Below are 1097582 nucleotides of genomic sequence, written 5' to 3' on the forward strand. Positions count from 1 at the left end.
TGCACACTGCCAAAGGCGAAATGCTATACAAGACGGAGTAAAACTGTGTCCCTTTCATTATTCACAATCCTGACATGGACTTGCACTTACACAGCTTGTCCCTTGGAACGGCTTCCTTATCATGCTTTGTGGTCTGCATTTTAAGTGCGGGTTTTTTATCGATATTAACACGAGTCGTTCAGAGGCCTAGAACGCATGCATAACAGAGAAGCATGGGGTTTTCGCTGGGCTGGGGGCTGTTTTACTTCAAGGAAAATAGGAAGAAAGAGCACCAATACCCTGAAGCACTTTTCTCCCCTTTTTCTTTTTGTTAAGAGGCATAAAACAATATGTTGTGATCCACTAAGGAGTAATTGCACAGGGAAGTTACAAGGACGGCTTTTAGGAGGAGAGACTGTAAAACTACTCATTACTTCAGGTACAAGGTACTTAGGTGACATTTCAGTCGAGTTATCAAAGCACTTGCATTACCCCTTTTCAAAGCCAGTGAAATCATAAGGAAAGTCTAACAAAGTTCACCATTGTCTGTAAGAGTCTGGGCTTGTAAAGCAGTACAGTGAGAGCAGGTGTTAAAGCTGCAAAGTAGTGATCCATGGGCTTATCCGAACTTACTTTTTAGCCCTTGGTTTCCAGGCACAAACAGCAATTCTTCCTTGGAGGTTGAATGGCCATCTGTCATGAGTGCTTTCATTGAGATTCCTGCATTGTAGGGCATTGGACTAGATGACTCAAGGGGTCCCTTCCAACTCCACAATTCTGTGATTCTATAGGATATGTCAGCTGTATTATCTCCATCATCCAGATGGACTGAAGCTCCAATCCTATACAAGACTACTCAGGAGTGAGTGAGTTTAATAATAATAATAATAATAATAATAATAATAATAATAATAATAATATCTTTATTGTCATTGCCCCCTCTCAGGGACAACGAAATTACTTGGCTGCTCCATCCACCCAGATAGGGCACTCCACTTAAAATCAAAACAACTATAAAAACACTAATTAAAACAATATAATATAATACAGCAAGGAAGATTAGATGACTTCAAAGTCCAGGTTTCCCATTCAGGGCCGAGATCGCTCTGGAGAAGAAGCTGTTCTTGAGACGGCTCGTTCTTGTCTTCATCGTCCTGTATCTCCGTCCCGACGGCAGGAGCTCGAAGAGACAGTGACCAGGATGCGATGGATCTTTTACTATGTCCAGTGCCTTCCTATGGCACCTTGTGGCATAAATCTGCTCTAAGGTGGAGAGTGGGCAGCCAACAATGGTGAGTAGATATAGAGGGTTGCAGCCTAGCAGCTAAATCCTACGCATAACTACCATATTTTTCGCACCATAGGATGCACCGGACAATAGGTTGCACCTTGTTTTAGAGGGGGGAGAACAAGGAAAAAAAATCTCCCCCTCTCTGCCCAGTGCCCCTTCAGCGAAGCGGCAGGAGGTGCTGCGCAGAGAGGGGGAGAATTTTCCCCCTCTTGTTTTCCCGCTCTCAAACAAGGTGCCGTTTAAGGTCCGTTCAGGCGGCTACCTTGGAAGCCTGGAGAGCGAGAGGGGTCGGTGCGCAACGACCTCTCTCCCTCTCCAGGCTTCAGGTTCCTTTCAACCTGCTCTTTGGGGCTGGCGGGGAGAAGCCCACCACCAGCCCCAAAGAGCAGGTCAGGGAGCAGCGGAAAGACGCAGCGGAGAGGCTGCTGCCATAGTCGCACGTCACTTCTCCAGCCAGGAGAGGGTCGCGGGGCTATGGCGTCTTCGCTCCATTTTTGAAGGGGAAAAAGTGTGTCCTATAGAGTGAAAAATACGGTTCTCATGTATACATGGGCACAGCAGCGGTTGCCAATGTGGTCCCTGTGGCGATCACACAGGGTCCCCGGACGTTTCACCGTCTATTGATCCCTGTGCCACCACTTTATTTCTCGCTGCCACTACCCAGGTCCTACCTGGTACAATACTGAGTCCAGTCAGGATTAAATTGGAACATAAACTTCTGTTTATTTATTGCAGTTTAGCAAGCGTGTGGTTTCATAAACGGTATCGGTCAATTACAATCACGGGGTGCCTATCCAGACCTATAACTTCCACTACCTGCTCTCACTCACTAAACCACCTCTCAGATATTTCCTTGTCTTCCTAGCCCCTAACTGTTCCTGACTCAGCTTATTTCGCTACACTAACTCAACCTACCCACAAACTCTATCCCAATTCACTCCCACTCCAACCAACCACCCAACTCCCAAGGAACTCCCCCCTTTGCCCCTCCCAGAGCTGGTTTTATAGTCCCTCTGACTCCACCCCCTGGGTCCTGATTGGGTAACCTGTTTAACTATTTCACCTCCAGCACTCTCATATGGAAACATCACAGTCGCCTCCACATGTTCTTGGATTATAACATCCATCATGACTAACCAAAGGCCTGGCTGGTGGGATTCGGGAGTCCAAAACATTTGGAGCATTGTAGTCTGATCAGTGATTTAGGATCATCAGGTGTTCTCAAATGAGTTGGAATTGAAACCAGATTTCCACCAACTCTCATGATATTAACAATGAGCGTTAACACTGGAATAATGCATAGTTAAAATCAGATAAGTTGGCTGTCAACTTTTAATTCACGTATAATTTATTTTTATTTATAAATATTTATTAAACTTTTTTTAAAAAAAGATACATTGTAAAACAAAAAGAAAAAAACAACAAAAATACATAATACAAAAAATACAAAAATGGAAAAAATAGAAACACATAAAATTTCCATTTACTTATTTTCTTTTAACTTATTTTCCGGACCTCCTCGTACCTCCCTTTCTTATATTCCAGTTCAGATTATTAGCTCAGCAAATTATTAGTTCAGCAAATCCTCACCATTAGTTTTGCTTATTTCAAAACCTTATTTTTCAAATCTCTTAAAACATTACAGCTGGAAACCACTTAATTTCTATCCAACATCATTCTAACATTCCTTAATTTTACAATATTTCTGAAGATAATCTTTAAACTTCTTCCAATCTTCTTCCGCCGACTCTTTTCCCTGGTCTCGGATTCTGCCGGTCATTTCTGCCAGTCCCATATAGTCTATCATCTTCATCTGCCATTCTTCCAGCGTGGGTAGATCTTGTGTCTTCCAATATTTTGCAATAAGTATTCTTGCTGCTATTGTCGCATACATAAAAAAGGTTCTGTCCTTCTTTAACACCAATTGGCCAACCATGCCCAGAAGAAAGGCCTCTGGTTTCTTCAAGAAGGTATATTTAAATACCTTTTTCATTTCATTATAAATCATTTCCCAGAAAGCCTTAATCCTTGGGCACGTCCACCAAAGGTGAAAGAATGTACCCTCATTTTCTTTGCATTTCCAACATTTATTATCGGGCAGATGGTAAATTTTTGCAAGCTTGACTGGGGTCATGTACCACCTATACATCATTTTCATAATATTCTCTCTTAGGGCATTGCATGCCGTGAATTTCATACCGGTGGTCCATAACTGTTCCCAGTCAGCAAACATAATATTATGTCCAACATCTTGTGCCCATTTAATCATAGCAGATTTGACAGTTTCATCTTGAGTATTCCATTAATTCACGTATAATTTAGATCTCCACAAATTAAACCGTTTGAAGAACTGTATTAATTTAACTGCTTGCTTTTATATGCCTTTTCTTGTTCACACATGACCGGACCCGGGTGAAACCAACTCCTTTCCCCCATGCTACCACTTTGAACAAAACAATTCTCAGGATAAAACTGTAATGAAAAAGAAAACATGGAGACAGTTTGGTTTTGTTAGCTCATCATTTACACAAGACTTCATAAGCATAATAATCTGTCAATGTTAAACTTCTTTATGAAGAATCTGGGCTGGTGCTATGACAGAATTTGCATCGATCTATAAATAGTCAGGAGACACCTTTACTGAAAACTGGAGAGGGCCAGACTCTTCATCTTTGCCCTGCATTGTTTAACTCTGACCTTTATTCTTAGAACTGCTTATAGATTAATTTCTCAAGTCGTTTAACAGGAGTGATAGTATAGATTTTGCTCCCGATGAAGAGGTCATTGCTCAAAAAGTGCATTGTGGTCACGTTTGCACAATGAGATACTTCATAGCCCGGCTGAGTTCTGTAAACTCAAAATCTGCCTCAATATTGGTCCTAATAAAAGTATTGTCTGGCACAGCTGTTGATTTTTAAAAATGACCTCTGCTTTTCATATCACATGTGGCTTTTGCTTTCCTCTGCTCTCCACGCATCTAGTTGCTCACTACAAAGGGTAGGGAATTTTCTCTGTGTAGTCACATCACTTACATTAAAATAAAAAGGTATACAGTGGTACCTCAGGTTAAGTACTTAATTCGTTCTGGAGGTCTGTTCTTAACCTGAAACTGTTCTTAACCTGAAGCACCACTTTAGCTAACGGGACCTCTTCCTGCTGCTGCCGTGCCGCCGGAGCACGATTTCTGTTCTCATCCTGAAGCAAAGTTCTTAACCCGAGGTAATATTTCTGGGTTAGCGAAGTCTGTAACCTGACGCATATGTAACCTGAGGTACCACTGTACAGGTGATAGAGAAATAAAAAGGTGATAATGAGATAAAAAGGTGATACAGAGGACCTATGTACTAGTTGCCCCCATAAAACAATTTAAAATAGCCTCCAGGAGGCAGTCACAAAATGGGTGTTGACCTTAGCAACAATGCTTGGTCACATCAACATCAAACATTTAAAGCACATTTAAAAGCACATTACTTCTCTCAAAGAATCCTGGGAGCTGTAGTTTGTTAAGGGTGATGAAAACTGTAACTCTGTGAGGAGTAAACAAATCTCTCCATGATTTGTTGGAGGAAGCCATGTGCTTATAAAAATGTCTGTGAAGGAGAGGCTAGTAAGTAAAAATAAAAATAAGAAAGAATTCAGCATTGAGCAGGAAGATTATCATCAGAGTTTAAAAGACCAGTCTTAGATAAACTCAAAAAACGTAATCAAAACAAAAAAAATTCCTTCCAGTAGCACCTTAAAGACCAACTAAGTCAGTTCTTGGTATGAGCTTTCGTGTGCATGCACACTTCTTCAGATACCAATTCCTTCCAGTAGCACCTTAAAGACCAACTAAGTCAGTTCTTGGTATGAGCTTTCGTGTGCATGCACACTTGGTATCTGAAGAAGTGTGCATGCACACGAAAGCTCATACCAAGAACTGACTTAGTTGGTCTTTAAGGTCCTACTGGAAGGAATTTTTTTTTGTTTTGACTACGGCAGACCAACACGGCTACCTATCTGTAACTCAAAAAACGTAAATTACAGAAATGCAGTACATCCTTAAGGTATCTTCTGTCTCTTAATTATAGCGAGTGACGTTATCAATGCGAGACTGTCGCACACACATTTTCTCGTGAAGAGATTTGTGCTTTTGGCATGCACACTTCATTCACAGCCACATTTAAATGCTTGGGTTATTACATCAGTAGCCAGTGTGTACAATGTGAGAGACGGCTAGCGGTACATTGGAGCTGCTGAAATAATCGCATGTTGTCTGAAACCTCCTGCAGCTAAGAACTTGCTATCAAAAAGGGGAGAAGAAAGAAAATAAAGGCAGGTAGCAAAAATGCCTGGCATGGCTGCAGTAGGTGTTATATCGTTATCGTCTAGATTGAGGAGGTGGAGGTCTCTGCATTAGAGAAAGGAGGCAGGATTTTATAGTGGATAGAAATATTTTTTTTTAATGGAGGAGCAAATTATCAAATGGACATCTGAGCTGCTCTGTGACCAGGACAGGAGGTGAATGTATGAATAAGCAATTGACTCAAGTAGGCTGGGGAGTGATGAAGGCAGCATGGAAAAGCTAGACTGCAGCCATTAGCAGGGCAGAGGTGATCTGGAAGACGAGGTCGGCTCCGAGATTACAGTTCTCATGGAGGAAATGGAAGGATCACTTTTAACAAAAGATATGGGTGGGCTAATGGCAAATATGCCAGCTACTTTGTGAGGAACACCTTTGAGTGCTTCTCAGGTGCAAAAATATAACCAGAGCCCAAGAGAGGCAAGTTCACTAGAGGAGCAAGGTTGTAAAGCTGTACAGTCGTACCTTGGAAGTCGAATGGAATCCGTTCCGGAAGTCTGTTCGACTTCCAAAACGTTCAGAAACCAAAGCACGGCTTCTGATTGGCTGCAGGAAGGTCTTGCAGCCAATTGAAAGCTGTGGAAGCCCCTTCAGACGTTTGGGTTCCAAAGCACGTTCACAAACCAGAACAGTCACTTCCGGGTTTGCGGCGTTAGGGAACCAAAACGTTCAACTTGCAAGGTGTTCGAGATCCAAGGTATGACTGTACTTGCTTACCTGGAAAGCAGTCCCATTGTACTCAGTGGTATTTACCTGTGAGCAAATATGCACAGGGTTGTTCTGTAAGTCAGTGAATTTTAAGGAAGCAAGTTCACACTGATAGCAATGGGGACTTTAAGGTTCCACCCACATCATCCATTTAAGTCGCAGGCTTTCCTCCCAAAATTGCAGGAAATGTAGTTTAAGTTTGCTATGATTTGTGGCTCTACGGGGAATAAACTACAGTTCCTAGAGTTCTTTGGGGGCAGCCATGTGCTTTAAATATATCGTGGGGCTTCGTCTTTTGTTTTCATACATCTAAAACTTTTTTAAAAATATGTGTTTCATTATCTGAGAAAGGTTCGGTTGACTAAAGAAAAGGATGCTAGCTTTTGTGCAACCATGTAAATTAAGATTCTGAGAGATTTAGTAGACAATTGTAGGGAAAGAAATGCTTCTGGTCTCTAGTTCTGAAAATAATCAACGTTTGCTCACTTGCTGCCACAGCGATCACGTGTTTTTTCAGTGCAACTCCCAAATTAAGGATGGATTACCTTGTTGACATCAGCAGCAAGACAATTGGCTTAGCTGTCCCATCTGCATGCATGCCTCCTTCAATGATCAGATAATCCAGGTAATTATTTCAGCAAACCTTTACCACATTTAATTACATTGCCAGCAGAGTTCTCATTTCCTAAATGCTGGGGTCTAGAAATTCATAAGAATTGTGATGTAAGAAGGCTCCTAGGGCAGAAAGCCTGTGGCTTGCAAAGGACACCAAGAAATCTCAACTTTCTTCATCAAATAAAACAAATTATTATACCTAGCCCCCCCCCCAAGTATTTTGAGGGGTATCTGAAACAGATGAGCAGTTTTTCAGAAGCTGCCTCTGTTGTAGAAAAAAATTGGGCTTGGCTTTTACAGCCCAACTCTCCATAAAGGGATTCAGTCTGTTATCTGTCAGAGAAAAATGGATGGAGGCAATAACCAGTCAAAGCAAGGCCTATCTTTATTTTCCTGTTGCAACAGAGTCCCCCCTGTGCCCGTGCTGCAAGGAGGTGAGGACCCAGAACAAAGGTGTGCAAGAACTTTTAAAGGCTGTAGAAATTGCCCAACCCCTTAGCCAAAGACCACCCAAAAGCATCCCACAAGAGTCACAGAAAGAAAAGGTCTACAAAAGAAATTTGAGAGTGTAGCTTGTCTCCTGTCTGTCAGAATACCTGATATAGTTTGGTGGTTGTCACTGGTTTTACACTCATTGATCTTGTCACTGTCTAATAGCCATTGGGAGCATTCCTCAGCACCAGGAATAATATTCAAGATGACCACTCACTCTCATTTCACGGAAACCGCTTAGAAGGCCACACATTTTGCCCCATAACTTTATTTCATGGTGAAAAAAAGAAAGTTTAGAGTCTGGGGTACATGCCCACAGGCACCAGGAAAAGCCTTTGTGAGCACCAGGTTGGCAACCTGTTATGTACTGAGTTGAATAGGATCCAAAAGGTAGCAGTCTGATTGGTCCTAGAACAATAGGATTGAGAATGCAGCAGTCTGATTGGTCCACAGGAGCCACCCAATCCAGCTCCAGGTGGAAGTGAATCCGCAACCTGATTGGCCTACAGGTGAATCCTGGAATTAGCCAATCACATGGGGCCCATTGTGTAAATAATGTATATAAAGCAGACATTCTGGGGGAACTTCCATTCCTCCTCACCACTATGAGCTGAATAAAGAGCATGAAATCCACTCTCGACTCTGAGTATATTTCACAACCCCTGCTATACAGTGTACACATAATTTCCATTTGTTTCTTGATATATAGATCCCCAAGACATCTCAGTCAAGAGTCACCCATACATCCTTCAGACTTTGCATATAAAAATCATTGAAGAAGAAGAAGAGAAGAGTTTGGGTTTGATATCCCGCCTTTCACTCCCTTTAAGGAGTCTCAAAGCGGCTAACATTCTCCTTTCCCTTCCTCCCCCACAACAAACACTCTGTGAGGTGAGTGGGGCTGAGAGACTTCAGAGAAGTGTGACTGGCCCAAGGTCACCCAGCAGCTGCATGTGGAGGAGCGGAGACGCGAACCCGGTTTCCCAGATTACGAGACCACCGCTCTTAACCACTACACCACACTGGCTAAGATTGAATCTTAGTGGGCATTTGCCTTGTCACGAATTTGAGCAAACCAAAAAGTCTCTTCCTCCAGGTGCCTCTGCTGCTGTTCTCCCACTTATCTCTCCTCATTGTTGCTTTTCCTTACTTGTCTCCTCCTCAGCTGATGAGTAAGTGGTTTCAAAGTATGACAGAGACATTCAAGGGTATATTTAAGTAGATTCGTAGTAGATGCTGATTGCAATAAGCCATTTTAAATTTAGATCACTTTGGAACTCAAACGACAGCTTAACAAAGCAGATACCGACCTTGCTGATATATCTAGCCAGAAGAAGCTGGCTGCCTTGTTAAAACCACCCAGCTGAGCAGGAAGGCAGACATAACATACAGACTTGGGGCGTAGGGCACTCCAACAAAGTGAGACTTCTTGGGTACATTGCCATATGCCATTAGACAGACAGTGGGATGTCACACTGTGCTTCTTTAAAGAGCAGTCAGGGGGAAGGAAGCATTAAGAGATCCTGACATATGTCAGGAGGCCCTGACCTCACACTGCGGCTCAGCACAGCAAATGGTATTTGGCTCTTCGGAGAATGGTGATTGTTATGTACTGAGCTGGAGCCTCAGATGAAACCCGGGAATTATCCTGCGGACCTCTTTCTCCAATACAGTGGTACCTCGGGTTACATACGCTTCAGGTTACACACTCCGCTAACCCAGAAATATTACCTCAGGTTAAGAACTTTGCTTCAGGATAAGAACAGAAATCGGGCTCCGGAGGCGCGGCAGCAGCGGGAGGTCCCATTAGCTAAAGTGGTGCTTCAGGTTAAGAACACTTTCAGGTTAAGTACGGACCTCCGGAACGAATTTAGTATAGTGGTACCTCAGGTTAAGTACTTAATTCGTTCTGGAGGTCCATTCTTAACCTGAAACTGTTCTTAACCTGAAGCACCATTTTAGCTAATGAAGCTTCCTGCTGCTGCTGCACCGCCGGAGCACAATTTCTGTTCACATCCTGAAGCAAAGTTCTTAACCTGAGGTAATATTTCTGGGTTAGCAGAGTCTGTAACCTGAAGCGTATGTAACTTGAGGTACCACTGTACTTAACCTGAGGTACCACTGTACACAGAGGCATCTAAATTCAGGAGGGAGTTCTGCTCCTATGCACTCGCCCTTTGCTTGAGAGGGTCTCTCTCTGTACAGCTTCCAGCAGCTTCTGAGGGATCAGGAAAAGCAGCAAAGGAGGAACTCTTCTAACATTTCCCCCAGAAGACCCTCAAGAGGTCTCCAAGCTCCACTCTAAAAATGCCTGGAACAGACTCCAAGGAAGGGAACTTCCACCAACACTTTCTTCTTCCTCTTGGATTTTAGTGTCATCGCAGGGCCGTAGAAGGAGCCCTATTACCACCACCTACTGGCCATCATGTTATTACTTTCCAGTTCAACTTCCTGGCTTTCTGGGAGCTGCACTATACCTGGTGGAGCTATCTGCCCATCTCACCCAGTAAGGTCTCCTCCGAATGGCAATGGCCCTCTGGGGTCTCAGGCAAGAGGGTCTCTTCCTATCACCTGGCAGCTGTCCCTTTTAACTGGAGACGCTAGGGATTCAGTCTCCAACCTTCTGGATGCAGGGCAAGTGCTCCCCTCTCTGCTATGGCCCCTTGCATTAAGTACAGCACAGCCACCCTCTCTTCCTCATTCCAGACTTGCCCAGCAGTGATTTGTTTACTTATTATTAAAAATATTGTTACAAGTTTGGGGTCAGTCTGCATTATGCCCTGAGTCCCTTCCAATTCTGGAGTCCTGTTCCCAGCGGGGGTAGGTTGCTGAACTAGTCGGACCAGTGTCTTCGTAAGACTGTGACCTAAGCTGGCCTCTTAAGTGTCCCCATCAGAATCCCAAAAGAATGAGCAAGGGTGCACGAGCTGCAACTAAGTGACGGTGCCCTCTGGACTAATGGGCGGGCCTTTTCTCCACACACCCCTCACCTAACTACTAGGTAGCAGAACAAAAGCCAGGGAGTGTGGGTTTGCTGAGCTGAAAGCAGGCTGGAAGCTGGATACACAGATATATGCTTCCTCCATGCTGGATCCAAAGTTATGACTCATGGAGATGCAACATCTGTTGGGGTGTTAAGGTGGTATGCGCCCTTCATCTTATGCTCAGGTTGCATATATGTGTAAATAAAACCACAAACACACCACAGACACTGCCAAGCTTCCTTCCTAGGAAACTGAACCTCAGTAAGTGAGCTGAACCTTGGAATTCTCTCAGCAGTCAGAGATTGGGTGGCTGGTAACAATATTTACAGTCCACCCTTCCTAGGTACTGATTGTGGGGGGATAGATGCCATACCAATAAGCGAGGTACTTTACTTTCCATTATCTGTCTTTGAAGAAAAAGAATGGACGCTATAGGCAGTGTGATGTAGTGGTTAGGAGCGCTAGACTCGTAATCTGGTGAACCGGGTTCGCTTCTGCCCGCTCTTCCACATGCCCGCTCTTCCACATGCACCTACTGGGTGACCTTGGGCTGGTCACACTTCTCTGAAGTCTCTCAGCCCCACTCACCTCACAGAGTGTTTGTTGTGGGGGAAGAAGGGAAAGGAGAATGTTAGCCGCTTTGAGACTCCTTCGGGTAGTGATAAAGCAGGATATCAAATCCAAACACTTCTTCTTCTTCTTTGTTTGTTGTGACAACCGGATCCTCGCAATTTTAATGGACTAAAACTCCCATCCCGTCCCATGCCTTAAACATTGAACTTGGAGGGGAAAACTGTGTGTGTGTTTCTGTTTCTGTTTAAATCAGAGGCTGGGAAAGTTAAACCCCTTTGTGATAGTGTGCGTGCTCCCAACTTCTGCCAGATGGGTTAACACATCAGAGAAGTAGGCCTGTGCCACAGGTGATATTGTCTTCTTTCTTTGGTGATCAGGTGTAGCCAAGTAAGATTGTCTTTCATGAATATGGTCTTAACAGGTGATATTGTATGTTGATGTTAATGTTATGTGTTCCTATGAACTCTTGCATGTCGTTCCTCTTTCCCTTTCTTTCTTTTTTGGGACAAGCAATAATGTATTGTGGCACCTTACAGACTAACAAATTGTACAAGAGCATAATTGTTTTGGGCGGGGTGTAGATAGGGAGGTCCGAAGGAAATTAAATCTATACAGTGCTGACAGGGAATTGCATATCATTAACACCGGTTGTTCACAAGAGCGGTTCACAACAAGCAGAGCTTGCAATGTCCTCTGTTCTTCATTGTTGATTCTGTACACCCTCCCCCCCATATAAACCCACTTTGGGGGGGGGGGAGATGCTGCCCTAATTACCACCTGCTTATAGCTTCAGACTGGTGCTATAGGAACATGGAATGGGGAGTTGGTTTAGAAGTTAGCAAGCCTATTAGTAACTTTTTTTTTACTGTAAATAAATAAAAAACTGGATTTCTGCAGCCCACTCTTCAAAAATCTTGAAACCCCTTTCATAGTACAGTTCACTCAGCACCTCTAAAATTTAAGAAATGTGGTAATTTAGTGAGTTAGAATTAAAGTAAACAGATTATCTTTTAACACTTAGGCAGTGCCGTGACAGCCCTTTAAGTTTCTGGAGAATAATGGGAGGAGAGCTGTAAACTCCAAAGGCAGAAAAACAGTTCAGTGGTGCCTGGGATAACTTTTGAACAAAAGGAACTGCCCAGCTCCTGCCAGAATGTGCAGTCAGGAGCTACGGCAATGTTATTCCATTAAGAAAATATTGGCTGTCTCCTCCATTGTGCTGAAATCCATTTGCAGACAGGTAGGGAAGGGGTGGGTGGGCGAAAATGTGCATATTTCCCGAAGCTTGATTACCTCCCTGTCAGAATATGCCACATAATTCGTGGTGAAGCATCTATTTTATGCGTCTTCTAGAATGGTGGGATCTCAGCACTCCCCCAAGAACTTGTTAAAAATAAAATCACGGAATAACTTTTTGGGTGCAGGGTGGTTTTTCACTGCAGTGCTAAGGACAGAAGAACATTTTCCTTCCTGTGTCTCACTAGTTATGAGTTCTTTTCTCTCAGTACTTCAGGCTATCATTAATACCAAAGAGAGGAAGAGGCGTGCATGCCTTTTAACCCTGCCTCTCCTGAGGAAGCAGGAAATGTGCTCAGACAGATGACATCACTGACCGTATCTTCCTTCCAGAAGCAGCTATTAAAATATATTAGCTAGAGACTGTTGTTTGGGTCACAGTGTGCGGATTCAAGGGAAGGGATGTGGGTATTCCAGTGCCTCTATCATCATTTCCTGATCTAGCAGGGCTCTCCCAATGCACTTATATTAAGTCTCTTAAATATGGCTGGCTCCTGAATGCTGCGAATATGATAAGGAGATTGTTGGCCTTGGTAATGGCTGAGCAGGTTTCAATGGCCAGTCGTGGATTTATTTGTTAATCCAGCCAGCCAGCCAGCCAACACAAACACTGAGTCTCAACTGCCCAGTCTTTAATTGAAAAATTATTATAAGTTCCTCATCTGAGATTGGCGTGACTGTTGAGAACGACTGAGCTGCATGCATTTGTAAAGCCCTCTTGCAAGCTCGGTTGTTGTATGAACGATCGTTACTCATGAGTAGAGTAAGTGAGGGTTTTCTGTTTTCTTTCTACGTTCTGTTTTCAAAGTTCCCCACAACCAAAAGCCAAGTGATGAAAGGGCATGTGCAAAAAAAAAAGGGGGGGGAATTAGCATTGACAGTATATTTATTTTGCAAAATGTTCCGGTTTTTGTCAGACAAAGAAAGATGATGTGCCCAGACTCGTTGAGCTAATGACCATGTTTACCTCTAAGCCATAACAAAGGAATTCTGGTGCAAGCTTTAAGTTCTGCTGGAGATATAGCTGTGATAAGTGCTTCATCGGCAGTGACAGAAATGTTATTCTCAGCCACCAGAGCCATAGAGGTGGTGAAAGGAATGGCGTGACCTCAATTACTATCTAGGTAGGGTGACTGATTCCTATCTAGTGGAAGCAGCTGAAGAATAATTTTACATAGAAATTTGATCATGCTCAACCCCAAAGACCTATCTGCTAAAAGCATAAACATAAGATTAACTGCATCTTTGCTGAGGTGAACAGACCTACCTGTGAAGAGCTGTCAAGGGACAGTAATTAACATTTTAGAAAGGCAAGCAGGTGGAAGAAAGTGGAGGCCTGAGAATTAGGGCAGATCCACAACTCCTCTTGTCCTGCTGTTTTCCCCCAGGGGGAAAAAAAACTACTCTTTAGTGCTCAATCGCAAACCGCAATTTGGGATTTCCCTGGATTACTGCTTGTTCTGATCTATCACTAAGGAGAGAGTTTTCCTTTGGAAAGGAGTGAGCCAGGGGGGGAAACTACTTGGACCCATGCTGTGGGTCAAGTGGAAAGCTGCTCTGAACAGCCCAAGCAGAAGTGTGGCTGAGCCCTTAGTTAGTAGATGCACTCTAGGAAACCATATCATAGAATCATAGAGTTGGAAGAGACCACAAGGGCCATCGAGTCCAACCCCCTGCCAAGCAGGAAACACCATCAGAGCACTCCTGACATATGGTTGTCAGGCCTCTGCTTAAAAACCTCCAAAGAAGGAGACTCCACCACACTCCTTGGCAGCAAATTCCACTGTCAAACAGCTCTTACTGTCAGGAAGTTCTTCCTAATGTTTAGGTGGAATCTTCTTTCTTGTAGTTTGGAACCATTGCTCCGTGTCCGCTTCTCTGGAGCAGCAGAAAACAACCTTTCTCCCTCCTCTATGGGACATCCTTTTATATATTTGAACATGGCTATCATATCACCCCTTAACCTCCTCTTCTCCAGGCTAAACATGCCCAGCTCCCTTAGCCATTTCTCATAAGGCATCGTTTCCAGGCCTTTGACCATTTTGGTTGCCCTCCTCTGGACACGTTCCTGTTTGTCAGTGTCCTTCTTGAACTGTGGTGCCCAGAACTGGACACAGTACTCCAGGTGAGGTCTGACCAGAGCAGAATACAGCGGCACTATTACTTCCCTTGATCTAGATGCTATACAGTGGTGCCTCGCAAGACGAAATTAATCCGTTCCGCGAGTCTCTTCGTCTAGCGGTTTTTTCGTCTTGCGAAGCAAGCCCATTGACGGCTTAGCGGATTAGCGCTATTAGTGGCTTAGCGGCTTTTAGCGGCTTAGCGGCTTAGCAGATCAGCTGATAAGCGGCTTAGCGGCTTTGAAAAGGGGGGGAGGGAAAAAACCCCCGCAGGAACTCGCAATACATTTTCGTCTTGCGAAGCAAGCCCATAGGGAAATTCGTTTTGCGAAGCGCCTCCAAAACGGAAAACCCTTTCGTCTAGCGGGTTTTCCGTCTTGAGAGGCATTCGTCTTGCGGGGCACCACTGTACTCCTATTGATGCAGCCCAGAATTGCATTGGCTTTTTTAGCTGCCGCGTCACGCTGTTGGCTCATGTCAAGTTTGTGGTCAACCAAGACTCCTAGATCCTTTTCACATGTACTGCTCTCAAGCCAGGTGTCACCCATCTTGTATTTGTGCCTCTCATTTTTTTTGCCCAAGTGCAATACTTTACATTTCTCCCTGTTAAAATTCATCTTGTTCGTTTTGGCCCAGTTCTCTAATCTGTCAAGGTCGTTTTGAAGTGTGATCCTGTCCTCTGGGGTGTTAGCCACCCCTCCCAGTTTGGTGTCATCTGCAAATATGTTCCCACCCGCACCCCGCTGCCCAGTAATGTATCACGAAAGTCAGTCGCACTCATATTTTTGTGTGTATCAGTACCATAGAAATCTCCTGGGCCAATTACAATTTCCTGTGCCAGGCACTGCCAACTTTTTGGGTCCATGGGCACATTTGCAAACTAGAGAAGCAGTTGTGGGCAACATTCACTGCAGCCAAGCACCCAACCTGTTCCATTGGCTTCAGGGGAAGGCTTATTTCAAGACTAATTTCAGTGCAGTCTGGGGGACAGGACTGTTGTGTAAAGTACGAATCCAAAGCATCCATCCCTTTCCTGAAAGAGTGCTTGGCTCCTTCCCATTTCCATGCACATCGAGGCACCCACCTTTTGCCAGAATACAAATTGCAACCCTATGGAAACTTACTTGTGAGCAATCTCTGCTTGAATGTGACATAATTCCATTTTTGTAAACATGCGCCAGGTTAGGCTGCTAAACAGTAAACCAGTTTACCTGGAACCAGTGCTTTTTTTCTGGGGGTACGCAGGGGTGCGCATACCCCTAAACATTTTGTGGATCCAAGTTTGGCCTCATTAAGGGGCAGTATTTCAATATGAGTAGGAAAATGAGAGTACCCCTAAACATTTTTTAGGGGGGGAAAGCACTGCCTGGAACTAAATTTACTAGGTAGTACCAAAACAGTAGGGACATGGGTGGTGCTGTGGGTTAAACCACAGAGCCTAGGGCTTGCCGATCAGAAGGTCGGCGGTTCGAATCCCCGCGACGGGGTGAGCTCCCGTTGCTCGGTCCCTGCTCCTGCCAACCTAGCAGTTTGAAAGCACGTCAAGTGCAAGTAGATAAATAGGTACCACTCTGGCGGGAAGGTAAACGGCGTTTCCGTGGCCACATTACCCGGAAGCTGTACGCCGGCTCCCTCGGCCAGTAAAGCAAGATGAGCGCCGCAACCCCAGAGTCGGCCACGACTGGACCTAATGGTCAGGGTCCCTTTACCTTTACCTTTACCAAAACAGTGTGAGACAAAGAATCACAGAACTGTAGAGTTGGAGGGTACCCTGAGGATCATCTAGTCCAATCCCTTGCAATATGCAGCCATCCCATACGGGGATCAAACCGGCAATCTTGGCATTATCAGCACCACGCTCTAACCAACTGAGCTATCCAGAAGCAAAGAAGCAAAGTTATTCAGGTGTGTCTCCATCTCTGATCAGAGCACAGGGTCCTGTAGAAGAGAGGAAAAGCAGAGAAAAATGTGTGCAGTGCTAATATAAGCTGGAAATTAATTTGAGATTATGTATGAGATAAGAGTTTTCTGTGTCACCGTAAGACTGTCACATATTGCAGTCATGATTCTACTGAGCTTTTTTTTGCCAGCAACCAATTTTTCTCTTCTCCCCACCCCTCCACCTTTTAAATAGGTGCATTTTAGTTGACTCTAATAAAAGTAACACAATTCTGGTTGTATTTGTTTTTTCTCACCTGCAAACGGACCTTCATGGCTACCCTTTCTGTGTGTATGTCTGTCCTAGCCACTGTCCCAAACTGGCCTTTCTTTGACTCCCCTGTCCAGTTTTAGAAAAAGCCTAATCTTGCTTCCCATTCTCTGAAAATCCATCCTAGAAGATAGAAATTGATTTGGCACCTTTGCCATTAGCAGAGCTGTAGCAACGAAAACATGCTGCAATCAGAACCTAGTCAAAAGTTCTGTTGCTGGGTCAGTCAGAACAGGATGTGGGCAGTTCGTTCCCAACTGCATCAGCTCTGCATTGCTGAACAGGATTAAGGAGGGTGGGGAGTAAAGGAAGAACCTTGTTGTTTAGATGTGCCCCAGAGAGGAGATCAATTGAAGGAGCTCTCAGACCAAAGACCATCTTTTCTTTAAACATTTTCACAGCACTCAGCAGCACAATGGGAAACAACCAATGAATGCAACTATAAGACATCAGGGGAGGGAGGGGGGGCCGAAACCCCTTTTTTAAAAAAGCCAAGAGAAATTTTTATCTGGGCCAACTTATTGTACAGTTTGTGCGCTTTCTGCCTTCAGTGCCTTTTCATCCAGTTTGGCATAACAGAGCTATGATCCAATGCCAAATTCCACTTCCTGGGGGTATGCCATGAAATCAGAACATAATTCAGGGGATAAGACCTGGATAGGCTTACAGAAACGTCAGCTAAAGACCTGAGAGCTTGGCTAATGCTTCCGGAGCTTGGATTGCTCTCAGGGAGAATGAAAGAGGAGGAAACAGGATGCACAAATGTGACAGCCTTCAGGTAGCATTACATGATGGCCTTGCTAGACCTCGATCTGGATATTCCCTTTGATCATCATAATTTACTTTAGAGTGTCATGCACCAAGCTGAGCCTGGGCCTTGGAAGACATGAATTAAGTCATCCATTTTGAGGAGTGGTGGTTCTTGCAGCTCTGTGCAATGTTTCAGATAAGACAGAACATACTATTGGGAAAGCAGAAAATGCCTATATATATATATATATTAAAAGTAAAGGGACCCCTGACCATTAGGTCCAGTCGCGGACGACTCTGGGGTTGCGGCGCTCATCTCGCTTTACTGGCCGAGGGAGCCGGCATACAGCTTCTGGGTCATGTGGCCAGCATGACTAAGCCGCTTCTGGTGAACCTGAGCAGCACACGGAAACGCCATTTACCAGAGCAGCGCCATTTACCTTCCCGCCAGAGTGGTACCTATTTATCTACTTGCACGTTGATGTGCTTTTGAACTTCTAGGTTGGCAGGAGCTGGGACCGAGCAACAGGAGCTCACCCTGTCGCGGGGATTCAAACCACTGACCTTCTGATCGGCAAGCCCTAGGCTCTGTGGTTTAACCCACAGTGCCACCCGCGGCCCTACATTAGGAATATGTGAATCAAGGCTACAGGATACCTAGAAAATCCAAAGAGCAAACACAGCCTGTTGCAGAGGCAAGGCTATCACAGTTGTGGTAAAACTCAGCCTATTGAACAGTGGTGCATGAACAAGTTAAAGTATCAGGCGGTCCTGTAATAGCAAATAAAGTTTGGACATAGAGTTGATTCACCAATGCATGTCCCTAGAGACAACTGGCAGCCGACTCTGTGAACAGTGAAGATCAATGTGTGCAAGGAGATATGAAAACTCTGGCTGTAGCGATAGACCTGTGATCAGAGGTGGATTTAGGGCAGCGTGACCGGTCCCCTTGCAGTGGGTGCCAAGCCGAGGCAGGTGCTGCAGGGCGTCACAACTATGACATAGTACATGCACAGAACGAAAGACGAGAGACGGGGGCGTCAAATTTTGGCCTCACCCAGGGTGCTGCTGAAATTTGAAAGGCCAAAGTCTGCCCCGGCTGTGATGGTTATTTATGAGCTGTGAATAGAATGTTTCTCAATGTGTTGCATCACAGAGTTGGAATATTGTGCTGGATGCTGCCTCTGTACAAGGCAGTCCCAAGATAAGTGGCTATGTTGCGATTTTACACATCACTTTCCAGACGACTGCTTGATTGGTTTGGATGTTCTGTACATCCTCTAACCTGCACCATTTATACTCCCCCCCCCCCATTTTGCCAGGATTAGAGGGCATACGGAAGGACTTTTAACTTTTATTGCTTTTGTGATGGTGGTTTGTTTTCAAAAAACACTCTGCAGTCCATTTTGTCTATTGTGTGCTCACTGTTTGATCGATACTTTCCCCTTTTAAGCTCAGCTGCTTTTTTATTTCTTCTGACAATGTGTTTTTTAAATAGCTTCCCCTCTTAAAAAAAAAGAAAACGAAAGAAGCACCTTGGACATTTCAGTGCTTTTTGGCCCCCTGATATCTCTCTCTCTCTCTCTCTCTCTCTCTCTCTCTCTCTCTCTCTCTCTCTCTCCTTGTGAACTTTATTAAAGATTCAGGATCTACAGAAGCTGTTTCAAGTTTTCCTGAGTGTATCTGGCCTTGAGGAGGCCCTGGGCGTTGCTTCTTTCCTCCGGTACATTCTGCTACTGAAAGTATCACATGCCGTGGAGAAATATGACTGCGTATTCTCAACAGACACGTGTAATGAGATATTTTGCCCAGAGACACAGTACGACATGGGAATATTGCGCTTTTACATTAGTATAAGGGGGGGAATTAGTTCTCACACCATAGGCCAGAGTGTAGAATCAAAAACATACAGCTTCATTATAAATAGAGATAGTGGTTTGTATGCAGATTACAGAATGAAAAATGGAGAGTTAAGCTAGTGGCATTCGCATCAGACCAGCTACTTAGCTACAGCTGGAGCTGTCTGAGGCAAGAAGAATCACCCAGAAAACATGGACAGCAGACAGACAAGAGGGTCAAGTCCGTAGTGGCCGGTGTGATGGGGCAGAGCCAAGGAGCTGCTTTCCTAACACTGCAGCTTTTGCTGCAGCTTTTATGGGAGAGGCTGAGAAGAGCAGCGGGGTTGTGTGGGTGCGCTGGCAGGAGTGTGGGATCAGCTTCACCAGTGCACCTACACGGAAATCCAGCTTTGAGGGCCTACTGATGTTTCCCTCACTGCAAGAAGTGAAGTTACAAGGAACCAGACAGAGGGTCTTCTTGGTAGTGGCACCCTTCCTGTGGGACACCCATCAGATGTCAAGGAGATAAGTAACTATGCAACCTTTAGAAGACATCTAAAGGCAGCGCGGCATTAGGAAATTTTAAAGGTTTGATGTTTTAGTATGGTTTTGTATATGCTGGAAGCTGTCCACAGTGGCTGGGGCAACCCAGTCAGATGGATGGGGTATTATTTATTATTATTGCTATTTGTATAAGAAGGGGAGTTTAGCCAAGAATCATAGAATTGTAGAGTTGGAAGGGAACACAAGGGTCATCTAGACCAACCGCCTGCAACACAGGAATCTTTCACCCAATGTGGGGCTTGAACCCACAACCCTGAGATTAAGAGTCTCATGCTCTTACTGAGGAGGGTGCAAACATGGCAAAGTATAGGATCTGAATGGGGAGCAGAGAGGGAATGGCCAATATTCCCTTTCCCAGGGCTTGAGAAAATGAAGTGGGAATAGAGTCCAGACATCACTACTATTGGAAGATCCCTAAAGCTTGTGATAAGGGGGGAATTAGTTCTCACACAATAAGCCAGGGTGACACCTGGCTTGAGAGCAGTACATGTGAAAAGGATCTAGGAGTCTTGGTTGACCGCAAACTTGACATGAGGCAACAGTGTGACGCGGCAGCTAAAAAAGCCAATGCAATTCTGGGCTGCATCAATAGGAGTATAGCATCTAGATCAAGGGAAGTAATAGTGCCACTGTATTCTGCTCTGGTCAGACCTCACCTGGAGTACTGTGTCCAGTTCTGGGCACCACAGTTCAAGAAGGACACTGACAAACTGGAACGTGTCCAGAGGAGGGCAACCAAAATGGTCAAAGGCCTGGAAACGATGCCTTATGAGGAACGGCTAAGGGAGCTGGGCATGTTTAGCCTGGAGAAGAGGAGGTTAAGGGGTGATATGATAGCCATGTTCAAATATATAAAAGGATGTCACATAGAAGAGGGAGAAAGGTTGTTTTCTGCTGCCCCAGAGAAGCGGACACGGAGCAATGGTTCCAAACTACAAGAAAGAAGATTCCACCTAAACATTAGGAAGAACATCCTGACAGTAAGAGCTGTTCGACAGTGGAATTTGCTGCCAAGGAGTGTGGTGGAGTCTCCTTCTTTGGAGGTCTTTAAGCAGAGGCTTGACAACCATATGTCAGGAGTGCTCTGATGGTGTTTCCTGCTTGGCAGGGGGTTGGACTCGATGGCCCTTGTGGTCTCTTCCAACTCTTCTATGATTCTATGATTCTATGAGGCATCCCTGAATAAGCCAAGGAAAGGGAAGCTGTTCCCTCAGATTCCAAATTAAATGAAGTTCAAAACAAAACAAAAAACAAAAAGGGGAAAGGAATAGTGAGAGGTAGGATAGGAATTAAACCAAAGCTGTCTGAAGGAATAGATTGAAGGTGTCTGATTATTCCACAAAGTAATCCTCCTCCAATCTGGATCCGTGAAGTGGACCCTTCAAGAGTTCACTCAGCCCATGAAACCTAACTGGGGATCCATCTTACAGGTCAAATTAAGAACCTAGAGTAGGCATAGGCAAACTCTGCCCTCCAGATGTTTTGGGACTACAATTCCCATCATCCTTGACCACTGGTCCTGTTAGCTAGGGATGATGGGAGTTGTAGTCCCAAAACATCTGGAGGGCCGAGTTTGTCTATGCCTGGCCTAGAGGGTTCTTTCCCCCACATAATAGAGAAGCAAAGGTGTTTATGGGCACTTATAGAGCTACCATGTCTGAAATGAATAGAAGGTTTTTAACCTGAAATGATGCTGATAGCTATTAATGGGTTGGCCAGCAATGGTAGTACTTTAAATGCAGTGCCTAATTGCAAGTGGGCTCTAAGAAGACCATATTCAAGGTGTCTTGATTTGTTTGTAAATCAAGTGATGAGGAAGGCACCTGCATGTCTGCATGCCAAATTGAGGAGAGGCAGTCTCGTTTTTTAAAAATTATTATTATTATAAATTTTATTAGTATTTTCCACACAACAACAACATGAAAAATATCAAAAAATAACAATACACAAAAACAAACATTCAAAAAAACAAATCCGTATCTTACAAGTTAATAATATAAACACTAAAAAGAAAAACAAACATTGACTTCCACCGATCCCACAGCACCTCCTTTACCTCTCATTGTATCTTCCTGTTTTCCTGTTTTCCTTATCATCTCTATCCTAGCATCCAAATATAAATCCCTCTTTCTTCTCCTTTCACTTCACAAGGTTATTCCAGACTCAGCCAGATTTCTGTCCTCGAACCTTGGCTTTTAAGTTATTCATTTAGACACTCCCATTCCTTTTCACTTCACTTTGGTTTTTGCTTCCCATTGAAGCAAACATGTGTGAACTTAAGCTTTCTTGCCCTGGCTGTTCCCAAGCTTCATGCTTAGTCAAACTTTGCCCAGGCAAAACTAAGATAGCTGGAGTCAAGGTTCTTTGAGCAATTCCCAAGAGACCAGCGAGTCTGAGCAACTTGGTAACAAAAATGTCTGAATACAAATGGCTCTTAATGAGAATGCTTTCCCTTTCGCAAGGATCAAGAAGTGCATATAATTGACTGCTAGAAAGCTTTCTGTACTAAGAAGCTCGATCCACAAACTGACAGGCCAAGGAACTATAAGAGGGGTCTACCACATCCTCTGAATACATTGCAATGAATATCAAAGGTTTCTTCCACACAGTAGCCTATTTCTGGGTGTGGTGTTGCTCGTGCATGCATCCATACATTGACCGTATCAAAATGCAATCCCACATTATTTCCCCATTTAACCTGGATTTAACGTTTCCACAGAAAATCTGATTAGTGAAAAAGCCCCATTGAAATGTGAAATCTAGATTATACAGTGGTACCTCTAGATATGAATGGGATCCGTTCCAGAGCCCCGTTCGCATCTAGAGGTAAACGTAACTAGCGACAGCACGTCTGTGCACGCACGCGTTGCTTTTTGCTGCTTCTGCACATGCGTGTGATGTCACTTTGAGCATCTGCGCATGCGCAAGCGGCGAAACCTGGAAGTACTTCCACTGTTACTTCCAGGTTGCCACGGAGCGCAACTCGAACACGCTCAACTCAAAGCGTATTCAACCCGAGGTATGACTGTATGAGGGGAGGGTGATAGGGGATGACATTTTGAGGAGGAGATTGTTGTGTAACTTCCAGATATGAGCAGCACCAAGTAAATAATCATCCACCACGTGGAGCTACCTCAAAAGTTAGTGGATGCTCATAACAGCAAGATGCCAGCAAAGGACCAGAGAGGCCTGACAGTCCATCACATAAGCTTGGACCACCTAGTCCCAGTCACTAATCTGACTGCTGAATTCTCCATTAGCTACAGTTTGCAAACTGCCTTCAGAGGCAGCACCATGTATGACACATTGCGGTAATCTCACCTAGATGTCACCAGAACACAAGCAACAAAATCTAGGCTATCTCCATCCAGACAGATGGAGTCACAGATGGACCACCAGCCAAAACCAATAAACCAATAAAGGTACACCATGCCACAGAGGAATGAATGCCTCCAATGAAAGTAGTTGACCTAGAACGGTGGTTCTCACACCAGGGTGTGGTGTTTCACACTGGTGTGGCAAGAGAGGTTGGCAAGTGTGAGTAGGGCAATCAAAGAAACATTTAAACATTTCAATGTAGTAGTGCACTATCAAAATAATTGTTTTCATTTGCAGAATATAGATAGATAACTTTTCAAAATTAAGCACTGCTTGGAGTTCTTTTTGTTTTCCAAAGTATTTCTTATCAATTAAAAAATCAGTGTGGCCTAAGCAAATTTTCATTCTGAAAGTCTTCCCCAGTAGAAAAAAAGTTTGAGAAGTCTGTCTAAACTGTTCACCTGCTCCTTCAGGGGGCATACTAGCCCATGCAGAACTGGGTGCACCCCACCCATCAAGTCTGAGGGAACATATCTGGGATTGTCATGATGCACATGTGAAACACGGAATTCACTAAATTATAGACCATCACAGTAACATCATACTATTAAATATAACTAGTATAGAACATCACCAGTGTTGACAGTTTATGGAACTGCTTTAGAACATGAGGAAATCAATGGGTAACATTCAGGTATATCGGCTCCTAACACAGTGAACCAAAATTTGCCCTCTTTCAGGAAAAGGAAAGGGAAAAGGGAAAATGGCATGAAGCCAGCCTTTATTATTACAGCTCTGTTTGGGTTCTGCACAGATTTTGTCCATGCTTGAGTGTACATGACACCCTTTCTGTTAGATGGGGACAGCTTCATTATGGCAACATCATTCCCTGCCGCCACATTCAGAAAGAAAATACAAAAATGGGACAGATGAAAAGAAATGCTGAGAAAAGATGCAATGTGAAGGGGCAGAAACAACCTCAAGTATGTAGATGGGGAGAGTCCAGCAGCAATAATCCCTCTTATGTCTTATATTCAGGCGCTGAGTGCCATTGCATAAAAAGCCAAATGCGAGGTGGGGGAGAACGCAACGGTTTACAGAACTCAATATTTCAGGGATAGAAGAAAAAAAGGGGGGAACCCTAAGGGACAGGAATCCTAAAAACAGCTGTGTGAGCTCAGGGTCTTAAGAATGCTGACTGTCAGGGGGAACCAATGGGAAGGTAAATGGAAAGGAATATCCCGGTACATAGTTGGCTGAATGGGTGCAGGAACAGTTTGTTGCTGGTCCCATTTTTCCTTTCCCTATAGATGAGGTCTGGGAAGGATTTGCTGACTCCTGTGTCTGACCCTGGTGATCAAACCCCATATTGTAGACTCCATGTTGTAGACTTAAGAGCTTGGCTCTACTTTGTTGTTGGTTTGATAGATCCAGGTTTCTATTCAGTCACTGGCCCATCTTTCCACAATCTGCGAAATATCACGAGGCACAACCCTTTGCAAAGGGAGGAGGATTTAGAAAAGTTGATGAATGTGTTGCCTCTTTCAAGGCTGGATTATTGCAATGTATTGTTTGCCGGAGCCAGCCACTGTGTTATCTCTAGTATGCAGGAGCTGAAGTTCTTTCAGGCACTCAGTTGTTTCAACCAAATATTCCGTATTTCTAATTTCTGCACTGACTTCTTAATACTTCTTATACTTTTCTGCTCCTTGTCCAAAGAGCTCAGGGTGACATTTTAGCTTCACAACAGCCCTGTCAGGGAGGTTAGCCTGATAAACGATGTTTTTGGGAAAACACCCATTGCTGAGCTGCTGTTTGAACACTGTCACGCTGATTTTGGCTGGGCCACTACATCCTTTATGGCTTTCAGCTTACATATGTGGTTGATATATCAGTGATGGTTCAGAGGTTTTTAGACCTGTTTCACACAGAAATAAAAACAAAAAACTCAAAGAGCACACCAAACTCCATGTTTGCATCTGTTATAATAATAGTTGTCATTCAACCTACATGGAACTTTACAGTTTCCATGAGCAAAAATGTGGTTCTGCGAACTTGGGTTATGTTATGGCTGGGATTAAATTATGAAAGTCAATAGGATTTTATGTAAATAATGTTTAATTTTGGAAAGCATTTATTTTTCCTACTTCATTTCATTTCAATCTCATCTTTCCTCCATGGAGCTCAAGGTGGCATAAATGCAGCTTTTCCCCCTTTCTATTTTGTCCCCACAAACAGAGCCAGCCCTAGGTATTTTGGCTCCTGAAGCAAACCACAGAACGCATGCCCTACAGTTAGGGAAGAAGGGTGGAAATGTAAAGAGATGGAAGGTACATTCTTTCACCTTTGGTGGACATGCCCAAGGATTAAGACTTTCTGGGAGATGATCTATAATGAAATGAAAAAGGTATTTAAATATACCTTCTTGAAGAAACCAGAGGCCTTTCTCCTGGGCATGGTCGGCCAATTGGTGCCTAAGAAGGATAGAACTTTATTTATGTATGCTACAACAGCAGCAAGAATACTTATTGCAAAGTACTGGAAGACACAAGATTTACCCACCCGGGAAGAATGGCAGATGAAGGTGATGGACTACATGGAACTGGCGGAAATGACTGGCAGAATCCGAGACCAGGGAGAAGAGTCGGTGGAAGAAGATTGGAAGAAATTTAAAGTTTATTTACAGAAACATTGTAAAATTAAGGAATGTTAGAAGGATGCTGGAATGAAGTTATGTGGTTTTAGCAGAAATGTTATAAAGGATTAAGTAAAATTAGATTGTTAATTGGTGAAAGGAGGGAATGTTAAGTTACGTTATATTAAGATAAATTATTAGGACAAAAATAAAGATGGAAAGGATTTGCTGAAATAGCTAACTGAACTAGAATACAAAAAAGGGAGGTGTGAGGAGGTCAAGGAAACAAGCAAATGAAAGATAAGTTATGGGAAGGTTTGATTGTGTGTTTTTTTTTAATTGTTTGTATTTTTCTGTTCCCCCCCCTCTTTTTTCTTTTTTTCCTTTTTCCTTATTGTGATGTATTGTCTTGTTTTTGCTTAATTGGGTGTTTTCTTTTTTCTTTTTCTGTAACCTTTAAAACTTTAATAAATATTATTTTTTTAAAAAAATACAGTTAGGGAAGAAGGGGTGAGTGAAGATCTACATCAGGAACAAGAGGGAAATAAAGATCTACATTGGGAACAAGGGTGGAAAAGTCCAGCAGCATCTCCTGTTTGCAGACAGTCCTCCGCAAAGGTGGTTTGGGAGGAGGGCTGCCGAGGAAGTGGCAGATCCAGTCTCCAAGGAGTGCACCACAGTCGTCACTGCCGCCATGGCAGCAACAGTAGCAGGCAATGCATTCCTTAGAGGTTGACTCTGCTGGCCCTATGGATTCTGTCGCCTGAGGCGGTCATCTCACCTTGCCTCATGGGTGGGCCGGCCCTGCTCACAACCACTGAGTAAGATGAGTTAGCCTGCCCCAATTGGTGACTGGCCTATGTAATCCACTGAGCTTCACGGCTGAGTGGGGATTTGAATCTGGCCTCCCAGGTCCTAGTCCACCACTCTCACAATTACACCTCATTGACTCTTCACGTTCACAACCTAGATCTGGTTTCAGACAGTGTGAGTTAGGAGTAGAAAGAGTCTTTGTGAGAACCAGGCTGGCTAGAGGCAGTCTTATGTTTGTTCTAACGAAACCAGTTTAAGTTTAAACGCAGCTTTCCGTTCCATCTGTTCAAGCGAAGCAGAACATAACAGTTCAGTTTGCATGTGGCACTGTGTGACTAAACATTTGAACTCATCTGGCCTGCTGTGGAAGCTGCTCATGTCAAAATATAGTCCTCTCCTAAAGTCAGCAAGAACAATTCACATAACACTTTCCCCCATTCCTGGGTGTCAAAGATCCATGCCTGTGAATTGCCTTTTCTGTTGCCACTGATTGGTTCCTGCCCACCCCAGACACATTTGCAAAACAAATAGGATGGCCCTGTGTGGGTCTTTGACTTATCCACAGATAATGCCTAACCCGAGTTTCCTGTTCCTAAACAGAATGGACCAACGGTAGGCTAAGGTCACACAAATGCCAAGCTTTTCTCCCTTTCCTGACAGAATAAATAAGTTGTGCAGATTGACAACTTTCTCTTTGGCAAAGTTGATCCCAAAGAAAAGCTGTTACCATATTTTTCGCTCTATAAGACGCACCAGACCACAAGACGTACCTAGTTTTTGGAGGAGGAAAACAAGGAAAAAAATATTCTGAATCTCAGAAGCCAGAACAGCAAGAGGAATTGCTGTACAGTGAAAGCAGCAATTCCTCTTGCTGTTCTGGCTTCTGGGATAGCTGCGCAGCCTGCATTCGCTCCATAAGATGCAAACACATTTCCCCTTACTTTTTACGAGGGAAAAAGTGAGTCTTATAGAGCAAAAAATACGGTATTTGCCTTTCTTTCAGGGCCACCCCTCTTGTAATTTCTGACGCCCTCCAACCTCTCTGCACACAAAAACTAACAGGATAACTTCAAACTACAAAGCAAAATGCTTTTCAATTATTAATTTGCTGCTGTGGGAATCCTTGCAACTACCTGGAAATGCTGGGAAGGTAATGGGCTCTCCATCAGCCGTGACTCAGAAGTGCTTGTAAGCTGCAGATGAAGAAAGCTTGAAGAATGTGCATGCTGGCTGGAGTTTGTGCTACCACAGGGAAATCTGAAGATTCCCCGTGTTGCAAAATTAAATCTGGAGAAGCCTTCTTTTTATAGTCAGATCCAAGAACGAGCAAAACAAAAAAACAAAATGCCATTACAGTTTTGGTAGCGGAGGCAGAGAGATGACATTGGTGGAAAGCAAACGGCGACAGGCTGCCTGTGGAACCAATTCCCCAGGTTCACACGGAAACCTTATTTAGAAACAATCTTCAACAATGGGAGGAAAGCGTTGCCCCAGAAGGCAGTATTCAAAGGTGAGCAAATTTCCCCAGGGGTTTTGAGAAGGATTCCATTATTAGCCGCCCATGGTAAAATGCCCCAGTACCACTTACAGCATTTGAAGCTGTCTTGATCTCTTCCTGCTGAGCACATCTTTTGGATACAAAAAACAAGACCTCCAGAGAGGTTTCCAGTGGAGGGGGTAGAGTGTCTGATATTGAGCCAGTGCATTGGGAGGGAAAGAGGCATGTCTCAACATCATGCCAACTGAGTCATGAAACCCACAAGCGGAAAGGATCCAAAAACAAACAAATCACTTTTGACTTCAGATGAAGGTACTGGGGAAGTAGCAACAGAAGAAGCTTAATGAAAACATGTCCGTTATTAAAACAAAGCCATTATTTGCACTCTCTGGCAGCAATCCAGTACAGTGGAACCTCAGGTTAAGAACTTCATTCGTGCTGGAGGTCTGTTCTTAACCTGAAACTGTTCTTAACCTGAAGCACCACTTCAGCTAATAGGGCCTCCCAGTGCCGCTGCGCTGCCGGCACATGATTTCTGTTCTCATCCTGAGAAAAGTTCTTAACCTGAGGTACTATTTCTGGGTTAGCGGAGTCTGTAACCTGAAGCATCTGTAACCCGAGGTACTACTGTAATGTGCACATCAGGCCCACAGGTGCAGCGGAACTATTTTGGTTGCTTTTTCTCTCTAACAGTTACAACCGTTAAATCTCCCAGCTGCCTTTAACACTTTCTCTATAAGCAAGCAAAGAGAGGGGATATTGCCCAATAAATCCTGATGTGCATGCACTACACTTAGGTGTGTGCGAGTGCATGGAGAGCAGTGTGCTCAGTTGGGGTCTATTTACACATGTGAGTCACACTTCCTTTCTCAGGTTTGCTACACAGGTGTCTCTTGCCCAATTTCTCTTACCACCTGATTATTGTACTTTGTTTCACCTGAACGTGTGAAGAACCTTGCTTTGAACTCCTTCCACTGTGTGCATTTATTATCTCTCCCCCCCCCCCCACCTTAGCCAAAAAGGCTTTCTGGGCAGATCACATAAGGCTGAAAATCCAAATTCTAAAAGGCTCACAACACCAACAGAAAGAGGACGGGAGAGGAAAGAGGAAAATGAGCAAAGCCAGGAACCAGTTCTTAAAAGAGGTCAAGATGATATGATAGTCCTGCCTGTGGTGAAATGTGTGATGAGCCTTTTATGAAACGGTCATCAAATGATGAGCATGCACATCGAAATCAATCTCTGGTCTTAGCATAATGTTTTAAATTGGCTCCACTGAAAGGTATTTTGGTATTTTATTTGTGGTGCCTGACGCGGGTGGCGCTGTGGGTTAAACCACAGAGCCTAGGACTTGCCGATCAGAAGGTCAGTGGTTCGAATCCCCGCGACGGAGTGCGCTCCCGTTGCTCAGTCCCTGCTCCTGCCAACCTAGCAGTTCGAAAGCACGTCAAAGTGCAAGTAGATAAATAGGTACTGCTCCGGCGGGAAGGTAAATGGCGTTCCCAGCGCTGCTCTGGTTCGCCAGAAGTGGCTTAGTCATGCTGGCCACATGATCCGGAAGCTGTACGCCGGCTCCCTCGGCCAATAAAGCGAGATGAGCGCCGCAGCCCTAGAGTCGGCCACGACTGGACCTAACGGTCAGGGGTTCCTTTACCTTTATTTGTGGTGCCTAATCTGTGGAGTCTCCTTCCCACGTGGGGAGCTGCATTATACCAGTTCCGACAATTTATCCATCTAGCTTAGTATTTTCTGCTCAGACTGGCAATAGCTTTCCAGAGTCGCCAACGGTGGTCTTTCGCCTACCTGAGGTCCCCTTTAACTAGAAATGAAAGGTCTTGTGTGGGATCTGAACCTGGGACTTTTTGCACCCTAAGAATCATAATCCTAGATCAGGATGAAAGGAACCTGTGGTTCTCTGGGTGTCATCGGACTCCAACTCATCTGGCATAGAAAATGGCCAGGGATGGTCCAGCAATATTGGCGGGGCCATGGGTCTCTCATCCATGCCCTAAACCACCAAGCCAGACAACCCTCACTGTTTCCCCCCTTCTTGTTGAAAATCTTTTCTACTCACATAACTTTATTTAATGAAGCCTGTTTCTGACCTCAGTTAAATTTTATATGATGTTTCACATTGTTTTCTTATTAAATTGCAACTGTATGTGTTGTAAGCTGCCCTGAGTGATAGAGCTACACTATAAGGATGGAATATAGATATAAGAATAGTAATGCCATCAGTGAGTGAGAAACATTGGCTAGGCTGAAATTTAACAGGCCTACAGATTGCTAATCTTATCTATAATTCAGGGTATAGCAAGAGCATCACAATGTGCTGTAGCATCTTAAAGACAGGAACACATTTATTATGCCATCAAGCTTTTGTAGACTGCAGTTCCCTTCATCAGCTGCAGAAATGGTTGTGGTTCGAGGGCCCGACCCCCGTGAAGTGAAATGAAGACACAAGGACACGTGATATAAGGTTAATGGGCTAGAAAAGGCCACAACTTTATTGATTACAGCAATGAAAAGGTATTGGCTTAGGCATTGGATCTAAACAAGTGGGTTTATTCACCAGGGGTTCATCACCTGTTGATGCTAATCCAACTATAGGCTCACCCCTGCTGTCATCGCGGGTCGTGCCATGGCCTCCCGCCAAGCAGGCATCGGACAGAATACACGGCCGCCAGATTCCTTTAACGGAATACCCCTAAAAATTGAAGGCATAGGCGATGGCCACACCTAGCACTTCGACACACCACAACACATTATTCCAATGCCTAACCTACCCACCAATACCACAAAAGTTGTGACGATTGCTATGAGGTAGGCGAAAAAACCAAAAAGCCTATTGCCAAATGGAAAAACTCCTACCAGGCCCCCCGGGCAACCAGGGCGACCAACCTAAGGTCCATAGCAAGGTCAATGACCTAAGCCCTAACTAAAAGGGAGTGGAGGGTGGGTGACTCGTGACGGGACGACGATGAGGAATGAGGCCAGGGAAAGGCTGGCACTGCAGCAAAAGGCTGCTGAACACGCCCCCACCGTGGCACCTGGTTGGGTGGCCACCGGGGGGGCGTGAGTGCCAGCCAGGTGAGCTGGAGGCAGGGGGCAACGCCCCCCTGCTGGGCGGTGCTCGGGCTCCCGCCCACAACCACTCCCCTCTCTTTCAGGGAGGAGAGTCTCTATCCTCAGTTGCCAGGATTATATGGGCATAAAGAAAAGGGGGGAATTCTAAACACCGGAGTCAAATAGCAATGGAGCACTTTAAAAGATATGGGAACTAGATATTGACACATAAAGTCTTCCCAAGGACTTGAGTAAAATTTGGGAATTGTGACCCTTAAAATTTGTTTCCAGTTTTCTGAGAGAAGACTCTTTAAAATTATTATACAGATGGTAGCACACTCCTTTGCAAATGTAAAAAAACGTTTTCTTCTATATCGCCTAATTGTTGGAGGGGTAGCAATAAACTTGGTACATATTATCATTTACAATGGGAATGTCAGTTGGTGCAAGATGTTTGGAATTTAATTTTGACAGAATTGATAAATATTATTATGGAAACAATTGCTTGTTGTCCAAAATTAATGCAGTGAAAGTTGTGAACAGTACCTCCAAAGGAAAAAAAAAGACTTCCTCGTTTGATTACATGCAAAATTATATTCAAGCAGAGCCTGCTGCGGAGAAATCCCAGATGTGCCAAAGAGATTGCACATGTTCTGCCATACAGGCTAATAACCCACCAGTGGCACGTTGCATTATTTATAATTTTGGTTTATTGGATGCATATTAAAGGATGAATAGAATTACATACAGATTATATCATGGGATCTAGATAAGGTTTGTGTTTTATGAATCCTCTGTTTGAATAGGTGAGGTGAAGAAAAGCTGGGTTCTGGTTTTCGCACCCTTGGTTTGCAGTGCAACCACTCCAATATTTCATCAGGTTCACTCCTTATTTATGCCACCGGAAATAAGATAAAAAAATTCCTTCCAACACATAAAAATTGGAACAGAATAGGGTCAGTTCCACATCCTACTTTGTGTTCAAGGGTGAAGAACTAATCTAGGCTAATCTAATGTGCTTTTTCTTGTCAAGTATGTATTACTAATGAATCATGTAGAAAATTTACTCACCACTTTGAAAGTTTCTATAGCGTTTCTCTGGGTAAAAAGTATCATTCCTTTACTGTCAGAGTTTTCTTCACACTTTAGGACACTGCTATCATGATATTACTGAAGAAGATTTAGTACTTAATATATCTATTGGAGAGGACACGGGTGGCTAGGACTTTCCGATCAGAAGGTCGGCGGTTTGAATCCCCATGACGGGTTAAGCTCCAGTTGCTTGGTCCCTGCTCCTGCCAACCTAGCAGTTCGAAAGCACGTCAAGTGCAAGTAGATAAATAGGTACCACTCCAGCGGGAAGGTAAATGGTGTTTCCGTGCACTGCTCTGGTTCGCCAGAAGTGGCTTAGTCATGCTGGCCACATGACCCAGAAGCTGTACGCCGGCTCCCTCGGCCAGTAAAGTGAGATGAGCGTCACAACCCCAGAGTCGGCCACGACTGGACCTAATGGTCAGGGGTCCCTTTACCTTTACCTGTATCTATTGGTATTGATGAATTGTTTCTTTACTAACATAAATTGGTATTCAGGGTGCTAGGGGAGGGGTAGTACCTCTGGTGGGGGACATGATGTGCTCCTTTTAGGGTAGTTTGTCCATCTTTGGCCCCTACCCTGCACTCAGCACTCACCTATAACTCCTAGAAGCTGTCAGCATGTGAGAGTGGCCACACCCCGGGAACGGCTTCAACTGGCCAGCTAAACCAGGTGAGGGTAGTTACTGGGTCTCAAACTCTAAGTGAGTTAGGAACTTCCCCTGCATGCGAAGACAGGCTCTGTTAGATTGAGCAGACAGAACCAATCGTGGGTTCAACAGCAAAGAAGGCAGTTTCTGCACATGCTCTGGAGGAAAATGAGGGGCAGATGGGGCTCATCAACCTGGGAAGGTAACCCAAAAAGGAGAAGGAAAACTCTGATCTTAAACCTCCACTGCCTTGCAGGAAATATTTGGGTTTATCAGTGGGGTTTTTTTGCTTGGGGTACACAAGGTTACACAGTAACAGCAACTTTTATTTTATTTTTCAAAAGTTAAAAGTGTGGCACAACTTCATGGTGAGTACTGGCACATTTCCCCCCTAAAAAACTATTAAGTTACTTGATAGTGTGTATACTATGTACATATTAAAAGGAAGTGACTGTAGATATCTTAGGAATACTCAGTGTGATGGCCTGGGATTCGGACTCGGATGCTGAACCTGAGGGATCCCAGCCTGCACAGGATTTCCTGCCTCCAGAACCAGCTGAGCCGGGGCTGGGGCTTGAGCCTGAAGGGTCCTCACCTGTGCTGGATCCTCAGGTGCAGGCACCAGCTGAGTTTGCTCTGGCTCCTGAGGTGATGGAGGACCCATTGCCCGCAGGTGCTCCACTCTCAGAGGAAGCTGAGGTTGCCTCTGGGTCCGGTAACCCTCCAGCCTCTCTTGAGCTGCAGAGGCTCAGGGCAGAGAGGCGGAGGGAACTAAGTTCCCACAGGAGGAGTGCTCGCCTCCAGGCCAGGAGAGGGGAGTCACCAGAGGATCGGGGCCCCCTATGCCTCGGGGCAGATAAAAGCCAGCCAGCCCCAGTCCCAAGTTGCGGGAGCAACATTGTTGGTTGCTAGTTCCTGCTTTTCTGCCAAAGCTCCTGACCTGCCCTGGCTTCCTGCTTGCATGCCTGTCCCTGACTTCACTCGACTCCCTGCCCTGCACCCAGCTTCAGCTACTACGGACTGCCTCCACGTTGCACCTTTGACCACGGACTGGACTTGACCTCACCTCTCCAGTAACCCAAGGGACCAGCACACTTAGACATTGTACATTGAGCAGGTGGTTTTTCATCAATAATGGGAGCAAGAGATGATCTGGTAAGGAAGGCCCCCACCAGGGGTGCAGGTGAGATGGGTTTTTTTTTGCAAAATCAGCTAAAAATATGTCCATAAATATGTCTATAAATAAGACTTGTCCTTGGCTAGGAGGCGCAGTTTGGAGGGTCCTGACAGGCGCTCAAGATCACCTAGCTACGGCTCTGCCCCTGATAAGGGGGGGGGGGCGTGTCTGGTGGAATGAGATGCCCTTCAGAACCTGAAGAAATGGACCTCTTCTTCCTCCAAGGATTACAGAGAGAAAGGGAAGCAAAGAGAACAAAAGAGCAAAGATTTTATATCTGGAGCTAGTTGGACTGGGAATACACCTTTCAGAGGGCTGCAAAAATTCCTAGCAGGGGATTTGCTATTTGATATAGGAATGCTTGTTTGCTTCCATTATGCTCTGGTTGTAATTGGTTTGTTTTTTGAATTTATTGTGACAGTTGCATAAATAAAAGCAGTTAAGGCAATTGTATATACCTAATTTTTATTTTTATTTTTTAAAAAACAAGTCTAGCTATAAAAAGAGAAAAAATGTTCAATCGGATAATAACTGAAATAGTGTAACCTTTTAAAAGCATTAGAAAATTTGAAGTTATAATAAGTGAGGATAAACAATTAAGGGTAAACTAAGAGGGTATGGATTTGCTGAACAAATTTTTAAATGGAATACAAAAAAGGGAGGTGTGAGGAAGTCATGAAAATAAGTTAATGAGTGGTAAGATACTAGAAAGAGGGATTTTTATTTTTTATTTTTTCCTTTTATGTTTAATTTTGGATTTTGTATTTTTTCATGTTTTTCTTTACTGTTTTGTAACCTTTTTTTGTTAAAATTTAATAAATATTTTTTTTAAAAAAAAAAGCAGTTTAAAACAAGAACAGCAAAATCATAAAATCAATTTAAATCCAAGAGTGATGCCATTTGGGATAAAGATCTTAGAAGCTTTAGCATGAAGGAAATATTAGAGATTGACTGTCTTGTGCTCTTTTATCCAAAGGAAATTAAACCCTGTAGTATTAGCCCTGCAAATTTCCACTTGGTAGAATGGGGAAGTATATAACACTATAATGACAGCATATGGCATTAGAAATGCAGTGAAAGTCTTACTTTTATTAGTTCAGCTCTCCAAATGTCACACTTCCATTAAGCATTGTCAGCCTGATCTAACCACCTTAATACACATTCCCAACTACAATGTACTGTATTTGCTACCACAAAGCAAGGAACACTTTACTGGATCAGTTGTTGTACTACACATTTCCATCTCCCGCCTTTATAACTATCCATGCTTTGGATAAAAGACACTGACTGAGTCTACAACATTTTACAAAGATGCTGGAGAGAACGTTTCTGAAACTTTTTATTTTTATTTTTTATAAATCCTGTGATTGATCTTGTCTTCCTGTTGACAAGTAAGGACAATTTTGCAGGAAGCAGTATTAGATTTTTGCAGTTTGAACGCTCGTAAATCCTACCATGTGTTAATGTGCATCCATATCAAGCTGTCAACTTAATTCACCAAATGTCAAAAGAAATGCCTCTCTTCAAAGGCAAAATAATTCATGAAGAAAACATGATTTAACGTAGCATTTTTATAGGAAAGGCAACCTTGATTTTATAAACCACGAGGTAGTAAAGCATTCCAACTACATATATATTAAGCTACTGCTTCATCACTTGTTTCTTAGAAAGATAAACTAGATTTAGTCATGGGCAGATTGTATGTTTCATAGGCATGCTTTGAAATCTTGGCCCAACTCTGACTTTTCTGGGTTGCTTTGGGCTAGTCATGATCTCTCTCTTAATTCTCAGTCTGCAAAATAGGATTAATCACCTGATCATCAGGGCTTGCATAGATCCATGTGCGCTTTGCAACCCCTGACAACCAGCTGGTGGTTGGTACATCAAAGTGCTGTACACAGGCCTCTGCACAAGCTGATCAGCAGCACTCGCAAACCCCCTTTCCCCCAGCCACCAGGTGTAGGCCAGGTGGGTTTAGCTTGGCCAAAATGCCCTTGCAGGAGAAATTAGGAGACCCACAAGCCGGAGGTTACCCACCACGGAGTAAGTCAAAGAAATGTCACCCACCTTTTCCGGTCCTTTGCTCACATGGTCCAGATAAGTTGGTCCCCACTGTACCTTGCCTTGCACTGGTGTAAGTTCATCATTATCCTACATTCCATCAACATCAACACATTGCAGCTGCAACATCAAAAGAACTTCTGATGCAGCCACCGTAGGAACCGTGCAATTCTTCCACTAACCTGGTGCCATAGGCAGGCCCCTGTCAAGGGAATGCGCGAGGAATCATGCAGCATTGTCCCTTCGGAATTGCCAACCATGCCCTGCACCTTTCTACCTGCCCCCCTGTCCATGCAAGAGTTGTATGAATGAGGAACAGGTGCCTTCCACTCTTCCCATAGGTCAGAGGTTTTCCATCTTTCCGAGTCCACGGCTCCCTTGACCAACTACATTCTTGCTGTGTCGCCCCTGTGGGGCTCGGGAGCCCAGTTATGTCACCCCTTGCCTGCAGAGCTGGCAGCTTCTCATCTTTTTTCGAGCACCCTCCCTTGTGGAGTGCTCCCTCAGCCTCCTCTCCTCTGCCCTCTCCTTGGGAGTCCTCCAGGCAGCCCCTGCTGTTGTTCCTGATCTCTGAGCTGCCCCCCACCCCACCCCAAAGAGAGGTGCCTCCCAGAGGCATCATTTGCCTGCTGCAATAAACAGCTGTGCAAGCCTTTGGGAGGCAGAGGTGCAAGAGGGCATCGGAGGAGGGAGGGGAGGAAAGAGGGACAGAGGCCAGTGTTGCCCACAGCACCCTGGAACCCCACTGCCATAGGTCAATTCTGAGCTGGGCTTGACAAACTTCGCTTAAGAAGAAGAGGAAGGAAAAGAACTGTGATAGATTTAGGGGATTGGTTTGGATCAGGGTTTCCCAAACTTGGGTCTCCAGCTGTTTTTGAACTACAACTCCCATAATCCCTAGCTTAGCAGGACCAGTGGGCTGGGATGATGGAAACTGTAGTCCAAAAACAGTGGGAGACCCAAGTTTGGGAAACACTGGTTTGGATGATTCCCAGTGTGATTTTGTATCTACCAGGTGGAGGTCTGTAAGAGAAGGAACAGCTGAACTGATCAAACCAGTTTCTTAGTTAAGCCGGTCCAGTTACGTACCTCCCATCTGTATGACTGAAGAGGTCGGTGAGTGATGATGCTCCCTAGGAGCAGGGTAGGCATTTCCACACACCTTATACAGGCTGGAGGAAATATCATCTTGTAAGCAGAGAGAACAATAGCCAAGGTAGTCTGTGGGGGAGTTTGGGCTGCATGCTGAGATGACACTCTGTGTGCTGAATTCAAAGCTATGGCTTTGGGGACACAAACATCCCAGCAACCTAATGGGGAAGCATAAATCTGCTGGTGTGTTAATGCTATAAGCCCTCACATCCTGTGCTCAGGTTGTATATACAGTGGTACTTCAGGTTACAGACGCTTCAGGTTACAGACGTTTCAGGTTACAGACTCCGCTAACCCAGAAAAGAGTACCTCGGGTTAAGAACTTTGCTTCAGGATAAGAACAGAAATTGTGTAGTGGTGGCAGCGCAGCGGCAGCAGGAGGCCCCATTAGCTAAAGTGGTACCTCACGTTAAGAACAGTTTCAGGTTAAGAACGGACCTCCGGAATGAATTAAGTTCTTAACCCAAGGTACCACTGTATGTGTAAATAAAACCATATATTCTAAACCAGGGGTCACCAACCAGCCAGTGTTGGTCGTGCCAGTCACAAAATAGCTGCTATTGGGGGGTGGCATGACACAAAATGGATGTAATGCAAATGGAAAGATACAAGTTGAGATCCTACTTCAGGGAAATGCTGTCACCCGCATCGCCATTGCTGCCGCCGCCACTCTCTGCTCTAGAGGCTTCATTGATGAGGTCCAATTATTCATTTGTGAACTTTCTATAAAGTTCAATGGGAATTACGTAGAGTCATCCGAGAACAAAGGCTAAAGCTCCACCAGTGCTGCTCATCAGAGCTTGACAGGGGGTTGATTCTGGAAAATGCTGATCACTTCACTCCATCTTGCACAGGACGGAAGTGTTTGGTTATTTGTTGCTTTAAATTAATTATATTTAAATAAGGGAGGCGTATAATTTGGATAAAAAAATTGGCTTCCAGGTGGAAAAATCAAAATTAGAAACAGAACTGTTAGAACCCAAAGCTAAGAATGTATAACTTGCTGTTGAAATGGAATACTGAGGATGAAACGGTTAAATCTGCTATGATTAAATGGGCACAAGATATCGGATATAACATTATGTTTGCTGACTGGGAGCAGTTGTGGACCACAGGTATGAAATTTACGGCATGTAATGCCCTAAGAGAGAATATTATGAAAATGATGTACAGGTGGTACATGACCCCAGTCAAGCTCGCAAAAAATTATCATTTGCCCGATAATAAATGTTGGAAATGTAAAGAAACTGAAGGTACATGCTTTCACCTTTGGTGGACGTGCCCAAGGATTAAGGCTTTCTGGGAGATGATCTATAATGAAATGAAAAAGGTATTTAAATATACTTTCCTGAAGAAACCAGAGGCCTTTCTCCTGGGCATGGTCGGCCAATTGGTGCCAAAGAAGGCTAGAACTTTCTTTATGTACGCTACAGCAGCAGCAAGAATACTCATCGCAAAGCACTGGAAGACACAAGACCTACCCACCTTGGAAGAATGGCAGATGCAAGTAATGGAGTACATGGAGATGGCGGAAATGACTGGCAGAATCCGAGACCAGGGAGAAGAGTTGGTGGAAGAAGATTGGAAGAAATTTAAAATCTATTTACAGATACACTGTAAAATTTTTGAATGTTGATGACGTTGAAATGAAATGAAGTGGTTCTAGTAATAAGGCAAAATAAGAATATGCAAGAATGGATTGATATTAGACGAAAATTTGAAGCTATAATATATGAGGATAAATAATTAAGGGTAAATTAAGAGGGTATGAATTTGCTGAACCAATTTTTAAATGGAATACAAAAAAGGGAGGTGTGAGGAAGTCAGGAAAATAAGTAAATGAACGGTGAGAAATTAAAAAGAGGGATTCTTGTTTTTTCTTTTTCTTTTTCTTTTTATGTTAAACTTTGGTTTTTGTATTTTTCTTGTGTTTTTTTGTTTATTGTCTTGTAACTTTTTTCTTGTTAAAAAATTTAATAAAATATCATTTTTTAAAAAAATAAAAATAAATTACTTTTATTTAAGATGCAAGTTCTCAACTGAAGGGCAGATTAAAAGGAGAATCTGAGCAAAAAGTGTCTGGTCTTCTCCAAGCTACCCGAATGTTCTGCTACTTCTGCTTTTAAATTTCATAGAATTGGAAGGAAGATCAAAGACCATCTATTCCAATCTCCTGCTGATGCAGAAGATCTGCTACTACAATAACCCTGATAGGCTGGCATCAAGCCTCTGCTAAAAAACCACCTATCAAGGGGAGTCCACCACCTTTCAAGGCATTCAGATATTTGAAGGCAGCTATCATACCACCTAGTAATAATCTCTTTTCCAGGCTAAACATTTTTGCCTCCTTTTTGGGTAAACTTTGATGCTTTTGAGCCAAGGTGCTCACAGTAGAAAACCCAAAATGGAGATGGAGCATTGCTCTCTGACAACAGTATTTTCTTTGTCATAAAGCGGGACGTAAAAATAACTTCCACCCTACTGGGAATGTTGCTTTTTAGCACATTGGTTTTGGTATTTATGCAGGTGTCTAACTGAGTTACAGACACAGTCACGGATTTCCTTTTCACCCACTATGCTGCTTGACATAATGCCTTGATTCATAAGCAAGTTACATGGGTGCTAACCAGATTGCTCTTTGATCTTTTTTGGGAGCGACACAATGTTTGCAGTGTGCCTCACAACAACAAGCAACATGAAGGGAATGGATAATGAAGGAAGGGTTGTTGTCCATGGAGCTTCTAATTTTTTAAAGATACTGAATTAGTAGTCTCAGATTGTATGGGGTGTGGGCAGGGTCTGGGGAGCAGTAGTGCCTCTGGTGGGTGCCATCATGCTCCTTCTGGGGTAGTTTGTCCGCCTTTGGTCCCCACCCTGCACTCAGCTTTCACCAGAGGCTCCTATAAGCTGTCGGCATGTGACAGCGGCCACACCCTGGAATGGCTTCAACTGGCTGGCTAAACCAGATGAGGGTAGCCGATGGGTCTCAAACTCTTGGTGAGTTAGGGATTTCCTCTGCATGCAAAGACAGGCTCTGGTGGACTGAGCGAAGAAGACCAATAGTGGGTCCAATGGTCAAAAAGGTTGTTTCTTCACTTGCTGCAGTGGGAAGTGAGGGGCAGACAGGGCTCGCGAATCTGGGAAGGTAGCCCATCTCAGAGAAAGAAAGCTCTGATCCTGAACCTCTGCTGCCTTGTGGTTTATCTTCAGGAGATGAAAGGGCTAAGGAGTAAACCCTACATGGATCTGGAGGGGAGTTCCTAAGACAGTCGGATGGTGTCCATAGCTGTCAACTTACAGATTTGAAAATAAGGGACCAGCAGCCTTGAAAATAAGGGATCAGCAGCCAAAATAAGGGATCAACAACTACTTTGATAAAATACATATTTTGTTGCGTGCAAATGGCTTTAGATACCTATTAGGTCCATAAATTACCATATAGCATATATTCAACACCAAAAAACAGCAACAATTTGTTGTTGACAAAGGACAGCTGGACATAGAAAGGGCCCCATTACCTTCAGTAGCTTATTTAAGGGACACCATCAATAAGGGACAGCAGCGGGACACAGCGCTGGGATAAGGGACTGTCCCGCCAAATAAGGGACGCTTGCCAGCTATGATGGTATCTTGTATGTCTCCTCCTGGCAACTCCTGCAGCCAAGCTAGTTCCAAATGCATTGCTTTCATTTGGACCACATCATTGAGGCCGGGGGTGGGGTCCTTGTTGTCTGGGCAGCCCAGCTGTCTCAAATTAGGGAGCATTCCTAGCTGCCACCCCAGTCTGCATGGAGCTGCAGGGCCTCCACCATATCCATAGCCCTATACACATAGCAACATGGGCAGGGAGAGAGAGCGCAGACAGATCACTACCATCTTCCTGCCCCTGGGAAGCCCAGGTGGTGGCTGAGGGAAGCTGGCAGGGCTGGATGAGGGGACACCTGGATCACCCAGCTTGGACTGGTGGTGGTTGCAGCCGTCCAAAACACTTGGAGGGATCCAGGCTGGCAGTTCAGTTAGGATAGTATGCCTTTCCTTCCTCTCTCTCCATGGCCTTCAGATGTGCTGCTCTGAAGAGCAAGGTGGGAAGGGATATGACATATTTTCAGGAGACAGCAGGCAGACTAGGATGAGTCTTGGGGGTTCAGACGGTGAGCAAGAATGGTGTGGTGGAAAGTTGCCATCGGTTTCTGCTTGCAATTGGCTTATTAAAGTCTAGGAATGGGAATGATGCCAAAGTGTGCCTGGATTAATAAGGGTCTTTCCCTCCCCATAGTACATCTCACAATCTATCCATCCTCTCTTAAAGGTAAAGGTAAAGGGACCCCTGACCATTAGGTCCAGTCGTGGCCGACTCTGAAGTTGCGGCACTCATCTTGCTTTATTGGCCGAGGGAGCCGGTGTACAGCTTCCGGGTCATGTGGCCAGCATGACTAAGCTGCTTCTGGCGAACCAGAGCAGCGCACGGAAACGCCGTTTACCTTCCCGCTGGAGCAGTACCTATTTATCTACTTGCACTTTGACGTGCTTTCGAACTGCTAGGTTGGCAGGAGCAGGGACCGAGCAACGGGAGCTCATCCCGTCGCGGGGATTCGAACCACCAACCTTCTGATCAGCAAGCCCTAGGCTCAGTGATTTAGACCACAGCGCCACCTGTGTCCCTATCCATCCTCTCTTACCCCGGACCTAATGTAGTCATTCCTCCCAATGGAAATGCATTGAGGCATCTGTGAGCAGTGCAATTTCTCGCGCATTGTAAAACTAAATTGCAGTTTTTGCTGTGTTCCTAAAAGAAAGAAAGGAATCCTTCCTATGGATTAGGTTTCCATTCAGTTTGGTTGCGATAAAAATATTAAAACAACTATGAACAATGCTGGGTATTATTGAGCACCAGCTTTCTATCATATTTTCTATTAACTGTGCGCAGAATTCTCTCTTTCAGAGTATCGCTATAGCTCAGCTGAAATCTCAGCAAAGACAAAAAAGATTTTAAAACTTGTTATCATGTCAGAGCACATCTCACAGCTCCCCTAGAAATTACCTTCCTTGTGTATGTGTGTGTCCCCGATTAACAGGATATACATAATGAGCTTGCCTCTGGGTTCTAATTTAGGAAAACCTCCAATCTGGGTTTTCTTTTGTAGAACTGCCTTACATCCAGCTGTCACACTTGATGTGCTCTTTTCCATTACATCCGTGATAGCAAATTCCACCCCTCCTATGTATTGGCACTTACATCAAACCCACGTTGTCGGTACCTGACATCAGTGCCTGCTGTTCAGTGACAGTAACACACCACCAAAAGTGCAGATGAAGAATAGTCTCCAGTGGTGTATTATTGGCACCTAATGGCATATTCTCTAGGGACGCAGGTGGCGCTGTGGGTTAAAGCCTCAGCGCCTAGGGCTTGCCGATCGAAAGGTCGGCGGTTTGAATCCCTGCGGCGGGGTGCGCTCCCGCTGCTCGGTCCCAGCGCCTGCCAACCTAGCAGTTCGAAAGCACCTCCGGGTGCAAGTAGATAAATAGGGACCGCTTACCAGTGGGAAGGTAAACGGCATTTCCGTGTGCGGCTCTGGCTCGCCAGAGCAGCGATGTCACGCTGGCCACGTGACCCGGAAGTGTCTCCGGACAGCGCTGGCCCCTGGCCTCTTAAGTGAGATGGGCGCACAACCCCAGAGTCTGGCAAGACTGGCCCGTACGGGCAGGGGTACCTTTACCTTTACCTTTAATGGCATATTCTGAGGCAGTCGGATGTATGGTAGGAGCAGAAGCTGCCTACACATACCTAATGAAAACCAGCTGCGCAGTCCAACGATCTCAAATCAAAATGGAACTTCCCTAAGAAAGATAAATATGATCTTCTTAATTCGAATCAAATTAACAATGCAGGTTTGTGGTTCATGGAGAGGCACAACGTTATGGAAGAAAGCTTAAATGAACGGCATTTGATTTTTAAAAATATTGAACCTTTGAGCAGGTTCAGGTGTCAGGGTGGGGCAAGGCAGATGGAATCAAGGAAATATGTGATGAGGCAGATTTAGGGCCAGGGTGGAATCTGGTGTGCTTGGTTGAAGCCAAAACAGAGCCTGGTGGATTTATTGAAGGAGCCTTTGCATGACCTGCAAGTCTTTTTGTATCAAATGTTGGTGAGCTGACCGAACAGTTTTATTAAGTAGACACCGGGAAAGGCTGGCCAACTGGCTGGCTATTCTGCAAAAAGGCCATACAGTGGTAACTCAGGTTACATACACTTCAGGTAACAAACTCTGCTAACCCAGAAATAAGAAAATTCCTTCCAGTAGCACCTTAAAGACCAACTAAGTTAGTTCTTGGTATGAGCTTTCGTGTGCATGCACACTTCTTCAGATACACTGTGTATCTGAAGTGTATCTGAAGAAGTGTGCATGCACACGAAAGCTGATACCAAGAACTAACTTAGTTGGTCTTTAAGGTGCTACTGGAAGGAATTTTTTTTGTTTTGACTATGGCAGACCAACACGGCTACCTATCTGTAACCCAGAAATAGTACCTCGGGTTAAGAACTTTGCTTCAGGATGAGAACAGAAATCGTGCAGCAGTGGCGCAGCAGCAGCAGGAGGCCCCATTAGCTAAAGTGGTGCTTCAGGTTAAGAACAGTTTCAGGTTAAGAACAGACCTCCAGAACGAATTAAGTTCTTAACCCGAGGTACCACTGTACTCTCTCTGGGTAATGGATATGGTAAATAATGGATGTTATACAAAAAATATTTTGAGTCTTAAACACAGCTTTGATTTGTCATACTCTACTTCAAAAGTAATTTAGTGAGGCGTATTTTGATTTATTTTGCACACCTGCACACTTCCTCAAATTGTATTTTAGGAAAACATTAAGCATACATTTCCATATCAACAGGGCCATACATTAAGATAGGGCTTCCTAACCTTTTTGGGCCTGGGCAAAGTTGGAAATCTAAGAACCTCCAGCAGGCTCAACCCATTTCACAGAAGAAAAACTAGTGACCCACAGATATATTCTGACATATTATTCACTTATTATTGTTCACTTATTATTATTCTTCTTGGTAGGGTGGGGACACCATTTTGTGGTTTGCCTCAGGTGCCAAAATGTCTTGGGCCAGCCCTGCTAGCTAGCACTGAAAGCTTCATATGAACTGGGGCCGTGAATGACAAAAACGAATCATCATAATTTTCCGAAGCAGTGCTATGGTCTAAAAAAAACTGAATTCAGCCCAGCGATAAATCTGCTCAAAACACAACAGCTATGTTCTTGAACATCAATTGTTGCAACAAATTTCACTATGAGCAGTAGGGGGGAAATGGGTAGAATATTAAGTTGAGAGAGGAAGGAAAGAAGGAAAATTGTCTCAGCAGTTGTCAGGATACTCAAGGGCAGCCTAGGCTTAAGATAAAAAGGCAATGAAAGCAGGCTGGGCCAGTATTATGATGGAATCTGGACTTGGTGTTTCAAAGACAGTGGAGAGAAAAAGGTGAGCAAGTTCAGTCCTTACTATAAAACTGTGAAGTCATTTGAAGCCATCAAAGATGTACTGGGAAAGAAATGGCATGTTTGTGTGTATCACTCTTTAACAGTTAGTATTTTCTGTCAATTCCCCCCCCCCCAATTGTTTAGAACAGTGATTTTGCCAAATTGTGTTGCAGGGAACCTCTGTAGCTCATCAAGGGTTTCTCAGCAAGAATATTAGTGAAATCTGAGAAGTTTTCCTGCCTATTCCTACCCATTTTCTACCCCTTCTGTGTGCAACCAGAATATTGGTTGGGATTCTAAAGGGGTCCAGCAGACCTGGGCAGCACTTGGGAGCTGGGAGCCAAAGAAAAACAAGACTAATTTAACCAGGAGGGCTTGGTTTTCTACAGAAAGTCAGCAAAAAGTCTGGATTGGGATCGCATTCCACATCAGAACTGCTTTTTCTCAAAAGTGAAAGCTAAGCACAATGAAGGTTGAGCACAATTGATTAAACGTGTGACTAATATCATGTATCATTTGGCCCTTAATTTCCCTACTGGATTGGGGGAAATAACATATGAAGAAATGTGTTTTATTGTTCACATCCATGTTTGCTACTTTCTATTAGTGATAATTGCTGTCTGTGTTGTGGTGATGCGCGATATATATATATATATATATATGATTGTAACTATATTTTAGGGGACGCAGGTGGCGCTGTGGGTTAAAGCCTCAGTGCCTAGGACTTGCTGATCGAAAGGTCGGCGGTTCGAATCCCTGCGGCGGGGTGCGCTCCCGCTGCTCGGTCCCAACGCCTGCCAACCTAGCAGTTCGAAAGCACCTCCGGGTGCAAGTAGATAAATAGGGACCGCTTACCAGCGGGAAGGTAAACGGCGTTTCCGTGTGCGGCTCTGGCTCGCCAGATGCAGCTTTGTCACACTGGCCACGTGACCCGGAAGTGTCTCCGGACAGCGCTGGCCCCTGGCCTCTTAAGTGGGATGGGCGCACAACCCCAGAGTCTGTCAAGACTGGCCCGTACGGGCAGGGGTACCTTTACCTTTACCTTTAACTATATTTTACTGTGAAACTGCTACAGAGACATGGTTGGATCAAAGGATGATATATAAATGTAATAAAGGAATGAGTGCTGTTAAAATCCTTGTGCAAACAGGGAAACTGTACAAAAGTTGCAGTGAAGCTGTAACGTCATAAATTAATGTTGTCAGTGCTCCATGGTACCAGTAAATTATGAGCAGAGAAAGAGCAAATTTCAGTATTCAGTTCAAGACACTGGACTTTTTAAATAAAAAATGCAGTGAGGAGCCACTGAAATATGTTACATATTTCTTTCCCCACAGCTATATTCACGCAAAACAAAACACAATTTTCTCTTAATATTGCAGGGTAAGTTAATCTTAAATACAATATACAATTGACATCTCAAACCATGCTGAAAGATCAGAAAGACTTCCTTAGTCCTCAAAAACTGAATTCAGATCCAACTGCCTTCATTTACCAGGGAGAGTCCCTATTTCTGGTTCCTGCTTCGGTATTTCCCATATCCATTTTCTCTGTTTTTGCTAGGGGACTGCCATGTTCAGATCTTATTAGTGCCAGGTGCTTGACTTGCCATTCTTCAGAGTTCAGACCATCCTCCTTTCCTAACTGAATTAGTCTCTGGTAGTGATGACAACGACAGGGATGCACCAAGTTCAGTGGCGTAGCGTGGGGGGTGCAGGGGGGGTGCAGCCGCACCGGGCGCAACATCTGGGGGGTAGGGTATGGGGGCGCAAATCCACGGGTTAGGGGGCGCAAATCAACGGGTTAGGGGGTGCAAATTACTTGCCTTGCCCCGGGTGCTGACAACCCACACTACGCCACTGACCAAGTTAGTAGTAAAGGTAAAGGGACCCCTGACCATTAGGTCCAGTTGTGACTGCCTCTGGGGTTGCGGCGCTCATCTCGCTTTATTGGCCGAGGGAGTCAGGAGCGGTACCTATTTATCTACTTGCACTTGACGTGCTTCGAACTGCTAGGTTGGCAGGAGCAAGGACCAAGCAATGGGAGCTCACCCCATTGCAGGGCTTCAAACTGCCGACCTTCTGATTGGCAAGCCCTAGGCGTCACCCGCGTCCCTAAGTTAGTAGTAAAGGTAAAGGTAAAGGTACCCCTGCCCGTACGGGCCAGTCTTGACAGACTCTGGGGTTGTGCGCCCATCTCACTTACGAGGCCAGGGGCCAGCGCTGTCCGGAGACACTTCCGGGTCACGTGGCCAGCGTGACATCGCAGCTCTGGCGAGCCAGAGCCGCACACGGAAACGCCGTTTACCTTCCCACTGGTAAGCGGTCCCTATTTATCTACTTGCACCCGGAGGTGCTTTCGAACTGCTAGGTTGGCAGGCTCTGGGACCGAGCAGCGGGAGCGCACCCCGCCGCAGGGATTCGAACCGGGACCTTTCGATCGGCAAGTCCTAGGCGCTGAGGCTTTAACCCACAGCGCCACCTGCGTCCCAAGTTAGTAGTACCGCGATGTAAATAAGCCCTCAAAAGTTACTGGCCTACAAAGAGAATGAAGGAATGAACTTCCCGTCCCCTACAACCAGCATGGAACCAAAGAAGGCCAGTGAAGAAGGAATGTAAAGATCTGTCTACCCATTCACTCACCTGAGAGGCATTCCTGATACAAGACTGCAGTAGGGGATATGCTGAAGCAGCCTTCTTTTTGCCTTGAGAGTCAGCCCCCCAGGGGGTCACATGTTAGTGGCACGCAGGGACTAAACAAGAATGAGTGTGCTCAAAATGGGAGTATTGCACAAACACACAAAGCTGCTCATTTGATTCCCGATCAGCTTGATGCAGGGAAAGAGTTCACCATTACAGGGAAAAGAATGGGGAGAGGAGGTGTTGGAACCTGAAAAGGTAACAGGGCTTAGTGAGAAGGGAGAATCTGAGGCAGAGAGGAGTCCAGAAGCAGAAGCAGGAGAATGGGATGATGGAGGCCAAGAAGCAGAGATGATGGTGAAGAAACCAGGGTGTCCACCACTCCTGCTGCAACAAGCTCCCCTCCCTGCTGGTCTCCCAGGACCAGGACAGGTATGAAGTGAGAGGAGCAATGTCATGCACAATGGCGCAGTCTCAGATTGCTTGGGAGAGGAGGAGACTTAGGCAGCTGTGGGAAGGCATAGCTTTCACAACTGCCTCATAGGGATAAGACCTACTGAAGAAGAGTTGCTGTGCTCTTCTAATAAAGAGTTAACTTCACTTACTCTGTGTGGTTTATTACTGACTTGCTCCTGAATGGGGGTGGGGAAGGAAGCCACTGAGAATGGCAGCTTTAAAGAGCTGCAGGTGCCTTGAGGGGTGGCTGGCCTTCCAAACACCTGACCTTTCCCAGCAGTAAAGGACAAAGGAAGCCACTCAGAACCACCACTTCAAAGTGTAACTGATGGAGGAAGTGGGCAGAACGTTGTAAGCACTGGAGGAAATCAGACTCTTGATCTCCAGTGGTTGCAATGCTCCACCCACCTTCCCTTTCAACTACACTTGAAGCAGTGATTCCAGAAGATGGCACTATCATGGTCCCATTCATACTGCTGCTAAGGAGGCTGGTGGGCTGGATCCCACCTATGGGCCAACAGTTTTCTATTCCTGTATTAAGGCCTTGTTTAGTGCACAGCTTAACCATTTTACACATTGCAGCCCCTGAGACATATGTTGAACCATTGTTTATTGTTGTTTAGTCATTTAGTCGTGTCCGAGTCTTCGTGACCCCCTGGACCAGAGCACGCCAGGCACTCCTGTCTTCCACTGCCTCCCGCAGTTTGGTCAAACTCATGCTGGTAGCTTCGAGAACACTGTCCAACCATCTTGTCCTCTGTCGTCCCCTTCTCCTTGTGCCCTCCATCTTTCCCAGCATCAGGGTCTTTTCCAGGGAGTCTTCTTTTCTCATGAGGTGGCCAAGGTATATTGGAGCCTCAGCTTCACGATCTTCTAACTGTCCATAAACCATTGTTTATGGACAGTTAGAACAGTTGTGGACAGTTATGGACAGTTAGAAAACAGTTGTTTTCTAACTGTCCATTGTTTATGGACAATTAGAAAAAAAATGTAAGTCTGTCTTTATGCCCTCTAAAAAACACCTTGGCTTTTTTAATCAACAGAGGGGGACATGCTATTGTAGAATAAAGAAACACAGTTTTGCAATGTGCAATTGCATTGAGGCAGTGATCCTTGGTGAAAGAGTGGGGTGGTACTAGCGAACTTGTTTTCATTTGTGAAATATTGGAAGGGTATGCTATGATCATTCTTTCATAATCAGCTATGTCAGTTATTAGCTTTGTTAATGGAGGATTCTTGTTTTTGTCTTTTGTAAACAGCTAATCAATAATTTGCAAGGATTTTGTTGAGTGGAGAATCAAAAATACCCCCCCCCCCCCATCTCACCTCTCTGTTCTCAATTCCTTTCCCTCCTTTGTTAATATGCCAGGTTTATTTTTGCTGACATATAAACCTAAGACTGAGACAGCTGCAAGCCTACAGAAAATAGAATTGAGGGAAGAGATCAAGCTGAGTAGCAGATAGGATTTTTCTGTCAGTCTCAGTAAGCAATTTATCAGCCCAGGGTAAAATTTAGCTGCTTTTTAAAAGTTTTATAGATTGAGAAGTGAAGCCCACATTGAGTCTTTGTCTGCAACTGCAACAAACAGTGTCTTTCTGTCTTCTTTCTGCAGTTAGGAAATGTTTTGTTTGGTTTTTTCCGCCTCAAGATGAAGCACATCATTCAAAGCTCTTTTATTGACAGCAATTACAGAGGGAGCTGTCCTTCATGCCTTAGTAGAAACTTGCAGAAATGGGATGGATGTTTACATGAAAGACAGACTGGGTCTGAACAACAAAATTGCTGCAAGGATGAAGATGATGATGAAGAAATCATCTTGAAATTGCTTAATTTTTTTGTCAGATCATCACATATGAAAAGGGAGCATGATTTTTCTCCCTGCCAAATGTTATTTAGAGGATCACAGCAAGTTCCCTGCCTCGAGTAAAACAAAAACACCAAGCAAATTATTTGAATGAACTCACAGTGAAGAGGCTTAAGGAGAGAGCAGAATACACATTTCAAGTTTCTCTTCAAGGATACAGCCCAGAAACTGTTAACCTCTACCTCACATGCTGGGATTATGGGCCCCTTAGATTTCCTCAATGGCATTTCCTTTTCTCTCTAACCCAAACCACCAACTTTGTTGTTTTGTGCTACGGCTGTAGGACGTGATGGTCCTCTTCCACCAGAGCATAGAGTCTCAAGGAAGGCTTTGTGGAGTTGGTCCAGATCTTTTAGTGAGAGCTTGACTGTGGTGCAGCAGGAGACTCTATGTAAATGTTGTGTTGGAAGCTGGGTGCTAAATATTGAACAATTCTGTTTGTAGGTATTTCTGTTGGATCAGGGTCCTCTTCTATGCTGGCTGACTACTTTAGCAAATTATTATTGAGCATGTGTGTGTGTGTGAGAGAGAGAGAGAGAGAGAAAGAGAAAGCAAATGTTTAATTTACTTCTTAGCTTTTTGTTAGTGTTGCTTTCTATGCTTTAATTCTTTGTAATTGTTTTATCGAAGTTATGTTAATTATATAACTTGGGCTGTAACTAGGATGTTTTATTATGTTGCTGTTGCTGTTTATTGTCCACAAGCTGCTTTGGGATTCACTTGAATGGAAAGTTCAATCAGTCAATCAATTCTGGAAAAAGAAAAAACAAATCCTGTCAGTGGAATATACTAGAACAATTTTCAGCAGGTTCCTCTATCACTTCAGCCCTGGTTTGGGATATCACTGAGGCAAATATATTGGTGTGTAGTTCACTCTTTCTAGCCATAGAAAGGTATTATCAATGGAGCAATGTCATGTGGACCAATGAGATGCTTTCAGATCTCCAAAGGGTGGAGCCAGAGAGAAATTTGTTCCAGAATGCTCTACTGACAGCAATTGTTTTCCATCTTGCCTCTCCATCATGGAGAGCAGGAAATACCATTGCTGAATTCTAAGTGGCCTGTATTCCATCCATTATATGAAATAGCAGTTAACTGAATATCTTACTTGCTTTATCACATGAACATATTCAAAACAAAACAAAATTCCTTCCAGTAGCACCTTAAAGACCAACTAAGTTAGTTCTTGGTATGAGCTTTCGTGTGCATGCACACTTCTTCAGATACACATCTGAAGAAGTGTGCATGCACACGAAAGCTCATACCAAGAACTAACTTAGTTGGTCTTTAAGGTGCTACTGGAAGGAATTTTTTTTGTTTTGACTATGGCAGACCAACACGGCTACCTATTTGTCACATGAACATATGTTAGAATATACATATATAATCTGAGACAGGCAACCCAAGCTCCTTGCAGAGGTCCATGCACTAGAGCATGAGGAATTCAATGATGCCTAAAAACATTTTGCCTTCTCCTTTCAAGCGTAGCAAAAGAGTACTGAGAGCCAAATTTTGTTGCTCTGGCTGCAAGTTGTGTGGGGAGTGCAAATTAGCAGGTTAGAAATGTTAGAAAGTTCAGACTCCTGCTGTAGTGCCTTTTTCAAATTTCAGAACATACAGAGAGCTCAGCAGGGATCTCTCCTCAACCCACAGCACCACACATCCACATTACAAATATGCACTTCTAGCCACATTCTTGTGCTTCCTGTCCTAAAGAACACCTTTTAGCATGATTAGATCTGGAATGGAGCCGGTGTGCTTTATCATTGCTCATCTGTACTTGTGTTCAGAGCTATCTACCCTGGTCTGCTGCATCCTTTTCCCAACATCAAAACAGACCTATATCCTGGATATACATGTTTACTGGACAGTATGAAGCTAGGCTGGAAAGATGGAGGGCACAAGGAGCAGGGGATGACAGAGGACGAGATGGTTGGGAAAAACTATGGAAGGAAGGTTTAAAATTTACTGCATGTATGACGTTAAAAGAAAATGTTATGAAAATGTTTTATAGGTGGTATATGACACCCGTAAAATTAGCAAAAATGTATAAGACATGTAATAAGTGTTGGAAGTGCAAAGATAAAGAAGGTTCTTTTTATCATATGTGGTGGGAATGTAAGAAAGTGAAAGACTTCTGGGGAAAAATATATAATGAATTGAAGAAGATTCTAAAATATACATTTATAAAGAAACCAGAAGTCTTTCTGCTAGGGATATTAAGGAATGAGATAAAAAGAAGAGATGGTAAATTTTTTCAATATGCAGTAACAGCAGCAAGAGTGTTACTGGCCCAGAAATGGAAACAGCAAGAAATACCGACTGTGGAAGAATGGAGAATGAAGTTGTTGGACTATATGGAGCTGGACAAATTGACAGGAAAGATTAGATACTTAAGAGACCAAAAGTTCATCGAGGACTGGGGGAAATTTGTGGAATACCTGGAACATATAAAGGAGGGACAGATAATGCTAACGGGATTTAAAGAAGCACTGTGAAAGACTATGAAATATTGTCTAAAGGGAATAGAAAGAAAGATATAAACAATATCAATACAAAATTAAGAAATGTGCAACTTAAATTATAACTATGGATGATTTACAGATAAGCTGGAGGAAGTCCTAAAAAGGAATATGTTGTGAAATTTGGATGTGAAATTAATATGTTTTTTGTTTGTTTTTTCTTTTGATGTAAATTAATATTATTATTTTTTAAAGAGATGGTTGGACAGTGTTCGCAAAGCTACCAACATGAGTTTGACCAAACTGTGGGAGGCAGTGGAAGACAGGAGTGCCTGGTGTGCTCTGGTCCATGGGGTCACATAGAGTCGGACAACAACAACATGAAGCTAGGGGGAAAGATTGCGGTTTGGCGACAGAGTGCATACTTTCCTTGCAAAAGGTCACAGGAGCGATCTCTGGTGTTCTCCGTATAGGGCTGGGAAAGACAGCTTTCTGAAACCCTGGAAAGCTGCTTCCATTGAACTTCCACAGTACTGAGCTAAGCAGACCAATGGGCTGACTTTAAAGAAGGCATTTTCCTGTGTGGAACAGAGATCTGCAGAATTCCTGTGGGCGAAGGATATGCCTTTAAGCCTCAATAAGGCAGAACTGAAAAGACTGCTTTACAGAGTTTCTTAATAGCTCTGTACAAAGGTTATAAGCTTTTTTGGGGGGAGGGAGCTGTTTATATTTGATATGAAAATAGCCGAGTGATGCTTTGAAAAACAACCTTATGATGCTTATGATGATGCCTAGGAAATACTTCACAAGGCGATCCACGAGATTATTCCTGTTCATGCTGCTTGGCAGACATGTGTTGCAAATAAAACAGATGCAGATGTCCCTGGGGAGAATATCTATAAACTGGAGTATACGAACTCAGTTGCTGAGTTCGATGTTGTTGTTTCCTTACAGTTCCAGGGTTAAGCTGCCTTCATAAACCCACTTATTACTTGGGAGTAAAGCTGTTCAGAACTGAGTGCACACAGGAAAAGCATTTCCAGCAGCAGAGCTCATTAATAAGGGCATCTAGTTAAACCCACCTGGGATTGAATGGGCAGTAATGTTGATTGGCACCCATCCATCTCTGCAGACGGTGGGGTCATAGCTGTCAACCTTCCCCTTTTTTTGCGGGAAATTCCCTTATTCCAGCGCCGTTTCCAGCTGCTATCCCGGATTGTTAGATATCACGTAAACTGTCCCCGGGACAGGTGAAGCTACTGATCCCTTATTTTCGAGGCTGCTGATCCCTGATTTTCAAATCTGAAAGTTGACAGCTATGGGTGGGGTGCATCTTTGGGGGTGAAGTCAAACCGTTGGCGAGTTACAGCCCCAGTGGCGTAGCGTGGGGGGTGCAGGGGGGGCCGGCCGCACCGGGCGCAACATCTGGGGGTTAGGGTTAGGGGGCGCAAATCCACGGGTTAGGGGGTGCAAATTACTTGCCTTGCCCCGGGTGCTGACAACCCACGCTACGCCACTGTACAGCTCTTGCTGTGGCTGCAGAGAGCAATACGAGAGGGGCATGTTTTGTTGCATGTGGGGCAGGTTGAAGGCGTCCGGTCGTGCAAATGCACCGTGAACAGTAAAATGGCAAGTTATGTCAAGTGTCTCAAAAGGCCGGTCTTAAATATAGGTTTGCCACACTGGCGCGTCCCTTCCATAGCGGGCGGCTTCCCCGCAGCGGGTACTGGACACGGTGGGGTGGGGGCACCAGGCGGATTTTGCTGCCCATCCCTTCTCCAGTTGCTTTTATACCCAAAGACATTGCGTGCGCGCTCCCGCTTTGCTTCCAGCCGTCGCTTTCGTTTTGCTTTCCCTTCCTCTCTCGCGCTCCCCCTGCAGGCCGTGGGGAGGAAAAGCACCCGTCCAAAGTAAGGGCACCGGAAAGTGCCCTCTAATGACTTCACCGGCTGCTATTGCGCATGTTCATTTTATTAAACAACCCCAACAAACGCGCGGTGCGCCTGCGCCTTAGCCATGGTAGGAGGCGCGTGTGGCTTCGCCGCGCATGCTCAGTGGGTTCGCGCGTAGTCGGAGCGGGGGAGGGCGAAAGGTGGTTTTTGGCGGTTTAAGGGAGAGCTGAGGTAACTGAGGCCGGTAAATATTTGGGCGCCTGGGTCTGGCTTCAAGGGCTCTTCCTTCCACAGAAGCAGAACAACAGGGCTTACTCACTGGGAGTCCTTACCTCAGACTCGCTTTCTAGCGATTCCTGAAACAGAAATTGGCGACAAACCTCTTCCCCCCCAATAATAATAATAATAATAATAATAATAACGTGGCGGGCAGGTGTGCTGCTTATTACCGCTGTGGTCGATATTTAGTGCCCGTGAGGAGCGACTTTCAAGTGTTAGCTGCCTCTTTGCAGACGGTCTGATCGTTAAAATCTACATCTATGCCATAAATACCTGGCTACAAATTAGTGGGGATAATCTCACATTTATTTTTATTTTTTTACTATAGCCCAGACCGCTGTCATCTTGGGCTTCAGGTGGACGATTGGTTGGGCTGCAGTATTTACTTCAGTTATTATTATTATTACTGCTGCTGAAACGCTATGCTATAAGGTGAGAATCAGTTTGTCGCTTCATGTTTCCCTTAACAGACCTGCCCACCTCCGCAATCCTGGAAATTGCAAGACACAAGAGACAGAAGTTAAAATGCCTGTTTTCAAACATCCAGAATATCCAGAAGCGACGTTACTTCGCTTGGAAAGCTTGGTGCTTTTCCGGGAATCTCAAGTGTCCACCTTGTTATCAATCTTCGGAGAGGTAGCACTTTCTAATTTTCTTTTTTTAATTGCCCTCTAAGATACTTGGCCTTATTTATTTATTTTCAAAGTCTGCTTTTCAGGCAACATATTTCTTACTGGACAGGAAAACTGTGTTTTGTTTTGGTTTTTTTTGCTCCTGACAGGTAGTAAAGCTGAAGTGGATATACCACAGTTGGCCCAGGAAGGCCTGGGTTCAAATTTTACTTTAACTGAAGGTCTCTGTGACCTTTAGCAAGTCTTTACTATTACCTTAGCATGTCCTTTAGGAGTTCTTGGAACTCAGAGATACATACATGAGTTAACCACATGTGCTTTTTCATAACACAAGGGATTAACTCATGCACGTCTCTCTTAAGTTCAAAGAAATGCAGTTATGGTAGTTTTGAATATATCAGTTTTGTATTGCTGCTTTTCTTCCCCTGGCTACCAATAGGAGTTTACAAGAAAATGTAGACTAGTCAGGCCTTTTTCCCCCCTTCTTTTTTTAAAGGTTGCCATATAAACCTCAGTAGTGATTCTGTTAAATTCTAATGTACGAACAAGGCCTTCTTTTGACATTTATTTATCTGAATAGGTAATTAGGGAATAATGCGTACTATTTATGTAGCGCTACTCCTTAAGTACTCCACATACAGTATCTCTGTATCCCCAGCTGTGTTTGTGGAGACTTTGTGGTATCTCGATGGTTACCAGGAATTCCTTAATTTGAAAAAAAGTTATCAGAGGGCCAAGATTTCCTGAAAGGCAGTGGGACCTCGGTTTTTGAACGTAATCTGTTCTGGAAGACTGTTTGAGTTCTGAAACGTTTGAAAACCAAAACTCAATACAGAAGCCTTAAAATGGAAAAAACAATACAGAAAACTCACAATGTGCATGTTCGACTTCCGAAAAGTGTTCAAAAACTGAAGCATTTATTTCCGGGTTTACAAGGTTTGAAAATCAAAACGTTTGTCAATGGAGACATTTGAAAACTGAAGTTCCACTGCACTGACCTTTTTCCTGTGCTGTAGGTATAGGGTACTATGTTGTGTTCATTCTAGGATGCCTTCTCAGTTCAGATTAGAAATGGTAAAGCCCAGTGTGTCAGACCACCACTCCACATCACCTGTGGTGTTAGAACACGTTCCAGGTTTTTTTTACAGTGTATGGGACTTCTGTGAAATGCATTCTTTCCTTGGCAGGAAAATTATTATACAAAGAGCTATCTTCATGTAGTGCTTTCTAACTTACTTGCAGAATGTTAATATCCTTATAAAGCTATGCTAAGTTGGGCAACATTGTCCTCTTATTTCAAATGGGGCACACTGCCAAAAAGATAGTGGCCTATGTATGGATTCATGATAGGTGAGATATGAAGTGGGGAATTCTTGGCTCACAGCTCATTCTTTATGTAAAAGGTATTTTTTAAACACAAAAATTATTTGGCTTATGTTAATAACGGGAAGAGCATCGCTTCAAGCAGAAACTGTGAGGGTAATACTCTGCTATTCCCCTCTCCTGTCTTATATAAGCAGCAACTCCTGCATTGATTAATATGGGCTGTGGCATAGTTGAAATTGTTACCTTTATCTGTAATTAAATATAATATCCCTACAAGCCGTTAAGGAGAATAATGTGTCATTTGGTTCACGGTATGGAAATTGATGTCGGCAGTCTGCTGCGGCATTTAATTTTGCCTGACAGTCTTCTGAAGCTTGCTGTACTGATGTATTCAGCATGAGTGCTAGACATGCAGATTGTTTTTAAATGAAAGGTTACATTTTTCAACCATGGAGATGATTTTGATTATCTCAGTCATTTCCAGGGATTCTCCTAGTAATCCCTGAAGAATGAATTTTTCAACCCTGCCTTCAGGAAACATTGCAACACTTGTTGGTCTACCCAGGCATTTAGCTTGAACTTAGTTAACTGAAAGACGTGGATGTAATAGTTATTCAAATGGTGTTCATTTCAGAAACATTTTTATCGGTTTATACTCTTTCTTTAACCAGTTTATCTTTAAAATTATCACTGTGTACAATATACTTGTGTCTGAACAGTTGTTACAGGAACATGGCTACAGGTAGAATTGTATCTTCAAAATAGATTCCCCCCCTGTTTTTCTTTTGCTTCATTCCCAAGCAGTAGTAATGATTTATGTGTGGTGTTGCTTTTTCCTTGTTGAGTGTTTATATTGCCCTCAACAATTAAAATAACTTTTGATGTGTTGAAAATTGCCAATATGCAGTTATTTGCTTTAAATAGTTAGTGTTGAGGAGAATGAATGATACCTTACTGAAACAGAACCTTTGATAAGGTGGCAGGAGGTCACATGTTTATGTTGGGTGGTTTTTGTTGTGGGTGAACAGCTTCATTTTAATCCATTTTGTTCTGTAGGGTTTTGTAAATTGTTTCAGGACCCCTTCTGTGTGAAGTGATACATAATTTGATTGAATTTGAAATTTCATTGTTTAGAAAACTACTCATTGTGGGGCCAGTGTACACAATATCAGATTTAGCAAATCTGTATGTGAGGTGGGACAGTAGCTACTCATCATCCTGTCTCCTCCTTGGGTGTGCACAGCAATGAATGGACATACATGCATACATACATCTGTACATGTGATACCCTGGAATTTTGCAGTCAGCTTTTTTTACATGGAAGGATTGGAAGAATTTAGTACAGTTGTGCATATACATCACTAAAGAAGTTTTTTTGTATGAGTGATAAGTGTGTTCAGACCAGCTGCCCTACCGTAGGTAAAGTGTTCGTAGATTAAAGATTGGATGAACAATGAAACTATGAATTCCAATGAGGATTTCAGATTGATTCATTTGGAATCACCCTTCTTCCTCTTGTTACCATCATGAATCGCTTGTCAGCATGTAAGTTTATGAACCTGTACAATTATCATTTTGCTGTATTTGCAGTACATCATGCAGTACATCTAAGACTTTCTCAGCCTCAGATGGCTCAGTGCAATAGCTTGTGGACTGGAAAAGCAACTCAGAACAATTTCCAGAAAATATTTAAAAATGGTTAAGAAGCAAGATATTGACTTAATAATCAGTGGTTTGGATATGCAACTCTTTCTGTAAATTGAAAAAAAAGTAAGCAAGTTTCTTGCTAAGCAGAGGGAGAGAGAGAGGGAGAGATATTATGCAGTTAAGTGCCAGTACCTCAGAATTGCAAATCATTGACTTATTTTCTCTTTGAAGGTATTTAACCACATACTGGAAAAGCATTCTCTATTTAGTTCTGGTGTCTCCAATTTTGCAGAGCATGCAAGCACAGTTGGAGTTCTGCAAAATTGTATTGGCTGCCATGGTGGGGGCAGGCCCATTCACAAAACAGCCACTGTGGTGGGCATAGCTGGTCACTAGTGAGGCTAAAAGACAAGTAACTCACCTAGGAACTCCAGATCACAAAGCCATTTCTTAGAAACCATGTTAACGGGAAGATCACCCCAAAACTGTTTCACTCAGCCTAGTCCCTTCACTGCATATATTGAAAAAAACCACCCATCCCTTTGAGTAAGCACACGCACACAAAACATCTGCACACAGACTCTCTGCTTTATCAATCCCCTCATAGCCCTGGCGCCCTTCCCAGCACCCAAGTAATTGCCCTCCCAGCACTTGGGTTCAGAAGTTGTCTCCTAACTAGTACGTTTACCTGCTTGTGTGAAGCAAGTGATTGGGCTGCATGCACTATTACGTAGCTTGTGCACAGTATGGCTAATTCAGCCAAGGTTCTTGACTTACTGTTAATGTGTGAACATGGCCTTTGACTCAACAAGTTTATTGTATTTGTTTCTTGCTTTTAGCTGCGATTGGCTTTCGAAGCAGCTTACAATTACAAACTCTCACAGTGATGTTTTTGAAAAGCTATCCGTATGCTCCATATTAAAGGCTTTCTGTCATGGAGCCTTGGGTACTGTTACCAAACAGGCCAGTCTCTTGACTTGTAATGTCTTGGGAGTTTCAGTACTGGGCTTCAGGCCAGTCATTCTTTTGAACCGAACTTCCTTGTATTTTGATGGATTATAAAATCAAAGGGATAAAGCTGTCCTGGTGGATCTTAGTTGCTGCATTTTTAGCGAACCCTTCATTCTTCAACTTTTCATCTAGCCCAAAACTTGATGAGTCAAAGTTCTGTACATCTTTTGATTGAAGAAAGGCCAGTGCGCTTGAAAAGAAAAGAAATAAAACAAACACTAAATATATATATATATAATTTTTGTCCAGCGTCAGCATTTGAGCTTCCCATCCCTTTTTATCTATGGACACACATCCAGTGGGAAGACTTATGTGATGCAGACTCTTCTGAAAACCTTAGAGGTAAGAAGAATAATGGATTCAAACTGTATATTGGGAAATGCTTTCAAGTTTTGTTTTAAAAAATCCTCTGAAACCATCAGTTTGTTCATCTGTTTCCTCAAGAAAACCATTCTTGACTGTCCCCAGATAATTGGTACATCGGGCCTTGGCTTATTCAGCAATGAATACAAGGAAGCAAAGCTCTGTTTGCCCCTACAAATCAGCTGTAACTTAGTGCTGTTGTATTTCTATATTTGCCCTTCCTCTGGCAGTGACTGGTACTGGCTATAGTGACAGTACATGTCCAGCCCTATCATTAGGCATACCTGAAGGTGGCCACTTAAGGTAATTTATTTTGTCTGTCATGAAAGGGCAGCAGATGGTTAGTTGTTTAATTTATTATTATTGTATTTCTACTGGCAGGAAGTAGGAGAGGCCCTTGTGAGCTTTTCTGCCTTAGGTGCCAAAATAACTTGATTGACTTTGAGTGGCCTTGGGAGGGGAGTGTCAAATGCTACTGTGCCTCAGGCATCAATATGTCTTGTGCTGGCCCTGTTGATGATCCATGTGGGGTTGAGGTGACATGAATGATAAGACAAGGGCTAACACTTCAGAACAAGAGTGAACTAAGAAAAAACTTACTGGTTTCAGCTTCATGCTGTGCTTAAACCATATCTTAACAATCCGTATTAAGTATTTGTAATGTTTTGGATGGATCATATTGTGCATTTTAACATCTTTTTAGCCTCTCACAACTTGCCCTGTGATGCTCATGGTCCTCATTTGGGGGCCTGTCAGATAATGTTGTTGCTGCTTTTGTGCCATGTTCTCATTAACTTTCTCTAACCTTGTTTACAGCTAGAGGGAGTGGTAGTGAATTTGTGGTTGACATTGTATAATACTGGTTATGAATGGGATCCATTCCGTAGGCCCGGCCGTATCCCAAAAGCTTCGTAACCGGAGGTGCCCTTCTTGCGCATGCGCGGGGTGCAATTGAGCATGCACAGAGTGCTTTTGCACATGCACGCACGGCGAAACCCAGAAGTATACACATCCAGGTTTGCTGCATTCGCAACCCGAAAGTTATGTTACCCAAAGGTAACATAATCCGAGGGTCCACTGTAGTTGTTTATTGGATTCACTTTCATGAACATTGAAATGGCAACAAATGTAATAATTATTTCGTCTTCATACATGAAGTCCAATGATTCAATATTTAGTACTGAAATACTTGCATGTTTGTTAGCAAGCAATCCTCATTGAGAAGTAATTATGTCAACAAATGTGAATGAATCTCTCAGGTTGTTGGTTTTTTCTTTTTTAAAAAAAGCAAAACAAAAAAAAAACACCTGCTGGTGGTATTCTCTGCAAATTCTTGTAACAGCATTAATGTGATTTTCTTTCTCCTTAGCTGCCTCATGTGTTTGTGAACTGTGTTGAATGTTTCACTTCAAGACTACTTCTAGAAGAAATTTTGAGACAGTTACAAAGCCTTTCCTCTAAGGAAGAATATCCTCTTCCATTCTGTGATACGTTCAACGATTTCATACGTTTATTTAAGCAGGCAACTATGACACCTGATCTGGAGAAACAAACTTTGTATGTGGTAAGTTTGAAAGGCCACCTGGGTTTAGGGCTGGGTGATATCTACTTTCCAACATTGTAATACACCGCCGGCAATATGATGGTGTTTTACAGTTTCGTAAAGGAGGTGGGGAGGATGAAGAAGGCAATTGCTAAGGCGACTGAAGCTGGCCCCTGTCTCCTTGGCAGGAGCAGGTGGGCTTCCTCTTCCTCCTGTAAGTTCTTTAAATTTCTTGAAGAAATTTTAAGAAAACCCATCTAGGCCTGATGTTTTATTGGTTTTCAGGGTTTTTTATAGCTAGCTTGAGATCATCTTCAGTAATTTTAGGATTTAGGAAGATACGTTGTTCTTTAAATAGAGCAGAAAAGTTCGACTACTTTTTAAAGTGTTTTCTATACATTGCCACCATCCATTTAGGAAGTTTCTTCACAACTTAAACAAAACCCAACTGATTTATGAGTTCAGTAGCAGCTTCCAAGACTGTTGTAGCTTTTCTTGGCAATGGAAATTAAATAGATTTCCCATTCTTATTTTAATGTTTTGTGTTAGACCCAGAGGTTGTCTTCCTTTGGCACTGGAAGGGAAAATTTACATCCAACCAAAACTTTTCCTGCACTGTCTTGCTTGTTAAGGAACATCCCACATATTGCAGGAGTCATGCTCTAGGTCAGCACTGGGCTGAATTCAGGATTGTGGAATCTACAGTATTTTGTTTGTTGAGCAACTGGGAGTCAGAAATTCTTGCTGGTCAGCTTCATTGCATCCAGAGATCCAACTTCTGCTCACTCTAGCTCTAAGGTGCCCATTCATGTAGGACACTGTTCTGGCCAGTTTGACCTCCCCATTGCCTAACGTGAACTAAAAATACAGCCTAGAACACATCCAAAACTTTACTGCAGCTGTATATTAGAATGGAAGTGGTGGTGCCTTTTAGAAACGTTTGTCCACCATTGTGATCTTCTGATTGAGCAATCTCATATTTACTTCCAAAGAATCATAAGCCTCTCCGTGGCAGCTTTTTAAACTCCCTGATTTAATAATTGATTATGTAAAGGTGAATGAGGATTCTAGAACATATCAATGTTTATTTTAGCCAAGTGTGGGAAGGGGAACAAACAACTCAGACAGCCGACTAACTGTTCTGTTACTGAAGGGTTTGTACTATAAAGCTATTAAGTGGGGCAGCTAATGTAAATGGGAAGGTTTGGGTAGGCTAGCATAAAGTTTGTGGTTTGGGGAGGGGAATTAGCTCCTATGAATAACAACAGGCTGTTAATTTTATAGTCTTATAGTCTAGGGGCAAGATGAAAATCTGGGGTTTTTGTTGTAAAAGCTTTAAGCGCACTTGAATAAATAATGTAGTGTGTACGTATAACTAGAGCAATGAAAAATTAATTGGGCAACATAGTCTGTGAAGAGTAGATGGAGGAGAAAGGAAATGTGGGTGAAAGATTATTGTACTACTTTGTATGAAAAATAGTTAATGCAGAAACACTCGTTAATGGATACACAGTGGGAATAGATGAATTCCTTTCAAGAGAAAGATCTCATTCTGAACCTCTGAGGAAAACTGAGAAAGTAATATCACACTGAAAATTTTATGTTAATTTTGAACAAATTGTAACTTCACCGCCACCCTACCCCACCTTCCCTCATTTGGTGTTCTATGCAGCAAGCTACTAGTACACTGCCCATCCTGGAGTCTAATAAAAATCTGTCAATACGTTTTGAAACACGTTCAGATACCTATTAAACATTGGCTATTATAATGGTGGATTAACTCCTGACTTTTTTTAATTATACTATGTCTTTACTGTCATGTTTTGTGCCCTTATGGCTGCAAACTTATGTATGCTTACGTGGGTATGAGCCCCACTGATTTCTGTCACACTGATCTCCAGTGAAAATAATATTCGTAGCTTAGCGACAGAATACATATTTTGCATAGAGAAGTTCTTAGATTCAATCCTGGGTAGCTCCAGTTAAAAGGACCACAACTGATACGAAAGATCTCTGCCTGAGATCCTAGAGAGTCATTTCTGGCCAGAGCAGACAGTATTAGGCTAGGGAGAAAATTGGTCTGACCTGGTATAAGGCAGTTTCCTTTGTTCCTAAGGCTCTGTTCAGGCCTATGGTTGATCTCTGGTTTTGGGAGTGGGCTGTGGGATTGTATACACTCTACCACTCCTGTTGTGCATTCCTTCTGATCCTCTTCCTTGGTTTATGTGAATGTCTTCAAAGGAGGTTAAAGTGGACCTGGCTTTGCTCCTATACTGTGAGAATGTGCTTATCATCAGGGAAGAGGATATGTGCAATATCCTGCAGTCCTGCTTTGATATTTAAATCCAGGTTTCGTAGCTCTAAACTGGTTGTAAGGGAGATGGTTGGCTAATGTACATAAGGGAGGTATTCCTCGTGGCTGTCCTGTTTCTTGCCATTACAGGCTCACCAAAGTCCCAAACCCAAGTGCTTTTCCAAAAAAAAAAAATTGAGACAGGTGTTTGCCCTGGCCTTTGGCTGAAGGCTAAGATGAAAAAGGCTGTGTGCATTAAGTTGAAGACTGGCTCACGTTAAGAGCAATCCTATTGTGACTGGCTGAGAAGAGCTCACATGTAAAGCTGGTGCCAGCTTCTGGAAGCTGCACACATGGCTCCAATGAGTTGCCCAATTGCCGGATTGCATAGATTGCTGCAGCCATGTTGGCACTCTGTACGTTAGGTAGTAAATTTCAAAATCAGGACTACCTGATGGCCGCTCCACACCACTCGTGTGGGACACTTACGAGGTGACACCTATAAATATGAATTAGCCTGTAGTTAGTTCTGGCCATTTTCCAAAGAACCATGCACCTTCAAGGGAGTTTTTCAACAATGGTTTCTCAAGCCAGAAGCACCATATTCCACATGGTAAATTACTGTTGAAACTGAGGCATGTTTCTACAGCTGTTTGTGATATGCCAGGGAAGTCTGCTGTTTAAATAAACAGCCAAAAAAGTTAGTAAGTGTGCCCAACATCTTTGGCTCACTTAATTTCTTTGAATTCAGAGGTAGTGAATTTGATATTGTGCTTTCTGACTGTGTCTCTTGGACAAGGTGTATGTTATCAAAAATAATGCTGGTAGTAGTGACAAGGTGAGTGGATGGTAGAAAGTACAGTAATTCCTTATTTTCAAGGGAGAGTTCCCCTTTACTGCTTCCTGGTGCAAAAATCCCATACTGCTGCTGAAAATAAGCACCGGTTGGGCTCGGCCAATTGTATGGGTTCTTCACACCCAATCATTGCCCAGCAGAGAAGGACCCATGTCATCTTGTCTGGTATTCAGACAGTTGCTATTGGTGGAAGAGATTTTCTTACATTGAAGACTCCCACCATTCTAGCGATAAGAATTAGTGCTAAGTGGGAAGTCAAGGAAATGCTTACTTAAATGTACAGTATCTTTATGCATTTAAACAAAGTACATCAAAGGACCTCCTCCATTTTCTCCAGGAAAAATGAGCATTTGTTGTTTAGTCGTTTAGTCGTGTCCAACTCTTCGTGACCCCCTGGACCAGAGCACGCCAGGCACTCCTGTCTTCCACTGCCTCCCGCAGTTTGGTCAAACTCATGCTGGTGGCTTCAAGAACACTGTCCAACCATCTCGTCCTCCGTAGTCCCCTTCTCCTTGTGCCCTCCATCTTTCCCAACATCAGGGTCTTTTCCAGGGAGTCTTCTCTTCTCATGAGGTGGCCAAAGTATTGGAGTCTCAGCTTCAGGATCTGTCCTTCCAGTGAGCACTCAGGGCTGATTTCCTTAAGAATGGAGAGGTTTGATCTTCTTCCAGTCCATGGGACTCTCAAGAGTCTCCTCCAGCACCATAAAATGAGCATAAAATTTATGCTCATAAAATGAGCATAGATAAATGCTAAAAATGTGGTGTGAGATTCTGACTGCTGTCATATGAGCATGTTACAGCGGAGCAACCCTTGACTTAACTGGTTTTAGAGCCAATTTTTGGGAATTAATAATGTTACTTATGTAATATTTGAAATTACTTGAAAATAGATAATAAAATACTAGGGCAGGGCATTAAATGTTGTAGAATGATCAATTTTATTGGATAAGATGTTGGTAAATCAGAACAATTAAGTGTTAAATTAGAGCATTTCATTCTGCTGTGCATGAAAATAGACAAGAGTGGGGGAGAAATCAATTTATGTGAATTAACCTGTGTCTTTGGATTTATTATGGGGCGGTTTAAATGGAGATTGATGGAAGAACTTGCGTTCTGGTAGCACAAGCTGGCAAAACTAATCTATGCTATTTCGTTTCATTCGTAAATAACGTAAGATATTTCAGCCTCAATTAATTCAGTGAAAATTAAGATAAATGGATGGTCTCTTCAGTGGCTTCTAAATGCTTCTCTTAATCCAAGAACAGGTACTGAACAATCATGATTAATCATGAGGCTCAAAATGATTCATTTTCCCCGGTGAAGGATGGTGCCAATAAAAATTTGTGTTTATACCTGCGTTGAGAACAATGTGTCCTTCGTGTTTCTTCTCTCCTGTGTTTGGAATTGCAATTCATCAGTCTAGTTATCTTTAACACATAAGAGTTGGTGTAGCATAACAGTTAATGTGACCTTTTCCCTGTTGGATCCACCAGGTGGCCTTAGCCAAGCCATAATACACACACACACACACACACACACACACACACACACCGCCCCCAATCTCAGTACGGCGGTCATAGAAGGAGCAGGAATATAGGAAGCTGCTCTCCAAGGTTTCAGCCAGAGGACATTTCCAGTCCTACCTGGAGATGCCAGGGATTGAATCTAGGACGTTTTGCATGCTATTCCTTGACAGTGTTGTTAAAAGGATTACTTAGATGGCATACGTAAAGTTCTGTATAAAGTGTTTGCCAATATCTTTAAGGCCCACCTAGAGTTTTTATTGCAATCATTTGGTATATACATTTTGTTACATAGAAATAAATGAATGCATAATTTGTTTAGGTGGCCCATCGAGTGCAAACATCCCTTAATAGTCCTCCAAATAATTTGCTGCCACTACCTATTAATGTATAGAGAGTCTTTTATAAACTTGGCTCTGTGATTAAAAGGCACTGTGTGGAGTGAAATCTCCTAATGCAGTCTTCCTCAGGTCACCCTCCTTAATTGTAGAACTCTGTAAATATATTTATTTGTGGAAAATAATATCTAGTACTATTGGTAATTTGATAAGAACACATAGTTTTAGCATAACAATTCTCTTTAACAGCTTAACTCTCCCTGATTATTCTTAGTTTGTTTAGCTTTCAGCTCCTCTAACTCTGTCCTACTCCCTAACTATGCTTTTCAGATGACCTTCTCTGTCACTCTTAATTCCACCCCACCACATTCAATCCCACTCTCCTGCTGTCTATTCATCCACCATTGTATTTTCCTCTTTGGATTAGGATCCCATGTTTATATATAAAGTGATAACCAACATTAATCCTACTCAGAGTAGCCTCACTGGAAATCAGTGGACTTAAGTAATTCAAACGTTTTAAATTGCTTATGAGTTACTTTTGCGTAATAAAAGGCCTCTTTGGTTTTAAAGGTTTTGGATAAAGCAGAGCAGCTGAGGGAACTAGAAACAAACCTCTTGCCAGGTTTCCTTAGACTACAAGAACTGGTAAGTAAATTGACCAGGGGATCCTTATTGAGCGACTTCATTTTAGCGGTACTTATAAAACAAATTTCCAGTATGTACTATGTAGGTTCAATGAGCCAATTTCTGCAGTGAAATAGGGTGAATCCACTATTCAGTGCAACTCTGGGGCGTTAAGAAAGAAAGAAGTACCATCCCTCTTCCAGTTACAGTACACTGCTTTCTTGCTCACCTGGAGGCATCCTTACCCACCACAGCTTGAAGAAACTAACTTTTTCTTTTGGAATGGGTTTCTTCATTCCTCAGCTGCATTCTATAAAACAGCTTGCTCCCACTTGTGCTATGGGAGCAGCAAAACTGGAGCCTTCTGTGCATTCATGGTAAACCAATAACTATTGTGATGTGTACAGTGGTCCAGTGTTGGAGACAAGAGAATCATCATTGTCCCCTTTCCACCTTGGAATTATGTTGTGTAAAGTAGATGTTTCATGTTGCTTGTTACAGCTTACCTTTTGTTTTCTAGGACAGGGAAGTTAACGATATGCTCCTAGAGCATTTGAAATGCTAGTTCAGGGTTGCTCTTCTTGCCACTTTCCTGTACATGTAGGAACCTGATAAACGGTACTGATCATTTTTTTGTAGATGTGCATTAATCTTGGTAGCACACTGGAATGGAGAATGCGCGTGTTGCTTGCTTTGTCACTTTCATGTGTTTCTTTTGCAATAATCTGATGAACTGTAACAAATGTGACTGTAACAAATGTGAGACTTCGACTGCAGGGAAGAAATGTGTTTTGCTTTGGATTGACGCTGGCTTTTGCAGCAATTCAAGTGGATTAGAGAAGCATAGTGCATGATTCTTATATCTTGCTGGTAGGGTAGGAGCCAAGGAGTATTGTGAAAAACAGACAAGACTCCTTAACTCTCCTACCAGGAGAATAATTAGAGATCTTGTTGTTGGAAAATTCCTGGTGCTGCTCTTGGGAAGGATGGCTACACACCTATCATTTTTTGTGTGATGATGAACAATAGTGATATGCAAAAGAGGCTTGAAAAGCTAATTGATCCTAATTCAGAAACTGATATATGTAGCAAGGTCATATTGTGTGCTATGGAAGGTGAGATTTGAAAACATAAACTCTTCTCTTAATAATGGGAAATGCCTTTGTTTTCATGTGATACTCAGCCGCTAGATTTGGACAAGGGCCTTAAAATCTTGGTAGGTAAGTTAAAAGGTATTAAAAAGCCTTTGCCTCCCTCACTTTACTATATGTCTGTAAAGCTCCTTGGGACGTGGGTGGTGCTGTGGGTTAAACCATGGAGCCTAGGGTTGGCCAATCAGAAGGTTGGCGGTTCAAAACCCCGCGACAGAGTGAGCTCCCGTTGCTCGGTCCCTGCTCCTGCCAACCTAGCAGTTTGAAAGCACATCAAAGTGCAAGTAGATAAATAGGTACCACTCCAGCGGGAAGGTAAACGGTGTTTCTGTGCGCTGCTCTGGTTCGCCAGAAGCAGCTTAGTCATGCTGGCCATATGACCCGGAAGCTGTATGCCAGCTCCCTCGGCCAATAAAGCAAGATGAGCGTCGCAACCCCAGAGTTGTACGCGACTGGACCTAATGGTCAGGGGTCCCTTTACCTTTATCTGTAAAGCTCCTTGAGTATCTTAAGAGAGAAGAGACACATTTTCTCTCCCTCCGAATAATTCAGGCCTGAACAGCAATTGGCGCCTCTGATTACATAAGTGAAAACACTTATAAATCTGCATTTATAGTTCCTGAAGTGATATGGATTTGATTTAATTATAGAAGCCTAGATTCCTGATCTTCTGGTTCTCGGTGGAGTTGCCCTTAGTGTAAACTGATGCCTTCGAATCTGTATTGTTAGAAACTGTAGGGTAGTAAATTCAAAGAAACTGAGGCTGGAATCCTATATATGTCTACTCAGAAGTAGAGGATTGGATTAGATCAGTGGTGGCCAAACTCGGCCCGCCAGCTGTTTTTGGACTACAACTCCCATCATCCCTAGCTAACTGGACCAGTAGTCAGGGATGATGGGAATTGTAGTCCCAAAACAGCTGGAGGGTCAGGTTTGGCTAACACTGGACTAGATGGTCCTCAGGGTCACTTCCAACTCTTATGATAAGGAAGTCTCAATTCAGATGCTGTGTCCCTCATTTTCAAGCTACAATCCTAGGAACATGCTGCTGCAGGGAACTTGCATAAGAAAGGAGGGAGCAATGATTTGAAGACTGAAAATGCTATGTCTCAACTGAGCTCATAGGCATGTTGTGAAAGCAACTGACCAACGGATGGACTGTCCATTTATCTTACTAAGATTTTAATAATTTAAGAGTCAAGCTTTTTCAAGCAAACACAAGCCTCCTTCCTGACAATTAAGATGTGCAGCCCTATTTAGCTTAAATGCCATAGTACACAACAATAGAAGAACTGGATTTTTAAAAATGCAGATGTATTAGCTGCTTGATTAGGCTGCTTACGGTCTTATGATTATGCAAATAATTTGCAATAAAATGCTGACTCAGATGAGTTTGTTTCAATTAGAAAGAAACTTCACAAGTTTTTCTGTGACTAAAAACGCAACTACAAGGTCACCTTTTCCCTCTCTCCCCTCCCCAACCCCTGTCCTCTAGACGGAGAGAAATGTGACTGTGGTCCTTCTTAGTGAAATTGTTTGGGAGCTGCTTCGTCCAGCTACAGGATGCCTTGAACCATTGCCGTTGTTTTTTCCAGACTACAGCATAGGTAACACAATACACTTGTTTTGGGTTGTTCGTGGCTATTAAACATAATAGATAAACGAAATCTCTGTGAATGGAAGCTGTATACCTGAGTATCAGATGCTGGAGGCAAACCGACTAGGGAAAGCTACCTTCTCTCCACAACATGCTTCCAAGTTTCCAAAGGGAACTGGCTAGTTACTCTTGGATGCAAACAGAATACTAGATTTGATGGGCGCTGGGATGATGTTTAACATCTACTTTTTGAAGAAGGAATAATTCGTACCTTTATTTTCTGTATGTGTGTATACATCACACCCCTTGCAGTCCAAGGAATTAAGAACTCCTGGTTTGAGAGAATTAACCTGGTTTTATGAAAAGGATGGTGAAATCCAGAGCTTTTGGGGAGAGTGGTCCTTACTCACTGTGAGAGAGAAATGATGTTGCTAGTTAAACTTCCAAATCTTGGAATTCTTTATCTTTAAGTGCATATCACATTACCAAGTTTTCAGCACTGTTGTAGCTACCAGAACTGGTCACCAGCAAAATGCTTTTTATATATATTAAAGAGCTTTTTATGCTCATGGTTGGGTGGGATGGAGCTAAGAAGAAAAGAAAAAATCATCTCTCCTGGTGTTCTAAACTAGGTCCTAAGCATAAGAGTAAACAGTAGCTCTGTTTTTTGCCTTGTCACAGATTCTTAAATTCAGATACTGATGAAGATTGACGCAGTAAGGATTACATTTAAATGCATTAGTGTTACAAATAGCAATACAGAAAAATATAGCTATGAACAAAATACTATGTAAATTAATGAACAACTAAGGTTGGTATATAGCATAATGATTAGGGCACACATAGCAGCACGGTGACTTATGAAAGCAGCCCTAAATAGCACAATAGGACAGCTGGAAATTATAAATATGTATTGACTAAAGCTGGAATCCATAAAAGTGCATGTTTTTCTGTCGTTCAATACCTACACTGAATTAACAACTCGGGTCAAATTTGAAATGGAGAACTTGTTCTTACCCTGAAATCTGGGCCTGAAAGAGAAATTGATCAGAAGGGGAACCTTGGAGTTTGGTCTGATTAAAAATGCCTGATTTAGGGTACTTAAAGTTTGTTTAGGTTTGATTGCTGTACTCACAGCTGACTGAGTCCAAAAGTGTGTGCCTTTATCTTGAAGAGAGATGACTGGAAACATGTAAGCTTCCCCCTGAAACCAGACATGGTGATTTTGACAATCACTGTTCTTTCACGTTGGAGACTCCTTACTACTGGATTTTCCAGAGCTGGTTAAAATGTGTTCAGTGCTGGATTGCCAGGAGGGGGTTACAGGCCCTCTGGAAGAAAGGGGTGTTTCTTGCTGAAGTATAACTGTATATCTAAAGTATGCAAACATTGTTTGTTCTCTGCATAATTTTTAGCCTGAGAACAATTCTATGATGTGCTCATCAGCTTTTTGTTTTTCAATGCTCTTTATTTAAACAGGACACCTGCAAAAGATTCTGTCCCATGACCATCCTCCGGAGTATTCTTTTGATTTTTATGCTGCATATATAAATATTCTGCTAGGAGTTTTCTATCCTGTCTGCAGGGACCTGAAGGAGCTCCGACATCTAGTAAGGGATCTCTTTGGTGCTTTCATAATGAATGTGGTGTCATGGTGCTTTTGATGCTGGCTTTGGAACTCTTAGAATGTCCTATATAACATGGCATGTGGATTCTGTGCTATTTCTCAGTATGTAACCAGGTGTAGGTTGCTAGGTTGACGGCTCGGCAGACAAGAAAGAGAAGCTCAGCGAGCTTGCAGCCTTCACAAAGCCACATTATTGATCTGCATACATAAAAGTAACTGTTGCCTACATGTAGGGGCTGGAATAACACAGCTCTCTCACCAGCAGCTGAGCAAGTTCTGAAAGACATGGTTGCTGTGTCTGAACATCCTTGAAATGTACTAATGCCTCTTGGTTGCCTAGATGAATAGGTACACAAATAGAAATTTCTGAGTTTTATGTGGCTGGACTGTAACCTACTGTACAAAGATATTTATATCCATTGTTGCACCCACTCCCAGCATGTGACCATTGGAAAGTTGCCCACTAGGTTATGTGGCTCCAGTACTGAAAGGTTCCCCATTCCTGTCTTAAAATATGGACATGCATTCAGGACCTTCAGGTTACCAGATAATGGCATTACAGTGGTGCCTCGCAAGACGAAATTAATCCGTTCCGTGAGGCTCTTCGTATAGCGGTTTTTTCGTCTTGCGAAGCAAGCCCATTGACAGCTTAGCGGATTAGCGCTATTAGCAGTTTAGCGGCTTTTAGTGGATCAGCTGATAAGCGGCTTATCAGCTGATAAGCGGCTTAGGGCTTAGGAAAAGGGGGGGGAGGGAAAAAACCCCGCAGTAACTTGCAAGACATTTTCATCTTGCGAAGCAAGCCCATAGGGAAATTCGTTTTGCGAAGCGCCTCCAAAACGAAAAACCCTTTCGTCTAGCGGGTTTTCCGTCTTGCGGGGCACCACTGTATACTGTCCTGCTTATTATCCATGGCAAAGATTTTGTTTTTATGGCTCTGTGCAGCCACTAATCCATCTACCATTTTCTTGTTTTATTTCTCTTGCATGTAATTTCATTGTAAGCTGCTTCTCTTCAGGGTTGGAGAGGGGTGTTGCAGCTCCTTTTTGGATAGGGGTGGGATATTTTTAAAATGTGTCCCAGGGTTCTTTCAAATTCCAGGGATGTAAGGATTTCAAATGTGGGATGATACCAATTATACCACTGCTTGTCTTGCAGGCTGCACTCAATTTTTCCAAGTACTGTGAGCCTGTGGCCCAGCAAAAGGGTGAGTGTTTTTCGTTCATATGAATAAATAGTGGATGATTCTAGAGAGGAGACAATAAAAAGCTTTGACTCTTTATATATTTCTGACCATGATTAGGCAAATCAGAAGTGCTCCTTGGGCTGATTTACTCTTCCTGCCTTCTCTCTCACTTGGGCATCGTTCTCTTTCAGTTTTGGGGCTTGCTGTGGAGTTAGTCTTATGTGTATTCCCCAAACCACAATTGGTAATCATTGTTGGAAATGGGGTGTGCAATACTTTAGGGGTCATGGGCAGGCTCAGTCGTCTAATCATAGTTAGGAGATCGAGTGTGCTTTTTGGACCCTGTGCTAAACTGAACAGCAAGATTGGCTATACCCATAGGGCTGATCTCCAAGGAAGGAGAGGGGGATGCTTTCCGGAGAGAATGAGTGAGAAGGTAGGGATTGTGCAATTTAAGTCTCTTGAACAATGGTTAGGTAATTGGACGGTGCTTTGTCTGCACCTGATTAACAAGGAAAGGGCAGGACTGAAGAGTCTTTTCAGCTAAAAGGATGCAGATAAGACATAGAATTATCAGTCAGTAGGGCATGGAACTCTTAATCTCAGAGTTGTGGGTTTGAGCCCCACATTGGACAAAAAGATTCCTGTATTACAAAGGGTTGGAATGGATGACCCTTGTGGGCCCTTCCAACTCTACAATTTCCATGATTGCAGTTCCAGTTATTCTCAGATTGTACGCATCTGCATAGGAGGGGAGAGTGCATAAGCTGAGGTTTGTTCTACCTTATGCATATCATGCTAAACCATCGGTCCGTTATCAAAACATTTTTCCATTATGCAACATTTGCAGCATAACAAACAGTTATATTATAGTTTGATGTTATGAACATAATCAGTACCAGAATCTCAAAAGAAATGTGACTTTTAATCTGTAGACCTATATTAAATCCAAGAGCCAGTGTATCACCTGAAGACTTCTCAAAGTTCATCTTGAATCAATACTACTTTTGTGTGTTTGTGATACAGCAAGTGAACGAGACACACGCAAACTTTGGAAAAATATTGAATCCCACTTGAAGAAAGCTATGCAGACTGTTTATCTGCGGGAAATATCAAGGTAATTGCCCCCCTCTTTATTTTTAGAAAGCTGGCTCTCAAGGCTTACCTAAAATGTCAAGTAGGTGCTGTAGGTGGTATTCTTTCCTGCTAAAGCAGATGTCCTGGCTTTTAAAAATCTGTTAAATAGGTTACGCCTACCAATAAATGAAAAATAATGCAGTACGTGTCTGCTTCTAAATGGAACATTGGGCTAAAGCTGTTAGGTAAAGGTGCTGCTAGATGAGATGTGGGAAGTCTGCAAATGAGTGTGGTGTGCTGGTGGAGAGGTGCTTGGGGTGATTTATTTATTTAATTAGTTTAATTAATATTTTTTTAATACAGGAATTATGTATTTTGGTTGCTTTCTATTGTAATGACCCCTTTGGTTAAGCGATACATGCAATTTGATTTGAGGTGCTTAAATTTCTCCCATTGAAATTTGTGAGATTGACTGGTTAAATCAATTTTCTTCACTTTTCTCTTTCTTCCAGAGAGAGCAGGGCTTGTTGGATATTTGTGTGCATTTGCCGGGGAAAGGTTATATAATCTGTACCAGGGCTATACTAGTTTAAGCTGAATGTGTGTGATCTGAGATGCAGCAAATGTTTATATAGAAAAAAGTCTTCTTGTACCTGGAAGATTAGCATGACAGGGAGAAGTCTGAAAGGGATTTTGTCGCAGTCCCATACCATCCAGCATAACTGGATACTAAGCTCATGCTGTTAATAAAAATTTTCACTGATTGCTATTGATATTTATGTTATTTTAAAAAGTCAATACTTTAACGCACTTTAGAATCATATTGTACAACTTAGCATTTTGCTATACAGTGGTGCCCCGCAAGACGAATGCTTCGCAAGACGAAAAACCCGCTAGACGAAAGGGTTTTCCGTTTTTGAGGCGCTTCGCAAGACGAATTTCCCTATGGGCTTGCTTTGCAAGACGAAAACGTCTTGTGAGTCTTGCGATTTTTTTCCGCTCCCCCCCCCCTTTTTCTAAGCCACTAATAGCGCTAATCCGCTAAGCCGCTAATAGGGTTGCTTCGCAAGATGAAAAAACCGCTAGATGAAGAGACTCGCGGAAGGGATTCTTTTCGTCTTGCGAGGCACCACTGTACAGATAATAATAATAATAGTAATAAAAACAATAATTTTTTATTTATACCCCGCCCTCTCCGGCCAGGGCTGGGCTCAGGGCAGCTAACACCAAATATGAATTACAATAAAACATAATAGAAAAGAAAAACAACAACAAACAAACAATTAAAATACAGCTTAAAATGCAGCCTCATTTTAGTAATAGCCCATAAATCAAGACCATAAAGGAAGGAAACATCAGATATTCACCCCAGCCAGCCAGCCATGCTGGTCCTATATGGGCCAGCAAAAAAGTCAAGTGAAAATTTATATACCAAATCCCATATAAGGGGTCAGAGTGAGTCTAAGCCGAAGGCGGAACAACTCCGTCTTGCAGGCCCTGCGGAAAGGTGTCAGATCCCGCAGTCTCTTGTGAGAGAGCGTTCCACCACGTCGGGGCCAGTGCTGAAAAGGCCCTAACCCTAGCCCTAGTTGAAACCAATCTAACCTCCTTGAGGCTTGAGACCTCCAAAGTGTTGTTATTCATGGACCTTAAGGTCCTCCGTGGGGCATACCAGGAGAGGCGGTCCCATAGGACAAGTCTTTTGTAATTAACTGACTGTAGAATATTATTCTGTTTTACCTACACTTAACCCTTTATCCATTTTTCATTTACATAAATGTTGCTGTGTTTAGTGACTATTTTTGCCAGCAGGCCACAAATAGGGGTTACCTAGACTTGAGGACTAGCTTTCTGTTCCCCCCTCTCTCCCCATCCCAGGTGAAATCATTTGGTGTTGTCTTTTGTGGTGGTGGGTGGTGGTCATTCTTCTTGCTACAATTCCCTATCCAGTTTGGAAGCAGCTACAACAATGAAATGGAACCAGAGAACCTGAATGGGGAGTTACCTAGCAACTGAAACATTGTGTTTGGGTTTTTCCCATTCTACCCTTGTGCATGACAGTTTTAAAGCTAGTATTGGGACGCAGGTGGCGCTGTGGGTTAAAGCCTCAGCGCCTAGGACTTGCCAATCGAAAGGTCGGCGGTTCGAATCCCTGCGGCGGGGTGCGCTCCCGCTGCTCAGTCCCAGCGCCTGCCAACCTAGCAGTTCGAAAGCACCTCCGGGTGCAAGTAGATAAATAGGGACCGCTTACCAGCGGGAAGGTAAACGGCGTTTCCGTGTGCGGCTCTGGCTCGCCAGAGCAGCGATGTCACGCTGGCCACGTGACCCGGAAGTGTCTCCGGACAGCGCTGGCACCTGGCCTCTTAAGTGAGATGGGCGCACAACCCCAGAGTCTGTCAAGACTGGCCCGTACGGGCAGGGGTACCTTTACCTTTACCTTTATTGGTTCTTTTAGGCAGTTTAATATGGTTGGCATTTAATATAGTGCTTTTTGAGTATTCAAAGTATTTCACACACAGTGCTTACAACCTGCCCTACATGGTAGTTCAGTAATTTCCCCATAATGCAGGTGAGAGGCTAGAAGATTATGGCTTGCCTAGGACCACTTAATGAACTTATGGTTTTGGTGAGAAGTGAACTAGAGACTTGCCTGTTGATACTCCTAAACTGGGTCTATAATGAGGCATCAGTAGTAGTAGTAGTTGCTTGCAGGCCAGGTTGCACCATCCTTAGGTGGTTGTTGTTTAGTCGTTTAGTCGTGTCCGACTCTTTGTGACCCCCTGGACCAGAGCATGCCAGGCACTCCTGTCTTCCACTGCCTCCCGCAGTTTGGTCAAACTCATGCTGGTAGCTTCGAGAACACTGTCCAACCATCTTCTCCTCTGTCATCCCCTTCTCCTTGTGCCCTCCATCTTTCCCAACATCAGGGTCTTTTCCAGGGAGTCTTCTCTTCTCATGAGGTGGCCAAAGTCTTGGAGCCTCAGCTTCAGGATCTGTCCTTCCAGTGAGCACTCAGGGCTGATTTCCTTCAGAATGGAGAGGTTTGATCTTCTTGCAGTCCAAGGGACTCTCAAGAGTCTCCTCCAGCACCATAATTCAAAAGCATCAATTCTTTGGTGACCAGCCTTCTTTATGCCCCAACTCTCACTTCCATACATCACTACTCCTTAGGTTAGATTTAGCCAACGTTAAATCCAAGAATAAAAGTTACTTTGACTGTTTTTGTCTGGCTAACTGATGTAAATCAGAATAATCTGACATCATTGTTAATCGTCTATATACTTTAAAACAGTTTAATTGCATAATTATTCCTATTTAAAAGTAACACAAATGCACTCACTCATCTCTAAAAATCAAATGTCTAAGTGTCTTGCTTTTAGGCATGGCAAATGCATTTTTAAAAATAGCTGCATTGTCTTTTAGCTCCCAGTGGGAACAATTACTCCAGGATGATGGTGAAGCCGGGCAACTAAAAGGTATGTGAAGAAGTAGTAGTGTAGTGTTAATTATTGACAAAAAATACCCCTGTAATTTGGAGCAATTCAGTCATTGTCTTCAGTATGCATTTGCGAATACACCGACAGTTTAAAGAAACTAAACAGGCAGCACGGAATGCTGGTACATATTTTCTTCCAGCAAATGGGGTTTGTCGTGATCAACATTGGTTAACTTAAGTCTTTCAAACTCATACACTTTTTTGTCTCACAATTTTTTTCTAGGACTTTCAGCTCATGCTCATGTAGAACTTCCATATTATTCCAAGTTCCTACTAATAGCTGCATACCTTGCTTCTTACAACCCTGCCAGGACAGATAAGAGGTTCTTCGTTAAGGTAAATAGGTTTCTTCTTTTTGCCGTAATCTGTTCTAGCATTCTTTAAAATTCTGTAATACATTTGTATGTCTCTAAAGAGGGATGCAGGTGGTGCTGTGGGTTAAACCACAGATCCTAGGACTTGCTGATCAGAAGGTCAGCAGTTCAAACCCCCGCAATGGGGTGAGCTCCCGTTCCTCAGTCCCAGCTCCTGCCAACCTAGCAGTTCAAAAGCACATCAAAATGCAGGTAGATAAATAGGTACCGCTCCGGCGGGAAGGTAAACGGCGTTTTCGTGTGCTGCTCTGGTTTGCCAGAAGCAGCTTAGTCGTGCTGGCCACATGATCCGGAAGCTGTACGCCGGCTCCCTCGGCCAATAAAGCGAGATGAGCACCGCAACCCCAGAGCTGGTCACGACTAGACCTAATGGTCAGGGGTCCCTTTACCTTTTCCTATGTCTCTAAAGAGCTTTATAAACCACTACTAGCTCTACATGTTCAATGGAGCTTTGAGCCAGACTTGGTAGCGCTTCAATAGCAATCTCTCCCCTCAATTCTATATGGCAAAACACTGTTGAAAGTGGGGGATATAGTTTCATCTGGGGTAGAGATCAAAGAAGAGAGTCAAAATTCTGACTGGACATACCTTTAAGTAGCTTTTTGACTCCTAGCCAGTATGTACACATTAATAGCCTTTTCAGCAATCTTGTGTGACTGCAGTCTGAATGCTGCATTCCTTTGTAGATAAACTTCCAGGGGTGACACAGTGGTAGCGGGAAGGCTAGAAGCAAAAATAGATAGAACAACAGATATGACTCTTGCCTTTCCAATATAGGCTACATTGGAGTCTCACAAAAGCCCTTCTCCGTCCTCCAGCACCATTCTCATAGTTCAAAGACACCTTCCAGAGAAGTCTGAAAGGCCACATTTTCTCCCTGCTCTGAAGGCTCTTCTCCCTTGCTTTAAAACAGGAGTGGGAAACTTCTTTTTTCTGCCCTGGGCCTCTTTCTCTTGGGACTTCACACCACAGTGGAATCCTACCTGTATGGCAGTGAGAAAAGATGCTTTGGTCAGTTAGGAGGTGCATAAAACTAACTTACAGTAAGAGGCTTAAAGACAGAAAAGAATTAATACTGGGGTTGATGATCAATTGCATCCATCTGCTAGTGGAATGGACATACAATGGGACTTCTTCCTCTCTCCTGCTCTGCAGCATCAGCCACATGTCCTAAATTCTTCTCTGGGTGGTTGGAGAGTCCCCTGGAACAGAATTTTTGAGGAAGGGGCATGGGTTGCAGGGGAAAGTAGATGTAGATGAAAGAGGAGTCCTGTTGCACAAGTGAAAGTCTTTGTGTGATGTTGGATTTCACTCACTGAGGACATTGGAAGCATGGAAGCTTTTTTCTGATACTGGGAGAAAAGCCTAAATCTCAACAATTGGTTGGTTTTAATTATTTCAAAGAAATGAATTGTACGTGATACATTTCATTAATCAATATGCTTGTTTTATACTACACTAGGATGAATATAATTTATATGTAATTTTTCCTTTTTTATCTTTATAAATTGCTTATTTTTAATAAAAATATTCAGCAAGGCAACAGTTTGATTTACTTTATATAACCAAATAGCAAAATCTGAAGAAACGTCAGTGGTGGGGTGATACCAGCATTTGGTTGGCAACTCTCCAAAATAATTAACCCTCCGTGCCTTCCATCAATTGCTATTTTGAACAGGCGCAAAATTGGCTTTGTATCTAAAATAACTACTTCTTTACCTAGATTTGATAAGGAAGCAAGGAAAGGCTGGCAGCATTTTAAAGCAAAGCAGTAGCTGCTTCATCTTGTCAGTTGATGGAAAGGAAAACATTTCTCCCCTCCCAGTCTTTTAGCAGCTATTTTACCAGTAGGAAGAAAGCGAGAGAGCTGCATGTTTTAAATGGTTGAAATGGTTTAGTGAATTTTCAGATAAATTTGTGGATAACTGTTCTCAGAGGTACACACAATTACTTTCTGATTTATTTTTTATCTTATGTCTTCCAGTTAATCTCCCCTCCCCCCCCCATTATAAATGCTGTACTTTTTCAGTGGTGTGCACTGTGTCACAGTTTGATGTGCCAAAGGCAGGCCACAGTGGGCCATATTTTAGCATTGCTATTGTCCATACAGGGTTTGTGAAGAATAAATGAAATAGTTATTACATGAAGTATACCAGCAACAATACAGTTGTTGTGTATGCTGTCACGTAGCTGTGTGATATGTTCAGTGAAGTTGGGCTGTTCTCCCCATATAAATTATGTACCATTGTAAATAACTATTTCACAGTTGGATTTTTCTTTTCACTTGCAGCATCATGGAAAAATTAGAAAGAAAAACTTTCAGAAGAAACATGAAAAGGTAAATTCAGCTTTCTGTTTGATAGATTATCTCCATTCTGGTATACAATTGAAACAGAGTGTCACTAAATTGTCTTAACATATGATGAAATGTCCTATTTTATTTTCCTATATATTCTATGATTGCCTTGAGAGGACTTTGCCTTAAAAGGTGACCTAGAACTGCCTAAAGGAATAAAGGCAGCCACGCCCACAGGTGGATGTGTTCTCTTTCTGCAATAGTTTGCATTGCTGGAAAGACCATCCCTTCTTTAGTTTGATCTGTGTCCTTTTAGACTTTTTAGGGTAGGAACTGTTTTGACTGAACACCCACCTTCAAGGAAACTCCACATACATGCATATATAATTCCACACATGCAAAAATCTCCTGGCCAGAGGCAGGCAGAAAGTTTCACTCCCTTACTAGCAATAGCAGAAACAAGCTAAATAAGAATCTATATGCAGATTTGCTGATTTTGCATAATTTGTACAGGTTGCGGAATGTATTTATATGAATAGCATTAGAAACCCTCCCTGGATTTTTATACCATTGCCTATGATTGTTTCCTCCGCTCCTTTTAAGATTGCGGAGCTGCTGTATCTTTTTGATAACTAGTGCAGTAGAATGGCTGAAGTTGTTACTGAGAGAGATTGCCATCCAAAGATTTAGAACCATGACTGCCTTCCCTTTAATCCTAGTTGTAAAGCAAGAAAATATAAGGAATGCACACTTCAAGAAGAGATGTTGAGATGAAAGATCAGTTTATGGAATGAAAAAAATGTTTCCTACATTTGCAGTTTTATACTCTGTAAATTAAATAAGTTAAAACCATGCAGTCATCTTACAGATTACTGGGTTGTAGCAAATGCTGACTTTTTCTCCCCATTTTTCCTTTATAAACATACTAGAGGCTCACCTGATCTTTGAATGTGCACAGAGCCTTAACAGAATTCAAGTGACCACATCATAGCTGTGTACTTAAATTATAAGTGTGGAACATACAAGTTGCATTGAAATTCTTATTACTGGACCTTGAATTACAGTCCCCTGGCTATCTAAATTCACTGTGAATCATCAGCCTTTTCAAATGTTACACTAAACATGGGTGTTTAGCCTGCAAGTGCCTCATGTTGGCACAGCCATGAGATTGGAATTCTAACCAGACTTCCTTGTTGCACCCAATCTCTGTGAAACTGGTTCAAACAGAAAGCTGGGTTTCCCCACCCTTTTAAAATAATTTAATCAATAAATCGATATAACTAACTGAGGCAGAATCCAGCAGGAGCACCTGTATAAGCCCAAGAGCAATAAGAGAAATCTGTGCAAGAGCTCTCTCAATTTATTTTAATGACGCTTCTGTAAGAGGCATTCTCAACAGATTGCATTGCCTGTTGTTAGTGGTTGCCACTACTACTAATTATAATCTTCATTGTGTTACTGGCTAGCAGGGGGGGGTGAAGCCATGGCCCTCCAGACACCAGCCTCATCACATGTGAGTTTTTAAAAGAGGGGGGAAATCCACAATTGCAGTCCAAACGCTTGGCCATTTTGCTAGAGCAGAGCTCACCAACCTTTTTGGACCAGTGGGAATACTTTAAACTTCATGAAAGTGCTGTGGGCACCAGTCACAAAGTGGCTGCCATGGGCACATGGCATAACATAAAATGCTGCAAAAATTTGTGCTCCTTTTTGTTTGTTTTCTTCACTTGGACAAGATGTCTGCTTTCTAAAATAAGTCTTCTTGTCTCTAACAGCTTATTTGATATTGTTTGCTAACTAAACTGGCATTCTTTTGGCCTAGATGAGCTTCTAATACTGTGGTTTTAAACACACAGTATAAACAACTGTTTTTCTGCAGTCTCTTTATCTTTAAAAAGTTGGGTTAATATGTGTGAAATCCTTGTAATTTAGTACACACTGATTCCTGAAGTCTTGAATGCTTTTACTCCTATACTGCAAAACAGTGTATTAAAAATAAAAAGTGGGGCTTTTTGTTTAATGTAAAAATGTATTGCTGTCTGATAACTGGAAAAATAAAATAAATAAGATCCAGCCTGCTATGTTCCAAGAAAATCCAGCTGATGAAATATACTTTCTTTTAAAACAGACCAGCAGTCACCTTCTTGGGCCAAAGCCATTCCCTCTGGACAGATTGTTAGCAATATTGCATAGCATTGTTGATAGCAGAGTTGCTCCAACTGCAAATATATTTTCTCAGGTGAGTTAAGTTCCTAATATAAGTTTTTTGGACAACAGTTTACTGGTTTCTCTTTACAATATAATTGTAAGCTTTGGTTGTTTCTTGTGTTACCCTAATTAACCACTCACAGAAGTTATTTTAAATATTTAATGAGAAATTGTCTATGTGTTAGCAATTGAAACTTCCAAAGGTTCAGACTCATGGTTTCTCACTGTTTGGTTGTCATTTAATTCCAAATGTTACCAATCCCCTTCTGCAGAGCTTTTAATGCAGATTTTAGCCAAGTATTTGTTGTGTTCATGTTGATGTGTAGAAACTCTCTGCTGCATGTTGCAGCTGTTCATTGCGTAAATATAATAGGCATGATTTAATAATCTAACATCTGCTCAAGTGATGATATATACACACACAGGAATCGTTACTTGGCACTACAAAACAGTAAACCACCTTTTAAACTGGTTCAAACTTAGAAAGATGTTTCAGGGTCTTTGACCTGGCAAGGAGGGAGAGGGATTAACTTGAAAGTTATTCACTCATCTTTACACTTCTCATATATTTTGGCTGTTGCCCCTTCCCCAAGAATTATGTCTAAAAGGAAAGCACTGTAAATGCAGATAGATTCACTCAGGGTAAGAGTAGTGAGAAATATGCTTGGTAATTTGTACAATGCAACCCCCACCACCACCACCAATGAATATCTGTCAAAAATTAAGCAGTGTGGTCTTGAATATTAAATCAAAATGATTACAGTTGGCAACCAAAATGATCGGCACCAGAGCACTCCATAAAAAAGAGAGAAGGTATAGCATATCTAATGTGCAGCACAGCCGTTGTTTTCTGACTCCAAAAATGGTCCCAGTATGGTCTCTCTTATATTGTTGGCCTAGATGGGGAAACCATATTGTTCCTGAATAAATAAAATTTGTCAGTTCTGTCATGCAACATACACACACACACACACACACACACACACACACCTCTCTCTCATTCTCCTCTTTTTATACCCTTCTCTTGCAACCTACTACAAATGTGACAAACGGAACATATGCACCATGTGTTATAAACATTAATTGCCACATTCAGTTCTCCTTTTCCCTTTCTTCTAATTTTGGAGCCTTACTTAGTTGGTGCCATCAGGTGTCCAAGTGGCTACCATTGACCACAGGAATAGGTTAAGTAATTTTGAATGCACCAATTCCTGGTAATGCCGCTAAGAAAGGACTTTGTTTAAGCTACACATTTGAGAAATAAGATTGTCAGCTTTCTTTATAGTGTATAGATCCTGCTCGCCATGCTCCTTCATTCATAGAGAGCCAGGGTGGTGTAGTGGTTAAGAGCGGTAGACTCGTAATCTGGTGAACCAGGTTTGCTTCCCCGCTCCTCCACATGCAGCTGCTGGGTGACCTTGGGCCAGTCACACTTCTCTGAAGTCTCTCAGCCCCACTCACCTCACAGAGTGTTTGTTATAGGGGAGGAAGAGAAAGGAGAATGTTAGCCGCTTTGAGACTCCTTCGGGTAGTGATAAAGCGGGATATCAAATCCAAGCTCTTCTCCTTCATTCCCCTGCCCTGTCTTATGTCTGTAGCAGTATCTTCTATGTAACATTTTGATATTTTTATTTAGTCAGTTTTCACTAGATGGCAGCATAACCCAATGAACAAGGGCAGTATTTCAGGAAGTGACCCTCCATCAATTCACAGGTTTTTCTTTCACATTAAATAGAAGTGTCAGATGGAAGTTTACACAATCCAACCTTCCATGTTGTGTTTAATAGACAGAGTAGTTGTCTGTGTAATAACTATCTGCATGTGTGAATGAGCTTTGTATACAACAAAGATACTGTTTCTCCATGTAGGAACATGGCTTTTACATTGCTATCTTTAAAAAAAAAACCACTAAAAAACCAACAACTTCTGAGGTGATCTAGTGCCTGTTCGGTTCTGGCCATGATTATCCAAATTCACTCTGTAGCCTCATGTAGCCCATGCCTGTGCAAACACAGGTAAAGAAGTCTTTCAGACCAGGCATTATGAGCATCACTCATGCCAAATGGCTGCTCTGCTCTGGGACCCTGCATTTTGAAAATAAGAAACCAGCAGTTATTCAGATTTGTATCTAAAATTATAAGTGAAACATCCAGGTCTCCTTGTGAAGCAGAGAGTGGAAGTAATGGGAAAATCAAAGTCTTCATATTTGCAAAGCTGAAGAATAATTTTAGATGGAGTACTGGGTAAAGATCAGTTGAAACCAAATAGAATAAGCAGACAAAAGTGGCTGAAGGGCATGCAACTCTGAAAAAGCAAAAAACTATTAGGTGGTAGAAGATCATCATCTAGTTCCAGGATCCCATGATCCACTTATTGTTTCTTTGTTCCAGTAGCATTGGGTGCAGCCCCTAATCTGCTCTGCTGTTTTGTTGTTTACCATTTAGCCTGAAGAGTTCTGGCTAAGTACTCAGTACTTTGGGACATTTTGCTTGAGTTTTCCCCCTAATAGACCAACGTGTCTGTTAGAGAAATGTTTTGAGTCCGGTATTGTTTTCTGTTTCAGAATATACACTAGATGGCAGTTGTGTCAAATAATTGCCCTTCTTGAGTTGCATTGCAGCTAGATTCTTCAACAGTTTGAAACTGATTAAAATGTTGCTTTATTTAAAAGTCAGCCACCCCACTCAAGAAGCAAAAATGTAGGATAGCATAGTATAATACAGTCTGAAGAGCTCATGTGCACAAAGCTGCCTTCCTTATAAGCGACTGAGTGTATGTGATTGTGTGTACCGCAACTACATAGGGCAGAGAGTCTTTCCACCCAAATGCCATCCCACCAGGAGGGAGGTAAGCCAGTAATTGGGTGGGATAAGACTTATACAGGAAGCCCTATTCATGTGGTTGCAGTGTTGGTACATATGCTGCAGCTGTGTGGAATAGCACAACAGGGAAGTGACTGCCATGCACACATGTGTGATGGGATCCTAAGATTCATTTCTCCTTAAGGGCGGACTGGCTCATAATTCAGGAATCAAATGTACAGCCCTCCAACTAAACCCAGCCCCCTTTGGTTGGCTTTAAGGTGGGCAAGACAAAAAGGGCTACTCCCCTTTTCACTTCTTCCTGCTTTGTAATGGGGTAGGAGAGACAGGGAGAGGAGCACAAATAAGAGCAGGAAACAAATGCCTGTCTATCTCCTTGCCATTTCTCTATCATGCAATTTCCTCATCCACTCCCAGGGACAAGAGCTTTCATTCCCACCTTGCCTGCTTCTGTTTCACCTCTCTCTAGTACTATTCCTTGCAGGATGGAGGAAAATATGGTGTATCACTTCAAACTTCCTCCTGAGAGTGACTCAACAGTAATACCAACCGTTTACATGGCATATACTCTATATATGTTGTGTTAGAATTGGTTTTGATTAAAGTAATATTTTCTTGCACGCATGAGAAAGGTGAAGGTGCCTGTCAGAGCCGCCCCTAGGTCCCAGCTCACAAAGGACCAATGCCCGGCTGTAGTTATTTACAAAAGTCTTTATTGAAGTTCAGTTTCCATTTCAAAGCCGGAGCGTGCTGCTCTACGTCTTAAAGTCTAGACCGGCGAAGTTCCGTCTGAGTCTCCTCCCCCCAACACCAGTTTAAGACCCTAGCCTTGCTCCACCTCTTCCTTAGCTCCTTCCTCCTCTGGGCCCTCCTGCCCGCTGGGGTTTCATCCTTTCTGGACTCTTCTGACGCTGACCCCCCTGATTCTTGCCCCTCCTTCCGGCGGGCTTTAGGACCTGGTTCCCTATCCGGGCTACCTGCTGTGCCGCTCGCCTGTACATTTGAACTTGGCGCGCGCGCCCAGCCGGTAACCTTCCTCCTGACCGTTTCCCCGCTCTCCGATGGAGGCATGGTCAACCCTGACTCATCTCCTCTCGCTGGTGGTGAGAACACTGGTCCCGATGCCTGGGACTCCTCCCCCCCACTGCGCTCTGGTGGGGAAGCTGGTCCTGATTTCCAACTGCTGCTCTGGGAGTCCCCGCTGGCCCCTTCCTTCTGGGGTGTCCCCCTTGGGGCCCCCCTTGCCCTGGCCATCGGCGCCCCCTTCTGTGAATCTTCCGATTCGCTGGAGAGGCTCATGGAATCTCTCGGGCTACTGTCCTCTTCTCCTACGCTCCCCTCGGATTGCTCCCCCTCGCTCTCCATCTCCTCCCCTCCCTGCGCTCCCGCTGCGTCCCTGACAGTGCCATTTTAATTTGTTGTTTTTTTTAAAAAAATAATATTGTGTATTCTTGTACAGTGTTTGATATTTTAAAGAACGGTTCCACATTTTCAATATTAGGACAGTAGTATTTGAATCCATAATATTTCTTTTTTTAAAAAAAAAATCTAGCAGATAAAGTAGAAATGAGATTGTAGAAGCCAAATATTTTTTAAAGTTCCTTGTATGTATTGAGGCAGTCTTCCTTAATGCATACTAGGCAGTTGCAGCCAGGTAATTCTTAACCTCAGTCGGAGTGAATCTTCTCAATCCTGCCTTATTACAGATGCCAACCTCTATGTTATCTTCTGTCATTTGTCCTTCAAAGCTTTCCTTCAGTGTCAATATGAATAGCATCTTCAAGCTCCAAGTCTTCTTGTACCTCTTTTTTGTGAATGTCTTCCCATTCACATAGCTGTCTTCCCATTGCAGTTGCTTTCCATGCAAAATAAGCACCAGATGGATCAGACTGAAATAAATATGGTCACCCCTCATTCCACCCACATATTAGCAATGATACACCAAATGGGCATACACCCCCAGATTGTATGTATTCTTCCATTACAGAAAAATCCCCTTGCACTGGCTGAGCTGTTAGAATAGGTTCATGATAAACCAAGTAGAACTGCTGGGCCAGTTTGCGTGCTCTGTGGACAAGTACTCTGTAATCAGCACCCATATACCAAGCCTATGTGTTTGATTTTGGATTCCACTTTGCATACACTCAGTTCATCATACAGAATGGATTTCTGCTTTTTTTCCTGTTGCCAGTAGCACGCCATTTACAGCTGCAATTCCAACTGATGGGGCTCCTGTGGCAACAGCTCGCATGCCTGTTTTTAGGTCTGTTAGCTTTTGTAGCCAAATGATCAACCTGTTTTATATGTTTGCCCTCTCAAAAGAGTCCTGAGGAACAAGCCTTGCTATAAATGATTTTCAAGACATGCCACATTACCATTAATTTCTCTACCACTCTGTTGCTGAAGGCACACCCATTAACAGTCTGCAAAATACTAGGATCTCCAAAAGTAGTGAAAATGTCCACCAGATTGTCTGCAACTTTTGCATTCTTGCTTGCTAAACTCTGTATCTTTTAGCAAGATACAGATAATATCACTGTAGTAATGTGACAATGAGAGAGATAAATTGGAAGTCATTGCTGTTGGAAAGAAGCAAAAATAAGATTCTACAATAAGACTCCTCTTGGCTATTTTCATTTTCCTAGTCAGTGTTAGTTGCTTGTTTTTCTGTAAAAATAGCCTGATTGGGCTTACAGAAAAGTGAGTTAGGTCTATGTTTTCTTGGGGAGTCATAAAAGTAACGTTGTCCCTCACTTTTCACTGATCATTACTTTCCTTTGACACCTGCTGCTCCCTCCTCAATCTTTGCTTGCACCTAGTCAGATTGATTTCTCTGGCAACATGGCCTACTTCTTCTCCTGGAACTGAGAAAGCTGTATGTGAGCTATATTTTTATAATCCCAGAGGTCAGCTTTATTTTCCATTCTGTGAGTGCTTAGAGCCAGACTGATTCCTAGGTGGAACCAGTGTGTAGAATTCTGTCAGGCCTTCAGATTAATCTGCACAGTTATTGGTTATTTATGAACATTTCCAAGCATTACTGATGGACAGTGTATGTTGAATGATCAATATACAAAATTCCTTCATATATAGCTACTTTCCACACATTATCTGAGGTTACTTGGAGACTATCCTTACTCCATGGGTGAAGCACAAAATGACCAAATTAGGCTGAAGTATTCACATTCTGCAGTGTTTCTTGGACACTATGCATATCTTATTGCATATCCTATTTTATTTAATGGGATTTAAATTTGCTTAATCATCAGAACCGCTAAGATGCTTACATATTTCTCAGAAAATATGCAAAATGCAACTGAGAATATACACATTCCCCAAGACTTGTTAGAAATTATATATATCGACCGGAAAATATACACTAGTTTCTCTTCACGGATAGATTATGAGCACAGCTTCCGTGATGTGAATTTGTACATTGACTGGTTATTATGCACCTTGATAATTCAACTTGCTCCTAACCAGCAGCGTAGCGTGGGTTGTCAGCACCCGGGGCAAGGCAAGTAATTTGCGCCCCCTAACCCGGGGCAAGGCAAGTAATTTGCGCCCCTAACCCCTAACCTGCCACCGCTGCCAGCTGCTTCTTGCTGCTGCCTGGGCTGGGGTATTTACGGTAAGGTAGCCACGGCGGCGGCGGCGGGTCCGTGTCAGGTGATCTGAGGCGAGTTGCCGCTGGTGCTGGCGCCCAAACGATGCCGCTTGCCCGGAGGAAGAGGAGGGCAGAGAGGCGAGGAAAATGCAACATGGCCCAGCAGCTGCAGCGGCGGCGGGGCTGTGAGGAGGGGCTGCCTGGCGCGCCCTCCGCGGCCCTGATGCGCGGGGACCGTGGCAAGCGCTGAGAGCTGCTGCCTGCCGGACGCCTTCAGCCCAGACGCGCGCACAGCTCGTCGATTCCGCGAGACATGGGGCTCTGCTACAGCCTGTGCCCGAGGCTCTTCGGCGACTCCAGAGGCGGCGAGCGCGCCCCCCGATGTTGCGCCCGGTGCGGCCGGCCCCCCTGCACCCCCCACGCTACGCCACTGCTCCTAACAACTATCAGATTTCTCTGCCAGAAATCCCTTGCCTCCCTCATACAACACAGAAATATCTTAGAAGAGGAAATTACCATTGCACCATTTGAAATATGTGGTGTAGAACATATTTAGGATTGGAGTCTACAGATAATAAGCCTGATCCTGGCTGCTTCTTTGTTGTAAGAAAAGACTTGCTCCGCACTAGTTTATCATGAGAGAAGAGAAGCAGAGCTGTCCCACTTCCCTCTAACATCTTGATATAGGTTTGTACCTGTGCTAGAGGAAGTACAAGGTTGCTTCTGTCCTGCTATATTGCAGATTATAGGATCATGCTCCAGAGTGGTTTTAAAACTGTTCTAGGGAAAACTGGGTCTCATCAGCATATTGAGAATACTGTTAGGATATAGTTCCGTTCCACCTTAAAAGGAACAGGCACGACTGTTTAGTGTTACATGCCTGTTTACTTCCAGCATAGTCTGCTGGGAACTTCCGTTTGTATATTGCTTTTGCTTTTTTTTTGCTGTTTGCTGGACATGAAGGGAAACAGGCATGTTTTTCCTTTGTTCCTGAACTATTTTGAATAAACACCTGTAAATAATGCTTACAAATGTCTCTGTCCGCCACTTCCATTGTGAGAAGATTTATTCACTCTGCTGATAGAGCGTGCCAAGTCTCTAAAGGGATCTGAGGCTTGTGTCGCTGATTGATGCTGTTCCAAGGGAGGCCGGGGTTTGCCCGGCTGCCGGCCGGTGGCTGGAGCTAGCTGGGGGCCTGGCTGATGCCCCCATCTCCCCAGCAGCATCCCAACAAATACCACTCCACAGAGCCACCCTTCCAGTGGCTTCATATAGGTGTTGTAGGACTTGCCAGTCAGCCAAGCAAGCACGCTGCCCCATGGCCACTCCCTGAAACCTACTTGTAGGTAGGAGTGGAACTGCTGAAACAGTGCTTCAAACTCACAGTCTGCATTGCTGATCTAGGATGCCTTGGTCAATGGAATCCAAAGCCAGTGAGAGATCAAGGAGAACCAACAGAGTTGCACTCCCCCTGCCTCTCTCCCAATGCGGATCATTGGTTAGGGCGACCAAAGCTCTTTCAGTGCTAAAATTGAAATGGGTCAGGATAATAAACTTCTTTAAAACAACCTTCAAGTTGCACGGACACCACCCCCTCGAGCGGAGATGTTTTCGCAATCTTCTGGGTCCAGGGAGATCCTCTTAAGGAGGGGATCTACCACCACCTCCTTTAATGAAGCTAGTACCACTGCTTCTCACAGTGATGCATTAACTACTCCCTGGACCACCTGGGTTCTCAGAAGACAATTTGATATGACCCGTGGATAGAAAGTTTGATAATCCTTCACTAAGAACATTCATATGTGATAAAAGTGATGCAGGATTCCCCTCCCTGATGATTATGTACTCTTGAAACTGTCCAACTTTTACCTTGATGTGTTGTCACTTTTGACTGGAGAAGAGAAGTTATTATTGGAAATTGAAAAGTGAGTATATTTTGTATAGCTATTAAATCATTCCTTTTGTGGTTTTCGTTACATGTCATTGAACTCATTTTCTACAAGGAGATAGCATCTTGAAGTTTAGGCTAGAGGAGTTAGATGACAAGCACTAAATCTTTGCTACATTCTGGGGATGGATAGAAGAAATACTGGACAAATTCTTGATAAGATTACATGCACTGTTTGTTAATGTTTAAGTAACGGGCCCTAAAGAATTGTGCTCTGCTCTGCTGGAATCTGCCCAGTGAATGCATTGGTGTCCCAAATTACAGGGTAAACAGGTTCCCTCCTACAGAAATAACAAATAAATTTAAGAACAGGTGTAGAGAAGATAAGTGGGCCCCTGTGTGATTAGTCTGACCAAGAGTTGATCATAAAAGGAGCTATCTGTCTTTCCACATTCATATCGACCTTCCACAAAGGGTGCTGAAAAGAACTTCTATATAGTTTTCCCACTTTGTCCTTGCGACAACCCTGAGCTGCAGAATAGGCTGAAAGATAGTGACTGACACAAGCTTCATGGCCACCTAGAAATTTGAACCTGGATCTTGCAGGTTCAAGTACAGCATTCTGTCCGCTACATCATATTAAAGTGACTGTTGCATCGAAAGAAGGGACCTTGGTTGTTCACTGTATTTACTCATGAGGAACTGCATTTGTTTACACTGTTCTAGCAACAGGAAAGGGCAGATCATGTTACATACCAAGTAGCATTACAGATCCCTTCATAATATTTATGGTAAGGAGAAGGCATCTGTCCTGCTTAGCTACACATATAATGCCTATTTTATTTGCTGGATAAAATTAGTGGAGGAAGAAGAAGATGAAAAAGAAGAAGAAGAAGATGATTTTGGACTTGATACCCCGCCTTTCACTCCCCTTAAGGAGTCTCCAAAGCGGCTAACAATCTCCTTGCCCTTCCTCCCCCACAACAAACACTCTGTGAGGTGAGTGAGGCTGAGAGACTTCAGAGAAGTATGACTAGCCCAAGGTCACCCAGCAGCTGCAGGTGGAGGAGCGGGGAATCGAACCCGGTTCACCAGATTACGAGTCCACTGCTCTTAACCAGTACACCACGCTGGCTCTCATAGTAGTATATCTGTAGCATACTACCAAGTTCCAGTACTTAATAAGTTGAAGATTTGCAGCAGGTATGAGCAACTTTGGCACTCCAGATAAAGTTGGACTCTTAACTAAGATGGTCAAAGCCCATGGATGATGGGGCAACATTTGGTGGGCCAGAGGTTCCCCATTCCTCCTTTATAGCATTGATTTCACAAAAGACTATGATAGCAATCAGTGTCAGTTGTTGGGTTTTTAAAAAATGTTAGTATAAAAAGGGAAGCACAGTACCAACATTGGAGGAGTGGAGAATGAAGCTGATGGACTATGCAGAACTTGATAAGCTGACAGGGAAGATCAGATATCTGCGAGATCAAAAGTTTATCGAGGACTGGGGAAAGCTAGTGGAATATTGGGAATGTATAAGTGATAATGAAATAACGTTAGTGGCATTTAAAAGAAGCTCTGTAAAAATCTAAGAAATATTGTAAGAAAGAAAAACAGGTGTGGGAGGGAGTGCTAAAAGGCAATAGCAAATTTAGGAAATGTGTAATCAAAAAGTTTAATTTGGACGATTGTCAGAGAGGCTGAAGGAAGTCCAAAAACGAGAAAATTTGTTAAAGTTGTAATGTGGTACGATATGTATTTGTCTTGATGAAAATTAATAAAACATATATTTTAAAAAAGTATAAAAAGGGAAGCACAACAGTGCAAGCTTTGACTTCTGCTTCCCTCAGGCCACGATGACCCTGCAGAAATCCCTGTGGTGGCAGGTAGGGGACAGAGGGGCCACCACTGTGAGCTGGCGGTAGCTCACCAGACTGCTTTTCCTTAACCTTGACATAGATAAATCTCAGTTTAAGAATTTGAAAGCCCCCGGAGCAAGCAGCTGAGTTTCCACAAAGTCACCACAAACCTTAGTCATGGAGTAGAGTGTACCATATAATTATCAAAATGGTGCTGTCTGGAACTTATCTCTTTTAGTCATAGGGACAAAGATTTCTCAGTGAGGCATAGCCCTGGACATCACTGTTTCTAACCAAAATTTGGCCATGAGGTATAACTTAAGCTTTTGATTTGATTAAGAATGCACTTCATATTTACAGCTGTATCACTTAGACCGAAATACTGAATGCTAATATGATGTGACTCAGTCAAAATAATGAGCACTACTTTCACCATGCTTCCAGCTGGAGAGAGCCAAAGGGACTGTGTTTGAATAACAACCAAAATGTTTGGGCTTTTGAAGGAGGGACAATGTGACAGATTATCCCCCTGTCACGACTTTTCTTATCTGTTTCAAATGGATTGAACCTGGCAAGCTCCAATTACTGTGCTCTTACTTATTGTCCAAAGTTTATGTAGTGATTAAATCCAGTGAGAGACTTGTCTAACAACTCATCACAGAAATATAGGGATATTTTCCAAACCAAAGGGCATGATGAACTTAAATAAACTGTTGTTTCCAAAATAAGGTCTAAGGTTTAGGGGGTTTTGACTCATTTCCCCATGGGAACAGTCTGTGGTGACAGCTACATAGGCTGGAAAGGAACCTTACTTCTTGTGTTTCTCTGTTGAAGAAATATGCCAATTTAATAGTTATAGTCTTCTACCCAGCATTGCCATGGCTATAATTATCCTTATTTTTCACTGGTTCTGTAAATTACATCTCAAACTGATTCCTGGAGTATTTTCCTTGGTATGAAATGAATGGAGACCACCACATAAGAGCATGGATAAACTTCTGTAGTTTCCATAATTCCAGTGATTCTTGAGCAGAAAAAAAAATCCCATCACATTGTGCACAATGGTATTGTTTCGGTGAGTTTTTTTATGGCTTGTCCCAAAAAATGGTCAGTCCCCTTTCACTTTTCAGACGACTACTGGAAGAATAGGCTATTTAGGTGTTATATAAATGTTGTCTATAAATGTACATGCCTATATAGTTGGTTAGTCTTAAGTCATTCTGTTGAACAATTAGAATGGACAAGGGATTATGAATTGACTAAGAGCTGAACAGGTCATCTTCTTTCTTTAAAACAAGGTTTCCTGTAAGCCTTGCCTTGATAAAATCCACCTCTTAGGCCAGATGGAATGAGTTGTCAACAGCTCATTCAGCTGAAGTGTACCATGCACTTCAGAGGGAGAAAAGGGGATGGAAAGAAGTTTAAAAGGCCATAATTTTCTTGTTATTTCTTTAAAACTTTCACTTGTGACAAATGTGGCAAGAACATTCAAGTTAGACGTGTAGAAAGCGCAGCATGGTAGCATTGGTTAGCACTTCAGTATGAAATGTGGCACTTTCAGAGAACCTGCTGTTGCACTGAAGAAAATGAGCAGGCTGTACTTTTTATAGCAAATTACTAATAGAATGTCAAGACTTGCCATTGGTGTGAACAAAAAGAAGAAAAGAGAAAAACACCATCTTTCCCATTAGAATGTTTTATTTAAAAAAAACAAATTTAAGGTGATGGGATGCAGTCACTAATAAGTCATAGTCATTTTAATTGATTTTAAACCTTTTTCCTCTTCTGAAAGTGGAAGCTTTTTTCCTAGTTTATGTTTTGCAGATAACCAGACTTTATTAAATGTACTGTGCTGCATATTATGATGCCTATTTCTATTCAATTCACTGTTGTTGTCACTTTGCATCTATTTACCAACATTCTCACAAGTGATCTCAGTATTTTTGGTTCGTTTTTAGTGGAAATTAATGGACATTTGGAAATTTTACACAGACGAAAGATTATCTGACTACTTTGGAAACTGCAGAATGTACCATTTTATATTATCTTTTTTTAAAAAAGAAAATTTATTAAGAGTTTTGTTAATACAATAGAGAAAAGACAGAATAAACAGATAATAGACAGAAAAAGAACAAACATAAAATTTAACATCTTATAATACTCATCTTTTCTTCATCTTTTGGACTTCCTCACATCTCCCGCTCTTGCATTCCAATTTACAAAACTTTAGCCAGCAACTTATCACCTTGTTTCAAATCTTATTATACACATTTCCAGTATTTTGTCCCTAACTTTGAATATTTTTATCTAGGTCTTAGGTTCCTAATTTTAACACAATATTTATTCAAAATTTCTCTTTTTCTCATATATTTCACTCATTCTCATAATTTTTATCAACTAACTCAATGGGCCCTGTTATTTTCAATTCTCTCATCCTTCTTAGCACTCATATAGTTTACAATGTTTTTGTAGATACCGTATTTTTTGCACCATAGGACGCACCGGACAATAGGACGCACCTTGTTTTAGAGGGGGGAGAACAAGGGAAAAAATTCTTCTGCTCTCTGCCCAGCGCCCCTTCAGCGAAGCGGCAGGAAGCGCTGCGCAGAGAGTGGGAGAATTTTCCCCCTTTTGTTTTCCCGCTCTAAAACAAGGTGCCGTTTAAGGTGCGTTCAGGCGGCTACCTTGGAAGCCTGGAGAGCGAGAGGGGTCGGTGCGCACCGACCCCTCTCGCTCTCCAGGCTTCAGGTTCCTTTCGACCTGCTCTTTGGGGCTGGCGGGGGAAGCCCACCACCAGCCCCAAAGAGCAGGTCAGGGAGCAGCGGCCATAGGCACGCGTCACCTCTGCAGCCCGGAGAGGGTCGCGGGGGGGGGCTGCTTTAGCCCCGTGCGTGCTCTCCCAGCTGGAGAGGTGACGCGCGCCTATGGAGGCTCCTGCCATATGCGCGCGTCACCTCTCCAGCCGGGAGAGGGTCGCGGGGGGCTGCTTTAGCCCCGTGTGTGCTCTCCCGGCTGGAGAGGTGACGCGCGCCTATGGAGGCTCCTGCCATAGGCGCGCGTCACCTCTGCAGCCGGGAGAGGGTCGCGGGGGGCTGCTTTAGCCCCGTGCGTGCTCTCCCGGCTGGAGAGGTGACGCGCGCCTATGGAAGCTCCTGCCATACGCGCGTCACCTCTCCAGGCGGGAGAGGGTCGCGGGGGGCTGCTTTAGCCCCGTGCGTGCTCTCCCGGCTGGAGAGGTGACGCGCGCCTATGGAAGCTCCTGCCATACGCGCGTCACCTCTCCAGCCGGGAGAGGGTCGCGGGGGGCTGCTTTAGCCCCGTGCGTGCTCTCCTGGCTGGAGAGGTGACGCGCGCCTATGGAGGCTCCTGCCATAGGCGCGCGTCACCTCTCCAGCCGGGAGAGCGCGCGCGGGACTAAAGCAGCCCCCCGCGACCGTCTCCCGGCTGGAGACGCGGGGCTGGGGCGGGGGAAGCCCGAGCTTCCCCCTCCCCCAGAACAGGACCCAGAGCCATGCCAAAGCTGCGTGCAGCTTTGGCATCGCTCTGGGAGCTTGCGGGGCTGGGGGAGGAGGAAGCCCTCCGCCAGCCTCCAAACCATGTCGGGAGACAGCGGGAGGGCGCGCTGCACCTCTCCCTCTGTCTCCCGAGTTTGCGGGGCTGGCGACGGGGAGGAGCAGGCTTCTCCCCCCCCCGCCAGCCTTCTAGCCAAGTCGGGGGACAGCGGGAAGGGCGTGCTACGCCTCTCCCGCTGTCTCCCGAGTTTGCGGGGCTGGCGACGGGGAGGAGCAGGCTTCTCCCCCCGCCAGCCTTCTAACCAAGTCGGGGGACAGCGGGATGGCGGCGTTCCGCCTCCCCGCTGTCCCCCGAGCTTGTGGGGCTGGCGGTGGGGCTCTCCTGAAGCCTGGAGAGCGAGAGGGGTCGGTGCGCACCGACCCCTCTCGCTCTCCAGCTTCAGCGAAAGCCTGCATTCGCACCATAGGACGCACACACATTTCCCCTTCATTTTTGGAGGGGAAAAAGTGCGTCCTATGGTGCGAAAAATACGGTAGTCCTTAAATTTCTTCCAGTCCTCTTCCACGGCTTCCTCTCCCAGGTCTCGGATTCTCCCGGTCATTTCTGCAAGCTCCATGTAGTCCATCAGTTGCATCTGCCATTCCTCCAGCGTGGGCAAATCTTGAGTTTTCCAATATTTGGCAACGAGTATCCTTGCTGCTGTTGTTGCATACATAAATAGTGTTCGATCATTCTTTAACACCCTCTGGCCAACAATGCCCAAAAGGAAGGCCTCTGGTTTCCTGGGAAAGGTATACTTGAATACCTTTTTCAGCTCATTATATATCATTTCCCAGAAGGCCTTGACCTTAGGGCAGGTCCACCAGAGGTGAAAAAACGTTCCTTCATCTCCTTTACATTTCCAGCATTTGTTATCAGACAAATGGTATATTTTGGCAAGTTTAACTGGGGTCATGTACCATCTATATATCATTTTCATTACATTTTCCTTCAAAGCATTACATGCAGTGAAGTTCAACCCGGTGGTCCACAACCTTTCCCAGTCCTCAAACATAATATTATACCCAATGTCCTGTGCCCACTTTATCATAGCCGATTTAACCATTTCATCTTGTGTATTCCATTTTAGCAGCAAGTTATACATTCTTGAAAGTATCTTAGTCTTAGGTTCTAACAGTTCAGTTTCCAATTTCGATTTTTCCACCTGGAATCCTAACTTTTTATCCAATTTAAAAGCCTCTTTAATCTGAGCATAATGTAGCCAATCTCGCACTTTATCTTTTAGTTTCTCCAAACTCTGCAATCTCCAATTGTCTCCATCTCTTTCTAATATTTCCCAATACTTTGGCCATTTGACCTCCATATTGGGTCTTTTCACTGCTTTAGCTTCCATAGGTGATAACCACCTCGGGGTCTTATTTTCTAATAAGTCTTTGTATTTTGTATATTATCAAGGGAGTGTAGGTTTTCTGTGTGGTATGTCTTAATATTGTATTTTTATTTTGTTTTTGGTAAATATGATCTACTTGGTTACCAGCAAATGAAGATTTCGTTGACATTTGGTTACCCAGAGCCTGGGAAAGAGCAATGATGGAAAATCACCTTTATTTAGTTCTCACAGTTTCTCAGCAAAATACTGTAAAAAGATGCTGGTCCCTAAGAATTAGAATTGTAGGATGTTCATCCTTGCTCTTATATATAGATTTCCAATTGCAAGCCAGCAATTAAATTCTGGTAACATTTCTGCTCCAAACCTTGAAAGAACTTCTAGTGAAAGTATTTGCTAATGGTGTTTGACTGCATTTCTGAGCTGACTTTTCTCTGTGTATTAACTCATTCATGTACTTCAGTAGAACTAGTGTTTGAGTCTGTAGAAAGTGATTTTTTTTTATCCCAGGAGTGGGGGCATTTTTTCCAAGGTCATGCTTGGAAGCCTGCTGTTCAGAGGAGAAACCCCAGTTTACTGATTAGCTTTGCTCAGTTTGTTTTTATGTAAGTGGCATAACTCCGTACAGGCAACACACACCATGGTCAAGGAAGGTTTTCTGTTGCTTTGTGTGATGTCTGAAATGATAAATTGTAGTTAACAGCTATTGCTGCACTTCCAGAGGCTGCTGCATCGTGGAGACTATAATGAAATTATGAAGGGGAATACTCAGAGGATGGGAAACAAAAGCAGACAAACTGGGGTTTGTGCTGTACTTTTGGAAGCTCCAACAGTGGTTTGCATTCTAAATTAAGATTAGTACGAACAATGAATTGGTGTGATATCTTTAACTGAGCTATAGTTGGGCAGCTCCTGTTCTTTTCTGTTGTGCCTGTGTTTTTATATCAAACAAATCCAGCTGAAGCTTGTTACTTACTGCCTTTTTTTAATCTTGCTGTTAAATACAAGCTCCTATTGTTTGGAGCTAAATAATCGGCTCATCCTTATGTAGACAAGAACAAAGACCGTAATAGCACATCTGGTTTATCTCTTAGTAGAGCAAAGATTAATTAAGTGGTAATGGTGCAACTTTTCTTAATAACTCTTCTAAATAAAGCAAGCTTGAAAATTAGAAAAAAGAGATCTGTCACTTAGATGTCTCTTGTAGTTTTGTTGACAGGTTTGGAGGGGTTGTTAAAATTCTCTTTCAGTTGAGAGTGGGAATATTTTTGTTCATGGGTTTTCTGGAATTCAGGACGCCTTTTTTATTTCAAAGTTTTTGAAATTAAATGAAATCCTGTTCCTTGAAATGATAGAACAAGTTAACACTATTCAAAAAGGCTTGCAGAAGCTTGTCTTCGGGACTTGTAAAGGAAGATACCCATTTTGGTAAAGAAAGAATAGAGTTGTCCCAAGCTTTTTAAAAGTGTAACATCTTTGAGGCACACTCCAATGTCTCGAGACAGACAGATACCAACAACCTGGTCACCATGTTGTTCATCTTATATCTTTCTCATGCCCTAAAATAGCATCTGCAGTATGGGGGTAATAATACTCCTCTAGCTTTGTGGGTTGTTGAAAAGATTACTGAGATAATGTGAAGGGCTTTAGGCACTTGAAATGACTGTATAAATGCTATGCTGTTGTTTTATAGTACAATCCCAGTAAAAATATTAGATTTCCCTCAATTTCCCATGAACTGCATCAGAACAATTATTACCTTGTTTCCTTGACTTTGAGAGCTCCTGGCTGTTGTTAGCAGGTTCTTTATGGGAGGGAGGTGGTGCCTTGGGTTATGATAGTGATGGGAGTGATGCTGTATCCATTCCACTGAAATGGCTCACTGTCCATTACTGTCCCTGTTCAGCGTTCCCTTCCTGTGGCCAGACTTTGTGCAACAAAGCACCGCCATGCGCCGCTGAGGCTCTCTTCTTTGTCCTGGCCTTGCCTGTTTCCATTAAGGACAATCTTGCAAGCCTCTCTGGGCTCCCAACTCTGCTATCGACTCCCCTCTTCACACCTGAATTCACCTATTTGAACAGTATTCTGGAACTGATCAGTCACCCTCCCAGAAAGTGACAGCTAGATGTAAAGAGAACAAGGACATTTCACTTCCTGCAAATAGCAAAAAGAAGAGCTAAATATGCAACCTTGAGAGTTGATTCCTAGCAGCATTTTTGGCGCAATTAACAGCTTAAGTGTTTTTAAGGCAGTGCTTGATTGATCAGATGGATAGAATGCAAATGTGGCTTCCCACATTTAAACAGTATTTTCCTATAGCACCTAATGGGGCCGCGTTAAGTATTTGAAGGAAGATAATCTCAGTTACCCTGCTGCTACCCACAGACGGAACACTAATAACAGATTAATAGTAATAATTCTGTGTTTAAATCTTCAGATTATAGTGTTCATCCCATATACCAGCATTTGGTCTTTTGTGCAATTCTAAACGTTAATAATACATACTGTATGATTACATATAAACAAATGTTTTAAGAGACGATGCTGTTATCCAAATGAAAATAAAAAAATATTTGGGTTAAGAAACAGAAGGTGTAAATATTACCCCTTTTGCTCATAAATAGTATATCACAAGCCACAGGACAAACCTTGATTATAGTTTATGGTTTGCCAGGAAATAGCTGAAACACAAGCCCAGCTTCAGACAACATGCTAAACCAAACCAGGGCTTACCTCAGCTCAGCAGCCGAACAGCTAGTTCAGAGCAGTGGCCTCCATTTTCTCTCTAGAAGCCTGGCTTAGTGTGACATGTGAATCAGGCTGTTGAGCTTGCTGTGATGCCTTTGGAAGGATAGAGTGGTTTTGAATCTCAGCATTGGGCAAATTCAGCTACTGTGGATTACTCACATGTATAGAGGTATTTTCATATATATATCTCAAGACTGTTTAGGTGTTACTCTAACGCACTTTGAAAAGCCACTGCCAGTTCGCTTTTCAGCAAACCTCCTGGTTTCATGGTATTGCCTACATGGCAGTCTTCTCTCTTTTTTTAATTCATTTTTAGGACTATATTGATAAACTATAGCTTATGTCAGCAATAAACGCATATTTATTTCAGAGAGAGAGTATGTGTGAGGGATCTGGTACTGAAGGAGCCTGCAAGTATAGGAGTGGCGAGTTTATGCTTGAGAATGATATGCACATACCAAATATTCCAATATTAAGGTCAGTAGCAGTCATTCTGGAACTGAAGCCAAAGCAGCTATTATTTTAGAAGTGTTCCGGACTTCTAACCCTAGTCAAATTTACAGCATGAAGGAAGGCCTGTGTATCATGTTCAGCTAAATATATTTGTAGCAGAAAAGAATTGGGATGAGTAACTTGAGAAAATGTAATAAGTAGCACAGCAACAGCACAGTACAAGGCCTGAGCCTTTATAAGACAGGTAGGCTTGACCTTTGAAATGGAAATTGCAAAGCCAGTGGCTTTGCTAAATAAGGAAATTAATGGATTCAGAGTAATTGGAAACTACATGATTATCTGTATTATGACCACTTAAATCTCATTTGGATAATTAGACCCACATATATTATAACTTTGTGGTTAATGGGAATAAAAAGGCTTTTAATATATGGCAAAAGTAGACATTCTCACACCTAGAGAAGCCTAATTTTGGTTATATCTTTTTCTTTGTAACTCTTAGGAAATAATATGTAACCTCTATAACTAATGCGTTTAAAAGGTTACACTATTTCAATTATTATCTGATTGAACAATAATTTTTACTCTGAGCATTCCTTATAAGTTATGTATCTGCTGTTCAAATTTGATTATACCTTTTTATCTTAGTAAAACTATTTTAAGTGTCATCTAAGACTGTGTATCTTGACCTGAGATATGTGACTGAGAGGCAATCCAGGGGGAAATATAAATTAGACCCAGACATAGTGATTTCTGGGCTTAGGAACACTTTATTTCACATGCAAATATTTCTCTAGGGTACATGGGTTTGCTCATTTCTTGGTTTAGTAACTCTGTCCTTCATTACTTGCTTGAGTCCTTACTTAAACTCTTTCCTTGTTGAATTTCACACTAAAAAATAGAAGTAGTCAAAGCTGGCCTTATAATGGTCTTTGAATTATTGTGGAGGACCTTGAGCTTCTTGTTTGTTGGGCATTGTAAGTTCAATGCTGAGATCATGGGATTGCATAACTGAGTTTGAGACTGGGGAATAATTTTATTTATTCTGTTTTTAAAAGTATGTACCACTCATGTAAAATATTGAGGCAGTGTACAACACAAGATGGGACGCGGGTGGCGCTGTGGGTTAAACCATAGAGCCTAGGACTTGCCGATCAGAAGGTCGGCGGTTCGAATCCCCGTAACGGGGTGAGCTCCAGTTGCTTGGTCCCTGCTCCTGCCAACCTAGCAGTTTGAAAGCATGTCAAAGTGCAAGTAGATAAATAGGTACCGCTCTGGTGGGAAGGTAAACGGCGTTTCCATGTGCTGCTCTGGTTCGCCAGAAGCGGCTTAGTCATGCTGGCCACATGACCCGGAAGCTGTACGCCGGCTCCCTCGGCCAATAAAGCAAGATGAGTGCCGCAACCCCGGAGTCGGCCACGACTGGACCTAATGGTCAGGGGTCCCTTTACCTTTACCTTTACCTTACAACACAAAATATTTTAAAAAACAGAAAAAAACACAAGATCATCGCAGAAATCTCTAGCTTATTTCCTCCCAGGATCCTTCGGATTATTTTTTGGATATAGCAAATAGATCTAAGGCAGAAGGCTGATGATACTGATCTGTGACCATGAAAGTGAAGAAGATACAGATTCTTAGTATTTATACCAGGCCAATCCAAACCAGATGCTTCAGATTACCTGACAGTTGCAGGGACAATTCTTAACGTTTCCTTTGGTGCCTGGACGTGATTTGAGAACCGAGTGCCCACAGTCTCATTTCCTCACCAGACTAGGTCTCAATCTCAGTCTTTGAGGTTCTTGGTGTCAAAACCAAATACCTGCTAGGAATAATTGTTCCATAAGTTAAAGCCTCATATTCTACCCAAATGCAGCAAGGTTTTGTTGTCTTTCTTTAACGTTCTTAAAATTTAGTACAGTGGTGCCCCGCAAGACGAATGCCTCGCTAAACGAAAAACCCGCAAGATTAAAGGGTTTTCTGATTTTTAGCGGCTTCGCAAGACGAATTTCCCTATGGGCTTGCTTCGCAAGACGAAAGCCCATAGGGAAATCTCCGGGGACAGCGGGGAAGCGCAGCGCGCCTTCTCCTCTGTTCCCGGACCTGTCCTGAAGGCTTGCGGTGGGAGGAAGGTTTTCCTCCCCACCGCCAACATTCAGAAGGCTGTTCTGAAGGCTGACGGTGGGAAGAAAAGCCCTTCTCCCCCGCCAGCCTTCAGAAGAGTTCCCCGCAGGGCTCTCCAAGCTGCGGATAGCAGCCTGCTGCCCCTATCCGCAGCTTGGGGAGCCCTGCGGGGAAGTCCTGCAGGGCTCCCCAATCTGCGAATGTCTGCCCGTCGTGCGGGGCAGCAGGCTGCTATCCGCAGCTTGGAGAGCCCTGCGGGGAAGTCCTGCAGGGCTCCCCAAGCTGCAGATGTCTGCCCCTCGCGCCGGGCAGCAGGCTGCTATCCGCAGCCTAGGCAGCCCTGCAGGAACTCTTCTGAAGGCTGGCGGTGGGAGAAGGGCTTTTCTTCCCACCGCCAGCCTTCAGAAGGCTGTTCTGAAGGCTGGCGGTGGGGAGAAAAGTCCTTCTCCCCCCCCCCCCCAGCCTTCAGAAGAGGCTGGTCTGAAGAGGCTGGTCTGAAGGCGGTCTCCCTAGGAACGCATTAATTGATTTTCAATGCATTCCTATGGGAAACCGTGCTTCGCAAGACGAAAAACTCGCAAGAAGAAAAAACTTGCGGAACGAATTAATTTCGTCTTGCGAGGCACCACTGTATTCTGTTTGGCCTCTATCCCTGTCACCCTGCCCAGATGTGTGCATATGCAATCTTCACTGCCAGTTTCGGGGATTGGTTGTATGGAGACTGGGAAGCCATGAAAACGAAAGATTCAAGTCATCGTTTGTACACCCACCCATTGCAAAGTGACCAACAGCATTATCAGGATACAGGACACTTTCCTACTAAGCAGAACTGATGGTACCTTGCAGTCTACAATTTGGCAGTGGAAACAGTTAGGACAAAGAGAGGGGAGGTTTATGAGAGGCACGGATAATGCCGGGGGGATTACATTTTTTGAAGCGCGTCACTTCTTCTCCATTGACAAACAAGAGTGTCCTGATAGAAAATATCCCTATTGCATCCCACAGAAGCCTCTTCACTGAAGTTCTTTTTATAGCTTGTATTATGTCGCTTACTTGCTGCTTTCGACCACCTGCCAGCTTAGCACCTGCTCCGTTCTGATGTCATGCATCTGAACAATGTGTCCTTCCCAGCTGAGTGTCGATTAGGACGGCCTCTGTGTTTACACGGTTAGCGCTCTTCGACTACATTGTTGGTGATCTTGTCCTGACACCTAATACAAAATAAATAAGGCAGGTGTCTTTAATGAAAACTCTTCAGCTGTCTAATAGGTCTCTGAGTGCTTATGCTTCCAGATGATAGATTGGATTTAAAACAAAAATGAAGAACGATGGTGGCCTTCATCTTCCCTGCGAAGCTTAATGACCTGTTTTTTGATAGTTCAACTAAAAAGCACTTTTGCTGTTTACGTGAGGATGGTTGTTTCAACAAACATTTTGGGGTTGTAAATCCAAAAGGGTGGAGAAAATTGAGGAACTTCACATTTGGAACAAGTAAATGATTCTGATTCAAAGGAGAGCATAGCTTTGAATATTGTGAATGTGTCTGGAGGGAGAAGAGGGAAGGTGTTGTAAATATAAATTTTCTGTCACTGGTTTCTGTGATCTCACATAGAATAAATTGGCGAAATGAGCCTCTCAGTTCAGTAGCACAGCCTAATTTATGTAAATTCTCTTCAGAATAGGCATTAACCTTGATCCTTACTTCCTCTGTTCTGCTTTAAATCTTGCCTTTGATACAGTAATTGTAATAAAAACAGAATATTCCATGATTAATTGCCTTTTCCCTTACTCACTTTCATTTCACTTTCCAATATATTGAGGAACGTGTTATTGATTTCCCTCCATCACAGCATTTGGCAATCATTAAGCAGTGGTATTTGTTTAACAAAATTTATGTGACTTTAAAATAGACAGAATAGACCGAGTATTTAGTTTTTAAGCTGCAAAAATCGGCTAGAACACAATAAAAATGTATTAAAATGCCATAAAATACTCATTCCCAGCCAAGTTGTACCATAGAATCAGTAAGATAAATTCCATAATGACCTATTATACTCTCTAATTCACATGGATATTTGGTGTTGCTAATGCTTAAGAGGTAGCGCAGGGTGATCTTGTTAACCATACCCCATGATAAATCAGAAATATACTGAGAGAGAGAGAGACTGAGAGAGACACACACAGAAATTTCAGAATTATGTTTGTTTGGAGAAAAGGTGTGTTGTGATTGTGAAATTTGTTTTTGTTTTGACCCGCTTACATATGGAGAGACGCTAAGCAAGATGAGATGACTACAGTGTTTTAGAAAGGGCTGCTTGTTACTGGAAAGAACAGTGTCTTTCCACAATAGCAAAAGTAAATATCTTTGATAGTCATAAATATTCAAAACTGGATTGCTTGAACATGCTTCAAAGATCAAGTAAGTGGAAGACATAATAAACAGTACTAAATAAATGGCCCAGGAAATGACCCTTTTGAGACAACAGGGGTCAGTGTCTTCTGTGATGTCGTGACTAGAGCCTGAGTCAGAAACTAAACTCTAAATGCAATGTTTATGCAACTCTAGAATCAGTTTTTTAGCTGTTGACCCTTTCTCTTTTGGGGTTTTGCACTCATTTCATGGAATTGTGATTTTATGTATTGTAAGTATCTTTGTACTAGAGGTTTGGAATTTAAGTGCTCTAAATAAACAAAGAAACAAATACATATTTGACTGTATCTGTTTACATAAAAGGCAGGCTTTAGCTTGTGTGATAAAGGGCCCGTATTTCAGTTTGAGATCAAAAATGTAGGAAGAACTGACGTCTGTCAACTTTGATGGTTATTGTTGGGAACCTGAGAGATGTGTTCCTTCCCCCACTGACTTTAATTTTGCTAGTGTGAGGAAGGGAATTCAATAGTGAGAGGGAAATGTGCAGAAAGTATGTGCTGTGCTGAAAGCTACCATTTATAGAAAAATCTTAAAAGCAAAGATAGTAAGGTTTTAACTTTATTGTTGTTGGTAGCATTGTAAACAGGATGAGATTCAATGAATGTGTACAGCTCACCTCTTGTTTGTGTGATAGTTTGTTTTACAACAACCTAGGCTTTTTTGTGGGGCTTGCTTTGATGGTCTTGGAAGCTTCATCTTTATATGTTTTGTAGTATAAAAGGTAAAGGGACCCCTGACCATTAGGTCCAGTCGTGTCTGACTCTGGGGTTGCGGCGCTCATCTCACTTTACTGGCCGAGGGTGTACAGCTTCCGGGTCATGTGGCCAGCATGACTAAGCCGCTTCTGGCAAACCAGAGCAGCGCACGGAAACGGCGTTTACCTTCCCCCTGGAGTGGTACCTATTTATCTACTTGCACTTTGACGTGCTTTCAAACTGCTAGGTTGGCAGGAGCAGGGACCGAGCAACGGGAGCTCACCTCGTTGCGGGGATTCAAACCGCCGACCTTCTGATCGGCAAGCCCTAGGCTCTGTGGTTTAACCTACAGCGCCACCCGCGTCCAGTATATATTAGTTCCAGGGATCGTAGCTCAGTGGCATGCATAAGTTCTTCGATTCAATCGCTGGCATCTCCAGTTAAAAGGATCAGATAGCACTTGGTGGGAGAAATCTCTGCCTGAAATTCTGGAGAATTGGTGCCAGTCAAAGCAGACAGTACTGGGTTACATGGACAAAAAGTTTGACCTGATATAAGGCAGCTTCCTATATCCTCCATATATTCAGTACCACATTTCTAGTGAATGACATGATCCAACAGTCCAAGGTGAATCAACTTGTCCGATAATTGGAGGGTACCTAATATCTCTTCCTCATAACAAATGATAGATATTGAGACAGGTGTTCCTTCACAGACCTCAAGTGACAATGCTGCTACTAGAGGTACGCTCCCAACCCGCATATCTTCATTCTTTTTTTTTTTAAACATTTTTTTTATTGCTTTTTTTAAAAGTACAGAAATACAGAAAAAAGAATAGAGAGTGGTTATAAGAAAGAAAGATATAAATAACAAATTTCCATATTCTTTTTCCATCTAACCTATAGGACTTCCCCACATCCTCCGAACCCTGCGTTCTCTGTCTTATAAAGCATCAGCAATTTGTTAACTTATTTCAAAACTTATTGTAACTTCCATTTTATCATGTTCCCTGTTTTCAATTTTACTGTCGCTCAATTCTTATATGTTTTATATTAAACACAATAAAGTTATTTCATTATTTTACCTCTGAATTCTTGTGTCTTAATTTTCATTCCAATAACTTACATTTGCTGAAGCTAGAATTTCCTGAAAGGTGCATTTTTTTTTTTTTTTAACATTCATACAACTTATAGTGTTTTTTCAAATAGTCCTTAAACTTTTCCCAATCCTCCTCAGTTGTTTCTTCTCCCGCGTCTCGGATTCTGCCAGTCATTTCAGCCAGTTCCATATAGTCCATCAACTGCAATTGCCATTCCTCCAGCGTGGGTAAATCTTGTGTCTTCCAGTATTTTGCAATCAGGATCCTTGCTGCTGTGGTAGCATACATAAAAAAGGTTCTGTCCTTCTTAAGCACTCTCTGGTCCACCATGCCCAAAAGGAAGGCCTCTGGTTTTTTAGGTAAGGTAAATCTCAATACCTTTTTTAGTTCATTATGGATCATTTCCCAGAAGGCCTTCACTTTCGGGCAGGTCCACCAGAGATGAAAGAATGTCCCTTCCGCCTCTCCACATTTCCAACATTTGTTGTCAGACAGATGATATATCTTGGCTAACTTGACTGGGGTCATGTACCACCGGTATACCATTTTCATAATATTTTCCTTCAAGGCAGTACATGCCGTGAATTTCAAACCGGTGTTCCATAACCTTTCCCAGTCTGCAAACATAATGTTATGCCCCACATCCTGAGCCCATTTTATCATAGCGGATTTGACTGTCTCATCCTGTGTATTCCACTTAAGCAGCAAGTTATACATTCTCGAAAGTAGTTTACTTTTTGGCTCTAACAATTCAGTCTCTAGTTTCGATTTTTCCACCTGGAATCCAACTTTTTTATCTAATTTAAATACCTCTTGAATTTGCGCATAGTGCAACCAATCTCGTACCTTAGTTTTCAATTTCTCCAAACTTAGCAACCTCCAATTGTCTCCAGTTTTTTCAATTATTTCCCAATATTTAGGCCAGTGGGCCTCCATGTTGGGTCTCTTACGTGCCTTGGCCTCCACCGGTGAGAGCCACCTCGGAGTTTTACTCTCCAATAAGTCTTTGTATTTTATCCAGACCCTCCAAATTGCTCTTCTGACAATATGGTTTTTAAACAATTTGTGCACTTTGGCCTTGTCATACCACAAATATGCATGCCACCCAAACGCATTGTCAAACCCTTCCAGATCCAGGACATCAGTGTTCTCCAATAAAATCCAATCTTTCAACCAGCAGAAGGCTGCAGATTCATAATATAGCCTCAAGTCTGGCAGGGCAAATCCCCCTCTTTCTTTCGCATCAGTTAATATTTTAAACTTTATTCGGGGCTTTTTGCCCTGCCAAACAAACTTAGAAATATCCTTCTGCCACTTTCCAAAACATTCCACCTTGTCCACGATCTGTAGGGCCTGAAACAAAAATAACATTTTCGGCAATACATTCATCTTTACAGCAGCTATTCGGCCTAACAAGGAAAGTTTCAGTCTTGACCATATATCCAAGTCTCTTTTGATTTCTGACCAGCATTTCTCATAATTATCTTTAAACAAATTCAAATTTTTGGAGGTCAAGTACACCCCTAGGTATTTTACTTTTTTAACCACATTCAACTCCGTTTCTTTGGAGAACTCATCTGTTTCTGTAGCTGTCAAATTTTTTGCTAAAACCTTGGTTTTTTGCTTATTTAACTTAAACCCCGCCACCCGACCAAAATCAGAAATTAATTCTAACACTCTTTTAGTGCTGGAGACTGGTTCCTGAAGTGTTAATACCAAGTCATCTGCAAATGCTTTCAATTTATATTGTTTCACTCCGACCTCAATTCCCTGGACCAACCGGTCCTTTCTAATCATATTTAGCAACACCTCCAGGACTGAAATAAACAATAGGGGGGATAGAGGCACCCCTGGCGTGTCCCTTTTTCAATTTTAAACTCCTCTGTCACCACATTGTTTACTATCAATTTAGCTTTTTGTTCTGTGTAGATTGCTTCTATACCATTTTCGAACCCCCGCCCCACTCCCATCCCTTCCAAATTTTTCTTCATAAACATCCAAGAAATATTATCAAAGGCCTTCTCTGCATCAACAAAAATCAAAACCGCTCTGGTATTCAGATTTGTTTGTAGAAGTTCCAAAATGTCAATAATGTTTCTTGTGTTGTCAAACAAATGCCTACCAGGGAGAAAGCCAGCCTGGTCTTTGTGAATCACTTCATTTAGTACTTTTTTAAGTCTATTTGCCAAAATATCTGCAAAAATTTTATAATCCACATTTAGGAGTGAGATGGGGCGGTAGTTCTTAAGTTGGGTCTTTTCAGTCTCTGATTTAGGTACCAATGTGATGAAAGCTTCTTTCCACGTTTCCGGTGCCCTCCCTCCCTCCATTATCTGGTTGCAAATCTCCATCAAAGGTTGTATCAAATAGTCCTTTAAAACTTTATAATATTTGGAGGTTAAGCCGTCCGGGCCTGGGGACTTGCCAAGTTGAAGATTTTGAATGGCACTTTCAATTTCTTGCTGTGTAATATTACAGTTCAGGTTTGTTCTCATTTCCAGGGGTATTTTTTGTAATCCATTAGTTTTTAGAAATTGATCCACCTCTGAGGCTTTTTGCGGCCCTTGTGTATAAAGTTCTTTGAAGTACCTCTGGAAGCACTTTCTGATTTCCTCAGGTTTCTGAACCATTCTCCCTTCGATCTCTAGATTTGTAACCGTATTAAGCTTTTGTCTCTTTTTCAACTGCCAAGCTAGCAGTTTCCCACACTTATTCGCCGATTCGAAGGATCTTTGTTTCATTTGTTTAATTTTCCATTCCACCTCTTGATTTATCAGTTTTGAATATTGCGCCTGGAAGAATTTCACTTCTCTTAACACGTCCTTCGACTTAGGCCTAGATCTTAATTTTTTCTCACCTTCTCTTATTCTCTCCAATATCTTCTCCTTCTTTTCATTCCAGAGCCTTTTCTTAATCGTGTTTTGTTGTATTAGAAACCCTCTCATGACTGCCTTACTTGCGTCCCAGATTGTTCTTTTTTCCACAGTAGTATTCAAGTTTATCTCAAAATAGTCCTTTAGAGTTTTTTGGGCCTTCTTGACGATCTCCTGATCTCTTAGAATAGTGTCATTCATTTTCCATCTAAAGGATCCGGTTGTATTTAGTCTCAATTCCACTTTCAAAGCATTATGGTCGGAGCAGGTTTTTGGGCAGATTTCCACTTTTCTAGTCTTAGGTGCCAGTCCTCTAGTTGTCCAGATTTGGTCGGTTCGTGTCCATGTCAGATGAGCTTCAGAAAAGAAAGTCCCTTCTTTCCCTAGAGGGTTCTTAACCCTCCAAATGTCTACTAAGTCCATATTGTCTGTCATTTCAAAAAAGGTTTTGGGTAGTCTGCCGTCTTTCGATATGTTAGCACTTTGTGACTTATCCATATGTACAGACACGACCCCATTCATATCACCCAGCATAATGATGTTGCTATAGTCCAAATAATCCAGCATAGTCTCATGCAGCTTCCTGAAGAATTCCGACTTTCCCTCATTTGGAGCATATATTCCTAATATCAAAGTTTTTTCTCCTTGCGTCTGTATTTCAATCGCCAAAATTCGGCCATATTCATCTTTGAATAAAAATTTCGGTGACAGGCTCTCCTTTGCGTAAATCACCACTCCTCTCTTCTTAACTTTGTCTGAAGAAATAAATTCTTGGCCTAGTCTTTTGTTAATTAACACTTTTCTATGGAGCCTTGTCACATGTGTTTCCTGTAGGCAGATAACGTCCAGTTGTTCCTTTTTCAAAATGTGAAAGACTTTCCTTCTTTTTTCCGGGGAGTTTCCGCCATTTATATTCCAACTAAGAAGCTGTAGAGACATCCTGAATCAATTGACGGGTTCTACAATGGGGTATCTAAGCTTCCTCCCGATCCCGGGGGAGGTAATGCTGGTCCTGGTCCTGGTGGTATAACTCTTGGAGATGGTCCCGGTGGTGGTGGAGGCCAAGAAGCTGCAGCTCCTTTTTGCAGGTCCTCCTCGTGGTCGTGTAGGAACTTCTGCTGGTCTTCAGGTGATTTAATCTTTATTTTCCTTCCTTTGTAAGTAAATGAAAGTCCTTGTGGAAACTCCCACCTGTAAGGAATTCCGTTGTGTCTCAACAATTTGGTCAAATCTATATAGGTAGTCCTAAGTTCCAAGAGATATTTGGGTATATCTCTGTAAATTTCGGCCCTTTTACCTTCTACCTCCAAAGATTTCTTAAAATGTAGGCCTAGTATCTTATCCCTTTCTTCTCTTGATCTCAGAGCAACCAAACAGTCTCTGGGCTTATCTTTCTTTACTGATTTTCCCAGTCTAAAGGCTGTCACAATTTTAAAGTCCTTTTCTTCCTCAATTCCCCAGAATTTGGAGAACAAAAGTGTCAAAAATCCCTCTAGATTATTTTGTTCCAATTCCGGGATAGCCCTTATCCTGAGATTACTATCTTTACTTTTCAATTCGACCAATGCCAGGTAAGCTTGTTGTTCCCCTACCTGCCTTCTCAAAGGTCTTACCTCTCCTTTAATTTCATCCACCTTTAAGTTCGCCTGTTCTGCTTTTTGGTTGGCTTCCACAGCTAATTTAAAGTTTTCTGCCGTAGCTCCTTGCAATTTCTCAATTGCCTGAGTGTGCTGCGAAACCTGTTCAGTTAATTTGCCAATAGAGGATGTAGCTTGGTCAATCTTTGATGTTTGATTGTCCACTTTTTGGTTTAAGACTGCCAATTGTTCCAAAATTTGTTTTAAAACTGTTTCAGATCCTCCAGTTGCCATGTCTTCTGCAGCAGGCTGCACTAGTTCCACCTCCTGTGCTGTCAGCACAGTTGGGACAGATGATCTGCGGTGATGAGTTAAAGTTGTTTGCAAAAGTTGCCCAGATTTTTTCTCTTTTTCTTTATCTTTAGCTTTAGCTGCTCTTGTTCTCCCTGTGCCGCTCATTCCACACCTGCCTCTGTTCAAGGTCAGATGGTCTTTTGTCCCATGGGAAAAACAAGTCCCAAATATAAATAAAGAGAACCACAAAAAGTTTCAATAAAGCTCAGTTCCCATGCAACTATATTTCCACAGTCCTATAGGGGGAGTATTTCAAAGCTTCAAAAAAGAAAGGAACTATTTTCCGCCATTGAAGTTCCTCAATTCCCCATATTGAGTTTTGTAATTCCCAAACACAAAAGGAAGGTTTCCAGAACTTCTAATCTCTTAAAATCCAGCCATAAAGTATCGATACAGATCCATGCAACAATGTTTAATGTTAGTATCTCAGTCTATGCAACAATTTCGATCTCTGCAACAATGTCGTCAGTTTGACAGCAGTTTGACAGTTCTTTTTCTATGCACTGGCAGCCCGGTGACGGGGTTATCTCTTTCAGCCCCGTTTAGCCCAGAAATTGGAGGATAGTTCTAAAGAATAAAAGTCTATACAACCCACAGTTCTTTCCTTTTTATCTTCAAAATACAGAGTCTCTCAATGCACCCTTTCTTCCACTTTTACAATCCCTTTTTAAATGCTTCAGCTCGTTTCCGAGCCCTTGCTTTGATCTAATTAGCAGAGTCGGGAGGCGGACTTCCTGTTACTCGCCTCCCGCTTTCGGCCGAATTTCTTCAGTTTAGTTGAAAAATTTAGGACCCTTACTCACGGGTATGTTGCTCCAATTCCGATAATTTCAAGAAGAAAGGTCAGCGCTCATCAGCAGCAGCAGCGCGGCTTTGCTTCCACGAAAAGAGCGATGAACTCACAGCGCCGCTCCCCCTTTCACGTTCCGGAGCCTCTTACGAGGCTCCTTCCCCGCTTCTGGGGGGGCTCCAGGCGCCCGCCGAGTCCCACGGCCGCAGGCTCACTCTGCCTGCGGTTTTTCTTGATGGGTCTCCGCTTTGTGCATATCTTCATTCTTAATGGGAACTAACAACCCACGATCTGAATATCTTAAATAGAACTACATAACTCATCATTCTCCAAACATATTTATAAATGCATTGAATTAACACCATAGGTGTTCTTTTCCTGTTTCTTCAGAAAAAAACGAGATATGCAAAAAATTGCTATATAAATATAGCAGTTTTCTGCTTGGTTTTTTAAAATAGTATAATTGTTAATATAATAAAAAGGAAAAAATACTAGAAGTTTCAGAAAAACTTCATTGCTTTTTGGAGTGTCTCTTTAAAACTCAGAAGTGTCCAAATTAAACAAATTCTTGTTTTTCTGCATGTCTTGTGCACAAACAAAGCATTTACAGGTGTCTGAAGAATGACTGCCAGGGAATGTGTCCCATATAGCATTCAAGATTTAAATGTGAATTGGTTGCTGCTCTGCAACACAATCTTTTCAGATGTGCCCACATGTTGACTATTTTATAGTCAGCAAGTATATAAGTAGATATAAGCACAGCTGGATTCCAGGCCTATAATAAACTGCTAGACTGAAGTTTCAGTGAATATTCATATGTATTTCTACTTTATTGTTCCATACTTTATATTCTTTGCATGAATTTTGCCTTAGTTACATGGTGAGGAAAATAACCACATTACTACATCCGGAAGTGCAAATTAAAATAGCATCAAGCAACCTTGTGATTGAGCAGGGGGGAGGGAGAAAGCTTTGCAATAAGTGTTTCAGGGCTACATTCCTGAAAGACATACTTTACTAAGGCCACGCTGCATTTTTTACTATTTCTGTTCTGCTAGCCATTATGAACCATTTCACATGTTCTACAGAAGCGCTCAGGAAAGAGAACATGAACAAAGTACTTATCTCATTTAATTCCCCTCCCCCCACTTGTGCATGTGGGGATTTGAGTCATAATTGGAATGTCAGTGCAGTGGAGAGAGTGGACGACTGCAGCTTTGGAGGTGAAGTGTTAGTTACAGCGCCTATTGTAGTTGAGAGTCCAGTACGGGAGAGACATGTTTTCTTACAGCTAGGACAGATAAAGGTGTCCTGTTATGCTCATGCAGGTATACCATGAAGTTTGTTCTTTCTGCACTCTTCCCAGCGGTCATTCCTCCTCTGGTAACTGACTCGTGTGAGTGAAAAGCTGCATAGAAATTGAATGAATGAATGACTGCCTGCAGACACGATGGTCATCTGCAAGGGATTTCCACGTGGCGGGGTTAATGTCACACTTGCAGACATCTTTGTAAGGCACGGTTGGTCTGGAAATAAGGGGTAAAGTCACAAACTCAGTTTGTATGGTGCTTTGCAGAAGTTAGTGGGCATGGAATATGAAGATCAAGTCAATTGGGAAATACAGGAAACGGATGCCTACGGTAGAATTTTAGGAGAGATTTATTGATTTATTGACATTTAAGATGGAGAAATGCATACATTACATATGTTAGACTTGATGAGCATTCATAAAGTATTCTTTTTGAAGGGGAATGTGTTCTAAACAGATGGAATCCCAACAAATGAAGTAGCACCTGAAGAATAGCAACTGTTGAAATGAAGTGCTGGTTGAGTTTCGTGCCTCTATGTGATAGCAATAACCTGCTTTTGCAAAAAAATAAATAAATGGAATGGTGGACAACTGATAGCAAGTAGATTGCTTTTCAACAGGCTTTCATTTGAGAGGCTATTCTCAATTGTCTTCCAATTATGTACTGTGTTTGTGTATTTAAGGAGATGAGGAGGTTAAACTGCTATTAAAATTTCATGGCTAATTAGTACAAGCGGGACCAAGAGCTTTACATCACGGAAGGTGGTTATTACTTTAGAAGTGGTTGCTATTAATGTGAACCCCCTGCAGAATACATGTGCACCTTAAGAAATGTCTAGTTCCTATACCCCTTGCTCTTGCTGATTGTAACAAGGTGGGCTCACCAAGTCCGTTTTTTCCAGTTATAAGGAAAAACACTACATGCAGGTATCACTTCCCTAGGGTTTAGGATGGCACAGACTTCATTAAAATACATAGGCTCAGGCTTGTGGCCATTTGGCCTTGACAGAACTTGCATCTTCCAGTATCTTCTTGGTTGTCCGACTTCTGTCATAATCTGAACTTCATTTTGGTGAATCTACTTGACACAATGTTTTTCTGCTGCTCTCTGATAAAAAATAATTATTTAATGAGAATTATGCCCAAGCATATCTCTTTGCACCCAGGAGACTCCCTTGAAAAGGAATTTCATGCCCAGATTGGCAAGTGAAACACTAAATCTTAGTTTGGAGTCCCAACCAAGTTCCAGGCCTTAAAGCATTTATTTGCTCTTGCCTTGTGTGTGTTTCAGGGCCAAACAATTTTGTGGTGGTTGCTGATGAAGAATAGTCCTTGCCAGCATATTTAAAACACTCTGCAAGTTTGGCTGGAGTATTTTTCTTCCTATGCATGGGAGTAAAATGAAGAGGTAAAAAGTTTTTGTTCATTTTGAACACCCTCCCATCAGATGTCAAGGAAATAAGCAACTATCCTATTTTTAAAAGACATCTGAAGGCAGCCCTGTTTAGGGAAGTTTTTAATATTTAATGCTGTATTGTTTTTAATACTCGATTGAGATTCGCCCAGAGTGGCTGGGGAAACTCAGCCAGATGGGTGGGGTATAAATAAATTATTATTATTATTATTATTATTATTATTATTATTATTATTATTAATTATAAAGTACATTAAGCATGAAGGGTAAGCAGTGCTAGGAGATGGAGTAGACCAGACATGGTAGGGGTATAGGTTCCCACACACTAGGGAAGTACACACAGTAATCCTTGCCTTGGAGCTCTTTGTGGATAAAGCCAGGTAGCTTTAGGAGACTAATGCACCAAGAACTACTGCTGCATGCTACCTACACACATTTCAGTGAGAGTTGTCCAGAATTGGACCTTAATTCTCATAATATGTAACCTATGATAACTCGTGTCAAAATGTTAGGTGCCTACAGGACTCCTGATGTTTTGGATGCAACATGCTAATTATCTGGAATTCAGTTTAATTATGTGTCTCTGGCTTCTACAGCTCTGCCTATCTCCATAGAAACGTGCACTTTCACAAGTCATATTGGGAATTCTGATGGTTTTGTAATGGTTTGAGATAATGCTTCTTCTAGGATTCGGGAGGTCTTAACGAACTTTGGTGGGTGCCTCCTTTAAAAAAAGCAACTCTAGGAAAAATGTTTTCTCCTTCAGTTTCTCTTCTATTTTACATGCATGTAAACAGCATCTTTTAAAATATGATTTTACTTAAGAACTGGGTGGATCATTGCCATTTTGCAGTCCGACCTGCAGTTGACCAACCCAAGCAAACTTTGGCTAAGCTGCACGTCAACCAGCAATTTAATTCTCCAGTTGTCTGTCTGGATCACATTGGTTCTTAATTTTTTCCTCTTTGTTTCTTTTTTGGATAGTCATACATACATAACTAACTTATGTGCACATAATCTAATGTATATGTACACATAATCAGTGTATGCTGATCAATAGGAAAATATTAGGGATGCTGTATGAACAAAAACATTTTTCCTATTTTTAATTTGTTTTGGAAATATTGAGAGAGGAAATAGCACATGGTAGTTCTTTCTATGTTGAAGTGTCACATTTTAAACAAAGCTCCCACACGTTGTGTGTGTGTCTTCCTGTGATACAGCATTTTAAAAATCTGTATTTCAAAACACATAAGCAGCCAGCTCTTGTTGGTGTGTGGGTGGTATTGGGTAATTAGGCCTTGTTAATATCTTGCCTCCCTGTGCCAGATTGGATCAATACCCTTTCAACATTTAATTATCATACATTTAAAATAGACAGCAATTAACACATGCTTCTAACACCATTTAGAAAATGAAAGCTGTATACGCTAAGCTTATTTTTGCACAAATGTAATTTTGTTTAGAAGTGTGCTGATGAAGACCTAATATTGAGAAGCATATCCAGTTTTCTATAGTCTTCTAATGATGTCAATATGTCCGTGCTTTAAAGAATGTATGTGGTATAATTACTAGGGGATGCATCATTGCATTCAGTTAGAGGCTAGGTGAAAATTCTAAAATAAACCATGGCCTGAAATTGAACTTAAAAGCACTCTGCTCCACTTAAGAGTAAAACTCTAAAGTTTAAACATGTATAGCTATTCATGATGGCATGTTACATCTAATATTTGAATCAAAGAGGGATATGTAGCTTTTCTCGTCCTTCCATATTGGAAGCTAAACATGCCAAAATGTGTCACCCTAGTGTGCAGAAGCCATTTCAAATCCAACAGCCATTTCCACAACAGTGGTTGCTTTTTCCAGCCTCCATAAATAGTGGAATCCCAATACTACCTTGATATATGTAAAGGTAAAGGGACCCCTGACCATTAGGTCCAGTCGTGGCCGACTCTAGGGTTGCGGTGCTCATCTCGCTTTATTGGCCGGGGGAGCCAGCGTACAGCTTCCGGGTCGTGTGGCCGGCATGACTAAGCTGCTTCTGGCAAACCAGAGCAGCGCACCTTCCCGCCGGAGCGGTACCTATTTATCTACTTGCCCTTTGACGTGCTTTCGAACTGCTAGGTTGGCAGGAGCAGGGACTGAGCAACAGGAGCTCACCCCATCAAGTTCTGTAGCGTTAAAGACATCGGCACAGAAAAAATGTATACCGTCCCAATAACTGGATTCTAGAAACAGTTAAGCATTAACATTACTAAAGCTAAGAGATGTGGATCAGTAATCTGGATGTGAGACCACTGGGAACCCTACATAAGAGCAGAATAAGAATAAAATAAATATTAAACAACAAATCTAAAAGAAATATATAAGCCTCATATGAATCAGTGAGAATATATAAGCAGGTGCAGAATATGAATCTGGATGAGTTAATATTAACTATCTGAAAATGTTATGAAAATTGGGCTTTCTTCTCAATTTTCAGTGTCTGAAGATATAATGTGGAAAGGAAAGGTTTCATTAATAGGTGAAAAAGGAGATGATATTTATGATTTTAAAAATGACAAAGTTTAGTACTGTTTCCATAATGGTGATACTTTACAGAGAGAGAAAATGAAAAATAGTAGTAGGGGATACTGGAAGACAATTGACAACTTTACAAATTAGTAATTCATAAAAATCAGGCAAAACACTAGTGGAGGTTTGATTAAACTTTAACAGATTGAGTCAGTCTGACATCTTTGACCGTGAACCGGTAAATGAAACTCAGCGTGGTTTCTTCTTTTTTTTATAATAAGTTTTTATTAAATTTTCTTTTACAAATTGATCAACACAACCATGTTCTCAAATTTCCAGTTTTTGTATTTCCACCAGCTCCACCAATCATCCATATTTTCTATTTGTTACGCATTTTTGATATATTATATTGCCAGTTAATATTATCCTTTCATCTCTATTTCTTTTTACAATACACCTTTAACTATCACAAAGCCTCTTTAAAACCAACTAACGTTGTCTGTTCATCACATATGTTTTTCAGATAATCCGTAAACTTTCCCCAGTCCTCGATGAACTTGTGATCCTTAACCTTCTTACATTCCCACCACATATGAAAGAATGATCCTTCTTTTTCTTTACATTTCCAACACTTATTACATGTTTTGAACATTTTTGCTATCTTAACCGGTGTAATGTATCATCTATATACCATTTTCATAATATTTTCCTTTAACGCCGTAAAGGAAACTCAGCGTGGTTTCAGTCCAGTTCTTAAGCCCACCTCTTGGCTAGTAATTGGATGAATATTGTTTACCACACTTTTTAATGAATAGTACAATTACTGGAAAGTGTGTGCCCCCCCCCCCCGCTGTTTTGTATGCCTATGTGAGAATAACAAATTACCTGAAACAATCTTGGATTCCCAAGATCTTTCTCTGTATGGTGTTTGAAGCTTCAGATAGGGGTTTTTTTGTGTGTCATGACTTGCCCTTTGACAGTGTGTTGTCAGAGGACTAGAGTAGGGCACATTACTGTTGCATTTTCAGAGCATCTTATATCGCTGTTATGGCCAAATTATTTCTAGAGTCATAGTTGACAGATAGATGGCACGTACACAACTTTTTTTATTCTATTTAATATCAAGTAGCTAAGCCTGAGTTTCAAGGTCTGGGTAGAGCAGTGGTTCTCAACCTGTGGGTCCCCAGATGTTGTTGGACTACAACTCCCATCATCCCTGAGCTCTGGCCTTGCTAGCTAGGGGTGATGGGAGTTGTAGTTCAACAACATCTGGGACCCACAGGTTGGGAAAGGCTGGGGTAGAGGTACTTTCCTGTACTCTGGGGATGGTGCTGTGTATTAAATGACATTCTTTCCTCTCCTTTTGCCTCCTCGCATGCACCTCTAAGCAGAGAGGAATATACATTGCGTTGAGATGTTTTCTTCCTTTGCAGTTATTTGTTCCACAGCTTAGATGCCATCATGGCTTAGATGCCATCAACTGGAAATGGGGAGGTACCTGCAAGGGAGAGGAGTTTACTCCTTTCCAGTACCCACACACCCTCTGTGGCACATCTTGCACTTGACAGAATATTTTGCAGTCCTCATTAAAGTTGTGTGTGTTATCAGATTTATCAGTGCAGTTCTACATATGTCTGCTCAGAAGGAAGCATTTTCAACAGAGCTTATTCTCAGATAGAATATAGGTATAGCAGGCATGTCCAGCTCCCAAGATACTGTGATCTACTCAGGGTATAAAAAGATCAGCTGTGATCTACCCATTATCATTGCCAGGAGTTGTTGAGCGATCAACCTGAGGTATAGGATTGCAGCCTTGTATTTAAGTATTCAGGGGTTTGAATTACTAAGAACTCAAGATTCAAAGTAATCTTTAAGTGTTGCTTTACTGACAGATCTTAGCCTTTTATATAAGGTATTTTCTTACCTGTTCCATATTTCTTAATCTGTAGGATGCCTCACCAGTGATTGTGAGAAAAAACTATATATTTAAAAAACATCTTTTTGTTTTTAGAGAAACAGTACCACCCCCGCCCCAGCATAGGTTAGCTTTGCTGCTCACTACATAAGTGGATTTTTATGCCAACATAATTTGTGCAAGCATCATTGAATTTAATTCCAAGAGGCTAGTTCTGCACATTCTGTCTGAAATGTGTTTTCAAAATGACATCTGGTTTTCAAAGTGCTTTTTGCTACATATTAGTGGTTTTAACATCTGTATGAACTTAAGTACCAGCAGCAGTGGGTTTTGTACAAATGCAGCCAAAAGACTAATTTTGCACTGCTTTTTAAAGAGTAATAAAAGCTGAACATAGATGACACTGCAAACAGTTGAGAGTTTTAAGATAGTGTAGAATGACTGAAAACACTGAAGACGTGATATTCACTGTAGAGTATGTTTCAGTATGTCTTGGGGGCACAGAATCATGTTGCAATTAAGTCTAAAAAGATGTTTTTAACCTTTGGAATTAGACAAGTGCATAATATGACCGAGATACACCTAAGAAATTTTAAAACCTCAGGTTGAATCAACTGTTATTTCATGCTGGTACCATATTGTTCCCAATGGTGTTCAGTCTATGTCTTCCCCTGTGACATATGCTTTCATTCACTTCCTTTCATCAAACGGAGTTACGTGCTCTTTAGGCAACAGAAGTTTGCTTCTGCTTTCTGCGTGTTTCATGTCTGTTCTGGGGTTTGTGGGCTGCTCCATAAGAGATCTTGTGACAGTGATTTGCCTTAAATTGTTGGTCTTCAACTGGTGGGTCTCAGTCTGATCCAAAGTGTTGTGGCCTGATCCAAGGTGGGTTGCAACAGGAGCCCTACCACTGTGCACATACCGTATTTTTTGCTCTATAAGACGCACCAGACCACAAGACGCGCCTAGTTTTTGGAGGAGGAAAACAAGAAAAAAATATTCTGAATCTCAGAAGCCAGAACAGCAAGAGGGATCGCTGCACAGTGAAAGCAGCAATCCCTCTTGCTGTTCTGGCTTCTGGAATACCTGCACAGCCTGAATTCGCTCCATAAGACGCACACACATTTCCCCTTACTTTTTAGGAGGGAAAAAGTGAGTCTTATAGAGCAAAAAATATGGTATATGGTAAATGATTAAGAAATGAGTCCCCAAATGTATGTTTGGGTTAAAAGTGAGTTCTGGGTCTGAAAACGTTGGAGATATCTGCCTTAAGTGACCACACAACTTTTCTGTTGTTTGTATTTTATTATAGAATATCAGACAGTTGCTCTGTGCTTGTAACTCTGTACCTTATTTATAGGTCTCCCAATGCCATTCTTCACTTAAGTTATGTATAGCTCCCCTGTCAGTCAGCCAGCTCCCTCTTCTCTTTTATCTTTTTGAAAAAAGCAATAATCTGTGATGTATTTATTTGTTTTCCCAGGATTCAAATGTGGCAGATAAAGGAATGATATATTAAAGAACTAAAACTATGTGTGAACATTAGAGAATGTAAAATCTAGAGCATAGGAGTTTTGTGATATCAACCATGGCTCATGTCCATACTTTTGTTGTATCAGTATTTAACGGTGGCTGTATGCAGATTTCATGCCAAGCCATGGTTTAAAGCTGCTTGCCTCGATTTGTTTTTCCATCTGTTCAGCACCTAGCTTCACAACCCCACTCCTGTCTCTTGAGAATGAGCAAGTCTTCTCTCTATAGTACCATCTTTCATAACAGACCAACAGCAGTAACTGTGGTTTGTGCTTTGAGATATAACAGTAAACTACAACCAGCACAAATAATTGTTTGATTTTCTTCTCTGGAAGCCCCTTGCAAAGTTTATGTGATGACTTAGGTCTGGTTTGGACAGTTTTTGCCCATTCTCAGTCTTCGTGCTGCTTCTTCTGTCCTCCCTTCATACACTGTAATAAGCCAACAAATCTTCCATTAATCATAGTTTCTAGTTAGGTCAAAACTAGGAAACCATGGTTACTAGATGTGAACAAGCCAGGAGCTTAAACTACATTCCCTGTATTTTCATCAATGCATACCCAAATTTGTTTATCTGTATTTGTTTGTTAGATATGAAACCAGGCCTTTTCAGCTGTTCACTCTTTTATGCTCGCCAAGTAATGTTGGATTTTCATGCTGGCAATGAACACGAAGCACCTCTGCCTATAATTTTTCTTCCACAGTGGTTATTTGACTGGATTACATTTCCAATTGAAAACTCAACAGCCATTTATTGTGCAAGCCAGTGCCTCTTCTTTCATTAGTAGTCCCAACACTATTTTCTTTCCCTCCTTAAGGCATGTTTCTCATACTTGCATTTCATGAATGAGAAATCTCTATATATTAAGTGTATAATATTCTAGTTATTTGCTGCTTAAAGATTCTTTATTTTAAACATATATATATATATATATATATATATATATATATATATATATGTGTGTGTGTGTATGTATATATATGTATATATATTTGCTTTCGTAGATTTTCACGGGTACAGGAATGCAGGTTTTGGTGTCCTCGGGTGTCTTCCCGTGTAAAAGTTGGGGTGTCTAGGCGACGTTTCGACGAGGTCTCACTCGTCATCTTCAGGCTGGTGCTTTCGGCTTCTTGTTACTGGAACAGAGCGGGATCTCAATGTTTGAGTTCCTATAAATACTGTAGAGGGGGTGTGGTGTCTAGCCTCCAATGTTCTGGGCAGAGAGGAAGTTCCCAGGCTAGTGTGCCTTTTCTTCTTTTGTTCCTTAATTACTTGAGAGATACCTTGAGTGATTTCTTGAGTGATATCCTGAGTACCACTTAGGTGGGTCATTAGGTGTGGATTAGTTGCTAAAGTCTTTGTGTCTTGACCTCTTGAACTTTGTGAAGAGTTTTCCTGAGAAGATGGCTGTATTGCACTTAGTTGTGCTTTGGCTTGGCTTCGTGTATAGGGGCGAGCTGTGGTTTTGTGGCTTGTGTCAGCCAGATCTGTGTAGGGATTGCAGGGGGGTGCAGCATCCGGAGGTGCCACCATGGATTGGCTACTGGATGGTGTCAGTAATTCATCTGTGGAGAGGGTCTGGGTTTGGGTCTGGTGTGGTTGATTGGTGTTGGCGTTCTGTGTGCCTCTGGATCTGGTGTCAGTTTTTGTGGAGAGGGCTAATTTCCAGATGTCTGGCAAGCGGGATGTGTCGTCACGCTTGTTCATGTTGTGAGGGTGTTTCTCTATCTCGATGGCTTCCATGATTATTCTCTTGTGGTGATGTTCCGTGTTAAAGAGCAATTTGGAATCTGCAAAATTAATTTCGTGTCCTGTTTCTTTCATGTGTTGGAAAAGAGAGGAAGTTTTTTCTTCTTTTTTGACGGCATTCTTGTGTTCTGCGATACGTGCATTTATTCGTCTGTTTGTTTGTCCAATGTACGTGGCTGGGCAGACTTTGCAGGGTATTTCATAGATCCCTTGGTTTTCCAACTGGATTTTATCCTTGGGGTTTCTGAGGATATTGGCTATTTTTTGGTTGGTGCAAAAGGCTGTTTTGATATTGTGTTTATGGAGGATTTTGCTAATTTTATCTGTAGTGCCCTTGATATAAGGAAGGAGGGCCATGCCATTGTTTTCTTCTGTGTCTTGGTTTTTGGGGGGTGTTTCCTTTTGGATTAGCTTCGTAATCCTGTTTTGCTGTTTTGCTGGTATCCATTGGCAATTAACACATTTGAGAGATTCTGTAACTCAGTTGTCAAGTGGTCTTTGTCAGCCAGGCGTTTGGTTCTGGAGATGAGAGTCTTGGCTACGGAGTTTATTTGTGCAGGGTGGTGGTGTGATTGTGCATGTAAGTAGCGGTTGGTGTGTGTTTTTTTCCGGTAGATAGTGTGTCCTAGGGAGCCATCAGGTTTTTTGTAGATTAGGACGTCAAGGATAAAATCCAGTTGGAAACCCCAAGGATAAAATCCAGTTGGAAAACCAAGGGATCTATGAAATACCCTGCAAAGTCTGCCCAGCCACGTACATTGGACAAACAAACAGACGAATAAATGCACGTATCGCAGAACACAAGAATGCCGTCAAAAAAGAAGAAAAAACTTCCTCTCTTTTCCAACACATGAAAGAAACAGGACACGAAATTAATTTTGCAGATTCCAAATTGCTCTTTAACACGGAACATCACCACAAGAGAATAATCATGGAAGCCATCGAGATAGAGAAACACCCTCACAACATGAACAAGCGTGACGACACATCCCGCTTGCCAGACATCTGGAAATTAGCCCTCTCCACAAAAACTGACACCAGATCCAGAGGCACACAGAACGCCAACACCAATCAACCACACCAGACCCAAACCCAGACCCTCTCCACAGATGAATTACTGACACCATCCAGTAGCCAATCCATGGTGGCACCTCCGGATGCTGCACCCCCCTGCAATCCCTACACAGATCTGGCTGACACAAGCCACAAAACCACAGCTCGCCCCTATACACGAAGCCAAGCCAAAGCACAACTAAGTGCAATACAGCCATCTTCTCAGGAAAACTCTTCACAAAGTTCAAGAGGTCAAGACACAAAGACTTTAGCAACTAATCCACACCTAATGACCCACCTAAGTGGTACTCAGGATATCACTCAAGAAATCACTCAAGGTATCTCTCAAGTAATTAAGGAACAAAAGAAGAAAAGGCACACTAGCCTGGGAACTTCCTCTCTGCCCAGAACATTGGAGGCTAGACACCACACCCCCTCTACAGTATTTATAGGAACTCAAACATTGAGATCCCGCTCTGTTCCAGTAACAAGAAGCCGAAAGCACCAGCCTGAAGATGACGAGTGAGACCTCGTCGAAACGTCGCCTAGACACCCCAACTTTTACACGGGAAGACACCCGAGGACACCAAAACCTGCATGTATATATATATATATATATATATATATATATATATATATATATATCTCTAGGGTTATACCATTTTAAAGCTATTTTCAAGTCTGTCCTTGTAGATAGATGTGTGTTATGGTATACAGTGACAATGAAATACTGTGAGTATAGCATATGACACAAAGGAAAAACAGCTCTGTAACAATTGAGACTTTGGGAGTTTATTTCCCCTACCAAGGGGCACAGTTAGTTTGACGTTGCATTTATCATTTTCCTAATGTAGTGCAATGTTTTTTCTCTGAGCCAAGTCATTTCCTCTTGAATTTTGAGATAGATTTTCCCCAGAGATTAGTTCCCCAATCTTCAGATGGGATTCCGATCTGCCCAACTTTGGGTGCAAGAAGCAGAGCTGAAAGAACATGGCTGCTGATAATACCACATACTAATTTTATGCAGTATTTTCGCTACTGAGGGCATGTTCAATTGCTCATTCCAGGACTATATCCATAGTGAGTTTGGGTTTGAACCTCAGCCTCACGTTTCTCCTTTTTCTTACCCTTCTCCCTTATTGTGGGGTAGAATGTCACAGGTGAAGCTTGAGATTTTGTGTTGATTTGACAGCACATGATTACTTAATGCATCCTGAGCAGAATCCTTTGGGTAAGCTTGGAGTATGATAAATCTTCAACATGGTAAACAGATATGGCATTAATTGGGATGTGTTACTTTTTTCCTACCTTTCAGAGAAGTTCCATCCATTACAGCAAATGATAAAGAAACCTACCAGTTTTGCTCAGAAGGGGAAAGACTGTTTTGCTTCATTAACATGGTGGGTGGGTGGTGTATGTGTGTTTGGAGGGGGGGGGAGAGGGAGAGCGAGAACGAACAGGGCATGAGATACTTTTCATGTATGAATTACCTTGAGTTTTTATTACTCCAGAATTGCATGAATCAAACCAGGTGACTAGGGCTGCAGTTTACCCAGATAAGTAACCTTGTCTGTAAGCGATGGCCAAAGTCTTTGTATCTACTCTACCATGTTCTGCTTAAAACGTTAATCAGAAATTTCATATCCAGGTTTGACACCATTTCAGATTTATAGCCATAAGATTTAGGGAGCAATTTTACAATACTGACCTTCTGTTCCATTTTACTGCATTTGGAGAAAAGAAGAGGAAATTTGTCACAGTCCCCCCCCCCCAATTGTTGTTAACAGAGTGGCTGGCACATTTGTAATGCAACAGCAAGGTCATTTTTGAATCTGCATTCTCCATAATATTTAGATGGGTCCAACTCCAAGTCATCTAAGCTGGTGTGTTTGCTGGGAGCTTTTATGAGCCTCATGCCATTCCTGCTGTGGAATATGACCTATTTTCATCGGTAGTCGCAGAGTGTAAGAGGCCAGCTGCAAGCATACCCTGCAAAAATGATTAGCCAATAATGGTGCACTGGGGTGTAAAAGAGCAGTTGTAATAACAGATTACTCCATTATGCTTCATCGTTGACTGAATAAGGGCCTGAGTGAATGAAGAGTAATTTTCCTCTTTAACGTTAGGGGTTCGAAATACCTTTTTTTAATAGAAAAAGTAACCCTATGAAATTTAGGAGGCATACAGGAAAATTTCTGTAGTAAAAGTAATTTCTGAAAAGCAGTCTGGGCCCATTTCTGTCTGTTTTCCTTTTCTAAAGCACTAGGCATACATCATTAGTTGTGTTCTGTGGACAATTATTTTGTAAACTTGTAGAGATTTGTTGCTGTAAATAAGCAAAATAATTTAAAATGTGAATATCCAGACTTGTAAGATTATATATAGCTAAAACCAGCAGAGTACAACACATTCCTACATTAGTAAAAGTATCTGAACAGTTTAATTGGTGAACAGTATAATGCACACATACAATCACTTTGTGGAAACATCACTAAAATGTTGAGGTGACCAAGTTGAGGTGACCAAGTTGAGGTGACCTTGTACCACCTGTGTGGTAATACTGCTGTTTCCAAGCCCTATGGAACAAGCCTGGAGGAAATTAGATATATTTATACTCTGTTGACCTTAGTGTTACTCAAATTAGCTGTCACTAACTTGTCCCATTTACTCTTAAATGCAGCTCACTTTTCTTGGATTGGATAAGTCACAATTTTATTTTAGGTTGCTGGTTCTCATACTAATCTGATCTTCCTGGTGGCCTTCCCCTCCCCATTTTAAAACGTTCATCTAGGTCAGTTGTCAGACTTTGTTGAGCATGATCCACTATATGTAAATATGTTAATAGATAATCTGTAGCACTTTAATTAATTTTGTCTTTGTAACAATGTAATCTGCACACATTGAGAGAAAACTATATTTCAGAAATGGCAGTTAATACGATATTCGTGCAAGACGAACTGGAGTCAAGAACCATCAATGGGTTATTTTGAAGGAATTTTCTCTGCTATTTGTGGATGTGAATCTAAAACGGGGAATAAGCCATAGTTTCCCCCATAGCATGTTATCCAATTCACTTTGAAGATCCATCTCCCCAACAGATTTCAGAGGAACAGGGTGGGGACTGAAGGTCTACCAACAAAGAGTGCATAAAAGAGACAAGTCCTCTGCACATTACGGATCTAACCAAACAGTCAAGTGAACTCAGATTCCTGGCGCCCACCTCCTTCACCTCAGACATACTTTTAAAGAGTGTAGCTGCAAAACATTTAACCACTTTAGGAACATACCTTATAAAGTAGGCACCAGACACTCTTTTGATTTAGCTTCCGTTTATTGCCTCCAAACCATTAAAAAAGTTCTATAAAGTTCTGTTACAACCCACCCTGCGTCAGGGACTGGATGGATGACAAGGAGTGGTGGGAAGTACCAGCTGGGGAAACTCCAGAGGAGGAAAGCTCAGAGCCGGAGGTTGGTGGTGGGACACTGTGGAAAGGTCAGGGGAGAAGATTGGGAGGAGGTGCCAGATGCTGAAGGGGCAACAGGGTTTAGTGAGCAGGAAGAGCCTTCGACAGGGATGAAGCAGAGGATGGGGGTCAAAAGACTGCTAAAGAATCCAGGGAATCTCCCTCTCCTGCTGTAACCAGCTCCCTCCCTCCCTGGTCTCCAAGAAGGTGCAGGTTAATGAGGAGAGCGGAACAGAGGTCAGATGTGGGCAGACACAGTTTGAGAAACATCCAGGTGAAGAGGAGTCTTAGAAAGGTTGGAAGACCTTCAGTCCTGGCAACTGCTCCATAGGGGCAAGACCCACTGGGAAGTGTTGCTGAGTTGTATGCCGTTTCCTTGAATAAAAATTTTTACTGACAATGGAGCTCTGCTTCTTCATGCTGAACTGCGTCTCATTCCAGCCCTGACGATTCGTGTGGGCTTAATATATCTCCTTAAAAGAAACCTCTTCTTTGATCCTAAATAATTTTCCATTAGCTGAATGAATGACTGGTTTAAAATGAGAATTTTCAAACATAATTTTAGGAATACATAATGGGGGTTCTTCTCAAACTAAGCGAAAGGGACCCTGACAATATATTTGAATACTTGGCATTATTGACATTTCTCATTTTGGCAGTTTAGATTACAGTTTGAAGGAATACAAAAATGGTAAGAAGATACTGCCAAAAGAAGAAAAACAATATAAAGAAATTGGCAATCTTTTATCGAATGTGGAAAAGCAAATTTCTCACTTAACTGTAAAAAATAAAACAAGTTGTACTTTAACATGTCTAAATGTGCTTCATTTCTGTTTTCTACAAAAGAAATACGCTCAAAACAAAACAAAAGATAGGAGACATAGGGTGTTTGTACCTGAAAGCAAAACTTATAGCTGCTATACTGTAGCTGTAAGTTCTTAAACAGAATTTTCTGATATCTTACTAAATTATTACACTTACCAAGTCATTTCTCCATGCCAGCTAATAGGACAAATAGTTTTGATTGGACATGATGCCTCTGTCTTGGTGTGACTTTGCCTTCATCACGCTTCCTCAACCTCGGCCCTCCAGATGTTTTGAGACTACAATTCCCATCATCCCTGACCACTGGTCCTGCTAGCTAGGGATCATGGGAGATGTAGGCCAAAAACACCTGGAGGGCTGAGGTTGAGGAAGTCTGGCCTACATCTTATAACTAGGGGAACAGGTAATAACAGGCTGTGGGAGAGGCAGCTTAGAGTACAGTGCTGGTTTGTGCCACAGCCAGGGCAATGGCATTCTTGCCAACAAAATCCTCCTTGTGGCATCCAAGCCATAGGATGCCCACAATGCTAGAACAACTAGGCCTCTAGAATTTTAACTCCTTAGGGTTTTATTCAATTCTGTGTTTTATTGTTTGTTTCAGTTAATTGAGTTTTACATTTGCTGACCATCTTTGTCTCTCCAGTCTTAAAACTTGGTTTAGACCTGAGCAGGTGCTTTACTGGGGACACAGGTGGCGCTGTGGGTTAAAGCCTCAGCGCCTAGGACTTGCCGATCGAAAGGTCGGCGGTTCAAATCCCTGCGGCGGGGTGCGCTCCCGCTGCTCGGTCCCAGCGCCTGCCAACCTAGCAGTTCAAAAGCACCTCCGGGTGCAAGTAGATAAATAGGGACCGCTTACCAGTGGGAAGGTAAACGGCGTTTCCGTGTGCGGCTCTGGCTCGCCAGAGCTGCGATGTCACGCTGGCCACGTGACCCGGAAGTGTCTCTGGACAGCGCTGGCCCCTGGCCTCTTGAGTGAGATGGGCGCACAACCCCAGAGTCTGTCAAGACTGGCCCGTACGGGCAGGGGTACCTTTACCTTTACCTTTAGGTGCTTTACTGTGTAAAACCAGCTAGCCAGTTGGAAAGGTATGTTGTTAATGTGGTGATGGCTGCCCTGATTAACGTAAAGCCAATTAATGTTTCTCTCTCCCCCCCCCCCCCACTTTCTTTTTCTAGATCACTTCCCTTGTGACGCTACAGCTCCTCTCATTAGTAGGCCACGATGACCAGCTCAATGGACCAAGATACAAATGCAGTGTTTCTCTAGATTTTATCAGATCCATTTCGAGGTAAGCTGCGTCCATGGCCTTCTTGTGCTACTTGAACAAATTCTCAAAATGGAAATAGATACATATTTCCCAGCCATTCACAGGAAAGTGCATCTTAGGATGGCTGAGAGTGAATGAAAACCGGCTGCAAAATAAGTAAATGAAAGTGATTGTAAATCTAGCAGTAAAGTGAAGTGTAAACATGCACCATTTGGGTGACCTTCCAAGCAAAATACAGCTCAGTAGCTGTGCCTGACATGTGCTTGGCAAAACAACAAGCAGGCCAAAGGTGTATTCCCTTCCTTAGCTCCATGACATGGATGCCGGAATACATTTAGCTTGGTGGGGCACAAGGTGTGCACACCTGCCATAGGCCAGTGACCTTGTGACCTTGTTGTATTGCTGTAGGACTGCAACACCCACCATGCCGTCTGGGGCTGGGGGAAGTTCTGAGTCCCAACAATATTTGGAGGGCCCCAGATTCCTCATCCTTGCTCTTCAGGATCTATTCAGGATTTATATTGAGTTTGCTCATTTATTTGCATTTACACAGAGCACTGCGGTTGTAACTGATACTTTCTGTCCAGGGTGATAACCTGGAGCCCAACAATTTCTGGAGGTCACAATATCTAGTTAGCCACCTTGCTTTATGGAATGTCATAAAATAAAGAGGCCGGGCCGTGTCTAAAGGACATGGTAGTGTAAATTAGGTAAGGGGAATGACAGACAGAGGAAGTGAGCAGGAGAAGTAAAGTAATGAAAGTCAGCAAATGAAGTTTACATTTCTTAGGCTTCATTTCACTTACAGATACCAACTAAGGGGTTGCTAAAGAGTCTCTGCAAGTAAATGAAGCAGCTTTTCAAGAGAGATGGGTATCAAAAGGATCCCCACCACAACCCTTGTTTGAGACAAACCACAGCCCATATTCATACAACACAACAAGACATAGCATGGCTAGTTTGAGCTGTGCGAGCACGAAAGTGGTGTTCGTGAAATGATTTAGGACAAACTGACTTACCATGATGTTCAAATGAGGATGTAGGTTTTGCAGTGATGGCAGTTACCCTTTACTTTTATTTATAAACTTAGCTTTCATTTGGAGTGAATACCTCTTTCCTCTGCGTCTGCTAATATTTTTCATGCTGTACAAAGCTTAGGAAATGTTTAGGCAGAATGTTGTTTTCCTAGCCCTTTTCTTATTTGTTGCCTGCCACAAATGATTAGCCCTTCCGCTTCATTCAAAATTAGCTTAGCTAAGAATGAGAAATTGTACATAGAAAAATCACCCGATTTATATTAGTTTAGGGTTCACCATTGGAAACCCTTTAAATGTAGACTTGACTTTGAAGAAAATAAAAGAGCAAGATTTGCATAATGTTCAATCAGAATGCTAGAATATCTACTTTCCAATATGTTTTTATTACTTCGAGAATTCATTTTTTAAAATAAAAATCCCAAAGGATTTCAGAAACAATGTTTAAATGTCTTATCCCAAATTTAAATTACCCACAAATTGTATTTATACTGCATCTCTTGGGTACTTCAAGAGGTACTTCATTAAGTAGGGATATCCTTGGATTGTCCTTAGTCTATGGTTGGATTTTGTTTCCTGTTTTGGAAGCAAGAGATTAAAACCATTTTGAATCACATCTTGTAAATATGTAACAGTGGTTTTCTTTTTGCAATAGCAAAGCAGAGTGAAGTAGAAAGGCCGTCCTGTTTGGACTGAGGGAAAGGTAGTGGATGGGTAGAAAGGGTTAAAAAAAAAGGAGCAATGATCTGTTTATGGGAAATCATCTTATACTGAAATTACTAGTGAAGTTTCTATATCATTGACTGTTTTCTCTTTCTCTTAGCAATGGTCGAGGATGATGGTCTAACCACATTGGAGGGCGATAGGTTTCTCCACTGTGCCATAGAGGCTTTCTATTATTTTACCTCCTAACATACCCTTCATTCTGCTGTACCAGTTCTTTGGAAACAGAAGGGCTCCTCCAGTAGCTTATACTTTTCACTGTCTGTGGAGGGGTCAGTCCTGATTAGGTGCAGCTATACTCTCCACTGATGTAAATTGGAAAGTGTACGACTGCTTTGTAGTAGATCCTTTAAGGCTATGTCCTGATTCAAAACAGTGTGACTACATGGAGATTTGTTTTTCTTTCATTTTTTAAATGATCTTCTGGGTTCTTAATCTTCAAAAATGAGTTGCTTTTGACTTGGTGGCGAAGTTCAGTGGGGAGTTGCTTCTCTTATACAGTTAGGTTTCTCCTACACTAGTGCAAATGGCTAGCATATGAAATATCAGTTAATTGGACAAAACATCTTACGGAGTCATTATTGGTGCTAGTTAGGCCAAATGATTGATTGCGGTGTTTGTGTAGCAAGCTTAACCTTTGCCAGGGAATATAGTTTTAAGCCTCTGTAATGAAGGTCTAACATGTTAACCATGAGATGGCATTTATCTTTAAAATGTATAATGTGCTAATTAAGTGCATACCTTTTAAGTATTGTCATAGGCTAGATAATATTTGACACTTCCATGTGCTCTGTATCATACTTTCTTAGAGATGATGAATAAAGGCATGGATTTGAAAATTGTGTATGAGCTAGACCCAACTCCCTTGGCAAATAAGAGATCCAATTAGTCTTTAGAATTCCAATTTCAGTTACTTTATGCAAAACACATTATTTCTAAAATTGTTTCATTTTTGTCATACCTTGTAATTTTTCTCATTTTTATATAAAAGGAAATCTAAGTGCAAGAATGTTAATACAATACATCAGAATGTATTTGGAAAGGAGGAAAAATGAATTCTATGTTTTACTCCCTTGGTGTATAATTCTTTATTCTAACAAAGCACAAAAATACATTCAAATCTTCTGTCCTATTGAGTATTCTTGGATTGTTCAAGTTTAGTTAAAAAGCATGGGTCAACTACTGTCAAGAAAGAAAGAATGCAGACTGCAAATTAGTACAGATGAAGGAGTTATGCCATACATAATGCTGAAACAGGTGGTTTGGACGAATAACAGAATGCTCAATAGCAGACAAGATTGCCGCTTTGCATTTCCAAACAGTGTGCCATGTTTACTAGAGTTGCTTTTTAATTTTTTTAAAAAAACCTCTCTTTTATTCTTGAGCTAAATTTGTTTTACAGCTTCAGTGCTGAGAATGAGCAACTTTAAATGTTTGATAGTCTTTGAAAGCTGTGTAACGAGACAACTCAGGTGCATTCATTCATTCATCTGGGCCAATGGTGTAGCAGTTGGGGCAAGTATCTGCTGTAAACCACCGAAACAATATACAGTCAAACCTCGGATGTCGAATGTAATCTGTTCTGTGAGCCCATTCAGCTTCCGAAACATTCGACAACCAAGGCGCGGCTTCCAATTGGTTGCAAGAGCTTCATGCGCTCAAGCGGAAGCCTCATCAGATGTTCGGCTTTCGAAAAACATTTAAAAACTGGAGCATTTTGACTCTATATGATCTGGATGCATCACATAGAGGCTCATATGCACAGAACCCTAATTTGTGCATTCTTTCCCCCTTCCTCCTTTCTCCCTCCCTCCACCCTCAAAGCATACAATCAAGATTTGGCACATAGAGCCCTACATGTGGAGCATCTCCATCACAAGATGTATTGTCTATGGGGTGGAGAGTTGGATGATGATGATGATTACAGATAATAATAAAGATCATCAAAAAAACAGAAAATACAATAAAAGCAAGTAAACATTAATAGAGTTAAAACTATGTACATATATAAAATCTGTTTAAACATAGAAGTGATTACAATAAAAGCAGCACGGCAGCAGCTGTTCATTAAAAGCAGTCAGTTCCCAAAAAATTGTTGGAACAAGAAGGTCCTCACCTGCCGGTGGAATGACGGCAAGCAACCAGTTCCTCTACTGTAGAAAAAGCAATGCTTGAAGGAAAGTCTGTGAGCCTCGACCTCAGTGTTCCAACCTTTAATATTTTAGAACTAGGCCTTGTTACATTCAGAATTCAAACTTTGCAATCTTACTACCATGGAGGTCTCAGTTCAAAGGTGCACCAGGTGACTTGGCCATTCCCAAAGAGGAGTAGAGATTTAAGTAAACTGACATACTATGTTGTTTTACAGGACTGTGAACTTTGACATCATAAAGTACTTGTATGACTTCCTGTGAAGACCATCTGGACACTGGGATGACAACTAAGGCAATTGGTGTTCCTCTATCTACTTTAGCCATCCAGCGAGAGGAGACTTTGGGCTCTATTGGATTTGTCCAAAACAGGTGCTGGCTCAGCATGGGATCTGATGAAAACACTAGTTGGTCTGGATGGATCTGAGCTGAGGACTATTTACCCAAGACCCTGGAGTATTTGGAAAGAACGTGTTAATTATAAACAGCAGGGACCAAGCACAATCTGTTCTGCTCTTAATGATGTTATCTTAACGCTGAAATTGCCTGAAACCCATTTTACTAAGGAGTGTATTTTGTGCTATGATGAAGGTCTCCCCCTGTGCTTTGAACATGGCAGCAACCTTGTTTGTGTGCCCAGTCCTTTCACTTCCTCTCCATGGGTACCTTTTGCATTTGTCTGCCAAAACAGCTTGGTCCTAAGGCCACCTTTTAAGAAATTGGAATAGAAAATACAATAAACTTAAAATCCAAGCTGCTTATCTTTCATTCCTAGATCCTGTCTAGTTATTTGTAGATTCACTATTAGAACAGATTTGTAAATACCATCTATTTTTTCACTAACCACCCAGTTCTTACTGTTGCTTGTTGCAATTACATTCAGACAAGAGTGCACTTTGGCAAATTGCTCCCTTCTCTAAAGATACACTGTCATGTAATATTGGAAAGAATAATAAGCTTATCTAGCCTGGAGAAGAGAGGTAGGAACTCTGGGGCAGCTTCCAGAGTTTTGCTGCACAGGGATCTTCTCTCTGTGGTAAACACATACATCATGAGAAGGAAAACATATCACAACTACCATTAGTCAAATTGTGGATTGTTCTACAGCTTTTGACACAGTGGTGGCTATCTTTTGGGCCTGGTGGAGTGAAGGGCAGGGCAGCTACTAGCAGGTGGAGCTAGGAGTAGGTGGAACCAGAGCTTACAACAGGCAAAGTTAGGGGCAGGGAGAAGCAGACAACAATGCTAAGGAGTGAGAAGAGGAAGGAAAAAAGAGCTGGGAAGATGCAGAACTAAGAGGGGTTAAGGAGTGGAGAGCAGTTTTTCTACACTGCAGGAATGGAAGTACTCTTCTCCTAGCACAGAAACCAAACAATATTGCCACGGTTCCCTTCCCCTGCTTTAAAACAAAGCAACACAACCCACCTTCACTTTCCCACCATTTTTCTATGGACAGTTGCATGAGTAAAGCTGTTGTTTTCTTTCTAGAAGGAGAGGGAGTTAAAGGGGCGGGACCAAGCCACAGCAATGAAGGCTCCAAGCATGAAGAAAGGTGGAGAATGGGTGGTTATAACATGGGAGACAGAGTGGACTCAAGTGCTGAAGGTAAAGGAGGAAGGGGTATGGGCTGCTGGGGGGGGAGGGTGGACCACTGTTGGTGGCTCATTGTCAGTTTTGAACCAGTCACTCCTGATTTGAAGCTTGAAGTGGCTTCTGTCAAATGCCTTTTCTGCTAGTTGTCAGTTGAGGGGCAGCAAGAATGCCTTGCCAACTTTGTTTTTTTGTTTTGACACTGGAGTGAAAAGTCTATTTCTCTTTAGAGCTGGATATTTTTTATGCCTCTTTCAAGCTTATTTTAGTCTTAAAATCTTTATCTAGGGAACACTCTGTCTGGGAAAGCAGCAGGAAAGCCCTGCCTTCTGGTTTTTTTGTGGCACAATATAGACTATAGAAGTGTGGAGTTTGGGGGCAAATGGCTCAGTTGGATGGAGATGTTGTGCCTGACTTCGTTGAGAGGAGAATGTGACTTTGGAGACTATCCTTTGTGCCCAATATTTACTTAAGAAGGTCTGGGGCCAGTGTGGTGTAGTGGTTGAGAGTGGTGGACTCGTAATCTGGTGAACCGGGTTCGATTCCCCGCTCCTCCACATGCAGCTGCTGGGTGACCTTGGGCCAGTCACACTTCTCTGAAGTCTCTCAGCCCCACTCACCTCACAAAGAGTGTTTGTTGTGGGGGAGGAAGGGAAAGGAGAATGTTAGCCAAGTTGAGACTCCTGAAGGGGAGTGAAAGGCGGGATATCAAATCCAAACTCTTCTTCTTCTGGGGCGTAAGGAAATGTCATTTAAAAGGCACTGTCCGTTCAGAGATAGCCGCTCATAAAACACACAGAATCCTGAAGTAATTTCAATGGTGCTAGAAGCAGGTACAAAAGTCTTCTTAATTGGTCATCTTGAGAAATCCTCTAAAGCTACCAAGACCAATGTCTTGTGTTTGGCTCAGTTCCCTTGAGATCTGTTGTCAGTGACACCTCCAGTTCCGTTGTTTAAGCAGAATAGCATATACACACAGAGAACCAGTGCTGAGGATCCCTACACCTCGGATACAGCTGAAAAGAAATCCACGGACTTGCCAATTATTCTAGAAGTGAGTCTCCTGGTCTTAGAGAAATTTCAAGAAGCCATAGTGATGCCCCAAGCTCCATATTACTTGAGTAGATTGAGGAAAGGGTTGCTTCAATCACAGAAGGCGAGGTGTACACAGAACCTCTGTCTCCCAAACTAGCAGGAGGGCTGAGTTTGCCTTGCCTGCATTGATGATTCCATGTGAAAACGTTTTGCCAGAGTAAAGACTGGATTCATTCCACTCTGGAAGAATCTAGAATACGGTAAGTTCTGCAATCAATAGGCAGGCAAAGATTGTCATAGGCAATAAATATCACTTTATGGGCTCTGTGGGCACCAGCGCAGCCAATGATTTATACCACTAAGCCCTTACCATGCCAAAAGACCTGCAATATTTCAAATAAGTGTCTGAAGCCTCCCCCCTTTGCTTAGTGGACTTCTATAATGTCTGATTGAGAACTTGCAGGGCAAGGTGCTGAAGCTACACACGTGTGTGCAGTATCTACCTTGCATAAATACATTCTCTTTTGGCTGTACTGTAGAAATGGAAAAAAGCTCTCTCCAGCCATCAGTGGTTTGGGTCACATCAGAAACCTCTTTCACACCAGCTGCATGCTTCAAGCTGCAGAACTGTTGCCTTTATAGAAACAGAGAGCTATGAATTATTGGATGACGGAGCATTTGCCACACCGCTGAGCTTAATTCTATAACAAAATGATACTCATCATTCTGGTGCTGTCAAGTGACTTGCAATTTTCAGCTAACACTGCATTGCATTTAATCTTGGATTCATGCTAAAGTGAGGTTGTCCTGTATGTTTTTTTTAATGCATTGTATGATTGAGAATCACTTTATATCTGTTTTGAAATCAAATTCAATATCTGTGACTGGTACAGAAAGTTGCGAGGGGAGTAAACGACACACAAGGAACACCAGTTGAAGTTGAGCATGGACACCTGCACCTCCTGTATTATGAAGACCGAATTTTTTTATATTTTTTTTTACATTGTAGCATATAATAGAAATCTAAGATAGTGGAATTGTTTAATGGTGTTTTTCCCCAGCATAGGCTACTGTAGGGTTTAGGCATGACATGTCCAGCAACCTGTGAAAACGGATTATTTTATTATTCTTTCTTTATTTCCGTTTATATACCTCTTTACTATCTAAAGGTCTGACTGGTTTACATGCACAGTAAACCGTTATTGACCAACAAAGGACTCAGCTACATTAATAAAGAAAAATCATTTTATATGCATTATAACATTTGCAACACCAGATGGCGCTGTGGAGTCCCGTCTTCAACCTATGAAAGTTACAACACGTTTCCCTGAAACACTTCTCTGATGTGTCTAGATCCAGCCAAAGTATACTTGAAAGCCCATGGTGCACAAGATAAGTTTCAGGAATTTTGCTCGTGGATCTTGGGAATTCAGTGCAGCTAACCCAATAGCAACCAGAGGGCCTGTAATATTTCTGCACAGACCTGCTGTGACATCAGAGCACATGAGCCAATGGTATCAGTAGTCAGATATCAAGGAGATGACTGCAAGAGGTCACAAGGCAGGGAGAAGTTCTTATGAAACGCAATATACCAATCTGCATGGGGGGGGTGCTGCTGCCCACCTCACCTTGTTAAGACACTGTCAGGGAACTGCCATCGGAGCCAGAGGTGGAGGGAAGGCTCCAGAGGGATGCCGGAGGGTCCCAGTAGGGAGAGAGGCAGCCCATCTGGTGGGGAAGGAAATCAGCGTAGCACCAGTGGAGAAGGGGGGCAGATGGGGGAATCGGAGAGAAGGCTCCTGGACTCCTCACCGGAGACCAGCGGGGAGAGCAGGGGTCCTCCGCTGCCCACACCCTCCCTGCACAGAAGACTTCCGCGCAGGGAGAGTAGGAGGAGACTGGGCGTCAAAGAACTTCTTTGCTGGAAGAAGTTCAAGAAACGCCCACTGACGGATTCTGCCAGCGATTGAGACAGCCACGGATGGGTGGCTGTCCGGACAGAAAGGGTTCACCCAGGTGACTCAGCCAGGTGTGGCGACGCCTTACGCACGAGCAACCCCCTAGAACCATTATAGACACATTACTGCTTCTTACCTTGGGGAGGGCCTTGGGGTGTTCCCAGCCACACACTAATGTTTCAAAATACCAAGGATTGTGGCAAGGAGGAGAGAGTAGGCAGCAGCTGGCTCCCTCGGCTGCCTCAACCTGTGGGGAAGTGACCTTGAGAAGAGAGAGAAAGGTGGAAGGGAGAAGGAGGGAAACAGACAGAGGCAGAAGAAAAAGGCTAGAATGTTTCTGCAACTTCTGCCTGTATCTGCCTCTATTCGTGGTGTTGCAGTGTTTGGCTTCAGTGGCAACAGTAAGGTCAGGTGAGTAAAGCTGGCCCTCCCCTACTGTGTGTGTTGCATGATGTTGTGTGAAAATCAAAAATAAAAATGGCTACTATATATTGCATTTTTACAAAGTGCCTAATGCGCTATATAATATGATTATCTATATTGGACGTAATTCAGCAAGCATTGTCAGTTCTAATCATGCTTGCTTAGAAGAAGGCCCACTGAATTCAACTGGGCTTGCTCCCTTCTTAAATTGTTTTAGCAAACATATTGAATTATTTTCCCTTTGGGCCTGTGTTATCTTCTTTATCCTGCTGCATTTTTTTGAAATCACGGCTTCTGTTTGTAGAATGGATGTACAGTTTTCTGAGTCTGATTTAGCAGCCTTTTGTACGTCCTCGTCGTTCCTTTCACACAAAAGTCATTGCACAGTTTTATTAACAGAACTATAACCCCATATAAGGCTAAAGTCAGCTGAACAATGTGGTGTTCAACATCCTGAAGATATTGTTAAATGGTCTTGGCTATCATGGTTGCAGAGAAAAGATTAGACAATACGTGCATGCTGTTCTGCTTCTTGGAGAAAAGTAAATGAATCCAGATTTTTCAAAACCTGAATTGAAGAGAGTTAAACACGCGAAGCTATGGAAACATACTTAAGCCATTTATGCTCAATTGACAGTTATAGTAAGTTTGACAAGGTCACTGGAAAAAATCTCAAAATCTTGAGAGGTTTCCTCCTGAGAGTGCCAAATTCTCCAGTATGTCTCTTACTACATCCTAAAAAATCCTGTCTGATTCACTGTTAAAGATGGAGGCCAACCTCAAATTCATTGTTGCTCATAGCCATTGTCCTCTTCCCCTTCACATCCTACAATGGTGGTAGTGTTCTGCACTAGTAATTCACCACCTATAGTTCCATCTCTTTAATACAACACTTTGAAAACATACTTTAACTTTTAAAAAATCTGATAAATGGCGTTAATTCCCAACAACATCAGCCCTTCGGCTTTCTTGCTTGCTATTCATAAGCAGCCTGCCCTGTATGTTTGCCACTTCACTTGAGCTACAGAAGTTATTTATGAAGGAGGAAAGCCCATCTTTAACCTTATGCGTCTGAATTGTGAACATTTATAATCATAGGGTAGGCATACCTGCTAATAGCTTGCTATTTTTTTTGTAGTCTTGGTGGGGAGTAACAGTTTATGAAATGCACAATTCTTACAGATTGATCCACAAAGTATTTTTTATAACTTTTCATAACAGTAAACAGTCATCCTTGATTTTAGAATGCTCTTTTCCACAAGCAGTGCAGAGCAGCAGTGACAACAGTGAAGCCAAAACAATTCCCAAAACTAAGTGATGCTCCACATCGTGTTTGGTTTTCTCCTCCCACAACTATGAATGGTCAGTCATGTTGCAGAGTTTGCAGGACATCTTCTGGAACGCCTCCATCTGACGGGTCCCCGCTGATTTTCAGATTTGAAATAGTGATTTTGATGGGATAAAATTCTGCAGTCCTGATTGGTTCCATTGTTCCCCCTGACTTCTCTTGTGTCATGAGCCCAGCGGAGGTGTCATGGAAGGGATGGTTGGATCAGAAGGAGGAATGGAGTCAGAGGACCCTGGGTCTGAGGAGGGCTCTTTCAGGACCCCAAGAAACAGCAAAGCCAATGAAGGTCTGCGAACAGGAGAGCACAGGACTGGATCCTGGAGAGGGGCTGGTGGGTTGTGGTTCGAGGACCCGACCCCCGCAATGTGAAATGAATACGCAAGGACACATGATATAAGGTTAATGCGCAAGAAAAGGCCACAACTTTATTGATTACAGCAGTGAAAAGGTATTGGCTTAGGCACTGGATGTCTAAAACAAGGGGGTTTATTCACCAGTAGGTGGAGCCTGTTGATGCTAATCCAACTATAGGCTCTCCCCTGATGTCACCGAGGGTCGTGCCATGGCCTCCCGCCAAGCAGGCATCGGACAGAGTACACAACCGCCAGATTCCTTTAACGGAATACCCAAAATATTGAAGGCATAGGCGATGGCTACACCTAGCTCTTCGATTCCACAACACATTATTCCAATGCCTAACCTACCCACCAATACCACCAAAAGTTGTGACAATTGCTACGAGGTAGGCGAAAAAAACCAAAAAGCCTAATGCCAAATGGAAAAATTCCTACCAGGCCCCCCGGACAACCAGGGCGACCAACCTAAGGTCCATAGCAAGGCCAGGAAAATTAAAACCCTGAGCTCAAAGGGAGTGGAGGGTGGGTGACTCGCGACGGGTTGAAGGCGAATGAGGCCGAGGAAGGGCTGGCGCCGTAGCATTTAGGATGCTGACAACGCCCCCTTGGAGGCACCTGGTTGGGTGTCTGCTGAAGGGGGCGGGCACCAGCCAGGTGAGTGGGGGGAGGCGGGGCTCGGGCTCCCGTCCACAACCACTCCCCTCCCTTCCAGGGAGGAGAGTCCTTGTCAGGAAAGTGTCCTCCTGTCACTGAGCCCCTCTCTGCCCTCAGAGGTGGTGCTCCTCTGTCTCCTAGAAACAGGCAGATACCCATGCAGGCGCAAACAGGCACATACCCATCACTGAACATTAGTCAGGCTGGGTAGGGCTGATGGGAGATCCAATAACATCTGCAGGGCTACAGTTTCCCCATCCCAGCATTCTCTGCTTCCATGCACAGAAACTTTAATGTGAACAAAAGTTTGCAAGCCTTTGTTATGCAGATAGATCCTACCATATTACCCACCGCTTTTTAAACAGTGGATGGATCTAACAGGAAAAGCCTGCCCAAGTAAGCATTTGTATGTGTGCAGGTCTTTTTACATCTGGGCTGAAATTTTGTCTTTACGTACATAGAAATAATCCTTACAGAAATCGGTAGGACTTACTTCTGAGTAGACATATACCCTGCGAAGCCTCAATGCATGGCAGTGGAGGCCTCATGAGCCCCAAGCTCTCTCCCATGCTCTGCAGAGTATAATTCTATACTCTGGGACTATTTGTTTAGACTGAAAACAGATTATTAGTCTTAAGGCAGAAACACCCACACCAAAACCCTCTCAACTGATATCATTTAACAGGATCATTAGTTTCAATTATGACTTGGGATATATTAACTGTACCTTTGTTCTTCCCTATCCTTATGATTTTTATAAATATACTAAATAGATAATATTTTTCCATGCCTTTATAATTCATGGAACATTCCTATTTTTTAGTAGAAAGGTGTACCATCAGCTTTCAATATATTATTGCTAAGAAAGCATCAGATGTCTTCTTGACATATGGATGCAGCGGCACATGGTACATTAATTGCACGGGACTTGATAATGTGTTCTTAGACCTCATAGAAATATGGAGAGAACACTGTGTCTGGGGTTGATAAGTCAGAACACAGCAATCATTGCCTTTCTGTCACCAACGAGAGCAGGTGAATCCTGACTCTGTGATTCATGTATGGGAGCAGTAATCCCATTATCAATCATCAACAATAAATATGCCACAGCAGGCATTCATATGGCTCGCTGTGATATGCAGGAGCTATTACTATGTACAGTGCGGCACAGTGCATGGGGCTATGCTAAAGAGCATTTGGATTATCAAGGGTTCAGATAAACAGAGCTATGTTGGGGAGGACTATCCGGATGTAGTGCTGCATAGGGCCAGACAGTCAATTCTAGATAAGCAGAGCAGAAAATTTGGAAAGCTCTGAAATTTTTTTAAATGCCCTATAGTGTATGGCTGCTTGAGACATTGTAGGTAGAATGAAGCACTTGTGGTCTTGTCAGCGCTAGAAATGCATAGATGTCGGTGCCATTTATGATACACGAATGCACTCTCCGTAAGAACTGTATGAAACACAGGTAAAGCTGATTTAAGTTTCCTGGTGGAAATCTTTCCAGAGTTTGCTAAATACAGAAGTAATAATATTAGCGCTGCTTGCCTGCCTTGTATCAAGGTGCAGGGGCAGATAGATGCCTTTCCACTTTATTTTAACTCTCTTCTGAAGATTCAGCAAGCAATTTATGAACATCAGGGCCGGAGGGCTTGTGGGAAAGGATGTTTGTTTTTCAAAAACAGACCTGATTGATGCCTAGTGGATAAATAATTCAAATGAAATACTTTGTTATTAGTATAGCTGTATATTCGTGAAGCTGAGGCTCCAATAGTTTGGCCACCTCATGAGAAGAGAAGATTCCCTGGAAAAGACCCTGATGTTGGGAAAGATGGAGGGCACAAGGAGAAGGGGACGACAGAGGACAAGATGGTTGGACAGTGTTCTCGAAGCTACAAACATGATTCTGACCAAACTGCGGGAGGCAGTGGAAGACAGGAGTGCCTGGCGTGCTCTGGTCCAGGGAGTCACGAAGAGTCGGACACGACTAAACGACTAAACAACAACAACAACATATTCTAAATCATTTTTGCATATAAGATGTTGCTTTATTGTTTGTTTGTTAAATTTATATACCACCATCCGAAGATCAGTTTATAATATAAAAACACAAACATGCACAACACACAACACAGACCAAGCAATAAGCCCCCAACACAAAGTTTAAAAGGTCATGGATTATTTAATTAGCCAAAGGCCTGGAGGAAAAGGAATGTTTTCACCTGGTGACTAAAGATATGTAGTGAAGGTGCCATGCGAGCCTCTCTGGGGAGAGCATTCCACAAACAGGGAGCCACTGCAGAAAAGGCCCGTTCTTGTGTTGCCACCTTCTGGTCCTCTTGTGGAGGGGGCACATGGAATTGAAAGTGACCACCAGGGTCATCTAGTCCAACCCCTGCAATGCAAGAATCTTTTACCCAAAGTGGGGCTTGAATCCATAACCCTGAGCTTAGTCTCGTGCTTCACCAGCTGAGCTGTTCCAGCAGATGATGCAGGTACAATATATCAAAGGGATATTGGGGGTAAATGAGAAGTCAAATAAAAGAAATCTTAGACTGTAACATCCCATGACACCCTGCATTCTTTTTACATACATACATATATATATATATATATATATATATATATATATATATATTGAAGTTTTCAAGAGTAATACAGTGTAAAACAAAAAGAAAAGAAACAACAAAAATACAAAAATAAAAACAATTAAAAACACATAGAATTTCCATTTACTTATTTTCTTTTAACTTATTTTCCAGACCTCCTCATACCTCCCTTTCTTATATTCCAATTCAAATTGTTAATTCAGCAAATCCTCACCATTGGGTTTTGTTTTTTTTTAACTTGTTTCAAAACCTTATTTTCCATATCTCTTAAGCATTACAGCTGGGGACCACTTAATTTCTATCCAACATCATTCTAACATTCATTAATTTTACAATATTTCTGCAAATAGTCTTTAAACTTCTTCCAGTCTTCTTCCGCCGACTCTTTTCCCTGGTCTCGGATTCTGCCAGTCATTACTGCCAATCCCATATAGTCGATCATCTTCATCTGCCATTCTTCCAGAGTGGGTAGATCTTGTGTCTTCCAGTATTTTGCAATAAGTATTCTTGCTGCTGTTGTCGCATACATAAAAAAAGTTGTATCCTTCTTTGGCACCAATTGGCCAACCATGCCTAGGAGAAAGGCCACTGGTTTCTTCAAGAAGGTATATTTATATACCTTTTTCATTTCATTATAAATCATTTCCCAGAAAGCCTTAATCCTTGGGCACGTCCACCAAAGGTGAAAGAATGTACCTTCAGTCTCTTTACATTTCCAACATTTATTATCGGGCAAATGATAGATTTTTCATTCTTTTTACATAATTATAAGGAAGGCTTAGTGAGATTAGAGCATAAAGAAGTAGTTTACTATATGTCAGGGTACTACGCTTTACACCTTCCATTAAGGAATGGTTTGACAAAATATGGGAATTTGTGGCTCTTTCTTCCTTCCTTCCTTCCTTCCTTCCTTCCTTTCTTTCTTTCTTTCTTTCTTTCTTTCTTTCTTTCTTTTCTTTTCTTTTCTTTTCTTTTCTTTCTTTCTTTCTTTCAAGACAGGGTAATGTTTGGCTAAGATGGGCAAAGTTTATTTGAATATAGTAATAGAAAGAGATTAGTACCAAATCCAGGTTATGGATTTGCAATTTTTTGATACCAATTAAGATGAAAGGGAGGTTGCTGGCTGAGACTCCCATAGGAATATCCTCATGTTATCGTATATGTAATGTTGCATTTGAATTTGAAAGCTTGTTAAGTTAGGTATGAATTGTTTTGTTTAAATTGTATTACGAGGGAGAGCTGGGCCCGAACTGACTTCAGCTATAAAAGCTGCTGCGGCTGCTACCAGAGGCCATCTTGCTGTTACTGCAGAAAGACCTGTTGTTCAAGATGTCTAGAGACTATCAAGGAGGGGTGCTGTTTAGGAGTTTTTGCTGGGGGCCAAGCTTTAATTTTGGAGGTGCGTTATTTTTGCTGTTGTTGATTTTTTAAAATATAGTTTTATTCTTAGACCTCATTATGCGGGGGTTGTTTAATTTTATTCTGTTTTTGCTGTGGTGTTTTCTTCAGTTTATTGTTTGCCTATTTAAATTCCATTATATTTCTGCAACTCTTAAGAGTGAATTATGCAAAAAAGTAAGTTATTCTGTGAACCACCTTGACCGTGGTTTATCTACGGAAAGGCAGAATACAAATAAATGACTATTTATTTTCACAGGTCCCCACTTGATCTCACCACAATTAGTATTATCCTTGATCAACATAATTAACACACATCTCCCCCACCCGCACCCCTGCAGCTGAAGAGTTAATGCTTTATTATCATTCGGAGTTGGACCTACAGAGTAAAGCTGTGATCCTATAATAAAATACAAGATGGTTTAATAATGCAAAAATTTGGGCTCCCAGGTGCCTGAATTGCTGAAGAGAGCAGGAACCAGATTTTCCTTCTCTTGTGTCTTCATCAGCTGATGTGAGTGAGTAGCTAGAAGCTAGAACAGGCATAGGCAAACACGGCCCTCCAGACGTTTTGGGACTACAACTCCCATCATCCCTAGCTAACAGGACCAGGGGTCAGGGATGGTGGGAATTGTAGTCTCAAAACATCTGGAGGGCCGAGTTTGCCTATGCCTGAGCTAGAAGCTACTCACTGGGGGGGATTGCTCACAGGTCAGAGCCTATGATTTCCTGATATATTTGAGCTCTGACACCTCTCTGGGCCAAATAAGACAAGATGGAGATCTGTCACTGGATCTCGTCTCTCTTTTTAAACCACAGCCCCAAACCCACTGATTTGGTTTACGAACCTGGTGGTGGAGGAGGGATTAAACTGTGTGCCTGCCAGCTGATACTTGCTCCATTTGGGAAAAAGTACAGATACTGGAAGTTTTCCTTCCCTAATAAACAAGTAGGATAATTTGGAGGGAGATTTAAAATGGGGAAGTGACACATTAATTCACTCACTCAACACTGTGACCTTATCTAACTACTGGCTTCACACAAGAGAGAAAGAGACATGTTTTGAGGTATTTAATCAAGTGGTATAGAAATATTACAAAATAAAAATAAACAACAAGAGGGACATGTAAGAAAATGCTGTTGGGTACCCTTAAGTCCCGAGTGCTCCTGTTTAGGGTGTCAGCCATGACCTAGCCCAGGCTGCCCATTCCATTCCCAACCCTAGCTAACTTACTTTATTTTCCAATTGATACTCAATATTCTGCAGCTGCTGAGCATGCTGAGTCTTCCTTGGGTTTTGTGAGGAGTTTCCTCCTTAGGATTCCTCCCCCTGATACTTATCCAAACCTTGAGGCTCATCCAAACATGCAGATGTCTCCCACTTGTTTCCCAGTAGACCCGTTTTGCCTCCAATCCACTCATCACCTGAGATTGCTATTTGGAGGAGTGACTTAGAGATCCATGGTTCACTAGTGTTGCATTTAGTTTGGTTAAGCACTGCCAGTTAGAATCATAGAATCCTAGAGTTGGAAGAGACCACAAGGGCCATCGAGTCCAACCCCCTGCCAAGCAGGAAACACCACCAGAGCACTCCTGACATATGGTTGTCAAGCCTCTGCTTAAAGACCTCCAAAGAAGGAGACTCCACCACACTCCTTGGCAGCAAATTCCACTGTCAAACAGCTCTCACTGTCAGGAAGTTCTTCCTAATGTTTAGGTGGAATCTTCTTTCTTGTAGTTTGGAACCATTGCTCCGTGTCCGCTTCTCTGGAGCAGCAGAAAACAACCTTTCTCCCTCCTCTATGTGACATCCTTTTATATATTTGAACATGGCTATCATATCACCCCTTAACCTCCTCTTCTCCAGGCTAAACATGCCCAGCTCCCTTAGCCGTTCCTCATAAGGCATCGTTTCCAGGCCTTTGACCATTTTGTTTGCCCTCCTCTGGACACGTTCCAGTTTGTCAGTGTCCTTCTTGAACTGTGGTGCCCAGAACTGGACACAGTACTCCAGGTGAGGTCTGACCAGAGCAGAATACAGTGGCACTATTACTTCCCTTGATCTAGATGCTATACTCCTATTGATGCAGCCCAGAATTGCATTGGCTGCATTGACATTGCATTGAAAGGGATGCATCAAGAGGGACAGGACCTTTCCTCTCACGGGGATACTTTTTGACTCTTCCTCCTTCCAAGATGGCTTCTTGGCGTGTAAAAACATTTGCACTACTGATAATAAGGTACATTTTTTAAAAAAAGATGACTCTATTGAGAAAATGTATTCTGCTAAAGTAGCATAAAAATGTAAAATGCTGTGTTTCCTTTGTATAAATCTCAGGGATGACACATTTATTTAAAGGTGGTTGTCAGTCATCTAAAAATAAACATGGGATCAAAGTTCTGTTCACCATGGGATTAATAATTACCTCATTGATATGAACCAGAACCCAGTGACCCTGCAAAGCCTTTCCTGTCAGTCTTGACATACTGTATGCTTAGAAGATAATGCCATACGATTTATTTCAGTCGATACTTACAAATATTAGCTCAAAAGGTTCTTTCAAGCCAAATAGGAACATTACAAATAGTTAGGTGTTTCCCCACCACCACTCCCTCTCTTCAAATCTTATCTGCAGGAAGGCTAAGGTTTACTAGAAGGGTTGAAGCATCTACATTTCAGCTATATGGAAGCAATTTATTTTTGCCCAGTCAAAGAGCCACGAACACCCAGAAGTCAGTGGCAAGAGGTGAATGCAAGGTCCTGTTTAACTCGTGAACCCATTGATCTTTGCATCCTTGAACTGGATGTCAACAATGAATGATTGCCCTAAGAGTCTCAAAACATCAAGCCACTTACATTATAGATGCATTATGGTCTGTAATCCCACATCTGTGCCAATCTCTAGCACATAGCCATCTGTCAAGAATTTCCACAAGTTTTAATCTTGAATCATAAGTATAATCTTGACTCATACTCACTGAGGTAAAACATTAGACTACATTTAATCAGTGTGAAGTATTTATTATAAGAATATATCTTTTAATAAAAACATTTTGTGGCTAATCCAGAATAAATAGTGGTATGCTGATGGAAGACTTAAGCCTCTTTCAAATTAATTTGAAAAACTTCACTCTCCTTCGCCTCCTGCTAATTTATGTCCTTACTTAAAAGTGTTTTGTAATAACTGGTTATGAATAGAAATTCATATAAATACACTTACAAAAACCACATAAAGCATTTGTGCTTTGAAAGCAACTTTCCCTAACACTGTTTTGTTTATTTATGGGAATGAGCCCAAATTCTCCTTCACAAGAACTATACCAGGGGTCTGCAACCCGCGGCTCCGGAGCCGCATGTGGCTCTTTTACACCTTTGCCGCGGCTCCGGGGCGGATACTAGCGAGGGGAGGAGGCGCATTGTGCGCCCTGACACTCCCCACTGTGACGGGCGCTGTACTGGCTGTGATGTCGCATGGGGGCGGTGCGTGCGTTAGTCACGCACTGTCCCGACGTCACCTTCCCACCCGCTGTCAGATCGCGGCTCTGGAGATATATTTGTTTTAAATGTCGCAATGGTTTTGCGGCTCCCAGTTTTTTTTCTTCTTCGGAAATGGGTCCAAGTGGCTCTTTTTGTCTTAAAGGTTGCAGACCCCTGAACTATACAAAGTAAGTGGGTTTTTTGCAATTCAAATAAGTCCCTAAGAACATAAGGAGGAAAATATGCAACCTGCCAGAATAGCATGAAACTTCAATATAAAAGTTGTATCGGCGAGTGTCTACCAATTTCAAATTAAAAATCAAAGGGAGCCATTAAAAGAGGAGTGTGTTGTCTCCAATATGTAGCACTGAGACACTTACACCTTCCCCAAGGAAGGAAAGAAGCCCAAATGGCAAGCCTTTCCGTTTACAATCCATAAATTATCAAGTTGTTTCTCACTTGTGGAATTAATATTAGTCTACGCCCCCACATCATCTTGAGACCGGAGCAAGCCGAATTTTCAAACATTGATTCAATATGTCTGTGAGACTTAATGAACAGCAGGGCATACAGTAACTCCAGGAAAGGCATTTGCAGCTAATCATCTGCTTTTTCACTTTGTTTGGAGTTGTCTGTCGGTGTTTGTGGACCTGCTAGACACTGTGGCGGTGAGTCAGTTCCTGCTGGAAACTTAATGAAAGGAAGCGGGAGGAAAAACAGAATTTGGTCCCAAATAGCAAATCACAAAAATGTCCCTAAATATAGCAAGAAAGGATTGCTAAAGGTGTGCGGGCTTGTGGCAACATAAAATTCCAGATAGTTGGAGATTTTTATTTTTGGTCAGTTGGATGCCCAGGTCCTGAGAAGCATTTTTGTTATGTTTTTAAGACAGGTCAACAAGAGCCATGGTTATTTTTTACCTAAACATTGCTCCAAAGACTTGCACATGATTGCACTCTCTCAATAAAACCCATTTCTGCTTCTTAGGCAGAAGAGTCCTCAGTGTTCTTCCTGATTTTGCTACTCCCTTGACCGGTTTTTGCAAACACTCATAGCAGCACAGCACAGCAGGTTTGGAAGAGGAGCAAAGCGGTTACAATCTCCTCTCCAGAAGCTCACAAACACCTTCACTTGTTCTAAATAATGGTTTGGAAACTGGGTCTATGCAGTGCTTTTTTTCTTTAAAAATGTTCAGGGGTACTCATTTTCCTACTCATATTGAAATACTTCCCCTCAATGAGGCCAAACTTAGATTCACAAAATGTTTAGGGGCATGCATACCTCTGTGTCCCCCCAGAAAAAAAAGCACTGGGTCTATGTATTATTTTTAGATTTTTTTAAAAACCCACAAGTATTCACCTACACAAAATTAAGCAAGAGTTACACAAGCTTGTTACGATTTATGGAAATATTATTCTTGCTTATCTGAAGTCTATATCTTTAGTGTTAAGTTAGAAAATATAATCAACTGTAGGGTTGAATGGAACATAACACCCCATGACATGCACAGGAGCCAAATAGAATGTCAAAAGCCTACAATATGCTATTGTAACCCAGTGAATGTGGCAAGTGGCTTAGGTCACTCTCTCTCTCTCTCTCCTCCCTCTGTCCCTCTCTCCTACCTTCCTTCACCTTGCCTCTGCATGAATTCCCTGCAAAGAAGGAAAATTATGAAAGCCTGCAGAATAATGCAATGCTCAATACGTCAGTTAAGTTTAATTTGTTATCATGGCTCAATTTTAAAAGGTTTAATTAAGCTTTCTTTTCTTAACCTCAAGCTTCCTGGTACCTTCCCCCATCTTTTCAAAACAGTTTGTCTAATTGTTACTGAAACGGTATCCAGTTTTACCTCTGGGAGGCTACTATGTGTGATTTGGTTCTGGCATTTCAGTCTATGCGCTTGGCTGTGTACGTCTATGTGCTTAGCTTTGCAACATTTCTATGGGCATCTAGTAACATAGGGCAATGGTCCTTAAAATCAGTTGAGCTGAGGGGTGTCCTGGCTCCCGCAATATATCTTGTGCCTTCAATCAGACCCCAAGAATCTGATCCCATCATCACCAATAAGTTCAGAACAGTGATCAAAAGGCAAGAGGTTTCACAACCAGCTTTTCACTGTAGTTTGTAAGTTTGCCTTCTCTGGTTTCAGGCTTTCCTGGATTGCTGACTGAAAAATACTGTAACTGTGGTCCACATTGCATGGTCCACTTCCGAATAAAGTGTGAGGATGTGGAAATGAGAAGCCGGAAGAGAAGATTTTGCTGGGGATGAAGGAAGAATGCTAGAAAGGACAAGGAATCTCCTCTGCTTTGCTTCTAGTTAGGTGTATGTATCTGTAGCAGAGACTAAACTCTGAGGGTGAGTCAGTGACAAGTAGAGAAGAGGCAAGGTGGAGGAAGGTAGGAGAGAGGGACAGAGGGAGGAGAGAGAGAGAGAGAGACTGCCCTAAGCCACTCTCAGACTTTGAACATCTGCTTCTAGATAGTGGGCTTCCATCTTCAATTACTGTACAGTGGTACCTCGGGTTAAGAACTTAATTCGTTCCAGAGGTCCGTTCTTAACCTGAAACTGTTCTTAACCTGAAGCACCACTTTAGCTAATGGGGCCTCCTGCTGCCACTGCACCACCGGAGCATGATTTCTGTTCTCATTCTGAAGCAAAATTCTTAACCCGAGGTACTATTTCTGGGTTAACGGAGTCTGTAACCTGAAGTGTATGTAACCTGAAGCATATGTAACCCGAGGTACCACTGTACTGTGCAGGTGAAAAGTTGAGAAGTGGCAGCTATAGTGGTTTGTAGTACAGGCAAACCTTGGTTCCCGTATGACTTAGTTGCTGAACAAATTGGCTCCCGAACGCTGCAAACCTGGAAATAAGTGTTCCGGTTGCAATCGTGTTTTGGAAGCTGAACGCCTGGTGCGGCTTCCGCTTGAGAGAAGTAAGCTCCTGCAGGCAATCAGAAGCCATGGCTTGGTTTTCAAATGGTTTCGGGAGTCGACCGGACTCCCAGAATGGATTAAGTTTGAGAACCAAGGTACCACTGTACATCCATTGTACCTGGAGACACGGAACCACTTCTTCTTCCTTCAGAAATAAACCACCACACCTCTCTCTCTCTCTCTCTCTCTCTCTCTCTCTCTCTGTGTGTGTGTGTGTGTGTGTGTGTTTGTGTGTGTGTGTGTGTGTGGCTTGCCTCCACCAGAACTGCCCCAACCCTGGATCATAGGCACTATCAAAGTTGAGTGGCTGAGCACATGATTTGCTAGGGTTCCATCCTCAGCACCTCCAGGAAGGGTTGAGAGACACTTTGGTCTGATATCCTAAAGCAGGCATGGCCAAACTTGGCCCTCCAGCTGCTTTGGGACTACAGTTCCCATCATCCTTAGCTAACAGGACCAGTGGTCAGGGATGATGGGAATTGTAGTCCCAAAACAGCTGGAGGGCCAAGTTTGGCCCTGCCTGCCCTAAAGAGACATGACTTGTCATTGCAGGCAATATTGGCCTATATGGAGGAATGATCTGACTCAACACAAGACAGCTTCTTATGTACTCTATTCCTTCCTTGTGAATTGTGAGAACTGACCCCTCCTAGTGAACCAGTTGGGTCCTAAAGCATACAAAACCCCTAGACATAAACTAATGGAGTGAGGGGGGATATGGCCCACCAAGAATAAATGTTGAGCCGTTGCAAGAAACAGGCCAAGAAACAAGCACAGCTAAGAGGCAGGTGCTGTAGTATTGCTGTCCCAGGCCAGCTTGTCTTACAACTTCTGCACAAATGACATGCGGCCAACAGCAGCATTTACAGGGAGGACACACCAACAGGAGCTGGTACAGTGTGCCATGGAGCATAGTGGATGTGGACCATGCTGACCCTGCGTTCAAAACTCTGAAGAACCCTGAAGTTCTGTTAGGGAGCTTGGGCCAGCAGAAATCTTTAAACCTCAAAGGGTTTCTTTTGTGGTGATAAAACGAAAAACTCCACAGATCCTTCCCCAAGTTTCTTGGAGGCAAAGTGGAATGCAAATGTGATAAATAAATGAAGAAGCACGACAGAGTGTTGGCTTTCTCAGCCATTCAAAGGCAAATGGATTCTCCAATCAGGGATTCCATTTGGGCCATTGTAGCAGCCTGCGGACTTGGGAACAAAGTTGAAAGCAAATAATTGGTAGATTTCATCTTTGGATTTCTGGGGTGAAAGGGGTTATTCACCACCTTTTAAGGTCTTATATTTAGGCATCAGGCATTGGTCCATTTCCCGAGAAGTAAAGATGCTGGAGGTTTTTAAGGAGTGGAGTCCATGACCTATTCTGCTTGTTTAATTTTTTTCTAACCTTAGGTCACAGAGCATGGAGGTCTTAGTTCTTGGCAGAAGGGTGACTGGAGGGAATGGATGCTGTTTGTGATGACCTCTGACCTTTCAAAAACTCTACTTTCTGAATGGAGAAGTGCTTGAGACTTGGCTCTGGTTTATTAAAGCATACCAATGTTCTTACAGCCTCAAAAAGACTGGCATGACTTTAATGCCTTCAGTAGAACTTAAATAGATTGTAATGGCCCAAACAGATGGCAGATGGTGTCTCATGAAGCCCACCATAACCTTTCTTGCAACTCTGTTTTGTTAACCCTCCTCCTGCCCCCAAATCACCAGCCATTTACAACTTTGGACTAATTGTAATGTCAGCGCTACTAGACTAGTTTAGGGCACATCTGAATTCTAACCTGCTGCAGGGACCACACATTAGCTGGTGTTAGAAACAATGTCTTGATACACATGAAGTAGAAGATACAGGGGTGTATCTTTGTGTCTGGATGCCAGCAGCAAGAAGAAGCAGTGAGGGACTTGACTGGGTCTTGACTGGCACAAAATATGCAGCAGTTGTGTCATCATGTAGATATATTTAAAGTGTGTGTATACTGTATTTACATTAATTTGAAGTTGTGTCAGCTGACTAGAAAGTCACTTTGCAAGTGCTATTGATTACCTGTGCCTTTGTCCAAATGGTTTGATTGTGTGGGCAAATAAAAACATAGTAAAGGTAAAGGTACCCCTGCCTGTACGGGCCAGTCGTGTCCGACTCTAGGGTTGCGTGCTCATCTCACTCTAGAGGCCGGGAGCCGGCGCCGTCCAAAGACACTTCCGGGTCACGTGGCCAGCATGACAAAGCTGCAGCTGGCGACCCAGCACCAGCGCAGCACACGGAAACACCGTTTACCTTCCCGCTATAAAGCGGTCCCTATTTATCTACTTGCGCTTAAGAGTCCTTTCGAACTGCTACGTGGGCAGGAGCTGGGACCGAATGACGGGAGCTCACCCCGCCGCGGGATTCGAACTGCCGACCATATGATCGGCAAGTCCTAGGCAAACACGGTACCTGGAGTCATTGTGATGTCAGATGACTGACAGGTGGGAAGCAGGGGACACTGAGAAGCAGGGGGACCCCCGAGTACAGGGGGCACTGTTACATGCATTAAGTTTTGTCATGGTTTCTACAAGAAAACATGTTAATGTGAAATATTTTCAACTTATAAAGAGTAGACAATATGGTTTCAGGTTTCCCCTGTCTTTGGCAAACATTGTGCAGAAAATGAGGAGCATCTTTTAGAGCTGCTGGAGATCAGACCTCTGCTTTCCTTGAAAAGGTAAACACTGTGCAAGTTGTCATAGGCTGTTTGCCATGTGTACCTTAGGTCCCCTTGAGGACATTACAGTAGGCATTAGTGAAGTGGAGAAATAAATTAGGTCATGAACACTCTGAGGGCTTTTTTGTGTGGCCAGTGACATTTGCCAAAATAAAAATAAGAAAAATCAGATAGTGGCTGAAGGATCAAATACTTGTGACTTCTTAAGAAGCCCTTATAATCCTGGCAAGCATTTCATGTGAACACAATAACATGCCACCGACATATACACACACACACGATTACAGGAGCGCACCACAAATACACAAAACTATTGAATTACGTGTTCAGAGACAGTGGAATTCTGACATGTCTTTTGGTGTCCTACTGATGGTAGCAGTTGTAACAGCATAGAATCATAGAGTTGGAAGAGACCACAAGGGCCATGGAGTCCAACCCCCTGCCAAGCAGGAAACACCATCAGAGCACTCCTGACATATGGTTGTCAAGCCTCTGCTTAAAGACCTCCAAAGAAGGAGACTCCACCACACTCCTTGGCAGCAAATTCCACTGTCGAACAGCTCTTACTGTCAGGATGTTCTTCCTAATGTTTAGGTGGAATCTTCTTTCTTGCAGTTTGGATCCATTGCTCCGTGTCCGCTTCTCTGGAGCAGCAGAAAACAACCTTTCTCCCTCCTCTATGTGACATCCTTTTATATATTTGAACATGGCTATCATAAGGCATCGTTTCCAGGCCTTTGACCATTTTGGTTGCCCTCCTCTGGACACGTTCCAGTTTGTCAGTGTCCTTCTTTAACTGTGGTGTCCAGAACTGGACACAGTACTCCAGGTGAGGTCTGACCAGAGCAGAATACAGTGGCACTATTACTTCCCTTGATCTAGATGCTATACTCCTATTGATGCAGCCCAGAATTGCATTGGCTTTTTTAGCTGCCGCATCACAGAAGTAGTAATTTTAATTAAATCTCAGAGATCTCTAATTTCTTGCATCCCTTATTTGGCACTTACAGAGAGCAGGAGCAAGTTGTGAAAAAGACCAGGAAAAATATATGAATTTCACCTGAAACCATATTTATGCCTGCATTTGCCTTCCACTCTGTGATAAAGACATAGACAAATTTTACTCTACATATGGAAGGTTGCTGGTTCTGCTCTTATGATGCTTCACAATGCATTGAGAAAATTTGAGAGCACCACCTACTTTCTTCATCCATGTGACAAGCTAAGACTGCAAGAGCAGAGAGGTATTTAATGCTGCTCCCCTAGTAGTGGACACTTGACAGATAACTAGAAGGGTAGTTGTCTCCTCTCAGGGCTAAGCTATATGTTACTTTTGTTTCATGCTCAGCGACCACATTTGGTTTTTCAAAAATTAATTCTAGGGTCAGGTTCCCTGATTTTCATCAGCACTGCACAGAAAAGTGAGTTTTAACCCCTTCTTCTCTCACACAATTATCATTAGGAATAAGTCTCCCATTGGTGCCAGTGGGTGTTATTCCCTCCCAAAGGCTAATTGCAACTTGGGAATTATTTTTATTGGGATCACCAATAAAACCTCTTCTCCCTGTGTGTTGTCTAGATGTGTGTGCAGGGGTGTGTGTGTGACTGCCTAATTTTATTTTTTATTTTTTTAAGAAACCAGAAATGGTTGCTCACTACACAATTAAAATGATACTTGTTTGACCCCTAACATTTCCTGAAGCAGATAGCAGCTGCAGTGGGGAGATGTGGATTGGAAGAATGGTAGGAGTGAAGTGTTGAAATCCCATCCCTCATGCTACTTCCCTAATCCATAATTCTCTACCTTCAATGTGGCTGTTATTTAATAAAGAAAAAACAGGCATGCAAGGGCCAGCCATGTGAATAACATCACGATTAGTTTGGCCCACAGCAGACTCCATCAGCATTTTAAAAGTTTATTATTCTAGCTGGCATTTCATGGCCATGAATAGGATACATGTGTGGTAGATTCCATAGGAACCGACAGAATTTCACTATACTTTCTTAAATACATATATTTGATCTTGTTACCTGCCTTCAGGATGTGGTGACAGAAGTACTCAGTAAAAGCATGTTCACACTCTAAAACTAAAGTTTTACGGGTAGCGCTTGCACTCTAGTATATTTATCCATTGCATACTTGTTTTGCATTACTAACTCCCAACATTCTTTATGCAGCAGATGAAATAGAAGTAACTAGTTCTCAGATGTAATTAGAATAGCAGAGCACAAGTTAGAGAAGTCCTGTAAAAAGAACCATAAATCTGTAAGTTCCAACACAATCTTCACACATTTGCAAGGACTCACTGTAAGGATGTTATCACTCCTACAAACTGATTTTTGTTCCTGCCTAGATTGCCACAATGAATGGGCATCATTTACCGGCACTCTCTGAATGACACATAAAAACCCTAATAACTTCCACCCATATCAGCATGCCAAATTCCAAATTTAATGGGCACATTGATTATTTCCGAGAATATACTTTCCCAAGTCAAGGTGGGAATGACTGTCTTACTCCAAATGGGGAGTAAGCTTTCACAGGGCAAGTTAACTAAGGATTACATTTAATAACATGGGAAGCTGTGTCATATACAGGGTGAGTCCTTTAAAAGAGGCCCCGTGGATACAGAATACACATGTTCCACAGGGCCTCTTTTAAAAAACTCACCCTGTGTGTGGTGAGGCTGCTGATCCATTTAACTCTGACTGGCAGGGGTGCACAGATTTTCAAGCCAGTCTTCCTAATCCCTACCTGGAGATGCCAAGTTTTGAATATAGAACCTTTTGCATGGAAAGCATGTGCTGTACAACTGAATGACAAACTCTCCTGGAACATATGCAGATGGATAGCTCAGTTGGTTAGAGTGTGATGCTGATAACACCAAGGTTGCAGGTTCGATCCCCGTATGGTATAGCTGCGTATACCTGCATTGCAGGTGGTTGGACTAGATGATCCTCAGGGTACCCTCCAACTCTACAGTTCTGTGATTTTATGTGGGGAAAGGATCCACACATACCTACATACCCTGTGTTTCAGACTTGAAGTTATTATTGTGCTGGGGTATCTGTATTCCTGGTTGTTATTATTAGGTACAGCAAATGCTTTCAAAATATAGCGGCTATCTGTTCAAGAGTACAACTCTACCTGTTGCCACCACACACAGAAATAGATTTGCTCCCAACTCCTGAAGCCTGAAGTGGCAACCCTGAGATGAAAATGCAAGCGTTCTCTGCACCAGAGACCCGAAAATCCATTCTGCAACAGCTGCTCAAAGCAACCGTGCCGGAAAGTCTAGCAGAGCTCTTGTGCTTTTGAAGCATACAGAAGTAATGTATAACAGTACGGGGGGTTGTGTGGCAAAGGGGGAGCCAGCGCCAGAGTTAAGGTGGCCTGGGTGGTCCTCCTGCACAGGGCGCCAAGCTGAGGGGGTGCAAAATTGAGAAGATCCATAATGGAGAAGATTCATCTCAGAGCGCCAAATGCTGGCCTCTCACAGGGTGCCATATTATGAACTATTACTGAATTCCACCCCTAGTGGAGCTATAGTTACTTCTATGCCTGCCTTTCAAAGGCACAGAGTGCCTGAAAAAACTAAAGGTTTGCAGCACCTGTTCCTCTGTAATACTGACAAAGCTCTCTCCACAACCAATACTGTTCAGTAAAAGCTGTGGTTTTTCCAGCTATGTCCCAGATCCTACGATGTTACCGTGTGAGGAGACAATTGCCATATGAAGCAATTTTAAGTGGCTCTCATGCGACAGCCATTTCCTATGCCATCCATGTCTTGTCTTCAATCTAATGTAGGTAGATGCACTTAAGTATCAATGAAATCAGTAAGACTTACACGTGTTTAACTCTTCAGTAGTCCACGCTACCTAAACTTGAAAGTAAGTATTTTAAGTGAGAATACTTTAGTTCCCAACTGCATTCCTCCTTTGGCAGATTTCTAAGTAGGCACAGAAATTCCATACTGCCTTTTACACCATTATATCATTTTAGCAATCATTTCTTGAGTTCATTTTTAGAAGGTTTTGATGTACCTGGAATCATGGAGTTTTCCCTCATCACCAGCCTCTAATGATTCTCTGAGCAGGCAGAACATTGTTAATGCAAATCATGTTTTAAGCTGGGGAAGGGGGATCAACAACCTACAGCTCCTGCCGAAAGAGTTATTAGGCCTTGCAAACTCAGATAAAGATATCAAAGGCTTTGATTTTGATGACCCGCTAGAACATGTAGCTGCTTAATAGATAACTCATCTTTATTGACATTTTAGAAACTAGATTAAGGCTGTCTTTATTATGCTGAGATTATTACAGAGTGTGAGAGATGCGGCAGGACATAATCAGTTGATGGCAGGCAGGAAAGTGTGTAAGGATGGAATACCAAGGGGAGGAGAAAAGGGAGAAATGTGTGCACCCCCCTTTCAAGTGCAGACATGGGCAGAGATGTGACTTGAATTTTATTTGCTTGGTGTTATTTATATGCTGCTTTTCAGTTCAGGTGCAATAGATATGGGGTCCCCAACCTTCATTGTCCACTACCTTCATTCAGATAATTCTTGGCATGTCTGTAAAAAGACAATTAAAAATCATGCAGTATTTAATACAATATTGCAATTGCTACAACAGGCAGAAAAAAAATCATTAAGTGGTCCACCAAGATGCTCATCAATTTCTGCATGGTCTGTGGTAAAAGGGTTTGGGAACCACTACAATAAATGGAACAGTGGACAGTTTAATGACTATTGTGAAACGCAAATCTACATTTGTAAGTTGACGCATCTGTAATGACCAAATGCTGATAGCGTTAACTCCCAAATTTGGTTTACTAACCTTTTTTGTGTGCCATTTTATTCTGTTTTATTAACCATAAGAACTGTGCCCAGTGATGGAACACATTTTGCAAGCAAAAGCTCCCAGGTTTCAGGTAGGACTGGAATAATCTGAAACCCATGAGACCCACTAGCAGTCCAGAGTAGATAACACTAAGCTAGATGGACAACTAATCTTTCTTGTTATAAGGCAGCTTTCTGTGTTCTTATTTTAAAATTAAGTTTCTATTATTTTCAGTGCAGAGTAATACCAACAAAATTTAAATTGAAAGACTCTAAACTCCCAGGCTGTAGACAGTTCAAGAACTGAAGTATACAACGTAGTTAGATAGCAAAAGGAAGGAAGTAAAAAATGTTCAGCTAGCACCGTGATTATACAGCACTTTTTATTATCAGAATGCAAGTTAATGTTGATCAAAGAGTCTAACAGCAGGCTCAGGTGGCATGTAAGATAAATGGGAATGCAGTCTAGTAAAAGCAGTATGTGTTGATGGGTTTTGCCAAAACTTGAGCTACTGGTGTATGCTTTTCATAATTAATATAATTACTAGAATTGTCATAATATATATTCTCAAATATATAGGTATGTCTCAGTTGTACATTCCAGATATGGACTGCATTGGGGTTCTTTGTACATCAAGGCTCAGATTCACAAAGCTTGCACATTCAAACCCACGTGGAGCTCTGGGGGGTGATTGTAAATAAAGAAGGTAATATGAAGAGGGAGATACAAGATAAAGAGCTGACATGAGGGAGGAAGGGAGAGTGATAGTATGGGGTGGTGAAAATGCTGCAGATGGATGCTGATAAGGTGCAGTAAGAGAGAAAAAATAAGGTAAAACTGAACAGCCCCGAGAAAGCTTTGGAAGTACTCTCGTTGACTTCAGCAGGGATTAGAATCCCTCTGATAGATCTGAAGACTTTGTGTCATCCTTCCTCCAGCTTATTTTGTAGGGTTGTCTGCTGAAAAAGGTAACACTGGCTAGATCAGACATATCCAAGCAGAAGCAGCTGGAGTCCATTCCTCTTGCTGCATTGTTAGCAGGTGGTGTTACAGAAATTCCTCCTCCCTCTGCTATATGTTTAGTTAAGTACCGGTATATAATGCATGAGATACATGTAGACATCCCTCCCAAATGTCTCATGGGTCTACCCCCCAAAAAACTCAAATTATTGCTAGTTCTGTGTATTGGCATGCTAGCGAGGGAATGTTTGTTACCTTGCATAATTTGGTCCATTTTGGAATATCTGTGCTGGCAGGCCAGAGAGCATGCTAGGAAAATGTACTCGGAATGGGTTGTGCTGGCAAAGTTACGTGAAAGGCTATTTGCCTGCATTCTGTTTGGCAGTAAAAATGGTGTTATTAGCCTGTCATGTTTATGAGCACTGAGATTCATGGAATTGACATTTATTTATTTATTTTTTAATGGTGAGAACGGAGCCAGCTTGATTCTCATCTGTGACTTTCAAAGGTTTCTGTTTCCAAGGCATTAGACTTTTGGAATAGGCTTGTGTACTATAACTTCACCGCAGGATGCCCCATTTACCTTCGCTGTGTTGGAAATGCCTATGTTGGACTGTGCATTTTCACGTTCTCATCCAGCCCTGTCAACAACAACAAATAAAAAATGCAGAGTTTTTAAATACCCCCTCAATCAACACAGCTGGGAAAAATTGAGAAACGTTCTTAGGAAAAGTTCTAGCAGGTGAGCTGTGGTTTGGTACAGATTTGGCAGTGCTTCCAGGTAAAACAGATGGCAATGAGCTCCCTTGGGCCTGGTATGTAGAATACACATCAGATGTGTGGGAGATGGGCCAGAGAGGCAGTCTGCCTGTGCGAGGAGAGGGAAAGATGTAGGCCAGCCACAAGATGCGTTCCATGTGATCAGCTTCTTCTTCCTTGAGACTGGGGGGGGGGGGATTGGCATGGGGAGGTGAGAAAGGAAGGATATCTTTCCCTTTGCAATGAATGTAATTCAAGAGGGACCTTCCTGGACTGCACCATTCTTGCACTTCAAAAACGCTGGTAGGTATGCTATCATTTCGAATTACATCATGTTCTGAATGCTCACACTGGTTCTGTCGGGTTGCTGGTAGGGGACCAAGAAAGCTACATTAAAGCCTGGAAGGTTGGCTTCTTCCTCCTGGTGCCGAGGTCCTCCTGCCAGTGCATCCTGAATGTTTGAAAGCAAATGCTTTGTTACGAAATATTTCTCCAGCCCAAGCTCTGCAGTTGGCTTTTCGTTTTCCCCTCCTTTGGTGCATCTGTCCCCCCCCCCCCCCAATGATATCACTCTTTCAGTTACGCAGGTCTGGGCTGAAGGGATAGAGAGGAAATGTCCCTGCACACACACACACAGAGCAAAAGAAATAAAACTACGTGAGCAAGAAGCTGCCAATTTAATTACATTTAGCTCTTTCCCCCCTTTTAATTGATACCAATTGCCCACTCAACTCTTTCGGACGTTAAATACCAAGAATGATATTTTGCACTCCAGTAAGTTCTGGTGCTGTGAGCCTGGCAAATGGAGAAATTAAGAGCAGGGTCAGTGCAATGTAATGTTACGAAGATGCCAGTCTTGCTTTTTCCTTTTTGTGTGTATGGGCTGGGCTGGGGGGGTCACATTTTTTAAAAAGATCAGACGAGGATGGCAATGCTCAAAAGAATGTCCTTTGCTCTTGCTTCTGGGCTAATACCAAGGTTTTTGGAAAGGTTTATAATTATCAATAGTTGCAATAATAATAATAATAATAATAATAATAATAATAATAATAATAATAGGGTTTTATTCCCCAGCAGGCAGCAGGTGCAGCTGAAGTTTCTGTGGGACTCATCCCTGGCCGAAAGAGTGTCCTTGGGTCCCTGATCCGGTGTAGTTTATAAGAGGGGAAGAAGACGAGAGGAGAGAGAGGCCTTTCTCCTGGACATGGTCGGCCAATTGGTGTCAAAGAAGGATAGAACATTTTTTATGTATGCTACAACAGCAGCAAGAATACTCATCGCAAAGTATTGTAAGACACAAGGTCTACCCACCCTGGAAGAATGGCAGATGAAAGTGATAGACTATATGGGACTGGCAGAAATGACTGGCAGAATCAGAGACCAGGGAAGAGAGACGGCGGAAGAAGATTGGAAGAAATTTAAGGACTATCTTCGGAAACATTGCAAAATTAATGAATGCTAGAATGACGTTGGTTTAGAAATTATGTGGTTCCCAGCTGCAATGGTTTAAGTAAATAGAAAAGAAAGGTTAAATACTAGATGAAAAATAAGGGTGAGGATTTGCTGAATTAATAACTAGAAATTGGAATACAGAAAGGGGAGGTATGAGGAAGTCGGGGAAGTAAGGTACAAGAAAATAAGGGAATAAAATTATACTTGTTTTTTCTTTGTGTTTGTTTGTTTGTATTGTTGTTATGTTTTGTTTTTAATATAATTTTTGAAAATTTAATAAATAATATCTATTTAAAAAGAAGAAGAAGAAGAGAGGAGAGAAGGGAGAGGGGGAAGGAGAGGAGGAGAGAGAAAGAGAGAAAGACGGAGTCCGAGCAGCCCAGACAAAGCCACAGCCAAGTGGCTCTGCTCAAGTCGCCCTTCCAGCTCCCTGCCCGCCTCTTCCTCGCGGGCAGCAGCGACTACAACCAAGCGGGGAAGGCTGCCCCTCCCTCGCTGCCCCCTCAGCCACCAAGGGGAATCCATTCTTTCCAGCTCCGGCGCTTTTCTGCCTCAGCTTTTCCCTCGGTCTCAGCGCCTCAGTGGCTGCTTCTTTCGTCGGACTCCAGGCGGGCGGGAGGGCGCTCTGCTGGCCTTGCCCCGCTCGCCCCTCAAGTTGCCCCCGGGAGGGCGGAGGGCGGGAAAGACGAACCTCTCTCTCTCTCTCTCTCCCTGGCGCGCGCGCGCTCTCTTTCCTCGCCGCTCCCTTTCCCAATCAAAGCTACCGGCGCGCGGCTTTAAGAAGGTGTGGGGAGCGGGCGCGCGGGAGGGAGACGGAGAGGAGGAGGAGGAGGAGGAGGTGGCAGCTGCTGCTGAGGCGATTTCTGTCTTTCTCTCTGTCGGCGGCGGGGAGTCGCTCGCGGGGCGCCAAACTTCTGGGTCTGCCCCAATTCCTGTCAAACTTCGCTCCCCGCCTTGGGCGCGCGGCGCTCTCCGCTTCTTTCTTGGGGGAGCCCCCCGCCTCTGGATGACCGTGAGGAGCTGGCGGCGACCGGAGCAGCGAGCCGAGCATGGAGCCCAAGCGGAGTTTCCCCTCCGGGCGACGGACTTTCCCCTCCGGGGCGCTGCTGCTGGGCATGATGCTCTGGGCGTCGTCGCAGGTGGCCAAGGGCGCCGTGGGCTACTACCCGCGCTTCTCGCCTTTCTTTTTCCTCTGCACCCACCACGGCGAGCTGGAAGGGGACGGCGAGCAGGGCGAGGTGCTCATTGCCCTCCACATCGCGGGGAACCCCACCTTCTACGTGCCGGGGCAGGAATACCACGGTAAGGGGCGATGCTTCTCGTCCGTGAAAAGCACCTGTGAGGGGCTCCTCCAGGTCTCGGCTGCCGCTCTTTGCCTGAAGAAAGAGAGTTCGGGGGGCGGGGGCGGGGGGGGTTGTTACTGCCGGGCGCGTGTTGCGCCGCCGACACTTCAGAGAAGGGGCCACTTCGGAGCGCGCGGGTCCAGGCTGCGCGGCGCCCGTGGGATTCCGCCGCCGCCGCCACTCAAGGCAGCCTTCCCCGCCGGTTCGCGGCTTCTGCCCCCGGCTCTTTCTGGGTCTGGGTGCAGTGGCGTAGCGTGGGGGGGTGCAGGGGGCCCGGCTGCACCGGGCGCAACATCTGGGGGTTAGGGTTAGGGGGCGCAAATCCACGGGTTAGGGGGCGCAAATCCACGGGTTAGGGGGCGCAAATCCACGGGTTAGGGGGCGCAAATCTACGGGTTAGGGGGCGCAAATCCAAGGGTTAGGGGGCGCAAATCTACGGGTTAGGGGGCTCAAATCCACGGGTTAGGGGGCGCAAATCCACGGGTTAGGGGGCGCAAATCCACGGGTTAGGGGGCGCAAATCTACGGGTTAGGGGGCGCAAATCCAAGGGTTAGGGGGCGCAAATCTACGGGTTAGGGGGCTCAAATCCACGGGTTAGGGGGCTCAAATTACTTGCCTTGCCCCGGGTGCTGACAACCCACGCTACGCCACTGTCTGGGTGAGAGGGTGGGTGCCTAAGGGGGGAGCCGGTGGCTTCATTCATTGAGTTTGGGGCTGGAGGCAGACGAAGACTGGCGCAGAACAAAAAAGCCCATAGGAAAGGAGTGGGGCTCTGCCACGACCACCTTACATCCCGTTGATTTCAGTGGGGTTAGCCTGGCTAAGGCTGGATCTGGTCCTTTGCGGGGGGGGTGTTGCCCCTGCCCCCACGAACCAAACCTGTCAGTTGGTTTGACGAAAAGAGGAAATGGATTTATGTGGTGTAACCCGAAGTACTCCTTGCCCCCCCCCCAAGTCATTTTTGGGCAACGAATTTGGTTTCTTCCCTGGTTCTCAACGCAAGTCTCCCATCAGCCCCCCCCCCCCCGTTGCTCCTGTTCTTCGCTTCCTAGTTTTGTCTTCGGAGCTTTTGCGCGCTCCTCCTCTTTAAAAATGAAGTCGAGACACCCTGTTATCTCCATCCCTTAATCCGCAGTCTAGAAAACTTTTCAAAAATCTATTACACTACTTTTTTTCTCTAGTTTGCCACAAATCTGAGAGGCTTTGTCTCTAGAGCAGAGGGGTTAGTGATGGGAAAAGGTGACATTGTGGAATAGCAAGAGGAAATCCTGCATTTGCATTTGTGCTTAGGACAATGATTCCAGTGTCCTTTGGTATTTTTTATTTTTTTTAATGCTGTGTAATGTTTCAGATGTGTTTGGGGTTAATTTATTGATTCTTAAATGTGTTTTTCAATCTTAAATGTGATTTTATTTCAAATAAAATATTTATGATAAAAAGCTATTGTGCTGTATTGGCTTGATGGAGTGCTGGAATTGGGGCAGCGAGATCTGGGTTCAAATCCATGTTAAGCCACGAAGTTCATGTGAATGACTTTGGGCTACCCACTAAACTGCATGAGGGGGATATACATGGGTTTCACCTTCTTTTTTATCTTCCTAACACCATCCTGAACTATCTGGAAGTTGGATGCCATTAAAAATGCTGTAGATGAAACATTAGCTAATAATTCCTCATAAATTCATTTGTAAATTACTATAATTCCTTATTAATTTACATGGTATGTGGGTTGCGCATTGAGACAGTGTGGGGGAATGGTGGGTTTAAGAGGGAACATTTTGGTTGTTCTGTTTGGGATCTGTGCAGCATGAACCTAAGCACATCTACTCTGGGAAAAGTTCCATTGAGTTCAGTGCAATTTACTACAAAGTACTTCGCATGCTCACTTGGAGGGTAACACATGTCCTTAAGCTTGGTAGGATTTACTTCTGAGGCAACATGCTTGGGATCACAGTGTTGGTCCAGCTGTAGCCTCAAAGCCCAGAATGATTTTAAACACTGCAGCTTGTCTGAGAGTGGGTGGGAGTATTTTATACTGTAATCTACCCCAAGACTTCATGACAGGCAGCGTGGGATAAAAATCCTAATTAATAAAGGGGAAAGAAGACAGGTGCTGCTGGCTACGTCCTTGTGACAGAGATTTAACATAAAATAGTTTTATTGATTTAATTAGGACTTCAAGAACATTTAGTTGATTGGGACCTGTTCAAATAGAAACTGTTGTCTGGTATCGCCTGTAGATATTTTCAAGCTTAGCTACTTGTTAACTGTGACCTAAAAGAAAAATAAGTGATTACTTGCAGAGTTTGTATGTCATTTATGATGTAAATTATGAAGACAAATGAATCCTTGGGGGTTCCTTTCTATTTTGGTCCTGGTAGCATGACTGCTAATAGCCTAGAGTGAACGTTAACCTCTCTTGTCTCAAACTGTGTGTTAAAACCTTTACTGCACTGGTGTGCAAATGCTCACTGCCCTTGTTGATACCTTTCTCTTGGGCTGTGTAGCTGGTCGTCAAAGGCATTTTTTTTGCTTCTGGAGAATCATGCAAAAGCTCTTAGGATTTGGAAGAGAGACTTTCCACTGCCCTCAGTGGCCTTTAGAGTGTAGAGCCCTGCCTGAATAGATAGCAGTTCCATTGCTTGGTAAATGCACACAAAGAGTTGAGTGGTGCCATTTGAAGGTCACCCATTAACTTCCGTAAGAATGATCAGCCAATATGATTGTGACACAGGCTTGACCCCAGAAGTGATTGAGCTTTGTTACTCAGTGTGACCTCAAGGATGGGGATAATTTTGACGATAAATGTTGAAAGTGAGACTGTTAGGTCAGATGCTCAAAGCTGGGTTCAGTGAACCAATCAAGTTTTATTGGAAGATCCTACACTGTCCTTAATTTTCTTCTTTGTCCCTAAATGGAAGAGCTCTAGTTGTTAGGTTGAAGTGAATTTTTCACAGCAAGAGGGAATTACCTTTACAGAGATAAAGAAAGCTGCTTTTGTTTTGTCGTTCTTTTATTTCTTTTCCCATAGTTCTTAGTCTTCTGGAACGCTATTGCCCACTTTTTCCATTTTGCTTCTAACTGTAAGTTGTCTCATATTGAGCACTCCAGTAGCTGCTCTGCACCCACTGGTAATGCTGAAAGTGGGAGCACATTTTGGGTGACATCACTGAGCAGCAGCTATGGGGGGGGGGTGTTGTTGGAGCCAGGGAGTGGTGGGCCAAGCAGCACTGAGCTGCTGTGATGTGCAGTTGAATGATGATGGCAACTGCACATCGCACTCCATCCTGTCACCACTGCTGCCACCTGCCAGTGTGTACCAGAAGGAACCTTCCTTCTTGCTTGGATGTTGCCCAGGATTGACAGCCATCAAGGCCATTTTCTCCTGTCAGTATTCATCCCTAGGAGATTATGTTTTTTAAAAAAGTTTAGACCCCTAGTATCCATGTTTATCACTGGAGTCATTTAGATGTACCCCCCCTCTCTGTTATCTTTATTTTTCATTCTGTTAAACTGGTTTATCCAACACCCCCAACATGACCTAAATCTGTATATATTCTGTTAGCCTCTCAGTTCACTTAATGCACAGGATAAAGCAGAGACGGACCAATACCCTAAACATTTATTTGGATGTGTGTCCAACTGAATTAACTTGGCTTCATTTCTCTATATAAGTGCACATATTTGCAGCCTAAATCAGAGAGGGTGAAACAGGTGGAAGAAGCACTTGTATGGGGTGCAGGGCAGGGAGAGGGAAGGAGTTTCATTACCTTTGGTTTGGCCATTAGCATAAAAAAAAACTTTCATGAACTGCCATTTTCACATGAGCAAACCAAAAGTGTAGGCTTGCATAGCACAGTCCTTGGCCAGCGGCAAATTTCTGGATTTTAAGAAATGTGATCATGTAAGTGCAGCTTTTTTGTTGTTGTTGTTGTTGCCCACAAAACAACAACTCACATTTTCTATTTAAGAATCCCAAGAGCTTTTGGTTTTTTTGTTTGTATAATAATAAAATAACAATAAATGTAGACCCTCATTATTTATGACTTCACTCTAGACTGTGACAGGGCAACCACTTTCTCTTAGCACCCATATGTGATAGTTTGCATATCCAGGACAAAATACCTTGAGACACTATTGCTACAAAGTAAACAAGGCACATTTAACATCATAGCCTGTGTTATTTGTGTCTGAATTCGCTTATTTATATGAAAGGATTTATGAGAGATCAAAACATTTCAAAGTTTTATTAAAACTAGGAGTTGCCTAGTGCTACTAACAGATGTATATTTTAGTTTAGCCAATGACATTTGTACTCAAATGGCTGTAATGGATGCTTTCTCTCTATCTTATGTTTGTCCTCAAACATTTTGGATGCGTAGATAATAGAAGATCATGTAGGAATGTTAGTAATATGCTATTATTGTGGAAGGAAGGGAGGGAGAAACACCCCCCCCCCCGAGTAGCACCTTCTTGTCCAAATATCAGCCAAAAGCAAATGTTCATACCCAAGTAAAATATTTGGGGCCCGTAGAATTTCTGGTGACCACAATGGAGCAACTCTTAAGTAGTTTTTCCACACTTGAGACTTAAATAAGCTTTATTTTAAAAGGGTCCTTAATACGACTATAAAAAATGTCATGTATGCATTTAATATTTCTTCCAGGTTGTCTTGCACATGAACAGCATTTAGATGTGGCACAAAAAAACAAGTGATGGTTTGAGACAAGCTTCTTAGCATCATGTGATAATGCGAAGGAATTCCCACAGATTTGTAGGAGGGCGATCTGAGAGCTAAGAGCTAGAGTCTCTTATGGAAAAGGTTGAGAGAGTCAATTGAATTATATGCTCTGTTGCTTAAACTCTTCTCCCAAACTGTCAGCACAGAGTAAGCTGGATTCTGAGAGCACTTCTCAGCTGCTATTTTCAAGTAGCATTCAATCACAAACCAGCAAATTCAAGCCTTTGCAATTATAGTTGATTGGGAGGTCTGGCACAACAAATCCGCTTCCCCAAAATACTGGATTTTTTGTGATAAGGGAAATGCACTGGGAAGTGTGAGATGGCACTCAGTTTGATGCAATGCCACCTAGCCTCCTTGCAAACAAATCAGAATGTGGTGTAATGGCTAGACTAGGACTGGAAAGACCCAAGTTCCAATCCTCATTCAGCAAATCTGGACCAGTTGCTTTCTTTCAGTCTAATCTATAAAGAACATTTGAAGCTCACAGCTTCTCCCCAAGAATTCTGGGAACTGTAGTTTCCCCTCACATAGCTACAGTTCCAGCACCCTTGGCAAACTACAGTCCCCAGGATTCTTTGGGGAAAGTCATGTGCTTTACATGTGCATTTTATGTGCTTTTAAAGGAAGGTGTGGATATGTTTGGTCTCACGGAAAATAAAAGGTGTCAGGTGAAGGGAATGGGAAAGATGGGGTATATAAATGCAAATAAGACTTATGAGCAAGCCCGCATGGACATGGTGTGCTATAAATGCATGAATAGGATTCAGGCACGTAACTACTAATTAGGTAATTTCCTTCCATTTGCATTTGATGTAATATTAACACACACATTCAGACTTGAACTACCACCTTTTTTGTGAAATAAAATACATTGTGTATTACCAGCCTGTAGCCATAATTTGTGACCAAAGTTCTCTAATTGCAAAAAAGGAGAAAGTTTTAGTTGTATTGCATACAATTCAAGGGTCTGACCTTGTGTAAAGATATAATCAAACTGGACAAAACGTTGCACATAAAGCAAGTCAATCTCTATTATTTCTAGCTCTGCCATCTAAAGACTCAGATCTGTAGATTAAATGCTTGTAAGAAGCAGAAAATCTGCTTTGTTAGTTAGGAGAATTGTTTTGGAATATAGATATGTACTCCTGCAATGCCCGTTAGAGACGTTGGGCTGGTTCACACTTTAAACTGACTGAGGACCCTCTTTTTGTGTGTGAGAAGGCAATGTATCCCCCACCCTCCATGTGTATAACGTGTAACTGAATCATGCCACAGGTTGGCTTCCTCACACATAGGCTTAATTAGTTTGATCTTTCCCCTGAGGAAAGATATATATGTGCACTGTACTGATGAACATCAGGGCAATGCTTTGGATATAATGCGTTTCCCTTTTATTTCTAAATGCCTTATTATATCACTCTAGTTTCCTTTCAATAAATAAATTGACTGTGCTTAATTATAATGAAAATCTGTTCTGAGCCATGCATGCCTGAAAATGCCACAAAAGTCCAGCTGTTCTGACCTAATGCTACAGAGAATCAGTATAGAACCTGGAAAACATACACACACACAGGATTTTTAAAAAGTGTTTCTTAAAACTTCAGATTAGTTCAGATTACTCTTTTTGCTTTTTAAAACAGCACCAGGAATTTGATATAAGGAAAGGTGTTGTTTGGTCCAAGGTTCCAGTGTTAAAACATAGCAAACAAATGAAACTGTGATGGTACAAATGGGGAGAGGGGGACCCAAATCCATAGTTGGGCAGTAACTTAACTAGGACCAACTGAATGGTTGCAAAATAGTGACAGCAGCAGAGTTAAAACATGGAGTGTATTCAGTTCTGGTCAACTTGAAGCCACACATAAGACAGTGACAAAGTGAGTGAAGGCCAATACTTTGCTTTGAGAACCTGGATTGGATAGAATATACCCAGAAGCCAATCAAGGTATACCGTATTTTTCGCTCTATAAGACACACCAGACCATAAGACGCACCTAGTTTTTGGAGAAGGAAAACAAGAGGAAAAAAATTCTGAATCTCAGAACCCAGAACAGCAAGAGGGACCGCTGCGCAGTGAAAGCAGCGATCCCTCTTGCTCTTCTGGCTTCTGGGATAGTTGTGCAGCCTGCATTCGCTCAATAAGACGCACACACATTTCCCCTTACTTTTTAGGAGGAAAAAAGTGAGTCTTATAGAGCAAAAAATACGGTAAATTGTACAGTACGTATTTTTGACAAGCCAAGGCAAAAATGAAATATATAAAAGCCATTATTACATTGCTGCTGCTGCTGCTGCAATTTTGAGTAGTGGGGTTCCTTACAAAGCAAGTTCTTAAATTGATACTAGGCCATTGGCACAAAGCACAACTAATTCACCTTACAGTAAAATGAATGTGAGCCTTTGTTCATTCCAGCTAACTTAAATTATACTTTCACTTGGTATGAATTTGGCCTTGAAAATCTTCTTTTGGGTGGATTTTAATTTCATGTGAAAGTGCTCTGACTCTGAAAACAGTGCCCATTGGCCCCCAAAGCTTTGAGACTAGAACTTTTAAGAAACATAATATTTTCCCCTGTTTGATGTCAGTCTAGAATCATAGAATTGTAGAGTTGGAAAGGGACCCTGAGGGTCATCTAGTCCAACCCCCTTCAATGCATGAATCTCAGCTAAAGTATCCATGACAGATGACGATCCAACCACTGCTTAAAAACTTCCAAGGAAGGAGAGTCCACTACTTCCTGAGGGAGACTGTTCCACTATCAAACAACTCTTACTGTCAGAAAGTTCTTCCTGATGTTTAGTAACTTGAATCCATTGGTTTTGGTCCTACCCTCCAGAGCAGGGGGAAACAAGCTTGCTCCATCTTCCATGTAAAAGCTCTTGAGATATTTGAAGATGGTTCTCTCTCCTATCATTCCCATCTTTTCTGAAATAACGTTTGTGAGACTTTGGCCTGTTTCACATGTTATATTTTTCCTTCACAGAGCTAATCTCCATTCAGACTAAAGCATATATACCCTTTATATATGGAATCGAAGGCACCAGTTTTTGAAGGAGAATGGGGGTGTGGAGTTGGGGGTAGAGTCAAACGTGGCCGCAGCACACCAGCAATGCAGCTTCAATGGCTAGTGGCTCCTCATCCTGCTGCCACCACCATCTGGGGGTTGCTTCCCTGTTCCTTCCCCTCTGTTGCAAGAAGAGGAGGAGAAGGAGAAGGAGCCGGCCACTGAAACCGTGCTGTGCTTGGCTCCACACTTGGCCTCCTCCACTGTTTTTGAACGTTTTTTATTATGTCTGACTCTAGGGCCAAACAGAGGTGTCACTGCACTCTGTTAGTTATGTAATCAGGAAAGAGAACAATGTCTCTCTTCCAATGGTGTCATGGGCAGCACTGCTTAGTGATCCCAAAGTTGTTATGAGAATTTCAATAGCACCTCATAAAGGCTGCAGTCTTCTTTTAACATGCTTCCTATCTTTTTGTAAACATTTCCTGCTTGTTCATATTGTTTAAGGAAAATGTTCACTGCATATTGGATTTTGCTGCTGCTTTTCATCTCATTCCTCCCACTTGTGCCAAGTTGGGTATAATATGGTCTTCTGCTCCATAACATGTCCAATCTGTGCTCTTCCACTTATACATCCACATTACTACTTTTTTACCGATATACAACAAAATACATAAGTTTTGCTGGATTCAATATACTAACTATAGAAAAGATGGTCTATTGCTAGGTTCTTTTGTTTGGGTTTAACTTCAGGATAGCAAATGTTATGAACTTATTAAATCTCTGATTTCGATTTGTGAGGAATAGCATGCTGCTCTTAGACATTTGTGCTAGCAAATCTGCAAAATGTTGGTAGACCATGTTGTGCTATGACAGTCCTTCCAATCACTTCATTGGATTGCCTCCTAGTCCCATCAACACTTAAATCCAAACGTTTTACCACATCAGGCTTTGTATTAGACAGTTTGTGATGTTACTATGATTCTTAACTTTTCCATCTGCGCTAGGATGTTAAAATGAAAAATAATAGGAGTATCGATTTGGAGTAAGAATATGATCACGACAGTAATTTGCAAAAATTATACCAAACTTCACCCGAAGATCACAGTGTGGTTTGAAGCATAAAAATACCAAATAAAAACACAAAATACATATCAAAACAAACAAACAAACATAAAAACCAACAGCCCCCTTGTTATAACCAAAGCCCTGGTTATAGAGGAAGATTTTCAGCTGATGCCTATTAATATTTTGGATTAATGCAGTATAAGCTTTAATTTTTAATTTTAGAATGGGGTACACACATTTCTTATTGTCAATGCATAGCCTTTGGATTTAAGCAACTTGTGGGGTGAGCACAACTAGCTCATTTTCTCTTCCTTTTTTGTGGGAGGGGATAGTAAAATATTAGTATATAATTGAAAAGTTCGTATTTCAAATATGTGAACATTACATTTGCCACCATCATGTTAATCACCAAATTTCATAGATAAAAAACTGAAATACTAACCTGTGTTTGGGCAGTATGGTCACACTCCTGCCAAAGCTAAGCACTTTTAAGGCTGCAAACATATATGAACACTCACTTGGGGCTTGATTCTGGATAAGCAAACACTGAAGCAAATTGCATGACCTATTATTTCAATGTGAGTTAAATACTAACAAGTTTTAAGTTCTACTGATTCCAATGATAAAGTTAAAAGTATGCTTCTGCTATTACCTCTACTATCAAAATCAGTAGTGTTTTACAGGTGTTCATGTTTGACCCAGGGCTCAACTTTTCAATGTATTTCAGCTTATTGGAAATCCACCATAAGAATTTCAAAAAATGAGCCCAGTTTCCCTGATTATTCTCCTTTCCCCCTTAATTTGCCAAATTGTGTAGTGCTGCTGTGATACAGTTCTCCAATTACATATTTTTGCAAACAAGGGGGAAAAAGGGGGAGTGAAATAAAATAGCCGGGGATTGATTCTTTGATTCTATGGAATGACTAGATAAGAGTTAACTTAAGCCCATTAATTTCAATGGGTCTATTCTGAGGAGAATGTAGCTGGACACAACCCAGAGTGAGGGGGAGAATTATATTATTAGTCCACTGCACTGATTTCTCTTTGCTTGTATTGCTTCTGAATTATGCAGTCTATTTTGCCATCATCTTTCAAATTAACTTGGCTATCACTGTTATAGCCCAAGCAATGTATGTGGTTAAACTGGCTGTGTGTGGCTCATTTTTCTGGCAACAAATGTTGCCCAGATTGTTTTTGCAACTCCCCATGTGTGTCTGTTCCATCTCTTCTTAAAATTACTGGAATGCTCTCCCTTTCATTAAGCAGTATATCAGTTTTATAAATATCTTTTGCTTTTCATTTTATTGTAGGTGCCATTAAGATAAAATGGGCATCTGACTATACCCACCACAAGCATTTTGGATTTAGTACTGTTTTCTAGTAATGCACATAATGCTGCCTACATATATATATTTTTTTTTGTAAAAGCCATTGAAATGATGTAAGGAAATGGCTCATAGTCAAAATGGTGTTGTTGTTTTTTTTTATAAGGCTATTTTTTCCACCACAGCTGCCAACTTGAATGGACTTTTCCAATGGATTTTGGTGCATTGAAATGGTTTGGGGAAATGTGATGATTGCAACTTGCCACATTCTGGATCAATATATGTACTATTTCATCATTTGCTGGCTGCAATCTTTACACACAATGAAGAGTTTGCAAGATGAAGTGACGAAAGTCAACCTCTAGTTGATTCTATCTTTTCAACCTCTAGTCAACCTCTAGTTGATTCAACCTCTAGTTGATTCCATCTTTTCTTTTCTTTTCTTTTTTACGTGATATGCCTTTAATTGAACCAGTGGGAAATCTAGTCCATTACTCTCAGCATGGCATTTTGGTGGGCATCATATCTGTCAGGCATGTGTCTTGCTTCCCTCTGCCACCCAAGATTATTTAAGCAGAAATGACTGGTAGGCTCAAATAAGAAGATGCAAAGCAAGACTGCAGCCTCCAGAACCAGCTGATGATATATCCCTCCAAAATACCCCAATGCAGTGTTGTTCTGAGGCATTTGAGAGGTTTGTGTGTGTGTGAAAGTTACCACAAAAAGTGGCATCTCCCACTGGTACCATTTTTTGGTGGTCACCATTTTTTATCCAAAATACCCAAGAATGATGCTGTCATAGCATTTGAGTTGGTGGGAATGAGGAGGACTGGTGACGACAAGGGACATCACTTGTGCGTGTTTCGCTGCCAGGACAGGCAGTAGCCAAAAATGTTTCACAAAAGGTAAAAAAGGAAACCCTGAAGAAAAACGCAGGTACTGAAATGATAAATTTACTAACAAAGGGAACACAAAACTCATGTGATTCCAGAAAAGGGAAACACAGGTGAACGTGGCTTTCAGGTACAGAAATGCGCAAAATCCTGAAGAAGAATAACTTGCAGCATACTCCTGATGCACACAGATGGCAACTGACCCAACTTCCTCATTTCAAACTAAAAGAAAATGGCTGGCTGTTTTTATGGCTAATATGAAGACTGTCAACCGTTGTACTGAGGCTGAGGAAGGAACCAAGACCCAATGCCATTCAGAAAGAGGGAGCAGCTACGAGTGTACCATTGATCATTCTTTTTCTCCAAGATAAGCTGAGGATGATGGAGCTGTACTTTACAAAGTCATAAACATATTCAGAGACAAAACATTTTGCTAATGCAGAGTTAAAACTAAAAGTACTTCTCACATTTTTAATGCTGCAGTGTTGAAAATGCTAATTTTATCTAGACCTAATGTTTAAGAGGCAATCAGAAAATTTTAATTCTATTCCACAAAGTGAGGTGTGAGGTGGTACTTGCTTATAACTATTTGAAAAAAAACCAAAACAAAACACATTTTGATACTTTAGTAGAGGCGCTGCTAACCTTGTGGGTGATGAGTGCTTTTCCTTTCTAAAACATAAATTTCAGCCTCAGGAGCTAATATTTGAACAAACTGGCTGGCTCCACATTGGTGTGTTAATTAGTTCGCAAACCCAGGAACACCACGAGGACTGCAGGGATAAACAATACACATATTCCAGGTGACAAGTTTAGAGCAAGCCTGAGTCTACTGCAAATTCAGCTCATGCATCTGCCAGAATACATTGCGAATGCATTCTTATCCATCTTCCTTGTTAAGAGCCTCTGTACACCTTCCTGCCAGTGACACAAAACTTCTGCTGCTGCTTGGCCACTCCTTTTCTTATCAATCCTTCTCTAACTGTCAAACTGCATGTTGCATTAAACACATTATTGCATTTAATGTGACTGGTTATTGAAATAAAAATAGTTCCTCTGCCACCCCGACCTCCAGCAGCAGCATTGTGAGATTCCTTTCCAATGCAAGTTGCAGTACTGGGTAGGATTCTTGCCTGGACACGAGCAGAGGGAACAGGGTTAAACTCTTCCGCCCACTGTGGTTCTGATTCTAATCCTCTCCTGCTGCTGCTGCTGTTTTGTTATTGCAATACATGGTATGGCTCACTCAGGCTAAAAAGCCAAGCCAGGAGAAAACAGAGTGAATAATCGGAGGATAAGGCATAATAGGAAGTAAGCAAAAAATTGGAGAGGAAGGGAATGTATTATTGACTGGCCTTGACAGAAAGTTCATCATGTGCATTTGTTACCCCACAACCGTCCTTTCTGTTCTTCTCAGTTTCCTGAATAGTGGTTTCTCTTTCTTTTAAAAGTAACCTTTGAAAGGTATTCCATACTATTTTATCTATATGACGCTTCTATTTCTAGAAAGAGCATTGCTCTTATTATCTCAAATCCTGCTCACCTTTATATTTTTTTGTTTACTTAGTGTCAAATGAGCACTAGTAGCAAAGTAGCTAAAAAAAAAAGTAGTACATTACTTGCTCCTAACCTAAGGTCATTGCACCACCATTTTAAATTCTTGTTTAAATCAGACATTTAAGTAAAAACTCATATACAGTTCTATAAGTTTCAGTAGCAGACTTTGGTAATATGGTGCCTTAAAGGTAAAGGGACCCCTGACCTTTAGGTCCAGTCGCAAACAACTCTGGGGTTGTGGCGCTCATCTCGCTTTACTGGCTGAGGGAGCCGGCATTTATCTGCAGACAGCTTCCGGGTCATGTGGGTCATGACAAAGCCGCTTCTGGCGAACCAGAGCAGGGACCGAGAAACGGTAGCTCACCCCATCACAGGGATTCAAACCGCCAACCTTCTGATTGGCAAGCCCTAGGCTCTGTGGTTTAGACCACAGCGCTACCCGCATCCCTAATATGGCACTTTAAGTGAGGACAAAATTTGGGGCACCCAAATGGATCTTCTCAATTATGGATCTTCAATTATGGGCCCTCACCTTGGCACCCTGTGCAGGGGAACTGCCCACATTGTCCTAAACCCAACACTGCTGGTTTTGCCTGTAAACATTAGTAATTTGTGACCCATAATCACCCAAAAGAAAAAAAAGAACTCCAAGAGGGTAACAAGTCTTCTGTTTTGTAGAGATGCCTGATGGTTGGCTCATTTATGTACCTATTTGTATATCTGAAAGCAGCCCAGGTGGCAGGGCACAGCCACTCTCCTAACATTGGTGTTGCTGCCTGGATGGGGCAGGAGTGGAATAGGGCCTGGTGGCAGTGAGATCAGGGCTGGATAGCTGCACCAGTGGAGCCACTCCAGTGCTCCTGCACGTACACCCATGCAACTCCAAACTCACTGCCCCTCTGTCCCGCTACAGCTTGTATCAGGTAAGCTGCAGCAACACCAGTGTGAGGAGGGTGGCTTTCTACGACATAGGCTGCTACTGTATGTAAATAAAGCCATTATTACAAAAGCCCACAAATCTCCAGGGTTTTCTTATTCAGTGGAAAGTAGGGTGACCACCTACACATCACCCCAAATGAGGACACTGATTTGCATGCAAACGACAGCATCTAGATCAAGGGAAGTAATAGTGCCACTGTATTCTGCTCTGGTCAGACCTCACCTGGAGTACTGTGTCCAGTTCTGGGCACCACAGTTCAAGAAGGACACTGACAAACTGGAACGTGTCCAGAGGAGGGCAACCAAAATGGTCAAAGGTCTGGAAACAATGCCTTATGAGGAACGACTAAGGGAGCTGGGCATGTTTAGCCTGGAGAAGAGGAGGTTAAGGGGTGATATGATAGCCATGTTCACATATATAAAAGGATGTCACATAGAGGAGGGAGAAAGGTTGTTTTCTGCTGCTCCAGAGAAGCGGACACGGAGCAATGGATCCAAACTACAAGAAAGAAGATTCCACCTAAACATTAGGAAGAACTTCCTGACAGTAAGAGCTGTTCGACAGTGGAATTTGCTGCCAAGAAGTGTGGTGGAGTCTCCTTCTTTGGAGGTCTTTAAGCAGAGGCTTGACAACCATATGTCAGGAGTGCTCTGATGGTGTTTCCTGCTTTGCAGGGGGTTGGACTCGATGGCCCTTGTGGTCTCTTCCAACTCTATGATTCTATGACACATTGATTTAAATGCACATAGATGCACATTTATAAATAATTGCTGTAACTTAATTAGAAATGTCTTACATCTCACCTAGACTATGGACAGCTGACCTGGGTCCCTCCTCAGTCTTCTGTCCGAGTGATACATGTTGATGGACAACTTCAAGGCCCCTTGATTGCCCTCTTTGTGCTTCTTCTTTATCTTTAAAACAGACTTGGGAGTGGGCAGTTCTTCAAAGAGAGGACTCCTGTCTCCGAAGGCTGTTCAAATAGAGGACTATCCTTTGTAAAACAGGCATATTGAAAGAAATCAAAACCAGTTGCGCTGCCCTGGCCACTTCTTACCACATGGGGAAATGTGCGGGAATGTACAGGAATCTACTCCTGTTTATGTTTCCTTCAGAAGGCACAGATTACAATCATTAGAATTTCAAATCTATGATCTTGGAGATCAGCTTGACTCAATTTTGTGCTGTGTGTAATTTTTAAACAGCAGGTGCATGGTGGAAGACTCCTGTTAAAAAGTAAGAATGGAAGGTTTCAGGGAACCAGGAAGAAGGCCTTCTCGGTAGTGGCTCCCGCCCTGTGGAACACCCTCCCATCAGATGTCAGAGAAATTAACAACTATCTGACTTTTAGAAGACATCTGAAGGCAGCCCTGTTTACGGAAGCTTTTAATATCTAATGAATTATTGTATTTTAATGTTTTGTTGGAAGCTGCCCATCTGTAACTTTGCTTCTTGCAGTGAGGGAACTGCCAGAAGGCCCTCAGAGCTGGACTTCGGTGTCTGGGCAGAACGATGGGGGTGGAGACGCTCCTTCAGATATACAGGACCTAGGCCGTTTAGGGCTTTAAAGGTCAGCACCAACACTTTGAATTGTGCTCGGAAACGTACTAAATGATATTTTTAAATTAAAAGACCAGGTGCTGGGTCACACCTTTTTTTTGTCGACCCCTTGCAGTTTAAGCAAGACAGTTTAAAAGGGTCAGCTGTATAATAAATAGAGCTCTCTCTAGCTAAAACAGATTAGTTATTAGTATTAAAACAGATTAGTAGTAGTCTGAATAACTAATATCTCATTCTTCAGTGCAAGTTTCCTTAAAAAGGGAATTTGAGAGTTGGGTTGGTTCTTCACCCAACACATACATACACATCCTTTGCCAACATGGACAAATAATAATAATTTTATTTTTCTTAATACACATGTGAGGTGTTCATTTAGTAGTTCCCACCCTTGGTTCCATCTATGCAGTCAGAATTCAGCTGCTAGTGTGTGTCAGTTGTTGAGTTTTCCTTTTATATTCATTTTTCCACCCAAGTGTTTTTCTTAAATAAATGACACTAAAGTTCTTTGTGGGTGGCATGCAAGTTCTCAACAAAGGACTTGATGGTTTCTCAACAAACCGTCCTCCAATTCATCTTTGGAGGCGAGAGTATTTCACAAACAATGGAATTGAGTCCTGGAGCTTGATGATGCCTTAAAGAAAGAAATTGGAATAATGAGGGCAAGATGAGCTGAAAGAAGATTTCAAAAGAGGCACAGTTCAGGCAGCCGCAAGGGATTTGCAGACTCATTCAGGGTTAAGTAGTGATCCATTTATGAAGCTAAGTAGGGACATGAAAGCATACAAACAATTTGGATATACTGCTGATTTTATATGTCTGTTTCTTGATATGTTAATCATATATGTTCAGGCATTGGTTGTTTTTAAACATCCACCTCCTACAGCATGTTTTCTTAGTTATGCACCAGTGACTTACTATTATTCGTATGTGCATGTCTGTTAACAGACATCATGAAATGGAGTTGTCTCCATTGGTATCCTTAATTCAGAATAAATTCGATTTCCATGAATATTCTGGCTCCTTGCATCATCATCATCATCATATTAATAAGTAGCCCGCCCATCTGACTGGGTTGCTTAACACAGTGTTTCCCAACCTTGGGTCTCCAGCTGCTGTTGTACTACAATTCCCATCATCCCTGGCCATTGGTCTTGCTAGCAAGGGATGATGGGAGTTGTAGTCCAAAAACAGCTGGAGAACCCAAGGTTGGGAAACACTGGCTTAACAAGTTTTCTCCCCCAACTGTCCCATGGATTTAGGACCAGACCCCACATTACATTTGCCAAGAGGATGTTACTAAAAATGGCATATGAATAGCAAGTGAGCCCCATTCTGTTGTGTTTCTCATTTATAATGTGTAGACGTTACTGCTTGAATTACATTATGGCTTTCCAAGTTACCTCTTCATATCCATGGTTGTTGCCACAGATGCGTGATAATTACAGGTCTGACCATTACAACAAGCCAGAATCGGTCCAGTGCATATTTTGGCATCTGTGGTGAACCACAAAATGGTGCCCCTCCCCTAGGGAAGAATAAGTGAGTGAAGAGCTGCATCAGGAACAAGAGGAGAAGAAAGATCTGCATCGGGATCTGCTGCCCCTGTAGATCCTGCTGACTTGAGGTGGTTGCCCCATTTTGCTTCATGGGTGAGCCAGCCCTGCTTATTAAAGCGAGACCACTTTCAGTTGTATTCTCATGGTGAATATGGCATCTGTTTGGTCTTCACCTACCTAGCTTACTGGTTGTAACCCCAATAAAAGTAGAATGAATTTTGAAGCACAAGTATTTATTCTGCGAAGTGATCTGAGAATTTGTCATAGTTAGTTAAATTACATGACATCAGCAAATGTCTAGCAGTGCAGTTTATACTTAACTATGCAGAAGTAAGTCCCATTAAGTTCAATGGGGCTGACTCCCAAGTTAATGCATGTACAATTGCATCCCAATATACCCCCCAAAGGGAAAAAATACTGTAAAAATTAACAGTATATTACAACTAATATATAGTGGTATGACATGTTTTATATCAACAGGTATCTACCATTAAGGAATTTGCAAAGGTGCAAACTATTAGACAAATTAATAGATCAAAATACAGAGGGCAGGAAGAAAATTTTAATACACTTTCCAGCCGTAAGTGCACCTACAAATACAGACTATTTCAGATGATATCATATTAATTCTGCCTTTGCAAAAATAGGACTTTCCAGACATTTATGCATTTGTGTTTGCATGGTTTCAGACTTCCTTTATTATTTTGATGGTCTTTCCTATTGTAGCAGCCTTCTTTGTTCTTGGTGTGGGAAAAGGTCAGTTGCTTGACTAGTCATTGGGCTGTCTTCTCTGGACTGGATTTAAACGTAGCTTTTGTCTCTTGAATTCAGAGTGCTGTGGAAAAACTGGATGCTTCACTTGTGGGCCATGTGACTTGAACACAGAGACTACTTTGGGTGGGTGGTCTTAAGTCTAGCATTTGGACTTCAGTCTTACATCTACTTACAATCCTGCTGAACTCAATGAAACATACTTCTGAGTACACTTGTGTGGGATTATACTTTGGCACTTATGTGCTTCAGCTGATAAAATTAGCCTTCAAAAGCTCATGTGATGTCTGGGGCTGAATAAAGTTGTAGTCTAAACCGTGCAGATTTGATTGGGTTTACTTATGTATCTGTTATCTGACTTGGTAATCGGTCCTTATCTAACTTTTACACCTTGGGTAAGTTATTTTACATTGTGGTTGGGGTTTTTTGTGTGTTTTTTTTGTAAAGGAGTAAAATAGAGAAGAGCAATAGAAACGTGTTGCAGCGAGGACCACTGCCCGACTTCAGGAGGGCCCTAGGCGCTGTCCTGGTGATGGGTAACCAGCCCCACCAATTGCCCCTGCTGTGGCCGGGTTCTTTGTGGCAGCAGCAGTGCCAATCTTCTTTCTCCACACCACTCCCCCAGTCCCCTTTTACCTTTTTTAAAATCCACATTCCTTAACATAGAGATCTTAAATCCCTCAGCTCTTGGGCTTTTGAGAAAGGGCCAAAGGGGCCTTTCTCTGAGAGCCAGGCATTCAGAGCAAGATGGACACAAGAATGCCTCGGCTGCTGCCATTTTAGGTTGTTGTTTTTTTTTAAAGTCTTTCTACCCACTATGGTAAACACCAGCATTGGTGCAGGCAATACCTGGCCACTTAACTCACAATGCCAGACTCTGAAAAGAAGGACCCCATTGAACTTTTCTCGGATCCCAGAGAGGTGGAAGAGCTAGCCGGCCACCACGGATGAGAGTGGATGGGACCTGGTTGTGAGTGAATGGATCAGCCTGAAGAGGAGACTTTCTGATTCCCAGAGCCCTCAGCCAGGACTCAGTGTGGCTGATCATTAGCCCAAGGTCAGGGTGTAAAGGTAAAGGTAAAGGTACCCCTGCCCGTACGGGCCAGTCTTGACAGACTCTGGGGTTGTGCGCCCATCTCACTTAAGAGGCCAGGGGCCAGCGCTGTCCGGAGACACTTCCGGGTCACGTGGCCAGCGTGACAAAGCTGCATCTGGCGAGCCAGAGCCACACACGGAAACGCCGTTTACCTTCCCGCTGGTAAGCGGTCCCTATTTATCTACTTGCACCCGGAGGTGCTTTCGAACTGCTAGGTTGGCAGGCGCTGGGACCGAGCAGCGGGAGCGCACCCCGCCGCAGGGATTCAAACCGCCGACCTTTCGATCGGCAAGTCCTAGGTGCTGAGGCTTTAACCCACAGCGCCACCTGCGTCCCTGAGGTCAGGGTGTAGCTTGACTCAAATTGTAAACATTTGTGGAGGAATTATTTGTGTCTGTCTTCACCACAAAAGATGTAGGAGGTTTTCCATGAAGGGAGTCTGAGGAACTGAGACAATAGTGCTGACAAGAGATGGAGTTCTAGTCCTCCTTGACTACTTATTATGCTGGTCTACGACCGTAATATAGTGTTGTTGTTGTTGTTGATGATGATGATGATGATATTGACTACTTGAAAACAGACATTGTATAGACAGTGACCATCTTAAGAGTTTTTAACAGAACTCAGATGTGAAACTGTAGATACATTGGTACCTCAGTTTATGAACAGTCCTGTTTATGAACTACAGTGGTACCTCGGGTTACATACGCTTCAGGTTACAAACGCTTCAGGTTACAGACTCTGCTAACCCAGAAATAGTACCTTGGGTTAAGAACTTTGCTTCAGGATGAGAACAGAAATCGTGCTCCGGCAGCACGGCGGCAGCAGGAGGCCACATTAGCTAAAGTGGTGGTTCAGGTTAAGAACAGTTTCAGGTTAAGAACGGACCTCCGGAACAAATTAAGTACCGGTACCTAACCCGAGGTACCACTGTATTTGGTTGACGGACTCCGCAGAACTGGAAGTAGTGTTCCATTTTGCGAACTTTACCATAGTCTATGAACGGAAGCCGAATGGTGGAAGGGCACCGGCAGTGGGAGGCCTCATTGGGGAAAGCGTGCCTTGGTTTAAGAATGGTTTCGGTTTAAGAATGGACTTCCAGAACAGATTAAGTTCTTAAACTAAGGTACCACTGTATTATAGAAAAAGCATGTAACATTTTTCTAAGATCATTCTCTGTACCTGAGTGCTAGACCAGCCAATGTTAACACCATTAAAATAAAACAAAATGATGCAGAGCAGATACAGAATTTACTGGCCAGTGAAATGAATGCTGGTTTGGCATGAATTTGTGGAAAGCAGCATTAAAGGTAAAATTACCAAGTGTACATAGGCCAACACACATCAAAAAGGTTGATTATAGGTGGGAAAGTTTCAGAAAAGGACAGCCAAAATGGTCAGTGGGCTGGAACAACTTCAGCTCTGCCCTCTTCCCCTCCCCACTTTCTCCTAATGCTGCAACAGGGGATCATTAATAAAACTGAATTGCCAGAGATAATGGAAAAGACAAAAAGAGGCACTTTTTTGCAGATTGTCCAGTTAAACTAGGGAATTCAGTACAGCAAAATATAGTTATTTCCACCAATTTGGACAGGTTTGAAAGGGGAACATAATTGCCTCTGGTAGCGGCAGGCCCCTGAATATTAGTTGCTGGAGATTATGAGTGGGAGGCAAAGGTTATTGCACACATGCCTTGATGATGGGCTTTCAGTAAGGATCAGGTTGGGCGCAGTGAGAACAGGAGTAGGACAGTTCCCGAAAACCTTACTTGCTTTCAGTGACAATTTATATAATAATGAAAAACCCCCACACTAATATTTTGCCAAAGTGTCAAATGACTCCAGCAAATGGAACACATAGTTTGTAAGTTAAGTATAGACAAACATTACTGACTTTTCCACATCTGAAATCATACTCTGACTCAAATATGACTAAATTGTGATAAATTTAGTCCATGGAAACCTGAGCAGGCTGCTGGCATAGCAAAACCAAAGGACTGTCCTGCCAGAATGCAGTTTGCAATATCTCAGAGGTGCAGTCTTGTTTTCTACCAGTGTTATAAAAAATTCCAAGTTGCATTATTCTAAATATATATCTCATCTCTTAAGCTGAACTAGTAAACTAGTCAACTGCTGGTTGTTTCACTCGCTAATCAGAAAGATAATTGTTATACAAAGACAGCTGCAGTTGCTATAGAAAATGTAAGGAGTTTTTTTGCATAACAATGAAGCGCAACACCTGCCTTTCCAATATACTCTACAATTGTTCTACTGGCATTATTTCCATAACCTTGAACGTTAAAGAAAGATGCATTTAACAGATAAGCCACGGCTAAGAACTTGTGTTGGTTTTATGCGTTCATTTACAGCTGCTGTACGTGTTAAAAATATTACATTTTCACTTGATATTTAGGATGCCTGATTTCAGATGTAATGGGTAGATTTCAGAGTGCCCATAGGTGCAAACAAGGGCTTGAATACACACAGTGGATATTTCAGGTGCTTCCCCCGCAACTGATCTCAGTTTCTGCTGAACATTGGAGGCAGCTCCTAAAACTTTTAAAAATTTGGAGAGGCTTGCTAGACATTTTATTGGGTGCACCGAATAGACCTCAGCCCCTAGGAGTTGGCTGCTGTGCCTCTGAAGAAGATCTTAAGGTTCAAGTAGGTATATTTCAGGTAAGCAGAAGCTTCCTTTCTCCCTGCCATACCCAAATCTGCTAGCTTTTTTGCTCCTTGGCATGTCCTACTGGCATAGGAATTCTGCTGTTAGCTTCTACCTGTGGAAGACTGTTGCTATGCTGGTGTGGATTTGCTATGTCAGCATATTTCTGGGCTCCAGGGGCACAGAATTTAGGAGTGATTTTTTCTCACTCAAGAGGAATGTCGGCCAGTGGTGTAGCATTGGGGGGGGGCCGAGGAGCTGTGGCCCCAGGTGCATTTTTTTGAAGGGGCGTGACCAGGCACCCCCACAACAGCCCTTCTCATCGGAGCCCAACGCCACCAGCCACAGCTCCACTCCCAGGTCATGAGGAAGTCTGACCATAGCTGTCAACTTTCAAATTTGAAAATAAGGGATCAGCAGCCTCACCTGTCTCAGAGACAGTCTACGGGATATCTAACAATCCGGGATAGCAGCGGGAAGCAGTGGGAAACGGCGCTGGAATAAGGGAATTTCCCACAAAAAAAGGGAAGGTTGACAGCTATGAGCCTGACCCAGGGGCAGAGAGGGGCCGCTTCTTGCGAGGCACCCAGCCCCGGCACTACCAACCCTGGGTCAAGCCTCACCTGGGGGCGGAGAGAGGTTGTGGCCCCCTGAGGGGCATGCCTCACTCACCCACCCCAGGCTCCACCCGCTTACACTCTGCCACTGATGCCTCCGATAGGATTACACCATAATATTTGCTAAACATCTTCCATTTTTCTCATCTGTGCTGAAAGTGCTAAGCATTGCGGCTGCACCATTTCTGTCATTAAAATATAATCCAGGCCAAATCCAATAATAACAGTTCAAAAGTTATCCCTGAGAAAAGCTCAGATAAATTTTATAACAGAAATATGCCGAAGTTTAATAACTCTTTTCTACTGAAGACACGCTGCCATGAAATATTTAGTTTTTTAATGTGCAGGATCTGATTAATTCAGTATATTTTTTAGCAGCTCATAAAAGTTTGATATACTGTATTTTGCCTGATTGGATATGATATAAGCTAAATGGCGTGGCAAAGAATGCATAGCTTTTATTTACTTTTATGTTCATGTCCTGCTTAATGCTTTGTGCCTTTTGCTGTAGGTTAACACTTATATTTGAAATTACCCTTTTATTGTTTGTTGCATCATGGGACATAATGTGGAATTAAATATTAAAGTTGCTGCTGAAAATACCACTTCCTGTGATTCTTTAAAGTTCTGTTAAATGCTGGTTTGAACCGTGTTGAGCTATTTTGACAGAGCCCTCAATGTAGCTCCACTGTTGTTGTGTATAAATTTACATTTAGATGACAAGATTTACAGATACAAAAAAACCCACCCCACCACCTTTTAAATTACTTACGTTGTAATTATCAAATACATATAGTATAGCATTTGATTGTCAATGGATTTTGTTAATTGAAGCTTGGAAATAAGTTCAGCTAAAATAATGGGTATTTATTTTGAAGCATATTTGTTCAGGACTGGGGCGCATGACCCTCATTAATCCAAGATCCATTTTCAAATATTTTGAGCAAGTGGTTTTTTTTTAAAAAAAAAATCTTGTCATGACAGCTTTGCACCTAGTTGTGTGAACCAGAATATAAGTCTGAAGCTGCCTGACTCCATTTATTGCAACTCCTTGGCCCCTGCATTTGTCCTTCTGAAGATTTGCAGGTTTGCTTTCCTAGAGGAATCTGTATGATATACTGTATGCCATTTTCATTCTAAAATCACTGTGCACAAAACTACTGGGGGAGAATTGAATCCCTCCACACACACCAAAAAATAATAATCAACTTTTAAGTTGCCTAGCCCAAAACCCTGCACACCTATTCTTCTGAAACTTTGCACTTAGCTTACTTACAGGCACCTCTTTGACATATGCTATTTTCATACAATTTGCCCAGAAAACAATATGAGATTAAGTGCATCTTTTTAAAAATCACCGCAAAACTGTAAAGGCTGCCATTGAAAACAAAACAAAACAAAACACCACTGCAGCTATATTTATTAAATTTGGCAGTATTCATCCCCTGAGAAGGGCTACTATGCCTGCGAATTTCACTCAACTCTTCATAAAATTCAAAAAGTTATTGACTGATCCTTAAAAATATATATACTAATAATCAGACTTTAAAGGGACCCATCACAAAATCCTCTGGACCTATTTCTTTGGAACTGGCAGATTTTATTCATTCAGGAAGGGCAATGTCTGAATGTCTTGTTTAATAGCTGTTCTATTATTATTTATCATTTACATATATTATTAATAAATATGTGTAAATATAAAATATTGAATAGTATCATGTAAGTATTAATTTACATCTTTTTAAAATTATTTTTTATTAGTTTTCCAAATTAATACAAATCAAACCAAATTTATTTAATTTAATACAATTTGTTAAATCTTTGTGATGGGGTGAACTCCTGTTGCTCTGTCCCAGCTTCTGCTAACCTAGCAGTTTGAAAGTACACCAGTGCAAGTAGACAAATAGGTACCACTGTGGTGGGAAAGGTAAACGACATTTCCATGTGCTCTGGCTTTCGTCATCGTGTCCTGTTGCACCAGAAGCGGTTTAGTCATGCTGGCCACATGAGCCAGGAAGCTATCTGTGGACAAATGCCGGCTCCCTGAGCCTGAAAGCTGAGATGAGATTTCCATCCTGGGGTCCTTTTTCCTTTTTTTTTTTTTTTTTTTACCTTTACCTACTTTGACTGCCTTTGAGATGCTTCTCTTTTTTTTTAAAAAAAGCATAAAGTAACTTTTTAAACCATGCTTCAAGTTGAACAACAGCTTCTGTAGCTTGGTTTTGTTCCCAAAGAAGAGTGATTAAAATTAGTTTTTTTTAATGTCATTCTTAATGATGACAAGGACCCTGTGTGTATAGCAGAGATGTCAACTTGTGTTTTGTTTATCCTCTCCTTCTATCTTTTGACACTTTGCTATGACATTTTCAAGCCCATTACTGCTTATATTTAAGGCTGGGCTGTTTGATATTACGCTGACTGCATGTTGCTCACCCTTCCTCTCAGATGTTACAACACAGGCTTTATAGAAATGCATTTATTTGTTTTAGTCAATAATTATTTCTGATTTTGTAAAACAGGTGCGTAGCTTTTGGGTATCCTGGCTAAATTTGCATACTAGTGATACAATGATTCCAGCCAATGCATTTAAGAAATCTGCACGTTGATTCTTTTAAAAATAAATAAAATAGCCTGACCAAAGGGAAAGTAATAGAACATTTGTTCTAGCAAATAATTGCGGTGGGTTTTTCTTTTTCTTTTTCTTTTTTTTTTTAAAAAGAACCTTACTAAAATCTTGTAATACATGTTGGCATGTTGAATGTCACCTTCTGTCATGCCAGGTACTTCTTCATACTAATTGTGTCCTTTGGGATTTGGACGAGCTTTCTGTCAGCCTGAATTTATGCATAAAACAGTGAACTACAGTATCAGCATTCTAGCCAAGCCATCACAGCATTTTTTCCCCACAAAGCCAGTAACACTATATATTCCTGCAGTTGTCCTTGCATCCAAGCTTGGGAGAATTTAAGCGCCAGTTCACATGACCTATTTGACCCATATTGGATTCAACAAGATTTTATGTTTATATGTAGTTATCCTTAAGTCTTAAATATGATTCAGTATATGTCCTGATTGCAATATGAAATGTCGTCAAATATCTTTGAAAGGAGGGAAGCCATTGAATAATTCACAATGCCGTTTAAGCAAACTGTATATAAGAATGTGTATGCCATGTTAAAAAGAAACGGGAATTCAAAATTAGGGATCTGTAGGGAAACAAGGGTTTTCGCCATTGGCACAGTGGGTAAATTCAGGTGCCCATTTGCCAAGTGGCAATGTTATCATGGTATATATGCAAGTACTTGGTAAGCTATATTGCCCTGCCATGTGGCAGCATGATCAGAGGAATAATAAGGTTTTCCTTACCACTTGGCAGTACAATAGTGACAGTTCCTTGGGGGGGGGGGCGGTTCCCATACCGAACACTGTCAACACAGCTCCTTTTGGACACCTCAGTATCTAGTAGCTGCTCTTGTTGCACAGTTCTAGTCATAGAATCATAGAATCATAGAGTTGGAAGAGACCACAAGGGCCATCGAGTCCAACCCTCTGCCAAGCAGGAAACACCATCAGAGCATTCCTGACATATGGTTGTCATCCAGGCCTTCTTACTCAAATATTTGCTCCTGCTCCTTGTGCAGCACTGTTTAGGATATGTGGAGTCAGACGGGGGGAAATGCCAGGAAGCAGTTAAATATTTCCCATGCAACTAGCCAGTGAACGGCTTCTGCAGCTGTTGCTCCTTCTCTTCCTGCGTATTCCCCACATACTGGACTCTCCCACTTCCACCTGCCACAGTGCCTTGCTGGCTCCATGCCTCTGCCTCTATCTCCAGTGCCCTGGTGTTTGGGGCACATTGGTGGTGGCAGTGGTTTTGTCAGATAAGGAAGCACACTCATGTACACGTGTGTGTGTGTGCGCGCGCGCACATGCATCTAAACAGAGCCCCAGGTCTAGGAAAGGTCTTGCTCAGTCATATCCATGGTGTGTGTATGTTTATTTGTTTATGTAATAAATTTCCATCTCATCAAGGAGCCAAAGGCAGTAAACACTATAGTAGTAAAACAATACAAATAAAAGCCATCAAATATCTGGGTTTTCTTGATTCCCAATATATAACAACTATTACCAAAAAGGTAAAAAGATACAAAAACAAAATTCCAACTTACCCCCCACCCCTCCGGGAGGGACCGAAGTCCAATCTGTGCTTTTGGGTGGTTGCCATTCCTCACAGTTATATAAAAGGATGTCATATTTCAGAAAAACCACGTACATCATTTGTATTATTTGATGCACGTTATTGCTTTGTTAATTTTTCTGATACAGCAGTTGAACATATATTCTGTTCCCAATGAGAAATACGCTGATGTGCTGATGCTTTTCAGTTCTATGCCGATAGCAGGCATGCTGCTGCTAATGAAAATGTTTTTAATTCCTCTGGAAGGTCGGTTGTAGAGGAGACAGACTCACCTCATTCCACAAATGGGGAAGTACCACTGACCCTTTAAGGATTCAGCAGCATCTTGTGACAGCACCAACAACTGGGCCTGGACCAGCTGGTTTACCCCATATTTAGAGGCTACAAACTTAACCGGCACATTCATTTGTATGTGGAACTTGATGCTATAATGACTTCTTGTGTTGGGAGATGGAGCACACATTCTGCACCATCTGAAGCTATCCAAGACTTGGAATAAGCCCACAACAATCATCCAGCCTCATAGTTACAAATGCATAATTGTGCTAGATGGAAGAATAGCTTGCAGCCTTTTATACTGGCTGCTGCTGCTGCTCCTACCTGAAGGTTCCATGGCTTATATCAAATCCAGACTCACTCTAACGCTACAGGCTGTGTAACTAGGGGAGGTTGAACCTGTCATTGACTGGTGAACCCAGTCCTTTCAGGTCACTGAGCCTGCCAACCACTGTTTTAGCCTTCTGTGGATTTATTTTGTTATTTGCCATGACAACCTTTCCATTAGAATGTTATAACCAGAAATTTCTCAATAAAGATAGAGCCCATTGTTTAGTTTAAGAGGTATTTTTTCATTTTTTAGGAATTTATCCTTTAATTTTTTATTTTATTTTTTGCAAATTATGTGGCTTAGGTCTGCTGGCTCATGTTCTGCATGTACAAAGTCACAGGTTTAGCCCCTGGCATCTTCAGTGAGGGGACTTAATGTAATAGGGCTGTCAAACATCTTGCCTAAGAAAGTTGAGTTCAAGCTTAGCCACCTGTCAGGGCTGACAGACTGAGTAATAATTCAGTAATAGACATTTCCAACACAGAGAACCTAATACTGTGTTGGCCCTTTATGCAATCAAGTTATTCAGAAGCTCTGTATTTTTAAAGTTATCAGCAGGAACAAAACAGTATATATATATATATATATATATATATATATATATATATATATGTGGGAGTTTGCATGCTTATTTCTCAAGATACAGTACTAAGCATTTCTGTTAAGAGCAGAACATTTCCGTATGACTGTATTCCCCCGCCCCTTGAAATGTCTGTTTGCTCCAACTTGCTTTTAAATGAGTCCACTACAAGTTTCTAGAACACTGCAGTGTTACATAGGATGCAGTGATGATTATCATTTAACTAAATTAGAAACCATGGGTGGTCCTTGTATTATTTTGCTACAAATTGCTTTGTGACCAGACCAAACAGCTGGCGTGGTGTCCCTTTTGTAAAACGATTGTTGTGTGTCACTGGTGTGCACAATTTGCCTTGTGGAAGTAGAATAAGTCTCATGCCCTTTGACAGAGCTTATTGTATCCCACATCATGCTAGCAGTGAGCCACCTGTTCAGGGTTCTTATCAACTTCCATGCCACAGAAATGATGCCTTGGTACAGTATCTCATATGCACTTCAATGCACTCATGGTGCCTCTGTGTGGCCAGGATGTCCTTTTCATTTATGATGCAGTGAGTGGACCACGTGTAAAAGGAACTTACATTCAGATCAGCTTCTTCTAGCTAGATAGAGCAGTGCAAAAGCCATAACAACCTGGAGCTCTTTGCATACATATTGCAGCTCACACACCCAGACAGTTCAATAAATTAGGGTACAAGGTAAAGTAATATAAATTAGAGCAAGAATAAAATATATTTCCTCTGTTCCGTCTCCTCCTTTCAGCCTGAGGGAGAGAGAAAGAGACAGTTTCTTTTTTTAAGGGCACAGCCCACCCAAGAAAGCTCACAAAATAAAAAATAAAAAAGCCATTACAACACATAAAAGCAGCATTCCATATCTTTAAAAAAAGCAGCATATTAAAATCCCAGCACTCATACTTCAACAAAAGCAAACTGAAACAAACAAAAAAGTGATCAGGGTCCATTTGCAGATCAGTACAGATAGGGCCACATGTACAGTACCTCTCTCTGTATTTAGGATGTACCTTCTCCTGTTAAACCTATTAAATCAAGAGAACAAGGAGCTGTTTTGCTGCAGCAACAATGTGATGGAGAACCCAACTTTGGGTAGTTCAGTGTGTGATGCTGTGTGAGCCCTTGGGAGTATGTTCATTGCTAAGGAATCCTCCCCCACTTCAACCCCCTATGTCCCGTGAAAAAGCTCCTCTGAGGGTCAGAAGAAAAAGTCTAGGGCAGGTTGGGGAGACTTTGTCTTCCAGATGTTGGTGAACTACACCTTCCCAGCAAGACCTTACCCCTAACTCATTTCATCAATCGAAACATACAAACGACATGACTTAAAACATACACATTTCTAAAATAAAATATAACGTTGCCACATCAGTCAAGGATGGATTCAGATATTACAGACTTCTGCCAACAGAATGGCATGATTTATTCATATTTTCTCCTTTTGCGCTCCCCAGGAAATCATGAGAAAGGTGTGCTAATTCTAGGTGGTAGAAGTATCACAGATTTCATTGCCAGTTCCTGCTTTGCACATTGCACAAGATGTAAAAGGTAAAGGTAAAGGTACCTCAACCATTAGGTCCAGTTGTGAACAACTCTGGGGTTGCAGCGCTCATCTCGGTCTATAAGCCGAGGAAGCCAGCATGTGTCCACAGACAGCTTCCGGGTCATGTGGGCAGCATGACTAAGCTGCTTCTGTCGAACCGGAACAGCACATGGAAATGCTGGAGCGGTACCTATTTATCTACTTCCACTTTGACGTGCTTTCGAACTGCTAGGTGGGCAGGAGTTGGGACTGAACAACGGGAGCTCACACCGTTATGGGGATTCGAACCGCCGACCTTCTGATCAGCAAGCCCTAGTCTCTGTGGTTTAGACCACAGTGCCACCTGCATCCCTTAGCACCAGAAGTACATTCATGTAATTTCTGAAGTGGCTCAAACTGTAATTTGACATACACCAGATTCATGAACAAGCTACAGTGGTGCCTCGCAAGACGAAATTAATCCGTTCCGTGAGGCTCTTCGTATAGTGGTTTTTTCATCTTGCGAAGCAAGCCCATGGACAACTTAGCGGATTAGCGCTATTAGCGGTTTAGCGGCTTTTAGCGGATCAGCTGATAAGCGGCTTATCAGCGGATCAGCTGATAAGCGGCTTAGGGCTTAGGAAAAGGGGGGAGGGGAAAAACCCCGCAGGAACTCGCAAGACATTTTCGTCTTGCGAAGCAAGCGCATAGGGAAATTCGTTTTACGAAGCGCCTCCAAAACAGAAAACCCTTTCGTCTAGCGTGTTTTCCATCTTGCGAGGCGTTCGTCTTGCGGGGCACCACTGTAGCTTTGTTAAAGAACATAAGTTCTCATCATTTATCTCAAACATTTACAATTTTTCTGAGATCCCATGACTTTGATTTTTGTGCACGCACATTAAAAAACATGACTTCAGAATGTTTTGTGTGTATTTTGCTGTCACAGTGTGTGTGTGTGTTGCATCATTGTGCATCACTACATGCCCTTCTTTGATTGGCTGATTTCATGGGATTTAACCCTACCTGTGTTTACACTCTGCTGCACCTTTTATCCTCTTTACCGTGGGATAAAGCCAAAGTGAGTGGCTACGGCTGCTGGTGGCATTGAAGGCCAGTGCAGGAAGAGGAAATAACACTGCAGCAAGTGTTGTGGTAGACCAATCCTTCCTGTTAATTAAAAGTAAGTCCCACTGAATTAATTGTGACCTATGTCTGAGTATATTATACTGTGAAATAAAGAAGGGAAGTTATGTTCAGTCATGCTGAACATGGATGCACACAAACTGCAAATTAACTTGGAATCAACATCTTGGATGGGGCAGCGGCAGGCGCTGGTTTCCCAGATTGCCAGGGAGAACATCATTTCCTTCCCCAATGGTTGCACAGGCTTCCAATGGTTCTCCGTGATTCTGTCCAATCACTGGTGAGCCAGGAGGGTGGGACTTCAGAGTGGACCTGGGAGGAAACTATTTCTCTCAGGTCTGCTCTTTGGTTATAAAGCCAAGCTGTGCCTCCTGCCCAGAGTCCAGTTCACTTGGCTTCTGGGACTTCCACGGATGGTGGATAAGGCATTGGGTTGTATCCTTAGTCAAGGCAGACAGGGGGATTGGGAACCTTACTCCCCATAAAGAGGTTCCTGAGTGTGTGCTTCCATCCTGATGCCCAGATGGGGGCTGACGGGCCATGACACACACTCCCCAAATGTTGATCTTAGAGGGATTGCCCCTATTTGATGTGTTCCATGGGCTGATTTTTAACCTGGGATAAACCCTACTCAATAATCAACCAGCAGTCGGGTTGGGTGATTCATGGTACACACCCAATGCTTATGCCAAGACCTACTTACATCTGTAATCAATAAAGTTGTAGCCTATTTTATCTGAAAGCAATTGGCCTGTGATTATATCATCTTCTATGTTAGCCCCTGGCATCTTGCAGCCTCTCATCTAGTCCTGTTCAGATTCAACCTCCAAACTGACCAGTTTGGTAGCATCACTGGCTACCACATGTTCTTAAAACATACGAACTAGGAAAGATTTTTCTGGAATATTCTTTTTAGAACCCTCAGTGGCCAACATGCTGTTCTTCTGTGATATAACAGGTTTGTATAGAAATGAAAATATTATTTTATTATATTTTTAAATATAATGTAGGAAAAAATATATATTCTTATTGGCAGTCTTCTTTGTTGATTTGCAGCTCTGAGTCTCTTCATTTAGCATGAATATTTGCAAAAGCATTCTGCACATCAATTTTTTAATATGTAGATGTTTCTTTAATTTCTAATGTCGCTATAACAGTTTTCAACTCCATTTGCTTAATATAATCATAATTCGTTTGGTAAGAGGATTTATATATTTCTAAACTGAGGTCAATATGCTCAGAAGCCTATGTTTAGCTCACACACTTTCCTAATCTAAAAATAAGACACAAGTCTTGCAAGCATTTATAATTTTCAGAAGACAAAGATGATTGTATCCTTAGTAGGTGGGATGGTTGTGGGCTTAAAATGCCATTGCTGTTTATGTTTACAGCAGTTTCTTTTTATGAGGGCAAGCGAATAAAAGGGATTTACAAAACAATACTGAAAATCTAAACACAACACTCATATTCATATCCTTTTAATAATTTATTTAGAGCGGTGCCAACAGTATGAAAATTTCATGTATGGGTATCAAGCAGCCAGCCACACATAAATCTGAAAGGCATGAGCAATGAGATTAGATTTAAAACAGAGGTCACTAAATTTGTGATGCTGTTCCTGGATTACATTGATGAAAAGTTAATTGTAACAATTTGAAGTTAATGATTTTTACAGTATTTAAAAATCCTAGCATATTTAGTAGAACAGCTCCAGGATTCATAATTATTTACAATTGTGATATTGTTTTTCTTTAAAATGCATCTTGAATGGTGCTAACCAAACTAGATATTTTTAAATTGCTAATAGTTTGTGTACTCTGAGTTACTGATGAAAAGATAGCAGATAGCTTATTCAACCATTTCACTAACATGGGCAGAGTCCTTATGGTATGTGGAAATATTGTGCTTTGTGAAAGAAGAAGAAGAAGAAACTAAGTGTAGGAACCAGTCATTATGCAACAATTTCAAATATGAATTCTAGTTGCATGTCTAAGAACAGTCTTCTGTCCCGTCCAGTGAAAACAAAAATGATAGACCCAGGACAAGAGAGAGTTTATCATAGTAGGCTTCTGTTTTATGAAGACTTTCTTTGTTTACATGACTTGGTGCAAGTTCAGAAAAAGGCAACAAGGCTCTAAATTTGTCGTGGAGTGCCAGTGACCACACTTTTTCTCACTTAAACATAGCTTGTGTGGTCTACCACACAATAACCGCTTGCCTCCTTTCAAGAGTAAAACAGACCATATAATTCCACTTAGACCACATATATTTTTGCTTCTGGAAAAAATAGGCTTTGTACTTAGTACTATCTTATTAGGAAATAATCCCCATGGAAATTGTGGGACATACTTCAAGCCAAGACTGGGCCTTACGTGCATCTTGAAGACTTCAGTTATAAATGAATCTGGCAAGTCTTGCCTTGCTCAGACAAGGTCCTTTCACTTAGCTGGGTTTTCTTTTAAATTTGTCAGTAGCTCATAATATTTTTTTTTCAATGGTGCCATTGGATGTGTGTGTGTGTGATGGGTAAGTGCCAACCAAACAACAGCCAGAAGTGATGCCACCAACAAGGCCTCCCTGTTAATTGTAGGCAAGTGCATTCTGGCAGGGAGATTCGGTCTCTATATTTCCTTAAGGAACATTTTGTATCATTCCTAAGTTCTAGTAATACTACAGATGGGAAAGTAAAGAGAACAAGACTCTGAGATACAAATGCCTTTTTGTTAGGAAGTGATCAGATTAGGTGTATTGATTGTGGTTACCAAGAACTCTCTCCCATTTAGTGGTTATTACTAAATCAGTGGCACCCATGTTACGAAATGCCCTCTATAGAGATGTGCATTGGGCCCCTAATCTAATTTATTTCTACTGGCATGTTCAGGCATGTTTATTCAGAAGGTCCCTTCAGTTACTTAATTCTTGACTTGTTTCTAACTTTTGAAAACAACTGTGATCTGGTTGTTCCAGGCCAGGCATAGGCAAACTCCAGCCCTCCAGATGTTTGGGATTCCCATCATCCCTAGCTAACAGGACCAGTGATCAGGGATGATGGGAATTGGGAATTGTAGTCCCAAACATCTGCAGGGATGAGGTTTGCCTGTTCTAGGCTGTCATTTCCTCCTGTTTTAAGTTTCTGCTGCTACTGTTATATCTGTATTTTTATTAGGTATTCTATTTTTAATTGTTTGTTCACTTTATCTCTTGTAATTTTTATTGGTTTTTACACCTTGAATATCCTTTTAGAAAGGGGACCAATTAATAAAGAAGGTGCTGCAATTCTAATGACATGTCTTATTTACATATATAAAGAAATCAATACAGTAGAAGAAACAATTTTTTGCTAGTAAAAATGCTGTGTCTGCCCACCTGGGGTAAGAAAACAAAGGGGAAAGATGGTAACCATTAATGTAGTCTTCCCAACTATGCAAAAGGTTTGCTATGAGAGGCTGTAGCCTTTTCCCTGTGAAATCACTGGTCCAGTGACTTCGTCACATTAGTCTCCCTGGGTTTTAGGAGACGAAATCGGATCAGGAACCCCTGCTGCTACTCCTGCTGCTTCCCTTCTGGGCAGCCTACCAGCTGAGCGGCAGCGTGCGGTAAGCATTCAGAGGTTATGCTGTGCATCTGCCTGCACCGTGGTCCTCACCAATCCAATGAACTGCATGTGATTTCCTCCTCTTTACACCTTGACCATGGCTCATCACTCCTGTACAGGCAGAAATATATGCCTGCATTCTGTGGCAAGTCTTCTCCAGGTTTCATCTGTCAGTGAGGCGATTGCCTTTTCTGCAGTTCCTGCTCAACAAAAATTTGAAGCTAAGATGGAGCCTTTCTTCCTGGCATACTAGATTCAACTGTGTGAAATTAAAACCCCCCACAAAATATCAGGGAAGCATCCTAATATGCAGTCCCATAGCTGTAGTCCTAAATGTTACAGCCCAGATGAGACTGTAATACAGTATATTCTGTCTGTTTAGCTGTTTCTTAAAGTTAAGACACAAGTTAAGATCACTCCAAACTGGGTGATGCAAAACGGCAAATGTGCTTCAGTTAGTGGGCAGCTTGATTAAGATGTTGACCCAGTGTGTGGCAACTGTGAAAAATTGTGACTTGAATGTTAGGGATCATTAGAAAAGGGATTGATAATAAAACTACCAAACCATAATCCTGTTACAGAAATCTATGGTGGGACCACACTGTATAGAGTACCGCATGAGGTTCTGGTCACCACAGTTGAAAGGAATATCGCAAGCTTGGAAAGGTTCAGAAAAGGGCAACCAAAATTGTCAAGGGGTTGGGACAACTTCCCTATGGGAAAGAAAAAGAGCGCATAAGAGAGTGTGGAGAAAGTGGACAGAGATACATTTTTCTCCCTCCCTCATAATACGAAAGCCTGAGGTTGTCCAATGAAGAAGTTGCATGTTGCAAGATTCAGACAGGCAAAGGGAAGTGCTGTTTCTATGGAATGCACCTTCAGAGCCAGTGCGGTGTAGTGGTTAAGAGCGATAGACTTGTAATCTGGGGAACCGGGTTCGCATCTACGCTCCTCCACGTGCAGCTGCTGGGTGACCTTGGGCTAGTCACACTTCTCTGAAGTCTCTCAGCCCCACTCACCTCAGAGAGTGTTTGTTGTGGGGGAGGAAGGGAAAGGAGAATGTTAGCCGCTTTGAGACTCCTTCGGGTAGTGATAAAGCGGGATATCAAATCCAAACTCTTCTTCTCTTCTTCTTCTTCTTCACAAGATGTAATAATGGACAATACCCTGGATGTCTTTTAAAAAAATAGGGTTATCAATGGGCACTAGCCATAAAGACTATGTTCAGCCTCCACAGTGTGCCTCTGAATACCAGTTGCTGGGAATCAGAATTGAGAGGACACTGTTGTACTCAAGTCCTGCTTGGGGGCTTTTTACAGACTTTTAGTTGGCCACTGTGATTCTTGACCAGGTGAGCTTTTGGCTTGATTCAATAAGGCTCTTCATCATGTTCTTAACCCGTTAACATCACAACTCAGACTAGGATCGGCTCTACCTTCTTTTTGTTATGCAGGTGTTTATATCAATTTACCCCTCTTTTTTCCATTTTGGTCTCATTACAATACTTATATTTTCATTTTGTTTACAGCATGACAATGATGCTTCCCCCCTCCCTCCATGATGTTGGGACATACAGTAATTAATACCACAAGGAGGGTGGAGACCAGGGAAAATGTTGATATTAGCACAATAAATTTCCTCTTCTAAGTCTGATGTACCTATAAAATGTATGCACATTTTCAATAACAGCTTAGACAAAATGGACAGTTGGCCTCAAAATAATACCAACCTCCTAAGAGACAATTGTCTTGTATACTATAAAGCTTCAATTTGCAACCCAGGATGTTACTTCACCTAGAATTTCAAACAGTATAGTAGTAAGATTCATAAGTTCTGCATGGCTTACATTGGTGCTCACATTGGAGTTTAAAATAGTATTTCTCTAGAATTCTCTAGAAGCAACAAATTAGTGATGTTTTCACATTCTCTTCCATGGAATAAAGGAGGATATTGAGTTTGAAAAGGGCTCTTTGATCAGTTGTATCACCCAAGCTACCTATGACTTAAAATGCTGTGAGCAAATTATCATACTGCATCCCAGTTCTGAATTTGTCTCTAAGGCTTGCTGTATCCGTTCATAAATTCTTAGGACAAGGTGCATTGAAAACATGGTATATGGTCCCAGGCAAGCTTTGAGGCACAAATGCTGTGATTAGGAATGCTGGAAGTATGTTGGTTCTGGAGAATATCAGCAGAGACTGCAATTCTATACAGACATCCCATGGGACAAATCTCACAGAACTCAGCAGGACTTACTTCTGAGTAGACATGTAGTGCTGTAAAAATGGTTTTAACAGTTCAAGGCCATTGCTGCAGACAGCGAGACATAGAGAATAATGCTGCTAATCTGCCATGCTTTTACGTAATGGAGAAGAGCAGCAGTGAATAATTTTGGCCTTTCTCAGCCGAGGCCATTTAAGCATATTAGTATATTTGAACTAGTAATATCTGATGATAAAAATGTCAAGCAGACATGTTTAAGATGAATGTTCAGAAAGAAGTGCTTCAAAAATTCTGAGTGCCATATGGCTCAAGTAATTTAGAGTTCCATTTCTTAGCTCTAAATTATGTCAGAAAAATAGTAACAGGTGCCTAAATGCCAAATAATGCTTATAATCTGCCCAGTGGGTTATGTTGGTCTTTTTCATTTTATCTCACTTACAAATATTTAAGACTTAACAGCTTAATACTCTACTTCGCATTCAGATTGTTGTGTAAAATACATCAAAATGACACAGTATTATTGTATTATTAACCATGCAGATATAGTACTGTGTAAAAGGCCATGGTAATATGCTGCAAGCATGTCCTTTGTTTTACTAAAGATATAACATTTGCATTTCCGAACTGAAGGGTTCGGGTTTTTTTACATCATAACAAAGTTTTAGCCTTTCTTGGCAAGCAGCGCCTTTCAGAAACAGTGAGCTGAGTGACCTTTCATTGCTACTTTAAAATCTTGCTGCTGTAATGCTTAGTGTGCAGCATTTCATGATAGAAAGCTCATTAAGTATAAAAATTATTTCTGATTCATTAAAGATGACAAATAATTTAAGCATGGTTGTCTTTCTCAAGATTGTACAATTTGAGGGGGTGAGGAGACACAGAGAAAGAGATATAAATAAATTAGGAGTGCTCAGCTGAAAATAGCTTTTTATTTAACATAAATATTTGGAAAGTTTCTGACAAAGCTGTAAGTAGGGTTGTGAGGAGGAAAGCTCTGACTGACATACATTTCTTTGTAACATGTGAAGAATTCTATGCATGTATGAGCATATGTATGCTAGCAGTTGTGCATTCATGGTAGGCAGAATTGTGTGGACCCTTCAATGGATTTCTGTCTCTCCATTACTGACACTCCTATTTAGGTTAATGTGGGAAGCAACCCTGCTCAAATCATTTCCACTTCATTTAGAGTCACTCGGTGCAGCTTTTCATGTTATTTGGCACACATAATTGCCATATTTCCACCAGTGTTGTTTGTGGCAGTGTTGACACCTGTGAACACATATCCAGGGGCTTTGGCCTAATCAGATGTATGTTCAGTTTAAAAACATGTGTATATGGTCCACACTGTTATAGAACATACCTGTGTATGTGCATCAGCCATCTTTGTCACATAACGTGTATATAGTATTAACCCACTATGAATAAATTTTGGGCTGTTATTCCAATTGTGCCTATGAATTTGTGAGGAATACAAACTGACTTTTAAGTATTTACTTACAGTTTATGTCAAACCCTACATTTGAAACTGAATGGCTTCATAGTTTGGGAAATGAGTTGTTGCTGCCAAATAAAAAGCTGGTTATTCATGATCAGCACTCATTAAAAGGCGTGGAAGAAGGTTGGCTATGAATATATCTAAGGACCAGTTAAAAGGTCATTTATTGTCCATGTCTGCCTTCCCTCTGCTGGTAATCCTATGTGCTGGGAAGCAGCATTGCAAATGACACTCTAAACACATGGAGAATTCTCACGTCATTGTCCACTATCTCCAGGGCTATTCAGTACCCCATGTATTTAGATTTGGTCACACAGAAGAGATATTTAAAAGTTCCTCCCTGCAACATGGATTGCCCACATAGTGAAAGGCCTTTTAGCAACAACCTTGGTCCTAGATAACTGGCTTGAGCAAAGAAGGGTGGTGAAATCTTTCACTTAAAATTGATAATCTTTTACATTTTAAAAAATTTCTTTCATTTCAGTGACTATTTCAACGAGTACCTTTTTTGATGGCTTATTGGTCACGGGACTCTACACATCAACCAGTGTTCAGGCTTCACAGAGTATTGGCGGGTCCAGTGCTTTTGGCTTTGGTAAGTCCAAAATGATTTCATGAAGTGTGTGTGTGTGTGTGTGTGAGAGAGAGAGAGAGAGAGAGAGAGAGAACTGTTCAGCTACATAGGTCAATATGTTGTATTTTGGATCGACTTCCTGGTCCATTCCATGTGGAGCCATGATCAACAGAGCCTGCACCTCTGTGGAAAGACCTCTGCTATCAGACTGCAAGGATTGTTTCACAGACACCTCAGGGGATCAAGAGAGATTTCCCCAAAACTTGAAACCCTAGGGCAGCAAAGGAATATGCCAGCTCTTTGACTGGTCAGATGCAGCATTCAGGGGCAGGGCCTCACATCAATCAATACCTAATCCATACTATAAAGCTTTGGCAGCTGTTCCAGGGCACTGCTGAGACAACTATTAGTGACTAGTAGGATGACTAGCTGTGGTCCTGAAATCCAAATAGGTCCCTCTCCAAGGTGCTGATCCTGCCTTGCTTTGTTTTCATGTCTCTCTGGGACTACCACTCCACTTGGTCATCATCAATGAATCCTCATGAATCAGGACAGAATACTGTGCTCAGTTCAGATCACCACACTTCAAAAAAGGCATTGTAGAGTTGGAAATGTTCAGAAAAGGGCAACCATAACGAAAGGTGCTGGAGCTACTTCCCTCTGAGGAAAGGTCACAACATTTGGGGCTTTTTTGCTTATTTAGAAGCAGAGTGAATAAGTATGAAATATGGACTCTTTCTATGCAGTATTCTAAATAGTGCTTCCTTTTCTATTAAATAACTGCAGTTTGAACTAAATTCCACTAAAGTGAACAGAAACCAGTGGCCTCAAGGTAACAAGAAAGTGGCTGGAATCATGCTTGTCTTTTGTGCCGAAGTCCTTTTCGCAAGTGTCAGGGGTTCAGAAGGAGAGACACAGGAGGGGGAGCAAATGGAGAGTGAGGAGGAGGAGTACGAGGGGGGCGCAGGCAGTGACAGTGGCCAGAGTTATTCCACAAGCCTCTCTAGCGAATCGGAGGACTCACAGAAGGGAGCGCCGGTGGCCAGAGCAAGGGAGATTCCAAGGGAGAAACCTCAAGAGGGAGGGGCCAGCGGGGAGTCTCTGAACAGCAGCTGGAGATCAGGGCCAGCGTCTCCACCAGAGCGCAGTGGGGAGGGGGAGTCCCAGGAGTCGGGACAAGTCCCCTCACCATTTTCACCAATTTTGCAACCTCGTGGAGTGCGGGAAAGCAGCGAGGGGTGAAGATTGGTGCTTCGCGAGCTCACGAAAAACAGGGAAATGACTACCGAAGAGAGGATAGCGAGTTTGCAAAACGCAGTGACGCAGTTGACTGCAGAAATTGCGGCTTCCAGAAAGAAAGAACAGGAAGCAGCTGCTGCCTGCCAGGATCTGCGAACCAGGTTAGAAGTCCTAAGTACACAGAGGCTACCAGCCACCAGACCAGAAGGGATTGGGCTGGGAAACAGAGGAGGGAGCCTGGTATCTCACTTCAATGGGGACCTGCAGGAGTATCCTAACTTCAGAGCAGATGTGATTTATACATTGCAGCTGCTTGACAAAGACTTTAAAAATGAGGGAGAGAAAGTGGGATTTATTATTTCGCATTTGCGGGGGGAGGCAAAATCGTGGCTGCGCAATCTATGGAGAGACAAGGATCCAGCCCTCCAAAATGCGGCTGCCTTCATTAAAGTGATGGATGCGTGTTTTTTATCTGAGATTGATGTGGATATCGCTAGGAGGGAGATTCACGGACTAAGACAAGGTAAAGCCACTGTGAGGCAATATCATGCACGTTTTTTCGGATTGGTGAATGTACTAGCCTGGGAGAAAGAATCGCCTGCCGTCAGAGACCTGTTCTGGGAGGGGTTGAGCGGAGCTGTGAAAGATGAGATCGCAAGGGGGGGAAGACCCCAAACCACCAAGGAAGTGGTGGAACGGGCACTCTCCATTGGGGTTCGGTTGGAAGGACGCCCTTGGGGCAGGGAGGAAGGGCATTTGGGACGCACGCCAGCGAAAGGACTGCCTCCCTTCCCCAAGGAGGCGGCGCGCGCTCGATCCATGCCTCCGCTGGGAGGGGGAGAGGAGCCGATGGAGATAGGTGGTGCTAAGGCTCACTCCACAGTCGGAGCCCTAACTCCGGGAGCAGTCAAGATGAAGCCTCCTAGAGGAACCAGGAAGTGCTACATCTGCGACAGTGCTCAGCATATGGCAGAAGAGTGTCCCCAGCGGTTTCACAAGCATACTGCAGCCGCAGCGACAGTAACAGACGCAATTCAGCAGAGGGAGTCGCAGCAGGAAAACTCCACTGTCTGGCTGGAGATGGCGTCTCTGGGGACCAGCCAGACAAGTCAGTGAAGCAATCCCCAGGGATCTTACAGCCCACCGACCCCCTCCCACCCAAACCAGTAGTGCAGCTCACCGCATCCCTTCAGCTCCCCAATGGGCTACTGGTGGAAATTCCCATCACCGTAGACTCGGGGAGCAATGCAGATTTTATAGACATGCAGTTCCTCCAGCAACATGGCATAGCCCTTCTGCCAGCGGCGGTACCTCTGAAAGTCGTCACAGTGGACGGCAGGGAGCTACTGGGAGGGCAAGTGCTACAGCAGACGCCGCCAATGGTGATGCGCATTGGAAACCACCGTGAGGTCATCAGCTTCAACGTCACCCGCCTGTCAGACACGCCCATAGTGTTGGGAATGAGTTGGCTGGATAGGCACAGCCCGGCATTAGCTTGGTACCAGCGGCAACTGACCTTCGGCTCCTCTTACTGCGCAGAACACTGCATCCTGGCGGACTTGGAAGATGAGGGGCACGAGGATGGACCACAGCTGAACTTGGGCATGTTGCAAGCGGTGCCTAACAAATACAAGGAGTTTTTGGAGGTCTTCTGCGAGAAAGAGGCGGATAAGCTGCCACCCCACAGACCCTACGACTGCAAGATCGACCTCCTGCCCGGGGCGACGCTCCCGACGGGGAAACTGTACTCCATGTCTGAGGATGAATTGCAAGAGCTCAGGGAGTTCATAGATCACAACCTGAAGCGGGGATTCATCCGGGAGTCCAAGGCGGCAGGAGGCAGTCCCGTGTTCTTTGTAAAGAAGCGGGACACGCCCCAAAAGAGGCTGGTCGTTGATTTCCGCTTCTTGAACCTCAAGACCAAGCCCTCAGCATTCCCTATGCCCAAGATCGATGACCTGCTGGCGACGGTGAGGAAGGGTCGCATCTTTACCAAGTTGGATCTGCGCGGAGCGTACAATCTCATTCGCGTACGGGAAGGCGACGAGTGGAAAACAACCATGTTTACGCCGCTGGGCACTTATGAATACAGAGTTATGCCTTTTGGATTAAAAAATGGTTCCCACTGCTTTCAAGCCTTCATGCATCATGTCTTGGCGGGTCTCCTCTACAAGAAGTGCGTCTGCTTCCTGGATGACATCCTAATCTTCTCGGAATCGCCGGAGGCTCACGAGAGAGATGTTAGGGAAGTTCTGCAGAGGCTGCGGGAGCACAGGCTGTACGCCAAGCTGGAGAAGTGCCAGTTCGACAAGACGGAGGTGGATTTCTTGGGCTACAAACTGTCCGACAAGGGACTGGCTATGGACGGTGCCAAGGTACGTGCAGTACTGGATTGGAAGAGCCCACGCAATAGGAAGGAAGTACAGAGGTTTGTCGGTTTTGCCAACTTTTATCGCAAGTTCATCAAGGGTTTCGCCATGCAGACAGCGGCCATCACCGACACCCTCAGTTCCAAGAAGAAGAGGTTCATCTGGACGGAGCAGGCAGAGCAGTCCTTTCAGAAGCTCAAGCAGCTCTTCGCTTCCGAAGAGAACCTACTGCACGTAAATCCCAGCAGGCCCATGAGAGTGGAGACGGACGCCTCAGACAGGGCCGTGGGAGCCGTTCTGTTGCAGCAAGACCACCAGGGGGACTGGAGGCCGTGCGCTTTCTACTCCAGAAAACTCAGCAAAGCGGAGCAGAACTACACCATTTGGGACAGGGAGTTGCTGGCCATACATGCAGCCTTCAAGGCGTGGCGGCACTTCCTCGTCGGAGCCAAGCACACGGTGCAGGTCCGCACAGACCATAAGAACTTGGAGTACTGGCGCACGGCGAGGTTCCTGAACCAGCGACACATCCGCTGGGCGGAGTTCTTTGCAGATTTCGACTTCAGAATTGAGTACATCCCAGGAAACAGCAACGTCTTGGCGGACGCGCTGTCCAGAAAACCGCAGTATCTGGAGGCAGAGGCACCGGCGGCGGCCAAGCACATTTTCACACCACAGGCGTGGGCATGCGCGTCAGCCACAGTGGACCTGGACGCGGTGCGCCGCGCGCTGCGAACAGACTCGTTCGCCCGAGCCAAGATGGAGGAGGTGTGCAGTGGCAAGGCGAGGGGCGACGAATTCCAAGTGCGAGACGGCCTGCTCCTACGCAAGGGAGTCCTCTACGTACCAGGAGACAGCCTCCGCGCGAAGGTCCTGCAACAGCTGCACGACGCGCCCAGCGCGGGGCACTTCGGCAAGGAGAAGACGGTGGACTTAGTAGCCAGAGACTTTTGGTGGCCTAAGATGCGGGGGGATGTCGCGGACTATGTCAATAGGTGCGACACCTGCCAAAGGGCTAAGCCTGTGCACCAGCCGCCGGCGGGCCTGTTGGAACCGCTACAGACACCGTTCGTACCGTGGGAGAGGGTAGCCCTGGACTTTGTCACAGATCTACCCAGCTCAAGGGGCAAGACGGCAGTGCTCGTGGTAGTGGACCTGTTCACCAAGATGGCCCACTTCATTCCGTGCGCGAAGGTGGCCACGGCCGAGCAGACCGCTAAGATGTTCATAGACCACGTGTTCAAGGTGCACGGCCTACCACGGTCTATTTTGTCCGACCGGGGGCGCCAGTTCATCTCCAACTTCTGGCAAAAGCTGATGGGATTCCTGAACGTCAAGGTCAGCCTGGCGTCGGCGAGACACCCGCAAACTAACGGGCAGGCGGAAAGGGTCAACGCCATCATGCAGCAGTACCTGAGATGCTACGCGAACCAGCAGCCATCGACCTGGGTGGACTATCTACCGTTGGCCGAGTTTGCCTACAACAACACGAAGCACGGGTCCACGGGGGTGACCCCATTTTTTGCCAACTACGGGAGGCATCCCAGAACCTTCCCGGGTCTGGACACAGTGCGGGAGGGGGAGCCACAGGGAGCAGAGGAAGTGGCAGCGGAGTTGCAGGAGATCCACGAGCAGCTCAGGAGGCAGTTAGAGTTGGCAAAACAGGCTTACAAAGTGCAGGCAGATCGACACAGGAGGGTTGGGGAGGACATCCAGGTGGGAGACTGGGTCTGGTTGGCAGCACAAGCAGTTCCAGCCAGATCGTTAGCCAAGAAGAAACTAGGGCACAAGCAGCTAGGGCCTTACCAAGTAGAGGCGCAGATCAACCCAGTGGCCTTCCGGTTGACACTCCCGGAGGGTTCCAGAATGCACCCGGTCTTTCATAGATCAGTGCTCACGCCCTACAGAGAGCCCCACAGGTTTCAAGCACCGGGGAAGGCGCCAGACCCGCTCAGAGAAGCGCCCAAAAAAGGGGGGTCGCCGAAAGGGGAGCCACTTAATGAAGCCACTGAGATTTTAGACTCAAGGTGGGGGGAGGACGGGATTGAATATCTTCTCGCCACGGAGGACACCCCGGCCAGCGCCAACAGGTGGGTGCCGGATTACGCAGTGGAAGAGCAGTTGCTCAAGGAAGAATTCCACACACTTTTCCCGCACAAGCCTATGCCGGCGGGCTTTTTCGAGGATTGTTTGTTCACACCCACACTCTCGGCCAGCACTTTCCGGGGTTTCTCGTCAGCTGAGGACTCGGCTCCGGGAGGCAGCTCTCCGGAGGGATCACTTTCAGGTTTTGGCACGGGGGGATCTTATTGGTGGGAGGACCAACCCGAGGTGGGCTGGCGCAGAGACATGCCGAAGGGGCCCTGGGAGGTGGACCCCCATCAAACAACAGGGGGAGGAGGGCTCTTGGGTGATTTGGGGTCGAGCGCAGATTTCGAGCACACCGCGCAGGAGATGGAAGCGGAGGAGGTCGTCGTCGACGAGCCCATGGGGGACTTCCCGGATTTATCTCGATGGTTGCAAGCCTCAGGGGACGAGCTGTATCCTGGACTCACCCCTACAACAATGGAGCACCCGGAACCCGCACCGGAAGAGGGGGAGGGGGGAAGGGGGGGCTTCGAGGGGGGGATGGATGTCAGGGGTTCAGAAGGAGAGACACAGGAGGGGGAGCAAATGGAGAGTGAGGAGGAGGAGTACGAGGGGGGCGCAGGCAGTGACAGTGGCCAGAGTTATTCCACAAGCCTCTCTAGCGAATCGGAGGACTCACAGAAGGGAGCGCCGGTGGCCAGAGCAAGGGAGATTCCAAGGGAGAAACCTCAAGAGGGAGGGGCCAGCGGGGAGTCTCTGAACAGCAGCTGGAGATCAGGGCCAGCGTCTCCACCAGAGCGCAGTGGGGAGGGGGAGTCCCAGGAGTCGGGACCAGTGTCCTCACCACCAGAGGGAGGAGAGGAGTCAGGTTTGGCAACACCCACATCAGGAAGCGGGGAAACGGTCAGAAGGAAAGTCACCGGCTGGGCGCGCGCGCCAAGTTCAAATGTACAGGAGCGCGGCACAGCGGGGAGCCCGGGAAGGGAGCCAGGTCCTAAAGCCCGCCGGAGGGAGGGGCAAGACTCAGGAGGCTCCGCGTCAGAGGAGTCCAGGAAGGAGGGAACCCCAGAGGGCAGAAGGACCCAACGCAGGAAAGAGCAGCGCAAGAGGTGGAGCCAGGCTAGAATCTTAAACTGGTGTGGGTGGAGCAGTGAGTCAGAGGGGACTTAGCCGGTCTAGCGTTAAGACGTGGGCCTGCGCGCCCAGAGCTTGGAAATGGAAACTAAACTTCAATAAAGACTTTTGTATATAATATCCACTGGGCGTTGGTCCTCTGTGAGCTGGGACCTAGCGGCAGACCTGACAGCAAGCTTTCCCATCCCCTGTCACAGCCATGTCCGGCAAGGAATGCCCAGAGTGAGGAATTAACTATTGTCAAAAGTACACTTATAAATTAGGAAAAGGCATGTCTATCAGTCCTGTGTCTTTCACCTACTCATAGATGTGCACCTGATGAAGCAGTTGCAGCAACAGAGAGGCCCCTACTTGAGCTGTGCACAAGCAGGAACTCTTCTCCCTCCTCCTGCCCCTGTTCTTTACTCTCTGACCTGCAGCTTCTCCTGCCTCTGACTCTCATCTCCTGGCTGTTACAGACTCTCCCAGATCACCGATCTCTTCTTCCAAATCAGTCTCCAACCCCCACTTCTCCTGGTGTCCACTCATCAGTATCTAGCCACCACTCCTCAATGTCCAGACAGTCTCTGACATTCCCAGAGTTCCTCCTTGTGTGCTATAAGTATGCACAATATGACTAGCCATCCATGTGCCCTGCCATCTAAAGTATGGGCTCCTTGTGTAAGGTTTATCATATACTGCTGCAAGAGAGATGTGGCTGGCAGCAGAGTTGATCAGAATCCTTGTGTTCCATTGTGGCCGCATGGGCAGAATAGGAAGAGGTGGAGGAAGCATGCATTTGGGCTCTTCAGTTATTTCAGTGGGCGTATTTCAGCTTGTACTTCAGCTTTTGCCAGAAGGATTCCAGCACAACCTCATTCCCCATTTGACACAGCTCTGGTGCCTCCCATACTCAGTCCCTCCATTAGCAGAGTTGTGGCAATTCTGCTACTGTAGCCCTAGGACAGGGGTGACAACACATATCTTAAAATGCTTTAACCAGCTTTGCCGGATGATAGGATTGTGCTAAGTGAGGCATTCCTATGTACACTTTCTTTGGAGTAATTACCATTGGAAGTGGTGCCACACATTCCTAAGTATGCATGTCCTTGATCAGTCTCAGAGACTCAGGCTCAACTTATTAGCATAGGAACCTAAAAGAGGCCAAATAAAGGTAACAATATGCCCCAGGTATACCATTTATGTATCTGTGCTTACTAGACTAAGCCCTAAAATAGTGTGGCTTCAGGATTCTTCAGAACATACTTTAGCACATATATGCATGTAATATTGTTACAATATTCACAGGAACACATTAGTTGTGCAGGGAGGGGACTTAACACTTTTCCTGTGTTGTGGCCCCAATTACCCCCCCCCCCCAAAGCTGCAATTCACCTCAGGATGAAGCTTCCCCTAAAGATTTATATTTTCAAGTACTACCGTACCAGTAATGTTCATTGTGATTAAATCAATGCCCCTTGCTCCCCAAGGCTTTTCAGTTTAGCAAACATCAAAAGCATAAATAAATATGCATATAGTAAATAAGGTTAACAAATGCTTGCTTCCTGTTTTGTGCCTGTTGCTTTCTCATTCATCTTAAAAGATCTACCACTACTAAGGAAGACAGTGAGGTTCACAACACCTCTGTCTTTTTACAATTCACCTGAAAGCAGGTTCACTTGATTTTAATTGAACTTGCATGTGAGTGTAGTTCAGGTTGAAGCTTAGACATCTAATTCTCTGTGCCACTGCAGCAGAAAAAAGCAACTGGGTAGTCTTATAGCAAGGCAATTGCTGAGGCAGAAGTTGTGCTTGCAGTGGTGTTTTTTTTTTTATAAATGTTTATTAAAGTTTTTAAATACAGGTGCAGGAATAATAAACAATGTAACATGTGTCATAACATAGTTTCAAAGCTTCTTTGGACTCCCTCACGTCTCCCGCTCCCACTTGCATCATTATAAATTTTTACCAGCAATTTATCGTCTTGTTTACATTCTAATGTCCCATTCATTTAAATATATTCCAACAATTCTCCAAAAGATTTATATTTCCCTCAATCTCATTTATCATCCTAATTCCATCTAATTTAGTGGTGCACAATTATTTATGATCTAGCATCCTTCTTAAGGTTCAACCAAATTACAATGTTTTTGTAGATAAATCTTAAATTTCTTCCAGTCTTCTTGAACCTCACCCAGGTCTCGGATTCTGCCGGTCATCTCAGCTAGTTCCATATAGTCTATCAGTTGCATCTGCCATTCTTCCAGTGTGGGTAGATCTTGAGTTTTCCAATGCTTAGCGATGAGTATCCTTGCTGCCATTGTTGCATACAAGAAAAAAGTTCTGTCCTTCTTTATCACCCTCTGGCCGACAATACCCAGAAGGAAGGCCTCTGGTTTCTTAGGGAAGGTATACTTAAATACCTTTTTCAGCTCGTTATATATCATTTCCCAGAAGGCCTTCACTTTAGGGCAGGTCCACCAGAGGTGAAAGAATGTTCCTTCATCTCCTTTACATTTCCAGCATTTGTTATCAGACAAATGGTATATTTTGGCAAGTTTAACTGGGGTCATGTACCATCTATATATCATTTTCATTACATTTTCCTTCAAAGCATTACATGCAGTGAAGTTCAACCCGGTGGTCCACAACCTTTCCCAGTCCTCAAACATAATATTATACCCAATGTCCTGTGCCCACTTTATCATAGCCGATTTAACCATTTCATCTTGTGTATTCCATTTTAGCAGCAAGTTATACATTCTTGAAAGTATCTTAGTCTTAGGTTCTAACAGTTCAGTTTCCAATTTCGATTTCTCCACCTGGAACCCTAGCTTTCTGTCATTTTTAAAAACTTCTTTAATCTGAGCGTAGTGTAACCAATCTCGCACTTTATCTTTCATTTTCTCCAAACTCTGCAATTTCCAATTGTCTCCATCTTTTTCTAATATCTCCCAATATTTTGGCCATTTGGTCTCCATATTGGGTCTTTTTCGGGCCTTAGCTTCCTGTGCCTGCAGTGGTGTTTTGAACTGACCCAGGACATTGCACCAGTGCAACAATATGGATCTGGGCTGCTTCATAGCAACCACCTTGATCGCTGGAGACAAGAAGTGTTTCATAGCAAACAAATGCTTAAAGGCAGACCATGGAGCAGGTGGATAAGAGGAGGAGCATAAAGGGGAAGCAGCTATAATAGACGCTCCCTAATTTTATGGATTCAAAAGAGACAAGAACCAATAAGCACTTTGATGGAAACGGCCCGGCAGAAAAACACTGTGACCGTGGTGCAGACCCTGTGGCATTCCAGAGGTTGCTGGACTCCAACTTCCATCAGCTCCAGACAGCAAGGGCTATAGTCAGGGACAGCAGGAGCTACAGTGCAGCAACATCTCAGGGGCTAGAGGTTCTCCATGTCATTGTATCCCACCAGGTCACTGTCCAAAATTTGCATTAAAAACTTATTGGAGTTAAGATAAATGAAAGAGGATAAGGATTTGCTGATTTGAATATTTTAATGGGAATACAAAAAGGGGAGGTGTGAGGAAGTCAAAGAAACAAGTTAATGAGCTTAAAGTTATAAAAAATGGATTTGTTTTAACTTTCTATTTTCCATTTTTCTATTTTTCTTGGGGTTTTTTTGTATTTTGTATTTTTGTTTGAGAGTTTTTTTCTGTTTCTTGTTTTATTATGTATTTTTGCATTTTTGATTTTGTAAAATCTCAATAAACATTATTAAAAAAAAAAACATCTCAGGGGCTAGAGGTTCTCCATGTCATTGTATCCCACCAGGTCACTGTCCAAAATTTGCATTAAAAACTTATTGGAGAACATTAGGACTGTGCACATATTATAATTGTGTACTCTGAATGAACATAGAGAGAAGGATGAGAGTACACTTTCAGCTGTACACCTGCACAGCTGACCAGACATGATCTATTCCATTCCCCTACATATTGATAGTCTGCACAATCCCAGTTGTATGTTAGAAATGTTATGGAGTTGGAAAAATGAACTGCATTTTCTTGATACTACCTCTAAGGCAGGAGAAAGCTTCACTTATGATCAAACATACAAAGTAGATTACTTCCTAGCACCATTTGGAAATTGAGTATATTTGCAGATGATTAATTGTTGTAATATAATTTTTATGCCAGACTGTTTGCTAATGTTTGATATTGAGGAGAGAGAGAGAAAACAATAAAGATAAAAAAGAAGACGAAAGAAAAAAAACCCACTGTGCTTTTAATGGCCAAGAACAGGGAAGATATACGAGCAGGTTAGGGGAAGGTTCCTTCCTCCGCCAGTCAGGAAAGATGGATGGATATTTAAAAGTTCCATTACTTAGTAATTCATTGTTATTACAGAGAACCCCGGTGCTGCAACTGAAGGTCTAGACATGATGAGATTGAGAATTGCCTCTTACTGATTCACAAAGACTAAGTAGTATTGCTATATACTGTTCAAATTCGAGGGCTATATGAAGCTGCACATCACTGAGATTATGCAAGGTTCATACTGAGCATTGGTGCAACATGTCCTTGACCTTGGGGCAAAGGTCCAGAGCCTCACATCCATGGGGCGCCCTCAAGAGAGTAGCAGATTATGGGGGCAGCAACAAATATGTCCCCCATCAGATCCCAGGCCATCATGGGCATGTCAGGACAAATTAAGGCTTCTGCAAGTCACTGGGGCAACCATTCTTCTTATTTTAAAAATGGGGTGGGTGGCCAGCCATGTCGTGGTTACTGATGTCCTTTTTGTTATCTATCTATCTATCTATCTATCTATCTATCTATCTATCATCTATCTATATCTATCATCTATCTATTATGTGTTGTGCTTTTCCACAACAAAATGGTGCTTATTCTCAGTAAAAGGCGTTTAGCATCAAGGGAGCAGAAACAATCTCAGTTTTATTCCTGTAAGTAATGAGCACATGCTTGGAGTATTTCTGTAACATATAATGAATGTAGAAGCAGCTGCAATGCATGGAAATGTGGTGACTGAGGTAGAGGGGAGAGATAAGAGAAATGCTAAATGTTTCCTTTGCAACTTAAGTTATGCATAAGGCCAGCTAAGGGAAGGCCTGTAAGACCATTTAGTTCAGGGTCTAAAATTATCTTGTTGCGCCACTGCTTCTGACAGGATGAAGTCTGCCTAAACAGGTGCGGTGGTTTTTGTACTAAGCAGCTTTCACATTGATTTTCATAAAATTTAAAATGAGCACTTTAAAAATTCAAGCTTTCTCCCTTTCTTTAAGAGAAAAATCACCTTACTAACATAAATTAACAGGTGGGGATGTCCTTATGACACTGGCATGAAACAATAGGACTCAGCTGTATCTTTTATTTATTGCAAGTCCAGTCAAATCCAACCCACCCTTCCATGTTGCCAACCAGGGCAGCAGGGCAAAGGCACAGCTTGTTTAGTACCCTGGAGAGCTCACAGCAGTCAGTGCCAAGACTTGGGGAGAGTTCTTGCTTCAGCAGCATGTTGGAGCCTTCTGAGGATTGGTCGACTTGAGCCTCTTACTAGCTCTATTCTCTCTGAGGTGCTACCTGTTCATTAAAAGGGTCATTGCCCAATTATGTTACGGTTTGATCCTATGGTGGCCAAGCAAGGAGAGATGAATCACAAGGATAGTCTCGGAGTTGGAGGAGTCCAGTAAGGCCACATACTCTGGGCCGCCCAGAAATGAGGGACAGTGGCTTCCTAACTGATGCCTTTCCCTCCAAGTCTCCCAACTGGATGAAGGATTATGGCCAGAGAACCTCACAGGTTCTTTCTCTTTCCTAGGACCTCAGCTGGATCCTTAAGACTCCACCTTGCCTTTTCTTACAAGGTGGTTCTCCACCTTCTACCTTCTTCCTAGTCTCTGTAATAGTAACAGCTAAGCCAGGCAACACTGCGGTGGGTTGCCTTTGTAATTTATTACTGATCCTTTTAACTCTGCATATTTTGATAACAGCACATAAAACCTCAAGTGCTATGATTTTACTCTTAAACCATGTTATTATTTTGCAAATAAATATTGCAGTTGCAACCCTGATGTGATTGTTCCTGGCTCTTTGGAGCAGGCACATGAATATTGGTTTCTATTGATCATTACTAAATCCCCACATTTAAGCAATGGCATCACAGCCAGTGCAGTCCTTTTCTAGCACACAACTGCCTCCAGTAAAGATCTCAAGAGTAGTATTGTTATTTTCCCCAAATTAGCTTTTATGTTAATGCAGATGAAGGATACGGGTTCATGTGCCAGTGAGCACTGGTACACAAACAGATCTGGGAACATCCCAGAAATCGCCATGGGGACAATATGAGCTTTGCAGTGCTCCTATTTCAACTTTGATGGAATGAAAGCCAAGTTGTGAATTGGGAGTGTACAGTAATCTACTGCTTGTGCTTAGTAACATACAATACAAAGAATGTGGAATCAGGCAAATTGCAGTAGTACTCAAAGATACTACAAACTTACTTATTTTTCATTTTTGCAAAAAAAAATAATTCTGTTCCATCAGCATTAAGAAATAATTATCATACTGGTGAACAGCAAAAAAGAACAATAGAATTACATTAATCAGACAGATGCCAAATGCAACATAAATCAGTAGACGAGATGAATACTGCCTCTCCATATCCCACCCAATATCCAAAGAGAGTACCAAGCTTTGATGACCACCCAATTGACATTTGACCATGTGAAAGAAAACCAAGCCTTATGAGCAATGGTTGGAGGAGCTGGGTATGTTTAGCCTGGAAAAGAGGAGACTGAAAGGAGATATGATAGCCACCTTCAAATATCTTAAGGGCTGTCACATGGAAAAGGGAGCGTGCTTGTTTTCTCCTGCTCTGGAGGGTAGGTCTCAAACCAATGGCTTCAAGTTACAAGAAAGAAGATTCTGAGTAAACATTCGGAAAAAAATCCTGACAGTAAGAGCTGTTTGGCAGTGGAACAGACTCCCACAAGAGGTGGTGGAATCTCCTTCCTTGGAGATTTTTAAGCAGAGGTTGGATGGCCATCTGCCATGGATGCTTTAGCTGAGATTCCTGCATTGCAGAGGGTTGGACTAGATGGCCCTGGGGTCCCGTCCAATTCTATGATTCTATGACTCTATGATGCAAGGTCCTAATCTCTCAGAAGTGGACTATTTGCTTGGGCTTCATTTGAAGTAAATGGATTGTTTCCCAGCATCTCATGGTCATAATTTGCTTGGATTGGATTTTGGCTGCTAGATCCAAGTGCTTAAGCATAGTACCTGATGTGCATCAAGGCTAGTATATTTTCTTGTTTGGTTGCAGTATTTGTATTCAATTTATAGTTTATTGCTTAAAACGCCATTGTGCAGTATTCAACATAGAAATATTTCCATTGTCACATATTACCAAGAATGACCTATAATTATGATGCCAAAATTTTAAACTGGACTCTGAATCTCAGGGTTGTGGGTTCGAGCCTCACATTGGGCAAAATGATTCCTGCATATCAGGGGGTCAGACTAGATGACCCCTGTGGTCCCTTCCAATGACCCCTGTGGTCCCTTCCAATTCTATGATTTAAGATAACCCCACAATAATGAATACAAAATTCATAAACAACGTATCAATTAAAATTACACTACTTCTATAAATGCTTGCTTGGATATATGGATGAAAAAAACTAGTAACAAATATTGTAATCAGTAAAGTGCTATCGAAGAGAATCTGGGTGGTCTTTTGCATTTCCAATTAGCCCAGTTAATTACATTTAAATTTGGGCACAATTTTTCCATGGAATCACTCCTTTAAGTGTAGTGTTTCCTGTGAATTGTTAATGAAGTTGCTCCATAGGGCAAGACAAAAAATGCTGGACAGAAGCAAATGAGGTCCTTAAAGGCAGGAAATGTCTGAAGAGAGAGTTGTAAGTCACTGATGCATACTAAGAGATACCTCGTTTTGCTTGTTGATATGAATCTTAAAGCATGATGCCCCAGGGAAGTATAATGTTTAATTATGAATATCCATTTATGCACTGCAGGAGAAAAAGTTTCCTTCTATGGCTTGTCTTATGAGCAGCAGCTTTACCGCACATTCTGAAGAACTGAGAGCCAAACTAGACAAGACATCATTCATGCAATTAGCAACTGCATGAATGGTTTTTAAAAAGTAAATACAAAGCATGGAGAAGTCCAATCTAGACTGGGAACCTGATGAGAAGGTATTTTTTTGGGGGGAGGGCACGACTTTAACCCTCTGCTCACCTCACTTCAATCCTAGTTCACTTTGGGGTGTCTGCACCAGCTATTTGCACTGGGGGAAAATGCTTCCTTTAGCATGAACGGGAAGTTTTATTTGAGAGAAAATAACAGAGTTGTGGGGTCCCTGATTCAGATTGGGACCACATCAGCAGGCAAAGAGTTAACGTTTCTACACCCCCCCCCCATGCCAGGGTCTTGATCTGGACTGCGATCCCTACTTCTGATATATCTCTTTTAAAAGCCATCCATGCACTTGTTACTTAAATAGTTAATGGCATGAATTGTAACTTGCCTAGTTTGGCTGGGAGTAAAGCTATTCCCTTTTACTGTTTTTGATGTTATGCAATTGTTCTTAACCTTAAACAGATACTTAAGAAAAACCACTTGGATTTTGTTATTGATCTTTCTTTTTATTCTGGTAGTAAGTAAAGTGGAGATGCTATGAGTGATCATTCGAGGAACAAATTACAATTACATCAAATTACAATGTTATATTCTAGAGTCCTGTGCACTGTTTGGAAAGAAGGGAGTGCTCGATCTCTTTCAAGGACTTGAGTGTGTAGAAAAATAAGGATTTTGGTTAAATTGTCTACTAGATTTTCATGTTGCTTTCAGGAGAAAAAAACAGCTTTCTACCCACCGTAGTTCAATAGTTGTTCCCATTCCAGCTCCTATCTCGAGCTTCATAAACATTTCCCCCTAATGTTGGAATCTTATCCCTGCACTGTGTTTCCCCAGGCTTCCAAACTGCTCTTAAAAAGTCTTGCATTTTAAAAGCACTACAGGGTATTTGCACAAGAAGTGTTTAAAAGCAAAGAAACATAGGGAAAACAAAACAAAAGCAGCAGGCAAACTCCAGGAGACCCTTTAGACATCTTGTCAGTGCAAAAGTCAGAGGAGGGGTTTAAAAGTAAAGGGGAGGTTGGTGTGCACTTGAGCTGTTGCTTCAAAGACATCTCACAACAAAACCTGTTCTGCAGACTTGCCTCCGCACAGCTACCATTTGGGAAGGGTCAGGTATTTTAGGGCACCATGTGGAACACCAAATGATCTTCCCTACAAGCTCATTTGAATGGGAAATCAATTGTAGATAAAAGCAAGGAACATGCCTCCCGCTGGTACTGCACTGTCAACAGAAGCGGAGGGAAAGGAAATAGACTTCTGTAGCCGCGTTTGTGTTGGCACTGAAACGTTTTGTTCTTGGGTTCTACGATTTAAAAAAGCAGAAACTATCATGACTGATTACTGCATATCCAGGAAGCATTAGCCTGCATAGCATAACATTCCTGAAATCTTCCTCTGTAAACTACTGAAATTGCTTCGTGCCCCCGGCTTACTTTGTGACAAATCAAATGGGCTCCAGGACCCTCACACCAGAGACACATGCCAGAAACCAAACAGATGGTAAGCTAGGAAAAATTACCCTCAGCATTCTCATTAGAACAGTTGGGAAAATTTTAATAGGCCCCCATTTGCCTTGTGCTGTATCTAATACCCTTTGAACTGCCACTTTTTTGTTACAAGTCAACAACCGCAATGTATATTTTAATAGGGATTATCAAACACAATTTGCCCAGAAGATGTACCAGCCCTCCACTGCTAATTAGCCAAGTTTAAATAATCACTGAGTTCTGGAATAATTGGAAAGAAATCCTGTTTTTCTTGCCAGTGCATAATTACTAATTAACAGGGAGATAAAATATCTGTATAGCGTCATATCTGGGAGAATCTGTTAACAGTTAATTAAATTGTTAATGGGGGCCAAATTGACATTGGTCAGCAAAGTTTACATTTCAGTTTTACTATGTATAATCAACTTTCCTGAATCAGAAGGAGCCATGATGACAGTGAAACCTGTAGAGATAAAAGTTGATGGTCCTGTCAAGTTTTGTTTAATAGACTTGAGGGGAAAATGTAACCCTTGATAATTCTGAGTTCTTCACTGCGTCCTGCTCTATATGTTATGTTCAAGAATGATAAAACCGAACTCTATACTTTTAACCATAAAAATTAGTTGTTAACAAACTTTTCCAATCCAAAAAATTATAAAAATGGAACCTGTAATGTCCTGTTCATGTTTCACTTGCAATAAATTTAGATAATTTGTTTTTAAATGAAGTCATGCTATTTAACTGCATTCAACGTAGCCCAAATATCCTTGGTAATATTTAGCACAAACATTTAGAAATTGCTGGTAGTCATCTAATTATTATTTTTGTACAGGCAGCTATATTGTTTCAATAATACATTTATTAACAAAGTAAATAAAAGTACAAGCCTAATCCTCTAAAGAGTTCATTATATTTTATTTATGAAACTCTATCCACTGTAGTGCAAATGCTGATTTGCTCTACAGCCGCTGAAGTGGCCTGGATATGGCCTCGCTATTATTTTGATCCTAGATCTTCTGCTTCAATAATCAATATTTTATTGACCTCAGTGCAGTACCTCATAGAACTGTGTCCTAAAATGACAATGGATTTCCTAGGAAATGTGAAATTTGATGCAACAGGAATACCTTAGCTGCCCCCCAAATTAAGAAATCCAAAGACATTTTATTCTGTCATATCTTATTGGCCACTTATGATATTAGACTATTATGACTTTTCCAGAAACCTTGTGTACAGCAGTAGGCTGTATACAGATTGCTGAGAGCAAGGATCTCCTCCCACTGATCACATCCTTAGTGCTGTCAGATAGGACAATACTAATACTATTTTTTTTAAAAAAAATAATTTTTATTAACCGACCAATCAAATCAAATCACATCATATAAATTCCGAATTACAAAGCCGAATTTTAAATTTTTGTTGGGGTGACCCATATTTCAAGGTCTGAAGGGGGATTCTGATCATCTTCTTGCTGCTGCGTTAATATCCACAAATCTGTCCAAATAATGTTCATAATTCTATCCAGTCTTATCTTGCTGTTTCCACATCTCATCTTGTTCGTATATTTTTCTTTATTTCTTTATGATCTGATAATCTCCTTAAGCAGGTAAACACCAATTATAATCCTGTGTGAATTTTCCGTTTGTCCAATCCTCATATCAAGATGGTTTCCATATATCATCACTTTCATAAATAACAGCACTCTTTCCATCATATATCTGTCGCACTTTAGTCCCTCTGAGGAGGCTCACCCACAATATGAAAACAGATCTGTCCCTCCTCCCAGACATAAGTCTTTCGACAGAACTTGCCAAGATGGCGACGATATTTTTTTCTGCGTCATTCCAAAGCTCTTATGCTTTCCATGATCTTCTTGAAACATGCTTTGGTTAGAAAATTACCTCCACACAGTCTTAAATCCACAGCTTAAGTCATTTAAACGGCATTTCTGACTTGTGACTTGTGGGGGGGGGGGATTCTTGGTTAATCACATAGAGAAAAGAAAGGAAAGTTTTTCCCCCTCCCCCATCCAGTCCCGTTGCCGAACATACCGAGCCTTGGTGTGTCTTCTCATGATTTATTCTTGTTCCTCCGACCCGTCTTGTTTCTCAGAGATCTCTTCAGTTAGCAGTCTTTACTCCCCATTCTTCCTTGAAATATGTGCATTAGCTTCCTCCCAATTGTTTCTTTTGAAGTTGCTGCAGCTAGAGGCGCAAATCAGAGACAGCGTCCAGGAGCGCCGAGATCCGCACAAGGGCTTTCTGCCTAGTGCCCCCACCCCCACAAATTCGGGGGTGGTATAGGGCACAGCAGGCAAGGGCAGTCCCCCCCACACACACACTTGGGGTGGGCGGGAGGCTGTTTACTCCCATCACAGCCTCTTAATTACCTCGTGTGGGTCGGAGAGATGTTATTGTCAGCCATCTTCCGATGCGCCCCCTAGTGGCCACCAGGACAATACGAATACTAATACTCTGCTGTGGGCATGGGGACAAGACACTGCTCAGGACAGAACAATGTGTTTAAAAAGAACATCAGCTGCAATGTGCAGAGCTCCCTTTTCCCATTATAACATCTATCAGAACTTAGTTTACAACCTGGTATCATTGCACCATGTGTCCATTCTGCATGTTAGCTGTTGCTGACTACAAACTGGGAAAACACATAAGGATGTCAGGATATGTGGTGAGTTCTGATAGGTGCTAATGAGCAAGTGGTCTGCTGTCTCATGTCATGTGACCTCCAGATGCTGTATGTTCTCCATGAGGACATGGAGATATGCACAATAGCCAGTTGTTATGCACATTAGCCACTCAATTTACACATCCCCTAACATATGCAATTGAACCAAGAGAAGGAAACAAAATGAAATGGCAGGCTCCTTTAAGCTGTCTGAGGGGGAGCTACCCCTCCACAGCTTAAAGGACCATGGGTGGGGGAAGGGATTAACCTTGGAGGACCCACTTTCTCTGCGACCAACCTCTGACTTCCTCACTCCATTCCCCAGTGAAAGTATCATGAGACTTAGCTTTCTGCAGTACTAGTAATATAATGATTACCATAATATAATGGAAGCAGGGGGAATGATCAACAAATTCTGATATGTAGCCTCTTGCAAATATTTGTGTGCAATTCATCAACAGTTTAATTAAGTATTCCAACTCTGAACTTAGCTATTTGGAACTACATGCTCAGTAGTTTTTGTTTAGACATGACATAGGACATACAGTAGTAAAAAGCAGCTTTCTACATATGTCTTAGTTAGTGTTACTAATTCTTAGTGAAACTTGTGAATATATACTCAGTTTTAGTATGGACATAGATTATGGAAATAGATATTTTGCATCACACAGAGTTACCAAACACACAGCAATATTAGAATTCAACATAGCATATTGTTCTGAACTCTAAGTTTTGCTCTTCTAATAGTTTTGCTCTTCTGCTCTCTACCTATATGTGTGTCTTCAGCTAAATAGCAAACACAAATGCATTGTGGCATTACGGACATACTGCAGTCACATGGAATCACGGTCACTCTGATGCTTCCTGACTTGCTATCAAAAGAACATAATTATCATTACAATGAATCTATAAGTACTGACAACATTAGCTGCTGGATAAAGAATATGAGTTGTAATGAAGTCTACATTAGATGAAAACAGGCCCTTTGGCCTTGAGCTAGTGGAACTAATCCTTTAGCATAAATATCCAGAAAGCTGGGTTGGGAAACAACTAAGTTTCTTTTGGAGCCTCCTATACTATATGCATTATTTTATTTTAAAAAAGGCCCTGTGTTTCTTCTTGACTCATTAAATAAAATCCTTTAAGGTCATTATTTTATCTATTAAAAAAAACTTGCCTCTCTCTTCTGCATTCAACTAAATTGGGGTTTTGCACCACCCAGTACCTTAGAAATAGTATCACGATGCAAGTGGACATATTTTTAACATCATACTGCTGGCTAGTGAGCCAGTAAGTTGTAATTCATTTGTATAAAGAGATTGGGATAAACCTTGTCTTGAGAAGGGCATGGATTTTAACAACTTATTACAAAATATCTCCCATTTTAAGCCGGTGAAAGTTTACATCCTCAATCTTGGGAAATATGGCAGAGAAGCTGTTTTAGCTGGTACTTTCTTATACAGCATCAAAGGCAGCCCCACTCTGTTCTCTCTAGTGTGGCTAATGATTTAATTTGCATGCAAATTCCAGATTGAGGCTTCAGATTTTTATTAAATGAAGTGTAAAAGTATTTTTAAAGCACAAAATACCCTTAACTTGAGACATGATTCTAGGAAACATAATCTTGTGGAGTACAGGAAAGTTAAGACGTAACCAATATGTTGTACAAATCCAGTGGTTGCTCCCAAAACTGACTGCACTGTCTCCTCCAAAAGTTTCAACTTAACTTGTCATGACAGACCACTGTGACAATCCCTTTGCACTGCCAGGCAGCAACCAGTGATTGTGACATAAGGGCAGGATGCAGTGATGTCACAATATGAGGTTAGTTGTCTGGCTGAACCAGGTGAGGGTAGCCAGTGGGTTAGGGACTGAGTGAGTTAGAGACAGGCTCTGGTGAAGACAGGCTCTGGTGGAGTGAGTGAACGAGACCAATAGTGGGTCCAGCGGTCAAGAAGGAGGTTTCTGTGTGTGCTGTAGAAGGAAATGAGTAGCAGGCGGGGCTCATCAACCTGGGAGGGTAGGCCGTCTAAGAGAAGGGAAACTCTGGTCCTAAACCTCTGCTGCCTTTGGAAAAAGAAAAGGCTAAGGAAATTTTCCACTTCCAAATTTTGGACAGAGTGGAGATTTTTCCAAGAAAGCCTCTGAAAACTTCCTTCCTTCCTTCCTTCCTTCCTTCCTTCCTTCCTTCCTTCCTTCCTTCCTTCCTCCTTTCCTTTCCTTACCTTACCTTACCTTTCCTTTCCTTTCCTTTCCTTTCCTTTCCTTTCTTGTTCCTACCAGTGACATTGTCTCCTCTGGTTGTTTCTTTTTTAATGCCATTGGCATAATTCAGACATAACAGGAAACCACAGTTTCTCACTATTTGAAAAAGCCACAGCAAGTCAGGGTCTCATATGTTCCCCCTGTACACATCCTCAAGGAGAAAGGCTGAAGCATTTGCTTCCAGTTTTAAAGAGGCATCACTTTCCTTTGATGTTCAAGTGCAGGAACCTGTAATTTAAGTTCTACTTATTGAGAACAAAGTCACTAAGTATCGGTTCCTGGTTTGCTCACTTAAACTCTAGTTCAAATGTCAAGAAGAAACTATGGTTTGTTTAAAAGCATAAGCTTCTGATTTCTTCCTGAGTGCAGAAGAGAGGGAACGATAGCGATAGGGAAAAAGGATAGGGATTTTTGGTCACTGTCAAAAATGTTAAAGAAAAATCATAACTAGTTTCAGTTTAGCGCTATACATTATTGCTATTTATTATGTTTCTTGACAATGTTGGGATTTCTCTATTAAAAGGATAGGCATAGCCTCTTTCCTATTTTTATTGGTTTGTTTTTGTAAAAGTCTGGTTTTAGCAGAGAAAAGCCCAAAAGCGAAATTTCCACATGGCCTTAAAGGCTCAAGAACTATTTGCATAATTTTAAGAGCAATCCTGTTATTTTTGTGAGACTTGACTTGCGACTTCTAGCATCTGGAGTTGATAAAAGTGATTACGCAGGGGAATAAAGCTGGAATAGGAATACCAAGGAGAAAGAAAGTCCTATTAGCATATTACTAGGGGGTGAGATTAATGAAGGTTAAAAAAAATGGCTAAGCTTCTGATCTGCTAATCTGCCTTACAAGAAAAACAATTAAGAAGCCATATCAGACTCGCCATGCTCCCCTTACGTACCTATGTTCCTTTCAGAAATCAATGGGGTAGCACAAATATAACTTCGGGGGAGGAATTGGGCTGTAATTCTTCATGCCTCTTGAGAGCACTTTTTCTCATTAAAGGCAGATTGACAGTGCATAAGCGCAGTCATTTCTATCCATTAATTTCTGCCCCCTGCTTGTGTATGTTGCTTTATTTATTTGAATTCTGAAATTAGCTACATTTGGAATAAACCCTAATATTGCATCAGTCAAGCGTTAACATTATTATTATACCCTTACTGTGGTAAAAGTAAGAGTTACATGACTCAGAGTAATGCTGTAATATACACACACACACACACACACACACAAACACACACACACACACACATATATATATATATACATATATAGAGATTTATTGATCAATCAATCAATCAATCAATCACTTAATCATTCTTCCTTAGAGGGAAAAGCTCACTAAAGTAGTATTCAATGAAAAAGTTATAGAATAATAAGTGTGTCAGTTTTTATCAGCAACAGTTTATGTAGCAATTTCCTGGAGAACTAGTTTCTGCAATTGAGCACTGATGCCTAGAGTCATAGGAGCCAACCCCTAGGGGCTGTGGGGGCTTTGGCCCTCAAAATATAATATTTGATGGGGCCGGGCCCCCACAAAGTTGGCGGCCATTCCCATTCAAATGATGTGTGCACACTGTGTCATGTGATTGATTATGCGGGGCGGGGCTTACCTGGACCCCCACAATATTGTATTCAACTTTGCACCCCTGCCTGGAGTAGAGAGATCCAATACTCTCCCTGTAGGGTGTTGCAAGGCATCAGCAGAAGCATGGAGTCTGCTTCTTCAGCTCTGTGCAGTCACACATTTGCTGCATAGATAGCAGTACCTGTTGGAACCATGAGATGGAAAGCCAGCTGGACAGACCCCAGCTGGACAGTCTCCCTTCTCAGCCTTGCTGTCGCGCAGATCCATCAGTCCTCCTCCTCGACGTGCGTCTGTGACTCATGCTGGCATGCATGAGCACACGCTACTCAGCAGAGTAAACACGCAACAGATCTGGCTCGAGGCGTGGATACTAGGCTACTTTTATTGTACATAAACCAGGGCAAAGCAAACATGGTTTCTTTCCTTGTCGTTCTTCTCAAAGAGAGAGAACACAAAAGTAATACAGAGAGGATGTTCTGCTCACGAGACTCCAACAATCTGTGCTGGAATGTAAACAGACATTGACATGTAACAATCCCACAAGTCTGCAGCAAGGGTGGAATGGAATTCCCAACAGTACCTGGCACAGACCAAGGAAGTCACCATTCATACTTGTTGTGGGTGTTGCAACCCACTCAACACCTAGGCACCTGTACAGTGCTCAGGTAGCAGCTCTTGTTCTTCTACTGCCAACTTGTGATACTTTCCTTACTCACTAGCCATGTGGGAGCTTCAGTGCTTGTAGAAGATCAAAAGGATGACCTAAGCACTTTTGGGTCCCATAGATTTCATTGAGAGGGTAAAAGACATACTTAAGATACTGTATACACTTACCTAGGAGTAAGTCTCACTGAACTCAGTAGCAGATAGGTAGCCGTGTTGGTCTGTCATAGTCAAAACAAAAAAAATTCCTTCCAGTAGCACCTTAAAGACCAACTAAGTCAGTTCTTGGTATGAGCTTTCGTGTGCATGCACACTTCTTCAGATACACTGAAACAGAAGTTTCCAGACCCTTCTATATAGTGAGAAGGTGGGGAGGGGTATTACTCAGAAGGGTGGTGGGAATGGGTGATTGGCAGATAGCTGTGATGAGCCTGTTGACGACTCTTAACGACTGCAATAGGTCTTACAGGAGGAAGCGAGGGGAGAACTCAGTAGGACCTATTTCTGAGTTGATATGCACAGAATTACACTGCAAATTCGTTTACCACAGAAATCTATGGGACTTAAAAATTGTTAGCTCATGTCTCAGAACTGGGGGTCAGATGAATTAAGAAGTTTGGTTGTTGTGGAGGGAAAACTGGCCGTATTTAGACACCAGAAATGAAGTCTGTGTGGTGACAGATTCAAGTGCTGAAATCTAGAGCTTGAACTTATTCTACTATTTTTCGCTCTATAAGACACACTTTATCCCCTCCAAAAATTAAGGGGAAATGAGTGTGCATCTTATGAAGCGAATGCAGGCTCCATGGCTTCAGCGAAAGCAATGCGAAGCCTCCAGAGCGCAGCGGGAGCATTCCTGCTGTGCTCCGGAGGCTTCGGGCAGCTATCCCTGAAGCCAGGAGAGCAAGAGGGGTCGGGAGTTCCTGCTGTGCTCTGGAGGCTCTGCTGAAGCCTGGAGAGCGAGAGGGGTAGGTGCGCACCGACCTCTCTCGCTCTCCAGGCTTCAGGGATAGCCGCTGAAGCCTCCGGAGCACAGCGGGAGCTCCCGCTGCACTACGGAGGCTTCAGGTTGCTTCAGGGATAGCTGTGCAGTGCCCCTTCAGTGAAGCGGGAGGAGAAATGAAAGGGGCTCCGTTTCTGCTGCCGCTTCGCTGAAGGGGCGCTGCGCCCCTCTAAAACTAGGTGCGTCTTATGGTCAGGTGCATCCTATAGAGCAAAAAATACAGTAGCGAAATCTACAGTGAAAAGCCTGTGTGGTGTAGTGGTTAAGAGCGGTAGTCTTGTAATCTGGGGAACCGGGTTCGCGTCTCCGCTCCTCCGCATGCAGCTGCTGGGTGACCTTGGGCCAGTCACACTTCTCTGAAGTCTCTCAGCCCCACTCACCTCACAGAGTGTTTGTTGTGGGGGAGGAAGGGAAAGGAGACTGTTAGCCGCTTTGAGACTCCTGAAGGGGAGTGATAAAGTGGGATATCAAATCCAAACTCCTCTTCTTCTTCTTCTTCTTCCCTACATTCATTCAGAGAAACAATTCAAGCACACAGAAATAAGGTATGGTAGGATCTGCTTTGGACCATATCACTTTAAAATGAAGGCGGAGAAACATGTTTGAATCCCACCTGGGAAAACCATTTAGCACATATTTAAGCAGTTGCTTGGTAGCAACAAGAAATTACATGTAGTGAGATTGCAGAGGAGGGATGGGGTGTTCTGTGTCTCTTCTGTGGTGTCCAGCATGGTAGTCAAGCAGACTGCCAAAGGAGGGAAGGCCCCTCTTCCATGTCCAGGGTAGAAATGCAGTGGTCTGCTGTGGGACAGAAGGAACTCTCTGTTCCTCCTCTGCCAGTCCCCAGCTGGTAACTTTTGTGGGCTTCTCTACAAGGCTGCTTCAGCGCACAGAAATTCCCCATCAGGAAGAAGGCCATTCTTCTCTCTGGCATGCTACCTTCCCACAGACAGGGAGGTGTTTTATTTTTGTTTTGATTTTACTGGAATAACTATCCAGACATGTAGTTTTCCACTTGTAGTCTGAGGTGGTACAGCTTGGGACGATTTGGGAATGTGTTTTGTCTGCTTGTATGAATCAGCTCTCAGTTTCAATTTGTAAGCTTGTAGAGAAGGTTCTTCATAGAGATACTGTAGGGGACCAATGTAGCATCTTTGAAGGAAATGTCCCCTAGAGAGACCACTTGCTATAACTCTGATGGTGGCTGCAGTTGCAGCCCGGCATGGCTTCCGAGGAGCCAAGGATTTAAGCAGTCACCCTGCATGGCTGGCTGACGTCAGCACTGACCTTGGCTAGCTGTGGGGGCTACCAGGATTGTTAAAAAATTTAATGGGCCACTCAGAGGCCCAGAACAGTGGAGGTGCCTGACGTGTGGGCCTGGCTGGGCCAGTCTTCAGTCTGGTCTGCTAATGGGTCATAATGAGCAGGCATGTATAGGGCCTTGCTGCGGAATTATTCAGCCACTGTTATGTGGGGCGAGGACGGAATTTGCCTGCAGACATATTGAGCTTGTTTTGCGGGGTGTGGGTAGGCGTGCCTTCCTCTTAGCAATTGTCACAACTTTGGTGGAAAAAGGCATTGGGTTGGACCCTTCGTCAAGAACTTGGGGGTGAATGAGTGTCCCAACCCCAGAATTCTAGGATTAACTCAGAGTACCCCAGTAAAGGGGTCCAAGGGTGGGGTCTGTCCAAAAGCCCAGAGAAGGGCTGCCAGGCAACAGAACATCCTTGAACAACAACAACAACAACAACAACAACAACAATGCTTTTTTCTGGGGGGACGTAGGGGGACGTATACCCCTAAACATTTTGTGAATCTTTATACTTTTGTCCATTTACTGTATTTATTCCCCCCCCCCATTTGAACTATAAAATTGTGATTTTCTTAAGTCAAAATGAGAGTAACTCTAAACATTTTTTTTTTAAGAAAAAAGCACTAATAATACAGTGGTACCTCAGGTTATGAACTCAATTCATTCCTGAGGTCCATTCTTAACCCGAAACCATTCTTAACCTGAGGCGCATTTTCACTAATGGGGCCTCCTGCTGCCACCTCATGATTTCCGTTCTCACCCTGGGGCAAAGTTCTCAACCCGAGGTACTACTTCCGGGTAAGCGGAGTTTGTAACCCGAAGCGTTTGTAACCCGAGGTACCACTTGTAATAATAATGATAATGATAATGCTATTATTTAAACCCCGACCATCTGGGTTTCCCCAGCCACTCTGGATGGCTTACAAGCATATATAAAACATACTAAAACATCAAACATTAAAAACTTCCCGATACAGGGCTGTCTTCTGGCATCCTGGTGGGATTTCCCTGTTAGATCAATGGAGGACATCCTCTCACCAGGACTGACCTTAATGGATATATCAGGATATATATTGGCTGATTCAGGACACATACCCAATGCCTATGCCAAATCCAATCTACATCTGTAACTAATAAAGTTGTAGCCATTTTGATCCCATGCTGGTGTCATGCCTTTTTTTACTGTATTTACATTGTTAACCCCCGCCCCGAGTACCACTGGTAATCACCGGCCTGCTGGGGTCTGCAAAGGTTTTCCACCCACCTAGGAAAAGGAAGAGGGACACGGGTGGCGCTGTGGGTTAAACCACAGAGCCTAGGACTTGCCGATCAGAAGGTTGGCGGTTCTAATCCCCGCGACGGGGTGAGCTCCCGTTGCTTGGTCTCAGCTCCTGCCACCCTAGCAGTTCGAAAGCACATCAAAGTGCAAGGAGATAAATAGGTACCGCTCTGGCGGGAAGGTAAACGGCGTTTCCGTGCGCTGCTCTGGTTCGCCAGAAGCGGCTTAGTCATGCTGGCCACATGACCCGGAAGCTGTACGCCAGCTCCCTCGGTCAATAAAGCGAGATGAGCGCCGCAACCCCAGAGTCGGTCACGACTGGACCTAATCGTCAGGGGTCCTAGGAAAAGGAAGCAAAACAGTACTGTGGCTCTGTATCATTCTTGCTACTCCTTACCCTCTTGATGCCTCGTCTAGGCTATAATACATTAATTTTGTTTGTTTCAGCTACAATTTCTAAAGGTTATTCAGTGTTGCATATGGTTCAAAAATGTAACATTGGCTGGCGAAGTAGGTTCTGTTCAGTTTGTTTCCCCAAAAAAGATGGTGATAACTCATTCACTGCAACCTAGCATGAAGAAACCACCAAATTGCAGTATTTATCTAGCCATTAATGGCAGAATAAGACAGCTTTTATACACTGACTCAGGCAGTGCTGAAGACAGAAAGAGAGTCCCTGTTCACAGGCCTATGGCTAGCAATGAACTAATTAGCCATCAGAGAAGAGGAAGTCCTCATTGGAATAAATGGATGTGTTTAGGCAGCCACTAGAGCAGTGTTTGAAATTGCAAATCTAAAATGAAAGCAAAGTTTGCAGTGCATAGTGGGTATTCTGTGAGCCAATACATCCCTGTTCCTATTTCTTTTTGGTGGAGATTTAGATTTGATGAGAGGTTTAGAATCCACTTATAGAAATTGTAAAGAAGAACAAGAGTGGAATAAAGGTTAAGAAAACTATTTTCTGAAATAAAATGCATTGCCGTGTAAAGATTATCTTTTCCATTCATATGAAAAAGTTGCTCTATCAGTGCTATTTTTCTGCACAGAAAACTGGTATTTAATACTAGGTGCTGTAGGCATGCATAGTGAATGGATAAATCTCTCTTGGCCTTGAACATAAGTAGATTATCTGAAAAGTTATTTCATTTTCCCTTTTATAATATTTACAGTAACTGCCTAATGTTAGCATTTTTGCATGTATTTACTCCTTATCCCCATTTACTAAACTCCCTTGCCTTTGTATACTTAACTATCATTTTGTTCTCTAGCATCTTTCCAATTGTCAGTGAACATTCTTAATAGTCGGTGCATCAGGCATTGGCATCCATTTCTGACCTCCCTTTTTACAAATACACATGCTTAATAAATTGTACAAGGAATCTCATTCAATGTCTTGGGGAATTATGCAAATGAAAGGCTATATTCTCCTCCCAGTGGGCTCTCATTTGCATATGCGTAACTCATGTCAGCTTGAACTCATAAATCCCCAAGATGAAAATACATCTCTAGTGGATTCTGACAAAAGGCTTTCTTAGAAAATGTTAATTAACTACCCATCAAATTCGGGTCATTTAAAACGATTAAAGGAGGAGGGGGGAGGAGTAAATCCATATACTGTTGGCCAGATGCAACTGTGTCTTTTGAATAAAAGATAGTCCATGGGCATTGTAGAGTATCAGCCTTTTTTAGCCACCCTGTATTAATATTGAGCATAGTAATATCTAACAGAAAACTAGTTTAGACTTTACATTTCTTGGCTTACTTAACAGAAATAACTCCTGATGTGTGCAATGTGAGGAGGAACTAAAGTGATTTAGAACTGGCTGTATTGGGGGTGGGTGGGGGTGGGGACTCAGTTCAGAGTGACACCCACAGTGAAAAGAAGCTAGGGAGATCTGACTGGTTGCAGTTTTGTATACAGTGGTACCTCAGGTTACAGACACTTCAGGTTACATACGCTTCAGTTACAGACTCCGCTAACCCAGAAATATTACCTCGGGTTAAGAACTTTGCTTCAGGATGAGAACAGAAATCGTGCTCCGGCGGCGCAGCGTCAGCAGGAGGCCCCATTAGCTAAAGTGGTGCTTCAGGTTAAGAACAGTTTCAGGTTAAGAATGGACCTCCGGAACGAATTAAGTATTTAACCCGAGGTACCACTGTATAGCCTGGCGGCAGCGTGCTACTAACCAAAGCTTGTCCCTTCTGATCTAGTCTTTCTGGCTCATTTGCAATCTTAGTATTGCTACAATATGGGCAATTCAGTGGACATGCCAGAGGACAGGGGGAACTGTAGGTTGATTGCGGCAGTGCCTGCCCCAACCTACATACAGTAGAGTCATTATGAAGATCAGGCTACAGCCTAAATGTGTAGGATATGTACAGTTGTAAGCCTGTGCATGCAGTGGTGAAGCTGCATGCTCTACTACCGGCGGCTAAGAGCAGGTGCGGATGTGGCTGGTGCCCCCCTTGGGGGGCATGATGTGTGCCTCGGGGGGGGGCGTGACATGCATCCTGGGGGCATGGTACACCGCCCATGAGGGCGTGGCGGCATTCTGGGGGCATGATGCGCCGCTTGTGGGGGTGTGGCATCTGCCATGTGTTTGGGGGGGGTACACTGCGCGTGTCCAGGGGGGCCGCCGCGATGGCACCCTACCGGAATAGTGGTGCCGGAGGCAGTCTGCTCCCTCCACACCCCCGTTCCTCCGCCAGTGTGTGCATAAGCCTTGGACTTCTCCTATCTCCTCCTCCTCTGACCTGGCCCTGAGAAGGAGATCAGAAGCGGTTCCTTCTGTTTTTAACTAACTGCAGCTTAGGGTTATTTCCAAATCCAGGCAAACTGTCTTAGTCATAATTCCAGTTTACTGAGCGAAGCCAGCTTGAAACCAAGGGTTTGTGGCTTGTTTCAATAAGCTATATTTAAGATTAACCATAGTTTGGGTTTGGAGATACAGTGGTAAAGGTAAAGGTAAAGGTACCCCTGCCCGTACGGGCCAGTCTTGACAGACTCTGGGGTTGTGCGCCCATCTCACTCAAGAGGCCAGGGGCCAGCGCTGTCCGGAGACACTTCCGGGTCACGTGGCCAGCGTGACATTGCTGCTCTGGCGAGCCAGAGCCGCACACGGAAACGCCGTTTACCTTCCCGCTGGTAAGCGGTCCCTATTTATTTACTTGCACCCAGAGGTGCTTTCGAACTGCTAGGTTGGCAGGCGCTGGGACCGAGCAGCGGGAGCGCACCCTGCCGCAGGGATTCGAACCGCCGACCTTTCAATCGGCAAGTCCTAGGCGCTGAGGCTTTAAGATACAGTGGTACCTCGGGTTAAGTACTTAATTCGTTCCAGAGGTCCGTACTTAACCTGAAACTGTTCTTAACCTGAAGCACCACTTTAGCTAATGGGGCCTCCCACTGCTGCCACGCCGCAGGAGCACAATTTCTGTTCTCATCCTGAAGCAAATTTCTTAACCCGAGGTAATATTTCTGGGTTAGCGGAGTCTGTAACCTGAAGCGTATGTAACCCGAGGTACCACTGTAATGCTAATTTAAAATGAAATTTTCTGATCACCTCCTTGTGTCCACAATATGGAGGGATAATGCACAAACCTATTATTACAATTAATTTATTAATCACCTTCTGAACCACTGTCTCAATGTGATTTACACATAAAGGTATGTAGTTTGGGGGTACTCTTAGATCTACCTCTGTCACTGTATGCTAGGAGTGTCTTTTACAAACTTAGGTGGGTAAGACACCTAGGTTCAGGATAGCTTGACAACAGTTGTCCATGCATTGGTAACCTCACAGCTGGATTACTGCAGTGCACTCTATGTGGGGCCACCCTTCTGGTTGATCCAGAGGCTGAAGGTGTTGCAGAATGCAGAAGCTAGGTTCTTTGGGGGGGGGGGTGAACTATCACCAGCATATAACGCCTTGCTTGCAAAGTTTGCATGGCTGCCTATTTGATTCTGAGCCAACTTTAGGGTGTTGGTACTAACATATTTCTTTCTCTCTCCTGCAAACACAGAACACAAGCTACATGAACTTGCTGTCTTCTTTATACAGACAAGATATCAAAGCTGATATCAAAGTGGCTCTTGTGTCTTATGTACACAGATCTGGTGCTTAAATAAGAAGTGGATGTGACCAAATGAATCTATTTACCAACTTCAATATAATTATTTCCCCCTAAATGCTAAGAGATTGTAGGAATTTACTAACATCCCAATTTAGACTATATTCCAAAATTAATATGTGTTGTGTTTTTTTTAAAAATGCATAGAAGTCTCTTTTAGTGTCAGGGTGAATACCTTCTCTAGCACCTTGTTATGTTGTAAGATTGTTATTTTCAAAATAATTGATATCATCTATAAAATAATTTCAGTGCTTGAAGTAAGCTAAAGCTAACATAACCCACTGAGTAAGAAAAAAAACCTTCCAGAATTGTCAGTATGCGCTCCCTTTGAGATGTTTAATAATTTATCAAGCCTTGCTGACCCCTAATTGATTGCAAAAGCCAGCAAGTGTTTTAGAAGTCTCTTCCATTCTATCAAACTAGATGGATGTTTTTTCCTGTGAAGCAGAATGTAATCACCCAGAAAAAAATCAATCAGCAGCTGTATGTTAGATATGAGTGTAGTACACTTAGGCCTTCATTCGAAATGCCTGTAGGTGGTTGTTAATTGAGTAGTTCCACTGACTTTAATGGGATTATCATATGAGAGTTGGTTGCAGAATCATTCCATGCATTATTCTCATCTTTAAACAGGTAAAAAAGAGTAACACTCACAGCAATGAAATATTGATATTTCCTAATGCACCAATTTGTTATATGGGATATAACTGCTGCTGTTTCATGTTGCCACATAAGGTCTTAGCTACTTTAAACACACAAGGATGACTCGTGGATCTCTAACAGTTGGATAAATTAATCAGTTTAAAATTGGGTGGTCAGTGAATCACTCAAATAGTAACCTATCAAAGGAACAGAATTTGGTTCTCAAAAGAAAAACTCACACATTCACTTCTGCTTTCTCTCTGCTTCCCAGCAGGACATTTGTCCCATTAACTCCCTCCTCCCTCTCATTTATTTCTTCCAGGGTTTGTTAAGCCACAGTTTCCTGTTACTCCCAAACCATGAAATTATGGTTTAAGGACTGGCTACACACCAAGATTGGAAACTGTGGTTTGATCCTGCTTTGCAAACCAATATTTTATACCGTTTACCTTATGCTGGTCTACGACAGTAATAAACTGTTGTTGTTGTTGTTGTTATACCGTTTACCAGTCCAGCCATGAGATAAAATTGTGATTATATTAGTATTTAAATAAGTATTAGAATACAAATTTCCATGCAGTTATTTTTTTTTAAATCTGCAGGTTAATACAAAACATGACAGGCTGGATTTATGAATAGGCACATACAAGATGGAAATGGACCAGAAATAGCCATCCTTACCTGTGTTTCTTTGACAGTGTTGGGGCCATAGATATGTGACCAGAGCGTTTCAGATGCTACAGTGGCCTTGACTTGGTCTAAGTTATGTAGCAGATATATATATATAAAATGAATTCAGGAGAACAGAGTATGTTACGTACTGTCATATGGCTAAGCTTTTCATTCAATTTCTTTTTGTGGGTTTGGATCAGGCATGATATATAGCCAGCAGCCCTAATAGCTTCACAGCAAAGTAATATCCAGTGGAGACAGACCTAACTGGGTAGTGTAGCATATAAATTATTTCAACACAATGAGCACACACAGTAAAACTCGAGGGAAGGGGAGTTCAGAGAGGTTCTTCTTCACATTGAAGTAGCATATGATTTAGTGATGCTTAGTTGCTGCAGACCTTGGATATACTCCCTGGTGACCTAGATGCACGGAAAAGCTGCTTTGTTTTTTGTTTTTGTAAGGATTTGCACAGTTGTTGGTCTCTCAGACTCACTGCCATACCAACAGCCCTTAACACAAATTATGTGAATGTTCTATTCACTTTTAAGTAAAAGATAAGCACATTAGTTTTCAAAAGCAAGTTCTGCCTCTGGCATATCTTATCACTCACTGGGATTGTTTTGAGAAATGCAATATAATTACTTATTTTCTGTGTATGCCTTCCCATGTACCCCATTGCAGGGTATAGTGTAACATAGCTGCCTGATCAGCTGTGTTACTGAGAAGTCTTCTTGGTGGGGAAGAGAAAGCTGGTTTTATTCACAAGACAAGCATGTGGCTAGAAGGAAAATGTGATTCTTCTTCATTTTAATGGAACATTTTATACCAGTTTAGACGCAATCCTAAGTGCATTTTCTCGGGAGTAAGCCCCTTTGAAAACAAGGGACTTATACCTTGGAGTAAATTATTCTTTTTTAAAAAAATAATTTTTTATTAGTTTACAACAAAAACAAAAACACATATTAATTTCACATCAAATTTTTCACAAATTATTCCTTTTCTGGACTTCCTTCAGCTTTTCCGTAAATCATCCATAGTCATTATTTAAATTACGCATTCCTTAGATTTATATTGACATTATTTATATCTTTCTTTCTATTCCCTTTAGACAATACTTCTTAATTTTTCACAGTGCTTATTTCAATCCCTCTAGCATTATCTGTCCCTCACTTATATTTTCCAGATATTCCACAAATTTCCCCCAGTCCTCGATGAACTTTTGGTCTCATAAATATCTAATCTTCCCTGTCAATTTGTCCAACTCCGCATAGTCTAACAGCTTCATTCTCCATTCTTCCACTGTCAGTATTTCCTGTTGTTTCCATTTTTGGGCCAGTAACACTCTTGCGGCTGTCACTGCATATTGAAAGAATTTACAGTCCTTTCTTTTTATCTCATTTCCTAATATTCCTAACAGAAAGACCTCTAGTTTCTTTATAAATGTATATTTTAAAATCTTCTTCAATTCATTATATATCTTTTCCCAGGAGTAAATTATTCTTTATTCTTATTAGTATTAGTATTAACTAAACTTATTCCTCAGTTGAAAAATATACATGAATAAATACATTATACCATAGAAAAAAGATGGGGAAATCATATAACTCCAAACAACATATGGGAGACCCCCCTCCCAGCAAATAGCAGTATGTATAAATATGCATATGCATACATTGTTAAGCTTCTAACCTGTTGGAACATAGACTCCTAGAAGTTCAGTAGAGTTGAAAGGGACCCCAGAGGGTCTTCTTGTCTAACCCCCTGCAAGGTAAGGAATATGCAGGTGGTTCATACGGGGATTGAACCCGCAACCTTGGTGTTATCAACACCATGCTCTAACCAACTGAGGTATCTGCTGCAGAGGCCATGCTGTGGGGGATTTGAACGGAGTGGAGGTATCCTTCTGTTCAGCTCTGCTGGCTGAGCCAGCCAGCTTCCTTCTGGCCACAAAACATGCAAATGGGCACGATGTTTCCCCACTGGCAGAAGTCAGCAGGAACATCCAGCGTGAAGCATTCAGCTCCAAGCCAGACTCACTGCTGTCACATGGCGTCAGACCTAATCCAGACCCAATCACTGCACCAGCCTGGAGCTGGCTGGCACGGTTATCAGGCCTGATTCCACAATCCTGATTGGTAGGCTGAACAAAATGGCATTTGAGGTTTTTCCAACCATGTCCATGACAGTATGAATCTAGAGTAAGAGCCAGGAGAGTCTGGTTCCACGATCACTTAAAAGTCAGTAATCTGTGGAAAGGTGGAATATACTTACCTTTTAAAGAACTAAAGAAATAAATAGGAAGGAAAGATGGACATAGCTATTCAATGAACTATTTGAAGAGAGTTGAAGGAATCTTTCCTGTCCATTACTAGGCATAATGTCATTCTGAAGAAGGAACTCCTTTGAGGTCACTTCACAGATAGGAAAGCATAGTGATTAAGTAATTTGATTGACATTCACATGGAAAGGTTATGTTCAAAAAGCTTTAAAATAGTGGAATATGGCATTTGCTATTGATACACCAACTGAATATTCTTTGCTATAAAATTTTTACTTAACATTTCTGAAGCAATGCAATGAATATTTGTGTTTAATTGCATCTGTGTTTCATCTTTTCTTTCTGTCTTTCTTGTAGGAATAATGTCTGATCACCAGTTTGGAAATCAATTCATGTGCAGTGTGGTTGCATCTCACGTAAGCCATCTACCAACAACAAATCTCAGTTTTGTTTGGATCGCCCCACCTGCAGGAACAGGCTGTGTAAATTTTATGTAAGTGTCAAGATACTGTTGCTGATAATGCTAAGGTTCTTTGTAGCATGGCTACAGGAAGTAAAGTGCATGTAATTGTTTCAACCATGAATCTCAACATAGGTGGAAAGATTTATCTCCAGTGAATATTTGGTATTGGTAAAAAAGCCAAGCTACCAGTCTTACAAATCAAGAGGCAGATTGCCTGTGTTTTGTCTATGATGGGTGGTTAATGTTCACATTTTGAAACAGCTGCATGGAGAATGGTCAGATTCGCTCAATTGTTGCTCAACAAGCTACCTTCATTAGTTATATTTATAATTTAATAACACTTGGGGTGGTAACTTTCTTGGCTTACAGAGGAAGCTCATGACAGTTTTAGTACAGTCTTGGAGATAGTTCAAACACTCATAAATAGCTCTTATGTAAAGCCAAATAAAGGAAGTGATCTGACCTAGCGCACCAATTGCTGCCAAGTGAAAATTTGAGTGCAGTGGCTAAAAAATGTACTGCCACACTGCTTGAATTGTTGCCAGGAATTGGCAGACATATATCTGTAAACACACTGAGTAAGATGATGCTTCTTTTATGCGTCTGTGAGGCTGTGTGGAGCAATGTACAGTGGTACCTCGCAAGATGAATGCCTCGCAAGACGGAAAACTCGCAAGAAGAGTTTTCCGTTTTTCGAGGTGCTTCGCCAGACGAATTTCCCTATGGGCTTCCTTCGCAAGACGAAAGCCCATAGGGAAATCTCCGGGGACAGCGGGGAAGCGCAGCGCATCTTCCCCACTGTCCTCGGACCTCCTCCGAAAGCTGGCGGTGGGGCGGAGAGACCTTCCCCTCTGTTCCCGGACCTGTCCTGAAGACTTGCGGTGGGAGGAGGGTTTTCCTTCCCACCACCAACATTCAGAATGCTGTTCTGAATGTTGGCGGTGGGGAGGAAAGCCCTTCTCCTCACCGCAAGCCCCGCAAGCTCCAGGAACAGAGGAGAAGCACAGCACGCCTTCCCCTCTGTTCCCGGACCTGTCCTGAAGGCTTGCGGTGGGGAGAAAAGCCCTTCTCCGGACCGCCAGCCCGGCAAGCGGTTTCCATAGGAACGCATTAATTGATTTTCAATGCATTCCTATGGGAAACCGTGCTTCGCAAGACAAAAAACTCGCAAGAAGAAAAAACTTGCAGAACGAATTAATTTAATCTTGCGAGGTACCACTGTATACATTTCTCAGCCAGCCCAGTGTATAGGATGAAACTGCAAACTGAATTTTGTCCTGATCAACTGAATTCAATTTGCAGCTTCGTTCTGCAAAAAACATGTAAAAGGTGAAAGGTTTATACGATCTGAAGAGAAACCAGAGTACAGTCGGGCCTCAATCTCGTTCTCTGCCACCCCACGCCCGCACACTTGCATGCACACACGAGCAGACTTATACACAACCCTCTGTGACAGAAAAGTTTGTTTGCTGGGCAGTTTGGGTCACCAAGTGTGTTTTTTCCTGCCAGCAAACGGTTGACTGGCAACAGCATCTGATTGGCCAAAGTTCCAGGGGAGGGAAATGATGGGTTTGGAGAGGTTAGACAGGTTTCAGGTTGGGAGAGAGGGTGAATGGGTTCTGAGGGGGAAATGAGATACTCACTGAGGAGACTATCCATAGGGAGAGGACAGAGCCTCGCAGCTGGGATACTCCGTATGGACTATGGACCCAGGCTGAGGGTCTGGGGAAGGTATCCAGACAGGAGTGTTCTGGGAGGGCTGAATGTGAGCCAGGAGAGACAGATCCGGTGTCTCCCTGGGTGTCAGTCTAGCCAGGAACGGAGAATTCCTCTAGGTACATAAGACTCCCAACCTAGTAAACAAGGGGAGAGGGGATCCCCTGGGTCTGTAATACCATTTATAATACCTCAGGTGTGGGATTGTTAAGACAGGGGGTAACTGAGGGGAAATGTCCCTCCCTCATGAACCAAAGGATTAAGCTGTAAAGGAAGCAGTATAGTGCTGAAAGTATTGTATTATCCAAGTGACAGACATTGATTTGAACATTTTACCATCCCTTCTGGAAACCTGAATATTTATCTACCTGTGTGCCGACTGATGTTTAGTAACTGAAGTTTAAGAAGAGTTGTACTTATAATATTGTGTTTAAGCCTAAGACATCTTATAGTTAAAGTAACTAAGTTTAATTCTACCTGAAGAACTTGTTTCCTGACCCACTTTGTGTCAAAAACTCCCTTTGTTTAGTAAAACTTTTCGTATTTGTTTGATCAACTCCTGCCTTAGACTCTAAATCATTAAGTTTTCCCTTACACAAGTCCCCCACTAGATAATATGGGGTAAATTGTAGGAAATCGTGTAATTGGTGTACCGTGAAGTGATCGCACTAAATTTAATTGAGAGCTGGCCCAATGGCGCCAGGGTGAGAAAGTGCCTTTCCGCTGTCTAACCCTCACCTCTCTTCAGGTCTCTCATGCAGATCTGCTGAATAGGTGGGGTTATTGGCCACTTGTCAAATGACTGATTTGATGACTAGGGCGATTTGCATCTGTCAGGATGCTGGTGTCCGCTGTCCGCTGTCTATTATCTCTACATTGTTGTTGTTTTATTTCTGTCGCTGTTACCAAAATTTGTGGAGACTTGGAGGACCAGAACAATTTGCTTGGGGAAACTGGATGAGGCCCCCACACTGAGAGTTAGTCATACCTGGGATAAATGATGCAGTTGACAATTCTTGTTGTTAGTCCAGTCTTCAGCGTATTGTGAAATTGGTGCTTTGAATCCTAAACTTGGATTTTCCACTGGCAGAGACCTCATTATGGGAATTGCATTCTGTTTCTGGTATCCACACCAGTGTAAAACACACACGAACACTTGCTCCAGGAAGGCTTTGTCAACAGCCTATTACGCACTGGCACAATGCCAATCTGCAAGTGAGTTGTGGTGGATGCCAAATCATGCAAGGAACTTAAAAACTGTTTCAAAGAATTCAAGAGCATCACAGAGCCACTACTGCAGCTCCCTCCTATGTTTGGAACCCTCCAGTATATTGGATGTCCCTAAGTTTTATGCACAATAATAAATGTGTGATTTCACTAAACTCCCATTGTCTTAATGCATCTATTCACACTAAGGTAACCCAACACTATTATCTTGCCATTGCAGAGAAATGGTGGCTTGCTTGAGTTTATGGTTGAACTCAATAATAAATAAAGGACTTCAGCTCATTCTCTTGACCACTAGATTACACTAGCATAGGAGATTTCCTCCTCACCTCTATAAAATGACAAGATTTCACTCCCTTTATATTGCTGTCCTCCATGTTTTATCAGCTGACAACTTTGTTTTGATCCTCTCCAGCTTGCAAGACTTGGCATAAAACGCAGTAAATCTCTCCTACCAGGATCATCAAATCTACAGATAGCAATTCTTATCTTTTGAGTGACCTGGCTTATGTGGGATGGGGGGATGACAACATATTCTGCTCTTCATTGGATGGGTGGGTGTGTTTTAAGATATATCAATACTTACTTGGTTCTGCTACATTATGCTATATGACAGAAACCTGTATATGCTAAATGATATCAAAGTGTATACCACTGTGTAAAATAAGAAGTTTATGTTTACTTCAATACGTGCTCTAGAAACAATACTGACTTCACTCATGCAGGCCCAGGTTATTGTTTTTTTTAAAAAAAATCATTTTCTCATTTTACAAACTTATAACGATACAAATTTACACATCCAATTTAAGATACCAAATATTATTATAGACCCCCCTCTCCTCTTTCTGCAGTTGCTTGTCATATATTTTACCACTGCATATCCAATTTAAATCTATTTATTATTCGTCCTTTATACTCAATTTTAATTATTTTATTGCTCATTTGTAATTCAATCCTGCTAGCATTTGTTTATGATAGTTCTTCAGATTATCCTTAAATCTCCCCCATTCTAAGTTAAAAAGTCTCTCTTCTTGATTTCTTATTCTTCCAGTAAGTTTCTCCATTTCTGCATACCATGCAGGTCCAGTTTCCAAGGTGATTTCCAAAGGAACTAGCATGCCTGCAACACAGCTGAAAGTGGACATTTCCAGCCTGCCTCAGTGACAGAATGATTGTGCCATAATTACATGGCCAAAAATCACAGCAGTTGGGGGAGATTGTTGTGAGGCCTCTCTCACTCTGTATAGTGCCATCCATTATGCTTGTCAAAATTCATTTTGCTGCTGTAGTGAGGGCATTTCCCTTTCCCATACCGTACATAGCATGCAAATATAAATATATGCACATTTATTCTATTATCGAAGAGCAAAAAGAAACAGGTGCATTGTCAGGGAGCTTGTACCCAGGTGGCTGCTGATATGCTTTAAAAAAATAAAAAATAAACCTAACACCTTCCTTCATTAGACAATAAACAATACACTCTGTTCTTATGGAACAGCCAGAGAATTTTATGTAACTAACTTCACTGACAATAAAACCACACTATGTGCCAACACAGAGCTTTGGTGTAGGGGAAATGTTCCTCTTAAACAGAATATACTTCAGCATTAGCCGCCGCAGACAAGCTAAACTCATAATATTAATGATACTGATAAGATTTAAACTCTTAGGCCAAACTGGACAGCGGACATTCATCCAGTAAAACATTTGTGGCCAAAGTAGGTAAAGACTACTAGTACTAGAACTAGGGCTGCATTTTATTTAGTACAGATCTCAGCAGCGGCAAACACTATGCAGAAGCAATTATAACTCACCCATATTTGCTAGTGATTCCTCATCCAGCCAGGTATATGCAATCCCTAGCTGGATTGGGGCATTAGAAAAACTACAACTAACTTCAAAAGCATGCTGAAGCAAGTGTGAGAGAAGGAGGAAAACCTGTTTTCATCTTTTGATTTCCAGTTAGTACCATTTTCTCCTATGTTTTATTTACTATTCAGCATACTATTCAGCAACTCCAGTGGGTGCAGAGTGCCGCAGCGAGACTCCTTACGGGGTCCTCGCTGCGAGATCACATTCACCCAGTGCTATACCAGCTGCACTGGCTCCCGGTGGAGTACAGGATCATGTTTAAGGTGCTGGTTTTAACCTTCAAAGCCCTATACAGCCTAGGACCTTCATACCTACGGGACCGCCTCTCCTGGTATGTCCCACAGAGGAACTTACGATCTTCAAACAAAAACACCTTGGAGGTCCCAGGCCACAGAGAGGTTAGGCTGGCCTTAACCAGAGCCAGGGCTTTTTCGGCTTTGGCTCCGATCTGGTGGAACACTCTGTCACAAGAGACTAGGGCCCTGCGGGACTTGACATCTTTCTGCAGGGCCTGCAAGACAGAGCTGTTCCACCAGGCCTTTGGCTAGGGCACAGCCTGACTCCCTCCTTTGGCAATCTTCACAGAACTCTAGCCCAATTGTTGCCATAAATTTGATTTGAATTAATTTTATAATGAAATGATTTTAGAATGTTGTATTATTTTATTGTTGTTAGCCACCCTGAGCCCGGCTTTGCCTGGGAAGGGTGGGATATAAATATAAAAAAAAATTATTATTATTATTATTATTATTATTATTATTATTATTATTATTATTATTACATCATGGACAGAAATACATATTACATCAAGGTTAGGAAATCTGTGGTCCTCCATGTTGTTGGGCTCCAAATTGGCCATGCTGGTGGGAGTTGGAATCAAGCAGCAACTGGAGGGAGGCGAGTTCCACATGCCTGCATTATACACCCCTTCTATTCAGGAAAAATGAACATCAGAAGGGGTCAGTTTAGAGTTGGGGAAGAGTCAACCTTTCATCCCCTCGCTCTTTTCCATCTGCAGCTGTGCCATCCAAGGAACTTCCAGTTACGCCTTCCTGAAGCTACTTGTTCCCAACAGAAGCTGCCATCAGGGTTTTGTTGCATGTTTTTCTGTGTAACATGTCACTTGTTCCATTTGAGTGTGTTTTGAAGGAATCCTACAGCCATCCCTGGTTTAAAAAAATCCTACCACTCCGTAAACAGTTAAGGTTAGCATCATGTGTAAAAAGCGTTTAACACAGAGTGAATTAGCATCTGGGAAAGTCGAGAGTCATGTTTATCAATGAGACAGGAAAATAAGCCTCCCTGCACTGATACTGGGATGAAAATGACTCTGCTTAGTCTTAGCTCACTCTTGATGTTAATTCATCTCCACCCTCTCCACTGACACAGATCACAGGTCTGCTAATTAGTTCCCAGTATTTTGTAATGCTGATGTTTATTCCTTGAGAACTGAACAGAAGCTACCAAACTGTCCTTGAGAGCTATAAGAAGATAACAGCTTTCAAATACCATGGTCATACCCTGGATTTCATCACTGGGCCTGCCTGCTATTAAGAAAAATTATTAGAGAACCTCAGCACAAATGATAAAAAATAAAGATGAATGGCTGACATTTATCCTTAGAGTCTCTCTAAACAGCATATGCTTCATTAGCTGATAACCATGCTTTTTGATGCTCAACTTGAGGCAAGGAACATTAATTAAACTGCTTTTTGCTTGAGAAAAGTTCATAGGTTATGTCTGTGCAGTGCTTTTTTTTTACCATTCTCTTAATCCTAAATTGCCCGATAATCACTGAATGCCAAGCCTTTATTTTACACTGACCAGACCTTTGCTAAAGACAATCCCAGCTACTATAAAAATGTTAAAAGGAGGATAGTGCTAAGATGTGCAGTTGCCACCCCAAAAAAGGAACCATGAATTTAGTTCTATTTTCCCCACCCAGAGCACATTGCAAAATACCTGCTCACCTGGGGCTCCAGAGGGGGTGGCCATTTGATGCCACCCTCCAATGTCACAGACACATTGTTTTGAGCGGGCCTTGCCCACATGCCTACTGGGGCCATGGGCACAGGGGCTGTGTCCTGCCCACACCTGGGGTATTTAGGAGGGTGACCTGGAACAGGCCACCCTTTTGGCTGATTAACACAGAATTTGTCTCCCTCCCACCCAGACTGTTAGGGGCCAGCTTGGTGGGGGAGTGGACAAGTTGGCGTAAGGACCTTGCTTTGGTTAATTGGTCAGGGAGGGATTTTTCTCCTGCAAGCAAATTGGCCGGCTTGCAGGTTTCTGCCTACCTCATAGCAACCATCACAACTTTGGTGGATACGGCATTGGGTTGAATCCTTAGACATGTGGGTACCCTTGTTAAAGGGGTCCAGGAGTCTACATGGGGACCAATGGGGGAGCTGTATTGGGTTGTGGCACCCTCTGCAATTGATTGCAACTGCAGTAAGACTGCTGGGAATGTTGACTTTGGAGTCCTGGCTGCAGCTAGTCTTCCATGTTCAACACTAAATTACACCAGTATTACTGAGGAAATCTACATAGAACGATCCTTAATGTTTTTCAATTAGACATTGCTGTTACAGTTTGGTACTTTGTGCTCACATTCGTTTGTCATTGGCAATGATAATGACTCCTAAGCAGAGAGAGACATGCCATTATACCTTTGAATGTTAAAGCCTCACACTTTAATAAATGACTTCGCATACTATGGTTGCAAAAATGACTTCAATTACTTGAAAATTGCCCAAGCAAATTGTGCTTGATATTCTAGATGAATTTACTACAGAAAGTCCCATAACTACATTATGGGGGAAATTTCCATTTTTAGTAGTAAATTTCCACTAGCAATTATATGTTGTGGAAAAAATAATCCCTCATATTTGAAATATTGGCAATATTTAGTCACCAAAGACAACTGCACTTACCGGTATATTGTTTAAAGCAACATCAGACACCCTGCAGTGAGCCTACAGTGAGGGGACCTGTTCTATGACATGTCATGTGCTTATGTACATTGTAAATCTTCTTAGCTTTGCAGGCTGCAGATGCTAGATGTTGTGTTCAGATGCAGCTTTAAACCATTGTTTAGTATTATGAGAATGAATTGCAGCAATCCCTGGCCTTCTGAACTTTCCTCTCCCCTGTCCTCTTCTACAGCAGCCACCAAGGAAGAGACTAGAAGTTTTTGCTTCAGTTTTGCATTAACCACAGTTATACCATGTTGTCCAAATCCTAAACTGTAGTTAATCTAACTGTGGCTTGTTGGAATAAATCAGCTTCAGAACCTATTTTATTTCCTGTTACATGTATACATTGCCATAATGTTATAGTAAGTAACTTTTGGGGGCCCCAAAATGCAGTATGTAATTTTTATTACATTTTTTTTTAATTTTTAAAAAATGTCTGAAGGATGTACTTATGTTTATAGCATAAAAAAAAAAATCACTGTAGGTGCTTTTTACAACAATAAATCTAAAAGCAAAACTAAAAACCTTCTTAACCAGGAGAGAACTTGGAAAACATATTAGGTGTTCCAGCCCCCCATTATAATTTCATAAGAAAGCTCATAAATACTAAGAACAATTTACCCTTAACTGATAGGATCTTCCCCAATATCTCCAATTTCTAAACTGTGTTCTGAGATGTTTACTAATAAGCAGATAGGTTTCTCGGAAAGAAATCTTGGACATCACAGCTGTTCCTCCCTACAATGCACAGCCATGAGGTGTGTTCTTAGGACACACTCACAGATTGTATGGGACAATGATAAGGCCCAGCTAGTGCTCCGAACGAAGTGTGCTTATGCTATGCCCTATACTTTGAATTCTCTATGGCACTTTAAGGCTTCAGCTCCACAGAAACTGGTGAGAGAATAAATAAAAAGAACAGTTGCTTTCCTCATCTGACAAGCTGATTCAGAAAGTGTTCTCTGAAGGTAGGGCAGCAGTCTGCAAGCTTTGTATCTGAATTTATGCATCCCAGAGCCACTGCAGGGCACCTAGGCCTCCACTGTGCAGTGGCATAGCGTGGGGGTGCAGGGGGGGCCGGCCGCACCGGGCGCAACATCTGGGGGGGCACTCGCAGCTCTCTGCCCCTACCTGGCTCACTCACTCTCTCTCACTGCAGTGCTGGCTGTGCAAATCCGATCCGAGCCGCCGGGTCGCCGCCCACTGTGGAGGGGGTGGGTGCCAGGCGTGCGGTGCAGAGAGAGAGCGAGGGACTATCTGGGGGAGGGACAGTGCAGCGGCCACCCAGAGCAGCGCTGAGTGTGGGAGAGAACCACACCAGACCGCCCAGGCAGCAGCAAGAAGAAGCTGGCAGCGGCGGCAGGTTAGGGGTTAGGGGGCGCAAATTACTTGCCTTGCCCCGGGTGCTGACAACCCACGCTACGCCACTGCCACTGTGGCATGCAAATTATATATAATGAAAGCAAAGGTGCCAAATTGGTGTCAAGCATAGGACATCCATCTCTGTTTTGTTTATTTTAAAATGTACGTATCATGCAAGACCATCTCACAACAAGAGGTGCAGTCTCTGATACCTTCTGAACCTTTAAAATTGCTTTTAAGGCTGAATTTATGGGATAGGTATACTATTGTTCTATTTATTTGTTTTTATCGTATTTTCATTTTATGACTGGATGAGCCACTTTGGATGATGGTGGTTGTTTTGAAATTTAAAAAGTGGTATACAGTACAAATTCTTAAAAAAAAAAAAAAAATACATAAAAATCAGCAAGGGTAATTTTCCCATGAAAACATGTGGTTGTTTTCCGCATCTCATACTGTATATATTTCAGTGGGAGAGTGTGGGAGTGCTAAGCACATGCTTAACTTCCTTGTTGAAATACAATTTAACTGCTTAGCTGAATTGTACTATTTTTGTGTGCCAGGGATGTTAATATAGAATGGGAGGAAATGTCTGTAACACTGGCTTGCAAACCTGCAATGAACCCATGATGCACAAGAGCCACAGTCCAGTCAGATCTTGGGCAGGGAAAGGGGAAAACCAAGTATTCATTTCCAATTTGATCATGTCACAGTAACTTTCCAATAATAGAGTCCTCGTGTTGCTAACATGTTTTTTTGAGGATTTCAGATACTCTCTTCCAGATATGTAATTTATGTGTCTGTGTCTCAGATTGTTTCTAGTGGAGGACAACTGTGCCTACAGATATATCTGTGCAAACAATATGTAATGCAAATAGAGAGGCTTAAAACATTTATAGAAACATCCAGCAAGATTACATGGTCCGTTTAGATACTTTTGACTATGGCAGAAAAGTGACATGCTGTCTGAACACACCACATTTTCGTGGTAAACCACTGAGCTAGAATGTCTCTTCAGTTTGTTAAAAATAGCAAGGTGAATATCCCATTGGAGAATTATGTAAAGACTGATGTACTGCGCTTAATATCTCACATATCAGACATGGTCGAGCTCAGATTTGCCTGAGCTCTATTGAGCTGGCAGTGACAGGTTGGAATCCAGGAGAACTCCCAGATTACAAACTCTTCCTTCAGGGGTAGCGCAACCTCTCACAGAATAGGTTGTACGCCTAATTCCTGGGCCGCCCTGGGTGGGAAGAAAGGGGGAGCAGAAAAATTATTTGTGCAGCCTTGTTTAATCTTGCACCTTTCTAAAATTTATTTATTGGTGTGTGTGTGTTTTCTTTTTGTAAATCTACTGAAGAATAATATATACCCTCCCTTCTTCTGATAGAAAATGCTCGGGGGGGGGGAATAGGGGGTTGTGGAGGGTTACTTGTGGGAGAATGAGATTTGTCCCTGTTTTCATCTGAGGAATGTTGGAGGGTATGTTACAGCGTTACATAACAGATTGCCAAAGTCATGTTCGTATCAATAAGCATTTTAAGGATATTTGCAGCCATATGAAAAACATCATACACAGAGAGAAAATTGCATATTTCTGTATTCATTCAGAACAATGGTGAATTAACCAGCTGGTTTAAGAATCTGCTGCAAGAGGCGGGGAGGGGGGAGCCACTGCTTGGCACTGACCCCCCTCCAGAAGTGTAGAGCCAAGCATTCCAGACAACAAGCACACATTGATTGCAGCCAGAACAAGTGACTGTGTTTGCAAGTTTTAAAATATTTTATTTCAATGCCCAAAAGTCATTTGGACTCAAAACACGGGCCCCATCTCTGTGGCTGCCGCATGCATCCAATCACCATAAAGGATAACACCATTTTCTTTGATCATATGATGCCAGAGTGAAACCCATGCTGAAGTTTCTTTCCTTTGTGCGGCTACAGTTCTAAATCTTCTGTCATGCATAGTAGCAGGAGGTTGGTTTTATTAGCAGCCTTTGGGTAGTTGGAAGATGTTCAGAGTGTTTCTGTGTAGGATCCAGTCATGTTTTTCATAAAAAGAGAATGGAATTAGATCAGTTCCTACTAGCAGTATCTAATAATAAATTCCTTTTAAAGAAACTGTTCTTTATCACATGCTCATCTGAATATTATTTTTTTAAAAAAATGAATTTTGTTTTATCTCTTCTCCCTTGAGACACCTACATGTTGCTTTGTATGTGCCACCATTAGCTTATAGCACACTAAAATATAACCCTGAAATATATTTCAGAGTAAAAACTAAAAACATATAAACCCTGACAGCCTTCAATGAAGCACCCATTCGTCTCCAAAAATACCCAGAGTACATCCATGGCTGTATCATGGATTGTTTTTGAATGCTTCACAGTGTAGAGGTGAAATATCACCCTCCTCTGCAGGGGAGTCCAGGGAATAGTGCCAGACTGGAAACCTAACAGGAACCAGGCAAACTTATCCCACCAACTCAGGTGGGATGTGTCAGAAAGAGAGAGGTGTCTGATGGGTCTGGGGAAAGCTTGGGCAGAATCTAGCAGGTAACCCATGGACTCTTGTGAGTTCAGAAGCAAAATACCAGTAGCTTTGTTTGGCTGGCTCTGAAGCTTACTACTTCTTAGTACCCTGTGCTTGTTGGCAGATCAGTGCAGCAAAGGTAGTGTGATTGATATTAGAAGCCTTGCCTTAGAAGCAAAAAATAAGATGAAACAGATAATGCAGCGTTGTAGAGGAGAATTTAAGTGAATTATGTTGCAAATGTAAACTGATAATTCCCTAGATCCCTTTTAATGTTTATTGTCATAAGATGTTTGTTGTAACGAAAATCAATAATAATAATAATAATAATAATAATAATAATAATAAATTCTTATAGCCCAGTCTTACGAACTACCAGGACAGCCTTAAACCAAATAGCGCCCCAGGCAAGGAGTGCATGTGACACTCCCGTCTTCCTTGCTTCAACTTCAAATACCTGTTTTATTGCACTTCTTGTGCAGTTCACCACTTTGATATATAGTACGCATGCACAGTTTATCTCTGTCATATAGGATGCTGTAATTTTTTCTGTGAATTAAAAGCTCCCTGCTGATGTTAAAGCAATGCTGGTTGTGCAAGTCTGTGGTGCCAGCTTTAGAAGTGAAGATGAACTATTTGTATTATTTATTTCAGCTGTTGAGCAGTTATAACAGCTCTCCCCCTTAGGGAAGCCCTCAGTTACTGCTGCTATATATATATAGATGACGAGTGAGACCTCGTCGAAACGTCGCCTAGACACCCCAACTTTTACACGGGAAGACACCCGAGGACACCAAAACCTGCATTCCTGTACCCGTGAAAATCTACGAAAGCAAATATATATATATATATATATATATATATGCATGTATACCACTAGATACAGACCTACCCCCCCCCAAACACTCACCATGTATACAAGCACACCTGTAGGAACACACTGCATGTTTCCCTCCTTCCCTGCCTCCCTTTCACACACATCAATGCACACTCACAGACACTCACACATGCTTATTCATGCACAAGCACTTGCGGAACTGCAGAAATGCACACACAAAAGCAGCATTTCCATCCCTCCTCACTCCAGTGCTGGAGTAACAGTGGGTGGAAATGCTGTCTATTAGTCTTAAAGAATAGATAGCGTTTATCTCCAGCCTTAGCACTGTGGTGTTTAGGGTTAAAGGTTAAGGTCAGAGAGAAAAGATCCCTCTGCTCTTCAGAAATTTATTGGATGCTTGCTGCAGGTTAGCTACCCCTGGCTTATATCAGTCAGCTAGATAACACACACGAAAAACCCCACACTGTTTGGGGGTTGTTCTGTGACATAATATCTAGGAATTTTCATCATTTGTTGCTGATAACAGGATGAATTTAGCTTTAATCAACCCTGACTGTCAAAAAACAACTCAATAAGTAAGTATTATGCAGTTATTGTTTCTGTAACAAAATTCTTGTTCCCACCAGTAACAAAATTCTTGTTCCCACTAATACTTTAACAGATGATAAGGTCTGTCTAAATGCCACTCTTTAAAAAATGTTGACAAACAATTGTATTCTTTTTAATTTATCTACATCTTGTGAATAATTAAACTATATCATTTCTGTTCTTTTTTTAAAAAACAAACAAACAAACTAAAATGAACAACACTTGACTAGATTTTTTCCATTAACTTACTAATTGGAGGTCAAATTTTGGCTATTTCCTACCCAAGGCCTTAATCTAATCTAAAAAAAAAAAGTGCTTTCTAAATTTCACCCGAGCCTTATCAGCATGAGTGTTTATGGAATTTTCTAAACAAATTAGTTAGCAGAAACTTACACATGTCAAAGAACAACATCCCCAGTGCCTCAACATGTTAAGCAAAGATAAAATATGGTAAACATTTCCTTATGATACCACATAGATGGCCAACTGACTTCTGCAAATAGCTGAAACTGTTAGCAGTGTAAGTGAATGGTAACTTGAATGTCAACAAAAGAGAGAATGCTCCTAGTAAGCTACACATAGAGGCACCAGCTCAGGGAATGATCTGCTTATTTGCGGGTTAGCTGAGTCGTGATCTTGGCTGAACCATGGCTATTTTGTTCTGACATATGATTCAGAGGAGGAGGAAGAGTGTGAGGCTGCAGACACCAGGGTGCACTCCCCTAGCCAGGAGCACATACTCTCCAAAATTTCTCCAATGAAAATAGAGATATCCCATTCCATAATGATAATTTTACTATTTATACCCCACATATCTTACTGGGTTGCCCCAGCCATGCTGGGCAGCTTTCTACATATGTAAAAACATAATTAAACATTAAGCACTTTTTTTATAAAAAAAAATACCCTTCCCTATACAGGATTGCCTTCAGATGGCTCAGGGATCGGATAAGGCCATACCTTCCAACATTTCTCCAATGAAAATAGGGACATCCTAAGAAAAAGCCGGACGTGGGTGGCACTGTGGGTAAAACCTCAGCGCCTAGGACTTGCCGATCGTCAGGTCGGCAGTTCGAATCCCCGCGGCGGGGTGCGCTCCCGTTGCTCGGTCCCAGCGCCTGCCAACCTAGCAGTTCGAAAGCACCCCCGGGTGCAAGTAGATAAATAGGGACCGCTTACTAGCGGGAAGGTAAACGGCGTTTCCGTGTGCTGCGCTGGCTCACCAGATGCAGCTTGTCACGCTGGCCACGTGACCCGGAAGTGTCTTTGGACAGCGCTGGCCCCTGGCCTCTTAAGCGAGATGGGCACGCAACCCCAGAGTCGGACACGACTGGCCCGTATGGGCAGGGGTACCTTTACCTTTACCTTTTAAAGAAAAAGCAGGCCATTCCATGATCAAACCAGAGACCGTGATGCCTTCTCTAAACCAGGGATGCCCCTGGAAAATAGGGATACTTGGAGAGTCTAGGAGCAACAAATAAAGCCTGGATGGAAATACAAGCTTACCCCCAGGCAAAGACTTACTGCAAAGTCCTACTCATAAAAAGAGATGGTGGTGGAGAGAAGAACAAGAAATGGCAGGAGCTTGCGGGGAGGCTGTCTGTGAGAGTCAGAAGGAGAGACTGAGCAGGATAGATCATTTGAGTTATCTGAGCAAGCTTAAAAGATTGTGAATGTTTTTCAGTCCTATTCCCTCTAGTTGTTAGGGTTTGGTCGGAAAGACGGTTCTGCGGGAGAGTGCCTGGTGAATACTCGCCACACCCCAGAGAGAGATGGTTGGTAAAGAGTATTTCTGACCAAGAATAAAATCTGGAGTGCTCTTCCATTTTGGTTATTACCAGGCTTTGTCCAACAACCACAGTAGTTGCTTCAGCTTTCCATCAAACCTGGCAATATAGTACTTAACATGTCTGTGGATCAAAATTGGATGAAAAATTGCCATTGCTCTTTGCCAAAGCCATTTGCTGCACATTTTATGGCCCTCACGATGCCATTTGTAGCATGTGATAACACAGCCAACTGAAGCATCTGCCTGGAAAGAGATTACTTTAATTATGGGCTCAATGTCTTGTTTTTCTGCAAGTGATCCCTAGAGAGCAGCTTATTGCTAGATGAGAGGTGCTATCGTGCACATTAAAACCTGCAAGCTCAAATCCAGAGGTTGCAGAATTGAGGGAAGTACTTTTTAAAACCTCCATGCTTGCAATCTGGTTGCTTTACACCCCCACAAAACCCCACACCACCTCGAGAAAACACTTTAAATGAAAAATAATAGTGGTGCTCCTGTCCTAACTAGTTTAGTTTGTGATGATCAAATGAAACTGACAGAAGACCAAGGGCTTACACTTGTGTTTCATACATACACTGAGGGCATGTTTATATAAGTGGCAGATAATGGCAAGCTGTGTTCAGTTTGGCTTGGGATTTGTACAAGTCAGGTTGTGTTATCTGTTGAGCCTGAACTAATAAATGCAGCCTTCACAGAGGTCTTGATAGCTTAAATGGTTTATTAATATGGGTGGGTGTAGTCTTTGCAGGGCTCTTAATATAGGTGTGCTTGAGGCTTCTCCTAGGCTTGGTGGGGAATTCTTTTCCAAGTTGAAAGCCATTTTCTCTTCTGGGCAACCTTAGCAGGGATGAAATACCAGTGTTGGGTGTGGCCAGAGTCAAAAGTAGGAGGAGCAACAACTGAAAATTTCACCTCTGTGCTACAGACTGTTTTCTACATCCACCCAGGCAAGGAATAGGCTTTATCAGAGTTTGAGGACACATTCCAGCCAGGCAGAAACACTGGGCCCAGGAAGGTGCTCTGGGGCTGGGGAAAATCACAAGATCTAAATAGAGATGCTTGAAGGGTTGCATTTTGCTCCCAGACCTGATGCTCCCTAGCCCTGTCCCTGGGGAAGCATAGTTGTGGTTAAGAGGGCAAAGCACTGGGGTTTACACAGCACACAGATAGCTTATAAAGTCTCCTGGAGGGAAATCTCTGAAATACGGGTTGGTTGTGGCTTCATATAAACATGGATTCATTTTGCACTTGGCAAAGAACGTGGCATCCTAAAAACTTCAGTTTGAACATGATAAATGTAAAGCTGTATATTAATATAATATAATATAATATAATATAATATAATATAATATAATATAATAAATATACCTTAATCTCTGATGGCTGAGAAAAAGCTATGTAATGTTAGGCAGAAACTGGAACATGATAGCCCAGGACTCTCAAACTCACTCTTCCTTGTCTTATTTCACTACTTCCCCCTTATTGCCAATTTGTTCTGATGTGCTCATGGAACCATCTGTTTATTCAAACTGTCCATTAATTTAAATGTAGGAGCAACTCCTCACCTATAAAGGAAGAGGTATGCATGGCTGCATGCTCCATTAAAATTAATAATAAATTACTAGCAGGAAAGTGAAATCTATGGACACATCAGAATACCTAAACCCATTTCCCCTAGTAGCCTAAAGTTCCTTAATCTGCACGATCTATTGCAACTTTAGAATTTGTATGAAATTGGTGTAGGGTGAAGAGAAGCATTTTTGTGTGTGATGAGTCTCTTAAAAATATTTGGTAAAGATATTTTATCTGAGTATCTTGCATGCATCACCCTGAGATCTATGAACTCTGCAAGGAAAACACCCCAAATATGTATTCTTACTCCACAGAAAACTGTCCAAGAAGGTTTGGGCAGCCATTTCATTTCATGTAATTCAAGATGCATATTACAAGACTTCAAAACTACATGCATTTTTTGTTTAAATGTTTGAAAACATTCATAGCTATCTATCAGTGTAGTTGAGTTAAGGAGGACATAGGTCCAAGTTGTTCTTGTCTCCTCTTTGTAACATGTAAAACTCCTCATCCTTCCACGTTGGTTTTCTGTAATCATGATAAATTGATCATAATGAATTCATTTACTATTAATGTGACTGTCAGGTTTGCTTCCAAGATGTTCTGTATAAAATGGCATTGATTTAACATTATTTAATGAATAGCACTTGTTTTAATCTGTCCTTGTTAATTTAAGAAGCAAGGAAGGTTGTCAGCAGCTGTGAATGCAAAAAGGTGTTTATCACAGCCTTGCAGATAAGTACAAATAATTTAGTGCTTCAGAATAGGGATGTCATTATTAAAAAAAAACAACTTAGATTTCCTGGAGTGGCAGTAGCAAGCCCCTTGCCAAAATGCTTAGCCTTTGTTTCCTAACAAACTAGATATGATTCTCCCAAACCTAGGAACCATAATCAAGTAATAGCAAGCCACCACAATCAACCACTCCTAGAACAGCATCTTGACTCCCCATTTGTGGAATGCCTTCATCTTACAAATATAACTGAAGCTGATGTTATTGTTTCAGCGCCAGGTTAGAATCCAGGCATTTTAAGTTTGCAAAATTGGCAGTTGTTTAACTTGCTTAGTTGTTTTTAGTTGCCTCTACTTGTTTTAGATGGTATGTTTTATAGTTGTTTATTTTACTATTTTAAACATTAGAGGGGGTAGTATATATAAAAACCACAGTCATAATTGTGTGTTCAGACCCAGAAACCTCACACTTGACTCAATTTTTAGTTTTGGTTTTTGGCAGAATTTAGGCCACAACTTTATTGATTACAGAAAGTGACTGGTTGCATAGGCTCTGGTTCAACTAGCTCCCTGCCATGCAGGTAACGCTGACCCAGGGTTCCAGCATAGGTCAGCCAAGGGTGAACACCTGGGTAAGCAGAAAGCTGGGAACAGGCTGTCTCCACCACCCAAATGTCCCCCTGGACTCAGGCACGGGCACAACCCTCTCTCAGGAGTTGACCAAACCATCGAGTCCCTGGATTCCTTTAATGGAATACCCTTCACATAGGGATGGCGAGAGCGTTCTCCCATCCCTATCACCTGAACCAGAGCCTATCCGCAACTTTACAAATTGTGATGATTTGCTATGCAGCAGGCGAAACCCAAAAGGCACCAGCCAATCAGCCAAGTGGGGAAAATTCCTGCCATGCCCCTGTCCCAATGACAGACGACACACGAGGCATAGCAAGGTCAAGTGCAAAGCCCTAAAAGTAGAGAGAGGTGGGCGGGTGTTCCGAATGCATGCACCGAAAGAGGAAGCTCTGGGTCGCGTGCATGGGCATAAATAGGTCCCTCAAACAGTTTGGACTGTGTCCCATTGGCCAGATTGCACCCAGCTATGAGGGTGTTGTGGCTGACCAATCTTACCCACCCACAACACAGGGTGTCGGTTTCCAGGTCTCACTGCAATATATGCCCTCTTTAAGGGAGGACCCGATTTATTTTAAAAAACCAGCCCTTTCATTAAATGCAGTCAGTTCCTGAAAGTCTGTTGGAATAAGAAAGTCTTCACCTGCCAGAAGAAAAACAACCATGAGGGAGCCAGTCTAGCTTCAGATGATGATTGCAGGGTCCAGGTTGGCTCATATGAAGAGAGGCAACCATTGAGGTATTGTGGTCCTGAGCTATTTAAGGCTTTATAAGACAAAAGCAGTACTTTGAATAGGACCCGGAAACAAGTTGGTAGCTAGTGCTGTCAGGCCAGGATCTGTGTAATATGCTGAAGTCAACTTGCCCTAGCGAGCAACCTGGCCACTGAATTCTGCACCAGCTGAAGCTTCTGAACCATCTTCAGAGGCAGCCCCACATATAACGAATTGCAGTAATCTAACCTAGAAAAGAAGGCTGATCGCCGAAGAATTGATGCTTTTCAATTATGGTGCTGGAGGAGACTCTTGAGAGTCCCATGGACTGCAAGAAGATCAAACCTATCCATTCTTAAGGAAATCAGCCCTGAGTGCTCACTGGAAGGACAGATCCTGAAGCTGAGGCTCCAATACTTTGGCCACCTCATGAGAAGAGAAGACTCCCAGGAAAAGACCCTGATGTTGGGAAAGATGGAGGGCACAAGAAGACGGGGACAACAGAGGACGAGATGGTTGGACAGTGTTCTCAAAGCTACCAGCATGAGTTTGACCAAACTGTGGGAGGCAGTGGAAAACAGCAGTGCCTGGCGTGCTCTGGTCCATGGGGTCACGAAGAGTCGGACACGACTAAATGACTAAACAACAACAACAACAGCAGCACAACCTAGAGGTTACCAGAGCATAGACAACAGAAGTTAGGCTATCCCTGCCCAGATAGGGATGCAGCTGGGCCACCAGCCGAAGCTGATGGAAGGCACTCTGTGCCACTGAGGCCGTCTGAGCCTTAAGGGACAGCAGTGGATCCAGAATAACTCTCCAAGCTGCAGATCCCACCCACAGATTGAAGTTGTGTTTTATACCCATCCTGCTCTGTAGATTCTTTCATAAACCCACATTCATTACAGCATCAGGAAGAAATCTACCTTTGATCTTCTCCCTTCTTGGGATATGGAGAAAACACCTAAGAATAGAGTGTTTTCCTATGTACTGCATCTGGTAGCAGAATGACTCCTCAGATTATGCCGAAGATGTATAGAACAAAGACTTGTGTATTCTTCCCCCCTCCTTAGAATATTATGCTTATATATGAGCAAACCATGAAACTGAAAAGTGCATGTTACCTTCTGGCAGATTAGCTTTCAGGAGCGCTGCAATGTTCTATGCACTACTTAGCTTATTAATGGTCTCTTTCTATGTTGTTGCCCAGGCATTGGCTTTTTATTTCTGCTGACCATAGCAGACTGACCTTTCTCTTACAATTATTGTCCATAGCCTCCTGGGGCTGGCAATGCTCAAAAGGTCACAGATATTTTTAGCTGAAACTTCCACTGTGCTTTAAACAGCAGAAACAATTAAATACTTGTAAATAGTCTTCCTTCGTTGTTTTAATAAATTGAAGTGCATTTTAAGGAATCTCGTCACAAAGGCAGCACACAGAGGACTCTAGATCAGTGGTTCCCAACCCTTTTATGGCCCCAACTAAGCATCTCTAAAATCCTGATTTCCCTCCCCCTTGTGACATATAATTCTTATTATTCGAAAAGTGAACTCCTGTTCACATGGAGGAAGCCTAAAAGGCCATTCCCTGTTAATAACTCATTCTAGAATTGTCCCCCTTAAAAATAAAATTACCCCCCTGTGGGGCGTGTGCCCCACGTTGGGAACCACAGCTATAGACTATCCTTCCCAGAGACTATGTTATTGTGAGCCTGGCACTGTGCTTAGTCTTAATTATGGTTTAGGGCAGTGGTAGTGGCAGGAGAGAATGGCAAGTGTGGCGGGGAGATTCAAGGACAATCAAAGAAACATGTAAACATTTCAGTGTAGTATTGTAGTCTCACCAGAGTGGTGCATGGTCTAGTTATCTCTCACTTGGACTACAGCAATGCGCTCTATGTGGGGCTACCTTTGAAGGTGACCCGGAAACTACAGCTAATCCAGAATGCGGCAGCTAGACTGGTGACTGGGAGCGTCCGCCGAGACCACATAACACCGGTCTTGAAAGACCTACATTGGCTCCCAGTACGTTTCCGAGCACAATTCAAAGTGTTGGTGCTGACCTTTAAAGCCCTAAATGGCCTTGGTCCAGTATACCTGAAGGAGCGTCTCCACCCCCATCATTCTGCCCAGACACTGAGGTCCAGTGCCAAGGGCCTTCTGGCAATTCCCTCAGTGTGAGAAGCCAAGTTACAGGTAACCAGGTAGAGGGCCTTCTCGGTAGTGGCACTCGCCCTGTGGAACGCCCTCCCACCAGATGTCAAAGAGAAAAACAACTACCAGACTTTTAGAAGACATCTGAAGGCAGCCCTGTTTAGGGAAGCTTTTAATGTTTAATAGACTATTGTATTTTAATATTTTGTTGAAAGTCGCCCAGAGTGGCTGGGGAAACCCAGCCAGCTGGGTGGGGTATAAATAATAAATTGTTGTTGTTGTTGTTGTTCAGCATAGTGTCTTTTTTTAAAAAAATCTGCAGATTATGGATAGATATCTTTTCAAAATGAGAGCAAGAGCATCAAGTGTGATACTGAGGACAATCCTTGTTGTTTTTCCCAATGTATTTCATATCATTTTTTTAAAAAAATGGTGTGGACCAAGCAAATTTTTATTCTTAAAGTGTAGTCCAGAGAAAAAAGTTTGAGAACCACTGGTTTAGAGAAACAAGCTAGCACAGGAAAATACAGTTTGAAGTTTGCTGGTTTCCCTAAAACAGGTGTGGGGAACCTTTAACTTTCCAATTATTGCTTGATGACAGCTTCCATCTTCCTTGACAAGGGCGGAGCTTCACCTCAGGTGGCAGATCTGACCTCCTCCCTGCCCCTGCCGTTGCACTGCTGCCAACCTCGACATGACTTTGCCCATGCTCATGCGACTGCCGCCACAGCCCCTTTGCCCTAACTGCTAATACTAAGCCCCTGCTGCCGCCACAGTGTTATTGACGCAGCACAGGTGCAGCTGCAGCCAATACTGCAGTTGCAGTGGTGGGGCCAGGGACAATGTGGTAGCAGGGAGGGGGCGTGGATCTGGAAGGGGGGCGCGTTGGCAGCACAGAGCATTGGTGGGGTGTTTTGCCTACAATGGGAAAATGTCCCAGGCTCCCACTTAACCATGACCATTGCCTGTGCTGGCTGGGGCTGCTAGAAAGTGGAGTCTAACAGAATCTGGAGGGCCACGGTTTCCTGTCCTAAATCATAGTTAAAACAAACCACAAGTTATCTGAGTTCACACACAACAACAACAACAGGTGAAAAGAGAAGCGAAAGTTGGAGGAGTTTGTAATGATATCCTAACAAGCTCTTAACTTAATTAGCAAAGCAAATGGCAATATCATAATGCCTTTTATGTTTCTGCATTCCTGCAAATTAACTCTTACTAAGAGAACTCTTGCCAAAGGGTAAAAGCAGTTTTTAGCTACAATTGGGCAGTGTGCAAGAGTGAATCTCCAGCAGCTGAAAGTTGAAAGTTTGAAGTTGTGTATTGACAATAAGAGACCATATGGACTAGTTGTACCAGCCATATTGTCAAAACAATACTGGTAACAATAACGCTCTTCAGTGAATGCCTTGCTTTTATTCACTAAAAATGTAACACGTATACGGAGAAACAATATAAACTGAAGGCTGTTTTTATGGTTTTGTATTTCAGAATGTTGAGTTTTACAAGCAAAGTACAGGAATAGTTGAACCATACTGTATTTCAAATGCCTGTGTACAATGCAACAGCTACAATTAATTGTTGTTGTTTTTTAAAGCAATTCATTGATTTGCATCAATGGCAGATTTTGAGAACTGGGTAGCCTAACTATAGTTTCCTATTGACCAGTTGTATAAACTATAACTGATTTGCATCAACTGGGAAAATCTGCCTCATTCTGCATTAATATTTTAACCTATTTTAGTACAGGTTGAGGTCCAAGTCATATTGGCTGGATATGAGCATAAGGATAAATATATGAAGTTGCCTCCTCCTAAGTTTGGCCATTGATCCACGTATTCAAGTATCACATATTTTGGCTGGCAGAAACACTCCAGTGCCTTATACGGAGGTTTTACCCCAACGCCAGTATCTAAAATCCTTTAATTGGCAATTGAACCCGGGATTTTATTAATGTAAAGCATTTTCTGCACCACTGTGCTATGGGTTCTACAATGAATTTTTTAAAAGTTTAGATAACAGTCACTTTTGGAAAGTTTGCTAGATCTGTATGTTGATGAACTGTTACTGAACACAGTTGAATGATTGCTCCATAGCTGTCAATCATTGGACAAATGAGATCAGTGACTGCAGCCCTAGATAGCTTCAAGCAGGCAAGGCAATTCAAGAAGGTCAAGACTCTGGAGTTCAACTGAAATCTTTTTTTCCTTTTCTGGTCCCACCTCCTTAATGAAGAGTAAAGGTAAAGGGACCCCTGACCGTTAGGTCCAGTCGCAGACGACTCTAGGGTTGTGGTGCTCATCTCGCTTTACTGACCGAGGGAGCCAGTGTACAGCTTCCGGGTCATGTGGCCAGCATGACTAAGTCACTTTCTGGCGAACCAGAGCAGTGCATGGAAATGCCATTTACCTTCCCACCGGAGTGGTACCTATTTATCTACTTGCACTTTGATGTGCTTTCGAACTGCAAGGTTGGCAGGAGCAGGGACCGAGCAACGGGAGCTCACCCCATCGCGGGGATTCGAACTGCCGACCTTCTGATCGCCAATCCCTCGGCTCTGTGGTTTAACCCACAGCGCCACCCACGTCCCTGAAGAGTAGAGTACCTTAAAGGGGTGGTCCTCTGGCCTAGAACATAGCATTGCAACACCTGTCAGTCAGCTCCTTCTTCAGCTGTGGCCTGCACTGGTGAGCAGGCTCTGATAAGCACTAGGCCCCTGTGTAAGAGGGGACATTCCTCAGAGGAATTTGTTTCAGTGAGTACTGTCTCCAGGGGTCTCTTGTTCAAAGGGCTCCTGGCTGGCTCCAGCTCAGTGTCATGGTTTGGATTCAGTACTTTAGTAGCTTGCCCCATGGTCTTTCTGGTATAGCTGATTCCTCCCTCTCTGCCAGTGTCCTGGCTGTGTTAGGGACTGGCTGGATGAGGAAGAGTGGTGGGAGCTGCCCGTGCAAGAGCTCCCCATGAAGGGCACAGAAGAAGATGACTTTGGTCCTGGATTCTGGTGGTTGGATATCATCTACACCTCAAAGGAGGGGACAAGAGGGGAGGTACTAGATGCAGGAAGCACGAGGGATGATGGAGAGGCAGAATCAGGCAAGTGGCCCAGCACAGGGCAGGGTGATGAGGTTTCCAGAGTGGAGCCAGACCCTGCATCTCTCCCGCAGCACCAACAGGACAGAAGAAGAAGAAGAAGAGTTTGGATTTGATATCCCGCCTTTCACTCCCCTTCAGGAGTCTCAAAGCGGCTAACAACCTCCTTTCCCTTCCTCCCCCACAACAAACACTCTGTGAGGTGAGTGGGGCTGAGAGACTTCACAGAAGTGTGACTGGCCCAAGGTCACCCAGCAGCTGCATGTGGAGGAGCGGAGACACGAACCCGGTTCCCCAGATTATGTGACTGCCGCTCTTAACCACTACACCACACTGGCTCTCTCTGCTGAAGGCTCTTTGGCCCCACTGACTCCCAGGATGTTGCAAAGGATGTTACATGTTGCTGAGAATTGGGCCAGACAAGCACAGAGAGAGGTTCATTTCATTTGCCATAGCAGAAGATTACATGGGATGAGCCCTGACTCAGAGGGCTGGAGAGCAAAGGAGGGGCTGCATGCCAGTTCAAACAACTTCTTCATTAGAGGGGTTTGCCTTATGAGCCTCCTTGTAATTTTTTCCTTTCATTAATAAAGAAACTAATGGCACGTTAGCCTCTCATCTCCCCCTCTGACCTGTGAATGACCTGATCATCCTCTCAGCCCCTTGACAGGTTGCTGCTTAGGATCTGGTTCATGACACTCTGTGTAAATTGGAGGTTTGGCCCCTTGAGAGAAATTATTGGAATAAGGGAATAAGGCCTTCGCATCACATGGCTACCAATAATCACGTGCCTTGATCTCCAGCCTCCTTCCTTTACTTTGAGCACCACAGAAGTGTATGGATAGCCTGCAATAATCATTAGCTGCTGAGCAGCGACTATCTATTCCAGAGTAGGATATTTCTAAGCTTTTTATGGAAAACTTTATAGAATTTATGCCACATTTTCTCTTTGTGAGAGGCAGAATGATGGGGTAACTGTGGCTCTGGTGAATGACTTGTATCAGCCCACATGACATGTATTTCCACAGCAACCCTCAAAATGACAACTACCTGCAACCCAACACAGACTTTGTTTAAGCAGTTTGGATAGTTCAGAAGGAATTAATGACTTGTTTACTGTCCAACTACTGTAGAGGAATAGTTTAAAGGCTGTGATATTAATTCTTCTGTACTTTGCATTTTCTGTGTTAGGGGTGTGATTTGCAACTAGAGTTTCTGATATGAAAGTAACTGAACATAAATAAGGAATGATGTTTAATACATAAGTTGCAACAATCCTCACGTTAGGTGAGTGTTGCATTAAGAACTGTCACAGATAGGTTTTACAGTATATCCTCTACACATGATCTGCATCTGTTTATGCATATTCCAAAAACAACAACAACAACATTGGGGTAATATTGTTCTGTATTTCAAAGAAATGCCATTTGATTTTCATTCAACCAGTATTATTCTTGGCTGCCATAAATCTAAGATGCAATATGTGTACATTTAATATGCATCAGGCAACATGTAAAACATGCAGTATATTTCCCATAACTAGCAACACAACTGAATTTCAAAGATCAAATGGAGCCCAGGGCCTGGATATTACTAGCACAATGTCTGCCGTTACAACAAACAGGGTTTGAGTAAAAAAAGATTCTGCACACTTCAGGAACCCTGGGAGATGCAGTGTTTCCCTCTGTGCACAGAAGAAAGACATTGTCACTGTGGGAGAGATTCAGACACATTTCCTTCATTAAATCCTGCTGCTAATGCTACCTCTTCAGCCTCCAACACCTCTTCTTCCCAGTCTTCTCCTTCTGATGGTTGTCTCAACATCACTCCCTTCTTCTTTTGGAAAGTATCTCCCACCACTCCTCTGTGTTCAACCAGCCCATGACAGCTAAACAGACATTTAGCCTGAGCTTGTATAAGGCAATTTGCTATACTCCTGAAAGGTGGGATATAAATATTATAAATAAATACATTTGCCATGCCAGAGCATGCCCGGCCTCTCCTTGCCTTGCTGCCAAGCAGCAAAGATCCCCTCATGCTTTGAAGAGTAGCTGGGCTGTAAGCGCAGACTGCTGCAGGGGCTGACCGCCCTCCATCAACCGCCTTCTAGGGAGATGGATAACCATTTGTCTTATCACATCCTTGCCACTTGTCCCAGGCCGTGGGAGATGACAATGACTGTGCTCTGCTGGCTGCTGGGAAGAGGCAGCAGACTTTATGCTCGTCTTTTTGCTTCTGGGGCCAAAACAAGCAGGAGTCGGGGGGGGGGGGCAATCCTGCCCCTGCAGATGTCACTAGCGCTCATGTAACCTTGAGACTTGACAAATGTAATATGATTTGTATCGGGATGCCCTTGAAAACTATCTAGAGGCTGCTGTAATTTGTACAGAATGCCTGCTTCCTGACGTTGCATGTGTTTGTCACTAGGAGTGCATTACATCAGTGCTCCAGGATCTGCTTGATTCCCGTAGCCTCTGTCCCCAGATGCTGGTCTGGGCAAAGACGGAATTGGTTGTATTTTGCATGCGTTCATAAATCTTACAAAATATATATGCATATTAAAAGTTGGAGAAAGACAATAAGGAAAGCAGAAATGGCTACAAAAATAATTATTCACAGTAGGGGGCGGGGAGCTAAAAGCCAAAGCTGGTGGGGATCAGGTACATCTCTTAACATACCAGTCGTGAAACTCACGGGGTGACCTTGGACCAGTCACAGCATCTCAGCCTAACCTACCTCACAGGGTTGTTGTGAGGATAAAATGGTGGGGTAAAGGACCACGCATGCTGCCTTGAGCTGTTTGGAGGGAACAGTGCAATACGAATATAATAAATAATAATCAGTGAGAGGCTGATTTGCATTCATGAAGCGTGGGAATTTCTCATGTCAGCAGATTAAGAAACGTTTAAATGAGGGAATCTGTAAGGTATTTTTTTCCACTGTTTCCTAAGGTACAACTACAGTATAGGCTATCGAAAACTCAAGACTGTCACCAAAAATGTTAGCCCTATGTTGAATTCCTCCCTGCCCCCCCCCAATCTATATCATGGTATAGGAAACACCCATATTAACTATTTCAGGGCATTAACTGCACATTATGGAGGAGGTGGGGTGGAGCTCCATATGGGATGCCAATTTATTTATTTTTTGCAGTATCCCTTATTTTGGATGCTGTAATCCCGCCCTAAGAGTGTTCTGCTCATTTGTACAAACAGCCACTTACTATGACATAAAAATAGTGTTGTTTGACGTGTTTTGAGTAGTGATTTAAATGCTTCTTTTTACCTGAGCAAGAGTAGAGTGTTCTTGTTTTTCTGAGTATGTGCTAGGGGAAAATGTTAGCTCAGAGTATTCTGTGTGTGAGATTTAATGCATGTGACTCTTTAAAATGAGAATCAGCAGTCAGCGCCATCTGCGTCTGCAGGAGAATGCTTCCTGTTGTTTAAAAGCCACATTTTTCCTCTGTAATTTGATGTGTTTCTGTTGTGCTAATGCGATACAAGAACTACCCAAGGAAAATGAAGAGCAATCTTGATAATTTCAGGCATTAAGTGAACTCAGTTCTTCATTGGAGAGAGAGAGAGACTTACACTGGTTTGAACAATGAAAACCCATGCCTCTCATCCTGAATACCTACTCCCAGAGCTGTAGCTGACATCTACAAAAGCCAATAGAGGGAGAAGGGCTATTTTCCTCTGGCAGGTCATCTCTTGGGAATCATCTTGAATGGAAGCTGAAAAAGAGATGTATCCTGGTTTTAACAGTCATTACTTCCATTTCCTCCATTTTCAGTAAAAAGGATTTGAAATCCTTTTTCCCCTCTTCATGTGACTTCTTAGTATCAGTACTGTAAGCAACTAAGCATTTCTCTCCATCTTTTATTATTTTGTTCAGCACTTGAGGTGTCTAGGAAGCCATCTCATTTGTTTTAAGGCAGACCTGAAACCATCTCGCTGGATATGTTTTTTTAATTAGGGAGGGATGGATTAGTCTGCTTCCGGTATGTGCCAGTTTTACATATTTCCAGTCATTCATATGTCTATTCAATCCACTTTCTGCATCAAAATTTTAAAAACATGGAAGTTTTCATTCTTTTCAAATTTATTTTTAAGGATGCATTTATTATGACTTTTAGCCTAAAATATATTTTTTATCAAAAGTATGCACTTTATATGCATTTTAATATGCTTTTGGTGCCAAGAACCATGCTCCCAAAATTGGAAAAGTGTGAAAAATGCTAAATGCATGGTGATAAACATTATGCTCCCAAATCAGGCTAGCTCACATAAAAATGTGAATTGAGGTAAATCCTTGAACACTGAAATCTCTAATTTCTTTGGATGTAACAGAGTTTGGCCTAATAGAAAACAAAATGATCCCCTCCCTCCCTCCTCCTTGAGCACATTTGTTGGGAAATATTTCTGAGCATTGAGCTCAGGAACACTTTTTTCACCTGGAGCAGCTAGAAAGGCACTACCACACCCACTAAACCAAATATTAATATTTATTTGTGTCAGGGCTAAAGCTTCAAATGAAATGCAAGATGGTAATAAATCTGAGGTTATAAAGAAAAAGGGAAAATGCATGCAAATGTTGCATAATGTCCAATAGGTTTCTTCACCTCTGCTAGCTCTTAGGGTTGCCATATGTCCAGAATTTCCTGGACATAGCTAGAATATTGTCCGGGAACATGTGGACATACAGTGTCCAAATGTGGCCATACAATGTCTACAGTGTCGCTTTTGGCGATTTTCTTCAACAACTTTGGGCAAAACTAAAAAAAGCTCAACAACACTTTTGTGTTCAGATCTTTCACTTTTTGAAATATGGCAACCTTAGCTGTTATGTGGTGTGACATGTAATCAATTCCCTATCATTTCTTCATTCCAAGTCATTCCCCACCCCCCACCCTGCCCGCAAGCTGCTCGCCTTGCCCAAGTTGGGTTCCAAACACAGGGAGTAATTTGTGGGGGGAACAATTGGGAGTAGAGAAGCAGTTCTCCCTCCTGCTTCTCAGCTTCACCCTTCCGGTTGTTGGGGCTCTCTTACACGCACTTCCATGCAAGCAAGTTCTAGACAAGCCATTCATTCACAAGGGATGACTAATGGCCGAAGTATAGATGTGTGTTGCATTAGATATGGCGCTGCTCTCATGGAGATTTAATTATGGATATGCAACCAGTTTATAGTTGGCCAGCAAGTACTGGGCTCAGCTCCAGCTTCCTCTTTTTACCACAATGATGTACTCATTACTCATAGCAAAGCCAAGTCACACGCATTGTCTCAGGGGGAGCACAGAGCTACTTCATAACAATCTGCCCCAGATATCCATTCCATTAAGGCCCAGTCCTGTTTCTGTATCTAGAGCCCTGCTTTTCATCTGCAAAGCCATATTCTGGGTTCTGTTTCTTCATAGTGTGTTGAGTACTTACCAGGCTCTCAAAGAGAGATTTGTGCTTACACAATGTGTCTTTTGTCATAGGCAGTTGGCTGTACAAAACATTTAAATACAATAGATGAAAGGTATTCTTATTCTGTTCTATGGGTTGGAGCTGCTCTTGAAGATCAGAAGAGGTTGCTGTAATGGGAATTATGGTTGCTTGTGCGTAAGTAGCAACTGCTCCAGACAGCGTTGTCTGGCTAACCTTTCCCTGGCTGCACAGCCCTTACTCCGTGGCTGTCTCAATCGCTGGCAGAATCCGTCAGTGGGCGTTTCCTGAACTTCTTCCAACATAAAAGCTCCTTGACACCAAGTCTCCGCCTGGCTTCCCTGCGCGGAAGCTTTCTGCGCAGAGTGGGCGTGCCTAGCGGAGGTCCTGTGCTCTCCCCGCTGGTCTTTTCCACCAAGACCAGCCCTCCCTCCGAAGCCCTCTCATGCTCCCCTTCCTTCCTGGTGTCACGCTGCTTTCCTTCCCCAGAGGAAGTGCTCTCTCTCTCTCTCTCTCCCTCTGCTGGGCCCTTCCCCTGCATCGCTGGGGAGCCTTACCTCCGCCCTTGGCTCCGATGGCAGTTCCCTGACAGTTGCCTATGGTGATTAGCAAAGGAGCATTTGAAACAGGAGTATTGCCACCCCTCCTGTGCTCATGAGCACTAAGTTGCCAGTCTTCTTGCATAAAATGCTGTCTGATACATTGAAACTAGTAAAAGTGATACCTAACTTTCCTGTGATTAGAAGTAGCCCTTCCCTTTTCCAACTCAACCATTTAGTTTGGGAAAAAACTCCTTCCAACGCACCTGTCAGAAACTGATTCTATCAGTTTCCTTTTTCAGATTTTAAGAATTTGACAGAACTCATTCACCATGTAGCATGAATGCAGGAGCAAAGAGAAACACAAATCTTTTGTAGAGTTATATTTTAAGAATGCCTACGGCTGTTTTGTGGACAAGCTGTGATGCAATTTTCCTTTCTGCTGGGTAGCTTTTCAGTTTATAGTGAGAAGCACTGGGTTTGCTCATTACATGGCTGCAATCCTGCAGGTGACGAGGCAGCTTAAATCCAGTTGCTCATAAAAGAGTTTATGTTTGTCTGGATTGTGATGGAATGTTTATTATGTAAGTTTGTGTTTAGAAACATCATTCAGCATTGGTGACCAATATAGGGCATAAGCCAGACATCATCAAGCCTAATTCTTTAGGACTCCTCCTTTAATCATAGCTATATCTTGGACACATTTCTGCTCCCCCACCCAACATTAAGTTTGCTGTTTGTGATTTGGTAGATCACTATTTTGCTTTGTGCCACTGATTTTACCAGATAGTGCACATCACAGTCCTTGCTCCTGATAAGGGTCACTGAATGAGGGTGGTTATCTACTTTGTGCTCACAGCAACCCCATGAGTGTGCAGTGATACCATTTTAGAGATGGGGAGGAAAGAGCAACAAGCAATGTTTTTCCAAGGGTAAGCAGCGGGTTTATGGCTCGTGAATCCAAATATCAGAAGTGTAACATAAAGAAGAAAATTATTTATTTTAGGTAAACTGAAGCCGAAAAACAACTAAAAAAATTACCACCAAGTAACAAAAGTCAAAACTAAAACCTTAACATCAAATGAAGCAATGTTACAATCTTAAATAATATATCTAAAAACATTTTAAAGCCATGCAGAATAAGAATGTTTTCACTACCGGCCTAAAGACCATCAGAAATGGAGCCAGCTTCATCTCCTTTGGGAGGGATTCCACAACTGGGAAGGGGGGCTTCTGGGGGGGGGGAGGACCTGCCTTGTGTTCCAGCCAGCTGACCTTGTTTTGCTGGTGAGATGTATTACAAGAGGAAAAAAGAAAAAACGTATCAAAGTGCCAATAATAAGGATTGTCCTTGAAGGAATTCATTCTTTCTAAAACTTGTTGGACAATACCAACATTATGGGCACCTTGTCTCTTCGGTTTATTCTTGCATTCAATGCCTCTCCCCCACCCCGTTTTGCTTTTGGGACATATTACAGGGCTTCCAAAAATACATATAGGCTCCAAGATTTCTTGAAAATGCCAATTTAGCAACATAGCAATTTAAGTATCTCTTTTGAATTTAAAATAGTTCACATATACCAGGCATGGCCAAACTTGGCCCTCCAGCTGTTTGGGGACTACAACTCCCATCATCCCTAGCTAACAGGACCAGTGGTCAGGGATGATGGGAACTGTAGTCCGAAAACAGCTGGAGGGCCAATGCCTGACATACACCATCTCAATAATCCTTACAACACTTATAAAAGGTAGGTCCATTCTATTGTCCTCATATTGCAGTTGGGCTAGCTGTGGCCAGCAGCATATTGGATTGCCTAAGGCCACTTTACAACTTTAACCAGCGACGTTCTACCTCACAGATCACATTCTGTGATCACTATGCCAGTAAACTGCTCAGTATGCAATATATATGTAGATATACAGTCGTACTTTGAATGGAAACCGTTCCAGAAGTCTGTTTGACTTCCAAAAACATTCAAAAACCAAGGTGTGGTTTCCAATTGGCTGCAGGAGCTTCCTGTACTTAATTGGAAGCTGCATCAGACGTTCAGCTTCCAAAAAACATTCGCAAACTGGAATACTCACTTCTGGGTTTGCGGCATTTGGGAGAAAATGTTCGAGTTGCAAGTCATTACAGAACCAAGGTGCGACTGTAGTTCATTACTATCAGCAAGGCAAACATATAGTATTTATTGACCAAGTTGTCATTCTAAATGTTTGGGTTAGGTGTAAACTGCCTATCATTCTTAGAAGAGGGATACAAGTTAGAGTTGGGCTGCAACTCACTGACTAGGGAGTAAACTCATTTAAACACAATCAATCTATGCAAGAAATACATTTTTTGGACACTACTATAAAAATACAGGATGGGCACATAGACACCACCTTATACCGTAAACCAACTGACCGACAAACATATCTACATGCCTCTAGCTACCATCCCAAAGATACCAAACAGTCCATTGTATATAGCCAGGCACTACGTTACAGCCGTATCTGTTCCAATTCTACAGACAGAGACTCTCACCTAAGAGATCTACAGCAAGCCTTTTTAGAACTAAAATACCCACCAAATGAAGTTAGACAACAGATCAACAGAGCCAGACTGATACCCAGAGAGAACTTGCTGCAAGACAGACCCAAAAAAGAAAATAACAGAACACCTCTAGTCATCACATACAGCTCCTAAGTTAAAACAGTACAACGCATCATCAGAGATCTACAACCTCTCCTGGACAATGACAGTTCTCTTTCTCAAGCTCTGGGAGGAAGACCTTTCATTGCCTACAGACAGCCACCCAGTCTTAAACAACTCCTAACCCACAATAATACTACAACCAGACCTAACACGGACACTGGCACCAGAGCCTGCAATAAACCCAGATGCCATCTTTGCTGCCACATACACCCGGACAACACCATTACTGGCCCCAACAACATCACACATACCATCTCGGGACTATTTAATTGCTCATCGTCTAACATTGTGTATGCCATCAAATGCCAACAGTGTCCTTCAGCTCTCTATATTGGACAAACAGGCCAGACCTTACGCCAAAAAATAAACGGACATAAATCGGACATCAGGAATCACAAGACAGAGAAACCAGTAGGAGAACACTTCAATCTCCCAGGACATTCTATACAAGATCTCAAAGTAGCTGTTTTACTACAAAGGAATTTCAGAAATAGACTGGAAAGAGAAGCTGCTGAATTACAACTTATCACCAAACTTAAAACCATGGAGAAACCTGGCCTGAACAAAGACCTTGGATTCTTATCTCATTATACATGACAAAGCCATTTTTCACCTTTTCACCTCTTGCTTCTTCCTGTAAGACCTATTGCAGTCGTTAAGAGTCGTCAACAGGCTCATCACAGCTATCTGCCAATCACCCATTCCCACCACCCTTCTGAGTAATACCCCTCCCCACCTTCTCACTATATAGAAGGGTCTGGAAACTTCTGTTTCAGTGTATCTGAAGAAGTGTGCATGCACACAAAAGCTCATACCAAGAACTGACTTAGTTGGTCTTTAAGGTGCTACTGGAAGGAATTTTTTTTTGTTTTGACTATGGCAGACCAACACGGCTACCTATCTGTAACAGTCATTTAAACACAGTGTGACTTACTTCCAAGTAAGCATGCATGCATACCATTACACACGACACCATTCACTATCTCCTTTTATGAAAGCCATTCAACAGCAAAATCAAGGTTTTAAATAGTAGTTACATATGTAATCAATATTCCATAGGTAACCCAAATATAAGCAACACAAGGTAGAGTATGGAATGTAAGAACATGATTTCTCTGTTGGAAAGGGCTCAATTGTTGCTACTGTGTCAGTAGAGAAACAACAGAGGCTTGTTCTATTATTTATATGAATTGACTGTTTTGGCAGATGCCACTGCAGTAAACCTTTTTTGATAATGCAGAGAGAAAGTGGGGAAAGAGGGCACTTGCTTTTCTTCAGAATCAAAGGCAACGGCAAGCATTTCAAAATGCTCATGATGGTACATACAGAGAGGCAAGTGTTATGTATTGAAAAGGGCAGTAGAAATGCAATTTGAGTTGTGCATCCTAGGAAGTAGCAGTAGCATTCCAGAACAAGTTTATTTTATGAATACAGTGCACGAAGGATTACTCTTGCAAGTATTTCAGGTTGCTTGAGAATTTCATTGCTCAACATTTTCAGATTTTCACACCTGAGCTGATGCTTCTACAAGCGGATTTTTGAGCAAAATAAATGTACCCCTTCTGTGTATTATGCTGTAATCCCACGGTGTGCCTTTCAAGGTGAAGAGCCCCCCCAAACGAATTTTTGAGGGGGCTCGGGCCTCCTCAGGCCCCATGGAGTCGGCGCCTATGCTAGCAAGGATGACACAGAAGATCAGGCATCAAAAAAATGTAAAATTTATTAATGATTGGAGTAAATTCATTACTTACATAGAAACAAATCTAGGAAATATTAAAATTACAGCAGGTATAACATAAAGCCTGAGAGGTTTTGACAAAGATGGTAAAAAGACACCGCAGGAAGAGAATGTAGGAATAGAGCTCAAACCGTGATGGAGGGAAGACAATCAATGTCATGTTGTATGTCGATAATGTTTATGTGTTTTCTTTTTGTGTGTGTGTGTGTGTGTTTTGCTTTGTTTTGTTTCTTTTCTTTGTTAATGTATGCCTTTATTTTTTCTTTCGTTTGTAAAAGAGCTTAATTAAAAATAATAATAATAATAATAATAATAAAGAACATTGCAGGGGGAAATTGGGGTGGCGTGAACAATGAAAAGTGGATTATAAAGAAAGTAAGTAAATAAAACTATAGTAGCCAGGCAGCTGACTTTTGGGGACCTTATCTGCTATTGCTGACCCCACCATGGAACTCCTGCTAAGTTTCCAGAGAGCTCCAGCATTCCCATGATCACAAATTGAAAACCGCTGACCTGTGATATTTAGCTCTGAACAAAAAAGCTTTCTTTAGAGTTGAAGAGACTCAAGATCCTTTGGCATCTTCAAAAGCAACAAGCCAATGCCTCCCTGGAGCACCAATTGCAGTTTGACTTGATTACCAGGTCAAGACATATTTTCCCCCAAGGCACCGGTCTAATTCCTATTAGCTGTGACTGACCTGGTCAGCTAAAGCTGACACTGAAATTAATAGGAGTGTGCTACTTTCAATGTTAGACTTCATGCCAAATTATCCAATTCCATTCTCGTTGCCCTTGCTAAAAAGGAGGCCATCTCACGGAGATCAATAATGATTAAAAATTATAGTGTTGTCCCAAGCCTAATTTGGGGGCCAAGGTGGAGAATGGCAAATGGAGCCTTGTCTGTATGTACAGTACCTATGTTTGTTTGTTTTTTAAAATCAGTTTTAAAATAATATAGCCACTAATCTTGGATATTTTATTTGAAACCTTATTGAGTGCTATTCTTAATTCCTTTGATGTATTTGGTTTCTTAGAAATCCTGAGTTTCCCATTTTAAGAAGATTTGATATATGACTTAAGTCCAAAATCCAGAAGGAGCACAGAAATGAAATCCATGTATTCACATAGCCCCCGCCCCCATAGTGTTCTGATTCCCATGATTTTCAGAACTCTCCTGAAATTGTTAGCACTAAAAACTTACTTTAGTTTCATCCACAAAACTTCATTCAGTTTTTTGGCCAAGCAATGACTAAGGCTAAGTACGCTAGCCAAATTCCCACATGGGTAATCCTATTGTGTGTTTGTCTCTGCTGCTTCAGATGAAAGTAGTGCAATTGGTTTTTCAGGGTAAATTTATTAAGAGCCATAGGGGAAAAAATCATACATTTTAAAGTCCCACAAAAGATAGGTAAAATGTAAAACCTATTCACCTTCATTGCCTTAACTAGCAAGCAACAGTTGTCAATGCCATATTATCATTAAAAAAATAAATAAATCTAAAAAGCATGTGGGAATATTGGTGGAGGAAGACTACTGCTTGCTTCCTAATCAGAGCTGTCTTCCTTCCACAGCTCCTTCCAGAGCACCAGCCAGGTATTTTGCCAGCTATATCTGTATTTCATTCCAATATACAGGAAATATCATAGAATCACTGGGGCCTCCTTACCCAGGAAAATAGCATTAATGATATTATAAGCATTCTTACTGTTTTAGCTCCCACACATACCTGGGCAGCTTTCCATGCTCTCAGCTGCGAAAAGTCATGGAGAATTTTGTATAAGTTGGAAAATCCATTACAGCTCTGACAAACATGCATCCTTAGCTATGGTATTAATCTTTAGATCCCACTCCAGATGGTTGAGTTGGATTTACTATGTAATAGCTCTTTGTTCTTCAAGACTGAAGCAATGTTTGTATATCTCTTAAACATACTGGCCTTGGGAACTCATGATATTTTAGGTGAGAGTCTGTCGTTTGTTTTGTTGTACACATAATAAGGCAGATATAACTGTTTGCAAAACCTCCTGTAGCCATCTTTGGTTGTTCCTCCTTAATCTTTCGCAAGTGCCAATTATTGTCAGTAATTTTGCTGAAATGAAGAACCTGGGGGGGGGGGAGAATAATTCAATCACCTTTCATGCCCTGTTCGGTACAGCTAAGGGAATGGAGGAGGCAATATGATATTTGAGCCACCTGTCCTGGCACACCTAGGAGACAAAAGAGCCAGTGGCAGAGTTTAGAACAGCCTTGGGGCTGCTGCGAGTCATATTTGTTGCAACAAACCCTCAGAGACTGCCACATCACTAGTCAAAGATCTAGCAAAATACTTTGTGCTGCAACAAATGCTTTTTCTGCTGCTACACTTCCTCTCCCATGGATAAGGGAGGAGCGACAAAGATTAGCCAACACCGCTCAAGCAATTCCAGGCTGTAAATGAAACCCATGCCCTGATTATGTACAGCTTTCAGTTCAGTAACCAACATGCTACTTTGGCACAGGTCCAGGTCCAAATGACCTGGCAAAGGGATGAGAGGTCTCTCTGTAGTGCCTCTGGAGGTTTAATGCCAGAGAGCCTATAGTTTACTGTCTATAAGACACTGTGCATAGGCTTCAGAGCCTTGACTTTCCCCCAAATGCAAGGAACAGCTAAGGGAGCTGAGCATGTTTAGCCTGGAGAAGAGGAGGTTAAGGGGTGATATGATAGCCATGTTCAAATATATAAAAGGATGTCACATAGAGGAGGGAGAAAGGTTGTTTTCTGCTGCTCCAGAGAAGCAGATACGGAGCAATGGATCCAAACTACAAGAAAGAAGATTCCACCTAAACATTAGGAAGAACTTCCTGACAGGAAGAGCTGTTCGACAGTGGAATTTGCTGCCAAGGAGTGTGGTGGAGTCTCCTTCTTTGGAGGTCTTTAAGCAGAGGCTTGACAACCATATGTCAGGAGTGCTCTGATGGTGTTTCCTGCTTGGCAGGGGGTTGGACTCAATGGCCCTTGTGGTCTCTTCCAGCTCTATGATTCTATGATTCTATGATTCTATTTTGTTTTTGTAAACATTATTCCTTTAGAAATGCATATGCGTTAAAACCATCTTTTGTTCTTTTACCTTTCTTGTTTCTCCATCTCTCTTAACACGATATATACGGTACATATTGCTGGGAAGAACCTGTACATTTGGAATAATGGCTTGGTTGAATGAAAAAATTAATTGATTAGCAGCTTGTGTGGCCTATTGTTGCTGCTGTTAATAATGTGGCAGATATAGAGTGGGCCTAAGAGAAGGCTGGGAAGATTTGGATTAAAACCTCTGCTCAGCCATAAAGCTTATGCTGACCTTGAGCCAGTCAGTATTATTCATGCTTCCTAACTCACAACACATTATGAGGTTAGGACATGGTTGGGAAGAGAAAAAACATGAAGGCCCTCCTAAGCTGCTTAGAGAAAGGACAGGATAAAAATATAAGAAATTTATTATTGTAACTTTAAGAAAGATACAAAATAATAATAATAGACTGGCAGGAAAGGGATGGAAAAATTGGTTTCTGTGCTAGGCACAGAAGAAGGCATAGCATCTCTGTCTCTCCCCTGCAGCACCTAAATGCATCTCACCTGCATGCAGTTCCTTGTCACCTATGGTTACGAAGCTGGTGATTAAATACAAGGCTGTACTAAACGCTTGCATGCACATTTATTCAGTTAATAAAATTTGAGGGCTGGATTCTGACAAAGGCTGCATTCCTACCTCACCTGGGTATAAGCGCCACTGAATTCAATATGACTTACTTCTGAGTAGACATAGGTGGAATCTACACACATATAAAAAAAGGTGTGAAAATGCAAAAACCTTTTGAAAAATAGATTGAATTTGGCATTGCTCACTGTCACCATCTAGTGTCACATTTGTATATTGTACTTTACAGCACATTTAAAATGTTTTATTTGCAGCTGTATAGCTGAGTCAATTAGGAATGTGCTGTAAGTTAGTCACGTTGAAATCAGGATGAAAAGTTAACCACAACTAAGTTAAGTCCCATTGATTTTAGCGGGAACTAGGTGCAACCAACTTAGTCTAGATGCAGCCCTGAGAATGTTACCTTATGTTACATCCTGCCTTTATGCCAAAAAGAAAAGGCAAGGGAAGAGTGGGTATGAAGAGATGTCTCTTTTCATATTATTAGAACTCAGGCTCATTCAGTGAAATGGATCAGCTGCATCTTCAGAATCAGAGGAGGTGATATTTCATGGTGTTCAGGGGTTAACATGAAATTCACTGCCACCAGATGTGACAGTGCCCACTATCTTAGATAGGCTGGATAACAGTTTTTATAGCTAAAAGGTAAAGGAACCCCTGACTATTAGTTCCAGTTGTGACCGACTCTGGGGCACTCCTCTCACTTTATTGGCCGAGGGAGCCGGCGTACAGCTTCCAGGTCATGTGGCCAGCAGGACTAAGCCGCTTCTGGCGAACCAGAGCAGCACACGGAAACGCCGTTTACCCTCCCACCGGAGTGGTACCTATTTATCTACTTGCCCTTTGATGTGCTTTCGAACTGCTAGGTTGGCAGGAGCACGGACTGAGCAACGGGAGCTCACCCCGTCGCGGGGATTCGAACCGCCGACCTTCTGATCGGCAAGCCCTAGGCTCTGTGGTTTAACCCACAGCGCCACCCGCATCCCTAACAGTTTTTATAAAGCACACCAAATGCTAGGTGCTGCATAGAAAGTAAGTGAACTTGTACTAATGCTTTCTGTAGGCTTACAGACTATAAAGTAGACTAACTGCAAGAATGGGAAAGGGGGGACAAAGTGCTTGAAAGAAATTTATTCCAAGCCCAATGCATTTGGAACAAATCCTTATTTGGGGACACCTGGAGTTTTTCCTTTCTCTCGATGACCACCCTGTCCAAAAAGGGTAGACCGTGGGAAAGCAGAGGGTTGGGAAAGGAAGGAAAATAGGTTTTACAAAGGTTTTTAGCAGTGATAGCTAAGCAGCACTTGCTGACTTTGAACACTTCTCCCCTTGAATACCAGATGTTAGGGAGAGCTGTTACCTTCATGCATGAGGTTTAGGCTTTCCAGAGGCCACTGGCTGCCCACTGGTATATACAGCATACGGAAGTAGATGGGCCCTTGGTGACTGTCTGATCTAAAAAGGCCCTTCTGATGTTCTTATAAAAACAGTTTCACGCCAGAGCTTTAATGCTAAGCAAATGTCTTCCGCAGCCCAGGTGAAAGCAGAAACCATTATCAGCCATATTTCCCAATTTAAAATACAGGGCTGGGGTGAGGTGAGGTGAGTAAATATTTAGCAACGAACATCATAATTTAATACTACTTTGCATGTATTTAATGTATTTTACCCAGGAATTCTTAAGAACCTCTAGCCCACCATAAAACAAATTATTTGAGCGCTGTTGTCAGATGGTTAGGAAACAACAACAGCACCCCAGTCTAGTTTTCCTGTTTGCCTTGAACAGCAGCTTGATTTGCAAGTGAACCATTTCACAGCATGGACATTTCACCTGCTAATTGCTTTAGCTCAAACTGCAGTTTTATCTGCAGCTACAGGGATGTCTTCAAATGCTACCCAAAGCAGTAGAATGCAGTGTCAGATATCAAATACGCTATTTGATATCTTTTGTTGCAGCAACTCCACTTCATCTAACAGTTTGCAAAACTGTTCCATGGGACTCTTTGCAGGCAGAATGGAAAAGCAAATCTTTCCCAACCAATTCCACCCCCCCCCCCAAAAAAAATTTAATTACGAATTTAGATGTCTCTGGTTATTCCAGATAGATAGCATGTGCTGCTGCTTCTCCATATATTTTATCTAGAGAAAATATATCTCTAGGATAGGAGCAGGAAGGTTAAAGGACAATTCACTCCCACAGTATGTATTGATGGCTGCCAGTTTGGACTGCTTTAAAAGAGAATTATAAATTCATAGAATATAAGGCTGTCAATGGATACTGGGCACAATGGCTATTTTCTACCTCCAGTATTGAAGGCAGCACACCTCTGTATATCAGTTGCCGGGAATCACAATTGGGAAGAGTGCAGTTGTACTCAGGCCCTGCTTATGGACTTCCCGGGGCATCTGGTTGGCCACTGTAAGAGCAGGATCCTGGACTAGATGGGCCTTTGCTTTGTTCCTATAAGATTCTTCTTATGTCCCTTAAGCACACAATCTCTTAATGAATTGCCGAGTGAGTCTGCACAACATGTGTAATAGATGAACAACTTCCTTTCTGCTGCAGGAAAATACAGATATCAACACTGCAATCCTGTTTAAGTATCTGGGAGTAAACCCAATTGAAATGCATACATGCTCACATTGTAAGCCATGTTGTTGTTGTTTAGTCATTTAGTCGTGTCCGACTCTTCGTGACCCCATGGACCAGAGCACGCCAGGCACTCCTGTCTTCCACTGCCTCCCGCAGTTTGGTCAAACTCATGCTGGTAGCTTCGAGAACACTGTCCAACCATCTCGTCCTCTGTAATCCCCTTCTCCTTGTGCCCTCCATCTTTCCCAACATCAGGGTCTTTTCCAGGGAGTCTTCTCTTCTCATGAGGTGGCCAAAGTATTGGAGCCTCAGCTTCACAATCTGTCCTTCCAGTGAGCACTCAGGGCTGATTTCCTTAAGAATGGATAGGTTTGATCTTCTTGCAGTCCATGGGATTCTCAAGAGTCTCCTCCAGCACCATAATTCAAAAGCATCAATTCTTCGGCGATCAGCCTTCTTTATGGATTGTAAGCCATACCACCAATCAATAAATCTCCTTTATTGGCATAGAAAGAGTGTGTCATGTACATGGGTCGGAACACAACACAGGTAATAACATGCATTAGAGAGAGTCAGGAGAAATTTTGAAGCCCTGAAGAAATAAATAAAGATGTGAAATAGAGATCACCTGCCTCACTTGAGCCCATTAAGTTCCCTTTCTTTTTATAGACGCACTTAAAAGTTATCTTCTGATTCAACAAAATTTAAATAAAATATGAAATATATACCTCTTTGTGCTGTACTCCTGTTAACAGCTGGCATTGAAATTTCCTGGCATGTAGTCTTTGGTCTGGAATTCACAATAGCTTGTCCTTTTCATGACTATTGGGATTTGTCAAGCATATGTTCTTCCGTTTAGAGAATCCACCTAACGTATGTACTCATTACCACGACAGGAGTCCTCTCCTAAAGACATAATGCTAATAATAAGTCTCCCCAGTTATACATAAACCAAAAACAGTGGGCAATATAACGCCAGCTGTGAGCTATATAGTGGATGTTGCTGGAGCCTTATAGATGTGAAAACTTGTTTTCTAGTTAGGTCTCAATTATGCATACATAATTTTGTTTGTATACCACCTTTCCATAGTTCAAACTTTGCCCAAGGCAGCTTACAACATTAAAAATAATAATCACGTAAGTACAAACAGTAGTCATAAACAATAGAACATCAAAAGTACACAACCAAATCAAACAATTTCCAAAGATGCAAAAGTGTCAAGCAGTCTTCTCAGCAGCCTCAGCTTTCGCAGCTGGAATCAAATAGGGCCCTGCCCCTGCCCAGGCCAGGTAGGAAAAGGTCTGCAAGGCAAGGAATAGTTCTTCCAGGACTCACAGCCAAGGCGGTAAAACTCAGCCAGTAAAACAAAGTCTCTCTGAAACCATTGGTATAAGTTGCTGACAGCTTCTAGGAGTGACAGCTGAGAGCTGAGAGCTGAGTGCAGGGTGGGAACCACAGGTGGACAAAGTACCCCAGAAGGAGCACAACCTGTTGTCCACCAGAGGTAGTATGCCTCCCCTTACACCCTTGTACGCCTCCCCTTACACCCTTGTATGCCTCCTTCCAGCAACTCCTGCAGCCAAGCTGGTGCCAAATGTCTTGCTCTGTTTTCCTTCGGACTACATCAGTGAGTCTTGTCATCTGGGCGTCCCAGGAGCTCCAGACACGCTGCCCAGGTTTGTACCCCAGGGATGTCACTTCAGTGCTGCTAATGCAGTGATTTGACTCCACTGGCACTCCATTGTCTCTTGAGGAAGACGGATGCCAAGACAATCCCATATTAATAAAAGGGGAGAGATTTAACCAGTGATAGAGTATGAGGGATGCATAGGAAGCTTTCTTGATGATATCATGCAGCATCAGTCATTTAGCCCTGGACATAGCTGTCTTATGCAAAACTTTGTGTTGCAGTTTGTGGTGGTGATGTCTTACACATTGTCAGGGAACTGACATCGGAGCCAGAAGTGGAGGCAGGGCGCCCAAGTGATGCCAGAGAAGGGCCCAGCAGGGAGAGAGGGAACTAATCGGCTGGGGAAGGAAATCAGCGTAACACCAGGGATAAAGGGGGGCGGATGGGGGAATCGGAGAGGGGGCTCCAGGACTCTTCGCTGGAGACCAGTGGGGAGAGCACAGGTCCTCCGCTACCCACACCCACCCTGCGCAAAAGACTTCCACACAGGGAAAGTAGGCGTAGACTTGGCGTCAAAGAACTTCTTTGCTGGAAGAAGTTCAAGAAACGCCCACTGACGGATTCTGCTAGCAACTGAACAGCCACGAAGTGAAGGGCTGTCCAGCCAGGAAAGGTTTAACCAGGCTATCTAGCCAGGAGTGGCGGCAACTTACACACGAGCAACCCCATATAACCATTACACACATCTTGAACCTGGAAATTAATAGATACATTTAAAATGAACTCTCAAAGAGAACTTGCATGTGAGCTGTAATCATGCAAAATGTTATGAGAGCATAACACTTACAAAGCTTGTTCAATTTTGTTGGAATGAACCTATGTCTTTTTAAGTGAAAGGGTAATATGTTCTGTTTTCACATGTGAACACATGTCTTTATCTTCATTTGTACTTCCTATGCACCAATATTCCTATGATAGTGAATATTGATGGGGGGAAATGTCACAGTGAGATGTTGAGCTGCTTTCATCACACCACAAGGTGTACATCTGAAAAAGAAAAGAAAAGAAAGTTGCACTTTGCTCCCCCTCAGAGGACTGAAAACAGTATTTTAAATACTAACAAAGATTACTTCTGGTGAAGGGTAATTTTTAGAATATTGTTATTTGCATTTTTTGAAAGTGGTATTAATTCTAGTAATCAAATACGGTTGGCTAATGTTTTCTTTTTGATGCTCAGATGCTGTGACTAATCCTTCTAATAATGACATGAAAGAACATAATGTGCTGGTAATGAAATCAGTGTGCTTTTAAAGTTAGATAGTGTGCACATCAGCAACCATGCAATGTTTCTGCCAGTATGGATAAACCAAGCAGTTGCTCATAATCTTCCCCTTGTATTGCTTCTGTAGTGGAAAACTGCATTTTTATTACATTGTATAGCATTATCTCAATCTGCAAATGGATTTGGAACGCAAATCTCAAATCCCACAGCTTATTGGGGTACATTTACAGAACTCAGGTATAAAATTTTCAGTCAAAGTAATTGTGGATCAGAGAAAGATTAGAGCAAAAACCTTTGGGGAATATTACTGCTCAAGATCTGCCAGAACATAAGAGTAGAATGGTAGCAGATGATGGAATGGAGAATTTCTGGAGGAGTGAAACAGACAAACAATGGAGTTGTGATGCTGGAGAAGTGGAATGAAACCATGGACAGAGACATTAAAAACATCTTGAGATGGCAGCGGCAGAGCTGAGAGAGAGAGGATCCTGTGTACAAGTTGAATTCAGAGGAAAAAGTCATCAAGCCTCTGGCAATTATTCTGGAAAAAGGGTGGAAGAAGCATGGAAGGAATTTTCTAAATTATGATGGAAAATCATGGCCAACAGGAAATGGGGTGGGAAGTTAAGGAACTGGGTTTGAATAACATCTAGCGATAATAACAATTGAAGGGCCACTTTGGATTTTTTGTATGGAAAGGAAAATGAATGAACTTGAGATGTTTGAAGACTGGGAAAAGACCACCCAGCAGATTGAAGAATAGCTGGATGTTACCTTGGAATACAGCTGGATACCATTCTGGAGTGAACACTCTGATGATAATGATATAATTGATAGATGGAGAATCAGAAGTCCTCTTTAATTTTCTCTCTCTCCTCTCTCTTTTTATTTCTTGTGATTTTATTTCTTGTGTTTTCTTTTTCTCTTCTTTTATCTACTTTTGCTTGTGTTTGGCTTTGTTTTTTGAGGTCATCTACTCTGGGTTAAAGGGACGCAGGTGGTGCTGTGGCTTAAACCACAGAGCCTAGGACTTGCCGATCAGAAGGTCGGCGGATCAAATCCCCGCGATGGGGTGAGCTCCCGTTGCTCAGTCCCTGATCCTGCCAACCTAGCAGTTCGAAAGCACGAAGTGCAAGTAGATAAATAGGTACCGCTCCATCGGGAAGGTAAACGGCGTTTCTGTGCGCTGCTCTGGTTCTCCAGAAGCGGCTTAGTCATGCTGGCCACATGACCCGGAAGCTGTACATCGGCCAATAAAGCGAGATGAACACCGCGACCCCAGAGTCGTCCACGACTGGACCTAATGGTCCTTTTACTCTGCGTTAATGAGGGTACACACAGGAAGGTGATAGATGGGAGGTGAAAGACCCTGTGTGAGAAGCAGGGAAGGAAAGACTTTCCAGGATGGGAAAGTGGGAAAATAAAGGAAAACTTCCCTGGTGAGAGCTGGGAGGGTCCATTTCCTTTAATGTGAGACAAGGGTTAAGATCTTTTTTGTTGATTTCTCTTTTATTTAGATTAATCTGTTTTTTGTTGTATTATATGCTGAAAAGTTTCAATAAAAAAAAATTAAGAATTTGAGGGGTTGTTGTTTTTTAAACAGTTTTACCGAAGAGAAATTGTTGGTGAAAAGGGGAAAAAATAGATATAAAGTAAGAATTTCTGGATGCCAATAATTCTAATTTTATACCTGTTTTTTTTTTCAATGCCACCAACATATAGCAGCAGAGAATGGTTATCCCACAGAAATAGCAGAGATGGGTGCAACACAGAAGCTAATAACAAAAATCTAACACAACAAAACCATTCCCAACTCCCTTCTTGCTGTGCTCAAACCTTATTTGAAACTGCCACTTCCCCCTCCCCTCAGTTACTCCCTTCTTACTCAAACCTCTGTCAATGTTTTAAACAGCCACTTTTCTCCTCTCAGTATTTTTGCATCCCTGCTCAAACCTGTTGTTTAAAACAGCCATTTCCTCTCAGTGATCCTCCACCACAGCTTTACTAAAACTTCTGCCATTGTTTAAAACAGCCATTGCACCCTTTTAGTATCCCTCCCTTCTCACTGTACTCAAACATCTCCTTCTTGCATTCCTCAGCTGCCTCATGTTTTTAAAGATAAAGCATGCAGAGCCCTCAAATATTCCATTGTGTGAAGGTACTTTACTCAAATCTTCAGTTGTTTAAAACCATCATTTTCCTCTCAGTTCTTTCCATTCCTACTTTACTCAAACTTCCGCCATTGTTTTACACCACCACTTTCCTCCCCTCAGGGTCCTGCTGTTGTGCAACCGGCCTTCTCCTACCGAATCCTGATTTTATGCAAATCCACAATTGTGTTGCAGCACTACAAATCCTTCAATAAGGGCTGCACAATGACAGCCTTATATTTTTATGTATATAGGAAGAAATGTAGCCAAATCTCTGTTTCCCACATGGTTGCTCCTGGAACATCTTATAACCAAATAATCCCAAATGTTTTTTCTTTGTTTTTACCATGTCTTCTGATAGCTGAATGATCACTAATGAAGTTGTTTTCCTCTTTTTTTGCACATGAATGCACATTCCATTTTGTGTCACTGGGAGTTAGCTCCGTGAATCAAAGGAGAATTAGACCTCTGACGATTAAGCACTCAATTATGACAGCACTGTGGCATCTGGAGGTGTACGTTGTACCTACTGCATTTCAAAGAAGCAAAAGACGAGTTGTGCTGATTTACATTCATAATCCTCTTCAAAGACTCCTTTCAGCTAATTGGGGAAACAAATATTCTTTTCCACTTTCCTTTGGAAGGGGCTGTAGCTCTGTGGTAGATCACATGGCTTGCAGGCAAAAGGGTCCCAACATCTCCAAGCTGCAAGTCAGCGCTATCAAAACAGGGCTAAATCAAGGATCAGGAACCTGTGAACCTCTAGATGTTGTTGGACTTCAACTCCCCTCAGCCCCAGCAAGCATGGCCAATGGTCAAAGATGATGTCGGAAGCACCACAATTTCCCCATCCCTGTGCTAGATGGACCAATAGTTTGACTCAGCTTCCTATGTTCCTAAGTCCATTTCCATGAATTAACACCCTAATTTCTCAGGCCAGTGTGCACTGTACACCTATGCAGGTACCCAAGCCCAATACTATGGCACAATTCAATAGATTAAGTGCCATACAGGAAACGAGGAATGGGCAAACTTTTTCAGCCCAAGGGCCATTTTCCCTCTTGGGAAACCTTCCAGGGGCCACATGCTGGGGTGGGGGGCAGAGCCAGAGACAAACGTAGGCAAAGCTGTAAATGTAAATTTTATCTTTGTACAGTAGCTTCTCCACACTTCTCTCTATTCTACGTCAAGGCAAGCAAAAGGTATTATCAAATTAGTCAGGCAAAAAATATACTCCAGGATGCTCAAATCAGTGAGGAGTCTGGTAGTGGTTTGGGGAGAGTCCTGGTGGCCAGGTAGAGAGGCGTAGAGAGGCATTTGGCCCAGGTTCACTACTCCAGTGGAAGCAGTATGGAAATCCAGGTTTGTGCTTCTCATGTACTAATTTTTTTCTCTGCAACCACAGGGAATCCTGAGTCACAGCCTTGATTTGTAGAGGGATGCCGTGCTTTACCCCAAGTTGGTGGTAGCAAGTGGTATAAAATCAGCTTACACCATCTGTTGCCAGCCATTATTCTTCCTCCCAGGCCACCCAGCAGACAGTCTAGGCATTTCCATGATTAGCAATCAGGCTGTGCCAGTAATATCAGTGTGTCCCTGGCCAGAGGAAGCCAAATTAATGTAAACTGAAATCAAGATGACCAAAGTCTGTTTTCAACCTGTTTCTGCGCGTGTTTATCATCCCTGCCCTGCCCTTCTCTTTACCTTCTGTTGCAGGCACAACCAGCACGGAAGTTTTGTAACAGTGTCTAAGGTGCTACATTCATTAAATGAAAAGAATGAACAAAGAATGGAAAATTCAAATCACATGATAATTTGAATGTGAAAAACATAGTTGTGCTGATTTGCAGCCCACTAACCAAGCAGAATATATTTTCCCTTCACCCCACTCACATGCACTTTTCATACACTGATTATCTTCTTTTTTGTATTCAGTGACAGATGTCCATCTTGAGATGGTGTGTCAGGTTTTAAACAGCGTTCGAAACTCCCATTATTCTAGGCACATTTTGCGACAGGGAATCTCATTAGCGCAAGCAGTTTCTGAGCTCTGGGCACAGTACTGCACCTAAGATTTAAGATTAAATCTGCAGAGTGGAAGGAAAGGAGGAGCTTTTTCTGCCTCCCCACTTCCAGCTACCTTCTGAAGACTGAAGAAGAGACCCTCTTAAGAATATTAGGGGGTGGGGAAGAACTAGACCATGTGAAAAATGAACATAATATTTTAGCTACAGTTCATTAATTTTCAGCTTTGTATTCTTGTTATAAAAAAACACACATAGACATTCCGTTGTTGTGCCCATAACCTAGGTTTGAGGTGCCATTTAGCTCCTAGCTTTCATATCTCACTTACTAACACTGGTTTTAAATATTGATATTAGCTGAATAGTCAGTTTCTTTTATTTTTAGGAATATGTTCGTTTTAAGAATTCGTGTTCATTTAGCTAGAACATGCATTAAGTAGCTTTTTGTTCAGTGAAAAAAACACAGATAGCATGTTCAAATGACTATCTGTGCTGCGGTCTCTACTTAAATACAGCGGTAACCTTGGTTCTCGAACTTAATCTGTTCCGGGAGTCCTTTCAGAAACCAAGGCGCTGCTTCCAATTGGCTGCAGGAGCTTCCTGCACTCAAGTCGGACTTCTGGCTTCCAAAAAACGTTTGCAAACCGGAACACTTACTTCTGGGTTTGTGGCACTGAGGAGCCAATTTGTTCGACAACTAAGCTGTTCGGGAACCAAGGTACCACTCTAATTGCTTTCGAGTGATTGCCGATGTGTGGAGAGGTATTTGTCTGAAATGTGTATAGTGATGTGTATCTTACCATCTTGGCAAACCCATATTGCTCTTGGCAAACCCATATTTTCTGTAACCTAAATCAACTATTTTGTACCACAACTGAGCTTTCTACATTATTTAAGTTTTTTCTCTTTATATTTCCAGGGCAACAGCTACTCACAGGGGCCAAGTTATATTCAAGGATGCCTTAGCCCAACAGTTGTGTGAACAAGGAGGTAAGAGTTATTTTCATTTAAAATCTTACTCTTCCATATTCATTTGTAGTTGTAGACATTATTAGTACTTGAGGAGACGCATAGCTGATTGATAGACATAAAAGATGCAAAATTATTAAAGATGTGATTGTGTTGTTCTTCCATACTGAAGGATCAGTTTCAGGCTTTGTTCCCATATGTTTGGCAAAACGCAAGCTGTTTGTTATTGAGCTTCTTGGTTGAAAAGATCTGCCATGACCTCCCCACTCTACTCAAGAGTCCATCTAGCATGAAGATGAGCAGATGCTAAGGACTTGTGATTTGCATAATTGTGTAGAAGAATGAATTGCAACAAATGCAGATTTTCTCACACCTGCATGACAAGCTCCATTAAGGCTCCCCTGTACTATATATTAAGGGCAGTATCACCTCTTTAAACAGTCCTGGCTTCCCCCAAATGATTCTGGAATTGTAGTTTGTTGAGAGTTGCTAGTAAGCTCCTCACAATTCTGAGTTCCCTGGGAAGAGGGATTGATACTTGAAATGACTAGATTAACTGTCCTATCTAGAACTCCATCGATATCATTCAAACAAGTTCTGTTCTGCCTCCAAGGTATCTGGGATGCATTCTAAATAGCTGCATTGAACCACAAAGCATCAAGTCCAATTTAGGCTGTAATCCTATACCTATGAGAACGCCCCATGAACTCACTGGGACTTCCTTTTGAGTAGAGGTGTAGAGGGAGTCAATATTGGTTTTTTCCATTTAAATTTAGTTTATAGATTTGGAACAAGTGAAAGGTATGTGGCAGCCTCAGGGACATTTCAAACACCACAAATGCTTTATGATTTCTACCTTTCTCTTGGCACTGAGATATATCATTGCATGTTTCTTGGCATTTCCCATCAATCGATATAATCTTAAAAGGTTGTAAATTCTGCACGTCCATAAAATTCCTGCTCTTTGTATATTGTATAAAGTCTACTTTTTTTATTAATCCAAATAAGAATCTTCTATTTTGTTAAGAGTAGACAAAAGCAAAGGGATGTGTGACACTCAGTGTGGCAATCTTCATGTATTTATAATCAGGATTGTGTCAGGTTTAAAGGGGAGGGGAAGACAGTTTATTTCAGAGCTAGGAGAACAACAAATGACTCAAGGCGGGGTGTGTGGGGTGTGACCCAAAGGTACCCCTGATGCTGTTGCGGTCGCTGCCTATCTTTTTAAAGTCAGTTTCTTTTAGGGCAGGAAGCAAGCTGTGGAGATGCTTAAAAAAAGGGAAAAAAGAACTGGTCAACAACTTTTGCACAGGGCACCACATGGGAAGAAGGATCTGTTGGCTCTTTTCCAAGGAGAACAAAGGGGCAAAGAGAGGAGAGGAGCCCTGCTTGTGGGCAAGAGGAGGAACTGAGGGTTTCATTTGTGGAGAAAGAGAAGCAGAGCCTCGCTGATTCTCCAAAGCCTAGAAAACATAGCAGACAAGGCTGCGGCAAAGGTTGCCAACAAGCCAGGGGAAAAAGCAGCTTGACCTGCTCTTGCACAGATGGTTTAATATGCAGAAATCAACATAATAGTGCTCATTTGATTATCTAATTAATCGTTTTGATTAAATGTTAGCACTGATTTCTTTTCCCAATAGACCGAGTTTCAGAAAAGGTTCACTTGTCACACCATTGTTATGGTTGCCCACCCCAATTACATTCCTCTATTCACTTTTTATAAAAATTGCACCTCATTCTACTACTTATTCTCCAGGAAGACGCTTTAACTCCTTCCAGATATTGGAGTAGTTGATATTCCTCTATGGACCGACTTTATATCCCTATTCCCAATTGCTATTAAATGGAATACAACCAAAGCAGAACCACTTATTCAACAAATATCAGAGCCATCCAAAATGTTTCCTAAGTCCACAGGAACGAATAGACTCCATTTGCTCTAAGTTTTAAAAGCTCCACTTAAAAGGTATCTAATAAAACACTCCGTTTCCAAAAGAGGTCACTAGATGGCCTATGAATTGTCACAGCAGCAGAAGTCAATTTAAAATTCAGCTAATGAAGTTCACTACAGGAGTGGTTAAGTCCATAGATCATGTTGTCAATGTTGCTTTAATTATTTGCTGCATTTGTTCATCACTTTTATCTATGTATTTTCTAATAAAAGCAACTTACAAATATTTAAAATACCAAATGGCTTTGTCAGAGGGCAAATGGGCAAATTTAGCAGGGGATCCAATACTTTTCCCTCTCGCTGTACTCTCACTGCTCCTGGGTGCCTTCATTTGACAGCATGCTATTAGCCGAAGCACAGCTATGGTAAGGTTATCAGATTTTTTGCTATGAATCCGGGGACACTTGTTTGCAATGTACATGTGAATGCTGATAAAGCTGTAAATCCGGGGAGTGTCCCTGGGAAAAAGGGACATCTGGTAACCTTACTCTTTGGGAAAATATCAAAGAGAGACAAAGAGAATGGCTCTTTCTCTTTTTTGCCTTTCTGAAGCAGGTTCTTCAGAGGCAGAAGACCTTCATGACACCCCAGTTAAAAGCAACTCCAAATTAGTTTACAACCATGATCCAGAGAACTACTCCAAGTGAACCCAAGATCTTAATTCTATGCATATTCCTTATTGGGCGGGGGGAGAATTCTGTAATATTTTGCTAAATATTCCAAAAATGTATGCAAAGGAAACATGAACAGAGGGAAGCATTGCTAAGAATAATTGTATCTCTTCCTCTTTAATAAGCATTGATTTGCGCTATTTAGATTTAAATTTGAGCACTGAGCAAACCAAACATGCCTCCCTTGGTGGGCTTTCTTGCCTTTTTAAAGCTGGAAAAATGGAAGAGATGATGAAGAAAGGTAATCAGTGACCCGGAGTGTAAAGAAATACATGTGCTGAGTTCCAGAGCCCCATGCACAGAGGCTTCCCATTCTTAGGTATGAAAGAGAATTATCCGCCTGCTCTGTGGGATGTGGGAAGCGCTCAGTGCGCACAGTGAGTGCTTCTTCTCATAGGCAAGAGAGGGAAAGTGCCCCTGCAGGCAATCATTCCAAGTCACTTGTTCTCTTGCATGTGGAGACTTTGCAACCTGAGTTATGAATCCATACCACCAGAGCAGCTGTTCTGATTGTTGCCTCATTCGATTGCCAGGAGTAAGTCGCCAGCTCCTCTTTCTCGTTCCGTTTGATATATTTTAGGTTGCTGTTAGGTACATCACTGTGTATACAAGGACACAAATCTTGCAACTAAAAGCATGTATCAATAAATGTAACTTGTTTCTAAATTACATATGGTATCCACACCATTCTTCAATATTCCTTTTAAGCAATCTTTTAAGAGCCATTGATTTCAGCAGAACACACTTCTAAGTCACATATGCTTGACAATGGAAACTTGCTTCAGAATTCATAGGAGAATTCCCATGAAAGAAAATTTGATTCTTAACCCACAAGTCACCCAATTCTCCCCTTTGGCTCGAGAGCTGAAGACTCAACTTGGGCAGTGAGCTGCACCCAGGAAAAGACCTGGTTTGGATGCAGAAGGTCTTTCTCCAGCCCAGTAGGCTACTGCAGGAGGAAAAGGAAGGATGTAGAGCTTCAAAAGATTGCCAGGGTGTGGGGAAAGAAGAGGGAAACCAGTAAGGGAAGACAGACATCAGGGGAGCAGGTGGCTGCAGTTTGCCTGTTTTCTTCCCAGGTATCCAGCTGCCATCACCTCACCTTCTCCAGCAAGAGATCATAACTGAGCTCTACTGGCTACCTCTGCCTTTCAAATTAGCCATCTTGCTTCCTGGTGAGTGCTGACAATTGTGCTGAATATCATGGGGAGAGATGAAGACAAATCTCCAAAAAGAGGAGGAAACCCCTAAGAACATTAGAAGAACCTCACTAGATCAGATGAAAGCGCTGTCTATTCCAGCACTGCGTTCTCACAGGGCCAACCAGATGTCTGTGGGAAGCCCACAAGCAAGTACTGTGATAAGAACCTGTTTGCTCATGTGTGCCTCGCCGTCACTTCCTGGAGGAGCCTGTCCCCTTGGGAAATTCTGCAATTCTAGATCTCACCCTCACCTTGGCTCCATAGGGCAAGGTTGCAGATTTGATCTTCTACATTGCAGAGGGTTGGAGTAGATGATCCTCAGGCTCCCTTCCGACTCTACGATTCTATATATTCCTAAAATAAAAGTATAGGGCACAATCCAACTAAATTTAGGGACTTTTTATCTCTGTTGATTTTAAGGAGTATTAAACATCTGATCTCTCTCACTAAAGTCTCTGATTTTACTTGTAAGCCACTTGGAGAGGTGTTTGGGTTGTTTTTTTTTAAATCAAGTGGCTTATAAATCTTTTAATTAAACAAATGGGTTTGAAAATGCCTCAACTTTGGCTAAATTGTAGCTCATAATTATAATTTTGGGTTGGTAAGATTCTAAACTTGAAAATACTTTGAAAAGTGCTACACTCTATTTTATATGATGCTCCAGGTGTTTGACATTTTTGGACCTTAATTACAATATGTGAAGGTCAAAACTTCACCCTGGTGCAATAAAATATAAATTGTAATAAAGAAATTATTCCGGGGGATATAAAAGTATGTTCATCACTCGTTTAATGGTAACTTCACAGTTCCTCTATAATTTCTCAGATGAAGGATTAGAATTTAAAATTAGCTTAAAGGTACTTGAGGCAAAGAATCCCTAAGCTTTTTCAGACACTCTAGAAATTTGGGAAATGAAATGCCCTTAACATTAATTTTTTATGGGTGAGAAGTTAAGAACTGTCTTTTGTTAGGCATTTAATACTTGCTTAACCTTACAAATAATTTATTTCAAAAGCAAAAGGTAAGTAACTCATGCATGCTGAATTATTTCCCCACTCCTTATAAAATACATTTCTAGTTCCTATGAATCCTAATAAAAATGTGTGCAAAATTATTGCCAACAGAACAAAAAACAGTGCAGGGCAATCCATACATTTCTGTGCAACATGCTGGCAGGTATAGGGCTGCCTGTGCCTAACTTCATGTGTTATTACTGGATGGCTCAAATAAAAGTTTTGGGGCTAGTTCACAAATGCAGCTGAGTGTATTTATTAAAACTTTAACAAACTATTTTTCAGGGCAGTTGCCCCCACAAGGCATCGTACAAAGTGATGTCAAAATAAGCATAACAAATATACAAATTTCCAAGTTGAAATCCACATTACAACCCCTTAAAATAAGCAGCAAAACATCATCAGGACATATCGATTAATAAAAGGCAGATAGAAATAAACAAGCCTGAAAGAAATCATTAGGAACAAGGCCACATGTAGTGGTTTGGGGGTGAGGCATTCCATAAGTTATAGACCTTGTTGCTAGTAGCCATCAACCTAGCAATCCGCGTTGATGAACCAGAGAGCAATATCTGTGCTGTTATGGTCTACTGGGGACCCAGGTTCAAACTCAAACTGAGCTATGAAGCTCACTAGGTGAACGTGGATCAGTCACCTCTACTTCCAAGGGCTGCTCTGAGATAAAATGGATATGAGGAAAAACATATACTCCCCCCACCCTTAGAAAAAAATGTGTCCTCCTTGAAGAAAAGGTAACCTAATATAAATAATAAATAAATATCACTTGATGTTGCCGTCATTCTACAATACACATGCATGTGCAAAAGCCAAATTTCTGTCCATCAGCCTAAAAATATTGGAAAATATTGGATTACAAATATTTGGAAAATACTGGATTACAAAAAATTGGAGAAATATTGTTATTATTATTAGTTAACAATTGACATATTTATAACTGGCCACAGGAAATAAGTATTATGGGAGGGAATATGTACAAATGAAGCTTTATGCAAATGTAGACGGGAGCCAATTCTGTTGTTGGCGTCCGTCTCTCTCAGGGGACAAAGGAATGGGTGTGCCTTTGAGGTTAAAGTCAAACTGCTGGAGAGCTACAGGGACTGAGATTTGTGGTGGCTTTTAGTGCCTGGAGACAGACAGTCAGGTCATATATCCACAGCAGTGACTAGAGAAGGAAAGACCGCCGGGAGGAGCACAGAGAAAATAAATGTCATGGTGCACCTGCAGCAGCACAACCGGACGCGTTCATCTGCCCCAGCTGCAACAAAACATGTCTCTCCTCCCTGGAAGAGAGGGGAGTGGTTGTGGGCGGGAGCCCGAGCTCCGCCCCTAGCAGGGGGCGGTAGCCCCCTGTCTCCCCCACTCACCTGGCTGGCGCCCACGCCCATCGGCAGGCACCCAACCAGGTGCCTCCGAGGGGGCGTGTTCAGCAGCCTATGTGCTGCAGCGCCAGCCGCTCCTCGGCCTCATTCTCCTCTCCATCGTCTTGTCGTGAGTCACCCACCCTCCACTCCCTTCAAGCTCAGGGTCTTAGTTCCTTGGCCTTGCTATGGACCTTAGGTTGGTCGCCCTGGTTGTCTAGAGGGCCTGGTAGGAATTTTTCCATTTGACATTAGGCTTTTTGGTTTCTTCGCCTACCTCGTAGCAATCGTCACAACTTTCGTGGTATTGGTGGGTAGGTTAGGCATTGGAATAATGTGTTGTGGTGTGTCGAAGAGCTAGGTGTGGCCATCGCCTATGCCTTCAATTTTTGGGTATTCCGTTAAAGGAATCCGGCGGTCGTGTACTCTGTCCGATGCCTGCTTGGCGGGAGGCCATGGCACGACTCGCGGTGACATCAGGGGAGAGCCTATAGTTGGATTAGCATCAACAGGCTCCACCTACTGGTGAATAAACCCCCTTGTTTTAGACATCCAATGCCTAAGCCAATACCTTATCACTGCTGTAATCAATAAAGTTGTGGCCTTTTCTTGCCCATTAACCTTATATCACGTGTCCTTGTGTATTCATTCCACATTGCGGGGGTCGGGTCCTCGAACCACAACATGTCTCTCCTGTATCGGTCTCTACAGCCAGGCAACACATGTGATCAGCCTCCTCCATTTGAGGCCAGTAGAAAAAAGACAGTCACGGAACCAAGAAATTGCACAAAACAAATGAAATACCGTGAAAATCCCTGAAATGCGAAGTAATCAACTAGAAATATTATCTTGTGGAAATAAACTAAATCATAAAAATCAAACAGTTTAAGGAAAAAAATAGAAAAACCTAAAATTGAACAAAGCCTTAACGGGATGCCGGCTACAAACCTCTTTTCACTGAACTGTTCAGTTTCCTCAGAAGGAAATAGAAAAATCATAAACCTTAAATGACCAAAATTCAAAAAAGGGGGTAGAACTCCCAAAAAGTATTTGAGGAGCTATGTTATATTTAATGTGTTCTTTGAAGGCTTTTATTTCCTTTAATATTGTTGTCCTTCATACCAAAAGTTTGTTGCTTGAAGACCACTTTGCGAAAAATGAAAACAAGATGGCAATGTGATGTTTGTTTAGCATGTGAGAAGAGCAAGATACATATGATATGCAGCATTATAACATTTATATCATTTTAATCTTCTGCCTTATTGAAATAGAATGGTGTTTTCTTCTTTCTTTTTGCAGCTCCAACAGAAGCTCCCTTATATCCCCTTTTAGGTATGTCAGTAGAGTTACTATTGCTTTTTCCGGTTGCCGTGTTATGTTATTGTATTTGGATTTTTTGCTTTGCAAAAAAAAAAAAAAATGATTGCAAAGCAATCATGAAACTGCAGCTTTGAAAGAGTTCAGATATAAATCAGACTTGAATGAGAAATGAATATACTTAGTTCTACTCTGCCCTCCCATTGCCATTTGCTTATTAGATTTCAAATTGTTGCATCCTAAATATATAATATCTCAAATCTCTTGTCCTCAGGTGCACAGAACAAGCTCTGAGAAAGCAGCAAGGGAGATGTTACTGTATTTCTAGATTAATCCCAGATTAGACTGAAAATCATAACTGAATCTTTTCCAGCTCATTTTGGATCCCCTAAATGCTTAGTAAAATAGCTGACAGATGAACCTAACAGATGTCTCTCTGTCTCTTATAAATATGTTTGAGCTCATTTGTTTATTACATTAGCCTTTTGCAGACATTAGTATTCTATCTCTGGCGGGGTGGTGGGTATGTTTTTGTCAGTTGGCTCCACCCCCGAGCATGTCGGATGTTCTCATATTAGATGTCAGATCTGCACAGGGTCTGGGCATGTGGACCTAAAATATGTGCTCTGCATGCTTCATTTTTGCAGTGTGGAGACTGCAAGATATACTCATTGGGTCTGACTCCTATATGAACTCTGACACCCAAGGCAAGGATGTTGGATAAACAATGCATCAGTGCCAGCAAAGACAATCATAATCCCCTCTCCCTTTTAGATAATATATACATTTCACTGACCACTATAGATATTAATATATGTGAAGAGTCCGTGAGTATTAGAAACATAAAACAAGTATCAAGCAATTTGATAAATTCCTTCACCAGTAGTTCAAAACTTGAGAAATTAACGGTTGGACCAGTGTTTCCCAAACTTGGGTCCCCAGCTGTTTTTGAACTACACTTCCCATCATCCCTGACCACTGACCCTGCTAGCTAGGGATGTGGTCCAGAAACAGCTGGAGACCCAAGTTTGGGAAATACTGGGTTGGACCCTGGCTCACAAAGTAGGAGGGAGATGAGTGGAGAACATGAGAATGAAACCACTACCAGCTAATGTTTTTTAAAACAAGTGGAGGCCTTTGACATTATTTATATCAGGCACAGGCAAACTTGGCCCTCCACATGTTTTGGGACTACAACTCCCATCATCCCTAGCTAACAGGGCCAGTGGTCAGGGATGATGGGAATTGTAGTGCCAAAACATCTGGAGAGCCGAGTTTGCCTATGCCTGATTTATATTCTGTGGGATATGTATTCCACATGTGACAGAAGTAGGAGAAGTAGGAACATAGGAAACTGCCTTAGACCAAGTCATGTGGTTGGTTATGCTAGCTCAGCATATCTACAATGATTGGCCATTGCTCTCCAGGGTTTCAGACAGAAGTCTTTCCTAGGTATACCTGGAGCTGCCAAGGACTGAAGCTTAGACCTTTTGCATGAAAATTGTGATCCCTACCACTGTGCAAGAAGATCCAAAAAATTAAAAGCGAAAGCAGGACATTTAGGACACCAAATCATATTTTCAGAAAGACGAGCGAGAAAGAGATTTCATTTGTTCATTTGATTTTCAAATTATGCTGGGAATTCTTTTCTGTGTTTCATTTTCAGCTGAAATGCACAGCGAAAGCATAATATTACGAGATGACTTTGATTCTTATCAGCTACAAGGACTGAATCCTGCTATGTGGTAAGTTTTGCTTCATTTTCACATTTTTACACATATAGTATCATCTTTCCCCCACTCTATTTTAATTGCGACAACAGCAAACCCCCTTCCCCCAACCCTCAAGTAAAGAAGCAACACACTCAGGCCATGGATTTGATTAATTGAATTTCTGAGCTGCTTTCCATTCAGGTGAGTCTCAAAAAGGCTTAAAAGAATAAGAATCAATAGCAGTAAACATAACAGAACATCATAGCTATGACACAAAACACCACAGTTACAATGCCTGGGCCAATAAAACTAATACATTATCATTAATAAATCAACAATAAAACAATTATAGGCAATTATATTCCATAAAACTAGTCTAAACGTCATTATGTTCACCAGCACCTCATCCCATATACTACCTCAATAATTCACTCTGCTTCGTCTATTAAAAGAAGCACCCAGCATGCAAGTGAATTCTGATCCAATAAAAAGCCAAACAGAACTGTTGGTTCCCCTCTGTCTCAAAAGACTGTTGGGCCCCCTGTTAGTCTCACCTGCTCAGTCTGCTGGAGCATGTCTCATCTAGGGTTTGAGATTCAATGGCTGCCCTCACCTTGTTTAGCCAGCCAGTTGAAGCTGTTTCCCAGGGTGTGGCCACTGTCACATGCTGACAACTGGTAGGAGCCACAGGTGAGTGCTGAGTGCAGGGTGGAAGACGAAAGGTGGATGAACTACTGCAGAAGAAGCATGACACCAGGCACGCCATACACCCCATAAACAGAACGATACTATAGCAAACTCATAGATGTCTCATAGAAGTGTGTTTGTGGAAAGCAGTCCAACTTCCACCCAGGCTGTCATCCTCCAAACTCAAGCTTTCACCAAGAGATTTGAATAAACTCCGCACACCTTTCCCCAGGAATCCTCACTCTCACTGGAGAGCACCACTTTTCATCTCCCATAAAAGGTAGCAATACAGACAGACAGATGTATGAGATGTTCAGCAGTTGGCAGCAGATACACCCTAACACTCTTCCCAGTGCTTCTGCTCTAGAAGAGCTGCAAGAGAATCGGGTGAGCAGATGGTCCCAGTTACCTCTCCCTCATCCCCATGCTCATACTGCTTGGTTAGACAGTCAATGTCTTATCCTTCTCATGCTCCATTAGCATCTTCTCTGCCATCGTCTCCTTTCTTCAGCTGCTCACACTTGGATGAGAGCCTTTGTGCTATCAACATTTGTGGATTATAATGCAAGGCTGCAATCCTGCACAGTTCTAGGAAGACAATTACCATCGATTTAACTGAAACGCATGCACCTGTAATTTCACAAACTAACATCCTCACACCTTAGCGCAAATTCTACATAATACCCCTTTAGAGTTGTCACAAGTACACACTGTGAGTTGCACAGGTCATACGTTGGTGTTCAACCTGAAATTCAGGCTGTTGTATCATTTATACCACCAGATTTGTTATTTCTACCCAAGGTATACACATACAGTGGTTTATTGGCATCTTAGAGGCCTGCAATACCTTCAGGGACTCCTTTTATCTTGATGGTTTTTCTATCATGCAAGGAGTAGCATACTCTCTCTGAAAGTAATAAATGCAGTGAAACAGTGGTTGCGAAACTAGCCTCTGGGTCTCTTTAGGTTACTCACACCGAGGAAATTTGAAGTGTCTCTTGCAGGGAGTCTTCTGTCTTTATCAGTGGGGAAAGAGGCATTCTAAGACAGCATTTATATATACATTGACTGGTGAGGTTCAGATTGCGGCCAACTCTGCGTTTGCTGCTACACTCAGTTTGCTCTCAAGGGGCTTAGTGTTGTTTGCAAGATGTAGTATGCAACCAACAGAGGAACTGTATAAGGAGGACCCTTGAAACCACCCCATACTTTCTTGGTAAACTTCCCCAGACTTTGGAAGTCCCTTTCTAGAGAAGTTAGACTTACTCACTCCTTGTTGTCCTTCCTCTGGCAAGTGTTCCAACAGGCTTTTGGGAGCTGACTGCTTTTATTGAAATGGCTGGTGCCGTGCTGTTTTTATTGTAATTATTTGTATAGCTTTAAAAGATTTTTTATTGTGTGTGTAGATATATATATCCCAGCCCAGGACTTAAGTCACCCAAAGCCTCCTTAGATGGAAAACTCTAAGCTAGAGTCTTTTGGGGGCTGCACCCCTCAACCAGAGCCACTACCCTCACACTCACAGACCCTCCACCTGGCAAAGGCATCCACATACCTGGCTGTACTTAAGCGATGCAAGGCTTTTTATTACCCTTGTTCATTCCACAGTGGGCCAGGGAGGACTCAGCTGGGCTGCAGACCTTGTTGGATCAAGTTGTCAGTTTGGAGCTGTCCAATGTCCTGCTGCTGATCTTATCTACTAATTAATGGCACCCAACCCCACCCTCCTGTCTGCACTCCTCTGCCCAATCAGTTTCTTACCAGGCAGGTGGGTTGCCCCAAGTCCTGTGCATAATATTTTTGAGCTCTAATGGGCTTTTCCAATCCTTTCTTCTCGAAATTTTGTATGACATGATTTGTTCATATCCTCAAAGCTTGGGGATTTATATTTCAAATTTAGATGGGCTTAGCTTTGTCTTTTGGAAAGTGGGTTCTTCCTGTTGCTGTATATTTGTTCAGAATATTATGTTCTTGGACCTCAAAGAAAATGCTTGCCTTCAAGGCTCCAGAGAACTTGGTTTTGGAAATGGACTGTTGTGCTTAGAATCTTATCATATATCAGGTCAAGAACATTTTAGCAATCTCTCATTTTCTTTTCTGTTTTGAAGTGATCCAACTTCCTAAGTTTCAACTTATGAATCTGCACATTTACATCTGCTTAGTCACTTAAGGGCTTGTATCCAAGTCGTAAGGGTTGTATCCAATGCTAGTCTCACCTAGAGCAGATTCATTAAAATTAATAGCCATGGCTAACTTTAGTCCATTAATTTCTGTGTGTATCCTCTGAGTATAACTTAGATACAAGCTTTAAAGTCCACCCCTCCCCCTGCAAAATATGTCATGCTACTGGTAACTGGATATTTTTGTTTTATGCAAGGAAATTAGGCACTTTCAAAAGGAAAGCCTAATTGGGGTGGCAGTACGCTATTTGATTCTTGGGAGTAAGCTCCATTGAGTTCAAAGGTCTTACTTCTGAGATGCATAGAATTGAGCTGCAAATAACTCTTTAGTAACATCAGGCATGCACACAAAAATAATTGAAGCCATTTCTGTATTTGAGATGAAGAATATCTGAGGTGAGCAGTAAAGGAAATTAAGAGAATTGCTTACAAACACATTTTCTGTAAAATGACACTACAGATAGTGTCAAGAGGATGTGAACCTGGTTGCTGGAAGTTCTCTTTCTTTTTCATTTGATGCCCTAATGATGCTACTAATATTTTACTGGCATGACTTCTTCAACTTTTTATTTCTTAAATTTGTGTGTGTGTGTGTGTGTGTGTGTGTGACCAGCTCTAAGCCATTTAATTTTCGAAGCAATACATTTCAAAGTCGACATGAAGGCTTGGAATCAGGATTTGCTCAAAGCTGTTCATGATTTTATAAAGAAAATAATCCTAAAGGAGATGAAAGATGATAAAAAGAGATGTTCCAGCTAGCCAGAGCTCTTCACAGTATTTCCTAAACCAGATTATAGAGAAGTAGTAGCTGAACAGCAAAGCCACTTGATATGCATAGAGTTTGAGAAATTAAAAAGAGGGAAAAGGCCTAATAAGGTCATCCAGATTAACCTGTAGCCAGTGATGCATCCCCTGTTCTGTATTTACAGAGAATGCAGCCTAAGCACACATTTGTATACTAGCTTGCATTTTAAGCTCAGTTTGGGGAAAGGAAGAGTTAAGATTGAGAGAATTAAATTGATGGTGGCAGTCAAGCTTAAAAGGGATATCAGGCTAGCTGCCATTGAGCAAGTACCAGAAAAAATAGCTACTTGTATGAGATTAGCAAGAATCAGTATTAAATCTTTTAAGTTTCCCCCCAGTGCAAACTTGATGATAGGGGTTGTCAAGTGTAGGTTGTCAGCCAGGTTGAATGTGGCACCCATAGTTGTCCATAACTTTCCCTCTTGTCCTTTTCTTCCTTTGTGGAGTGGACAATTGGGAAGACAAGACAGATGTAGAGCAGAGAAGGCATGATCTGAGGGGACATGATGAAGCAACCTTGCTAAAGCTAAGCATGACTGGGTCTGGTTAGTGTCTGGATGGGGGGGCTACCTGAGAACCCCATGCATATCAGTTTGAATTCCATGATTGAAGGAAGGTGAGATATCAATGTAAGAGTGAGGCTCCGGTTTCACTTTGCCTGCTTAATCTCATCATCCTGGTTCAGATATCACAAAGAAGAAGGGGAAGAAAAGAGGCCAACTCACTTAGGCCACCTTGTATTCCACGACAGAAGAAAGGTGGGATATAAAAGTAAGAAAGAAAATAAATAAATAACTTCCCCACTTCTTTTTTAAAAAATGCAACACATTCTCCCAAGCTGCTTTCACAGAGCATCTATTTAAAAGCTGACATTTGAGAGACCCAAGGCACAAAGTTTGCAGCATTCTAGGTGAACCTTAGTATATGGCTACCAGGGCATGTTCGGTGGGCAGGCCTATTCCAATTGTTAATTCCTCACAATAACACAGTACTGAGATTGTGTTATAAATGACTCTGGGCACACTCCTGAAGTCCTACCCATTTTCCTGTTCTTTGAAGGGGATTGCAAACACAGTGATTTCCCTTAGGGTTTGAAATTAGCAGGGCACCAGGCGCATTTTGTGCCTAAAGATTCATCATTTGTGAGTGCCTCGAAAAGCCTGGGTGCCATTTTTTGCACCTGGCTGACACTCAAGGATTACTCAAATGTATGTGCTTTGAAGTCTGTGTTAAGGATAGACAATATGTGAAGGAGTTTAACAATAAAGAGAAGAGTGTTTTGAAAACTGAAGTATGGTACCAAGATTTTTATTGTAAACACCAAATTAAACATGTATTAACAATTTCTGATAAAAATGTTATATTAGCAGTGTGTCACTTATGTGAATGGCGTATTAGTTCATGCTTATCAAAATAATAAATAAAAAGTTTTGTTAACCCTGCCCCCAAATGGTGACTAGACATTCTGTTTAGGTGCCCACAACCCAGGTCCCAGTAGCCATTTGGCTCCTAGCTTTTCTATCCCAATTTCTAACACTGATTTCCCTATTGCATGCATGAAGAGTTCCCTTTTCCCCCACAGGAGTCATTATACTTAAAGGGACCCAAAACAATATGCTACATTAATAGTTTACCATTTTCAAGGAAAAACACCTGAAAAAACACAACCCAGTCATCAAGTATTCTGCCCATTAGGACTCCTCAGGCTATAGGGATTGGGAAATAGACAGCCCTAACCATTTTGCTGACCTAACAACCAGCAATTCTTGTCAAAAAGTTATCTTGGAGAATAAGGACCCCTAGCTAGTAATTGATAGAATACAGAGCTAACTTCTTGTGATTTAACAAGCGTTTAAATCCCCCCCTCCCAAAAAAAACCATTTGGGTTAAGGAAAGCACATTTCCTTAACGGGCAGTCATTTTAATAACAGCACATCTACAATCTCATGTTCATGGGCAGCCTTTTGGCAGCCTAGCCTTCTATTTAGTCCATCTGTTGCAATGGCATCATGCCTGTTTATGAATTGAGTAAGTCTTTTGTAGCACTCCAGGTGCCTAGCAACTGTTGTACAAATACTTCAGCAAGGGATTGTTGCATTTTAAAAAAAATGTCTAGCATTAGATGTTCTTGCTAGGTACTTTTTAGGAAGTCAAGAATGTCCTCCAATTTGAATTCTCAGTTCAGTAGAAATATATATAACAAAACGTTGGCAGGACGTTCTTGTAAATAAGACAGAAAACAAAAGCCAATCAGTTAGCTACACCCAAACTTGTCACTGTTTTGGATTATTGTCATCAAGTTAATCCTTTCATTGCACCCACTCCCCTGGTGGATCTGCCGGCTAAAAAGTGAACAAATATGTCGTACAGAAGAGTAGTTCTATCATACAGGTCTTTGGGAAACGATCTGCAATAAACAAAAATATTTCTAAAAACTCTCAAATCAATCTATGTGACAGCAGCCTTATAACAGCGGTCTGTGCAGAAACCTAAGCACATTATTGCATGTATTACTGTTGAGCCAAAGGTGTGTTTTCTGTTTATCCTTAGGCAAGATTCATTAGCCAAGAGGAAAGGCTGCCAAATACCCAACAAGATTTGTAATGCTTTGCTGCTTTGGTACAGATGGAAAAGGATTGCATGCCCATTACTTATGTAAACAAGAAATACACATAACTGGGTATATTTGTGCTGGGATCACGTTGATCAATTCAAGACTTGACTTTAATTACCAAAACACAAATCAGAATCTACAGAATACAAACATGAGGGGGGAAGCTGGAAGGGAAGAGTGAAAGAGAAACTGGGGGATGAGGGCACATAACCTGCCTTAGGACATCACATGTGTCTAAGGGATGTCCCATAATAAGGCAGATGTTATACATTTAGTTTGTGATGGGCATGTAACAGGTTGTGGGACTCAAGCACAGCTCCACACAATGTGTACGTGTACACACAGAGATGCTGTACAAGGGGAACTGATTGCTGATATTCCTTTTGGAGTGGGGGGTCAGTCTGCGTCCCCTCCCAGAACCCGCAATCCTGTATCTATGAAAGCAGAATGTAGAAGGGGAAAGCAGTCAAACCAGTTCCTTTTTCAAGATAATGGCTTTGGCTGGCTAGTTAAGTGCCACAATTTAGCTTAAGTTGCTCTATGCCATAGAACATATGAATGGGCCTTTCCCCCAACCCTCCCTTAGCTGCTATATAGGAGAACAGTATGTAGAGCTAGATGTGTGAGAGTTGGAAGCTGAAAGGTGGAGGCTGGAGGCTAGAGTACGTTTCCGAGCACAATTCAAAGTGTTGGTGCTGACCTTTAAAGCGCTAAACGGCCTCGGTCCAGTATATCTGAAGGAGCGTCTCCACCCCCATCGTTCAGCCCGGACACTGAGATCCAGTGCCGAGGGCCTTCTGGCGGTTCCCTCACTGCGAGAGGCCAAGTTACAGGGAACCAGGCAGAGGGCCTTCTCGGTAGTGGCGCCCACCCTGTGGAACGCCCTCCCATCAGATGTCAAAGCGAGAAACAACTACCTGACATTCAGAAGACATCTGAAGGCAGCCCTGTTCAGGGAAGTTTTTAATATGTGACATTTTAGTGTATTTTTCATCTTTGTTGGAAGCCGCCCAGAGTGGCTGGGGAAACCCAGCCAGATGGGCGGGGTACAAATAATAAATTATTATTATTATTATTATTATTATTATTATTATTATTATTGGCTGAAGACGCAGGGAAAGGTCTTGCTTGTGCTTGGCTTTGGAACTCTCCTGGGAACCTAAAGGGGAAGTAAGGGAGTGTTAATGCTGTGATAGCCTCCTTCTTATGTTCAGGCTGTGTATAAGTGTGTGTGTGTGTGCACGCGCGCGTGCATATAAATCCTAAAGCCATCACAATCTCTGCTTACCATCACTCCAAGGCAGGGGTCTGCAACCTTTAAGACAAAAAGAGCCACTTGGACCTGTTTCCGAAGAAAAAAAACCTGGGAGCCGCAAAACTCGTCATTATAAAAATAACTTTTTTTGTCACTTTTTTATTATTTCTTTGATTGACCCCTCAGAATTACTCCTCCTCATAGAAATAAACGTTAAATAAACAAGTTACCTTTTTTTGTGTGTGTGTTCTTCATTCCCCTTCAAAACAGTGACCAGCGTACATGCCCCCTTTCAATGCAGTGATCAGTGTACATGCCCCTTACAATGTGGCGGGCGGGCGGGAAGGTGATGTCGGGACAGTGCGTGACTAACGTGTTGGTTTGCAAGCCCCCTCCATAGAGGCTGGCCCCTCTCACTGTCCTCAGAGCCTGCTTACCGGTAACCTCCTCTGGCTGATATGCAGACAGACCAGGGAGATTTTGATAGGCGACATTTTCCCAAGCATGGGCAAAATGCACAACCCCTCTTTCCTGCTTCCGCAGGGGAAAGAAAATAAGTCAGAAATCTATTTACATGATGTTTATTTCTGACATTACAGCACTAGAGAAAAACACTTCCTTTCAGTTCAGTTCTTCCAGCAAGTCCGACAAACTTCCTGAACATGCGCAATCGGAAGGTTTCAAGTTACACTCTTCACAAAGACTTATCCAGCCTGTGAACGTCCTGGGAAAATCTTCTTTCCCAGAGATAAGCGCATCATGTGGTGTCAACAATCTGGCTGTCTGCAGCGGTGATGTTTCCATATACAGTGGTGCCTCGCTAGACGAAATTAATCCGTTCCGCGATTCTCTTCGTCTAGCGGTTTTTTCGTCTTGCGAAGCAAGCCCATTGGCAGTTTAGCGGATTAGTGCTAGAGCTGTCAAGCGGCTTCCAGCGATCAGCTGTTAAGCGGCTTATCAGCGGAACAGCTGATAAGCGGCTTAGCAGCTTAGGAAAAGGGCGAAAAAAGCAAAAAAAACCCGCCGGGGGACGCAAGATTTTTTCGTCTTGTGAAGCAACCCCATAGGGAAATTCGTTTTGCGAAGCGCCTCCAAAACGGAAAAACCCTTTCGTCTAGCGGGTTTTTCGTCTTGCGAGGCGTTCGTCTTGCGGGGCACCACTGTACTGACATAACGCACGCACCGCCCCCATGCGACGTCACAGCCAGTACAGCGCCCGCCACAGTGGGGAATGTCGGGGCACACAATGCGCCTCCTCCCCTCGCTAGTATCCGCCCCGGAGCCACGGCAAAGGTGTAAAAGAGCCACATGCGGCTCCGGAGCCGCGGGTTGCAGACCCCTGCTCCAAGGAAAGGAAGCCCTTGGTAAAACCGGAACCCCAGGAGTCTCTCACAACTCAGAGATTGGGGTGGTAACAATAGGTCTACCTCCCTTCTGCATTACAGGGAATGCTGCAAATGCATACTGTGTCATTGCTAATCTGCAAGTGCAAAGCAGCTCTTACTGCGTAGGGGTTTCTAAACAGGTCCATGCTATACAGGTGTTCAACACTGCCCATCACACCTTGGGCGCAAAATAAGTAGCAGAATTAGTCGTTTTGTTTGAATAAAAAATACTATTGGAATCATTTAAATAGTCGAAAGAATGCACTGTTATTGGAGTAAAGAAGTGGTGCTGGGTTAATAATGGGACACTTTAGTCCTCTTGCCATCAGCCCATGGTGATGCCAAGACTCAATTAACTGTTTTCCTCCTACTTACATATACTGTGCTTAGAAATAAAATCTGTTTCAAAGTTATCCTTACTGTAATGCCACATAGTAGCTCTTGCGATATTATATTTGTTATATTTGAAAACTAAAACATGACTGTAGTTGAGGAAACAACCCCACTCACTTGTTTTAAATATTTTGAATTAACATGAGGATGTTTTGTTGGTGGGGAAAGTGGTGCAAGATTAAATGGAGTGTCTTATAGGCAAGCCAAATAACAATTCTGCTTTGGATGGTAATTTGTTCATTAACTTGAGTTTGGGGACTCCTAAACAGACCTTTCCTTCCCAAAGTCAGAATTTTCAAGCCTCTAATTTGCTTTTCAGCATTTTCAACTCGACTGTGTTCTGTTTTCCTGCAGGTTTGAATGTAGTAATTGTGAGGTTGGAGACCAATGTGGTGTAATTATGCATGGCAATGCTGTCACTTTCTGTGAGCCATATGGGCCAAGAGAATTGGTAAGTGCCTGTTTGCGAAATTGACTGATTTGTGGAATTTCAAGTTTTCAATTCAGAAACTGTCAGTTTTCTTTATATGTCACTGTCAACGTTACAGTTGGGGGGGCGCATTCTGGCTCTTTTCCTTAGCCCCCATTGCTTCCTTGTACTTCTCCCCAATGGAATGTACATTGCATTCCAATATACCCTTTCAGATTTATACCTTTATATATTATTGCCTTACATCACAATCCTAACCATTTCTACTCAGAAGTAAGTCTTGTTGAATTCAATAAAGTCTTATTCCCAGAAATGCAACCTTAAGGTTTCAGTCTTAAGCAGCATTGGTGTATTCGGTGCTTTGTTTCAGCATTCAAGCGAAGACAGACTTGCAAAGTGGAATTAATCATCTAAGGTGCTGGCTGCACAGCAAGTGCTGTGCTGGCAGCATCACACGATGACCCATCCAATGGCAGAATATAATGCTCTAAAGAGGAAGGATATATTAGAGGATAAACGAGCACCAGCATGGCTGCTGCTTTCATCGTGCGGGCATTCAAAAATGGAGATACGAACTGTGAAACTTTCTCATTTGAAGTTGCTAACTCCATTAACTATGCAGAATTTAAAATATTATATATATATATTTAAAAGCCTGGATAAAACCCCCAGCCAGTTAATTCTTTCTGGCACAACTGCACGTGACTCTTGATAAATAATGCATGTTCCATATTAATAGGTGCAATGGATAACTTGAGACCGTGAGTCCTGTTAAAAATAACTTTAAAAAATTAATAATAATAAAGGTTGCACATCATTATTTGGATTGCCTAAAATAAAACACTGCTTTAAACTATATTCATGCTCAAAAATAACCACTCCCAAAAACAATAATCTGTTATTTGTTTACTATTTAGAATGCTTAATTTGTAGATAAGATGATAAGGGTGCAAAATCAATTTTAAAATCACATGTTCATTTCATAATTACGACAAAAGCAAAGAATTTATAACTTGCATATGGTAAGATAGCAATAGTTGGAAAAGCAGAAAATAAAATATCTTTCATTTCTGAGCTTGCCGCTGTTGAAAGTAACTGGAACAGAGTCCAAGGCATTAAACTTACAGGGTTCAAAGATTCTCATTTGTATTTCCAAGAAAACTACAATAAACTAATTAGTTTGCTGATTCAATGCAACATTTCTTCTTTTCCCTTCTCCATAGACTACTAATGGCCTTAATACAACCACAGCTTCTGTACTCCAGTTTTCTATTGGTAAGTTCATATATAGTGTCTTCAGTTTAAAAAATATACATTTTAGAAATGAAAAATACATCTCAAGTTTTTAGTCTTTTTTTTTTAAAAAAAAAGTATATCATGAAAAGTTATCAGTAAATTTCCATTTAGTAATTAGTTCAGTGTGTGCTGGAAAAGGAGATATGTCTGAAACTTTGAGAGCGTGAATATCTGCTTTCCTTGATCTCAACCTTGGGTCCCCAGATGTTTTTGGCCTACAACTCCCATCATCCCTGACTACTGGTCCTGTGAGCTAGGGATCATGGGAGTTGTAGGCCAGAAACATCTGGGGGCCCAAGGCAGAGAAACAAACAGTCACCGTTTTAAACATACCTTTTATTTTAGCTCATTATTTTGTATTTATACAGAGGTGTTTAATGAATGCAGAATTACATCATTCATATATATTTAGCCAATACACATTTTAATCTTATCATGTCGCAATACAGCTATGGTCAGACTGAAGTCCTCCTATCATCAAAACTGTGTGGGCAACTAGTTAAACCCTGCTGAGAATTATTGAACATTTGTATGATGCGTTAAACCCTGCTGAGAATTACTGCACATTTGTATGATGTATTAAGCAAAGAAGGCAAGTGTTGACTTGTGGTTTTTGACAGGCATAGAAAAGTATTAATTTTTTGAAGACATGATTCAATTAAATGTGTGCTGGAGGAAAACGTTTTAGTGTATAGATAACTCAATAAGACCAAAGAAGCAATGTTGACTGTTTCCTCTGTGGAATTCTAGAAATGTATTTCTAAATTAAATTCTCATTTTAACAAGTAATTCTTCTAGCAGGGTATACCTCAGTAGAGTTGTGATTAAACTGTGGAGATACTTGCTGGAAATGAAAACTATCAATTAGATTGACACTGGGGTGCTTCTCCTCTACTTTGAATTAAATCTAGATGCCAGAAGGTTCCAAAAATGTGTAATCCGTTTACATTGACTTATTTAATCAGACATTTAAATATTACTTTAATATCACTTGGAATACCACTTGTAATTAGTAAGGCAGCTGTGATAAGGTCAGTTGTGATATTGGCATATCTCAGTCACAATACGTTGCTTTCTGCTCACCACTGATCTTGTTCATTGTGATACTCATGTGCCTGAGAAAAGAAAGTCTGCTTTCCATCTGTCCAGTGTGCACCAGCCATAGAGTGCAAAATATAATAGAAAGTGGGCTTTTATATGAGCTAAGTAATAATGTGAGAAATGCATTCCACCAAAACATTCAGCACTGGAATCAGTTGTGCCTAATTTAAAAAGTCATAATGGTGATTGCTCCAAGCACATTAAAACTTAGTTAGATTTAGGTCTGCCCTCATCCACCTTTAAACAAATGTTGCCCATGAAAATACTTAGGCTAGAATAAATCACAGACACTCAACAATACAAACAAATGAATATTTTACTCATAAGAGTTTCAAAAGCAAGTTTCCATCCATTGGCAGTAAAAAGAGAAAAGAAAAATAATGTTCCAAATGACTTAAAAAGAAAGAACTTGGTTTCCTTACAAAAAAGATCATGTAATCTTTGGTTAGCAAAAATGCAGGCTGTAAAACATGTGTGCCAATAACTGCATATTACAACAAGACAGAGAGATTGACTCAAAGTCACCCACTGAGCTCATGGCTAAGTAGGGATTTGTTAGTCCTAGTCAAACACTAAACACCAACACCAACATTGCAATATATTATTGCAGGTAGGAATGGATGGAAGTACTGTATCAATTTTCTTTCTTTTACTTATTCGAGTTTCCAATAAGTTCAGGTTTTGTTTTTTTTAAATCCTCATGAAAATTGATCAGCATTTTAGTGCATATTTCTTCTGATACACACATTGGCCTAAAAGAAGGCAATTTGTATGTTCCTTTCATTCTTATGCACACTTCCCCCTAAAATGCCAATTTTTTTGGTTGAAGAATTGCATCACAACATTCAGAGAAATACGAATTTTGAAGGATAGTTACATTTAAGTTTGTGTTGTCGTTTCGGGAAATAAACGTTAGGTAGGTTCGTGTTAAAATGTGAAGCAAACAGAATTTCTCCCCCACCCATACAAGTACCAAACTCTCATATGCAGGGTAGCTGAGGGTAAAGAAAATAAATACTCACTTTGCCCAGGGTGGGAGTGAGAAATGATCACTGTAATATCAGGGAGGATCAAAGAAAGGGACACGGTTCAAAGAGATGAAGATGTGAAAAGAGGGGAAGGAAGTTAGAAGCTTTTAATATGTTCAAGGTGTGTGGTTTTTTTAAAAAAAAAATATGTGTGGGAGCATTAAAATAGTCAAACTGCCAGGAGCAGTGTAAAGTCATATAGTCCAGTAACAGGTACTTCAAGCGACTGCTGGTTGTGCAGTTGAGCTCTAACACTTTCTATCTGCTTGTTGCAAAGCTGTAATATATCTTACATTGTGCCAGCAACAGACTGCACATTGAACACCCTATGCAACAACTTAATACACATCTTTCATCCAGATCCTTTTCATTGCCAAAACACCAGGCATGAATCAAGTAATTTGAGTTAGAGGAAAGGATAATGACTAAGGATTTAAGCAAAAATGGCCCAGATTTCATGCTAAATCCCAAAGCTCCTTAGATCATGCATATGAAAGGATAATTTCCCTGAGAAAATTTCATTAAATGCATTTTCAAGTAGTACCACATGTTCAATAGATCCTGGGCTCTGCTAAATACAAGCATCCAAAATATTGAGCTGCTAATAGTTTGTTGCTATTTTATTTAGCTGGTGAACAATTATTCCTGTCAGTTGAGTTTAGGGTGAACTTACTGATGCAAGAAACTATTATTATCCCTAAAGAGTACAGCAGATAACATCTACAACATATAACAGCCTTTGCAGATTCACACTAAGATGCTGGATGTGCATGTTTCCTCTGAATTAGTGATGGTTTTTCTTAACTCAGAACTGAAATGGTTCTTTCTTACTGACTGCCCTAGTGCCAAATCATTTCTAGCCATTTCACATTTCCCTCCTCATATGCTGCTACATTTCAGCAAGACTAAATGCTCTGAGTTACTATAATGTGCAATGGGAGTACTCCTAATTAAGATATTTAAAGGCAGCACCTTAGGGATCTTTTCAGCAAAAAAATTTAATTGCACAGTTTAGGGCTGAGTAGGAACACACGAGAGTTTTAAAGCTCAGCTGCCATGAAATATTAGCATGGTTCATTAGCCAAAATAGTCTCTGCATCTCACTCACAAAGCCAATGTTTCCCCCATAGCTATGTCCCTGAACTTCCCCCAAATATGATCATTCATAGCCCATCTGTAGAAGGTGACTCACAATAATAATGGATTTAATGACTGAAGTGAGTATATATGTAGATAGTAGGTAAGAGGGAAATGTTCTAGGGGAAGAACTACTTCCATGTAGAACTATTTTAATTTTGGAGAGTTAGCAAGGTGTGCAGAGTGTGTTTTCTGTATAAGCGGTGTTTTGTAGGGCTGTACATGAGCTTGGGAACCAAAAAGTGTTTCATTTTGTATGAGTCAAAGAATTGGAATGTTCAGCTGCAGAATTGCAATCCTACAATCTTTTTCTATTGCCTTCAAAATTTGTACATCCTTACAGATATTGTAGCACTCACATTCATAGAAACATAGAACTGTAGAGTTGAAAGGTGTCCCCGAGAGTCATCTTCTCCAACCTCTTCTTCAAGACCTCCAATTAAGCAGAGCCCACCAGCTGCCAAGGGAGTCCATTCCACTGTCTAATAGCTCTTACTGTCAGAAAGTTTTTTCTGATGTTTAGTTGGAATCTCCTTTCTTGTATAGTGAATCCATTGGTTCAGGTCCTAGCTTCCAGAGCAGGAGAAAAGAAGCTTGCTCCATCTTCCAGGTGATAGCCCTTTGAAAAGGGCTGTCGTATGTCCTCTCAGTCTCCTCTTTTCCAGGCTAAGCATACCCAGCTCCCTCAACCATTCCTCATAAGGCTTGGTTTCCACACCCCTGGTCATCTAGGGCAGTGTTTCCCAACCTTGGGCCTCCAGCTGTTTTTGAACTACAATTCCCATCATCCCTGACCACTGGGTCTTGCTAGCTAGGGATGATGGGAGTTGTAGTCCAAAAACAGCTGGAGGCCCAAGGTTGGGAAACACTGATCTAGGGAGCCCTTCTGTGTACATGTTCCAACTTGTCAATGTCATTTTTAAACTGTGACACCCAGACTCCAGGTGTGGTCTGACCAAGGCAGAATAGCGTGGTACTATTACTTCCCTTTATCAGAACAATAGACCTCTGTTGACATAGCCTAAAATAGCATTAGCTTTTTTTGCTGCAGCATCATACAATTGACTCGTGTTAAGCTTGGGATCTACTAAGACCCCTAGATCTTTTTTACATGTAATCCAGGTGTCCCTTGTCTTAATTTGGTACAGCTGGTTCTTCCTACCCAAATGTAGAACCTTACATTTGTCTGTATTGAAATTCATTCTGTTAGCTTGGGCCCAGTTCTCCAATCAGTTAAGATGATACTGAATCCCGATTCTGTCTTCTGTAGCATTAGCTACCACTCCCAGTTTGGTGTCACCTGCAAATTTGATGAGCAACTCCTCAATTTCTTCAACCAAGTCATTTATAAATGAGTTCAATGGTGCTCAATTCCAAGGGCGTATGACTGCAGCCTTGGACAGTAAATTGAAAGACACATAAAACATATTGTCTAAGCATGTTTGATATATGAATGCTAAATCAGAAATGGCTTATCTCTTACTGACTCATGTGCCCATATCCAAAGCAGAGCAGATGGTAGGGTCCTGAGAACCGCTGGTGGGACTCCACAAAGGTGGTCTACAGAAGCTTGATAAAAGCTTCAGACAACCCCACCACATGCTCCAGTGCTGGGGTTCTTAACCTGCATTCCATGAACTTTTATGGGGTCTATGATTAGCTTCAAGGGGTCCATGAACTGGATGCAAACAAAAAACAAAAAAAGATTTACCCAATACAATAACATAAATTCTTTTGCAAAATTTTGTGTTTATGTGCATTTTTGTGGGTTCATGGCTTTTAGGGATGCGGGTGGCACTGTGGGTTAAACCACAGAGCCTAGGACTTGCTGATCAGAAGGTCAGCAGTTTGAATCCCCACAACGGGGTGAGCTCCTGTTGCTTAGTCCCTGCTCCTGCCAACCTAGCAGTTCGAAAGCACATCAAAGTGCAAGTAGATAAATAGGTACCGCTCTGGCGGGAAGGTAAACGGCGTTTCCGTGTGCTGCTCTGGTCCGCCAGAAGCAGCTTAGTCATGCTGGCCACATGACCCAGAAGCTGTACGCCGGCTCCATCAGCCAATAAAGTGAGATGAGTGCCACAACCCCAGAGTCGGCCACGACTGGACCTAATGGTCAGGGGTCCCTTTACCTTTACCTAGTCTAGTTATCAGAGTTGTTGTGAAGATAAAAATGGGTAGGAGAACCATGTATGCCATGCCATGTAACAAATTACATACACACACATACCCCACAACAACAATTAAGATCATGAATCACCAGCTAACTATTACAGAAATTATTTTTTGTAGCTTTAACTAGAGTATCTGTCAATTTTACACTCCTCTGTGCATTTCTATTCTCTTTATCTTATTAAAAAGTAAGCAGGACTCATTAATTTGTGAATCTGCCCATAATGTGTCAGGCTGTAATGGCTCTAAAGATCCCACACTTGTGGTTAATTCCTTTAATGCTAAACTATGGCTTAGCATTACATCCAAACCAGAACAATGAAAACATTAGCAAAAAGCTTATTCAACTAAATGTAACTACATTTCTCTATCTGTCGATATGAGTTATTTGATCTTGGATCTCATTTTCAATGGAAAGTATAAGTTTTGTTATGAGGTCTGTTGGCTGGTTCAATACATTTGATTGGTTTGAACAAGAACAATGAATAATTGGTTTAACTGAGTCTTCTACTCTTTGTAAGCCATTGAGGCTGATGGGAAGGTGGCTGTCATCATTGTAGAGGCTGCAGGTTCTCATAGAATCATAGAATCATAGAGTTGGAAGAGACCACAAGGGCCATCGAGTCCAACCCCCTGCCAAGCAGGAAACACCATCAGAGCACTCCTGACATATGGTTGTCAAGCCTCTGCTTAAAGACCTCCAAAGAAGGAGACTCCACCACACTCCTTGGCAGCAAATTCCACTATCAAACAGCTCTTACTGTCAGGAAGTTCTTCCTAATGTTTAGGTGGAATCTTTTTTCTTGTAGTTTGGAACCATTGCTCCGTGTCCGCTTCTCTGGGGCAGCAGAAAACAACCTTTCTCCCTCCTCTATGTGACATCCTTTTATATATTTGAACATGGCTATCATATCACCCCTTCTCAACAGGCTTAATGCATTTACTGAAATAAAACGTAGAGGGGGATTATGTAACCTCTTCAAGGGAACCTCTTCAAGGGCTGCACACCTCTATAGATTTGCATTGTTTCAGCTTAATTATAGCAATTGTTTATACCAGGTATGAAACTTCTAGAATTTTATTTTAAAGCAGCTAAGCACTTGTTCTTTTAATTATTTTCTCACCAGACTAAATTCAGCCACTTCATTCCCTCATGATATAAAGCCCAGGGTACGGCCTGCGGGTGAATGTTGATATTCATTTTAGAGTTGGCTCATCTCGTAATCTTCTTAAATGAGGGCTCGAAAGGGAGATGTGTTTCCTTCCTGAACAAATATTTCTTCCCTATGACTAAGCTTTTTCCACAGACTCCCACACAAAGACATTCATTCATGCCAAATTCCATAACAGAAAATGGTCCTCCAAGTGCTGTGGCTAATCTACAGCTACTTGTGTGGTAGAGCAACAATGTGGGGTACAGAATCAAGAATGAAAATCAGCCCAGCATCTGGAGACCAAGGGATAAATTTAGTCTTTTGTCAACATCACTTTGACATTTTGCCGAGCACTTGAACAGCCACAAGATTTGCCTGGCATGCCACTTACTGACAGTGGCTCATTGTCTAGGTCTCGGCAGAATGAGATTATGGTGGCATACCGACTGCTGTGGAAGAAGAGGTAGACAGTTGATAAGGCTGTAAAGCATGCAAAAATCCTTGGGTCAAAGTCGCAGGTGAATAAAAGGATGAGGCGTTCAACAAGTAATGGAAGGTACAAGACAAAATGAGTAGGTATGTGAGCTGGTGTAGCCCAGTGACCTCCCACAATGGCAAATAACTCAGACTTGGGAACTGAAGCATGCTATGAGAATGAAAGACATCAGAGGTCTCAAACCTGGACTTCTGGCAGCCAGGCTCCTAAGTAGGCCTGGCAGCACCACTGGGGCTGAGCTCCCTTTGCTCTGTCCCAGCTCTTGCCAACCTAGCAGTTCAAAAGCATGCCAGTGCAAGTAGAAGCGGTTTAGTCATGCTGGCCACATGACCACAAGCTGTCTGTGGACAAACGCTGGCTCCCTCAGTCTGAAAGTGAGATGAGCACTGCAACCCCATAGTCACCTTTTACTGGACTTAACCTTTACCTCCCACCCCACCCCCCCTGCTAACTGGCTTAAAGGAGCTGTAGTTCCTTCATCTGACTAGCTCTCCCAGCGGCAACTAAGTAGTGAGCAGTAGGATATGTGTAGTTTGTTTGCTACTTCAAGATCATAGTGTATATGTATACTTTTGCTCTAGCGTGTCTATGCCACTTTGAACATTTAGGAAAAAAGAGTAAAGCAGTGAAGCCTTAAGAAATCTGCATTCCAGTTTAGGGTACCAAGTTTTCTAAACTTGGTAGAAGCAGCTGCCATAATTGAATTAGTTGTTGTTGTTGTTGTTGTTGTTGTTATAATAAATGCTGCATTATAAACAGATTTTAAAACAATAACTTTACTTGCAATATTACATTGCAACAGCATGGGGATCTCCTCACAAGCTATGGATCTTTTCCAAGGCTCTACCCTACAAAAACGTTCTGACAATCCAGGACATAATTATCATGCGACACTCATATCTTCGCTATGGGAAAGGTGAAAACCTTACAGCTGTAGGCCAACTGAGTGAAGATTTCAGACCAGGGAGCTCATACCGTCAGTTCTGGAAGATGACATGAAAATATTTGTGTAATATTGTGTAATATAATGATGATAGATAGATAGATAGATAGATAGATAGATAGATAGATGATAGATAGATAGATAGATGATAGGTAGATGATAGATGATAGATGATAGATAGATAGATAGATAGATAGATAGATAGATAGATAGACAGATAGATAATAGATAGATAGATAGATAGATAGATAGATAGATAGATAGATAGATAGATAGATAGATGATAGATAGATGATAGATAGATAGATAGATAGATAGATAGATAGATAGATAGATAGATGATAGATAGATAGAGATAGATAGATAGATAGATAGATAGATAGATAGATAGATAGATAGATGATAGATAGATAGATAGATGATAGATAGATAGATGATAGATAGATAGATAGATAGATAGATAGATAGATAGATAGATGATAGATAGATAGATGATAGATAGATAGATAGATAGATAGATAGATAGATAGATAGATAGATAGATAGATGATAGATATAGATAGATAGATAGATAGATAGATAGATAGATAGATAGATAGATAGATGATAGATGATAGATAGATAGATGAGAGAGAGACAGACAGACAGAGAGAGTATGAGAAAAAAGCTCCAAGCTCCATTAATCAGTGAACAACCTCATTCCACAGCAAGTACAATTTTAACAGGGAGGAAGTCAGCAGTGCAATGTGGAAGACAATTTGGTCTGGGTCAGTTTAAATAGCCTGGACTCACACCACCCACTATGCCAGAGGCAGAATATGGGGCCATGCCCTGAATGTTGTGAGCTAGAATCTGTAGCAATTATAGGTCAGCCTGCAGACTGTTTTCATTCTAAATAGTCACTATTCCCATGGAAAAGGCTCATCAAATATTTATAATTTGGTTCAGATTTTTCACATTGGTATTTAGCAGGAAGAGCCTGCTTTTTAATTTAACCATTTATCCATTTTACAAAACAGTTAACATTCAGCCCTTTGTGACATGGGAGGAGAAGGTGAAATCAAAGGCGTGACAGTTTTTGTTGTTGAAAACCTGACCTAGTATTTCTACAGATGGCATTAAAACTTGGGCATTTTTACAAATTTGTTGTTTTTTACAAATGTATAAGATATGCAAAGTGCTTGGATGATAATAATTGTTTATCATTGAATTCATATACTGTCTCAGTTGAAAACAAAATCCCAAACACAACCCTAGAGTTTTGAGGATTGGTACCTATTTGGAAACAATACATGGAATTAATTGTTAATGTGCTAGGAGAGCATGAAACAAACATGCTTTAAGGTCTCTATAAAATGATTAAAATGCCCCATAAAGACTTAGTGCTGCAGCACATAATTTAATAGCATGATGTGACTTGTCCAAGGACTAAAAGTCCCATCAGTTTGAGCTATAGTGCTGAGATGGTTGCTTCAACCTAGCTAACAGCTGCTCTGCACATTTCCTGTTTCGTTCCTTAAGTATCCAAGTAAATGAGAGTAAATAAGAATACGAAATTACAGCTTTAATTTCTTAAAGCTCTTTCATTCATACCAACTACCTGGCATTAGTAACAGAAGCCATTATCGTAATTAAAACTAGTTACTGAACTAACCAAATAAGCAGAAGCAGCCAACTAACATACATGCATCGATGACATTAGATAGAGTGGGGTTGTACCATATTCTATTTTCATCTCACTATTCAAACAATATGCAATTGAATGTCTGTAATTTTGCACAGGCATGCTCTTATTTGTCTGATTTCTGTCTGAAGACTTGTTTCTCTTGAAGAGAAGTACAAAGGCAGCTCTTTTCCTTGTTCAGTCCATTGAATCACTTGCAGTGGTTCTTGGGTGATTCTCCAGAGGTTCAGACCACCACAGCCCATGGTAACAAACATAAAATTGCTCTTTTCACAGATGACATCCTGCTTATCTGAGTAAAACACCATTTGATACTGTGAACTGCTGGTAGTATATCTGCCTTTCATAAACACGGCATTGTCAATGGCTAGTCCCTCAGGCACCTACCAATAGAGTCTAATTAAGTGCCTCTGCTTCTTGTCCCAAAGGCATTCAAACACCTGGAAGTATAAAACTCATGTAGTTCAGCTAAGAATCTACTACATATGCAGCCTCTTTTGAGGAGCTCCCTAAGTGGCCATCATTTAATTTTGTACTTGCCTGAATAATCAGTGTAATAGAAATGGATGTATTTCCTGGTTGTTGTCTGGTGTTATTTAACAGTGCATTTAAGTTGTGTTACTTGAACAGAGTAAGAAACAACAAGATTGGCTGAATGGCAATTTTTCATCAGTGAAGCAGAAGCCAAGGCAAACTTAGTAAGTTTCCAGAATAGAATAGCTGTCACCATGAAACTTTAGGCACATCTCTGGGGCCTTTTGCTCTTGTAAAGCCAAGATCTGACCTGGATAGGGAGCAAAGATTCAGTTTATCAAATCAGGGGAATAAGTGAGTGTGACAGCACAGATCTTAGCCTGAACTGTGAGAGGGAGGGGAAGAAAGCAAACCAGCTCACCCACCTCTCCTTCTTTGGTTTCCACCATTGCCACCAAGTAGATATTTTTATTCACTGGTTGCCTCCACTAAACAGCCGTTTAACCTTTGGAATTTATATACTGAACCAGCCAACTCTCTGTAACAGTAGTGTGGTAAGACAATTAGGCATGGGGTGAATAACAAGGACTCCATGTTAAACCAAAACAAATTTTGCCTTGACTAAAAGTATTTGTATGGCAGCAGTTTAAACACATTCCCTATGATGGTTAACATTTACATGAAACCACTGAGTGGGGTCATCTGGAGTTTTGGAGTATGTTGTGAGCAGCATGCAGGTGAGGCAGTGGAAGTGCTAAACCATCGTCTTGCCTCAGTAATGAACTGGATAAGAGCCAACAAACTGAAGCTCAATCCAGATAAGACTGAGGGAACTGTTAGTGGGTGGCTCCCTAGACCAAATAGATGGAAAGTTGCCTGTTGTCCCTCTGAAGGAGCGGGTACATAGTTTGATAGTATTCCTGGATCCATTGCTCTTACTTGATGCTCAAGTGGCCTCGGTGGTGTGGAATGCCTTCTGTCAGCTTTGGCTGATGACATAATTGGAGGATTGCACAGGTATTCATGGGAACACAGAAACTGCCATTCTCATGCCCCCTGGAGCTGCCCTGGAACAGGATTCAAGAGCAGCAGAATGTAACTACTTCTACTTAGGGAGCCAACTTCATGCATTTATTCTGAACACTTTCTTAGGACAGGTACCTTTCTACTATTTAACATAAACCGGTTTAAATAGGAACACCGCTGAAATAAGATAAATCATCATGGTTTATAGGAGTACCCTCCAGCACCCATCAGCTCCAACCAACATGGCCATTGGTCAGGAATGATGGGAGTTGTAGTCCAGCAGCATCTGAGGGGCACCACAATGGATAACTGTGTTAGAGTATGGAATTCCTGTGCACTAGAAATGTAGAAAATGGCACAGATGACAGCCAGTAAAAATGATTGTTCCAACAGTTGGGTAAAAAATGGCATATAATTTATTTTCTTACTTCATTTGCTTTTTAAAACTGTAAAGAGGAAAACAGTTGTGGCATTAAAAATAAACTAGTGGCAGTTGCTAGTCAGTTTATTTTCAAAAGCTTAATTGGAAGTGCAATGTATCCTTGTTTGTGCAACATTAATTAATCACAGCCCTTTTGCCTCTGTAGTCATACAAAGATGTTGGAGCATATTGTACATGTTTGTAAGAGTTTGAAAGTTTATTTTTAACATCATTAGCAATTTAAAAAAAATGGTGAAGTACAGGAGAGAAATAAGAAGGTGTTATCACAGATTCTGGTTTCTTTCCTGAAGTATATTTTTAGATCTACAAATAATTGAACTAATTAAGTGGGACATGTTTAACTTCTTTACTTGTGGCACCATTTTCACAACCACCCCAGCCAAGGTTTTCCAAGCTGCCCCATAATTTCCAAAACAGGCACCTTTTTGAACTGTACATATGAGGTAACTGACACATCACAAACAACAGAACATCCCTTGCACCACCATTTACATTGCATCTGTGACAACATGAGGAACTGCTGAAGCTAACAATTCAATGTATAGTGAAGAGCACAGTGTGGGGAATGTTTTCCATTAAAAGAGACCATTCCACCTTTGCCTTCAGCACCTATGGAAGTTCAGTGCATATAGCGCTTTCACTTTTAAGGACTTATTGAAAAGAAAACTAAGAAGATGTAGTCCTGCTGATTAATTTATTTCCCTGTGCCTTTGACTTCTCAGTTGTAATTTGAAATTAAAATCTGAACTCAGTGCCTAACCCAGTGGCAGTACCTTAATCACTCTACAAACATGATCTTGCTGCAGAGGTCAGGAGGAGATCCTGTTTGCTCACTTTTCCTAATCATTATTTTTTTTGAATAATTTTTTATTAAATTTTCCACCGTAATAACACAAACCACAAAGCAAAAAGAAAGAAAGAAAGAAAGAAAGAAAGAAAGGGGGAGGGGGGACAACAAACAAATAGACAATAATAACAAACTTAATTCTTCACAATTCCAACTTTTTAAACATCTTAATTGACTTCCTCAAATCCCTCCCTTCTGAGTTTCCTTGTGAGTTAAAAGTAACAGCTTTCCAATATCATTATTAAACTAAAACAATTTCCAGTTATAGTCATCTTATTCACTTTTCTTGACATTCTGAATCCCATTTATTTAATTATAACTTAATTTGTCCTAGGCCTATTTGTTTCTTTCAAGTAATTTCTAATTTTTTATATTACAATATTTGCTCAAATAGTCCTTGAATTTCCTCCAGTCCTCTTGAAACTCATTTCTGGTCGCGGATTCTTCCAGTCAGGTCAGCTAGCTCCGCAAAGTCCATCATCTTCATCTGCCAATCTTCCACTGTTGGTAGTTCTTTTCCTAATCATGGCCTCTTCCTCTAGACCTGCATAACCTGCAGCCAACCTAGCCAGTTGCATCCCACCAGATGGGAGCAAGTCACAATTCATGCCTCTTCCTAGTAGGCTGTCCTTGCCTTGCTGAGTCAGAGTCACAAATTGTGCAGGCCCACCTCACTAAGCATTCCCTCAAAAGAAAAATGATGGGAATGCATCTTTGGAACTAGGTTAACTGCTAGAGCAATGGCTCCAAACTACAAGAAAGCAATGGATCCAGAAAGAAGATTCCACCTAAACATTAGGAAGAACTTCCTGACAGTAAGAGCTGTTCGACAGTGGAATTTGCTGCCAAGGAGTGTGGTGGAGTCTCCTTCTTTGGAGGTCTTTAAGCAGAGGCTTGACAACCATATGTCAGGAGTGCTCTGATGGTGTTTCCTGCTTGGCAGGGGGTTGGACTCGATGGCCCTTGTGGTCTCTTCCAACTCTATGATTCTATGATTCTATAATGGAAACTTAATTTTTTAATGGAGGGAAATATTCATGCCTGGTAGTGCATTGCTAAGCATGTGTGATCCCAGACCTTAGGGGACCCTCAGCATGGTACTGCCAAATGCCCCACAGCACACAGGACCATGGCCATGACAGAAAAGTATTTTTCCTTCTATTGCCATCACAGTAGTGATGCCACCACCTTTTACCACCTTCCCTGCCAGCCCTTTGGATGGCATTTTAGCAGTGGGCAGGTGAAAGTGCCACTTTTGAGTGGGAGCCAAGCTTCATGGAAGAGTCATCAGCAAGAGTCACTGTGGTTGCTATTTATCCAAATGCTGTGCCCCAGCCTATGGCTCTTTTAATATTACTACCCACCCTATAGATCTACCGTATTTTTCGCTCTATAAGACGCACCAGACCACAAGACACACCTAGTTTTTGGAGGAGGAAAACAAGGAAAAAAATATTCTGAATCTCAGAAGCCAGAACAGCAAGAGGGATCGCTGCGCAGTGAAAGCAGCAATCCCTCATGCTGTTCTGGCTTCTGGGATAGCTGCGCAGCCTGCATTCGCTCCATAAGACGCACACACACTTCCCCTTACTTCTTAGGAGGGGAAAAGTGAGTCTTATAGAGCAAAAAATATGGTATTTCTTCAGTACACTTTGTTACGAACCTCAACCCGTATACTCAGCTGCTAAGTTTATCCTCACATAGAACAGGGTGAAGCAACTTGTTTCAGATAGCACCACAAACATGAGCGGATGGGGAGATAAGTGAAGGGAGAAAATAGCGTCCGAATGGTACAGCAATACTTTTCAAAACCCTAATCAGTGAAGGCACCAGAAAAATGTCCTGGGCTGGTATTGAATGGCAAAGCCATGGGGAATATATGCCCAGAGTATAACCCTAGAATGTGTTTAAGGGTGACTTTTGTCCCCATTGCATTGGTAGGAACAGAGGTCTGACGGTTTGCTGGGAAGAAAAGGCAAGACATGGCAATCTGTTTCAGCAGTGCACGCTGCGTAAAGGATCTGCATCTCGCTGCTGCTGTTCAAGATTTGCTTTTACTTAAATTTTGAGCAAAATGTTCAGATTGTGCATCATTTTTATAGCTCGTAAGACAACCTTAAATTTCAAAGGTAGAATCCACATCCAACACAGAGTTAATTCATTGCATCTAAGCCACAGTACTTCTGCAATAAGGGGCTTGGTTTCCTCTTGAAAAATCTCTTTATGTATATAGCAGCCTTTGAGTGTTTACCTTGGAAAGTGTGGCACATGGCATTTCGCTTTTGCTTTAACATTACTTGTGCGTGCGTTTTGAGTAGGGGGTGTTTAGTAATTTATTATGGCTCCCCTTGGGAAATCTACTGCAGATTATGCTGCACTGCTGTGATTTATCAATTCCACATTATTTCTGACTCAGAGAGCAGACATTATTATGCGTTTTCCTTCAGCAACAGATCACAGCAAATTTAATCATCAATCAAAGAATTTTAAAATACAGAAAATTGATAATGGTGGCGAGTACTCAGTCAGAAGTGAATGTATCAGAGGGATAATTGATTGCTTGACTGTGTTATAACACTTTTAATTTTATTGCTCTTCACAGGGTCAGGTTCATGTCGCTTTAGTTACTCGGATCCAAATATTATTGTGTCGTACTCCAAGAACAATTCTGCAGATTGGATTCAGCTGGAGAAAATTAGGTTTGTTACAAATATTTAGTATTCTTCACTTTCTTGCATTGCTTTAAAATGTGTGATATACTAAAAAAAAAAGTCTAAAATAAAGAGGAAGTTGGTATTTTTTCAGTTTTTTTGGTTTTGCATATTTTTAAACGTTGTTTGTCCAGTAATGCTTTAGGGAAAGGCCTGCATAGCTCTGGGGTTTAAGTTAAAGTACAGGGAACCAGAGTAATGGTTCTCACTGAAAGGATTTGGGGATGGAGGCAAATTCAATCAATATTTCTATTCTTCTATGGAACAAGCTAATTGTACAGTTTACTGGTAGTATGCAGTGCTTTTTCTTGTGATGGTACACACCAGTACAGAGTACTGACTTCGTGGGGGGGGGGGCACTAGCAACATTTTTATCAAGAGATGCATATGGGCTCCTCATTTTTTACCAAAAGAAAGCACTATTAATGTGACCCATGAACTAGACTTTGAGCAAGGGAAAGGGGACTTCAGAAGGATAGAACCTTCACATTCTCGTAGCTGACCCCATGTGCATAAACAGGCAATTATTCTGTGAAACATTCTGATTGCAGTAAAGATTCATTGTACAGTTTAGTAGTGTGGCACCATGAACTAAACTTCAGTCAATGGAAAGGGAGCCCCCGTAACTTGCATATATGTTGTCCACACTTAGGCGTCCTAGATTTCTGCCCAGAGCTGCTGGTTTTGCAGTAATTGTCCTGCTTTCTTACTTGTGATTGGAGTGATAGGCATTTCCGGAACTTTATCTGAGGACTAGGCTAGAGATCCAGGAAGACTGCTGTGATTTGTGACAAAGCTCATACATAGGCTTGGGTATGAACACACCCTTATTCAAGGCAGTGCACCTTACACAAATAATATTTCCTGACTGTATAAGACTATCATGAGGTTTTATTCTCTCTGATGGTTTCTTCCATCAGATTCCCATAGAAAATTATTTTCTTATATATTGAAGATTAATTATGTTGCAAACTTCACCCATTCTTTCTCCCCAATTTGAAGCCGTGCAGTTGGAGATCCAAAATAATTGAATGGCAAAAATGGAAATTGAAACCTCTGCTGCCATGTTTACCAAGCTCTCTGTTCTATCAAAGGACAGGGAAGATGTATGGGTTTGGCATTGTCTTTTCACGGCTGTTTTATTACATTCTGAAAGTACTGGCGGTTTACATTTTAGCACTTCTTTTAATCTCAGCAAGGGCAGTAATTTCCAGCATGGCAGCTAGCTGCTTCAAATAGGACAGGAGACATAAAGCAATATATAGTTTCTTTCAATGGCCTGTCTTGTGATAAAGTTGCATCAACACTTCTTAAAATTACGTGTTTTTGAAAGAAAATAGCTTTGGCTACAGCAGCACGAAGAGTTATAAAATGTTTGCTTTCCCTGTTAACACATGCTATTATTTAATCTAAAAATCTTGTGAAGCAAATATTGTATTATGGTAAATATTTTATGCGTTTCAAGAGTGTAACAGGAAAAATAGATATATATTTTTCTTTTTACTCTTCTTTAGCCACAAAATCTTTGAATGCATCCATTAGCACAATCCATTAGTAGATGTCTCATTGAAATGAATGGCATTTACTGTCCCACCAGTGAGACAGTTATTCTCTTGTAGAACTCCAATTCATTTCAATGGAAGATGCACAAGAAGTTGGATAGTGCTTATGGGCACAGTACAGTTCAAAAGAAATAGTTGTGCTTTTGCACATTTTCAGTGCATTTCCACGGGACCTGTGCACGCTTGACCCATTGTTTCATGTCAATAAGCTAAATACTTAAACAAGTTTAATGTCAGTACATGGTATAATTTGAGGAAATGCACTTTAATATTACTGACTTGTTGATGAGATGCAACACACTGTAAATGATTGAATTGTTTGATTATAAAGTATAAATAGTTTTAATATATATGTGTGTATCTCAATATCCTACAGAGCTCCTTCCAACATCAGCACAATCATTCATATTCTATACCTTCCACAAGAAGCCAAAGGAGAAAATATTCAGTTTCAGTGGAAACAAGAATACGTTTATGCTGGCGATGTCTATGAGGCCTGCTGGGCATTGGACAATATTCTGATAATAAATGCAGCCCACAGACAAATTGTTTTGGAAGATAATCTTGATCCTGTGGACACAGGCAACTGGCTGTTTTTCCCTGGAGCCACTATTAAGGTTTGCTAAATTTTGGGTTTAATTTGCTAATGTTTCAGTACATACAATGTTGGATCCCCAGTGCAGCCGGCTGACTAACACACTCTTTTTTTGAATGAGATACAAGAGAAGGGATATATATATATAATATCCCTCTAATTATTTCATGTTGTCAGATAATTTCCCCGCCCCCATCACAATGCCAAATCTCTTGATATTTTATGTACTGGAGCTGTCATGTCAAAGGTCATCCAGCAGAAAATGTCTTGATGGTATCTGTTTAGCAAAACAGTGCTGAAATGAATACCGGTCTTATTCCTTTGTGTTTTGTAGCCATCCTCCCACACCGCCTAAGAATAAGGCTGTTAATTACAGTTTTTTCCATTGCATAACCATTTAGTTTTCATCACTCTTCCTGGGATTTTATTTATATTTCCTTGCTTATTTACTTACCTACTAACTCCATTTAACATTTCGTGCTTTCAGTCGTGGAGTACAAACAAGGTAGCTAACAAAATAAATTAAAATAGAAATTATAAAGCATTATAGTGTAAATCACATTTACAAAGATTAAAACATAGCAAACAACAACATTCTTTTGGGCAGGGGCATACTAAGTAGTATCCAGCAACTAGCATCCAAAAACATATTTGAAACTTCCAGGGTTTAAAACTACTAGTTGGAAGACTAGGTGAGGCAGGGCCAGGGCAAGGCAGATTGAGTATGTGCTCCATAACTGCATCACTCCAACTGGAAACATCCTGTCTCTTTATTTCACCCACCTTGCTTCTGCAAGAGGAGGAACACAGAGCAGGGTCTCAGATGTTGGCTGGAGCACACAGGTAGCTTCAGGGGTGCCAACGGGATTTCCTGGGCCCAGTACACTGTATATGGATTGGACCCTCTGCACCCTTCACCCACACAATCTACTGACAAGAACTGCTGCTTATGACCTTTGGTCCCCACTCTGCACTCAGTTCTCACCTGTGATTTCTAGAAGTTCTCAGCATGCAACAGCACCCGCACCTAGTTGAATGGCTTCAACTAGATGGCTAAACCAGGCGAGGGTAGCCAATGGGTCTCAAACCCTTGGTGAGCTAGGGACTTCCCCTGCATGTGAAGAGAGGCACCAGCGGGTTGAGTGGCCCCACTTCAAACCTTAGCTTGTTCTGGTGACCTTAGTTGCAAGGAGCTTGTTCATAGCTTAGCTTATTATTTTATTTATTATTTATTATATAAAATGTATATACTGCTTGATTATAAGGTGGGGACGGACCTCAAAACAGTTTGCAAAGATTATGATATGACCAATTCCAGCTGTAGCCTTTCATGTTGTGATATATACTTAGTTGTGCATTCAAAACAACAATAACCAGGTCTTATCAAGGTTAATAACTGATATTGGTAATATTCTTGGCATATTTGGAGGAAACAGATATGGCCTGTAGTAAAGTGTAGCTAGTGAAGTGTAGTAAAGTGTGGTAGTAAATATGGAACTTTTGGGGGTGGGGGATACTTCACAAGCATAGTATATTGCTGTAAGAAGAATTTAAAGCAGTGCAAACTGTTGGAAATATTTAGCATATGAAATTTTGAAAGCCAGTTATAATATTTATATTTTATTGAACGTATTTCAGTTAAACAAAATAAAAGGAAAAGATCAAAAAGGAAACAAAGAGTGCATTAAAAATACAAAATAAAAGAAGAAGAAGAAGAAGAAGAAAGCCAATTATGCTAACCTTGCTTGTTTCTATTTGGTTCAATGCTTTCATAATATCTTTTATTTTTAAAAACCTTTTATTTCACTTTATAATGGCTTTTAGGCACAATGGTTATGTTCTCCCTCTGCTGTCAGAGGCAAAATGCCTCTGGATGACAGTTGCTGGGAATCTCAAGTAGGAAGAGTGGTGTCATAGTTATGCCCTGCTTGGGGCCTTCCTATGGGCGACTGTTTGGCCACTGTGAGACCTGGATGGAGAACTAGGTGGGCCATGATCTGCTCCAACAGGCTCTCCTTCTGCCCCTATTTTACATCCCTTCATTTTCTTTCTATGTCTGGTGAGGCCTATGCAACTATACTCAGATCCCATAGCAGAATATAAATGTAAAGCATGCAGAGCTTAGCTTAGCTTAGTTGAATTGCTCTTGTTTAGCAGTTGCATGCAACTTATGGGTGAAGCTTAACAGCAAAAGTGGGTGAATTAGAGATTAGATATGTACTAAAAGTACCATAAAATGCTTGTCAAAACTCATTTTTCAAAAACAACAGAATAAAAAGGATACATATGCCAGATAGGATAGTGGATTAGTTTACTAACCTTTCATCTCCCTAAGCCTGCATGCGGTTTTAGAGGATAAATTGTGTTAGTCAATCTAATCCCCATCTGACATTTGGCCACATTACACCTGGTGCAGTATGGAGCTTGGCTCTGGGCATTTAACAGAATTTCACATAGATATTTCACTCCGGCATCTTTTCCTCTAACACTATGGCTTTAAAGGGTATGCTGATCCTACCCTTTAAACTAGAGCTGGAAAAATCCAGAGAAACTGGGCCTTTAAAGCAGGTATGTCTGAAGCAGCTGCACAGAACACGCCTTGACAAGGATGGGGGCGTGAGAAACAGCTGCTATTTTTAATGTGGTTGAAAAGCACTGGCTGCTGGGAAGGCGGATGGAGTGGGTAGAAACAAGAGAAATATTTGAGAACATAGCGGTGTGTTCCTGTTGTTTTAAAAAATCTATCCCATAATTATTCTGGTTTGTTTACAAAAATTCATCCTCTTGTCAGCAGAAGGTATGGCGCTCAAGGCATGGTTTGCATAGACAACATTTGCATCAGAAGTCTGGAAATAGAGAGAAGACAAAGTATGGAATTTAATTAGGGCCAACTTATTTGCTCTCGCTGAAGGTGAAAGTAGAGGAGGGGGTAGGGAGGCAGGCAGGCAGAAAGGCAGGCCTTGTATAACCATCGCTGCCTCCTCCCCGTGGCTCACACAAGCCTTAGAAGGCACCAGATCTGGATTCTCACCACACTTCCAGTCCACCACGCAAACATGCTCTTGCCCAGACTGCTTTTGGAGCTAGAAAGGAGAGTAAAGTTGCATTCCTTGATTACACACCACATTTCAAGATAGTGTGCTCTGTGTTGTCATATCTCTTTGTTTCCCAAGCCAAAGACTTAATGCTGTGTTATTCTTAACTCTTTGTGAAAATTGATCTTTATCAATTTTAAGGTAAAGGTACCCCTGCCCGTACGGGCCAGTCTTGCCAGACTCTAGGGTTGTGCGCTCATCTCACTCTATAGGCCAGGAGCCAGCGCTATCCGCAGACACTTCCAGCGAGCCAGCGCAGCACACGGAACGCCATTTACCTTCCCGCTGGTAAGCGGTCCCTATTTATCTACTTGCACCCGGAGGTGCTTTCGAACTGCTAGGTTGGCAGGCGCTGGGACTGAACGACGGGAGCGCACCCCACTGCGGGGATTCGAACCGCCGACCATGCGATCGGCAAGTCCTAGGCGCTGAGGTTTTTATTTTATTAGGCAGCAAAAGTAAAGTTATTGTTCCTTAATTGCCACAGTCAAATAGTATCAGCGTTATTTTTCTGGTGGGGCTGAGCACATGCAAAGTTTTTTTAAAAGTACTGGGGAAAATAACCTAGAGTAGCTGCAGGAAGAAATAACTTCAGAGACTACAGAGAACCAGTGAGACTCAATTGCTGCAGGACCTGGGAGAGCTCCCAGGCATAGCAGGATCTGAATGAAACCCAAATTTTGGGGGGGAAGAGATGAAGCAGAAGGGGGAATCTTCCCACTTCTTATCTGCAAATGCTCTCCCTGATTGGTTTGGTTTGTGTGTTTTTGATTTTTAAAGTGTTATTAATTATTAATAATTCATACAAGCAATATAAAAGTTATATTATCACAGTCATCTGAAGAATCTTCTGAGCTGTTCCCCCCCCCCCCCCTCAGCCAGGTAAAAACCCAGCAGTAAGCCTGGCTTTGTAGCAAGTGAAATGAGAGGGGGTATTTTCTGGAGGAAATTAACAAGCACAGGAAGGGTTAAACTTTAAAGTTGACTCTCCCTTGCAACTGCTTCCCTGCTGCTCACATAGTAATTCAGTGGGTGATTATCCTTTAGCAAGTTCTCCCTTAGAGTCTGTGTCTGACGGATTTGACACCTCTGAGATTCTGGCTCTAAGTCATTATCAGGGAGATCACAAAAGGTTTCTAATGCTTGAATTTCAATGGTAACCTGCAGTAGGAAATGTACAGTGGAAAATTAACCGTGGTTAATCTTAACTATGGTTAATGGATGTCGGTGGCGTTGTGGTCTAAACCACTGAGCCTAGGACTTGCCTATCAGAAGGTCAGTGGTTCAAATCTCCACAACGGGGTGAGCTCCCATTGTTCGGTCCCTGCTCCTGCCAACCTAGCAATTCGAAAGCATGTCAAAGTCCATGTAGATAAATAGGTACCACTCCACTCCAGCAGGAAGGTAAACAGCATTTCTGTGAGCTGCTCTGGTTTTGCCAGAAGCGGCTTAGTTATGCTGGCCACATGACCTGGAAAAATTGTCTGAGGACAAACATCGGCTCCCTTGGCCAGTAAAGCAAGATGAGCGCCGCAACCCCGAGTCGTTCGCGACTGGACTTAACTGTCAGGGGTCCTTTACCTTTAATCTTAACTATGGTTAATGGAAGCCACAGTTTAGGGTTTTTGGATGATGCACTAAACTGTAGTTAATCTAAAACAGAGGTGGAAGTTTCCATTCTCCTTATGACCATGCTGAAGACTTTCTATTGAATGTGGTTAAGCCATGTGACAACACACATTTATATGTCAAGCATTTATGTGGAACAGGCATCACACAGATATCTCAAGTGGCCTCCATGTGATGGTCATGTATTGGAGTGGGGAAATGACCATTTGTAGCTGTCAGTGTATATAGCTAGTTTTTGTATCTAGGGTTAAATCATATAGAAATCTAGCATGTAAGAAGTGATTAAAATCTTGTTTTACTTCATGCAGAGCAGTTTTTAATCCTAGCTGGGTGTTTCTTTTAATTACGGAAAGAGATTCATCCTGAATCACCTCATACTCAAATCCATGTAACCACTTAATTCTGAATAACAGCAATTAGACTGTTAAGTATGTTACTGTGCATGGATTTGAGTTTATGATCATTGGATCCTTCCATCAATCTGCTATCAGATTTAAAATCTAAAAATTCCAGTCACTAGCATAACTCATTCCCAGCAAGAAACAATATCTAATTTATGACTCTGCAGACAGTGCCATTTTAATTAATTTTCTCCATCCTAATTTTTCTTTCCTTTCCTCCTCATATCTAATCTGTTTGCACTGCGTAGACTTTAATTAAAAAGCAACAACACACCCTCTCCAAGGAGCAATCTGAAGTGGCAAAAATAATCACTTAAAATATTACAGCCATTTAAAAAAAACTGGCTGCTGTTGAAACAGTGCGGTTTCAGTTTGCCTACAATTGGTAGTTTGCCTTCTGTTTTAAAGTGCCCTTTGCATTTGTATCTAATGCAACCTGCTAGCCAGGCTTGAAAAACAGCAACCTTCTTTTCCAGCTGGGTGGGCTAAGTGACAACCCCTTAATGGGGGAAATGGATGACTCTCCACTCATGTGAAGGTGCAAGCACGATGGGCAGATTTCTCTCCATCTGCCACCAGCCCTTTGCAAGCTGGCATCACCCAAATGCCTGATATACTCATTCCAGTGTAACCAGAGTCGCCAAAAAATAAATTGTGAGGCTACAGCTGTCTGAAAGAATCATCATGTCCATTAGGCCACTGAGAGTTATTAGGAAGAGGCACATCAGTGTTCATCTTTGATTTTTGATTTTTTTAGCCTAATTAAATGTTGGTAGAGGAGACAGCAAATGTTTTGAAAGCCCAGAGGTGAAGTCACTAACTCGGGAGCATCCTCAGGAAGATGCAGCCCACAACTGAAGCTCAAAATCTATTAGAGTGAGGAATTTAGCACGGATGTTTCCTGTTGATGCATCTCCAACTGGCAAAGCTGCATCACTTAGTTACACTGTGTTCTGCTTGTCAAGCAGTGAGAGACTATATAGCCAAGGGAAAGAGGTGGGGGGGAGAATCGGGCTTATTGATTTACAGTTATAAGCATAAAAGAGCAGGGAAAAGAGACAGAGATTTCAAACCTTAGATGTATGGCACTTTATTCATCTGTAATGAGACTTTTGGCCTGAAAAGGGCAAAGCAGTACATTCTACCAGTTTCACTACCCTTCTTTATTTTGATGAAAATTTAATGTATACCCTTGGCGCTGTTTCAATTCCTCTGCATTTGTAAGATGGCCCTTTGAGTTGGAAGAACTGTATGATCAGCAGCCTGTTTTGAAGACTACTCTGGGATGCCTCGTGCCCTTGATCAAGTCACTTTGTTTCTGCTCTGTCCTGCATTCCTGTGCCTGTCCAGACACAGTTTTGGTCCCATGGCTGGACCAGTTCGCACAGACATTCAGCCCATGGGCATCCACAGTTTTCAGTGATCCTGTGCAAGATGCAAAAGCCATACCACCATACCCTTAACTAATCAAACATTTGCTGATGTCAAACTTAGCGTGGATTGGCTTTTGTTACCCAGTCAGGGCTGCAGCTTTTTAAGTAAGGGTGTGTTCACATTACTGCTTGCTGCAGGTCCAGTGTGCTCCCGTCACAGGTTTCATTAAGGCAGGTGACATTAGCCACAATTCATTTGTATCCTGTTGCATTTCAAGAAACATTCCTCTTTAATGCACTTTCCCTCAAACCAGCTTCCATCCAATTTGAATACAGAAGCAGCCATTCATTGCACACAGAAAGAAATCAGTGGATGAAGATATCCCCACTCCTGCTCAGATGTGAAGAGCAGTGAGAGAAAGCGACCTGCAAACTCAGCAGGGGAAAACAACATTACAGCATTTCAAGTCCCCAATGTAGACTTAGCCTAAGGGGAAAAAAAACCCCACAAAGGTCCATGGGGATTTATGTCATTTACTTTTGAGGAATTGGGACTGGGGTGCTGAGGTACACCACAAAATACATTTATCTGTAGGTTTATTCATTTATCTGATTTTTTTTTTAATTATTTCCTTTATTCTGTCCAACTGATCAGGGATATTGTTTCCCTTCTTGTTCCAGCAGCTTATTGATGTTGTTAGTCAACTTCAACATGGAAAACAACATAAGGATGTTTGCAAAAGTCACTAAGGAAAGTCGTGTGAAATTGTCCTTTATTTGTATAATTAAAACAAGTGTATGACATTTGATTTTTTGTATTTTCTTTGCTTGTTTGTGTTTTCTTCTGCTTGCATTACATTCCTTTGGCCTACCACAACTAACATTTACAGCAACCCTCTGATCACTACTGATAAAACAGTTCTCAAAACAGGCAAACAAAATTACACAATATTGTCTTTACCTATATCCTGTTCTGTTGGATTTTTCTGAGATTCAAAGCAAACTGATTAATCAACTGTTTCCCGGAGGATTTTCCACCATTGTTTTCCATTTGTGATGTCAACCAGTATATTATCTGCATTTTTCATTCACAAGGAAGGGCTTTTCCTATCTGAATTTGCATGCCCTGCTGGCAAAACTTGGATTTCTTTCTGACTGTATCTCAAATGAGACAGGATTCTTGGTTTGGGAATTAATGTGAATTGAGTATTCAGATACTTAGACAGCTCAAACTTCAGACTGAGGATACAAGTTTCATGCATTGTGCATGTGTAACCTTGACATGGTGTTGCTGTAGCCCCATTGAGATGATCATAGAGGCTTAAGAACAAAACCCAGGTTCACTTCATTGCATTTGTTTATCATAGAAGGGCATCATGATCTTGTCACCTAGAGCTTGTGGTTTAACATTTTATTTACTGTGCTACAGAACCATTTGTATTTGACATATATATCGATATTAAATGTTACAACTTTTAGCAATGTTGCAGATAGGGAAAAGTATGGAAGCAGCCCTACAAGTTGACTTGAATACTGACAGTAATTTATAAATTATTCAAGATACATACAGAAGAATTAAGTGCACATTTTCTCTTTCTTTCACTTTTTGGTTTAGCTTCTGTAATCAGCCAGTTGCTAAATAATTTAATGGCTTTCTCAGAGTTGTCGAAAGCTGCTGTTACAAAACCGATTTAATACATACCTCCTGCATGCTCCTTTTATCTGCAGCATAGCTGTCAGTCAGATGGGAATGCAATTTATTTCCATGGAACAGAAGGCAGTGAGTTGAATTTTGCCACAACGCGAGATGTCGATCTTTCTACTGAAGATGCCCAGGAACAGTGGGCAGAAGAGTTTGAGAGCCAGCCCAAAGGGTGAGTGTTCACTACCCTACAGAAGTATAAGGAGGCATGTGGCGTTACTCTCGGGTTAGCGGGAAAGCAAGAAGCTTCGGCTGAGAAGCACTTTTTCTTGCTTTTGGCAACATATGTCTATATTGATAAAATACTGTCAGGAAAGTGCCCCCGCCCCCTAACTTTTAGAGATGAATAAGTCAAGAAGGGTCAGTGGCTCCAGAATGATACATTGAGTTTTTTAAAATGTCTCACTTTTCCATGGCTAAATCACTGCTATCGTGAGCAAAACTCTTAACACTCAGTATTAACTGACAGTGAATCTTAAAGAAACATCTTGAGATAATTCAGCAATTAAATACCTAGAAAGCATCTCTCATTTTGCAACCCATATACCACTGGAATTATATATGTATTTCATATATTTGTGCTCATTCCCATTGTTGTTTATGGGACTAACACCACAAATCTTAATTTATTTTTTTCACGAGGAAGTAAATTTCACTGAAGCAAGCAGAGATTACTTTAAAAAAAATAGGATTAAGGTGTAGAGTGTTGCCTTGGTGGTTTGTGTATTGCAATTCAGCTTCACCATGACATATGAAATGCATACTATAACAATGGTGACTAGCATTTAACTTTCCTCCAGATTTCAGATTATGATGGTAGTGGTGATGATAAAGACACAATTTTGGCTGATTATAGCCCGTTTTGAATATTTAATTGGGGAACCAAGTAAGATTTCCATGGGTCTATGAATGCCTTGCATTTAAAATGAAATATTCTAATTAAGCTACAAGCTGGCCTCTTCTCCTTTTGTGCCATCTCTATCATCTGTAGACCATAAGCCTTCTCTGAGCAGGGCTCATGCTGTCTATATAAGGGAAGGTGCCTAGAATATTATTGACCTGGTATCAGTATTCATGATTAAGAATCATTGCCATCCACCCCTTATTCACACATAGTATGATGAATACTTTAATTCTGTGATCACATGCTGTTTTTTCCACAGGATCCCTGCCTCATTCAATGCACAGGATGGACGTTGTTCAGAGAATGGGTAGCTATTCAGTATTTTTTCCTATCCTCTTCATTCTTTCTCTGGCGCTTCCAGGCTTCGTGTTTCCTTTATCTCATGAGGCAGTGATCCTGTTGGCTAACAACTGGATGTGATCATTAGATCACATTAAACTTCATTAGATCCCTTAGACCTATCCAATTACCGCCCAGTTTCAAATCTCCCATACCTGGGTAAGGTAATTGAGAGAGCGGTTGCTGAGCAGCTTGGTAGGTTTCTGGAGGAAACATCGGCATTAGATCCATTTCAGTCCGGTTTCCGTCCTGGTTTTGGGACGGAGGCGGCTCTGGTTGCCTTAACAGACGATCTCCGTAGACAACTGGATCGAGGCAGGTCAGGACTGCTGATCCTTTTAGATTTGTCAGCAGCCTTTGACATGGTCGATCATGATCTTCTGGACCACCGCCTCGCAGACGTGGGGATACAGGGCATAGCCCGTAACTGGTTGTGCTCTTTTATCTCTGGTCGGGGACAGAGGGTGGCACTAGGGAGGGAAATGTCGTCGCGCCACTCCTTGGTGTGTGGAGTGCCGCAGGGCGCAATTCTCTCCCCGATGCTTTTTAACATCTTTATGTGCCCCCTTGCCCAGATTATCCGGAGCTTTGGGCTGGGCTGTCACCAATATGCTGATGACACTCAGCTCTATCTGCTGATGGATGGCCACACCGACGCGGCCCCAAACACATTGACCAGATGCTTGGAAGCTGTGGCTGGATGGTTTCGTGGGAGCCGATTGAAACTAAATCCTTCGAAGACAGAGGTCCTATGGCTAGGTCGGGATGGCATGGGGATGAGGGACCAACTCCCTTCTCTTGTGGGGGCCCAATTAGTGCCATTGCCTTCCGTTAAGAGTTTGGGTGTAATCCTTGACGCCTCCCTTTCCATGGAGGCGCAGGTTACAGCAACAGCCAAGGCGACATTTTTCCACCTTCGCCGCATCAAGCAGTTGGTCCCTTACCTTTCCCGCCCTGACTTGGCCACAGTGATCCATGTGACGGTCATCTCCAGGCTTGACTACTGTAATTCGCTCTACGCAGGGCTGCCCTTGAAGCTGTCCCAGAAACTCCAGCGGGTGCAGAATGCTGCAGCGAGGCTCCTCACGGGGTCTCTGCCATGGGAGCATATTCACCCAGTGCTTTTCAAGCTGCACTGGCTCCCGGTGGAGTACAGGGTCAGATTTAAGGTGCTGCTTTTGACCTTTAAAGCCCTTCACGGCCTAGGACCCTCGTACCTCCGGGACCGCCTCTCCTGGTATGCCCCACGGAGAGCCTCAAGGTCCATAAATAACAACACCCTAGTGGTCCCGGGCCCTAAGGAAGTTAGATTGGCTTCGACCAGAGCCAGGGCCTTTTCAACTCTGGCTCCGGCCTGGTGGAACGCTCTGCCTCATGAGACCAGGGCCCTGCAGGATCTGATTTCTTTCCGCAGGGCCTGTAAGACAGAGTTGTTCCGCCTGGCCTTTGGCTTGGAGCCAGTTTGATTCCCTCCCTCCCCCCCCCCTCTCTCTCTCTCTCTCTTTTCCCCTTCTTTTCCTTCTCCTCCTGCGATGAGGCTACATTTTAATATTTTAATGTTACATTATTTTAATTGTTGTGTTTTATTTTTGTTTTTAAGTTTGTAATCATTCATCTTGTTTTTATTATTGCTTGTAAGCCGCTCTGAGCCCGGCCTTGGCTGGGGAGGGCGGGGTATAAATAAAAAATTATTATTATTATTATTATTAGTCAAATACTGTGACTGTTCAATAGCAAAATCAACTCAGTTCGGAATCTACTTCATGCCATAATCTAATATTTAGGGAATTTAATTCTGATGAGAAAACCCTCTAGATATGTTGGGTGTATAATTAAAGGATAGATGGTCTGGGTGAAGCAATATGAGAGGTGGGGGGGGGGGGGGACACAAATATTTTTAGACCCAAGATGGTGCAGAGGAGAAAAGAAGAGCTCATTGCAAGAGCCAGACTTGGAGCTCTAAACAAAAGGAAAAATGTCAATGGGAATCAGCATTTCCTCAAGAAAGCTGCAAATACCAAATGTTGTCTGAAGGTACCTATGTCTAGAAGTGTGTTTTAGCGTACCCCCCCCAAAAAAAAACCTTCCACCCTGACTTCATTCAGTGCATTCAACATTCCTTGTGTATTCCTCACTCTGATTCAACTTCATAATGTTGCCATGTAGCCTTGTCATGAGAGAGCAGGAGCAGAGAGCAGTGTTTCATGTCCTCACTTTGGTGTCCTTGAGGAAACAGCACCATGCAGTGTAAGTGCTGCTGCTGCTGCTGCTGCTGCTGCTGCTGCTGCTGCTACCCAGGCCATGTGAACAGGTGGCTACTGTGAAAAGGACAGGTATGGTCCCCAAAGCCTTTGGTTTGAGCCAAAAAAAGTTCTCAAACTAGCTTTCAACCTAACCATATTTTTTTTCTCCTCCTTTTGTTGACCACACAATTTGACTTGTGTTGTGCAATTCTCCTATGCCCTGGCCTACATTTTAGACTAAATCAAGCAGTAACTATAGTCGCTGGTCCTCTCTTCAGATTTGTTGTTTTTCCTGCTTCTTCAAACTCTGACCTTAGTTGTTTCCCTGTCATTTTTCACTACCTGACCTGATTTGCACTTCTGCCTGCAAAGTGTCTCTGCTCACATATTCCCTAGCTCTGTGTTGTGTGTATCATTTCACTCTCTCATTCAGCACCTTTTATAGCTTCTTTCTCATTTATCAGTTACCCTGCTGCTATTTGCCCACAATTAAATACAAACTGCATTTCCTATGTATATCATTCCCTCTCAAGACAATTCTCCATTTCTTGCTCAGTGGTAGCATTTCTGTTCCTTTAAAAAAATTTTGCTTTAGTCAGTCCCTTTAAAATTACACCTCTATTTCCACCTCTATTCCTGGTCACTTTAATTATGGTGATGGTCTCAGGGCAGTGACATTCCACCTATGGTATTATGACCCTCACCAGCTCTGTTCAAAGGAAAAGTGTATAAGGATAGGCTGGCATTAGTGCACTAATGAAAGAAGTACAAGGACTGTTTGGCAGGCCATTGAAGCTTTCAGGTCTTCCGAAAAAGATTCTTCAGTTTTTAAAACAAACTTATTGAACAACAAAGTATGGCTTTGTGATTCGAGGACCCGATCCCCGCTTGGGGAATAAAGACACGTGGACACAGTACATAAGGTTAATGGGCAAGGAAAAGCCCACAACTTTATTGATTACAGCATGTGAGAAGGTATTGGCTTAGGCATTGTACCACAGAACATTAGACTCAACCCACTCAGAGAGGGGTGAGCCCAAAGGGGGTTTATTCACCAGAAGGTGGAGCCTGTTGATGCTAATACAACTATAGGCTCTCTCCTGGTGTCACTGAGGGTCGTGCCATGGCCCCCCACCACACAGGCATTGGACAGGATCCACGACCGCCGGATTCCTTTAGCGGAATACCAAAAATTGAAGGGGTAGGTGATGGCCACACCTTGCCCCACTTGGTGGCAAGTAAGCAGCAAGTCCTTGATGAGTATGCCTCAATGGTCCCTACCAAGCACAGCCCTTTTGCAGGGAATGGGGCTGTGCATATCTTTGATCAGTACTCATCATTTCAGAATTGCTATTTGGCCATTTCTGGAATTGTGTGAAATAACTTCTTAAACAATGGCTAGCATGCACACTGTAATTCTCTAGGCTTCAAACATCCCCCCTCCTGGGTCTCTATTTCTCTGTGGAAGCAAATATATGTTGACTAGCACATGCATATGCAAATATACACAAAATATCAGTGCAGTGCTTGCCTCCCATCCCACAATAACTTGTTACTTGTGCATAAAGTAGACGTTGTAGGAAGCTTTTGAAATATGGCTGTTCTGTAACTAGGACAACCAGCTTCGTGGTCTGATTAAAAATCCTTACATTTTTAAAAGAAGGAAACTGTTATGACCTGCTCACTAATATCATTGCTTTAGAAGCCAGTGTATGACAGGCTATTGAGGAATAAATGAGTGCAATATGAAGGAGATTCAGTACATAGCTTTCAACAGTGTGTAATGGGCCTGAGGAGTGTGCTCCAGCAGTTATCCTTGGTGTGAGAATAGGTATATTGCAAACACGCAAGAGTGCTCCTATTTTCTCTCTGTGAAATATTGGAGGCTATGCATTATGTGTTGCTTGCTCTGTGACTGTCTGAGATGCCAAACACTAGTTATGAATTGCATGCTGGTTTGTCTTGTTAACTTTTAAACTTTCCCTGCAGCCCAATAATGTTCTCAAGCTTTAGGCACAATGAAGTAACTGAAATTAACCAGTTATTGAAAATCCAGATAAATGCCAGTACCAATTAACCCCTTTTTTAATTGCAGAATATATCCCTAATAAGTGGATCTTTTGTGAATGCTGTTCCAATTAAACATCAGCCCCTGCCACTCATTATCATTAGTCTAAATTGGTTCCCTGGGAGTTATCCCAATAAAGTAACAACCCTGATTAAGTAAACCCACTTCAGCACCTCTTAGGCACCTTGCCTTTGGAAGAGCCCACAATTACAGGCATGCAAACATTTGTAATCCCACCTTGAGAAACTAGTTTAGACTGTATTTAAATTGTATCAGCAATTTTGTGAAGAAAAAAATAAATTACGTAATTACAGTCTGATTAGAATGTCCTTTGTAAGGAACTATCTGCACTGATAATAATGATTTGCACTGATACTTAATTTTTTTTATTAATGTATTATGAGGTACATCTTGAACGCTAAGCATTGAAAAATATTTGATACAACTTGTACCAAATGCATGTACTTTTATACAATGTGGATTAACATTAGCATGGTTCAAGATGTATTCTCAGTGAAACTGCAGCTATATAAAAAAGAGCCTGCTGGATCCTGTTCTCACAACCAGATGCCTATGAGAATCCAGTAAATGGATTTTACATATTGTGCATGATCCCCACATATACAAACAACTGGGGGCATGCTTTGACTTTTTCTGATAGATCATTGCTCAATGGTGGCAGAGGCATTTTTGTGTCGAAAGTGGAGCCCAACTGGTGGCTCCAGCTATTCCTCCATCCCTCCCAATGCTGATAGCTTCCGTGTGCTCCATGGCGGAACCATGTTTAGGAACCTGTTCCTGCTCCTAAAAATATGCAGAACCTGCTTTTTGAAGGTTTTTGTAGTTCCAGGATGTTCTTGAAGGTATGGGTGCATGTCCTAGACAAGTAGTGAGTAGACTTTAGACGCGTGGAATCTACTGTTCGGGGCCAAAAAAGAATACCTTCCAAACATTATTATTGTCTTTCTCTCTAACCCCCATGAGGCCTTCATAAAATGTTACTGCATTTTCTGCTGTTGCTTTCCAAGGAAACTTCTACAATGTCGGAAGCTCTTGATGTCCTTCAGATGAAGGAAGATGATGTCCTCAAATGTCTTGCTCCAGGAACCCTTCTGGGAGGCACCGATTTAAGACTTTTAGATATAACAGATATAACAATTCATTTATAAAAGAAAAGGTTTTGCTGTTGGTATTTATCATCAGTCTGAAGAGAACATGGAGAAAACTTCTCTAGGCAACCTATGCTTTGGTTGCCCTTGAGAACCCAGATGATGTGGGTGTTATCTCTTCCAGGAACACAGGACAGTGAGCCTTTCTGAAATATGCTGCTTGCACTTTCGCCAGTCAGATCCAGGGAGACTTCTGTGAGCCCTTCCTTTTGTTTGTCACTGATCCACAAGCTGCTTATCAGCCATGGAGTGAATCGTAGAGAAACATCTGCACCGTTGCCTTGTGTAATCAGATTCCCCTCTGTGCATCTTGCGCAGCAATAAGGGGGCTCACCCATTTGGTGTGATGTGGGTGTTGGCTTGTGAGGCCCCACATTGCTTTTCACGAGTCCATGCCTGATTTCTCCTTCCAACATGATCCCAAAGAGTCTGAAATGGAAACTGCAACTGAAAAGGCAGTTGTACAAAGGAAGAATTGCAAGGCGAATGGACTGCACCTGTACTATAATTCACTGCTTCGCCACAGCCTGTGGTGGCTGAAAGTTCTGAAGGGATACAATTGCCCTCTGTGCCAATACAAAAATTCCCAGCTGAATAATTGCAGTGCAGCTTGCCACTGAAGACTGGTCTGCACTGCTCAGGCATCTATATAATGTGGTGCTCTCTCAATGCTGTTATATTATACTCGGTAAAGGGTCATCAGGGCTGACAAAGAGGTTGGACAGCTCTGATCCTTCCCTCAATTCTGCTCCTTGGTGGCAGTTAAAATGCCTATTCCATCATTTTTGTTTGCTTATTCTTAACCTTTTCATCCATCATTGAGGCCATTGCCAAGTGGGGAAAGCAGCTTGGTCAGGAGAATAGGTAAAGGTACCCCTGCCCGTACGGGCCAGTCTTGACAGACTCTGGGGTTGTGCGCCCATCTCACTCAAGAGGCCAGGGGCCAGCGCTGTCCGGAGACACTTCCGGGTCACGTGGCCAGCGTGACATCGCTGCTCTGGCGAGCCAGAGCCGCACACGGAAACGCCGTTTACCTTCCCGCTGGTAAGCGGTCCCTATTTATCTACTTGCACCCGGAGGTGCTTTCGAACTGCTAGGTTGGCAGGCGCTGGGACCGAGCAGCGGGAGCGCACCCCGCCGCAGGGATTCGAACCGCCGACCTTTCGATCGGCAAGTCCTAGGCACTGAGGCTTTAACCCACAGCGCCACCTGCGTCCCATGGTCAGGAGAATACACAATGCATAAAAATCTTTTTAAATATTCATAATAATTTTTGTCAAACATATAGCTATTTTGAATGACGATTAACATATTTCAAATCTTGTCATGCTTCTTCTTCTTCTTCTTCTTCTTCTTCATCATCATCATCTCCTTCTTCTTCTTCTTCTTCTGCATTGGACACTGTTATTGGTGCCCCTCCACCAAAAAATCCTGAATATGCTTTAATTAATTAATGTAAGTTTGCTGCTTTTAGGACCAAGGGCCACTTTACATGACCTTTTAGCTATAAATTGTAAGGTGCATTTATATATTTAAAGACATTTGTGCCCCACCTTTCTATCCCAGATGAAACAGTTAATACATTAAGCATAACAATATCACAGGAGACCACATATAATATGAGAACAAATATTGGTGGTAAATCAGGAAGAAAAACAAAATACATACCCAGCAGGCCTGAACATACTGTCATGTTGGCCATGGTTTCCTGTTGAGTCTATACTCAGTACCAAGGATTGCTTCTACATAATGTGTGAAATAGCCCTATCTCTTACATCTTGGCTAATGTCTTCAGGTGGGATATATCTGGAGCTGTAATCGGCACTGAATGTGGAACCCTGGAATCAGGTTCATCAGCTGTTTTTCTCAGAGATGGAGAGAGAAAGCTGTGCACTCCATATATGGACACTACAGGTTACGGAAATCTGAGGTTTTATTTCAGCATGGGTGAGTATGAGCATTAGTATGTTTTGGTATGTGCACATTTGATGAGAAAAGTTGTTACAACCAGTCCTTCTGTCTGAGTGCCTGTCCTTTTCAGAATCTGTGTGGCACTTGGTCCTCACTGACTCAACTACCCTTGACCCTTGGTTTGGCCGTTTTTCCTTCCAGCATTTTCTCACTGTCACTTGCTACCAAGCCTTCACCAGGAAGCAGTGACCACAAGTACTTTTGCCTGGATCTAGACACGTCAAAGAAACAATTCAGTTAATTGCGATGTAAACTCATACAGGGAAATCCGGTAGGGAAAGACAGGACTCCACAGCGTCATCTCGTGTCACAATGTTATATTGCATATATAACACATATAAAACACTTTTTGTTTACCAATCTAGCTGAGTCCTGTGTCTCCTGGCCTCATAACTCCCTGCATTTCCCCCTCCAAACCCTGGTAGGGGCAGAAATATATGCTATATGATGACATCAGGACCTGAGTAAATTTTACTACACATTTCCTAGGAAGAGGTAGAAAACTGAACCTGTATTAATCATAACATCGAGTTCCAGCTTCTGTTTCTACTTCACCTGCTACATTTCCAGTGGGATGGGAGGTATAGGAACCTAGTGTCATGGCACCTGAGTCAGAGACAGTGTTTTTGAGGAGCATATTTTGCAACAGAATTGGAGGCCAAAGACTCAAGTTGGTATGCCTTAGTGTCCCAGAAGAAGAATCTGTATTTTAAAGGTGTTGGACAGGGCTTGATAAATATGCTGGTGGTCACCTGAAGAGTTCCTCCTCTTCCTCTTCCTTTCTCTTGCATTTTGTGCCTTCCCATTTTTTCTTTTCTTTTCTAGCTAGTCCGGTAATGAGCTGTTGCGTGTTGAGGTCCCCAATCCACCCCCCCAAAATAACTCACAACGGACACGTAATTTTTGTTTAAGATTTTTGGCATGATTTTGGCCACAACTTTATTAAAATACAAACTGTGAGTGGTTGTTTAGGCATTGGTTAAGACTATCTGTCCCCCCGCCTGGGGACAGAACTGACTTCCGGGCACCACCGAAAGACAGTGCGGGGGAAAGCAAGTCGGGGAAGAATTGAAGCTGAGACACAGACCCTCAACTCTCACCCGCCTGCTCCCCGAAGGCTTGCCGGCCCTAGTCCCATTCCAGGGATTGGACGAAAAGATGGCAAGCCCCAGGATTCCTTTAACGGAATTCCCTTTCCGCAGCAACCATGGAGGGGCAGGCCCAGCCTATCCTGAACCCCTCCATGGAGGGGTAGGCCCAGCCTATCCTAACCCCTCCTCCACCAGATTTATAACCAATGCCTAACCACAACCTTACAAGTTGTGACGATTTGCTACGCAGTAGGCAAAAACCACCCAGCCAGCCAATTTGCCAGGTGGAAAAATTCCTACCAGGCCCCTGCTCAAAGGCAGACGACCCCATGACAGGCATAGCAAGGTCAACGCAACAAACCCCTTATTCTAGGGCGGGTGGGCGGGTGATCCGTTGCACGCAGCAAAAGAGAAAGTACAAGGCTGCGTGCAGAGTATTTAAACCTTTTACCCCTCCCACCAAAATTGCAACATAACTTTTGCCCCAGCAACTCGGCAATCCAATCAATGCCCCCTGGCCATCTTGGAGAACTTACCCAGCAACAAAGGGGTGGCTCAGTAGACCCCACCGCAACACATGCTCTCCCTGAAGGAGAACACACTTTACAATAAATGACTTGCCTGTGGTTTAAAAGCAACCTAACCCAGACAGAAAAGTATTCTGTACAACCTCATGCTGAAATACTTTTGGAAATCTTGTACTGGCGGGCCTTCCACAAATGAGTGGTTGTTACCTTGGATAACACTTTGCAAAGACAGCAGATGAGATAGCATGCAGGGGGCATAGATACAATAGCAGAACCATCTGCCTCTCTTAGTAAGAGAGCTGCAATTACTGGAGTTCTGTAACTCTTTTTGATAGTGGGAACCAACAAGCAGAAGATTTCAATGGCAAAATCACACACTTTGTCTCTGCAACACTTTTTCCAGGAATGTTGTTTTTCAAGCTCCACAGATCAGGTAAACTACATGTGGAGCTTATTCTTTCAACACTGTGTTCATTAATGTGAAATGGAAAGACAGTAAAGGAAACAGAGAATAAATTTGCTTTTCCGATGAAGCAGCCTTTTATGTCAAAAAGAGTAAACAGCCTTTCTTACTGGAAGTGGAAGTTCTCTGATATTTGCTCTGAATTGTCACGTCTCCTCTGTGCTGCATAATGTACAACAACAAAAAAGCACAGGAAGGGGAGATTTCTGCATTTCCAGGTCTTTCAGGAGATGCACACCTGCATGAAAAACAGGAAAGACACTTTAGTCGACCTTCTGAACTCTTGGGCAAAGCTGTTGGCTCAGCAAGAAAGGCTGCCGACTTTTATGATCACACTGAAAAACATTGTGTGAAAATTTACTTGGTTGAATACTCAAGTGGGGAAAATATTAGGAGGGTGGAAGTAAATTTTAATTTGAGTTTAAAATATAGGAGCTGAACTGCATCCAGAATAATCCCACAGAACAGTCTTGTTGGGATTGTAAACTTCAAGTTGCAGATAAGAATCTGCATGCTTAAATGCTGTGTGAAATCAACCTTTCTGCATATAGAAAACCAGCAGAACAGTATGAAACAGTCAGGATAATGTGTTTCTTTTCTACACAGAGTTGCTTTCTTTCCTTTTTCTTTTAACTTCCAAGCATGTGGTTCTCATCACTGTTTATTTAAACCTCATTTTGGGATGGGTGTTCTATTGCTGCATTTGCTGCATTTCAGTGGCATTGACTTTTGTTTCAAATGTTGCACACATCAACTTAACAATGTTTGTCAACGGTGATTTTCACAATTGCTTTTACGTAAGGTGAGAAGATTTTAATATACAACTGAATGTTAAATCGCTAACTCCACCAATATACACATTGCTACAGGTGGGAGCTGTGATGCTGGACAAACCCATGAAAGTGACGTCATATTGTATGCAAAGATTGAAGGAAGAAAAGATCACTTAAATCTGGATACAATGACCTACACTTCTTATAGGGTAAGAGTTCAAAACAAATCCTGAAGGTAGCTCAACTCAGGTGACAAATGCTTGGCTCCTACATTGATCCTCCATTCATATATCAGATTTCCACCAATTCCCCATTCCTCTGTACCCCCCTTCCTGTTTCCAAAACTATTCCCAAATTTGAGGCAAGTTTGGAGGGGCTTGCTCAGGTAAAAAGACTATTAAAATAGTTGTGAAATTAGCACGGTGTCTTCAACATTTAAAAAAATTGTTGGAATTGTAGTTCAATAAGACGGCTACGAATTCTGTTCATCCTAGCCTGCCTAACAAAGTCATGGTTCCCAACCTCTTTGGGAATATTGAGAATGACTCTTAGACCTATTCCTGTAGTATATAGGTACAACAAAAATAACATACTGTACCCTAATTCAAACACAAGAGAATAGAGATGACTAATCTCCTTTCCATGGAGGTGCAGGTTACAGCAACAGCCAAGGCGACATTTTTCCACCTTCGCTGCATCAAGCAGTTGGTCCCTTACCTTTCCCACCCCGACCTGGCCACAGTGATCCATGCGATGGTCACTTCCAGGCTTGACTACTGTAATTCGCTCTACGCGGGGCTGCCCTTGAAGCTGTCCCAGAAACTCCAGCAGGTGCAGAATGCAGCAGCGAGGCTCCTCATGGGGTCTCTGCCACAGGAGCATATTCACCCAGTGCTTTTCCAGCTGCACTGGCCCCTGGTGGGGTAAAGGGTCAGATTTAAGGTGCTGGTTTTGACCTTTAAAGCCCTTCACGGCCTAGGACCCTCGGACCTACGGGACCGCCTCTCCCGGTCTGCCCCACGGAGAGCCTCAAGGTCCATAAATAGCAACACCCTAGAGGTCCTGGGCCCTAAGGAAGTCAGATTAGCTTCAACCAGAGCCTAGGGCCTTTTCAACACTGGCTCCTGCCTGGTGGAACGCTCTGCCTCATGAGACCAGGGCCCTGCAGGATCTGATTTCTTTCCGCAGGGCCTGTAAGACAGAGTTGTTCCGCCTGGCCTTTGGCTTGGAGCCAATTTGATTTCCCACCCCCTTTCTTTTTTCTTTTCCTTTCTCCTCCTGCGATGAGGCTGCATTTTAATATTTTAATGTTTCAATATTTTAATGTTGTATTTTAATCTTGTTTTTAAGTTGTATTCATTCAACTTGTTTTTATTATTGCTTGTTAGCCACCCTGAGCCCGGCCTTGGCTGGGAAGGGTGGGGTATAAATAAAAATTATTATTATTATTATAATGTGCAAGTACTGCTTTTGGAACAAAAGTTTTCTAGCATAGTTTGTATGTATTTATGTGTATTTGTGTGTGTGTGTGTGTGTGTGTGTGTGTGTGTGTGTCTATTTATCAGTCTATAATTTATGTATCTCACAGATTACATTACAGAAATGTAATTAATGTGATTTCTGTTGAAGGTTCCATCTTTGGTTTCGGTTGTCATCAGTCCAGAGCTGCAGACTCCAGCTACCAAATTCTGTCTCAAGCAGAAAAATCATCAAGGGCATAACAGAAATGTCTGGGCAGTTGATTACTTCCATGTCCTGCCAGTGCTTCCTACCACTGTAACTCATATGATACAGTTTTCTATTAACTTGGGTTGTGGAACCCACCAACCCGGCAACAGGTAATTGCATTTATTTATTTTTTAATGTAATTGTTAATTTCTCTTAACAATTCTAGCTTTTATCAAACTGCCTCCCTGTGTTCCTTGGTGCATTTATGCAGGGCTAGTGTTAGGATCCTAGGGCTCCTGAACAAGGGACCATCCATGGACCCTTTTCACCATGAATGGGCTGAGGTAGCAAGATAAACAGAATGAGGGAACATAGTAGGAGATAAGACCATAGCTCACTGGTAGAGTGTGATTGGCAAGTAGAAGGTGCCATGAGTGATCCCTGGCATCTCCAGTTGAAAGTATTGAGCCCCTTTTGGGCCTCATGGTCACTTTTAAGAAGTTTCAAAAAATGTGAGCACCATCACAAAATGGCTGCCCTGAGGCCTGGCTAATCACAAAAGACAAGTAACTTGCCCAAGTAACTGAGTACAAGGAAGAACTGAGGTCTGTGCCTACAAATACACAACAACTCCTTTGAGCTCAGAGCTTTCTGCTGTAAATTGAAAACAAATGCATAGATGGGGTCTGAACCACAAACCATAAAATTGCTCATTTGAAACCATGGCAATAATTGTGTTTCATTATTTCTTCAAATCGCTTCTAACTAAACTCACTTCCCCAATGTCTTCCTCTCTTTTTTCAGGATTGCCTCCACAGCTATCTTTCACAGGCAACCCCACCTATCCAAGCATGCACCCAATTCATCTCTCTCCTCTCCTTCCTTCCTTCCTTCCTTCCTTCCTTCCTTCCTTCCTTCCTTTGGTCCTATCTGCTCTCCTTCTGCTCCACCAACACCTCATCTATACTGGTTTTGTCCTCCCTATGTGGCTCTGGCTTTCTCCTTTCCTACCTTCCCTCCCATGGCCCCATCTGCTTTCTTTCTGGGTCTCACAAGGTCCCATCCACCCCTGCCCAGATGATCCATGCAAGCAAGCCAAGTCACACCATGTGTCAGAAATATTATTGTGAGCCATGCCACATGTGAAAGACAACAGCATTCTGTAGTTTTATGTAAAACTTTGGCATCTATTTTCTTCAGCTAGGACAATAAAAGCATAAGATAAGTTTGAAAGTTTTGGCCAACTTCTGCATACAACTTCTTGGGAACCCTTAGTTGGCCATATGTGTTCTACATATGCAAATGTAGGTGTTCTGTATTTTGGTAGACCATGCTCAGGAGAGATCTACAATTAGAACAGTCCTTTTAAAATGAATTTCTCTTTTAAGGTACAAGTACAAGCATAATTTCCTGTTCCATAGTAGGGATTTTCAGTACAGTCTTTGATCTTTTTTGAAAGATCTCCTTTCAACTCACATAGTGGCTCCGATTCAGGGAGTTTGTTTTGCTTTATTCATTTTTGAAAAGAACTGCTAACTTCCCACAAACCTCATCTACATTTCAAAAATAATTTCACCATGCAAATCTCCTTGTCCACCAAAGCATAATTTTTTAGCAGTACTCTCATTTCATGACTAGGAATATAGTAGAATATGGAGTAAATGTGGTCCTCAAAGGTATCCATAAAATTTCAACTCAAATGAAATCAGTGAAGCCTCATAAGCTATTTTAATTTACATTTAAAATATCACACACACAATAATTGTGTGGAAAGACATTCTTCAAGTAAAATCATATTCCAAATAAATTATTCTGAACTGGATAAGCCATGTGCTGGCTATTTGGCGCCAGGCTGATGAATTATTAATTTGTCTTAATGCTTCATTTGCAGAACTTAAAATGAGACTATTAGAATTAAACTGCGCTGCTTAAATTATTCTACACAGACATTTTTCAAAAGGCTACATTTCTTTCAATATTTCCCAAATTAGTTGAAAGCTCGCAGAATGTGACTTGTGCTTATTCCAAAAGTATGTACTGAAAGTGCTTTTATTTTTTATAATGAGTGGCAGTAAAATACTTTAAAAGTTCAGAGGTGAGGTGATTCATGTTGAAAGAACTTTGGATTAACTATTGACCACTCACAAATACACTCCTCGTTATGGACGCTGGTGGAGATGGTTGCAGCAGGGCATTCTTGAATGACAAAGATCAATCTGGGTTCTGGTCTGGCCTTGGGACCAAGCTGACCTTGATCACCTTTACCTAGAACTGAGCAAGGGAAGTACAAGCCTACTCCTGCTTCTCAGTCACAACGGAGCTTTTGGTAATGTTGACCTTGGCATCCTCCTGGACCAGCTCCATGGGATAGGATTGGAGGGTCTGTTTTACAGTGGTTCCAGTCCTACCTATGTGGTCAAGTTCAGAGAGCATCACCTTTTCACCCCTGAGAAGTTATGTTCTGGGGTGCTACAGGACGCTATTTTATACCCAGTGCTATTTAATATCGATATGAAGCCACTGGGAGCAGTCATCAAGAGATTTGGAAGAGGCGGTGTGTGCCACACATATCTAACCTAAGATGTGATCACCTGAACTGCTCCAATATGTGAATATCTCCTTAGCTAAGATCTCTCACACATGTACTTCTTGTACCCCGTACCCACCCTCCACCCACTAGAATGCTTCTTGGAGATGCATGGGAAGCTGTTCCTTCTCAAGGTCAGAGTAGTCTGATATAGGTCTAACATCTATACACACTGCAATCCTCCTCTCCCCCCCCCCCACCGCCTTTTGAGCTTCTCAGCTACTTGGGAGGAGGCTGAGATTGTCTACTATGCAGCTTCTTGATCAAGAAGATAGCTATTCTCGTATGCCTACTATATTTCTGTGCTTCTGTGGAATATAACATGCGTGCACAGCTTGGCCTTTTATCCCTGATTGTTCTGAACTTATGAAATATAAATAACCCAACTCAATCGCCTGCTCAGCCTCCTGACCCCTCCACAAAATGGTTTGAGAAACCTATTAGCAGTAGGAGCACACAGGCCTTACCTCTCAGTTTCCCTTTGGTCTGCCTCCTTCTTGACACACCAGGCCTGGCATCAATCCTCTTTAAACACAATGTAAAAAAAAACAGCCTGCTGGGCAAGTCAGACTTGCAGAAACTGCTCTCACACCCATCAGCTAAACACTTTCTGACAAGGGTTACTATCTCATCTTTTAACGCACTGTGCTTCATGTCTGTTTCATCTTGAATGTTCAGCACTCACAGGCATTTCATACTTCAGCATCCAGGGGATCAATTATTAAATAAGCCATGATTTTAAAGCTTTTGTGTGTTCTTGCTATTAATCTCAGCTAGTGTGGGATGAATAGCCCATTTTACTTCTCTGTTTCTTTGGGTTCCTAGTGTCAGTTTGGAGTTCTCCACCAACCATGGCCGATCCTGGTCCTTACTTCATTCTGAATGTTTGCCAGAGACATGTGTCGGGTCTCACCTTCCTCACAGCACAGTCTATGCCTCAGAAAACTACAGCGGGTAAGGAAGTTCACTCTAAATAGCTCTGGTGCAAAAATGATGCAAGAGGAAATTGCTCGTGACTCGGGAAAGCAACGGATATGATGTCAGTGTCTTAGCTCTTCTCTGTGACAAATTGAGGAAGGCATCTGATGTTATGCTAAGAAATTTTATTCACCTCAGGATGTTTTAATTGTAAGAAGGACAGCCTGATGTTTTCAGGACCCATAGTAACTGAAAAATGATTTGATAAGCCTATTAAATAAATGTGAATTTCTTAAGAATTATATCAAGCCTAAACAGTTGCTTATGGTTAACTCCCTCTGCATATTCAAACCTAAATGGCTATATATGAGTCCTCGTTAAGCAGCAATAAAGTTACATTACAAGTGTAAAGTAAACCTTTTATGAGTGATGTCATTAAGGCTTCCTCAAGTATGGGCAAATCCCAGTATAATAAGGATTTGGCATAAAGGCTCTTACTCTACTTTCCTTGAACATTATATGTTCGTTCCAGAATTGTTTCCAAAGTTCCTATTTGTATAACAATAATTTGAAGGATTGAGAGCAGCTAGAATAATCTGCTTCAGTGATGATAGCCAGAGAGCTTACAAGCTAAATTTAGATTTGGGTTGGGGAGAGTGAAGCAAGGATATTAAGGAATGAATATATGCAAATACAGTTGCATGCATTTGGACTTAAGCTACTCTATCCACTCCACATGCTCCTAGAGTTTAAGACGCTGTGATCCTTAAATACTAGGGTACCCTTTGTCTTTGTGAGTGAATGAAGCATCTGCAACTGGTATGAGCTTGACACTATTATAACTCTAAATCGACTTGTAAGTTTGAAGGCTCATATGTTTGTTTCAGGTGGAACCGAATAACTATTCCACTTCCCAATGCAGCATTAACTAGAGATACCAGGATTCGATGGAGGCAAACAGGACCAATTCTTGGAAACATGTGGGCAATTGACAACAGTTAGTAGTATTCATTACCATCATCATTGTGCCTCAATAGTGCTTATTGTCTGTGCTCCCTTCTCAGTGAGTGCCTTTGTGTTTCGCAATATGATAAAAATGGTAGGGATCCCAGTTTCTTAAGCACTCCCCCCAGATGTTGTTGTTTTCTTTATTAAAGTGAGGCTAAATATCATTTTTCCAATTTAAATGGCTTGCAGAATCTTAGGATATAACATCATGCACTGAAGTAGGCAAATACATACACCAGGGGTACCCAAACTTTTTTCAAAGGGGCCCAGATTTGATGAAGTGAACATGCGTGTGGGTTGACCAAAGTTGTTGAGCTTTTTTGAATGAAGTTGCTGAGCTTTTTTTAAGATTTTACCCCAGGACATATACTGCCACGGGGGTCGGCAGGCTGGATTAGGCCCCTGAAACAATGGACTTTGGACATGCCTGACATACACACACACACACACACACACACAGAGAGAGAGAGAGAGAGAGAGAGAGAGAGAAATAAAGGGAAATCCTAGAAATTGTTTTGAAAACATAAACCTGATTTACGTATGTAATTTAAAAAATAATAATAATGCATGTGTCCTATTACACAGCCCCATGTGGAGTTGCAGGAATGATTTCTCTGGCTAGGTCCAGATGTACCAGGAAACCAAGGCTTAGAGATTTGCCACCACATGGTCTCCTAATGTCCATTTCTCTTCACTCTCCCTGTCTCTTGCACAGGAACTGCCCGGACACTTCTCTGCGTGGGTTTAAATATTACAGCTAACCATCACTACATCCATCTGAGTGCAATCAACCACACACTCCTATTTTCACTTTTATAATTGTGTTTAAACTGAGTCTCCAGAGTGGGTGTAGGAGTATGGCTGGTTTCATTTTAATCCTGAGTGGGCAAGGAATTCATTTGCAAGAGGGAAGAAGCAGGGAGAAAGTAGGCAGAATTTCAAAGCCTGCTCCGAGTCCCCCAGTCCTCGTTTAGCAGGCCTTATTGCCAGTAGATATGTAGATTAAGTCATATGAGATCTGTTAATAAAATAAGAAGGGCATGATCAAAGCAAAAGCATTTTACAATGTAGCCCTTCATTTGTGAATGACATACTATATAGCTGGTTTTATAGTAAACATATCTGAGGAACAAGAAAGCTGCAAAATGTGCAAAGCTCTGCAAAAGAATGTGAGAGTTCACTAATATCCCCACAAAGAAATAGGATAAATTTTAACATTATTTTATTATAAATGCAGGTTTTCAGGCCAAGATCTCTGATGTTGATCTGTGAGTGTGTTGTTGCTTTAACGAAAATTTTGCATCAAGCTAGGAAGTATGAAAAACGGAGTACACTTCTTCTTTTAAACAAGTTGCAGTCAAAAAGCTGCACCATGTAACTCAGTTTTTACAGGAAAAACCTTACATGAATTAAAGCTGCAGTCCTATACATACTTATTTAGGAGTGAGCCTTACTGAACTCAGTGAAACTGAGTAGCCATGACTAGGATTGTGCTATTAATCTTATGGAAGGGGAGATGGGGAAGAACCTTTGATAAGTGATATTAAAATGTGTGATAGTTAATTCCTGCTGTTTTTTGTTGTAATGTTATTCACACATGCACATTTTTATTTTTTGCATTAACTAGGGATTAACTGTTTTTGAGTTTTTGAGGCAATATTAATGTTTTGGATTGTGTGTGGTGACATCCCCAAAATGAAGGAAAATGGACATCAAACACTTTTCACTGTGTATTGTTATTAAGAGGGTATCCATGAAAAAACCGTAAGGCTAAAGCAGCACGTAAGAAAATTCTAAACAGAACAATGGCAGCACAATTGGTGACTGAATGTTCATGTTTTGAAACCAAAACAAGTCCGCATGAATTTTCCATCAGAAATACATATTTAGATTTCCAGTTTGGGCCTGAACATGGCAATGGCAAGGCATTCTAGTGCTAGCTTCAAAGTTTCCAGTGGGAAAACAGGGCCAAACCAGGGACAATTTCAGTATCATGCCGGTTAAATGGAATGACTTTGTTGACATGGGAGTCTATGAGAGTGCTGGGTCCCCTGCTAGACACTAGAGTTTGTTGTGGTTCGAGGACCCGACCCCCGCAATGTGGAATGAATACACAAGGACACGTGATATAAGGTTAATGGGCAAGAAAAGGCCACAACTTTATTGATTACAGCAGTGATAAGGTATTGGCTTAGGCATTGGATGTCTAAAACAAGGGGGTTTATTCACCAGTAGATGGAGTCTGTTGATGCTAATCCAACTATAGGCTCTCCCCTGATGTCACCGAGGGTCGTGCCATGGCCTCCCGCCAAGCAGGCATCGGACAGAGTACACGACCGCCAGATTCCTTTAACGGAATACCCCAAAATTGAAGGCATAGGCGATGGTCACACCTAGCTCTTCGACACACCACAACACATTATTCCAATGCCTAACCTACCCACCAATACCACGAAAGTTGTGACGATTGCTACGAGGTAGGCGAAAAAACCAAAAAGCCTAATGCCAAATGGAAAAATTCCTACCAGGCCCCCTGGACAACCAGGGCGACCAACCTAAGGTCCATAGCAAGGCCAAGGAACTAAGACCCTGAGCTTGAAGGGAGTGGAGGGTGGGTGACTCGCGACGAGACGACGGAGAGGAGAATGAGGCCGAGGAGGGGCTGGCGCCGCAGCACATAGGCTGCTGAACACGCCCCCTCGGAGGCACCTGGTTGGGTGCCTGCTGATGGGCGTGGGCGCCAGCCAGGTGAGTGGGGGAGGCAGGGGGCTACCGCCCCCTGCTAGGGGCGGAGCTCGGGCTCCCGCCCACAACCACTCCCCTCTCTTCCAGGGAGGAGAGTCTTTGTCATAGCATGTACATGCTATACAGTGTTATTTGAAATGTTGTACTGTATTGATCATTACTAACTTCTTAGGTTTTCGCACACTCATTGTGTGTTATTCATATCCATTGCTGGTTTTCTTGTATTTGTCTTGGGTCTTATTGAGCTCCTGGATAATGGATATAGTAAGGCTATTTTTGGAAAACTGCTTATCAATATCAGTTTCCTGCAAAAAAAGGACAAATGTCCAAAAAATATCCAAATCATAAACTTAATTGTAACAATATTCAAAAGAACATAAATCATTTTGCAAGAGCAAGTTTTGTTTCAGTCAGAGTCGTAGTTAACAAATGCTTCCATCCATATATTCACTATAAATCTATCACTTACACAGTCACATTGCTTGGATTAAATATCCTAGTCTTGCTTGATATTATGAAGTCAGTATATCTGTGCCTTGTTTGTTTTTTCTTTGCCTCAGAATTTAATATAACTAGTTTTCTTTATCTGCAGTTTACATTGGGCCATCTTGCCTCAAATTCTGCTCAGGTCGAGGGCAGTGCAGTAGAAATGGCTGCAAGTAAGTCTGATATAAACCACTGGCCAATGTATTTGTGCTTCATATTATGGTTCTTTCTAGGTTGTAAGATAGTCTGTCCTCTGGGAATGCATCCTCTCCTGGTAGAATAGGCAGGATCCTCTACAAGTGGTTATCAAGAAGAAGAGTTCTCGCCTCGCTTAGACCAGACTCTTGTTAAGTCATTCTGTCATTCATTCAGCCCATATGGAATCAAAACAATTATCAGGTCCTCTTATGTGGCATAAGGTGGGGACAGTGCTATTCACCAAATACTACTGCAGTGTTTCAGAGGGGCCTACCTGGGATCCGCCATGTAACATGGACTGCAGCACCACCTGACGGGTTGCTCCCTTTGTCTTTTGCCTTTGTTAACCATGCCTATTAATACTTCTCCCAACTGGCAGTGGAAAAAGGCATAGCTTCAGCTGCAGGGGGGGAAGCATTTTCCATGAGCGCCATACCCGCTACTTCAAAAATTATTTGCCTTTTCTCCAGAGGTTTTGGAGCATTTTAAAGTTCCTCTAACAGACACTCCAATGGTCACCCTAACTTTTAACATTTACCATCCAACCATAACAATAGTTGCACTAAGTTTTGCTTCATCAGGTGTTTGAGACTGACTCCATTAGCCTCAGAGCCTCAGGCTTTATTTGCTAGGGTTCTGGTTATGTGGACTGGTCACCTACCATATTTTTTGCTCTATAAGACGCACCAGACCACAAGACGCACCTAGTTTTTGGAGGAGAAAAACAAGAAAAAATATATTCTGAATCTCAGAAGCCAGAACAGCAAGAGGGATCGCTGTGCAGTGAAAGCAGCAATCCCTCTTGCTGTTCTGGCTTCTGGGATAGCTGCACAGCCTGCATTCGCTCCATAAGACGCAGACACATTTCCCCTTACTTTTTAGGAGGGGAAAAGTGAGTCTTATAGAGCAAAAAATACGGTAACTGCTTTCACCAAATCTATTAATTAAAAAATATATCTTTGTCTGTGACCTTTGTAGCAGAGTCCCTTTTTGATTGAGTGGTAGTTGGGCCTAGGTTTCTGGCCTCAGTGTCAGTCACAAGCAGAAATGAGGCCATGCCTCTCTTTGGCCATGGAGCTGTCGTTTGCAGCTGGGGAACATGAAAGCTTGGAAATTTCCCATGATTCCCAACCGCAAAAAATAATAATAATGGGAGTCCTCTGCCATATGTTCTCTGCCTGGGCAAGGACAGGAACTCTGCGGGAACAGGACTGGATGCTAGCCAAAACAGCTCTTCGACGACGTTGCTCCTGCAACCTGCGACCGGGCTGACTGGCCTTTATCTTCTCTGAGGCCAGGGGCAGTCCCGGCCCCCAGGAGACCCGCCTCTCCTGGCCTTAAGGCGAGCACTCCTCCTGGGAGAAACCAGTTCCCTTCACCTCTCTGCCCTGAGCCTCTGCAGTTCAGGAGAGGCTGAAGGGTTACTGGACCCAGGGGAGACTCACCTGTAGGCACTGAGTCCTCAACCACCTCCGGAGCCAGAGTGGATTCATCTGGTGTCTGCTCCTGAGGATCCGGCACAGGTGTAGGTGCTTCAGAATCAAGGCCCTGCCCCAGCTCAGCTGGCCCTGGAGGCGGGGACTCCTGTGCAGGCTGGGATTCCTCCGGTTCAGCCTCTGAATCGGATTCCCAGGCCATCACAGTTGCCATGAAACACTTCTAGCAACTTGCTTTGTTTTGGGTCAGACCGGAAATATGAAGCTATTTCTGCCCACACATCCAAAGGACTATGAATGACACCTATTGGACGTGGGTAGGGGTCTGATTTGTTGCACTTAGGATGTACCAAGCCATGTCAACAGGGAGCTGATTTCCACATCATGCTAAGCCCATACCACAGCTTAGTGTGAACTCACAAGGGTTAGGGTTCCTGGAGAGGAGTCTAGAGCTATCGCATTCTTCCCCAGTCCTCCTGCTGCTGCAGTGCTGTGTTTCCTTCAGACAAACTATGAACTATAAACCTAGGAACGGACCTTGGAGTTACAGCTCATGGTTTGCTGGAGAAGAGACAGTGGGACACAGAGAGAACAATGAAGGTGGGGATTCCTGTTTTCATAACTGTACAGTGGTACCTTGGTTCTCAAACTTAATCCGTTCCGGAAGTCTGTTCCAAAACCAAGTCGCGCTTTCCTATAGAAAGTAATGCATAATGGATTAATCCATTCCAGACGTTTTAAAACAAACAAACCTAAAACAGCAATTTAACATGAATTTTACTACCTAACAAGACCATTGATCCATAAATTGAAAGCAATAATCAATATACTGTAACATAAAATAAATAAGACAATATTGTAGATGATAAAAATTGAAATTAATTTTTTTTTTCTTACCTGCACTGATGATCGTCATTGTTTGGATGGGGGGCTTTTATCCATTTCCGCAGTCACACAATCACTCAGTAGCTGAACTGGGTTCCACACAGTCACAAAAACAAATTAACCGAAAAAGCCTCAAAAACAAAAATGCAAAATAGCTAGCAAAAACAAAAGCGCCAAACTTAATCAAGGCGCAGCTTCTGATTGGTGCAGTTGCCCCAGAAACAATAGCCAACAGCTGCATCGGGTGTTCAGCTTCCAAAAAATGTTCGAAAACCGAAACACTTACTACCCTCCCTTGGTTTGACTACCAAGGCATTTGAGAACCAAGGTACCACTGTATTACATTTCTCTCTCTGCTATTATGTTTTTATTTTGACCATTCAGTTTCCTTTCCCTAATCTAGTTGCTGTTATAACATATAACACAGCTTCTTGGATTTTTGGAATTCCTGCCCTATGTTATTTTAGTCTGGGCAAGGCAGAGGACAGACTGCCCTATAATAAATTCCACTGCAGTAAATAGGTATTACTGTCAAGTAGAAGAGTTTTGTTGTCTCGGGACAGGATTTCCGCAGTTTAGCAAAAGAATGTTTGAATGTGCTTAAAAAAAATATATTTGTAGAGATTTAAAACTGAAGAGGAATGGTAGCTGGGTAGACTTAATTTAATTTTTTGAAGTTTTATACAGCATTATGGTTGTTATGTCTGAAGATATCTGACTTTATCCATGACTTGATCTTGCACGTTCCATGACTTGATCTTTATAATACCTATAATATTTAGCTGAACATAAAATTCTTATGTTTTATTACAGATGTGATCCTGGCTTTTCAGGGCCCGCATGTGAAATGGCCTCCCAGACCTTTCCTATGTTTATATCTGAGAGTTTTGGCAATTCTAGGCTTTCTTCGTATCACAATTTTTACTCTATCCGTGGTGCTGAAATAAGTTTTGGTTGTGGAGTCCTAGCAAGTGGCAAAGCCTTGGTTTTTAACAAAGACGGGAGGCGTCAGCTTATCACTTCTTTCCTTGACAGCTCACAGTCCAGGTAAATAGAAATAAATGGAAATAAGACATTGAAGTTACAACACAGGATCCAGAGAGCCTCGGGTATCATGTATTAAAACTCGCAGCCTCCAATAGAGAAAATTGATCTAACAGGTTACTAGTTTCTTAATATACTTCTTATTTGATTTTGGTTGTGTGAAATTTAATTTTAAAATTCATTTGCTTTATCTGCAGCACTAAGTATTTAATACATTTGGGGGCAACTATTGTATGCCTGAGTTTGCAAACATGCGGCATTAATATCAAAAGTGAGTGTTGGAGCCAAGTGCTAATTAATTATTTATGAGGTTATATTTATTTTGACAGCTTGTGGCAGCTGATTAGATCCATTCGATATCTCCTCCACCCCTCCGGTTCCTAATAAATAATTGAAGGCAATAATGATTGGCATTTTAAAACAATATATTCCACATTGCATTGCTGGACTGAATAAACAATTTCAGCTTCACAAAGACCCTATAAATATTGTTTTCCTTGGCTTGTCTAGATTTTTAAGATTAAAAAAACAACAACAGTTCTAGGAAGAGAGTGCTGTATAAATTGCAATTTACAACGATCCATCCCTTTGTTATCTAGGTTCCTCCAGTTCACCTTAAGGCTTGGAAGCAAATCCGTCCTGAGTACCTGCAAAGCGCCAGATCAGGCTGGAGAAGGAGTATTGCTGCACTATTCATATGACAATGGGATTACGTGGAAACTGCTGGAACATTATTCCTATCTCAACTACCATGAGCCAAGGTACAACAGTCATTTACATGGAGAATGATGTGCTTCCCCAGTTAAGTGCTGGTTGTCTACAGCCCCACCCATAACACACTTAAGCTGAAGCACTTGTATTTAAGATGATTTTGACAGACTCGGTTTAGTAGGAGTTCTTGGTTGAATGAAAATACACTATCGCTGCAGTTGTGCAAATTACCTTGTTGCTGTGGGGGTTTTTGTACCCTTCTCATGTTTTGAATTTAATATTATTTGAGAATGTGGGCGCTCCTTTAGATATTTATGGATTAACTGTATACGTAATGAAAGGCTGCCTATTTTGGAAACAATATCAGCAACTGAGTATAATATACTACCATCAAAGCCACCTATACATGCCTACTCAGAATTATGTCCCTTTCATTTTGGTGAGCCTTATTCTCATACGATTATGCCTCAGTCCCATTATTGCACTACAGTATTTAAAGGTTTTACTACATAGAGCCCAAACCTAGTTCCCCTCGGCTGTGCCCTTGTACCTTCCCAGAGCAATCTGGTAACGACTCTTCTTTCCCTGTTCAATGCATGGTAATAATGATAGTGATGAGGATTTTAGAATTTCATTTTCTTCCTGAAAGTGGAACTTCCATTCTAGAAATATTTTTCATGTTATGTATAATGTATGAATTAAGGAAAGCGGCTGCCAGTACAGCAGAACAATCTATATAGTTTTATATACCTTTTCCACTGAATTCTTTATATAATGGATTCTACAAGAGGCAGTTTTATTTATTTATCAATTTGCTCTCTATCCTGCCTTTCATCCCAGGAACTCAAGGCTGTGTGTACATGGTTCCTCCTCACCTTTATCCTCACAATAATCCTTTGAGGTAGGTTAGATCAAGATAGAGTGACCAGTCCAAGGTCACCTAGCAAACTTATGGGTCAAAGGTCTACAACTAGTCTTTGCCTGCAGCGGCAGGTCATCAGAGAGGGGACTAGCTGGGTATTTCTTGACTTCCCTGTTTGATAGTCAGAATTGCTGCTGGGTTAAACGCAGAGAAACTTTGGGCTTTATTGGTTATCCTGTGGTGCTGTGGGTTAAACCACAGAGCCTAGGGCTTGCCGATCAGAAGGTCGGCAGTTCAAATCCCCGCAATGGGGTGAGCTCCTGTCGCTCGGTCCCAGCTCCTGCGAACCCAGTAGTTCGAAAGCACGTCAAAGTGCAAGTAGAGAAATAGGTACTGCCCCGGCAGGAAGGTAAACGGCGTTTCTGTGTGCTGCTCTTGTTCACCTGAAGCGGCTTAGTCATGCTGGCCACATGACCCGGCAGCTGTATGCTGGTTCCCTCGGCCAGTAAAGCGAGATGAGCGCCGCAACCCCAGAGTTGTCCGCAACTGGACCTAATGGTCAGGAGTCCCTTTACCTTTACATGCACATCTATCCTCACTGGGTAACATTGCCAGGAGCAATGTACAACTATACTTCAGTACTGGATTCCTTTATCTTTTTAAAAGCAAGCCTTATTCATTTATTTCTGAACTTATATACCACCCTATACCTGAAGGTCTCAGGGTGGTTCACAGAACAAAATCATAATATAATAACACAAAATATGTAATAAAGACAACAACAACAACAACCCAATAACCCTTTCCCTCCCAAAACCGCACATTTTAAAAGGGCATAGGATTTCAATCAGATCAACCAAAGGCCTGGTTAAAAAGGAATGTTTTTGCCTGGCTCTTAAAGGTTTACAATGAAGGCACCAGGGAAACTTCCCTAGGGAGAGCATTCCACAGACAGGGAGCCACTGCAGATAATGCCCATTCTTGGACCTCTTGGGCAGGAGGCATATGAAGAAGGGCCTCAGAAGATGATCTCAGGGTCCGGGTAGGTTCATATGGAAAGAGGCAGTCCTTGAGGTATTGCGGTCCTGAGCCATTTAAGGCTTTACAAATCTATGTATACATACATGTCAGGAGATCAGAAGTGGCTCACTTGGTGGGATGGAACAACATCCTCCTGGAACCTGGTTGGGTCTGCTTACCAGGAGAGGAAGAGGTGTGGTGGCAATGAGGTCAAGTGATGGCAGAGTATATCAGCTGGTTAATTTGTCTTTTGGACCAATTCTGATGTAAATTCTTCTTTTGTAGAGGCATACCCATGGGTATTTAGAAAATATTAGGACTCCTGTTCTTGTTCCTTAGAACCACTGTTTCTGGATTAATTTTTACAGCACTTCCAAAGTCACTTGTTCCATTTGACTTCTTCTTGTTAATCAGTTAGCACATTCTGTCTGCAAGAATAAATGTGATATCACAAGATACTTTGAGTGCATATATTAAGATTCACAAAGACAGCTTAGCAAGCACTTTCTGAAAGTGCTGTTATTTGCCATGAGTGAAGATGCAAAGATGTATGTGAAGAATCAAAGAGCAACATAACAGCACATACCTCAGGTAATTATAAGGCCCATACAAGGGGGAAAGAAGGAGCACGATGCTAAATGTATGATTCATTCCCCACCGCCAGTCACTTATGCCAACTTACTTACAGGTTTTCTTTCAAGGAAAAAATAAGAAAACACACAGAGAGACTCAGCAGAAATATACTGAAAGCATTTTTTGCCAGTATTTAATTGTACATTGATGGAGACAAATGCTCCTTATGCTGTCCTGCCACACATCTCACCTTGCATGTTGCATGTGGGCATCTGCTGTTATTGATTTATGGAACATTCACAAAGATGTCATTGCCATGGCAATTAATGTATGCTCCCTGTAGCTGTGTACTGTAATTGCTCCTGGAAATTCGATATTATTCTTAATTTTCTTCACAGTTTGTCAAGTACAGGTTTTGTTGTCACAGCTGTCACGAGAAATCAAGTGGCCTTGAAGACGGTGGTAGGCTCATGGGACTGGCTGGCAAAAGAAATGCATGGGCAGTACAAAACTGCACACAATCTCATCCTCTGATGGGAGTTCATTTTTATGTTTTGGAGAAATGAGTATTTTCTAGGGATTGTTCCTCCAGAAATACTGCAGTTGGGTCTACAGTTATGTCAGTGCTATGATGAAAACAAAGGGAGAAATAAATCGTTTAATGAAGGAATATAACATGTGCTACATGCTGTAGCCAAAGACACTGGGGGCAGTAAAGCTGACAAAAGGTTTTTAATTCAACTTTTGGAATGATTCTAGCATAAAGGGTTTGTTTTTTTCCCTCTACAGAGACATGACCTAGAGTTCCATGTCTTTTCCCAAAAAGCATTTATTTGAGTGGGGAATTAGCTTGGGAAGCAGTAATTAACAGAAGAAGAGCAAGAAGGGGCAAGGGGCTGATTAACCCTTTCCGCTGTCATGATATTTGTCAAAAAAAAATGTAATAATAATCCATCCTCTAGGCTACTTTCCCACCTGCTGGGGGGAGACCTCATGTCTTCCCCTTCCCCATGGATGAGAAAGTGGCTTGTGGGTCATTTTTGCAGTGACAATTATATGAGGGGGAAAGTTGAGCAGACTCTCTTCACATGACCATCCTTTGCTCAGATTGCCATCTTGCCAAGCCTGCTTTTGGTTTTTAAAACTCATGGGAAATGTTATGTAATGTCTAGTAGGGCCCTGACTGTAGCTAGCAATCTTTTTTAGAGATGGCAAGAGTTGCTTATACTTGGTCTGCTGTATGGTGATAATAATAACAACTGCCATTTTGGCTTACCTTGAAAGAGCTGTAACGATTATTGGGAATTAATCTATGCACATGAAGAGCTTTTAACATGTTAAACTGCTATAGAAAAAAAAGTGAAGTTGCATTTTTCTCCTGTGGAAACATTGGTAGTTTTTGTGTAGGCCTTTTCCAAAGTTTAGAAATGGTTGCCTGGAAAAGTACTGTAAGTATAATGTAGCTCAGGGAAACCTTGCGCTGTAAGAAACTCCCCCATCATGCACATTTGATCATCGAAACAAGTTTTGTTTAAATATGTTTTGACAGTCTTTTCCAACAAATATATTCCTGGAGCTATTGTACATCCACCGTATGGATAACTGGGATGAATTAGACACCCAAAGTGCTAGTTGGCCTGTTGAAATTCAGACAGCTAATATAAAATTATATACTGCACCATAAATATGTTCTCCTGAAGAATTCAGTGCAGCCCACCTACTGGCTATATCTTACTTACTATCATAATTTATTGATCTCCAGAGACCTCTTGAATGTGTGCCAGCTACCTTTTGCTGGTGATACACTACAAGAGAAGACTCTAATTCTTTTCCATTTGCTTTAAGCTAGTACATAATTCTGCTTTCTGCCATTCACATTTTATCACTTGTATTTTTCACTCCGTTCTCCTCTAACTCTGCTTATTTCTAATTTATTTAGCTTTGAATTGTAATCTTTCCACCAAGGTTTGCTTTGTCCTTACCATAATGACATTTGGTTTAGTAGTCTTGTATAATATTACTAACCTCAGTAACAGCAACCGTGCATTGGGTTTTTAAAAAATACATGCATGCAGGGCAGTCAATGTACAGTACACTGAATTTCACAGAATTAATTAGGGGAAAGGGCCCCTGCCAAAAGGAACTTGCAATCTGAATTTTAATAGTGGGGAAAGGAGGGAGGGAGACACATGGGGTAGCAAAAGCAACTATACATATTTAGACTTGGGTTACAATAGGGGATAAGGATCAGAGCAGGAATAGACAACAGAATGGCAGTCAACGGAGGTTTGTTTTTAGGAGGGATTGGAAGAAAAATATGAAGGGGCCTCATGCAAAGGCATTGGCTTTGTAGAACCATTTAAGAGGTTTCTCTACCATGGCAGTTTCAATAAGTTCATTTTGCTTGTTTTTTTAAGAATAATTTCAGTGGAGCTACCAGAAGATGCAAGGCAGTTTGGCATTCAGTTCCGATGGTGGCAGCCATATCATTCTTCTCAAGGCGAGGACGTGTGGGCGATTGATGAAATCATCATGACTTCTGTACTTTTCAACAGTATTAGCCTAGACTTCACTAACTTGGTGGAAGTTACTCAGTCTCTTGGATTTTACTTGGGAAATGTTCAACCATACTGTGGCCATGACTGGACACTTTGGTGAGTATTTCGGGATTTTGGTGTGAAGTTTCATTCTTATATTCACTTACTTGAGTAGAAGCCCCAGTAAACTCAGCAGAACTTAGTATCATGTAAAAACCTGCTCTCAAATACGTTTAGGATATGGATATAAATCTTTAAATAAAGAGGATAATAGAGCATGTTTCTAAGTATCCTAATGAGTCTAGAAAAGGTCTAATTGATTTCTGCAGATGAATCTCTTCTTACTTGTTGTTCATTAGAATTTTCCCCTGGGCACATAACATGAACAACAATGTGTTCGTTGACCTATATGTAATGAGGGGTAAATTTTACACTGCAATGCAATGTGATTTATGCTTGATGGTGAGCCTGTGCTCACATGGTTTCTTTGCCTGCAACATGTTGGAAGTTTATCCTGAACTGATCACTGATGTAAATTAAAGAATAATTAGCTGCTCTGATTTCCTTCAGTTACATTAATTAATTTATGCAAATTAAGGCAGGGAGATGGGACATAACGTGATTAGAGGACACACTTAAAACACAATTGATAAAGAGTTTTCTGTGTAGCTACTTAATCTTTTGTATTTAGCAGGATCTATCTCGCAACAATTCTATTCAAGGGATATATGATCTAGCCAAATCTAAGCACTTCTAAGGTCTAGCAATGTAATGGGACAGTTAAACACCTATTTATCTCTCTACCCCCATTGAATCCAATGGGGTTTTGAAAGGTTTTCACTGTGGCTGGATAAGTTCCCAGCAGTTTTCAGATATAAAATGGTCTCTGTATGGAAAACTCATAAACCTACTCCCATGAATGTTTCCCCCCAGTGTTTTTGCCAACATCTCCATAGTGTGGGATATGTAATATCTACTTGCCAGCTGCTGTCTCATTACAAAATCCTGTTACTGCATATCAGATAGGTCCTAATTTGCCAGTATAGCAGGCTTCTTGGTGCCCCAAATCACCTATAGAATGGTGTTCAGGGAATTGTCTCTTGTTTTGCCATAGCTCTACTTCTGCTCTTAGTTCTGTATTTCACATTAGTGGTTTTTTTAATGCTACTCTGCTATGTGTTGCTGTTGCAGCACCAGCAATTCCCTACACTGCAATTGTATGACACCCTACAGTTCCATGCCACACTACATATTGGAGTATCGCAGTGGCAGATCAGTTATCAAACCACATCCGTAATGCTTTCCAGTGCATTACTGTACATTGTAAAGATGGATTGTGACAACAATATGCAGAATGCATATTAGGGGTTTTTATTTATTTTTAGTTTTATTCTGCCCTTCATCCAAAGATTACAGGGCAGTTCCAAATATAAAAATACAAGATGGGAACACCAATTACACAATAAGAGTAAGAACAAAAACAAAGACCCCCTTCCCACAAACACCTTTCAAAAGACATAGGCCTGGTCAAAGAGAAATGTTTTTGCCTGGAACCTAAAGATGAAGGCTCTAGGCAAGCCTCCCTGGCGAGAGCTTCCCACAAATGGGGAGCTCCTGCAAAAAAGGTCCGTTCTTGTGTTGCCACCCTCTGGATCTCAGGTGGAGGAGGCACACAAAGAACTGTTGTTTGATTTTCTATTCAAAGTACCTTTAACCCTTATTCATTTTTTCCACTTATGAACATTCTCATCATATGCATTTCTTGGGAATTTTATGACAAGAGTGAATCTATTGAATAAAGGGTGATCTGTAGTGAGGACACTGTTACTTCCGTAAAGCGAAAGTGAGAGATTACAAAGTTGAAAGCTGCTTTGTATGGGAGGGTTTCTTTAAAACTTAGTAAATAAATAAAAAAGTTACTTCTGAATGGATATTTCCATGTATGAGACTATGCTTGTGTGAGTAAGACCCAATGAATAATACTTCTGGGGAGGAAATATGTGTGTGCTATACAGATTCCAGTATATAGGTTCTTTCGCACTGGAATGTAGGGTTAGACCCAGATGGGTTTCTCATGCCGAAAGTAAAGGTAAAGGTAAAGGTACCCCTGCCCGTACGGGCCAGTCTTGACAGACTCTGGGGTTGTGCGCCCATCTCACTCAAGAGGCCAGGGGCCAGCGCTGTCCGGAGACACTTCCGGGTCACGTGGCCAGCGTGACATCGCTGCTCTGGCGAGCCAGAGCCGCACACGGAAACGCCGTTTACCTTCCCGCTGGTAAGCGGTCCCTATTTATCTACTTGCACCCGGAGGTGCTTTCGAACTGCTAGGTTGGCAGGCGCTGGGACCGAGCAGCGGGAGCGCACCCCGCCGCAGGGATTCGAACCGCCGACCTTTCGATCGGCAAGTCCTAGGCGCTGAGGCTTTAACCCACAGCACCACCTGCGTCCCTCATGCCGAAAGTAGACACACTGAAATCAGTGGAATTTAAAGTTAGGCATGACCACTTACATCAAGACCAAGGGTTGGCAACCTGTGGTCCATGGGTCACAAGCGGCCCACAGGGGTCGTTTAAATGGCAAAGGAGCAGCCCCTGAACCAAGCCGCCCACTCAGTGAGTCCTCGTGTGCTTCACTAAACCGGCATAGCGCGGACTCACTTCCATGGCATTGGAAATCGTGTCTGCGCAGACGCAATCCGGCCCACCAAGTGATCTCCACGGGAGTGAACTGGCCCAGATGAGGTAAAACTTGCCGACCCCTGATCAAGACTAACCGTGGATCCAGTACTTAAGATATTATTATGAACTAAAGCAGTATAATGCACCAATGGAAAGAATCAGTTTTATTAAGCTATGTTTCAATTGCCTTTGAAGGTTTTATTTCATAATGCACTTGCATATGAATATTGCATTAGCATAAACTTTATGTACTAGTATTACTAATGCATTAGGACTGGTATGGTGAAAAGTTATTTTTCATTAATTGTCAGCATCTGTTCAAATAAAGTTGAAAGGTATCCTGAGTCAAACATGAAGGCTCCAAGCCTGATTACAAGAACTTTATTTTTCTGCTTTCATCAAACCACCCAGTAAAAGTTCATCCATCTCTAATCAAGATTTTTTTTTCTGCTATGGATTTGCTATATAATGAATAATTTGCTTTGAGAAACTGGAATCATTGTGATTATGAGAAAACAGTAAATAATAGAACTGTTGGCCCAAGGGCACCCAGGGCTAACACGCCAGGACTTTTATTAACAAGTAGATTTTGAACAGTCTGATTTGACTTTCTGATCACCTCTCAAACTAAAAGGAGTTGACTTGGCTGTGAGAACAACGTAAAATGTGCTTTGGCAGTGATAATGAGGCTGTTGAAACTGCATTAACCACTTTAATAAGGACAATGGAAGTACTCACTGCTCATTAAAATGAAACAACATGGCCATGCTCAAACTGTTTGCATCATTTTCATCAAAGAGTTGGCATGAAAGGCCTTTAATGCCATTGCTTTCCCTCTGGTCTCCTTAGATTGGCACAGCATATGTGGGGATTTTTTTTGATGGGCTTTTTTTATTAGGTGGCAAGGTAAAAGTTCTTTTTTCTTGTTTTTTCTTCTTTTCTTCTTTTGGTTTTCCCCCCTCCCCCCGTAAGTCCAAACAAGAAACTACAGTGCTAATTACTCTGCAGCCTTCTCTTCTTGGTTAATTATTGGTTGATTATTGCTGAATTGGACAGAAAAGCATTGTGTGCACTTAAATTATTGGGCTGTATAAATATTCTTTGGGTGCTTTGTGAGAGGTGAACTATTCCCTTTCCTGACCTTGCATGTCTCAAGGGAAATTTTTTACTTATATCAGGACTGTGCAAATGGCTGGTAGTTAAATTAATTATTGTTGGCTTCTCCCAGCTGTGAGTCCATTTGCTTCTCATTTTCTAACTCATGACTTTCCATGAGCATGGGTTGCTATGGCATGAAGAGTGTTCTCCTGGGAGAACTCTGACAATTGCTTTTTCATTAGAAGAACTGTAGTCAATATGCTATAAATCATTTTACACCATGTCATCTTAAAGCACAATTTCAAGAGGGGGGGAATGCTTATAATTATATGGTGGGTTTCCCTTTGTCGACAGGAATTTGTAAAGCAGAATCTATTTCTGCTTCAAGATCAATGCTCTGGCATTTATAAAAGCTTTTATACATGTTCCCACTGAAGTATTTCCTCTCCTTTACTGCTGCTTAATGGATGGAAATTAGCTCAAACTATAAAGTAACTTGTTCCATTAATTATCCATAAATATTCAGACCAATATTTGGTGGTGGTAATAATAATAATAATAATAATAATAATAATAATAATAATAATAATATGAACAGCCCAGATCACCTTTGAAAGCTAGAGTGGTTTAACTATACACAGTGTATAAGGTCTGTGTTTTTTCCTGTTACTGTAGGCATATGAAGTAATAACCTAGGTTTGTACCAAGTCACGCTGGAATTATTTCCAATTTGCTTAAGTGGGGAGGCACTTGTTAATCTTAAAGTTCTGTGAGCATTTGCATAGAGATTTGTATAAATATATTACAATAGCAATGAATGAAAGAATGAATGAATGAATGAATCTCTGAAAAAATCAGATTTGTGTATCAGTACATCCAATAGCTGCAGTGATCTACGTGACAGTGGCTCAGCTTTTCCTAAAAAGAGCTAGGTGGTAGTAACCATGGCTACTACTAATGGTTCACAATGGTATCCTAATTCAGATTTCCCCCTTGCATTAACGGCTAATCTGCTAAATACAGAAAAGCATTTTCACACTCCCATCCAGTGTTTCTGGATGATGTACTAAGCTCCATGGGTGCTGGTACCATTACTTGTGTGAAATTCCATATATGAAACTTCATATATTCCATATATGAAACTGTATTGAGGTCCTTAGAGGTTAAGGCAAGTGAATCAGACATGACCAAAAAAAAACCACCTCCCTGTTATAAAAACTTTGATATCTTCTAAGGCAAAACGACAAGGTTGATTGTGGGATTCTGCAATCTCTTATGTTAACAGGCTCGATTTGTCCAACAACAATTTATCTGTATTCACAGGGGTTTCCATTGTTACTGAAAGTCATGGATTCAAAAGTGCAGTGGTTGCGAAAGTCCCTGTACATTTACTTATGCTATTATCCCCACATGTGCCAATTAGTCTACAGTGCTTGCAGGTGGACTGATTACTTTGGGAATACCCACAGAAGTTGACTATTTCTGAGTGTGCACATCATTTAATTAAATGTACGAGTAGAATTCATTTCCCAGAAGAATGTTTATAACAAACATCTTCTTGGTTCCTTGTTTCTGGAGAGCATTTGATCACTCTTCTTTTATGATGCAGCCAATATATTTGGCTACCTTCTGACAGTGCTCAAATTGATTCCAAGCATATGTTTTTTCACACAAAGGAAGAGGGGGGTCGGGAATCCAGCAGTAAAAATCAGCAGTAGGCAGGTACACTGGAGAATTACAGAAGGAAGAAATGGGAGAGGGAATAGAGTCAGTGTCTTTAATGCTACTGAGTTATGGCTACCGGCCATCTGTAGGCATAAAACGAAACTATGAAAAGGTACCGTTGTTGTTTTTTAAAAAGCATCTCTTCGCATATCATGCTCAGTATGGTCCCTGCATAACATACCTTCTTTGATCTTTTTTTGATCCTTTAACAATGGCCTATGAGACAAAGAGATTGTGCTTTCTTAGTATTTAGGAGTTGAGGGGGCAGAGGCATCAAAGTTATTCTACCCACCCACCCTGGATATATATCCAGTGCAATGAACATAAAAGAAGGCAATAATATACAGTGGATTGGCCAACACAGAGAAATCCAGTTTATTATTCAGCCTGATATATTTTAGCCACGTAGAAGATCCAGACAAATCCCAAATCTTGAGCCAATCAAGGGAGCTTTGGAGGGTCTTCAGCTTCTCAGAGGTGAAGCAGGATCTGTATGAAGCACCCTGAATCAAAGCAGGGCCCCCCAAAGCACTTTGTGACAGCTCAGCAATTCAGACAATGCTGCAGACAGGTGTCTTACTAATGTAACTTGGCTTACCATATAAGGAAAACACCAAGGTAGGACAGGAGAACAGACAGCTCCATTGTGACGGACAGGTCTGGCTTACAATCAGTGGGAATCATTTTATCAGGGTTCTCCAGTCCCAGTGCTTTGGGGGAGTGATGTTGAAGCAAGTAAATAGCTCAGATCTCATGTGCATCTTGCAGTTTTTCTGTTTTCTGAGGAGCAGGAACATTATTTAAAGAGTTATGGTGCAGCAGTTGGAGCGAGACTTTCTGTTGTTTAAGTCCAATGCAGTCCTGTTTCCCATTCTTTCATTTAAAACCATGTAGTATTTTCATTATCCTTCCGATTTAATGTTCTTGTTGCTTGCTTCAGAGTCTTGTGTTGTTTGCTTGTTCTTATCAGAATCAGTGGGGGGGGGGGAACCCCTTCCCCAAAGGTGTTTGCTTTAAGTTCATTGTTGTTTGTCTCATGTGATACTTATTTAGCCTTACATTATTAAATTGTGTGTGTGTGTGTGTGTGTGTGTGTGTCTGTCTGTCTGTCTGTCTGTCTGTCTGTCTGTCCCAAGTGATTTTTATTTATTTTATTATCAGACAGGCAGTACATGCAGGCCCCAGGAATTCATTTCTTAGGGTAGCATTCACATAACGAGCTGAGGATTTCCCAAATTTCCTATGGGGACATTTCTAATCTGTGACTCTCCCTCCACCCACAATGGTTTCTTCCTAAAATGACTGCAACCGACCAGTGAAAGAGAGCCAAAGGGAAAACGGATTTCTCCGATCTCTCCTGCTCTCTTATTTGTCCAATCTCTTTCCCCCCTCCCTCTCTCCATGGTTTCTGCCCCAAAATGGCAGCTGTCAACCAGCAAAGCACATGTAAGGAAGGGGGCAAACTCTTGCTGTTCAGAGCATGTGTTCTTAAGCTTCTGGGGCATAACAATTCCCAACCAATTTAATATTTCCTTTTAAAATGTTGATTTTTCAACATAACCTACTAAAGCTCAAAGGTACATTGATACGGAAGGGGGGGCATGTCTTCTTCACCTTCTTCGCTACAATATATCCATTTATTCCCAATTGTCAAGGTCAAAAGGGACTAAAATCTATAAAATCCATAGAAAATCAACGTACCAATTTGCTCAATTTCTCTAGGACTCCATGACATCTCCCCTGTCCTCCATAATCCCTCAAGTAAGGTGTAAAGACCCTAATCCTGTCAAATCACTCTGCCAAGCCTTTCCTCCGGGCAATGCCAGGTGGCAGACTATGCATACATGGACCATTGTCTTCCCATCACCAGCACTCAGGAAGCACTTAACTGCGCATATCTCCAGCTCTGCATATTCCCCCCTCCCTCCTCCATATGTTAATCCGGTGTAACCCAACCTCTCCTTAATGTATTCATGATGTAATCTGTGTAACCCAACCTTTCCTTAATATATTCATGATGTAACTGGGATGTATTTTGCACTGTATTCTGGGACATGGAGGGAGTTTCAAAAGTTCATGTCACCCCTTTCTCACTGTTCAATCTCGTCTTGAACCTGTTGTGCAATAAACTTGGATCTTCTGCAGTTTGCTCCTGTGCCCGGCTGAGCTCATTTTCTTCCGCAGGGACCCGCGGACTTAGTCCGACGAGCTGGGTGGCAGAGTAGCCCCGCACCCAGATTTTAGCCGTAACAACATGCTGAGTTAAATTTTAGGCATCAAGGTCCCTTTAGTGCTAATCCCAGTGCTGCTACTGTTCTCTTAGAAGAACAGAATATTTACACTGGCTACACCCCTGAAAAAAAGGTCCCACACTATTTTAAAGTGAACCTGTGGTTGCCAGGACTCCTGAGTCTCAGAGCCTGAAACTCAGGGGACAAGCAGTTTGAAACTTAAGGGCATTGCTGCTGAGTGAGCAAGAGGCAGACTATAACCAGAAGAAAATTGTAAGAAGAAAAAGTGGAAGCCAGTACCAAAAATGGGAGGACCCTGAGAGAAGGGGACTTCAAGAGCTGATAGGAAACTCTACTTAACTGTGGTGGAATCTAGACACATATAAAAAATGTTGTGAAAAGGTTTTTTTTTAAAAAAAAGTTTTGAAGAATATATTGAATTTGCCATAGCTTACCATTGCCATCTAGTGTCACATTTATATAATGCACTTTACAACACAAAACGTTTTATTTGCTGCTGTATAGATGAGTCTTGAGACTGCAGTCATCGCAATGGTAACTGGAAGAAAGCCCCATTGAATTTAATGGGACGTTCTTCTGAATAGACATGGTCTAATTCAGCATAATTCATTCACTGAAAGGCACCACAGATTTTACACCAAAAATGATCCAGCACTTATTTCAGTAAAACTGCTTCTTAACACTATTGTGGTCCCAGTTTCTACTTAATAATAAACAGCAGATAGCCTTTCAAAATCAAAGACATTTTTTCTACCATTTGATTTCCTAGTGTGTGGCATTCTTCCCTGTCTGCGTTCTTAGTGACCCAACAGCATACAGAATCCAGCTAATTATTTTCTTGACCTATAATATTCATTGCTTTTTGTAATTTTCTGAACCACAGGTCTTCACTTCCTCTTGCCCACAGCATGCACCTTCATGCTGTGAGAAAAAATAACAACAGGTATAACTAAACTAAAAGTGTCATGGTCATATATAGCTGCTGCTTCTCAACTATTTTTTAAAGCAAATCCTTATTTCTTCCAGTTTTACAGGAGACTCTAAGCTAGCTTCTAGCATGCGCTACGTGGAAACACAGTCTATGCAAATTGGAGCGTCCTATATGCTGCAGTTCAACTTGGTAATGGGCTGTGGGCAGCCATACAGGCCTCACATGGACAACCAAGTGACGCTGGAATACTCTACTAACCATGGTCTTACTTGGCATCTGGTTCAAGAGGTACGTCCGATCAAGGAAGGCAGCCCAGTTCACACTTAACACTAAAACATGGTTTACTACTATGTGTGCAAGCTGTGTGCATGGGTCTTGGACTTGTTGCACTGTCTGGCTTGTAGCAACTCTGCTTAATTTCAGAACAGCCCAACTGCAAACAGTGGTTCCTGAACCTGGCTTGTTGTACTGACTAGAGTTTGCTTTATAAACTATTGTCCCTGGTCCAGATGACACAACAAGCAGTGGCGTAGCGTGGGTTGTCAGCACCCGGGGCAAGGCAAGTAATTTGCGCCCCCTAACCCATGGATTTGCGCCCCCTAACCCGTGGATTTGCGCCCCCTAACCCTAACCCCCAGATGTTGCGCCCGGTGTGGCCGGCCCCCCTGCACCCCCCACGCTACGCCACTGACAACAAGCCAAATTGAAGGGAAACAGAAAATAAATGCTAGTGAAATCTCTCTTCCAGACACCTCATTGGAGGAGAGAGGTGAATGCACAAGCCTGAGGTTTGCTTGGGTTCATTGCAACAGTGTGGACATAAAGCTAACCACCCATTGAGCATTATGTGAGCAAGCCTGCTGATATGTTGAGTTCACACATTCTGTCCTCTCCTCTCCCTCTGGTTTGGAGATAAGGAAGAGACTGGAAGCACATGCTACTGGTTTAGCACTAACAATTTATTGTTGTGCGCCAAAAGACAAGTCTTTGTTAGGTTAAATTGTGGTTAATTGAAACAGACCAAATTTATTATCTTGGCTTGCTATTAAACAATAGCTTAAAACCAGTGTTTTTCAACCTTTTTTGGGCAAAGGCACACTTGTTTCATGAAAAAAATCACGAGGCACACCACCATTAGAAAATGTTAAAAAATTTAACTCTGTGCCTATATTGACTATATATAAAGTAATTCTCTTGAATAGGAATCAAATAAACACAAAGAAAGTATTTTATAATTACTTTATTATGAAATAGTAAGTAAACAGAAATATGAAAAATTATAAAATAATTTATTTTAAAATCTTTCGGATTTTTCAATTTTTCCCACGGCACACCAGGCAACATCTCGCGGCACACTAGTGTGCCGCGGAACAGTGGTTGAAAAACACTGGCTTAAACCATGGGTAGGCAAACTAAGGCCCAGGGGCCAGATCCGGCCCAATCGCCTTCTCAGTCCGGCCCACAGACGGTCCGGGAATCAGCATCTTTTTTACATGAGTAGAATGTGTCCTTTTATTTAAAATGCATCTCTGGGTTATTTGTGGGGCATAGGAATTTGTTCATATTTTCCCCAAAAAAATATAGTCCGGCCCCCCACAAGGTCTGAGGGACTGTGGACTACCCCCCTGCTGTAAAAGTTTGCTGACCCCTGCTTTAACTAATAAGTTTGTCCTTTCCAGATTATAAAATTACCTAATAAGTTTTCCTGTAGGAAAACATAACTCATGGTCTGCGATCTAGAGAAAAATAGGCACATTTACACCCCACAGGCATCTGTGGGGCAAGCACTCAGTCAATACCCTGAGCTCTATTGATTTACATTTGCCTTAGTTTTTCTAGATTTTGTGCAGTATCTGCAGGATGCCAATGGTGGACTTTGGGCTCTCAAATTTCAATGGTGCCCTGTGTGACACTAAAATTCGGTGGCCCCCCGCCTCCAGCCTCTTGTGATCCATTTTACAGCTTTGTTGTACCACCCCCAGCAGTGTAGTGCAGTGCAGTGCCCAGTGTGGCCGAACCGGTCTTGCTACCCTAAAACTGCCTCTGAGGAAGCTCAGGTATTATTCCAGTGAAACATGGAAAGAATCCAGCCCTCAAAGCAACTTTATTCTGCCAGTACTTAATAATTCCAACTTTATTATAGCTCCACCTGTGGGAGGGCTGACCCCAGAAGCAATGTCTGAGGTATAGAATGTCCCCAGAGAATCTAGAAATTGTTATGTACTGAAGTTCTCACCCTGGGCCAGCAGGGGGATACTGTAGATAGTTTTCACTCAGGTCCACGTATGCAAATAAGGGATTGAAAGTGACATTCAGTGATTGGATAGTTACAGAAAGTTGTTACTGTTGCGTTTTAGTGGAGCTCTATATAAGCAGGCTGGCTGAACCCTTCAGTTCTGTTCTGGCCTGTGAATAAACAAGAGCAGTGTCGTCTGATATGTTCACCCACAACTTAACAGAAATGGTCCATCCCTGGATGAAAGGCTACTGTTTTGATGCCTTGTGAGGTATTTTATTCATGACAGAAATATTGTAGCGCAGGATTGGGAACCCATTTCAGCCCGAGGAATGCATTCACTTCAGGGTAACTTTCCAGGTTGCACAAACTAGCAGTAGGTGGGGTGAGAGGCAAAACGAGGCTAGCTTTTATACACTCTCAAACTCCTCCCAAGCCTTCGTCAAGTCAAGGAATAAATCATTATTAAAGTTCAAGCAGACAATTCAGCCACGCAAAAGCAGAAAGTGAAGCAAGGCCCATGAGGGGGGAGCCCTGAGGGGAAAGGATGTGTCTGAGGATGGCGTGTGGCCTCTGTAGCGTCCCAAGGACCAAAGAGGGAAGTCTGGTGTTCCCCTCCCTTGTAGTGAATTTTATTGGTTAAATAACCTTCGCACCTTTTAAAAAAAGTTAATTTTAATGTCTTCACGTTAATCCTGATATTCTTGTGTGTCCTGTCCTCCGCCTTAAGGAATGTCTTCCAAGTATGCCTAGCTGCCAGGAGTTTACACCAGCAAGCATCTACCATTCTAGTGAATATACGAAGTGGAGGAGAATCACAGTACTTTTACCTCAGAAAACATGGTAATATCTGCTTTTCCTAATGAACATATCCTGCTGTCTTTCATGCAAATACGAGGGTTCTCCAAATTACCTTGAGGTCCAATTACATTTATAGTTATATCAGCCATGCTGTTCTGTTATTGGAAGCTTCCTTTTTTATTTTATTTATATTTATTTAATGTTTTTCAAATAAGTTGTTTATTACAAAAGACTTAAGTCTACAATACGCTCTCATCAGAAACACCCACCTTGATTCTACAAGGCAAGGGAGACAAACTTTTTTTTAGGCATGTCAGCATGAGTTTGGCCAAAATCTTCTAGCCGGTGAGACCAATTCATGGGTTTTTAAAGGGCACCTTTTGGATGTCTTAGGTAGGGAGTCACAATAGGCTTTTGGCATCACAAAATCACAGTAGAGAGCTGGTGGGAGTAGTCAGATTTTTTTTTTAATAAAATAAAATGACAAACGGAGTAAGATCTCTGCAACTTCCTGTTGCTCAGGGAATTTAGAAGCATGAAACAGTTGTGTTGGAATGTTGATATCCATTAATAATTGCTGCTAATTATTGTTTTAAATGGTTTTAATGATTGCATGGGTTTTGGTTTATTGATAATCATGTAGTGATATTTTAAATGGCCTCAGCCCAGTATACCTGAAGGAGCGTCTCCACCCCCATCATTCAGCCCGGACACTGAGATCCAGTTCCCTCACTGCAAGAAGTGAGGTTACAGGGAACCAGGCAGAGGGCCTTCTTGGTGGTGGCGCCTGCTCTGTGGAACGCCCTCCTGTCAGATGTCAAGGAAATAAACAACTATCCGACTTTTAGAAGACATCTGAAAGCAGCCCTGTTTAGGGAAGTTTTTAATGTTCTGTTAAAAGCCGCCCAGAGTGGCTGAGGAAACCCAGCCAGATTATTATAATTATTATATTGTAACCCAGTTACAATGAATTGATGAGAGGGGGATAGGAAATTAATGCTGCATAGGCCCAAATGTCATTTCAGGATAAGCGTCATACTTTTCGTTTCTAGCAATGCAATTCCTTGAAAAAAAACAATTCATTTGGATGTAAGCACTACAAAATCTTCTTGGTATCAGGTGGAAATATTTAAGCACACACTGAGCTCTATTATTGAAATCAAAGGGAGCCAGTAAAGCTTAGCTTTCCCCCAATTATGCTCTGAATTAGTAACAATCATAAGGTTTTTATTAGCAATTTCCATGACCAAAGCAATGCAAATACATTTATTAATCACCAGTTTCTATAAATATCTTATAGCCATTCCATTTATTCATTTCCAAAACAAACAAATAATCAGAAGATTCCTCTACTTTTTCTTTGGTCTTGTAATCACAATAACTCTGACATTTTTAAAAAAAAACTAGATAGGTTTCAGTATTATAAACCCTTTATGGCTTCCTTCTATTGAGAATGAAATGAATAAATTAGCATTACTCTTTGGTTATCTTCAAACCCAGTGCCTCACAGCAATTGGAAATCAGGCCAAGATCGATAACTTAGTTTCATTTCCCTGCATTTGGCCATTTCTCTGTATAACAAATGACTCGGACGTACCTCTTTTCTGTTACTTACCTCATCAATTATTTTTTCTTTCCAAGTGATGACATTATATTATAATGTGTACCCGTTATTAAAAATGATCATGTATTTTTAGGAAATAAACAACTGGTCTGAAACCTCTCAGGGTCTGATTTAATTTCACCGTTTTACCCAGAGAGAGACTGGGAGTGGACATTTAATTCATGCAGTTGTCCCATATTTCTTTTACGTTCTTTTCACTGTTGGGAGAACTAAACAAATAAACCAGAGACTTCTTACATACCCTCCAACATTTCTCCAATGAAAATAGGGACGTTCTATTCCATAATAATATTATGAATATTTTTTTTTACTATTTATACCCTGCCCATCTGACTGTAAATCCAGGACTGTCTGTAAATCCAGGACTGTCCCTGGAAAATAGGGACACTTGGAGGGTCTGGGTCCTGCATTTATTTGAATGAAAGATCTTGCAGGGTCAAGGAGATCCGATGTTCAAATCATGTGTGCGCTTTCCTAGAGGTCTAGATGCTTCCTCTTTCTCAACCACAAATCAAAGTAATTTAAGCAGGCAAAGACTTTCCTTGCCATAATCTGTCTTGAACGCCCTGTTGTTTTTTCAGCAACATATGCACCTGTAAATGTAGCACATCTGAACACACAAGGTTTTAGAGGCTCCTCATGTAACTCAGGGACGCAGGTGGCGCTGTGGGTTAAAGCCTCAGCGCCTAGGACTTGCCGATCGAAAGGTCGGCGGTTCGAATCCCTGCGGCGGGGTGCGCTCCCGCTGCTCGGTCCCAGCGCCTGCCAACCTAGCAGTTCAAAAGCACCTCCGGGTGCAAGTAGATAAATAGGGACCGCTTACCAGCGGGAAGGTAAACGGCGTTTCCGTGTGCGGCTCTGGCTCGCCAGAGCAGCGATGTCACGCTGGCCACGTGACCCGGAAGTGTCTCCGGACAGCGCTGGCCCCTGGCCTCTTGAGTGAGATGGGCGCACAACCCCAGAGTCTGGCAAGACTGGCCCGTACGGGCAGGGGTACCTTTACCTTTACCTTTACATGTAACTCAGGATTTGCTGGGATGGAAAATATGAGGCACGGGTTACTTGTGTTGAAAATATCGGCTGGATGCACCTGCTCTTTGGACTGTATTGTACATGAATTATACGTTTCTAACACTGATGAAAATTAATTTCACTTTTATGGAAGGCATTTACATAAGAACAGGCTTAATGAGATACAAACAGCTGCCAGTTGCTGCCTTCATAAACAAATCAACACCTAATGGCTGAGTTGCAGGATAATTGGGTAAATGTAATTAACAGTAACTCTGAAGGTAGCAAATATAATTTCATCAGCCCTGGGTCTTTAGTCTCTCCTAATAGTTGAAAAGTACCAGCATTATATTATGTTAAATCCAGTATAAGAAAACATACTTTGTGGTTTGCCTGAAAGGAATGCTATTTGTTGTATTTCAAAATTAGGTTAATTTCCTTTAAGACTTCGTAGCTATAGATATATAATGAAAGCTTAAATCTGACACAGAGTTGATTTGATATGAAAAGAAGTGAGGAAGTGAAAGGACAGGGGGCACAGGGGGTCATGGTTACAGTGCAAAGCATAACATAGTTTTAAACATTAGTAAATGGCAGATTGAGCACTGTAACAAAACTCATATTGCCATACAGTCTTGTTCTATGAAGTTGCCAAGTGGTAATTGCCCAAGCAACCAATTGTTATCAGTGAGAATGCAGCTGACATTCACCCTTTCGTTTTTAGTTTCTTAATTAATATGGCCAAGCAGTTTTAAAATTGTTAATTGCTGTGCTAAATACAGTAATCCTCATATGCTTCTGTCACCTGGAGGAAAAGTGTAGCTCTCAAAATGTAAAAGGGACGCAGATTTTGAGGGAGGAGGAATATTTTTATTGTTATTTCAAGGAGTGGGGCTTAAACCTTGCTGTGTTTTTCAAAATGTTCTTTTCACCTATAAGAATCCAGCAATGCAATCCTAGACATATACAGTAGGGTGGATGCTTGCTCATCACCAAAAGAGGAAAGACCTCACCAAAAAAGGGGATGAAAGAAGGCACACATTTGCATAACATTTGCATGTGCTCATATAGAAGTATAAATGCAAATTTAGAAATAATGACACAAATTTAAATGGAAATACAATGCATAGTGGGAAGGCCTGTGACCAGGTGGACCAATATGGCTGCTCTTGATGGGCAGCTACAAGGTCCCTGCTCCTCTCTCTTAGATCTCCTTTCCCCTTGCTCTCCTGTTTTTATCTTTACGCAGGACTTGGATCTGACTGCCCTTCAAATAAAGGACTCTTTCAAACAGAGAACTGTCCTTTGTAAAGTAGGGTTTATGGACACCCTAATGTACAGAGAAGTAAGCCCCATTGAGTTTAATGGGAAATAATAATAATAATAATAATAATAATAATAATAATAATAATAATAATTTATTATTTGTACCCTGCCCATCTGGCTTGGTTTCCCCGGCCACTCTGGGCGGCTTCCACAGAAACCAAAAATACACTAAAATATCACACATTAAAAACTTCCCTGAACAGGGCTGCCTTAAGATGTCTTCAGAATGTCAGGTAGTTGTTTATCGCTTTGACATCTGATGGGAGGGTGTTCCACAGGGCGGGCGCCACTACCAAGAAGATCCTCTGCCTGGTTCCCTGTAGCTTTGCTTCTCGCAATGAGGGAACCGCCAGAAGGCCCTCGGCGCTGGACCTCAGCGTCCGGGCAGAACGATGGGGGTGAAGGCCAAGGCCGTTTAGGCATTTGTGTACGGGATTGCTACCTAACTGGGCAACTTATTTTATTACCCAAAACTACTTGATCATTTTCATAAGGATTCTCAAAATTCCTCCCTCAGTCATGAGACTCTTGGGTGGGATCTACACACATACAAAAAACACTGTGAAAATGCTTTTAAAAACAAAGTTTTGAAAAATATATTGAATTTGCCGTAGCTCGCTGCTGCCATCTCGTGTCACATTTGTGTATTGCACTGAGTCCTTAATCTCAGGAATGTAGGTTTGAGCCCCACGTTGGACTAAAAAATCCTGCATGGCCGGGTTTTGGACTAGATAACCCTCGTGGTCCCTTCCAACTATACAGTTCTATGATCCCTCAGGTTCTCTGATATCAGATCTTGAGGAGTGGTTTGTGTTTTTGTTTTTAACTAGGGTACTCACATTCTTTATAAACATCTGCCACCATTTTGTTGCTGGCTCTTCCCGTGCCCTCAGTAACTTTCAGCTGTCTCATGTGGGTCTTGGAGGTGGAAAGTTTGAGAATCCCTGTTCTAGGCAGTTCACAGCATATCAAAAATAGTAAAACAATTAGCCGATCATAAAACTCCCAGGAATACTGAACAATTTAAACAGTATGAAACAACAGCTAAACGTTTTTGCCTCAGCAGAAGCTCACAGGGGCAACTTTAATACAAGATCAAAAACACCATTAATTTATTTTAAAGGCATTATTTTTGTCACTATCATTAAAAATAAATAAATGAGGAAATGCCATAATGTAACACCAGTCCCAAAACTTAGTACATAGAGCACTCGTCTTAGACATGAAAGAGAAAAACAAACACTAGGACTTGACAAGCAAGCAAACATTCTTTCATGTTCCTCATTGGGTTTGGGATGTTACAGCTTGTGGTTAGTCTCGTCTGACTTCGTTGATGTTTATGAGGCTTGCTTTGTGATCTCTCTCTCTCCTTGGTGTACCGCAGTGACTTCTGGAAACACCATTCTAAGACAGTAAAGGACTTCTAGGACAGGAATCAATGACCCATTATCTTCAGATCATTGACAAGATAAACAATAAAGGGCTCACTGTGGACATTTATTATCAGTTGTGCCTCTGTGTCATTAGGGAGTCCTTAAGAGATGAGTAACGGATTTGATAGGCTAGAATGAGTCATCCATAGCCATTATGAGCTATCCTGTAAATGCATTCTCTGCCAAGGGAACATCATTAAAGCTAGAAAACCGCCCATGCACATAAACTCTGCATGTGTAAGGACACGTCAAACATTTTCTTTGAAAAGCATCAATTCAAGATGGACCTGAAAATTGCCATTCAGGGTGAAAAGTTTATTGTAATTTAGTTTCACTTATAAATGTAGGTGGAATAATGGGAGACTGGACTTTGTAGTATATGTATTCAAGCTTATTCACACGGATTAGTTATCCTTAACCCTTTAAAAGCCCCTTCCACTGCTCAGCATAGGGTATGCAAGATGATTATGTTGTATATAATATATAATATTCTACTGTAAATGGATTGCAACCTTAAGAAGGTCATTTTTCAGTATTGACTCCATTCAGATCTCTGTTTCTGGAACTAGTCCTAGTCACTGACTAAGACAAATCTTGACTCACTCACCACAAGACCAGGATCAGTCCAAATTTCCATTACGTAGTATGAAACTGCAAAACTATATAGGAAAGGATAGGAGAAAAGATTTCATTGGTTGGATGGGTACAGGTTTTTATTGTATTTATTTCAATTCAATAATTTTTAAATCTTAATTATATGTTACTACTTATAGTCCTCAACAATATTTTTCAATGGAAGATACAGATAGGTAGGTAGGTAGGTAGGTAGGTGGACCGTCCACTTTGTCAAAATAAATAAATTAAGTAAGTAAATTAGTTATTTTCTGAGACACATTTAAGGGTATTGAACATTCTGGCATCACTTCTCAATTGAAGTGTTGCTAAATTTTGTTCTATATGTACGGTATGTATCAAATCATTCCACTTTAGAAACAGTCTGTGAGTACCAATTTTCTTTCCAGTGTCCAGGATTCCATTGACGGCACTATTTTCTGAAAACCAGCTTATATATTTTTCATTTGAAATGTCATCCTTTAATTTGCAAACTCTTATACAATATGCTATGGTTATTTATTTAACAGAATTTATATGCCACTTGATCGAAATAAAATCTCAAAACTGCTTATGAGAAATGGGCTTATATACTGTGGGTTATATTAATGGTACACACGTTTATATATATCTATTTTATCTTTTAGGTCCAGTGCTACACGTTTTCGTTGGAGTCAGTGCTACTACACAGCGCAAGATGAATGGGCTTTAGACAACATATACATTGGGCAGCAGTGCCCAAACATGTGCAATGGGCATGGCTGGTGTGACCATGGTGTTTGCAGGTACTGCATGTTTGCTCTTGTAGTGTATGAGTTGCTGTTCACGGCCTTGCAGTTGTTGTTGTTGTTGTTTAGTTGTTTAGTCGTGTCCGACTCTTCGTGACCCCATGGACCAGAGCACGCCAGGCACTTCTGTCTTCCACTGTCTCCTGCAGTTTGGTCAAACGCATGCTGGTAGCTTCGAGAACACTGTCCAACCATCTCATCTTCTGTCGTCCCCTTCTCCTTGTGCCCTCCATCTTTCCCAACATCAGGGTCTTTTCCAGGGAGTCTTCTCTTCTCATGAGGGGGCCAAAGTATTGGAGACTCAGCTTCACAAGCTGTCCTTCCAGTGAGCACTCAGGGCTAATTTCCTTCAGAATGAATGTGTTTGATCTTCTTGCAGTCCATGGGCCTTGCAGTTATTTATTCCAAAAGCCAGCAGATCCAGTGTCTGGGGGCATAGGAAGACCCTAACTTGCCATGAGTTGCCTGTGCATTGCAGTGCACTGGATGGAATACATCTAGTGAGGAAGACAGGGCTATAGGACAGGAATCTTCACGATCTGCTTTCTTCATGTGGAAAAAGAACTGTCCATCTGTCTAAATATTATCAAGCTCTCTGTTCACATATATAGGGCAAGGTTGTTTGCACACTTATTTTTTCAAGCAATATATGTTTGTCCCTCTCTACAGATGTGATTCTGGATATCAAGGCGCTGAATGTCACCCTGCAAATAATCTCCCTTCAACAATAATGTCTGATTTTGAGAATCCAAACAGTTTAGAATCAGGATGGCAGGAAGTGATTGGTGGAGAGATTGTAAAACCAGAGGAAGGCTGTGGAGTCATCTCATCGGGATCCTCTCTCTATTTCAACAAGGTATATGTGTACATACACCTTAATACACATTTATACGTACTTAATTATATCTGATGTAACTAGTAAGGAAGTCAGCACTGTGATACAAGATGAAATGTGAGTTTGGATTTATTTTTAAAATAAAACCTAAAATCCCTGTGGCCCACCAATGTTTTTACTTAAAAACAACAACAACAGGAATGCAGACCCAGGATCTCCTGATATTTAAAGCATAAGCTGGGTCTTTGTTTATTATCTGTGGACCAAATCTCACAGATGTATAGGGTTGGATTGGATGTGTCTGGGTGACCAGCTAGCAGGGTGTTGTGAAAATGCTGCGCCAATTTCAGCATTGGCAAGCAAAGGAAGGTATAGCTAGAATGGAGTGACTGACCACTATTTGAGGCTGAATCATAGAAGTTTGGTCCCTGTGTCCCAATTCAGCTCTCCCACCCTTCCAAAGCCTGGTTAAGATATGAACCATGGTTTGTGTGCCTCCAGCATTGAAACTGCACGTGACTTGTAGACTATAGTATTTACATTTCTCAGTCTGTATTTACATTCCTCAGTTACAGATGTCTTCGTTTAAGCCATGTGCATTTAGCGTCACTAGCCCCAGGTTGATACATGTGCTATTTTAAATAAAAGTCTTTATTTGTGTGTTGCCTTTGAATTGTTAAAAAAAGGTTAGTTTATTTGAATTTTTGCTGATATAGGAAATGCATGTTTTAATTTCAATTATTATTAACAAATTGGTTTTGTATCCAGCTTATGTTTGTTTTATGAGTGAAATGCAATGATGTTGTTCTACTAGGGAAAAAGCTTTTGATCCAGTGTTGGAAGCTGCAAATACAAGAGAAGGAAAGGCAATTTTGCTGATTCTCTCCCCCCGCCCCCAGTCCCCAGCACATGCTGTTATGGAGTCCATGCTGTTATGGAGATTCCCCCAATCCTCTGTAACAGGGGTGACACAGGGACCTGTTTCAGTAAAGAAGAATCAGTTTGAATTGCACATTCTCTTATTTTATTGGGTTCCTCTGCTGGATCAAAAGGCATTGTGCAAACAGAACATCCACTCTGGATTTTACCTTATACTCTGTTTTAATTGTCTGTAATCATATTTTAAGAATGTTGTTCCTTTTAATTAGCCCTCCTTCTCATTTCCTTTGTGATTTCTGTAACTGGAGACCTTTTTTAAATTAACTTTAATTACGTACTGTCTCATCCCATTGATGGAGTGGCTCTCATGTTAGAAGTATGACACAGACAGCTGTTCTTTCTGACATTGTATATGCTCTTCACGTGAGAGATGGAGTCCTCTGTGTTTTCCCCCAAATGGACCCCAGCCGCTGGAAGCTTACGCATTCTACATTTGTTTATTTGTTTTACCCATTTATAAACTGCTTCACAGCCTGAAGCCACCAAAGAGGTGTACAACAAGGTAGAAATGAGATAAAATGCACACACAAAATACAACTTCTAAAAATCATTTCTGAAAATATACAGTAGATATTCCATAAATCACTGGGTCACCTCAGGGAAACCCTTCTTAAACAAAAAAATGTCTTCAGTAGACACCTAAAGGTCATGACGTTAGGCACCTGTCTAATTTCAGCTGGAAATTGATGCCAAGGGACTGGAGCTTCAACACTAACAGCCCAGTTTCTGGTTATAAACTTAGTGCCCCTTAGGGGAATATGATAGTTTCTAGCAGAACCCCATCTGAGGGGGATGGTTGCCGTGCAGGGCTCTATGGGATGCTTCCATCTCATTGGTAACTTGGTCCCAAGTGGTTTAGGACTTTAAATGCTAAAAGCAAAACCTTTAACTCTGCCTGGTAGCAAAGCAGCAGCCAGTGCGGCTAACTCAACAGACGTGCTATATGGTGTTGACAGGATGCTGCAGCCGACAAACTAGCAGCAGCCTAAAATGTAACTCCCCTACCAAAAAAAACCCCTCCAAATTATTCTCACTTCTCCACTAAAAAATTGAGCTGGGGAAAAATTGTTCAAATTTTGCTTCTCTGTGACCAAAGATTCATATGGTGACTCAAGCTCTGACTTTGGGGATCCAAAGATGCTCCACCATCAAAAACCAATGCAGGTATTGAATTAATTGTCTGAATGATAACTTTGAATAGGAATCCTTGCTCCTGGCAGGCAGATCGAGGTCAAATATACCTTCTTGTCCCCTGAAAGGAACATAATTTGTATTTCTGCTGACTTTTTTTATTATTTTAACTGTATCAGGCAGTTTAAATCCAAGTGATAAATTCTTGTCACTCAGTGCCCACATAGATCTTGTCAGATGTCTGTCAGCAGGCCTTGGAGGATTCTGAGGATAACTTCTGAAAGCTGTCATGGGAAGGCCATCCTCAAAATGACAAACATGTTTTGACTTAACCAAATGGCTTTTGTATACTGAGCTCAGGATTTTTGGTTTTGAAATAGGCCTTTGTATTCAAGCTAGGAGAAATATCCCTGACTGTATACTCCTAGACGTATTTCTGTGTGTAAGTTCCTAATCTGTCAGGCTATTTGTTCATCCAGGCTATTTGGATGAACAAATGAGAGCCAGTGTGGTGTAGTGGTTAAGAGCGGTAGTCTCGTAATCTGGGGAACCGGGTTCGATTCCCCGCTCCTCCACATGCAGCTGCTGGGTGACCTTGGGCCAGTCACACTTCTCTGAAGTCTCTCAGCCCAACTCACCTCACAGAGTGTTTGTTGTGGGGGAGGAAGGGAAAGGAGAATGTTAACCGCTTTGAGACTCCTTAAAGGGAGTGAAAGGCGGGATATCAAATCCAAACTCTTCTTCTTCTCTTCTTCATCTAACCCAATATTGCCTACTTTGACAGACAATGGCTCTTTCACATTGTGTGCTTCTTTTAAAAGAACTTACCACAGATTGCACCTACTATTGTCCTCCCCTTTGTTTCATATCTGCACAGTCTATATCCCTACCAATAATATCGGATTGGTCCATTTACTGAGGCTTTACCATCTGAAGTACATACTGGCACCCTCAGTTTGTGGATGCCATGACAACACAGTTCTTTGATAATCTCGGATTCACAATATCCACTTAATATCCCATACATCTGAAGTAAATATAGAATAAGTGTCCCGGTTGTTGTTTTTTACTAATATTAGCTATCTCAATAGTTTTGTTTTGTGTCATCGTCCCCCTCCTTTGTCCCTTGCGTACTGTAGGCTGGAAAGAGGCAACTGGTCAGCTTGGATTTGGACACCGCGTGGGTAGACTTTGTCCAGTTTTACATCCAGATAGGTGGAGAGAGCCCTTCCTGCAACAAACCAGACAGCAGAGAAGAAGGTATCCTGTTGCAGTACAGCAACAATGGAGGCATCAACTGGCATCTGCTGGCAGAAATGTACTTCTCTGACTTCAGCAAGTCCAGGTACCAGTTTAAACCATGATGGGACATTTTAAAAGCCTGTTTCTGTGTAGAGTGAACAGCATTGCTAGCCATACTCTTATCACTAACAATAAAAGATAAACTCAAGGGATAGTGTAGAACTCTGTTTTGGATAGATTGCTGAATTAGAAGCATTCTAAGCCACAACTCGCTGTGGGTTAAACCACAGAGCCTAGGACTTGCCGATCAAAAGGTCTGCGGTTTGAATCCCCGCAATGGGGTGAGCTCCCGTTGCTCAGTCCCTGCTCCTGCCAACCTAGCAGTTCAAAAGCATGTCAAAGTGCAAGTAGATAAATAGGTACCACTCCGGCGGGAAGGTAAACAGCGTTTCCGTGCACAGCTCTGGTTTGCCAGAAGCAGCTTAGTCATGCTGGCCACATGACCCGGAAGCTGTACGCTGGCTCCCTTGGTCAATAAAGCGATAAAGCGCCGCAACCCCAGAGTCGGCCATGACTGGACCTAATGGTCAGGGGTCCCTTTACCTTTACCTTTAAGCAATCTGAGCTCTCATATCATTTATCTGTTCATTTTCACCCAAGTGACATGACATTTTTAAGCAGCAAGCAGCGTGTCAGTCAGAGAAATGTGTCATGAAACACACACACACATATATTGTGAAATAATCCAAGCACACAGGTATTCTGTGTGTGCAAGCTCCCTGGTATGTAACCTGTTGTGACGTGGGGTCTGTGATTTCAGCTCTCTTGACATAATATGCTGGAGACAGTTCTCTAGTAACACTTCTTTATTAACGCAACAAGACTAAGACTTGAGGAGGGGAGAGCTACATTTATAGGGACAGGGAACTAGCTAGAAAGGATACATTTTGGAGGGAACAATATCAGGCAATCACAGTCCTGCCTTTTGGAGGCAACCAATAAGACAGAGGATCCAAATACAGCAGCTTAAATGAACCAATAGTAGCTGTACCCTCTGGAACCAAAAGGCAGTCACTTTACCCTAATGCAAATACAGACAATAATAATACAGATATAAAATCCTTTGACTCAATACACAACATAACCTTTTAAACGTGTTGGAAATCTTTGCATCTAGATTTGTCTACCTTGAGCTTCCTGCTGCTGCGAAGACCCCCTGCACTAGATTTCGCTGGTGGCAGCCATTGTTTTCAGGGGAAGGATATGACCAGTGGGCTATTGATGACATCATAATTCTGTCAGAAAAACTGAAGCAGATCATCCCTGTCGTTAACCCCACTTTACCTCAGGTAATCCACGAGTGCAACCAATTAAGTTCCTGGGTCAAATGAAAATTCATGTTGTGTGGTTGCAACTAGAGATGCCGTGGTAATACTCCAAGCTCTGTTTCCAATGCAGATGTTGTACAACATGTGTGCCAGGCACTCCTTATACCTGCTTCTATCAAATTTGATTTCTATCAGACGGGAAAGTATTTGTGGCCAGATATGCAAACTCACAAATGCTTTCTAGAGGAAATAATACATGCAGTTGTATGTGTGACATGCTATTTTTATTTTAAAAAAATTTAGCCCATTTTTCAGCCAAGGCACCTAATTGTTAGTGCTTACGTAGAGTCCTACATGGCAATTTTAAACTGATAAGCCCCTGTCAGGTTTCCAGTTGCCCTGTACCATGGCTCAATGTACTATGCGGGGTTGATATTAAACACTGCAGGTTTCTCTCTCTCTCTCTCTCTCTCTCTCTCTCTCTTTGAACCCACACAATTTAATTTTCTTTTTCTTTTTTATTATACATTTTTATTAGTTTTTTAACATATCATTTCCAACAGTCATTTAACATACATTCTTATCTTATACAATATTTTAGACTTCCGTCAACTACCTCTGAAGATTTTCCATTCTTTATCACTTAATCTGCATTTCTTAATTTCTCTATTACTTTTAATTGTCCTTAACTGATCATTCTCTTCATAGTCTTCCTTGCAATATTTGGCATTTTCCTCCTTACAAAACTTCCTGCAGTCCTACTAGCGTAATCTGTTTATTACAACTGCTTTTCAAATAGTTCAGATATTTACTCCAGTCCTCTAAGAATCTCTGGTCCCACAGGTTTCGAATCCTTCCTGTCAGTTTGTCTAATTCTGCATAGTCCATCACACAATTTAATTTTCATCCATGTGGGTGAAAACAGGTCACCTGATGTCATTGTTATTTCAGATGATTGCCAAATGGGTGGCCCATGGGGAGTGAGAGAAATAAAGACACATGGATATAGAGGGTCACAAGCAGTAAAATGGTAATTAGAATAGCAACATATCTTGTGGGATGTTGTGACAAAAAGTCAAAGAAAGATTGTAAGGCAACTCTGAAAACTGAGTCCTTGAATATAACCAGGTGGGCATCTCAGTATATTTTAATTGTGAGTCCCACTGATTTCAGTGAAACATATTTCCAAATAAAGACAAAGCAAATGAACTTCAGCCCTGATTGTGCATGTGTGCATTTGTATGCTTTTATATATACTGACTTCAGGCCTTTCCAGATTATTTTTTCTCTACAATATAATATATTTATTTCGTGGGACCAGTGTTGTCTTCTTTCTCTTCTGGAGATATTACTGGATAACTCAAACTATTTCTCTAGCTGCTGCATCTATTGCTTTTGCAAATGCTGGGTAGGATGTCGTTCCATAGCTGCAAAGAACTTTTTTTAAGATGTTGCTTGTATGGTGAGAACTACACAGGAACATCCCATTAGACCACACCTGTGACATTTAATGAATTGTTTGATTATTTATTTATTTATTTTGGATGCTGTGGGCTCCCCTGCTGTGACTTTTGATGGGATAGTGTTTGTCCTCTTGATCATGTGCAAGAGCCTTTGCATTTGAGGTCTAGCTCACACATGCATGTTCACCGCCTGAGATCAAGTGATGAATGGGTAATCTCAGAAGCAGCAGCAGTGATAAACCCTTCAGTTCATCTCAAAGTCAGTATTTTCCAATGGAGTTGGTTCACATATGCACGTGTGAACCAATCTCAAATCTGATTTAAGCAGAATTTATGTCCACATAAAAGTGGTGAGGATCACATCATAAATCTCTTTATATCCAAGATATAACTCCTTTGTGTATCAGGTTGCAAAATCCTCCTATACTAGACACAATGAGACATAACTCTTTCTGTTTTGCTTTCTATTTCCAACAGAACTTCTATGAGAAACCAGCATTCGATTACCCTATGAACCAGCTCAGTGTGTGGCTGATGTTAGCTAATGAAGGGATGCCCAAAAATGAAACTTTCTGTTCTGCCACCCCATCAGCAATGATATTCGGGAAATCAGATGGCGATCGCTTTGCAGTGACACGGGATTTAACACTGAAACCAGGATATGTCCTTCAGTTCAAGGTATGCATCATTACAGCTTAAATTAAGAGAAAGCCAATTGCCCTGACCTTATGCAGTCAAGCATCTGAACCTATTCAGATAGTGATTCCGAGATGTTTAACTAAATGTTTACCTCTAACAAAACTTTCTCTTCCATTGGAATTCAGCCGTAATCTCTGGCCTTTATATGGAATAGGCCTTTGTTTAGCCACTTTCACCACATTATGCATCCCCCCACAATACACACAAGATCCTCACATCCAGGTTGATTGTTGTAGCAACGGGACAGCAAATATGAACAAGTACAACTGCAGTATACATTTCTGGGAAGTAATTAATTAAATTGGAGAGTGGTAAGGTCAGCTCTTGCAAAGTGTGATGAAAAGACAGTCAAACCATAGTCTAAAAAAAATGGTGGACTAGTTCAAGATTTGAATGGAATGAAATCTAAAGGAAAATTAGGGGACTATTAACTCTTGAGTAGGAACAGGAACAGGCTGGGGGGGGGCAGCTAGTGCCAGCCCCAGCCCCTGCACCAAAGATGCCAGGTTTGCGTGCCATGACGTCAGGCAGTCGGGTATATTGAATTTTTCAACTTTCAAATTCCAAAAAGTTGTAATGTGACTTGGGAATTCAAATGATATTCCGGTTAAATTAATATAATTTAGCTTTGCTTGGTAAGTAGAATGTGTGTAAAATTGCATAGAAATTAAACTATTGCCAATTACTTGCAATTATACTTTAAAGTAATTTTATTTTTATGTATTTATTATTATTTTTACTTAGAATTACTTGATATTTCCAGAAGGTAAAATTAAAATTCTTTGTTTTTCCGAAAGAAGTTTATGTGCTTCTTCATCTAACCGCCCTGAGATCTGCGGATGAAGGGCGGTCTACAAATTAAGTAAATAAATAAAAACATAGACTTACCAAGCTAAGTATTGTCCAGTCACAAAAATAATAGCAAGTTTGAATTCATCACACCAATAAAAGCACCATATTCTAAAGACTTCACTGTAGAAATTTGCAAAAATTTAATTTCACCCCCTAATATGACACACCCTAACTCTGCCTCCTAGTCAAAACAAAATAAAAAAATTCCTTCCAGTAGCACCTTAAAGACCAACTAAGTTAGTTCTAGGTATGAGCTTTCGTGTGCATGCACACTTCTTCAGATACCTGCACACGAAAGCTCATACCTAGAACTAACTTAGTTGGTCTTTAAGGTGCTACTGGAAGGAATTTTTTTATTTTGTTTTGACTATGGCAGACCAACACGGCTACCTATCTGTATCTGCCTCCTAGGTTGTGAAAGTACCCCATGGCCTGACTATTTCTTAGCCAGGTGGTGGGACTTGTCCCCTCTTCTATAGTAAACATGTTGATTGTCCCTCTTACATGATCTTCAAGATTTACTGTCACCAGAGCAGCAAGTATTGCAGTCAGGGGAAATGGCAGTCACATCATTCCTGTAATGTCAGAACTAACTCTCAGACGAAAAAGAAAGTTTATGTGCTTTGACAAGCTGCTGTGTCTGAACCCTAATCAAAATTTTATTGAGTTTATAATGAAATCCCATTGTGAATTCTAGGGATCGACTGCGATAGAATTTTAATGAACTAGCCACAAATACATGATCCTTACATAATTGGTGGATACAGGCGCTGAATAATTTACAAACAGAATTATTAAAGACATCACATGTTTACAGGCATCTTTTCAAATATAATTCCCCCCATTCTACAAATAGGGAAGTTGGCAAGGAGCCTGGGGATTTGTAGAATAATCTCATTCCGCTTTGACATTACAGTGACAAAGTGCCAAGCAACCTGAGAACTGCTTTGTCTCCGTGTTCACTGTGGGGTTTTTGTGACACCCTCTTTAAAGCTCTTCCACTTTGCGGTTACCTACGTGCATCACTTGCTTTTCCAAAGTGGCGTACAGCACTGCAAACTTCACAATGCCACTAATCCTGCTTTGGAATCAAAGTCAGTAGAGGTCTCTTCAAACTGTGCAAAGACAGTGACCCTGAGGGGAAATTCTCAGCCTCCATCTCTTTCTGTTCTACTCTCTGGCTGAGAGTTCCTGTTTCCACAAGCGCTCAGTGCAAGGAAGAACAGAAATTTGTATGGATGGTAATAAAGCAGGGATCACTGCAGATGGTGACAGCAGCCACGAAATTAAAAGATGCCTGCTCCTTGGAAGAAAGGCGATGGCAAACCTAGATAGCATCTTAAAAAGCAGAGACATCACCTTGCCAACGAAGGTTTGTATAGTTAAAGCTATGGTTTTCCCAGTAGTGATTTATGGAAGTGAGAGCTGGACCATAAAGAAGGCTAATCGCCAAAGAATTGATGCTTTTGAATTCTGGTGCTGGAGGAGACTCTTGAGAGTCCCATGGACTGCAAGAGGATCAAACCTCTCCATTCTGAAGGAAATCAGCCCTGAGTGCTCACTGGAAGGACAGATCGTGAAGCTGAGACTCCAATACTTTGGCCACCTCATCAGAAGAGAAGACTCCCTGGAAAAGACCCTGATGTTGGGCAAGATGGAGGGCACAAGGAGAAGGGACGACAGAGGACGAGATGGTTGGACAGTGTTCTCAAAGCTACAAACATGAGTCTGACCAAACTGCGGGAGGCAGTGGAAGACAAGAGTGCCTGGCGTGCTCTGGTCCTGGGGGTCACAAAGAGTCGGACACGACTAAACGACTAAACAACAACAATAAAGCAGGGGCTCCTCCAAACAAGCTGGTCTTCATCCTGATTTGCTTGCACAAAGCTTACGCAGAGGTTATGCAATATGCACCCTTGATTGAGCATTTGTTTTTATATGTTTGCAGGCTGGTTACATGACAATGAGCATCAATCCTGATTTGCTTTCAGGATATTTATACGTCTTCCTGTTAATCATTCATCCCATAATTTTCAGTGCATTTCCTTCTCAATTTCCTAACCTCATGCTAGGGTAAGATAGTACTTTAAACTCTTTCAATTGTGTGAACCTAGATTTCCAGCCTGTGCCTGACAAATCCTCCAAAAAATAGTCTTTAGGGTTTACCCCTAAAGTTGCTGGGGGCAGGGAAGCTCAACAACTACTAAGGCATTCAGGTAGTATTTTCGTAATAGATAAAAATCTTTACAGAGCAAGTTTGCTTGAATTCTTGGGAGGAGGAAGCAAGCTTCATGCATGTCCAAACTCTGGCTGTGAGCAGGTCGAAGTGGGACCATCAGGCCCTCTGTAAAAACCATTATAGCTCATGGTTATAGCATGGTTCATGGCTCATGGCAGCAGCTCTAGCTCCAAACCTTTGCCTGGCATGAATGAGACGGGGTCTGCTTGTTGGCATGTTCAAATCATTTCCACATATCTCTTCATCCACCACCACCCCATGCACAATGACAATGAAAAGGGTATATAACATTATCAGGCCCTCACTTGCTGTAAGAGATTTGTGGAAGGAAAAAGTAAGGAGAAGCTTGGATGTTCTGTTCTCCTCCACTTTGGAACTGCTACCTTATTCTCTGCAGCATAGAAGTAACATCCAAGTGGAGGAGAAAAACAGCCCAGCTTCTGGAGGCAGGTTTGTGTTGTGAGAGAGATTTGGGGCGAAAGATGCTGGAAAATTATCTTATCCCTTTCTCTCTCTTCTGCAGAGCTGCAGGTTTCCCTAAGCAGTTTCTAACCTGGGCAGAGATGCCTGAGTTGTATCCACTCTCACCCACCTTTGAACATGTGTTCCCCACCAAAAAAACTTAGGCTAAAATGAACCACATATACTATGCTTTATCAAGCAGCAATGGACTCAAAACATCAGAAGTCACAGAAATACGAGGCTTTAAACATGTGGCCATTCGGTCGGCACACAGATTGAAAAAGAAGATTCCTAAAACAGTATTCAAGAAAAAAGAATTAGTTTTATCTCAGGAACAAAACATGCACTCTTTGTGTTAATGGGTTGTGCGAGTCTTCCAGCTGGGAAGATTCACGACATGGAGTTTGGGGAGCTGGAAACCAGTGATAACCCTCTGCTCTTAAATTTTCTTTCTTCTAAATTAAGAAAATAGTGGACTAACCTAACAGAAAGCAAAGACTGCAAAGTGCTTCTAAGTCCCTCCAAGGAGAAAGCGGCCATAACTAGGGGACTTTCTGAAGCTGTTTGCAGTGTGACTACCAAGCTTGTTTAGGGCAAAGAGCTCTTAAAAGTGATCACAACCTGCTCAATACAGCCAGTGTGGTGTAGTGGTTAAGAGCAGTAGTCTCGTAATCTGGGGAACTGCGTTCGCGTCTCCGCTCCTCCACATGCAGCCGCTGGGTGACCTTGGGCCAGTCACACTTCTCTGAAGTCTCTCAGCCCCACTCACCTCACAGAGTGTTTGTTGTGGGGGAGGAAGGGAAAGGAGAATGTTAGCCACTTTGAGACTCCTGAAGGGGAGTGATAAAGTGGGATATCAAATCCAAACTCTTCTTCTTCAATTCAGTGTATGGTAACCTTAGTAATGAGCTTGGGGTCCCCAGACAGAAAAGAGGTTTCACTAGATAAGTGGGTAACGTGATGGGGCAGTGACACTCCCCTGGCCTCCTGGCAGCTGGCTCATGGCTGCTTACCAGGAAACAGAGGGGGGAGACATCAGGGAGTTTGGTTTGCAGCAGACTGATCAGCAGGAACACCAGATTGGCCCAGCTGGTGCATTTCTGCTATACCTACCTCCCTGCATAGTGACTCAGCTGCTCAGAGATGAGGTGAGCACCGCCACCCCACCACCTGCCACTGGGTTTCACTTGGCATTCATTAGCTGAGTTTAACCTGAGTCTGGGCAGGCAGCACATAACATGGCATGCCATGACTCCTGTCCCTTGTTTTGGATTAGCGCAACTGGAAACTGTTCTGCTGGAGACTCTTGTTTTTGCTCTCAGAGGCCTAATAGGATTTCTGAATTCAGCAAACAGCTTCTGGTGTATGTAAGTCAGATTAGCTTTTTGGCATGACTTATATTTTAAGCCAGGAGTGGCAACCATTTTGCCCCCTGGGGCCAGGCATGCACCGGTTGAGGAATTTGCATAGTGCAGCAGGTAATAATGTTCTGCATAGCAGAGAAGGCTTCATTTGCATTTGTACATTCTCCCTTCATTTGATAAGTTGCTCACACATTAGCGTAGCATTTCTATAAGGTTAATAGCTAGCTAAATCAAGCTACAGGTATTGCCTTAAGTACTGAGGGTTAACTAATATGCATTGTTCTTCTTTCAGTTGATTTGATGTCTCTTATTTAACTTTATCAAAAGCATGACTTGGTCTTTTTCCAGACCATTTGCTTACACAAATAATCAAGAGCAGGTTAAAAGCTGAAATTCTGAGAAGTAAATGCATAATTGTATCTGAAGTTTTGGAAGGGCAGAATTTGGTGAAGCGCAGTTTTGACACTTCAAATGGGCCAGAGAGTTCATAGGTGATACACAAACTGCATCTACCTAAATATATTCCCTTCCCTCTTCCTCAGAACATAGGCACCATGACTGCCTGAAAGTAAAGTGCACTTGCCCATAACATTTATGCTATTTTTTAAAGGGCTACAGTTCTGTGCACTCACACCTGGGCCACCTCCTATATTTTGCGGGAGGTATTTATATCACAAATTTAGGTATGCACAATTAAAATGTATTCAACTGCTCTGGCACAACAAATACCCTTTTTTTAAAAAAAGGACTTTTGCCGCCAGGAAAGCGACAGGGAAATGCACCAATAAGTGTGGGATAAATTGTTGAGTGATAGGAAGACATATAACTTCCACGCAAGTAAATCATAATGAAGTCAATAAAAAGCAAACACTGTATGACCGTGTAAGTTGTGTGCAAGCAAAGGAGAATGGATGTTCAATGAATGGGTTGTCTGGACAAGACTCTGAACACTGTAAGACTTACTTCTGAGTAAACATTCATAGGGCTATACTGTACATTTTTGATACTTTGTTTAAGCGGGAATGTTATGGTACTTTCAGTAAATGCTTTCCGATTGGAACAGTGCCCTACAACCCCCTGGAGATAAATACAGTTCTTCAGAATTAGTATAGAAACCACACAATACCCAATTACAGTGGTTTTCAACCAGTGTGCCATGGTACCCTGCGGTGCCTTGAATGGTGGTCTGGGGTGCTGTGGGCAACACTGGCCTCTGTCCCTCTTTCCTTCCCTCCCTCCTCTGACGCCCTCTTGCATCTCTGCCTCCCAAAGGCTTGCACAGCTGTTTATTGCAGCAGGCAAATGATGCCTCTGGGAGGCACCTCTCTTTGGGGTGGGGTGGGGGCAGCTGAGAGACCAGGAACAACAGCAGGGGCTGCCTGGAGGACTCCCAAGGAGAGGGTAGAGGAGAGGAGGCTGAGGAAGCACTTCACAACGGAGGGTGTTCGAAAAAAGGTGAGAGGCTGCCAGCTCTGCAGGCAAGGGGTGACATAACTGGGCTCCTGAGCCCAGTTGTAGTTGGTTATGGGAGCCGTGGACTCAGAAAGATTGAAAACCTCTTCAGAAACTAACAACTTCCCCCTCCAGTTATCTAGAAGTTCTCTGACTGACTTGCATTCATAAATGTAAATGTAGACATGAATAGTTAAGAAAAATAAAACACAGAGCACAAATCTGACATTTGCACTCCCTTCTGATTTTCCACTGTTTCTCTTTCCGATTTTTATTTTTATTTATTTTGCAGCTGAACATAGGTTGCACAGATCAGTTCAGCAGTTCTGCTCCAGTGCTCCTTCAGTATTCCCATGATGCTGGCCTGTACTGGTCATTAGTAAAGGAAGGCTGTTATCCAGCATCGCCAGGGGTCAAAGGATGTGAAGGAAGCTCCCGAGAATTGACTGAGCCAACTGCATATTACACAGGGGACTTTGAAGACTGGACCAGGATTACCATTGTCATTCCAAGATCTCTTGCCTCCAGGTACTGGTTGTGATGAACTTCTGGCGCATGGTGGTTTGTTTGTTTTTTGTTTGTTTTTGTTTGTTTGTTTGTTTGTTTGTTGATTCTATTTTAGGCTGCAAGAATCTGGCAGCTACCTCAATTTTCAGGCTATTGTTGAAGAAACCCCAGAAAAGTAGTTTCTTTATAAAATTAGAACAAAACAAAGCACAGCATTTTATTTTAAAAAAATCTTTTAGACATGCAAGCTGCAGTAAAATGAAAAGAGCATGTTTCTGACAAATAACATTTTCTTCCTTAGTATTCCCTCTTTCTTTGGGATTATCAATTAGGTCTGGAAGGCTGGCTGGAGAGCGATAAGCCCTCTGAATAAAATAAGCCATATCAATAGGATTAATTTCATAAACAGTTACTCCTGGGTAAAGAAGCAGCAGAAGGGCATTTGAGCTACTGTGTAATGTGCCGTGTCATTGGCTGATGATGATGAGTGTTAGGAAGACTCTTCTGTGCAGAGCGAACAAAACTCCAGTTCAGAATATCCAAAACATTCTCCCAGCTGCAAACAGAAACAGAAGGACTAACAATAGCAAGTGCCTACCCAGTCCAGAGTAGATCATCCAGTGTGATTTCTTTGGCTCCTACCTCTGTTGTGCCTGAAGTACTGCTGCGTGCACCATTTGCAGTCGGACAGCTGCAAGCAGAAACGAAATGTGAACTTTCTCCTCATTCTTAACAGCCTGACATCTGAAATATTTGGGGCCTCATGTCAGCACAATGCCACAGCCAGTTGTTTATTTATTTAGGGTGGCGTTCAGCTCAATTTTACTCAGAGTATACCCATTGAAATTAATGAACAGGACTAACTTAGAGCTATTTCTTTCAGTTGGTCTGCTGTGAGTAACACTTAGCTGAGTGCCTAAATAAAATAAAATCTATAATGGATAAATAAATAAAATCTATAATAAAATCTATAATAAAATCTATAATAAAATCTAATAAATAAAATCTATAATAAATAAAATCTATAATGGATAAATAAATAAAAACCTAACCAGCTGTGGTGTTGAATACCACTTTTCACTCTACAAAACAGCTTTTGATATAGGTGAATTAGTATGAATATGGCTTAAAAACAGTAAAAATTTCAGTTTAACTACCCCCCCCCCCCAGCGAGCAAGGTCACAGATGATGAAAGTTGTAGTCCAACAACATATGAGAATTCACATTTGGGAATAGCTGGGAAACTATGGCTTGTTGAAAGAAACCATGGTTTCTAATCCTGGATTATCAACAAACCAGTTTGTTTTGTTTTTCCCCAGGTCAGACATATAAATAAACTTTGGTTAGTACAGGCACACAACCACAAGCAGGGAGTTTGCCTGTATAAAACAGGGAACAATGCTTTCAGTCTCCCCTGTGTGGCCATGTCAGATGAGAAGAAGGGTGTGGGGAGCATTTAACATTTCAGCTGAAATAGTCCTTTATGTGGCAACCTATGAGCTCTATTTTAAAGGAACAGATAGTAGGGTTGTTAATGCATCTGGAAGGGAAACATGTTGTTGCAAGGGATTTTAAATGGCAATTAGGACAGGAGCTGTATAGAAAGCTGTATTAGCTCCAGAATCCCAAGCTACTGTATCCATTATAGATTCAGATGCTATTAGTCATTGCTTTTACTCTCTGGAAGTCTGTCAATACTGTAGTATTTTGACGGGTAGGAACGGATTCCTTAGGTTCTAGGAAACAGCACCTTCCAAAACAGTCTCAGTGACTTTTCCAGAATTGAGATGGGCAAATCACAGCCTAAATGCCTTGTTCAAAGAAAAAGTGTGTGACATAGGTAGGAGTTTATCTTGGGACTCAAGCACGTATGCACATGGACACACTCCTTGTACATGCTCATTTCATGTGTTTTCCTGCCCCTCTCCTCTTTTGCTAGCAGTAGTGGCCAAGATATTTTGTTGTAATGTGTGTGTGAGTTTTCAGACTGGCTCCTTCTGTTACTGCCTTAACAAATATTTACAGTGCATGGCATGCTGTGTAGCAGGGGGAGCTGGTGTCTTCATGGTGAGAATGTATCAAATAATCAGTGTGTGCTGCAGTTTAAGTATTTTCCCCTTAATTAACCAACAAACAGAAGTGCCAAGTCACACAAAGCCGACATTAACGAGTTTGCTTTGCCCAACACAAATAGCACCAAATCAGTAGCGGCAGTCTGTTTAGGATTATGTTCTGCAAAATAATCAGGAATGGGAAGCAAAATCGAAGCAACATCCCCCAACCCAAAAAGAGTGTGGATTGGCATAATTAAATTCATTCCATTGCCATTACAGATGGGGTACTGTTACCTCTCAATGTGTCAACTGTAACTGTTGTATGTTGACAGATTTACATCCCAGTGCTAAATATATTCCCTTGTAAGTAAGTTCCATTAATAACAATGGAATTTGCTTCCAAATTTTAATACATTATGGAATTATTTATTATGCTTTTCTCATGAGTCCAAGCCACTCAGAGAAATATGCATAGATTTTGCAGTTTGTTTTCCCAGCTACGTACTGGCCAAGACCATATATTTAACTTCAGGGATTATACTGCACCTTGCACCACTGACCATTCTCTGGGCTCGTCCAGTTTCATGGCACACATGCCCAATTTAGATTATTGACTCTTAGGAGAAGCTTTGCGCAGAGTAGAGAGTACAGCATTGAACTCGCCTGCCTGTACTACTGCTGCACATCCATATACTGATAAAATGTTTGTATAGTCCCAACATACCTATGGTCAATAACATGGGCTATTTGCAGGACAAATCAGTTGTGCAATTTGGACTACTAGTGTTAGACTTACATATGGCTTTAATACATAAAATCTAATATCTACATGAGTTCAGACTAGGCCTGGAGGCAAAGCAGTCATGCCCAGTGACAGGGTGGGCGGGCGCATAGAGCCAGTATCACTCCACCTGGTGGGAAGATTATCTGAATCAGACAAAAACAAACTGCAGCTTCACCTAGTTTCATGAATGGCTGCATTTAGACTTGCCGCACTAATGTAGTTCAATTGGATCGCCATCATTTTAACAATTTATAACAAGTTTTGTTTAATATTAGTCATATAAGCATATACCTGTGTACAAATAAATACTATGTGCATCTACATTGCGTGCAAAGCATTGCAGACCATTGCCTCATGGTAAATGTTTAGTAGCAGTGCATGCACATCTTTTTGAAGACTAAATTTATTCCTGTTATCACAGAGTTCTTCTTACTATGTGGTATCTACTTTGAGAGCTTGTGTAATATAGCGTATCTTTCTGGCATTCCATGTAGTTTTCTGCTTTCAATATTTCTATCCATACAGTAAAACCAGATTCCGCTGGATCCAAGAGAGCAGTTCACAAAAGAGTGTACCCCCTTTTGGCTTAGATGGGGTATACATATCAGAGCCTTGTTCCAACTATTGCAATGGGCACGGGGATTGTATCTCTGGAGTCTGCTTTTGTGACTTGGGTTATACAGGTAAGACATTGGTTTATATAGAATTGCTGTGGATATCAATACATAATATTCCGTTCGTTCATTTGACTGTGTTTATATTTGGGGAGGGAAGAGGGAACTAAACATTATATTTGGTAACTGTTGGCAGTGTGTGGCACCTGAAACCAATTTTTCATGCACACAGCAGCTATATCTATGTGCATGTTGGCATCTGGGAGAATCAGCATTGAGACTGACTGGTTGTTTGGCGAGGAGAGGGATCAGAAATCCAGCCTCCTGCTCTTGTTGCCAAACAGCTGATCAGCTCGCTAGCACAGTTTTTACAAGAGGACAACACACATGCAGGCTCCATAGCTGGATGAGGGATGGAATTGTGTGCCCAGCCCTACCTGCTATATACAAGTTTCCATCTCTCCAGCTAGGCAGCTAGGGCTATATTCACATATATTCAGCTTGCTAGACTGTAGCATCATGTGGTTCTTCTTACAAGCTTCTGTGAAAGATTATGTTTGCAATGCTTTGCTTTTCTGCTTTTCCTTTCCTAAAGAAAAAAGTACCCAGAAAAAATGCTGGGCTTCTCTTCTGAGTCCTCAACAACAAACAAATAAAGGTTAAAAGATTCTTGAACAATAGCATCACCTGCTCCTCCTTGCAACACACTTCAATGCCAGTGTTAATTTTGGATGTCTTCCACTTTGAGGGGGAGAATTGGTGTCAGAGAGAAACTTAAGGAGCAGGAGAGTGGGGTGTTTACAAAAATGACTAAATGTTATCACCCCTGAGCTTTCTGCAGAAGAAACTAATACATGTGATTCATGTAATGCTGCTTGCCAGTTTATTGACCTTTGCTACCCAGCACTATTTCAACAAAGAATCTCCCATATTTTTTTTCTTCCCCATCTTGAAGCCTCACATGGAACCTGTGTATCTAACATACCTAACCACAGTGAGATGTTCGACAGGTTTGAGAGGAAGCTGAGCCCTCTCTGGTACAAGATAACAGGAGGGCAAGTTGGGAATGGTTGTGGAATACTCAGTGATGGAAAATCTCTTTACTTCAATGGACCTGGCAAAAGGGAAGCAAGAACCGTCCCTCTGGACACCACAAGCATCAGGTCAGTTGTATATTCTGCTTCTAAAACCTGTGGGCAATACTGACCTTACTTGGCCATTAATTTTGCAGAACAACGAACAAGTTTCAAGTACTTCTCAAATGAACAAGGATTTTGAAGAACTGCTTTTTATGTAGAGTTACAGTAATTTGAGGGATATAAAGTTACTTAGGCTCAAAAATAGCTTTTGTACTACATGGTGAAGCAATGGCATTTAGCTGACCTGTCAGCAGAAGGAGGGAGAGTTGGAAGGGCATGGTGACAGGGAGGTCAGCACTGTGCAAACGCACCAGCAGGGTCACTATATGAACTCTACCCGTGCATTTGCATAGAACTGACCTCCCCGCTGGCTTGTCCCTCCCTGAAAGCAATAGTGACCTTATGCCTGGAGGCTAGGTAAAGACTGCTGCCCCACCCTGCCAAAGTGAAATAACTTGTTAAAATTCAGAACAAAAATTCTGGCTATATTTATAACAAACAGTTATATTTCATTCAATGTGCATTTTGAAAACCAAAGTGCTTTCTTTTCAAACATACAGCGAAATCACACTCAGCTTGCTTAAGCCCAGTCTGTTTTAAATGCCAGTTCTATCAGGACTGTATTATATTGTGTGTGGATGATTCTCAGACTTTAGCAAGCCTCTTCATGTTCACACATGCTGCATTAGAACAGCCACCAAGAATACTTTGTTCTGTGCCCTTGTTTGCATCAGTGCACAAATGTCACTTGAGGAATCTCTTGACGGTGGTGCATGGAAAAGTTGGAAATAGGAGGAAACCAGAGTACAGATTCCAGAATGTTGGTGCACTGTACTCCTCATGGTTCAGTTGATCAATATTCTGTAATAACCACGAAGACAGTTTTATTTAGAAATAATGCTACATTTGCAACACAACCTATTGAAAAGCCAATTAATTTTGGTACAAAGGATGTCATACCTGAACTGCTGTTGACTACCTGGCCAACTTCTGTATCATCAACTTTTTGTGTCCATTCCCTGCCTTAAACCCTGCAGACCCAGGTCTTTCTATAAAAAATAATAAAAGCAAGCTACTCTTTCCCTTAATTAATGACACCTCTCTATGACAATATGCAGGTGCCAAAATCCTATACAACTGTTAGTGGTACAGTTTCACAGACCTCCATTCCAATATGAAATTTCCAGCATGAATAGGTTCCTGGGGTACTGATGGTTGCATTAGCCTTCCTAAGCAGGCTGTGCATTCTGTCCCACTCATAGTACTGTGATGCTTCTTGCATAACACTAGTTCTGACTGCCAGTCCACACTGACTGCCGGAGGCTCTCTGGGGTTTCAGACAGGGGACCATTCCAGCCCTATCTGAAGAAACTCTTTCCAGGTCTGTCCTCAGTCACCTCATTACCTTTCTTGAATGGCTGAGAATTTTGCCTGTAGCATTTCTGTCTTGTGGGCTGCCAATAGGCTGTTCAGAGGAAATTTTATTCTATTCTTAATGCCTATCGCTTATGATTTTGTTCTCTGTCTGATCAGTCACTGCAGTCACATATGGGAGCTACCTGACAGCTGCAGAGGCCAGATAAGCATTGCAAAAGGGGTGGGTTTTTTGTTCCCCAGCAGATGACATCTGGCTTGTTAGCTGTAACCACCTAAGCTTTCATCTGTGCTGCAGATTCTGCAGCTAATAGCCACAGAAGAGTCTCTCTTATTTTGTTTGCAGACTCAAATCACCACAGATAGACTAGTCTTGTCAAAAAGTATTTTCTCTTTCTAAATCTCTCTATTCCTGAAGTTTTAAAAGACTTTATTTGAAAAAAGAAAATCAAGAAAGCAGTGCAATAAATCCTGGGAGGGCAGCTGAGGGGCTACAGAAGGGCAGTTGATGAGTCAGAAGAGCTCACCAACAGTTTGATACCCTCTGGCTGAGGCAGCGCCAAGCTCCAACATCATCCCTCCGCCACAGCCAGGGCTCCAGTGGTGGTGGGGACTGGAAAGGGATATGCTGGAGTCCCAAGCCCTCTTGTTTCTCCAACATATCCCCCCAGGTGGCTGAAAACCTGACCTAGCTCCATCCCTGGCCCCACATAGCTGTAAATGCGGCAGAAAGAACAATGGAACAAGTTGTTCCCCTCCATCTTCTTCCCTGGCTGATGCAAGAAGGTGGGCTTAGGCACTGGTTGATTCAGTGCCAAAGAACATATCTGTACCCCTCCACCTGGACCTCCCTTGGCTTGCTTCATAAGCATATTTAAATCAAAATTTGTAGCTAGACATCATTTCACTCCATAAGGGCAATATGCAGACATTCATTGTTGGTAGTTAAGTTTTTACGAAGTGGTCAAAGTCTAATGGATAGTCCCTGAGGAGATTACTATTAAAACACAATATATAACATTTGATGCAATCTCAAACGAAACTTTGCCCTTTGACACAGCTCACCACAATCTCCATGTTTATAACTATGTTTGTATTAATTTCCATTTCTACTTGATTATAACAAAACAAATTAAAGTGATGATATAATATGACTGAACAAAAAAATCTCCATGTTTATAACTATGTTTGTATTAATTTCCATTTCTACTTGATTATAACAAAACGAATTAAAGTGATGATATAATATGACTGAACAAAAAAAAAAACCCAGCAAAACAACCTGGTGTGATATTTTAATTAATATGAAATATCAGTGAAAAGGTTGGCAGAGGTTTGCACAATTATGAAAAACAGGGAAGTGGCACAAAACAGTCATTTAAAAATTAAGGGAACAAAGGGAAATGGGTTTCTTTGGTACCTGATCCCTTTTGCACCAGGCAGAATGGGAAACAGGTTGGCATAAGGACTGACCTCATTGGAGAACACATGACAAAAACCACTGTGTCCAAGAAAAGACCATCACCTATTTTTGTATCCTTTGTATTGCAGGCATCCCCCCACTTAGGCAGGGGCCACGCTCCGGGCGCTCTCACGCATAACTGAAATTGCGTAAAGCGGGGAGCGCCCTCTAAGCACTCTTTACATGCCCTCTCTGCTGCTCTTTTTCCAACCTGTACCAAAAATACTGTATCCAAAAAATATCCACAGCTAGAATTGAAGCTCTGAGGCTGGCAGGAGGCTGGAGAATGGGGGGGGGGGAGTGGCTGCTGCTGCGCTACCTGGTACATCAGCTGTTAGGCGGGGAGGCTGAGCAGTGCGAACAAACCCCGCTGTGCCTCTGGTCTCTTTGGGGCTTCCTCTGCCCTCACTGATGTCCTCTTGGGGCTCAGGGGGGTGGATCTCCTTGCAAGCCACAAGGACTCTCTAGCTCTCTCCCACCATTTCTGGGTTTGGGCTGAATTTTATATTTATTTCCTGGTGCCATGTGTGAGTGGGTGCTATGCAATGTGCTCTAAGCACCTCTCTGGAGTAGACATTTAATGCGGACAAGTCCTATCAAGTTCAGTGGGTCTTCCTTATTCCCAGGTGTGTAAAGGATTGCAGCCTCACTATAGGATATGTTTGAAAACCATGCATTCATACAGTGGTACCTCAGGTTACATACGCTTTCCCCCCTAAGATCACTCATGGTTGCCAGATTCTTGATCAGCGTCCTATCCCTAAAGAAGAGAAACGGACTCCTGTGTGGCTCGGAGAATCCCTTTAAACCATGATCTATGTTTTAGGATGTATTTAGGTGATATCACCATTGATATCATTGATTAATTTATGAGCAGAGGGCGATGTTTAGGTTACAAATTTATTGTAATGTATGATGGTGGTCTTTGTTTTTGTTTTGCTTGGTTTCTGTTCGTCTTTTGTAAGTTTTGGTGATTTTAAATTTGGAGGTTTAAGTATATTATGTTGGTATGGGAAACTGTCGTGTGACGGGCCAATGGCCGTAATAAAGATCAATCCAATCCAATACGCTTCAGGTTACAGACTCCGCTAACCCAGAAATAGTGCCTCAGGTTAAGAACTTTGCTTCAGGATAAGAACAGAAATCATGCTCCGGCGGCGCGGCAGCAGCGGGAGGCCCCATTAGCTAAAGTAGTGCTTCAGGTTAAGAACAGTTTCAGGTTAAGTATGGACCTCCTGAATGAATTAAGTACTTAACCTGAGGTACCACTGTATTTTAGAAAAAGAGCTATGTTTTAGTGCATAAATTTTTAAAGCCCAGCCCACTCACCTGCGCCAGCTGCTTCTCTCCCCCATCCCCCAACTCTGCCAATTTCCTAGCTACGTGAAGAGGTGAGACAGGGAATGGACTCCTGTCACTAAGTAATTCTAATACCAATAAAATGGAGTGGGGTAGAAGCTCCAGAGGAGTAAAGGGCATCAGACTGCTGTTTAGTGGCAACACCTAAAAGGTGTTCTTTCCCATAAAGCCTATGGCATCCCAGGCTAGTAGAAATTTGAAGCAATTTTAAATAGGAAGAGCTAAACAGAGGTCTATGCAAACTACGTTTTAAAGAGAAATCATGTGCTAGGAAAATGTGTCTGATAATACTATCCTCTAGGCCAGTGGTTCCCAATTAGCTAAGTGCTGCGGACCCCTGTTTTTAAAAAGCCAAGCCATGGGCCCCCTACTTTTGAAAATATTATATCTCTATGGTAGTTTTTGTTATGTGAACGGTGCCACAGACCTTCCTGGGTGGGTTATGCGGATATTCTGGGGTCCGCAGAATACCTATTGGGAACCCCTGCTTGAGGCTTTAACTATGCTGTGTGTGTGGTTTGTCGTCCCCTAAAAGAAATGTTCAACATTTTTGTTAACAGACTAGTTCAGTTTTATGTACAAATTGGAAGCAAAACAATCGGCACAGGCTGCAACAAACCCAGAGCCAGAAATGAAGGTAAACTCGATTTTTATTTAGTTGTAAGTTTTCACATATTTAAAACTGTCTTGTTGATATTGTGTCTTAATTTTTGTGAAAGACATATGGAAACCCATTATTTTGTCACCAATTTTACCCTCGCAAAATGCCCATCAGTTTGATTTTTGGGGGCAGATTCACATTTCACACCTGAGTGTGACCCCTATCAATGAAGCTTGGCCACTAAGGGATACAGTCAATGAAACACTAGGGAAAGGGTTAATCCTACTTCCTGCCCCTAGTAACCACTGCTGTCGAATCCCAATACTATCCTTTTTAATAGTTTCCATTCTGGCTTCTATGTCATGCAAGCTGATATGCCTCCTGATGTTGGTGCACATTGTGTACACTGCAATGAGGAAGCTTTGGGGCATGCACAAAGGCACCCATGTGATCTGAAATCTTGTGCAATTGAGATTCCAGATCATGTGAGTGCCATTGCACATACAGTTGTATGTGAAAGTCTTCCTTTCTGCAGATGCTTGTTTTTGGAATCTGGTCTAAGATGCACACACAGTGCATGTGTGGATCTTGCTTGCAGTACCAGTCACCACACAGGAGCAGCGTGAGGTCCAAATCTTTTACTGTTGTAGAAGGAATAGGCTCAGCAAAACAGTTCCGGACAAAGTTACACGAGTCACTCACAATTTATGTGCATTTGACTTTATGCGATTGGCAAAATAATTTAAAGCAAAAGGGGACGGGCATTCTGGGGAAAAAAGACTTTGGTAACCCCACCCACCATTGAACCCAATGTGTTCTGACAATGCAATTTTTTGCTTTACACTTTGATCCCAGAACATAAGCCGAAGGTCACACAGAAAAATAAGATCCAGCTTGTAGACTTTTCAGATACAAGCAACTCTCCACTTACACAGGGATTACATTCTGGACCCCTGTGCACATAAGCGAAATGAGAGTTAATTGCAGTACATGCAGCTTCCTGCCCAACAGCTGTTCAGCAGTGTAGCCTGGCAGTAGTGAGAGCTCCTGTGTGCCATTTTGGAACCCTTGAAGTCTTTTTTCCTAGACTTTTGCTCACTGACATCCTCTTCAGGCTCTGGGGAGGGTCTCCTCACAAGCCACATAGGAATTTCCATCTCTCTCCCACCATTTCAGGTTAGAATTGGTTTATTCATTTATATCCCTGCACCACACATAGACACGGTTGCACCCAAGTAGGGAGATGCCTGAACAGATATATACAGATACAAAGTATTGCCATTGCTCTAAGTAACTTCAAATAATCAAAGCACAACACTGAACAGCTACTGAACTGGCTGCCATGCGTTAATCACAGATATAGTTGGAGAATTGGGCCATTACCACAGCAACTGGCTGAGTTGACTTGCACCTGTGATCAACTCACCCATGGGGTGATTTCTGCTCATCAAGGAAATTAACCTCTTCCTACGTCCAGCTACTGCAACAGCTTAGGCTATATTTTGCTAGCATTGGGCTGTGGCAAACCAGGGTATATGATGGGGCAGACAGGCTTCTGGGCCTGACCCTACTCATACATGGATCCAATGTGTGTGAGCATTTTGACAAAGTAGGCATAAAGATGAATGTGCGTTTATTTCTTAGCTATATGAGCCCCAAACTCTATGGTCTTTCAATTAATGGAGTTACTCTTGAGTCACCTCATAAAAACTGAAGTTGGGGGAAGTATTATTTATACTAACATTTATATTTAATTTTTACGCTGCTCAATTTTTGCTGTGGTCGAGCTCTTTCTGTTTGTGCCTGTGTAGTTGAAACAAATAATACTGAATTCTGAGCAGTCAAAACACACAGCACGGCCTCACGTGAAACAATCTGAGCACAAATACTGCTTTCGCCACAGAGAATTGTTATCTGTGTGGCAGCTTTCCTGCTGTTGGTCATACTCTGAGGCCAAATGAACTATGTAAGTAAGGAATAGCACAACAGCATAGTAAGAGTCTGCTGGATCAGGCCAATGGTCCATATGATTCAGCATCCTGTTCTCACAGTGTCCAACCAGATGCTTGCGGGAACCCAGCGAGCAGGATTTGAGGACATGGTGTGTTCAGAAGCTGGTGTTCAGAAGCATGGCTGTGGTTGCAGAATCATCATGGCTAGCAGGCATTGATAGCCCTCTGCTCCATTTTCATAGTCCATTTTCTCCTCATTTGCAAGAAAATTTACTATACAGTGGCCTTGACCACATGAGACAAGACCATGGTACTGTGAGTTTCTTTGCCAGCTGCTGCCGTTGAGAAAGAAATTCACTTTATAGCCTCGCAAAATGGCTAGGAAGTTGGGTGTTCACAGGGACGCCTGTCCTTGGCGTAAAAGTAACATCTGGGTGAGTTTTTAGTTCTATTACAAAAAGCAGAGGAGTGTTCTATAATATCCTCTACCAGAGCCTGTTGACATCCTATGATTTTACACTTTGAGGGCTACTGAATATTCCATATTAATATTGTAGAAATATAACATTAAGTTATCATGGTAAAGAACTCCTGTCTTTAGGGAGAAATAGGTCAAACATATCAGCATCAAACAGAATGAAAATTAGAATGTTTTAAAAGCCACAATTTATCTGTTGTCGTGACAGAAAAAGTACTGCATTACTTGAAAAGTAATTCAAGCATTGATTCTTGGCTGCTGCTGGGTTATTAATTCTGCTTGGTTATTAATTCTCAAACCAAGTTATCACAACAGTACCCCTCTGGTTTTTTTTATGGGTTTTATGTATATGACCATACACTGATAAAAGACTAATTATGCATGAACTCAAAATTGCATGCATGGTAGATTACAAATTGCCTCTGTGTGATTTTGTGCTTAGTCCCAAAGGCTGGACTCCATTATGCTGCCAGCACCATGGGAACAATCCTTTAGAGACAAATGTAAAACTAACCCCATCTTCTCCTATAACTCTTAAACCATAATGCCCAAAAGCCCCAACTCCCCATGTGATTCCCAGCTCACAGACATCTCTCAGCCTCAGTGTAATGCTGCCACTTCAAATGTAAATCTCTCTAAATCCTTCCACAGAGTACTCATATCTGTGAAGTATAGATGCCTCACTAGTGAGATGCAGGTATTAATTTGTGTTTATGGATTTAAAATCAAATTAGCATTATCAATAATAAATTATTGACTAGAAAACTTGCAGTGGGTATTTGTTTTAAAGAGCAATGGCAGCAGGCTTCCCTTGGAGCATTACTATTACACTTGTTCCAGTTCTGCAGCAATATGTTGGAGCGAGGGAATTAATCTTGCTGCTTTGTTGATGTGAAAACAGGGATACGGGATAAATGTAATTCAGTTCACAAAGAAAGGTGAACCTACCTAATTTGCACTGTCCAAAACAATATGCAAACCAAAACACAGCCGCACTTTGAAATTCACCATTCAGATTCAACAAAACACGTTTTATAATATGTAGTTTAATTTAATTGATTTTTTTGGTGGGACAAGAGGAGTTCAGAAAAGGTCCAAGTTCTGTGAAACAGGTTAATAGGAGCCAAATCTTTGTTTATGTTGCAATAGATGAAAAGCTTTTAAGTGTGCTGATTTATCAGAAAGCAAATAGTTTGTCCAAGCTCATAAGTTTTCATTTTAAAAGAGAGAATTTTTTTCAAATCAAGCTTACCTTGAACTTGAACTTATGAAAGAGTTGCTTAAATTTTGTCTTCGGTGCCCGCTCCTAGGTTTTCTGCAGGGTTTTGACTAAATTACTGTATTCCATCTTAATGTACAGGGCTTGTAGTTCAATATTCAAATGACAATGGAATAAGCTGGTATCTGCTGCGAGAATTGGACTTCATGTCTTTCTTAGAACCGCAGATTGTATCCATAGAATTGCCTCGTGAGGCCAAAACACCAGCCACCGCTTTCCGATGGTGGCAACCTCAACATGGTATGTGTTTAACACTATTGTGAACCTTTACCATTCTAACTTAGTATGTAAGTTTTAAGACCTAGTAATGGCTAGGGAAGATACAATTTTGTTTAATGAACATTAACATGTCTATTCTCTAAATACTGGCAAAACAAACCCTTGGTGTGTTCAAATATTAGGGTACATATGTTTAAGGTCCATTGATTTTGTTCATTGTTTACTATTTCAAGTATGTTTAACTGTACAGTGAATCTCCACATGTGCCCTGGATTCCAATTTTTGATTATGAAATATCTTTTCCTACTGTCACCAACCTTTCTACTCCTGTTTTGCCTTCTTGGCCATCTCAACTCAGACAGACCAAGTTCTTAGTTGGGATGAAGATTTTTCACTAGACCTATATCACAGAATCATAGCGTTGGAAGGACCTCCAAGAATCATCTGGTCCAACTGCCTCATAAATTAGTTGCCCCCCCCCCCCCCCGACATAAAGTGTGGGGAAATAATGACCAAATATTTCTATTTGTTTGTAGGGAAGCATTCAGCGCAGTGGGCTTTGGATGATGTCCTTGTAGGAATGAATGACAGCTCTCAGACTGGTTTTCAAGATAAATTTGATGGTTCTGTCGATTTACAAGCTAACTGGTACAGGGTCCAAGGGGGTCAAGTAGATATTGATTGCCTCTCTATGGATACAGCTCTCATATTCAGTGAAAATACAGGTAAGGCTCTCATTTAGTAAAATGCAAACACACTACAGCTTCTTTTTTTAAAAAAATGAATTTTAAGTAAAATGGTTTTCTTCCTTGCACTCTTTTTAGGAAAATCTCGATATGCTGAGACTTGGGATTTCCATGTGTCTGATTCCACCTTCATGCAGTTTGAGCTGAACATGGGCTGTAGCAAGCCATTCAGCAATTCCCATAGTATTTACTTCCAGTATTCCATAAACAATGGGAGAGACTGGCATTTGGTGACCGAAGAATGCGTTCCTCCCAGGATAGGATGTCAGCATTACACTGAGAGCTCAATTTACACTTCTGAAAGGTTTCAGAACTGGAAGCGAGTGACCATCTACCTCCCACCTGCAACGATGTAAGAATTACTCTCTTATTCAGGCTTCCTCCACCCCTTTACTGTTTTGCTGTGAAAGAAAGTGTAGAATTCAGCTCAATTTTTTCATGTAACCGTAACAGAAACTGTGAATGATTGATTCCTAAGGATGCTTTTAACCACAAACCCTATTTTAATGCACAGGACTGTTTACAAAGAGGGCCACCCTAGAGCAAAGGACATTTTTCTCCATGCTTCAAGGTTAAAGTAACTATGCTTTGGCCAAATCAAATGGTCACATCTTCCTCAGAGCTAAACAAGTCATTATCCCATGACGAAAAGGGGAGAACTAGATGAGACGATAAACATAATTGTGGTGTTCCTCTTGCTTTAAAAGTTAAAAGGTTAGGTTGCCAGAATATGGGGCACCTCATATAAGCACAATTTGGGATAGTTAACTATTGGTTTGGATTTTATTTTTTAAGGGTGTTAAAAAGATATGTATATGATTTGATAGAAATAAGTGTGGTCCTGGCATAGGCTACCCTTTCATACTTAAGGGACACATTCCCCTGGGAGGGGGAGGGAGTGCGCAGGGGCACATAACTGTGGCAGCAGGTGGGACCACAGGAAAAAAGTGGCGCAAAAGTCATTGGGACACCTCCCCCCTGCATACTGTCATTTGTGAATTCATTCTCCCTCTCTGCAGGTTTGGAGGGCCACGTAAAAGAAATTAGAACTAAGATGCTGATAAATTTTCACGAGGAGCTTTTTTTATAGCTAATTGCTGCAAGTTGTGGAGAACTGCATTTAAGATTGGAAAATGAGAAACTTGGAGAAGTGAAATTGCCAGATTCCCCCGCACACACACAATTTTCGATCCTCTTTCTCCATTAGCAGCGGGACTGCTCTGAATTACTATTTTTGTTTGTGATTCCCAGATCTCCCAGAACACGCTTCAGATGGATTCAACATAATTATGTTCCTGGTGGGGATATGTGGGCTATTGATAATGTCATCCTGGCCACTGGATGTCCTTGGATGTGCTCAGGCCACGGGATCTGCGATGCTGGCCGCTGTGTGTAAGGAGACACATGTTTCATGCCCTTTTGCTTCTTGATGATGTAAATATTATGTCTCATCAGTCAGTGGATATTGTTCCCAACCACCCCCCACAATTTGTTTTCAGGTGTGACAGAGGTTTTGGAGGCCCTTACTGTGTCCCAGCTGCCCCCCTCCCTTCTGTTCTGAAAGATGACTTCAATGGTAACTTGCATCCCGACCTTTGGCCTGAAGTCTATGGAGCTGAGAGAGGGAACCTGAATGGCGACACCATCAAATCTGGAACAACTCTCATCTTTAAAGGGGTTAGAAGTTATTCTTGTTCAAAATGTTTTGATTGTTTTTGCAATGCCTTCTTGAAACTGTTTAGCAAGATTAAATTATAGAAATCCTTGATCCGCCCTGCTGAAAAAGAAAAAGAAATAACTTCTTCCTATCTATTATTTGTTACAGGAAGGGCTGAGAATGCTTGTTTCAAGAGATTTAGATTGCACTAATACAATGTACATCCAGTTTTCATTCAAATTCTTAGCCAAAGGTAAGGTAATGATTTATTACTGTAAATAATATAATCCGTACTAACTTGAAAAACTGTGGGTAATCCGTAGGCTATTGTCATTCTGGAGGGCAGAACCAAAGAGGCACTGATGATCAAAATAATACAGGTCAGCATATTTTGCTACAGGATGGTTGACCAAGTAATGACTACAACTCCATATTCTAGGAGCCCCCCCGCCCCCCCGGCCAAGAAATCTGCAGCCATAAGTGACAGTGAAAAAAATGTCATTCTAAGACAGACATAGGCAAACTCAACCCTCCAGATGTTTTGGGACTACAACTCCCATCATTCCTAGCTAACAGGACCAGTGGTCAGGGATGATGGGAACTATAGTCTCAAAACATCTGGAGGGCTGAGTCTGGTATGCCTGTTCTAAGAGATTGGGAGTAACATTTTTGGCCAGTACTGCATGTTGCCCTTCTCCTTCCTCTCTTGATCTTTGACCCTCCCTTAAAGAGCCTTGGATTAGTAGCTCACATTGTTTTACTGTGAGTTGTTTGTTTGTTTGTTTGTTTGTTTGTTTGTTTGTTTGTTTTGCAAATTGGCAAGGCTAGGGTTTCTTTGTAAATCCTACTTGTACTGTGTTTTAATTTGAAACCTCATTCATTGTTCCGTAACCGTACTATGCTGCCCAACAGCTCATTCTCACAGTGACTTTTACATTTTTCCTCCCTCTTGTTCTAGGTACCCCAGAAAGGTCTCATTCTGTCCTGCTTCAGTATTCCATCAATGGGGGCATCACTTGGCACCTGATAGATGAGTTTTATTTTACTCAAACAACGGACGTTCTCTTCATTAACATCCCACTTCCGTATGCAGCACGAACCAATGCTACACGGTTCAGGCTCTGGCAGCCTTATAACAATGGTAATGAGAAATAATACAAAATCGTATATAATTGTGTATATTTTTACTTAATTTCAAATGGTGTGATTATACAAGGCTTCTGCTCTGTTATATTTATTTATATATTGCCTGGAATCCTGCAGCATGTTATAAAATTAAATTTCAACCTCTGTATTTTGAAGGTTTCCCTGGGAACTGTTTTAAGGGTGGAGTAAAAATGCATGCAATGAATAAATAAATGAGCAAAACATTCCTATCTTGTACACATGAAAGACAATCCAGGAAGTGGGCAAATATGAGTGGCAGGAGGCAACAAGGAGCAGGAAAGGTTACACCTTTTCTCAGGAAACACGGGTTTCCTACGGCTAACCCAAAGCTGATTATAGGGATCCAGGGTCATCAGGAACCAATCACAGTACTCAGTGAAGGAGTTGCTTAGGAAACGTCATCAGAGACTGTGGCTAGCAAAGAAGTGTTACTAGTTATGTATTTGATGTGCCTGAGCTAATGTACCCAATAGAGAGAGATAAGTTAAAGATTTCTCCTCAGGCCAGGCTACAATTACCCATACGTACCACGTTTGTTACTAGGAAGACTATGGTGCATGGTAACATCATAATACATTTTTGGGGAAAAACATGTTAATCATAGTGATGACTTGGGATGGGGGAACAAAATCAATTCAGTTCACATTTAAACGCAAATCTTTTCAAAATAACATGAAAACCAAAACACAGATATACTTTGACATTTACACTTCTTTGAATTTTGTGACGCAGTTCTCCAACCAACTAATGTGTACAAAAATGCATATTGGTGAAAAGAAGTGTCCATAATATGCATATATTGGTTTAAAAAAATTAAAAATGCATTATTTAAGGGGAAATTCCTTTGTAGGCAAAACTGCATACAAACAAGTGTATATTGGGATAAATTTGCACTAAAATGCTGCTGAATTTTTACGAGGTCATTTAAAAATAATTTGCAACCTGGTGTGGAAATGTGGAGAACTGCATTTAAGAAAGGAAATATAAGAAACTGAGAGAAACAGAATTTGACAGATTCCTCCAACCCTAGAGGTAACTTATCATGTGTAATTATTTTCTCCTGTTCTAGAACAATTAAATCAGTAGCAACATAGGTGTTTATTTTCCCAGGTAAGAAAGAAGAAATCTGGATTCTAGATGATTTAATTATTGATGGAAACAACATTAAGAATCCTGTAATCCTGCTGGATACCTTCGACTTTGGTCCAAAGGAAGACAATTGGTTTTTCTATCCCGGTGGCAACATCGGGCTTTATTGTCCATATTCTTCAAAAGGAGCACCGTACGTATCATAAAATATATCCAAGACTATTCCAAAAGAAAGTTTCACTTACTAATAGTGGTGCATTTATGCTAGAAAAGCGGGATGTGCTATCCTCTCGTAAGTTAAATAAACATATAAAATGTATGTTAATAATTTAGCTATGAAATAATCACTTTGGTTTCTCTTAATAGGGAGGAAGATTCTGCGATGGTATTTGTTTCAAATGAAGTTGGGGAACATTCAATTACTACAAGGGATTTGAACGTGAATGAGAACACCATAATCCAATTTGAGGTACTTATCATTATGTTCTTCTCCTGCTTATTGAGCGTTAGTCATTGCTAGTCTTGCTTTGAAATTTCCCTGCCTCTCTTATATGTTAGTAAAGGGTAGTGGAGGGAATCCTATTAAGGTAATCTATGTGAATCTCTAGAATTAGTCCAATCCCATATGGAAATAAGGAAAGAATTATATTCGTAGTATGCATTCACCTAAACTTTGTAATATTTTGACCCGTTATTCCTCGTTTTATATTGTAGTTATTATAGTTCATTACAGTATCCTTAGGGGAAAGATGTGAATGAGGGAGAATGTAGATGAAAAAAAAAGCTTTCCATATTGAGTTTGTTCTGTCCAATGTATTAGAAAACCCACTGGTGCTGTGTTGCGTGTTGAGGTCCCCAGGGCCACCCCAATAACTCACACACCACACAGAATTTTTTGTTTAAGGTTTTTGGCATAATTTTGGCCACAACTTTATTAAAATACAAAAATGTGAGTGGTTGCTTAGGCATTGGTTGCGACTATCTGCCCCCACCATGGGGGACAGACTGACATTCCGCAGGATGCGAAAGTCAGAAAAGGGGAATACACTTGGGAGTAGCGACGGAGCAGGGAACCTGCCCTCAGCCCTCCCCGAATGCAACCAGGAGCTCATTGCTATGGCCCAAGCCCCCTTGACAGAGTGGACAAGCAATAGTTAGCCCCCGATTCCTTTAATGGAATCCCTTGCAGCAGCAGCAGCATTAGAGGGGCAGGCACAGCCAATCCATGCCCCTCAACCAACCAAACCATAAACCAATGCCTAACCGCAACCTTACAAGTTGTGACAATTTGCTACGCAGTAGGCAAAAACCAAATGGCCCCAGCCAATCAGCCAGATGGACAAAATTCCTACCTGGCCCCTGCCCCAAGAGCAGACGACCCCATGACAGGCATAGCAAGGCCAAAGCGAACAACCCTAATTCTAGGGAGGGGGGGACGGGCAATCCGATGCACGGGCGAAAAGAGGAAGCCCTAGCCTCGTGCAAGAAGTTTTAGCATTTCTGGCTGTCAATCAACAAATGGCAATATTAACTTCTTCCCAACAACAAGGGAAGCCCCAATCACATCAGTGGCCAACAATCAATTAGCCCGCTCCCAACTTTGGAGTGTCCTGGCGGCCCCCACCGCAACACGTGCTCTCCATGAAGGAGAACACGCTATGTCATCTCATTGTACATTTCCCCTTTTTTATATATACAGATAGGGGAAGATCTATGAAAATAATGAAGTTTAAGCTTCAGGGCCCATAATGCTGGAGGGGTCCCAGAAGTGAATTTAGTCCACACGGCTTAAAATTTTGGAGTCCATCAGACCCAATTTGAGTTGCACAACTCAAATTGATTATTATTTTTTAAAAAATGGTTTATATTTCAACAATCCCAAAGTTTGAGAGTCAGTAGCAGAGATGTTGCAAAGGTTTGGTGATCTGTCATGGAAGAACCGCTTTGAAGAAGATAGCAGTGGTTATCCAGACCTTGTTGCTGGTTGCAAAGGGGGCCCCATAATAGTTCAAAAATGTAGGTCCGCCCTTGCATATAGACACACGTACAAAACATAGTTTGGATCTGGAGAGGCACTGGTGGAATGGGTAGGCATAGGGTGACTGTGACTGTCCCTGGCAGCCCTTTCCCAAACTCCCTGAAAAGCCTCTCCTGATGTTCAGGAGACCCTCTGGAATGGATTCATATGAAAGACAGAACTGCACACAAAGCTAGGCTGGGGGGGTGGAGGTACCTTTCAGGTGTGTGGGGTGCATCTCTGGATCCAAGCCTGTAAAAGCACAAAAAAGACAATTTCCATAAAGGGAACAAGTGTTTCTGTGTGTGTCTTGTTTTACCACCTAATTTTGTATTTCCCATTCCACATTGTTTGATATTGTGGGGCAAAGAAATATGCCATATATTTGTGTCATATTGCATATTTGTATACATTATAAATGGGTGGGAGAAGCACCATTTTCATGCTTGTCATAATGTATATTTCTGTCATCAAGTACTATGTAACATCTAAATTATACTCAGAGCAGACTCATTGAAATCAATGGACTTCTAAGCTAATTGAAGTCAATTGTTACTAACTTGAGCCCATTGATTTCATTGGGTGTACTCTGAGAAGGACTTAGTATATTTTTGGATAGTCTAAATTAAAAATGGCAACCAAAGTGTGTTTCCCACAGGGCTTTTTTTCAGCCAGAACTTGGCAGAACCCAATTCTGGTACCTCTCAGGTAGACACCGTTGCCATTATAAGAGAATAAGGGAAGCATTCATAGTGAAAAACAGCTCTGGTTACACACATTTATTTGTATACAGCTAGCACATGCAGAACATCAATAGTCACAGCACATTGTTGTGCAATTTAAGAAGCAGCTGAACGTACGCCTTGTGTATTCCTAGAAAATTTGCTTTGGCTGTGTATTCATGCACATTTCAATTTGTCATGACAACTAATTAATAATATATAGAATGCAAACTGTTTTCTGTTTTAAAATATAGATTAAAAGCTTGTTCAACAAATGCCTTTGAGGTCACATTCAGACATGAATGACTCTTCAGTGCGCTTACCCCATAAGACCTGCACACACATCTTGGCATCTGGCGAAGGCATTTTGCTTTTATAAAAATTAAATGTCTTCAGCTGAGGTCTTGGAACAGGCTGATAAACATGAAGTCATTATGCATAATGCAGTAAAAGTTGCCATTCCACACTCCTGGATTCAAAGAACTTGATCTGCTGTACCATGTCTCTTGGATTCCAGATCAGTAGGTGTTTGACCTAGTTATGGAAAACTAATGTGCATTATGCTGATTAATATTCAGTATTTAACATTTTCAACCGTAAATAGTTTCATTTTCTATTTAGTTCAGTACATTATTTATTCATCTATCTATCAGACACATTTATATCTCCCTCTTGCCTCAAAGAGCTCAGGGGGAAAGGTAGGAACAAAGTGGACATTTTCCCACAATACAAGGGGTCATAACTTATTCTTACTTTACATACACGATTGCAACATTAGCCTTTTCCCATTCCCCATTTATTTATTTATCTCCCCACCCCCAGAGCCTCCAGAGCCATCACACATCCTTCCCAGAGCCCGGTAAGCATATCTGAAGAAGATATGGAGAGCAAGAGAGATAAACCAACTCTCTCCAACTAAGTTCTCCTTAAAGTACTCATTGAAATTAATGGGCTTAAGTTAGACAAGGTCACTGATTTTAACAGTTCTATTCTGAGCAGGGCTGGTACTGGATACAACTCAGATCAGTTATCCTGACCTCCCTTCCCAAAGAAATGTGTCTCTATAGGTTCCCGATGGAAGTCTTTACAAGAGAAAACTCATTAATTTCTCAAGAATGTATAAAAATCTGCCCCACACCTCATGCGAGAAGGGCAGATCTGAGGGTTCCTGGCTTTGCATGATTTTGCCCTTACACACAGACCCCCTGGAACCAATGCCTCTCAGTAGTATCAAGGTTACTTTTGTAAAGCTATAAGTGGTGTATTTTATAAGTTTATGTAAACAACTGTTTGTGCACTGTTATAGCTGTTCCCTGAAAGAGGACTCTCAAAAGGCAAGGTTCCATAATGTGGTACAGGATTTTATTCTCATGTTTCTCTGGCATTGGAACTATTTTTTTTTCTTTGCTAAAGCTGTGGCTGGGAAATGTACAGTTTCATTGCATCAAAGCCATCCCTTGCTCAGGAGAGGGATAGAAAAAGTATAGCACCAGGGAAGTAGAATTCATTTAACTGCCTCCCATTTATTGGCTTTTTCCCATTGGAGTCAATGGGAGGGCAATTACTTATATGAGGTCTGATCCTTGCATAGATTTCTGGCATGTTTGTGAGTGTATCTATGGGATCCTGTGGTTCAGAATTTGGTATATATGTGCTCTTCTTCATACTGCCCAACAATCCACTGGATTTTGAGGGACCCATGAAAGGAACTTCACTGGCAGAGCAATTTGTCAACCGATCCTTTCTGCAATGTGCAAAGGCAATGCATATGTCTCTGCACTTCTGAAATCTTTCACCTTACCCTAATGCCCATCAGCCAATGAACCTGCACCCTTAATTTCTTCAGTTAACTTGATTCTTCCTACTAGCTAGGTACTATAATTCTGCTGTGTAATAATTTTCCAATCATTTTTAACATTTGAGGGTAACTAAGTGGTACTAATGTGATGTGTGGGGCAGATTTTTATACACTCTTGAGAAATTAATGAGTTTTCTCTTGTAAAGACTTCCATCGGGAACCTATAGAGACACATTTCTTTGGGAAGGGAGGTCAGGATAACTGATCTGAGTTGTATCCAGTACCAGCCCTGCTCAGAATAGAACTGTTAAAATCAATGACCTTGTCTAACTTAAGCCCATTAATTTCAATGAATACTATAAGGAGAACTTAGTTGGAGAGAGTTGGTTTATCTCTCTTGCTCTCCGTATCTCCTTCAGATATGAATAAAACACTCTCATCTTCCCAAAACAGGTTTAGAGGCACAACTGGGAAGGGAGTACTCATGTTGTAACTTTATCTCCCGTTATGGCGGTTGAGCTCTTGGGATGATGTCTCTGGTCTGTGGCTGTTGACAGCTTCAGAGATCTAGAATTCTGCCCACTCTGCCAGTATTAATATTTCTGCCAGCCCAGAGACCTGAATGGCACAGGGCAAAGAGTAGTGCCATAAGCCCTGCTTAAGTGGGAACACCAGGAGGCACAGTCCCTTCTGAACCTCTGGCCCAGGGATCCACCCTTTTTATAGAGTTGGCTAGTGGCAAAGCATCCATAAATGTAGGCCATGCAATCTTCTAGGTTTTGTTTTATTCTACTTCAGATTAATATTGGATGCACCACTGATAGCTCATCTGCTGACCCAGTGAAACTTGAATTCTCCCGAGATTTGGGGGCAACCTGGCACCTGCTTCTTCCTTTATGTTATAGTAGCAGCAGCTACCTCAGTTCTCTATGCTCTACAGAGCATCATCCAAGCAGCACTTATTATGCCGGAACGACCCAGGGATGGAGAAGAGAGGTCATCCACTTTGGAAAGCTACACCTTTGCGGGTAAGTACTTGACGCTGCTCACCTAGCTTTTCTCTTTATATCCGTTTTTCAGCATTACTGCTCTTTAGCACACAAAGGCTGGCTGGTTATTTGTGTATTTATATACCCAGGTGGCTTCCAGGTGGTTTACAGAGCAAGGAAAACATCGCCCTGATGGATGACCTTTTATTGTGAGAGGGACAGGGGAATGTGACATTGTTAACTTCTGCTCAGTTTCTCAGCAGCTTTTGATACCATTGGCCATGGTCTTCTCCTGAACCAATTCAGTGGGATATGTATTGGAAGCGCCATATTATGATGGTTCCGTTTTTATATTCAGGGCCATGGACAGAGAGTAGCACTGGATGAGTGCTTCTTGGCTCCCAGCTCCTTGGTACCCTGTGCACAGGGTACTTAGCTGCCCCCCCCCCCCCCCAGTGCTATTTAACATCTACATGAGGCTGTTCGGAGCAGTCATTAAGAGCTGGGAGCAAGGTGTCATTACTATGCTGATGGCACACAGTTTATACATTACATATGTTTCTTACATTATATTTTAAAGATAAAAGAAATTCTGAATCAAGCCTGAAATGCCATTGAGATGTCATGTTTGAATAGCAGCCTAATGCAGAACCAGGCCTGTGAATGATAAAACTTAGGAAAGCCATAGACTTGTCTCAGAGCCATGGTGCATGTATCACTCAGGATATTAGGGATCATTTCTGGCAACTGGAGACATTCATATGAAACATCCTGTGTCTTTAAAACATATCGTGATAACCAGCTTTGAGATTGCCACAGGGGGAAAGCGTTCCTACTGCGCGAGTGACCTCATGTTTGGTAGAGAAACACAGCAGCTCATATGATCATATATGAGGAACTGGAACAAAGTCTGGGGAAAAAAACCTGATGTTGAATAATTAAATGAAAGATTTAATTTTTAAATATGTGCATGCATCTTTGATTATTGTTAACATCTGAATGTCTGGAAAGCCCTTAACTGTGCATATCTGCTGTTCCAACCCAAAATCACAAAGCATTTCTATATTCCTTGAGTAATCCTTCTGGAGAAGAGGCCCAGTTGAAGAGCATTCTCTGGCACGTAACTTATTGCCTGCACTTCAGCATGGATGCAGAATAGGTTTTTTTTTTTTTGTTTTGCAGTATTTGTTTATTCAGAAGGTTTGATAAACTATTTAGTCACCAAACTCTCTGAGTGGTATACATAATAAAACTATTAATAAAACACAGCTAAATTTCACACAAAAAAGAAATAGACATACTATATTTTTCCATCTATAAGATGCCCCCATATTTTTGGGGACTCAGATTTAAGAAAATGGGGGGAGATGTATCCGTGTATAAGACGCCTCCTAATTTTTGACATTATTTTTTAGGGGGGGGACCTAGTCTTATACATGGAAAAATACGGTAATTAGCAATGAAAGTGGTGAGATCAGTAAAACTTTAAAAAACAATTACCAAAACCTAAATTATATATCTTGAAAGCCTTTCTGAAATGAATACCGTATTTTTCGCCCTATAGGACGCACCGTCCCATAAGGCGCACCTAGGTTTTTTGGGGGGAAATAAAGGGAAAAAAATTATTTCCCCCCCAGGCGCGGGACTGGGGCGGGGGAGGCCCGAGCTTCCCCCGCTCCAGCCCCCAAACAGGCAATTCTCTGCAAGCCATGGGAGCCCAGCACTGGCTCCCGCTGCTTGCGGAGAGGTCCGCGAAGCCTGGACGTGCTGAGCTCAGCGCGCGCAGGCTTCTGCATGCAGGCAACTCTCCGCAAGCAGCGGGAGCACTCCCGCTGCTTGCGGAGAGGTCCGCGAAGCCTGGAGAGCGAGAGGGGTCGGTGCACATCGACCCCTCTCGCTCTCCAGGCTTCAGCGAAAGCCTGCATTCGCCCCATAGGACGCACACACATTTCCCCTTCATTTTTGGAGGGGAAAAAGTGCGTCCTATAGGGCGAAAAATACGGTAAGTTTTTAGCAGACATCTAAAACAATACAGCGAGGGTGCCTGGCTGGTGGCATTAGTTCCAACATGAGAACAGGGCCTTTTCTGCAGTGACTCCCTGTTTGTGGTATGCTCTCACCAGGCAGGTTCAGCTGGCGCCTTCATTATACACCTTTAGGCACCAGGCAAAAACATTCCTCTTCCTCGAGAGGGGGGAATTATTGGTTTGTTTATATTCTTAATTGTATGATGTATTTTGTGGTTTTTATATTGCAATTTTAAGCAAGGTATCAACACATGGTTAGGTGGGCTGTAGGATGGATATGGCAGGCTGGATGCATCCCACAAGCTTAGCTTTGCCTACCGATACTCTGTGCCATAAAAGCGTATTTTAGACTTTACATAAACGTAACGCAGTAGAAGAGCAGGTAATATAAAAGGCATTGCTTTCTTTCAGATTAGTGAGGTTCAGATGGTACCAGGGATTTTATCCTGCTGCGTCTCAACCTGTAACCTGGGCCATTGACAATGTGTATATTGGGCCACAGTGTGAGGAGATGTGTAATGGTCATGGCAGCTGTGTCAATGGGACAAAGTGCATCTGTGATCCTGGCTATTCCGGACCAACCTGTAGAATAAGCACCAAGAATCCTGACTTTCTGAAGGATGATTTTGAAGGTACCTCTGTTTGACATTATTATGTTTGGACTTTTTTGTAATATTTTGTGCCCTCAAACCATTTAAAGGTTTGTTAAAGTCAACTAATAATAATAATAATAATAATAATAATAATAATAATTTATTATTTATACCCCGCCCATCTGGCTGGGCCTCCCCAGCCACTCTGGGCAGCTTCCATAGAAACCAAAAATACAGTAAAATATCACATGTTAAAAACTTCCCTGAACAGGGCTGCCTTAAGATGTCTTCTGAATGTCAGGTAGTTGTTTATCGCTTTGACATCTGCTGGAAGGGCGTTCCACAGGGTGGGCGCCACTACCGAGAAGGCCCTCTGCCTGGTTCCCTGTAGTTTTGCTTCTCGCAATGAGGGAACCACCAGAAGGCCCTCGGCACTGGACCTCAGCATCCAGGCAGAATGATGGGAGTGGAGACGCTCCTTCAGGTATACTGGACTGAGGCCGTTTAGGGCTTTAAAGGTCAGCACCAACACTTTGAATTGTGCTCGGAAACGTACTGGGAGCCAATAGTTTCTTGGCACACTTTAGTCCCATTTACTTCAGTGAGATACTCTACGTTGCGTTCTAGTTAGAGCCTGCCACTCCTGCGCACGTATCCTGCACCAGCTCAAGTTCCATTCCCATCCTCTCTGGCAGCTGTTGCTGTCCACCGAGCAAGCAAATAGGTGGCTTCCTTTCTTCCCAACAGCTGGTAAGAAGATGTCAGGGAAGATATCAGCCGAGAAACTCACCTTTCCATGAAATGAAGGGAATTTCAAATGTACTTGGAGACAGATTCCAACAGTTCCTCTTGGCTGGCAGGGAATGGCATCTGTTCTGCCTTGTGTTATATGTTTGATTATGTTTTAATTCATTAGGAGAGTAACTTGGGAATGAGTCCTCAGAGTGAAAGCGTACACTCTTAAAAGGAAGCCCAAGTATTTTAATTTGCATGCCTTTTTAGAATATAAAGGGCGGGCCCTCACCACCAACAAATCCTGGCCACACAAATGCTCCTGCAAACCTCTTTTCAGCAGTGGAACCAGCTAGAACCAAAACGAATTCAGCCCCAACAGCTGCCCATCAAAACAGACTTCCAAACAGAATAGAATTACCCTGTCAAGTTTTTCTCAAATTGTTCTCAACCATTAGGCTACGCTGCCTTCCCTGAAGAAAGCTGCCCGCTTGCTCTGTTTACATGGCAGCGGCAGAAAAACAGAGTGCCTTGGTGGAGTTGGCAGAGCAGCACTTTTGCATTGACATTTGAAATTGGAATTACTACTTTGGCTCTGAAGTAGTTTCCTTTTTACAAAACTGTGCATGTTCAAATCTCTCCTACTGAAACTCAACAAAACTCAACAAGCACTTAATTGTGGTAGAGTTGCTGCCACAATGTTTCTCTGTTATTATCTAACTACCTCATCACTTCTCAGCACATTCCCTTTTTTGTGTTATATCAGCTTTCTCAGGGCTCCTCCCAATATTGTACTGTTAATTCATGAGATTACTCTCTCAACTGTAAGATATACATATTAGGGTTATATTCAACAACATCATGCTCAGAATAAATCCACTTAAATGAGCTGTCCGACAGTGGAACAGACTCTCACCAGAGATGGTGGTCTTCTTCCTTGGGGGCTCTTAAGCAGAGGTTGGGTGCCCATCTGCCACGTAAGATTTAGTTGAGATTCCTACATTGCAGGGGGTCCCAACTAGATGACCCTCAGGGTCCCTTCCAACGCTACAATTCTATGATTCTAAGTTAGCTTTGCCCATTGAGTTCAATGGGTGTGCTCTGTGTGTGAGTGAACAGTGCAATCCAAACCTAAGAACCACCAAGATAAGTGAGTTTAGAATAGGCATATGGGACTCAGCTAGGGCTATGCCAGTGTAACTCAGTCAACCTAGCTACATATAACTGAATGCACCCCCAGTTCATTCCTCATGGAAGACACTATCCAAATCTGAAATATATATTAGGAGATTATCCATGCAAAATCCCCTCCATCACTCCCACTGCAAATATCTGGGGTTTTTTGTGTGAATTTATATGTAGAGGTTTCACTCCTGTACCTCCTTCCCTGGGAGTAAGTCTCATTCAACTGAGTCAGGCTTACATCTGAGTATACATGTATTGGAGTGCAATTCCTGGTAGGCTGAAAAACATAAGCTATGGTTGTGTATTTTATTTAATGTTGCTTTTCTGGTGGTTTCTGGGAAGGATGTTATGGTTGAAAAGTGTTTGTACAATTTCCCCCCACTTTACAACTGATGATTTATTAGTCATTTCTCACTTAACTGAAATGCCACAGGGTAAATCCTAAATAACTGTGTCCCTTGCACTCAGGTCAGCTGGAATCGGATAGATTTTTGTTGGTGAGTGGTGGAAAGCCATCCAGGAAATGTGGGGTCCTGTCTGGAGGAAACAATCTGTTCTTTAACGAAGAAGGCTTGCGCATGTTGATGACAAGAGATCTGGATTTGTCACAAGCCAGGTAACCTTTTTTTAATGTTTCCAAATTTTAATTGAGACAGTCGAGTATTTGTGGATGAAGAGTGTTGTGTACTTCTCTTATGCTAGATGCATTAATGTGGACTCATTTGAGACGCATTTTGGACCGAGTCATACCCAAAAAAACAAAGAAATGCTCACCCCACTTTGAGTTCTATCCCCAGCAATGCATTCTGTGTTCCTTAAGTTTTAGCATGTTACCCCACCAACCAAAGAGGACATGGTTGCAGTAGAATTCTGGAAGTCAATCCATAGAGAGTTTACCACCCAAGTGCTGTCACTCAGAGTCTATCCCCCCAGTGAAGGCTGCTAGGACTAGAATAAATTTCAGGATTAATGTTGTCCGGTAAAATCTACCCACTGATGAGTCAGGTGATTTGACACTATGTAGCAGGGTGAGACGCGGGTGGCGCTGTGGGTAAAAGCCTCAGCGCCTAGGGCTTGCCGATCGAAAGATCGGCGGTTCGAATCCCCGCGGCGGGGTGCACTCCCGTTGCTCGGTCCCAGCGCCTGCCAACCTAGCAGTTCGAAAGCACCTCCGGGTGCAAGTAGATAAATAGGGACCGCTTACCAGTGGGAAGGTAAACGGCGTTTCCGTGTGCAGCTCTGGCTCGCCAGAGCAGCGATGTCACGCTGGCCACGTGACCCGGAAGTGTCTCCGGACAGCGCTGGCCCCTGGCCTCTTAAGTGAGATGGGCGCACAACCCCAGAGTCTGGCAAGACTGGCCCGTACGGGCAGGGGTACCTTTACCTTTACCTTTAGCAGGGTGAGACAGCCTGACCAAGCAAAATATATTGGGGTACTATTAAAGGGCTGCAAAGTATAGTTTTAAAATTTATTATTGCATTTCTGCCACCACAGACCGTTGGGTACGTGGAATGCCATTTGCATTTTCTGCCTTAGGCACCAAAGTGGCTTGTGCCATCTCTGCCCTTCGTATGATTTTCATAGTAACCTCAATCATTGCCATTTAAGGCGAGTCTTTGATGAATGCACCAAAATGTGGTCTGCAAGATTAGGATGTCAGCATCTTGCCTAGGACATTTGCCTTGATAAATAGCATATTAATCCCATCACACTGAAATATATTGCATACTAAGTGCTCTGTTAATAGGAAGCTCCACTATGAATCATTGTTGGAACTGCAGTGTTGATTACCAGAGTAACTTTGCATTCATCATTCTGTTTTCTGTAATATCTGACGCTTGCCTTGAATTGCAGGCATTTGTTTACAATAATTCACTGACAGAATCTAATCAAGCTGTCACCAGTTAATTCGGTAGAGCTATTTGAAAACACCCATTTTAAAGTTAAAGATTACGTATTGTCATTTTGGACCTGCTTAGAACTTATTTGATGAAAGAGACTGTGTCCAAAAATTTAGACAGGAAAAGAACATAAGCAAGTTTGAAATTAAACATTTGTTTACGAAGCGCAGGGTGGCTCTTAGTCTATTATCCTGCCCTTCTTTTTAAGTTTCTTTTTTCCTTTGGACTTATGAATTGACTCCTACTAAGTCACAGACCAATAGAATATTCATTCCATACTAATGGGAGCTCACCCCGTCGCAGGGATTTGAACCGCCGACCTTCTGATCGGCAAGTCCTAGGCTCTGTGGTTTAACCCACAGCACCACCCACGCCCTTGTTCATTCCATATCACATGGATATAAAAGAAGTAAAACAGACCCAAATAGTGAGAGCTATGCTTTGTAATAAAAACTGGATGGAAGCTACTCTACACATGCCATATGGGTTACCATATGTTTCCTTCAATTTTTTTGCATATTACCATAAAATATCTAGATTGTCACTATTTTCAAGTGGGTTTCAGTCACATAACCAGCAAATTTAGGTTGCACTGTATACTGCATATACACCACACATTTTAAGTACATTTTGGCTACCCTCTCTGAATCTTAAGGACTGTAGTTTACCCCTGAGCTATAATTCCCAACACCTTTAACAAACTACAGTTCCCAGTATTCTTGAGTGTGGAGTGATGCAATGCATGCACCCGAATAAAACAGCAACATTTCCTCCCAGATTAGGATCTGGAAACTAGTCCTCACATCTGTTTGAGTTTTAGGCCAGACTACTTTAACATGCTCTTGATGGGGCTTCCATTGAAGACTGTTCAGAGGCTGTAGCTCGTGCAAGACAAAGCAGATCACTTCACTGAAGGTTAATGCTTCTGGGAGCGTATTACATTTCCGTTCCATAGTCTGCACTGGCTTTTAATATAGCTTTGTGAAAACAATTCCAAGTGCTGGTCATGGCCTTAAAAAAAACAGGTTTGGGCTCAGTTTACATACTTCAGCCTGGCAGGGATTACATCAGCCAAGAAGGTCCTTTCAACAGTGTTACCCACGTACCAGGTTTGAATCCAGGTTAAGAAAACAAGCTACTTGCTTTGGTTTTCAGAAACTTCCCTAGAGGTCTGCAAGGTGAACGTATGTAGCTGCCTGATATAGCCTGACTGTTGATGTCTCTGACCCAGTATCAGTTTTGACGGGCAGGATCTCTAGCCAAGGTCTCAGGCAAAGGTCTTTCTGAGAAGTCAGGGGTTGAACCTAGTAACATGCAAGGCTTGTGTTCTACCACTAAAGCTATGACTGTTCCCCAAAGCTAAGCGTATTCCAGGACTGGCATGAGACAGTTCTGTAAGAGCAGATATTTAATGGCTGGGATAAGCCAAGGACATCACTCTGTTTTATTTTATGTTACCAAAGGATAACAAAACGAACCTTCAGGATAAAGCAGGCCATAAACTCAATATAATAATAAAAAAATCCCCACCCCCCACATTTGGCTGTTTATTTCCAGTTGTGTTTAAGCACATGACACGGTGCAGAATTGTACCTTGGATTCCATTTGAAAAGCTGTTGTAGAAAGTTGCTAGACTAATAAACATTTATTTTGAAACCTTTTTTACTTTGTCATCAACAATGAAAATGGAAGGAAGGTAACAAGCGGTGCCTGAAGCTTGTTAAAAGAGACTTGCCTTGCCTTCTCTGAAGTACTGTGTACATACGAGGACAAATTTCCTGGTCTTGCCTACAATAAATCTAGTCCATTGCAGCTGATGGGCTGCTACATATAGCTCCCCAGTGTTGTTTTACGGCATTGATAATAGGTTTCTTTGGAACAGAATGCTTGAAATGCTCCATGTTCTGAAGAACAACGTTAGTCATAAGAACTAACAATATACCTGAGTACTTGAATTCATTGACTTATTAGTATGTGGGTTTCTTGACATTCCCCTTGTACAGCAAATCCCTCTGGAAGCCCATTTACCCACAAAGCATAGATAGAGAGATGGGATATAAGACCGAAATTGTTAGCCATTGTTCTCAAAGTAATGAGGTGCTTGGGTAAAGGCAGCTGTAACTGTGTGCACCACAACAATAAACAGCAAACATTCAGCCTTGTGAACCACATGGAAAATCTAACATGAGATAAACATGAAAACTCATTGCACCTACCAAGGCAATGTATATGGAAATTAGCAAATAGGTGGTTCATAGACTCAGCCGAATGCAGAGGGAATATCTTGAGATGGTAGAATTGACTGCAAATTCAGACTGAAAGTGGAGGGACATGTTTTTAAATGTTCATGCACCAATAAGAATAAAATAAATCACAACTCCCTGTAAATAGAAAACTAGCATAGCAGCGGGTGGTGGGAAGAGAACCTTCCTGTTTGATGTGCTTGTTTCCTCCATACAGAGAGCTTTTTATAAGAGAGAACACACAAAAATGAGGGCGTTTGTATGTGTGTGCATGGGTACAATGGCAGCCTGAATCCATGATCTTGAGAGAAGAAAGATGTATGTGCAGTAAACACACACACACAAAAGTCCAAAAGGGCTCTTGCCGTCCCATTCCAGCAAATTCCCCTTTAACTACAATTAAAGGGTACATTAGGATACAGTTAAAGATGTTGGGATACTGCCAGGGAGATAAAGCCCATCATGGCCCCCACGTCGCCTCCGTACGATCCATTGATCTCCCATACATACAGTATCAGCAATTAGCGACACAAGCTCCAGAAAATAGCTTGCCACGTTCCAGAGCTGATGCACGCTCTATCAGCAGAATTTGCACAGCGAAAGATGCACGCCGGAGAGCATTATTTAGAAGTTTATTCAGCGTTGGTCAGAACAAAGGAAAAAACATGACTGCCTGCTTGCGTGTTCAGGCACAGAGAGAGAGAGAAACGAAAGCAATAGAAAACATAAACTTCCTGTGAACAGGAAATATGCAGACTCACAAAGCCTGCTCCCTTTTAAGGTGGAACGGAAATATCCTAACAAAAGATACACCAGGAAGAATTTTCTGACAATAAGAACTGTTAAACAGTGGAACGTACTCCCTCAGCATGTATTGGACTCTCCTTCCTTGGAGGTTTTTAAGCACTGGTCATGGATGCTTTAGCCTAGATGCCTGCATTTCAGGAGTTGGGCTAGATGAAACTTGGGGTTTCTTCCACCTCTACAATTCTATGATTAGCCAACCAGGGGCTAAGATTTGAAGCTATTTAGCAAACCCTTGATAAGATGGAACCTTACTAATCTTAACTACAGTTAAAGATGAAGCTGCGGTTAAGATTGAAAGTGGAATTCACTCCAAGGAGGGGATCAGCTGTAATGGGGAAGCATGCAATTGTCTGGCAAATTCACTGCAGCCGTGTTGGAAATATCTGATACACTTAATTTAAGAGTGCATATCAAAGTGGAATATGCTTCTGGGTTGTTTCTCTTAGAATCGGCCTCTGTATTTAATGAAATAGTACTGTAAGTTTCGGGTTTCAGTGCAGAGTAATTCCATAAATCTTTTTAGTAATTTTACACACACACACGCACAATGCATAATCACTTCTTGTGTTATAAAAGGTTGTGTTTTTGCAGGTCCCAAATCCTGAGATTTTTATTTTCTCCCTTGTATTAATAAAACAAATGACTATAGCCTAAGGCTGAATTTTTGTCTTCATAATCTAGGCTTCTGAGCTTAAAATTGTAAAAATTTGAATGCAGGATCCAATGTACTGGGATCTGCATTATATAAATAATTCTGTCTATCAATTGCATGCTAATGCCTGGAGGATAAATAAATAGCTTTGTTCCGCTCTGTGATGCCCCTTCAGCTTATTAGCATCATCATCACAACAGTGTACTGTACTAAAAATGGTGACCTAAAAAGAGGGTGCCATGCAACCTCTATTAAATCCCAATTCAAGTTGTCTCAAACCAGTGCTGGGCTCCCACTACGGAATATTTGTTTTCTGTACTTAAAACAAAACCCAGCTCTCTATCATGAGGCTAGAGCTGCCAATTCCTTCATGGTAGTAAGACAAGCTTCTTCATCTTGTCTTTGATTTATGACACTTTCCTTCTTGTTATTATTATTATTATTTTGTTGTTGTCATTTGTACCAATGTTATAGGTTTGTGCAATTCTTCATGAGACTGGGATGCGGTAAGGCAGCACCAGATCCCAGAAGCCAGCCTGTTTTGCTACAGTATTCTCTTAATGGAGGCCTCACATGGAATCTTCTGCAGGAGTTTCTCTTTAGCAACTCGAGCAACGTAGGACGGTACATTGCCCTAGAAATCCCCTTAAAAGCTCGTTCTCCCTCCAGTCGTCTGCGTTGGTGGCAACCATCTGAGAATGGACATTTTTACAGCCCGTGGGTCATTGATCAGGTATGTAATCCTTTCTATTGAGGAAAGTAAGTACCTTTGATTGAATACTGTTCCTGTACTTTCCCTACTTTACATGATTAGCAGAACTTCACTTCATGAGAAACATGGAGCTGCTGGGAGGGAAGAATGCTCCATATCAAGTTAATTTACTCGTACACTAATGTGTAGTAAAACATTACCCTTTGTCATGTTGTACATTTTCATGCCCCTCTGCTAAATAGTTGGCTGGTGAAAGCAAGGAAAATATGGGGTGTGGAGGCAGAAAGGAAGAATTTGAGTCAGGAGGAGAGCCAGGGCATTGTCTACTCTGACCGGCAACAGTTTTCCAAAGATGCGGGCAGGGATCTTTTCTAACTTTGTTCTTTAAGATCTTTTTAATAAGAGATGTCACCATGAACCTGAGACCTTCTGCATGGAGAGCATGTGTTCTCCCTTAAGAAGTCACAAACTTTTGCTTTCCACTAACCAAGAGGATCACTGCCTTGCCGTGGCGAAGGGGCTTGAAGAACTCAGAGAAGCTATGAACTATGCCGAGCAGGGCACCCAAGATGAACAGGTCATAGTGGAGAGTTTTGACCAAACGTGATCCACCTGGAGGAGGAACCGGCAAGCCACTCCAGTATCCCTGCCAAGAAAACTCCATGGACAATGGTTCAAAATTGGGAAAGGAGTACGACAAGGCTGTATTTTGTCTCCCTGCTTATTTAACTTATATGCAGAATTCATCATGCGAAAGGCTGGGCTGGATGAATCCCTAGCCGGAATTAAGATTGCCGGAAGAAATATCAACAACCTCAGATATGCAGATGACACAACCTTGATGGCAGAAAGTGAGGAGGAATTAAAGAATCTTTTAATGAGGGTGAAAGAAGAGAGCGCAAAATATGGTCTGAAGCTCAACATCAAAAAAACGAAGATCATGGCCACTGGTCCCATCACCTCCTGGCAAATAGAAGGGGAAGAAATGGAGGTAGTGAGAGATTTTACTTTCTTGGGCTCAATGATCACTGCAGATGGTGACAGCAGCCACGAAATTAAAAGACGCCTGCTTCTTGGGAGAAGGGCAATGACAGGCCTAGACAGCATCTTGAGAAGTAGAGACATCACCTTGCCAACAAAGGTTCGTATAGTTAAAGCTATGGTTTTCCCAGTAGTGATGTATGGAAGTGAGAGCTGGACCATAAAGAAGGCTGATCGCCGAAGAATTGATGCTTTTGAATTATGGTGCTGGAGGAGACTCTTGAGAGTCCCATGGACTGCAAGAAGATCAAACCTCTCCATACTGAAGGAAATCAACCCTGAGTGCTCACTGGAAGGACAGATTGTGAAGCTGAGGCTCCAGTACTTTGGCCACCTCATGAGAAGAGAAGACTCCCTGGAGAAGACCCTGATGTTGGGAAAGATGGAGGGCACAAGGAGAAGGGGACGGCAGAGGACGAGATGGTTGGATAGTGTTTTCGAGGTTACCAGCATGAGTTTGACCAAACTGCGGGAGGCAGTGGAGGACAGAGGTGCCTGGCGTTCTCTGGTCCATGGGGTCACGAAGAGTCGGACACGACTAAACGACTAAACAACAACAACCAAGAGGAACATATATTTTAAACAGTCTGATCTGGATGCATTTAAAACTTTTGATCACAGCGAACATGACTCAAATATAAAGTTTGTTGTTGTTAAAAGAACTGTTTCTCCAGAGTCATTGGGCCCATTCCAGTGAGGTGATCAACAAGCTGTCAGGCCCAGATCTTCTGCTGGGTAAGGAGGAGTTGAAAACTGTGCTGGTCAGAGCTGGTCCAATGACTGGGGCTGTGTTTATATTCCCCATTTATTTGGACTGTGTACAGCACCAAAGAGGACAATGGGCAGAGTGCTGTCAATCTGCCGATTCAATAAACATTTTGTGGGAGAGGGTGGACCACTGTTTAGAGATGACTGTGATTAAATGGTATACAAATAAAATAAATAAATAAAAATCCCCACCAATAGGTGTTTGATAATGAATTTAGCTGAGTGCACATTCACAATACAGTGGTACCTCTCGATGTGAACGGGATCCATTCCAGAGCCCCGTTCGCATCCTGAAGCGAACACAAACCGCGTCCACACATCCGTGCGTGCGCGGGTTGCGATTTGCCGCTTCCGCGCATGTCACTTTGAGCGTCTGCGCATGTGCGAGCAGCGTAACCTGAAGCAACATGAAGCAACTTCAACCCGAGGTATGACTGTATACAAATGTGCATTGGGATTGTGTGACCTAACCATAGTCCATAGTCTTTGTCATGTAAATCTCCATAAAAGCTTTACGAGAATGAGGGGTGAATCTCTGAGCCTGTTGCGTAGGGCCCGGAATCATTTTCAATATTTTATATATTGTGACTTTAATTTTGAGTTGTCTGCCTCTGGTTAATGGTCTCAGATATTTGGATATGAAATTTATGGTAGAAGCAAATGCCGAGAACACAAGACGTAATTTTGTTTTCTTTGCTTAAAGGGAAAAGAGTGTTGCTCAGAAGTTCGTTGTTACTCATTGTTAATTAGCTATTGCCAAAGTAAATAGTATTAAACTGAATTTAGAAGAAATATAAATAATTAATTTTAAGTTTGGCCCGGGGGAGGGGAAAACAAACTAGATATTATTTAAGTCTAACAGCAACAATGAAGTGCCTACTGTTTATTTAATACCCTAACCATTGGTGAAGATACGAGCAATGGTAAAAGTACACTTATGACTATGTTATATCAGTAAGTACAAGTAACATTTATGAATAATTTTCAAGCATTCAGAGACCTGTTGGCAGAGAGTGGAATCACTTCATCTGAAATTGTCCAGGGGGAGCAGGCAGAGGCATTTAGGGGTTCAGGGCGGTTGCAAGGGGAAAAGGGGGATGGGAAACTTTCTTTTCATAACCTCCTTTCCATTCACTCAACATAGGAACCAAGCCATTATTATTATTATTATTATTATTATTATTATTATTATTATTACACAAATTCCAGACCTTTTAAAGCTCTTCCTCAACTAAGGGTTCAGTGTTTTACAAGTTCAGTCCTTGCAGGTACGATTATACTTGTAATCAATTCTTACCCAAGCCAATAGGTTACTTCTTACAGGGACACTCTAAGAATCAGTGTATCTTAATAACTTCTGCTATCTTAGGTAAGTCATTCTTAATCTTGAAATACCCTCTCCCACGTGTGAAAAGCATCTGAGTTTACACCTGTGTACCTCCACCATTTATTAATAATTATCCTAGGATGCTGGATAACTCAGTCAGTAGAGCATGAGACTCTTAATCTCAGGGTCGTGCGTTCAAGCCCCACACTGAGCCAAATATTCCAGTATTGCAAGGGGTTGTACTAGATTACACTTGTGTTGCTTTCCAACTCTATGATTCTATGTGCCTATTAACCATAAAATAGCACCAGATTTTTTGAAGTATGATACCACTTATGTAGTACTTTATAACAACTTTCTCCCAAAATTAATGGAAAATGTGGCACCCTTTTATAAATGTTTGAATAATTCCTTCATGTCCTGCTGCTATCTCCAGTCTTTCCTTATATAATTTATATTTGAAGATTTGCATAATCTTTGATATTCTCCTCTAAACAATCAGTATTCTTCTTGAAGTCTGAACAAAGCCTCATATAGGTGATTACATACTACTAAATAAGAATTGTACATGACTAATTAGATGCGATACTCCTGGTGGTGTTTTCTGCATTATTAGTCATCATTGCTCAATCATCTGCACAGTCCAAGGCATGTCACTACCTGGGGCAAAGAACAAGATGGTGCCCCCACTGACTGGTCTGGCTGTAGAATCTTATTTTAGTACTGGCAACAGGATAGCATTCTCCACTGCACCTGAACATCACAGGGCAGTTATAGGTGTGCAAAACAGGAGGAAGGTCCTCTGGGAGAGAAAGGTTTAGCTAGTGGGCTCAGGAGGACCAGCTAGGAGACTGCCTCCCAGTTCTGCTGCTGATGCAGTTGCCTCAATCTGCCTAATGATAGGGCGAGTTCTGGTCATCTGAATGTTCTACTATGTTCATCATGCTTGGTGGTATAGTAGTAAATTTTGAAGGGCACAAGATCATCACAACAGACCAGAGGACCAAAAAAATTAGGCAGCTGATGTGGCAAACAGTGACATAGTGGTTCGCACATAAGAAATGGGCTAGTTTCACATCCCTGATCAACCATGTGGCATTACTCCAGTCCTGTGTATAGTTCCCTGAGATAAACTCCATTGAACTCAGTGGTGCTTACTTCTGACCATTGCAGGTTCAACTTGTAAAACACCTTGAGCTTCCACAATAAATCTTCAGTCAGGTGCAATGCAACCTTCAGCTTTTAATTAGAAGTGCAAAACAATATTACAGAGAAGTACAATTGCTTGATTGCTTTTCTCGTTCCATGCTAATTTGCCACAAACAACCGTGAAACTTGAAAGCTTCATTATCAACTATTCACTTGTGAAAGCAAGGCAGATCCGTCAGTTACACTGGCTTTTCAACAGATGACATCAACATGCCTGCTCTGGTGGGGGGGAGGAATCCTGCAGCCATGCTATTTCCACCACCACCACCCCATTTCTAATCATGCCACACCAAAAGCTTCTAACCATTCATTTGACTGAAGGGACCAGCTCATAACCTGTATGTTGTAGAGCTTTGTTGGTGGCCTCATCATACATTCAGTGTGGGCTGACAACAATCAGGAAGTATTGAATATAAGTGTCAATAGCCCCTGTGTTAATCAGCAATGACTTAGGTGTGCTTGGAAAGAAAAGTAAAGAAGCCCCTGCTTTTTCAGCATCTGTTTCAACTTTTTAAAAGTAAGCAAACCCTTGCATTTGTGTTCCAGATCCTTATTGGCGGAAACATCTCTGGCAACACAGTCTTAGAAGATGATTTCAGTACCCTGGATAGCAAGAAATGGCTCCTCCACCCTGGAGGAACAAAAATGCCAGTGTGTGGTTCTACTGGGGATGCCCTGGTCTTCATTGAGAAAGCAAGCACTCGCTATGTTGTCACCACTGACATTGCTGTTAATGAGGATTCTTTCCTTCAGCTGGATTTTGCAGCTTCTTGCTCTGTCACCGACTCCTGCTATGGTAAAGGCTTCTGCATTTGCTGTTTACATACTTGCCAGCCTTCTCTGATGTCATTGTTTATTGTTCTTCATTCAACTCTCCACTGAAAGATACAGAATCTAAAACAGGCTTTCCCACCAGAGAACTGTGATTTGTTGTTTCTGTCTTGGCGTACTTGGAAGTCTCCCATCTGTGGTTTGTGTATGTAATGGTTGTAAGGGGGTTACTTGTGCGTAAGTTGCCTTCAGTTTTCGTTAGATTGCCTGGCCAACCATGCTTTGGCTGACAGCTCACACTCCGTGGCCAGTCAGTCACTTGCAGAATCCGTCAGTGGGCGTTTCTTGAACCTCTTCCAGCATAAGAGCTGTTTGACGCCAAGTCTCCTCCTACTTTCCCTGCGCGGAACTCGTCTGCGCAAGTAAGGGGAAGGCAGAGGCGTGTCAGCGCTCTCCCCACTAGTCTCTGGTGAAGGGTCTTGGAGACCTGTCTCCAATTCCTCCATCTCCCTCTCTTCTCTACTGGTGTTACGCTGAATTCCTTCCCCCCTGCTGGCCCCCTCTCCGGCATCGCTTTGGAGCCCTGCCTCCGCCTCTCGCTCTGATGTCAGTTCCCTGACAGTGTATACTGAAGGTTTATAGATCCCAGGTACTGGTGGAAAATAAGGGCCCACTCACTTGCTGAGTTTTCTGGCTCATGAATAGAGCTGAAATTTAAAATGCATGCCTGGAAGCACTGTCCTCACATAATAACAGAAAAAGAGCCCTGTTGGATCAGCCCAGAGGCCCCACTTTGACATCCTGTCTTCACAGTGACCAACCAGATGCCTATGGGAAGCTCACAAGCAGGCCCTGAGTGCAACAGCATTCTCCCAAATTGTTATTTCCAGCAACTGGTATGCAGAAGCATGCTGTCTCTGATGGTGGAGGTAGAACAGAACTATCATGGCTAGTATCCATTGATAACTCCATAAATTTGTCTCTTCGTCTTTTAAAGCCATCCAAGTTGGTGGCTGTCACTATATCTTTGGGGAAAGAGGGATAAATATTAAATGAGGGGATATGTCTTATATATTGGCAGGGCACTGTGAACATGCATAGTGTGGTATGTCTGTCTCAGGTGTGCTGAACGCCCACAACCGTGACCAAATAGTCAGACATGTACAGTTCCTATTATTCCTTTTTTCTTATATTCCAGTCCAGAGCTTGAGCCACACACATCAGCTCAGCAGCTTTCCCATACACTTCAATGGCACATGTGGACCCACCCTTTAAAGTAATCAGGAAGATCTTATGGGTGTGTTGTGAACTGTGTGTATGCACCAGAACTTACCCAGCAGCAGCCAATATTGGAACGGGGGGCTGTTCTTTATTCTGAGTTGTACAAATTTAGGACAAAGCATCTTGACATTTCCAGCGTGAATCTCTTGTTCTGACATTGGTTCCATATAATGTTGCATTATATGGTGTGTCATGCTTTAAACTGTTATGGTTCCTGCAACCCCAGAGACCACACTCCTACCTTAGATCTTGCTTGCACCTTTGTAAATTGGAACAAAGTAACATTTACATACAGCTGATTTAACTTAGACCAAAGGAAGGTTTGATCGTGTATGTCAACTAACTGCAAGCAATTACTTCAGATTCTGTATGTAAAATGGAAATTAGGCTTAAAGAAAATCCCTAAAGTAGATTAACCAATTTGCTTATAAGTAATGAAGATATTTAAGTCTGGAAATTAACTAGGAGCCCCAAAACATAATCATTATGCTTCAGTTTGGAATCACAGTTCATTACAATTCTGTTAAGGTTAAGAGTGCTGTAACTGATCTGTTAGTTATATGACTAGGTTTCCCCCACTTTTAGTTCGGCCAACCATTATTATGATGGAGTTGTATTAACCAGGACAGCCAGCATCTACGTATAAGTCATAGAGCAACATGCTGATATAAAACAAAATAATATGAAAATGACATGTACCTTTTTTAAAAAAAAAGAAATCAACACATCTGTGGTACATTTTAAGGCTTCAGACACAAAATTGTAACTGATCTGTTAGTTATATGACAAGGGGTTGGAATTTAATCTTTGTATGTTCAGCAGTTATCAGTGCAAACCTAGGCATGTCTCACAGAGCAATTCTAACTCTTCCTTGGGAGTCACTTGGCCACTGCCACAGCCCAAGCCCTCCTGGTCTTATTTCAATGCCTTGCTCTGGCTACCATAATCACGGTAGCTCCAAAACAGCTTGTGCCTTGGGCAAGTGTAACAGAGGCTAATGCAGTGGCAGAACCCCTCACCCCACACCAGCAGGGCTCATCAGAAAGAGACCGGCTGAATCCTAAACCACCCATTCCTAGCAACACTGGAATGCTCCTAAATTCTTTTGAGTTTAATACGATTTACTCCCAGGTAAGTTATACTATTATATTATTGTATAAGTATATACAACTGAAACCAAGGTGTTAGAATCAAGATTAGATAATACATCTAAAACTGAAAAGTTGGATTGGGCTGGCTAGCACATTGATGTTCATCCCTTTGTGATTGCAACAGCAAACGATGCATGTGCGAATGAGACATCACAGACTAAACATAGAAAGTTTTGCTACAGTGACACTTAATGCAGGGCTTTTCAAGAGAGTCAGTTCATGCATTCAGCTGCTAATCGTCAAGTGTTAAGGAAGCAGCTGATGAAGAATTAAGAGGTGTGCATAAATGTGTGAGCAAACTCCTTCAAGTAAAGTTTAGAAGATGGAGGCAATTTGTAAAGAGATACTGCTGTCTCTCTCTTTTTGCTCGCTGTGACTAATCTTTTCAGACTCCTCCACTTATGCTATCTCAGTAATCCTCACAATAGCCATGTGAGATAGGCCAGTATTATGAACTTCAAGTGGCATGGGTAGAGGAGGGCTGAAGCTGTGGTCATCATGACTTGCCTAAGCCTACCTTGGGAGCTTGTGACTTGGTGGAAATTTGAGCCAAGAATGTGTGCTAACAGTGTACCCTCTTAACCATGACATCCCACTAGTTCTCAGTGACAATACATCTCTCAGCATGCCATTAAATAGATATTGATTCCATCTTGTGTGTTCAGATGCATATCCCATTCCACTGCAGGTGGCCTGTTTGCATTGCTTTTCTTTCAATGCACTGCACACCTGTGTGCATTTATTTATTTATTTATTTATTTATTTATTTAAGTATGCCACTCTCATAACATAAAGTTTTATGGGCATCATATCTAAATGTGCATTCCTTTAAAAGCAATACGGTGCTCATCATAGGCTACAGACCATACAGTGGTACCTTGGTTTTTCAAACTTAATCCATTCCAGAAGTCTGTTTTTAAACCAAAGCGTTCTTAAACCAAGGCGTTCTTTCCCATAGCAGCGGGGAACTCAATTTACAAATGGAACAAACTCAACAGGAAGCGGAACATGTTCTTATTCCAAGGCAAAGTTCACAAACCAAAACACCTACTTCCAGGTTTACAGCATTCTTAATCCAAGTTGTTCATAAACTGAGCTGTTCTTAAAGCAAGGTACCACTGTGTACTCCAGACTCCTACACAAAACAGGAAATGTTTGATTGGCCATATACTTTGATATTATAATGCTGGACTGTTGTCAGTGAGTTTGATGATACCATTGTCATAACAATTCAACTCATTTTAATCTTTTTAGCTATTGAACTAGAGTATTCTATTGATCTTGGTCTGACATGGCACCCAGTAATGAGAGACTGCCTTCCAACGAATGTTGAATGCAGTACATACCATCTCCAGAGGATTTTGGTATCAGATACATACAATAAATGGACAAGGATTGTTTTGCCACTTCCTCCTTACACCAGGTAAATTGTCTTTGGCAAATCCTTAAAATATGTGACCTTACAGGTTTTGTATTGTATTTTTAACGTATTTCTGTGGTAGCTACATGCAAATAAAAATGGGGCCATTGCTATTGTTCAGTATCAATTTCCTTATCTCATTAGTGTGAACTTGGTCAAGCCAATCTCTGAAATCTCTCAGCTCACTTGAACTGAGACCAGTTGCCCCACCATAAATGAGAGACCTAAGAAATTTGATGTGGCCAGTTGTTGTTCATTTGAAACAAAAGTTTTCTGTTCACCTGTAGAGAGTGCACTCTCGAAATCCCCACTTGAGAGATGTTGGTCAATATCCATTTGTTTAGTCATTTAGTCGTGTCCGACTCTTTGTGACCCCCTGGACCAGAGCACGCCAGGCACTCCTGTCTTCCACTGCCTCCCGCAGTTTGGTCAGACTCATGCTGGTAGCTTTGAGAACACTGTCCCACCATCTCGTCCTCTGTCGTCCCCTTCTCCTTGTGCCCTCCATCTTTCCCAACATCAGGGTCTTTTCCAGGGAGTCTTCTCTTCTCATGAGGTGGAGCCTCAGCTTCACAATCTGTCCTTCCAGTGGGCACTCAGGGCTGATTTCCTTAAGAATGGAGAGGTTGGATCTTCTTGCAGTCCATGGGACTCTCAAGAGTCTCCTCCAGCACCATAATTCAGAAGCATCAATTCTTCGGCGATCAGCCTTCTTTATGGTCCAGCTCTCACTTCCATACATCACTACTGGGAAAACCATAGCTTTAACTATACGGGCCTTTGTTGGCAAGGTGATGTCTCTGCTTTTTAAGATGCTGTCTAGGTTTGTCATTGCTTTTCTCCCAAGAAGCAGGCGTCTTTTAATTTCGTGACTGCTGTCAGTGTGGCCTACATTTTTAAATATAGCATTATCAAAACTTTTCTCTTTACCTCCAGGATTATCTTTTCCCCAGCAAATGCTTCTCTGCCACCTCAGTAATTTCTTAGGTGTGGGATAGCAATGCAATAAATAAATAAAAAGACTGAAATTTGTTTAACAGTTGTATCTTTCACTTGAAAATACAAGCTTAGCTTGAAGTTTAATGCTGCCATCTACTGATCAGTTTTTTCAAGCATGCATTCAGTTGGTTGGTAAACGGAGTTCTCTAAAGATGAAGCTGACTAACGGCTCATCCACACACTCACTAGCTCCATCGCCTTCACCCCAGGAAAATCTGTGGCTTCCCACTGAATCGGAGCCATCAGCAATCAGGTTTTCCATTGATTGCTGATGATTCCGATTCAACGGTAAAGAGTGTGTTTTCCATGGGAAAGCTGTGGGGCAAACGCAGAACCGCACAGACCCCTATCTAGAAGGCACGGGGCAAGAAGGCACGTTTTATCACATGTGGTGGAATTGTAAAGTAATCAAAAGCTATTGGGAATTGATTTATAATGAAATGAAAAAAATGTTTCAGACAACCTTTGTTAAAAGACCAGAAGCTTTTTTGCTAGTCATTATATGTCAAGACTTGCCAAAAGAGTGGAAGAAACTATGTATGCTACAACAGCAGCTAGGATATTACTAGCCCAAAAATGGAAAGAAGACAAGACACCAACGAAAGAAGAACAGCAAGCAAAAATGATGGAATACGCTGAAATGGCGAAGCTCACTGAAAACTTAGAGACAAGGACAATAGAGCCTTTAAAAAGGACTGGGAAGTACTGTATATGGTGTATTTACAGAAACACTGTAAAGAAGTGGACTCACTAGCAGGGTTTGAGTAAACACTTACAACTGAGAAAACAAGTATAAAAGTTAAGATGTAATAATTGGAAATATAACAAAGTGTAAGAGGTAATTTGAAAAAAGATGGTATAAAAATGATAAGAATGTAATAATATTTAGCTAAAAGAATGCAGAATTAAGGTAGAATAAAATAGGCAGGAGAAGCAAATATCTAAGGAATAAGAAGAGGAAGTTGAGGGAAGTTTGGGACTTGCATACTCTTTTGGCGACAATGATGATTGTGTTGAATAAAAAATTGCAAAACTTATTATAAAAAAAGAGAAAGCACGGCCCAAGCGGAGGTGTGGATGGGCAATAAGTCTCTTCCTTTGGCTCTAGAAGCATTTGTTTCATATCTCTCCACCTTTCTCAAAGGTCCCAGGCAACCCGTTTCCGCTGGCACCAGCCGGCTCCATTTGACAAGCAGCAGACATGGGCCATAGACAACGTCTACATAGGTGATGGCTGTATAGACATGTGCAGTGGACATGGGAGGTGCACTCAAGGGAATTGCATGTAAGTATGGCGCTGTCAGGGACAGGGCAGAGGAGGAGGAGGAGGAGGAATGATGCAGAACGCCTCCCCATCCTGACCCACCCAGGGAGGAGGAAGAGGACGGCAGCATAGATAATCATCATCATCATCATCATCATCATAATTTATTATTTATACCCCGCCCATCTAGCTGGGTTTCCCCAGCCACTCTGGGCGGCTTCCAAAAGAATATTAAAATACTGTGATACATCAAACATTAAAAGCTTCCCTAAACAGGGCTGCCTTCAGATGTCTTCTAAAAGTCTGGTAGTTGTTGTTCTCTTTGACATCTGGTGGGAGGGCGTTCCACAGGGCGGGCGCCACTACCGAGAAGGCCCTCTGCCTGGTTCCCTGTAACTTGGCTTCTCGCAGTGAGGGAACCGCCAGAAGGCCCTCGGTGCTGGACCTCAGTGTCTGGGTAGAACGATGGGTAGAAAATTATTATTATTAAAAGTAGGAGAGCAAAGAGCTCAAAGGCAGAAGGCACTTAGTGGCACCCGTAGAGGAGGAGGTGGTGATGATGACGAATGAGGAAGTGGGAGAGATGGGGGGTGGAGATTCACTGGGGACAACACCATTATCCAAGAGGCTGGGTTCTATAGCCTCTCTCTGTAAAGACTGAAATTACAAAGTACTGTAAGAAACTTTTCCTTGTCTTTATACCTTCCTGGGCAACGAGCCGGGAGCCGCTGACAGCATCCTGACATGCGCTCTTTTCAGAGAGACGGTGCCAGGGTTGTCAGACTATAAGACATGGGGAGGAGTGGCCTGGTAACTCATGCATTAGAGTAAGGAGCCTGGTGGGAAGGGGTAGAGCCTAATGGCCCCTGATAGGGGCAGAAGATGGCACTTGGCAGCTTGAGGGAGGAGTCTGGTTGTATTTGGTGCCTCAGAGATGGAGTATGGTAGACATGGAGTGGGGAGAGCAAAGAAGAAAAGGTCTCAAGCTGGGCAGAACTTAAGCCTCCCCCCCACTAGATTCTGTCCCCTTACCTTGAGCATGTACTAATTCATGTCAAGACCTTGAGAAAGGAGCTGAAGCTCTGAAACTTCAGATCAAACCTGCCAATCCTAGACATTGATGTGGATTCTAATTAGGATTCTAGCTTGTGGTTTAAAATAAGCAAGTAAGAAAAGGGATTTGTTTTTTCTCTGAATACAATTTATCTTTCTTTCTTTTTTTAGTTTAGTTTTTGTTTTTTTAAAGAAGGAAAGTGAGCCAGGACCAGCCTAATCAGTGGCCCATGTCACCATTTTGTAAGGGATGCCTGTTTTGCTGCGTGTGGAAGGAATATTACTCCTTCCGCTTTACTACCTTTGTGAACTTGCGTCAGGGAAGCAAAAATGGAGTCTCTAGAAAGGGGACCAAAATTCGGCAAGGGATCCTAATGGCAACGTGAGAAGGAAAATAAGGAACTGGGTGCATCTGGAGGGATTTAAGCAAATGCTCATTCACCGGCGTAGCGTGGGTTGTCAGCACCCGGGGCAAGGCAAGTCATTTGCGCCCCTAACCCCTAACCTGCCGCCGCTGCCAGCTTCTTCTTGCTGCTGCCTGGGCTGGGGTATTTACGGTAAGGTAGCCACGGCGGGGGCGGCGGGTCCGTGTCAGGTGATCTGAGGCGAGTTGTCGCTGGCGCTGCTGCCCAAACGACGCCGCTTGCCCAGAGGAGGAGGAGGGCAGAGAGGCGAGGAAAATGCAACATGGCCCAGCAGCTGCAGCGGCGGGGCTGTGAGGAGGGGCTGCCTGGCGCACCCTTCGTGGCCCTGATGTGCGGGGACCGCGGCGAGCGCTGAGAGCCGCTGCCTGCCGGACGCCTTCAGCCCGGACGCGCGCACAGCTCGTCGTTTCCGCGAGACATGGGGCTCTGCTACAGCCTGCGCCCGAGGCTCTTTGGCGACTCCGGAGGCGGCGAGCGCGCCCCCCCCAAGATGTTGCGCCCGGTGCGGCCGGCCCCCCTGCACCCCCCATGCTACGCCACTGTGCCCATTGGTATTTGGGAGGTACTGTCATTGGGAGGAGGAAGGCATCTGTGTGCTACTCCATCTAGAAACTGCTGGCTGCCCTAAAACTATTTGCTTAGACTTTATATACTGTGTTTGTTAGTTATAGCTATCTGAAAGTAAGTAAACTGAGTAATATTAAAACCAAGAGCCTTGAAAATAGCGAATTTTTCCTGCAATGTATTGTTATGAATTAAGGCAATTTATAATATTATTATAGTATCGTTATGAATTAGACTTCACATAATTAGTGTTTCATGTTTAAAGTACAGAAAGAGAGAGTTGTGTGAGTTCTCCAACCATGCTTGTAGATGAGGCAAGGGAACTCCTAATGCTGTAGAATGGATCAAAAGCATTCTGAAGAAATCATTGAATGCAGAGTGCCTAACCAGCTAAATTCTCTTTTTTTGCTATCACTTACAGGTGTGATGAAAACTGGGGTGGACTGTACTGTGATGAGCCAGAGATACCTCTTCCCACTCAGCTTAAAGACAACTTCAACCGTGCCCCTTCCAATCAGAATTGGCTAACCGTAAATGGTGGGAAACTGAGCACTGTCTGTGGAGCTGTAGCTTCTGGAATGGCACTTCATTTTAGCGGGGTTGGTACCTGCTGTACTGAGCTTTTTTTTATAATTCTGAAATATACCCCAAAGAGAAGCAATTTGAAAGCAGAACCTTGGAGTTACAAACAACTTGGAAATAGAGGGGTGGGATTTAGTGTAGTGCTGAGTATTATAGGCACACAGAAGTGAGGTCTAGTCATTCAACCAGACTTTCCCTCCCCCCTCTCCTCCTGCTGCATGGTCTTTGCATCTCCTAAACCTGTTCTTGGAGTTTCCCCAAATCTTCTGAGCATATTTAGGTGGCATGGAGCATGCGGGAGGAAGAGGAATCCTGTTGGGTGAACAGACCTGTTCTAAACTAGTATCACTGGTCCAAACAAGCAAGCATTTTATTTGTAACAATTTTTAATGCATGTTGCTAGTGAAGGCCTCAAAGTAGAATTTTTAAATCGTACAAGCTCACAAAATTTAAACTCCTGGCAGTTCTTTTCACTACAAAGCTAAATAGGCATTTTTGCAGACTTGTTCCTATGTGTCCATGCAAATAATAATAATAATCTTTTGGAAATATATCTTACACAAAGCTATTCCCATCTTAAACATATTTACTATTTACTACTGAGTTCCAGACAAACCATTTTAGAAGCACAGTGCAACCATTTGTGATAAAATAATTATTTTAGATGTATCACTAAGAGTATAGCATCTAGATCAAGGGAAGTAATAGTGCTACTGTATTCTGCTCTGGTCAGATCTCACCTGGAGTACTGTGTCCAGTTCTGGGCACCACAGTTCAAACTGGAATGTGTCCAGAGGAGGGCAACCAAAATGGTCAAAGGCCTGGAAACGATGCCTTAGGAGGAACGGCTAAGGGAGCTGGGCATGTTTAGCCTGGAGAAGAGGAGGTTAAGGGGTGATATGATAGCCATGTTCAAATATATAAAAGGATGTCACATAGAGGAGGGAGAAAGGTTGTTTTCTGCTGCTCCAGAGAAGCGGACACGGAGCAATGGTTCCAAACTACAAGAAAGAAGATTCCACCTAAACACTAGGAAGAACTTCCTGACAATAAGAGCTGTTTGACAGTGGAATTTGCTGCCAAGGAGTGTGGTGGAGTCTCCTTCTTTGGAGGTCTTTAAGCAGAGGCTTGACAACCATATGTCAGGAGTGCTCTGATGGTGTTTCCTGCTTGGCAGGGGGTTGGACTCGATGGCCCTTGTGGTCTCTTCCAACTCTATCATTCTATGATTCTATGATTCTATCTGTGTTTATATATTTCTAACTGACAGCCATTGCCATTTTACACTTAAAGGGTTATTTGGTTATGTGATTTAGGATTCAGAGAGAGCAAAAGACATGTTTATGGGAGGAGAGAACTCTGTATTGGGCACTGGGTTGTTGTTTACAGTGCAGTAGATTCTAATGCTGAAGAGACAATCCACTTTTCAGTGCAATTTCTGCTACTGGGCTACAACATAAATGCCCTCCCATTTGGGAGTGTGATGTTTTTGGATTCTGGGCCTGCTCCATGAAAACACTAATTGGTTTTGTGTTGTGTTGTTGTTGTTGTTGTTTTTTAAAAAAGTAGTTTTGGGTTGTTATTATTTTGAAGTGGGAAATAAATCATATAGCTGTTATTGTTGTCATTATTTCCTTTGCAGCCATAATGGTTTCTTTTTCTTTTTCAAGGCTTGCAGCCGCTTGCTAGTTACAGTGGATCTAAACTTAACTAATGCAGAATTCATCCAGTTCTATTTCATGTACGGATGTCTGATAACTCCCAACAGTCGTAACCAAGGAGTTCTCCTGGAGTACTCTGTGAATGGTGGCATCACATGGACCCTCCTAATGGACATTTTTTATGACCAGTTCAGCAAGCCTGGGTAATAAGTATATTCCTGTTGCTCATGCAAAACTTGTTTTGATTATAAATACAGGCAACTCCCTGTTGGTTGCGTTTCGGGTCATTGCATTCATCAGCGGAATGTGTATAAGCCTGTTCCACCCCTGTTCCTGCCAGATTCCACCTTCTTCTGGGTCTAAAAGCAGTGTGTGTGTGTGTGTGTGTGTGTGTGTGTGTGTGTGTGTCTCGATGGTCGCATGTGTCTTGGTCACATGCAAAATGGTCATTCCCTGTAGTGTTTTCCTCCTCACGCCCCTCTCTCGGAAGCTCTGAGAGCTTCTTTGTTTCAGTAGGGGGTGTTATGTACTGAGGTTATCACCCTGGACCAGCAGGGGGATGCTGTAGATAGTTCCGGTCCACATATGCAGATAAGGAATCGAAAGTGACGTTCAGTGATTGGATAGTTACAGAAAGTTGTTACAGTTACGTTGCACTGGAGCTCTATATAAGCAGGCTGACTGAACCCTTCAGTTCAGTTCTGTTCCAGCTTACAAATAAAGAGCTGCTTTGGAGAAATTGCTGCGTTGTCTGCTATGTCTACCCACTCTTTAACAGGATGGATAACAGAGCATGGGTAGGCAAACTAAGGCCTGGGGGTCGGATCTGGCCCAATTGCCTTCTAAATCCGGCCCCGCAGACGGTCCAGGAATGTTTTTATATGAGTAGAATGTGTGCTTTTATTTAAAATGCATCTCTGGGTTATTTGCGGGGCATAGGAATTCATTCATTTCCCCCCAAAATATAGTCCAGCAACCCACAATGTCTGAGGGACAGTGGACCGGCCCGCTGCTGAAAAAGTTTGCTGACCCCTGAGGGACCCTGAAATTAACCATATGTAGAAGGCTTTATAGTGTATTACCAGCAGATTAAACAAGAGAATGTGTGTGGCAGGAGAGGCAGATTTAGGGGGGGTGCTATCAGTTCGTCTGCACTAGGCACGAAGCCGAGAGGGTGCCGTAATAATGACGCACAATGGAAGGCAAGAGGTGTGGGAGGGCTGCCGAATTTGGGCATTGCACAGGGCACTGCTGAAAGCCCCAGGTCTGCCACTGCTTGCAACTTGCCATTGCCCTCTTCTTACCATTTTTCAACCCTCATGAAGATGGATGTTTAAGGTCATTCCCTTATTTTCACAGTCAACTTCACATGCTTGTGGATAAACAAACTGCTTTATTGCGTTTTGGTGCTTTGTTGTCCATTATGACTCTTGGCAAGGTATGTGCAGATGCTAAAGGATTCTTAGTGACTGTTATGAAGATAGATAGGTAGGTAGGTAGGTAGATAGATAGATAGATAGATAGATAGATAGATAGATAGATAGATAATACTTTATTCGGCTATAAGCCCACAAGGTAAAACCAATCAATAAATAAAATAGCATTTTACATTCTAAAATATCAACTAAAATATTTCAACGCATAATCTCCATCACATTACATACAATCTCTAGATGTACCGTATTGTGGCCTTGAATATAAAGATGGTGGATAGAGTTTACTAGATTTTTAATAGTCATGCAGCATTCCATGAAGTCTTTTATATGAAAGAACTGAATTCAGGAATCTGGCAACCTGTAATGTTCTATAAGAGTCAATGTCCTGGAGTAGATAGGCTATATGTAATTCAGGTGGTTTAGCAACAGTTTCCAAAATGATTCAACTCAGAATCCTTGATCGGGGAACAATATATAAAGGACAATTAAACAAGATATGATAAAGGGATTCTATTGATTTGTTGTCACATGTGCATAAAACAGAGGTTTTACCGTTAGAAAATCTATTGCTCAGCACATTTGAGGGGAACGCATTAAATCTGGCTCTAACAAATGTGAATCTATGCGACGCAACCGATAAGGTAGACAGATATCAAGGTATCTGGGACATAGATGTAATGCCCTGATTTATCGGGGAACATGTACCTCCACCTGTAGTAAGATTTTGTTGCAAATCTACCTCCTCCAATCCTTGTTTGATGACCTTTTTAACGACTGTTATGCAGACTTTATAATTAGGTGGAGCTAACTGAACATTCCTCTCTATATATTGTGGTAGAGAAACATTAGGGAGTTGCCATAACCTATGGGTGCTTTCATAAATCAGGTGCCCTCAGTATGTTCTGAGAATGCAGCTCCCATCAGCTCCTGCCAGCACAGTCCTGAGAGCTGATGAGAGTTGCAGTCCGAAACATGTGGAGGCCATCAGGTTTGCAAAGGCTCCCCAGCAAAGGTGCTACTAATCACTCTTATTCATCTCAGTGGGACATGCTGTCATTCTGCATAACTGCATATCTGGTTTTCATGCCATTTGCAACCAACTGATTGGTTGAAACATTCCTTTCCCTTTGTGACAGCAAAACAAAGGATTTATTATAACTGATAAAAAACCCATTGTCATGTAAATTTGAATAATAATAACTATATAACTACATTTACATAAGAAAGCACTATGCATAAGGATGTAGAATTCCTGTATGTCAAAGAGTGTCAGTGGGGTGCAGGAGGGGGGGGGAGTTTAGATGGATCCCCTGTACTTCAATGAATGCTAACCCAGGATTTAAATCTTCATTATGGCAATCCAACAAGTAAAATGTTGTAATGTTTATCCTAAGAGGAGCATTGACCTTACAGGTAATCATCACCCAAACAAACACTGTAGACCTATATAGAGTCATTTAACTGTACTTCTGATCTTTGGGTAATTCTCAAGTTTTCAGTGTAAATTTTCACAGGCTCTCTCTTGCTGCTTTTTTAGCTTTGTGAACATTCTCCTTCCTCCTGGTGCCCAAGAGGTGGGGACCCGTTTTCGCTGGTGGCAGCCCAAGCATGATGGTCTGGATCAGAGTGACTGGGCTATTGACAATGTGCTGATATCAGGGTCAGCTGATCAGAGGACTGTGATGTTGGACACATTTAGCAGTGCGCCACTGCCGCAACATGAACGCTCTCCTGCAGACGCAGGACCCACCGGAAGGATTGCTTTTGATATGTTCATGGAAGACAGAACAACAGGTAGGACGAAAACCAGTGTTGTCCATGGTATTATTTTTTCTTCTCTGTGACAAGCATGAATTTACCCGGAGAAGCATTTCCCAACATGGCAATTCAATAGTAGGAAAAGTTTCAGCCATTGAATTTCCTCCACCCATGCAGTGGTTAAAAAGAAAGAGAAGTGCTGCCAAAAAAAAAAATGATAACTGTAGAACAAGGCATAGGTAAAGCCATAAATTTTTTTTAAAGTGTTGCAATAATGTATGAGAATAGTGTTTCTACATTAGAATGAAACAAATCATTCTTCTATTATAACCCAATAATGATTTAATAATCCAGTAACTGTTTTCAGCACTTAACACCATCAGTATTTTTAATTATCAAATACTGCAGTTTTAAAACATTGGTATGAATATTATTTTCTTCAGTGAATGAGCACTGGCTGTTCCATGACGACTGTTCAATTGAAAGATTCTGCGAGTCTCCTGATGGCGTCATGATGTGTGGTAGCCATGATGGCAGAGAAGTTTATGCTATCACCCATGATTTAACTCCTACAGAGAACTGGATTATGCAGTTCAAGGTAAAGACCGCTTTCTAAAGCCTTCAGAGATTTACATTAACACCAGGGCTTTTTTTCAGCTGGAACTCACCAGAACTGATGCTCCCCCCTAGGGGAAAAAAGCCCTGATTAACACCCTTTTAACAATTTAAATTTATTCTGTTGTGCCAACACTTTCCATGTGTTTTTGTGTTTCTTGCTGGTAGGTGCCAGGTGGTTCTTCCTTACTGGGCATTAACATGCTCCTTATCTGGATCAGGGCCCCACACCAATTTCCTGTTAAAAATCTCTCCCTCACTTGACTACTATTTGACTCTGAATGTAGCACCTTCAGCAGCAAAAAGAAAGATGATTTTTGGGAGTGAACTGGCATGGCACGCCAATCCAGACTGAGAGTAGGTTCAGAAAGAGAGCCCTGTAGCTGCTTTACTTTCAAAATAAAAGTGGCCAGTTTAAGGATGCCTCCCCCGAAAACATTAATAGTGCTACATGTAGTTTTCCCCTCAGCCTCTATAGTTGTAAATCTCTTACAAAAATCAGGTCTTGTCTTCCACAAAGAAACTGATCTTTTACAGCTTGCTTATCACTGAGCTGGAAAATCTCACTTGCAGGTACAGTGACAGAGCGCAACTACACCAAGAACACTGTATCTTAAGCAGATAGTTGTATAATTAATGAGACTAGCATGAAAGGAAGCCTGATAACTTGATAAGACACTGACTGGATAAGTCAGAAGATCAAGGTTTCTCTTTTTGTCCTTTCATTGGCATGCAATAGCATTCTGGGCAATCCTTCGTGCACCTCTGATTTTCCCCAATCAGTCTAACAGATAATAATACTCTGCTATAAATTTACATGAAAACCTCACTATTATTTTTTCTTGCTGGAAAAAACGATATCTGAAATGAAAATGTGTGTCACTTTTTACATGTACTATACTAGATTTCTGTCGGCTGTAAAACCTCAGAAAAAATTGCCCAGAACCAAGTCCATGTGCAATATTCTACTGACTTTGGAGTGAGTTGGAGCTACCTAATACCTCAGTGCTTACCTGCTGACCCCAAATGTTCTGGGAGTGTTTCACAGCCATCTGTCTTCTTTCCAACAAAAGGATGGAAAAGAATAACTTACCGTCTACCTGAAAGCCTAGTAGGAAAGTAAGTATAAATAATATCTGAGCTACTGATGTTATCAGAGTGGCCATATCGGTCTTCTAGACATATCCTCCCTTCTGTGAGAGTAGCAAAATACCACACAGAAGCAATACTGATCAAGCTAAGGATTTGATGGCTCTGTTGCAGCACGGTTCTGTGCTATGCATGCTGATGTTGCTAGTTCATTTGGAATGAAGACGTCCATTACAAGGAACAATATAGTTAGTAGTTCCACAAGCAAGACTAGACAGTTTCCATTATTTTGGAAACTGGGAAACTGATTTCAGAATTCATATGAATGAGAACCATATATCCCTCATTTACATAACCTGTTCAACTGTAATAACTTATCTTCAGTCTCCTATCTTTCCATATAATTAAACTGTAAGACTGTCATCATGCAGCAGTGGCCATGGGAACGGCAGCATGATGACAGAACAGCTGGCAGGGAGCCATGCAACAGTTTGGCCCAGACAAGCTGCAGAGGAACAGCCAGGACAACCTGGGAGATCAAAGGCTGAAGAGGTGGGAGCTGCTCTGCCCTGCCTGTTCCATTGCAGCTTGCCTGGACCATGGTTTGGGCAAGCTGTAAGGGGTGTGCGCAGTTTGGCTGAGCAAACAAGTGGTGGCCAAGACCAGGGAGTGACAAGGAGGATGTAACTAGGGGCAAACAGGCAGGCTGGAAAGTTGAAGATTGGATCGCATGGAGTGGGCTTTGCAAGTCTTCTCACATTCCCCTTGTCACCTCTGCCATTTACAGGGAGGAAGGGTAATCACCCCTTTGTCTTGTCCCTGCAATGCTTCTTACTCTGGCTTCCCACAGCAATGGCATTAGTGACCATGGGATGGGACCAAAGGAGAGAAAGTTTTAGGTTGTATTGAAAGGAGGAGGAGTGCAGTTTGGATGTTCTGTAGGAAGAAGGGGGAGCATGGTTTAGGCCAGTGCTTCTCAAGATACCTGATGTGGTGGACTGGCAACTTTTTCCCAGTGTGCCAGGGACCTATACCATACTTGGTCCCTGAAACATCACCCTGAACCTGGCTGTGGTGAAGTCACCGTAGATTGGCAGCTGATGGCTCGTGGACTGACACCGGTCCATGGACAACCACTTTGTGTAGCACAGCTTTAGGTGGTTTGGAGGGGGAGGGGAGCACAGATTGGGTGATCTGTAAGGGGATGGTGTTTGGGTGGTCCATTAGAGGAAGGGGGTTGGGCAAGATGTGAGGGGTTGTGTGGTTGGATGAAGTATAAAGGGTGGGGGTTGGCAAGGGGATGGGCGGTTTGAGAGGGTGGGGAGTAGGCCAGGTTGGCAAGTAATGGAAGCAGGGACACACACCCAACTGCATACAAAATTATTTTGTATTGTCTGTTGAGAGACATGTCTTATGGCCTTCAAGTTTTTGTATGCATATTACTTGTGTTGTGATTTTTGCTTATTTTTCTCTATCTCTGTTTATGTGTTAACTCAGCCCAGTACGGTTTAGATTTTATCAGAAGTACTCTGATATGCAATGGGCCATTGACAATTTCTATCTTGGACCTGGTTGTGTAGACAACTGCAGAGGCCATGGAGACTGTCTGAAAGAACAATGTGTCTGTGATCCAGGTTTCTCTGGTCCAAACTGCTACTTAACTCAGACTTTGAAGGTAATCGAAATATCTTTTGGTGCAGACTGTACTGAATATGCAGGATAGAAAGTATTTTAAAAACTAAATACGCGCCTGTGCTAGAATTAATCTACACATGCAAGTACCAATAAACATTTAAAAAATGCAATACCTTTATTTATGTTTTGTCTGATTAAAGCAAACATGAATCTTGTGTTCAAACAAAATATACTTTACATGTAAAATTACTCTTGGCATACTATAGGAGTGAAAAAAACATATTTCTAAAAGCTAAATGTCTATTCTTTTTACAACTAAAATTTGAGTTGGTGACTGGCTTCTCCAATGTTAAAATCCTTTGACAGACTTTCCTGAAGGAGCGCTTTGACAACGAAGAAATTAGACCGGATTTGTGGATGTCTCTGGAAGGCGGCACTGCTTGCATGAAATGCGGGGTTCTAGCAGAAGACACAGCGCTGTATTTTGGAGGCACTACAGTGAGACAGGCTGTCACTCAAGACTTGGATTTGCGAGGTGCAAAGTATGTCAGGTTACTTAATAGAGTTGTACATAGCTAATATATTTTAATGAAAGTTTAACTAATGACAGAGCGGCAGACTGAGTGGCTGTGGGAACAGACAAAGGTCTATGAGCCTTTTACCCTTAAAGCACCCACTCAGGGTCAGCTCAGGAAGGAAGGCAGAACTTGGAAGAGTAAGCGAGAGAATCAATTCACTGGCCTTCGTAAAAAGAGTCGTTAAATTATTATCGTCCACAGTTTCACAACTGCACAAAGCATGATTCACATTCTTAAATGTCTACATAGTCAGCAGCTGCAATCCTGCATACATTTTCAGTCACTTGAAATCAGTAGGTTTGGTATGTCACCAGTATGAAGGATTTAAGCCTACAAAATGTAATATGGAAGAAAAGGCAGGGGAGATAAGGTGGGGAAATAATTGACGTTGATTTGTTGGGACCCACTAGTAGGTCATGGCCTGATCCAAGATGAGTTGCAACAGGAGCACTACTACAATGCACATATATGGCTTTAGGATTAAGAATTAAGAAGTGGATCCTCAAATCCGTGCTTGATTTAAAAGTGGGTCCTGGGTCAGAATAGGTGGAAAATACCTCTTGTAAACTACAGTCCTTTTAGCTGCTGTATTGAGTGGTACAAAAACTGCTGTTCACTAAAGCAGCTAGACTGAGCTTGCATATGAGGTACTAAAATGGGCTAAAGACAGGGCTTTTCTTCAGCCAGAACTCAGTTCCGGCACCTCTCAGGTGGGCACCATTGCCATAATAAGAGATCGAGGGAGGCGTTCATGGTGAATTTCAGTACCTCTTTTTCTAGAAAAATATCACTGGCGAAAGAGTACCCCGTAATGTTTCCCCTAACACCGTTTCAATGACCGTTTGGAACGTTTCCTTTATCCATGGAGATATTTCTGTGCCTAACAGCTGCCAGAAGGAAAGGGGGAGGGGAAGATTTATAGTGAAGTTTCTTTGAACATGCAGAAGATTGAGGCATATGGTTGGGGCACAAGGTTGTCATGTTTATTTTTAAAGTGTGAGTTATAAGAGTTTGTGCTCCTCCCCAGAGTCTCTATAAGTTAAATCTTCAGCTGGGGTAATGAATGAATCTTGTTTGAATGGCACATGCTTGTAAATGTGTGTGCACACAGGAAGGTGCCATGCATTGCATAGCTATCCGTTTTACATGCTTGGGGAGTATTTTGAACTGTTCATAACATATATGACAGTTACATTACAAGAATTACAAATTCTTGTAATTTTAGGTTGTATCACATTCGTTTTCCAGGAGCTAAAAGTGGCATACATAAGTCCCACTCCTTTTACATTTTTACCCTCCTAGTAACCCTGGCTGGATCTGGACACATCAAAGAAGCGATTCAGTTCAACGCATTGCAAACTAATACTGTACAGGGAAATCTGGTAGGGAAAGATGGGACTCCACAGCGCCACCTGGTGTCACAGTACTATATCACATATAACATGCATATAAAACGCTTTTTCTTTACCAATCTAGCTGATTCCCCTGTGAAGTAATTTAGGATGAGAGTCAGTGACTGCCCAAAGGTCAACCAGTGAAGAAGTAGGGACATTTGCTGATCCACCTCAGGCATTAAAATGTATTTGGCCAGCCATACAAGGGACAAGTGTTCACTAGTTGATTCCTACTGTATTTGAGGACCTGAGAGCTCCAGTTATCAATATTGCAGGCCAGCAACCCCTCTTCAAATACAGATGTCATTTAATTAGGCAATAAAGACTCATTACAGTTTCAATTCTGCATGTATTTTATACTCACCATGCAACTGATTTAAGGGTTCTTCCTTGTTTTGTATATGTTGTCTGAGCTTGTTTCAATTTCATTTATGCGGGGAAATGTCTTCTATTTCCTTGGGAGCATACAATTATTATGATTACCCACCAATGTCTTTTCATTCAGATTTTTACAATATTGGGGAAGAATTGGGAGTGAAAACAACATGACAACATGTCACAGACCAACGTGTCGGAAGGAAGGAGTTCTGCTGGATTATTCAACAGATGGAGGCAAGGGTCTATTTTAATGATGTCTAATAAATATTTCTGCTTATATTTAAGCACCGTACAGTTTCGGGGGGAAATCCAAAAAAAGAACATTGCCCCCAAACAGAGGTATGATTTGCAGCAGAGCAGAACCCTTCCTCTTGAAATTCAGTTACCTGAAAGTTATAGTTATCTAAAATCACTGGCTGCAAAAGCAAGCCCCTAATTCAGTATGCCTAGATGGCCTCTTTTCTGCCTTTTGTTCTGATAACACAGACACACAGGCACTAAAATGTGGTGTGGGAGGAGGGATAACAGTAAATCTTAAATCTGTGCTATATGTCAATATAATCCAGTGAAAACAGGCACTCTAGTTTATTGAAACTCCTCTGATAATCCAGATATTTTGGATGTCTCCCATGCCATTTGGATGAATAAAATTGTATGGTGTTCAGAAATATATTTTCATACCCTCGTTCTTGTCCTTGAACAATATTTTCCTGCATTTCAGAAGAAATTGGATGAACTGTTCCTCCTTTAACTACATGTCTTGTTGAAGACAATGGAACTGCTTATTCTTAAGAATCTCCCATTGTTGCACAAGAAATATTCTGTTGGAAACTCTTCTATAAATAAACAGGACCTAACTTCTTTAAACTCACTTTATTTTCGTTATGAGGCAACTGACATTTAATCTGACAGCTAGCCACCTGCTGCTCTCCTGATACCATGTACATGTTAAGGGGAATGTAAGTTGAGTGATTGTGCACATTCACCAGAACGCATGGAGAATGTGCACATAACCCTTTTATGAAGAGGTGTGCACATTTCCAAGTCAACATACATAATCTCCATACAACAGGCTTTGGGGGGTGTGCATATATTGACAATGTATATTGACTGGGAAATGTGTACACCTCTTCATGGAAGGGTTATGTCAGGCATGACCAAGCTTGGCCCTCCAGATGTTTTGGGACTACAATTCCCATCACCCCTGACCACTGGTCCAGTTAGCTAGGGATGATGGGAGTTGTAGTCCCAAAACATTTGGAGGACTAAGTTTGGCCATGCCTGGGTTATATGCACATTCTCTAAGAGTCCTGGTGAATGTGCACAGTAGCCCGCTTTTATGCACATTAACCACTCAAATTACATTCCTCTTAATATGTCAGTGTAATATTTACATTGCACATGGTGAATCTCCTATACATTCCTAATGAACAAAACTCTACCTCAGAAAATATTAGTAACGAAATGTGATTTCTTCAGAGTGCCAAAAAAGATTATGCAACCACTTAATCAAATGGACATTATACCAACAGTTCTAATCAGTAACTCACTTAGAAAAATCTTTAGTATCAAGGTGCTAGTAGGGAAGTGTTTGTCGTCTATTATCATATCCATTTTCAGGCATCTATAGTTATGACTGGTTCAAAGCCACCCACTGAATAATGGTGGACCACTTGAATCCAGTCTCAACATGAGTTCTCAGATATTGATTAGTTCTTACTTTACCTTGAATCTTTGTCCTGTAGGAATATCTTGGACACTGCTGCATGAGATGGATTATCAGAAATACATCTCCATCAGGCATGATTACATCCTGCTCCCAGAAGATGCTCTGACCAATACAACTCGCCTGCGTTGGTGGCAGCCATTTGTAATTAACAATGGAATTGTGGTCTCGGGCTTTGATCGGGCTCAGTGGGCACTGGATAACGTACTGATTGGAGGAGCAGAGATCAATCCGAGTCAACTGGTGGATACATTTGATGACGGTAAGAGTTGAGCAAGTCACCATTTTTTTCATCATTATGTTTTGTTGATTGACGGAGTTTCAAGTCCATATTTGAATTTTTGTTTAAAGAAGACACAGGGACTTTTAAAATAAGTTTTTTTTCAAAAAATAAATAAATTGATCATAATAAAATATATATTACTCTTGTAAAATAATGCAAAGGAAGCTTCCTAGATATAGATATTATCACCATATTTTGAAATTGAATAGTTTTAACAAAATAGTTCTGAGCACCAAAGATCAGCAAATGCTACGACTAAGAGGGTGGGGAGTAGGGACTGAGCTCCTCCACCCATGTGGGCCATTTTGTCAGGTGGACAGAGTTAGACACCTAGAAATCAACTGGTTGATCCAACTTCAAAGGAAAGAACCTGGGGTGAAACTTAAATTCTGGAAGCAGGGATTAGCTACACTAGGGAATACCCAATCAGCAGCTGGGTAATGGAGCTGATCCCAGCAATCCCCGCTTTGGGAAGGGATCAACTACACTATGGCGCTCCCGATTGGGAATTCCACAGTACAGCTGATCCTGTGAGGTTTGTTGTCAGCACCAATCAGCTGATTGGTACTGAGAGCATCCCTGAAGGCTATGGTCGTTCTTTTTCAGCTGCATCTTTACTTGCCCCATCCCTGATGTCACATGTCAGGTGTGGGGCAGGTGGACATGATTTGATGACAATCCAAATTAGGACCCCTACCAACCTACTTTGGCTGTGGGAAGGAGGTTCTCCACCACTAGCTTAGATATTCATAGAGGGTTAAATGTGGCGAATATGCCACCACCCCTACTTTTCCTAATGCCTTTGGGAAGGTCAGAGGCAGTGTAAGTTAATTAGCCATTCCCCTGTGGCTTCCTGAATGCCAGGCATAAAATGATAAATCTAATAAAATCCAGTGTACAGACTGAAGGCACATGAGGTCACCACCATTCTGAAGTTATACATGGATCTGGTCAGTATTTTCATGTGTGACCATCTGGGAGCCCCCTGTACATCACCATTATGGGGGAAAAAATACTGTACATGCACACCCCTTGTCAAAGAACTCTGGTGGGAGAAGGATTAAAAGAACACCAACAATATATGTCTTGTCTGTCTGCCTATCACTTTTTGGAATATTTTATCATTCTATTATGAATATAAACCCCCCCCAAAAAAATACTTTTATCTATTTAGTACATATTGGAACATTATGAAACTTCTCCTTAATTTTGTCTAATTGCTGTTAATAGAAGGCATTTCCCATGAAGAAAACTGGAGTTTCTACCCAAATGCCGTCAGGACTGCAGGCTTCTGTGGCAACCCATCATTTCATCTCTACTGGCCAAATAAGAAGAAGGATCAGACGAGCAATATCCTGTCCTCTCGGGAACTCATTATACAACCAGGATATATGATACAGTTTAAAGTAAGAAGCTTCTGTTCTTCCAAAGTAAAATGTTGAGTCCATAGACATCAGATTTGCCTAGAAATTCTGACAGGGTCAAGTGAGATGCCTGGTTCGGATTTCTATCAAATATTTACTGCATATTGCTTATTAGAATTTATTGGGTGTCTGACAATAACACTGATACATAAATACTACTTCCATTCAAAGAGCACTGTCCAGGCTTTAGAAACAACTAGAGGAAAGGGATATTTTATTGCGCTCCATTTATTTCAGGGGCAACCTTTTCCCCTGAAGAAAGCCAGTTTTCCCCCTCACAAGTGGAATGTCATTATAACAGCACTACCTTTACTAGGATGTTAATTAACTGAAGCTCATGAAAATTTAGGATGCCTATTTGGCTAGTAAACATTGGCTCACCATGCAAAAGGTTATAACAGACAAGGGAGAAGGAAAGAAAGAGAACGTCAAAGGTGGAAGAATGTTGCTTTAATTTTAGTTAAAATTAAATTGCTATTGTGTTTGTTTCAGATTGTAGTTGGCTGTGAAGCAACATCTTGTGGAGACCTCCATTCTGTGATGTTAGAATATACCAAGGATGCTAGGTAAATCTATGTAATGGTTGTATGGGGTTACTTGTGCGTAAGTTGCCTTCAGTTTTGGCTAGATGCTTTGACTGACAGCCCACACTCCGTGGCCGTTCAGTCACTTGCAGAATCCGTCAGTGGGCATTTCTTGAACCTCTTCCAGCATAAAAGCTGTTTGACGCCAAGTGTCCTACTCTCCCTGCGTGGAGCTCTTCTACGCAAGTAAGAGGAGGGTAGAGGCGTGCCCGCGCTCTCCCCACTAGTCTCGGGTGAAGAGTCTTGGAGACCTCTCTCCGCATCCTCCATTTCCCCTCCTTTCCTACCGGTGTTACGCTGAATTCCTTCCCCCCTGCTGGTCCCCTCTCCTGCATCGCTTGGGAGCCTTGCCTCCACCTCTCGTCCTGATGTCAGTTCCCTGACAATCTATGTCCACAGTGAGGTATATTGTGGAATGGGCTTGAAAACTTGAAGTAATTCTTTAAAAAATCATTTTATATTATACATTTAAATTATATACAGACACACAGTTCAAGAGGCCCAAAATATACAAGTAGATTAGCATATACTTAAACAGTAAAATCACTGTTTGGAACCATCCAGTATCTTTTGCTGTTTTATTATTATTTTTTAATTATGTTTTTCAGATTCAGGTTGATTGGTTTTATTGTATATTTATGTTGTATGACATCTTGATATATGTATGAAAGCGTGGATCATAAACATTCAAATGAATCGTAAATAAATAAAATAAGATCCAAACATCATCATAAGAATGCAATAAATATATAGAAAGAATGAGTAGCTAAAGCTGTCCTAAATTAATCATTGCAGATTTCTTTGGAATCTGACGTATCTTGTTAGACCACTTTTCTTAATTAATTATCTATGCGATCAGAAGATCCTTGGAACTAGCTTGGCCCCTACATTCTGGAATTAGAAATGTGGAATTTGCAGGAATTCACTTGACACTTCAGGGTTTAAGTCATGAATGTTCCTGTGAAACTTATTGAACCAAAACATCCAGTCTACATGGAGACCCTGTTCTTACCAAATTTATTCCACTGCTCCTGACAAAGTTCCTATATCATGGGATTAGGATAAGAAAATCTGTAACTGGGCAAAGAATACAGGACTTCAATCTTTGCCTGTTTATAACTCTACTTGGAAGAATATTGTTAAGGATAATATTTGTTTAAATACACCCAATTCCATGACATTTAGTAGGTACTCGACTTTTTTATTATTCTCTTCAGCTTCTGTAACAATATTATTTCCTTTTTCTTCTTTCAGGGCAGATTCATGGCAGCTTGTCCAGACACAATGTCTTCCATCGTCTTCTAATAGTGTTGGCTGCTCCCCATTTCAGTTCCATGAAGCTACAATCTATAACTCTGTCAACAGCTCCACTTGGAAGAGAATAACTGTCCAGCTGCCAGATCATGTCTCATCCAGGTAGGTTACTGAAAGGTCATCTTATTGCATTGCAATAAAACATCATCTGCTTAGCTGGCACTGGTTGAGAGCGCAGAAGAAGAGGCAATTTAAAACATTATTTTCTCTCCGCTCTGGTACATAATCAATATTATTGGGGAAATATTTCCCCACAGTAAAAATACATAGTGTTTCCAAGAGAATGTCTTGGAGGTTCAGTGCTTCAGCAGACACCCTGCTCCATTACTTGTGATATATTGGACAAAATAACGTTTGTGATTTTAATGCCCTGCATCTTCCACAGCCCCTGGAAACAGAGGCTAGCAAATGTTGTAACTGTAATACACAGAAGGCAGTAAAACAGCACCCAAGGCTGCAGCGTGTATACACATGGTAGCCTCTATCCATTGTCTAACATGCCTATAATGTGTGCCAATATTACAATAAAACTTTTTGTGTTAGGATGTATTGTTTGTTACAATTCTATCTCATCTTTCCTCCAAGGAGCTCAGTGTGGTATTAATGGTTCTCCCTCTCCCCACTTCATCCTCACAACTCTGTGAGGCAAAGGGAAAGAGGGGCTGGCCCAAGGTGACCCAGAGAGCTTCCTAGCTGACAGTTCGAACTCTGGTCTCCCCATCGTAATCCAGCCATTCCTCTCCGGCTCACGGTGGCTATTTTATTTGCAGTGCGACTCAGTTCCGGTGGATACAAAAAGGAGAAGAACCAGAAAAGCAAAGTTGGGCAATTGATCATGTGTACATTGGAGAATCCTGCCCAAAACTCTGTGGCGGCCATGGATACTGTACGACCGGAGCCATTTGCATTTGTGATGAAGGATACCAAGGTGTCATGTTCCTTATTATTAATATTGTTGTTTAAATCTAGTCCATTGAAACTAACTCAATATTACACAGCAAAATGGGTCTGGAATCCACCATGCTTCAGAGGAAGTCTGCTGAGACTCCTAGGCAATGTGTGGCTGGTGCCTGAAAAGTTTGGAAATGTGAATACAGAGACCACCTTTCACCTATCAATAATAGTACGCCACCTAGCCCTTCCCAAAAAATGTGTACTTGCTTGCACAAATCACAGGCTGCGATAGCAGACAGTGTGCTAGGGAGGCAGCACTCACCTGATCTCCTGACCCCTGAGCCGCTGTTGCTTACCAGGAAAGAGAGGGATGGGGAGGTCAGCAGAACCAATCTGGTAATTCTGCCAATGTGTTTGCACCATGCTGACACCTACCCTTACCTGCTGTCAGGTGAGTGGCATTGCTCCTTCATGCCATCAGCTACTGACAGGGTGCCTAAAACTCAAATAGCCCTGCAGTTCATATTTATGGAAGCCATTTCTGTTTTCAATTTTGAATTGGAAAAATTCAGTCCTGCAGGGGTGCAGCCTTCCAATGACAATCTATCAAAGCACCAGACTAGCTACATGAGAACTGCCATTTAAATGATTGGTTAACTACAGTGATAAGTCCCTCGGTGTGGTTTGGGCAGTGTATAGCCCAAATACCATCAGTAATGAGAGAGAAAAATGTGAAGGTTTCCACCGCCCAATTATTGGTTGTACAAATACTATGCAGAGGAATTAGTTCTGGGTTTCTCAAATGTGGTGCTACACATTCAGCGGACTGGTGGGAACAATGCACTCCTAGGGCTGTCTGTATTAACATTTACTGTATTAACATTTACTCCTAGGGCTGTCTGGGATTAACATTTACTAAGGATAGTGAATTTACCAAAGAGCATATTTACCAAAGAGCATTAATCTGTATTCCCAACATGTGCAAACATAACCAGTGTCCTATCAATAGTGTTTCTAGAGAGCCAGTGTGGTGTAGTGGTTAAGAGCGGCAGTCACATAATCTGGGGAACCGGGTTCGTGTCTCCGCTCCTCCACATGCAGCTGCTGGGTGACCTTGGGCCAGTCACACTTCTGTGAAGTCTCTCAGCCCCACTCACCTCACAGAGTGTTTGTTGTGGGGTAGGAAGGGAAAGGAGGTTGTTAGCCGCTTTGAGACTCCTGAAGGGGAGTGAAAGGCGGGATATCAAATCCAAACTCTTCTTCTTCTTTCTGCTCTGAAAAAGTTATGTCTGTGAATGATGTCGTTTTAGCTGGCAAAGACGAAATCACTAGATAAAATACAATCTCAAGACAAGTATGATGCATTATGGCAACTAGTCTTGAATATGTGTGTGAAATAAGATGCTTGATCTACCACCATGTATTTATTTTTTATATAGGGCTAAAACTGGGAAAGAAAATATATGGCATTTTTAACGTAGGTTATTTGAAAATCAATGAATGTTTATAATTTAATCAGTCTACAAATAAAAGACCCTGTATCTGAGGACTTACAAGTGACTTTCAGTGTTTTAAAGTGTCGGGAGAGAAAGAGCTTGCTGCGCTTCTGGGGTAATATTTCAAGTCGAGCATCAAGAGCTTTCGCTTTCCCTCAGCCCCAAGTTCAAGGACTTAACCTGAAGCACAGGCTTTGCTTAACCAGGAACATAAATTATCCGTTAGAGTATCTCAGTGTTGTCAGCATTGTAATTTTTATTTATTCCTTTTCAGGGGATGACTGCTCTGTTTTCAGCCACGACCTTCCCAGTTATATTAAAGATAATTTTGAATCTGCAAGAGTAACTGAAATAAACTGGGAAACTATCCAGGGTGGGGTTATAGGGAACGGATGTGGGCAGCTGGCACCATTTGCACATGGAGATTCTCTGTATTTCAACGGATGCCAGATAAGGCAAGCTGTAACTAAGCCCCTGGATTTGACCCGAGCAAGGTAATTTTGTGTTGTCATGAATCTTAAATACATATTTTTCGATTTGCGTGAGAAAGTTAGTGTTGAACACAGTGGCATTCAGTGATATTAGGGGTACAGGTGGAATGAAAATAAGCTTAGGAAATAAAATTACAGGGATTGTTTTGCAACATGAGTTGTGTTCTGTTGTTCCCTCCACTCATTTGGCCTAGACCAAATGGTGCTATGGCTAGATGAGCTCACCTCCAACACAGAGGCATTCAGTCAGGCTTCTGAAAAGGGGAACCTACATGTACACATATCACCTTCCAGCTTGAAGTGTCTTTTCCTTGCCTCACTACCCTGAGCAGGTAGTGGAAGAGGGGGCAGATTGTTCCATCTGGCCATCTGAAATGCTTGCCCTGCTGGGACAATTGCCTTGGCACCACATGGAAATCCCTCCCAAAGAATCTTAACTCTTGTAAGAGTCAGTTTTATTGTTAGTAGTTTTACTCTTAACTGTTAGATCATGCAGTAAAGTAATTTCTATTCTCTTCTTTTAACCTCTCCTCTCATGGTTTTTCCTCCCCAGCAAAATAATGTTTGTTTTGCAAATCGGAAGCCTTTCTCAAACAGACAGCTGTAACACCAATCTAAGTGATCCTAATACAGTGGACAAAGCAGTGTTGCTCCAGTACAGTGTAAATAATGGGATTACATGGCAAGTCATTGCACAACATCAACCAAAGGACTTTATACAAGCCCAAAGAGTGTCTTACAATGTACCACTGTAAGTACCCAGTAATACTACCAGTCTCTCTTACCGGAGACATTCCATACAAAAGAAACCCAACCACACATTAAAGTAAAAACCAGGGTGGGTGGGGCAGACACTGAAAAGTGAAATGGGTCTTGCCCTGGAGGGGGATGGATGTGACCATTAAAAGTTATTTATGAGACACCAGCATTTGTAATTAAAGAACTAAATCTTTTTTAAAAAAATGAACTGTGAAAGAAAAACCTTTTATTTTCTGAGCCTATATAGTTTAAAAGTGAAAATTTATGTGGTCTGTATTCACTCATGACTTTTCCAATGATATAATAATTTGACAATTTCCCCCACAGATGTTGTTACAATTTCAAGGTGGTCTTTGTTACTTATACTCAGTGGAGCCTGCTGCCCTTTGGAACTGGTAGGGTGGAAAGCAGGGAGCCCAAAAGAGAAGATGGAGACATAGCCAATGGCAGACAGAGCTTCCTAATTCTGGTTTTGTCCCCATCCTCCTCCTACTGAGACTGAGGAGGAAGCTGACAGCCAGCACTACCTGCTAGACTGCTTGTGAGGCAATAGGCAGGTGCAAGCTGGCTGAGGACTGACTGGGCTTGGTGGGGCAGTAGTGGACAAGCCTCTGCTGCTAGTTCTATGGCAAGTAAATAAAACTTAGCCTAAGACTTGAGGTTTAGCAGCAAATTCAAGGTTCCCAGCTGGTTACTTGTCTCCAGTGTGCAGGAGTCTGGGGACCTCTTCAAAGAAGTAGCCGCAATTGCAACCTGGTTCCAAGATCAGATTTCCCAATCAACTGGGGAAAGGATGCTAGGGAAGGGTTTGCAGAGAAAAAAGTGATGGGTACAGAAAGGATTAAACACATTTTGTGACTTGCCACTCCTGCAAGTCTCATCCATCCTGGCTTGTATTATGTGGAATCCCCTGACATCATAACAGTTGCTAAGACGCAGCTAATTTTAGCTCCTTTGCCTCAAACCACTGCTTTGTGACATTGTAGCTAAAAGTCCATGGGACGTGGGTGGCGCTGTGGGTTAAACCACAGAGCCTAGGACTTGCCAATCAGAAGGTGGGCAGTTCGAATCCCCGCAACGGGTTGAGCTCCCATTGCTTGGTCCCAGCTCCTGCCAACCTAGCAGTTCGAAAGCACGTCAAAGGGCGAGTAGATAAATAGGTACAGCTCCGGCGGGAAGGTAAACGGTGTTTCCGTGCGCTGCTCTGGTTCGCCAGAAGCAGCTTAGTCATGCTGACCACATGACCCGGAAGCTGTACGCCGGCTCCCTCGGCCAATAAATCAAGATGAGCGCCGCAACCCCAGAGTCGGCCACGAGTGGACCTAATGGTCAGGGGTCCCTTACCTTTATGTAGCTAAAAGTCCATTAATAGGATTGGACCATCTGCCTTTGGCATCCTTAGGCTAATATCATAAATGCACCCCACCCTCAAATATTTTTTTCAGAACGCTGTTAAGCTTGATAAATCTTGAAATAGCCTGGAAGGACATGGTAGTTCAAACAATGCATATGAGTTTTGTTTCCTGTTTGTTGTTTATTGCCAAACACATTTCAGACTTTCTGTTCTGCATCTCCTGGAACAGACCGTGATATACAGATAAGACTGCGAGAGAGCAGTATTGTCATGTCCAAGGACCACAAGCAGTGACTCTTCAAGGATAATCCCCCATGCATGCTAAACGTCTGCTTGTCTCATCTCTAATTTCTCCTCCTCTGTCTGTCCCTTTAGGGAGGCACGAATGAAGGGAGTGCTCCTTCGCTGGTGGCAGCCCCGCCACAATGGCACAGGCCATGATCAGTGGGCTCTGGACCACGTAGAAGTTGTTCAGTGAGTATAAAACGTCATCTTGTATCACCACCACCCTCATCTTGGAAAGTGCTGGTTTTTCCACAGCATGGCGCATTTCAGTTTAGTAAGGAGCTCTTCCTAGTTCCAGGAGAGGGTATGTGTTTGAGGTCAGCTGCAGGGTAGAGGAATGCACTGGGTACTGTTGTAAAATGCAGGAAGGGGGAATGTGGGGTTTAAACTGCTTTTGAATTGCTGATATTTCTGTGCCCCATTGTCCATGGAAGAGGATGTGTGTGTTTCAGCAAGCAAGGTGTGAAGCTGAATTGCATTTTGAAGCACACTACAGAACTGTAGTATATGTTGTTCTTCTGCAGTTATAAACACAATTCACCTGTAACGCTAAGCCAAACCATGACTTGGTGTAAACAAGCAAATGTGTGGGTTCCTGAAGAGAAGATTGCAGTGACTGTGCTCCTCCTGCAGTCCTGCTGCTGTTAAATTACTCAGGTCTAAGGCATGACTTGGTTTAGCATTGTATTAGTCTTGCTTCAGACTAGCCACAAGTTGTAACCAAGGTTTTGTTCCTGGTTTACTGTTTGTGGATTGGGAGAGACAAAGAACAAACTCAGGTTCATACGTGAAGCTAAGTCAAACCATGACTAGATCCTAAGTAGCACGGCAGCAGCAAGATTTAAGGAGGAGCACCACAGCAACAATCTTTTCTCTGGGAAGCCACAAGTTTGTTCATTCAAGCCATGGTTGGCCTATCATTGTGGGAGAATTGGGCCATATTGCAATTGACTTGGGCTTCAGCTTTAGCAACTAATGCCTTATTCACCCCCCACCTTTTTCCCCAGTAAGCAGGTGGCGTTCAGAAACAGGGTTCATTATAGCAAGTTTCTAAGGGCAGACAGCACTACATTCATTTCCCTGCCACAATCTTACCAAGTAAAATGTTTTTGTCCTGTTGATTCTTCCCCTGGCTAAAATGGTCTCACAATCAGAATAACCAGTTTATGCTTATTGCATCACAGAAAGATGACCAACTTTTTCTCTAACAATTTAGTTCCTGACATTCTAGTGTCATGACGGGCTGGGATTCATCGCTCCAGTGGTTGGCTGAGAGAGGTGTGCCTTCCCAGTAGATAGGTTCAAATGTTATTTTATTGAAAGCTTTCAAAGTGTAATGGAGAGTGATGGAGCTTGGATTATATCTTCAAACATTTTTGCTCAGCTGTTAATACTATTGGTTTCTTGATTCACATTTAAATTAGGGCTGTGGAAGTATTAATTGTATTAATTGGTACACTATTTTACTCAGTCATTATCACTTTTTGCCATATACTTTATCTGTGAAAAGTGCTAACAGTATGACTGGGTCAGGTGCTGGTCCCAATCCAGCTAAAGTTAGTTGTGACTAAAGTCCCCAAGTTATGTCCCATTGAGAGTAACAGGATGTGGGCACAACTAACTTTAAAAAGTTCAGAGCCCCTGGCTTGGATCTAGACTTGCCCCAAGCTCCCCCTACTGCAGTTCCTCCCAACCCAAAGCTGCTCCTGGACATCAGGAGACACTCCAGAACGCAGAACAGAGGATTACAGTGGAAGGAAGGAATTGGAGAAAATTGGGTAGAGGTGCCTTGTATGAGTTCCCATTTGTGCAAGATGCCTCTGTTGGACCTTTGTCCATTTACTACCCCTTACACCCCATCCCATCTCATTCTGAAGGGCTACTTGACTCTCAGAACCACTGGGGAAGCTTTGGGGAAGCAAATGAGCACTCGTTTCAAATCTGGATCCAAGCCATTGTGTTGGTGATTTTTAAAATGATGATGAATTAGTTTGAAGAAATATCCTATTGCCATTGAATAGCTTCAAACTGCTAGTTGTAGCTTCAGCCGTGGCTGACTCTGTTAAAGCAAGACTGTAAACTGTCTTTCAAAACCTCAACTTTAGTCTATGGACAGCCCTAATTTAAAGTAGTAAATATGACAATAGCAACTCGGATTACGGCATCTAGATAGTCCTGCTCTAGACTTCACTGCAAGGCACCTGCTTGCATGTCACTCAAGTATTGATTCACGCTTGGCTGCCTTTTGCTTTTTGTCTTTGTTATTTCAAACACACCTTGCTGACTTTGCCTCCATAAAATCAAAATCTAAGTTTGAAGTAGAAAAAGGAAACAGAGTTTTATTCTTAACTCACCAAGTACATTTGATGCAGATTATGCATACATAATACACAAATACATTTTTAAAATACTACATTTTGGGGTAGAATATAGGTAGCTTGGGTAAATCCTAACTTTTCAAGATTTTCATCTTTAAAAATTAAGGGGGGAAGGCAGGCAGGATAGAGCTTTCATATTAAAGTTGGAAAGGATATTTCCTACCATGAAATACTTCAGATTTTTCTATATATGTGCCACTTTCTTCTGCAGAGGCTCACAAAGTGGCTTTTAAAGAATAAGTAAAAAGCAGCATTAAAAACATAATAATTTCTGATAATTTTGCACATTAAAGCAACAGTGGCAAAAAAACCCCAAAACAGGTCAGTCATCTCAATTTCCACAATGAGCTTAACAGAAAGTTGGTTTTTACGTACCTACCATTGGAAAGTCTTAATAAACTCTCATTGGAAACAGCACTAAGATGACCCTTTTCTAATAGTGGACAATCTTACATCAAATAATGGCATAGCACTGTAACGTTCTTGTTGTAAATCTTAATTCTATCTATATATGAGGAAAGGAGCCAGCTAGATTTCAGGGCAGTCATCCATGGGAATTAATAGAAGAAGAAGCATCTGAACATGTATTAAGGAGAGTTAAGGAAATGAACGGGCTATGGTTAACTTGGATATACAGCATCAGCTAGCTGATCTATAAGTAGGGCCACTAGATGTGAAAGAGGGTTCCTGTACTTATAAAAGCGGTACAGAAGAGAAAATTCCAAGTGCTGCAGCTATTCTTATTTCTGATAGGCTGTCATGTGCAAAAATTCCCTCTTCTACACAACCCTTAAAGGTAGTCCTCCTTGGCCCTGCATCTATAGCCTTCCTGCAATCTTATTCTAAGGGCCTGTCTCCAATGTATGGCTCCATCAGATAGGTTTTACACAAGCAGGGTGCAGGAACAACCCTTAGGTTGAAGCTTTCCAAATTTTTCATGTTGGTGGCACACTTTTTAGACATGCATCATTTTCCTACACACGAATTCAGTTCTACTAGCAAACCAGGTGTTAAACTAACCCCTTTCCAGTCCCAGGAGGAGCACGGGGAGCGTGTGTGCAACACACTGCAGCCAACACACTAATGTGTTGCGACACACAGCCCTGCTTTAGGTTATGCAGCTCCCTTCTGCAACCAGAACCAGAACAAGATGCAGACACATGTCCATTTCATAGGACAAGGTTAGCCAAACATTGCTGGACTACAACTCTCATCTTGAGCATTGACCATGCTTTCTGGGGCAGCTGGGTGTTATAGTCCAGCAACATCTGGAGGGTACCACATCGACCACCCCAGCTACAGAAATATACCCCAGCCACATGATCCACCTACCACAAAAAGGAAGATGGGGGGGGGATCTACAGTGGCACCCGCAGTTCCTTATTATTATGGCATTAATTAATCCCTGCTGCTGCCATTCAGTGGCCATTCCATGTTGGCTCCTCCTATCTATGCCAGTAGGAAAATGCCAGCAGGGACTAAAGAACTCTGAGACATTTATCTTTTAAGAGACCGTGTCACAAACTAGATATGAGGGTTAAACCTGATGTTAGTCATACTCAGAGTAGCCCCACTTAAATGAATGGACACAGTAAACTTATTGTTGTTGGCATCTGTCTGTCTCAGGAGACAAGGGAAGAAGTCTTCAGGGGTGAAGTCAAAAGACAGCCCAATGTTTGTCGCACAGTTCGGCCTTGTGTAGTTGTTTTTGTGTTCACAAATAGCCATTGTGGTGTGGAGCCTGACTGGGAGCATAGTGAGGAAGAGGGAGAGGAGCTACTACTACTACTACGACTACTACCACTACTTATTATTCTTAAAAGTTTATTTACCATCCTTCATCTGAAAACTTTGCTCCCATTATGCTCCTGATCAGAACTGGTCACACCATATCAGCTCTTTGTGATGGGAAGAAAGATTCCATTGGCATCAAGGACCAACAGTGTGAACAATTATCACATCTAGTTTGGCTCTCTGTCTCTTAAATTATAAGCCCTAGAATTCATTGCATTCTTGATTGCATATATGGTTGGGGGGGAAACATTTTTAGGCAAATCACTCACTTGGACCTGGGGAGGGGGTCTTTTTAGGATAAATACTTCCTTCCTTTCTAGGAAATAATTTTTGCTCTCTGCACTCCTGTATTTTATCTCCAAGACTAAAACTTGGAACCAACTTTGTATTCTCTGTGCATGTCACTTCTCCCTTAGCCAAAGCTCACTGCCTGCTTTGCCGTACTGTGGAAACCACACAATTATATATTTTTTTGCATGTCCATACTGAATAATCGTTTCTTTGTGAAGAGGGCAAGCCTTTATTAGTGACTTAAGAAACAAAGATGTCAAATGTTACTAATAGCTGAAGGATGAGACACTTGGTCGTCCGTCCTTGTTCAGTGACTCTCATCAAAATGTTAACGGCACATGAATTTGGAAGTAGCCCCATAATTCCTTTTACAAATATTATCTTTATCTTTATCAAAATTGGAATCATCATGTTATGACTTTGGGCTTATGGGCATGTTGTTAATCTTTCCATAAATATCACGCTTTTCATTATTAAGATAATTTCACGGTTTTGGCACAAATGATTTTTGAAAATTTTGTTGCAAAGAATCACCATGCTTTTTCTTAAAAGATTTAGATATGAAATCAAGCTTCTAGCAGTATGAAATTGCATTCATTTCACAAGCCATCTTTCTTTGCTTCATCTCCTAAGCACAGAGCCATTACTATACGTATAGGAAAGTTTATACCTACTCCAGCACAGAAAAGAAACTGTTGAAATATTGCAGCATTATATTAATTTTCTCATTATTTATGTGAACATTCAGCTATGTGGTTGTATTTCTATAACAATTTATACTTGTAAAATTATTTGAATGATGAAATAAGCATTTTTTAAATCAGAAAGTAATTTGTTCAATTTTTATTTTCAAAAGAGATGAAAAATCCTATATTGCCTCTAAACCTCATCAGTCTTTTATGACTAATCACAGTGCTGCATGCATTGAAATACATTTTCTAATTTGTGTTGTATTTCATTATTTGCTGTCATTGGTTTTACACTAGAGTAAGGTAAGTAAACTTATTACCACAATATCTGTGCAGCCATTATACTTGTGCAAATATTCTTTTGCTCACTTAGCTAAGTCTGATTACTGTGGCTTGAAGGTGAGAGTGATCAGATTCATTTACACCAGCAAACATGGAAACGTGAACTTCTCGGCCCGTAAAAGGCATAATCCTGTTGTTCTGTGTTCTTTGATGCCCTTAACAGCTATAGTCCATCTAAATATGCACCCAAGAGTCTTGTCAAATGCCTCTATTTCAGTCTTCACAGAGTTTCAAAATACAGCATAGAAACTCATTCCATACAGTTTCAAATCTACAAATATAAGCACAGAAGCACATACTGGGCTGCTATAATTCATTTTTATTTTTTAAGTGCAATAAATATCAGTCACATGAGATTAAATAATTTGATGCTGGCTGCTCACTGCATAGGAAGTATAGTTTGTGACAGAGTACATACTTCCAAGGGACCAAAGCCCCCTTCTTCTATTACCTGGGGGGTGGCTGGAAAGTGAGGTCATGCCCTCTTGTCCTAAGCCCAAACATGAGCAGGTTCTTCCACACATCCTCATTGCATACATCCAGGGGGCAAAGTTAGCCGTGCAGTGGGGCTCACATGATTGGATGCTTCTCAAGTGTCCCTATTTTCCAGGGACATCGCTGATTTAGGAGAAGCTGTCCCGGATTCTGATTTGATCCCGGAATGTCCCACTTTTCCTTTTGTTGTTGTTTAGTCGTTTAGTCGTGTCCGACTCTTCGTGACCCCATGGACCAGAGCACAGCAGGCACTCCTGTCTTCCACTGCCTCCTGCAGTTTGGTCAGACTCATGTTTGTAGCTTCGAGAACACTGTCCAACCATCTCGTCCTCTGTCGTCCCCTTCTCCTTGTGCCCTCCACCTTTCCCAACATCAGGGTCTTTTGCAGGGAGTCTTCTCTTTTCATGAGGTGGCCAAAGTATTGGAGCCTCAGCTTCAGGATCTGTCCTTCCAGTGAGCACTCAGGGCTGATTTCCTTAAGAATGGATAGGTTTGATCTTCTTGCAGTCCATGGGACTCTCAAGAGTCTCCTCCAGCACCAGAATTCAAAAGCATCAATTCTTCGGTGATCAGCCTTCTTGATGGTCCAGCTCTCACTTCCATACATCACTACCACTTTTCCTTAGGATGTCTCAATTTTTCATTGGAGAAATGTTGGAGGGTATGGCCTTATCCAACCCGAGCCATCTGAAGGCAATCCTGTATAGCGAAGTTTGTTTAATGTTTTATTATGTTTTTTATATGTTGGAAGCTGCCCAGAGTGTTTGGGCCAACCCAGTAAGATGTGTGGGGTATAAATAATAAAATTATCATTATGGAATAGGATGCCCCTATTTTCATCGGAGAAATGTTGAAGAGTATGGGGTGAGGGAAGGATCTCTCTACACACAAAGCTAGTACATTAAGGAGATCGGGGAGCTTTCTCCCTTACAAAGAGTTTTCAGTGAGAAGGGAATGTTTTGTTTGGAATTATGTAGTCATGTGAACTGAACCCAGTTCTCATCTGAAGTGGTATGGACTTTTAGTTTACCATCTCAAAGAGAACTAGATCAAAGCCATTTTAAAACAACAGCAGGAAGTTGTGGTAGGTTAGGCAAGAAGAATTTTGGTTTGGGTTTTAATTTTGGTTTTGGCATGGGTTGTTACATTCTGTGTTCTGCTGTGGCAATACAGCAATTCATTAAGTTCTTTTATCTTGCTTTGAGATATTGGTATTTAAATTTATTTCTCACATATGAGGAACGTTAACTTTTGAGAAGCGTCTTGTCGGAAGAATGCCTGGTTCAGACTTTTACCTGTTTGTCTACATCAGTGTTTCCCAACCTTGGATCTCCAGCTGTTTTTGGACTACAACTCCCATGATCCCTAGCTAGCAAGATCCGTGGTCAGGGATGATGGGAATTGTAGTCTGAAAACAGCTGGAGACCAAAGGTTGGGAAACACTGGTCTACATAAACAATCACATTCATCATCAGGACAAATGGAGCCCACCCATCCTTGACATGGTCAGCAGCAATTCCTGTGATTGTTGTAACTGAATAAAGTACCACAGCAGTCACAGAACAGTTCAGGGCCGTTCACTCATATGTGGGTGGCTGACATTAGTGTGTTAATTTTTACTTACAAACACCACCAAAATCCACAATCAGTCCAAAATTGATATGTAGAAAGGAAAGCCTGTGGATCACAGGACCCCACCCTCCCACTTGGGGACATGCAGTCTCTCTCTGAATGTATTCAGTGGGATCCCTGGCAATAGATGGTGAGCTTCTCTGCAACTAGGGCAGGGGAAGGTTGAACTGATGGCAACACTCCCTTCTATGGCATGGAAGAACAGGGACACAATGGGAGACAGTGGTGAAATCTAACTATCCACCTCCAGTGATAGCTGCATCAAGGGCAGGTTTTGCTCACAGCATCTGTCATATCATAGACTTTACCCTTCCATTTTCAGAATAGACTATCAGTCATTTGTTCATTAGGGAGACAGTGATTTGGCAGTGTTTTTGTACCATCTAGAAGGCAAAAGGGTACATGACCAGACCAGGGCACTCACTTTTACATATAGGTCAGTAATGCCTATATGTCTAATGCCTATAAAGGGACGCGGGTGGCGCTGTGGGTAAAAGCCTCAGCGCCTAGGGCTTGCCGATCGAAAGGTCGGCGGTTCGAATCCCCGCGGCGGGGTGCGCTCCCGTTGCTCGGTCCCAGCGCCTGCCAACCTAGCAGTTCGAAAGCACCTCCGGGTGCAAGTAGATAAATAGGGACCGCTTACTAGCGGGAAGATAAACAGCGTTTCCGTGTGCAGCTCTGGCTTGCCAGAGCAGCGATGTCACGCTGGCCACGTGACCCGGAAGTGTCTCCGGACAGCGCTGGCCCCTGGCCTCTTAAGTGAGATGGGCGCACAACCCCAGAGTCTGTCAAGACTGGCCCGTACGGGCAGGGGTACCTTTACCTTTACCTTTACAGTAATGCCTGTTAGCGATTTGTATCTGCTTCATAGGGGTGGTGCTATGCAACAGAATTAAACGGGGCAGCGGGGGAATGGTGTGGAAGTATTTCAGTCTTTGTGGACACTACCAGCTCTGATCTTATGCTTTCTAAGATCTACTAAGTAGACTACATTTAAATAAGAGTAACTGCAAAAGCCAATTACTCAAAAGGCTGCAAAACCAAAATGAATGAGCCTGACCATGTTTCTCAGGAGTTGAACAATTATGAGTTTAGCACAATGAAAGCAAAATAATTCTCTGCTTAATGATGTTCTTTATCCATGATACATTTAATTTTCCAGCAGTCAGGCTGCTATGCATTTCTAGTATCTAGAGCTCACTTTAGGATCTTGGCTTATCCTCCAAGGGTACTTATCCACATGTACCTACCACTAATAAAGAAGACAGCATTAGAATATTAACGAAACATTGTGTGACAATGTTCAATTAATGTAAAGCTGTCTTTCTAAACTGAATTGTAATGAAAGCACAGTAAGGGTCCCTTGTCTGCTTTACACACCGTGGGTACAATCCAAACTTTGCATGCCTAATACAATTACAAGCCTATATACTCTATGAGATTAATTCCCAGGTAAGTGTGTACAGGATTGCAGCCAAAGTCTCAGTGAAATCAACAGGACTTGAGCACATAGTAAACTGGAAACTAACAGAACTTAAGGCAGCCTAGCTGGCTCCAGATCACTCCGTGCCATGAGTCGCAGCAGCTGTCCAAAATGCTTCTAATTTGGATTGGTTTTGGGTTTTTTACATAATTTTGTATGAATGTTAATTATCATTTAAAGCAAGATGTGTAGAAAAATGCAACCTGCAGCTTGGGAAGGTCTTTCCAACATATATACAAAAGGACCTTAAGCTCTTCTCTTCCACCTTCTTTCCATTGAACAGCACTCGCAAACAAAATTACATGATGAATTTTTCACGGCAACATGGGCTCAGGCATTTCTACAACAGAAGACGAAGGTCACTTAGGCGATTCCCGTGAAGGACAAGACATTTCCTTTCTTTCCCAACCTGTGATGTGCCGCTTTCCATTCTTTTCAATCTAGCACTGCCGTCTGGTTTGTCAGGACTTTTTTATTGATGAATATTTTGAAAGCCTCCATCGAGACAGAGCATTACACCACTTTTTTCGCACTGTGATCTAATGAGAAGTGACTTATTTTCTCATAGGTAAATGTTTTTAATGTTGATGTGTCTGTGAAAAATTGTGATCTGTTGTAATACCAGTTACAGTGGCAGTATTGGAAGTAAGCAACTGGTTCTGTTTTTAACAAAAAACAAAACAAGCATACATTTAAGCACAAAAGACTTTTCATATTTTATGTCAGAAACGACAATATTAAGTACAATATTTAACATACTTTGTCACATAGGTATTTAAATGCACTGTATTTCAGCTCTGTATCATATTTTATATGATTAAGTTATCATTGTTTGTTCTCTTTGTATTCAACTTGATACGTTGGCACTGTATTGACTTGTTATAATAATTTGCTGCTGATTTGGGGGCTACATAACTGATGCTATGAGTAAAGCAAACAAATGCCTAATCAAAAAGTTAATAACAGACATTGTTGTACAAGACATCATTGTCCTTCATTCTTACTCTTTGATATGTCTGTCAGTTATTGTTTTGTGGGCAAAAAAAAATACTTGACATTTAAACCTTTTCTACTAAGCAGATGTGGATAAACTTTTTCCCACCCAACCCTCTCCAAACAGAAGCTCCTGTTTCCATGTCCAAAAGTAAAGCAATTCTCTGTGGATGATTTACTTACAGTAACTGCCATTTGGTCTCTGTAGTAATCGAGTGATTTGTAAAAAGTGAACGTTTCTTCGTGTTTATTTGTGGTTTGTTTCTATTGCGGGTCATGTTTGTATCTTATGATGTTGTATCTACACCAGCAACATAGTAATGACCCTACAACCCTAAACTGTCTTATTATCATGAATTAAACATGTTTCACTCTACAGTGAACTGAGCTAAAATTCTATGCTTCAATAAAGATAATGTCAACAAATTATTTATGTGCTACTTTTTTTTCACAGCTTATTCATTGGGAAGAGGGAGTGATTCAAAGGTATATACACCACACACATTTATGACCTACAATTTTCATACCCACAAAATAAGAGGTAATGATTCGGCCTACTTCTGGGAAAAAGTGATTTTGCACCTAGGTACCTAATGTAAAAGTGCATTGGGAAGAAACCTGGTGGTTTGTTTCACAAAATATTGTGTGCAAGTGCTGTGCGATTGGGAGTGGATATTCACCCAAGAGCTACGTCACTTATGACATTAACATTCTTCATGTAGTTATGCACATAAGTCTGGAATCTTACTTCTAATCTCACAACAGGTAGATTGCGGGGGGGGGGGGGGTTTCATATCTGAACAGTCCCTTAGTAGAGGAGAAAATTGAGGGCCTTAAGTACAAGTTGATTCCAAAGTGTGCACAAAATGATGAACAAATCCTTCTCTGAAGTTAGACATACAAATTGTGGCTAGATTTTTCAACCGTCTTAAACAACACTAACACATATTTTCTTATACTGTATCACTATTACAGTGGTACCTCGGGTTACATACGCTTCAGGTTACAGACTCTGCTAACCCAGAAATATTACCTTGGGTTAAGAACTTTGCTTCAGGATGAGAACAGAAATCCTGCTCCAGCGGCATGGCAGCAACAGGAGGCCCCATTAGCTAAAGTTGGTGCTTCAGGTTAAGAACAGTTTCAGGTTAAGAATGGACCTCCGGAACGAATTAAGTACTTAACCTGAGGTACCACTGTATAACTTGTTTTCCGAAAGACCCTTATGCCCTGTTATAGCTTCATAGTCTGCCAGATTACCTCAGGTACACGTATGAGACAAACTCCTCATGCAAGCCAGGCAAAACCCTTCCTTCTCCATGTCAGGTGAGCTGCAGTCACATCAGCATACTCTGTCTTGCCTGCATGGTATAGCCACCTGCCCTTTCCTGGGCTCGCTGCATATACTACTCTCAACAGATGTCAGAGCTGGTTAATACATAGAACCTGAAAGAATGGGCCACAGAATATACCCCTTTGCAAGGCAAGCCCCCAGGTGGTACAGATACAGCAGCAGCTGTCTGTAGTACCACTTATGATTTATTTCCAGTTGGAAGCAGTGCTGGTCTATTCCATAATAAATTTGTTAAGTCTATAGATACCACAAAACACTTTGTTGATTTTCCATTCTCGTGTGTGTATTCAGACATGGTACAACCATCTGCTTAACACGCTGGTGGCATTTCTTCTCCCTTCTCCAGGATCAATAAACAGCAATATCAGGAGATACTACTGGGTCCTGAAGTACATTATTATACAGTGCCATAGTTGTAACAACAGGAGCACTATAAAACATGATAATCTTATCTGCTGGTATTAAAACTTGGCACAGGAAAGTAGGGAGTTGGCTGAGTTTACTGTTCACTCTGGTCTCTTACGGATTTCCTGTGTTAAAATGCTATAAGGAAGAAATTCCAATACCACAACTATTTTTTCAAAAGGAAAAATGTATACAATTTTGCCAAACTACAATCATTTTTCTATGTATTTAATTATTCAGGTAGAGTATGTCATGTATTGTTCAAACAGAGTACACTTGCAGCCATGCAGTCAAATGCAATTCTGAAATGTTAATAGCTCTTCCCATTTTCTAAGAACTGGCAGGATTTTTGAGATCTCTAACAAAAGAGCCAGCCTAAGTGGATGAAAGTCAGAGGCATAAGACTCACAAGACGCCGCTTAAAAGAGCCGCTTAAAAGAAAAGCTCAGTGATAAAGCTAAATCCTGAAAGACGTGCCTAGGCCAACTCACGCCAGGAGAGCACAAACAATGAAGTAACCCTGCAAACATAGCTTATTTGAAATTTCCCCCAAGGCACACATTCACATTTGATTGAGGAGCTTAAAAGGTGTAAGTTTTTTGTATTAATGAAATTAAACATAAATAAAAAGAATTTTAATGCATTTATACAATAAGTCCCATTAACCATTCCATCATTCTCACATTTAAACTCTGAAGTAAAAACAAATTCTGTATTTTGTTTATATTTTTAATGCATGTGTATATTTCCCCACACCCCACACCCTTTTCACAGCTATAAAACTATGGGGCAGCCTCATCCAAAATTACTTAAAACAAAAAAAATTCCTTCCAGTAGCACCTTAAAGACCAACTAAGTTAGTTCTTGGTATGAGCTTTCGTGTGCATGCACACTTCTTCAGATACCTTTCCATTTCATGCAGCTCAATGTGGTGCCTTCCATAGTTCCAGTTACAGATAGGTAGCCGTGTTGGTCTGCCATAGTCAAAACAAAAAAAAATCCTTCCAGTAGCACCTTAAAGACCAACTAAGTTAGTTCTTGGTATCAGCTTTCGTGTGGTATCTGAAGAAGTGTGCATGCACACGAAAGCTGATACAAAGAACTAACTTAGTTGGTCTTTAAGGTGCTACTGGAAGGAAATTTTTTTGTTTTGACTATGGCAGACCAACACGGCTACCTATCTGTAACCAAAATTACTTGTTATCTGGCAGCTGATAAAGGATCCCCTCTTAGTATCTTTTATGTAGTGTTTTATCAATTCACTCCAAATGTTAGTAATCCACTTTCAAAGCCTGAAACAATTCTAATCCTGACACGAGCAAGGGTTGAGTTTGTATCCCACCAAGTTATACTCAAAAGCAGACCCAATTAAATCAGCGAGCTTCTGTTAGCCAAGTTTGTTGATTTCAATGGGTAAGTTGGCTGCAAACTGAGTTTTTGTTTTTTAAAAAACAATTTATAACCTGATATTCAACCCAGTTAAACTGAAGAATATTAATTCAAGCTTGTTTTGTTCCATCCACTTCAATAGTACCTTGCGCCTTGAACCAATAGATACTACTGCTGCGTTTATTATTTAGAAAGTGCCTACAATTTCTAGGTACTATTTTTAAAAAGAACACAGGCCTTGGCTGCAGATCTGCAATCTAACATACATGATACAAACGGAAAGAATGGGGAAAAGAATAGGGAGACTGCAATCCTATACATATTTGCCTTTAATACATCTCACGAAACTCAACAAGACTTACTTTAGAATAGACATGCCTAGGATTCAATGGTTAAGGTGCCACTTATTACATCATATTAATAATTACCAGGTGGGATGGTTTGTGGCGCTAGGCCATAATTGCACCGCAATCCTGGACAGTTCTGGGAGATGCTATGCCCCGAAATGATATTTACAGGGAAGGAGCAGCTCAGGGTGAGATACTATTTCAGGTCTAACAGTCCTGAATTAGCTAACTCATGCATATTAAATACGGGGGTATTTTCATGGGAAGGTTCTACCTGCGCTATGAAAGGTGATCAGTTTTATACCAAACAATATAAAAAATTCCTTCCAGTAGCACCTTAGAGACCAACTAAGTTTGTTATTGGTATGAGCTTTTGTGTGCATGCACACGAAATAACAATACCAATAACAAACTTAGTTGGTCTCTAAGGTGCTACTGGAAGGAATTTTTTTAAAATTTTGTTTCGACTACGGCAGACTAACACGGCTACCTACCTGTAACTAGTTTTATACCAGTTTATCGTGGCTCCCCCCCCCAATATATATATATATATATTATAATAATAATAATACCAGGAATAGTTTGAAAGCGACAAGAATTGTTTGCCACGATCCCCAGCCTCACCCCCATTTCAAAACGGGGCGCAGGTTTTTCTGCAGAGAGGGAAACTCCTGTACAACCAGCTGGTCACAGGCGACCCCTCGACACGGGTGGACAAAACGCGGCTCTCCCCTGGGTCCGCTTTCAAAACCAGGGGGGATCATTTTCAGCCTCCCTTTTCGCGGGATTCATCTGCGAACAACGTCAAGAGCCCCGGACCGGACCCTCCGCTAACGGGAAGAGGAGCCCCTCGGCCGAGAAAAAGCTTAGCGAGCCATTTCGGGCGGGAGTCGGATAAAAAGAGAGAACGAGGCCCGGCTTTTACCTCAGGCCCAGCGCCACCGAGGTCGCCTCGAGAGGCATGCTGGGACTTGTAGTTGCCGCCCGCTCCTTCGCTCGTGCCCTGAACGGACGCGGGAACTACCGGTCCCAGCAGCCCCTGCCACGGGGAATGGGGCTGAAGAAACCCTAAAGGCCCGCCCTTGATATGTGAGTGTGTGTGTGTGTTTTGGTAATGCCTAATTTTGGGCTGCCGGGAGGAGGAGGAGGAGGAGAGCTCCGGCTGAGGGCGGAGAGTTACCTCAGGTTACCGTTTAACAGGCCGCCGCCGCCGCCGCCTTGGCCGCCGCTCCTGTTGCTACTGGGCTTGGGAGGCGAAGCGACCTCGGGAGGCCGCGAGGAGGCGGAGAAGGTGAGGAGCGCGAGGCGCCTTTTTAAATCTTAATTTATTTATTGTATGTTTGTGAGAGAAAGAGGGATAAAAAACAATAATAATAATTAAGGCAACGGGGGAAAGGAAGGAGGCGGCGGGTGGTCGAGACTCGGCGGGTTGGGACCGAAGAAGTAAGTGAAATAAGTGAGAAACAGCTTTCGGGACCGCCGCCGCCGCCGCCGCCTCAGAGAGAACGGATTTTGCACCGGGTTGATCGCGGGGCTTTTCAAGTGGTCGCGATCCCCTTTTAAGGACCAGCAAAACTTGTCCCGGCAGAGAGGTTAAAAACGGAGCAGCTTGGTCTATTCGCCGGTCTGGCTGCTGCTTTTAAGGAGCAGGGCTAGTTTTTTATTTTAAAAAAAAATGAATTTGAGATGTTTGGGGACAAACCTCATTCGGAGAGAGAGGTTTGTCCCCAGAAAAAAAAAATGAAAAAAAAAAATAATAAATCTGTTTAGTTTAAATCTGTTTAGCCTGGCGGTGTATCCGAGTCAGCTTGTTTAGAAAGTCGTGCCCGCAGGAAGCGTTTGCCCTTCTAATGGGTGAGGCTGGTTTGGGGTGTGGAAATGTCCCCGAAGGTTTGTTTCGCAAAGTTCACGGAGGAACCTTGGTTTTAAGAAAAGAGGTTCCAAGGGATGAGTCCAGGGGCCACCCCTGTTCATTGGAGCTGCCCAGTGGCGTAGCGTGGGTTGTCAGCACCCGGGGCAAGGCAAGTAATTTGTGCCCCCTAACCCGTGGATTTGCGCCCCCTAACCCTAACAACCCCCAGATGTTGCGCCCGGTGCGGCCGGCCCCCCCTGCACCCACCACGCTACGCCACTGGGGCTGCCAACCTTGCTTGTAAAAAAGAGAGACTGCCCACCTTAGCAGATTTCCCCCGTGACCTGGGTCTAATCGCACCTCTTGCCCAGAAGTTGCAAGAAGCTCCTTTCTAAGTGCCGCTTTGCCTTGACCCAAGAAGCCTCTTCAAGGCTTAGCCCATCATTTGCCATCCTTCCCTGACAACTCCCCCCCTGCAGTTCTTTCTCCTCCCCTCCCTCTGTTTCATTCTCTTAACTGCACCCTGCACTTCCTCTTTTAATCTTTATGTTGCTTGCATTGCTTTTATCACACTTTTATCAGTAGGATAAGGTTTACAACTTGTATCAATATACAAGCGAGACTGGCTGACTAAAGTATTCAACTCCATTGACGTATTTGAGGAAGAGCAAAGAGCCTGTAATCGGAAGCACTGATGGGGGAAACCCCATACCTGAATCTTTAGCCCACAGCTAAAGATCCTGGCTCTAGATTCTAGGGAGAACCACTGACAAGAATTCCAAAAAGAGCTGGAAATCACTTAATCACTAGCTTCTGAAAACTTCTTTGTTTTTCCCAAATCCCACAGTCATTTCCAGCATAATCTGATTTCCCCCCTTCTAGTTGCCTTTCCCCTTTTTTCATTCCCCAGCAACATAACCTTCTATTTTTTCCTTTGTTTAAGGCTGTTTGTTTAAAACTTTAATGGCGTGTTCATATATCCTTGAGAATAAGACGGCCCTTAAGTTGTGGTAGTACAATCAAAGTATAAGGAACAAAGTAGTCCGTATTGTGAATATGTATTCTGAATAAAGAAATCTGCCCAATATTTATTAATGTTCTGCATTTTTATGGTGATTTCTGTCCAAGCTTCTGTACATAAAGGCAAGTATATTTTAACTGTGAAAGTATATTAGGCCTGCTAGGTTCATGTTTTGAATGCACAAAAGTCTTTTGGTGATCAAACAAATAGCCTCTTGGTTGTAAGGAATCAAAATGTACTGATTGCAGGAAAACCTCTGCTGGACAGCTCTCAGTTAAGCCACAGCTGGCTTAGTGTGCCTGCTTAGAACACACAAACCTTCCAGCAAAAAATACACTAATGAAAAGCATTAAGTATATGAACATTCTAAATACAGTTCCCTCATGCCTCCAAAGCCATTGATAAAAATTGGTACAAACCTGGCAAATGAAACTTGATTTACCACAAAACTGGCCATTCAGGAGTTAACATATCCATAAAAACTATCCTGCATACAGGAGCTTAAACAGCCTCACAGACGAGGGATTGCCAGTGTGGTGCCTGTGATTGCGAAAGCAGCCTTGAAGTCTTCCCACAAAGCCTCGGAGCACCCTTGGTCATGAGATGGTGTGGGTGATTACATACTTTTTCCCTTGAAAAATGCATCAAGCTGAAGGAGGAAGTTGAAATTATGATATTTTCCCAATTCCTCTTTTAGTTCTATGTGCTTTTCAAGGCTCATATTAATTCTAAGATCCCTTAGAAAAGTAAAGTGTGTGCATGCTTTTTATCTCTCTCTGCGGAGCTGGAGGTTGGTACTGAACTAAAGGAAATGGAGAGAGGTTACCAGAAGGGATGGCATCCATGGCACTCAATCCAAAATCAAATGAGTTCATGGGCTGATAAAGATTGGCACCCCTGCCACATATAGTACATACACACAAGCACTTGGATTCACTGGAGTAAAACATTTTAAAGTGTAGTGCAAAGCTTCTGTAATTGTAGGATGGTTATGCAGATAGTCAGTAGATGACTGCTTTTATAGAGAATGATTGTCATTGTGCTATCAAGTCAATTCAGATTTACTATGACAAGCACAGCAAGGACTTGGACTGCATGCACACCATACATTTCAAGCACATCACTTCCCTTACAGTATCTCAGTAACTTAGTTTGTGTTGGGAAATATAGCTCCGTGAGAGGTAAACTACGTATGGCGTGTACACAGCCTCCCACTGGTATTCCCTCAGTATTTGCCTATATTGTCAATATTTCCCTCAATATGCACCAATATTTGACATAATTCCAAGATGAGTAAGGATGGAGCACTATACTAGACAGGAAAAGTGGAAGCCCAGAATTATCAACATTACCCAGAAATCACAGTCCTGTTCTCCATTCCAACCAACCAGGCAAGGGATGGAGGATCTGTGGCCCTTCAGATGCATTTAGGTTCCAGCTCCCATCAGCCCTGGCCAGCATGGCTAATGGTCAGAGATTATGAGAGCTGGTGACCAGTATCATGGCTCAGTTGGTAGAGCATGAGCCTTAATTTCAGGGTCCTGGGCAAAAGATTCCTGCATTGCAGGGGGTTGAGCTAGAATACCCTCATCCCTTTGAACACTACAACGAGAGAGAGAGAGTTAGGCTTGAACTAGACAAAGGGTGGGGAAGGGGAGAGATAGTTAGATCCTCTAAGAAGCCAGGCATGGCCAAACTTGACCCTCCAGCTGTTTTGGGACTACAACTCCCATCATCCCTAGCTAACAGGACTAGTGGTCAGGCATGATGGGAATTGTAGTCCCAAAACAGCTGGAGGGCCAAGTTTGGCCATAACTGCTATAAGCAATATTATTTGCATTATTCTGCCATTGAAAGGAGGATACTTGCCCTTTTCTCATCTTGTTATTGGCATGTGCCTAGTTCACCTCTGTTTGTTCCCATCAGCGAACCAGTATTGACTCTGGAATGTGAACTTGGCTAGAAACTTCATTTGCTCTATGAACCTGCCAAGCTAAATGGGTTGGTCAGGTCAGTCTTCAGGCCAGTGTCAGCATGAGGAACACCACGGAACAACAAGAAAATTAACAAGTCAGACCTCTCACTCTTTTCTCAGAGGGGAGCCTGCAAGCCATTTATGCCAAGAACTGGAACCATCGCTTATCTAAATGAATAGTGGAAAGACTTAGTGCCTTGCAGATTATTGAACTGTTTAATCAACTTGGCACATAAGAAACACGTGGTCCACAAATGGGCATTAGTGACCTTTTAAAACTGAACCTTTCCCTAGAACAAACATATACACTGCTGATAGCATACTGGGACTCTGAGGGACAAAATCATTTAAGGAAAATTCAACTTTGGAAGTGAACATTCATTGCATTTAGGCATGAAATGTCAGGTCATTGATAGCTCATTTTAAAGATCAATAATGATTCTATCTAGATGGGTTGTTGTGCCAGTCTCTTGCAGCAAAATGAAAAGTATTGTGACACCTTAAAAACTAATACATTATGGCACAATCTTTCATGGACTGCAGTTCTCACCAAATGCATGAAATGCTATCCTGGGTTGCAAGGGTTTATGGCACTGTGGGTTAAACCACAGAGCCTAGGACTTGCTGATCAGAAGGTCTCAGCAGTTCGAATCCCCGCGAAGGGGTGAGCTCCCGTTGCTCGGTCCCAGCTCCTGCCAACCTAGCAGTTTGAAAGCACATCAAAGTGCAAGTAGATAAATAGGTACCGCTCTGGTGGTGTGGGAAGGTAAATGGCGTTTCTGTGCACTGCTCTGCTTCGCCAGAAGTGGCTTAGTCATGCTGGCCACATGACCCAGAAAGCGAGATGAGTGCCGCAACCCCAGAGTCGGCCACGACTGGACCTAATGGTCAGGGGTCCCTTTAGCTTTACTTATATGATTTTTTGGGGGGTGGTAAATAGTGAGGTCAGAAGGAAATAGTACAGGTGGTGATATTTATGCTATAAACAGTGGCCATTCACACCCACACCCACCAGTTGTGTTGATAACACAGACATCCTAGCATTGGTAAGCCAATTAACACATGTAGTATGATAAAAATCCATTGTGAAAATTCATTCCACAAGTGATTGCATTGAGTCTCTTGATACATTGCAATTAAGCAGTTAAAAGTTGTTGTCAATTATTTAAAATAACTCATGGCAGAAAAGGAGTACATTTTTAAAAAAATCTGGTTTAGTCAGGGCTTGAATGGGGCCTGCGGTTTCTTCTCAGTTATAGAAGTTAAGAGAAGTACTTCTGTGTGAAAGTCTCCAGAAATCATGGCCTTGGCCATTATCTTGGGTGGAGTTGAAAATTTTCCATAACTGCAGTGTGACCTAAAAGTGTTCCATGAGTGACCTGTGATAGATACTTTGAAATAAAATATTTAAAATAAAATTAACTGGAATTTCCTGCCTGTGAAAACAAGGGTTGTTAACTTGGGCTAAGACTCCAGAATGATCAACATGAGTCCTCCCAGCTATGTAAACATACCCTAATGGGAGAGGCTAGGCTGAGGCTGTGTCATGATGGGTTTGTGACTCTTCTGGGCATACCAGGAAAGGCCAATCATCAGAACAAGTAACTTGACTATGAATTGACTCATGAAGGAAGTGGCTTGGGGACAAGGGTCTGCAGCTTTGCTGTTGAACTGCATCTTTCTATCATTTTTCTTATGTGATTTCCAAGCACTACATAGAACACCATGTGTCAGCACGCATTTGCCATGACTTTCACTGCAGTAGAGACTGTTAGTGGTTTTGTGCACCTTTGGAGATTTGGTCTAGATGGAGCAGAGGAGGAGAAAATGCAAACATTTGACCATAAATATCTGGGTACTATGCTGTCTGACCTTTTATGCTGCTCATATTCTACTGCTTGTGCTCCAGAGTAATATTATGAAGAGTTCATTCTGGCATATTTGCTGTGCAAGGCTTTCCTAATCATTGTTTACACCAATGGCACTGATGCTTCATATGTTGCTGGTGTGCTTACACAATGTCCCCAGGCTATAGTTTGCTTTTGTGTTAACTGGGGTTGGGTAAAGTGTGCACCTAAACATGCAATCTACAAATTCATATTCAGGAATATAGATATCTAGGATGCATATCAGAGGTAGGTTTGGCTGCAGCTCCCTGCGAAGTATACACTCAGTGGCGAGCCTTGATTTGATGGTATTCAATATGTAAAGCAGCCCTAGTACACACAGACTGGATGAAATCTGTGGAGCTTTCAGAATGATTCAGAAATGCATTTGGTACACAGAGTCCACATGCATAAAGGGTTTACCTTGATTATGGTTCATTTTCCTCACAATACACTCTGGGAGAAAGAGGGTCCCAAATTGGATCCACTAGATAACTGTACTATCTGATCCCTTCATGAATTCAAACCAGGGATTTAAAGTACAGTACCATCTTTAAGGATGGTTCTGGTGTCCCTTCATCCTACCAGTTCAGTGTTGCTCAGGTGCTAAACATCAGTTTCTGCATTCTGCTGCAGGGCAATACATTTTAGTTACGTTCCAGTTCCTCTTTTGGTAAGCAGATGCAGTAACCCACAGTCAAAAGGTAAACTTTACATGAGTATAACTGCAGTTAACTAGAATGTTGTTTTGAAAAAATCTACCGTACATGCACTAAGAATCTATAAAATAGTCATGTCATCATGTCATATGTGATGTAATGCACAGGAAACATTAAATTATGGCTGCAGTTAAAGGAGGTAGCGAGTGTGCTCTTCCTTTGTAGTCAAAAGTTGACAGTTTTTAAATTTTGTGCCTGCATGGCAACAGAAAAAGGTGCCAAAATCAAAAAGGGCCGATTTTTTTATTTCAAAGGAAGAATTGGGAGCACACTTAGAATGCACTTCTGATTGTTCTGTCACAAGCTCAGCTTGAATTCAACCCATGTCTCCAAAAGCTCTTCCTTTGAACCCCTACCTCAAGCCACAGTTGCAAAAGGAGACTTGAGAGGGCACACTCCTGATTTTTTTCCTTTGGAAATTGCATTTGTGATGTCCGGCAATCAGAGCTGACCAGCCTATGAAGTGGACTGAGGCATCCACCTTGGGCAGCAGAATCCCAAGAGGTGGCTCCCCCATGGGCAACACCCCCAGCCCTGCTGCTGCTGGAGAAGTGAAGAGAAGTGATACCTTCTTCTCCTCACTTCTCCTGTGGCGAGGGTGGGGACCCTGCCCGCACCCTGTCATTGCTAGAGAAGGAAGGAGAAGTGGCTGCAGGTTTCAGCGAGATCTTGCCAGAACCCAGAAGCTGCAGCCATGCAACCCTGATAAGCAAGACTTCAATGGGACAGGGAGGCATCTTCTCTCTGACCAATGAGAAATTTCCGGAGCAGCGACTTCCGGGTCGGCGCCATCGCCGAATGGTGGACTCCCTCCGAGCTCCGGAGGGAGCCTGCTGGGTAGGGGTTGGGTCCCGCCGCGCCGGCGACGCGGGGACCCTCAAAAACCATGGGCGGTGATGCCCATGGACTTGGTGACTCGGCGGGCACCGTTTGCGCCCCCCCGACCCGCGAAGGAGCCTTTTTAAAGGCTGCGGAGCGGGTGACGGGGGGGTGTGGTGCTATGAGTCCACTGCTTCCCCTGCCTAGCGAAGCTGCATGCCGTTCGGCGGAGAGCACCGACTTTCTTCTATTGAAAATTTGGACTTAAAAGAATAACCCGTGAGTAAATTTACCGGACTGAAACGGAAAAATCTGATTTACGAATTTGGAGCGAGCGGGGGAGGTACAAAAAGGAAGTCCCCCCCCCCCCGTTGTAGAGGTTTTAATGCAAGGATTTAACAATTAAGATCGAGAGATGAACTTATTTATTCGGAAAAAAGTTAATCTCACGAAGGGAAACTACAAATTATTGTGCTGGAGGAGAAGATTGATTTGTGAGAATTAAAATGTAACCCCCCGGGAACCGGGAGCGATCCGTTATGAGAGACTGCTGAAGAGACACAGAAATTTTGACAGCTGTCAAAGTAGCTGTCAAAGCAGGAAAATAAAAGAGAACTTTGTTATGATGGCTTTGCTGGCTAAATTCGTTACAATTTGGACATAAACTATTGAAAACAAAGGCAACAAGTTATTTGACTTTTGGGTCTGATCTGGAAAGAAATTAAGTTACCATATTCCCTCTAGAGGGGGTTCTGGGACATTGCAACAGTGGCAGCAAGTGGAAAATTACTATGAAATTGAGCAGGATTTGTTATCTCTTGGGAAAGCTCCAAAAACGAAGCATTATTTTGTCTACAGAGGTTGCTACACTAAAGGAGACAATGGATTTATCTACTGAAGAAAGGAAGGGACTTGACGTAAGTTTATGTTCCTGAATAAATAAAGCCTCTGTAGAGGAACCAGAAGTTTCTGAATTAGAAGGTTTTTGCAGCAGAACAGGAAAAAGAAACCTGAGGAATAAGAGCTGGACTAAACTCGAAGTTGGAACATTTGGGACATCTAGACTTTAAAAGGATCAAGAAACAGAATTTGAGTTATACTCTTAAATATAGAGGTCTGGATGGAAGAAGAATTGGACTTTTTGAAATTTAAAGCTACCAAAAAGACGGCAAAGCGGACTCGAGAGAGAATTAGACATGGACGTGGATCTCCAGTCTGGCAGTAGACAGATGGATGGATTTTGGGGATCGAAACCGGGAAAGGGGGGGGGAGATTTGGAATCCAAAGGCTGTAAAACTACATATTTTTCTATTTTCTTTTTTTTATTTTCTCTTGCTGTGTGAGAAAAATAGGGGAATTCGTGGAAGGGAATTGAGGTCGATCTTAGGGAAGTATAAAAAGATAAAGAGAAATGGTTAAATAAGATAAATTAATTTTGAATAAATGGGCTAATTATAATTATAACAAGGTTTTGAAATTTGGGGTAAGAATTTGTGGAATTAATCTAATGGAAATGGAATACAAGAGGGGGAGGGGGGAAGTTCTGGAAAGATGTCAATGAAATTAAGTGTAAACTTTATCCTTTTCTTTTTTCTTTCTTTCCTTTTTTATTCTGGAAACTTTAATAAATATTATTATTTTTTAAAAAAGAGAAATTTCCGGAGCAGCACTTCTGCATTTAGTTTCCAATCTATTACTATTTTATTTCTATACAAACAAATATATTAAGGTGGTGTACAGAATCTCACTTAACCAAAAACATGAGAAGAAAGCAGTGAAAACTTCTTGCATTTTTATAGTATTTTCTTTATTTATAAATATAAATAATAAATAAACAAAGCATGTGGAGACTGAAGCATTACTAAAGGGCAGCAGCTCTTCCGCCTTACTTCAGGTTCTCAGAGAGTGGCCTTGCAACCCTAAATGCCTTAAGCCAGCTCCCCACTTATTTCTTCAAATTGTCAGGTGCTCTTTTCCACCAATGCATCCCTGGACCACCCTCTTAGGTGAAGGAGTGTCAAATTCTCTAAATTACCGCAGGGGTGTCATTCAAAAACAATGAATTTCCCCTAGCTACCAGCAGACCAGCACCTAACTAATAGTTTCCATTGACAAAAAGCCACCAGTTATCCTGGGCTGTTAGTCTAACAAAGGCATATGGCTGCTATAACAATATTTTGTTCTTTGGGAAGCAAAAGGTGAGCTTGCTTATATGTACAGTATCTCCAGGTGATATAACTGCAGTATGCATCTATTCTTCTAACACTTTCAAGTTGATAAGTGGCAAGAAGCTCTTTCAAAGCCTGACTTATCAGTCATATTTAAGAGCCATCAGTTATTAAGTCTTTGTGTTTGGTCTCTTGGATACACCCAATAATTCTTACTAGGCAGATAAGTATTGCTGTAGCTTTTATGGTTGTCTGTTCAGTCTTTTCAGGTGTGCACTGAGATTGCTCACAAGCAGCTTTTCATTCTTTGTTTTCCTTTATGGGAACACAGAGGGGCTGATTTTTTTTCCATCCCCAAATATTGACTTTGCTTCATAACATCTATGCTATGGTGCATTATTGTGATCTCCCAGCATTGTGTATTTTGGGAGGGGAGATTCCTGACAAACTGTTCTCAGTTCAGGTAAGTAGCCATGTTGGTCTGACGCAGTAGAAATATATATAAAAATAAAAAATAATAAAATTGTCTAGTAGCACCTTAGAGACCAACTAAGTTTGTTCTTGGTATGAGCTCTCAATTCGTTCATTCAATAAATTTCTATAACACACTTCATCAAAAATAACCTTAGGGTGGTTTACATACATAAAATTATTAAAGCTACAAAACTGAATAACACATTAAAACTGGTATTAAAATCCATAGCCAGCCAATAGCAGCAACCACTCCCCCATTACAAATGAGCAGGACTGATAATTGCCCCCAAATATCTTGGTGAATGAAGATGTCGTCAACTGGTATAAAAAATCATGTAGTGTTGACACCATAGGGATGGGAAAGAGCACTATTCCTGGCTACCAGAGAAAAGACCCTATAAGTCACTGCCCAATGTGGCACAGTTACTGATAGGACCTTCAGAGTGGCTGATCCTGCAGATCTTGGAGCCTGAGCAGGTTGATATTTACAACATAAGGGAAGGTTGCTGTCAGGCATTTATTTATCTTTTCATAATGTCATGCCCACTTCTGGCAGTGAGTCCTGCCTATACCACAATTTTGTGTGTCCCCAAACAAGTTGCCTAAATTTGGGAGGGGTGCTTGTGTGACAGAATAGCTCTGAAACCACCTGGCTTTCCCCACAAGAGTCACCCTCTGATATTATCTGCTAAAAGTTACAGATAGAATTAAAGAACAATGAGCACATTTTGATCCTAGGGGAGTGAATTCATAGTCCTTTCACCCATAAGCCCATTCCTGGTTGGTTTTCTTCATTTCAGCAGCCTAATTTAGATGTGAAAAGTCACATTTCTTGTTGTCATTCAACAGTTGTGAGATAGAAACCCTTGATGATCTGGAAATCTCCCTGAGATCTACCAGTAAGTCTATCATCTGCCTGCTTCTGCCATAGTAGGGGCATCTCTGAGAAGACCAGGGAGAAGGCTTACAATGATCTTTTGCTCTGCCTGTCTTCTGATGTTGCATGGTCTCAGGGGGTGGGTGTGGTGGAACAGGAAATTCTGGTTGAACTGTAAACTAGTATGTAATGGTGACTTTGTGGTGTCACTCACACTCCTGGGTTCTCTCTCACAGAGCAGTTGTTCTTCCGTGGCCGATGTGGAAAGAAGAGACAGGCGTGTGGTGATGGCAGTGCCCTTCTTCCTCCTTCAGTCTCCTAGTTCTTCGCTCTCTCTCTCGCTCTCTCTCTCTGGATAGTTGGACTTGTATAGCCCCAGGAGAGGGAAGAGTCTAGCTGAAGCAAGAGTAGGCATGCGCTCCCTCCCTCTCCTGGCTCTCTCTCACAGAGAAGTTGGTCTTGAGATAACCTCTTTGTGGGGCAGAGGGTCCAGGAGTAGGTTTGTGTTTCTTCCTTTCTTCATATGAAAGTACTCTCAGTTATTATCTTCCGCAGAAGCAAGCACTTCTGTAAATTGTCCTTTTAAAAAATGCTTATATTTTGATAGCATCTTCAAGGAGCAACTCTTCAGTTCCCTTTCCCTGAAATGTACTATGGAACATGCTGTAGAGGATGAAACTTGCCATGTGTTGGACCAGAGATACTGTGTGGAAAGGCGCGTGTATAACCAAGGGACCCTACAACAGCAACTTCACAAGAAGGAGAAGACCTCTCTGCCTCTTGCTCAGAAGATAGCACGTTCTTGTCGGTAGGACATCTTAGCTGTTTATGCAGTCAGTAGATTAATTGGTATGGATGCCAAATTGCCCTTCCATTCACAGAAGGGCTCCTTCTGTTCATGGGAGGTTCCTACTGGCAAAATCGGGTTTGTGTGAAAGCATTTTTTAGATTTCCCCCTGTAGGCCCCAGAGTCACCTCCTACACTGTTCTGGAGAAAGTTAGCATGTCAGAGGGAAGAGCATAATCTTCTAATGTGCTGGCATTCCACTGTCAAAGAGTTCTTTAAAATAAAAGGTAGAGAACATACAAGGACTCATTCTGCATTATCAAAGTAGATACAATATATTTCCTATGATTAAGGTATTTTCTGCCCATACACAAGAAATGCACATTTTGCCAGTTACTTTCAGCTGATACAACTTTTTCTCTCCCCCTCTCTCTCTTGTATTTTTCAGTTGCTCTTCCAAGAAAGCCAAATCTGTTCTGTGTAGTTTTTTACCTATTTTTACATGGCTCCCCCGCTATCCAGTGAAGGAGTATTTGCTGGGAGACATTATCTCAGGAATAAGCACTGGGGTCATGCAGCTTCCTCAAGGTCAGTGAAATTTAACTTTTAAACTTTATTCTTCTGTTTGGAATCTTCAGAACAGCCTTGAGAGATCTTTTGGAGACAGTCAGCTTCCAGCTGATTGTACAGTCACTTTTCATGAGGGTATCACATGCCTTCGGGGGATGCATAATGCAGTACACCTCATATGTCAATCAACTGAGGTGTTGCATTCATCTAATGGGAATAAACCTCCTCAGTTTTCACAATGGAAATATCTTGTTTAAAAGTCCTCCTGTATGAAAATTGTGTATTTCTGTAATACAGTGGTACCTCGCAAGACGAATGCCTCGTAAGATGAAAAACGTGCAAGACGAAAGGGTTTTTCGTTTTTTGAGTTGCTTCGCAAGACGATTTTTCCCTATGGGCTTGCTTCGCAAGACGAAAACGTCTTGTGAGTTTGTTTCCTTTTTCTTAAAACCGTTAATACCCAGGGAATCCGCGCTCCGCAAGACGAAAAAATCGCAAGACGAAACAACTCACAGAACGAATTAATTTTGTCTTGCGAGGCACCACTGTAAAGTCAACAATTTTGTCATCACAATGACTACCCTTTGAGGGTAGTGCATTTAACTAGTGCATTCACACTGGTTAAAACATGTCAGGCTTCGCAGTTGATGGCCTGCAGTAGTGAGTGAAGCTATTTTGCTGAATTAGTTTAATATCCATCCTTTATAGGATTTTTGGTGACTCTTAATGTGGCAAGGTGGGACGCAGGTGGCGCTGTGGGTTAAAGCCTCAGCGCCTAGGACTTGCCGATCGGAAGGTCGGTGGTTCGAATCCCTGCGACGGGGTGCGCTCCCGCTGCTCGGTCCCAGCGCCTGCCAACCTAGCAGTTCGAAAGCACCTCTGGGTGCAAGTAGATAAATAGGGACCGCTTACCAGCGGGAAGGTAAACGGCGTTTCCGTGTGCGGCTCTGGCTCGCCAGAGCAGCGATGTCACACTGGCCACGTGACCCGGAAGTGTCTCCGGACAGCGCTGGCCCCTGGCCTCTTGAGTGAGATGGGCGCACAACCCCAGAGTCTGTCAAGACTGGCCCGTACGGGCAGGGGTACCTTTACCTTTACCTTTAATGTGGCAAGTCCCCATGACACACAAACTTTTGACTCCACAATCTATACCACCATCAGATTATGTCCTTATTTTAGTACATGTAAGCAAGCAGAATAAATAATTAAGCTGAGTGAACAACAGATGTGCAGTTTTTTCTGCAGAATAGTTCCCCCTCTTCTTGCCATTTTTTCCTTTTGCTCTCCCAGAGTGAATTCAAATCTGAGTGAATATTGGACTGGCTGATTCTAAGAAGACTCATGGGAGCAATTCCTACATAAAAGCATATACTAGTTATATTTTAAGGACTAGCATGTACAGGCTCTCAGGCTAAAATTGCCCCCTGCCCCTGCTCTGATGAGGTCAGCTTGCCTTCCCCAGTTGCTACCTCATTGGCAAGTGGGGCAGGGCAGAGGAGCAGTGGCTGCAGCCCTAGCAGCCGGTTGATGGTTCAGTTTGGGTTCACCACTTTCTTCTCTTCATACTTTTGACTGTCCTGCTAGTTATTGATGAAGGATGTATTGGGGTGGGGGAGACTGTACATTTTGATTGTCTGGGCACAGTATCTGTTATCAATGTGGCATGTATATGAACATTTTTTTCAGTTGAATAATTAGTGTTGAATCTGAGTTTGTTTCACCAATGCTTCTCTCTCTCTCTCTCTCAGGATTAGCTTATGCATTACTGGCAGCAGTACCCCCAGTATTTGGCCTATATTCTTCATTTTATCCGGTCTTTCTGTACACTTTTTTTGGAACTTCCAGACACATATCAATAGGTAAATATTTTAGCATGCAAATGTTTGTTTTCTTTAAAGGTCAGATTAACAAAATGCACTTCTGCATCAGAAACTGTTAGATGCAACCCCAGATGAGTATTGCTCACTGTTCCATCTTCTTACTCGATACCATTTTTAAAGTTTTGAAGTCAAATCTACTTGTATTATTCATGCCAAAGTCACAGCTGCAGCACGAGGGCACAGAAGTGGCCCATAACCTCCATGCATCAACTGCTGCCCCAACATTTATTTGGCCCCATCTTAACTATGGCAATGGTGGGAAAGTTGAGGTCCTCCAGATGTTATGGATTCCAGCTTACATCAACCTCAGCCAACATCGCCAGTGGTCACGGATGATGGGAGCTGGACTCCAACAATATTTGGGGGAGCAGAGTTTTCCCATCACTGTTGTACGTCCTTAGGCAGCTCACTTTTGTGCTATTAATTTAATTGTGTGTCAAATGTGATCACTTTTAATGGCTTGTAATTCTGTGAGAATCAGGGTAGTGCAAATAAGTGTGGTGCTCTGAATACTCAAATGCTATATACAGTGGTGCCCCGCAAGACGAACGCCTCGCAAGACGAAAAACCCGCTAGACGAAAGGGTTTTCCGTTTTTTGAGGCGCTTCGCAAGACGAATTTCCCTATGGGCTTGCTTCGCAAGAAGAAAGCCCATAGGGAAATCTCCGGGGACCTCTTTTAAATGCTGGCGGTGGGGAGCAAAGCCTTTCCCCCCCCCTCCGGCCTTCAGAAGAGGTCCAGGAAGGCCGGCGGGGGCCGAAAGGCTTTGCTCCCCACCGCCAGCATTTTAAAAGCGGTCCGGGATAGCAGGGAAGCGCTTCCCGCTATCCCGGACGGCTTTTGAAGCCGGGGGGGAGCAAAGACTTTCGCCCCCCGCCGGCCTTCAGAAGAGGTCCTGGACCTGCCTGCCTTCCCGGGAGAGCGGAGAAACGCCCACCAGCATTTTAAGATCGCCCCGGACAGCGGACTTCAAAAACGCGCATTTCTCCGCTCTCCCGGGAAGGCAGGCAGGTTTTTTTTAAATGCTGGCAGGCGGCAGCGAAGGCTTCTCTGCCGCCCACCAGCATTTTAAGATCGCCCCGGACAGAGGAGAAGTCCTCCGCTGTCCCGGGGGTTTTTTAAATGCTGGGGGTGGGAAGAAAAGCCCTTGTCCCCCCCCCACCCCCAGCCTTCAGAAGGGGTCGGGGGACAGACTGTCCCCGGATCTGGTCTGAAGGCGGTTTCCATAGGAACACATTGATTGAGTTTCAATGCATTCCTATGGGAAACCGTGCTTCGCAAGACGAAAAACTCGCAAGACGAAAAAACTTGCGGAACGAATTAATTTCGTCTTGCGAGGCACCACTGTAAATTATTATTATTATTATTATTATTATTATTATTATTATTATTAGCAAATATATTTTGCCTTGTTTTTGTCAACTCATTTTCAGTAACTGAAAGCTTCTCATTGGCATTTGAATTCCTGTGTTGCAAGGCTTTGGACTAGATGGGCCCTCAGAGACCCATCCAACTCTACAATTCTTTGATTCTATGACATTGATGGAAATATTAATTCAGGCCCATAAAGTGGTGTTGGTGTGTGTACTTGTGTGTGTGTGTGTGTGTGTGTGTGTGTGTGTAGAACTGCAATAAGGAAGATGATTAAATTTTCTTTTCAGAAACTGAAATATATCTGATCTAGCAAAAACATGTAGGCTTCCCTGGTAATATTAACATGTATCTCCCCTCAATCCACACTCTTGCAGGAACCTTTGCTGTAATCAGCCTGATGATTGGCGGAGTTGCTGTCAGGGAAGCCCCTGATGAAATGTTTGCCAATACGTACACCAACTCTACTAATAACACAGATCTTGAAAACAGTGCCAGAGATGACATGAGGGTGAAAGTAGCTGTTGCAGTTACCTTGCTCTCAGGGATCATACAGGTAACGTCACTGTTGGTCTAGGAGCAGTTTTGAATATTGCTGCCCAAAAGATTTGAATATTGCTTTGTGGAACTCCACCTGAGTAAGCCCCTGGTTCATCCACCTGATTTTCCATTCAGGATCTAAAATGGCATGGGATGTATCCTTTCAACCTACATTTTTGGGAAGTAGCTTCAGCCTGTGTTTTTGTGTTGGGCTGTGGAGTGAGGAGAACAGGGTATGCTGTTCTAGACTTACTGGCAAGTAACCAGGTCACATAGTAAGCACAACTAGGTAGACTTTGTTCTCCTTTAAAAATGACATTTTCTTCCAAGAAACATATAACTTGTGTTGCTTTCATTGGTCACATGGAGTGGCAAAGAAGTATGGAAGAACCCAGGAGGTCTCATGACTTCCGGAAATCCTCGCAAGCCACCTTGGTTATAGGTGTCCTGTTATCACTTCATCCAACTTAAAGACAATAATTTTTCCCTGCTTTCCTGAGACTTCTGCTGTTTATGCTTGCCACTTCTATAACCACACACTGTGTACACTCGAACACGCAAATCACACAAGTATTAGACCTGGCAGTCTTGTCATGCTTCAACACTTTGGGCTGGGAGGCGTAGGAGGAGGCCTGCATGGTGGCAAGTGGTGGCTTTGCTCTTGATGGAGTGTGCTGAACTTGGCTTCTCTATGATACTGTCCGGTGCTGGCTTTTAAGTGATGCTTCCTTGAACATGGCTCTTCTCTCTTTTCATTAGTTGTGTTTAGGACTCCTTCGATTTGGATTTGTAGCTATTTATCTTACGGAGCCCCTGGTCCGGGGATTCACCACTGCTGCAGCTGTGCACGTCTTTACGTCCCAATTAAAGTATCTGCTTGGAATTAAGACGAAAAGGTTCAGTGGACCCCTCTCCTTTCTTTATGTAAGTAACTATATCTGGAAGTTAAAACACAAAAGGACCATTCCTTAGTGTTTAAAGCCAGTTGAGGTTATAAAGTCTCTAGATTCACTGTCCATATCCACAAAGAAATATTAACCAGCTTTCAAATGGATCACTCATGGGTTTTGCCAGGGAATCTTTTCATTTTGTGAGGTTCCTCAGAAACTTCCCTTTCAGATCCTTCAGGCACCTAGAAGTGAGGGAGCAATGATGATTTAACCAGTGTAAGCTTATGGAGTGTAGTGTAGACACAACTTAAAGAAAGACAGATTTTTCAGTACTCTGAAATAGTTATGTCAGTTACAAACATATAGCCTTCTGCTTTTGCTTCCTTTTCTTTGTAATGGCCACTAGCATAGATGGCTTTAAAAATAGAGTGGGCAGAGAATTGATTGATCAGTGGCTATTTAATATGACAGCTATATGAATCCTCAGTGTTCAGCAGTGGTACACATCTAAGTACCAGGTGGTTTTTCATACCGTTCTCTGCTTTCAGAAGGCATTTGAGTTGAAAAGCAAATGATACATCTTCAAATAAATAAATCTTCAAGGGCATTGATCTGCTCCAACAAGGCAGTTTTAATTTTAGTGTACCATTGCAGACTATGAAGAAGTCAGATATTATTTGTGGCCAATTACTGAGCTGACATTGATAGGTCTCGTATATAGCTTATATTATAGGAAACTATGTTAGTGTCAAGGCCAGTATACCTTTTGTTGGCAGCATACGAGCCCAAATTACCACTTTTTACACTGCAGCTGAAAAGAGGCAAGAGGTATGTGTATATAATCTGTTCCATAAAATCCATGCAGTCAGTGTTAGAAACAAAGATGTGAAAGCTAGGAGCTAAATGGCACCTTAAGCTTAAGTTATGGGCACGACAATGGAATTTCTAGGCAGTTTTTTTTAATAACAAGAATAGAAAGCTGAAAATGAATGAACTGCAGCTAAAATATCATGTTCATTTTTCACATGTTCTAGTCCTTCCCCTGCCGACCCCCTAATATTCTTAAGAGGGTCTCTTCTCCAGTCTTTAGAGAGTAGCTGGAAGTTCCTCCTTTCCTTCCACTCTGCAGTTTTAATCTGAAATCTTAGGTGCAGTACAGAACTCAGAAACAGCTCACACTAATGTAATTCCCTGTCGCATAATGTGCCTAGAACAATGGGAGTTTCAAACTCTGCCTGCAGCTCTTTTGCCCCTGGCGAAGATTCCCAGCTTTTTGGGAGGAGGAGTAGAAGAATTGCAGACAATGCTGAACCTTGAGAAGGATTATAGCTCAGTAGTAGAACATCTGCTTTGCATTCAGAAGGCCCTGGGTTCAATCACCAGCATCTCCAGTTAAGGCTGGAAAATAACTGTCTGAAAACTCTCAGAGCTGCTGCCAGCCAGTGTAGACAATACTGAGCTAGGTGGACCAGTGGTTTGACTTTGTACAAGGGAGATTCCTCTGTTCTTCCTCCCCAACGCCCAATTTTCTGATAGCCACCAGAAATGTAGTTTGGCCCTTGACTGATAATTCTTCATGCTGCTCAGAATCTGAGACCATTGTTATACTGGGTGATAGTGCCCTTCAGATGAAAAACCATTTAGTTAGACTGTTGGCAAGCAAAGCACTGCAAATCTACTTCCATAAAATCCCTACATTCCTGAGTATCTTCTGAAGTGATTTCCGCCCCCACCCCCCAAACAAAGTTCTACCAATCATAAATGGCTCAAGGGACATGCCTTTGGTGTTTTTGCTAAGGTTTGAATCTGGATTTTTTCCAGTAGAAATAGCAGCTTACTTGTGTCTCTTTAATTATTGGATTACAACAGTGTAAATGACGGAGGAAGAGTTACCAACATTGTTCAGTATAAGCAAATGCAAACCAATTCCCCAGAACAGATTTCTTGATATTGGAGAACAGTCAGAGTGAAGCAATCATATGGCTTTTCTGTAAGTTACTTTCCAAGAACTAAGATACCTGTAGCAAAATAATATTTTAAAACTGAATGAGGGAATACATGTGTCCAACACAGTTTGGGTCACTGAAGAATAGCAGTGGGGGGGAAATAAACTGATTTAAACAAATTGTCACATAGAAAAGCCTTTACTAAGAATCTAGTAGTGTCCTTCAGCAGCCTTACATGGGTGATGTCAGACTAACCTGATTTACTTTCTACAGTTGTATTTGCAGACACGGATTTATTTAGGATACCCCAACTCTATGCAACTTTTGCTTTAGCACTTCTGAGGCTGTGTGAAATATTTTTCTTGAAGGCCGTAAGTGCTAGTCAAATTGGCAAAACACAAATGCACACAAGCCACCATTTTTTTTTTACAAGTAATAATAGTGAGGGGAGGGAGGGAGTGGCTTTCTTCATTGTGGCAAAATGCCATTCATATTTATGTGACAGTAGTAAAACCTGGTTAAGCGAAACTTCATTGTGCTAATGGTTTTAACATTATTCATACATTTTAGGATTTGGGTAATTTGTTTTCATGTTTGTATTTGTCACTTAGTTATGACTTATGGTTAGGACAGTTTTTTAGATTTGAAATACTGAAGAGAAGCAACCAAAACCTTTGCCCAGGAATTTTGAGATCGAGCGTATTTAATACATCATGCTCTGCATGCGTTTCTCCTGCAGCCCCCTTGCCAACTTCTAGGAAAGATCACTGCTGCTTAATCAACACTGAATTTCATTGCTATGGTAACCCTGAAGGCCTGTTGGCAGCTCCCTGCCTGTAGATCAGTTTATGTACTTTTAAACAGATTTGATTTGCTGGAAAAGGTTTGAAATCATTATTTCCAGTGCTGGTGTGTGTTTGCGGTCAGCACAGATGCAAGTTCTTAAGTTGGTGTAGTATGTTTTGTCTTAAATATTGCTATCCATTTGGAATTTAAGAGATAAAAGGATCATGTGCACTTCTGTGTGGGGAATTTAAAAGTCATTATCAAAGAAAGCTGAGTTCTCTGAGCTGAATAAATTCTGTGATTTGAATACCAGTAAATTATACAGATTGAGAAAAACTGATGTATTTTATCTTTCCACATAGCCTCCACTACCACCACCACTGGAAATCCCACTTAGCCCTCTTTAGCCTCAAAGATTTCATGAAGCTTGTCTACTTTCTTTCAAGCCAATTTTAACACCCAGAAGGGATAGAAACATGAAAAGAGATATTTGAGGTTCTCGGGTGTACTGCTATATTCTGCATCAAACATCACATTTTCACATAAACATCCACATCTGCTTCTCCTTTGACTATATCACTTATGAATAACATTCCACATTTTGTTGTCTTGCAGAGTTTAATTGCTGTGTTTGAAAACATCACAAAAACCAACATAGCAGCTTTGGTTGTTGGACTAATTTGCATGGTTTTGTTGCTGAGTGGTAAAGAAATCAACGACCGCTTAAAGAAGAAACTTCCAGTTCCTATCCCTATGGAGATCATTGTAGTAAGTGAGGGATAAGAAGGGATGTCTTAAGTATGTCCTCTTAAGCATGGTTTGGAATGTCATTCACTGTGCAGACAAAACTTCAGACTGAACTCCCTCTTGGATTAGCTTCCAAGTTTTCTTATTGTAACCAAGTTGCCTCTTGTTTCATGTGTGTTCTTTTTAAAGGTGGTAATTGGTACTGGAGCTTCAGCTGGGATGAATCTATCAAAGACTTATGGAGTGGATGTTGTTGGCCATATCCCCAAAGGGTAGGCATGAGGAACTAAACATATCTTCTTAGCCCTCTGTATTTTAATACAGCCAGTCGATAATAGTTTTTCCTTTTTAATTCCTTGCAGATTACGTCCTCCACAGGTACCAGATATCAGCCTCATCCCAGCGGTATTTGTGGATGCAATAGCCATAGCACTTGTAGGATTTTCCATGACAATCTCCATGGCCAAAATCTTTGCTCTCAAGCATGGCTATAAAGTTGATGGAAATCAGGTAATTTGAATGTAATATATGTCTTTCACTATCTGGTCAAAAGCCTGTTGAAATTGGTGGGGAATCTTTCCTAAAGCTAGTTGCTGAAGACACACTTATCTGAAAAATAGCTTCCCTACATTTCCAGGGCCCAGAGAAGATGTAACATTCCTGATCTCCTAACCATGGTTAGGTTGGAAACATTAAATATGCACTGGCCTCGTATCCCAATTGAAGAAGTCCTATGAGTTGGCAAGAGAAGATTCTTCCATTAGAAAGATTTGCTTTCAGTACACATGCTGCCTACCAAGTCAATCTAATACTGTCAAATCTCGGTTGTCGAACGTAATCCGTTCCAGAAGACCATTCGACTTCCAAAATGTTTGACAACTGAAAACTGAAAGCAGAAGCCTAAGTACAATAGGGGAACTCAAAACGGAAGCCGTGTAGCACGTTCGGCTTCCGAAAATTGTTCAAAAACCAGAACATTTACTTCCGGGTTTTCGGCATTTGGGAGCCGAAACGTACGATAATGGAGGCGTTCGGGAACCAAGGTTTGACTGTATCAACAAAGAATCCTTCCTTGCAAGTTTGGTGCAGGCCACTTCAGCTTTACAAAAGTTTTGAAGTCTTGGTTTTGTGCTTATGAACTTTAAGAACATTGCTTTCCATTTTTAAAAATTCAGTGCTTAAATTATCTTCATGTAGTTCCCCGTCCCCAATTAGCTGCAAAGCAGTTTCTTATTTAGGAGATAATAGTCATGTGTAGAAGTTTGGTATGTATCTATGGCAATGTTTAGCATGACTTCTGCTGGGGAGAGAGAGAGAGAGAGAACAGGATGCTGGACTAGATTGGCCATTGGCCTGATCCAGCAGCCCATCTTATGTTCTTACTACTTTTGTTCTCCGGCTTTTTCTGTGTGGACAGGAACTCATTGCTTTAGGCATATGCAATTCTGCAGGATCGTTTTTCCAGACCTTTGCTATAACTTGCTCAATGTCCCGGAGTCTTGTCCAGGAGGGCACTGGGGGAAAGACTCAGGTAGGTGTATTTAGCTTTTACTTGTCCTTCCTGCAGGGCAGCATTCAAAAGTCCCATTGTTCTTGGCACGTTTTACAACAGGGAATTTCATGAATGCAAGCAATTTCTGAGCTCTGGGTGCAGTACTGCACCTAAGATTTCAGATTAAAATTTCCAATTTCTGGAAGGAAAGGAGGACCTTTTTCTGCCTCCCCACTTCCAGCCACTCTCTGAAGACTGGAGAAGGGACCCTTGTAAGAATATTAGGGGGGCAGGCAGGGGAAGTATGGCTTGGTTTTGTGCAGTCTTCAGATGAGGACCAGACCATGTAAAAAATGAACACAAGATTTTAACTGCAGTTCATTTTCGGCTTTGTATTCTTGTTATAAAAAAGCATGCCCGGACACTAGGTTGTGGTGCCCGTAAGCAAGGTTTAAGGTGCCATTTAGCTCCTTGCTTTCATATCTCAGTTTCAAACACTGCTGCAGGGAGGTAATGATGATTATTTGATGGTGATGATTAGTATACCACCCCTCATCCACCGATCTCAGGGTGGTTCACAACATAACAATATAATAACCACAAAATACATAATAAAATGAAACCAATAATCTCCCCTCCCCACAACACATTAAAAGGGTTGTCAATCAGCCAAAGGCCTGGTTGAAGAGGAACGTTTTTGCCTGCCAACTAAAGGTGTTTAATGAAGGCGCCAGCTGCACCTTCCCGGGCAGAGCATTCCACAAACAGGGAACCACTGCAGACGATACCTGTTCTCGTGTTGCCACCCTCTGGACTTCACGTGGAGAAGGTACGCAAAGAAGGGCTGCACAGGATGATCTCAGGGTCCGGGTCAGTTCATATGGAGAGAGGTGGTCCTTGAGTTATTGTGGTCCGAGCTGTTTAAGGCTTTATAGATCAAAACCAGCACTTTGAATTGGGCTTGGAAACTAATTGGTAGCCAGTGCAGTCGGACCAGGATTGGTGTAATATGCTGAAACTGTCTTGCTCTGGTGAGCAACCTAGCTACCAAATTCTGCACTAGTTTCTGAACCATCTTCAGAGGTAACACATTGCAGTAATCTAACTTAGAGGTTACCAGAGCATAGACAGCAGTAGTTAGACTGTCCCTGTCCTGATAGGAGATCAGGGTCGTATACCTCCTCACCTTTGGGGGGCAGCTTAGGCTGAATAAGTGGAATTACCCCAAGGCCATCTAGTGAGGAGGGATCTGTATCTATATCTTCCTGCCTCCCCCAATTCTGTCCAAGTCAACATCGTCTGTATTTGCTACTCTGTATGCAACATGTGAGGGACGCAGGTGGCGCTGTGGGTTAAAGCCTCAGCGCCTAGGACTTGCCGATCGAAAGGTCGGCGGTTCGAATCCCTGCGGCGGGGTGCGCTCCCGCTGCTCGGTCCCAGCGCCTGCCAACCTAGCAGTTCGAAAGCACCTCCGGGTGCAAGTAGATAAATAGGGACCGCTTACCAGCGGGAAGGTAAACGGCGTTTCCGTGTGCGGCTCTGGCTCGCCAGATGCAGCTTTGTCACGCTGGCCACGTGACCCGGAAGTGTCTCCGGACAGCGCTGGCCCCTGGCCTCTTGAGTGAGATGGGCGCACAACCCCAGAGTCTGTCAAGACTGGCCCGTACGGGCAGGGGTACCTTTACCTTTACCTTTATGCAACATGTGATGTATGTAAATTTAGTTAATGCCTCTTCTTGTGAGTGTTATTGCTTAGGGCACCAGAGTGCTTGCTTAAGCAGACTCAATCAGACATTCAAGTACAGTGGTACCTCAGGTTACATACGCTTCAGGTTACAGACTCCGCTAACCCAGAAATAATGCTTCAAGTTAAGAACTTTGCTTCAGGATGAGAACACAAATCGTGCTCCAGCGGCACAGCGGCAGCAGGAGGCCCCATTAGCTAAAGTGGTGCTTCAGGTTAAGAACAGTTTCAGGTTAAGAACGGACCTCCAGAACGAATTAAGTACTTAACCCGAGGTACCACTGTATATAGGAAAAAAATGGGAGGAATATTTGGGCTTGGCAATGCCTTTAAAAACCTTTTAAACTATATATGGGATTCTTCAAAAGTGTTTCTGTGTCCTCCCCCCTCCCAGGTTGCTGGTACTCTGTCCTCAATCATGGTTTTCCTGGTCATTGTTGCCATTGGTTATCTGTTTGAACCACTGCCACAGGTAAGAGTCTCATATATATGTGTTCATTCCAATCTAAATTGGTACATAAGCAGCAGTAAAACCACTTTTGTTAAAGCATTGCATAATCTGTAATGTTTAGAGCTGTAAGGAGATAGAATGTTCTGTGCTGCAACAATAAGCTCAAAAACTGGTTCAATTGCAGGGTAATTTAATGGCATTGGTGATTACTGTGCATCAGCTTTTTCTAACATCCTTCCTGAATATCTGCAATCGGAGGGAAGGCTTTCTAGTCTGAATGCCTGTGTGAGTCTCATTTGGTTCTGGTTAACAAACAGCAGCTCTTTTTATTTGTCTCCACACCTGTAAGCATGCAAGAAATTAAATATTCTTTAGCAATGAAGCCTTGGGCTTTGTAATCCTAATCCAGCACTTTATACGTGTTACTTTGTCACCTTTTATACTTTCAACCATTGATTCAGGAATAGTGGGACAGAACTATTAGCCAATGATTAGCAGGAACCTCATTGTTTGGGTCCTCAAGTTATACAAGTTGCAAGTGAGAAGTTGTTGTTCAATCCACTGGATGCATGCCGATGTGCTGACACATTTATCTTGAACTTAATAGTTCTAGGCTGTTGAGATATTATTTTAGCCAAACAAAAGTATCAATTTCCTAAAGATCACTGCTTCTCTTTCCTAAAATGAAGATAAGAAACCTGTAGGTCCCAAATAAAGCTTCAGAGATTTTATTGCTGGTAGGCCAGGCCGTTGCCCTGTTCACTTGACTGAAAATACCGGTAAATAAGGCAGGGAGTGACATGATTGGGAAGTGACAGTTTCGCAGTAGCTAAGTAAGAGTCCTTTTGCTTGGTTAGCTGGAGTGGAGGAAGAGCACTTTGCACAAGCCATAAATGGTTTGTCGAAGGACTTGAAGATTAGCATTTTATTAAAAAACAAATATAAGGATTACTTCGTATGCTTTCCTGGGATCTGCGCTAACCGTAAAAGGCTAAAGGAGAAATCCCAGTTAGAAACCGGTGCAGGCCAAAGGGTTTTGAATACAGAAAATAATCTTAGTAACCTATTATTCTAATAAAACACTGGAATCTCCATTTCGGAACCTAAAATATAATGAGGCAACAGATTGTTACTTCTCTTTTCAGAACAACAACTTGGGTGTGGAGGTAGCTCAACTGCCCAAGGAAAGGGGGGGGGGGAGAGAAAAAGCTCAACAACTTTGACTTGTATGTTATAGGGCTTATAAAGCATGCAAATGATGTAATGTGAGGGTGGGGCAACAGTAGTTCCCATCATCCTCTATCAAATAACCCTTCTTGCTGGAGTGGTTGCATTACAACTGCATCTGAAGGGCTCTCAACCTTGCTGTAGTGGGCATGCCTATTTTAAGTTCCCCCAATTTCTTTGGGAGAGATGCTCCTCCTCTCTGCTGTGAAATCAGTTGTTTGACGTGTTTAACTTCTACTGAATGACGTTAACTAATGTCATGGATGCTTTAGCTGAGATTCCTGCATTGCAGCGGTTGGACTACATGACTCTTGTAGTCCCTTCTGACACTATAATTCTATGATTCTACAAATTGTACCCTTACAAGGGAAACACATTGATTTTGATATGGGCCGTCCAGGAAGGTTGCAGCTATAGGCACTTTAAACAAAACCCTGCTGATGTTTATCATCAAGGAATCTCATTTGGTTTCTGATGAAATATATGTGCAGATAAGCAAAAGATCAAAAAATGACATGTGACTGCATGACTGTTTACACTTGCTAAACAAACATTTTAAAAAAATATTCTTGTATATGTAAATAGATCTCCTGCATAGAACCTGCTAGTTATATACACTTTGGAGTGCTTTTTTTAAAAAAAAACTGCAACACAATTTTAAAATAAAAATAAGAAAACCAAACCCTTCTCAAAATATGTTCCTAGGCTGTGCTTGCAGCAATTGTAATGGTCAATCTTAAAGGCATGTTCAAACAGTTTCAAGATATCACTCGCTTCTGGAGGACCAGCAAGATTGAACTGGTGAGTGACCTTGATTCTGATCAAAGTGCATGTAGAATGTTTCTGATATGGTAATCCAGTGATCCACCTGCAATGTTGTGTCTCACAGAAATAGTTGCACTGTGAGAGTCAAATGATGCAAGAAGAACAAAGCTCTAGGCCCCAAAACTAGGAACATAAAGAGATAGTGCAGGAGAGGGTATTGAAATGTGCTTAAGATCAATTAGGCAATTCAAGGTCTCATCTGCCAGTGAAACACTTCCCTGCTTAGAAATGTAAAGCCAGTACAGTGGATACACTGGGTTATAGCTACCTAACTTGTATTTAGAGTAGACCGAACAAAATTAATGAACCCAAGTTTATTTCTGTGGGTCTACCCTGAGTTTAACTAGCAGGGTCCTTTCCTCACAGAGGCAGGAAAGGCATGGCCCTTGTCTGTGCAGGAGCAAAACTCAAGGCTTGACTCCTGGCAAACCCTGGGTTCTCTTGCCCTAATCTGCATTGATAAGCTATCACTAAGAACTGCTTACAGCCGTATTTCTGTTTATTCTGTGTGTGTGTGTGTGTGTGTGTGTGTGTGTAGGCAACCACTTTTATTTCACGATATTTATATAAGTAGGGAAATCCTTTTCTGGGAATTAAAGATTTTTCTCAGTACACCACCTGCTTATTTTATAAGAACAAATAGACAAATAGGGTGTGCAATCCATTTCATCAATGAGGCTTCAAAAGAAGGCCTTATTTACCCACACATTTTTTAAAATCCATGTTAATGTGTGCACTTGGTTTGCCTTACTATATTAGGCCTATCACTAGTTTTGAGTGTACTAGTAACAGTTCAGACCTGTTTCCTTCCCACAATTTCCTCTCCCCACCCCATTCCACCCGCAATTAAGATGTGAGTGTGAAACATGGTTAGCCTTTTCTTGAAAGTGGTCTTGAGTGTTTGTAATTGACTCAACAGGCTTTTATTTGAACCTTCTGGAAAGTAGAAACCATATATTACTGATTAGGTTTTGTTTGTTTGTTTGTTTGTTTGTTTGTTTGTTTGTTTGTTTGTTTGTTTAGGCTATCTGGATTGTAGCATTTCTGTCTTCAGTTTTTCTGGGGCTCGACTACGGTTTGCTCACTTCTATAACTTTTGCAATGATTACCATCGTGTACAGAACACAAAGGTGAGGCTCACTTTCAAACATTTATTCTCTCAAATCGAAGCTATTGGTGGTGGGAGTAAAGAGGGACAATCTTCTTCGTGCTGAACCAATACAGTGTAGTTTGCTGAGCTAGCTCATCCTCCCTACAATGGAAGGTGAAGTCATTCATCAAAATGGTTGATTAGGGTACCACTTCTGCTTGCCAGCAGTTTAAGAGATCTTCTTGCACTTCTTCCAACCCAATCAATCCCTCCCAGTGCAGCTGGAAGAATATCTCCGGGAAGAGTTCTTTGGAAAAGCAAACATTTGCGCAGTAGTATAAACGGCATCTGAATCTAAAATAATACAGTGGTGCCTCGCAAGACGAAATTAATTCGTTCCGCGAGTTTCGTCTTGCGAAGCACCCCTATTAGCGGATTAGCGGATTAGCGCTATTAGCGGCTTAGCGGCTTAGAAAAAGGGGGGAAGCGAAAAAACTCGCAAGACGTTTTCGTCTTGCAAAGCAAGCCCATAGGGAAATTCGTCTTGCAAAGCGCCTCGAAAAACGGAAAACCCTTTCGTCTAGCAGGTTTTTCGTCTTGCGAGGCATTCGTCTTGCGGGGCACCACTGTATTGTAAAACCCTTTTTTCCATTTTTTGGGAGCTTATATATAATGAATTAAAGAAAATTTTCAGATATACTTTTTCAAAAAAACCGGAGGCATTTTTGTTAGGAATAATAGGTGACGGAATTAAAAAGGAAGATCAGAGATTGTTTCAATATGCCACGGTGGCGGCCAGGGTATTGTTAGCTCAAAAATGGAAATCAGCAGAGATCCCTACGGTTATGGATTGGCAAGTTAAATTATTTGAATACGCAGAATTAGCAAGAATACGCAGAATTAGCAAGAATGAGGCAAACAAGAAGGTATAAAGTTTATTGAAGAATGGAGTAAATTTGTGACATATATTGAAAGTAATTGTAGAAATTTTAAAACTACAGTAGACTTAACATAAACCTTGTGACATGTACATAATTGGAACAGAAACTGTAAGAGTAGAAGTATACCAAGAAAACCGCAACGGGATAGGAAGGAAGTCGAGGCGTGATCCAACGCAATGTAAATAAGATGATGGTACCAAAGAATGATTGTTAGAGTGTTTGTTTTAGTTTTTGATTGTTTGTTCTGGTTTGTTTTCTGTTTAACTGAAAATCTCAATAAAAATAATAAAATAAAATAAAATAAAATAATATTGTAAAAGCTAAACTAAATAAAAGTAGTAAAGAGCCATAGCTCAATGGTAGGACATCTGCTTCGCATGCAGAAGGTCTTCGATAGAGCTGGGAATGTCCCTAGTCTAAAACCCTGGAGAGTCACTGCCATCAATGTAGTCAGTCATAAGCTAGATGGACCAATTATCTTACTCAGTACGATGCAGTTTCCTATGCTGCTAAAGGTAACTCAGCATCGGCATCATCTGTTCTATCAAATTTCTCTAGATTGCTTTAAAAAACACAGGCCCGGCACTCAGTTTTCAACCCGTTTTATGCCTCAAGAACTGGAATTTCTGCTGATGCCTCTCTGTTCTGGCCTTTGATCAAGGCATTGCATCAGAAGAAACCTGTTGGGTTACTTTTGACTTCAGATCTCATCTTAAGTCCTAAAAAGGAGGAGAGCATTTACAGCTCAAGCAGCCAATAAATGGCAAGTTGCAGCTTATCTTTAGTTAGTCACACCCAAGAAACTACAAGCAATACATTGTATAACAATATTCAGGATCTACGGAAGGGGTGGGGAGGCAGCAAAACTGTCTAAGCAGACCTTATTTGCAACTGAAGTAATTTCCCAAATCTGATCCTCAAACAGAAAGCAGATTTGAAGTGTAGGAAGTGTCTATATGATTCCATGCATGTTGAAATAGGGTCCAAAATATGCTGAAGTCGAAGTGTCGTTCTCCCTTCACACCCCTCTTCAATTTTATTTAATAATATTTAATATACTGCTTGATTGTAAAACAAGAAACCTCAAAATAGTTTTCCACTCACTGATTCTGGATAATGGGCACCAAAGAGGTAAAGACATTAGTGGGAGCCTCTAACAGAGATTGCTTTTATAGCCTCTTAATACAGAGACTCTTTCTCTACAGTCCACAATACAGAATCCTCGGCCAGATTCCCGGTACAGACATTTACTGTGATATAGAAGAGTATGAAGAGGTAAGAGGGTGCTAAATCTCTTTATACCCCTTAAGAAGGAAAGAAAGTGCTCTCTTTGATTTAAGATGGAGGGGAGCAGTAACAAAGCCTTGGTTGGGAGTTGAATTTGAATCCTGTAGGACCCCATCTGAACATTAAGATCCATTCCCACCAGTGCAAGCCCACCACATGGGGAGATGAGAGCAGGAATGCCAAATGGTTCTTTGGGAACTAGCAGCTGGGACATTTCTGGAGGGAGAAATAACCAGAGCCATTAGGCATGTTCAGAGATGAGACGTGTGTGCAGGGCGTGTGTTCAGTAGTCATGCATGTCTGTTGGTGGGGAATCTTACCAGACTCCCCACCCCCACTTGACTTAAGATCTCAGCCAGCTCCCCTGCTCTGGTTTCTAGCAAGCTTCAGGCCTGTTCTACCCATGTAGCAGAAACAGGAGACTGAATCCTGAGGTGTTAGGAAGGACTAGCAATTTGAATGGCTTTAATGGTGGTTTAGAAAAATTCATGGAGGATAAGGCTGTGTTCTTCCTCCACTATCAGAGGCACTATGCCCTTGAATGCTGGGAAGCACAGTTTGAGGAATCACTGCTGCATTCGGGTCCTGCTTCAAGTCTTCCTTCCCATAGGCATCTAGTTTTGGCCACTGGGAAAACGGGGTTTTGGTTTGGTCTGGCAGGACTCTTATTTTTCTTACAACTGCATCACTTCAGACTGTAGGTCAGTGAGAAAACAGATTTTTGAATGCTCTCCAGCATTCTACTGACACAGCAGAAAGGCAGCTGGGCTAGAGCCTTTCTTTCTGAAGAATTAGTTTTTAATTGTTAGGAGGTTGTTGTTGTTTTTACGTGGGGGAGCTTTCAAAACTTGGAATATTCTACCTGCAGTTTGGAGTGGTTTAGTCTAGTTCTGGCACATCCTAGCTTGTGAGACCCAGTCCAAATTCAAGGGCAGAAAGCAACAGTCTTGGAAGCAGAAGTCAAGGTCAGAGCAGAGGTGAGGTATTTCAGGCAGTTTCTTCTTTCAGATATCGTAAGATTTTTGTGCTCTTAATAGATGTGAGTGGGTGTTTAGACTGACATCTTCCCGTATGAGGCTGAAGTGATATAGTCCCTCCATGGCAGCTCCTGCTGCCTCACAAATTCATGTATAAGTCTACCCAAAGGCACTACTAAAGGGATCTTTAAGGCTGTCCTCCTTCATTGGAACAGGAACTGTCCCAGGTGAGATTCCAAGGCCATTTCCTGTCAAGCAGGTCACTTATTCCAAAATGGTAGTTTGATGATGTGATGCGCTTGGGGTCCAGAAAGAAGGGTTTGCTGCAGAACAGAGAGTAAATGGCTCGTTGAAGCAACATGTAGACTGATGGATCCTCTTTGCAGGAAGCAAGGAAATAGGGAGCCAGAGGAGCAAAATGTGTTAGTGGGGTGGGATAGAACACCACAGAAATCTCCTTTGAGTTTAATCTTGCTTTCCCACCTCCCCCTACTCCCATGTGTACTATATGACCCCTGGGCAGCATGTTCCAGCATGATGGACAATAGGTACTTAAGCTCTAATGATTGTATATTTGGTAGCAATATAAACAAGTTGAGGAAGACATGCTTTCTTTATTAAAAGAATCTCTTCTTTTCTTAGGTGAAAGAATGCCCTGGAATCAAAATATTCCAGGCAAATGCATCACTCTATTTTGCTAATAGTGATTTATATATCAATGCACTGAAGAAAAAGGTGAGGAACAGCAATTCATTTCTACTCTCTGTCCTATTGAAAAATGCTAAACACTGCCATTTCACACTGCAGACAATTACATATTTGACTACTCCCCTGTCTAAAAAGGAAAAATAAATCTATGTACAGACAACACTTGGATTCTAGACCAATGTTCTTCTCAATATGCTAGCTTTGTTTGTTTCTTAGACATGGGAACACTGATTCTGTTCAACCATTCTGGTTTTTCACCTGTAGTCTGAGAAGGTACAACCCAGCAAGAGAGTTATGTGAGTTTTCTGATGAAGTGTTTCATCTCTAAGCCACCCATGTCACATCTGGGTGTGTTAGAAAAGCCTTCTGTCTCAGCCAGCCTGAGCTAAGAATAGTTGGATTAGTACTTGAAGCATTTGAGCATAGCTCCATTCTCAAGCAAGAGTTTGTGTCTTGTTTTGATTCTTACCCCACACATACACAGAATCTAATTTGACACACTTAAAAGTCACCTTGCTTGTTACTGGCATTAAACATAGAGGTCCTATATGTTGATATACTGGCCCAGTGGCATAGCGTGGGTTGTCAGCACCTGGGGCAAGGCAAGTAATTTGTGCCCCCTAACCCATGGATTTTAGTAGGGGCAGAGAGCTGCGAGTGCGAGCACGCCCCCCCCCCATGTTGCGGCCGGTGCGGCCGGCCCCCCCTGCACCCCCCACCCTACACCACTGTACTGGTCTATCTCTTCTCTTACAGCCCAAATCAGGTGGGGTAGTGATATTGGAAGCACCAGGGATGTTACTGTAATAGGTGGTGCTTGTTAAAACCAAATAAAAGCTATGTTTTTCTAGTATTCCCAGCCCCCCTTTTCTCTGTCCTAAGCAGCAGTTCCATTAAAAAGAGTCTTTCCAGTGTAAATTATCCAATTTGGCGGGTGAATTAATTTTACTTCTTTAATAGCTGCTGAAAGGTGACCTTTTAAAAGGCAAACAAAGAGTCTTGCAGCACCTTAAAGGGTTACGAATATTGTTATGGCAGAAACCCATGGCTTGGTTACCACTTTACAATGATGAATCTTCTCTTGGGGGGGGGGGGTTTGCCTTGTTTCTGCTATAGACTGGTGTTGATCCCTGTGCAGTCTTGGCAGCAAGGAAGAAAGCCCAGAAAAGGCACAGAAAGGAACTGAAGCACCTTCATGAACAAAAGAAAACAGCAGTCCTGAAAGTGGTAAGCCTTGCAAGTGTTTCCTGGCACAGGCTCTGGCTCCTCCTTAGCAGTGCTTTAATAAATTGAGAATCAGCCTTGGGAATGCATTCTTCCTCCTCCAACTTTCTCTTCTTGCAAAGCATTAATTTCCCCCTCCTGCAGCTAACTGAAATGTCTGCTGTCTTTGCCTAATGTTAGTTGGGTTTCCAGTTTGCCTGCATCTGAAAGAACAGTTTGTACAGAAACCTGGTTAGCATTAACCAAGGTTGAGATCAGTGTTGGCGTTTTACTTAATCGGTGGGAAGGAAGGAAATTCATTTAAGAGAAGGGTCAGATGAAGGAGTATCATGTTCTGGAGGCTGGTGCTATTTTTGAGCTATGCATAGGCTACGTTTTGATAGTTGGCTACCCTTGTCCAGTACTATGCATGGTTTTTACAAGGGTGTCAGTGCAATAGGAACATAAAGGTGTGTGTTTAGGGCAGCTGAGGCCATTTGATTGACAATTTTGCATTTCCTTTGGGGGGGAGGGAATACTCAGGAATCAAATGGGTTTGTTTCAAGTCCATTACGACATGCAGCATGTGAGCAGCAGTTTGCCTTAATAGAATTCCTGTTAAATGCAAACATTGGGATTTGGGGAGAGTGCTGGTGACATGTGATATGAATAGGGAGCAAGATGTGGATCAAAACTAGCTGTTACTTTTGTCGCCTGACCACACTTCCCCCTTGTGGTGCGGAATGAAACTGCTGCATCAAGAGAGAGAGTAGCTATCATTATTCCTCCTGCTGATCTCACAAAATAAGTTTTTACTGTTCCAGAGAGGCATACAAAAACAAAGAATGACCAGGGAATTATGTTTCAGATTCAGACTTGTTTCAGAAATGAGGATGTCCAAAGGGCAGATTCACACACCTGTTTTTGAAGGGGAAAGAGACATCATGATCCTGTAAAACTCACCCTGCCATGAGCAGAGGTACCAACCTCTGAGGAACAGGGCCACATTGTGCTGTGTGTGATGACAGGGCATCGGGAGGCGGCAGGGGTGGAGCTGAATATGGCAGCACTGCAACTTCAATGGCTGTGGCTCCTCCTCCAGCCGCCACGACCAGCTGGGCGCTGCTTTCCTGCACCTTCTCCTCCATGGCAGGAGGAGGAGGAGCTGGCCACTGAAGCCATGTCACACTTGGCCTCCTCTGTCCCCTTTTGAACATGCCCCCCAAATATTGGGGCCCCCCAAAAGGGATTGGCCCCTAAGAGATAGTGCTCTGTCCCTGTAAGACCTCTGGTTTTCATATCCCAACATTTCTAGTGTGTTTCAGGCTGAAGTAACTAGATATTTTTTTACACGGTGGGCCCTTTCACGGGATTTTGTGCATATCAAGGGGGTGATTCTTTTCAACACATATGCTTGAGAGAAAGGACCAGAGCCTCTCCACCCACCTCAATTCCACATGCAGAAGCTAACTTGACAGGAATGAAGTAGAATTTATTTCAACACTAGCAATGAGACAGCATCCTCCACACCTGAAGGAAGCAGCACACACAGCTTTGTCCTCCAATGGAGGCAGCAGCTAGTAGATTTAGGAAGACTCCCTATGGCAGTGTTTCACTCTAGCTATTGGTAGGGCCGGCTTTTGATCTTTCACATCAAAATTATCAGGGAATTGGCCCCCAAAAGGCAACAAAAGAAGTTGAGTTGGCTGCAGTCCTATAGTCATGTACTTGGGAGTAAGCCTTGTAAATAGGACTTCTGCATAGACATGCGACGAGCTCGGCGCCTCAGTTACTGCTCATGCCGATGTGCCCGCTCTCACTTAAATATATTGCCCCCACCTCACTGAACAACCTTTTACCCGAAGGCTTAAAAACAAAACCTAACTATCCCAGGACAGGGACGTGGGTGGCGCTGTGGGTTAAAGCCTCAATGCCTAGGACTTGCCGATCGAAAGGTCAGCGGTTCGAATCCCCGCGGCGGGGTGCGCTCCCGTCGTTCGGTCCCAGCGCCTGCCAACCTAGCAGTTCGAAAGCACCTCCGGGTGCAAGTAGATAAATAGGGACCGCTTACCAGCGGAAAGGTAAACGGCGTTCCGTGTGCTGCGCTGGCTCGCCAGATGCAGCTTGTCACGCTGGCCACGTGACCCGGAAGTGTCTGCGGACAGCGCTGGCCCCTGGCCTCTTGAGTGAGATGAGTGCACAACCCTAGAGTCTGGCAAGACTGGCCCGTACGGGCAGGGGTACCTTTACCTTTACCTTTACCTTTACCTATCCCAGACTATCCTGTGGGAGTCTCAAGCGGGTGTTCTTTAAATAAACAATAAAGGTTTATTTTTAAAACCAAGTAGTATAATACAAGTGGAGAAACTTAGGTTACTTCAATGATAATATGCTAGTTCACTTCAAGTCGTTTTCAGAGGTTTCAGCTTTATAGTTTGGTTCCTTTCCAAGGCAGTACTTTCCTTCAATTACCCATCCCTTTAACAACTCCAGCTCCTGAGGTACTTTCAGTAATAGTCTTAAGGGCTCACTACACACCCCTTCCTTCACTGGGTTTTGGGAGTCTCTTCTTTCCTCAGAAGAGTCTCTCCCCTCCAGACTAGTTTGAGACCTAAGTAGACTAATCTTTTTCAGTTCCTACTTCTCCTGTCTCACCCTCAGTCTCCCAGCAAGATTCAGTCCTATTACTCCTGCAGGACACTACACTCAGTCCTTCACTGTACACTCGGAATAGATATTTTCTCCAGAACCAACTCTCCCTCCTCAACACTCTCTGTATTTCAGCCTGACTCCTATCCTATCTCCCTACCCAACTCCCAACCTCTCCAACCTCCCTCCTCAACCACCTTAACTCAACCACCCACTTAACCTCACTGACCCTTGTTGTTGTTGTTTAGTCGTTTAGTCGTGTCCGACCCTTCGTGACCCCATGGACTAGAGCACACCAGGCACTTCTGTCTTCCACTGCCTCCCGCAGTTTGGTCAGACTCATGTTTGTAGCTTCGAAGACACTATCCAACCATCTCGTCCTCTGTCGTCCCCTTCTCCTTGTGCCCTCCATTCACTGACCCTATCTCCCTCCAAAGCCTCTCCTTTTAAACTCTCCCTCCTGGAACCACAGCCAACCAGAGGCTGCCATTCTGTAACCATTTGCTGGCAGGACAAAAAAGTAAAAAGAAACACTTGTGGAACCAACTTTTCTGTTACAACATGTGTCCTTATATAGTAACGCTGATACTTGTCCTTTGATATTTCCTAATTTGTATGTAAACAATGAGAGCTCTCTAGATAAATATTTACATAGTCAACCCTTCACATTCATTTACACAGAGAACAAGTGTGCATGTGGAACAGTTGTTGTTGTTGTTGTTGTTGTTGTTGTTGTTGTTGTTATTTTTTTATTTATTATGTAGAGTTAATATGACATCCTGTGCTGATTGTAGGCGTCTGAAAGAAGCAAAAACCTATACTTAAATCTGGTATTTATTTATCTTTTGTGAAAGACAAATTACACAGAGAACAGTGTGAAACATGAAGTAATGAATGACGAACTGCCGCTCAACGGAAAGTTCTCTGCAACTACGCAGGACTCCTCTCCCAATGAGCTTGAGCGCTTTATGGAGCCAGTGACCAATATTCACACAATCATTTTGGATTGTTCACCTGTGAACTTCGTGGATTCAGTTGGAGTCAAAGCCCTAAATTCAGTACGTGACATCTTATCTCATTGCCATATCCTACACTTAATACCTTGCTACCAGAATACCTTTCGCTGCTTTAAGGCACGCATCAAAGACAAAGCTTCATGCATCCACGTACCAAGTAAAGGGAGTGAGGCCAAAGGAAGTTCTCTTGCACAAGACCATGCACAGCTCATGTCCATTTCAAAGAGGCTTGCACGGAAGAGCTTCCTGCTGTCTTATGCCTCAAAACAGGTTGGGAGGATTTGTGGCCTTCCAAGTGTCACTGGTCAGCCAGTAATCAAAAGATGATGGGAGTTACAGTCCAGCAAAATCTGGGGGCCACAGGCTCCCTAGCTATTTAGGCTGCAATTCTATAGACACTTAACCTGCGAGTAAGTCCCATTCAACTTGAAAGGACTTAACTTCAGCATAGGCATGCAAAGGATTGCACTTCTAAGCACCGTACTCCTTGCCTCCCAATTTCTCCCTTGGCATTTTTAGAATAGTTGCTCAATTTTAAAAGGGCATGTGTATGTTATGACGATGACTTTTAAAATACAAATATATTAACTGCAAATTAATTTCTGCACTGTTTTAGATCATAAAAGAGTATGAAGAAATAGGAGTTTCAGTGTATATCAGCGGCTGCAATGGTAAGTCTGTTTGACTGTTGCAAATCATGGACTTGTTGTGGTCACTTTTGACTCCCTCCCTCCCCCTCCCCCACATCTAGCCTTGCATCATCTAATCTAGCTGGCAGCAGCTCTCTAAGGCCTGAGGCAAATATTGGTCTACTGCCTGATTGTACATAGCAAAGATGCTAAAAACATGCTGTGTTACTGATGTGTGGCTTCCTGATCAACCCCGTATCATACAAGCTATGCCTGTCTCTCCTTTCTGCCTGAAGTGCAGATGAAGTGACTGTGACACCAGCAAATTCAGCTAAAGAACAGGAGAAAGTGCTAATGTAAATCCTAGCAACCTACAGCTGTTGAAGAGAAACCCAAGGAATGAGATTCTTGGTCCTTACCTTTGCCTGTGTAACTGTTGGCATTTTTGAAGAATGAGGAGAGCTTGTTAGTTGGTTTGTTAACACACTAGCTGCTGTTAAAAGAACAGCCTGGAGGCTATATGGAGCCCTGTGACTTTTGATCCACTTTTATTCAGCTGCTTTTTAAACTCGGCAGTGCCCTCTAGTGTGCTCAAAGGTGCACAATGAGTGATGCTGCATCCAATTTGTATGCATGTTGGACAACTACTTGAACTTTTCTGTGAAAGTGCTCAAATTCAGTATTCAAAATAAGTTCAGGCATTTTTAACACATTTGTTTTGCTGCAGACTCTCAAGGGTGTTTGAACAAACACCTCTTCACAGCCATGGGAGTTAGAAATGGTGTCTTAAAATATCACAATATTTGGGGCCACGTCCAATGCTGCAACACCAATGAAGCCACCGACTTCAGGGCATGAAGCAAAGCTTCCTCTTCCTATTCCTCTCTTGCCTCCTCTCTCTTTCGGCTCCCTTAAAATTGACTCTGGAGACTTGCAGGAGGCACCAGAGCAGATTTTGACACTTACTCCCACCATGAGCCCCATAAATCTGTTCTGGGGGTTCCCCCAAGCCTCCGGAGCAGATAATGGGAGTGTGTGAAGTTCCATTGTGGCAGTGAACATCCTTGTGTTGATGAAACTAGTTAGCTGAATGCCACTCAGTTTCCCCCTCATACTGGGACTATATAAATACAGCCGTAGCTCCTATATTGCACCTGGAACCAAGCACACACCACCCATTGTATGCATTGTTCCTCCTCCAGCCACATGGGCAGGTGTGTGTGCTTTTGCATAGGTAAGCTGCTTAGTCAGATCACAGCAACGAAAAAGAGGCTGTACAATTTTACACCCACACCCCTTTAAAGCTTTTTCTTTTCTACCTAGGATCGGTTGTGGAGAACCTTGCTAGACTACATTTCTTTGACAAAGCTGCTCAAAGAGACTTGCTGTTTCCCAGTACCCATGATGCTGTCCTCTTCAGCCAACTGAAAGGCCTCTCAGCATTGCAGACTCCTGTAGATGTTGTGGTGTGAACTCCTGCATCATAAATTGTATGGTGGTGCATTGATTAAATTCCAAGGGCTTCTCTTTAATACTTAGTTTGCACAGATTATACAGCGCCTAAGATTAGCCAGTTTTACGGGTATGTGACACAGGAGTAGGGCCGCCTTGTTTTCTGCCAGGATGCTCTCTGAAGAATTTGAAGCCTTAATACTTTCAGAAATTGAAGTCAGGTATAGCCTGAACTGGTTTGTATAAAAAAGAAGACACATGTATTTTCCTGAAAGCATCCTAAAAGATTTGGGAGTTTTTTTGTTGTTGTTCAGAAATGTGCCAGCAGATGAGATATTGCACTACATGGATATTTTTAGCACTGTGGATTACTGAAAAGAGTACAGATGTTGCAGCAAGCCTGGGAGACATGGACTGCTTGCTACTTTCCTTTGACGCTTTATTGTGGAGGCATTGCTGTAAAATGTATTCTTGTACCATCTACTGAAGAATTGCACTGTACAATATCTTTCAAGTGTTCAGCACTGGCTTTGAAAACTACATTTTATGTAGTCAATTTTTAAAATCCCATAAAAGCCATTTTTTGCAGCTTGTGTTAAGTTCTTCCATTTCCCTTCTGCTTATTTTTAGACGTTATGGTAGTCAAGAGAGGTACCGTCAAAGTGTCACATAGGTGCATATCTATCTATAGGTTAAAGGTTTTGTGACTGGAATGGTGCCCTGAGACAGTAATAGACATTAATGGCAATTTTTCTTTTTCAAAAAGGGGGGCCAGTGATCTAGTCTGATTAAGCATATTGCTGTGGTAATTCAAGTGTATAATGAAAAACCTTTTTACACATTTCCTCCTAAATGACACCAGAATCTGATACAAAAAGGCACTGTGGGGCACTGTAAAAAACAGGGTTTTGACTGCAAAATGACTCCAAAACTTTGGCACCAGTTTCAAGGGAATCCCAAATGTTGGGGTTTGTGATTAATGAAGCTAACATGTACTCCACTTTCAATGAGGTAGTTACTGATTTGACAGTGCTGTACAGGGTATGTCCCACTCAAAAGCTTGTGGAAAAGAAGAGGTGCTCCCAAACAGGCTTCATTAGATCTGGGAAGGGTAATACGCAGTTAAAATTTTGTACTGAATATCATAATGAACTACACCATGTAACTTGGAATATTCCGTTTATTTCTACTAGTCCAACTATGTTACACCACACACACAAACTAGAACTCTTGATATTACTCTGTGTAGTATTAGCCATATAAAGGAGATCTCTCAGTGGTATCTAGAATCAGTTGTAAGTCATATAGCGAGGTGTAGCACTGAATTTGGCATATGACTTGATTACTTTATTCACAGCTTCCAAGAAGTCTTTCTCGGTGGCAATCTTTCTCCTTGCTCTGATGGCGAACATACCTGCCTCTGTACATACACTTCGAATTTCAGCACCTTGCAAGGAAGAACAGTGGATGTAAAAACAATCTGAAACAACTATCACCACCAAACAGAGAGAGAACAAGAACTATGATGTTTGACTTACCAGTGCTGTTAGGGCACAGTCGAGCTAGCAACTCAAATCTTATGTCTCTTTCAACACTCATTGAACGGGCATGAATCTTGAAGATGTGAGTTCGTCCCTAAAAAACAACCACAGACAGGCTAAGCATAAGGGCATCATCCCCTTGTTGCCATCGACACATCAGTGTTGGGAAAGCCAAAGACAAAAGTCAGCAGGGCAACAGATGTGAGTCATAATTTGGTAGAGTGTTACATTCCAGCCACTCCACCCATTCAAGCAAAGGACATTGTCCCGGTTCAGAAACACATTCCAGTCAAGCAAAGAGCACTTGAGGGTACAGAGCAGGAGCAGTGGCCTGGGGAAAACATGAGAGGGCCAAAAAGAGAGGCCTGGAGAGCTGTTCAATACTCCTCATCGCCGATGTCTAGCGATGCACCTGGGAGAAAAGCAGTTGTTCAGCCAATATGATTTGTCCTTTGAAGGGACAACAATGGGGGAATGCATCCTTAGGGAACTGTTGAGGCTCCAGCACTTTGGAAAGGTCCAGAGCTGCTGTTCGGCAACCATCTCCTTGCCCACCAGCCTCCCCTAATCCCTTATCTGCCCCTTCTCCAGAGGAAGAGGGCAGGTGAGTGAGCAGAAGGCAGCAGCTGCTCAACAGATCATGGGTTCAAGCCCCAGAGCCAAATGTTGGGTGACAGATTTCTGTAATGCAGAAAATTGGACTATGATCATTGTGGACTTTTCAAACTCTACAATTCTATGCAATAAAAACCCCCACTTTCCCTTAAGGCGTCATACTTTCCTATTCCCTATGCTGTAGTCCATGCCACCCCCTCAGAACAACAGGAAGCGCAGACAGAATCCTGTGGCATCTTCAAGACAAGCACATCACAGTACTGGACTACAATATTATTTTCCTTTTTGTTAACTGCTACAACACAGAGTTACTCTTTTGAAATTTGTCACTAGACAGAAGCACCAGGTCAAATACATAATTTGAAATAGAATCAGGCAAGAACCAAGACAGACAGGAAAGGTGTAAAATTGCCCACCAGAATCCTTTTGACAAGAGAGAATCAGCTATGGTGCAAAATGACTATTTGATCAAATCCATTTTCTGAGAGCTAATAGAAAAAATTCTCACCTTCAGTCCTTCAAGTTCTAATAAATGTGTTCTTATTGACTTTGCTTAGTATCAAAATAAAAGTAGTCTAACCTCCAGATCTGGCAGGCTGAATTCTATTTTTCTATCCAGTCTTCCAGGCCTCATCAGTGCTGGATCCAAAGTATCGGGTCTGTTGGTTGCCATCAGTACTTTAATGTTGCCTCTTGGATCAAAACCATCAAGCTGGTTTATCAATTCTAGCATGGTGCGCTGGACTTCATTGTCCCCTCCAGCCCCATCATCAAAGCGAGCCCCTAGAAAGAGACAGCAGGAGAAACACATAAGGCACCCTTGTTAATTGTACCCCCAAAACAAGAAAATGCAATTCATGTGTACTCCCTTTACTATGTTATCTATGCCTATTGAAGTAAATCAAAATATCATGCTCTTTTTTTAAAAAAAAGGATATTACTAGCAGGATATACTTTTGTTAAATACTTTTCCTTGTACTTTGCTGGTGCTACAGAGACCAGCATGAAGCAGCACAGCAGAGGCCAAATATCAAGTTGCTTCTGCCATTCTATTACCTAATCGTCTTCCAAACAGACTAACCTGACATAGAGAAAGGGGACCTGGTTTGAGCGATAAATTCACCTATGCTTTAATGTGAGTAGTGTGGTAGGCCACACTTACTAACTTGCTGTTGCTGCACCAGATAGAAAAACAAGCCAGGGTGTGGCTTGTTGTTATGTAAAAACTGGAGCTAGTGGTTTGTTTCTCTCCAAACACACTATGAGTGCTAAGCCAAAAATAAATAAAGAATAAAGAGTTGTAGTCCAGTTTCTGAAGGGCACCAGCTTGGTGAAGGTTGACGTAAGGTGATACCAACCTCCAATAGCATCAATTTCATCAAAGAAGATAAGACAAGCTTTTTTTGTTCTGGCCATTTCAAAGAGTTCCCGAACCATTCGAGCACCCTATAAAAAGACATACAGACGGTTTACTTTCATATAAATCCAACTGTCACTTGAGTTAAGAGTATTTAAAGTAAATATTAAAACTTCCAAATGAATCTACAGAACCAAGAGGTAAAACTGTGCTCATTACGGGACATCATTTTAGTTGCAGTTCCTTCCAGGACATAACTGGTGCCTGGCTGTCCCAACTCATGCGAATAGCCTACTGTACATCATACAGTCTCTCACATACCCTATATAAAAAGGCAGGCTTCAGATTCTATATGACCCAAACTGCCAGAGGAGTAAACAAATATATAAAGAGGTCCAGGTTTCTAATCATACTGTATAATATTAATGCAAAGGCTTTCACCCTCCTCTGCAGGAAAACTTAGATTAAGTATAGTTTGAGCAGGCTTTCTGGAAACTTGACCTCCCCCAGTACAGATGCACAGACATGCTCCCTCTTTTCCTTACCTCTCCTACGTATTTCTGCACCAGCTCAGATCCAATCACTCGGATGAAGCAGGCATCGGTCCTATTAGCAACTGCACGAGCACAGAGAGTTTTTCCTGTCCCCGGTGGGCCAAAGAGAAGCACTCCTTTAGGGGGCTCAATCCCCAGATTGACAAATCGTTCTGGCTGTAGTGGTAGGGAGACAGCAAGTTTAAAAGTTGCACAGACAGGATGAAACACAGTATCTTTCCCTGGCCCTAGATGGGACCCAATGGCAGCCAAAGCCCTGCAGGAGCCCAGGCTTGCCACAGCAGCACACTTTCAGTACTATCAATGAAGTGTCAGGAAATCTTCCATTTTAAAAGTAGTGCACAAGTCAAGAAGGGACCCAGTGGCAAGAAAGCTGTGCAGTGCAGTGTAACAAGAGAGTCGGTGCAAAACCAATAGGAAGGCATTTTAAGCTTCAATAATGCAAGCAGATAAAGACATTTCCCTTTGCCATTCCCTTTCTTCAAGCCTCCAATGGTACATGTTCCCTGCAATTTCACAAAGACAGCACTGCCCTATTCAAGCAGTCAGCTTGATCACAGGAGGATACTAACAGGGTAGCATCTCTCTGAATCCCTAATACTATTGTGACAGACGACAAAAGGGCATTGTTTTGTGCCCCACTTGTGGCAGCCCAGAGAGGAATTTCCAAGACAGTGGACTAGATGAAGTTTTCTCAGATCTAACGAAGCAATTCATACTTTCCTCGAAAGGTGAACAAAAGGAACATCTTAAATCATGACAACTGAAACGTAAATCGATTTAAAAGCCTTTTGACTACTGAATAATTTAGGTTCTTGCAGTATATGCAATTAGCCCTTGAAAGCTGTAGGAGGAAGTAAATCAGCAGATCACACACACTTTCTATTACAATACTTACATGAAGCAAGGGTGTTTCCACCACCTCTCTTAGCTTCTCAATCTGTTCCTTACAACCTCCAACATCACTGTAGGTGACATCAGGCTTTTCCTCTACCTTTGTAACAAAACAGATGTGCACACATCTTTGTTATTTGCAATAACTTTTTTTTTACAGATCTTATGAAATAATGAACAGGTTACAATGAAGTCAGATTACAAAGGTAAACAATCAAAGGCCAATAGCAATAAGAGTTCTTACCTGCATCATAGTAACAGTTGGATCAATCTTTGGAGGCAGAGGGATATGAATCTGGTACTTGTTTCTGTCAACGCTGTGGAAACAGAATACAAATGCACATTACCTCCACAGGGGCAAACTCTCCCTTCATAAGGGGTCTGGCAAAAACATCCTTCAACCATGGCAGAGTGCATAGACTGCAGCCACAGAGATGTAAAGGCTTTTCTCCATTTGATATTGGTTAGGCTGGTTACATAGTGAGGGCGAGGGGTCGGAATGGGTAGCTTGGAATACCCAGGGACACATTTGGATAGAGAGATATGCCATGCAACATATTGAAGGAATCTAGGTGGAGGGACAACTTGTTCAATCCTTGTCACTCTCCCACCCTCTCTCCCGAGAACTCTGTGCCTCATATTTTATCACAGCTCAGATGTGAGCATTTTATTTACATTCTGCAGGCAAGGCATTTTACAACCAAACAGTACTCTAGAAGAAAACAAGACCAAACTCTACTTTCATATCATGTTTGGCTTTTAATCAAGTTTTCCCAGTGGTTGCCAGGTTCAATGCTGGCCTTGTTTGGTGCCTTGTATTTTAAGCCTGGATCAAGTGGTCACACTCTGCAGATGGTCTGAAAATTAAAACTTGTCCACTTTTAGCTGGATTAAGCCTCAAGTGCCATTTAGTTCAGGCCCTTGAAAAGAATCTGCTTTAGTTATCAGTTGGTCCCTAACTTACATTTTGACATTTAAAGTTTTACATGATAGAGACCCTGTTTATCTGATGCCTCCTCTATCCCATGCATTAAGAGCTTCTGATGAGAAGTTCTTTCAAGAAGCCCCATTGTCTGAAGGCAGGATCTCCACAGTAGTATCCCAGTTGTGAAATTTCCTGCCTAGGGATAAGGCACTCCCCATGTTCTCTATTCTTGTTCTCTTTTAGAAGGCAGGCAAAGATTATTTCAGAAAATGTTTGTTGACTTGTACTCTCATTTTCATCTGGGAATTATTTAAATCTTTACGTATGATGTTGATATCGTTTTGTGCTTCATTTTACGAGCTTGTAGTTTACTCTACAATTTTTTTCTATTATAAACCTCTCAGGGAACTTTGTTATGCAGCAATATAAGAAAATATTATTTCAGTTTCCAGCCCCAAATCCAAAGTGCTGTCTCATTGGATGTTAGATTGGCCCCTTGCATGTATTTTAGGCAGGCAATCAAAGATGTTTATACCGCTTAAAAGCTGTTTCACTTGTTCTACCATGGCTTGTTTGAATTGCATTCCATTTTTAATTGCATCGTGATTTTGATAACCACCTTGGCAGCCCTGTTTAGGGGAGGAAGGCAACACACACACACACATATATATATATTCCTATAAATATAAATTCAACCCTCTAGACTCGATGACTAGTCAAGTAACTCAAACTAAGAACAGTAAAAATATTGGTATCAACTCACCCAACTCTCATCCCTTCTTCAATGTCAGTGGGTGCCACCTGATCACTAAGATCAACTACAAATTTGGCAAACTGCTTCACATTGATAATGTACTTAGGATCCTCAGAATCTGCATTGATTATCTTGGTGCATCTAACCGGAAGAGAAAAGTAATTAAATAAGCAATCTGTGAGCAAATGAGGGTTTAATGTGCCTGACACCCAGATGTCATTCAAAGTCCAGGTTTCTTGAAGAACTTACAGGAAGGCTAAATTTCTGCTGCCCTTGCCTAGGTAATCATAACTAAAAATTCTGCCTTCTACCATATTTCTTTTTCTCCCTAAAACTTAAATAATCATGAACAGCATGAGAAGGGGCACTTTAAATATCCAACTAAAGACTGCTTTCAGTGTAACCTACCCCACCCCCAGGGATTTCAAACACCCAGGCCTTAAGATACGATGTCAGAATGAAACATGAAATTAAAGCTCCTAGGAAACAGATAGATGCAAATAGCAAAGTTTTAATATTTATGTTGTAGCATAACTATCTATGTTATATTGGAAGGGACCCTATGTTACTTGTTTGCAACAGGGATTGCACATTACACGTGGAGGATAGAAGCAACGGCTATAATGCTATGCATTTTTGTAACTATTTGCTCCTATGGCTGACCAGATAAAGTATCTGCTTACCTTGCCACTTGCAGTGGCTGCTCACTTTGAAGAGTTTGCTTATCTGCAGCGAGATCCCAGAGAGCAGGGGGAGCCAAGCCAGTGTCCGATTCCTTAATACCTAAAAAAACAAAAGCAGAAAAACCGCTTGCTTTGCCACTCAGGTCAATGCTGTGCTATATATTCAAGCACTAGCTTGCTTCAATTAGTTTCAGCAGCAAATGCAACATAAACATGACAAAAAGGAAAAACCACTCTGCCACTCCTGCCTGGGGGAGCATTTTAGGAGATTTAAACTGGGGGCTTTTAGGCCCCAGTCTTAACAATTACACCACACTAGATATTCAATTGTACATTGGTTATCCTTTTCCATGTTAGCTTCAACATCCCAACTGATAAAATTAAGCTGCTCTCTGTATCTGACAGCATCTCCTCTCTCATGTTTCCCCTTTCTCTCTGCCCATGAAGGTTTCTTTGTTTTCAGTTCCTTTGTTTTGTTCAACAACACTTCCTATTTGGAGTTTTTCTTGGGAGTGAGCAGTAATGAACCACAGGCCCATATGCTCCATAACTGAAAAGGCAAGACTAAAATGAACAAGATATATGCTTTCAATGAACCCTAAAAATACATACCCGTGAGCTCGTTGATTTTCTTAAGCAGCTGCTGAATGTCATCTTCGACTTGCTTGATCTGCCTTGAGTATGTACTCTGGCCCTGGATTAGAAAAAGTAAGGCAGACTGGTGGATATATGAATGGGAGTTTAACAGATACTTCCCAAATGCAGACCTATGAACAGATAAACCTTATTAATCAGGCCACTGGTCAATCTAGCTTGGTAGTAGGCACTGCAGTTATGCAAAGTTTCAAGCAGATGTTGAATTTTGTCAGATCTTGTTAATCGTGAGATATGAACCCTTACACAGCTCTTTGCAAATAAGACACATATTTACTCAAGTCAAATTGACTCAGCAATCTGCAATTTTCATCTTTTCACCAAACCACACATGAAACTGTAATATTTAGGCTTCTGGTTTGCTTATTCCAAATTGGATTTTGTTTTGAGGTGCTGTTACTTTAGATGAAAGTGAAATCTTCCAGCTGAAGCAGCAAAACTCACAAATTTATGCATATTTACTTAGAACTAAACCCTGCTATTTTCAGTGAGGCTTACTCTCAAAGTATGTCTTTTAGGACTGTTTACTCCTCCCAGTTGGTTAATATTGATGTTTCCCAAACATTCCAATATTACTAGTTGTTGTTGTTTTTTAATTTTGAAGCTGTAACTGCAACAAATACTTACATAGGTTTTCAACAAAGCAATATCACCTTCATCCAAAGCTGAAAGACACATAATACAGATCATGTTAAAAAGTGAAACAACTACATTTTGTACTACTACCCACCAACAGTCTGAAGACATAGCATCTGGACATAAGATTTCTGTTTTATTATTTGCAAAAATGTATGTACTGCCAGCATTAAACTATATATGGTGGTAAGCAGAAGAAAAGTAAAAATACAATTCTACCCATAAAATAAACACATCACAAACCGATACATCAAATTAATACATCAACACAGTTGCATCACATCAGGCAAAGCCTGAGTGAACAGGTGAATGTTATGCAGGTGCCTAAATGCCAATACCATGTAAACATCTACCTGATGTCCAGCAGAAGCACATGTCAAAGGGAAGGAGTTGTCACACTAAAGGCTCTGATCTTACTGAACGTAACCAACTTTGGGAGCATATGGCCCCATGGAGTGCCTCTCCCAAGGACTGAAGTGACTGGGAAGGGTGTATAATGTATAGCTTTCCCAAAGATAACCTGGTCCCAAGTTGTTCAGGGCTTCATATGTCAATAGCAAGACCTTACATTTGGCTGGGCAGCGTAGCAGCAGCCAGTGCCACAATTTAGCCACAATATGGGGCTAACAAGAGCAACAGAGCGTACAGGGTTAGAAGATGGAGCAAGCTTGCTTTCTTCTGCTCTGGAGGACCCAAACCTACTTATTCAAGTTACAAGAAAGGAGATTCAGACTCAACACCAGGAAGAACTTTCTGACAGTAAGCGCTGTTTGACAGTGGACCAGTCTCCCCCGGGAGGCTGTGAACTTTCCTTCACTGGGGGTTTTTAAGCAGAGGGTGGGTGGCCCTCTGTCCTGGATGCTTTAGCTGAAATTCCTGCATTGCAGCGGGTTGGGCTGGATGACCCTCAGGTTCCCCCCAACTCTTAAGATTCTATAATTCTACGTTTAGCGTGGGGGGGGGGCAGGATTTTAAATTGAATTGAATTCGTACACGGCCCTTCATCTGCAGATCCAAAACATCTGCAGGGTACCAGGGTTTGGGTGGAGGGAGAGAAGGGAGGGGGCGCAAATGAGGAGGGGGGGGGAATCCGAGAGGCACGCATGCGCACTGGAACCCCAACGGGCGACCAGGGAATAGGCGTCAGGGGGCTTTTCCTTTCCGCAGCAGCCCCCGGCTCACCGCGGATGGGCTTGTCCTCCTTCTCCTCCTCTTTGGTTTTGCGCTGGTCGGTTCCCAGGTAATCCGGCATCGTTTCTCCCCCTCAGAGCTTCCGACGGCGGAGACTCCTGCTACCGGCGGCTGCTATTGCGCATGCGCGTTACGCAGCATCTCCGAGCTTCTTCCTTCCGGGACCGAACGGGAAATACGTCATGAGCATTTCCTGTCGCCGCCGGAAAAGGCCCCTCTCACACGGGGTGTGTGTGAAGAAATAGGTCCTAGAGCGGCTCTGTAATCCACATAGAGATGTGGGGGAAGTTTAAAGCGGTGCACAGCCGGATCTTCCGTCTCGCTCCCTCCCGCCCCGCTGAATTCTGAATGCATAGAATCAGACTTGTGGAGTTGGAAGGGTCCCCGAGGGTCATCTAGTCCAACCCCCTGCAATGCAGAATCTTTTGCCCAACGAGGGGTTTGAACCCACGACCCTGAGATGAAGAGCATCGTGTTTTTTCTACTGACTGGGCTAAATCTCTTCAGAAATATCCCCTCCCCCCAAAAAAACCCCACTTCTGACATTCACGACTGTCTGGGGTTTTGTTTTCTTTGCTGTTCCCAGGAATAAACCACTTCTTCTTGTGGCCTTTTTGTCGCTTGTGGAGAAAAGCACATCTGAAAATGTTTATTTGCGTCTGTATCTGTGGCCCTCAGTCCTTCAAGCGGGAAAGTCCCTGTGCGCAGTTTTAAAAAAACACAGCACTTTAATTCTCTACAACATGTAAGATGGCAGGGACGTTCGTTAAAAGGGGCGACGCGACCACCCCTTCCTTTCGTTTAAAAAGGAGAGCGGGGGAGAGAGCGAGGCCTGCAGCGCCCTTGTGCGGCGGAACCTCTCCGTCGCGCTCCGAGGCGAGGCGGAAGACAGGAAGCCGCGGACAGGAAGCGCTTGCCCGCCCCGGAAGTGTTCGCCGGGTCCTTCCATGCGCCGGCACCTGGCAACCCGCGACCAAGGCCGGCGGCGCAGAAGAGGGGAAACACACCCGCGGCGCACCCGTTTGTTCCGGGCCGGAGGAGCGGCCTCCCCTGGGCGGCGCCGCGATGCTGCTGAGAGGGGCGCCCGAGGGGCAGGTCACCGGCGTCTCCAGAGCCTTGTCCTCGGGTCGGTCCCTTCTCCTTTCTCGGCTCCTTCCCCTCCGGCCTTCCCGGCCTCCGGGGGCCTCGCAGGGGGGCCACTTCTCCTCGAGTCCCCGGTGAGGCGGCTTCCCTTCACGAGGCCTTCGCCGCGAATGGGGGGCAAGCGGCGGCCGGGGGGGGGATTCGTCGCTGGGGTCGCCGTCGGTTCCCCCGCGCTGAAAGCCCCCGCTGCCTCCCCTATTTCTTCCCCCCCCCCCCGCCGCCGCCCCGTTTCTTCCGCCTTCCCCGCCGCCGGAGCTGCATAAGAGGAGCAGAAATTCACCCAGCGCAGCTTTTCCCGTCGTAGCTTTTTTGCTGGTAGAAGCTGCCCCTGTTGAATTTCTGCCTGTCGCACAAATATCCGCGGCTCTAGAAGGTTATGCGGCATGGAGGGGTTTTTAGCTCGTTTGCCTCTTGGACATATTACTGAGATTGTTGGGCAGAAGATCTCTCCTGCTTTTTCTCCCACAGAGACTTAATGTAGGAAGGTGTTAACTCCATGGGAGGAATGCGCTGTTTATTACCTTAGTACAATACTGCCGACCTTATTCATGCATTTTTTAAAAAAAGAATAAAGCAAGTCCTCATCTTTTTGGCGAGAGGAGTCTAACACGCACACCCAAAGCAGATATGTCGGTAGAAGAAAGCCCTTCTTGCTGGTTGAGCAGGTGTATAGTCTATAAACTGTAGGATTGCAACCTGAAAGAAATACATTTTTCTTTGGCGGATAGAAGAGCCATGTTGCCCTGACATGTAACTGACTAAAGCACAGCATCTACTACCCTAAGTATGGTAGAAATGTGTCAGTTATAATACAGTTAATCAGCTAAAGTGCTTCTTGTTTTAAAAGCACTTTACAAGTGACCTATTTCTAATAAAACTACTTTTCAAACATGTGCCTATCAAATATCTCTTTGTAATGACAATTATAAAGGCGGGTTTGCTGATGAATTACAACAAATTTAAATAGCTGGAACTTAACGTGTGTGTGTGTGGTATATAATGTTTTTATAGGCTGCCTTGAAGAGGACAAAATTAGAGTGCATTTATTCGTGTATATGATACTTTAATGATACCAAACTAGGATTTGCTGCGTCTTATGTTTGCAGAACACATACCGGTACTTTTGGCCAAATAAATGCATACAAGGTTGCCCAGATTTTGGTAGTGGATGAATGTGAAGATTTTAGCTCAGTGGAAGTGCCTCCTAAGCTTGTAATATTTTTATTCACAGCTTCTGTGCTTTGCCAAGTTGAACCTGTGGGAAGATGGTTTGAAGCATTTATTAAGAGGAGAAACATACATGTTTCTGCCTCTTTCCAGGAACTGGAAGATGAAAAAGAGCTCTCTGAAGAGTCAGGAGATGAAGAATTGCAGCTGGAGGAATTTCCTATGTTAAAAACACTTGATCCAAAGGACTGGAAGGTATATGATCTAATGTTACAATTGTATTTGTTCACTTTTTAGTGAAGATTTCCTACCAGTACTAACAATTTGAAATTGCTTCATCTTTTATTCCATGTGTGGTTTGAGCTTAAGGATTGTTTTCAACCACACAAAAATTAGTTCTCCCCGTCCCCACTTCAGGGAAATTCAAGATTCCGTTCCACTTACGTAGGAGTAAGCCCCATTGAGTTGCCCAATAGCATTTTGTGCCCTCTTTTTTCAGATTGGTATTAGGTTTCACTTAAAGAGTGGCACTTTTCCCAGTGGCTAATACTAAGTAAATACAGTGGTGCCTCGCTAGACGAAATTAATCCGTTCCGCAATTCTCTTCGTCTAGCGGTTTTTTCGTCTTGCGAAGCAAGCCCATTGACAACTTAGCGGATTAGTGCTAGAGCTGTCAAGCGGCTTCCAGCGATCAGCTGTTAAGCGGCTTATCAGCAGAACAGCTGATAAGCGGCTTAGCGGCTTAGGAAAAGGGCGAAAAAAGAAAAAAAAACCCGCGGGGACTCGCAAGATTTTTTCGTCTTGTGAAGCAACCCCATAGGGAAATTCGTTTTGCGAAGTGCCTCCAAAACAGAAAAACCCTTTCGTCTAGCGGGTTTTTCGTCTTGCGAGGCGTTCGTCTTGCGGGGCACCACTGTAGTTCTAAGCTAACAGCACAGTGTCAATGCGTCACGTGGAAAAAATATAACATTATAAAAGCTTTGAACATATATGATGAACCTATTATGAAGGTCTGGTCAGATCAGCTAACAGTGGCAATATGGAAGTCTGCCTTCTAAAATTCCATTAATAGGCTTTGTTTCTGCCTTGTGTTTAATTTATACATACCTGTTTTCATTTAACTCTTTTCTTTTTCTTTTTCTTCATTCTGTTGTGCTCACATTTCTTTCTGCTAACACTTTTCTTGTGGCAACTGTTAGAGAATTGGAGAAGTAGGGCACCACACTAGCAGCTACCTGTGTTCTTTCCCTCTCTCATGAAGTGAGGTGGTCTTCTATCTTTCCTTTTTAAGGTCTCTTAAAAGACAATTCCTTATTCAAAACCTGAAGTTCTGGATGGAGGACCTATAGGGATAAGGAAAGGCAATAAAGGCAAAAGTGGCAAGAAAACGGAAGAAGGAAAAGAGTTAGTTTATTTTTATTTATTTTCCAAAATTTTTATTAGGTTTTTTTAATAAAAGAGATACAAAAATGAAAAACAGCATTGTTTGTGTCTTTACAAAATTTCATAACATCTTTGGACTTCCTCGCGTCATCCGCTCGCACATACGTTATTCATAAAATTTTTCAAGCAAATTACCATCTTATTTGTAATCTTATAACCAATCATTACAATATAGTCTAATAATGCTCATCTAATTTAGTGATGGCCAATTGTTTATAATCAAGCATCCTTCTTAGCATTCCATCAAGTTACAATAATTTTGTAAATAAATCTTAAATTTCTTCCAGTCTTCTTCAATCCTTTCTTCTCCCAGGTCTCGAATTCTGCCAGTCATTTCCGCCAGCTGCATATAGTCCATCAGCTGCATCTGCCATTCTTCCAGCGTGGGTAGCTCTTGAGTTTTCCAGTTCTTTGCGATGAGTATCCTTGCTGCCGTTGTTGCATACATAAAGAAAGTTCTGTCCTTCTTTGACACCTTCTGGCCGACAATACCCAGAAGGAAGGCCTCTGGTTTCTTAGTGAAAGTATACTTAAATACCTTTTTCAGTTCATTATATATCATTTCCCAGAAGGCCTTCACTTTAGGGCAAGTCCACCAGAGGTGAAAGAATGTTCCTTCATTTTCTTTACATTTCCAACATTTATTGTCAGACGAGTGGTATATTTTGGCAAGCTTAACTGGGGTCATGTACCATCTGTATATCATTTTCATTATATTTTCTTTCAAAGCATTACATGCAGTAAAGTTTAGCCCAGTGGTCCACAACCTTTCCCACTCCTCAAACATAATGTTATGCCCAATGTCCTGTGCCCACTTTATCATAGCCGATTTAACCATTTCGTCTTGTGTGTTCCATTTCAACAGCAAGTTATACATTCTTGAAAGTACCTTAGTCTTAGGTTCTAACAGTTCAGTTTCCAGCTTCGATTTCTCCACCTGGAACCCTAGCTTTTTGTCATTTTTAAAAAACTTCTTTAATCTGAGCGTAATGTAACCAGTCTCGCACTTTATCCTTCATTTTTTCCATACTCTGCAATTTCCAGTTATTTCCATCTTTTTCTAATATTTCCCAATATTTTGGCCAATTGGCTTCCATATTGGGTCTTTTTCGGGCCTTAGCTTCCAGAGGTGAAAGCCACCTTGGGGTTTTATTTTCCAATAAGTCTTTATATTTTGTCCAGACATTAAACACTGCTTTTCTGACAATATGGTTCTTAAAGGCCTTATTGATCTTAACTTTGTCATACCATAAGTATGCATGCCAACCAAAATTATTATTAAACCCTTCCAGATCCAACACATCAGTGTCTTCGAGAAGTAGCCAGTCTTTTAGCCAGCAGAAAGCTGCGGCTTCATAATACAACCTTAAGTCTGGCAGGGCAAAGCCCCCTCTTTCCTTTGCGTCAGTCAGTATCTTAAACTTAATTCTGGGCTTTTTGCCCTGCCAGACAAATTTAGAAATATCTCTCTGCCACTTCCGGAAGCATTCCGTCTTGTCTATAATCTGTAGTGTTTGAAACAAAAACAACATTTTTGGCAATACATTCATCTTAATAGCAGCAATTCGGCCTAACAAAGAAAGCTTCAATTTTGTCCAACTGTCCAAGTCTCTCTTAATTTCAGACCAGCATTTTTCATAATTTTCCTTAAATAGACTCAGATTTTTTGCTGTTATGTTCACCCCTAGGTACTTTACCTTTTTCACCAATGATAATTCTGTTTCTCTCTGAAACTGTTCTGATTCAATATCTGTCAAATTTTTCCCCAACACCTTAGTTTTCTGTTTGTTTAACTTAAATCCCGCCACCCGACCAAAATTGTCAATCAATTGTAAAACTCTTTTCGTACTAGATTCCGGCTCCTGCAGTGTCAAAACTAGGTCATCTGCAAAAGCTTTAAGTTTATATTGTTTCGCTCCGACCTGGATCCCTTGCACCAACCGGTCCCCTCTGATCAAGTTTAAGAGCACCTCCAGGACTGAAATAAATAACAAAGGGGAAATCGGGCAGCCTTGTCGTGTTCCTTTTTCAATTTTGAACTCTTCTGTTACCACATTATTAACAATCAATTTTGCTTTTTGTTCTGAATATATTGCGTCAATCCCATTTTCAAAACCCCTCCCCACTCCCATTTCTTTTAAATTTCCCTTCATAAATTTCCAAGAGATGTTGTCAAAGGCCTTCTCCGCATCTATAAAAATTAGCACTGCTTTAGTGTTTATGTCAGTTTGCAAAAGTTCCAAGACATCAATAATGTTCCTTGTGTTAGCAAACATGTGTCTGCCTGGGAGAAAGCCTGCCTGGTCTTTATGAATTACTTGACTTAAAACTCTTTTAAGTCTGTTTGCCAAAACATCAGCAAATATTTTGTAATCCACATTTAAAAGGGAGATGGGGCGGTAGTTCTTGAGCTGTGTCTTTTCAGTTTCTGATTTTGGTATCAATGTGATGAACGCTTCTTTCCACGATTCTGGCGCCTTCTTTCCCTCCATAATTTCATTGCTGACCTCCAGCAGTGGTTGGATCAGATAATCACTTAATGTCTTATAGTACTTGGAGGTCAAGCCGTCTGGCCCTGGAGATTTGCCCAATTTCAAGTTCTGAATGGCATGTTCAATCTCTTGTCGTGTTATTTTGCTGTTCAGGAGTAGTCTATTTTCTTGTGACAATTTTTTCAATCCGTTTTTCCTCAAAAATTGTTCAATCTCAACTTCATTCTGCGGCCCTTGAGTATATAATTTTTTAAAATATTTTTGAAAACACTTTCTAATCTCCACGGGGTTCTGTATACTTCTTCCTTCAATTTCCAAATTTGTTACTATGTTCAGTTTTTGTCTCTTCTTCAACTGCCAGGCCAGCAGTTTCCCACATTTATTTGCCGATTCAAACGTTTTTTGTTTCATTGATTTAATCTTCCATTCTATTTCCTGGTTTATCAGTTTTGAATATTGTGCCTGATGAAGTTTAATTTCTCTCAAAATCGGCTGTGACTTCGGATTGGCTCTTAGCTTCTTCTCTAGTTCTTTAATTTTCTCCAGAATCTTGTCTTTCTTTTCATTTTGTGTCCTTTTCCTTATGGCATTCTGTTGTATCAAGAACCCTCTCATCACAGCTTTGCTTGCGTCCCAAATTGTTCTTTTTTCCACCGCGGTGTTCAGGTTTATTTCAAAATAGTCCTTTATAACTTTTTGGGCCTTCTTAATGATCTCCTGATTTCTAAACAAATTGTCATTCATCTTCCATCTAAAGGAGCCGGTTGGTAATAATGTCATGTCCATTTTCAAGGCATTATGGTCGGAGCAGGTTTTTGGGCAGATTTCCACTTTCCTGACCTTAGGTGCCAGACCTCTAGTAATCCAAATTTGGTCGATTCTTGTCCAAGTCAGTTGAGCCTCAGAGAAAAATGTTCCTTCTTTTCCTAGGGGGTTCTTGATTCTCCATATGTCAATCCAGCCCATATTTTCTGTCATTTCAAAAAAGGTCTTTGGTAGTCTGCCATCTTTGGTAACTTTTTGACTTTGCGACTTATCCATGTTAGTTGATACAATCCCATTCATATCTCCCATCATTATGATGTTGTCATAGTCCAGATATTCCAGCATGCTTTCATGCAACTTCTTATAAAATTCCGATTTCCCATCATTTGGTGCATAGATTCCTAATATCAAAATTTTTTCTCCTTGATACTGTATTTCAATTGCCAAAATTCTGCCATGTTCATCTTTAAATAAGAATTTAGGTGAAAGGCTCTCTTTTGCATATATCACCACTCCTCTCTTCTTCACTATGTCTGAAGATATAAATTCTTGGCCAAGTCTCTTATTTATCAGCACTTTTCTGTGGAGCCTAGTCACGTGGGTTTCTTGCAGGCAAATAATGTCCAATTGTTCCTTTTTTAATATGTGAAAAATTTTCCTCCTTTTCTCCGGAATGTTGCAGCCATTTATATTCCAACTCAGAAGTTGCAGAGACATCCTGGATAGATCTGGTTATTTTTCTGGGGGTGGTACCTTTTTCGCTGAATCTTCAGAATCCAAGGGTGCAGGTACCTCTGGTGTTTCGAGCTCCGATGGTAATCCAAGTTTTTTATGAAGGTCCTCTCCGTATTGGTTCAGAAATTTGTCTCTGTCTTCCAATGTTCTAATTTTGATCTTCCTCCCTCTGAAAGTAAAAGATAGTCCTTGTGGAAAATCCCACCTAAAGATGATGGCGTTGCTCCTCAAAAGTCTTGCTAATTCCAAATATTCCGATCTCAAATCCAAAAGCTGTTTGGGAACGTCCTTGTATAACTCAATCCTCTTATCTAAAATGTCCAGTGACTTTCCGTAGTGTAGGCCCAAAATCTTATCCCTCTCCTCCTTTGATCTCAGTGATATCAAACAGTCTCTGGGCTTGTCTTTTTTTGTCAGTCTTCCAAGTCTGAAAGCTGATGTAATCTTAAAGTCCGTCTCTTCTAGGTTCCAGTGCTTGGAAAATATTTTGGTCAGAAACTCAGCCAGGTTGTCCTCTTCCACTTCGGGTATCGATCTAATCCTTAAGTTGGTCTCCCTACTTCTCAGTTCAATCATCGAGAGATAGGTCTGATGTTCACCAACTTGTTTGTTGAGTGGCCTCACCTCTTTTTCTAACTTTCCCAGCCTTTGGCTGGTGTCTTCAACCAATTTTCTGTTCTCCCCTGTAGCTCCCTTCAATTCTGCAATTGTTTCCACGTTCTGTGCCACTTGTCCAGCTAATTTATTTAAACATTCGGTGTTTTGGTCTATTTTAAAGGTTTGCTCATCAGCTTTTTTATCCAAGGATTCCACTTTCTTATCCAAAGATTCCAATTTTTCATATATTTTTTCTAAAATGGAGGCAGCTGTTCCTGAGGCCATATCTTCCAATTGTAGTTCCTCTGTTTCTCCTTCCCCTGCACGTGGCAGAGAAGCTGCTGCTTCCTCAGAGAGCACAGTGGGCACCGAAGATCTGCGTTGCTGCAAGGCTGAGGCTAAAGTTGTTTGTCTAGTTCGCGGTCTTTGTTCTTTTTCCTTTTCTTTTGGCTCCTTTTTCTTTGCGCCACTCATTCCAAATTTATCTAAGGCTCAAGGTCAAGCTGAGTTGTTCCCATGAGAAAAAGACAGCCCAGATGGTAACATTCAACCAGGAGACCGGGAAACAGAAAGTATAAGGATGTCACTGCTGTAAAGTCCAAAACCTCTAGGGGGAGCTTAAAAAGTCTTTCAGAAGGGAATCAATAAATACAGTTCACAGAGAAAACAAAACCCATGTCCAAAAGCCTTCAAATGCTAAATCTTCAGCAGAGTTGGTTTTACAAAAACACAATGTTTCAAGCCGTGCTTGCTGGTACCTCATAAGATGTCAAAGTAGCAAAGTCCAAGCCCCTCAGATTTTTTCCAAATTTTGTTTCAAAGTATTTATGTCTGCAGGCTGACTGCTACTGTTGCCAGGCAGTTCCAGCACCTGGGTTTCCTTTTTTAAAATGTAGATTCCTCAGAGAAAGATCCTACAGTCCAAATCTTAGCATAAATCCAATGCTTAAAATCCTTTTCTGCATTAAAGTGATGCACTGAATGCTCAAATCCAAATTGTAAAAGAGTTCATTCACTGCCTCCACTCCTCCTGCTCTTTGCTTTGAAGTTTAGTGTGAGCGGAAGACGGACTTCCTTTTTTTACGTCCTCCGCTTTCAGCCAAATTCAGGAGCTTTGATCTTTAAGCTTAATTAAAAGTCCTTATTACTCACGGGTTGCTGCTTTCCAAGGTGCCAATTCAAGGAAGAAAGGTCAGCGCTCACCGGCAACGGCTTTGCGGCTTCACTCCGCCGATTGCGGAACGACCCTCAGCGCCGCAGCCTCCTCCACGATCCAGAGCCCCTTACGGGGTTCCTTCTGCGTTTTGGGGGCTGCTTCTGGCGCCCGCCGGGTCCCAAGACCGCAGGCTTCTGCCGCCTGCGGTTTTCCGATGTGGGTCTCCGCTTCGCCGTAGCGGACGACCCGTTTTCGCGCGGAGCTCCCTTCCCGGTTAGGAAAGGGCAGCCATTACCCTTCGCGCCGCCTCCGGAAAGAGTTAGTTTAGCTTACTTTGCCACTTAGCTGCTCAATAGTTGCTACTCACCATAAATAGCTGTTGATATTTGCAATTTTCTCTCAGAATCAGGATCATTATTCAGTTCTTGGGCTGGGACATATAAGATACAAGGCATCTCAGAAACAAATAAAAGCTGCTCGTAAGTACCTTATATTCATTTTTTGTATTGAAAATGCTTCGGGTCATATGAACAGTTCTGTGCTGCATTGAAAGCTGTTGATTTCATAAAGGAAGAACAGCTCACTTAAAAAGACACCAAGAATGTGGTTTTGACTGCTGTGGCACAGTTCTTCAGCTGAGCCATAGAGTCTGATTGTTAGTTTAGGACTCTTATGATTATGGGGTGGGAAGGAGAACACTTTAAAATACATGTGTTCAGGGGTCAACCATAACAGCTAAGTCACAAAACTAAATAAAAACAGTAAGATCCATTTTACATTGACTTCCAATTGAAGTAAAACACCTGAAATTAAGGATTTATTATCTGGGGCAAAGCTATGCACACTTGCAGCCTGTGGTCCATTTGTAATTTATATGTGGTAATTCAGGCTCCTGATACAATGTAACTCCTTGTGCAATTTAGTTCAAAACCTAGAGATGCCAGACACACACAAAATACTGAAAGGTTGATAGTTATTGATCTTAACTGCTGCATCAGCCTAAATCAGCTTTGCATATGCAGAGTTGCATTTTTTTCAATACTGTAGTTGTAGTATAATTATTTCTTTAGTATTAAGAAATTAATGTGTGGGGTGAGATGTTGAAACCTTAAATATGTGTGAAACATCACAAAGTACTTGTTTTGCCACTTTGCATTTCATGTAAGAGAGAGGGGAAATAATTTTACTTACATTTCTGTCCTCCGTTAAGGATAGCTATGACCCCACAGATATGTAAAATGGTTCAACTCATGGTGTGTCTATGAGTATCGCTGTTGTTTGGATACTTTTTGCTGCTTAAAACATTTTTGCTGTTTAAAACAGGCAATATGCAATTGATGATAAAGCAGGTGAAGGGAGGTGTTTCTGAAGTTGACATTTCCTTCTACTCCCATAGATAAAGCCATGGTTTTGAAACACCATCCAGACAAGCGAAAAGCAGCAGGAGAACAGATAGGTGAAGGCGACAACGACTACTTTACTTGTATAACAAAAGGTAAGTACTAGTTATCACCTAACATAGCTTATATGACTGTGCATAAAATAGTTCAGTATATTTGTGATTCTTGCTTATGTAAAACACATATTAGAAGAACAGAGCTTCCAGCAAATGGCACTGTTGGCAGTGTCTCGGTAATAATAATAATGTTGCTACTTAATAAATAAATCATGAATTCATTGAAACAAGTTCGTCCAAGCTGAGCTTTCCTAGGAGTGTGTGTCAGCTTAGATTAATTATGAAAAATTGATTGAATGATGCTTACTCATGATTTTAGATTCCTAGTTTGTGTGTATGTGCAAGCTGCTCTAAAGATAAGCAGCCCCGTTTTTAATTATTGCTCTTGTCACGACTCTGAAATGTTGCATTCTAGAAATTGCAATAACTGGGGGAGCTTTTGAAAAGGGAAAGATGATGTAATGATGATTTTAGAATTGTGCTCTATCCCCTTTTCAGAAGGGTAGCTTTTAAGCATGTTACAGAAACATGCAGTGCATATCTTATTCTATTGATTCACCAATCCCATGCCTATTGGCAAATGCAGTCACTGGGATTCTTCATTGTTCCTGAGGATTGGCTACATATGAATAGTTACTTAATCCATCCAGCACAGTGCACAAAGCTAATTTTCTGAAATGGCTGTGCATTGCATGTTAGTTCAGAAAAAGTCATGCTGGGCATTCGCAGTGCATGAGCAGCAAGGCACTTTTGAGGGGGAACCAAGCTTGGCTCCCAATTTTGATTACTTACTGTAAATTGATTATTTACTGTAATTCCATTTTCCAGCCTATGAAATTTTGTCAGATCCTCTGAAGAGACGAGCATTTAACAGTATAGATCCTACTTTTGATAACACTGTTCCTTCTAAAAGTGAAGCAAAGGAAAACTTCTTTGAAGTTTTTTCCCCGGTTTTTGAAAGAAATGCCAGGTAAGCTATATTATAGGCTGTAGGGGAGATTGTCTCCCACTTTGCCTTATTGGCGGTGTGTCTTTGTGTTAGAAGTGTCTTTGATTCCAGCCATTTGGCAAGCTTGAGCATCTTAATAGTGGTCAGATACAGATAGAGTTGTGTCTACATACCTAGTGGTTTGATGTGTTTGAACTGAACTCACACTCAGTTATCTCATTCTTAGGTACTAAAACAATATTTGTGTGCTTATTGCTGTTTCCTAGCAACACACACTGGTGATACCATTAAGCAGTCTGTTATAGAGCATCCATCTGTTGGTTCCAGAACTGTTCTAATTGTTTAATGCAGCCTCAGTACTTGGCTATCTTCCACTGTCACTTGCTTCACAAGGCCTAGCCTCCACGATGGTGCACAAATAATTTTCTCAACTTTGTCAGAGCAATGGAGGAGAGGCTATGCTCAATTTATTGGTTTCTGTCCAGTGTACAGTTTTATATTGCATCTTGCAGTTGTGGATGTTTTAGTCCAGCAGTGCTAGGTTAATAAATAATGAACACTTAGTTTTGTTTGTTACTATGTTAAATATTTTTGTGTTTTTATATTGTAAATCCTTGTGATCCTTGGATGAAGGTATAGAAATTTCATTTAATTTGCTAATACTGTAGAAATAATATCTCAACATTCTGAGTCATTTTGCAATGTTAGCACCAAGATGGAACACTGATACTGTTTTCCTTTGTGCTACTTGCTGAAGAATCAAATTATAAGATTAAGCTCACTTCTTCTGAATTTTAAGTCTTTATCGATTATGGTCCATAGAGTTCAGAGGATTAGAGAAGCAAATCCATATACTTCAGATTAAATTCTCACATGATATAGCATTAATATATAGTCAAAGTTACTGTTTCTTCAATGAATTCACCCAACTTTTCATCATAGTGAATGTCTGCGTATGTCTTCATTGCTACAGATGGTCAAATAAGAAAAATGTACCTAAGCTTGGGGACACAAATTCCTCCTTTGAAGAGGTAGATGCATTTTATTCATTTTGGTAAGCAAAATTTTTTCTTTTTCTTCCTTGTGAAATAATTTTATGTGACATGTCAAAATTGTATGGGAAAACTTGTCTGTGAAAATAAACAAGACATTTGTAGAAGTCCATATAGTATTAAAACAGAAGAGCACTGAATAACTTTTCCTTAGGAATAGAGGGTGGGGCCAGGAAGTAACACTTCAACCCCATTACATATCTACTCTGGAGAGTTATTCTTTGCAGTTTGAAACTTTCCTTCCCCCCAAAATAGACTGCCATATATATAAAGAGCGGGATTGCAGAGTCTTTAGTCAAGACAAGCCTGGAATAGTTGTGATATGAGATCTTCAGATTGATGGCTTGTGACTTATGGGAACCACGTTTTTATTTAGTGGCAAACATTGCTCTGTGCTGTGGTTACGCAGAAATGCAGAAACAATGCTAGGGGGAGAGGGGCCAGTGTAGGAAACAGAATGCTCATCTGCACCCCCATCTCCATTTTCTTCCCATATCATAAGATTTTGCCCTGCAGCGTAAAATAATCAGAATGAACTGTTCATTAATATTCTGATGGCACTTTTAAGATTTCCTTAAGATTGATAAAGTGTATGCACCAGACAACTAGCAGTATAATCTCAAATTAAGAATGCAAACTAAAAATGTTCTGAAGAATTTGCAATACAACTATTGTAACATTTGATTAGGCATCAACATAGCACTAACGTTTTCTCTCTTACTTCATTGTATGTTAGGTATAACTTTGATTCTTGGCGGGAGTTTTCTTATTTAGACGAAGAAGAAAAAGAAAAAGCAGAATGGTATGTAAATAAAAGCACCAATGTTAATACACCAAACAAATTCAACTTGCGTATCATAGTATACAGTGGTACCTCCAGTTATGGACAGGATCCGTTCCAGAGATGTGGTTGGATCCCGGGGTTTCTGCAACCTAAGGACCGCTTCTGCGCACATGCACATGGTGAAACCCAGTAAAATACTTCCGGGTTTGCTACATGCGCATCCCGAAGTTTACATAACCAGAGGGTAAACGGAGGTTCGACTGTGTTACAGATTTTACACTAATCTTATTAATGATAACAGGTACTGAATAACAAAGCAGAATAAGCCTTGTGAATATGCCCAGTATAGATTCTCCATAGATCTAGTAATGCTCAGAGATAATCAGTCCAAAGAACGGTCCTGTTCTCTACTCTAGTATCTCAGTATTGTGCAAGCATTCCCCAGCTTATTGGAGGAAAATTTGAATAGAAATAAAATACAGGAAAGCTTTCTGTTCTTAGGAAGAGTGTACCAGGAGGGAGGGTTCAGTGAGCCAAGGTTTAGAAACTTATTCAGGCAATGGTAAACACATGGTATGTGTCAAGGTACATAAATATTATTTGTGTTGAATACAATAATTGGGGTTTTATCAAAAGGCATCACTTGCGAAGCTGTTTGAAGCCCTACTGAATACGATCGTATTCACTGAGGAATTCATGGAAGTGCTGCTGTTCCTCTTGAGTTTAGCAACATTTCCCGAAATGATTTTGTACTGAGATGTGCTTGAGCATAGAAGTGCTTTCTACTTAACGCCTCTCATCTCTCTCTGCAGTCGAGATGAGAGGAGGTGGATTGAGAAACAGAACAGAGCAGCTAGAGCATTAAGGAAAAAGGAAGAGATGAATAGAATAAGGACACTCGTTGGTAAGTGTGAACTCACTTTTGTCAAGACCCATTCATTGAATTTCAGCCTTTGTATGTTCACTTCACAGACACCTTTTCTTTCCTTAGACACCGCATACAGCTGTGATCCCAGAATAAAGAAGTTCAAAGAAGAAGAAAAAGCAAAGAAAGAAGCAGAAAAGAAAGCCAAGGCAGAAGCAAAACGAAAAGAGCAGGAGGAGCGCGACAGAGTACATTTCAATCTATACTTGTTTTGAAGGATTCAAAAAGTGTGAATGCGTACAGCAGAGCTTTCCAAACTCTGTGTCGCGAAACGCAAATACTCCCTATGCTCCTTCCGGGGCGGGAAAGGGGTTCGTTCAACCTCTGGTTTGCTAGTAAAACTAAATCACTGTGTAGCGAAATGATGCATCTCTAAAAAGTGTGTCATCTACATGAAAAGTTTGGAAAGCTTTGGCGTACAAAATGTTTTGGTGCTCTGCCAGCTTGACAAAACTACACATTGGGTGGTATTCAACCAGCTTGAACTATGAACTTCTGCTAGCAGAGTGGGGCTTCCTCTTCCTCACTTCCCCCCATGAAGCCTGTCCTCCCCCCCTCCCCCCCGCTCCCCTGTGGAGGACCCTCCATAGCTGATTTTATGGATTATGCAGTGGGAAGGAGGTGAAGGAAAAGTTGTTATAGTAGCAGATACAGCTGTCACCCCTTGAATATCACTCCAAATCGCTAATACTTGTTGCCAGAGGTGTATCTGGCAACTTCACTGTAGTTTTCAGCAAATGCTGAAGACACACCTCTTTACCTTAGTCTTTGACACTTGAGATGTATATTTTCATGACCCACCCTATTTTTTGTAATTGAAGACATACAGTTAAAAAATACAAACTGTTCTAAATTGTGTTTAAAATAGTTGTAATCTGCCCTGGGACCTTAGAGTGAAGAGCAGGTAATAAACTGAAATAATAATATAGCAATTTAAAGGTTTTGGTTTTACATAATGATCTATTGACTTGGCCTGTGGCCCATGTAATAAATTGTGCTTTCCTAGAACATACCTAATTAAATATGTATACCTAAACAAATACGCAATATCTTTGAATTCAAGTGATGGGTGTGTTTTGGCACCAAAACGTGAGATAAGCAAGTGTTTAAAAAACCATTTTAATCCTGTTTCATTCGCATAAGAATTTGTGACGTTCCCATTTGCTAAAGACCTATCATGCTGAAAGATTTCATGGAGCACAGATGATTACTGGAATGATGCAGTTATTTATTTGGTCAATAATTCAGGTCATGGCCTTGAAATAATGACAAATATGCATCTCTGGTTGGTTTGCTAGTAAGAATACCTAAAATTTTGAGAACTGAGTATCACAAACTGCTTTTAACTTGGCATAGATATGGTATCAGACTTTACTGATTCATAGTTTTTTTCTGTTTCAGCAAAGGCAAGCAGAATTAGAAGCAGCACGATTAGCCAAGGAAAAAGAAGAGGAAGAAATTAGACAACAAGCGCTGCTAGTGAAAAAAGAGAAGGATATTCAGAAAAAAGCAATTAAAAAGGAAAGGCAAAAACTGCGAACAACCTGCAAGGTATATGTGTACTGCTATAGTTAAATATAACTTTTATTCTTTATTTTATTCTTTTATTCTTACATCGAGCTCACAGAACATTGGGTTTGAACAGCACTCTACATTAGTCCTAATTCTCGGAGAAGCGGCCTTGATATCTTAAAAGAGTTTTTCTTTAAAGTTTTATAAAGCCTCACATTTACTTTTGATGTTGTTATTCAAAATATCCTTGTGAACTGAGGTGTGATGTGAAGGCTACGGTAACTATATATAGTTTTCCAGAAGGGATGCTAAAAATAAACAGTTGCAGTTATCCAAATAAAAAAGTGAGCACTGGGGAAACATGCACACAAAATGTGCATATTAGCAAAAATAATGTACAAAAATGCATTATGTTAGGTGAACTTGCACACACAAATGTGTATTTTATGGGGGGGGGGAATACTTATGTCCTTAAGTGATGCTGTGGTACTGATAGTCAAAATGACAAGAGGTGCAAGAAGTTCTCCAAAATATAAACATCCAATTTTAGAAGCATAAATTTTAGCCAACATATGTGTCACTGGTATTTCGCACTAATTAATCAAGAGCTTAAAATACTAGGCATTTGAATGTCAAAAATCAGCTAATTCTCCAGTGCTTTCTGCTCTGAAAAGCAAAGCTAGTTCCGCTTTTGATAACAATGTTCATGGAAGCTGTTTGCTTAAATGAAGAATTACTACAGCGAAAATGCCCAAGCCAAACACATTGCTTGTCACCTCTGCCTGCTGTTTTTCTGTAATCTGAAGATAAAGCATATGGTGTTCTTCTTTCAGAACTGGAATTACTTTTCTGACAGTGAGGCAGAATGTGTTAAGATGATGGAAGAAGTAGAAAAGCTGTGTGATCGTCTGGAATTGGCAAGGTATGCATTCCTGACCTACATGTTACGTTTTTTGACCTTCAGCTTTCTACTAGATCTGAAATATCGCTCAATAATTTATTTTTAGTCTGCAGTGCTTGAATGAAGCACTTACATCCACAACAAGGGAAGAAGGAAAGGCTGCTGTAGAAAAACAGGTAATTATTCATCTTTTGTCACGTAAGAGTGTGTCAACATAGTGAAAATATTGGTGTGATCCTGTCGAACATGTATGCTGTGTTGTATAGGAAGCAAATTGCCCAGCAGAATTGCATTTCTAAAGAGAATTTTTGCACCTGCTCACACAACTGATAATGCCTCCTTTATTGCATTTTTAAAGTCCAGCAGAATCTCAGAGCCTACAAAGAAGAGCAGTATGCTATCTAGAGGTTAGCAGACGAATCTTTGCACGTTTATGCAAGCTTGAGAGATAAAAACGAGAAAAATGGGACACTACCTTGTCCCCCCCCCCTTCAGGGGTAGCAAGAGGATTATAGATCTTCTTTTTTTTTAAAGGATAAGGAAGTTCAATGCTTGAACTTCATGTTAAAGTATATGGACTTACATGGTGCCAAAATCAACAGAAGGCTGAGACACTGCTTGTTCTGTTACAGTATTTAAACTGAATTGTGAATTAAGCTTAAATGGTCTGACAATTCTCTTGCTTTATTGTGGTTACAACGTGTCTAAGACCAGTAACATGCACGCGATGCAATTATTATTATTTCCTCCTTTAGATGGGGGTGTTCCTCAGAGTTTTAAATCAGTCTAAAGCTACCTATTTAAGTGCAGTTAATTTGCACAGATCTTGGGGAAAACTTTCTTAATTGCTTCTGCAAGAAACAAATGGTGAAACATGCTGGGGTCACAGTGTTGTAACTTGTGCCACTGCTACCTCCTTTTAACTTGCTCTCTGCTGTGTTTTTCTAAAGCTTCTCCCACAGTGGCAGTTGTGGACCAGGAAACTTATGGCAATTGCCTACGTTTTGGGAGAAGGCTTTTGTGTTTGCAGCAATTCAGTGCTAAAGTCTCATGTGTTCTTGTATTCCCATAGATAGACGAAGTAAATGAACAGATAAGGAGAGAAAAGGAGGAAGCAGAGGCTCGTATGCGGCAAGCGACAAAGAGTTCTGAAAAACCCACAAGCGGAGGTGTAGGCGGAAGTAAAAACTGGTCGGAAGATGACTTACAGCTGCTAATTAAAGCAGTAAACCTCTTTCCTGCTGGGACTAACTCAAGGTATCTACAATTATTGAACAGTATGTATATAGGCAGTAGTCTTGTGTTGAAGCATAAAAGGAAGGCAAGTCAGGGTGTTGATTTTTATGTTAAATTGATTTGTGAATATACACTATCCCAACGTATCACAGATCTGCAGAAACAGCTTTCTGCTGAGGGATATTTGCAAAGTCATGCAAGTTGATTGCCGAATTTGTTCTGTATTTCTGACTGCATGATTTTGGCTAGATTGCAGTTTGGGGGTATGAGCTGAAGGCCAGTGCATTTTCCAGGGAAGACCCTTTCTTCTTCAACAATTTGTGTTTTTCTAAAACACAAGGTTATTGCACATTATGGCTATTGTTAAGCATATGCATTAAGCACAACTGAGAATAATGTAACTCTTATTTAGGAAGATGTGCATGTATAATTTCAAAACTGCATCCAACAAATAATTTCAGTATTTGATTTTAAAATATACAGGGTGAGTCCTTCAAAAGAGACCCTGTGGATGCAGAGTACCCATGTTCCAAGGGGCCTCTTTTAAAAGACACACCCTGTATATCTTACCAAATGATATATTAATTACAGTACACACAAAAAACAACTAGCCAGACATTTAACTGCTAGAATCAACATACTTTTAAAGGATGTTTCTAGAGCATTTTTGTTTTCTTTTGCCTGATAATAGGTGGGAAGTTATTGCCAATTACATGAATTTGCACTCTACTACGGGAATAAAGCGAACAGCAAAAGATGTTATCAACAAAGCAAAGAGCCTCCAGAAACTTGGTATCTTTATCTTTGTAAGATGGTCTGCATGCTTCCATTTACTTCCTAGTAAATTCAGCTTACATTCCGTAAGCCTAAATACATTCCTGTCCATCCCTGTCCATTTCCACTATCTTTCCCAATTCTGAGGCAGAGTATATGAAGGGTGAAATAATATAGCCCTCCAACCTGTTTCATTGGTTTCTTGGCTTGATTTCTCCTGGAGTGCTGGCTGTTTTGCGTAATGAAGACTTTCATATCCCAAGGGTTGAGATGTCCTTATAATAACTGGAGTGTCATTTTGAGCTATACGTATATGCAAAATTTCAGCATTGTATAAGTAATGATGCTGCTTACAAACCACTTTGTATGCGCACCCTCTTGCTAAGAGACTTATTAAAATAATGTAACTTGTTGGCCTTTCAGGTGAAAACTGAGTTTACTTAAAATTCTCAGACTTCTTTCGTTTATGACATGGGTTGAGTTGTTTAGTTGGCCTTTTAATGCTTGACTTTTAAGCAGAACAATTTCCCGTGAAACATTCGTTTGGGGCATGATTACTTAAAAGCAACTTCTTATTCTTCTTAGACCCTCATCAGAAGGATGACATAAATAAGAAAGCTTTTGATAAGTTTAAAAAAGAACATGGAGTTGTGCCACAGGCAGACAGTGCTACACCGTCAGAACGTTTTGAAGGTAAGCGGGGAAGAACGATGCACCTCTCCCCACCGTCCTACTCCCAAGTATTCCATTCAGCCTTCTTACGCCCAGATCTCATGTGGTTAAGAGCCATCCCTCCAGTTCTGCCGCTGGATGCTTTGGGGCATTATCTGCTTGATGTCTATCACTTCTACTGTGAGGAGCCGCAACCAAGTGAACAAAGTTCTTCATTTGCAAGTTCTAATGTTTGCAGATGTGAACAGAATAGTTAGAATTCGCGTGAAGTTATGTAATGTTCAATTGGTGGAAAACAAAAATGCCCCGATGCTTGAACTAAAGGCATCCAGGGAAGAGGGAGAGTGCTGGAAAATTGCCTGGGAGTTCTGCATAGCTTTCACTAAGGACTTCCTTGATTAAAACACATACTTTTCTCATGTATTATTTTCAACAGCCACATTTACAGATTTGTCTCCATGGACAACAGAAGAGCAAAAACTTTTAGAACAAGCTCTCAAGACATATCCAGTGAATACTCCCGAAAGGTGGGAGAAAATAGCAGCTTCTGTTCCAGGCCGATCTAAAAAAGACTGCATGAAACGATATAAGGTAGGAAAATATTGCTTCTGTTTTTACTCCATAGTGCACTTCAGAGTATTACCAGCTTAAGAGAGATCACATTTGCTTCTCTCCATTCCACTTCTTTCATTTCTTAAGTGTCATAGGAACCTTACCTGTTCCTTGGAAAAGAGATTATGAGCAAAGGTAAGAGTAGCTTGCTGATAATAGTCACTGGCAAAACAGCTTTCATGACTGCCTGAGATAGTAAGGGCAAAATTAATGATGCCTTGCCTTATGTAGAATTTGCCATTTGTGCCAGGGAGGGGAAACCCTGGCTTAGCAACTTTTCCTGCAGGCAAGGCTGTCCCAGGCAAAGCAAATCACACACTATGGGTCCCCACATAACAGGCAAACTCTGCTTCCAAAACTAATCGGGAGGCAGAGGAAGCTACAGACCCTGTCTTGGCAGATAAAAATGTTAAGAGCCGTAAAAACCTTTAAATAGGCGCCAGGGATTGAATGTGATGCTACATACATACAGAGCACACATTCACTGCACATACCTCTTTAATTAAAACAGGCTGGCCAAAAAAGACTTTTAGGATTGCATTATACCATTTGAATCGAAGACATATACCATGACCACTTGCAAATGTAGAATTGTATCAAATGAAGAAATAGAAGAGAGCAGGGAACACACTAGAATTTTCCTTCAGTGTTAACTAAATTCAGAGTTCTTGCCTTTTAGTTCAGTGCCATTCATTTAGGATTATTTGTGGTGTTCTTTATTGAATCGAAACATTAGTGAACTACGTAGTGGATTTCAGAATTAGGAGTCCCCAAACTTCACTGCTCAGTCAGTGGGAAATGGGGACACAGCGGAGTCCTCTTGCAGCTACCATGAAGAATTATCTCCCTCCATGGGCAATTCACCAAGTTTGTGTGTGAAAGAGCACAGACCTCAGAGGGGGAAAGGTTCCTTGTCCCTGTTTTATGTGCTTAGTCTTACAGGAAGTGCCAATTCATGGTGGCACAGCTAAAATCCACACTATACGTGCATCAAGCTTATGTTGAAAGTCAAACTGCAGCACTGGTGTGCTTGTACAGGATTACAGTGGTACCTCGGGTTAAGTACTTAATTCGTTCCGGAGGTCCGTTCTTAACCTGAAACTGTTCTTAACCTGAAGCACCACTTTAGCTAATGGGGCCTCCTGCTGCCGCTGTGCCGCCGGAGCATGATTTCTGTTCTCATCCTGAAGCAAAGTTCTTAACCCAAGGCAATATTTCTGGGTTAGCGGAGTCTGTAACCTGAAGCATATGTAACCCGAGGTACCACTGTATAGAAATCACCCTATAACTTGAAACTGAATAGCTTTTGGAATAGTAATATCTAATTTTGGAAGTCTGATCTATTATAAAGTCAATACAAAAGTTGTTGAGCAGTTAAATCGGGTGGTGGGAGTGAGTGTTATTCACAGGAAGGCTAGCTGGTGGCAGCCTACTAATGGCAAGTGTTTAAAGTTACTGATTGTTTGAAACTTTGTCTTACTGTGCCAAGACTTGAGTATTCTTTCTAGTTTCTCAATACTTGAAATAAATAGAACTTGCTTAGCAAATTCTACTAGATAAAAAACACTATGAACAAGGTTTTCTCTCTCTCTCTCATTCTAGGAACTTGTTGAAATGGTTAAAGCGAAGAAAGCTGCCCAAGAGCAAGTAGTGAATGCTGCTAAGACTAAGAAATGAGATTCTCAATGACAATCTTAGTGTGTTCTGTTTTGTAATAAAAGTACAAATGTATAATACGGCTTTTATTATTTAAATAGATAAGTGTACACTTCTTTGTGGAAACAGAAGACAAAATGTCACGTAGTGAACTTTGTTCCACTCAGGCAGCATGCTTGGGTTTGTTGTTGAGCATCAAAGCAAAGTTTTAGTTGGGGGAGGAATCAATTTGCCAGTTTTGAAAGTTCAAAGCCATCATCACAAATCTCTACAAATCATCCCTTATGTCAAGCACGAAGCCAGTACATTCCACTACGGAGTCTGTTGTAACCAGGGAGTTGCTCAAGTGGCCCTGAAATTTTAAAACAGAGATAATTACAAAGAGCAGACAACTTTTTAAACAAATGGCAGCTAGTACTGAAATCCTTACCGACAGCAGCAATTGCAGGGCACTTATCATAAATATACTTTGTGCAGACTTCTTTGATTGTTTGAGCATCAATTGCCTGAAATACAAAGAACACAGTAAGCCTTTAATTTGTGACCATTTTATGTGACAGTGCAAATAGCTGAAACCTAAAAACAGGTATCCATCAGCATAGCTGAGGGTGTCTATATGCTATATCAAACATTACACCAAGAAGAGCTACAGCCCATGAATTATGTAAGAATTTTGACAAACATCCAAGTTTTCCTGAGACCAGTTAGGAGCACTGAAAACACAGCTCTCAACTGCTGGAACCCTACTTTTGGCCAACTCTCTTGTAGCTGAGATTTCAGCATAATCTTCAAACACTCTGCACCCACACTAGTGCAGTAAACAAAGCCATAACTCTGAGCTATTATGTTAAGATGGCTAAGAAAAGCACCAAACCATTCTGCTCCTTACTTCAATTCTTGCTTCCAGTTCAGGAATTGGGATTCGACGATTGTAACACAACATTTGTCTTCCAATGTCTTCACAAATGGGAGTGGAACCTAAAATTAGACATTGTTAGCATGTGTGCAAATTAATTAGACCAGACTTTTAAAAAAGAAAACAATCAGATCATACCATCCAGTTGTAACAGCATGTTGGTTTTCAAAAGATTCTTCGCACGTGCAACCTCACTTTCAGTAACACTAGTACACAGTCGTATCCTAAAGACAATGAAAAACAGAAATGTGTTTTAATAATTTGGCTGCCAGTGTTCTTCATGATATACTTCACTGGGCTCACTAAGAACAAGCAAATGCACAATCTAGATAAATTAGAAAACAGGCCTTTATGAATAGCACATAGAACAATCACAGCTCTAGTAACCTGTTCCTGTAGCTAACATCCCAGTGAAATAAGACGGGTCAAGGCCACAAGAATTGTAGAATCATAATGTAATAAAAGTAATTTATTTCTTATACCCCGCCTATCTGACTGGGTTGCCCTCTGGATGGCTAATAATGGTAGAGTTGGAAGGGACCCTGAGAGTCATCAAGTCGAACCCCCTACAATGCAGGAATTCTGCCCGCAGCTGTCCCTTGTTGGGCTCAAACCACCAACCACCTGGTTAACAGCCAGATGCACTGACCCATTGACCTGTTAGGTTTCAAACCCAGCACCAAATATGCCAGTGCATGCATATTCTCCTATGCTTTGTAAAAAAAAAACAAGGCACAAGAGTAATTGCATGGTATCCTCTAGGTCAGTGTTTCCCAACCTTGTGCCTCCAGCTGTTTTTGGACTACAATTCCCATCATCCCTTGCCACTAGTCTTGCTAGTCAGGTATGATGGGAGTTGTAGTTCAAAAACAGCTGGAGGCACAAAGTTGGGAAACACTGCTCTAGGTCAGGCATAGGCAACCTCGGCCCTCCAGATGTTTTGGGACTACAACTCCCATGACCCCTAGCTAACAGGACCAGTGGTCATGGATGACAGGAATTGTAGTCCCAAAACATCTGGAGGGCCGAGTTTGCCTATGCCCACTCTAGGTGAAATCCTGCACCAACTTGACGTAAGCTACTGCTCTCATGTATGCATAAAACATTCCACTTCAGGGCGTTTGTTGCTTTCATTCCATCTCAGCTCCTTTCAGATACAGTCACTTCCTTACCATTCTCTCTGAACAAAGTGCATCATGTCCTCTATGGTTGATCCCTCACAAACCATATAGACACCCCACAGTCCAGTATCTGTGTAGCAGGTGTTGAAGGACTGGAAGCTATGACAAACGTTGCCATGGCATGCAACTTGAGCAAGCTTACTAGACAGATTCTGTTGAAATAAAAAAAGGAATATATTTGGGGTAGAATAGGTCACTTCAGTATCATGAAGCTTAGACACAAATGTCTTCATTCTAGGCACTTCTTAAATGCAGATATTTTTTTACCCCACTCTTCCATCTACCAGCTTCTAAGTGCAAAGTACTAATCAGAACAAGTTTAGAGACAGGCAAATCTAAGCTAAAATAATGGCTGTTGGAATTGAAAGGAAACTCGGTTCAGAAGGGGCTTGATTTCTGCCAAGGACAATGTTAACATGTCGCTTTCAGGTAACTGTTGCAGGACTAACAGCAACTGGGGGAGGGGACAGAATTTGCCAAGCAAAAGCACAGGTGAGAATAATTCAATCCTTTTGCTGACCACACAGCTTTTAACCTAATAATATCTCCATATCACATCAGCTTTTGCTCTTAAGTGGCAGGAAAATGGATCTACAGGACTCAAGGACTGACTTATTTTCAAATAGCTATTTTCAAGACTTGTCTCCGTTTACAAAAAAAAAAGATGCTGCTTGAACTGGGCTCATCTTTCGCAAGGAGACTGTATAGACACAACCAACACTGCAACAATCCTTTACTTGAAACTGGTTAGTAATGTTGAGGCTAACTCACCACGCCACCTCCGAAGGAACGATCCCAGTTGCCTATCAGAGTATTTGCCACCATAAGAGGAATGGTGTCCGGGTGACACCAGCCGGCTGCTTCAACAGCTATCGCAATGTGGGCCAGAGGCATCTTATCATCTCGAACACGAATCTGATAAAGCACCACAAACAAAAGGTTTCAGATACCTTTCAAACAGGCCGTGAAGAACCTCAGGCCCTGGGGCGAAATGCCACAACCTCAACTATCTCGCCCACACACCTCTTTCTCCAGGCTGTACCCCTCTCCAACACAACTTTGCACCCTCCTTGAGTGCAAAGTTTTTGCCCGGCTGGAATGAGCCCATGAACTTTGCCCAGATGGATGGAGGACAAAGAGGAGGGTGAACAGTCTAGTTAGAAACTAGCCAATTGTAATAAAGGTCCTTCACCTCTGCCTCTAGCTTCACCTACCACTGACATGTGGCCTTTGGAAGTCTGCCCAGGAGGGGATGTGGACCTCTGTCTGAAAAAGGCAGCCCCTTCCCTGCTTTAATGTAAAGGCCAAAATGGATGGAAGCTAAAAAGACACACAGCCAAATTTGCCTAATAAACTAAATCAATTGTACAGCTTTTATTTCCACTATAATGGCTCTGTAATAATGTCTAAACAAGACAACACAGCAACTTAGCAGAGGTTAAATGAGAAATGGATGGAAAGTCAAAGCGGCAAAAGAAACAGGCCAGAAATCCCATGAGTGCTGTAATGCAGCACTAATTGTGCTTCAAAAGATGCTGACCTCCTCTGCTCCTTTATCAGGTTTCTCAGCAGCTTTTGCAGCCAAACCAGAATCTCAGCTAACCCGATACCTTCAATAACTATTGCATTATCAGTGATTTTTCACGCTGCAGCTGTCTGGGTGGGAGGGAAAGGCCTTAACTTACTTCACTGCCCGTGAACCGGCAAGGGGGCAAAGGTGGTGCTCCTCCTTTTGCTACAGACGGCAAGTTACCAAAATGGTACTTGGCTAGTTCAAGCAATTCGTCATGAGCGACTCCTAAATGAGAAGCATGTCAGTTTAGGGGTGATATATGTAAATGAATCAGACAAAAAAGCAATTAAATGCTTCATTTTAGAATCCAAAGTAATACTTGGCTAAACATTGACTATTTTATCCTTTCTGATTCTGAACAGTGGCAAGATGTACTTCTTAGTTGTGTAAATGTCACAAATACCACAAACACTCTATAGATTGTACAACAGCAGCATCATACCTCCCGCAGCAGCAAGTACCATTCTGGGTCCTTTATAATGTGTTGTAATATACTCCACCAAGTCATTACGGTTAATGGACCTACAAGCAGATCAGCAAAACAGCGAGAAAGAAAAAACTATGATGCATAGAAGGGCAACAGAACAAAATAACTTGTCTACAGTTGAAAGCAGCATGCCACCGTATGAAGCAAAATTGCTTCTGATGTTCAATATGTATAATTTGGGAGGAGGGAAGGGCCTTGCTGCTGTTTGCCATGCTACTTTTCAAGAAGAGTCCACCAGGGCAGAGTCCCCATACATGGTTTTTATGGCCAGGAGCTCTCAGGAGAGAAGTGAAAGACTAACAAGCTCCTGTACACTAAGAGCAGATTGCAGAAGAGCAGAGCATTCCAACTCTGAAACATTTAAACAAACTTAGAACCAACTAGTTGATTGCTATGGAGAAGAATTACAAGGATTTGTGTCACCTTCCACTAATCATGTTACAATATCCAATTAAGAGTGGAAATAAAAATTGTTACCTGGAAATACTGCATTTTTCTCCAGGTACAAAGTGCAACACATAGTATACTTGGCAAAAAAAAAATGCAATAGGTCTGCCAGAAAAAAAAACCCACCCTGTAATTTCAAGAATGAGATGCACTATGCACAACAATTTCAATTAACTTTCAATTAAGAATAATGAACTGTGCAGAAAGGATGGAACATTGTATTCTTTGGCTCACTGAGAGCTCGATTCCCCGCCCCCCCAAAATAGTAATCTTTGCTTTGAAAACTGTAGTATCATTTAAGGTTTTAGAAGGGAGCACAGCTATTGTATACCCTTGACCAAAGAATGGTACACTCCTATCTGGGATGGTCATCCTCTTCCACTGAGTGCATAGCTTTGGGAGGGAGGGAGGGAGGGAGGGATGCATTGTGGAGCCGTGAGGGAGGAAGGGGGCACCAGATAAGTTGAATCAACCCTGGCGACTAATGGAATGACAGATGTCGCAGCCAGATTGCCCTCACATAATAAAACGACTAGACTATAAAATATCATTTAAGAATTGGAGCAACGAAAGGGAGGCATACTTTATGTTTTCTGTGGGTCCTAATATGGTGCGTCCCAGTGCTGTATTTTGATAAGCCGTGGCATGAAGATAGTCAAAGACAACTTCCTGTAAATTAGTCTCAACTTCCTGCATTTCTCGAAGGATCACTCCTCGCTCCCGTTCAATCTCTGCCTCCCCAAGTGTGCTGTTCTGTATGATATCAGCAAGAATCTCCACAGCTGGAAGTAAAAATAAGAAAGAAATACATCTTTTTAGAAATAAATTAGGGAAATGACAATTTTATATGTAGAAACAGCCAGGAAATGAGAGGGGGGGATGCATAGCTTTGTGCTCTGGATTTCAATTTAGTTAAAAATTTATCCTTGTCATAGGATCCAGATTTGGAGCCAAATATGGTACACGATAAACCATAGCTTACTCTGCATATGTGAATCACACCCAAGTTGCTCATCCCTTTGGTGTTGGGAGGAAACTAACCACAATCCTTGGCTATCTCAGCAGGGATCATAGTTTGTTTCACTCTATACAAAAACAATGATAAGCAAAAGTTTGTTCCTAGATTACCAATTGTGGTTTCTTTCTTCCACGCACTAGCAGGGAGAAGCGAAGTCACACAAATCAGTCATGCACAGTAAGCCATGGTTTATACCTAACCGTGATGTGCAAACATGGTCATTAAGTATACTTTCAAGGTTCAACTCTTGCGCACTCTTATTTGGGAGGAAGACCCACAGAAATCAAGACTTATTTCCAAAAAAATCAAGACTACTTCCAAATTAATTATTACAGTCAGGCCTCAATTTTAAAAATAGTATACAAAGTATGACACAGAAAGGCATAAATAAATCAAGCCCAGCACACAGGGGTCCCCACTTTGGTGTTTTTGCCGATGTTGAACAGCCAGTTAATCTACTTTCAAGATCAGTTCCTTAGGAGATAAAATCTAAATTCCCAAACTCACAATTACCTCTTGGCAGGTCTTTTGAGAAAGCCTTTGCATAATATACAGTTTGTTCTCTTGATGTATAAGCATTAAGGTGAGCTCCCATGTTTTCAATCTCCAATTCCAGATCCAACTGGGACCTTTTTTTTGTCCCCTGCAATTTAGATAGATATTATTCAAGCTATAGATAAGAAATAAAACAGTAAGAGTACCTTGGTGAAAAAGGAGGAGATAATTGTGAAATGACGTGCTGTATTTCTTTATCAGAAATAAACAATGTAGTTTTCCTACACCAGGGACCCCAAATTGATCTGGTCTAGCAAGTTTGTCATGGATGTCTACTGGATTATCTATTTCCAGTTTGTCAATAATAACTAGGGCAAGTATTTAAGGCACCTGCCTCACATAGTGTGTGGTCTATGACAGGCTTCCTCAGCCTTGGCCCTCCAGATGTTTTTGGTCTACAACTCCCATGATCCCTAGCCAGCAGGACCAGTGGTCAGGGATGATGGGAGTTGTAGTCCCAAAACATCTGGAGGGCCACGGTTGAGGAAGCCTATGAGTTGAATTTGATCAAAGAATGGTTTTAGACATCAGGAAAAATACTGCAGTCACCTGACACACGGTCCCAGCACATGCCGAGAACAGACACATATATGTGCGCCCAATATTATTAAGCAGAAACTCTAGTTGCTTGGGTCCTGGTTACTGTGTGGTTTTTCATGACATCATGGAGCCAAAGTCCCCTAAGGAAAAGGACTCAAAGGTCATTTTTCTGGTAAGTCCCTGAATGGTTTATGGAGACCCCTTCCCCGAGATACCAAAGCCTTAGTTGTTTTTTTTTAATTGGAAACTGTATGTGATGTGATTTCAACTAGCCTTTGTTGGGTGGGGCCCAGGTTACTTTACTTACTATTATAGGTTTCATAATTCTAAACAATGCATTACCTGCCTTGTGCATAATATACAGAGCAGGCTAAACCTACAGAGCAGGTATAGAAGTTAGCTAACAAATTTGAGGACAAAATGATTATCTGCATCTAAAATAGGTAGGTACAGTCCCCCAGGTCTAAATGAACAAAAATGTATATCCGCAGGGTCTATCATAACGTAACACACAACACAATCTTTTATTTGTTTACTCAGAAGTTAGTCCCACCAAGTTCAACGAGACTTACTTTCAGGTAAGTGGATAAAAAATTGCAAGGCTACACTTCTGTTATGTTGCTGGAATCTCAGACGTCATCCAATATTTAAGATATAATGTATCAAAACTAATTCCTGTACTACTTGACCTATCACTCTCAATATTTTTAAAAGCCCTGTTTTCTTAAGAAAGATTAAAAAAAATTGTCTCAATCTGGTCCATAAGCTCTTATTTGATTAAAATAAACCAGTTTGTATGGCTCACTCCCCAAACAACAAAGATGACCAGAAATATACTCAACCACCTTTGAGTTTTACAACCTCTAGATGGAGCAAACAAAAATAGTTCTTGAATAAAACAAAATACGTATGATCTGAAGTCTTGTATGGTTGTCTTGTATGATTTGCAGGCAAGCTTTCAGTGTACAGACTGCCCAATCTCCTGGCACAACCCAGCATGCCCCCTTAATGCAGATAGATCTCCATGCTTTTGCCGCAACTGTTATGTGGGACCACTGCGTCACATGCTCTTAAAAGATTTCTGCACTTATGGTGTGTAATGCAGTGGCGTAGCGTGGGTTGTCAGCACCCGGGGCAAGGCAAGTAATTTGTGCCCCCTAACCCGTGGATTTGCGCCCCCTAACCCATGGATTTGCGCCCCCTAACCCTAACCCCCAGATGTTGCGCCCGGTGCGGCCGGCCCCCCCTGCACCCCCCACGCTACGCCACTGGTGTCATGATGAAGTTGCATACCTCACCAGAATGGAGCAACCGCCACACATGATGCAGCACCCTGTAATGCAAGGAGCAAGGTCTTCCTAGAGATTATGATGGTTGCACAGTCAGCAAATTTCACAGGCCACAACATACAATACAAATGGGATAGATCCTTCGGAGGAGCAATAAAAGAATGTCATCAGCTTCATCTCGCTGACAAGCTGTAAAGTAACTGCCCGTCCTTTAACCTTGGTGGCTACTTTCAAAACCATTGAGCATTAAATACTTGGGCCAAGGTTATTTCACCACAGCTGCCTTTATCGGAACAAGATCTAGATTGCTTACGTGCTTTGACACTGCTTTCTAGTTTTCCAATCTGAAGCTAGACATAAGGTCTACTACTGAATTAAAGATGAACATGAGTTAATATTTAATTGGAAAAAAACAGCATGGGAAAGTTACTTTGAGAACTTGCCTTGAAAGCCATATGCTCCAGGAAGTGAGCTGTTCCATTGTTTTTCTCATTTTCGTATCTGCTTCCAGCGTCAATCCAAAGTCCCACCTCATTCAAAACAAATCATTAGTCTTACCAACCAATAAAACACAGACTGAGATTCAATATGCTGTGGAGGCAGAGTGCTCATATCTCTCAAAGGGGCTGGTCAAGAGGCGAGAGCCTGCCCAGACTGCATGGTGGCGAGCATGAAGGCAGAGGGCACAGAAAGCAGTGGGCGCTGAAGGGGGCGGTGGCCGAGCCCCAGGCCAGGGAGGAACAGTCTGCTCCCACAGAGGGGGAGGAGGCGGCTGCAGAAGAGTCTGAGCCAAGGTTGCTGCAACAGCACCTCCACTCGGCACTCCTGGCACTGGCCTCACCAGTGGCGGGGGGAACATGGCCAGCAGGCAACTGCGGGGCACATGAGGGCAGCCCCAAGGTCTCCCAGTCTGGGTGCCAGTCAGTGGCTGAGAGGGATGGAGGGGAGGGGCAGCACTGCCACCACCACCATCCAAGGAGGGAGGAAGAGGAAGACAGGAAAGTGCCCAAGGAAGCCCCCACTCCCCTGGTGCACACATCCACACCAGCTGCCCAGTCCACCAGCCGGGAGGAACACTTGCCCTGCCCCAGGCACCAGCAACACACGTTGCGCCTCTGGTGTGTGGAAGAGGCATTGAATTTAGCAATTAAGGCTGCATTAGGATAATGCAAAGGCAACCCGGACTCAGGAATGCTCCCACTGCAACCACTTTGAACCACAAAATCACCACCTGATAATTATCAATGTATTATCATATTGCTGGTGCATAGTGGATCCACCCCACTGATCCACTTTGGTATCTTGGATCAATTTCCAGTATCAGAATACCAGAATAGTACCGGTGACAACGGCTGCTATTTCCCATGAGAACAGTTTCCCTGCTGATGAAGCGATCAAAGCAATTAGGCCTTAATATAAACAACAATTCTACAAGCCAGGAAAGTTTACATTAAAATCTCCTGCATAAGTAAAGCGTACCCTTAATGCAGCATCATAAATATTTACTAGGAAGCCTTAGCATTTCAATTTTGCTTCAGTAAGGATGCTATTATTGTTATTTCCAAAACCAACTTACCAATATTTGAAAAGGCAAAGATTCAGAAGGCCAGGGGAGTATTTCACTCACAACTGTTACTTACTGTGCATGTTGAAATCCCAGAATCTTCAGACGCTACCCTCAAGCCGTTATCTAGAGAAGATACCTTCGTCTCAGGAACATTTAGGACAATTTGAGATACTGCCTTGGTAGCTCTGAATCTGCTTCTCCCAAGATGTACAGACTATTGGAAAAAGTGGCCAGTGAGGAGTATGAGACAAATCCTTATCTTCACTTACAAGGAAGTAAAGCATGTTTATAAAATTATGTGAGAGCAAACAGAGTTCCAGTTACTGTTCTATCAGAGTTTAAGACAATAAATGGTCCCAAAACTTTGTTCAGTATTTTCTATCTACAGAGAAAGATACTGGGAAGCAAACCTATGTGGAGCCCTCACTTTAGGGTTGTTGAGATAACCCTCTCAAATGTTAAAATAATGCAAAAGGGAGCCACCAGATTGTGTGGGTTGGCTTTTCTGCTTGCCCCCTATTACCAGAGCTTCTCTGTGCAAGGGATAATTCAGAGCCCTCACATGAAATAGCTCTATGCATGTGGCTACATATGGCCCCTTCTCACAGTTGCTGGAAGCACAGCCAGATGGAACATCAGTAGAATAAAGAGCCGGCCCACGTCCTTAAAATTTAACGCATGAGAGGATTCGTGTGAACCCCCCTTTTTACTATCCGTCACAACTGAAGGACATATGGTTACTGAGTGATGAGAGTAATGTGTTGTAAGATACAATATTCACTATTGCTTTGGTGTGTTTGGGGGCACATTCTGATACTGAAACTAGGCTTTGACACGAAAGCCACACTTGACAGGAAGACCTAGCTCCTTTCCCCATAATTACCCTTTAAATACCGTATTTTTCACCCTATAGGACGCACCGTCCCATAAGGCGCAGCTAGTTTTTTTGGGGGGAAATAAAGGGGGGGAAATTATTTTTTCCCCAGGCGCGGGGCGGGGGCGGGGGAGGCCCGAGCTTCCCCCGACCCCAGCCCCCAAACAGGCAGCTCTCTGCAAGCCGTGGGAGCCCAGCGCTGGCTCCCGCTGCTTGCGGAGAAGTCCGCGAAGCCTGGACGCGCTGAGCTCAGCACGCGCAGGCTTCTGCATGCAGGCGACTCTCCGCAAGCAGCGGGAGCACTCCCTCTGCTTGCGGAGAGGTCCGCGAAGCCTGGAGAGCGAGAGGGGTCGGTGCACACCGACCCCTCTCGCTCTCCAGGCTTCAGCGAAAGCCTGCATTCGCCCCATAGGACGCACACACATTTCCCCTTCATTTTGGGAGGGGAAAAGGTGCGTCCTATAGGGCAAAAAATACGGTAAAGCATTCACGTTGGAAAAGGTGAAGAACGACGACTGCCCTCTTGACCAAGCTACCTCCTGACCATCACGGCTGGACACTGACAACGCAGAAAGAACTAGGAGCTGGATGAGGGTCAGTAGCCATTCATAGGGTGGGGAGCATCCCTCCTCACAACAGGGCGTGGGCTGTTCCCCAGCACAGGGCAAAACAACAACCACCACCTATATTTGTAGGAGTACATACAGAGCAGATACATTAAAAAGTCACTGCACCAAAAGGAATAATTGTGAAAAATAATAAATAGGGGGGGGAGCCAAATTTTGTCCTTGCTCAGGGCAGCCCTGCTCACAACACCTTGTGAAGAGTTAAGAGGTACCAGGCGACATCCCAGTGCCCCCAGCAAAACTTAAATCAACAGCACGGACTACAATTCCCATCAGGCAATATGGACTATATGGAACTGGCAGAAATGACTGGCAGAATCCGAGACCAAGGAGAAGAGTTGGTGGAAGAAGATTGGAAGAAATTTAAAGTTTATTTACAGAAACATTGTAAAATTAAGGAATGTTAGAAGGATGTTGGAATGAAGTAATGTGGTTTTAGCAGAAATGATATAAAGGATTAAGTAAAAATGGATTGTTAATTGGTGAAAGAACAGAACGTAAAATCATAGTATATTAAGATAAATCATTTGGATAGAAATAAAGATGGAAAGGATTTGCTGAAATATCTAATTGAATTAGAATACAAAAAAGGGAGGTGTGAGGAGGTCAAGGAAATAAGCAAAGGAAAGAAAGTTATGTAAAGGATTGATTTGTTGTTGTTTTTTAATTATCTGCATCTTTTTTTCTTTCTTTTTTTCCTTTGTTCTTGTATTGCTCTGTATCTTTTCCTGTTTAAATATGTTCCTTATTTTTTCTTTTTGTAACCTTTAAAATCTCAATAAAAGTCTATTGGGGGGAAAAATACAATTCCCATCAGGCGGCGCGCTACCGACTCCATCAGCGCGGAGCAAATACCAGGGGGAAGCCACGCGCGGCTAGGCCGCCAGAAAACTACGAGCCCCAGCATGCCTTGCGCGGCGACCAGACAGGCGAGAGCGCCTCTCGTTCTGGCAGCAGCTGCCTCAGAGGCCCGAAGGCTCGGCAGCCGTGGGCCGGCGGAGCTTCGGTCACTCACCCGTTTTCCTAAGGCTGAGTTCCGCGGAAGGAGGAGGCCCGGGAAGGCCCACAGGAGACGCCCGCCAGCCAGCCGACCCGCGGCCGCCGCCATTTTCCTGCCGTGGCCGAGCGGTCGGCGGAGCCGGGAGCATTTCCGGAAGAGAGAGTCATGAGGGGAGGAAGCGCGGAGGAGATGCGCAACGGGGAAATGTCGCCGAAGCGGAAGCGCCCCCTGTACTTCCGTTCCGCTTTCGCGCTCTTTCAAACACCTTTCCTTGATTTTTCAAAATGATGTCAAATATTCCCCCGCCGACCAGGCCGGCTCACCCATGAGGCAAGGCGAGGCGAGGCAGGATCGTAGAATCTTAAAAGTTGGAAGGTACCCCCGAGGGTCATCTAGCCCAACCCCCTGCCAAGCAGGAATCCCAGCTATAAAGCATCAATCCAGTCTCTGCTGAAAAACCTCCAAGGAAGAGGACCGGTCCACTGTGTAACAGCTCTTATTGTCAGAAAGTTTTCCGTGATATTTAGTCAGAATCTCCTTTCTGGTAACTTGAAGCCATTGGTTCCATTCCCACCCTCAAGAGAAAACAAACTTGCCCCTATTCCATGTGAACATTTCTTGAGATATGTGAAGGTGGCTATCATATCTCCTCTCAATCTCCTCTTTTCCAGGCTAAACGTACCCGGCTCCTTCAACTGTTCTTCATAAGGCTTGGTTTCCAGACCATCTTGGTTGCCCTCCTCTGTACATGTTCCAGCTTGTCAATATCCTTAAATTCTGCTGCCCAAAATTAGACACAGTATTCCAGGTGGGGTCTGACTAAGGAAGAATGTTGTTGTTTTGTTGTTTAGTCGTGTCCGACTCTTTGTGACCCCATGGACCAGAGCACACCAGGCACTTCTGACTTCCACTGCCTCCCGCAGTTTGGTCAGACTCATGTTTGTAGCTTCGAAGACACTATCCAACCATCTCGTCCTCTGTCGTCCCCTTCTCCTTGTGCCCTCCATCTTTCCCAACATCAGGGTCTTTTCCGGGGAGTCTTCTCTTCTCACGAGGTGGCCAAAGTATTGGAGCCTCAGCTTTACGATCTGTCCTTCCAGTGAGCACTCAGGGCTGATTTCCTTCAGAATGGATAGATTTGATCTTCTTGCAGTCCATGGGACTCTCAAGAGTCTCCTCCAGCACCAGGAAGAATAGAGTGGTACTATTACTTCCCTTGATTGGGACACTATACTTCTCTTGACGCAGTCTAGAATAGCATTAGCTTTTTTTGCTGCTGCATCACACTATTGACTCATGTTAAGCTTGTGGTTCACTAAGAGCCCTAGATCTTTTTCACATGTACTGCTAGTAAGCCATGTGCCCCCTCCCCCACTCTATATTTGTGCATCTGGTTCTTCCTGCCTAAGTGCAGAACCTTACATTTGTCCCTGTTGAAATTCATTTTGTTAGCTTGGCCCAGTTCTCCAGTCTGTTAAGATCATTTTGAATTCTGATTCTGTCTTCTGCAATATTAGCTACCCCTCCCAGTCTGGTGTAATCTGAAAATTTGATGAGCCTCCCCTCATTTCCAATATCCAAGTCTCTTATAAAGATGCTGAACAATAATGGGCCTGGGACAGAACCCTGTGGCACCCCACTTGTCATTTGTTTCCAGGATGATGAGTACTGTTGCTTCTTCCACCTTCTGGGAGTTTAAATTGTTAGCGACGCAATGGAGGAATTTGCCGAACCTTACATTCTTAGCACAGTTTGAGTTCCAACAAATATCAGGGAAGTTTAAGCTTCCCATGAATACTATATCTCTCCTTTTTTATTGTTTGGTAATCTGCTCTGGATGAACACATCATCCAAGACTTAAGTCTGGCTTGGTCTACAGCAGACGCCTACATTAAGGTCACTGTTGTTTCTGTGGCTGAGTCGTTTGACACACTTCTAAATCAGCACACCACTATTGTATTTGCTGTCAGTGTGCTTATTTTAACTGGAAGGGCATACCATTTTTATCTTTTGAAAATATCAATATAATTTTAATCTATTTTAAATCAGGGATGGGGAACTTGTGGCCTTCTAGATGTTGTTGGCAAGCTCCCATCACTCTCAAGTCACCATGGCCACAGATTCTCCATCTACATTTTAAAGTCTATTAATATTCTATTGGATTTTTTAAAAGTTAAAAATGGCATGCTCAGGTGAGTTGATTCTTTAACACCCACTAGTGTGAACATATCTTGTGGAATTAGATGCCATAAGATGTGATGGTGGTACTAGCTTAGGCGACTTTAAAAGGGGATTAGATAAAAGGGGGTTTGGATTTGGTTACCTACTGTGAGAAATAGGATCCTGGACTAGATGGAGTTTAGGTCTAATCCAGTAGAACTCTTTATGTTCTTAGGGATAAACATTCACAAACCAGAGTCCTGAGCTCACTTCATCAGATTACTGAATATTGCTCAAAGATGGAATTTGTGGGTGTGTGACACATACAGTTGCAGAGGAAAACTTTGTAAACCGAGGGGCTAAAAATCCAACAATATTTAGATTGTTCATAATTTGGAGTTATCTTGAAGCTTTTATTCTGCTTTATTTATACACAGAGTAAACTTGTAATTAACTCTGCTTCTAAATTGCTGTGTCCAAAAGACTTGTCCACTTAGACGTATTAGCTGTTATGCCTCAGAATGAGAAAAGAGCCCTTCATTACTCTCTGGCAATTTTCCTCACCTTCATCTTTTAAACATATCTGAAGCAGAGGCAAATTAAGGATTTGTAATCTTAAGTGTTTCTGCCTCACGGTGTCTGTGTCTGTAGGTAACTGCTTCATTGAACTTTAAGTCCTGCTTTTAGGCAATGTCTTGATTTAATTTGCTGAAGCTAAGCAATTTTCTATGAGACTAATGGTACCATTTTCCTGGATGGAATCTACCCATTTGAAGTGCTAACAAATGTTGTGCTTGCACAACCCCTTCAGGGATAAACTGACAAATTACTGAACTATATATTCTGATAATTAATTACTATTCTGAGTAATTGAATTAAAGTAACACTCATATAGTGTACACCATTGTATTCACAATTTAGACATTATTGCCAAAGTATTTTATGTAAATTCAATAGGTGAGATTGTACAATATCTTACATTTTATGGGAATTGTTTGGCAAAGTTACATCTATTGAACAGCTGCTCATTATCATCTCCTGAATTTCATTTTATTATCTGTGCCTTGTTTCCCAACCAATTAAACAGCACACAGTTTTTCTTTCCCATGGCTGATTAATGGAAAGTAACTACATAAAGCCTTCAGGCCACTGACATTGATTCTTTGTTCTTGTGAGTTGTAAGGATTTTTTTTCCTAAGGAATGAGGAGGGAAGATTGCTGTCTCAATCTGTAATGTCAGGGCTCTTCATTAACTGGGTGCTTATTTTGAGGACAATTTTACCTCCTCATCCTGTTTTCCCTCATAATTCTTAGCAAACTGCATCATCAACTCAGTAATTTTAAAGCACCAGTAAAAGGGATGCCATTGTCTGCTTTTAATGGATTAATTTCACCTCTAATACTATTGTTGTGATCATCACAGGAGCTCATGGAGTTTTTTAAAATTATAAGTTAATTTACCGGTAGATGACACATTGCCATTCTAGTGACCAGGTGCTTAGCATATTTAGTATGCTGATTTATAAATGTAATACAGTGGTGCCCCGCAAGACGAATGCCTCGCAAGACGGAAAACCCGCTAGACGAAAGGGTTTTCCGTTTTGGAGGCGCTTCGCAAAACGAATTTCCCTATGGGCTTGCTTTGCAAGACGAAAAAATCTTGCGAGTCCCCACGGGTTTTTTTCGCCTTTTCCCCCCTTTTCCTAAGCCGCTAAGCCGCTTAACAGCTGATCCACTGATAAGAAGCTTAACAGCTGATCGCTAGAAGCCGCTGGACCGCTGTAGCGCTAATCCGCTAAGCCGCTAATGGGCTTGCTTCACAAGACGAAGAAACCGCTAGACGAAGAGAATCGCAGAACGGATTCTTTTTGTCTTGCGAGGCCCCACTGTATTGGCATTACATGTTTACGTATGTACTCAATTGCTTCTGACTTTGCAGTATGAAGATAAAGCAGGGTTACTTAGGTGGTTTCTGGAAAAGTGGAAGAATATGTCATAGGAAACGATGCCCCTCTCAGACAATGCTCAAGCCTTTGAAAAACTATTGTCCGTATCCAGCCTTGCAACTGTGTTCTTTCTTTTATCTATATTGCTGCAGCCTATTTCTGCCCTGCTATAATCTCCCCTGTACGCCTTGGCTGCGTTTCATAGAGTCCTTCTATACTCCCATATTTCATTGTAACTGCCACCATTTTTCTTCTTTATAGTGTTCCTCTGCAGAGCTCTAGTATTTCTGCCTTCTTTCTCATTCTCATTGAACCAGACAACCATGTAAAAGTGATCTACAGAAAGAATAATACAGTAATGTTAATTGTTAAATCAATGTTCTTTTTTCCCTACTGAGTTATCCCAAAACAGTGTTGATTTAGGTTACATTTTTAAAACATAAAAATCTATATTAAAAAATGAATACACCAAGTATCCTGATTAATCTTAGAAAAATGAAGCATTACTTAATTCTGGCTAGCTCAGATTGGAATGTGTCAATGTACTCCTAAAGCAGTAAAATGGAACTTTTTGAAATACCAGTGCGCCTCTATGTATTTCATACTTTTTGGATCATTTTGCAGCTCTGGGTGCTCTTCCTACTGATATTAATTCTGTTGTTTCTGTGTTGGTATCGGAACAACATCTTTCTCAAGGTCTCTTTCTCAAGGTTATCCATGAAGGAAGGTGAGAACAGGTGACCTCACCTAGGCCCGAAGTCACCCCCCACCAAAGCAGGCTCAAAGCTTCTCAAAGCTTTTCAAAATCATTTTCTCAGCAGCTAAGCATCAGAAACATTCCGCTTGCTGTAACTAAAAAGATTGCAATAAAGGTAGGGAACACAGTCCATTGTTTCTCAGGCCTTTCTCATGCCTTCTGGCCTTGCTAAAGAACTACATCTGAACACTCTGAAACCCCTTTCCTGGGAAGGGTGCCAAGAGTCCCAATAGTCCCAAGACAGCTTTCTGTTCATGCTCAGAGTACTCCTGAGGGAGGAGAAAGGAGGAGGGAACTGGAAAGGGGTATATATGCTTGTGCACATGACTGTGAATTTCGTGCATGTTTTTTGTGACTTATCACGCTTGCTCCTTCTACCAGTTCATGGATGGTAGAAATAAAACCTTTTTCTCCGAAACTATTCCTTGAGTGTCTGTTGACTCCCACTTCCCTTTCCCAGGCGCAATATTTTTCCCACTCAAGAGCAAAGCCTCATAAGGCTACATTTTCTTGGTGCGTTTGGCCGGCAAAAGCAGATTCCCTGAGGATAAGGGATGTGGGTTCAAGGCGTCCCTGCGGTGAACAGCTCAGTTCGTGTCAGCAGTTCCAGTGCACATCCTGCAAAGTTTGTGGGATGAATTGCCACCCGTTCCTGAGTGGACACACTGCAAGGCCTCTTTGGACCACTTGGCTGAACTTTTTGACTTCCTATCCCTCCGGTTTCAACTTCCTTAGATGTATTGTGTCCTGTAGATTGTAATTGGCACAAAAGTTTGATCCTATTCTATTTACACTAAACAGGAAGTAAGTCCACAAGGTACTCCGAGAGTCCTGAATGGCACTCAGAGAGTCCTGTGGCCACAAACTTATCCTCTGGAGTATTTCAGCAAGGAATGAGCTGCCATTAGGCCACTAAACAGCTGTTTCTTCCTTGGCGTAGATGTTCCTGTTGGAAGGATTGCTAATGAGTGTATACTAGTTGCAGGATAAAAGTCTATCATCCCACTATGTATATGTATGGCTTTTCAGAATTTGGTCAGTGCTTACTTACTCTTCCTCAGCCAATGACTTTAACTGAACATATGATTATATCTGAGATTTTAGAATTCAGCCTAGAACCTTTAATGCTAAAAGAAAAAACTGGAAACATTTGCTTTCAGTTTTAAATTAATTACAGTTTGTTATTAGTTCCAAACCATGGCAAACTTTGGTTAATTTACAATTAATTGAAAATCTGAAGCATATGCTTCTAATCACCTCCTTGCAGTTGTGAGGGCTGAGCAAGCATGTCCAAATGTATCCCAGGCATCTTCCGATAATGCTAATTTATGGTTTTGTGTTATATACAAATGAAGCCAGAAAAACAGATGTTGGCAGGCTGCTACCTGCAAAAGGCTGCAAGATGTTCCACTTCAGCATTGCTTATGATATTTTAATATGGCTTTGGTTTGTTTGGTCTTCCGTGCAGGAAAAGCAGGAGACCGGAAGCCTAATGAAAAAGGTATCTAGAAGATTATATTTGTCACTTCAGGGAAGATCCTGTTGAAAGTCATCTGTACAGGACATAGCTGGGGGAGTGTGGTCCCATCAAACCACAAAAGAAATATGATATATTATGGCAAGGAAGGGACTCACCCTAATAATGATGATGATGAAGAAGAAGAGTTTGGATTTGATATCCCGCTTTATCACTACCCGAAGGAGTCTCAAAGCGGCTAACATTCTCCTTTCCCTTCCTCCCCTACAACAAACACTCTGTGAGGTGAGTGAGGCTGAGAGACTTCAGAGAAGTGTGACTGGCCCAAGGTCACCTAGCAGCTGCATGTGGAGGAGCGGAGACGCGAACCCGGTTCCCCAGATTACGAGACTACTGCTCTTAACCACTACACCACACTGGCTCTCTATAGGGGCATTCTATAGGGAAAATACCAAAGTATGTACCACACAGGGAGGAAGCCTTGTTGGACCTAGCCAGAAGTGGAATACTCATTGAAAACTTTTTAGGTATTAAAAACTTGGGCTTCAAGGACCACGGATGGTCTGTTGCTTGGGTTCCAACCTGACAGTGAACTTTTGACATCCACAGCATTAATTGCTGAGCTTCCACTCACCCACCAAATCACTCCACACACACTCACTTTGATGCCTGAATACTTAGCTCCAGCACAGAACCCAGGGACTCCCTGTGTTATTCCCCTGCTTTGGTCCAGATGCTCAGATCCTGCCCAGGAAACTTCTTTCTTCACTGTCTTCACCTGATCCAGGAGTTTCAATGCACCCTGGTTTTATTTTATTTTTTCCAGGAATGGTCCACTGTTGTTGTTGTTTAGTCATTTAGTTGTGTCCGACTAAACGACTAATGACCCCATGGACCAGAACACGCCAGGCACTCCTGTCTTCCACTGCCTCCCACAGTTTGGTCAAACCACTCTGGTATCTTCAAGAACACTGTCCAACCATCTCGTCCTCTGTCGTCCCCTTCTCCTTGTACCCTCAATCTTTCCCAACATCAGGGGCTTTTCCAGGGAGTCTTCTCATGAGGTGGCCAAAGTATTGGAGCCTCAGCTTCCCAATCTGTCCTTCCAGTGAGCACTCAGGGCTGATTTCCTTAAGAATGGATCGGTTTGTTCTTCTTGCAGTCCATGGGACTCTCAAGAGTCTCCTCCAGCACCATAATTCAAAAGCATCCATTCTTCGGTGATCAGCCTTCTTTATGGTCCAGCTCTCAGTTCCATACATCACTACTGGGAAAACCATAGCTTTAACTATACGGACCTTTGTTGGCAAGGTGATGTCCCTGCTTTTTAAGATGCTGTCTAGGTTTGTCATTGCTTTTCTCCCAAGAAGCAGGCGTCTTTTAATTTCGTGACTGCTGTCACCATCTGCAGTTATAATGGAGCCCAAGAAAGTAAAATCTCTCACTGCCTCCATTTCTTCCCCTTCTATTTGCCAGGAGGTGGTGGGCCCAGTGGCCATGATCTTGGTTTTTTTGATGTTGAGCTTCAGACCATATTTTGCGCTCTCCTCTTTCACTCTCATGAAGGGGTTCTTTAATTCCTCCTCACTTTCTGCCATCAAGGTTGTGTCATCTGCATATCTGAGGTTGTTGATATTTCTTCCGGCAATCTTAATTCTGGCTTGGGATTCATCCATCCTAGGGCCTGGGAAAGATACATTCTGTTCCCTATCCTATCTCATTGTAGCCTCCACCTCTTCTCCTGCTTCCTGTTTTGGAGTGTGTTTGTGCAGGGCTGCCAACAATTAGAATATGTTTATAGCCCTGCTAGAAAAAACATTACGGAGCAAAATGTGCAGTATCGTTCTAAATAATTTTGGTGAGATGGGTCACTCTGGCTGCTCGCAACTAATTGTGTTGTAAATTATACGAAATACTTCTTCAACCTACCCGAACTCAAATTTTCTGAGACTGGAGGATAAAGGATATCAATTAGCATGAAATGAATAGTTGACTGAATCAAAGAGTTCTTTAAACATATATCAAAAATACATTTTGTTGTATATTCTGCAATTTTCTTCAGAATATCTGGGCAACTCCATTGCTAAAGGCTGTGTATACACACCCCTTTACTACACATCCAGTGTGTTTATGCTGCTGACTTGAGAGGTGGTGTCTCCACAACATTAGTTGCAAACTACAGCTATCCTTATGTTTCTTATGAAATACTGCATTCTGATGCATTTCCCCCCAATTCTGCTTCAATGCAAATGGATAAAAAGAATGACCTAGCTGCATTTTGCACCAGTAATGTCTACAAAACCAAAGCCTCCTGCATGAGCCCCATGGGGGGGGGGAGGTGGTACACAAGAGAAGTTTATAAAATTGTATTTGTGGAATAATAAATTGTTTTAAAGTTTATACACTTTAAAATTGTGAAATGTAATCTGTTCAAAAGTCGTTTTTTCTGTTACTTTTGAGTTTTCTGTCTTTTATTTAATGTCTTAATACAAACTGAAGAAAAAGAGCACAAATATATTCCTGAGCTAACTCCATTGTAATCAATTGAAAGGCACCAAGGATAATTTTGTGCCCAAGTGGCTCAGTAAATTGCCCAAGGTCATACAGCATGTCAGTAGATCAGAGGGGATTAGAACAGAGAGACAATCTTGACTTTCCTTTTCGATCACACTCTTGGTTACAGAAAAGAAAAAATCAGGAGAATGTCCTCGAGACACCATGTTTTCTTACCAAATGTACAACTTTTGGTATCATTTTCTACGAATATATCACAATGTTAAACACAAGTAGTGATTAACCATATATGACTGCTATTTTTCATTTAGCTGTATTCTGTTTTTGCTATAGCAAAAGAAAACCTCATTTGTTTAAAAACAAAACACAGAATGCAGACATGAAGAGTGTTTCAAATAAATTATCCATTGGATTAGTGGGAGTATAAATACAAATAAGCATTTTATTTTTTTTCTAAAATAAATTTAAGATTAATTAAGTACATGCAAGTGAAACAGGTTAGTTCTCATTATCACTACCTTCAATAAGTTTTCCTGATGGCATATGATTAATACTGCATAATTTAAAAAGCGTCATTATTTTAACCATCTACATAGATATATTTGAATCTCAACCGTTTATCTCCTCCTTATTCTTTGTTATACCTATTGATGCATTCTGTCTTGTTTTCCCCCAAATGTAAATCCCTCTAAATGTTTCAGTTAAAAAGAATAAAAACACCCTTGGGAATTTGTAAAATCTGCATATCAACATGGTGATAATTTTACTGATTACTGTGTTTCTAGTCTTCAAATGTTAAAGATTATATATTCATCAATAGCAGAGATTTAATTGCGGTTCTACCATGTCACCCCCAAACTCTAGACAGCTGGCTCTGTGTACTGAACATGTTGATTATGTTTAATTCATGCAGTTAATGAGTGCCACATACTCCCTTGCAGTTAAGCAGTTGCAGAAACCTAGAGCAGAACGTTGAAGCTGAAACTAGAACTCTCAAATGGCTATTTTAGATTTGAAGGATTTCAGTGTGCTGAAGTTTATATTTTATGATGTTTGGAATAAGGAATGTTTTATGTGTCAGGTGCAGATAGGTAGCCGTGTTGGTCTGCCATAGTCAAAACAAAAAAATTCCTTCCAGTAGCACCTTAAAGACCAACTAAGTTAGTTCTTGATATGAGCTTTCGTGTGCATGCACACTTCTTCAGATATGTGTCAGGTGGTTCAAGAAATAAGGAGTAAGTAATCTGTGATAAATGATTATATTGTGCCATATAGTTACTTGTAAACTCAGGGGTGGCGCCACTGAGCCTCTTGGGCTTGCCGATTGGAAGGTTGGCCGTTTGAATCCCCATGACGGCGGTGAGCTCCCGTTGCTCTGTCCCAGCTTCTGCCAACCTAGAAGTTTGAAAGCACACCAGTGCAAGTAGATAAATAGGTATTGCTGCGGCAGGAAGGTAAACGGCATTTCTGTGCACTCTGGCTTCCATCACAGTGTTCTGTTGTGACAGAAGTGGTTTAGTCATAAGGATTTGCTGAACTTACAATTTGAATTGGAATACAAAGAAGGGAGGTATGAGGAGGTCTGGGAAGTAAGTTAAAGGAAAATAAGTTATGGAAAATTTATGTGTTTTTAATTATCTTTTTACTTTTCTATTTTTGTTATTTTCTTTTCTTTTTTCTTTTTGATTTTCTATTGTATTAGCATTGAAAATTTTAATAAATATTAAAAAAAAAAGTGGTTTAGTCATGCTGGCCACATGACCCGGAAAGCTGTCTGTGGACAACCGCCGGCTCCCTTGGCCTGAAAGCGAGATGAACGCCAAATCCCATAGTCGCCTTTGACTGGACTTGACCATCCAGGGGTCCTTTACCTTTTTACCTTGGGAACTACTTAAGAACTTTTATTTCTGTTGCTATCAAAGGGTTAAAGGGTAGCAGAAACGCTCTAATCACTGAGCAGCTGGAGGTCATTAGGCTTCCAGGAACATGAGTTTGTATAAATAGTCTCCTGTGTGTTTGTTCCCCCCTTTTTCTCCTCCTTTTTGGGCGTGTTTGCTGAGATGTGTGGTTCTTCGCCAGGGTTGTTTTTTGTTTTGTAAATAAACCTTATCTTTGAGTTACAAACCACATGCTCCAAGACTCCTCTTTGAAAAGATACTGCCTTTCCTGCCCTTCTTCAACTGCTGTGCGAAATACTCTGCTGTAGTGGGACTTGTGACGATGGAAGCGCACTGGGCATTTACATTAAACTAATTAAAGTTTAATGGGACAGGTTATGGGTGTTTGTACGTCAAGAAGGAGCTAAGGAGTGCAGTTCAGAGTGATTTATGCAAGGACTGGAGCGAAGTCAGAAGCGGTTGCCGACAACGAAAGCCTTCAAAGCAGCTTGAGTCCTGCAACGTGCCTAGAAAAGTTTTAAACAGGCACTGAGCAGTTTGTACTCGCTGGAAGACGTCTTATTCTTCAAGGAGCCACCTCAGCAGCTGGGAGACGGTCTACAGGTGTGTGAGTATCGTTCCTAAGCCCCAGGGAGGATGGCAGAGTCCCAGGAAAGTTTTTCTGTCCCGTTTACGCGACTCAATGGGAAAAATTGGCAAGATTGGAAGGCTAGAGTGAGGGTTTGGTTGCAAGCAAAAGAGTTGTGGAGTTGTACTGAAGCACCACCTTTACAGGCAGCTGCAGACGCGTCTGCAGAAGACAAAGCAGCAGCAGCAGCAGCAGCTTCACAGAAACGCGATAGGAAAGCCCAAGGTCTACTAGTTTTGGCAGTGGGACCAGAGCAAATGCCTTATGTTTCTGAGTTAAAGAACACGCATGAGGTCTGGACGGTTCTGCAGCGGCTAAATTCCAGAAACACTGCGGGGGCCAAGATCCATGCTACAAGATGTTTGTTTGATTTACGTCTCCAACCGGGAGCGTGTGTGAAAGAACATATTGCCAAAATGGTGTCTGCCTTTAATCAACTAAGACAGCTGGGCATTCCTTTCTCTATGGAGCAGCAGTCATACATATTGTTGTCTTCTCTTGATAAAAGCTATGAGACTCTAGCTCTAACTTTGGAAGCTATGCCTTCAACTGAATTAACCCTTGAATACATTTCATCTCGGCTTGCAGATGAACAGGATAAAAGGCAAAGAGAAAGAGGTTTGTCTTTAAAGGGGAGTTATGCTGTGCCTAAGAGTGTTGATGCTGAGTTTGAGCACACAGTAAATGCTTTTGCAGCTAGACACTGTTTTCGCTGTGGTTCCCCTTCCCATTTAATTAGGAATTGCACATGTGAACCTGGTCAAGACAGCACCAAGGCCGTTACCCCTAGTTACCAGACAAGGAGTTCCAGGGGACGTCGAAGAAGAGGAGGAGGTCGTGGCTACTCCCACAGCACACAGCACATGGCTTCAGTAATGGCGTTGATGCAAGGGCGTGGCCAAGGCAGCAATCTACGCTGGTTGATCGACAGTGGTGCATCTCACCACCTGGTGGCGCCATCTAGTGTCCGTTTGCAGAATTGCAGACATTTGCAAACCCTTAAAGTTGTGACAATGGCAGATTCAACTAAACGTTCCTTAGAGACCGTAGGCACAGTGTTCTTGAAATGTTTGCAAACAGAAATTGATGCCTACGTGCTAAAGGGATTGAAGGGGTGTATTTTGTCTGTGTCAGAACTTGATAGAAATGGGTTTAAAACTGTGTTTGAAAATGGGGTTTGCACTATTTCAAAGAATAACGTATCTCTTTTGCAGGTGGAATGCAGAGATGGGTTATATTATTTTGAGACAAGTCCAGATGAAGTTGAACAGGTTCATGCTGGTTGTGTGAACACGCCTACCCATAATTCTTGTGTCCATTTATGGCACCGCCGTCTGGGACATATTAATTTTCAGTATGTTAAAAGGCAACCTGAATTATCAGAAGGGTGCAAAATGAACAAATGTACTAAGTATTTGGATTGTACTGCATGCAAAAGGGCGAAGGTTCATAGATGCAGCTATCCCAGTTCAGATAGGAAATCTGACAAAGTATTCCAACTTGTGCATATGGACCTATGTGGCCCAATGCCTGTTGCTAGCATGGGAGGTTCGAGGTATGCACTGTGTCTCTCGGATGACAAAACAAAGGTTACATGGTTTTTTCCTCTCAAAACAAAAGCAGATACTGCAGAAACAGTTAAAAATTGGGTTCATGCAGTGGAACTTGAATTTGGTACTAGAGTACTTGCTTTTCAGACAGACAGAGGGTCAGAATTTACCGGGTCTGTGTTGCAGAATTTCTTTAAGAAAAAGGGAATTAAGCATCGTCTGTCTACACCTTATTCCCCCCAAGAAGGAGGCGTGGCCGAACGTAAAAACAGGGTTCTGCAAGAGTTGGCAAACTCTATGTTGTTTGATGCTAAACTCCCTCAAAGTTACTGGGCGGAAGCCTGGCAGGCGGCTACTCATATTCTGAACCGGGTATATAATTCGGTAATTGCCACTACCCCATATTTTGCTTTATATGGGAAGAAGCCCAAAATTAATTACTTTCGGGTGTTTGGATGTCCAGCCTATGTACTTATCCCAAAAGCGTTAAGGAAAAAGGGAGGTCCAAGGGCTAGGAAACTCATCTTTTGTGGGTACGAACCACACGCCAAATCTTGGAGGTTCGTGAACCCAAATGGGGATACTACAAGAGTGGTCCTCAGTAGGAGCGCTGAATTTTGTGAGCAGTCCGGATGGACTCACTTACATGCTAACCCTGACATTTTGAGAGATGATTTAGGCATTTATGCTGAGAATGAAAGTCCAGAGAGTAGTGAGCCAGAAGGGGATGGTGCACATGGTTCAGATGCAGATTCTGACCAGGCACAAGGTTCTTCTCCTAAGGTAGAAAAGCCAGAATCTAGGAGTGTTCCAACATCGCCAGTCAGTAAGCCTAGCAGACAGCAAAAGCGAAGCAGGTCGCCTGCAACACCAAGCCCAAGGGAGGTATCTAAACGGAGGTCTTTATCCCTAGGGGCGCATCCAGATATTAAGTCTGAGACAGATTCTGACAGCCAACGGTCAGAGGGGGCACAAGAGGAACAATTGCGCAGGTCAAATCGTGCCACAAAGGGCAAGCCACCAGAGCGGTTTAAGGTGACAAGTGTATACGTAAATATGGCACAGTGTGAGCCAGATAGCTATATGGAGGTACAACAGCTTCCAAGCTCAGAAGCCGTTAAGTGGCAGGAAGCAATGGAAAAAGAGATGGCTTCAATGAAGTCTCTCGGTGTGTTTACAAGTACAGAGCTTCCGAAAGGGCAACAAGCTGTAGGTTGTCGATGGGTATATCGTTTAAAGCCCACAACTACTGAGGAGGTGCAATATAAAGCCCGACTAGTTGCAAAAGGGTTTTCGCAGCGCAAAGGTGTTCACTATTCTCAAATCTATGCCCCTACTTCAAGACCAGAGTCACTAAGAATGCTTTTAGCCTCTTCAGGTAAGAAGGGAAATAAGCTGTTTCATTTTGATGTCAATGTGGCTTATTTAAATGCAGACTTACAGGAGGAAGTCTATATGACACCACCACCAGGTTTTGAAGGAGACAAGCCAAACCAGGTCTGGCGCCTACACAAATCCATTTATGGGTTGAAACAGTCCGCCCGTAATTGGAATTCCTGCTTAAACGATGCTCTAGAGAGCATGGGGTTCAGAAAGAGCGCAGCAGATGCGTGTCTTTATCTAAAAGGCTCGGGATGTGAACAAGAAGCAGTTTTGATATTTGTTGACGATTTATTATACAGTGGAAAGGATGATAAACTTGCACAACAATTTGCCACAAAGCTTGGAGAAAGGTTTCAGATAAAATCACTAGGCAATGTATCTGTTTATCTAGGAGTTAAAATTCAGCAAGATGAAAATGGGAACTATTGGCTCAGCCAAGAAGCTAAGATCCAGCAATTGCTGGAAAGGTTTAAAATGGACAACTGTGCTGGTGTTAAAACCCCAATGGAGCTAAGTTACATAAAGGATGCTCAAGCCGAGCAACAGACAGAGTTCAGTAATCCCGGGGTTTACCAGTCAGCAATAGGCAGTCTACTCCACATTGCACAGTGGACTCGGCCCGATATAACATATGCTGTCAACATGCTGTGTAGACAAGCTGAAAAACCATCAATGCATGCTTGGCAAGGAGTAAAAAGAGTTTTAAGGTATCTCCAAACTACCAAAAGGTTTCGCTTAAAACTATCAGCAGAGGGCAGCACACAACTTGAATGTTGGGCCGACAGCAGTTGGGCAGATGCTGGACCAGATAGAAAATCAGTGTCAGGAATGGCGATAAAATTTGGAAATGCACTAATTGGTTGGAGATCAAGAAAGCAATCACTTATAGCTTTAAGTTCAACTGAATCTGAGTACAATGCATTATCAGATGTATGTAGAGAACTGGAATTTTATAAGCAACTGGTACAAGAATTGTTTGGAGAATGTTCCCTACCTATCAGAGTGTGGGAAGACAATCAACCTTGTATTAAACTAGCTAAATCGGGTCAATTCAAGGCACACACAAAACACTTGGATATCCGTTATCAAAATGTATGCCAAAGTGTAAAACAAGGTTTAATTGAACTAAAGTATTGTCCAAGCCAAGAAAACCTTGCAGACGGTTTTACGAAAGCTTTGGGTCCGCAATCTCATAAATGTTTCTGTTCAGGTTTAAATTTGAATTAAGGTTGGTACAGCTCAGTGTTACGAGCGAGAGGGGGTGTTGCTATCAAAGGGTTAAAGGGTAGCAGAAACGCTCTAATCACTGAGCAGCTGGAGGTCATTAGGCTTCCAGGAACATGAGTTTGTATAAATAGTCTCCTGTGTGTTTGTTCCCCCCTTTTTCTCCTCCTTTTTGGGCGTGTTTGCTGAGATGTGTGGTTCTTCGCCAGGGTTGTTTTTTGTTTTGTAAATAAACCTTATCTTTGAGTTACAAACCACATGCTCCAAGACTCCTCTTTGAAAAGATACTGCCTTTCCTGCCCTTCTTCAACTGCTGTGCGAAATACTCTGCTGTAGTGGGACTTGTGACGATGGAAGCGCACTGGGCATTTACATTAAACTAATTAAAGTTTAATGGGACAATTTCAAGTAAGTAATATTAGATAGATAGATAGATGATAGATAGATATAGATAGATAGATAGATAGATAGATAGATAGATAGATATAGATGACAGATAGATAGATATAGATAGATGATAGATAGATAGATAGATAGATAGATTGATAGATGATAGATAGATAGATGATAGATAGATGATAGATGATAGATACATAGATAGATAGATAGATAGATCAGTGGCGTAGCGTGGGGGGTGCAAGGGGGGCCAGCCGCACCGGGTGCAACATCTGGGGGTTAGGGTTAGGGGACACAAATTACTTGCCTTGCCCCGGGTGCTGACAACCCACGCTATGCCACTGAGATAGATAGATAGATGATAGATAGATAGATAGATAGATAGATAGATAGATAGATATAGATAGATAGATATAGAAAAGTCTTACCATGCAGATTGCACACTGTTTCAGCAGATGGCAATATAGTTGTGCATAATTAAAACCACTTCAAGATACAGTCCAGTTTCAGGTTGTTATGACACACAATCACAAATATTTTAAAAGTGACTTTTGCTGCAGGGTCCCCAAAGCTGAAGGTCACCATGTGCCACATAATGAGATCTTCATGGGCCAGTGTGAACCAATACAGGCAAGGCTGGCTTTGCCTATAGCCACAACATTGAGTAAAAATGGGTGTAGACTTTAAGGTTACTTCCAGAAAACCTGCTTATTTTTAATCCTGATTTGTTTCCTTTTTTTTCCTCATTCTTTTTTATTAGTTATTTCCAAAAAGAACACAAGGTAACACACAAATACAAAGAAAATACACAGAAAAGAAAAATTAAAAATAATAAACAGCAATTATCATTTCCATATCATCCATAACATAGTTGTCTCTTACGGGGCTTCCTTCAGCCTGTCCGTAAATCATTCGAAGCAATAAATAAAATTACACGTTTCATTACTTATATTGTCATTATACCGATTCCTAATTCCTGTTTGCTTTGCACAATAACTCTTAGTCTTTCACAGTGCGTCTCTAAATCCCTTTAGCGTTATTTGCCCTTCACTAATACATTCCAGATAATCTACATACTTTTCCCAATCTTTGGTGAACACTTGGTCTCTTATGTATCTAACTTTTCCTGTTAATCTATCCAACTCTGCGTAATCTGACAATTTAGATCTCCACTCCTCCACCGTTGGGCTTCCGGCTGCTGCGATCTCAGTGCAAGCAGGGTTCTCACCGGGAGGGAGAACTCGAGCTATTTTGAAGGATTGGGGGCAACTCTAGGGCGCGGAGACCCCCCAAAACTCTCTTGAAGGGTGTTCAGAGAGTCTAGTCCCCGGCACGGCCAGAGAAAGACCAAACCGGCTGCCAGGTAACCTCGGAAGAGGAGAAGAGCGTGGGCGGAGAGGTCTAGCAGTCGAGGGGGAGCCATTACTCACCTTCAGATAGCGAAGCCCTGAGCTTGCAGGGGTCCAGAAGCTCACTTTTCAGAATGTTTTAACACCGCTTCTTTGTTCCAGAACATCTCACAAGATCTGAATTCCACATATTGAGATAGGGCAATACATTTGTATACGTACCCTTAAGCATGATCCACAATTTAAACTCATTTTTTAATCATGGCAATAAGCATGCAGTCCGGACTAGGCTCCCATAAACAATCAAGGCCAAGAAAAATGTATGTGTGTGTCCTTCTTTTTCCCCTCTGTCATGCTTTGGGCCCAATGACTTCAGGCAAAATGTGTGGACTAGCTTTTTTTAAAAAAAATGTATTTTTATTAAATATTTTCTTAGTTTACAAAAGTATGTGCAATGTCTCTCTTTATTTTCTCCAAGTAACATTTTTTACAGATCAGTTTCATTTGTTGAAACTTTCGGAAGAAGGAGGAAAGGGGGGGAGATGGGGGGGTTGGGTGGCAATGTTTCTATTATACTTAATATATGTGGGGTATGGGTGGACTAGCTTGATTGATGCAAGCATAGCTTTCAAATCCAAGTGGTGCAATGCTTTTATCTCTGTTGTTTCATCTATGAAATCTCATTTACTCATGCAAGTCATCACATGATATTAGTTATTAAGTGAGTAACTTGCACGTGTAAAACCAGTCCATGACCACTGAAAGAACTTTGTCCCTGCTAAAAGATAAGGGGGGAATTTTTGCCTTTTTTTTTTTTTTTTTTTTTTTTTGCCTATTATGAAAGTACTAATGGCACATGATTCCTGCCAAAATGATAGTTCATAAACTTTGGGTGCTTCTAGGCTGTTGCTGTTTTCGGGTATGGCTCAATCAGCTACCATCAAATTCAGATTGTGCAATTAAAGTTGATTGGGAGGTCATATTCCCTCAAAAGACCAGATTTTTTGCAATAAGGAAAGTGACAGGAAAATGCAGAGGATAACACTTGCTTTGATGCAACATTATCTACCTTCTCTGCAAAGAAATCAGAGTGAATGCTCATTAAATAATCAACATCATTAATCTCACTGAAAACAAATCTGTAAAATCTAGTCCACACATTTTGCCTGAAGTCATTGGGCCCAAAGCATGACAGAGGGGAAAAAGAAGGACACACACATACATTTTTCTTGGCCTTGATTGTTTATGGGAGCCTAGTCCGAACTGCATGCTTATTGCCATGATTAAAAAATGAGTTTAAATTGTGGATCATGCTTAAGGGTACGTATACAAATGTATTGCCCTATCTCAATATGTGGAATTCAGATCTTGTGAGATGTTCTGGAACAAAGAAGCGGTGTTAAAACATTCTGAATAGTGAGCTTCTGGACCCCAGATGGAGAGAAAGATTATATTGGGAACTCAAGGATTTGCAGTGTGAGAGATGGATAAGATACCGTGTGTCCCTGTGTGAATAATTACATCACACTGTTATTTAGTTCTTTCTGCTGTTATTTTCTATGGACAGGTAGAACAAGCCAATACAATATGGTATCTAACCGGCAGCAGGACGGACACATTTTATAGTAAAGAGGGACGCTGAGATCCCAGTGACAGTGGGAACCAGTGCTGTTTTACAGGGCTCACAACATGGAATCATAGACTTGTAGAGTTGGAAGGGGCCACAAGGGTCATCTAATCCAACCCTCTGCAAGGCAGGAATCATTTGCCCAACATGGGGCTCAAATCCACAACCCTGAGATTAAGAATTTTATGCGCTACCATAAATGGGTGAGACTTTTGGCCCCCAGGCTGCTAAAACAAGAAACAGCAGATAAAGGGAATTTGCCACTTGTGCATGATTAGCATACAAGACCCAAGGTGGACAAACTGCATCAGGAGGAACATTTAGAGATGGGAAGGCCTGGGGGAAAAAAACAATAAAAGTTGTGGGGGAAATGGGGGGGGGTACCTGTTTCTCCCCCTATTTTCCCTAGTTTTTTCCAGGCCTTCCCATCTCTAAGCATGACGCGTCCCCCAGCAGCAGAGGTGCGGTGTCCACACACCCACTCAAATTCCCCACAAGTAGACCTAAAGCAGATGTGCAGAACAAGTGGGCAGTGGTGTAGCGTGGCGGGTGCAGGGGGGGCCAGCCGCACCGGGCGCAACATCTGGGGGTTAGGGTTAGGGGGCGCAAATCCACGGGTTAGGGGGCGCCAATCCACGGGTTAGGGGGCGCCAATCCACGGGTTAGGGGGCGCCAATCCACGGGTTAGGGGGCGCAAATTACTTGCCTTGCCCCGGGTGCTGACAACCCACGCTACGCCACTGCAAGTGGCACCTGAGTGGATATGGCCGGACACTTCCACGTGGCAGGGTCCTTCCTCTGAGCTGCCCCGGGTGCCCCCACCCCGCGCCCCCTTCGTGCCCCAGTCCCGCGGGGAAGGATTTCACAACCAAGCGTGGACCAGGGAGCAGTTCCTCTCCGGCGAGGGAGAGGGCGGTCGCGAGCTCGGGTGGGCCGGGAAGCCGGGGAAGGCGCTGCTGCTGCTGCTGCAGCCTCTGGGCGTCCCATGGTGAGGCGCAGGGCGCTGTGGAGCTCCGGCCTCGCGCTCTTGTCCCCCTCGGCGCCCGGCAGCGGGCGGGCAGCGGCCAAGGAGCGCCGGCAGCCTCGAGGCCTTTGGGGCCAGCAGCAGCAGCGGCAGGAGGAGGAACCGGGCAGCAGCCCCGTCATGGACGACGAGGAGGAAGAAACGCCTCAGGGGAGGTGAGGAGCCGCCAGCGCCGCTTCCCGGGGGGAATTATTCACATTTCTAAGGCGGGGGGGGGGGGATGCGCAGCCCGCTTTGCTTGCGCCGAAAGCCGCATGAAACGTATTTCTTTCATTTCCTCTTGCACGCGAGAAGCGGCGCCCCTCCTTCTCCCGCAGTGGGCAGGCAGCCTCTTCTCTTTTTGGGGCTCCGCCGGCTGCTAGAATAACTCGGGGTTGTGGTCTAAGGCTGCAATCCTGTATGCGCTCACCTAAGGGCAGACCCTGTGTCCCTGCTTCTGAGTAGACGCATATAGGGCTGTGCAGTGGCGTAGCGTGGGTTGTCAGCACCCGGGGCAAGGCAAGTAATTTGCGCCCCCTAATCCGTGGATTTGCGCCCCCTAACCCTAACAACCCCCAGATGTTGCGCCCGGTGCGGCCGGCCCCCCTGCACCCCCCACGCTACGCCACTGGGGCTGTGCAGGAGTTGTTGCCTTCTGTGGGGCTTACTTCTGAGGAAGCTTCGATCAGGTGGGTCTGGCCGCAGGTGCAATTTGCAGGAGTCCCGTTGGAGTCCCCGAGACTCAGTGCATTGCATCCAGCATCGCAAAAGCCTTCCGTTACGAAATATGTCACTTGTGAATGTTGATCGTGTGGAATAGAACCTGGAAGTGAGATGGTTTTAAATTAAGCCTCCTATGCATTGGGGCTCTTTTCCGCAACTGAAAAAGGGCATTTAAGCTGCTTGTGCATTTGTGCAACATCTGGATGTTCAGGTGGGCTAGCTAGACTGAAGAGAGAAATAAAAGGTATGCTCATTCTTTCAAATGAAATATATATTTAAATCTTTTTGCGTGGAAGTGCCTGCAGGTTTTCCATTTAAATGATAGTCTCAAAAATTAAAAGCGACTTTATATTATAATTGCAGGCGGTAGATGTGCAAAAACTGATTTATGCTCCACTTGTGCAAATGGGCTAAATTAATATTCTTGTCTTTACTGGGTTGTGGATGGGGCTGCTGCTGCTGCTGCCCATGATTTACGTGTGTCTTGTCACTTCCCAGCCATCTGTTGTAGTATCAAGCCCTTGCTGAAGTTCTTTGGACGTACTGTGCAATCTAAATGACTAACACATTGTCTGAGTGAGGGCCTCCCACACTGTCAGCTTAAATGGAATGCAGTTGAGGAACATGGCAAATCAGCATGTAACGTGCTATCACATTGGAAGGCGGTTTGCAGATGGCACTTCTGCTTTACAAGCAGGTATAGCAATCTTTGTGTTTTAGAAATAGCAAATAGTTAAACCTTTGTCACCCTTTAATTCAGCATTTATGGATCTCTGTTATTTGTACTTACCAGGGATGAATTAAGGGATTGCTGCTGCAATCTGTGAAAATCAGGTGACTTTAACTGCAAATCGCTAAGTGTTTTTTAGAATTGGAAGATAGTGTACTGAAGACAGTTGCTAAAGTATCTCTCTTTGCCATCTGGGGCTTAATTTGAGCTGTGTGCCTCATCATGTCTTGGGCCTCTTTAAGGACTTGCGACAGTTTAATAGTAACATTTTACAATTCACTTGTTCATTTTGCAGATTTCTATGAATGGGCAACCACTTTGAGGGATTCTTGTAAGGACTACAAAGAAAATAGATGATGTCCAATTGAGATATTAGCATACATTGTGTCCAGCCCCATCTTCCCCTGGGAAGATCTGTCTCATTTTTAGCTGGTGAATCAGACTGGACTGGAGAATGAAAGCCAGGCAGATCAGTTCAGTTGCTATACTCCAAGCCTTCTCCCTCATTGACATGGAAATGTGCTGCAGCAGTCTTCAAAAAGCATGTTATATAATCCCTCTCTTCCAAATTTGTATGCCTTGCAGCACTGATTTCTTATTTAACGTTTGCACAGAAAAACAATATCCTGTGGATTGATATTTGTTGTAGGTGCAGATCTTCAGTAGGGATCAGCCTAAAATAATCTGGAGTTTTTAAAAATGAACTGTGTTCTGCAGAAATATGTTTCAATGGCTGGCAACTGGCCCTATTATTTAATGTGTCTTGTGTTGCATATGCTGGACAGCTTGCTAGCAATCGCTCTTAAATAGTATCAATAAACACTGGTGTAAAAAAGTAGTATGTTGTTTAATGTGAGTCTGATTAATGTGAGTTTCTGTTCTTTGTATGCTGGGCAACTAAATGCAAAGGAATATATAAAAAAATTAAAACATTGTCCAGTAGCACCTTAGAGACCAACTAAGTTTGTTCTTGGTATAAGCTTTCATGTGCATGCACACTTCTTCAGATACACTGAAACAGAAGTCACCAGACCCTTATATATAGTGGGAGGGTGGGGTGGGGTTTTTCTCAGCAGGGTAGTAGGAAGTGGGTGATTGAGTCAGTGGGTATGGTAAACCTGTTGACGACTGTTAATGACTGCAATTAGTATGTAATGAGACAGGAATCCTATTAAGACAGATCTTAATAGAGATGTTACCGGGACACGGGTGGCGCTGTGGTCTAAACCACAGAGCCTAGGGCTTGCCAATCAGAAGGTCTGTGGTTCAAATCCCTGTGATGGGGTGAGCTACTGTTGCTCGGTCCTTGCTCCTGCCCACCTAGCAGTTCGAAAGCACATCAAAATGCAAGTAGATAAATAGGTACCACTCCGGCAGAAAGGTAAACAGCATTTCCGTGCACTGCTCTGGTTCGCCAGAAGTGGCGTAGTCATGCTGGCCACATGACCCGGAAGCTGTACGCCGGCTCTCTCGGCCAATAAAGCGAGATGAGCGCCACAACCCCAGAGTCGTCCGCGACTGGACCTAACAGTCAGGGGTCCCTTTACCTTTTTAATAGAGATATTGGATGCCTGTCTCATTACATATGCTAATAATCTGCATACTATCCCTTGCTTTTTCCTGTAGGACTAATGGCAGTTGTTAACAGTCGTCAACAGGTTTACCATACCCATTGACTCAATCATCCATTTCCTACAACCCTGCTGAGTAATACCCCTCCCCACCTTCTCACTATATAGAAGGGTCTGGTGACTTCTGTTTCAGTGTATCTGAAGAAGTGTGCATGCCCATGAAAGCTTATACCAAGAACAAACTTAGTTGGTCTCTAAGGTGCTACTGGACAATTCACATGGTTAATTCAGCAAATCCTTACCCTCTTTGTTTTTATCTTAATTCTATATCTTAACGTATTATAACTTTATATTTTCATCCGTTATCAATCAATTTTTACATATTCTTTTTAACCTTGTTGCTAAGGCCGCTTCATTTCAATCCGACATCATTTTAACATTCATTAATTTTACAATGTTTCTGCAAATAGTCTTTGAATTTCTTCCAGTCTTCTTCGACCAACTCTTCTCCCTGGTCCCGGATTCTGCCAGTCATTTCCGCCAGTTCCATATAGTCTGTCACTTTCATCTGCCATTCTTCCAGGGTGGGTAGATCTTGTGTCTTCCAATGCTTTGCGATGAGTATTCTTGCTGCTGTTGTAGCGTACATAAAGAAAGTTCTATCCTTCTTTGACACTAATTGGCCGACCATGTCAAGGGAAAGGCCTCTGGTTTCTTCAGGAATGTATATTTAAATACCTTTTTCATTTCATTATAGATCATCTCCCAGAAAGCCTTAATCCTTGGGCACGTCCACCAAAAGTGAAACAATGTACCTTCATTCTCTTTACATTTCCAACACTTATTATCGGGCAAATGATATATTTTTGCAAGCTTGACTGGTGTCATGTACCACCTGTATATCATTTTCATAACATTCTCTCTTATGGCATTACATGCCGTGAATTTCATACCTGTGGTCCACAACTGTTCCCAGTCAGCAAACATTATATTATGTCCAACATCTTGTGCCCATTTAATCATAGCAGATTTAACCGTTTCATCCTGAGTATTCCATTTCAACAGCAAGTTATACATTCTTGATAATATCTTAGTTTTGGGATCTAACAGTTCTGTTTCCAATTTTGATTTTTCCACCTGGAAGCCAATTTTTCTGTCCAAATTGTAAGCCTCCCTTATTTGATAATAATGAAGCCAGTCTCGCACTTTATCTTTTAATTTATCAAAACTCTGCAATTTCAATTTATCCCCTTCCTGTTCCAGAATCTCCCAATATTTCGGCCATTTGGCCTCCATATTGAGCTTTTTCTGAGCCTTCGCTTCCATCGGTGATAACCACCTTGGGGTTTTGTTTTCAAGTAAATCTTTATATCTTATCCAGACATTAAACAATGCTTTCCTGACAATATGATTTTTAAATGCTTTATGTGCTTTAACCTTGTCATACCACAGATATGCATGCCACCCAAAGACGTTATTAAAGCCTTCTAAATCCAAAATGTCTGTGTTCTCAAGAAGCAGCCATTCTTTCAGCCAGCAAAATGCTGCTAATTCATAATAGAGTTTAAGATCTGGCAGGGCAAATCCACCTCTTTCCTTTACATCAGTTAATATTTTAAATTTTATTCTGGGCTTCTTGCCCTGCCAGATAAATCTAGAAATATCTCTCTGCCACTTCTTGAAACAATCCATTTTGTCCAGAATTTGCAACGATTGAAACCAAAAATAACATTCTTGGCAATACATTCATATTTATAACAGCAATTCGACCAAGCAAGGAACGCTTCAGGTTTGACCATATTTCTAGATCCTTTTTCACTTCTGACCAACATTTATCATAGTTGTCTTTAAATAAGTTTAAGTTCTTTGCGGTCATGTTCACCCCCAGGTATTTAACTTTCTTAACCAATGTTAAACCTGTCTCCTTCTGAAACCTCTCAGTAGTGTTTCTCAAACTTAATAAAATAATTCCCCCTTCCTCCCAAAAAAGATTTTAAGTGCTGACCAGAAAAATGGTTCTGACTCTCAAAGGAAAAATGTCCTGTAACAGCCTCCCCAGAAACATCAAAGGAACTACTAGCTTTTTAGTTTTAAAACTGTGAGCATGAGTGAGAGATTTTGTTTAATTTTGATATGCGGTCTTGCGATTGACAAGAAAAAATGTTCTGCCCCTAAGACTTGTAGGAGTTACTGCCGCTGGAGACTGAGACCCTGGACAGCTGGGCTGATTGCAAAGAGCTAAGGGGCTTTGCTTTTAGACCCCACTTTGCAGGGTGTTCTACATTCTGTTTACTTTAGTTGCTGCATTTTGTTTCTAAAGGAAGTTTGTCCTATGAGCTCACTTGGCACACTTAGCCTTGTTTCCTCCTACTTGTGAAGAACAATAATCTAGATGATCACAGGCTGTGTTTTGTTATTGGTTGCACCAATCCATTGGGAATGACTGTTTGGATGTGGAAGATCTTCCATCACTATTCATGATTGGACTTGTTAGCCTTCTGTCCTCTTGGGATTCATGTTTCTTTCGATTGTGGGTGCATGAGTTTCTACAGAGATCATGATGCTCCTGTAAATGATTTTCAGTACAGTATTACCTTGGCCAGGCAATCAAATCCTCAGCTTCTGTTGTTGAATTCCCCTCCTAGCATTCTCTGCCTTTGCTTTTTTCAAGCCTGTCATCGTACATGTACACTCTGTGCCCTGCTTCTATTTTGACATCTCCCCCTCCCCGCCCCTCTCCATTTTTCATACCTGCCGTTGACTGTATAAAACCTTCTCACTGCACATGCTTTAAAGCTGATAGAGCATCGTGACAGTTTGCTCCAAAATAGATGAGCAACGGCAGGGCCGGTCCACCCATGAGACATGGGGAGGAGACAGGCCTCAGGTAGCAGGATCCACAGGGACACACATCATTTCGCGACATAGTAGTTCAGTTTTACTAGCAAACTGGAGGTGGAATAACCCCCTTCCAGCCCCGGGAGAAGCACACACTTGCACACTGCAGACAACACACCAATGTGTCGCAACACAGAGTTTGGAAAGCTCTTCTCTAGGGTTTCCTGGGCTCTCTACTGCCCAGTGTGATTCAGAGTGCCCGATCCCCCATGGCTTTTGATTCCCCCTACAACCATTGGGTAAGGTTGATTTGAAACCCTGCTCCTGATGTAGAGCTTCATTATGCTTTTCCCCCTGGAGAGGTAAGGGCAGTGCCACTTTCTGGTTCGGCTGGCCCTGATCAGTGGTAATGCAAGTTGCCCGTCCCTCCCGGTGCTGCCCTGTAGGCAGGGATTCTTGCTCGCTGGCCTGTGTAAGCTGAACCCTAAATTTCATCCATCCATGGCTAGGAACTCCCCCCAGTGTGTATGTTCATGAGAGGTGGACTTGACAGGTCCCATGCAAAATGTCACAACAATGGGTCTGAGGGACAGTGGACTGGCCCCCTGCTGAAAAAGTTTGCTGACCCCTCTATTAAAAGGTTCCTTGACCTATGTGATTCCACAGTAGATCAGGCATAGGCAAACTCGGCCCTCCATATGTTTTGGGACTACAACTCCCATCACCCTTAGCTAACAGGACCAGTGGTCGGGGATGATGAGAGTTGTAGTCCCAAAACATCTGGAGGGCCGAGTTTGCCTATGCCTGCAGTAGATTCTATATCTATCTATCTATCTATCTATCTATCTATCTATCTATCTAATCTATCTATTTTTTTATTAAATTTGTTTTACCATTTAAAATACTCATTTTACATCCTTAAGATATCAGTGGCTAATCCCTTCTCTTTCCATGGTTCATTTTACATATCATAAATCCCTGCATATTTTACAAAAACTATACCATTCAGTATTCCATTATTGCATCCATCAAAACTTATTTACACTGTTGAATTTACCTTAATGCTGCCAGAGTTTTCAGCTGTACACAATTATTTCCCATATATTCTATAAACGTTTTCCAATCTTTAAACATATGTTCTTCTCAGGCCGTGTTTCATTCCAGTTGCCTTGAACCTTCTGTTGAGCTTCACAGTATTGTTTTTTTAAAAGCAGCATTCATAATTGCAACGTATTTTCCACTAGATGCCTAAAGCAATCTCATCGCTAAAAAGCAACAAAATGAAGAGGATGGGGAAGAAAATGCATTATGCCTGTCAGAGCCTAAGTGGTTAAAGTTGCTGAAGACATTTCCTTCACAGAGTCTATTTTAGACCTCTCACATTAGTTTGAAACAAAAGCAAGCAATGCGGTCTTTTGCTTCTGTGGATTCTCTTGCTAGCCGGGGTCTCAAGGTGACTTGTTTTGTGTATTAAAAAAGAAGAGAGGCTGCTGAGTGCTGGTTTTTTCAGTCACGCTTCCTGGCAGAGCTTTTCCCATTTTGGCCCATTGGGGAAGCACTGACAGTAACAATTCAGAATATAAACCTGACCTTCTCCAACTGTGTGGCATGTTCCCACAGTGCTTCATGCCCTACGAAGCTTCTGGAAGGGCATCAAAGAAATTGCAGGGCAGTTTCTGTGATTATAGAAATGGCAGAATCCTGCTTTTTAAATTGCAAGTTGCTGCTGTGACCTGCTGTTCCCCCATCAGATATTAACTGAAAAAATGAAAATATTCATAAAAGAAACATCTGCAACAACTCGAAGACTATGGTCCTACACCTGCTGGCATTTTAGTGGGATTTCAGTGTGCAGAACTGAGTGCATGGTTGCCGTTTAGGAATTGTACGATTCGAAGTTTAACACTACTGTTAATCTGTCTCTATGAGTTGCATAAACCTTTGCTTTCGATCTCATTTTGAAAGAGGGCTATTATCCAAAATGAAAGCATTAGAAACAGGATCAGGGAGGATATTTGGAAATGTTGCATTTACTCTCAACTGAAAGTGATTACGATATTTATTATTTTAATTGAAGTCCTATAGGAAAATCTCTTTTTCAGCTTCGTGTGTTATTTGTTTATATTTTTATGGTAGCTGATATTATACCACTTTTCACTGAGTAGGTGAAAAGAAAGCTGTACTGTGTTAAGTTCCTATCAGTCCAAAGGTACCTGCATTCCTTTCACACACGTACTGTGTGGGTTATCAGTCATATTTACCATTAGCCAACACAGACCTTTAGACCACACACACCTAGGGTGTAACAGGAAGCAGGATAGTTGCTTTTTCTCAGGTATCAGGTTGCAATACTTGCTTTTCATAAGAGATGCAAAATATATTCCTGCCTCTGGAGGAGATTGAAATACCTGGATGCATGACTTGCAATAAGTTGGAGTCCTTAAAATATACCGTATTTTTTGCTCTATAAGACTCACTTTTTCCCTCCTAAAAAGTAAGGGGAAATGTGTGTGCGTCTTATGGAGCGAATGCAGGCTGCACGGCTATCCCAGAAGCCAGAACAGCAAGAGGGATTGCTGCTTTAACTGCGCAGCGATCCCTCTTGCTGTTCTGGCTTCTGAGATTCAGGATATTTTTTTTCTTGTTTTCCTCCTCCAAAAACTAGGTGCGTCTTGTGGTTTGGTGCGTCTTATAGAGCGAAAAATACGGTAGTTACGGTCAGTTTGCCACCTCAGGGTGGGGGGCAATCTCATGTTGAGAGAATAAACTGTCTACTTGTCATGTTCTTGGTGTGTATGTAGGGAGATCATGTACCATTGAATTTACAGAACAGAAAAAACTTTGGGATGTGTAGACCGTGGGCTGTTGACCTTTACAATGGCATTCCTTAATTTCATGAATCTGCTCATACTCCTCAGTTAGCATAGCCCTTTGGCTTTTGCATCTTTGCATGCTGCCGTTCAGCAAGTGGCAAAATAGAAAAGCCTCTGTCTTTCATAAATGGTGGTATATTCCCTTTTCTTGTCTATTTCCCTATGTCGAAGTTATATACCGGTAGCAGATGGAACTCTTTAAATTATATCTTCCATTCCCTTCATCCTTCAGAGGATTCATCAGAGCAATCTTTTATCCATGAATTCAGATTACTGCAGTGGCAGGCCTAGTTTATATGGAGCACTAGGCAAAAGTATCAAACTGGTCCTACTGGATGAAAAGATGGAATGTACACTGCTAAACCCCACCTTCTCTCACACATGCTCCTGTATGCGCATGGCCAAAGCTGTCCCATTTTCATGAAGTATTAAAACCTGTTTTAAAACTATGCACTTGCAAAATAACAACTATGGAGCCCTGAGGCAGGCATCTGTGTCTGAGGCTACGACATGCCTTGTCTCAGCATCCCAAAAAACCGGAATGAATTGCAGTGCAATGATTTCATGCCGTGGGTTGTTTAAAGAAATACCTGTTAAGAGCCAAAGGAAATATATAAGCTGGAAGAGGCCTTTATAGCTACAAGAAAAGCTTGAAAGAATGGTCTACATTTTAGATGTGCTGATGTACTAGTAAGTGTAAAGGAAAATATATTTCTTTTGAGCAGAATACTGACTAATGACTTAGAAGGCTCTGCAAAGCTGCAGAATAACTAGAAATGGAGCCACGTGGCTGTAGCCCTCTCCTCACCTGAGCTGTCACCTGCCCATGACATCACAATTTCACTTCCCAGCAAAAGGTTATCAGGAAATCTTGAGCAGGTTGTGAGGGAAGGCTCAAAATACTAAAGTGTATTTCTTCTTAACATTGATTCTTCACTTCTTTTATTTCTGCATAAATTTTGCACCAACACAGTCTTAAGGTTACTAGCAAAATTATCGTGAATTATGACAAATCCAGTTATTCACCCAAGCTGGTAAGTACTGTACTGTATGAGAAGAATCATAGCTGTTAACTGAACTCTAGTTTAGATGGTGCTCAGTGGTGGAACCAAATTTTTTAAATCAGCAGTACAGTGCTAAAAATATCTCACTGAGTTGAGTGGGGCTTCCAAACTGGGTACAGTGGTACATACGCTTCAGGTTAAATACGCTTCAGGTTAAAGACTCCGCTAACCCAGAAATAGTGCTTCAGGTTAAGAACTTTGCTTCAGGATGAGAACAGAAATCGTGCTCCGGCGGCGCGGCAGCAGTGGGAGGCCCCATTAGCTAAATTGGTGCTTCAGGTTAAGAACAGTTTCAGGTTAAGTACGGACCTCCGGAATGAATTAAGTACTTAACCTGAGGTACCAGTGTACAATGGTACCTCGGGTTACATACACTTCAGGTTACAGACTCCGCTAACCCAGAAATATTACCTCGGGTTAAGAACTTTGCTTCAGGATGAGAATAGAAATCGTGCTCCAGCGGCGCGGCGGCAGTGGAGGCCCCATTAGCTAAATTGGTGCTTCAGGTTAAGAACAGTTTCAGGTTAAGAATGGACCTCCAGAACGAATTAAGTACTTAACCCGAGGTGCCACTGTATAGGATTGCAATCTAAGAATACATGCCTTATCTTACTGACATCAAAGGATGGGCATTCTTTGATATAAAAAAAAACTGTGTCAGTAGACTAAAGGTAAAGGTAAAGGTACCCCTGCCCGTACGGGCCAGTCTTGCCAGACTCTGGGGTTGTGCGCCCATCTCACTCAAGAGGCCAGGGGCCAGCGCTGTCCGGAGACACTTCCGGGTCACGTGGCCAGCGTGACATCGCTGCTCTGGCGAGCCAGAGCCGCACACGGAAACGCCGTTTACCTTCCCACTGGTAAGCGGTCCCTATTTATCTACTTGCACCCGGAGGTGCTTTCGAACTGCTAGGTTGGCAGTAGACTACTACACTGCAAATTACGCTGGACATGATTTGTGTTCAAGCTGCCCTAGTACTGGAAAGGTACAGTAAAGGTTTGATTTATCTCTACATGGAAAACCTGTTCTCAATCTCTAGAACAGTATGAAAGCTAGTTTATATGTAAGAATTATTCTGGCCAGGGATATTTGTAGCAACCTTGGAACTGTAATAGGAACCTTGAAAGCATAATGTAGCTGATTAATTTGGTTGGAACCCAGACATTTCACTACTCTTGATTCCTCAACCTATGTTTCCTCCTTCTCCTCCTTTCACAGCCCATTACATCTCTCACCTGGATAGTGCGTGAGAGGCTCTTAATTTCTTCTTCTGCGTTCACTCAGTTCTGTCCCACCCTGATGCTGTTTTCCAAAATCCATGTGTCTCAATTCACTGTTTTCTTTTGTTTACCCATGCCAGTTCCCCCACTAGTTTTGAAGTCTTTGTTATCTTTATTTCTCCCCTTAACCAACCTACAACGCAAAGGGTCTTCAGTCCCCAATTCCTATGACTTAAAAAAGAGAGTTTGATACCTCTGTTCTAATGTACCCTTCAGAGCTTAATATACACCTGTCTCTTGACATCTGATCATTAATTGTTTCAACTACATAAAGCTCTTGGGACCTCACCTGCCCTTTCAGTTGTAAGTAGCCGGATTAGCAACCAAGCCACTGTTTGCTGTGATCTTAATAGGGGACCAAAGAGTTCATTTTAATCAAGCATTTCTGACAGAAGTTCAGAGTGCAGTTGGAAAGCACTTACTTACAATCCCCAGTGTTCAAAGTATTTTAAGTCTGGATTTTAAAATCCAAAGTCCGAAATAGTAGGTGCAAATGTAGTGCCCATGTGTGGTAGGTTTGAGGTCCTTTGCAAACCATAACTATTACTCACTGTCAAGGGAAAGATGATTCATCTTGGTAGGAATAACCTTATTGTTTCTAGATATCATTGCTGTTTATCATTCCTTGCAACCTCTCCCTAAAGTGTGATGGGAAGTAGCCATCAGTTTATTAATTTATTTATTTATTTATTAATAATATTTTATTGAGATTTAAGATTTAACAAACAGAAAGAAGAAAGAACACCAGAAAAATATAAAATCACAAGAATACAAAATTACAAAATACAAAAATACAAAAAATACGAACATTTAACATAAGAAAAAAGAAGAAAAACAAAAAGCACACAAAAAAGAAACAAAAATCCCTCTTTTTAATTTCTCATCTTTGATTCACTTATTTTCCTGACTTCCTCACACCTCCCTTTTTTGTATCCCTTTTAAAAATTAATTCAGCAAATTCATATCCAATTAATTTATCTATTATCAATCCAATCTTATTTTTTCCCTTGTTGCTAGAACCCCTTCATTTCAATTCAATGTCATCAACATTCAGAAATTTTACAATGTTTCTGTAAATAAATTTTAAATTTCCTCCAATCCTCTTCCACCAACTCTTCTCCCTGGTCTCGGATTCTGCCAGTCATTTCCGCCATTTCCATATAGTCCATTACTTGCATCTGCCATTCTTCCAAGGTGGGTAGGTCTTGTGTCTTCCAGTGCTTTGCGATGAGAATTCTTGCTGCTGCTGTAGCGTACATAAAGAAAGTTCTATCCTTCTTTAACACCAATTGGCCGACTATGCCCAGGAGAAAGGCCTCTGGTTTCTTCAGGAAAGTGTACTTAAGTACCTTTTTCATTTCATTATAGATCATCTCCCAGAAAGCCTTAATCCTAGGGCACGTCCACCAAAGGTGAAAGCATGTACCTTCAGTTTCTTTACATTTCCAACATTTATTGTCGGGCAAATGATAAATTTTTGCAAGCTTGACTGGAGTCATGTACCACCTGTACATCATTTTCATAATATTCTCTCTTAGGGCATTACATGCCGTGAATTTAATCCCGGTGGTCCACAACTTCTCCCAGTCAGCAAACATAATATTATATCCTATATCTTGTGCCCATTTTATCATTGCAGATTTTACCGTTTCTTCCTCAGTGTTCCATTTCAACAGCAAATTGTACATTCTTGATAGTATCTTAGCATTGGGTTCTAACAGTTCTGTTTCTAACTTTCATTTTTCCACCTGGAAACCAATTTTTTTATCCAGGTTATAAACCTCTCTTATTTGAAAATAGTGTAGCCAGTCTCGCACCTTCTCTTTAAGCTTCTCATAGCTCTGCAATTTCAATTTGTCACCAGTACCCATCAGTTTAAAGCACCACATCCACGGGGAAGCTGATGCTGCTTCTGGTTAATCTCTCTTTCTCTGCTCTCGCCCGTGGTTTTGTCCTCCTCACCATCCTAGCCCTGGTCAAGGATCCCTGCTTGTCAGTGCAGATGAAAATGCAAAGTGCTGTTGGATGCAAAGTTATTGCCTGTTTGGTTGATGTGTCTTAGGAATGAACTTGCTAAATCTAACTGCACAGATTGTGAGCTTCAGGAGTGTTAGAATTAATTTCTGGAAGAAGAACAGACCATCCCCTCCTAACATGCAGGAACTCGAGAGCCTGATGCTGTGCATAGCAAAGAGCAAGATTCTGCCTGAATCGCAAAAATCTTGCCACACCTGCTTGCTAAAACAAGTTCTTTGTGCATTCTTTGTACAGAAAAATGGAAGAGGAGCTGACAGGATTATTCTGGGGACATGGTTTTGGGCATTAAAAATATTTCAGCTAAAAAACGATAAACTTTTATATGTTTCTTTTTAGTTCTTCGCCAAAAGATATGGACGAAGAGCAGCCTTTGTCTCCTTGCGATCAGAATCCTAAAGAAGCAGTACGGAAACGGCAAAATTCTAGTCAAGGTTCCCGGGGCAGCGATTCTTCCAGAACATCCAGAAAAAGCTTCAGGCTGGATTATAGGTTGGAGGAAGATGTAACAAAATCAAAGAGAGGTAAAGATGGGAGGTTTATCAACCCCTGGCCAACATGGAAACCTCCATCTTTCCCAAATATTATGAAATGGGCTCTTACGGAAAAGGACAACAGCAAGGTCCCATCTTCAAAGCAGGTAAACATTCTATAGTTCTATTCATCTAGTAATGTTTGAAGCACTCTCAATACCACTTCATGTAAATTACATGTTTACCAGTAAGTCAAAGATTTTTGAAGTATATATTACATGCAGTGGTGTTGCGTGGGTTGCTGGTGCCCGTGGCGTGGCAAATGTTGCATCCCTCTGGTGGGCTGGGCAGCTGGGGTGGAGGCGCGCAGTGGGGGGCAAGTAAATAGATAATGTGGTAAATAAATAAATAGACTATCTGTGCTTCCAAACTATTGCTATTTTCAGGTAGGATTCAATCACATACTGGTAAATTTAGGTTGTGCAATTATAGTTGACTGGGATGTCTTGCACAAAAAGCCCACTTCCCTCCAAAAGCAGACTTTTCGTAACAGAAAAATACACTGGAAAGTGTGGGATAACACTGCCTTTGTCATGTCACCTAATTCTGTGGCAGCCAAGAGTTGAAGGCAGCCTTCTACATGGATTGCCTGTCTACTAGTAGATCTCTGAGGGATTTGCAGTAGATCAGCAAGGATTCTGACTCTCAGTTGTTTAACAATAGCAACTAAAAGGCTTTTGTCCTACATTGCCCTAGAACTGGGTTTGATTTTTGAGTGGCAAGACTGGGATTATAGTTCTGGTACTGAAAATGAATTCCTAGCCTTTGTATAAGAAGGCAGAGTTGAGTTGCAGCTTCAATTTTATGCTGGCGGTGCATATGCAGTAATTTTGTAGCAGTGCTGAAAAAGCGCAGGATGCTGTATTTGCTGTAAAATTCATTATTCTGAGAGTTTCAGTCTTCTTTTTTAAACACAGCACTTTTCTTAGTTTATATCATTACAGTAAGCATTACACATAAGCAAGCATAGCTTTGCAATAACAGACGTTTGCTAAGGTGAATGAACACGTAGTTAGGAGTGGGATGTGAATTCCTTGAGTAGTTACTTGCCCCTTCATTCCAGCAAAACTGGAACGAATAATTCAGAACATTACAGATGGAAGAATAATTTTCATTTTTTGTAGCAGTGTGTACATGCATCCCTTGTGTACCCTATAAAGCCCTAAACAGTTCAGGCACCGTATCCCTTTGAGACTTATTCCCATGTGTTCCATTATGATACCTGAGATCTACTGAGAACATGTTTTTAATTAGGCCTTCTCTGTCAGATTCAGACAGCAAGGCTGTGCAGCATTTTCAATGACTACCCCCCAAATATGACAGTGTCTCCTGCTGTATATTCACACAAATTCATGTCTAAACTCCTTAGCAGATGTCCCTGTCCTTGGCTAACCTTTGACCAGCATCAAATTAGAAAATAATGGTGAAATGTTGTTCTCTGCTACTGCAGAGAGCAGGGCTAGATCTAATAGGTTTAAATTACAGAAGGAAAGACTTTGGTTGAATATGAGAAACTTTTTAATGGTAAGAGCAGTTTGAGAAGTGGTGAGAGGGGGCTGCCCTTTGCTGCAGGTCTATAAAGTCTTAAACGGCTCAATACCGCAAGGACCACCTCTTCCCAGATTCTGTGATCATCATCGGAGGCCCTTCTTTGTGTGCCTCCTCTGTGAGAGGTCTGGAGGATAAGCGACACAAGAACGGGCCTTTTCTGTGATGGCTCCTCACTTGGGGCAGGCTTGCCTGGCACCTTCGTGACATATCTTTAGGCACCAGGAAAAAACATTCCTCCTCTCCCAGGCCTTTGGCTAATGAAACAATCTATGCCCTTTTAAACTGGGAGGTGGGGCGGCTTACAACATGACAAGATTTACATAATGACCAACGCAAGAAAAGTCATAAACAATAAATAAAACACTTCAAAAAGTACACAACCAAATGGAAAACAATTTCCATATAAATCATAAAATCTAAGACTAAAAATACAGCACTGATATAAATCACAATTTAAAATGACATACAAAAAAAATAAAAGCAATTAAAAACAAAAACGGAGTCCTCTCTGCCCAGCAGCAGCAGCAGCACTCCTCCATGGAGCCTATTAGGCCCTGCCCCAAGTCAGGTGGAGAGAAGCAGAGCAGGGCCCTATAATAAATATTTTTTGTATTTATATTGTAAACCGCCCTGTGATCGTTAGATGAAGGGCAATATATAATAATAATAATAATAATAATAATAATAATAATAATTTGGAATGCCCTTTGTATTTGGGAAATGATTTTCATGTTTGCTGTTAGTTGTTGGTCATCTCTTTTCTAAATGTTATCTGTCAGTGTTATCTGCAAGCAGAGTTGGACCTTCACCCTCCTATAATACCTCCCTTAATCCAAGCTGCAAGCAAAACTCGTTACCTTGAAATACCAAGGGTGATTCATGCACATAAACAGGGTTCCTTATGTACAACTCGTGCAGATCTGCATCATACTAATCTGAAATGGCTGGATGTGTCAGATGCAAATGATTCTTGTCATTGTGCACGTTTCTCGTATGCTGGAAGTCTTGCAAATAGAAACCTAGCCAAGCAGGGAGGAGGCGGGCTGCCACCCTTCCCTCTGCTGTGCTGTTTACATTTACAAAGCCTCCTGTGACTCGTGATGCAGAGCCTATGTGTCACTTCCTTTCTGGCTACCATTGGCCCAGTTGCTTTGAAGTCACTAAGGGCCTGGTAGACAACTGATGGCTTAGTTGCGCTGAGGAAATATTTGATGCTCAAGTCCATGAGCAGCATTGGTCTACGCTAAATGACGTTCAAGTGTATTTATACCATGGACTTTAATATTACATCTTGTTGGTGTAGAGCAGGCACCCCCAACCTGCGGCCCTCCAGATGTTTTGGCCTACAACTCCCATGATCCCTAGCTAACAGGACCAGTGGTCAGGGATGATGGGAATTGTAGTCCAAAACATCTGGAGGGCCGAAGGTTGGGGATGCCTGGTGTAGAGTTAACAAGGCTTTCTGCCTCAAGGGTCCAAGGTGGATGAAACACTTGCTGCTTGTAAGCCAGGTGTGCTTTCTAATTTTGTGTCCTTGTTTTCTTTTGCTAGGAACTTGACAGAGTGCTTCCAGTACTGAAACCTTACTTTGTTCAAAACCCCGAACTAGCTGGAAAAACCGGAGCTGGTATGCGCGTAACATGGCTTGGCCATGCTTCTGTAATGGTGGAAATGGATGAACTCACGCTTCTTACTGACCCCATCTTCAGCCAGCGGGCCTCTCCAGTGCAATTTGGAGGACCTAAGCGTTTTAGAGGACCTCCGTGTACTGTAGATCAACTCCCCAAAATAGATGCAGTGATGATCAGCCACACTCATTACGACCACTTGGACTACCACTCCGTAATAAATTTAAACAGTCGCTTTGGCAGTGACCTGAGATGGTTTGTGCCCCTGGGTCTTTTAGACTGGATGCAGAAATGTGGCTGTGAGAATGTAATTGAGCTGGACTGGTGGGGAGAAAACTGTGTTCCTGGTCATGACGCAGTTACATTTGTTTTTACTCCTGCCCAACACTGGTCCAAGAGGACTGCAACAGATGACAACAAAGTTCTCTGGGGGAGCTGGTCTGTCTTGGGGCCCTGGAATAGGTTCTTTTTTGCAGGAGATACTGGCTATTGTGTTGCATTTGAGGAGATAGGGAAGCGATTTGGACCTTTCGATCTTGCAGCTATTCCCATTGGAGCATATGAACCAAGGTACGTAAGCCAATAAACTGGAGCCTGTGACCAAAGATACAAAACTACCACTGTTTATATACAGCACCAACAATGTGTAAGATGTGCAAAACACAGGCAGTGTCATAGCCACATTGGCCTACCATGCCAAATCACTCCTGCTTCATTCCTCCTCTAGTGTGAGTAACAAACCACAGACCTTTGCTTATCATGACAGCTGGCTTCTTTCCTTCCTTCCTTCCTTCCTTCCTTCCTTCCTTCCTTCCTTCCTCAACCGCAACTATGAAGCCAAGAACAGTTGACTTCAGATTATGGTTTACGTATTTGGAGAGAAACAAAACATGAGCACTGTTTTGGACATCACAGAAAACCAAGGTTCTTGGTTTGTTACTTGCATGAAGGAAGAAGGGCAGTGGGAGTGATACATGCTGCTGATTTATGTTAAGCCATGGTTTATGTCATCTGAAGGGGGCCAATGAAAGCTCACAGTCTTAAAGACAAGCAGGACGAAAGGCTAGATCTTAATGGGCAAGGGGTAGGTGAAGATTGGCTGCCAGTTTTGCATTACAGGAAAACTAAATGTGATTGAGATGCCTTGTGGAAGATGGGATGATTGAGATGCATTAGAATGATTGAGATGCAGCTTAACAGATAAGTGAGCAATCTCTTTTAGCAGTATGGGAGAAGGGAACAAATTGGACCAGTAAGAGCTATGCAACAGATTGAGAAGGGCAGTAAGGGAACCTTAACTTGGCCAGTGCATGTCTGTGTAACAGGCAAGGAAAAAATGCTCTTTCCCTCTTTGGTAGGTGGTTTATGAAATACCAGCATGTGGACCCCGAAGAAGCAGTAAGGATTCATATTGATGTACAAGCAAAGAAGTCTGTTGGAATTCACTGGGGAACCTTTGCTTTAGCAAATGAGGTAGGTGTGAACTAACCATTTGTGCAGCTGCGGATGTCCATTCAAAATGGTAGCATCTAGAACTGTCTGTTCCAGCCTGATAGCAGAAATATCCTTTCTTCTGACTGAAAACAGAAAGTATCATTCACTTACATCCCAGAGTTTTAGTGTATGCGAGAAATTCACATCCTCTGTGTTTTTATGCTGTGTCCCTTGATTGGAAGGAACATTATCTCAAGAAGAAATGCAGTAGGCAGCATCCTCTGAGGAAAGATAATTCTACTGCATCTCTGTATCAGGTGTGATTAAGTGATCTAATTATATCTGATGCAAAGAGGCAGCAGAATTACCCACCCTCCGTGGAGACTAATTGGAAGGAGGCAAGGACAGAATAGTGGGCTGTTTCCTCTGCAGGTGTGTAATTTTGAATGGAGATTTAGTTTGAATGGATTTTTGGTATAGGAGCTCCAACAAACTTAACTATATATAAAAAAGAAGTCATGTAGTGTTATGATTTTTTCTTATGGACCATAGCAGTTTTCAAGGTGTTTCAAATGCTTAAAATGGCCTCTGATTTTAGTATTATTTTATAGGCTGTCAATTTTAGTTCTGAAGCCAGTCGATTCTCTATACAACTAATTGTGTATTGTCAAAGCTAGGTTTCCCCCCTCAGTTTTTAGTTTGACTTAAATTTTGCTTAGTAGTAAGTCTGAATGTCTTACAGATACTCTGAAGCAAACTACTAAAGAAACAATGACAAGGGTGCTTTAAGAGATTGTGTACAGCTTAGTTGCTCTGTCTTTATGGACTGAATTAATAGTTGCTTTGTGTTAGAGTGACAAAATCATTGGAGGCAATTTCACTTGGTATGAAACTGGTTTTCCTGAATGTGTAACAGAATCATATCTTATCAGTATGCATATCATATTATATCAGCATACATATGTGCCAGTACCCCAACATTCTTTGACATTCTAGCATAATGAAGAAACTAACCCCCAGCCACCCAGAGAACCCAGCTAGATATGTGAGGTATAAATGATAAAATAATAATAATAATAATAATAATAATAATAATAATAATTATTATTATTATTATTATTATTATTATTATTTTACTGGCCAACAACACAGGATGATGCTCTGCAGATGAAGGGGCTGAGCATATAAGACCATGGTTGATTCTTAAAACTGGAATTAGAATCAGAAATCATTAATGTTTATGAAATCCCTAAACTTTCTGGTGGGTGCTTGAGAAGGATTCTGAACCCCACAGATCCTCCACATTTCATGCACTGCTAAGTACAGAGATTCAGAATGTAAACTAGTTCTGCTGGGAAATTTATATGTTAAAAAATTTAAAGGAAGGCCGGTAAGGACACTATTTAAACATTTACTGTCAAAAGGTGGCGTGCACAACTGGAGAGGCATCTCTGTCATAAAATTTATGATCAGGCCACTGGACTTTGATAAGTCAGTTGTAGCAGCCCGAGGGTTTCGTAGAATGTAGGCATTGTTTAATCCTCTCTGGCACAGTTCTTTTCATTTACAAGTTTGCAGCAAGTAAACATATTTTGATACAGTGGTACCTCGGGTTACAGACGCTTCAAGTTATATACTCCGCTAACCCAGAAATAGTACCTCAGGTTAAGAACTTTGCTTCAGGATGAGAACAGAAATCGCACGGTGGCGGTGCGGCGGCAGCGGGAGGCCCCATTAGCTAAAGTGGTACCTCAGGTTAAGAACGGACCTCCAGAACGAATTAAGTTCTTAACCCAAAGTACCACTGTATGTTCTTTCAAACTGGCGTTTGAGCTATTCTTGAATTCACCATGACTACAGTTCTCAATCTGCAGTTGCTACTTATTAGATAACTAAGAATAATACTTTCCAAATGTGGAAAACTAATAACACATTGTGTTGAGCTAGGCTGTTTCTAAGGCGTTTTCCCTATCCTGCCTTCAGTCCTTTAATTGGAGACTGAAACTGAGACTGAAATGTTTCTCAGTAACTGGTATGCAGAAGCCTCCTCCTGCCTCATCACTGAGCTGTGGCCCCATGGTTTTCTAATATTTTCTAGGAATATCTGCCTTTGTCGAGCACTTCATACTTTCCCATAAACTTAACTGGAAAGATTGTGCTCACAATCCACTGCATGTGATCATTCACCGGCAAGAACCGAGGTCCAAACAACTGCTCTCGTGAACAGTTGTAATATCTAAGAAGTTTATTCACGGAAAACATAGCTTTTGTAAGCGGTGTGCAGTCCCAGAGTGCTCTGTCTGGACAAGTTACCACAGCTGCACAGAGCAGTTGATTCATCCTGAAATAGCAGGATCAGTTCAATAACACTTGTTGCCACAAATACAAGGTATGCTTCAAGGGGGTAACCCCATTCAGAGCTTAACAAGGACTTCAGAAGGAAAAAGAAGTCTTATTGGATTTCAGTGGAACCAGAATTCCCCTTAAATTTGCAAGACTAAAGTACAGTATGTTCTTTCAAACTGGTGTTTGAGCTATTCTTGAATTTACCATGACTACAGTTCTCAATCTGCAGTTGCTACTTATTAGATAACTAAGAATAATACTTATGAAGCTTTTTCACAACAGGCTTATCCAGTCCTGACTGCTTGTTTTCTCCACAGTATTACTTGGATCCTCCTGCTAAACTGATGGAAGCTCTAGACAGATACGGGCTGAAAACTGAAGATTTCTTTGTCTTAAAGCATGGTGAATCACGAGACTTAAATATTAACGAGGATGGATTTGAATAAAAATGGGGGGAAATCGATTTCTTATCAATTGTATCTGGGGGTGGGGGAAGCAATTAAGGTTGATACCTTTTTGTAAAATTTTGAACAGGATTTTTAAGATTTCAGGAGTTTGCATACCAGCCTTACAAAATTGCAAGTTTTTAATAAATGAATGAAATAGCACTTGATAGCATTAACTTAGCTGCACATGCCGTGTACATAAGGAGTTAATTCCATTGCCTGTGAAGTCATTTCACCTCTTTAAAACCAGTGCAGGTCACCTGCTAGAGATTAACTAGGCCGCAATCCACAAGACCCAAGAGGACCTGTGAACTCAAGGCTTTCTTGACATGGCAGCCCTCCCTCTCTCACTGAACTGCTAAGTGCTTTAACTCTCCCTTTTTAAAAATCGGATTTCTGGTTTAAAACACTGAAAAACAAGCCCTACATACACATGAAGATTTGGAGCACAGAGAGTGTAACCTTCTGTTGGATAAAGTGCTTATGTATAGAAATTGGTTTCTGCATGCATTTGACTGCAAGTCTGTTATAGTAAAATCTCCCATTGGCAATGGCCTTCAGGCCAGGGGTTCATATTCACACTAGTTTACCATATGCATTGCTGTGCTTGTGAGACCCCTTTCTGCCTTGGAGTGGGGTGGGAAGAGCAGTTAAGGCACTCTATCATTTCCACCAATGATCTGATCAACAGGAATTGGGTGGAATTAGAAAACTGAGGATAGGTTTTCCTGAAAACGATGGTATGTGTGGATTCATATACCTGGAAGGTCTTGCTGAATTACCATTAATTTTTGTCAGGTGATTAGGATCAAAACCTTCATTTGCATACATCCCACTATCCTGTGAAATAGACACACTTTCTAATCTTTAGCATCCTTACTCAGATGCCAGGCCTGCAGTGATAGAACCTCCTTTCTAGTATGCATGTTTCAGATTGCATATTTTAAAGCAGAATCCTAACCATGTCTACTCAGAATCAAGTCCTATTTAATTCCATGGGACTTCCTTCCTCATAAGTGGGATTAGGAGCACAGCCTTAGCTACTATTGTTTAACATCAGAAAGGGCTTGGTTTTTTTGGGGGGGGGGATTAGGCTAAAATCTGAAATGATCTAGTTCAGGGCAGTCCAGCATGCATCCTGAGGGCCGCATGTGTCCCTCGAGGCCTTTTTAGTGGCCCTCAGCGACATTTGATGCTCCCCCCCTGCAGCCCTTGCGCTGCCTTCTCAAAGCCGGGTAAGTGAGGCACTGGGTTTTGGGAAGGAGGCGTGAAGGCTCTGACAGGGTCCCAGAATCCTCTCTCCTCCCTCCCAAAGCTTAATTAGCGCTCTTCCAGCTTTGGGAAGAAGGTGGGAGTTCTGGGACCCTGTCAGGGCCTCATGCCTCCTTCCGAAAGCCTTGCACCTTTCTTATTGGCTGTGGAAAGGCAGCATGAGAGCTGCGAGGGTGATGGGTACCAAATTTGGGCCTGTGCAGTAAGGTAGTGTGTGGCCTGCGGGTTCCGTGTCAAAGTATTCTTGCAGCCCACTTGGTATAAAATACTGGATTGCGCTGGTCTACTTAAAGATCCTGAAACTACCATGATAGAAGTGGTTTTGAGTTTTACAACCAATATAGTAGCCACATGGAAAATGTTTTGAGTATTGCAGCTTTAGTGTGAATAGTCCCAGCCCATTACCTCCCTTTGGCAGAATGATCACTTAGAGAATGTGCCCTGTGCCTTCGTAGCTGTTGGAAACTAAGAGGGTTTTTGATGGTGTCTTCCAACACAACTAGTTGCTAAAAGCACATTTTGAACAAAACACTGACTTTGCTGAATGCTTGTACATTTTCAATTGCAAATGTAAGAGCCAAGTTTTGAAATTATAAAATGTGCCTTTTCAAAGAGTTCTAACTACAAAAAAAATGCCTATTTATGTTGCTGCTGGCCAGAATCTCTGTACACTTTGCATTGTGTTGTCACTGTGAAATTGTTCTAGCACAGGCCTGGACACTTCTTGTTTTGAGAATAAGCAAGCTGCGTGTAACTGGAACCGTTTGTTCTCCGAAATCTTTATTCCGCTTGTTTTGTTTGTTCTTGCTCCGTGCCGCCAACTGTGGGTTTCAAATGAATTGGTTTGTCAGAATGATGTGGAAAAACATGTACAAATTGCTTATAAAATTTTAAAAGCATGATATTAATTTGTTCAACATTGTAAAAAAATGGCCAATTATACATGTGTCAAACTAGTAAAACTAATTTACAAAATAAAGATTTCTCTTGCTCAGAAGTAGTCATATTATTGAATAATACTTTGAGTATGTTATGTTAATTTGACTTGGAATCTCACAATAAGAAATAACCATTTAATTTAACTACGCTCCTTTTTCTCTCCCAATTTTTCTTTAGTAGGATTTATCTTCAGCTAAAGAATAATATTCAACATACTATTCGGGACGCAGGTGGCGTTGTGGGTTAAACCACAGAGCCTAGGACTTGCCGATCAGAAGGTCGGTGGTTTGAATCCCCGCAACAGGGTGAGCTCCCGTTGCTCGGTCCCTGCTCCTGCCAACCTAGCAGTTCGAAAGCACGTCAAAGTGCAAGTAGATAAATAGGTACCGCTCTGGCGGGAAGGTAAACGGCGTTTCCATGCGCTGCTCTGGTTCACCAAAAGTGGCTTAGTCATGCTGGCCACATGACTCGGAAACTGTACGCCAGCTCCCTCAGCCAATAAAGCGAGATGAGTGCCGCAACCCCAGAGTCGGTCACGACTGGACCTAATGGTCAGGGGTCCCTTTACCTTTATACTATTTGCAGTTTTACATCACTACATACTTGTATTTGCTGTGAAATACAAATGGGAGAGTACTATGGCACTGCATTTGAAACATACTACTTTTTCATTTAATTGCTACTTTACATTTTATTCAGGTGTATGGGTTTGAGCTACTAAAACACAAATGCAATGAATTATGGCTTTGGGTACACTGATGTTCACAGCTCACTTGTTGGAGGACTTATGTTCATCTGTAAGATACTGGGCAGTAACATCCTTTTGTGACTGATGAAATCTGTCATAACCAGGCTGCAAGGTTTCTGCCTCGAGTATAAACTCAACCATACATAAATCTGACCATCTTTGCAAAACAAAAATAAATTCCTTCCAGAGGTGTAAATTTAATTTTTGTGTGCATAATTGCAAGCTATTCTTTTTAGAGGGCTTAAAGTTAAATAGTAAATAAAAAAGCACAGATTCTCATTATCTTAATACTTACTGTACTGGTATATAAAAACAGGGTATGGGAGACAGCAATGCCAACACATTACAAAACATTGTATGCTCAGAGGAAATGTTGTTATACCTGTTGCAGCTTGCTATACACAAGCTGTTCCTCATACATTTCAATAGAGGAGGTAGCTCTACCCTTTTATGGAGTTTTCTCCATATTTACATATTTAAAGCTCTGGAATATAGCCAAAATATTCTAGCATCAGATTTTCTCAGCCCTAAGAAGATAGATAGATCAATCAAGATCAATTAAAATATTCATACTATCAAGGCAGCCTACAAAAATATACAAACTGAATAAAACATAAGACACCACAAAACAGTTATAAGAATAGTTGGCTCATCTTAAAAATAATTAAATGTCCGAACTACAAATAATTAAATGACTTTAATGTCAGCAATAGAAAAAAAAAGTCTGAGACACCTGAAAACTAAAGGTAAGGGGACCCCTGACCGTTAGGTCCAGTCATGACCGACTCTGGGGTTGCGGCACTCATCTCACTTTACTGGCCGAGGGAGCTGACGTTGGTCTGCAGAGTTTTTCCGGGTCATGTGGCCAGCATGACTAAGCCACTTCTGGCGAACCAGAGCAGTGCACAGAAACGCCGCTTACCTTCCCGACGGAGTGGTACCTATTTATCTACTTGCACTTTGACGTGCTTTCGAACTGCTAGGTTGGCAGGAGCAGGGACAGAGCAACGGGAGCTCACCCCCTCGCGGGGATTTGAACCACCGACCTTCTGATCGGCAAGCCCTAGGCTCTCTGAGAGGTTTAGACCACAGTGCCAAAAGTAGCAAGGATAAAATCAGCAACACAAAATGCCTAACTCCTATTAGAAGTCAGTTGGACTCTTGAGACACAGGGAGAGCTTTAAATCAAAACATGCAAAGTTATGGCTGAAGTATTTCTACAGAAATTAGCTCTACACAAATTGCATTTAGTAACATAAATGAACAGTACTGATCTACAACTTCCATGTGTATTCTACCATGTAATGCTTTTCCATTGAGGTTGAAAGTAGTTTCATACATGCAAGAAGTTATACCACTTTTCTTCCTGTTCCATGAACATGTAGGCCTACATATATATATTGTGAGTCCTACATTCATAAGCATCAGCTTAGGCTTTTGCATCCGGAATTTGATTTTGAATGGAGGCTTTTAACAATTTCCAGATTTAGCACCGCTGCATTATCAGTTCTGCCACTTGTTCTTTTACTTCTGTGTCATGATGGGACAACAAAGATGTTAGTTTCTGAGCGCACTCTGTAGTATTCCCCCAGAGTACAGAACAAATTGAACCTTCATTGTGATGATGGACAGTAATGCTCTTGTCCTTTTGCGTAAGTTTTGTTAAGTTTGTGGCAAACACCAGGACCCTGAGCAAAACATCTTTGTTTATGCAGGTGTCAAACAGGGATAGTAAGAAGGGTGCCTAGAGAATTAAACAAACAAGAAATAGTTGTTCGTAGGCATGAAAAAACAAGTGAACATACTTCTTTTTAGTAAATATCATATGTATCACTTACCCACCTTCATGGGCTCTAGTAATTTACTAGCTTCTGAACTTCCCTATGCCAACTCAAAATCAAATTTTGAGCACCATACACCTCAGGCATTCTCCAGCTACTAACCCGAAGTATTCCTTACCTCTGCTCACTCAGCTATAGCTATTTTAACCTTTAAAGCCCTATAAGGCCTAGGACCCCCATACCTACGGGACCGCCTCTCCTGGTATGTCCCACAGAGGAACTTATGGTCTTCAAACAAAAACATCTTGTAGGTCCCAGGCCACAGAGAGGTTAGGCTGGCCTCAACCAGAGCCAGGGCTTTTTCGGCTGTGGCTCCAATCTGGTGGAACGCTCCGTCACAAGAGACTAGGGCCCTGCGGGACTTGACATCTTTCCGCAGGGCCTGCAAGACAGAGCTGTTCCACCAGGCCTTTGGCCAGGGCACAGCCTGACTCCCTCCTTTGGCAATCTTCACAGAACTCTAGCCCAATGGTTGCCATCAATTTGATTTGAATTAATTTTATAATGAAATGATTTTAGAATGTTGTATTATTTTATTGTTGTTAGCTGCCCTGAGCCCAGCTTCGGTTGGGGAGGGCGGGATATAAATAAATATTATTATTATTATTATTATTATTATTATTATTATTATTTCTTCATATAGTAATTGTTGAAAGAAGCATAAAAAAGTAGCATTACCTGAGCATTAAGAAGATGTTCCGTAATAGCTGGGTTTGCTGATAAATTCACAAGCACTTTTAGAACCTGAACCTATTAATATAGGGGGAGAGTTAATTTTAATAATATACTTTGGATTTAACACTACACATAAAATAAGCAGGAAATATTAGGAACACATATTACTAATTTACTAATCAGTAAGATTTGCAAACACAACTTACAAACTGCAGGCTAGGAGATCATAAAACAAAAAATTTAGATCCCACTTTTTCTGGCAGTTCAACATGGTGACAACACCAAAATTATAAGGAGAAAAAATAGCAAAATAATATAAACCTAATTTTCTTGTAACAAGCATTTGTCCTTATTAGGAAATAAGCCCCCTTTAAGTTTTATCAGTACTTATTTCTGAGTAAACCAGTACGAGAATTGGCTACCTGCATTGCAAGCTTCATAAATCACTCAATTTCGGGGGTGGCACAGAAAGTGGGGTTTGCAGCACCAAACCAGCACACCACTTTGGAACTAGTCTGTAGCCAAGCAGACATTGGGTTTGGGGGTAAACCTATGAGCCCTGGTTTGACTGTCAATTACTCAGTCTGGAGGGCAGTGCAGAAAGCAGGGTTTGTGGCACAAAACTAGCACCAAACTTTGACATCAGTTGGGGGGGGGGGATCCGGAATTTCGGGGCCACACATTAATGAAGCTTGCATAGTACTCAGCAGAAACACAAAGTCAATCTGAGCTGTGAAGTGTAAACTAACCCCAAAGCTGCAATGCAGCTTGACTAGTGACAGCAACCTTATTCTTCTAGGAGCCTTTGCACCTATTCTTAATTTAAAATTCACATCCATCTTTCAGAAGTATAAATCTATCCTGAATTCTCAGAGAATCCTGTTTTCTTCTAATAATGTGTGCTTCTGTAATCTAAAGAAGAAACATTCAGAACTGTTCAAAACAAGCTCTGCTGTTATTTTCACTCAAAGTAAACAGGTTGAGCATGAGAGAGAGCCATCTTGTGGTGCCCTTAACTTACAAAGGAACAGGGAATGGAGTCCTGCTAAGGTCTTTTCTTGTGAATGACCAATAAGCAATTGTTTTAATGCTCTGGTTCAAATCCCTTTTCTAATTAACATTTTTCTGAGTTGGCTCTGGAGTTCAGAAAGCCTAAATAGTCCTACTCCCTCCCTTTTTAAAAAGAGGTGAGTAAAGAAAAATCAGCTAAAAATATTTTCTACCCCCTTTAACTCATGTGCACGACTACTATTAATTTTTGAAGTAATTTAAGACACAGAGAATTAAAGGACTGCGTCAGACAAGAAAAGCAGAATCCAAAAGATTTTCCTCCTAACGAGATAGAGCATCTTATGGTACCTGTGTTCTTTCATTTCCTTCCGAAAGCATATGAAGAAAGCAGGGTAGGAAGCTTGTCATCATGGAGTGATAGTCATTGGTAACAGACATATTGGTTAAAAATCGAAGCCCAGCCAGCTGAAGTTCAGAGTTCAAGGGAGCTGAATCTGTCTCCTCACAAACAATGGTAATATATATCTTGGGGAGGGAAAAACAAAAACACGATTAGAACAAACCACTCCCAGTGATAATCCCACTGTTATCATTAAAAACAAGGAATTATCGCTGTTGAACACAAATTGTGAACAAGTAAGCAAAGGTAGTGACAAAGTACAGTGGGGCCTCGCAAGACAAAAAGAATCCGTTCCGCGATTCTCTTCGTCTAGCGGTTTTTTCGTCTTGCGAAGCAAGCCCATTAGCGGATTAGCGCTATTAGCGGCCTAGCGGCTTTTAGCGATCAGCTGTTAAGCAGCTTAGCGCTTAGGAAAAGGGCAAAAAAAGCGAAAAAACCCCGCGGGAACTTGCGGATTAGCGCTATTAGCGGCTTAGCGGATCAGCTGATAAGTGGCTTAGAAAAAGGGGGGGAGGGGAAAAACCCTGCAGGAACTCGCAAGACATTTTCGTCTTGCGAAGCAAGCCCATAGGGAAATTTGTTTTGCGAAGCGCCTCCAAAAGGGAAAACCCTTTCGTCTAGCGGGTTTTCCGTCTTGCGAGGCGTTCGTCTTGCGGGGCACCACTGTACCTTTTTTTAACATGAGGTATAGCGAATGCTGCTAATTTAAACAATTGGCAAAACCTTTTATCACAATAATCCTTCCGTTAACAACATATTCTAAATGTAGAGTTATCTGTTTTCTTCTCTGCAGATGTTTAAAGTATTGTTAATACCATATACAGTGGCACTTCGGGTTACATACCCTTCAGGTTACAGACTCCGCTAACCCAGAAATAGTGCTTCAGGTTAAGAACTTTGCTTCAGGATGAGAACAGAAATCGTGCTCCGGCGGCACGGCGGCAGTGGGAGGCCCCATTAGCTAAAGTGGTGCTTCAGGTTAAGAACAGTTTCAGGTTAAGTACGGACCTCAGGAACAAATTAAGTACTTAACCTGAGGTACCACTGTATACTCGAGTATAAGCCGACCCAAATATAAGCCGAGGCACCTAATTTTACCACAAAAAACTGGGAAAACTTATTGACTCGAGGATAAGCCTAGGGTGGGAAATGCAGCAGCTACTGGTAAATTTCAAAAATAAAAATAGATACCAATAAAATTACATTAATTGAGGGATCAGTAGGTTAAATGTTTTTGAACATTTATTTCAAAGAAAAACAGTAAACTAGCTCTGTAAGTGGAAAAGAGGGTCAACAAAAACAATATGGTATCAACAATAACCTTAAAAGTACAAAAACCTTCATCTCTCTCTCCCTTCTCACTATACTCAAACTACAGTGGTGCCTCGCAAGACGAAAAGAATCTGTTCCGCGAGTCTCTTTGTCTTGCGGTTTTTTCGTCTTGCGAAGCAAGCCCATTAGCGGATTAGCGCTATTAGCGGCTTAGCGGATCAGCTGATAAGTGGCTTAGAAAAAGGGGGGAGGGGAAAAACCCTGCAGGAACTCGCAAGACATTTTCGTCTTGCGAAGCAAGCCCATAGGAAATTTGTTTTGCGAAGCGCCTCCAAAACGGAAAACCTTTTCGTCTAGCGGGTTTTCCGTCTTGCGAGGCGTTCGTCTTGTGGGGCACCACTGTACTCCCTCTTCCATTCCTCAGCTGTCTCATGAGAGCTCTCAAATATTCCACAGTACTTTACTCAAACCTCTTAACTGCCAGTTTCCCTTGTCCCCTCCAGCCTTTCAGTGTTTTTCCCTTCTCACTGTCATGCCACACTCACTACTCTTGTGCAACCTGACTTCACTTTTGCTTGCTGCCTTTATGCAAATCCAGGATTGTGATGCAGCAAATCCTCCAGTGGGGGCTGCCACCATGAAAGCCTTTCTTCCTAGGGAAAGAAAGGTATCTTGTGGACCAGAAGCTAATTCTGGACTAAACTTCGGAAGCCCACAGGTTTAATTTTTAAGGAAGGAAACCTCTTCTCAACGGATAAAGGGGATTCTGGTGCTATCTTACCTGACGTTTCCAGCAGTGATGACAACAGAACACAGGTGCTTACCCCTCCCCAAAAGGGCCTCTCTAAAAGACGCCTGCTTCTTGGGAGAAGGGCAATGACAGGCCTAGACAGCATCTTGAGAAGTAGAGACATCAACTTGCCAACAAAGGTTCGTATAGTTAAAGCTATGGTTTTCCCAGTGGTGATGTATGGAAATGAGAGCTGGACCATAAAGAAGGCTGATCGCCAAAGAATAGATGCTTTTGAATTATGGTGCTGGAGGAGACTCTTGAGAGTCCCATGGACTGCAAGAAGATCAAACCTCTCCATTCTGAAGGAAATCAGCCCTGAGTGCTCACTGGAAGGACAGATCCTGAAGCTGAGGCTCCAATACTTTGGCCACCTCATGAGAAGAGAAGACTCCCTGGAGAAGACCCTGATGTTGGGAAAGATGGAGGGCACAAGGAGAAGGGGACAACAGAGGACAAGATGGTTGGATAGTGTTTTCGAGGTTACCAGCATGAGTTTGAACAAACTGCGGGAGGCAGTGGAGGACAGAGGTGCCTGGCGTTCTCTGGTCCATGGGGTCACGAAGGGTCGGACACGACTAAACGACTAAACAACAACAAACCCCACTGGTTCACCCAGCCTTCGGTCTGAAAACATTTGATATACACATATCAAAGGGCTCAAATTCAAGCCCCCTCAAAGCTCCTGGGAGATTTGCATTCACTTCCCGCAGGAGGGGAGGCGCCCACACGGGCAAGAAAGACGCAGCCCAGGGCTTGCAGCCGAGGGAGCAAAAAGCAAAGCAGGCCCCTTTTTCCCGCTGACCCCAAGGTGCGTCTTAAGCCCCTGAGGTGCCCAGGTACGGCGGGAAGTGTCAGGGAAGCCAAGGTGCGGGAAGCGGGGCGGTGGCCTCACCTACGGAAATGTGTAGGTGAGAAACTGAGGTCAAGGCTCTGCAGCCAGCGAGCGCAGCACCGTCCGGGGCAGCCCTGCACGCCTCGGGCTGGTAGAGTAGGACATGAGGAGAGGCAGCTTCCCTTCGCGAGCACCTTCAAGAACCATAACAGCAGTTGCCACGGCAACCGCCGCCGCCTTGCCCGTTTTTTGTTATTAAAGGAGCACTGCTGCGCATGCGTCGGAACGCCTGGGCTTCCTTAAGCGTTTGCACATGTGCAACTGCAGGGCTGTTTGCACACGCGCAACTTTGCCGCTGTCAGCGGCAGCGGAGGAGGCTGTTTTCAGGTTGCTCGTTCCTCCGCTGCCACTGCCTACAGCAGCAAAGACGGCGGAGGAGGAAGGAGCAGCCTGAATGGGCTGCTTTTGGGCTGCTCCTTCCGCCGCCGCCAATACAGTGGTACCTCGCAAGACGAATGCCTCGCAAGACGGAAAGCGCACAAGATGAAAGAGTTTTCTGTCTTTTGAGTCGTTCCGCAAGACGAATTTCCCTATGGGCTTGCTTCGCAAGACGTCTTGCAATTTCTTGCGAGTTTGTTTCCTTTTTCTTAAAGCTGCTAAGCCACTAATAGCCGCTAAGCTGCTAAGCCGTTAATAGCCGCTAAGCCGCTAATAGGCGTGCTTCGCAAGATGAAAAACCCGCAAGACGAAGAGACTCGCGGAACGGATTAATTTCGTCTTGCGAGGCACCACTGTAACAGCCTCTGCCGCTCGCAAGTCATCCGCACTGCACCAGAGAACAGGTCAGTGGGACCCTCACTCGAGTATAAGCCGAGGGGGGCTTTTTCAGCATAAAAAATGTGCTGAAAAAGTCGGCTTATACTCGAGTATATACGGTAGATTGAGGGGCAACACCACCAACTATCCCTACAGTTTTAGGTTTCATCATGCAAATTCAAGAACCAATTCATTGCCCTCTGAATACAAATACTAAAATTGCCATGTCGTTATATTTATTTTCAACACTTGTTTGAACAGCACCTGAACTTAAAGTAATGTAGGTTGGATGACTGTGACAAGAGAAGTAAGTCATCCTATTTTTTGTTCATCATTAGTGGTCCTCTTCTGAATGCCATTCCCTTCTTATGTCAGGTGGGTAGTACCAGAGAGAGGGCCTTTTCAGCCGTGGTGTCCCACATATGGAAAGCCCCTTTGAGTTATATTTATGCTAATCTTTGTTATTAATTTGGTGTTGCTTATGACTTTGAGAGCTGTCCTGGGAGTTTTAACTGAAGGGCAGCATATAAAATGCTGTAATTAATCATTATAAAAAGTATTTACCTAATCAACATTACAGGGGAAAGCTTAGATCACATTGAAGTCAACGGGAAAGCTTTCATTGCTTTGAATCTAAATGGGATTGCACAAAAAGTTCTTCATATAAACTCATTATTTATGCACAGAGTTTTCTGTAGTAGTGTTTGTTGCTTTTAAACTTACCTTCATCTCTTCTTGATTTTTAATATTCATACTCAAGTTATTAAGTGCATTCAGTGCTTTTTCTTTAACTTTAGTGTCAGGAACTGAAAGCATTTTTCCAACAATGATAAGCCCGCCTAAATTTCGAATGATATCCTACGAGTTAAACAGAAAAATGTGTGATATACAATTATCTTAATTTCATTCCGGGAGCCAAACAAAATATGTTTTAATTGTTATATGAATTCTGCTTGAATCAACAAAGAATACAATGAAGGAATTGGATTTCATTTTTATCTAATCTGTAAAAACTACTCTAGGCATAGCATTTACTGTAAGGTGGAGCATGTGGGTAGACACTGCGAAGGAATCATTTCCCCCCTCTTCCCACCTCTCCCAAACTACTCCAACACACCAGGACACTCTCTTCAAGTGGGACAGAGTTATGCAGGAGTTGGAAGGGGGATGAAAGTGCCTACTTCCTCACAAGTGTTCATGGAACTGCGGTTTGCTCGTGCAAAGGGCTCTGTGCATCATCTTTGCCAACGACTAATGAAATCTCTACTTTTTCTCATTGAGGTAAGGTACAGAACAGTGTAGTACTCTCAACTTAATCTCCTGTTTCCTCTATAAGGGCTCCTCCAGATGAACTGTTTACTGAGCATTCAGCCTGATTTACTTGCACAAAGCTTATGTAGAGGATAAATGATATCTGGCCTCTACTGATCATTTGTTCTGATTAGTCTGCAGGGCGGTTTATTACAATGAAAATTTATCCTGATTTTCTTGCAGGGTATTCATATATCTTTCCATTAATCATCCATTTATTTCACACTTTTCAATGCATTTCCTCATCCCTTTCCAAACTACACAAAGTCTTTCTTTTTTTAAAAAGTGGATTTGTTGAGCTACAGCAACAGAGCCCTAACTGCGCAATCTGAAAGTTCGTGTTCTTGAGGCCCTCTCCATGATAATGAGAGTCTGGAGGCACCACTAGCGTTGAGATGGGACAAGGCACTATGGGTCTGCTTAGAATTCTGTCACTTAAGCTGTGGAAGTAGTATTAGTCCTACAAAAACACACAGCTAAGTATTATAGTTACCTAACACAGTGGTTCCCAATTGGTGGTCCATGGACCCCCGGGGGTCTGCGTAATCCACCCAGGGGGTCCGTGGCACAATTCACAATTCCAAAAACTATCATAGAGATATAAATATTTTCAAAAGCCATGGCTTTCAAAAAACAAGGTCTGAAGTACTTCACTAATTGAGAACCACTAACCTAAATAGAAGCCAAGATCTTCTTGTAGGTTTCATTTTGAAGATTTATACCCCACTCTTAGATTATATGATCCTGATCCCAAGGAAACAAATTACATTGTTTTAATTAGTTTTTACATGATTATTACTTTATCTTATTGTCTTTCATATATTTTCTTTTCTTTTAAGCAAAGAACAATACTTACCTGATTTGTAGAGAATGCAGCACTGTTGCTCAATGTAATCAAGGCTTGCTCCTGAATTGTGGGATCCTTCGTAGAGTCAAGTAAACGAATAAGATTCTGTATATGGTGTGCCTCCAGATCATGGGATGATTTTGGAAGATCCATGTTTTCTAATTTTAGAAATTTTAGAACATAAACAATTTCTACAATAGTAATATAATTGTTGGGGGGGGGAGAGGAAAGGAAGGAGTGGATCAAGGCCACAATCCCTTCTGGGCAGCCTTCCCAGGGCAACATCATCATGTCAGTGGTGGATTGGGCCTGGGGTAAAAGTGGGTGGAGCAACACATTTTAGTTTGTCTTTTATGCAATGGGCTAGTTGCTACATAGGCTCACACGTCACTCCCTATCCTCTCTACCCAGACATCAAGGACACATTCCAGCCATGCACAAACTGTTAGAGTGTAAAGCAGGGGAAGTGAGGGATATGGTCTGGGGAGAGGCGTGTGTGACTTGGAGAGAGTCCCAAGGGCCAGACAGAGGGGGCTACAGGGCCACATTTGGTGCCTGGGCCTGAAACTCCCCATCCCTGGAATAGAGTGTTAACACCTGCCTCTACATTGCATATTGGAAAGGCTGCAGTAGTCTACAGTGGTTAATGTGTGTATATGCACTAGTTAAAACAGTTGCACTACAACTTTTTATTTTATTTTACATTAGGTATTTCTTTGCGTTTCAAACCTGTGTAGCTACACTCTGAACTATTATAGCCCAATGACAAAGTTTGACATGAACATAAAAGGCTGTGTTAAAACAGAGATACATTTTGGTGACACTAGCTCAGCTCCAATAACCAATTAGTAAGATGGTTATGATAATAAAGTCCTATTTAACTCGATTTTTATGGAGCAGAATAAAGCAATGAATGTTGTTCTCCCTCCATCTGAGGATGTCTGTTCTGAACCAGTGTTTTACATTTCATTTCATTTCATTTCATTTCATTTCACTACATTTCATCTCATCTTGGAACTAATAATAACCATGAATTTCCTATCCATTCTCCCTCCTAGGACAGTGGGCTTGGGTTCTTCCTTATTTCTTTACTTAAAACTGCATTTGTCCAATTGGCTCCAAGCCACCTCGGAAACAGTGTGGAAAGAAGAGGAGGGAGAGACATATTTGAAAGAGGTTATTATATCTTATCAGCAGTTAGTCTAGGTAAGAATCAACAACCTCATTCACTAATAATTAGCAATGGATGCCTGAATAAAAAGGTTCATTTTTTAATAAATGAAAAAGTATCTAATGGCAAGAGGGGAAAGAAGAGCCTCTGATCAGGCTAACTGCAGAGAGGCTTGCCTGCCTTTAATGAGTCATAATATTTTGCACAACTAACAATCTAAGAATGGATTGCTAATCAGCAGCAAAGCATGGGATGAACTGCACAACTGCAGTCTACTATTATCAGTAGTAGACTGCAGGCCAAACTGCCTAGTGACAGGCCCTGGCAATGTTATGTTAATAGCATGTACATAAATAACATGCGAACCCCTTGAACTGTGCTTCTGACAAGTGATCGAGGAGTCCTAAACAGCTCTGGTCTAAGGGATTGTTGTTTAGTCATTTAGTTGTGTCCGACTCTTCGTGACCCCATGGACCTGAGCATGCCACGCACTCCTGTCTTCCACTGCCTCCCGCAGTTTGGTCAGACTCATGTTCGTAGCTTCGAGAACACTGCCCAAGCATCTCGTCCTCTGTCATCCCCTTCTCCTTGTGCCCTCCATCTTTCCCAACATCAGAGTCTTTTCCAGGGAGTCTTCTCTTCTCATGAGGTGGTCTAAGGAATACACAGCTGTATTTCTCTGCACTTGCCACTGGCGTACTCAGGGCTGGATTTAGGTTCGATGAGGCCCTAAGCTACTGAAGGTATTGGGGCCCTTTATATGTCCAGCTGTCCTCTGTCAACAACAAATTGTTGCCGTTTTTGTATTGAATATATGCTGCAGTGGTACCTCTGGATGCGAACAGGATCCGTTCCAGAGCCCCGTTCGCATCCTGAAGCGAACGCAACCTGCATCTGCACATGCGCGGGTCGCAATTCGCCACTTCTGTGCATGCGCATGACATCATTTTGAGCATCTGCACATGGAACCCGGAAGTAATGTGTTCTATTACTTCTGGGTCGCCGCGGAGCGCAACCTGAAAACGCTTAACCTGAAGCAACTTCAACCCGAGTTATGACTGTATATGGTAGTTTATGGACCTAATGGGTATCTAAAACCATTTGCACATAAAAAAAATATGTATTTTATCGAAGTAATTCTTGAACTGAAATACAATTAAGAAGAAATATATTAATAGTAAAATACAGTGGTACCTCGGGTTAAGTTTACTTAATTCGTTCTGGAGATCCGTACTTAACCTGAAACTGTTCTTAACCTGAAGCACCACTTTAGCTAATGGGGCCTCCTGTTGCTGCCGCGCCACCGGAGCACGATTTCTGTTCTCATCCTGAAGCAAAGTTCTTAACCTGAAGCACTATTTCTGGGTTAGCGGAGTCTGTAACCTGAAGTGCATGTAACCTGAAGCGTATGTAACCCAAGGTACCACTGTACAATTAAGAAGAAGTATATTAATAGTGAAATAATTATTAAGCTCTAACTTAACTGTATATGGTAGTTTATGGACCTAATGGGTATCTAAAAACCATTTGCACATAACAAAATATGTATTTTATCGAAGTAATTGTTGAACTGAAATACAATTAAGAAGTATATTAATAGTGAAATAATTATTAAGCTCTAACTTAACATATTGGAAATGTTACAGATAGGTAGCCGTGTTGGTCTGCCATAGTCAAAACAAAAAATTCCTTCCAGTAGCACCTTAAAGACCAACTAAGTTAGTTCTAGGTATGAGCTTTCATGTGCATGCACACTTCTTCAGTGTATCTGAAGAAGTGTGCATGCACACGAAAGCTCATACCTAGAACTAACTTAGTTGGTCTTTAAGGTGCTACTGGAAGGAATTTTTTGTTTTGATATTGGAAATGTACATCCAGTTCCCCCCCCCCTTAAAAATTTTTGGGGCCCCCAAGAGAGTGGAGCCCTAAGCTATAGCTTGTTTAGCTTAAACGTAAATCCGGCCCTGGGACTTCTCACTGTCATCTTGAAAAGCGCAAACTCGGCAGCTGGAAAACGCATTAAGAACAAAAGAAAGCGCCCGGCGCTCTTACCTTGCCGAAGCTTTTCCGGCCCCTTCCGGCTGGAAATCGCGGGCATCGCCGACACTTTCTGCAGCAATGTGGGGGCGGCCGCCTGGTGCTGCCCCTGCCCGCCCCCAGAGACGGGCGCTTCGTGCCCTCGACGCACATCTCCCCGCTTTGCCCCGGCTTCGGCTCCCCCCTCGCGTCCCCTTCTCCGGCTGGTCGCTCGGTAAACGCAGTAGCAGACGCCGGCCCCGACCGCCAGCCCCGCCACCAGCCCCGCCCGCACCCTCACAGACGACCCTCCGCTCTCCCTCATGGTCCCGTCTCTCTCGACACCCCTCAGAGATCCGCCGAGAGAGCCGGGAGGAAGCGGCCATCAGTGGAGAGCGCGGGCTCCGCCTCCCTCGCTCGGCGGCCTGGAAGGGCAACGGCGCCTCGGCGCCCTCCGCATCCAGAACTCCGTGCGCAGGAAGCGCGCTGAGGAGATCTCGCGCCCCCCCCCCCCAGTTTTTTTTTATTTCACCGCCCACTGCAGCCTCATAACTAGACGAAGCGACGGGATCACGAGTAAAACATCCGTTCGCTTTCTCCCTTCAGAGCCTCTTTTAACATCGCTCTTCATTTTTTTTAGTGCAGTTCGTAGGACGAGAAGTACTTAAAAGCGCAATCCTAAACCCAGAAAGAGGGGCCTCAGGGCGCGCCTCTCCCGGGGAGACGGAATGGCCGCAGCTGGTGTGGAATAGTGGGTAGACATGGCAGACGACACAGCGATTTCTCCAAAGCAGCTCTTTATTTTGTAAGCTGGAACAGAAAACTGAACAGCAAACAGCTCAGCCGGCCTGCATTTATAGGCAGCCAGCTATCAACATTGTAGCAACAACAACCCAGGGTTTCCCCACCTAAAATAACTGACGTGGACCTGAGTGAAAACTATCTACAGTATCCCCCTGCTGGCCCAGGGTGAGAACTTCAGTACATAACAGCTGGGGCACCACTTGCCTCGGTCCGAGGCGGCGGCGGCGGCTCTTCCTGAGGCAGCCCGTTCCAGGGGCGCCTCGGCCGGGGGAGGGAGGGCTGCCTTGGCCAGGACACCTGCGAGTAGCATCGTCTGGCCCCCCCCTCCCAGAGACCACGGACAAGACACTCAAGAAGGTGGCTCGGGGTCCTCTTGGGCTCCCCCCCCCCCACACACAGAGGGGTCGGGTCTGCTCGGCTGCGCCCCCCCCAGGCTGCTGTAATAATAATAATAATAATATTTTTTTATTTATACCCCGCCCTCCCCAGCCAAGGCCGGGCTCAGAGTGGCTTACAAGCAATAATAAAAACAAGATGAATGATTACAAACTTAAAAACAAAAATAAAACACAACAATTAAAATAATGGAACATTAAAATATTAAAATGTAGCCTCATCGCAGGAGGAGAAGGAAAAGAAGGGGAAAAAAGAGAGGGGGGGGGAGGGAGGGAATCAAACTGGCTCCAAGCCAAAGGCCAGGCGGAACAACTCTGTCTTACAGGCCCTGCGGAAAGAAATCAGATCCTGCAGGGCCCTGGTCTCATGAGGCAGAGCGTTCCACCAGGCCGGAGCCAGAGTTGAAAAGGCCCTGGCTCTGGTCGAAGCCAGTCTAACTTCCTTAGGGCCCGGGACCACTAGGGTATTGTTATTTATGGACCTTGAGGCTCTCCCTGGGGCATACCAGGAGAGGCGGTCCCGGAGGTACGAGGGTCCTAGGCCGTGAAGGGCTTTAAAGGTCAAAAGCAGCACCTTAAATCTGACCCTGTACTCCACCGGGAGCCAGTGCAGCTTGAAAAGCACTGGGTGAATATGCTCCCATGGCAGAGACCCCGTGAGGAGCCTCGCTGCAGCATTCTGTACCCGCTGGAGTTTCTGGGACAGCTTCAAGGGCAGCCCCGCATAGAGCGAATTACAGTAGTCAAGCCTGGAGATGACCGTCGCATGGATCACTGTGGCCAAGTCAGGGCGGGAAAGGTAAGGGACCAACTGCTTGATGCGGCAAAGGTAGAAAAATGTCGCCTTGGCTGTTGCTGTAACCTGCGCCTCCATGGAAAGGGAGGCGTCAAGGATTACACCCAAACTCTTAACGGAAGGCAATGGCACTAATTGGGCCCCCGCAAGAGAAGGGAGTTGGTCCCTCATCCCCATGCCATCCCGACCTAGCCATAGGACCTCTGTCTTCGAAGGATTTAGTTTCAATCGGCTCCCACGAAACCATCCAGCCACAGCTTCCAAGCATCTGGTCAATGTGTTTGGGGCCGAGTCGGTGTGGCCATCCATCAGCAGATAGAGCTGAGTGTCATCAGCATATTGGTGACAGCCCAGCCCAAAGCTCCGGATAATCTGGGCAAGGGGGCACATAAAGATGTTAAAAAGCATCGGGGAGAGAATTGCGCCCTGCGGCACTCCACACACCAAGGAGTGGCGCGACGACATTTCCCTCCCTAGTGCCACCCTCTGTCCCCGACCATAGATAAAAGAGCACAACCAGTTACGGGCTATGCCCTGTATCCCCACGTTTGCGAGGCGGTGGTCCAGAAGATCACCTGTAACGGCCCCCACCAACGGCTGGAGTCTTCCATTTGCCCCTCGCACTCCATCCTCAAGCGTTGCTTTGGTGCCCCCTTGCAGCTGCCCTGGTCGGTGTTGTAAATAAAAATATGCCCTTTTCCCTTATGGGGTATCCAAGAGCCCATATAGAGTCCTTACATAGGTTCCCTATTGGTAGGAGAAAATAACAGAGGCCAACCAGAGAATATTGAGAAGCAAAGCAGCTAGTAAGCTTGATCTTTATTGATCTGTTGCAACAGGGTGCTCCCCTCACACGCAGGAGAGGAAGAGGACCCACAAAAATGCTGTGCAAGGGTTTATAAAGACTTTTGAAATTCCCATTCTGTAGATCAAGACCACCCCCAGAAACATTATGCATACATCACAGAAGGGGTGTAACCTAAGACCATCCCTCAGATACATCCCACCTACATCACAGAAATTTAAATGTTGTTTTTCTCTTGTCACAGTTTATCTCCTGCCTGGCAAGTTACTTGATTGGATTGCCTGGGGAGCCTGGCCATTCTTTTGTAGTGATAAATACTTATTTCCTGGGGCAGGTCACAGGCTCACACCTTATTCAAACAGACATATCCTTGAGACAGGATTTGTGAGGAAAGAGACAATGGGGAGGCTTTTCCATTTTGACCATGCAGAGAAACATTTGCTCAGTTTAGGAATCAAAATGGTTCCAGGTTGGCTTTCCTGTGCTGATCTATGTACGTGTGGTTATGAACATTGCCATATATCTAAGACCATAAAATTCCTATCACATCGGGACGCCCTAAGTCCGCCTCTGCCCGGGTTCTTGCCTACTCTGAGCAAGAGGGGAGAGGCGCAATGTTTGCGCCCCCTGGTCCTGTGCTGTTGGCGAGGGCCAATGTTATGTACTGAATTGAATAGGATCCAAACTGCAGCAGTCTGATTGGTCCTAGAACAATAGGATCCAAAAGGCAGCAGTCTGATTGGTCCTAGAACAATAGGATTCAGAGTGCAGCAGTCTGATTGGTCCTAGAACAATGCAGCAGTATGATTGGTTGGCAGGAACCACCCAATTATGCTCCAGATAGAAGTGAATCCACAACCTGATTGGCTTACAGTAGAATTCTGGAATTAGCCAATCATGTGCAGCCCATTGTGTAAATAATGTATATAAAGCAGATATTTTGGGGGAACTTCCATTCCTCCTCACCACTATGAGCTGAATAAAGAGCATGAAATCACTTTGTGACTCTGAGTATATTTCAGCCAATCTGGCCAACTTCTAGGTATGCCCCGGGGCCAGGCTCTGTGGATGGAGTGGCTGGATCAGCATTGCGCCCCCCCCCCCCCAGCAGAGACCATGGACAAGAAGCTCAAAAAGCTTGCTTTGGGTCCTCTTTGGCTCTCTGCCAGTGACTCCCCCCGGGCATAGGGATTGGGTCTGTTCTGCTGCTTGCCCCCCCCCCAACCTGCTGTCTCTTGACCTTCATCCTCAAGCGTGTCCCCCTTGCAACTGCAAATTTTGGAGCAGTAACTTTGCCTGAGTCTGTTCTGGATACAACTCAAAAGCCCCGGGTGGGGACGGAGATCCCCACAAGGGACATTTAATCTCACCACCTTCGCCCATTGTCTGCTGACCTGCGTTGCCCCTTCTAGGTTGCTGAGTACAGTGGTGCCTCGGGTTACATACGCTTCAGGTTACAGACTCCGCTAACCCAGAAATAGTACCTCGGGTTAAGAACTTTACCTCAGGATGAGAACAGAAATCGCACGGCGGCAGCAGGCTCCATCAACTAAAGTGGTGCTTCTGGTTAAGAACATTTTCAGGTTAAGAGCGGATCTCTGCAACGAATTAAGTACGTAACCCGAGGTACCACTGTACTACAGTCCCAGGAGAAGCCACAACAGGCAAACTTCTTTACCTGCCTAACTGCTCCTTGTCCTCTTTTGTCAGGATTAAGTTACCATTGCATGTGGAGACATAAAAAGCAGCATTTTCTTTAAAATGAAAAAGCAGCTTGAGAGGGGCCAGTTTAGGGAAAAGTATCGGTGTGAGGGCTGTTTTAGCCTTTCTCTGCCTGCCACTTCTCCATTCCTATTTACCCACAACTGTTTCTCCCTCTCTGCGGTGCTGAACCCATTTTGTGAGGGTAGAGTATGGAAACAAACTGGAAATAGCTTGAGAGGGAGGAATCTCTTAGTGGAGAAGCAAGGCATGGAGGGTGGGGGGCTTTTCCTGCTCATTCTCTACTTAAACCGCCCTCTTCCAACAGTGTTCTTTTAAAATAAGTAGTAGATTACAACTTTCATGCATCTACTTACAATGTTGATGAGCCTGCTATTCCAGGGGTCAGCAAGGTTTACCTCACCTGGGCCAGTTCACTTCTGTAGAGATCGCTCCGTGGGCCAGATGATGCGATTTCCAGCATCTGCACATGCACAGACGTGATTTCCGGCACCGCAGAAGCGAGTCCCCACTCCTCACTGCACCAGTTTAGCGCAGCGTGCGGGGACCCGACAAGCGTGTGGCTCATTTCGGGGGTGGCTCGTGGGCTGTTTAAACGACCCCCATGGGCCGCAGGTTGCCGCCCCCTGTGTTGTTCTGTGAGGTTTGGTCCCATTTGCGCTTTGTCCACCAGCTCCAGCAATCATTGTTTCTTCAGAACTCTGTTATGCACCCTGTTCCCCCCTCCCATAGGATAAATGTATGTGTCAGCTAAGTGTAAACTTGGAGATTGCAACTTGAAATGTTGTCTATGGTATGGTGCAATGCAGCTTGTCATGTTCTTCAAAGTTCCTTCTCTCACTGGTGCCTTCTTCGCCTGTTTCTCTGTCTGTGCTATGCTTTTCCTCAAGTCTCACTTCCCAGCTGTTTTCCCAGGTTCCTCTTTTTTCCATCCAATGCCTTGCTGCATGCTTCCACCTTGCCTCTGGTCTCTCCACCCCTTCGTTTTACTATCTCCTATGATCTCTTTAAAGTCCTCAACCTTCCCCATAAAGTTCTGCCTCTCCCTGGGGTCTATGAGGTGTTTTAATCTGAGCCAAAATGACAAAGTTCCTTTCCAGCATAGAAGTTGAATTGAAAATATTCTGGCAATGGTGCTCACTCAGCTGTTTGATAATAATCTGTCAAAAGTGCAGTACGATATAGTGAGTACCCCCCCCTTTTAATTTAAAAAAAATTATAGGCATAGTTTCAATTGGCATATCACTGTCTTTTTTCAGTGAACAAATGTGCTTGAGTTGTGTTATCATTAAAATGATTGGGAATGTGACAATTTCTGAACACATTTTGGAGGTGCTATCATTATTGCGGTGTTAACATTGTAATCTTCTCATGTATTTAATTACTTTCCCAAAGGCATCTATAAATTAACTTCCTAAGCAGCGTGCCATCTGAGACATTAAAATATAACTTTTAATTTGGAAAGGTTGCTGAAAAATAATTCATTCTTGTGGTTGGATTTCTTATTTTAGTCTATTACCTCAGCCTGTCAAAAACCAACCTCTATCTTTAATCTGTATTAGCCACGGAGGTGTGTTGTGAATTGGAAGAAACGCATCACTTACTCAGGCTAATATATATTTTGTGTCTACGAGCACAATATTTCAAAATAATGCATAGGCAGTTTTTAGCAGCGGTTACAGGTGTAAAAGCTCAGTTGCAAATGACATATTCTAGTTTTGTGTCATGCACTAATGCTTTAATTAAGAAGAAGCTATGTTTTCATGATGTCTATCATTAAGACAGGTTTTGTAGTGTAGAGGTTAACAAACTCTCTTGGGGTGTTGTTTCTTTGAGCTTCACACAATACACTGCTAATGCACAAAGGTTGAAAATAATGCACCTTTCTTTGACAGATCAGGGGTTAGTTTGGGTCTCATAATCTGCCTGTTCTATCTGGGGATATACTCACAGCTTTGTAGTACAGCAGCTGTTTTGCCTTTTGGGCAGTCGGTTCTTGGATTTGCCGATTCAGGAAATCCTGTCCACTGAGAGCATCCTTGCTACTTTTTTTTATCCTTGCTACTTTTGGCACTGTGGTCTAAACCTCTCAGAGAGCCTAGGGCTTGCCAATCAGAAGGTCGGCGGTTCGAATCCCTGCGAGGGGGTGAGCTCCTGTTGCTCAGTCCCTTCTCCTGCCCACCTAGCAGTTCGAAAGTACATCAAAGTATAAGTAGATAAATAGGTACCACTCTGGCGGGAAGGTAAACGGTGTTTCCGTGTGCTGCTCTGGTTCGCCAGAAGCGGCTTAGTCATGCTGGCCACATGACCCGGAAGATGTACGCCGGCTCCCTCAGCCAATAAAGCGAGATCAGCGCCACAACCCCAGAGTCGGTCACGACTGGACCTAATGGTCAGGGTTCCCTTTACCTTTACCTAAGGTGTGAGCACCAGTTGCATAAGGCAAAGACATCCCTGGCCTGTTAATGTCCCCTGGTGCATGCACAAACAGAAACGTAGCTGACACTATGAAAACCATGCTGAAGTGAAGCTAGTGGGAAAGAGCTGTGAAATGCACTGGGGTGGGTGGGAAATCTTGACTGAACTCTAAGACATTAAGGTTTAAACACCGTAATGCTTGGGGGGTAACCAATGTGGTGCACTCCAGATGTTAATGGAGGACAACTCCCATCATCCCTGACCGTTGGCCATGTTGGCTGGGACTGGTGGGAGCTGTGTAGCCCAGCAAGATGTGGCACCCATTGTGCACAACTTCCAGAGGTGTCTAAGGGCTCATGTGTGAATTCTTAATGATGTGTGAATGACACAACTCTTCTCTTCTTCTCCCTCACCGTGCCACACACATTTTTGAAATCTTTCTTGATGTACCACCCAAGCATGGGATTCTTCTTAGAGCCCCCCAACACATGGCAAACTTGAATAAAGCTAGCTATCCCCTTTCTTGACAGCAGTGTCAGGTTGTGTTCCTTATATCACAATCCCAAGCATGCTCACTAGGAACTAATTTCCACTGGGGTCAGAAAAAATTACTCCCAAGTAGAGCTGTTTTGGAGGCTCAGGTCCACAGGTGCCCTTTCATGAGCAGAAGGCCTCTTTCTGACTTAGTGAAATATTATTGCGTGAGAAAAGACAAAAAGGACAGTGTGTCTATATATATATATATTTATTTACGTAGTACTTTTGTCTGTATAATTCTAAGCACCATACCATGGGTTCCCTGGTGGTCTCCCATCTGGGCACCTCAGCAGACCTGCCAAGTGTCCCTATTTTCAAGAGACAGCCCCAGATTTACAGAAGCCATTGTGACACCTTCCTCTGCTGGCTCACTGGTCACCAGAGTGCTAAAAGACCTGGTGGGCTCCTATGGTTGGATCATTTCGTCTGTTTGAGAAAAAGGAGATGGAAATGTAAGTAGGATTTCTCTCAGCATCTGAATTCTGTGATGATAGTGAATTCCTCTTGAGTGTAGATGTGTGAATGTCAAAACCAGTTTAGGGACAAGAGAGTACTGTGAGCCACATTTCTCACATTTTGCTCTTTATTTTCTAGGCTTTCAAGGCTGAGGAAAGTGTTATCCCAATTGGGAAGGTGAAGTAAGATTTCGCCTCTCCCTGAGACCTCCCTCTCACCCACAACTTCCCCATCTGTACCCCTCTTTCAGAGGACAGAAAAGGTAAAACCCTTCAGCGTATAAATGTTGCTGTGATGGCCTGGGACTCAGGCTCAGACTCAGACTCGGAACCAGAGGAGACTCAGTCTGCACTGAGGCATCATCTGAACCAAGTCTGGGGCCTAATCCTGAAGAGTCCCAGTCTGCACAGGTTCCCCTGCAACAAACACCAGCTGGGCCGAGTCAGGGGCCTGAGCCTGCCCTGGCTCCAGATGCGGGGATTACCTCATTGCCTTCAGCTGGGTAATCACTTACAGCTGCTCCACTACCGGTTGGGTCAGGAGAGGCTGAGGCGGCCTCTGGGTCTAGTAACCCACCAATATCTCCCAAGTTGCAGAGACTCAGGTCTGAGAAAAGGAGAGACCTGAGTACTCGCAGGAGGAGTGCTCACCTTCAGGCGAAACAGGGAGGTGAGTCGCCGGGGGATCAGGACTAGCCGCTACTCCAATAAAGATAAAAGGCTCTCGGACCCTGCTGTATGCTAGATCCTGCACCTGTCCTTGCCTGGTTTCCTGCCTCGGCCCTGTCGGACTAACTCCTAGCAGAACCTTCGGATTCTGGACCAGTCTTGGACTGTGCTTCACGGGTTACCCCCGGGCCCAGCACGGTTGCTTCCATAGTCATATTAGTCCCTAAGGTTTCTTAGGAAAGGTCTCTCTGTAACTGTCTGAGGCCTATTTCGAGGTTCTGAAAAATAAAAATATCCCATGTAGCTCTTTGTTTCCCTGTAGGCTCTGCATACCTCCTGTCAGAAGAGGATGGCCCAGGAAAAAGTAATGTTAATGTCTATTTCCAAATATATGTTCAGTGTATATAAGAAAGTCCCCCAATCAGTTCTAATTGCTAGCCTTCTCTTCTTTTCCATTTAGATGACATAACCCTTGAAGACCTGGAGGGAGAGCAGGAACCCATTTTCTGTGAGCAGCAGGACAGCTCTTGAAGAAGATGGCAGAAGAGCTCCTCCATCAAAGGAGCTCAAGAAATGCCCAGGAAAACATGAAGGCGATGTCTATTTCCAAGGATATGTTCAGTGTATATAAGAAAGTCTCTAAAACACCTAGTCAAAGTCTTCCCTGCTAGGGTGAGAAGCACTGCGTTTCCATTATGCTAATTATTTCCAAACTTGCATGTGTGCATTGAAACTAGCATATGCAAATCTGTCCCCCCATTTGGCCACCCTGATATCCTCTCTTCCTTCTCTTCCAATAAAAAATTCAGAAACAATTAGCCAGAGCCAAAGAATGGCAGTAGGGATGCTAATTTAGGTAAACCACTTTCATCTCATGATCCTTCATAGTAAAGGTTTGGGGTTAGGGGCCATGGAACTCCTTGGAACTCGCAGAAGGGCTGTACCTTGGTGGTAGGCGGTCTGATTGACATACAGAAAACGGACTGATGGAGAAGGGATGGAACAGTTGCCCCTTCTCAAGTGGGCTGCAAGAGGAAGAATGCTCCCTCCAACCAGCATAGAAACACAGCTCTCCACCTTTCAACTGCCAGCCCCTGACAGGATAGTAAGACTTTTTGCAGGCTAGTAACTTTTGTGGGTTATTTTATGAAAAATCCTCTCATTTTCCTTTCATTAGAGGATTTTTCATAAAAGAAAATGCCCATAAAAGGAAAATGAAAGAAAGGGAAAAAACGGAAATCTGGGAAGAAATACAAAGAAATGAAAAAGAATTACATAATAAACCAGACAATGAAAACATTAAACAGAATATAAAAATCCTTCAAACACAATTCTCAATGGTAATAAATGAAGAGCTGGAATGGAAGATCAAATGGCTAAAATATAAACATTTTTAATTTGTAAATAAGCCGGGCAAACTCTTGGCCTGGCAACTAAAGAAAAAAACGAGATGAAAGATTAATAAAATCAGAATGGATGATAAATGGTCTGATGATCCAAAGGAAATCAGTAGATGTTTTGCCAATTACTACAGAGTTATACAAAGAAGGCCCTGAAAAAAGTGAAAAAATTGTAGAATATTTGAAGAATGGACTGCCTAAGATCTCAAAAGAGAAATCCAGGATATTAAACTCTCCCATTGCCCCTTTAGAGGTACAACAAGCAATTCAAAGAGCAAGAATAGGAAATACCCCTGTGCTGGATGGGCACCCTGCGACTTATTATAAGAAGATGGAAGAGATATTATTCATACCCCTAAAAGATACTATGAATGATTTGTTAACCAACAGGATTTTACCATCTTCCTGGAAAGAAAGCTATATCACAGTCATTCTCAAACAAGGTTCAGATCTTACAAACATTGCCAATTATAGACCTATTGCCCTGCTTAATAATGATTATAAAATCTTCACTGGTGTCTTGTCTTCTAGGCTTAAAATAATTATCCAAGAAACAATTCATAAAGATCAAACTGGATTCTTACCTAGACGCCACATGCAAGATAACCTCAGATGTGTCATTAATATCTTAGAATATTTAGAATATAAAATAGATAAATCTGCTCTTATCATGTTAGTCGACGCTGAGAAAGTGTTTGATAATATATTGTGGAAGTTTATGAAGGAATTGTTGAACCAAATGCGAGTTTGGAGAATCCTTTAGTAAAGGGATTAATTCCATCTACACGGAGCAACGAGCCAAATTAATTATAAATGGCAACGTAACAGAATAATGTATGATAAACAAAAGAACACCTCAAGGCTGCCCACTACCCCTTTGATATTTATTTTGGTTTTGGAAGTTTTAAACAAAAAAATAAGAGAGGACAGTGAGATCAAAGGAATAACTGGGAGACAGGACATATAAACTCAAAGTCTTCACGGAAGACCTACTCATAATGACTGAGAATCCAAAAGAGGGTCTGAAAAGAATAATTGAGGCAATAGAAAACTTAGGCAAGGTGGCAGGTTTCAAACTGAACATGTCAAAGATGAAACTACTGACCAAAAATGTACCAAATAAAGAAAAGGAGGACTTGGAGAAAACATTTGGGTTGAAAATTTGTAACAAAGCAAAATATCTGGGCATTTGGATATCTCCCAAGATTATCAATATTTTTCTTGACAGCCTGAGAAGAGAGAAAAAGAAATCTTGACATTTGGAAAAGGCTAAGTTTATCCTTTTCACAAACGATCTCAATTATAAAAATGAGTGTGCTTCCCAAATTATTTTTATTTCAATCAATTCCAATACTGGGTAGGACAGACGGCCTCAAGGAATGGCAGCAACGAATATTGAAATTTATCTGGCAACGGAAGAGACCTCAAATTAAACATCAAATCTTAACTGATATTAAGGATAGAGGAGGCTTTTCCCTGCCAGATTTAAGATTGTATTATGAGGTGGCTGTCTCACCTGGCTAAAGGAGTGGTGCACACTCAAAAACCGGAATTGTTAGATCTGGAAGGGTATAACAACAGGTATGGCTAGCATGCCTACCTGGGTTATGGGAAGGTCAGAGTTCACAGTAACGTTTTGAATTGTATCATCAGAAAATCCCTCTACATGGTCTGGAGAAAATACAAAGACCTTTTTGAACCAAAAGAGCCTTGGTGGATCTCACCAATTGAAGTACTTGCAGTGAAAAGGAAGAACACAAGTGGAAATTGGCCTGTATACAAATCATTATTAAAAGAAGAAGAAAACCAGTTAAAAGTTAAAATTTTTGAAGAAATAAGAGACCAGGTGTCGAATTGGTTTCAATATTACCAATTTGAAAATTTTAAAAATGATAAAAAGAAAGGATGTGCGACAGAGATTTCAAAATTTGAATCCGACCTGGTAAACTCTAAGACCAAAACTCTTTCTAAAACATACAGACTCCTCCTTGACTGGGAAGTCAAGGAAGAGGAGGTCAAATCAGCAATGATTAAATGGACTTGGGCCATAACATAGACATGAGCCAATGGGAACACCTATAGAAAGTTAATTGGAAATTTACAGCATGTTTTACACTAAGGGAAAAGCTCCAAAAGATGCTATATTGATGGTATTTAACCCCCTGTAAACTTTCCAAAATGTACAAAAATGTTCCAAAACATGCTGGAGATGTGGCGAACCAGGTGGAACTCTCTTCCACGTGTGGTGGGTGTGTAAAAATATTAAGATCTTTTGGAATGATATATAGAGAGAGCTCAAAACAATGTTAAATGTATCTTTACTGAAGAAACCAGAATCATTTTTATTGGGCATTACAGGTCCAGACACTGTTAGGAAGATAAAAGTCTTTCTGTATGCCACCACTGCAGCAAGGGTATTTATAGCAAAACATCGGGAGTGACAAAATTCCCACTAAATCTGAACGGTTACTAAAGCTGGTAGAATATGCTGAAATAGACAGTCCCTCGGAAAAGATCAAAAATAAGTCAAAACAGGAGTTCATTTCAAACTGGGAACTTCTAAGGAGATATTTGAAGGATAATTGTTGCAATCTGAAATCAGTAGCAGCCTTTGAGTAATCTCTGTAATACAGATTAAAAGGGAGAAAACAGATTTATATATAGGTTTATCAGAGTGGAAAAATTGGGAATGGATGGGAAGTCAAACTTATGTACTAAATATATTGTAGAAGGACTTACATTCTTTTTTTGGATTTTTATTTTGACAAAACTAAGGAAGATATGTCTTTGATGTACAGATGTAAGTATGAACAATAAAGCAATTTTAAAAAAACTTTTGCGGGTTATTCACAACTCTGTGTTTGTATTTGGTTCAATTGTCATTGGTGTTGGTGACTGACTTTCCCCACTGCTGGTTGCTATGCAGGTTTGAGGCCATATTTCAGCAGATCTGCCTTCATGCTGTCATTTTCCAGCACTACCCTTCTTCTGTTGCTTGGTTCCTCGAACATTGGGGACTGCGAGCACAACCATGAACCGCAGAACCTGAACACGGAGTTTGCCCTCGCTCTCTACGAATGCTGGGCAGATCTCAATCATGGAACCAACCTTGCCATTTCCCCAGTGAGTGTGTCTTTTTCTTTGGGGCTCAAGGGAGCACATTGGCCCACCTGCAGCATGCTCTGGGATACAGCACTCCTGGTAAGGCAACCCTCGGAGAAACAGCTTTTCGGTCATGAACTTCACCTTACAGCTTGGACTGTCCTGAGGGGAAAGCATATAAAAACAAAAGCAAGTCATACAAGGGGGATGTACTTGTGAGTTAACCCCCTTTCATTCCATGTTCTTCAATGGGCTTTACATGTGCATGCTACACCTTTAAAGTACATTCTTTCCCTTCTGTTTTAGCCGCTCCTTGTTTTCTTCCTCGTTCGGGGGAGGAGGTGACAAAATGCCGGGCCAAGACGACCTCTCTTTATCCCGTGCAGTGCCACTGCAGCTTTTGGTGTTTTGATGCTATGCTTCTGCTGTAAATCAGGAAGCTTGGCGTCTACCCACAATAGGCGTCTAATCTCCACTCCGGCTGAGCCGGAGCTAATTAGGGCCTTCTCACTCCTAGTGACCAGAACAGCTCGACAACAGAGAAGGTTGCCAAATTTATCAAGAGAGCAATGAGACTGAGAGCTGCTATCTGAATGACATCAGTGTCGTCACCCGGATTCCTCGCCTAGGATCTTATTATTATTATTGCATTTTATTATTATTATTTTATTACCTCTGCCAAGTTTTATTTTTGTTGGTGTTTGTCCTGTGATGCTATGGCCTGTCAGCTATGCAAATAAAGTCTATTCATTCATTCATTCATTCATACATTCTTTCCCCCAAAGAATTCTGGGCTCTGTAGTTTACTTCTCAGAGTTGCCATTCCCAGCAACACTTAACAAAATGCAGTGCTCAGAATTCTTTAAGAAAAGAATGTGCCTTGGGGGTTGGACTAGATGACCCTTGGGGTCCCTTCCAACTCTACAATTCAGTGATTCCATGAATGCATATGGAGCCATGTATTGGTGTGCCCTGAAAGTTAGCCACACTTTGGTTCTGTTGAAATCAGTCACAGCTAGCTAAGTCCCATTGATTTATGAAAGTGTGGCTAATTTGTCTAAGAGATTGATAACCCCAATAAATTACTTTGTTCTTAGATCAGGGTGTACAAGAATTCCTGCACCCTGTGTACAGAAAAGTGACCAACTCAAGCCAAAGCCGGAATGCATCTTTTTCTGCAGTTTGTTCAGCATGCTGCACTCTGGGCAAACAACACAGCACACCAGGCTAACTTCAGTGAGCCTAACAGGACTGCAGCTCAGATAAATGAATGGTTTCCCACAAGCACTGGAGGTAAAGTGACAATGCCCCCCATTTAGCACCAGAACTTTGAGATGTCAGCTAAACAGACTGCAGGACACCTTCTTTCTGGAACCAAGGTTGATAAGAAGCACATGGGGAGACATTGAAAGAAAAGGGAACAGCTGCTCTCACGTTAGGAACATGAAAAGCTGCCTTGTACCAAGTCAGACCATTGGTCCATCTAGCTCAGTATTGTCTGCACTGGTTGGCAGCCCCTTTCCATGGTTCTAGGCAGGATTCTCTCCCATCTGGAGAGGTCAGGGGCTGAACCTGGGAGTTTCCGTATGCAAGCAGATGCTGTACTACTGACCTTTCCTTTTTATTATTTGAAATATTTATATAACCAGGTTCTTGGACCACTTAGAAGAAAAAAAACACATGAAAACCTACATATACAGTGGTACCTTGGATGCTGAATGGCTTAGCTGCCGAATGTTTCAGCTCACGAAGTCAAAAACCCGGAATGAGCGTTCCAGTTTTCGAACATTTTTTGGAAGTCGAACGTCCGACGCGGCTTCCACTTGAGTGCAGAAAGCTCCTACAGCCAATCAGAAGCCACGCCTTGGTTTTCGAACGGTTCCAGGAGTCGAACGAACTCCCAGAACAGGTTAAGTTCGACAACCAAGGTACGACTATAATAAAGAAAGCATATCTGTATGTACCCTTTTCAAATAAATTAATTGTATTTTCCTTTATACAGCAAGTTAAAACCATTTTCTTCCTTTTAAATTTTTAGACCACCCTTTATTCCTTAGATCTCAGGGATTAGCAGTTCCTCCTTCTGTTAACCCAGTTATATAAATATAACGGCTACCTACCTGAATATAAATATAAAGTTTTATAATTTTTGTCTAGAAGTGAAGGCTGCTAATGAACACCTCTCCCATTTCCACTTTCCATATGTGACTGACTCTCATCAATCATCTCCACATCGCCTCCCCACCCTGTTCTATAAAAATAATTAAATTTAAGTTACATCAGTGTCAGCATTTATAAAATGAAGTTGAAGAAACTAATAATTTCTTTTCTATTTTTACAGGTTCAACTTTGTTTTAGGAAGACTTACAAATGCTACAGAGTAAACTTGTTCTATCCATGCTTCCATATATCTGCATTCCTAAAAAATTAAAAAAACATTAATAGGACATTTTTGGTCTTGTGACTATCAAGAAGAAGTTGTGTGAAACTTACGGCTGTAAATAAAAAGAGATGCTTATTGCAATTTCTGTGGTTATTCTGTTCTGTTATAGCTGTTATAGATTTCTGAAAAATGCCTTAGGGCTCCTGTGTTCGAATCCTACTTGTGGCTTTCCCACAGGCATTTGGTTGGCCGCTGTGAGAACAGGATGCTGGAGTACATGGTCCGTTGGTCAGATCCAAGAAGTTCTTCAACAGCTTAGCTCAGTTGGTTAGTGCTGATAACGCCAAGGTGGCAGGTTTGATCCCCGAATGGGACAGCCATATATTCCTGCATTGCAGGGGGTTGGACTAGATAACCATGGGATCCCTTCCAATTCTACAATTCTATGATTCATTGCTGCATCTTTACATGTTGCACCTCCATTTACTGTGAGGTATTTCAATGGAAAGAGTTATACCAGGACTGTTCTCACCTGGTAGCTTCATTATAAACCTTAAGGTATGAAGTTGAAGAAAGAAAGGTCCTTTCAACCAACTTCAGATCACAGAGCTGTGCCATATAATGCTAGTTTCCATAAGGGCATTTCTACCCAAAGTACCAGGGAAATAAAGGATCTGGAAAGGTTAACCTCGCTCAGAGTTGCCAAGGCTGCATCACTTGGGCTGATAATACTCTTTGTATCCATCTCTTAATAAACAACACAACAGGATGTCCTTTCAACCAACTTCAGATGACAGGAGCTAGGTTTCAACCATTTATTTAGACACTTTTGACTTTCCTAAATTTAAGGAGGAGTGTTAAGTTTAAGGTCTGCTAGGCCAGGTGGAGGAGTCTGGCTCTCCAGAGCCCGCCATGACCCGGGTGACCCTGGTGTCTCGGAAGAAGGTGAGCCGGTGGGACGGGGCACAGGCCGGGCGGGAATCTCTTGAGGATCGGCCCTTCGCGGAATCATCTGCGCCTTGTCCCTGGCAGATCAAGGGAATTAGGCTTGCCCTGTCCGAAAAGGGGGTGAGCAGATGGAGGAAGGTGAGCAAAACTCAGTGCGCCAGTTAGGAGAGAAGCATCGGAACAGCAGAGCCAACATTTCTTACTTTGCCTTTCCCGGCGTTTAGGGTTCCGGAGCCAGCTGTGCAAGACCGGGCAGAGCACTGGAGACTCTCGATCTGAGGGTTGTGGGTCGAGCTGCCCCACCCTGGGCAAGAGATTCTTTCCATTGCTCCGAGATGACTTCACAAATTTGTGGGCAGGAAAAATCCATGCCAAATTGCTGTCCTATGAGATCTAACCCATGGAATTGCTCAAACTGGATCTAAATGTGGCAAAAAGTGTATAAATCAAAGGCTGAATGATGCGGAGCTATTCCAAAATTTCGTAGCTGGTGGTGGAGCCTGCTCGCCGTTAAATTTCGGCATAACCCCTATCTACCGCGCTCCGTCCTACTTAACATCGCTTATGGCCGCGTCTCACCGATATGCCTTCATTAGAGCTAGGTTCAATGTCTTTCCAACAAACGTGCTGAGACATAGATTCACTAAGGGCCAAGTCCCTTCAATGTGTGCGTGTGAAATGAAAACATCTGAATCTCTACATCATGTTATGTTTATCTGCCCTTTGTACAGTTCAGTCCGTGCCAGTATACTAAACTCCATAATCCAGCCTATGGCTGACAAACTAGTAGACCTACAGCTTGCCTGGGTTCTTCAAGACGTGGAACCTTATATTACCCTACAGGTTGCTAAATTCCTAACAGCCGTCCTCTCGTACAAGAGACGGAATGGAATGTTAGCTGATTATTGATAGTTATAAGAATTTTCTATAATGACATCAGATATCGATTTTAGTGTAGTGCCTAAATTTTTTAATCCTAATCTTAATTTTTTCTTATGAATGGCTAATATCTGTCCTTGTGAGTTGTGAACTGTGTTATACTACTTGTGGTTTGTACGAGTCCGCAGTTTTATTTGATTTGTTTTGTTGTGTTGTGTTTCATGATGGGCGTAAAGCCGAATAAACATTTTGATTGATTGATTGATTGCATTGCTAGGGGTTGGGTCTCCAGCTGCCTTTGGACTACAACTCCCATCATCCCCAGCTAGCAGGACCAGTGGTCAGTGGTGATGGGAATTGTAGTCCAAAGACAGCTGGAGACCCAAGGTTGGGGAACTCTGGACTAGATGACCCTCGCGTCCCCCTTCCCGCTCTACAATGAACAAAACAGGTGTGTGTGGGGGGGGGGGGAGACAGCCTTCGCCCAGGCCTTCTCCACGCGACTCCGCAGCCCACGAAGAAGGCGCGCTGCGGCCTAGATGCTGAAGAAGACGCTTCGCCCCTCAGTTTGCCCTCAGGGGGAAGGCAGCCCGCCAAACTCGGCAGGCGCAACTCGGCCGCTCATTTTTGCCACCGACCAGAGGCGAAGGCGCACGAGGTCGGCTGGGCTGCCGCGCGTGGGTTGTGGGGCGAGCTGCCCGTTAATGGAGGGGACGCGGGGCCTTCCTTCAGCCGCTGGCCGTTGGCGAGCTGAGGCGAATGTTCTCCTTCCCGCCCGCGTCCCAGAGGCGGCCGTTGGCCAGAGAGCGCGCGCTGACCGCGTGCCGGCCTGTCCGGGGGGCAGTGGTAGCCCGGTCGCTAGGCAACCGCCAAGCGGTCACTGCCGGGGTCCGGAGAGCGGCCGTTGGACGGGGCGCGTGTCTGGAGGCCCCCTTTCCCACCATGGAGGCGATTAAGACCACGGCGGTGTTTCAGAGCGTGGACCCCTCGCTTAGGGCCTATTTCAAGAAACACTCCATACCCGACATCTATGAGGTAAAGGCCCCGCCGAAGGGTCGTTGGGTCACAGTGGCGGTGAACACGGGTGTGCGTGTGAATGGGGGTTTGCGAGGGGGACTGGCCCTCTGCCTCCTGCTCTGCTCTGAATTACTCGCTTCTGATTCCGTTATACGCTAGTGATACTCCCTGTCTCATCCCGTCTGTCTAATCGACCTGAGTTTCGGTGCACACGTCGTCCAGGGACCCTTAAGAAGAACAAAAATGGAACGAGAGAAGAGGAACGAACCCGTGTCATAAAAATGCTTCCGTTGCAGAAAACTGGCAAGATATAGAATATATAGAGAATTTAGTTTCAGGGCAAGCACTGCAGTTCAGGAAATGTTCATTTGTCTTTTCACTAGGGTGTTGGGGGGGGGGTGGCATCATTTTAAACTGTAATAAGGAGGGTAGAACAGCTAATTCAATTTATACTAAATCCTCTTTTAGGTCACAAAATCTGCCTGCCTGTTTGTTTATTACAGTATATAGCACACACACACACACACCCTCTCACAGAGCTTCAGGTTGCATCATAAAGATACATCTAAAAGCAATATAAAACCATCATTAAAATATTACTATTGAAAGCTTTCAAGATAAAGGCTAGAACCCCAAACATATTTAGAGTAAGGCCCTTTGGGGCTTAGTTTTGGATCAGCATCCATAGGATTACACGGAAATGAGGCAAAATGAGCCGTCTTTTGAAAACCAGTTCAGTATAGTGTTTGCCTAAAGGATAGACCCATTGAAAAAGTAGTCCCATTGAAATCCACGGATTTATGTAGGGTGGATATCACCCTCTGATATTAAGCCTGCAATCCTAACACCACTTATCTGGGACTAAGCCCCATTTAATTCAGTAGGAATTACTTCTGAGTAGACATTATTAGAACTGTGTTGTAAGTTAGGTTTTAGAAAAGTGCTTATTCTCTGGCTTAAACTTTTCAAGGAAGCTCTTTCCTTAGTTCTTCTATAAGTGTCGCTCAACTGCCTTTCCATAATGCTTCAACCATATCATGTCATACTAATGCCTGGAGAAAATATAATCTCAAGGGGAGATAGGGAATTATGATAGACACTTGTCAATAATTGCTTTGCATTTTGATTATGCTTCCTTGGAGCATTGGAGTTTGGGAGCATTTTATGGGCATCTGCCCCCACAAAAGGGGTGTTTTGGGTAGATTTCAGATATTCATATTGAAATAAGATTCAGGTTAGACTGGAAGAAGTTCTTCAATTTCTGAATTCCTAAGTATTCCTAAGCCTTTTATTTTATTATATAAAAGGTACAATTCATATTCTGCCAAACAGAAGTAACTTTTCCTGGACAATTCTGAAAGATGTTCTCTAAGGTGTTAAGAGTAATATTGGGCACTAATTTGGACCAAGTCAAGTACCAGTGAATTGTTGGGAAGATAGTATTTGTACATGTGATACAAGTAGGGATTTTTGTTATCACACCATGGGCACGGTAGTGCTGGCAAATAAACTGGCATATATAGGCAGAATCTGGGAAGCCTAAAATAATTAATTTAATGCAAATGAAATTTGAAATTCAAGTAATATGGCTTGGGGCCAAAACAGGAAGATGTTAATGTTACATTCTGCTTTTAAATTGGAAATACCATGTATTTTTAATCCATCAGAAAAAACAGCTTACTGTTTAGTTACTCTCTTGAAAAGCCTCTTCAGTGTTAAAATTGGAATACCAAGTGTGTGAACAGCCATATATTCTTATGAAAATAAAAGAATACAATACAAACCCAAGTGGGGTAATCTTATTTGATACCCAATTATCTATTTGGGATTGAGTTCACCTGTTGAGGGGTAGTCAGGGAGAGAATAGAGAGTGCAGTTTGATATATAGGCAGTAGGTGGCAGTTACAGACTTAGATGACTACATTGTTGTCAAACTTTAGCTTAAAGATGCTGGGATGGGGAACTGGAAAGTATAACTAAAGAGTTATGTGCTCTGATTGAATAAGAGATGCTCTCTTCCAAAGGTTGATAGGTGGATCTGTTATTTTGTCAGAATGGAAGTTTAGAGCCAAGTTGTAAGCTTGCTGTGTGTCTCCCCAAAGGTTGACTAAGATGTGGAGTGCATAACACAGACACAATGCTCTCAACTCACCTTTCAGTTTTTGACCACATGATCTTGGACACAGTTAGTTGAGCACTTGACTGAGTTTTAGTTACGAGCTTGATGTTGTGCCTGGGGCAATGGGTAAAGATCAGGAATGGGGGCTTTCCCCAGCATTCCCTCACAGGCAACTTTCCAGCCATTAGTAGGTGAGGCCATGTGGATTTGGCCAGAGACAAAAGCAGGTAGCTCAATGGATGTGACTCTTACCTTTGGACAGAAGGCTACATTCCAGTTACACATCACAAGTTTCTACCCACACAATACTCCATAGTTGGTGCAGACAAGCAAGAGGCATTATCACATTTCAAGGACACATTCCAAACAGGCAGAAGCATTTGAGGCTGATGCAGAGCAGAGCTGGTGGGAGATGTGACTGGGGAAGAAACTAAAAGCTGGATAGTGGGGCCTGGAGTGCAGCATTTGGCCTCTCTCCAAGAAGAGAGCCTCCTAGCATTTAAAATCTCACCACTACTGTAGCTACTCTCCTTTTACAAGCTTGTGATTTTGCATTGGATTCCTCATATTGGCTCTAAATTAAAAAAAAAAAATAGCTTAACATTTCATAAAATGAAAAATATACCTTTCTTTGGTAACTGAAATGTTCAGTTTGTGAGAAAGGGTATATGCTAAATGTTGGTTTTTTGAAATGTATTTTTTGTAACTGGTTAAAAATAAAAATAAAGAAGAATTCCCAGAATGCTTAGATTCAGGTTTTGGGACAAATACTCTTGGTGAAAGAGCCCCAGTAGAGATTTATAATTACAAAACATGCAGCAAAATAAAATGTACAAATATATGCTGCTTGACCTTTTAACCTATTATTATTATTATTATTATTATTATTATTATTATTTCCCCTTCTAATTTCCTTGCCCTTAGCTGTCAAAGAGACTACAAGTTTGGTAAATTAAAATTGGTTTACTTACAAACTCTTTAAAGGTCAAATATATGTGTTTTTCCAAAGAGCAGCAAGGAAACACATGGTACAATTTAGTTTCAAAATTGCTAAATGTTTCTAAATTATTTGATAGAAACACAGATATGGTTTGCTTACCGTAAGTCGTGTGGTCTGGGCTTGAAGTGATCAGCCCAGGTGCCCTTTCTGGTTGGATTCACATGTTGGAAGAGAATGAACAAAGGCTTTGCTAACCTTTTCTGCCAGTGGGACCTAGCTAAGCCTGGGAGGACTGTTTACTCCATGGCCTCAACCATTAACTAGAGCTAAGCATGCTGGTTATTTGAGGCTGATATTGATCCCACAAAAAGGACATGTCCAGTAAAAATCAAGTTATGATTAAAGAACCCAATTTACAGACTAGCTTTTATAAATCGGTGAAGCAGGCATCTGAGGATCATGGAGCTGCATGTTAGTTGAAATCATAGTGTAACTGGTTTAGTTTGTATGATAGCTTTGATGAGAGGAGCCGGATGAGGGAACTATTCTGAAGAAAGCAACTGTAAAATAAAGATGTTTCCATTTATTTACCAAAATGAAACGACGTGGAAAAATATTGTCTATTCAATTTAAATAGGGACAAAATATTTTTATATCATTTTACTTTTATTTTATTTTATTTTATTTACAGTCTTTATTTTATTTTATTTGTACCCCACCAATCTGATTGGGTTGCCCCAGCCACTCATAATGATTTCAGAAGAATGTATAAAGGTAATAATATTTAAAAGTTTGTCTTATACTTTTATACAAGTGTATTTGTTATATTTATTACAATTCCAAATGTGGATTTTTCATTGCAGGCCCTGTTGTGTGGTCTGCTAGCTATGCGTCCAGATGATCCACTCAGGTTTTTAGAAGAAAAGCTCAAAGAAGTAATGGAAAAAGGTCTATATAGTATTTTATGGTATGTATGATATTTTGTCTGTAGACTATAAATAGTGTGGCAAGCTGTTGAATACTGAAATATGGGGAAATGTTATTTAGGGTTCAATCCTGAAGTGAGTGGGAATACAAAAAAGTTCTACAGCTTTATCCTACTCCACCGCAGAGATGAAGTGAAGGCGGAGGAATGCTTTTCTGTTCTTTCTGTTTTGTGTTAATGTTTTTCTTACATTTTTCACTCTAATTGAAAACAAGTCCTTGAGTTTGGGGTCGGAGGAACCCGGGAAAAGTAGTTCTGGTTAACTTCAGCATCCATGGTGAGACCACCTCTAGTTCTACTTCAAATCTCATTACTTCCATGACAACCATAAGACAGTCTCTAGTTGCCAGTGCTCCCAACATACAAGACAGAACATATGTCATTGTTCTATATGGTGAGATGGTTGTCTGAATGTAGGGGGCATCTCTGTGACCATCATTGTCATGATCGGATCACTTCTAGGTAAGGTTTAGAATTTTGGCATCTACCTCCCCCGTGAAGTGTTCTTGACCCGCTGGTTTAAGCATAATTTCCATGTAGATGGGATCTTGTGGGTGCCAGGGAAGGCCCCTCCAGGACACATTTTATTTCTGAATTTTCTGCTTAGAAATGCAAATTAAGTAGTATATAGATGTCTTAAAAATAGTAACTAAAATAAATGTACACTTTGAGTCACTACGTTCGCAGCCCATGTGTTAAAGTCTGAGATAAGATGAAAGAAACCAGATAGGGAAAATAGCAATGATGAACTGTGGTTCAATTTCTGAATTGTTTCAGTTTGTAATTGGTTTTGTGCCAAGCAACAAAAGCGATAATTTAAAAGTTATTTCTGCAAGTTATTCTTGGAGGGTGCTTGAATGTGTTTCAGAATTGCTCAGAAATGAGCAATATTTGGAATGGTTCTGTCCAATTTGCTTCATTCCTCCTCCCCCCGGCAATGATATGCAGACAGAGGCTTTACATCTTATCTATACGAAAAACTTTTTTCAACATTACCATAGAAGAATTAGAATTGTCAAAACAATGGACTGTTTAAAATATATCAGCAGTAAAGTTGGATTTTTGGAAAACAGTGTTTCCCATGGTGTAGTAACATTTATTGTTTTTATTTCATTCCATAAATATTTAACAGTGGCTGCATTCATGTGTAATGATATGCCAGACTTTCTGGCTTATTGCAGTTTATTAGGAATAAGCAGTGTGCTGGTGAATGCTGCCTGTTCGCTGCTCCTCTAGCAAGAGTCCAAGCAAACAAACCAGGAAGCATCATTATTTGTTGCTCCAGGGCTTCAGGCTGGTTAGGATGTAACAGAAGACCAAAGCTTTTAGGTTTGTCTATCCCACTCACACCAAGGGTGATATGCACCAGCATGCTGCTTATTCCTGATAAACAGCAAAAGTTTGGCCTATAATTACATACAAATGTGACCAGTGTCTCTGAACACAACATTAAGTGTTAGTTACCTCAAAAATTGTTTTGGGCACTTCGAAACACACCCTTTTAGGTTAGGATTCAGTCACACACTAGCAGAATTAGGTTGCACAAAATTGATTGGGTTCAGTTGCACAACAAATCTGCTTCCCCTTTCCCCCCCATTCAAACTGTTTGCAAGGAAAATGACATGGGGAAATGCACTGGAAAGTGTGGGATAACATCATCTAGTCTCCCTGCAAACAAATCAGAGTGAATGCTCAATAAACAGATCATCTGGAAATCACCTTTAAAACTATGGTTCACTAATATAATTTAATAGTGGTGCTATTAGTGTTAACGGAAAATGGAAACTGTTATGTAATCATGTGATGCATACAAAAAGTAATATTATTATACCCCCCACCAGGGACACGTGTATTGATCCAGACCTAAGTCTAAGACTAAAAGCAATTTCAGATACATATTTACATACCCTTTTGGGACTGGATGATGATCAACTGGTAAGTATTTCTAAACCTTTTTGGCTAACTCTGAGTGGAGTAAGAACAGTTGCTATCCTCAAATGTATTTTACAAAGAATTATACTTTTTTGGATCCATACTCTGCTTTGTCTGAAAGTATTGAGAAAAAAAAGATCCCTACTCCCAAAGACCTCATAATATAAAACATCAGTCCTTAACACTGCTACTCTGTACCCATTAAACTCAGAGGGACATCTGGATAAACATGATTAAGATTGTGCTGCCAGAAAATATGGCATAAGGAAATAATTTAATAAAATTTCAAGTTAAATCTTGCAGTTGGTCCTCCAGATTGTTGGCATCCTTTTCATTTTAGGTTCTGAAAATGGATTGTGCAATTGGAACAGTAAAGCTAAAGGACCCCTGGACGGTTAAGTCCAGTCAAACCTGACTATGGGGCGCAGCGCTCATCTTTCTTCAGGCTGAGGAGCCAACGTTTGTCGGCAGAGAGCTTTCTGGGTCATGTGGCCAGTATGGTTCCCCTGATGGGCAAAAATGTGCCGCCAATAATTTGGGCTTTCCGGTCCTCTTTTGGTGCCTCATATGGACCTTTTGAGCACATCAGTATTGTGGAGGGCAGTTTAACCCTTTCATAATCTCAGCTAGAAGTAAGTGATTGGAGGGGAAAGTGTGCCCAAAAGAGAATAGAGGCAGATGGCTTTTATTTTTTGTTTTTGTAAAACAATCATGGGCAGACATCAGACTTTCGGGTTCAACCTAGTTATTTTACTATAACTCTGAGATCCATCAACCAGAGCAAAGTGCAAAATAGTGGCAGGAAAGAGGGAAGCATACTTTGAACTAAAAGGCAGGATGTTTCTGAGCAAGCCCATTCTCAGCTTAGTCCAGGATTTTATTTTCAATACCAAAGCTAACTTCAAAGTCCTGTCACACAAAAATCTATTTATGTTCCACCCCTCCCAAAGCCTTTTTCATCTCAACCACCTAATTTAGAGGAGGGAAGCCTTTTTGTTAAGCAATTTGGAGTCTGAATCCTTGCTGATCTACTGCAAGTTACTCAAGAGATCTACCAGTAGATCCTGATCCATCTTCTGCCCACCCTGGTGTAAAAGGACAAGAAGTAACTGCAGCAGTGGTTATTGCTGTTATTATAAATGCATAAGATCATGAGTATTGTACTTACTTCCTCAAACAATGAACTGCTTTAACAATGGTTGAATTTCCTTTTACTTCACAATCTAAACCACGGGTGTCAAACACAAGGCCCGCGGGCCGAATCCGGCCCGCCAGACCTCGTCATGTGGCCCGTGTAGCCGCCGCCAGCCGCCAGCCTTCACCTTTTATTCTCGCTTTTTTTTTTTGACACAAGAAAGTTTACATGGTGCGGCTCCCTACTCGCCTCCCCCCATCGCTCTTAAGGACGTGGCTGCTGCTTCAAATGTCCCCGTGTCTCTCAACTTGCGCCTTCGTCGTCGGGGGCCGAAGCAAGGCGGGCAGCTGGCTTCTCTCTCCCGCTCACTGCTCAAAAAGAGCAAGCGGAAGGTCAGGTCTCTCCGTGCCACGGAGGGGGAGTCTTTCTCCTCGGAGAAACCTTTTTATTCCAGCCTTGGATCTTCTCCAGGGATGCTGGATCCTCCCCACCCGCCCCCCAAACTCCCCTTTTCTTCCAATCCTCAGCCACCTTGGAATCCCTCTTGGTGGGAGAGAAGCGTTTTTGGCTTCTGCGAAAGGTTTCCCTTGCTGCCGCCGCCACCAACAGCGGCAGCCCCGTCTGTCTGAAACGGCTGCTGTTTGGTTTATTAACACGATTTTGTTATGTCTGCTCAGCTCCGGCCAAGCGGCTCCTTCTCTGCGAGCGGATCCATGTGCGTCCACGTTACATCGGGGGTTCCCACGGCCGCGTCTCCCGTGTCCCCCCCTCCGCCCTCCACCGAGGCGCGTCCCCTTGCAACATCTGAAATTATTTTCTCAGAAACGCCAACTTTGGGGCTCTTCTTTTCTTCTCTCCCTCTCTGCCCCCCCTCCCGCTGCTCTCACGCTCTCCCCCCTTGCCGATCCCAGGATCTGATTAGATTTCCAATCACAACCCAGTGCGCAATCGGATTTCTGATTTCAGCCAGGAGCAAGCCAGCAATCCGGAGCATCCGCGTCTTCTCCTCGCCAAACTCTCCGCGTTATTATATCCGTTTGCCTTGCCTCCAACTCCTCTGCATTCCCCCCTTCCAGAATCGCACATCAAATGCAAAGAGATACTGATGGTGGCGGCGGCGGCGAACTTGGTGGCGGGAGCAGGAGAAAGCAGGAAGAGAGAGAAAATAAAATTCCCACCAGATGTTAAGAATCCATCATCATCATTTATTTATTTTTAAAGGAGAGTCCGCTCCCAGGGTGGGTGGCTTCGAAAGCCCCTCTCTCCTCGCACGTCCTGCTATTGCTTCCCGATCCTTCCCGGCGTGCAAACTCGCCCTGCGGGAGGCATCATCTTCTCCTCCGTGCTGGATTTCACCAGCCCGGGGCTTCCCTTCCTCTTCATTTCGCCTCCCTCTCCATCTTTGCACAGCCAGCCTTTCCACGACCGACGATGCCCGTGATCAAGTTGTTCTTTGGGAACATGGGGTGGCTGGTGGGGGGGGGTGAGTGGGAGAGAAAGAGAGGCACGCGCACACACTCCAAACACCCTTAAAATAAATGTAAAGTGGACCGTCTATTACAAAAAACAGTAATAATTGAATGCAGTGACAATAATTTATGATAATAAAGAGTGGACACATAGTCCTACAGATACAACCAGCCCTTTGAGGGTGACCAAACTGCTGATGCGGCCCCCAATGAATTTGAGTTTGACACCCCTGATCTAAACTATTTCAGTTGCATTGGTTGCATTATTGTTTGATTTCATGCAATCAGAATATTGTAACAGCTGACGATGGAAGTGAAGTTAGTTATAATTATCTGGAGAGGGGCTGAATCTAGTGTTCAATCTCTTAACATAACTGTCAACAAATGTACAATTACATTTTACAATTAATTATATGGCATTACCAACATAGAAAGTTTTATTTGTGTACATATTCTCCATTTTGATGCAATTTTATTTATTCATTTACATTTTAGATGACTGAGGATTTATGTGATAAAGCATGGGACTTTTACAGCATTAACTTAAAGAGAATGTGCTTTGAGTAAGTATTTGGTTACCTTTAGCATATAAAAACATTACCTGTACTTCATTTCCAATTCAACATGATCACATACTAAATAGGCTATTTAGTGCAAAGTCACATATTGGGTAGTCATGGCATTTTAAGAAAAATGTTAGAAAAAATATATTGTTGCTTCAATTTGCTCCTTACATTTTGTTTGGATAGATAGATAGATAGATAGATAGATAGATGTATATATTCCCCATATACTTTCTATGAAATTACATTTTCCCATTTTCTTTCATTCAGGTAAAAACTTCATTAATATATTGTTTATTGTGGCTTAATAATTGCAGCGCCTGGATAGAGTATTGTTCTATGAGGAAAATTTCTAGGGAAATTTTTCAGAGAAAGATGGCTTTTGCAAAACACTTCTATGAACAAAAACAATTAAAGTTAAAGTTACAGCAGTGGAGCAATTGGGTGAAGTTTCGCCATGAACAACACAAAAGTAAGTCTAGCACTAACAGGTGGCCAATTTGGTTACAACTATTTACTATCTCATAGATCACAACAGGTGCTGCTTGGGCCTCTTGAACAGCACCATTAAATGTATTTTCAAAATGTGAGATTCATTTTGACATTGGAATTTGACTCACTATAATTGGTTTTATTTGACTGCTACAAAGTCCCAAAAGCATATTTCATTTTTATTCATTACAGCTTGCCCAGGGTTATTCAAAAATGTATTAGTATAATTCTCTCCCCCCCCCCCAATGGTTCTTATATCTACTTCACTAGGCTGAAAAACTTTCTGTGACTTGACCTTCAAGATCTAGCTGCTTTTACTAGTAACTGTTTACTTATCCTACATTGTACATCAGGCAAAGGTTAAAGATGAGGTTTCTATCAAATGACATCAGTTTTTTATATTGTATAGATATGTATATATATGTGTGCGTGTGTGTATTCCACACACACACAGCATATGCAACAGAACATGTCTCCAAGCATCTTCACCAATATGATAAATATGATAAAACATTGGTTGAATGAGATATAAATCCACTGATATAAATCCTTCTTTCATATCTACAAGTATGAGTAGGCAAATTACAGTACTGTAAATCTGAATTCATTTTGTTAAAAAAGAAGGAAATAATAACCCAGTTTTTCATCAATTTCCTTTGAGGCCTGGTTCAGAAGATCAAATTACTGTATTTGTCGCTCCATAAGATGCGCCATACCATAAGGCGCACCTAGTTTTTGGAAGAGGGAAAAAAGGGGGGGGGAATTCTGAAATCCCACAAGCCAGGACAGCAAGCGGGATCACTGCACTTGCTGTCCTGGCTTATAGGATAGCCGCACGAAGCCTCTCCCGGGCAGTGGGAGCCTTCATCTCCTGCCCAGGAGAGGCTGTGCGCGGCTAAGGCTCCCTTAAGAGCCGCACTCCCCTTAAAGAGCGCACAGAGTGTGTGTGCGGCTCTTGGGGGCTTTCCCCCGAAGAGGGCAGCCTTTCTCCCTCCTCGGGGAAAAGCCCCGAAGAGCCGCACACATGCTCCACGTGGCTCATTAAAGGGAGTGCTGAGCAGAGCCTCCCACCTGCATTCGCTCCATAAGACGCACACACATTTCCCCTTAATTTTTAGGAGGGGAAAAGTGCGCCTTATAGAGCGAAAAATATGATAGCCATCTTTATTATAGTTAGTTAAAACAGGCCAGGATAAAACTGTGGTTTGCTCAGGGTCCCTAATGGAATACCTGTGTGCACCATGGTGCCCTTGGACTCCTCTCCTCTTTGTACCTGCCAAGGCCCCACTACTATTATTATTATTTAATGTGTTTATTTGACTGTTTATTTGTTGGGGGTTGCCTGCTTTTGGGGGAGGCGTGGGCTGCTTATTTTTGGTTTCGTTTATTTGTTTCTGAGTATATTTATGTCTTTTACCTGGTTATTTGTGAGTAGATGGGTTCTGAACATCACCAGTTTTTTTGTCAATGAAACTGATATTTTATAATTCACACAACAGCCCCCAAACTCGAAAAGTTTGGAGACTGCTGGTTCAGATCACTATCTGAACCAGCTTTGAGAGTCAACCAACTTCCTTGCTTCAGTCAAAAGGTAATGGAAATTATTGCTTGTTAATAAAGTTTCTGCTTTTCCATTTATGTTGTTTATCCAGCAGCAGCAAGGAGGCTTGGGAGAATCTTTGATTGCTCTTTACAGATGATTGTCTTAAAGGCTTGGCGAAAACAGACTGGTTTTACTAAAAAGGCTAAAAAATACAGTGAGGTATGTTTTCTATGATGTTTTGATTACCTCTGTGCTCTTCCAATACATGTTATAGAAATTCATTTTTTGTTGTTGTTGTTGTTTAGTCATGTCTGACTCTTTGTGACCCCATGGCCCAGAGCACGCCAGGCCCTCCTGTCTTCCACTGCCTCCCACAGTTTGGTCAAACTCATATTAGTAGCTTCGAGAACACTGTCCAACCATCTCGTCCTCTGTCGTCCCCTTCTCCTTGTGCCCTCCATCTTTCCCAACATCAGGGTCTTTTCCAGGGAGTCTTCTCTTCTCATGAGGTGGCCAAAGTATTGGAGCCTCAGCTTCAGGATCTGTCGTTCCAGTGAGCACTCAGGGCTGATTTCCTTCAGAATGGAGAGGTTTGATCTTCTTGCAATCCATGGGACTCTCAAGAGTCTCCTCCAGCACCATAATTCAAAAGCATCAATTCTTCGGCGACCAGCCTTCTTGATGGTCCAGCTCTCACTTCCATACATCACTACAGGTTGCGAATGTGATCTGTGTGGGATACACATTCGCAACTCGCAGCGTTCGCAACTTGCAGCAGCGCGTCTGCGCATGCGCAGGTTGTGATTTGGCACTTCTGCGCATGTGCAAAGCATGATTTAGTGCTTCTGTGCATGTGCGACCACCGAAACCTGGAAGTAAACCGTTCCGGTACTTCCGGGCTTTCAGCAGGTCCATAACCCGAAAAAACGCAACCTGAAGTGTCTGTAACCCGAGGTAGGACTGTATTGGGAAAACCAGAGCTTTAACTATACAGACCTTCGTCAGCAAGGTGATGTCTCTGCTTTTTAAGATGCTGTCTAGGTCTGTCATTGCTTTTCTCCCAAGAAGCAGGCGTCTTTTAATTTCGTGACTGCTGTCACCATCTGCAGTGATCATGGAGCCCAATAAAGTAAAATCTCTCACTGCCTCTGTAGTAATCTAGGTGTAGCGGCATCCCACCGCTGCCACCATGTAGTAATGTTACCCCCCAGCCACTTGCCCCTCCCTCACCTGTCTCTGCTCTCCGGCCAGACCAGGTCTCCTAGGGCAGGGTTGGCAGGCACGTCACTTTTTGCAAAAACAGAACAAACTCCACCCGGTAGGGCTGCCACCACTCCCTCTATTCCAGGGGACCCAGAATCACAACCCAGGGAGAAGGCTGTGACCCGTTATCCTGGCTGTCCCCCACTCCACAAGTTGTTTCCACAGACTTGCAGACAGAAATTCTACGGTAGAGCGTAACCAAGCGTAAGGCTAGGACTTAGCTATTCCCCCGGGAAGGCACACAAACTAAAACAGTTTCTTTTCTTAAAAGTTTATTTTAAAACAACATAAGGAACATGCTAAAACAGCAGGCACTTCTTTTGAAAGTCACAGATAAGAAAATAAAGATGTTGCATAGTATAGCTAACTTTACATACTCACAAAGTCTAACACAAATAGGATAGTTGAAGTCCTTTTAAGAATCCGCAAACTGAAGGCTTTTGAAGATCTCCATTTCAAAAGATGAAACGACGGCTATTAGTTTGGGACATCACCACGGGCACCTTTGCAGATTGCAGTGGGCAATGGCAGAGAGCAACTTCTCAAACAATTCCCTGATCTTTGATTCACAATTCGCACTTGGCGTCATAACTCTCAAGCCAATCATAAGTCTTAATTAATTTTTAAATTCACCAATGACCGAGTCAATCCATCTACCCCTTGGCAGCTGGGTCAATTTAGAATCCAAACTTTAAATCAAAGGGTTTCCTCCCTTCCGTGGAAATTATCCAGATACACATTTCCAAGCAATTCAAGGACAGATAGCATCATGGGGGGGGGGGGGGATGTTCACACTCTCAGACCCAGGTGTTAGGCCTTTCATTAAATCAAGGCTTCCTTGATTCCAATAAACCTTTCACGCCAAGGAGCCAGCTAGTCTGGAGTTTAAAGAGACACAACTTCTTTCCCAGGGTCCTTGTGGCTGATGGCGTTCCCACAAGGCTTCACTCTTCTTACTTGACCAAGGAATGATTTCTAAACAGTACCAACTTTACTACAGCCTCCATTTCTTCCCCTTCTATTTACTACATTTTGCCAGCTGTTCTGATCTGAGTGAGTATGCACGGTGCAAGTATGTAATTAAAAATGCAAGTGAGCAAATACTGATTCATTTCCATAGAAACTATGTGCCTCATGACTGCCCAGTAGTCCATAGATTAGGAGATTTACAGGTTCAGCACAGATGGGGCAGTTTACACAGAAAAAAATTGGCCACCATGATATCTCATTCTGAAACCACTTTGTTTTGATATAAGACCATGCAGCAGGGTTTACTACTCTTCGGTTCTGTACTAGTCTACAAAACTGGAAGGGTGGAAGATTTAATTTGGCTTAAAAAGTTGGTTAATCCCAACCCTTCACAGTTTCAAAGTTGTAAATAAAAAATAGTTTGGGTTTGCTGTGCCCATGTGTTTTCATGTGAAGGCCTTTTTTTTCAGTGCAAATTGTATTAGCTGAGAAATATGACAACTAATGGGATCCAAGCTGTAGTGGAAGTGACAGCTTCAAAAAAGCGATTTTTCTCAGGGCCACGGTAGGGAAGAAAAGTTACATTTCCCTTTGAGGCCTGTTCTGTGCCCATTAATTATCACCTCCCTTAACTGATGCAATTTATATTTTTTAAAAATAAAATCTTTGTATCTAAGACACATTTAAAGTCTCATGTAGTTTGAGAACGGATTTCTTACATTTGTCAAAACCAGACTGTAGTTTGAATAACTTAACTTTGTTGTCCTTTTTGTGTACATTTGGCAGCAAATAGTAGAAGATTCTGAAGATTTTCTTAGTGTTGACTATCATGGTGAAAAACGTGAAAAACGTGAAAGACATGAAAAGCATGAGAAACAGGATAAAGAAAAAAGTCACTCTTTAAAACATTGGCATGAAGATTATATATCAGCACCACCTATAAAATCAGGCAGAGATCATATGGCAAAACTGCCAGAAAGAGCAGTGGCCCAGGTTAGTAAGCACAGTTTAATAGGTTTAATTCAAGCTTCTCTGAAGGCTCAGGTATGTCCACAAGGGAGAAGCCTGAAGGCAGGAAAAGGCACAAAATTGACTAGCAGATACCAACTTCCCACTGCAGATATAGTAAGTTTGCCAGAACCTGGAAAAGTGCAGGGCAGGAGCTTTGATCAAGTTGTTGGAGCCATTTGAGTCCCAACTAGTGGAGCCTCAGACATAGTTCTTTTTATCCATTATGGACATTCTCCAGTTAGAATGTTCTATCTGCATTATTAAGTTTTTAAACAGTACTAAGCTGCCACTTATGTATACTTTATCCCAAAGCAGCAGAGGCAGTGGGTGGGGTGGGGAGTGAAATGAACATATATATATTTCCTACTGTTCATTGGGTTTCTCAATGGCAAGCATTCACCCTGTGCACTCCCACCAGGTTGGAGAGGTGAAAGTGACCCCCTGCTCAAGTTGGGGGGGGGGTCATTAAGACAGAGGAATCCCTTCAAGTGTTGATCTTGTGGAGAAAATGTGAGTTGGGGTGGTTGGGGGAGGGATATTCACTGTAAAATGACAAGAGGTGAATCACTCCGAGTAGTTACCCTAAATGTCATAGGATTAGATATCCTAGTCACACTTTAGAGTGATGAGATGAGACATCTGAAAAAGGAATACTCGGATACAGTGCTGTTCCAAAATACATATCAGTGGTGGGAGAAACTTTACATGCAGCAATTGGAAATGGGCATGGATTGCAGAGCACTATGCTGCAGCTATATTTTTTGAACCAGGAGAAATCTAAAAGCTAAAGATCAACAATGGACAAGTTTTAAGCTTAAGTAATGCTTTGCATGTTACTGTGTTTTTGTGTTTTGAAATTAGGTCTTCCATTATTTAACTATAATTGATTTGGCAAGATGTGCTCAGGTTAACCGAAATTGGAAAGCAATGACACAAATGGGTTCAGTATGGAGTAATGTAAGTACAGATGCTTGAAACCAAGATTTAGTACCAATTTAAAAAAAAAAAGAATTGAAGAGAAATCCCAATAAATAATGGTTCTCCTTGTTAAATTGGCCTATTGTCCTTCAAATTTAATAGTGCTGTCAGAGAATAGTTATGTATCATATAATGATTGCTTTGGCTAGAATTGTTGCACAGACATAATTTTCTTATAGCCTCTTATTTAAACATACGCATTTTGGATAGAGATAAGCTAATTTTGATTTGGCTATCTAATATTCCAATTACAATTAATCAAAAACTGGCTTTCCCATATGTTTGAGGGATTAATGTAAATTGATGGCAAAGTTTTAGAGTCTAAGGGCCCCCTTGTTCTTGAAAAAGGGCTTCAATCCAACAGAGGTTGGAGATAGATTTTTATCCAATTCTCCCTTCCCCATGCAGCTTCCCATGCCTTTTCCAGGGCTGTTCAGACAGGAGTGTCAAGGAAAAGCATGGGGTCTGAGCCCAAAATATTTTGTGCAGAACCCTAGATCTCAGTCAAGGGGTGGGGGGACCACTGCTGCTTTAGCAGATGCTGAAGATTGCTGGGTGGGAATCGGCATTCATTGGCTGTGCAGGAGGAATATGCTACCACTGTGCAAAAGCAAGCCTCAACATTACTAATTGGCTGCGGGAAGCCCAAGAAGGCAAAGAGCATTATGACTAGTACATTGTTGTAATAGTAGGACTCATTAGTTGAATCTGGCCCACAACTAAATCAGTAGAAGACTGTAAAAAAACCAAAAGTGAATAGAAAAACAGCGAAAGACAGATGAATAATTTATGAATAGTAAATATGGAAAATGTGGATGATTCCTAACAATGAACATTTGAAGGGCTCTCCATAATCCCCACCTCTTTCCCTAGAATATCATCTTTCACAAGTTTGGGAGAATTTCTTTCTCCAAGCTTAAAACTAAGCTAAGCTGTTTCTTCAAGTGGCTGCTTAGCTGTGCTCAGTAGCTAGGCTGCCAAGCACTTTGGAAATTGGGGCCAGAATGTTTCATGGAAATGACATCAAGTGCAGCTGACTTGGAGTAGTGACTCAGCTTTGTTTTAAATTAAGAAGAAATCAAATCTTGTGTCAATCTCATTGAAAGATTAACCCCCCCCCCAAAAAAAATAAGTACTATCCCAATGTGCCACAATATTGCGGGCTGAAACTTTACCCCAGTACTAGGCATTTGTTGGCATATGAAGCACATAATTTCTGCCTCTGTATTGGGAAGATTCCTAGATTTAGCATAGATATTGTCCTGTACATCTCTACCCATATCCTGTTGTCATTGGACTTCAATGTATTTTCATTTGATTCTCCTGAACTACTCACCTTCCAGAAGTGAAACAATTGTTTGTATTTTTAGGATGACAGATTTAATGAACCTTAACATTTGTAATGCATAGAACTCTTCGTTGTTAATTATATCGGAATATATTTTCTGTTTAGATTAATTTTTCTGCAGTAAAAGAGAAGATTAAAGATAACATAGCTGGAAATATCTTGCTGAAGTGGCATACTAATGTGCTGAATTTGAATCTTCGTGGTTGTTCTACTCTTTATTGGTTTACTTTTAAAAATATTGGTAAGCATTTTATTAAATTTCTAATTTCTTTTAATTGTCTTGCTGTTTATGTGTCCATCTTTTTGAAATACAGTCATACCTCGGGTTGAATATGTTTCAGGTTGAGCATTTTTGGGTTGCGCTCCGCAGCGACCTGGAAGTAGTGGAACGCATTACTTCTGGGTTTCGCTGCTTGGGCATGAGCAGATGCTCAAAATGACATCATGCGGATGTGCGGAAGTGGCGAATTGAGACCCACGGATGCGGGTTGCATTCACTTCAGGATGCAAGGAGGGCTCCAGAATGGATCCCGTTCGCATCCAGAGGAACCACTGTATTCAGAAAAATGTATAATAGGTTTAAAGGTAAAGGGACCCCTGACCATTAGGTCCAGTCGTGACCGACTCTGGGGTTGCAGCGCTCATCTCGCTTTATTGGCCAACGGAGCCGGCGTAGAGCTTCCGGGTCATGTGGCCAGCATGACTAAGCCACTTCTGGCGAACCAGAGCAGCGCACGGAAATGCCGTTTACCTTCCTGCTATTTATCTACTTGCACTTTGACGTGCTTTCGAACTGCTAGGTTGGCAGGAGCAGGGACTGAGCAACGGGAGCTCACCCCGTCCCGGGAATTCGAACCGCCAACCTTCTGATCAGCAAGTCCTAGGCTCTGTGGTTTAACCCACAGCGCCACCCGCTAACTGTAATAGGTTTACAGTTATGTAAATTCACATACTTTGAGGCCCCAAATGAAGTTCCCAGATGAGGGTTATCCTTTTGTAACTAGCAAGGGGTAAGGAGAAGGAACCAAACTAGCTGTGGTCAGCACTGCTGGAGATCACTGAGCCTGTTTTAGGTTCCCATTTCCTGTTCTAGTAATTCTGTGGGGCCATTCAGGATTCACTCATTTTTCTATTTCAGCAGTTTTAGACTTTATTAGCCACTGAAGTAACACTTTATTCCCCTGGAACTTGTTTGGCTTTTGGGTTGCAGCTTCAAATGTCAACCATTAGATCCCTCCCATTTTTCATTTACTCCGTAGTGTTGCATACTCTCTTCCTGCAGCAACTGGCTTCAAGTTGCCTGTAAATCCAGCCCACCCCCAACAACAACAGCTGTGTTATTCTGAGTCCAATGTCTGCCTTGTCATCCTTTCCTGTCTTTCTATACTGTGAATAACTAAGACCATTGGGGGGAGGGGGTAAATCATTACGGATATTTAAAGTGAGGAATTTTGTAAGTTTCAACTTTTAAAATTTAGCCAGACACCTGCATCTTACTTTGGACCCATAGGAATGTATTTCCCTCTTAGTAGTCAGTTCTTCAATACTTGAGATCACTGTAGGAAATAATGCTGTGGCTGCAATCCTGTGCCACATATCTAGGAGTACAGTGGTGCCTTGGGTTAAGTACTTAATTCATTCTGCAGGTCCGTTCTTAACCTGAAACTGTTCTTGACCTGAAGCACCACTTTAGCTAATGGGGCCTCCTGCTGGTGTCACGTGATTTCTGTTCTCATCCTGAAGCAAAGTTCTTAACCTGAGGTACTGTTTCTGGGTTAGTGGAGTATACCCCACTGAACTCATGGGGACTTCTGAATACAGTGGTACCTCGGGTTACATACGCTTCAGGTTACATACGCTTCAGGTTACATATGCTTCAGGTTACAGACTCTGCTAACCCAGAAATAGTGCCTCGGGTTAAGAACTTTGCTTCAGGAAGAGAACAGAAATCGTGCAGCGGCAGCACAGCGGCAGCAGCAGGAGGCCCCATTAGCTAAAGTGGTGCTTCAGGTTAAGAACAGTTTCAGTTTAAGAACGGACCTCCGGAACGAATTAAGTACTTAACCCAAGGTACCACTGTATATGTGTATAGGATTACAGTGTAAAGGAATAAAAGTAAAAAAACCAGGAGGTGTTCCTGGACAACCTTACAGAAAATTTAAAGGTAAGTTGCCAGTTTTCCATCTATTTCATTTTAATTTGGAGCGCTGAGGGAGGGAATGTAAGTGTTACACACACAACCCTAGCTAGCTATTCCCTCTTCCTGCCAGGGCTCCTTGTGCCCCACCCGAAGGTGTTCCTGAAGGACCGAGGATCCTCCAGAGCAATATTCCAGCGGCTATAGCATAAATCAGCCCCCGAGTATAATTCATGTAGGCTCTTTGGATTCCAGAAAATGATTTTCAAGCCAAATAACACATGTGAACCTTTAGAGTTATTGGAGGAGTATTTTCAGTTTGTGAAGAAGCTCTGCTAGAGTTTACAAGCAGCTTTTTTCAATTGAAAGCATTCTTGCAGCTATGATGAGGCTACAGATTGAAGCTGAAGTTGATCTTAATCCTATGCTTGGCTCACGCCTTGATAGTTTCGTTGATGTAGGAAAGATAGTGGATTTTCCCTGAATCTGAATTTACATCATTGGTTTGTCAGTCACCAGTTTTGTACTGTGGGACAAATGTCATGACTGATCAATACTGATGTACATTTTTCCTCTGCAGAGAACATAGAGTTTCAATATTTTCCTTCTTTTTACAAGTCAATAATTTTTATTTATTTATTACACTGATATCCCTCTTTTCTTCCAAAGACTGCGAGGTGGCATCATCCCCCTTTCTATTTTAACCTCTCAACAACCCTATGATACAGATTATTCTGGATTCCACCCTTCGGACACCCTACATCAAATAGGGTGGTATTGAGATTTTTTTTGTCACAATCTTTCATTACCTTGGGGAAGCTCTGCCATTCCATGCCAAAACACGTCCTATGTTAGGAGCACATCAGCTGAAGATACTCCATTTGTGAGTGACTGTAGAACATCTGATTTATTTTCTTTTTATGTGATTGTTTATCCCCTTCTGAACCCAATCATTCTGAAAACCCAAAACCCAAAACTGAGTAGTATTATGTCTAAATAGAGTCAGGTCTCATTGATCTGCTTTAACCCTTCTACTATCTCTCTTTGGCGATCACTCGTAGCCGAGTAAGATTGTCTTCCATAAACACAGTTTTAACAATGAGTCTGTAAGTACCGGTAACTGTGGAGGCCAATTCTGGATCCACATGTCCTTCCACAGCGGGGACATAGGTTTCTGGGTGGGAGTTGATCCTGGTGTGGATTTGCCAAGCGTGCCTTCCTCTTAGCATGTTTCTCCCTTGCGTCCTGAGTTCGAGTGTCTTCAAAGCCCATGACACCTTTGGTAAAGGCTGTTCTCCAACTGGAGCACTCGCAGGCAAGTGATTCCCAATTGTTGATACTACATTTTTATATTATATTTTTATATTTTTATATTATATTTATATTATATTTACAAATATATTTACAAATATTATAATAATATAATATAATATTATATTATATTATATTATATTATATTATATTATATTATATTATATTATATTATATTATATTATATTATATTATACATTATTATATTATATTATATTATATTATACTGCATTTTTTTAGATTTGCCTTGAGACAGTCTTTAAACCTCTTTTGCTGACCACCAGCATTATGCTTTCCATTTTTAAGTTCAGAATAGAGTAGTTGGGAAGGATCCAGTAATTACAAATTGGACTTTGGCTGCCTATCCCCTGACTCAGATGACTTTGTCCTTGTCCAGATCTAGGCACTTAGGAAGGATAAATTGGTGTTTGCCTTTTTGTGCCTCATTAGAAAGTTGGGTGTGTGTGCCTTCTGTTACAGTTACAGTATTCAACAGATTGCAGTGGATGACAGTAGTTCTGTGCACACTTAACTGGGAGTGGGCTCCATTGAACATAGTGCAACTTACTTCTGGTTAAACACGGATTTCAAGTTTTAGGATGTTTAAGCCCAACTCTCTAAAAGGTTTAGTTTATTACACTGCAATAAATCATATGCCTTTGCGTTAAAAATTTGCAAATGGTTACCAATTCGGCAAAAATGACGCAAAACAGATTAAAAAGAGTAAGTTTATAAGGAAACAGGTAATGTCATCACGTGATTAGTACCAAAAATATTTTAACAGATAATCCCTCATGAACATACACTGCATTTAACAAAAATATAAACTACCATTTTTACTTACAAAAATATTAAAGGATTGAATGTGGCAGTGATCAAATTAACCTATTACAGTGACAATAACCCCATGTTTCTTTCCTGTTTGAACTGGATATTCTTTGTGCTTTTCCCATTCTTCATCGTCGGTATCCTGTTCAAATGTTTCTGGGTAAATAGGGAGCTTATCTTTGGGACACTCTTCATAATAGCTTCTGACATATTTCCCAACAAACCAGCCTTTGAATTCCTCAGGTTTTCTACATTCTAAACCATGGTAGTGAACACTGTAGTGGTGCTTCAACCAGTAGAAAAGATAATGAATGTTGTAGTCACATCTCCAAGGATTTTCTCTAAGCCACAGTATTTTCAAAAAGTACAAATCTTCTAATACTCCATATTCGAAATTTTGCAGGGAGTTGTTTGATAAATCCAATTCTTCCAGGTTCATGAGTCCTGCAAATGCAGCTGTTCAAAAAATGTAAACACTAGGATTACATATCTACTGCGTAGAAATAACAACAACCATAGAGATATGTGTTAGTACCATTAAACCTTGGCTGAGATTCACTGTGGTTGTGTTTTAAAGAAACAAGAGAGGCACAATGTTCTGAACATTATTGTGAATCTTCTGTACCAGACCCAAAATAGAGCTTAACAGTGTAATCCTATGCAAACTTATCTAGGAGTAAGTTGTATTGAATTCAGTGGGCTTGCTTCTGAGAAGACATGCATAATATTTCACTGTAAAACAATCTGATTAATCAGTGACTGTTGTTGCTTCCCGTAGGTGGAATTCTCTTAGATTTGATAGATATTCAACTGCTATTTCTTACTATTTCATAATTATTAAAAATGACATTTTGAGGAAATGAGCCACCTTTTGTATCATGAAAGCATTTATTAAAACTCACTATAGTTTGATATATCATAATAAAGTTTACTCACCTGGGTCTATGTGAACTATTCCATTACTACTGAGGTTTAATACCTTCAGGTCATTCATGTCTTCAAATTCCTTGGGTCGTAGCTGGTTGATTTTATTGTTGGATAGATCAAGTTTAACTACATCTGGAGGGATGTTACCGGGAACTTTCTTTAATTCTTGAGAAGGAAAGAAGAAATATATAAAAATATTATTATGGAAAGCCATAGTCCCCGCCACAACATAGTTTCCCATCTATCCATATACCAACATAGACTACTCATGTGCATTCTTAAGTCTTCTTTTGTTTTTAAGACTGCTTTTAAAAGTTATTGTCTTCTATTTATACCCTACCTTTCTTCCATTATGGAATCCCAGGTAGCATACATGTGGTTCCTACATGGTCTCTCATCCAACACTGACCAGACTCACACCTACTTAGCTTCAGTAAGGTGGTAGCCTCGTGTGCATATCCTATTCCCAAATACATTGCCCATTACTCCTTTAGTTTTTGTATCACCAACTTCAGAGAATCAGTGTACCCACTGAGAGTTTGAAACAAAGTAAACCAACTGAGGTGCTAAAGAAACCATCTTAAAAATCTACAAGTAGTACAGATTGTGCCAAAAAGTGTCATTTCCATGTTGTAGACAATGTAGAGCATTGTTTTCTGGCTGCCTTATTGAATTACATTTTATGAAGAATGTTGCGATTGATTCACCAGTTCACACTGATGTTGCTATTGATTCTCAATTCACAACATTGAGAAGTTTGTCTTCCTCTGCACTTTGTGGCTTGGGTCACTTTTTAAAACTCAGCTGGTGCTATTTAGTTTGAAGATAGCTTGTGTGGTTGTCAGGTGTGGGGGTTGCAGTTTGACAGGTTGGTGGATGAATGGTCTTTTAGAGCAGGAGTTTGAATGTGGCTAATATTTTGATGCCTTCCAGATATTATTCCCTAATTTCGTTTTTAAATTTGTCTAGGCAGGGAACCTAGGGGTCTACAAACATCCCTAAATCCAATCCAAAATTCAATCAAAATTTCATCTAGTATTTTATGTTCTGCTGCCATTGGTTTATTTTGCACAAATCTTTTTTCCATTTAATAATCTGCTAATGCCAATATATAAATATTTTAAACGTTTTTATTTATCATTGTACATGATAGACATGCATGTCTAAATCAGTTACTTTCCCTGTGTGTTTCTTTACAAAGTTAATGAATGTCTAGAAAGGCAGCGTGCAGAAATTAATATATTGTGGCAATTTAAAGACTAAGTTAATTAAGTGACTAATGGCCCATCATAAAGACACCTCTGGCTGCAATTCTAACCCTGTCTGCTAAGAGGCAAGTCCCATTGAATTAAAAATGGGGGAAATGATCTCATGAGCCAAATGTTAATCCCATGAGCCAAACCTCTGGCCAGAGGTTCTCTACCCTCTGATTTAGGGAATGGGTGGTAGCCAAAAAATAGCAGTTGAATTCACATGTTTCTTCCTACTTTGCTAAAGAGCTTTGGAATGTAACTGAGGAGTACAGATAAAGCCTACAGGTAACAAAAGAGAAAACTTTCCATTTGAAAATAGCAATAATGAACAATACAGTTCATTGGTTTTTAAAATTCAAGTAGAAACAAATTAAGGCCTCAGTCCTAATTCCACTTACTTGGAGCCCATCATTGAATACAATGAGGTTTATTTCTGAGTAGACGTGGGTCAGTTACAAGACATGGGGCTTGAAAGATAAATTACTCTAAATTATTTTTATTCTAAATTAATTTTCTTGTAGTTATGGGTGGTAAGTAGATGCAGGCTTCTCCTATAGGATGGCACAATTTGTTTGATTAAACCACTAATATTTTTATGCTAAATTTATTATAGGGCTACATGCTCATCCTACCTCCAGGCTGCTTGCATCTGACACACTTAAGGCACATATGCCCACTTTTGTTATTTTTTATCATAAGTCTATTGATTATTATGGATAATAATAATAATAATGGATAATGGATAGGTGAAAAATTCCACCGATTGGGCTAGATAACCACCAACTGTAATCTTCTGCATGTCTACTGACAAGTAATTACTTGAATTCTATTTGTTTTACTCTCAGGTAACAGTCAAAAGGCTTACAGCCTAAAATATTTTTAAAAATATACCCCACCTTTCCATTACCTTGGGTAAAGTTTCATAATGATAACTTTAATGGTCATTAATGAGCAGCTAAAAAGTAACATGTATTTGGCTTATACAAACCTTTTTTTCTGCAGTCCAGTGTCTGTACAGGAAACATGTAGATGTGGCAGAGAGAAGAGTCAAATTCAGGTCTGATGGGTTTAGGTTTTGGAATAGGAGGGTCTGGTCTTTCTCCTTCAATGCACAGCTGCTCTGAATTTACTTGCTTGAGCTTTTGACCTTTTAGTTTTGTTGGGTGTACACATTTAGCATAATTTCCCAAGTTCCTGTTTCTTGGAAGCTGCAGCATCGTTATAAGAGTTTCTATCTGACAGTTGCAGTCCCATGGATTATCATACAGGCGTAAATAAATTAAAAGAGGCATATAAATAAACACCTCCTCAGACAGGATTTTCAACTTATTGTGCTGCAGTAAAAGTGTAGTGAGTTTATTTAAACCGAAAAAAGCTTCATCCTCAATTTTTGATATCTCATTCTGTTGTAAATCTAGACTTTTTAATTTTGTGAACTTGGAAAACATGTTGTTCTTCAGCTTGCGAATTCTATTTCTTGCTAGGAGCATGTGTTTTAAATCTTCAGGCCAATCAGACAATACAAATGTCAGTTTCCTTTCTTGGCAATCTAAGTATTTGTCATGAAGATAGGTGTACACATCACATGGGAGGCCTGGGGTGTAGCGCTTGACAGTGCCGGATGCTCTTCTTAAGCCGTTTGACTTTCCATTATTTGCTTTGTTTCTTGAACTCCCATTTCTTGTCTTCCTAAAGTCAGCTGCTTTGCAAAAGAAAAGTAGTATTATAATTGTAACCACTTGCATCCTGACATCCAGCTGGTCCCAATTATTTTGTACAACAGCTGGAACAGTCAGAGTATTCCTTTGAAATCTGAGTTTGGAAGCCTTTAACTAGCGTGGTTCTGAATCAAGGAGGCACAGCAAGGGTTTGAGGAATCGCTCTGTTGGAAGAAAAACAGAATATTAGTGAGATATTACCCTAGAATTAATAATAATAATAATAATAATAATAATAATAATAATAATAATAATAATTTTATTTATACTCCGCCTATTTGGCTGGGTTTCCCAAGCCACTCTGGGTGGCTTACAGCATATATAAAAAAATTGTAAAACATCTGACATTAAAAATTTCCTGATACAGGGCTGCCTTCAGATGTCTTCTAAAGGTCAGTTGTTTATTTCCTTGATGGGAAAATGGGAGGGCATTCCACAGGGCAGCTGCCGCTACCGAGAAGGCACTCTGTCTGGTTCCCTGTAACTTCGCTTCTCGCAGTGAGGGAACCGCCAGAAGGCCCTCGGAGCTGGACCTCAGTGTCCAGGAGGAACAATGGGGATGGAGATGCTCCTTCAGGTATACTGGGCTGAGGCCATTTAGGGCTTTAAAGTTCAGCACCAGTACTTTGAATTGTGCTCAGAATTGTACTGGGAGTCAGTGTAGGTCTTTCATGACTGGTGTCCTAAATTATAGTGAATTAAAGCTGACATTTCAATATCTTTTCCATAATAATCAGCACATTGTGTATTGAAAATAATTTTGGCTGTGATAATAATGGTGAGCTTCCCTCCTAAATGGAGATATAAATTATTTATTTATTATCAAATGATGATGATGTCACATACCATTATACCTGATACAGTATCACAGGGAACACAGGGAATGAATTTGTAAGGGCATTTAGGCCAACAAATGGAACCCAATTAGTTTTGCCATAGTCTGATGATTATTGGCTTGTAGTAAACATGGAAGCAGCCGTTTTCATTAGTGACAGCAGTACTATGGAATGCCCTTCTTGGCTGAAATATGCAATGCCCCATCAGTATTGGCATTCCATTGACTCCTGAAGATACACCTGCTTATAAAGCATTTCCCTTTCATCTCTTGTAGTAATTCGATTTGTTTTGTTTTTAGGATGGCTCAGTTTTTTTTGGTTTTTTATTAGTTTTTAGGGGGGGGGGGTTGTGGTACAAAGCAAACGGAAAAACAGGGAACTGTACATCTGTTTTCTCCAAGTCAGTTCATAGTCTTTTTCACAGCTCATCGCATGGGTAGGTCCTTTGTGTGTGTGTGTATGTATGTATGTATGTATGTATTTATTTATTTTTATTGATATTGTGAGACGTTAGTGGTTCCCAAGCTTGGTTGGTTGTGTTTGGTAATAATTGTTGTTGTAACTCTTATGCTGTTTTAAGGGGTTTGTTATATATTTTAATTATGGGTATTTTAATGTAGCTGTTTTACAGTGCATTTTTTATTTTTGGTAGCTATATGTTTATTCTTGTTATTTTGCTGTTGACCTTGTTTGTGAACCGCCTTGTATTTCTTCTTGAAATGAAAGCGAGTGAATGGGAATTACATTGAATTTCATTTGTTCTTTTAAACAAGTGTTAAGTGATGGACACTGCGAAAAGAAATCCTACCTTCCCGTATATGTTAATAGTCTGAAGTAGCAGTGACTACACAGGAAAGAGACCTTGGGTCTTTGTGGATAGCTTGATTAAAATGTTGACCCAGTGTGTGGCACCTTTGAAAAAGGTGAATTCCACATTAAAGATAATAATACCCTGTTACTGGTTTACCTGGTGGTCGTTGTGGCCTGACAAGACTGTTGGGTAAGGAGTGGGAAGCATTAGGAATCTGCCTGATGTGGCTGGGCAGGAGGGCGGAGTCTGGCAGTGGAACTGGAGTTAGCTAGCACCATCAGTGGTCAGAGGTGATGGGAGTCATATTGTCTGGCTCCCAGGGAGAAGGGCTTCCAGGGCAGACCAGAGAAAAGACTATGAAGGTTTGGTCCGCCCTTGGAACATAGAAGATGGACCTGCCCAGCCTGTCCACTGCCGATGCTGCTCTTGAACCTCTGGCTTTCCATAGGCCAGAAGTTTTCCAGCGCTGGTTAACACTGACTGACAGCAGAGTTTCAGAGTCTCCACGGTTTCATATTTTCTCCTAGCTCATCTGCTAGGGGATTGGGCATGGGACTTTCTGTACACATGAAGAGCAGATGTTCTACCACTGAGCTTTGCCCTCTCATGATCTTATGATTCTTCTTAGCCTGCTTCTAAATATTTGCTCTACTGCCTTTTCTGGTACAATACCATGTTCCATGAAAATACTGTCTGGGATTGCAGCCTAATAGCATGGATGGGAAAGTGGCCCTCCAGATGTCATTGGACTCCATTTCAGTGTCTGCTAACACCATCAATGGTCAGAGGTGATGGGAGTCATGTTCAAGCAGTATCTGGAGGTCACAGGTTTCTAATCTGTGGTGTACAGGATAAGATGTTGATTCACTCTGTCCTGTACATGTAGGCTGCAATCCTATACACATTTACCTGGGAGCGAGCCCCATTCACCTCTAGGTTCCAGTGTTATAGTAATGTGATCTAGTTCTAAAACCAAATGGACAAAGAGGTTTGCCCAGTGGTCTGTATTATCTTTTCATCCTGAAGGCAAGCGGATCATAGGAAAGTGAGGCCATTAAACACGATGGACCCATAGCATGAGTTGAGATGTCACAGGACAAAACCTTAGTTAAGAAAAAGGCTTGTAATGTCCCTGTTCACTCATAGTATCAACATTCATTAAGTTTACATTCTTGACCCAATTAAGTCTAGGAGCTGTCAGAGGAGTGACATGCTGTCACAGGCATCTTGTCCAAGCCTCAACAGGGTGGCTTATCTTACTGTTTGAGAATGTGTGTTACCGGGGCAATAACTACATTCCTTTGGTGATGTGTGTGTAGGGGGGTGTCCCTGGAAAAAGCAAAACTATTGTTTAACAATGAAAACATTGTGTAATCCCAATGAAATGACATATCTCCAGTGTTACTGACCATTGGTGTAAAATATATTTCATTCTTTCCCATTACGTTGCTGATTTTGGGTTTATGTTACTGAAAACTGCTAGATATGATCTGATGTTTTCAAGTAATGCAAGATACTAATTTGGTGTTATATTTATTTTAGCTCACTGTAAGAATTTGCAAGACTTAAATGTCACTGAATGCCAAGGGTTAAATGTAAGTATTCATACAACAAATTCGAAATAGCCTTAATGTAATTCAGATATAATAAATTTTAGTTCTAATTTTGATTTCTAGAGAAGACACAACATTTTTAAAATGAAAAGCTGTGCTCTATTTATGTAGCATAATATGGCTAAAGTCCAAATATTATGAAGTTTGAATAGGAAACCCATATGATTTCATGGTTTGTAATCAAGGAAAAGTGTATAGACTTCCAACTTCAGTCTACACTGGTGTGAGGAGCCTCCAGACCATGGGCCAAATATGGACCAGAAACAACAATTTAAGGAGGCCACTTTGAAAACCAAAAGAGGTCATTTATTCCACCTAAAGATTCTGGTTATCTTAGTTACATTTATATGTTGCATTATGTTAAGAATGTGGTTACAGTAGATGATGCTAAATATTATTATTGCATGTCCAATTTATTATCAGATGTCTAGGTATGCCATTGAAGTATAGTGTGAACTGAAAAAATGCATCTGATATAGAGACATATTATTTACTTTAAAAAATGAAGCCAATTTCATTTATGATTTTCTTTATTGAACAGGATGAACTAATAAGGCTTGTAACAGAAGGTTGCCCAGCAATCCTTTACTTAAATTTATCTCACACAGATATCACAAATGGAACACTAAGACTTCTGTCAAGGTAAAAAACAATCTGTTTTATAAATAAATTCTGAATTTTAGTATAACAATAGAAGAAAGATTCCACCTTTATAAAGATCAGCTGCTCTCTCTCGCTGACTATCACTGTAATGTGGAAACAAGTGTCCCCCAACTTTTTGGACCAAGAGACATATTTGAAATTGTAGGAAACTGCTGTGGGTGCCAGAAAACAACAACAATTTCACAGCAGAAAAGTTGGCAGTGCTGAGCCCCCCCCCCAAAAAAAGGCAAACTACTACAACCCTCTCCCAAATAAAACAGTGATCAAAAAGCAAGGGCAGCACCCTCTCTCCAATAAAACATTGACCACTGGTTTTGAGAGACTTCAACATCCCTGCCAAGGGAACTGGCTCTGGGGTGGCTGAGGACTTCATGGCTGTGGTGGAACTGACAGTAATAAGGCTTGAGAATATGGACTGATAAAAACTTGCGGTGAGGGGACAACTAGGGGCCAGGGAGGTTATTATTACCTCCTTGCAAGAGTGGGTGGTCCTTCCTTCTTGAAGGAGGCAGTGGTAAAACCACTCCTCATGAAACCCTCCCTAGATTTAGGAAATCTAAGTCATTACCGGCCAGTTGCTAATCTCCCCTTCGTGCCCACAAACACAAGATATTCTCTAAGTCTGACAGATAAGGGGGCTGAAAATGACAGGTTCACAGCCCGATCCTATCGATACACTCAGAAATAAGTCCTATTGACTTCCTCCCAGGTATGTATGTATAGCCTCAGTTATTTGTACTTCTAAACAACAGCTTGGGAAAGGACCATGAAATAAATTTGGTTAGAGCTAAATAGAGCACCATGATTACCTTATTATACACTTGCATCTTGATTAGGCACTTTGGAGCTATTTGGACAATGAAAGAGAACTGTGTTAATGGCATGTTTGATTTTACTGCAGTTTACCCCAAGACGTTTTAGTTAGTTAGTTATTCATTTATTTGGAATAGTTATAGCCCATCTTTCTAGTTCAATCAGTTAGGGCAGCTAACAAAGACAGCTATTTAAAAATACAGCCACAACAACAACATTTTAAAATTCAACAAAAGATGGACAGTTAAAACAAACAAAACGAAACAAAAACTTAAGTGGATAATCAGCAAAAAGAATTGCTGAAAAAGTTTTCAGGAGGTAGAGATGAAGCTGTATAGAATTACTGAGGTTGTGACAAATGTAAAGTAGCTGCTGTAGTTGAGAAAGCCCTCTCACCATGCATTGCATGGGGGTGATGCACATCAAAGCACCTCACCTAATGATGTCACCTAATGAGGTCAAGGGAAACAGGACCATGCAGGAGGAGATGGGCAGAACAAATCCTCTATTCCAGTGGTTGCAAGGCTATACTGGCAAATTAAATGCTTATCATATACCAGGGTTATCAAACTGAAGGAGGCAGTTCACATCTTCTAAAGGTAAACTGCAATGAATTTAATTAAAATAGGCCATTAAATCCGGTTCTCTGTTACTTTCCCTGAAGCTCACAATGTGTCTGATTAGTCCCCTAATATGTGGATGCATGGTAAGACACGATGAGGGAAGGCTATAATAGGAAAGTGTGAGATACTGGACTTCTAAAAGGTCCTTGGCAGGAATTTCAAAAATACTGACAAGTCAACCCTTGTGAAACATCTTCTAGCTGCTTCCCTGCTCCCTTCTGTACTATGCATATACTTTAAGAATCATAGACGCGACACAAGCTAGTCTAAATCTTATGTCTGAAGCTCCCTACCAGTTGTGAAGCATAAGGCTCCCTGAGTTCAATGAGACTTCTTGTATTGGGAACTTGCAGCATTCCAGATGTTGTTGGATTATAACTAATAATAATAATAATAATAATAATTTTTTATTTATACCCCGCCCTCCCCAGCCAAGGCCAGGCTCAGAGCGGCTTACAAGCAATAATAAAAACAAGATGAATGGTTACAGCTTAAAAACAAAAATAAAATACATTAAAATAATGGAACATTAAAATATAAATTGTAGCCTCATCGCAGGAGGAGAAGGAAAAGAAAGGGGGGGGGGAAAGAGAGAGAGAGGGAGGGAATCAAATTGGCTCCAAGCCAAAGGCCAGGCGGAACAACTCTGTCTTACAGGCCCTGCGGAAAGAAATCAGATCCTGCAGGGCCCTGGTCTCATGAGGCAGAGCGTTCCACCAGGCCGGAGCCAGAGTTGAAAAGGCCCTGGCTCTGGTTGAAGCCAATCTAACTTCTTTAGGGCCTGGGACCACTAGGGTGTTGTTATTTATGGACCTTGAGGCTCTCCGTGGGGCATACCAGGAGAGGCGGTCCCGTAGGTACGAGGGTCCTAGTCCGTGAAGGGCTTTAAAGGTCAAAAGCAGCACCTTAAATCTGACCCTGTACTCCACCGGGAGCCAGTGCAGCTTGAAAAGCACTGGGTGAATCTGCTCCCATGGCAGAGACCCCGTGAGGAGCCTCGCTGCAGCCTTCTGTACCCGCTGGAGTTTCTGGGACAGCTTCAAGGGCAGCCCCGCATAGAGCGAATTACAGTAGTCAAGCCTGGAGATGACCATCATCTCTGATAATGGGCTATGTTCACTAGGGCTGATAACAGCATATGGAGGGCCACATGTTTTCTATTCAAGTTCCACATACCTATCTTGCACCTAGGCCTCACCAGCACCAGAGATCAACAAAGTGGAAGTACAGTGAACATTGAGAGGAAACAATAATGTCCTCTTGGGTTTCATTAGACAGAGGCAAGGGAAACTTGAGTGTCGTTGGACATGCACTGTGGACTTTAAGAAGGCTGATTTCCTTAACAAACTTGAGGAACTACTGTGTGAGATCCCACTGTACAGTGGTACCTCAGGTTACATACGCTTCAGGTTACATACCCTTCAGGTTACAGACTCCGCTAACCCAGAAATAGTGCTTCAGGTTAAGAACTTTGCTTCAGGATGAGAACAGAATTCGTGCTCTGGCGGCTCAGCGGCAGCAGCAGCAGCAGCAGGAGGCCCCATTAACTAAAGTGGTGCTTCAGGTTAAGAACAGTTTCAGGTTAAGAATGGACCTCCAGAACAAATTAAGTACTTAACCTGAGGTACCACTGTATGTCAGAAATACTCAAAGAGAAGGGAGTCCAGGATGGATGGAAGTTTCTTAAAGGTGAAATATTGAAGGCACAAATGCAGATGATTCTAACAAGAAAGAAAAATGGGAGGCATTTGTTGGTAAACATTTTTATAAACAACTTGGATAATGAAACTGAGAAGATGATCATCAAATTTGCGCATGACAACCAAACTGGGAGAGGTATCTAATGCTGTAGAAGTATTGAAGACAGAATCAGGATTGGAGATTACCTTAACAGAATGGAGAACTGGGCCCAAACTGCCAAAATGAAATTCATTAGGGATAAATGTAAGGTTCTACACTTAGACAGGAAGAACCAGCTGCACAAATATAAGATGGGGGACATCTGGTCTGGGTGTAGCACATGAGAAAAGGTCTAGGGGTTTTAGTAGACTACAAGCTTAGCAGTCAACAGTGTAATGTAGCAGCAAAGAAGCTAATGCTATTCTAGATTGCATCAACAGAAATATAATGTCCGAATCATGGGAAAGTCATAGTACTGCTCTATTCTGCCTTGATCAGACCACACCTGGAGTAATGTGTTCACTTCTGGGCATCACAATTAAAAAAGATATTGACAAGCTGGAACGTGTGCAGAGGAGGCAACCAATATGATCAAACATCTGGAAACTAAGCCTTCAGTATGTTTTGCCTGGACTCCCTCCTTCAACTGGTCATAATTTGCTAGAATGAAATAAAGTACAGTGGTACCTCAGGTTACATACGCTTCAGGTTACATACACTTCAGGTTACAGACTCCGCTAACCCATAAATATTAACCCGGGTTAAGAAATTTGCTTCAGGATGAGAACAGAAATCGTGCAGCGGCGCAGCGGTAGCAGCAGCAGGAGTGGTGGTGCTTCAAGTTAAGAACAGTTTCAGGTTAAGAACGGACCTCCGGAACGAATTAAGTACTTAACCCGAGGTACCATTGTATGTTATATAGGCAGTTTGTTAAATAGCTAATCTGTTCTTCGTGCCCATGTTCCTGTGTGTAGAGCAGCAAATGAAAGCTGGGTTAATTCTTGCTGTGAGCTAGAATCAGCTCTAGTATGATGATCAGATAAATGTCTGATCTGTATATTTTCATACCCTTATGCCATTTTCTAGTGGTCTAGTGGTATTTTCAAAGCAGCCTCCAAGTTCATAAAGCCTTTTCAAATGCTGACATTTCCCCCTGCAAAAATAATATTCCATTTAAATATAGCTAAATCATCTTTTGCTTCTCTGTCTCAGTTTGGATCAGTGTGAATGAACTTTCTGTTCTCAGCGTGCCATATTGTAGTTTTCCTATCTGAACATTGCAGAAGTTATATCGCCTGCCAAGCTATGTTGTCCTAATCACATTATCTCCTGCAACCACAAAAAGAAAACAAGCAAACAGTTCAGCTTGAAATTTCCTTTAAGACCCCTCCCACAATCTCAACTTGGCAATCTCAACTAGGTGCAGCTTACGTACTATGTTATATTTTAACACAATTCTTCAGTAACATTTATAAATCATACAGTTGGTGATGTTGCTGGGCCAAACAAAGCTCATTCATTGTGAGCCTGCACTTCCTTAATAAACATTATCCCCACTTTGAACCCTCCTTTTCTGTCGGTCTGATTAGCTACACTCAGTCAGGGCTTTGAAGAGATTGACACAAAAAGCACTGCCACGTGAATGCCAAGTATAGGGGATGCAATACATCCCATATGTTGAGACATCTAATAGAACATCCCTCCAAGGGAAATAAAATAAAAGGTAACCTAATCTCCCTTCTCTTTGAAAGGTATGCACACACACATTTTCATAGAAATATATTGTTGTAAAAAGCTTGTTTCAAATCAGCCATGCATTTGGGACTTCTGAATACTTATTTGTTTATTATAGTGGTGCCCCGCAAGACGAACGCCTCGCAAGACGGAAAACCCGCTAGACGAAAGGGTTTTCCGTTTTGGAGGCGCTTCACTAAACAAATTTCTCTATGGGGTTGCTTTGCAAGATGAAAAAATCTTGCGAGTTCCCGCGGTTTTTTTCCGCTCTCCCCCCTTTTCCTAAGCTGCTAAGCCGCTTAACAGCTGATCCGCTGATAAGCCGCTTAACAGCTGATCCGCTGATAAGCCGCTTAACAGCGGATCGCTAAAAGCCGCTAGACCGCTAATAGCGCTAATCCGCTAAGCCATCAATGGGCTTGCTTCGCAAGACGAAAAAACCGCTAGATGAAGAGAATCGCGGAACGGATTCTTTTCGTCTTGCGAGGCACCACTGTACATTGTTATATTAACAGACACCTGAAATCTAGAAGAACAAAGTCTAATTAAAACCCATTGCAGGGATTGGCCCTATGACCCTCCAGATGTTGCTGTGGTACAACTCCCATCATCTATGACCATTGGCTGCGCTTGGCTGGGACTGATGGGAGTTGGGAGTCCAGCAACATCTGTGCGACCACAGGTTCCCATTCTTGTCATAAAGAATATTAGATACTGACTAATACAAGCATTTTAACTTTGGCGCGAGAAGATGAGAGAGAAGACGAAGTCTGTTACCATTCATTGTTACATGTCATAATGATGTACATACTGAGAATATAATCCACAGTGTGTACCCCTAAAAATTAATGTGCTATTACTGGAAGATCTTAGGTGTTTATCTTCTCACAGAAAAGTTTATCTGAATGCTTTACCTGCCTTTTTGTCTTAATACAAAAATAAATATTTACTGTTTATATTTCTTTCCATATGTCTTTAAATTTAACCCTTATTATCTGCAAAGTTTTCCCTCTCTTATTCATTAAGAACACAAAAGTCCAAGTCTTACAAGCAGTGGTCATGATGTCATACACTCATCATGGTGGGTGTTCCCAGCTTAGCTTTTGCTGACTTGTGAAGTTGCCTTAAATGTTTTCCTGAACTAAAATTTCTTGCAGAGCATGTTGTCTACTCCTAATCATACAGTGTATTTTTTCTTCTGCAATCTTTCATTTGTGGTAATTGTGGCATTGCATCTCTTATTTTAGTTCAACTACTATATAATTGTATAAAATTAATACTCTTCAGTATGATAATGCCTAAATATGTATTATAAAAAGGAAGTTGTAGAGAGTACAGTTTCAGAGTATTCATTTGCTGTGCATATTGTCTAACCAACTTCCTTTGTCTGTCACTGGATATATGTTATAAACGTTTCCTTTTATTAAGTCACACAGTGCAATCCCGTGCATATTTACTCAAAAAATGTCACCATGCTCAATGAGGCTTACTTCCAGATATAGCAAAGTATTACAGCTTTAGGTTGTTATGTGAGCACACAACTATTTTGTATTTTTGTTTTGTTAGAATAGCTGTGTCAAACCTTAATGGAAACAATTACACAAGCAGGGATGGTTTAACATTATGTTTAATTTTTTATGCCTTTAATATCCTTTGATAGAGTTCTGGTTTTCATTTTGAACACAAAAAGCTTAAAAAACAATGTGAAGTTAATGTTACAACTTGGTCCTTAAAATGTTTGAGAGTCATATATTTCTAATTTAGTGCAAACGTTTGAGTTTACAACCAAGGAAAATCATTTTAAAATCAGGTTTCATTTAAGATGACTTTGGTTCGTGAATAATCTTATTAAACAGTGTAAAGTACATGCAACAAACAAAAGTGAAACACAGCTTTTTTTGTATTCAGGCAAAGTGAATATTCCCATTAAATTCCAGTATCCACCCATGTTCTTAGAAAGCTTTTTAGCTACAGTATCAAATTGCACCAGAAATCTGTATGCAACATCTTAGTAACTGACTTCTTCTTTTATCTGGCATAGGGGATGCCCCAATTTGCAGTATTTAAGTTTAGCTTATTGCAGAAAATTCACAGACAATGGCTTACTGTACCTCGGCTCTGGAAGAGGGTGTCACAAGCTCATCTACTTGGATATTTCAGGCTGCCTCCAGGTTTGCATTTCAGTTTTCTTTTTCATATTGTAGCGAAGCGATTCCTTTAGAGAACTGACGGCACCAAGCACTCATGGTATAATCAAGTAGTACAGGCACTGCAGCAAAGTTTTGAGAGGTTTTAAATTACATTACCACAGCTGCTTAAATTTTCCGGAGGAATAGCACTATAGGCTTTTGGCTTTTGTCCAGTGGGCGTCTTTAACTATAAACAGCCAGTCCTTATTGCATAATGAAAGCATGCATTGCTGTTGGAGGTGGGCTTAAAACATGCTTGCTTTGTGCTTTTGCTTCCATACGTACAATTTGCAGACATTAACAATACTCAAGGGTCCTCTGCTGAGCAAACAGAAATAAAGTTCCTGAAAAGGAAATCAGATTGTCAGTGAGCTTTCTAATATCACGTTCCTTCTTTTGTAAAGTGTAAGAATGTAGCATGGTAACATACTACCACCCTTCCACTAAGAGAGAGAGAGGGAAATACACAGAGAGAGTGTGTTACACACTCTTTCTCTCTCTCTTGGCCCCCAGCCCCCAACAGTCTTTTTTGTTGTTGTTGCAGGGAGGTGTACAGCTATTCTTTCGAACTGCTTCGTTTAGGCATCCCACTGTCGTATGTGTAAGAATCTATACAGTGGGGACATCCTGTACCATCGTAACATAACTTCAAAAGGCACACTTTGAACCTTGCTCCATTCTCACTAGTGCAGACATAAAGGTGAAATGTAAAAGCATCTAGGAATGAATTTCAAGAGTTACCGCAGAAAATCGGATTCCTTGGGAAGAAGAGGGGGAAATAAATTTAATAAATAAATAAACATTGGATTTTCCCTTATTCAACCCCTTCCCACTATCACCACATATGCTAGCAAAATACATAAATCGAGTAGTAAAAGCAGTTGAGGTTCTCGACAGAAGAATGAAAGCTGCCCAACCATGCACTCACTTTGCACGTTATTTCCCAATTTCCAGCCACCCTGTTTAGGATATAGAGACCTACTGCACACCCTTCCGTGTCCCCCTCTGTCCTATCATCAGTGGTAGGCCATTCCTTTCCATTTCCATGTCCCTCATCTGGGATCAGGTGAGACTTCATTGACAAGTTCACATACCAAACAACCCTTTCCAAAAGAATTTGCCTCTGTGTTAAAACTGAAGCAACAGTGTTATGTACTGAGTTGACTAGGATCCAAACTGCAGCAGTCTGATTGGTCCTAGAACAATGCAGCAATCTGATTGGTTGGCAGGAACCACCCAATCATGCTCCGGATAGAAGTGAATCCACAACCTGATTGGCTTACAGTAGAATTCCTGAATTAGCCAATCATATGCAATTATTTACATTGTGTAAATAATGTATATAAAGCAGATACTTTGAGGGAACTTTCATTCATTCCTCCTCACCACTATGAGCTGAATAAAGAACATGAAATCACTTTGCAACTCTGAGTATATTTCAAACAGCCTCAGTGATTGCTGGAGTAGTTGAGAGCCAAGAGAAGGATCTGAGACCTCCTTGGTTTCCTATCTGCTACTGAGGCTTTTGCAACAAGCCTGTTCCTGTTATTTATTTGTTAATATTTTTCTTCTACCCGAAACAGGATACAATAAATCAGCAAAATACAAACAGAACAAATCTAAACAAGGTGTAAAAGGCAGAAAACCTACATGCTTACCAGGTTATAGAAGCTATGGTGAAATGTAAATGGGCAGGAATGAGGGTGTTAATTGAGTGAAGTTAGGAAATGGAGATACAGACTGGGTGAAAGGCCAAAGCAAGGAAGGTAATGGTAGAGGAAAGAGCTTAAAAAAATATCCTGCTTGAAAAACATCTATGAACCCCATCTGTGAAGTTTCAAGGGCCCTTAATTTGTCTCATAAATAATTTCAGTGTAATAATTTTAAAATTAAAATGCACATCGTATGAATGCAATCAATATGTGGTTCTTATCAGTTAAGAAGCATTGACCCTTATAGAAGTTTGAGTTGAACACTCCTTGGATAGACCCATCCTGTCTATCCTAATTGCATTCTCCCTTCCTTAACCATGACAACATGGATCACTTAAATCAGTATCGCTGGATTCACTTAAGAAGTTTGAAGGCTACTTCATACTTGCCACTTTTCTCCATAGGGGTATTCTCTTTATGGGGGGGGGGGGAGAGAATCATGTGCATATTTACGTCATCAAGGGTCATATATTCCACCATTAGCACATGAATCTGAATGTAGAATAAGCAGTTTTTACCAGCTATGGTGATTTTTAAACAGGGACCGCTTAGCTACCGTAGTCCATGAGGGACTTCCCTTACACTGGGTCTGGAAGCTGAAACTAGTTCAGAATGAGGTGGCATGGCTTGTAATACCAGTGCTGAGGGAAGTGCACTGTCTTCTAGCATGCCTCTGGGCCCTTTAGAACTATATAGCACAATGGCAGAAGGTTGCAGAAAGATGGGCAAGAAAACAGGTATCCTTTTCCTCTTACTGAAACTTCCCCCACCCTCTGCAAATCCCAGACAACAGTACAGGGTTCCTGTTTCTAGCTGGTTGAAGTCTTAGACAGAAGAACTTTGCATTATAATGCAACATCATGTTGTAACTGTGCCCCACTTATTTTAATTTCTAGTTAGTGTGTTTTTGGATAAAAAATGAGGTACTGTTACTCATATATTGATAATGTAATAATAATAATAATCATCATCATCCAATAGGATGTTAAAAACACAATAAAAAATCAATCATTAAAAACTTCCCTAAACAGTCCTGCCTTCAGATGTCTTCTAAAAGTCAGATTGTTGTTTATTTCCTTGACATCTGATGGGAAGGCGTTCCACAGGGCAGGCACCACTACCGAGAAGGCCCTCTGCTGTGGGTGCCAGCACAAAATGGACAGCAAAAAAAGGGGGGGGGGAGATGCCAGTACTCCGTACCAGTGAGTATTGGACTGTCACAGAAAAAGCTCTGCTTTCGCTTCACATTCCAGATTTATTTTGTTGGGTGTACTTGCAACTGATTGCTTTCTCTCTCATTGTATTGATTTTTAGCAAGAATATGGGCATATTTCAGAGTTAGGGTGAAGAATGGCTTAATAATCTAATAAATTTTATTGACCTGCAGTGAGACACAAAACCCAGGAGATAGAGTAATAATTTACATTGTAAACACAATTTTGTTGAAGTGAAAACTTCCAAAAGTTGGTGTAAAGTGGTCAGGAGACAGGCAGTTGTTGCTGACCATCTGACTGCAGGCAGAATAGCCAGCCAGCTTGTCACCAGGGCAATGAAACACCCAGATTGGGTAACTCTATTAAGGGGTGACTTAATGTAAGAGCTGTACTGGATCAGACCAAAGACCCATCCAGTCCATCATCCTGTTCTCATAATCACCAAGCAGTTGCCCCCATGCAGACCTGAGTGCAGCAGCACTCTCCCTACTTGTGATTCCCGGCCACTGGCATTCAGAGGCACAGTGCCCCAACACTGGAGGTAGAATGTAGCCATCATGGCTAGTAGCCACTTACACTCTTGTCTTCCATGAATTTGTCTAAATCTCTTGAAAGCCGTCCAAGTTGGCAGCTGTCATTACGACTTCAGATAACCAATTATATAGTTACTATGTGCTGTGTGAACAAGTACTTTCTTTAGTCTGTCCTGAATCTTGCAACATTTCACTTCATTGGATGCCCTCAGGTTCTGGTATTAGAGAAGGAGAAAAGCATCTCTCAGTCCACTTCCTCCACACCATGCATAATCTTATATAAGTATGTCATGCCCCCCCTTATTATTATTTTATTCTAAACCAAAAAGCCCCAAACATTGCAACCTTTCCTCTTGGAGTAGTTGCTCCAACCTCTTGATCTTTTTGGCTGCCCTTTTCTGAACTTTTTTTCCAGCTCTTTTTGAGCTGAGGTGACCAGTCTTATGACAGGTCAATCTCATATTCACCTCTTCCTCCTCCCAGTTTCCAACTAATCTTCAAAGCAGGCTGATTTTCCCCAAGCCTCTGACCCTTTAAGGTGACTCTCTGGAGCCAGTTTGGCACACAAGGATTTTGTACATACACGCATAGGCTGAGAGCTTCAATGGCACCCCTCTGGAGGCTTCACCTGGGGCAAAAACCACCACTATGGCACTGCTGAAGGGGTTTGCCGGAGAATAGCACTCCTTACTCTCAACCTAAAATCCTTCAGTGATGCAAAAGCACCACTGAAGGCCAGGAGCTCCTTTAGTTTGCCCAGCTCTACTGCCAAACCACAGAAAGCTCCAGCAAGTCTACAATTGTGGGCAACTGAGAGATGCTGCTAATACTAGGCGTAGTGTAATCACGGAAGCAAATTGTTTCCAGCCTAGTTGAAAACCCAGCTGATAAGTTTCTAAAATTTTGTACACTATAATTTCCATATATCTATTTCCAGCATAGGAGGAAAATACCCTACTGATTTAACGAGGGTCAAAGCAGCCTGGAGAGAGACTTAATACTGTGCTATGTTCCAGAATATAGTTGTTATTCGCAGATAGGGTTGGATTCCCCCAAGACAGAGTCAGCTGGCAATGTTCAGGCCACCTCACATTTCCTGGAGGCTGTAGGAGGCAAAGTGTCATCACAGCAATACCTCTGCGGGCATATCTGCCAGACTGATTTGAACAGCTGGCATGATGGCTCTTCCAGCAGCACTAATCCAAAAATTAGAAAATCTATGTAGGGGAGTAGGAGTAACATTATGGAGTGTTCTGCCTATTCTTATCTACAAATTAAGCTGCGTTCAAAGCTTTGTTGTTGTTTAGTTGTGTCTGACTCTTCGTGACCTCATGGACCAGAGCACATCAGGCACTCCTGTCTTCCACTGCCACCCACAGTTTGGTCAAACTCATGCTGGTAGCTTCGAGAACACTGTCCCACCATCTCGTCCTCTGTCGTCCCCTTCTCCTTGTGCCCTCAATCTTTCCCAACATCAGGATCTTTTCCGGGGAGTCTTCTCTTCTCACGAGGTGGCCAAAGTATTGGAGCCTCAGCTTCACGATCTGTCCTTCCAGTGAGCACTCAGGGCTGATTTCCTTAAGAATGGATAGGTTTGATCTTCTTGCAGTCCATGGGACTCTCAAGTGTCTCCTCCAGCACCATAATTCAAAAGCATCAATTCTTCAGCGATCAGCCTTCTTCATGGTCCAGCTCTCACTTCCATACATCACTACTGGGAAAACCATAGCTTTAACTATACAGAGCTTTAGTTCAAAGCTAGGAGGCCCTAAATGGCAATAATTCCAATATGTGGTCCATTTTATGTTTAACAGAAATATTTTTATTCAAGCCAAAAAGATGTATTATAATGTACAACCTGGGCTGCAATTTGTGCATACCCATGATATACACACATGATATATACACAATTCTGTAGCAAAATCCATTGTATATGTTAATAGCTGTTGATAGGATACCAGTCTTAGTCCAACTGACTAGACATTGCCCAATTAGTTCCACATATCCAGAGGGGATTTGGACTTGAGTTTTTTCCACTACCACCACAACCCCACATATACTACAAAGCAAACTGATTTTAGAATACTGTGGAGTTTCAGAAGTACTTCATGAAATAGTACAGGGAACAGTTGTTGAAAAAGCAAATATTGAAAGTGACAATTATATTGATTTTGTTTGTTCCAAAGCAGCTACAATACAGTGTATTGCCAACTCTCAAAGAATATGAATATGAATTAAAGGATGGTTGTTACCAGTAAATATCAAGTCAAACGTGCCTTCTAAAACAATAAAATAGGTTGGGATTGGGAAGTTCCAGCCATGAAAAAAATAAATTGTTAATACTCCCAGTATCTCCCAATTAGAACAGTGGTCTTTTTGTGTGTGAGAGGAAAAAAATGTAATAATTACAATTTATCAGAAAACAATAATCAGATTTTCAACTAGTTTCTTGCCAACTTCTTGGAAATAGTTTCAATTTAAAAGGGAAGAAAGATAAGGAAACATGGCTCCAGATTTTCCCAGTCCCCAAGAGTTTCTAAGCTTACATTTCAGGAAAAGTCCAGAAACTGATATTTTGAGGAGCTTGTTGCAGTTCTTCATACATTTCCTATAGTGATTAGTTATCTTTTCACAGCATGAATTAGGAATGCTGTGTTTAAATTAATAACATCTGAATGTACTTTCTCAAGGAGCATTCGCCCCCTGGGAACTGTTCAACATGACCTTCTGTCCTCTTGTGAACTGTTTTCTATGCCAAGATAGAAAATGGCACAAAAGCTGGCACCCAGTTCTTATACCATGTGAAAGATTATCTGTTATCTTTATTTAATAAATTTGCAATTTGGCAGTGGTGCTTACATTCCACTAGATTTGCATCATTCAGGCAGCCCAGAGAAAACAGAACCAAGAAAGAATGTGTTACCTAAGGCAAGTTATTTATGGAAGCAAACTAGCTATTGTTAATAGTCCATAAATTAGAAATGCATGCAACTAAGATATTTTGTATGCAGTGTGAATTCAGTACAGTAGAGCAAAGCTATATGGAAGCCTTTTAAGCTGGATATGTAGGCATCTTTGTGGGCATACTATAGATATTCTTGAGCAATTGGTGGGGAAGCAGAGAGGCAGAAGTTAAAACGATGGGTATCACATATTTATTTGCTATATGTCATTTGAAAATAAGAACTGTGGAGTTTGTGCCTGAAATAAGTTTATATTTTTGTGTTTTCTCTAGCCTGTCCCCCACATTTGTCATTCTAAATTTACTTCTTCCTCCCATGTCTAAAATAAATTCTAAAATTCAGTGTTACTGGCTACTTTCAAGTAAGCTTCTACTTATGGCATTAGCTTACTCTTCTTTCCAAGCTGTTTTTAAAATTTGGAGTCCTTGCATACTTATTTTAGTGTTCATGTTGGCATTGTAAATAAGCCCACAGATGTTAGTAGCTGGCTAAGAGGCTAGTGTCCTGAATGTCCATTCAGGCAGCAAAGGAGAGAAGGCACTTCCCCTCCTCCTTTGTGGCCTGCATGGAAATACAACAGCAGCAACAACATCTTCTTCCAAGCTGATTGAAGGTATCAGGCCACCCCATTCCGTCTCCACATGCTTACTTAGTTTCCATGTTGGTTGCAGAAGAAGGGCTTATTCTTCTCCATGACCAATTCAGAAGCCAAGTGAGCTGGCAGAGGAGAAAAAAGTCCCACCTGTTACTTATCTACCTGCCCTACTCACTTGCCAGCATGGAATTTCATTCGCTCACTGGCAGTGACTTCCTAGTCACCTATGTCTATCAGTTGTTATATATGAAGTTGACTTATAGACCTTCAAAAACTTGGAAGAATTGTATTGGTGCTGCCCGATCTAGAATAATTGAATTAAAAAATTGGTGCTGGGAGGAAAGTGATCTATTTCTCAGCTGCAGTGATACTAAAGTTACATTTCTAAGCACGCTTACCGGTGAGTAAGTCCCACTGAATATTCATATTATTATATCCTTTTTTTAGTCATTTACATCCTACCCTTCCTTCCAAAGAAACCCAGGGCAGCAAACATACTTATCATATTAATCTTAAAACAGTTATAAAACATTCTAAAAACAGTTTTAAAAGAGTTATATGCTAGTATTAAGAGCAATTTGGCCTGGTAGCTCACTGGCAGCCAATGCAGTGCTTTCAGGACAAGTGGTCCTATCAGCTGCACTACTTACTTACTAGCCCTAGTAGCTGCTGCATGCTGCACTAATTGCTCTCTGGTGCTCTTCAAGAGCTGCTTCACACACAGCACATTACAGTAGTCCAGATGGGAGGGCAGCAGTGCATGGACAACTGAGGCCAGGCCATACTGATCTAGGAACAGTCAAAGCTGGCAAATCAGCCTTAAAGGTAAAGGTAAAGGTACCCCTGCCCGTACGGGCCAGTCTTGACAGACTCTGGGGTTGTGCGCCCATCTCACTCAAGAGGCCAGGGGCCAGCGCTGTCTGGAGACACTTCCGGGTCACGTGGCCAGCGTGACATCGCTGCTCTGGCGAGCCAGAGCCGCACACGGAAACGCCGTTTACCTTCCCGCTGGTAAGCGGTCCCTATTTATCTACTTGCACCTGGAGGTGCTTTCGAACTGCTAGGTTGGCAGGCGCTGGGACCGAGCAGCGGGAGCGCACCCCACCGCAGGGATTCGAACCGCCGACCTTTCGATCGGCAAGTCCTAGGCGCTGAGGCTTTAACCCACAGCGCCACCTGCGTCAGCCTTAGCTGAGCATAAACGCTCTTAACCACAGAAGCCACTCCAGGGATAAGTCAGAATCCAAGAGTCCTTCCAGACTACAAATCTGTTCCTTCCGAAGGAGTGCAACCCCTCCCAGGACATGTCATACACCTAATTTCTGGGTATGGGAACCACCCATTCACAGCACTTACAGATTATCAGGTCTCAGCCTCAGTTGATTAGCCCCCTTCCAGCCCTTCTCTGCCTCTAAACACTGCTCCAACACCTTCACAGCTTTCCATGGCTTTCCATTTGTTATTGGACTCCAGTCACATCAGCCCCAGTCAGCATTGCCAATGGGTGATGGGAGTTGTATTCCAGCAACATCTAAGGGCTACTGATTCCCCATGTAGCAACAGACGATGTCTTGCCCATGATATTGGAAGGCAGGGAGAGTTTGGGGAGGAGGGGATCATGCAAGCCCAAGGTCCACTCATTTAGCTCCAAACTATAATTTTGTGTTATAGCTGAACGAGCCTTTAGTGGGAAGAACATAGAAGGGCATTCTCTATAGCACCTATTTATTTAACATAGGCTTCACTTGAACTTTAAATTTTTATTAATTTTCCTAGGCTTCTTAACCAGAAATAGCATGGATTCATAAAGGCATTGCTGTGTATAGGATTAACTTTCCAAAATTAATATTTAAATGGAAAAACACGTTTGACATGTACACACATACCCAGTATTTATGAAGCTGGGAAATGCTGTGAATCTGGAATCCGACATTTTCAGACAGACTGTTTTCTTATAGATTCTCGTGAAACAAATCTTCTTTTGTTCCAGATAATATATTTTGTAGTTTTCCTTTACTAGCTTGAAAATAATGTATAATAATTTTCTCATAATATAGGTGTTAATAATGATTTTCAATACTGGCTTACAGTTCATGTTTTCTATTAAAAATGTTTTTAAAAATCAGCTCACAGTGGAAGGCTTCAGGAATATTGCTGACAGCTGCAGTGGTATCAAACACTTGATCATTAATGAAATGCCCACTCTATCAGACAGATGTATTCAGGTAAGAAACTGAAACAGTCATATATTTGTTCTGTAAACATATATTCTGTTAATTTCCAGACATGAAAAATATGGCATTTTACAGCAAAACTAAAGAAAACTATTCTAGAAGTTAGCTTAGCTCTATCTTAGTTTTGTTCCCAGTCAGATTAAAAAACAATAGAAGCCACAATGGCTTTTTACTGGTGAAGTAACAGTGTTCTTCTGTTGGGATGGCCCCACAACTGAGCAGTCCCACAAGTGTCATATTATATCGGGACTCTGCATCTACCACCTGGAAAAGAATGAAGCATCTGAGGATCAGGTTCCTCTTCCCTCCACTAGAATGCTGTGTGCTATGTAGTACAGGCGATACAGTCTAATTTTCCTGCTGAAAGAAAGGAAAATTCCCATTCCCCATCACCTTTTTTTGCCAGGCAGTAGATACCTTGAGTTTACTCTTTGAAATCACTGTTCCACCCCTACTTCATCTGGCTGGGAAGGAGATGTAAAAAAGTGCTCCCCTTTACATAGGATGACTGCACTGCTTCCATTTTTGGGGGGAGCCTTTCATGAAATAAACAGATAAAGATTTCTATCTCTATGTTCATTTTACACAGGGGATTTCTGTATTGTTACAGGCCCCCTCAATCCTAACCAAAGGGGTCTTTGCCCTCAACCAAGGTCTGTGCTCCTTTGGAGCAATGAAGACACAGTGGAGGCTGTCGTAGCTTTAAGAGATATGTTTTATTCACATATTTACACCTGAATTTAGATGGCGGGAGTCCAGATCTTACAGCATAGTCATCTCAAGAAGGGCTTATTCCCTGCACCAGTGCAGCACTGGAGTCCAAGGCATCTCTCCCAGCTATCTTGGATAGCAAGATATTTGACAACTGAATGATATGAGATTATGGTATATTGTATGAGTCCAATCCACCAGTAATCCATAGCAGCTGATAACCCATTACTGTACTGTACATATTTAATCAGAAGATGAGCTCAGATGAATTTACCTACAATCCAATTTGAATCAGATTGTTAAGCACCCAGTAATACAATATAAAAACCAAAAAAAATCTAATGGGTGTGTCATTTTTATCAAACATTTAACTTTATGCAGAGAGATGTTTCGATTTTGCTTCAGTAGACCAACAGTAGCTACTAAGAGCAATATCAGAATTGATGTGCCATTTTTACTTCTTCAGTTATTAGTATTCAGTTGGATATGAGAGGATAGAAACTCCAGCATTTGTTATTATAAAATGTATATTTTCCACATAAAATACAATGCATTTGAAACCTGTGTATTTTCTCTTAAAGGCTTTAGCTGAAAAATGCCATCAGATTGTGTCTGTTGAATTTAATGAATCCCCACATGTTTCTGATGCAGCTTTTAAAGCACTTGCTAAATGTAAACTTGTCAAGATGAAAATACAAGGTTAGTGATGACATAGTATAATAGTTCCTGCAAAATAGTTGTATGTGCTACCTTTTTACCATGGTGTTGGCTCTTTGACATAAATAGACGTGTGCATAAGTAGACATGCTTTTTGTGACTGAAAAAGCTATTGACTTCAGGCCAAATGTAACCTAATTGTTGTTTTGTGATTTCAATAGGGAGTAATCAGATTACTGACCTAACTTTCAAACTCATAAGCAAATCCTGGCCTCATATGAAACACCTTTGTGTGTCTGACTGCCAGAAGATAACAGATTTGAGTCTCAAGATGATTGCACCGCTGCCTGATATTGTTGTACTGAAATTATCAGATTGCATAAGGTATTCCGTTACATTCAAATGACTGTGTGGGTTATTCATTTTAACAAAATTGCAAATTACCAAAAAAATGTGTTAGCCTCCATGCCTGCAAATAAGCACACAGAACAGAGAAAAGGTCTGTGCCCCACTGTAACACCACAATATGCTAGACCAGGGGTTGGCAAGGTTTACCTCGCCTGGACCAGTTCACTCCAGCAGAGATCCCTCCGTGGGCTGGATTGCGCCCGCGATTTCCGGCGTCTGCGCAGACACGATTTCCGGCACCACAAAAGCGAGTCCCCGCTCCACACTGCGCCGGTTTAGCGCAGCATGCGGGGACTCACCGAGTGGGTGGCTCAGTTTGGGGGCGGCTCGTGGGTCAGTTAAACGACCCCCATGGGCCGCTTGTGGCCCACGGGCCTTAGGTTGCCTACCCCTGTGCTAGACCAACCAGCACATTACATTTGTAGAACAGGACATCAACAGCTTCCTTCCCCAGATGTAGTGCAGCAACAGTGATAAAATGTAGACTGCAACAGAGGACATGGCAGAGACAACAAGACTGGGGGTGGGGTGGGCAAGTGTCTACCAGTTAAATGCATTACAGGGCCACTCTAGTAAAAGCATCATAAAGCTACTCATTTGAGTGATACAACAAGAACCACTTATTTTTGTGTAGTCCTACTGAAGTTAGTGGACTACTGTTCAGTAAATTATTTCAATTTAGTGGGTGACATTCCATACATGGGACACGGGTGGTGCTGTGGGTTAAACCACAGAGCCTAGGACTTGCCGATCAGAAGGTCGGCGGTTCGAATTCCCGCGACGGGGTGAGCTCCCGTTGCTCGGTCCCTGCTCCTGCCAACCTAGCAGTTCAAAAGCACATCAAAGTGCAATTGGATAAATAGGTACCACTCCGGTGGGAAGGTAAATAGCATTTCCATGCGCTGCTCTGGTTCACTACAAGCGGCTTAGTCATGCTGGCCACATGACCTGGAAGCTGTACGCCGGCTCCCTCGGCCAATAAAGCAAGATGAGCGCCGCAACCCCGGAGTCGGCCACGACTGGACCTAATGGCCAGGGGTCCCTTTACCTTTACCTTATTCCATACATACCATCCTTGTGTTTGCAATAGAAATCTACTTGTGTAGTGGGATTTTGGGATTCTCTTCTCTCTTTCAGTCTCCTATGTGCTTCTGACCATATGGAGTTGAGGGACTGCGGGAGGCAGTGGGGAGGAAATGGAAGTCCTGTTGAATGAATGGATTACTGCTCACACTATATTGACTCTTACCCACAGTGAGAGTAGTAGGTGTCAACTCCCCAGAGCCTGGGTGCCTGAGTACCCACAACTTTCGGTGCCAGGGCCATGCATGCTGCATGGCACCCATTGCCCCAGGCACCCATGGTCATGGAGCCAAGTTGGCATTCCTGGTGAGAGTCAAGTTTTGGAAGTAAGTCCAATTCATTTTAATGAGACTTCCTTCTCGGAGAACATTGCCATTTAGCTACCAGATGGAAACAGGTTTCAAAAATCTCATTGTTTAGCTTGTAGTTCTGAAAAAACTAGCATTGTAGTACCCACTTTTGTAATAGTTGCAGACAAATATTGACTGCTGTATAGTTTAGTTATAGATGATATTGCATTCAGATGCTAGTTTTTAGGGCATTAATAGAATTGTGACATATATCAGATAACTTATTTTCTATTTGTTTTAGAGTCAGTGATGGAGGACTAAAAGCATTTACTGATGGTGCTTCAGGCTCAAATATACGAGAACTCAGCTTGGCCAATTGTTCCTATATCACTGACAGTGCTATCACAAAAATAGCCCACAGGTACCATAATGCCATATATATTATTTGTTTGGTGAAACATAACAGATACGTTTCAGGAATGTTGCTTCAAAATTCTTGTTAAAATCAATCTTGTTTCTGATATCTAGCTTAGGAAAAGATGTTGTGCATAGTACATACAGCAAAGTGAGTTGTTGTGACTAAGCCCTGTTGAAATCAATGGAATTCACAGCTCAGTTGTAATGTTTTAGGAGTCATTTCAATGGAGCTTCTTAAGAACTGTTCATAGAATTTAGGTTGGAATCCAATAATCACCTGTGAATAAGCCCCATTGAACTCAGCGAATAGACTTCTGAATAGACAAGCACAGGACTATAAATAATTTAACCGTGAATCACACACCCATTGTCAGGGAACTGCCATCGGAGAGTCAGGTGGTGGAAGGGCTCAAGGAGGCTTCCTCAGATGCTGAGGAAGGAACCAGCAGGGGGAGAGGGAGAGTTCCTGCAGAAACTCAGGCGGAGGGATGGCTCCAAGATGCTTCCAGTGAGAACAGCGGGGAGGGCTCAGGACCTCCGCTGGGGACGCCTACTCCGCGCAGGAAACTGTCACGCAGAGAATCCAGACGGAGAGTTCCCGTTAAGGAACTCTTATGTTGGCGTAAATTCCGGAAGTGCCCACTGACGGATTCTGCCAGCGATTGAGGTAGCCATGCACCCATGGCTCCGCGGACTGGGAGAGTTTAGAAACTGATTTGCAGAGCCTGGGGGGCTTAAACGCTTACGCACGAGTAGCCCCCCTTATCCCATAACAGCAATCCGTCAGTCTTTGACGCTACTTGTGCGAAGGAGAGGCATCATGAGCAACCCGGACGGAGCCGGAGGAGCAGGAGGAGGAGCTGGAGCGGGTCCTACTCTGGAGGAGAGAAACAGGGCTTTGGAACACCAGCTGGCACTGCTCACGGCGCGGCTCAAGGAAAGGAGAGCTCAGGATGCGCAGGGAAAACCCACCCACCCCCATCGCAAGGAAGGTACCGGGGTTGGTACAGAAATTTGGGGGTGACCCACGGAATTACCAATCCTTTAAAACAGAGATGCAGTACGCCCTGAATCTGCAGTTTGATGACTTTGCCGATGAGGAATCGAGAGCGGCTTTTGTGATTGGTCACCTCGAGGGGGGGGGCGAGAGACTGGGTGAGGCCCCTGATGGCAGCAAATAATGACGCCTTAAAGGACTTGAGGAAATTCTTTATCGCGATGGACTTGATGTTTTCCAGCCAGATTGAACAGGGGGTGGTACGCAGGCAGTTAATGGCGTGCAAACAGGGAAATCAATCCGTCCGGGAGTATTGGACACAATTTACCATGCTTATACATAAATTGGGGTGGGACCTATCTTCGGAGCCAATTCAAATGCTATTTGAAGAAGGCCTAGCCCCAGCGGTGAAAGACGAACTTTCCCGCGCGCCCCGTCCAGACTCCATGGATCAGCTGACTAAGGCAGCGCTTGCGATTGGAGCGCGCCAGGAGGCGAGGGCGCTGGAGAAGCGGGAAGGGAGAGGAGAGCGTTGGAATGATTTCCGCATTCCTGAGATGCCGGAGCAACCTTCCCCGCCAGTGGAACCGATGGAGATTGGGGGTGCGCGCGCGCGCGGAACTTCAAACGTCAACGAAGGGCGGAAGAAGGAGGGAAAGAGCGCCAAAAAATGTTTCCTCTGCCTACAGCCCGGACATTTTGCCAGGGTCTGCCCACAAAGGAAGGGATGGCAAGGAATGGTGGGGGCTGTTGGGAGTGAGGAGGAGGAGGTTAAGGAGCAGGTAAAAGCCAACGCCTGGCTGCCAGCGACAGGGCACAGCAGCCAGGCCAAGGAGCAGTGAATGTGCCCAAGCCTGAACCCCCCCCCCCGAGCATCCCTTGCCATAGAGGTCCTGCTAGAGCTGCCCAACGGACATCCACTCATGATAAAAGCCCTGCTAGACTCAGGCAGCTCCTGCAATTTTATGAGTAAGGAGTTTGCGTCAGAGCACCAGATACAGACGCTGCCCTTAGGTAGTTCCTTGCAGGTGACCACGATTGATGGGAGGGAACTCCTGGGGGAGAAGTAACCCAACAGACGGTTCCCATGACAATGAGGGTGGCGAGGCACACGGAAGTCATTGCTTTTCATGTAGCCACCCTGGCAGGGCCTCCCATCATATTGGGAATGAGCTGGCTGGCATTACATGATCCGCTAGTGGGATGGCACCAGCGAACAGTCTCTTTTGGGTCCGCTCACTGCTTAGAGCACTGCAAGGGAAGAGAACTTCAGGGGCTGGCTAGGGCAAGCCTTGCCGGGACGGCGATGGGGAAGGAGGGTGAAATACCACGACAATACACAGACCTGAGCGAAGTCTTTAGCGAGAAGGAAGCAGATAGACTGCCCCCACATAGACCCTTTGACTGTCAAATTAACTTACTCCCGGGAGCCCAGCTACCAGTGGGCAAACTACGCCATGTCGGACAGGGAGATGCAGGAGTTAAGGGAGTTCATAGACAAGAACCTGAAAAGAGGGTTCATCAGGGAGTCAAGAGCGGTGGGGGGCAGCCCAGTGTTTTTTGTGGACAAAAAAGACTCTAGTAAACCCAGGTTGGTCGTGGACTTCCGGGCCGTCAATTCGGTGTCAGAACCAGTGGCCTTTCGCATGCCCAGGATTGACGACATCCTGACCAGGGTGAGGAAGGGAAAGATTTTTACCAAGCTGGACCTGAGGGGAGCGTATAACCTGATACGAATGAGGAAGGGGGATGAATGGAAGACCACCAGGTTCACCCCCTTGGGGGCCTTTGAGTATCTCGTTATGCCCTTCGGACTACAGGGGGGCTCAGCCTGTTTCCAATCCTTCATGCATCACGTCCTGGGACCTTTGCTCTATAAGAACTGTGTGGCCTTCTTAGATGACGTGTTGGTCTACTCAGAGGACGAGGAGCAGCATGTCCGAGATGTCCGGGATGTCCTACGCAGGCTGCAAGCAAACCAGCTGTGGGTAAAATTGGAGAAGTGCCAGTTCCATACCAGAGAGGTGGAATTCCTGGGGTACCGTTTGTCAGACAAGGGATTGTCCATGGATCCCAGCAAGGTCCAAGCGGTACTGGAATGGAAGACACCCAGAACCAGGAAGGACGTGCAGAGGTTCCTGGGGTTTGGAAACTTCTATCGGAAGTTCATCAAAAACTTTGCCCACTTGACGGCGCCCATCACCGATTGTCTCAGTAGTAAGAAGAAATTCGCATGGACGGAAGAGGCGCAGCGAGCGTTTGAACGGCTAAAGAAAGCGTTCGCTTCGGAAGAACAGCTCTTGCACGTAGACCTACAGAAACCAATGAGGGTGGAAACAGACGCATCAGATCGAGCGGTAGCAGCGGTCCTGCTCCAACTGGGGAAGGATGCGTCGGACTGGAGACCGTGTGCCTTCTTCTTGCGGAAGTTGAATAAGTCTGAAAGGAACTACACCGTGTACGACAGAGAACTGCTCGCCATTTATGAAGTGTTTCGACGATGGCGGCACCTGCTAATTGGAGCGCAACACAAGGTCCAGGTGTGCACCGACCACAAGAACCTGGAATATTGGAGAACGGCCCGGGTCCTGAACCAAAGACAAGTGCGATGGGCCCAGGAATTTTCCAAATTCCATTTTGAGATTCACTACGTACCGGGGCCGGAGAACGTAAGAGCGGATGCTCTATCCCGAAAGCCAGAGTATATGGAGGGGGAGGGGGCGCCCGAAGAAAGGCATATCATCCCAGAGGACCACTGGGTGTGTGGAGCAGCATTGGTGGGGCAAAGAGAACTGGTAGAAGGGACAGAAAGCAATGAATACGCCCAAAACAAGCTCAGAGAGCTCAGGAGAGCTGGGGAGAACACAGGGGGTTTTGAAGAAAGGAACGGGGCGTTGTATTACAGGGGTGCATTGTACATACCAGAGGGGGAATTGAGGAGTAGGGTACTCAAACAACTGCATGACAGCCCCACCGCGGGGCACTTTGGGCAACACAAAACCATGTGGTTAGTTACCAGGCAGTTCTGGTGGCCCAAGGTGAGGGAAGAGGTACGAGAATATGTAAGGGGGTGCGACCGCTGCCAGTGAGCAAAGGGGGAGAGGGCGGCACCGGCGGGGTTGCTGGAACCATTGCCCACACCCGAATGGCCATGGGAGGCAGTGTCCATAGATTTTATGACGGATTTGCCAAAATCCAAGGGGAAAACTGCGGTAATGGTAGTGGTGGACCTGTTAACCAAGATGTGCCACTTTATTGCTTGCTCACATGCGGTCACGGCGGAAGAAACCGCCAGGTTGTTTGTAGAACACATTTTTAGGTTGCATGGCGCCCCCTTGAGGGTGGTCTCAGACAGAGGGAAACAATTTACGTCCAGGTTCTGGAGGAAGCTCATGAGCTTACTGCACGTAGAGGTCAATTTCTCGACCGCCAGACACCCAGAAACAAATGGGCTGGCGGAAAGGGCAAACGGTATTCTGCAACAATATCTGAGGTGTTATGTAAATGACAGAGAGAATGATTGGGTAGAGAAATTGGCCCTGGCCGAATTCGCCTACAATAACGCAGAAAATGTGTCCACCGGCATGAGTCCATTCATGGCCAATTATGGGTGTCACCCCAGGGCCTTTCCGGGGGAAGGAGGGGAAAGATGGAGCGTACCGGCAGCGGAACATTTTGTGGAAGAAATGGAAGCAATACATCAACAGCTGAAATTGAGTTTAGATAGGGCTAAGGAAGAATACAAGAGGCAGGCAGATAAGAGCAGAAGGGAAGGAGAGACCATAAGGGTGGGGAACCGGGTGTGGTTGTCCACACAAGGGTTGCCATTCAAGGGGGGTTGCAAGAAATTGAGACCGAAACGACTGGGACCTTTTGAGGTTATACAGCAGGTCAATCCGGTAGCCTTTAAGCTCAGGCTGCCCGACAACATGAAACTGCATCCAGTATTCCATAGGTCATTACTGTCACCATACCGGGAGGGGCGGGAAATTTTGGGACGGGAAAGTGAGGTTCCCGCGGCACCGCATGTGGAAGAGAGGGAACGCAGCAGTCATGTAGCAGAAATACTCGACTCTCGGTGGAAGGGTAAACAGGTGGAGTACTTAGTAGAATGGGAAGGGGAACCGGAGTCTGAAAATACCTGGGTACCGGCAGAAACGGTCAACGATGAGGTATTAGTAGAAACGTTTCATCGCCGGTTCCCAAGGAAGCCTCAGCCTTTGGCTAGGTTCTGGGAGAAACACTTCGGAACCACTGACGAGGAAGAGGAGTTTGAGGGGTTCCCAGAATCAGGACAGGAAGAGGAAGAAGAATCAGATGTGGAAGAGTATTCGGGCAGAAGGGACAGTAGTAGATGGAGAGCGGTTTTCGAGTCATCCGAAGATGAGGAGGATTCTTTCCGGGGGTTCCCAACCTCACCAACCAGAGAGGAGGGGGAAACGGGGGGTGAGGGGGGTCCTGGAGGGGAGTGGATGTCAGGGAACTGCCATCAGAGAGTCAGGTGGTGGAAGGGCTCAAGGAGGCTAAGAGACCCTCAGATGCTGAGGAAGGAACCAGCAGGGGGAGGGGGAGAGTTCCTGCAGAAACTCAGGCGGAGGGATGGCTCCAAGATGCTTCCAGTGAGAACAGCGGGGAGGGCTCAGGACCTCCGCTGGGGACGCCTACTCCGCGCAGGAAACTGTCACGCAGAGAATCCAGACGGAGAGTTCCCGTTAAGGAACCCACTGACGGATTCTGCCAGCGATTGAGGTAGCCACGCACCCATGGCTCCTCGGACTGGGAGAGTTTAGAAACTGATTTGCAGAGCCTGGAGGGCTTAAATGCTTATGCACGAGTAGCCCCCCTTATCCCATAACACCCATTAATGTCTCAGCTATTTTTTTTCTGTTTTGTCACTTTTTGCAAAACTGACAAATTAAAAATGATTCATAGGATTCAGTGTTCAAAATTTCTGATATTCTGCGAGTGTTTAGAAAATTATTTTTCTTCCCTAATACCTGTAGATAATTTTATTTATTGCTGGTTTTTATATGGCTGTGTGTGTGTGTACCTATATTTATGCATTATTTGTTTTTCGTTATAATTATCAGATAATCAAAACACAGCAGTTTTGTTTTGGGGATCCAAAAGGCCATATAAGTTCTATGTATCAAATAGGCTTTGGGCTTATGTTCTTTGAGTATACATGGCAAACTACTTTTGAAACTCTGAGAAAGTCTCAAAACTGTTGAAAGGGCAGGTGGGGTGGGAGTGGGGGTTGTTACTCAAAGGGAAAAGGGAAAAATTCCACTGGGTATATGCAAGTCCCAAGCATACCTGAAGTTGCTTTTTTACAATCAGTGTCTGTGTTCTAGTACCTAATAATAACGACAGTTTCCATTTATTGAAAAAGGATCTACTTATTGGTCTCCTCTGGCTAATTTGCTCATGCGAATGTTCCATATTTTATTCTGAAGCTGAGAATGAACAAAACTGTCAAAAGAGGAAATGAGAAAAGCTTGAAAAAAACATTTTACGTGTTTTTAAAATACTGAACAGGAATAGTGAGGCAGGCTACAATACAGCTTAACACTGAAGTGCCCAATAACTAATTTAAAACAATATTTATAGCATGGTCTTAGATAGTATCTTAGGGTATCCTGTTTTGTGAGCAGGTAAATGAACATTTTTATTGTAATTTTTGAAGTGTCCTCTGAAAACCTAAGCCAAAAGTTGCACAGGTATGGCATAATAAGAAAAGAAATAACAAGATCTATTGTTTTTTAAGGTGCCACAATCTGATTTATCTGAATCTGCGTTATTGTCAATCTGTGACTGATGCTGGAATTGATGCTTTAGCACAGATCTCCTCGCTTGCATATCTTAATATTTCTGGAATTAATGTCACAGACCAGGTAAAAATGAAAGCACAAAGGCATGGCAATGTGTTCCTGTATGCTCTTAGTATTGCTGTGCCAGCACTTTCTGTGAGTCACAGTGATATTTTCTGTATTATTCTCAATTTCTTTTCTTAATTCTTAACATCCTCTTTGCCTTTTGGTCACTGTAGCACATTGGAAGGAACAAGAAATAGAACAGCATTCAAAAATAAGGCATTGCAGCAAGATATGAGCTAAATAGTATAAACTTTAAAGTTTGTGGGTTGGGTTATTGAAACATGAGATAACTGGAAAAATTGTTTTTTATTAATCTAATAGTGTTCATGCTAAGGTTCTTCAGTTAACACAACCAATCTTTCTTACATGTTCACTGTTGACTTATAAAGGTTTGAGACCAAGTATACACAGCAGTAGCAAAACAGAGTCTCTTGGAAGTGCAAGGCGTGGAAGATCATGGAACTAAGACTAGTTCATGACTTACAGTATTGAAATATTGATATCTGTTACCCCAGAGGCTTAATACAGCCATTTTAAAGCTTATAAATGTTCGAGAAACTATTGAAAGTACAGATAGCAGCATATGGCGACAAGGAAGTACAGTCAATGGCTAAACTAGATGTGATGTTAATTGTATGAATGCAACAATGTGAACATATTTTAAAATATAGATTACAGTCATGAGGTGTCCTGAGTAGGATTGGGACTGTAGGAGGTAGGTGTTTTCTCCTTCTCCTGTGAAACACCCTCCCTTTCGAAATTGCTATTTGCATTCAGAGGGGAGTTTATTTTTGGTTACTGTCCTCCCCACCACCTGAGGGTCTGATGTACACCAAGCTGTTTACATGAAAAAACCCTTATATGTTAACTGGATATATGGGAAACCATGTTCAATTGTCTGAACAAAGTTGATAAAATGACACCATGTCGTATAGAAGGGGTAAGTCCAGGGGCGTAGCTAGATGCTCTGGTACCCTTTTATGAAATGGCTACTTTGTCCATAAGCATGATGCCCCATACTTGCAAAATCCAGGCTTCAAAAAGATTTGCATCTAAAGTTTTCTCCCCCCCCCACTTTTGCAATCACAGATTTAGTTGCAGTTAATAAATGGAGGGTGTGATTCATTCTAGTGTTATGTGCAAACCACCACTTGTGATTGGTCTCTTCCCAGACAAACCTTGAGCAGTGAGCCAAGAACAAATCTGTTCAATCATAGTAAGCCATAAACCATTCCTTATTGTGATGTATGAACCAGCTCAATGAAGCACTTTATCTGTCTGTCTGTCTCTATCATCTATCTATCATCTATCTATCTATCTATCTATCTATCTATCTATCTATCTATCTATCATTTTCTGTGTTTTTAGAACAAGTCTGTTTTACTTTTAAAATGTAAATTCAGCCATTTCTGTTAGTTTTCTCTTTCCCTTGTGGAAGATGGAAAGCTGTATTGCATTTAGGGTGTCTTTTTATACCTGTCGTGCAAAGGTCATGTAAGCTCTATTCTAACATTCTTGTGCCTTACGTTTTTCATTAAAATGGATGTAAGGATGTTTGATCTTTCTAGTGGCAAGCCTGCTTCAGTTCAGAAAGATATCGTCCTGAGGGCTCTGGGAGCATAAACATCTAAAAATAAGTTTTGGAAAAAAATACATCCTACATCCTAATAACTCTCTAGCATACTTTGTTGGCTTAAACAAGAAACAATGTTTATAATTTGAATAATATGCAACATATGAGATACTAAAGATGAGAAATATTCTTGCTATGTGGAAATTAATATTTTGCCGTGACCCTTTTTCTTGAAAAAATAGCTGTACTACTGTACATTCATTCAATGTTTACTGCACTTTTATTTTGGCTTATAATCAAAGACACAGTGAAATACAAGAACTGATACATTACTAAAAGCAAAGGGCTCAGAGTGGATGTGATTGTTGTAATTGTTACAGTGGAGGTTATATATTTTAACACAATCATATCGCAATATTGTTTGCCTTTGGAAAAATTAATTATCCAGCCGTATTCAAAATCTACCCTTCCCCTAATCATTTTCAACTGGCTAGTCTTCCAACACTGGTGACCTTTTTCTTTTTCATATGTCTTTAAAAAAATTCTTAACAATATACAGTATTTAGGAACACACTTGTCAAGATGGCCCTCCCAAAGGTCCCAAAGATTCTCAGAATCTCTTATCTTCAGAGGCACTCTGATAGGACCATTGCTTGGAAAGTTTGGTTGCCCAATTTCATCACAGGATCTCTTTATATTTATATTACACATTCTCCAGTGGACAGTAGGACATCCCCAAATGGAATATTAAGTTCCTCCCATTTCGCAAGGCAGGAAAATGTCACCACTCCAATGGAATCTGTTTGCCCCCTCCCTTGGAGTGACAGTTCATTTTTCCTACCCAGTTTGACAAAGCATTAGCCCAGCTCTCGCGATCTGCATTCTAGTCAATAATTTCATTAATTTCCCTCTATCATATTTTCAATTACCTTTGTGCACTGTGTGACTGCTGAAGTGATTGCCTGAGAGTATCATTTTAATTATTTACTTCAAACCAATTATTTGGAGTGTGTGTGAAACTGTACATTTTCTTCCTGACTGTGGCTTTAATTTCCTTTCTGAGTTGAGAGAAATCATAGTGGTCAGTATTTTTAACCTGAATGCCCTATCTTTAGGCATCTAAACTTGTACTGATGTATCAAAACATAGGGATTGACGTCCAGATGTACTGAACACATAAGCTTTCCTTTGATCTTATATCCTGTGAAAAACTGAGCTGCTAATTTTAATAAAGCACAACATCTGAATCAAATTTGGAGACTCATTGTTGCCCAAGGCAATAAAGTAAAGATATGTAATACAAGTAAGGGGACTCACATAGCCTTGTGGGACATATTTTGGAGAAGAAAAGCCTAAGAAGGAAAGCCTACACAACTTCGGAGTAGAGTCCCTAAGATGGTTGTATGGGTCCTTGGACCCCTTCTTCTGGCAACTCCTGCAGCCAAGCTGGTGTCAAATGTATTACTCTGCTTTCCTTTGGACCACATCAACATGGCAGGGTGTGTGTCTTGTCATCTGGGCATCCCAGAACCTCCATATACACTGCCCAGGCTTGCACCCCAGGGTGCTGCTGATGCACCCTGGAGGCGCACTCCATTGTCTCTCAAGACAAATGGATGCCAACAACAAGTGTGAATTGTGAGACTTGTCTTTCTTCCAGATCTGCTTCCTCTCCACATGCCAGTCATTTCATTTATGTTTTCTAATTTAAAAGGCAGGACCAAGCTTGTTCTTTTGGTTAAAGAACAAATACCATATTGACTTTTAAATAGACTGGCTATTGAAAAGCACATAAAACACAGTAGAATCATAGAATCATAGAGTTGGAAGAGACCACAAGGGCCATCGAATCCAACCCCCTGCCAAGCAGGAAACACCATCAGAGCACTCCTGACATATGGTTGTCAAGCCTCTGCTTAAAGACCTCCAAAGAAGGAGACTCCACCACACTCCTTGGCAGCAAATTCCACTGTCGAACCGCTCTTACTGTCAGGAAGTTCTTCCTAATGTTTAGGTGGAATCTTCTTTCTTGTAGTTTGGATCCATTGCTCCGTGTCCGCTTCTCTGGAGCAGCAGAAAACAACCTTTCTCCCTCCTCTATGTGACATCCTTTTATATATTTGAACATGGCTATCATATCACCCCTTAACCTCCTCTTCTCCAGGTTAAACATGCCCAGCTCCCTTAGCCATTCCTCATAAGGCATCGTTTCCAGGCCTTTGACCATTTTGGTTGCCCTCTTCTGGACACGTTCTAGTTTGTCAGTGTCCTTCTTGAACTGTGGTGCCCAGAACTGGACACAGTACTCCAGGTGAGGTCTGACCAGAGCAGAATACAGTGGCACTATTACTTCCCTTGATCTAGATGCTATACTCCTATTGATGCAGCCCAGAATTGCATTGGCTTTTTTAGCTGCCGCGTCACACTGTTGGCTCATGTCAAGTTTGTGGTCAACCAAGACTCCTAGATCCTTTTCACATGTACTGCTCTCAAGCCAGGTGTCACCCATCTTGTATTTGTGCCTCTCATTTTTTTTTTTGCCCAAGTGCAATACTTTACATTTCTCCCTGTTAAAATTCATCTTGTTTGTTTTGGCCCAGTTCTCTAATCTGTCAAGGTCGTTTTGAAGTGTGATCCTGTCCTCTGGGGTGTTAGCCACCCCTCCCTTAAGCAAAGTGTAATGTTTGAGGAGGAGTACGGTAATATTCAGTACCGTAAGCATTAGAAGCATGTCCCTAATGTCATTTGTGGCATGCTGGAGGGTATGCTTATCTCAAACATACAGTAAACCTAACTGTAAGGGTGGCTGAGTTTTTATCAATAGTATCTCTTAGAGTGGTGAATGGCACTGTTTAGCAGGAAGAAACTTGAATGAAAATCCTTGCTATTACATATATTTACGTGGCTGTTTAGTTGTATAGATTTTTAAATTTTATATATGGATGTTTTATGATGGCCTATATCTGTAATAAGGGACGCAGGTGGCGCTGTGGGTTAAAGCCTCAGCGCCTAGGACTTGCCGATCGAAAGGTCGGCGGTTCGAATCCCTGCGGCGGGGTGCGCTCCCGCTGCTCGGTCCCAGCGCCTGCCAACCTAGCAGTTCGAAAGCACCTCCGGGTGCAAGTAGATAAATAGGGACCGCTTACCAGCGGGAAGGTAAACGGCGTTTCCGTGTGCGGCTCTGGCTCGCCAGAGCAGCGATGTCACGCTGGCCACGTGACCCGGAAGTGTCTCCGGACAGCGCTGGCCCCTGGCCTCTTGAGTGAGATGGGCGCACCAACCCCAGAGTCTGGCAAGACTGGCCCTTACGGGCAGGGGTACCTTTACCTTTACCTTATATCTGTAATGCCTAATAAAGGTTTGGCAAAGTGGAAGTAAACAGTAAACCAGTACAGATTTGGCATTGGCCTTTTTAGTGGAGAATGCATAAATTATTTTACTCTCTCCACACTCCGAAATGGTGAAAACTGCCATAACTGAAAGTCCAAGGATTCCTTTGACATAAGGCTATTTGCCCTGTATCCCAAATGATTTAGTCAAGGTTTAATAGTTATGTATTCTACAGAAGTTGGTAGTAAGTAGGGAGTCCTTATCCAGTGTGTGTGTGTGTTTATGTTTATGGATTGAATTATGAAAACAGGTTGTTTCCTTCTGCTTTTTCCTTCAGACTTTGTTTCCTTCAAACATGAAAAGCTGTCAAAAGACCTTTTATTATGCAGTAAAATTTTACACATATACCATGAACATGTCCTACTTTTTCCACGTAATAATGTTATTAACATGCACTACATTTTGTTCTTTCAGCTAACCATTTCATGAGCATTTTCACAACACGTTTTTCTCTCTTGGTTGGATTCAAGGAATTAGTACAAAAGCAATACGCTTGCTTATTTACAGATGTGAGTGGGTGTTTACAGATATACTTGGAATTCACAATTTAACTCGCTGATAATGTAGTAGCTTCCTCTCTGTTGAAGATAAGTGTCACAGAAATTGTAGCAGGAGTTCAGAGACATAGGCGTCCCTTGAAAAACCCACTTTTTCCCTTTACAAACTAGCGCCTTTCCCTTCTATGAGAAGTGAGGCTACAGGGAACCAGACAGAGGGCCTTCTCGGTAGTGGTGCCTGCCCTGTGGAACGCCCTCCCATCAGATGTCAAAGAGATAAACAACTACCTGACATTCAGAAGACATCTTAAGGCAGCCCTGTTCAGGGAAGTTTTTAATATGTAACGCTGTATTGTTTTTAACACTTGATTGGAAGCCCAGAGTGGCTGGGGTAACTCAGCCAGATGGGCGGGGTATAAATAAATTATTATTATTATTATTATTGTTGTTGTTGTTGTTGTTGTTGTTGTTATTTTACAGCAACCTCTTCCTTGCAATAGTGAGCGCCTTGCAGAGCCATGCAGAGACCTAATTCAGTGCCTCCCATCAGGCCCATGCCAGGCAGATTAATGGGTTCTGCTGTAAATTGAGGGCATGCACCATACACGTGTCTTACACACACACTGCCTGGAAAGGATAACTTCATAACTATGTTTTGTGAATGGAAAACCGTGTTTTATGAATGAAACTCATGTCAAATGATACAGTGAACCAGAAGGTGGGCAGGAGAGTTGTGTTTTGCTCATATTTCACCCCAGCAGCCACCTCCGAAGTCAGTAGCCAGGAAAGTTGGAAACTACTCAACGGGCTATGAATGTGTCAGGGGGTTGCTTGTCAGTAGAAGATAGGAACTGCCAAGCAGCGGAATTGGAGCAAGACCAAGAAGAATATATCTGGGAGGGAGAAGGAGACGGGTAGTTAAAATGGCTGGAGAGGTAAATAAAATGTTTCTGAATATGAATGGCGGTTTAAGGCAGGCAATTCACAAAGTATCATTGTTATGTACTGTGTTGAATAGGATCCAAACTGCAGCAGTCTGATTGGTCCTAGAACAATAGGATCCAAAACGCAGCAGTCTGATTGGTCCTAGAACAATAGGATTCAGAATGCAGCAGTCTAATTGGTCCTAGAACAATGCAGCAGTATGATTGGTTGGCAGGAACCACCCAATCCGGCTCCAGATGGAAGTGAATCCACAACCTGATTGGCCTACAGGAGAATTCCGGAATTAGCCAATCACGTGCAGCCCATTGTGTAAATAATGTATATAAAGCAGATACTTTGAGGGGACTTTCATTCCCTCCTCACCACTATGAGCTGAATAAAGAGCATGAAATCCACTCTCGACTCTGAGTATATTTCAATCATGCTTGACAAGTTTAGGAACTATGTAACCACGGACAGAGGCGTAGCAAGCTCAGGTGGTACCCGTTGCGGATTTTTTTTTGTCACCCCCCCCATTTGAAATTATTAAAAGAAGGAAAAATAAGATACAATTGCAAGTGTTATTTTCTAGTTTATTTAGTTAACATTGTGAGTGTAAGCTCTTAAAACCCCTGCAGACTCTGTGGCTTCAATATCAGCCAGAAACAAATGTCTTCTAACCCACCACCCCATTGCTCTGTTCACTGGCCTGATGGCAGAACTTGAACCTTGCACACTATTTTGCAATAGGTAGGCCTAATAACAGAATTGCCCTAATAAGGATATGTTTTTTCCTTACGATTCGGTGCAGCTCCCTTTACTTTTACAATGCCTTTTAAAACAGGTGGCTAATCTGTGTCCCTCCAGGTGTTGCTGGACTACAACTCCCATCATTCCTATTGGCCATACTAGCTGGGACCAGTGGGGGACCTAGTCTAGCAACATCTGGCGGGACACAGACTAGCCCCCTAGCCCCCTGTTTTAAAGCTGACCGTGTAATGCACCATATCAGAAGCACAAATCCCTTTCAAGGGGCCATTTTCCTCTCCTCCTATTGTGTTTTTTCTTAGTATCTGCCCTGAGCAACTCTGCAACTCAAACGCTTGCTCATTCTTTTGAGACATTTGAGTTAGTCCTAATAAAGTATTGTTCAACTTCAACTATTGGGCTGTTGGGCTGTTGTTTTCGTTTTAATTAAACGTACCATTTCAAATAGAAACAGATGTTCTTAGGCTGCAGTTCTACACCTCCTTTCCTGGGATGAATTTCCATGGAACTCAGTGCAGCTTACTTCTAAGTAGACATGCACAGGAGGGCACAGTTGTTTAAGCACCGTCTCAGCAGCTCACTGAACAACGAGAAACAATTTTCATGCTAACATGAATATATTCTCATATTAATTCTCTCCTGAAATGGTGATGTATGGATCTTAACTTGTGTTTCTTTGGGGTGTTAGGAGGCACTGATGTATCTCTGGGCTGAATCAAACTGAGAACGCATCATCCAGCTTCTGTGTTTGAAAGACATGTTTGTTTATTATTTTTATTATTAGTTGCTGAATACCTAGCACACATGGATCACAATAATCAAATGGACATAGAAAAGCGGGGGGGGGGGGGCTTTGTGTCTTGGTAGCTTTATTGTAAATATCCCTGCTACGTAAGAATAGCCTTGCCTGATCAAACCAAAGGGTCCTGTTCTCCCCCTCTTGTCAGTCTCCAGCTAAGGCAGGGAAAGTGGCGGAGTTAGCTGCATGGGTGCCCAGATTCCATGCCGTGCACTCAGGGGGAAGCTGCACAGGGGGGCAACAAGATCCGCTGCGGCGGCGGGGTAATCCTCTGCGCGTGAAGGTGGCACGATCTGCCATGCACAGGGACAGCTGGGTGAGCCCCCTGCGGTGTGCCTTTTTGTCACCTCCCCTCAGGGAAGACACCCAGGGCGGACCGCCCCCCCTGCCCCCCTTTCCTACGCCCCTGACCACACATGATCTGGTTTTGCTGAACTCCTCCTGTGGTGTTTTGTGATGTTTTCATTACATTTTGTTTCCACTGGGGCAGTTATAGCATACTAGGATTATGCAGATTGTAGAGGGAAGGACATACAAACAAGCGAGTGCACAAATCCATGGCTTGTTCCTAAGTTTCCAACTATGTTTTGTTTTGGTAAAAGAACGCATGTTTGAAAAGGTACGGGGGGGGGGACCTACAGCACTGAATAACAGCAAAGCAAAATAAATACATTATGTAGTATAACAGGTTTTTTACATACGTGTGCCAATAAGCTAATATTTGTCTAAAACATTTTTAGGCTTTGGATGCTCTTGGCAAACTCTGGAAAATAAAGGAGATTATTATATCAGAATGCAGGCTGTTAACTGATACAGGAATTAAGGTAAAATAAGATCCTATGTTATGTATGTTACAAGCATCAGTACATGTATGTCACTCTTGAACACGTCTGATTTACAATGAAATAGTAAATATGTTGAGGTTTTTTTCTTAAAACTGTTGAAACATGTTGCCATTAGGAAAATGTACTCAAGCCATGGCTGGTTTCCTTTACATGCCAGCATGGGCTGTTTAATTGTCCTTTCAGCTCCAGACCATTATGACCTTTTTATTTTACAACACTTTTTTATATTGCACATTATTGTGTGCTGCTTTTATGATTTTTATAGCTTTTAGCTTATGATATATCGTGTATTTACATTTTCATGGTTTTATTCTTTTTGTAAACTGCCCTGGAAATATAATTGAAGGGCTGTAAAACCACTTTACATAAATAAATAGTGGCTTGTGTCGAGTGTTCCAGGAAACTTAAAGATGAGTTGAGATTTGAATTGGCGGTTTCAGTTTCTTAGCTCATATTGTTAACCACTGTGCTGCTCTTGCTCTGAACTCCTGAGACTTATAGATGCAAATGTGGGGAAGTGAAACTACAGTGACTGAGAGTTTTGGAATGTGGAAAGAGATAATATTCACCCCACGAAGGGAGATTTAAGTAGAACATTTTAAGAAGTGAAAAATGTCTCTGCACAGCAACCAATGGCAGTTTTGCATTTACTTTTTAGCAGGGCTTATTTAAAACAGGATGTGTTTTTGGCAGTGGCTGCTATGCAGCCCTCATGGGATTCTGATAAGATGGCTGAGACATAAAACAGATCGTGGATAGAAAATTGCAGCTTTGCAATAAAAATGGTGTCCCATCATTTGTGTCTGGTGTGTGCTAAAAAGAGAGAGAAAGGACTGAGGACAGATTCCTGGGGAGAACTCAGCAGAAGGAAGCTGAAACGGCCATCATGAAGGAAGTAACTATTTCAAGAACAGGAGGAAATCTTGAACACCTATAATGTTAGTAGTTGAGGAGAAAGACTTGTGCAAGCATAGAAAGAGACTCTTTGGTGAATTAATCTAGCAAAATATTAACCCTGCATTAGAAATAACATGGTTTTTTATACAGTTGCTATGTTTTAATCTATATTCCGAAAAATCTTGCACAGAAATCACAGTGATCATCACATTTTATCAAGTAACGACTATGAAAATAATGACTATTCTATCCTATGAATTAGTACCTTTCTGCCATAAAATTCAAGCATCCATCAATCTATTGTTGGATTCATTATCTACAGCTACACAGAGCTGGTTTGAATTTTGCTGCTCTGTATGCATGTGATAATGCACAAGCACACATTTGACAGAATAATTTATTCTTTGGAGAATAGTTATGAATGGAGTTTCCAGTGTGCCTCCATGTTCCTAGTTTATTGTAATGTAAAGAGCAACTGTGTTAAAAGTACAGATATCCTGTCTAATTTATGGAAAGCCATTATGTAGTCATCTGGGCTTTCATACAGACATCAGGAAAAGCATTTAGAGAAAGCTGCGTGGAACTGAAACTTTATTTAAATGGGATTAACAATTTCTCTTCCACAAAGTCAATTCATTAAAGCTAATCAAAATTTCCAAGGAACATGTCTTTTTTGCTTGCTACACTGACTTTAATCACTTCTTTATAAGTGGTGTAACATCATATAGGATGCAACTTGGATCCATCTGCTAGGGGCCATGTGAGCCAATGCGATGATGACATAGATGGAGATTCTTGACTCCTAACGTCATACAACAGATTGTAGTTAGACCATGGGCTTTAATCTCTCCCAGTTCTCTTCTTTCAGCACTAGATGTTGAGGGCCACTTGCACTATCAGATGTTTTAAAATTTTGTGGGGAACACACCAAAACCATGTGCTGAGTTTCTCTTTCTCAAATCCTTCTCAAAGAGATAAGTCCTCGCTCCAAGAATATCCTGATATTTATAAATAAACCAAATCTTCTTTAGAAAATTACTACCTCCCAACACCAATAATCATCATTATTTTTTCCAGGGATTGTATTTTTGTGTGTGTAATTTTAATTCTTTCTTCTTGTTCATTATTGGAGGATACGTTCCACTTAAATAAACAAGAATGAAAAAAACCCCTATTTTTGTATGCCTCTGTTAATTGAGCAAATAGAAACTTGAAGGAGCTGGTGGCTAAGATAAGGTTAACACTTCTCTTCCAGAGTAGTTGTCCCAACTCAATTCAGGGATGCTTTAAAAAGAAGGGAAATCTGGTCGTCTAGTTTGGACCTATATTTCCAGTCTGAATTAGCTCCTACATTGTGAGATGGGCTTTGAAGCCTTGTCTAGAGTATATTCTATAAATAACCAGCTTACTAAATAAGAGTGTTATTTGAAAAAAGTATACAACAGCTGTTTTCTATCACTTTTATGTGTTAAGATTGCCAGATTATGTTTGGTTCACCAGTGTTGCCAAGGCAGTTTCGTTGAATTATTTTCCCTCTACAAACTGATCAGCTATAAAAATGCAAGTTTGAGACAATGTGGTTAATTAGCACAAGTACTTTTTGAAAGCAGGAAGAAGTACGGATATGATCCTTTGAGGTTTAAAACTGTTCATTATCAGTTTAGTAAGTTTAAGAGTCTCAACTGAGCACCTTTTTCTCAAGCAGTGAGACATTCCAGGGGTCTAGTGCTTCACAGCGTTTGGGTTCCTTTGGAAGAAAGGATCTCTGGAAACTTATGTCAATTTGCAATATTGAAATTTATTTACTAATTTACACATACTGGGTGGACAAGATAAAAATACAGTTGTGAAGTCTGCACATTTTCTATCTGCAGTATCTGATGAGAGGAGTAATTTCTTGAGAGAGAATGTTGTGTCTTATCAGGGAGATTTAGAAATTTAGATTCAGATTTTATTCAGATTTGCACACATCCCTTTCATTTTATACTTGATCAGCCCACTAAGTTCTTTCTCTGGTCAGACACCACCAAGTTCAGACCCTGTTATCGTATATTTTTTTGCCCTTATGTGCATCACCTTACACTTGTTTACACTGAATCACATTTTATGCCTTCACCAAGCTTGAAGCAATTCTTTCTTTCCTTGCAGTCCCTTTTTGTTCTTACCACTATGAAAAACTAATAAATCAAATCCCAGAGCAGTTTGGAGGCTTGAAAGAGCACAGAAGCATGTACAGATCATTCAAATGAGCTTTTCTTGACTGCAGTCAGTAGATAACTACTGGGGAGGGAAGTAGCTCAGTTCCACAGCTCATACTTTGCAAGCAGAATGTCCCAGGTGCGATTAGAAAAAAACTCATATCTGAAACCCTGGAGAGCCACTGTCCATCCATGCCAATGATAGCTGGGCTAGATGCAGGGCTTTTTAAGGGGGACTCACAGGAACTCAGTTCCAGCACCTCTCAGGTGGGTTCTGGCAGTTTTAGTACCTCTCAGGTAGGCGCTATTGCCATTCTAAGAGAAGAGGGAGGTGTTCATGGTGAGTTCCAGCACCTCTTTTTCTAGAAAAATAGCACTGGGCCTATGGTCTAGCTCCGTATAAGGCAGCTTCCTATGTTCCTTTAATATTTTTTCCAGCCATTTGATGAGAGAAAAAGTATATCAAGTATTTGGAGAAGATTAGCAGATTATATTCAGCATGAGTGCATTGTGAAACCTTAAATCTAAGTGTTCTGGGTAAATTTGAGAATGATTGATTGATTGATTTGTGACTTCTGTTCCAGAGATTCTGCCTTGATTTAAAACGCCTAGACCACGTTGATTTATCTTATAACCAGCAGTTAACAAATAATTCATTAAAAAATTTGGCATTCAACTGCCACAGAATTACAATTCTAAGTGTGACTGGTTGTCCCAAGGTATGTATGAAAAGAAAGACAACTAGTACTAGAAACTCTGTTACTGAACATAGAGACTTTGTTCTGTTAAAATCATTGTCAGTGTTGCTTGTATGAGTGCTAAAGGCTTTGGTGGTAATGCCTTAAATAGACCTTAAATATTTTATGAGCTTACTAAAACTTTTCTTCTCTTAGCTGTCGCTAATAATTCCTTATTTCCATCCAAAGTGTATCTTTTTTTGCTTCATTGACAGGTCACTGATACCGGCATTCAGTTTGTGGCTGCAGAATGCCCTTTTCTGCACTATTTAGATATTTCAGGCTGCTTGTGTATTACTGACAGAACACTTAAGTGTCTGTGGAAAGGTTGCCTTCAGCTTCGAATTCTTAAGATGCTGTACTGCCCAAATATTACCAGGTAAGTTGTTCTCTAGAACAATGTTTCCCAATCTTTGGCCTTTAGCTGTTTTTGGACTACAACTCCCATCATCCCTAGCTAGCAAGACCCAGTGGTCAGGGATGATGGGAATTGTAGTCCATAAACAGCTGGAGACCAAAGGTTGGGAAACACTGCTCTAGAAGTCCAGTTTTTATTTATTTCACAATATTTATATACCCCTTGATTGTAATAAAAACCTCAAGGTGGTGTACAAAAAGAATAAAATTATTAGTAAAAAAACCCCAACCCAGTTAAAAACTACTATTTAAATCATTCAAAGTTAATTAAAATCAATGATAACAGATTGTAAAAACAGATTGTAAAACATGTCAACATTCTACAAGTCTGAATAGGCTTCCCTAAACAAACATGTTTTTAGTGTACAGTGAAGGTGTCTGATTCATGTCAACAATCAAGTTGTGGATGAGCTTGGTCTTCTTGTGGACTAATCTGTTTGCAGATCACCACATAAGCTACTTAATAAATGTATACATCATGTACCAAAAGAGTAATCGCAATAACATTCTTGCTAACAAAATAGTCCCAATGATCAACCTTCATCATGATTGGCCTTCATCTACCCCAGCTGCAACAAAACATGTTTCTATAGCCGCAGCAACTCTCCAGGGGTTTGATTTCCAGGGGTTTGATTTTACCCCTGAAGGCACACTCTTCCATTGTCTCCCAAGACAGACAGGTGTCAACCAACCAAACTTAGGTGCAAACCTATACACACTTTTCTGGGAATTAAGTCCCATCGAACACAGTGTCAGACCCTGACCACTAGGGCTTCATAGACACATCCATCTTATTGGGGGGAAACAAAGCTACATTCTGTGAAGAACTACTTCTAACTAAATCTTATTAAAATGAATGAAGATTGTGCATATGATGTTCCCAGGGCTGTACCTTCTGAGTTCAGCAGGGCTGAAAGGTAAGAACCACAAGCACCCATTAGTGCTATTTGCTTTCTCAGATGCAATTTATATGAACAGCATATTGTATAGCCCAGCTTTTAATGTCCTCTCCGGCCAAATTGTTCTTGCCATAATATGCATGTTTTGTTATATTAATCCCACTCCCTCCGGACCTAAAGCTTGAGTTGCTCAGGGACATGGGGTGAAGGAGAAATGCAAGTCTTTCTTTCACTGCCAAAGTCTCAGCTAAAATTGCCTCTCCTGGCACACTATTTACATTTCATGGGATGCTTCCATCAGGACAAATAGTAAGTTCCCTTGGAAAGCAAGTAGCATATTTGGAGAGGATTTTTGTTGTTCTGACTATGGTCTGGTGGATGCTTCAGCTTCCCTGGGGCTATTTACAAAAAAATACATATTTCCATAACAAAACCACATACCTCTTTCCACTTGTGGGCATCCTTCCGTCTCGAGAGACAGTGGAGTGTGCCTCCGGGGGTGGTGCACCAGTGACGACCCTGGGGTGCATGCCCAGGCAGTGTGAATAATAATAATAATAATAATAATAATAATAATAATAATAATAATGATAATAATATTCTTTACATGCTACCCATCTGACTGGGTTGCCCAGCCACTCTGGGCGGCTTCCAACAAATTAAAACATCAAACATTAAAAACTTCCCTAAACAGGGCTGCCTTCAGATGTCTTCTAAAAGTCAGATAGTTGCTTATTTCCTTGATATCTGATGGGAGGGTGTTCCATAGTTGTGAGGACCCCACTCCCGAACCTCAACCTCGCTGATGCGATCCAAAGGAAAGCGGACCAATAGGTTTCGCACCAGCTTTGCTGGAGTTGTTGCTGGATCTTGCCATTTTGCATCTGTAATACTTAACGATGGTGGTGTTCTTTAAAAACCTGTTATTTACTCTAATGGCCAACTTCAAGTATGTGTATATGTAATGGTTTCATTATTTTTGTTGACCTCTTCAAGAAGCATACCACCTGGAAGTTGTATTACAAGTATTAGTGTATGTTAAATTGTATTCATTGAATCAGTGTCAAGTTGTCTGGCCCTCCGAACCTATACAATTTTTCTAAATTATTGCTGCTATCATAGTCACTATGAGCAATTAGTGTTTGTGAATATTCTGTGACAGAATCCTGAAAGTGGGTTAGAAGCTCAAGCACACAGCTGGTTTTAGGGTCCTCTAGTTTTTTGCTATATTTATGTTTTACACAAGAGATTCCTTCAGAGGAAAGACTTATACAGTGGTACCTTGGGTTACATAGGCTTCAGGTTGCATACGCTTCAGGTTACAGACTCCACTAACCCAGAAATAGTGCTTCAGGTTAAGAACTTTGCTTCAGGATGAGAACAGAAACCGTGCTCCGGCAGCGCGGCAGCAGCAGGAGGCCCCATTAGCTAAAGTGGTACTTCAGGTTAAGAACAGTTTCAGGTTAAGAACGGACCTCCGGAATGAATTAAGTACTTAACCTGAGGTACCACTGTATGTACATTAATAGTGTCTGTCCATCTATCTATTTCAGACAAGCAGTTTCAAAATTTGCACCAAGGCTCCAGAAATACGAATACAACGATGAAGAACCTCCTCAGTGGTTTGGTTATGATACCAAGGATGACACACCCATTCCAAAGAAACATAAAAAACCTCGGCCAAGCATAGAACCAAGTATAGAGTCCAGTACACCCTCCATGCTATCCCCTTCAGCAGAAAAAAGTGTGGAATTCAGTCTCTCCCCACAATAGAACCTCTACAGAATACTGGTAATCATATATGTCTAATAGCCTTAAGTACAAAGAATTGAAATGGAAACTCATTTTTGTTTTGTTTAAGAAGATAATGATACATTGTCTTAAGATTGTTTTTAGTTTGATAGCTCGTACAAGTCATACTAGAAAACATGGTTACTGTCTTTCCTAATTAGTTCAGTCAAATAAATGTTATTATTTTGTTCAGTTCTTCTTTGAACACCAGTCAACAAAGAGCTTAGTTTTCTCTACAAATAATTAACATAACTTGTGTACAGTTTAGTGCTATGTACATTTAGGAAAATTAAGTTGGCATTTCTCCAGTTGTTGAAGACAGCATTTTGCCCCTTAGTAAGCTCAGAATTCTCCAGCTGTCATTCCAACTAAGGAGGCCTTAAAAAGGAAAAAAAGGTGCAGCACAGCATTTTATCTATGGAGTACTAAGTGTATCTTGTGTTGAGATAGTTTGTATGCCAATCAGTTTCACCCACACGTTACCTAAAATGCGCATGTGAAACACACATCCCTCAAATAATAAACATTCTTTATTGTTTACTTATTACATAGGTGTCCTGCCTTTCTTCAGTAATGGAACCCAACATGGTAGTATTTCACATTCACTGACTAAAGGCAGAGCTGCTTGGCTGTATCATGTGCCTTATGCCATGCAACTTTGGAAATGATAGTCTTGCTTCACTCGTTCTGATACCATCGTTTATGTGATTGTATCGTACAAAGCTTTTTAAAGCTATTTTTAGAGAATGGGGGGGGGGCTACAAAGGGATATATCAGTATTTTTAGTAAATAAATAATTGAGGGAGTTGGTGCATGAGTGCAACAGACTATTGCTTGGGCAACTGGGCCTTCTTTTCCTCCTGTGAGCCACCAAAATCTGCTCTGGAGATTTAGGAGACCCTCACAGCAGATTGGGAGCTGCTTGATTCACCCCCCCCCCCCAGATGACCGAGGCCATCATCGTAGGCTGGCAAACGTGGGCCTGCTTTCTTTCTGTCACTTGCAGAGGCCTCAGAAATGCTAATGGGTTACCACTGTGGGTGTGAGTGCACACTGGGGAGATCTGATCTAACGCCAACCGTCTGTCCTATGGGTGAGGAGAGGTGGCGATGACTCCCAAGGTCTGCTGGGAGCACCTCTGGCCTCCACTGCGTTATTCTGGCTCTACTCCAGTGTTTCCCAACCTTGGGTCTCCAGCTGCTTTTGGACTACAACTCCCATCATCCCTTGCTAGCAAGACCAATGGTCAGGGATGATGGGAATTGTAGTCCAACAGCAGCTGGAGACCCAAGGTTGGGAAACACTGCTCTACTCAAACCTGCATTGAATGGAGGTTTTCTTGCACTGCATCGTCCTCAGTGACTTGCTATCCAATATCCCTATAAAAAGGTGGGGGACCAGTGTGGGGAGAGATCTTCCTCCACCATGGTGCCAGAAGCAGTGAGGGAGAGAATTGGGGCTAACGGCCTAGAAGAAAGGTGGAGGAAAGCAAAAAAACAGCCCTCAGGTTTAAGCATTTTAATATTCAGGGTATTTATTGAAAGCTTGGCTGCTTAAAGTGATCAATAAACAAGTTGGGGGGGGGGGAGGTTGTTTCAATTGATTTCTGAGCATTTGAAGCCAAAGACACCAGAAACACTAAAACATGCCTCAGTGCATTTTATATGCAAACAGTGGGCAAGATTTAGAGTAATCTTTCTGCATTGTTTCTTGATTAAGTAAAGATTATTCACTCCATCATGAGGCCTTCAGTTTCACGGACTGGAACCAGGTTTGACTTTTGAGATGAACTGTGCCATTTTCTGTCTCTGCTTTAATATGTTTTCCTTGTTTATCCTGTTGATTCATATGGCCTAAATGGACAAAAGAAAAATTATGGTAGTTAATTTCACAGATTGATTCTGGGACCTTTTTCTAAGCAGATTCATTGTTACCTTCATGGAAATTTTTACTGGAATAAATCATGGCATGTCCTGCTGCTTGGTTTCTTCCTTGACATCATACCATGACTCATCGCAGCAAAGTCTCAGCAGAATAGATTTGGGGAAGAATAATGTGTTTTTGCATTATGCTGATTTTAAATCAAGCCTACCGATAGTCCATGATTATAAAAACACGTTTTCCCAATGCAAACCCTGTGGATGCAGAAAGCTAGCTCTTAAATTCAGGTTGTCACAATTCCTAGTCTCTGTTGCTGGCCATAAGCTGAGTACAGCTGCAGCAGGCTGAATGAATCACTTTCTTGCCACTCCATGCAAACTAGAATCCATGGACGTCTATGCTTTAATCTTATCTTCCAAGGCTAAGCTATGCTCCAAAATCTATTTTAAGCCTCTGGATTTAGAAAACAAAGCAGAACTGTATTCCAGAGGTAACCTGGGTAAGCCTCCAAAAGATGAAAATGAACGAGTAGCTAAGTTGGAAGGGTATTATGTGCATAAAACAATTTAGTGCCTTTGTTTGAACTCAAATGATTTATGGGAAAGCATTTAGTTTAGGCATCTGTTCCTTCCCCTAAGAATATTCTGTTGAAATTAGTCATATTTCATAAGTGCAAACTACAGTGGACTGTCCTTGGAGGAAGTAAAAGTTAGCATACCTCTCACAGGAAAAATGGCCAAAATTATTTACTTAAGTCACAAAATGTACAACTAAAAACAGTATAAGGATGCCTACTATATTTGAAGCAATACTGATCTTTTTCCTGATGGATTTAAGGTTTTCTCTGCCGCTAAATAAACCAGGTGCCAGTGACAGAGTCTCATAGTGTACAGAACACTTCTCAAACTCATGACTGTTTGTTCTATTTTTACACCTGAAGGTCTATTTCCTCTTTAACATTCAACACAATTTATGTACTCAGAACCTGGCTCTCTCCATCCAAAACACACGGTAAATGAAAAACGCATAGCTTTCTAGAAAGGCCTTCTTTCAGCTGTGGCCGTTTAGCATCTACACTTGAGTTATTAGATTCTACATGTTTTGGAGTCACTTCAAGAATTTAATCCACAAGAGAAAAGGCAACAGGCTCTGGTGAAGACTGAAACCCTTCTTAAGTGGTAACGTATTATTGCCTCCTTTATGTTACATTAATACCACATCATTTTCATGCTGGGTTCAGAGTGCCATTAATTTGCACTTGGATGCAGAGGAGAGCAAGAAGAAGACGACAGGAAAGTGCACAGGGACTCTACTGAGCTCCAATGCCAATCCCTCTGTGGTGGAGCAGGATCATGCTCCAGGTCGAGTAGTGGTAGCCTCCAGATGAGCTGAACTACAACTCCCATGATGCATCTCCATTTGCCATGCTAGCTGGTGCTAATGAGATTGGGAGTCCAGTAACATCTGGAAGGCACCCACACTGGCTAGTACTACCCCAGGTATAAATGTGTAAAGAGATCTACTGCATGTAAGATCTCTGAAGAAGCTGAGCTACTATTACATACACATTTCAAGCGCTGTTGCCCTTCAAGAGCACTAGAATCCTGGTGATACCAAAACCAACATCTGGACCCCTTATTCAGTCATCTATGCTATAAGCACACAGTTGCCATATTTTGTATCTCTGTGTCCCGTAGTGCCAAATTTTGTGCTAGATATGGCACTAAGACTGGCACCAGCCATATAATGGGTGAATATAAATCACCAGCTTATCAAGTGATTAATGTGTGAAAGTTTGCTTGCTTCTTAAATGTGTGCTATCAAGTGTGGCAAAGTGCATCCATACAGACCACTGTGGCCAGATTATTTCTATTCTAATGTTGTTGCTTCACTCCTAGTCACTCGGCTGTTACTGAAGGAAGACCTCTTCCTCAATACAGTGGTACCTCGCAAGACGAATGCCTCGTAAGACGAAAAACTCGCAAGACGAAAGAGTTTTTCGTTTCTTGAGTTGCTTCGCAAGACGAATTTCCCTATGGGCTTGCTTCACAAGACGAAAATGTCTTGCAAGTTTGTTTCCTTTTTCTTAAAACCGTTAATACCCAGGGTGCATTGCTTGAAGAGGTGCAGTTGCGACTTGACTTCGAGGAGCAACTCATAGCACATGGTGTGGTAGCCTTTTTTGAGGTTTTTGAAGACTTTGGTGATTTCTGAAGCTTTTCCAAAACTTCTTTTGCAGCCATTTCGTAAGTTAAACTTTTAAAACTTTTTTTGGGGTTTTTGGATTTTGGGTTAGGGTGTTTTCTAGGAGGTTTGGTGCTTTTGAATTTTTTGGATGTGAAGCACTGATTTTTTTGGGGGGGGGGTTGCGAAGGTAGGAACTGTGCTGCCATGGGGCCCAAGAAGACTGCTGCTGCAGAGGCCGGCGAGAGGAAGAAGGAGAAGAAAGAACTGAGGGACATTTGCCAGAAGTGTAAAGATGTGCAGGGTTTTGCACAGCGGCACCACCCTGACAAGGACCTGACACGTGACCTTGCGAACACTTTTGATACGAGGGTCATGTCGTCTTTCAGGGAGGTGCTGAAAAGGCGGATGAAGCAGCAGACCATGGACAGGTTCTTCAGCAAGAAGCAAAGAGTGGAAGAGGAACCTTCTTCGAGTGGTCCCCCAGAGTCTTAGAAAATGTAGGTACAGTACTGTACACTTTGGTGATTTTTAAACTTTTTTTGACCATAGGAACGCATTAATTGATTTTCAATGCATTCCTATGCGAATCCGTGCTTCGCAAGACGAAAAATTCGCAAAACGAAAAAACTCACAGGACGAATTAATTTCGTCTTGCGAGGTACCACTGTACACTGCTGAAGTGTTATTTTGCTTTCTCATTTGGAGGAATAAATGATTCATCTGTTCTCACAGTCTTAAAAGTTTATTTAAAGAAGTCTATAAAACATTTCCTACTTTCTTTGAATTTATTCTCTTTTTCTTAGGAAAAACATCTACCTGTTTCAAAAAGTGCCTTTAGGTCTTTGATGCCAGTAAGATCTATAATGCTCACACCTCACCTAGCCCCTCATCGCCAAGGTATGGCTACATTTTCTCAATAATAATTTTTAAAACCCTAAAGCACACTACAGTAATCTGACCAACATGGTACCCTTCTATCACTGTGAGCTGGAACAAGACCCCACACTTTTTTCTTTCTCTATTTCTGCCCAGTGTATTCAAACAGTAAATGACCATCTTAGTATGGAATAAAAATCATGAATGTTATATATTAAAATACCTTATTAAAAGGCCTTATCACCTGATAAACCACCCAGCCTTTAGCAAGCATTAGAATCCACACCGCGGTGGGTTGTGTGTGGAAATCTCACCATGCTTTGATCAATACTGATGGCCAAAAAATCCTAGGGTTGGAAAACATTCCCACTGCAATGGGTCTGTGAAATGCCTGAAACAGGTACAGCAGATCATACTATGGGATGTTTATACAACTAGTGGAGTTTAAAGGTCCATTTCTAACACGACTAAAATGTGAGTCATTTTGCAAAACAAACTATTTAGCAATATGGCTGCTGCATGCTTGCTGGGTTCTGATGATAGACTGGCTAGACTCTCCATCTTTGAAAATGCCTTGGCTCACCTCCTGTTTTCTTTGGAATATATGAGCAGGGTGCTAAATATAGATGGGGGAATCTATTTTTTTTAATTTGCAGTTACTACAGCACAGAGATTTATAGGGGAGCATTAAAAATGTTGTATATTGCTCCTTTGCTTGTTCTGCCCACTCCAAATGTAGCTGCCAAGCTTGTAATTTACACAGCCTGACTCCATATTAATAAATGGAGTCTAAGATATATAGCATCTTTGCCCCAGATCTTTTGAGGGGAAGAATGCTGCTTGCCCTGGCTAGCTTCTTGCAGTTGCGTCTGGGAAGCCTCTTTGCTCAACTGTCCTAAGGGTCTTCTCCTGCGGCTGGTTTATTTTTACGTTTGCTACGTTCATTTTCCAAAACAAAGTTTTTCTTTGTTGATATGAAGGCTGCAGAATACTTAGCTGCACTTCAGGGCCATCCTTCCAAAACCAAGAGTAGGCAAAGTTGCTCCCTTGCTCTTAACAGGGACATTCCTTCTCAGTGACACAAAGGCTCAAGATATTTTAATCAACACAACTTGTGCAACTATAATGGGCTTCATGAGAAACACCAGAGGTGGAGAACTCACTCCACGACCCTTTAAATGAAATTGGGAGGAAAATCCCACAGGAGCTTGCGTTAATATGGAAGCAAAATTACTTGCCTGGAAAACATAATACATATAGAAGTTAAAGGCTGGTGGGAAATAGCTGAGTCATGTAAGAGCTGCTGAAGACTTGCCTTGACATAAACATGCTTTTTCTTTTATTCAATTAGATAAATATATCAGATGTATTAAGTGATCAACCTTTGATCCAACAAGTTAATAATACAATGAGAATGATTTTGCCTGAAATGACATTGCCTGAAATATTAAAATGCTGTCTCTATAGACCACTTCATATGCAACTCTAAGTCATAGTTCAGTGCTGTGTAGACAACCCACAGCAAGCCATGGGCTCCCACACTTCCCCATTCCCTTTCACATGCCACAGGAGACTGAAAGCTACTACTTCCAGTTTTAAATTAACCAAAGTTCCCTGTTACATCTGAACGCAGCAAATGCTGGATAGCTTAAACTGTTGTCCATTCAAAGAAAGAGAGATCAATCGTGGTTTATATTCCTGGCTTGCTCACTAAATATAGTAAAGGATGATGAAGAATTAATTAAATTAAATTAAATTAAATTAAAATTAATTTAAAATCCAGCAGATTCTTGGCTGCTACCACCATTGTTTCACCCTGTTTTGGGGGCCTCCAGTAGTTTCACAGAAGACAACTGTTTCACATAGTTCACAATTTGTAGTATTCCACTACGTACAGTTCATTGACTCAGTTTCCAACTGGTGAGCCACTAAAATGTATTCCCTAAAAAGTTCTGCAAGTTTTATTTTTACTTCAATTCTCCTTCCCACATACTGGGATTATCTTATGTAGTTAAGAAGAGCATGGCTTGCTTCTGAACCAATGAAGCAAGCAAATTTGTGTTTCGATGAAAAGTTACAAACATGGGCATACATTTATTACATCTATTCTAACTTGCAGCAGAGAAAAGCCTGGACGAGAACAACAAAATTAGTTTCAATCTCTTCCATCAACCTAAATGGCTTCTTAAATAAGAAGGTCTTTGATAGGCTAGGAGAGAGAGGCAATGATGTAAGAAGAAAACAGGCTAGGTGGGCTTCCCTAACATTGATTCTTCGTCAGGTATCCTTTCTGACTCTCCTGTGACTTTGCCTGAGCTCAGATAATTGTGTATTGGGCTGTGTCTGTGTATTGGGCTGTGTCATCAAAGGCTGTTTAAATTAGAGGAACAAAACAAGTGCGTAGCTTGGAAGTGCAGTTTGGAGCAGCCTCCTCTGTTATGCTTTGACTGTCCAAGCAAAACTGGTGCCAGCCCTTGGATATATAAAGGTCCTTGATGTGGTGCATGGATATGACGAAGCAAAACCCAAACGAGCATTCTTGACTCAATGGTAACAAATCACTCTTTCCTGCAGTTTGCCAGGGAACAAGTTATTGGACTGCTAACAAAAGGAAATAACCTATACCAGTAATTTGAAGGGAAAAAACCCAGAGTATCAAAAGGATGTTTGTCCGTAGGACTTGAACATTGTACTGAAGGTGCATATAATATTATTTTATTGTGTTTGACTGAAAATAACTGAGGTTTATAAAAGTAAATCAACCTTCCATGTCTCCCATGTATTCTTCGCCTATAGCAAGCAAGGCAAACTTTGGATTTATGCTAGCATTCCTTTTGTTTCTAAAGTGCTACATCAGCAAAGGGTATTACAGTAATTACATCTGGCAAGTCTAAACCAGAACTTATCTATTCTTTCCTTCTTCCCAGCAGAAAAAAATCAATCACCCCCAAGATACACATCATTTGAGCCATTCTCCAAGGAGCCGCTTATTTGTGAAGCAAGCTCTTAGTTCAGAAGACTAAAATAGAGACAATGTACAGCTCTCTGTGAGAATTTTCCATTTAGCAAAGTAGGGTAGCTCCACCCCCCCCACTGAATCTCATGATGTTTTGTGCAGTTCAAGCATGAATTTATGCTCTCTGTACTTAGAATAGTCCATCACAGTCCCGGTAAAGATATCCCATGACTAAAAGCTCTAGCATGGACAACAAGATTGCTTCTCCCCACCACATCCTTCCTCCTAGGTTAACCCCACTTAAGGATTGCCTAGGCAATGGTGTTAACTACAGTTTAGGCTAAAAATGATGGGCAGAAATCTGGTACAAACATAATTTGCACCCATGGAAAGGGTTGCAAACCTGACTGCATACACTTAATTAACAGAGTAATTTGATTCATACCTAAAAGCAAAGTTTTATGGGGAGAGCGTCTACAAGACAAGACTGACCTGTAACTGTAATGCGGTCCTCCCTAAAGGCATTCTGAGTCTCCTGTAACTGGATCTCTGGGCTCACCTCAACCTTGCTCCCAGATAACTGCAGATAAGCTTGAAGAGTTGCAGGTACCTTGACAGTAATGGAGCCTATTATACACAAGAACAAAAGGATTTGTCTTAAGACAATTCAAGGTGACAGGCATAAGCCACTTTGGGTCAGAGAAACACCCCCCCCAAAAAAAAAAATTAAACAGAGTTCCATGAGAAATGTGGGCTTGCTGTTTTTACCCAGCAAAAGGAAAGCAATATGGCAGCTCCAGATCTTTTGGACTCCAGAGCCCTGTTTGGATCTTCCCCAGCCAGTATAGCCAATGGTCAGGAACGATGGGAGCTGGAGTCCACAACAACTGGAGGGCAAAATTGGATGCCCCTCTTCCAAAGCGATGTGCTGGCTGCTTTTGTCAACATATTGGTATGCTGCCTTTCCATAGTTAAAACCATGCTCAAGGCAGCTTACAACATGGAAATCTTTATGTATAGAATCATAGAATCATAGAGTTGGAAGAGACCACAAGGGCCATCGAGTCCAACCCCCTGCCAAGCAGGAAACACCATCAGAGCACTCCTGACATATGGTTGTCAAGCCTCTGCTTAAAGACCTCCAAAGAAGGAGACTCCACCACACTCCTGGGCAGCAAATTCCACTGTCGAACAGCTCTTACTGTCAGGACGTTCTTCCTAATGTTTAGGTGGAATCTTCTTTCTTGTAGTTTGGATCCATTGCTCCGTGTCCGCTTCTCTGGAGCAGCAGAAAACAACCTTTCTCCCTCCTCTATGTGACATCCTTTTATATATTTGAACATGGCTATCATATCACCCCTTAACCTCCTCTTCTCCAGGCTAAACATGCCCAGCTCCCTTAGCCGTTCCTCATAAGGCATCGTTTCCAGGCCTTTGACCATTTTGGTTGCCCTCCTCTGGACACGTTCCAGTTTGTCAGTGTCCTTCTTGAACTGTGGTGCCCAGAACTGAACACAGTACTCCAGGTGAGGTCTGACCATGTAATTACCAACAAAACGAAACAGTCATAAACAAGAAATAAAACACATCAAAAACTACACGAACAATCTGAACCATTTCTACGCAAATCATAACATCTAAAAATTAAAGGTGCAAATAATTAATAGCAACAAGACCCCCTAAGCAATCCCCTGCCCAAGAGTCTGTTCAACATCCTCAGCTTTCGTAGCTGGAGTCAGTCATGGCTCCTCCCTCCCAGGCCAGGTGGGAAAAGGCCTGCAAGGCAGTGAGCAGGCCCCCCAGGACTCACAGCCAAGATGGTGCCAGGCCTCTTCAGCAGCCTCAGCTTTTGTAGCTGGAGTCAGGCAAGCAAGCGGGCAGAGCTCCACCCTCCTAGGCCAGGTGGAAAGTGGCTACTAAAGCAGGGATCACGTCTTCCAGGACTCACAGCCCATATTGGACAACAAATCTTGACTCTATACTGGTTTGTGTGTGCAAAGTCTGGATGTTGCAGTGAACACCTAAGAAGTTATCAGGATGATGATCCTCATGCCACCTCTGCTTTTTCTTGTTGGAAAGGGTTACTCTCTTCATACTTTATCAGGAAGCCCTGATTGAGCTCTACAGTTTGAGAGGGAGGTTAACTTCATTTCTGCCATAGTAATTTAAGTGACTCACTCAGGACAAATGTAAAAAAAGAACGAGAGAGAGCAGAAATCATATTTTCCACAGAGCCACAAAGTTGAAGTGCAAATTTCAAGAACTTTGCATATTGGTTATTTACACATAATGCTACATTTAGTTTGGAGCCAAATCCCATTGAAATCAGAGGAACTTGCTGTTGAGTAAAAGTGCTTCAGCTGTAAAAGCTTCACATACAAAATTACTATTTACTAACCTTCCTGAGATTTCAGATCCACTTCCCCCTTTTGGTTGATAATGTAAACATCTATCTCCCCATGATGTGTATAAGCTTTCAGGAATCCTTCGGAGGAATCTGAAGAACAAAAGAATGAAAATATTTTGAGCCGTGTGGGTTCCAATGAAATAGTATGTATATTTTGTGAGTCCCATATTAAAAGACTGTTTCTGAAATGTTTGCTCCTAGGGCGAAAGCAGTGCCGTGGAGTTTTTGTGGGGGAAGAGAGAAGAAGGGACACAATGTTCTCTCTATATTTAAACTTTTAATAGATAGTTTGAGACTCACTGAACATCTAACATAGAAAGAACATCTGCAGTTGTTCAGAGATGGTAACACAGCTTAGTTCTTCTCAAAATGTTCATGATAACCACGTAGATATTTTTCATCAGACATTTTCATTTTTCCTCCTCTAGGAAAACAGGAAGAAGGGTTCACCAAAAGCAAAATGATGTATGGGTGATTCTAAAAGGAGCATGTTTTCGAAGGGTACAAAGATAACAAACCTAACATTGTTTTCTAAACTGTCTCTGCATGCTATCCAGGCTTTTGATGAATGTTTCCCCCTACATACATACACTGAAAGAAAAGCTTGCATTTAAAAGTTGTTCAAAAGCTAATTTGCACAAACTCTAGGGAACAAAAGTTGCTTGTTATTTTTTGTAAAAAAATTCTAAACCCCCACACTATGATATTAAGAGAGTTTCAGAATACATCTGAAGCTGAACCCAGAAGCTAAACAACAGGAAATGCTCTAAAAATCTTTGCTTATTAAGGCTGAATTGCCAGTATTTCCCCCCAACATGTACTTATTTTATCCAAAGGATTTATTAACAAGGAACAGAAAAAGTCATGGTGGTTTGAAAGCTAAATCTCAGAGATAACCACACAACTAGACAAAAAAAGGAAGAGCTATTTGAAAGAGTTTTTTAACTAGTGGAAACCAAAAGCTTGATTCAGGTTTGTTCCTAGGGTTTCCAGGGTTTGTCCTGTAGCAATGATAAATGCATTTAACTTGTTCATAGTTTTTCTTTTAACAAAGCTCTTGGGCCATGTATGTGACAGATCACCCCTCCCAGAAAAAGAGCAAGAATGTGCTATTATAGCCTGTGTTTGCTGCACATATATCAGTGTGGACCACATCCAGGTGCACATGGAGGAAACTGATCCAAGTGGAGTTTAGGCCCAGTTTTTGGCACAGAAACTGCCCTGGTTGCCTCGGGAGAGAGATGTAATGTATCCCTGTTAATCCTGTGTTGGGCAATGTATCCCTGTTAATCCTTCTTGACCTCTCAGTGGTTTGAGATACCATCGACCATGATATCCTTCTGGAGCATATCCAAGTTGGGAGTGGGTAGCACCGCTTTGTGGTGGTTCTGATCCTTGTCATTTCCAGGGTGATGCTTGGGGTTCCTCAGGGTTCAATAGAGCATCAGACTCCTTCTGGAAGCATTAAGCCAACATGTGATCACCCAATGTGTCACTCCTTGCTTCTTCCCTAAATGCCTAATGAAGAAGTTACAGGAGGCAGAGAAGAGGCAAGCTGCTGAAGAATCCAGGGAGTCTCTCCCTCTTGCTGCGACCAGCTCCCCTCTCCCTGGTCTCCCAGAACACGCAGAGAAATGAAGAGGGAGAAACAACAAGAGGCAAGATGATGAAGCCTCAGGCTGCTGGGGAAGGAGAGCGGTGGGAAGGAAAGGACCTTCAGTTCTTGCAACTGCCTTGTGGACAGAGTTGCTGGGATAACTATGACTGAGCTGTTTCATTCTTTGAATAAAGAATTAACTTCACTGCCATTGGGTGCTTGATTGTTTTATTGCTGACTCCAGCTCCTGACACCATGCAAGCTCCCTTCCACCTCTGATCTTGTCCTTTTCTCTCTAAATCAAGTGGTCCAAGCCTCCTTGTTTTACCACCTTTACCCCTTCAGCCAACACTTGTCACTCTCTCGTTTCCCTGCCCAGTTTTACTGCATCCTAGTTCTTCCGTGTGTTTTCAGGCATGCTTTAGAACCGCAAGCTCAGATAATTAGTTTTAACTTGCTTATTCACTGTTAGCTCTTTTGGCTTCAAGTTACAAGAGATTCCGACCAAACATCAGGAAGAATTTTCTGAAAGTAAGAGCTGTTCGACAGTGGAACAGACTTCCTTGGAGTAGTGGACTCTCCTTCCTTGGAGGTTTCTAAGCAGAGGTTGGATGGTCATCTGTCATGGATGCTTTAGGTGAGATTCTTGCATTACAAGAGTTTGAACTAGATGTCCCTTGGGGTCCCTTCCAACTCTACAATTCTATTAACCTGTTGTTAGTGTACAGTTTAGGAAGGTCTGTGTCAATTCACATCTCTTCACATATATTCAATATGTATGCTAATTCCCTTTTGATATATTAGAATTACCTTTGATGTCATAGTTTACTCTTGGAGTGTGGTCAGCTCTCCGTGTTGAAAGATCCTATAAAAGTGTCAGGGTTCCATGTAGAACTGCAGCCTTGAATGCATTCAGAAAGGCACTCTGTTCTTAACTGATGCACTGGAAGTTGCTCACACAATTTCATGCGCTTTCAGTTCCAGGGGTACATGACAACACAGCTGGATAATATGCCAAGGAATGTGAATGAAATAAGGGAACACAATCTCTTCCTGAGAAGAAAAACAGAGCTGCCAACTCAGGTCATTTGAAAAAGTGACAGCATCTTTTTGGCTTTGAAAAATGGTAAACAACCAATGATGAGAAGACAGCTTCAAGCGTGGCCTTGTCCCACCCAGCCCAAAAGGAGTTTTGATACGTCAGCCTGTGAGAGAGACTGGAACGCAACCACTCTGTTTCATCGGTTGAAAAAAAACAACGGGATTTGGGGTTGGGGTTTTTTAGTCAGTATCTGTAGAAAATATAGAAGGAGCTTAAATGGAGTAGCCAGATTACTGAAGGTGGTTGTTGCTGTGCAAAACTTTGAAATACGCTCAGGCCATGATAAATGATGAATTAAGTCAGAAAATGACTGCGTTCCCAGTCTTCAGATTAATAGGGCGTCTCCCATCTGGAATGCTGTTGGGAGCGTTTCCTAAAGCTGGCCAACTACATTTCCAGGACAGGAATTTAAATTAGAATACATTTATAAAGTCAGCATTTGGGATGTACAGCTTCTTATAGGTGTTATCAGAGAACCCGGAACAAAAGAGGGACGGGAAATATGCTTTCTCGGTTTCCTTTCCTTGTCGTGTCCCGGAGATTCATTGTGGACACAGAGGATCCAATATATTCGAAAGATCAAAGATACTATCAACCCAGTCCTGGGACAACGCATGTGGAAGTTTTACATCCACAGTTTCAGCCACACTGCCTTATGTGGGCTGCAGCCTCTCACCAGCTGCCACAGTGATGCTCATATCACCTTGCTGGCACAAGCCTTCCCCATCCACCTGTTGAAACTGCAGGTATGGAGCTTGCCGCCATATCCCCACCAGTGGAGCCTAACAGAAGGCCCAGAAACAGGGCATTCTGACCTGGCCTGGGATCAGCTAGATTCCAAGCTGCTCTCGCTGCTGGTGTCAGCCAGCAGAAGCCCTGATCCAGGCCCAACTGCTCCAGAAGCCTAAAGAAGGCACAGGGATCAGGCCCAATCTTCTCTCCCCCCCCCCCCCCGCTTCTGGGCTAGGGATGCACTTACAACTCCACACCTCTGCAAAGCCTCAGAATTGCTCTGCTACATGGGGAGGGCATGCCTTGTTCCTCTCCCCAATCCAACAGTTAGGGCTGTACACACGGAGCTGTTCAATTTTCAAAAACAAAGATCTAACATTATTTTGACCCCCCAAAGAGGATTGGCCCTCTTCTTTCCTGTTGAAGAGCCCGGTAGGATTTAAGTGCCTTTTGTCCAAAAAAAGAGCTCTGGAACTGCGGCCTCATGTTGGAGGGGATATATACTATGTTTGCATGTCAACCTTGAAACTGTAGGTGCAAATAGAGGACACTGGGCACAATCTAGCCAAAAGGTTAGTTAATTTCCACTGGAATCAAAAGAACTTAATCACCGTCCTGGTTCCATACCTTTCCATGAGTCTAACTTGCAACTAAGCTTAGCTGCATTGCATTGATTGTGAATAAAATAAGACGAGCTTAAATTCAACCATTTTTAGGGCGGCCCTCTAGGGAAGGCAGGGAGCAAAATTAAAAGGTACAGATGGCTGTGATAAACAATGTGTTCCTGAGATATTTCAGCAAACTTGGTTTTGACGAGCACAGAAGATGAAGTGGAAGGAACAGTTTTGATAGATTTGCTTCAGTTTATGAAAGACAGATTTCTGGGGCTAAACACACAACTGACGCAAAGCCCATTTTTGTTCAGCTTTCTAAGTTGTAACAAAGGAAGCTAAGGTTTATGGAGAAAAGGGGGAAATAATCTGCAGACCACTTGCAGCGGTTGTTTTTGGATTTTTAATCGCAGCAGCCTTTAAAATGAATTAAATTTAAGTTGGTAAGGAAGCTTAGGGTTCTCTGATCAAGAGCTATTTAGGGTTTGATATGCTAAGGAGAGAGACCAATGTATGAACTAACGAGAGTGAATTGGGCACTTAGAATAATGAGAAAGAGGACTCATTTCCCAATCATAAATAAAAGGATTCCAGTTTATCTGTTTCTTCCTGCTTCCCTATTTCCACTGGTGAGACACATCAGATTGCAGCAGTCATCGAATTAAGAGGAAATCAAGTGTAGCAAATCAGTTTAATATGACCAGAGTTTCTCAGCATGATCTTGCAAACCTTTGGCGAGAGCAGGGTTTTTGTTTTTTGTTTTAACAGCCACAGCTGTTGAACTGATTTAGTTTGGCCAGGGGGCGGGGACAACAATGCTGGTAACTGGGCACATTAGTGGTCAGAAACAGCACTGGGACTTACTGAATCACACTGTGAGGTAATAAAGATATGAGTTCCAGGATCTAGGAATCTGAAAAGCTGTTGCTACTCTTGAGAACTGGGCTATAACAGTTTCGTGTTTCCAGTAACTCTTGCCGCCCCCACCCCATGTGGCCCCTCACTTCTACCTGTGGGCAAGAGCAGGTTTACAAAAGAGTCTCAAGGAAGTAAGCCATGCTGGAAATTGCAGCTGGAGTATGCTAATGGAGTCTGTGTTTTAGTTCTGACTTGCATTGGGATCCAGATGTTCCTCCAAAGAGTTGCATTTTGCCTGCCCCTCTCTCTACCGCGGGGACGTAGGCGCTGTGGGTTAAACTACTGAGCCTAGGGCTTGCCAATCAGAAGGTCGGCGGTTCAAATCCCTGCGACGGGGTGAGCTCCCGTAGCTCGGTCCCTGCTCCTGCCAACCTAGCAGTATGAAAGCACGTCAAAGTGCAAGTAGATAAATAGGTACCGCTCCGGCGGGAAGGTAAACGGCATTTCCGTGTGCTGCTCTGGTTTGCCAGGAGTGGCTTAGTCCTGCTGGCCACATAACCCGAAAGCTGTACGCCGGCCCCCTTGGCCAATAAAACGAGATGAGCGCCACAACCCCAGAGTCAGTCACGACTGGACCTAACAGTCAGGGGTCCCTTTACCTTTACCTCTCTACTGCCTGTAAGATCACTAAGAACATCTGCAGAAATTCTACTTATAGTGCTGTATCTTACAAACTGTTATAGAGCAGTGACCATAAAACAGACATTTCCTGCTCTCACTCCTCTGTTATGGGATGCCCTTCCCTCTACGATAAATGGCATTCATCAGCTGCATCAGACATCTTATAAAGACTTTATCTTTTTGCCCAGACCTTTCCTGACCCACATGATTGGACCCTGTTTCTGTCCGTGCAAATTCATCGAATTCCTTTTTTATTTCATAGAATTGTAAAGTTGGAAGGGACCCCCAGAGTCATCTAGTCCAATCCCCTGCAATGCATGAATCTTTTGCCCAGCGGGTGGCCCGAGATTAAGAGTCTCATGCCAACTGAGCTTCCCCAGGCTCCATCACCAGTTCAGATCCCATTAGCACATAAGTGAAGTTCAGGGTTTTGTCCCAATGTGCATTCCTTTACACTTGCTTACACTGAATCACATCTAATGCCCATTCACTGAGTTTGGAGTGAGGCTTTTAGAGCTCTTTGCAATCTTTTTTTGTTCTTGTCCTGAAAAAAAATGGTGTCAGCAGCAAATTTGGCTATCTCACTATTCACCACTAATTGCTCACTCACAGGTTTATCACCCAGAATATATTTTTTTAAAGGCAGCAGGATCCATAAATCATAACACAAAACACACTTTGGGCTTTCTTCTTAGCATTATTTTTGTGCCAAAGTTTTCCATTTCGCTTTCAGTCACTGCCAAGACACCCAACAACCACACTGATCTGCTTAAAAAAAACCCCCCAAAAACTCTGGAGATTCTGGGTTCACAAACTGAGAGGAAGTTGCTGAACGTGCGTGTAGGGGGGAGAGTCAAACTGACGGGAGCGTCCTTCTGGATCACATTATTTGAAGCTTGGCAAATATTCTACAGAGCAGTGAGCCATATGAACCTCACTAAGTCTGGGAAACTGATACAAGAACAGAATATAAACCACAGCCATGAAGTCAGCACAGAATGAAACGCTTTATGAAAATTTGGAATGTTTTGCATCTCAGGAGGGAATATACAGTACTGACAATCAATTCCCCACCACCACCAGATACACCATTTCTGCCAAGAAAATGTTACAAGAAATTGTGTTTGGTCTTTAAAGCAGAATATTTACCAGGGAGTGGGAAGTTTTCTACCTCTTTCAAGAACTCATTTCCCCAGTCTGATTTCTGATATTCACAATCAAAGCTGATATAGGAGATGAAGTAAAAGAGAAGCTTTTTTGAGGAGAAAATGCCCCAAGCATCAAATGTTATTGCTTCAGTGGCTGTTTTGAGTGGTTGTACGGAAGGGCCCAGGGGAAAGAGTTGTTCCTGGGAAACTCCTCTACTGCCTTCTTCTTTTTAAATGCCTATATAGAATTGTGAGGGACGCAGGTGGCACTGTGGGTTAAACCACAGAGCCTAGGACTTGCCAATCAGAAGGTTGGCGGTTCAAATCCCTGCAATTGGGTGAGCTCGGTCCCAGCTCCTGCCAGCCTAGCAGTTCAAAAGCATGTCAAAGTGCAAGTAGATAAATAGGTACCGCTCTGGCAGGAAGGTAAAGGACGTTTCCGTGCGCTGCTCTGGTTCGCCAGAAGCGGCTTAGTCCTGCTGGCCACATGACCTGGAAACTATACGCCGGCTCCCTTGGCCAATAAAGTGAGATGAGTGCCGCAACCCCAGAGTCGGCCACGACTGGACCTAATGGTCAGGTGTCGCTTTACCTTTACCTTTATACAATTGTGTGCCCAAAGAAGATATGGCACAATTGTGCACCTCCTACGAGTGAAGAGATAATCTCTCTGCTAAGGGAGCGATGAGACATCATATGGATCTCAATTAATACAAGAAGCAGACACAAGAATGAAGCACCACAAACAACAGCGTCTTCATACATGCCTTTAAAAAATGACTACGCTGTGTGTGTGTGTGGTATTTTTCCCACCCCAAGCAAGTCCAGCTTCTACCTACCTTCAACAAATATTGGGTCTTTCAAGATGGTAATCAACTAAGTTTTAATGGGTCTAACTTACTTCATTGTGATGTCATAACCCCCAGCCAATCAGTACATTCTACAGCCAACTTCTGGTGTAATCAGAGAGAACCTTCCCCACCCCATTTTAATGATCATTAAAATAAGGAAAATTATGGATTTCCAGCCTCCCAAGACTTTACTCATTTCAGTGGGGTTACCATGCAGGTTTTATAAATTATTGAATCTGAATTTAGGGCAAATCTTGCCAGGGGCAGCATATACATTTTGTTGGTGGCCAGGATGCAAAGCACAAATTCAAGGTTCCTACTCATTAGGTGTCCTGGGTAAAAATAGCAGACATTGATGCTGAATGAAATACATGCCATCAGGGCTGGAAAAAGTATTACAAATTCATTTTGATAGCCCAGCTGAATGGAAATTATTGCCTGCATGAGGTTGAACAATCTGGATAGAATTATCGTTGAGTGTCTTGTTACACACCAGATGTCTGGAATGTATATTACACAAGGATTGTCTTTCATTTTTAGACTCTTGAGTCGCAATGCTTTGTCTTCCTATTGATTACACTCTTTAGATGCATATATGGTCGCTACATCCCAAGACAAAAATGTATTCATTTAAGTACATCTCCTTTTATGAGATGTTCTTAAACTTTTAATTTATGCTGTATCTTATTCCCCCGCTAAGACAATTTATATAAGTTCACGGCTGTTCCAATAGAGTTCCAGACCACAGTGTTAAAGAGTTAACAGACACAACACAGCAGGAGTCAGTCATGCTGAAATCTAAGGAACTTAAATATCTAACTCTCTTTAGCACCACTGATTTCAGTGGACCTCGGGAACGTCTAAGGTGAGCGGAGGAAGGCTTCAGAGGAAGAGTTTTGAAGGAGCTTTTCAGGCTCCCCTGATCAACAATGTCTGCAAACACGCTTTTGGCTGAGCTGGGTTTTTACCTGCTCCATACCTTATGCCGTTTATGAAATAATAATAATAATAATAATAATAATAATAATAATAATAGTTCAGCAGCTACACAATTAAAAGTTGCCCAGGGGCTGAAAAGCTGCCCACACGTGACATCTGCACAGGTAAGAACAAACGAACACCCTTCAACTTACCTACTGTGATGTTTCCTGTTTTTGTTTTAAGGGTTGTGTCTCCTGCAAAAAAATTAAAACAGTAGTTTGAAGCTTGATGTACGATGGTTTTAATTCACACAGTAAATCAGCAAGATGTTGAGTGGTCCTGAGGCCAATTATCAGGGCCAGCCCATCCATGAGGCAAGGTGAGGCGACTGCCTCAGGTGACAGGATCCACCGAGGCAGTAGATCCTGAAGCAGATCTTTATTGCCCCCTTGTCGCTGTTGCAAATCTTCACTCACTCCTTCTTGCCTGGTGGGGAAGGAGGCGCCATTTTTCCTCAGGTGCTAAAATGTCTTGGGCCGGCCCTGCTAACTATAAATCGCCTCTTATTTGCAATGTGCTGACACACCCAAAGCAGAAATTAATGCCATCTATAGTCTGTCTTTTTAAACAGTTTACAGAGGTGGTTTATATGAAAAAAATGAGCAAACAATACTGTTCCCCAAAATATCCAGAGCTGATAACTATTTCATTTTGGACCAACCCACCCACCTCTGCCCAATTGTTTTACATGGAAGGGGAATAGTGATTGGAATGACTTCAACATCACCCTTTTTATGGACAGTCCCAAACAGTATACACAAGAGATTACTAGCAAGTTACCAGAAATACATCTCTCAGCAAATAATGGAAAATAATTTCCAGATTGCGAACATGCAGAGTTGGTGACATTTTCCCACTCCCCCCACCTCAATCTGTGTCCCTTCATGTTATTCTGCAGAATTGCATTTTGCGTAACTTTCCATCTGAAGATTAATCACAGTTCTGCAATTTGCCTGGCAGATCCTGGGTAGAAATTATTCTGATATTCTTGGCTAGTGACAGAGAGAAATGGAGTCTGGGCATCCTTGCCCACAATATCTCCAAGGTGCCACTGTAGTATGGAGCTCTGCATGGTATAGAAAACTCGACTGCAACCAAGACAAATAGCCTAAAATGAAACTATGACACCTAGAATGAAGCAATGGGAGAGCAGGCCCAGAGCTGCAGCCTTTGTTGTTGTTGTTTAGTCGTTTAGTCGTGTCCGACTCTTTGTGACCCCATGGACCAGAGCACGCCAGGCACTCCTGTCTTCCACTGCCTCCCACAGTTTGGTCAAACTCATGCTGGTAGCTTCGAGAACACTGTCCAACCATCTCGTCCTCTGTCGTCCCCTTCTCCTTGTGCCCTCCATCTTTCCCAACATCAGGGTCTTTTCCAGGGAATCTTCTCTTCTCATGAGGTGGCCAAAGTATTGGAGCCTCAGCTTCAGGATCTGTCCTTCCAGCGAGCACTCAGGGCTGATTCCCTTCAGAATGGATAGGTTTGACCTTCTTGCAGTCCATGGGACTCTCAAGAGTCTCCTCCAGCACCAGAATTCAAAAGCATCAATTCTTCAGTGATCAGCCTTCTTTATGGTCCAGCTCTCACTTCTGTACATCACTACTGGGAAAACCATAGCTTTTACTATACGGACCTTTGTTGGCAAGGTGATGTCTCTAGAATCAACCAAATAAGTCACAGCTGTGCCCCTGAGCCTTGCCTGTTTGTGGTGACCACATGACTCCTATTAATTCAGTGCAATGCTTACGTGTGCCAAGTAAATGCTGGATGTTACCAGCATCAGATATCTGGTGAGATGGCTATAAATCATCAGTTTTAATCATCCTGGCAAGATTTCATGCTTCAAAATAGCAAGCAATTAAAACCAGTGGAACTGAAAGCTGCCTTCACTTGGCATGGAACTAGCTCATCTGCAATTCTGTCCAGAATCTTGTCTTACCAGGAGCAGAGCTAATGGATTTGTATCACTGAGCTGGCCAAATCTGTATTCTGCTTTCATGGTACAAAGTGGTGTCTGACAGCTGCTCTGGGACATAAACGGATTCTGGGAAACAGGAGATAGGGTTATGTGCGTTCAGCAGAGAGTCCATCTCCTCCTGTCTTCTGGTTTGCAGAGATTTCTTGTAAATAAAAGGGAGGGAGCGTGGAAAAGCTCTTAGCAGAAATCTACCTATTATAGGCAGAAAATGAAGTGCTGTACTTCTGCAGGATTCCTGATTGCACCAATGACCCTAATATGTTGATCTGGCTTCCAATTCCACTTCTACTTCCTTGATTTATGATCCCACCTGTGTTCTTCCTTATTGCGAAACTTTCTCGCTATGTTATTACACTGTGATCTATCCCAGCCTCCAACTAGGTTTCATAATTTAAGGCACAATTCGCCCCCCTTCCAGAGACTTCCAAGATGTGATGCATTTAATATTTCAAGGCTTCTTGTAACCCTGTACTTTGAAGGTCTAGCAGTGGTTTTGAGCCCTCCTAAAGTATTTTAAAAGGTTTTGTCATGTGTTTTTTAATCTGTCCTATGGCTTAACACTCCCCACTTGGAAGCTGCTTAGGGTGGGGGGGAAGGGATGTTTTTGTGTGACATTGTGCAACCTTGGGGTCACAAGCATTCAAATATGCCTCCCATGCGTGGTGCCCTGCCCAGGGAGGTGCAAACAACCTTGGGTATGGAAATGAGAATCCTGAGAATGAGAATCCTGAATCAGCCAGGCAGAGTAGCTGGTGGGAGTGGAGTGCCAGGATACCAACCACCCCTAAGTTTGCAACCTCCTCCAATAAGGTCTGGTGCCCAACTAACTCCTCCGGAGTAGCAAACTTGGTGCCTTCCAAATGTTATTGGACTCCAACTCCCATCAGCCTCAACCAGCATGGCCAATGATAACAGATGATGGGAGGTGTAGTGTGGCAACATATGGAGGATATCCCATCGGCTATGCCTGGCTATCTATGCCATGTGGAAAGCTTTAGAGGCCTAGAGATTCATACTCCTCCACTCCTCTGCTAAGTCTAACCATATGCATTCAAGTTGTGGCCAGGATGGAGCACAGTTTATGAGGTCCTTGGGGATAACGACAGTCACTCTTTGGGGAGAGGGAATTATATCTTGCAGGGTGGGGGCTGTCTCAGGAAGTCAGGTGATTAGATCCTGTACAGGGGTCAAGGCCTTTACCCAACAGCTCTGAAGTCCTTGCCTCAAGGTCCACTCCCTGAGACTTTTAGAAACCTCCATCCCAGTCCATGCTCTAGTCACTACTTGAAACTAGGGTCATGACACAAATGTTCCTGATCATAGAATCATAGAGTTGGAAGAGACCACAAGGGCCATCGAGTCCAACCCCCTGCCAAGCAGGAAACACCATCAGAGCACTCCTGACATATGGTTGTCAAGCCTCTGCTTAAAGACCTCCAAAGAAGGAGACTCCACCACACTCCTTGGCAACAAATTCCACTGTCGAACAGCTCTTACTGTCAGGAAGTTCTTCCTAATGTTTAGGTGGAATCTTCTTTCTTGTAGTTTGGATCCATTGCTCCGTGTCCGCTTCTCTGGAGCAGCAGAAAACAACCTTTCTCCCTCCTCGATGTGACATCCTTTTATATATTTGAACATGGCTATCATACCACCCCTTAACCTCCTCTTCTCCAGGCTAAACATGCCCAGCTCCCTTAGCCGTTCCTCATAAGGCATCGTTTCCAGGCCTTTGACCATTTTGGTTGCCCTCCTCTGGACACGTTCCAGTTTGTCAGTGTCCTTCTTGAACTGTGGTGCCCAGAACTGGACACAGTACTCCAGGTGAGGTCTGACCAGAGCAGAATACAGTGGCACTATTACTTCCCTTGATCTAGATGCTATACTCCTATTGATGCAGCCCAGAATTGCATTGGCTTTTTTAGCTGCCGCGTCACACTGTTGGCTCATGTCAAGTTTGTTGTCAACCAAGACTCCTAGATCCTTTTCACATGTACTGCTCTCAAGCCAGGTGTCACCCATCTTGTATTTGTGCCTCTCATTTTTTTTGCCCAAGTGCAATACTTTACATTTCTCCCTGTTAAAGTTCATCTTGTTTGTTTTGGCCCAGTTCTCTAATCTGTCAAGGTCGTTTTGAAGTGTGATCACATGGAGGGTCTACACATAGATGCATACATTGGCACTTGTATGGAGATGCTCTGTATTCAGGGCCTTTCATCTACTGAGAAGACCTCACAATCTCTTCATGGACAGTTATTTCACAGAAGTGTTTTGAGTAGGATGTAACATTTTAGTTTCTTCTGAACATTAGTTCAGTTTCTGATCCCATCCTGTATGTAGGTCTCAGATTCAGACTGTGATCCCAAAGCAGACTGTGCCCCTGTCAGGAGCTCAAATAAGAGGACCTTCGGATTCATTTAAGCTGCCACAGAACTACAAGTTACAGCATCTGCCTAAGAAGCAAGTATCCTCAAGTCTGGCCCTGCCTATCCTGGCTGGCCAATGGACTCTCCCAGACAGGAAGGACTTCCTGTTTCATAGAATCGCAGAATAGTAGAGTTGGAAGGGGCCTCAGGGGTCATCTAGTCCAACCCTTGGATTGCAGGAATCTAAACCAGATCATACATGACAGGTGGCCATTCAACTTCTGCTTAGGAACCTCTGAGGAAGGAGAGTTCCCCCCCACACCTCTTGTGGGAGTCTGTTCCACTGTCAAACAGCTCTTACTGTCAGAAAAGTTCTTCCTGATGTTTAGTTGGGATCTCCTTTCTTGACTTGAATCCACTGATTCGGGTCCTAGCCTCCAGGGCAGTGAAGCATTACTGTGTGACCTTTCGATTCGGACTCTTGATTCTTACTCCTTGGGCCTGCCTACTCATTTGTCCCTCTTTCCTCTTTGGGCCTGACTTCTGGCTTCACCCTTCAGCTCTTACTCCTTGATTTTGGTTTCTGATAATTGCTCTTCTCTGATTCCTGCCTTGCTCTTCAGCTCCAGTTCCCCAGCACATCTCCCAGCTCATCTCAGGCTGACGCCTACAGCTCATTCCCAAAGCCAGACCATTTGCTGACAGTTTTTTAGAATGGCATGTATTCTGTTCTCCACTTTCAAAAACCACATTGTTTTGTAAAAAAAAAATCAGATCTTCTCAAATAAGATTTACCACCTCATTTGGTTTATGGACTTTCTAAAGATACCCATAAAGAATGAGAAACATTTTAAGATCAACAAAGGTCTCGCAAATCACATTATCTGAAGCAAGTTCAATATGCTGCTTTGGAAGGATGAGCTTCTGCAAGAATTGTGTGGTCATATAATTGTTCCACCAATGCCAGTGCTTAATGAAGCCTATAATTTTTATGCTAACCAACCCTCAAATCGAGATATTCTGGGGAGAGGAAAAAGTCAAATTCTAGCCAAATTGTTTATTCTGAACTAGTGCTGACATCCATGAATTACAGAGGTTGGGCAATGTATCATTGATAAAAGCAATTCAAGCTTTCTTCATTTTTGCTCTTTATGAAAACTGGAAGCATTTTTATAAAGTCCACATTTTGTTTATCTCTACATAGTAAGATACAAGTCTAAGTTTCAGGATCGGGCTGAGACAATGTTGGTTCCAGAACCTGATGACTATGTCTCTGCTGTGCTATCTAGTCGTACCTTGGATCCTGAACACCTTGCAAGTCAAACGTTTTGGCTCCCAAACGCCACAAACCCAGAAGTGAGTGTTCCGGTTTGCAAACATTCTTTGGAACCCGAATGTCTGATGTGGATTCCATGGCTTCTGATTGGCTGCAGGAGCTTCCTGCAGCCAATTAGAAGCCACACCTTGGTTTCCGAACATTTTGGAAGTCAAACGGATTCCGTTCTACTTCCAAGGTACCACTGTATTCTTTGAGTTTCTGACTTAGGATCATCATCAGATGCAAGATTAAATACAGAGGAAGGCTCCAAGATACAAGCTCAATAATCCATCTTGCTTTTAGCCCTGATGTGAGAAGCCACAGATATCTACTAATGAGCAAAAACAGAGACATCTGAAAATACTTAGGGGTTCTTCCATTTGTGTTGCAAGCACTGCACAGAGAGATGACTTTGAGCTTGTTGGTGTTGTTCCTGCCCACCCCCAGTTCTATGTAGATGGGTCTGTGGCTACCAGATACCTGTCCTACTCCACCCCCAAAATATATGCCTAAACTGGTTGATACTTCCAGAAAGATTTAGGGTGGCCCATTAGAGGCCCCATGACACCATCTGGAAAGAATCACCACTCACTGCAAAACTCATTCATTTTCTATTTGCTTTTTCTACAGCATTTTAATTTCCCATAAAATATGAATACAGTATAATAAACACATTCACAGTGCATTCCTTGGCACATTAACTCTGAAGTAAGTCCTACTCCATTTAGTGGAGTGTATTCTCAGTGAGGTGTATATGACTGCAACTTCAATATCACTTACTTCTGAGTAGGCATGTATAAGATTGTACTGTCAGAAGTATGTTTCACTTCTGATGACTCTAAAACTTTTTATAGAAAGAACACTTGTTTAAAATAACAGAACGTCCCAATAACATTTCATTAACAGCATTCTGAAAATAAGCATGAAGCAATGTTAAGGTTATCTTGTTTAAACTGGATACAACTCTGTTTGCCTTTTTACTGCACCCTGGAAGAAAAATACAACATATTTTTATAGGAAGTGTTGTAAAAGTAGCCTAAAACTCACACAACACAAGTACGAACTAAGTTTAAAACATCCATAATAGGCCTTTGTGAACAAATTAAGAACCTATTAGTTAGGAGCTTCGAATTGGACACTGCCAAATTTACATCAGTGTACTACATGGCGGCTAAATATAGTTCATACTTCCATAATTTTTAAAATCAAGTTGTATTTATTTATTCAAGACTGCGTGTGCCCAGTCAGCCTGGCTCTATTCTGAAGGCTGGGATGACAGCCAGGAGTTTAAGTTAGCAGCCAATTCACTATGAAAAAATAAAGAGAGGCATACATCTACGGACTGGGGTGGGTGGGGCAGAAAGGACTAATGGCATTTGAAGCAAGATGGACACTTGTTGGGAGATGACAGCTTGGTGCCATAGTGCTGAACTTCTGGGGCCTTATAAAGATGGGTAGTTTTCAGATTCAGTATAAGCTTCTGAATCACCAAGGCTGAATACTTCAAGCACATGGAAAGTCTGCACACCAGGAGTGGTAAATTATGACTAGAGGAACTGCACACCCACACTCTGACCACCAACCTAAGCAACATGAAGGATACACAGATTAGTCATCTGCCCAAGAACAGATGAGAACCGCTGGACCAAGACATAGGATGCTCTTGACCAAGAATGGAATTGGCAGTGACTTGCTTGGAGTGCACCATGCCAGCCCAAACACCCAGAGAAATGTTTCCAACAAATCAGCACAAACACAAGTCATCGTGACACCAATTTGTATCAAGAGACCCTAACCCCGCTGATTTCTGCAAAGATTTAGATCCAGTTCATAAGGGGGAGCTCCCAAGTTCCTTCCCAAACTGGGAATATACATGGCCCCAGGAAGGGCAACTCTGGCACAAGAAAGAAGCCTGACATTTTCCTAGCCCTCATATTTCCACTGCCTGTCGTTGCTAGAATGGCCGCACTGAAGCAGCATTCACATATAATTACAGTAACGAAGGAACAGATCCTGTTTCTGAAGAAAATATTATTATGCCAGTGGAATTCCTCTAGCTACAAATATTGTGTTTTCCACCTATTGTTGGTGTAGTTATAGGGTACTTCGCTTAAGATACCACTTTATCTGTATAATATTTTAATGCAATCGTTTAGACAAAAAGCTATAGCTTGCTAACAGTGACTGCCAGTGTAATAGTTTATAGTTTTGATTATGGTTTATTAATCTGCCATGCCTGGAATGAGGTATGGCCGCAATCCTATATACACTTAGCTGGGAGTTCCACTGGCTGTTTATCACAGATCAGAAGTGGTATCACCCTGGCCAAGAAGATGCCAGCATGCTTAACAAGCAGAACCAAAGAAGCTATCACAGGCTTTTTAAAGGCCTCCTTTAAAAAAACAGAAGTCTTGTCCAAACAAAGAGAACAAAAGGAACACAAGCTTTGGCAAAAGAAATGCAAGCAGACAATAAAGATTGCTAAAAATAATTTGAGAAGCACGTTGCTAAAAATACTAAAACCAACAACAAGAATTTCTTCAACTACAGGACATCTGCTAGGGAAGCAGTTTGGCCCTTGGATGATAAAGGAATCCGAGGTGTGGAAAAGGAGGATAAAGCGATTGCACAGAAAGTGAATTTTTGTGTGTGTTTGTCTTCATAGTGGGAGATAAAGGGCAGATCCTGGTGCTTTTGCAGGAAGGGAGTCTGAGGAACTGAGGCTGATAGTGGTGGCAAGACACAAAGTTCCAGGCCTTAATGTGAAATTGATGACCTTCTATCACAGACATTTAAAAAGGCATTTGCTAAACAAAATGTAGCTCTAATTGTAGACCAATTTGCTATCTTACCATGAACATTCCCCAGCAGAATGTCACCAGCTGTTGAAGAGAGCAATGAAGATTCTGCATAAAGATATTTGGCTTTTAATAAGCCATTTTTGGTGGAAATGTGAATAGATGACCCTTGTAGCTTTTCTATATTCACACTCTGTAAAAGGGGGGAAATGAATAAATTAATATAACAGCACTACAGCCAAGAAACAGACAAACATCAGTTCATCTTGATGATATATTAAGCTACATCTTTCACATAGACATGTTCATAGAGCTCCAGATATCTGCTAGCTAGAATCTTCAGAATAGACGGGAGGTGGGGATGCATATTCATCCAAGGATGGTATGGGATGTCTCCAATAGGTTTTATTTTGCAGGTAGGATTCAGGCCCATTCTATAAATGTAGCCATAAAATTAAAGCACTCTGTCACAAATCCACTTTAGAAAAAGAACTGGACTTTTTGCAGGTTGGAAAGTGAAAGGGGAAATGCATTGAAAAGTTTAGAATGAATAAACGAGTAACAAGAGGACGTAAAAACACCCCACCCCACTAGCAAATCAGGAAATGCAGAGTGAATGCTCATTGTCATATAACTGCCCCACAAACAAATCAGAATAACTGTTCAATAAAGATGGAATATTATCTAACCATGTAACTCTTGTGCAAGCAAATCAGAATGAATGCTCAATAACTAGATTGTCTGGAGAAGCCCATAGAAGATATTAACTATAAAAGGTTGAAATTATTGTTCAAGCAGAAAACTGAAGCAGAGGGAGGAAAGAAGGTTATCCAGTCACTTTTCCACCACAGAAGTTCAGAAAGTGGTGACAAAGAAACATCAAATACACAATATACAAGCAAATGTCTGATAATGTCAGTGCCAATGACTGAGGAGCAGTGAAGTTGTACCTAAGCTGAGGGGAAGGGTGAAGACAGCATGAGAATCTGTCTCTGGCTCCCAATCTCTTGGGAGAGACGTGACTCTCTGCACCAGTCCCATGTGGCTTGTCCATGTGGAAACCTGGGATCGTAGTCAACTAAATTTTACTCAGCATAGATTCAGTCAAATTAATGGCTCTAACTTCATCATGTTCACTAATTTCAATGGATCTACTCTGCGTAAAACTTAATTGGCTACCGGAGTTGATACCTATGGTTCTCTTCACGTTGTCAACAAAGAAAGAGAAAGCTTACAGCTAAAAGTTATGCACCGGAAAACAGTTGCATTGATTTGCAAAATGACAATCCGTGAAATTTCATAACACTGAATTAGCTCTAGAGGTTGAAGTACTACCTTGATGGTGGGACAAATGGCCAGATTTGTGGTTGTGGACATGGATAATGTATACAGAGGAGAGTAAGAAGCTAAAAGATATATGGCACTGCCAAGTAAACAGGTTAGGCAACATATACTATTTTGAAGAGTCTGCCACTTTAATGTAACAGTTGGTCGCAAAAAGTGAAAAACTCATTGCCTGCAGCCGAGTATTTGACTGGAACTACAGTGGTACCTCGGGTTAAGTACTTAATTCGTTCTGGAGGTCCGTTCTTAACCTGAAACTGTTCTTAACCTGAAGCACCACTTTAGCTAATGGGGCCTCCTGCTGCCGCCGCGCTGCCAGAGCACGAATTCTGTTCTCACCCTGAAGCAAAGTTCTTAACCTGAAGCACTATTTCTGGGTTAGCGGAGTCTGTAACCTGAAGCATATGTAACCTGAAGCATTTGTAAGCAGAGGTACCACTGTACAGCTTTAATGATAGCTAAAGCCCAGTGTCACCATCAAGGCCCAGGTGTGTGGATTTCTGTTTCTAGTGCAGTGGTGGGGAGTATTTTTGGCCCAGTAAGCCAGATTCTCCTGTGGCCCAATTTCAACAGGTGGGTGGGATAACCCACCTGCCAACCACATAGCTTCACTGTGGTATCAGATGACTGACAGGTGAGTTGCCTCACTTAATAATAATAATAATAATAATAATAATAATAATAATAATAATAAATTTTATTTATACCCCGCCCTCCCCAGCCAAGACCGGGCTCAGGGTGGCTAACAACCAATAATAAAAACAAGTTGATTAAAATACAACTTAAAAAACAAGATTAAAATACAACATTAAAACATTAAGGTGCAGCCTCTTCACAGGAGGAGAAAGGAAAAAAGAAAGAGGAGGAGGGAATCAAACTGATTCTAAGCCAAAGGCCAGGCGGAACAACTCTGTCTTACAGGCCCTGCGGAAAGAAATCAGATCCTGCAGGGAGGGCCCTGGTCTCATGAGACAGAGGGTTCCACCAGGCCGTAGCCAGAGTTGAAAAGGCCCTGGCTCTGGTTTAGGCTAATCTGACTTCCTTAGGGCCCAGGACCTCTAGGGTGTTGCTATTTATGGACCTTGAGGCTCTCCATGGGGCATACCAGAAGAGGTGGTCCCAGAGGTACGAGGGTCCTAGGCCGTGAAGGGCTTTAAAGGTCAAAAGCTTGGGACAGCTTGGGACAGCTTACTTGTCAGTCCATGGTGCAGCACTTCCCAAGAGTCCAACAGCCACCTGGTTTTTGGGTGCTAACTGCAGAGAAAGGGGCTTTGCTGCTCCTGCAGCAACAAGCGGTTTGCATTGAAACTGCTGCTAAAATGGAGGAAAGAAACTAATGCAGGCTTCCTCAACTTCGGCCCTCCAGATGTTTTTGGCCTACAACTCCCATGATCCCTCGCCAGCAGGACCAGTGGTCAGGGATGATGGGACTTGTAGTCTCAAAACATCTGGAGGGCCGAGGTTGAGGAAGCCCGAACTAATGGCTCAGCCCCAGTTGCCTCATTGGCTGCAGCTGGAATAAATTAGCAAGCTCTTGGGAAATCAGCACAATTTACATCAAAAATTCAATCGCCTCAACACTGGAGCTGTTAGTTTAGGTCTTTGGTCTTCCTGCTTGGCAGTTCATGGCTGTACTCAGGACTGTCTTCCTAACCTGGTTGGTATTCTGCCTAGCTTGTTTGCTTGTGCTGGAGAACAAGGGCTATATTCAAGAAATGGTCTGGCACTGGCTTATCCCCTGGCAAAAGGATCACTCTGCAAGGCTGCTGGATGCGCTTGGGCACACCATCTGGTTTTGATTTCGCTCTGGCCCACAGCAGGGTTTGTCAGTGTGCCTGACAAGAAGACATATATTATGCCTGATTGTTGCATAAGTGTAATAAGGCTGGAAAAGCAAAGGAACAATAACATCTACATAATATCTGAAATCATGACCATATGATTTCAGCCCTCCCACTCATTTGTGATGTTAGGGTTTCCCTAAAACTGATGCTCTGTAGAAGGCTGCCAGTATTGGAGAAGAGGCCAGTAGATTAACACCAGTCTCCCAGCAGGATCAAATGGTGGCTCAAGACAGATGTGGATGGAATCAGCTGATAAATTCTTCGTTTTTTAAGAGACGAAGAAGGATGCAGCAGGCAGCCAGAGCAAGAGCCAGGGTAATAAAAGTCTAAAGATGTTTTACCAAACGAACAGTTTCTACACTCACATTGGAACTATTGTAAACACGAAGACTATAATAGATACTAATACCTTATCAAATTTAATTGTGTTCTACCAAGCTCGGTTTGACTTATGCTGCAATAAAACATTCAGATGCTTTTAATTTTCCGGTTCAGTCCTGTCTCGTATGCAATTTTGTGACCCAGCATGCCTATCTGATTTAAAGCTGTGTATTAATTTGGCTTAAAATCTGCTCTAGCATTTCAGCACGATCTATCACAGCCTTATAAAATAAAGAACTGTATGATGTAGTCAAGCTGCTGACAATTCCCCCGAAACAAAGAAGTCTCTCGACGAGATGCTCAGCAAGGCATCACACCTCTCTACGGAACACAGTATCTCTTACTTTCAACCACTGTTAAGCAAAACTCGGGTATCAATTTGACCCCATGTCAGCCTGCTTATGTGTACGTACGCCAGATAACTGGGGTCAGACATCAGCACTGAAAAATCATGCAATTACTGTCTGTCCACAAGGCAGTTTAGTGCTTCCATCACTTGGTCAGTTGGGTACATACACCAGTAGGTACGATGTGATAAGGAGAATTGGGTGAGGAACCACATCTGCAATGGAATTTTAGGCTAGCCCAGGCTTCCTCAACCTTGGCCCTCCAGATGTTTTGAGACTACAATTCCCATCACCCCTGACCACTGGTCCTGCTAGCTAGGGATCATGGGAGTTGTAGGCCAAAAACATCTGGAGGGCCGAGGTTGAGGAAGCCTGGGTATCCTCTCTGTGGAGAGAGGTAACTCCAGGAAACAGTTGCTGCTTGTTTCTAGCTGCTACTTGGGTTAACCCCATTTTATTTGTTAAAATTAAAAACAAAGCATTTGAATTAATCTGCAGGTTTTTAAATGTTCATCCCAATCTCTCTCTCAATGTTTTAAGCATTTGCCCCAGTGACTGAAGTAGAAAGTGTCCAGTTTCATTGCCAGGGGAATTTTAATGCACAGCTACAAACCTCTGACAGTCTTGGTTTACACTGGAAACGCTGACAGAGCCCTAGCTACATAATGATGACTGTAGTCGATGGAACAAAATTGTCATAAAAGCCCACATGGCAGATAAAATACAGGCTGATTGCTAACAGAAATGGCTCTTCGAGAAAGCAAGCCAAACTTCTTCCTCCAAAAAGTTGGCTGCTCTGCTATTGTGCTTGGAAGATAAGTGTTATACATGTCAGTTTTGACGCTTAATTCTACAGCTGTGATTTTGCTGGTTTAAATGTAGGGTTTACACACAGAGACACACACCACAGAACATTATATGGTCACAGCAAGATAAATTAGTATATTATAAATTCTATGTTTCTCATCTGGATAAAAAAAATCTTCAAAAGAACATGTGAAGTTAATCACTAGCATACAAATCAGGTCTGTAAACAAAGGGTGAGAATACACTCAGTGAAGGATTACTGCACAAAATGCAATCCTTTGTCAATTTCTTCCTCTTTCCTCCTACAATGTTAGCTACATTGTCATTGAATTACTCATGTTTGAACATATCACTGGTGAGGAAGGGTAAAGGTAAAGGTAAAGGGACCCCTGACCATTAGGTCCAGTCACAGACTCTGGGGTTGCGGCGCTCATCTCGCTTTATTGGCCAAGGGAGCCAGTATACAGCTTTCCAGATCATGTGGCCAGCATGACTAAGCCACTCCTGGCGAACCAGAGCAGCAGACAGAAGCACCGTTTACCTTTCTGCCAGAGTGGTACCTATTTATCTACTTGCACTTTGACATGCTTTCGAACTGCTAGGTTGGCAGGAGCAGGGACTGAGCAATGGGAGCTCACCCCGTCGTGGGGATTCGAACCGCCAACCTTCTGATTGGCAAGCCTTAGGCTCTGTGGTTTAACCCACAGCACAACCCGCATTCTTGGTAAGGGAGGGTAAACGAGCCTAAATGCCATGGGGCCAAATGTTTGGCAATGGCCCCCAGTCAAGCTGAGCCTTCCCCAATCCGGTTCCCTTCAGATGTTCTTTACCACAACACCCATAATCCCCAGCCATTGCTCATGCTTGACTTGGGATGATGGGCATTGTAGTCCAAAGCGTCTTGAGGGCACCAGGTTGAGGAGGGTTGGTCTAGCGCCACTCACGGAGCCTGCTAAGTGCTGACATGATGTCGCTGGCAGCAGCAGAAGTGACTAGTGGGGGCAGGCAAATCAGCTCTGAATATCTGCTTGGACCCAAGACCTGACAAGCCAACCTCCTTAACTGCAGGGGGTTGGAATAGATGAGCTTTGGGGTCCCTTCCAACTCAACACTTCTATGATTCTACGACATTGCCTTACAAACACTGCTAAAACTGCTTTGTATACTAATATATATTTATACAACTTAAGCAAGTTTACTAAAATTAAGTCACACTGAGTTCAAAAAGGACTTAGGCAGCAATCTGATACACCAGACATCTCCATCCTGGGACCGCGGCTCCACCAGCTCCAACCAGTTTAGACAAAGTAAAAGTTGATGGGAATTGTACTTCGAAATATCTGGGAGGCACCATGTTGGGAAAGGCTTCTGCAGTGGGCAGTTACTTGGGAGTAAAGGAACTCAATGGGGTTTCGTTCTGAGCATAAATGTATAGCATTTCAATATGACTCCCTAGCCGGGTCAATGTTTCAGCTTGCAATTATCTACGGATCATGTCCAATTCTTATTTTCTAGACATTTCCAGTTTGATATGTGAATTTTTTCACGCCATTCACTTTTGTTTCCTGATTTCCACTTCCTGAAATATAGCAACCCTACTTTAGTATCTCCCAGCCAGAACTGGAAGTGTGTATTTTCCTATACTATCCATTAAGATTCTTATGGCTACCACAATAACCCCACTTATCGTACTTTCTTGCTTTATCAGAGATTATTACACATCCTGAAATACAAATCCCGGCTGTCTTTTAAAACAGCTGTATGTTAACACAACAGTGAGTTCTTCATCCAGTGTATAGTGGAACCTCGACTTATGTACAGCTCTACTTACGTACGATTCCAGTTATGACCTTCAGTAGGTGCTTCGACTTATGAAATTTCCTCTAGATACAAACAGAGGCCTTGCCAGCAGCCTGGAGCTTGCCTGGCCGGCTGTGGGGCAGTTCTGGGGCCTCCGCCGCCCGGGACAGGCCTCCGGTTTTCCGGAGCTCACCCCGCCGGCTGCTGAGCAGTGCTAGGCCTCTGTTGCAGGGGAGAGGACCCCCCATCCCACCCACGAAGTTGTGGAAGAGGTGCCGCCTGCAAGAGGCACAGCAGGGCGCACTGCAGCCCCAAACCCCGCTGAGGAACTAACCTGAGAAAGTCCAGAGAAGAACCTGGCCTGGCAAGGGAAAAAAACTGACCCTGGCCAAAGTGAACCAGGTCCTTACTGACCCTTGCCCCACCCCCAGCTTGTAGCCAGATAAGCCCGCCTACCCTCAGTAAGACAAAAAATTAATGTTGTTGTTTTTTCATCTACAATACTGTCTTATTTATTTTATAGCACAGTACATTGATTATTGCCTTTATTTTATGGATCTATGGTCTCGTTAGAAAGTAAAATCAGTGTTAAATTGCTGTTTTAGGGGGTGATTTTCCATCATCTAGAACGGATCAATTCACTTTTCCTTTACTTTCTATGGAAAAGCATGCCTCTACTTATGTATGTTTCTAGTTATGGCAGGACCTCTGGAACAGATCATGGTTGTAAGTAGAGGTTCCACTGTATTCTAAACAAAGTAAGATGAAGCAAAAGTCCTATAGCCAGGGCTTACTCCCTTGTAAATGCAGTTAGGATTGCAGCCTTAGTCTCTCTAATCAATTCATCTCGGCTGAGGTAAGCCAAAGGAGGTTGCAAATAATCTCTATGCTCTTACAAATTCACTTTAAATTATTTCCAAGGAACTAGCTGGAATTATTATTCCTACAAGCAATTCCAGCAATAAACTAAGCACACTTGAGGTATCGCTCTTTTCTTGCAGGCCTTGAATGGATGGGAAAATTCTCTGCTATCTACCTATGAGATATTTATTTATTTACCCCTCGGTGCTGCTCAAGTCAGGGTCACATTATACACATCTCCAAGAACAATAACACTTCCCAATAACAAAGCAAACAAGCCAAGGGTGCCATCTTCTGGAAAATACCCGGTACTAATTGAAGTTTCAACACCTCACCTGCATTTCCACAGAAGACGTGAATTTCAGTTGTGTTTACAATACTGTTGCCTTGGGATAATTAGGGGGCATTAATTGAATGCCGGCGACAGGTGATCCCAGAGTCGGCCACGACTGGACCTAATGGTCAGGGGTCCCTTTACCTTTACCTAATTGAATGCCATCTCAGCCATGTGCCCATTTAAAAATTATGGCCCAACATTTTGAGAATAGCTTGCCTACGACTGGGATATTAAATCCAAATCTAAAAGCTGATTCACTCTGCAGGGTTTAACTTCCACCTGCCGAAGAGGTTATACTGAAAGCAATTTGACATTTGTAGAGAAAAAGGAAGCAACAGCATAATGTATGTGTCTACTTTCAGAGACCTATAATAGAAACACGTTCAGCTCAAATTCAGTTGCTGGAATCGCAATCACTTTTCACAGAGTCAACTTGTTGTTGCAGTATGATAAATGAGGCTTGCCCAAGACATTTTGCTGCCTGAGGCAAAAGGAAAGATTGTGTCCAATGCACACAAACACACACCATTCCATTTAGAAAAGCTGCCCAGACTGGATGTTGAATTTTTGGCCTCATCTGCACCACGCAATTTAAAGCAGTATCAAAACACTTTTATCAGTCCTGGCTTTCCACCCAAATAATCCTTGGAAATTGTAGTTTGTTAAGGGTGCTGAGACACAAGAACAACCCACCGTGGAAGAATGGCAGGTGAAGGTTATAGACTATATGGGATTGGCAGAAATGACCGGCAGAATCCGAGACCAGGGAAAAGAGACGGCGGAAGAAGATTGGAAGAAATTTAAGGACTATCTTAAGAAACATTGTAAGATTATTGAATGTTAGAACGATGTTGATTTAGAAATTAAGGGGTTTCTAGCTGTAATAATTATGTAATTAAGAAAAGAAAGATCATAATTAAACAGGAATTAGGGGAAGGATTTGCTGAACTGGCTTGATTAGAGATTGGAATACAGAGAGGGGAGGTATGAGGAGGTCGGGAAAGTAAGTTATATGACTATAAGGGATTGAAATTATATGTGTTATTGTATTCGTTTTGTATGTATGTTTGTTTTATTGTCATTTCTGTTGTTGTTTTTTCCTCTTTTTTTGTTTTTATGCTATATAATTTCTTGAAAACCTTTAATAAATATTCTATAAAAAAAAGAGTTGTTAAGAGACCCCTATTCCCTTGCCAACAAAGGTCCGTATAGTTAAAGCTCTGGTTTTCCCAGTAGTGATGTACAGAAGTGAGAGCTGGACCATAAAGAAGGCTGATCGCCGAATAATGGATGCTTTTGAATTATGGTGCTGGAGGAGACTTTGGAGAGTCCCATGGACTGCAAGATCAAACCTATCCATTCTTAAGGAAATCAGCCCTGAGTGCTCACTGGAAGGACAGATCCTGAAGCTGAGGCTCCAAGACTTTGGCCACCTCATGAGAAGAGAAGACTCCCTGGAAAAGACCCTGATGTTGGGAAAGATGGAGGAAACAAGGAGAAGGGGATGACAGAGGACGAGATGGTGGGACAGTGTTCTCGAAGCTACAAACATGAGTCTGACCAAACTGTGGGAGGCAGTGGAAGACAGGAGTGCCTGGCATGCTCTGGTCCATGGGGTCACAAAGAGTCGGACACGACTAAACAACTAAACAACAACATTCCCCTCTCAGAACTACAGATCCCGGGGTTTCCTGGGAAGAAGGATTGTTAAACGACTCTGAGAACTGCAGTTCTGTGAGGGGAATAATGGTCTCCTTACATCTCTCAACACCCTCAAACTAAAATTTCCAGGATTTTGAAGGGAAAGCCATTACCATTTACAGTGGTATGATACTGCTTTAAATGTATGGCACAGATGGGACCTTAGTTCAACATTGGAAATTCCACCAATGAATCTGAAGACAACAGAGTATCTTAAGGGGTGTGGAGAAGGACATGAAGAGCACACACAGTTCTGTCCACTCCACACCCCTCAGCATCTGCCACCTGAGGTAGCTGCCTCATTCTGTCTCACAGTAGGGTCGGCCTTGATGCTAAATGTAATAATATTTGCTTTATAATAGGCACTGCTAGTTTCTACAAATAGGTTTTCCACTCCACACCCTGATCTATCCAATGTAGGCTCTATAACTTTAACTTCAACGCAAGCAGGTGCAGTTTTCCCAGCCCAGACAGGAGCACTGTACTTGCTGAATTTTTGCCTGCCCCACAGCTGTCAAAGACACAGAGCCTCTGTTTGAAAAAAAAAAAAACCTGCAATAGTCACAGAACTTGAAAAAGTGAAGACACATATTCTCACGAAGATTTTAAAAGCCCATAATGCTATTTTTGTAATGTAGTTCTTCAATGTATTTTATAGGTGACCCAAATAATTGTAGCCCATACATTTTAAAAATGCTTACACTTTCTTGTGACACATGAATATCAGCATTTCCTTGAAGAGTTCCCAGGCAGATAACTTTCCCTCCTTTAGCTTGAATGTCAATTTTCTGACTCTGAAACAGAATTGTATACATGTTAAAAGAGTTCCGTTCTTATTTTTTTGAAGATAGTTATGATGGGCCCTAACTAGGATTTCACCTGCATCTCTCGGTTGTTATTATGGAAAATGATACATCAATTAATTCTTGCAGGTCCCACAATTATATCTGCATGGCTGAAAGAGTTCCAGCTCTGAATTTCTGCTTGTTATGCAGTTGCAGGAGAGGTCCCAGGAAAAGACTTGCAAAAAATATATACAAGAGGATAGAAAACACAAGTCTTGTACTCTTATATCTATACTGGTACCTTTATTGACCGCAAGATGCTTGTTCCCTTTTCTGTCTCTATTCTGCAGCTGTTACATTCAATTTTCTCAGTCTTCACACAGCCATTCCCTGTTGTCTTGATATCCAAGTCTAAAATCAATTTTAAATAGTGGAGATAAATAGAAACAAAAAAATTCAATGCAAATCAATCTAAAATTTTGATTTCCTTTAGCAAAACAATGTAACAGAGTGGAAAAAGCATCCCACTTTCAAAGCATGTCCTGAGTCCCCCAAACAAACAATTAGTGTCACATGTCAGCATCTGGAGTGTTAAGAAAAAAATACATATTACAGTGATGTGTACGAAGAACAAGGAATATATTTAAAATATACCCAGGTTAGTGAGCCACATTATTACCAGTTATGATTATTGTTATGGCATGTGTACGCTACTCTTCCTCCAAGGACAGCATAGGTGAAGGTAAAGGTACCCCCGCCCGTGCGGGCCAGTCGTGTCTGACTCTAGGGTTGCATGCTCATCTCGCTCTAGAGGCTGTGAGCCGGCGCCGTCCGAAGACACTTCCGGGTCACGTGGCCAGCGTGACGAAGCTGCTCTGGCGAGCCAGCACCAGCGCAGCACACGAAAACGCCGTTTACCTTCCCGCTATAAAGCGGTACCTATTTATCTACTTGCACTTAAGAGTGCTTTCGAAATGCTAGGTGGGCAGGAGCTGGGACCGAACGACGGGAGCTCACCCCGCCGCCGACCATACGATCAGCAAGTCCTAGGCACTGAAGTTTTACCCACAGCGCCACCCGCATATATGGAGCTTATCTAATTATTTTATTTTATTGACAATAACCCTGTGAGACTAATAAAGACTGTGACTGGTCCAAGGTTCCGTGTTGAGCTTTGCGAATGGCAGGATTGGAATGCAAGTTTCCCCAATCCAAGTCCAACAGACTACCTACCAAGTGACTTCACCATAATAACTGTCAAAGAAAGGAAAAGATGCTTTCTGGGTTTGGCCTGGTGATAGTAGCAGGCAAGAGAAAAGCTGAGCTGACTAAACAGCTGGGATTTAGACAGTGTTCCTAATTTTCCCAAGGCGTCTTCCTGAACTCTGGTCTTGCAGCAGAAGCCTTTGAGCTGCAGTAGTGAACATTATGACTCCTGTCAATAGCAACATTGGGTCGGTGTACAGTGGTACCTCGGGTTACAGACACTTCAGGTTACAGACTCCGCTAACCCAGAAATAGTACCTCGGGTTAAGAACTTTGCTTCAGGATGAGAACAGAAATCGCATGGTGGCAGCAGGAGGCCCCATTAGCTAAAGTGGTGCCTCACGTTAAGAACAGTTACAGGTTAAGAACAGACCTCCAGAACGAATTAAGTTCTTAACCCAAGGTACCACTGTATCTGCAAAAGCTGGGAAGTAGCAACTTGAATGGGCCACATTATCTACTATGGCATGCCAAACTGAGATTCACAGCTGAAAAAATGGCCATCCTAGCTGCTCACCACAGACCATGGGGCACTTCAGTTAAATGTCACAGCAGTGCCTCTTTTTGACCAGTTGCTGCACATACCAAATTTTACGGGGGTCCTCACATCCACAGAGGCTGCGCCGTCCATGTCTTCCGAGATAATCGTAATCTCCTTTAGCACCTCATCATACTTCACATGCAAACTATCCAAATCTGCACCGTGCGCGGGGCTGGTGGTCGCCCCCCGCACCGTCACGAACACCCTGTCCGCTTGGGGGTACTTGTGTGGGTCCAAAGACTGCACAGAGACGTGGCAAGGGAGCCGTGCCTTCAGGAGGCCGTAGGGGCCGACAACCAGGGTCCACTCCTTGAGAGGCTTGCTGCCCTTCCGCTTGCTCGCTTCGGACTTGCTGCAGCGACAAGGACTGGCAGCAAACCAACGAGGCTGCTGGCAGCTGCCAGTCCACGACCTTCGCCCAGTGACGCCTCCGCCCTTCAACAGCCGATGCCAGCTCCCGGCCACTGTCCTCGCTGCCGTGCACCAGCCTCGTGGGGGCAGAGGCCGCATCCTGCACTGCCTTGAAGCTGCTTCAGGGGATCCTTCTGACACGCAACAACCCAGCCCTGCAAAGAAGAAAATCAAAGTGCAAAGGGAGAACTTGCGCTCCAGGCTCTGGGCTGGGCATGGGACACCCCCTCCCACCCCCTCCCTAAGACCCTTTAGGGCAGAGGCATCTGCATTAGGGGGACCCTCCTCTCCCCACTTACAAACCCATCCTGGAAGTTTCAAAACAACAGGCGCAGAACCGGTGAGCTGTACTAGCAGCGATTGGCCAGTCCAGTCGCGCCGCGGTGGCTGCTGGGAATTGTGGTTCTTTGCTGACGTCGGCGCGATGAAGGAGCCCGAAGGCCGAACTACAAGTCCCGGGAAGCTGAGCGCCTCCCGGGGAAGCTTTGGCCCATGAGCGTCTGGGGGAGGCGGATGTCTCGCTGCCTCCCTCAGGACAGGATGGAACCTTGCGGCTGCCCAATAGGAAGCGCGGAGGGCGGGACTGGGAGAGGAGAGCCGGTCTCCATGGCAACGCAGCGCGCTGACGGGGCTCCAGCCTCTCCGGTGGCGGCGGCGGCGTCGAGGTTTCCCCGGAGGGAGCGGGGCCGCGCGGGGAAGGTAAAGGAGCAGGCGCGACCCGGTTGTAAAAGGAGGGAAGGAAGCCTGCTCTGGGCGCGAGGGGAGGAGTCGTGGGATTTGAAGAGGAGATGGAAGGGACCCCTGAGGGTCATCTAGACCGACCCCCTTCAGTGCAATGACGCGGGAGAAGGAAGCGGAGCCACACACACCCCGCCCACCCCAGAATGTGCTTCAAGGGCACAAGCAGTCCAGAGAACCGAGTTCCACCTCTTTTTTTTTTAATAGATTTTTATTAAGATTTTAAAGGTTAAAAAAAGAGGGGGGGAGAAAGATATAAGTAACAATCATAAAAAACAAAACAACAACAAAAAATACATAAGGAACAAACATCATCAAAAAACAGAAAAAACAAGAAAAAACCCAAGTCAAACCTAACGTGACATTATTTTCATTCACTTACTTCCTTGACCTCCTCACACCTCCCTTTTTTGTATTCTAGTTCAATTAGATATTTCAGCAAATCCTTTCCCTTTGTTTTTATCTTAATAATTTATCTTAATATACTATAATTTTGCTGAGCTCCACCTCATCCCCCTCCTTCCCAAAGCACTTCCTCCCAGGGTGGGGGGTCTGGAGGAGGCGGCCAAACCTCGGAGAAGCTAAACATGCCTGGGGGGGGGGGGCTGAACAGGGAACTAGCTGGGAGCCGCATATAGACCACCCTGAGTATACCTCACTAGTCAGAACACTGGCCACCCCCCATCCAAGGGGGGGGGCAGCTTGAATAAAATATTGGGGGTGGCCCAGGTAAGCCCTGCCCCACATAATCACAACATGCAGCACACACACATGCCCCATTTGAATGGCAGTGCTCATCAACTTGGGGGGGGGTACAGCCCCCTCAAATATTTTAAGGGGGGGTGAAGGAACCTCAGCCCCTTGGAATTGGCTCCCATGCCACCATCTGAAACAAAGTGCTACCCCCACCTGGCCAACTGTTCTGAGTACAGAGAGTGGGTGTCCCATCAGACCCATAGGCTCCAACTCCAAAATAGTTAAATAAAGCTCTTCTGCCGCTAATGCAGAAAGTGGTTTTAGTGGGTGGGGGTATAGTTCCCAGGTCTGCCTATGTGTTAGCCAAAAGAGGCTGCTCCATGTGTCAGGAGTCTATAATTATCACATAGTGAAGCTAACTGACTTTAGCATGCTGAAGTAGTTGCAAGATGGCTGTGTGGACTGGTTCTTCTATAACTTCCTTTGGGTTTCCATCCTTTCTCGCAGCTCCCCCCTCCCCGCAACATTTGGAAACAAAGTGGAAATAGAAGTCTCAAAGACTGCACTTGCAGTTGGGTGGCCAGATGGGAAAAGGGACAAATGATAGCAAATTCAATTTCCTCTCCTACACAACTTTTATTTTTTTTAATGAATATTTTATTAAGATTTTTGAATAAAAATGCAAAGATAAAGAAACAGAATAACATATATCATAACATACTTTCTTAACATCTTTGGACTCCCTCACACCTCCCGCTCCCATTTGCATCGTTGTCAATTCTTGCCCGCAATTTATCATCTTGTTTACACTCTTGTGTCAGGTTCATTTAAATATAATCTGTTAATTCTCTAATATGTTTATAATTTTTCCTCAAACTTACTTATCATCTTAATTCCATCTAATTTAGTGGTGCACAATTATTTATGATCTAGCATCCTTTCTTAACATTCAACCAAATTACAATGTTTTTTTAAATAAGTCTTGAATTTCTTCCAATCTTCTTCGACCCTCTCCTCTCCCAGGTCTCGGATTCTGCCAGTCATCTCAGCTAGTTCCATATAGTCCATCAGTTGCATCTGCCACTCTTCCAGCGTGGGTAGATCTTGAGTTTTCCAATTCTTAGCGATGAGTATCCTTGCTGCCGTTGTTGCGTACATGAAGAATGTTCGGTCCTTCTTTAACACCTTCTGACCGACAATGCCCAAAAGGAAGGCCTCTGGTTTCTTAGTGAAGGTATACTTAAATACCTTTTTCAGCTCATTATATATCATTTCCCAGAAGGCCTTCACCCTAGGGCAGGTCCACCAGAGGTGAAAGAATGTTCCTTCATTTTCTTTACATTTCCAACATTTATTATCAGACAAATGGTATATCTTGGCAAGTTTAACTGGGGTCATGTACCATCTATATATCATTTTCATTACATTTTCCTTCAAAGCATTACATGCAGTGAAGTTCAACCCAGTGGTCCACAACCTTTCCCAGTCCTCGAACATGATATTATACCCAATGTCCTGTGCCCACTTTATCATAGCTGATTTAACCATTTCATCTTGTGTGTTCCATTTTAACAGCAAGTTATACATTCTTGAGAGTACCTTAGTCTTTGGTTCTAACAATTCTGTTTCCAACTTCGATTTCTCCACCTGGAACCCTAGCTTTTTGTCGTTTTTAAAGACTTCTTTAATCTGAGCATAATGTAACCAGTCTCGCACTTTATCCTTCATTTTCTCCAAACTCTGCAATTTCCAATTGTCCTCCTACACAACTTTTAAAGGTACAAGAGCCCTGACCTCTTTTTCACCTGGCCACCCTAATGTGCTCTCGCTGTTTAAAAATTGTTGACCAAGTAAGAAATATTTGTATCTTGGGTTGCAAATAAAGTGTTGTTGATCTATTCCCCTTGCTTTCCGATACTAGTAGTTGAGCTTTTGCATTGTCATATCAAGGCTGCAGTGCTATTATATTGGAGTATGGTAAGTCTCACTGAATATAGTGTGGCTCACTTTGTATAGGACGTGGGTGGCGCTGTGGTGTAAACCACTGAGCCTAGGGCTTGCCGATCAGAAGGTCGGCAGTTCGAATCCCTGCAACGGGGTGAGCTCCCATTGTTCGGTCCCAGCTCCTGCCCACCTAGCCATTCAAAAGCACACAAAAAAGTGCAAGTAGATAAATAGGTACTGCTCTGGCGGGAAGGTAAACGGTGTTTCCATGCACTGCTTTGGTTCGCCAGAAGTGGCTTAGTCATGCTGGCCACATGACTCGGAAGCTGTCTGTGGACAAACACCAGCTCCTCCGGCCAGTAAAGCAAGATGAGCATGCAACCCCAGAGTCGTCCGCAACTGGACTAACGGCCAGGGGTCCCTTTACCTTTACTTTGTATAGGAGTGTACTTCATGTCTCCTCATTTGTTTGAACTGTTGTTTCACTGATGTAGTTGTGTCCAGTTTCTATTTTCTTAGTAAGCACACTTTAGTTGCTATCAGGGAATGCAAGCAGGCTTTAACAGGAAATGGAGTGTAATTTCTTTCTAATTTCTCTCTGTGTTACTCCATCACATCAGCCAGGCGGGTGTAAGTGTGTACTCCAATCTTACAGGCATACAATCTTCCTTTATATTCCAGAATTTTGGGCCAGTAACAGGGAAGTGACTTAACCTGTATTGGCTATTATAGATAAATGAAACCTCCATGTTCATAGGTAATAAAAGGTTAAAAAAGGTAAAGGATCCCTGGACGGTTAAGTCCAGTCAAAGGCAACTATGGGGTTGCGGCGCTCATCTCGCTTTCAGTCCGAGGGAGCCAGCATTTGTCCACAGACAGCTTTCCGGGTCATGTGGCTAGCAGGACTAAACCACTTCTGGCACTTCTGACAGAAACCAGAGCACATGAAAACATTGTTTACATGCTGATGGAGATGGGAAGATGCTGGACTAACAACAGGAGGGGCTATCACCTTCAAACCCCCTTGTACTTCCCAGATGATCCTCCTGGCTGCTGCTGGAAAAAGAAGACTAAATTAGACTGTCAACACTTTTGTTCAACACTTTTAAGTTTTTGTGACTTTCAGATTCATTGTACTGAATAGTTCTTGCACAATTATTTGAAGCAAATTAGAAACCTTACCAGCGAAGTCAGGTTTAGGCTGCTCCAACCTTCCCTTTCTTTTCATATGTAAATAACTTGGAGGCATGTTTTAATTCAAGGTTAAGTTCATAAAAAAGAAAAGAACATCTTTATTTAATGTAGTGTGTTTGGAATCTAGCATTCTTTTGCTTTCAGTATGAGAGTGATGTTTCATTAAATATTTAGAGGAACCTGAGGGTTTTTTTTTATTTTCTTTGGCAACCATTTCAGAAAAGATGAAGAATTACAGCAGACTTTTATGAACAAAGTCAGGCTGAACTTAAGGAGCTACAATTTGAGAAAAAAAGAAGACAACAGTACTTTTTCCATTAATAGTATGGAAAAGTGTCATGATTCATTTACATTTTTCTGTAGTTGAGTTTCTAAACATAAAGCTTAAAAATGTAACATGAGCCCCATAAAGTTCAACACTCCCCATCACCATTTTCAGTTTCCAGTTATTTTGGTAACATTTTGTGTATGTGTGTAGGAAGGGGCATAATTTGACTCCTTTTAATAAGCAACACTGTCAAATCACTGCATGCTTTTTGTGGTCCTGAGGGTAGGATGGATTTATATTTATTTTTAAAACCAAGTTCAGATTACTAAACTCAGAACTTTTCATCCATGTGGCACCCTCTAGGGCTCACATTCAGAAGGACCTTTTAAAACCGTTTTTCACTCACAGATTACAATTGCTGAACCTGGAGGAACAATATACTAATGAAGTTAAATAAATATCCATTATTACTATTCAAATATAGAGATGCAACATCTTCTAGATTTTTCCCCCAGAAAAAAAATGAAATATATGCAATAGTTACATATCTAACCTATATGTTATTTTTACTTTAATAGCTCAATCCTATATGTGTCTACTCAAAAGGAAGGTCCATTCAGTTCAATGAAATGTGTTCCCAAGTAACCATGCATACAACTGCAACTTTAGTTGGGAGTAAGTCCCAGTGAATTCAGCAGGACTTACTTCTGAGTAGACTAATATAGGCTTGCAGACTTTGTAGTTGGGCAACATTTCTGCTACAGATTCCCTGCCCCATTGCAGAACAGTTCTGAGAGTTGCCAGAGTGGAATAAAAATAGTTTGTAGTGGGTGTGGGTATGCTCTTACTTAGCAATGAGCATATAAAATTCTGTTTGGTATACTTATGATATGAAAAGCACTTAACTTTTTGTTCAGATATGAATTATAAATACTGTATACCTAGAATGTGATGAGGAAGCTGCTTGACTGTAAGATGGACATACTTTTACACAGGGAGAAATACAATACATTCTGTAACTGAGTATAAAATAGGACTGCAACCTAGCACATGCTGCAGCTTACTATATTGGCTACAATATAATGCTTTTTTCAAACTTAATTTCAGGGCGGTGAGAGACAACCCAGGTAAGGCCTTCATTGGTTACTCTTGATTCATCAGTAGCATACCACCTCACAATATTTGATAACATAACTAGATTTCTATGAAATGGTTACAGAATATTGCTAGGTATCAATTGCGGGCTAAAATGCGTAACCTGGGATGCCTGTTGAATTCATAAACAGGCTCCCCACCCCCAGTGAAATGACAAGTAGAATGCTAACCCTCCCCAGCTGAAACTATCATTCTGCTCTCAAACCCACTAAAGTGTGTAAAGGGACTTCCTTTTACATAATGGCAGAAGAGCGCTGGCATGTAAGATTAAGGGTTTTTTTAAATTGAAAGTAGTCAGTTTTATTTTGGCATTTCTACAATTAGATCAAAGAGAAAGAAAAAAGAATGAAGTATATTCTTTTTATTTTTTATTAAAGAAAATATCACGAAGATTTGTTGTAGGTGGTACATGACCCCAGTTAAATGAGCAAAAATTTATAAATTACCTTCAAATCTATGCTGGAGATGTAAAAAGGTTGAAGGCTCGCTATACCACATTTGGTGGAATTGTGTCAAGATTATGTCCTTCTGGAACAATATTTACGATGAATTGGAAAAAAATCTTTAAAATAACCTTCCAAAAAAGATCTGAGGCGTTTCTTCTTGGACTAGTCTCAGAAGACATTCCCAAGGATAAGTTTAGAGTTTTTTTGTATGCTACAGCAGCCGCTAGAATACTGGTGGCCAAAAATTGGAAGAGCGAGGAGACTCCTTCAATCTCAGAGTGGCAAATTAAATTTTGTGAATATATTGAACTAGCCAAGATCAATCAGATCTTGCATCAATCAGATTGCAATCAAAACAAAAATTAAAGGAATGGAAATGTGTTGAAGAATATACTGTACAAAATCATTCTATTAGAAATCTCTGGATAAGTATAGACTGAACCCATTAAGTTAAGAAGTTATGCTTTCCTCTCTTTTTCTCTTTTTTAATAGATGAATGACTATTGTAATGAATAAAAATGAACACAATGTTAGAGGTTTCTATTAAGTAATAAGTTGGATATCACTCATATGGGTGAAGGAAGTCACACAGACATTTGTGTATAAGTGGAGGTGGTTGCAGGGTTAGATGTGGGGAATTTGCAGAAATAATATATTCATGTTATGTACAATGATGAAGGTGTATGGCAATTAACATGTAATGTGAATTAATTGAAAATGAAATGTATTCTTCATATTGCTGTTGAATGTTTAAAATACATTGTTCAGTTGAAGAAAAGGGTCTTCAAATTTATTCCAGTTAAGTGATAAATAAAATTTGCTTTTCAATAAACTAATTATACTTTTTTGTGCAGGTTATGGGAGGACATTTTCTTATCCAGGCATTCCCCAATCCCATGCTGCTCATGCCATGCATTGAACCCACACCTTGGACATGAAGGGTGGTATCCAACAAAGTTGGGTTGGCGCAACAATTTCTCTTTGGACAATTGAACTTCCCCTCTATCTTCTTGCCCTGTGTGCCCCCTAAATCTGTTTTGGGTTTCCCTCCTCAGTGCAGTGGAGCAGATTTGGAGAAAGTATGGGGTGCACATGGGGAGAGAAGGAGGCAAAGTTCTGTTGCACAAACAGAAATCCATCCACTAATGGAACTACTTTGTTGGATATTCCCCAAAAGTTCAATAGACAAGTGGGGTGTGTTTTGATACAAATCTTTTCATGAACCTATGAAGCTTACCGACATGTCCATAGAGGTACAATTGAAATAAATATTTAGTAACTATAACTCATGTGTATTCAAATCTTTTTTTGATTACTATATGCCCATTTTTATGTAATATATTAAATTTATGCTGATTGCAGCTGATTACATAATGTTTTGATTTCTGTAGGAGGCATCATCAGGGTTAGATTTTGTTTTGTTTTGTTTTGCAGCTGCTGAAATTTCTCTGTAAAGCAGAATGTCCTTGAAGAAAATCCAAATAGCACTAGAGGCCAGCTTACACTTGTAGCCTTCAAAGATTTTGCTGACCCATAGACCGTGGTGTTCTTTGAAAAAGAAAACACACACAGATGTAGCAAGGTTGCATCCTAATGCTAAATTGCTGGGGTATGCTTTGTAAATTAACTAATGTATGCTGCTTTGATTCATCTGCATTCCAATTTAAATATACTTGGAAGAGTATAATGGTAAATTCTTTGATTTAATTTCAGATCAGTTTGGAACTCCACAGTCCTAGTGACTGCAATTGTTTAGGCAAGGAAAATGAGCTCTGAAGGTAATTACTATGCCACCTAGTTATTGGCTAACACAAATTATTTAGTGTGTGATGCATTGTAGATTCCACATAACATAGTCCTGATCCCTGACAACTGGAAGGTACTAGGAGTTTAAGATCTGCCTTGATTTCTTGAATTGGGTCAGCGCTAGACTTGCATATGGCAATATTTATAAGGATGTATCTAACTGCATTGATATTCCTGGAAGTTGTGGATAGGGACGTGGGTTAGTGACTTCACTATGGCAGTCTCTGAATACTTCTGAGGACTGTCTTTGAAGACAGACACTTAGTAGAGTTATTCCTTGTTTTCCTAATTATTGCTTTTATTAGTATTACTAGTGCACAGTCAAAGCATTTCAGTTGTCAATTCGTTAACAAAACCTTCCCAGCTATGCACAGCTATTGACTATATTCAGCTATCCCTCACCCTTTCCCCTCCCCTTTCTTCTGGAGTTCCCCATTATTGATATGTGTAACCTCATCCCATGATTTATCTCCAGCTCTTATCTTCTAATCATAGCTGTCAAGCGTCCCTTATTTGGCGGGACAGTCCCTTATTCCAGCGCCATGTCCCGCTGCTGTCCCTTATTGATGATGTCTCTTAAATAAGCTACTGAAGGTAATGGGGCCCTTGATATGTCCAGCTTGCTTTGTCAACAACAAATTGTTGCTGCTTTTTTTGTGTTGAATATATGCTATATGGTAATTTATATACCTAATAGGTATCTAAAGCCATTTGCACGCAACAAAATATGTATTTTATAAAAGTAATTGTTGATCCCTTATTGTGGCTGCTGATCCCTTATTTTTGAGGCTGCTGGTCTCTTGTTTTCAAATCTGTAAGTTGACAGCTATGCTTCTAATTTATTTTGCATAACGATCAAAATTTGATATGTGGATTTTGGTACTTTTTGCAGATGTTTGGAAAAGGGATGATTCTGAAGAAGAAGAAGAGTATGTTTCCAGTGAGTCAGAAGAACAATCTGAACCAGAATTGGAACCAGAGGATCCTGAAGATCCTATTCATGCCACAGCTCCAACAGTTAATATTCGGGATGAAGGTTCCATTGACGTGCACACATGTCCTGCATTTGAGTGCCTTGATGAGGTAGTGTACTCTTAGTTTCCTTTATGTCAGCATGATGGATACTATTTTCAGTTGAATTGCCTCTGTAGGAAATTAAAAACAAAGCAACTTTTAAGTACCTATTGTGAAAATAGCATTGATCTATCACAACAGCAACTGAAAACAAGATACAGGAAACCATCTTGTCAAAAAGAATGCAAACTGAAATAAAACAAATGAAAAACTCTGCACTGTTATCCAAGCACACCACTTTGCCTTATTGGGGTAATGTTCTTGACTTTGGTGGAATGTTCATTATCTCGTTTCCACAAATATGTTAAACAGAATTCCTAAGAGTTCCTTTCAAGGCTTTGCATAAGAAACAGCAATGGCATAGAATATGTGCCAAATGTAAAAAACTGTTCCTTTTGCAGAGCTGACACGGTTGCTCTATTTTATAGTGATCTGTTCTAGGGGTAGTCAGCTTGGTGCCTTTGAAATATTTCTGGACTACAGTTCCCATAATTCCTGGCCATTGTCCATGGTGGCTTGGACTGATGGGAGTTGTAGCTCAACAATTTCTGGAGGGTGCCATGTTGGCTACCCCTGGGCCACTCAAAGGAGACGCTGTTGACATAACTTTGGAAAAAGAGATGTGTGGTGGGGTGAAATGAAGTTTTTGTGCAGCAGAAAGACCATGCTAACAAGTCTTATTCCCTCACTATTGTTTTGGCTGCTGCTTTCCTTAAGATACCGAATAAATCTCTTTAAGGATTGGGCAATAATATACACAAAACATGCCAATATCAAGAATCATTGTCAAACTGTTTTGGCAGCTACCCAGCATTATGAAGTACGCATTAAAAGTTTGCTTGGTGACTTTAATTTGTAAAACTATCTTTTTTTTGTCATAAAAAGAGTTTTCTGAGGGGGGAACGAGAACAGCCTTAGGAGAGCATGGCAAGTTCAAACTGCATCGGGCAATTAAAAAACATATACCCCTGTTTTCTTCAGCACCTTTTCAGATATTTCCCCTCTGTTTTTCATGTGGATTTGTTTCTCCTGTGGATTTGGTCTTTAGTTTTGTCTGACAGGAAACAGTGAAGTAAAATTAGTATGTTCCCTAAATTATTTTTTTAAATAAAATTTATGAAGCATTTTCTGTTCAAACACACCAAGGCCTAGCCAAAGAAGAAAATAGTTTCCTAACACTCTTGAGAAAGAGTTGAAACAAAACTTTCTCTGGATTGCACTAAGAATGGCACCAAACTAAAACACGAGAGACTATAATATAAAACCTTGTTGGCTTCCATTGCACAGAAGCCAACTCAAATCAAAACTAGCAAGGTGCAGACACAAATGTAAAGCACTGTGTGTTGCAAGCTAAATCGTAGTGTTGGAACAAGTGCCCAAAGACCTGTGCTTATGATTGGCTCTGTTCCTAAGACCCAGTGGGAAATTTCAGCCATGCCAACATTCTCAGATATTCATTTATCAAGTTAGGTACATATGCCGCTGGCTTTATGTAATAAGATCATTCTATAACACAGGCACAGTGCTTTAAATTAACTGTTAGTTTTTGTTTTTTTAAAAAAGAGAAAGAAAGAAATGATGTGCTGTGCTGTTGTACTGTGCAATACTCTTAGTGCATGTGCACAGATAGCTAAAAAAACAACCACAAGGGGAAAATAAATTTTATATTGGAAATCTATGGCATGATTTGCCACATAAACTTCCATGAGAGTAAGTCCCTAACAAAACGCGTCCTACATTATTGGACTTCGTTAACATGAAGCTTTTTTAGATTGACCGTAACAACCATATGAAATGTTAACAAAACATTATTTCCTTTGGGCAGTGCTGATAGCAAAGACTGCTGTAAACTAGCCCCAAACAGCTACCACTGTATAACTGACCTTCTCTGATACGGATTTTTACCAAGGCTAGCATGCCCAGCATCAGTACCTGAAAACCCTGGGCAGCTGCCAAGGCCCCAGTGTCATGGGAAGGTTTACCACCATTGTTGCCTCTTAAAAACAAGAATTTAACAAGCTTATTGACTGCCCACAGCTGCCATCTCTGTCCAGCAACATCCTGGAAATTGACATGTTCAGCACTGTTGGGGCCAAAGAACACAGCCTTTGCAAAGAGGCCTTGTCACCTCTGGAGTAGACCCTGGAGGGTGATTGGCATTCTCCTTTACCCTTTTTGCAGATGTTGCTGATTGAATAAATGCACAGCATTAACTAATTCCCAGTGCATCCAGGGAAAAAGAAAGGGAGAGAGACTGTGAGACCCTTGCATGCTATATAGAACCCCTGGCATGACAAAAGCTAGTTCTCACAGTCCAGTAGAAGCTCAGGCATGCTTGCATCCCCTTTACTTTAGTGTGCCATAAGACCAAAGTAGCCCTGGAGAGCATTACTTAGCTAGGCATTCCTGAAGTGATATGTGTTGTCTCATATGCCAAGAATTCCTGAAGATATGTGCAAGTTTATTCTTTCCATACATTACATACACACTGGGCAAACTGTATAGGTCCAAAACATTCTCTTCAGACCTAGTCTACTGCATAACTGTTGCAAAGCCTGATAACTGGTGTTTCTTGCTGTTTCATTAGTTTTGCTAGATATTGATCCAGGGTGATCAGAACCGCCTTCATTTGGCTTTTTACATGTATGCACCTTTATATCCTGTTCCACTTAATGGAAGCAAGCTTCCAGCTTTCCTGTTTCTCCACCTTGTGTTCATTCAACACAATTTTCATAATAGGTGAATAGAACTATTGTCTCAATTATGTACATATTCGGTTCATGCCACATTCCAATTAATTGTCCAATGTGGTACACAAAATGTACAATGAAAAACAATGGTATTCAATTTTCATTTAAGCTGGAACCAATGATCCATTTCTGTTTCTCAAAGTGTTTACATCTTCAGCTAGAATCCTGTTGAATTGAGCATTGTGTTGTACTAGTAGATAATTCCATATTGGTAAGAATTTATGCTAGTAACATTTTTATTTGGGATTTGTTTGTTTGATAGTCACCATTCAGCTCCTTCAGACTTCTCGCAAGAAAATAATAGACGTACGGATCATCTCTTACACAAAATGTCTTATTTTTCTAAAACAATATAGCATTATAGGGAAAGGCTGGGAACTTTAGAAACGTAGAAGTAATGAATAAGGATCGCTTAGTCCTGGTCCATTTCAGCGTGTCGTTATTTCCATAATGACCTCAATTTGGCTAAACATTTCCATGTCAATTTAGCAACGTGTAACAGACTGTTTCATTGATTTCATTCCTTGGTTGGAATAAAATACTCTTCTTAACAGAGATCTGTTTAAATACCGTGGTTTTTATTAATCAGCCGCTTCTTTTTGTAGCTACCCTCTTGAAGTCTCCACTTACGATTGTTTCCAGTGAAGTCAGTGTGACTTCTTATAACTTCTCCAGACAATGGGTGGAATACAGCATAATTGTACATGAATATTCCGCTACCCCTCTGCAGCTGATTTGAGGAGGGTGGCTGGGATAGCAAAGGGATTGTGCAAGTGGAAATCCTTTTGCTGCTGGCATGGATTAGTTGAGTACTGCTCAGTATTTTACTTACGGGATTATAAAAGAACCAGTCTAGGTCTGGTGCCTCAGTATCTTATCCCTATGCAATTGTTGAGAAATAGCATTGTTGCAAGTGGGGTAAAGACATGTTGTTTGTGTCTCTGTCTCCCTCCCGCTGAGCTATCAGATACTTCAACATTTCCACTGTCTATTGGACTAAGGACATGAGCAAATTCTGGAAGGGGAGCGTAATGTTGCACCATTTTGACCTTTAAAAACAAACAACAGAAACTTTGCACCAGATGAGTGCTGCAACCCTGCTCCAGGGTGTTTGGGGGCTAGACAACCACTGTGGATATCTTAAAAGTTAAGATTCATATTAGAAAAATAAATAAATCCCAAATTACATAGACATTGAAGTGGTAGGGGTGGTTACTGCTTATCAATGGTGATATTACATTGTCCAGTAGGTACACTTGACAACCATATTTCTTGCACCACTCTGAATAGTGCAGGTACTAATTGGGGGAGAAAAAATACTTCCCATGCAACAAAATAATGTGGTTTGAATTCTGCTGGGAATCTGACATCCCTGCTACAGGAATACTGCCTTGAGAGGATATTGGGATTCCACACCACAAATTGTTTCTTGTGCTCTAGATATAAACTGATTATGGACAGTGAACCTCAGGGTTTCAGCAGTATTCTGTGAGTTCTTTATAGATATATTGTTTAGATGTCTTGTAAAGTTTCATCATGGTATTTAGCAATTAAGCTATCCTGCACCATGCTACTGCATATCTAAAAATAAAAAGTCTTTGGGAGATGCAGTGGCAATTGTTGGGAAAGGTGCAAAACCAAACGTTTTCACAGAGTGTTATGTAGTTGAGCCCATGAATCAGTGTGCTAAACCTAACACAATTGCTAAGCACTTGTTGCAATACAAGAGACAATGGAAACCAATGATACGTTGATTTGTCAGAGACACTAAAGGTCATCAGGGCATGCAGTGGCAAGATCTGTTGTCCATCAGATTCCGACAGATGTCCAAAAATTCTTTTCAGTAATTCATAAATATTACTTAAATACTGTTTCTTAAGTGCTTGGTGGAGGAAAAGTCTAGGGTCAGTTGGGAAAGGAGAGGCTGCTATTCCACTTAGGATACTCCATAACTTAGTGGGTAGGAATGATAGGAAACTTGTCTCCCATTAGGATGGCTTGATAGCTGCTGTAGGATCAAAGCTTCAACACATGTGAGTGTTGCATGCAGCATGTTTTGTATTGGGAAGAGGACAAACATTTAGGAAGACAGAGGAGTAGTTTGCAAGAGAGGGAAAATTAGAGTAGTGTATGACAACCATGCAATTATCCTGGTGTGATGGAGGTTTTTTTTGCAGGGAACCTCAGGGAGGGGCTAGGAGGTTGATTATAGCAATAACTAAGGGTTGGATGGGGTGAAGGGAGACAACTCAAAGAGAAACAATAAAGCAATAGACGACGCGGGTGGTACTGTGGGTTAAACCACTGAGCCTAGGACTTGCCGATCAGAAGGTTGGTGGTTCGAATCCCCGCGATAGGGTGAGCTCCCGTTGCTCGGTCCCTGCTCCTGCCAACCTAGCAGTTCAAAAGCACGTCAAAGTGCAAGCAGATAAATAGGTACCGCTCTGGCAGGAAGGTAAACGGCATTTCCGTGCGCTGCTCTGGTTTGCCAGAAGCGGCTTAGTCATGCTGGCCATTCAGTCCCCAGATCTATCGTGAAAGACCTGTTCTTTGATGCTATTTATGTCTTCTTAGTTGTTATTATTACTTCCCACCCCCACCCCCCTCAATTCCTGTGGGCACACCTGCTGCTAAGTAGCCTTAGAAAGGAATAATGTATGAAGCAATAATAAAATTATTGAGCACTCTCAGTGGTGGCCTGAGTTCGGAAAGCATCGCAGGGGAATGGGATTGCCAGCTTTTTGCTCTTGAAGGGCCCTTGAGCTTTAGGGAGCTGCATATCAGACAGAGGAGTCATACATGCATCTTTCACCTCATTACATCTTCATTGCAGTATTGCCGCATTTGTTTTACGACAGTTGGTTCTACTGCATATGCCCCCTCTCTGATTCTGCAAGATTGGCTGGGATTCCTCTGTCATAAAGGTTCTGTCCGTGGTCGACTCCACCTGTGCAAGGGTAGCTTGGAAGTGATTGCAAGTGGAAGTCAGTATTGGACTATTACCTTGTTTTTCAGAAGCCCAACCCATCTCTGTGTTTTGCTTTTTGTTTTTATGCCACAGATCCTGGAATGTTGACAAAGCCAATTTTGCAATATGTCACTTTCCTAACTGCTGTAAAGCTGTCAACATTGTACTCATTAAGGCAAAATATGTAGTTGTGTTCCTGTTCTTTCACAGTTTGTTTTTCATGTGACTAAGTACATATTCTGTGATATATGCAGATTTTAGGACAGGCATTAGCAAACTTGGCCCTCCAGATGTTTTGGGACTACAACTTCTAGGATCCCTAGCTAACAGGACCAATGGTCAGGGATGATGGGAGTTGTAGTCTCAAAACATCTGGAGGGCCGAGTTTGCCTATGCCTATTTTAGAAGGAATTTGTAGCCAGGTTTTAAAGAATTATGTTGAGAGTCTCAAGGTGTGACATGAAGCTGCAATGTATTTGTATTGATATAGTAAAAGCACATATACTCTCTATACTTCAGTAGGCCAAAAGGCAATTGGAAGGTGGAATTGCTTATTGAAATAAATGAATGCGGGATACAAAATAAATGAATAATGATCACTAATCAATAGAGCTGAGCATTATTTCTTGAGATCCATCAGAGGGGCAATTGCTTCTTCCTTCAGACAGGCTTGTAACCTTTTTGGCGCGAGAACAGCACTGGAATATGTTAGTCTGTTAATCTGAAGTAGATTTAGTAAACTATTCAAGAGAAGTTGTTTGTGGATGCCCTGAGTGTTCTTTTCTGAGTCCATTTCTCCTATGTAGGATACAATCTCTCTCTCTTCATAGGTCATTCATTTTCCTTGGATTATGTTAATAGATATCGGGTAAGCAATCCCAAATTTCTCCATGTGTAATAGGCTTTGTAAGTCTTTTTTTCTCCCAAAAGCCAGATAGCACCATTCAGAGTGACCTAAGATATGGTGCAAAATGTAAGTATGGGGAGAATTTTGATTCAGTTCACATTAAAAGGCAAATTTACCTAATCTGCACTTTCCAAAACAATTCGCAAGCCAAAACACAGCCACCATGCAACTTTTCTACTTCTCTGAATTTTGCAGTGCAGTGCTCCAGCCAAGTAATGTGTACAAAAATGTATATACTACATTAAAGTCTGCATATAAATGCATTGATTAATGAAAAGAGCATACAGAAATGCATTACCTTAGGGGAAATGAGTTGCAGGTTGCTATGAGGGGTGGGCGACCTTGCGCGTGTGTCCACTCCCCAAATTCCCTTTCTCTTTAGAAATCTTGCTTAGGAGGAACCAGAGGTACCGAGTCAAGGTTGTGGACTCTCCTTCATTGGAGGTTTGTAAGCAGAGCTTGGATGGCCACCTGTCATGTTTGATCTACTGTAGATTCTGGCGTATTAGGCGACTGGGAGTATAAGACAACCCCCAACTTTTGCTGTTCAGTTTTAGAGTTACAGAGTTTGAGCGCCGCCAGGGCAGAGCCCGCACCCCTCCTCTGCCTCTGCTGTCGCAGCAGCCTGAGGCGAGGCGTTTGGTGGGTGAGTGCCGTGCTCAGAAGGACTTTCCGGTCCCCTTCTGTGGGAAGGGAGGAGGAGCGACGGCAGAAGGGCGCCTCTGCTCACCGGCTCCCTCTCCTCCTTCCCAACACGTATATATAAGACAACCCCTGACTTTTGGGGTGATTTTCCAGGGAGAAAAAGTCATCTTGTACACCGGAACATACGGTAGTTGAGATATCTGCATTGCAGGGGGTTGGAATAGATGACCATTGGGGTCTCTTCCAACTCTACAATTCTATGACTCAGAGTTTTGTTGGACTTTTGATGCCCTTTACAAACAAATGTGTTGAGGGGGGGGGTGTCAATGGGTAAGTGCATGTGGGGTGGGTGCCAAACAGAGTCTTTGACCTGGGTGAAAGAAAGCCTCGTTTTGCCCCTGCTCCATCCCATTTATCATTTTTGGTTGCCCTTTTCTGAGCATTTTCCAAAACTAAAATAACCTTTTTTAAGTGAGGCGACCAGAACTGCACTAAGTATTCCAGATTCAGTTGCCTTTCTCACAGCTACTGCTGTGCCAATTATAAACATGTGCTCACTGGCCTCTTTTTTAAGGTATCCCCCCCCCCCATATACCAAGTGCACTTAATTTGTGAAACTTCTAACTTTAGCTATAAAAATGTTCACCCAGCAACAGTTTTGAAAACACTTTCAGGCATTTACTTATGCAAACATTGTGGCGCATTCCAAACCTTACTAAATCTAAACCTTGCAAAGCTTTTGGAGCAACATTAAAGCCCTATAACTACATTGGCATAAAAAATAAGACAGATGTTGCCTTCACCTCCAGCCAAAAGGCTCTTAACAGCAATTAGGCAAACCATTTCTATCCTGTCAGACTTATCACTGGGGAAATCATTGACAGTGGTGATAATGTGACTTTCATTGTGAATGCCAGTGTTTATTACAGAACCTGCTAGTAGGCATGTGGAATCAGCGATACAATGAAGGTATGTCTGCCAACATTGACATGGTCAGTCCGGGAAAGATATATAATACCTAGGTGTACGTATCCAAAAAGTTCTGGAACTGTTAAAGTACATGCTGATAGCTTCTGATGAGGCCAACAGCAGGGCGGAAAATTCATTTTGGTGCATGGTAAGATTAGCGGCGGAGCAAGCTGATTGGGCACCTGGGACAGCACGCATGCCCTGCGCCCAGGGGCGGGACCAGCTGCCCGCGGGGGTGATACCAGCCGTGGCAGGACGCTCTCTGAGGGGTCTGCCTGCCTTCTCCCACTCAGCCGCCCTGCAGCTGAGGGGGAGGTGGCGGGCAGACCATTTGGGCAGCGCAAGGCCCAAACTACCGCGTCCCTCACAGGAGAGACGTGTGGCTCAGGCGCACTGCAGGTCCTGTGGTGAGTGCCAGCCGGCATTTTGCCACCGCCCTCAGTGGTGACACCCGGTGCGGACCACCTCCACCGCACCCCCCTTCCTCCCCCCCCCCAGTAAGATACACTGATACTAATGCACTTGAAGTCGACTTTAGCAAAAGTAAATTTCTTTGTGTTAAAGATGCTTCCCCTCAAGTGTATATGTCTTGAGTAGATTATTTATTCAGCTATTATCTGGGCATGAATATAAATGTAGCATTTTCAAATATGGAGAAAATATGCCTAACAGAGCATAGTCCACATGCATATTATCTGACACCATTTGAAGACCTTGCTGCTCACACGCTTGCCATCTTAGCTGACACCTTATTTATGTCAATGTGAGTAAACGTTCTGTTGTTCCAAATGTGACACAGAGGGCTTCTCCAGACTTCCTTTTGTGCCATGCTTCTAGGCACAGGTCCGCACTTTAAAGTGCTGTGTCCTAGCATCCTCCCACCCTCTGCTTTTACTGCTGAATCAGAGCAATCCACAGAAAACCCCTTCTTGCCTTTTGTCCTGATTCAGTGTTAAAGTACCGATTTCCGCAGGGAAAGCACCGTGGCAAAAAGAAGAAGGGGGTTGCTTGGACACAGCGCTTTAAAGTATGGAGCTGTGTCTTGAAAGTGCAGGGCAAAGGGTAGGTGTGGATGAGCCCTTTTGTTGTACGAAGTTTTATTAACTTTCTAAATGACAAATCCTCAGTGTTAAACTATGTTCAGCATTTAACTATGGCAGTAAGAAGGATATAAATGTTTTTGCCTTTTGTATGCATTTCAGAATACGATTGGAATAATTGCGGGTGTTAAAATAACTATCCTTATTTTCCTACCTTTCTTAAATCAGGGGTCAAATAGAGGAAATAAGAAATGAGGGTTTCAAGGTCAGAGGGAAGTGCTTAATTAATCTGCTGGGATTTTTTTTTTTAAATGGCAGGCATTTAAAACTGCTGGATTAAATAAAAACATCTTTGATTCCAGTGGGATACTTTCATTATTCTGGATATCATACTGTACTGAATGTGCTTATGTGGAGTTCTCTGTTGTCAAGATTCTAAAATTTCCTTTCACTAATAACACTCTGGAGATAGAAGCCTGCTGTTCTTGCCACCGACCCCCTGACCTTTGGTGTCTGCTTAGATCCCTTGCTTTGTACCCAACGCTGGGTTTTTAAAATCTATTTCATCCATAGACTTCGAGGTAGGTCTCTAATGTAGTAGAAAGAACCAACAGCTTCAGTAATGTGCAAATCACCATGCTGTATTCCCTGTTGATAAACTTCTTCTACTCTTTTAGGGTTACAGGAACTCACTTTGATGAATTTCTCATTTTGAAATGTCAAGCTGTTTTTCAATATTTGGGTTTTCTAAATTTTAAATTTACTATTTACTGCTTGCCTTTATAGAGTTAGACATGGGTTTCATGACTATAATACTTATTAAATGCCTTCATTTTTAAAAGGATTTAAAGCCATTAATCCAAAACATATTGTTCTAGGCGTGGCTTTATTGCAAATAGTGTTATCACATTTTAACTTGCTTTGCAGTGTAGCAGATGCATGAAGCTGTACTTTTCCACAGAAGAGGCAGCCCACTTCTAACAGAAGGAAATGCTTTGCATCTTAAGGATAATTCTTAAGAAATTGTAAAAGGCCCCAGCTTCTTTGATTATAGTGCCCCTGTTGAACAAAACTCTCTCTGCCATAATACATATGTTAATACAGTATTGCCTATCCAAAACTAATAAGGCTTAGAATATATGTCCACATTAAACTGCCTTATCCAAGCCCTTTTCTAGAAGTAGAAAAGTGTGGATAATTAATGCACCTGAAATGTGACAGACCCTTTCCCCTATCAATGCCCTCCTTGCTCAACTGTACCCAGAGAAGATGCTCTCCATGTGCTCAGGAATCTTACAAAGGCATGGCTTCTGACAGTGTGGAGAAAGCTCTCTTTAGATTTCCTAAAGACTGCTGTTGAGTCCCACCTCCTCCCATTTTCTTTACAGTCCTTTTGAAGCATTTAAAATGGAGATAGAGCCAGGGCTGTCTATTCCTGACTGACAGCTGATGGTCTACTCTGCTCTATCCAAGTCAGAGTGGCCTCCCTTCCTTGGTACCAGAGAGCCTTTTAAATGGATATGCTAGGGACTGGACTTGCACTTTCTCCTTGCAGAATGCAGACTTTTCTCCACTGAGCAGTCGACCTCCCCCCAAACTTCTCTGTTGTGAACAGCTGTCAGGCAGGAGCCCTGCAGGTCAATCACTGGGCCACCAGCTTTTGCTTTGTAGCAGTTTCCTTGAGTGTGTTCAACTTATGCCAAGAGATCGGGGTGTGCTTGGATGAGCACTTTGAACAGGCAAGTGTGTATTTTGTCCTGAGTGTACCCATTGGGAATTTGCAGGAAGATCTGATGTAATCATTCTTAATTTACAAAAGTTCTGCAAACCAACAGCTTTTGGTTCAAGAGGAGGGAGAAGAAAAGATACAACTTAACCAATCTTTGTGGAAAGGATATATGACAGTTTCATTTGTATAAAAGCATTTAGCGAATAAGAACAGTATTGGTAATTGTTTCAAAACCTGGTGTTCACCTTCTATGGCAAAATTTCATTATTTATTGGAAGGATTTCAAATAAATAAAAAGCTGGTAGCTTCACAGCCAGGATTAATTTTGGACTTAAGTGTGTGGTCTTGGACAAAATGCGTATCTGTGGTCTAATCTAGGGAACACTGAGAGTTTTAATTCTGTGATGGGCAAGAAATTGTGTGGACACTCACAAAGTTATAGCACCTTGATAGTTTGAATGAAGCTGTGGTAGGTAAACAAGTTTTAAATTGTTGGGCACATCTACACAAAGATCTGAACTGAAAACAACACAATTTAATGCAGTACAGTGGTACCTCTGGATATGAATGGGATCCGTTCCGGAGCCCCGTTTGCATCCTGAAGCGAACGCAACCTGCGTCTGTGCGGGTCGCAATCCGCCGCTTCTGCGCATGACCGCCTGGAAGTAACGTGTTCCATTGCTGAAGCAACTTCAACCCAAGGTATGACTGTATACAGAAAACTAGCTTAGCAACTATGTTTGTATTCTTCTGATTCATCTAACTATACTTTTAGTTGTGAATTACTCTGCCTTCTGTTGAACAGCCCTACTTGGCTAGGATAGGTCTGTGAATGGTAATAATGCCTAGATAGAGAGGTGTGTATGTGGTTGCACGCAGGAAGCTGTAACTGTTGTGTGCCAAGTTAAAAACGTTGCTTCTATAGCTCAACGCACTTTTGCACCTGCTGCCCTCACCCCTGGCATGTCATCCTTGGAAAGTCCCCCATGAGGCGTTTGTGACCCTCAGACTAAAAAGAAAAGGTCTCCCATCCCTAATACATAACAATGAAATGAAAGTAATAAATGAGCAAATAAATTATGAATAAAAAGCATTGCAAATAAGGTGCTGCCAGACATTCAGGCAAATTACAAAGGTTTTATTGTTGCCTAAAAGATAGTGATATAAGCTTTGGAACTGTGCTTGGGAAGGGAGTTCTAAGTCTGGGTGCCACCACAGAAAAGGAACTGTCCCCAGAAGCCACCCATCACATCTCTGAAGAAGCGGAGAGGTATTTGGAGCAGGGCCTAAGCCAAGAATCTCTGCACCTAGGCAAGTTCATGGGGAGTTTCATACACCTCATCCCAGACCTACAGTTGAGTGGCCAAAAAACCTCAGCAATTAGAATTGTGCCCAGAAGCAAACTAGTAGTCTGTTGTGCAGATCTTGAAGCACTGTACAGTATGTAAATGCAATAACCAAAACCAATCAAAATTACAGTAGATACTTATCTTCTATTGACTTCAACATGGTTTGGAGGAAATCTTTTACTGCACATCATAACAAGTGATTACATTTATTTCTACATTTTGGGTTGAATCCTGTGTTCGAACTCACTCACAGGATGTTCCCCAGGAATCTATTTTCCCCTGAAGCCTTCTGTAAAACTGCTCCAGATAACTGAAGAAACCCCGGAGAAGTATGAGAGGTGAAATGGGAGCCTGGAAGGGGGATTAGCTGAAAAGTGAACAGTGAACAGAAGGAACCCTTCCATTTTCAGATGGGACACACTGGATCCAATCCTTAAGGATCTTTTCATCTAGAAAACTCACTAGCAACAACCTCTAACGATGATACGTAACATTTTGTAGGGAAGGTGATAGAATCTCTCAGTATTAGATTTGGTTTCCCTCACCAGTTAAGAGACATTTACAATGAAGAAAAATAGCCAAATTGCATGGCACAATTGGGCATAATTCCATCTAGCAAAGTCCCTGTAACAAAACACACACACATACACATACACACACACACACGTGTAAATCCACATACTTTGGTCATTAGCAACAATACCCAATGAAAATTCTAAATGTATTTCTCTCTTTACAGTTCACAAATATAAGGCATTGTAAGGATGCCTCTCCTATAAGTTCCTTCTGTTGCATATACAGATATATACACCTATATTAGCCATATTTGGAAATGCCTACTGAAGAGGCAATATCACTTAGATCATAATTGCCTAAAGTAGCTCTTTAAAAATAATATTTCCAACAATATACCAGAAATCTGTTTGAGAAAAATGTCACATGTTACCTTCTCCCATGACATTCCATCAAAAATGCCTTCCATGCCCTAATAATGTGCAGATGTCAGCAGCGTTAAATCTTATTAGATTAGTAGTAGCATAGTTGCCAGGGATGTTGCAGATGTGTCTTTTGGCATTGCTATATCGTCTCCCATTTCGATATCTATTCTTATGCTGATAGGATTACGTAGGATTGCGACTGTCGCACCAGCTGTAACCCTGATGTAGGGGCTGCTGGCATAAGTGGATCATTCGACTGTACTATAAGGCCCAGAGTTCCCCCTGTAAACTTGAAGCCTTTATATATAATTTTTCAGTTATTCGTCTCTTGAGACAACATTTTCTAATGAGGTCTGAAAATATTGGTTGAATCCAGACAAAATTAGTTGCACATAAATAAACCACCACATTATGTTCATTAATATTTTTAGAGATTTAGTATTGCAATGTTTGGTCATATATAAAAATAGCAAGATCATTAGAAATGCTCCCTTAACAGCATTTATTAGCCTTTAGATTATGATACATTGTTTTTGTTCTGGTACAGTCACATAGTAAAAAAAAAAGCTAGTTGACAGTGGCAATGAATTATTAAACTATAACATATTGAATCTATTATTTACATTGAAAAAATATAGTTGTCTTGGAATACTTGAGTTTAAGCCAGTTTGGGCTCACTAGCTTTGCAGCAGGTTGGTGGTTCTGCAGAGATATTTATGGAATATGATGAGGAAGCAGTACATTAAGGGTCTGAAACTGTTGCTCTCCAACTCTACAAATCTGGCTTTGGCCTGTGGGTGGCTAAGGCATTGTTTTGTGATCAGCGGCGTAGCGTGGAGGGTGCAAAGGGGGCTGGCCACACCGGGCGCAACATCTGGGGGTTAGGGTTAGGGGGCGCAAATTACTTGCCTTGCCCCGGGTGCTGACAACCCACGCTACGCCACTGTTTGTGATACTGCAATAGCGGAATGCCTTTGAAGTCAATTTGGCAAAATAAGCTTACACTCAGCTTCTGACCTAACATAAGTTAATGGATGAGGCCGACACATTATTTGCTATCAAAAAATTGAATTGTTCCCTGTACATTTAGAATTTATCAGGAGAGATACATTTGGGTGCCTTTGGAAGAGGCGTTTCTCTAGAGACATAACAGTTTGTTTGTTTTTAATTGCACTCAGATACTGGAGAAAAGTGTCAATATTGAGACGTTACTAATTCATGGCACAAAGACTTTGGGTCTCATCATCATTCTGACCTTTTTGAAAGGTTGTCTGTAACCATTTAGACTATTATCCGAAGCTGTAGGCCAGGTGCCCCAGAAAATCCCATTGCGAACACCTTTGTATTTTTTGTGATAATATATGCCATTGAGATTAGCCGCCAAGCATGCGTCAAACCACCACCCAGAGCTATAGTACGCTCCACAGTTTCCTGATGGATACCTGTCGTTGTCTCTATCTGGGGTAGTGAAGAACCTTTGGTCATGGTTATAATGTTTGGCGAATTGCAGGGCGTTCCCAGCTGTACCACTGTAGCTGCCAATACTTAAGCGGTATTTGAGAAATTCATTGGTCACATAAAATTGTTCGTATTTTGCATATTCTTTGACTCCGTTGAAATCCTCAAGTTCAATCCTGAGCTGCATCTCCTTGCTTTTGGTCAGGAGGTGAATTTTGTCATTCCCTAGCCAGAATTCTCTACTCAGGTTTCCGAAGCCATGCTTGTATTCTTTCCATGTTCTGTTGAAGCTGGTGCTGCCATCCTGACGCATTTGGAACACTGTCCAGCCGCCTCCCATAGATTCCATCTCACAGTAAACATCAAAGCTGTCATGTCTTGGATCAGGAGTAATTCTGTAGATTCCATTACGCAGTTTGCCTGCTGCGTAATAATTGGAGCAGTCTCCTTGCAGAATCTGTATAACTGGACAGAGAAAGGGGGTTGATGAAGTTAGCCGCGTTATTTACAACCCATTTTTAACTTGTATAGCATAATAGAAAGCAATCTGAATCCATAATGGAATATACACTTTTAGTCACCTTTCCATTTGTAATAATAATAATAATATCAGTAATGTAGGAAATGAGCCTAGATGAAAACCGGGGAAGCATCTACTGGCACTAGTTTAAATTTAATATGTGGTTAGAGCTGGATTTGATGACACTTGATAACTTTTGCAACTCCAGTTCTATTTCTTATAGAAGACTTTTCGCTGAGGTAAATTTCTGCCTCAGCCTCTCCTTATTTGGGCAGGGGGAGGACTGGGAATAGTAATTTCTCGACAAGGGTATGTTGTGTCTTCTGCTGTTGCCCACAACTTGCTTGGAATTTTGTTTGCTTGTTCCCACATGAGCTATCATTTCATATCATGTACACAACTGATCCTTGTGGGGTCACAAGCCTGTTCAGGTCAAAGGGGAGGGGGAAGCAATGGGGGGGGGGCTCCAGACAAAGAAACCTCCATTTAATGAACTAACTTAGAGGATCATCAGAGGCATAGCTTTTATATTATTTCATTGCTTTGTGTGAGAACTCTCATCTTTTTTTCACCAAATGTTTTATGTTGTGCTCCTCAATGTGCAATGACCGCTCCCCGCATAAAACGGGGGGGGGGGGGCGACCTTTGCGTGGACACAGGCAGCCCCTGGATCTGTAGCGGCTCCATCAGCATAGGCTTGGCTTTGCCTTCCCTCAGGTGGGATACCAGGAGGTCTCCGCCTACCCCAGTCAGTTGTCCAATCCCACCTGGGGGAAGCGTTGCCAAGGAGATCAGACCAGGTAGGGGAGGGATTACCTGCCCACACAATAGAGGGAGGATCTTACCTGGGAATCCTCAATGTGCAATAGAACTATCCACATAATTTTTGCCTAACAATTATCTTGAGACAGTTGACAATTTGACCTGTGGTCAAATGCCGAGTCCCCACTTGACATTTGTTAACTTTTGCATTAACCACTGTCTTTTTACACTTATGGAGAGCAGGATAATTTTATTTCTTTACAAGATTGGCCTAAAGTGCTGGTGTCACCTGTTGTTTTTTCCTAGCTATTTGCAGGCTATCGTGTACAATTGACACTGACACTCAGAAAGATGTCGTTTAAGAGCATGACGGTGGTTTCCTGTAAACGTGTTATTATGTAACCTCTGGAATTTAGAGTGGAAATGAATTTGGACAGTATACTAAGCAGGAATGCAACACTTTATGATATAAAGTATTTCTTCCAGGTGTTTCCTGAAGATTATGGCCCATTTTATTTCCCAAGCCCATTTTATTTCCCATTTTATTTATTTTATTTAATAGAAGCCTAACAAACTTTACAAATGAAATGCTCTTACATTTTTTTCCATGAAATTATTGACGCAGCAGCATTCAATTAATATCATTTGGACTGAGGAAATAAGTTTTCTGAGTTATGTTGATTCTTATTATAAAATATTTTGGGAGGGGAAATATTTGTCACCCAAATATGTTGGAGGGCAGCAAAGAGACAAGTGAAGCTATTGAGAGAGTTTGAAGTTTTCATAATCAGGCATCAGTATTGATTTTTGGGCAGTGATGCAGTCTTTCATGAAGGAAGAGGACTCAAGTTTACTTTAAGAGGTGCATAAATGCTCCCAATAGGTCTGCTCATTGTACCCACCCCCATATGAATATGTGTAAACTATCATTCTAATACATCTAATAGATACAACGTACTCTGATTCATTTATACTGTTGTTGCTTTAGAGAAGTGTAGCCAGCAATACATATGCTGTTTGATTACTTTTCAGAGACAATTCGTCTAGAAATTGTTTTAATTATGCTGAATACAGTCATACCTTGGTTTTCGAACAGAATGCGTTCCGGAAGTCCATTTGACTTCTGGAACGTTTGGAAACTAAGGCTTCCAATTGCGCAGGCACGTCAGAAACAATAGTAGAAGCCACATCAGACATTCGGCTTCCAAAAAAAGTTAGAAAACCGGAACACTCACTTCTGGGTTTCAATTATTTGGGAGCCGAAACATACGAGTACCAAGGCGTTTGACAACCAAGGTACAACTGTATTAGAATGTAGTGAATTTTAATGTACTTTCACATACACTCATGATCCAGCTCCACCTGATGTGGGTGCTAGGAGAAGTCATAACAGATTCAGTAGTGTGTACGGATCACCCACTGGGGAAGACTGTGCTGTATCTAACACAGTTGTCCCATTAGTGCAAGGACTTTTGACCATACAGCAATACTTTCTCTCCCTCTCTTCTCTCTGTGTGTTTCCTACATCTCCCACCCAACCTGTTATGGGGGTTCTGCAGAAACAGGAAGGGGAGAGGAAGTCCTCGCACTAATGGGACGACTTGTTGGATACAGCCCATCATTGTTTATTGTTGCTTCTCTGGCAATCCATATTGCTTTGGGTCCTTCTCAAGCAATTCAAGACTACGACACGTTGTCCGTTGTCACGGACTGGCTGGATGCAGAGGAGTGGTGGAAGGCACCAGCTGGGGAAACCCCGAGGGAAGAAGGCTCAGAGCCTGGGGAGAAGTGATAGGATGATGATGAGTAGTCAGAGGGAGAAGAGAGAAAGGACTGGGAGGAGGAGGTGTCAAAAGCTGAAGGATAACAAGATTTAGTGAGCGGAAAGAGGTGGCGGCAGAGAGCAGTTCAGAGTCAAAGAGGGAGAAGTGGAGGCTGGAGGGGAGGGGAGCCAAGAGGCAGAGATCAGGCAGGCTGCCTCCCCCTGCTGCTGCAAGACTATTCAGGGATAAAAAGGTAAAGGACCCTTGATGGTTAAGTCCAGTCGCAGACAACTCTGGGGTTGCGCCCTCATCTCGCTTTACAGGCCAAGGGAGCCAACGTTTGTCCACAGTTTTTCCGGGTCATGTGGCCAGCATGACTAAGCCGCTTCTGGCGAAACCAGAGCAGTGCACAGAAATGCCGTTTATCTTCCCGCCGGAGCGGTATCTATTTATCTACTTGCACTTTTTTTTGGTGTGCTTTTGAACTGCTAGGTTGGCAGGATCAGAGACTGAGCAATGAGAGCTCACAAGGCTCAGTGGTTTAGACCACAGCACCACCCGTGTCCCTTCTATTCAGGGATATAGATTTAAAATATCCTGTTCAGGAAGAGAGATTATGTATGTTCCACTCACTGCTGAAGTTTATCCAAATGAGCCTCAGCATTCTTTTTTCAACATTCAGAATGTTACAGACTGCTGTGCTGAGGGATAAATATGCTTAAGAAGGCTAAGGAAACATCAAAACACACACTGTGGAATGTGAACAGTTTTGATTTATTTCCTCCCAAAATATAACCATTAAGCTTCAAGGCCCAAAGGAGTCACGTACCAGAATGAACTTGAAGGTGAAGTAGGCATCATTCGAAATTCTACTTCACAATGAACTTAATTCACATTCAGTTCACTCAGCAATTATGGGAACTACTTTTAAGTGCAGTTCAGAGAATGTTGAATGACTTCAGAGAACTTTTTTTTTAAAGAACTGATTCCAAGCACTGTTTTCTAGCAAGAGCTATGAATTACAAAATTATTTCTTGTTATTGTAACAGGATAATGTTCTTTTAAGTGCAACCACTAAAAATAGATGGGTTGGGAAAAGTAATAGTCAAAATGATATTTAATGTAACATTGTTTATTTCATGTAACATTGCCAAGATTCCACTCTAAAGATATCACATGCTGTTCATTTGGGATATATTAGTATTGCTCAGATTTGCACATGTGCAGCTGTAAAACATAATCATTTGTGTCATCCATCTGTAAGACTACACCTTCCTCTGTGTTCCCAAATGTATGTAATATGGCAAGTTATTTATTAACATTTTGAAGTGTAATTCAAAATAATATTCAAAGGAAGATTTTTGAGTTTCTTCGTTTTTGTGTTTAAAATTTATGTAACTGTAAGCTTCAAGTCACACCAATATAAAACAATTGATGCTTCCAATAGGAAGTGTTATGAAGAAAAGCTAAGCACACAGCAGTAACAAAATGCAGACAAAACATTGTCCAGATGTCCACACTCCAGGATAAATGGAATTCATTTTTAAAAATCTCAATATAACCATTACTTCCTTGGTCCTGTATGAGAAATCAATTTCTTCCATTCTTTCTACCTGAACAGAAGTGATAAAAGTAAAAGGGCGTCCATATTTCACCAGTGCAAGCTTCTCTGAATTTGGACAGCTACCCACGTGTAACATTGGAAAATGCCCCTTAACAGCCTGATTTTTCTGTACTTTAACAGAGCCAAATCCTTAAAGATTCTGGCCTGAAGCCAGGTCTGTCCAGTGGCAAAATAGTTGTGCATAACAACTGGTAGCTACAAAGAGGGACACACATCCCACTGCACCTCAAAGGATGCAGCCAGCCAACCCACTGAGCGCACCCCCGCCGCGGGGATTCGAACCGCCGACCATGCGATCGGCAAGTCCTAGGCGCTGAGGTTTTACCCACAGCGCCACCCGCGGCCCCTTAATACTAATAATTTATTAGTATTAATAATACTACTAATAATTTATTATTTATTATTTATACCCCGCCCATCTGGCTGGGTTTCCCCAGCCACCCTGGGCATCTCCCAACCAAATATTAAAAACACAACACAGTACAGCATTATTGAGTCCTACTTTTGAATCCTACTATTGAATCCTAACACACTGAATCCTACTTTTATCTACTATTTTCCCCCTAATATCCAGATATGTTCGAATTGTAAAGTAATATGGATCAAGTAACGCCTAGTATTTGCTTTTACTTTTTTGGTAGGTGGCAAAAAGTTAATAGATGTATGCATTGCTGTTCTGATCCTTTTAGTAAAATAGTAAAAGCTGACCTACCTGGTTGTGGTTGTGTGGCTGGGCAATTTGAAGAGCATTTATTATCCAGATTGTTCACAGCAAATGTCAGGTTGGCTACTTTGCTGTCCACATAGCTTTCCACGTTGTTCATGTTTATGAGGTTCATGTGCTCCAGCTGATTCTGTAAAGAATGGATTTGGTTCTTTGCATTCTTCAGACTGGCTGACAGCCTGGAAACCTTGTTCTGCAATTCTTTTACTCTGTTATCTTGTATTTTGCTGTTGTCGACTGGAGCGTCTGTGCCAGGTGGCAGGAATTCGTTGCTGTCTTTTTCTAGATTCTCATCTGCCTGCAGCTTGCAGTCTTCACAGGACTTCTTCATCTTGTTTACAACTTCCTTCAGGTTTTGCACTTCTTTGAGCGTTTTCTCAATCAGCCGAAACTGCTTGGGCAGCTGGATGGTCATTGGAGGCAAGGTTATCCGATACGGGCATTCCTCTCCATCACATTCCCCGCTGCTTTTGAGCTTTATTGGACAAGCACCAATCAGTTCTTCTTCTCTGGCGCTGTCTGTCCTATCCTCTGTCGCTGCAGAGCCATTTGTAAATAGCAGTAGAGCTGTCTGGAGCAAAATCCTGTAAACGAGCTTCATCGTTTCTGAGGAGCTAGCCCAGTGAGGAAGTGTGCAAAGTTTCAGTGACTTTTATAAAGAGCAGCTAACTGCTGCCTCTGACTTATCAGAGAGGCTGCCTGCACTGTTCTCGGAAAAGGGTGGGAGTTGGTTGCATCACAGCAAGCTGCAGTGATATTAATAGAAGAGTAAAGTAGGTAGCTATGGGGAAATTACTCAGACTTGCACATTACAAAATGTTATCTCCGGCACCTGTCTGCATAATCAAACACAGAGGTACTTATACCCAGGTATTCATTTTAGAATAATAAATATATACACAACACAACAAATACAACATTTCAAAAACAAATGTATGCTTTTTAACACGCTAGTGTTTGCTTTGGTATGCTTTTCATTAAAAAAAACCCAACTAGCAATGACATTGTATGTGTTCATTGTTAGCATATAAACAGTATTAGGGTAGACTTCAGCCAACAGTCTCAGGGTGTGCTTAGTGGACAACATTAGGGTTTCTTGGAAGCTCAGCATAAGTTCTTCTGCAAGAAATTTTGTAATGGCAGCTTGTCCACTGTCAGTCTCCTGTCATGCAAAGCTATGTGTGAAAGTTTGGTGTATTCTGTGATGCATTCATGTGAGGTTATGCTCAAGAAGCCTGACCTAACACTCCGCATGAACCAAGGCTGCACTCTGGAACAGTCCGGGGAATCCTCTGCAGTGAATTCTGGGAGAAATGTGCAAGATTTTCTAGCAAATAAAATGATGTAGAAAGTCTTCTTTGAGCATTCTCAAAACTACCATATTTTGATCAGGGGGAAACTGGTATGTCCTCTATACCGAATTATTTTGGGAGTCTGGTACTGACACCCACAGTGATTTTGCAGAGGTGTCTGCCCCTTTTGTGTTTGAGGTTGTGCCAACTTTCCACAAACTGATGATGCCCCCCATATATTTTGAACTACTTCCCTGAGAATTGGCCATGTTTGCTGGGGCTGATGAGAGTAGGTTGGGAAAGACTGCTACATGCCATTTTTGACATACAGAGTGACACCACCCCTGTGCGTCCCCCTCCCCATAAAGTTTGTATCCATATCACATAAGACTGACTTGAAGTAAATGTTTTTTATTTGAGTTGAACCTGTTTCCAAGTAAGCATGTTCAGGGTTGCAACCACGGGATCATTTCACACATTATAGGTATAGAATCTTTGTATCACTGGCCCTTTTTGTATGCATGCAAAATCTGGAGGATTTGACTAGTTACACATATGGGTAGCTCAGTTGGTTAGCATGTGGTGCTGATAACAGCAAGGTTGCAGGTTAAATCCCCATATGGGACAGCTGCTTATTCCTGCATGGCAGGGGTTGGACTAGATCAGGCTTTCTCAGCCTCAGCCTTCCATTTTTTTTTAAATTTTATTTATTTATACAACAAGGAAAAAAACACACAAAAAAACACAAGTACCAAATTACACACAAATTACAAAAATAACCATAGACACATAATTTTCTTGGCAAACAATAAAACATCTATTGGTCCTAACACTAAAGACCCAACTTCCCGTCTATTCCATATTTCAAATTCATATTACTTATTGCCAATAATTTTTTTCATAATTAAACTTATTCTCAATAAATCTAATTTCTTCTATCTACCTAGCAACTATTACTGAAGTTCCTCGAATGCTGCAACAGAATTTAAACTACTATATTTATTTTTCAGATATTCTTTGAAAACCTCCCATTTAGAAACAAATTCCTGTTTTGATTTATTCTTTATTTTTTCTGATAAACCATCTAATTCGGCATATTCTGTCAGCTTTTGGATCCAATCTTGTATAGAGGGGATTTCATTACTCTTCCATTTTGCTGCGATCAAAACTCTTGCCAGCCTCAGCCCTCCAGATGTTTTTGGCCTACAACTCCCATGATCCCTAGCTAGCAGGACCAGTGGTCTGGGATGATGGGAATTGTAGTTTCAAAACATCTGGAGGGCCGAGGTTGAGGAAGCCTGGACTAGATGATCCTTGGGCTCCCTTCCAACTCTACAATTCTGTCGCTCTATAGGATATTCTATGGGCATATGACTTGTGGAATGAATCCATTACGTAGGTCTTTAATCTTTCCCCGCTAAAACTATCAACGTTAGAAGTAGCCTTTTGAGAGCTTCTCACAGTGAATAATATTTCCTCCTCCTCCATCATTGTGGAGGTCGTTCACTTCCCCCTGTGAAGCAACATTTCAGGAAATATTGTGAAAATGTTACGTGTTGTTTGTCTATGTACCCTCCATGCCTCATTTCATCAATGTAAAGATACAAATCGTTCCTACTTTTATTTTATGAGTCTTCCTACCTCAGACCAACTGATTCTTCAAAAATGGTGATTGCTGCCGAATCTTACTGTAAAGTGTGCTGTTCACAAAGAGGATACTGTCTCCTGTTCTTTTGACAGTGGAAAAAATTATTGGCCTCTCTGAATGACCATCTAGAACAGACGTTCCCTGTCTCCTAAGTTCTTCCTGCCCTGCAATCTTTGGTTAAGGAACTTCTTCCTTCCAGTTTCCTTAGATACACTTTCCTATCAGAAGGGCAGAAACAGATTTCAATCTTAGATCCCTGGATTTATTGCCTATTCAATCATAAAAATAAAATGTGAAAATTAAATTCTGACCTGAAAACTACGGAAGGGACTACATTGAATTGTTTTCTCATGAACTGGGGACAGGGATTGTAAAACTTAATTTACTATCTTGGAAAAATATTCAAGGGTTGGCTTTTTTTTTCTTAGTTCAATATTTGTTTGGTTTGCTGACACCTCTCAGAGGCTGAAAAACTCTATTACTGAATCATCTGATGTTTATTAAGAACAATATAGTGTTAGACACAATGAACAATGTGTAACACCAAAACATGTGATCAGGAGAACTTTATCACACATAGCTGGCACCAGAGGGAGGGCAAGCAGCCCCTCAAACAAGGGGCTTGCCCCTCACTCACCCCCCATTTCTGAACTCTTGTTCTTAATATTTGCTGTTATTTTTCTTTCTCACCCACCTGGAAATACACTTTGCCTCTTCTGTTTCCCCCAGAAATGTTGTTCTTGTGTTACCAGAACCTTTCCACAATACCTGCATCCTGTATTTTTATTGTCATAAGTCCATTGCTGAATCAAAAAAATAGTGTCTGACATTTAGTACAATAGAGGTTTTGGAATTCTTGTTATATCTTAACAAGGAATCAACACGTCCCTTTTCCATTTGCAAAATTAACACACCCATGGCCGTGTAATCCCATGCATATTTACTCAGAAGTAAGTCATCATGTTTTTACTGAGGGTTTTTACTGCAGGGTTAACATGCATAGAATTGCAGTCCAAGGCGGAAGCCCAGAGACCTAGACATTGTAATGTCTGTGTAAGTTTGATATAAATATCTTATTTTTCCTTATCTTACCATATGGTGATGTCAAAGGCTGTTATTGTTACTTATGTAATTATATTTTTTCACTGAGGCAAGCAAAGTACTGCAATAAAATGTGTTTTCAAGTGCGATGGCTATTTCCTGCTCACTGCCAACTACATTTTATCTCCAAGGCCTCAGTACTAAGTGATAATTAGATGCTTTTCTGTTGGCTACCTCTCTTTGCTTATCCTTGATCCTTGATCACTGATTATTTTTTTATTATTTTTTTACTGGAGAAAGTGTCAGCCCAATACATTTTTCAGTCAAAAGTGGAGTTCAAATGGTGCCCATCACGATTCTTGCTATACCCCGGGGCGGATCTACTATGAAACTAATAAAGCTTAATCTTTAGGGTCCATAATCCTGGAGGGCCCCCAGAAGCAACTTTAGTTCACATTGCTTTAAAATGTTGGGTCTAGGAGACCCAATTTGATTTGCATGAGTCAATTTGATATTTTTTTGTTATTGTCTGTATTTAAAGAATACCAACAGTAGCACAGATGTTGTAAAGGTGTGGTGATCTGTCGTGGAACAACTTCACTGAAGCAGTGTGGCAACCCAGGTCTTGTTGCTGGTTGCGAAAATGTAGCTCCGCCACTGGCTGTACTCCTCAGATACAAATTCCTGCCTTCATCCTTTACCCCGACCTCCATTGGGCTGCCTGAAGGATGGCCTCTGAATGGAGACAACAAGAAAGTGGGGGACAGAGAATGAGAAAAAATCTGGCAGGTTCAAGGAAAGGAAAGTTTGGCTGAAATTTGCAGGAATGAGGGTGGAGGGCAAGAAGAGTCTTCCTATTTTTCATTTGTTAAACTTTGGAAGGTATGCAGGCTGTGTGGTGGAGAAAGGTGATGAAATGAAAGCTTATTTTTTAATTAATAAATAAAAATACAAAGGTGTCATCCAGAGAGGCATATTTGAATCATATTTTGTAATTCTTTCAAAGATAATGTCAGAACTGCAATTTGTTGTGTTTTTTTGCCAAACGCACATTGTATCAAAGGCAACTCAGGTGTTCTCTGTGTTATTATTTAGAGAACACCTGAGTTGCCTTTGATACAATGTGTGATACAATGTATTGCTAAATACAAAACCTGGGGATTGAGTTCATTTGTGAAGAGAAGAGAGTCAAAACTAACGAGAGGATAAGTCAAGGAGAGGATAAGTTATTCTCTTTTTGCAACTGTATTACAATCTTCTTAGTTTTCACCTTACATCGTTTTTAGGCAATTCCAGTTCAGTTCACACAGTGCAGCATAGTTCCCTGAATCAGTAGTGCCACAGGATATTGTAAAACCCAAATTTCACGGCATTTACGGTAGATTGAGTTACTACTCGAACCTATGTAAAGAAAATGGTACTTTTGTCTAGTTTTCTTAAAAAGGAAAACAAGTGAGTCAGACTCAGATTCAGTGTGTGTGTGTGTGTGTGTGTCCATCCCAATACAGCTGGTCAGATGGCACACATTTTGGAAAATGGCACATTACAAGCTTTGGGTATCTTGTGATAGTGACTTATGTCCCTGGTATGTAGTGTTGCAATGCATGTTTTAAAACTTTTGTATTGCAAAACTATACATTCCTGACAAAAGGCCACGTTCTGCATTTCATACTCAAACGGGAATTGATCATCATTTTAATGGTTCCTGTACCTTTGCCATGTACCTTTATGCAGCCATGCATATTTTGCACAGTAGTTACTGCAAATCTGAATAAAAATCAAAGTGATACAGTACTTATTTGTGCTTGTTTTGGCTGGTAATGCATGAGAATTGTCAAACTGTTAACCTCTATTAAAACTGCTAGCTAAGTTCTGGTGCCAGTTTAAACTTTCCTGTAACTACGGTATGTTTATTTGTTAGCAGTGCTGGTTTATGTTGGGTAAGAAGGAAATAAAATAATTATTCACGTAGAAAACCATCTGGGGTGGGGTGGCTTTCCAGTTTATTGCATAGAATGCCACATATACATATAGCATCAGAGAACAAGTTAATTCCTTTGAGGCCAAAGTGGCTGACCTAGAGAAGCTGAGATAAGATTGGCTGGTGGATATGATAACTACATCCCACTCTCAGGTTGACAGCTCTCCTGTTCCCAAGGCAACAGTCTAAGGAAGGAGGAAATGTTCCCTTAGATTGAGAATGAATTCAAGGAGGCATCCAAAAAGAGGGTGTGATGTAGGTGACTTCAGTTACCCTCACATAGACTGGGTACATCTATGTTCTGTGAGTCTATGATTCTGTGTCCCAGTCACAACAAAGAAGTACAATTTCTAGAAACCCTAAAGAGTTACCCTAGATACTCTAGATCAGTTTGTCATGGAGCTGACCCAAGGGACAGTGACACTGAACTTAAATGGTGCCAATGAACTGGTGCAAGATGTAAAAGTTTATTAACTGATTTGGAACGGTGACCACAGCGCTATCAAATTCAATATATATGTAAATAGACAATTGCCAAGAAAATCCAACCCCATCACATTTGACTTCAAAAGAGGAAACTTCCCAAAGTTGAGGAAATTGCCGTATTTTTTGCACCACAACACTCACTTTTTTCCTCCTAGAAAGTAGGGGAAATGTCTGTGCGTGTTATGGAGCGAATGCCTACGGATGGCGGGGGGATCTGCTGCAGTCGTGAGCAGAGGATCCATGGTTCCCCTTCCTTCCCTCCTCCGTGGCTTGCTTTGAAACAGCAAAGTGGGAGAAGAGCCGCTGAGTGAGGAGGAGAGAGGGACAGAGAGCCTGCTTGCTTTAAAGGAGCAAAGCGGGAGAGGAGAGGAGCCTTCTCCTCTTATACCCCTCTTCTGCATTATTAACAGCATCCTTCTCCACCCACCCCACACATGTTCCTTGTCCCTTGAGTGCTTTTCCTTCCCTCCCCACTTAAAACGTGGTTACAAAGCACAGATCCACATGGATCCTCAGGATTTATGCATTGGGCTACCCCAAACTCACCTTCAGATCACATGTCTGTGGCCACAGCATGAACCACAAAAATCATACATCCGCTGTTTCATTTAGAATATTTTTTTTCTTGTTTTCCTTCTCTAAAAACTATGTGCGTGTTATGGTTGGGTGCGTGTTATAGAGGGAAAAATACGGTAGTTAAAAGGGAAGTTGAAAGGAAAAGTCAGGAAGGTAAAATCTCTCCTAAAGGCTTAAAAGTTGTTTAAAACCACAATATTAGAAGCTCTGCTAGAATGTGTGTCACAGATCAGGAAGGGTAAAACTAGGGTCATGAGGATGCAAATGTGGAAATGAGCAGAATCTAAACAGCTATTGGAGTCAGTAAGGTTTTCTTTAGAAAGCAGAAGGTTTTCCACTGGAAGAATGAGGAACAGAGACAAATAGTGGTAGCATGAGTTGAAGTTCTTATTGACAAAATGAAAAATGAAAACTTGCCATGTCTGGATGAGATTGACCTGGAAGATCTTAAAGAATTCCAATATGAAATTGCTGATCTTCTATCAGAAATATGTAACTTGTGCCTAAGATCAGCCACCAGGCTTGAAAACAGGAAAGCAGCCAATATTACATCAATTTTAAAAATGAAATTCAAAGCGGATCCGAGAAATTACATACTGGTCTAATTTGAATATCTTGGAAATAAATTTCACAAATGGAAGAGCAAATTCTCACACGCTTCCATGACCAGGGGGAAACTACGCTGGAATTGAAGTTTAAGAATTTTGTATTTTAAAATGGTAGCTAATAGTACTTGAGTGCTGGAAACGATATAAAATTCCTTCCAAGAGGATTAGCTCAATATTGAGATCTCAGCAAAGAGAACCTAATTTTTTATATACTGAAGCTTTATACCACAAGTTGTGAAACAAATCACCCCAGGCATTTAATCATTCCTGGGTATTGCTTGATACAGTGAAAAGTTTCAATTTGTTTTCACGTTAGATAAAAGTGTTGCCTGATTCTTTTCATAATAATTATTCAAGTAAATTCATTATTGTCACTCTTACATTTCTTAGTTGTTTTATGATGGAAAAATCCCTGGAACCAGAATGGCTGAACTGAAGGCAAAGTATACTGTTCTGCATGATACCCTAGTAAGGTAGGCTTTCTAGACCTTTCTGTATGTAATGTGAGTACTTATTTCTAGTGATTAAATATTTGTGCTAATTATGTGTTTGTAACTCAGCAAGAAAAATAAAATAAAATATACTGAGAAAATTTGTTCAAATTAAAAGATGGGAGAGGGGAACAAAGAGTGTGTTTCTGTTCACTATATCTAGCATCATTCCAAAGTTAGGACTTCTGGAAAAGCTGGGAAACACCGTGTTTGGTGGTTGTGCCCGGTTATTAAACTGTTCTGCATGAATGTCGAATTCTTACAGAAATGCTCCATATATATTTATGTAAATATTTGAACAGCATTGAAGATTATTTCTTTCACCCAAGCACTAGTTTTGTTGAATCATTGACCTCAAGGTTCTAAAAGACAGCCAGACAAGAGTTTTCGGCTTTCAGATATTATTTCATTAAAATTTTAATATTGTAAGCATGGAAATAATACTCTATTGAATGCGTACACAGGAGAAAGAGTACAAAGCAAAGATTTATGTCAGCATTTGATTTTGCCCATTTAGTAAATAATAAGAAATCTGTTCCTCCTTTTCCCCTATTGGTTGTCTTTCCCTACTGTCAAAACTTACATTCTTAGATGAATAGAGCAATAATCTAATCTGACTTCTTTGCCTTTGTCACTTAGATATATGGTGCTCCGAAGATATGAAATAATATTTGTGATTTGCAATAACTTTCCATTATAGTAGTTGAAAGTTTGTTTCCTAAATATGTGTTTTATCCCAACATTGCTGTTTTGCTTCAGCTTACAGGAAGCAGAGATTCAGCTGCTACAGGATGCCAAACGTTTCACGGTCGAAATAGAACAGCAAGAGCAGATACTAGAAACTACTGATCAGTTTCCAGAGGGATATTCTTCAGAGGTCACCAAACTGAGACAGCAGTACCTGAGATATGTCAATGAATACAATGCGATTCAGGAAAGGGAGTATGAAATTCAGTACAAGTTGAACAGGTAGATAATATTGGAGTGGCTATCTGCAATACAAACTATGTACCAAGGAGTAATGACTGTCACTTATCCAGTTGATTGACAAATGGGGAACCCTTGGTTTGCGTAGGCTAGGACAGGGAGAGTGGAGCTGCATGGAGCCACTGGGCTTTAACTGCCTGGTGAGGACACAAAAAGTGGATGCATCAGATAAGGCAGTCAGCTGAAGTTAGGGCTAAACTACATGTTACACTTAGTACAGTGGTGCCTCGCAAGAGGTCCAGGACCTCTTCTGAAGGCTGGCGGGGGGCAAAAGTCTTTGTCCCCCCTGCCTGCCTTCCCGGGGGCTTTTAAATCGCCCCGGGACAGCGGAGAATTCATCCGCTGTCCCGGGGCGATTTTAAAATGCTCCCGGACGGCTTTTGAAGGCGGGGGGGGGGGCAAAGGGCTCTCCAAGCTGCGGATAGCGCTGCGCACCTTCCCCTCTGTTCCCGGACCTGTCCTGAAGGCTTGCGGTGGGAGGAGGGCTTTCCTCCCCACCGTCAACATTCAGAATGCTGTTCTGAATGTTGGTGGTGGGGAGGAAAAACCCTCCTCCCACCGCAAGCCCCGGGAACAGAGGAGAAGCCCTTCGCGCCTTGTCCTCTGTTCCCGGACCTCCCACCGCAAGCCTTAGGACAGGTCCGGGAACAGAGGAGAAGGCGCGCTGCGCTTCCCCGCTGTCCCCGGAGATTTCCCTATGGGCTTTCGTCTTGCGAAGCAAGCCCATAGGGAAATTCGTCTTGCGAAGCCGCTAAAAAATCGGAAAACCCTTTCGCCTTGCGGGTTTTTCGTTTAGCGAGGCATTCGTCTTGCGGGGCACCACTGTATGTAGCATGCAGATATGTCTCATGTTTTCCTTAAATTAATTACAGGTGTGGAGGGTAATTGTTACTGGGATAAATTCCATACCCATCCCCTGCATGGCTGTGAGGTTTAGGAAAAATGTTTGCATGGGGGCTACTGGAAACTTTTTTCTAAGCCTTGTAGCCATAAAGGAAGCGGGTTTTTTTGTGGGAGCATGACCTGGGCAGAAGGGATGTAACTCCCTTCCCTATGCACCAGAGTCCCAATAACATTTGCCCCCCACATTTGCAGCTGATTAAAGAGGTGGGGGAGACATGCGTATTAAGTGTAATGTATAATTTTGCCCTGAGACATCTGATGGGAGTTGGAGTCTAGCAACTGATTGAAGAGCCCGGGTTCCCCATCCCAGAGACAAAATGTTGGAAACTAGTTGTTGCAGATACGAATCTTACGAGTGAGTAAATCCAAAATTGTGACACTTCAGTATTATTAAATTATTTTAACAAAACCAATACTTAGCCTTTCATTTTGGCCCCTTTTGTTTTCCTTAGCTGTATATTGAAGCATTTCAAGGGTATGTGCTTGCAAATAATTGATATTTAAATCACCTTATTGAGATTATGAGTTGAATGATCTTTTATGCTGTTTTCCTTTAGTTTACGAGAAGACAAGAATCTCATCGAAAGGGAGTATAAAAGAATGCCAAAAGCTACTGTAAGTAAGATGTTCATGTTACCTGTGGCGCCTAGTGTTGTGCCATTTGGCTGGATAAAAACAACAAAGCATAATGTGGCACCTTAAAGATGACCACCAACATTTGCTGTGTAAATTAGGCTATATATTGTTCAGTCCTTTTAGTTTGAGCCACCATCTTGTGAGTAGTTAAGGGAGAAAAATATTTTAAGTTCATACATCATGTAAAATATGGCACTTTATCCTATCTCCATTTCCATATTTGTCTGGGATAGTTTTGATAGATATGCTTACCACTTTCCTTGACATTTCTTATTGTTTCGAGATGTAAAATTCTTAACCATGTTTAGCATTAGATGTGTACCAAGGTTAACCAGCGTTTGAAACCAGGGTGTACAGACCTTATTTGCACTTTGCAGATTACAGGGAGCTGTAGGCATGCTGAGCCAAACCACACAAGCTTGTTAGCTTCTGGAGAGGCGCTTATACCACTTTGTGCATCCCCTGGTCCTTTTTGCTGCCATGCCACACTAAACTAAGCTTGCATTGCTTCTATTCATTTGCATTTGGCTTTTTCAGTGAGAAAACAAGGCACGGCAGGGCAAACAGTTTTGAAAGTGAAAGAAAACTACAAAGCTAAGCTTCGGGAAGAGCAAAAGCAGTTATATGATCTTCAAAATAATCCAGCCAAATACCACCAAAGTTATAGTTTGTGACAAGTTTCATTTCAAATGTTTTGTCCCCTTCCCCCCAAAACCCAGTAGCACCTAACAGTAGCAGCAGTCACTGACTTCTTTGCTACTGCCTGTGCCTTAGGCTTCAGGAGACCTGCTCCATATGTCCTTAATCCTAAAAAATATACCTAGAAACCCAGAGGTGGAGATCTACCAATCCCATCCAATTTAAGGCGATTGCTGATGAACTGAATGGGTTGGGTTATGACCGACAGGATGGAGGTATGAGAGCAAAGAACTCTGGGAGGCAGGCGCAGTCCCCTCCCTTTTTATTCCTGACCCTAATGCCACAAAACAAATCTACAACACAACTGAGAGATTTTGTAATAGGGAAGCTAAATGGGCAGTAATATTGCAGGTCAAATAACATACATGCCCCTAAAATACTATTTTAACATGCATTCTAGAATAACCATGTTTTAATGTTTTCCTAAATCGTGCATTCCACTTTCCAAACATGAAGTGACTAATTTTTGCTTTTTAAAGGATGCAGATAAGAGGATGAAGGCTCTGAGGGAAAGCTGTGAAGAGCTTCGTAAAGAAACTACACACAGGCGGCAAGAAATCAGAGCACTGAAAGATGATCTTTCTTTAAGACACAAGCGCCTTACTAAGGATCAGAAAGAACTTGAGGAACTATTTCGGAAGCAAGAAGAAATAAAAGTAATTCAATAATAAATTCATTATTCTGTGTAGCTGTGCTCCACTGTGTGCTCCCAATTGATACAACTTGAATATTAGTTCTGTAGCTTTCCATAAAACCTCAGTCTGTGTAGACTAATGTTTATATTTTTATCACTAGGATGACCTTGTCCGTCTTCAAGCCATTCCTCTTCAGCTCGGAAAGGATATGGACAAAATAAACCGCAGAATGCAGTATGGGTTTCTTTCCTTAATGTTTTTTGTTTGCCCAGTATTATGTATATTTATTGACTTTCTACCCTTCCTCCCAAAGGAGCCTATATTGCTAGCAGCCCAGTGGATAGTCCTATTAAGCCCACTGCCGTTTTCTTGAATTTAAGCCACCTGGCACTTAGACGTTGATCCTAAATATTTGTGTTGGTCTGTTTGCTGGTGTGACAAGCATGACATCATGGTTTGTGATGCTGTGGTTACACAGCAGTAGGTTCTTCCCATCTTTCACATTGGTTTGTTGAACTGGGTCCTCTTCTTCTGGCTTCCACAACACAGGCAATGGGGAACATATGACCCTTCAGCTGTTGTTGGACCTTAACTCCCATTAGTTCCTGCCAGCATGGCCAGTGGCTTGGTATGATGGGTATTATAACCCAACAATCTCTAGGTGGCCACAGGTTCTTCATACCTGCCCTAGACTGAAGCTCTTGTTTTAGTGATAGCAGAGATATTCATCTCCATCAAATTGATAATGTAACATATTACACGGGTGCTCACTACAAGCACCTGTATAGCTATGCTGTGCTGCATTACAGCCTCCTGCTGCTATGAAAAATGTTTCTTTCTTTTTTTCTTTTTCTTTTTCTTTTTTCTGAAGGCATGGCTTGTTTTATTTGGTGCTGTTATTACGTTGTGACTCTGCAGTTAGATGGTGAACAGCTTTAAATCATACTTTTAAAAGCTACAGAAATAACATAGAAATTCTGATATTTCAGGAACGTGATTATTTGAGATTGCATTTTATTTTCCTGCTACTTTATAGTTCTTTGGCCCTTCTTGCCATTGGCTTATCAAGCCTCAAAGCCCTTAAAGGCTAGTATTTTGTGGATCTCCATCAGAACTTTTGAGGTGGACAAAAGGTCCTCAGGGTCCTGTAAAGCTAAACTGATGCACAGCCATCTAAACATATGATGTCAACTACAACATCAAAGGAAGATGAAGCAGACTTGTTTTCTCCTGCCCTGGAGGGTAGGACTTGAAGCCATGGCTACAAGTTTCAAGAAAGGAGTCTCCCTCATGAGATTGTGGACTCTCCTTCCTTGGAGATTTTTAAGCGGAGGTTGGATGGTCATCTGTCATGGATGCTTTAGCTAAGATTCTTGCATTGCAGGGATTGGACTAAATGACCCTTGGAATGTATAATTTTTTTAATCAGTTTCTAAAAGTGAGGAGCTGAGTTCTTATTGAAAAGGGGTTTTTATAATAAAAAAATCCTTTCCACCTGCCATATTAGGTACACCTTTTCATAGTAAAAAAGTAATCAATTGGATTAAAAGTGTAAGTGTTTTATCAGCACCTGGGTAGAAAATGTAAGGCCATCAAGACTTTGCTCCTGATTTTATCAGAGCACAGATGAGTAACAACATGGAGCTGTTCAGACTTCCAGGGGACGCTTGTGAGGGGGACATGAGCATCTTTGGGGGCAGGCACAAGGAGTGTGGTGCTTAGGCATAGTCTGTGGGTTCCTAGTGTTTGTTTTAAAAGTAGTTACATCTCTAGCCCTTGTGAAAACTAATATATGATGTCAAATGTGGAGGCACTATTCTGTTAATTTGTTTTGTAAGAAACACAGAGCCTAGGACTTGCCGATCAGAAGGTCGGCGGTTCAAATCCCCGCGACGGGGTGAGCTCCCATTCTTCGGTCCCTGCTCCTGCCAACCTAGCAGTTCAAAAGCACGTCAAAGTGCAAGTTGATAAATAGGTACTGCTCCGGCAGGAAGGTAAACGGCGTTTCCGTGCGCTGCTCTGGTTCGCCAGAAGCGGCCTAGTCATGCTGGCCACATGACCCAGAAGCTGTACGCCGGCTCCCTCGGCCAATAAGGCGAGATGAGCGCCGCAACCCCAGAGTCGGCCACAACTGGACCTAATGATCAGGGCTCCCTTTACCTAGCCTGCTCCCACCTTTCAGTGTTTTTAGCCAATGAATGATATCACAACATTGATTGACATTTATGAAAACAAATCTAACCACTCAGATAATGAGAAGTCTAGAGTGACACACCCATTTTCTACAGATTGAACTAGGCTCATTTTAAAGCTTTCCCTGGCGAAGTGCTCATCGCCCCATAGGAAACAATTCAGGCATCCGTGATTTTAGTGTAGTTATGATTAGGCAAAAGTTACAAAAAAACAAAACAAAACATTGCAGCAAAAATGGGACTTTTTGGATCTTTCTAACTCAGATATTATTGCGTAGCCCCCAAAGTTATAACTGAGCTTGTAAAAATTAAATAAGTTGCCCTGCCAATGCAGTTATTGCAGTGTCTGTGTCTGAGAGAGCATGGATTACACTGGCTCTATACACAGGGTTATTTCCATTTTTAAGAGTGGGAGTTAAGAGTAATGTAATGCCAACCCTGAAAGGTACTCTAGTGTTTATCCTGGGACTTCTTTTTTTAGTGAATGAATGTGGAGGGGGTAGCTGCAAATAATAATAATAATAATAATAATAATAATAATAATAATAATAATATTGATTACTTATACCCTGCCCATCTGGCTGGGTTTCCCCAACCACTCTGGGCGGCTTCCAACAGGAGATTAAAAATACATTAAAACATCAGTCATTAAAAAACTTCCCTAAACAGGCCTGTTAAGTTAATTGTAGTAGCAGTGCAATTAATTAAAGACTTAAGGGGTCCAGAAAAAACACTGAAGGTTCCAGCTGAGGGTGGAAAGACACAGTAGGGATGCCAGGTCTGTCTGTAGATGAACACCAGTGAAAAACAACACAGGGATATTCCTAGAACTAGATTCTCAGAGACAGGTCTACCCAAGTCTCATTACTGTTCTGTCACCAGATCTACTCGAAATTTTAGACCAGTTCCCTGTTAGCTATATATGTTTATTTATTTGGAATATTTACTACTCCCTGCCCCCTGTCACATGAAAGCAGGCAGTGCATTATGGACCTTTAATTGCTTCAACATGGTCTCATGGTTTTGGAAAAGGAATTTGGGTCTAAGTCTTACATTAATTTTTATTGTGTTTTTACTGGAGTACAACAGGTATAATGGCAGGATGTGAGCAGAGACCTGTTTCGTTACTAATATAAACACCTGCAATTGTCTACAGAGAAACGGAGAAAAGGAGAAAGGCAATGCAAGAAGAAGCACGAGAGATATTTGAGTCCTTAAGAAAAATAGAGGCTAAAAATGACGAGGCGCTAGAAGAAAAGGATGATGTGATGAAAGAGGTGGAGGGGAAAAAGGCTTTGCTGGAAAGCAAGGAGCGTGAATTTATCTCTCTTACTAAAATGCATGAAATGAACAAAGAGAATGAAGGAAGTGCCATAGCAGAAAGGTAAGGAGGAATTTGTCTTTCACCACCTGTTTTGCTAGCTAAATTCCACTGGGTTGCTAGGTTGTGTTTCCAAGATGCGTATATGGGAGAAGACTCCTGTTCAGATATTCCAGTACTAAACTGTACATCATTTTAAATATCTCATCCCGCACCTTTGAATTGGGCCTGGAAACAAAAAGGGAGTGAATACTGTTTTTCCAGCTTATTGCTGTAACAAGCAGCTACAGGGAGCCCTGTGGATCTTCAGAAACTTCTCAGTGACTCATAAATCAGCAGATCAGCTTCTTTGTCAGATGATAATACAGTCAAGCAAACTAGTAGATACGGTGAGATGAGCCTACCAATTTTCAAAAAAAATTAGTGCATCTGGTGAAGTGACCTCAAGCCCAGTGATTTTCAAACTTGCTGTGGGTTAATTCACAGAGCCTAGGGCTTGCCAATCGAAAGGTCGCAGTTTGGATCCCTGCAACGGGGTGAGCTCCTGTTGCTCGGTCCCTGCTCCTGCCAACCTAGCAGTTCAAAAGCATGTCAAAGTGCAAGTAGATAAATAGGTACCGCTCCAGTGGGAAGGTAAACGGTGTTTCCGTGCACTGCTCTGGTTGCAGCTTAGTCATGCTGGCCACATGACCCGGAAGCTGTACGCTGGCTCCCTCGGCCAAGAAAGCTAGATGAGCGCTGCAACCCCGGAGTCGTCCGCGACTGGACCTAATGGTCAGGGGTCCCTTTACCTTAGTTTACCTTCAGGAAACAGTTTCCCATTGCAGATCTACTATACAATCCCTCTGCGTTGAAGAGGATCTCAAGACTGTTTCTAGGCCACAAGCTCTCAGTAAATACAGAGCAGTGACTAGGTCTGTGCGGGCTTAACTGACATTCTTGGAAAACTGGTAATATGCTCTACAATGCACCACATTGCGAAGAAAAAGTGGCAATGATGGGCAAGTTGCCTTTCACGTATCCTGTCTGCCATGGATGATCTTCGCATTGAGACACTCCTTCGGAATCCCAAGGGATCACGTGGCATGGTTGGAAAACATTAATCTCCATAAAGCTTTTGGTTTTGTTGCAACAGACTGACATAGCTTCTTTTGTGGAACAAAAAATGCTGTAACGCTGGTAAAGTTGAATCAGTGTCCTTGAAAGTGATTGCTGGTTTCATATTTTGACTGCTGCCCAACAATAGTTTTTTCTCCCACTCTTCCTAACTGTATTTTTGTTTATTCCTATAAATGGTACATCAAGATGCACTCAGGGCAGCTCACAAGAGTTTAAAATACTTCGCAAAAAAAATAACAAAACAAATCACAGCATTATAAATAACAGGAATTCATTGATTTTGTTTATACCTATTCCTTGCCCACTTTTACTTTCCCTTTCTTTTGTACATTTTGTTTCCTTTCTGTACACTTCTGTAGGGCTATCTTAGAAATGGGTTCTCGTAACTATATTGCGACAAAGCAAAAACTGCAAGACACTTTGAGTCGGATGCAAAGAGAGAGAGAGAAAGATTTCAGGAATTTTAAAAAGATGGAGATGCAATTGAAGATAGCTCAGGAGGGCTTGGAGCAAATCAGATCCTATCACGAGAGAATCCAATTAGAGGTTTGTATGAATAAGTTTGATTAGAGATATTTTTCCTGGTTAAAATTAGCTTGAAAATGTTTCCACAATGCTGTTTTCTCTTTTAGACTGTGCCAGTAATTAATTCGGTTACCTGTTTTAAACATTGGCAAAGAGACATAACTATATTTATTTGGCAGGGAAAGAGACCAAGAATAAACTTAAAGAATTTAACAGATGCTTAAGAAAGAGGAGGTTTGGCATTACCTAATTTCAAACTGTATCATGAAGCAGCATGTTTAACTTGCTTAAAAGAGTGGATAACATTAAAAAATACTAGATTATTAGACTTGGAACAATTTGACACAAGATATGGATGGCATTCATATCTGTGGTATGACAAAGTCAATAAAAATAAAGATTTTCTTAATCATTATATAAGTAGGGGTCTGATGGAGGTGTGAAGGAGAACTAAAAGCCTTCTGGAACATAAAACTCCCTTATGGTTATCACCAATGGAGGCCTGTGCACATAAATCAACAAATATGTAACCCGAATGGGCTTTATATAGAGATTTATTGAGCTTTCAGGATGTAAGCTTTAAAAATTCGACAAAATACAAAACTTAGTGGGTAATTGGTTCCAGTATCATCAGTTAAACAACATCTATAAAAAAAGATTTAAATAATGGATTTGCTAAAGAGGTTGGACATAATATAGATATGGCTGCCTGGGAAAAGCTTTGGAAAACAGGAATGAAATTTACAGCACGTTATGGCCTAAAAGAAAACTATTACAAGATGATGTGTAGATCTAATCCCAAAGAAGCTAGCTCAAAAGTACAAAAATGTATTAAACAAATGTTGGAAATGTAAAGTTTGTTAGGGGTCATTCTATCATACGTGGTGAGCCTGCAGGAAGGCGAAAGGTCTTTTGGGACATGATATAGAATGAAATTAATAAAAGATTTAAAGTGACTTTTCCCAAGAGACTACAATCCTCCCTGCTGGGGAAACTAGACAGTGAAATCCCAAAGAAAGCCTTAATGGTACTTGTACGTGACTACAGCTGCAAGCACTGATAAAAGATATAAATTTAGAACCTTTTAAAGAGCTCTGGAAACCATTTCTAGTCTAAATAAAAAGTTATTTCCCATATGTGAAGATCCCAGCTAGGTTTGAAATGTAAGAAAACAGCAAAATATATTAAGAAACATGTTAGAGAGGATGAAATCAGATAAGACAGAACCTTAAATTGTATGTAATTTGAGTTATAAACATGGGTGATGGGTGAGCAATAAGTCACTTGTTTTGTTGAATTGGAATATAATTGTTGAGTCACAAATGTAACTCTATATAGAAAAAAATATATATTACAAAAAAGAGAAAATGTTTCTACACACAGGATTGTGTGTGCATAGTGTTGTGGCAGCGTTGGAATACTACAATCATTAACACATCCAGCTTTTGCCAGGTGACATGGAATTCCAGCACAAAGGCAGCCACAACAACCAAGGGATTGCTATTCTAAAGAATAACAAGCAGCAACAGGAGACCAAAAAAGCAAAAATATTTGTATCAGCAAGCTATGGCAGAAAAGCAAAAAAAATATATCAGCAAGCTATGGCAGTAAAAACTAAAACTCGGGTAACTGAGAATCTGGCTATGTTTGCCTTTGAAGGTTACTGAATGCTGTATTTAGAGAAAGGATATGTTCCTTTCGAAAGAAATAAAACACCCCGTGATAAATTTGTAGATTCTGCTTTTCACAGTTTCAGACTGTGTCACACACTCCACCCAGCCTAGATTGTACTGTACTTTGATGCTGCAACCGTGCAAATTCCTAAAGGCTGATGCACACCAGACTGGAAGGAAACATAAGCCTCCCTTTATACCCTGGGAGTCAACCCGACCCATGAAGCCTTCAGTCAGGGGTCTGCCCCAGACCCCTCACAGAGGAGCCAGAATACACAGAGGAGCCCCCAACCCCTGGCAATTGGCCCAAGTGTTCTTTTGTGTGCCTGGCTGCATAGAGAGATGTTCTGTCCCACCCCACACTGCTTGCTACTTCAAATTGTGACTTGCGTGTCGAGACCCCACAGCCACCCCCTCATTGGGAAATAACTCACACAAGGACACGGATATTAGGTTTATGTTATTGGGCAAATTTGGCCACAACTTTATTGAATTGCAGAATGTGAGTGGTATTGGCTTAGGCATTGATTGGACCCGACTATATCTGACTCCTGCCCGCTGCACAGGAAGTCCGGTAAGGGTAAACCACCAGTAGGGGGAGCCCTGTCGATGAGAACCAAATCAAACTCCCCCTGGTGTTCCTGTTGGGGTCGTGTTATGGCCCTAGCCCCCGACCGGGCTTCAGACAAGAGCAATACCCCCAGATTCCTTTAACAGAATACCCTTAAGCATGGAGGGGCAGGTGACGGCCACACCTCCCCCCCCCACAAGGTCAAACAATGCCTAACCGCAACCCTAACAAAGTTGTGACGATTGCTACAAGGTAGGTGAAAACCAAGTGGCCAGTGCCAATTTGCCAAGTGGAAAAATTCCTACCAGGCCCCTTGGACAACCAAGGTGACCAACTGAGGTCCATAGCAAGGCCATTGCCTAACCTGCAAAATAGGGAGGGAGGGAGGGTGATTGAGGAAGCGAGCCAAAGAGGAAGTCCTCCGGCTCGCTCCGTGGTTTAAAGGTTCCCGGCCACGCCCCCCGGCCAGCGGATTGGCTGGCCGGGCTCTGACATGGCTGGGATCCCCCAGGCAACGGGGGTCCAAGTCCCCCGCCCCCGGTGGGGAGTGGGTGGCCACGCGGTCCACCGCAACTCCTCCCCACTGGGAAGTGGAGCGGATTTCTCAATAAGTATGTTGGGGAGGTAGGAACCTGGACTTCCCAGGAAACTTGAGATCTACTGTTTAATAGTTAGAAAAGCCTACATAATTGAGAAAAGAGTTACTATCTTCGCTAGTGACATGGGCAAATCAATAACCTGAAAACTTTAGAGATGCCAAGCTAACGAAAGTATCCATGCTAACAAGGACTGGTGCACATTAAACACTCTAAATGTTAATCCATATGTTAGGCCTGGAAGAATAGAGTTATAATGTATAACTTTTTTATGTAGTCTAACCAGATAACTCCAGATATTTATGGAGGCTCGGCTTAACCGAGAAGCCAAGAGGGTGAAATGCAGAGGGGAAAGAGCCAGGCCTTATTGTGAGGGTAACATATAAGAAACTTCACAAAACTGACGGCTTTGCTGATTAATTCTTACAGTAATGTTACAACTGCATCACTAGATTGTTCTTTTTTAAAGGAACTCTAACAAAGCATATGAAAATGCTTCGCCCCTCCCCCCAATCCCTTCGATGCTATGGCAATGTTTTACCCAATTGCATATAATTTTGTGGGAAGTATTGTATGAATAAGCATTCACAGAATCAGGAAACAGGTTGTGACAGAAGCACTTCCTACAAACCAGTTATTTCACAAGAACATCGTGCCAGATTCCCTTGTGAAACTGCTTACTGTGCAGTTGTGCCTTTTCCCAGCAACATGTCAATCCAAGGCAGGGCAACAGGGGTAACGTGTACAGTGGTGCCTTGCAAGACGAAATTAATCCATTCCGTGAGGCTCTTCGTCTAGCGGTTTTTTCGTCTTGCGAAGCAAGCCCATTGACAGCTTAGCGGATTAGCGCTATTAGCGGTTTAGCGACTTTTAGCGATCAGCTGTTAAGCGGCTTATCAGCGGATCAGCTGATAAGCGGCTTAGCGGCTTAGGAAAAGGGGGGAAAGGGGGGGGACCCGCAGGAATTCGCAAGACATTTTCGTCTTGCGAAGCAAGCCCATAGGGAAATTCGTTTTGCGAAGCGCCTCCAAAACGGAAAACCCTTTCGTCTAGCGGGTTTTCCGTCTTGCGAGGCGTTCGTCTTGCGGGGCACCACTGTATTGTGTGTGTCAGTAACATTTTGGGATATAAGATCCTGCTGCAGTTAAGCTAAAAGAACCAACTGCAACATTATCAGTAGACATGGAATAACAGAGGAGTGTTGAAATAGTAGCTTTTACAAGACCTCCATATTTCTTCTATCATGCCTTCCGCTCAGTTGTGTAAAGTAACCCAGGAGCTGCCAGGCATTTTAAAATTATACTGGAAAGCTTTGCTTAACTGTCTAACGGTCTGAAGTTGTTAGGAAAATTGCCCATCTGTAAATATATCTGTGCATGCAAACCGATGGGCATTCATAGATAGCAAGTTCCAAAAAATACATATTAGGGCAATCATATTTTTTTAAGTGCCTTAAGTGATGGGGTACAATGATGTCGTGATGTTGCAAGTTGATGAGTTGGCATCACCATCACATGAAAATGCTAGTCTGGCAGCAGCACCCGAAACTGATACACAAAACAGAAATAGGCAGAGAAAGGGTGTGGCATGTTTAGGACACCTAGAACCCACGTCAAAGGTATTTCAGCCACCACTATACAAATTATGCCAAGACACATCTGCATGACTAAGTTTGCTTAAAATAGCAGCCTACCATCATTATAGATAATATGTCAGCACTGTGATTATTATAGATCAGTTGGTGCTTGTCTTGTGTGTCTCGATATTTAGAGCCCTAGAATCCCACTGACCTTAACATGTCTACAGTGGTACCTCGGGTTACAGACGCTTCAGGTTACAGACACTTCAGGTTACAGACTCCGCTAACCCAGAAATAGTAACTCGGGTTAAGAACTTTGCTTCAGGATGAGAACAGAAATCGTTCAGTGATGGTGCTGCAGCAGCAGCAGCAGCAGGAGGCCCCATTAGCTAAAGTGGTACCTCAGGTGAAGAAGAGTTTCAGGTTAAGAACGGACCTCCAGAATAAATTACGTTCTTAACCAGAGGTACCACTGTACATGGTTCCAGGTTGCAGCTGTAATACCTACATCAACTGCTGTGATGGTTGTTTTTCTAGCATTATCATTTAGCAAGCCATTTAACAAACTTAAAAAAAAACACCCATGTTCTGCAGTTGGAATGTGTACCTACATTCCTAAATCTTAATCTTTAATTCAGTTAACATTTAAGGAAGATGCTAAGTACTGTCTATGTTAAAATACCCCTTTTCCTTCTTTTGCATATGTTAACTGTCTCAGGTTTCCCTTTTTTAGCTAGATGCTATTCCAAAAGATGATGGGACACTACTAGAAAGACGAAGGGAGCTCCAGAGGGAAGTAGAAATGATTAAGAGAAATCTGGCCCAAGAGGTAGGTTATTACCATGACCCTTATTTTATGTTTTTCTAGTTCTTTTCCATTCTACAAGATTTAAGATACAAGTCCTGCAAAACTCTGTGTCCGTTTAAAACAGGGGTTGTCAATCTGGTCCCTACAGCCCACTAGTGGGCATTTCAGGATTCTAGATGGGTGGTTCTATGGCACAAGCTGAATCCTCCTTCTATTTTACCATCAAGAAAGATGCATTAGTAGGTGGTAGGTATAAAAAGGTTGACTACCCGTGGTTTAAAAGCTCTAATACTGTCATAAATCGCCATGAAATGGGTGAAAATGTTTTAGTACACAGATTGCTGAGGTCACATTGCACCAAATGTGTGATCATCAAAAGAATGTTGTACTGTATGTGTAGTCATTGTGTGTGCCATGCCGTCACAAACAGTTGTAGTTCAGACATTGTATCAGACTCCAGTGATCTCTTTTTGGCATCTTTGTGATAAATGAGATATAGAGGGAAACTATTGAAATGAAGGGGGGAAAAACCCTTTTATTCAGTTAAATCTTCATACTTGTATAAGGAATCTAGTCAAGCAACCTTCAACAATTCTACAGTTTTAGCCATTCACCCACTCTGCTTCCAGCCTGTGGAGTGTTGTAGTTTAAATCTGTGTATTCCTGAGTTTGGATGAGTTTTTATGCAGTTCATTTTACCTGCAAGTGCACAATGCTTTACAATACAATGCTGTAGGGGGAAAAACTTATAAAAATGAAATATAGAGTAACAGGAGCATTGCACCATTAATAAACATGGAGTTTGTAAATTTTATGCTTATGTAATAAAGGGTTGGGACGCAGGGTTGGGACGCAGGTGGCGCTGTGGGTTAAAGCCTCAGCGCCTAGGACTTGCCGATCGAAAGGTCGGCGGTTTGAATCCCTGCGGCGGGGTGCGCTCCCACTGCTCGGTCCCAGCGCCTGCCAACCTAGCAGTTCGAAAGCACCTCCGGGTGCAAGTAGATAAATAGGGACCGCTTACCAGCGGGAAGGTAAACGGCGTTTCCGTGTGCGGCTCTGGCTCGCCAGAGCAGCGATGTCACGCTGGCCACGTGACCCGGAAGTGTCTCCGGACAGCGCTGGCCCCTGGCCTCTTGAGTGAGATGGGCGCACAACCCCAGAGTCTGTCAAGACTGGCCCGTACGGGCAGGGGTACCTTTACCTTTACCTTTTTAATTTCCAAACATCTCCTCACTGAGCTGGTGGAATAGTTGCAGCTTTCTCCATTGACATCTACGACCGGTGCAATTTCTTTACCCTCTCGAAGGAGATTTGAAGAGAACACAGACTGCCAGGGTTTCCTTACACTCTTTAGAGGAGGATGCTAGCCAGAGTGGGTATAGGAGTAAAACGAAGTTTATCAGAACTGGCAGGATTGCTGTTCAGGAGTACAAGGGGGCAGCTTACAATTGGCATAGCTGCTTAAAAGAGCAAATAGGGCAGGTGTAGTGGTTGCTTTTTGGTGTTGAGTCCTAGATTTGAAAACCTCTCTCCGAGCATCATTTCTTTGTAAAAAAAAGTTTGTTTACTGGTTATTAGGTTAAATGTTGTACTAGTTGCAAAAGTAAGATTCAGTGTGGTGTACACTCATACCTCAGGTTACAGATGCTTCCAGTTGAGTTTTTTCAGGTTGCGGACCGCCGAAACCCAGAAGTACCGGAACAGGTTACTTCCGGGTTTTGGCGGTTGTGCATGCACGGAAGCACTAGATCACGCTTTGCACATGTGCAGAAGTGCCAAATCGCAACTGCCCATGCGCAGACACACCGCTGCAGTTTGCGAATGCTGTGGGTTACAAACGTGCATCCCACACGGATCACAATCGCCACCTGAGCATCCACTGTATTGGATAGAATTTCAGATCAGGGAGGCTCATTTACGGAGTCTGATCCTTCCAATATTAATTGCTCAAGTGGTGCCAACTGTCTAGATAGATACCTGTTTTTCAGTAGATAGATTTTCCAGTTTGTGATGAAAGCATGCATTGGACTTCAAAGGTGTTTCCTCTCAGCGCCTGTCAGCTGCACCAGCTGTCGGAACTGGCTGGACACTGAGGAGTTGTGGCTGGATCCTGAGGCGTGGGCAGTAGGAGAAGGGGGCAGGGTTGGAGGCAGACTTGTAATAAGGGATCAGTGATCTGGGGGAGCCAGGACTGGAGTCAGAGTCAGTCAGGACTGGAGAGGGAAGAACAAGTGCAGGAGGAGTGAGAGAGAGAGGTCAGGCTGCTCAAGGGTTAGCTTTTCCTAACTTGTAAGTGTACTTTTGACAATAAAGACTCAATTCCTCACTCTGGCCATTCCTTGCCCGACAGCGCCATGGCACTAGCTCAGCCACTTCCATCAAAGTGCTTACCTGCCCCCAGGGGTGCCAACTTGAATAAAATATTGGGGGGCCTAAATAAGCGCCGTCCCACAAAATTGATCACAAAACAGCACATGCACACCACTTTAATGACAATGCCCATCAACTTGGGGGGGCAGCCCCCTCAAATATTTTATTGGGGGGGGCCAAAAGGACCCCAGCCCCTAGGAGTTGCCTCCTAGACCTGCCCCACACCCGATGTCCCCATCCCCCATAACATTAAAATGGCCTTTGGTGTTTTCAATCTAGAAAACATCAACAGATGCTGAAGTACGAATGCTTGAGCAGTGTATTGCTGAAGAAGACCAACTATTTAAGGCCCAGGAACACTACCGAGAGGAAGTAGACAACTTGATACGTTTGACTCAGATCAAGGCTGATGAGAGGGAGCAAAAATCAAAGGATTTTTTAAAATCCCAGGTAAGAGGAATCCAACAGATGACTAGTTTGATATATCCAATATTAGTACTTGCCTGGAATTGCTAGGGGCCTGTGGTCGTCAGCTTTTATTTGCCGCTTCTAGCGTCAATACTTGAAGAATTAGAAAATGGCACAAAACACACTTTCAAATCCGAACCTCTGGCAAGGCTATATTTACCTGTGATACAATTATTCTTCTTCCCCTTCTGCACCCACATCCCATGGGAAGTCACAAGAATTAGGACTGCGTTGTGAACCTGGGTAAGTTGATTTTTCTTCCAGTGCCTGCTCCTACCAAGATGTTGCTGGTTTGAATGGGTGTTATTTATTAGTGGGGTTTACACTTTGTGGGTTGGAAATACCTTTTTGAAGAAATGGCATGCTTATGAGTATTCTTTGTCTAAGTGTTCTTTTCAGAAATGCCTTTGCAACGCTTCCAATTACCAGTCTGTTCACTACTATTTCTGTTGCAGGTACGGCTGCATAATGTTAAAGCAGATATAAAAACAAAAGACTTTGAAGTAAGGGAACATATGAAAAAGCAAAAAGCAATTCAGAGACAGTAAGGAAATTTTGGCAAAGGATTTGATGAAGCGCCTTTTATAGCAGGAGATAGTTAATGCATTAAAACAAGTAACATTTTTCCCTGTAATATTTTTGGTTTGTAGAATGAAAGAATTTGCTAAAATGTATGACATTGTGCGACATGAGAGAAACAAACTGGTCAACCTTTTGCATTGTGCTCGCCAAAAGACAAATGAAATTAAAGAGAGAGTCAAAATGCTAGATAATGAAAAGGAAATCTTAAGGACCAATGCTGTGATTAAAGAGAGGTGAGCACCCACTTAATAATTTATCTGTAGGACAATCATCCTTGTTGTGCTCTAGAACTGGCTTTTATTTTCTCACTATGTGGCAAATTATCATTTCTCTTTTTATATTTGTTACCTTATTTCATTCTTGATGTCATACAGAAACAAAATTACGTGCATGTGTCAATTGCTGGATTAGTGCTGCAGGCACAAACCATACACTTTTAAATGGCGTGTGGTGAATTTTTCGTAGGAAACAATTAGGGCCAGAAGTGCCAGCTTGCGAAGGTCATTGGGGGCGGCAATGTCATGATGCCCTGGCATTGTGTGTGTGAGCTTTGTGCCTTCCTGCCTAAGCCAGCCAGTCTGGGAGTTGCCTAAGTCTGGATTCAACCTCATGCTTTTTATGCTGCGTGTAAGCCTCTGATTAATAACCCATAAATAAACGCAACAAATACAATTCATCTTCTCTCAGATTAGCTGACTATTATTCATTATACATATTTATTTTATTTCTACATATTTCATTTCCCAATCGTCTATTGATAGGAAAGATGAGTTTGTAGAAATTTCAGAGAAATACTACTAAAAAGAATAATAATGCTTAATATTAATATAATATTCTTCAGTCTTTCACATATGCTACATAAGTAATCCTCAAGGAATCAGGACTGATTGTGCTGTCTAAGGTCATCTAAAAATGTAACTCTGATTCATTCTCCATTTTATCTTCATTTATTTTCCTTCCATTCAGAAAACTGCAAAAATACCAAATGAAACATGCAAGTAACATTTCAGTCAAAGACAGCATACAGTGTGATGTTTGCAAAGTTCATCAAACACTCGTGGAGATGAAAGAAAAACGAGAGCAACAGCTAATGGATGTTGAAAGACTCACCAACTTGCTCACTCGTATCGAGGATGAAATGGTTCAGTTGCGAAAGAAATATGAAAAGGCCGTCCAGCTTCGAAATGAGAGGTAGGGAGCACAGCAAACTTCAAACACTTTGTAGGTTTGCTAGTATTTCATTTGAATGATAACTTCTTTTGTGGTTATTAATATTGTGGATATGGAAGCAAACAGATAATTAAAAACTGACTCTTGAAATAAAAATTGTCCACTCCAAAAATATGGTTCAAAAGCTTTACTAACAGAACTTGTTCTAAAACAGAAACTCAAAACGATAATACTACATCCAAATATCATGGGATTGTCCAAGCACAGGTACAGCATCTTAGAAATATATAACTATGCTAAATTAGAGCTGAAAGCAGCTCTTTCTCTCCCACAGCCTGCATTCCAGCCTGAGGCTGTATTATCGTAGAAAGAGAATAATTAGCACACATCCATCTTTCTTTCAGCAAAATAGAGATTTGCAACTGAATACCCTTCTCATGTGATCTATGTTAAAAACATGACAGCTGCAGAGATACATCAACAGCTAATAATTAACTTGTTAGGCACTCAGAGAGCTTACTTGGCTTCAGTGGAATTTTCCAATGTTAAACCTTGGAATACACATACAGAGCTATTTTCTATTTCAATGTACAATTAAACAGTTATACTTAACAACTCGCAGGTTGCTGGAAGTGTAATTTGTTCATTTCTCAGTCCTCTGTTCCTAATTAGTTTGCCTTCTTATTTTGCTTGTAAGACTAACATTTTGAATTGTCATTTGACTATATTGCTAAAACTACTGAGGCAGTCATTATGGAGCGCCAAACCAAGACAGATACTCAAAAATAATAAGCTGAAATTAGTATCCTCCTTCCTCTTCCTTCTTATCACTAACCTAGTTTAGGCCTCAGTCCTTTTCTCTCTCCCATCTTCTTCCCAGCACACCTTGCTCAAGACACTCTTTTCCTGTCACCTCACACCCAGTTACCCTGGCAACCTTCTGTCTGCCCAGGCCCAAAATTCCTCTTAGATGGGCCATCAACCCCTTTTGTCATGCTAGCAGGTGAGGCATAGGCTTGGAAAGGAAGCTTAGCTAGCCTGTACTTTTCCAATGACCTCCAATGTTCCCTCCAATAACCCAAATAATCAAGATCCAACCATTTATTAACATCTAGGGTTTAGGGGTCCCCCCCCCCAAATCTGTAACAAACACCATGCTTCCTGGATGGACAGGTGAATAAATTATGTACAACCTGCCTATTAAGTCTTCACTTTGGTTTCCTTGTAGTGGAGTTCTGCTCATAGAGCGTGAAGAAGAAGTGTGCATTTTTTACGAAAAAATAAATATTCAGGAAATGATGAGTCGAAATGGTGATACTGAGATTAATGTGATGGATGAAAAGATCCGCTTTCTAAAGCTGAAGCTCACAGAGAAAAAGAGGCAGATTGAGTTGTCCCTGAGAACATTGCCTCTGAAAAGAGGTCTGGATGCAGATCTGGTCGTCCTGCAGATTCAGGTAGGTGCGGTTTCCATAACCGGATTTCTTATTTTAAGGAGAGAGGAAAGAAAGCCAGGACTATGGAGATGTGAAGTCACTGCAGGCACTTGTAGTTGGCCTGTAGTAGAGAACTTTCCATTTTACAATACTCCTAAATGGCATTAGACCTGATGCAGGAGGTTCCTGGGCCTGCAAAATAAGGTCTTAGGATGCTCAAGCGGTAAGCTGGGAGACAGGACCAGGCACCTGGCAATACAATTTAGCACACCTGGAAGCGATGGCGCATGATGACAGCTATGCCAGTGTGTAGAATGGGGTTATCTAGCAATGGACCACCTGCTGCACTGCTGGCCTGCTGCTGTTATACAGATTAAAGCCCCAAGTCTGCTATGGGGAAAATATGTTCCATGATGATGTGTGGCTGCTTCCATTTATTCCGGGGGATAAAATGGCTACCCCTATGGACTCATGGGCATATGCAGTGTCCCGGGAAAGGAAGAGACCAAGGCAAATAGGAGTGGGTGAAGCACCTCTTGGGGCTTTGGTGGTGCCATAACAAGGAAGGACTTGTTGAGATCTCCCACCACCACCAGACCACCCTTGCTCCCCTCCCTTGCTTTAAGAAGCAGGTCGATGGGTCAACTGTTAGCCACTCTTTCATTGCAAGAACCGGAACATCCTTCCCTTTATGTCTAGGCTTATTAATTTCAGTGCTGGAAATAGCAATATACAATATTTTAAGATGACTACAGAAGCCCCTGCTATGTGCTGAGCAGGTGCTAACAGCTACTATCCAAAGACACTCACCTGTGGTTATAAGCCTCAGATAAGAAGTGGAGATGCACAGTTGTCATAAAGTGACAGGAGATAATATGAGGAAGGTTCCTTTACTCTTAGGGATATTATGTCCTTTCTTCCTGAGATAACTTAACTTTTGATTTTAAGAGCAAACAGCATCCCCCGCCCTCATAACAGTTTCTGTTCATTCTTATTTGGACATTTTCACTTTTGACATGTGGCTGCTATTGTGTTCACAGTAGAATAACACTGAGTTACAGCTCTGGGCTCCACTCATTTTGAGAAAATACTTTCTCCACATCCCCCGAGGAATGCATAAACAATTTGGACAGCCAGAAAAATGACTGAAAAAAATAGGCTGGTTGGAGGGGGAAGAATCGCACTCAACAATTTGGATACCCAGATGAACAGATTTGCATGAGCTAGGTAGGGTAAATGGCAGGATAGTTGCTCTGTTGGGGACGTTCATTCCTGTCATGGAATCAAGGCAGCTTCTGCGAGGGCAGCAGAACTAGCAGGATCAGGACCAGCTGCATATTTCAGGAAGCTCTGGGAGGCAGGTGGCTAAAGGACCAAATTTGTCTTATTTTGCTCGTCCATTGTTTGCATTGTTTCTTTTAGGAGAAAAGGTGGGCTAGAAATTTGATAAGCCAATCAGCAGGACAGCTGAGAAGGCAGGGTAGACTGGAGACAAACATGTCTCAGGGTCAGGAGAGGCTGTGTTGTTGGCAAGAGGGGTGAATGGCTGAAATTCATATGTTGATTCAAAAGCTAAGTATTTGGTTGCAGTTTCTAGCTACATTTGTAAGTATGGTTACAGAGCAAGGCCATAACTTTAAACACAACGTAGGTCAGTCACACTGAACACAGCAGGACTTCCTGCTGAAAGATACACAGTATGTGTTTACAAAGTCAGTACAACAATATGGTCGCTACGGATAGTGAAAAACATCTTCAGGGTTAGATGGCATTTTGATAAAGCCTTTGCACAATGCATTGTGGTTTTCCTGTACTGTGCTATAACTTGTTGTGGAACTGGTGAGTTTCCGCTCTCATCAACCACAGTAGAGAGGAGTCTTTTTGAGTCTTTAGTATAAAGACGATTACTTCATATACAGCACCACAACCAAGCCCAGGCTTGCGACTAGCATTTAATAACAGCCAAAGGGACAAAACAAGCAACTAGCACATTTCATGCTACTTCTCTGGACATTTAAGAGAGCAAACAAGTGACCAGCATAAATCGTTCGGAGAAGACTTGCTGAAGACTATCACGGAAAGTTCTCCTATTACAAAATGGCAGGAGGCCCGTATAAGTGTCATGCCAAGGGGTGTTGTGGGCTCTGCAGAGTCCTGCCCTACATCCTCAGAGTGGTGCTGTCATGAATACTCAATAGCTTGTCCACATATAGACCAAGGCTAGTGTAAAATTAGCCAGCACTGCAGCAAGGAACCACCAGAAGGGGGAGCACCTAAATTCTAAATTCACACTTTACAAAATAATACACAAACCAAATCACAGCCATCATTTGAAATTCACATTTCTCTGAATTTTGCAATGCAAAGTAATGGTGCATAAAGCTCTATACAGTAGTGAAAGTAACCTACAAAAATGCATTATATCAGGGGAAATTGCTTTGCAAAAATGTGCCTTTTAAGATAAATTTGCATTAAAATGCTGGGCTTTAAAAAATAAATTGCTAACTGATGTGGGAACGTGGAGAACTGAATTTAAGAGTGGAAAAACTAGAAACCAAGAGAAACCAAAATGGTGGGATTTGTCCATCCCTCATCCCTACTTGTACAGCAATGGCTCATGGTAGATCATATAAAGAAAGGGGTACATTTTGTATAGTGCTGAGCTGCCTACATGACTGCTCAAGGGAACACTCCCTGCATCCTGTTATTTATGAGGTACGGTGGTGGTTTTGTTTAAAAAAATATTTTCATTTCAGAGCACACACGCTGATGTTCTAGTGTTGATTAACAAGCATTTATCAGTTTCCAGAAATTTCACAATGTAACCCAAGATTTAATATGTTAAATTACGTGTTCAAGAATGTGTAATGGGGGGGGGCAGCTTTACCTTGCTTTTGTGCATCAAAGTGCCCCCACCCCTTTTAAAAGTTCTTTTAGTGTATTAAAGAAACCAAAACCTTCCTTTTTCCTGTGATGCAACTTGACTTCTGAGAACAGGAAGGACTGTATGGTTCAGCTTTGTAAGAGGAGGAAAAAAGAACTCCACAGAGTGAATCACCTGCTGATTGTCCATTTCAGATCAGCAGATGTTTCTATTCCACAGAATAGGGGCTTTTGTGTGTGTGTGTGGAAATGGAAGTGTAACAGTGCTGAGTTTGGTTTCCCTGGAATAGAGATAGATGATAGATAGCTAGATAGCTAGATAGCTAGATAGATAACAATTATGGGAGAGTTACCAAACCTATTTGTCACTCTTCTCTCTTTCTCTCTCAGTTTTCACAATGCAAGGATAAGATTAAAAGCCTGGAAAAACTGTTTATAGACCCCAGTGGACAAAACAGAACAAGAGCACTACCAGGGAAGGACCTCACTCTAGAAGAGTTGTACCATAAAATAGATGAGGTAATCACATCATTTGTATGTCCATGAGACTATTGCGGACAAGTGACCATGTTTCACTGTTAACTTGAAGTTGATTGAGAAGGGACATCTTTGAGCAGAACCAGACAATGTGAAAAACAGGTTTCTGCTAAAAACAGCATCCTAATGTTGCCATCTCCCCAGTGCGCTCTATGTAAAAACACTTTATTCTATGTCCTGAAATTGTCACAAGTCCTTTCCCCCACCCTACCACCCAGTGATGTTGAACACCAATGGAGAAATGTGCAGCATCACTTATGCCAAGTGACATGGAATAAGTCATACTACATATTGTGGAGGGTAGAGGCAAGAACTCGCTGAAGGATGTTGTTTCAATGGGATGTCCTTCACAATAACTGGTTATTTGATTAAATTTATATACCACCTGTCAGAGCTGCCTCTAGGTCCCAGCTCACAGAGGACCAACACTAGGCTGTCGTAATGTACAAAAGTCTTTATTGAAGTTCAGTCTCCATTTCAAAGCCACAGCGTGCAGCCCTACGTCTTAACCCCTAGATCGGCGAAGTCCCGTCTGAGTCTCCTCCCCTCTGACACCAGTTTAAGATCCTAGCCCTGCTCCACCTTTTCCGCTGCTCCCTCCTCCTCTGGGTCCTCCTGCCCGCTGGGGCATTGCCCTTTCTGGACTCTTCCGACGCTGAGTCGCTTAGCTCCTCCCCCTGCCTCCGGCGGGCTTTAGGACCCGGTTCCCAATCCTCATTCTCTGCTGTCCCGCGCTCCGCTCCTGTACATTTGAACTTACCTCTCGCGCCAACCCAGTGACCTTTCTCCTAACCGTTACACTACTTCTGTCACTGCTTCCCTCTTCCGGGATACTGGCCGGATCTGACCTCCCCTCCGTTGTCCGACTCTCCGATGGAGGCGTGGTCAGCCCTGCCTCGTCTTCTCTCCCTGGTGGGGAATGCACTGGCCCCGATACTTGGGACTCTTCCCCCCCACTCTGCTCTGGTGGGGAAGCTGGTCCTGATTTCCAACTACTGCTCTGGGAGTCCCTGCTGCCCCCTTGCTCCTGGGGCGTTCCCCTTGGGAACCCCCTACCCCTGGCCACTGGCGCCCCCTTCTGTGAATCTTCCGATTCGCTGGAGAGGCTCATGGAATCCCTCGGGCCACTGTCCTCTTCTCCTACGCTCCCCTCGGATTCTTCCCCTTCGCTCTTCATTTCTTCTCTTCCCTTTGCCTCTGCTCCTGAGCCCCTGACACCACCTTTCATCCAAGTATCACAGGGAGTTTACAGTCAGAAGAGCAAATTTAATTTTTAATTCAGATAATTCAAACCCATGAAATTCTCCTGAACCACTGCCAACCAACCCTGAAACACTCTTTTATTTTAGAATATACAATGCATAATCAACTTTATAAAATGGATTTTTGTAGACTTCGTCCCTAATGATTAATTGTATACATTAATGAATCTGTTTGCACTATAGTTAGAAATAAAGTTGACACAAAAAGAAGAGAAATTGCTTGAGAAGGACTTTATCTTTGAGCAAGTTGCCCGGCTGACAGACAAAATACAGGCCAAGGCTGTAAACGGCAAGGAGGACACATTAATACTGGCAAAAAAGGTAAAGACATCCACTATCCAGTTCAGATACAGATATCCACACATTTCAACAGCCTTCAACATATCTGTTGGTTGTTTAAATGGGAGTGGTTACATTTTCTTATTCCAAAATCCACGTGATTTAACCTCCAATGACTTCTAGCTTATTCCTAAGAAATTCTATGAACACAGAATTGTGAGCTGCATATATTGATTTCAATAGATTGAGATTGAAATTGCAACATTAATTCACATCCAGTTGTAATACGAACAGAATTCAAATCCACATCCTTGTCCACATTCTGATGCAGCTAGATTTGCGTAAATACCTTGAGTTGTAAAGGAGTCCTAGTATAAAATTATTTCTCTAGAGAGAAGTGTGGCCTGATATTATTTTTTACCAGATTGTGCCTAAGCACACAGAAGGATTAACGAAGCAATTTTTATGTACACAGAAGGTGGAAACGTGGAGTGGCTTTTTTTCCTTTTTTTTTTTTTTGCCAGGACAGAAAGTTGGAGTGACAGACTTTCCAGGCCCCTTCCCTGGTCAGCCATTGTTGTTTTTAATGTTTTTATAGGAGGGGAAATAAAGTATGCGACTCGAGGGTTGACGCAGCTTGTTGGCCTTCCTGGGGACATGTTAGAGTAGCTGGGGACCTTTGGACCCTGCAGCTGTCTGACATGCTCTCAAGATGGATCATTTTCAGGTGCTTCAGATGAGACTGGAGCAGAGCTTCCTGGCTGCTTTGGGGAACTGGGCATATCATTGTGCTTTTGCTGCTCATTTCAGATGAATGGACTACAAGAGAAAATAAAAAGTACAACCCAAAAAATGATGGCTCTTATTGCAGAGCTGTCTATGAAACAAGCACATGCCATTAAGCTACAGCAAGAAATGAGAGACAAAGAACAGTTTTTAATGACCATCACCTCCAGGTTGGAAAAAGGTCTCCCACTTCCTAAGGATGTAGAGACTGAGTGGTTAAAGGTGTTGCGTGATGAAGAAGTCTATAAAGCAGCAATGGAAGCCAAAGCAAAAGTGAGTTTCTGCCGGGATACTGCTCTTTGCAAGCTCATTTTGTGTTTTCTCCAATGTGGATTTAAGAAGAGGTTTCGGTAACTCTTTGACATGGTGGTAGTCAGAAAGGCCTATGTTGCATTGGTAGCACCATTCTGACAGAATCTCTACTTGGCTGCATCTTGTAGCCCTTCAGATCCTTAAGCAGCTCTTCAGAGCGGGTCTGCCCAAGGGTATCCCACTTTAGGCAAGGTACCTAAGAGATCGTTTGATGTTGCTACAGCTCAGGTTTATCATTTAAAGTAATTGTTCTAGACAGTGCAGGAGGTGCAGGAACTCCCAACTTTTTTTGACTGACAACCCTAAGTTGTTGAGCTTCTTTCAGGAGGACACAAAAGTTGTTGAACTTTTTCTAGGGAGCTTCCGAAAACATGCGGCACGTTGCCTCCTTTAATGAGCTTCTTTTGGAAGAGAAGCAAAGCGCTGAAAACGTGCAACACGCCAACTCCCAATCCATCCCAATTCCTCCACCCAGAAAACGTGCTTTCTACCCACAACACCAGGATGATGATGGACACAGATAGTTCTGGCATCTCTCCAGAGCGTTCCGGCAGACGCTAAGATCTGGAGCGTTCAGGCTGAAAAAATGCTCTGGTTATAGCATATCAGTACTAAGAGAATAGCGGGGAGAGAGCTCAAGTGCTGTCGAAGCTGGGAACTCAAAGTATAAGTTGTGGAGTGAGACTACAGCCAGATATATTGTCTCGGAAGAACAGGCTCCTGTAGTCTGGTGGCATCTAGATTTTAGAATTTCTACTCCCATCAGTCTCTGCTAGGACAGTCATGGAAGGCAGCTGTAGAACTTAACTTATTCATATTATTATCATTGCTCAACCCAGATATCAGAGCCGTGGCACTAGACAGGCTCCTTTACTGAAGCCTGGGGCAAGCTAGACATTATGTAGAAGATTTGTGATATGGACAGGTACTATATTGACAATCTTTTTCCTCTGCAGTACTAACAGTAGCTTAGAGGAAGGTGACAAATTAGGTTGGCGAAAACAATGCAGTGGGAAAGGGCTAAGCTTTCCCCTCCCCATTCAATTCAGCAGCCAAAACAATGAAAAAAATGCACAATAGTACAACCTCTTGATATCCTTGATATCTTACCTGTCTGTGCTCTTGTCTACAATAATTCTACTATTGAAGCACACTAAAGTGCAAAATTTTATTGCATGTGAACCAAAACACAGAAATCCTCCCAAAATTCACACTTCTCCAAATTTTGCAATTCAGCCAAGTAACGTGTATGAAAATACATTAGGGGAAATAGCTTGGTCAAATGTGTATGTTGGGGGGGGGGATTTGCACTTAAATGCTGATTAATTTGCATAAGGACCTTGATTAAGAAACAACAAAAAATGATGTGGAATTGTGGAGAACTGAACTTCAGATGGGAAAAATGAGAAACCGAAAAATGACAGGTTTGCTTATCCCTGGTGCACACTAATGTCCTGGTTCTTTTGAAACATATAGCACTCATAACAGCTGTTTTGATTAATACCCTGCATTTAACCAGTTAAAAATTCTGTTTTTACAGCGTGCTACAGAAGAGGAACAATATTCCTTACCAACTTCTGTATTCACCACAGCTGAGCAACGTCCCAATGCCTACATCCCAGATGATGAAAATGTTCTCCCTCTGCCACGGCCCTATGGGGCACTGGCTCCTTTCAAACCAGGCGAGCCTAGTGCAAATATGAGGCATATAAGGAAGCCGATTGTAAAGCCAATTGAAGTCTAAAGAGACAGAACCTTGCAGAAGTTATAATTCAGGGCCTACTCTTATGTTCAGAGTCAGAACTCCCTACAATGTCATTACTAGGGCATAACAGATCACACAGTGTTGTTGACAAACATTCCCCAGTGTCACACAACACTTAATGAAATGAATGGTGTTGTATAGTAAGGGTTGGCAAATTGTACCCTCTTAAGTATTTTTTATTTAAAAACTATAAAGCAGATTTCCCCATATATTTGTGTTGCAAAAAAAATCTATATTTTTGCAAGTAGTAATCTATATTATGACAAGTAGTAAATTAGACATAGATCATCATCAGTACAATCCTATTACCTTTATGCAGTTAGTTTCCAAACATTTAAGGCAGTATTTTGAAATGTTTGGAGGCTGCCAAGTAGTTTGTATAAAGTACGGGAGATAAAGCTACCAATCAGTTATTAACATTTACTATCTGTGCCTTCTTGTTTTCTGCAGATGTATGAAGTACTCTTTCAATGCACAAATAAAAGTAACTGTGAAATAAAATGAGGTGTTTGTGCTTATTTAAATTTGTGATTACATTCCTTCCTCTTAAAAGGCAAAGAAGATGGTTTGGTAACTTTAGATATCTGCATTATAGTAGCAAGGAAGCATTACCACAAAAATAGGAAAGGAGTAAATTCTGGCACTTAGATAAACAAAAACCGGTATGTTTTCTAGTGAGGGTGTGCACCAACCACAATAATCTGTTTGGCACTTTATAAAGCAAACTACCTTAGTTGGAGGCAATTTATTGTCTACTTCATTTACCTTCCCCCATTCACTATTTTGGGGGTGGTTTTAAAAAGATTTCACTTAACCCCCCCCCCCCAAATGTTATGCCAGCAGACATGTTTTGAAGATTGCAGACATGACAGAGGTGTCCCTGCCCGAGTAACAAAGCTGCTGATTTGTGTAGACAAGTAAGGTGAGACACTCCTGTGCTGGACACTTAAAAGCTTGACCTGTCAAGTCACAATGCATGGCTCCCGCTTTCCTCTCCCCATCCTGGCATTATCTTCAAGCTTGGAAGAGACAAGCTATTGCTCTTGAAAACTTGCATCCTGCTGAGAGCAGGATAATAATAATAATAATAATAATAATAATAATAATAAATTTTTATTTATACCCCGACCTTCCTGGTTCAGAAAACCGGGCTCAGGGTGGCTAACAACAAATTTAAAACACTTAATTGATGCAAGAAAAAAACAGCATAAAATACAGTATAAAACATGAATAACAAAAAATTCAGAATTCAAAAATCAATTTAGGGGAAAATCCATCCAATAAACATTAGATGATCACCAGGCTAGCTAGCTAAATTAGTCCTATTTGGGCCAGCGAGGAGACCAGAGAATTAGCTATGGGATCCCAGAGCGGGTAATCTTCATAAAAAGGGGAGGGGGGAAAGGAAGGAGAATAAAAGATCAGGCTAAGTTCAAATTGAAAGCCAGGCAGAATAGCTCTGCGGAAGGAAGTTAAATCCTGCAGGGACCTGGTCTCATGGGACAGAGCATTCCACCAGGTCGGAGCCATCACTGAGAAGGCCCTGGCCCTGGTGGATGATAATCTGACTTCCTTAGGGCCTGGGACCTCTAAACTATGATTACTCAAGGACCTTAAGGTCCTCTGCAGGGCATACCAGGAGAGGCGGTCCCGTAAATATGAGGGCCATAAGCCACAAAGATTAGAGTGTGTTGTCAATTACAGACTAAACCTGTCAGCCATTAAGGAGATCCCCAAAATGAGGCACTGGCCCCCTCCCCAACTTCAATCTGCCCTCAGCCAGCCCTGCCTGCCTGTCTTCTTACAGACAACCAATCCAGAATGTGACATGGCTGTCAGCTTCCTCCCCGAGCCTCAGGGTTGGCATTTTAGACCTCAGGAGGAAGGAGGTGGGGGAGAAAGTCGCATCAGTCGCCTGTCAATGTCCCTGACTTCAGCTACGGTTCTCCTCTCTACCTTCCAGTCCAGCCACCTCTGCCCCCTCTTCAGCTGCTGGCGCTTAAGCTAGAGTCTTAAGTTGCAATTTTTCAATGTTGTTCCCTCCCCCCTCCTCCATCCTGGTTAAACTTAGAGACGCAGTTTCACTTTTCTCCAGCTTTTTTTAAATGTCTGGATTTCTGAGCCAGACAAGACTGGCATTCCCACTTTGATTCATGTTAACCTTGAAGAAGCCCCCCATCCCTTTGAAGTACCCTGAACAATATTTTGCACTCCTCCGCTTTCTAGATCTGAATCCCACACATATTTTAATCCTGTTGCATAGTATGTGACTAATTTCAGTGGGGCTACTCTTGAGTATGAAGTAATGGGCTTAGGTAGACCATGACATAGTTGGGTACCACCCACTGGGCTTATATAGAAAAACAGTTACCTGTTTAAAATGATGCTCTGGTTAAAAAGACTTCAGTACACAGCACTCTGATGAAATATATTTCAGCTGCAGTTTTTCCACAATTATAGTTGCATCCCACTGGAATAGGACATTGAAGTATGCAGAGTCTAATTTAAATATGTGGAAGAATTCTTTGTTCACTATAAGTCAAACAGATAATAGGGGTTTTTTTTTGTAGCTGCAAGGAAAATGACATCAGTTTAATGGTATGCCAGCATGTAGGAAACTGAAAATGTTCCTGATTGGAATCCAACTTTTCTATTGCTGTTGCTGTTCACAGCTAAGAAAACAAACAGAGAAGCCTAGTGCTTTACAAAAGTAGGTGAGAAGCAAGAGCGAGATGCATGACTTTTTTGATAGCAACTATTTCTTTTTGCACTGACACTTAATCTACATCTATCAGAAAGAGACACGTTCCAGTCCTACTGATTTAAATGCAAATCACCTCTCACATCAATATCAACAAGCTTTAATAATGCTTAACTTAAAAGTGGATCATACCCACTGATTGCTAAGGGAGAATACAGATATAAATATGCCCCAGTTGAAATTTAGTTGCCTTGCAGAAGTTTCATGCGATTGTAGCAAAATATACAAAAGAAAGATGACATTTTACATAAGCAAGGATATATTAAGTTTCAAAATTATACATTTATTCCCATTATTTACAGAGAGCTATTTTAATCATACTTCCCAAGTTCATAAATTGATCCCCTTATACATCAGTGTACAACAGCTGCCAGTTTCTTTTTGATCTGTTATATAGTTACTCCATATTCAGAATTTATTTGCCAGAATCTGAACTGGAGTAGCAGGCAAAATAAGCGTAAGTTCGTAATTCCATGTAGGTACCTGAAAGTCACTGCATTTTGGGCACACCCACTTTGGCATGTATCCCATTACTAATAATACGTAGCGACAATGAGAAAGTCATTATACTGAACTCTCTCTAAGTAGTCAGCAGAAGTTTCAGTATTTCTCCTGAATCAGTACATGTCACTAGCAGACATAGCAAGGCTGAGATGCAGCTGAGGTAAGAAGGTCGCTTTCGTTAAGTTTCACTAAAGACCTAAGAGCAGAGTCGTGTGCTTCAGTGCCAACTCTTCCACACATCTTGCATTCATGTTTTCCTGTGCCGTAGAAGTCATCCATCCTAGGAAGGATACAAAGGGCATGAATTTGAGAGGCTTATAGTTAACGCTGGTGGATACGAATGCGGGGAAAGCACAATTTGTTTTTTAGCACTCCTAAAAAACTCCCCACTCATGTCACACAGCTGGCATTTGGGAATCTCATCACATGCAGCACAATGGTTGCTTCTCACGGCAGCAGACGCGAAAGAGGAAGGTGAGGTTCTGTAAGTAACCAGTGTGATGTGGAAGGAGCTTCTCAGTAGACACAGTGCCAGTGTGGGGTAGTGGTTAAGAGCGGTAGTCTCGTAATCTGGGGAACCGGGTTTGATTCCCCGCTCCTCCACCTGCAGCTGCTGGGTAACCTTGGGCCAGTCACACTTCTCTGAAGTCTCTCAGCCCCACTCACCTCACAGAGTGTTTGTTGTGGGCGAGGAAGGGAAAGGAGAATGTTAGCCGCTTTGAGACTCCTTAAAGGGAGTGAAAAGCGGGATATCAAATCCAAACTCTTCTTCTTCATCTGAAATGTGTGAGGTGCATCAGGCACTGATGAATTTTATAAAGTGCTTAACAAGCGTACCACAATAATTTTGTTTTGTTGCTTACCTGCTTTTCCGGTGTATTTATATGTAACCAACATTCAATAAAAATGTGGTTTTTTGGAGGAGAGGGGAGGATAATTTTGCCACTAATTAGCATTAAGGAAGCTGCAAATTGGGCTTAATAATTCTATATTCCAGCAAGGTGCATGTGAACCCCAGAACAACATGGCAATAACAAGATGCATTTTTAAACAATCAAGGAACTTGAATAGAAAACTGCAGGAGAATAGTTACCTTGACTCTCCACCTCTGCCAGCATATTGACCAAGTAGTTAAGCGGAAGAAACTCTATTTGCGGTGACAAACTCTCCATAACTAGCATACTGTACTGTGAAGGAAAATGCATTTTAAGTATTGGATCAATACTGGGAATGACAGTAAAGCCCTTTAACCTCTAAGACTCAATTTATCCAGATCCCCTCATCTCTCTTCCCTGCTTTTCTGCTACGCCATTTAGACTCAGACACTCCTGTCTTCCAAACTTCTGATCTGGTGTTCCAGTGCCACTCAAGTGAATGGAGGTTTGCAAATTTCCATGTGGACAAGAATCACAAGTTCAAGTTGAGGTTTAATCCCAAGATACTTACCTGTTTACTGCTGAGTTTCTCAAGTAAGAGTTTAACATAGTTCCTTGCAATACTGTTGGTGCTTACAGGGTGATTCCAGAGTTGACTAACCTTACGACCAGTTGCCTATAAGACAAAATAAAATAAGGTTAGATATCTAAAGGGCAATGCAGAATTGATCTGTTCCTTTTTGGATGATGATTAATTTATACTGCAGTCCAGTTCTAAACCACATCTACTCAGATATGAGTCACACCAAGTTCAATGGTGTTTACTCCTAAGTAACTGGGGTTAGGACTGCAGTCTTATTCTGCCCAAATAATAATTATTAATAAACAATAATAGCACAAGCCACAATTTCAGATGTAGGCTTCATGATAGTCATCTTCAACTATCTAAAAGGCTGCCACATGGAAGATGGAGCAAGCTTGCTTTCTCCTGATCGGGAGGTTAGGACACGAACCAGTTGAATCAAGCTACAAGAAATGTAGCTCTAATAGCAGATGACATGCTTTCTCCACCATAGTGAAAATCCTGCTTGTACAATGTGGTCAACAGCATTCTTTAGACTCCAGAATTCTTCAGCTAGTGCTCCAAAGGTCAAATGCAGCCTAGCAGAGGGTCTGCAATGGTCTGCTTCCCAGTGGCGTAGCGTGGGTTGTCAGCACCCGGGGCAAGGCAAGTAATTTGCGCCCCCTAACCCGTGGATTTGTGCCCCCTAACCCGTGGATTTACGCCCCCTAACCCTAACCCCCAGATGTTGCGCCCGGTGCGGCTGGCCCCCCCTGCACCCCCACGCTACGCCACTGCTGCTTCCATCCCACAAAGGTCTGCCCTGTTAAATGCCAGGTAGCTGCATCCTGTTTTCGTTACTTTTTGTTTAATGGCTTCTTCCCTACCAATTCACCAATGAAATCATCAGGGCATCTGAATCAAGAGACAAGTGTCAAAAGGGGACAAAAGATTAATGTTCCTAATAAACTACATACAACAAAAGAGGCAAAGTAATATTAGTTCTGGCTCCAAACCTAAATTAAAGTGTAATTGAAGAGTTCTGACCCTAAGGCTGATGAGGATTTAAGATGCAACACTGCAGCCCCTGAAGGAATGCCATTCAGTGGACTCCTTCCACTCCCTGAAACAAAATGTAGCAAGGACAGAACCAGCTTTGTTTTTGCCATGCAGCCAAATAAAGAACCCCTTTCTGTAAGGAAGTTCAATTAGCCCTTCTTGTTTCTTGAAATAGACATGGCAGCCTATAGAAAAGGAATGCAAAACTACAAGCCCAAGTTCAGACAGCGTACAAAGCTACAAAGCTGACTGGTGGCTGAGCTCAGTGCAGCCACGGGAGAGAAGCAAAGTGGTCACCATCTCGCCTTGGTTGTCCACACTAAATCTTGGCTTGACTTACGTTCAAATGAAGATCCTGTCTCACTGGCTCTGCAGAAGTGAATCAGTGGCCAGAGACAACACTGTCTGGCTTTCAGTCCATACCATTTTAAAACATTTCCCCTGTTAAAAGCTAATTACCAGGACTCAATGTTGTTTTCTCATTACCTTATAGCAGTAAGGTGCCAACCTTAAGCCATGATAAGCTTTTGACACACATTCTACAAGGGGCCATTTTACAGTTATTCAGATCACTCTCCTCTAAGCCCCACTTCCCAAATTGGGAAATTGTTAACCTTTTAATGGAATAAAAGTAGTACGACTGACTTCATCAATAAACACGTATGTTCCCCACAAACAGATTTAATACGAAACAAATCACACAGTTACCTCAGGAAGCCTTATAAGGATACTCAGTTTGAGCTTTTCATTCTTTTCGGTGTTATCCAGCTCTGAAAACAAAAGGATACAATAAAAAGAAAGGGAAAAGGTCACTGACTATGCAAATCCTCATTCAGCTACATTTACTCCAAGTAGCACTAACTTAAAAAGTTAATCACATCCTATTCCCTTATGCAAGCTTTTCCTTTCTTTTTTATAGCCATTTTTACGCAAATAGTAATAGTAATAATAATAATAATAATAATAATTTATTTATATCCCACCCTCCCCAGCCGAAGCCAGGCTCAGAGAGGCAAACAACAGTAAAGTAATACAGCATTCTAAAATCACTTCATTCTAAAATCAGTTCAAAATCAAATGAATGGCAACCATTGGACTAGAGTTCTGTGAGGAAATGGAAGCATTTGTGGTTTTGGATCACAGCGCATGAGGTGCAGCAATGGTGGACCAGCTGCCACTTTGCCTTTTTGGCTTCAGCAAGGTTTAAAAAATTCTGAGCGAGCAGCATAGCTGTCAACTTACAGATTTGAAAATAAGGGACCAGCAGCCTTGAAAATAAGGGACCAGCAGCCAAAAAAAGGGACCTGCAGCCTCACCTGTTCCAGGCACTCCAGTCTTCCTGTCCTCCTGCAGTCTGGTCAAACTCAAGCTGGTAGCTTCGAGAACACTGTCCAACCAACTTTGTAACCAGAGGTTCAACTGAATAGAATCTGAATCACATGCACCACAAGGCCTAGGCAGCCTCAACTTAAGATGGCTCCCCGGCCTGGCTTTGCACTGCAAAGTTTGCAGCTGCAACAAAATGGCATCCAGCATTCAAAAAACCCCTCAGCTTGCATTAACTAGCCACACACAAGGCATGCAAGCTCCACCCCCCAGTCGTTCTTAGACTCCTTACTGGGTGAGCAACGCAGCCAAGCAACACAGTTGGAGCCTCCCTCCTCCCTGGCCGGCAGGGAGGGAGGGAGAGGAGTTGCTTCCTTTGAAATTTAAGGGACATCATTTAAGGGACATCCATCAATAAGGGACAGCAGCGGGACATGGCGCTGGAATAAGGGAATGTCCCTTCAAATAAGGGACACTTGGCAGCTATGGCGAGCAGCAGTAGCCACCTCACCTCAGTACAGATCCGCCTCCCACCACCCAAAGGGAACCAAGATGTGCCTCCTGCTTATTTTGAACTGAATTTCCTTCAATTTAGAGGGATAATGATGTGATAAATGGAGGTAACTGAAGAGAATTTGATTTTGGAGGAGGATCAGGACAGAAAATTAATTGTGGGTAATGGGGTAATTAATTGAACAGATCTAGACGACATGTGAAGATATTATCTGGTGATTAGGACAGGAAAATTAACTAGCTTGCCTTTCATGAAATAAAGTTCTAGTAATTGTTTCTCGATATGCATATATGCATATAAAATAGCATACACAAATTTCATACAATGTTGTGCCTGTGGACTCTGGATCACTGTAGCATTTTTGCACCTCCCTGCTACCTGCCCACCCAGACAAATTTCAGTACAATCATTCAATATCACCACATAAAACTAGAAGAATGGGGCCACAGATAATAAACTAAATCCCAGTAGGGGGCACATCCCACACAGTCATGAGGAAAACAATAAGTCCACTTCAACAGTTCTCCCTTTGTCTATCACTCAAGAGGGAATCCCACCAAACCAAACTGACCCTCTACCCTGTTGGAGGAAATGGACATGGAGGAAGAGGTTAATTTCCTTCATGAGAAGAAGAAGAAGAAGAAGAAGAGTTTGGATTTGATATCCCGCTTTTCACTCCCCTTCAGGAGTCTCAAAGCGGCTAACATTCTCCTTTCCCTTCCTCCCCCACAACAAACACTCTGTGAGGTGAGTGGGGCTGAGAGACTTCAGAGAAGTGTGACTGGCCCAAGGTCACCCAGCAGCTGCATGTGGAGGAGCGGAGACGCGATCCCGGTTCCCCAGATTACAAGACTACCGCTCTTAACCACTGCACCACACTGGAGAACAAATCACCCCATCAATAAGGTAAGCCAACAGGTGCATGGTTAGCCAAGCCAGTTGCTATGGCAACAGCCCAGTGCCACCTATCTAAGTGATCGAGGCACATCAGTGGGTCTGGGGTCTTGTGCTACAGTGCTGGAGTCAGTCTTGTGAAGTGGGTGAGTCTGACTGGAAGCATGAGCGTTACGCATGTGTGTTATGTCTTGAAGTGCTGGAACAACAGAGACACTTTGTACTTGTATATATCTGTATCTGTAGCTACAAAGCCTACAAGCTGTATGCACATATCACTTGTCTGGAAATGTATTACTTGAAGCCTTATCTTCTGTAGTAGTAAACTATTTTGGACCTTAAGATGCCTCTGCGTGGTGACTGGAACTGGGGGAAACATCCATTATGTGTCTCTCTCACCTCAGATTCCCAGCATACCAGGCTGTCACAATGGGTGAGGGTTAGAGAACTGTCTCCCCACAGTCCCTGGCTTACAACAGCCTATATTAATATCCTGAGTGTCCCTTTGGTGTCAGCCTCTTTGGGGATAACACCGCCAGCCATAGCAGAACCTTATTTTTTTGCAACCAGCCCTTCCCTGCTTAGTCCTCTGTAGGACTGCTCCCAATGGGGAAAGTGGGGAAAGGCAGGCTCTGGACCCACCTGTATTCACTCAGCCTGTATATAGTATTCACTCAGCAGTGATAATTAAAACTATCATATAAAAGTAGCGAGAAAGAATGTGACTTGCATTATGAACACACATAGACATATTTCACTCAGTAAGGCTTTCGGAATGAAAGAGGATTAAAAATTACACTTACAACCAAGAATTCGAAACAATAAATATAAAAGAGGCCATCGAACTTGAACGTTTTTTCCTTCGTGAAAACTAACCAATTAATCTTATCCAAGTAGGGGAAGCACATTAAGAGAAGCAGAACTCCTACAAGGCATTAAATCTCCCTCCTAGCTTCGGCAGTCAAACCAGGAGGGTATTGTGGTTGATAGTATCAAATACTGCTGCCAAAACAAAGAAAACCAACAGCATCACATTCCTTTGTCTGTCTCCCAACACAGGTCTTCCTTCATACAGGGCAGCCAAGTCAGTCTCTGCACCCAACCCAGGCGTCCAGCTGAAGTTATCCAGAAAACTGGTTTCATCCCAGAGTATCTGGAGCTTTAGCTACAAAGAACTAGAGCTTAGCTTTTCAAAAGGGTGGAAACCAAGGCATAGCTTCAAAACAAACAGAACGCCCAGGCCTGTGCCGCAAATAAACCAGATTTATATAGAAAACTGATCCAGATTTTCATGTAGTGTCGTGCTGGCTAAAGAATACCCTCCACTTCTTTAAGAAAAGATGGCCTTGAATTGCACTGAGGACAGTATGCAGAATGTGTCTTAATGGTGATTTTATTAATGTATATTCATATCCAAATGTATATTTGTCCTTTGCTATCAACCCTGCCCCCCTCAAAACAGCTTGTAAGCAAGACAACTTATTAAACTTAGTTTGTACTACTGCCTTCTGGCAGGAGATACAGAAACATCAAGTCAAGGACAAATAGACTGAAAAATAGTTTCTATCCAAGAGCTGTGGCCTTCTTAAATGCAGTAACTCGATAGTGTGACCTGGGAGTTTGATGGGTGTGGGTGTGGGTGTGGCTGGAATGTGGTTTGTTTGGTTGTTGTTGTTGTTTTGCTTTTGTTGTTTTTAAGGGATGGCATCCAATTTCGTTGCACTTGTGCAATGTTGCACTTGTGTAATGACAATAAAGAATCTATCTATCTATCTATCTAAACCAATGTTTTAAATCTCAGTTACCTTAGCTCACGATCTAAATAAGTTTGAGCAAATCCGCTCTCAAATATAATTTTAATGTAATTGCCTGATTGCATATTACCATGAATTCAAGAACACAGGATTTTACAATAGCCTTTCTAATATATAACCCTATTTGTGCATTACTATTAAAGCACAGGAAACAGGTAGCGCTGTGGTCTAAAATACAGAGCCTAGGGCTTTCCAACTGGAAGGTTGGCAGTTCGAATCCCCGCAACGGTCTGAGCTCCTGTTGTTCGGTCCCAGCTCCTGCCCACCTAGCAGTTTGAAAGCACGCCAAAAAACTGCAAGTACCGTATTTTTCGCCCTATAGAATGCACTTTTTCCCCTCCAAAAATGAAGGGGAAATCTGGGTGCATCCTATGGGGCGAATGCAGGCTTTCGCTGAAGATTGGAGAGCGAGAGGGGTCCGTGCGCACCGACCCCTCTCACTCTCCAGGCTTCAGGAAGACATCCGCAGCCTAGGATAGCAGCCTGCCGCCCGGCGGGCGGGGCGCCCTCAAGCAGAGCGCCCCTCACGCCGGACAGACATCCGCAGCGTGGGGAGCCCTGCAGGAGTTCCCCACAGGGCTCCCCACGCTGCAGATAGCAGCCTGCCGTCCGGCGGGCGGGGCGCCCTGAAGCAGAGCGCCCCTCACGCCGGACAGACATCGGCCAGCCCCACAAGCTCGGGGGACAGCAGGGAGGTGCAGCGCCGCCATCCTGCTGTTCCTCGACCTGGTTCGGTTTCCCCGACCTGCTTTTGGGGGGAAAATAAAGGGGGGGAATTTCCTTTATTTCCCCCCCAAAAAACTAGGTGCGTCCTATGGGACGAAAAATACGGTAGATAAATCGGTACCGCTCCAGTGGGAAGGTAAGCGGCGTTTCCGTGCGCTGCTCTGGTTCGCCAGAAGCGGCTTAGTCATGCTGGCCACATGACCCAGAAAAACTGTCTGCGGACAAACACTGGCTCCCTCAGCCTATAGAGCGAGATGAGCGCGTAACCCCAGAGTCATCTGTGACTGGACCTAACGGTCACGGGTACCTTTACCTTTATCTTTTTATTAAAATACTTTTAAGTTAAGTGGCTGGGACCAAATTTTTATACAGCTACAAGAAAAAGTTAAAGAAAAAAGAAAAACAAAGTCCAGTTACATTGAAACAACTGCTTCTTAAATGCCAAACGCAGTTGACACTGAAAAAGTACATCTGCTCTCCCTCTAGTGTGTAGCTGCAGAAACATGTGCTGCAACCTATTGGCTGTGCATTTCTCCAGCAGCAACCCATAATGTTTAAGGGAAAAACACATGATGTAATCACACGATGGCACACATTTCCTTAACAACAAATTACAGAAATAAGAGGGTGCTGTTCCGATCATCATCACATACAGTTCTGGTCCGATGCAAACACTTTAAGTATGATGACCTTCAGAATAATAAAACATAAAGCTTTTAAAAACTGGAATATTTGCTCTTTCTACAAATCATAGCATCTCTTTATCATGGCAAAACACAACCATTAACGAGAGTGAATTTGTTCAGGAGAGAATTTTGTTAACCAAACTTCTTCAAAATCCTAATGAGGAACCAAAACACCAGTCCCTCCAGGCTGTTTCACAGTTTAGAAGCCCACACTTCCAAGGCGGAACAGATGATTAATTCAGTCAATTTAGATGTTTCATGGTTGTCGGAACCCCTAATAAATACCAGCTGAATACCATTCTAACACAAAATTTTCTCCTTTCTACGCTCTTCTATCAGCATGAATTCAGTAAAATCAAATATTTCTGCCCACAATTTACAAAGTTCTTTGTTGCAGCTGAAATATTTGAATTGAACTCAAATGTTACAGAGATAACATAAAATGTCTTGTGGCATCTTAAAAGAATAACAAATTAACGAGGCATAAATTTTGTGGACCACAATCTATGAGAGGTGAGGCAAGACGGCAAGACACTTCTGTTTATGCTACCCTTCCGACCATCTCTCTATCAATGCTATAAACACAAGAGTATGAAGAGAAGTGAAAGACTGGAGTGAATCTTAGTCTCATGTCCTGCCCCTCTGGAAAGTTTAATGTGAACCAAAATCCAACTCTTTTTGGTACACATCCTCTTTTTTTAAAAAAAAAAACCAGACCCACTTATATGGGCATATATTTATTTATTTACACACACACACACACACACACACACACAGAGAGAGAGAGAGAGAGAGAGAGAGAGAGAGATACATACATGCAGGCCTCATTTCATACTGAAGTTTGTGCTATGTATGTGGCAGTGGAAATTCAAGACTCTCTCCTGCATGCCATCCCAAATAACAAATCTACATACTAGGGCACGGCGTGATGCCAGCTTCCATCGCTTTCGTGTAGGAGAGGGAGACTTAATTTCCAAATAACAGTTGTTACGGTTCTAGTGTTCTATTCAGAGCTGCTAGCAAATAGTTAACAATGGGATATGGAAAATCCATCTTACCTTTCAAAAGTTTCATTACGCACTTCTCCGTCAAATGTAGCACTCCATGGTCAATGTAATGCAAGAGTGCATGCAAAGGGAGACATCGGATGCCCAGCGCGATATGCAGAGTATGAAATCCTGCAGTTTGAGAAAGAGAGAAATATTCCTCAGCAAAAGCAAAAGCAAACACCCTATTCAGAACTGCTGGGTGAGGTTCGACTAAGCAAACCTACTGAAATTAATCCTAATTTAGTCCTGTCTGTTAATTTCAATGGATCAACTCTGAGTAAAAATAAGCAACGGGTTACACCATTACTCTAATGGCCACACAAGTGACAAGATGATTAGCCAAGTTCTCTGGCAAAAACATTCTTTATTGGATTGAAAACCAGCCCAAGTCTATTGGGTCAGATGAGAAACCCCTTGCTGTTTTGTGAAACTGCCAAGCAGCATGGGTACAGATCAATGTTAGGAAATTCCTCCAGAGCGGCTTCTCAGAAAGCTACAGTGTAGTCAACATCATAAGGACAATTCCTCTTTCCGTGGATAACTCCTCTGAATCTTTCCTGCTCAGAATAAGATTCGCCCAGTGGCTCATGAAGGTGAATTGGTTATGGAAGCAGCATTCACCACCTCCATGGGGTTGCAATTTGCCAACATTATTTGTACACCAGGAATATTTCTTATAATGGTGTGTGGGTGATGGCATAGGACAAATTCAAATCAATGCTCGCCTGTTAGTTTTGATTTTTTGTACCGCTAGATAAGAACCCCTTATCTTGACATGAAGGCGGCTGGGGGGGGGGGAGGCACAGGCGGAAGCAAAGGTAGTGCCAAGCATCCGTTCTAGCTCTGCCTGCCCCACAGAGTCCCCTCTCGCAACTGCCTGGTAGGAAAGATGCTGACTTACAGTTTTTTATTGGGATTTTATCACTGCCTTGGTAGGATCTGTATCCTGAAGGGCAAGATACAGTGGTACCTCGGGTTACATACGCTTCAGGTTACATACGCTTCAGGTTACAGACTCTGCTAACCCAGAAACAGTGCTTCAGGTTAAGAACTTTGCTTCAGGATGAGAACAGAAATCGTGCTCTGGTGGCACGGCGGCAGCAGGAGGCCCCATTAGCTAAAGTGGTGCTTCAGGTTAAGAACAGTTTCAGGTTAAGTACAGACCTCCGAAACGAATTAAGTACTTAACCTGAGGTACCACTGTAGCAAACAACCAATATTAAAAACTCAGTATTTAAAGTTTCCTCAGTATACAGACACAAGTGGGGACTGAAGAAAGCTAGTCTCCACAAACGGGCACTATGACTTTTATATTTCTCCCTTTCCTACAAGAAGCTGAGGGTGGGGTACACATGGCTTTTCACTCCTACAAAATTACACTCTGACAACAACCCTATGGAGGTATGTCAAGGTGTGTGTGTGTGTGTGTGTGTGTGTGTGAGAGAGAGAGAGAGAGAGAGAGAGAGAGAGAGATTGGCCCAAAGTTCAGATAATCAGCCTCACAGTTGAGCGGGAACTTCAAATGCAGGTCTCCAGTCCAGTACTGACCATAATTACTACAGCATTCTGGCTCTCCCTGCCTAAATGAATGGAGCACATAGCTTGACTGCCCTAGGACTTACCAGGAGGCAAAGGCATGCACATTCCACTGGTGGCCTGTAGAATCTGACACATGATACAGAATACGACCATCTCATCCAATCTTCCTTCCTGCCTACTGCATAAAAGATAAGAACAGCATGGAATGTAAAAACGGCAAATTCACATACTTCCCTGAACTCCTTTCATTATTCATAGTCCAGCTTCATATCCCATATGCTCACCCCTCCTCTTGCAAGCCAGCTGCAATCTGGAGAACCTGCTTTGTTAACCAGTTTTTCCAAAACAGGGATCTCTGATTTAATTTAATATCAGTTTACTAGCTGGGACATTAGGTCAGAATCTCCATGTCAAAGCCAGTGTGCAAGACAATGAAGCAAAGGGTGAAGGAGTTTGCAAACTTTTTTATGCATCTAAAATACTTTTAGCCTACTCTTCATTGACAAGTAATCCCAGGAAAGAGTATAATAAAACCATTTAAGGTGCTACTGGAAAGATTTTTTTTATTTTGTTTCGACTACGGCAGACCAACACGGCTACCGACCTGTAACAAAAGTGCCTCAGTTTCCCTTAATACAATACAAGACTTGACACCCATTTCTGACCTCACAAACCATGTATTACGTAGTAAGGAATGCTATGTCTAAAATGACCCTTCTGATGCTTAAACTGGAACATAAGCATTACAGTCTAAAAATTAAAGCAACAGTTGTAGCATAATTACATTTTGTGGCGTTTCATAAACAGAGCTATGTATTGTTGAACATGTTGAATGAATTTGTCACAGGCCATAGCAAAAGATTAAATAGACCTTTATGCATATAAAGCTCTGATCAATGTTCTTAGCATTGTGGAGTCAGGTAATCATGACACGATCTCACCACCCCAAAGAAAAAACACAACACTCTTTTCAGCTTTTGTCTTATCACTATGGGAGTTCTCTTTTTTATTGAACTTATTGTGACTTAATGGAAAATAATTACTTACCATGAGAAGATCCAGGAACCAAGACTAGATTTCTTCCAAACATTTTCCATTATCAAGCATATTAGATCCAGCTAGAAAGGGGAGGGGAAAATATTTGAATTCTCTTTTTTTAATAACATTTATTCAGAATTTTAAAAATTAGAAAAAGAAAAAAAGAAAAAAGAAAAAGAAAAAAGACAGAAAAAATACAAAAAAATACAATCATTTTTTAAAAAAGAACAGATTAAACCTTTACATAACTTTCTTCCTTTACTTATTTCCTTGACATCCTCACACCTCCCATCTTTGTATTCTAGTTCAAATTATTATTTCAGCAAATCCTTCCAACCTTGGTTTTATCTTAATAATTTGTTTTAATATATTGTAATTTTACGTTCTCTCTTTCATCAATTCATTTTTACTTAATCCTTTAAATCATTTCTACCAAAACCACATAATTTTCGAAAATATTTGAATTCTTATGTACAAGACTTTCCAATTTTCTAACTTATTCTCAAAATTCTCACACAATTATTCACCAGTCATCACTACAATTAAGCAGATTAAAATCATTTACTATGGCTGAAACCTCATTAAGCAAAGTATAGTTTAATTCTGAGTAAACATGCTTAGGGATTGCTCTGCAGGGGACCAGTTCTATGAACAATTACTTTAGAGTAAGTGCTACTGAACTCGAAGGAAACCTATCTGTGATTTCCGAGTAACATTCATAGGACTACGCTGTAATTGGACCAACAACATGTGCCGTAATGTGAAAGCAGCTTTCTGGGTAGAGTTGGTGGCCCAGCCAATGTGGTCAAAGAGCTTGCCAACACACCTGAACCAAGGAGTGAATTCCCCACACATCAGCTGCTAAACAGAGAGTTCAATCCTGCTTTCTCCACAACGTTTGGGTGCGCCAATAAGTTCCCTATAGGGAACTGTCTGGTGCAGCCAAACCAAGCAGGACCGAACTCCCCAACCATCAGCTGATTTATGGGAAGTTCATTCCTGGCGCCCATCCTGCTGCTTCTCCATCACACAGGATGTTGAGTGTAGGGCAGGTGAGTGCTGTTTGGGGGAAATAGTCCCACGGGCTAAATGGTGAGGCCTGACAGCAACACACACATTCTAAAGGGACACAAATATATAAACAGAACCGACCGATTTCGAAACATAATCCACAGCTATTTGGTCAATCTTCTTTTTGCCAACATGCTGCAGGTGCCTTGTGAGATGATCTTTCAACTGTGCCACCATCTGAAAATACAAACCAGTAACTTACAATTCTAATATTAAAGAGGAGAACAAGAGGAGGGGTAATCCTAGACAGTTAAGATTAGTTTTATAAAGCAAACAATTGTCTATGCCCTAGCCACAAGTAGTAACTGGATGGGGGATTGCGACAACCCAACTTCCAACTCTACAATTCTATGATCTAGGTCCATGGTCCTCTTTATGCTTTGCCTCACATTAATTATTCCTGGTTCAATGTTATTCTTTGTTGTATTTCTTTTCTTTGTTTTCATTACCATTATTTTGTTTAATTCATTACCATTAATCAAAATTCTCAACAACAACAAAATTACAAATATGGCAATGTGCGTTTTAGTAAAATTGGGATATACCGGTACTTTTTCAAATGCAGCACTATAAGAAATTGGGTACAAAAATATCCCAAAACAAAAGAAGTCCAGTAGGATCACAAGATATCTGTGGTGAGTTCAGATGCAGCACTTGAAGTCATGTGACTCACAACAGCATGGTGCATGAATTAATGCGTTCCTCTCCCCCCACCCATTGTATGATCTTATGCTGTATAAGTATAGAAAAACATGGGTTTATGAGCTTTCCGACTATCATGTATTCCTGCGACCTCCACACATACCTATGACATGGAAACAATAAGTGAACTAATTTATTTTCTGCACATGCAACCCATACTCCCACTTATTATGTAAATTCCATAAGTGAAAATTGGGGTCTAGAGCCTTCTATACAGAGAGGGCCTTAGTAGGAGGTTGCCAGTGGGTATTACATGGTATTTTCTCAGCAGTCCAAAAGCTCATATTCAGCACCAGAAGATTACTGTATTTTTTGCCCCATATGGCGCACCGGCCCATAGGGCACACCTAGTTTTTTGGGGGGGAAATATAGGGAAAAAAATTATTTCCCCCCCCCCAAGCTTCTGGGTGCAGGCAAGCTCTCCGCTAGCCGCAGGAGAGCTGTGCGACTTCACAGCTCTCCCACGGCTTGCGGAAAGCTTCCTGAAGCCTGGAGAGCGAGAGGGATCGGTGTGCACAATGAAAAATTCAACCTGAGGAAATGTGTGAGCATTTCTGTATAGTAGTTTTGCTGACCAAAGAAAACAGAGCTTCATGAAGAAGTTGAAAGCTAACATTTGCATTTACACTTTCCAATATCCTTTCTTAAACAACTTGTGCCACCTATTGCCAACACATACCAGTCCTGTTAGCAACCGTTGCTGGTAATCTTCTTCCTGGAAGAGAGGAACCATATTTTCTTCTGAAATTAGACAAGAGGAGAGGCCGTATTATGTTGTTGTTATTCAGGGACTATGCTATACATCAGAGTCTTCTGGGTAACAGGGCACATGTTTGAGCAGCTTCTGAATGTAGTGCCAGCATGCTGTCTGCATTTTGATAATCAGGGAACACAGAAACTGCCTTAAACTGAGTCAGATCATTGATGCATCTATAGCTTGCCAGGAATGGAGAAGAGGGATCCTTCAATGTTGGCGACTGAAGCCAGGACCATTTACGAGCAAAGTATGTTCTCAACCACTGAGTGATGGTCTTTCTCCATAAGGAAATAAAATATCCATGCATGGCTATGTAAGGCAAGCTCAGTTGAGGGTTGCCTTTGCACCAAGCCTGAGAAAACTTGAAGTGAGTTCTGAGAAGCCTAACATAGGAACAGGCTGGTAGTATCTAAGATGCCCCTCTAACCACCACAAGCCCTTTAGAGCCCGCAGGTCCAGGAAAATCAGGGGAAATAATACAAAATGCTCTTTGTTCTGAAGTTGACATTCTTAGCTCACAGCATGCACAGGATCCTTGAAGAGGAGAACAAATGATTATTGGCGTGTAGGTTGGGATTCTAGAAGCAAAACATTGCTTACTTGCCACTTTGCTTCTGTAAGCACAATGAGCAGTCCAGCCCATGTTTTAGGCCCCCAAACTGAATGGGAATTAACTTGCAGATGCCTTGAGACAGGACTTTGGTACTTCCAAATGGTACCTCTAAGTTATGTGTAACTATCAGCACCCTGATCTTGGAACACTTTACTAAAAGTTCCATGATAAACAAACATATTTAGGAAAATACAGAGGGGCCGGGTTCCCCACTGAAATGAAGCAGATATATTTGCCTGCAAACTTAGTTCCCACAGCAATCTTTTCATCCAAGCACCTCTCCCAAGAAATCTAGAGCAGCATTCTTGCATTTTAATTAAATGCCCCCCACACACTTACTTTGTCTTCAGCAAATCTGTGTGATTCACAGTACCAGGCAACTCACTATTTACATACACACACGTGGTGCCAGGAACCTGGAAGTGGATTCTGGAAATGGGGAGCACCCTGAATAGTCTTCCTGGCTCACAAGGAGACCCTCCCCAGAGCCCAAAGTAGACATCCTGTTTGGGCTGGGGGGGGGGCTCGTCATGAGCCAGAGGAGCAGCAGGGCTTTGTGGAGCTGCTGAGCCTCCCCGCTTAATAGCTGAGATGCGGAGTAGCGCAGCCGCCACAGCCACTTCCCTGCATGTCAGTTGTGCAAGCCACAGAAGCTGGGCAGCTTGGCTTCCTTGACCCGCTCAGCTGACATGCAGGGAAGCGGGGGTGGTGGGGGTGCTGCACTCGCATGTCGGCTGTTAGGCAGGGAGGCTCAGCAGCCTCAACAAAGCCCCTCTATGGAGTCTCCTTGCAAGCTAGTAGGACTCTCCAAAGTGCTCTCAATATACATGATTTCAGTTACACATGTGACAGTGTGGAATGTAACCCCCGTGTAAATTGGGAGTTGCCTGTATGACAAAAATGTCAGTCTACAGGAAACACTGGGAAGGAATTTAAATATCACTATTTGTAGCCATTTAGTATCAAGGAATACTAGTCTTACCTGTGTTCCATTTATTCAGGCTGGAAAACACTCTGAGTGAAAAGAAAAATGTTATTAATGTGCTTCAAAGGGGGGATTGCTCAAACATGTAGAAAACACACACAATCTACACAACAATCACTGATTTCTGAAATGAGAACACAACAGAAACTGAAAACAGTGTCCAGCAAGACATCCTGAATGAGTCAGGATTAGGTCTGTGGCCGGACGGCTAAAAAGAGAAATAAATTATGTTGCTTTATTTGGTTTTTTCTTTATTAATGACCAGTGTAACGTTTTGTAAATAATAAAGACTCTGAGAAACAGAACCAAATGGTGTTTATTCCTGTAATGGGAATTTCACTAAGAGACAGCTGGAATGCTGCTGCTGCTGCTGCAAAGAATTAAAAGATGCAGGGAAACTTTTCTGTAAAAGGAACTCTGCTGCAGAAAGAAATGAAAACCCAAGAGCAGATGCTCACACACCAACAAATAGAACAGGCAGAAGCTTGCAAAAATGCAAACCCAAACAGGATAAGGTATGAATTATATCACACACCAAACCTGGATAACTAAGTGAATACTAGTAACACAAACGCAGGGACGCGGGTGGCACTGTGGGTTAAACCACAGAGCCTAGGACTTGTCAATCAGAAGGTCGGCAGTTCGAATCCCCATGACGGGGTGAGCTCCCATTGCTCGGTCCCTGCTCCTGCCAACCTAGCAGTTCAAAAGCACGTCAAAGTGCAAGTAGAGCAATAGGTACTGCTCCGGCAGGAAGGTAAACAGCGTTTCCTTGTGCTGCTCTGCCACAGATACGCCAGTACTGCAAGGCATGCTGTTTTGTCTTGGGGGCAGCCTGAAAATGACAGGGAGGGTGGCCTTTCTGTGTCAGGTGATGCCTGCCTCAGTCAGAATATACAGAAGCAGTTGTCACATGGATCTCTACCATCACACTGTGAACTCCAACATAAATGCCAGTGCTGATGAAAGTGAAGAGGGGTGAACACTCAACATCAGAGGCGCCAACTTTTGTTGCAAATGGGGGCATTGGCTTCATGTGTCCCCCGGGGTACATGAGTGATGGGATCAAATTTTGGGGGAAGCCCAGCATAACTCAGTCCCAACAAGATGGTGTCCCTGCTTAACCTGATAGCAGAAACCCACACCCTTTGAAGTTACCAATGGACCATTGACTGTTTGCCATGAGGAGCCAAAGTGTTTTTTGGAGGCATCTGCAACTTGTTCTCCAGCTAAATTTCACAAACACACTAAAAACGGACAGACCCTTTAAAATGCAGTCTTTCACTTTCTGGAAACAGCAACGTTACAGAAATCAACTTACTTCTTTGCGTTTTCAAGCATGCTTTCCGTATATATTGTTCTCTCTTCAGTTCTCTAAATCAAAGTGTAAATTACTTGAATTAAGAACATTATGAGATACAGTCAATTTTATTCTATCAATGTCTAATAAGAATTTTTAAGTCAAAATAAAAGGAAGGAAGGAAGACAGGAAACCTACATTGTCAAATTATCTACTCCAACTGTGCAAGCAACAGCTTCAGAAGTTCTCAGTTAAGTTCCAGAAAACCAGAATAAGGTGGATGTGACCCAGAATAAAAGTGGGTCCTGTGCTCCCCAGAATGTTCTTTGAGCTGGCCGAGATTACAAAAAACATGGTTTCCAGATATGTGAATAAGCCTGCCTTGGCCTTCTCACTTCCCACCTCTCTTCTTGTTTATACCGTTGTCTCAGAACAAGCAAGGACGTTACACAATGTTTTGATTCTGTCTTGTTCTAACAAACTGCAGTTTAACCACCCACAGTACTCTGGGTTAGGACACAATGGAGAGCTAATCTCCTTGTGGCTACACAACAGTAGGATACTTGGAAATGCATGAACCTGAGTTTCATGTAAGCTAATTCACAGAATGGGCAACTGGTTGCTCATTACACCTGAACCAGCTCTTGCCCTGACTAGGAGAAGCCACGTGTACAAAATACATAGCCTACATTGGTCACCCCAGGCTGAATCACACCCGTCTAGATGGAAAATTAAAGGAGTACTGAAATGGGATTAGGCAAAGAGATGTCTAAATGAGCATTTAAAGTTACCAGCGAACATGTGAATCCACAGCAAGGCCCAGTTATTTCTTCACTGTAGGACAAACCTTTCTTCATGAACACAGAACCAGTTACCAATCAAAACGGTGGTTTTTAGTTAAAGGGAAATGAGTGAGTGTGCAAAAATGTGTTATTTCTCTAATACAGCAACCATATATTACAAAACTACTTCTGCCAACAAGCAATTCACATAAAAAATTGTCATGTGATTTAATCAATATGCAAATCCACTTACAGATCTGAGTTCTCTAAAGTGTCTTGCGGTTATTTTGTTTTATCTTATCCTCTTTTTCTGTTAGCTTGATGTGGTTGTGGTATCATACTGTTAGGTCTTTGAATTATTAACTACTAAATGAACTGCTTAATGTGATTACAACATTGATATTGGATATTGTTTTGTGGTCTACTGGTACGTCCTATTACATTCATTTAATCTTCTGATATGTTTTTAAATCAACTGCAATTGTTGCAGTGGTTGTTATATAGTAATGTATTATAATTGTGGTTACTATACTCTATATATCCTATGAACCACTTTGAGCACAATGTACTTGTGAGGAACACAGTATACAGATAAATTGGCTGTGACAAAATAGAAAGTCTGAACCATAATATTCATTACTGAGATCCATTTACCTCATCTAAAAGCAGTTTATCCCGTTCCAGCCTAAGCAGCTTGCTGTTGAAACACATGTGTGGGTCAAAACACCTGGAACATTCCAAGCTTGAACCTAGCTTTTCCCAGAAGCCTTTGCACTTCTGTACCTTAAGAGCGAGAGAGAGCAGAGAAGTTATTTCCTCCTATAAACAAAAGTTAAGCAAACCAAGATAATGAGACATGCAGAGTCTAGCTTTGGTATGCAAAGAGCTTTAAAGTGAGTGATAGAGAAATTTTGCATCACCCAGACATTAACCTGTTGCACAGCCTCAAAACTGATAAGTTCAAATGTTTATACACTGAAACAAAATACAAGCAACCATCATTTTTCTCCTGAAGATGGGGAATCTTGAGAGTAGGTTTGGTTATGCTAAATCTTCAAATATTAACTTCAACAATTTAGTTGCGTGTTGAAGTATTTGGCAGTGACCTTGCTTGTAATTTTAACGCATGCTCAACGTTTTCACATCAGTACAACATAAAACGATTATGTTGAATGAAACATTGACATGGATTCTGAAGGAAATATGAAGTCAAACAATAGACCTTGAATCCTGCCTGCTCCTGCTTAAACATCTGCCATATAAAATCCATGAGGGTGTGGAATTCTGATACTACTCTGTGAAAAACAGTAAATGTTGGAATCATTTCAAAATCCAGATACTTAAGGCATTTAGTGCACCATTCAGTCTCAGAGTTTGCAGGTATTCCCTCTTGCAGCAAGTATGCGACAGTATTTGATAGAACTGTTGAAAAACAATGTGGAACAATAGTGTCCCCTAGTGGCAATTTTGTAAAATATGATGAATTACATATACAGATAAACCTACGTAAGTATTTATGAAAACCACAAACATGGAACTCTCTATCCTGCTAGCAAGTGTCTCCTATGCAGACATACCTTTAACACAGGTAGCGAGATAATGTGTGTTCTGCATACAATTCCAGGGATATCCTACAAATACAAGAACACAAGATCTTAATCTAGGCTAGGGATGTGGCACCAATTTTTCCTGCAGACTTGGATAGCAGGCTATGAAAAAAAAAGGCAATAGTCTTCTCTTCTGTGCTCAAGGTTGCTTCAAGACAACCTGCTTATTAAGCATTCATCCCAATTTGTTTGCAAAAAAACTGCAGGGAGGTTAGACAACTTTGCGTCAACCAACTGTTACACCACATTTATCAGTGCATTTTCCTGTAACTTTGGGAAGTCCCATTTTGGCCGTGGGTTTGTTGTGCAAGAGTGACACATCCTCTGTAACTGCACAACCTAAATTTGCTGGTCTGTGACTGAATCCCACACAGGAACAGTGGCAGCCTGATACCACCCCCCGTTTCCAATTATGGGGCCATATTAAAGAGGAGTGATTACAGTGGTGCCTCGCAAGACGAAAAGAATCCGTTCCGCGAGTCTCTTCGTCTAGCGGTTTTTTCGTCTTGCGAAGCAAGCCCATTGACGGCTTAGCGGATTAGCGCTATTAGCGGCTTTTAGCGGCTTAGCGGATCAGCTGATAAGCGGCTTAGCAGCTTAGGAAAAGGGGTGGGAAGGGGGGGGGAACCCGCAGGAACTCGCAACACATTTTCGTCTTGCGAAGCAAGCTCATAGGAAATTCGTTTTGCGAAGCACCTCCAAAACGGAAAACTCTTTCGTCTAGCGAGTTTTCCGTCTTGTGAGGCATTCGTCTTGCGGGACACCACTGTACAGACTCTTAATTAAATCCTAGCTGAAGAGAAAGGGTAAGTTCTTCAATTCTGCATTTGTCTTACCTCATTCCAGGACAGGAGTGGTGTATATGGTAAAACGCTATCCAGTTTGCTGTCCTTCAGACACATTCTCCAGTACAAAGAAGCTGAGAAAATTGAGAGAACATTTCAATGAAGGCTTTTGGCGACCTCCAAGTCAATGTATTTCCTGCAATTGTTCCAAAAAATACCAGGAGTTCAAAGAATATATCAGATATGAAGAATCGGCATGGGTTTCCTTGGGCTTCTCAGAAGGAGTGGTGTATTAGCTGGACCAGCCCCTGGGAGACCATGGTTCAAATTCTCTCTCAGCCATGAAGTTCTCTGAGTGACCTTGGGCTAGTCAGCCTGACTTAAATTCCCCTCCCAATGGGTTTCTCCTCCAATGATTTATGACCTCTGAATTTTTAGGCAAACAAACTCATGTATACAGACCCCACACCACTTCCAGCCTGACACCAGTCCTAGAAGCACCTACCAATGATAAGTTCCTGTATGGGGTCAAATGTAAAACAAGTGGCTGCGTTCTCAATAATCCACTGGATAATCTGTGAAAGTAAGAATATAAAATGGTCAGCACAGATTGAGGTGTGAAGGTTTACAGTAAAAACATAAGGACTTTAAATCTCTGTGCTTTGCTTTCCTGAGTCAAGACTAAACATATGCCTCCTTCCACTTAACCTACAAGCAACAAAGCTTCTTCCTCCCGCCATTTTGACTGACTAGAGGCGGAGTCCATCAAGTCTCCCCGAATCATCTGAATCTTACTGTCGTCTAATTTTTTGCTTGCAAACTTATACAATGAGTGCAGATTATCTCTGGAACGTTTTCTACTTTCCCCAACTCTCTACCACTGTGCCCATCCCAAAATTGTGGCTTTGTTCTCACCTACTTTAGGGGGCTGCAAGCCACTGTAACTCTTTGCGAAGCTAAACTTCTGTAGGAGCTGCGTTAAATTCCTACACATATATGGGCTCCTGCTTTCAGATTGCGGCATATTTTTAACGCCAATATTGGGACACATGGCCTTAGCAACTATTTGCTTAATAAAAGGAACTGTGCTGTTATGTTTGACACACAAAATGGCATCCACCTTTGTGCTGCATGAAAAAAATGAATCCTTTTCCCACCTGGGTTTCCAATTCCTTAGCGCTTCCAATATGCAGAAGTAAACAGTGAAGCGCTGCCAGTCTGTCGTTATCCAACTTGCTGTTCCACAGAAACTGCAGCAAGGCCTGCCTGTTTATTGCAACGGAAAATATGCTTCCTGTGCTGCGATCCAAGACCATTGACTTGAGAGGGGAAAGGAGGGCGTTCGTGTGCAAGCTATTAATTTTTGCATTCCCACCTGAATAACACAGGGTTGCAGAGAAGTAGTTTACATTTCACAAGGCACATTGAAATATACAAATCCCCTCGTGCCGCAGTGTAATTTCCATGAGGAAGAAGCCCTATAATACAACAGTGACTTTCACCCTTCGTTTTGCATGCTTCAGTGTATGACTAATGTCCGGTATATACGGTGTGCTTTTCAGGTGAGTAAGGCTGGTGGCATTTCTCAGAAGCGCTGCAATGCTTTTGCCTTTAGGTGACTGAAAACATGAATCAAGGCAGGAAAGGAACCTCCCGCATCACATGTTTGCCTTTATTCTAAGAGCTTTCGAAAGCTGTGGCTCCTGTGCTACGTGATCAAAAAAAGCTAGCAATGACACATGACACATGAACAGTATTTACATTAAACTAATGAAGGGCTCACCAGATTTGAAGGGAGGGCAATGGAGGATGCTCATCCACCCCACCCTATACGGCTTGGTATTACATATTTATTTCTTAAATTGATATCCCACGCTTACTCACGGAGAAGTCCAGGCAAGCAAATAACAAATGAAAAAGGATTTAAAACCTGACATAGAACCCCCAAATACAGCCCCCCCTCAGGGGGTACTGCAGTTTTGTGGGGGGTGGGAGGGGTAATTTTTGTCAGGAAGTCAACATTGAGAGAGAAACTTAAAGATGCCCTGTCGTCATAAACCCATTCAAACCTTCCTATGGGGTCATGTTTTCGAAGTGGGGGGAAATATCCCACATAAACTGCCTAGCTTGTCAGTTGGAAGAGGAAAAGGTAGGATCACATTCCTGTTTTTGTTTTATATTTGGTGGGTGGGAGCAGGTAAAAGAAAAACTAGAACCATGCAAGCGTGCAGTAAAAATGAGAAGATAAAACAATGAGGCTGCAATTCTAGACACAATTCTATCTGGGAATAAGCTAGGGTTGCCTTATTTCAAAAAGTGAAACTTAGCCAAAATTGTTGAGTTTTTTGTTGTCGTTGTTTTGGAAATTTGCCAAAATCCAACATGAGTTGCTATACGTTTAAATTTTCACGGACATTTCAGCAATTTCCACCCAGACATTGCTTCCAAATTATTGCGAGGTCAAACTCTGTAGTTCTCATACAAACCCCTTTTTGAAATTAATGGGGCCTGCTCAAGAGCACACAGTGTATAATGTTCTACTGTGCAAACACCCATTTATCTCCAAGGCATATGTGGTGAAAATATGCTGGTGGAAGATGCCCTCAGGGCATAATCTGTCTGTGCACTGAGTACACAGTGGTGTAAATGGCATCTTTGCCTTTTTGCCCGAAATTTCATCATTAAAGAGCCAGTGCAGAAAACTGGGAAAGAGCATGACAGTACACACTGGCTAGAGAGCTTGAGGCTTTGCTTTGAAATTTTTCTAAAGTTCATTGTTCTTTCTATTTTGCATTGTCCATGTGGGTTTCATTTCTGTAGAGGCACCTGAAGGACACAGAAGGGCTTTCTGTTGAGAGAAGCTGCTGCAGAACTAATTGTTAAAGAATCCACTGTACCTGTCAGAAAGAAGTTATAGCACATCAGGTCAGGATGCTGAGTGTTGAGAAGATGCAGGAAGTGTCCAGGTAAGTAGACAGCCACATAATAGTCTGTAGTTGTTTTCATAACAACCAGATATACATATGTTTGGGGGGAGAAACAGGAGAGAATTGTTAATTTTGAGCACTTAATTATCCTTACAGCTCAGGTTTATTTGAGAGATGAGTTATTCAGAACTATTGTATTCAAAATATTGTTATAGATTTGGAGGGGGGCCCCCTAAACCCTAGAAATTAATAAATGGTAGGATTTTGGTTATTAGGGATCTGCAGGGAGAATACAAGCTGCAGAGGAATTCCTGGGCTAGCCTATGCAAAACGACCTGGCCAAGCTAGGGCCATTAAGAAACAATGAAAGACCATTGAGGGCCATTGGCAATGCAAGAGAACTGCTTTCCCCACCTTCAGGTGTGAACAGAGATAAGGGTTTGGAAGGTTGCCTGGGTAACTGTGTGTCTGGCAGCAAGGGGTTCTGGGAAGATGCAGCAGCAGGAAGAAGGCTGGAATCCATCTTGGGCAGGTTGGCTGAAAGATGACTGCACTGCTGCAGGTATAGGGTGGTATTCAAATTTAATAATAATAATAATAATAATAATAATAATAATAATAATAATAATACAAGCCCCTCTTGAAATAACCATGTTCTAAGATCTGGACTCCATCCATGCAGCCTGAATGTGTGAATAGGTGAATAAACTACAGTGGTGCCTCCGGTTGTGCACGGGATCCGTTCTGGAGGAATTCGCAACTGGAGGTGCCTGTTCTGCGTATGTGCGCGGAAGAGTGCTTCTGTGCATGCGCGCATGGCGAAACCCAAAACCCAGAAAAATACTTCTGGGTTCGCCGCATTCGCATCCTGAAGGATACACAACCAGAGGTGTGCATATCCAGAGGTACCACTGTATATTTTTTAAAGATATAACAGCCTCTGCCATGTCTCAATTCTCCAGAGGACCATAGATCCCAAGTGAGTGCCTGGAACCCCATGGGCTCTTGCCACTGCTCAGCAGAAAGAGAGGGAGGCACCCAACTTTTGTAACAATATTCTATGTATGTTTAATCTCATTAAAACCAGAATGCTTGTATCCTGTATGTGTGCCAACTACATGACTCCCAGTCTATTTTCCTTTGCCAGCAAAAACCACTCCCGTGTCTCAGAGGCACAATACACAAGACAGCAAGAGTCATGCATGCCGTGCCACAGGAAATAAGCAGCCTGGTTATTCTCATTTCCCCTGAAAAGCATGCTGTGGTCTCATGACTGTAGACAACTAAAGCCTCTTGCTAATGCCAAACGAAATGAAGGTCAATACAGAAAGATTTGCTTATTTAGCAATCATCTTGGGAAAGACAAAGGAAGGAAAATATGTACATTTCCACTTTTCACAATAAAAAAACACTTAAGGATTTTTGATCATAATTGTATGTAATCAAGGGAAGTACTGAAGGAGAAAGAGGAAGTTAGAAACTTACCAAGATTTAAAAAAGTAAGATCTTTCACTTCTGAGGAATCCCCTCTTTCCAGAGTAATAGTATATATTTTACTATAACCTGCAAAGGATTAAGAGGGGGCGTGTTTTAGTATACCACAGACACAAAGTCAGTTTTATACAACTATTCCTGAACAAATAATAGAAAAATAGAAATTGGAAAGTTCCACCTCAGCTAGGTTTCCACCTTAAATTTGAAATTGTCATTCATTTGCACTCTGCCGTTCCCAGTGTCGCACATATGACTCTCTGTTTGTGAACATGCACACCTCTGCATGCTGTGGTGGAAGAAGGTGTAATTCAACAAACTTATCATGTGAGAGCCTAACTCTATTGCCCCATCTGCGCATGCTCAGGAGTATTTCTTCTGGTCCATGAAAACTTATGCCAGGATCAATTTGTTATTCTTTAAGAAACCACAAGACTTACTTTGTGGTACTTGGTTTCATGTGTGCCTTTAGGAAGGGAGGGAGGTCCTAGTTTGAGAACTGTACCAGAGCTCCAAAATATCTTAATTCAGCATTAGAAAGACACCACTGCCTCACCTCACAGCAGAGGTTACTCCTGAACACAGCCCTGGGACGGGCTGATACCCGATGAGTGATCACCAGGTCTAGACCACCATATGAAGAGGAAGTGTGCATGGCCAATGGGAGAGTTCGGTGGTGGTGCAGATACAACCCTACAGCCTGAAAGGTTACCCACCACTTTGCTAGAAGCTTCTTAAAGGTAAAGGGACCCCTGACCATTAGGTCCAGTCGTGACCAACTCTGGGGTTGCGTGCTCATCTCGCTCTATAGGCCGAGGGAGCCGGCATTTGTCCTCAGTTTCTGGGTCATGTGGGCAGCATGACCAAGCCGCTTCTGGCGAACCAGAGCAGCGCACGGAAACGCCATTTACTTTCCCGCCGGAGCAGTACCTATTTATCTACTTGCACTTTGACGTGTTTTCGAACTGCTAGGTTGGCAGAAGCAGGGACCGAGCAACAGGAGCTCACCCCGTCGCGGGGATTTGAACCGCCGACCTTCTGATCGGCAAATCCTAGGCTGTGTGGTTTAACCCACAGTGCCACCCACATCCCTTAGAAGAATCAGAAATCTGCCTTAGAGGAAGTTGTGGATTAAATGCTTTGGAGGACGTTGTGGATTAAATGCTTTGGAGCCTATGCATATCTACTAAGAAATGAGGCCTACTGAATTCCCTGGTCGTTTCTGTTATGTAGTGAAGTTTCACCCTGGGCCAGCAGGGGGATACTGTAGATAGTTTTCACTCAGGTCTGTAGATAGTTTTCACTCAGGTCCACATCAGTTACTTTAGGCGGGAAACTCTGGGTTGTTGTTGCTACAATGTTGACAGCCGGCTGCCTATAAAAGCAGGCCGGCTGAGCTGTTTGCAGTCAGTTCTATTCCAGCTTACAAAATAAAGGGCTGCTTTGGAGAAATCGCTGTGTCATCTGCTATGTCAACCAACAACTTAACAGTTTCTCTCAGATAAGTGTGTGTAACATTACAGAACCAACTCTTCTGCTTCCACTTGCATCACAAAGTTCAACTTTGAGCTGAAATTATTATTAACTGAATCTTCTTGGGTTGTGTCCGGTGTTGCTGTTCTGCTTGCACAAAAAATCACCTGCAGCCCCTCTCCCTTGCACCCTCAAAATCTGTTCCTGAGGATTGAGGGACCCTCAAGAGGAGATACTGGGAGCACAAATGCAGAGGCAAAGAAGGGAAGTTCTGTTGTGAAAATAAGACTCCATTTGTGAAGCACTGGATAAAATCCTCTGGTTTATTCACTGAAGTGCAGAATATTCAGGTAATTGTGTCTGGGGGAATGTGGTTCCCATTTATGAATCAAGGAAGCCAAGAGCAGGCCTTGAATAAAATTTACTAAGCAAAACCCCAAAAAAGCTTTGTTTAAATAAATAAGTACAATAAATTTAAAGCAGGCAAATTCCAAAGTCCTCTTGCAAACCATAATATTAATGTTGTAAAAATACAGCTTAGATTGTGTTGACAATGCAAAATTCTATGATGGGCAAATTACATACATTTGTAATTCTATGATGGGCAGAGAGTACTTTTGAATTTGAATTCTTGTATTTTACATCAACAAAAACAATGAATTCAAGAAGATATTTTCCATACAGTTTTATTAAACAGTTCTTTCCTTTGGTGCTTTCACTATCTACTTTATTCTTTACAAAATTAAATAATTGAAATTAGACGTATTTGCTTTTGAAAATTTGGATATGAAACAAAAGCAAGTATCAAAGGGGTAAGGAGGCTTGAAGGGACAGAGATTAAAATAAATACAAATCCTGTAACAGAATGAGGCATTCTAGAATACAAACAGCAAAGTTTGGACAAGATGCATTAGGCTGCCATCCTATCCACGCATACCTGGAAAAGCCTTACTGAACTCAGTTGGGCTTACTTCTAAGTAGACATGCACAGGAGTGCACTATTAACATACCTTTATGTAAAAAGGACACAGAGTATGTTACTTCTTCAGGACTAGCAGGAACCAGGTTACAGCATATGCAGAGACATCCTAGAAAAAGAAGAAGAAAGTGTGTTCCACCTGAAATTGCAACTATAAAATGTCCACTTTAATATTAGAAAAATGAAGTGATTAAAGCCCAGCGTGGAACGATACTTCCATGGCTACATGCATATCTCTGAGTCATCTCCCTGTAGTGGTTTAGTTAACAATATGAATGACTTTTCCTTTGCAGACTTAAAAGAAAACAGAATGGTACTTGGACCAGATCCATTTCTTCAGTTCCCCAAACTCTTTCAGTCCTAGAAGCTGAAGGAAGGAAATCTCAAACACGTCTCAAACAGTTTGACCCCTTGTGCTCAAAAACATGGTAGCTCTAACCTTTCCTCTCTGAACTACGCATTTTGTTGTTTGCTCTAGTAACATTCAAGGTTCCTGGGAGGAACAGCTGTTCCTTCTCTCAGACTCCCTGAAAAAAGCAACTTGTTAAATACCGTACTTTTCCGTTTATAAGACGCCCCCATGTATAAGGGAAAAAACCTAGTCTTATACACAGAAAAATACGGTACTTAAGTCACTTGCAGCTGTATTATACTGGAAGCTGCAGAGGATATTTCATTTCAGTTTTTCCAGCCTACCCACTATGGAAGAAGAGTTCAGATGCAGAACACATGTTATCTTCCTGTACAGTCATACCTCGGGTTACGAACACTGTGGGTTGTGGACTGTGCTGAACCCAGAAGTACTGTAACGGGTTACTTCTGGGTTTCGGCACTTGCGCATGCGTAGAAACACAAAATGACACCATGTGCATACACAGAAGCGCCAAATCGCGTTACACGCATGCACACACGCGGTGCTTCAGGCTGTGAACGCTGCGGGTTGCGAACATGCCTCCCGCACGGATCACGTTTGCAATCCAAGGTATGACTGTACTGCCAAAATGTGTTGTAGTCATCTCTCACACACCTGTAACACTTCAGAGGGCAAATACATGTGATATTGTGCACTTAAGGTGTGAATATCAGAGGTGCTTCCTAAAAAAACCCTTTATGCATGTTGGATATTTGTGGCTCAAAGATCTAAGACATATATGCTCATATATTATATCATAATATAGTGTGTCATCAAACAAGTTCATCCTTAAACCTGAAGTACTGATATTACATTTTGGAAGTTCTAGTAAAATTTTCTGCTAGTAGTGGAAGTGGAATGAATTCAGTTGAGAGACAGGATGATTACACCTCTGAAAAAAGGTTTGCTTTTCATGTCTGTATCAAGGCAAAACACAGTAATCATCAAACACCCTTCACGTTACCAAAAGAAATAAAAAAGCAGATCAGTAACATACACATTAATATATTACTTTGAAATAAAAGAGCTGTTTTGTTACACCACTCTTGAGCTCAGGTACTGATGTGAATATATCATTTGTGCCTTACATGATTTGTGATGCAGACATGCTCTTCTCAGCAAGTTTCATGGAAGGAGTGATAGAGAACAGAGTGTGTCCCAACTTAAGTAGAGAAGAACAGTAATTTAAATAGGCATGTTTCTCACAACAAATGCTAGGTTCCTGCATGACGTTTTCTGGCATTTGTATCCAACTACAGTACATACCTAAAGGGGATAAATTTACTGTATGATGGTGAAAGGTAAGAAAGAATTCAGCTGCAAGGAAAACCCAAAGGTTTGGGTAAATTAGGTTCACAAGTCTGTGCCTCATGTATACATTACCTGTTTCACTGGTAAAAACTTGAATATTCAAAGGTTTAGATATCATCTCTTGGTCTTGAGAATAGTTAAAATCCAAATTCACAGATCTAGGAACAGAAACATGAATTTGCTTCTTTACTCAAAATAGTGACATCTTTGAAGCCTTGGCAAGATCAATCTGCAGCCTAAGTTAGACACTGGCAGCCCTCAAACAAATTTGTCATTATGAGACTAAGCTGCAGGGAGTCTTCTTCCCCTTGGCACACAATAGGAGACTGGAAGCTTCTGCTTCTAATCTGCAGCAAACCATAGTTTGCTGCTTTGTCTAAATGTGACAGGCTGTGGCTTGTGCAAACCACAGTTTACCATTAAATTAGGATTCCAAATACAATTTCATAATTGTTTGGAAATCTGATCGGCTGGCAAGCCATGGTTTCCACAAGGCATAGCGTGTTGTGTTTTATTAAGCACATGAACTCAGTGCTTTGCTTGGACTCTTCCTCATAATGACACCATTATGTCTGAATTAAATCTTCAGGAGATGGAGTCATCTTCATCAATTCTTGCATCTTTGTATATATGCAAGAAAATTAAAAAAGAACTAAGTTGTTGCAGCATTGAGGGAAGCACGGAACAATCACTGACTGCTTTTAGGCTTGCCAAACAGAAAACCAATTCATAAATATACGTGGGATATCAAGAAGCAGAAATAAATCTGCAATCACTATCTACATTGAATATTGTGCCACTACAGCGCTAAAAGAGCACCTCACAAATGGTCTCCTCTAGAATTCAGCTTCCCAACGGCAATACCTCCTGACAGGAAATGATTTTACAACTGGTTTGGAGTGCGGAGATGTATGTGTAGCAGAACACGAAGCTGAGATATTGCTTAATTCAATTCTAAATAGCTCTGAAGAAAACAGCTAGAATGCACTCCACCCAAACTCACTTTAATCCTATGTCATCCAAGTTGATATCCAGAGGTGTTTCAAGCTGTTGGAAAACAGAAAGGCACTAAGTAATGGACTCTGCAGAAATGACAAAGCTGACAGCAAAATTAAGAGATCAAAATGATGAACTTTTCATAGAATGGAGGCCTTTTGTGGACTATTTAAACAGCACAATCCTAACCATGTCTATTCAGGAGTAAGTCCTACTGAGTTTAATGGGCTTTAAGGTAAAGGGTAAAGGGACCCCTGACCATTAGGTCCAGTCGTGACCAACTCTGGGGTTGCGGTGCTCATCTCGCTTTACTGGCCGAGGGAGCCGGCATACAGCTTCCAGGTCATGTGGACTGCATGATTAAGCCGCTTCTGGCGAACCAGAGCAGCGCATGGAAACGCTGTTTACCTTCCCACTGGAGCAGTACCTATTTATCTACTTGCACTGTGACGTGCTTTCAAACTGCTAGGTTGGCAGGAGCAGGGACCCAGCAACGGGAGCTCACCCAGTCGCAGGGATTTGAACCGCCGACCTTCTGATCAGCAAATCCTAGGCTCTGTGGTTTAACCCACAGTGCCACCATAAGGCTACGATTGCAGTCTAGATCAACAGAATGTTTGTATTTCGAAATGAACAAATAAAAGCTTAATAGAACTTACTATTAGTTTAAAGTTTTTATCAGGATAAAACTGGATGCAGTATAGTGTGTCCCTTGATTCCTACAACAAAGAGAAACTTTATTGGCATACATTTAAACCACTGAGAAAGAACTGGACATTATCTTGGCAAAGCATGCTCATGCTGGCTAAGTCAATGGGAATGCATGCATGGGGAGAATAATTCTGTCCTCTGCTCTTGAACCCATAGTATCCCCCTAATGCATCTCCCTACACTACTACTCCCTACAGCCAGGCTCACTGCTAGCTTTAGAGTCCAATTTGTGAGAGAAGAAGAAAAGGCATGAGAGCTGTATCTGACCTTGTAACATCTAATTCTGCCCTTAAAAGCTCTCCATCCTTAAAATATATGACCTTTCTTTGAACATATGTGCCCTGAAGCAATTCAGAAAGAAAGTACAAAAAATTCACCACAACACAGCTTTGATACTTCCTTCCTGCCTCCCCCAGACTGTCTACCTTCTGTCTGTAAATACTTATGGTTTTGCTTACCATAAAACATTGTTTGCAGTTTCATAAGAGGAAACCTTTTGTGGGTGTCAAGCTGCTTCCCATTGCCTTTTGGCACAGACATGTTAGAAAAACTGCAAACACTATTCTCAGTTCAGAGCAGCTCTTGAAAACTCTGAGTAGCTGTGTGTGTGTTTTAGTTTTAAATTACAGTCTACAATTTGCAACAACATTTCAGTAGGGTTAAGTACATTTGCCCTGCACAGTTTTTAACAGTTGGTACCAGGAACTCTATTAACAACAGCAAAAACCACCACAAAAGTATACCTCTCGTGCAATGTGGCCTCATAGCTAGATCAGCAGTTCTGAATTATTTGGAAAAAAAGATGCCAGGCTGTGACAGCTGGGCACCCTAATCTGCACACCTGGGTACACTTCTGGTGCTAGTATTTTTTTACTTTCAGGAAAATGACATTTTTACAGGCTTGCTACCAAGGAACTCAGACTCACTGTCCTTTTAAGCTTGGCCATAGCGCCTTAGTTAGAAATCTCCCTGATGCCTTTCAAGTGCTAATATGCAGATACATGAGGCACTCAGAGAGAAGTTGAACTTGAAGCTTGTACTGGGTATCCTCAGTTTAGATCAACAGTGGACTCTTGCTGGCTATTTTCAATGTGTGTATGTCTACACACACCCACACACACCACACCACACACACCAGTATGAGACTTCCAGAACATACAAGTGCCTCTCTTTCTACTTAACCTCCAACCTACATCATGACTGGACCTACTCAAAGCCCTGGTGGAAGAAGCTCTGTGCCCATGGCAGATCAGCAATGACCCAATGCAAATATATGGCACACTGCAATCTGTTTGTACACCACATACCTCTGCACTGTGGTTGGAAACGTGAATATCTTATCTAATGAATCTAGTATTTCGTCACTCTTCATTTAGTATAAACCTCCCAGGAAGAACTTTCTGACAGTAAGAGTTGTTCAACCGTAGAACAGTCTCCCTCAGGAGGTTGTGGACTCTCCTTCTTTAAGCAGAGGCTGGATGGCCATCTGTCATGGATGCTTTAGCTGGAAGTCCTGCATTGCCTTGCAACTCTACAATTCCTTGAGACCATTATTCTCTCCCGCAGGGAGGTTCTTTCCCCCAAAACATCAGTCTTCATAGGATCACTCTACCCCAAGTCAGCATGGCTCCTCTCCCTGCCTCCTTTCCCAGTGCTCTCCCCCACTCCATCTTTTTATCATTTTGTATTCAGTTTAATTAAAGACCAGAGGAAAGCACAGCCTGTTGCCTCACGTTACAATCCTCTAAGAACATAAGAAGAGCCTGCTGGATCAAGCCAATGGCTCATCTGGCCCCACATCCTGTTCCCACCTTAGCCAACCAGATGCCTGCAGGAAACCCACAAACAGGATCCAAGCTTGCTGCAGTTTCCAGCAACTAGTATTCAGAAATAGTGCTGCCCTCAACTGCAGAAGCCGTGTATAACATCAGGCTTTGGAGACCTGTGGGACTCTGCTAGCCCTCACTTCCCCATCACAGACCTAAAGGGCTTTATAGTTATTGTCCCCTAAAGAAGAAAACTTCTCCCCCCCCTGCCTTTGCTGTAAGAGAGATACTCTCTGCCCTCCAGCTTCCTCTTTCGTACCCTGTTTCTGCCTCTTTGCTTCTCCAATTCCTCCATCAAGCCACGCTGCTGGCAGAAGGAGCTGTTTATAGCCCAACTTTCCACCCTAATCTGATTCAGCCACCTGTGTCTCGCTGGGTCCTGCTGCCCTCTCCCCAGAACTCTTGGCACTGAATCCATCCAGCCTCTACCACTTTGTAGATTTCACCCCATAGCTGCCAACCCAATTTGAATGCTGCCTCTGTAACCAATCTTTTACTTTCATCACCAACTGAATATTAATCACTTTCTTTCGTAATCGGTTGTTCTAAGCTTTGGCCTGCAGTCTTTTGATTGCTAATACCTTCTGGTATAAAATGCAATTCATTCCATGGCTGAAGACTCTGCTTGTGTTCACCCCAGAGACGAATATGGAACTGTAGACACATAGAGGAGAAGCTTCCGCTGAATTTCGCAAAATCAACACTTAATCACTCAAGAATCCATTCTCACTACTAGATTCCTAATATTCAACTCAGTAATACAGGATCCCGTTCCATCTCCAGTAGGTAATCACATTTCCCCCCCTACTCAATTAAGTACCAGGGCATAAATGGCAGATGGCATGAAAGTCTAATTTTGAGGTATATTTCAAAACACATTTCTATCTTCCTTATTATCAGTAACACTGCTACTATATTAAAATGTAACACTTTCAATGAATAAATAGCATGCAAGTGCGTAACCAAAGCAACAAAATAGTGCATATTTTCAACCTTTGAGGCAATGTAAAATAATGTTTGCTCCAGCATATCCCACTGGGCCCAAAAGATATCGTCAACAATTCTTTGTCTTGAAAGCTGGCTTGCATTTTCTATCATCTAGAAGGGACAGAGAATCAGCATTAATCAGGGAAAAGGTGAAACAATGTGTGTCAAATCAAATACACTGCAGTAACTAGAGACCTGTTCAGGTAACACTCACTCCCAGAACCTCAATATGTGCAGTTTGGATAAGAATGCAGGTAATGTTTCTTTCTGACCATCCCCAGTATGTAGAAAAAACACCTGACCTGAATAATCCTGCAGCTAGTTTAGGAGGACAGCCAAGACACTGAGTCACCAAAATAGATTAATGGCAAGATCTTGCCAACTTGTACTCCAGCTGGGGCCTGAATTTGACCATCTAGTTGCTGACCTTGTCTATATTACACAATGACAGTCCATAAAAATATCAACCCAACCAATTCCACTTGAACAAAAGATTGAAAGAGGAGTCGATTAAGCTTCTTACCACACTGTCTCCTTCTCTGACAACTTTGATGTCGATTTTTTCAATATCTTAAAATCGAAAAACAATGTCATTTTGTGACTATTTATGCAGTACAGACACACAGACCATCAAATAATTCAATGGATATTTTGCTTCTAAATTATGAGCACATTTGAGCCAGCATATCTGCACATGAGTGTTGCATAATAACACAATGCTGGTGCAATATTGAGTTTCTAAAAGCATACTAGTACAGATTTAGTGTGTGAGCCTCTGCTTATTTACTCAGACTTAAGTTCTATGGTACTCCCAGGAAGATGGCAGCCTGAATGCCACATTCTAAGCCTCTGTGTGCTGGTGCTAATGTTCAACCTGGCAATTTGCAAATGGGACACAACAACATTTTTTTACAAATAAGGGCAAATTGTCGGTTATCCTTCATAAACAAACAGATCTGAAAGTCATGATGCATTGACAAGAAACAAAGCTTCCAGCCACACAGAGTTCTTTCTTGTGGTTCTAGGTCTCTGTGAAACCATTCCCACAGTTCATCTATAAAACTTAATGCTTTTTCAAACAGCCCAGGAGGTTTTGGAAAGAACAGAACAATGCATTTTCACAACCACAAGGTCATTTTAAGAAACCTCCCCCTACCGCCACCATTGCATCAGAGATGGTTTTTTATACAATAGAATGCCACCCATGAATACCACTCAGGCTTAGATCTTTTTCTTCTCCCAACACTTCCTAAAGCAGGATTAAAAAAGAGAAATGGACCTTACATATTGTCTCCAAAGCAAGAAAAGACACTGCAGAACACCCTACCAACCTACAATCAAAATGTACATTTTATCAAAATGCTTTTTAAATTTAAGTACTTACATTTATCTTCTGAAATGAGCAACAGGTAGCTTTCTGGAGAAGTAATTGTTTCTGCAACTGGATAAACAAACTGTAAAAGGAAATTGTTCAAAGATAACGGGCTTGCTGTATTGAGGCTAGATAGCTGGCTAATGGTGTACTGCATAGCCTAATTGAGAGAATGATATTGTTACTGTTAAATTATATTTAAGATAGAAAGCAGGCTTTATGGCACTTTGGCACAGAAAATAAACCTAACGGCTGTTACTACATACCTAATCATGAAAAGTTTGCAAATATTACTTACCTGCACTCTGATCCAGCTATCCACAGCCTTTAAAACTTTCACATTATTTACTGGGTGAATTTCAATCAACAAGGTCAGACACTTAGACACTAGGATAAAAGCAGAATTAACATAACATTAGTCTGCTGTTTGTAAATTATATCCAACATCCATTTAAAGGTGTATCAATGTTTTAAATACCTGGGGGAAAGAAGAGATTTGCTCTGTCTTCTGTTGTTGACTGGAGAAAACTGACCGCTAATAACAACAAATATATAGAAATTGTAAGCGTCATATATTGAATTCCCACAATTTTTGTTTGAGGGAAATTAACAAGATTTTCAAGGGATATTGCTACAGTGGGGGGGAACCTCAGCCCTAGGGAATGAATGTGGCCTGTCTGACGCAATTGTTTTACTACTATGTTTATATTACTTTAAAGCAATGCTATAATAAAAACGTATGGTGGTTAGCTCATATTTAAAAGCGAATACTCATGTGTGCAAATCATACTAAAACCATAATTTAGCGTCATGGGCATGAGAAGAAACAAGATAAGGCAAACCTTGGAATTGAGTACTTTCCCTTCCTCTCCTCCTCCTGCAAGACTAGGAGAAATTCAGAAGCTTTGATTTCTGCCTCATATTAATGACAGTATTCTGTGTTGGCCAGACCATAACTGTGCTTAATTCTAACTATGTTTATTTTAAACAAGCCAACTTCAATAATGTGGTTTGAAGTTGGATTGATTGGACTGGCCAGTGTAACTATCTGCAGATAAACAAATGTGGAACCACATGTTTCCAAACTCCTCCTCCTGCTGGGCTTGGAGGAGAAAGGGGAGAAGAGGAGCCCAAGATTCCTTCCTGTTCATTCATGTTGCACTAAACGATCCTTAAGTGTACAAATGTGAAACCCACAGGACCACTCCCTCACCACACTGCACATTAACATGCCAAAGCCTGCATTAAAAATGGCATAACTCAGATTATACTGCAACACTTAAAGGATTAATGCTACAAGTTAACAAGATACAAGGAGTCTTCATACAGAACCAGTCTTAGAAATTAGCCAGGTGCGTTTTGCTACTGCCATGGGTCCAACTGCAACTATGTGAAGATTTCTGGGGCCAAGTTGGTGACCACAGTTTAAAAACCTCTCCCTTAGTTCATAGTTAATACTATTTCCATTTCCACTGTGTGTGTTTCTCTTTCTTGCATACTGGGACAAGTGAATTGTTGCAAGACCAAGCAATGCAGTTGAGATCATAGAATTGTAGCGTTGGAAGCAATCCCGAGCGTCATCTACGACAACCCCCTGGCAAATAGATATTCCATTGTAGTGACTGCAACCTAGATTTTAGATGCCATCTGTCACATAGCTTATATATCTGAGTTTCTAACACTGTACAGAACATAACTTTAATGAGAAAGCAACAGGAAGGAGCTTACCCAGCAATGTCTTCTCACTGTTGACAGAGCAGCTGATCACGTGCAAGTCCTTTTCAAAAGTATATAAGTGCTATTGGGGGAAAATGTTTGGATATTTTATGAGCAAGTATATCTTAACTACATTTAGTTCTCTCTTTCTCCTTGTTCTTTACATTCACACACTTTAGTCTCCATACAATTGACCAAAGCAATCAGTATTAGTGCAATCCCCTTAAAACTAGGTTCCTTAACGTCCATACCAGGGGTCAGCAAACTTTTTCAGCAGGGGGCCGGTCCACTGTCCCTCAGACCTTGTGGGGGGCTGGACTATATTTTGAAAAAAATAATGAATGACTTCCTATGCCCCACAAATAATCCAGAGATGCATTTTAAATAAAAGGACACATTCTACTCATGTAAAAACACGCTGATTCCAGGACTGTCTGTAAGCCGGATTGAGAAGGCGATTGGGCCGCATCTGGCCCCGGGCCTTAGTTTGTGTTGGAGATAAGCAGTGTCCAGTGCACAGCGGAATGATGAAAAGTACGTGCCAACATGCTCTATATTACTTTATTTACACTTCAAAGCTGGTAATTTACAGAAAAACGTCTTCCCTCTGCCGGAGCAGAGAAAGGCATCCTCTCTCCTCTAAAGCACGGAGAGAATCACACTGAACTGCAAAGAACAGTGAAAAACAGGAAACCAGTGTACGTCACATCCAGTCTCCTTTCCCGTGAGAAAACCCAACAGCACTTGACTGTGGAATGTAAACATTGTCTTGTGACAAGCACTTCGCTGCTCAGTGAAGGAAGCAGAAACCAACATCCTCCCCCTTTCTGTGAACATCACTGGGCAGCGTGTTCGTACAATATTAGTACAAACCCAACTTCTGCACATAGGTACAGTGTTGATCCCTTGATACAATCTTGGACAATACATCAGCAGGAATTTCATTACCTGGCATATAGGACACAGTTACGAGTCCCTTCTGAATACGTTCCCTAGCATGTTGCAACTTCAATTGCAAGTGCTTCGTGCTTTGCTTACAACCTTCAGAATTCAGCAAAGCCAAACATGCTTTGTTGTCCTGGTAAACCTGGATTGGACATTTGACAGGAATTTTCATGTCTTTGCACAATTGTAACAACCATTCACAATCCTTAAGTGAATAAGACAGTGCATTCAGTTCAGCTTCACAAGTACTTAAGCTAACTGTTGTTTGCTTCTTGCATGACCAATCAAATAGACCCTGATTGTACTTATAGCAAACTCCAGACGTACTTTTCCTGTCTGTAGTGTCACTTCCAAAACTTGCATCTGCAAATATCTCAAGACCACCAGACTTCTGATTGTTAAATCTCAGTCTGTAATGCATAGTGCCTTTCAAATACCGCGCTATGCGTTTCAGAGCTTTCCAATCCTTAACAGTAGGATTGTTGACTTGTCTGCTTAGCAAATTACAGCTAACAGCAATGTCAGGTCTTGAACATCTGGCAATGAAGTTTAGCTTGCCTAGCACACTTCTGTACAGTGTAGTATCAGAAAATGCTTCTCCAGTGTCATCTACCTGATAACCTGTTGTCATCGGTGTGTCTACAGGGTTAGCATCCATCAGGTTTAGTTTGCTTAACACATCAGCAATTTTACGTGACTGGTGTACTAGAATATTACCATCTTGATCTCTCTCTATTTCCAGAGATAGGTAGTTGTTTACCTCACCAAGATCTTTCATGTCAAAGTGCTCTTTCAATTGAGCTAGGGCATTATTGTACATTGTGACATCCTTCCAAAAGAATAAAAGATCATCAACATAAAACAAACAATACAGTTTCTTTTGCCCCTCCTCTTTGACAAATACACATGGATCAGCTTTCCCTTGCTTAAAACCTAGAGAAAACAATACTTCAGTGAGTTTTGTGTGCCAACACCGTGCACTTTGTTTGAGACCATAAAGGGACTTCTTCAGAGCACAAACAAATCCCTGTTTTACCTGTACGCCATCAGGTGGAAGCATATAAAGTGATTCATCTAGAGATCCGTACAGAAAAGCTGTATTCACATCATGGTGACTAATGTGTAGATTCTCTTCTGCAGCTAGCTTGAGCATAAACCTAATGCTCTCATACCTCACGGTGGGTAAGTAGGTCTCGTGATAGTCTTCACCTGGTACCTGTGCAAAACCTCTGGCTACCAATCTGGCTTTGTGTCTGACTATCTTGCCATTTTGATCTGTCTTCGCTTTGAAGACCCATTTGCTTCCAAGCAGTTTCATTCCTGGAACTACTGGAACAAGGTCCCATGTTTTGTTCCTTTCCAAGGAATCAAGCTCAGCCTTCATGGCATTTAACCATGGCTCAGCTTCCTTTGAATCCAAATCCTGGATTTCTTGGAAACTTGAAGGTTCAAACACCTTCTTGGAGCTTTTAACAGCTGTTACTGCTATCTTAGCAAACTCATCAGCAAATCTCTTTGGAGGTCTGCCTTTTGTTGCTCTCTGTGACCTGCGAATTAGCCTTAAGTCTTCAACACTCTCCTCTTCCTTCTTAGGAGAAAAGTGACCTATTGTGAACAATGGTTCCTCCAATTCTTGATCAGAGCTTTCAGAGGGTCGCATAGAGGCTTTCGCACTCTTGAAATCCTCTGAATCACCCGATTCAGTTTCAGACTCAGAATCAGAACCTTCATCAGTGGGTGTGGGTTGTTGCGGTTGCTTTTGACTATCCTCAGTTTCATCACTGTCATCAGGATAACATTGGAAAATTCCCACATTCTCCCCCCACTTGGCATTGTACTCAACACTTCTTGTGAGCTTAATTGCCTTAGAGTCAGTCATCATTATTCTGTAAGACCCTTTCTGATAACCTAGAAAGATACCATGCAATCCACGCTTGTCTAACTTGGAGCTTTGTGGTGAGTGAACCCACATGTCAGAACCAAAAATTTTCATGTGTTTGATGTATGGCTTCTTGCCAAACATCTTCTCATAGGGGGTACAACCAATCGCTGAAGATAACCTGCGATTATAACTGTAAGTGAAACATGAGAGAGCTTCGGCCCAATAACTCTCTGGAAGATTGGCATCATGCAGCAAGGTTTTTAACCCTTGAAGCAATGTCTGATTTGCTCGTTCCGCAAGTCCATTCTGCCATGGCGAGCAAGGACTAGACAAATCGTGTTGAATTCCTTTCTCAGTCAGAAAAGCTTCAAACTGCTGAGAAGTGAATTCTCCCCCGCGATCAGTGAAAAGAATTTTTATCTTCTTACCATGCACATTTTCCAACCAAGCACAGAATTCCTTGAACCTTGGAAAAGCCTCTGATTTCTGCTTGAGATTGTACACATAAATATACCTGGAAAATGCATCAATGAGAACCATGAAGTACCTGTTTCCACCCAAAGAGGGCGCTAGTGGTCCAACCAAATCAGCATGAACAACCTGGTATGGTTCTGTAGCTTGCCTACTAGACACCTTACCTTTCGCAGCCATTTTTACCTTGTTTGCTGCGCATGCCTTGCACTTCATGTGGTACCTGCAGGGTTTAATAGTCATACCTTCAACCAAGGCAGGCATTTTAGATACTGCCTCAAAATGCAAATGACCAAATTTTCGATGAAAATCGTGAATACATTCTGCATGCAAACTTTTGTTAGAACCTGCAATGCAACAAGTGTCATCCTGCACAACATCATCAAAATACAAAACATACAAACGATCAACATATTCAGCATGCAATACATAATCATTTTTCTTTGTGATGATGCACCTTTTGTTCTTAAAGGAAACGTCAATTTTCCGCTCATTCAGCTGTCCAACGCTGAGCAGATTATGCTTGGCATCTGGCACATAAAGCACATCCTGTATCGATAAGTCCAAACTGTGAAGAACAACAGTTCCGTAGCCTTTACTGGGAATTGTGTGGTCATCCGCCTGGTGAATCGCACCTTCCTGCGGTGTAAAAGACACGAACAGTCGCTTATCGTTGCACATGTGGTGGGTCGCCGCTGAATCAACAACGAAGAAAGATCTAGACGTCTTCTGGACCTCTGCAACCTTTGGAGTGAAGCGTGAGACCATTGCCTTGTGCTGCGTTGTCTTGGACACCGGACCTTTGCCTTTGCCTCGGCCTTTTCCACGCGATGAGCTTTCGCTGCGCTGCTCTGTCTTGGCCCTGGGATATCTGCATTCCCTCTTCATATGGCCTAGACGTCCACACGAGTAGCATTTCACTGCCTTCAAAGCTTTGGCGCCATCTGGTGGTTCCACTGCACTATGGGATGACGTCTGTGAAGTCTCCCCCTTGCCCATGCAGCTATCACCCTGGCGGTCTGCTTCATTCTGAATCATGGCAGTATCACAGGCTACTGTGAGTTGAGCATTTGGCTGATTGGCATCAGATTCCCCACTTGCCTCATCCAGCCTTCTGCAGCTAGCCATCATGACTTTGGCATTAGCCTTCTGCGTCATCTCTGCTGCTTTAAATCAGGCTGCTTCATACAAGCTGTGTCTGTGTACAGCTGCTTCAATCCAAAAGCAAATTCAAAAACAGCCTCTGCTTTGTGAACCTGTGCCTTTCTGCTTAACTGCTTTGCTTATCTGCAGCTGCTTCAAACCGCATTCCAAAGGCAAGTTCAAAAGTGAAAGTTCTCTCTGCTGTCTTAAATTCATGCTGCGACACTGCTGCAGCTGCTTTACTTTCGATTTCCCCCAGCATAGGAAAAATTTATCCTTCTAGCCTTTTGCCTGTGCCACGGCAAAACCGGCTATAAAAGTTCAAAGTCCAGCCATAAAGCCATTAATTAGAAGCTGGCAGGCTGCCCGGAGCAGTAGCACATACCTCATCAAATCATCTTGACGCGCAGAGATATCGTCCGATCCGGCCCTCTGCATTCCGATCCTTTGCCGGCACTCCAATTCTTTGCTCCTTTGTTCCTTTGCCAGGAGCCCGACTTCTGGAGTCCATTCTCAAAACACTGCGTTTTTCTGGGCCCGGAACCAAGTATTGGAGATAAGCAGTGTCCAGTGCACAGCGGAATGATGAAAAGTACGTGCCAACATGCTCTATATTACTTTATTTACACTTCAAAGCTGGTAATTTACAGAAAAACGTCTTCCCTCTGCCGGAGCAGAGAAAGGCATCCTCTCTCCTCTAAAGCACGGAGAGAATCACACTGAACTGCAAAGAACAGTGAAAAACAGGAAACCAGTGTACGTCACATCCAGTCTCCTTTCCCGTGAGAAAACCCAACAGCACTTGACTGTGGAATGTAAACATTGTCTTGTGACAAGCACTTCGCTGCTCAGTGAAGGAAGCAGAAACCAACAGTTTGCCTACCCATGATCTATACCCTCAAAACCAAGCAATTTTGTGCTATGGAAGTATAGAGAATAGAGGTATCTTACCTATTATGCTAGACCAATCAACACCTGCACATCTTATCTACTGGTCATCTTTTGTTCAAGTTATTTATTCTGAAAGTTCTCATAGTTATAACAGATGCCAATTTCCGCCAGCTTTCCCTCTAATGCTGGATCTTATCTTGACTGTGAATCACTGTGTCTAGATATGGTAACAGGATGATGGTTCAATCCAAGAAGGAGTCACATGGAGGTACAGGAGATTATGAGCAGTTTTAGGGATATGAGTTTAGCTACACATTCTCTCCCTGATTATACTGGTTTGTGATATGATGGTTTTGCTGGGCCTGCCTTGGCTACTGGGTGGCAGCAGTGCCCAGGGAGACCTTTCTCAATTACATCTGTGTTGGGTACTGAGTCCCTTTTGGAGAAAAGGTGTCTCCGAATATCTCATACCCTGACCTGCAATATTGCCTGCATGGACCTGCACCCGAGGGTAGTTATAAAAATTGTAGGTGTCACAGAATGAAGCCATTCATATACATTGAAGAAAGCCAGGTAACATGTAACACCAGAACATTTGCCACGCACTGCATGTTTCCTGCCAGAACTGAGTCAAATCCAAGCCCCAATTCATAAGGGGAATTACTTCTGCCATGTGAACCTCACTGTGCCAATTAAGATCCTCAGGCAAATCAGCCCCTAAGGAGGTTCATTCTGAGGGTGCTAATAACAGAATGAATTACCTGAATTGCATCTTTAAATCCTACCCTATCTAGAAGATCTGTTAAGCTTATTCCCTTTAGATCTATTAAGCTTATTCCCTTTTTTCTTCTATGAGGATTCTGAAGAAGTCAATACTGCTGCTTTATAATATGTCAATATTCATAATTTTATAAATGTGTGGGTGTGTGGGTGTGTACACACACACACACACACACATATATACATACACATATATATACACACACATACACACACACACACACACACACACACACACACATATATATACGTACACACATATACACACACACACACACACACATATGTGAATGATTAACTGTTATAGATTTTACGCTTGTTGGTTTTATTGTAGCAATTGTAAAAGCCTTGATTTTGGACGCAGCCAAGCTCTATAACACTCCCTATTCTATATGGTGGATGAAGCTTACCTGGTTCTTTTGACTACTGGGCTCATACAATCCAATACAGGTGTGCGCCTGATTCCCCTGCAAGGGAAGTGATTCAGCCATGAGAACAGAACATTTTAAAAACATTCAGTGTCACCTGTAATAATATAACCATTTATCTTCAATTGTCCACATTTCACTGGCCCTGGTCCCTTATCTTTAAGAGCCCGAAATACATGATTACATTTTCCCCTGTCATGAAGGGAGGTGAAGCTTTTTTTCATTGTGGATAAGGTCAGGGACCATGGACCAGTGCTGAATGGGGCAGAAGCCAGAAATCAGAAAGGCCACAGCCAGGAGTCCTTGTTCTCTTCCTTTCCATTCTTCCTTCCTGCCCAGCAGACAGCCAGGGAGAGGGATCTGTTGCTCTCGCCCAAAGCCTGAACTGATCACCTACAGGGAGCAGGGAGGCGATATTAGACCAAGAACTGTGTGTGGTCCTAGGGCCACAGGTTGCCCATCTCTGAGATAAAAGTGACGATGATAATCCTTCATCTACTTAACTTCTTGATGCTGAGCTGCTGTGAGACTCAGAAAGCAGGCCAGGATAGAACGAGAGAGCAGGCGCCCACATAGACAATCCTACTTCTGTCATACCTTCTCTCTCAGTTTCCTCAACTAAATATATCCTCCCTTTTCCCTTTCATGGTAAGGAGAAAGAAAAAAGGCACATAAGTCATGCTCTGTATTCTAATGCCTTGTGAATAGAATTTTGAATGAACTTATAGATTTGGTTTTTTTCTCCCAAGAAAAAGCACTCATCAAAACATGTTGGGGAATTTGGAAACCCATTTTAAATCATCTCATCTTTGCACCTAGTAGTTTTACTTCCTCTTAATTCTCCTATGCAGTGTGAAGGCTGCCAATTCTGACTGACCCCATTTCTGTGTCTTTAACAGCAGCTCAACAGAAAGAAATTGAGCATGTGGTGTTTGTACTGGTATGGAGATAAACAGATGTTTGATTGCTATGTATCAGGCCACTGTTAAGAGAACAGGAGCAATTAAATTAAAAGCAGTTGGACAGACTATTGGAGGAACCTGCATGGGCTGTGCACAGCCACCATGTAACTAACTGGCACATCCAATCTGTATCACCAGATCAGAGGTCTGTGGAAAAACAACAACGATCTCATGCTTTAAAGTCTGGGCACAATAGGGGAAGCGTCACAGCTCAGTGATGAAGCACCTGGTCAGCGGTCTGCGGAAAAAGCCAGAGCAAAGTGGCGAAAAACATTTTTGCATGTCTAAAAGTACCAGGTTCAACCAGTTTCTCTAGTTAAGAAGACAGCAGTTGCTGGAAAACATATTTGCATGACCCAATGATCATGAGCAGTCAGTCAGTGGTGGGAGAGTTCCAGGAAAATTTGGGTAAGACCAGTCTTTGTTCAGAAATGAAACTACTTCAGCTGCCACAGTTTGCAAAAGTTGTCCACTGTTGGACGGAGGGAATGCAACCCTGCCCACTCTTCTGAAGCTCAGAGGCATTTGATACTGGAGACAAACCAAGGCCTGGGGGCCGGATGCAGCCCAATCGCCTTCTCAATCCGGCCCGCGGACGGGCCAGGAATCAGCGTGTTTTTACATGAGCAGAATGTGCGCTTTAATTTAAAGTGCATCTCTGGGTTATTTGTGGGGCATAGGAATTCAGTTATTCCCCCCCCCAAAAAAAATATAGTCTGGCCCACCACATGGTCTGAGGGACGGTGGACTGGCCCACGGCTGAAAAGGGTTGCTGACTCCTGCTGCTCCAACCCTTCTGAGGAGCAGCTGATAGCAAACAAGGAGAGAGAGTTGTATAAATTGTTAAATAAATAGGACTGGATTTTAGGAGGGATTACAGATAATCGGTTGTCCCAATGGAAGTGTCTGATAAGCACAATGGTACACTTCCAAGAGCATCTTGGTGGTGAAAGGCAAGATAGGAGGACAGCTAATATAACCACGGATTCAAACACTAGCATTCCAATTCTATGTACGTTTGTTCAAATTAAATCCCACTGGTTCCCAGGTAAGTGTATGTAGCCCTGCAGTCCAAAATGTGCTAAATAGAAGCACTCCACTGATTATGAATGAAGCGGGATATGAAGTCAGCACTGCAAATTAATCAGTTTTGTAATGATAAGATCTCTAATTTCAGCGCAAAATTAAAGTTTAAATTAAATGAAGGGATGGACACACTTATTATTTGCTATATAACACACCAAGTCTTACTTGAGTGCACTGCCCATTTGTAGTCAGTGTTACTTCCAGTAAAGCACACATAGCATCATGTAGACCATTTCTTAAGTCTTATCTCTCTTTCTTTACTTACCTTCCAGGTATAAATAATACTTCCATTTCTTTCAACATTAACTGCGCGGAGTGTCTCCAAGTTATTCCCCAAAATATCTGAAATAACAACCATAAGATGCTTCAGGCCAGTTTAAGCTCAATTATATTTTTTTAAAAAGACTGACAAAGAAACAAACATCATTAGGACAATAATGTCATGTAATGTTATAGAAATAATTAGTAGTTTTAAACTATTGCTTAGTGGCCTTATTAGGAGTGCAGCTCTTTCAGCATGAATGGGGAAATTGTTCTAGTCTTCTAATATAATATAAGCCACAGTGTCCCGTGGATATTGTTAACTGGTGGGACAGCGAAATGGGAGATTTGATTTCATCTATAAGAAGGAACTTTGAAAATCACATGAACTTATCTCAAGAAGCTGAGGAGCATGGAGGCAACTCCCCATTTACGCAAGGGTTGTGTTCCAAGGCACCACACGCAATGGTGGGACGCCCATTAGCCCCCCCTGCCCTGTTCCACCCCCACTTTGCCCCTTTCCAATGCCCAAAGCGGCATGTGTGTCCGCAGTCACGTATGACTCGAATGGGGAGCTCCCTATATAGTAGTACAGTGGTACCTCGAGTTAAGTACTTAATTCGTTCCGGAAGGCCATTCTTAACCTGAAACTGTTTTTAACCTGAAGCACCACTTTAGCTAATGGGGCCTCCTGCTGCCGCTGCGCTGCCGGAACACGATTTCTGTTCTCATCTTGAAGCAAAGTTCTTAACCCGAGGTGCTATTTCTGGGTTAGCGGAGTCTGTAACCTGAAGCGTATGTAACCCGAGGTACCACCGTAGTAGTAGTAGTAGTAGCAGTAGCAGTAGCAGTAATAATAATAAACACTACAATGCTGAAGAATTTTCACAAGGACTGTTTTGTAAATATGAAAATGTTGTGGAAATGTAGAGAACTGAACTTAAGAGAGGAAAAATTAGAAACTAAGAGGAACTGATAGGGACAGATTTGCCCATCCTTAATTGGAACACAGAATCTGAGTGGGTTGGGATTGCTGCCAGCACAAGCGCAGCAATCACCATTTGCGGCTCTCCCTCAGGCTGATAAACGGCTTGGGTTGGCCCTTGCAGTCAGGAGGGAAATATAAGCATTCTCTGTCCCAAGCCCTTAGCACAGGTCAACCCACAAATATGAAACGCTTTATAACTAACCAATAAGAATAGTAAATTTAAAATCCACTGTGCCTAAATCCGCCATATTGTTTTGAGGGCTGCAACATTTAACCAACTGACATTAATCATTTAAAAAGGTCCCCTCTTTGACAGGGTAGATTTTTTAAAAATTAAAAGAAATCGTTTCATACTTCTAAAGATTACTGATGGCAGTTTTTAAAGAAGTGGTCCTCACCTCCTTCTCATAGCATGCAGACTCTAAGACGTCTCCCATGGCATGAGCATGAGCATGAATGAACTACAACGCAAGTGTGCTTCTTACTTCTGCTTTAATCCAGAAGCAAATTTATTTGCTGGACTAATTTGTTAAAAGTCACTGGTGATTATCAATTCATAGTGCATGTCTACTTAAACACAAGCCCCACTGAGATCAGGGGAGCTTACTCCCAAGGAAGCATGCACAGGATTGCAGCCTAAGATTTTTTTTTTTTTTAATTGAGTGACAGCCCTAATTTATTGTTTTGCCTTACCCAGTGTAATAACTCTTGCAAAATGCTATAACCTGCAACCTGAACAATCCTTGTAGTTTAATTACTGTAGCATTTCCTTGTTACGCATTTAGAGTTTGAAGTCAAGAGAGAGAGGTGCTATAAATGTTCTCTTGCCACATTTTTGACAGGAGAAAAATGGAAGCAAGATAAGTTGTGACACACCAAAGGAAAACTGGTGCACATGATAGACAGTTAGTAGGAAGCGGAATCTGCACAAGGATTTCCTGCCCTCTCATGCTTCGGTTTGAGCGTTCTCAAGTCTTTTGTGTGAATCACCAGCATTATAATGCTAAAGGTAAATCAGGGTCATATTTCAAGGAAGTTTAAATTAAAAAGAAAAATAAACTCTACACTTCCAGAGCTTTCAGGCTGTATCTGATATTGCACTCCAATTCGATATGCCATTCCTGGCATCCACACGGATTATGCAACTCTTTACGGTAACTTTGGAGAGGATCCAGCCAAAGGTTAAGTACTTTTAAGTATCATTGATTTCAACCAGAAATACTTACTAAACAAGTTTTATGCTTGCCAGGACTAAGCAAACTAAAGGAAACCATCACACTTTTCTTTTTACAAACACAAAAAAGTCACCTCACAAAGCGGGTTTCACTCTAAAAATTAAAGTTTGTATTAAGCTACTTGTCAGAATAAGATCAATAATGTTGCCAGAGCCATTTGTAGAATTACATATCCAGATATTACTTTTGAAGATACATATTGAAGAAATAATCAGAGAAGACAGAGGACTTTCTTAAGAGTCACAGTCTGCTTTAAAAATCGTCTATATTTGGCCCTAGCAAGAGCCCTCAATGCAGTTTGCAAGAAAGAACAAAATACCATAAAGTAAACTAAAACCTTAACATTAAAAGGATCTGTATAAAAACCTAAATATATTTACAACCATTAAAACCACATGGAATGTTTTCACAGCCCATCTAAACCCTACCAGGGATGTGGTTAATCTCACCTCTTTTGGGAAGGAATTCCACAACTGGGGTCTTAATAATTTTTTGAAGAATCAAAAAAGCACAGCAAGGACAACAGGAATTTCCAGGTATTTATATATTGTGGCAATAATTCATTAAAAATGCTTGACTCAGGAGCAAATGTTCTGAAATGCACCCCTGCTGGAAAATGATTGGGGTTCTTTATCGCGCTGCTCCTCCTTAAATAAAGAGTGTTGATTACAATCCTATGCAGTGTTTCCTAAGAGGAAGCACCACTGGAACTCACTTTTCAAGTAAGCAGATTACAGTCATCTAATCCAGTGCCTTTCAAAGTGGTGGTGCACAGACAGGTGCCGGTTCCTGGTGACTCCACTACAGCCCAGGTTGGATGGGATGTTTCAAGGTCCAAATATGGTTCTGGTCCCTCCCGCAAATATAGTGGGAGGATTCCAGGTCTATTGCATCAGATATATTGAGATTTACGGACCTAACCCAACTTTAAAAATCACCTAAACTGGAACCCATTGCCACATGTTGGGGCAACATTCTATGGTTTAGCTTCAAACAGAAAATTAAGTCCAGTGCCAACTCTCCTCTGGCGAGTTCCATGGCCAACCATTCCAAGACACAGTTGCTGAAGTTATCTATAATTTTTACCTCTTTGCCATAACTTGCAGACACATCCACACTGTCTGTGTAAGGGTAACTGAAGCCATCTATTACTACAGTACTAGCCAATTACCACTAGGGATCATATTCCTCAACCATCAACCCCTATTATAGGTAGGCCGCTATCAGGTGTTTTGTTTTGATGACTGATTTCCTGTATTTAGTGCACTTTTAATTCATATTTCTTAACATGAATATGCTGCCCACTGCTTTGAGGGCCTTTGGGTCTAAGTTACCACCAAGGTCCTAGGCTGTAAATAAGCAAACCATGACCTGACATAACTTGGTCTCCATTTCAAAATCACCCTGAGCATTTTGCTTCGGGGGAAGAGAGTCTTTGCTAGAGTCTGTTTCATTTGAGATTTCTAGTTTATGCCCTCTGAGATGCATCCCACCATTTCGAAGCCTGCCCCTCTTGTCCACAACCAGGTTTCAAAATTTTGCAAAACTCTGCATTCAATACATTAGATATGTTTGAGGGGTCAAAGTACACCTAATCCATTTGATACAGTATGGTTTCTGCTCCTAACTTTCATAAATGCTTCTCTTGAGAGTTCATGACCTCCAACTACCCACACTGGGTTTCTGAGGGTTTATAGTTGCTTTAGTTCTTGTTTATCTGATTTTAATGGTTATCACTTCTCCAGTCATATGCTGTAATAATGACATGTGGGGCTCTGTAACTTCTTGTTTTGTAATTGTTCTTCACTGTACTGCAGTTTCCCCAGAGTGGCTGGGGAAACCCAGCCAGATAGGCAGTGTATAAATGTTGTTATTATTATTATTATTATTTGCAAAACAAAATTATTTGCAGTTAAAAAACCCCCCAGCACATTTCTCAACTTCTCTGGTGTTGACATGAGCATTAGTGCTTCTCCAACACAATCACATGGTCTACACAATCGCTGTGTTTCTAATGACCAAATTTCCTCCTGGCTGGAAGTACCCCATATTTTGTCTCTCTGGAGCTTTTGTTGTGAAGCACTGAATAGCTCCAATTAAGTCCACTGATGAATCTACTCCGAGTACAAGATAAGCTGGATACAACCCTCCCGTCCTAAGAATGGATTCCACTTCTCATCCACCACCCAAGCAGCTGTTATTTATGATAGGTTTAATGAGACCATAGATATAATCACACATCTCCTTTATCATGTCTAGTTTGACCCGTAGGCTGCCTGCTTCTTCATGTTATACGTCAGACAAAGTGATACAATAGCAGTCTGCTTGTGATTAGGATCATCATTGTTATTTTAGGGAAGAGCCAATACATTATCGGTCAGAAAATAATGTGCTGTTAGTAATACAGTAGATTGTGCATAATACATAAACTTGTCTGTCTTCCTATATGGGTGATATTCTGTGTTTTGAAAGGAGGCTGGTGTTTGGTAGACAACATTATACATAGAACCATATGCAAAACAGCACCCCTAAATAATGCATTCACTTTAAAAAGCAATAGTCCAATTTTACTAACAGTGACCTTCAGCTTTGTAAAGGATTTTATTAGACAGAATTATTGTCTCCTCTGGGATCAGCTTATCACTGTTTTTGATCAAGACTGACGATTGGTGTTTTACAGGAGGTTTAAACGTCTGTTTTAAGCATCCTGTTCTAATGTAAGCAGAGGAAGGCTGTATTCATCCTATACCTTCCAAGCACACCTGAAGCCCATTCTTTCCCTCAAAGAATTCTGGGAACTGTAGTTTATGGCTCCTTGGTTATAGTGGTTCTGTGAAGGAGGTAAACTACAGTGCCCAGAATTCTTTGAGCAGCAGAGAAAGGGAAACTATGAATGTGCTTTAAGGGTACACAGCCAGAAGTTTTAAAGATTATTTCTGGTTCTCATAGAAGAGGGCAGCGCTGTGAGGGTGGGGAGAGGCTGCGACTGTCATGAGGGGAACCTGCCCTCTCGGCTTTGCCGCTGTATTCACAGGTAGTAGTAACTTTGGCCACTGAGCTGAGGCCGAGACGCGTTTGTCACCTGGCCGGGGCTTCCCTGCGCTGGGAAAACGGCTTCTAAGTTTCCCAAGTACGAAACCGGAGCGGAACAAGGCGAGCCGGCAGCTGAGTCCCGCCGCCCCAATTCCAAAAAAAAATTGCAGTTTGGCTCGAGAGCACATTTAACAGGTCGTGAGGGGGGGTTTTGAGGGGGCAAGGAGGACAGGAATGCATGTATAGATGGTACATTACACCAGTAAAACTTGCAAAAATGTACAAAACATGTAAGAAGTGTTGGAAATGTAAAGAAATAGATGGTACATTTTTTCATATGTGGTGGGAATGTAAGAAAGTGAAAAGCTTCTGGGAGTTGATATATAATGAATTGAAAAAAATGTTGAAATATACATTTGCTAAGAAACCAGAGGCTTTTCTCTTAGGAATTGTAGGCAATGAAATAAATAGAAAGGACCATAAAATCTTCCAATATGCAGTAACAGCGGCAAGAATATTACTGGCTCAGAAATGGAAACAAGAACAATTACCAACGTTGGAGGAATGGAGAACGAAGCTGATGGACTATGCAGAACTTCATAAACTGACTGGAAAGATTAGATATCAACGAGATCAAAAATTCATCGGGGACTGGGGAAAATTAACAGATTACTGGGAATGCATAAGTGATAACGAAATGACGTTAGTGGCATTTAGAGAAGCTCTGTGATAAAATAAGAAATATTGTAAAAAAGTAAAATATAAGAGGGGGGAAGGCATAAAGGCAATATCAAAATTTGGAAATGTGTTAAATTCGAATGATTGGCAGAAAAGCCGAAGGAAGTAAAAAATAAGCTGATTTGAGTTGCTTTCACCTGATTCTTTGTGTGCATTAGGTGGTTAGGGTTAGGGTTAGGGTTTTAGGGTTAGGGTTAGGGTTTAGAGTTAGGGTTTAGAGGGTCAACAGAAATTGTAATGTGGTACGATTGTATGGAAAATTAATAAAATATAATTATAAAAAAGAAGGACAGGAATGCGCGACTCCACCGCTCAGGAAGAAGAAGAATAAAAATAGGAATAAGAATACAGTAGCAATAATAGCAGCAGCAGCAGCAGCCCTCACCACCATCCGCGTCTCCCAGCAGCGCCGCTTGCTCGGAAAGCCAGGGCCCCACATCTCTCGGAGGATCAAACTGGGCGCTCAGCTGGAGCAGCATCGCCCCTCTTGCCTTCTGCCCAGGGGGAGCCCGGGAACAGCAGCCCCGCAAGAGCCTCCCGGGAGCAGCAGCCTCTAGAAACAGCCCCCACGCCGCCCGAGGCCTCGCCTGCCCTGCAGGGACCCGGGGCTCCCCCAGCGCCTTTCGCTTTTGCCCCGGGCCCGCCCCTGGCGGGGGAATCTCCCAAACTAGGCGGAGGCGCCGCTGCCTATTGGACGCGCCGAGTGTCACTCGGGGAAGCGCCTGCCCTGCAAACTTCGGGGACGCGCCGGGAAAGGGAGATGCTCCCCTTGCGCAACGGCGGGCGGCAATGGCTGGCTGGGCGCGTTCGCGCGGCTTGGCCCAAAACGCCGCCGGAAGGTCTGGAACTGGGGGCGGTGAATGGCCAAACCGAAAGTAAATGGGTCGCATCCTCTCCAGGGACCGCTTAGGATTGCATGCGCTCGGAGGAGCCCGGAGTAAACACCCCTCGTCCGCCCCCTTCCTCCGCTAGCTGCATCTTGGATGCGGATCCAGGTCGCGCGTCGGTTTTGCGGGGTGAAATCGCCTCTTGCTTCTGGTGGGCAGTGGCGGGGGGGGGCACGCGCGGGTGCCCAGTTAGTGTTTAAATTGCACCGGGAGTGTTTCCCTGAGTGGCGCTTGTTGCAGGCGCACCTTTAAGCTCCCCGATCTTTCCCTTTTTCGCCATGTTGAATGTCGAGAAGCTAAGTTTCACCATTCCCGAAAAGAAACCGGGTGTTGGTGTGAAAGCAAAACAAGCAAGCTGCGGTTTAAAGTGCTCCGCCTAACGGGCGGGATAGGCTGGAGCTCCAGAACTTGCTACATATTAAATGCAAAAACATTTCAGGAGGAACCCTTGTTAACGACAGTTCTAACATTCTACAAATCGACATGTGCAAACCTTCCAGGACGAAGAAGTCTCTTTCCAGTGCAAAATACCGTGGCAGGAGAAAACTTGCAGAACAAGGATTCAACCATGCAAGAGCTTTTTGGATGCATGGAGAAGGGGGGGGGGGAAGAGTTTTTGCGCAGGCAGAGGCGGGTGGGTCAGAGAGGGACACTCGAGTGGGCCATTGTAATGGAGTGCTTTGAAGACATTTCTGCAGCAGGTAAAGTAATTTTTAACCCCCCCCCCAATTCCACCCCAACCTGTCCTGTATTTTGCCCAACCAAAGGTGGCAGCCTTCAACTCTTAACAAACTACGGCTTCCAGGAGTCTTGGGGCAGTGGCATAGCGTGGGTTGTCAGCACCCAGGGCAAGGCAAGTAATTTGCGCCCCCTAACCCGTGGATTTGCACCCCCTAACCCGTGGATTTGCTGCCCCTAACCCTAACCCCCAGATGTTGCGCCCGGTGCGCCCGGCCTCCCCTGCATCCTCACGCTACGCCACTGTCTTGGGGGGAGCTGTGGCTGCTCCAAGTGGTATCATACTGCTTTAGGTGTACAATGCAGATGGAGCACTTTCTTGCAAGCCCTACTAGTGATACCAAGAAACAGCTGGCGGAGCTCAGTGGTATACCACATGTTTTGCATGTGTCGGTTCCCATCAGCAATCCCCAGGAGCTCAGCGAGGTAGGAAATGCCTGAGACTTGAGAAAGCCACTGTCACACGGAATAGACAGCGCAAGACTTAGATGGATCTGCATATGTTTAACAAAACCCTTATAGAAATATTTATGGTTCAGAGTCAGACCAACTGGAAAAGTTATTTTCAAGCAGCCTCGTAAATAACATTCACATTATTTTCTTTCTTTTTTAAATGATATTTATTCAGAGTTTCATGAGTACACAAATATAAAAAAGAAAAAAAAACAGAAAAATACAACAAAATAAAAGAAAAACAAAAAAACAAAAATACAAATCTCAAATTGCATCTTTTCATTTGCTTATTTCTTGGACCTCCTCACACCTCCCTTTTTGTATTCCAATTTAATTCATTATTTCAGCAAATTCTTCCCATATTTCTCCGTTTTAGTTTAAATGATTTATCTTAACAGTCTATCTTATTAATTAATTCAACATTTCCATCTTTTACTATATTCTGTTAATCAATTTGCCTTAGTTTCTTTAACCTTATCTTACCTAAAAAACCTTAAAATTTCAAAATTTAAACCATGATTATACATAACTCCTTAAATCCTTTCTACTAAAGCCAATTAGTTCCTTTCCAGCATATTTCCTAATATTTCATTAGTGTTACACTAATTCCAAAAATAAAAAGAAATTTTTCTTATTATAAACTTTTCCTCTAATTTTTATCCAACATCCCTTCTTCCTGGTCATGGATTATGTCAGTCCCTTCTATCCATTACTTCCAGTCCATCAATCTGGTGATCTTATAACCGAGACCCTTAAGTCTCTTCTATGCCCCTTCTGCAGATTTTCTTGTTCTTGTTTGTGCTTATGCACTTCTTTGTCTTTTGTTGGTTTCTTTCGTAGTTTCTTCCCTTTCTCCTTCGGGAGTGGGCCGGAGAACTCCAACCGGTAATAATTTCCATTTTCCTTCATCAGACTAGCCCATTCCCCACAGTCCCACTCCCCGTCATCATCTTTGTAAGCCAAAAAGTAGTTATCCAAAAAATAGTTGTCAACCTGTTTCATAGTCCCACCAGAGTTAAGAGCTTCCTTGACTCCAGACACTTCCAGACACACTCCAAGTTCCATCTTCCAATGCAGCAACTTTTGCTCTTGCAGGACTTTGGATCTCTCCAGACATTCACATTATTTTCAGCCCCCTTCCTAACTTTAAACTTCATACACATGTGAAGTATTAACTGGTCATGACTGCCTGGACTGCAGGTCCTGATTAAGAAGAGGAAGCCTGACTATGCCCATATTTGGTTCTGAATCATTTGCAGTGGGGGTAGCAAGACGCTTTAAAGCAGAAAAACATGATGATGAGTGAACTGCTTTCTAATACATGAAGTATGAGGATAATGTTGTGCATTTTCATTCTTCAGATAAGATTCCCCTGGTTTAAATACTACAGTTTTAAATGTTGCAAAACCAGCACACCAGTCTTTGTGTGCTATTGCTGAACCTAATGGGTTATCATGTTAAAAGGAAGTGGTAAACAATATCATTTGCCGGAAGCCATGGCAGTGTAACAATTAGTTGTGAATAGAGCGGCATTTTCTCATAACAGGAGTATGACGTGTAAGGTAAAGGTAAAGGTAAAGGTACCCCTGCCCGTACGGGCCAGTCTTGACAGACTCTGGGGTTGTGCGCCCATCTCACTTAAGAGGCCAGGGGCCAGCGCTGTCCGGAGACACTTCCGGGTCACGTGGCCAGCGTGACATCGCTGCTCTGGCGAGCCAGAGCCGCACACGGAAACGCCGTTTACCTTCCCGCTGGTAAGCGGTCCCTATTTATCTACTTGCACCCGGAGGTGCTTTCGAACTGCTAGGTTGGCAGGCGCTGGGACCAAGCAGCGGGAGCGCACCCCGCCGCAGGGATTCGAACCGCCAACCTTTCGATCGGCAAGTCCTAGGCGCTGAGGCTTTAACCCACAGCGCCACCTGCGTCCCTGCAATCCTTGTTCAGATAAAAGTTCAGATATCAATATCAGCTGAAATTACCTCTCTCTTCAGAAAACATTCCAGATTGAATTTATAACGGGAGAGGTATTTCCCAACATAATTGCATATAATTTGAATTAAGAGGATTCAGGCTAAAAGCATTATTTTAGTATTATATATAGCTTTCGTTCTGGTCAGCGACCGAAATCAATTGATTCATTCATATATAGCTACAGGGCAGAGGGTTTTGGTGGTCAGACTGAGCCACCAAAAATTGCACACAATTAATAAGATGGCAGCTGTTGAGCTATCACAACACAGAGGAAGAGAAGTGCAATTCAGTGTATGTCTACTCAGAAGTAAGCTCCGCTGAGTTCAGTTGGACCTACTCCTAGGTGAGTGAGTGTAGGGTCTTAAGTTGCAATCCTCATCCCGCTTACCTTGGAGGAAGACCCATAGCATTTAGTAGGACTTAAATCTGAGTAGACGTGGTTAGGCTCGCACTGTATGTTAAATTTAATACCCTTTAATCACCTTGTACTCGCAGTGAACCTCAGCCATATGATCTATAAAAATATGTTTATGTCACATTGTCAGAGCATCTTTTGGCAGTTGTTTTACAATTCTGTGTGCTACACAGTTATTCTTATTACAGGTCAATCTGTTTTCATGCCACTGTCTTGCATTTCTAACAAGGCTGCAGTCCTAACCCCACTTACCTGAGCCTAGGAGTAGGCCCCATTGAATTCAATCTACCACTGAGCTGTGGCCCTTTCTCATACCTATTTGAGGTGAGGGCGTAATGTGTTTCTATTTATCACTGCATCTTCAAAAAAATATAAGGGCTAAGGAGTAAACACTACACGAATCCAGAGTGGAGTCCCTAAGGCTCCTTCTGCCAACTCCTACAGCCAAGCTGGTGCCAAACCTATTGCTCTGGTTTGGGGTCTTGTTGTCTGCGCAGCCCAGGACCTCCAAACACACTCCCCAGGCTTGCATCCCAGGGAGATCACTTCAGTGCTGCTAACACAGTGTTTTGGCTTCACCCCTGGAGGTTCCCCCCATTGTCTCTCAAGACAGACAACAACATTGGCAGTACAGTAACAAAACTGTAGCTCTGCTCTGAAACCGGATGGACATGGAGTCCTCTGGTTGAACCTGATTCAGCACAGCCAGTGGATCTTGGGAAATAGGCAGGGTCTCCTGAAACCAGTTTGAGAACCCACTGAAGAACTCTCAGAGCATTCAGAGGAAGCGAAGGAGCCACCCCTCAGCCAAAATGGTTTCCTGCTCTTTCTATACCTTCCCTGGGTTACCCTTAGTGTTGACCTTAAAGTGTTGCCTGGCCTTGTCTTTTGGTTACATTTTGGACTTGGATGAATTCTCTGTGCTTGACCCTGGTTTCTTTTGGGCACTGGTGCACTGTCACCCTGGCTCATATTAGTGATTGTTTTGATATGGGGCTTATGGTCTTCCCAAGGGCACCTGGCGGAGTGTAACACCCCTTGCCATAGTGGGGGAAGTTGCGACCTGTCACCATGTGCTAATTATTGATGAACATTCTTAAGTCCTGTGCTCTCCCTTTTTATCTTTAAGACAGACTATATAGTCCTTCAAATAGAGCCCTATCTGCTGTAAAAGTGAATGCATGGTCATCCCAACAGCTTCACTGCTATTGGAGGTTCCACTGTTAAATATACAGTGAGTACCGGTAACTTCACCAGTCAGAGATCATGCTAATCTCACCTCCTTTGAGAACAAATTCCACAACCAGGGTGCTACTGCAAAGGCCCCGTCTCATGTGCCCACCAACCAAGTATTTTTTTGGTAAGGTTTATAAGATGGCAGGTGGCGCTGTGGGTTAAAGCCTCAGCGCCTAGGACCTGCCGATCGAAAGGTCGGCGGTTCGAATCCCCGCGGCGGGGTGCGCTCCCGCTGCTCGGTCCCAGCGCCTGCCAACCTAGCAGTTCAAAAGCACCTCCGGGTGCAAGTAGATAAATAGGGACCGCTTACCAGCGGGAAGGTAAACGGCGTTTCCGTGTGTGGCTCTGGCTCGTCAGAGCAGCGATGTCATGCTGGCCACGTGACCCGGAAGTGTCTGCAGACAGCGCTGGCCCCTGGCCTCTTGAGTGAGATGGGCGCACAACCCCAGAGTCTGTCAAGACTGGCCCGTACGGGCAGGGGTACCTTTACCTTTACCTATAAGATGGCCTTAAAAATGATATCAATTTACAGGCAGGTTTCTGTGGGAGAAGATGGCCTTTTGGATATCCTAGTCTTGAGCCATTTAGGGTTTCCACCAGCTCTCCAAACTTTATTGCTCCCATCAGAACTAGACTAGGCTTTCATCGTTTCAAGGAGCAGTTGGGTTTTTACTTTGTGCATTTGTTTGTAAGTGATGTATAGCCTGGGTTTGAGGACTGGAAAAGATGATTTGAGCGATGTGTGTGGATTGTTCTCTGGTCTCTTTAAAGTTATTCAAATTAATTGAAAACTATGCTTCCGAAACTCACGAAACAGCGGTACACTTTTTAAAATATTGCAAATAACTTGAGAAAAAATATGGCACTGCATTGCAATTTTAGTGTGCTAACTTTTAACTTGGGAAAACATATCATTTGATTGAAGTATTTCTTCGTTGGCCCTGTCAAAGATCACAAAATTATTTATTTTGAAAAGTATCTTCATAGACTGGGATGTACTTGTAAGAAAGTGGCTCCTAGATTCTTAAATGAGGTGGAGGCAGAAGTATAAACCCTTGGGGAGAGAGAGATTTTCTTTTCTTCTTTCAGTTCCCTTTCCATCTCTTAAGACTCTTTGTTCTTTTCACAGGCTAGCTCCCCCTGGGGTTGATCAAAGCTCTTTGAATACATACTGACTGAATTAAGGAGATACTTAAGTCTATTTTTCCAGAAGCAGTCTCATTAAGCCCAGTCAGTATGCACCAGAACTTTCTTTCCTCAACTTGGCTTGAAGATTTGGATTAGATTAATTGAGGAGAATGCTATTGATATGCACAAAATGGCATAACATTATTTCACAAGCTAAAAACTTGTGAATAAATACAGCACTGGAGCTCTGTGGTAATGCACATTCAATATATCCCAGGTTCAATACTGGGGGTGGGGTGAAAAGGTGGGAATAACTCCTGTTAGAAAACCCAGGGAGCTTTTGCTAACCACTGTTGACAATTCTGATCTAGACCGACCAGCAGTCTGACTTGGTCTAAGGTGGCAGGGGCAGATTTATAGCTGTGTAAGGGGTGTACAGGGACGCAGGTGGCGCTGTGGGTTAAAGCCTCAGCGCCTAGGACTTGCCGATCGACAGGTCGGCGGTTCGAATCCCTGCGGCGGGGTGCGCTCCCGCTGCTCGGTCCCAGCGCCTGCCAACCTAGCAGTTCGAAAGCACCTCCGGGTGCAAGTAGATAAATAGGGACCGCTTACCAGCGGGAAGGTAAACGGCGTTTCCGTGTGCGGCTCTGGCTCGCCAGAGCAGCGATGTCACGCTGGCCACGTGACCCGGAAGTGTCTCCGGACAGCGCTGGCCCCTGGCCTCTTAAGTGAGATGGGCGCACAACCCCAGAGTCTGTCAAGACTGGCCCGTACGGGCAGGGGTACCTTTACCTTTACCTTTAAGGGGTGTACATGGCGCTAAGGTGAGGGGGTGCTGTCTCAAAGCCCAGTAAGCAAGGTGCTGGGCTTTGGGAAGGAGGCATGAAGATCCGACAGGTGCCCAGAGACTTCCAGCCTCCTTCCCAAAGCCTAGTTAGCACTTTCCCAGCGTGAGCAAGGAGGTGGGAGCACCCTAGGACCCTGCCCAGAGCCTCATGCCTCCTTCCCAGAGCCCAGCACCTTGCTTACCCACCTTTGGGAAGGCAGCACAGGGCTTGGAGGGGCGTTAAATTTTGGCCTTGCACAGGGCGCCATAGTACCAATGTCCACCACTGAAGGTGCACCTCTGTTCCTCTGTTCGTGCACCTGCAACTGTGGAACCTTGACCAGCTGAGCTACTCTACACTCTCTCTTAAAAAGGGGAAAGTACTGACAGAGGCAGGGGGAGCAGAGAACTGTAGGTTTGTTTTTGTTTTTTCAAAATTTTTATTGGTTTTCCATATTTATAAACAAACACAAATAAACAAACAAAAATCTTAAATGTAATTATTCCTCTTTTGTTTACATTGTTGGATGACTTCCTCGACTCCCCCAAGCTGAGTTTCAATGATTCTCATTGTAACAGTTTTCCAAAACTATTTTCACATAAAATTTACTTAGTCAATTAACATCTTTCTTTCTTATCATTTTCACTTTAGACATAGTATTCTATAACATCACATATTTAAAACCTAGGCCAATCTGGTGCTTGCAAATATTTCTATTTAGATTATCTTAGCATATTTGGTTAAATAGTCTTTAAATTTCTTCCATTTCTCCTGGTACTCCTCCTTCTCCTGGTCACAGACTCTTCCGGTCAGGTTGGTTAGCTCAGAAAAGACCATCATCTTCATCTGCCATTCTTCCACTGTTGGTACTTCTTGTAGTTTCCAATTTTTGGCTAGCAAAATTCTAGCTGCAGTTGTGGCATACAAAAACAGTCTGACATCTTTCTTGGGCAATTCCAAACCTATTATTCCAAGTAGAAAGGCTTCTGGTTTCTTAATAAATGTATATTTTAACATTTTTTTCAATTCATTATAAATTTTCTCCCAGAAGTCTTTCACCTTGGGACAAGTCCACCACATATGATAAAAGGTACCTTCTTTTTCTTTACATTTTATTTACATTTCCAACATAGATTATCACTGTAGGTTTGGAAGGGACCATAAAGTCATCCAGCCCAAGCCCCTCCAAATTAGTTAAGAATAAAGTAGTAAAGAATTAAGAGTGCTATAGGGAACAGAAGCAAAGTCTGCAGTCATTTGTGTCAATGCATAAGTACAGCCTGAAGCATGCATGTAGCATTTCTGGCCCTTAAAATAGATTCTTTGGGAAGCCTGATTTGGAAGTAAAAGAAGATAATGCTGTACACAAGGCTCAGGATGTCACTTCAGGATGCCAGATCATCTGTTTAGGATAACCCCGGCATTAAAGTAACACTGTTAGTTTAGAGCTTTCATATTGTACCAGATGCTAAGGATATATTTAAAATCCTGCCGTGCCATAAGGACATGGTCAGAATTGCCGTGAGTTGTATTCGGCGGTGCTCATTTTGAACACTGTAATCAGGTCTTAAAGATAGCTTTTTGCATTCCGCCCACGCTTAAACCACAGAAGAAGAGCTGAGGAAGGACGCACGTTGCAGTTTGCAAGTAGGGAGAGCAATAAAAGCTGCGAGAAATGAACTTTTAAATATTGGAAAGCAACAGAAAATGGAAACTAATTTCAGTAGAAGTGCTTTTAAACTTTGTGTTTTAATATGTTCTTCTTTGTCAGCTGCTTTATGGGGAGCCTAGCTGGGGCCAGAAAATGATAATAACCACCCCACCCAGAAATTATAACACTTGGGCTGCAAAATGCTATGCAGATATACCTGGGAATAAGCCCCATGGAGTACAGTGGACTTATTTCTGAATAACTGCATAGGAGTGAAAACAAAAAAAATTCCTTCCAGTAGCACCTTAAAGACCAACTAAGTTAGTTCTTGGTATGAGCTTTCGTGTGCATGCACACTTCTTCAGATACACTGAAACAGAAGTTTCCAGACCCTTCTATATAGTGAGAAGGTGGGGAGGGGTATCTCATTATACATGACAAACCATTTTTCACCTTCTCACCCCTTGCTTCTTCCTGTAAGACCTATTGCAGTCGTTAAGAGTCGTCAATAGGCTCATCACAGCTATCTGCCAATCACCCATTCCCACCACCCTTCTGAGTAATACCCCTCCCCACCTTCTCACTATATAGAAGGGTCTGGAAACTTCTGTTTCAGTGTATCTGAAGAAGTGTGCATGCACACGAAAGCTCATACCAAGAACTAACTTAGTTGGTCTTTAAGGTGCTACTGGAAGGAATTTTTTTTGTTTTGACTATGGCAGACCAACACGGCTACCTATCTCTATCTGCATAGGAGTGCATTGTTAATTCATTTGATGCAGTCTATTGTAAACCACAAATGCATATATCACAATCTTTGTGTGTGTGTGTGTGTGTGTGTGTGTGTGTGTGTGTGTGTGTGTTTTACTGTTTAAGGGGCCAGAAGAAAACCTGCAAGCAAGGATCATCTTAAAAAACACACACCCTCCTGTTGCCTGTGAAGTGGTTAACAGAGTTGAAAAGGAACTTATTTTTTGCAAACCCAAAGAAACCTATGTGTAATGTCCCTGTTGCGAAAACCAATTATTTTAAACCTCCCAACGGACTGCAAGGCCTGACTTTTGCACCCACCCTTACCAAATGTGTAATTCTGCACCACTGGAAAAGCAAACTTTCTTCACGCCATGAGGACTAAGTGCTGGAGAGGTCAGAGCAGCCAGGCTGGCAATATTTGAGCTTTGGGAGACAAGGAAACCCAACCACAGCTAGGCTCCGGTTCAGGATGTGGCACGGACGGTCAGCTTCCTCCTGCTTAGTGTTGCCATTGTAGGAACTCAGCAGGCAGCAGGATGGGAGCCCAACAAGAATTAGTTGGCTTTGCCTGTCATTGACTCCAACACTGCCTACTGTTGACTTCTCTCGCTTCTGCCCATCCATGCCAATGGGCACCAGCCACCATGGGTTCCTATGCAAGGACAGCCTTTGGTCTTTCAAATTTCAGTGGCAAGGCCAAAATTCAGCACCCCCACCTCTCTCCTTCTCTTCTGTTCAATTCACTGTGTCACAGTTGCAACACCCAGCGGATGCCCTAAACCCGCCACTGTCCTGTCTCTCAGTAAATGCTATGTTTTCATGTACAGTGGTACCTCGGGTTAAGAACTTAATTAGTTCTGGAGGTCCGTTCATAACCTGAAACTGTTCTTAACCTGAAGCACCACTTCAGCTAATGGGGCCTCCTGCTGCCGCTGCACCGCCGGAGCACAATTTCTGTTCTCATCCTGAAGCAAAGTTCTTAACCCGAGGTAATATTTCTGGGTTAATGGAGTCTGTAACCTGAAGTGTATGTAACTTGAAGCGTATGTAACCCAGGGTACCACTGTATTCTGAAGGGAGGAAATTGGGGGGAGGGGAGGATAGGGAATAGTTTTTCTGTATAAAATGGGGGGGGGGGGACATGTTAATAACAATTCAGTCCAAATGAAGGTAGCTATTCTATTGTACCCTTATTGGGAATAAGCCCTATTAAAATTGGTGGGACTAACCTCATAGTAATGAGTTAGATCATTGTTCCATCCATCTGTTGAGTGGCTATGACTCTCCAAGGTTTCAGACCGGAGTCTCTTCCAGCCCTACTTGGCAATTATGGGGACTGAACCTGGAACCTTTTTCTGCATGCAGAATGGATGCTGTTGTATTGAGCTTTGGCCTGTCCTGATCAACATGGAAAAGATAAGCCTGCACATACTTTACAAAAAATGATTTGAGTACAAAAATATTGGGAGACATGGTATTTCAAAGCAATTAAAAAAGATAATGCTCAGATCACTGTGCTGAACATTTCTTACTAGCCTGTATATGTTTAACAATGCATATAGTTTTAAATAAAACCTAAACACGGACGTGGGGGATGCGGGTGGTGCTGTGGGTAAAACCTCAGTGCCTAGGACTTGCCGATCGTATGGTTGGCGGTTTGAGTCCCTGCGGCGGGGTGAGCTCCCGTCGTTCGGTCCCAGCTCCTGCCCACCTAGCAGTTCAAAAGCACCCTTAAGTGCAAGTAGATAAATAGGTACCGCTTTCTAGCGGGAAGGTAAACGGCGTTTCCGTGTGCGGCGCTGGTGCCGGTTCGCCAGAGCAGCTTTGTCACGCTGGCCACGTGACCCGGAAGTGTCTGCAGACAGCGCTGGCTCCCGGCCTCTAGAGTGAGATGAGTGCACAACCCTAGAGTCTGTCAAGACTGGCCCGTACGGGCAGGGGTACCTTTACCTTTACCTTTACCTTTAAACATTAATAGAATAGTGTAATAGTCTGCATCAAGTAGCACTTGCTATTGTTGTTTCTATACACCCATCCCAAAAGTGGGTTCTGTTTTCACATCTCAGATTACAATTCCAGCGATCCCATATAATTTGATCAAAATCAGTTGCATTTGGAGTAATAGAAATAGATCTGTAATGTTTTTATTCTGAAATAGATGGATGAAATGCACATCAAATAGGTTTCTACAGACACTCTGACCTTTAAAAGCTAGTATGAGGCTTATTTCCTATTCAATGCTAATTCAGAAGAGAATAGGATAGATTGCCCAGTAATGGGCAAAAATGTACATCCAGCAACTTAGCAAGCAATCAAGGCTACCGTAATTTGCTATGATTGATGGCATATACTCAGGAGATGCTTATAAAAGGCTAATGGAGACAATGAATTACTTCTCAACCTTCAAAGGGTGGTCCCTCAGAGCAACATCCGAGGTCGCTAGTAGGTCAATATGTAGGACAGGCTAGTAGAGAGGTGGTTTTTTTATTTATAAAAATATTTGAATACCACAGTTTCATTAAAAAAAATCAAAGTTGCTTCACACAAAAAAATAATTAAAACTGATCACCAGCTGCCTATTACAGAAGTTTTTCTTAATTGTCTGCCTTAGGCATGCGCAGCACAATTTATTATGGTATGCACCCAGGAATCCCCCCCCATAGGTGAACATTTCTTGAATACATATTCATACCCTATCACAAATGACATTATCATTATTCACCAACAAACTAAACAAGCTAAAACTTACCTTTCCAGCTCCTCCTGCCCTATACTTCATTGGCTTCTGCAGTTTGACCACACATGTGTAAAACTCTGAGCCTGAGGGATTTCTAAATCCCCACCTCTACAACCCCTCCTAAGTTTTGTGTCTCAGAGTGTGAGAGTCAAGCCCTTAGAGTTGTATGGGGATTTTTGGTCTAAAGGTCACAACTGTGGGTGACTGTGACTCTGCTTCAGGAGGCATAGAAAATTGCCACCTTACATAAAAAGGTAAAGGGACCCCTGACCATTAGGTGCAGTCGTGGCCGACTCTGGGGTTGTGGCGCTCATCTTGCTTTATTGGCCGAGGGAGCCGGTGTACAGCTTCCGGGTCATGTGGCCAGCATGACTAAACCACTTCTGGCAAACCAGAGCAGCGCACAGAAACGCCTTTTACCTTCCCGCTGGAGTGGTACCTATTTATCTACTTCACTCTGATGTGCTTTCGAACTACTAGGTTGGCAGGAGCAGGGACCGAGCAACGGGAGCTCACTCCATCACAGGGATTCGAACCACCAAGCTTCTGATCAGCAAGTCCTAGGCTTTGTGGTTTAAACCACAGCGCCACCCGCGTCCCTGCCACCTTACATAGGAGACACCAAAAAACATGCCCACTCTCTCACCCCCTTACTCCAAATACATACAACCACACCACAGACAATATGCTTGTTGTGTATATTGCTGTTCGGTCCAAAGTCAGATTACAAAAATTGTCAGGCTGAGGAATTCTTCCTGCATTGTGGGATCAGTTGTGATGTCAGTGTTGTGGGGAGAAAGTTATGAAAAGGTGGGAGAAAATGGGAAAGAAGGTCTAGCAAATAGGCAGGGTGGGGAAAATGTTCCCCATCAATCTGTATGTTCACATTAGAGTTCACCCGGCACCCAGTGCACTGCCTCTGCTAATTTGATCCTGTAGTTTCCTAACAAACACTGCCTGTTTGGTGTATTTTTGCTCAAATCAACTTCAGTCTGATTACAAAACTGAATGCAAGGTAACTGGCAATGTGAACATACCCCAACAGCTGTTGCGCGGGCGCAGATGACAGCTTAATGAATAGAAGTTGCAGAGAGGATGCAGGATCAGGGAAACCAAAAAGGTCATCTTTGTCAGGTGAAGACATCCCTGCCCCCGCTCTGATGTGAAGAACTCCATGCAAATTTGGCTTGAAATGCAGGAGGAGGAAATGACCTCGTTGTGTTGCAAGCCAGTAAGGTGAACATACCCCAAACCAGGAAGGAGCATAGAAAAGGAGACATTATGCTCAATGTTAAGGAACTCTTTAAAACACCAATAACTAGGGTTATGAAATAGGTACTGCATTTCCAAATAGCAGAAGTCAATAAATAACATAGACATATAATTTGTGTCCCAGAAACTGAGTAGAGTGTTTGTGTTTTCTCTTTCCCTCTGCGGTCCCCTGCACCCCCTAAGATTTGGGCCAGATTTGGGGCAGACTGGAGACTGCAGTAGAAAGCCCTCTCCTTACCTGGTGTGCTCAGAAATACCTTCCATTCACACAAGCCATTATAACCAGGACAGTGAATACTTGTCTAGTAGGGTTTAATGACTGCTTAATGAGATTATTCCCCCGCCTCCTTAAAATCTGTTTAAAGTATTGCAAATATTTAAAGAGGAGATATTTTGCTGGAACAAAATGATCACCTTACAGTTTATTTTGGTTCTGTCTAGGTGAATTTTATTTAAACGTCTCCTCCTGTCCCCTAGTTTTGGTTCAGATTTAATATCTGAACATGAACATATAGGAAAATAATTCTGGTTGTATAATTTGCTAAATGTGAACTTCATTCTTTCCAGTTAAGGAAAGCTTTTTGTGTAATGTGCTGTGATTTCAAGTGTAGCAGAAGGCATAACTCATCTTAGGTCATGTGATTTGAATTTTTTTAGGCACCCTGAACAGTATGTTGCATAGTTCCCAGTCCCCTTGAGAGACATAACTTGTACCAATGCGCTGCAGGCTCTCTCTGCCTTTTTTTGCATGAATAATTTCCTTTTCATCTGGGTCATCTCCAGAACAGTCTACTGAAACAGTTAAATTGCATGACTACGCCACTGTGCCTTCTCCCTGTGCTATGCTTAGGGATGAGATGAAATACTATCTGTATTCACTGCCATGGATGACGAACCACGTTTATAGATGCTAATAATTGGTCCATTGATCTATAGGCAAAAACCTCTCTGGAGAATATCAAGTATCCAGATGGCATTGACTGATGGAGTTCCCATTTTGGTCCTTGAACTGGATGACAGATGTGTAGAGAGAGGGAGCCCTATTGATTGTTTGTCTGGCAGTGCATCGTGCAAATTTATTTCAGTAAAACATATGGAAATATGATACCTGCATTAAATATAATTCCAGATGTCATAGTTTGTGACCAATGAGAGATCACATTGTTTATTTTGTGGAGGATAGGGGGCTAAAACCTAGGCTCATGTTGCCATATGAGGTGCTTAAAAGGGTTGCCTTATTTTTACTATGATGACATATTTCCTGTTCCACATGATCTGAAAGTTCACTGATAAGTAACACATAATGGCCATTGTGGCCCTGCTGCCCATACCATGGAGGAGATATGTGTATAAGCAGAATCATAGAATCATAAAAGAGTTGGAAGAGACCACAGGGCCATCGAGTCCAACCCCCTGCCAAGCAGGAAACACCATCAGAGCACTCCTGACATATGGTTGTCAAGCCTCTGCTTAAAGACCTCCAAAGAAGGAGACTCCACCACACTCCTTGGCAGCAAATTCCACTGTCGAACAGCTCTTACTGTCAGGAAGTTCTTCCTAATGTTTAGGTGGAATCTTCTTTCTTGTAGTTTGGAACCATTGCTCCGTGTCCGCTTCTCTGGAGCAGCAGAAAACAACCTTTCTCCCTCCTCTATGTGACATCCTTTTATATATTTGAACATGGCTATCATATCACCCCTTAACCTCCTCTTCTCCAGGCTAAACATGCCCAGCTCCCTTAGCCGTTCCTCATAAGGCATCATTGCCAGGAAAGTCCAAAACCATCATATTTGACTTAAAAAGAGGAAACTTCATAAAAGTTACAAGAAAGGAGATTCCGACTAAATGCCAGGAAGAACTTTCTGACGGTAAGAGCTGTTCAGCTGTGGAACGGACTCCCTTGGGAGGTGGTCGACTCTCCTTCCTTGGAGGTTTTCAAGTAGAGGTTGGATGACCATGTGTCATGGATGCTTTAGTTGATATTCCTGCATTGCAGGGGGTTGAACTAGATGACCCTTGGGGTCTTTTCCAACTCTATGATTCCATTGCTTTGCATGCAAAACACCCCAGATTAAATCCCAGATGTCTCCAGTAGGGCTGGAGAGGACTCCAGCTTGAAACACTAGAGAGCTACTGCCAGTCAGTGTCAAAAATACTGAACTAGATGGACCACTATTTTGACTTGTTGAAAGGCATCTGCCTACGTCCCAGTGTAGGTATACAAGGTAAATGACCCCTGGGCGGTTAAGTTCAGTCAAAGGCAACTATGGGGTGCCGCACTCATCTTGCTTTCAGGCGGAAGGAGCCGGCATTTGTCCACAGACAGCTTTTTGGGTCATATGGCCAGCAGGACTAAACTGATTCTGGTGCAATGGAACACCATGACGGAAGCCAGAGTGCATGGAAACGCCGTTTACCTTCCTGCCACAGCTGTACCTATTTATCTACTCGTACTGGTGTGCTTTCAAATTGCTGGGTTGGCAGAAGCTAGAATAGAGCAACATGAGCTCACCCTGTCGCATGGATTCGAACCACCAACCTTCCGATCAGCAAGCCCAAGAGGCTCAGTGGTTTCAACTACAGTGCCTCCTGCGTCCCAATGTACCACTTGCTGGGGAGTACAAGTGGGGAGAGTGCTGTTGATCCTATTTGTTGGCTTCCACCAGGCATCTAGTTGGCCATTGTGTAAATGGGACAGCTCTTCTTCTGTTTTTCAGACATTCAAAGCTACAGCTGACCCTTGTGCTTCTAGTGATAAGGAGCACTTTTAAAATGATCCTGGGGAGTGCAACCCCCTTCAGAACAGGTTGAACATCAGTTACCTGGAAAGACTAACTACTCACTAACAGTACCTCCATCTTCTCTGTCGTAACCCCTGGTCTGGAGACTGTGTACTGTGCGATGGAGGACTTGGAGGGGGACCAAGTTCTGGCTCAGCTCTAGGGGAAAGAACTTCCAAGACCTGTCAGGATCATCCAAGCTAGAGGACACAGCTCTGCTGCCCTCCTCTGATTCAGTGGAGAAATCTCCCACAGTTCCAACTTCTCCTCAGACCCTCAGGACCCAAAGACTGTAAAATAAGGTGAAGGCCCTTTAGGAGCCAGCCATATCCTCTGGAGAGACAGGGTTTGTTTTTCTAACAGAGAACCCATGTAAGATTTTAGTTGGATCCAGGGACTTGCAGACCTATAGCTACCTCAGCAGGACCTTAGGAGCTCTCCAAGGTCCTGTGGGTGCTCAGGGTATCTTCAATGCCTGCCTTGGCCTCTTGATGGTGCTCTGTTTTGTTTCCCCTGTAAGCCTTGAGCGCTCACTGAACAGGACATGGGCTGGAGGAGGGCCAATAAACTGAAGCTCAAACCAGCCATTTATTGCATCCATTAATTGAGGAAAAAGACAAATCAGAGTTGTGTGTCATCCTTGGCATACTGATGACACTGTACTCCAAAACTGAAAACGACCTTACTTGGCAGTTTCATATAGATGCTGAATACAGGGATTGAGTACAAATCCTCCAGGACCACCTTCTGGAAATGCCCATCCAGGTCTGAGTGCCACCCGCAGCCAATTCAAACAGCCTCTCTAAAAGAATACCATGGTCAACGTTATGGAAAGCCTCTGAGAGATCCAAATACAGTATTTTCCTGTCTAATTTTTTACATTATTTTTTAGGGGGAAAACCTAGTCTTAAATACGGTAACTTATTGTTTCGCCTAGTGAAAACACATTCATGAGGAACTGCATACCTAGTCAAATTGCATTTCCAAACACTGGTTGGCCTGTGCTTTTTAGATACAGACTAGGGCTTGATTTGCATGGAAGAGGTGGTGAGTAGGAGAAAAGATGTCTAATTCTTCTCCTACTGCTGCTTCCTCCAATTACAGACCTGCACTGAAGGAAACATGACGTTTGTATTCTACTGTTGCATTACTAGCAACTGTAATGCAGACTAGCAGAATGACAATTATCTAATAGAAAACAAAGTAAAAATACATTTTTTTCAAACACTGTGAATAAATTTAACTTAAGAATGTAATAAGAGCTCTACTAGATCAGCCGACCAGATGCCAACCAGATGCTTATTGGAAGTCCACAACAAAGGAATTAGTTTTTAAACCTTCTGGATGGTTGCAATCCTATGCTCTCTTCCTTGGGAAAAGGCTGCAATCATGAAGTAAAGCTGCAATCCTTTCTTTACCAACTTGAAAGCAAGCAACCTTTAACTCTGTCGGACTTTCTTCTGAGCAGATATGTGTAGGATAGCACTAAAGAGCCCCCTTCAACTAAGTGGGGTTTATCTCTGTGGAAACATGCTTAGGGTTGTGCTGCAAATCTCACTGAACTTGCTTCTGAGTGAGCACATGCACTTGGGCTGCATGGTCTCCCAAGGACAGTTGAAGGGGGAAATCATTAAACATCTTAAAATGGATCTCACCATCTACAGAGGCACTAGATAATGGGTTCTTAATTACATCCTTTGGTTGCTCATAGGACATTGGTTTTTAATGTGCTCATTATCAAGGCTGGCTTTTTATTTGTACTAAAACAGTGAAGATGGCTATGATCAGAACCTGAGCCAGTACCCTCAAAAGTCTGCATAGTGCTTAATTGGTATTATCTTCATGGTTGGGTTCTGCTGATTCACCAAGAGTGTGGAGAGGTTCCTAGTTCACCTCCACTAAGCTAGTTTGTCCCCACAGCTGGAGGAGAAGAGGACAGAGGATGAAGAAAGAGCTGTGAGTGGAGCGGATGGGCTGGTTGTGTGTGGGGGGGACTTCCCCAGGAAGTCCAAAAGATGGGGAAACTCAACAAACCTGCTGCACCTGAATCTGGGTGTGGAGAATGCAGCTGAATGTGACACAGCTGTGGGCAGCCTGAGGAAGTACCGGGACTTCTACTGGTTTCTTATGAGCCAAGCTTGCAGACTGTTCTCTGTTTGGTTGGCTCCAGAAGCTCTTTGCTGAACTCATGGCTCACAGCATTTTGATGGCCTCTTTGCCAATATTCTGCTTAAGCCTGTGACTTCACTCTTTTTAGGCAAGATGATGCTTCCAGGCTTTTCTTAGGCTCCTGCCTCTCTTCTGCCTTGACACTTCCACCTGCTCCAGACCTTCTACCTTCTCCTTCAGCTTCTTTATCTTCTAGTCAGAAATCTTCTGCTTCAGCAGCAGCAGCAGACCTAACTTATTTGTACTGTATGTCATAGATCTAGATTGTGTGTGAAGGACACAGAAAAAAACAAGTAGCCTCCATTTATCCTAGAATAAAAAAATCATGTGTATGCAGCCTCAGGCTATGTCCACAGCATACAATTGAATCACTATGGTACCACTTTAACAGTCATGGCTTGTAAAAGGTGCTGAGAGTTGTTAAAAAGGTAAAGGTAAGGGACCCCTGCCAGTTAAGTCCAGTCGTGAATGACTCTGGGGTTGCGGTACTCATCTCGTTTTACTGCCTGAGGGAGCCGGCGTACAGCTTCTGGGTCATGTGGCCAGCATGACCAAGCCGCTTCTGGCGAAACCAGAGCAGCGCATGGAAACACCGTTTACCTTCCCACTGGAGCGGTACCTATTTATCCACTTGCACTCTGATGTGTTTTCAAACTGCTAGGTTGGCAGGAGCTGGGATCGAGCAAAGGGAGCTCACCCCATCACGGGGATTCGAACCGCTGACCTTCCAATCGGCAAGTCCTAGGCTCAGTTGTTTAGACCACAGCGCCACCTGTGCCACCCGTGAGAGTTGTTAGGAGACTCCTATTCCCTCCTCCTCCTCCTCCATCTCACACCAATCTTTGGATGTACAGCTCTTCATGTTCACTCTAACATTCCCATTGTATGAGATTTGTTGTAGGTGTTAGGCCTCACCATTCCACACTGGCCTGATTGTGGGTTAGAAAGGGCTTTCCCCCCCTTTTTCTTTAGTGTACTGTAGTAGATTTTTCTATGGGACTACATTTATTTAGACCCAGTTGAAACAGATATCCCACTGTACTTCAGTCGTTGGAGCCTCACTGGCATAAACAGGGTACACAAAGTCAAATGTGTATACTAGGTGAGGTTGGCATTTGAGTAAGAGAGGTTATATATTGCTCTTCATCACCCCACAGAGCTACAATTTCCACAGTGGTTTAACAGTCAACCCCTCTTCCCAGGGATCTATGGGAAGGTGCGGCCGTAGTATTTGGCTTTAGTATTTCAAACTTCACCCATCACATAACTCTCCGCCAGCCACAATGCAAAATTTTATACAACATTGTGCATAAAACCAACAACCCTGTTTCAGTAAACACATTTTAAAAGGCGATTTATCCCTTTTAAGTTGTAAGTTGTAGTCCTTCCAGCTCTAGAGCCTATGATTCTAAAATGCCTGAAGGTGAAGGCTGTACCTTTTTCTTGCTCTAAGCGGACTTTGTTTAATCGTACAGTCATAATCCTTTTGAAATTTTTTTATGTCTTATATTTGCGAACAATAAGACTTTATTGCTCTATCTTTTTTTGCTATGCAGGAGTCATCTCTTTCAATTTCTTAGCCAAGGGATTTATTTTGAAATGAAATTTCTGGATAGGGAAGCTGTTCAGTTTGTATCCTGGTTCCATTTCCTGTTTACATCAAACTGTTCTGCATCACCCCCACCATGTCACCCGGCTTCTTTGGTAGTCAGGGTGTGCTTCCTTCCATTCCCCAAATAGTCACTGTGACACAGCTGAGCTATTGTATTTTCAGAGAAAGAAATCTAGATACTCATGTCGCCTATGATGAACAGTTGGGCGATAGCTGAAACGGCTAGGGGCTTACACTCACTTATTGTCCAACTGAATACTGACTCATGAATTATTTTACTTATTTTATTATTTTCGGTCTGCCTTTTAGGGCAAAGGCACACAAGCAAGCTTTCCTAAAGCATAAAACTACAGTATACATAATCACAAACACATTTACCATAAAACAGCAATGTGAAATAGTATAATCGAGTAACAGGTCAACAGCATCCCATTATAAAATAGCCAAAACATATTAGCAAAGAACCTTTAAGAGAAAGCAAATAGAAATAAATGGGTTTAAAGAATCTTTTACATGTGCTTTGATGGCAGCAACCCTGAGGTTGGGAAGGAGCTCCACTTGTGTGGGTTCTCCACTGTTCAGTAGGGCGGTTCATAAAAATCTTTCTTTTTTTAAAAAAAGCCTGCATATCAGTTAATATCTTGACCCTGCTCCACTGAATTGAAATTTCAGCCTTCGTGACATAGGAAAATGGCCAAGTAAACAGCTATTTTCGTAGAGGAGGGTCAAGATATTAAATGCTATGCATGAAATTTCAGATATAGCTATATAACCCCTAGTGTAGTAAGATAAGACCTTTGGAGCAGGCATTAAAAAAAAAATTTTTTTTTAATGAACTGCCCTACTGTTCGGGCCCCACCTCTTGTATCTGTAAAACTTAAATTTGACCTCACCAGGAGCCCTCAGGTCTCAGAGCAAGAGAGGTCTACAAAGCAGACCTTTAGAGCACCACCTTACTAGAGCTGTGTACTATACGTTTTTGCTTGATAATACTGTACATTATGCCTGCAATCCTATATGCATTTATTTGGATTTACTTCCCAGTCAACATGGACAGAATCAAGATGTTGTGGGGCAGCATATACAGTATCCCCAATTTTGAACATTATTTCTGTACCCAGGTTTTCAGCCTTCTGGAAAACAGGCTCATCTTGTTATTAGTGAATATTTGGTAAAGATTCAGTGTATAGCTTATCTGTATCCTATAATAATGTGCAACGTGCAACCACATATTCATGCTATTCTGAATGGCCTCTGCTTTTCCTCTCCGCAGAGCCAGGGCAAAATATACTTTGCTTTCAGCTTAGAAACTGCAGGGTGCAGTACAGGCGGGTAGAAAGCTACAGTATTGCAACTATGACTGCAGAGTTGTTTGAATCTGCCGGTTTATGAAGGCCGGAATTAAATAACGTTATAAAAAGCAGCTCGAGAGACCTCGTATGGCAGTGCACCATTTATAGTGTGGAAGCTTAATGAGGGAAAACGAAGGAATAAAACCCACGCCCTGCGCCTTCGATTGCATGGCCAAATCTATCGTTGTGCTTTCATTCAACCCATTAGCTGCACACCGGATGGCAGGCCTTGGAACTTTGTTTTTCCAAAGAGCGAGACGTCTGAACCTAGGCTTGCAGGCTGTGAACGGAGGGGTCACAGCATAGCTGTCAAGTGTCCCTTATTTGAAGGGACAGTCCCTTATTCCAGCGCCATGTCCCGCTGCTGTCCCTTATTGATGGATGTCCCTTAAATGATGTCCCTTAAATTTCAAAGGAAGCAGCTCCTCTCCCTCCCTCCCTGCCGGCCAGGGAGGAGGGAGGCTCCAACTGTATTGTTTGGCTGTATTGCTCACCCAATAAGAAGTCTAAGAATGACTGGGGGGTGGAGCTTGCATGCCTCGTGTGTGGCTAGTTAATGCAAGCTGAGGGGGTTTTTGAATGCTGGACGCCATTTTGTTGCACGTGCTGCTGCAAACTTTGCAGTGCAAAGCCAGGCCGGGGAGCCATCTTAAGTTGAGGCTGCATAGGCCTTGTGGTGCATGTGATTCAGATTCTATTCAGTTGAACCTCTGGTTACAAAGTTGGTTGGACAGTGTTCTGGAAGCTACCAGCATGAGTTTGACCAGACTGCAGGAGGACAGGAAGACTGGAGTGCCTGGAACAGGTGAGGCTGCAGGTCCCTTATTTTGACTGCTGGTCCCTTATTTTCAAGGCTTCTGGTCCCTTATTTTCAAATCTGTAAGTTGACAGCTATGGGTCACACTCAGGGAGCGGCCACAGCAGAGGAAGTCCTATTAAAGGCCAGACTTACTTATTATGTATAGGCAAACGTGTTTAGGGGGCTCTAAATAAGCTTGCTGAACGTGCCATATATTGGCAGGTACTTTCTCTACGGGCAAACCAGAGACGCCTGCAGCCTCCCAGGCGCGAAGACGGAGCACTGCCTTCCCGCGGTCTCTTTTAGCTAAACCACAGGCGACCTTTCCCCCCTCCCCTCCCCCCCCCGCAAACGCATTGGTACATCCCAGAGTCCTATTTATCCAGCGCAAGGAAGACCTTACCCGCTAGGGAATTCTAGGGGTGGGGGTGGGGAAAAGGAAGTTTCTCCCGAGGTAGGAGGAGGAGGGGATTGACGGGCAGCGAGACCAATCGCCAGCGGGGCTTCTGAGAGCGGAAGCCAATGGCGGGGCCCGAGAGCTCGGGCGCGGCGGATCAACACGTGGGAGGGAGCGGAGGGAGGGAGGGAGGGAGCGGGCGTCGCTGCGCCTGCGCCGCAGAGGGGCGGAGGGCGAGTGGCGTCGCCGCCGTCCGGCGTTCGGTGTTGGCGGCCGCGGCGGCTGCGTTCGCGAGGGAGGGAGGGAGGGGCCGTGAGGGAGGAGAATGGGTCGGCCGGGCGGCGCTGGGCTGAGCTGAGCCGCCGCGGGGAAGTTGTTGTGCTCGGGGTCGGGGCGGGGAAGGAGGGCCAGGGCGGCGGCGGAGGCGGCGGAAGGAGCAGCGAGAAAGCCGGTTGGCGGGGCGTCTCCTCAGGCTGGGTCTCTCCCGCTTTGCGGTGGGAAGGGGGGAGGCGGCGGCGGCGGCTGAGGAGGAGGAGGAGGATGGAGCAGGAGGAGATCCTGAGGAAATTCATCCAGCGAGTCCAGGCCATGAAGGACACCGACCACAATGGGGAGGATAACTTCGCCACCGACTTCATGGTACGCTGGGTTTTTTTTTGGGGGGGGGGAGAAGGCGCGGGGGGGGGGCTGTGCGTTTTGAATTCCGTCTCTGGTGGGGCGAGGAGAGGGCGGGGCGCCTTGTCAGGCGATGCCGTTGACCTCCCCCTCCCCCCGTGAAGGTGCATCCCGGCCTGTCGGTTTCTCTCTCCCCCCCCCCATCATATGGCGCCCCCGGGTCCGTGTGGGGAGGAAGCGGGGAGAAGGAAGGAGGGAGCTGGAAGGAGCCTGCAGGGCTGCATCCTTCCCTCCCGAGAAAGCCTCTGGCGTGAATGGGCTCCCTCAGCTTTTCTGTAGGGCTGCTGGTGCTGCTGCATGTGGCGAGGAGGCTTCCGCGATGCCCGTGGCATGTGAGGGGCTGCTGCCATTGTGCTTGCGATCCCACCCTTCCTCTCTCCCCCCCCCCCATGCACCCTGCCCGCCGCTTCCACAAATAGAAATGTAAGAAGCCAGAGGGGAGATTCCTTATCTCCTTCTCCCCAGTTCTGCGAAGCAATCCTGCTCCAGGTGAAGTGCTCTCTCTGCATATACAAATGCCCGCTGCATCTTGGGGTTGCAGCGGGCATTTGTCGAAATTTCAGTTCCCGGTTCCTATTTTTGTATTCTGCTGCAAAAACCTCTGTGCTTTCCTTGGAGCCAGTCCTCTTGCCAACATCATCTCTTCCCTCCCCTTCAAAATCTCCAGCAGCATCCTCATTCTTTTATCCTCGCAGCCATTTATCTCTGTGTGCATAGATAACGGCCTATGACCATATTTATCCAAATGGATCGTTACAGCTCCTTCATTTTTACTTCACGCTGGCGGATGACAGCTAGCTGTAATTCTGAAAACAATGTAGCTTCATATAAAGGTTGTCGCAAATGTTTAATATCGAACGGCAAGCCTTTGGCAAGGAAGGGCTTTTTAGTCATTTCATTTTTGTTCTATTCGCTTCGGGTTAGAAGCATTCTGGTGAAGCTCTGGTTGAGCTGATGGCTTCAGAGCACAAAAATTCTGATGCAAGTGACAAATAAGAGGTTTCCTGAAATATAGGGAGGTGTCTACAGGATATTGCGAAAGACCAAGGGGCTGTTGAAAGTTGTTTCAGGTCTGAGGCATGGAAGAGGAAGTGGGCTTTAGGAAGCGGTTTCCTCATCCCGGATGGGGAGGCATGGGAAAGAGGAATGGCTCTTCTGGCTGAAAGGGTTCTATTGTTCTTGAGGTAAATAGAAAAGGATTTGAAAGGAGGGGAAAGCTTGCATGTTTTACTTGACTTGAAGTAGTTACCCTGATGCACATTCCGTAAGGCTTTAAACTTCACTGGTTTGGAGTATCTACTGCTTAAAGCTGAGTGTAGAGGTGTGTTTAATTACAGTTCTTACATTTTTTTGTATAGAACATGAAATGCACAAATATTACTATTTTCTGTGAAACACCAAATAAATGGGATTGACTATGACTGTTCTCTTAACCAGTTGCAATGTTCTTATAAAGAACTCGACAAATCGCTTATTGGAATAAGGAAACATTTGTCTAGCTCTTAACTTAGCGTTCTTTAGTTAAGTGCATGAAATTGAACAAGAGGACTTGGCTTGTTAGTACTGTCTCTTTCCTGAATTTATACAGCAAGAAGGAATGAAAGTGCTAATGTGGGTGGACTTGGTTCCGGGTGTGATGCCAGATGGTTGCTTTAGTACTGTAAATACACTGTTGTAAAACAAACTTACTAAAACTGGCCAATGCTTTTACTGAAACGGACTCTTCCTTTTAAGTAACCTGTCCCTGTAATAAAATAACACTTAATAATCTGTCTCCTAATCACATCAAAGATGTTTCTGTATTGAAATGTGGAGCTGTAGGGAAAATGATTTATATACTACAGTTCAACCAATTGGTTCCCAGCATGGTTCAGAACAAAATGGCTTTTAAAGATGTATTGGCTGTATATAGGCTTGCATTTTCAGAGCTAGTGTAAGTTTCCTTTGACAAAATTTACTATCTTCAATTAACATTCTCCTATGCCTGTGTGCTGTTTTGAACACTCTTGTCCAAACAATCCACACATAGTCACTTTAATTAAAGGGTTTACAAGATCCTGCTTTCTTCTGACTTTGTATGCTAAGACTTTTCTTTCACCTTTCCTACTTCTTTTAGGGCAGGGGTGCCTAACCTGTAGCCTGTCAGATGTTATTGGACTCCAACTCCCAGCAGCCTCAGCTGGCATAGCCAGTGGTCAGGGAATGTGGAAAATGCTGAAATGGGAAAGTATTTGTCAGAAACCTGAAATACCGCTGGGAGGATGCCTGCCTAATCTCAGTAGGGAGACTGGGCCTGCAGTGGGAGCTACAAGCCTCTGAACATTGGGAGACCACTAACAGATCAGGTGTTCTTGGCAAGGTAATGGTCATCCCACAGCAGAGAGATTGAAACAGTGGTCACCTCAACCAGTCACAGGACAAGAAGGGCCCTCCCTTGTAGATCTTAAAACAGGGGGACACTGGTATAGGGAGAGATGTTCCTAAAGTATTTGTCCCAGTGTTAGAAGCTCAGATATATAAACTAATTTGTGCTAAATGACACCTTAAACCAAGGTTGTAGTTGCCACGATGGAATGTATAGGAGCCTTTTTATTTACAATGAAATTTATTATTATTACTATTATTATTCATTTAATTTCTATACCTCTTTGTATTTTAAAGAAAAATTATAAAAGCGGTTTACAACATGATGATGATGATGATGATAACAATAATAATATTAATAACATTTTATTTATACCCAGCCCATCTGGCTGGGCTGCCCCTGCCACTCTGGGTGGCTTCCAACACATATAAAATCACAAAATCATTAAAATATCAAATAAAACAATCCAGAATAAAACAGATTCAAACTTAAAGAAGGATCTGAAATATTTTCCTTTAAGTGACATTTTGCTTTCCCCATATTTATTTACCTACTTAATTTATATAGCCCCATAGCAGTACTGTATGAAGCCAGTGTGCTGCAGTGGTTAGAGTGTTGGACTACGGGATCAGCAACCTTTTTCAGCTGTGGGCCGGTCCACCGTCCCTCAGTCCATGTGGTGGGCCAGACTATTTTTTTGGGGGGGGGGGATGAACGAATTCCTATGCCCCTCAAATAACCCAGAGATGCATTTTAAATAAAAGCACACATTCTACTTATGTAAAAACATGCTGATTCCTGGACCGTCTGTGGGCCGGATTGAGAAGACGATTGGGCTGCATCCGGCCCAAGGGCCTTAGGTTGCCTACCCCTGGACTAGGACCTGGGAGATCAGGGTTCAAAACCACACTCAGTCATGAAGCTCACTGGGTGCCCTTGGGCCAGTAACAGCCTCTTAATGTGTCTCCAGGGTAGGGATTAATTGCGAAACAGTGCTAGAAACTCCCCAAGCATCAGGTGCATTTTGCAACTGGCACGGTTCCAATTGTGACCATGGGGAGATCTCTGGATGCCATGTTGGCAACTGACATCTTCATCTGGCTGGCTTCTCCAACTTTCTTAAGCAGCTAAGCAGAAGAGCTTATTTATTGCATTTATATCCCACTGTTTTCTCCAGTGAGTACATGGTTCGTCCTCCTCTTCATTTAATCCTTACAACGACCCTGTGAGGTAGGTTAAGAGGCTGTGACTGGCCCAAGGTCACCTTGTGAGCTTCATGACTGTTTTGGTCTGCTACCACTATCTTTAGTAAACACTCCTGTCAATTGTTCTAACAGAAAAAGCATACCACTGCTGAGAGCCTTGTGCCTGCTGGTGTACCTATTTTAGTTCTGGCAATGCGGTCATTATGCCTAGTTTGAAAGGTGTCTTTATATTCCTTCATTGAAACTCGTGGTTTCAATTTTACATTGCCAAACTAGCATTGTTCTTGCCCCACAGGCTCTGATTTTGGCAGATACTAGCTGAAGAAGCACAGTGTGGAGTCCTCATTGCTGCCTCTGCTATCAGATAATTCAGTGGTGGCTTCCCGCTTGTGGAATGCTTTCCCCAGGGTGGCATGGTTGATTCCATCTTATTTTTAGGTCCTAGGCAAAGACTTCTCTTTATCTGAGCTTTTTGGCTTTTAATTTGAAGGTCCTGTTGTGGGTTGGGATCTGTATGTTTATAGCTGTGTTTTTAGATTTTGATTGGTTCTTCTTAATTGGTAAGTTGCTTTGGGTCACTGTGAGAAAAGTGGCTAACAAATATACCGTATTTTTCGCTCTATAAGACGCACATTTCCCCCTCCAAAAATTAAGGGGAAATGTGTGTGCATCTTACGGAGTGAATGCAGGCTCCTTGGCTTCAGCGATAGCGACGCGAAGCCTCCGAAGCACAGTGGGAGCGCTCCCGCTGCGCTCCGGAGGCTTCAGGTTGCCTGCACTGAAGCCTGGAGAGCGAGAGGGGTCGGTGCGCACCGACCCCTCTCTTTCTCCAGGCTTCAAAGATAGCTACCCGAAGCCTCCGGAGCGCAGCGGGAGCTCCCACTCCGGAGGCTTCGGGTTCCTTTCGCTGAAGGGTAGGTGCCCCTTCAGCTAAGGTGCAGCGCCCCTTCAGCTAAGTGGGAGGAGAAATGGAAGGGGCTCCGTTTCTCCTGCCGCTTCGCTGAAGGTGCTGCGCAGAGAGGGGGAGAAAATTTTTTTCTTGTTCTCCCCCTCTAAAACAAGGTGCATCCTATGGTCGGGTGTGTCCTATAGAGCAAAAAATACGGTAAGAAATAAATGTGTAGATTGTCATCCTACTTAAAAGCTTGATTTTATAAAGAGGTGGTATTCAACTAATCATTACTTGGGGTAGAGCCATTGAAATGGAAGGACCTAAGGCAGGCATGTTCATTAATTTCAGTGAGTCTACTCTAATAGTTGAATGCTACTTAAAGTATTTTTAAGTCAAGTGTGATCTCAGTCAAGTTAGCAATTTCACTAGCTTCATGCTCTCATCATTATCTGAGGTCCCACTTGGTTCCTTCATTCCTCTGAAGCATAGCTGGCAGTAATGAGGGCTAATTCTATGGAATTCAAATAGTAATGAATGAAACACAATATAAGAAATAAACAAAATGCACAGACACACTGGAATACTTAAATGAAGTTTGCAGAGCACAGTTTTGGAACCCCTTGACTACGGCGATCTTGTAATGGCATCCACTATGTGAATTTCTTTGCCAAGTAAGGTCTGTATGGCCCCATCACTGTTTTGTGTTAGGAGGCTGCTAAAATGTGGCTGTTTAAAAATGGCTTTGGCTGATTATTTGTTCTTCTGATGAGTTTACCGTTTTGGTTTGGCAGTTGTGGAGAATTGAATCCATGGGTTTACATTTGGAATAGTTGGCCAGTTTGTTGGATGGCTGTGGTATATAGTAGCCAAATTAATATATTCTATTGTGTATTTCATTAAGAACTCTGAATTAGTGAAAAAAGATGACTCCGAATAATAGAATTGTACAGCTGAAAGGGATCCTGAGACCATCTAGTCCAGTTCTCTGCAGTGCAGAAATATGCAGCTGTGTAGAGTTCAAACATGTAACCTTGATATTATAAGCACGATGCTCTAACCAACTTGTTTCACATTGATTTACTTCCTAGTTTGGCTAAAATGCATCTTTCTAATCTGGAACTGTTGTAGTTCCATGTCGGTATTGGATTTGATGGCTAGGCTACTTCAGCATTTCTAAAGGTTAGTTGATAGATTCCTAATCTGAATTTTTAATGGCTACTCAACATTTGAAAGCAAGTTGTCTAACTTCATCCTGGAGTCTGCAGGTGAGAAAATGAAAGTGCTCACTCCAGAGCTAATTACTATTCAGGTCATCACTCCACCAAAACATGTTTTTTAGCTTACTGATGATAAACTCTTACGCAAGTGATCAGCATGATCCTCAGAACCTGTGTGATTGGGCCCTGGAGAAGGGTGGGTTAATGGGATCTCTCTGTGGAAGGCCTGACCAGACTTCTTATTGGAAGTAACGTCCAGATACTTTGCAGTGTCCTTGCCTCTAGTAATGGGCACTGTAGTGCAGTTGTGCGTAGGAGTCATGATGAATTGTCCTTGATGTGGTTTTATATACACGGTTGCAGAATACATGTAAAATATTTCATAGTGCTTCATGGTGTTGTTGCGGAAGAGTGAGCTGTAGCATTAACACACTCATCCATAATGGGAAGGCGAGAGAGCTCTTGTGACTTGGAATAATAGATGTTAAGCATGATTATACATTGACTAACGGCAGATCTGGAGAAGGATGGAAAGAATTGCTACCAGGGTGGATTTGATTTAAATCACAATTTTAATCAGTAGTCAGTAAGACTTGATTTAAATCACTGTTTTCTTTTTCCTTTTTTCCTTTTTTACAGAAAGACTCATTCTTGCTGGTATAAGGTTTCATTTTTGGAATAATTTTCAGAGTAGTTTTTACAGCTATATCAAAAATTACTGATTTGGTTATACTATTAGAAATACATAGACAGTTAATTATGAAAATATTGGGAGGTTTAATAAGTTAACTATTTATAGGGGCTATATCTCCCAGCAGCCCCGGCATTGGAGAGGCTGGCCTTCCTTTGTCTAGGGGGTGAGGGGGTAGGCCTAGGCTGGAACAGCTTGCAGAAAGAAGCTGGAAAAGGGAACCAAGGACTGGAGCGGAGAACTTCGGGAATTCCTGCTGCAGGAGACTTTATTGTTTGGACAAAGTCAGGTGAGTCCTGGGAACCAGTGAATTATTTAGTTGACTGGCAATTATTTCAAGGTCTCGCCAAGGATGTACAGATCCCAGTTACTGGTTCCACCCCCCCTTTGGATTTGCTTCTACGTTCAGGTGCCTATTCTGTACAGTTAAGTGTTAGTGCAGTTGTTGGAACCCAGTGGGATTGGGAAGAGGTTGCCAGCCCTGAAGTGCCTTCAGCATTTGCCTCAAGTCTGAGTTGCACAGACATGCAACTGACTTGCACTATTATTACACAAAGATGCCAAGACTTGTGGAGTATTTTCCTCACAAGGTTGCACTTTCATTTTTACTGCTTCACACTTAGCTCCTTGTGCAGATCTATTCCACTCCAAACAATCTATTGGAACTCTTGTAACTTAGCATTTAAGAGGTAAGGGGCTGTTTCTGTGTATATAGTTTGCAAAGGAACAATGGGATTAAGGTTTTTCCCTCAACTCTGTATGTTTATTTTAAAACATTTTTCCTGTAAAGAAAAGGCATGTTATCTCTGCAGACACAAATTCATGCTTTTGAGAACTGCAAAAACAAGCATCTGTGATAATATCTTCTCGTTAGAAAAACTGCCCCAAATAATCTTACAGAAACCTCTGGAAGAGCATGACATTGTGAATGGATTAATGGAATTTATTTACCAATAAATTTAAACATTGCATATAAAGCCTCATGCTGCATAATTAAAAACATCCTTTGGACTATAATGTAATTTAAATAGAAAACTATGTTTAGAAAGATTTTTCCTCCAAAAGCATTTTATTTTAATAAATCCAATTTAAATAAAAAAAACTGATTTAAATAATAAATAAGATATTTTTATTTTAAAAAAATCATTGATTTTTACCCCCCACCTGATTGCTACTATAAAACTGTTTGCACACTTTGTATGGCTTCTTGTAACTTCTCTAGTGTTAGTGGCCACAGCTGTATTTTTACTGATAACAAATGAGTCTGAGTAGCACTACACAAAAGCATGTATTTGCATGGTAGGAGCAAACTGCATACTAAATAGCATGTGGGTGCAGCCAAAATAAGATTGATACCCTGTTTCCCCGAAAACAAGACAGGGTCTTATATTAATTTTTGCTCCCAAAGATGCGCTAGGTCTTCGGGGGATGTCTTATTTTTCCATGAAGATTCCACACAATGTGCCCGACTCCCTCACTGTCCTGTCTAATTGTGAGTCAGCCAGACTTGGTCAGGGCAGAGCAAGCAGCAGACGGGCAGCTTGTCCTGGCCGCGGTGTGGGCTCTCTGATTTAAAGAGACCTTGCACTGCCTGAACAGCTTTGGCTGCGCTTCGGCCAATCAGTGAGCTGCGCAGTGGTGCCCGCCGCTACGTTCCAGAGGAATCAGATGCCTTACTGTAGCTTTGGGGGCCTTATATTTCCGGGTGGCCTTATTATCGGGGAGGCCTTATTTTCGGGGGAGGCCTTATATTACAGCGAGAGGCAAAACTGGAAGTAGGTCTTATTTTCGGGGGATGTCTTACTTTCGGGGAAAGACGGTAGTACCTGGGCTTCTAGAATTGCAAAATGAAAATGGGTTTACTTATTTGCGCATACCTTGTGAATTTCATCAATTGTTTCCCATAAGGGAACGTACTATTGAAGCTAAATGGTATTTTCTATCAGGAAAAAAAATGTGCAGAAAAACTAATTCTTTGGATTTGAAGCTGGGTGATATTGCTCTTCTGCAGATTCATGCATTGTGAACCAAATGTTCCAGACTTTAGCAACTGCCTCAGAATGAAGGAAGTGAACTGCACATCCTAAGATTAAACTTCCCTCCCTGTATTATTTGGGGAGGTTTCAGGAGGGAGAGACTCGGAAAACATATTTTCCTTTCCTCAGAGCTCCAGAACCCTCCCATATGAGATACAGCAATAAAACACAGATTGACAACCAGCACCCAAACTGAACTCTTCAGTACTTTACAGCATGGTAGTGGGCAGGGAGGGAGAAGAGGAGGTCCTCTCCCAGGCTAAACCCTAAACAGTGCTACACGGCTCCTGGTCTTGGCTGGAGCTCTGAATAGGAGCCAATCCTATTGGACGTACAGTAAAGTATTGTTGCAGCTCTCCACTTGATAGTTAATCTTAAACAGTTTAATATACAGGACAGGAATTCACAGTTCAAATGAATTCCAAATGACTGCCTCAAGTCATGCAGAAAAAAGGTAAACAGAAGAGCAAGATAAGCCCATGCCTACTAAATTTGTGCAGATAATTATGCTGAAAATAAGACGATAACTAGGTCTCACTTACATAGTGAAGGGAACAGAGGCAGCCATGGCATCGCAGACTGCATTTGGATGCTTGTGCTGTGAGAAGTAGCAGGCAGCCATTTGTGCATGTCATAGATTGACCCATACACAAAATACCCTTTGCATTGACAAGTTGCATGCTGGAGAGAAGCTTCAAAGAAGAGACTTGATAATGTATCTAGAAGTAATTTATACTTGCATCAGGCAACCAGGCAAGTGGTTATTTGCAAGCCTGTAGTAAAACACAGGACATCATTGTCTCTTTCCAACAGATAACCACAATATATATTTATTGTCCCTTGATTATATAACTTTTTATATAAGAAGCAAGAATTAATAGTTTGTTTGAATGCCTCCATGACAGGACCATAGACCACAAAACATGTGACATTTTTTATGTTAAAAAATACCTGACCAAACTTGATATGTACAGATACAGTCATTGGGAGGTGGTTAAATGTGTTAAAATATTGATGTTTTAAAGTTTTCTTTTACGTAACAGGTTCTGTGATTATGTTAATGAAGAGTGGGTTAGAAATACTCTAAATTAATATGATTGTGTGAAGTTACCCAAGGAGGTGATCAACCATAAAAAAATATGACATGGCATTTGGATGAAGAATTCAACATCTGGAAAACTGTAGCACATATTTTTCCAATCAGATACTAGCACTTACATACTTTCAAATCTGCCTTTATGACTGTATATTCTTCTTGTGGCGGGATTTTTTTTGGGTTTGACTTTGCATATACCACTAAAACAGTGGCTCTGAAGAAAACAGCATTCTTGCTTTGTCTTTTAGATGATGCACCCATGTGCCACAAACATAATCTCAGATGCATTCTCTCTTGGGTGAGAGGAAGGGGGGATGCGTCTTCTAAGATGGCACCTGCCCTCTGTGATTTTTGTAAGTACTTAATACCTTCTGAAAACTTCGGCCCAATTTAACTTGGGGGCACTTAAAATTATTCAAGATTTTAAATCAATTGGAACCTGTAGCCCTAATCTGCAGTGCTTTGCCACAAGGCCTGTCTTTTACTCCTTTCTATCAACACCCCTCTAAATGAGTTAAGAACCAACACTTGTTTGCATTTCACCTTAAGTGTTGGCTCAGTAGATGTTTTGGGGACAACTCCTATAGTTAACTAAATCCCCCACATCCCCACCCCTATTTTCAATATGGAGATATGTAAGCTTAGCTTTCAACTGCTGTGTAAGGACTGGGAGTGCATGAGAAATGCATTGCTCACTCTAGCAGGTATACTATAAATGCAAGTCAATAATGCAAACTATGGTTGCCATACGTCCCACAGTGTTGTTTTCTGTCTGGACTTTCACTGTTTGAAGTATGGCAACCCTAAACTAAGATCATATGCAGAGGTTGCATAATTTGTATAAACAGACTTTATTGGCAGTTCTCTTAGGTCATGTTAGAGGAGGATGTGTTAAGGATTGTACAGAATGTGTCTGCTTAAGTGCAGGTTAAGTCTGCAGGTTCATGCAGCTATTACTGATCTCTTTAGAACTTGAATGGTTTTAATTGTGAGAAGTGTTGCATCCCAAGGATGTGGTCAATAGCAATTATAAAACTGGGAGGTTTACTATTGAATGTAGTTGGATATTAAAACTAGACTAATTCAGATCAGAAACATGTCACACACAAATGCCTTGCTGTATGCTTGAGTGGGAAACACTAGCACTGTGGATGCACGGGTGTAGTGCTACCAGCAAGAACTGTAGTGATTGCTGAGCTGTAGTAACACTGTCTGAGGACTTGCTGGAAGAAATATGAAGCATAATGTGGTTAGAGCTTCCTGCTTCAAAATAGCTGATGCTACATTGGAGCTACCATAATGTAGTAGCTTGAAAGGGTGGGACACTACATGGTAGCTGAAGTGGGAATAAGTGAGAACTGTATTCAGGTTGTTTAATAGAAGTAATTGCTATTAATGCTGTTAAAGTAATGATCTTCTGGAAAAAAGGTATTGTGATAGTGGATACTAGACAGTATTGAAATTATATTATCTTTTCCACTGGATGTACTGTGATCCTAGACAATGTGATATAAAGGTTAGACTGTTGGAGCTGGACTTGGGCAACCTGGGAAAACTCATTGGGTAACCTTGGACAGCCACACTCTCTTACTAGCCTTAAACCTATCTCAAAGGATGGTTGTAAGAATAAAAATGCGTGGTGGGGTTGGGTGGGATTTTTGCACTGCCTTTAACACATAGGAAGAAAGATAAAATATAAAGAAAATAAACATACTGAGCAGTAATGGTTAGGTGCAGCTGGAAGACACAGTTGTTGTATTTTACTGAGTTAATTGACCCCCTATAGCTCATGCATTTTCCTGCATTGTTTTCTAGTAGAATGCTCATATTACTAGACTCTTTATGACATCACAGATGTATCCTGTAGGAGTTTCACTATGATCTGTTTAGAGAGCCAATGCGGTGTAGTGGTATATACAGATTATGTTAAATAAATTGTTGTGTATTTTAATAGTTTAAGCTTTAGTCTTCTAAATGGGAACATCTTCAGGTCATCTGTCAAAAGCAATAAGATATTTATTTTGCTTTAGTTATTAAGAATTTGAATTAATAGCACTTCTGAACAGTACATCAAAATATTTTCTTAAAGTGATGACTGTCAAATTGGTAGCTGTCAGTTTAACAGTGTTCGGGTCTGTACTCTTATTTCATGGCATGGTGTATAGGTGTCTGGCAGAAACGTAGCTTGCTTGAAGTGTAGTGCAGTGTATTTAATATGGTTGTTCACTGTGCTCTTGTTCTGCATGACCATTAATTAATGATCACTTACTCCTTTCCCCTTTAATTTATAGCAAGCAAGATGATAAAGGGTCTGAAAATGAAATCTCATAAGGAATTGTTATGGGAGTTGATATGCTTAGCCTGGAAAAAAGGAGACTGAGAGGTGATATGATAGCCATCTTCAACTGTCTGAAGGACTGCCACATGAAAGTTGGGCAATAGGGGCGGGCAGTACAGGATTCTTATTGATGTACCAGTCTCTCCCCCACACCAAGGATTTCCTGCCCCAAAATCCTTGCCAACAGAACCTTACAAGGGGCTGCTTGGGACTTCGTGGAAAGCATGGCCTCCATGGGTCTACTCCTGAATAAGTTTGGATGTAGGTGATCTGAACTAAGTTCCAGTGAAACAAAAAAAGTGTCATGGTCAGATCACTTCCTGGTGCAATTAGACTTATTCATGACTCTTCCCCTCCGCAGGGAAGTGTGACCAGTTTGAATGGTCCACCCCTACCACTTAATGCATCCAGATGGCTTCTAGAGAGTGGTAGGGGATGTCTTATCCCATATTGTTGGCCCTTCAGCTAATTCCCTGGTGGCCTGCTAGAATAAGGAGCTAACCAGGGGTATCGACTGTCTGGCTCCGAAGCACCCTCTCCGATTGCATGGAGCCCGGATGGCCCCATGTTTTTCCTCAGAACTGAGGGTGATGAAAGAATTGCTGAGATGGCTAGAGTGCCGGTGGCAAAAAACTCACTCTGAATCGGATCAAACACAAGTTAGAGCTTAACATTGAGCCTACCAAGTAGCAATAGTGACGGCAAAGAGGACTTTCTTCGCTTGCCCTATTGCATCTATAGAAAACAGCAGCAGGAGACTCTTTCAGGTGGTTTGCAGTCTAATAGAACCACCTTTCCCATTAGAGTCCAATAAGGACTCCCAAGATCTCCAGTAGTTATTTTGCAAATAAAATCACTCATATTATTCAGAAAGAGAGAGACTCCTATGTGGTAACAGCGAGCGGGGACACAGAGCTCTGTCTGGTCTGATTGTATGGGATCAATTTCAACCTGTTACCACCGAGAATATGGTACAAGTGAAACTGACCACCTTGATCCTTGCCCATTCTCACTTATAAAAACAAGTTGGGCTGGGCAATGGGCCATGCCCGTAGGGTGGTGAATGCTTTCCTCTGTGAGGGCCTCCCCCCCCCCGACATGCTTAAAGAAACAGTGATTAAACCATTTCTTTTTTTAAAAAAAACAACAACACCTCTTCGGACCCGGCCATTATTGCCAATTATCGCCCAGCCTCAATTCTTCCATTCCTGGGCAAGGTGATTGAGCGGGTGGTTGCTGAACAACACCAGACACAGCAGGAGGATGCAGATTATTTGGACCCCTTCCAGTTAGGTTTCCGGCCTCATCATGGGACTGATAATGTAAGAATATTCTTCACAATTGTGAGAAGGGCAGTGGGGTGAGATAAGCGAAGATAAGCTACAACAATTCACTGTAACTTTCACTGCTCCTGCTCAGGCTACAGGTTGTGCAGATAATAGATAACGGATATAATTCTACAGGATGTGGCATTAGTGTGTGAAAACAGTCAAGATCCAATGATCCCCAGACATGCACCTCCAGATGGTGGAGATGTCAGGCACCATCCTGGTGCCTAGGCGTCTTCACTTGGTTACATGCGGTCAATGGTCATGTGCAAAATGTACCTGGCACCTGGCTAATTTCAAACACTGCTCTGTTCTTTTTTCCCTCCTCCTCTTTTCTCATTCTCTTGTCTTTTGATTCAGTTTGTTCTAGGTACTATTCCACTGTACTGTGAAAACTTTAATAAAAATCTTGGGGATGTGGATAATTTGCTTCCAGGTATGTTTGTAGTTGAGCACCTTGCTGCAGAAGGGAGTATTAGTGACTGGATGATAGTTCTTCAACACTGTACCAAGTGAGCAGCTCAAGTTGTGGGCCCCAGGATGCTTTTAATTATGCTGTACTTTAATCTTTTATAGGTTGTGTTGGATTGATTGTACTTGTATTTGTAACCTGTTATGGGACCATATGATGAAGGACGAGCTAAAAAATTACCTTATAAATAACAAATTTATATAACAGTAGAATGCAGTTTGTCCCTTTTGGCTTAATTAGAGGCATTCTTGTATAGGTCCTTTGGTAGCTAAAACCTATTGTTTATGGCTGTGCAAATCACTCACCTGCTATATCTTCCTGCTGCTCAAACTTAAAAGAATAAGGTCGTGTTTTTGTTAGCTACAGTATCCTGAAGATTGGTGCCCCAAACAATTTTGTATGGTAAAGGCATTGGATAGTTTAAAAAATGTAAGTATATTTATACTAGCATAACTTGCTGTGTTACAAATATGCTGTAAATTGTACTTTTCCTTCACAGGATTGCAATCTTTAGTTGGTGGTATTTGTGTCTCTGTAATGACACTGTAGTAAACGCCAGGTGGCTTGGAGTTGTACATTTATTAGAATGTTTTCACAGTCAAACTACTTTAACTAGCTTATGACTTGCAAGACAATCAGTGTTAAAACAGAGACATAATTTTGAAGGCACCTTTTTACTAACACAATACTATGGAGTAATAGTTTCCGTAAAGAGGGTAGGGGAGCTTCAGTGAACCGTCTGTGTTCCTTGTGGCTTTTCTCCTGATTATTTTCATACCAGTATTAAACTCTGGAAAGAGAGAGCAGCCAGCATTTTTTCTAACACCAGTGTACTAAACAGGATTCCAATTTAATGACTCATTTCATTGGTGTAAAAATTGGATTCCCTTTGGATACAAATGTTTGCAACTGAGTAACCGTAAAGGCAACAATGCAGTTTGGAACCTGAGTCCTTGAATGACCTCTTCCTCCAAAATCAGCCTGCCTGGCTATTAACAACAGATCCTTGTACGTATTCTAAAAGCATTGTTGACTCTGATTGGAAAGGGCGTTTTTAGTGGCTGTAGCCATACTCTGGAATTGCTGCTTTAACAGAGCAACTTATTCCCTTCCTAGCTAGTCTTCTGCTCAAGAGTAAAGACTTTCCTTTTTAAAAGAGCCTTCAGTTCTTCTGACTGTGGTGAGCTACAGCTGATGGATCTGTTCTTTTGTGCTTTGCTGTTATTGCTACTTTTAAGTGATTATGCTGTCTCCGATAGAGAGGCTCTCACATCAACTGATAATGATAGGCACAGGCCATTTAGGATTTGAAAGGTGATAACAGAAATCTTGAATCTAGTGCTTATTGGGTTTAATATGTTTTGGCCAGCCCCTCTTAATAAATAAAAGTTAAACATTTGGTCGTGGCTGCAGCCTCTGGAGTGTTTGATTGCCCCACAAAGAGAGCATTAAAAAAGATTGTACTGAAGTGTACCAGTCCTTCAATACAAAAATGGGATCCTCAAAGGCCCAGGACACCATAGGTCTTCAAAGGCTCTGGAGTTCTTGCTATCAAACCTTCATGACTGAGGGCTGATGTACATTAGCCCAGTATAAAAAGCATCTTAAGAGGTAAAATGTTTGGGCACAAATGAAAATGGCTTAGGTACACTATGTAGTAAAAACAGAAGTGGCAAAGGATTAGCACTCTGTTGCAATGTTTGTTTCGGGAAACTTGGCAAACAAAATATACAGTTGATTGGACTGGGTTTAATTTTGTTTCCCAAGCTTAAAAAACAATGTATGACGAAACCCTGTGAGCAGGGTTATATCAATGGATTTGTTATTGAGTTCAACAGATATGGTTTAAGATTCTTAAATGGAAGAGTTTGTAATGGGAGTTGTTTAGAAAGTTTGCTTTCAATGTCTAAAAATAATTCATCTTTGAACTGAGATTTTATCTACCATGCAAGCTCCCATGCCAATAAAAAAATGAGGAAAAACTAAATCAGAATGTTTTCCATATTTTATATATATTCCATGAGACATCTGCTACTTTTAGAACAAATCTGCACTCGGCTGGCAGAGTGTTACAAGCCTGAAGCTCTACTTTAGGCACTGCCTACTCAAACAAATTGCAGCGGATTACATGAAATAAACTCTCAGTCATGATTGTGGGTTTTGTCAGCTAGTGTTTGCAGTTAGTAAGAGTTCGATCAAGTGTATTCCAAAGGAAAACTTTTTAATGTAACAAATGGATAAAATAAGTACTAGAAATTAATCCAAGCATCTTGATTCCCATCACTTTGATTTTATTAAAGAAAGCCTTTCACATTTCTGTATTCTAGAAAAACAAAAGAACAAAAACTCACAGATGCCAACAGTGCCTTCATTGGGTGGTTTTTTAACAAGTTTTGTGGGGTTTTTTTGTTTCTTTTGGGTGTATGTGTGGCAACTTACCTTCAAATTGTAAAGGAGCAGCGATATAGTTGCATATTTATTGCTATTATTGTTGTAGATGTTAGTCGTAGTCTTAACAGCTGTCTTATTAAAGATCTTCTATTTTGGCATTTGACACTGCTCTGAAATGTTTGCCAGCTACGTGGTGTCTTTTAAAAACAGCTTTGACCTAGTCCTTAACTAGCACCCCAACCCACACCTGAGTGCCTTGCACAGTAATTTCAGTTGATATGTTGGGGAGAAAATATGTATAATGCTTAGGAGGTTAAATGAATTGTAGTACTCATGTTCAATTGTTTGTATATTCTGGGTATATCGAGAGCCAGTGTGGCAGCATACTGTTCAACTCCTATTAAGCTGTGAACCTCACTGAGTAATTTAGGTTCCTCTCACTCTGAGCCCAACCTACACCATGGGCTGTTGGGTTCTCCCTCCATTTCTGCCATTTTAGCCTATGTATTGTGGCACCTTGAGGACAAATGTATTGTGGCATAAACATTCATGAACTACTCATACTTATAATTGGTAATCCAGAATATTGGAACAACAGGGTACCACAGGACTTCTTACTACAGGCTAGCTAGATTTCACATGGACACAACACTGGTTCCCGACATAATAAATGTCAGGTTTCATAGTAAATGAAAAACTAAAGCTTGTGAAATTCACATCTCATATACATTTATACAAAATGCATTATTGAAAAAGTGTTTCTCTGTAAGATCAATAGCTTTCAGTACTGAATTTTTCATATTTAAGGAGTTTTAGAGAATTGTAAAATTGCACGGATTAAAATAATGATCGCTACTATATTACTTTATTTAGTATATTTCCAAACATAAAATGGCTTTAAAAAAAAAAACTTGGTACAGAATAAGAATGGAAGAATTTGAAGAAGATAAGATGCGCAAGAATTGACTGTACTGTTAACAGTAATGATAAAAAGAAAGCAAATCCTCTTTGAATTCTGTGGTTTTACATAGAATAACAATCATCTTCTCCATAGCAGGTTTTAAAGTTAGGTAAATACAACTTCGGATGAAAACAGCACACAATATACTACACCATGTCATGATATATTTAACAGAAATAGCACCAAAATGGAGAAGTCATGTGTGAAAAACTCATATTATTATTTTTGCTGGCTTGCTTGGAAGAATAAAGGTTTGCCCCCTTTATCTGGATTCTGCTGCATCAATTTTTCATTATCTGTTTTGACACTGTTACAATACAAGAGCATATATACCTTTTGGTGAAGCATCAGTGAGTCTTTCTGTGAATTGTAGTGTGGATTAGGCTCTTGGAAGAAATGGCCTGTGTTGTTTGTGCTAGCATGTACTGTATGCTTCCTCTGCTGAGGGAGGGTCAGGAAGAAGACAAAACAATGGGTAAAGTAAAATGCTCATTCTGAATAAATGCCTGGATTTGTGTCAGTGGGGGATTTGTGAGTGAGACATTTTAAACCATAAACTGATAGCATCTGGAGATTTCTGACTGAATAATCATGGCAAATTTCAATAGATTCAGAATTCACTATTGTAGTTTCAGTTCATAAACAGCAATCCAAACCTGGTGTCTGGGAGGAGTGGTGGATCTCATGATGACCAGAGCAAGAAGGTGTGGGGAGTAGTTTTGTTTCTGTGTATTTTTTTTTTTAAAATCACTTAATTGGGCCCTTCTGGGTTCCAAAGTCATCAGTTCCTCATATCAGAATGCTTAATTTTGTGGGTTTCCGTGCTCTGCTGGTAGCAGATCACCTACCCTCCTAGGCAAAGACCAGGGCCTCTGCCTTGGTGGAATCCTCCTGCTCCTCTTAGCCGGTGGGCATTGTCAAGTACAAATCTACATGCCATCCTAATCCCCCTCTCAGCAAAGTAGTTTATCATTGTTTCTAAACTATATTGATAACTAGATCAGGTGTTTGGAACTGGTCTCCCCCAGCATCCATAGTCATTTTGCCAGGTGGGTGGGATTGCCCTTTTGTCAAGCACCTGATGTCACCATGAAATCGGGCATTGTGTTTTCTTTTTCCTGTGTGGCTTGAAGTTAGAGCGCATGGTTGAAGGCTCAGGTGGTCAGGCATCAATAAACAGCTCGTCAGTGGTACTTGCGAGCCCTGCTACTTTTGCTCAGGTCGTTTGAAATCAAACCATGCGGGCAAAGGCCACCTGCAGTTTTAGAAACAATGATATAAAAGCTAGGTACCAAATGGCAACTTAAATCTAGGTTACAGTTGCCATAACGGAATATTTGCCAGAGTGTTGGGCCAGATGACCCTCGGGATCCCTTCCAACGCTACAATTCTGTGATTCTATGATCTCAGCTACATTTCTTGACTGTAGCTTGCTCTTACAACAATTCACATGTCCCAGTATGCAAGAAGGAGAAACACACAGTGGAAATGGACATAGTACTTACTATGAACTAAGGGAGAGGCTTTTAAACTTGGCCCCCAGAAAACTCCACCTAGACAAAATTGGACCCACAGCAATAGCAAAACGTGCCTGGCATCTGGCTAATTTCTAACACTGGCCACAAGGAGAAGATATAAGATTTAGGGCAAGTGGGTGTGAATTGAGGAAGATTGTGAACCAAATTGGGACTTCTGTCAGGCCAGATTATGCCTGTCAAAGGGTTGCCATTGCAGGGCAAGAAAGCAACTTTTGACTTACATTTACAGTTGTACCTCAGGTTAAGAACTTAATTCATTCTGGAGGTCCATTCTTAACCTGAAACGGTTCTTAACCTGAGGTATCACTTTAGCTAATGGGGCCTCCCGCTGCTGCCGTGCCGCCGGAGCATGATTTCTGTTCTCATCCTGAAGCTGAGTTCTTAACCCAAGGTACTGTTTGTGGGTTAGCGGAGTCTGTAACCTGAAGCGTCTGTAACCCGAGGTACCACTGTACATTTGTTCACAGGGGTAGGGATTAGAAAAGGGAATGCTGCCTTGGTTCTTAATTTCTAAATTCAGTTAAAAGCTTTTTCTTGGGAATGCAAGTTAACAAAATGAGGTTTGAAGCAGACGCATAATGGGTGTGACCTTACAAACTACTGGGGCAATATAGATTTCATTTATGAGAGGGCCAGTGGAAGTCATCTAGTAGTCTTGACTTTCAAAACTTGAAAATGGGAAAATCTTTATACAATCATGGTGTTAAAATTTGTGATTTCAATCACCTGAATGTAGGGAGAAGTAGAGAGAATTTAAAGCAAACTTTGAGATCATAGTCAGCTTTAGCACCCAGTAAACCTGCAGCAGTGTTCATACTAGAGAAAGGAATCTTAATAATAATAATAATAATAATAATAATAATTAATAAAATAAACCCACAAATGTTCATATAGCAATAATTGTTTGGGTTCAGATGCAACAGATGGGGAAAGATTGCCAAAGAAGCATTATCTGGAATAAAAGGTACTCAGAGCAATAATTTGATAAGTAAGTAAGCATCGTGTGGCACTGTAGATTGTCTGTTGATCTGATTAGGTGCTGATGCAGTGAAAAATAAGACACCAGGAGCTGATGTATTACTTTCATGGCATGCTGCTCTCTTAGGGACACTGATGTCCTAAGTTGGCTATGCTTTTCAATATTATTTGCATGGAGGATCTATCATTATTTTCCCAGCATAAGTGCTTCACTGCTCTTACCTTCAAGACCATTCCCGCAGTCAGTGTCTAAGCATAATGCCTCTGGACCTTGTAGAAGCTTGCAGCATGGTCCTTGCTCCCACCCTGCGCCCCAAGCTGTCCCTGGTATCTCGGTGCCCCACCCAGTTGGCATCTCTGTGCATAGAGAATAACGGGTGGAAGTCTAGGGATTATAAATTATTGAGAGCATATTGCATTCCTCTCTGTTTCAGATGCAACCATAGTTTAGCATCTTAAGGACAAACCCGGTCTTTTCCAAGGATCACACACTCCTTCTCCAGCATGGCTACAAGGAGGAGGTTAGAAACCTTCATGATCTGAGAGTTCTTTATAAATTAGCCACAGCTTGCTATGTTGCAAATAGTAGTTAACCTTAAATTTTTAGTGGAGACAAGCCAACTTCAGGCTATCATTTGTTAAGATGCCTTCTTTTCATGAACCATAATTAAGATTAAACATTGTTTAGGGTTTGGACAATGCAGCAAGCTGTAGTTAATCTGAAGCAGAAGCTACAGAGCTCATTATGGAGGAGGAAAGAGGCATGGTTTAACAATTCATCTGAATGTAGCCAATGTATGTCACACTACGGGTACTAGAATTTCCTGTGCAACCACTCCTTTTGAAACTCCTTTTTCTAGACGTTCATTGATGAGACAGTTTTAACTATGCCTCTGATTGTTTCAAGCACATTGTAAAGATCTGGTCAGTCTGGAAGAATATAGGGAAATAAGTTTGTACAAGCTTGTGGTGACCTTCAGACTTGATCTACAGATCAACTTTGATTTTCCTCCCTGATAGAATCATTGAGTTGAAAGTGACCCCAAAGGTCATATAGTCTAAACACCCGTCAATAAGGAAATTCACTATTGGAGCATCCCTATTATGTAGCCGTTCAACTTTGGCCTAAAAATTTCTAATGGGTTGGCACAGTGTTAGAAATTAACTTGTCGCCAGTTTTTTTTTTGCAACTCAGGAGCACCACCTAGTGACCAGGTTGAGTTATCCAGTCACGCGGTTTAAGATTGATATCTCCTCTGCAGAAGAGCAGCTTTGTGACTGAAGCCTTCCCTTTTTCAGGAAGCCTTTTGATATGCTGAGTCAGAGGGAGCCTTTCCAATGTTGTACGATTTGCATCAGCAAGCAAACAGAAGAAGCTCTTTCAGACAGTTGAACTCCCTTTTCTATTATGGGGGCGGGAAGCACAAAGCACCTTGTGGTTTGCAAACAAACTACAAGCTGCAAATGGTTAAATGTGTTTTTCTTGTGCTGGCTGATTATTTAAAAGGTTTTTAATGTTCCCCCCTTTATTTGGATTCTGCTGCGTCATTTTTCCCCTCTAGGAATGCAGGTTGAGCATGGAGGTGGGGAGAGCATACTGGAAATTATGACAAAAAGGAGAATAGTTTTTAACTAAAAGAGGCTGTGAGGTGCTCCAAAAGGATCCCCCCAGACTGGGTGAATGAGCATTAAAGTGATAAATCTGATTCGGTGTTAACAAGTGTAAAGTGATTGAGGGTGGGAAGGTATCCTAACATATCAGTGAGGTTTGAACTGGTGGTGACTGACAAAGAACCAAGATCATAGGGTCTTAGTGGATAGTTCAATTAAAATGTTTACCCAGGTTGTGGCAGCAGTAAAAAGGGGGAATTACCGTATTTTTCGCTCTATAGGACACACTTTTCCCCCTCCAAAAATGAAGGGGAAATGTGTGTGCATCCTATGGAGCGAATGCAGGCTTTCGCTGAAGCCTGGACAGCGAGAGGGGTCGGTGCGCACTGACCCCTCTCCAGGCTTCAGGAAGCTATCCGCAAGCCTTCGGAGCGCGGCGGGAGTTCCCACTGTGCTCTTTGTATGATCTGTTTTGCTGTGGCTCGTTACAACCCTCCAAATGCCACAAATTAGAAAAAGATCCACATAAATTATCTATGCTAAGTTGTTCACAAATTTATAAAGATACAGGTTTTGGCAAACTACCCTCTCTAACTGAGTAAAAGAGGTTTGGTTTTTACTTTTGCTAGAACAAAACTGCAGTCACATCTAGACTGCTTTCCCACTTTATTACCTTTGTGTTTTCAAATAATTTGTCTTTTGTGCACAGCATTTATTCCATCTTCATCTAGATTCCCCATCTTGTCTTCCTTTGCTTTTTTAAAAAATGCACCTAGACATATTATTGTGGCGATCAATTGGCTCCTAGCTTTTATATCTCAGTTTCTAACCCCAGGTTTGAAGCCCAGTCTATGCCACTTAGACTGTCTATTTGTCCCCTCTTATAGGGGACTAAGGTCAAGACTCAACTCAAGAAATAATTTAAATCTTCCAACAGATTAACATCTGTTTTCCTTTTTAGAATTAAGTGGGAAATTGGCTGCAGATGTTTTTGGGAAGATGCGTTCTATTTAAAACATTCTTGTTTGTGGTTGCAGCTAATAACATAAGCTTCTGCAGTCTGATCTTGTATTTTGTAAGGATGGATGTCAATTGTAGATATAATTTTTTTTATTCTGTGCGCACTAGATTTAACCTCAGCAGCTGTTGCATAGTGCAAAACTGTTATGGAAAAATCCAAAAGTTGTGCCTCCTCTTACCCAACTTGACTGTGGGCTCATAATTTAAAGTTTTGATGCCATTTGAGTTAGGCAGTGTAGTAGAATTCCAGCAACTGATAACATTGTTGTCTGACAACTCTGAGACCAGGAAGTACATTGTTCTGTAAAAAATATCTTCCCTTTCATATGTGGCAATGGCTTCTCTCTCTCTCTCTCTCTCTCTCTCTCTCTCTCTCTCTCTCTCACACACACACACACACACACACACACAGAGCCACACACACCAACAACACTCTTCTATTACTGTCAATAAGCAGATAAGAGGCACTGAATCATTTATTTAAAAAACCAACTACATAACCACAAATAAATAGAAGCTACATGGATAATGTAGGGACGCGGGTGGCGCTGTGGGTTAAACCACAGAGCCTAGGACTTGCTGATCAGAAGCTCGGCGGTTCAAATACCCACGATGGGGTGAGCTCCTGTTGCTCTGTCCCAGCTCCAGCCAACCCAGCAATTCGAAAGCACGTCAAAGTGCAGGTAGATAAATAGGTACCACTCCGGTGGGAAGGTAAATGGCATTTCCGTGCGCTGCTCTGGTTCGCCAGAAGCGGCTTGCTAGTCATGCTAGCCACATGATCCGGAAGCTGTATGCTGGCTCCCCCGGCCAATAAAGCAAGATGAGCGCCGCAACCCCAGAGTCCTCCGCAACTGGACCTAATGGTCAGAGGTCCCTTTACCTTTACATGGATAAAGTAAGTCTCAAATATGAAGAAAATGTGGCACCTTCATTTTAAAGCTGCTCATAATCTACTTGTTATCCATGGCCTAAAAGGAGACTGAATGTTTTGAATTGACAAAATCGAAATCATCTGCTCCATGGGTGGGATTTGGGAAGCCTCCAGCCTATGGACCAGGTACAGCTCATGAGCCTTCTTCTCTGCTTCCCTCCTTACCCCATCTTGCACAACAATCTGGCCTGAAAAATGCCTTTTTGTGTGTGTGGTGGGGAGAAAATGCATATATGGGGGGCTGTTATATTTGAAAATAGGTGTCGGTAGATGTTGTATTCATACACATCCACACGTGTGAGAGAGAAAGTTTTGTGTGTTGGGTGGTCCGCATTGACTTTTTGCATTGGCCTTACACGCTGCCAGCATGCAGCCCCCAGAAGTTTAGCTGTGAGGGCATTCCTAAAACCTGTACTATGCCATAGGAAACAGTATATTTCCTGTTTCTCAAACAATTACCTTCATTGGGTTGAGTTCCACATTAGTCCTACACATAGTAGACCCACTGAAATTAATGGCCCTAAGTTGGCCACATCCATTAACTTCAGTGGGTCTACTCTGAGTAGGACTAGTGTTGAATGCCACCCATTCTGAAATAGTCTGTCTATTCCAGGGGTCAGCAAACTTTTTCAGCAGGGGGCCCGCACACTGTCCCTCAGACCTTGTGTGTGGGGGAGTCGAACTATATATTTTTTTGAAATAATGAATGAATTCCTATGCCCCACAAATAACCCAGAGATGCATTTTAAATAAAAGCACACATTCCACTCATGTAAAAACGCCAGGCAGGCCCCACAAATAACCCAGAGATGCATTTTAAATAAAGGCACACATTCTACTCACTGATTCCCAGACCGTCCATGGGCTAGATTTAGAAGGCGATTGGGCCGCATCCGGCCCCCAGGCCTTAGTTTGCCTACCCATGGTCTATTCCTTCCACAAACGTTATTTATTTCTTTTCCCCTTCTTTCTCTCTTTCATAACGTCTGTTTCTCTTCTTTATACCTTTTCTATCTCCATTTTTAAATCTTTCTGATAGGGTAGTGAAAACACATAACCATAAGGTGTACTGTGACACCTTAAAATAATCAAAATTTGGTGTGTTTTCCGATTAAATGGATTTTACTTCATTAATGTGTACATCTAATGATATGGTGATTAAGTCTGCAATCTAAGTCTCTCTTAAGCCAGGTTGTGTGGGGTTTGGGTTGAGCAGAGGCGCCTCTCCACTCACTTGTGCTTGCTGCCACCAACCTTCCCCCACCTCCCCCCATTGTGCAGGCAGGTGGGAGGCCCCTGACTGATGCCCCCGCCCTTGGAGCCTGGTGGAATGTCCTGAAGTGCCCCCCTGAGGGTGGGAGTGACAAGCCAGTCTGGGATCTGCTGGATCCTGAGCCTATCTCACAGCTGGCGCAGGCTAGCATCCTGTAGCTGTTACAATAGCAACTAATAATAATAATAATAATAATAATAATATCTTTATTGTCATTGCCCCCTCTCGGGGACAACGAAATTACTTGCTGAAATGATTTGTACTGTAACACCCTATGCTGTCAAGTAAAGAAAAAAGGACACCCTAGCTGAAACTAGCTGAAATGATTTGTACTGTAACACCCTATGCTGTCAAGTAAAGAAAAAAGGACACCCTCCCCAATTTCTAAATATGAAAGGAAGTTTCTTTGTTACAGTAATGTGTGACCAAAGTCGGAAAGGAAAGCTTTCTGCTATATGTTCCACATTGTTCGTGATATTTCCTTGATGTATGCAGTTCCATTGGTTGGGGTGGACTTCAGAGAAGGATAGCTGTGCAGAGTAATATTGGTAGAGACAACTAGTTAAACTTACTCCTATCCAGAGACTACTTTTCTGAAAAAGTAAAAAGGAGCAGCTGAAAAAGTAACTTAAACCAGAACATTTTAATTACAGAGACTGAGGAGGCTATCAACGAAGTATAGAACAGAAAAGATCTACCCAACAGTCACTGGAGAAAAAGAAGAAAATGTGAAAAAGAACAGATACAAGGACATACTGCCATGTAAGCCTGACTTTTCCCTTCGAGAGACATGTTAATAACATTTATTAAGATATCTTGCCTGTTAACATTTAAGATCTCTTGAATAGGTAAATTAGATAGTAATTATTTGCCAAAAGGGGTATTTTTTAAGATGCTTCATCTGCCTAAGTGAATGTTTCTTTGTATGTGTGTCAGCCTCCCAGTACCTATTTAAAAACCATTTCCAAGGCTAAAAATCTGTTAATAACTTTAACCTTCCAACTAATGCAGAAAAAGCTTTTCTGACTCACAAAATATACCCAATTATTCAGAATGCTATTTTTCTTGAAAGAATCCGTTAATCTGAATCTTACTGGAAAACAGGCAGAACTTGGAATAAAGACAGACTGATTTTGTCATAATACATATATGAAGCTCAGAGAACATCCTGTTGTTCGAAACCCTCATAAAACATTGAGAATTTGGAGACTTCTAGCCATGTTAGTCTGATACTATAAAATGATGAATTCATATAAACACTGAAAATATGGTCTGCCAATATGTTTTTAGTTGATTTGTTGTTGTTGCAGAAAAGGTTGGCCATTATTAAAATAGTGGACAATCTTCTTTAACAAATTTTGGCCATAGACCTTGAATTTTTTTGGCTGAGGAAGTCTGAACTTTTGGATCCTCTTTAGTTCTGTGTGGACTACCGATTCCCAAGTTTAGCTTGCCCAGAAGTGAAAACAGAAATCTGAGCAGCACCAAAGCTAGCTGATGACAGAAAAATGCCCAAAATATAATTACTGGATAAACAATCTCTATAGTGTGGTGTAACCTTTATTTACAAATGTAGCTTTTATTACCAGATCTTCCTCAACCTCAGCCCTCCAGATGTTTTTGGCCTACAACTCCCATGATCCCTAGCTACCAGGACCAGTGGTCAGGGATGATGGGAATTGTAGTCTCAAAACATCTGGAGGGCCGAGTTCTAAACTATCTGGTCTGGTTTGCACTAAACCATGGCTCTGCATGAACAAGCAGGTGTGCTGGTGGACAGTTAGAAAATATTAGCTGCTTTACTTGGCTTCTGCTGCTGCTGTTCTACTAGAGGTTAAGCCATGATTTGACTTAGTGTTGTCTTTCCCAAACTCACTACAAGTAGTAAGCTCAGAACAAACCTTGCTTGCAGATTGTGGTTTGTTTAGAGACAAAACCCAGGTCTTCATGGGAATGTGGCAGCAGGGGAAGAGGAGTGAAGCAGCTGTGGTTTTCTAACTGTGCACCATAGCATGTCTGTTCATTCATGCTCAGCCATGTTTTGGCTAAGTACTATGCGCAAATGAGGCCTCTGTGTCAGTAGTGCTATTTTTTGTGTGTTTGGCAAAGAGAGGTTTATTGGCAAATGCTTTTATCAAGGTCTTGGTTGTCATCAGGGCATAACTGGAATATCTATCACTTTGACAATGAGTCTTTAAGGAAGTGTTGTCTTCTGCAACCTGCTTATATCTATACAAGTAAAACAGGAACAGTAGGACAAGACTGCAATTCAAATAACCTGCAACACCTTGAAACAAGTATTACCAAAGACTTAAAAGACAACCCCAAGTCTTCAAAATATAGAACAACCTTGCAAATGAAATTGGATTTTCTCTCTCTAAGAATTAGTATTTAGATGACTGTCAGTCTATTCTGTGAAGTTGATAATGTGATTTTGGATTGCCTTCAACATACAACTTTAACACTGAGCAGCAAGCAAGCAATTATAAAGTGTTGCTGGAAAAACTAAATGTGCTATCCTTTCTATAGAGGAACACACGAGCACTTAATACATTATTGTATTATTGCACATCTTAAAATATTTTGCCAGCCTCAAATACATTGTGCTTGTGTGTTAAATTTAAGTTTTTCAAGAGTCCCTGGCTGGGGAATATATTTTGAGTTAATGTCTATACTGTTCCACATTTCCATTTGTGTGAACTTACTTTGCTTCTAATGTTAACATCTGTTTTGGAACATTTTCACTGGACATTCAGAGAATAAGGTGGCCTGGAAACTGCTTAAATTTAATCCCTAGATACCTAGAAGTGAAAGAAAGATGCTTTGAAACAGTCCAGTACTGGCAAAATAGTTGCTATCTCATCATAGAACTTGGAACTATCAGCCAACCCAGAATTCCATATCCAGTGGTTCGTGAGTAACTTCATTAATAAAGGAAATGCTCTCTAAGGGAAATATATAGAATTATGTCCTGCAGAGTTCTGCAGTGAAATAAATAGAAATGTGAAGAGCAAGCAGTCCTGAAAATGAGTGAGGAATTCTCTTAGGGTAGATTAAAGTAGTGCCTAGATACAGTGGAAGAATTCTTGGGTAAGAACTTGTTATTATTCTTGCTGGAGAATACCTGTTAACATGGAAAATAATTCTTCCTAAAATTGCTATGTTTTAGTTGATCACAGCAGAGTTAAACTGACTTTAAAAACTCCCCCTCAAGATTCAGACTACATCAATGCAAATTTTATTAAGGTATGTATTAACATAGATTTATTACGTAATAAAACTTCTAAAATCTTAACACATGTTTCTTTACAGAAAACCAAACTGATGCCAAAGTATTGTATGTGATTATGTTGTGGCTCTGTGTAATTTGATTGCAAAGAGAAAAAGTAGGGGTGGGGGGAGAAAAAGTGGAAGAAAGAATGAAAAAAGGAGGAAGGCTGACCTCCTAAACTAGTACACAATTAAGCAGCGATTATCACATGGATAATTCACAGCACTGACAAAGATAGCATCTCTTATTACAGTAATATAAAATAACAATGGTTTGATCGATAGAATGTATCATAGCTGGGATAGCTCAATCGGTAGAGCATGAGACTCTTGGCTCACCTCAGCTGTGGTTCGTCCCTGGGACTTCATTGTTTGTCAGAGCATGCTAGTTGCTGACACTGGGTCTCATTGGCATATTTTATGAACTTCCAGAACTACGTAAATGTCTGCTACACCCAGAGTTTTTTTTCCCATCCGGAACTCAATTCTGGCCCCTCTCAGTTGGGCACCAGTGCCATTATAAGAGAACAAGGGAGGTGTTTGTGGTGAGATCTGGTACCTCTTTTTCTAGAAAAATAGCTCTGGCTACACCTCATTATATGTTACTGAATAGTTTCTAGAGGAGGTTGTTGAACCAGGTACCCACTGAGACGCGAAGAGATCTTATAAGATGGACTTGTGCTTTACCACATACATAAGATAGGCTTGTGTTAGTAAAAGCAGCGGAGGAATCCTGTGCAGTGGCTGGCTGACGGTACAAGAATCACAATTCAAAGTTTCTGGGTTCCACCTATCTGCATGACCCTGGTGCAGTGGCTTAGGCCAAAATAGGTTCTTCAGTTTGAACAAACGTTGTGGATCCATTTACACAAGGTCATTCATTCTTTCTCTGAATTCCATAGCTGTGCATCGTTTAAATCCCGTTTGCGTGAATTTGGACACTTCCCCATTGTGGAACAAGTCCCCAAGGCTGGGATGCTGGGATGAGTTCTGTGTTGCAAAGTGCTTGTGGTTTGCAAGAATGGCCACTTTAAATCATGAAGCCCCTTGTACAAAGCAAGCCTTGATGGGTGGAGTGCATATAGTTCCTCTTTCTGGCTTGCTTTGCGATGTGGAATTCCATAATCCTGTATTCAGATGTGGAGTTACATAATCTCTTTGTATACTAGGATGAGGCTCCAAATACAATGCTGTGCAAAGTCTTCCTTCTCACTTCCTGCCTGCACAGCAGTTCACAGAAAAGTGCTAATCAGTTAACTCTTGGGCTCACGCTAGTTTGGGTTTAATCCATTGTTTCTCTCAGTTATGCATTCTATGTGACGTTTATTAAGGGTTTTGCAGTCCTGTAACTCATTGGATTTTTAAAATATAGTGTGGTGGTCCTTGTTATTTGTGAATGTCTTCATAGAACCATAGAATTGTACAGTTGGAAGAGACCATGAGGGTCATCTAGTCCAGCCCCCAACAATGCAGGAATCTTTTGCCCAACGTGGGGCTTGAACTCACAACCCTGAGATTAAGGGTCTCATGCTCTACCGACTGAGCTATCTTGAAAAATACTGAATGGTGCTACACTCAACACTCCTGTGCACTTTCTGCAACTAGGATAAGGATTCCAAATAAATACATTTAAATAAAACAAATTTTTGATTATGTTTCCAATTTAAAGTTTAATGTAATGTAAAATAGCACAAGGGTACAATTATTGAGGTATATAATTACCTGGTGCTAATTTCTGTTCTTGGTCTTACAAATGCGTGAAACTCATGCAATATTTTTTGACTAAAAAAGATTGCCTGGAGGTGTGAATAAAATGCAGTACAGTACTGAATTTTTAACATCCCTGCACTCCCACTCCCATAAGGAGAATTCAGTATCTCCTTGCTGCATCACTATGAAATGACTTGTGATTTGGAGTATTTAATACCCTTGGATGTGGCATTTCTTTCCCCTTCTCCCTATCAACCACCTGAACTGATGTTAAACTTTGAGCAAAATACTCAAAGGGGAGAAAAATAGCAGAGCATTTGAAAAAATAATAATAATGGAATGTTTGGCTCAGTTACTGTAGGTATGTTGAGCGAGCAGCTAAGGGGAAACTTCACAAATATTTTGTAACCAAGATGAGGATATATATTATTATTGGTTATTCAGTTACTTGGGCATTAGCAGTGAACTTTTGTATTGGAATTTGGTGTTTACTTATCTAATGTAGAGTAAAATTGGTATATATCCTGTAGGGTTTATCTTGGGCGTTATCAGTTTTTTAATTTCCATTCATGTTTTTGAAGAGATTAGCATGTTGACATTTTGAATAGATCAGTTTTGAAAATGCAAAACCTTTCCAACACACCCACAGTCAAACCATCCTTGGGAGAGTTTGTGTCTAAGAACTGTTTCAAGCATGCCTTTAACTGTTTTTGCATTCCGTTATATGTTGAAATTTTAGGGAGTACATGGGCCAAAAGCATATGTTGCCACCCAAGGACCACTAGCAAACACAGTAATAGACTTCTGGAGGATGATATGGGAGTACAATGTCGCAGTAAGTATACTAACCCAATATTTATTTCATTCTGTGATGTGAGCAAACTTCTGCCCCCACTTCTTGTTGTGAGCAGTTTGGAACCAGAGTTTGTTTTATGTTTCATCCTCTAATCTAAGCTTAGGGATGGAAAGTGGAGTAGATTTTTCTCTGACGTGCTGTGTTCTAAGTTGTGGTATGAGATCAGTGACATCCCCTCTCCTTGGAGGAGAGGGGTCTTTGTGACAATAAGAGTTTGATTGGTGATGTGCTGAATGGGTAAAGCCAAAGTCTGTTGTGCCAGCATGCATTTGCCTAACTTGGGGACGGGGAATGTATGACCCTCCAGATGTTGTTGGGTTCCAACTCTCATCAGCCCTCCAGCCAGCATGGATGGCCAGTAGTAAGAGGTTTTGGGAGTTGTAATCTAAGCACATCTGGAGGGCCACACACTCCACATCCCTGAGCTACAATGTCTGGGGAGAAGAGGAGGAACATGAACTGTCAGATCATGTGGCTGATAAATTCACAATGGGAGAAGGGATTAAGAAGCAAGGACTGACTTCACTAAACGGTGGAGCACCTGTGCTTCACTTCAGCACAGCCTCTTGTATTGATATCCATATAAACAACTCAACAAAAAGCCCCATCCTCAAAGAGGAGATTGTGCTGTCAGCAAGTTGTCACATTTGAAATCATGTGATTTTGACAATACATGTTTTGTTAACTTGCCATTGTTTCCTTTGGATACAAGCCTATTTAGGCAAGTTTTAATTTTAAAACATTTTAAAATATTTTTTATTGTTTTATCACTTATTTGTTTGCTGCCCTCAGCTCCTTTTAGAAGAAGGATGGGGCATGAGTTTGGGGACAGCTTCAGCTAAATAGTTGTGAGTCCCTGTCATGCAACCGGGCTTCTCCCCACCTTCCCCCCCTTCCCTCCCCAGAATTGGCTCTGTGGGGTCAGGAGAACATGGCAAGCAGAAATGCTGATGCAACTATCATAACAGCATGATGATGAAATCCTTAATTGATAGATTGATTGATTTTAGAAGTGGGTGGTATATAACACCGATACAGTCCCCAGAAGATTGGCACAAGGGCAAATGTTGCCCTTGACCCCCAAAAGTTTATATTTTGTTAAACTCTGGCACATGGATAATATAGTGTTTGGCCTTCTGCTAAGTCCTTGGACAGCTTACTCCTTCAGTTGTAGTCAGTATATGAATATGCACCTGGAAAGGTTTTTAAGGCACAGATTCTTGGAAACTTTGTACAGTCACATTTCTTTCTTTCTTTAATAGATTATTGTGATGGCTTGTCGAGAGTTTGAAATGGGAAGGGTATGTATTAATAGCGCTGGCTTGTATATGGCCTTTGTTAAATATGTTACTGTGATAATGCAGTTAATCAAATCTCTGTACAGGTTACTCATTTTACTTGAGGAATTCCCATGTAAATCTTGAGCATTTGCTACTTAATGAAAACTTGCACATTTTCTTGCCACTCTGTTAAGTTTAGTGTAGGAAGGTGTAAAGAAACAAATGGTTTTAGAATGGAATTGCACGGTGTGGGTGCATGAACAGAGCAAATAGCAGTTTTTCCTATGGACATTCCAGATTCTAAAAGGAAACACTTAAAAAGTCTTGAGAAGGAGATGAAGGTCTTGGGTGTATTAGCAAGGATGACCTTGCCCATTTTAATCCAACTATCTGCGAATATTCATAAATGTTTGTTCTTATTTTTAAACTATATTTTTGGTAACTATATTTTCTTTGGTAACAGAAAAAATGTGAACGTTACTGGCCTCTGTACGGGGAAGAAGGTGTTTCTTTTGGACCATTTCATATTTCTTGTGTAAGTATTTTGTTAATGATAGTACAGTACTAATTGATACTTTAAAAAAAATAAAGTAGTTCTAATTCGATCTTAAAGAAATGTATATATTAACTGTAGTAAGCCTGCAACTCACATGTATTTAACTTCTTTTCATTCAGTTTTATGTATGTGGGAAAAATTAAAATTAAAAAGGGGGCAGAGTTCCAGGAAAAAAAACTTTGGCAATCCTGCCCGTCACTGAGCCCAATGGTTTTTGACTATACGTGATTTTGGCTTTAGGTGCGATTCCTGGAATGTAACCCCTGCATAAGTTGTGGGCTTACTGTAATTACAGTATATTGAATTGCTCTAATTCTGAGGAGGTGCTGGTCCATAAGCCTCAATGATGCCAAATTGATATTCTTTTATATGAAATAATTTGAAGAGTTTGCTTACATTTGTGTCTCTCCCCTTGGCATGTGGAACATTTTGAAACAAGGCAAACTATGCATTGGTTTTGTGGGCATAATGGTGACACGGTTTACCACCACAGGAATAAACTTGGACTCACCTTGGTGTTTTACATCCCCCCTCTCTTCTCATTTGACACGTCTACAAAGAAGAAATCAGGAGCTTTTGTTTTTAAATAACCACAGTATAGCATATGTCAGTGCCTCAACAAACTGTGGTTGGTCTTTACTATGATTTGCTGAAACAATTCCAGTTGAAAGCTGCAGACTAAGGCTTCTGACCCCCTTGCAGACATGCTAGAGGGGACAGGGAGCAAACCCACTCCTTGCCCACTTCCATTCTTGTAATACTAAACAATAGGTTAGTATTATGCGCAAATGAGACCACTGAATAATTAAAACATCAACTAACATTATTACAGAAAAAAAGTTTTCATTGGGCAAAATGGGGAAAAGCAGTCCTAGTGGTATGCTGCTGGTCTTTTACGAATTGGTGAACTACTCATAACTCATGGTAGAGTTTGGGAAGTGAAGGCAGAAGCCTATAGGTTACAAGGAATTTTAAGAAAGCCATGGTAAGGCATAAGTAGCAAGATTTGAATCACCTGTCATAGAAGAAAGCTGGCCTTTTATACTGAGAATGTGGTTCTTTTTAGTTTATTATAAGAAGCCACTGAAATAGGAATACAGTGGTGCCCCGCAAGACGAAAAACCCGCTAGACGAAAGGGTTTTCCGTTTTGGAGGCGCTTCGCAAAACGAATTTCCCTATGGGCTTGCTTCGCAAGAAGAAAGCCCATAGGGAAATCTCCGGGGACCTCTTTTAAATGCTAGCGGTGGGGAGCAAAGCCTTTCCCCCCCTCCGGCCTTCAGAAGAGGTCCAGGAAGGCCGGCGGGGGCCAAAAGGCTTTGCTCCCCACCGCCAGCACTTTAAAAGCAGTCCGGGATAGCAGGGAAGCGCTTCCCGCTATCCCGGATGGCTTTTGAATGCAGGCAGGGGGGAGCAAAGACTTTTGCCCCCCGCCGGCCTTCAGAAGAGGTCCAGGACCTCTTCTGAAGGTGGGCGGGGGGCAAAAGTCTTTGCTCCCCCCTGCCTGCTGTCCCGGACGGCTTTTGAAGGCAGGCGGGGGGAGCAAAGACTTTTGCCCCCCGCCCGCCTTCAGAAGAGGTCGGGGGACAGACTGTCCCCGGACCTGGTCTGAAGGCGGTTTCCATAGGAACACATTGATTGATTTTCAATGCATTCCTATGGGAAACCGTGCTTCGCAAGACGAAAAACTTGCAAGTCGAAAAGACTTGCGGAACGAATTAATTTCGTCTTGCGAGGCACCACTGTAGTGTCGTAGTAATGAGAAAACCAATAAGGAAGAAAAGCAGGGCAAGTTATGCACATGTGTGCAAAAGAACACCTGAAAGACTCAGGCAGGCGACTCTTAGTTGGATGCAGAAGTCTCACAGGAGGGATCTTTTATGCTTTGTTTAGATTTAGATTCAGTTTCACTTCTCATGCAAGTTCTCTTAACAGTCATGCTACTTGACCAAGAACTCACACTCGTTGGACAATCAGAAACAGGAGAATTAAAAACCTCCTGTGATAGCACCGTGCAAGCTTTTTCCAAGATCTTGTGGAACAACAGTAGCAGTTACTTTCCTTCCACTCATGGTTGCTTGGATCTAGCCCATTATTTAAAGGAACTATAGCCCACAAGTGCGGACCACTCTGGCTTGGTGTCAGTGTAGATATGACTTTCCCCAAAATTTTCCAGTTTTAGTTATGGTTAATGCTACATTGGCACAGAACCTAAATTCTGGTTATTGTTTTACTTAAAACAAGTGAAGCAAATCAAAATTCATTCATGTGCTCCTATGAATGGTGTGATTCTGAATTCTGCTATTTTTAAAGATTAACCTAAGTGGATACAATACTGCTGTTAAGACTAAATTAGATTTGAGTGAGTAAAGTACTACTGTCGGTACTAAGCTAACATTTTGTGACTTTTCCATCTATTCACAAATATTCCCTTTTCATTTAGGAAGCTGAGCAAGTCAGAACAGACTACTATATTAGAACACTGCTATTAGCCTTTCAGAATGTAAGTAAGATAAAAGCTCTATATTGCAGCTGGTTTAAACATAGTATTGTTAGTCTGATGTCTTCTGTGTACCAAATCACTTTGCCCCTTTTGACGACATGTTAATGTGGGGCTGAAATGGCCTTGCGGCATGCGATAACTGGCAGGATAACGCCTCCAACTGTCAACCATCCTGAAAACGTTTTGTATTTGGTGTTTTAATATTGTGATTTTATGTTGTAACCGCCCTGAGACTTGCAGGTATAGGGCAGTATACAAATTTAATAAATAATACTTAAAATTAATAATAACTTGACATCCAAAAGACACAAAAGGAGTTTTTGGTCATTTGGGGCAGTGGCAGCTCAACTCAAATCTTGACTTTGAGATGATGCTCCTTCAGTTACTTATTTGTGTGGTTTAAATGCTTCTTGGTGCATTATGAGGCACTTGAGTGGCTTCACTTTTTAATAATAAAAATAAATTTGAGTGTCGTGCGCATTGGGATCTGGGCTGAGCTTAATGGTGGTTTTGTTGCTTCATCTTGTATAGTTTGCAGAAATGTTTCTAGGCCTTGTAAATTTAAAGGTGTGATTCCTGGGAAGCTGAATTCACTACTTGGTTCTAAATTCTACCTCTGGCAGAACCTGTCTGTATGTTGTTGTCAGTAGCCCTGCATAAGAGCCTAATATTTGAAGGACGTGGGCTTTGACCCAGTGTCTGTGTCAACTTTTAAGTGAAGCAAATTTTGCAACTTGTGCTATTTCAGAGACACCATATGTAGTCTCTGGGTTTGTATTAATTTATTAAAATTATATTCATTATGCAGGAAAATAATTATAAACTTGTTGGTCTGTTCTGGGTCGATGCTGGCAGTGGTGTGCTTACCACGCAAAATGTAGCCTCATGAGCTCTATACGGTGAGCCATTTGTGTGAAGCAGCTCCTACACTTACTTATTTACTTTATTGTTTCTTTAAAAATATTTCTTAATGGTGGTATTTCACAACATTTTTATTCACTTTTCTCTGAGTACCTGATCAGCTCCAAAAAAGGACAGTTTCTACAAGCCAACCTTCAAAGACATGGGTAGGCAAACTAAGGCCTGGGGGCCAGATCAGGCCCCATCGCCTTCTGAATCCGGCCCATGGATGGCCCTGGAATCAGCATGTTAATACACGAGTAGAATTTGCCATTTATTTAAAATTCATCTCTGGGGTATTTGTGGGGCCTGCCTGGTGTTTTTACATGAGTAGAATGTGTGCTTTTCTTTAAAATGCATCTCGGGGTTATTTGTGGGGCATAGGAATTTGTTCTCCCCACACACCCCAAATATAGTCCGGCCCCCCACAAGGTCTGAGGGACAGTGGACCAGCCCCCTGCTGAAAAAGATTGCTGACCCCTGTCCAAAGATATAACAGAACCTTTTTTTCTTCTAGGAAACACGTAGGGTTTATCAATTTCATTATGTGAATTGGCCTGACCATGACGTTCCATCATCTTTTGATTCTATTCTGGACATGATCAGCTTAATGAGGGAATACCAGGAGCATGAAGATGTTCCTATTTGCATACACTGCAGGTACAAAATGCAGGAATTTAAATGGGGGATCCTAGAAAGTATTATTTTTTAACTTTGGAATTGATGGCTTTCATGTGTTGCCTTTGTAAGTTTAATAGTGCATTGCAATCAGCTGGTGAGCTCAATATAGTTTGAGGGTACTAAACCTAATCTTGAGGATAAAGCAGCAGAATCATATTAACATGGATGCATAAACATTTGTAAAAATCTATGGCTAGTGCATCTCTTTGATATTTTCATTGCTATACTGCTGTAGTATTATAGGATATGTACACATCAGGATGCCCTGTATTACTGAATAATGTTAACATTGTTGCAGCAGTAACAGTTTTTTGTGTAATTTTATTTGGAACCTGCGTTAGTGGGTGGTATATAAATATCATTCATAAATAAATAAATAAATAAATAAATAAATAAATATTGAGTGGGGGCAAAAGATGTAACCAAACCCAGCCTATTATTTTGGAAGGAGAGAAAGTATGCGTATACAGGAAGCATGCTACCCTAAGTACAAGAGACAGATAAAATGCAGCAAGTGCACCTTCATTGTGGGGTAAACGTGCTTCTGTTTCTAGACGTAGAAGTGAGTGTAACATATTCATTCATGAGATAGATATTAAAGTCAAAAAGTTGTCACCGTGTGTGATACCAATCTTGATGTCTCTGTAATGGTGTGGGTTTTTTTGGGCGGGGGCTACATTGTACTCTAGAGTGTGTTTAATTCAAAGCATCCCTTATATTTTAATTTGTCATGTCTTCAACAACTGTTAATTATTCTGTATTATAGGAATTTTTTAAGTCTAGGAATACTTTCTCAAAAACACATTGCCTAGAATTCTTGACAGAAGAAAGAGGATTACAGTAATGTAATAAGGCTTGAAACAGATTTATATTTGTTAAATACAGACTTCTGTGTGGACTGTCTTTGAAAACATTTGAGACACAGCCCAGTTCACACGCTGCATTAAACCATAGTTATGAACTGCGGTTAAATGTGTACAAGCAGTGTGCTCATGCATACTGCCCAAAGATTCTCACTCCGCTTTTGCCATGCTACTAGTAAACAAGCCAGAGTCATACTTGTCACGATATCTGAACCTTGGTACATTGTTTCCCTTAATAAATCATAAGTCCTATGTCAGACCTAGACAAATCTACAATGTGCAGATTTTTTTTTAAAAAAACATACATTCTGGTCAGCATCCCTAGGGTTTGGCACTTGCACTATTCAAAAGGATGTATTTCATTCTGTAGTGTGATTTGTGTTTATATTGTATTGTGATGGCCATTGGCTATAAACAATAAAAATCTATTGATTTGATTGATTGATTGATTGATGTCCTAAGCCAAGAGCAAACCTTGGTTGCGATTCATGGGATGTGTGAAAAGAAACAAACCACAACCCTATATTCAGATGTTATGACATACTATTCTCTGGCTTGGTTCTCAGTAGAGCAGAGCAATAACTTTTCAGGTACATGCACTAGCATGCTGTGTGGTCCACATTAAACAACAGTTGGATTTTAACTATGATTTATTGTAATATGTAAACCAGGCCTGTATCTTGAAAATAGGACTCACAGATAGTTTTTTATTTTCAACTACCCTTTGTGCTTAACTGTAGTTGAAATAAAATGTAAATAGTCACCAGGTGATAAATAATAATAATAATAATAATAATAATAATAATAATAATTTTTATTTATATCCCGCCCTCCCCAGCCGAAGCCGGGCTCAGGGCGGCTAACAACAATAAAAGAGTACAACATTCTAAAATCATTTCATAACAAAATTAATTCAACTCAAATTGATGGCAACCATTAAATGGCAAATAAATGGACTGATTCATTTTGATGTACTGTATGTAGAAAATGCCTATGTGGCTTACCCTAACAATTGTATATGGTTATTATGTGTGTTGTTACAATATAGTCCTGTTTTATATGTATTGGCAATGTGTTTGTTGAAGAGGGACATATTTTTGGGTGTAGATTGGTACGTTGAATAGAGAAAACCTTGAAGCAAAATTGTAGATTTATGCTTTTGATATGAAAACACAAACCACTACTGATTATAACAAAAATCCAGTTGGTGATAATTCAGAATTGTTTAAACATCAACTCTAAAATAGCTTTTCAAGGATACCTCCTGTTAAGTGTTTGGTAGGTATGAACAGAAATGCAAAGTTTTAAGCCTCCTTTTCTCTTACGGTGTTCATCTTTTTCCACTATAGTGCTGGGTGTGGAAGAACAGGAGCCATCTGTGCCATAGATTATACATGGAATTTGTTGAAAGCTGGGGTAAGGAGGATTTATAGCAATCTAATGCTGCAAAACTAGGTCATCTTATGCCAGTCATTAGAGTAGAGTTTTATAGGGGAGTAATGGAGTTCTCCTCGGTGTGCAAAATTGAACATGATTTGAAAATGAGTTTTAAGTTAGATAGTACCTTTTCCCGTAGCAGCAATGAAGTTTATTTTCCTTTTTCTTTTGTTACTTCTAATTAGTTCATGATTGCAATAGAAATACTAAATACTGAAGCATTTTGTGACTTCTAGATAGTATTTGAACCAAAGTACATCAGTGGACAACCTTCTGCTCCTTTGTATTTCAGAAAATACCAGAGGAATTCAATGTGTTTAATTTAATACAAGAAATGAGGACACAAAGACATTCCGCAGTACAGACTAAGGTAATACTGCTTTCAGTTCAGAAGTTCAGTATATGGCTGTGACATGACCACTTTGTGAAATAGTGTCTTTGGAATACTGCTTATATATTTGTGTGCTAATTTTGGTTTTTATCATGCACCCAGGAACAGTATGAACTTGTTCATCGAGCCATAGCACAGTTGTTTGAAAAGCAACTTCAAAAATATGAAAGTTGTGCAAACTGGAAAATTGCCGATGGGCTGGTAAGTGTTTTTCTCATATTTCATGAAATTTGAAATAGTAGCTTTTCCTTATTGTTAAATTACCCTTGTTCATCTTAGTTTTTTGTTTGTGGTAATAAGATACCGTATTTATTCGAATGTAATGCACCATCAACCTAGCGCTCACCTCAATTTTCAAAACCTTGAAACCAAAAAAGTGTTTGCTGGCAAATGTAAGTGCGCCATCACATGCACACCCTACTTTTTGTGATGTAATTTGGCCCCAGAAGGTGTGCATTACATTCGAGTAAATACGCTATTAAAATCCAAGCTTGTTTGTATGAGTTTGCTGCCAATTGGGCTCTTTCTAAATGGGGTCAGTTTACTGCAACAAACTATTCCATTGAATTCTTTTGACAAGAATCCAAAGTCATTGTCTTCTTTTTCTTCTTGAAACTGTTACTGTGGTTATTATTGTTTCAGCACTGGTTGCATAGCCAGGATGCAGTCTCTTTCCTCTTCCCCACCTCATTCCATTGGTATGTGATCAGAAATTGCTTCCACACTTGCACCAAGGGGTAAGGGGTGAAAGTGGATATTTTTAATTTCTGGCTGTATTCCCGCGTGTCTTGAGGAGTCTCATTCTAGGGGGTTCCTGATGTTTCTGCAGAAGCTTTTCTGAATGCTGCGGGGAGCAGCATTGAGAAGGGGAGGCAGAAAGTTCTGGTGCATTTGCAGTGTTGAGAGCATGTCTCATTGCATTTTGGCCCATGATAATTAGTGTGATATGACACAAGGGACTTAGCTGACAAATTATGTTTTTGATATCGGCATGACTTACAATAGATTATACAGTGGTACCTTGGGTTACATACGCTTCAGGTTACAGACTCCCCTAACCCAGAAATATTACCTTGGGTTAAGAACTTTGCTTCAGGATGAGAACAGAAATTGTGTTCCGGTGGCATAGCAGCAGCAGGAGGTCCCATTAGCTAAAGTGGTGCTTCAGGTTAAGAACAGTTTCAGGTTAAGTATGGACCTCCAGAACGAATTAAGTACTTAACCCGAGGTACCACTGTACATCCAACCTAATGATACTTAGTAGGTTTGTTTTGGAGCAAACCTCTCAGTTATTGAACGCATTATTAGAAACAGGCCTTGATGTTGTGTTTTTGGTTAAAACGGAAAAAACTCATTAGGGTTGTGCCTTTGGTTTGTATCATAGTGTTGAGTTAATGAAAATAAAGCTGAATACCCAAGTTACGTAAGGATTGTTGTTTTCAGCTGAAAACTGCCCCACCCCTTTAATTCTCAGGTGGAAACTGCCTCCACCCCCAACAAGTTCTAGGATTGAGCTGGCCTGGCCTAAGTATAGTTTAGGAGCACATTCTTGTCCAACATGCTCTACCAGTGTCAACTTTCTTGACTGTATTTTATTTCTAGATAATAACAGCTGAAAAGGATGTTGCACAATATTCTTGTTGGACTGAATGATCCAGGCAAAGTAACCACACGCAGACAAAGCCTTAATCTTCCCTCTGAAACTGCTTTGCTTATAGTTACCACAAAGATCTCCTGCAGACTTCTCTGACTCTTAGTCTGGGAGGTAAACAGAAAATGCTTGGGAGAATCTTCTTGGGTCTTAGTCATCAGTGGGCATGCTGAGGCAAGCCAGGAGATGCAGTTCAGTTCTAGAACCTTACACCTTACCTTTAGTAGCTTGCCGTGTCCAGGTACCTCCATCCAAGTTTGCCAGGAATTGCAGAGAATGTGGGGAGGGGGTTATCTCAGGATGCGGGGTCCGCAGCAACAGTGTAATAGGATTGGGCTTCCGTGCACATATCCTGCTTGTGGGCTTATCATAGGTTTCTGATCAGGCCCTGTGAGGTTGCTGGACTGGCCTTTGGCCTGTTGCAGCAGAGCTTTTCCAGAAGAAATTGTGCTTCAGAGCCTAAAGGCACTGGGGAAGGAAAAAGTGGCAAGAGAGACTTGCTGATAGCGATCTTCTGCATGTGCCTGAGGACTAGGGAAAAGGGTCATCTTTATTTTTAACTAAGCAGTGACAGCAGTAGGAGTCTTTTGTTTTGCTCCCTCCGTCTTTGGCTGCAAAGTCAAAAGGCGGGAAAAGATGGCTCCCTTCACTCCCTCTCTTTCCAATTCACTGAGAACACAGGGAAGGGAGGAACTGATGGGGACCACAATAGCATTTATTATTATTATTTGACTTTAAAAAGAGCATAACATGATTGAGTCTTTCTTAAGGTAAAGGTACCCCTGACCATTAGATCCAGACATGCCCAACTCTGGGGTTGCAGCGCTCATCTCGCTTTACAGGCCAAGGGAGCCAGCGTACAGCTTCTGGGTCATGTGGACAGCATGATTAAGCCGCTTCTGGCGAACCAGAGCAGCACACGGAAATGCCGTTTACCTTCCTGCCGGAACCTATTTATCTACTTGCACTTTGACGTGCTTTCGAACTGCTAGGTTGGCAGGAGCAGGGACCGAGCAACAGGAGCTCACCCCGTCGTGGGGATTCGAACCGCCGACCTTCTGATCGGCAAGCTCTAGGCTCTGTGGTTTCTTGGCCACATCCTTATTATTTGATGAAATGAAACTATTTGATGATGGTTGGGGTCTTGATACACAATTGTCTTCCTAACAGGGCATCGCATCAGTTCTAGTAGGCAGAAACCTAATTTACACCTATGCAGGAAGTATAAAGTAAAATTGCAGTAATTGTCTGGAGGAGCTTCTCTTCCATTAACCAAAATAAGCATTTTTTAAGAAGTGTGTTCCATATCGGCTCTAATGCTTATCGCCCCATTTAGAATAGAAACAGAACAACACTATTAAAACCTCACATTTTAAGAGAGTTTGTTAAATACTTTAAGTAAGGGTTCACCAAGTTGTCCATTTTCTCCTGTGAATTTTTGACAACTTAGATCACCATTTGTGTCCCTGCTGTTGGGATCATTTATTTCATACTTTATATTTCAAGAGAAACTCTTGAATATGATGACCAATTTCCTGGGTGTTTAAGGTAACCTTAATGTATGTGGGAGATTGAGTTCTGTTGCTGTGCCGAATCTAGTGGCTTCTTTGTTGGCAGAAAAGAACTTTTAATTCCTTTCTGAGTTCCACAATGGCTGCTGCATCACAAATATGTGTGGACAAAGCCATGCCTGTGTGCGTTGTGTTATTTCCCCCCTCTGTTTTAATTAAAGCCCAGCCATTTCAGCGTAGAGATTGGCTTTCCCCAGCAGTGCCAATGGACCAATTTTTTTCCATAAGCCACATTCTGGTTCATAAGCATATAATCAGCTTTTGAAAATTACTAGACCAAGCTCTTGTGGGCTACACAATATCTTTTGCATCAAAGCAAATTCTTTCTTAAATGTAACTACTGAAATAAAATAGAATAACATTTGCCTAGGAAAATAGGCAATAAGTTGGCTGAAGAAAATCTGATTTAAAGAGGCAAAGGTTTTCTCTTGTAAGACCACCACCATCTGTTCTTCCCCACCGTAGATGAGCTCATCTTCATAACATGCATTATACCTTCTTGGGTTTTGCTTTGTTTTTTTGATTGCCAGAAGCTAATGTCTTAATCCACATGTTCAGTAGCCATAACATTTGGTACATTAATTGAGGACATGACATGAAATGGATTAGGCTGCTCAATGATACTTTAATGCAAAGGAGAATGTAGCTGATGGTGCAGGGAGTAGGAGTAAATCTTCGTCTTTGAGCAGTTAAACAAAAGCACTTCTGTTAATGTTCTGTAATGGCAACAAGGGGTTGGATGCTAAGGCAATATGTTGAATTAGATGGGTTTATATGGTACATTTGACTCTTTCAGTAGATACTGCTTTTAATCTTATTTAATGATATAAGCTCCTGGGTCTATTTTCATAGATCTCTAGTAGTCTGCCCTTGGTTCTGTTCTTCCTTTCACCCTCCTCGTTCTACACAAGCTAATTTGCTCTCAATTCCTTGGTATCTTTCTCATAAACTCTCAGTTTGCTGCCTTGAAACAATATCGAGAAATATTTGCTTCTCATAACTGAATTATTTGAAAATATTTTATGCCTGTCTTATATATTGCAGAATATTTTGAGTTAACACCTCTCTATCTACCTGCCTTTTTAATTTTATTTTTATAAGTCCTGGTCCTGTCTGCTCTCTTTGCCTTGTTCAGACACTTTCCCAGAAGTCTTACATAGTCTGTCACTACTTCGCTATTAAATATATTATGTAAAGATCTTTCAGCAGTAGCTGGCCTTTTCACTGGGCTGTAAATGACTAAACTGTCATTAAAATATTTTAAACTTGTACTCGTAACATTCAAATCTGTTGGCTGACTTGGGACTTTTTATTAGGAACTTTCACAAGGTACAATTGTGCTGTAATACAATGATCCAGCAATTAATAATAAAGAAAATAAACACATCTGTTATTATTTACAGTTTCAACTAAATTTTGTTGGGTTACTAACAAAGAATGTGGATAAATATTATGAGAGTTTTATAAAACTGTGTACTTCGTAATGTCATGTGGATTGTTTGGTCCATGTTGGCTGCAGTTGGGTCTAGCCAGTGATTCTCAGCTTAGGGGCCACAGAGTCTGCAAGTTATGCTCCTCCAGCCACTGCTTGATTCCTCAGTCACCCTCTTCTTTGCAGTGGTATCTCTAGGAATGCTCTCTTTTTGCTAAGAAGCTTGTGACCAGTGGAAAATTGCAGCTTTGGCCTATGTCTTCCCCACTTTTCTTGGTCGGTGCTTGGTGTGAGCTGGACTTGGGAGAACAAGATACAGAAATGCAGTGGTTTTTTGCTTTTTATTTCCCACTGTGCTCCTCTGTCTGCAAAGTGCATTATGCCTGGTCTTTTCTGGTCTTTCATGTTGCACTATACATAGCACTTACGGTTGGGAGGCAGAATGCATGGCATGGCGGCTTGAAGGCCTTTAATTTGATTTTAGAGGGCTCTGTGCTATGGAGCATTGGCGGTCTTTCTGCTATTGATGGATCTACAATTTTTCCCTTAAGGGGCAAAAGTCCCTTGTTCTCCCCCGCTCCCTCCCAGTGTGTTTACATTAGCAGTGGTGGCAGCAGCAAGGGGGAGACAGAAGAGGGGACAGAATTATTTCTCCCCTTTGCCCCCTCCCACTACTGCTGCTAAAGTGTTGAAGGAAAGTTTTCAAAATGCAAGCTTCCTTCTGTTGCTTATCCCAGCGGCAGAAGGGGAGAATTTTTCTGTGCTCTGAGAGCATCCCTGTGCCTCCTCCTTTGTAGCTCAGCTGGATAACCCAGCCTCCTTGCAAATCCCACCCTGCGGTGATCTTTTCCACTTCCAAATTTGAGATCGAAAGGATCAGCACTGGACAGGCTTGGATAGCCAGCAGAGATCCAAAGGAAAGCTCAGAGATCCTTGGGAAGCCCACCCAAAGTTGAAACACACACATTCACAGCAAGGTTGCCACCTCCCTAACCCAGGACCTGCTTTTTACTGATTGCATTTGGCATTATTGGGCATTATTCATATTCATAAAACATATTCAGATGAGAATATGAAGAACAAATGTGTTGTAGGTTATAATTTTGATTCCTTTATATCGTCACACTAGAAAAACTCCCTATTAAATTTGAGTCATGTGAAATTATACTATTCATCCATAGAGTATTTCTTTATGCTCATATTTAACACAATATGCACAGTAATTCAATCCCAAGCTAGTGTATGTTTTGGTTTTTGTGTGGATGTTTCTCTTAACCTTAGAATAAAACTTTTGGGGATTTAATTTTCTTGACAGGATGAAGTTGGCACAGAAAATACCGCCAGTTCTGGAGAGCTTGAGAAACAGGATTCACCTCCACCAAAGCCACCTCGAACTCGCAGGTACTCCTGGAGAATTACTCATAGGAAATAGTTTATTATGGACCCATTTTATTTCCATTAGTATCTGGTCAGATGAGCATATGCCCAAGAACAAATTTAGTCAGCTTATTGGTGTAAGGCAGGAATGGAGAACCTCCAGATGTTGCTGTACTACAACTCCCATCATTCTTGACCATTGGCAGTACTGGCTGGGACTAGGGAGAGTTGTAGTCTAACAACATCTGGAGAGGCACATGGTTTCACTTTCACCCTTGGAACATTTCATAGGGTGCTGTATTTATGTAATATTAATTTGATAGTACTCTCATCAAACTCCGGTCTGGTAGTCCGTCAGATGTTTAAGAAGGCAAGCATTCTGTTTCTTGGCAACTTCTTTTAGGTTAGGGAGAAACATTCCCAGGCCACATCCTCCCAACAGATTCAGTTTACTGAGTTGCAAGTTAACATAATAATTTTAAAGATTTCTCTGAACGTTGCATTATAGTCTTATTTCCTTAATTCAATGAAGAAAAAGCACCCTGGCTGATGAGACTCACTTTGCCCGTCAGCAGACACTACTGCTCATCACATCTTGCTAAAGAAAGAGTTTTATTATGTCAGCCATGTGCTTTTTGCTTAATGTTTTCCATGAAGTGCCCTTCTATAATGATTTCTTACTATCTCTGTGCCTGTCATCTGTTCCATTTTAAGCACTTACAAACATCTTCATCCTGTTTCATATTCGGCAGTCTTGTCCTTTCATTCATCCTTGAAGCAAGTGTAATCATTTGATGCTTGTAGAGAAAGCTGCGCTTAAGAAAAATTCTGGATTTTCTGTAAAATAAATCCACCTGGTTGACATACTTTCTGAATCTTAAGGCATGCAAGTCCATAAATCATAGTATTGTGTGTGTGTGTATCTGCTAACATCTCCAGTGGTAACAAAAGAGACAATGTGGAAATATATTGTAGATTGGTTTGCTACATTCTATATACCTGGGTGAATGTCAGGGTTATGGACCTCTGACAAACAATGTATTTTATATCTACATGCAATAAACTGGAAAATTATATAACTGTGGCCTAATTCAGACTTCAGCAGTCTAATCAAAACAAGGTTGCACGAATCAGGCAGTTAATCCAAGGATAGTCCTCCCTATACATTCTTTCAAGTATGGGCTTTCCCACAGACTGCTTGTGTCCCATGTTATATGTATAATAGAGGGGTTATTCCATCATATCAGGAATGTCATAATCAGGAAGGCATTCAGATGTTCTGTCAAACTTACTAGAAGCTGGTGCAGTTGTCATGCTTTGTTGCAGTAAGCATTATACCCCTGCCCCTCCAACACATGTAGTTCAAATTTTGCCACAAGGGGGCATGGCTTTCCTGCAGACTGCTGAGAATCACATGCTTTATTGTAGATTTTAAGCAATAAATAGTAGGTTCTGGTGGTTGCCCATAGGCAATAACAGCATGATACCATCTTTTCTTCATGTGTTAAATGCTTTCTTGATACTTAATGTGCTTCTGGGTTGACCTTTATTCAAATATTGGATGTAAAAGTTAAGGGTGTTTGAAGAAAGTTTTGTTTCCTGGGATTATTACAAAACTATAGCATTTGGTTCCAATTTTTTGCATTTTTGTGGATTTTGACATGCTAACTATTTTGGATAAAATATGCCTATTTTTTTTACTGTGAACATTTACTGAGAACGGGTTTTTAAAGTTCATATTCTGAATAGGTAGCTTATATAATAAATGTACATAATCTTTAATTATGGAGTACTTACACAATTATTCTCTTTAGCTGCCTTGTAGAAGGAGATGTAAAAGAAGAAATTCTGCAACCTCCAGAGCCTCATCCAGTACCACCCATTTTAACACCATCCCCTCCTTCAGCTTATCCAACAGTAACAACTGTTTGGCAGGACAATGATAGATACCATCCAAAGCCTGTTCTGCACATGGTTTCTTCAGAGCATCCAACAGACCTCAATGAAAACTACAATAAGTCAGAAGAGCACCCAGGGAAGAATGAAGTCTCTGAACGTGTAGAGAAAAAGCTTGAGCGCAACTTGAGTTTTGAAATTAAAAAGGTACCCCTTCAAGAGGGGCCAAGGAGCTTTGATGGGAACACCCTCTTGAATAGGGGACATGCAATCAAAATTAAAACTGGCTCATCTTGTGCGGTGGATAAGACACCTAAACTACAGGAACAAGGCTCAGGAGATGCTCCTACAGATACCTTCCAAAACTCTTGTATAGAATGCAATATGCAGCCACTGAATAAAGCTGTAACATCCTCACCTGAAGGCCATCAGTGTCTGGTAGGTTCTGATCCTCTGCAAAGACCAGACTGCTTGCCTCTCAAAGAGAAGGGACATGCTATGTGGTCGTTACAAGGGACAAAAAATGTACAGCCAACATCAACACCAGAGGACACATCTCCAGCTGTTTTATGTCATGGGATTAAAAATCTGTCTGTAGTCTCGAACTCACCATCTCAAATGGATGCTCCTTCCAGTGAATCAGCGGATCATTATCACAGTGGCATGCTTCCAGTTAGAGTACCCCTTTGTTTTACAAATCCTCTGCATTCTGATGATTCTGATACAGATGAAAGAAACTCTGATGTGTCTATGACACAAAGCATGTCTAATGTTTCGACTGCAAGTGCCACGGTTTCTGTGGCTGCTGGCACAGAAAACGTTTCCGCTAGAAAAGTATTGCCCATGTCCATTGCAAGACAGGATGCCTCAATCATAGCTGATAAAGGTAAGCTTTACTAGATGCTATCCATATTAGAAATACTAAATTCGTAGAGTTGGATCCTAAGCTTGTGAAAGGGAAAGGTTCCTTATGCAAGGATTTCCCCCATCCCTTCCTGAACAACATCAGCTGTGGTGTGGGAGTGCAAAATTGGACCGAGGTGCCTTGCACAAGCACATTTTCACTTGCACATACTGAATCCATGTGCTTTTCAGTGAGTCCATCACAGACCACACTGTTCAGCAGTGTTGGGGCTGCAGCTGGAATTGGCTGGCAGCTAAAAAAGATCCTTCTGCAACCTTTGGATCCAACTTAGAAAACTAAGGGGTTGTGCATATTATGAAGGTAGGTGCCAACACTCATCACATTTTGGTAACAGCTAAAAACATTTATTCTCTCAGATCTTTGCTGGGTATCTATACAAGTTGACCACAATAACTTAATGTGTTCGCTTTGACCTAATGTTTGCTGCTATTTTATTTATTCTGCTAGTAGGTTTTAATAGTGTGAGCAAGCAATCCTTGTTTTTGGGCCCCCTACGTGCTCCCAAAAATCTGATCTGAAGTGTGACAGGGGGTGACATGGGGCAGGGGCTGGAGGGGGAGAAGTGAAATTAGAAGTTAACGTGAAACTGCTACATGGAAGTTTTCATAAATAAGAGCCAACATGAAGTGGAGTAGGACTGGCCATTAATTTGTTCAGGTTGGCCTTGGAAACATCAGCCTTGGTGGTAGTGAACAGCTGCTGTGTTGGGGAGGTGGCAGTGACTATTAGTCACAGCTTCCAATTCTGTTAGCTTTAAGCAACCAGCTCTCCTGCGTGGGTAACAAACACTGGATCCTTGTAGGGCTGATTTTGGAAAAAAACACAGTAGACTTATGAGTACATTGTAAATCCCCCGAGTCTAAACCACTAACTTACCTTTGGGCAGCTGTGTTAGCCAAACTGATAAGCATTGATCCATTTAAAATAGTTATTAGAGGGATTAGCAGGAAGCCGTAACCAAAGGTTGCAGTGTTCTTTTTCCAGGCACCAGTTACCACAGAAGTTTTATAGAATTGTTTAGGGCTTGCAAAGCTGGGATAGGTTTCAGGAGGGGGAAGAGGGAAAAGGAGATCTTTATCTGCCCTCTTGAAGCCTCAGTTTAGAGGTCCTCCTTTTCCTGAAATCTCTCCAAATAGCATGGCGGAGGTTAACACTCCAAACACAATTCCCTTTCCAAGATGTATGTGTTGTGTTCTTGAGAGTGGAAAGGAAAAATCTGTCCTCCGTGTGCACCTCACTTCTCCAATTCCAAGGCACTTACTAAGGTTTGAAACATGCAAATTTTTTGTGTGAAATCTCAGTCCAGAAAAGCAATCAAACTGCTGCTTTAGATTATGGTAACATGCTTTTCCCCTGTGTGTTTCTGATTGAAGGTGCTGTTTAGCTTCAGTTGTGCATGTTTTTTAATGGAAAAGGAAACAGGGTTTTTTTGGCAATTTGTCCGGGAAGTAACCAGTCATCTCCTGTTGTCCTTAGTGTTTCCACACAGGTGTCCTTCAAATGCAGCCACTGCCATGTGGGAACTGCTTATCTAAGATCAGATGCCATGGGGCTGGGGGCTGCATGTGAATGGGGCCACCTCATGGGTCTTTCCAATTTTATCTGTGTCCAGTGTTGTTTCTATAGTTTGTGTTTCAGATGCAAACAATGCATTAACCAGCCAAACAGACATTTGTTATATCTCTGTTGGGTCTGGTTGTTTTGCTCAGTAGTTGTCCAGGTACTTGGGTGGTATTTCCTTAATTCTTCTAATAGCAATATTTGTAGAAAGAGTGTTTGCGCTTTATCTCTTTTGTTGCGCATGCACATGCATCTGCTCTGACCTTTATACCCACCTTAGGATAGATACTATAAAATGTTAGGTGTTTAAATAAGTCTCTCCTGCTCCCCCTTTCCTTCCTTTCATTTCAGTGTATGCCTTTAACGTTTTGTTGGCCCTGAAAGCAGTTGGACTGTTTGTTTTTTCCTAATTAAAAGAATTAATATTTTACTGGTATGTGGGAATAGCTCCACCTGAATAGGTGTGGAATTGCCTGGGTTTAATAGTAGAAGCAACAAGTTGGAACCCACACCAAAATGTAAGGTATGCGCTCCTTCAGGGCTCTGGAGTATGAGCCCTGGGCTGTTAAGTGCTGGGACTGGGTTTTCAGGAGGAAAAACTATTCCCTCTCCTGAAACTGTTACTTGTGCTAAAAGGCTCACATTTGTAGCTGGAGATTCGCAGATGTAAACTGGATTGCATGCAGACCTTATTGGGTTCGTTTCCCAGTATCTCTAGACAGGGCTGAGAATGCTCCATTCTGAAATTCTGGAGAGCTGCTGCCAGTCATTGTATATAGTACTAAGCTAGTTGAGCCAATGGTAGAAGGTAGCTTCCTCTTTTTTAAAAAGCATTAAAAAATTGTTGCAACGTGGGTCCTGTTGTCTGGTGACTTCCAAGATTTTTGGATGTTTAGGATTGCTGGGCACAGAATGTTGAGGGTGGGGTGGGGTGAGGAGGATTGAAGTAGAGAAATGGAATTGGCCACTCCAAGTCCCTAATGTCTTCTAGAATCCAGAAGGTGGGTGGGGAGGTGAAGAACTCCCCTACTTGCCCTGTACAGGGATGCTTCAGAGAAGTGGGAAGGAGCAACATACCTTCTTCCTGCTCTCCATAAATCCAACCAGCTTTCATTTACTTTCTTCCAAGCAGCTTTACTGACATTCTTTTCCTCCATGGACTGGTATAGCTGTTGTGCACAGGGGAAGGGACAGTGCATGTGATCTGCCCAGCTTTTGTACTGACAGGTCTAGTGTGCCCTGAAGTCTTGTTAGCTACCATAACTCAGCTAGATTCTGGCTCACCTGTTGTGGCTTGGCATCCAGTCTCCTTGCTCGCTCCTTGCCAGGTGTGGGAAAGTGTTTCATAGGGTTCCTTCCCAGAGGTTTCTGTGCCTGACGCTGTGTATCACAGGTGCAGGAAAGGTAGGTGTGGGTTGCCATCCCTGCAATAAGTCACACTGAGCCCGCTACCCTAGTTTATTGTGGCACGAGAATGCTGCCTCTGCGTTGTATTATGGACTATGATCTACTGGTAGATCACTCAATGTCTGTGGTAGATCACAGCTATATTCTACAGGTCTGGTTGCCTTAGAAGCAACATATCAAGCATTTATGGTCTGTTATAACAGGTGAGAAGTGTAAAGGGAAGTAAAATAAGAGAGAACAGCTCTTCTTCTACTGTTTATGCACAGGTTCTTAGTGAGTTATCTCCTTCAGGTACTGTAGATGTGCAGCCCCACAGCTTCTGCTTTCAGATTATCATACCTGGTTAATTTTGTTCACAATTATTTCAAAATGCTTGGATTTGAAGACATCAACACATCTGAAAAAAAGAACTTCTCACATTTAGTTCAGGATTAAGTCTGAAAGTCTATTCCATGTTTGAAAGGAATTGTCTACATGACATATTCATTGTCTGTGAAATAATACAATGGTGATTGAATCTGTCCAGTCTGTTCAGCAAAAATTCTTCAGAAAGTCGATTGAACATCCTAAATGCATCTTTCATTGCTGTGCAAATCTGACTTTTTAGTAGTCCCATTAGCCTCAGTGGGTCTTCCCTCCTCTACTTGGGCATTGTTTCCTTGTAACTTTATAGTAATTAATACAACTTCTAGCTATAATATGCAGCTTGAAACCAGAAGTTTAATATTTTGACCCTACCTGTTACTGTAACATAGGCATTGTCAGCCAAGCTCTGTAAACTGCTTGTTTTAATGCCTTGACAGCACAACTCTATTGTATGTCCATTTAGAAGTCTGTCACATTGAATTAAAATAGGATGTGCTCGCAGATTAGTATGTATAGGATTGCATCATGAAAGAATTTCAGTTGCCATTACTTACATGACTTTCCTGGGAAAGTAGAAAGGCTGGATCCATTTTAATCTAATGGTTAGCTTGGTTAAAGGTCTGCATCCTGTCATCTTAATGAAAAAGCATTAATCTGTTGCTGCAGTTCCATGGCTTCCGCCTACCACAGGCATTTTGCCAAGTGAATTAATACATCAGATAAGGCATCTAAATACATTGTGGGCAGCCAGCCATTTTGCGGTTATTGTACAAAACACACTTGTACAAAGCCAGCAGGGCTATGCCCGGCTGTGAAAAGTATATTCACTTAAAACCTTTATTACAAATGATTTAATATTTTATTTTGTCCCAGGCACTCTTTTACATAATGTATCTGTTTAAGTGCTAAGGTGTTCTCAATTTTTGGTGACTTTAGATGCTGGTGTTTCTGAAGACTCATCTTCTCCCCCTTTACCAGAAAGAACTCCAGAATCTCTTGTGCTTGCAAGTGAGCAGAGTGAGTTTCATTGTACTGTGTTGGTTTCACAAAAGTCATGAATCAAACTTGCGCATTAAAGGAACACTTTGGCCAAATTGCGATAGATATTGAGGTAACCAGAAGCTGGATAATGCATGTAGTGACAAACAAATAGATGTTCAGGTAATTTTAGTTTGCTGCATTATTGTTTTGGCTTATATAGTGGGCTTCCACTTACCCTGGTTACCTATGGTAAAATTTTTCTGGCTGCTGCGTTGCATAGAAAGATACATCCACCCACCATAGTGCCCTGTGCTGTGTTTATATAGGACTGGGCTCCTACAGTTGTATTGTTCTCCCTTTTTGTCAGTTACTGGCTTTGGAAATGTTAGATTGGGAAACAGCAATATACAAGAGGCTATTCAACTAATTTTTACATGGTAGACCCACTGAATTTAATTTCAGTGGGTTTACTGAGAAAAAAATCATTGACTAACATTTTCAATCCCCATATTGTAATGTTGTGTATTTTAAAAATACTGCAACTACCAATCTTGCTTAACTGTTAAGCTTTTATTGAACTTGTACAGCAGCATGTCTACTGAATAATGTATTTTAAAATTGGTTTTCATAGTCACAACTTCCCCCAAAGCTGTTATCCTTCCGCGATCTGCTGAGTGGAGTTTCTCGCAAGACCAGAAACCTTCTGATCAACCAAAATGTACAGTAAGTATGGGATATTAGCTTTGGGAATATGCTTCAGGGACGTACAGCAGCCATGTGCAGCTTCTGGTCTCCAGGCCTAATTAGCCCCACTGGGTCTCCCCATTTCTCCGGTAGGTTGCTTTGGGCAGGCCATGCCCAGCTGTCACTCACCCGAGGTTGCTTTGGGCAGGCCATGCCTAGCTGTCACTCACTGATGATATCAGGAATGAGATGGATAAACTGTGGGTGCAAAGGAATGACCATGAGCTCCAATTGGGAGCTCCAGAGTATATTCAATTGTTGTCCGAAAGAATCACAGCTTGCATTTGGCACCAGGTCACAAAGGGACAAGTGAGAGCACAATCTAAGCAGTGTTTTCCAGTGGCTTCTTTCCCATACTTGATATCAGGGTGGCCCATGGAGGGTTGGCTACCTTTGGTTCTGGCCCTCTGACTGAAAGTGGTTCCCAGTCCCTGGGATACACCCTTTGAGGGAAGAATAAGTGTCTGCTTGTTCACTCATTTTTCTGGTAGCTCCCCAAAGTATCACTTTACTTTTGATTTCAATCCAAATGATTTCATAAAATCTTTACCCTCCCCTCATCCAAATTGTTTGTGCTAGCTTAAGAAGTTTAGCACACTGAAGGAATAGCTGCCTCCCATGTAAACCTAATAGGTCTCAGTACATCAACTGCACTCTAGAGCTTCTGCTGGGGGTACTATTTAGGAAGAAAGTAAGATTAGCGTGGAGGGTGGGGTGGGAGTTTCTTGTCTTCCCCCATTTTTAGAATTTGCTAACCAGAAGGGTCACCTGAGCCCAGCATGGAGGAATTTCTGTGCAACCTCTTTAGGAAAGCAACTGATATTTTACTATGTGTGCATGTGCAAACTCTGGCATGTATGGTTGTCTTGTTTTCTTTTTAGCAGAAAATGTCATTATGGGTTTAATGTTTTCCATGGAGTTATCATACTATATTGTAATTTAAGCCCCTAGAATATGTTGAAAGAGAAGGGAAGCTGTGATAAATAGGGATGCGTGGGTTAAGGCATAAACAGTTGCTACCTTGTTTTTTTTTTTTACTTTAAAACTTGAACAAATCCCTAAGAATAATGAAGTATTAAATCAGAGCTTCATTGTGTGTGTTTGTGTATAAAATACTCACACGCACAAACTTATATATGAATGACAACAGAAAGCTTAAGGTTGGGAACTGGTCCTCCAGTTTTTATTGGATTCCAGATACTGTCATCCCTGACTGCTGGAAGTGCTGGTTTCATATGGAGTCATATGCCACGCTTCTTTGTGTGGTATATAGACTTACTGGCATCTGAAGAACACTACTATTTTGAAACTGCCTAGATGTTATGGTTGCAGTAGCAGAAATGCCAAAGGAATGATCAGCCTTTACTTTTTGTAGGATTTCATTGTGCAGTAACATTTTTTAAAAGTTGATACTTCCAATTGAACATAGGCATCTAGCATATGAATACGGTGGCCAGGTGAAAAAGTAGCCAGCATTCCTGAACCTTTCATATATGCATAAAAGGAACTTTCTCTTTCATACACCTGTTAAAGTTGTAGGCGCTATGTTCTCTTTTTTCATCTAGGCATTTTATGTGTGAATGGAAGCATTAGAGAATGTGATTTTTTTAAATAAAAAAATCATTATCTGAATCAGTAAAATATTTTTGAACCAACTTAAAAACATTTCTATTGTTAACAGGGATTGAAAATGGCGACTACACAGCCTGGTAAGCAATTCGTTTTTTAACTTTAAAAGGGACGTGATGTTTTGTTAATGAAATGAGATGCTGAGCTACTGAAATATGCTGCTACTTGGCTTCAATAGGTGGATTTCTCTCACCCTAAATGCATCTAGAAAGTCATTCCACTTATGTATGGGGAAAGCAAAATAGCATTCTGGTTGTAACATCTTAGGCCTATGGGGCTGCTGCTCTGAGACTGGACGTAGGGGACTGCTGTTTGAAAGGGGAATTGAATAATCCTGTGTGTGAGCAGAACAGGTTTTCATACTTGACCAGTATTTTTGTTTATAAATAGCAGCTGTCCTTGTGAAGGTTGTTTAAGCTAGGTCAGAATACAGGAGAGTAGCTTCTGACCAAACACTGGTTAATTAATAGTTCCTCAAGTAGGATGCCAGTATTCTGAAAAAAATTCTGTTCCATGTAATGAGGCTTTGACAGATGAATGCCTTGATCTAGAAGCTTCATGTGCACAACTCTCTCTCAGTGCAACTGCTTCCCATTTCATCGCAATCAGTCAGGTTTTTATTGTTTGTAGCTGTCAGGGAACTGCCATCGGAGCGAGAGGCAGAGGCAAGGCTCCAAAGCGATGCTGGAGAAGGGCCCAGCAGGGAGAGAGGCAGCTCATTGGCTGGGGAAGGAAATCAGCGTAACACCAGGAGTAAAGGGGGGCAGATGGGGGAATCGGCGAGGGGGCTCCAGGACTCCTCGCCGGAGACCAGCGGGGAGAGCACGGGTCCTCCGCTGCCCACACCCACCCTGCGCAGAAGACTTCCGCGCAGGGAGAGTAGGCAGAGACTTGGCGTCAAAGAACTTCTTTGCTGGAAGAAGTTCAAGAAACGCCCACTGACGGATTCTGCCAGCGACTGAAACAGCCACGGAGTGAAGGGCTGTCCAGACAGAAAGGGTTTAACCAGGCAACCTAGCCAGGAGCGGCGGCAACCTACGCACGAGCAACTCCTAGAACCATTACAGTAGCCAATGGCCATTACAATGCAGCTCACAATATCGATAGCTCCACTTAAACATGCCAGTGCAGGAAATGAGACGCCCTTCCTTGCGTTGCTCAGAATATCTTTTTATTTGTCTTCCAGTGTGTGAGACTTTGACGTGCTAGTCTTGAAGCCAGAATGATGCCTTTTAACATGGATATAACTTTAAGGAACAAAGTATTTCAGTTATCAAGGCAGTATCTACAACGTTGCTTTTAGTGTTATAATACTAGGCCTTTGGAAACACTCTAAACCATACTTAGGACAAAACTGGGTATTAACAGAAATTTGTTTTTATAACTGAATACTTAGAATTGCAAATACGGTTATGCGTCAGTGAATTTCTTTTTCCTCCCCAGATCATCCTGAGATAGCAGACAAATCACAGATTGATACTATACCTCAGCTTCCTCTTTCCAGTCCTGTTGTTAAAAGAGGTCCAACACCAGAAGTTCCAGTTGAGACTACAGATATTGGTAAATGGTGGCTTTTTATTGTTTTCTAGCATTTGGTTATCGCAAACTACTTGATCTGTACACAACTCTTGTAGGGTGGCTTTTGAAAATACATAATGTACATTATTTGGCCAATGGTTAATGTAACGTATTATTCTTGGTAGCCACAAAATCTCTTTTGTAACAGCTAAAGGTTGAATTCATTGTGGATAAGCAGTAATAATTGTGGGAATTGCAGCACATAGTTGAGATGTCAAACTAGGATGAAACTTTGTTAGGCTAGTGACACTAAAATGTTACACAAGGTCTAAGATATATGGGCATAATTTAGCACCATTAATCTGGATGAGGTTCAGCAGGAAAGATTACTTTAAATTCAGTCAGTAATTGTGAAAATTACTTAAGTCTGTGAGTAAGCTGAGCATGTAAGAAGTATTTCAGACTCTTAATTTTTACAATTTATTATTCCCACAGGGAATAATATGAGAGGCATCTCACACGGGTTGTGATAGTTGCTTTATGAACATGCCTGCTTGTTTTGTCCTTTTCCCATTTCTTCTGCTCTTTTGGGCGAGGTGCTTGAAGCATAATGAACACTTGAAGCAAAGCCCCTTAGATTGAGAACTTGTTTCAAAACAGCAGAGTCCTATCTTTCATATGTTTTCGTATATTGGCTTTTCATTAGCAATATTTCTTTTCTTTTGCTACATTCGTTCTTTCAACTTATCACAGTTCTTTTCCCCTTTCCCTTTTTTAGGTTTTGGTAACCGTTGTGGAAAACCAAGAGGACCGAGAGAACCACCTTCAGAATGGACATGATGCAAGAACAAATGGACATTTTTAAATTATACTGGAATATTCCAAGTGCCACTGAACTCGATCAATAAATAGTATTCCACTTTTTATTTTTTGGGACTAACACAGTGTACATGCAACTACACAATGGTACACTCTTCTATACATCCACACAAACATTAAGCATTCACAAGAGTGTTTTCTAGTATTGTAATCTAACTTTGCTGGGGCCATCAATCTGCCTTACTACATTTAGGAGAAAGTATTACATATGGTTTATTTTGTTACTTCAAGTATTATTGCCTTAATGTCTTTTAACCTGTTACACACTGTTTATAGACATGTTAATATGGTGAAACTTTTGACAAATTGAGTTTATGGACTTTTTTGCTAACGTTTAATTACCATGTACACTTTATTTTGTATATGTACAGGGCAAGCAGGTATATAATTTGATAAAGCTGCAATCATAAAGTATTAACAGAAGGTGTAAGAAATCTCTGCATGACCTAATTTTTTTGTGTACCTTGTAAATTATTTGCCCTAATGTTTTAGTAAATAGTTTTCATTAAAAAAAAAAGTTGGGCGCACATCCACAATTACAGGATAGCAGAGATGAAGATTGTAATACATTTTGTAAATTGTAAGCAAAAGGTTATTTTTATATTATATACAGTTTCACTGTCAGTCATAATTTGTCCTGGTTTTCATCTAGTCATGGAGTCCATAAGTGCCTTGAAAATATCAGACTTTAGCATGAATATGTTCACTGATTGAGATCAGCATATCAACTTATTTGAACTGCCAGTAAAAAAAGAGAACACTTCAACTCACTCTAGTTATCATTTGTAATATATCTGTTAAGAATATGTAGAATCAGCTTCTAAAAAGAAAGCATTTAAGAGTGTATATTTATTTTACAAGCCCTTCAGAGCCACACTGGTAAGAGATCATTGAGACAACTTCAATGTACCAGTGAGTTTCACTCTTACCCTTCACCCCCCTTCACATGATGTGTGTGTAAAACTCCTGTAGTCGGGTAGGAGAGCCGAAAAGAATCCCAATATATTTCACGTCTGGCGACCAATGTGCCCCTTGGGTTTCAGATAGTACATGGGTAGAGAGCCTAAAAAGCCCAAGACACACATTTTCCACGGCCCTCTAGCGGCTATTGTGGCTCATTTACCAGAAGTAATGTATTTAGTGTTAACTTTGAATTGTATACTTGATTCTGACCAAATTAACCGCCTGAAGCAAATTATACAGCAGGATGACCCCAATATGACCATGTACTATCTGAAACCAAAAGGGCACACTGGTTGCCAGATGTGGAATCTCCCCCCCAGCTCTTCTACTCCGCTATTGAAAATATACAGATTCAAGATTTATTCTCATAAGGATCCACTACACATATGTGTTTGTTTCTGTATTAAGAGAATATTTAAATTAAATAACTCACTTCTTTACTGGTGTTTCAGATATCATGCACAGGGCAGCAGTTGAGGGGGGAACCTAATGATGCTTTAGAGATATGCTATAGTGTTAAAATGAGAGTTTATGCTTTCATGTTTTCCATATAAAAGTCCTGCCAAACTAACACACACAGAAACAGGATTAGTCTTTTGAGTTCAGTAAGGCACTTCATACTGTATAAGAATTTCAGATTAAAATTAATATTGGTCTTTCCCATCAATTCTTGGGTGTTAGAATGCCCCCATCAGGGTCTGAAGATAACAATGTGGCACTTGATCTAGTCCAGGAGTGGTTGCTAACTAATTTCAAAGAAATAAATAATGAACCAGAGGACTACAAACACGCCTGTTACAGCATGCACCCCTTTCTCCATGAGGTTTGAGGGGAAATTGTTCCTGACTTTCAGTGGTGTCAAGACACTATTTCTCCCCATACAAGTGGAATCGTTGCAATGACAATGGTAAAAAAATTTGACTACACTGGTCAGGCCAAATGTGTGGAACTTCTTATTTGCTTGGGGAAATTGTTTAAACTGGCCAGAAGTCTACTAATCCCAATTTTTTTATTTTTATGCCACCCATCTGACTGGGTTGCCCCAGCCACTCTGGTTGGCTTCCAACAGCTTAAAAAGCATCAGACATAAAAAAACTTCCATATACAGGGTTGCCTTTGGTTGTCTTCTAAAAGTCAGATAATTCTTTAATTCCTTGAGATCTGACGGAATGGCATTCCACAGGACGGGCACAACTGCCCTTTGTTTGGGCAAAATGATTTTTGGAAGGTAGGAGAGAAGACAAATTTGCCTGTAGCGGTAGAGGCACCTTTGTGACTATGGCTCTATTTATGCCAGCAGATGGTCTGTGGTCAGAAAGGTTTGCTGAAATACAGGTGTGTATTACTTATGATTTTAGTAGCAAAGCAGCCTTATAAGGCACTCACAGGAAATAAAAACAGAATCAGGTTTTTCCCCAGGGAACAAGTTTTATTGAGAATGTGAAACAAAAAGCAATTCACAATTTAACTACTGAAAGCTTTTCCACAAAATGGAATTCATTATAATAAAAGCAAGGGATGGTGAAGGGGAAGGGATGAGTTGTGAGATGGGATGAGTTGTGAGATGTGTGAGGCAAAGGAGGCATTCGGGGGAAAGGCAGAGAAATGAGATGGTAATTGGAAAGTGGGTGAGTAAACTGTTAAAAGGGGGAGCAACGTATCTTTTCTTTATACTGTGGTACCTTGGTTTATGAACTTAATCCATTCTGGAAGTCCATTCTTAAACCAAGGCACGCTTTCTCTAATGAGAACACTGGTGCCCTTCCACTGTTTGACTTCCGTTCATAGACCGAGGTAAAGTTCGCTAACCGGAACACTACTTCTGGTTTTGTGGAGTTCTTATACCGAATAGTTCGTAAACAGGGCTGTTTGTAAACTGAGGTATCACTGTAGTCTGAAAACAATGCCAAATGGAGCCAGGAGTAAGAGTTTTTCCAAAAGGTAGCAGGATTTCCTTTGCCACAGCAAAAAGACTCAAGGGCTTGAGTGGCTACAGACATTGGTGCCAAAACCAGGGAGCTAATCAGGCTGAGTTCCCAGTGAGACTGTGTGTGAGTTCAAAGAGTCTAAGCGAAGTATAGTATTTGAAAAATGACTCCAGTGGCAAATGAAGAAAAGACTCCAGCAAATAACTGGAAGGATTGACTGGTTTTTTTGGTGCATTTTTTTAAAAAAAAACACATCAAAAGTTGAATGTTGACTATAAGTGGATGTACTGCAGTAGTAATTAGATGGTCACATGAGAATTCAGGGATCAATAGTCAACTGCTAAGTGACGTCTTGAGTGCAACTGAGAAGTGGAGGTTAGGCTTTCATAAATCCAAGTCCTCAGACTAGCACTGCCAGAGAGCTGGGCCCTTTTCTTTTCTACTGAGCAGTCTTTTCCAACCTAAAACCATGCTGATGTTTTAGACTACAAATCATCAGCCTTGGCCAGGAAGCGTGCAAATTGTGTCTGAAGCATTTGGAGGACACCGCGTTGGGGGGTACAATAGATGATATCCTTAGTACATAAAGTGTTTTCAGAATGTGCCAAAACTGCATCACTTTTGGTACATATCTTCTGGGGGATGGCTGTTTCAAAGACTGGATGCCACAACAGAAAAGGTCCTCTTCCTTGTTGTAAGGTGAAATTCCACAGGGGTTTCTGCAGAGGATCTTTATACACTAGTAAGTTAAGTGCAGGAGATCCTGAGGTAACCAGATCCTAAGGTAATGGCCTAATTCCTGAGTTAAATGTTAGGGTTTAGGGAAATGTTCAGGATGTATGTGTGCAACTGAAGGAACTATGAGGGGAGGGGTTGATAAGGGACTGCAAGGTGTGGCAGGTGGGTGAGGTTGACAAACCAAGCAAGCAGGGGTGGTATCCCTTCATACATAACATTGTAATATAATCCCACAGCAGTTTGTGGTTGCTGAGTGGTGGTACTGCAAACCGCACCACGACAACACACTAGCCCAAGAACTGCTGTGCTGTCATGGCAGCATCCGAGACCAAGCAGGGAGGAGATGGGTGACCCAGGCCAGTGAGTGGGTGGGTGTCCCCAGAAGTGGGCAGGCATCCTGAGTGAGCAGCCAGTCCGGACAAGCCAGCCACTGGATTTACAGAGATGAAAGTGACCCACACCGAGCCTTTCAACCAGTGATTTCCAAGGCTGAAAGGATCAGTATGGTGCAAACTTTGCAAGCGTTTCTATGTTCCCCGTCGCTGCCACAGATGATAGGGGAGGGGCAGCCACCACCATGGCTGCTAGGGAGGGAAAGGGGAGATAAGCCTGCTGTTTAAAATGACAGTAGCAGCTGTGACTGGGAGGTCTGCTGAGATGATAGTAGTAACAGCCCACCCATCTATCTGGCTGAGTTGCCCCTGCCACTCTGTGTGGTTTCCAACACATATAAAAATATAACATTGAACATTAAAAACTTCCTGTTACAGGGCTACCTTCAGATGTCTGCTAAAAGTTGTGTAGTTGTATCAGGAGAGGAGGTATAAAGGGGCTGGGTGTGGCAGGCAGGTGGGGTGGACAAGTAAGTGGGCGGGGTGCTAGCTCCTACTATAAAAGGGGGGGAAAGTGATCTGCCAACCACTACAAGCTGCTGCTCCCCTTTGGCACCAACTGTGATCTGTTTGGGGAATATTTCAGTTTATATATAGTTTAGGGTTTAACAATTCTATCCCTGAGTAAAGAATTCCATATTTCATGAAAGGAAATGTAATTAAGTACAAACTTATATTTTGGAGGGAAATGTTGAAGGTAAGAAACTGTGCTATCTCAATATCAACTATAAAAATCATTCAATCAGAGTCTGGATTTTTTTAAAGCCACTAAAATGAGCTGTAATAATTTGTCAAAATAATTCCACAAAATATCTAGGGATTCTTATAAAAAACAACTTATTTCAAAACTATCATGTGTAGATAAGGTTTCTTAATGCCAAGTTTTTTGAACTGAAATGCATAGGTCCATGTATAACTCCACAAATGGTCATCTCAGGCAATTATAAATATATTGATAGAAAATAAAATAATTGGTATGGATTTTTAAAATGTCATTTTTAATGTTCTCTTTTGTTGATAGTCCCATCAAATGCAATGCAGCAAGTATACATAACATTAGTATTGACCTCATCTCAAAATGTATACCAAAAAAGGACAAAAAAAGTACAATCCATTTCTGTGACTTTTAGATCTTAAAGAGGGACAAATTGAGAAAAATCTTAGGTTATGGAGGAAGAACAAATTTGTAATCCATGCAGTTGCAGTGCATGTTATTTTCTAGGTCAATTAGCAAGAAGTTTGAAAGAAAGAAGTTTGGCATGTTGTTTAAAAGAAAACAAGCATTTTCAAATTCTGCCTTTGTGAATAAGCAATGCAAAATTTGCAGTGTTTTGTCACCAAGTGAAGTCATTAGCTCCAGAGACAAATGCACTGTGCATTTTCTCATTATTGGTTCCCATAAGTTGAGATGGATGTGATTTATCTATAAATACGTTCATCCACATGTTCTTCATTCTTTGCCTGCAGCACCTCCATTTTTTTCCTAGTTATCTCATAAATTTACATTAGACAGCTTACACTGTAATGCGACTGACGTCAGGAAACAGCCAGTTTGCCTTATCTGTGTGACAACAGTGGAAAAGTATAGAATAAACTCAAGACAATATTCTTCATTCTCTGGATCCTACCTATATAACTGCTATGCCCGCTCCCAGTGGGTGCATCCTAACATGTAATGCTGTGACATGGGACAATACATCTAGCCTCCCACCACCCTTGCACACCCTTCATCATATCTCAAAATTAAACATTTTCCAATCTTAGCTATGGTAAGTGAAAACAAGGAACCTTTGTAGGCTATTTTTTGTGATTAACCACAGTTCATCCTGACTCAGTCAACCCAGCATCCTGCAGTAATCCAAAATGGAACCAAGAGCTTACAAATTCTCCACAGGGAGGGCGAGGGGAGAAAAGAAGGCAGGTACATGCCCAGGAAGAGCTAGGCTTGTTTTTGTAACTCTGAGGAATTGTTGCAGCTGAATCAACCTGTTTTTGGAAACTTGTTCATCAAGTTCACTCTATTATATAGGATGCTATATCCCTAGCCTACTCATACCTCCAAGTTTGGACTATGCTTAAAGGTAAAAGGTAAAGGTACCCTTGCCCGTACGGGCCAGTCTTGACAGACTCTGGGGTTGTGCGCCCATCTCACTCAAGAGGCCAGGTGCCAGCGCTGTCCGGAGACACTTCCGGGTCACGTGGCCAGCGTGACATCGCTGCTCTGGCGAGCCAGAGCCGCACACGGAAACGCCGTTTACCTTCCCGCTGGTTAAGCGGTCCCTATTTATCTACTTGCACCCGGAGGTGCTTTCGAACTGCTAGGTTGGCAGGCGCTGGGACCGAGCAGCGGGAGCGCACCCCGCCGCAGGGATTCGAACCGCCGACCTTTCGATCGGCAAGTCCTAGGCGCTGAGGCTTTAACCCACAGCGCCACCTGCGTCCCAATTGGACTATGCTTAAAACAGTATTAATCAGAAATTCTACCTCATTTATTGTAGATTCTCAAACTGAGAAGTCTCTCATGAGTCACATTAAAGCACCTTAAACCTGCAACATTTAATAGACAAGCCAAAATATAATTTTTTCTAGTCAGAGATGACCTCTGTGAGTATAGAAAGAGGGGGCAAAATGAATGATATATTACTTACAGTACTTATTTTTAAACAAATAGAAAATGATTGCTTTCAAATGCTTTAACTATCACTGGGCAACATTTTTTTTTTACTTTTTGAATGTTGTCTAGATTTCTACAACTGATTTAGGGTATTTTTGCACTGCTGAATCAGGAAATGGCATCCGTTTCTCTCCATCAGGTCAGGTTTTTGTGCTATGTTGATTTGAAAAAATCAGATCTCGTGACAAAATCGATTACATTTTTGTGGCATTATCAGCTGATTTTTGTCAACACATATCATCCTAAATATGTTTTTAAGAGAAAAAAATGTTTTTCCAACAACATATATTGATTACCTGATAGAAACATCAATTACTGTAAACTGAATGGTGGGCATTGATAAAGGTAAGTACACATAAATTGCATGTTGCTTCATGATTTTTCAAACTTCAGGGCTTGAACTTCCATTTCTTGGAACTCCTGGAACGCTCAGCGGCAGGGAGGTCTCTCTTCAGAGTCTCTTTGTCAGAGAGGAGATTTTTTCCCTTCAATCTGGATGCCAACAGTTCGGCAGAGTCCTTTGACAAGCTGAGGTCGCGAATTAGATCATTCAACTCCTTTTGGGAAAATGGATGTGGAGCATCATCTTCAAGAACCACTTCTTCTTCTTCATGTCCTTCAGCACTGGAGGCATCTTCGTCACTAATGTCAGGAAGTTCTCCAAAGATAGGCACTGGAATTTCATCACAATGAGCTACAGGACGACTTGCTGATTGAAGATCAGGATACTTGAGGCTGCTCCGGTTCTTTCTGTTGATCCCCGTCACATCAACAGCGCAGAAGTAGCAGTCAGTGACATGGTTTGTCGGCTCCCTCCAAACCATGGGAATTCCAAAGTTCAGACTCCTCTTGCCATTGGTCCACCCACGTAGAGTCTCGGTGCATGCCTTGCACACCATGTGTGGCGCCCAAGCTTTATCCTGGTCACCAAATTTAATACCAAAATAAGAATGGTAAGCACGCCTTATGAAACTTGTGACTGGCTTCCTATTAGGAGCAATGGTGTATTCTCCACATATGTAGCAGAACACGTCGGGCTTATTTCTACATGATCTTCTGGCTGAAGTCATCTCATTCACCTGCAAAACAAAAATAGGTGGAGTTCCCTATACACTTTGTGGGGCGGCTGCCCCATTAACTTAGTTTTGATCCCCCAACTTTATGCTTTGCCGCACCAATTTATGGAAGATTTCAAGGTTTTATGACTTCAAACTGATCCCTTTTCGACATAATCACCCAGAACTATCGGACCCGAATACTTCTTGTCATTAAAATAATCATTTCCAATCAAAACAATTATTCAATATGGCATTTTACCCCCACCAACTTCTTCTAAAATGCTCCACACAAGCGTACATGTGAACAAAAACGTAAAAAAACCGACATGTGGCCATAGCTCAAAAACTTGACCTGATTGAGGAAACCAATGTGATTTTTGGATTCAGCGCATCAGATTCATCCTAAATCAGCTGAAAAAACGCAGACAACAAATTTGTTGTTGACCAGTGATTGTTAAGCAAACTTAGAAGTTCAATTTACTTGAGCATTAGGGTATGTGTAAGAGACAAGTTTAATTATAAAGAAACTAGACATTCCACTTTTTTCCTTGTTAAAAGAACAACAAAAAACACTGAGCCATTGGACTGAAAAAGATGAGACTAACCACCACTGGCAATCCCCACCCTAAGTTAACTACTAAGTATGTTGGACTTATCCCAAACAAATGAACAATTTGGTGATATGTGAAGACTGCTCCTTTAAATGTTTACCCAGAAATAAATCCCAAAGACTTTAATGGGATTTACTGCTATGCTGCCTTATGTTCAAATGCAAATGTTTTTGTAGAACAGTACCACATAAAGCTCTGTGAAGTTGTGGGAGGCAATTTTTGCATTTCCTACATTAGATACAGTTGCCATCACAAAACCCACCAATTCACCTAAGTTTGGCAAAGAGATATGGAAGCCTAATAGATGTTCTGCCACTTTCAAAGTGTCTGCTAGGTCAATAATTGTTGTCAAATTAGCAGCAAAAATCAGTTTAGCTGCCTGTTCTCTTGCCACTTTTATGCTAAACATGGCAGTCAGCTGAGTTTTACTCAGAGAAGAGCCATCAAAATTAATGAACCTAACTCATCATGTTCATTAATTTAGATATGTCTAGAAGACTACTACCCTTAGACTTCTACTGTAAGCTTTTTAAAAATAACTATTTAGGGCAGAAATTAGTACAATTTAATCTTAACTGTTCCACTGTCCACTACTGTTCCAATGTGCAGTGAATAAGAACCTGTAGTCTAGCAACATTTGGAGGGCTGCAGGTTTCCCGACCTAAACACTACTGGTCAAAAAACATTTAAACTGATTGCAAATACCTCAGCTTTTAAACTGATTGCAAATACAAGTTTTACTAGGCCTGCTATTTCCTTCTATAAATCCCCCGCAAAACCACATATAAAGTTTAGCAGGCTTTACTGCTTCATGACACATTTGAAGCATCTCCGCCCTTATTCTTTTTATATAAGTTTTATATAAGGAACTATGGAAACCATGACGATGCCACTTACCCAGAAATAGTTATATGGTATTAATACCATAATAATACTAGGGCAGGAAAATCTGAAATAGATTCATACACCCAATACAGATACCATACATTCTGGACTAACCTGGAATATAACTATAATCTCTGCATTCTTTCAGCATAGTGACTGGGAGACATGACTGCAATTCACAGGACAGATTTCTAGTAACCACTAGCCTGTTAAAAATGTGACTATTGCAACAAGGCGGAAACATGGGGAAAATGTAGGAAAAATAGACTAAAGACCAATAATCTTATTCTTTGACTATTTTTTAAAACTACTATTAGTGGATAACTAATAGCAATTGATGTAATTGAACCAATGACTAATTGAAGTAATTGATAAATATATAAACAAATAAATATAAGAATGGTTCATTAAAGGAAGAACTGTAATGAGGGCCTTCTTGGTGGCTGCTCCCAGACTTTGGAACTCCTATTATTATTAAATTTTTATACCGCCCTATACCCGGAGGTCTCAGGGTAGTTCACAGAACAAAATCAAAATATAACACCACAAAATATATAATCAAAATAAAAACAACCTAATAACCCCCCAAAAAACCCCAAGTTTTAAAAGGGTTTAGGATTTGTCAATGAAATCAACCAAAGGCATGGTTAAAAAGGAACGTTTTTGCCTGGTGCCTAAAGGTGTATTATGGGGGGAGCATTCCAGACATGGAACCACTGCAGAGAAGGCCCATTTTCCAATCTCTCAAGGAGGCACGAAAAATAGTTTCAGAAGTTGATCCCAGGGTTCATATGGAGAGAGGCAGTCCTTGAGGTATTGCAGTCCTGAGCCATTTGGCTTTATAGGTCAAAACCAGCACTTTGAATTGGGCCTGGAAACTAATTGGTAGCCAGTGCAGTCGGACCAGGATCAGTGTAATATGCTCAAACCGTCTTGCTCCAGTGAGCAACCTGGCCACTGAATTCTGCACTAGCTGAAGTTTCCAAACCGTCTTCAGAGGCAGCCCTACATATAACACATTGCAGTAATCTAACCCTGAGGTTACTAAAACATAGACAACAGTAGTGAGGCTATCCCTATCAAGATATAGGTCTAAACCACCGAGCCTTGGGCTTGCTGATCAAAAGGTTGGCGGTTCGAGTCCCTGCGACAGGGTGAGCTCCCATTGCTTGGTCCCAGCTTCTGCCAACCTAGCAGTTCAAAAGCATGCCAAAAGTGGAAGTAGATAAATAGGTACCACTCCAGCAGGAAGGTAAACAGTGTTTCTGTGTACTGCTCTGGTTTTGCCAGAAGCGGCTTAGTCATGCTGGCCCCATGACCCAGAAAAAACGATATGCAGACAAACGTCGGCTCCCTCAGCCTGTAAAGCGAGATGAGCGCCGCAACCCGAGTGGTTCGCAACCGGACTTAACTGCCAGAGGTCCCTTTAGAAAAATAGGAGCTTAGATGGACCACCAGAGCCTCGAGTGACACCAAAGGATCCAGGAGTACTCCCAAGCTATGAACCTGCTCCTTCAGAGGAAGTGTAATCCCAACAAGAGCAGGCAATCTCCTGCCTATCTGCTCTATGGAAACACCCATTAACAGTGCCTCAGTCTTATCTGGATTGAGCTTGTTTGTTGGCTCTCATCCAGTCCATTACTGAGGCAAGACACTGGTCCTGCACTTCCACTGCCTCACCTGCAGATGGAAAGGAGAAATAGAGCTGAGTGCTCCAAACCTCTGGATAACCCCCTCAGCAGTTTCATGTAGATGTTAAACAACGTAGGGGATAGGATTGAGCCCTGTGGAACCCCACATTGAAGGTTCCTTGGGGCTGAAAAGCATTCCCTAAGCAACACCCTCTGGGAACGACCATCCAAGTAGGACTGAAACCACTGCAAAGCGGTGTCACCCACCCCTAGTTTGGAGAGTCGCTCCAGAAGGATACCATGGTTGATGGTACTGAAAGCCGCTGAGAGGTCGAGAAGAATTAACAGGGATGTGTTTCCCTTGTCTCTCTCTCTTGACAGAGGTCATCATACAGGGTGACCACAGCAGATTCTGTGCCAAAACCGGACCTAAGCCCCAATTGAAATGGATCCAGAAAATCAATTTCTTCCAAAAGCACCTGGATCTGGTCTGCTTCCTAGAGAAGCTACACTGGCTTCCTCCTTGCTGACCTTCTGCCAGCAGGTGAAGACTTTCTTGCTTCTATAGGCCTTTCGGTATTGACTCCTTTTCATTAAAGGGCTGGTGCCATGCTGTTTTTATTGTAATGTTTTAAACAGGTGTTATATATGTATACAGTTATAATCCTATTAATGTTTAATTGTATTTTAAGGATTGACTTTTCTGTTTTTAGTGATTCTTGTTTTTATATGCAAGTTGCCTTGAGGTTCTTGAAGATGATGTTGATGAACGTGAGGAGGATGCTACACATACTGTATAAAAACAAAATAATGACATGTTTAGCCCTGAATGTGGAAATAGCGTAAAATAGATTGGAGTAGGGCTTTTATGAATGAATTTTTTTGGGAGGGGGGAGAGCCTAGCTTATACCATATTTTTTGCTATATAAGACACACCAGACCACAAGACGCACCTAGTTTTTGGAGGAGGAAAACAAGAAAAAACATATTCTGAATCTCAGAAGCCAGAACAGCAAGAGGGATCGCTGCGCAGCAATCCCTCTTGCTGTTCTGGCTTCTGGGATAGCTGCGCAGCCTGCATTCGCTCCATAAGACGCACACACATTTCCCCTTACTTTTTAGGAGGGAAAAAGTGAGTCTTATAGAGCAAAAAACAACAACGGTATATCTGTTCCAAAATTTACAAGTTTTACACTAGACAAGAATGGCAAGAAATTATATCTAAGTTCATCTAGATAGAAAAAAGTGCAAATAAATAACAGCAATTGTAGTCTGTAAGGAGGACTGAGAATCCCCATTTAGAAAAGTATTATGAAACAGAAATTTTGACATGTGTAGTGCTTTGAGGAATACCAATAATATTAGGCCTATGCAGAAGCACAAGGTGCAAATGAGTATTTCATGGAATCAAATAATTGCAGAATAGGAAGAGATCCACAGGGTCATCTAATCTAACCCCCTGCTATATAAGAATCTCAACTAAAGCCTCCATGACAAATGGCCATCCAATTTGGATTCATTTATTGGAGTCTTTGGGGAAATAGAATGGTAAGAGATAAGGTGAATAGAAAGTGCTGGTTGTGTAACAAAACAAAAGGAGATTCATACATATATGGTGGAAATGATGGAAAGATAGATCATGAACACATCCAAGAGGCACTCATTAAAGATTTCCCCTGACGTACTTCCCACAGACTGAGACAAACAAAACTGGGCAATTATTAGTCCTTCTCTACATTGCTATCAGTATGAGTCACAAACTTCTCTCATTGCTTTATGCAGCTGTGGAGCCCTTGTCTATAGAAGTCAGCAGTTTGCCTCAGAAGCCACGACTTGTTATCGTCTGGGAAAAGCTTGCCCTTCCAAAAATAACTTCATGGCCTCTCGATTTTGATGGCCTTCCGCAATTTCTGCAGCAGTGAAGTGTAGTATGTCCCAGTAATTGTTATACCCTTTCCAGGAAATCTATCATCATTACTCCACACTGGTCCCACACTGATCATGACATCTGCAGCTAGTAGGCAAACAGTTATGCATGGATCCTCCAAAACAGCAGCCTCCACTTGCTGGATGGTGTCTTCATCAATGGCGGACTGTGGTTGCCCAGGAATGGGAGCTGTTCCCACTGAAGTCTGGCCACACTTGAACTGACGATGCCAATGCTCGACTACGTCATACGATGGGGCATCCTCCCCATAAGACCCTTTCATCTCATCAAACGTCTCCTGTGATGTGCACCCTTTCAAGTACAGGAACCTGATAACCGCTCTGCATTTGACTGGTTCCATTATCAGACATTACTCCACATTAGCATTTGTAGCACAGAAACTGTTATGAGTTCAGAGCTACAAATTACCACATTACCTATGGAGAGGTGTATACATGTGTACACATGCAATTTCATCCTCCTACGATAACTGGAAGTGGGTCAAGGGAAATCTTTAATGAGCGACCCTCGTACATAGAAACTTTATTTGCATTAGCCACTATCCAGAACAAGAAAGCTAGATTATTTTGAGGTATGGTAGTAAGTTATATTTAAGCATTATTTAATAATGGTCCTCCAAGTATACTATATTTGATCTTATTCTTAATTTTTAAAATACCATTTGTGTAAGAAGAGCTTCAGGGTTTTTTTGAGTTTTAAAAGCGTTCACACATAAATAGATAATTATGCATACTGTAACTGTACAACAGCATTATAAGGAGGAACAATGATTTCCGCTTGAGGTGGGCACAGGGCAAGAATATATCACCTCATCAACTATTTAACCAGAGTTATTGCAAGAACAGAGGGAGGCAACTAATCCACTTTTAACTATCTTCAGTCTATGGCTGCTGCACAAAATTTACAACATAAACTTCTGCATGTTTACTCAAAAGCAAAGCCCACGGTGTTCAACAGTGTTTGTCTCCAGGCAAGTGTCCTTGCTTGTAGCCCTGCAGTGGAAACCTCTGCCCATCCCACCTGCCCCCTTCCTCTTCAGCACCAGTCCCTCTCCCACCTCCCTGCCATGCTTCCTCACAGAGTCCTGGTGTTCTTGGACTACAGCTCCCATCCCTGCTTACCTACCCCTGGCTCGGGCCCGTGGGCGTTGAAATCCCAGCAAAATGCGGAAGACCACGGGTCCCCCACGCCTGCCTTGCTGGGCTGCTGTAAGGATCGCAGCCAGGCAGCGCGCATGAAACGCTTTAACCACCTGAAAGCATTATAAGTCAGACCACCTCCTCAGAAACAAGTCCCCCGCCCTGAGTTTAGTAGGCCTTAACTGCAACCTACTGCTATAGAGCTCTCAAAAATAATAATGTACACACGTCTCTGTATATCTCTGGTAAGAAAAACGTACTGTTCTCGGACGACGACGACACCGTAGTGGTTTTTGTACACGGGCACCATCTTAGGAGGGGTAATTCTCTTGTGTGAGGGAGAGGGAAGGGAAGAGGGGAGGGAGAGATGCCTCTTCTAAGATGGCGGCCGCCCTCAGCGCCACACGCTCAGCCCTCAGAAGAGACGAGAGCGCGGCCCGACTAAGCGCAAACGCCTGTTTTTGGCGACCGAAATTCGTCTCGCCTGCAACCCTCGGCTGAACGTTACCCGTTTCTGAAGGGCAACGTGGGAAGACCTGCGCTCCGCCACCCGAGCAACGCAGCCGCTGCGGAGAGGAAGGGAAATCTAACCCGCCGCAGAGATGGAAGACGCCGCCTCCGCCGCCCTTTCCCAGGTGGCCGGTCGCCTCTCCAGCTTCGCCGCCGCCTCTCGCTGCCCCTAAACCACCTGAAGTAACGCGCGGAATCCGCGACAAGCTCCGACTCGCCCGGCCTCCCCTTTCTAACTGCGCCACTCGAGGCGGCAGCCGCCGCGGCTGCTGCTGTGGGAAAGCGACCAGGCGGGCCGCAGCGGCCCGAGTTCAAAGCCCGCTCGGCGATTGGCGGCTTTCTTTGTCCGTCCAATCCTGGCGCCGCTTCCATTGGGAGGGGAGAGTGGCGCTCGCGGGCCGTGAGCCCGCCCCTCTCTCTCTCTCCCCTCCTCCCTCTACCGCCCGGGCTCTCTCAAGCGACGAGCGCCGTGAGGTAAATACAAGCAGCATCTCAAAATGGCGGCGCCACCGAGTCCCGGACGAGGCGCGGTGGTAGCGCCGCAGCCGGAGCCCTTCTCCTCGAACTTGGCGGCAGAGAGCAGGGCCTCTCCGCGCGGCTTCCCGCCAGCTGCCAAGCGCATGAAGGGAGCAGAAGAGCGGACGCTCAAGGGGCCTAAGCGCGTTAACGGCGAGGGCGGCGGCGGCGGCAGTAATAGGCAGCAGCAACAGCCTCCGCCGCCGCCGCACATACCAGGGGCGCCAACCCCGGTCGGACACGGAAGCCCCGCCGTGTGGAGTTTCACGGCGTTCTCTTCGGGCGGCGGCGGCGGCGGGAGCGCGGCGAGCGGCGGCGGGTCTTTCGTTTTCCCGCCTCAGCTGCCCCACAAGTTGCTGCTGCCGCCGCCTCCGCCCTCCCACCGCTGCCTGGCCTCGGGCGCCGACGGAGGCGGCAGCAACAGCACCAGCGTCGGCGGCAGCAAGACCAAGAGGCCCAAGGAAAAGCGGGACAAGGAGAAGAGGAAACTCGGGGCCCTGCCTGGGTCGTCGATGGTGGCGGCGGCAGGAGGCGGCGGCGGCGGCCCGAGCGCGGCTGGCCGGGAGGAGAACGGCGACGTGAAAGCGCTGCTGCGGCAACAGCAGCACCGCCACCGCCACAGCCACCGCCAGGAAGGTGAGCGGAGTGTGACCCGGGGGAGGCAGCCGGCAGGCCCGGGGGTGCGGGGAAACGTCGAGAGCGGGGCGGGAGGAGCGGCGGCGGCGGCGGGGAAACGGCCTACCCGCCGCGCCGACTCGGGGCTCCCAGGAAAGCAGCCGCATTCAGGAGGGAGAAGGAGGAGGAAATGGTTGCTCTCTTTAGCGAGTCTGACACCGGAATGGCTGACTCGGCGGCACAGGGAACGAACACGTTGGCTCGCTGCTTGGCCGCGTGTCTCCGGCGGGGGGTGGGTGCCCTTCGTCCTCCCGTCTTATCGGGCTACGCCTGGGGGAGATTTGAGGCTGGTGGGCTCCGTCGGCGGGGGGTCTGTCGTGCTGCTGGTGGCGGGTACCTTTTGCAAGGGAAGCGGCAACGGCAGCGCTGTGTGGCGGCTCCTGTCAAAAAGGGGGTGTGGAAACGGCCACTGCCGTGGGTGGAAGCTGCCAGAGGCCTTAGGTTTTCAGACCTATTAGGGAAATAAGGGTGCCTCGTAGCTGGCGGCAAAGAGTCAGATGGGCATCTTAGCAATGAAATGCCGTTTTATGGTTCAGATTAAATTTTGATTATGAGTATATACATTAATGTCTCGTTGAAAGGCTGCATTTATTAAGTGGGTTAATAGTGATAGCTCATGCCCTGTGGCAGGAACGCCAAGCATATTACAGCAGTGTAAGTGTTTTGAATGTTCAAAATGATGTGCTGAGTTCAAAATGTTGTTTTTCATTTTAAAACTAGAAATGGCTGACTTGTATTTTGCAGCATATACGGTTTCAGCCATAATGCAGTCACCTAATGATTATGGAAACTGTAAAAGTGCTGTAAACTTGAGCGCAACTTCGCCTGCTTTTAAAATCCCAATGGGATGATCATATAAAAGCTGTTTGATATCCTATCTAATATCAATATGTCTTTGAGCTGGATAGGATGCAGCTAGCCCAGTTTTGTGCTTATTTATGGGGAAGTAAACTGCACTTGTTCCCAAACAATTTAACTGTCTAACTGACCTTGCCCAGTTGTAGCATTATTAGACTCCACTTGGTACTGATGCAGCTGAGAAGTCTGGCTCTTTACTTCAGTACTGTATAGGGAACTTGGCAGCTTGGCTAAATGTATATAACTGAACCAGCATAGGCTTGCATAAATTTCAGGTGCAAAGAAATGGGGTGTGGTAGGATCAGTGTTAGTTGGCGGGATTAGCTCCTTGACTTGCACTTCTGGAAATCTGCAAGCCAATAACGAGTGATGTCAAGGGGGACCACCAAACATGTATATTCTCTTCCATGCATGCAGCTGGCAAGAATACTAAATGCACCCCACAACCACACACAATTATTGCTTAATAGAATAGCAAATGGACAGACTGATACATTTGTTGCCAACAGGAGTTTAGTAGTATCCATCTTAGCTGGTGTATAGATATGGACTCCTTTTTTCAGAAATGCAGGCAACAGAATTTAACATGTTGGAACAGGGATGGGGAATGTTTGGCCTGCAGGACTCTCTGTCTGGCCCTCAGAACTCTCCCCAGACCACATCCTTTACTAACCCTGTTTTTTTACTCCCAAGAGTTTTTTCATGGCTGAAACATGCCATTGAGCTCTGATAATTCGTCTTGCTTGCCTGGATGGAGAATAAAGAGGAGTGTGTGTAGAAACTAGCATACTATAGAAAGGCAAAAATTACATTTGTTGCTTTGCCCACTTTCACCTCTGCTACAGTGCATGTTGCTTGGAAGAGAAGTTTCCCCACCTCTGTCTTAGCAAGCCTTAACTGTATTGCAGAACAGTGCTAAGTCGATATGGATACATTTTAGAGATGAATAGTTCGTGGTGGTTAACATTGCAAAGTTGCATTTTGCAGCTCACCCCTGTTGATTCAATAGGACAGTATTGATCTATGAAATTTCTGGATTACACTAAAAGGAGATTTACAGTGTTGAGTAAAAAATATTTACTCAGAAATAAGTCTCGCTGAGTCTAGGGTTTACTGTCAGATATACATTTGATTGCAGCCTTCGATTCGTCAGTTCATTGAAAAATAATCATTGTGGAATGCTGAGGTTCACTTGTGTCCTTAAATATTAATCCATTTTTTTTGTCAAATGAGATGTTCCTATTGATCTTTTTGTAAGGAACGGCACTACATTGGTCTTAGTTGTTGTTTAGTGGCAGGATATCTATCACAGATAAAGGCTACATAGAGTGGGGGAGAAATACTTGAGGACCTGACTAAATGTGATGAGGCTGCCACGTGTCTGCCCTCTTCACATATAAGGTGTGGGTGTGGAGTTTGTTTATATAAAATGAAGCTCAAGGGTGAGTGGAGTGAAACTATCCACTTTTCAGCTTATCTTGTTATGCTCTGATATCTGGAGAAATTTTTTAAAGCCCATCTCTGATCCTGGGTGGGAAGCCAAGTTGGGGACAAAATTCAGTAAACCAGTGAAGCACAGTAAAGTAAACCAGGAAATACTTCAGTTCTCCTCACCTGTATGCTCCTTTCATGTAAAAAACAAAAAGGCACCACCACCAGCCTTCTGCAACGTCATGTGTGAACTAGGCAAACGTGTATAAAAGCCATATGGCTGCCCTATCACATGTAACTTCAGTTGTAAAACCATGTACTGTACGTAGATTCTTGTCCTTTTCAAACAGTGCTTAACTTTACATTTGCTTTCAATGCACAGCAGTAAACCTTTCACTTCTTTTAACTTACCCAGAATGCTTCTATCTTTAAGTCTATAGGTATCACATTTTTCTTTTAATGATTGTACAAGAGCAATTTTGAGGCACATCACAGGTTATTCAAGTTTGTAGTGTGAATATGTATTATATCCAGGTAAATATAGCAAAATTTCTGCAAACTGGAAAATAATTGATTTTCTTTACTCTATTCTACCTGTCATGCTTTTGGTGTACAACAGATGGAAAAAAATAACTCTAGACATTCAGTCTAGTAAAAATAATAATACATGACTGGTCTTCTAATCACACCAGTATGAAGAATGCTTTCCTAATATTTCTAATTAATGTTGTATTCCACTTAGAGCTTTTGTAACCCATAGATTGTTGTTAGCATGGTCAGATAGTGTTGAACTTGGATTGGCTAGAAGCAGGTTCAGCCATGTAGTTTACTAGGTGACCTTGGGTCAGTTGTTATCTCTCAGCCTAACCTATCTTATAAAGTTACAAGAAAGTAAAAAGTGTTTGTGTGAGTGGAGAGAAGGGAAGGGAAACTATGTACTCCACACTAAAGTGTTTCATAGACTCATACAATTGTAGAGTTGAATGGTATCCCGAGAGTCATCTAGTCTAACCTTTTTAGAGGAAATGTGGAATAAAATGTAATAAATTGTAGATATATTTGGCTTTTCAGAGTAGTAGCAAACTTTCTGAAAGATGCTTGTTTCTTATGGTAGTGACAGCTGACCAAACAACCTGGATAGTCTTATGCATCTCTGAATATGAAGTACAGTTCAGGCAACTAGTGTGTCAAGAGTAATTTATCCAGGCCTCCTTTTCCTTTCACAGGGATTTCATCACTTGATTTCCCAGTGTTGGAGCACTAATGCATGTTTAAATGGTATTATAAAAGTGCTTTGTACTAGGGAGTGTTTCTGGAGTATGGAAAATGACCCGGCCTATAGTAAGAACCCATTTGTGCCTGAGAGTACTACATCAGAAACCCAAGCTCTAGAACAGTGCAGGGGTTCTATTGCTGCAGAAGCACTTGTAGTCTAACTTTTCCTTGCTTGTACAGCAGACGAAGACTTCTGGTGTCGTGGAAAGGAAGGAAGAGGGAGATTCTCTGTGGCTCCACCAATTAGTCTCTTGTTTGACTTCTTGGAAAACTCCTAACTGCTAAAGTGCCTTCCCATATAGAAATCTCCATCTGCTTGTGTCTGACCAGGTTCAACACCAATGCTTCCAAAGGAGGTGTGAAAATATTGCTTCAAAAGCTAAACTTTAAATTACTAGGCATTGAATTGATTTTATAACACTTCAGAATCCTTTTCAATAAAAGGGTTAGCTGTTATAAAGCTTTTCCAATACAGAAGCAAAGAAACATAACTAAACTCTACACAATTGGGAAATGCAGAGTACAGCTAATCTTAATCTGAATAGCTGTAACATTTCCCCCCTCTCCTTGACACATGAATATAAAAAAAGAGGTAGATGTTGTCAGAGAATTGTTGTTTTCATGTTGTGTCTCATAGACTCCAATTTAAGGTGTCATGGCTGTCAATCTAAGCCAAGGTGTATCTGAACAATTATATATTCTGTACTACTTATACTGTAAATCCTCTGAATATATTTGTTGGATTTAATTCTTTTGGTTACTGGAGAGCTAACATGCACAGAAATGCTTTCCATGTTTGAGAGGCAGGATCCTGGTTCCTGCATTTTTACTTATTTGAAAAGGAGGGATAAGGGGTTGGGTTGTTCAGTGTCTCAGCACAGTAGTTTAATGTCCACGTCTCAACCCACACTGAACTAATGTCCTGAAGTTGGGTGAACATATGAGTGTGAGCTATGAAAACAAAAGGTTTCCAAAGCTTGAGGAGTTGCCCTGTTGTTGCCCAGGGAACAAGAAAATCATTTCTTGTAGGGCCTTATTTATATATTTAATTTTAGCATGAGCCTGTGTTCATTTAAGGGACTCAGGTGGCGCTGTGGGTTAAAGCCTCAGCGCCGAGGACTTGCCGATCGAAAGGTTGGCGGTTCGAATCCCTGCGGCGGGGTGCGCTCCCGCTGCTCGGTCCCAGCGCCTGCCAACCTAGCAGTTCGAAAGCACCTCCGGGTGCAAGTAGATAAATAGGGACCGCTTACCAGCGGGAAGGTAAACGGCGTTTCCGTGTGCGGCTCTGGCTCGCCAGAGCAGCAATGTCACGCTGGCCACGTGACCCGGAAGTGTCTCCGGACAACGCTGGCCCCTGGCCTCTTAAGTGAGATGGGCGCACAACCCCAGAGTCTGTCAAGACTGGCCCGTACGGGCAGGGGTACCTTTACCTTTACCTTACCTATGTTGATTTAAAAATGTTGTGTGGTCACTGATGGGATAGTTTTGACATTTACAGAACTCGTTTAAAAGTCAAGTCTGTACCTGTCACTGAGATCATGAATTTAGAATGATCTAATTATGTTAATGCGTTCATGGTGAAATGGCTAGGATAGAGCTTTCTGTTTTCAAGATATGACTCGAAACTCATTGTCCTAGCCCTTTGTTTAAATGATTTAATCATTACTTGTTTTAGTTGTAAGTTAATATTTTATTTTTACTATTCAGCTAAATAACATGGGCAATTTCCAATAAACATTCAAACAAATAAATACAAAACAGGATCACAAAGTTATAGAAAAGAAGAGAACCAAATTTAATACATTTATATTATAGTAGAAAATAAAATCAATGTGACAGTACTTTTTAATAAAAAAGTGCAAAACTTTTGAAGCAGTTGCTTAGACATTTGAAATGGCTCACAGAGCCAGAATTTATTTTTACTTTATTATCTTGTCTTTCTGCTCTTACACCAGCAGATTCCTTTTCAGTATCTGCAATGCTTAAACTATTCAAGTGAATTTGGTTTTAATGCTGATGACAAATTTCTGGACTGAGACTCGGAAACATCCTGTACCTAAATTCTTAAGAGTGTTTCCACCTTTTTTCTGATTAACTATTCTGTTCCATCCCTGTTTGGTGGACCTTCAGGTTTTAGTGAAAAAGCCAATCAGATTCTGAAAGCTGTGCTACAACAAGATACATAAATGCATACAGAAAATGTTACTGCTTATTCTTACCAGAACAGTAAATATATATTTACATGTTACTATTTTCAGATTTCACTTGGAATGTCTTGAATATTGTGTTTTGAACAGAGTTAGATCAAAATGATATTTGCCAGAAATGACAGTACTGAACTTGTGCAAAATGAAACTAATCCTCTTTGCACTTAACTGGTAGTAAATGCTTTGAACACAATGGGACTTACTTATGAGTAAGTTAAATACAGTAATGAGAAAAGTCAGTATAGATAAAGTTCTAAATTGCAATATGCAAGATAAAGAATGGATATGAATTTTCTGTTATGAAGCAACAAATTTGATCAGCACAGACTTAAATGAAAACTTAGTGTAGGTGGTATTTAACTTCACATACACCTAGTACTATTTATTCAAATATGTTGGACAGTCTTCTCATGATAATTTTTTAACACAGCTTTTTTAAAGATGCATGAAAAGAGATTTTGTCTAATAGACAGTACCCCCTTAATTTGGTTTAACTTTGGATTCTGGAAAAGTTTTACTAGGTTTTCTAAAAGAGTAAGTAGAACAGGTATATTTACAATTAATCATTCGGTTATTGGTAGCTTACACTTTTAGAAATAGTTGTTGCTAATTGTACGAAAACATGCATTACACAAATCTGGGTGGTTTAAGAAGATTTGGGAAATAGTTAATTTTGTTAAACATATTTTCCAAAAAGTTATTTTAGATCTTATATCAAGAGGTTCATAGAAAGATTATCTTTGTTTATTGAATAATAAATTTATTAATGATTTGCAACTGTATAGTGTTATAATTTATCCATTTTTTACAGATTATGTCTGTTAAGCTTTTAAATACTGTATATGTGTTTTTTCTTTTCTTTTGTTTTCATATGTTAAATTTCATAAATACAGGAAAAATGGACGTAATATTTCTAGTTCTTGAAAAATAGTTTACAAACACTGAACAAATATTTCATTTTCTCTGTCACTCTGTGCTTTGTTTCCAAAAATTTTGATACTCAAAATATCAGTTCTCAGTCTTATTTGTTCTAAAAATATCTTAATGTGTGTGTGAGGGAGGGGAATGGTTCTGGCTTTGCTATTTTATGACTTTATTCTTACAACACTAGTCCACATTGATGCATATGATACATAGTCAGAACATGTTTTGTTTACCTGGCTTTTAAGAGGGCACACTTCCATTAATAACACACAATGAAACATTTCAAATTAACATAAATGATAGTTTACATAAGGAACCTACTAATTCTTTTAGTGAAGATGTTGGAAATTTGGGGACAGTTTATAAAGTAGGTCATGCTTTCAAGGGAGGAGAGGGTGCCAAATCTGTGGCAAAGGATGGATGCAGCATCAACTAACTGATGCCCCAACCAACAACGTAATTGGAGAAGAAGACTTTTTTTTAAAAGACAACTTTGCTGATGACATGAAGTCATCTGTAAGACGCTTCTTATTTCTCAATCTCTGAAACTGACATCTAAAATTGGGAATGGTACAAAGTGCTACATAATCCGTGTTGAGTTAATGCCAGAGAGTCTTTTTAACTTCAAATCTTGGCTTGCTGTGATATGCATAAGCAATAGAACATCTCCTTTGCTCTAAATTCCATATGCAGCGCACAGTTCTTCGCACAGTTCTTCATGTTTCTAAATGCTTAATCCATTGTGGTATTTAAAACTTATTTATTAAGTCTATGCATGTATGTCTGTAGGACGCGGGTGGCGCTGTGGGTTAAACCACTGAGCCTAGGACTTGCCGATCAGAAGGTCGGCGGTTCGAATCCCCGCGACGGGGTGAGCTCCTGTTGCTCGGTCCCTACTCCTGCCAACCTAGCAGTTCGAAAGCATGTCAAAGTGCAAGTAGATAAATAGGTACCGCTCTGGCGGGAGGGTAAACGGCATTTCTGTGCGCTGCTCTGGTTTGCCAGAAGCAGTGTAGTCATGCTGGCCACATGACCTGGAAGCTGTACGCCGGCTCCCTTGGCCAATAAAGCGAGATGAGCGCTGCAACCCCAGAGTCGGTCACGACTGGACCTAATGGTCAGGGGTCCGTATGTATGTATGTATGTATGTATGTATGTATGTATGTATTAAGTTTATAGGGTAGACAATGAGTTGCAAACTGGGAACCAAAATTATATTCAGAACCTGCAGATGAGCACATTTTCTAGTTTTTATTTATGATAAGTGACCCCTCCCCCAATATTTTACACACACATCAACACATCCTGCTAGATTAAGCACAAGGGTTTTTTTTTTTTAATTGCTTCCAGAATGCCCTTCTTTTCCTTCTCACCTCTCCCCATTGTCCTGCTTTCACAAGATTTTCTCTCTTGTCAGCAGTTGGCTCTTCTTTCTCTCAGCTAATTCAGACATTCAGGAATAGCTCATGAGACTCAAAAGACAGTGCCACTTTGGGATTCAGATGCAGAATTGCATGCTGGAATATTCTGCCAAATAAAAATACTACTTCATACATAAAGATAAAATGCTGGGAATAAAAAGTAAGAGTCTATTGTTTAACCTGTACAGACCTGCTTTGCTTTGCTCTAACTTTGCTGAAGCAGACATATTGCAGCCTGTGGTGATTGGCAGTTGGAAAAGCAAAGATGAGCTCCCGTTCTGATAAATGTGGACAAAAAAGGGGCATTTACAGTTGGAATGATCAATGCTGATAACTGTAGGAAGGAAAAGTTGAAGCAAATTAGAAAGGAGGCCTGCTGCTTGTGTGAAAAGAATTGTCACTTGCCATAAGTTATTGGTCAAGAGACAATCTTTGAGATTTTGGTGGACAACTAAGAAACTGGTATTTGGGTTCAAAACTTGGATTGCAATGGCTGGTTTTGCTCCTTTGTGCTGCTTATCCATGTGGCCCAAATCTAGGTTCAGATTTGGAGGAAGAAATTGGGTATATAAGTGAGTCAATAGATACCAGCTTTCTATTGCTAGGTATAGTGAATTGATACAGGTAAGTTTTCTATTTTGAAACTGATGGACTTGCTAAACAATCATGTAGGGCAACTGGTTGCTATAGTTATTTAAAAAACCATTAGTTTTGCAGTTAATAGACTTAACAAATGATCATAATCAAATAACTTGATTATTTATCCTGCATGCCTTTTGTAAAGTATAATGGTTTTTTTTTTAAAGGAGATAGGTCTTTTTTGTTTTCTGTTGCTACAATCTATTTAATTGCTTCCTGGTCATTTTCATATTTATTTAAAATGAATGATCAGACATTTCCAGAAGAAAGGACAAAATTGTTTTCACATTAAAACATGAACATTCTTTCCATCTTTGTAATAAGTATTAATAAATAATATGAAAACTGAACATGAGTAGAGCTCAAGTGGTTGCAGGGCACAAGTTTTTCCAGGTTACCTGGTGCATAATGTTCGTAAGATAAGAGGATACTCTTGGACCCTGGAACAAACTAATGTTTTCTCACTACTTCAATTACATTTACCGGTACTTGAGAAATAATATCATCAGCATGTTTTAAACTGTAGTTGTTAAGGAGATCCGTCCCCCACCCCGGCCAACTTTAAATGTTATGTCATTTGTTTTAGTCCTTTAAAATTGTAAACCACCTTGGGTGCCTTTGGCAGAAAAGCAGCATATAAATGGAATGAATGAATTATTTCACTTCTTCTGGAGTTTTTACAGTTAGGTGTTTCTTTTCACTATAAAGTTTGATGACTTTATGTGGTTTGGAAAGAACTGACCAGGGTAAAACATTTGAGGTTTGTAAAGCATTTCTAATGCCATTTAGTAATCTTCTAATTATCTATGACAATTTTTAAAATATCTTCTCCCTCTTACTTAGGCTGTCACTATTTTATCTGTGACCTTTCAGTTCCTCCCTTTATCTGATAATCTCTTGCCAACATTTCCTCCTGAATGACTCCTTGACTTTGCAAGTTAATTGAGATAAAGCCAGGGGTGCATGATACATAAAGAGATCTCAAAAGTGTGTTCACTGTGCTATAAGCTTTGTCTTAATATATTTTTCTAAAATATGAACAGATCAAATTTGGAAGGTTGTCATACGCTTCCTCACTGTTTGACTGTCAGGCTTCTGCATTTTCCTTTGGAGGCACCAACGCCTTGCAGCAGACTGCCTGAGACAGTAGGAGGTTGCTAGTAGCAGTTGTGAGAGGAAGGCAAATGAGTAGGGAAGGAAAGTGTTTTGCAACTGAGTACTTCAGATGGAAGTGGTGCAACCTTCTGTCCAGCTGCAAATTATGAATGCAACGGTCCCAAACAAACTCTCTCTTTGAAACTGCTTATATGGAAGGATGGAACATACATTCAGTATCTTGTCATAATGAACATTTGACTTTTAGCTTTACGTCTTCAATTAAGTGAATAGGAGCCACATTACATTTAATATTAAAACAGTGGTCATACACACTTCTAGAAGCCATGCATTTTGAGAGAGACTGCTGAAGCTATCAGTGATATAGCACTATTGTGTTAGTGTGTGGCTTTGTTTTAGTTAATGGGAGCAAACAGCACAATTTTAAAACTAATGCTGTTCCAGAGTTTGCAGAATTCCTGTACTCACCATATGAGAGTGCCCAGAATTAGAGAACTGGAATAGCAGAGAATGCCAAAACATATGCAGTGTGTGCATTATGCTGGCTAAAATTGCATGCAGTTATTTACCTTTACAAGACTAGTGATGTAAACTTCCATACATTTTTAGTACAGGCAGCCGCCTATTTAGGTGCATCCAATTTGTGTGTGCACATGCGCATCACACTGAACCTGGAAGTGACCCAAAAATATCACAAAAAGGGAGGGGATGGGAACAGAATGGGGTGTTTCCATGCTTTTTCAATGGTGTTATACGAGATTTCACTTAAACACACAGTGCCTTGGAACACAACTCCTGCATAAATTGGGAGTTGTCTGTAGGGCGTTGAAATGTAGCAGAAAACATAAAAATAAATAATAAAAAACCACTTCCTGTTTGAACTCAAGCTAAGAACGTATACCATATATAATTTGGCTCATAGGGTTGTATTGTTTGGTGTGTGTGTATGTATATGTATATGTGCATATATGTCTCTCTCTCTCTCTCTCTCTGTGTGTGTGTGTGTGTGTGTGTGTGTGTGAGAGAGAGAGAGAGAGAGAGAGAGAGAGAGAGAGAAATATATATGAGAAATATGTGTTTGAGATGGAGAGTCAGACTTCTACTCTTGAAGGTACTAAGGGTATATTTTAGTATTTTACTGTTGCAGAAAATTGGAAGGGAATGTTGAAAACCATCAACAGCAGTAAACATTCAGAAAGTTTTTTGAATCTTGGTTTATATATGATTTGCTGACCTCAGTAACATACTGCACAAAGAATATACAATACCTTTCAGTAAAGAAAGCTCATAAAATATCATTATAATTAAGATGTAGCAATATAATTGGATATTGTCAGTGCTGTGCTGTGACAGGCAGAAGTCTGGAGTGAGCCATGAACTGGAAACTATGGGACAAAGGAGAAGTCAAGACCAGTGACTAACCAAAGATGTAGGAAAATGCCAATGCTCAGGAAGACGTTGCTTGAGCGAACCTCACCTTGAAAACAAAAACTTTTATACTTCTTCCTACTGACAAAGATCCAGTGGTTAGCATGAGTGGGATGTTAGTATGGAAGGTTTATCACTGAGAAGGCTGCTGCCTGTAGTTGAATGAATCACCATACAGGGCAGCCACAGACAGATTGAAGCTGCATCCTATAATTATTTAGCTACTCTTGATAATACTATTAAAAAATTCAGATTTTTATCATATGTTTTCACAGGTTTGCAGCCTTACCTGGGAGTCAGCCCTGTTGGACCCAGTGTGATGCATATTTGAAGTAAATGTCTAGAAGTGGGAAATTTTAATATTGTTTATATGCTATCCCACCCTTCAGAATAATTAGCATGACTGTTTTATTTCTTAAATGTTAATTGGTGTCATAACAACCCATAATTTCTGATTCTAACCCTCATGCTGATCTTTGTGGATATGAGAAAGTAGGAAGTTTGCAGAAGCTTAAATAAGCCTTTCTACTATTTCACATGTTTGTGCAGTTCCTTGATTATGTATATTTCCAAAAATTAATCACATTTTAACTGATCTAGAACTTGAAAGACTATATCATGAACATAAATGTCAAAGCATGTCAGACAGCCAGATTGTACTCCTGGACCAAATACCTGAATGTAGTCTGTATTTTTCAACATTTGAAATTACTCTTCTGATTCCAGATCCTGTGTTTAGTAAATCCCTTGTTTCGTAATCCAGTAAAACTTACATTTCAGGGCTTGGTGAAGCACCTCCCCAATACACAATGGTGCGTTTCAGAATGCCTTTTCCATTTCTTTCAACACTAAAATGGTTGGCATTGTTGCTGTAAACCATCTTCATGGTCTCTTGTTTCTACAATTTAAAAAGAAAAGCTTTCAATTTTTAACGATAAATTGATAAGCTGGAAGTCTATTGTATTTTTAGTATTGTTGCTGACAAACTCTTTTCAGACATCTTTCCTTGCACTCTTGGGAGATAATGAAAAAGGAACATGCTAATAAATATCTGCACAGCCTCCTTTCTATCATTCAAAGCTTTCTGTGTCATAGTGCATGTAATGGATTTGGCAAACAATTATTACATCATTTTTGAAAGTGATTAGTTTCTTTCTTTGTGCTTTTTATGCTTTGCTAAAAGAGTTTTGCCCGGAGTGTGTAGAGCAAGAGTTGTTTTCATAGTGCCTTGTACAATGACCTGTGATTAGATCTCTGTCTCTACTGCAGTGATGCAGTAACTTTGCCCTCTTTTTGTGATGACAGTCCTTGTTGTGTGGAATTTTGTTGCGTTAGCTGCCTTTGATCTTGATGTGCTTCTTGCATAATCTTTTAAGTGGGATGCCCTCTCTCAGCTGATGCAAACCAGCTGCTGCTTTTGGCATCCTACATTATTTTCAAGCAGATGGGAAAAACTTCTGTTCACTTGTAGGTTTTGAATTGCTTGGTCAATTACTGTTTATTTTATGTCACTTGTATATTATAACTCAGAGGTTTTCTAGTAACTTGCAGTATATGTACAGTATATACATTTGTTTAAATGGGCTTGTCAGGAGCTTATTTCGTTCTCCGCATAGGAACAACTGGGACATATAGAAAATGGTCTAGCAACTGAACCCAAATTTCCCAACTGCTCAGAAGCTCGGTTGGCTGGAAATTTCCAGTATTTGAGTTGCTGCATTCTCACAGATACATAGTTGCTGTTAATTAAGCAGGTCTCCATGCTGACCTGGAGCTAGCTACCAGCCATAGCTAGATAACACGGGTGCACTCAATCCATGATCTCATCCTAATTAGTGAGAGCTGAGTTGTCACCAGAAACCATGTTCTCTGTTACCCAGGGATCTTGACTTCAGTCAAGGCCTAAACAGAATAAAGGCGTTTATCGACAACACCCACTCCCATCACCTGATGTCAGACACAGGAAAGTTAAAATGGTGGCTGCAAAGGAACAAAGAGGAATGTGTTCTAAGGCAATAGTATAACCCCAATTATTCCTTTGCCATTGCATCTTGAATATGGAACTGTGTGAACATGGTGCCTTTTTCTGTCATCTTTTCTTTTTATCAGATAATGCCTTTGACTCTGACACAGCTTTTGACAGGAATTGGATCTAGTCAACTGATCGGGAACTTTTGATCGCACTCCAGTTAATCTAATCGCCACCAAAAGCAACGAAAAGGGTTGAGTCAGAGGCAATATCTGGTAAAAAGAAAGGTCACTCCACATGTTGGCTGCTTCAGTTGAAGTTTTTTTAAAAACAAGATTTATTTTCTTGATTCCACATGACAACTCCAGCGTAACTGAATAGACTGTATATGGTCAGTTTGGCAGGACTGAACATTGAGCCAGCAGTGGGTTGTCAGGGAAACTCAGGACAGTTGTAATGGATTACATTAGAAATTTTCCAACAGTATTGATTTAAATGAGAACTTTTTGTAAAAATGAACAGGTGGCTCCTGTGGAAGAGGAATGTCAAAGGGGGCATACTCCATGCTTTCCATGGACCATGCCAAGGAAAGGGGTCCAAACAAAGGCACTAGCTCATGTCTAGTCGGCTTTCAGCAGTGTTTCATTCCAGCAGTATTACTTCACATTATTTGCTTCCCCTAGATTGTTCCCATCAGCAAGTCCTTTACCTCTTCTTCTCAGGACTGCTTCAGTCTTGTGGTTTCTTCAGAATATCTAAGATGTTGTCTTTTTAAATTCCATTCTATTGGTTTTCTATTAGTCCAAAATATACAAAGTCATTTACAAAACATTTTGTTACTGAGTCTTATTTTTCCTGACCAGTCTCCTTGTTAGTAAGTTCCAAGCTCTGAGGTCATCAGTTCTTCCCAGAGTTGCCTCACAGTTCCATGGGAGGCTCCTTCCCAAAGAGAATGGAGTCTTTTCTATTTCATTACTATTTCCCCCAGAGGGCTAGATAAGCATAGGTTGTTGGTATTACCTCTCAGACAGTGTTAGAAACTCAGGTATACAGGTGAGGGGCTAAATGGCGCTTTAAACCTGTGTTGCAGTCACCACAACAGAATGTCTATTCTGGACTAGACGACCCTCAGGGTCCCTTCCAGCACTGCAATTCTGTGATTCTATGATCTCAGCTACATTGCTTGGCTGCAGCTTGCTCTTACAACAATTAACTTGTTTCCAGTATGGAAAAGGGAGAAACAAGCACAATGGAAATTGTATTATCTATGGACTAAGGCAAAGGTTTTTTAACTGTGGTTGCCAACTTGGCACCCAGAAATCTCTACATGGTCACAATTGGACCCATGTCAGTAGCAAAATGCACCTGGTGCCTGGCTAATTTCTAATGCTGCTCTCAGATCACACCTGGTGGGACTAACTGCCTGAAAAAGACCTCTCACAAGAAGCAAGGATCACTTTAAGCCAATACCTGAAGAGATGCCTTATTTGGGCAGCCTGATTATCTAACCTGTTGCCTGTATTTCCACTGGATTTCACCCACATTCTTCTCTCTTTCTGAAGATTTTTATATCTGCCCTGTCTCCCCTTCCTTCTTGGTAGCTGATGGAGAGTGCCTCATCCTTCTTGAGCCTGGTTAGCTCAGTTGGTTAGACCATGGAGCTGATAACGCCAAGGTTGCAGGTTCGATCCCTGTATGGACCAGCTGCATATTCCTGCATTGCAGGGGTTTGGACTAGATGATCCTCAGGGTCCCTTCCAACTCTACAGTGCTATGATTCTTCCACAGGTGGAGTCTCCAGGCAATGTCCGAATGTGTTCTTCTCAGGAGTTATTGCCCAGTGGGTGCCTGTTGGTGCAGAGTGGGGCATCCTGAAAGGGCCAGGTGCCATCAAAGGACTGGGAAGCCCTGACAGCACATTCAGATAAGGGAACTGTGTTCCTTTTTAAACATTTGTTCCAATTAATGTGATTTTAATTTATTCCAGTGGAGGGAATTCTATTATTTTATTTTTCTTTGTTTTTGCCTCACTCACTTTCACCTTTTGGCTGCTGTAGGCAGTGGCCAAACCACCTTCCACCATTAAAGCAAGGCTCTCTTTTAACCCTTCCCTTCACCTGTACTGGAGTGTTTCTTCTTCTATGCAATATTAAAGTCTGCCCTTTTCATTGGTGGTCTGTCCCTATTCCCCTAGCAAGTTAGGGGTTTTATATGCATGACTCAAGCCCTTCGTTTTTTTTCCTGCCCCTTTACCCTCCCTTTTTGAGGTTGAAGTGAATTGCTGGCCTATTTCTACAGAAAAAAAAGGCTAGGAACAGTTTTATAGTGCACAATTATTGACTCCGTATGTCTACAATCACAAAAGAACACTCCTTTCTTTCTCATATCCCCTTGCTTCCAGTATTGAGGTGTATCTTAGATCCTTGTTAATTCCATTATGGAGAGATTGTACCCACCATTCATATTGCAAGATCAGGTTGCCAATAAAACTAAAGTTTTGGCCTTCCATCATATATGTCATCTCTTTCATCTGTACCACACCGACTTGCATTTATTCGTGCAAGGTTCAATGTTTTTCCATCGAACCTGCTGAGCCACAGATTTTCCAAGGGTTTGGTGTCTCCGCTATGCGAGTGTGACGGGAAAACAGTTGAATCTCTTCCACATATAATGTTCAACTGTCCCTTACATAGCATAGCCAGGACTAAATTCCTGGGTCCTGCTTTACTGCGCTTGGTTGGCAGGCCTGTTGAGTCACATGCCGCACTGCTTTTGCAGGATACAGATCCTTCTGTAACTCTGCAGGTGGCGAGATTCCTGAATGCGGTTATCTCACACACAAAAACCACCAAAAAACAACATCAACAACAAAAACTAATCGGACAGTCATGATGAGAGTGCATGACGGATCTCGTCTCCAGTTCTCCTTTTACTGTGAACCGTCCCTTGGATCTTTCCGGGCCCCAAGCTGTTATTTGTCACTGCTCAATGACCCACCCTTGCATCGTGGTGTTCCCCTTCTGTTGTTAGATGTATTGGTTTTTATGTTTCTGTGCTTTTATGTTTGTACATATTTTATGGGCTAATAGCCGTAAATAAATAAATTTGAAAAACTAAAGTTATAGCCAAATAACCAGAAGAAGAAAGCACAGCTGCCCTATGTAACAAGAACTGGATTTCTTTAACTCAAACCTGATCAGTGACAAACAGAGTGAAAAGAGTTAACTGGTTACCTAGAAAGCGATAGGTAAAAGGTAAAGGTAAATGACCCCTGGATTGTTGTCCAGTCAAAGGCGACTATGGGGTGCAGTGTGTATCTCACTTCAGGCTGAGGGAGCCAGTGTTTTTCCACAGACAGCTTTCCAGGTCATGTGGCCAGCATGACTAAACCGCTTCTGGCACAACGGAACACCAAAATGGAAGCCAGAGTGCACTGAAACACCATTTACCTTCCTGCCACAGCGGTACCTATTTATCTACTTGCATGGGTGTCCTTTCAAACTGCTAGGTTGGCAGAAGCTGGGACAGAGCAACGGGAGCTCACCCTGCCACACATATTTGAACTGCTGACCTTCCAATCAGCAAGCTCAAGAGGCTCAGTGGTTTAGACCACAGCGTCATCACATCCCATGTCTAGAAAGTGATACAGTAGCCCTGAGCTGACTCCAATGGAAAATCTGTAGTGTCGATTAAAGAAACTAGTCGGAAGCAACCAAGGAATAAAGCACAATTGATAGAAGCAATCATATAATCTTTGTTTCCACATTATAAAACCTGACAAACTAAAATCATTGGTTAACTCCATTGGATGGTGTTGTAGGGCTGTAATTGTGGCAAAAGGTTTCTAAACTAAGTACTAACTGAAATGACGAGAAGTTACAAAATACCCTTTATTATTTTTTCTGTGTATAAAGTCTTTTATTTTTGTATAACTTTTGATAGAATAAAGATAATTAGTTTGCTGCATTATATTCTTTCTAATGATACATAATTTTATGGCATTATTATAAAAATGACTTGTTATAAGCCATCAAACCTCAGAAATACATATCTTCCAAAAGGTTTCCACAATTTTGGCCATGTCTGTAACTGGGTAGAGAAAATCAAGCACACAAATCATCATTAAAGCATTTGTATTGGAATAGTTTTGAAGCACTGTTATAAACTCAAGATACATGTTAGGCATCAAATGGCTCCTTAAACCAAGGTTGTAGTCACCAAAACAGAATGTCTGGTTGCCATTTCTGGGCAAGATGGCTCTAATGAGGGACCGACTGTGTTCAACAGTTAATCTTCTGGCTAGTTCAGATGACAGACAACCTTGAGCTCAGTTAAGAACTTTGAGAACTTAAATAAGAAAAGTCACTTGATCCAGGGACAGTTCTCGTATCTATTTCTACCTCTTTTTCTTAATGGTGCCATGAACCGTTCGTAGCATAAGCATATTCTTCACAACTGTGAGCAGAGCAGTGGGGTGGGGTAGGTGAAGATAATCTACAACAATTAACTATGACATTGTTCACTGCTTCTGCTCAGGCTGACAAGAAAAAGCATTTTGGTTCCTGAAATTCATTCCAATTGTGCAGATAAAATACAACAGAGAGAATTCTACCGAACGAGGTATTAGTGTGTGAAAACAGTCAAGATCCAGTGATCCCTGGCATGCACTTCCAGATGGTGGAGATGTCAAGCACCATCCTGGCACCCAGGCATTCACTTGGTCGCAAGTGGCCAATAGTTGCAAAATGCGACTTCTGCATGGCTAATTTGAAACACTGTTTTGAAGATGTTTTTATTCATTTACACTAGTAGTTTTGGGAGAAAGGCTGGGATATAATATACAAAATAACAATAATAACTTATGCTTGGGAACAGACCTGATTTAGCAGAACTGAAATATTCCTGTTTCATTGTTTTCTTTATCCTAGTTATATCACCTCATACGTCCTAAAATGTTAAGTTGTTTTCCGGGGGCTTGGGCTTCTCTTCGTTTTTGGAAATCTAATCTATTAGGCTGTTAGAACTGTGGCTCAGATTCAATTCAGGAGTTTTGGTCATATGGTAGATGTAGAATATACTTGCTGGTTTCAATTTTTTAAGTAGGCCCCACAACAGTTATGTATAAAGTGTCTCTTTTCAATATCTGAGAGTTCATTTAGCCTTAGAACTCTGTAGAATATTTACTTATTATACCAAATATAATTGTGGTAATTTTTCTTCGTAAAGTTCTGGTTAAATATGAATTGTTTCCTTTTTAGATCAAACCATCAGAGACAAAATTGCAGAAAGGGATAAGGAAAAGCAGAAAGAAAAGAAGAAACACAGGTTAATGTCTGAAATTAAGAAAGAGAATGGAGAGATGAAATTATTTCAGAAAGGTAAGCACACACAAATGTATAGCAGCTGCCTGCTTTCCTATAAAATTGTACTACAGGCAACTCCCCATTTACATGAGAGTTGCATTCTAAGGGACTCTGCTTGCCAGCTTTCCCCAACGTTCTGGTGCCAAAAATGACACACACCACCTTGAGCTCCTTGAAGAAAAGATGGGATAATAAGTAAATAAAATATTGTTTGTGTTATTTAACTTCATTTGGCATATCACTTCACTGTGCATGTAAATCAGTTTTTCATCTTCATGGCATGTCGCTTTAGACATACAAAAATGAAAATATTTCTTTTTTTAATAGGTATAAAGGAGAAACCAAAAAGCAATGCAGAAGATCTACAGATTAAAAAAGTAAAGAAGAAAAAGAAAAAGAAGCATAAAGAGTGTGAAAAAAGGAAGCGTCCAAAAATGTACAGTAAATCTATTCAGACCATCTGCTCGGGATTATTTTGTGACACTGAGGATCAAGATGCCAAAGGCATAATCAAAAATCATCTTAAGGATTTCAATGGAAAAAATATGGATCCCAAGAAGGACTCTGAGTACAAGATATCAGAGAACAGTGAGTTTCCATTTGTCTCGTTAAAGGAGCCACGGGTTCAGAATAAACTCAAAAGGTTGGACATGTTGGAGTTCAAACAATTCATTCATATTGAGCACCAGCCTAATGGAGGTGCTTCAGTTATCCATGCCTACAGTAATGAACTCTCCCACTTGTCTCCTGTGGAGATGGAGAGATTTGCAGAAGAATTTGTGGGTCTGGTTTTTAGTGAAAATGAAAACTGTGCAGCTTACTATGTAATGGGAATTGTTCATGGGGCAGCTACTTACTTACCTGACTTTTTAGACTACTTTTCATTTAATTTTCCCAATTCGCCAGTGAAAATGGAGATTTTGGGAAAGAAAGATATAGAGACAACGACTATGTCAAATTTTCATGCTCAGGTAAGAGGTTTTTTTCACTTTCTAAAAATTATTTCATATTGTGATTAATTTCTTTTGTATAAATTAAATATGTTAGCAGGAGAAGATTGAGTTGACTAAGGAAAATACAGTCAGATGCTCTCTCCCCCCCCCCCCCCCCGGTATGCAATGCAGGAACAGAAGGTATTCTCCATTATGTATGTTTGTACAATAATAATTCCCAAATTTTGTAGTTGGACAGGCTAATATGTTTGATAAATTGAATAATTAAAGACTTGTGTGAGTGTGAGTTACCTACTCACAGAAAAGCTTGCCTGCGGCATCGCTGCATAATTTGTTGATTGTGGTGTAGTTCCTTCCAATCAGCCTGTGGGTGGGGTAAGGGATAGTTCTTCTGTTTCAGTGGCATTGAGTGTGATGGAATAATTTAATGAGAGCAGAATGACCCAATCTCAGAAGAAACATGACTAATGGAGAAACACAGCAGATATACCGTAAATTTCGCTCCATAACACGCAGATTTTTCCTCCTAGAAAGTAAGGGGAAATGTCTGTGCGTGTTATGGAGCGAATGCCTACAGATGGCGGGGGAATCTGCTGCAGTTGTGAGCAGTCCGTGGCTTGCTTTGAAACAGCAAAGCAGGTGTAAGCGGCTCCTGTCAGCGAGCCGAGCTGGGGAAGAGGGAGAGAAGCAAAGCGGGCTTGGCTGCTTTAAAACAACCCTGTCCTCTATGTTCCTCTCTCCTCCCCACTGATCTGCTAAGTAGCAGCGAAGCTTTTCAGCCAGCCTAGCCGGGAGGAGGGAGAGAAGCAGAGCGGGGTTGGCTACTTTAAAACAACCCCGTACTCTCTGTCCCTGCCTGCAGTTTTTTGCTGTCCGATTTTGGATTAGCCACTGTAGGGGCTGTGTGTGTGTGTGCTTGAGCTATCGTTCTCCTCCTCCTGCTTCCCCTTCGCTCTCCCTGCGCCCCTGCGCTCTCCCTCCGACTTTAGAATTGACACTGTGTGTCTGTGTGTGTGTGAGAGAGAGGGCTCCTTCTCCTCCTCCTGCTTCCCGTTCACTCTCCCTGCGCTGTCCCTCCGACTTTAGAATTGACACTGTGTGTCTGTGTGTGTGTGTGTGAGAGAGGGCTCCTTCTCCTCCTCCTGCTTCCCGTTCACTCTCCCTGCGCTGTCCCTCCGACTTTAGAATTGACACTGTGTGTGTGTGAGGGCTCCTTCTCCTTCTCTTGCTTCCCGTTCACTCCCCCAGCGCCCTGCGACTTTAGGGCCAGTTCCCTCTCTGCGTGTGTGTGTTTTGACCTCACTGCGCTTGTTGGGGGAGAGTGTTGGTCGCAATTTTTCTTGATTTGTCTCAGAGTGGTTACTATCATGGTTTCCTTGCCGGGGAGGAGGGAGAGACGCAGAGCCTGCTTGTTCTAAAGGAGCAAAGCCAGAGAGGAGCCTCTTCTGCATTATCAGCAGCATCCTTCTCCACCCCCCCCCACGCGTGCTCCTTGGTCCCTTGAGTTCTTTTCCTTCCCTCCCCACTTAAAACGTGGTTACAAAGCACGGATCCACATGGATCCTCAGGATTTTTGCACTAGGTCACCCCAAATTCACCATCAGATCACATAGCATATCCATGGCTACAGCCTGCACCAAAAAACACACGCACCCACTGTTTCATGGGGCCGCAATGGCGCAAAAACGTGGTTACAAAGCATGGATCCACATGGATCCTCAGGATTTTTGCATTGGGCTACCCCAAACTCACCGTCAGATCACATGTCTGTGGCCACAGCATGAATCACAAAAATCATATATCCACTGTTTCGTTTAGAATATTTTTTTCTTGTTTTCCTCCTCTAAAAACTATGTGTGTGTTATGGTCAGGTACGTGTTATAGAGCGAAAAATACGGTACTTCTGGGTGTGGGTAGTTCTTACTCCTGCACCTTCTAAAACTTATTGGACATCCATTTTTATTTTTAAAAAACTGATTTTTCTATAAGATCTTAGGAATATTTTCTGAACTTTTCCTTAGCATGCAGTTGAGTAGCATGACCTGGACTTGGTAAAATGAGTCATTTTCAGTTGTATGTGCTATGGCTGCAGTCCTATGAAAGATTCCTTAGGAATTGGTCCCTTTGGATCCAGAGGGGCTGGCAGTTCAATCTACTGCATATTTAAATCAAGTCAATTTGTTTTGCATTATTTATATCCTACTCCGCCCCTGAAAATGCTATAATACCCCAACATTAATATGAATTGGTGTCATAACAACTCCATAGCTTCAGACTCTTACTTTTCAGCATTGAGCTTTGTGAACTTCAGAAAATGAAATGCTTCTCAACTCCTTCAGCTCTTAGTGTTCTGTGCATTTCCAGTCATCAGCTGTGAGAAGACAAAGGCCTGGTTAGCATGCATTGGTTTAATGTGAACCAGTGGTGTAGCAAGGTCAGGTGGTACTCGGTGCGGAAAATTTCTTGTCAACGCCCCCCCCCCCCCAAAATTATTAAAAGAAGGAAAAAATAAGTCAGTGTCATAGCTAAGACTCATGCTGCCCGGGGCGGTCACTGTGTTTGGGGCCCTTTTGCTGTTCCTCATGCGGGAGGCCTGTCAATCTGCCATGGTCCTCCCCTCCCCTCCGATTGTCCTTCCCTTCTCCCCCCCCCCCACTTCCCAAGGGGTGGGAAGGAACTCAGTTCCTGCCACCTCAGACTCCACCTCTTCTTTGCTTTACTTAATGCCTCATCATGTTCTTTGTTTCTCTTGCTTCAACCACAGTCAGAGCTCAAGAGCCTATTCCTGCCTAGCAAAAGCACCCAAAAATAGTGCAAAGCAGGAGCAATAAGGGAGGATGTAATCTCTCATACCTGCACGCTGCTTCTTTGAACAGCCATAAGTACAGTCCTCAAGTATAGTGGATTTAGGTGGTGTCATAGGTGCCCCCCCCCCCGCGTGCCTGCAGCAAGCCCCGTTGGGCCTTTTCACAGCTTGCTGCAGGCGTGGGTAAGCCCAGTGGGGCTCGTCACAGGTGTGGGAAGGCCCAGCAAGGCAATTAAGCAGTTATAAATAAATGAGCCCCCCTCCCACCCTGAGAATAATGCACTCAGATAAACTGGTTTGTGCAGATATTTTTGGGTAAGATACTTTGGTCATAATAACAGGCTACATCCAACTAAATCCTACTTAGGGCAGACCCTTTGAAATTAATGTTTGGATTTTTAATCCATTACAGTGAGTCTACTCTGAGTAGGACTAGCATCTGAGGCAACTGTGTGTGGGGGTGGGAGGGAGATATGTAAATTTGCATAGAAGAAGGAGGGCAAACGAGGGCTGAGCAAATGTAAAAATGATGGGACAGGGCCTCCAGCTGTTTTTGGACTACAATTCCCATCATCCCTGGCCACTGGTCTTGCTAGTTAGGGATGATGGGAGTTGTAGTTCAAAAACAGCTGGAGGCCCAAGGTTGGAAAACACTGGATTAGATGATCCTCAACAGGGTCCCTTCCAACTCTACAATACTATAATTCTAGGGGAAAGGAGCCAAAAGGGCAAAATCACTTCCCAAAGGTGTCTTTCCACGTAAGAAAGGATTTAAAGCGAGGCAGGAAACAGTTAAGCAGGGAGATGTGGAAAGGTGGGAGGGGACACACACACAGAGAGAGAGAGAGGGGGGGAAAGACTCACCCTGTTAATTTGTTCGCAGCTTCAAAAACACATCCCATTACTCAAGAAAAAAACACCATGAATACCTGGGTGTAGGTGCTTAATAGATACAGAGTGTGTGTCACCAAAGAGAGAAGTGGTTCTGCGCAGCTCCCAAGTGCTGGTGGGACAGCTCGCTTTTCCCTCTCACCTGCCTCTGCCTCCCGGCGGTGGCTTTAAGGGCGATGCCTTAGCCTGAGTGGGTTCAGGGGGTAGCGGCACAGGCACGCTCCCCAACCGACAGGGAGGGGAAAGCCCCGTGGCCAGCGGTGGAGCAAGCTGATCGGACATGGGGCAGGGTGAGCTGGGCCTCTGAGGAGTTAGCCTGCCTCCACCCACTCAGCCAAGGAGGAGACAGCGGGCAGATCTTTTGGGGCAGGATGGATCCTGCGGGCGCCCAAGCCACCACATCACTCCTAGGAGAGATGCGTGGCTCGGGCACGTTGCAGGTCGCGCGGTGAGTGCTGCCCAGCATTTTGTCGCCCCCCTCAATGGGGACACCCAGGGCTGACGGCCACCACCGTACCTCCCTTCCTCCACCCCTGCTGTGAATAAGCAGTGTGCTACTATGTGTTGCTAAAATGCTCCTGGCCTGTTTCTTCCTTTGCTGAGCCAGGAAGAAAGCAACCACAGCGCTGGCTTACTTTTACACAAGAACCAATGCTCATGGATTGTGTTTCTTCAGTCTTTGGGTATTGGGTTATTGCTAGTGGTTTGTTTGGGAGAAACGAGCTAGAAGTACTAGGTTTAGGATAATACTAAATCAGTGATGTGGCTTGTTTCCTCCCAGCTCTACAGCTTGCATGCCCTAGTACACCACCCATTCACAGTATGCCATGGATTTTTCTGACCATAGCTTAAAATAATGGACAAATGGGGTTACTGAAAAGAGAGGACTTGTTTGTGCTGTATATTGAAGGAAGTTTTTGGCTGAAGATTGCATTCTCTTTGAATTGCTTAAGTACAATTTCTCTCGAAAATATTGTAAATCAAACGATGGATTAATGTTGCAGCCAGTAACGGTGTAATATAATAAAACACATAATAAAACAGAACACAGATCAAAACTGACACATCAGTTTTATGATATTGTCATATGCAAATGATTTGTTAATCTGTCTTGAACAGACTATTTGTAATTATACCGTTCCTGATAGGCAGAATAGGCCATAACTGAATTCTTTTTAATGTATTATGAAGTAGGTATTCCCTTATTGATAAGGAGGTCCTTTATATGTTGTTTGTCAGTCTCACAGTTGCTCTTGAATCAAATTTGGGACCAAACCATATTCCTATAGTGTATATACATGCCACCTTCAGGTTTGGCCTGGATCATAGATTCTATCATAGAAATGTTATCAAGTAAAAACATTATTCCTTAGAAGGGTATGAATGTATACTAGCCTCTTCTCAATTCTTACGTAAATGTTATGGTTGATTTGGTTTAATCATAATTCATTATTGTGTTTAAATTGTTTCACTGTGTTTGTCGGTTGTCCTTGATCTGTTGATTTACAGGCTGCCGAATTGTTTTAATTGTAGCTTTTATTGATTTTATTTTGGGCTTTGCAATGGTTCTATGTGTTCAGGAATTTATTAAGCTGCCTTGAGCGCTATTTGGCAGAAATGCAAAACTGAACAGCATAGCCTCTCAACATGAAGGTAAAAAAATGTTGCAATTTGTGACATCTTCATTCCTATTACTTTATGGATATTATATTTTCCTTCACTGTTGGTGAAAGGATCAAGGAGATTCTTACTGGGTAAATATTATCAGAGTGAACCACTGTGCAGCAGTCATTTAAAAAGCAAGTCAGTTTATTCCTGGTTGTAGGTAAACAGTAGATTCATGACTCATATAATGATTAAAAATAGAACGGTTAAGTCATAGCCATGTCTGGCTATTCTGTTCTCTTTAGATAGCTGGACAAAATGCCTGCATTCAGCAACATTAAAAGCAAAACTGTTGACTCTTGATATACTAAAATTCCAGAGACAAGGATAGGGCTTGTCTTCCCTTATATTATGATACTTTTAAGAGTAAGATTTGGCCACAAAATGTCATTGTACCCAAGTTCTGAGAGCATAGTTTTGGTGCCACTGGAAGCACTTTAGAATAAATCAGTGACATGAATCATAGGGCTTCCAGGTGTAGCTCTACTGTGTTCTTCTTCACTATAGAAACAGGAATTTTACTCTTGGAAACAAAAGTATATGTTCTGCTACTTAAAATATCTGCATTGAAGAATGGGAAGCATCCAAATTATGTGTGCTTGACCAGTTAGCAAGTTGTTCATACATGGTTGATTCGGTTAGATTCAGGCTGGCCATCCTGTGAATGTGGAAGGGCTCTTTCTCTTCATAGAAAGGACCAGAAATTTCTTGCTAGAGGAATAATAATAATAATAATAATAATAATAATAATAATAATAATAATAATAATTTATACCCCGCCCATCTGGCTGGGCTTCCCCAGCCACTCTGGGTGGCTTCCAACAAAATATTAAAATACAGTAATCCATCAAACATTAAAAGCTTCCCTAAACAGGGCTGTCTTCAGATGTCTTCTAAAAGTCTGGTAGTTGTTCTTCTCTTTGACATCTGGTGGGAGGGGATTCCACAGGATGGGTGCCACTACTGAGAAGGCCCTCTGCCTGGTTCCCTGTAACTTGGCTTCTCACAGTGAGGGAACCGCCAGAAGGCCCTCGGCGCTGGACCTCAGTGTCTGGGCAGAACGATGTGGGTGGAGACGCTCCTTCAGATATACTGGACCGAGGCCGTTTAGGGCTTTAAAGGTCAGCACCAACACTTTGAATCGTGTTCGGAAATGTACTGGGAGCCAATGTAGGTCTTTCAAGACCGGTGTTATGTGGTCTTGGCAGCCGCTCCTAGTCACCAGTCTAGCTGCCGCATTCTGGATTAGTTGTAGTTTCCAGGTCACCTTCAAAGGTAGCCCCACAGAGCGCATTGCAGTAGTCCAAGCGGGAGATAACCAGAGCATGCACCACTCTGGCGAGACAGTCTGCGGGCAGGTAGGGTCTTAGCCTGCGTACCAGGTGGAGCTGGTAAATAGCTGCCCTGGGCACAGATTGGCCTGTGGCTTTTGTCGATTTACCCTTCCTTTACAGTGCCCTGCACCACCTCTTGTACTCCCCCAGAATCCCCCAACTCTTCAAAGCAGATTTTCCTTGGGCTGAAGAAGGAAGAAGGTGTTGTAAAAATAGACATCCCTTCTGTCTGGCACTAGTGAAATGTCACAGAACATGTGTGGAATCTGGGGGTCCAACCCTTTCTGTTTGCACACACAAAAGTCCTTAAGTTTTCTTTTTCTAAAACCTTTTTGCATGGTAGAAACTTGACAGACAAATATTTTATTGTTTAATTTGAATTTCTTGGTACCAGAAAATGGGCAGCATTCTTCTATGATTCAAATGCTCCATGTGCTTCACTATGTATAGCTGTGTTTTCTTGTTTTTTGAGTTCTCTTTGCAGTTTTCCCTTTTGAACTGTACTATAATTGGATGCAGATAAATTTCCATTTTGGAAGCATGCTGATAGGCCTAAAACAAGTAACAACAGCAACTTGGATAGTCTGCTTAATTAAAAGGTTTACATCTATTACATGGTTTTACACTCCTATGCTTGGTGTTCACTTCTTCCCTCTTTTACCAGAAAAGCCATACCTATGTGTTTCAGCTTGTGATAAACTAGAGTAAGATGACATTTTTTTTTCTCTTGCCTAGGGTAGCTGTTTATATAATTTTGTAATATTCATAGGATGCTGAGATACAACAGAAAAGTATAGTTTAGCACTGGAGCCTTAAGTTTGCACACTCACTCTTCTTTCGTATGCTGCAATTAATAATTCTCAATCCTAGTTTTTGTTGTTATTGTTTAGTTGTTTAGTCGTGTCCGACTCTTTGTGACCCCATGGACCAGAGCACGTCAGGCACTCCTGTCTTCCACTGCCTCCCGCAGTTTGGTCAAACTTATGCTGGTAGCTTCGAGAACACTATCCAACTATCTCGTCCTCTGTTGTCCCCTTCTCCTTGTGCCCTCCATCTTTCCCAACATCAGGGTCTTTTCCAGGGAGTCTTCTCTTCTCATGAGGTGGCCAAAGTATTGGAGCCTCAGCTTCACGATCTGTCCTTCCAGTGAGCACTCAGGACTCATTTCCTTAAGAATGGATAGGTTTGATCTAATTTACTGTTTCATCTGAAAAAGGCAAACTGTGGTGAGCTTGCATAAAACCAAGATCAAATCGACTAGGTATAGCAAGCTACTCTCCTGGAAGGAATAGATTACTATTATTCACATGAGTGTGAAGGGTTAATGACAGTGCCATATTAGGGAAAGTAACTGTAAGTCCAGGATCATGTTTACATTTTGTTAATCTTATGTAACTGTAGTTGCCAAGGGAACAGGTTCCCCTCCTATTTGAGTGCTTTTCTAGTAACCTTGTCACAGAGAACAAATTGTGTTGCAATGTACGTGCTCTTTGTTGCATCCTTCCCCAAACTGGTGCTCTTCAGGTTTTTTTGGAATACAACTCAATTATTTCTCACCACTGGTCATACTCACTGGGCACATGAGAGGAAGCTTTCTCTTTTGAAATGGACAGGGGAGTGGCTCCAGCCTTTCTTCCGATAGCATCCTGAGCTGAGGTACACCACCTAACTTGGTTTGCTACATAATGTGATTTAAGCCTCACTATAAACCTAATTTATTGTCCATTCAACCCTAATGAGGAAAGACCATATACACAAAATGCTACTCTCATTGAAGAAAAGCTAATCACCCACAGCCCCCCCCCCCCCCGCTAATCAAACTTAGGACAACTGACTGTTTCCTGTATCCGGGAAGCATTATCCAGGATCATGCCGCTTTCTTTTGCAATGTCTTCAGTGCTCAAGTGTATAGCTAGCCAAGCCAACCAGAGAGCACATGCCCATGCTCTGTCCCCATTCCTGAGTTGTGCTCCTTCTCTCCTCCAGACTCTTATTCTCTTGAGTCTTCCCTTTTCTGAGCTCCTGACTGCTGTCCATCTGCTTCCTGGGATCACCACCTCTTCTCTAATGTTCAGGGCCTAAGTGGAAGGCAAGGTAGTAACCCGCCTGCTCCTCCTATTTCCCTGCCTTTTTCTCAGTCTTACTGCAGTTATACCCATTCTTTTCCACCCCTTTATGTGCAAGCTGTATCTTTTACCCATTCCACCAGCTCACCCCCCAAACATTCTCCTTCCTCTATCTTCCTTTCTAGCAAATCCAGTTAATTGCTGCTTTAGCACTCATTCAGTAAAGAAAGCCTTTTTCGGTAAAGTCTTTAACTTGTCTCTTGCTCCCTGAGCACCTTACAAAGGCAATCCACTGCGCCGATTAAACAATATGAACATTACCAGCACTTAGCTCATTGGTATTTTGATTGTTATATTAGCTGGAGCAGAATGCACCAGACTGACATCAGGCTGTTCTCTGGTAGAACAGGGCCATAGTCCCATTGGAAAGAGTTGTTTACTGCACACCACATGAGTTAAATTTCCCTAACTGCTTGTGTTCTAGAAGGGCTTGTTCCATGGACACAGCTAAGTACTATGAAGACGTGTACTGAGTAAGTAAGCCGGGCAGTGCTGTCATAATAGGACGTTGAGACATACAATGATCTCATAAGCAGAGTTGTGCATCTTACATGAGCATCTTAGGGTGTGAATTTTCCCCGCTTCATTATTCAGAATACTTTCTTGAATTAAAATCACATGGCAGCAGAGCTGATTGGGCAGGTGCTCTGGTATCAGCCATTTCCTTCCAACGTGCCCCAGATATTGAATCATTCCAGGGCATTCTGGGCAAAACATGACAACCCCTACTGTTAACTCCCACTCCTCTCCCAATATCCAATGAATTTTGGGAAAATAAAATGGTAGGTGCTAAGTCATCACTAAAATCGGTCCTGCTGCTTCCTCCAGAGAAGGGTAAGCCCCGCTCCCAAATGAAATTAATTGGATAATGAATCTGAATTCATATCACTGCTTAGTGATGTTTAATTTATAACAACTATGTTGAATGAAATTGATCCCATTTGGTTCTATTTTTCATTAATTACAAAATAAATTAACATTCCTTCTTCTGTTAATACAGTACTTGTATAAAGTATATGCTTTTTCTCTTGTTTTTTTTAAAAAAATATTGCAATCCCTAACCTAAGTTTGCTAAACTGAACTCCCAATATAAATTACACTCATATAAAAACAATTTGCAGATTTATTTAATCTGAGTGGTAAAATCTAGATTTACACTGAGGTTGCTATTTTCCAAAGGTAGTAATACATAAGGTATAGTAACTATGGCTTTATTTGGGGGTTCTCTGACATCACCTTCTAAGATATATAGTCAACAGTCACTGGAGTCTGCTTTAACCTGAACACATTTTGGAAGCAGTGCAAGCACTTCTGTTTGAATGAACATTTAGTGGCAGGGGTTAAGAGAAGTTCATTTTACCAGCAGAACAGAAAATAGTATTCTGTAGTTGTCTAGTAAGAACACATAGAACTCGCTCTGCAATTCTAGGGCTCTGATATGTAATATGAAGAAGACATGAAAATAATATTCTGTTACCTTTCAGCAGGTTGAAGCTAATTTTAACAGTACCAAACAACAACAACCTCCAAACCCCCATCTGTACAGAACCTTTATTGTATTTTAAGTCAAAGGGGGCAATTGCAACTATAAACTGCAGGATGACGTTCTTTAAATCAGAAGAGTTTGCATTTTTAAAAGTCTTACGGTTACTTAATTAGAAAGGCAGCCATCAAATTTTATTTGTAACTTCATTATATGCTTTGTATAGTTAGATTGTGTTAATTTCTTGACTCTTGTCAATGCACAGTAACATTTAATACACATTCACAAAATTTAACATGCTTCTTAAGAATCCTCATTTTTGAAGCCCAGTTGATCTCTCAAAAGCCAAAATGAGGGCTACAGTTTATACAATTAATGAAAAATCTGTGCATGTTTTTCATATAGTGCAACCAAAACAGATATGATAGAAGCCACAGATGAAGTTCTTGCCTGTTAGCAGTGCATACATGCTCCATTATCTATAAACACATTTGCCATGCACACCAGTCAAGTTGTGATTGCCCGGTCAGATGTGCTGCTGACTTAACTCTCCACACATGAATGGCGATGAGGTGCATGGTGCTTTAGCTGTATTCATTCATCATTCATTCCATTTATATCCTTTGTCTTAGCTGCTGTCATATCTGTATTGAACTTTTTTTTTTTTTGGTTTTGTTCTCATAGCATACTTTTAAAGTGTTTATTTGATGTCACTGTGGATGCATACAAAACTTCATTTGCTGGGGTGAGAAAATGATCTGAACCATGGGCTCAAGGGAGAGCCTAGTGGTTGGATGCAAGTGGTTGGAAAGATGTCAAGAATGCCAGAATAGCAAATTCTAGTGCTTTTAAAAAGTAACGCGTAAACAGCATGGGGCGAACACTTGCAGCAGCAAGCAAGCAGTCATCAAGATTTGTCTGCAAATGTTAAGCGTTGTTTTTTACAAAAAGCTGCTGCATATGTCAGCTTGGCCAGAACCTCTCCTCAACCCACGTGACCCCTGAAGACATACCGTATTTTTTGGACCATAACACTCACTTTTTTGCTCCTAGAAAGTAAGGGGAAATGTCTGTGCGTGTTATGGAGGGAATGCCTACGGGTGGCATGCCTACGGATTTTCCTCCTCTAAAAACTACGTGCGTGTTATGGTCGGGTGCGTGTTATAGAGCGAAAAATACGGTAGGTGGCAACTGTCCAAGGCTTACATATCACTTCCTTCTCGGAGCCCAGAGCCCAGCAACTCAGGCCTCACTGATAAGCATAGTAACAAAGCAAGCCAATTGGCACTTATCAAAGCATGGATGAGCTCATTCCCACAGCAACTATCAATTAATTTTGAGGTTATCTTGACTACCAAGATGACTGACACAGGCCCAGTTGCGACCATGCGGAGATTTCTGGACTGACATCTCCACCTGGCTGGCCTCTCCATCTTTCTTAAGCAGGTAAACAGAAGGGCTTATTGATTGTGTTTATATCCCAACCTTTTTTCCAAGGAGTACATGTTTCACAGCCTCCTCAGTTAATCTCTACAGCAACCCTGTGAGGTAGGCTGTGACTGGCCCAAGGTCACCAAGTGAGCTTCCTGACTTGAGTGGGTATTTGAATCCTGATCCCACACTGATCTGACACTCTTAACCACTACACCACACTGACCTCCTAGAGTACTTCTGCTATGGTGCAGCTATATAAATTAAGTAGGTAAATAAATAAGAGCAAAGCAAAATGGAATTTAAAGAAGGATCTGAACGATTTCCTTAAAGCTTGAATTTGTTTTATTTTAGATTGTTTTATTTGATGTTTTAATATGTTGTAAGCAACCTTGATATTTTTTTAAATAAAGCGGTATAGAAATGGAATGAAAATAATAATAAGTATAATAAGTTCCATGGGGGGGGGGGGGAGGTTCCTAGACAGTCTGTCCTGGCAACCCCAGCCTAGGTTTAAGGTGCCATTTGGCAATTAGCTTATATATCTGAGTTTCTAACACTGCAAGATGGCATTTGCAGGCCTTCCACAGAGAAAGAAGCCTAGTTTGTTATCTACTGTATGTCTTCATTTTTATGCTATCCATTCTTTTGACAAAATATTAAAACATCTTGCTACAAAACAAGAGCTGGAAGTGCTTCCAGCCTGAGTGCTTATCTTTCAGCACTGCATGTTTAATTTAAATCTGACTACAGTATGTTGCCGTAAGTAATTGTATGTAGACAGAAAGTCCTAGGAAAATTTAAATTTCTTAATGGCAAGCTGAATCATCTAAATCATCTATGTCTAAACTCTTAACAGTGTTAGCTGATGGATTATTAAACAAAAACTGGCTGTTGGAGTTTCTGTGGAGGAAACATGTTTCCTTGACAGTCGTGTTTGAGAGTACATTTGAGAATAGCATTTTGTTGCGTTGCTGACATTTAGACAGGCTGATTGCTGGTCAAGAAGTCACTGCATTTGTGTCAGTGGAGAACAGATGGTTGTAGGGAGGGCATATGTCCAAGAGAGTGGGAAATGAGGTAATAAAGGGGGGGGATAGATATATTAACGCATATTTAAAATTGTCATAGGCATAAAGCTATAAAAATTAGGCATCTAGAAATTAGATGTGGACTCATTTTAAAAGAACAGAAAGCAGACACTGCTGCATAGAAGCTTAGAATACATTGCCATTTAATGAAAAGTGCTGCCTTCTCTGATATTTTTGTATCAGTGCATAGGAAGGCAAACGTATAAGATCCTAGGGTTTGCATTAGACAGCACAGGAGAAGTGAATGTACTGGCTGGTAAATAATCTGCTATGCATATTAATGTTGGTTCAGTAAACATCATTTTCTTAATCCCTTGCTCCAGCCTTGTAATTAAATTTATTGATATTCTACACAGCAGAATATATTAGTTAGTTATTCAAACAAGGCAATGTATTTTACAGTATAAATAGTAATTCTCTTGCTTTTATTGTAAATAATTGTGCAAAATGAAATGCATATTCTCTTCCTCTGCTTCTATTATGTTTGTTCCTGAAGAGAGAAATGAAAGTCAGATATTTTTCATTATCTCTTTCAGTTGTGTTGCAACATTTTTATACCAAAATATTAAAATATAAATTAAACCTTTTAATTAAAACTAAGTTATTAAAATACATATAAACATTTTTTTTAAATGTAGCCACCTTTTCTTATCATTGTTTAATTTTTTTTTACCATTTGTGGGTTTTTTGCATTTCATGTTGAGTATGATCTTTTATTTATGTTGAAATGCTAAACTAGCATTGCACTCGCCACCTTTTAGCCTGGTCATAATTTCAGATCTCCTCTTACTGTACTATTAAAAATGATTATTTTGTACTTCTATGCTTTAGAAAATATTTTGTATATTTGTGCAAATGTAAATTGTTTTGTAATTTATTCGGTGTATAAAATTAACTCTTGTTTACTGTATATGACTTTTTTTTTTAGGTAAAAAGAACATATTCCCATGGTACATACAGAGCTGGCCCAATGAGACAAATCAGCTTGGTTGGAGCAGTGGATGAGGAAGTGGGGGACTATTTTCCAGAGTTCCTAGATATGCTGGAAGATTCACCTTTCTTAAAAGTAAGAAAGAAAGGGAATCGGGGAAGTAACGTTTGCATAGTTTTGTTAAATCTTTAAACTTTGTTTATTATGATAAACAAAATGACACTTCTAATATGGTGAAGAGATTAGATCCAAAATCTGCAAGTCTTTAGTTACAGGGATTCTTGCATGCAAAAATGCAATGCAGTGCAATGCAAGAAAATAAATAGTATGCAACATTTTGTGTTTCTGCGATCAATAGCTATCAGGGTCCATGATCCCAAAAAGGTTAAGAATTACTGTTTTAGAAAGTCACTTCCAAAACTGGCAAATGATTTAGGTATAAGGCAACAATTAAATGTATTGATTTTTCAATTTGTATTCTACATTCATATTTGAAGGCCAATTCAAGTTCTTCATAACTGAGGCTATTACTTTCTTATGAAAGCTGCAGTCCTTATGAAATTTTCAAGGAGCGCTGAAAGCACTCAGATTCTTAGAATACAGTGTGCCACAATGCAATTTATATATAGATATAAAATTGTCTTTGAGGTAGACATTATTTTGAATTGAAAATACAGTAAATGCATAAGAAAAATTGTGGTCCTCTACACTGATGAAATTGCCCCTGTTTTGCAGTAGAATAAGATATGCTGTGTTTTCATGTTGTGAGTTAATGAAAATGTTTCAATTGGTGGTGCTTTAAATAACCTTTAAATAACTGTTTCTTCTTAGTGTACTTTGCCATGGGGGACACTTTCTAGTTTGAAACTAGAGAGTCGTAAAGATAGTGATGATGGTCCTATTATGTGGGTACGTCCAGGAGAACAAATGATCCCTGTGGCAGACATGCCAAAGTCACCTTTCAAAAGGAAAAGGTATGTTGAAATATCTGGCTTTAATTGATTCCATACTATAGAGTTTAAAACTTCCTGCTTACAGCCGTTAAAACAGTAATAAGGTATTTAAAAAGAATTTTAAAAATTGAAGCTAAAAAAATCTCAGAATCCCCAAAGCTCTAAAAATCCTGAGTAAATAAAGATACCTTCATCTGATAAAAGATACCTTCATCTGATAAAAGATACCTTCATCTGATAAAAGATACCTTCATCTGGTACAAAAAGATATCAAGCTCAAAGCCCCTTTGGCAAGATTGCAATAGTTGGGGTGTGCCAAAGCAAAAAATACCTTGGTGGATTCTACACACATATAAAAAACATTCTGAAAATGCTTAAAAAAACAACAACCAACACATTGAATTTTCCATAAGGCTCACCATTGCCATCTAGTGTCACATTGTATATTGCACTTAAAACACACTTTATTTGCAATTGTAAAGCTGAGTGCCTTGTCTCCAGAGTTGTAAGTTCTTTTTGAGGAGGTTGGTTTAAGCCCATGTTTTTTCTTCTTTTTGAATAACTTCATATTGGGTTTTAAAAATCAAGGATCATAGGAATAATAAATTATACAAATAGACCAAGTCTTTTCATATCATTCATACATCACAAAAATAGCACAATATGCAGTAATATCTATGACATACAATTTGTTATTAGTGGTCAGTATATAAGCTCTTGGTTCATTGATTGGTTAAACAAAAACAAAGGGGATAAAAATGATAGAACAGAGTTAACAGATAACATTCAACATCACATAGCTAATTGCCTAATCAGGAGCCCTTGTGGTTGTGCTTACGTTAAGTATGAGTAATAGTCATTTTTTTCTCTTAAGTTACCAATGAAACATTATAGAGGTTTTGTATATTGATGAATGGGGGGTTTCAAAGTGAATATAATAATTTATGTTAACATTTAAATTTAGATAAACCAGATTGAGCCAAATGCTGATGGTGGGGGATTATTCATTTTCTTGAATATGTTATGAAATTAAACTATATTGGGGTAAAGCCATCTTTCTTGATCTGTCCATGTGTCAACTGTAGTTTATTTGTAGTTTATTTCCTAAGGAGGGCTGTTTCCCAAACTGTTTTGTACCAATTGTCTATTGTTGTGCCGGAAAGGTCTTTTCAGTCTCTGGTTATGTTGTGTCTTGCCACTTGTAATAAATGGCTTGTTAATTCTTTAAGTTCAGGCCTTTTTGACTAAACATGTTATAGTTTCTTTTCTTAATAGACACTAATACTGTGTACTTGTAATACTTGGCTCTGGTACTAGAATTACTGACTGAATTGGATAGAGCTGGCTCCAATTCAGCCAGTATTAATCTCTGAAGTGATGTACTTAGGCCCTTGTGAGATAAAAAAAGAGCACTTTGTTCCATAGAGGGAGAAAGTAAATGATCACAGAGAGCTGGGGTGGCAGCTAGTTCATCATCAATGATTGTTATGATTTATTTATTTTTATATCAAACAGTTTTAAGTCACTTAATAGTTTTAACGTAGGGTACAACATAAACAGAAAATTATAAAACCAGGAATTCATATAGTCAGAAACATTCCCTGAACTTATGGGTCAGGGAAAGACCAGGCAAAAAGTTAGGTCTTTACAAGACACACTATGTAATTGGCCAATTTTTCAGCCATGGAAAGCACTCATCTTCAGTGCCCCTGCTTTGCTGAGATTCAGGCTTAGCTTGTTATCCCTCATCCGGTCGACCACTGCTTCCAGGCACTGGCCCAGGTCCTGCATGGCATCTCCTGATTCAATTGTTATTGAGAACTAGAACTGAGTGTTATCCTACTCGTGACACCTGGCCCTAATTTCCTTATGACTGCTCCCAGTAGTTTCATATTGCCTAGAGCATAATTGCTAGGGGCCTGAAAAGCACTCTTCTATTATTACTGTCTGAACTTGGCCACATAGGTAGCACAGTGCCCCCAATTCCCATCCCATAGAGCCAGTCCCATAGATGACAGGAGTGCCTTGCGTGCTCTGGTCCATGGGGTCACGAAGAGTCGGACACGACTAAACAACAACAGAGCCAGTCCAGGAGAATGCAGTGGTCAATGGTATCAAAAACCTCAAGAGAACTAGACGTGGGGAAAAGATTACACTCCCCTTGTCCTGCTCTTGTTAAACACAATCCATCAGGGTGGTCATGAGCGATTCATTCCCATAGAACAGCAGTCTTTCCATTTCTAATTTGTGTGTAGAATGCAATTATAATAACAAATGAACATTGCACTGTGTACAAGAAATGTACAAAAAGATCTGGAAATGCGGGTGCATATTAGCTTGTTCGTTTGTTTTCAATCACTGCACAAAAATTCTAAACCAGCACCTTGTATATTGGAGAGCATTTCTTTTTTACTTGAGTAATAACTTGCTAACAATTTTATGAAGGGGGGGGGGGGGAAATGGACAATTTTTCTTAATTTTTCTTTCCCCCATCCTTTTAACAGAACAACCAATGAAATAAAAAACCTGCAGTACCTACCTCGTATTAGTGAACCTCGTGAAATGCTTTTTGAAGACAGGACACGAGCCCATGCAGATCACATAGGACAAGGGTTTGAACGACAGACTACAGCTGCTGTGGGAGTATTAAAGGCAGTGCATTGTGGAGAGTGGTATGTATTTGCCAGGTTTTTTTCAGGATAAACATCTGAAAAATACCTGCATGAATTGGACAGTGCTGAGATTGGTCCCAACTAATAGTCCTGTCATCACTCTTGGCCTTGAGTTGGCATGCAGAAGAGATTTGGCCCTGTGTTGCTGCAAGTTGCTGATCCTAATATAGGGAGTCAAAAATCCTAAAGATAAATGCTATTTGTGCATTTAGCTTGATGCATTCTGTAACAGATAAGCATTCCATATCAAATCTGCGTTGGCACAATGGATTGTGAGATAGTGATGAAGGTGATTAGTAAGTCTTAATGGAGAATGGAAATGGACATGATTTTTTATTTGAGGTGTGATTTTCTTCCATTTTGAGCTCTGGATTAATCTGTTTTTGAAATCTTGCTTGACTGAATTGTGCAATTTAATTGAAAACACAGATGAAATGTTAAGAAAGCAAAATGAGCATTTGCCTACCTTCTGATAACTGGATTTAAAAGTAAATCCAGCTTTTTCCTCTTTGTGTGTGTGCTTTCTAATAGCTGTGAAATATCAGAGGATAGTGGAATGTGATAAACAATTATGATTTAAACAATAATAATGTTTTAGAGACTGATAGTGTGACAAATAAGCAGGTCATAACTTAATCTGTAGCTTCTGGGACAAGGAACCCTGAGCACTGCAATCTTTAATTTACACTAATTTGCAGATGCTGTTCATTGCAGTTGTGTGGAAGAAGTAAGTAAATTAGCATACTTGCCAGAGCATCCTGTGGCTCACGTGAGACTAAAAGATAAAGGTACCCCTGACAGGTCCAGTCGCGAACGACTCTGGGGTTGCAGCGCTCATCTCACTTTACTGGCCGAGGGAGCCGACATTTGTCTGCAGACATTGTTTTTTTTTGGGTCATGTGGCCAGCATGACTAAGCCGCTTCTGGCAAAACCAGAGCAGCACATGGAAACGCCGTTTACCTTCCTGCTGGAGTGGTACCGGTTTATCTACTTGCACTTTGACATGCTTTCAAACTGCTAGGTTGGCAGGAGCTGGGACTGAGCAATGGGAGCTCACCCCGTTGCGGGGATTCGAACCACTGACCTTCCGATCGGCAAGCCCTAGGCTCAGTAGTTTAGACCACAGTGCCACCCGTGTCCCTTTTGATTTTAGGCCCCAGTAAAAGGTTATGCTTTCTACAAGGAAGTTGTAATAGAGTAGTACACACCTGAACACCTGTTATATTAGCATGAGAAGACAAAGGATCAGTTGCTGTGTTAGTACTATTTATAAAAATTAAGTTCCAGTTGCTGTTGTTACTTTTCATCGACTTCTGCAATCTGAAAAACAACTGTTTGTATATTTTCAGTGCTTTATTTTGTGCTTACAAGAACAGCAAATAGCTGGCTGATTTTAATATACAGTGGATGCTTGGGTTGCGAACGTGATCTGTGCGGGAGGCACGTTCGCAACCCGTAGCGCGATTCAGCGCTTCTGCGCATGCACAAAGTGCAATTTAGTAGTTTTGCGCATGTGCGAGCTCCGAAACCTGGAAGTAACCCGTTCCGGTACTTCTGGGTTCGGCATGGTGCGCAACCTGAAGCATCTGTAATGCGAGGTATGACTTTATTAACCTTGATGGCAACACTCTCTCCCCTTTGTATAGGCCTCAACAACCTCGTATAACCAAAGATGTAATTTGCTTTCATGCAGAAGATTTCTTAGAGGTAGTTCAACGAATGCAACTAGATCTGCATGAACCTCCGCTTTCACAGGTAAGTGTTTTGAAAGACTTGATAATTATTTCCTTGAGAATTACCATGATCCAGAAAACATTTATTAATTTTCTTTTCTCTCTCTTTCTAGTGTGTCCAGTGGGTTGATGATGCAAAACTTAACCAATTACGAAGGGAAGGCATTCGATATGCCAGGATTCAGTTGTATGATAACGATATTTATTTTATTCCAAGGAATGTTGTGCATCAGTTTAAGACAGTTTCAGCTGTGTGCAGTTTAGCTTGGCATGTTCGGCTCAAGCTCTACCACTCAGAAGGAGAAAATCAAGGCATCTATGAAGCAGGCCTGCCAACAGATCCCACATGTTCTGCTGTAGGACTTCAAACTGACAGTGTAATCCATGCAGCGAGTCTAAATGCCTCTGAAGACACTAAATTTTCAGGCATTCTGCAAACTAAATACGTCAAACAGGAATTTTCATGCACACATGAACCTGCTGCATCTTTCCAAAATAAAGAGGAACCAATTATTGTTAATCTTCCAGAAAAGACAGTAGCACCTAATGTTATGGACTGTCAGAATGTTAAAGCAAAGCTGGATCATGGTCAGTTGACAGGGTCTACGTTTGAAGCTGCATCTGAATTTGAACCTGAAGACAAAGACTTGCAAGACAGCTTGGGTCTGGGGGGTCATGTGAACCTGGAGGATACCAGACAAAGCAGTTCAGCATATTCAAGTCTGCATGGCAAACAAGAAGATGACTTTTTGTGTTGAAGTTGTTCTGTGTGTGTATATATATTTTTAAATTCCTTTTTAAACATAATAATGTAAAGATGCTTAAATTCTGTGAGCCAGGTTTGTTACTTGCCTCACATCTGTTACAGAAAATAGTTTATGTAGCTTTGTAACATTCCTCAGTGCCTGTCCATAACTGTGAAAGTATCAAAGCACTTAGGGCCAGATGCACTGTAAACACTGCAGGTGTAACATAAAGAAGTCTTTAAATATGAGTTGTAAGTTTTAGACTAGAGCTGACATTTAACATATATTTTTTGTAAGATAAGCCAGAATTCTTTTTGACAATTCCAGGCTTTTCCATAGAGCTTATTTATACCAATTTTTTTTCCTTTTTAACGTGTCAGCACTGTAGTGTAAATAGCTTTTTTTAAAAAAATCTTTTTAGTGTGATTTATATTGAAATGTGAGCCACTTAATAAAGGTTCATAATAACAATAATGGGTTTTATTTTTCAGTCTCTTTAAAAAAACCCTCAAAACATCTGAGCTAATTTTCAAAACAGTTTTGCAAGAAAGTGAATATTATTGTATGATGAAACAAAAACCTTAGACATTTAAGTTAAAATGCACAGTTTCACTTTCAAAGCAAATTTGGATGAGTAAGTTCATGTGGTGGTTATACATGCAATGAACTTCTCTTGTCATCTTATCTTACATTGACAGGTACTTTGCTCACAATACAGTTATGATAAACTTCAGAGATCCCACTATTTCCTGGTGTTCCCTACATGAAGAGAGATGAGTCAGGAATCCTAAGGGACAAAATCACACACATAACAAAAACATCAGTTAGAATGTTTTGGCATACCATACAGGGATACTTGTATAATTAACCTGAAACTTCTGGAACAGCAGACAAGTATTGATGGGAGCCCAAAGATGGAAGGTGACTAGAATGTGAGACTTACCTGACCTTTGAGGGAACCTAATCAAGTTTTTGATTCTTAGCCTTTAGCTGAAACTGCATGCATATTTTTATGCTTTAATCCACAACCACAAAGGCCAAAAGAACAAGCAGAAACTTGGACTTTGGGGATTTTGGAGAAAAGCAGTACATAATTGAATACAATAATAAATTTACATTTTTAAGTACTTGTATAACTACTGCTAAGAAGGCCCCTTGATTAAATGTAAGACACAGAATCTTCATAGGTGTACTTAAAGCACAAGTATACATTAGGGCTGTATTCTAGAGGGTATTTAATTTTGTCTTTAGCTCTTGGATTACTGAATTGGCTTCTTTGGTAGATGCAGCCAGGAAAGCATGGCCACTGCTGCTAAGCCTCATAGGTTTTGAAAGGAGTTAACACGCAGAATGCTTAATTACAGCAAAGGTTTAACAGCCCATAACATCTTCCCCTTGCAGCTTAAAAAATATAAACACACTTCAAGGCAAGATGCTGCAAAGATATGAGGCCCTTTTTTGTCCCCAGTGCATCTTAGTAATATGAACTATTTGGGCTCATCTTCTGCATTCAGTAAAATTGAAGGAAGGGTTGTGGCTCATACATTGCATATGTAAGAGGTCCCAAATTTAGTCATCCACAATTCCAGTTTGGAAAGACTTACCTGAACCCTTGGAAAGCTGCCGCCAGTCTGTAGATAGCTATGACCTAGATGGACAAGTGTTGGGGTATAGTAGAGTTCCCTATGATCTTATATGGCACAACTTTTTTTGGATTGTGCCATTATTTGGATTGTGCAATCCAGGTTGAGATGTAGTCCATATTGGGGAGTTATTGAAGGTTTTTAGTCTAAGGAAAGCATGTTTCAGTTTTCCCTTTCCCCAAATATTCTACTTTGATAGGTACAAAGGGTTGTTCACATGGGGGGCACTGCAGCATGCATTTTTCACCTTTATTCTGAAGTGGTACAGTCCTAAAAGCACAGTGCAACATGGTGGGGAAAGGGATCTGCATCTTTTTGAAGTTTTTGAAAGGGATGCGATATCTTTTGTTAGTTACCTAATGGGCTGAACGTGTTACCTCCTTTTTTAAAGCGCTAAAACCTAAGCACTCTTAAACCTCCAAGTTGTTCACCTCAAACTAAGCAGTAATTGGCTATGACTAACTTTTGTTTACCACCTGAGATGTTGCCCTATGTATCTTCCATTCAGCTAGCTGCTCTCTACCTGAGCGTAATTGGGTATAAAGTACCTTTTCCTATGAGATGGATTCTAAGCCTTGCTCACTCCCAAAACCTAAATCTCTAAATCTTGAGTGGACACCAGTTCCAGTCTCCTCAACTTACTCTCTCCCAGTTATTACATCCTATCACTGGCATTCTATTCTGTATACATTGAAACTTACTTGAGGACTCAAGTTGAAATAAATATAACTTGCAATAATGGAGCTGGAGTTTATTATAGGAGGCAGGATCCCCCCCTAAAAAAACAAAACAAATCCAAATGTACAAATTAACAATAGCCAGTCAATTTAAGCTGTTAAACAATTTTGTGTGATTTGTCCTCTTCCATAAACATATAAATTGGCTCAGAACCTGATGGTTGTTATGTTGTACAAATGTAATTCACCTACATCTGGCCCTATACCATTTTCCAGGCAGAAATAAGTAGAGGTTTTAAACTCAAGGTTCATACTTGCATCAAGAAATGTCACTACTGTATTAACTGGTAAGACAGATACAGATGATTGTAAGAATCATTAAGGCTTCCATACTATGTACATGTGCCTGAGAATAGGTCTAAATTAACTCAGTGGGGCTTACTTCTGAGTAAACATGTATAAGATTGTGCTGCCAGAGCAACTTCTCAGACTTCCAAGTTTTTCATAGAATGAAACAGCATAAGATGGAGACATACATAATTGCTAGTATATCCTGAGGAAAGGGCCTGACTCAGTCACCAGTTCTTACTAATACATTATCGTCTTAACTCACTACTCTCAGTCACACTTCTTTAGTGCCTACTGTAGCAAGAGACCTCTATTGGTAAATATAGTTGGTGCACCATCAAAACAAAAATAAAATAACAAATGCTCTAACTTAACCTGTGTGTTTTTAACTTTTGTGCAAGTTTGTTATATTTTACACTTGTTCTAATCCTTCATTTCATTTTCTGATGCGTAATACTGCTGTCAAGCGAAATTTTTAGCTTCTTTTTAAAAATGCCTCTAGGTGTACACTTTGATCAGGAGCTTCCATAGTGCTGTTGTTTACTCTGAGTTGAATGATGCTGGACTTTTGTTTTGCTTTTTGTATGCAAGAGCCACAGAAAATTTAGCACAGCTGGCCTCCTGACATGAAGAAATGTTATTCTAAGAAGTGTGCCCCCAAAACTTCTGTTTCTTCTTCCATCCAGGCTGCCCCACCAGCAACAACCACCTCTTACAATGGGCAGAAACCAGGTATTTAGGCTCCAGCTGACTCCCACTTCAGCCAATCAGATGAAAGTGGAGTAGAATTCCCTCCCCTGCATCAGACCACCTCATATCCAATGAGATGTAGGTAGAACCTCCTAATCAGGCCAGAGCTATCCAATCAAAATTGCCAGCTTTTAAGCCTCTAGCATAGTGTTGCTTCTCAAAGCTGCCACATAACTTTGCAACTGTCTGCCATGAGCTGATACCACATAATTCAAAATTACCCCATGCTGTGAAACTTACCATTTTTTAAAAGCAAACTTTACAATACGCTTAAACAAATGACAATTTCACCACAGTAGCATTCTATATTGGATCTTAAACCCTGATCTAAACCCAAATAAAAAAGAAAATAGGAAATGAAATGGCACTGAGATGAGAAGGGCCTTCCATCTTTCTTGTAGTTATGTGTTTAGCAATTTTAAAACTGGGATAACTTTTATAACGCTTGAGGTCCAGATGCCCAGATGTATGTGCCCCTTGGAATATAGCCTGCAAGTTCGTTCTTTCTTCAAAGGAGCTCAAGATGGAATACATGGTGCCTTGTCAGCTGCACGTTTATGCCATTCTGAGATTTGTGAAGGGTGGGATGTAAATTAATGTGCTGTGAAGGTGACTTGTTTTATCAAGCATGATCGTATGATAAGGATGCTCATCACATCTAGATTCTTGCTTAGCTCAGGGATTTTCAGGGATAGGTGCGGTAAGCCAGCTGTGATTTTGGAAGGTCCTTTACTGGGGCTTTCTCGTGCGCTCTCTCTCTCTCTCTCTCTCTCTCTCTCTCTCTCTGTGTGTGTGTGTACTATTTAACAATTACATAAAAACGCAACCTATGGGGGAATGATGCACATTGGACTTGGAATGTATAGGAATAGCCAATCACCAGCCATTTTCTCTGAACATAAAAGCCCTCCTGCATCAGACCACGTGTCCACCTAGACTAGTATCCTGCTTCCAACAGAAGCTGTGACCAGCTTGTGCCACTCTGCATAGAACAGGGGTCAGCAACCTTGTTTTAGCCGTGGGCCAGTCCACCATCCCTCAGACCATGTAGTGGGCTGGACTATATATATATATATATATATATATATATATATATATATATATATGGGAGGGGCTGTGAACGAATTCCTATGCCCCACAAATAATCCAGAGATGCATTTTAAATAAAAGGATACATTCTACTCATGTAAAAACACGCTGATTCCTGGACCATCCGTGGGCCGGATTGAGAAGGTGAATGTGTTGCATCCGGCTGATGGGCCTTAGGTTGCCTACCCCTGGCATAGAAGATGCACAGGACTGGAAGACCGCTTATCTCCACATGTGCCTGTGTGTACGCTAAGATCTGCAGATGTGCTTGGAAACATCATTTCAGCACCAGACAAAGACCTCTATTTTCCAAAGCTTTGAAATCCTCTCTGTGGTGCTGCTATTTGGTGTTTGATTTTATAATTCTGCTAAGTCTGTTTATATTGCTTGTTAGTGTCTTTTATGGTTTTGGGGGTTGATTTGTCCTAATTTTAATCTTTTGCAAACTGCCCTGGTAAGGGCATGGTATAAATACAGAAACTATATGGAGTTTATAGCTCACCATGCCCATTTCAAAAAACACTGACAAGCCAACAGTCATGTAGTAATGTTAGCCATAGAAGTCTCATCTTAATTATGGAAGTGGCTGCTTCATTCTATAGCTATAACTATTGCTATAACTATTTAGGTAACTAAAAGTCTTAAGAATATCATTAATCTGTGCATTTTTAAAGAGAAACAATGACTAAATCTGACTAAAGCACACATAGTTGGGTATAAAAGGTAAAGGTAAAGGTACCCCTGCCCGTACGGGCCAGTCTTGACAGACTCTGGGGTTGGTGCGCCCATCTCACTCAAGAGGCCGGGGGCCAGCGCTGTCCGGAAACACTTCCGGGTCACGTGGCCAGCGTGACAAAGCTGCATCTGGCGAGCCAGTGCAGCACACGGAAACGCCGTTTACCTTCCCGCCAGTAAGCGGTCCCTATTTATCTACTTGCACCCGGGGGTGCTTTCGAACTGCTAGGTTGGCAGGCGCTAGGACTGAGCAACGGGAGCATACCCCGCCACGGGGATTCGAACCGCTGACCTTTCAATCGGCAAGTCCTAGGCGCTGAGGCTTTTACCCACAGCGCCACCCGCGTCCCTGCATAGTTGGGTATATGTGACTGCAATTCTGTACAAAAGTACCTGGGTGAAAATGACTCTGCTTAAGGATATACAAGATTAAAGCCTTAAATAAGATATGGGCACCCAACACCCATAGTTGTGTAATAGGAAGCAAAATACAGTCCTACAGATTCTTCCAGAGTATCTTCTATGTGACTCTCATTAAGCTGTTTGGATCTTTCCCCTTATTAAAGCATGCCAAAATAGAAGTTGTAGCAAAGATTATAGAATTTCATGCTTTAGGCTACTGCTGTTTCGTTACTACAACGGGACAGTGACAGGAGACATTTTGTAAAGATCAGGTAATTCTATAAGCATAATATTATGGTTTGTTTCAAAACAGGTGTGCACATCCATCCACTCACACAATGAAGCTTTCCCCTCACTGCAGCACCCTTCATACCCCTCTTGCCTTTCCTGAGAGTCAGAAAAGCTTGACATGGGATTCAGGGCTGTGATAGTGAGGAGAGAAAACCCCATTGTGACTGGACTTCGGCTTGCACAAATTTCATTACAAGCCATTGATTATTTTATAGAAGGAAACGTAAGAAACTGTTGCAGCTAAGTAGCAAAATAGGTGAGAGCTGTCTATTCATATATGTCTCCTACATCTCAATCCAGCAAAACCATTCTGCCATCTTATTTCATGTTTTACAAGAGACCAAAAAAATCCACTGGCCTGAAAAAGAGAGAAAAAACAAACCTACTCATAAGAACATTGGTGTCATGTAAGTAAGGCAAGAGTATCTTTAAGTTGGAGATGCAGCTGGATTCTAGGACACCTTAGTCATTGGCAAGTGGAATATTCTTCTCATTCACTCTGAGGCTATGATCAAAGCACACTTACAGGGAAGTAAACTCTTCTGTTTATGAAAGTTGCCAGCTGCTTCAAACATTGTGAAATGTCTTCTTTTACACAGCACCCCTACTACACAGAGGCAACTGTGTGAAGCACAAAAGCATGCTTTTATTGTTATCCCAGGTTTTGTTCCTATAATGCTAGAGTGTGACAAAAATATTTTCTGGCACTGTATTTCTCTTTCCTCCCTTGACCTATTTATTTTCTTCCTCAACAGGAAGATTGTGCCCCTTGGAAAGAGGGTAGAGGAGATACAAGTAAGATGATGTGTTAAGACTCGTGATTCCTGACTTTTTTTTGAGTTTGTACAGTAGTTAAATGTCAATTCACTTCACACTGGGCAGCTTAGGGACAGAAAAAAAATGAGGAAGTGAAGGCAAATACTGGTTAACATATCGCATTAAGCATATACATTTATTACAATGCTTGAATCTTAAGAGCACAAAAAGGTTCCTATTAGCTAGAGCAGGTTTTCCAAAACTTGGGTCTCCAGCTGTTTTGGAACAATTCCCATCATCCCTGTAGTCCAACAACAGCAGGAGACCCAAGTTTGGAAAACCCTGAAGTAGAGTAAACTAAAACATTCTAAAATGCTTGCCTGCAGTGTTTCATTTGTAAGATGGAAAAGCACCAAATTATGTCACTCTCATTGAATCTTTTGCAGATTTTGCAAGCAATGATCCAACTAGAGCCTGTGTGCTTTCTAACTGTTATGTTCCTCTCAATATTACAACATGATTAGTTGCAAGTAAATCCACTTTGTGTACAAAAATATACTTCTGTGCCTTCAGCTCACTGTCTGGAGAATAAAGTGACTATTGAGAATGCAGAAGTTGGCCATCTGTTCCTAGCCATTTACAGAAAAGCCATTTCAATTTAGTTTTGTGCAATGGCAAGTTCTATAGTGTAATGACTCAACAAGCTAGACACAAACTTGACACACATACACACACTCACAGAAGGATAAATAGAGAGAATACTTCAAAAATATTTTGATGATTTATTTACAGTATTTACATATAAATCAGATAGCTGTGCTCCACACATTGAAGAGTCTAGTCCAACGGCATATAGAATGTCAACATACAGCTGTTACTTGTAGTTCATTTGGGTGCTGTAAACTTATAGCAAGCTAATGTTGTTAAGGAATGTGATGCTGGCTGATGAAAGGATAAACCCAGTCTATGGACAAGTTATTCCCTTCGTACACAGAAGATGTTGTATCCAAGTTCTATTATCCCTCCAATGAGCAACACCCAAAAGGGAATAAAGACATAAGCTAGCTTTATTTCAGCAAGTTGTTCCAATTTTGCACAGAGGGCGAGGCAGAAGGCCAACTTAAGCAGCATTGCCACAAGGTACCAAGCTTTCTTCTTGAGGTGACGGGAACCATTTCGAGGGTCATAGCCAGACTTACAACGGCGAGCCATTTTTACAATTATCATAACTAGAAGAATAGTATCAAATATCCAAACTGGGATAAATATGAGAAACCAGTTCCATGGTGCCTTTTCATCCAATTTCAACACTAACATGATCAGGAACAGCAATGTGAAGAGCCATGTGAGCAGCACTCTCTGCGCCAAGGACATTCTCATTTAAACAGCTTTAGTGGGTGGTTGGCAAGAGTAGAAAAGATGGACCCTAGGATAAAGCAGAACAAAAACAAATGGACTGGGGAGATATCAGTAAGTCTAGCAAAAACAAACAAACCACACACCATCAAGCTAGCTTTATAAATGAAGCTGCACCCAACTTGCAATTTAAAAATAAAGAAAACAGTCTCTGGGCCAAGTCTAGTTTACATTTAGGGCTGGATTCAACTAATTAGTTCCACTTGTAGAAGCCCACACAAGGACTTCCACTAGCGCAATGGGGCTCCCCCACTGCCCCCAAATTGGCTTGTGTGTCTGTCAGGAAAACCCCAAGAACAGTGCAAGGCGGGAGAAAATGGGAGGTTATTCAATTGAGCAAGAAGAAATGCTTCTGCAGATGGAGCAATCTTAGCGTTATGCTGAATTGCTCCCTTTATCTTTCATATGTTGACTTAAGCAAAAACAGTTGTGCCTGCCATTTTTATATGAAGCCATATAAGGTTACATGTTTGCTATTCACTTAGAAAACCCCAAACGACTTGGGACCAGGTTACCTGAATGAACACCTTTCCTCGTACAGACTTGCCCGCTTTCTAAGAACTTTGCATGAGGCCCTCTTGGTTGTGTTGCAACCTGCTGAAGTCCATCTTGCAGCAATGTGGAGGAGGGTCTTTTTGGTGGTGGTGGCAGCCAGCTTGTGGAACAATCCCTCCTCTGAAATAAGGCAAGCACCAGCTGTAATATACTTCAGGTGCGTGCTAAAAACATACTAAAAACATACTGTTATCTTCCTTCAGGTCTGCATAATATGTTACCCCTAGACTCTTAAATCCAATTGTTGGAGAAAAAAAGTCTGTGGCCACATGGTACAGATGTTGGAAAACACAACAGAAAAACATTAAGGCTCATTAACAAAGGAACCAAATGTAATGAGTGACTGACACAAAAGCTCCCTGCTCATGCTGTCAGTGTGTGGTGGTCAGGTGCAAAGGTGAGTCAAACAAACTGGAACAGGCTGGGCAGGAGGTAGGCACTGGAGAAGGAGAGATGCTCAACCAGCCAGAGGATAAAGGTGTAACAAAAATAGCATGTTTAGAGGGAGTTCCAAGCAGGAAGGGAGCAAAGATGGTGAAGGAGCAGCAGTAAAATAAAAGAATAAAGAAAGAGGCAATGGGCAAGCTTCAGCAAGCAACTTAGGACACAGGGCGGGATGAAGGAAAAAGCAGGAATTCCAAGGCGAGCCACTCGTGGAGGAAAAGTACCGGTATTAACTGAAGGAATGGACAAGATTGATTGATTGATTGGTTTATTACGGCCATTGGCCCATATCTAAAAACAATACATCAAAATTTATCCATAAACAATACAATTTAAACAGTTCCAAGTTAAAACACCCCTATAAAACCAATTTTACTTCAATTAAGTAAACTATACACAATAAGCTCCCTCTATGTCAACCGCAATTCAAATCCCTCAGATTTTGGGGGATATGCGTCTTAGTTCTGGCACTTATTGATGGTTCTTAAGTTTGGCTAAGCTGTCAGAGTCATACAGTGATCCATTTCTCCTCTTATGAAATAAGACATTAATCAGGTATCTAGCGACTGCAAGGGATCTACTTGAGTCTTCGTCATTTAATAAGTATATTATTTGGGCTTCCTGAGGTCTGTCAGCTATTCTCGATAAATATGGGGCCAGAAACTTGGACCGTGAAGCCGAATGTATAGGACAACAGAAGATTATATGATATAACGATTCTGTAGATCCACTTTTACAGTCACAGAGGAGTGAGATCTGTCCGTTGGAGAGTCTATTACCCAACACATTTGATGGGAAAACATTGAATCTAGCCTTTATAAAGGCGTACCTGTGCATCACCACGGTTTATCGGCGAACAGGTGCCACCACCTGTCGCAATATTAAATTGTAAATCCATCTCCTCTAATTTGTGAGTTATAATTCTCTTGGCAGAAATTAAATCCAATTTTAGTAGTTCAGATGGAGATAGTCCTAAGGACACAAGTTTCCCATGTATTATTTTTGCCCAAGGGCTAGGGAAGTCGTCTCTCCAGAGACACTGTATCAAGTGGAGATTTGGAAGTTTATGCCATAATGCCAACCAGTAACAGAGGATGCATTTCCATAATGTGGTTTCTAGAGATGTAACATTTAGTTCGAGACGTATAGCAGTATTGCCTACACACCTGGGTAATTTTAGCAACCTTCTTAGCAGCTGGTTTTGGATTACCTCCAATTGGGTTAGATTAACAAAGGACCCCCATATTGGAATTGCATATGCTATTGTTGCAATCACCTTTGCCTTGAAAACTTTTAACACTGATGGAATATGGAAAGCCCCATCTGAAAAGAAAAAACGCAGTAGCGCAAAGGAAAAGGCTTTAGCTCTATTTAATACATATGCCAGATGGTGGAGGGATTAATGGGGAAGCAAGACCACTTAAATAAACACATCTTAGAAAGGCTCTGAGGATGAGAAGGACTTGAAACATGTCCAAATGACAAGATAAGGCGAGATAACCTCTGAGGCTCTGAAAACCCTTTTGATTCACAGTTGGAAGGAAGGTGGACACTCACACCAAACTATAGTAAAGCTCCTATGTTTCTCTTCTTGTGCTTTTGAAGTCCACATATTAATTCTACAAATTTGGGAGAAATAATTTCACTCAGCCCAATTCTAACCATGCTGCTCAGAAGTAAAATATGCTTAGGACTTAAAATGTTATAACTATCAGTTATATTTTGGCACCCACCAAGGAATCTGGTGATTTATTTCTTGCTAGTACCATATCAAAATAGCTGTATAACAACAACTCAACATATATCCCATATTACTTTCAATTGTGGGTAATTTTTACACCCACCCTTTTCTCCAGATTTGGATTTTGAGAATTTTTTTTGGTAGACTGAGATACCTTTTATACAAGATTTTCCAGACTACTGGTACCACCTCCTAACAAAGTTTCTTATAAATCATAGTACATTAGACATTTTTTATACACTGCTTCAGCATCCAGACATTGTAAAACTGCATGCAAAATTAATGAAGGCACTAAAATTATTTATTCCACTTTGCTATTGTAAGCAATAGTTATGTATATGCTTGTCAAGAGAAAGGCAGTCATTTGCTTGTGATGACTGTGAAGAATGCTGGACCATCTAATGTAGAAAGCCACTCCTCAAGCAAGATGGCATATCCTTCAGCATCAGATTGGTTAAGGCTTAACTAATAAGACATAATCAATCTGATGCAAAGGGATCCTGAATATGCACTTTTGTAATCTCACGCTCATAGCTAGGGGCAGGGAACAGAATCCTAATAAAAGAAGGCAGGCTATAAAAGACTTTATTTAAAGATTATAGGGCAATGGTTGCCTTGGTCCTACTTTTTATGACCGTTTAGATATTTAATTTTTATATTTCAGGATCTATGGATCTCCCTGCCACAGTAACTCAAAAGTACCTCAGTGTGACCTTTTTCTACTGCCAGCTTAGAATGCTTTTAAAATTTAAATAAAAGAATACACGTACCCTTAAAGCCTCCTAGTAGCTAGGAATAATAGGTTTAGGTGTGAAACTGACACCAACACTGGAGACAAAATGTTTCTTAAATACATAAGGGAATACAGTACAGTACTGATATTTAGTTTTGGATCTTAAAAATGCTTGATGACAGTTTCTATGGACTCAATGGATACTGTTGCAGACACCTGTCAAATTCCCTTGATCTCTGCCCCAGCCAAATTCTCACAATCCTGTCCCGCTACTGGATGCAATCTGCCTCTGACCCCAAAGCTCCTCTGACTGTACTTCTAGCAGCTTGAACAGTTCAGCTGATTTTTTAAAAAACCATTTTTTGGCAAGACATTAACACAGGGTAGCCTCTTGGTTCCCTTCTTCTGAAGCAAAGTACGTATAGTTACCACATTGCAGAGGAATAGCTGAATATTGAGATGCCAACCATTCACCTTCAGCTCAGTCTTTGCCTCGTACCTCCATCATCAACCATCTTCCCAAATGCCGTTACCTCTCCCCATTGACTTTCTTTGCTGATGAGAATTTGCAGCCAATCAGACTGTGCTGCTTCCTATACCAGTCAAAACAAATTTACCTAAGGCAGGCTCCATCTATAAATACTAAACGGATGGTGTCTCTCTACCTGCTTTCTGATCCAATCACCAAGCACATACTGCTACTCAGGCCTGTAATACAGTAGCAGCACAATGCCTCAAACTTTGACAGTTGCATAGCTGTCAACCTTCCCTTTTTTGGCAGGAAATTCCCTTATACAAGTACCGTTTCCCGCTGCTTCCTGCTGCTATCCCGGATTGTTAAGATATCCCGTAAACTGTTCCCGGGGACAGGTGAGGCTGCTGATCCCTTATTTTCAAATCTGAAAGTTGACAGCTATGCAGTTCCTATGCTCTGACATCAACAGAGGCCACAGAACCATTTCCCAAAGCACAAAACATACATATGAGAAGTACAAAACGCAACATTTATTGGCACAGCTCCTTCCTACGGAGCCCTTGACTAGGACCTAGATCACCTTAAGGGGGAGAATAGCTCTAATTTTCTTTTTAGGAAGCCTTATGGGCCATGAATGGACGCTGTCCCACTGACTTGCTTTCAGCTTGCTAGAAGCTATTTAAGTTCTTGCAGTTTTTATGCCGCGAAATATATGGTTATTACCCCACTTTGAGGGCAATAATTGAATACACGTATATATATATATATATTCCTGATATATACGTCAGGAAAAACCCTATCCATGTGTATTCAGAAGTAATGTGCTACTGAATTCAATGGGACTTGCCCCCGTGGAATGGTATCTCCCGGCTCCCCCCCCCGAGGGCTCAACCATAGCAATTAAGAGACAGGGAATCTATGAGGGGACATACCAACGGGGACAAAAAGGGGGGGGGAAACTCCACAACCCCCACCGACCTGAGCTAAACACCCCATTAATTCCAAATTACCCACCGGTCACGCTTCTGGCGTGCCTCGCAGCCGCCGCTGCTGCCCTAGGACGGGGCCCCAGAGACTCGCTTCATCACCGCCCACGGCTCGAGGCCTCGGGCAAACCAGCCAGCAAAGAGGAGCCAACGTCTAAGCTCCTCCGACAGCCCCAGAGCCGACCGGCCGACGATATATACGTCACATCCCGCACGGCACGCTCATTGGTTGCAGAAGGTGCCTGTCGTATCGCTTGCTCCAAGCCTATTGGGTTGGTCCGCATCGAATCCCACCTCGCGGGCGGCACGCCTTCGCTAAGTGCCCATTGGACAGACCTGAGGAAGGTTTCCCCCCCCTCCTTATCGAAGCGTGACTTATACTACGCTCTCTCCTCCCTCTCCTCCTACTCGCGGGAACAGCTGCCCATCAAAGCCGCTTTTCAAAAAGCCCGTTTTGCGGCTACCAATCGCTTTCCACCGAGGGGCTGCTTTCTTTGGCTTTTCATTGGGTGAAACGCACGCTCAAACCCCCTCGGCCCCGCCTTCTCCAGGGGCTCGCCGTCCAATGAGGAAAGTTGTTTATGTTGAGGCCGTCGGCGTCGGAGAGAGCGGCCGCCGCCGCGCGCGCCGCATCCCTCCCCCCCTCCCCTTCCTCGGAGAGAGAGAGCGAAGGAGGGGCGATGATTGACGGGCCGCCTTTCCCGCGGCAGCGCGCTGTTGCTGCCGTCGCGAGCGCGCGCGCCCGGAGCCGCGAGCTGTTGCCTCGCGCGGCGGCTGGTGCCCTTCTCCGCTGACTGAGGGACGGGCGGGCGGGCTGACAGGCGGGCGGGCTGTTGTCTCGGCGGCGGCGCCTCCCCCCCCCCCGCTCCCTTTTCTGCCGCGTGAGGCGAGCCCGGAGACCCGGTGAGATTCGAACCCCGCTCCCCCCGCGCGCGAGCCCTGAGGCGACCGAGGGGGAGGGATGTATATGGCGGGGGTCTCTCCCAGAGCGCGGGAAGGGACGGCTGAGGGGAAGAGGCGGGCCAGAGGCGCCCCCTGCCCTGGGAGGGGATCGGGTCCTTCTTGCGGCGGCGGGGGCTGAGCCTCCTCCTCCTCCGCAGGTGCGGGCGGGCGGGCGGGCGGGCGAGGGGTGTGCCGCCGCGCGTGTGGCCAGGCGCCGAGCGGGTCCGGTGCCAGGGACACCGGGGAGGTCGGCCGGCCGGCCGGGCAGCGTGCGGCGCCGCGCGGGGTTCACGCCGGGACAGGGCTGCTGTAATTGGAAAGCGGAGCGGGGAGGAGGAGGCGGCGGCGGCGGGCTGCCCAGGGCGCGTCCGAAGGGAGGCGAGGGCAGCCCGGCGACGCTTGCAAAGCTGGCCTTATTATAGCCCCGAGATTTTTCCATGAGCTGCCAGCTCGGCCTCTGTGTCCCTCCTTGTAATTCGCCCAGCGTTGGTGCCTGAGTTGCTTCCTATTCAAGTGTTTGTGACTTCTTCTTGCTCCCACAGGATTAAGGTAACGGCTCCCATCATTGTGGATTTGTGCGTTTGTGGGGGTGGGGGGTTCATCTAGGCCGTCCTGGTGGCTGCCATTGCGTCCTTTGCTGCAGGGGTGCTTGTGCATGTGCTGATGTGCTCTCTTCCAGATCCTTCAGATGCTCACAACTCTCAGAGAAACAACTAAGGAAAAAAGGGAAGGGGTATTGAGACCCTGTTCCCTTTCTATCAGTGTACCCTCCCCAGGCTTTATCAGCATCTTCATTGTGCTTTTCTGTCACTCACAACAAAATTTCTGTGGTCTGCATCACAAGATTATGTACAATCTGTTGCACCGTTGTGCCATTGAAATAAGGTGATATTCTTTTGTCCAGATATAGTTCAGTAAAGATGTATTGGGTTCATACTTTTTAGAGCAGGTGAATCATTCATAGCCCTTGCTCTTAAATTCAACAAACTATACAACTATTCTTCCCCCTTTCTTTCTAACCACAGTCTCCCATCTCTTTTAGTCAAAGGATGCTAACTTCTGTAGTCTATTTCACAAGCAGACCATGTTGAACCTTTCACCTGGAATGCCTTCACTGACAACATCTGCCAAACTACTGTATTAAAATTGTTCCTAAAATACTGCTTGGGATCTGCTCTAGGAGAATGGGACAAGTAATTGCAGTAAAATATGGTGTACTGAAACACCACAGAAGCTATGTTTGATTCTCTCCCTCCCTCCAGCTTCTTGATATTCACTTATGTATCATTTACAATGTGTATTTGGGCCTTGTAGTCAGTATGGTGGTGGTGTTTTGTTTGTTAAGTAAGTTTAGATATTAATGGCTTATTCTTTGTATTAGCAATGTCTTAGGGACGCAGGTGGCGCTGTGGGTTAAAGCCTCAGCGCCTAGGACTTGCCGATCGAAAGGTCGGCGGTTCGAATCCCTGTGGCGGGGTGTGCTCCCGCTGCTCGGTCCCAGCGCCTGCCAACCTAGCAGTTCGAAAGCACCTCCGGGTGCAAGTAGATAAATAGGGACCGCTTACCAGCGGGAAGGTAAACGGCGTTTCAGTGTGCGGCTCTGGCTCGCCAGAGCAGCGATGTCACGCTGGCCACGTGACCCGGAAGTGTCTCCGGACAGCGCTGGCCCCTGGCCTCTTAAGTGAGATGGGCACACAACCCCAGAGTCTGTCAAGACTGGCCCGTACGGGCAGGGGTACCTTTACCTTTACCTAGGTACCTCACATCACTTAGGGACTTCATTAAACCTCAATGGTGTTTATCCACTTTACCATGCATGCCAGTTTTATTTGACGTGATATGTGTAGCATTGAAAAATCATTTGAGGATAATGCAAAATGAATTGATTGAGTTAGCAATACCACTGGCAGTCTTTTGGAGTCTCATCTTTATACTAACTTTCATTAAGTACAAATATCTGAGCAAAAAAAATCTAGTTTATAGACTAAAATGCAGTTGTTAAGCTACACATTTCATTATTTGTGGTTTTGGGATTGCACTGTTCTTAGCAATATTGTTTCCCCCTACAATTTTTAAGTGCCTGAATTGTTTGTTTAGATCCTTGCAGGCATGGCCTTTCTTTACAAGAAATTTTGCTGGTATAACTCCCATCTGGTTGACCAGTCTCTGGTGACAAATCTGTTTTCCTTCTTAACTTGTCTTTCCCTAGAAAAATTGTTTCACAGAAAATGTATATTGTCAAGTGTTCTAGAACTCAATTCCTGTGTTCCAAATAAAACCTTTAACTTTGGAAATCTGTATTTGTAATGAAAGCTTTTATGTTGTTGGTGGGATAGGACAAGTAAGAAGAGTGTTTAAAGAAATCCTTATGTAAAATTTTTGTAATCCAATTTGCCTTTGGAGTAAGATTTCTGTATGGTCCTCTTTGTTCTTAATGGATCATATTCGGCAGTACTGTACACTATTACTGCTGAAAAAATATGAAGAATTTGCAGCAATGTTTACATTTAAATAAGGATAGGATTATGCTGATTTGCAGTTTAGATGAATGATCGAAAAGCTGCTTTTCTAGGAATGCAGCTGTAATAAAGTGATTTAAATAGTCCACTTCATTTGAAAAAACCCTTAAAATTTTGTGTGTCTGCATCACATACTGTCTTTAGTTTACCCAGCGGCAAATGGATACTTGACCTAGTGATCTCTAGAGTGATTAAAGTTGATACTTGGCAAAACCATATCCTTAGAAATCCTTTGAACTTTGACTACATCAGCCCATGAGGTTGAGGAACAGACTTTATACACTTTTTTAGCATGATTTCATGCACTCCCACAGAGTGCAGTAAGATTTACTTCTAATATGTGTGCATATTATTTCACTTTTAATTAAATTTAGTTTTGGGGCTTGATCTACTTTTGGAATGTCCCAGTGCAGGAATTAATGTGTTAAATTCCTTGGCTTGGTTCCAAAGGACTACTTTAGACAAGCTTAGTAATTTTATTTTTTAAAAAATCTGAATAGTGGATGAACATGACATATTGCAAGCTGCTTTGGAAACAGCCAATCTTTGAGAGCTGCTGCTGGAAAATACAAGCCCAAAGGCCCACTGTATGTTTGGCAATGGCTGAATTACCAGGAAAAGCTATAGATTCCTTGAATAGAATCCACAAGCTGCACCTCCTGCCTGACCTCCACCAGTTTAGTATCTTCCACTGAGACTAATAAATCACACAGCGGTGCCTACTCATAGGAGCCTGTATAACTGCACTAAAATATGAGAAGTATGTCCTCATGAGTGTTATTTTTAGTGTCTTTTTTTTTACAAAAACCTGGGGGCACAAAACAAACAAAACCTTGCAGCAATAATCATCTTCTCCTTTGTTATCACTATAATTATGGGATGTGGGGTCTGCAAAGGGAAATACCTCAGTTGCTGGGTTCCTTCATTAGAGAATCTTTTAGGGAAGTATTTTTACTATTTTTATTCAACAACTGAGATACAGGGTGGATAGTACAGGATAGGAGTGACAAACCTTTCAAGTTGTGATTTTTTATTTGCATTGCACAGACACCTTGTACTATGCCAGAATAATATTTAATAACAATACCACCTCATTTTATGGGTTGGAACCTTTTCTTAAATCCTTACCGCTCCTTAAATCCTAGAAGGGAACTTTAGGGAATTCAATTGTTTTCATGTCTCCACTCTGGACTTTCACCTCAAAAGAGGCCTGCTAGCCTTAAGCTATGAGTGGGGAAGCTGTGGCCATTCAGATGTTTTGGTATTCCAACTCCTTTCAGCTCCAACCACCATAGTGAATGGTGGGAATTGCATTCTAACAATATCTGAATGACTGCAGGTCCCCCATGCCTATTTGAAGTGTTTCTTTTGTAGCAGAAGTTCTGTCACTGCCCTAAAAGGAGATCTAGCCCAAGTTCCTGTTGGCCATATGAACTCAACTCAGTCACCAGGCCCCCACCCTCTCATTTTCCTGCTGGAGTTCAAGAATTGGCATATGTATGCAGCTGTTCCACTTGGCTAGTAAGTTCCCAGTCTACCAAGACTAATGCAGCTAGACTTGTGTGCTAGGAAAGTGACTGAATTAGGAGAACTTGACCAAACCATGTACAAGGAAGAAGAGGGGCAGGGAGGCAGCTCGCTAAAAAGAGACTCTTCTTTGGGACCTAACATTGGTGGCTGTAGATGATAGAAAGCCCAAGCGTAAAAAAACAATGTAGAGATGGAGAAAAGATCACCCTTCTCAACCATGCACACACAGTAGCTGTGGAGAGATCGAGGCATGGGAATCAAATCATGCCTCCCCCTCTAGACTTCAGAAACATTACCTAAGAGGGTCATCATAAGGGAGGGAGTGCCCCTAGCCCCTCTACACCTTTGGGGTGTAGAACTAGTTGCACAGTTCAACTGATTCCTGACAATAGAGAAATGACCAGTTGGTTTCCCCAGAAAAATGGAATATCACTGAGTGGGATGGCAAACTTTTTTAGAATGAATAAAAAATAATAATCATGTAGCAGACCATTTTATAAATAAATTAAAAAGAGACATCTTCTCTTACTAATTGAGGGTCCCTCGTGTTACATGTGTGTCATTGCATCACTACAGTGGGACTCCTTCATACATCACTTAAATAATGTGAGAAGATGTAGCACAGAGGTAGGCAGTGTGATTCCCTGCCATTTACAAGTCTCATTGTTCCTGGTTATTGACCATGCTGGCTGAGACCTATGGATGTTGTAGCACCATATTGGCTATCCCTTATCTTTGACTCCTTTCCTTGCCAACATGCCCCAGTTTTCCAGAGGAGCAATGGTAGCATAAGGGTAATAATAATCTTTTGCTGTGTGGTTCAGTTTGTCACATTTCCCTAGCCATGCTGTAACAGTTCCCATGCTGTAAACATAAAGTGAGAAAGGGACTGAGCTCTTTAGCCTCATGATCACCATATTTTTTGTTAATCTCTGAATTGTTCATGTGATAAAAAGATAGCCATTTTGTGTAGATGACAAGTTTGTGCCAAGTAAAGGAAGCCCTAGGAGGAATGAGAAAAGTTCTGGCAAACGGGTTTGGCTGATGTTTATACCACCAAGTTCTTGGGAACATTTGATAGCATGTTATACCCTGCAGACAGTAGCTTGGATCTGAACATATTCTTGTCCTGCCTGTAGACAACCAGGATACTTAGAATTGAGTTAGTTCAAAAATAGCTTTTATATGGCATTCTTAACGAAGGTTTTTAACACAAACAGGCCAGGCATCATGAAAACAGTGCAACTCAGTTCTAGAAGCAGGGCATGTACCATACACAGCAGAACCTGCTTGCAACTACATTCATCTCAAGACTATGAGAATAAACTTAACTGAGTGGTGGTATGGCCGCAATAACATGTATTGTGCTTGTGAAAAGGATGCTTGTAAATTTGATCAGTGATGGAATTTGTCTAAGACAGTGATGGGGAATAGAAAGAATATGACTGGATTCTGCCTCCCCAAAACCTTCTTGGTTGGTGGGCAGGGCTGTCAGTCACCTGCCGTCAAGTGGATGTTAGGTGAACCAAGTGAATCAAGAGATCCTGTTTTGGGCAGGGTTCAGCTGCATTATGGAGTGCCAGTCAGTTGATTAGTGATCACAGTAAGCCACTGCAGAAGATTATTTATTTTGTCACTAGCTTGAATTCAGGTTGGCAATTGACAGCAAGGAAAGGAAAGGAAAGTACTTAAGAGGGTGTTCCCATTTCTTCATTTTAGCTGTGGCTTGAAGTTGATTGTATCTGATATCACATACGGTATGATGCCTAAAGCGTGGAAGGTGGACATGGTTTGCCCAAAGCAGCCTGGCAAGCCAGTCTCCAATGCTTGGAGGTCTAGTTAGGCTCATCAGTCCTGATCTAAGCTGTGGAAAAGTTTGTAAGTGATGCTATGGTAGCAAATGAGGCATATGTATAGTAATGATGTAGAGAAGCAGGCTCATATATTGCAGAAGTTAGCATCTATGTTTCAGATCAAATTAACAAAGCTGCAGTTGTGCAGGCAAAGTGCTGCCATTCATAGATCTGCTGGCAGAGGCTACTAGAAAGCAATGGGAAGTCCTTCTTTTCACTAGCCTTATGGATGAATGATTTTATTTACTGCAGTAGAACTTTGCCATAGACAAGGACTCCACTGTGTACTTATTTTGTAGTGCCTCAATAATAAGCTTTTATTATAGATTCCTATCATTTTTCACATGACAAGAGTAAAGGGTGTATAAAACAATGATGTATTTCTTCAGTTTATTTATTTATTTATTTATACTATTATTAATTTTGCACAACGTCCTATACCCGCAGGTTTCAGGACGGCTCACAGGATAAAATCATGATATAAAAACCACAAAATACATAATCAAAATAAAAGCAAGAACAACCCAATAACCCCTCCCCCCAAACACATTTTAAAAGGGCATATTTGGATTGTGTGGCCATGATTGAGTAGCACAAATACAAGTGAATATAAGATCTAATGGTATAGCTGAGTGTGAAAACTAGTTAAGTATTTTGAGGAACTGAATGTTTGAGATGTACTGAGTATTGTGACAATCCTGGAATTTTTCTGAAGGCTGTATGTTTTTATAACCTGTAAAAAACCACAGAGTTGAGTTACATTACTTATTTCACACACATATACACACAGAACTCATTGATATTCCTGAGAGATTAACAAAATAGGATGAATTATATGACTCACTTTTGTTGTTCCAAAAATGTTTTTGTAAAGGCTGTTATTATCCAATAACTTACTTCTCTGAAATCCTTTGTCAAATCTAGTAGAAAAGGTCCAAATCATATTTTCACCTCCCTAAATTAAGAGACATTCAGCAGCATTTTATATGCAGGCATCTCATAGTATGTGTGCTGTTCCAGAATGAAATGAATATTAGCTTAAAAACAACATCTGGGGCTGTCTGTTTAGTCAGCAAGGCGGCTGCTGAGTGGAGCCAAAGAATTTGAAGGGGAAAATACTCTTACAAATATAGCAAGTGGTATAAAGCTTTTTGAATGATGATTTAATATACTTGGCTCCTTGTTGTAAAACTTTTGGATCACTTATGGGTTTAAATATAAAAATGTCCTGCCACTAAATTGTCCAGCACAAAACAAGGTTTGCTGCTGCTAGAGGAGAAATGGGAATGTCCCTCTAAATGTGCTGAGATTCATTTAGTTCAATGTCCATATAAGATGATATACCCTACACTTCTGCGTGCAAAGTTTACCTAGTACCTGACATAACTAAAACTCAAGTTGTAAAAACTCTGGATTATGAACTTCCTTACAAACCGAAAGTTGTGATTCTTCAAAGAAGCTGTTATAAAAGTGCTGCCAGATGATATTTTAAACACAGCACCTTAACTTTACAGTAGCAAACATTGTTTCATGGGTTTAGATTTCAAGCCTTCATCAATATAATAAAATAGAGATTACTGTTTTATCAAATTACTGTATTGCTTTAGAGTGTTAGCTGTGTAGCTCTTACCCACACTTTCAAAGTACTTTTTGGACTAACATAAACATGACATTGTAGAATGAGGAAAGTTAGAAGGCATAAAATAGGAGCATATGATCATTTAGCTGGGCTGAGTTAATTATCCCAGTCAGATACATAATTTTGTCTCCCGAAGACAGACTTTGGGGCTCCTTGGTCCCAGTACCAACATAATATAGTACATGATCCAAACTTTAAATGTCTTTAACCCAGTGCTTTAGAGAATGGATCATGTTGTTGAGAGTAATGTATTTAGTGGTAAGGGTTACTTCAACAAATTTGTCTAACCTCTTACGCATTTTATTTTAAACTAGTCTCCTTTCTCAGTCACTGCTTTTATGCTTTTTTGATCCAAAGTCATGTGAACAAAGGTCTGCTCTCACATGGGGCTTCCTCGCCTCTCCTTCCTATTGCAGCCTCCTACCCCCCTTCTCCCAGCCATCCTGAAGAGTCAAGGGATCTGCTGGAATGGGGTAGGTAAAGGCTATGGGGGAAAAGGAATGGGTATCAAAGCCCCATTGTGTGTGAACAGCCTTCTCATGCAACTCTGGATCCAGCTCCCCTGCCTTGAAGCCACTTCCAGCTTTGTAAGCAACCTGTTTCCCTTTAAAAGTACACAATAAAAAAAACAACAAAATATTTCCCTTGAACCTACAACTGTAAAGTGGATGGAAAAAACCTGCTAGTTTGTTGATAGTAGTCGTGGAGGTTCTGTAAAGAAGAGACTTGTATTTTGACAACTAAATCAGATATTTATATTTTGCCAGCATTAAAAAAGCACTTTGAAAGCTAGTAGTGTTAAAATGTAAGGTTTATTTGTTGTCCCTGCAATTTATTTAATGGGTATATTCTAGTACTTCCAGTGGAGCAGTTAGAGAGCAGTTTACCTGAAATAAGTTGCATGTATGTTCCTTAGATTTCACAGTAGATCATTATGTCTTAAAATAAATGAACAGGAAGAGGAAACACAACTTTAAACTTTTTTTGTGCACTGGAACAGAACCTGGTAATTCTGCGAAAATGCAATCTAGAGGACACAAGTCTTTATTGTTGTTGTTATTATACAAATACTATTGTGCATAATTGTATTTGGTTTTCTATGAATAGGTCTACACTGGTTTCTTTCACATCTGTCTAAATATATCTAAAGGTTATGCATGCCTTATCCATTGTACCCAGGCTTATGCTAAAGACATCCACTTGGATTCTTTGTGAAAACCCATTAACTTTAAAGATTGCAGCCCACTCCTAAACATGTTTGCTTCATGCAGGTCTCACTTAACACATACTTGATGGTCATAACTTCAGATGTCCTTAGTCTGTAAAATGTGGCTTCACAAAATGGCATCTTCTATTATGTGTATTTTATGTAGAGTTTATACATATACTGCAAATAGAAAAACTGGTCCCAAGAAAGTTACTTGTGTCTCTTACAGAAAGAAATGAAGTGTAAAAGACATAGGATAAAATAAACATGAATATAGGCAGTTCACATGCAGAAACAGGAAACCACAGAGCTACAGAAGTTACTTTAAGTTAAGCACCAACTGTAGAATTTCTAATCCTGTGAAGATTTACTGGGTTGTTTTGCTCATACTGACAAACTGTCTTGGTGGTAATTTTTAAGAACTATTGTTATCAGGCAAATAAAGTGACTTTTTTGGAAGTTTGGGTAGGAGGGTTTTAGCAAATGTGGCATTTTACAAATATCTAACAACAATTTAAATAGTTTGGGAAAAGAATAATATAATAATAATAATAATAATTTTTTATTTATACCCCGCCCTCCCCAGCCAAGGCCGGGCTCAGAGCGGCTTACAAGCAATAATAAAAACAAGATGAATGATTACAAACTTAAAAACAAAAATAAAACACAACAATTAAAATAATGGAACATTAAAATATTAAAATGTAGCCTCATCGCAGGAGGAGAAGGAAAAGAAGGGGAAAAAAGAGAGAGGGGGGGGGAGGGAGGGAATCAAACTGGCTCCAAGCCAAAGGCCAGGCGGAACAACTCTGTCTTACAGGCCCTGCGGAAAGAAATCAGATCCTGCAGGGCCCTGGACTCATGAGGCAGAGCGTTCCACCAGGCCGGAGCCAGAGTTGAAAAGGCCCTGGCTCTGGTCGAAGCCAATCTAACTTCCTTAGGGCCCGGGACCACTAGGGTGTTGTTATTTATGGACCTTGAGGCTCTCCGTGGGGCATACCAGGAGAGGCGGTCCCAGAGGTACGAGGGTCCTAGGCCGTGAAGGGCTTTAAAGGTCAAAAGCAGCACCTTAAATCTGACCCTGTACTCCACCGGGAGCCAGTGCAGCTTGAAAAGCACTGGGTGAATATGCTCCCATGGCAGAGACCCCGTGAGGAGCCTCGCTGCAGCATTCTGTACCCGCTGGAGTTTCTGGGACAGCTTCAAGGGCAGCCCCGCGTAGAGCGAATTACAGTAGTCAAGCCTGGAGATGACCGTCGCATGGATCACTGTGGCCAAGTCAGGGCGGGAAAGGTAAGGGACCAACTGCTTGATGCGGCGAAGGTGGAAAAATGTCGCCTTGGCTGTTGCTGTAACCTGCGCCTCCATGGAAAGGGAGGCGTCAAGGATTACACCCAAACTCTTAACGGAAGGCAATGGCACTAATTGGGCCCCCGCAAGAGAAGGGAGTTGGTCCCTCATCCCCATGCCATCCCGACCTAGCCATAGGACCTCTGTCTTCGAAGGATTTAGTTTCAATCGGCTCCCACGAAACCATCCAGCCACAGCTTCCAAGCATCTGGTCAATGTGTTTGGGGCCGAGTCGGTGTGGCCATCCATCAGCAGATAGAGCTGAGTGTCATCAGCATATTGGTGACAGCCCAGCCCAAAGCTCCAGATAATCTGGGCAAGGGGGCGCATAAAGATGTTAAAAAGCATCGGGGAGAGAATTGCGCCCTGCGGCACTCCACACACCAAGGAGTGGCGCGACGACATTTCCCTCCCTAGTGCCACCCTCTGTCCCCGACCAGAGATAAAAGAGCACAACCAGTTACGGGCTATGCCCTGTATCCCCACGTCTGCGAGGCGGTGGTCCAGAAGATCACGATCGACCATGTCAAAGGCTGCTGACAAATCTAAAAGGATCAGCAGTCCTGACCCGCCTCGATCCAGTTGTCTACGGAGATCGTCTGTTAAGGCAACCAGAGCCGTCTCCGTCCCAAAACCAGGACGGAAACCGGACTGAAATGGATCTAATGCCGATGTTTCCTCCAGAAACCTACCAAGCTGCTCAGCAACCGCTCTCTCAATTACCTTACCCAGGTATGGGAGATTTGAAACTGGGCGGTAATTGGATAGGTCTAAGGGATCTAATGAAGTTTTTTTTAAGAGTGGACACACCACTGCCTCCTTCAGTTCCCCTGGGAATGTCCCCGTGTCAAGGGACAAATTGATAATTTCAACCAGAGGGGTCCGCGCAACATCTGGACACTCCCTAATCAGCCAAGACGGGCACGGATCAGGGAGGCAGGTGGTGGGCCTACTAACTTGGAGGAATCTATCCACATCAGTAGGGAGTATCCGATCGAAATGGTCCAACACTGGACCTGAAGTCATTCGAGGGGCCTCCAGTTCAGTCACTGTATCTAAATTGGCAGGGAGGTCACGGCGGAGCAATAGGACTTTATCTGCAAAAAAACTCGCGAATGCCTCACAGCTGTGGGTCGAATTTGTGCTTAAATTTGATTGTCCTCTTAAGGACGTTATTGACCTAATTATTCTAAAAAGTTGTGCCGGGCGAGAGCTAGCGGATGCAGCTTTCATAGCCATCTCATAGGCTTTCATAAGCGTTCTATAAGATGTTCTTGAGGCTCCGTCACGAGTCCGTCGCCATACTCGCTCTAGCCGTCTGAGATCCCACTTCATTTTCCGGAGCTCCTCAGTAAACCAAGGGGCCCGGTTTCGACGGGGTCGCAGAGGGCGCTTAGGTGCGATCTCATCAATGGCTGCCAAGAGCCGGTTATTCCAGTCCTCAACAAGGTCATCTAATGAGTCGCCAGGAGGAGCAGGGTTCCGCAAGGCTTGTCGGAATCTATCAGGATCCATCAGTTTTCGCGGACGAGCCCAAATAGGTTCGCCACCCGAGCCAGGGAGGAGCGGGAAGTCAATCTTGGCTTTCAGAGCGTAGTAATCAGACCATGGCACTTCCACGGCAGGGAGCATGATCACATCTATGCCAGCCCCAAAGATCAGATCCAGCGTGTGGCCTGCTTGATGGGTAGGGCCCAAAACAACCTGGGAGAGCCCTAGTGTTGCCATGGAAGTCACTAGGTCCAGAGCCTGTGAGGAGGGAGCGGCATCGGCATGGACATTGAAGTCTCCCAAAACCAGTAGGTTTGGGAACTCCAAGGCCCAGCCTGCCACCACCTCCAGCAGGTCTGACAGGGTGGCTGCAGGTGTGCTGGGTGGTCGGTACACCAGCCAGACAGCCAAGCTCTCCTTGATGCCCCACACGAGACCAACACATTCAATGCCGGAGATCGCCGGTGATGGCAGAGCTCTGAAAGAGCAATCCTCCCGGAATAACAACGCTACTCCTCCCCCCCGACTCACAGTCCGCGATTGATGGAGGATAGAGAAACCTGGGGGTGTTATCTCATGTAGGGAGACTACTTCGCCTTCCCGTACCCAGGTCTCCGTCACGCAAGCCAGGTCAATCCCCTGTGAGACAAAAAAGTCACGCATGGTGGCGGTTTTGTTGCCTATGGAATAAAAATAATGTCTCTACTGACTAAATTAAGACTCATTTGGGACAGCCTTGCTTGGGCTGTCTTAGCACCTTTTAGATAACCAGTTCTTTGATCTCCTTGCCTTGAATAATGTACAAGGGGGAGAAATTAACTTCTAGCCAGTGGAAGAAGTCTGCCAACAGGACTAGATAAAAATATTTAAGGCCTATGTTAGGGGGCTCACCTTTGAGGTTTGCCAATGTTACTGCTGGTTGTTCTACTGCAATTAAAGTCATGGTATCTGTGTTCATGTTAAAGGTAAAGGGACCCCTGACCGTTAAGACCAGTCGTGGATGACTCTGGGGTTGCCGCGCTCATCTCGCTTTACTGGCCGAGGGAGCCGGCGTACAGCTTCCGGGTCATGTGGCCAGCGTGACTAAGCCGCTTCTGGCAGACCAGAGCAGAGAACGGAAACGCCTACTTATCTACTTGCACTTTGATGTGCTTTCAAACTGCTAGGTTGGCAGGAGCAGAGACCGAGCAATGGGAGCTCACCCCGTCCCTGGGATTCGAACAGCTGACCTTCTGATCGATAAGCCCTAGGCTCTGTGGATTAGACCACAGCGCCACCCCCATCCTGCGTGTTCATGTTAGGTAGGTAACATTTAATGGAGTCAAAAGGGTAAGAGCCAAGGGGGTGGGGATGAGAATCTATCGTAGGGTGTACATGGCTTGTACCAGGCCTCAGTCCACTGATATTAACCAGACTCTGGTGCCATGTGCCATCCTCACAGTCGTCGTCTCCGCCTAACAACTTGGTGAAACACGATGGCTGTCACATATTTACTGGCACTAACTTGCGCTGGACCCTTGGGTGTTCTTCCATTACACAGAGCTGGCTCAACAGGACTAGCACTGCTAGGACAGCAGCAATCCAGAATATCAGATGCACCACAGTGGGATGAACCATGTTTAATAGGATTCCTGTGTCACTGTTGCTCCAGCTGAATACAGGGTCCCACCAACCGTGCTGCTTTATAGTTTTAATGTTAGTTGTGAGGTTTATAATGCCTTAGCAATTGTCAGGGACTGTCTGGATACAGAGGAGTGGTGGAAGGCACCAGCTGGGAAACCCCGAAGGGGGACACACACACACACACACACACACACACACACACCCTGAGTCAGGAAATTGGTGGTGGGACAACAATGAGTGATCAGAGGCAGAAGAGGGAGCAGACTGGGAGTAGGAGGCTGGAGAGGAGGGCAGCCCAGAGGCAGAGATCAGGCAGACTACTGAAGAAGCCAGGGAGTCTCCCCCTCCTGCTGTGACCAGTTTCCCTCTCCACTGGTCCCCTAGAACCCAAAGAGGTTCAAAGCAAAGACGTCTCAGATTGCTTGGGAAGTAGCCGGGGGAGAAGGAATCTTAGAGAGTGGTGGGAAGGCAGGGACCTTCAGTCCTTGCAACTGGGCAAGATTTCCTGGGAAGAGTTGCTGTGCTTACAAGACCTGAGCTCTTTTTGTTTCTTTGAATAAAGAGTTAACTTCACTGACATCTTGTGAGTTATTGCTGACCTGCCCCTGACTCCCGCCCTGGCAGCAATCATGTTTTACCTGTAATGTAGCTATTACTTAACTATTTCATCTGAGGTCCTGCTCACACTTACTCAGTCGTGGTGCTGATACAGTGGAATGTCATCCCCTCCCTAGCCCTGACACGATATACTTCAGTGAGCACTGTGAAAACCTAGGTTATATGGAAGGTTTTTTTGTACTTACTGAGGTCTGTAGGAGCTGAGTTTGGTTACAGGTTGTTAATTTGCTTGGTTTTGTTACTTTATTATTTTGAGATTCTGCAATTATGCTGCTGTGGGTTTTTTCTTTTTTAGATTTGGTTCAATAGTGAGTTTGTTTTATAGAGAAGGGTGGGAAGTACCTTTAAAAAAAATAAGTACCAGGATTATCGGTAACCAGTATTTTCCTGAGCCCTTTATTCAGCCTTCACTTCCAGTCTAGGAACATATGAAGTGAACATATAATTAAGACCAGTTTGCACTTGGGCTTTGTGAGTAAGTTGTGCATGATATTTCTGGCCCATATACTGCTTCTCTGTATATAATCCATATTCTGATATTGGGTTGTACGTTGACTGAATACTGATGACACAGTTAAGAAATGGATCTAGGTGCAGGCTACATAATAGGTGTGACTGTAATTTCTGTGCTTTGTCTGTAGCATGGGAGCAGGATCACTCTGTGCACTGGGCTTTTGTTTTCAGGTGCTCAAAATATGGGCTACTTCCTGACCTGAACAAGAGCAGCAATTATGAGTGGCACCTTGGTAGCCCTTCAAGAATTAACCTATTTGGGAATTAGCTTTTCCACTGTGTAACACATTAGCTGTCCTTGGTAAGTGTTGCCTTGATAAAAATGGATTCATTAATCACTGTAAAGACAATGTGATAGGAGCGTAGATGAAATCTCAAAATTTCTATTGCTGATTGCCAAATGTGTCTAACGAATGCTGGTTCAGGTCCTTGTTTGTGCGTCTGATAGATGTTCTCCAGATACCAACTTTGCTCTCTGTTAAAAAGAATCATTAGTGTCTGGATTTTACGGGGTTGAGCTTAAGATGCATACTTTCATCTTGTCTCTTAAGGAGTGAGAGCTGCTTCAGAGGGAATTTCAAATTAATCTTTAGCTATGCATACAGTTCCTTATCTGTGCAAAACTTAAATCTGGGGGTCCAACTCAACTATGATAAGTCATAAACTCTGTGACATCCATTCAGAATTATTTATTCATAATTGCACTACAGGATTGCAATATAGAATTAAGACTGAAATTGCCTAATTACCTCTGTCAAGGCAAACATTCACTGTAAGAAGTCATGTTACTTCTGAGATACATACAATACAACATTCCACTCTCTCACTGCTTCTCTCAGTTTTCTCTCTCTCCTGGTGGAGAGTATCAGCAAGCAACATATGCACATCCACTTACTTATTAATTTTACTAAAATAATGTAGGTACCACCCTTCATTTTAAAAAGAAATTCCAAGGTGAATAACAAACAAAAAAGAACAAAATATAATAAAACCAGCTCACTAAAAGGAAGAAGTTAAAATCTCAGTCTTAGTAAAAAGGACACAAGGTTGTGTAGTCATCACTTGACTAGTTCTTTGGAAATATAGCACAATGCAAATAGTAATTGCTTTTCCCAGAAGATATGGAGGGAGCCATAAGACCTACTGTCTCAGTAGTATACAATGGAATCCCAAATGAGCCATGAATGGCAAACAACAAGTGATAAATCAGGTTAAAAATACATTTAGAACAAGTCTACAATTGATGCAGACTGGGGAAAGACTTCAACTTAGAAGACTTCTTCAAAGTCTTCAGGTGCCAAAAAGGTAACTGCAATGTCACCAATCTAATATTAAAAGGGAGCGAATTCCAAAGGGTAGGTGCCACCCTTAGGGAAGTTTTTAATGTCTGGTGTTTTGTTGCATTATTATTATTATTATTATTATTATTATTATTATTATTATTATTATTATTATTTACTGTTGGGAGCCACCCAGGGTGGCTGGGGAGGCCCAGCCAGATGAGTAGGGTATAAATAATAAATTATTATTATTATTATTATTATTACTACTACTACTACTAAAGGCCGATTCCAACATTGTGCAGGGCAGACCTCCTGATAAGATGGTATCTGCTGGAGTCCCTAAATTGCAGAGCGCAGTGATCAATTAGGTGTTTAAGGGTGAGATGATCTTTCAGGTAGCCTGGTCCCAAGCTGTATAGGGTTTTATACTTCAGCACCTTGAAATTAGCCCCAGTACCATTTCCCTTGCACGCACAGTTCTGATCTTGCTGATTGCTCCCTGCAAAAGCTACCAACCACCTCCATAATTAGCTTATTAACAGGCAGAATGGTTGGAGAAGTTTGGTGCTTGCATTTCTAGTATGAAGCCTCCAGAACCCCAAGCACAGCTCCCAGTGCTATCCCATAAAATTCTGACCATCTTGGCAACCCAAGTAGACTTCTGCTCTGGTCAGACCTTACCTGGAGTACTGTGTCCAGTTCTGGGCATCACAGTTCAAGAAGGACACTGACAAAATGGTCAAAGGCCTGGAAACGATGCCTTATGAGGAACGGCTAAAGGAGCTGGGCATGTTTAGCCTGGAGAAGAGGAGGTTAAGGGGTGATATGATAGCCATGTTCAAATATATAAAAGGATGTCACATAGAGGAGGGAGAAAGGTTGTTTTCTGCTGCTCCAGAGAAGCGGACACGGAGCAATGGATCCAAACTACAAGAAAGAAGATTCCACCTAAACATTAGGAAGAACTTCCTGACAGTAAGAGCTGTTTGACAGTGGAATTTGCTGCCAAGGAGTGTGGTGGAGTCTCCTTCTTTGGAGGTCTTTAAGCAGAGGCTTGACAACCATATGTCAGAAGTGCTCTGATGGTGTTTCCTGCTTGGCAGGGGGTTGGACTCGATGGCCCTTGTGGTCTCTTCCAACTCTATGATTCTATGACTTGACTTGGTTTATACGTTTACTTCATTCTTCCTCCTGGATCCTGTGTTTCCTGTTCAGAGATGTCAGCAATTAAGCAAACAGTAAGTAGGAGTTAAGCCACACGAACTAATTTGGAAGGAAGATGACATTAACCCTTCAGAAAGAGTTGAATGAAAACGAATGCCTGCTTCTAAACTAGGAGTACATATGTGTGTGATACAGAGAGACCGTCCCTGTCTCCTGCAGCGCTGGGAGAAAAACACCTGTACTCCTGTTGTTCCTATTAGACCTCTGCCGTTTGCATAAGGACAATCTCTGTTTCATTGAATATTTTGCAATAATTGAACTAGGTTTAATAAGAAGTGGTTAGTTAGCGGTATTTGATTGGTCACTTGATTAGCCACCCAACTTTAAATTAGAATAGTATGCATGTGTGTGTGTATATATATATATTTAAAATTTTCCTTAGAATATGAATGTAAAATTATGCCTCTTTCTCTTTACAGCTAAAATGACTACTGTATAAATGTCATAGAATAAATGGCGTCCAAAGTAACAGATGCTATAGTATGGTACCAGAAAAAGGTAAGCAATGATTTATCTGAAAAAAGAGAGTTTCACTTTGCTTTGGTATTTAGCTAGAACTGCTAAATACTTGTAATTGTTAAGAGTGCTTGCTTGCCTCCTTCTATATCTGCTTATGCTCTGCCCTGTGTCCTCCCCCAGAGTCTTTTTGCTCCTACATCGCCCACTGTCTCCTCATCTATATTTTCTCCTCAGAGACTGGGAACTCTGAAAAGGCAAGAGAAGAAGGAGCTTGCTTTGCATTTTAGCCTTACTCAAGAGTAAGGGTGTATTTTCAGCCTCAGGGAAGATGCAAAGGAATAGGGGGAGGGCATCCTTGGAAAAGTTGCTGTGGCGCAGTACTTAAACAGAGCTGCTCTATTGAAGCTCTGTGCTGTGCTCTCTGCTTTATAACATTAGAATAAGTGTGTCCTTAAGTTTAGAAAGAAGTGAGAGAGCCACCTGTTCAGTCCTTATAGACCTTGCAAAAGACAGACAAGAATGGACAATTAAGAGAGCATTTTTTCCTATCTTCCCCCGCCCCATGGTTTATGACAAAATGGCTGCTGTGAACCAGCAAAATGCAAAAAGGAATGCTTTTTTAAGGCTGCTTATTTGTTTATAGTACTGCATGCAGATCTGGAGATCTGAATCTGTAGTGTGTATAGTGAAGTTTGGGTACTAATTCCTCATGTTTGGATAAGTGAATTTTTGTATAATGAACATTTGAATAGGAGGACCTGTCCTTTCAAGCACAGTTTTGCAGCAGTAGCTGCCTATTCTCTCCCTATACTATTTCCCCTGATTGTTGCCACTTCTCACACCCCAAGTTAGTCAACATTATGTGGCCCTTTGAGCATGGCTTAATCCTCATTGAGCTGTTTTCAGTTTCCTCATTTAGATATTTTCCCTAAATAGTTTTTGTACTTCTGGAAACAATGGGGTTGCTCTGAACCTGATAGCACTTCCCTATTGCGTATAAATGGTGCTCTTTTGGTTACATCAGAATCTACACTTGAAGGAGGAGTATACTCTTAGTATATATGATACCAACCATACTTTTTGTTTTGATCCATACTCAGCACAATGTATATCCATGCAGTTACAGGTTTCAAAGATATATTGTTATTGTCACTTGTAATGTTACTGAATTTCAGTTTAAAATAATGATAAAGTGGAAAAACCAATCTTGGTTATAAAAAGAGCTGAATTGTTTACTCTTTATTGTGGTTTGGTTATATAAAAATATTTTGTGTATGTCTTACATTAAGATTTCATGAGTGGCAGCCACTTTATTTATTTAGAAACTGGTTCTCTACACAGTTGGTCTTGGAGGGGGCCGAAATATATTTAAAGCTTAAATGTGGACACTTTTGTACGGTATGTGGGGAAATGCAACTGAAAAATCAGTGATAAATAAGCTAAGATTTTATCCTCTCTTTTTGTAACTGAAATAACTTTTCATGAGTATGAAGCAAGATTATTCTAAGGTGATAATGCATCTGTTACATCTGTGAGCAAATAACTCATACAATGGTGTCCCAGGTTACATATGCTTCAGGTTACATACACTTTAGGTTACAGACTCCGCTAACCCAGAAATAGTGCTTCAGGTTAAGAACTTTGCTTCAGGATGAGAACAGAAATCATGCTCCGGCGGCACAATGGCAGCAGGAGGCCCCATTAGCTAAAGTGGTGCTTTAGGTTAAGAACAGTTCCAGGTTAAGAACAGACCTCCAGAACGAATTAAGTTTTTAACCCGAGGTACCACTGTATTCTCTGAGATGTGGAGGGGAGGAAAAAGGAAAACTGGGACATTCTGGGATCAAATCAGAAACCGGGATGGCTTCTGTAATTCAAATTAAGTACTTAACCTGAGGTACCATTGTATAGGTAGCACATCTCTAGTGTTGTCTATACTAAAGGCAGTGAGTTCTCACTGAAGCTTTGATCATCACATCAGATGCTTCTCAGAAACCCAGCAGCAGAACATAAGCAGTGGTGTTCTCCCACTGTTGGTCCCCAGCAACCAGCAGTCAGAGGTATGATACCTCTGATCCTGGAGAGTTAATATATAGTTATCATGACTAGCAGCACCATTTACAGCTTTCTCAGGGGAAATGTGCTGCAAGGAAGGGAGGTGATGGGAACAGATGTGCATATTTAGTTTATCGCATTGTCTTCATGAACGTTGTAGCCCAAGGGTAGACTAGCAGGTCTAAGCAATAAATGTGATTGATGACAACCATTGCTGTAGAACATGGCACAATTAGGAGTGTCCTGGAGCTTTAAAATGCAGCATACCAAACATTTTGATGCTTCCTGCTTATAAATCTTTGTGAGTTCTCAAACCTCAACAACCAACTGTTTAAGCCTCCTCAAGGGTGAGGATTATCTGAAAACACATGTTTTTCCCTTGAGTCATGAGAGGGGCAGATCAAAACAAAAGAACAGTGCCACAGCATTTTCTTTTTTTAGGTTGGAATGGATCACAGAGAATCAGGAAGTTAGCAAAAGGTAGATGGTTGCCCCATTGAACTCCAACAATGATACTAAGCATTGCATTGCATTTTGCATGGAAGGAAACAGAGATTTTTAAAATATGTGTTCTCATTACACCACAAAGAACTCATAACCCACCTACTTTCAGCAGCCAGAAACACCATAACCAGACACTGGGGAGACCTGTCAGGAGTAAGCATGGACCAATGGTACCAAATAGTATGGGAAACAGCCCTACTAGAAAAATTAACTAATAAACTGAAACTGACACGGGGACAAACAGAAGAAGACACCTTCACCCCGGTATGGCTCCCCTTTATCACATACACAGCCCAACAGGACAATGACAATAATCCACCAACAGCATACAAATCAATATGGCTAACCTGATCCAAAACACCCACCCACCTCACTCACACACAAAAACAAAGATCACCACAGCCAATCACAAAAAACAATCACGCCCTAGGCCAACCCCAACCTCTCTCGCCACCAAAGGAACACAAGTGAACAACACAAGCACGCTGACACCAAACTCTACATACATTAAGCATAATAGAAACACCACTACCCGACCCCACCCCATCCATCTCCCCTCCCTCCACCCCCTTTCTTTCTTTTTTTCTTCTTTTTTTTTTCTTCTCCCCCTAATGCCTCAACAAATGAAACGGATTTGTAAAAATGTTAAATGGAAAAAAAATACGAGGCATTACACTTACACTGTAAAACAAGAAAAAACCCTTAATAAAATATTTTAAAAAAATATGTGTTCTCATAACGTCCCTGTGACCTTCAGATGAAGGGCGGCACACAAATTTAATGAATAATAATAGTAAATATATGGGTTGTTGTTGTTGTCATCGTTTGCACCACTCTTCTGCTTGGGGTCATTAAGGTAAACACAGAACTGGAGGGAAAATCATAAAAATTTACACAATTTCTGCTTTTGAGTTTTTAGAAAGGCAGTACAAAGACAAGTTTTTTTAAAGCACGTTAAGGAGCTGAGCCGCCTCTTAGTCATCACCAAGTATTCCATAATGTTGACTCATGTTTAGGTCATTGAGCATTACTTAAGGTGAGTGGATGTTAAGTAAGGACTTGCGTGCTTGCATTTTGTGGATACACCCCAATGTACATTTGACTTCCTTAGGAATTCAGTTTATTGTGACTTGGAGTTGAAAGGCATTTGTGCAAATGAAGTCTACCAAATTCTCCCAACTTCCCTGTCCTGTCAATTTCATTGTTCTGCATGGGACAATGACAATATAGATATCGTATCGTCCTGCTTCTGCTACACAGTATCATTTTAGTAGACCCCTTGACCCTCAAGAATGGTTTATTGGGGAGCAGGAGACTGTGGTGATGAGGAGCCAGGAAAAAGTCCCATTCCATGAGCACAGTTCCATTCACTTCTCTGATTAGGCCTATGATGTGAAAGGAGCAGTCTTAACAAGAGTCTAACCTATTTGTTCATCTATATGCACAATTGCATGGAATGCTCCTATGTGCACACAGGTCTCCCTATTGGAACACTTGTTACCTGAAATCTGTTATCTGAACACAAGGAATTATACCCTAACCTCTCTACATGAACAGCTGATTCAGATATTTGAACAGTTTGCACTTCCTTAGTTGTTTGTGTTTTGCTGGTCAGCACCAGCCATTTCAGGCAAAAACCATGGAGGGAGGGAGAAATAACAGACAAATCGGGGAGCAGGAGAGAATTGCCAAATAAGCATTTCCTTTGTTTTGCTGTTGCTGATTGGCTGCCGAGAGAATGGGCAAATCATGGATTGGAAATGTTCACATAGAAAACAATGGAAATCATCAACTCACTATGCAAACACTTGCCTAACGAACGATTTTTATACCCCACCTATCTGACTGAGTTTCCACAGCCACTCTGAGCAGTTTACAGAATATATAAAACACAAGAAAGCACCAAACATTAAAAACTCCCAATACAGGGCTGCCTTCAGATGTCTTCTAAAAGTTGTATAGTTCTTTATCTCCTTGACATCTGAAGGGAGGGTGCCACTACCAAGAAGGCCCTCTGCCTGATTCCCTGTAGCTTCATTTCTCGCAGTGAGAGAACCAGCAGAAGACACTTGGAGGAGGACCTCAGTGTCTGGGCTAAGCAATGGTGGTGGAGACGCTTCTTCAGGTATACTGGGCCAAGGCCATTTAGGGCCTTAAAGGTCAGCGCCAACACTTTGAATTGTGCTCAGAAATGCACTGTATAAAACATTATTGTGTTGGAATGAGCAACAATTTACTGAAAACAATTGCAACAGTTATGGCTGATGCTGTTACTACTTTTCAGTGCATGGTGGTGATGATAATAATTTAATATTTCTACCCCCCGCCCATCTGACTGGGTTTCCCCAGCCATTCTGGGTGGCTTCCAACATATATAAAAGCATAATAAAACATTTAAAAGCTTCCCTTTATGCAGGGCTGCCTTCAGATGTCATACCTTTTGATCGTTCAACTAAAACTGTAGTGTAATCACTTTGTGATTTAAAAGACATGGAATTTATAAAAACAGAAATGGTTTTAAAGGATATAATACTGCTGAAAATAGATTTCTACATACGAGTGACTTGACCTTTACTTTTAGACCAGCCATGTGAACATTCCAAATTTAACTTTTATATACAATAGTTGTTAATGTACACAGTGATATTAATTCCTTAAACTGTAGTTTTATTTGGAAGTTCACCCAGAAGTACATACATCTACTGTCACTTCAACCTGGGCTTTCCTTCCCAACTAAGAGGCTAAATATGCATTGCAGAATTAATACTGCTTAAATCTTGCTTACATTTTTCTATTGCTTAAAATATTTTAAGAAAGGCCATTATAATATTGCCAGGTTGATTCAAACAATATTTATACTTGGGCTATCATCTTGGAGGATGGTCGTCCTCTTGGACATGAATTATAAATGTCTTCTGAAATATTTATTGTTTCTATTAGAAACACCAGGCTTCGTGAGTATTGGACTACAAGTTGATACTATCACAGCCTATGCTTAAAGTGAATATCGGTGTCTGTCACAAAGCTCAAGTTTAGTCTTGGAAAGAATACACATTTTTCTTTCCACAGGGCAGTAATGGGGAAGAATGAATCAGTAGATATAATTTTTAAAGCAGTGATCCTTGCACTGTGCCATACTTAATTTGTCTGCATTGGGTTAATTTGAGAGACATTTTGTGATGTTGTAAGAAAGATCACAGCAAAATGACCATTCCGAATGAGCCCCTCCAGATTTTATCTGAAACCTGAAGAATCAGGGAGTCAATTATGATACTAGTGGGTAGTTGGCTTTCTTCAGCAAATCCAGAATTCTGTGACTATGATCCCCATGTTTCACAGTTGGGTATTTTATGCTATTTAAAGTAATTTGCACAACTATTTGTAATATTTGAAGTTTCACTTTTGTTTGTTTGTTTGCTTGCTTGCTTGCTTTCAGAATTTGTTGAGAGTCAAAGCACTCAAACACAGGAAGATAATAATGTAGAGAAAGATGTGTGCATACTAATAGTTCTTATCACCGTGTCCCAGTTAATTTATATATAGTAATATTTTCAGCAGGGGGCGGGAGTTGACACGATTTATAAATTAAGCAATTTGAAGAGGATCCATCATATTGTACCCATCGTGTGTGTGCAAAGGAAAAAACGAAGTACATCCTGCAAGCTGGAAGGCTTGCCCTCCCCTTTCCCTCCTGCCCTCCCTCCTTTTCCATGTTTCCTTTCAGTCATCCTCCTTTCTGTTCAGCTGCTCAGCTGCTCATCTGACCCTTGAAAAGCACATAGAGTCAAAAGAGGAAGTGAGAGTCATTCTTCCAATGCCTTCCTTCAGTGCTATATACTTTTCAAAGGAGAAAAAAAAAGCAACCACCCACATCACATCACAAAGAAGATGGCAGTGTGTGGAGGGGGGGGGGGGCCACTAGGTTGCTTTGCAGCAACAGGATAAAGTCAGCAGAACCATTGTGCCCATGAGCACTCTGTTGGCACCCCAGAACTAGACTATAGTTCTTAGCTTTATGCTCCAAAACGGCCATTGTCAGGCTTTTTCTTTGAGAAGACAGAAACGTGCCATGGTCACTTGTTTAATGGAAGTTTTGTGTCACAGGTTTTTGCTCAAGTTGTTGGACTAAAGATCAAATTTACCGTTTTTCTATATTGTGCTACAGTGCTGTTCTGCCTTTGTTTGTAATATATAGCCTTTTTCTCATTCTTTTCAAAGCTTTCAAACCTCCAAGATGCAACCTTCTCTTCAAAGGAAGTTTTGTTAATCAAGGCGGCCTGAAAGTGGGCGTGATCAGAATTCAGCTGTTTGTTTTCCTCAGTTACCAGCAGCTAGTTTGCTATTCTAGAAACAAATCCTTTTAGTCTGGTTCATTGGAGTTTTGCCTGTTAGGCACAAATGGATGATCAGTGGGATTGTTTAGGCATGATTCATGAATTAGGAAATAAACAGATTCACAGAGCATGGCTTTCTCACTTAGCAGTAGTCATCTTAACATCTTAATAATATGTCACCTTTGTAATTGTCATATGTAAAACCTTTTTGGTTTAAATTTAGCCCCACGGGTGGGGTGCAAGTTAAACCTTGGTTTGGCATTGGCTTGTGTCAGATAAACCAGAGCTAACGTTTTGAATCACGTAATTGAACAAATTCAGAAGCAAAGGCTTCTGAACTCTTTATAGCCATGCCTCATGCAGGAGAAGAAGATATACAAGCCCTAGATTTGCTGCCGCTTATTTGGTCACATTAAATTATGGTTTAGCAGCAGAACTTTGACATCCAATAGTGCCCTGTATGTTTATATCCTTTTTCAGAATTATGTTGCATCAAATAATTTCTCCTTCAAATGAGGAAGCCAAGCCATTTAATTTTCTTGTTTTGATTTCATTGTAGTTTCAGCTGCTAATTGCAGCTCTGATTCAGGCTAGTACTGGTTTAGTAACAGTTTCAGGAGCAGTTCGGAATCGGTCCAGTTTAGGTTAATGTGAGGAAATTGGAATGTTAACAAAATGGTAATTGCATATGTGCTAAGGTGACTGATATTGTGATGTTAGTACAGTAAAAGGTAGCCATCATGTAGATGAGTTTTGAGAATCTGAACAATCTGAATGAATGACGAAGTGTGTATTACACACGAAAGCTCATACCTTGAAAGCTTATATTTAGTTGATCTTAAAGGTGCCACTGGAATTATTAAAAAATATTTTTTCATCTTGTTATTCATTATAATCTGAAGTTACTGCATTCTACTTTGCCAGGGTTCCTGCGGGCCTGATCACAACAGATGGAGACTGCAGTGGAACTACTTCTTAATAAACAACTGAATATATGCTGTCTTTTAGGTCAAAAATTTATAAGTAATTCAGTATTGATCACTTAAAGTACATTTCAGTAATCTAATCTTTATGTGGGGCTTCTCTTGTGCTTGGTTTGGAAACTGCAGAATCTTGCAGCATGGTTGCTGATGAGGATGAGACCCTGTAGGTATGGGGATGAGACCACTGGGGGAGGCCTGGGAGTCGTGGGTCAGCGATGCGCCATTGTCCCACACCCCTGATTGCCCTCCTGGCAGCTGTTTCAGCAGCGATATCATAAGGTCACAAATATAAGCCACACTTTAACTTTTCTGGATCGGAATTTGGAAAAAAAAGTGTGGCTTATATTTGGGGCAATACGGTAGATGGCAGTTCATGCGGCCACCAATAGGTTGAGGGAGTCTTCCTGGAACAGTTAAAAGAGCTGTTAGTAAACTGCTTCTTGAAAAAAACATCTTTGGACCCAACCATTATTGCCAATTACCGTATTTTTCGCCCTATAGGACGCACTTTTCCCCCTCCAAAAATGAAGGGGAAATGTGTGTGCGTCCTATGGGGCGAATGCAGGCTTTCGCTAAAGCCTGGAGAGCGAGAGGGGTCGGTGCGCACCGACCCCTCTTGCTCTCCAGGCTTCGCGGACCTCTCCGCAAGCAGCGGGAGCGCTTTCACTGCTTGCGGAGAGTTGCCTGCATGCCAAAGCCTGCGCGTGATGAGCTCAGCGCGCCCGGGCTTCGCGGACCTCTCCGCAAACAGCAGGAGCCAGCGCTTGGCTCCCACGGCTTGCAGAGAGCTGCCTGTTTGGGGGCTGGGGTCGGGGGAAGCTCGGGCGGGCCTCCCCCGCCCCAGCGCCGCACCTGGGGGGGAAATAATTTTTTTCTCTTTATTTCCCCCCAAAATAACTAGGTGCGCCTTATGGGACGGTGTGTCCTATAGGGCGAAAAATACGGTATCTTCCAGTCTCAAGTATTCCATTCAGCCTTGTCTGAAGGATATGCACCATTTGGACCCTTTCCAATCAGGTTTCAGGCTCCATAAGATTTAAACTGCCCGGGTTGTACTGGTCAATGATCTCCTGCAGGCTAGGGATAGAGATGAAAGCTATTTTCTGGTTCTGCTGGAACTCTCACTGGCTTTTGATACTATCAACCATGGTATCCTTCTGGACCGTCAGCATGCAAATTAAAGCAAGTCAGAAATATACCTGAAAAAACAGTGTATAAGCTCTGAAGCTATTGGATTGAATAAGCCTATTCCTGTTCATCCACAACTATACATTGTACCCGACAAGCATGTGTTGAAGATGCGAGCATTCCTTTTGACAGAGCAGCAATACATAATAGATTTGTAGTTTATTATACTTAGTTTCCTGTTGTGGTAAAGGGCTGGTGTGATGACTAAATCGTTGTAATAAATTTTACTCATTCAGTTTGGCAATTATCACATATGTACTGGAATGTGAGCATTCTCTCAGTGACATAATGGCAGTGGCAACTGTTAAATTTTCAGTGAACCATGGTAAGAGGTTAGGAGGCTTCCTGGCGGTTCATAATAAAGTCCTCCCTGTATCTTTAGTGCTAGCAAGCTTCCTCACTTCCTTTTCCTTACCTTGTCCCCCCCCACCCCGCCAAAAATAAATAAAAATCCTATGTACCTTTAGGTTGTATAGTACTCCTATCATCTTTAAAAGATATGACTCCACTTGTCAGTTCTTGATTGAATTGCTTGTTCTCTTCAGCCTCTCTTACAAAAAAGAACAGTATCTTCAGCTTTGCAAGCCACACATTTTATTTCGTGTAAGACGTTTGCAGTAAGCTACACTTCTCCCATCACTTCCCCCACAAGAGGAAAGTTTTCTGCTTTGTGCCATCTGCGTTCCTGACCTTGTTTAATGTTTCATATCACTGGCTAGTGGCGTTCATGCAGTCACACTCAGTCCTGAAGCCAAGCAGAGACAGGCAGGGCCAAATGGTCTAAAGTTGTCTCATACTCAAGGCTCAAAAAATCCTGGAGGTGAGCCGAAAAAATAGACTTAATCATGCTAACAGAAAAGACCATTGTTGTAGCTCCACTCTGTGTGTTGTTTTTGAACTGCTGTTGTGTTTTCCATCTGCAGCCGTGAAATTGGGATGATTATATATTCAAATTAAAACAGAACCTCCTTGGATTTTTCAAGGTTATATGGGAACCAGATACTACCCTCCAGTCATTCAACTGACCCATGACCACATAACAACATTTTCAACTCATCTTCTTATTTTATTTCTTTAGCTTTAGTTTGTCTCCAGTATTCCCTCTCAGCATATTAGTGTTCTTTCATCTGGCTTATAATTATATACCGTGGATGACATATTAGGCGACTTAAAGGTAAAGGGACCCCTGACTGTTAGGTCCAGTCACGGACAACTCTGGGGTTGTGGCACTCATCTCGCTTTATTGGCCGAGGGAGCCGGCGTACATTTTCCAGGTCATGTGGCCAGCATGATTAAGCCGCTTCTGGAGAACCAGAGCAGCGCACGGAAACGCCATTTACCTTCCCGCCGGAGTGGCACCTATTTATCTACTTGCAATTTGACGTGCTTTCGAACTGCTAGGTTGGCAGGAGCAGGGACCGAGCAATGGGAGCTCACCCTGTTGTGGGGATTCGAATCGCTGACCTTCCGATTGGCAAGCCCTAGGCTCAGTGGTTTAGACCACAGCGCCACCCGTGTCCCTCTATTATGTGACTTACGACTGTTTATAGTATATCCCTTCATTTTCTCCTCCCTGTAAATAGAACTGAACAACAGAGCCAGGGGTTTCCCTGTGATGCAGGGCCAGGGAGATCTAGTGAGAAAAATGTAGGAGGCTGTTTCCGAGGGTGTGTAGGAAAATGCTTTGAAATCTTAAGGTGAACATTTAACCTCTTGACAATGCAGTCTTAAACATGTTTGCTTAAAAATAAATCAAGTTCCTAGTAACTTACTTCATAGTCGTGAATGACGTTTATTGGGTGTCTAAGAGATTAAATAAAATAATAAAAATAGTGAGTTTAAGATTGCAGCACAAGTATCCTAGGAGATCAAATGTTTGTAGTCTTCAGCTTTTTTTTATTAAAAAATGAATGCTGAGCTACTTAGCGACACTTCAGAAGTATCAGTGCTTATTAAATACAGCTAAAAGTGTCATGGTAGTCATAACTCTGGTTATGAACAATATGTCTGAGGGAAGAGAGTCAGACAGAAAGAAATCTCAAGAGTAGTTCAGTTTTTTGAAGCAGGCTTTGCATTGTTAGTGAATCATGTACATATCTGTTCAGAAGGATGTCTCATTGACTTCAATGGGGCTTAGTCTGAGGTGAGTAAACTACTTTGGAAGGTGTATACAGCTGTAGGTATGCTTAGAAAATATAGCCTGTTTTGTTCAAATATATTTGTCCTTGTTTTAGTACATAAGAGTTGGATTTTACGAAGGTTTGCTCTAACCTTGAGGGTTATGTTAGGGCCTACTGTACAAAACATCTTCTCGTCCTTTTTAGAGGCCTGACAGATAGGAATTGTTTCATTGAGTGTTGGATTCATTACACACTTGCAACTGTATCTACGAATAGAGTATAAGTAGGCAGAATATTTGGCAAAACCAGGTTTAGCCACCAAGAAGAGGCTTAAAATGTGGTTGACTTTTAGTGAAAAAATAGTTGAAACTTTTATGGGAAAGAAGAGGCTTCTTGAAATAATGTTAGAGCTGTGTTTTGTGTAATTTTCAGAAAAGTACGACTTTGATGTCCATGTAAAAGTCATCTGTTCTTGAAAGCATATTTCCTTTAGAAATGTATTTTATTTATCTTTTACATTTCCATCCTGCCTCCCTGAGGAAAGCATACATGCAGGGATGATTATGAACTTCATGTGAGTTAGATTAGGCCAAAACATAGTAAGTGGCTCAAGTTCTGTGTGGGGCTTTGACCAGTTCTCTCTACTCTTAAGTGCAACACTCTCACCGCAACAACATGATGAAACAAACAGCATTGTGGTCAAGTTTGATCAGTGCTCTGAAACAAGTGGCACCTTCAACAGATGTTGTGTATCCTCACTCCACTTGAGCAGCTGCTGGCAAGTTATGCCGACCTCCCAGAATAATATAAGCTGTAAACCAGGCATAGGCAAACTCGGCCCTCCAGATGTTTTGGGACTACAACTCCCACCATCCCTGACAACTGGTCCTGTTAGCTAGGGATGATGGGAGTTGTAGTTTCTCAGTGCTCTGTTTTGGTTCCCTTTCTGTTGGTGCACGCCAATTGAGTCCCCTAGTGGAGGAAGTGATGACAGTTCAGTGTGGCATGGCTGAAAAGACAAAAACGAGGTAAATAAAAACAAACAAACATCAAAAGTCTGAAACGGGAGGAAAGGGTGTTTGAAGAGAATATTTAAATCTATAGCAAAACCAGGAAAATAATATTGGGGCAAAGAATTATTTAAAGGAACATACACTGCAAATCATGTAACTTCTTCTGAAAGTCAGTAGCCACTTTATAAAATGAAGCTAAGCTGTGGTTGTTTTTCTCTTTGAGGCTGTTCAAGCATAAAGTTAGATCACAGTTTAATATTATAACTACAGGCCTCGGGCTCTTATGTGTAGTGATTAATTTCTCCCATTTTCCAGGCTAATGGCAAGCTATACTTTGCCCACAAACAAGAATCACACATGACAGTATGCATAGGTAAACTATGGTTTATGCAAATCATGTTTTATCAGGTTCAAATGTATTGCTGGTGTGTGTGTAAGATCTTAAGGTTTGTGGTTGAAATGCCATGCTTATGTCTGAATAGCTTCTTAACATTTCCATTGACATCCTGAGTGCAACCTGATTTTTTGGTTTTTATTCTAATAAAATCTACTACAGCTGAAAGTTTGGAGCCTCTCTGCCTAATATTTGACACCCGGGCATGGTCCTTATCTAAGCATGCAGACAGGAATAGTAACTGATCAAATGGGTTGTCCACGTAGCACAAACTACGTACAGGGCCTCACAGAAATCTAGTATCCTGCGAATGGAGCAGTTGTTGATATGTTATGTAGATTCCGATTTGGTATTTTCACATGCAGGCCTATTGAGAACCATTCTTGAAAATGATATAAGCCTCAAGTAATTTGTTTTGGTTCCTTTTCTGTCAGCACTGTGAGTCTGCAACTGATGCTAAAAGAAATCCTGCGAGTAGTCAGGCACATAGACTACATGTAGGGCACAAAGAGAGAAAAGTTGCTTTTTTTGTCAGACAGTCCTAAGCAGTATCTGGGAGTACTGGGGCAGAAGTCACGACTTCTAAAGCCCTGCTGACTCCTATTGTCCAGGGCCAAAAGTGGGGGTGCTTGTATTGTTTTTTTCCTTGTCCCACCTCCAGGAAATGGTTTAGGATCCAGAAGACCCATAGCTGGCTGTGCCTTGCCTCTGGATTGCCCTGTTCTGGAGTACTACACTGGCTACCACTGGCGGAAACACATGAATCCACATGCTTTCTTGGAGTAGTCTTGAATCCACATGCTTTCTTGGAGACTTTAAGTGTGGTGAGGGTGTGCGGGTGTTGTTTCTGATTATACTGTGAATGATCTCATTTTAATGTAGACTTTCCTCTTTCCTGTTTAGATTGGGGCATATGACCAGCAAATATGGGAAAAATCTGTAGAACAAAGAGAAATCAAGGTAAAGTTTAGCTTTATTTTTATTGTTTTATGGTACTGAATGTCAAACTTCATATCCTCAACAGGCTCACTCCAAATCATTTAATTTGCTGCACAAGTCCTGTGCAGAGGATTCTGGGGTCCACTTTTTGGGTGCAGGGTGTGAGCAAGGTGTCTTTGGGCTAGTTCTTGTCCTACGACAGCTATGTGTACTCAAGAATATGTCCAATGTCCCCCTCAAATGTGTATTGTAGGGGAAAGTCATTAAGCAGCAGGGAAGTTCTTGAGAAGCTTGTCCTCTGTTATTTATATTGTCATTGAGAAAGCACAATAAAGCACATAGTTCTCACGTATATAGTTTGAAAATCAGGGATATATTGTAATTCATAATTTATTTTGATAAGACTTTATTATTTCACAGGTGTGTGCTGTCCCCCCCCCCAGGACAAAGGATGTTCCATTTGTGAATTATTTTAATAGCATTTGTGAATTCTTTTTATTATTATTATTAATTTTTTAAGAAAATTTTTCTTTTACAAATTATTTGAACACAATCATATTCCATATGTTACAGATTTTTGACTTCCCCCTGCTCCCCCCGCAATCCTCATACTTTTGTATTTATTCCGCATTTCCTTTATAATTATATTGCCAGTTTTGTGAATTCTTTTGTTATCATGTAGTGATAGTAATGGTAATCCTTACCAATCTGCAGTTTTTTTGTGGTGGGTGGGTTAAACTTTAAATAAGTTCTACTGAAATGGAAAAAAAAAACTGGTACAAGAGTTAGGGTGGGAGAGGACATTTTAGGAACTCTTTAGATTATGGAATCTTGGCTAGGGTTTGTCTCTCACTTGCATCAAAACTATTTGGTGTGGATGTGAGTTTTTATGTGGAGGAGCCTCCTTAAAGGAAACAGCTAGGATAGATCTTTTACTTTGGGAACTCCCAGTTACAGTGCTTAAAAATAATATTGGGGTGTTTTTAGTTATGTTGCACTAAGCTGCCTTATGCTATATCATAGATAATTCCCTTCATATTTTACATGCTTTTTGGTCAGATATCACTGACTATCACATGGTTACCTTTATAGTTCCAGTTTACTTTTCCTCATTTTTCATCCTGTCATTGTTTTGAACAGTTTATTAAATTGGTAAGTACTTGATTATGGAAATTTGTGTTAAACAAAACAGCTTTTGTAGATTAACTGTGTCTCTGCATCTTAGTGTGACTAACAAAAGCCTTCAAGTATCTGATGAATAAGTAACTACTTCAAAAGCATCTAAATGCTTTAGCATCACTTCTGTTTTCCATTTAAAACAATTAGGCTGTGATCCTACACTTTAGCCTGGAATTAAGTCCCATTAAGCTCAGTGGGACTTCTTTCTGAATAGACATTCATAGGGCTACATTGTTTGGTTCATTTAAGGATTCACCCACTCTTCTAAAGAGACAAGAAATTGTAATGCTGGGATTAGAATAAACTCCTGCTTCCTTTGATATGATATTATACCTTCTGGCCATCTATTGTGGTTCCATATTTTTGTATATCATTACCATCCGAAACAGCACCTTTTCATTTTCCAGAAATGAAATGGAAAACAACCATTCGATTCCAGCTCTGAATGTGCTTCACTTGAAAAAGGCTAAAATCAAGCATCTGTTGGCTTGAGTGCTATGAGCTAACTATTGGGAATCTAGTGGTTTGTTCCACGAAACTCTGCAACTAGTGAGAGTCCTTTCAAACAGACAGTAATAGATAACTTTGTAACACGCTTCTCGCCTTGAAACTGTTGTCTCACTGCAAGTAACCAGGTGGAAAATGCACTTGCCTGGTGGTTCCTCCTCCTCCTGCTGCCTACCTGCATGCATTTCATTCAGTTGTGAGGCTGGCTGTGTTTCATCAGCTGGGAAAACACAGCTGAGCGATATGGTTGTTGTGTATGCTACCTGTGTTATCTCCTCTGTCAGGAAGAGAGATGGAGGAGTGAGATAAGACTGACAGAGTGCTGTGCCTGCTGCATGTACACCAGTTCTTTTTCCTGACAGAAGAACGAACACACAGTAGTAGTGCTGGGAGGGGGTATTGAAGCAGGGGGGCAATGAGCAAGTACTTTCATAGTTTACAGGGGCAGTATGACTCACTAGCAAAGTACTGTACACACCAGATTTTTTCAGAATAGGCCAGTTGATGTCATTGAGATTTCTACTGATGTGCTCTTAGATCTCATTGGAGATCTCGTAAGAACAAGCCAAGGTCCATCTGCTCAAGCACTCTGCCTCTGTCATTGGCTTACCAGATGCCCTTAGGAAGATTACAAATGGCCTGAACTTGAAGGCTTAATTTTTACTTTTGTGCCTATATATATATCTGCTGATGTCGATGGCAACATTTTCTGGCAATGAATTCTGTAAGTTTTATCCAGTGCAATAAAATGCAGCTACTTTTGTTTGTCCTAAATACATCATTTTAAACTCTTATAACATTGGGCAGAGGATGAATAATTTTATACAGGCAATACAAATAATTTTATAAATGTATATAGCAGTGGTTCTCATACTTCGTTCTCTGGGCCACACTTTTCAGAATAAAAATTTGTTCACACCACACCATTTTAAAAAATTGATAAGTAATGCATTGGAAAATAAAAAGAAATAACGTAGCCTAGCAGTGCTATTTTATAATATTATCATGGGATATATCCAGAAAGTATAAAACAATGCAGCTACATAGGAACATGTATCATTCTCAAAATATAATATTGACAGTCCTTGAATCTTCTTGGCACACTTGCCATCTTCTCCTGCTACACCTTGTGAGAACCAGTGGTTCTGCTCGATAATCCTTTTCCAAATTTAAACTTTTGTCTTCCTTTACAGAGGAAACACTTCAATCCTCTTATCATTTCAGTTGCTCATTTGTTTAAGCCGGAATGTAGCTTACAGAATAACACCTGAAAGTATAATAAAAACATTAGAGTGAGTTTAAAAGAGACAAGCATTAAAAGAGAACAATTGAATGGACCTATAGAATAAGTACAGTGAAGCAGCAATAAAGTTGTCTGTACCTTCTCATTTTTACTTGAGGCAGCTAGAACTATGCACAAAATTCTACATTTGTGCATGTTGTCAGTTTTTAAAATGAGGTTATTGGCTGTTTTTATTTTGTTCTTTATTATGATTTGTATACTTCCTAATTAAAAATGTTCTTTGGACACAAATCTCTAATCACATCAATTATTTGTTTTCTCTTTCTATCCCTTTCCTAAACATTCTCAACACTAACTTCTTTTACTGCAGTAGCACTAACAGATTTAGTGAATTTTCCCCTATGGCCCCAGGATGTTTCTGGGGTTGTTGGTAGTCAGTTCAGACCGCATCAGCACATATGTGAAATTAGGCTTTAATTCTCATGCACATAATTCTGTTCTTTGCTTTTGTTGGATCTCCATTCACCCAGTTTGGAAATATCCTTTTGAAGCTTGTGGTAATTTGGGATTTTACTATTTTTAATAGTGGTCATCTGAAAACTTGGCTACTCTGTTGCTCTTCTTTTGAGTTGTGCCACATTTGGGTGACCAGGAAACTCTTCTAAAGGTTTATCAGCAGCTGAAACTGGGAATGATTTGAAGTATTAAATCCCATAGATTCATAATGAGTTCATCCCTTGCAGTATGGGATCAAGTTTTCCTTTGGGCAAAAAGAAGGGGAAGATTCTCACCTTTTAACAAGATTTGGATTTGACCTAACATTAAGCCCAACCAAAGTTTAGTTCTGAGTGGTATGGCAGCAGCAGCAGGACTGTGGGAGAAGCTTGGCCACCATCCAAGAACCTGCATGTTTGCTTGTTCACACTGAACCATTGTTTGGTTTCGAGTTACCTGAAAACTGTGCTGTTATTTGAATAACACAGCAACTATTACAGAATTTCCATAGGTAAAACACAGCAACTAGAAAGGCCCACAGTATGCCTCTGCTCCCAGATGCCAGATAAATAAGTTTACTTCTATTCTCTGCTTCCTATGTGTTACTCAGCTTCTGGTTGATGAAATAACCTACCTTCCTGGATTATGACTGCTATGTTTGCAAAATGCAACCATCATAGATGGCTTGTTATACATTCTGTGTCCTCTTACCACTACAGTATTTAACATATATATTTTTGTTCTGCCATAAAATAATGTCTCATGAGTTTGTATTCTTCAGCTTCATTAAGATTTTCTGCAGTTTTCCTGTCTCCTTTAGTACTCCATTTATTTATTTTGGTCTAATGTCTCCATTGTACAGCTTGTTTGCTACCCTGCTACCAGTGTTATTCATTTTTACATCACTATGAAGTTGCTCATAAAGTTCCTTCTTGGCTTTCTTATTGTCAACCTATGTTTGGTTTGCCAGACTTCTTGCTTGGGTGTGCGCGTGTGTGTTCATGTTTTAATAGTTTTACAAGAAGTAATCTTGTCTTTTATAGTCTCATTTAGTCTGAAGTTTAACAGATAATTGTTTGAACTTGCCTTATCTAATAAGTGGTGTATGTTTAACTTGAAGCCCTGTTATCATTGCAAACAACTTCCAAGTGTTCTGTAACTACCTTCTTAATTTCCTTTTAACTGGAGCTCTACATTCTCTTGGCAGATCTATAATCTATTGTGGTTGCAGCAGTGAAGCTTTTGACATTGATTAGTTGAGCTGATCTGATAGCCTGGAATGCTGTAAGATCCAAACTGTTCAGGGAACAATGTTGTCAGTGTTTGCAGGCTCAGCTCTGTGAGGGAAAAGAAAGTTTTAATTTTGTTTAGTGAACCATTTCTATCCTGCTCTTCAACAACATAAGGGGGTCTATAGAAGTTCAAACAAAATGCAGAATTACAAAGGATTAAAATGCCCAAGCAAACACAAATCTAAAAGATAAAAATTCCACCTGGTACTAAAAGCACTTCAAAGTTGGTGCTAAGTGACCATCTTTGGGAAGTGGGTGTTGTCCAGTTTGGCTAGTGTTAGGTTTCTTAGAGGTATTTGTAGCAGTGTTAGAAACTGAGATATGAAAGATAGGAGCTAAATGGCACCTTAAACCTAGGTTATGGGCACAACAACGGAATGTCTAGGTGTGCTTTTTTATAACAAGAATACAAAGCTGAAAATTAATGAACTGCAGCAAAAATATGTTCATTTTTCACATGGTCTAGTCCTTCCCCTACCCACCCCCCTAATATTCTTAAGAGCAGAGGCAGGCAACCTAAGGCCTGTGGGCTGGATGCGGCCCAATTGCCTTCTCAATCCGGCCCGTGGACAGTCTGGGAATCAGCGTGTTTTTACATGAGTGGAATGTGTCCTTTTATTTAAAATGCATCTCTGGGTTATTTGTGGGGCATAGGAATTTGTTCATCCCCCCCCCCATATAGTCCAGCCCACCACATGGTCTGAGGGACGGTGGACCAGCCCACAGCTGAAAAAGGTTGCTGACCCCTGCTTAAGAGGGTCTCTTATCCAGTATCTTCACTATTCCAGTCTTCAGAGAGTAGCTGGAAGTGGGGAGGCAGAGAAAGGTCCTCCTTTCCTTCCACTCCGCAGTTTTAATCTGAAATCTTAGACACAGTACTGCGCCCAGAGCTCAGAAACTGCTCACACTAATTAAATTCCCTGTCACAAAATGTGCCCAGAACAATTGGAGTTTAGAACACTGATTTGTAGCTTTGTGGGGCAGGCTGAACACATCCCAGGAACCTAAAGGGAAGGAGTGGTGAATAAATCTTTGTTAAATGAGCAGAGGAGACAGAGACTGAGATAGTGCTCTGAAGAAAACCCAGTCTTTCCAGTCAGGAAAATCTATAGAGGGTCCTCTCCATGTCCCATGGTGCAGTGCTAGGACACTAGCCAAGAGAGAGATGAAGGGAAACAAGAAGACAAAGTAGGTGTTAATGTAAAACACAATGTGAGGAAACAAAGGAAGACATGAGGCTACAGTAAGAAATAGCTGAGGATTATGTAAGGACTGAAGCAAAACTTAATATTAGAACAGTGCCAGAGGGGAATGGATAAGCTTGGGATTGTGGACCATGGGTATAGGTTTGATAGCTCTTCTAGAACCTGACAGGCAAATCCTACTGGCTGTGGCTTCTACTATCACTAGAGTATTGTGATTTGGCAATCCTATGATTCACATACTGATTTAAAAATACTTGCCAATTCTTTGGCTACAGGCCTCCACTATGAGTATTGTGAACTTAGCTGTCCATTTTAGATTCATCTGTATGTTGGAATTTGGTCATACTGTGGCTACTGAGCCACATCGTTCAGGGATCTATCTATCTATCTATCTATCTATCTATCTATCTATCATCTATTATGTATTTAAGCTAATTAATTAATATTTAGCATTTAAGCTAAATTCCAGTGTGTGTTTTCCATAAGAGGAAAATGCATATGATACTTAACAGCTTCTAGCAGAGTATGAACAGGATTAAAATAAGTGGTCTCTCCTGTTGCATGTGATTCAGGGTGCAGCTGAAGATTACGAGATGGACAAAGTAATATTCAGAGCCATGTATCTAGCACCAGCTCTGGAGAATGTCAGTGTAGGACAGAACCTGTCAGTAATGAGGATGTTGAAGGCTGCTACTGAAAAGTTGTCCATGTGTGCTATAAGCAATTGTAGAGTTTGAGATGGGCCAGGGGGGCTACTGAGTAGTTCAGAAGGGTCAGTGTGATCTGATACCAGGTTTTGCCATGCTTTTGATAGGTAGCAGATAGGTTGACAGAGATGCAAATAGAAATCTCTCTAAAGCAGGATGAATAGTAAGTTTTGCCCTCAGTATATTGGACGTTCTGATATTTTTCTCCGAAGTGACAAGTTAATTTAGAAACTTGTTTTAGATCCTTACTTTAGAAACAAATACTTAATGCTGTGGTGTGTTCTGATTTTTTTTTTTTTAGTTTTCTCTTAGCCTGTAAATTTCCAAGTTTTAGCTTGGAAGCTTCATGATGCACGTTTTGTCTCTCAGAAAGATAAGCTTCAAACACTTAGGAAGAGGCCTGTAATACGTTTACATCTATTCTTGTACCATTCTTGAATTTCAAAGTCTAGTGGATATGTTTCTTTGAAAATTAAAGGCAAAATAAAATAGATGTCAAAGTAAGTATTTACTAACTCTGGCAAGCATGTGTGTGTTCGTATGTGGCTGCATAATTGAACTTAATTAACTCCTTTAGGTGTTCTGGGAAATATAATAAAGACAGTAATTTTCATTATACCTTTGTATTTGCATCAGCAATATACTTGTATTTTTAAAGCAAAAATTATTTTTCATTAGTAGAGATACATGGCAAATTGGAATCTTTCTTAAAAGTAGATTTCAAATAGGAAATAGTGCTCAGTTCAGGAGATGAAAACCTGATAACTTTTAAGTTCACCACCGTTATTGGCCCCTGCTCATATGAAAAGTGTTTTTCCTTTAATTGTAATAATAATAATAATAATAATAATAATAATAATAATAATAATAATAATCCAATATTATTTGCATATTACAGGGTTTGAGAAACAAGCCAAAGAAAACGGGGCATGTAAAGCCAGATCTGATAGATGTTGATCTTGTAAGAGGTAGGAATGGATCTCTTAAATATGGAATGCAGTATTGATCAATATGCCAATTTATTTATTTATTTTATTGTTTTACATGATAGAGTGCATTTGGGGACATCTTTTTTTAAAGGGGTATACATATGGTGTCTGTGTATTTCCTAGCTTGGTTATACCCCCCATCAGTGTGCAGCTTATTGCAGGTGGGGCAGTTGCAATGTAAAAACTCTGTGGACAGATTCATGTGTAATTGATTAAAAGAAACCAGAATGCTGCTCAAATGTGCGTTCTCAGATTTATTTATTTTTAGATCAAGGGTAGGCTGGATTTGCAAGGTGAACTTGGAAGTAATAGCCTGCAGTTAAATTTTTCTGCAGTTCTGAACTTGCTTGTGCACAACATGCCGTGTTAGATACATTCACCTCCAAGTAGTTTCCCTCTTCAGAGCAGTGAAATTCAGGTTGCAGGATGCAACTCCAATAAAGGTAGCGAAATTTCACATAGCTTTTGCATAATGCACTTTCATGACTTGACATCACCTGTCAAGATGAGGTTAGAGGGAGTCTCCCTCATCATAAGACATTTAATAATTGTGATTTCAGGAGCACTGAATGCCTCTAGCATTTGATTGTGACTAATCTCAAAAAGTGCCACCCAAGTGCTAGTTTCCTATCATTTTCCCCTGCTGCAAACCAAAAGAAACCAATGGCATACATTGGGGGAGCCAATGTGGTGCCTTCTAAATGCTGTGGGACTACAACTCCCATTGGCCTCAGCCAGTGCAGCCAATTACAGAGGATGCTGGGAGCTGTAGTTCAACAGCCACTGGAGAGCACCGCATTGGCTACCCCTGGCATACTTGACCCAGTATTTCCATACCAGACGATCAGACCTGAGTCCCCTGTAATTTATAGGAAAGAGAATTTTTATCTTTGGTGTTCCTGATAAAGTACTGACTTTGAGAGATCTAAATCCACGGCTTAGTTTAATTCTGTTATTCTGTTCCTGTAGAACAGGGATGCGGAAGCTGTGGCCCTCGAGATGTTGTTGCATTCTGTCTCCCATCAGCACCAGCCAGCATGGCCAATGGTCAGGGATTCTGAGAGTTGTAATCTGGCAACATCTGGAGGCCCACAGGTTTCCCAACCCTGCTGTAGAAGCAAGACTGGGTCCTGTTTTTCTTTTTCTTTCTAGAAGTATGTGTAGAAATGTATGTAGCTCTTGCAAAAGAACCAGGAATAGTGGCAGGTATGTGTGGTCTGTTATTATCCACTGTCAGCATCAGGCTTATCCCTTTGGCATGTTTTGGTGTTCTATTCAGTGAAATAAATTCCCCCTTTTCTATTTGCATCTATTACTGTAGTCCTCTGTTCTATAAGTATGCACCACTCATATGTTGGAATTTTGGATTCCAAAACACAAAGGGGAAGAAAACTTGGGCTTTTCACTGGAATTTTTGCACTAAATAAGCCTGCAGTCCTGTATGTATCTTCCTGTAAGAGAGCTCCATTGAGCACAATAAGTCTCGCTTCTAAACATGCATAGCATTATACTATAATTATATGTTTTACATGGTAGAAAGATGAATTACTCAGTATTCCATTGGGAATTTCCCATGTGTCATGCTATGGCAGTCTGCACTTCTGTTCCCAGCTTAGAGACAGTTCCCGCATATGATTTCCTGTACCAGACACATGTTTCATATAGGACAAAATATATTTACAGTTGATTATGAAGTACTACTACTTATTTTGCTGAAAGTACACAGCTTTAGAAGTTCAGCTTCACACACAGGAATATGTTCCATGTAAATATGGCATATATATCTCACGCAAAGTCGAAGAAGAAGAAGAAGAAGAAGAAGAAGAAGAAGAAGAAGAAGAGTTTGGATTTGATATCCCGCTTTATCACTACCCGAAGGAGTCTCAAAGCGGCTAACAGTCTCCTTTCCCTTCCTCCCCCACAACAAACACTCTGTGAGGTGAGTGGGGCTGAGAGACTTCAGAGAAGTGTGACTAGCCCAAGGTTACCCAGCAGCTGCATGTGGAGGAGCGGAGACGCGAACCCGGTTCCCCAGATTACGAGACTACTGCTCTTAACCACTACACCACACTGGCTCTCTTAGGATTTTGTCTTAGTCAAATGGTAATTGTAAATTGTCTATATTGCTATGCAACCTAAGTGATTTGTTTGTCTTCTGTTTAGGCTCTGCATTTGCTAAAGCTAAACCAGAAAGTCCCTGGACATCTCTGACTAGAAAGGGGATTGTTAGAGTTGTTTTCTTCCCATTCTTCTTCAGGTGGTGGCTACAAGTGACATCAAAGGTTATTTTCTTCTGGCTCCTTGTCCTTTATCTTCTTCAAGGTATAACTAGATGACATTATTAGTTTTTTAAAAATGCATTGATCAAAAAATGGACCAAATCTTATTTTTCAGAGTTCTAATGATGCATTTCCATTTATATTTTTTAAACTCAAGTTACCTCAAAAGTAAGAAGCTGCTATAAGGATGAAACTAAATTACAGCAATTCCCAAAAATGTTAACTTAAAGAAAAGGACTTCACAGTGTAAGAATAAAAAACGAAATTGAGAGAAGGATGTCATTTTGGCACTCCACAGAAACATAATGAAATTAACAAAGGGAAACAGAAACAGTTTAGTTTAAAGAACACACAGTGTTTATCCTTGAGCTTAGACAGTGATTTCATATCACTAGAAAACTATATTAAAATGTATTCTATACTGACAGTTTCCTCACCACCTGTTTCAAATATGATAGTAGATAGTGTTATTATTCTACCCATGGCTATTTATTTTTTATTAAGTGTGGTAATACCTATGCAGCAATATTTAAATTAAAATTGTTAAGAACATAAGGCCCTGTTGGATCAGACCAAAGGTCCATTTAGTCCACCGTTGCCAATCACATGCTTATGGTCAGTCAACATTGCCTACAGCACATAAGCACAATAGCAGCCTTCACAGTCATGTTTGTCAGGTATTCAGAGGAATACTGCCTCTGATACTGGTGATAAGATATAGCCATCATGTTGTAACTTTATAAGGGAGTTGCTTCAGCCCCCAACCGTGGCCCTTGGCGGGGGGGCATCACTTACCTAGGCACTGGCCTTGCCCCATCTCCATCCAGGTAAGCAGCAGTGATGCCAGTGGCAGGAGGGCAGCTCAGCACAAACTGTTCCTGACAGACCCTTGATCATTAATTATCCACAATGCAGCACTGTAATAAATCAGTTACATTGATACATTATTGCAGCTCCTTCAAAGGTACTAACTTGTCTAAAGGTACAAATTGAGGCACATATTAGAAGTTCTGCATTATATGCCTGTCCCAATCCTATTTTGTTGTGACTGTTACCATGGTTTTAAATATGTTTTCCAGTTGTCTTCTGATATCAGCAGATCTGAAAGCTTGTGTCAAACATTTTAGTTGTTTGTATGCAGTGTAGTATAACGTAATCTTGATGTATACTGCTTATATTTAAAAGGTTTTGTCACAACAATATCGGAAAACATGTTAACTCTTCAAATAGAGCACTGTAGAAAAACCAAGCTTTTCAGATGAATTGATTTCAGTGAGAGTTTGCTCATATGTTTAAATTTCCTGTACTGATTTTTTTAAATACTTCAATTCTGTGTCCAGGGCAGCTGTTTATCAGCTCCATCTGGTACACAGGCTGAGACCTTACCTGCCCACAGACTGTCTTGCCAGAGTGGTGCATGCTCTAGTTATCTCTCGATTGGACTACTGGAATGTGCTCTATGTGGGGCTACCTTTGAAGGTAACCCGGAAACTACAACTAATCCAGAATGCGGCAGCTAGACTGGCGACTGGGAGCGGCTGCCGAGACCACATAACACCAGTCTTAAAAGACCTTACACTGGCTCCCAGTACGTTTCCAAGCACAATTCGAAGTGTTGGTGCTGACCTTTAAAGCCCTAAATGGCCTTGGTCCAGTATATCTGAAGGAGCGTCTCCTCCCCCATTGTTCTACTCGGGCACTGAGGTCCAGCGCCGAGGGCCTTCTGGCAGTTCCCTCGCTACGAGAAGCCAAGTTACAGGGAACCAGGTAGAGGGCCTTCTCGGTAGTGGCACCTGCCCTGTGGAACACCCTCCCACCAGATGTCAAAGAGAAAAATAACTACCAAGCTTTTAGAAGACATCTGAAGGCAGCCCTGTTTAGGGAAGCTTTTAGTGTTTAATAGGTTATTGTATTTTAGTGTTCTGTTGGAAGCCGCCCAGAGTGGCTGGGGAAACCCAGCCAGATGGGCGCGGTATAAATAAATAAATAAATAAATAATAATAATAATAATAAACAACTTTGGTTTGATCACATTTATTTCTGAGTTTAACAAAAATGACATATTAACAGTATCATTTGTTTAATTATGAATTATTGTTGCAGATTTAATTCTTCACTGGTTGTTTTTTCCCCATGTCTTTGAAAGTTGCTGCAGTAGTCTTGTTCTATACAGTAGAAGCCACACATAATATACCTCTGACTGAAGTAGTAGGTCCTGTATGGCTCATGTTGCTTCTTGGAACTGTGCATTGCCAGATTGTTTCAACAAGAACCCCTAAACCACCTCCAAGTACAGGAGGGAGAAGGCGAAGGTACGGTTTATTTTAACATAGTGAGCCTTTTATGCATGTGCTTACTTTTTATTTCAGAATCTAAACTACTGTATTTTTCGCTCTATAGGACACACTTTTTCCCTTCTAAAAAGTAAGGGAAAATGTGTGTGCATCTTATGGAGCGAATGCTGGCTGCGCGGCTAAGCCCAAAGCCAGAACAGGGAGACGGAGCGCTTCGCAGCGCTCCGTCTCGCTGTTCTATCTTGGGATTAGCTGTGCAAAGCCTGTTCTAGCTTGGGGATGGCTGCGGAGGCTTCAAAGGCTGTCCCCGAAGCCGGAACAGCAAGAGGCTATCCCAGAAGCCAGATCCCTCTTGCTGTTCTGGCTCCTGGGGTTCAGAATTTTTTTCTTCTTGTTTCCTCCCCCCCAAAAAAACTAGGTGCGTCTTATTGTCTGGTGCGTCCTATAGAGCGAAAAATACGGTATTTTTGAAAAAGGCTTAAAATCTGACATTATGCATTATTTAAAAAATGGTGGGGGGTATTCTTGTTCTGCTAAGTTCCTTTAATTTGTGTTTGACCTTCTCATGAAATTGCTACAAATACTGTTGTGATTTTTTTTTATAAACTGCACCCAATACCGATTGGTATCTCTTATTGGTATCAACACAATAGAACTAACTAATGGGGTGCAGGAAGCTGTTAGTGATTAGTTAAATGCATAATGTGCTCATATTTTTGTTTTTTCTGGACTGGTGTTGTGTAGCTCAGAGGGATGATTTTTGTGCTTAGAGAAAACGCTGACGAAAATGTAACCTTTCTCATGTACAATAACAAACTGTCTGTTAAGCCCAGCCAATGGCTGAATTCAGAGCTCTTTGCATGCTTACAAGAACGCTGACCGTGTTGTAGTGCTAGCGAATGACACTTACAAGATGCCTTCCACTTTTAATCTCTTCTGATGAAGGAAATTAAGGAAAGCAGCACATTTGGAAGTACATAGGGAAGGAGATGGCTCTAGTACCACAGATAACACACAGGAAGGAACAGTGCAGAGCTACGGTACAAGCACCTCTTACAGTATTGGCGCTGTCTTCAGAGATATCTGGCATGCTGCTTTCTTTTTATCGGGGTTTGTATTTTATTCAAGGCTTTGTTTGTCTTAAAGATGCACTATCCTTTTTCTGACAAAGTAATCATTCATCTGTACTGCTGACATCCTTCTGTCCATCCAGCTAGCTTTAGTATAATCCTGTTAAAGTATTCCAACACCTGTGGCTGTGTTCTTCTGACTTTGGCAAATGAAGACAACTTTTCTTAAAAATGCCAAGTGGATATATAGAAACTGATCATTTAGGTGGAAAATATTGTTCAACCATTGCCAAAGGGCAAGAAAAAGTAATAAATAAATAAAAATCAGGTTCTATTTTTCTAAAGTTGCTTAGTTGTCTTGCAGTGTAGGTTTCCATATTCTGATATTGTAGTTTCAGTTCATTAATGCAGTGATCTTCAGCCATTCCAGATCCAAGCTCATATTTCGTCTCAGCCTGCTATATAGACCCTACTTTTAGGGATTCTCCCCTCCTGATTTTATGTGCTGGTGGTTTGCAGTTGTGAGGGAGAGAGTAGTACCTCGGTTTTAGTACTTAATTCATTCTGGAGGTCCGTTCTTAACCTGAAACGTTCTTAACCTGAAGCACCACTTTAGCTAATGGGGCCTCCCACTGCCGCCACACGATTTCTGTTCTCATCCTGAAGCAAAGTTCTTAACCTGAGGTACTATTTCTAGGTTAGCGGAGTCTGTAACCTGAAGCGTATGTAACCTGAAGTGTATGTAACCTGAGGTACCACTGTATTACGTTTGTTTCAAGTATAAGGGCTGGTACAGTGGTACCTTGGGTTATGAACTTAATTCATTCCAGAGGTCCGTTCTTAAACCGAAACCATTCTTAACCTGAGGCACGCTTTCACTAATGGGGCCTCCTGTTGCTGCTGCGCCGCTGGTGCACTATTTCCATTCTCATCCTGGGGCAAAGTTCTCAACCCTGCTAAAAACATTTATCTTTAGGCAAGCTTGTCAAGACATGTTGAATGTTGGCATGTGTTTTAATGTGGTTTTAGCTTATTGTTGATTTTAATTATTTTTGAAGGTTTTACATTGTTGTTCTTACTGGGGGTTTTTTTTACTAATGATTTCATTTTTTATCCTTTTTGTAAGCCACTTTGATTTTTTTTTTTTAAACCACCACCACCACCACCAAATGGTATATAAATTGTATGACATAAATAAACTTTAGAGTGGGTCATTGAAGCAGTTGTGGGTCATGTGCCATCTACTGAAGACCTATGCAGTAGTGAAATGATGCCGTCTATGACTGACTAGCAAGCAAAAATAACAAATGTGTTTGCTCCAATTAGATTACAAAAAAAGCTAAGGTTTGTTGATTGGTGTAATATATGAAGCTTTAAAAGCTATTAAATCCTGCAGATGTAAATTATCATATAGCCTGCTTTTTAACTATGCATCTGGCCAAACAATGATGATTAGTTTCTTTAAAATTTGCTCCAAACGGTTGAGAAACAAGTATATTAATGCACTTGTATTAAGCAGTCAGAAAAAAGGATAGTGCAGCTTCCCACATCTACATGTTTTACATTTTATGTGTTCCGCATTATTACACTAACATGTGTCACACTGATGCTCTTATATGATTATGCTGTTTCCTATAAACTAAAATTATTGCCTATAATCATCACATGCTGCTTCTGGCAGGCCATTTAAGCACATCAAGGCAATAGAGGTCCCATCCCTCTTTAATTTTAAAAACACATTTCTGCCTTAGCTCGTGCTTGAGCTCAATTATTATAATTTTAATTCTGCCCTAATTTTTCAGTTGCATTTTCACCCTCTATTTTAATGTTTTGATTATGTACTGTATTTCAATATTCTTGTGTAGAAATGTTTCTAATAAATTCTACACAATGTAATTTATCTTTCACTGTAAAGAAGTTTGCAAGGTATGGAAATATTTCATATTTAAATACATTTTGGCTGTGCTCTGTGTTCAGAGCAATATTCATGACTTCCAAAGCAATTACATGCATCATCTACGATACAAAAATAGGCATTTTGAAAAAAAATCCCTTCCTTCCCCAAGACTCAGAGTCCTGGTCAAATTCTTTGTATGTAAACTGGATTGTTTTTATTTAAAGAGATGTGGTACAGCTTTTATACCCTAATGGAGGAAATTCAAAGCTGTAAACTTAATTTTGTTTTGTAGGAAATGTTGCAAAACATGGAGAGTTTGGGTTGTTTAAAAAGCTATACATTATTATGTATTTGATGTAGTAAGCTTGAAGCTCCCATGTGAAAATGCTTGGACGGCTGACTTTAGCATCAGTGAATTTAAACAGAACTCTAAATATGCTTTTGAGAAGCATTGAAAAAAGAAACTAGAATATGACACAGTGAGAAAATTTGTTTGTAGAGAGAAAGCTAATCCAATAATATTGAAGTCATGAGATTGTTTCCAGTTAAACAATTGTTATTTGAAGCTATCCTTCACAAAGTCAAAGTGCTTTGACTGAAGGCTCTGTTCAATGTTAAATATGGCAACTCCTTGATATTTTTCTTCAGAAGAGCCTGTTTGTAGTGGTAGATCACAGCAGAACTTGGTTTTTGAAGCTTCATGGTGTTGTTCCTCCTTGTCTTACTGCTAGTGCTTCAGTATTAGGTGGAACAAATTACAGTAGAAATAATATGATTAACTTTTCTCCTTTTGCATACGTGGAAGTACAAGTTTCAGGTATTTGCTGGGCAGAGCAATCTTACCATATTTTATCTGCCCTGAATCTTCCAACATTCAGCTTCATTGGATATCCACAAGTTCTAGTGTTAGGCTTGAGGGAGAAAAGATTTCCTTTATCCACTTTCTCTCTGCCATGCTTAATTGTATAAACTTCAATCATGTCACATCTTCTTACCTTTTCCCTAAAAAACCCCCAAATGCTATAACCTTTCCTCATAGGGGAGCTCTAACTTCTAGTTTTAAACAAAATGCACACTTGTTTCCCTGAGTGGCGAGAAGTTCCAGGGAAACCACATTTAGCTGGCTTTGATTTTCTTTGGGAAAAAGTCTCATTGGAGGCTTAAGGTATTCCTGTAATATTTAAGTTTCTTGAAAATATATATATACAGGATGAGCTTAAGGCTCTTACAAACAGCAAATTACACTGTCCGACATCAGATGTTGAGATAGGTAAAGGGTAAATGGATGCCTGACCATTAGGTCCAGTCGTGACCGACTCTGAGGTTGCGGCGCTGATCTTGCTTTATTGGCCGAGGGAGCCGGTGTACAGCTTCTGGGTCATGTGGCCAGCATGACTAAGCCGCTTCTGGCGAACAAGAGCAGCACACGGAAACGCTGTTTACCTTCCCGCTGGAGTGGTACCTATTTATCTACTTGCACTTTGACGTGCTTTCAAACTGCTAGGTGGGGAGGAGCAGGGGCCGAGCAACGGGAGCTCACCCCGTTGTGGGGATTCGAACCGCCGACCTTCTGATCGGCAAGTCCTAGGCTCTGTAGTTTAACCCACAGCGCCACCCGCATCCCAGTGTTGAGATACAGTCCCTCAAAAGAGACTTTGCAGATCACAAAGCTTATAATTTCACCTCTTCCCCCAGTCCTACATAAAAAATGCAGCTGCTGTTCCCTCTTTCTTGCTGGAGCAGGATAGTAAGTGTGAGGCATGTTCTCTAACCATCTTTTAGCTTTCTTGACTATTTTCGTGCAAACTCCCCAACAACAGATGTGTCTAGCAACTTTGCCTGCTGACCATTGAGGAAATTTATGCAATTGTTCTGACCCTCATTGCCTCCCTTTCTGTCAAAATTCCTTTGCGGTAACCAAATGACTATCTTGGAAAAATATCGTTGCACGCATCTGAATCACTGAGCTACGAAAGACTCCTGGGGTTCCAGCACTTACCCAGGAGTTTGTTTCCTTGGAATGAAGGTCAATTGAGACTCTGGTATCTTTATGATTTTCTTATATGTGTCTTTATTTACACATATATACCACCTGAGAATGAGGTGGAGGGGCTCACAGCTTTAACACTCCAGCAGATCTTGCCTCCCCATTAGGTTCCCAGGGAGAAGCCAAGTTTTGAGTCCAGCACAGAGCAATGCAGGCCTCTTCCAACTTTGGTCAAAACCCAAACACATCCACTGTTGGCCTGTTGTTCTCCATCCTAGGGTGACCTGGCCTCCAGTAAAGTGAAGTGGGAAATGGCCCACCCATTCCTCTCTAAGATGCTGATGATGGGTGCTTAGCTGAGTAAAAAAAGGTAAAGGTACCCCTGCCCGTATGGGCCAGTCGTGTCCGACTCTAGGGTTGTGCGCCCATCTCACTTAAGAGGCCGAGGGCCAGCGCTGTCCGGAGACACTTCTTGGTCACGTGGCCAGCGTGACGAAGCTGCTCTGGCGAGCCAGACCAGCGCAGCACACGGAAACGCCGTTTACCTTCCCGCTATAAAGCGGTACCTATTTATCTACTTGCACTTAGGGGTGCTTTCGAACTGCTAGGTGGGCAGGAGCTGGGACCGAACGACGGGAGCTCACCCCGCCGCGGGGATTCGAACCGCCGGCCATACGATCGGCAAGCCCTAGGCTCTGAGGTTTTACCCACAGCGCCACCCGTGTCCCATGAGTACCCGCTTAGCTGAGTAGCTATTACCATAACAAAGGAACTGGTTTAACTGGTTCACCAAGTTTCCTCCTACAGATTCTAACCTAATGGGTACAGGATCAGAGGCCTGGAAGCCTGACCTCCCCACAAGGTTTTGCACTCCCCCATGTAGAGCTGCTACTCAAGAAAAAGCCAGATTGTATTAGATTTTCATAAGAGATTAGATTATGGCAAAAAGGTAGTTTAATTCTCTGCTTTGTTGATTGTACTTTGCTTCTTTTTTAATATAGTGGCTTCCTTCCCAGTTCATTGACCACAGGCATTAACAAATTAAGGGTGTGTTTTTGTTTTGTTGACTTCTTTTGTTCTTTGTTCTGGGTTATGTTCTACCTATAGACTTGAAATAGAGGATATTTTTAAAACAGTGGATGTTTCAGATTCTTTCTCTTTCGAATCCCTTTCGTGTGTGCGCACATGCAGATTAGCATTAAAAGGTGTGGCTTGGGAACCTCAGCTTCTCATAGCTGTGACCTTTTTAACACTGTGATTTGAGGGATTGATTCAGACAGATATACTTTGTATTTAGTTTCTACTTTACTGATACCCACATCTTACCTTCTTACTTCAATATTTGATCCAAATTAATTGGTGGACTGAGGCCCAATAGGCAGCGCTGAAAGCTGATTGGCTGAAAACTAGAATGTGGGGAAGAGTCCCAGGTCTCAACATCCCAGTTTGTCTTCTGTATGAAGAAGATAGGTCTGAAGAGTCTCTTTGACGCTGAGTTGACAAGGACTGTGTTTTATCTCCCTGTTACCTTGGGAATCAGTTTCCTCCTCAGGGCACAAGCAGGGCTGTGCAAAGCTGCTAATAGGCCCAGATCTGATGGGAAATGTGGGCCCCATTTCAATAATCTTTACCAAAAGGTCCCCCTTTGCCTCTCCCAGGGGGACTTGGAGTAGGTCTCCTCAAAATCATAGGCCCATGCCAATTGGCCCACCTGCCCTCTCCTCACCTCCATTCTGGCCTAGGCACATGCACAGTACTGTAGAATGTTTCATAGAATCATAGAGTTGGAAGAGACCACAAGGGCCATCAAGTCCAACCCCCTGCCAAGCAGGAAACACCATCAGAGCACTCCTGACATATGGTTCTCAAGCCTCTGCTTAAAGACCTCCAAAGAAGGAGACTCCACCACACTCCTTGGCAGCAAATTCCACTGTCGAACAGCTCTTACTGTTTCTGTAACCACACAGTGGTGAAAGCAAGGGATTTTACTGTCCCTTCCAAGGATGCCATTTGCAGCAGTGCTGTTCACTACTACCATCAAGAGGTGTCTTCTCCCCACCTCGTAGACCATAATTATTAAATATAATAACAATAGCATTTTATTTATATCCCGCCCTCCCCTGCCAAAGCCGTGCATATATACAATCAAATCAAGGACCAATGAAACAAAACACAGAATAAGCAAAATAAAGTAACTTAGCTGGTATAAAATAAGCAGCGTGTTCCAAGCCACTAGGAGTTATTGTGTATCTTTTGTGTATCCTTTGCTGCTGTTCTCTTTTGTGATGCATTTTATCACCTTCATCTAGCCTTTTGTTGGGATTCTGCTGCTTAGAGAGGCCTTATACTCTACTATTGCTTTAAGTAGTACATAGAAATAAATTTATAGAGGAATAAGGTACAATTAGCCAAGGATGGTTCAAAATGACATGTTTTCAAGGGGGAACCATGACAGTCATTATTATTTTGTTGCTCTGACAAAGTTCTGACTTGCTTTGTTCATGGGCATATCCAAACCTATCGCTTTCAAGACTAGCAGTTGACTTTGGCAGATTTATATATCCCGAATTAGTGATTCTATGGGGGAACTTGGTAGATTAAAATGTACCATCTGTTCATATGTGAAATGTTGCATGCAGGTTTCTGTTCTTGTACAGCATAGAAATTTGGGAGACAAGATACGGAGGAACTGTAATGCAAACAATTATTTTATGTATATGTTTAACTCTAGAGCAAAGAAAGCAAAGAATTCAATAGACAAGTCAACAGAGACTGACAATGGGTATGTTTCACTTGATGGAAAAAAGACCGGTAAAAACAATGAAGATGTTTTACAATCCCAGGAGCCGCAGTGTGAAGTTATCAGATCAGAAGAGACATGCTGGAGCACAGGAGCTGTCAGAAATTCATTCAGTAATACAAATCATCACAAAGTGAGTGTCTCATTTCTTCTAGAATATTTTTATAGTTCAGCATCAATATTTTCATATTATGAGAATGCAAGAATTCCCATGCTGGGCTAAGACAAAAAGGCCACCTCACCCAATGCTTTTTCCCTCCCTACCTCTCTCGCCTGCATTTTAGATGATCAGATCTCATATGAATAGGCTGAAATATAAACAAGTCTTTTGCTCGCAAACACTATATTTATAGGAGTCAGCAAAAAACAACGAAATCTTCCATTACCTGTAGCGTCACAATTGTTGGTTAACAGCTTTGGAATTAGCCAGGATACTAAATCATAGGCTGAAGTTAGTCTAATATCCTGGCTTGCTGCAAACCTTTTAACTATTAGGTCCACTTAGGGACATTAAGGAAAATATTGTGGGAAATATAAGGGGGATCTTCTAAGCACAGGCAGGAAACATTAGCCAAGGATTTTTGTCACACCTAATTTCTTTGATTTTTTACTTTTCCGGTCTAGGGTGCTGACTTTACACAGAACCTTTTGTGCAAAGTAAAAGTCACCCCACTGCAACACTAGAGTTGTGGTTTGTGAAAACACAGCCTTTTAATCTTAGACCATATAGGATTTACCTCCAGTCTTAGACCTGTGATGTTTAGCACTAAGTTCAGAGAAAAAAATATCCCTCTCTCTGCTTTTTACAGAGGATCACTAAAGAACTGGTTAGGAATTTTATCTCCTGATTGGAAGATAAAGTGCTCCTTCTGCTCTTTAGAGATTGCAACCCAGGCAGATTGGGAGAAAAAGAGAATGGGCAGTTCACACAGCATCCTTGGCCAGATGTCCCTGCTAGCCCATAGCGAACTCCTTGCTGTACAAGCTTGTCTCTCCAATAAGTCTTCTTAAGTCCCTTGACTTAAGTCTTCAAGGGACTTGATTGACCTCTCTTCAGACAGTGCCTTGTGAAACTGTGGAACATGCTACACAAGATGTAGGAATTTAGAAATGTCTAGCACCCACAAGCTCATAACCATACAGAAGATACTTGTTAGGTTGGCTAACCATGTACTCTGAATTTTTTCCTGCAATTCTTCAGTAAGCAGTGTGCAGATGACCTTGTTGTATAGTAACAGTACTGTGGTGATGGTGGAGGGAATATTATGTCTGATTTTACGATTACAAAGATGTATAGAGAATAATTGTAATACATGCAAAGTGGAATTATGTTACATTTGAAGTAAAAAAATAGTTTTTACTAACACCCAATTCTTAATTGATCTAGGATAATCACAGAACAGTGACAAATGTATCTGATGAAGTTTCAAGCGAAGAGGGACCAGAAGCGGGATATCCCTTGCGCCGTAATGCAGAACGTGCTTCCAGTGACTGCACATTTCGGAATAGGAAATCCCATCATTATAAGAAACATTACCCTGTGGAGGTATGCTCTTGCAATGATCTCAAAGAAACTTTCGTGAAAGCAGTAAGATATATAATTGGAAAAATTATTTCCCATCTATAACAGCTTCCCTGTTTAGTGAGTTGATATTCTTAAAGGGGGGGGGGGTCCTCAGCCAAGTGGGTGACTGTCACGGATAGGCCTATTCAGGTTGCAAAATTGACTTTCTAGAGATATTCTCTTGGTGTCAGCTCTTTCTTTTTGTTGGGTGGTTGTAGTACAAGAATGTGTATGGCTGTTCTACACACTGGTGTAGAAGCCATAGCATGAGTTGTGCTAACCCCCAACAACCACAACAACAACCAAGGGGGAACAAGGACAGAGCTAAGTGGCAATATTAGAGCAAGGAATAAGATGTCCCATTGGGCTAACAAACCAAGTGCTTTGTTATCTTTGTTAGAGTTTGTAATAAAGCTATAAAGCTAGAAAATTATCAGAAGACATACAGTGGTGCCCCGCAAGACGAATGCCTCGCAAGACGAAAAACCCGCCAGACAAAAGGGTTTCCGGCTTCGCAAGACGAATTTCCCTATGGGCTTTCTTTGCAAAACGAAAACGTCTTGCGAGTCTTGCGAGTTTTTTCACTTCCCCTCCCTTTTACTAAGCCGCTAATAGCGCTAATCCACTAAGCCGCTAATAGGGGTGCTTCGCAAGACGAAAAAACCGCAAGACGAAGAGACTCGCGGAACGAATTATTTTCGTCTTGCGAGGCACCACTGTACTATTTTAGAAATATAAAAGGTAAAGGTACCCCTGCCTGTACGGGCCAGTCTTGCCAGACTCTGGGGTTGTGCGCCCATCTCACTTAAGAGGCCAGGGGCCAGCGCTGTCCGGAGACACTTCCGGGTCACGTGGCCAGTGTGACATCGCTGCTCTGGCGAGCCAGAGCCACACACGGAAACGCCGTTTACCTTCCCGCTGGTAAGCGGTCCCTATTTATCTACTTGCACCCGGAGGTGCTTTCGAACTGCTAGGTTGGCAGGCGCTGGGACCGAGCAGCGGGAGCGCACCCCGCCGCAGGGATTCGAACTGCCGACCTTTCGATCGGCAAGTCCTAGGCGCTGAGGCTTTAACCCACAGCGCCACCTGCGTTTATATTTTAGAAATATAAACATCACTAATTCTAAATGATAGGGATGCGGGTGGCGCTGTGGGTTAAAGCCTCAGCGCCTAGGACTTGCCGATCGTCAGGTTGGCGGTTCGAATCCCGCGGCGGGGTGCGCTCCCGTCGTTCGGTCCCAGCGCCTGCCAACCTAGCAGTTCGAAAGCACCTCCGGGTGCAAGTAGATAAATAGGGACTGCTTACCAGCGGGAAGGTAAACGGCGTTCCGTGTGCTGCGCTGGCTCGCCAGATGCAGCTTGTCACGCTGGCCACGTGACCCAGAAGTGTCTGCGGACAGCGCTGGCTCCCGGCCTATAGAGTGAGATGAGCGCACAACCCTAGAGTCTGGCAAGACTGGCCCGTACGGGCAGGGGTACCTTTACCTTTTTAAATTCTAAATACCAAATGTCTGTTTTTGCATGGCAAAAAGGCTTTATTTTTACAAAAGGGCCTCTAGGTATGTTTTTGATTTTTAATTCAAGTTGGCTATCAACTGAATGTTTAAAACAGACTAATGTTTGGCATTATATGAGTATGAAGAAATTTCTAGGGGTTATGATGGCCTGGGGTCCCAGTGGAATAACAAGCAGACACAGGCTTTGATTGAAAACTATTCCTTTATTGGCACAACTGTACCAAGGTCTCCTGAAAAATCAAGGGGAGACTGCAACATGGCACAAATAAGCAGTGTTCTTAAACATTTTTGTGCTAGACATGTGATTACTATTAACCTATCATAGGCTTACATTAAGACATCCTATAGCAGTTACAACCTACTTCATCAAATCTAAGCCAATCAGAAATCTTTTAACTCCTCTGAACAGACCTCCCCAACTCTCTGATTTTAATAATACATGATTAAATATAATTATTCTTAAATGTCCTTCTTTATTAACTTCTGATTATCTTATTCACTTGCTGTCCATTGTTTTATTCAGCAAACTGTGATTAAGTGAAATTGCTCTACCTAGCTGATTTCTTGCATTCTTCCAGCGTACCAGACTACTGGTTCCAATAAATATTGTCTACATTTTTTTCTTCTGTTGGAAAGGGTTTAGCTAAAGTTCCCACTCCCATGCCAAGCTACAAAATAGATCCAAACAGGAATCTGGAATAAGAAGCAAATGCAGTTTTAGGAAAAAATGAGTTTATTATTGAAACAAAAAAAACAAAAAACAACTTAAAAATGTATTCTGAAAGTTGGATTATTTTTCCTTTTTTTTCTTTCTTTTTTCTCTCTTCTTTATTCTTCTTTTCTTTTCTGTAAACTGAAAATATAATAAAAAATTTATTAAAAAAACAACAAAAAAAACATGTTCTCCTTCAAATATGCAGTGTCTATCTTTCAGGATATCCCTAAATCAGGCACTAGTTGCAGTTCACGATGTTCAAGTTCCAGACAAGATTCTGAGAGTACAAGACCAGAGTCTGAGACAGAAGATGTCTTGTGGGAGGACCTTTTGCACTGTGCAGAGTGCCGCTCCTCTTGCACCAGTGAGACAGATGTGGAAAACTCTCAAGTTAACACATGTATAAAGAAAGAGTACAGAGATGACCCATTTCACCAGGTAAGTGGGAAAAGACCACATTGCATATCCTACCAAATCTATTGTGAGTTAGAACCAGTGTGGTGTAGTGGTTAAGAGCGGTAGTTTCGTAATCTGGGGAATCGGGTTCGCTTCTCTGTTCCTCCACATGCAGCTTCTGGGTGACCTTGGGCCAGTCACACTTCTCTGAAGTCTCTCAGCCCCACTCACCTCACAGGGTATTTGTTGTGGGGGAGGAAGGGAAAGGAGAACGTTAGCCGCTTTGAGACTCCTTCGGGTAGTGTTAAAGCAGGATATCAAATCCAAACTCTAATTGTGGCAGAAAAAGAGGTAAACTGAACAAAATATAGTTATTTGCAAATAGGCATTTTTGGTAATGAAATACTTTTTTGTAATGGTAAATTAGTGCTTTACTATACATTGTCCAGAATAACACCTTCTTCTTTTTTCCCTTTCCCCCTTTTTTCTTTTTACACAGAGTCACTTGCCCTGGTTTCATAGTTCTAATCCTGGGCTCGAAAAAGTAAGCGCAATTGTTTGGGAAGGTAATGACTGCAAAAAGGCTGATATGTCGGTGCTTGAGATCAGTGGCATGATAATGAACAGAGTGAGTATGTATTTGAAATATTTTACTTGGCTTTACCCAAGTTAAAGATACTTATGTTTCCCTGAAGAGGTGCACAGTGATTTCTGTACCATGTTGCAGTTCTGTAGGTTTCAATTTGCTTCATATTCAGTCATAAAAGTGGACACGATCTTTTCTTTTTAGCCACAAGCGGGTTTGCCTCACTTCCTTTGCCCTGTGTTCAGATTACACAGAGCAGCTCACCACTAGTAGCCCACATAATAAATAAATAAAAGACCCACAATTTATTGGCAGAATAAAAATTGAGTAGGTTTAATTAGTTCCCCCTGTAAAACTAGAACACCACTACACATGAGCATGAAAGGCTGGCTAACCTGAACAACTTTCCCCCCCCAAAGTTTCAGAAATATTAGGTTGGATTCAAAAGACTAATTGTGCAAGCAGGAGCATTTCCTTGATTTTTGCTAATTATCCCCTTCATTCCTCCATATCCCATACTGTTCCCATGGGTTTCCCTTTTGGGGAACATCAGGGATCTACAGTGAGTAGGAGGCAAGAAAACAGAAATAAAGTGGTCTTCCTTGGGGAGCTGTGGACTTTCCCTCCGTGAAGGTTTCTAAGCAGAGGTTTGATGGCCATCTGCCATGGATACGTTAGTTTAGATTCCTGCATTGCAGGAATTTGGACTAGATGACTCTTGAGGTTCTTTCCAGTTCTACAATTCTGTCATTCTATTCTATGAAAACTGAATTTCATGAGTGGAATTTTGCTTGAGATTCTTAGAATGCAACTTGTTATCATTTTTGATCCTTTGGCCCTTCATCACCTATATGTATAGGTCCTAGGAATTGTCCTTTTTATATTGACCTTTTAACTCTGTCTTAACAAACTTGAAAATCGTTCTGGTATATTACATATTTTAAGCGTATTTTGCAAACAATCACTAAACAGTATTTCTTAACATGCTACTTTATATTATACTGCTGGGGTTTTGTTGTTTATAGTATTTTAAAAATATATATTTCCTCTCATCTTTAGGTAAACAGCTATGTACCAGGAATAGGATATCAGATTTTTGGAAATGTTGTCTCTCTAATCCTGGGTTTAACACCGTTTGTATTTCGAATTTCCCAAGCTAAGGATCTGGAGCATTTAACTACACATTCTGCTGCTGAACTTTATACGATTGCATTTGGGTCAAATGGAGACATAATGGTTCTTTCCATGGTTATAGTATGCTTCATAGTTCGTGTTTCCCTTGTATGGATATTCTTCTTTTTATTATGTGTGGCTGAGAGAACCTACAAACAGGTAGGCATTTGCAGCAAGCTCCTCATTCACATGAAGAAAGAAACTGCAATGTATTATTATGTTTTGCTTTTTAGCATATATGTTTTTGATATAGAACACAGTTTTAGATATTTATTATCTTACTATTTTAAGATTTGCAACCTCTTCTTAAAAAAAATTATAGAATTAAAAATTAAAAGGAAAATAAAATAGAATTAAAAGGAAAATAAAAATTATTATTTATGATTTATACCTGAGAATTAATATATAAAGTATGGAAATGGAAATTTCCAACTTTAATTTGACCACAATATTAAAGTATGGACAGTATGTAAAGTTACAACATCTTTACAATGGTTTAAAAATCTGTATTGGTATTCCAAATGCATTTCAGTTCTCAATTCACTAAATGTAACTTATCGCTTACAGAGGCTACTTTTTGCCAAACTCTTTGGCCACCTAACATCTGCAAGAAGGGCACGGAAGTCTGAGGTTCCTCACTTTCGACTAAAGAAGGTGCAGAATATTAAAATGTGGCTTTCCCTCCGCTCCTATCTAAAGGTTTGTTGGCCCTTATTTTTTGTTTGCCACATGTGCTTTTAAACCAGATGTGTGTTATACTGACAGTACTTAGGACTGAGCATTGCCCTCTTCTGAATTTTTGCATTTCTCCTGAGCTTTGTCGTACAGGTAAGTAAGTATTTCTCATTGTAAAAATCAAGAGATGAGCAACTGAGATCTTCTGCCAGTCTTAGTTTTAGCAGGTCACATTTTTATAAGGCTAAGTTTCTTGATTCTGGTTGGGCAGAGTGGTTTTAAAACAACACAGTTTGGCATAATAATTTCATTTTTGTAGTCTAAAATATTGTGGAAAGAAGCCTCATTTATAAAGAAGAAACCTTAGGGCAATGCCTTTTAGTTGTTTTATAAATTGGCTGACTCTTTGCCTTAGTTAAGGAAGAAATAAAAAGGAAGGTTGTTTTCTTGATGGACTTTAAAAAGCACAGGACTAAAAATGTAACTATTAATAACACTTCTGACAGATGTTTCTGGGAAATTGTGTTATTTTAGTCCTCATATGTCACCATTACATTTCCAGCAGTGCAGAGAATGTTTCTGCGTTAGTGTCACAGGCATCTGTTAAATGCTGCTCTGATGCCGTATCTGATGCTGAATGTTACAAGACCCTTGCCCACACTGTGTTGAATTTTCTCTTCCCCCTCCCCACACTCTGTGTTGTTTATGTTTGTTTTCCCCCCCTTCGGGTTCAGTTTGGTTGCTCTCTGGAGCATTGGAGCACATACTTTACATTTCAAGAATAGTGTCTCCCTCTTCCATGTGTGGGGGAAATACTCTTTGCAGTGGCTAATGCTGGTACTATTACATTGCCAGCCATTTGAAGAGCTTCTACTGCGGGAGGAGATCTTTCATCCGAGAGTCAATTATACTGGAAGTGTGTTATGAATATACTATTTAAATAATGTTTCCCCTCTACTCAATGTTTCCATATATGTAGATGGTACATTTTTGTTTTTACCTCTGTAGATTTTTCTACAGAACTTTAAGGGCTTCTCAAAGTTTCCCGCACAATTTCAATGAGAGACAGGTTTGGTGGAACTTGGTTTCCCTTTTTCTCCATATCAATGGCAGGCAACACTTCTTCTCCTGCTATTCAAGGGTCACTGGAGGGGATATATTGCAGCTCCACAATAGATGTAGTGTCATCTTATCCATCTCAGTATGATCATCAGCGGCTGGCTTGTTCTTCCATGATAATGAATGTTTTGCTATCTCAAAACAATGAAAAAATACCCAAAAAAGTTTACTACACAAAATATTTGTTAATCATAGAAGTGTTGATCACTTTGAACCACATAAATAAGTTGAGATATGATTTAGTCTTTTGACCACATGAGCAGTGATCTGGATCCTCCCTTTGTGCAAGATAGCAGACAAATAAGGAGGAAAATATTCTGTTAACAATAGTTTTTCCTTTTGTCTGAGCTAGGAAACTGATTAACAAGTTCAGAACAAGTAATATATTAAATCATGATCTTTCTTCATGTCTTTACTTGTTCAAAAGCTGTTAACCATGGCTTACCAATTTAGATGAAACAGGAAACTTTAGTTAATGAAAGGTTTCTAGGTTTGAGTAAAGGGGTTTCATGAAAGGATGTTCATACATTGATTTATTAAGCTGATATATAATCATACAGACTTTCCCATTGTCTCATCTTGCATCAAAGCAGTGGTATTATATAATAATCATAGCAGGACACTTTAATGTTGTTCATCTACCCCTTGTCCCCTGTGTAGCTAAACACATTGTTCATGCCTCCTATTTTGTTCTTGTTGAAGATTTACAGATGTGTTAAAGAAAAAAGACCATTTTGTTGTTAATTTAGCTGTCTTACAATCCAGCAGAGGGAGCTAAAAGGCCTAAAAGTAGGGGGTTACTCACCTGGAAGAACTTAGCAGTGAAACCTAAAGCTGATGAGTCCTACCATTCCAGGTTAGCATAGCACAGGGGTCAGCAACCTTTTTCAGCTGTGGGCTGATACACCCGCCCCTCAGACCATGTGGTGGGCCAGACTATATTTTTTTGGGGGAAAGAACGAATCCTATGTCCCACAAATAACCCAGAGATGCATTTTAAATAAAAAGACACATTCTACTCACGTAAAAATACTCTGATTCCTGGACTGCCCGCGGGCCAGATTGTGAAGGCGATTGGGCCGCATCTGGCCTTAGGTTGCCTACCCATGACATAGCAGTTCATTGTCCCTCAATAAAAGTTGCAGAATATCAGTGGTTCAGCTTCTTAATAAACCAGCTCTGCACTTTCATCCTCTAATTCGAGAACGTTTGTTTGGGGTTCTCAAGACTTGGTCATACTGTCTTTCTAAGCAACTGATATTTCTTATGTCTACACCCCACACACAAGGCAGGAAATCCTACAGTAAGCTAATTTCTCTTCAGTCCTGCTGCCCCTAGTCTTAGAAATAGTGATTTTTTCTATGTCCTGTTTGTATGCTGCTTAACTTTCAGAGAGTATTATATGCATTGCATTACTGTAGGTGACTTGTTAGAATGATAGCAGATATATTTTCATGTGTCCCCCCCCCCCCGGTGCATTACTTGTAGGAGGTGGATTGTAGCACATGGTAATTGGGGAATGGCTTTTCAAGAGATTGTCGCGATGCAGCTGAAATTCAGACTCTTGTGATCAAGACAATTTCATTTCATGGCACAAAGCTGTCTTATTAGAACAATTTATCTTCCAGCCACTATGTCTCCCTTGTCATTATTAATAAGCATGCTTAACACCATACTCCTTTAAACCATAGGAAGCAAGTATTTGATATATTGCATTTAAAATGTCATTTAATTGCATGATCAGTCTATAGACATGTCACCCCATTTACCAGGTTTCTATGGTTAATCCCTCCAGAGAATTACTAAATTTCCCTTTTATTTTCAGCGTCGAGGTCCTCAACGGTCAGTTGATGTAATAGTCTCATCTGCTTTTTTGTTGACTATTTCAGCTGTATTTATCTGCTGTGCACAGGTAAGGAAAGAACCAATTTACTTAATTAAAAAACTTATCTAACCAGAAAATATGCGTGCACATTCTGTGTGCGTGCGTGGACCTAAAGATTTGCAGGACGCCTGAACGTTGTTCAACTGTTTGCCTTGTATATCTGTAGTTAATAAAACAACAACTGATCTGTTCCAATCTTTCTGTGATTGGATTATGAGCCCAACCAAAGCTCTGTGTTCCACATTTGCACTTAGGGGGAACTAAAAACTGCTATATTTCTCCCCTTTTTGGCAGAAGCAGATTAAATCTTCAGGCACAGGAGCTCTCCAAAGTGGATTAAGCCTCCTAATTTGCACACAAATAGGTCCAAGGGCTTTGGTGAGCAAAGGAGAGAAATATTCATTTCCCTCCCTAATCCATATTATAGCAAATAGCTTTATTAGGCCAACTAAAACTCCAAAATCTATACTAGTTTCATATTTTTGAGTAGCGGTGGTGGGGGATTGTCTTTTACTCTTTCTTACCTTAATATAAGATGTGACTGACTGGTGGCGTCAGTTCATTATGGTGTTAGTTGACAACTTCCTAGGCTCTCCCTTTCAGCACCCATCAAGTGACTGGTGCTGCATTTTCAAAGGAACTCCTCTCAGTGCCAATAAGCTGATGGATGCTGAGAGAGAGCCCCTGTTTACAACTGATAGTATGCTTTCAAAGGGACATGGCCAAATTAGGATTACTGCTTGAACTAATTAGACGCCCAAGCCAGAGATTCCCCACTACTGCATTACAAGGTGAATCCACCCTGATCACTGCCTGTGGCGTGCTGAAGAATTCAGGAGGATTTTTTCCACAAGCAGCATAGGGCAATTTTTTTAAAAAAGTTCAAATAATCTTCGAACTAAAATAATAATTCTCTGCTGCTTTGCCTTAACCAAAAAATCCTCCAGTGCTTCAAAGCCACCATTTAGACAGTCTTGCTTCTTGCAAAACCCATGGAACTAGAGTTCAGAAAAATAGATAAATTGTATATTGAAAGGTATAAGGATGTAGAGAATAGAGAAAAACAAAACCAGGCTTTGTGCGGGCCCTGATCTGATTCCAGCTGCTTTGTTGATTTGTGATTTGACTCAGGAAACACAGAGCAGCTGCACACCCTGGTACACAGACATGCCTGCATGAACAGTACAGTTCTAAGACCAATGAAGACCAATCAGATGATATTTAATTAGCTCTGTTTAACCTGAGTGAACGCGGATGGCGCTGTGGGTGAAACCTCAGGGCCTAGGACTTGCCGATCGCATGGTTGGCGGTTCGAATCCCCGCGGCGGGGTGAGCTCCCGTCTTTCGGTCCCAGCGCCTGCCAACCTAGCAGTTCGAAAGCATGTCAAAGTGTGAGTAGATAAATAGGTACCGCTTACCAGTGGGAAGGTAAACGGCGTTCCGTGCGCTGCAATGGCTCGCCAGATGCAGCTTGTCACGCTGGCCACGTGACCCGGAAGTGTCTGCGGACAGCGCTGGCTCCCGGCCTATAGAGTGAGATGAGCGCACAACCCTAGAGTCTGGCAAGACTGGCCCGTACGGGCAGGGGTACCTTTACCTTTACCTTAACCTGAGTGAACAGTGTATCAGGTTCTCCTCTGCAAACACACTGAAACAAATGGAGGTTGCCCTAGACAATGTTGTAATTTTACACAGCTCCATTGAATTCAGTGAGACTTACACAAAAGAAACTATGCATTGTACCCTTAGTCTTTAACTACATTGTAAAAGTATCTACATTGTATGATAACTTGATTCTCTGTGAAGTCTATATGTGTTTCCTACCTTGAGTTTGTTTTATTTATTTTCCCTTTCAGCTACTTCATGTACATGAGATCTTCCTTGATTGCCATTACAATTGGGAACTAGTGATATGGTGCATTTCATTAACTCTCTTTCTTTTAAGATTTGTTACACTTGGGTCTGAAACAAGTAAAAAATACAGCAATACCTCAATATTACTTACTGAACAGGTGAGAACCTCTCTTGGTAAGAGTGATGAATGCATCTCAACATGCAGTGATGTCTGGCACTGTGTCTTGTTTCTTTTCAAGACGAGTGAACGAAAAATGTCTTGCTAGTATAGAGTAGGCATGAGATATTTTAGATTATTTATTGTTGTTTGATCATGCATTTAAAGATTAGTTGACTTGAAGCCTATATAAACAATAATGTTATTACACTATATTCCTATTACAGTGGTGCCTTGCAAGACGAAAATAATCCGTTCCGCGAGTCTCTTCGTCTAGCGGTTTTTTCATCTTGCTGGAGGTGCCGCTGTAAATGAAAGTACTAAACCAGGAATTCTGTGTTTGACTTTGTGCGCTCTTTCATAAATATGGTTGCTGTAGTGCAATACAGGTGCTGATGAGTTAGCCTTTAAACCCATTCAGAGCAAGACGTAATTTATAAAGAAAGCAAACCAGCTTCTACAACCTGAGTCTGTGTTCATCTCCTTCTAGGGAGAGCCCTCTAGGTTCACTACTATCTTGAGTTTAGGTGAGTTGTGACCTGCAACAGGGTCTTCTCAGCTGTGACATCCTGTGGTTTCAATGCCTTCCCAGAGCAGGTGGCCTAGCAACAACTTTGATATTTTTTTGACTTTGACAGCACATTGTGTAGCTTGTTTTAACTGATATTTTTACTGTTCTATTCAATTTTGCCGGCTGTGGCTTTCTTGTTTCTGTTTGGTTAAAAACAATAATGATGATACGCTTTCCTGGGAACCTTACGTTGAAGTGTAGTTACGGATTTTCTAAATAAATTTTAGTTAGCTGATAGTGAGAAAGAAACTTCAGAGTTTTAGAAGCATACTGGCAATTGGGCAGTGAATTCTTTTTATAAAATTCAACCTATTTTTGGTTAGATCAATTTGTACTTGAAAATGGAAAAGAAGCCGAACAAGAAAGAAGAATTGACATTAGTGAACAATGTTTTGAAACTTGCTACAAAATTACTCAAGGTAAGAATAAACATGGAATATAAGCATACTTACTTAAAAATAAATGCTGCTTAATAAGATATGGCTATACAGTGGTGCCCCGTAAGACAAATGCCTCGCAAGACAGAAAACCCGCAAAGGGTTTTCTGTATTGGAGGTGCTTTGCAAAAGGAATTTCCTATGGGCTTGCTTCGCAAGAAGAAAATGTCTTGCGAGTTCCTGTGGGTTTTTTTCCCTTTCCCCCCTTTTTCCCAAGCCGCTAAGCTGCTTATTAGCTGATCCGCTAAGCCGCTAAGCCGCTTAACAGCTGATCCGCTAAGCCGCTTAACAGCTGATCCGCTAAGCCGCTTATCAGCTGATCCGCTAAGCCGCTTAACAGCTGATCCGCTAAGCCGCTTAACAGCTGATCCGCTAAGCCGCTTATCAGCTGATCCGCTAAGCCGCTAATGAGCTTGCTTCGCAAGACGAAAAAACCGCAAGACGAAGAGACTCGCGGAACGGATTCTTTTCGTCTTGCGAGGCACCACTGTACTGTTGTCCATTATTAGTTTGAGGCCTATTCGTAGTTCTCACTTTCCCTAAAAACAGATGTATCATTTCTTTTTGAATTATATACAGCTATGTTTGCAGTGCACTGGTTGTTTACTTGCTTAGCATATATGTGCATAGCTCCATGGTTCCAGACTTCAAGTGTCTCAGCAGTGTTTTATGAAAGTCATTGCAGCTATAGCATTTAGAGGTGGAGGGGGGGGGAGATGTTCAGGCAAGGACTACTGCTCCTAAAGCATCAGCCTAGTAAGCCACTAATGTGGCATCTCCTCCAGCTAAGTGAAAATTCACAGGCCTCCACTTGTAAATTGCAATTAATCCAGAATGCGGCAGCTAGACTGGTGACTGGGAGCGGCTGCCGGGACCACATAACACCGGTCCTGTGAGATCTGCATTGGCTCCCAGTACGTTTTCGAGCACAATTCAAAGTGTTGGTGCTGACCTTGAAAGCCCTAAACTGCCTCGGTCCTGTATACTTGAATGAGTGTCTCCACCCCACTGAGGTCCAGCGCCGATGGCCTTCTGGCGGTTCCCTCCCTGCGAGAAGCCAAGTTACAGGGAACCAAACAGAGGGCCTTCTTGGTAGTAGCGCCCACCCATCAGATGTCAAGGAAATAAGCAGCTATCTTATTTTTAAAAGACATCTGAAGGCAGCCCTATTTAGGGAAGTTTTTAATATTTAATGCTGTATTGTTTTTAACACTCAATTGGGAGCCGCCCAGAGTGGCTGGGGAAACTCAACCAGATGGGCGGGGCAATAATAATAATAATAATAATAATAATAATAATAATAATAATAATAAATTTTATTGATATATTTCTCATTCCTAGGAACTGGACAGCCCCTTCAGGTTATATGGATTGACAATGAATCCTCTGCTTTATAACATCACTCAAGTTGTCATTCTGTCTGCTGTTTCTGGTGTTATCAGTGACTTGCTTGGATTTAATCTAAAGGTATTAAATGTTTTTCACTATTTCTGCCTTAATTAGTAATTTTGGCTGGTGTTTTTTTTAAAAAAGAAATCAATTGTTTAATGTAATTGATTCATTCCTATCAATAGTACTTGTTTTCTCTTTGAGTCAGTTGTGTTATATAAAACAGGCAAACATATTACACATTTAGAGAACTTCTTAAATATTTGCATTCGTTATTTGCCTGAAAACCAGAATAATTATCCTGGAATACTGTTATGACATCATGATTTGTGGTACTGCATTGGTTCACTGCTAAGTACACTGCACGATGAATATTTATTTGCAGCTCAAGGCATATTAAAATGAAGCCACACAGTGCAGTGACTTAACTAAAATAGCAATTGCTAAAAAGAGCAGATGTCATTGTTTCTGCTGGTTTGTGGAATCATTGCATCAGCCTATTTTCAATTTTGGTTTTTTAAAGATTAAAGTTAATCTTTCCTTGGGGCAACCCATCAAAAAACCTCTACAATAGAGCATTACATGTCATAGGCGCCGACTCCATGGGGCCTGAGGGGGCCCGAGCCCCCTCAAAAATTCGTTTGGGGGGGCTCTGCCCCCCCAATAATTTAAGAAAATTATTAGTTATATTATGCTTTGTAAAATCACAAAATTATGTTGGTATTTTTTATTTTCCTTCTTTGACGATAGTTACCTTTTAAAATACATTCAGTAATGAGTTAAAACAAAGCCACTCCCGATCTAGAGAGGGGGTGGGGTTGCGGGCTCTCGACCCATCAACAATCTCGCGGGGCTGGCGTCAGCCCCGCGAGAAGCGGGGATTCCCCCTAGCTCATTAATATTCACCGCCAATCGGCTGCCGCAAAGGGCGGGCCCTCACAGGTTCACTTAAGGTCGGGGCAGCCCGGGGCTTGCCCCTTTCGTTCCCCCAGCAGCAGCGGTTTGGAGGTCTTGGGCCCCCCCAATATTTTTTATAAGTCGGTATGGGCCCCCGCCCCCCCAATATTTTTTATAAGTCGGCGCCCCTGTTCCATGTTCATAATGACATGAGTTGCTTCAGAGTTTTGTATAATGGCATACTATTGTGTACAGTTGAGGGAAGGAGCATTCATCAGTGGCAGAGCACATGCTTTTTAGGTAGGCGATCTTCATTGAAAGGAAATGGATAGCGCAGATGGGAAAGACCAGCTTAAGGACTTAGACCAGGTGTGGAGAACCCTGTTCTCCCTCCCCCCAGTTCTTGAGGGAAGGAGAAGGCAACTTGCTTTGGCTATGTGTGCTTCAAGAGCAGCAGTGGGCAAAAGAGCTGGTTTCTCCCTCCCATCAGCCCACTGCTCTCATTTCAACCTCTGCTTTGCCCCGCTTGCCTTGCTTTGGGGATGGTGGAAGATTGATTCTGGTATATGAAAAAGCTGACAATCCCCCACATTAGCTGTGCTAAGATTGAGCTTTGAAGTCCTGACTTGGGGACTTCAAAGCATGACATCAGTTGTGTCAAATTTGACTTGTAGTACAGATGGTGGTAAGGATCTGATGCACAGAGCCTGAATCCACACTCAGCCATTAAGTTAACTGGGTGACCTTGAACCAGTCACTGTCTCACAGGCTAACCTACCTCACAGGGTTGTTGTGAAATTCAAATGGGGGAGAGGTGAATCGTGCACACCCCCTTGTGTTCCTTGGAGGAAAAGCTAGTATATAAACATAATAAAAACACACACACACACACACACACACACACACACACACACAAACAATCTTATTGACAAGCTAAGCACAGCATAAAACCAAAACCTGCAGTTGATCTTATTTCTAAATATGTTTTCTGCTGCTTTAATCTTCAGCTCTGGAAGATCAAATCCTGACATTTTCCCCCAAAAAAGGAAAATGGACACAATCCTCTGGAGAAGAGAACTGATCGACTAAGCTGCCTCAAAGCAGTTGCTGATTCTTTATTTCAGAAGTTTCGATCTCTACATGGATTATCATTTGCAAAGTTGAAGTGTTTACATCTGACTGTCTTGTGCAATCTTAATATTTATTTTACCTTTTCATTTTTGTAAATTTTATTTTAGCTGACATTGTATTTCATTTTGAAACATTAATATGCTTTGGTTATTGAGAGGGTAAAAAATGGATATCCAGATACTTGAGATCCTGGCAATTGGTCACACTAAATTGCTCAAATATTCTTCATCTGTTGTTAAAGGTGAAGCCCTAATGCTAGGCTTTTATACTTCAGAATTTCATGTTACATCAATGTCATGCTGAAGTCACTTTATTGAACATGTACTATAAAATGTTTTAAACATTTTATTTTGTACCTTCCTTTCAGGGGTAGTATCAGAGCACCAGCATATTGTTGGTTACAGTAGAAAGTGACATTTACTGTAATTACAATGCAGTAGGCCAGGTTAACTACATTTTTATATAGACATATATATAAATGCTAGAGCCAGCACGTTTCTTACTGAAGTGATTCCAGGATCCTAAATATATTGATCTGAAGTTTTAAGCATTGTTGAAGATTACTAAGGTATTACATAGCAGGTCAACAAGTGCTCTTTGATAACATTTTTATTGGAGCAATAACTGTAAACTGTTACTGTGCTGTAAGATATTTTGATAAAAATTAGCTATAGTATTTATTTGAGACACTGGGCTGTTTGCACAGTTCTGACTGTGCCGCTCAATATGTGCACTTTTATTGTTACTTAAATAGTGATCTTTATATATACTAAATAGAATATATTATGGTGGACTATGGTGCAATAGTGTTACATTTGCAAGATATTATTATGTAGGAATGCTCTCCCATAGTACACTGTAGTATATGTGACTTATACCACACAGGGAATATAAAAAATGGTAAGATAAGCAACTTTTGAAATCATAATTTTCAGAACTCGGTCTTAATCCTGTTTAGAAGTGAGCACTGATTATTCAATTTAATCCTCTTGAATTGCAAAATTGGGCTATAATTTTATCCATATGTGCTTTGGAGTAAATCCCACTGAACATAAACACTCTGGCTTAGCTTGCTGTTTACTCAGAAGTAAGTTGGAATGTTCATTAGGTTTACTTCCAGGTAAGTGTGCAACCTGCAGTGATTTCAGCGGGATGCTTTTAGGACTGATGCCAGATTATGACCATGTCGTATCTCTTTTTTATTAAATTTCAAAAAGACGTAGGCTGCAATTCTGTATATCCCCCCCCCCGCAGGAATAAGCCCCACTGACATCACTAGGGCTTCATATAGGACTGCACTTTACAGATAACATTAGCCGGTGTTCTCTTTAGCATCAAGTAACTAATTTTAAATTAGGAAGTGGAAGTGCTCAGTTTGAACACTGATGACACCTGTAACTGAGCCACTGAGATCTAGCAAAGTGCTGCTGCCTCAGATGCTGTGTGCCTACCTGAGACCTCTGGGATTGTCCCATCCTCTTCAGTGGAGTGGCCAACTTTACACGCACAAATATATATAGATTTACACCAAGCAGCCTCTTCCTTAAGTGGATGAATAATCCCCATGTTCAGTGTATGTATTGGAGCACACAGGATTCCGGATGAAGGTAAGGGCATCTGTAGAGCTATTGGTTCACTGTGTTGACAGCCTCTCCATTTACCTTTCAATAAGGCTTAGCTGAAAATTTTATAGAGCCGTCAATTTGAGCTACGAAGTGTGATTCAAAACATCATGTCAAAAGGGACAATGCTATCATGTTGAACATACATATAATATTCTGAACTGGATATTGTGTTCATTGTGCTTGTTTTTTCAAAAAAATGTCTATTGGGATGTATAAACAATAGAAAATAATGTAGCTGATCTGAAGAAAATAATAATGAAACCTTCCAAAACTCCCAATTCCAGAATTATTGCAATATATACTTGTGTGGTATAAGGTATTTTTATATATAAAGCAGCACAAACATTTTATATTTTATTTGTTTCTGTACTAATGTTTTAATAATGTTAATAATGACCAAAGTGCATTCTGTTATTGTTGGGTTTTTCACCCCCCGAGGAATGTATTACTGGAGCTTTAAGAACATGCTATGTCTAGTTCATAATGTACAAAACTTAGGTTCTGTGATCTATTGTTCTTCCTCTATGTTGTCTGATGTTGGGATTGTTGTTTAGGAATTGCCTGTTTTATATCCCCCCCCCCCAGTACGGTACAGGCCTGCACAGAACTAAATTTTGCACAGAATACATTTTAATAAAAAAAGGAACAGTTTGAGTTGTGTAGGGGTAAAGAATGACTCTGTTTCCACAGTCTGCCACTCTTCCCCCCCCCCCTTTCAATTAAAAAGTTGTTTTAAGAATTGAAATGTTTTTAGACACTTAAATGTTGACTATGATCTTGTTAAAGAGGAGTGGCAATTTGACTGCAAAGAAGTTTGATTGTAACTACGCTATACCTCAGCAACTAGCAGTTTGCTAGATTGTTGCACTAATTCGGACAGCATGAGAAAACCTAGAATCGAGGATTTGCAAATATGAAAAGTACCTCACAATAAAAACAGGTATGTTTTAAATGGTTGCCATTTTGTACATCAATCATGCAAGTGAAATGCTAAGTGTGTTTTACATCCCTTATTTGGAAAAATAGAGGTGAGCTAAAAAGTGGCAGATCTAGTGTGCAAACTGTTTCTGACACATGTTTGTAATAGACAGCATGATCAGGCTTGGAATAAAACATTCTGTGGCTGATGGTATTAAACAAAGCATTGGACTGCGTTTTTATTGTAACAAAATTAGCAGGGGCCTTACAGGAAGCATAAAGTAGTAAGATAAATACAATTTCAGTACAATTCAGTTGGAGGAGGAGGAGAACGAAGACATTAATTCAGCACATCTTTTTTATTATGTAAAGCTTTGCTCATATTTCAATGCCTAGTTTTGGCAGGAAGAAGGCTTATTAATTGGGATAGTCTAATCTACCTTGAGGGTCCTAATTAGAAAAGTGAAGTATTAAATATTGAAAAAGTAAACACCATTAAAGTAATAAAGATAATAAACTAAAATAAAATACTAACCTTTAAAGTTGTAATCCTGTTTACATTTACCTGGGTGTAAGCTGAGTTGAGCATTGTTGCATTTCTGGGTAAACACCTATATAACTGCAAGACGAGAAGTTAGTTTCTTATGCAGTGCAGGTGTAGCTTATCACAAGAAAGCGCAAGAATAGCGTAAGTTATAAAGTGGGTGTATATATCCTGGCATGTGAAGACTGGCATGTTGCCATCCCCATATCAGGTAATAGCGGCTGCCTGATCTATAAGTGGAAGGAACTGATGCTGTCTTTAATGGCCCTGTTCCAACAGGAAATCAGATGAAAGTGCCGCTTGGCAGCTAGGTTGAAAAGTATGATGCAGGAGTTGGGACTGAATGCTTTCGAATGCTGCCACCTGTCATTGCAGAGCACAGGAGGCAGTGTGGAAGTGGAACAATAGGTCTTTTCCCTCGGAACAATAGAATTCATGAAACTGAGCAGACCTGCACCAACCTCTCAGCCCCAGAAAAATGGCCTGTAATAATCATTTTGAGCGCAACTTTCACATTTTTGAAGTGGAACACATAAGTACTGTTTTTTCTACATAATTAGTTACCAGAGTCTGCATATCTTTGCAGCTTTACAGACTTGAGGCTATTTCATATATTGCACCTTCCTATACTAAAATTATTTGGCACTTTATTATTTATTGCAGGCATAAAAACCAGAGTCGTGGAAGCTGGCTTGCCAAAGTAAAGATAAGGCATGAGTAATCCAATGAATTGCATACGTTCTGTTTAAAAGGGGGGAGAGGAGATGAGTGCTTCTTTGCTAGCTTTTGGGCAGAAACATCACTGACTGCTATTTGGTGTGAGAACCTAATATTAGAGCAACAGGACTATGTTTTTCTGATTGCTGGGGGAAGCTGGGATTCTTTGCTTTTCACTGAGGAATAGTGAATGATCTTGCCAGCTACTACCAATCCTTGCCTACAGTTTGTATCCACAGCGGGAGAATGTTGGAAATCACTTCTGAGGCACCACAATTCATAAAGAAAACAACCAAAGCACTGTTTAATTTCATTCTCAAATTCCTCTGAATGTGAGGTATTAACTAGGTGCAAAAAGACCTTTAAATATTCCTAAAAGGATTTGCCCTCCCTTTAGAAAAAATAAAAATGGTGTATTTATTTTCAGTGTTTTAACAAACAATGGCCAAACTGTTCCCTTGTTGCATCTCATTTGACCTAATGTAAATATTTTTTTGTTTAGCAGCTGCAGTCTCCTTTTATGCTTGTTCAGTCCTTAGAAATCATTATTTACTAACAGCTCCCAAATGAGCTTAATCTATCTGTTAATGAAAGTTATTTATGAGGTTACTTTCATTCTAGCACAATCATAGTCCTAAACCCTAAGCCCCGAAGACATGATCATGAATTAAATGAATCTCTTCTGTTTTTTCTGAAAGTGCAGCCAAATGGGATGGAAGTCATCTTAAAAGCCCAAATGGCTGCTTTTCTGTGTAAGCTCAAACTGACGGCCACACATAGCATTTGTAGGATTTGAATCCACTCTTCTCCTTTACCACTAAAAGTCACCATCAGCAATTGGTTCCTGATTAATCCATACTCTACTGCCAAGAGGCGTTTTTGAACAACGCCAGTTTTTCTTCTTTGAAATGGGTATTTTGTGATGTCCCTCAATGTACGTCGCAGATATCAACTGTAAACCAAAACAAACTTCTTTGAAGGGGTACTTGTAGTTGCTAGGGACAGAACTATGCTGTTAAACCACCTCTCTGCCACTCCTAAAGGTTACAGTTCTTAGCAGAACAAATTCCAGGTTAAATCCTGAGTTTAAATGAGGTTTCTAGTCCGATCAATTCATTCTAACTTGATACCCACTCCACGGTGTTCTTCGTCTTCGAAAGACTCTGCCACTATTCCATCTCACACTGTGTGATTACAAAATGGGGCCCGGTGCAAAGCTATGCACCTAGGGTTTGCAGAGGCTCCAGTTGAGTTTTAGGCAGTAAATGGACTTCAAATGGACTTGCCAAATCCTTCTACCACACATTCAATTCATGAGGGAGGGAGTAGGTTCAGGGAGGCATCATTGCATAGATGGGCAGCTTTTGGAATCAAATCAGATGCCCGACCTGGGAAACCAGCCAATCTGCAAGCTAACCTTGTGGAGGAAGGCTACACCTTTTACAATCCCCTTTTGCCACAGCCCTGGTATGTTCTTATCTTACAAGTTGCCAACTTACATTTATTTTTATTTCTTTGCTGTCTCCATTCATTTCAATACCTTTATCAACCCTTTTACCTGTCTAGGGTTGCCATATGTCTGGAATTTCCAAGACATATCCGGAATACTGCAGTCAGCAGCATCGTCTGGGCGGAAATTGGGCAAATGTCTGGTAAAATCCAGACATATTTCAGCCCATGTTGGAAGTGCTGTTTCTTCCAATTTTCCAAAAAAAAGCAAAAAAAAAAAAGCTCAAAAACGGCAATTTGTTTCCGATTTTGCAACAACTTTGGGCGAAACAAAAGAAAAAGAAAAATGGCAAGGAAGCTCAACAACACTTTGAAATATGGCAACCCCACCTGTCACACACATGGTAGCTGGATCTAGGCAGGGGACAAAGCAGATCATAGATTATTCACTGGAAGTAAAATAAAATGCATTAAAGCTTGTTATGTTTACTTGAAGGTAAGAAGTAAAATAAAAGTCCTTCCCTGTGATCAGGGTTCACATTTCCTTTTAGGTACCTTTCAGCCTTTCTGGGGTCTTCACCATTTGGTCCAGAATGAGATTTCTCATCTCTACTGCAACCAGCTCTGCTATCTCTTTGGCCTCAGCTCTCCTAGAGGCTCCTTCTGGAATCTAGCACTCCTCTTCTTCAGACCGTCTTAGCTCTTTGCTTCAACTGATTTTAACCGCTGGGTTGGCTCCTCACTCTTCAGCTGCCGAATCTATTCACTACCCACCCTGACCTTCAGCCAGGGCCCTCCCGCCAATGAACTTGTTTCTGATGAAATTCCAAACTCTTATTGGGCTATAGCAATGCTTGTTTCCATACTGATACAGGGGTGGTTTTATGACTTCAGCCATGCCTGGATGGGACTGAATTTCTACAGGGACTTCGGCTGGGGTTTTGGCACTGCTTTGGTTTGCCCTTATGTCAGGAGGAGGATGAGAATTGTGACCCTGTTGATTCCTGTTCTTGGCAGCTTTTCATCAGTCATGGTCTTCTGAGCCAACTGGCATGGATATGACGCACTGTGCTACAGTGGTTTTATTTCTACTTGGATGACTGTTTCCTGAAATTTATGACTTCAGAAATGCCGGGCTGTTCGGGAAGACTCCTGTTTGACACCTTGGCCTACTTTTGCTGAGGGGTCCCACTGGTGTCACGTCTTCTTTAATAGCATAACACTGCTGCATGAGGTCATCTGGAAGTTTGGGGTGAAATGTTATCTTTTTTATATAGCCTCGAACGCATCGAAAGCAGCCTTGGTGATTAGAACCCTGTACTCTAAGAAACAGGCACAAACTGTCAAAGTTGCCTTGCGACTCTTTAAAATGAAAGTCCTCCCTCTTCTACTGGTGGGCATTGCCTTGGGCTCACGTAGGGACTTTGAAAAATTGGAATCTATCCAAACCCAATTCCTCAGGGCCATACTCAGGATCCCCCCCTCCGTGGCAGATGCGATCATGAGATTGGAAACCGGTTGCCAAGCCTTTAGGTATGTGGCCCTGAAAGCGAAGTTATGGCTTTGGCTTAAGGGTTTGGCCCCCTTGATTCTGAGGGATAACTTTAAATCTCCATGGGAAGGGGAGATAGTGGAGGAAGTGCAGAAGTGCGGGTTGTCCTCCCTTTATATAGAGTCCATGACGTATAGCCACGCAAAGGCGGTGATCGCCCAAAGATTAAGGGATATTGCGAGACAGGAGGACATAGCCCGTGTGAAACCAGGGCTGTTTCTGGGGGAACAGATGTACCGAGCTGCTCCAGCTCGCTACCTGGCGGATATCCACTACGTGGAATACCGCAGACTATTTACCGCGGCTAGGCTGAATGTTCTTGACTCGGCGGTTCTGAAGGGAAGATATGGAGGAGTCCCATATGACCAGAGATTATGCCATTGTGCGTTGGGTGAGGTAGAATCCACAGAGCACATTTTACTGAGCTGTCCCTTCTACAACGATTTAAGAGAGTATCTTATAACCCCATACTTACCCCAGCTTAGTCCCCGACAAAGAGGAAAGCAGACAGCATATCTGCTAAATAAGTCTTCTAGGAAAACAACTTTGTCAGTGGCTAAATTCCTTTTGCTGGCACTCAAGCGTCGGAAACGTACAATTGAATGCCTTGATGTGGGTTATCTGTGAGAGGTTTAGTGCTGTGGCCCTACCTTATTCATGTACCCCTATGATGTTTTAGTTCATGATGTTTTAGTTCATAATTCTGTATTGTGTTTTATTTCTTTGTTTTATTTCTGACTATCGGTCGAATAAAGGAAATTGATTGATTATCTTTTTTATATTATATTATTATTGGTTTTCAAATACTAAAACAAAATTATACATTCCACACATCTTGATTACATCTTGCTTCTCTTTTTTGACTTCCCTCAATCTGTCTGCAATTCCTTCACTTTATTACTTTTTCCACATTTCTACCCATTATTGTTAATACTTGTCAGGACTGCCGCTAGGTCCCAGCTCACAGAGGACCAACGCCCAGTGGATGTTATATATAAAAGTCTTTATTAAAGTTTAGTTTCCATTTCCAAGCTCTGGGCGCGCAGACCCACGTCTCGACGCTAGACCGGCTAAGTCCCCTCTGACTCACTGCTCCACCCACACCAGTTTAAGATTCTAGCCCGGCTCCACCTCTTGCGCTGTTCTTTCCTTCGCTGGGTCCTTCTGCCCTCTGGGGTTCCCTCCTTCCTGGACTCCTCTGACGCTGAGCCTCCTGAGTCTTGCCCCTCCCTCCGGCGGGCTTTAGGACCTGGCTCCCTTCCCGGGCTCCCCGCTGTGCCGCGCTCCTGTACATTTGAACTTGGCGCGCGCGCCCAGCCGGTGACTTTCCTTCTGACCGTTTCCCCGCTTCCTGATGTGGGCGTTGCCAAACCTGACTCCTCTCCTCCCTCTGGTGGTGAGGACACTGGTCCCGACTCCTGGGACTCCCCCTCCCCACTGCGCTCTGGTGGAGACGCTGGTCCTGATCTCCAACTGCTGCTCAGGGACTCCCCGCTGGCCCCTTCCTCCTGGGGCTTCCCCCCTGGAGCCCCCTTCGCTCTGGCCACCGGCGCTCCCTTCTGTGAGTCCTCCGATTCGCTAGAGAGGCTTGTGGAATAACTCTGGCCACTGTCACTGCCTGCGCCCCCCTCGTACTCCTCCTCCTCACTCTCCATTTGCTCCCCCTCCTGTGTCTCTCCTTCTGAACCCCTGACAATACTGTTAACTTCCGTTCCTTTTTTAAACTTATTTTCACATTTTCCCATCACAGAGCTTCCTTAAAACTTACAAACGTAATCTGATTATCACTCAGTTTTTGCAAATATTGAATAAATTTTCCCCAATCTTCTATAAATCTTTGATCTCGTCGATTCCGGATCCTTCCTGTCATTCTATCCAGTTCTGCATAGTCCATCATTTTGGTTCTCCATTCTTCTATCGTAGGTAGCTCCTCTTGTTTCCATTTCTGGGCCATCAATATTCTTGCTGCTGTCACTGCATATAAAAATAACTTCTTTTCTTTCTTATTTATCTCATTACCTGTAATGCCTAGGAAGAATGCTTCTGGTTTCTTAGCAAATGTATATTTCAACATTTTCTTCAATTCATTATAAATCATCTCCCAAAAGCATTTTACCTTCTTACATTCCCACCACATATGAAAAAAGTTCCTTATTTTTCCTTACATTTCCAACATTTGTTACTTGTCTTATACATTTTTGCTAGCTTCACAGGTGTTACATACCATCTATACATCATTTTCGTAACATTTTCTTTTATGACTGTACATGCAGTAAATCTTAAACCATCTTTCCAGTGGGGTAAAATGTTCTCAACAGGCAGATGAAAATGTTCTTTCCTTGAAATTGAGATGAATTAAATGTCCACTCAGTGCCTAGCTGTAGTGGCAGAGGCCTAATAAACTGATACTCAGTTAAGACAAGAGGGTGTTATTGTAGCTATTGTTAATCTGCCCAAGAGAGTGGTCTTCATCACGTAAAAGGCAGCTAAGGAACATGCTCACCATTTAAGAGTCTGTCCTGATTCATCTTTCTCATTAGAAACTCAAGTTGTATCTATGAGTGGAGTGACTTCTGCGAGCTTCATCTGGTACATGAACCTTGACCCTACCTAGACAGAGATAGCCTGGCCACAGTTATTCATGCTCTGGTTAACCTTCAGCTTAAGACTATGGTAGTGCAATAGACATGGGCTATCTTTGAAGGCTGAAACTTCAAAGTTAGTCAGAAACTGCAGTTAGTCCAGAATGTGATTGCTAGCCTGGGCATTTTGGTAATATTCTGTCAGTCAATTTCTAGGCCCAATTCAAAGTGCTTGTCTTGAGCTTTCAAACTCTTTACAGCTTAGCATGAGAATAGTTTAAGGGCCATCAGTTTTTGTATGTATCTACCTGTGCATTAGGGACGCAGGTGGCGCTGTGGGTTAAAGCCTCAGCGCCTAGGACTTGCTGATCGAAAGGTCGGCGGTTCGAATCCCTGCGGCGGGGTGCGCTCCCGCTGCTCGGTCCCAGCGCCTGTCAACCTAGCAGTTCGAAAGCACCTCCGGGTGCAAGTAGATAAATAGGGACCGCTTACCAGCGGGAAGGTAAACGGCGTTTCCGTGTGCGGTTCTGGCTTGCCAGAGCAGCGATGTCACGCTGGCCACGTGACCCGGAAGTGTCTCCGGACAGCGCTGGCCCCTGGCCTCTTAAGTGAGATGGGCGCACAACCCCAGAGTCTGGCAAGACTGGCCCGTATGGGCAGGGGTACCTTTACCTTTACCTTACCTGTGCATTAAAAGCTTAAATGAATGGCCTCCTGCAGGCGTCTCTCCCATCTGAGGTGAGCTGGCTGGTTATCAGAGAGAGGATTTTCATGGTGGTGTTTCCTCAGCTGTGGAATGCTTTACCCAGAGAGAGTCACATGGCATCTATCTTTTTATTCTTTGGGTGCCAGGTGAAAGCCTTTTCATGTTCCCAAGCTTTTTAAATGGAACGTCCTGCTGTCTGCTTTATGCTGCTTTGTGTGTTTGTGTGCAGCTTTACTCTTAACCAATTTATTCTCATTATTTTCCACCGCGGGAATATAATTTAAGGAGGGTATAAAAATACCCTCTTCCCCATGATAGAAGACAGATATATCTCCTCCAGTTCATCTAGCAACTGGATGAAATTCCAGCCAGGGGAAGCATGTTGGTTGAAAATCAACAGAGATATAATGTTCTACAGCAAAGGCAGTACTTTTAGCCTAAGCCCAGCAGCTATTCTTTGGCTTGGCCCTGCTCAGCGGATCACGGCAGCACCAGGGCTGGTCTGCTATTATCCCTCTCCTTTGTTCACGCCAGCATGTCTAATCTGCAAAGCCCACCGCTGTAAGAGTTGACCCTCTGGTGAACTTCCCATTTGAAGATTAATCCTACATCTGAGGGGGTCATCTTAGGGAAAGTGGAAAGGGAGTGCTCTTCAGGCACAGAAGATTTAAATATGGGATTTAGAAGGGGGGGAGCAAAGAGATTTTATTTCCTGAGTTTTATAGCAATGCCAGCTGGTTGCCTATATTGTTATAACAGGGATGAGGAAACATACCCTCCCGGAGGGTATGGACTACAACTTCCATCATCCATGACCTCTGGCTGGACTTGTTGAGGCTGACGGGAGCTGTAGTCCTGCAGGAAGACCAAAAGTTTCACAAGGTGCTTTTCATATTCCTGTTAATTCTGATGCACGTTAAAACGAGCCTAAAGCCTGGTTTACTTCTTCTGCAGCTGACCACATAGGGGTATTTTCTCCTTGCCAGTCCTTCACCTGCTAGGGAACTGGTTTTAAAAATAAAGTACCATAGGAAGGCAGATCCACCAACACTTAGTGACACCTGCATCTGACTTGAGCAAACACGTGGGTCAGCTGGTCAGAGTCTTACGCACTATGGTGAGGGCAGCAGTGGCATCACTGGGGGGGGGCAGAGCAACGGCACCCCCCTCACAATGGGACCACTGTGCTCACTAAGACAGGAAGGGGGGTGCAAACCAGCAGCACACTTGGGGGAGTTCCGGCAGCAGCTCTGCAGTTGCATCTAAATTTGCATCTATACGTATAAATTAGCAAATGCAACTTTGAAGCAGATCCTTGGGTGATGTGTTCGTGGCCATCCTGCTTGAAGGAGAGAACATGTCTGGAGAGTTGCAGAAGGAAGAAAATGAGTAAATGACTTTGATGAAGGAATAGAGAAGATGCTCATCAAATCTACAGATGACACCAAACTGGGTGGGATAGCTAATACCACAGAATTTGGATTCCGTATGACATCAACGGGGACGCAGGTGGCGCTGTGGGTAAAAGCCTCAGTGCCTAGGACTTGCCGATCGAAAGGTCGGCGGTTCAAATCCCTGCGGCGGGGTGCGCTCCCGTCTTTCGGTCCCAGCGCCTGCCAACCTAGCAGTTCGAAAGCACCCCTGGGTGCAAGTAGATAAATAGGGACCGCTTACTAGCAGGAAGGTAAACGGCGTTTCCGTGTGCGGCTCTGGCTCGCCAGAGCAGCGATGTCACGCTGGCCACGTGACCCGGAAGTGTCTCCGGACAGCGCTGGCCCCCGGCCTCTTGAGTGAGATGGGCGCACCAACCCCAGAGTCTGGCAAGACTGGCCCGTACGGGCAGGGGTACCTTTACCTTTACCTATGACATCAACGGATTAAAGTACTAACAAAAGGAAATTCAACAAGGACAAATGGAAGGTTCTACACTTAGGCAGGAATGACTAGATACATAAATATAGGATTGGGGGGGGGGATATCTGACTTGCCAGTAGTGCATGTGAAAAGGATTTAGGTGTCTTAGACCACAAGCTTAATGTGCATAACAGTGCAATACAGCAGCAGCAGCAGCAGCAGCAGGAAAAAACCAAAAAAAGCCTAATGCAATTCTAGGCTGCATCAAGAGAAGCACAGTGTTCCAATTAAGGGAAGTAACAGCACTACTTTATTCTGAAACCAATGAGATTTCAAAGGGCTTAACTTTGGAGGGATCGTGTACAAAATTGCTCCTTACTATTCTTGCCTCTTTTTGAATATTAAACTTTCCCACCTCTGTAACTGGATCAGATCTCCACGCCCCCTGGTATTACAGGAAATTGGGTAAGATTCATTCACCTCCAAATAGGTTTCAAGTGGGGGAGCGGGTTTGAGTGCATAATTTCAGCTATGGCTGTGTAGCTAAAATTTTGCTTTACTGTTGGGATCCTAGAACTGAGGGAGAGTGTTGTTTCTTTCATTTTAAGTTTTCACAGAATTCTGCATCTGCCCCTCTGCCATTAGGCTACTACAACCAACTCACTTACATTTGAAATTAGAGAATTCCACTTTCATTGTAAAGGGTATGGATTCTCACCTGACAAGAAGTATATTGTCTGTTTATTATTTTATCTAAATGCCCAGTGGAAAGAACCAAACAGGACTTAAAAGCTTGCAAGTTCTTTCTAGTTTGGCTAACTGATCAAATAAAGCAGGTCAACAAACTTTTTCGGAAGGGGGCCGGTCCACTGTCCCTCAGACCTTGGGGGGGGGGGGCAGATATATATTTTTTTGGGGGGGATGAACGAATTCATATGCCCCACAAATAACCCAGCGATGCATTTTAAATAAAAGCACCATTCTGCTCATGTAAAAACACGCTGATTCCTGGACTGCCTGTGGGCTGGATTTAGAAGGCGATTGGGCCGGATCTGGCCCCTGGGCCTTAGTTCGTCTACCCATGAAATAAAATGATTTCACCTTCCAGATCTCTTAACACTTCCCCTCTGCTGCCACCAGGTGGCTCTGTGACCCAACAAAAGTCTAGAAGGTCAGCTTTCTGTATACGTGCGGCTTTATTAGCTTGGAATTAATACTACCACCTATTTGGTTTGTATTGGTAAAATATTGTAAATTTCATACAATTAAATACCACCACCCCGTCCTGATTTCACGGGTAAAAGTGAGATTAACACCAAGCGTGCTTCCATCAATGGAACTCTCTGCTCAGAAAGAGCAGATATTGCAGTGAATAATGTGAAGATGCCAAGTTGTATAGGAAGCATCCAGCCACTGCCTGCAAAACACTATGCGGATGAATGCACATTTCTGCTTATCTTGCACTGAATGGATGCTGCCTTCTGCTGTCTCTCACAGGTCAAGAAAGCTGATTTATGCGCAAACCTGTTTGCATAGGGACCCGAACCCTAATCACACGTATTTTCAAAAGTTTCTATTTGCACTACCTTATCTACCACCAGGTACGCTGGCTTCCCCCACGACTGAGGGGGCTGGTGCCACGCGATGTGCTGGTGTCACTTGGGGAAGGAAGGGATAAACTTCTCCAACCCACAAGTTGTAGTCTCAGTGACAAATCCCTTGTGCCAGAATTCAAGGGAAAGTGCAGACATGGCTGCATGCTACACATTTAGCAGAGTGTACAGTTTGAACCAGAGTTTTCAAATTGTTTGCCAATTGCAGATGTTGAACAGGTGCTGATGTTGCATGCCTTCATTCCACTCAGCTGTCTCAGCAAACAGTGTTTGCGTCAAGCCCCAGACAAAATGAAAACCACTATTTTTGTATAAGGTTGTTGCCAGAGCGTTTTTTTCAGCTGGAACTCACTAGAAGGCAGTTCTGACACCTCTCAGGTGGGTGCCATTGCCATTATAAGAGAACAAGGGAGGCATTTGTGGTGATTCCAGCATCTCTTTTTCTAGAAAAATAGGACTGACTTGCCACCAAGCCATATTTGTACAGAGAGGGGATGGTGGGGGGAGAGACTTTTCCTCCCTTTAACACACCTTTTTCACCTCAGGTGTTCCACCATTTCTAGCCTCCAGCCACATGTAAAGGCCTTAAGAAGGCACCTTTAGTGGTTAAAAAAGATTAGTCTCTAAAATGCTTTATTCATAAAAACAAGCATATCATGAGTAATTACCCAAGTAAAACAAAATCTGTAGATTTGGCACTTAACTTTCCAAGTGCAGTTTCACTCAAGGCTGAGCTGAAATGCCCTCAATACCACCCTCTCTACAGTCAGAAGTTGGCAATCCTCATTTTGGAGCTTCTCAGGTGTGGCAGTGAAAGAAGGTAAAGCCAGCAGTGAAGTAGTCACCACAGATAATGGTGCTCTGTAAAGTTTTTGTGTCTGCTGACCATCATATTTCCCCTCCCGTTATATCCTAGAGTGAGAATGGAGAGCCGGGAGCCTTTCAGATGCCGTACGACTACAACTCCCTTCAATCCCAGACAGGATGCCCAACAATGGGAGTTGTAGTACATTTGGGAGTATTGCATTCGCTAGCCCAGGTGCCAGAGGAACCAACCAACCCCCATGGCAGGTTGCCAGGAATGGATAAGACAAGGAAAAGACCTTACTATATACTTTTTATTCAATATTTACAGAGAGAGGCTTGGAATGCAGCCCCTTGGAATAATAGCGTTGTCCTGAGCGACTTTCCATCTCCCTTTTCTCTCACTTCCTCATTCCTCACCACCTCCCCTGTGGGGGGCGCTAAGGCCCTTTGCTTCTGAGCCCTTTGCTCTCCTACTTTCAAGGCTCGCCGGGTTCTGGGAGAGGGGGGGTCTGGAATGCTTTCTAAAGACACTGTGTCCATCAGCTGTTGCC

General features: G+C 42.1%; 19 protein-coding genes, 4 long non-coding RNA genes and 1 pseudogene across 60 annotated transcripts; 12 read left to right on the forward strand and 12 right to left on the reverse strand.

Annotated features, from left to right (window-relative positions):
• The first annotated feature begins 54168 nt into the window (after window positions 1-54168).
• Window positions 54169-133401, forward strand: ORC5 (origin recognition complex subunit 5). 2 transcript variants are annotated; one of them, XM_083701580.1, is made up of 15 exons: window positions 54169-54263; window positions 54773-54938; window positions 59168-59260; window positions 60651-60845; window positions 66410-66484; window positions 69110-69221; window positions 70691-70821; window positions 71997-72045; window positions 73051-73141; window positions 76525-76577; window positions 76821-76933; window positions 79262-79309; window positions 81396-81506; window positions 128650-128762; window positions 132867-133401. In XM_083701580.1, exons 2-15 carry the CDS (start codon window positions 54828-54830, stop codon window positions 132910-132912), a joined length of 1341 nt encoding a protein of 446 aa, XP_083557706.1. In that variant the 5' UTR covers window positions 54169-54263; window positions 54773-54827; the 3' UTR covers window positions 132913-133401. The 2 variants fall into 2 exon arrangements, with proteins under 2 accessions (XP_083557706.1, XP_083557707.1); XM_083701581.1 differs by having other exon boundaries at window positions 54180-54254.
• LOC310825246 (proteasome subunit alpha type-2 pseudogene) lies at window positions 85861-87104 on the reverse strand (annotated as a pseudogene). The gene has a single exon. The product of its transcript is annotated as a proteasome subunit alpha type-2 pseudogene (transcript).
• A 28516-nt stretch (window positions 133402-161917) lies between the features above and the next one.
• RELN (reelin) lies at window positions 161918-473199 on the forward strand. 4 transcript variants are annotated; one of them, XM_083701221.1, is made up of 65 exons: window positions 161993-162455; window positions 200153-200263; window positions 235556-235691; window positions 284150-284220; window positions 291715-291747; window positions 293399-293477; window positions 303117-303213; window positions 304416-304467; window positions 319592-319688; window positions 321639-321879; window positions 330084-330229; window positions 331221-331268; window positions 338576-338727; window positions 341702-341814; window positions 343235-343443; window positions 346686-346814; window positions 347666-347775; window positions 351124-351190; window positions 354350-354583; window positions 355180-355341; window positions 360164-360400; window positions 369063-369255; window positions 371934-372046; window positions 378658-378795; window positions 379468-379654; window positions 382843-383048; window positions 384123-384294; window positions 386214-386414; window positions 393097-393332; window positions 396675-396832; window positions 397719-397926; window positions 402658-402734; window positions 406489-406647; window positions 407163-407351; window positions 407451-407724; window positions 408624-408764; window positions 408872-409049; window positions 409198-409282; window positions 409988-410170; window positions 411307-411478; window positions 411652-411754; window positions 416621-416850; window positions 419250-419470; window positions 421817-421964; window positions 427427-427685; window positions 432556-432805; window positions 436467-436635; window positions 438776-438916; window positions 441359-441536; window positions 443190-443383; window positions 446154-446410; window positions 446818-446972; window positions 447894-448108; window positions 449576-449753; window positions 450080-450255; window positions 452191-452297; window positions 453809-454051; window positions 455303-455478; window positions 455989-456062; window positions 457335-457496; window positions 458165-458322; window positions 460059-460278; window positions 460829-461026; window positions 462764-462862; window positions 472061-473199. In XM_083701221.1, exons 1-65 carry the CDS (start codon window positions 162203-162205, stop codon window positions 472155-472157), a joined length of 10455 nt encoding a protein of 3484 aa, XP_083557347.1. In that variant the 5' UTR covers window positions 161993-162202; the 3' UTR covers window positions 472158-473199. The 4 variants fall into 4 exon arrangements, with proteins under 4 accessions (XP_083557348.1, XP_083557347.1, XP_083557349.1 ...); XM_083701222.1 differs by lacking the exon at window positions 331221-331268 and having other exon boundaries at window positions 161918-162455; XM_083701223.1 differs by lacking the exons at window positions 161993-162455; window positions 200153-200263 and adding an exon at window positions 221240-221384.
• Window positions 473200-474736: 1537 nt separating this feature from the next.
• On the reverse strand, window positions 474737-476648 carry LOC310826590. Its single transcript, XR_014555866.1, has 2 exons — window positions 475701-476648; window positions 474737-475311 (listed from the first exon to the last, which is right to left on the reverse strand). It is a non-coding gene; the product is annotated as an uncharacterized lncRNA (long non-coding RNA).
• A 181-nt stretch (window positions 476649-476829) lies between these two features.
• On the forward strand, window positions 476830-515852 carry SLC26A5 (solute carrier family 26 member 5). 2 transcript variants are annotated; one of them, XM_083701489.1, is made up of 19 exons: window positions 476830-477354; window positions 488664-488864; window positions 489292-489431; window positions 491162-491272; window positions 493042-493220; window positions 493964-494128; window positions 497442-497594; window positions 497763-497845; window positions 497936-498083; window positions 498991-499104; window positions 501204-501281; window positions 503193-503288; window positions 504336-504442; window positions 506549-506618; window positions 508250-508342; window positions 509432-509542; window positions 513022-513225; window positions 513800-513854; window positions 515136-515852. In XM_083701489.1, exons 2-19 carry the CDS (start codon window positions 488710-488712, stop codon window positions 515282-515284), a joined length of 2211 nt encoding a protein of 736 aa, XP_083557615.1. In that variant the 5' UTR covers window positions 476830-477354; window positions 488664-488709; the 3' UTR covers window positions 515285-515852. The 2 variants fall into 2 exon arrangements, with proteins under 2 accessions (XP_083557615.1, XP_083557614.1); XM_083701488.1 differs by having other exon boundaries at window positions 476831-477556.
• Window positions 515853-516426: 574 nt separating this feature from the next.
• Window positions 516427-525245, reverse strand: PSMC2 (proteasome 26S subunit, ATPase 2). The gene is made up of 12 exons (XM_083701585.1): window positions 525060-525245; window positions 523869-523906; window positions 523200-523281; window positions 522588-522687; window positions 521914-522045; window positions 520470-520542; window positions 520230-520325; window positions 519323-519487; window positions 518779-518866; window positions 518001-518203; window positions 516803-516899; window positions 516427-516711 (listed from the first exon to the last, which is right to left on the reverse strand). The coding sequence occupies exons 1-12, from the start codon at window positions 525127-525129 to the stop codon at window positions 516554-516556; spliced, it is 1302 nt and encodes a 433-aa protein (XP_083557711.1). The 5' UTR covers window positions 525130-525245; the 3' UTR covers window positions 516427-516553.
• A 122-nt stretch (window positions 525246-525367) lies between these two features.
• DNAJC2 (DnaJ heat shock protein family (Hsp40) member C2) lies at window positions 525368-547173 on the forward strand. Its single transcript, XM_083701490.1, has 17 exons — window positions 525368-526194; window positions 527443-527633; window positions 534970-535045; window positions 535963-536061; window positions 536851-536992; window positions 537945-538025; window positions 538760-538825; window positions 539620-539711; window positions 539799-539920; window positions 541134-541283; window positions 542078-542166; window positions 542252-542321; window positions 543218-543402; window positions 544073-544173; window positions 544741-544848; window positions 545264-545418; window positions 547042-547173. The coding sequence occupies exons 1-17, from the start codon at window positions 525819-525821 to the stop codon at window positions 547114-547116; spliced, it is 2178 nt and encodes a 725-aa protein (XP_083557616.1). The 5' UTR covers window positions 525368-525818; the 3' UTR covers window positions 547117-547173.
• PMPCB (peptidase, mitochondrial processing subunit beta) lies at window positions 547169-559778 on the reverse strand. Its single transcript, XM_083701558.1, has 13 exons — window positions 559184-559778; window positions 556742-556882; window positions 555545-555631; window positions 553231-553360; window positions 552283-552481; window positions 551208-551287; window positions 550878-550990; window positions 549964-550107; window positions 549184-549344; window positions 548150-548235; window positions 547985-548073; window positions 547526-547601; window positions 547169-547447 (listed from the first exon to the last, which is right to left on the reverse strand). The coding sequence occupies exons 1-13, from the start codon at window positions 559274-559276 to the stop codon at window positions 547383-547385; spliced, it is 1464 nt and encodes a 487-aa protein (XP_083557684.1). The 5' UTR covers window positions 559277-559778; the 3' UTR covers window positions 547169-547382.
• A 19186-nt stretch (window positions 559779-578964) lies between these two features.
• On the forward strand, window positions 578965-602398 carry NAPEPLD (N-acyl phosphatidylethanolamine phospholipase D). Of its 9 annotated transcripts, XR_014555840.1 has the most exons (7): window positions 579475-579564; window positions 579723-579769; window positions 592531-592831; window positions 595827-596473; window positions 597262-597376; window positions 600001-601364; window positions 601525-602398. XR_014555840.1 is itself a non-coding variant. In XM_083701578.1 (6 exons), exons 3-6 carry the CDS (start codon window positions 592547-592549, stop codon window positions 600127-600129), a joined length of 1176 nt encoding a protein of 391 aa, XP_083557704.1. In that variant the 5' UTR covers window positions 579475-579564; window positions 579723-579769; window positions 592531-592546; the 3' UTR covers window positions 600130-602398. The 9 variants fall into 9 exon arrangements, 5 of the variants coding, with proteins under 5 accessions (XP_083557701.1, XP_083557704.1, XP_083557705.1 ...); XR_014555839.1 differs by lacking the exons at window positions 579475-579564; window positions 579723-579769 and adding an exon at window positions 579010-579256; XM_083701578.1 differs by having other exon boundaries at window positions 600001-602398.
• LOC310826588 lies at window positions 593625-595817 on the reverse strand. The gene is made up of 2 exons (XR_014555865.1): window positions 595133-595817; window positions 593625-593792 (listed from the first exon to the last, which is right to left on the reverse strand). It is a non-coding gene; the product is annotated as an uncharacterized lncRNA (long non-coding RNA).
• ARMC10 (armadillo repeat containing 10) lies at window positions 601216-616427 on the reverse strand. 2 transcript variants are annotated; one of them, XM_083701618.1, is made up of 8 exons: window positions 616110-616427; window positions 612896-613044; window positions 611452-611586; window positions 606964-607140; window positions 605608-605679; window positions 604179-604832; window positions 602917-603821; window positions 601216-602555 (listed from the first exon to the last, which is right to left on the reverse strand). In XM_083701618.1, the coding sequence occupies exons 1-6, from the start codon at window positions 616396-616398 to the stop codon at window positions 604575-604577; spliced, it is 1080 nt and encodes a 359-aa protein (XP_083557744.1). In that variant the 5' UTR covers window positions 616399-616427; the 3' UTR covers window positions 601216-602555; window positions 602917-603821; window positions 604179-604574. The 2 variants fall into 2 exon arrangements, with proteins under 2 accessions (XP_083557744.1, XP_083557745.1); XM_083701619.1 differs by lacking the exons at window positions 601216-602555; window positions 602917-603821 and having other exon boundaries at window positions 604315-604832; window positions 616110-616191; window positions 616222-616427.
• Window positions 608769-612998, forward strand: LOC310826599. The gene is made up of 2 exons (XR_014555877.1): window positions 608769-609103; window positions 612879-612998. It is a non-coding gene; the product is annotated as an uncharacterized lncRNA (long non-coding RNA).
• Window positions 616428-622934: 6507 nt separating the features above from the next.
• Window positions 622935-628840, forward strand: LOC310826582. The gene is made up of 3 exons (XR_014555854.1): window positions 622935-624268; window positions 624997-626327; window positions 627914-628840. It is a non-coding gene; the product is annotated as an uncharacterized lncRNA (long non-coding RNA).
• Window positions 628841-633882: 5042 nt separating this feature from the next.
• On the forward strand, window positions 633883-706258 carry FBXL13 (F-box and leucine rich repeat protein 13). 2 transcript variants are annotated; one of them, XM_083701408.1, is made up of 21 exons: window positions 633883-634421; window positions 638326-638429; window positions 640289-640382; window positions 643479-643546; window positions 643864-644018; window positions 645691-645800; window positions 648600-648806; window positions 649686-649781; window positions 651256-651391; window positions 662514-662566; window positions 663126-663226; window positions 670139-670268; window positions 679430-679528; window positions 680830-680947; window positions 681127-681289; window positions 682988-683107; window positions 689868-689994; window positions 698668-698751; window positions 702452-702586; window positions 702820-702983; window positions 705474-706258. In XM_083701408.1, exons 1-21 carry the CDS (start codon window positions 634146-634148, stop codon window positions 705691-705693), a joined length of 2760 nt encoding a protein of 919 aa, XP_083557534.1. In that variant the 5' UTR covers window positions 633883-634145; the 3' UTR covers window positions 705694-706258. The 2 variants fall into 2 exon arrangements, with proteins under 2 accessions (XP_083557534.1, XP_083557535.1); XM_083701409.1 differs by lacking the exon at window positions 702452-702586 and having other exon boundaries at window positions 633957-634421.
• LRRC17 (leucine rich repeat containing 17) lies at window positions 655313-670349 on the reverse strand. Its single transcript, XM_083701583.1, has 4 exons — window positions 670209-670349; window positions 658595-659488; window positions 656363-656518; window positions 655313-655882 (listed from the first exon to the last, which is right to left on the reverse strand). The coding sequence occupies exons 2-4, from the start codon at window positions 659349-659351 to the stop codon at window positions 655479-655481; spliced, it is 1317 nt and encodes a 438-aa protein (XP_083557709.1). The 5' UTR covers window positions 659352-659488; window positions 670209-670349; the 3' UTR covers window positions 655313-655478.
• Window positions 706259-707214: 956 nt separating the features above from the next.
• Window positions 707215-745899, reverse strand: FAM185A (family with sequence similarity 185 member A). Its single transcript, XM_083701606.1, has 9 exons — window positions 745761-745899; window positions 745095-745616; window positions 743545-743654; window positions 743160-743252; window positions 733091-733229; window positions 724732-724773; window positions 716010-716108; window positions 714104-714238; window positions 707215-707564 (listed from the first exon to the last, which is right to left on the reverse strand). Exons 2-9 carry the CDS (start codon window positions 745558-745560, stop codon window positions 707449-707451), a joined length of 1200 nt encoding a protein of 399 aa, XP_083557732.1. The 5' UTR covers window positions 745561-745616; window positions 745761-745899; the 3' UTR covers window positions 707215-707448.
• Window positions 745900-746027: 128 nt separating this feature from the next.
• On the forward strand, window positions 746028-811646 carry CCDC146 (coiled-coil domain containing 146). Its single transcript, XM_083701401.1, has 20 exons — window positions 746028-746160; window positions 753616-753680; window positions 754601-754791; window positions 782951-783033; window positions 783811-784020; window positions 785499-785556; window positions 786756-786932; window positions 787072-787145; window positions 790260-790487; window positions 791903-792089; window positions 797221-797316; window positions 799945-800115; window positions 800589-800677; window positions 800784-800948; window positions 801682-801906; window positions 803114-803342; window positions 806595-806723; window positions 808187-808324; window positions 809093-809341; window positions 810921-811646. The coding sequence occupies exons 2-20, from the start codon at window positions 753668-753670 to the stop codon at window positions 811122-811124; spliced, it is 2916 nt and encodes a 971-aa protein (XP_083557527.1). The 5' UTR covers window positions 746028-746160; window positions 753616-753667; the 3' UTR covers window positions 811125-811646.
• FGL2 (fibrinogen like 2) lies at window positions 766914-775684 on the reverse strand. The gene is made up of 3 exons (XM_083701582.1): window positions 774917-775684; window positions 769012-770000; window positions 766914-768878 (listed from the first exon to the last, which is right to left on the reverse strand). The coding sequence occupies exons 1-2, from the start codon at window positions 775527-775529 to the stop codon at window positions 769294-769296; spliced, it is 1320 nt and encodes a 439-aa protein (XP_083557708.1). The 5' UTR covers window positions 775530-775684; the 3' UTR covers window positions 766914-768878; window positions 769012-769293.
• A 2344-nt stretch (window positions 811647-813990) lies between the features above and the next one.
• GSAP (gamma-secretase activating protein) lies at window positions 813991-866815 on the reverse strand. 2 transcript variants are annotated; one of them, XM_083701425.1, is made up of 32 exons: window positions 866524-866782; window positions 864943-865074; window positions 860149-860225; window positions 857818-857874; window positions 851308-851377; window positions 850058-850114; window positions 849878-849966; window positions 849592-849661; window positions 848731-848777; window positions 848214-848318; window positions 845343-845402; window positions 844691-844734; window positions 843760-843845; window positions 841996-842073; window positions 839507-839584; window positions 837992-838084; window positions 836252-836469; window positions 835600-835669; window positions 835146-835228; window positions 834280-834333; window positions 833357-833485; window positions 831942-831994; window positions 830618-830649; window positions 828945-829006; window positions 827645-827740; window positions 826502-826572; window positions 825538-825632; window positions 823925-824044; window positions 817615-817676; window positions 815857-815961; window positions 815504-815597; window positions 813991-814690 (listed from the first exon to the last, which is right to left on the reverse strand). In XM_083701425.1, the coding sequence occupies exons 1-32, from the start codon at window positions 866615-866617 to the stop codon at window positions 814599-814601; spliced, it is 2673 nt and encodes an 890-aa protein (XP_083557551.1). In that variant the 5' UTR covers window positions 866618-866782; the 3' UTR covers window positions 813991-814598. The 2 variants fall into 2 exon arrangements, with proteins under 2 accessions (XP_083557551.1, XP_083557552.1); XM_083701426.1 differs by lacking the exon at window positions 864943-865074 and having other exon boundaries at window positions 866524-866815.
• Window positions 866816-889541: 22726 nt separating this feature from the next.
• On the forward strand, window positions 889542-947483 carry PTPN12 (protein tyrosine phosphatase non-receptor type 12). Of its 4 annotated transcripts, XM_083701452.1 has the most exons (19): window positions 889659-889954; window positions 899741-899845; window positions 914990-915098; window positions 917506-917582; window positions 920056-920151; window positions 921435-921473; window positions 921916-921987; window positions 924450-924509; window positions 925927-926069; window positions 928303-928369; window positions 928683-928760; window positions 928884-928982; window positions 934751-934836; window positions 936627-937594; window positions 941903-941983; window positions 942579-942670; window positions 944373-944400; window positions 945764-945880; window positions 946617-947483. In XM_083701452.1, the coding sequence occupies exons 2-19, from the start codon at window positions 899807-899809 to the stop codon at window positions 946676-946678; spliced, it is 2313 nt and encodes a 770-aa protein (XP_083557578.1). In that variant the 5' UTR covers window positions 889659-889954; window positions 899741-899806; the 3' UTR covers window positions 946679-947483. The 4 variants fall into 4 exon arrangements, with proteins under 4 accessions (XP_083557576.1, XP_083557577.1, XP_083557579.1 ...); XM_083701450.1 differs by lacking the exon at window positions 899741-899845 and having other exon boundaries at window positions 889542-889954; XM_083701451.1 differs by lacking the exon at window positions 899741-899845 and having other exon boundaries at window positions 889658-889954; window positions 941903-941974.
• Window positions 947484-951715: 4232 nt separating this feature from the next.
• LOC310826554 (uncharacterized protein) lies at window positions 951716-961566 on the reverse strand (the record flags this gene model as incomplete). Of its 4 annotated transcripts, none has more annotated exons than XR_014555844.1 (3): window positions 951716-952812; window positions 953190-954491; window positions 961193-961310. XR_014555844.1 is itself a non-coding variant. In XM_083701644.1 (3 exons), the coding sequence occupies 2 exons, from the start codon at window positions 961564-961566 to the stop codon at window positions 953802-953804; spliced, it is 981 nt and encodes a 326-aa protein (XP_083557770.1). In that variant the 3' UTR covers window positions 951716-952812; window positions 953190-953801. The 4 variants fall into 4 exon arrangements, 1 of the variants encoding a protein (XP_083557770.1); XR_014555845.1 differs by lacking the exon at window positions 961193-961310 and adding an exon at window positions 960945-961072; XR_014555846.1 differs by lacking the exon at window positions 961193-961310 and adding an exon at window positions 955658-956659.
• A 125-nt stretch (window positions 961567-961691) lies between these two features.
• Window positions 961692-1004874, forward strand: RSBN1L (round spermatid basic protein 1 like; the record flags this gene model as incomplete). The annotated part of the gene is made up of 8 exons (XM_083701428.1): window positions 961692-962346; window positions 980912-981031; window positions 981344-981987; window positions 995725-995862; window positions 996559-996701; window positions 999185-999352; window positions 1001000-1001108; window positions 1001200-1004874. The coding sequence occupies 8 exons, from the start codon at window positions 961692-961694 to the stop codon at window positions 1001842-1001844; spliced, it is 2622 nt and encodes an 873-aa protein (XP_083557554.1). The 3' UTR covers window positions 1001845-1004874.
• A 4415-nt stretch (window positions 1004875-1009289) lies between these two features.
• Window positions 1009290-1015071, reverse strand: TMEM60 (transmembrane protein 60). The gene is made up of 3 exons (XM_083701690.1): window positions 1014902-1015071; window positions 1010455-1010614; window positions 1009290-1009949 (listed from the first exon to the last, which is right to left on the reverse strand). Exon 3 carries the CDS (start codon window positions 1009901-1009903, stop codon window positions 1009499-1009501), a length of 405 nt encoding a protein of 134 aa, XP_083557816.1. The 5' UTR covers window positions 1009904-1009949; window positions 1010455-1010614; window positions 1014902-1015071; the 3' UTR covers window positions 1009290-1009498.
• A 379-nt stretch (window positions 1015072-1015450) lies between these two features.
• Window positions 1015451-1085430, forward strand: PHTF2 (putative homeodomain transcription factor 2). Of its 15 annotated transcripts, XM_083701475.1 has the most exons (21): window positions 1023772-1023829; window positions 1024793-1024971; window positions 1030287-1030459; window positions 1033085-1033163; window positions 1046619-1046675; window positions 1047747-1047806; window positions 1054181-1054250; window positions 1056435-1056593; window positions 1058697-1058862; window positions 1059790-1059954; window positions 1066530-1066731; window positions 1067986-1068144; window positions 1070614-1070832; window positions 1071290-1071418; window positions 1072436-1072708; window positions 1073117-1073248; window positions 1076169-1076255; window positions 1078085-1078240; window positions 1079134-1079229; window positions 1080589-1080714; window positions 1082541-1085430. In XM_083701475.1, exons 4-21 carry the CDS (start codon window positions 1033119-1033121, stop codon window positions 1082559-1082561), a joined length of 2322 nt encoding a protein of 773 aa, XP_083557601.1. In that variant the 5' UTR covers window positions 1023772-1023829; window positions 1024793-1024971; window positions 1030287-1030459; window positions 1033085-1033118; the 3' UTR covers window positions 1082562-1085430. The 15 variants fall into 15 exon arrangements, with proteins under 15 accessions (XP_083557606.1, XP_083557597.1, XP_083557598.1 ...); XM_083701476.1 differs by lacking the exon at window positions 1024793-1024971 and having other exon boundaries at window positions 1023778-1023829; window positions 1030330-1030459; XM_083701467.1 differs by lacking the exons at window positions 1023772-1023829; window positions 1024793-1024971; window positions 1030287-1030459 and adding an exon at window positions 1015499-1015776.
• The last annotated feature ends 12152 nt before the right edge of the window (window positions 1085431-1097582 follow it).

The sequence above is a fragment of the Podarcis gaigeae genome (genome assembly GCF_964106915.1).
Source record: "Podarcis gaigeae genome assembly, chromosome: 10".
NCBI lineage: Eukaryota > Metazoa > Chordata > Lepidosauria > Squamata > Lacertidae > Podarcis > Podarcis gaigeae.

Excerpts from the sequence above, each read along its gene's own strand:
- FAM185A (XM_083701606.1), bottom strand. The coding sequence starts at position 745,560 with ATGCGGCCTCTGCCCCCACGAGGCTGGTGCACGGCAGCGAGGACAGTG. Across the intron at positions 743,253-743,544 it reads GCATCTTGCGGTCAATAAAG|AGTCAGAAAATTGACATTCA; the intron begins GTACCAGTATAG and ends ATTCTGTTTCAG. Across the intron at positions 714,239-716,009 it reads GGATCTGAAATCTCAGGAAG|GCTCCATTACTGTCAAGGTA; the intron begins GTTAGTAAATAG and ends TGTGTATAATAG.
- NAPEPLD (XM_083701575.1), top strand. The coding sequence starts at position 579,063 with ATGGTGAGGCGCAGGGCGCTGTGGAGCTCCGGCCTCGCGCTCTTGTCC. Across the intron at positions 579,257-592,530 it reads GAAGAAACGCCTCAGGGGAG|TTCTTCGCCAAAAGATATGG; the intron begins GTGAGGAGCCGC and ends GTTTCTTTTTAG. Across the intron at positions 596,474-597,261 it reads ATTGGAGCATATGAACCAAG|GTGGTTTATGAAATACCAGC; the intron begins GTACGTAAGCCA and ends CCTCTTTGGTAG.
- DNAJC2 (XM_083701490.1), top strand. The coding sequence starts at position 525,819 with ATGGCAGGGACGTTCGTTAAAAGGGGCGACGCGACCACCCCTTCCTTT. Across the intron at positions 538,026-538,759 it reads GATGCATTTTATTCATTTTG|GTATAACTTTGATTCTTGGC; the intron begins GTAAGCAAAATT and ends ATTGTATGTTAG. Across the intron at positions 542,167-542,251 it reads GATCGTCTGGAATTGGCAAG|TCTGCAGTGCTTGAATGAAG; the intron begins GTATGCATTCCT and ends ATTTATTTTTAG.
- PSMC2 (XM_083701585.1), bottom strand. The coding sequence starts at position 525,129 with ATGCCGGATTACCTGGGAACCGACCAGCGCAAAACCAAAGAGGAGGAG. Across the intron at positions 522,046-522,587 it reads CAGCCACTGCAAGTGGCAAG|ATGCACCAAGATAATCAATG; the intron begins GTAAGCAGATAC and ends TCTTCCGGTTAG. Across the intron at positions 518,867-519,322 it reads TGCAGAAATACGTAGGAGAG|GGTGCTCGAATGGTTCGGGA; the intron begins GTAAGGAAAAGA and ends GTCTTTTTATAG.
- PMPCB (XM_083701558.1), bottom strand. The coding sequence starts at position 559,276 with ATGGCGGCGGCCGCGGGTCGGCTGGCTGGCGGGCGTCTCCTGTGGGCC. Across the intron at positions 553,361-555,544 it reads TGGAGCATATGGCTTTCAAG|GGGACAAAAAAAAGGTCCCA; the intron begins GCAAGTTCTCAA and ends TCTAAATTGCAG. Across the intron at positions 547,602-547,984 it reads AACTGGAAGCAAGAATTGAA|GCAATTGATGCTCAAACAAT; the intron begins GTAAGGAGCAGA and ends TTTGTATTTCAG.
- PHTF2 (XM_083701467.1), top strand. The coding sequence starts at position 1,033,119 with ATGGCGTCCAAAGTAACAGATGCTATAGTATGGTACCAGAAAAAG. Across the intron at positions 1,046,676-1,047,746 it reads TAGAACAAAGAGAAATCAAG|TTCCAGTTTACTTTTCCTCA; the intron begins GTAAAGTTTAGC and ends TTACCTTTATAG. Across the intron at positions 1,070,833-1,071,289 it reads GAGATGACCCATTTCACCAG|AGTCACTTGCCCTGGTTTCA; the intron begins GTAAGTGGGAAA and ends CTTTTTACACAG.
- RELN (XM_083701221.1), top strand. The coding sequence starts at position 162,203 with ATGGAGCCCAAGCGGAGTTTCCCCTCCGGGCGACGGACTTTCCCCTCC. Across the intron at positions 393,333-396,674 it reads CCAAGATCTCTTGCCTCCAG|TAAAACCAGATTCCGCTGGA; the intron begins GTACTGGTTGTG and ends CTATCCATACAG. Across the intron at positions 411,755-416,620 it reads ACACCATAATCCAATTTGAG|ATTAATATTGGATGCACCAC; the intron begins GTACTTATCATT and ends ATTCTACTTCAG.
- CCDC146 (XM_083701401.1), top strand. Across the intron at positions 786,933-787,071 it reads GGAAGCAAGAAGAAATAAAA|GATGACCTTGTCCGTCTTCA; the intron begins GTAATTCAATAA and ends TTTTATCACTAG. Across the intron at positions 803,343-806,594 it reads TGGTCGTCCTGCAGATTCAG|TTTTCACAATGCAAGGATAA; the intron begins GTAGGTGCGGTT and ends TTTCTCTCTCAG.
- FBXL13 (XM_083701408.1), top strand. The coding sequence starts at position 634,146 with ATGTTCTCCTTCCCGCCCGCGTCCCAGAGGCGGCCGTTGGCCAGAGAG. Across the intron at positions 634,422-638,325 it reads CCATACCCGACATCTATGAG|GCCCTGTTGTGTGGTCTGCT; the intron begins GTAAAGGCCCCG and ends TTTTCATTGCAG. Across the intron at positions 649,782-651,255 it reads TGGGTTCAGTATGGAGTAAT|ATTAATTTTTCTGCAGTAAA; the intron begins GTAAGTACAGAT and ends TTTTCTGTTTAG.
- LRRC17 (XM_083701583.1), bottom strand. The coding sequence starts at position 659,351 with ATGCAAGTGGTTACAATTATAATACTACTTTTCTTTTGCAAAGCAGCT. Across the intron at positions 656,519-658,594 it reads ACTGGACTGCAGAAAAAAAG|AATTAAAGAAAGTTCCCGGT; the intron begins GTTTGTATAAGC and ends TTCCTTCTCAAG. Across the intron at positions 655,883-656,362 it reads AATAGTTCACATAGACCCAG|CTGCATTTGCAGGACTCATG; the intron begins GTGAGTAAACTT and ends TTTTTTGAACAG.
- TMEM60 (XM_083701690.1), bottom strand. The coding sequence starts at position 1,009,903 with ATGAGAATGTCCTTGGCGCAGAGAGTGCTGCTCACATGGCTCTTCACA.
- ORC5 (XM_083701580.1), top strand. The coding sequence starts at position 54,828 with ATGCCTGTTTTCAAACATCCAGAATATCCAGAAGCGACGTTACTTCGC. Across the intron at positions 69,222-70,690 it reads TTTTCCAGACTACAGCATAG|GACACCTGCAAAAGATTCTG; the intron begins GTAACACAATAC and ends TTATTTAAACAG. Across the intron at positions 128,763-132,866 it reads TTTATCAGATCCATTTCGAG|GACTGTGAACTTTGACATCA; the intron begins GTAAGCTGCGTC and ends GTTGTTTTACAG.
- SLC26A5 (XM_083701489.1), top strand. The coding sequence starts at position 488,710 with ATGGAACATGCTGTAGAGGATGAAACTTGCCATGTGTTGGACCAGAGA. Across the intron at positions 498,084-498,990 it reads ATAAAGTTGATGGAAATCAG|GAACTCATTGCTTTAGGCAT; the intron begins GTAATTTGAATG and ends CTGTGTGGACAG. Across the intron at positions 509,543-513,021 it reads AAACAGCAGTCCTGAAAGTG|ACAAATTACACAGAGAACAG; the intron begins GTAAGCCTTGCA and ends CTTTTGTGAAAG.
- GSAP (XM_083701425.1), bottom strand. The coding sequence starts at position 866,617 with ATGCTGCTCCAGCTGAGCGCCCAGTTTGATCCTCCGAGAGATGTGGGG. Across the intron at positions 850,115-851,307 it reads CAGTGAGAAGACATTGCTGG|CGGTCAGTTTTCTCCAGTCA; the intron begins GTAAGCTCCTTC and ends TGTTGTTATTAG. Across the intron at positions 824,045-825,537 it reads GTGCATGCCTTTGCCTCCTG|GATTTCATACTCTGCATATC; the intron begins GTAAGTCCTAGG and ends CTCAAACTGCAG.
- ARMC10 (XM_083701618.1), bottom strand. The coding sequence starts at position 616,398 with ATGAGGGAGAGCGGAGGGTCGTCTGTGAGGGTGCGGGCGGGGCTGGTG. Across the intron at positions 611,587-612,895 it reads CTGCATTCTCTACAAATCAG|GATATCATTCGAAATTTAGG; the intron begins GTAAGTATTGTT and ends TTTAACTCGTAG. Across the intron at positions 607,141-611,451 it reads AAAATCAAGAAGAGATGAAG|ATATATATTACCATTGTTTG; the intron begins GTAAGTTTAAAA and ends TCCCTCCCCAAG.
- PTPN12 (XM_083701450.1), top strand. The coding sequence starts at position 889,856 with ATGGAGCAGGAGGAGATCCTGAGGAAATTCATCCAGCGAGTCCAGGCC. Across the intron at positions 917,583-920,055 it reads TCAATGCAAATTTTATTAAG|GGAGTACATGGGCCAAAAGC; the intron begins GTATGTATTAAC and ends TTGAAATTTTAG. Across the intron at positions 921,474-921,915 it reads GAGAGTTTGAAATGGGAAGG|AAAAAATGTGAACGTTACTG; the intron begins GTATGTATTAAT and ends CTTTGGTAACAG.
- FGL2 (XM_083701582.1), bottom strand. The coding sequence starts at position 775,529 with ATGAAGCTCGTTTACAGGATTTTGCTCCAGACAGCTCTACTGCTATTT. Across the intron at positions 770,001-774,916 it reads AGCCACACAACCACAACCAG|TTATACAGATTCTGCAAGGA; the intron begins GTAGGTCAGCTT and ends TTCTCTGTCCAG.